This window comes from Pan troglodytes, chromosome 9, assembly GCF_028858775.2.
Source record: "Pan troglodytes isolate AG18354 chromosome 9, NHGRI_mPanTro3-v2.0_pri, whole genome shotgun sequence".
In the NCBI taxonomy this organism is placed as follows: domain Eukaryota; kingdom Metazoa; phylum Chordata; class Mammalia; order Primates; family Hominidae; genus Pan; species Pan troglodytes.
The window spans coordinates 50,143,545-51,290,409 of record NC_072407.2 but is presented as its reverse complement, the minus strand read 5'-3'; the positions used below and the strand labels follow the sequence as shown (position 1 = coordinate 51,290,409).

Genomic DNA, 1,146,865 nt, shown 5'->3' with positions numbered 1-1,146,865 from the left:
AATGAATGGTAAACCCTCTAAATACATCCCACATGATACCAGAATCTTAATTCAACCCACATCTACGGAACACCTGCTGTTTACCAGGCATCATGTTACCTCCTGAAGACAAAAAGGTGAAAAATATGTAGTCCCTGTCCTCTAAGAGCTCGTGGTCTGGCCACTGGCATATTTAAGAGTTTCTCCCCTAGAAAGGTCTAGGAAGCTTGCCTCTCACCTTGTGCTCTAACAGAATGCAGGTTAGCACCTGGAGACAGGCGTCCACACCTAGAAGTTCCAAGGGAAGGTGCAGTGGGAAATCCACTAGGGTGAATCGAGATGGGTCTGGAAGAGCAAAGGTCAGAGCTGGCTGGAGCTCTTGGGGTAGGACCTCGATGTCTACTCGCTTCTGCCCAGAGACGGGTACTGGGGAGCGCAGCAATCGATAGATCCAGGCCTCAATCTCTCGAAGGTCATGCAGAAGGGCACTTGACTTCTCCTCTACCAGCAGCGATCCAGTAAAGATCCGCCACATGGTGTCCCTGAGAAGCAGACAGCAGGAATCAGACACATTAGCATCAGAAGCTGATACCCTACTGCAACTCAGTATCACCACAGAGGCTCTAACGATGACAATGGGAAACGGAGCATCATTAAGAAAGCCCAGTCTCTGAGCTCAGATAGGACCGGAAAGTATATACAATGGCAAAAGCAAATGTAAAGATATATACTGGGTAAGACTTACTGTCCTAACCACAGTTAAAACACCAAATTCCAGCATTACTCCAAACACAATTTTGGAAAGAGGTCTAACTCTGCAGCAGTCTTTTGCTTAGTAAAGATTAACTCTTGGCTGGGGATGATGCTCACGCCTATAATCCCAGCACTTTGGGAGGCCAACATGGGTGGACCACCTGAGGTGAGGAGTTTGAGACCAGCCTGGCCAACATGGCGAAACCTTGTCTCTACAAAAATACCAAAATTAGCTGGTCATGGTGGCGTGCACCTGTAATCCCAGCTACTCGGGAGGCTGAGGCAGAAGGATCACTTGAACCCAGGAGGCAGGGGTTGCAGTGAGCCGAGATCGCACCACTGCACTCCAGCCTGGGCAACAGAGCGAGACTCTGTCTCCAAAAGAAAAAAGATTAACTCTAAATACTCTAAATATGCTTAATAGGTCTGAAGGACCTTGAGCTGTAGAGGAAATTTCCTATGCCCCTCAAAGACCAATTACATGGAATCTATAAATGCTTCCCCCATTAGGCATCAGCAGCAAACTGTACCTTTGTACGCCTCGAGGGATGCCCAGTTTCTTGCCCAGAAGGCGCTCACTACAGCAGTCCACCAGGCGCTTGAGGGTATACAAACACTCTCGGAAGGTGGAGAAGAAAGGGTAGTGGCTGAGCACGCACAGGGACGTGAGAGTACTGTTGCGGGAGCGGCTCCCCGCCTTGGCCCGGCGTTTGCCCCGAGGAGACTGGTTCACATCAGGGGTAGAGTCAGCACTGAGAGGCTGCAGGGATGAGCCACTCTCTGAGCTCTCAGTGCCACCCTCTTCTGAGGCACAGGTGGCATGGGTTCCTTCCTTCCCACGGGACCCTGCCCCACCTTCCCCCTTCTCCTTAGAGATTCGCTTTTGGAAGGAGCGGTAGAAGTTAACACAGATGCCATATCGCGTGACTCCAGTGTCCTTGTCAGTGAGGGTGAAGACAAAAGAGGTATCATCCCGAAGGCTCATGCGCCGCTGCCGCACGCTCAGGCAGCCCTCGGGCTGGCAGAAGAACACTACATCTGGGGGCAGGGGAAACTCAGTGTGATCCTCCAAGGGGTATCGCCGTAGCAATTCAGGAGTCTGGGCCACGCTATCACTGCTCGGGTGCCTGAAGAACATAAAGACAAATTCAGCAGCCTGAAGGGATGGAATGGGCTATCGAATTTTAACCACAGTCAACAAATAAAGCTCAAGATGCTATTTTGGATAAAGTAACCTGACTGTAACACCTTGGAAAATATGGCTGCTGCCTGCCGCATGGAGCTGGCAACCTAAGTGAAGTCTACACTGTCATGAAGGCATCTATTCTGAAACGAAGGGGAGATTTTGACAATAAAATTATCACTGGCACCTTAAGATGATTAACATCTTTTAAAGTGAATTAACTAATAAATTACCAAAAAAGTATACATAGAGGAGTAGCTTATAATGTACTTTTTCTTTTTACAAAATAAGAAAACTGAGGTATAAAGAGTATTTGCTCGACATCAAGAAGATGTTAGTTAAGAGCAGGGTTTTGCTTTCAATCCACCTGATTTTGTTTTTTTCCCTACTGGCTTCGATGCTCCCATCAGGGTAAAATAACAGGCGAAGATGAGCTATGCAAAGCAACATGGAAATCGGAGAGGGGAACAACTGCAGATTTTATGGCTATCCCAGATATTAAGACAAAAGTCAATCTCTTCTTGGTTACCTGGCCCCTACGATCACTAGATAGTCAAGTAACCGAGGACAGAACTTCTTCTTTTGCACCATGGTTCCAATTCATCAGTTTATCTCAGAGAAGCATCAGGGCACCAAGCAAGGAGTCAGCATTCCCGGGAGGAATTCTGAAAATCGAAGTCTAATAGGAAAAAAAGTACTGATAAGATCCACTGCTGTGCCTAAGGGACTCATCCTTCTCAACTTCTTCCCGGCCAGAGGCAGAGGTCAGAAGGTTTTCCACTTTCATACTAATGATAGGAGAACTTGACGCTTGCCTAGCCTCGTGTCTAGGCTCATGAGCTCACAGAATCAAATGTTAAAAAATAGATAGGCCAGGCACGGTGGCTCACGCCTGTAACCCCAGAACTCTGGGAGGCCGAGGCGGATCACCTGAGGTCAGGAGTTTGAGACCAGCTGGCCAACATGGCAAAACCCCATCTCTACTAAAAATACAAAAAAATTAGCCGGGTGTGGTGGCACACATCTGTAATCCCAGCTACTCAGGAGTCTGAGGCATGAGAATCGCTTGAACCCAGGAGGTGGAGGCTGTGGTGAGCTGAGATCGCACCACTGCACTCGAGCCTGGGTGACAGAGTGAGACTCCGTCTCAAGAAAAAAAAAAATGTAGATAAATAATGGTTCACCTACCTATCCCTACCAATGACTTAATTTCCAGCTTAACGCCTGGGGCTCTGTTTCTGAAAAAAAGACCTAGGCCATCTAATCTGGACTCAGTCATTGTAACAAAAATTGAAGTCACTCTCAGGACCCCTCCAGGGTGGATCAGGATCAAACCAGACTCCTCAACTAGCTAGCACTAACCTGCACTTCTAGGTCTAGATGGAAACGTAATTATTCTGTTTCAACAATCTACATTCAGCTTGATGTGAAACTACCATATAGACTGTCTAGTTAACCATGCTCAGACAATAACAGCTGGCTATTCTACCTCATGTGATCTCAAATGAAAATGTCCATGCCCCAATTGCCTAATCTGCACCACTTTTCTCCCTCCTTCAGGCAAGAAAGGAGCCCAGAGGCCACTGCTACTAGCTCTGCCCTTGGTGCTGAATCATAATCTCTCCTCTATTTTGATCTCAGGCTCAGAATCAGTAATACAATACCCACAGATGAGTCCTTGTCCTACTATACATTACAGAGGCTATGAATTAGAGGCAGAAATACCAGGATTTCTGCAAGGACAGGGAGAGGTGCCCAGAGAAATTTCTAAACTATGTCCTAAAATTAGGAAAAGCTTTCATGGTCTTAATTATAATTTATTTCGTGTTAAGTGTCTATACACTTCTCTAAATAAAACGTTTCACCCCGCTGCACAGCTATTTCTAGTAGGGCTACTTCTTCTATGAGTAGAAGTTCTTTTCTCATATTTCTAGTGTTCCAGGATTCTACCTCTGTGCTCTACATGCGGCCTAAGACCTTGTCCAATGCACACGGAGAGAAACCCATTATCGTATACACACACACACCCTCTACTCCCTCACCTGCTGTTGCGGGCACTCCCATATATACAGACATACACACTCCCTGGATGCTTAAGGCCCTATTTGGTTTAGGTAATGAGTAGAAGTTTTTTCTCCCCTACCTAACAATAAACAAGACCTATTTGCAATACCTCTCAAATCCTCAAAATACTGCTTTCTCCTTTCCCTTGCTCCCAATAGAGGACCTGCAGGTAATAGGATTCAGTTTTATCTCCATAGCGACTCTGGCTCCCAGCACTATTTATAGCAGAGCCACAGCCCCTCCCCTGCTTGGTGACCGCACAGTGCTAGCAGCTGCTACTCCAGAGTCGGCCAAGGCCCATAACAATTCACTCTCCTCGAACCTAGAGACACTTCTCCCACTGACAGTACCTGCTAAGAATTAGGTTGTCTTCTCCCTCATCTGTCTGTAGTTTGTACTTCGTCCTAATTCTGGCTTTTGATAGTGATATCTCTAGAACACCACCAGGTTTCTGAGCACGCCATATATTCATTTCTAGGTATCACCACTGCTTAACGAACCCAAACAGTCCCTTGGTTCTCCCAACTGCAATAGAGTCATGAGCAAACTGCAGGAGGTGGGGCACTATAACAGAGCCGCACTCAGCTCCTCCTGAGCAGAATCCAAGGGGGAGAGAAATAGAGAAATGAAATGGGATATGAGTAAAAAGCATAATTTGTTTTAATAAAGAATTATGTAGTTAACCTGTCATGGGATTCGGAAAAATAAAAGAATTATGTAGAAATGACTAGAGTGAGAGCCAAAGTATCTTAAAGTAAAACAGAATTTATAGAACCAGAGCTCTAGGCTACACCTTGCAATCTATGTTTACATTGAAAACCCGGAGCCCTCTCCAACCAAAATCTCAAAGATCAGGCCTGAAGCACCTCCTACTGAGTACGCATCAGGCCTCTCTAGCCTTGGTGGGATCTCAGTCCCTCTCCACTGACAACTATCTGACGAAACTCAAGTCACTCACAATCATTTCCTTCCAGAGCCACAAGGACCCTGAGATCTTGTTATTATTCTAGCTACGGGTGGTAGGATAAATTTTTAGCCAGAGTTCACATCTGATCAGCAGCCACTGCCTTCAGTTATTCAGATTGCAAAGATAACTAAGATTTTCCTTCTCATTCTCTCCTCTCTCCCCTCCCCACAAAGACTAACACCTCTAACTCCTCTAAAGACTAAATCCTCTAACATCACCCACAACTCACACTCTTGTCTTCACAACCAACGAGGCTCCGACTCTGCCTCTTGCCTCAATCATGTTTACTAACGTAGAGCCTGTGGTTCCTATCTTCCTGTATTCCAAAAGCATCCAGCTCAAAATGCATATCTATCTGCTGAAGTCCGACATCACCATCAGCTCCACCCAGAGGTAGATTTAGGATTCACAAACTTTTAAGTTATCTATGCCTTTTCAGCAGAAATAGCCATGCTAACCAACCCCTGGATTCGTCCCTCATTTTGGACAGGATCTCACAGTAAAACCACAGGAACCAGAGAGCGATATGACATCTCTGCTGACGTGAACACAACAGGAGGCTCTCCTTCCCTCCTCTACCTCCCCAGGCAGTGACCTTGCAAGCTCATCGGCACAGACTGGTCCAGCGTATGGGAGAACTGGAGCAAGGAGGCTGGCAGCTGGCAGGGTTGGGGTAGAGGGGAGGGCAGGGAAAGGTGGAAGAAGGTAGATACACGAGGATGGGGAGGAGAGCGATTGCAGAAAGATGAAATGGTGTTCTCTCTCCAGCAAGTCAATTTCGAAACATCAAGTTAAAAAAAAAATTTCTTGAGAACCAAACGTGTTTCTCCAAATTCTAGCCAAAAATAAGGCGCAAGCACGCACACGCACAAGCACACCCGCCAAGCGCTGTGCGGGCTCGGCCCCGGGGCTGGCCAGCTCTGCCCGCCCCCTCACCTGCTGGACAGTTCTCCCCCGCCCCCGCCCCCGCCCCGAACCTGAACCCGAGCCGCCCGCTCGGCAGGAACCAAGCCCAGTAGCCTGAGCCCCCTCCTCTGCCCGGGGCGCCCCCATCCCCGGCCCCGCCCCTCCTCGGCAGACCCCCGTCCCCACGCCCCTTCACACTCCCCCAGGGCCTCCTGACAGACCCCTTCCTCCAAGAGCCACGGTGTCCTCTCAGAGCCCGTCTCCCGCTCGGAGTCCCCAGACGCTCGCCCAGGACCCCCACCGGCCCAGACTCTCCTGCCTCCCAAGCTCTGGGGGACTGGCCAGGCCCAGCCCGACGTCCCCCGGCAGCGGGGCGTCAGTAGCTCCCCAGCGCGGCGCCGCTCCGAGCGGGCGCCAGTTCCGCGTCTGCACTGGGGGGCACGCACCACTCGCGCGGGGTGCGGAGGGGGAGGCCGGGGCCGGGGCCGTACCATTGAGCCCGGGGGGCCGGGGCTGCGCCGAGCCGAGCGCCGCGGGGCGGGGCCGACCTCGGGAGACAGCAGCTGCGCACAGACCTAGCCTAGCGCCCGTGGGCGCGGGAGGGCGCGCCAGGCCAACCTAGCGCCGTCGCGTGCCAAGTGGAGGACCCACAGCAGTACCTTCTGTTTGGGTTGCTCAGAGAGACTCTCACCCGACGGGGTCATAGCGCCCGTTTCGACGACATGGGGATTCCTCTGAAAGTCACTTCCCAAGATAATCGGCCCCTGAGACTTCCTGACGGGCTCCCCATCCCCCAGTCCCCACCCCCACTCACGCGCTTTGGCGGTGCTCGGCGCCCGAGCAGGGAAGCCGGCTGCCGCGCGGTGGAGCCTACCAATCCTGGGCAGCGGGGGCAGAGGGGGCCGCGCGGCCGCGGTTACCTCCACCGGGCGCGCGCGGGGAGTGGGGGGGGCGTGGCCGCGCCGCGGCGCCCGCTGGGAGATGGAGTCCAGTCAGTCCGCGAGGACAGCCCCGCCGCAGGACATCCTCCCCGCGGCCACACGGCTCTTCTCTTCCTGTCCCAAAGGGCCTGGGGACCGACACTGGGTTCTAGGTCTTTCAGGTTGTGCCTTTTTCAGATGCCAAAGGAAAAACCAAGGCATGCTACACATGCACGTGAGGTGCACCGCCGACGCCTTAGCGCTGAAATCCAACACTTCCTCCTCCACCGCAGAAAGGCAACCGGATCCTACCCGGATCCCAGCAGGGGAAGGGGGCGCCTAAGCCTCAGCATTCCATTTACCCATATGGCGCAGTGGGGGTTAGTAAGAAGAGGCCCCCTCTCACGGCCAAGGCTGTCATTTGTGACTCTCCCTCCTCTGAGCCTGGAGGCGGATCCTAAAGATCGCAGGCTTCCTCCTCTATTACCGTGTCCCCACCCCCAATCCAGAAATTGGTTTCTCTCATTTTGTATTCATTTTGATCTTCCTGTTCAAACAGTACCAGACCTATCAGTGAGGCGGCGCTGAGGCATTTATGGCCATACCACAGAGTGACAGTGGAGAATTTTTCTTGGGGCCCTGTGGGAAAAACAGGAAGTGGTGGAGGCAGGATGGGCAGGGCTCTGGAGAACCTTGTGCAAAGTGGCCCCCAGGCCCATCCGTTTGTGGGGTCAGCATGATCTTCAGACACAGCACAGTGTTAGCGAGGGCTCCACTGCTCAGTAGCCACAAAACTCGCAACCCTTTGACTCTCTTTTAATGCCACGGGAGGATCTCCTTGCCCAGCTCCCAGGAATGTTTGCCCTTCTCAGTCTGTTCCACTTCTAGGAGGCAGCCACCAGGCCTCAGCCATCCGGCCAAGAAAACAGAAAATATGGGGACAGAACAGTCATTCGTGCACATCCCAGATCTCAGAGAGCAGCGGTGGGAGCTTTTTGTCCTGCAGACGCAGTGCAAACACTTGCTCTGAGTGGACGCTGCTCAGGGTCCGGAGGCTCACCAGTTTCATTAGCATCCGTGGGAACATCAGTCGGTCCTGGGGAAAGGAGAGAGACAAACACAGCTTTTGCCTGTCCCCAGGGAAGCGGGGCAAGAGTAGGGGAGTTGTGGGAGAGGTGAATTGTCTGCACACCATGCAGTCAGAGAAAAATTCTTGAAGGGAAAGTAGGTATGTCAGGGAATGGGCCTGTGTGTGGGAAGGAGGAAAAGGAGCACCATGGGGAGACTCACATGGGGATGGTGGATGGAGACGTAGGCATGCAGGGCTTCCACATATGTGTGCTGCAGCCTCTCTACCTGGAGCTGGTCCTGCACGTTGGGCCGGTCTATAGGTCACCAAGAGAGTTGAGGAGCAGGTCTGGCCAGGGTCCAGTTCCATACCCCAAATTGCAACCAAAATATAGAGACATGCTCCAGCCAAGCTCTCTCATCCTAAAATAACACAGCAAATGCCTCCACCCTCCCAAGCCACCACCCCCCTCCCCCCACCGATTCCTGTGGGACCTGCAGCCCTCCTTGGTGTAAGTCTCTTGCTGTTTCCCATTGCCCCTCCTCCACACCTGCAGAGAAGATGCTGATAGCAATGAGCAAGGCAAACTCGGCATCATTGAGTTGCAGCTCATTCATGGCCCTGGAGAACTCGAAGATGGGGTTGATGAATTCCACTTGCAGCCCTGGGGAGGAAGAAGGGAGGCTGACGCAAGCAGCAGGAGCAGCAGGAACTTTCTTCTCTCCTCACCTTAGGGAACTATTAGGAACTCACTAAGAAGTTTACTGAGGCCGGGCACAGTGGCTCACGCCTGTAATCCCAGCACTTTCGGAGGCTGAGGCGGGCAGATCACCTGAAGTCAGGAGTTCGAGAAGAGCCTGGCCAACATGGCGAAACCCCGTCTGTACTAAAAACACAAAAACTAGCCAGGCGTGGTGGCAGGTGCCTGTAATCCCAGCTACTTGGGAGGCTGAGGCAGGAGAATTGCTTGAACACGGGAGGCGGAGGTTGCAGTGACCCAAGATTGCACTACTGCACTCCAGCCTGGGCGATAGAGCGAGACTCCGTCAAAAAAAAAAAAAGGTCTACAAGGCTTTGCTGTGTAACCTTGAACAAATGTCTTAACCCCTCTAAGCCTCATCTGTGAAATGGGAATCATATCTGAACCCTTCTCAGAAAATTGTTGGTATGGTTCAATGACAAAGTATGCAGGGCACTTAGCGCTGTGTCTGGCACACAAGAGGTGCTGAATTAAATAATAATTCTGGTATTCTTGTTTTTTTTCTTTGAGACAGGGTCTTGTTCTATCACCCAGACTGGAGTGCAGTAGCACAATCACAGCTCACTGCAGCCTCGACCTCCCGGGTGCAAGCCATCCTCCTACTTCAGCCTCCCTAGTAGCTGGGACTACAGGTGCATACCATCACAAGTAGCTAATTCTTATATTTTTAGTTGTGACAGGATTTCACCATGTTGCCCAGGCTGGTCTCGAACTCCTGGACTCAAGCAATCCACCCGCCTCGCCCTCCCAAAGTGCTGGGATTACAGGCACGAGACACCATCACCTGCCAATTCTGTCATTAAAATTCTTGAGGGCTCCACATTTCTAGAAATAGAGGCAACTCTTATTTTTGTTTATCAAGAATCCTTTTTCAGCAAGGCACGGCGGTTCATGCCTGTAATCCCAGTATTTTGGGAGGCCGAGGCAGGGGGATCACCTGAGGTCAGGAGTTTGAGACCAGCCTGGCCGACATGGCAAAACCCTGTCTCACTGAAAATACAAAAATTAGCTGGGCGTGGTGGTGCACTCCTGTAATTCCAGCTACTTAGGAGGCTGAGGGAGGAGAATTGCTTGAATCTGGGAGGCGGAGGTTGCAGTGAGCCAAGATCACGCCACTGCACTCCAGCCTGGATGACAGAGCGAAACTCCATCTCAAAAAAAAAAAAAAGAAAAAGAAAAAAGGCTGGATGCGGTGGCTTATCCCTATAATCCCAGCACTTTAGGAGGCCGAGGCAGACGGATTGCCTGAGCTCAAGAGTTTGAGACCAGCCTGGGCAACACAGTGAAACCCGGTCTCTACTAAAAATACAAAAATTAACTGGGCGTGGTGGCGCACCTGTAGTCCCAGCTACTCGGGAGGCTGAGCAGGCGAATTGCTTGAACCTGGGAGGTGGAGGTTGCAGTGAGCCGAGATTGTTCTACTTGCACTCCAGCCTAGGCGACAGAGCAAGATTCTGGCTAAAAAAAAAAAAAATCCTTTTTCAGCAGGGCACGGTGGTTCACACCTGTAGTCCCAGCTACTCAAGGAGGATCACTTGAGCCCAGAAGGTCGAGGCTGCATTGAGCCATGATTGATCACACCACTGCATTCAGCCTGGGCGACAGAGCGAGACCCTGTTTCAAAGAAAAAAAAAGACTTGTTTTTCACTGGCATTGGCCTTACTTATTTGAACACTAGAGATACATTTCATGTATCACATCCTCGAGGGAATATTGCAGTATGGGTGAGGATGTGGATTTTGGTGCCAGACTGCCTCGGGTTGAGTCCTGGCTCTACCACTCACAAGGCAGTGTGACCTTGTGTAATTTATTTAACCTCTCTGGGCTTTGGTTTTCCCATCTATAAAATGGGAATAATAATAGTACCTATCTCATAAATATGTGGCATATATGGTAACTACCACATAAGTGTTTGTAAAATAAATAAAAAAATTTTTTTTTGAGACAAAGAGTCTTGCTCTGTTGTCAGACTAGAGTGCAGTTGCATGATCTCGGCTCACTGCAAGCTCTGCCTCCCAGGTTCAAGCGATTCTCCTGCCTCAGCCTCTTGAGTAGCTGGGACTACTGGTGCATGTCACCATGCCCAGCTAATTTTTGTATTTTTAGTAGAGACAGGATTTCACCTTGTTGGCCAGGATGGTCTCGATCTCTTGACCTCGTGATCTGCCTGCCTCGGCCTCCCAAAGTACTGGGATTACAGGCATGAGCCACCGCGCCTGGTCAATAAATAATACATTTTTCTTGGAAACAGTCTTCCTGCTGAGAAGACTAAAATGCAACAAAACATGAGCTAAAGTAATGATACCTAGAGAATGTCTCTCATACACATTGTCAAAGTCTCTGCACCCTACAGAGTTCCCCAGGCTTTGTCAGATTTCTTTTAGCAACCATCTGCTACACTTTTCCATTCAAGGCTTCTTGGTGAGTCACTTCCTGTACTTTCACCCTGATGTTTATCAAGTGTTGTGTGTTAGTCCATTTAATGGGCAGGCCCCATTTTCTTTTTCTTTTTTCTTTTTTTGAGATGGAGTCTTGCTCTGTCACCCAGGCTGGAGTGCAGTGGCGCGATCTCAGCTCACTGCAACCTCAGCCTTCTGGGTTCAAGCAATTCTCCTGCCTCAGCCTCCCGAGTAGCTGGGACCACAGGTGTGCACCACCACGCCCAGCTAATTTTTGTATTTTCAGTAGAGATGGGGTTTCGCCATATGGGCCAGGCTGGTCTCGAACTCCTGACCTCAGGTGATCCGCCTGCCTCGGCCTCCCAAAGTGCTGGGATTTCAGGTGTAAGCCACCACGCCCGGCGGCAAGCCCCATTTTCTAAAGCATTTCTTGGTGAGGTTTTGAGCCCCAAAGTGTGGCAAACAGCCCCCTTTATAGAGAAATTAAGAGGAGGTTCTATAGTTAGCTAATGCACCTCTGAGGGTCTGCTGATGCCCACGGAATGAACACCTCAAATGTGCTCAGTCCATGTCACCAGTTATCTACTGCATGCAGTAAATAGTAGCGGATAGGGAGGGGAGGAGACTTGACAAACAGAGCTCCTGTTCCTTCTCCCCAAGACCTCACTCATGAAATGAGAAATGCAAGCATGATTACTTCAAAACTGCTTGTATAAATAAATCTGTGAATAGGTGCAGATTCAGATAGCATGAGTCTACAAGTGCAAAAGGAAAACAAAGATCTTAGAACTGGGCAGGGTTCCACAAGGAGGATATTCTGAAGGAGGGGAGAGCCACGGTTAAGAAGGTCTGAGATAATAACCATCGAGGAAAAAGTGGTTTGGAAGAGGGGGACAGGGCTGGGCTTTAAAGCTGGATAAAGTCATTAAATCACCCCATTAGGTGTCAATACATCCAGGCAGCACACCGGTTACTATAGAAGGCAAAAGGTGCCAACATAGCCCTGTTATGCCCTACAGCGAAGAGTGGCCTTCCTAGAAAGCTCACTGGGTGGACCTGCGTTGGGAGAGCAAGAGGCACGTGAGCTGGCCTGAGTTATCAGAAACCAAGGAAGGCTTGATGACTGGCCTGGCCACAGATCTACCAGCCCTGAGAGTGGAGTCAGGGCATCAGCCATATTTTACAGCCCCACTCATCCAGTCGTTAAGCTACTTGGTTTCCTGCTGAAGCTCAATTCCAGTCCCTCCAAAACTCCCTCAGCCTCCCGTCCTTTCCCAGGCCAGTTCTCATGATACAAACATTATCAATAGTTGAATATGAAGAAACCCCTTCTGCGTAGCTCCCAAGCGAGCATCAGATAGAGAGCCGCAGAGTGAACTAATTTTTGGAGAAAATACTTCAGATATAGGATGGAGATGGAAGCATTCGCTCTTATTGTACATCCTCTCTGGGCATGTTTGCCATGCCATGGTTCTGGTTCGTCAGAAAGTGCAATTGAAAAAGAGTAGGGGAGGGCCTGGAGAAGTGGCTCATGGCTGTAATCCCAGGACTTTGGGAGGCTGAGGCGGGCGGATTGCCTGAGCTCAGGAGTTCAAGACCAGCCTGGGCAAAACAGTGAAACCCCATCTCTACTAAAAATACAAAAGTTAGCTGAGCGTAGTGGCGCGCGCCTGTAGTCCCAGCTACTCGGGAGGCTGAGGCAGGGGAATCGTTTGAATCCGGGAGGCAGAAGTTGCAGTGAGCCAAGATCGCGCCACTGCACTCCAGCCTAGCAACAGAGTGAGAATCCATCTCAAAAAAAAAAAAAAAAAGAAAAGAAAAAAAAAGAAAAAGAGTAGGGGAGGCTGTGTGTGGTGGCTTATGCCTGTAATCCCAGCACATTGGGAGGCCGAGGTGGGTGGATCACTTGAGCTCAGGAGTTCGAGACCATTTTGAGACCAGCCTGGGCAACATGGCGAAACCCACTCTCTACAAAAAAATATAAAAATTAGCCTGGCATGGTGGTGCATGCCTGTAGTCCCACCTACTTGGGGGCTGAGGCAGGAGGATTACTGGAGCCCAGGTGGTTGAGGCTGCAGCGAGCCACGTTCATGCCACTGCACTTCAGCCTGCGTGACAGAGCAAGAACTTATTTCAAAAAAAAAAAAAAAAAAGTAGGGGAAATCAGCCCCCATGATCCCCAAAGAGCACATGTGAGGAAGATTTGTTCACTTTTTGACTACTAAAAAGTTGAGTGCACTGAGTTTCAAACTTTTTTTTCAAGCTGTAAAATCTGCAAGCAAAATACTATGTAGCAGTGCAATATATAATGCAGATTTAAATGGAGCTTCTTGTTTGGCTAAAGTAAAGATGAAGGACATTCCTGTGCCTCCGTGTTTCTCCTCCAAGGTGCCATTCCATATATCTCTCAGGTTCCTTGGAATACAGTTTGAAAACCACTGACCTAAAGCAACAGAGAACAGGGGTCTATCTGGAGCAGCTGAGAGAAGCCTATCAGCATTCCAATTTTCTATCTTCAAAAAACAAGGGAGCCTTCCCTTACCAGCCACCCAAACATTGGGCCTGTGGCTCTGTAGTCACTATGGGCCTCTGACAAAAAGCACCAGTCCTGGCCAGGTTCAGTGGCTCATGCCTGTAATCCCAGCATTTTGGGAGGCTGAGGCACATGGATCACTTAAGGTCAGGAGTTCAAGACCAGCCTGGTCAACATGGTAAAACCCTGTCTCTACTAAAAGTATAAAAATTAGCTGGGCATGGTGGTGCACCTAATCCCAGCTACTTGAGAAGCTGAAGCAGGAGAATTGCTTGAACCCGGGAGGCGGAGGTTGTAGTGAGCCAAGATCACGCCACTGCACTCCTGCTTGGGTGACAGAGCAAACTCTGTCTAAAAAAAAAAATGAAACAAAAAAAAAGTACTTGGCCGGGCATGGTGGGTGGCTCACGCTGTAATCCCAGCACTTTGGGAGTCAGAGGCAGGAGGATCACTTGAGGCCAGGAGTTTGGGACCAACCTGGGCAACATAGTAAGACTCCATCTCAATTTTTGTTGTTGTTGTTGTTGTTGCCCAGGCTGGAGTGCAGTGGTGCGATCTCGGCTCACTGCAACCTCCGCCTCCCGGATTCAAGTGATTCTCCTGCCTCGATCTCCCAAGTAGCTGGGGCTACAGGTGCGTGCCACCATGCCTGACTAATTTTTTGTATTTTCAGTAGAGACAGGGTTTCACTGTGTTAGCCAGAATGGTCTCGATCTACTGACCCGGTGATCTGCCCACCTCGGCCTCCCAAAGTGCTGGGATTACAGGCATGAGCCACCGTGCCTGGCCCTCAATTTTTAAAAATAAAAAATAAAAAAAGAAGCATCTGTCCACCCAACCCCAATCCCTGTGTGATCTCAGTTCTCACCTGCTTTGGCAAAGTCTTCCCGGTTATAACTGAAATCCTTGAGGAAGGTGATACTCTCACTCCCAGGGTTGTACCTCCGAGATGTCTCCAGAAGCATCACCTGCACACAAGCAGCAAACCTCAAACGGGGACTAGGAGGGCTGGTCTTGGAGCATGGCCTCTTCCAGGGAGGCCGAGTCTCCTCATCCCTGCTTCCCAGCAGATTTGGCTCTCCCAGCTCGATGTCTGGAGGCCCCTCCCACAGATAATCCCACTCTGCTTCTCCCTTCATCCCTTGCCCTTCTCCAGCCACCTCGATCGCAGAGGTCTTCAGCAGGGCAATCTGGTCCTCCCGGCTGAGCTGCAGGAAGCCGGGTAGCTGTTTAGCAAAGTCAACTATCTCCTGCACAGACACGATGGCCAGCTCAGTGAAGTGGGCAAAGCGCTGCTGACGGGCCTCCCGGCTATGGGGATCTGGTGCCATGGGCCAAGGCTACCCAGGAGGGAAAAGGCAAAGCACTTTGAGTCGGACATCAAGAAGCCCACTGGTGATCTGGGCGCAGCCGCCTCTCCCCAGGTGTGTCAAGTACCGTGACTCGAAGCCGGTCAGAAAAGGAGCGCCGGTTACACTGTTGCTGGGCAGCGACCAGCTTCTCGATCATGCCCAGTTGCTCCGGGCTGAGCTGGGGCAGGATTTGGGGGGGTGAGGAAGCCCTGGGGGGCAAGGATGTGGCATGAGCCTGTTCCTCCTCTTGCCGCTTCAGTTTCTTCAGGCGGATCTGTTCTTCTGACAGGACACCTAAGGACAGGGACAAATATGAGAAAGGGAGCAGATGGGGAAACGATGGGGCAAGGGGGTGGGGGAAAGACAGGAAGGAAGGATGGGGCAAAGGGGGTGGTTTGGGGCTCCAGAAAAGCAGACAGCACTGGGTAAAGGCAAGAAGATTTTTTTCTTTTTGAAACAGAGTCTCACACTTGCTCAGGCTGGAGTGCAGTGGCATGATCTTGGCTCACCGCAACCTCCACCTCCCGTGTTCAAGTGATTCTCCTGCCTCAGTCTCTTGAGTAGCTGGGATTACAGGTGCTCACCACCACACCCGGCTAATTTTTGTATTTTTAGTAGAGTCGGGGTTTCACTATGTTGGCCAGGCTGGTCTCGGACTTCTGATCTCAGGTGATCCACCCGCTTCGGCCTCCCAAAGTGCTGGGATTACAGGCATGAGCCACTGCGCCCGGTCAAGAAAGATACTGTAATCCATACTTAGGGATCAGTTAGCCCCTGCAAGTTCAGGCACCTGTCTTGGGTCACACCCTGGCCCCCTCTTTCCCCTCAGCCTCTTCCCCACTCCAGCCTCAGAAACTCACACTCCTCCCGCATGCCAGCCTGACGGCATTTGCGAAGCCGACACTCCTGGCACTTGCGACGCATGTAGGTGTCCATGGGGCAGTGGCCGCCACTGTGGCAGATGTAGTGCGCTCCCTTGATGACGCTGCGGCGGAAGAATCCCTTGCAGCCCTCGCAGCTCAGAACATTATAGTGGAAGCCCGAGGCCTTGTCCCCACACACGCTGCATAGCTCGTTCCCCAGCATTTTGGGGGCTGGCCCCTTTTTCCGCTTTTGTGGACGGATCTCTGGATACAGGAAAGTGCTTTAACGGTCTCCCCCGAGGAAAAACATCATGCTCTCCCTGACTCAGCCACTGCCCTGGGCACTCAGTGACCTTCATTCCCTTCATTATACAAACTCCAGTCTCTCTTTTATGAGAAGAGTAGCCCTCATTTGCCAAGTGCCATTATGTTCTAGGTACTGTATGAGCCTTTTATATGCACTGATCCTTATGACAACCATAATTTTTATTTCCATTTTATAAACAAGGAAAGTGAGGCTCAGAAAGGCCTAGAGACAAAATTCACACTTAGATCAGTCAGATTTAGTTAGCTCTAAAGCCTCTGAACTTAACCATGAGATTATATATAAAGTAAAAACCCCCAAGGAACCTCTTCCAGATCCAGGACCTGGAATCTGGACCCCTACCTCCTCCAAACCCAGAAGATCCTCACCTGTGGGTTCTGAAGGGGGCTCTGCCCTGGTGAGCAGGGCTGTGGGCTCTGCAGCCTCCAGCCCCACCCCTGCAGTACCCCCGGCAGAGTGGGGCATCCTGGCTTCCTCTCTGAGGATGCAGCTGCTGCCTCCCTGGGCCTGGCTGCTTGCATCCTGTGCGCCTGGCTTCCACAGCTCCACCGCAGAGTCTGAGCTCCAAAAGAGAGGCACAAGGGGGTCTCAGGCCCCATCCCGGCTCCACGGCCCAGCGTCCTAGCTGGGAAACTGCAAACTTATCCCCACCCTTAGAGGGCAGCAAAGTCCCAGCTCAGGCTTTGGGACCCTAGAGTCTGTGTGGGCTCTAGCTAGGACTAGTCACTTGTAGTTTCTTACATCTCAGGACCTTAAATGAAGATGTTAATCCTTGTCCCTTTGGGGGGCTGGAGTGTATGCATTTCAGAGATCAGATAAAACTCTTCAAAGCCAGAGCAGGGTAAGCACTCAGCTGGCCAACTCTCTAGCAGCAAATCCAGACTGGGGAGGACTGGGCGGGTGCCTGCAAGGGCCAGGCACTGGAACCAGGGGAGAGGTGATCTGGGCGGGAGGCAAGCACGACTAAGAATGACTCTGGACTGCTCTCTGGAGGAAGGAAGAAGGCAGGTAATGAAGGAGGCTGATTCCTACAGGAGGCGTGGAGCCTGCGGTCTGGGCTCAGGGGAGAGGGATGGAATGAAGCTTACCAGGAGGAATGTCAGGCACAGGGGCCCCCAGCCACAAGGACATCTCTTCCTGGAGCCCTGGTCATTACCAAGGCACTGTCCTGCAGGAAGGACCCAGGTTATACTCTTCTAGAACTGGGCTCCTTTCTGGCCTCAGCTCCCTTCTCCACCTGATCCTCCCTTTTATCAATATCAACAATATCAGCTAACATTTACTTGCCATATATTAGCCTGTACTAAGGCTTTATTATATTACTATTATGTTTTTTAGAGACAGGTTCTCCCTATTTTGCCCAGGCTAGTCTAGGAATTCCTGGGCTCAAGTGATCCTCTCACCTGGGCCTCCCAAAGTGTGGGGATTATTGGAGTAAGCCACTGCGCCTAGCCTGTTATAAGGCTTTATGTGCTTTCCTCATAATATCCCTCTGAGGTCAAAACTATTAATTTTTTTTTGAGATGGGGTCTCTCTATGTTTCCCAGGCTGGAACTCAGTGCTATTCACAGGTGCAATAATAGGACACTATCGCCTCAAACTACTGGGCTGAAGCAATCAGGTTTCAGCTTCCTGAGTACCTGAGATTATGGGCGCACGCTACTGCTCCTGGCTCAGGACTATTCTTAGACTCATTTTACAGATAAGCAAACTGAGGTTCAAAGAGATTAAGTAACTATGGTCACACAGTTAGGCAGCGGTAGAGTCAAGACTCCAACCCTCCTCTGACTCCAAAGTCTGGGCTCCCAGCCACCGTGCCGGCTTTTCTCCCCCAAAGTCCCCTCCAGGCCAGCAGGGAATGTTTGGGTGCATCTGCCCTGCTTCTCTCGGGCCCCTTCCCCCTCACTCCAACACTGAGGACAGCTCACTCCACCCAGTGAAACACGCTGCTTATTAGAGAACCTCGCTCGTGCCACTTTCCAGGGTCCCAGCACAAACCTGTCTCCAAGAATCTCCCCAATTCACATAGAGGACCTCCTCCCCTGAGCCCCTCATGAGTTATTCTGGGACCCAGAGTCCTGTTCCTGTCCCAAGCTTCCATCACCATCACCCCTCACTTCTCCCCAGAAACCCCCTTCTCAGATCCTTAGGACATTCCCCGACCCCACCCCAGATACACACACAGAGCCCCAGGCCACTGCTAAGGAGCAGACCCACCAAATCCCCAGGCCACCAGACTTCCTGGGTGGGCAGTCTCTGGAGCCCCCTTGCTGGGAGAAGAGTGTGGTGCAGTTTCCTGTCCAGAGGTCTCGGTGGCCAGCCAGTGAGCTGGAGCTGAGCACAAGCAGGACCTGGAGCCCCAGAGAAGTAGCAATTTGGGGAAAGGCTGAGGGGAGGGACTGCCGAGGGGTCAGGCCACCCCTCCTTCCTGCCTGGTGACCACAGCCCTCCCCTCCTCACCCCCGCCCACAGGGCAGCTTCTCCACCAGGCTGGCTCCTCCCCAGCCGGCCACCCCCTCTCCCGCCACTCCCGCCCCCCTACTCCCGGCCAAAACAGTGGCATTTCCCTGCAGACCAGCCAAGTTCCATGTCTCTCCCCTTCCTCTCCTTACCCAGCGCTCTTAGCAGCTCTTGCAAAAGGACTGCCTCCCAGGAACCCCCACCCCAATCCCAGCAGCCTCCAGAATCGTGTTCCCTCCCCTCCATAGGCACCTCGTGGAGCAAAGGTCCCAGCACGGCCCGGAATTGCGACACTGAGCCCCAGCGGCTTTCCCAGCCTCCCTCCTCCTCCCTTGCCTCTGGGAAGAGGCCAAGAAGCTCTCCCCACTAGCCCCAGGCCTCAGCCAAGCTGGTAGAAATCCAGGGGTGGAGAGAGGCAGGTGCTGGGCCTTCCAGGGAGTTTCTGAAAGTGGGTGCCCTGCGGGGGCCACAGATAAGAGAGGAGGCCAGGAGAGCCTTTGATAGGAAATCTGCTATGAGCAATGGCAGGCCTGGGATAGGGGTGGAGGTGGCAGAAGGAAGACAGGCAACTCAGGTGGCAGCCCAGGATGGACCTGGGAAGGTATGCGGGTTGCCTCTTCTGGGGAACAACCCTATCTGAAGTGATGGCAGGTTCCAACCAGCAGCTACTGAGACTATAGTCATTCTTCCTACTCTGCTGCCTGGGGCATGAAATCCATCCCTGAAAGTAGACATCATATTTTATTGATTTCATCTCCCCCAACACCCCTGAAACAGGGCTGGCATAGATGTGGCAACAGAGTAGGTACTGTGTTCCTATTTGTTGAATGAATAACAAGAAAAATATAATATATTCTCGGCCGGGCGCGGTGGCTCACGCCTGTAATCCCAGCACTTTGGGAGGCCGAGGCAGGTGGATCACGAGGTCAGGAGATCAAGACCATCCTGGCTAACACGGTGAAACCCCGTCTCTCCTAAAAATACAAAAAATTAGCCGGGCATGGTGGCAGGCGCCTGTAGTCCCAGCTACTCGGGAGGCTGAGACAGAAGAATGGCGTGAACCCGGGAGGCAGAGCTTGCAGTGAGCCGAGATTGCGCCACTGCACTCCTGCCTGAGTGACAGAGCGAGACTCTGTCTCAAAAAAAAAAAAGAAATATTATTCTCGTCTATCCCGTACTTATTAGCCCTAGTCAATTTTTTTTATTATTCCCCCTTTTTTTTTTTTTACCTTTTTTGGGGTGGGGTCTCACTATGTTGCCCAGGCTGGCTTCACACTCCTGGGCTCAAGCCATCCTCCCACCTCAGCCTTCCAAAGTGCTAGGATTACAGGCACACGCCATCACAACTGCTGTAGTCAATTTCAACTCAGCATGTTGATTTAGCGTTCAGACTCTGGGCTCAGATTTTGGGTTCAAATCCTAAACCTCTTATTACCTATGTGATCTTGATTGAGCAAGTTACTTAATGTCTCTGAATCTTTGTTTCCCTATCTTTAAAATAAGAATAGTTGAGCCAGCAATGGTGTGTTGAAAAATAAATAGAACGGGCATGGTGGCTCACGCCTGTAATCCCAGCACTTTGGGAGGCCTAGGTGGGTGGATTACTTGAGGTCAGGAGTTCGAGACCAGCCTGGCCAACATGGTGAAACCCCGTCTCTACTAAAAATACAAAAGTTAGCCAGGCATGGTGATGCGGGTCTGTAATCCCAGCTACTCGGGAGGCTGAGGGAGGAGAATCACTTGAATCTGGGAGGTTGCAGTAAGCCGAGATCGTGCCACCGCACTCCGGCCTGGGTGACAGACTGAGACTCCATCTCAAAATAAAAAAAAAGAAAAAGAAAGAAAGATAAATAAAATAGGGATAATAGTAATTTTTACCACACAAGGTTGTTGTGGGATTGAAACTACAGATCATGCAGGGTGCGGTGGCTCATGCCTGTAATCCCAGCAGTTTGGGAGGCCAAGGCAGATGGATCACTTGAGGTCAGGAGTTCCAGACCAGCCTGGCCAACATGGTGAAACCCCATCACTACTAAAAATACAAAAAATTAGCCGGGTGTGATGATGCATGCCTGTAATCCCAGCTACTCAGGAGGCTGAGGCAGGAGAATCACTTGAACCTGGCAGGCAGAGGTTGCAATGACCCGAGATCCCGCCATTGCCCTCCAGCCCGGGCAACAACAGCAAAACTCCAAAAAAAAAGAAGAAAGAAAGAGAGAGAGAGAGAGAAAGAGAAAGAAAGAAAGAAGAAGAAAGAAAGAAAGAAAGAAAGTCTATCACAACGTGTGGCACATAGTGTTTGAGAAATGGCACGAGTTATCATCACCCTCCCAGTTCTTTCAGCTGTAGGTCTTCCCATTGCTTTAACTTGGTGGATTTTGAACTTTGTACTTGTTTCCATACACAGCACAAACCCTTCACTATCTTTTCTGGTCCTTAGAGCAGCCCTGGGAGGAAAGGAGGGTAAGTAACCCGAGCTCCATTTGACAGAGAACACTGAAACTCATGTGAGGGCCTTTTCCAAGACCACACAGTTAGTGGCTGGGCTGGGATCAGAACCCAGATGTCCTCACTCCAGTCCCTTTGCTGTGTCAGAGTCCAGGACAATCTTGTCTTGTTGCGTCTTGGGCCAGTGAAGTGCTGGAATGGAAGCAGCCAGGGCTGGTGGGCTACAGGGGAGAGGCTGAGAACCCTGCAGATGCTCCAGTCCAGATGTGGGAGGCAAGCTGCTGAGGTTACTGCTGGTCATTCACCCCCTGCCCCATTCCCAGTTTCCTGCTCACTGGCTCTTCCTGTTTTGCTATGAACTCCAGTTCCCATGGGCCCCACATTAAAGCATAGAAGGACGGGGGCCAGGGCAAGCAGCCAAAGAGACCGAAACAGATGAACAGGGCACCAGGGAAGAGAACAGAGGAAACAGGGAAAGAGTGGACAGGGGGTGTGGATGGGACAGAAGGAACCAGATGAGAAAAAGATGAAGGCTGAGGCAGAAGAGGAGCCTGGTGAAAGATGAGAGGAAGCACAGGGTGGGAGAGGGGGAACAGGCGGGGGCTGGGGAGCAGAGTGTGAGAAGACAGCAGGCTGGGTGCTGTTGCAAAATCTGCCCATGTATTCATTTTCACATTTCAGAAAAGCCCCTGTGACACCCCCATCTCAGACTTCTGCCTCCAGCTTTTGCTTTTGTTCCCCCTCATCACAAGGTCGTCCCCTCCCAAGGCCCCCACCCTGGTCTGGGTATCTCTGAGTCACAAGCACAAGGCTCTCCATTCCTCTCGCCTGTGTTCCCTCTCTGATTTTCACAAGGCCCCAGCTGTCCTGGAAAAGCAGAAACCAGGGACTGTAGTCACTGAGAGACTGGCACTATTCTGTCCCAGCACCCACATCACCAGTCCAGCTCCCTCCTCTACCTCCCTGCTCCCAGAAGCTCCAGCCCAGCAGGGCAGCCAGAGATGTCACAGAGATGCCTGGTTTCAAGAAACTCAGGACTCAATGGTCTGGGGCCTGCTGCCCTATCTTCTGGGAGCTGGGAGAAGCCTCTTTCATCCACTTTGTTCTTCAACTCCCTTCCCTGACACCTAGTCTCCCCACAGGTGGCTTCCCAGGACCCAGGACCACATACGAGCCCCATCTTGTGGGAGTGGGGGTGGGCAGGCTAGGGTCTCCTGTTTAGGAGGAATTATAACCAGGACTTCAACTGCCAGAGCCGTCCTATCAGGTTACAGCTCAGAAACCCCAACCCTCATCCCTACAAAGAGGGAAAAGGAGAGGAAAATGGGAGAAGACCAAAACCTGTGGGCAGTATTTCCATGGAGTTTCTGGAGACCAACCACTGAGACTTACTTCAAGCCAGGGCAAGCAGTGAAGTGATCAGCAGCTGGAATCATGTTCCCACTTTGGCAGCCCCACCCCCGTGCCACAGTCCCACCAGCCCGCAGTTGTTAGGTCCAAAGTCCCCCAGTCCTATGGGCCTCTTCTATGTTTCCTTGGCTCCTGCAGGAGGCAATGTCTCTGGGAACACACTCGGGGATCTACCAAGTCACATATCTGGCCCCCCAGAACCTCCACAGGTTTCTTCTCACAGCAAGGAGAAACTTGAAGCAGAAACAGGAGCATTCACCAGCCATGGGCACAGGTAGTACTGGCTAACTCCCCTGAAAGTACTCATTCCCATGAAGCAGGCCACAGGGTAAGGTCTGCAGGGATGGACCAGGAGAACTGCTTCTTCTTCCCTCCTTCACCGTTCCGGAAGGGTGGAAAGTGTGGGGATCATCTTGCAGACCACTGCGTATCTACTCAAGTGACTTCTGCCCAACCTTCCAATCACAACATAGAGAATAATCCAGAAACCTGGATTCCCAGACCTGAGTTCAGAGATGATACAGAAGGCAGAAAGGAAAGATGTGACATTTATTTCATCCCTACTACATACATTTATCTTTACATGCATTATTTCATTTATTCTCACAGTAAACTCTGGGAGATAGTTACTAGCAAGGGGCAAATATCAAATTTGAATACAGGTATAAGACTGGGTGTGGTGGCTCACACTTGTAATCCTAGCACTTTGGGAGGCCAAGAAGGGCAGATCGCGTGAGTCCAGGAGTTTGAGACTAGCCTAGGCAACATGGCGAAACCTCACCTTTACAGAAAACACACACACACACACACACGCACACAAAAATTAGCCAGGCGTGGTGGCATCTGCCTGTAGTCCCAGCCACTTGGGGGGCTGAGGTAGGAGGACTGTTGGAGCCCAGGAGGTCAAGGCTGCAGTGAGCCATGATTGCACCACTGCACTCCAGCCTGGGTGACAGAGGGAGACTGTCTCAAAAAAAAAAAAAAAAAAAAAAAAAAGAATACAAGTTTAGCTGATTCAAAAGTTCGAGCTCAAGCTCAAACAAACAAAAATCACAAATACACTCCATTATATAAAACTGCCGGCCGGGGCCGGGCGCAGTGGCTCATGCCTGTAATCCCAGCACTTTGGGAGGCCGAGTGGGTGGATCACTAGGTCAGGCTAACACGGTGAAACCCTGTCTCTACTAAAAATACAAAAAAAACCACAAAAAAATTAGCCAGGTGTGGTGGCAGGTGCCTGTAGTCCCAGCTACTCGAGAGGCTGAGGCAGGAGAATGGCGTGAACCTGGGAGGTGAAGCTTGCAGTGAGCCGAGACTGTGCCACTGCACTCCAGCCTGGGCGACAGTGGGAGACTCTGTCACAAAAACAAAACAAAACAAAACAAAAAAAACAGCCAGGTGGGTGCGGTGGCTCACACCTGTAATCCCAGCACTTTGGGAGGCCAAAATGGGCAGATCACCTGAGGTCGGGAGTTCGAGACCAGCCTGACCAACATGGAGAAACTGTCTCTACTAAAAATACAAAATTAGCCAGGCGTGGTGGCACATGCCTGTAATCCCAGCTACTCGGGAGGCTGAGGCAGGAGAATCGCTTGAACCCGGGAGGCGGAGGTTGCTGTGAGCCGAGATCACGCCATTGCACTCCAGCCTGGGCAACAAGAGCAAAACTCCATCTCAAAAACAACAACAACAACAACAACAACAAAACAAAACAAAAACTGCCTCTTCAGATGGAAAAAAAATGGCTAACATACCTGGATTTAGGTTTGCTTCTGCCAACACAGAATATGGTAGTGGTTCCTGTCCTCACCTTCAGAGATTCTGATTTATTTGATCTGGGGTAGGCCCACGTATCCACCTATCTACATGTGTTTTTTTTTTTCTTTTTTTTTTTTGCACCTGTAGTTACGAACCAAAGTGTAAGAACCACAGAATCACCCGGCAGAAAATGCAAAAGCTGAAGGCAAAGGGGTGAAGAAACTAGGGCTCAGCTTCAGGCTCTACTATCTACTTGCGCTGTAATCCCCACCCTTCCTGGAATAGTTTCTCCCTATAAAAACTGAAATAGTATCTGCTTCATCAATCCCTCCTACGTGGGATACTTGCATGCACAAAGAATATAGACATATTTGAGCAAGTGGGAAGAAAAGCAAAAGCTGAATTTGAGAGATAGCTGAAATTTGGTGAGCCAAAGATTTACACTCTGAAAGTACAATGGTCTGGCTAGTTTGCAAGGAGTAAGAGGCCCATTAAAACAAAACACTCAACTCCCTCCCACTACCACTAATATGCAGCATTTTGCCAATTACCCAAGCCCCCTTTATTTTTTTTTTGAGACAGAGTCTCGCTCTGTTGCCCAGGCTGGAGTGAAGTGGCACAATCTCGGCTCACGGCAGCCTCTGTATCCTGGGTTCAAGTGATTCTCCTGTCTCAGCCTCCCCGGTAGCTGGGATTACAGGCACACGCCACCACGACTGGCTAATTTTTGTATTTTTAGTAGAGATGGGGTTTCACCATGGTGGCCAGGCTGGTCTTGAACTCCTGACCTCAGGTGATCCACCTGCCTCGTCCTCCCAAAGTGCTGGGATTACAGGTGTGAGCCATGTCCGGCCTAGGTCCCGTTTAGTCCAACTAATTTGAAAAGGTTTCCTTTGACAGATACCTCTTTATTGAAAGGATTTCGGGATCACCAATTACAGTTTAGTAATGCAGTTTGAGTAGCCTGCAAGAAGCAGCCCATTATAGACTATTTAACTGAAAATCACAAAACCTGACTTTTTTTTTTTTGAGACGGAGTCTTGCTCTGTCGCCCAGGCTGGGGTGCAGTGGCACGATCTCCGCTCACTGCAAGCTCTGCCTGCTGGGTTCACAACATTCTCCTGCCTCAGCCTCCCGAGTAGCTGGGACTACCGGCACCCGCCACCACACCCGGCTAACTTTTTGTATTTTTAGTAGAGACGGGGTTTCACCATGTTAGCCAGGATGGTCTTGATCTCCTGACCTCGTGATCCACCCGCCTCGGCCTCCCAAAGTGCCGGGATTACAGGCATGAGCACGCACCCGGCCAAAACTTGACTTTTAATCCATTCTCAAACTGTGCCCATGCCCAAACTGTGAATTTGGGCAAGTCACTTCCTCTCTTTAGGTTTGTTTCCTAAGCTGTAAAGTAAGAGGACTAGGTTAAATCAGGTATTCAGAGATGCTGATTTATGAAACCTGTAATAAATGGTCTTTGTGAACCATTTGGGATTATATGCAAAATTCCGTGTGTGTTTATATGTGTGAACATTTTTCTGGAGGAGAGGTGCAAAATTTTCATGTGATTCATAAAGGGGCTTGTGATTAAATAAGAAGGTTAAGAACTGTTTGGCTACCCAGGCTTTGGCTCTTACTCTATTTGCTTCTTGGCCTCCTCCATGACAACTCTGGAAGCAAAGTTTAAATCCTGAAGTATATATAAATAATTGAATCTGGAGTCCTAGGGCAAAATAAAGACAGATAATCCTGATCTTTTTTTTTCTTTTCTTCTTTTTGAGACACAGTCTTGCTCTGTCATCTAGACTGGAGTGCAGTTGCACCATCATGGCTCACTGCAGCCTCAACCTCCTGGGCTCAAGGTCATCCTCCCACCTCAGCCTCCCGAGGAGCTAGGACCACAGGTGTGTGCCACCACACCCAGCTAATTTTTAAACTTTTTTTTTGTAGAGAGGAGATCTTCCTAAGCTGCTCAGGCTGGTCTCGAACTCCTGGGCTCAAGCAATCTTCCCACCCTGGCCTCCCAAAGTGCTGGGATTAGAAACGTGAGCCACCACACCAAGCCTAATGAGTTTTTTGTTGTTGTTGTTTTGAGACAGTCTCACTCTGTCGCGCAGGCTGGAGTGCAGTGGCGTGATCTCAGCTCACTGCAACCTCCGCTTTCCGAGTTCAAGCGATTCTCCTGCCTCAGCCTCCAGAGTAGCTGGGATTACAGGAGCACGCCACCGCGCCCGGCTAATTTTTTTTTTTTTTTTTTTTGTATTTTTAGTAGAGACGGGGTTTCGCCACGTTGGCCAGGCTGGTCTCGAACTCCTGACCTCAGGTGATCTGCCTGCTTCGGCCTCTCAAAGTGCTGGTATTACAGGTGAGCCACGGCGCCCAGGCCAAGCCTGATCAGTTTTGTTTCCCAAAGATCTGAGGAGATTTGCTTCCAGTAGGCAGATCTGAATCAAAGCATCCCCAGGACCTATGATCTGACCTTCTGCAACCGTCACAGGAGTCACAAAGTCCTGAGGCCAAACTGGCTGCACCTGAATCCTAATGGTCAATGCCAAGAGGGCCATTGATTCTGTGGAAACCCCACCTACTCCCACTTTATGATATGCGCCTGTCCCTTACCTCAAAATACCTCCCCACTGGTCTGAAATTCCTCCCCCAGGGATTCAGTGCTTTGGGTTTGTAAAGTCTGAACATCCTGTGCAACCCAACTCCTTTGGGAAGAGGCATGACATGACGTCTTGACTCTAATTAACTAAAACTTGGAAGTGGAGGGGAGGGAGGACAGGGAAAGGACTGGAAGGGAAAGTGAGAGGGCTACTGAAGCTTTGTGCGGGGCAGGAACGGTAGGCCAGACTGAGTCTGGACACACGGAGTCCAAAGGGTTGTTTACATACTGTGTCCTGCACCCCAAGCAAAACATCTCCTGGAGAACAGGGCCAGGGCTCAATCTCCCCCCAAAGGCAGGGGCGTGGAGAGAAGCGACCTCTACTTTCCCATCCCTCGCCTCAATTCTGCACCCGATCTAGCTATGGGGTCAAGCCTGGAGGGGACGCTGGTTCTCCAGACATGGTCCCGCCCACTGCAAGCGCCACCTTGGTAAGGGATTTCTCCGAGCAGAGGCAAACGCGAATTTATGGCCTTCTTAATCAAGATGAGGTCTTCGAGCCCTGTCTGCCGCACCAGGTCGCGTTACCTTCTTATGCTCCTCCGCCACAGCCAGACCGCGACCCTCCTGCACGCAATCCCACCGAGACTGCGCCTTTTCCCCGCACCCCAGCAGGTCCCTAAGTAAGATGGCGGCGAACGCACTTCCGGCGTGTGTCCTTACGGGTGCGTCCGGGCGGCTGCTTGCAGGTGCCACCCAGCGGGTTCCAGCTTGTTTGCTGCATAGATTACAACGGTGATGGCGGGCAAGCGGTCCGGCTGGAGCCGGGCGGCTCTCCTCCAGCTCCTTCTCGGCGTGAACCTGGTGGTGATGCCGCCCACCCAGGCCCGGAGTCTGCGCTTCGTTACCTTGGTAATGAGAGATGGGGTCACCAAAGACTTCCCTGAAGCTAAAAGGGCAAAGGCCAGCTGGTGGAGGTCGAGGATCTCGGGAAGGAACAGCTGGTTTAGGAGGGGACGACTGGCCTGGGTAGTTGGGAGGCTGGATTCAGGATTGACGTGGAGCCCTGGCTTATGGGAGTCAGGATGACCGAATACGTCGGGGTGAGTCTGCCTTGAGACAGGGAAGTGGTTGAATGGTTAAGACTCATCCCTAAAGAAGCCTTTGGTTATCTTTTTTCCCCAGTTGTCCCCACCACATACGTTGCTTTCACTTCTCTTTTCCCTTCCTACCTGTACCTTGGCTTTGCCTATGGTCTCCAGTAGCATTGCTTAGCTAAGTTAGAATCTCGAATCTGGAAGAAGTGACTGACTCCTAGCTGGGGTCTTTTGCAGCCAGTAGGCTTCCCAGAGGGAATGAGACTTCCTTCCCTAACATGGGGCAAAAGGTAGGCTCTGGGTCCCTATCAAGGGGATGCTTCTGACCTATAGGCAAACCATTTTATTCTCTCAGCTGTACCGCCATGGAGACCGTTCACCAGTGAAGACATATCCCAAGGACCCCTATCAGGAAGAAGAATGGCCCCAGGGGTTTGGTCAGTTAACCAAGGTGGGTCAGAAGCCAGCCTTTCCTCAGGATGAGCTGCAGAATGAGTGACGTCTAGAGCAGTCTACAAAACTTGGGGTCCTACTAAACTGCCTTTTCCCATATGGGTGCTGACTTTGACCAGATTTCATAACCTTAATCTCTGTGCCCATGATATTGCTGTGCATGACTGGCCACTTAATGAAAGACTTCTGGGATCAGATTAATTGACTCCAGCAAAGCGTGAACCTGGAAAGCAACAGGGCCTAAACCCCATGGGGCTTGAAGCCACCCCTTCCCTCTAGACCCTCTTAACCCTTGGGTTTGCCCACAGGAGGGGATGCTACAGCACTGGGAACTGGGCCAGGCCCTGCGGCAGCGCTATCACGGCTTCCTAAACACCTCTTATCACCGGCAAGAGGTAAGGTTGGGAGCTCCAGAGGCAAGGGGAACGGGGTATGCTGCCCTCATCTTTTGCCCTCAGGAAGCCTAAGGCTGAGGCTGGGCACTTTGGCCTCCTTCTTGTATTTTTGGTCACAACTACAGGAAAAGACATCTGAGAGCTGTCTGGAACAAAGCCCTAGGAGCTGAGTTGCCCCTGCTTGGCTGGGATGAGGCAAATTTGATTAAGCATCCAAATTCGGACTTAAGGGCGGGCCTGGCAAAGTGGTTTCTGACTGTGAAATCACAGGCTTTCCATCCAAGACATTAATTGAGTACCTATTAAAGGCCAAGGACTGTGCTAGCACTTTGCATTCAGTTGTGCACCATACAGATATGATCTCTGTCTTCATGGAGCTTAGAATGTTGTGGGGGTATCTAATGATAAACCAGACAGGGCCAAGATGAAAGACAGCGGGGAAGACATGCGTAGATAGGGCTTGTCTTTTCTTGATCAAGATGAGGTCTTTGAGCCCTGTCTGCTGCGCCAGGTCGTGCTATATTCCTAGGGCACATCAGGGAGGACTGGTGAGTGTGCCTGCTCCTTGAGTCCTCGCCCCACCCCAGGAATGGGGGAAGCTGTTCCTCTGGTTACCACTGTCAGCCTCAGCCGTATCAAGAATCCCTAGACATTGTTATTGTTCTCTTAAGGCCCAGCTCTGTCCTGAGCTTGTCCTTCCCCAGTTTCCTCCTCCCTTTTCATGAGCCACTATCTCTGAATAAGCTCTTCGAAAAAAAATTTTTTTTTTGAGACAGAGTCTTGCTGTGTTGCTCAGGCTGGAGTGCAGTGACATGGTCTTGGCTCACTGCAACCTCCACCTCCTAGGTTCAAGCGATTCTCCTGTCTCAGCCTCCCAAGTAGCTGGGATTACAGGTGTGTGCCACCATGCCTGGCTAATTTTTGTATTTTTAGTAGAGACAGGATTTCATCATGTTGGCCAGGCTGGTCTTGAACTCCTGACCTCAGCTGATCCGCCTGCCTCAGCCTCCTAAAGTGCTGGGATTACAGGCATGAGCCACCGTGCCCGGCCCAAAATATATACATATATTTTAAAGGGGTCTCACTCTGTCACCCAAACTGTAGCACATGCCTCAGTCATAGCTCACTGCAGCCTCAAACTCCTGGGCTCAAGTGATCCTCCTGCCTCAGCATCCCAAGTAGCTGGGACTACAAGTGCCCGCCACACTTGGGTAATTTAAAAATTTTTTTTTGTAGAGACAGGGTCTCACTATGTTGCCCAGGCTGGTCTCGAGCTCCTGGCCTCAAGCGATCCTCCTGCATTGGCCTCCCAAAGTGCTAGGATTATAGGTGTGAGCCACCAGGCCCAGCCCTTTATCTTATTTTTTTCTCCCTGGTCTCTAAGGGTCATCACTGGAGCCAGTTTCTGCCCCAAGGACCCTGATCTAGACAGGGAGAGAGGTGTTGTTATGAAACCAGACAGACCAGAGAGCCTTACTGATTGACTCAGCACTTTTGACTGGAAGGGGCATTTCAACTAAGGCCATTCCCACAAGAGTTCTTCACAGAGTGGTAACAACCCCCAGTGGAGTGTTTGGGGGATGGGGAAGGCCAGAGGCCAGAGGAGGGTGAGGGCCAGATGTATGGTAGGTTTAGTTTGCTGGGTGACCATCAGGAACAGGTTCTCCTCTGGGGCTCCACTTTGGGGTGACCAAAACTTCCCACCACACACACACACATACATACAAGGCTCCACTTCAGGGTGACCAAAACTTCCCCAACACACACACACACACACACACACACACACACGACTTGTGTTGCTATCGCTGCAGGTTTATGTGCGAAGCACAGACTTTGACCGGACTCTCATGAGTGCTGAGGCCAACCTGGCTGGACTCTTCCCTCCCAACGGGATGCAGCGCTTCAACCCGAACATCTCGTGGCAGCCTATCCCTGTGCACACTGTGCCCATCACTGAGGACAGGGTAAGAGTGGCCAGCCCTTCCCTGGGGTGGTGAGGGGACAGCTCTGGCCGTGGGCCTGCTGATGCCAGGCTCCTTTTCCCGCTGCCTGTTTCCCCGCTTCGCTCTACAGCTGCTGAAGTTCCCGTTGGGCCCATGTCCCCGTTATGAGCAGCTGCAGAACGAGACCCGGCAGACACCAGAGTATCAGAATGAGAGTTCTCGGAATGCAGTGAGTGGGGGCAGAGGTGCAGCTCACCACGCTGTCTTTTCCCCAGAGCAGGACTGAGACCCTGATCCATTTTTCATAGCAATTTCTGGACATGGTGGCCAACGAGACAGGGCTTACAGACCTGACACTGGAGACCGTCTGGAATGTCTATGACACACTCTTCTGTGAGGTGAGCCCACTAGGGTGCCCACTGTGATCATTCTTTTCCCTCTCAGCAGGCCCAGGTCACCAGGACGGTAGAACACAGTGCCTGATACCGTCACGCCCCTGGGGAGGTCCAGGGAGGCTGTGCTTGTGAAACACGGGAACTTCCCTCATGGGTGACAGAGATCCTCAGAGTGGGAAATGGTTTATTAATTGTCAGCAGTCCCTGCTGCTCTCCACCCAGAGCTCCTTTCTGCTGAGTCTCACTTTTTGTGCCTGAGCTTCCTTTCCTGTGCCCTGAAGCATCCACACCGCCTGCCATGTCTACTGGTTCCAGCCCCTCTGCCTCTCTCCCCTCTCCCTCCCTCACACACACAGGCACCTTCCCACTAGGGAAGAGAGCTGCCCCCTGGAGAGGCTGGCCTAGGCCTGGGGCGCTAACCTGCCTGCTGCGATACACAGCAAACGCACGGGCTGCGCCTGCCGCCCTGGGCCTCACCCCAAACCATGCAGCGTCTCAGCCGGCTAAAGGACTTCAGCTTCCGCTTCCTCTTCGGAATCTACCAGCAGGCGGAGAAGGCCCGGCTTCAGGGGGGTGAGTGACAAGGACAGCATGTCACTCTACTCCTCAGGACCCTAAGGCGTTAAAAATCTGCTGTGGGGGCTTCTCACACACTTCCCTCTCTACTGAAACACTCCCTGCTCTTTCAAAACCAAATCCCCCTCCTCATGCCGCTAGTCACCAAATTTCCCCACCTCTCTTCCTTTTCTGCCATTCATATTCTTTTTAAAAAAATTGTTATTTTTTTTCGGGGGGATGGAGTTTCCCTCTTGTCACCCAGGCTGGAGTGCAATGGCTCGATCTTGGCTCACTACAACCTCTGCCTCCTGAGTTCAAGCAATTCTCCTACCTCAGCCTTCTGAGTAGCTGGGATTGCAGGCACATGCCATCATGCCTGGCTAACTTTTGTATTTTTAGTAGGAATGGGGTTTCACCATGTTCGCCAGGCTGGACTCAAACTCCTGACCTCAGCCACCATGCCCGGCTAATTTTTGTATTTTTAGTAGAAACAGGGTTTCACCATGTTGGCCAGGCTGGTCTTGAACTCCTGACCTCAGGTGATCCACCCACCTTGGCCTCCCAAAGTGCTGGGATTACAGGCATGAGCCGCCATACCCAGCCTATTTATTTTGAGACAAAGTCTTGCTCTGTCACCCAGGCTATAGTAGAGTGGCACGATCTCGGCTCATTGCAGCCTCCACCTCCCAGGTTCAAGCAATTCTCCCGCCTCAGCCTCCTAAGTAGCTGGGACTACAAGTGCCTGCTACCACGCCCAGCTAATTTTTATATTTTTAGTAGAGATGGGGTTTCACTATGTTGGCCAGGCTGGTCTCAAACTCCTGACCTCTGGTGATCTGCCCGCCTCAGCCTTCCAAAGTGCTGGGATTACACACATGAGCCACCACGCCCAGCCCTGCCATTCATGTTCTTAAGTTTCGCCCACATCAGAAGACCCTCCCTCTCCTAAATGAATAGCTGCCCCAAGAGAACCACTGGGGGCCATTTTGAGAAGGCTGAGAGTAACACACATGCCAGCTTCCTTATTTGAGCACCTAAGGGCATGCCTGCTGTCACACCTTTTTGACATCTCAGTTTTCAGAGCATATGGTAGTTACCCGGGCACGGACCCACCCGCTGTGTACTCTGAAGCAATCTTAAGTTTACATTTGTTTCAAACTGAAGTGCTTCTGTAAACACAGGCAGGTTTCTACATCCGTGTTGAAATACAGGCAGATATCTTGTTTTGTCTTGCTTCCTTCTGTACATTTGACAGTTCTTAGAGAGGAGGGGTGCCACAGAGTTCTTACATGGTCCCTATGACACTAAAGAGTTCTCCGTGTAGGTGATGAGGCCCAGGCCTGGCAGAGGGTGAAAGGAGCATAGATAGGTCTAATTAGAAGGCAGAGGTGGCTGTAGCCAGCAACACCGGGGACTTTTCTCCTTCAGGAGTCCTGCTGGCTCAGATAAGGAAGAACCTGACCCTAATGGCGACCACCTCCCAGCTCCCCAAGCTGCTGGTTTACTCTGCGGTGAGTGCCTGCGCTCCCTAGCGTGCTGTGTCAGGCAAGGAGCTGGATTTCTTCTCTGTTCGGTTCCTGCGGGTGTGGGGAACAATGCTGACGGGCAGCCCCTCTCCCCCGCAGCACGACACTACCCTGGTTGCCCTGCAAATGGCACTGGATGTCTACAATGGTGAACAAGCCCCCTACGCCTCCTGCCACATATTTGAACTGTACCAGGAAGATTCTGGGTGAGTGGAGCTAGCAGTGTCCTCTGGAGGGGGGCCCTCGGGAGGTGGCTCGGGGCAGCCCAAGGACCCCATGACGGGCAGGCTGAGCAGCTCCCATGTTGCCTCCTGTCGACCCTCAGGAATTTCTCAGTGGAGATGTACTTTCGGAACGAGAGTGACAAGGCCCCCTGGCCGCTCAGCCTGCCTGGCTGCCCTCACTGCTGCCCACTGCAGGACTTCCTTCGCCTCACAGAGCCCGTCGTGCCCAAGGATTGGCAGCAGGAGTGCCAGCTAGCAAGCGGTCCTGCAGACACAGGTGAGCTGTCACAGGCCTCCTTGCTAGTCATGCCCTAGACCAGCCTGCAGTTCACATCCACACATCTCAAGAGCTGTCACACTTCCAGCCATTTGACTGCATTTGCTAGGAGTTCCCTCCCCGACCCCAGACTGCCTTATACCTTCTCCCCACTTCTCACCCTCGGGTGATGTCTCACTTGTATCACCGAGAAAATAAGAGCCAAGAGAGAATTGGCTCGTTCTCCCACCACCAGCTTACTTCCTGGGGGAAGCCACCGCTTAGGGTGGCCTCTCCACCCGCACTCGGGTTCTCTCTCCTCATATCTGCAAGGAGCTCTGACGCCTCTGCTTCTCTACTGGATCACTTCCCTCCCAAAAGCCCATCCATGACCTCTGAGAGCCACCTCTTCCCCAGCCACCAGCCTCTTCCCTCTCAGAATGGAATCCTTGAAAGAGCTGCCTAGAATCTGGCTCTGCTTCCTCACCACCTGTTCTCTTAGACTCACATTAGACAGTCTTGTGTCACCTTCCACTACCCTGAAGCCATACTTGTCTGGTGACCAGTCACCTCCTACCAAAGCCAGTGACTAATTCTTAGCTTCTCTCACCTCTCAGCAGCATTACATAATTGGTCACCCCTTCCTGAAACACTTTCTTGGCTTCTGACTTTCAGGCGTCCCTTCCTCACTAAAGAACGGATGACCCAGGACTCATCCCTGGAGCTTTCCCCATCTGTGCACACTCCCAAGTGATCTCATGCAGCCTCATGACTTTATGCCCATCTCCATGCCCACTTCTGTCCTTACGCCCTGACTCACAGATTCACAACCTCTTCTCTGAGCTAGAGACTCATATCCAGCTGCCAACTTGAGATCTCTACATGCATGTTAAGTAAGGCATCTCAAAGTTGCAATGTCTAAAACCAGATGCTTTTCCTTCCACAGCTGCTCTTCTTCCAGGCTTCCTTGTTTCAGTCAATGCCACGAGTCACCTAGTGGCACAGTATAACCCTTGGGGTCATTCTGCATACCGTTTCTCATACCCCTCATCCAGCCCACTGCCAGATCAGCTCAACCTTTCAAATATTAATATGTGCTCTTGCCTCCGCAGTCCAATCTACCATCAGCTCTTGCCTGACCGAATGAAAAGCTTCCTAGTTCTGGTTCTATTCTTGTCCCTACCAGTCTTTCAACACAGCAGAGTTAACTTTTTTTATTTTTTTGAGATGGAGTTTTGCTCTTGTTGCCCAGGCTGGAGTGCAATGGCGCAATCTCGGCTCACTGCAACCTCCGCCTCCCGGGTTTAAGCGATTCTCCTGCCTCAGCCTCCCGAGTAGCTGGGATTACAGGCATGCATCACCATGCCCAGCTGATTTTGTATTTTCAGTAGAGATGAGGTTTCTCCATGTTGGTCAGGCTGGTCTCAAACTCCCAACCTCAGGTGATCCGCCCGCCTTAGTCTCCCAAATTGCTGGGATTACAGGCATGAGCCACCGCGGCCGACTGAGTTAACTTTTAAAAAATGTAAACCAGTTCACACTACTGTCCTCTCAGAATTTTCTAGTGGTTTCCCATCACATATAGAATAAAATCCAAGTTCTTCACCATGGCCTTCTAGGCCCTACTCCATCTGGTCTCCTGCCCCATCTCCTACATGCCCCTTGCTTACTCTGCTCTGGTGAGACTGACTCTTGATGATCCTAGCATGTGCCAGGCTTATCCCCACATCTGGGCCTTTTGCCCTTCATCTCCTCTGCCCTGTGATACTCTTCTCAGATTGTTGTATATCATTCATTGACTCCAGGTCTCTGTTAAACTTCTCACTTTCTCAATGATGCCTTCCCTGCTGACCTACTTTGCTTTGTCTCTCTGTATCACGTTCGTCACTGACCTGTCACTCCTAATTTTTTTTTTTTTTTTTTTTGAGACGGTGTCTCATCCTGTCACCCAGGCTGGAGTGCAGTGGCGTGATCTCGGCTCACTGCAACCTCTGTCTCCCAGGTTCAAGCAATTCTCCTGCCTCAGCCTCCCGAGTAGTTGGGATTACAGGCGCGCACCACCATGCCCAGCTAATTTTTTGTATTTTTAGTAGAGACGGCATTTCACCACGTTGGCCAGGCTGGTCTCAAACTCTTGACCTCAGGTGATCCACCCACCTCGGCCTCCCAAAGTGCTGGGATTACAGGTGTGAGCCACTGCGCACGGCCAACTTTATTTAGTAGAGATGGGTTTTCACCATGATGGCCAGGCTGGTCTCCAACTCCTGACCTCAGGTGATCTGCCCACCTCAACCTTCCAAAGTGTTGGGATTATAGGCGTGAGCCACTGTGACCAGCCCATTTGCTTATTTATTACATCCCCTCTCCTAGAATGTAAACTCCATGAGAGCAGGGACTCTGTCTTGGCCACCTCTGTGTATCTCCTATATGTCAGAACAGTACCTGGCATATGATGGAACGCTGACATGACCTTTCTCTTGCCTCCCCCATGCCCAGAGGTGATCGTGGCCTTGGCTGTATGTGGCTCCATCCTCTTCCTCCTCATAGTGCTGCTCCTCACCGTCCTCTTCCGGATGCAGGCCCAGCCTCCTGGCTACCGCCACGTCGCAGATGGGGAGGACCACGCCTGACAACCACTCAGCCCCCTTCCCTCCACCTCCTAGGGGAGGTGGGCTGGGCCCTCGCTCCTGACTGTTGCTGCTCCCCAGCCCATGGACAGGAGATCCTGGGTTGGGCCTCCCTCTGATGACCCCAGCCAGATGAGCGAGTGGGGCTCAGCGTGGCCCGTGGTGCCTGTCACTCAGCATTCCCATGCCTGACGTTTACCAAGTGCTGTGTTGGACACTGGCTTTCTCCAAACAGGATTTGCCTCCTCCACGCTCCCTACACACCTGAGATGTAAACTGGCAGTCAGTGTTCACTCAGGACCTAGGATTAGAAAATGGCAGAGTTGGTGCTGGATCCGCCTTGCACTTCTATCAAGCCCTGTTCTTTTTCCTCCAGCCTGAAGTCTTTGGCAAATAGCTCAGAGGGACACGGTCTTGCCTCTCAGTGCTTATTTTAGCGGGAAAAACAGCTAATACCAGGGGTACAAACATTGGCTCCCAAGGAACTGGATCACCCAACAGCCAGCCAGCCACATTTCCCTGTGTCTGGCTAGAGCCACCATTAGACTCAGACAGAATGCTTCAGGAATCGTTGTGACCCCTTCAACTGGAGCAGGATGGAAGGTTGTCTGTACTTGGGAGGGAGTGGGGAGTGGTGGGAATGGAGTTGCTTGTCACACGAATCAGGAAACTGCTCTCCCTCAGCTGGGCTGGGGTCTCCAGGGACCTGAGCTACATGCAGGTTGTGAGCTGGGAAAGAAAGTTCTAGACTGTGGCCCAGAATAGGGCTGGGGCAGCTCCCAGAGAATGAATAGTGCTGTTTCCTATTGGACTGATAGTGCTGTTTCCTGTGCCTTTTCTTCATTTCTGAGACGCAAGAAGCTCTCTGACCAGGTCACTTCTGGAAGATCCACGCAGAAGCTCAGTCGGTATGGTTTTATTGGCTATATCAAAAGTGAGCACAAATCAAATAACTGCTTGATCCCTCTGCTACCACCCACTGAGAAGAGAAAAGTCATTTAGTTCCAAGATAACCTTGGTTCCAGGCTAGATACAGAGGGGCCCTTGGGACAGCTGTGTCACCCACTCTGGAGCAGTCTCTGGAGGCAAGTCCAGAGCATTAACATAAAAGTGTCCCAGTCCCACAGTGCCCCAGGACCCAGCACCCCTGCTCCAACCCTAACCTTGGATACTTTTGGCCCTTTAACAGATCGCCACCTCTGCTTGCAGGACTTGATCCCATGTGTGGGCTCCAAGGCCTTGTCTGGCCCACACCTTCTTTAGTGTCTCTCACTTCCGTGTCCTGGCTTCCTCCTGGCTCCAGATGAGAATGTGGTAACCTAGGAAGAGTGAGACCAGTCTGACTTACACCTTCTGTTACCAATCTCTCAGAGCCTGGGGCTGGCCCGCAAACCTATGATTTGGTAAAGAAATACTAGGAAGGCCGGGCGCGGTGGCTCAAGTCTGTAATCCCAGCACTTTGGGAGGCTGAGGTGGGCGGATCACAAGGTCAGGAGACCGAGACCATCCTGGCTAACACGGTGAAACCCTGTCTCTACTAAAAATACAAAAAATTAGCTGGGCGTGGTAGTGGGCACCTCTAGTCCTAGCTACTCAAGAGGTTGAGGCAGGAGAATGGCGTGAACCCAGGAGGCGGAGCTTGCATTGAGCCAAGATCACGCCACTGCACTCCAGCCTGGGGGGACAGAGCGAGACTCCGTCTCAAAAAAAAAAAAAAAAAAAAGAGATACTAGGAAACTGGACAGTCGCCAGGCATTGCATGACCAAGACAAAGCCAGAGGAATGGAGGGCCTTGGCTATAGAGACCACTGTCTCCCAGCCATCTTCTTCGTGGGCCACTGCCCTGGGGTGAATGTGGCAGGGCAGGGCTGAGGCTGGCCCGCACTGAACCTTGGGAAGTAGGATCGGACTTGGCAAGTCAGAGACATTCTCCTCCTACTCACCCATTGCAGAGGCCAGCGTGTCCCCCATGGGATTGAATTCATTAAGCTGCAGAGACAAGAGTGTCAACATGAGGAGAGGGTGAAGGTATTAGCAGAGACACCTGATTTCTGGTCACTTTTGGTCAATAAGGTAGGTTGAATCCCTGCTTCCTCCCATCATTATTTGAGGACCCAAGCCTCACCGAACTGATGCCAGAAGATTCTGGGTCATAGAGCTGACACATCATCTTCCCTGAGTTTCCATCGAACACATCGATCGTCCTCAATTCATAAGGGGTACAACTTTTGAAATTAGGATCTGGGTATCGGCCCACAACAATGAGGTTGTAGCGAGGATGCCAGGCTGCCTAGGAGATGGAGAGGCCGGCCATGAGGGTAAACACAGAACATGATCAAGGGGGACATCAAAAACAAATATGAACAAAGAGGAACATCAAAAGTATTCTTTGGGCTGAGTGCGGTGGCTCACACCTGTAATCTCAACACTTTGGGAGGCTGAGGCAGGCGGATCACGAGGTCAGGAGATTGAGACCATCCTGGCTAACATGGTGAAACCCCGTCCCTACTAAAAATACCAAAAAAAATTAGCTGGGTGTGGTGGTACATGCCTGTAGTCCCAGCTACTTGGGAGGCTGAGGCAGGGGAATCACTTGAACCCGGGAGGCGGAGGTTGCAGTGAGTGAAGATCATGCCACTGCACTCCAGCCTAGGTGACAGAACAAGACTCTCAAAAAAAAAAAAAAAAAAAAAAGTAGTATTTGCCAGTAACAAGCCAACCTAATAATGGAGATAAGTCTTACAGAAAACTACAAGAATGGTTTTAGGTTGTGTGTGCCTCTGGCATTGCACATTTTTAATCCCTAGCTGGCCTCCCTGGCCCTTAGGGCACCTTCAGGCCTTCTCCCTCATTTGCATTTCCTAAGATCATACCAACTGATAAACGTTTTAACATTAGCCTGACCCAGATACTGACCTAAGAGGCCTACAACAAAGCAGAAAAAGCCTCTGGTGACCAAACCCTAACAGGACTTGAGTTCTGGAGGAGCCCCACTGTCATCCCGTCTCCATCAACACGAATAACTAAGAGCTGAGTGTAAAATTGCTAATGGCTAAAAAAGAGAAGGAAACCCACATTCCCCAGATCACCCCACTAAAAACAAATCTGGCAGTTATTAAAATGGCAGAATTGGATGGGATTTTCCTAAACTTCTCAAGGAAGTTTTGAAGGAAGAAAGACATGGTTAGCAGGAAGGAAGAAATAGTACATGCGAAGGCTTAGAAATAAGTCACAAATCACACACAGGAAGCTGTAATGACTTACGACACCTGGCTAGATACAAACTGGGACATGCAGACAGATGGATTATCGGGAACACTGATGGATTAACAGGAACACCAACTGGGGAAGGATTCTTGACATTATTTATTAAGAGCTTGGATGTGATTGAGGTACGTGGGGGCCACTCAATATTCAATCATCATTTATTGAATACTTACCAGTACTTACCAGGTGCTGGGCATGGGGCCAAGTGCTTTAAGTATACTGACTCATCTTCACAACAACCCTATCAGTTAGAGACTAGTATTCCCTTTTTGCAGATGAGGAAACAGATCCAAAATATAAGTAATTTGCCCAAGGATTCTGAGGGTCTGGCTGCTGGAAACTGGCGCTCCCCACCACTATTCTGAACTGACCAAAGAAGTATAGGCATAAAACCTGAAGATCTGAAGAGGATCTGTAGTTTTGGAAAAGAATGCAGAACTAGCAGAGCTCAGTCTGCATGGGGGCTCAGGCAAAAAGGCATCAAAGGACTTGAAAGCTATTAGTGTTGGGGACTAATGATAGAGAAGCTATTAACAAGAGCCTGAGAAAAGGTGGGAAAATAAAAGACTTATTTTTATTATTAGAAGCACTGAAACCTGCAAGACAAACTAAGAAGGCAAAGTTGCCAGGCGCAGTGGCTCATGCCTGTAATCCTAGCACTTTGGGAGGCCAAGGTTGGGGGATGGCTTCAACCTAGGAGTTCAAGACCAGCTTGGGTAACATGGCAAAACCCCATCTCTATAAAAAATAAAAAAATTAGCTGGGTATGGTGGCGCATACCTGTAGTCCAATCTACTTCCGAGGCTAAGGCGGAAGGATTGCTTGAACCCAGGAGGTTGAGGCTGCAGTGAGCTATGTTTGTGCCACTGCACTCCAGCCTGGGTGACAGAGCAAGACCGTTTCAAGAAGAAAAAAAAAAAAAAAAAAGGATAAGCCTGGGTAACACAAGAATACCCTGTCTCTACAAAAAAAAAAAAAAAAAAAAAGTGAGGCAGGAGGATCGCTTGAGCCTGGGAGATCAAGGCTGTAATGAACCATGATTGCCCCACTGTACTCCCACCTGGGTGACAGAGCGAGACCCTGCCTTAAAAAAAATAATAAAATAATAAAAAATGAAGGTTTGTGGGTCAACTGTACACAGGTAACTGAAGCTGAGAAGACAGAACAGAGGGTCAGGATCTTAGAAAATTCTCACAGTGAGATCAGAGCTGGGCTGAAAAAACTCAGAAAAATATCTTATCAGCGAGACAGAAAGAAAACTCAACCATATGGGATGGCAGAAGTGGGATAAAAGGAAGAGAGAGAGCCAATGGGTAAGAGATGCTCTGTGCTCGGGCCAGGAGCGATCTGGGGTGGCAGGCTTACCACATCAGCCCTTCCCCACTGTGGGCAGACCTGCTCCGGCCTCATGATCACAGCCTCCTTCTGCGAGCTCCTTCCCACCGCCACTCACCTTGATGGGTGTGAGGTGCTGGAAGTGACGGTGAGGGTGCGGGATCAGGCCCAGGGGGCAGTCCCACTGGGAAGCAGAGTAAACTCGGATCTCGCTCTTCTGGTCCGTGGTCAGGAGCCGGGCTCCATCGGGACTGAAACAAGCTGGCAAAGTGAAAAGCCCCTGAGCTGAAGGAACCACAAGCCCTCTGTGGTCCTGGCCGTGCAGGCCTTCTCCTGCAGGGGTACTCTCCCTCCCACTCCTCTCTAGACAGGAGCGGAAAGGAAGAGGTGAATCTGGGCTGTGAACAACAACAAAAAAATTCTGGAAACTCAGCAGCTGATGGGGATAGCCACAGCCACAAAGGTTCCCAGACATCAGCTTGGCAGACGCTATCAGGGGTAAAGGTTTGATGTAGTGGCTTCCACACTGAGGGAAAACCCCAGCAGTGGTCAGACAGGCAGGGTCTGCAGGAGAGATGAGGTCTGGGATATCACACCTGCGTTGACAGGATGCCTGTGCGGCAGCGAGTAGAGGAAGCTGGCTTTCCCTCTAACCTGGCGCAGGTCCCAAATTTTCACTGTTTGATCTACGGAGGCTGTGGCCAGGAACCAATCACAGCATGGGTTCAGGGCCACATGCGTCACTTTCTTTTTGTGCATTCTGAGATTCCAAAGCTGCAGAGAAGAGCTCGGTTCAGGTGGGGACACAGAACCGAGGTGGGGGTGAGGGAGGGAAAGGCAGGACCTCGGAGAACGCACCTCTTTGCCGTCCATGTTCAGCAGGATCACGTTCCCCACGTTGTCTCCTGTGACCACCATTCGGCTACTAGCAGACACATCCAGGCTACAAAACCAGATGCTGGAGGGAGAGACTGTGTTGTAAGATTCTTGGGGAGAGAGATAGTCCTATTTACTCACTGTTGCCGCTCCGGTGACTAACCCACAGCGGGCATTCAATAAATATTTGTTGAATGAATGAATAACTGTCTTGCCGTGGATTCCTAGTGAGGAACATTCAGACTGCTCTACCGTGCAGACAGAGGGGATGGGATAATGGGGCTCAGAAATCTGTCTGGTTACGGCTGGGCCCAGGATCCCCAGCTCCTAAGAGTCCCTGAAGCAGACAAAGCTTATACCATAAAGCAAGCCCTGAGGCACGCCTGCCCCCCACACCCCGGGTTCTGAGCAAGCCTCCTTTACTGCTCTCTCCTTTCACTCTCCACCCTTTAGGCCAAAGGAGACACAAGCCAAAGAGGGATTGCCTGGCCCTGTTCCTCAGAGCTGGCTAGAAAGGCACTTCTGCCCCCTTCTGAACACTGAGGGAAAAAACACAACCAGGAGCTCTTCTGGTCCCTCAAAGCACTGGACTGGGAGGCTGACTAGGGGGGTGCTTCAGGGATCCTGCTATTCAGCCAGAAGAGCTCAGCTCACAGTTTTTCTCTCAAACCCTCAAATCCATGCTACACTGCCTTTTGCCATCCCCTATGAATATCTTCAAGCAGGAAGATTTCTTGCGGAAGAGTAGCCTGGAGCCTTGTCTATCCAATCGCCTGCTGAATTGCGTGCGCATGCACTCCTCATCCCTGTGGGACAGCCCAGGATCCAATCCAATGCTAGTTACACCCCAGCACCCTCACTTAATTCCTCAGGGAGCAGTCAGAGTCACGGCTCTAGCTGGAAATCAAAGTGACGGGTATTCTGTAATTTTTTTTTTTTTTTTTTTTTGAGATGGAGTTTCGCTCTTGTTGCCCAGGCTGGAGTGCAATGGCGCCATCTCGGCTCACTGCAACCTCTGCCTCCTGGGTTCAAGTGATTCTCTTGCTTCAGCCTCCCAAGTAGCTGGGAATTACAGGGGCCTACCACCACGCCCAGCTAATTTTTTGTATTGTTAGTAGAGATGGGGGTTTCACCATGTTGGCCAGGCTGGTCTCGAACTCCTGACCTCAGGTGATCCACCCACCTTGGCCTCCCAAAGTGCTGGGATTTCAAGCATGAGCCACTGCACCCGGCCGCATTCTGTAATTTCTCCAGCCACTTTCTCTTGGGAAGTCCAGAGCACTTTATGGAAAAGATTCCATCCATGTAAGCTTCCACCCAGGAACAGGTCAGGTCATTACACCACAGTGAGTGCAGGGAATTCAGTCTCAAGTTCTGAGCTGTTGCTCCATTCTCTAGGTGGCTTTCTGGGTCCACGCCATGCTGGCTTATCTAGTGAGGGTCAAGGTCCAGTCTAATACAGGTATGACTTACAGAAGAGCTGAGGCTCCAGAACACTTTCCCAAAGCAGTAACCCACCTGGACCAAAGTGAGGGCAGCCAAGGAGCAGTTTGAGAAACAGAAAGAAGGGCGGAAAGTGGCTGACATCTTTCCTTTCTTCCCTGGGCCAGGCTGGGTTAAGGAAATGGGATCTGGATGCTCTTGCCGGAACTACACCTAAGCTTAGAAGCCCTTTCCCCTGCTAGTTAAACTACTCACTTGATGGTGTCTGAGCTGGCAAAAACTCGTAGAATGTTGCCTTTAAAGTCTTGCAGCCTAGTTGTTCCCTCCATTGAGGAGGCGTAAAACTGGTTGGTATTGAGAGGGTTAAACTTCAGCCCAGTGATGCTCCCTCCAGCTCCAATCTAACACGAGGAAGGAAAAAGCCAATGAGTGATGATGGGCCTGGCAGTGAGGAACCAGGCCTGGGCACACATGCTGCGCCGTCACAGAAGCACCCCTCGAGCAGCGCTTGGGGCCAGGTCAGCTTAGACACTAGGACGCTCTCCACAGGGCCTTCACTTCTTTTTCTTTTCCTTTGAAATAGGGTCTTTCTCTGTCACTTAGGCTGAAGTGCAGTGGCACAAACACGGCTCACTGCAGCCTCAATCTCCTGGGCTCAAGCGATCCTCCCACCTCAGCCTCCCAAGTGCGTGCCACCATGCCCAGCTAATTTTTGTATTTTTTTTTTTTTTTAAGATGGGGTTTTGTCACGTTGCCCAAGCTGGTCTTGAACTCCTAAGCTCAAGCGATCCCCCTGCCACGGCTTCCCAAAGTGCTAAGATTACAGGCATGAGCCGCTTTGCCTGGCCCCTTCATTTCTTTCTTTTTTTTATTTTTATTTTTATTTTTATGTTTTTGAGATGGAGTCCTGCTCTGTCACAACCTCGGCTCACTGCAACCTCTGCCTTCCAGGTTCAAGAGATTCTCCTGCCTCAGCCTCCCAAGCAGCTGGGATTACAGGTGCCCACCACCACACATGGCTAAATTGTATATTTTTAGTAGAGACGGGGTTTCACCATGTTGGCCAGGCTGGTCTGGAACCCCTGCCCTCAGGTAATCCGCCACCCTTGGCCTCCCAAAGTGCTAGGATTACAGGCGTGAGCCACCGTGCCCCGCCTCCCTTCATTTCTTAAGGCTTTATTTTTACTTTTTTTTTTTTAATTAACATATAGCAAATTTGGGATATAAAGTTCTCTGAATTTTAACATATGTATAGATTTAAATAACCACCACCCAAATCAGGATGCAGAACATTTGCAACAGCCCAAAATCTCCATCGTGGTATCCCATTGTAATCACACCCTCCCCTCGCCCCCAGCCCCTGGCTGATCTGTTCTCCATCACTATTGTTTTGCCCTCATAGAATGTCCTATAGACCGAGCACAGTAATCCCAACACCTGAGGAGACTGAGGCGGGGGGATTGCTTGAGGCCAGGAGTTCAAGACCAGCCTGAGCAATATAGGGAGACCCCATCTCTACACACACACAAAAAATTTAGACATGGTGGTAGGTGCATGTGGTTCTAGCTACTCAGAAGGCTGAGGTGGGAAGATGACGGAAGCCTGGAGGTCGAGGCTGCAGTGAGTTGCGATCGAATCACTGCACTCTAGCGTGGGTGACAGAGCAAGACCCTGTCTCTAAAAATAAAATTAAATTAAATTAAAAATAGAATGTCACGTAAATGAATTAGGCAGTATGCAACCTTTTGAGACTGTCTTGTTTCATTTCACTCATCATGCCTCTGAGATTCATCTGAGTTTGCTGTATCAAGAGCTCATCTCATTTTATTGCTGAGGTATTCCATTACAGGGATGTGCCGTAATTTGTTATTCCCACAGTGCTCTCTTTAGAAGAGCTTCAGCTCAGAGCAGTGGCTGAGTTAGGAGGGCAGGAGTCAGATCTGTGCCCCTTCCTATTCTTCCAGACATTCCAGAAAATGATGATGAAAATAATCATGAGAATATCAATGGCTTAACCTTATTAAGTGCTTACTATGTACTAGGCACTGGTTTTTTGGGGGGATTTTCTTTGTGTGTGTGTGTTTTTTTTTTTTTTTGAGATGAAGGCTTGCTCTGTCGCCCAGGCTGAAGTGCGGTGGCACAACCTCAGCTCACTGCAGCCTCCACCTCCTGGATTCAAGTGATCCTCCTGCCTCAGCCTCCTGAGTAGCTGGGATTACATGCCCACACCATCACACCCAGCTAATTTTTGTATTTTTAGTAAAGACAGGTTTCACCATGTTGGTCAGGCTGGTCTCGAACTCCTGACCTCAGGTGATTGGCCTGCCTCGGCTTCCCAAAGTGCTGGGATTACAGGCGTGAGCCACTGCGCCCGGTCAGGCACTGTTTTAAGAACTTTACATCCCCAAGATGTAAAGTTCTCCACTTGTCCGCCTTTCTCCACCTTTTCCACTTCTTCTTTACGCTGCAGCTATCCCAGCCTCACAGACCTGTACAAGTTCTTCTATGCAACAACCACTTAGCTATCACAACATACTAACTGGCACATTCCCTTCCCTCTATAAAACGTTCTAACCTCACGGTCATTCTAATGCTTATGGTCTGCCAAATGCTTGCTGGTAGTATGACAATCTTCGGCTCCCTCCAGTTGAGTTCTATGCTTACCAAACCAAGGGTTGGTTGTAGTTGTTCTCAAACCTGTTTATTCCAATTGTATCTTTTATTGCAATTAACACCAAATTTAATTAAGCATGTAAATTGATGAAATACATGCAAAAACAAAGGCCATTATTACTACTATAAAAGCCGTGTTGAAAGCTTTGGAAGAACTTGATAATGAGTTGCAAAAATAATAGCTATTGGCTGGGCACAGTAGCTCACATCTATAATCCCAGTATTTTGAGGGGCTGGGGCAGGAGAATCGCTTAAGGCCAGGAGTTCAAAACCTTGATGCAGTGGTGCAATCCTGGCTCAGCGTAGCCCCAACCTCCTGGGCTCAAGCAATCCTCCCGCCTCAGCCTCCCAAGTAGCTGGGGCTATAGGTGTGTGTCACCAATTTTTTTTTTTTTTTTTTTTAGAGACAGGGTCTCACTATGTAACTCAGGCCGGTCTCAAATTCCTGGGCTCAAGCAATCCTTCCACCTCAACGTCCCAAAGTGCTGTTACAGGCATGACCCACTGGGTCCAGCCTCTATAAAAAATTATTAAAAATTAGCTGGGAGTGATGGTGCACACCTGTGCTCATAGCTATTCGAGAGGCTGAGGTGGGATGGTGACTTGAGCCCAGGATTCAAGGCTGTAGTTAGCTATGATCCTGCCACTGCATTCCAGCCTGGGTGGCAGAGCAAGACCCTGTCTCTATTAGGAAGAAAAAAAAAAAAAAGAAGAGCCATCAAATTAAGCATAGGGTGAGATACTTATAAAAGATTAAGGTAATAAAAATGTAAAAGGAATCTGCAATCAGATTGCTTCACAACTGTCTTACTTTGTATACTGAAAACCTTAAATTCGTATCAATGTCTTCAATTCAAAGTCAACACCACAGAGTTGATTCGAGTTTCTCTCTTTCCATGTTTATAATTCCCTTCTTTGACAGTGAAAAATGTGGTTCCCATTTTACTCAATATACTTACATATTTGATTAATCTCCTTGTATGTAACCAGTCTTCCACTATTGCTGCCACACACTCCCCAAATGCACGTCTTCCTTAGGATGCTTGGACTCTTTTACCCTCCCGAGGGCACAATCACCCTCTCCCCTCTCTCCACTCCCTCAACCATGCAGACACAACTTCCTTGCCCACATCAGGCGCCACGGCCGCCCCTCTCCATGCAAAAGCCCTGCTCACCCCACTTGACTCCGCCACCCCACTCTAGGTCTCCCTGTGGTTCAGCATCCTCAACCCCACTTCAGACTTCACTATTCCATGCCCGGCCTCCTCTACTCTTCACCCCTGCCTGCATGGATGCCCTTCTGATCTTGTTTGGGCCCAGTCTCTATGTACTAAGCTGCCACCTGCCACCTGTAATGACATTCACCTCAGCTTCAGGGGCCCCAGCATCTGGCACTTCCAGCACTGTAGCCTTCCCACTACGTAAACATCCATCTTGCTTGATCCTACCTAATGACTTTTGGTTTGAACTGTTCAGGAAGGGAAAAAGAAGATGAAGAAAGAGGAAGATAGATAGATAGATAGATAGATAGATAGATAGATAGATAGAAATTTCTTTCTTTTTTTTTTTTTTTTTGAGATGGAGTCTCACTCTGTAGCCCAGGCTGGAGTGCAAAGGTGCGATCTCAGGTCACTGCAACCTCCGCCTCCTGGGTTTAAACAATTCTCCAGCCTCAGCTTCCCAAGTACCTGGGATTACAGGCTCACGCCACCACGCTTAGCTAAGTTATGTATTTTTAGGAGAGATGGAGTTTCATCATGTTGGCCAGGCTGGTCTCGAACTCCTGACCTCAAGTGATCCGCCTGCCTCGGCCTCCCAAAGTGCTGGGATTACAGTCATGAGCCACCGGACCTGGCTGAGGAAGAGATATCGATCTTTCCTTCCTTTTTTTTTTTTTTTTTTTTGAGACAGAGTCCCATGCTGTTGCCCAGGCTGGAGTGCAGTGGCACAATCTTGGCTCACTGCAACCTCTGCCTCCTGGGTTCAAGCAATTCTCCTGCCTCAGCCTCCCGAGTAGCTGGGATTGCAGGTACCTGCTACCATGCTCGGCGAATTTTTGTGTATTTTTAGTAGAGACAGGGTTTTGCCATGTTGGCCAGGCTGGTCTTGAACTCCTGACCTCAGGTGATCTGCCCACCTTGGCCACCCAAAGTGCTGAGATTACAGGAGTGAGCCACCGCACCCAGCCAGATATTGATCTTAAACCCTCCGTCTCCACAGACTAGAAAAAGAGGGAATAATTCCCAAGCTAAAGAGGGCAGCATAATTTTTTTTTTTTTTTGAGACAGAGTTGTGCTCTGTCGCTCAGGCTGGACTGCAGTGGTGCACTCAGCTTACTACAACCTCTGCCTCCTGGGTTCAAGCAATTCTCAGAAATCAGCATAATCTTTTTTTTTTTTTTTTTTTTTTTGAGACAGAGCCTCACTCTGTTGCCAGGCTGGAGTGCAGTGGCACGATCTCACCTCACTGCAACCTCCACTTCCCAAGTTCAAACGATTCTCTTGCCTCAACCTCCCGGGTAGCTGGGATGACAGGAGTGCGCCACCATGCCCAGCTAATTTTTGCATATTTAGTAGAGACGGGGTTTCACCGTGTTGGCCAGGATGGTCTCCATCTCCTGACCTCATAATCCGACCGCCTCGGCCTCCCAAAGTGCTGGAATTACAGGCGTGATCCACCGCGCTTGGGCAGAAATCAGCATAATCTTGATACACAAATGTGACAAGGATTTGGCCAATTTTACACATGAACACAAATGCAAAGATCTTAAAATATTTGCCAGCTCAATCCAGTAATATTTAAAAACGATAAATATGTTATGGCCAGGATGAACTTATTCCAAGAATGCAAAGTTGGTTTAACTATTAAAAATCAATTGGGCCAGCTGGGCGTGGTGGTGGGTGCCAGCTTCTTGGGAGGCTGAGGCAGGAGAATTGCTTGAACCCGGGAGGCGGAGGTTGCAGTGAGCCAAGATTGCGCCATTGCACTCCAGCCTGGGTGACAAGAGTGAAACTCCATCTCAAAATTAAAAAAAAAAAAAAAAAATTCAGGCATCAAAAGAAACAATCGACAAAGTGAAAAGGCAATCTATGAAGTGGGAGAAGATATTTTCAAATCATAGATCTGATAAGAGGTTAATATCATGGCCAGGCGCAGTGTCTCACACCTATAATCCCAGCACTTTGGGAGGCCGAGGCGGGTAGATCACCTGAGGTCAGGAGTTCAAGACCAGCCTGGCCAACATGGTGAAACCCTGTCTCTACTAAAAGCACAAAAATTAGCCGGGCATGGTGGCGCATGCCTGTAATCCCAGCTACTCAGGAGGCTGAAGCAGGAGAATTGCTTGAACCCAGGAGGTGGAACTGCAGTGAGCCGAGATTGAGCCATTACACTCCAGCCTGTACAACAGGAGCGAAACTCCATCTCAAAAAAAAAAAAAAAAAAGGTTAATATCCAGAATATATAAAGAACCCCTACAAAACAACAACAAATAACCCAACTAAAAAACAGGCAAACAGGAGTTCAAGACCAGCCTGGGAGACATAGCGAGATCCAATCTCTATTAAAAAAATTTTTTTTTAACTTAGTAAGTCCTTTCTGTAAGAGACAGCGAAAAAAACAAAACAAAACAAAGTTAGCAAGGTATGATGGTGAGCACCTGCAGTCCCAGTTACTCGGGTGGCTAAGGCAGCAGGATCACTGGAGCCCAGAAGTTCGAGGCTGCAGTGAGCTATGATTGTGCCACTGTACTGCAGCCTGGGTGACCAAGTAAGACCCTGTTTCAAAAAAAAAAAAAAAAAAAAAAAAGGCAAAGGACTTGAATAGACATTCCTTCAAAGAAAATATACAAATGGCCAAGAAGCACACGTAAAGATGCTCAACATCACTAATCATTAGAGAAATGCAAATGAAACTACACTGCTATCACCTCACATCCCTTAGGATGGCCACTATCAAAAAAACAGAAAAGGCCGAGCATGGTGGCTCACACTTGTAATCCCAGCAATTTGGGAGGCCAAGGCAAATGAATCACCTGAGGTCGGGAGTTCAAGACCAGCCTGGCCAACATGGCAAAACCCGTCTCTACTGAAAATACAAAAATTAGCTGGGCATGGTGGTGTGCGCCTATAATCTCAGCTATTGGAGGCTGAGCCAGGAGAATCAGTTGAACTCGGGAGGCAGAGGTTGCAGTAAGCTGAGGCTGTACCACTGCATTCCAGCCTGGGTGACAGAGGGAGACTTCATCTCAAAAAAAAAAAAGAAAATAAATGTTGGTGGGGAAGTAGAGAAGTTGGGACATTTGTACACTGCTGATGGGAACATGAGATGGTATAGCCAGTATGGAAAACAATATAGCGGTTCCTCAAAAAATGAACAACACAATTACCATTGATGAAGCAATCGTACTTATTGGCATAAGCCCCAAAGAACTGAAATCGGGGTCTCAAAGGGATATCTGCACATCCATATTCACTGCAGCATTATTCACAATAGCCAAAAGATGAAATCAACCAAAGTGTCTGTCAATGAATAAACAGATAAACAAAAGGTGGTACACGCAAACAATGGAACATTATTCAGCCTTAAAAAAGGAAATTCTGCCACATGCTACAACATGGATGAATCTTAAAACGCTGCATTAAGTGAAATAAACCTGTCACAAAAAGACAAATACTGTATGATTCCACTTAGATGAGATATCTAAAGTAGTCAAACTCACAGAAACAGAAAGTAGTACTGTGGTTGCCAGGGGATAAGGGGAGGGAGAAGTGGAGACTTGTTCAGTGGGTATAGAGTTTCAGTTTTATAAGAAAAAAGTTCTAGTGATCTGTTGCACAACAATGTGAATATAGTTAACATTACTAAACTGTACACTTAAAAATGGTAAAGATTGTAAATTGTTTTACGTGTTTTCTACCAGTTGTTTTTTTGTTTTTTTTAAATAGAGATGGAGTCTCGCTCTGTTGCCCAGGCTGGAGTGCAGTGGCATAATCTCGGGTCACTGCAACCTCTGCCTCCCGGGTTCAAGTGATTCTCCTGCCTCAGCCTCCCCAGTAGCTGGTATTACAGGCGCCCGCCACCACGCCCAGCTACTTTTTTGTATTTTTAGTACAGATGGGGTTTCACCATGTTGGCCAGGATGGTCTCGATCTCCTGACCTTGTGATCCGTCCACCTCAGCCTCCCAAAGTGCTGGGATTACAGGCGTGAGCCACTGAGCCTGGCCCACAATTTTTTTTAAAAAAAGCAGTATTACTTGTTAGAGGTTTTTTTTTTTTTTTTTTTTTTAAAGACACAGGATCAGGCCAGGAGCAGTGTCTCAAGCCTGTAATCCCAGCACTTTGGGAGGCCAAGGCGGGTGGATAACTTGAGGTTAGGAGTCTGAGACCAGCCTGGCCAATATGGTGAAACTTGGTCTCTACTAAAAATACAAAAATTAGCTGGGCGTGGTGGTGCACACCTGTAATCCCAGCTACTCAGGAGGCTGAGGCAGAAGGGTTGCTTGAACCTGGGAGGTGGAGGTTGCAGTGAGCTGAGATCTCATGCCAGTGCACTCCAGCCTGGAAGAGAGAGTGAGACCTCATCTCAAAAAAGAAAGAAGAGGAAATAATAAATATGAGGAGAGAAATGGAAGACATGAAAAAAAATCCAAATTAAACTTCTAGAGGGGATATACAGTATCTGAAATGAAAAATACGCTGGGCTACTTTGCCTATGGAGCAGCCCTGCTCTGCACAGGCAAGAAAGAGAAGAGAAAAGGAAGAGGAAGAGAAGAGAGAGAAAGGAACGAAGGGAGGGAGGGAGGGAGGGATTGACAGCAGAAGGTTAGATATTACAGAAGTAAAGATCAGTGAACAACTGCACAAAATGAAACAGGGAAAAAGACAAAAATGAACAGTGCATCAACCACCTGCAAGACCATATGTAATTGCAGTCCCAAGAAAAAAAGAACTGTTCTTTTTCTTCATTTTGAACTCTTTGTAAGAAATAATAGGTTGGGCAAGGTGGCTCACGCCTGTAATCCCAGCACTTCGGGAGGCCAAGGTGGGTGGATCACTGGAGGTCAGGAGTTCAAGACCAGCCTGGCCAACATGGTGAAACCCTGTCTCTACTAAAAAAATAAATAAATAAATAAATAAATACAAAAATTATCCAGGTGAGGTGGTGGGCACCTGTAATCCCAGCTACTCGGGAGGCTGAGGCAGGCAGAATCGCTTGAACCCTGGAGGTGGAGGTTGCAGTGAGCCGAGATTGTGGCACTGCACACCAGCCTGGGCGACAGAGTGAGACTCTGTCTCAAAAAAAAAAAAAAAAAAAATCCATAAATCAAAGAAGCTTAGTGATCCCCCCACAAGCACATCATAATCATTTTTAAAGTGACCAGAAGAAAAATTACATAGACAGGAACATAAGGATAGTAGCAGACTTCTCATCAGGATGTTTTGTTTTGTTTTGTTTTTAATTGAGACAGGATCTTGCTCTGTCACCCAGACTTGCCAGCTCACTGAAGCCTTGTCCTCCTGGGCTTAAGCAATTCTCCCACCTCAGCCTCCTGAATAGCTGGAACTACAAGTTCGAGCCACTAGCTAATTTTTAAGATTTTTTTGTAGAGATGGGGTCTTGCTGTGTTTCCTAGGCTGGTCTTAAAGTCCTGGCCTCAAGAGGTCCCCCAGCCTCAGCCTCTCAAAGTGTTGAGATTACAGGCATGAACCATTGAGCCCAACTAGAAATCATCTTTATTTTTATTCTTTATTTATTTATTTATTTTAGATGGAGTCTTGCTCTGGCACCCAGGCTGGAGTGAAGTGGCCGATCTCGGCTCACTGCCAGCTCTGCCTCCTGGGTTCACACCATTCTCCTGCCTCAGCCTCTCAAGTAGCTGGGACTACAGGCGCCCACCACTATGCCCGGCTAATTTTTTTTGTATTTTTAGAACAGACGGGGTTTCACTGTGTTAGCCAGGATGGTCTCGATCTCTTGATCTCGTGATCCGCCCGCCTCGGCCTCCCAAAGCGCTGGGATTATAGGTGTCAGCCACTGCGCCCAGCCTTATTTATTTATTTTTGAGACACAGTCTTGCTCTGTCACCCAGAATGGAGTGCAGTGACACCATCTCGGCTCACTGCAACCTCTGCCTCCCAGGTTCAAGATTCTCATGCCTCAGCCTCCCAGGTAGCTGGGATTACTGGTGAGCGCCACCACACCCAGCTAATTTTTGTATTTTTAGTAGAGGCGGGGTTTCATCATGTTAGCCAGGCTGGTCTAAAATTCATGATTGCAAATGATCCACTTGCCTTGGCCCCCCAAAATGCTGGGATTACAGGCATAAGCCACAGTGCCCGGCCTAGACATCATCTTTAAAGTACTGACAGAAGAAAACTGCGAACAAATATATTGTACGCAATAAATACAATTTTAATTTATCAATTAAAAAATAAAAGTTAAATAATTTTAAAAACTGTGAACCTAGAATTCTATACTAAGCAAAAACATCCTCCCTCAAAATAAAGGCAAAATACTTTTCGAGATAAACAACAGTGGAAAGTATTTATCACCAGTCTGCATTATAAGAAATATGAAAGGAATTTCTTCAGGCAGAAAGAAAATATTACCAAAAGGAAATCTGGATCACATGAAAGAATGAAAGCACTGGAAATGGCAATATGTGGGCAAATAGAAAAACCTTTTCTCATTTAAAAAGTATCTTTAAGACATTCCTACTCTATAATCCAGCCATTCCACTGCTAAGTATTTACCCAAGAAAAATGAAAACATATATCCACACAAATACTTGTACGTGAATGTTCACAGTCGCTTTATATGTTGCATTCAAAAACTAGAAAAAAATTCAAATGTCCCTGAACCGGTAAATGAATAAACTGTATCATATCAGTACAATGCGGCTGGGTGCAGGGGCTCACGCCTATAATCCCGGCACTTTGGGAGGCTAAGGCAGGAGGATAGCTTGAGGCCAGGAGTTTGAAACCAGCCTGTGCAACACAGTGAGACCTCTGTCTCTATAACAAAATTTTAAAATTAGCCAGGTATGGTGGCCTGTGCATGTAGTGCCAGCTACTCAGGAGGCTGAGGTGGGAGAATCGCTTGAGCTGAGGAAGTTGAGGCTATGCTGAACCATGATCATGCCTGGGTGACACAGCAAGACCCTGTCTTAAAACAAAAAACAATGAACCATTATTCAGAAAGAAAAAAAAAACTACACATAAAAATGTAGATAAATTTCAAATAATTATACTGAAAGAAGCTAGAACAAAAACAAAAGAGCATATATTCTATGATTCTATTTATATATAATTCTAGAAAATGTAAATTAATTTCTAAAGATAAAAAATAGATCAGCAGTTTACAGTGAATAAGATATTGGGTAGAGAGGGGTGGATTACAAAGGGGCATAGATAACTCATCTATCTATCACTCTCCAAATATACTACAAAGCGTGGGGAAATGGGAGTTATTTTTAATTGTGGTGATGGCTTCACAGTTGTACACATATGTCAAAACTCATCAAATTGTACAATTTATTCTTTTTTTCTTACTGCTTCTCTGGAGTAGGACTACCCCATAGGCTGAGAATAGCCAAATTGTACACTTGAAATAGCTGCAGTTTATGTCCACTATACCTCAATAAAGATATAATTTTAAAAACCCAGGCCGGGCGCAGTGGCTCGTGCCTGTAATCCCAGCATTTTGGGAGGCCGAGGCGGGCGGATCACTTGAGGTCAGGAGTTCGAGACCAGCCTGGCCAATATGGTGAAACCCTGTTTCTACTAAAAATATAAAATTCAGGCTAGGCACGGTGGCTCACACCTGTAATGCCAGCACTTTGGGAGGCCAAGGCAGGTGGATCACCTTAGGCCAGGAGTTTAAGACGAGCCTGGCCAACACGGTGAAACCCCGTCTCTACTAAAAATACAAAAATTAGCTGGGCATGGTGGTAGGCTCCTGTAATCCCAGCTACTCAGGAGGCTGAGGCAGGAGAATCATTTCAACTCAGGAGGCAGAGGTTGCAGTGGGCCGAGATCGTGCTACTGCACTCCAGCCTGGGCAATAGAGTGAAACTCTGTCTTAAAAAAACAAAACAAAACAAAAATTAGCTGGGTGTGGTGGTGTATGCCTGTAATCCCAGCTACTCGGGAGGCTGAGGCAGGAGAACTGCTTGAACCCAGGAGGCGGAGGTTGCAGTGAGGTGAGATCGCACCACTGCACTCCAGCCTGGGCGACAGAGCAAGACTCAGACTTGGAAAAAAAAAAATAGTGTACACATGCACAGAGGGATGCTGAAAATGGGGATTTTGGATCATATTTAATTTATTTTTTATACTTTTCTCTGTATTTTATGATAAGAATACACTGTTTGTTTTTTGAGAGATGGAGTCTCGCTGTGTCGCCCAGGCTGGATGGAGTGCAGTGGCACCCACCATCTCAGCTCACTGCAACCTCCACCTCCCAGGTTCAAGTGATTCTCCTGCCTCAGATTCCTGAGTAGCTGGAACTACAGACGTGCACCACTACTCCCGGCTAATTTTTGTATTTTTAGTAGAGACAGGGTTTCACTATGTGTTGGTCAGGCTGGTCTCGAACTCCTGACCTCAAGTGATCCACCCGCCTCGGCCTCCCAAAGTGCTGGGATTACAGGCGTGAGCCACTGCGCCTGGCCCCATACATTGTTTTTATAATAGGAATAAAATTAAGCTATCTTCATTGTGAAACTGTAATACATGTTCCCTTGCCAAGGGCCTGAAGAATGTAAAGGTCACAGCCAAGGTCAGATGACTAAAGAAGTGACAAAATGAGGCACTGTTGCTCCTCCAGTAACTGGTCTCAAATCAGCATTCTGCTGTCAGCATCTGGGAGTAAAACCAGACAGGTCTCCTCCAGACTGCCATACCCTTCCTCTGCTCCAACCTAGCTCCCCGCAAATGCAAGCCACAAAATTCAATGCCTAGACCAATCTTCATTACAGTGTAAAGAAAGTTTACACTGTAAAGAAGGTTACACGCATGTCATAAGGTGATGCAAAAAAGAAAAAAAACAATCTCAGTCTGGCACAGGTTCAAAGCACTTGTCATTATCCTGTTAGTCAGGAAGCTCTTCCCCTAGAATACCCTACACTGCTTCTTCCCATCTCTAGGCATAAGCTAAATTCCTCTATTCCCATGTCCTAGACTCCTGGAGAAAACAAGAAAACAAATTTCTTCCTGTCTGAGCTCTGGGTTCTGACTTCAACTTCAAGCTGCCTTATTGGCGGTCACCTGCCTCTTTAGCTGGGCAGGAAACCTACCCCACTCTGTCCGCGCCACTCCTCCGACTGCCTTTCTGGGGGCTTCTGGCACTTGTTCCTTGAACACCCATCTCACACTTTGAATTCCAGTCTCCCACACCTGTCTAACCTGGCCTTTTCTGGTGGTCTGCTCTCCAAATCCCTCCACTTAAGAGACCTCCTGCTGGCTGGGCGCGGTGGCTCACGCCTGTAATCCCAGCACTTTGGGAGGTCGAGGCGGGTGGATCACGAGGTCAGGAGATCGAGACCATCATGGCTAACACGGTGAAACCTCATCTCCACTAAAAAATATAAAAAAATTAGCCGGGCATGGTGGCGGGCACCTGTAGTCCCAGCTACTTCGGAGGCTGAGGCAGGAGAATGGCGTGAACCTGGGAGGCGGAGCTTGCAGTGAGCCGAGATTGCGCCACTGCATTCCAGCCTCGGCGGCGGAGTGAGACTCCATCTCAAAAAAAAAAAAGAACAAATAAATAAATAAAGAGACCTCCTCCTGGGTTCCCCCTCATGTCTACCTTTAAACCAGAGCTAGAAAAATAGTGGACTGAAGCAGAATTCAGCTGAGACGTGTGTTTAATTTCATTCAGTGCCAATATTAAGACGTTCTAGAGGCCCAGCACAGTGGCTCAGCCCTGTAATCCCGAGCAATTTGGGAAGACAAGTCAGAAGGATTGCTTGAGGCCAGTAGTTTGAGACCAGCCTGGGCAATATAGAGAGACCACATCTCTAAAAATTAGCCAGGCGTGGTGATGCGTACCTGTAGTCCCTGCTACATGGGAGGCTGAAGCTGGAGGATTCCTTGAGTCAGGAAGGTGGAGGCTGCAGTGAGCTATGGTTGTGTCACTGCACTCCAGCCTGGGTGACAGAGCGAGACTCCGCCTCAAAAAAAAAAAAAAAACTTTTAAATGGTTAAGGTGATACATTTTATGTTACGTGTATTTTACAATTTTTTTTAAAACTCAAGATATATTAAATTTAAAAAATGAGGATTTGTGTCTTTGTTTGAGAAAAATCACATCTGATATCAAAAGACCTACATTTTTGCACAACAGTCATCTCTAGTTTATCCCTGACCCTACCACCATACATTCTTTTTTTTTTTTTTCCACTCTGGCTTCTGGAGCCATATAAGTTTGTGACTCCTGCTCTAAACCCAGTGTCACTTTTCACAGCACAGCCCTCCAATGTCAGCCACCAGCTGGGCTGGCTAAAGGTCCTAGAGGGGACGATACACTCACCCCTCAGCAACGGATGATAAACTCTAGCACAACAAAGACCCCCAAGAACTCTGTGCCAAACCTCACCCAGTCACACTATGTCTTTCCTTCTTTTCTCTCCATTTATCTAATACTGCTCCTCCTCGCTCATCCATGGAGTCTTCTTTATTGACTCCAATTCACAAGGAGTTCTTCCTTCTTTCACATTCTGTAGCACTTGGCATCTGTATTGTTAATTACCTCGTATGTATACATCCCATCTGCTCAATTACACTTCAAGCCCCTCACTCATTCAACAAATATAAAGCAGCTACTCTAGGCCAAACTTTGTTCCAGGCACTGGGAATAGAATGGTGAACCAGAAAGGAAAGGTCCCTGCCATCAGTGGGCAAACATATAAATAAGCATCAGATCTCAGACACCGATCAACACTTGGGGGAAACATGAAGCAGGGTAATGATACAGGGAATGACGGTGGAGGAGTGGGATCTACGTTATGAGTAAGGACAACCAGCGAAAGCCTCTTTGAGGAGGTAGAATCAGCAAAGACCTGCAGAGAAGACGCCAGCCATGAGAAGACCATGGGGGAAAAGCACTCCAGTCAAAGGGAACAGCAATTACAGAGACCCGGTTTCAGGAATAGAAACAGCTGGTGTGGCTACAGCATAGAAGTCAGAAAAGACAATGGCGTAAGATGAGGTCAATGTGGTAAGAAGGGGCTTCAATTCTTTTTTTTTGAGATGGAGTCTCGCTCTGTTGCCCAGGCTGGAGTGCAGTGGCGTGATTTCGGCTCACTGCAACCTTCGCCTCCCGGGTTCAAGCGATTCTCCTGCCTCAGTGTCCCAAGTAGCTGGGACTACAGGCGCACACCACCACATCCAGCTAATTTTTTGTATCTTTAGTAGACACGGGGTTTCACCATGTTGGCCAGGATGGTCTCCATCTCTTGACCTCGTGGTCAGCCCACCTTGGCCTCCCAAAGTGCTAGGATTACTTTGTGTAATGGTGCAATCTTGGCTCACTGCAACCTCTGCCTCCCGGGTTCAAGCAATTCTCCTGTCTCAGCCTCCTGAGTAGCTGGGATTATAGGCGCCTGCCACCACACCCAGCTAATTTTTGTATTTTTAGTAGAGACGGGGTTTCACCATGTTGGCCAGGCTGGTCTTAAACTCCATACCTCAGGTGATCCACCCACCTTGGCCTCCCAAAGTGCTGGGGTTACAGGCGCGAACCACTGCACCCAGCCAACAAACACTTCTTTAGCACGACCTGGCATGGGGAACTGCTCACCCCTTTGATGAAGGTGGGTTTGTCCTTGATGCCAAAATTCCAGAGCATGATATCTCCCCCTTTGGAACCCACAGCCACGGTGCTGGGGTGAGTTGGGTGCCACGCCAAGGATGTAGCCCTCCTGTCAAAGGGGGCAGCCTTTTGTAATATCCGGTAAGAATCCAGAGTGTGCAAAAAGGACTGCTGGAGCCCCTGCCACAGAAAGAAATGAATTAGGTTGAATTAAAACCCAAGTTCTGGGTGAACTGCCAATCTCTGCCTCCTTCATAGATGAGCCCTAGATCCAAGTCCTCCCACCAAAGGAAAGCTAACTGCCTGCCCTGTGCATGAAAATATTTGCAATGTACACGAACGAATAATCTTGGAAAGCAAAAGGGGCAGAGTGCATTCCAGCTGGGACCTTTACAACATAAGACATTTTTTACCTGGCTGAGTGCCCAGTAGGCCAGTCACCACAGTCTGGGTGATCGGACCACTCTGACAAGCTGGTGAACCAAGCCATCATCTAATTTGGGAGCATGCAATAGTAAAAATGCACGTGCAAACCCTTGAGGACTTGAGGCAAAAAATGCCTTACCTGCTGGACAGATGGCCAGGAAGCTCTGCCCAGCTTATGCTGGTGGAGGGTCCTGACGATGCTGCGGCATGGTGGCAGGATCTGTGGGCCAGCCAGCCCCACCCAGAGGCAGTCTGAGTCACATCTTCTGCTAGGACCTGCCAAGCAGAACAGACATATTTTCCTCTCCAATCTCACGAAAGGTTTTTCTGCTGAATTCCCCGAAAGGAAGCCTTGTTTCATTCGGCACGGTTAATCTCTGTCTCATCACCTCCTGCGGCCTTTCCATGTCTGTGTGGTCTCAACGAGCACCAGAAATAAAAAAATGAGTGAGGATTTGGCCCCTTCCCCAAAACACTCCCACAAACAGTAAGTCTGAAGTGAAAGTAAATACAGTCGTGCAGGGTTCCTGAGACCCCAGCCAAAGAAACACACAAGAATAAAGTACACTGCAGAACTCTTCCCAGTTTGGGCTGCAAAACTCGAGATGGGACTGGGTCACAATTTTATAAATCACATATAATGCACAATAAAAAGATTTTAGGGCAGCATGGCAGAAGTCACCGTTTAGGAAAAGAAGGAATAGGAAGGCCTGGAAATGCTCTTAACTAGGTTACTTCTGGGGAGGTAAGTGAAATTAGAATAGCAATAAAGCAACAACTCCTGATCACCAAACTGTATTTGAGGACCCAATCACTATAGGTCCGACGTCTTGACAACCAATTCTTTCTTCTCATGGACAAAAACCACTTGATTAACAAGCCCCAGCTCGTTTTTGAGTGTCTCGAAACTCCTTATAGCCCCAGGTTCAAGCCCCAGTAAACCTCAGAGAATGAGCTTTCTAAGGAGGAAGGAATTGGGGGCTCTCACAACTGACCACCGAGGACGTGCAGCTAACAAGCGTGACTATGAAATCCAGCACACACAGCGCCAGGAAAGGTAGGATTCTCTGAAGCCGTCCTAACTGTGCAAGAACCCTGATACGAACAAGGAATCTGACAAGTCCGTGTGTCTGTTGTTACGGAGCTCATCTGCTTCCTGTTACCTAGCGGGAGAGGTGTTGAAACCTAAACACTCTGGTGTCAAAGGACCTGCAGGTAGAATGCACAGCCGGAGGCACCCGTGACCTGCGCGGGCCTCGGGAGCCTCGGAGCACCCATCCCCCGCTGCAGCCTCCTGCGCGAGCACCCTAAAAGGCGGAAATATTCAAGCAGCAGGCACAGGCAGTACCGGAGCCCTTCGCACAGAGCTTCTTGGCCTCGGGCTCCAGCTCCAGGGGACTCCTGCTCCTCTTGTTCCTGGGGCGTAATACAATCTCGGAGGTCTTCTGGGTTTCTGGGCGTTTCTTGGGAGCCATCGCGTCCTCCGTGTGAAGGGGTACTGTGCTCTATGCGAAGATCATGGAGGGAGGATTGAGAGGCCTCTGGGGAGAAACAAGGCGGGGACTACAAAACTGCGGGGCCACAGGTAGCCGAGCTAAGCCAACTTCCCGCCAAACATGCCCAGGGCTTGTTCAAACCAGCTTGGAGCTCCGGCCCCACCCGTCTCGGAGACCCCGCCCCTTCCTGGAAGGCGGGGGCGCGGGGAGGGGGTGGTGCCAAGGGGCGGTGCCAGCGCTCCCGGGAGGGGCGGGAACTGCGCCAGGGCCTGTGCCAGCCCGGGTCAGCTGACCTCCTTGGAGCAAAGATGGTCCCCGGCTTTATGGATTTTTTTTTTTTTTTTTTTTTTTTTTTTAGCAACAGGGTCTGGCTCTGTCGCCCACCCTGGAGGGCAGTGGGGCGATCATAGCTCAGTGCAGCCTCCACCTCCTGGGCTCAAGCCATCCTCCCACCTCAGCCTCCTAAGTAGATGGGACTACAAGCGTACGCCACCACGCCCGGCTAATTTCTCTCTCTCTCTCTCTTTTTTTCTTTTTCTGGAGAGACGGGGTCTCGCTTTGTTGTCCGGGCCGGTCTTTAACTCCTGGGCTTAAGTGATCATCCAGCCTTGACCTCCTGACACGAACCCTCCTCAAACGCGGCGCTGCCAGGCCTCTGCGGGTCCGGGGAGGAGGCCCGGTGCCAGCCAAGGCTCTGTCTCCCGCCTTGCAATTGGTGATGACGCCCGCTCGGGCTTTGGGATTGGCTGGTCCCTACAGGGTGTAGTTGGGGCGTGGCGGCTTTGTAGAGAGCTAGTGCCTTTCCTAAGTTAGAAGCTGGGCTCTACCAGCGGTCAGCTTTGCAGTCGGATTCCAGAAACTACAGTCCCATCGAATCCAAGCTGCTTCTCTGTGAAGGGAAAATGATTGGAACTCCTTGCCTTTTTTTTTTTTTTTTTTTTTCCCTAGAGGCAGTGTCTCTCTTCCGTTACCCAGGCTGGAGTGCAGTGATGTAATCACAGCTCACTGCAGCCTTGACCTCAAGTTTCACTGATCCTCCCACCTCAGCCTCCCAAGTAGGCTTGCAGACCTGTATCCCCAAGCCTAATTTTTTTATTTTTATTTTTGTAGAGACAAGGTCTTGCTATGTTTCCCACGTTGGTCTGGACCTCCTGGGCTCAAGTGATCCTCCTGCCTCTGCCTCCCAAAGTGCTGGGATTACAGGCATGAGCCACCGTGTCTGGTTCTCACTGCTCTTTTATTTGTTTGGTCGTTGGCTGTTTTTATTTTTTCTTTCTTTCTTTCTCTCTTTCTTTTTTTTTTTTTTTTTTTTTGAGACAGGGCCTCTCTCTGTCACCCAGGCTGGAGTGCAGTGGCAGGATGTGGGCTCACTGCAGGCTGGACTTCCTGGGCATCGATCCTCCCACCTCAGCCTCCCGAGTAGCTGGGACTACAGGTGCGCGCCGCAACACTCAGCTAATTTTTGCATTTTTTGTAGAGACAGAGTCTCCCTAAGTTGCCTAGGCTGGTCTAGAACTCCTGGCATCCATCCACCTCGGTCTGCCAAAGTGCTGAGATTACAGGTGTGAGCCACTGTGCCCAGCCTCCTCACTGCTTTTTTTTTTTTTTTTTTTTTTTGAGACGGAGTCTCACTCTGTTGCCCAGGCTGGAGTGCAGTGGCACAATCTCGGCTCACTGCAATCTCCGCCTCCCGGGTTCAAGCGATTCCCCTGCCTCAGTCTCCGGAGCAGCTGGGACTAGAGGCACACACCACCACGCCTGGCTAATTTTTTGTATTTTAGTAGAGACAGGGTTTCACCATGTTGGCCAGGATGGTCTCGATCTTCTGACCTTGTGATCTGCCTGCCTCGGCCTCCCAAAGTGCTGGGATTATAGGCGTGAGCCACCACGCCCAGCCTCTTGGCCTCTCACTGCTTTTAACTAAGACTTGCCTAACCTGTTGGGTGTCCACCTAGGAGCAGCCTGGGAAGTGATGGGCCAGAAGGCATGCAGCCAGCGGGACTTAGAACTCCTACGCCCTCGCTTCAGCCAAAGTCCAAGTCTTGAAGGTTCACAGGTGAGGCCGCGCTGTCCTGCCTAGCCTGAGAAGAGACAGTTTGGATGCACCCTAGTTTCTGCGAAGAGGCAGGCAGGAGTTGGGCTTACTCAGGCACTGCTGGGCCTTTCCTCCACCCACTAAGCCCCGTGCCTGACAGTTTGTGGGGGTGGGAGGAGATATACAAAAATGCATTAATGGTAGGCCATCGCATTGGCTCAAGCCTGTAATCCCAGCACTTTGGGAGCCTAAGGCAGGTGAATCACTTGAGGCCAGGAGTTCAAGACCAGCCGGGCCAACATGGTGAAACCCTTTCTCTACTAAAAATACCATCAGGCACAGTGGCTCATGCCTGTAATCCCAGCGCTTTGGGAGGCTGAAGCGGGCAGATCACTTGAGGTCAGGAGTTCGAGACTAGCCTGACCAAAATGGTGAAACCCCGTCTCTACTAAAAATACAAAAATTAGCTGGGCATCATGGCACGCACCTGTAATCCCAGCTATTCAGGAGGCTGAGGCAGGAGAATCACTTGAACCTGGGAGGCAGAGGTTTCAGTGAGCTGAGATAGCGCCACTGCACTCCAGCCTGGGTTACAGAGTAAGACTCCATCTCAAAATAAACAAACAAAAAATAACAATTTGTTTAATGCATTAATGGTAGATCCTACTCTCAAGGATTTTTCAGACAGATAGGGACAGAAGATGTTACCAAAATCAACTCTTGGTCCAGTGTGGTGGCTCATGCTGGTAATCTCAGCACTTCGAGAGGGCAAGAGGATAGGATCGCTTCAGCCCAGGAGTTGGAGATCAGCCTCAGCAATACTGAGACCCCTGTCTAAAAAATTAGAAAATACACAACTTAGCTAGGTGCGGTAGCACACGCCTGTAGTTCCAGCTACTTGGGAGGCCAAGGCGGGAGGATCGCTTAAGCCCAGGAGTTTGGGACTGCAGTGAGCTACAATTGTGCCACTGCACTCCAGCCCGGATGACAGAGGTTTACCCTGTTTCTAAATAAATAAATAAAAATTGGCCAGGCGCAGTGGCTCACGCCTGTAATTCCAGCACTTTGGGAGGCCGAGGCGGCCAGATCACCTGAGATCGGAAGTTCGAGACCTGCCTGACCAACATGGAGAAAACCCATCTCTAGTAAAAATACAAAATTAGCAGGGCATGGTGGCACATGCCTGTAATCCCAGCTACTCAGGAGCCTGAGGCAGGACAATCACTTGGACCCAGGAGGCGAAGGTTGTGGTGAGCCAAGATGGCGTGATAGCCCTCCAGCCTGGGCAACAAGAGCAAAACCCTGTCTCAAAAATAAATAAATACATAAATAAATAAAAAGTAAATAAGCTCTTGCAACGGAATGAATGCTCCAAAAGGGAAATTAGAAGGCCGGTTGCGGTGGCTCACGCCTATAATCCCAATAGGAGACCGAGGTGGGCAGACCACCTGAGGCCAGGAGTTTGAGACCCACCTGGCCAACATGGTGAAACCCATCTCTATTAAAAATACAAAAATTAGCCAGGCGTGGGGCACGTGCCGGTCATCCCAGCTACTCAGGAGGCTGAGGCATGAGAATCGCTTGAACCGGGAAGGCAGAGGTTGCAGTAAGCTGAGACCACGGCCAGGAGTGGTGGCTCACGCCTGTAATCCCAGCACTTTGGGAGGCCCAGGCGGGCAGATCACGAGGTCAGGAGATTGAGATCATCCTGGCTAACACGGTGAAACCCTGTCTCTACTAAAAATACAAAAAAAATTAGCCAGGCGTGGTGGCGGGTGCCTGTAGTCCCAGCTACTCGGGAGGCTGAGGCAGGAGAATGGCGTGAACTCGGGAGGCGGAGCTTGCAGTGAGCCGAGATCGCGCCACTGCACTCCAGCCTGGGTGACAGAGTGAGATTCCGTCTCAAAAAAAGAAAAAAAAAAAACAAAAAAGCTGAGATCACATCACTGCACTCCAGCCTGGACGACAGAGTAAGACTCTGTCTCAAAAAATAAAAAATTAAAAATTAAAAAAAAGAAATGGTTTTGCCTGGGAAAGGGGCAAGCTGGGAGCTTCTCCCCTGCTAGCCTAGAGCTGTGTTTTCAGAGCTGTGTTGCAGAAGCAAACTGTTCGCCCCCTCCCCTTATTCAGACCAACCAACATGCCAACTAAGACCAACCTGTCCTTCAGCAGGGTGCTCAGTTGCAGGGGATATTGAAGTGTAAGAAATGGACTTTGCCTCTAAAAGATTTACAACCTACTGGGAACCGAATAAAAATACATGTGAAACAAGTAAAATACTTCAAGGTAGGTACACATTTGAAGACTAAGTATGCTATGCCCACCAAGGTTTTTGGTTTTTGGTTTTATAGAGACAAGGTCTCACTATGTTGCTCAGACTGGCCTTGAACTCCTGGGCTCAAGCCATCCTCTAGCCTCAGCTTCCCAAATTGCTTTGATTACAGGCATGAACTACCATGCCTGGTCACCAATTAAGATTTTTGGATGCACTCAGGAAAGCTAATTCTATGGAGACAGTAGTACTGTTGTAACGACCCAAGGGGTTCACTTTGCCTGAGCCAACTCATCAAGACAGGGGAATTGCAACAGAGAAAGAGTAATTCACGCAGAGCCAGCTGTGCAGGATACCGGAGTTTTATTATTACTCAAGTCAGTTTCCCCAAGCATTGGGGGAGCAGAGTTTTTGTTGTTGGTGGTGGTGTTTTGGTTTTTTGTTTTGTTTTGTTTTGTTCTGAGACGGAGTCTCGCTCTGCCACCTAGGCTGGAGTGTGGTGGTGCAATCTCAGCTCACTGCGGTCTCCACCTCCTGGGCTCAGGGAATTCTGCCTCAGCACCCAGAGTAGCTGGGATTACAGGCATGCGCCACCATGCCCAGCAAATTTTGTATTTTTAGTAGAGACGGGGTTTCACCATGTTGGCCAGGCTGGTCTCGAACTCCTGACCTCAGGTGATCCACCCGCCTCTGCCTCCCAAAGTGCTGGGATTACAGGCATGAGCCACCATGCCCAGTCGGGGAGCAGAGTTTTTAAGAATAACTTGGTGATTTGGGGGAAGCCAGTGAGCCAGGAGTGCTGACTGGTCAGGGATGAAATCATAGGCAGTCGATGTTGTCTTCTTGCTCTGAGTCAGTTCCTGGATGGGGGCCACAAGATCAGGTGAGCCAGTTTATCGACCTGGGTGGGGCCAGCTGATCCATCAAGTGCAGGGTCTGCAAAATATCTCAAGCACTGATCTTAGGAGCAGTTTAGGGAGGGTCAGAATCTTGTATCCTCCAGCTGCATGACTCCTAAACCATAATTATTTATAATCTTGCAGCTAATGTTAGTCCTACAGAGGCAATCTAGTCCCTAGGCAAGAAGGAAGATGGTCTGCTTTGGGAAAGGGCTGTTATCGTCTTTGTTTTATGTATTGTATGTATGTATGTATGTATTTATTTTCGAGACAGAGTCTCTCTCTGTTGCCTAGGCTGGAGTGCAGCGGTGCAATCTCTGCCTTCTGGGTTCAAGCAATTCTCCTGTCTCAGCCTCCCTGGTAGCTAGGACTACAGTCACACGCCACCATGCTCAGCTAATTTTTGTATTTTTAGTAGAAACGGGGTTTCACCATATTGGTCAGATTGGTCTCGAACTCCTGACCTCACGTGATCCACCCACCTCGGCCTCCCAAAGTGCTGGGATTACAGGCATGAGCCACTGTGCCCAGCCATTGTCTTTGTTTCACTGTAAATTATAAATAAATTTCTCCCAAAGTTAGTTCAGCCTACGCCCAGGAATGAACAAGGACAGCTTGGAGGTTAAAAACAAGATGGAGTTGGTTAAGTTAGATCACTTTCACTGTATCAGTTATAATATTGCAAAGGTGGTTTCACTGTCTTTGGGAAGACCTCACAGGAGAGATGGAATTTTGTGCAGTTTGACTTGAAAAAAGTAGTGTTTGGCTGGGGAATGGAAAAGAGCCTCTTAGGCAAGGAACAGCTTGGTAACATTCAGGAACAGGTGTGAGTTCTGAGAAAGGAAATGAAGCCCTGGCATGTGGTAGTGGGCCTGGTACTATCAGCTAGGCCTTGATGTTCCACTAAAGTAAACAATTTCACAATACATGAACACCAGACAAGGCTACTCTGTGGCCATGATAAACCAAGAGAAAAACATCATCACGGCCGGGCATGGTGGCTCACGCCTATAATCCCAGGGAGGCCGAGGCAGGTGGGTCATGAGGTCAGCAGTTCAAGACTAGCCTGGCCAAGATGGTGAAACCCCGTCTCTACTAAAAACACAAAAATTAGCCAGGCACGGTGGCAGGTGCCTGTAATCCCAGCTACTCAGCAGGCTGAGGCAGGAGAATCGCTTGAACTCAGGGGCGGAGGTTGCAGTGAGCTGAAATCACACCACTGCACTCCAGCCTGGGCGACAGAGTAAGACTCCGTCTCAAAAAAAAACAAAACAAAACACAACACCATCATCACGGCCGGGCACAGTGGCTCATGCCTGTAATCCCAGCACTTTTGGAGGCTGAGGCGGGAAGATCATGAGGTCAGGAGTTCAAGGCCAGCCTGACCAACGTGATGAAATCCCGTCTCTACTAAAATTACAAAATTTAGTTTGGCGTGGTGGCATGCACCTGTAATCCCAGCTACTCAGGAGGCTGAGGCAGGAGAATTGCTTGAACCCAGGACGTGGAGTTTGCAGTGAGCCAAGATTGCGCCATTGCACTCCAGCCTGGGCAACAGAGCAAGACTCCATCTCAAAAAAAAAAAATTAGCTGGGTGTGGTGGCGCATGCCTGTAATCCCAGCTACTTGGAGGCTGAGGCAGGAGAATCGCTTAAACCCAGGAGATGGAGGTTGCAATGAGCAAAGATCATGCCACTGCACTCCAGCCCAGGCAACAGAGTGAGACTCTGTCTCAAAAAAAAAAAAAGAAAAGAAAAAAGAAAGCAAAAATGACGTCCAGATGTTTAGCTACCTGGAAATACCATTTATTGAGATGAGGTAAACTGTGAAAGAGACAGAAAAAGAAGGAAAGATCAAGAGTTCACTTTTGGACACATTGGATTTGAGATGCTGATGAGATGTCTGGGAGGATTTGTCAAGAAGGCAGGGTCATGCACTATTCTGGACATCCCCAATGAACCCGAGACCCAGGAAAAGGTATAGGAACCCTGCTCCTCAGCCTTGCAATGGGAGCTCTGTGCCCAAGGTGAGGTTGGACCAGGGTGGAGAAGGGGGAGGATGGGAACTCATGCGTAAGTTGCGTCTGTGGTACACCTGGCATTCCGCTCAGCACTCTGTCACCATGGCCTCACAACAACCTGGCAGAGTAGGACTTACTCTTCCCGTTTTACAAAGGAGGAGACTGAAAATCAGAGAGGTGCTAAGATTTGCAGAGGGACACAGCTAAGAACTGGGAAAGTGAGGACCGGTTGGTAACACTGAGCACCACAGCAGAGACCAGGTATATTCGTTTCCCAGGGTGGCTGTAACCAGTTACTGTAAATGAGTGGCTTCAAACGACAGAAATATATTCTCTCACAGTTCTGGAGGCCAGAAATCCAAAATTAAAGTGTTGGCAGGGCCACACTCCCCAGGCTCCGGGGTAGAATTTTTTTTTTTTTTTTTGAGATGGAGTCTTGTTCTGTCATTTAGGCTGGAGTGCAGTGGCACGATCACAGCTGACTGAAGCCTCAAATTCAAGGGATCCTCCTTCTTCAGCGTCCCCAGTAGCTGAGAGTACAGGTATGCACTGCCATGCCTGGCTAATTTTTTTTTTTTAGTTTTTGTAGAGATGTTAACCAGGATGATCTTGAACTTCCTGGCCTCAAGTGATCCTCCAGCCTCAGCCTCCTAAAGTGCTGGGATTACAGGCATGAGCCACTGCACCAAGCCTCGAATCTTTCCTTGCCTTTCTCCTAGCTTTTGTGGCTGCCAGCAATCTTTAGCATCCCTTGGTTTACAGCCTGTCATTCCAATCTCTGCCTCCATTTTCCCAGGATCTTCTCCTCTGTGCATCTACTTCTCTGTATCTGACCTCCTTCTCCTTCGCTCTTTTGTTTGTTTTTAGAGATGGGGTCTCACTGTGTTGCCCAGGCTGGTCTCGAACTCCTGGGCTCAAGAGATCCTCCCACCTCAGCCTCCCAAGTAACTGGGAAAATAGGCATGGGCCACCACGCTGGCTTGCCTTACTCTTTTTGGTATGTGCTTCACTTTTTTTTTTTGAGACAAAGTCTTGCTCTGTCGCCCAGGTTGGAGTGCAGTGGTACGATCTTGGCTCACTGCAACCTCTGCTCCCTGGGTTCAAGCAATTCTTGTGCCTCAGCCTCCTGAGTGGCTGGGATTATAGGTGTGCACCACCATAACCAGCTAATTTTTGTATTTTTAGTAGAGACAGGGTTTCAGCATGTTAACCAGGCTGGTCTCGAACTCCTGGGGTCAAGTGATCCGCCTGCCTCAGCCTCCCAAAGTGCTGGGATTACAAGTGTGAGCCACCACACCTGGCCAATGTGCCTTACTCTTATTAGGACACTTGCCATTGGATTTAAGTCCTACCTGGATAATCCTGGATGATCACCTCACTTAAAAATTCTGAATTAGGTTAGGTGCAGTGCCTCAAGCCTGTGATCCCAGCACTTTGGGAAGCTGAGATGGGTAGATCTCTTGAGCCCAGGAATTGGAGACTGGCCTGGGCAACACAGTGACATACTGTCTCTACAAAAATATAAAAATTAGCTGGGTGTGATGGCATGTGGCCGTAGTTTTAGCTACTCAGGAGGCTGAGGTAGGAGGATCCATTGAGCTCAGAAGTTCGAGGTTGCAGTGAGCCATGTTCACGCCACTGCACTCCAGCCTGGGTGACAGATTGAGACCCTGTCTCAAACAAACCTTTTTTTTTTTTTTTTTTTTTTTTTGAGATGGAGTCTCGCTCTGTCCAGCCCAGGCTGGAGTGCAGTGGCACAATCTCAGTTTACTGCAACCTCCACCTCCCAGGTTCCAGCAATTTTCCTGCCTCAGCCTCCCGAGTAGCTGGGATTACAGGCGCCCACCACCACACCCGGCTAATTTTCGTATTTTTAGTAGCAACAGGGTTTCATCATGTTGGGCAGACTGGCCTGGAACTCCTGACCTCAGGTGATCCCCCCACCTTGGCCTCCCAAAGTGCTGAGATTACAGGCATGAGCCACTGCACCTGCCAAAAACAAACCTTTAATTATATCCAAAAAGATCCTTTTTCCACATAGAATAACATCCACAGGTTCTGGGGATTAGGATATGGACGTATCTTTTTAGGGACTACAGTCAACCCAGCTAGAGGAGCTAGAGGAGGCCGCAGCTGTTAGCCTTGGAAATCTTATAAAATGCTTCCTGAGCTTAAAAAGTAGGTAGCTTTTCCTACTTTTTCTTCATCCAGTTTCACAAATATGCCTCCTTGCAGGATGACCCAGCAGCTTAAATGCTGCCAACCCAAGTGTGGCTTGGTCTTCTAGACTGTGTATAATTATGACAAAACCCTCAGATTCTGAGTCCTTATGACACAGGGATAGTCAAGTATGAAGGGGAGGCCGGGCGCACTGGCCCACGCCTGTAATCCCAGCACTTTGGGAGGCCGAGGCGGGTGGATCACTTGAGGTCGGGAGCCCGAGACCAGCCTGGCCAACATGGTGAAACCCCATCTCTACTAAAAATACAAAATTACCTGGATGTGGTGGTGCATACTTGTAATCCCAGCTACTCAGGAGGCTGAGGCAGGAGAATTGCTTGAACCTGGGAGGCGGAGGTTGTGGTGAGCCGAGATCGTGCCACTGCATTCCAGCCTGGGCAACAAGGGCAAAACTCTGTCTCAAAAAAAAAAAAAAAAAAGTCTTTGGGGATGTGCACTCACAATTTGGAGCACAGGGGAGGACGTGTGTGGATTTGTACAAAGACACCGCCCCACTGGGCCATGGGCTTCACCAACAAGAACCACAGCTACCCAGGTAGCTTGCCACCTTCCTCCCCATAGAGAAACTAAGCTGGGGTTTCTTGAGCAAGTTTTTTGTCATAGCGACAGGAGCCAACACAGGGCAGTGGAAAGGAGGGTGGAAAGAGGGAAATGTAAAGGAATGTAAATGTAGTTCTCCCAGCTCTGCTCACATGTGACTCATCCACCCATAGGGAACTAGCTTGGCTGTAACACAGACAGAATCATTTTTATTTCTGCCACTTGGGATTTTTGCCATCCTTGGAAGAGGCCTTTGGCATGAGAACAGTGAGAGGAAGGATCTACCAGAACTCAAAACCCTGCTTTCTGATTCTGGAGTTCCAGTTCTTTCTATGATGGTTTTCTAACCAGTGAGGACTTCTGAGAACAGCAAAGGGCTTCTTCACCATCATCATGAGACCTTATCAGTAACTAACATATCACCAGGAGATTATATCACAATGTCTGTTTGCAGAACACTTTACAGTTTACACATTTCACATATATTATTTCAGCACTCTGGCGATTGCTGTGCAAATCTGGCTGCCTAGAGAAGTTACCTGGCATTCTGTACATATGGTATTTTATGACATGATATTGATTTAGTGTGTGGATGGTGTCTCATCCCCCATATATAAAGACAGAGGTGAGGCTTGGGTTTGGTTTTTCTTTTTTTTTTTGGGCAGGGTTTCTGTCACCCAGGCTGGAGTGTAGTAGTTCGATCTCAGCTCATTGGAGCCTCAACTTCCTGGGCATCGATCCTCCCACCTTAGCCTCCCAAGTAGTTGGAACTACAGGCGCAGACCACCACGCCGGGCTAATTTTTTTTTTTTTTTTTTTTTTTTTTGAGACAGCGCCTCACTCTGTCAACCAGGCTGGAGTGCAGTGGCGCGATCTCGGCTCACTGCAACCTCCGCCTCCTGGGTTCAAGCAATTCTCCTGCCTCAGCCTCCTGAGTAGCTGGGATTACTGGCACACCACCACGCCTGGTTAATTGTTGTATTTTTAGTAGAGACAGGGTTTCACCATATTGGCCAGGCTGGTCTCGAACTCCTGACCTCAAGGGATCCACTCGTCTCGGCCTCCCAAAGTGCTGGGATTACAGCATGTGACACCATGCCCGCTTGAGGCTTGAGTGTGTGTGTGTGTGTTTTGTTTTGTTTTTTTTGGTATTTATGAAGCTATTTGACACTTCCATCACTATCCAAATTTATATATATATGTATGTATAGTTGTTGTTTTTGTTTTGTTCGAGACGGTATTACTGTGTCGCCCAGGCTGGAGTGCAGGGGCGCAATCTCAGCCCACTGCAACCTTTGCCTCCTGGGTTCAAGCAATTCTGCCCCAGCCAACTGTGTAGCTGGGACTACAGGCACATGCCCCCATGCCCAGCTAATTTTTGTGTTGTTGTTTTTTTGTTTTTTGTTTGGTTCTTTTTTTTTGTTTTAGTTTGTTTTGTTTTTTGAGACAGAGTCTCACTCTGTCGCCCAGGCTGGAGTGCAGTGGCACAATCTCGGCTCACTGCAACCTCTGCTTCCCGGGTTCAAGCGATTCTCCTGCCTCAGTCTTGCGAGTAGCTGGGATTACAGGCGCTCACCACCATGCCTGGCTAATTTTTGTATTTTTAATAGAGACGGGGTTTCACCGTTTTGGCCAGGCTGGTCTTGAACTCCTGATCTCGGGTGATCCGCCCGCTTTGGCCTCCCAAAGTGCTGGGATTCCAGGCATGAGCCACTGTGCCCGGCCTAATTTTTGTATTTTTAATGGAGACGGGGTTTCACCATGTTGGTCAGGCTGGTCTCAAACTCCTCACCTCAAGTGATCTGCCCACCTCAGCCTCTCAAAGTGCTGTGATTACAGCCATCAGCCACCGCGTCCAGGCCCAAAATTGTATTTTTGACACTGATTGCTGCTCCCAGAGTGTGGGACTCCTGCCTTCATTCAGCACTGTTATGGATTTGCTCCTGTTAGGGCATTTAAATATGTGTTGGAGATGCCAAGCAGCAAGGACTCTGGATGCCTGTATTCAGTCTGTTTCCAAGCCTTGAGGAGGAATTTAATCTTCAGTTTGCTGCAAGTTCTGCAGAATCCTTGAGGCTGTTATTTGCAAACCACTGGATGCAGTGACTGTGTGGAAAGCTCACACACATCATCTATGTGGATTATTGATGATTTTGCAGACTCAGCAAAACATTTGGATCCACAGACCACTTGAACAGAATCAGAGTCGTGTATTAGCCTTCACCAGGAAAACGCATCCCACTAGATGGAAATTTCCCAGAGGGAGCCTAGAGTTGAAAGCTTCTGCTGCTTTTACAGCAAGTCACGAAATCCACAGGTCCCAAAACTGGAAGGGATCCGAGGGACCGTCTAATCCTTCCCCTTTCATTTTAGGATGAGGAAGCTAAAGCCTAGAAAACTGAAAGGATGAACCCAAAATCCCATAGCCCAAGTCCAATGCTCTTCCCACTGTGCTATATTATCTGTTCTAGAAAACACCCCAATAAAGCCAAATATTGTTTTGCAGATCAAAGAAACTGGCATTATTCAGGGTCATGCTCATGGTCTGTCCAGCTTCCAGTGTGAACCCGAGACCTTGGTTTGCTATCCCCAGCAGCTTTTCAGTGAGTTGCCTTGTGATGCCTTATGTCAAAATAGTGTTACAGACAGGAGCAAAACGTCTGTAAACAGGGCTTCATGACAGGCCTCTCCATGGCAAGAAAGCAGAGCAGAGCCACTCCATCCTCCTCACTGTCAGATTAGCAGCATCAAAAAGTAGGTGTTAGGTCAGGCATGGTGGCTCACACCTGTAATTCCAGCACTTTGGGAAGCCAAGGCGGGAGGATCGCTTGAGCTCAGGAGTTGGAGACCAGCCTGGGCAACATAGCAAAACTCTGTCTCTACAACAACTACAAAAATCAACTGGGTGTGGTGGCACACGCCTGTGGTCCCAGCTACTGGGAGGCTGAGGTGGGAGGATCACCAGAGCCCGACAGGTTGAGGCTTCAGTGAGCTATGATCATGCCACTGCACTCCAGCCTGCAGCCTGGGCAACAAAGTGAGACCTTGTCTCAAAAAAAAAGTATTAAAGTTTTTTGTCCACCCTGCATCTGGGGGCTCATCAGATGGGAATGAATGACTTTAAGCCCCTAGGAAGTGGTTTTGCTATGTAGCAAAGGGAGCCGAAGTAAAACCTGGGGTTAGTTAAGATGCCTCAAAGCACAGCCTGAAACAAAGCGCTTTACTGGAGTGTGCAAGGCAGGTCTCCACTGCTCGAACATGGTTCTTTTGTTGTTGTTGTTGTTGTTTTCTTTTTAATTTTCATTTTTATTTTTATTGATCATTCTTGGGTGTTTCTCACAGAGGGGGATTTGGCAGGGTCATAGGACAATAGTGGAGGGAAGGTCAGCAGATAAACAAGTGAACAAAGGTCTCTGGTTTTCCTAGGCAGAGGACCCTGAGGCCTTCCGCAGTGTTTGTGTCCCTGGGTACTTGAGATTAGGGAGTGGTGATGACTCTTAACGAGCATGCTGCCTTCAAGCATCTGTTTAACATAGCACATCTTGCACTGCCCTTAATCCATTTAACCCTGAGTGGACACAGCACATGTTTCAGAGAGCACAGGGTTGGGGGGTAAGGTCACAGATCAACAGGACCCCAAGGCAGAAGAATTTTTCTTAGTACAGAACAAAATGAAAAGTCTCCCATGTCTACTTCTTTCCACACAGACACGGCAACCATCCGATTTCTCAATCGTTTCCCCACCTTTCCCCGCTTTCTATTCCACAAAACCACCATTGTCATCATGGCCCGTTCTCAATGAGCTGTTGGGCACACCTCCCAGACGGGGTGGTGGCCGGGCAGAGGGGCTCCTCACTTCCCAGTAGGGGCGGCCGGGCAGAGGCGCCCCTCACCTCCTGGACGGGGCGGCTGGCCGGGCAGGGGGCTGACCCCCCCCACCTCCCTCCCAGACGGGGCGGCTGGCAGGGCGGGGGTCTGACCCCCCCACCTCCCTCCCGGAGGGGGCGGCTGGCCGGGCAGAGGGGCTCCTCACTTCCCAGTAGGGGCGGCCGGGCAGAGGCGCCCCTCACCTCCCGGACGAGGCGGCTGGCCGGGTGGGGGGCTGACCCCCCCACACCTCCCTCCCGGACGGGGCGGCTGGCCGGGTGGGGGGCTGACCCCCCCCACCTCCCTCCCGGACGGGGCGTCTGGCCGGGCGGGGGGCTGACCCCCCACCTTCCTCCCGGACGGGGCAGCTGGCCGGGCGGGGGGCTGACCCCCCCCACCTCCCTCCCAGACGGGGCGGCTGGCAGGGCGGGGGTCTGACCCCCCCACCTCCCTCCCGGAGGGGGCGGCTGGCCGGGCAGAGGGGCTCCTCACTTCCCAGTAGGGGCGGCCGGGCAGAGGCGCCCCTCACCTCCCCGACGAGGCGGCTGGCCGGGCGGGGGGCTGACCCCCCCACCTCCCTCCCGGACGGGGCGGCTGGCCGGGCGGGGGGCTGACCCCCCCCCACCTCCCTCCCGGACGGGGCGGCTGGCCGGGCGGGGGGCTGACCCCCACCCACCTCCCTCCCGGACGGGGCGTCTGGCCGGGCGGGGGGCTGACCCCCCACCTTCCTCCCGGACGGGGCGGCTGGCCGGGCAGAGGGGCTCCTCACTTCCCAGTAGGGGCAGCTGGGCAGAGGCGCCCCTCACCTCCCGGACGGGGCGGCTGGCCGGGCGGGGGGCTGACCCCACACCTCCCTCCCAGACGGGGTGGCTGGCTGGGCGGGGGGCTGACCCCCCCACCTCCCTCCCGGACGGGGCGGCTGGCCTGGCGGGGGCTGACCCCCACTTCCCTCCCGGACAGGGTGGCTGCCGGGCAGAGACGCTCCTCACTTCCCAGACGGGGTGGCTGCCGGGCGGAGGGGCTCCTCACTTCTCAGACGGGGCGGTTGCCGGGCGGAGGGTCTCCTCCCTTCTCAGATGGGGCAGCTGGGCAGAGACGCTCCTCACCTCCCAGACGGGGTCTCGGCCGGGCAGAGGCGCTCCTCACATCCCAGACGGGGCGGCAGGGCAGAGGCGCTCCCCACATCTCAGAGGATGGGCGGCCGGGCAGAGACGCTCCTAACTTCCTAGATGGGATGGCGGCCGGGAAGAGGTGCTCCTCACTTCCTAGATGGGATGGCGGCCGGGCAGAGACGCTCCTCACTTCCTAGATGGGATGGCGGCCGGGCAGAGACGCTCCTCACTTTCCAGACTGGGCAGCCAGACAGAGGGGCTCCTCACATCCCAGACGATGGGTGGCCAGGCAGAGACGCTCCTCACTTCCTAGACGGGGTGGCGGCCGGGCAGAGGCTGCACTCTGGGCACTTTGGGAGGCCAAGGCAGGCAGCTGGGAGGTGGAGGTTGTAGCGAGCCGAGATCACGCCACTGCACTCCAGCCTGGGCACCATTGAGCACTGAGTGAACCAGACACCGTCTGCAATCCCGGCACCTCTGGAGGCCGAGGCTGGCAGATCACTCGCGGTTAGGAGCTGGAGACCAGCCCGGCCAACACAGCGAAACCCCGTCTCCACCAAAAAAATACGAAAACCAGTCAGGCGTGACGGCGCGCGCCTGCAATCGCAGGCACTCGGCAGGCTGAGGCAGGAGAATCAGGCAGGGAGGTTGCAGTGAGCCGAGATGGCAGCAGTACAGTCCAGCTTCGGCTCGGCATCAGAGGGAGACCGTGGAAAGAGAGGGAGAGGGAGACCGTGGGGAGAGGGAGACCGTGGGGAGAGGGAGACCGTGGGGAGGGGGAGAGGGAGACCGTGGGGAGAGGGAGAGGGAGACGGAGACCGTGAGGAGAGGGAGACCGTGGGGAGAGGGAGAGGGAGAGGGAGAGGGAGACTGAGACCTTGTTGTTTTTTTTTGAGATGGTCTTCCTCTGTTGCCCAGGCTGGAGTCCAGTGGTGCGATCTCGGCTCGCTGTAACCACTGCCTCCCGGGTTCAAGTGATTCTCCTGCCTCAGCCTCCCAAGTAGCTGGGACTACAGGTTCACCACACCTAAGTTTTGTATTTTTAGTAGAGATGGGGCGTCATCATGTTGGCCAGGCTGGTCTCAAACTGCTGACGTCCAGTGATCCACCCATCTTGGCCTCCCAAAGTGCTGGGATTACAGGTGTGAGTCACCACGCCCGGCCAACACTGTTCATTCTTTTTATTTATTTATTTATTTTGAGACGGAGTTTCTCTCTTGTTGCCCAGGCTGGAGTGCAATGGCGCAATCTCGGCTCACAGCAACCTCCACCTCCCAGGTTCAAGCCATTCTCCTGCCTCAGCCTCCAGAGTAGATGGGATTACAGGCATGTGCCACCACACCCGGCTAATTTTGTATTTTTAGTAGAGACAGGGTTTCTCCATGCTGGTCAGGCTGGTCTTGAACTCCCGACCTCAGGTGATCTGCCTGCCTCGGCCTCCCAAAGTGCTGGAATTACAGGCATAAGCCACCGTGCCCAGCCAACACTGTTCATTCTTTACCCCATCCTAAGCTGACTTAAAGTGACCCTTTTCTGTGCCCCCGCTCCCTCCATGCCTCTTCTCTCAGCAAGCTTATGGCGTTCCATTGTAGTTGTAGGTTTACTTGTCTCCCACTCTTAGAAGAGACAGTCCATTGGGAGCAAAGAGTATTTTCCATTTCAGCATTTCTTTTTTGTTTTTGTTTTTTTTAAGACAGGCGTCTAGGCCGGGCACAGTGGCTTACACCTGTAATCCTAGCACTTTGGGAGGCCAAGGTGGGCAGATTGCTTGAGCCCAGGCATTTGAGACCCGCCTGGGCAACTTGGTGAGACTCTGTCTCTACAACAATAACAACAACAACAACAACTTAGCTGGGCATATGCAAGCCTGTAGTCCCAGTTACTCAGGAGGCTGACAGGGGACAATTACTTGAGCCTGGAAGGTGGAGGTTGCAGTGAGCCGAGATCGCACCACTGCGTCGCAGTCTGGGTGACAGAATGAGACCTTGTCTCGCAGGAAAAAATAAAATAAAAAGACAGGAGTCTGGCTCTGTCACCCAGGCTGGAGTGCAGTGGCATGATCATAGCTCACTGTAATCTTGAATTCCTGGCTCCAGTGATCCTCCTGCCTCAGCCTCTCAAAGCGCTGGGATTACAGGCATGAGCCACCACGCCTGGCTGAGCGTTCCCTTTGAAACAGTGAGGAGGAGAGTAGATTTTAAATAAATGTCAGTAGAATTAATGATTCTTCTGCCTGCCATCCAATCACCCCCTTTATCTGGCCCCTCTTACCTTTTTTTTTTAGACAGACTCTCACTCTGTCGCCCAGGCTGGAGTGCAGTGGTGCGATCTGGGCTCACTGCAACCACCAACTCCTGGGTTCAAGCAATTCTCCTGCCTCAGCCTCCCAAAGTAGCTGGGACTACAGGCACATGCCACCACGCCCAGCTAATTTTTTTGTATTTTTAGTAGAGACGGGGTTTCGCAGTGTTAGCCAGGATGGTCTCGATCTCCTGACCTCGTGATCCACCTGCCTCGGCCTCCCAAAGAAGTGCTGGGATTACAGGCATGAGCCACTGCGCCCAGCCTTTTTTTTCCTTTTTTGAGACAGAGTCTGGCCCTGTCACCCAGGGTGGAGTGCAGTGGTATGACCTTGGTTCACTGCAACCTCCACCTTCCAGGTTTAAGCAATTCTCCTGCCTCAGCCTCCCGAGTAGCTGGGACTACAGGTGTGCACCACCATGCCTGGCTAATTTTTGTATTTTTAGTAGAGACAGGGTTTTTCCATGTTGGCCATTCTGGTCTTGAACTCCTGACTTCAGGTGATTCGCCTGCCTCAGTCTCCCAAAGTGCTGGGATTACAGGCGTGAGCCACTGTACCTGGCCTCCTCTTACATTTTTTAAAGGAAATAGAGGCAAGAGAGGCCTCACTATGTTGCCTAGGCTGGCCTCAAACTCCTGGGCTCAAGTGATTTTCCTGCCTCATCCTCCTGAGTAGCTGGGGCTCCAGGCACACGCTACTGTGCCCAGCCAGCCCCTCTGACTCTTGAAAGATCTTCAATATGAGGATCTCTTCAAGCTGCCTCCTATCCTACCAATAAACGTCACTGTTCCCAGCCAGCCACCACCAGGAACACACCTGTAGCTGAAATTTGGGTTTATTGCTGTTTGCAGTGGAGAATGTGTACTGGGGGAATGATGGGACATCTGTCTAAGAGGGTGTTAGAAAGGACTTATTATAGGATTTGACTTGCGTTGGGTGATTTGGAGAAGAGTCGAAGAAACAGGGCTTTGCTTTAAATTGGAGGCTGTCAGGAAGTGGGGGTAATACTATAATTTTTTGTTGTTGTTGTTGTTTTTGGGACAGAATTTTGCCCTTGTTGCCCAGGCTGGAGTGCAGTGGCATGATCTCGGCTCACTGCAACATCCGCCTTCTGGGTTTAAGCAATTCTCCTGCCTCAGCCTCCTGAGTAGCTGGGATTACAGGCATGCGCCACCATACCCAGCTAAATTTTTGTATTTATAGTAGAGACAGGGTTTCTCCATGTTGGCCAGGCTGGTCTCGAACTCCTGACCCCAGGTGATCCGCCCGCCCCGGCCTCCCAAGGTGCTGGGATTACAGGCATGAGCCATGGTGCCTGCCCCTTAAGATTGGTTATTGAAGTGGTTCAGAGCATGCCACCCCAAAATATGCCACTTTAGCATACTGATTATATATTGGGCTGAAGGCACAAGAGAAACAGCAGATACAGGAAAGGATCTCTGACCTCTCCCTTTCTACCTAAAAGAGGTCATAAAATTTCCCATAAGAAAGTTTCCTTACCTAAACCAGGAAGAGACTGAGAACCCATGCCCAAATGGATCTGTACAAACAAACCTACTAAAATAAGCCTTATCTTCCATTACTTTCCTCCATCTATTTCCTAGTCACTGTCTCACAATTTACTGCCCCTAGTTCAAGCCTCTTTGTCTTGTCACATCCCCACTGTGCCCAGTTGTGAACAACTGACTGTTCTTTTTTCTTTTCTTTTTTTTTTTTGAGACAGTCTCCCTCTGTCACCCAGTCTGGAGTGCAGTGGCACAATCTTGGCTCACTGCAACCTCTGCCTCCCGGGTTCAAGCAAGTCTCCTGCCTCAGCCTCCCAAGTAGCTGGGATTACAGGCACATGCCATCATGCCCGGCTAATTTTTGTATTTTTGTAGAGACCAGGTTTCACCATGTTGGCCAGGCTGGTCTTGAACTCCTGACCTCAGGTGATCTGCCCCCTCGCCTCCCAAAGTGCTGGGATTACAGATGTGAGACATGGTTCCCGGCCCACAATTGATTGTTCTTTGTGTAAAAAGGTAAGGGTATATAAGCTTTTGAGCCTAACAGCTTCTTTGGGTCTTCATTTTCTTTCTGAAGTCTCCCATGTACACGCAAAAATATTAAATAAAATTTGTATGCCTGGTTGGCCATGGTGGCTCACACTTGTAATCCCAGCACTTTGGGAGGCTGAGGCGGGCAGATCACGAGGTCAGGAGATCAAGACCATCCTGGCCAACACAGTGAAACCCAGTTTCTACTAAAAATACAAAAAATTAGCCCGGCGTGGTGACACTCTCCTGTAGTCCCAGCTACTCAGGAGGCTGAGGCACGAGAATCGCTCAAACCCGGGAGGCAGAGGTTGCAGTGAGCCGATATGATGCCACTGCACTCCAGCCTGGGCAACAGAGCAAGACTCCATCTAAAAAAAAAAAAAAAAATTGTATGCCTTTCTTCTGTATATTTGTCTTACATCAGGTTTTTTTTTTCTCTTTTCTTTCTTTCTTTTTTTTTTTTTTTAAAGACAGGGTCTCAGTCTCCCAGGCTGGAATGCCATGGCACAGTCAGCTCACTGCTGCCTCAGCCTTCCAGGCTCAAACGATCCTCCCACCTCAGCCTCCCAAATATCTGGGACCACAGGCTTGTGCCACCATCGGCTAATTTTTAAATTATTTTTGTGGAGATAAGGTCTCACTATGTTGCCCAGCTAGTCTTGAACTCCTAGGCTCAAGCCTCCCGCCTCAGCCTCCCAAAGTGCTGGGATTACAGGTATGAGCCACCACACATGGCCAGTTTAATTCTTTTTTTTTTTTTTGAGACGGAGTCTCACTCTGTCACCCAGGCTGGAGTGCAGTAGTGCAATCTCGGCTCACTGCAACCTCCGCCTCCTGGGTTCAAGCAATACTCCTGTCTCCACCTCCCGAGTAGCTGGAATTACAGGCACGCCCCACCACGCCTGGCTAATTTTTGTTTTCACGATGTTGGCCAGGCTGGTCTCGAACTCCTGACCTCAGGTGATCCACCCACCTCAGCCTCCCAAAGTGCTGGGATTACAAGCATGAGCCACCGTGCCTGGCCCAGCCAGTTTAATTCTTACACTCAGCTACAGAACCTAAGAGGGTAAAAGGAAGTTTTTTTGTCCTCCCGCATCCTGTACCTTAATTAATGTTATCTATAAGGTGGGAGGAAAGAAGCAAAACTAAAGTTGTGATTGGCAAAGCAGCTGCAGTGAATCACATTGGCTAAAATAGGGAGATATTTGGTCATTTTTGTGTTCTGGACCATGTTCATATTTTTGCCTGTGTTCTGACATGAGTGATGATTTTGTTTGTTTGTTTGTTTGTTTGTTTTTTGAGACGGAGTCTTGCTTTGTCGCCCAGGCTGGTGTGCAACGGTGCAATCTCAGCTCACTGCAACCTCCGCCTCCCCAGTTCAAGTGATTCTCCTGCCTCAGCCTCCTGAGTAGCTGGGATTACACCCAACCTCAGGTGATCCAGCCACCTCGGCCTCCCAAAGTGTTGGGATTACAGGCTAATTTTTTTATTTTTAGTAGAGACGGGGTTTCACCATGTTGGTCAGGCTGGTGTCAAACTCCTGACCTCAGGTGATCCGCCCTCCTTGGCCTCCCAAAGTGCTGAGATTACAGGCATGAGCCACCTTGCCCGGCCCCATGCATATCTCATACCTCCATGGCTACCACCCTGGAACAAGCCACCCTGTTCATCTTCTGTGGTCATCTGACCCCTGTACCATCTACCGCAGATACTTCTTAATTGGATTTCCCTGCTTTTTCTCTCTTTCTAATCCATGAGTCAGGCCAGTTTTTGTGTAAGGGGCAGATAGTAAATATTTTAGGCTGTCTGAGCCATATGATTTCTGTCGCACCTACGGTACTAACTCTACCATTGTGGTGTGAAAACAGCCAAAGGCAATTTATAAATAAATGAGTGTGGCTGTGTTCCAATCCAACTTTATTTGTAGATGCCAAAATTTGAATTTCCTATAACCTTTGTGCGTCACAAAATAGTCTTCTTTTTATTATTTTTTTCATCAATTTAAAACGGTAAAAACCGGCCCAGTGCAATGGCTCACGCCTGACATCCCAACACTTTGGGGAGCCAAGGCAGGAGGATCACTTGAGCCCAGGAGTTCAAGACCAGCCTGAGGAACACAGGGAGACCTTGTCTCTGTAGAAAAAAAAGAAAGGGTGCAGCACACCAACATGGCACATATATACATATGTAACAAACCTGCACGTTGTGCACATGTACCCTAGAACTTAAAGTATAATAAAATAATAATAATAATAATAATAAATAAAAGTAAAAAAAAAAGAGAAAAAGTAAAAACCACTCTTAGCTGTGGGCCATATAGGCCATGGTTTGCTAATTCCTTGCTCTAATCCATTCCTCATGCAACATCCAAAAAGGCCATTCAGTTCCCTCCTCTGCTTAAATCCCTCCAAGGGCCCCCTCTTGCACTCGGAACAGAACTCACAAAGCCTGGTAGTGTCTGGGTGCTGCCTGCCTCTCCCACCTCATTCTAGGCCTCTCACCCGCTCATTCACCGTGCCCTGCCCACGCCACCCTTCTGACCTGGAAGGTCAAGTTCTCATGTAAGGACCTTTTCATACATCAGTCTTCAGTTGTTCCGCCTGGAATGCCGTTCCCTAGGTCCCCTCTTCACCTTCTTAACTTCCATTTGTCTTCTGGGTCTTTTTGGGTGGAGGCTTAAACTCCCTGAAGCCACACTCCCACTATCCTCTTCCAGCACACTGTCCCTTTTTTTTTTCCTTCAAACACTCATGACAATTGGTAATGATGTTTTTGGACCTTTATTTGATTTCAGTGGAAAATTCCATGAAGTTGGCATCTTGTCTGCTTTCTTTTTTTGTCTTGAGATGGAGTCTCGCTCTGTCACCCAGGCTGGAGTGTAGTGGCGCCATCTCAGCTCACTGCAACCTCTGCCTCCCCGGTTCAAGCAATTCTCCTGCCTCAGTCTCCTGAGTAGCAGGGACTACAGGCGTGCGCCACTACGCCTGGTTAATTTTTGTATTTTCAGTAGAGACAGGGTTTCACCATGTTGGTCAGGCTGGTCTTGAACTCTTGACCTCAAGTGATCCACCCTCCTTGGCCTCCCCCAATTCTTGTATTACAGGCGTGAGCCACCGCACCTGGCCTGCTTTCTTCGAATTAAGGACTGAGCACCCAGCCTGGTGTTGGTCACACAATGGGTGCCCAAGTGCACCAGGGTAGGCTTCTGGAGCAGGAGCCTCCCGGCCTACAGAGCTGAAACCCGGAGTACACAATGGCAACTCCTGGGGTGTTTCCTGCTGAGGCGGGGACCAGCTAAATAATCTGCCTGGGGCAATGGCAGATTCCCGGAACTACCGGTTCCTCCCCTTTTTAGACTATATAGGGTAACTTCATTTTTTTTTTTTTTTAATAGGGTAACTTCCTGACCCTGGAGAAACTTTCTCTATAGGCTGCACTGTTGAAACCTGCGATTCATTTTCACCCGAGTGCCATCGGTCTGCCTTGGTAACCTACAAACAGCCTGCCGCACTGAGGTTAACTGCTCTCAATAACTGGGACCAGTCTTTACACGGGACTGCCTGAGCTCTGAAAAACATAGCTGTGAAATTAGAATACTTTACTCAGCTGCCTGTCAGGAATCCCGGGGCAATGTCCAGAGGCCACGGAGGGAAACTCACAAAGCAGCCTTCAGAGGAGACAGCCCTGCCTGCAGCACTCAGCCGGCTCTGATCTACTCTCGGCAGGGTGGCCAGAGTTATCATTAAAAAGGGGAAATCTGGCTGGGCGCCGTGGCTCATGCCTGTAATCCCAGCACTTTGGGAGGCCAAGGCAGGTGGATCACAAGGTCAGGAGTTCAAGACCAGCCTGGCCAAGATGATGTAACCCCGTCTCTACTAAAAATACAAAAATTAGCCACGGTAGCAGGCATCTGTAATCCCAGCTACTCGGGAGGCTGAGGCAGGAGAATTGCTTGAACCCGGGAGGCGGAGGTTACAGTGAGCCAAGATTGCACCACTGCACTCCAGCCTGGGCGACAGAGCGAGACTCTGTCTCAAAAAAATAAATAAATAAATAAATAAATAAAATAAAAGGGGAAATCTGATCTACCTACTCTCATGGACACTTCCCACTGCCTATAGGGTAGCGTCCAAATTCCCTAGCCCACTTTGCAAATCTTCACCATCCAATCCCAACCTATCTTTCCAGCTTCATCTTCCATCTGCTTCTGTTACCAGAAAGGTGTCCTGATCCAGACCCCAGGAGAGGGTTCTTGGGTCTGGTGAAAGAAAGAATTTGAGGCGAATCCATAGAATAAAGTGAGAGCAAGTTTATTAAGAAAGCAAAGGAATAAAGCATGGCTACTCTGGCCAGGAACGGTGGCTTATGCCTGTAATCTCAGCACTTTGGGAGGCTGAGGCAAGTGGATCACCTGAGGTCAGGAGTTTGAGACCAGCCTGGCCAACATGGCAATAACCCGTCTCTACAAAAATACAAAAATTAGCCAGGCATGGTGATGCACACCTGTAATCTCAACTACTTTGGTGGCTGAGGCAGGAGGATCACTTGAACCCAGAAGGCAGAGGTTGCAGTGAGCTGAGATCGCACCACTGTACTCCAGCCTGGGTGACAGAATAAGACTCTGTCTCAAAAAAAAAAAAAAAAAAGCTACTCCACAGGCAGAGCAGCAGCAAGGGCTGCTCACCTAAGAATACCTTTTTTTTTTTTTTTGAGACGGAGTCTTGCTCTGTCGCCCAGGCTGGACTGCAGTGGCGCTATCTCGGCTCACTGCAAGCTCTGCCTCCTGGGTTCACCCCATTCTCCTGCCTCAGCCTCCCAAGTAGCTGGGACTACAGGCGCCCGCCACCACGCCTGGCTAATTTTTTGTATTTTTAGTAGAGACGGGGTTTCGCCTTGTTAGCCAGGATGGTCTTGATCTCCTGACCTCGTGATCCACCCGCCTCGGCCTCCCAAAGTGCTGGGTTTACAGGCGTGAGCCACTGCGCCCGGCCCTAAGAATACTTAAGTTATTTTTTGATTATATGCTAAACAAGGGGTGGATTATTCAGGAGCTTTCTGGTCAAGGGGTGGGCAATTCCCGGAACTGTGGGTTTCTCCCTTTTTTAGACTATATAGAGTAAATTTCTGACATTGCCATGGCATCCGTAGACTGTCCTGGCACTGGTAGGAGTGTCTTTTAGCATGCTAATGTATTAGATTTAGCGTATAATGAGTAGTGAGGACGACCAGAGGTCACATTGCCATATTGGTTTTGGTAGGTTTTGGCCAGCTTCTTTATCGCATCCTTTTATCAGCTGGACTCAGCATGCCTAACCTCCTTGGAATGCAGCCCAGTAGGTCTGAGCCTTATTTTACCCAGCCCCTATTCAAGCTGGAGTCTCTCTGGTTCAAATGCCTCTGATACCTCCACCCCATCATGACCTCATTATTCTAGAGATTCGAGACCTGCACAGTCCAATACAGTAGCCACTACTCACATGTAGTTGTTAATTTTTTTGTGTGTGTGTGTGACAGGATCCCACTCTGTTGCCCAGGCTGGAGTGCAGTGGCCCAATCACGGCTCACTGCAGCCTTGACCTCTCAGGCTCTGGTGACCTCAGCCTCCTCAGTAGCTGGCACTACAGGTATGTGCCACGACACTCAGCTAATTTTTCTTTTTTTTTTTTGACATAGAGTCTCGCTCTGTCATCCAGGCTGGACTGCAGTGGTACAATCTTGGCTCACTATAACCTCTGCCTCCTGAGTTCAAGCAATTCGCCTGCCTCAGCCCTGCCCTGAGTAGCTGGGACTATAGGTGCATACCACCATGCCAGGCTAATTTTTGTATTTTTAGTAGAGACGTGGTTTCACCATCTTGGCCAGGCTGGTCTCGAACTCCTGACCTAAAGTGGTCCTCCTGCCTCGGCCTCCCAAAGTGCTGGGATTACAGGCATGAGCCACCACGCCTGGCCTAATTTCAAAATTTTTAAATTGGAGGAAGACGCGGTCGTAGGTGCTGTGAGTCTCTCGTCCGCACGCTCCTGCTCCTGACTCACTGCTGTTCACTCTCGCTGAGGAAAAAGTCGGTCAGGAAGCCACGCAGCAGCCATGGCTTTTAAGGATACCGGAAAAACACCCGTGGAGCCGGAGGTGGCGATTCACTGAATTCGAATCACCCTAACAAGCCGCAACATAAAATCCCTGGAAAAGGTGTGTGCTGACTTGATCAGAGGCGCAAAGGAAAAGAATCTCAAAGTGAAAGGACCAGTTCGAATGCTTACCAAGACTTTGAGAATCACTACGAGAAAAACCCCTTGTGGTGAAGGTTCTAAGACATGGGATCGTTTCCAGATGAGAATCCACCAGCGACTCATTGACTTGCACAGTCCTTCTGAGATTGTTAAGCAGATTACTTCCATCAGTATTGAGCCAGGAGTTGAGGTGGAAGTCACCATTGCAGATGCTTAAGTCAACAATTTTAATAAACTGATTACCAGTTGTTAAAAAAAATTTTTTTTTAATTAAAAGTTTATGTTTTCTCTTTTTTTTTTGAGATGGAGTTTCGCTCTTGTTGCCCAGGCTGGAGTGCAATGGAGCAATCCCAGCTCACTACAACCTCCGCCTCCCAGGTTCAAGCAATTCTCCTGCCTCAGCCTCCTGAGTAGCTGGGATTACAGGCATGAGCCACCACGCCCGGCTAATTTTGTATTTTTAGTAGAGATGGGGTTTCTCCATGTTGGTCAGGCTGGTCTTGAACTCCCAGCCTCAGGTGATCCACCCACCTCGGCCTCCCGAAGTGCTGGGATTACAGGCGTGAGCCACTGCACCTGGCAAGTTTATGTTTTCAATAGCCACATTTCAAGTGCTCAACAGTCTCATGCTACTAGTGGCTATCATATTGGCCAGCACAGCTATAGAACATTCCCACCACTGCAGAAAAGAATTGGACAGCACTATTTTAGATACAAATACCCACTCGCCCACCCCCCAGTTTTTAATTTTAGTTACATAATTTACACATAGGTACATTCTCATTGTAAATTTTCTAACATTACAAAAATGTCCCTTACCAATTCTAGACCTCTGCCTAAAGATAAACGCCAAAATCAGTATGATGTATATTTTCTGTGAAGATTTAGTGTGTTTTGCATTTTGCTTTTTTCCCTTGACATCATCTTGGAGGTCTTCTTATAAGAATACATCTCTTGGCTGGGTGCGGTGGCTCATGTCTGTAGTCCCAGCAGTTTGGGAGGCCAAGGCGGGTGGATCATGAGGTCAGGAGTTTGAGCCCAGCCTGACCAACATGGTGAAACCCCGTCTCTACTAAAAATACAAAAATTAGCCAGGCGTGGTGGCACGTGCCTGTAATCCCAGCTACTCAGGAGGCTGAGGCAGGAGAATCGCTTGAACCCGGGAGGTGGAGGTTGCAGTGAGCTGAGATTGCGCCATTACACTCCAGCCTGGGCGACAGAGCAAGACGCCGTCTCGAAAAAAAAAAAAAAAAAAAGAATATGTCTCTCTCTACCTTGTTCTTTTTTTTTTTTTTTTTTTTTGGTTTGTTTTTGTTTGAGATGGAGTTTTGCTCTCGCTTCCCAGGCTGGAGTGCAATGGCGCAATCTCAGCTCACTGCAACCTCCGCCTCCTGGGTTCAAGCGATTCTCCTGTCTCAGCTTCCCAAGTAGCTGGGACTAAAGGCACACGCCACCACACCTGGCTAATTTTTGTATTTTTAGTAGAGAAGGGGTTTCACTTTGTTGGCCAGGCTGGTCTCGAACTCCTGCCTCTAGGTTGTTCTTGAGTTTTTGCAGAGTAATCCACAGCATGAATGAACTTTAGGTTGTTCAACTATTGCCTTCATGATGAACATTTGTTTTCAGTTCTCCCCTGTTGCAAACAGTACTATATGCAAACATCGTTGTACCTCTTTCTGCATTTGTACATGTTCGTCCAGGGTAAATACCAAAAAGTAGAATTGCTAGGTCACAAAGTCATATGGTAACACCCCTGGGGCTTGGCACACCCTGAAGCTCCTGCCTAGAATGCCTGTCCACATGACTAATTCCTACTCATCAAGACCTATCAGTGTCATGTCCTGTGAAAGGCCGTCCCTTCTGCCTGTTTTCCCTCAATACTTCCTATCTGCCTTGCATCATTACGGTACACTTGGACTCTGCCTTATTTAACTTTGTACTCCCAACATTCCTAGCATAGCCTTAGCATGGAGTAAAAACTCAAGTGTTTTCTTGGCTGGGTGAATGAATGCATAAATAAACAAATGAAGGCACAGTGGTTAGGACATTCCAGAAACTCAAGGTGAGTCTGTGAGTGGTGTGAAATCTGGCTATGGACCAATCTGCCCATTGGTACCCTGAGCCAAATGCCTTGCTAGATTTGTCTTTTTTTCTTTTTGAGAGAAAGTTTCCTTCGACCAGGCTGGAGAGCAGTGGCGCAATCTCAGCTACCTAAGCCTCCCGGATTCAAGCAATGCTCCTGTCTCAGCCTCCCAAGTAGCTGGGACTACAGGCGTCCACCACCACGCCTGCTAGTTTTTTTGTGTTTTTAGTAGAGATGGGGTTTCATTATTGGCCAGGCTGGTCTTGAACTCCTGACCTCAGGTGATCCACCTGCCTCAGCCTCACAAAGTGCTGGCATTACAGGCGTGAGCCACTGTGCCCAGCCTTAGATTTCTGTCATTTTTTTTCTTTTTCTTTTTGAGATGGAGTTTTGTTCTTGTCGCCCAGGCTGGAGTGCAATGGCACGATCTCAGCTCACTGCAACCTCCACCTCCCAGGTTCAAGCGATTCTCCTGCCTCAGCCTCCTGAGTAGCTGGGATTACAGGCACCCGCCACCATGCCCAGCTAATTTTTGTATTTTTAATAGAGATGGGGTTTCACCATGTTGGCCAGGCTGGTCTCAAACTCCTGACCTCAGATGATCCACCCGCCTCGGCCTCCCAAAATGCTGGGATTACAGGCGTGGGCCACCGCGCCCGACCAGATTTCTGTCTTTATGCAACCCTCTGTCCACTGACATCTCATCTTGAACTCTGGGTTGAGGACAGCACTGATGGAGCAGTGTGAATGTTAAGGGCTCTGGCCATAGAGCGCAGAATGGGAGCCCTGGGGGTAGCATTAGCTTGGAGCTGGCTTTCCAAAGGCATGTCTGTCTACTTTCAGCTTAGAAGCAGCCCCCTATGCTCTGGGTTTTATTTTGTTGTTTTTTTCCCCTACAGTACCTCAGAGGCAATTAAGATCAGCTGCGACATTTCTGCTTTCTGCTCCCAGACTTGAGCCCAAGGGAAGCCAGATGTTTTCCAGTCCACATCCCCTTCTCTCTGTGGTCTGATGAACAGCCCTGTTTTCTGAGTCTCTCTATGGCCTGGCTTTCCCAGATCCCACAGCCTGGCTGCCAACTTTATTTTTAATGAGGTTTTAATAGGTGGCTCCTGTAATTAATTTCATTCTTGTGTTTTCACACTTCGGTCTAGGTGCCTAAAGGCCTTCAGGCGCTAGGAGGGATGTTAACTGATTTTAAAGAATACAAAACCCTGTGGCTGTGATTTACCATTTTCCCAGCTCCTCTGATCTGCAGTTGTTTTTTACAATCATTAATTAGCTGGGGCTCATGGCTCAGCGGAAGGTCAGCTGGTCACCTGTCATGTTTTATAGAGGTAGAAATAGAGATAAGGAGAGAAGGGACTTGTCCAAGCCCTAAGAGAGACTGGGTGTTGAAATTGGTTTCAGAAACCACATCCCAGGTTTCAGATTCACTACTCAGCTATGATTTGCCAAACACGGCCAGAATCCTCAGGCCAAAGGTGGCGCGCCTTGGGTGCCCCACAGGTGTCTTGGGGAGGCAGTTTTACCCTTCCATTAGCACTGCCCAGCAAGTGAGCCCTCGGCAGGCAAAATTACCCCCATTCATTTTCTCCAGGTCCCTTTCTCGTTTTGTGAGCGGATTCATCTGCGTAAAGAACGCGTCAGTGATTCCTCCTGGATTTAGAAACAACATAATTTTGCTATTTTTAAAGCTGCCGTTTAAAACTCCGCGCGCACGCACTCACACTCTTCAGGGAGCTGGGGGTGGGAGGAAAAGTACGAGCTTCAGAGGGCGCAGCCAGGCGCCTCAGCTTCCCAGGGCTCAGAGCCGCGTCCCTGGGGGCGCACTCCTCTGAGAGCGCCGGGGCTCTCCGACCCGCTGCGATTCTGCGCGCCCGGGACCTTCTGCGCCCGGTCGTTCGACCCCGTTGGTCCGCGCTCCCCCTGGTCTTCAAGGCTCAGGGCACCGCCGCTGGGTCACCGGGCCCAGGAGAGAGTGGGAGGGGCGGAGAGGCCGAGCAGGTGGCGATTAGGTCAGCTTCGGAACATTCTTGGACCGCTCCAGTGGATATAAATAACAGACGGAGCCGCTCTGCAAAATCTCACCCCCGGGGGAAAGCGGGGAGAGGGAAGTAGGGAGAGAGGAGGGAGAAGGGATTTATTTAGCGTGGGGTGGCATCGTGGCGATATGGAAAAATGTACCAGACTGATAAAGGGGGTGGAGGGGCGAAGGGTAAGAATGAATCGTGGTACAAAATCTGGAAATAAGAACTCGGAGGGGGAGGAGCTTAGGCCTTTTTGTCCCACCCCCACCGCGTGTTCGTCTCAGGCCTTAGAAGGCGCCCCAGATTAGCAGGGCAGCTGTGGAACGGTAGGGCACGGTTTTGGAGTCCCAGCCCTGCCTGACTAGAGGGAAATCTTGGGCAAGCCTCTGAAAAGCCCCCGAGCCTCAGTTTTTGCATCTGTACAGTGGGAATCCTAATGCTTACAAGGGGTGGTTGTGAGCCTCGCCTGAGCCAATTTCTAAACAAGCGTGCAGCTAAAAATGTAAGGCAGTGTAATTTCCCCGGCCCCTCTCCAAGGCTGCCCGTGCCGGCCCGGTCCCTTCTTGCTCCCTCGGGTCTCCCAGGCTCTGCAACGGTCCGGGAGAGGCAAAGCCGAAATCTGGCTCCCTGCGGCACCGGGGCGCAACCCTGGGGAGCCCGCCCAGGCACTCCGCACACGGGCGAAGCAGAGAAACCTCGACCCGCGCCACAAGAGCCGCTGGTCGCCGCGATGCCTGCAGCCCCGCTGCCCGGCCGCGTGGGGTTGAGGCAGCGGCGGCCAGGAGAGGGGCGGGGCCGGGGGCCGGGCTTCCCGGGGGAGGGCCCGGCGCGCTCCGGGAGGCCGCGGCGCGGGCCCAGGAGCGGTAGGACTCGGGCCGGAGCGTGGCCGGACCCCCACCCGCCGAGGGGCCCAGGGAGGACGCGGTGAGTGCCCTGGAGGGGACGCGCGGGTAGGCGGCGGCGGGTGCCGTGGCTCGAGCCCGCCCTCTCCTGCTCCGGCTTCTGAAGTTTGCAATGGAGCCGACTCCCGCCCAGGGAGCCCCCGGCCACCCCGCTCTGCGTGCCGACGGGAAGGGCCGTAGCCGCGCCGAGGGGCCGTCCCATCTGCGGCGCCGCGGGCTCCGCAATTCCGCAGGCCGCCCGGGGGAGGGGGCGCCGGCGCTGGAGGGCTGAGCCGTCTTCAGGGGCCCCTCGAGGGCCCCCGTCCGCTCGCCTCGCGCCCGCCCCGAGGCCCCAGAGGGTCCTCGCTCCCTGGCGATCCCTCGCCCTGTGCAGTAAGCCCCGATTCCTGGGTCCGCTGCCCGGGGCCACCATCTGGAGCCCACGGCAAGGCCGGCCCAGCCAGGGGGCGTCCCCTCCCCTTGGCGGTGATCAGTGGCCCCACCCCCGCCAAGACCAAGTTCAACAAGTTTGGCCAAGAAGTCCTAGAGCTTCGGTGGCTAGGCCTGGCTCTGCCGCTCCGCGTGGCTCCACGGGCTCCGAGTTATGCAGCTCCGGGCGGCAAGGGGTCCTGTCGAGGGGCGCGGTCCATAAGGGTTGAGGCCAGAGGCGCGTAGCCTCTGGGCGCCAAGCTCTGGAGTGGAGGCTGGGGTTCGGAGTGCGTCATCTGGAAGCAGGCACCCCGGCCGGCAGGTCGGGTTTCCAAAAGTGCCCCTTTGTTATGCCCCTCCCTGGCCCTGCCTCCTCCCGCTTTGGCTGCGCCACCCCCTCCCCCAGCCTCCTGATCTCCTGGCTGGCTCTGGCTTCTGGTTCCAGCCCCTCTAACCTCGCTGTCCCTCTTCGGACCAGCCTACTGACGCCCCCTCCCCTCCCCCCCGCTCTGTCCTCAAATCCTAGAGCTGCGGGCGCACCGGGAGGGGCTGCCCGGGAAAGAAGCCCTTGGGCGCAGCCTGTGACTCAGGTTCCAGGGATGGGCCAGGCAGAATGGCTGAGCTCCCTCCCAGGGGCAAGCCCCCAGCTTCTGGAAGGGGTTGGGGCTGGTCTGGGGCCGGGTACCTTCAGGCCTCAGGTAGGGAGACTGGGTCTTCCCTGAACCAGGGACTTCCTACCTTGGCCCGTGCAGCTGCAAGGAGACCCTGCCAAGCCCAGGAAGACCTCTCGGAGCCGAACGTGCTGGCTCCCGGGGCTGGGAAGATTGCATTACCTGCTTTCTGAGCTCTTGCCTGCGGTGGGGACTGATTTGGGTCTCTGCTGAGCTCAGGAGGCACAGGGTGCCAACCTGCTCAATGGGGGCCAAGGTGCAAGCCCTCCTTGCTTGCTTGCTGAGAGGTCAGGCTGGGGCTATGGGGCCTGGCTGCACCCGGGGCTTGGGCCTGTGTTTGCTCTGGGAGGCCGGAGGGAGCTGTGCCAGCCCGGTACACACAGCTTGCTCTGTTCTGGGGCCAGAGAGAGGGAAGGGGTGGGGGGCAGCTCTCTGGGGAGCAGGGAACTCGGAGGCTGGAACAGGCAAGGGGCCCCAGGCTCCTGAGGCTGGACTGGGGCGGCTCCAGAGCCCTGTGATTCATGGCGGCAGCTCTCTTTCTCTTCATCGCCCTGTCAGGTCCTTTCTGGGCAGACAGGACACACTGCAGAGGGAACCAAGTGACGAGCTTGTGAGGCCCCTGGTGGGCACCTCCATTGCCTGGGTCTCCGCGGAGCCCCTAGCTCTGTCTCCTGTTAGCAGAGGGGGAAGCCCACTTGGACCAAGCATTCCCACAGCTGCTGGAGCGGGCACGTTTCCTGCGCTCCAGGTGGACATCGCTTGTTTTCTCACTTAACTAATTATTGCTGATTCCAGCGCGTGGGGACACACAAATCAGAATCCCAGAAGCCTCTGTCGGTGACTGAAGATAGACACCGTCCTGTCAGCCACAACTCCATGGGTTATACACCCCGGCTGAAGGGTCACCCGGGGCTACAGGAGCAAGGACAGAGAAACAGGGGAAGTGACTGAGGAGAAGATGCCTTAATTGGAGGTTTGAAGGAGGAGCAGAGGTGCATGAGTTTGGAGGAAGCGCTGTGACAGCGCCCTGCTTTGGGGACAAAGGGCGCACACTGTCCTCCTGGGTCTGGCTGTGTCCCTTGGGCCTGCTCAGAGAGGAAGCGATTTCCTTCTAGGGTCTGTGAGTCAGTCAGTGCTGGGGACAGCTGAGACCCTGCCCAGAGGCAGGAGGGGAGCAGCCACATGCCACTGTGTCCTTGAGTCCCTGGGGCCATGGCTCTGGGGTTGGAATTGGCTTGCCGTCCTCTGCGATTCTAGGGAACTTTTTTTTTTTTTTGAGACAGTCTCACTCTGTTGCCCAGGCGGTGGTATAATCTCTGCTCACCGCAACCTCCGCCTCCTAGGTTCAAGTGATTCTCATGCCTCAGCCTCCTAAGTAGCTGGGACTACAGGTTCCCGCCACCACGCCTGGCTAATTTTTATATTTTTAGTAGAGACGAGGTTCCTCCATGTTGGCCAAGCTGGTCTGGAACTCCTGACCTCAGGTGATCCACCCACCTCAGTCTCCCAAAGTGCTGAGATTACAGGCGTGAGCCACCACACCCAGCCTGGGGGACATTCTTATAGCTGGCCATCGCTTCTCACTTCCCCATGCTGCCCTGGACGCCAGGCCTTTGGAGGGCAGGCCCGGGTTGTGTGTTCCCCACGGAGCCTTGCGGGCCCTCAGTGGATGTGTGGAGTGAGATGAGTATCTTCCGTGACTGCAGGGCCCCTCGTATTTCTGGTGCGTTGCTTGGTTTGAGTTTCACACCAGCCCTGGCATGGCAGCTGAGCACACAGAGGAGTTCCATCTTAGAGGGAGCTGGGGCCTCCTTAGGAGGAGACAGTTACATACACTTGTTCGGGCTTCCTGGCCAAGACAGAAGCCAGGCCTCTTGGTTCCCTTCGTGCCCTCCTCAGTACAGGGAGCTACTGGGATGTGGCCAGGCACCCTCTGACTTGGCCTCTTGGGTAACAGGGTCGTCTTGTCACTCAAGGGAAGGCAACAGAGGCCCTAGCCTGGGCAGGAGTCCTCTCATCGGCAGTTGGGGGAGTGGGGCCTTCTGCCCACCGCCCACCCCCGCCTGCCATTTAATCCCTGGCTGGATCGTGTGACCTGCCTGGCATTCTCCTCCCTGGAATCTGGCGCTTCTGACAGCAGTTGCTATATTGGGGGTGCCGGGCACCGCCCTGGACGCTCTAGGCCCCCACCCTCACCCCCGCTCTGTTCTCCTTCAAGGCAGAGTCACAGTGGCAGCATTGAGAGTTGGACACCCGGGTCCTTGAAGTGATCTCTAGGCCCCAGGTATGTGGGGGGGCGGGGGGGGAAGGGCAGAGCAGTGAGAGGAAGAGCTTTGAGACTCCATCCTCACCCATCCTGGCCCTTCTTAGGGTCTTCAGCACCCTGCCTGCTAAGTCCTAGCCCTGATGACTCCTTGGGTGGTGGGGATGGCAGTGGGGCGAGGCCCAGGTATAGAGAGGGTCTTTTCCTATCCCCAGAAACATAATGTCCAGCTTTCCTGCTTACCCCTCTGCCCTCCACAGCCCCAAATCCGCCACCATTCCGTGCTGCGGGGACACCATGGCTCCAGAAGAGGACGCTGGAGGGGAGGCCTTAGGGGGCAGTTTCTGGGAGGTGAGCAGCTGGGTCCTGGGCTCAGCTACTTGTCTAGGGGAGGAGCCCAACTGACAGCCCCAGCCCCAAAGGAAGCTTCTCCCTGGTGACGACACCCTTTTCCTGTATGCCCAGGCTGGCAACTACAGGCGCACGGTACAGCGGGTGGAGGACGGGCACCGGCTGTGCGGGGACCTGGTCAGCTGCTTCCAGGAGCGCGCCCGCATCGAGAAGGCTTATGCCCAGCAGTTGGCTGACTGGGCCCGAAAGTGGAGGGGGACCGTGGAGAAGGGTGAGCCAGGCCCTCGCAGGGGGCAGAGGGCAGCTGAGTGCAGGACTGTCGGGCCAGCTTCTTTTTGCACGTCTCGTGGGAAGTTTGAGGCCTCCACGTCTACCCTCCCTTAGAAAGGGAAGATCCTCCTGGTCATCCTCATGGCTGTGGTGTTATTAAAGTTTATAAAGGATGCTCATGAGTTACTTTGATAGTTCCAACAACCCTGTGGAGATGGTTGTTTTACCCATTTTCTTTCCTTTCCTTCTTTTTTTTTTTTTGAGACGTTTTGCACTTGTTGCCCATGCTGGAGTGCAGTGACATGATGTTGGCTCACTGCAACCTCCGCCTCTCAAGTGGTTCTGCTTCAGCCTCCCAAGTAGCTGGGATTACAGGCACGCACCACCACGCCTGGCTAATTTTGTATTTTTAGTAAAGACGGGGTTTTACCATGTTGGCCAGGCTGGTCTCAAACTCCTGACCTCAGGTAATCCATCCACCTCAGCCTCCCCAAGTGCTGGGATTACAGGCGTGAGCCACTGCATCTGGCCTTCTTTCCTTTGTTTATTATTTATTTATTTTGAGACAGGGTCTCACTGTGTCACCAGGCTGGAGTGCAGTGGTACAATCATGGATCACTGCAACCTCCCTCTCCCAGGCTCAACTGATCCTCCCACCTCAGCCTCCTGAATAGCTGGGACCACAATAGCTGGGATCACAGGCATGGACCACCACACTTGGCTAATTTTTGTATTTTTTGTAGAGATAGGGTTTTGCTATGTTGCTCAGACTGGTTTTGAACCCCTGGGCTCTAGCGGTCCTTTCTCCTTGGCCTCCCAAAGTGCTGAGATTACAGGCGTGAGCCACCGTGCCCGGCCTGGATTACAGGCATGAGCCACCGCGCCTGGGCCTGTTTTATGCATTTTCTAGAGGAGAAACTGGAAGCTCAGGGAGGCTAAGGGACTTGCCTAAAGGCACACAGCTAGGAAGTGCTGAAGGTTGAGCCCAGGCCCTCTGACTGGGAGCATGGATCTTTCCACCCTGCAAGCTGTCTTCCTCGAGGGCACACACAGGCTCTTCCTTTGAGGCAATGGAGTGTAGTGTTTACACAACAGATGGGTTTGAATCTCAGCTCCTCTTTTTTTTCTTTTTTTTTGAGATAGAGTCTCGCTCTGTCACCTAGGCTGGAGTACAGCGGCGTGATCTCAGCTCACTGCAGTCTCCCCCTCTTGGGTTCAAGTGATTTTCCTGTCTCAGCCTCCCAAGTAGCTGGGACTACAGGCGCCCGCCACCATGCCCAGCTAATTTTTTGTAGTTTTAGTAGAGACAGGGTTTCACCGTGTTAGCCAGGATGGTCTCGATCTCCTGACCTTGTGATCCACCCGCCTTGGCCTCCCAAAGTGCTGGGATTACAGGAGTGAGCCACTGTGCCCGGCCCTCAGCTCCTGTTGTAGCCATAATGCTTTGGGCGAGTTCACATCTCTGGTCCTTGGTGTTTTGCCTGTTCAATGTTGGCAATGTCGCTGTCCTCACGATGGTGGCTGAGACAAGGATTCAGTGAGATAAGGCACATGGTCCTCATTCAATAAGCCCAGCTGACAGGGTTGTCATTCACCTTTGCACCCCATGCACATACCCCATGCCTCCATGCCTCGCACCCAGTGAGAGGGGCTAGGCTCATTTTGGGTGGTACCCAGGCCTGGCCTAAGCCCTGTCCCTCCCTGCAGGCCCCCAGTATGGCACACTGGAGAAGGCCTGGCATGCCTTTTTCACGGCGGCTGAGCGGCTGAGCGCGCTGCACCTGGAGGTGCGGGAGAAGCTGCAAGGGCAGGACAGTGAGCGGGTGCGCGCCTGGCAGCGGGGGGCTTTCCACCGGCCTGTGCTGGGCGGCTTCCGCGAGAGCCGGGCGGCCGAGGACGGCTTCCGCAAGGCCCAGAAGCCCTGGCTGAAGAGGCTGAAGGAGGTGAGGCTGGGTGGGGGAGGTATCCGAGACAGGCTCCTTCCTGGTTGTTTGCAAGGGATAGAGGGGGCCAAGGTGTGGCATCCAGGGTCCAGAGTGGTCTCCATGCATGCCAGGTTGAGGCTTCCAAGAAAAGCTACCACGCAGCCCGGAAGGATGAGAAGACCGCCCAGACGAGGGAGAGCCACGCGAAGGCAGACAGCGCCGTCTCCCAGGAGCAGCTGCGCAAACTGCAGGAACGGGTGGAACGCTGTGCCAAGGAGGCCGAGAAGGTACAGGCCACAGGTCCCAGCCCTGGCCCCCGCCCAGGGCACGGCTTCCTGAATGAATCTTGCTCCCTGAACATCTTGTCCAGTCCCCAGCACCCTTATTACCCTATTCCTCACCTGCCACCCTCTCTCCAGATGATCATTTAAAGGAGGAACCTGACAAAAGGTGATGCTTTACTAGGGAAAGAAATGGAGTTTCAGGCACTGGGATGACTTCAGCAGTTGAGAACTTCCAGCTCTTTTCCTTGCACAGTACCCTTTGCCCGAAGTGTCCTTTCCTGCAGCTCTGGATATGCAAATCCTCCCCATCCTGAGATGCTGCAGTTTCCACCTCCTCCAGGAAGCCTTTTCTGATTTCTCCCATCCTTTCCTGTAGGTTGACCTCATTTCAGTCCTCACCAGACTCTTTTATCTGCTGTGCCTGATGTCACCTCCCTTGTTAGGCTGCTGGGGTCCTTGAGGGCAGGAGCTGGGTCTTGGGACTGATTGCCCCTAGTGGCTAGCCCTGGGTCTAGCAGCCTATGGCAGTGTCTGGTAAACACTGGTGGAGTCCTGGGTGGAAGAAGGTCTGGTTCTCACCAGGTCCCTCCTCTCCCACCCAGACAAAAGCTCAGTATGAGCAGACACTGGCAGAGCTGCATCGCTACACTCCACGCTACATGGAGGACATGGAACAGGCCTTTGAGACCTGCCAGGCCGCCGAGCGCCAGCGGCTTCTTTTCTTCAAGGATATGCTGCTCACCTTACACCAGCACCTGGACCTTTCCAGCAGTGAGAAGTATGAACTGCCCGGTGGGCATGGAGATCTGGGGTAGTACTGGGTCTCCTCCATCTCCCCTAGGCCCTGGCTGGGACTGAGGGATGCAGGGTCTAGACTTCCTAGACTGAGGGGTGTGCCTTGGGTCATAGGTTCCATGAACTCCACCGCGACTTGCACCAGGGCATTGAGGCAGCCAGTGACGAAGAGGATCTGCGCTGGTGGCGCAGCACCCACGGGCCAGGCATGGCTATGAACTGGCCACAGTTCGAGGCATGTGTTCCAGGCGGGGTGGGGATGGGAGGTGGGATGGGCTCCCACTCAGCTTGGCCGGGGCTAGGGATGAAGTAAGTGAAGGTGGTTCAGATGGCCCCACCTGACTGTAAGCACTGTCCCCACAGGAGTGGTCCTTGGACACACAGAGGACAATCAGCCGGAAAGAGAAGGGTGGCCGGAGCCCTGATGAGGTTACCCTGACCAGCATTGTGCCTACAAGAGATGGCACCGCACCCCCACCCCAGTCCCCGGGGTCCCCAGGGTGAGAGCCAGGAGCGCGGCTGTGGCAAAGAAACAGCTCTGCCTCCCGCCCTCCTTTCCTTTCTCCTTGGTTTCATTTCTTTCACACCTGAAATGGGTTGAAAATTGGTGCCAGGGACCTGAGGGCCTACTTAGTTGTAATGATACTGGTTCTCATAGTGGTTTAGATTTGCTGGGCATTTCCCACGTTCCCTCTCGTTTATGCCTTAAATCAGCTGCGTGTGGCAGGAATTGCCTCTTTGCTCACAGTCGGGCATGGCGAGGTAGAGCTAGAATCTTTAGTACCTCACCTGACTCTCCCAGGTGCCTCTGGGGGTAGGGAGGCCTTTGCCCTGATCCTGGGTGAGATCTCCAGCCCCGTGTTCCTTGCACTCTGAGCTGCTCCCTTTGCCTCCCCTCTCCAGCACGGGGCAGGATGAGGAGTGGTCAGATGAAGAGAGTCCCCGGAAGGCTGCCACCGGGGTTCGGGTGAGGGCACTCTATGACTACGCTGGCCAGGAAGCTGATGAGCTGAGCTTCCGAGCAGGTACCCTGGGACCCCTTTCCTAGCTTCGGCCTCTGCCTTATCTGCCTGAGCAGGGGTGTCAGAAAGGGAAGCCAAATACCCACTTCTTAAGGGCCAGTCCTCTGTCCCTTCAGCTGTTCCAGGTCCAGATAGCTGGTGCCTGGTGGCTGCATTCAGGGTCTGGGGTGGGGCAGCTTGCTGACCTTGACCTGCCTCTGCCTGAGCCATGTCTTTGCTAGCTGGGCTCTGGGACCACACCATCCCCCTCAGTCCTTGACCCAGTTGCAGGAACAGGGCCTGGGCCAGGGCCACTGGCAGTGACCAATCCCCTTTCCCCCAGGGGAGGAGCTGCTGAAGATGAGTGAGGAGGACGAGCAGGGCTGGTGCCAAGGCCAGTTGCAGAGTGGCCGCATTGGCCTGTACCCTGCCAACTACGTGGAGTGTGTGGGCGCCTGAGTGTCCTGACAGCCCTTCTGCGACGTTTACCCACCCTGGGTCAGAGCCCAGCTTCTCCTGGAGAGCCGGACCCTCAGGGCCCTGAACCGTCGCTCTCCGGCTGCTCCTCTGTCCCTTGAGGGAGGAAGTCCTGGGACCCAGGGAGGGGAGGGGCCTTTGTCTAGGGAAGGGACTGGTAGGGAAGGGACGAGTCTAGGCTGAGGGCAAGATGGGAGGTCAGAGGTGACAGAAGCGTTCAGGGGTGCCTGGGCCTCCCCAGGAGCTGTGGACTCAGTTCCTGACCTCTGCTTTGGGGTTCCTGGGGTGGGCTTGGGGTGAGTGTAGTTCCGGCCTGCAGCACCCTCTTGCGGCTTGTTCTAGCGTGTATTAAAACTTGACACACACCCACACACAAAAACAAAAACACCACTGTCGGGCTCATGTGCATTTTTTTGATAGGACACCCTTGCCAGGCCACCAGAGGGCATCTAGAGAGAGGCCTAGCGTCTGTTATGGGGCCGGGGTTGGAAAAGGGTTTGCCTGCTTGGTACCTGCTCTGGAACTTCGAGATACTAATCTGGAGTGGAGGGGACTCGCTGTCAGGCTTGCTGTGAGCCGAGAACGGCTGAAGGCTGGGCGAGACGCGGGCCAATGCGTCTGCCCGTTCGGGCCGGAGGGACGAGGAGTGTTTGGGCAGCCTAATTCTTATTCATCGATCTGTAATTGGCTGGAGTGGGGGTCCCCGCCCCCAGCCTCCCGCAGCCTGCGCGGCGTGGGTGCGACTCCACCTGGGGGTTGCGGCGTGGGAGGGGCGGGGGGAAGGGTACTACGCGCGCGAGGAGGTTTGGGCCGGTCCGCGCGCCGTCGCCCCGCCCCGGCTGCGGATTGGCCCGGCGCGGCGTTGATTCTTGCGGCCGCGGTTGTCGTCGCCGCCCCCGTCCCGCCGGCTGCCCATTGGTCCAGATCGGACTCCAATCACCCCACCCCTCGGCTGGCCCGGGCACCGCTGAGGCCGGCCTTGTGAGCCCGCCCTCCCCGCCGTGGATTGGCCCGCGGCGGGACCCGTCAGCCGCGGTTCTGTCTGGGAAGGAGAGAAAATGGCGGCGGAGCCGAACAAGACCGAAATCCAGACTCTTTTTAAGAGGCTTCGCGCAGTTCCAACCAACAAGGTGCGTGAGCAGGGGGGGCGCGGAGTCTCTCGTCCCGCTGGGGCCTGAGGGAGGGAGAAGGGCGGAGGTGGGTTGTGTTTCTGGGGTGTAGGTGCCTGGCCTTTACTCGGGGCCCCTGACCATTCGCTCATCGCCTCCTCCACCCAGGCCTGTTTCGACTGCGGCGCCAAGAATCCGAGTTGGGCCAGCATCACGTACGGTGTTTTCTTGTGCATTGACTGTTCCGGGGTGCACCGCTCCCTGGGCGTCCATCTGAGCTTCATCAGGTAGGCTCTCCGCGCGGTTGCCGTGTTTCCACCCGGCCGGCCAGGGCTGTCTGGGCAACAAGGGAGAGTGGCTGCCTCGACTTGGGCCGCTCTGAATTCGGTGGGAAGCCTCTGGGCCGAGAGGGTCCGGTAGCCTCCTGCCAGAGAGAACCACCTGTGTGGGCCCTTTGGCACATGGGCGGTCCGTCTCCGCCTCTGGGCCAAAACTTCCTCTTTTTTGACGGTCAGGCTTGAGACTCTGAGCGTTAGTTGGGGGGAAAGGGAGGCATTGACCTTGTTGTTGCTGATATGTTGTTAGCCCAGTATGTCTCTAGTGAGACTGTGACCATCCATTAGGGGAAAGCCAAATCCAGGCGTGCGTGCCTGAGAATGTGACTTCCTTTCGGATCTGGGGACATAATTAGTACTCTTTGGAGTAAATGAACGAAGAGGAGAGTTTTCATGGACAGGGTAGTGTGGAGGAAATGGGGTGATGGCTGATTAATGTTTCCTGGGTGCCTACAGCAGCCTGAGGCCAAGTGACAGGTATCGGGTTGCCAGGGAAATCCTGCTGGTATCTGCTAGTGGGTGAGACGCAGCCCTTGTACACAGGTCCACAGAGTTGGATTCCAACTGGAACTGGTTCCAGCTGAGGTGTATGCAGGTCGGCGGGAATGCCAATGCGGTAAAGCTCCTTCTACTTCCCTCACCTTCCATTCTTCTGCCTGGGTACTAACTTTGCACGACTCCCTAAGAGGCCCTGTCGTTTTCCCTGTTCAGAGGGTTCTCTGTTCTATAACACCACCATAAGCTATTTTCTGAAAACTTCGAAACTGGTCACAGCTTCTCTTAAATGGGTTTCAGATTCCGATTAAACTGGGCAGGTGTTCTTGGGGAAAAGCCACAGGAGTTGGGAGCCTTCACAGTCATTGGGTCTTGTGGGCCTGCCCTGGATGAAGGATGGGGAGGCTGGGTATGGGATGTTGTGCTCAGGCAGCGTTCAGTGGGGCCTGGACTTCAGTCATATCAAAGGATGGCCCGCTGCAAGGTGTTTTTTGCAGGAATTTCGAGAAACTTTGTCTCTGAAAAACCGGTGTCAGTAGCATGTATCATCCTGTATAGATAATAACTCCGCTGTCATAAGGAGATGCCTCCTACAGCCAACACGTTTCCTTCTTGAGAATCACCCGTAGCATGCGCTGCTCTCTTCTTTGCTCTCCAGACGGCTTTTTTTCGCCAACATGGATGCACAGCCAATGATGCCAACACCAAATATAATAGCCGAGCTGCCCAGATGTACCGGGAGAAGATCCGGCAGCTGGGGAGTGCGGCCCTGGCTAGGCATGGCACTGATGTAAGTGCCTGTTCTTGGGGCTGGGGCAGGAGGGTTAGGAGTATTCAGAGCCCTGTGTTTTAGGGGTGTCTTCTCCTTTCTAGCTTTGGATAGACAACATGAGTAGTGCCGTTCCTAATCACTCCCCAGAGAAGAAGGACTCTGATTTCTTCACAGAACACACTCAAGTGAGTGCCCACAAGGAACCGTTTTCCCAGTTGTTCTTGACAGGCAATTTACCAAGGCCCAGGCCTTCTGTGATCATGGTTGTAGATTCCATTTGCTTTGATGTGATGTCTTGGACACCACATATGAAGTCCACTGTTCCTGCTGGGTAGGCCTAGGTGTTTCCTCCTCCATAAATGGAGGTGCAGTGTAGCCCTCCTTAGAAATCGACTCCTATAAATTGGGCTGGCGGGGAAGAGAAGCAGCTTCTTGAAGTTTCAAGAGGTGTCCGGTGCCCCAAACAAATTTTCCTGGATTCTTCCCCTATAAGAAAGGCACTGTGCTTGGGGACAGTGAAAGGATTCTCTCCTCCCTGCCCCACCCCTTTGAGGAGGGTTTCCTCTTTACTGGCCCTGGGTGCTGAAGTTAGACTCTTGGCTTCAATTCCTGTTCTCTACTCAGCATTCCTGTGATGGTGGCCAAGTCACTCAACCTGTCAAAACCTCAGTTTCTAAAATGGCGATGTAGCTCCTTCATAGGGGTTGTAGTGATAATTAAATATATTCATATAAGAGGAGCCTTTAGATCTGTGTCTGCCTAGGTGGTGGTAGTTAACTGTCTTTAAGTTAGGAGAATGGGCTCTGGCTCTAAGTAAATAGTGAAGGGGTTGGGGTGGGGGCTGCTTGTCTTCCTGCTTTCTTCCACAGTGAATAGCAACTGTGATCTTGTTTGCTACCCTCCAGTCCCTTTCCTCATGGGTTTGGAGTATGATTTCTTGTCCACAAGGTGCTTGTAGGTCTTGGTGCTTCTTGCCAGCAGGAGTGGCTCACCGAGGCATCTGTGATCTGGCCTCCTTTTCAGCCCCCTGCCTGGGATGCGCCAGCCACTGAGCCTTCAGGGACCCAGCAGCCAGCCCCGTCTACAGAGAGCAGTGGCCTGGCACGTGAGTTCAGCCCAGATTCCAACCAGGTGCCCTGGTCCTAGGAGAGGACTCAGGGTTTGGAAGGGGACATCTGGCCATGACAATAGGAGCAGGGGTCCTCCTGTATCTTTGGGTGGGCCGGGATTCATTTTAATCCTTGGAGGAAGTGGTAGATATTCCTTTTATCTTTTGGTGGCAAGCTGAGGAAAGCCACCGATTCTCGTCCCATCACTTCTTTCAAGGGGAGGTTGCAGGAAGCTAGGAGCTCATCTCTAACTCCTACCATTGCATCCACAGAGCCGGAGCATGGCCCAAACACAGACCTGCTTGGCACCTCACCCAAAGCCTCACTGGGTCAGTATGCCAGCGGGCAGGCGTGGGGTGTCTGGGAGAGGGTGGACCTCAAATGTTCTTTTCAGAGGTCCTGCTGCCTGGCCGTGTGGACAGAGGCCACAGGAGACTGAGCATCTATCTGATTCTCTGGAGTGGGGACTGTGATTGAAATAGTGGATGCAACACTGATTTTAGAGCCAAGCCCTTTGAATTGATGAATCTGGGTGGGCTGGTGTATAAGGCCTAGGGTCTGCCTCTGAGTATGGGGCTGGGTCTAGCCAAAGTGTTGGGGAGGCCAGCATGAGACTGGACACCTATCCCTGGGCTCTGAGGCAGGGCTGGCTTGTCTGGTGCATTTCCGGGGGTGGAGGGACAGCTCTGAGCTGCTGAAGGCTGGAGGTGACATTGTTCTTTCTCAGCCAGTACCCCAGCCTGTCCTTTAACTCTTTCCTACATTTTCCTTAGTGTCTTTCAGACTTGGTTCAGGGCGAACAGTCCATTTGCTGACCTCGGTTTGTTCTGTTGACTCTTGGGGGTTGGGGCTGGAACCCAGCAGAGTGACTGTCGGACTGATCCATGAGAAGGCTGGCATAGCTTGGTCTGAAGCAGGGCTTCATAGAGACCGCTGGGCTTGGGAGCTCTGTGGAGGCTCTGGGGTGGGCCTCTTGTTAGCCACAAGTCTGTTTCTCCTCCAGAGTCCATGTATCTGTCAGCTAAAGGGGCCCTTCCTGCCAGAGGTAACTGACAGCTGCTTGGGGAGCCCAGCCCCTGCCCTCAGCTTCTTGCTTTAGAAGCGGAGCCTGGTGCTCACCATATGCTCCCTGCCTCGCAGTCTTTGTTTTGGTTCAGGGACTTTGGACGTCTCTGGTGCTTCAGGTCTAGGTTCCTGTCTCACTCTGCCGGGTGCCAGTAAATACCCCAGCCACGTCTGTCTTTGGCTTTGACACCGCTGGTTGGAGCTGGTGGTGGCAGCTTTGCCTTCCCTTGCCTGAAGCTGTTCTTAGGAGCTCTTGCCATGAAGCTGCATGGTGTATACTGAGCTACTGCCTCTGAGCTGCCTTTGTCTTAGCTCATGCCTACCCGTTTCTCACGCAGAACTGAAAAGCTCCATCATTGGCAAGAAGAAGCCAGCAGCAGCTAAGAAAGGGGTAGGTGGGGAGAGGTGGTATGGTAGAGGGGTTAGGAGCTGGGTGCAGGCTACCTGGGTTCACTCCTTGACCTTACCACTTACCAGCTATATGACTTTGGCAAAGGTACTGTGTTTCTCCGAACCTCGCCTGTGAAAGGGATTTAAAGATTTAAAGGGATTTAAAGCCTGTCTTCAAGGGCTGCTGGGAGGAGTCGGTGAGATGGAGCACATCTAGTGCTTGGCGGAGTGCTTGGCACATACTTGGCCCTGTCGGCATTAACTGCTGTCCTCAGGCCCGGGCTCTGCTGGGGCTGTGTGAGCCGCCCATGCCCAGCTCCAGCGGAGCACTATTGTCTTGGCCATGCTGGTTGGTATCCTGTTTTTTACCCTAAATTTTAAGAAGGGGCTTTTCCTTGTGGGTGTGGCTACAGTGCCTGAACCTGGGAGGAATCTGAGGAGAGTGTGATTGGGAAGGCCCCTTACATGATTCTGTTCCCAGCTGGGTGCCAAGAAAGGCCTAGGGGCCCAGAAGGTGAGCAGCCAGAGCTTCAGTGAGATTGAGCGGCAGGCTCAGGTGGCAGAGAAGCTCCGTGAGCAGCAGGCAGCCGATGCCAAGAAGCAGGCGGAGGAGTCCATGTAAGTGTTTGCTGCCGGGGCCTCAGGCTTCTGTGGGGCTTGGTGGGTGGGTAGGTTGGACAGGTCAGGATGGGTGGTGACCACTGACACCTTTGTTCCCCCTAAGGGTCGCCTCCATGCGTCTGGCCTACCAGGAGCTCCAGATTGATCGTAAGAAAGAGGAAAAGAAGCTACAGAATCTGGAAGGGAAGAAGCGAGAGCAGGCAGAAAGGTTGGGCATGGGCTTGGTATCCCGAAGGTGAGGCTCAGCTCCGGGTGTGGCAGGGAAATGCCATTGTTTTCTGGGAACCATTGCGGGGCCTTCCTAGCAGTTTGGGATGCTAGGCTTATTGTTTCTCCAAGTCTGAATAGATCACTTGGCTTATTGTTCTAAAGTCCCTAATACAGTGCTTGGCGCATAGTAGGTATGTGCTCAGTAAGTTGAATGACTGAATAGGTATGTGAACAAAACACAGGATCAGGTGTTATTTCAGTATCTTCAAGAGACTAGGGTGGTTTTTCTTGATGGCACTTTGAGTCATGGGACAGTTTATTTTTCCAGACCTCCCTGAGAATTGCGGTGCATTTAGTATCATCCTTAATTCCTGTCTAGAGATGCCATTTGTGCTCCCTGTAATACCCTCACATATCCCCCACATTTCAAATGCCCTCAGTTTGGGCGGAATCCTTCCTGTTTCAGAACCACTCGGTTTGCTTGGTTTTCTTTCTTTCTTTTTCTTTTGAGACAGATTCTTGCTCTGTTGCCTAGGCTGGAGTGTAATGGTGTGATCTCAGCTCACTGCAGCCTCTGCCTCCTGGGCTCAGGTGATCCTTCCACTTCAGCCTCCCGAATAGCTGGGACCACAGCCGGGAGCCACCATGCCCAGCTAATTTTTTTACTTTTTGTAGAGACAGGGTTTTGCTATGTTGTCCAGCCTGGTCTCGAATTCCTGGGTTTAAGTACCTTGACTTCACAAAGTACTGGGATTACAGATGTGAGCCACCATGTTTGGCTGCTATGGCTTTTTATTTTTATTTTTTGAGACAGAGTCTCACTCTGTCACCCAGGCTGGAGTGCAATGGCACGATCTTGGCTCACTGCAATCTCTACCTCCTGGGTTCAAGTGATTCTCCTGTCTCAGCCTCCCAAGCAGCTGGGATTACAGGTGTGTACCACCGTGCCTGGCTAATTTTTTGTATTTTTAGTAGAGATGGGGTTTCACCACGTTGGCCAGGCTGATGTCGAACTCTTGACCTCAAGTGATCCACCTGCCTCAGCCTCCCAAAGTGCTGGGATTATAGGCATGAGCCACGGTGCCCGGCTTTCTTTTTTCTTTTCTTTTTTTTTTTTTTTTTTGAGATGGAGTCTTGCTCTGTCACCCAGGCTGGAGTTCAGTGGTGTGATCTCAGCCCACTGCAGCCTCCGCCTCCCAGATTCAAGCAATTCTCCTGCCTCAGCCTCCTGAGAAGCTGTGATTACAGGCATGTGCCACCATGCCCAGCTTATTTTTGTATTTTAGTAGAGATGGGGTTTCACCATGTTGCCCAGGCTGGTGTAAAACTACTAGCTTCAAATGATCTGCCCGCCTCGGCCTCCCACAGTACTGGGATTACAGGTGTGAGCCACGGCGCCCAGTGCTTGGATTACGGGTGTGAGCCACATCCAGCCAGAGCATAACATTTTAACTTGAAAGGACATTGGGTCTCCCTCCTTTCCCTGCTTCAGTCACATAGGAATGACTGGGTTAATAGATGACTGGGTTAAGGGATGACCGACTGGGTTAAGGGATGACCAAGGGGTTAAGGCATATGAACAGTTTTTTAGCAGTGCAACAATTGTTTACTTAAACCCAACTCACCCTATTTATTTATTTGAGACAGAGTTTCAATCTCGTTGCCTAGGCTGGAGTGCAATGGTGTGATCTCAGCTCACCACAACCTCCGCCTCCGGGGTTCAAGCTATTCTCTTGCCTCAGCCTCCACACCTGGCTAATTTTGTATTTTTAATAGAGACAGGGTTTCTCCGTCTTGGTCAGGCTGGTCTCGAACTCCCGACCTCAGGTGATCCGGCTGCCTCGGCCTCCCAAAGTGCTGAGATTACAGGTGTGAGCCACCGTGCCCGGCCCAACTCAGCCCTATTTCAAAATAATCACTCCTTGGGGTTCTTCTAGCTAAAAGCTATAGATATTTTTTAATGAATTGATTTAAATCAAATTAGTCCTTAAAGTGTCCTTGTGGAGCCTGACAGAGGAATGAGAGGCATCAAGAGTTGTATTGTATTGCCTGCCAACCCTAGACCCCTTTTCTTTGAGAAACGAGACAGCAATTCTAGGTCTTAGTGCATAAGGCCAGTCTTTGTGCTTTGAGGTGCTTTTTTTTTTTTTTTTTTTCTCTCTGAGACGGAGTCTTGCTCTGTTGCCCAGACTGGAGTGCAGTGGTGCAATCTCGGCTCACTGCAAGCTCCGCCCCCCAAGTTCACGTCATTCTCCTGCCTCAGCCTCCCAAGTAGCTGGGACTACAGGCACCTGCCACCATGCCCGGCTAATTTTTTTGTATTTTTAGTAGAGATGGGGTTTCACCATGTTAGCCAGGATGGTCTCGATCTCCTGACCTCGTGATCCGCCCGCCTCGGCCTCCCAAAGTGCTGGAATTACAGGTGTGAGCCACGGTGCCTGGCTTTTTTTTTTTTTTTAATAAAGAGTAGGATGATGAAGAACTCATCCTTTGATGCAGTTATGTTCATTTCCCTGGTGCTGGGGCATTTCTTCATCCATTCCTTTGCTTTGTGAACCCCATCAGTGAAGGATGGGGTTCATAGTGCACAAGGTAGGGAGTTGTTCAGGACAGAGACCACTGGCATCTGGTGCACAATATTAAAATTACAACACGAGCCAGGCACAGTGGCTCACGCCTATAATCCTGGCACTTTTGGAGGCCAAGGCGGGTGGATTGTCTGTACTCAGGAGTTTGAGACCAGGCTGGGCAATGTGGCGAAACCCTGTCTCTACTGAAAAAACACAAAAAATCAGCTGGGTGTGGTGACGTGCACTGTAGTCCCAGCTGCTCGGGAGGCTGAGGCACAAGAATCGCTTGAACCTGGGAGGTGGTGGTTGCAGTGAGCCAAGATTGCACCACTGGACTCCAGCCTGGGCGACAGAGTGAGAATCTGTCTCAAATAAATAAATAAAATTAAATTATAACAGGCAAACCGTCACTGGCCAGGGAACTCCTACGTGGAATAAACAAAGCTGATGTGTAAAGAATTCTGAGGTGTGCTTCACAGGTCACCACACACAGCTAGCCTTCTGTTGGGGTCTGGCCCAGCCCTGTGCTTGGGTAAGGACAGAAGGCTCTGGGTGACGCTCCGTGAAGGAGAACCCAGTTGCTGGGCATTGTCTCTTGTGCGGTGATGCTGATGCCTATCCTTTGGTCTCATGCCTGGCTCTGCTTTGCTGCGCAGCTCTGTCTCCCACTCCGTGCTGTCTGAGATGCAGGTGATTGAGCAGGAAACCCCAGTGAGTGCAAAATCCTCTCGCTCGCAGCTGGACTTGTTTGACGATGTTGGTACTTTCGCCTCTGGACCCCCAAAGTAAGGCTGTTTTCTAGCTGTAAACTTGGCTGCTGTGTTCCTCATCAGGCTTCTCTGAGCCACTCTACTGTCTCCCTAGGTACAAGGACAATCCCTTTTCCTTAGGGGAAAGCTTTGGCTCCCGCTGGGATACAGATGCTGCCTGGGGTATGGACAGGGTAGAGGAGAAGGAGCCAGAAGTGACCATCTCAAGCATCCGGCCTATTTCAGAAAGGTAGAGTGGGCTGTTTTTTCTTTCTTTCTTTTTTTTTTTAAACAAGCTGAAGGTAGAGAATTCTAAGGCAGCACTGTCTAGAAGAACTTTCTGTGATGATGGGAATGTTCTCTGTGTTGTTTAATATGGTAGCCACTACTATGTGGCTATGAGCCCTTAAAATGTGGTTGGTGCAACTGAGCAACTGAATTTCTGATGTAGTTTAATTTCTGATAAACGTAAATAGCCACCAGTGGCTGGTGCCTGCCTCATTAGACAGGGCAGCAGTCAGGCTTCGGTTTGAGTTGTGCTTTGTCATCATAGAGGGCCTGGCAGCTTCTTTTGCTTGGGGTCCATTTCTCTGGCCGGAGGAGCCTGATTGTATGCTTCAGTCCTGACCTCCTTTCAGGGGTTTTATGTCTCCAGCCCCCTTCTTATTTTTTAAAACCCTACTCCATCTTAATCTGGGATCTGTTTAGTTGACATAATATCTGTGAGTTATCCCCGTATAAAATGGGAACGTAACTACTTCATAGGGTCTCCGGAAATACCTGGCCCAGTGTCCACATACTCAACGCGAGATGAGAGCAACCATCTCCCTTTCCACACCAGGATGCTTTTGAGAGTAAAGGGGGCAGTTTGCTATTCATAGTTATGACAAGAGTAGGTATAAAGCCAGGCAGACCGACACATATGCTCATTGTAGTACTAGGCAAGTTGTCACTAGGATTAGGGTAGCAGCAGTTGTGTGGCCTCCTGAATGCTGACGAAGCTGTGTGCTTTTGGGCAGGAGCCTAGGCCACTGCAGACTGTATTTCCACCCTGCCTAGTGCAGGTTACTAAGCTCTCTGGGCCTTGGCCTCAATGTGGAGAAGGGTGACTCCTCACCAGGGGAGCGGGGCCCAGAGTCACAGAGCCACAGACAGAATAGGACCTGGGAACCCATCACCAAAAGCCACTGGTGCTCTGTTTGGCCTCTGTACTCTGCCTCCCCTGATGATAATGGGAGGAGTCCGAGATATTCCACATCTTCCCCTCAGAGCCACAAACCGGAGGGAAGTGGAGAGCCGGAGCTCAGGCCTCGAGTCTAGTGAGGCGCGTCAGAAATTCGCAGGAGCCAAAGCCATCTCATCTGACATGTTCTTTGGGCGGGAGGTGGATGCGGAGGTAAGTGGGGCTGTCTGCCCTGAGGTCCGAGGCAGCAGGCAGAAGCATGAGCTTTCTCCCTGCCGCTGCTTTGGGCTTTAGCACCAGGAGGGCCTGGCCTGTGTGAGTCCTTGGGTCATCAGCCCCAAGATCCCCAGGCCTGGCCTTTTCCTCACCACAGTATGAGGCCAGGTCTCGGCTGCAGCAGCTCTCAGGCAGCAGTGCCATCAGCTCTTCAGACCTCTTTGGGGACATGGATGGAGCTCAGGGAGCAGGTAGGGCCCTGGTGGGGTGGCAGGCACCAAGTGAGGCCTGGGAGCAGGGCAGGAGGGCCCTGCTGTGACTGGGAAGGGCTTCTTGCTGGGCTCTGGGTCACCCTGCTCTTGTTTTACAGGAAGTGTATCTCTGGGGAACGTGCTGCCTACAGCGGACATTGCCCAGTTTAAGCAGGGTGTCAAGTCTGTGGCTGGGAAAATGGCTGTGCTGGCCAATGGTGTGATGAATTCCTTGCAGGTGAGGCTGAAGTGGGGCCTAATGAGGAGTGCTGGGAGGTTTGCCCTTCGCCACCACATAGAGACACTGCTACTGCTCAGCCCCTCTGAGCCTTAAGCTACTGCTCAGCCCCTCTGAGCCTTAAGAGCATTTTCGGCCGGGTGTGGTGGCTCACGCCTGTAATCCCAGCACTGGGAGGCTGAGATGGGTGGATCACTTGAGGTCAGGAGTTTGAGACCAGCCTGACCAACATGGCAAAACCCCGTCTCTACTAAAAATACAAAATTAGCTGGGCATGATGGCGTGCACCTGTAATCCCGCTACTCGGGATGCTGAGGCAGGAGAATTGCTTGAACCTGGAGGTTGTAGTGAGCTGAGATCATGCCACTGCACTCCAGCCTGGGTGACAGGAGTGAAACTCTTGTCTCAAAAAAAAAAACCACAAACAAAAAAGCAAGAGTCTAGAGAGAGGCATTTTCTTGGAGGGCAGCTTCCTTCCTTTCAGCTCCGTGCCAGGGCCGGGCCTCTCCAAGATGCCTCTGTGTCTGCCATGATCTTCCCTGGCCTTGTCACCTGTACCACTCTTTCTCTTCTCTTCCCAGCTTCTGTGAGGCCAGGCAGGGCTTCCCCGTTATCGGGTGCCCGAGTGGCCGCTGCCCCAGCTCTCACCGTGGACTCCTGCCTCACCGGGCTGTCCAGCCCCTGCCTCCCCAGTCTTGCTGTGGGGTGCTGGGGCAGGCAGTGTGTTTGCTGGGAAGCTGCTGCAGCTTAGAGCCTCTGACTTTTTTTTTTTTTTTCTCCTCCCTCGCCCCCAGGATCGCTACGGTTCCTACTGATCCGAGCTCTGTGACTCAGGCTTACGATGGTGACGGCAACAAGAACTCCACAGTTCCCAGGCTGGGGATGCTTTGCCTTGTGGAAGCTGGGGAGGATTTGTTACTTTGTATGTGTGGTGTGTGTGTGGGGTGGCCTTTGAGGCGCTCACTCCTGTGAGGGGAATGGTCAGTACCAGCCCTTGTCCTCTGCCTGTGGACTGAGCTCTTTATTCCCTCTCACACCACCCTCCGTGTGTTAGACTCTTGTCCTTCTGTCCTGCCCCCACAGCTGCTGCTCACTTGTCCTGCCATACTGGGAAAGGGGGTTCCCCCACGATGGCTTATTCTGGGTCCACTTTCCCCAGGTAGGGAAAGCGGAAGGTAGAAGGCTTTTTTTGCTGGCTCTAGGGTTCTTCTAGTTCGAGGCCTTGGGTCCCCATCCTCTGGAACCAGGGGGAGGCCTGGAAGGAGTTCACTGTAGACCTGTCCCCTGGGGAAAGAGGCTGCGGACTTGCTGCTGCTGCTGCTGCCAGTGGCCTCTTCTGGGTGCCAGGAGAGGGGAAGGACCTTTGTCTGGGCGTTACCAAGGGCTGGAAACTTTACCTGGTACCTAAAGGTTTCATTTGGGATCAGACCGGAGACCCTCGGGTTCTCCCGTCTCACCACCCCTTTCTACAGTAAGCACTTGGAAGATTGTTTCAGGGTGTCTCAGGGTCCCTCTGTACCATCTGCTGTGGAATGCAGGACCCTCTGTGACATTCTTTATCCCTTCTTCCCCGGGTTGGTGGCCATGGAGGGTCTTGTCTGCTGTGATTCGACTCTGGATGCTGTGAGCTTGATGCTGGCCAGGGAAGCAGAGGATGTGAGAGGCAGAGGCAGGCTCCTGGGGCTGAGCTCCTTCCTCTGCATCATTCTGGGCTTGGGGGCCTGGACAGCACCCGCCAGTGAGAGCTGTGGGCCTCACCCTCTGGCAGCTGAGCCAAGCACTGTGTCATTCTTGGTGCCATCTTCCCCTGCCGCACCGGCAGTCTCAGCCCAGCCCCCACCTTTGGGTTGTAGGTTGGGCTCCCAAGCAACACAGACCACTCTTCCCCTTGCCCCTCCCCCAGAGGGACTTGACTTTCTTTCTGGACTGTTTGTATTGAAACAAAGTGGTGTCAAAATAAAGCCCCTGCAGGGCCTGGCTCCCTGTTGGTCTGAGTGAAGCAGTGTCCTCTGGATCCTGCCTCCCTGCCCAGTGCCGGCCCCTGGCCTCACTCTCTGGGCTCCCACCGGTAATGGTAGGGCATCGGTACCGAAGCTGAGGACACTCTCTCCAGGGCCTCCTGCTTCTCTCTTCTCTGAAAGCCAAAGGCCCCTGGCTCCTTGGCTCTGTGCTGCCGTGAGGTCCGGTGCAGCTTCGACCTCACCACCCTGTGGCACGCAGAGGAAAGGGCTGGCATTAGTTGGCCCTTTAACTCGCTGGCTGAGGGCGAGCGAGCAACCTCAGCAGTCCTGCCCCTTGTCACAGCAGTAGGCTTGACTGGGGATGGGTTTCAGTGGAGTTTAAGAAATATTTAACGCCGGGTACAGTGGCTCATGGCTGTCATCCCAGCACTTTGGGAGGCTGAGGCGGGTGGATCACTTGAGGCTAGGAGTTTGAAACCAGCCTGGCCAACATGGTGAGACCCCATTTCTACTAAAAATACAAAATTAGCGGGGTGGGGGGGGTGTGGTGCATGCCTGTAATCCTAGCTACTCAGGAGGCTGAAGCAGAAGTCACTTGAACCCGGGAGGCAGAGGTTGCAGTGAGACTAGATCGCGCCACTGCACCCCAGCTTGGGTGACAAAGTGAGACCCTGTCTCAAAAAAGAAAAAATTACATATATATACATACACACACATACTCTTAGACGTTAATGGGACCCTTTAAATTTAGGGAAGAAAAGGTGTGTGTTTGTGTGTAAATCCTTAGCTTGGCCACCCCTTTCTATTGGGGGCTTCTGAAACATCTCTGTGCCACCTTAGGAGTCCTCACGGTAGTTACAGACCACTGGTCTGGGAAGTGGATGATTAGAAAGGATGGGCAGAGGGAGCCAGGGGGCTGTAAGCCAGGGATTTGCAGAGTGTAGGTTTGGGACTCATTCAGCTTTGGGATCATCTGGAATTTCTGGACTCCATCCCAAGTTGATAGAGTTAGACTCTCTGGAGCTTGGTAATTTGCATCGTCAGTAGACTTTCCTGTGATTCTGAGGACACCAGGATTTGAGAACCATGTCTCTTATGGGCTGTGCATCATTGTGGGCCTACAGAGCTCATCACGCAGCCTGAGCTTTTTTTTTTTTTTTTTTTTTTAAGATGGTCTCATTCTGTCAGTCACTCAGACGGGAGTGCAGTGGCACGATCATGGCTCACTGCAGCCTCAACCTCCTGGGTTCAAGTGATCCACCTCGGTCTCCCAAGTAGCTGGGACTACAGGTGCAAGCTACCATGCCTGGCTAAGGTTATTTTGTAGAGATAGGGTCCTACTATGTTTCCCAGGGTGGTCCTGAACTCCTGGGCTCAAGCAGTTGGCCCACCTTGGCCTCCCAAAGTTCTGGGATTACAGGCAATGAGCCACTGCATCCTGGAGCAGCTTCGGGGCTGGAATGCCTAGTCTTGGCCTCAGCTCTGCAGGGGTTTGGGAGGCAGTTCCTGTAATGATCCGTTCTGGGTAGGGATGAGCCCAAGGAAATGTGTATGCCTAGTAGTGGTGACATCCACCTTCAGAGGAGGCAGTCCTGTTCTGCTTGGGCTTCTGGGTGGGTTTTGCTTTCCGGGGGACCCCGCCCCTGCAGCCCTCAATCCAAAGAAGTTGAAGACACTTGTCCTTACCTGCCTCCAGTCTTGGCTGGGATGTGTCTGCCCCAGGCTGTGTCTGTCTTTCACAGCTGCATCCCACTGTTCTAACCCCAAGCAGATGCTTGGCAAATGTTGACTGAAACCCTGGCTGGAAGGCTGTGCAGTATTAACCCTTTATGGCCACGGTCTTTAAAGTTATGGGAACCTGGCCTTGAACCCTCTGAACCTGTTTCCTGAAGGCCGTTCCAGCTGTGAGCACTTTTCCTCTGGAAGGTTGCTCTTGTGCGAAGCTAGGCCCCTCTGCTCATTGTCTGAGGCAGGTCCCCAGGTCTGAGTGGGCCACTGGCCTCTACCTCCTAGTCCTGCCAGAAAAGCACCGAAAACCCAAACTCCCCCTCTCCCTTCTCCCCTCAGCCTAGGAGCTTTAGACTTACCAGTTACCAGACACGAGGGACTTTATTCGTTTCACATGTTTGTTTAGCTATTAGACACAAAGGGGTCAAGACTTGAAGCAGTTTTTGCAAGTGAAATCATCTTCTGGCCCACCCTTCATATTACCAAGGCTACTGGCTGTTCTCCAACAGGCCACAGCGGTTATGTCCTCCTGGTACTTGCGTCGCAGGTGTCACCCTTGATGGTGCAAGGCCCTGCGTGGCTATTCGGGTTCTCCCCCTTAATGGAGTTGCTGTGAGGAGATGAACCTTATTGGGGGACCCGCAGAGGCTGGCTCAGAAGAGACTGCTCTTGTTAGGAGGACTAACAGGCTACGGCTTGATAAGGTGGCCTCAGCACAGTCTGTCAGCTTGGGGCCTAAGTGAAGTTCACAGGCTGATTGATAGGGCCAGGGGGAGCAGGCCATTCACCTTCCGGGGCCACTGGCGGGGCTGATCATCAGAGCCCCTCTGGCTGGTCTTGGGGCTGTTATTCACCTTGTCAGCAGCAGAGGGCAGCACAGCAAGGTGCTGGAGAGGAGGCTGGGTGGGCACACCAAGGGCTGGGTGGGAGCAGGTACAGGGCGCTGCGGGCAGGACCCTTTGGACTCCTCAAGTCTCCGACTCGTCTGTCTCTTCAGTGGAGCCATCACTCTCTCCATCCACTTTTCGGGAATGATGGAGAGGTCTCCAGGGAGAGCCAACCCGGGGAGGGGTCCGGGAAGGCAGGCAACTGGCCTCTGGACTGGCTGTGACCGAGTTGACCAGGCCTGGGACCTGGGCCAGCCTGAGGAAGGGAAGAAGCCTGGAGGGCAGCGAGAGGCCTCCTGTCCAGAGAGCAGGGCCTCCATGCCCACTCTTAACACTAGGGTAAACCCCTGGGCTGCAGCCCCCAAAGGACTCAGAGGGAGGGACACCTCAGGCCTCCACTGGCCCCCAGACCCTTCCCTGGCAGATGCGGGATGTTACAGACAAGTGGTGTTGGCCCCAGATGGGGCGCAGCCGTGTCCGACCCGTCTGGCCCCCACAAGGGGGCAGCATCCTCCCACTTGACACTTACAGCCGTTCCAGCTCTTCATCCATTGCTGGGTCGTGCATCAGATCCCCCTTATCAGGCAAAGCTCCTAGGAGATCATTGGGGGCACAGTAGTTAATCTGAGGGCCCTTCAGCCAGGCAACAGATTCCTCCATGCCCCTCACCTTCACGGCTGCCTGTTCTGACTCTGCGAGGGCCGATCTAAAGATCTGAGGACTGCTACAGGGGCCAAGAACAGTCACGGAGCAGGAAGGTGCTCGCTGTTGCTTGATACATTTATTGAATCCCACTGCCTACTTTCCCTGCCTGGGGCAGACACCACAGCCAAGGAGTGTGGTGATCCCCTTCCAACACCAGGTGGTGGTTGTGACCTGGTGCTGGGAGTTGAGTTCTTCCTTGAGGCCTCAGGTACTGGGCTGAAAAGGATATGGTCCAGGCTAAGCCCAAAGGTCAGACATTACCTAATTTTGTGTCCCTAAATCAGGATGACCCCACTTTGGAGACAGATGGTTAAAAAAAAAAATGCTGCCTCTGCTTCTCCAAGGAGGATCCCAGGGGCAAGAGGAGAAGGCTGGGTCAGGGCCAGAATTAACCCGGCACAGGCAGATTTCCCCTTTTTCCAAATCTTTTTCAGATGATGCCTCCTGGCCCCTCTTGCCCTAAGTTAGTGGTTTTCAAAGTGCATCTCATAGAACCCTCTCATTTGTGGGGTGCCCTGGGGACTAAGGGAACAGGGCTGACCTCCGTGACGCGTCAACCAGCGTATCTCCAGATTTCTATTTCATACGCTGGAGATGCAGGTGAGGCCTGAGACCACATGCTTCTTTCTGTCTCCCATTCCATCCAACCACCCAATGTTAGTGTGCAGTAAAAGTGGTTGAATCAGAGTGACTTTTTTTTTTTTTTTTTTGAGACAGAGTTTTGCTTTGTCACCCAGGCTGGAGTGCAGTGATCATGGCTCACTGCAGCCTCGACCTCCCATGCCCAAGCGATCTTCCCACCTCAGCCTCCTGTGTAGCTGAGACCAATGGTACATGCCACCACACCCAGCTAATTTTTTTTTTTTTTTTCTAAAGAGACGGGGTTCTCCCTATATTGCCCAGGCTGGTCATTAACTCCTGGGCTCAAGCAATCCTCTTGCTTTAGCCTTCCCAAATGCTGGGAATTCAGGTGGAGCCACCATGTCTGGCTATTAGTGTTTATTTATTTGATGGAGTTTCGCTCTTGTTGTCCAGGCTGAAATGCAATGGTGCGATCTTGGCTCACTGCAACCTCCGCCTCCCTGGTTCAAGTGATTCTTCTGTCTCAGCCTCCCCAGTAGCAGGAATTACAGGCATGTGCCACCACAACTGGCTAATTTTGTATTTTCAGTAGAGACGGGGTTTCTCCATGTTGGCCAGGCTGGTCTCGAACTCCTGACCTCAGGTGATCCGCCGCCTCGGCCTCCCAAAGTGCTAGGATTACAGGCGTGAGCCACCACACCCAGCCAGTGTCCTTTTTAAAGGCCCTTAGAAAAGGGGGATGAGGTTACTTCAGGCTGTGACCCAGTTGCTAATTGGCTTCTCCTTCCTAGTGGCTGCTACTGGTGGGAAGAAAGGGTGGTCATAACTAGGAGTATGAAAGAACACCAGGGCAGATCCCACCCGCCTCCCCCTTACTCTTGATTCCTGACTCTCGCCTGTTTTTGTTTTTTTTTTCTTTTTTGAGACTGTCTTGCTCTGTCGCACAGGCTGGCGTGCAATGGCGTGATCTCGGCTCACCGCAACCTCCGCCTTCTGGGCTCAACCGATTCTCATGCCTCAGCCTCCCGAGTAGCTGGGATTACAGGTGCGGGCCACTATACCCAGCTAATTTTTGTATTTTCAGTAGTGATGGGGTTTCACCATGTTGGTCAGGCTGGTCTTGAACTCCTGACCTTAGGTGATCCACCTGCCTCAGCCTCCCAAAGTGCTGGGATTACAGGCGTGAGGCACCACGCCTGGCCTGTCAATTGCCTCCTTTCTAGTCTTAGTCCAGTGGGTAACCTTGGCTACCAACTTCAGTTAGTTGAGGGCTCCCCAGACCTGTGTGTGCCCCAAGCACTGACTCAGAATAACCAGGCTGTGGGTGGCATGCAGTTCAGCCTGCTGGGGTTTGTGCTTGTGTATCCCAGAGCATCCCTGGCTAACTGTATATTGTGTAAGATAAAAAATATAAAGCATCCAGCACAGTACTTAGCCTGCTGTGGTTGGCATTTAGTGAATGTTAACTTTCCTTCCCTTAATCCCATTCCCTCAACTGGCAAAAGGAAGGGGGATGCTGTGTGTCTTTTCCTTGAGACTCAGGCACCTGGGATCCCAAGCACAGCAGGAGGATCTCTCGAGACACAAAAAAGAACTCCTTGCTGGGCGTAGTGGCTCACAACTGTAATCCCAGTACTTTGGGAGAGCAAGGTGAGGGGATCCCTTGAGCCCAGGAGTTTGAAACCAGCCTGGGCAACATGGTGAAACCCAGTCTGTACAAAAAACACAAAAATTTTCCAAGATGGTGGCGCATGCCTGTAGTCCCAGCTACTAGGGAGGCTGAGGTGAGAGCATCACTTGAGCCCGGGAGGTCGAGGCTGCAGTGAGCTGAGATTGTACACAGCACTCCAGCCTGGGCAACAGAGCGAGACTCTGTCCCAAAATAAAAAAAAAAAACAAAAAACCTTAAACTGTAGTAGAATGGAGGCTTACTGGCTCTTCTCTTAGGAGAGCAGTGGCTGTGGGAGGAGGAACAGTGGGGTGGGTGGAGAAGGCTCAGTGAAAAAAAACAGCAGACAGGAAAAACTGGGCCACTGCAGACTTCCCCTACTTTTGTTTTTCTCCCTTTCAGATTAATCAGATTTTTTTTTTCAGCTTGGAAAAAAGGTCTCCGCAGACACACCTTTGCCCTGTTTATAAATGGGATTCAGGTCTCTTTGATATATAATCTCTAGCGTCACTGAGTAAATAGTCCTGTGTCTGCCCGACCTGCAGGCCGCTCCCCAAAGCAGAGCTGGGGTTCTCTGAGGAGGGGCTGGGCGCTTCTGCTATGGGGAGGTGGTTTCATGTTGGGGCAGGGCTGCAGGCAGGGAGGGCTGTCCCCTACCATGGGAATGTGTAAGAGCCATGTTTTGTCGCCATATTCCTGCTCCCTGGGATTGAGTCCGGCCCTGGGAAGTCAAGGCAGAGATGGTGATGCCCCTTCCCCCCTGGAGCCGTGTTGCTAACAGAGGCCAGCTGCTCCCTGTGTTGTGCGGCAGGAGAGGCTGACGGCTGCTTAGCTCTGACTTACCGAGGGCTTGGTTGATTCCATGGTGCTTTGAGAGAGCCATGAGGAATCCATAGAAGGTCAGTCTCTGAACATTGCTGAGGGCCTCTTTGACAAGTGCTGGGGGTGGGCAGCTAAGAAGGAGAGATGCCACATTCAGAGCCTAGCCAGCCTCAGGGCCACCTCTGCATCCATACTTTCAGGTTCATGAGGATACCCACAGCCAAGCCAGGGACCTGCCTTGGGAGCCCCAAGGCCCTGGGGGATCAGGCCTTCACTATGGTCAGGAGGGGCTGGCATGTTCACTAACTGGTGCTTTCACCGGGGTGGGGAGTGGGGGTGGGAAATGGCTACAGGAAACCAAACCTGTTGCTCAGTCCCTAAGGGTACTCGTGCCACACAGGACAGCTTACCCCTCTCTTTGTGTAGAAAAGTTTTATACAAGGAGTACTCTTTCCTTCTCTCTAAAATGTTAAGGCCAGTCTGTCACCCAGTAAATTGGTCAACTACAGTGGTCTTGCCTGAGTGAAAGCAGTCCTTTTGAAGTGAGCTAATTGAGAGCCTTTCAGTCAACAACTGGTTTGGGGGCAAATGGCACTGTTACATTATGACCAGCAAGGGCTCTAGAATGCCTGGGCCGCGCAGAACATCCTGCGGAGCTCTGTTCCGCAGCCAGCAGTCCGACCCCCTGGGGCTGGGGGGCTGGGGGCTGCATGCCCGTTCCTCACCTGTACTTGTGCCGATCACACAGGTTTTCCAGACACTGGTAGAACAGCGACGCCTCCACGCCCTCCAGCATGCCGGCCTCGCCCAAGGCAGGTCGTTGGCGGTGCTGCCCACTGGACGACGTCGGCACAATCACTGTGTTGGGGTTCTTGCCTGACAGCAGGTCCTCATAGATGGCAGCCACACTGTCCAGGAATTCTGGAACCGTGGGGGTGGGGTGTGGGTGTGGACGGCTCAGGCAGGGAGGACATGTTTTGTCTGTTCACTATGTCCTCCCTTCTCTGTCAGCCCAGTTCCACACCAGCCTCAGTGCTCAGGGCATGGTGTCCTGAGAGCAGAAGTTCTCAACCTTGTTTGACAACACATTGATGAGAGATGACACTAATCTGTGTTTTTGCTCAAATGTCCCATCCTTGGCTCAGTTGTTCCTGGACCAGGTGAGACCTGCCATTGCACACTTTCATAGCACCATAGGCTTTTTTTTTTCTGGCACTTAGCCAGTGAGGAGCTTTCTGTGTCATTAATTGTCTAATCTGTCTCCTTGCTGGAATGCACAAAGGCGGGGTCATGCCTTGTTGGCCTCTCCTGCCTAGCACTGTGCTTGGCACATATTAAGGCCATAAATATTTTTTGGAGGAGTGAACATGAGTATGCTCCCACTGGTAAGCCCCATGTTGTGTGGCCACCTGCCTCTCTACCTCAAGAAAGCGTGTTGGAATAACAGCGAGGAACAGAGAAAGCCTGAAAGCTGCTGATGAGTCAGTCATTTGAAATGGTTTTCAAATTTCGTAGTTGAGCCATTGTTAGAACTGCTGACTTATGGCCCATCTCGTCTCTACACACACCGCTGGGCAGTGTCAGTAATGCTCCCAGCCCAATGTGGTGGCTGTCCCATCCCTCTGGGGGTGCTGTGAGAAGAGGGCTGGGGAGACAGTGAGGGGAAAATGTTCTCCCAGACATGGCTGCTCCTTCTCTAGGGCCCAAGAGCTTCAGAGAAATGGGAAATGACTGGTGCTGCTAAGAGCAGGTGGCGAGACCCCAGGCTCCAGCCCCTAACTGTACAGCCCTTGGGCTGCCATCAAGTAAACAGAATGTGGCGCCCAAATGAGGCCAGGGCTGGCTGGGGACACCAGTTGGCAGGAAGGCCACCTCTAGGATCTAAGGACAGCCTTCTATTTACTGGAAGAGCCTGTTTTAAGCAAGTTTGTTTATGAACACAGTCAGCAATTTGTAAACCCGGCACTCCATTTGATGTCTCTGTGGGTGAGCTGGTGTATATTTATATTTATTTGTCTATATTTATTCCATCTGATTCCAGAGAGACTTAAAGGGTGCAGCTGGGTGAATTGGGGAGCAGAGTGGGAGTGTGACAAAGGACTGGTGTATGCTTTTTTAAAGCTGTGGGGTGGAGGAGAATGTGCACCCAAACGCACGATCAGTTGCCAAGGGAGAGACCCTTGAAGGCAGTAAAATAGCAGCGAGGTTGGGAACGCTGGCTTTGGAGTCAGCCTTCAGGTCTGGTCTCCACCACTTATGAGCTGCATGACTGGCTACTACTTCTGTGAGCTTGTCTCTGAAAGGACTCTCTCTCAAGGCTGTTGTCAAGATTAAAGTCAGTGCTGTGCCTGGGACATAGTAAGTTTTCAGTAAGCAGTGAATGCTGTGGATGCTATGGATGTTGTTATTGTCATTATCACTTAAACTGATTTGTTGCGTTGCTGACTGAAAACACTGCGGTGTTCAGTGTCTTCAGGAGGCTGAGGAAGTCGGCTCTGCAGACTGAATCTTGTGACCACCACTGAACGCTAGACATCCTGTTAGCGACTCGCAGTGAAGCACGCCCCCAAAGGAAGTAGGGAAGAGAAACGTGTGTGCCAGGCACACAGATGGGCAGGGCAGCAGGGCGGGACAGGGAGACAGGGTCCTGTGCGGAGCCAGATGGAGCCCCGGAACACTCACCTGAGTAGTAAAACTGGATCTGGAAGGCAAAGAGGAAATCTGAAAAAGACATCAAGCAGTCCATGGCATCGTCCATGAGCACAATCCTGAAGGGGAAAGAGAGAGAATCTGAGAGAGAGAATGGGGGAGAGGTTTAAGGAGGGGAGGGAGAGAGGGAGAGGGAGGAAGGGAAAAGTGCGGGGGAGAGGGAGAGAGAGAGCTGTTCCTGGGCCGCCAGTCTCCCCTGGGGCAGCAGGACATTTAGGAGAGGGCTCCCAAAAGCAAGCTCCTCCCAGTCACCTCACTGCTCCATCAATTGGACTCTGCCACCAAACTGAACTGACCACACTGTACCCAGAGCGGGCTCCCGGTTCAGTCTCAGTGGCACCAGCTAGCGGATGGAGCATGGGCAGGGGGTGGCGAGGAGAGGGTGCAACTGTAATGCAGCCAAGGTTTCTTTTCATATACTTAAGCAGTAAATCCTTTCATTCTGCCGTGAGGACCATTTAGTTCAGAATAAATACAGCTGATCAGAAAAGGCAAAAAGAACAGCTAAGGGGTTTAAAGGGTCTTGGCAAGTGGTACTGAGATTTAATAAGCTACCAAAGGGCCAGAACAGCGACAGACACCGCCACCCTGGGGCACAGATGGCAGACAAGGGGAGAGGGCAAAGAGCTATTGGGGAATCTGCACTTGTGAGGGTCAAAACCCACACTCATCTTGTGCTGCCGCCCTGCTCCTCCTTGCATCCATGTTCACAGGTTGCCCACCCAACAGTTTTCCTGTCTCTAGTCCCTCCCACTGAGGACCCACCTCACAGGAAGAAAACCGTCTGACTCATAAAGGGATCCGACCAAGGCTATGTTCATTCTCTGCTCAGCACCTCATCTGAGCCAGGACAAGAAGAGAAGGAAACGAGCGCTTGCTGGGCTCCATCACATGCCAGGCAGGCGCCAAGCTATCAGATGGGGTGGGGCGGGCCCCCAGTCTGTTTCTGATCAGGTCCTTCTGGCTTTATCTTTCTTTCTTTCTTTTTTCAGTTGTTTTTGGCCAGGCGCGGTGGCTCATGCCTGTAATCCCAGCACTTTGGGAGGCCGAGATGGGTGAATCATTTGAGGTCAGGAGTTCGAGACCAGCCTGGCCAACATGGTGAAACCCCACTTCTACTAAAAATAGAAAAATTAGCTGGGCGTGGTGGGCACCTGTAGTCCCAGCTACTCAGGAGGCTGAAGCAGGAGAAGCGCTTGAACCTGGGAGGCGGAGGTTGCAGTGAGCGGAGATCACACCACTGCACTCCAGCCCGGGAGACAGAGAGAGACCCTGTCAAAAAAAACCAAAAAAAGCTTTCTTTTGCTCTCTCGTATTTTTCTAAATCTCTCTCCACTTCCCTGAGTCAGAGGTTTCCCAGACTGGCAACTGGATCAGCCCCAGAGAAAGCCAGGATTGCTCACTGCTGGGGAAAGGGCTTCACAGAGACTACGATATTGTGGTGCCACTCCCTTTGCTGCGATCTTCCTGAAGAGAGACAGTGGTTCCCTGCCTAGTCTTTATTGTAATACAGATAACAATAGAAGCAGGTGCCATTTCCTCAGTACCCTACTGCGTGGCAGGCTATTGAGGTATTTAACTGCATTCGTTAAATTTTATACCGCAACAATCCTACAGGTGGGTCTTATTATTTCCATTCTACACGTGAAGAGTCTGAGGCTCAGAGGTCAGCCTGCCAAAGTCACACACACAGCTGGGGAGCTTGCTGGACTCCACAGGCCACACATCTTCCATGAGACCACACTGCCTCTTTGAAAATAAAGCTGCAGAGCAAAAACACTAACATTTTACCTCCTAGTTTCTGTGGCTGATTTATTTTCTTTCTTGTTACTGATATGTTAGGCATCTCCTGGGGAGAACGACAGCTGCCTCCACCACCAGAGTTCAACACTAGAATTCCAGCTGGAAAAAATTCAAGGCTGGAGGGCGGGAAGAAGCAGTGCCGCTGAGGGCCACAAGAGGGTGCCCTGGTCCCTCTGTCAGTAGTTCACAGGACTAAGTGCAGTGCCAAAGGCTAAGTGGTTACCCCATCTCATAACCCAAGGAAAACCCAGGCAGCAGAACAGCTCCCTCCCCACCCAGATGGCAGAATCTGTTTTGACATCTGGATTGAGGGAGCAGGGAGACAGCAGAGAGCGGGCAGCTAGAGAGGACTGGGGTTAGCAAAGACCTCCAAACTGCAGAGGAAGAGTGAGCTCCCCCGGGAGCGCTCAGGGAGCAAGGGCCACCAGCACCTCAAAGCTTTTCCTTGGCAGGCTCAGCAGGGCAGGCAAAGGCTCTGGACATGAGAAGCCACTGACTTTCCTTTACTGCCCTGTTCTCAGGACAGCTGGAGCCCCAATAGTCTAAAGTGAATTACGACAGAACAGCACTGGGCTGTGAATATCCCCAAGCAGGAAACCACCAGGGAGCCCAAGGCTTTCCCCATGTTCCATGGCTTCTGTTGATCATCAGTTGGAACACAACACTCCCATAGCAGCAACTTCCACTTACTATTATTTATTTACATTGTGATATAATGAAACACCATAAAAGTCACCCTTTAAAAGCGTACAATTCAGTTTTTTAGTATATTCACAAAGTAGCGCCACTATCACCACTGTCTAATTACAGAAGTTACCTCCATTTGCAATTCTCACCAATAGGCCCATTCCAGAGCCTGCCTCGGAGCAGAAGCTTGAGCTCATACTTCCCAAAGGGCTACCCCTGCCTCGCAGCCTCGCGGAAGCCTTAATGCTGAGTGCCACTAGCATCTTCCTCTTTCAGCCACAGATGGGACTAGAAGCTATAAACAGGGCACACCCTTCCAGCCTCAGAAGTGGTCTGCAGCTTTCTGCTAGGGGCCATCTTGACCTCAAACATCAGCAGTCCCTTTGGAGATGGGCCGTTACAGAAGAGGGGGCGCACACCGTGGGAGGGTAGGAGTGTCCGTCAGAGCAGGGCAGCCCTGCAGGTGCCCTTAATACGGGTAACAATAGAGGCATTTTTGTGTGTGTGTGTCTTGCTCTGTTGCCCAGGCTGGAGTGCAGTGGTGCAGATCGGCTCACTGCAACCTCCGCCTCCTAGGTTCAGGTGATTCTCCTGCCTCAGCCTCCCTAGCAGCTGGGATTACAGATGCCTGTCACCATGCCCGGCTAATTTTTGTATTTTTAGTAGAGACAGGGTTTCACCATGTTGGCCAGGCTGGTCTCGAACTCTTGACCTCAAGTGATCCGCCTATAGAGGCAGGTATCTTTCCTGAGTACCCTACCTCATGGCAGGCTATTAAGGCATTTGACTACATTAATTAAATTTTATTCTACAACAGTCCTACGGGTGGGTCTTATTGTTATTTCCATTCTACAGGTGAAGAGTCTGAGGCTCAGAGACTGGGGAGCTGAAACATATGCCGAGCAGGAGGGAGTAGGGGGCGAGTGAAGCAGGTGCAGACAGAGGCGAGGGCTTTCTTTCTGGGGGACATGTGGCTGGATCCCAGCAGCACCTGTATAAAGGACTGAGGGTTTTTTTTTCAACTGCAAGAAGTAAGACTGGCTACCTTTTAAAAAGCCAAATGGATCCGAGCTTGTGTTAACAGCAACACCGGCTATGACTCTCCTCAACCAGAAACGCTGGGCATACTAGACATCCTGGAAACTTCCCCCCCCGCCACCCTCTGCTCCAAGCCAATCAACCAGTCACCAAGTCCTATCAATGCTATTGCTGAAATTTCTCTTGAATCCATCTACTTCTTTCCACGTCCACAGCCACCATCCTACCCCCAGCCTTCACCTCTCTTTTCTTGATGATGGCATGACCTCCTACCCAGTTTCCCTGCAACTACTCCTCTTGCTTTTTTTTTTTTGAGACGGAGTCTCACTCTGTCACCAGGCTGAAGTGCAGTGGCTCACTGCAACCTCTGCCCCCTAGGTTCAAGCGATTCTCCTGCCTCAGCCTCCCGAGTAGTACTGGCACTACAGGCGTGCGCCAGCATGTCCAGCTAATTTTTGTATTTTAGTAGAGACGGGGTTTCACCATGTTGGCCAGGATGGTCTTGATCTCTTGACCTCATGAGCTGCCCACCTAGGCCTCCCAAAGTGTTGGGATTACAGGCGTGAGCCTTCTTCTAATTGAGTATCCATCCTGTGGGCAGAAAGATTTTCCTAAAATGTGAATGTGACCATTTTACCATTGTGTTGGAAACTCTTCACAGAGGCCGGGCACAGTGGCTCATGCCTGTAATCCCAGCTACTCAAGAGGCTGAGGCTGGAGAATCGCTTGAACCTGGGAGGTGGCCATGTCAGTGAGCCAAGCTTGTGCCACTGCACTCCAGCCTGGATGACAGAGCAAGACTCCATGTCAAAAAAAAAAAAAAAAAAAAAAAGCTTCACAGTCTTCCCATTGCCCTTAGGACACGTTCCCCCATTTGGATCTGGCCTGTGAGCCCGCTCCATCTGCCCCCTGCCTCCCTCGACTCCCCCACTGCATTCTGGCCACACTAGTCCTTCCATCCTCCCTGAAGCTGTCCTTACTCATGCCTTCCAGACAAGTCTGTCCCTCTAGCCATAATGCTCCCTGTCCCTTCTACCCATGATGCTCCCTGCCCTCCATGCCTCCTCCTCACCTACCGGATATCTCCATATTCTTCAGGCTGAAGACTCCACAGCATCTCTTGGGGAAGATGAAAGAGGAAAGCACCTTTTCTAACCCAGCCTAGAATAGGCCTCCCTGCTACTGGCTTCTGCAGTTCTCGGAAACCTCCTCACACTGTTGTCTTTGTCCTGGGAACATAAGATCTACCAAGTGACACCTCTGTCTCCCTGCTTGTGGCTTGACTCTGGTATGGTGTCTGGCACATAGTAGGCACTCAGTCAACGTCTATTGAATGAAGAAATGCATGAACAAATGAGTGAGAGAAGCCACGGTCCCCTTTTCCTCTGGCCAGGTGACACCTGGAGCAGTTTCTTAATCCCTCTCATAAAGATACTTACAATCTTTATGGAGAATGCAGACATTCAGAGGGATTAAGAAACTTGGCGAAGGTTACAAGCTAGGAGCAAAAGAGCTGTCATTCAAATACTACTACTTTCAGGTCTGGACAGTCCGTTTAAGGGGAGTAAACTAGAGTCCTGGAGAAGAGGGTCAGGCTGATGGACAGTCTAAAAACCAGGATACTGGATAAATGACTGCATTTAGATCTTTTGCTTAGAAGTGAAGACTAGGGAGGAAGTGAAGGCTGAGACCCAACTCTCAAAGGACTGCCTCTTGGGGAGATGCCACGGGGATCTAGAGGTTGGCTCTAGAGACGTTTTCAAGCTGCTTAGTTCTAGGATTGTGGCTGATTTGTAAAGGAATGAGATGTGTATTGCCAGAAATGTTCAAGCAGAAGTTTGAAGGCTCATACTTCCCAAAGGGCTTCTTCCAGCTCTGACAGTGTTGTCCCAAGGGTGGACAGAACTAACAGCTCCTCCTGTTAGTGTTAAATCTAGTGGGGGGACAGTTTGATGTTCAGAGGTCTATGGCTGCAGAAGACTTACTGAAAGGTGCTTTTAATCACACCATATGCTGTGCTGTCTGTCTCCAAATGAATGCTGAGACCATGAAAGTTCTAGGCATCTGTGTCTTTAACCCACCTATGGGATCTTTCTGGCTGTGGGCATCTGCATCTTGCTTTGGAATCTCAGCAGAACTATGGGAAAAGGCAAGCAGGAAGCTCCTGGTCTGTCTTTGCCTCTTTGCCTTTGCCTGCAACCCTTCTATCCCCACAGACAGCTCCTTCCTTCTGAACTCAAGCTCATTGCCACTCCCAGAGGGCTCGGGAAAGAATCTTCTTGGAGACGAGGTCATCCCCATGTGCTGTTTTCCAGTTGCTGGCAGTTGGCTCAACACCCCTTCCTGCCAGAGGCCTTCTGCTAACGTGCCAGCTGCTTCTGACACCTGGAGGTGCCCGGCCGCCCCTGCTTTGAAGTGGAGCCAACAGGGAGCTGCTGCCAGTGAAAGTCTGCACAAATCTATTGGATCATGGAGGGACTCTTGCGGACCATGCCTCCGGGCTAGAGAGAGGGACTCTTGGGGAGAAGTAGAGGCACTTTGGTTCAGGCTGTGCTGAGCAGAACCATGTGTGGGGTGGAGCCTAGGACAGGCAACTGGAGTGGAGAAAGAGCACGTGGCTGGTCTGAGAGACTGGCCACTTTCTCCCTCCCCTGCTGACTTCCAGCAGCTGGGATAGGCAGTCTGGCTGGGAGTTCTAAGGGTGCCAAGGAAGCAACAGCTTCCAGCCTGAACCTACTGACTTGCCAACTTCCTATTCACCCCTAATTAGGGTCAGTTTCCCTGGTCTAGTGGCACGGGCTGCACCCGTTTTCCTGAAGTTCTGGATTAGTTGACCCCAGGATTAAGTCCCAGTTCCACTACTCACTGGCCAAGTGACAATTTCCCTCTGAGCCTCAGTTTCCTCATCTGTGAAGAGGATATAATCATAGTTCCTGTTTCCCAGGATTCTTGTGGAGAGTCAGCATGATGATGTTATATATGCTAGTGTCTAACAGGCGCTCAGAATGAGCGCCGGCTGTAATCAGTAAGTATATTCTATCTGGTTTAAAGTGCTGGGAGAGCCCAAAAGAGCAAATAAAAATAGAGCCCAGAGGAAATGCGTGCTGCCAGCATCCACCAGGCAGAGGTCTCAGGCAGAAGCCAGCGATCTAGTTTCCAGTTTACTTTTGGGGGAAGCCAGCCCTCAGCCACGGCCAGAAAGAAGAGCCACTTTCCATGACTGGACTTCTTTGAGGAGGTCACATGACTAGTGTCAGTCATGTGGTGGCTGGAGGGTGTCCCCAAGTCAAGGTGTCAGTCATGGGGTGGCTGAAGGGTGTCCCCAAGTCAAGGTGTCAGTCATGGGGTGGCTGGAGGGTGTCCTCAGGTCAAGGTGTCAGTCATGGGGTGGCTGAAGGGTGTCCCCAGGTCAAGGTGTCAGTCATGGGGTGGCTGAAGGGTGTCCCCATGTCTGTTTGGGCTCACAGTGCACCTCTAGGGTTTTTGTTTGAATGTCAGGGCCATGAGAGAAGCAGCGATGACACGATGTCTGGTTACCTTCTCCAGGTGGGAGGAAAAAGGCCGCTATGAAGGTGTCCTGGGCCATTTCCTGAGGGTTGCTCCTCTTCTGGACTGTGTTGGAGGCACACTCGTGCTGCACAAGCTGCCTCTAGCCTAGGGCCTTGAAGTGGTGTGGGGTGTCCAGGTCATTGCTCTGCCCTAGCTCCAGCCCGCACCTCCAGGGTACCCCAAACCCTACTTGCCCTGAAATGCCTAAGACGCTTGATCCAGAGGGTGTGGGAAACAATATGATGATGATGATAATAATAGTGAATATTCACCAAGGGCTTACTCTGTCAGCACTACACACCCATAAGTTCATTTTCTGCTCGTATTAATCCTATGAGGTCGGTTCAGTGAGTATCTTTATGGAGAACGCAGACATTCAGAGGAATTAAGAAACCTGACGCAGGTTACAAACTAGGAGCGAAAAAGCTATAATTCAAATACAGGCCTCTCTGACGCTAGTCACAGTTCCGAGACCACCTGCAGCCACTTCTGGTAAGAAAGAGTGGACTCTGTGCTGTCCCGTGGTAATGAAGCCTTCCTGCTGCCCCTTTCCCTTCTCCCAGCTTGAGTGTTTGTTAGAGCAGCTGCCCCCAGAAGGACTGGAAGCTTTGGCCTGGGTGCTGCTGCTTCCCTGTAGACAGCCTGAAGGTGTCATTACTCTGGAACCTCCCAAGAAGCCTGAGAGCTAGGGGTGAACTGGTCCACAGACCTTAGAATAAAGACCCAAACCCAATGTATGGCCTGTAAAGCCCCACTTTCCCTCCCTTTGCCCTCAAATGCCTCAAATTCCAGACCTACTGGCTTCTCTTGGTTCCTCCAGACCATCATTGATGAGAGCCTAGCTTCTTTTCCATGCTGCTTACTTTCCCTGAAATGCTTTTTGCTCTCATTGCTCTCTACCTAATCCCCCCGTCATTTTTTATTTAAAGGAAATGTTTAGAACCTCAGAAAACTACAGAGAATAATGTAACAAACACTTGTGTCCCCACTAGCCAATTTTATCAGGCCATAACGTCTTACTATCCTTGCTTCAGTTTTTAAAAGCTTTGTAAAATGCAGCATTACAGATACCATTTCAGCCACCTGTGCACCCCTCCCTCATCCTATCCTCTACCTTTCTTCCTGGGGGGATCACCATGATTTACTAAAACTTGGGAGTCTAGCATTCCTCTGCATGTCTTTATACTATAATTAACTCATGCAAATGTCTGTGTTCTTAAAACATTATATAGCTTTGTTTTGCTTTTTCTCAAACTCTGTGTCATTCTGTAACTTTGATATTTTGAGATTCATCAGGATTGATGCATATATAGCTATTCATTTTAGCTGCTGGAAAGAATTCCACAACTATGGTATGAATATGCCACACTTTATTCTTTCCTTCAGCAGAGGGACGTGCAGATTGTTCCAATGGCGGCTATTACAAACAATACTGCATGTTTCCTTATTCCCAGGAGTAGCTCTTGAACTTTAAAAATTTGCCTAAATTGTCTGAAAGTAATTGTAACAATTTACACTCCCACACACAGTTTATGAGAGTTCCCACTATTTCACATCCTCACCAATATTTGTATTATGAGACTTTAAAATTTTTGCCAATTTGATAGGTATGAAGTGGTATCTCAATTTAGTTGGGAGTTTCCTGATTACTAGTGAGTGTGGGCATGAAAATATGCCCAAAGGTTTATTACTAATGTTCTTCTGTGCATTGCCTGTTTATATCTTTGGACTATTTTTCTACTGAGATCCTTAATCTTTTTCTTATTGATTTGTAGGAATTCTTTTTTTTTTTTTTTTGAGACAGAGTTTCATTCTTGTTGCCCAGGCTGGAGTGCAGTGGCACGGTTTCGGCTCACTGCAATCTCCACCTCCCGGGTTCAAGTGATTCTCCTGCCTCAGCCTCCCAAGTAGCTGGAATTACAGGCGCCCGCCACCATGCCCGGCTAATTTTTTTGTATTTTTAGTAGAGAGGAGGTTTCACTATGTTGACCAGGCTGGTCTTGAACTCCTGACTTCAGGTGATCCACCCGCCTCGGCCTCCCAAAGTGCTGGGATTACAGGCATGAGCCACTGTGCCCAGCCAATTTGTAGGAATTCTTTATAAAAAAGTTCTTAGCTGGGTGTGGTGGTGTGCACCTGTAGTCCCAGCTACTTGGGAGGCGGAGGCAGGAAAATTGCCTGAGCCTGGGAGTTTGAGTCCAGCCCCAGCAACACAGCAAGACCCCATCTTAAAATAAAATAAAATAAAATAAAATAATTTACGGAAAGCTGAGGCAGGAGGAATGCCTGAGGCCAGGAGTTCGAGACCAGCCTGAGCAACACAGCAAGATCACTGCCCCCATCTCTACAAAATAAAAAATTAGCTGGGCTTTGTAGAACGTGCCTATGGTCCTAGCTACTCAGGAGGCTGAGGTGGGAAAATCACTTGAGCACAGGAGTTTGAGGCTGTAGTGAGCTATGAATGCACCACTGCACTCCAGCCTGTGTGACAGAACAAGACCTCATTTCAAAAAATAATACAATTTTTTAAATAATTTTTTTTTGGGGGGACAGAGTCTTGCTATGTCACCCAGGCTGGAGTGCAATGGTGCGATCTCAGCTCACTGCAACCTCTGCCTCCCGGGTTCAAGCAGTTCTCCTGCCTCAGCCTCCTGAGTAGCTGGGATTCCATAGGTGCGTGCCACCCCACCCAGCTAATTTTTGTATTTAGTAGAGATGGGGTTTCTTTTTAGTAGAGACGGGGTTTCACCATGTTGGCCAGGCTGGTCTCGAACTCCTGACCTCAAGTGATCCACCTGCCTTTGCCTCCCAAAGTGCTGGGATTACAGGCGTGTGCCACCATGCCCAGCCAGAATAAGAATGCAGGCAATACAGCCGGGTGCGGTGGCCCATGCCTGTAATGCCAGCATTTTGGGAGGCCGAGGCAGGCAGATCATAAGGTCAAGAGATTGGGACCATCCTGGCCAACAATGTGAAACCCAGTCTCTACTAAGAATACAAAAATTAGCCAGGCATGGTGGTGCGTGCCTGTAGTCCTAGCTACTTGGGAGGCTGAGGCGAGAGAATCGCTTGAACCTGGGAGGCGGAGGTTGCAGTGAGCTCAGATCATGCCACTGCACTCCAGCCTGGTGACAGAGCAAGACTCTATCTCAAAAAAAAAAAAAAAAAAAAAAAGGCAGGCAATACTTTAAAATCAGTGGTTCTCAACGTGTGTTTCCCAGACCATCAGTATCACCTGGGAATTTTTTAGAAATATAAATTATTGAGCCCCGCCCTAAACCTACTGAACTCTGGGGATGTGGTCCGGCCATGTGTGGTTTAACAAGCCCTGCAGGTGACTCTGATGCATGCTCAAGTTTGAGAACCAGTGCTTTAAATCTTCACCCTTGGAGCAGAGCTTCCCAACCCTTTGTCACTTCGGCCTCAAATGACTTACAGATGTGATGGTCCCCTTGGCCCAGCTGGGAGGAGGCCAGAGCCTGCAGGCCAATCACAAGAAGTCTTGTCTTTACTGGAGATTTTTGTTATATATTATTTTCTGATTGCTGTGAAGTGCAAAAAGGCCAGGAAGCATTGCCTTTGGAAACCCAGGAACATCTCATTTTTCTTTTAATCTGGTACTATTAATAATACCAACATAATTGTAACAGCAAGAAATTACTACTGGCCAGGCGTGGTGGCTCATGCCTGTAATCCCAGTATTTTGGGAGGCTGAGGTAGGCAGATCGCTTGAGGTCAGGAGTTCGAGACCAGCCTGGCCAACATGGTGAAACCCCCGTCTCTACTACAAATACAAAAAATTAGCAAGGCGTGGTGGCGGGCATCTATAATCCTAGCTACTTGGGAGGCTGAGGCACAAGAACCACTTGAACCCAGGAGGCAGAGGTTGCAGCGAGCTAAGATCACACCACTGCACTCCAGCCTGGGCAACAGAGCAAGACTTCATCTAAAAGAAAAATTATTATTGATTTAATGTCTACAATGTGGTAAGCAATGTTCATGGTTTTGTTGGTGTTACTGAAATCTTACAAACACCCTATGAGTTAGTTACTATTATTATTATCATCCCCATTTTACAGATATAAAAACAGGGCTCAGAGAAGTTAAGAGATATCCTCAAGGTCATCCAGTTAATGGGGCACAGGTGGGATGTACACTAGATCTTTCTAATGCCATGGGGCCTGTGTTCTTCTAGATCAAGGTTAATATTACCATTTCTAACGATTATGACAAGTTTACTCTGTGCCAGCCACCATTTTAAGCACATCATATACTTCTCCTTCAATCATTACAACTATTATTATTCCCATTTTACAAGTGAGGAAACAGGCTCAAATTAAATACCTTTCTCAAGGGCACAGCTAGTATATTGTGGAACCAGGATTTGAACTCAAGAAGTCTGGTTCCAGCTGCATGCTCTTAACCATCCAGAAAGCTTCCAGTCCATGGAGGATGGGGAGTGGGAGATGCTGTGGTGATCATCTGGGGATAAAAGAACTACTCCAGTTGCTGCAGGAATATGTGAGGTGGAGGGGATCTCTGGCTTGGCTGCTGTCATGGAGTCTGTTTGCTTTTTCTTTTCCTGTTTTTCCAGCTCACACCTGCTGCCCCAGGGCCTGGCCATGATGCTTGCAGCACATAAGGCAGGCGCATGTGGAGACACCATGCCCCTGAACAGGCTCCGGCTTCCAGCTGCATGTGGATTACATTCTTTTACGCACACATCATCACAGACTGGAGCCTGCTTCTGCAGCCCGTCCCCAGACTTCAGTGTCCTGAATAAAGTAAGCCTGGCAGTGAAATGGGAGAGGGCAGTTCCTCTTCTAGCAATAGTAACTGCCTTGAAGTCTCTACCACCTCCATTTGCAGTTCTGATCAGATGCATAGGTATGTGTGTGGGGAAGCTGGGACCCTGATCTTCAGGACAAAATGAGAATAGTTTACAAAATCAGGGGATGCTTTCTGGGATACATACAATTTTTCTACATATGCACCAGCTGCAGTACAGTGGGGAAAGCATGGCATTGGGAGGAGAAGTTGACACAGAAGCTTGATGCTCATACTCGGGGAGAAAACAAACTTATCCTAATTCTGAATTCATCTCTAACTGCAGCCAGTGCCATGTGGGTTACCCTTGGCCCTTCTGTTGTTACTGCCATTCCCATAATTCCCTCAGACTGCTATTGATATGGACTGGCTACGATGCTTCCTCCTGCTCAGACAGAAAGGTCTGAGGTGTCTGTCAAACAGCAGGCCTCTAGGTGAGGAGTGGGTAAGTTTCCAGCCGCAAATAGAGGAATACCATTCCAGAAGCCCCTTGGTATCAATAACTGTACAATTCTACCTTGGTATTGAGAATTTTTGGTTCTTACAGGATTCTACCACCTACACTCAAATCTTGTGGTGCTTTCATGTATCAGATTGTTTGGAAGGGTCTGAGGAGACAGCTGGGGCAAATGCAAAGCTGTGGCTGCGGGGGGCTAAGATGCATTTTGAAGGCTCACTCTCATAAGCTCCCTCACATCATGGGAAAGGGAAAAGAGGTCAGTATTCTGGAGTGATTGATCAAAACCAAGGTCATACGTCACAGAGTGGTGGCAGCCAATGACCAGTACCTAAGCAGTCCCCTTCTATATCAAGTTCTTTGAGGGGCAGGAACTATATCTTATTCATGACTGTATCCCCATTTGCAGAATAGCTCCCAGCACAAAATATGCACTCAAGAAACATTTGGCGAAATGAAGTACTGATACATACAGCAAGATGGATGAACCATGAAAACACTGTGCTATTAGGTTGGTGCAAAAGTAATTGCAGTCTTTGCCATTGAAAATAATGGCAAAACCACAATTACTTTTACACCAACCTAAAACATGAAACTAGTCACAAAAAAAACACTTTTTTTTTTTTTTTTTTGAGATGGAGTCTCACTCTGTCACCAGCCTGGAGTGCAGTGGCGCGATCTCGGCTCACTGCAACCTCTGCCTCCTGGGTTCAAGCGATTTTCCTGCCTCAGGCTCCCAAGTAGCTGGGACTACTGGCATGCATCACCACGCCCAGCTAATTTTTGTATTTTTAGTAGAGATGGGGTTTCACCATGTTGGCCAGGATGGTCTCGATCTCTTGACCTCGTGATCCACCCACCTTGGCCTCCCAAACTGCTGGGATTACAGGCGTAAGCCACTGCACCTGGTCGTGGTTTTTTTTTTTTTTTTTTTTTTTTTTGAGACAGAGTCTCGCTCTGTTGCCCAGGCTGGAGTGCAGCAGCATGATCTCGGCTCACTGCAACCTCCACCTCCCGGGTTCAAGTGATTCTCCTGCCTTAGCCTCCTGAGTAGCTGGGATTATAGATGTGCACGACCATGCCCAGCTAATTTTTGTATTTTTAGTAGAGACAGGTTTCACCATGTTGGCCAGGCTGGGTTTGAACTCCTGACCTCAAATGATCCTCCTGCTTCAGCCTTCCAAAGTGCTGGGATTACAGGCGTGAGCCACTATGCCTGGCCAAGACCACATATACAATTCTACTTATTTGATTTTTTTTTTTTTAAAGACAGAGTCTCACTCAGTTGCCCAGGCTGGAGTGCAGTGGCACAATCTCAACTTACTGCAACCTCTGCCCCCCAGGCTCAAGCAATTCTCCCACCTCAGCCTCCCAAGTAATTGGGACCACAGACGCACACCACCATGCCTGGCTAAGTTTTTGTATTTTTGTTAGAGATGGGGTTTCACCATGTTGAGCAATCCTCCCCACTTAGCCTCCCCAAGTGTTGGGATTACAGGCATGAGCCACTGTGCCTGGCCTCAATTCTACTTATTTGAAATGCCCAGTGGATAAATCTACAGAGCCAGAAAGTAGATTAGGGGTTGCCTAGGGTTGGGGAAGACGGTGGAGTGGGGACTGAAGAGTAATGGCTAAGGGGTGTAGGATTTCTTTTTAGGGTAATGAAAACATTCTACAATGGACTGTGGTAATGGATGCACAACTCTGGAAATATATTAAAAGCCATCGAATTTTATACTTTAAATGAGTGAAGTGTATGGTATGTGAATTGTATCCCAAAAAGCTGTTATAAAGAAACATTTGATGAATAAACAAATGAACAAATGAATATAGGATATAGTTGTTGCGGGTTCACACCATTCTCCTGCCTCAGCCTCCTGAGTAGCTGGTACTACAGGCACCCGCCAACACGCCCGGCTAATTTTTTTGTATTTTTAGTAGAGATGGGGTTTCACCATGATAGCCAGGATGGTCTCCATCTCCTGACCTCGTGATCCGCCTGCCTTGGCCTCCCAAAGTGCTGGGATTACAGGCGTGAGCCACTGTGCCCGGCCTTAAGTTCGGTCTTTAAGGATGCTGAGTTTATCTCCCCAGATTTTGGGGCTGAATATTCCTTAAAACAATCTGGGCCCAGGCTGGCTGTGGTGGCTCACGCCTGTAATCCCAGCACTTTAGAAGGCCTAGGTGGGCAGATCTTTTGAGGTCAGGAATTTGAGACCAGCCTGGGCAACATGGTGAAACCCCGTCTCTACCAAAAATACAAAAAAAAAAAAAAAAAAAAAAAATTAGCCGGGCATGGTGTGCACACCTATAATCCCAGCTACTCAGGAGGCTGAGGCAGGAGAATCACTTGAACCCAGGGAGAGGCGGGGTGAAGGCTGCAGTCAGCCAAGATTGCACCACTGCACTCCAGCCTGGGCGACAGAGTGAGATTCTGTCTCAAAGAAAACAAACAAACAAACAAAAATTTTTTTAATAAAATGATTTCTGCCCAAAGGGGAACGATCATGGAAATTTAAAGCTAACTCCATTTGGCTGCTTTTAAATTACAAGAGATAATCTCCCATACTTTTTTTTTTTTCAGTGAAGAAAAAAAATATCCAAATCTCCTTTGGATAGCAGATAAATTAAAATTATAAAACCTGAACTGCGGCTTTTACCAGTGGCCAGTTGCCATCAGGAAAGAAAATTATCCACTGAATAATGAGGGAGAAAAAAACCTACAAAATTTTGCATGTGTGATCACTAAACAGGTTTTGCACATGACCAGCAAAAGTAGGTCATGAGCTGTTAGCTGCAAAACACTGTGCCCCACCGTGAGGCTGGTGTCTGTCACTGGGAGCAATGGAGTTCCCATCTTCCAAGTCAATAGAGGAGCTGGTTGGCACATTTCAAAAGGAGCGAGGTGATTCTTGGTGCAGTGCAGCCAATGCAGCTTTGTTTTCAGTGGGTCAAACCACAAAGCAGAAATGATGCCATGACACAGGGAGGTGGGAGCATGAAGAGACTCCTTGTGCTCCCGATCCTCCATCTCTGGATTCAGGCTGACTGCGGTTCCAGTTCTGCCACTGCTACTTACAAGCTATCAGTATATTCGCACAACATTGTCACCCGTCTGAGCCTCAGTTCCCACTTCAGTGAAGTGAGCAGTAACAGTACCCTTCCCTCAACTGGGGTTCATCACTTTCATGCTCCCTTTTTTTTTTTTTTTTTTGACGTTCAGTCTCACTCTGTCCCCCATGCTGGAGTGCAGTGGCACAATTGGCTCACTGCAACCTCTGCCTCCCAGGTTCAAGTGATTCTCCTGCCTCAGCCTCCCAAGTAGCTGGGATTACAGGTGCCTGCCACCACGCCAGGCTAATTTTTGTATTTTTAGCAGAGACAGGGTTTCACCATGTTGGTCAGGTTGGTCTCGAACTCCTGACCTCAGGTGATCCATCCACCTCGGCCTCCCAAAGTGCTGGGATTACAGGCATGAGCTACCACGCCCAGCTGCTTTCACGCCCTTCTGGTCTCCAACCGCAACCCTCTTCATCACAAGTCACTGCCAACCCTTGCCTCCTCTTTTCTCAGAATATCCTCTAGGGGTGTGTGTGGGAGTGTGGGTATGTATTTGTGTGTGTGTTTTGTTGTTTGCCTAATTCTCTCACCACCCTCCAACTCTGTCTTCAGAGCCGGAGGCTCCCCACAGAAACCACAAAGGATCATTTTAAAGGGAAGTAACAGTTTTTACAAGGATTAGGTGAGATAGTTAAGGTAAACAAATTTAAATAGAACAATGAAGGTAAATGCATTCAGTATGATATAGGGAAGGTAGGCATTCTTCGATAAACATGATTTTTGCTGTACGTCCATTTGCAACCCTAGCTCAGGTTTTTTGTTTTTTTTTTTTTTTTTTTTGAGACGGAGTCTTGCTCTGTCGCCCAGGCTGGAGTGCAATGGCACGATCTCTGCTCACTGCAACCTCCGCCTCCCAGGTTCAAGCGAATTCTCTTGCCTCCACCTCCCGAACAGCTGGGACTACAGGCAAGCGCAACCGTGCCTGGTTAATTTTTTGTATTTTTAGTAGAGATGGAGTTTCACCATGTAGGCCAGGCTGGTCTTGAATACCTGGCTTCAGGTGATCTGCCTGCCTTGGCCTCCCAAACTGCTGGGATTACAGGCGTGAGCCACCGTGTCTGGCCTAGCTCAGGTTTTGAGTTAAGTAAGTAAAAGTTAACTGAGGCATAGTCCAATTACCTCATGTGGTTAAAAATTGTGAATGATGGTGAAACCCAACACAGAAATTAGGGGCTTCTAACTATTTCTGCCAAGTCCTGGTTCTGGACTGATCTTGAAAACCTTCTTCTGGCATAAATAATATAATGTGCCTTTCCTTCAACTGGGCTTTATCACCTTTATGCCCTTCCAGTCCCCAACCTCAACTCTCTTCATCACAAGTCACTGCCAACCCTTGCCCCCTGATATGGTTAGGCTTTGTGTTCCCACCTAAATCTCAACCCGAGTTGTAATCCCCAGATGTTGAGAGGGAGACCTGGTGGAAGGTGATTGGATCACATGGGCAGTTTCCCCCATGCTGTTCTTGTGATAGTGAGTGAGTTCTGAAGACATTTGATGGTTTTATAAGCGTCTGACATTTCCCCTGTCTGTACTTCTCTCTCCTACCACCATGTGAAAAAGGTCCTTGCTTCCCCTTTGCCTTCCACCACGATTATAAGTTTCCTGAGGCCACGTGGAACTGTGAGTCAATTAATCCTCTTTTCTTCATAAATTACCCAGTCTTGGGTAGTATCTTTACAGTAGTGTGAAAACACACAAATGCAGCCCCTCTTTTCTCAGAATATCCTCTAGGGTGTGTGTGTGGGGGGGGTATTGGAGGGGTCTGGGCTTTTTCTGCCTCTTCATCTCACCACCCTCCAACTCTATCTTCAGACCCTGAGGCTCCCCACAGAAACCACAAAGGATCATTTCACTTCCCTTTGGAAATGCAGAATGTATTATGTTTTGGGGCACATCCCAAATAGACCCCTCTCCCACTGCCAGTTTCTTCCCTAAATGCTCCTTTTTTTCATTTGTATACACTCCAGGTTTCTCTAGGAAGCAGTGGCCCACAGAGAGCTGAGTTGGTTTCAAGAGTCCAGGAGACGTACCTGGCTGCTTTCTGAGTGAGCTCCAGCGGGAAATCAGGACACAGTAATTGCAGCAAACAGTGATATTCTTTCATGGTCAGCAAATCTGAAGTGGAAATGGAGAGGAACACATTAGGTCTCTGCATTTCAAGTCACTGCCCTCTTTTTGTTCATTTCATGAGTTTCAGACCTGGTCTTGGTAGAGCTGTTCTTTTAAAAGCAAGTCAGTGTGAAGGGTATGCTAGTCTCTAACCTCCAGGTGTGAGATTTTAAGATCAGTATTTCTACAAAGCTTTTCCAGGGTGGGAGGCATCCAGTTACACCATTTTGACCAAAGGAGCTTCACTGGTATGAAAATTGGTCGGGTGAAGAGAGCAAACAAGAGAGTCACCTTCATCAGTCTTCTTTAGTTTGGTTTTCCTTGTATATAAAAATCTGGAAGAACAAGTCATTTCAAAGCCGGTTAAATTTGCTGAAATTCTCTGGCATGGTAACGTTTCCCACCACATGCCCAAAGACCATCCACAGAATATCTGGAAGCAGTACTAACGCAAACAGTCTTGCTGTGTAGGGAGAAGAGTACAGCATAGAAACCCACAGACCTCATTACTCTGTCATCCAGTACTGCAGCAGGCTGGCTTCTTTTGAATGCCTGAACACAAATCTGGTCATCCTATTATAGGAAGCCAAGACAAAGGTCCAAGATATACAGTCAAGGCAACCAAATGATTCCTGATATACAGAAGCAATGCTTTGTGCTTTGGGAGAGGTGAGCCAGGATGAGGCTCTGTGGTCCAGCAGAGAACCCAGAGAGGTGAATCTCAGAGAAATTTATAGGATCCTGAGGGAGAAGAAATACACTGGTGCTTAAGTTATTTTGTTGCTGCATGTACTGAAGGCAAAAGATTTTAGATCAGCCAAGGAGTAAGAATGTGTAAGTATTATCATATATCAAAGCATTTCGAATATGGAAGGGCCTGGTAATGCTAAAGTGAGAGCAATCCACCCGGAAGCCTGCCTAATTGGGAGGAGGATGAGTGAGAGGAGGGAATCCAGAGGGCATGGCTACATTTGGGGAATGAAGACGATGATCACAGGCACTTGGTTTCTTTGGACCTAAGTTAGCCCAAGCCACAGGAATCCAGATCTCCTGCCCCTGTTAGTTTGGTTGATGCTTTTCCAAGACAAAAACCCCAAATCTCCAGGGAAAGGCCTGGGTTCCTAGTACTTTTTCATCAAAGCTTAATTCAAGGTGGGGACAGAGAGTTTGACTAACCACACTGCCAAAGTCAGAAACACCAAAGGAACAGACTCAGCGTCAATATAGGTCAAAGGATCAAGATGGTTTTGTGGCACTCTCCTCTTCCCACTTGCCTGACCTCGGGCACAGCCTGGCAGGAGGTCTTGTTCTTCAAGGGAAGGAGTCATTGCCACTCGTGGTCTCAGGCTTGGGGTGAGGAAAAAGGCGAAGGGAAGGGAGAAAATCCACTGAGTCTAATGCGTTCCCACTTTATTCTCACTCCAGAACTCCCCATGTAGAGAAAAGAGAAGAGTGATTTCTGGCAGGGCAGGGAGTAAATAAAGGAAAAGTTCTATCTTTGAATCATCGTGCTTTTCTAGGCTAAACTTTGGTGGATATATCTGATAGCATTCTTAGGGAGAGTCAGAGTGTTTCATAGGAACTTACATTTATCCCCCAAATTACCTACAAAATATCCTTGGGAAGATAACAGAATGAAGGAAAATGAAAAAATGAGAGAGAGAGAGAGAGTTACTTAATTAAGAAAGACAATGCTAGGAGTCAACATTAGCTTCCTGGTTTCTAGACCCTAGGCCCTCTTCAGGTTTTTGATATTATTCTAACTCATGTACTTCAAGTACTTGCTTCCAAGGACAGAAGAATGATTTACAAAAATCACTGCGTGCTTCTCTAACACAACAAAAGCTCTTAAAAATATGAAAAACAGAATACATCCTGCTCACCACTTCTGGAACTTGACTCTTCTAAATGTTAAGTGAGGACAGTAGTCAGATAAAGAGATTAATGAAAATGCAAGCAAATAAACAACTTTTAATTGTGGAGAGAGTAGTTCTATTAGTTGTTATTATTATTCTTCCATGCAGACTCTGTGTTGGGATGTGGAGAGAGGAGTTCTAATTCTACTGAAGTAGTGACCAGATAATGTCAAGGGCAGATGATTTCTGCTACTTCGAGACACTCCTCAGCTTTGTACAGTGGGTATTGAGAGAACTATAAGTGGTAAGACTTATTTCAAAATCAGAACACTGATAGGCATATGGGAGCTTGTTCCCTTTCTGCTCCATAGGCTAGGATTCAAATTTTGGCTCTGCGATTCACCAGGTATGTAATCTTGGGCAAATTGCTTAATCTCTCTAAGTCTCAGTTTCTCATCTGTAAAATGCAAGTGACACTGACACTTTTCAGGGTTAAAGTCAAGTGTAAGAGAGATGATGTCTATAAAGTGCTTAGCAGAATGTCTAGAACTTAGTAACATCAAACAATGGGAGTTTGTTTTGGTTCTGTTTTCAAATTCTGGAGGTGAGAAGAAGAGAGGAGGAAGGTATTTGTTGCTGAGTTTTTTTTATTTTAAATTTTAATTAATTAATTAATTAATTAATTAGTTTTGAGATGGGGGCCTCACTCTGTTACCCAGGCTGGAGTGCAGTGGCATAGCTCACTGCAGTCTCGAACTCCTGAGCTCAAGTGATCCTCCCATCTCAGCCTCCCAAGTAGCTGGGACTACAAGCATATGCCACCACACTCTGCTCATTTAAAAAATTTTTGTAGAGACGGGGTCTCGTGCCGTCACCCAGGCTAGTCTTGAACTTCCCGCCTCAGCTTCCCAAAGTGTTGGGATTACAGGCATGAGCCTGGCTGTTGCTGAGTTTGGACACTTAAACACCTAAAAGTTTTCTGCCTTGAAAGTTCTCTGTTGGGTTGCCTGAGCCAAATCCGTTTTGAACACTCTCCTGCAGTGGTCACTCACTTCCTATTCCCATGTGCCTGCTCTGTTCCAGGCTCCCCATTATGATGAACAAGCTAGCAGTCCCCCTAGCTTCTGCAGCCTGCATTTGGGCACCAGTTCACCCTAATGCTCCTATTTTGGGCCCTTTGGCTCTTAGAACTGTCCAAGATCTCAAAGGCCCTTCTCGCAGCCCTTTGTGCTCCAGCAATAACTGTAAAGAGAGTGAGTAGCCATGGAGATCTGTGCTCAGCTCTTGAATTAACTCACTTAGGCCAGGCGCAGTGGCTCACGCCTGTAATCCCAGCACTTTGCGAGGCCGAGGCAGGAGTTCACCTGAGGTCAGGAGTTCGAGACCAGCCTGGCCAACGTGGCAAAAACCCATCTTTACTAAAAATACAAAAATTATCCAAGCATGGTGGCAGGTGCCTGTAATCCAGCTACTTGGGGGGCAGGAGAATCTCTTGAACCTAGAAGGCAGAGGTTGCAGTGAGCTGAGGTCATGCCATTGCACTCCAGCCTGGGTGACAGAGTGAGACTCCATCCCCCCTCAAAAAAATAAAAAATAAAAAAAAATTAACTCACTTAGCCGTCACAGCATACTACCTTATGAAGTAGACTCCATTATTTCTAGTCCCATTTCACAGATGAGGATGAGAAAGTTTAGAGGGATGAAATAAGCTGGTGAGCAAGGAAGGAGAGGAGGGTCCAGGGTAGGGGAGAGGAAGGGGACCTGTCTTCCCTGAGCAAGATCTCAGGGTGGGAGGGAGAGAAGGGAGGCTGATGGCAGGAGGGGCTTAACAATAACACAGCTAACATTTATTGAGCACTTGGTCTTGGGGAGGCACTGTTCTAAGGGGTTTACATATGTCACCTCACTAATCTTCACGACTATTATCCTCATTTCACAGACACAAAAACTCAGATTGTGCACACTTAAGAGGTAGAACTGGAATTCAAACCCAGGCAGTCTGGCTCCAAAGCCTACCCAGCTAACACTGTCAGCACCTTGATCTTATCAGCTATAATGTGTGAGGCTTAAGAGCTTGTTTTCCCCTCCAAACTAACTGCAGGAACTAAATAGCTCCAGATGAACTGGATCAAGGAGACAATTCAAGTGAATTGAGATTTTCCATGTAAGAAACCGAGTCTGAAAAGTTCTAATTACTGTCAACAGGGAAGACTGAGGCTCCAGCACAGCAGCCTCAGGCCAGAGGGCATGGGCTGGGGGACCACTGTGCTGGTGGCCACACCGTGGTCTCTCATCCCCACCCACCTGCCAGCCACTCTTCTACTTGGCAGGTGCAGGGGAGGTAAGTATTGTGTATCAGCAGACACCTTCTCTAGATCCCCCCACAATTAGAAGAGTGTCAGCCAGTAGGTCCTGCAAGTTCAAAGGCAAAGACATAATAAGGCTTTGGTGTAAGATCAAAATCAGAACACTCTCCACAAATTTGTGTGTCTCCTTTTGTGGGTGGTCAGACTGCTAAACTTTCTTCTTCTAAGCCTTGCACTAGTCTCACCAATTGTGTGGCTGGCTCCAGACCAGAGGTGTTTTACACCCTTGATCCTATCTTCTCCAGAGGCAGCACAGCATAGCATTGTGGTTAATAGCATGGACTTTGGAGTTAGATTGTTCGGGTCCAAATCCTAGCTTTGCCACTGACTTCAAGTTACTTGACTTTTAAGCGCTCCATGCCTCAGTTTCCCCATCTATGAAATGACAGTATGAACATTGCAGAGTTGTTATGAGTTAATGTAAAGTGCTTAGAACAGTGTCTGACCCATCATAAGGGCCATCTGTTAGTACTTGCTATTATTATTTTAGAAATAAAGAAACTAGGGCTCAGTGAGGTGTAATCATTTTCTCAAGGAAACAGCTAGGAAGAGGGCTGAGATTCAGACCTAGGCCTAGCACAGGTTCTGAAGGTCCTGCAAGTTCCACCCTAGCAGGTGGGATCCAGCTGGTTTGTGAAGGACTTCTGATGTTAGGATTATTCACACCAGGTGACTGACAGACTTTCTAAGTTAAACATACAGGTACCCTTCAGGCAGGCCACTTTAAACAGCACAGGGTAGTTGGGTAGGGCAGCTGTATTAGTGCAGAACTCTGACTTTGCAATCAGATGACCTGGCTTCAAAAACCTGGCTCCACTACTTGCCACCAGCATGACTTAGACAAGCTGTACAACTTCCCTGAACCTTGGTTTCCTTGTCTTAAAAGTGTAAGAACTACAGTACCTACCTAATGGAATTGTTGTAAAAGATCAAAAGAGGTAACATATACACTTTTCTGAAAAAAGTTAGCAAAGTGCTCAATAAGTGGTAGCATTATTTTATAATTATTAACTGATTAAAACTTGAAGTCCTGAAATTAAGGAATCTTTGAACTTAGCTAAAGCAATTAGCACAATGCCTGGTGCATTGCAGTAAACACCTGTTGAAGGAATGAATAAATAAAAACATGCCTCACACAGTGACCCAAATAAAAATTCATAGGGAAAAAGTTCTGGTCACTGTGTGAACACAAAGATAGGGGGTCTCCAGGCACAGGAGGCATTTCTGCAAAATTACAGGGGTATGAGGAGAAACCAGGAGTTGTAAAGTGTGAAAAAAGGAAAATCCCCTACGTGCTAGGTACTATAACTGTCAGTAAACATGATAAACCATGACCAGTGTACTACACTTCATGGGCTTGTTGGCCTTTGCATCAAGTGCTCAGTTCAATCAGCTTGAATATTTCTTTTCATAAGAATGTATCACTGATTTTCCTTTTTTTTTTTTTTTTTAACAGAGTCTCACTCTGTCACCCAGGCTGGAGTGCAGTGGCACAATCTCAGCTCATGGCAACCTCTGCTTACTGGGTTCAAGCGATTCTCCTGCCTCAGCCTCCCGAGTAGCTGGGATTACAGACACGCACCACCACGCCAGGCTAATTTTTGTATTTTTAGTAGAGGTGAGGTTTCACCATGTTGGCCAGGCTGGTCTCGAACTCCTGACCTCAGGTGATCCACCCGCCTCAGCCTCCCAAAGTGCTGGGATTACAGGCATGAGCTACTGCGCCAGGCCATGTCACTGATTTTTCCATGAAAACCAAAGGAAGCCTAGGGTTCACTTCACAGAAATTCACTTTATTGCTGTTACAACTCTAGCATGAATACTACTGCTTTCAAGATAAGCACTGCCCTGACTCAAAATATTCTTCTGTTGGTTATATCCACTCTAATCCTAGAGAGTGTTAGATGAATTTACTTTAGCTAAGAAAATTAGTCAGAAATTATTGATTCCCAATATATTCAAGGGCTAACTCATTCTCATTTGTAGGAAAAGGATGTCTTTTTGATATCTGGTCTGCCTTCTTGCTGTGGCAAGTCCTGCTTCTGAAGCTCTGTGGGAGCAGCTTAGTCATTTCTACATCCTCCTTGCAGACCACCATGCGTGTCCACATTTGCTCAGAACTGTGGTGGAATATAGCTGTAGATCGGATACCTCTCCTCTTCCTGGGAAATGGTACCTTTGCCAGGATCACAGTGGTGTCACTAAAGAAGACCCATGGAGGAGTGCCAGATGGAAGGAAGTGGGGCCATATATTCATTCCTTCAGAGAAAACCTTCCCTAAAGCCTGAAGGCAAAGACTTTTAGCTCTAAATTTATGGGGGATGAAATGGGGCTCAGTCTAAATTCATTTGTGTGAGTGCCTATATGTTGGTTGAGTGAGCTAGTGCTGGACAAGAGCTAAAGATAATGAAATGCTACAAGCCATGGGAGTCCCAGAGGACTGAACAGCCTCTAGTTTGTTGGCTGCATGATCTCAATAGTACTACCACAGAGGCCAGAGAATACCACAGCCCATGTGTGGACTCTCCAATTTTCAGCTGCAATTGTTTTTATGTTCTTTTATGCAGGGGTTGTGAAGGCTCACTCTAAATGACACTCATCCTCAGCCAGGCTGCTCTGCCAAGAGATGCTCGGAAGGACATGGATAGTTCAGGGCATGACCACACCACCCCTTCCAATCCCTAGGGCACCAAGGCTTTGTTACCAGGCCACAGCTGAGTAAATACTTCTCAGTGCTACTCTGTGAGGAGGGGGAAGGGAGTGAGGGACAGTGTGGGGGAAGGGAAGAAGGAGGCAAGACATCTGACGACTTCACTCCCCATGTAGCAGTTGGTATCACATGTCACAGAAAGATTGCTACCCTACTAGGGCCATGTTCCTGTCAAGCAAAGCCCCAGAAGAAGAGAAGGCTGTGTTATTCAATTTTATCTCCTCTGGCAGCACTGTTGTTTTATATTATAAATGGAGGGAAATGATAATTAGTTGACTGAATGGGAAATGACCTTACAAAAGGAATGAGAGGCAATGGCCTCGAATGACACCTGTGGGGTAAAGTATTTGGGCCATTATGAACACTACCCTTTGCCAGCTCATTACTCCCCAGAGCATCTTCAGTGTGTTCCAATGGGGGCAGAAAGCCCCTTTAGTTTTTTTTTGTTTTTTTTTTTTTTGAGACAGAGTCTTGCTCTGTCGCCAGGCTGAAGAGCAGTGGCGCTATCTCGGCTCACTGCAAACGCTGCCTCCCGAGTTCAAGCAAGTCTCCTACCTCAGCCTCCCGAGTACCTGGGACTACAGGTGTCTGCCACCATGCCTGGCTAATTTTTGTACTTTTAGTAGAGATGGGGTTTCACCATGTTGGCCAGGATGGTCTCCATCTCTTGACCTCGTGATCCGCCCGCCTCGGCCTCCCAAAGGGCTGGGATTATAGGCGTGAGCCACCGCACCCGGCTGCCCCTTTAGTTTTATATTTTATTATGACTAAGCCAGACACCAAGCTAGAAATGTATTTAGTCTATTTCTATTTGGCAGTATCTTTGTTCTAGGCAAAGTATTAAATCAGACACAGTAACAATTTTATGGCAACGTTTAAAATGAACAAAAACAACTCTCCAGGAACTGTTTATATACAGCAGGTAAAGATTTAAAGAAATGCAGGCATTTCTAACCAGGATCTCAACATTCTACCCAGGGTCATGTAGGACATACCATGGCAATCTGATCAGGTTTTTAGGCTAACCATGGCCATCCTGAACCACCACTGGTGGCTTAAACCACAGGCCTGGTCTGATAAGAATCCCCTATACTGTGTCGAACCCTTGGGGGTCTGTTCATCACGATGGGGCCATTAGGGATTGGAGGACCAAGGCAAGGCTTTGTTCTGGGGGAGGTCCTGTCTTAGAAAGTGTGAGGATATGAAACACAGGCTGCATATGGCGAGGGTGGGCAGCCGTATGCATTGTGGAAGGAGGCACCAGTGCTAGGAGAAAAGAAAGCCTCTCTAATAGCAACGGGGCTAGCTACTCTGGCATGGACACAGTTTCCTACCCATTATTGAGGAAATGGAAGGCAGTTTTGGACACCAAAATGTAGAGCAGGATCTTGGCACCATAAGCTCTCAAAGGCTCCGGCAGCCCATCAAAGAAGTGACTCCAGCCTAGAATTTGCACCACCACTCACGTGCTCATGCAGCTCCACCAGGTGTTACCACTTCCCATTTTTCTTTGGAAACAGGAGGACAGGGTGGGCCCTTTGAAACGGACAACTCAGGGCCAAGTTATAATTCTCCTCCAAGAAGCAGGTGTTGTTACAAACTCCTGCAACCCATTCCTGTTCTTAATTGAACAGAAATGGTTAAACGGGCACAAGAGCTAAACTGGAGAATAAACCTTAATCCCTCCTAATGGTGACTAAAGGCAAGAGAAAACATCACACCCTCCCAATGGTGATATACCTCACTCAACCTTTGAAAAAGAGGCAGAATTTTAAATTTATTTCTGGGGGGTGTTTAAAGCCAGAATGAAGGTTTTTATGTTGTTTTAGGGGGGCAAAAGTTTACTACAGAGACACATCATGATAGAGAAAAGAACTTGGTCTGACTTCAGCAAAGGATTATACCTATCTGGGCACAATTTTTCTAGGCCTCAGTTTTCTCACCTGTAAAATAAGGATGTTGTGAGCCACTGCTCCCGGCCTGAAAAAAATGTTTTAATATATATACATTTAAAAAAATAGAAATCTAGGTCTGGCGCAATGGCTCATGCTTGTAATCCCGGCACTTTGGGAGGCCAAGACGGGAGAATCGCTTGAACCCAGGAGTTCAAGACCAGCCTGGGCAACATAGTGAGACCTCATCTCCACAAAAAATAAAAATGAAAAAATTAGCTGTGCATGGTGGCACACGCCTGTAGTCCCAGCTACTCAAGAGACTGAGATGGGAGGATGGCTTGAACCTAGGATGTTAAGGCTGCAATGAGCCATGATTGCACCACTGTGCCCCAGCCTGGGTGACTGAGTGAGACCCTGTCTCAAAGAGATAACAAATGAAAATCTTGTAAGGAATCTCAATATTTAATATTTATAAAAACAAAGCCTTTTTTAGCCAACTTTCTCTTCAACAGCTCTCACCCAGACGAGAAGTCGAGGAAAGAAGGCCTGAGGTGCTACCTTAAAACTCTAGAGCTCTACAAAGGGCAGTTAGGCCCTAAAACCTAAGTGGGTCTTACATAGTGCAATGGTTAAGAGTACAGGCTAAGGCTGGGCATGGTGGCTCACACCTGTAATCCCAGCACTTTGGGAGCCAGAGGCGGGCAGATCACTTGGTCAGGAGTTCAAGACCAGCCTGGCCAACATGGTGAAACCTCGTCTATACTAAAAATACAAAAAGTAGCTGGGCCTGGTGGCGCATGCCTGTAATCCCAGCTACTTAGGAGGCTGAAGCAGGAGAACTGCTTGAACCTGGGAGGTGGAGGCTGCAGTGAGCCAAGATCACACCACTGCACTCCAGTCTGGGCAACATGACACAGCAAGACTCCATCTCAAAAAAAAAAAATAATAATAATAATCAAGGCTCCTGAATCAGCCGATCTGGGTCCAAATCCTGGTTCTTCTGCTAACTAGCCATGTGACATTAGGCGAGCCAATTGAAAATGACAGTGAATAATAGTAATAATGGTATGAATAATGATAATGCTAATCATGAATTTTTGAGAGGATTAAAAAATCTTTTTTTTTTTTTAAAGGAAGAGATGGTAAATTAAGGTGCTGGTACATGGCATAGATAAGCATCCAATCAACAGTACCTGCTCTTGTTATTACTTTTATTACTTTCCTTCATTTAAGGCACACAGACACAGGTGGGATGGCACCTGCATAACAAAAGGCACAATTTATCACAGTTCTCCTTCAGCTCCAGCCAGTGGGTGGCTGAAACGATCTTATTTCTTATCTCATGATTATTTTGTCAAGCCTTTGTTCTTTATTGATGAATGAATAACAGAGTTCCTGCCTGAAGGCAGGTGCGCCACTTTCCCAGACTGTCAGTGCACTGCCAATCCTCTATTGCCTCACTTTTAATAGTGCTGATGGCTCATATTTGCAGACAGTGTAGAATTATGCAAACCATTTTCATATGCATTATCACTTTTGATCCCCATAAGAATTTTGTGGGGCAGGGAAAAGAAAATGGTATTAATTCCCATTTTTATAGACATGGAAAATGAGGCTCAAGCAAGGGACAAAATTGCCGCATAAGTGGTAGTTCCTGGATCAGATCAAGCCTTCTCATTCAAAGGCTGGCCTTTCTCTGCTACACAGACTGGCTCCCTATGATGTCCTTTTCTTTTTGCTGTAAGTCTCTGGGAACCCAACCTGCTTTTCCTTCGTCTATGGATGAAAAACACCTGGCACAGTGAATTCCCACAGTGAGAACCCAGTAAATGTTAGCTGCAACTGGCTATTATTATTTTGTTTATTATTTAATTTTATTCTTTTTTTTTTTTTTTTTTGAGATAGGATCTTGCTCTGTTGCCCAGGCTGGAGTGCGGTGGCGTCATGTTGGCTCACTGCAACCTCCACCTCCTGGGCTCAAGCAATCCCCCCCACCTCAGCTCCCCAAATAGCTGTGACCACAGTCACACACCACCATGCCTGGCTAATTTTTGTATATTTTGTAGAGACAAGGTTTCGCCATATTGCTCAGGCTGGTCTCAAATTCCTGAGCTCAAGTAATCCACCTGCCTCGGTCTCCCAAAGTGCTGGGATTACAAGCATAAGCCACCGTGCTGGCCATTATTTTAATTTTTTTAGAGATAGGGTCTCGCTCTGTTACCCAGGCTGGAGTGCAGTGGTATGATCATAGCTCGCTGCAGCCTGGAATTCCTTGGGTTCAAGAGCTCTTCCTGCCTTAGCCTAGGCGGGAAGTAGTTAGACTACAGGCATGCACCATCATGCCTGGCTAATTTTTTCATTTTTATTTTTTCTAGAGACAGAGTCTTGATATGTTGCCCAGGTTGCTCTGGAAATCCTGGCCTCAAATGATCCTTCTGCCTTGGCCTCCCAAAGTATTGGGATTATAGGTGTGAGCTACCGCACCTGGCCAGTGATTATTACTGTGAACATTTAAATCTCCCACTAGCTATTCCATCTCTTTCTATCACTTTTTGTCCTAGGGTGGCTCCAGGGTCAGATGTAGTCTGTCTGGCTTGTAACTTGCTTCCCCTCAAACTGACAGGCCCTTTCTATTTTAAGTGACTTGCTACTGATGCCTATAAGAAAATAGAGAAGAGACAACAAAAGTAATAAACAGTTGAAGCCATTATAAGCCTGTATCTGCAATTTTAACAGGACTAGACACAGATTAGGAAGAGAAAAGTATATTTCATTTATATATATAAAAAATACTTCCCACTTTTTTTTTTTTTTTTTTGAGACAGAGTCTTGCTCTGTCACCCGGGATGGAATACAGCGGTACAATCTTAGCTCACTACAACCTCTGCCTCCTGGGTTCAAGCAATTCTCGTGCCTCAGCCTCCCATGTAGCTGGGATTACAGGCACGTGCCACCGTGCCCGGCTAATTTTTGTATTTTTAGTAGAGACGGGGTTTCGCCATCTTAGCCAGGCTGGTCTTGAACTCTTGACCTCAAGTGATCTGCCAGCCTTGGCCTCCCAAAGTGCTGGGATTACAGGCGTGAGCCACTGCTCCTGGCCCCACTACCTTTTTCTTTGCAATTTAAAATCAGGCTTATCATTAGGATGAAATTTTATGTTATTAGCAAAGCTGTCTGATGAGAACTTAAGAGAGCAAGCCACAGAAAACAAAAATGAATAAAAGTTATTATACTTCCTCTGAGCTTTCCACTGTCCAAAGCAGCCACAGAATAAATAAGAAGTGGAACAGATTATGCATTTGATTTTCTTAAAATGCATTTTCCTTCTTTTCTAAATAAATATAAACAGAAGCAGTGGCTAACGGGGTTACTCACTGAGGGTGAGTGGAACCAAGACAGACTAAAAATAAAAAAGCAACAATCTAAGTTCTCCAGTTCTTGATGGGTGTGCGAGCAGGGGAGGGTGGTGGCCAGCATGTAGGCGTGCTTATGAAGACCACAGCCTGTTTTCTCGTCAGAATCCACTAGCTTCCACCAATGATGATGGATTTACGGCTACCTATCAACTAAAAAAACAGACGTAAGGAACAGAAACAGCAAGAACCAGAAAGAAGACTGGATATAGATAAACACACACATCTCTTCAGATGAATCCACCTTTGTCTTTCCTGCTGTTTTGTCTTTTGTGGGTATATGTAATGTACCCTATCTATAATTATATGGATATGTATCGGGAAGAGAATGAGGCAGCTAGAGAAAGAAGAGTGTGACTCTTTTGGGACTTGATGGGAAAGGAAATTGATGTTAGTAGTTACTGTTCCTTAAAGCCATCAGCTTTGTTTTTCAAAGTATGGTTTCCTGGTAAAGGATCCTTTGCCTGTAATGTGAGTGAATCACTCATCTTATTTTAATAAAAATGTGAACCAAATGATAGTGCTCTCCATCCTGGGAAACGACACAATAGTTAGGCTTTCTGAACGCTGATCCTTATCTTTCACTGAGACTGGCAGGCATACAAAAAGTAAAGAAAAAAAATGAAAAATATCCAGTGGCATCAGGATGAATCTACCCAACTTCTTTTATGCACAAGAATTCTGAAAGACAAAGTCTGGTTTTACTCACTGGGGTTTGGTTTCTCCATCAATGGGTGGCCTTCCATTGGATACCAACTCTGTGCCTCAATTTCTTCCTGTCATGCCTCACGTATAAATAAATGATCAAGGCTGATTAGACTAAGTAAAATACATTTTAAAGTATATAGGATAGACTAAGTAAAGTATATTTTAAAGTATATAAGATTGTATACCCTTTTGAATTTTGTCATTTTCATGTATAACCTATTTTTAAAATTAAGAAAGTAAACAAAAGTATGAGCAATGAGAAGACATCAAAGGATTTTTAAAAAGACCATTAAGGCCGGGTGCGGTGGCTTATGCCCCAGCACTTTGGGAGTCTGAGGCGGGCAGATCACGAGGTCAGGAGTTTGAGACCAGCCTGAGCAACATGGTGAAACCCCGTCTCTACTAAAAATACAAAAATTAGCCAGGCGTGGTGGCACGTGCCTGTAATCCCAGCTACTCAGGAGGCTGAGGCAGAAGAATTGCTTGAACCTGGGAGGTGGAGGTTGCAGTGAGCCGAGATCGCACCACTGCACTCCAGCCTGGGTGACGGAACGAGCCTCTGTCTCAAAAAAAAAAAAAAAAAAAAAAAAAAAAAGTAAGACCATTAAGAACTATTTGAAAATGTACAAACCTTTTAATCTCAATAATTGTGATGGTTGCTTTTGGGTTTAACATTCTAGGATTCTTTCATTGTCATTCTCTGTGGTTGAGGAAGTAGCACAAAGACTGGGTAGCGCATAATTTGTTTTTGTTTGTTTGTTTTTTGAGACAGAGTCTCACTCTTGTCACCCAGGCTGAAGGCAATGGCATGATCTCGGCTCACTGCAACGTCTGCCTCCCGGGTTCAAGCCACCACACCGGCTAATTTTTGTATTTTTAGTAGAGGTGGGATTTCACCACATTGGCCAGGCTGGTCTTGAATTCCTGACCTCAGGTGATCCACCCACCTCGGCCTCTCAAAGTGTTGGGATTACGGGCGTGAGCCACCGTGCCCAGTCATAATCTGACCATCTAGCACATAACTTGCTAGCAGAGTGGGAATGCTGTGAACTCTCCCTCTACCCCCATCTTGTTTTCCTGCTTTATTTTTTCTCCAGAGCAGTAACTGTCTCCCCAACAGAAGCTCCAAGAGAGCAAGGATTTTGATTTTTTATTCATCGTTGGTTCCTAATAAGTAACCATTAGAGGAGCAAGACTGCTGTGAAGAATACATGAGATAATGCTTGTGAAACTCTTAGCACTCACTGTCTGGGACAGAGAATATAGCTGGCAGGCAGGTTTTGTTTGGCTTGAAGTGTACTTTTTAAATTTTGAGGCAAAACATTAAGATATTTCCCACAACACAATCTAGATTTCAGATAGCTCTCTTTTTTAGAAAAAAATCAGAAGACCTGGTAATGATGGGCCAGCATTCCTGCATGACCACAATCAGCTGGAGCTGGGGAAGAGGATGCTGTTGCCAGTTTACCACCGAATAACACGTATGCTTCTTATATGACCTGCCTGGCCAGTGTTGGCGTCTGAATTTTCAACCCCAGATGAGGAATTTCTCTTTGGAAGCTTTTACAATAAAGATTTAATTCATCTGATGAAATGAGTTTAAGATGAAAACAAAGTACATGACCTCATGATATTAAGAGGAAAGAGCAAAATAAAAATTGTCATATAGAGTATGGTTCCATGTTTGCTTTAAAATAACAACAAAAAAAAAGAATAAAAATTTGCATAGGGAAAAGAATGGGATACATCAACAGAGTTAAAATTAGTAGTTAACTCAGTGTTTGGGGACCGTGGATGATATGTGCTTTCTTGCAATCAGAAGAATAAGATTTATTTTTTGGTTGGCTGCAGTGGCTCATGCCTGTAATCCCAGCACTTTGGGAGGCCGAGGCCGGTGGATCACTTGAGGTCAGGAGTTCGAGACCAGCCTGGCCGACATGGCAAACCACGTTTCTACTAAAAATACAAAAATTAGCCAGGCACGGTGGTGCACACCTGTAATCCCAGCTATTAGGGAGGCTGAGGCAGAACTGCTTGAACCTGGGAGGCGGAGGTTGCAGTGAGCTGAGATCATGCCACTGCACTCCAGCCTGGGTGACAGAGCAAGACTCTGCCTCAAAAAAAAAAAATAAATAAATAAAAAAGAATTATTTAAGAAGATTTATTTTTTAAAAAGCCATTTTGATTTATGGTATATAAATTGTATCTCAACAAAGCTGTGGAAGGAAGGATGGCAGGCCAGCAGGCAGGAAACCATCCACAGAGATGGTCAAGTATGTATCTTCCTTCAGAAACCTGTTTCCATGTCCCTCGTTCTCAGTGGCTCTTTCTTCCCCCTCTAAGTCACCTGAATGCCATTTAGTTCCTTCCCTACACCTTGTTTCATCCATGATGAAAAGATCATCATCTTTTATAATTCTATGTTTTTGGATCTTATTATAATGCCCCTTGGTCCTCCCTTATAGAGATGTTCAGGCTCACTGATGGCATACTAAGGTTATAAACCCCTTCAAATGAGGGCAGGAGTGACAGGAAAAACATCTATCAAAATAAGGGCATAGAACTGAATAGTTACAATATCCTCCATAGATCTCATTTTTCTAATATATATATATATATATATATATATTTTTTTTTTTTTTTTGAGACAGCGTCTTGCTCTGTTGTCAGGCTAGAGTACAGTGGTGTGATCATAGCTTATTGCACCCTCGAATTCCTGGGCTGAAGTGATCCTTCTGCTTCAGTCTCCAGAGTAGCTGAGAGTACAAGCACATATCACTATGCTCAGCAATTTTTTTTTTGTAGGGATGTCACTGTGTTTACTATGTTGCCCAGGCTGGTTTCAAACTCCTGGGCTCATGCAATCCTCCCAAAGTGTTGGGATTATAGGCATTAGCCATCGTGCTGGGCCATTTTTCTAATCTTTAACCATATTTATTGATGGTTTTCCTTCCTTTCTACAGCCTAAGATGATTGTTTCCTCCTGGGAACAGTGTGGCAGAGCGGAAGGGCAGGCTTGGGAGACTTGAAACTCTGCCTTGACTTTGCCAGACTACCTCACTTGAACAAGCTACTTACACTTAGGGATCAATTTCTTTGTCTGTAAAAAAGAGATAATAATCAATTGCTATTTACTTGAGAGTAAAAGGCCAGACCTATGAGCCCATGATTCCCAAGGCTCTTTTAAGTTGTGAAGTCATAGATTGGATCAACTTCCAAAGCTGAGAATAATGGAATTTTTTTTCAGGTATCTGTACCTTACACAGTAATATCTAGTCAATTTAAAACTTAACTAATAGGCAATGCCAAATATCTAAATGTCAATAAGTCTCCAAGTAGGCAAGAAGATTTCATGAAGTCCACATACAAAAGCTTGTGTGGCTAACTTACAGGGTTCCAAGACATACTCTGATTATACTCGCAGTTTTAACAAGCTTGGCCACTAGTTTCTAAGCCCAATACAGATTAGACAGGGTAAACAGGGAGAGGAAAAAGAACTATAATTAGGCATTAACTACATGACCTAACAGAGAGGCAGAAAAATATATTTTAAATATAATCTGGATACATTTAGGGTACATTTCAGTGGGTCCTGAAGGCAATGATGTTTTCCAGCAGAGTAAAATAATTTATGATGACAAAGATGATGCTTAGATGCCTAGAGGAGTTAAATTACATAAGATGGCAGGGAAGACCACTGTATACGTATCATGTACATTTTAAAAAGATTTCCATGTAAGTTATATTAAAAACCACAAAAAATGTAACCAAATTTAAACTATAAAATAGTAGGCTGTAAAACTGTAAAACTCTTCTGCGTCTTTGGATGTTTACTGTCTCTAAACCATTTATTGATCACTGCTTCTGTAGTGCTTCATGGTGTTACCTGTTTTTAAGCTGCTGTACTGAGTGCTGTGCATCATTACTCTCATTGAATGTCTCGCAGCAGTCCTATAGGGTAAGTACTGTCCTCATTTTACTTGCAGACACAGGGCAGTGAAGTAATTTGCCCAGTTACATAACTAGCAAGAGGCAAGCACATTCGAGCTTTGAATCATGGATCTGCCAGATTCCAAAGCGCATGCTTTTACGTATTCCACTATTTATTGGTGGTTGAATTATTGATTTATTTGTCTATCTGACCCATCACCACCCCATCATTGTTCTCAGCATTGGAAGTTAGTCCACCCTGTGACTTCACAACTTAAAAGAGCCTTGGGAATCACAGGGTCATAGATCAGGCCTTTTGCTCTGAAGTAAGTAATTGACTATCTCCATTTTACAGATAGAGAAACTAAGGCTTAAAGAGTAAGTGGCTTGCTCAAGTGAGGTAGTCTGACAGAGTCAAGGCAGGGTTCCAAGGTCCCATTAGACCAAGTCTTGAGGGTAGGGACTCCATCTCACTTGCTTGTACATACCAAGGGGACTGGCACACAGTACGCAGTTAAAAAACGTTCAATGAATTTTATCCCTATGCCTCCCTATACAGATGTGAAACCCTAAAAGCAATGTAGTATATCTCAATGCATCTCAACATATGATCATGAATCACCTGTACCCTAAACCCACAGAAGCAAAATCAGAATCCCTGGGGTCAAGAGAGTGAGAATCTACATTTAATTAAATAGCTCAGGTGACTCTTAGGATTGTCCTCATGGTTGAAAGCACATTTTTTGGAGTTAGTCAATCCTGGGTTCTGGGTTCATAGCTCAGCTCCACTGGTTACTAGACAAATGATCTGGGGCAAGTTAGTTACTTAAATTTTTTGAGCTTCAATTCCATCATCATTAAGATGGGGATAAGGCCGGGCATGGTGGCTCACGCCTGTAATCCCAGCACTTTGGGAAGCCAAGGTGGGCAGATCATCTGAGGTCAGGAGTTCGAGACCAGCCTGACCAACATGGAGAAACCCTGTCTCTACTAAAAATACAAAATTAGCTGGGCGTGGTGGTGCATGCCTGTAATCCCAGCTACTCGGGAGGCTGAGGCAGGAGAATTGCTTGAACCCGGGAGGTGGAGGTTGTGGTGAGCCGAGCTCGCACCATTGCACTCCAGACTGGGCAACAAGAGTGAAACTCCATCTCAAAAAAAAAAAAAAAAAAAAAAAAAAAGAAGTGGGCAGTGTTCCAAGATGACTGAATAGGAACAGCTCCATTCTGTAGCCCCCAGCATGACCTATGCCGAAGATGGGTGATTTCTGCATTTCCAACTGAGGTACCTGGTTCATCTCACTGGGACTCATTGGACAGTGGGTGCAGCCCATGGAGGGCGAGCTGAAGCAGGGTGGGGCATCGCCTCACCCAGGAAGCACAAGGGGTTGGGGAGTTCCCTTTCCTAGCCAAGGGGAGCCGTGACAGACTACCTGGAAAAACGGGACACTCTCCGCCCAAATACTGTGCTTTTCCCAAGGTCTTAGCTACTGGCAGACAAGGTGATTCTCTCCTGTGCCAAGCTTGGCAGGTCCCACGCCCACGGAACCTTGCTCACTGCTAGCGCAGCAGTCTGAGATTGATCTGCGAGGCGGCAGCCTGGCTGGGGGAGGGGCATCCGCCTTTGGTGAGGCTTGAGTAGGTAAACAGAGCGGCTGGGAAGCTCAAACTGGGCGGAGCCCACCGCAGCTCTACAAGGCCTACTGCCTCTAACTCCACCTCTGTGGGCAGGGCATAGCTGAACAAAAGGCAGCAGACAACTTCTGCAGACTTAAACATCCCTGTCTGACAGCTCTGAGGAGAGCAGTGGTTCTCCCCGCACAGCGTTTGAGCTCTGAGAAAGGACAGACTGCCTCCTCAAGTGGATCCCTGACTCCCATGAAGCCTAATTGGGAGACACCTCCCAGTAGGGGCCGACAGACACCTCATATATAGGTGGCTGCCCTCTGGGACAAAGCTTCCAGAGGAAGGATCAGGCAGCAATATTTGCTGTTCTGCAGCCTCCGCTGGTGATACCCAGGCAAACAGGGTCTGTAGTGGAACTCCAGCAAACTCCAACAGACCTGCAGCTGAGGGACCTGACTGTTAGAAGGAAAACTAACAAACAGAAAGGAATAGCATCAACATCAACCAAAAGGTCATCTACACCAAAACCCCATCTGTAGGTCATGAACATCAAAGACCAAAGGTAGATAAAACCACAAAGATGGGGAGAAACCAGAGCAGAAAAGCTGAAAATTCTAAAAATCAGAGCACCTCTTCTCCTCCAAAGGATCGCAGCTCCTCACCAGCAACAGAGCAAAGCTGGACAGAGAATGACTTTGATGAGTTGACAGAAGTAGGCGTCAGAAGGTTGGTAATAACAAACTTCTCCGAGCTAAAGGAGAATTTTCGAACCCATTGCAAGGAAGCTAAAAACCTTGAAAAAAGATTAGTCAAATGGCTAACTAGAATAAACAGTGTAGAGAAGACCTTAAATGACCTGACGGAGCTGAAAACCATGGCACAAGAACTTCGTGACGCATGCACAAGCTTCAATAGCTGATTCGATCAAGTGGAAGAAAGGGTATCAGTGAATGAAGATCAAATTAATGAAATACAGCAAGAGGCCAGGCGCGGTGGCTCACACCTGTAATCCCAGCACTTTGGGAGGCCGAGGCGGGTGGATCAGGAGGTCGGGGGTTTGAGACCAGCTTGACCAACATGGTGAAACCCCGTCTCTACTAAAAATACAAAAATTAGCTGGGCGTGGTGGCAGGCACCTGTAATCCCAGCTACTCAAGAGGCTGAGGCAGGAAAATTGCTTGAACCTGGGAGGCGGAGGTTGCAGTGAGCCAAGATCGTGCCATTGCACTCTAGCCTGGGCAACAGAGTGAGACTGTCTCAAAAAAAAAAAAAAAAAAGAAAAGAAATACAGCGAGAAGACAAGGTTAGAGAAAAAAGACTAAAAAGAAATGAACAAAGCCTCCAAGAAATATGGGACTATGTGAAAAGACCAAATCTATGTTTGATTGGTGGACCTGAAAGTGATGCGGAGAATAGAACCAAGTTGGAAAACACTCTGCAGGATGTTATCCAGGAGAACTTCCCCAACCTAGCAAGACAGGCCAACATTCAAATTCAGGAAATACAGACACCACCACAAAGATACTCTTTGAGAAGAGCAACCCCAAGACACATAATTATCAGATTCCCCAAGGTTGAAATGAAGGAAAAAGTGTTAAGGGAAGCCAGAGAGAAAGGTTGAGTTACCCACAAAGGGAAGCCCATCAGACTAACAGTGGATCTCTCGGCAGAAACCCTACAAGCCAGAAGAGAGTGGGGGCCAATATTCAACATTCTTAAGGAATTTTCAACCCAGAATTTCATATCCAGCCAAACTAAACTTCATAAATGAAGGAGAAATAAAATCCTTTACAGACAAGCAAATGCTGAGAGGTTTTGTCACCACCAGGCCTGCCTTACAAGAGTTCCTGAAGGAAGCACTAAACATGGAAAGAAACAACTGGTACCAGCCACTGCAAAAACATGCCAAATTGTAAAGACCATCGATGCTTTGAAGAAACTGCATCAATTAACAGGCAAAATAACCAGCGAACATCTTAATGACAGGATCAAATTCACACACAAAAATATTAACCTTAAATGTAAATGGGCTAAATGCCCCAATTAAAAGACACAGACTGGCAAATTGGAAAAAGAGGCAAGATCTATCAGTGTACTGTATTCAGGAGACCCATCTCACGTGCAAAGACACACATAGGCTGAAAATAAAGGGATGGAGAAAGATCTACCAAACAGGCCAGGTGCGGTGGCTCACGCCTATAATCCCAGCACTTTGGGAGGCTGAGGTGGGCAGATCACGAGGTCAGGAGATCGAGGCCATCCTAGCTAACATGATGAAACCCCGTCTCTACTAAAAATACAAAGAAAATTAGCCAGGCGTGGTGGCAGGCGCCTGTAGTCCCAGCTACTCGGGAGGCTGAGGCAGGAGAATGGCGTGAACCCGGGAGGCGGAGCTTGCAGTGAGCCGAGATGGCACCAGTGCACTCCAGCCTGCGTGACAGAGCAAGACTCCGTCTCAAAAAAAAAAAAAAAAAAAAATCTACCAAGCAAATGGAAAGCAAAAAAAAGCAAGGATTGCAATCCTAGTCTCTGATAAAACAGACTTTAAACCAACAAAGATCAAAAGAGACAAAGAAGGCCATTACATAATGGTAAAGGCATCAATTCAACAAGAAGAGCTAACTATCCTAAATATATATGCACCCCCAATACATGACCACCCAGATTCATATAGCAAGTCCTTAGAGACCTACAAAGGTTCTTAGACTCCCACACAATAATAATGGGAGAATTTAACACCCCACTGTCAATATTAGACAGTTCAACAAGACATAAGGTTAACAAGGATATCCAGGACCTGAACTCAGCTCTGCAACAAGCAGACCTAATAGACATCTACAGAACTTTCCACCCCAAATCAACAGAATATACATTCTTCTCAGCATCACATCACGCTTATTCTAAAATTGACCACATAATTGGAAGTAAAGCACTCCTCAGCAAATGTAAAAGAACAGAAATCACAACAAACTGTCTCTCAGACCACAATGCCATCAAATTAGAACTCAGGATTAAGAAATTCACTCAAAACTGCACAACTACATGGAAACTGAACAACTTGCTCCTGAATGACTACTGGGTTAATAACTAAATGAAGGCAGAAATAAAGACGTTCTTTGAAACCAGTGAGAACAAAGACACAACGTACCAGAATCTCTGACACATTTAAAGCAGTGTGTAGAGGGAAATTTATAGCATTAAATGCCCACAAGAGAAAGCAGGAAAGATCTAAAATCGACACCCTAACATCACAATTAAAAGAACTAGAGAAGCAAGAGCAAACAAATTCAAAAGCTAGCAGAAGGCAAGAAATAACTAAGATCAGAGCAGAACTGAAAGAGATAGAGACACAAAAAACCCTACAAAAAAATCAATGAATCCAGGAGCTGGTTTTTTTTTAAAAGATCAACAAAATTGATAGACCGCTAGCAAGATGAATAAAGAAGAAAAGAGAGAAGAATCAAATAGATGCAATAAAAAATGTTAAAGGGGATATCATCACCGATCCCACAGAAATACAAACTACCATCAGAGAATACTATAAGCACATTTACGCAAATAAACTAGAAAATCTAGAAGAAATGGATAAATTCCTGGACATATACACTCTCCCAAGACTAAACCAGGAAGAAGTGAATGTCTGAATAGACAGGCTCTGAAATTAAGGCAATAATTAATAGCCTACCAACCAAAAGAAGTCCAGGACCAGATGGATTCACAGCTGAATTCTACCAGAGGTACAAAGAGGAGCTGGTACCATTCCTTCTGAAACTATTCCAATCAATAGAAAAAGAGGGAATCCTCCCTAACTCATTTTATGAGGCCAGCATCATCCTGATACCAAAGCCTGGCAGAGACACAACAAAAAAAGAGAATTTTAGACCAATATCCCTGATGAACTTCGATGCAAAAATCCTCAATAAAATACTGGCAAACCAAATCCAGCAGCACATCAAAAACCTTATCCACCACGATCAAGTTAGTTTCATCCCTGGGATGCAAGGCTGGTTCAACATACGCAAATCAATAAATGTAATCCATCATATAAACAGAACCAAAGACAAAAACCACTTGATTATCTCAATAGATGCAGAAAAGGCCTTGACAAAATTCAACAGCCCTTCATGCTAAAAACTCTCAATAAACTAGGTATTGATGGAACGTATCTCAAAATAATAAGAGCTACTTATGACAAACCCACAGCCAATATTACACTGAATGGGCAAAAGCTGGAAGCATTCCCTTTGAAAACCGGCACAAGACAAGGATGCCCTCTCTCACCACTCCTATTCAACATACTGTTGGAAGTTCTGGCCAGGGCAATCAGGCAAGAGAAAGAAATAAAGGGTATCCAATTAGGATATAAGGAAGTCAAATTGTCCCTGTTTGCAGATGACATGATTGTATATTTAGAAAACCCATTGTCGCAGCCCAAAATCTCTTTAAGCTGATCAGCAACTGCAGCAAAGTCTCAGGATACAAAATCAATGTGCAAAAATCACAAGCATTCTTATACACCAATAACAGACAAACAGAGAGCCAAATCATGAGTGAACTCCCATTCACAATTGCTACAAAGAGAATAAAATACCTAGGAATCCAACTTACAAGGGATGTGAAGGACCTCTTCAAGGAGAACTACAAACCACTGCTCAATGAAATAAAAGAGGACACAAACAAATGGAAGAATATTCCATGCTCATGGATAGAAAATGGCGATACTGCCCAAAGTAATTTATAGATTCACTGCCATCCCCATCAAGCTACCAATGACTTTCTTCACAGAATTAGAAAAAATTACTTTAAAGTTCATATGGAACCAAAAAAGAGCCCGCATTGCCAAAACAATCCTAAGCAAAAAGGACAAAGCTGGAGGCTTCATGCTACCTGACTTCAAACTATACTACAAGGCTACAGTAACCAAAACAGCCTGGTACTGGTACCAAAACAGATATATTGACCAATGGAACAGAACAGAGGCCTCAGAAATGATGCCACACATCTACAACCATCTGATCTTTGACAAACCTGACAAAATCAAGAAATGGGGAAAGGATTCCCTATTTAATAAATGGTGCTGGGAAAACTGGCTAGCCATATGTAGAAAGCTGAAATTGGATCCCTTCCTTACATCTTATACAAAAATTAATTCAAGATGGATTAAAGACTTAAATGTTCGACCTAAAACCATAAAAATCCTAGAAGAAAACCTAGGCAATACTATTCAGGACATAGGCATGGGCAAGGACTTCATGACTAAAACACCAAAAGCAATGGCAACAAAAGCCAAAATAGACAAATGGGATCGAATTAAACTAAAGAGCTGATGCATGGCAAAAGAAACTACCATCAGAGTGAACAGGCAACCTAAAGAATGGGAGAAAATTTTTGCAATCTACCCATCTGACAAAGGGCTAATATCCAGAATCTACAAAGAACTCAAACAAATTTACAAGAAAAAAAAAAAACCCATCAAAAAGTGGGCGAAGGATATGAACAGACACTTCTCAAAAGAAGATATCTATGCAGCCAACAGACACGTGAAAAAATGCTCATCATCACTGGTCATCAGAGAAATGCAAATCAAAACCACAATGAAATACCACCTCACGCCAGTTAGAATGACAGTCATTAAAAAGTCAGGAAACAATAGATGCTGGAGAGGATGTGGAGAAATAGGAACGCTTTTACACTGTTGGTGGGAGTGTAAATTGGTTCAACCATTGTGGAAGACAGTGTGGCAATTCCTCAAGGACCTAGAACTAGAATTACCATTTGACCCAGCAATCCCATTACTGGGTATATACCCAAAGGATTATAAACCATGCTACTATAAAGACACATGCACACATATGTTTACTGTGGCACTATTCACAATAGCAAAGACTTGGAACCAACCCAAATGTCCATTAATGATAGACTGGATTAAGAAAATGTGGCACATATACACCATGGAATACTATGCAGCCATAAAAAAGGATGAGTTCATGTCCTTTGCAGGGACATAGATGAAGCTAGAAACCATCATTCTCAGAAAACTGTCACAAGGACAGAAAACCAAACACCACATGTTCTCACTCATAGGTGGGAATTGAACAATGAGATCACTTGGACACAGGGCGGGGAACATCACACACCGGGGCCTGTCGTGGGGTGGGGGGAGTGGGAAGAGATAGTATTAGGAGATTTGCCTAATGTAAATGATGAGTTGACGGGTGCAGCAAACCAACATGGCACATGTACACCTATGTACCAAACCTGCAGATTGTGCACATGTACCCTAGAACTTAAAATATAATAAAAATAAATAAATAAACAAAATGGGGATAACAGAAGAACCTACAGCATGGGTTTTTAGGGGACAAAGTTCACTGACTTAATAGATATTATGTAGCATCTATTATGTGTCACATGTTACTTCTTAGGTGCTTAGGATACATTAGAGAAGAAATAGACAAGCTCTTTGCCTTCATGGAGCTTATCTTGCAGTGGGGAAGACAGATAAAGAATGATAAAGAAAATAAACAAATAGGCTGGGCGCAGCAGCTCACGCCTGTAATCCTGACAGTTTGGGAGGCCAAGGCCGGCAGATCACTTGAGGTCAAGAATTTGAGACCAGCCTGGCCAACATGGTGAAAACCCGTCTCTACTAAAAATACAAAAATTAGCCGGGCATGGTGGTGCATGCCTGTAATCCCAGCTACTCAGGAGGCTGAGGCAGGAGAATCGCTTGAACCCAGGAGGCAGAGGCTGCAGTGAGCTGAGATTGTGCCACTGGACTCCAGCCTGGGTGACAGATCAAGACTCAGTCTCAAAAAACAAACAAACAAACAAACAAACAAACAAACAAACAAATAAGCTATATAGAAAGTTAACTGAGGCAAATTAAGAGATTCGGTGATAAATATAATGGAAAAAAAGAGAATACAGCAAGTCAGATAGGGAATATGATGTGGTACTGGTGGTTCAATTCTCTCTAGAGTGGTCTAGGTAGGTTTAATGGAGAAGGTAACACTCAAGTGAAGATTTGAAGGGGTTAAGGAGTAACTGATACAGACATCTGAGGGAAGAGCATTCCAGGCAGAGGGAATAGCCATTACAGTCTTAAGGAGGGAGTGTGCCTATTGGGTAAGAGGAACAGCATGGAAACCAACATGGCAGGAGCCAAAAGAATAAGAGGGAAAGGAAGAAGAGATGAGGTTAGAGAAATAATGGGCCAGTTCATGTATATGGCCTTTTAGCTCTATAAGCAAAGATTAAATGAAATATTCACATTAAGTGCTTAGAACAGTAAAATCGTACATAGAAAACATTTAATAAATGGTATCTACATCTGTATTTACATGAAGATCTTCTGTTCCCTAAGCAGAGCTAGTCTGGAGGAGGTCAGGCTACAGGAACTGTAGCACCATTTATGTACTTTGGTGGGGTTAGAGAGTCCTTCAACATTTTTAGAAGTACAGAAATCAAACAGATCAAAGGCCTAGGTGATCCGCAGCAGCAAGCAGAGATGGTTAATTCTCTGCAGGTGCTCAGAAAACTGAACTAACTGAGGCATGCAAAGTCAACATAGCATCAATAAAAGACAGGGAAGGAGTGGGGTGTGGAGTGGGGTGGGCTTGGCTAAGGGCTGAAACCAACAGGAGAGTCGTTAGCAACATGAGAGAGAAAGCAATGGAGCATGGAAGCATCACGTACAGCAGTCGAAACTCATTCTGATATCAATGCAACCACAAAGTCATGATGAAAATGACTACAAACCACCAGGGAGTAAGCCAGGGAGCCCAGCAACATGAATGCACTCGTAGTGGGGAAAAACAAATTAAGAGATTCAGGCAAAACCATTCCCTTTCCTGGTGGAGGCTCTTTAATCTTTAACATCTCTCTCTTGACACTAGGCACAGATCTTGCCCCAACAAGACAAAGGATAACTTCTGAGAAGCTAATAATTCTCGTTTGGGTGAAGGACTCTTGAGGAGATGAGTGCCATGTATCTGCTGGACTAAAGATGTGTTCTCAGGCCGAGGCGGACAGATCACGAGGTCAGGAGATCGAGACCATCCTGGCTAACACAGTAAAACCCCGTCTCTACTAAAAAAATACAAAAAAATTAGCCAGGAGTGGTGACGGGCGCCTGTAGTCCCAGCTACTCGGGAGGCTGAGGCAGGAGAATGGCGTGAACCCGGGAGGCGGAGCTTGCAGTGAGCCGTGATTGCGCCACTGCACTCCAGCCTGGGCGGCAGAGCTAGACTCTGTCTCAAAAAAAAAAAAAAAAAAAAAGATGTGTTCTCTTGGTCATACTGTCTCACGCTGGGTGGATCAGGGCTAACCCACCTCCATGGTTTTCATGACTGAAGGGGCTTCAGGGCCCTGGAGTTGCAGACAGTAATGCAGTCTTTTTGGGAACTGGAGGCAGGCAAGAATATAATAAAGGCTAGATGAAGATACCCAGGCTGGGCTTTAAACTGCTTTAAATTGTGCCAGTTTCTTCTGGCAACTGCCCTAAGGAAAGCAAAGCCAGGCACCACCCAGTGGAAATCTGGAAGTGGGCATACTTTGTGGCATCAATTATGCCAGTTTGGCCAGGAAGTTGGTAGTACTTGGTCTCTATGACCCTGACCTAACCTACTCAATAAGGGGCAGTTTAGTCTGAGTCAGAAGAAATGAAGAGCGACTCGATATTGTGATCTTTGACTTAACGTATTCAATTTGTAATTAAGACCATTATTAAAATCAGTATAAGAAATCATGTCTTCTCATTCCATTCCTCAAACTCTCTGTCTGTCTGCCTTTACTATTTCCTGATAGTAACCATGGATATTTGCTTTAGAAGTTCTTAATTGCTACATTCTTAGCTACTTATTTAGTCAATATACTAAGTGTCAAAGGTATGCCAGGGACTGTGCTAGATTCTGGGGAAACAGCAAGGGATAAGACAGATAAAAATCCCTATTTTCATGGTACTTACATTCTAGTGTGTATGTGTGGAGGCAGTGGTTGGGGAGACAGACAATAAAAAGTAACAAAGAAAGAAATACTTTTAGGAAGTGGGGAGAGCAATGACATAAATCAGGCAGGGTGGTGTGATACACAGTGACTGAGGGTGGGACCACATGAGATGGCTGTGCCAGGCTCATCTTTGAGAACGTACCATTTGAGCTGAGAACTCACCAGATGAGAAGCAGCCAGCCATGCAATCTAGGGAAAGAAGGAAGGGCAAAGACCGGGAGATGGGAATCAGCAACAAGAGTGTTTTGCTTCCCGCCTCTCCATTCTGCACACAAATGCTATTTCTCTGTCTCTGGCATGTTGCAATCTGTTAAAGAAATTGCTCTATGATGCCTAGGAAGGGAATAATATTAAATGAAACAGAATTCCAAGCCTTACCAATTACTGGAGCTACATACTGCCATGGGGGAGGGTGGGGACACTGAGGAAAGATAAGGCAAGGGCTGTGGAAGCTGCCCCAGGCTGCCCCATTTCACTACCGTGGTTAACTGGCAAAGGAGTCCGTGCAAATGAGTGCAGGATGTCCAAATCACAGCACTGTTTCACACATCATCATTTCAAGTCACCGACTGACAGGATTTAGCACTCTGTGTCTGGCAGCAACCAGCAGTGAAGCAGAGAGAATTCCACTGGATTATCCAAAGCATCTGACCTGCAAATGAGGAGTGAGCAGAACATTTTTAAAAAACAACTCTTGAGTGGTTCAGTGAGCCAATTTGACATCGAAGAGAGACACACAAACATCCAGCCACCTCTGAGGCAAAAGGTCAATTTCTTCTGCTTGTCCTCGGTCCTCAGAATCCAAGTTACTGATGTGAGCTCTGTCCCTCATTTTCCTAGCCAAAGGGGTAGATGTGAAGCAGAGACAGGCCAGATACAGTGTTCTGGGACAACACACCATTGTCTGAATCCAGAGAGCATCATGGCTGCAGTGGACCAGAGTAGGCTCAGTGGGAGAGGCTCAGGGAACATCAGAAGTGCAGGGCCTGTCTTTTGAAGATAAAGTCTGGCTAGATCAGCTTTTCAGTGAAAGAAGCCAAAGTCTGCAGCCAGATCTTCATTTTTGGTGAGCCCATCACAGATTCCAGGTTTAGGATGAGGGGCTAGAATGAAGGGAAAAGGCCAATTATCACCCTATAAGAAGTAGATAAGCTAGGGGCAGTGGCTCACGCCTGTAATCCCAGCACTTTGGGAGGGTGAGGTGGGCACTTGAGGTCAGGAGTTCAAGACAAGCCTGACCAACATGGTGAAACCCTGTCTCTACTAAAAATACAAAAAGTAGTCAGGCATGGTGGCCGGCGCCTGTAATCCCAGTTACTCAGGAGGCTGAGGTAGGAGAATCGCTTGAACCCAAGAGGCCGAGGTTGCAGTGAGCTGAGATTGTGCCACTGTACTCCAGCCTGGGCGACGCAGTGAGACTCCATCTCAAAAAAAAAAAAAAAAAAAAAAAAAGTAGATAGTACTGAACTGTCCCACCCTTGTGGGTTTCTGAACTTTCTAATTCTCCAATCAAGTCCTGAGACCCTCCTGCTCCCCATCCTTCTCTCCTCCAAGCTCTTCTCACACAGCTGTGAGGTAAGATTTACTAGATGGAATGTGTTTGCAAAATCTGTTTTGTTCACTGTAACATGTTTATCAAAAAAGAAAAAAAAAAGCCTGTCCCTTCTCACTATTTAGTTTTTGGTGACTGCCTTTTGGGATCTGGAACTGGATAAACAGATGGACTTCACAGAAGAAATCAGGCGAAGCGCCAGGGTGTGTATATATATCTTAGTCTCACTGTATATATGGCAGATAGCCCTCGTGCAAACAGCTGTGCTGGTTTTGGAGGAAAGTGAGGGGACAGTGTCTCCTGGATGACAGTGCTCCCATTGCTCCAAGGTGTACCTCCCTGTGGTGCTTTGGGCTATAGGATGCCAGACAGATTCTAGAGTTCTAACCTCAGATATGACCCTGATTTCATTTTCTGGCCTCTGGTTGTGGTAATTAAGGGTTGTGCCAGATCCCAAACTATTGCTAATTATTCATACTGGGTTTGCTATAAACGAGTGCTGAGTATTTGCACTGTGTATAGTGATGAGTACCTTTGCAATATACTGGATGCCTCTGTATTAAGGGGATGCCCAGGAGGGGTATGGTTTTGAGCGTCTGTGTGTGTGTGCGCACATGCGCACCTGCAGAAGTTGTGGAAGGCCTGGACTACAGTATTTGCCTGGCCACAGAGAAGTATCACTGCCAGGGGAACAAGGTACAGTGATTCCTCATGTGCAGCACGCTGCTGCCCCAAGGGAACTGGGGGGGAATTGTACCGAGCAGTTTCCCCCTAATTTTTTTTGCCACCTTGTCCAGTATAAATCTCTATTGCAGGGGTGGAGGTGGAGGAAGTAATTCTTTCTTAATTCAATGTGCTTCAATTCCCAGATATGAACAAACTTCAGAACATTTTAGGAGAATCTTCTAATAGAAAAAACATATTCATTTGCTTCACAGAGTAGGTTTCAGGTGGATGTCTCCTTCTCTCCTGGACAAACTCCTTGAAAAAAAACCATGAAAAAAAAAGACAATACTGTCCAAACTGGAAACTGGTGCCAAATAGAGGCAAAAAACCAAAGCAAAACAACTCCCTGAGATAGAGTGGACTGCATTCATTAGGTTCAGGTAGCTCAAAAGACAAGAACATTAAATAATTAGACTCCAACAGATCAAGGTGCTGTAGGTAATGGGACCTCATAAGGACAGAACAAAAGATCCTGTTTCTAACAAAGGTTCTGCAGACCTTTATACTACAGTGAGCAATGAGTGAGAGGGATGCTGCCCAGGAAATGAAAGGACTCAATCGTTCCTCTTCAGTGAGCGGAGTCCAGGAGGAGTGTTCCAGGGCGCTCTCACAAACACTCTTTAATAATACCATCCAGAGCCTTTGATTCAAGGAACATGCTGAAGAATAAACAGCCTATTAATCTGAGTTTTCTGGTGTGCCTGAGTATACAAAGCAGCAATGAACTAACCCCTTGGCTCTTGCAAACATCCCGACTGCACACCATCCGCTGCTCCACTACACAGCTCAGCCCCTCCTTCCCCTGCATGCAATTTGCCCCTGGAAAAGCTTCAAGGTTTGGGGGTCCTGATGGTTTCATCTAAGGATGCTCAGGCCAAACCCAGGGTGCAAAGAACGGGAAACAGCGTATCCTTGTTTGGCCATAAGAAGGCACAGCCATGTGACCAGGCTCAAATGAGAACTGTGTGGTAGTGTGAGTGGGTAAGGAGACAAAGTCATCAGTCTGCCTCTTTCTGAGCCAAGTTGACAGCCACAGTCCTGGGAAAGGAAGGCCCAGTTTCAATTGCTTCCTAGTCTTGGTTACCTTGGTGGCAGGAAGGGCTCCTGCATGGGTGGGCTTTGGGTACCATTCTGTGGAAACATTCCTGGGCATTTTGCCTAGGTAAAAATTACCAAGTAAGGTCCCTGAGTTTTCTTTCTTTCTTTCATGTTCTTTTCTTTTCTTTTTTTTTTTTTGAGATAGGGTCTTGCTCTATCACCCAGGCTGGAGTGCAGTGGTGTGATCTTGGCTCACTGCAACCTCTCCCTCCTGGGTTCAAGCAATTTTTGTGTCTCAGCTTCCCGTGTACCTGGGACTACAGGTGCGTGTCACCACGCCTGGCTAATTTTTGTATTTTTAGTAGAGACGGGGTTTTGCCATGTTAGCCAGGCAGGTCTTGAACTCCTGGCCTCAAGTGATCTGCCTGTCTTGGCCTAGGTCCCTGAATTTTCAAGGAGAAAAATAGAAGAAAGAGAAATAGCTGTTTCACTTTCATCCTTTCACTAGAAGTCCTTCTTTCCAAACAATCAGGTGTAGCTTTTGTGATAACAACAATTTGATCGGTTCTCCTTCCCACCCCTAAGACAAAGTACAATGATAGTACTTTAAGTAATAAACCAGGCGTTCAGTTGTTGAAACAATGTAACTGAGGCTAAGATCATAGGCTCAAATCAGCCATGGGAGCGGTTTCCCTGTGTTCCATGGTCACTGACCTCATGCAAGGTGTGTGCTTAATCATAAAAGGAACTAGTGTGACAAGGTGGATAAATCAGTATCATGGCTATCAACACAGACTGGGTCATGCATACACACACATATTCTCAAAGCCTAATCCCTCTGACCCCAAATTTATATATCAAGGAAAACATATTTAATGAAAGTTTCCTTTCTAAAAATAATTTCAAAGAGGCACTTTGACTTAAAAAAATTAATTCTAAAGCCTTCTGATTCTACTTCCAGGGAACTACTTTGTGTTTAGTCCCTTGAAACTGGAGGACACACATCTTTGACGAAAAGGAGCAGCACAAAAGCTTGCATTTTATGTGCTTGGCTCTGAGATGATACCACAGAGGGTAGGAAGTAAGAGCATGGGCTCTGCAGTTAGACAGATCGAAATCTGAGCTCCTCTTCTGCCACTTGTTGATGTGTGATCTTAGACCCATGACATCAAATCAGTGAGTTTCAACTTCCTCATCTGTAAAATGGGAATACCTTCATGGGATTATTGTGAGGATTATATAACAAAAATGTTTAGTACCATGCCTAGGACATAGTAAGTGTTCAATAAATGATAGCTGTACTTACTGTTTCTTTTAATTAAAAAAAAAATTTTTTTTTCAGAGACAGAGTCTCTGTCTGTTGCCCATGCTGGAGTACAGTTGTATGATCATGGCTCACCGTGGCCTCAAACTCCTAGGCTCACGTGATCCTCCCACCTCAGCCTCCTGAGTAGCTGGGAACACAGGCTACCACGCCCAACTACTTTTAAAATTTTTATTTATTTATTGTTTTTGAGAGAGGTCTCCCTATATTGCCCAGGCTAGTCTGGAACCCCTCACTTTAAGTGATCCCCTCACATCTGCTTCCCAAAATGTAGGGATTACAGGCATGAGCCACCATGCCTGGCCCTTGTTACTCTTTGAATCCTCTAAATAATAGGCACAGGGCCTTAACTGGTGGCTGGCAGGCACATGAGCTACATGAAATGGGAGTTTCTTCATTCCTTACCAAGCTGGGCTTAGATCCTCAAACCATCCTTCACTACACTGGAAACAAGTGTTTGGGTTATCTGGGGTAACTGATGGAAGGGCAATGAGAGATCAAACCCTGGTACTCTGGAACTTCATTTTGATTTGGGAACTGCAGGTTGACCTGGAGAATTCCCACCCCAGATTCTGGCTTAGCAGATATAGCCTTTTCCTAGGCTTCCACCTGTTGAGACAAACAGATGTAATCTGAACACAAGAGGGGTTTGCAAGCACAGATCTGGTATCAGACTGCCTTACCCTGCAGCATTCCTGGGGTCATAAAATGACAAACATTTCAACACACTGGATCTAACCCTTCCTGCCCTGTAACTGGGGCCTTATGAAACTGCTTCTTGTGATTAGAGCCATTGGTACCTCATACCAAGGCTGTGAGGTGGACTTCATTAATATTGATGAGCTGCAGCTCGTTAACCTCATTTGATGTTTATTTACAACCATTCTTCTCATATGCTAATGAATGACACTGGGCTCTTCAGATAGAAAGGAGAGAACTGGACCCTCTCTGCCAGCATCTCCTTGGCAAACTGCTGTCCCTTGAAACAGAAGTTTGCACAGAGGGAATGAAGCCAAATGTAGGGAATGCAGCAGAGAGGACAAAATGATGTGAAAAGAATGTCTGCAATGTAATGGGGGAGAGAGAAGCCCAGCTGCTGGGGCCACAGTGTGACTGAGGTTTGGTTACACCCACCCAGTGGCTAACAAAGAGAAGCTGAAGGGCGGGGAACTGAGGAACTAAGAAAAGGACAATGTGTTAGATTTTGGAATTGGAGTATTGGGGGTGGAGATGAGTGGGCCCCATGGGTGTCAGGGAGCTTGAAGGCCTCTCTAGGATTCATTCCACTTTCTTCTGTGATCTTAAGAAATCAATCGGCAGGGAATTGGGGTGGATTTCTTTAAGGCAGTAAAATACCCATAGCAATGAATGCTTATCAAATGCTTGGCTTGGAGAAGAGTGCTCATTGTCGCACCATGAAATGGGTAAGTAGGGAGAAATAATCTCTGATTCTCTTTCCTCAAAGTTACAGGTTTGTATATTAAAGAATAGGATGATTAAGCAAAGAAGAGTCAGAGACTGAGGAAAAAATATATCTTTAAATATGGCCATTATCAGGCACAGTCGCTCATGCCTGTAATCCCAGCACTTTGGGAGGCCAAGGAGGGAGGATCACTTGAGCTCAGCAGTTTGAGATCCTGGGCAACATAGTGAGACCCCATTAATTAAAAAAAAAAATTAGCAGGGCGTGGTAACACATACCTGTGGTCCCAGCTACTCAGGAGGCTGAAGCACAAGAATCGCATGAACTCAGGAGGCAGAGGTTACAGTGAGCTGAGATAGCACCACTTCACTCCAGCCTGGGCAAGAGTGAGACCCTGTCTCAAAAAAAAAAAAAAAAAAAAAGGCCATTCTATTGTTTCAGGGCTGCTAAGCAAAACACAGGTCTCTTCCAAATTCCCCAGTATGTAGCAAGTCAATTTTGGGTCATTCCATCCATTCTGAGTGTTTGAAAGAACTAATAAGACATATGAGAAAGGTGGAAGGAAGAATATGTTGGATATATGAAAGTTTATTAATACCAGCAGCAAGAGCAAACTTAAAATTTCTTAAGTACTTCAGTGTCAATTCCCATCAATTTTCTTGACTTTGATTCTGTACTTTTTTTTTTTTTTGAGACAGGGTCTTGCTTTGTTGCCCAGGCCAGAGTGCAGTGGCATGATCTCAGCTCACTGCAACCCCCACCTCCCAGGCTCAAGCAATCCTCCCACCTCAGCCTCCAGAGTAGCTGGAACTACAGGTGTGTGCCACCACACCAGGATAATTTTTTCGTATTTTTTGTAGAGATGAGGTCTCACTATGTTGCCCAGGCTGGTCTTGAACTCCAGGGCTCAAGCGATCCTCCCACCTTGGCCTCCCAAAGTGCTGGGATTATAGGCATAAGCCACCACACCCTGCCGATGCTGTACACTTTACATTACTATTTAGTCAATTATTCCCTTCCTGCCTTTGGGGCCACACTCTCTCCAAAGTATGCCTTTGGGGCCACACTTTCTCCCAATCTGGCTTTTTTTTTTTTTTTTTTTTTTTCTGTGAGGCACTTTGAAGATCATTCCTACCCTTGATGTGCCTTTCTGTAAGGCTAAAGAGGCAAGAGAAAAAAGAAACCTCTTACCTTAAAGGCTTAACCACATTTTAAAGTGCAAAGTATTGGTTCTAACAAGTAGATGTTTGTTACGTTTGTTTGTCTGAAATCATTACCCCTTAGGGTATACATTTCATTTCGTTCAAGTTTTCTATGAACTCAGTTCCTCTCAGACTGAAGGAATAATCAATAGCAAGCTATTTCGACCCGACAATGTGCAGCTTGCCCATGCTTAGGGACAAACACAGCTGAAAGAGTAATTGACAGTTATATGCACATTCTAGACTTGAGAAATGTTTCTCAGTCTTTTTTTCATTATCACCCCCTAGCTTTTTAGACCTTTTTTCTATTTGTCCACTCCCCATGAAATTTTGATATCATGAACATATTATCTATCTATATATTTTTTAAGGGCCACAAACCATTATAATATCGAATTTTTTTTTTGCCTCCCAAAGAACCAATTTTTGCCCCCTTGGAGGCAATATTGCCTCAATTGAGAAGGCATATTCTAGAGGCTTTTTAAAAGAAGTATATCATCTGATTTACTGTGTTCAGGATTGAACCTAACATTCTCCCAAAGTGAACCATCAAACACAATTACACTTCTGTTCTAATTTTTTTTTTAAAGAAAGAAAGAAAAAAAAGACATCTTTGTGCCTATCTAGTTAGTAATAGTTATTCCAAAAAAGAGATCAAAATCCTTTTTTTCACACTGGACCTGATCTATCCACAGAATAAATGGCTTACTTTTTGGCAGTAGATTAGCTTTTTACAATAATCCTATTTGAGTGCCAGAGAGGTAATAGATTGTTAAGCCCCTTAGGGACCCCCAAATCATTCTCCTAAAAGTCAACAATATATTCCCTTGTAAGAGGAGAATTACGTTCATTATTTCATTAAGTATCTCTCAAACTCCAGAGGACGGTAGCGATTGGTGTCACTATTCCCCTTTTACAAGCAGAGAAATGATCATATTGAGAGGTTAGATAGCTTAATTTAGGTCATTGGCACTGATGTTTCTTCATATAAATATCTTCTCTGTCAAAAAAGGTCACTCTGAGGATTTCTAGACCTGATGTCTTCTGATTCCTACTTTAATCTAGGATCACGGACCTCTAAGACAAATTTATAAAGGCTGTTTTGCTTCTGCCAACCCCTTCTCTCCATCTGACAGGACAAAAGCAAAGGAAGGTGCTAATAGAGTCTCTAAGAATTGACTGATAGGAAGAGAACTCGGGCTATTGTTCTAAAGGTTACTGTTTCATGAGCAAATGGCTTTAGGTGGCAGCAAAGAATGCTGTATAGGAGGTATGCAAGTTTTTTTTTTCTAAGATGAATATCACTATCTTTGCAGGGTTCCGATGACAGGCTATTAAATTATGATATGCTCCTGAGAAGATGCAAAGACCTAAATGAAGACCTCCCACAAACAGTCTTCAAGTAACACGGGAAATTCATATTTTATTTTGTAGTCATGGGAACTAACCACATCTTAAAACTATCCATACTTGAAACTCACCATAAGTGAGTGAGAATTAGAGGTTGGCAAGTCAAATAAAAAATACTACCTAAAAGGGCTCTTCTCTGTAAACTACCTCAGGCTCTTTTGATTCTCTCAATTAAATCAATGTTAAAATTCCCTTGGAATAGAGGCTGAGGTGGGCGGATCGCCTGAGTTCAGGAGTTCAAGACCAGGCTGACCAACATGGTGAAACCCCATCTCTACTAAAAATACAAAAAAAATTAAAAAAATAAAAATAAAAATAAAAATTAGCCGGTGTGGTGGCAGGCACCTGTAATCCCAGCTATTCAGAAGGCTGAGGTAGAAGAATTGCTTGAACCCAGAAGGTGGAAGTTGCAGCGAGCCAAGATTACACCACTGCACTCCTACCTGGGTGACAGAGCAAGACTCTGTCTAAAAAAAAAAAAAAAAAAATTCCCTCAGAATAAAATACGACTTATTTATTCTAAAGAGTGACTTCAAGAAATAACTTGTTATCTCATGCTGTCAAGAAGGTCTGCACCTTCTAATCCATTCCTTATGAAAATCTATTCTATTAAAAACAAAAGCAAAGAATTTCAGAAAAGGTTACACTGTAATACTGCTTAGGAACCCAGTACTGAATAACACTATCTCTTTTGTTTGTTTTTTGAGACAGGGTCTCCCTCTGTCACCCATGCTGGAGTACAGTGGCACAATGTCGGCTCACTGCAACATCTGCCTCTGGGTTTAAGCGATTCTTGTGCCTCAGCCTCCCAAGGAGCTGGGACTACAGGCATATGCCACCATGCCAGGCTAATTTTTGTATTTTTAGTAGAAATAGGGTTTTGCCACGTTGGCCAGGCTGGTCTTGAACTCCTGGTCTCAAGCAATCCACTGCCTCGGCCTCCCAAAGTGCTAGGATTACAGGCATGCGCCACCACACCTGGCTTGAATAACATTATTGCTAACAAATTTGCCCTTATGTGTGACATAAGTTTTTCCTACAGCAATGGAAGTTCATTTCCTTTTTGTCTGAAGAGACAGATGTAGGCTGATGATGGGTTAAAGGGCTTAACTTTGTTTCATAATGTCCAGATCCAAAAGATGTACCCCAGATCAATCTAAACATATTAAGGGGAATATAAAAGTATATACATTTAGCTCAACTAGCTTCTGATAGAGAAATGTTAGAAAAGCAGCCAGTGGCTTCCTTTGCTGTAAACAGGGAATAAATTTGAGGGAGGGCAAAAAAAAATCTTCATATCTTGCCTCAAAGAAGATGAAACTATAATTTTTCTGTACTAAAATAGAAACTAGAAGATACAAGGTATAGAAATCTAAAAGGTGACTCATGTTATAGAAGAGGCATTTAAATGAAAAAATGTTTCTTATTGGATCCTATAAAATAGGAAAGCATGGTGTGGGGGGCAGTGGCAAATCCTTTAAAGTCTTGAACATCAGAGCAAGGGAACTAAAGTGAAAATACAAATTGGAATAGGTAAGGAGACAAAGAGAGTCCTATAAAAAACCCATTCATACTGCTTGCGGCAACTGTCAATGAATTGGAAAGGGCAGTGAGGAGAAATGAGTATCACTGTGTTCCAATACTGATTTGCTAATTTCAGCAGCATTTGTCTATCTTGTTCTACCAACATAACTAGTCAAAGAAACAATTCTAAATACAGGAAAAGGCTAATCTTTTTCATTGGCAGGTGACCAAAGAAAACACTTTCTCCAATGAGCAGTGTAATAAGGCAATACAAACAGGACTGCACTTATCAAACATTTTTATCTGAAGTGCTCAAAACATTTGTCAATATTATACCCAGTTCAACTTCCCCTTCACTAGCTTCTTCACAGCTTTGAGAGGAAAAGCAAGCTTTTTATAAGAAAGACGTCTCCTCTGCATATTGGTATAAATCTGAATACAACTTTAGGAAAAGAACTTCCCAAAGAGGTTGTGGGTGGGGGTCCCTAGGAGTCTCCAGGGTGCCAGATCCTCCAACCACTCTGGTAAAGGCTTTGTTTCACCACATCAAAGGCAGTGGGGCAAAGTTCCTCTTAGCAGCCATGGATGCTGCCAAGAAGAGCGAGTCTTCATTTGTGCCAGGGACTAAATGGGAAAATTCAGAAGGAAGAGTAAGAAGGCATTTTCCCTTCCAGATTTAAGTAGGGAAACAGACCCACTGAGTCATGAATTCTTTTTTCCAGAGGTAGTATCATTATTTAGGTTTTATGCTCAATGAATAGTTGTATGGAAAGTTAAGTGTTTAAGATAAATAATTCGCTCAAAGTTACAAAGCAGATTTGTGACAGAGGGTTATAGAATCCAGGGGTCAACTTTAAACAGTTACATCTAAGTTTTCAGAAGCGCTTTTAGAGGTTTGAGAGTTAGAAGAAATCTGATTACTTTTTTTTTTAATGGAGAACAGGAATGGGTAGCAAGACCCGTCAGTCCCATGGTTTATCACAATACTGTCGTCCAACCTCAGGGCACAGAAATAAAACACAATTTTACAACTAGAGAGTTAAGTAACAGGTGGTACTTTTTGTTCCATAGCTTTTCACAAAACACATAATTAGGTGCTGCCATACTATATTACTGATGGATCAGATTTACACAGACCGTGAAAGTGGTAAGCATGTCATGGAGAATGGCTTTATAAATTTATGGAAAATTGTTTAAAATGAACAAAACAAGCTGAGGCGGGCAGAGCACCTGAGGTCAGGAGTTAGAGACCAGCCTGGCCAATATGGTGAAACCTCATCTCTACTAAAAATACAAAAATTAGCTGTGGTAGCAGACACCTGTAATCCCAGCTACCCAGGAGGCTGAGGCAGGAGAATCACTTGAACCCAAGAGGCAGAGGCTGCAGTGTGCCGAGATCCCGCCACTGCACTCCACCCTGGGCAACAGAGCGAAACTCCATCTCCAAAAAAAAAAAAAAAAGAAAAAAGAAAACAATCATTTCTTTTGTTCTACATTCCAAGTGGTAGGTCTTTCCTAAGCCTCTGGCACAGATATCTGAAGCCCTGCTCTAGACAAGATGAAGAGGCCTTCTCCCCAGAGTAGTATGCTGGACACTGAAGGAGCTCCCTGCTTTATTAGGAGATCTGGAAGGAGCCAAAAGGGCTATCGTTAAGTACTCAATCTTGTGGACAGAGGATCTGAAACTTCAAATTTGCTATGGCTTGAAGTAGATGCATTTTATAAAAAGAAACTAAAAAGTGCTAATTCTTCTGCTTTTGAACTTTGGAAACATTTTGATAGTAACTTTTTTTTTTTTTTCTGCTGGGCCTTAACATTGCAGAAATTGTTTAGAATGACATAATTGAGAGGAGATTTTCAGAAACATACTTATTAATTTTCATGAGAAAATCAGATTGAATATCACCAACTAGTCAGTAATAATTTCAAATGAATAATTTCATAGGTGAACACATAGGTCATGATAAAAACAATTAGAATAAAAGGAGTCTGTATGATTCCATGGAACCAAAGTTTAAAAACACAGTTTTCTATTGCTTGAGATAAATCCAGTAAATCCGAATGTGACCTTGATTTGTCATGTCAAGACACCAATTAATGTTTGCTCCCCTTCACTCAGACCCATGCCTCCAGGCAAGAAAGCAATTAAGCTTTTGTTAAAAATCAATTATCTCTTCACTTACATGAGGGACCTAGAACAGGCAAATTCAGAGGGACAGAAAGTGTTATAGAGGTTACCAGGGCCTGGGAGGGAAAGGAGCAGGGAATGAGGAGTTATTGTTTAATGGGTACGGTTTCAGTTTAGGATGATGAAAAAGTTCTGGAAATGTGTGGTGATGGTTGTACTTAATACCATTGAATTGTATATTTAAAAATGGTGAAAATGGTAAGTTCTATGTTACATACATTTTACTACAATAAAAAAATTGATGTCTTATTTTTAAAAATTCAGAAAAAGGTTCTTCAATCATTCCTTTACAAAATAATGTGGACCTAAGCAGTTCCCCAAATTAGTCTGTTCACCAGAATCCCCTGGTGTGCTTATTAGAGTTACAGATTCTCTGGCCATACCCCAGACTGGCTATTTGGTTTCTTGTTAGTCTGGCCCTTTTATGTATCTATCTCTGTAACAGGAGATAGGGTACCCTTAGTTGTTATGTAGTTTTTTAGCTTAACCAAGGGTCAAATTGAAAACAGCTTGGCCTCTGTCCATCTACAATTACTCGAAACTGAAGCCACGAAAATGCAAAAAAAATCAGGTTTTGCAATGGTACTCTCAATGTCCATAACACTACTGCTCTTCTACAGTGTTATTTCTGTTTCTCCAGGACATTACTCCTTGGGAACTGTTCTGCAATAAATAAAATAGGCAAATAATAACATAGTTGAAAAGCGCTAGGAATTTGTACTTGTTAGAGGTGATACCAGGCTTCATTTTTGGCTCAAATAAGATATGGGAATTTTATATATGGCAGGTGATGAAAAAGTGCTGGAACACCCAAGACATCAAAAATAGAAAATAAAAAATTCTGTATGACTCAAAGGTTAGTTTGGTAGAGATTTTCCTTCAATTGGAAGCTAAAACATATATTACAACACCCTGGCAGGACTGCTTTTAATGATCTGTAAGCTTCAATGAAGCAACTATCATTTAAGGCTTTGAAGGGAAAGAAAAAAAGGGTGTTTCAAGTCCCTCAAACAATTTATTGCTCCAGTATTTCTAATAATCATGTGACTATTTTTCCTTTTGACTGGAGAGCAAAGGAAAAAGGAAACCTGTAGGAACTGGAGTTGGACAAGAGAACAAAGTTCATAAATGAAATCCTGTCTAATACTAACAACTGAAACAAGACTCACCCCTCATGTCCTTTGAAAACTGGCCCAGCTCAGTCCCGTTTTTCCCCTTCATTGATTTTTAAGCGTCACAAATGGCTCTTCAGGCTGAACTAAAAAATCATGGAAAGTTCTTTCAGGAAAAAGATGCAATGATTACTGTACTTCTCCTGGGCCATGCCATTGCTAGGCCATTTCCCCTCAGAAATTTATTTCTCTAACTAGAGTGATGAGCTGAAAAGAAGCAATTTTTAAGTCAAATAAAAATATCAGTAAAATAAAAATATCTCCAAATAACACAACAGTTTTATTTCTGTGAGAATAACTCTTCCTTTATTCCAAAATGAAATGGTTAAAAGATGACCTTTCATAATCTATAAAACTGAGGCTTAGAATGGACTTTACAAGTTACCTAATTAATTCAGCTCTTCTTTCTCATCTTGTGCCTCCATTTCTTCTTAAACATCTTTGTTCAGTCATTGTCCAGAACAGCACTATACAACAGAACTTTCTGTGATGATGGCAATGTTTGTTATTCTGCACTAATATGGCAGCAGCCACTAGCCATATGTGGCTTGTGAGCACTTTGAAACGTGACTAATGTGACTAAATAACTGAATGGTATTTGTATTTAATTTCTTAAAAATTAGCTTTATTGAGGTTTAACTGACATACAAAAAACTATACATATTTAATATGTACAATTTGATGAGCTTGGATATATGCATAAAATGGTGAAATCACCACTACCATCAAGATAACAGGCATATCCACATCCTCAAAAGTTTCTCTCTCTCTCTCTCTGTGTGTGTGTGTGGTAAGAATGCTTGACATGAGATCTACCCTCTTAATAAATTGTTAGGTTCCTAATTTTGTTAGTTATAAGCATTATGCTATAGAGCAGGTCTTTAGAATTGATTCATCTTGCATAACTGTAACTTTACACCAATTGAACAACAATACCCAGTTTCTCCCTTCCCCAATCCCTGGAAACCACCATCCTATCCTCTGCCTTTATAACTGTATTTAATTTTAATTACTTTAAATTTAAATAGCCATAGGAGGCTAGTGGCTACATATTGGAGAGCACATGTCTAGTACCTGCTTTATTATCTCTAATGACAGAAAATCCATTTCCTCCCAAGCAGCTCTTTCTATTTATAGATAATTCTAAATGTTAAGAACATTTCTTCTTACACTGTGAAAATTGTCTTCCTGGTAACTTCCACCGGCTGGACCTAATTCTGTTTTCTGGGACCACACAGAATAAGTAAGCTCAGGTCACATGCTACATCATCAAGTATTTGAAACCAGTAAGCATGTATTCCATTTACTTTTCTATGAGTTTAACATCCCTGGTTCCTTGAACTGTTCTTCATCATTTGGTTTCAAATCCCTTTTCTAGTAAGACACGTTTTAGTCAGTCAATGTTAATAATGATGAAAACAACAACTAACATTTATCAAGAAGCTATTAAGTGCCAGGCACCATGTGAGACAATTCTCATGCATTATCTCGCTTAAGTCCCTTCCCAACCTATGAGGCTGTACTGTTATTTGCCATGACCTTACTACTGGGGAAACTCAGGCTCTGAGAGCTTAAGGAACTTACCCAAGACCAAGCAGCAAAAAAGTATACAAACTGGGACTCAAACCTATGTCTGGTGGCTCAAAAACCACTGCTCTTGACCATTACGCTATGTTGCCTCTCTTGTGAAAGCACAGAGCCCCTACCCTCAAAAAACTTACTTAAGTATTGTTTGTTCATCATGGAATGTAAGCTCTATGTGGCCGAAGACTTTGTTGTGCTCAATTCTAAATATCCAGCACCAAAACAGTGCCTGGCACACAAGGTACTCAATAACTATTTGTTGAATGAAAGAATGAATAAACAGAGCAAGACAATCACCTTCTTCATTATAGCCTCTGTTCTTATTGTATTAAGTCTAAAGCTAATTTAGCATCTTGCCAGTCACATCACAGTTGCCCAAACTCAGCTTAAGTCTCTTGCAGTTTTGCTGTTAAAGTGCCTGCTATCATGCCTTTTAATCTTGACCAACTTAGGTATTTTTTAAAACTCAATTCTTATTTATATTTATTACACTTATATCTCCCCACTGATTTGTAAAATGAGCCCTTTGCTCAAGCCTGAAACACGTATATGTGTAACACAATACGTGTAATGCAGAGGTAAGAGTTACACACAAACAACAACAGATTAGATTCTCAGGCCCCTTGGCATCCTCTAAATCACCTTTCATGACACTCATTGTACTTGTATTACTTATTCATTCATCTAGTTATTAAACAAATATTTACAAAGTGCTAGGCAGCATTCTCAATGCTAAGGACATGGCAATTAACAGAGACGAAAATCCCTGCCCCTGTAAAATTTACATTCTAGTGTGGGAGGGTCAGGAAAACACAAAGAAGTCAGTATCATGAAAACAAAATTGTAAGGGGTCTGTTCCAGATTAAAAGAAACTAAAGAGACATTACCAAGTGCAATGTGTAAACCCTGATTGGATGCTGGGTCAGAACACAAACAGCTATTAATAATGTTTAGGAACAATTGGGGAAATTGTAATTTGCACTGGACTGGATGTTAGGTGATGTTATAAAATTAGTGTTATTTTCTCAAATGACATTGGAGTTATGCAGGAGAAGAGGAGAAAGTCCTTACTTTTAGGAGATGAGGGATGTGAGGGGTAAGATGTCATGATTCCCATAACTTAGTTTCAAGTTATCTATCTGTTGTTCACAAATATGGTGACATATTAGTTAGCATTTGGTGAAGGGCAGACAAGTGCCTTCATACTATTCTCATAATTCTCTTGTAGGTTTCAACAAATCTCCAAATAAAGAGTGGTGGGAATGGGGGAAACCTACTGCATTCCTAGTCAGAGATGTGGGTTATGATTAACTGGTGTGACTCTCATTATGGTGGACATTTTTCTACAAGTTTATTGATCATTCATATTGAAAAGATTTCCTTTCATTATATACTTGACAACATTCGTCCCATAATTTTCCCTTTTACAGCCATTGGAAAGGCTGGGATATGGGATAGCCATAGGATTGGATATTATTTTAAAATAAAATACCTCTTTTTTATACTTTATCTGAAACAATGCTTTTACGAATATGTTATTTACACACTCTACAGTTGCATTCCGGAAGTAATAAACAGTTACAAAACGTAGGAAAAATACAAGGAGAGAGTATAATGCAAATAAGTCCTGAAGCCAGTAATATGGGATATGTATTCAATTCCTATGGTTGCTATAAAATATTACTACAATTTGGTAGCTTAAAACAACAGAAATTTATTCTCTTAGAGTTCTGGATGCCAGAAGTCCAAAATGAGTCTTATGGGACTAAAATCAAGGTGTCAGCAGGCTGGTTCCTCCTGGAGGTTCTAGGGGAGAATCAGTTTCCTATCTTTTTCCAGTTTCTAGAGGTTATCCTCATTCTTGGCTTGTGGCCCCATGTCATGTCACTTCCCTGCTCCAAACACACCCACTTCTTGTGTCACATTGTCTTCTTCCTCTCCCGTCATCAAATCTCTATCTGACTCCCTCTTAAAAGGACACTTGTGATTACATTTAGGGTTCACCTGGATAATCCTGGATTAGGGCCTGAATATCTTTAGGGCCATTATTCAGCCTCCCACAGGGTGAGGGAAAAGAAAGGGTCACATGAATAAATAATAAAGGAGGAGATCCTCACTCATTCTTAATGAAAATATATAAGGAGGTACAATAACATCATTCCTTCTCAGAAAGGGCATACCTCATTTCCATAAAACATGTAGACTGAGATAGTAAACCTGGATGGAGGTACTCAGACTTCACTTTGATTCTGGGCTCTGCCACTTAACCACATGAACAATGTTAGGTAAAATTTTTTTTTTTTTTTTTTTTTTTTTTTGAGATGGAGTCTCGCTCTGTCACCCAGGCTGGAGTGCAGTGGTGTGACCTCGGCTCACTGCAACCTCTGCCTCCTGGGTTCAGGTGATTCTCCTGCCTCAGCCTCCCGAGTAGCTGGATGTGCCCAGCTAATTTTTTTGTATTTTTAGTAGAGATGGGGTTTCACCGTGTTAGCTAGGATGGTCTCGATCTCCTGACCTCCTGATCTGCCTGCCTCGGCCTCCCAAAGTGCTGGGATTACAGGTGTGAGCCACCGCCCCCAGCCAATGTTAGGTAAATTTTTAACCACTATGTCTCAATTTCCTTATCTTTTTTTTTTTTTTTTTTTTTGAGATGGAGTCTCGCTGTCTCTCTCTGTTGCCCGGGCTGGAGTGCAGTTGTGTGATCTCGGCTCACTGCAAACTCTGGCTCCCAGGTTCATGCCATTCTCCTGCCTCAGCCTCCCGAGTAGCTGGGACCACAGGCGCCCGCCACCACGCCTGGCTAATTTTTTGTATTTTTAGTAGAGATGGGGTTTCACCGTGTTAGCCAGGATGGTCTCGATCTCCTGACCTTGTGCTCCGCCCACCTCGGCCTCCCAAAGTGCTGGGATTACAGGCGTGAGCCTCCGTGCCCGGCCCTCAATTTCCTTATCTTTAAAATAGATATAATAATACCTACTCAAGGCATGGATAAAAGGGCTCAATACTATAATTCATGTAAAGATTTAACCTAATTCCTGGCACATGGTAAATGCTCATTAAATGATAGCTATTATTATAGTTATTACTCACAGTGCAGGCTGTGCAGCCCCCATGATGCTGCATCAGTACACAGCATTTCCAGGGACCTCTCTGACCCTTTCTTCTATGTGCATTCTATATATGTTAATACGTAAAACCTACTTGAGTGTCAAAACTGTTTTTTTTCCATCTTAAGACATTTTAATATTTGATAGAAGTATCTGTAAACTATATCACAAACTTACTTGGCTTCCTAAAAAAGATGATAGTGAACATCAGTCACCTTTTGTTTATCAACTCTGTTTCAACATTGTGCATACTGCTCATTTTCTTGGACCATAGTAGATACCCTTAAAGAACAAAAAGACATGCCAGGTGCAGTGGCTCACGCCTGTAATCCTAGCACTTTGGGAGGCCAAGGCGGGCGGATCACCTGAGGTCGGGAGTTCGAGACCAGCCTGAGCAACGTGGAGAAACCCCGTCTCTACTAAAAACACACAAAAAATTAGCTGGGCATGGTGGCACATGCCTGTAATCCCAGCTACTCCGGAGGCTGAGGCAGGAGAATCGCTTGAACCTGGGAGGCAGAGGTTGTGGTGAGCTGAGATCCCACCATTGCACTCCAGCTTAGGCAACAAAAGCGAAACTCCGTTCAAACAAAAAAAGAACAAAAAGACGTATAAAGCCATTTATTTGTCCTCTACACAGTAAATTACTACCTATCTTAAAATGTTGGTTTTTAAATATATATTTTCTCTTCACTGTTTGGATCTATAATAACTCCCTTTTCTGTTACCATTTATCACAACTGTCAGTGTGTGGCTAAGGCTAGCAACAGTTAAAACCCACGTCACTACTTTTTATCTGTCACTGCTGACCTGATCAATACTGTGATTTATGCATTTATAAGTCAGGAGGCTCCCTGTGAAATCTTAGGAGACTTCCTGCCTCACCTACAATGATGCATATAACCTCTGTAAATCCTGGCTCCTCAGCAACCATTTCTACTTACTTTCAAATTAGTAACTATGTTTTGAACATCTTAGAAGTTTGACTGCTATTTTGGTGAGATACTAAGGAGAGTTCTACCATGTCAGCCGCTAGCCTGAGGATCTGTCTAATGTTTAATGCAAATCAAAACACCAATAAATTAACAAGTTTAAGGTGTGACATTACCTTCAATCTAATGTTCTTATCTTACCAAAGTGGCTCAGTAAATTACTCTGTCCACCCGGGTGGGAGAGTTCTTATGTTTTTGTTTCCAATGAACATTAGACAATCTTTGAGGCTAATGATGGGCATTATGGACCCATATATAAATATATATATACACATATAAATGTATACATAAACAGGAAATTACCTAGTGATTCAGCCATATTAATTATTGCTTCTAAATTTTTACTGTCAACATCAGCTCTTCTACTTAATCGACCCCTTTGCCGATATAATACTTTTATGTTTGTTAGTTTACATCCCCCCAGAATTACTCCTTGCCCTCAGGGGAGGCGTGTGAACTACCAAGTCTTCCCCATCTTTGCTGCAGACTGGGGCCTGTCAGTCTTAGCTGTGGCACATTTTTAAATGGAAATGAGAAAAGGACACTCAGAAAGACAAGTTGATACATTATTCAGTTAAGCTTTGATGAGTTCTCAGATGATCAATACTTATATTTAAATGTACATATAAAACTCTTTAACAAAACCATATAATATCACTTTTAGGTTGTCATTCGAATTTTTCATATCACTCATATTTACAGACTATACATTTTAGGTATGCCTATTAAATATTACTAAAATTTGGCCGGGCACAGTGGCTCACATCTGTAATCTCAGCACTTTGGGAGGCCGAGGCAGGTGGATCACTTGAGGTCAGGAGTTCGAGACCAGCCTGGACAATATGGTGAAACCCCATCTCTATTAAAAATACAAAAATTAGCCAGTGTTGTGGTGCATGCGTGTAGTCCCAGCTACTTGGGAGGCTGAGGCAGGAGAATCGCTTGAACCCAGGAGGCGGAGGTTGCAGTGAGCTGAGATCGTGCCATTGCACTCCAGCCTGGGCAAGAGAGAGACGCTGTCTCAAAATAAATAAATAAATATTACTAAAATTTATTTTTACTAGTCCTGTTCTTAGTGCATTACATGCAGTGCAAAAATAATCCATTCATTTTGGTGTACCAAACAGATGTAATTAATGTAGTGATATGTGGTACTTCTTTTTCTGTGTTTTCCAGGAATCTAAGAAATCATGAGTTTATCTTGTCCTACCCACACCGGTTTCATAATAGGGACCATGTATATTAATTGTATATGTATATTAAGTGTAGACTATTAATAGTAGAATAACAACTGCCATTTATGGAGCAATTATGTGCTAGGCACTGTACTGAGTACTTTTTAGATTGTTGCAGTTTTAAGATATGCCCACAAAATTCTATGATACTCCCCCACTTCAAGAGGTGGATCCTAATTCTTTTCCCCTTGAATATGAGCTAAACTTAGCAACTCGCTTCTAATGGAGAAAATAAAACAAAAGCGACAGAATGTGATGTCAGAGGCCAAGTGATAAAGGCACTGTGGCTTCCTGCTTGCTCTCTTCTTCTAAGACCACTTGCTCTGGGGAAGCCAATTCCTCATATCACGAGGATCATGTGCTAAAGATCTGAGGCCTCCCACATGAGTGAGCTTAGAAGCAGGCCCTCCAGATCCGTTCAAGCCTTTAGATGACTGCAGTCCCAATCAAAATCTTGATTTCAACCTTAGAAGAGACTCTGAGCCAGAACCACCCCAGTAAGCTGCTCTTGGATTCCCAGCCTTTAGAACCTGTGTGAAATAATAAATGTTTATTGTTTTAAGCCCCCAGGTTTTTTGGGGGAGATTTATAACACAGAAATAGATAACTAATACACACACACACACACACACACATACATTTGACATACACATATATATTTGAGTCTCGCCATGTTGCCAGGCTGGAGTGCAGTGGTGCGATCTCGGCTCACTGCAACCTCCGACTCCTTGGTTCAAGTGATTCTCCTGCCTCAGCCTCCTGAGTAGCTGGGATTACAGGCACGCACCACCATGCCCAGCTAATTTTTGTATTTTTAGTAGAGATGGGGTTTCACCATATTGGTCAGGATGGCCTCGATCTCCTGACCTTGTGATCTGCCCACTCTGGGCCTCCCAAAGTGCTGGGATTACAGGTGTGATAATACACATATATTATCTTTTATGTTCTCACAACCACATGGAATATGTAGTATTATCTCCATGCAAATGAGGAACAAAAGGCTCAGGTGGTTAAGCAATTTACTCAAAGCCACACAGCTAGTAGTGATAGATCCATGACATTAAGGCCATATTCTTTGCTCTGTATTATACTATTTCTTTTTAGGTTCTGTTTTTTTCAGTCAGCTTATTAGCTATTGTTCCCAAATTTAATTAGCCTGCTATCAATGCTCTTATGCAAATAATGATTTTTTTAAAAAGCTTGGCTAAGTACATAGTCCAGATTTACACTCCTGGAGAATTTCAGCATGACAGGAACCCATTAATCAGCACACTTTAAGTATGACTATTCAACCAGCCTATATCATCCAGCCTATATTCCTTCTCCTTGTTTGCAAGGATGTCATGGAGATGTTGTCAAAGTCTTGTAGAAATCCAATTTAGCTAAACAAATATACTAAATATAGCTATACTAAATATAGCTATACTGTACAGATTTCTGTCAACTTACCAATGTAGTAATCTCTTCAAAAAGGGAGTAAGTTTACATTGTCTACTCCCGTTCCTTCTCCATCAGTATTATTGTCATTACCATCATTCACCCCCTTCACAGTTATCACTGCTTTTGATAAATAAGCACTTTATACACATTATTTAATTTAATCATCAGGACTACTCTATGAAGTAGTTTCTCTTATTTCAATTTTACCAATAAGGAAATCTAGCTTATAGGAATTAATAACTTGCCTAACATCATTTTACTAAGAAGTAAAAAAGCCAGGGTTGAAATCAAGTCTTCTTTACCCACTAAGCCTGGAATCTTTTCCTATTCCTTTTCCTTCCCCTCCTGTCCCTTCCCTTCCCCTTTATTATCTTCTCTTCCCTTCTTCCTTTCCCCCTTTACCCCCTACTTCCTCCCCTTTTCTGTCTCCATCTTCAATAAATTCTGGTAAGCTTATGGTGATCCCAACTTCCTTTTCTTAATTTATTCTTTTTTAAAAAATTTTTTTCCACAGAGTCTCACTCCATCACACAGGCTGGAGTGCAGTGGCGCAATCTTGGCTCTCTGTAACCGCTGCCTCCCGGGTTCAAGGGATTCTCCTGCCTCAGCCTCTCAAGTAGCTGGGATTACAGGTATGTATTACCACAGCCAGCTTTTTTTTTTTTTTTTTTTTTTTGTATTTTTAGTAGAGATGGGTTTTCATCATGTTGGCCAGGCTGGTCTCAAACTCCTGACCTCAAGTGATCCGCCCGACTCCATCTCCCAAAGTGCTGGGATTTCAGGGGTGAGCCACTGTGCCAGGCCTCTTAACTTATTCTTGTTCATAAGTAGTTTAAGAATATTACCTAAGATGGATGTCAAGTCTGCTGAAGTGACCTCCTGAATATTAGTTCCTTGACTCTAATCTTCTGAAATTTCTATCCATCCCCGACCCCCATCCCCTAATTCCCCCTCCCCATGCACACTTTCTCAGAGACTGCCAGCAAGCCAGCTCATCCACTAGTCCTCAGTATCTTTTTTTTTTTTGAGACAGAGTTTCACTCGTCACCCAGACTAGAGTGCAATGGTGCGACCTTGGCTCTGCTTCCTGGGTTCAAGTGATTTTCCAGCCTTAGCCTCCCTAGTACCTGGGATTACAGGTGCCTGCCACCACACCCAGCTAATTTTTGTATTTTTAGTAGAGACGGGGTTTTGTCATGTTAGCCAGGCTGGTCTCGAACTCCTGACCTCAGGTGATCCACCCACCTCAGCCTCCCAAAGTGCTGAGATTTCATGCATGAGCCACTGTGCCCAGCCTAGTCCTCAGTATCTTGAAATATAAGATTAAGGAACTTGAAATCATTTAAAGCAGTTGCATGACCTATTTCAATCTCAACTACGTTTGACTGCATTCCCTGGAACCAGTGTTTATTTTATCTTTTCCAGTCCAAAGAGTATTCTCTTTGACAGAGAAGACTAAACCAAAATAGAGGTGAATGCTCTATTTTCTTTCTTTCATTCATTAATATGATACCACCCACCTAGGCCTCCTTGTTCTTTTTGCTCCCAATGTAACTTTTTAAAAAAGCCTTTTAATATTGTCTTTAGTATTGTGTCACAATTCCTAGTTTTGTCATTGTTTCTAGAGTAGGTATATCTATACAAAAGTGAGCTTGGGGTTCAAAAATAATATTTCGGGTCTTACTGTTTGTTTGTTTGTTTGAGATGGAGTCTCGCTCTGTTGCCAGGCTGGAGTGCAGTGGCGTGATCTCGGCTCACTGCAACCTCTGCCTCTCGGGTTCAAGCAATTCTTCTGCCTCAGCCTCCCGACTAGCTGGGATTACAGGTGTCCACCACCACGCCCAGCTAATTTTTTTTGTATTTTTAGTAGAGATGGGGTTTCTCCATGTTGGTCAGGGACATGTTGGTCAGGCTGGTCTCAAACTCCTGACCTCAGGTGATCTGCCCGCCTCGGCCTCCCAAAGTGCTGGGATTACAGGCGTAATCCATCGCACCCGGCGATTCTTAATAATTTCAATCCAATTCTCATCAGCCTTTTTTTGTAGAAATGAACCAGTTTATTCTAAATTTTATATGGAAATGCAAAGGGCCTTGAATGAATAAAACAATCTTGAAAAAGAAAAAGTTGAAGGGCATACACTACCTTAGATCAATGGAACAGAATAGAGAATCCAGAGATAGATATGCACATATTAATACATGGTCAATTTATTTATTTATTTTTAACAAAGGAACCACAACAAGTAGGAGAAGGAAAGTCTTTTCAATAAATCATACTGTCTCAACTGGCTATCCATGAGGGGAGCGGGGAAAAACCTTGACCCTCAATCTTAAACTACCAACAAAAAATAATTCAGGATGAATTATAGGCCTAAACATAAAAGTTAAACCTCTATTGCTTTTAGAAGGAAATATAGGGTAACACTATCACAGACTTAGGGTAGGCAAAGATTTTTTAGACTGGACCCAGAAGGCATTAACCATAAAAGAAAAAAAATGCTAAAAAATTAAAACTTCTGCTCAATAAAAGACATCACTAAGGAAATAAATAAAGAGGCCACAGAGGGAGAAAATATTTGTAATGAACATATCTAACTTGTAACCAGAATGTGTAAAGAACTCCTACCACTGGATAATAAAAAGACAAACAACCCACTAAAAATTGGGCAAAATATTTGAAGAGACACTTCACAAAGGAAGATATACAAATGACCAACAAGCAGTAAAAAGTATTCAACATCATTAGTCATCAGGGAAATGCAAACTAAAACCACAATGAGATTTCATTTCACAACCACTAGAATGGCTAAAATGCAAAAGACTGACAATACCAAATGTTAACAAGCAATTGTAAAAACTGGAATTCTCATACATTGCTGGTGGGAATGTAAGATGGTACAACTGTTTTAGAAAGCAGTCAGTAATTCAACCCTTAGGTATTTACCCAAGATAAATGAAAACATACATCCATAAAAAGACCTGGAGACAAATGTTCCTAGAAGATTTATTCATAATGGGCAAAAACTGTACATAACCCAAGTGTATATTAACAAGCAAACAAAAAGCAAAGTGCGCTATATTCATACAACGGAATACTACATAGCAGTAAAAAGGAATGAAGTGCTGATACATTCCACAATGTGGATGAACATTTCTCCAGACAAGATACACAAATGGCTAATATGCATGTAAAAAGATGTTCGACATCATTAGTCATCAGGAAAATACAAATCAAAAGGATAGTGAGATACCATTTCACACCTCTAGGCTGGCGATAATAAAAAAGACACGTAACATCAAATGCTGGCAAGAATGTGGAGAAATTGTAACCCTCATAAACTGTTACTGGGAATGTAACAGAGTGCAGGCATTTTGGAAAACAGTTTGGCTGTTCTTTCAAACACAGAATTACCATATGACCCAACATTCCACTCCTAGGTATATATCCAAGAGAACTGAAAACATGTTCACAAAAAAGTGTGTATACAAACATCCACAGCAGCATTATTCATGATAGCCAAAAAGTGGAAACAATCCAATGTCTATCAATGGATGAATGGATAGACAAAATGTGGTATAATCATACAATGGAATATTATTTGGCCACAAAAAGGAATAAAGTACTGATACATGTTACAACATGGATAAATCTTGAAAACTGTAAGTGATGCAGCCATAAAAAGGAATGAGATCATGTCCTTTGCAGGGACAAGGATGGAGCTGGAAGCCATTATCCTCAGCAAACTAACGCAGGAACAGAAAAACAAACACCGCATGTTCTCATTTATAAGTGGGAGCTGAACAATGAGAACACATGGACACAGGGAGGGGAAAAACACATACTGGGGCCTGTTGGGGGGTGAGGTCGGGGGAGGGAGAGCATTAGAAAAAATAGCTAATGCATACTGGGCTTAATACCTAAGTGATGGGTTGATCTGTGCAGCAAACCACTATGGCACACATTTACCTAAGTAACAAACCTGCATATCCTGCACATGTACCCCAAGAACTTAAATAAAAACAAAGAAAAGAAAACATTGAGTGAAAGAAACCAGATACAGAAGCCCATATATTGTATGATTCTATCTATATATAATCTATAGGAAATGTCCAGAATAGGCATATCCACAGAGACAGAAAGTAGGTTAGTGGTTGCCTAGGACTGGGAGTTTGTGGGTGGGGAAAAAGGGGAGTTACTGCTAATGTGTACGGGGTATTTTTCTTGGCAGAGGGGGCTTGATGAAAATATTCTAAAACTGATTTTGGTGATGGTTTTACAACTGAATATTCTAAAAACGACTGAATTGTACACTTTAAATAGGTGAATTGTATGGTATATAAATTATATCTCAATCTAGTTATTAAAAATAATTTTTAAAGAACCACTTATACAATCCTTTACTATAAACTCTCTGTTCATTTTCATCCTTCAATCTTCTACTGAGTTTTTAGTATTTTTATTATTGATTTTTAGGAACTCTGTATATAAGGAAATTAGCCCTTCATCTGTGATATGAGTTGCAAATACTTTCTGTTTGTTGTTAATCTTTTGTTATTGTTTACAGTATTTGTTGGCAAGCAAATATTTTTCCTCTTTCTGCAACAAAATATATCAATCTTTTCTTTTATGGCTTCCAGGTTTTTTTTTATCAGCTCTCTTAGAAACATCTTCCCTTCTGTGAGATTGTAAGAACATCTTTCTGTGGTTTCTTCATGTTTGTGTTTTTGTTTTTTGTATTTTTTTTTTTTTTTTTGGGACAGGGTCTCACTCCGTCTCCCAGGCGGGAGTGCAGTGGTGTGATCATGGCTCACTGAAGCCTCCAACTCCAGGGCTCAAGTGATCCCCTCACCTCAGCCTTTCGAGTAGCTGAGACTATTGCCACGAATGGCAAAAGCCACAATTACCTTTGCACCAACCTAATATAAGCATGCGCCACCACACCCTGCTGTAAAAAAAAAAAAAAAAAAAAAGGTTTTTTTGTAGAGACAGATTTCTTTACATTGCCCAGGCTAGTCTTGAACTCCTGGGTTCAAGCAATCCTCCCACCTCGGCCTCCCAAAGTGCTGGGATTACAGGTATGAGCCACTGTAGCTGGCCTATATTGAAATTTTTGATCCATCTAGAATTTGTTTGCATATAAGATGTGAGGAAAGAATCCAATATCATATTCTTAACATGGCTACCAGTTGTGCTCATTAATTTAAATGCTCTCCCCAATGTAGATTAATTTTATTTTTATATTTGAGTCAATTTCTAAGCTTCTGATTCTGGTCCATTGATTGCCTGTCTATTAATATGTCAATAACAAATGTGCTGGTGATGAAGAGTGTGGTGATGGAGAGAGTACATGTTCTGGAGCTAGCACCTGAGTTCAAATCTGAGCTCTGCCACTTATTGGCAGTGTGAGTTTGAGTAGGTTAATCTCAACGGGCTTTTATGAGAATTAAATGAATTGTTATATTTAAAGAGCTTAGAACAGTGCCTGACACACAGTGTTTATTGTTAGCAATTATAGTGGAATTATTATAGCTTTATAACAGATTTTAATATCTATTATAGATATTAACGAGGCTGGTATCTCATTATTTCTTTTCTTTCTCGGGATATTTCTGGTTATTTTAGTCTACATATTTTTTCTGTGTGAGCTTTACAATCATTTCTCTCAAAAAAATAAGCAAATAAGCAAAAAGTCCTATTGGTATTTTTTTAGGGAGATCATGTTAACTTATAGATTAAATTAAGGAGCACTGACAGGTTTATGATTTTAAATCTTCCTAAGAACATACCATGCCTTTCCATATGTCCAAGTCTTTTTTTTGTTTCCAGTAGTGTTTTAAAGCTCTCTTCATATGGTTCTTGCATATTCTTGTTACATTTCTTCCTAGGTATGTAATCTTTTTTTTTTTTTTTTTGAGATGGGGTCTTGCTCTATTGCCCAGGCTGGAGTGCAGTGGTCTGATCTTGGCTCACTGCATCCTTAAACTCCCAGGCTCAAGTGATCCTCCCATCTCAGCCTTCCCAGTAGCTAGCACTACAGGCACACACCACTATGCCTGGCCAATTTTTGTATTTTTTGTAGAGACAGAGTTTCACCATGTTTCCCAGGCTGGTCTCGAACTCCTAGGCTCAAGCAATCTGCCTGCCTCGGCCTCCCAACGTGCTAGGATTGCAGGTGTGAGCCACTGCACCTGGCCCTTATTATTTTTTAAAATAAATTATTGATTTTAGTATATTTTGTCCATCTACCTTGCTGAAGCATAATGTTTATAATAGATTTCAATTTGATTACCTTGGGCTTTCCAGCTAAGTAATCATATCACCTGCAATCATGTAATTTTTCCTTCTCCTTTAAAATTTTTATGCCTCATTTCTTTTTCCTGCCTAATACAGTAGCATTGACTGGTTATTTTCAGAAAAATGGAAATAATGTTAGCAAAGAGTAAATAGTGAGATTATTATTTTTTGAGACGGAGTTTCACTCTGTCACCCAGGCTGGAGTGCAGCGGCACGATCTTGGCTCACTGCAACCTCCATCTCCCGGGTTCAAGCAATTCTCCTACCTCAGCCTCCTGAGCAGCTGGGACTATAGGCGCGTGCCACCACCCCTGGCTAATTTTTTGTATTTTTAGTAGAGACAGGGTTTCACCGTGTTAGCCAGGATGGTCTCGATCTCCTGACCTCATGATCCGCCTGCCTCGGCCTCCCCAAGTGTTGGGATTACAGGCGTGAGCCACCGTGCCCGGCCCTGAAATTATTTTTATAATTATATATATCTTGGACTCCTATCTCATATTTCTTCCTTTTTTTTTTTTTTGTTTGTTTTTGAGATGGAGTTTTACTCATGTTTCCCAGGCTGGAGTACAATGGCATGACCTTGGCTCACTGCAACCTTTGCCTCCCGGGTTCACGTGATTCTCCTGCCTCACCCTCCCAAGTAGCTGGGATTACAGGTGTGTGCAACCATGCCTGGCTAAATTTTTTTGTATTTTTAATAGAGACGGGGTATCACCGTGTTGGTCAGGCTGGTCTCGAACTCCTGACCTCAAGTGATCCACCCGCCTCCGCCTCCCAAAGTGCTGGGATTACAGGCGTGAGCCACCGCGCCCGGCCATATTTCTTCCTTCTGAAAGATGAACATATAAAAAGAATTTCAGATATATATGAAAATATATGAGATATATAAGAAATATATATGAGAAAAGTCTTTTATGTTAAAAAACAGTTTAGACAAATGTATATTCAGCATAATCTCTACTATGCAAAGACAACAATGCATAAAAATACTAGAAATAATTAGCAAGTATTTTAATGGTGAGTGGATTTATAAGTGATTATTTTTCTACTTCATTACACTTTCCTGTACTACTACATTTCTACAATGAGCAAGTTTTTCTTTGATCAGAAAAACATAAACAAACAGGAAAAAAAGAATTAATCAAGTATGCAGCTTTTGGCTGAACTTGACTTTGAGCTTATGTGCTGATGCTTGAAATCCCTATCACCAAGGTCTCTTGACTCAGGCCAGTTTTGCGATCTGCATCAGGAATGCTTTATCTATTTCTTCCATCTGGCTAGGCAGTCTATATTCTAATCCCACAATGATGTCACTTCTCTTCTGCTCTTCTTTTATCTGAATCCAGGTGTTCTCCAACACGCTCTCACCCTCAGATTTGTGTCCAGATGTCCATGCAGCTACAGATCTTTTTGATATCAAACTGTTTTGTGTCATTTAAGTCTCTCAAGTATATTTCTTTTTCGTTGCTCATGATTCCCCACAAGACCTCCGAATGACCTAGATTGAAGTGTCCCACAAGAAAACCGTCTCTCTGGTATTCTTGAGCACTGACTCTCCTTGAGCAAGCATTTTCTAAAGTTTTTGAACCCTGGAATGTCTCTTAAGACACTCCAAGGAAACGCCATCCTAGCCAAGATGATGATTAATACAACTTTTGGAGATAGAACGTTCTTGAGGGAAGTCCAGAAACCATATTGATTGGCTTTATTACAAATTTCTGCTATCTAACCTCAACTGGACACTCGTGGCTACTGGATAATCCTTTTAGTCATCTCCTTTTAACTTGGCATCACATGCCTTCAGATATTTTCCATTCTCAAATTTCCAAGCTAATCCTATGCCCCAAATCCAAACTCTCAGCAGAGAACCTCTTATTTTCTTGAGAAGACTGAAGCCACCTTTTTAAGTCCCTCAATTTCCTTCCTTTATACCTTAATATTTCTCTGCATTTTCACTTATCTGCACCTCTTCCTTCCTTCTTTCAGAGAAAGAAATCTTTCCCTTCTCTTCCTACAATTAATCTTTCCATCTGTGCTCTTGAGTCCATGTTATCTCAGTTTCTGGGACCTTGCTCCACCAACTAACTATCCCCTTTACGCTTGCATCGTTGACCTTACCTTCTCCATTAACTCCTTGCTGTCTATGCACACATGTTTAAGTGGTGTCTTAATCTAAAAAATCTTTCGTAGACTCAACTCACTAACACCGCTTTCTCCTCCCTTTGTTTTCAAAGCCAGATTTCTCAGAGGAGTATGCTATGCTCATTACCTCCTCTTTCTTACTACCCATTCATTCACTCAGTAACTCCTTCAACGTTGCTTCCATCACTCAACTAAAATGGTTCTCTTGGAAGTTATAACTCATTTCACCCCAACCAAACTACTGTAGTAATTCTTCTAACCTGTCATACTTAACAAAACTCACTGAGTCCTCTGTTTTTTGCTTTGCTTTTTTAAATAATATGTTTATACTGCTATTTCTTGATTTTTAAATGTTAGACATCTTTTAACTTTCAGTTGAAGATGACAAATTATCTTTTTCACCACACACATATACTTCCCATCTGTCCATCTTTTCATGATACTAATTTTGGCTTACCAATATTCAGTATTTACTCATTTATGACTATGTAAATATTATGCACAGCAAAAACACAAGGTATATTATTATATTTTCTTTCTTATACAACCTTTTGTTTTTCTTAGAATGATTATTTCTTTCTCGGTTTGTGGGGGTTTTTAAGTATTAATCAGTGCTTCTTCAACTGAAGTATTAAACCCTAATTCTCCAACTGAAGGTTGGACAATTTTTTTACACAACAGATAATCAATTCTATTATTTAATTTTCCTGCAGAAATTCCTCCTAGAGCCTTCTGTCCTGCTACTTCAATCTGAATTGCTTTCTAGCTGTCTTGCACAAACTGTTGTCCTGCGACTTCAATCTGAATTGCTTTCTAGCTGTCTTGCACAAACTGTTGTCCTGCGACTACCTTCCATTATCATTCTAAGAATTCTCTTTCTTTCTCTCCTGTGTTGCACCCCTTGATGCTAGATCTCTGATTCCATTGTTTGAAAAGTCTCCATCTTAATGTCTTTTTTAAAAGAAAATTTCCCCCCTTCCCCAACCTTAGTTTTGATTTTTTTTTTTTCTGAGACAGGGTCTTGCTCTGTTGCCCAGGCTGAAATGCAGTGGCATGATCACAGCTCACTGCAGCCTCAACCTCCTGAGCTCAAGGAATCTTCCCACCTCAGCCTCCCAAGTAGCTGGGCCAGAGGCATGAGCCACTATGCCTGGTGAGTTTTTCTTATTTTTGTAGAGATGTTGGTCTCATTGTGTTGCCCAGGCTGGTCTCAAATTCTTGGGCTCAAGCAATCCTCCCATGTTTGCCTCCCAAAGTGCTAGGACTATAGGCATGAGCCATGGCAACTGGTGCTTTTTGATTTGTTGTTGTTGTTGTTGAGACTGTTGCCCAGGCTGGAGTGCAGTGGCGCAATCTCAGCTCACTGCAACCACTGCCTCCCGAGTTCAAGAGATTCTCCCGCCTGAGCCTCCGAAGTAGCTGGGATTACAGGTGTGCACCACCGCGTTCGGCTAATTTGATTTTTTTAATAGAAGAAGAAAGGTGTAGGAACATATTAACCACAAATTAAAAGACTATATGAAAAGCCACTGTTTGACTTGAGAACAAGCTTGTGCACAGAGATGATAGTGTTACACAGCATATGTACTGAAATCTTCCACCCTCAATACACTAAAATAATGAAATTTTCATAGTAGTCATGGTTTTTACATCACTTTAGAGTCAATATTCAGAATAATTACAAAATATTTTTCTAGGATCTGCTCAAGTGTACAAAAATATAGTTTGTAATATATCAAAGATATCTTATGAAATAAACTTAGCAATAAAGCAAACTTCTCCATCACAAATCATATTTACTTTTTATTCTAGACAAGCTGGTTTCCTCCTTTCTTTTCAAAAAGCATTATTATTATCACTTTAGCGCTCAAGCTGCCTAAAATGCCTTCTTCTCTCCCTCCTATTCAATTTTTGTCCATCTTTCAAGGTCCAATCTAAGCTTCCTTTTCTTTCTTTCTAAGTTTTAAAATATTTCTCAAAAAAATACAGGGTCTCACTATGTTGCTCAAGTTGGTTTTGAACTCCTGGGCTCAAGCAACCCTCCTACCCTGGCCCCCCAAAGTGCTCGGATTACAGGCATGAGTCACTGCACCCAGCCTAATCTTCATTTTCAATGAAAGCTTCCTTCCATTGAGAGCTTCCTCTCCTCTTCCTGATGCTCCGTAGCACCTTTTTGAACCATACATCCTGACACCGGATTACATTCTATAGGATCCCACTCCCTAGTTGTCTTCCCAGCTAGATTGTAAGCATCTTGGTAGCCAGGCCACAGCCTTCTTTCCTATATCTCATAATTTCTAGTACCACTTTGGACACATAGCAGATGCTCAAGCAAAATTTTCCTTTATGAAAGCTATAAAAATAGCTTTATTTTTACTATGATTATAAAAATGTTATATGCTCATTATAAAAACTCAGACAATATAAAAATGTGTGAAGAAAAAAGTAGTCTCAACACTAAGAGAAAATCATTCATAACATTTCAGTAAACCTCCTTCCAAATATTTTTGTATGCATGTAAACATATAAAGACATAAAGATACATAATTTTATATAAATAGTACTCTACCATCATGCTGTTCTCACAATAAATATAAATGTTCAGTGTCTGCCTAGAATATTATCACATATTTGCTCATCATTGCTTTCTGAATTTAATTTTACTTTAAAAGTAGAAACATATTTTCAAGAAATTATTGGACAATTAGCATAATACATAAGGCTCTGATCACTGAAATTATATATTTTTCAGACTATGAATTATTTTGTCATCACATCTATTGTAATTATAACATAAGTTCATTTTTTATCCATATATATGTGTGTGTGTGTATATATATATTTTCTAATTAAAAGAGCTGGAATACATCTATATATTTTAAAAGATATTGGTCATCTGGTAAACACTTTTGTGGACTACTCATTAATCCTTATATGTTTTGTTATACATCTTTCCTGAGGTTTCAATTAGCTAATATATCCTCACATTCCTTCTTCAAGTGACAAAGCTGATGATAATTACTTTCCTATATCGGTTTCATCTCAATTGGATGGCCTCTTGTTTAAACGATAGTGGTGATGGTAAAGCCTACGTTATATAATTTGTCCATGTAAAATCCATCAAATTGAGTTTTTGAGAAATGGTAATTTACAGCTTTAAAGGTTCTGTTTGGTCCTGTGCATCTAGAAAAACAGCTTGCAACCTACTAAGTTCCTTCTGGTCATGCCAGATGAGAATTTCCAGACTGTTTTTCAAATCAGGGCAAGGGGAAAAGAACAGAACAGGGAATCCTTGGCTGCCACAGCCAGCTTCAAATAATTCAGTGTGCTGGGAACAGCAGCCAACTGGGTGCGACTGACTGCACCCTTGCACCAAAGCCAGAGAACAAAGATGAAGGGTGAGGAAATTAAGGAGATTCTTGAAGTGACTTCCCAGGAGGAATCTCAGACCAGCCACACCCAGTCCCTTCATCTTAGTAAATAACTCAGCAAAACTGCAAATGGGCTTAGTGGAGTCCGTGAAGGAACCTCTCCCACAGAGTGGGGGATTTCTTCCTCACTGCTGCTACATGCAACTTCCCAAACCCAAGCTTGCCTGCAGGGGAAGTGTGTGCTCTCCCCAAGTCACGGCATGTTTATTATATGATGCACAAACAAACAGCAAATAGTCCTTGGAGGGTTTTCTCTATTTCCTGGCAGCAGAAAGAGAGCAGCTGTCTTACAGTTTAACTGGGGTTTTGGCCTTTTTAATACAGTTTTTAAAGTTTGTAGTGGAAATCCTATTTTCTATCTTTATCTGATGGTTAAATTGAAATTTGAAGTGCTCCTTCCAAGACAGGCTGAACTGATTGGTAGTGGACTATATAAGTAAGCACGACCCAGCAGGCATTCATTATTTTATTCACCCAGTATTTATCAAGCACCTACAATAAGCAAGGTTCAGAATGGGGATCCAAAGATAAAATATGCAGTCTTTGCCCTCAAGGGAGCTAACAATGATCATTATCACAATGATAAAAGCAACAGACTTTGACAGAGCAGTTATTACATACCGGGATTACTGAAGGCTCCAGTCGGTTATCAAATCTAGTTTTCACAACACTGAAGTAGTATATTCTCCATTTTATAGATGAGAAAACTAAGGCTTGGAAAAATTAACCTGACCATGGTCACACAGCCATATCCAATAAAAAAGGCACCTGAACCTAGGGCCATTTGACTCTAAAGTCTTTCTCTTTAGTGCCTCATACAGAGGTAAACAGATAGTTGATATTACAAATTTACAATCTAGATGGGGAAAAAGGAAAGATAAAAATCCACTTATTCTTAATTCCACGTGGCATTTTATGAAAGAGACTATGTATTTGCCAATAACTAAATATAAGGTCTGATAGGAAAAATGCCCTAAGAGGTCGCTTTTGAATGGAGGCAGGGGAGGGCAAGGACAGGAGGAAATGGGAATCTACTTGAGCTGGGTCTATTTGAGGATGGGCAGGACTGTGACAGACAGACATGGGGGAAAGTTCTACATGGTGGGAAAGCAAAAACAGAGGTGTGAAAGGGGGAAAGCACAAGGAGTGTTTGGGGAAAGTGTTTCTGTGTGGCCAGAGTATAGTCTATGAGTAGGAGAGTAGTGGTTGGAAAGCTGGTGTTGGGTCATGAGTGGCCTTAGGATAGTCATAAATTCATATTTCATTAGTAGGCAATACAGAACCATTGAGGTTCTCAGCAGCAGTGACAAGACCAGGGCTGTGCTTCAGAGAATTACATTTCCAACTGTCTTGCAGGAGTTCTCAAGCTTCAGTGTGTATGAGAACCACCTGCAGAGCATTTAAAATGCCTGGGTCCCAACCAAAAAGATTCTGATTAAAGTGGTCTGGGGAGGGACCTGGGCAACAGTATTTTTTAAAAGCACCCTAGCTGATCCTAATATGCAAGCAGGGTTGAAACCGCTTAATGTTTCCCAAACTTGAGTGATCCTAAGAATCACCTGAAATGCTTGTTAAAATTAATTCCCAGGCCCCTTGCCTGCTGGCTGTGGTCGAGTACGTTTGAGGTGGGATCAAGGAATCTGTCTTTTTGACAACCTCCCCAAGGTGTCTAATTAGGGTTCTAAATTAGGGTCAGGCGGTAGCAGTGGGAATCAAGAGCAGGTTATGCCAAGCAAAATAAAACTGGAAAATATTAAATTTTCAACATTATTTATATTTGCTTTTACATACTTCCAGCTTTAAACCCACCAAAACAACCAAATTTGAGTATGGTTTATTAAATTGACATCTTTAACCTAAGGTGGTTTTATTTTGATTCATAGTGTATAAACCTTAACTTAGTCATTTACTTTTGTTTCTAACAGAACTACAAGAGCAAGAGATTTCAGAAGCCTAAGAGGTATCATTCACTTTCTGGTACATCTATGTATCATCTCTCTCTCTCTCTCTCTCTCTCCCCCCCGCCCCCTCCATCCATCCACCCACCCTGTTTGAGATGGTGTCTCACTCTGTTGCCCAGGCTGCAGATCAGTGGGTATTTACAGGCACATTCATAGTGCACTTATGTTCTCCAACTCCTGGGCTCCTGGGCTCAAGTGAGATTACAGGCATGTGCACTGTGCCTGGCTTGGTAGATCTACTTTAGAGAATGCGTTTAATAACGTTGTGTGTTACAGTCTCACTTCAGCCTAACTTTAAAATTAAAAAACAACAACGGCCGGGTGCGGTGGCTCATGCCTGTAATCCCAGCACTTTGGGAGGCCAAGGCGGGTGGATCATGAGGTCAGGAGTTCAAGACCAGCCTGGCCAACATGGTGAAACCCCCGTCTCTACTAAAAACACAAAAGTTAGCTGGGCATGGTGGCACATGCCGGTAATCCCAGCTATTTGGGAGGCTAAGGCAGGAGAATTGCTGGAACCAGGACCCAGGAGGAGGAGGTAGCAGTGAGTGAGATCGTGCCACTGCACTCCAGCCTGGGCTACAGAGTGAGACTCTGTCTCAAAATAATAATAATAATAATAAAATCAACAACAACAACAACAACAACAAAACTCTTGTATTTTCAAAGAACTTCCAAAATCTGCTTATTATGTCCTTCAAAGCATGAAATAGCCAATAAACAAGTATTATACGTCCCTCTCTAATAAGAATTATTATTTTTAAATTTTAAACCAGGTGGAGTAACTATTTTTTCTCTTGAAGATAGGTAAAATGGAACTTAAAATTAAAGAACTTGTAGCTACTTTACCTTCATCTGTAAAACAATGAAAGAAGAAATAAAATCACACGGGCAATGCATTCTTATGCCTTAACTACTACAATTACGTTTTGGGCTAGAAAATCATACATTCATCTCAGAGACTAAATGACACAAAATGTATATATGCTCATTTAGCAGCAGAGCATGATAATGGCTAGAACATTTGACTGACAACCAGAAGACCTGAATTTGGTCTTGGTTTTACAGGTCCTACCAAGTGACTAGGAGACCTTGGCTTTGATTTTTATATTTACACAATGGGGAAGGGTTGAAGTAGATCAGTAGTTTTCAAACCATGTTCCACAGAAGCTTAGAATTTTGCAGAGGCACTTAGAAGTTTCTATAAAAGTTTAATTTCAATTCTTATTAAAAACATACTTTTATTTAAAGTCTATAAGAAAAACAAAATGTACACTAAATATGTTACACAGTAAATTTTAATATACACACACTATCAACCTGTGCTCATAGGTTAACTCATTTGTGGAATTTCTCCTACTCCACAAATATATATATATATATTTGCAACTGTAAATGTGCCACTGATTAGGAAATTATTATCTGCTCTGGTCTTTTTATTTTCTTTTTAATCCAGGACTATATTGCCATGAAAGCTGAGATTACATAAAATCTTTATACTGGATGAGAAGACAGATGTTGTCAAGCTCTCCTTTTACTTATATGATCTGGGTATAGAAGGAAATGCAAAGTAAATTTATTATTTTATAAAATGCTTGATAATTATAAAATGGAAGTCTTTAAGTGTTAAGATACTAACAAAGTAGTATAAGGTAGTCATATTTGTACGGTGACTGGAAAGGCAATGGCAGAAAAAAATTCAAGGAGTAGAGGATCATATAAAAGAGAAGGCAGCCAAAAATATTGTGTAGATAAGCACTAGCAGTTAAAATTATACAAGAAGTTTTCTTTTCTTTTTTTTGAGATGGAGTCTTGCTCTGTCACCCATATTGGAGTGCAGTGGCATGATCTTGGCTCACTGCAACCTCTGCCTCCTAGGTTCAAACAATTCTCCCACCTCAGCCTCCTGAGTAGCTGGAATTACAGGCGCGCGCCACCGTGCTTCACTAATTTTTGTGTTTTTAATAGAGACAGGGTTTCACCATGTTGGCTAGGTTGGTCTTGACCTCCTGGCCTCAAATGATCTGCCCACCTCAGCCTCTCAAAGTACTGGGATTACAGGCGTAAGCCACTGTGCTTGGCCAAAATTACACATGCAGTTTTCAAAATTAACATTTACATTTTAAAAAATATTACACTGGATAACATACAGATTGATACAGGCTGTCAGTTTTATTAGGACAAAGCCTTTAAGCTGCAGATCTTTCTGAGTTATTTGCAGGGATGTAAGCAGTTGTATCAAAATTTATTCTTTTATACTAAAGTTTCCTGATTGACATAAGGCAGGTATGAGGACTACAGTTAAAAAAAAAAAAAGTAATTACCATTATTTCTACCTTAAACTAAAATCCATTGAATATAAGTTTATCAATGTGGAAATAAATTAGATGGCTCAATTTGATAACGCAGGGTCACAACACGGCCATACTCACAACTTCAGATAAAATGTTAATGATAAATCAAAACAGGTTTTGGAGTCAACATGCAAAAGAAAATGAATCTTTCTGTGCTGAAACTGTGAATTAAAAAGAAGACCTCTGTGTTAGTCTGTCCGGGCTGCCGTAACAAATACCATAGACTGAGTGACTTAAACAGCAGAAATTAATTTTCTCACAGTTCTGGGGACTGGAAGTCTAAGATCAAGGTGCCAGCAGAGTTGGTGTCTGGTAAAGGCTCTCTCCTTGGTTTGCAGACAGCTGCCTTCTCACTGTGTCCTCACGTGGAGGGGCATGGGCAGCTCTCTGGTATCTCCTCTTACAGGGACACCAGTTCCGGTGTCTCTTCTTGCAAGGATACTAATCCTTCCTATCTGATGAAGCCCTACCCTTATCACCTCTCTTAACCTTAATTTCCTCCTTACAGGAGGAATTTCTTCAAATATAGTCACATTGGAGGTATGGCTTCAACATGGGAATTTGGGGGGGCAGACACAGTTCAGTCATACTAGCCTTTGAGTTATCTGATCTTTTCAAAAAATAATACCATTGAACAACTTATATATGATGTTATAATATACATTTATTTTTCTCCAAACAATAAAATTTTTAAACTAGCTGAGAAAATTTGTTGATTTCTCCAGAGTGATTACTCATTAATTAGGAATGTGAGCAACTCAGCTTTGAAACACAAATTTACTATTACTCCCTTTCTGAACATTAGTAAAGCTAAAAAAAGATCAGTCAAAATGTTAAAAACAAATCTATTAGTATTTGAAGCTACTTATCTGTATGAATCTCAATTTTTTGGCACACTTTTACCTTAAAACCAAATAAAAGTCCTCAACCTCATCAATAGGTTCTTGGAAACTGACTTTAAGTGAAACAAGGTATAATAAAACCAATTTCATCATAGGCTAATCGACATAAACAAGAGTTAAGTTCCTATGGCATGTTTCTGGTCACAAATAATCACCCAACTTCTAAATAAAGGCCCTACGCACCTCTAATATTAAACATTGAAATAAATGTGGGCTATACATACATTTAAGAAAGGTTAATAACAACAAGTAAGATTACCCAATTTTTGGTGAATCGCTGAATGACGACAGTTGTAGTGGTGGTGGATTAAATAAGAGAATAGATGTTTGCAAATAGAAAAATTTAAGGAGCACCTCCTCCGACCATGAATTAAAAAACAATCACAAATATGGTGGGCTAGCTGAACGCTTTCATACCGCATCGCTTATTGTTGTGCAGTTGTATGATTATCATCTACTTTATAAATTTGTATTTGATAATAATTTGTATTCATTCATTTTCCAACCTGCTTATTCCAGCTTAGGGTTGCAGGTGGCCAGAGCCTATCCTGGAAGCCTGGGACACAAGGTGGATAGCCCTGTACAGGACATCTCATTCCATCTCGGGGAGCACACAAACACACCAACATTCACTCACACTGGGACCATTTAGTCACACCAATGAACCCAACACATACATCTGTGGTAGAAAACTGGAGTACCCAGAGAAAATCCATGCAGACATGGGGAGAATGTGCAAATTTCACACAGTGGCCCCAGCTGGGAATCAATTTTTTTTTTCCTCATCAATGTTATAATGCAATTATGTTATTTGAGGACCTGCTGTACTGAAAAACTTTTCCCCTAAGATCAGGAAAAAGACAAAGATGCCTGCTTTCACTACTTCTATTCATCATAGTACAGGAAGTTCTAGCCAGAGCAATTAAGGAAAAAACAAACAAAACAAAACAAAAAAAACAAAAAAACCCCACAAGGCATCCAAATTAGAAAGAAAGAAATAAAATAACCTCTGTTCACAGATGATATGATCTTATATGCAGAAAGCCCTAAAGATTACACACACACACACACACACAACTGTTAGACCTAATAAATGAATTCAGCAAAGATGCAGCATACAAAATCAAGATACAAAAATCAATTACACGCTGGGGTGGTGGCATGTCCCTGTAATCTCAGCTATTTGGGAGGCTGAAGCAGGTGAATTGCTCGAACCCGGGTGGCGGAGGTTGCAGTGAACCGAGATCACGCCACTACACTCTAGCCTGGGCGACAGAGTGAGACTTTGTCTCAAAAAAAAAAAAAAAAAAAAAAATCAATTATATTTTTATAAATTAACAATGAAAAATATGAAAAGGAAACTAAGAAAAACAATTCCATTTACAATAGCATGAAAAGAATAAAATACTTAGGAATAAATTTAACCAAGGAGGTGACAGACTTGTATACTTGAAAACTACAAAACATCGCTGAAAGAGGCTGGGCGTGGTAGCTCATGCCTGCAACCCCTCTGCTTTGGAAGGCAGAGGCAGGAAGATTGCTTGAGGCCAGGAGTTTGAGACCAGTCTGGGCAACAGAGTGAGACCTCATCTCTAAAAGAAATAAAAAATTAGCTGGGCTTGATGGCAGAGGTGGGAGGATTGCTTGAGCCCAGGAGTTCAAGGCTACAATTAGCTATGATTGTGCCACTGCACTCCAGCCAGGGCAACAGAGCAAGACACTTTCTCTTAAAAAAAAAAATTGCTGAAAGAAACTGAAGATGACCTAAATAAATGGAAACACATCCTATGTTCATAGATTAAACGACTTAATATTGTCAAGGTGATACTACCACCGGAAGTGATCTATAGATTCACTGCAATCCTATCAAAATTCCAATGGTATTCCAATGGTATTTTTTAATAGAAAAAACCATTCATAAAATATCTTTAAAAGGACCAAGAATACCCAAAATAACCTTGAAGAAGAACAAAGTTGGATGACTCACATTTCTTGATTTTAAAACTTATTACAAGGCTGGGTGTGGTGGCTGAAGCCTATAATCCCAGCACTTTGGGAGGCCGAAGCAGGTGGATCACAAGGTCAGGAGTTCAAGACTAGCCTGACCAACATGATGAAACCCCGTCTCTACTAAAAATACAAAAATTAGCGGGTGTGGTAGCATGTGCCTGTAATCCCAGCTACACAGGAGGCTGAAGCAGGAGAAACGCTTGAACCCGGGAGGTGGAGGTTGCGGTGAGCTGAGATCGTGCCACTGCACTCCAGCCTGGGCAACAGAGTGAGACTCTATCTCAAAACAAACAAACCAAACAAACAAACAAACAAAACAAAAAAACCCCAACTTATTACAAAGCCACAGTAATCATAAGGACAGGCAAACCAACAAAAGAGAATGTAAATCCCAGAAACAAAAATCCTCATATATATGGTCATTTGACTTTTGACAAGGGTGCAAAGGGTACCATTCAAGGGGAGAAAGGACAGTCTTTTCAATAAATGGTATTGGGAAAACTGAATATGCACATGCAAAAGAATGAAGTTGGACCCTTACCTAATACCTTACATAAAAATTAACTCAAAATTGATCAAATACCTAAATTTATGAGCTAAAACTAGAAATTTCTTAGAAGAAAACATAGGGGAAATCTCCATGACACTGGATTTGTAAATGATTTCCTAGATATAACACCAAAAACACAGAGGACAAAAGAAAAACAGATAAATTGGACTTCATCGAAATTAAGAACTTTTGTACATCAGAGGATATGATAAAAAAAAAAGTGAAAAGATGACCTACAGAACAGAAAAAAAATTTGCAAATCATATACCTGATAAGGAATGAATATCCAGAATACATGAAGAACTCTTACAACTCAACGACAAAACAGCCTGATTCAAAAAGGGCAAAGGGCTTGAATAGATACTCCTCTAGAGAAGATATAAAATGGCTAATAAGCATATTAAAAGACACTCAACATCATTTGTCATTAAGGAAATGCAAATCAAAACCATGAGATACCACTTCACATTCTTTAGGATGGCTATTATCAGAAAAATAGAAAATAGCAACAAGCATTATTGGGGATGTGGAGAAACTGGAACCCTTATGCATTGCTGGTGAGAATGTCAAATGATACACCTGCTGTAGAAAACTTTACAGCAGTTCCTCAAAAAATTAAACATAAAATTACTGTATGGTACAGTAATCCCACTTCTAGTTATGTGCCCAAAGTATGGAAAGCAGGGACTAGAAAGATATTTGTACACTTACATTCATAGCAGCATTATTTACAACAGCGAAAATGTAGAAACAACCCAAGTGGCCATCAACAGGTGAATGAATAAACAAAATGTGGTATATACACACAATGGAATATTATTCAGCCATAAAAAGGAATGAAATTCAGATACATATTACAACATGGATGCACTTTGAAAACATCATGCTAAGTTACATAAGTGAGACACAAAAGGACAGATATTGTACACACTTATCTGATGTATCTAGAATAGTCAAATACATAGATACAGAAAGTAGAATGGTGGTTTCTAGGGACTGGAGGAGGAGAGAAATGGGAGTCATTGTTTAATGGCTACTGAGTTTTGGTTTTGCAAGATAAAGAGTTTTGGAGATGGAGGGTAATAATGGTTGCACAACACTGTGAATGTACTTAATGCCACGGAACTGTACACTTAAAAATGGTTAAAGTGGTAAGTTTTGTTATATAGGTTTTATTGCCATAAAAAAGATTTCTCAAATTAAAAAGTGGTAAATGGTAAATTTTGTTATATATTTTAACACAATAATAAGAAAAACCATATATATATATTTAAGACCTCGTTTCAAGATGAAATAATTTCTAAGGTCCCTTCTAATTCTAAAATTTTATGTGATATCATGGAGATATCAAGGAGAAAAGAGAAAGAGAATCTATTAATAGTTGAGGAAAAAGCTCCTGACTGAATTAAGAGTGAAACTTTACCTTTTAGTGATTATAAATGGACCAAGAAGCTCTAGCAATGGTAGCAAACTCCAATGCCTACAGACGCGCAGGGAATGTCAGCAGGTGAAGCAGGGCAGCTTGGGTTGGTGGTAAATCTGAGACCATATGCTCTGTCTAAAGGGAGCAGCTGCATCTCTGCCCTGGTGAACTGTCTCCCTGCAGGAATGTGGGCATGGTGCTGGGAGGATTTTCCATTCTTCAAGTGAAACTGAAATTGAGACTTTTATGTGAAACATTGGCATCTAATTGAATCTAAGTACTTTTAACACTGAAAGTCAAAGAAGACACATCTGTAGGCCAAGGCATGTGTAGTTAGCCGACTACTAGTTTGTGATACCTTTCATGGAGTGAAGGCAAAAACCCAGAATACAAAAGAAGGAACGGATGTACTATTCACCAGTGTTTAAAGTTTGATTACAGATCATGATCTAAATCTTTCAAATCCTTATTTTGGAATACTGAATATTATTTTAATTAGGTGTTATTTAGTATAGTATAGCTTTGATTAGGCTGGTTTTTATTGGAGCACTTTAAACATGAAGTTTAGCACCTGGCATATAGCATTTGCTCAATAAGGGGTAGCTATTATTAATTTAAATCAGAAGTTCCTATACAATATAGAAAAGTTAGTGTAAAGCAGATTTTAAAAACTAACCTATCCTCTGATAAAATGAATGATAATATAATCCATTCAATAATCTATCTTCTGTATCACTACTGGGAAAAGGTAAGCCTTCATATTATATAACAAAAAAATCATTCACCTGTATTAGGTGCTAGGGATATAATTACTGGCAAAACAAACAAGGTTCCTGTACTCATAAAGTTTATAATTTTAATAAGGGAGATGGACATTAAGAGTCATTCAAGTAAATACTGAGTCAGAAACTGTAATAAATGATATGACTAAAAATCAGAGGATAATCTGAAAAATTATAATGGAAGGACCCAATTCAGATAAGGAAGGGAGTCACAGAGAAGGCTTCTTTAAGGACCTGACCTTTAAAACTAAAACCTACAGGTATTATGTATGGAGGGTTGAGGAGCTTCAGGTGGTAGAGAAGATAGTGACAAAAGCATTCCAGGAATGCTTGCGTAAGAGCCCCAAATAACCAACATTGAAAAAAAAGAGAACATTAAATAGGGGGAAAGATTAAAGTTATGGGAGGTACAGAGGTGAATGATTTGAGGGGCCATCAATTGTCAATTTTCTCCCTGGAGAAAAGATTTTGAAGAAGGAAATAAACATGAAAAACAAAGGGAAAATTAGGAACTCAGGAGAAATAAACAAAACAGGAGCTAGGAAACAGGCACTGAAATTCTTGTTGATTGTCTACATCTGGTTTCTGGGAGAAAATGAGAAGAGGAGATGCACTGGCTGGAGCAGGTGAAGATAATTGGCTGGTGGGGCCCACATCACTGAAGAGACCACATGGAACAGTTCTTGTTTGTTTAAAACATTACAGAAGCAACAATTGCTCTTTAATAATTCAAAGACAGCCACCCACTCCTGTAGTAAAGCGCTATTAATCCTCACTGAATGATTTTTACTGGTGAAGATAAGGATTAGTGACAAGCAAAATCAAGTGAAGTTCAAGGCAATTACAAAAAGAAGTCAGACCAACATCTTCATTTCAGCCTAAAGTGTCTGCATTTTCCCTTGACATCACTTTGTCCACCATAAACATTAGATATTTTAGAAAAACTAACAGATTTTTATCACATACTCAGATAGACCCACTGCAATTCCCTGATTCCTAGAATGTAAGCTCTATAAAAGCAGGGATTTTTGTCAATTTTCTGATCATACAGCAAAGTCGACAAGAATAAAAATTTCTGTCTGTCCCAGTCACTGCTTTATCACCAAGAACTGATACATAAATGTTTGTCGAATGAATAAATATGAACACAAAACCACTGTGAATTCAGAGTGAAACATAAAAGATGAAAGAAAAAAAAAAGGAAAGGAAAAAAGCAAGAGAGGGATAAAACTGGCCATACTTTACATTCTGGCATTCATTCTTGACTCTTTCTCTGCCACATCCCTCACACAATGAATCAGCAAATCCTGTCAAACCAACTTCTTAAATAGCTCTTCATTTTCATGGTCATTTCTGTTATATTGTAATAGTCTCCTAACGGGTCTATGCTTTCACTTTTACCTGCCTTATATTTTCCATGCTTTTGTCTGTGTTACATGTGAAAATACCACACAAATGGAGAAGATTCTACTAACTTCAGGAGAAATTTTTTATTTTCATAGGGTTTTGGGGGAACCAGTGGTATCTGGTTTACATGAGTAGGTTCTTTAGTGGCGATTTGTGAGATTTTGTTGCACCCATTACCCAAGCAGTAACAATGAACTCAATTTGTAGTCCTTTATCCCTCACCCCCAACCCATCCTTTCCCCGGGTCCCCAAAGTCCATTGTATCATTCTTATGCTTTTTAGTGCACACAAAGCCCTTCGTAACCTGGGGTAGCACGCACAGCAGAGTTGTTAAGAATGTGGACTTTGTGGGCTTGAGAGTGGTGGCTCACACCTGTAATCAGCACTTTGGGAGGCTGAGGCGGGTGGACTGCTTGAGCCCAGGAGTTTGAGACCAGCCTAGGCAACATGGTGAAACCCCATCTCTACAAAAAATACAAAAATTAGCTGGGTGTGGTGGTATGTGCTTGTATTCTCAGCTACTAGGGAGGCTGAGGTGGGAGGATTGCTTGGGCCTGGGAGGCAGAGGTTGCAGTGAGTGGGCAACAGAGTGAGACTCAGTCTCAAACAAAAAAAAAAAAAAAAGAAAAGAAAAGAGAAAGTGTGAAAATGTGAACTTTGTGAAGATGTAGGTTGGAATATGAGCTGTGCTACTTATAAACGCTGTGGCCTTGTGTGAGTTACTTAATTCTCTGACTCTCAGTTTCTGATTCTTTTTCTTTTCTTTTTTTTTTTTTTTTTGAGACAGAGTCTCGCTCTGTTGCCTAGGCTGGAGTGCAGTGGCATGATCTTGGCTCACTGCAACCTCCACCTCCCAGACTCAAGCAATTCTCCTGCTTTAGCCTCCTGAGTAGCTGGGACTACAGGCATGCACCACCACACCCAGCTAATTTTTGTATTTTTAGTAAAGAAGGGATTTCACCATGTTGGCCAGGCTGGTCGCAAACTTCTGACCTCAAGGATCCACCTGCCTTGGGCTCTCAAAGTGCTGGGATTACAGGCATGAGTCACCGCGCCCAGCAGACTCTGTGTCTTAACATATAAAACAGGATAGTAATCATATCAACTCATATGTTTATTGTGTGGATTAAATGAATGAATACATGTAAACATTTTGCTCAGTGTATGGCACATAAAAGCATTCCGCATTATCTCCTATTGACTGTGGTAGTGTTTCCTTATTATGTGTTAAATACTGGCCACAATGACTTCTTACCACTTTCCAAAGGAACCGTGTTGTTTCATGTTATCATACTTTCAGAAATCGTGTTCCCTGTTTTTAGAACGTATTCCTTATTTGCTTAACAGCTTTCTACTGCTCCAAGATCCATCCCAACTGTCTTTGCTCCTTTATAGCCTTCACCCGCTTCTATAGAATTGACTATTTTCTCCCTTGTGCTATTATGGAATCTTATGCGTGGCTCTAAAAATCACCTGTACTCTATGGAGACTATTTCTACACCACTCAGGTTTTTTTTTGGCAGAGAGGGGGCGGGGTTGAATTAAGAATCTAGTTTATTTCTTCTAAAAAAAACGGGATAGATGTACAGAATGTGCAGGCTTGTTACATAGGTATACGTGTACCATGGTGGTTTGCTGCAACTATTGACCTGCCCTCTAACTTCCCTTCCTTCACCCCCCAGCCCCCCAACAGGACCTGGTGTGTGATGTTCTCCTCCCTGTGTCCATCGTGTTCTCATTGTTCAGCTCCCACTTATGAGTGAGAACATGCAGTGTTTGGTTTTCTGTTCCTGTGTTAGTTTGCTGAGGATGATGGCTTCCAGCTTCATCCATGTCCCTGCAAAGGACACGATCTCGTTCCTTTTTATGGCTGCATAGTATTCCGTGGTGTATATGTTCCACATTTTCTTTATCCAGTCTATCATTGATGGGCATTTGGGTTGGTTCCTATGCTACTGTTTCTTCTCCTAGAATAAGAGCTCCTTGAGGGCAAGTATTGTCACTTACTCATTTGTATTTCCAGCCTGTCATGCAGTGTTGATGCATAACACGCTGAAGCAATAATACAGCCTGGAGTCAGACTTCATGGCTTCTCCTGGCATTGGCTTTTTCATTGACTGGGTGTGTGACCTACAGCAAGTTATTTAATATTCTAAATCTGTTTCATTTTCTATGCAAAGGAAATAATAGCATCTACCTAACACATAGGGTTGTTGTGAAGAAAAATGAGATAATCTACATAGAAGCACTTAATACATGTTAATTGCTATTATTATCATTTTCACTATATTGTATTTTTCATGTCTAGAAATTCCATTTGGATCTTTTTAATATCTTCCACTAATCTCCTAATCATATTCATGTTTTCTTTACATACTTAAGCATATTTATATGATTTAAAATAACTATTTTAAGGTCCTTGTTAGTTAATTCCATCATCTCTGTCATTTCTGGATCTGTGTTTCTATTGATTAATTTTTCTCCTGGTTATGGGCTGTATTTTCCTGCTTCTTTTAATGTCTGGTAATTTTATTTTGTTTTGTTTTGTTTTTGAGACAGGGTCTTACTCTATTGCCCAGGCTTGAGTGCAGTGGTGCGATCACAGCTCACTGCAGCCTCAACTTTCCAGGCTCAAGCAATCCTCCCGCCTCAGCCATCTGAGTAGCTGGGACCACAGGTGTCACACCTGGCTAATTTTTTAAATTTTTTGTAGAGACAGGGTTTTGCTCTGTTGCCCAAGCTGGTCATGAACTCCTGGGCTCAAGTGATCCACTTGCCTTGGCCTCCCAAAGTCCTGGGATTGTAGGCATGAGCCACCATGCCTGGCCTGTCTGGTAATTTTGAATTGGATGTCAGACTTTGTAAATTTTGCATTGCTGAATGCTGGATTTTGTTAAATTCCTTTAAAGATTATTGAATTTTGTTCTTATATAGCATTAAATTACTTGCGGATCAATTTAATCCTTTTTGCTTTTAAACTGTTGAGAACTCTACCCAGTGCCCGGTGTGTTTTGAGGTCTCTTCCCTACGGCTGGTAGAAGTTTGAATTATCCTTAGCCCCTTGTATACTCCAGAAACTGTTTGGCCCACTGTTTTCTGGTGGTTCTTTTTCCAGTCCACACATATGCAGAATTTGTAGCCAAAGATTCTGGAGCTCACTGAACAACTTCTTCCTCTCTTGGATTCTGACCTGTAAATTCTGGCTGCTCCAGCCTCCCTAAACCCCAGTCTCTGCCTCCTCAACTCAATAACACTGCTAAGCTCTTTGACAATCTCTCTCCCTATACTGTTGCTTGGAAACTGGCTCTCAGAATCCACAGCCCCCACTGCCTATTGCCCAATGTCTGAAAACTGTTGTTTCAGATATGCTGATTTTCTCATTGTTAGTGGCAAGAGGGCAATTCCCTTAGTAGATACTTCTTCACAGATAGAAGAGGAAGTACCTATCATTATTTTATCAAATGAAATATATATATGTATGTATGTGTATATATGTATATATTGAAAATTAAATTCTAATTGAAAATAAACTTGGAGAAGGCACTTTTGAGCCGATATCCCTAAACAGAAGTAAAGATTTACATTAAGAGAATATCAATCTTTGCCAGACTTAGAAAATTCAGATTAATATTCCTATACAGAAAAAATTAGCAAAGTGAGAAGTGTAATTTTAAAGGCTTTTAAAATTCTAATATAACTTTTGCTTCCAAGAGTCTAAAGTTGCTTAGATACCAAGAGGTTTGTTACAGTCTTCATGAGATTATCTAAAATTTGGACAAGATAATTAGCATCAGTACTCAGTCATGCAGAAAAGATATCATATCCTGTACTTGCTAAAAACTGGAATAAAATATTTTTTGTCAAAAGGGACCAGGTCCTTAGAGTTCTACAGGTGGCTTCATTTTTAGATATGTTATGCTCTTGTTTTGCTACCTCCCAGAAGAGTTACTTTCCACTTGATAATGCTAAAGTATGCACATGACATTCTAAGGAAGTTATATCTGCAGAAGAATAATGCAGTAGGAGTTCCACTGAGTAGGTAGGTACCTGGCATTATAATTGATAAAATGGGGCTTAATAAATCCTTTCCTTTAGAACCTTGCCTCCAAGAGTTTTCACTAATTCCGGATTAAAATTGGAGATTGACACATTCTGGTTTAGAAAGATGTTCTGGAGTTTCCTAGAAAAAGCTGAGAATACATTAAAGCTACTTAACCAATTATTTTAGGAACACCTAGACACAGATGTTGCATTTAGTCTAAGAAATCTGAGGCTGTCTGATTAAGAAGCATAACAATAAACAGCCAGCATAAAATCTAGGTCTTGTTTATGGCACAAGGAGAAACTGGGGGAATTTGGAGCTGCTTATTCTTAGCAGCTGGATGAGTCACTGGCAGCTGCTATTAGAAAGATAAAGAAACCCACATCTGCTAAGAGTCCAAATGCTATATGAATCCCCCGTGATAGTAAATACATTCTTGAAGAGGCCCCACTTCTATATCAGGAAAAAAGTTAAGGCTATCTGAAGACTGTTTTCCATAGTTATCTCCATATGTTCTATCACAGAAACTAGCTCTAGCCATATTCTTCAATATACAGCTGACCCTTGAACAACACAGGTTTCAGCTGTGCAGGTCCACACTTTTAGGTGGATTTTTTTCAACCAAATATGGATCGAAAATACACTATTCTAGGGATATGAAGCCCTGTATACGGAAGATTGACTTTTCACATATGAGAGTTCCACAGGACTAATGTAGGCCTTGATTATGCGTGGATTTTGGTATAAACAGGGGTCCTGGAACCAATCCCTGCATAGACTGAGAGACGACTGTACTAGGTGGTCTAAAACAAATATTTGCTGACTGAGTGAGGGACTGGGAAAGATAACCTCTGATAACATAGCACGAGCTTTACCTATATACTCACAGTTCCCAGTTTTGTTTACATAGAGACCAATGGAATAGTTTTTCTGAATTACTTAACTTAAAATTGAGTCCACATTGGTTTTTGCCTATTAGTGCATTTATTCTGTAAGGGAAATGATACGATCCTCAGTACACTAAGTACTTCTTTCATAATACTGTAATGGAGATGCATGATCTCCAGAGTTATATGTCAAAGAGGCAATGATTGAAGTAAAAATAGTAGAAATAGCACATCAGCATATTAGTAAATCTGGGTTCTATTTCTAGCTTTGCTACTAATTCACCATGAAATCTTTCTGCAAGTTACGCAATTTCATTATTTACAAAATGGGCACAATAATACCCACTTTACCTATTTCTTAGGGCGTGGAACTAATAAGATATTCGGTGGAAAAGTTTTAGAAAAGATTTAGTAACTACATATAAAAGTTTAATAGCTATATATTTAGTAGCTATTTAGAAAAGTTACAGTTTCGTAGCAGTAGCATTGATTAGAGCATGGTGGGGAATCTCATAAATTCAAAAGCAGGGAGACTACCTATTCACTGACTATAACCTCAGTGGGGAGGGGAGGGGAAGGGAGGAGAGGGAGAAGAGAGGAGGAAGGAAGGAAGGGAGGGAGGGAGGGAGGGAGGGGAAAGAAGGAAGGAAGGGAGGGAGGGAGGGAGGGGAAGGAAGGAAGGGAGGGGAGGGAGGGAGGGGAAGGAAGGGAGGGGAGGGAGGGAGGGGAAGGAAGGAAGGAAGGAACGAAGGAAGGAAGGCAAGAAAGAAGAAAGAAAAAGAAAAGCAAGCAAGCAAGAAATTGTCTTAAAGGTATTTATGAAAACACATAATATGAAAGTAGGAGACCAGGCATGGTAGCCCACGCCTATAACCCCAGCACTTTGGGAGGCTGAGGTGGACGAGTGGCTTGAGCCCAGGAGTTTGAGACCAGCCTGGATAACATAGCGAAACCCCAACTCTATAAAAAATAGAAAAATTAGCCACACATGGTAGTGCACAAATATATTCCCAGCTACTTGAGGTGGGAGGATCACCTGAGCTTGGAAGGTCGAGGCTGCAGTGAGCTGAGATTGTGTCATTGTATTCCTGCCTGGGTGACAGAGTAAAACCCTGTCTCCAAAAAAAAAAAAAAAAAAAAAAAAAAAAAAAAAAAAATTGAAATTTATTCTGTGGCTATTACTTGAAGGCTTTTAAAAAATATTCTTACCCAGTGGCCCAAGCCAAAAACTTGAAAATTACCACGGTCTTCTCTCTCATCTTAATGCCAAATCCAATCACCAAATCCTATGGATTCTATCTCTGAAAGTGCCCCTTCCGTCTCCATACTGCCTTAGTTTTGGCTCTAATCTCTCACTCAACTACTACCAGACTTCTATGTTCCTTGTCTCTAGTCTAGGCCATCTTCTACACTGCCTTTTGAATGATCTTTCTAGAACTCAGATATCACCACACCACTCTCCTATCTAAAAGCCTTCAAATAAGATGGGGCATGGTGGCTCACATCTGTAATCCCAGTGCTTTGGGAGGCTGAGGCCTTGAGCCCAGGAGTTTGAGACCAGCCTGGGCCACACAGCAAAACCCCGTCTCTACAAAAAAATTTAAAATTAGCTAGGTATGGTAGGCATGTACCTGTAGTCCTAGCTAGTTGGGAGGCTGAGTTAGGAAGATCACTTGAGCCTGGAAGCTCAAGGTTATAGTGAACTATGATCATATGATCATGCCACTGCACTCCAGCCTGGGCAACAGGGTTTTTTTTTTTTTTTTTTGAGATGGAGTATTGCTCTGTCACCCAGGCTGGAGTGCAGTAGTGCGATCTTGGATCACTGCAAGCTCCACCTCCTGGGTTCACACCATTCTCCTGCCTCAGCCTCCCGGGTAGCTGGGACTACAGGCGCCCGCCACCACACCCGGCTAATTTTTTTGTATTTTTTAGTAGAGATGGGGTTTCACCATGTTAGCCAGGATGGTCTCGATCTCCTGACCTTGTGATCTGCCCGCCTTGGCCTCCCAAAGTGCTGAGATTACAGGCATGAGTCACCGTGCCCGGCTGCAACAGGGTCTTTAAAAAAAAAAAAAAGCCTTCAAATAATATCCAGAGAATAAAATTTAACTTTTTTGTTTGTTTGTTTGTTTGTTTGAAGCAGGATCTCGCTGTCACCTAGGCTAGAGTCAGTGGCATAATCATGACTCACTGTAGCCTCAACCTCCCTCAGCTCAAGTGATCCTCCCACCTCAGCCTCCCAAGTAGCTGTGACTACAGGTATGTGCCACCACACCTGGCTAATTTTGTTTATTTTTTTGTAGAGACGAAGTCTCAGTATGTTGTCCAGGTTGGTCTCAAACTCCTGGGCTCAAGTGATCCTCCCACCTTGGGCTCCCAAAATGCTGGGATTACAGGTGTGAGCCACCACATCCAACCCCAATTTCTTTTCTTTTCTTTTTTCTTTTTTTTGAGGCAGAGTCTTGCTCTGTCGTCCAGGCTGGAGAGCAGTGGCACGATCTCGGCTCATGGCAACCTCTGTCCCCCAGGGTTCAAACGATTTTCATTCCTCAGCCTCCTGAATAGCTGGGATTATAGGAGTGCGCCACCACACCTGGCTAATTTTTGTATTTTTAGTAAAGATGGGGTTTCACCATGTTGGACAGGCTGGTTTCAAACCCCTGACCTCAAGTGATCCACCTGCCTTGGCATCCCAAAGTGCTGGGATTACAGGCTGAGCCACTGTGCCTGGCCCAATTTCTTTTTTATGGCTAAAAAATGATCTTTCAGCAGCTCCATTATTTCTTTACAGTCTCATCTCCCCTAAGCTCCTTCATAAACTCCACACAAACTCTAGACATCCTGATCTGTTATGTAAGTATTCTAGGTTCTTTTGTGCTTCAGCATATGTTCTACCTAGGATGCCCTTCTCTCCTTTATCCACGTGAATGATTCCTACTCTTCCTTCCCAGCTTAGATCAAACAGTCAGTTCTAAGGAGAACCTTCTCTACTCCACTTTTCTCTCCCTTCTCTAACAACAGTATCCCCATCCCACCCCCATTCAGGAGTTTCTTTCTTCATATTCACATTATTCCTTGTATTTACTGCATGGCATTTTAATATCTGCCAAGAGCAAGGGCTGTGAAGTCAGACTGCCTGGGTGTAAATCTGGGCCCAGAATTTACTATGTAACCTTGCCAAGTTACTTAACCTCTCTGATCCTCAGTTTCATTAGTTACAAAATGGGGATTATGGTATCTACCACAGAGAGCCCTTGTAAAGATAAATGAGTTACTACATGTAAAGAGCTACACTTGGCTCTTAATAGGTACCATTAGTGATGGTAATGGTAATAGTAATATCTTTGACATAAACCAGACAACTCCTCAAAAGTGAGGTATTCTAAATGCCTTGAATAGCATGCATTCAAACAATATTTATAGGAACAAAAGAAAAAGTTTGAAAGAGAGAGAGAAGAAGGAAGGAAGGAAGGAAGAAAGGAAGGAAGGAAGGAAGGAAGGAAAAAGAATTTGGGAAGACTTACCGCCATTTTTGCCCACAGTTCGGAAGCATCTCCAGAAGGCCCGTAAAAATGATACCCTATTGTGGGGGGTGGCTTGGACGAAGCTGAATTCTCGAAAGAGAATGTGTGTTCCCTGGCATACACTGTTAAAACTGCAAAGAGAAAAGTCAAGAAATCATTGTTAGATGGAATCCAGAAGGCTGGAATCAGAATGAAAAATTGAGACCAGAGAGAACCACTGCCAAAAACGGGGAATTTTTCTCCCCAACAAAACTCTGAACTCTAGATTAGACCTAGTCCTTCTATGGGGAAGTCTCTTCATATAACCATACCTTTCCGAAAACTCTTGGAGGCCAGTTCCTCTGAGTGCTTCCCACCTTCCACAGGTACACACAGAGGACATCTGAATCAGTCATTAGAGCATCGCATATGGAGGAAAGCCTTTTAGCCTCTAACTGGATGACACTGGCACTCATATCTTTCTTTTTGGAGAATACTTTTCCCTCTACTGCATTTGGAATTAGGTTTCCTTAAAGATATTATTTCTGGGCTGGGCGCAGTGGGTCACGCCTGTAATCCCAGCACTTTGGGAGGCCAAGGCGGGTGGATCACTTGAGGTCAGGAGTTGGAGACCAGCCTGGCCAACATGGTGAAACCCTGTCTCTACTAAAAATACAAAAATTAGCTGGGCATGGTGGCGTGCGCCTGTCATTCCAGCTACTCGGGAGGCTGAGGCAGGAGAATCACTTGAACCTGGGAGGTGGAGGTTGCAGTGAGCCGAGATCATGCCACTGCACTCCAGCCTGATCAACAGAGTGAGACTCAGTCTCAAAAAAAAAAAAAAAAGAAAAAAGATATTATTTCTGTACTCTCCCTGGCCTATACCAGCTGCCATAAGGATGACATGGCTATGGGGACATAACTGGAGTGGCTGTTCCAGTTTGGGGTGGTTTTATATATCTCTCTGACAATAACCCCAGAGACAAATCCCATGTGCCAAAGGATATAAAGGGTCCAAACAGAACAAGAAAGGAAAATAGAAACAAGGGTATAAAGTGGCCCCTAAATGAGAGTATGAAGCAAAGCCCCAGGGCCCAAGTGAGTCATTGTTTAAGCTGGGCCAGGGAAGGGAAAAAAATATACTCCATTGCCTTTGGGTTTTCCTGCCAAAGAAATAAAGGCTGTAGAGCCTGGTGTAATCTAAAAGTGGAAATTCCACCGAAGAATAGGCAATTATCCAGTAATCATCCCTACCAGAGCGAACTTTAGGTTCCAGAAAACTTCTAAATTCCCTGACAAGTAAATCAGGAGTGGAAACATGTTAATCTTTGTGGAGAGGCAGACATTAAATTTGAAGATGGCAAGCAATGGGAGGAACGATGGTAATTCCAAATGCCAGTTTTCATTTGTTGACCACATAAAGGGGGGGAAAAATCTGACTCTGAATGGAACAGGAAAAAATTTCAGGAGGCATCTATTCCGTTTCCCTTCTCCTAGACCAACTTCATGGGAAAGTATCTAACTTGTCTTTAATATAGAGTGTGTTTTCATTTAGAATAAAGTTAGTTCCTTCCTAATAGTAACAGCACTGTATGAAAAAGCAAATTATATACTCTTCTCCTTTCATGGAGAGCTAGCATAGAAATCTACTTCTAAGACACCCTGAGGAAGTATGCGGACATCACCTGGCAAAAGATTAGGTTAGAAGAGGGGCTTTCAAAAGCAATGAAAGTGTTAACCTAACCATGCAGTGCTATTGTCTTAAGGAAAGGAAAATAAAAAATACAGCAAATGAGCTGTTATAGGTAAATGCAGTAGGCTACATTTCCAGCAAATGAAGTCTGAAATGATAATACTGTAGCCTAAATTTATGAAACTGTCCAGCAAAAAAGTAGTCCCAAAGCGTGCTTCATATTCTAAGGGGGAAAAAGCTGATGTCTAGGTCATGGTCTAGTGAAATTATAGCTTTGGTATAGCTTTTAAAGACCATCTCAAATGCCAATTTTGTGTAAAGTCTTTTCCTGATTTTATCTCCCATGCCCAATTTCCATCGTATCTCACTTAAAAGTCTCTAACAGTGCTCACAATTTGCTACTTTGTTTTAAAGTTACTGGACTTTCTCCTATTAGACTGTCAGTTCTATGGAGTAAGCACTTAGGCTGTACTCATCTTTGCCTCTACTATATTACCTAACTCATTACCTGATAGTTACTCATAAATATTTGTGGAAATTGATTTAGAAAGATAAGAAAGACAGGTAAGTGATGCCAGGTAGAATGTATCTTTGAAGCTAGCCACACAGGAAATATTGAAAGTCTATATCTTATTAATTTTTCTAAATTCCAGGCTTTGAGTCTGATATTTTTATTATAATATTGCAATACCAGCTTTATTTTGATTGGTATTTTCCTGGTGTATCTGTTTCTGTGCCTTTAATAACCCTTCTAGGTCATTTTGTTTATGTATATCTCTTGTAAATAGCATATGGCTAGATTTTGCTTCTCTACCCAACCTTACAGTCACTATATGTTAACGAGTAGCTTTTCAGTGTATCTGATTAATTTCTGACCTGATATCTTATTTTGTCTTTCCCATTATCCATTCTTCTTTCCCTTTCCCCACCTTCTTTTCCCACCTTCTATTGTGTTAGTAAAGTTTTGTTTTGTTTTAATTCTTTTCTACCCTCCCTGTTAGTTTGGAAGCTATAGACAAAATCTATAATCTTTCAGTATTAAAATTTAACATAATCAGCCAGGCATGGTGGTGCATGCCTGTAGTTCTACTCAGAGGCTGAGGATGGAGGATCGCTTGAGCCCAGCAGTTTGAGTCCAGCCTGGGCAATATGGTGAGACCCCATCTTAAAAAATTAACATAATATTTATCTACATTGTTTTTCCCCAGACATTGTCTCCCACTGTCACCCAGTCTGGAGTGCAGTGGCCCCATCTTGGCTCACTGCAACCTCTGCCCTCCAGGCTCAAGCATTGATCCTCCCACCTCAGCCTCCCAATTAGCTGGGACCAAAGGCATGCATCATCACACTCAGCTATTTTTTTGGATTTTTAGTAGAGATGGGGTCTTACCATGTTGCCCTGACTGGTCTCAAACTCCTGAGTTCAAGTGATCCACCCATCTCAGCCTCCCAAAGTGTTGGGATTACTGGCATGAGCCACCGCGCCTGGCCTATCTACATATTTTTGAAAATGTCTGAAAATACTCATTATCTTTATAACTCTCCACAACAAGACAATGGGCCAGGCATGGTGGCTTATGCCTATAATCCCAGCACTTTGGAAGGCTGAGGTGGGTGGGCTGCTTGAGCTCAGCAGTTTGAGACCAGCCTGGGCAACATAGTGAAACCTTGATTTTATGAAACATTACAAAAATTAGCCGGGCATGGTGGTGCATGCCTTTGGTCCCAGCTACTTGAGAGGCTGAGGTGGGAGGACTGCTGGAGCCTAGGAGGTCAAGGCTGCAGTGAGCTGTGATCGCACCACTGCACTCCAGCCTGGGTGACAGAGCAAGACCCTGTCTCAAAATAAATAAACAAACAAAATAAAAATAAAAATAAAACAAGACAAAGCCCAAAGCACACTTTCTATAACTTATGTGCAGTCTTCCCATCTTCTGATATTATTTTTTAGAATGTGACTAGAATCTATCTCTTTTTAAATTGGAAAACTTTTTTAATGTGGTAAACTATACATAATATTTATCATTTAACCATTTGCAACTGTACAATTCAGTGTCATTAAATATATTCTCAATGCTGTGCAACCATGAACACTATCAATACCCAAAATTTTTCATCATCCCCAACAAAAACTCTACATCAATTAAACAACAACACCCCCTTCTGCCCACCCCCCAGACCCTCATAACCTCTATTCTACTTTCTATCTCTATATATTTGCCTATTCTAAGTACCTCATATAAGTGGAATCATGTAATATCTGTCGTTCTGGCCTATTTCACTAAGAATAATATCTTCAAGGGCTGTACATGTAGCATGTATCAAAATTTCTTTCTTTCTTTCCCTCCTTCCTTCTTTCCTTCCTTCATATTTTTTAAATAATAGAGACAGGGTCTCCCTATGTTGCCCAGGCTGGTCTCAAGCCTTGAACTCCTGGCCTTAAATGATCCTTCAACCGTACCTTCCCAAAGTGTTGGGATTACAGGTGTAAGCCACTGCAGGGCCATAAATTTATTTTCTTTTTAAAGCAGAATAATATTCCTTTGTATGTATGTACCATCTATTGTTTATCCATTGATCTGTTGATGGACCCTTGGGTTACTTCCACCTTTTGACTATTGTGAATAATGCTGCTATGATTTGTATACAAGTATCTGTTTCAGTTCCTTCTTTAATTCTTTTAGATGTATACCTACAAGTGCAATTGCTGGGTCATATGGTAGTTATAGGTTTAACCTTTTGAGAAACAACCGAACTGTTTTCCAGAGCAGCTGTACTATTTTACATTCTCACTAGCAATGCACAAGGGCTCCAATTTGTCCACCTCCTCAGCAACACATGCTATTTTCCTTTTTAAAAAACAGCCAACCTAGAAGGTGTGAAGTGGCATCTTATTGTTGTTTTCATTTGCATTTTACCAATGACTAATGATGTTGAGCATCTTTTCATGTGTTGGCCATTTGGATATCTTCTTTGGAGAAATGTCTCTTCAAGTCCTTTGCCCATTTTTAAATTGGGTTGTTTTGTTGTTGTTGAGTTGCAGGAGTTCTTTACATATTCTGGATAGTAATTCCTTATTGGATATATGATTTGCAAATATTTTCTTCTGTTGTGTAGGTTGTCCTTTCACTTTCATGATAGTATCCTTTGATGCACAAAAGTTCTTAATTTTGATGAAGTCCAATTTATTTATATTTTTTGTTCCTTATGTTTTTGGTGTTATATCCGTGAAATAATTGCTAAATTTAATGTTATGAAAACTGTCCCCTGTTTTCTTCTAAGAGTGTTGTAGTCCAATTTCATTCTTTCACACGTGGATATCCAGTTTTCCCAGCACCATTGGTTGAAAAGACTGTCCTTTCCCTATTGAATTGCACCTTTGCAGGAAATCAAATGACCATATATGTAAAGATTTATTTCTGGGCTTCCTAATCTATTCCAGTGGTCTATATGTTTGTCCTTATGCCAGGGCCATAATACTTGAATTACTGTGGCTTCATAGCTAGTTTTATAGTTGGGAAGTTTGAACTTTCCAATTTTATATTCTTTTTTCAAGATTGTCCTGGCTATTCCATATGATTTTGAGGATTAGCTTCTTCTCTCAGTGAAAAAGCCTATTTATTTTGATAGAAATTTTGTTGAATCGCCAGGCGCGGTGGCTCACGTCTGTAATCCTAGCACTTTGGGAGGTCGAGGCGGGCAGATCACCTGAGGTCAGGAGTTCAAGACAAGCCTGGCCAACATGGTGAAACCCTGTATCTACTAAAAATACAAAAATTAGCCAGGTGTGGTGGCGGGCACCTGTAATCCCAGCTTTTCTGGAGGCTGAGGCAGAAGAACCGCTTGAACCCGGGAGGTGGAGGTTGTAGTGAGCTGAGATTGAGCCACTGCACTCCAGCCTGGGAGACAGAGTGAGACTCCATCTCAAAAAAAAAAAAAAAAAAAGAAAAGAAATTGTGTTCAATCAACCAGCCTGACCAACATGGTGAAACCCCATCTCTACTAAAAATACAAAAATTAGCCGGGCATGGTGGTGGATGCCTGTAATCCCAGCTACTCAGGATTCTGAGCAGGAGAATCACTTGAACCTGGGAGGTGGAGGTTGCAGTGAGCCGAGATCACGCCACTGCACTCCAGCCTGGGTGACAGAGTGAGACTCTGTCTCAAAAAAAAAAAAAAGAAAAGAAAAGAAGAGAAGAGAAAAGAAAAGAAAAGAAAGAAAAGAAAAGAAAATTGTGTTGAATCAGTAGATTGCTTTGGGTAGAACTGACATGTTAACAGTGTTACATCATCCTATCCATGTACTCAGGGTGTCTTTCTATTTATTTAGCTCTTCTTTAATTTCATTCAGCAATGTTTTATAGTTTTCAGTGTGCAAGTCTTTCACCTCCTCAGTTAGACTTATTCCTAATAGACTAAATCTTTTGGATGCTCTTTTAAACAGAATTGCTTTTCTTAATTTCCTTTTTAGATTGTTCATTGATGGTATATAGAAACAACTGATTTTTATGTGTTGCTCTTGTCCCCTGCAACTTTGCTGAATTCATTTATAAGCTCTAGAAGTTTTTTTTTTTTTTTTCTTTTGGTGGATTCTTTGGGATGCTTTTTACGCATAGGACCATGTAACCTGTGAATATAGTTTTACCTTTTACTTTCCAATTTGGATGTCATTTATTTCTTTTGATATCTACCTTTTCCTTTTTTTTTTTCCTTTTTTAAAAAATTCACCCCCATACCTACAGGACAATATACCTTTTTAAATGTAAAAATTACCACTTTAGGCTGGGAGTGGTGGCTCACGACTGTAATCCCAGCACTTTGGGAGGCTGAGGCGGGTGCATCACGAAGTCAGGAGTACAAGACCAGCGTGGCCAACATGGTGAAACCCTGTCTCTACTAAAAATACAAAAATTACCCAGGTGTGGTGGCAGGTGCCTGTAATCCCAGCTACTCGGGAGGCTGAGGCAGGAGAATTGCTTAAACCCGGGGGACGGAGGTTGCAGTGAGCCTAGATGGCACCACTGCACTCCAGCCTGGGCGTCAGAGTGAGACTCCATCTCAAAAAGAAAAAAAAGAGAAAAAAGAAAAAAATGACTACTTTTAAAAAATCAATAATTAATTAAGTTTACCTACATTTATCAAATCAATTTTCATGCTCACTACTGTTTCCCACATTCTGCTCCTTCACTCTTGGTTCAATTATTTCTTGCTAAAGAAATAAGATCCATAATCCTTTAATAAGATCCATAATCACTTATCTGAAATCCTGGGACCTTTCTGGTTTGGAAGTGACAAATTTTGAGATTTTATAAAGGTTGCACAAACCAGATGTGATATAACACCTTCAGCAGGGTTGGGATAGCACCCCATGGATTCAAACATATTAAAGTCTCCACAGTGAAACATATAAGTATTCACACTAAGTGGGATAAACAAAGACCAAAATTAGCCCATGAACTAGTTCAGGTCAAGTTTGCCCCACAAATGAGGTTGCTGAAAACTTACCAAAGGACAACTTCAGGTTTTCAAAGCTTTTTTTGAATTGTGAAATTTATTAATATACATAAACCTGTAGTTCTTTCAGCAAAAGCCTGTGAGTGGTAAATGCTCTCAGTTTTCATCTACCTCAAAATATCTTTATTTTACCTTCTGGAATGAAATTTAATTCAGTGGAGAATTCTGGTTGTTACTTATCTTCTCTCAGCACTTTAAAGATACCACCCAGTTGTCACCTCGCACCTATCACTGATATCAAGCAAACTGCTGTCAAACTCCTGCCATTCCTTTGGAGTTAATCATTCTTATAATTCATATAAACAATTTTATTTATCATTAATGCAGATTCTACAATGTATCTACCATGTAGGTTTATTTTTATTTATCTTGCTCAGTACTTTAAACTGACTTCTGTTTTTTGTCAGTTCAGGAAAATTCTCAGCCCACATATACATTTTTTGAGACAGGATCTCACTTTGTTGCCCAGGCTGGAGTGCAGTAGCGTGACCATAGCTCACTGGAAGCTTGAACTCCTGGGTTCAAGTGATCCTCCCACCTCAGCTTCCTGAGTAGCTGGGACTACAGGTGCACACAACCATGCCTGGCTAAACTTAATTTTTTTGTAGAGATGGGAGCTCGCTATGTTGCTCAGGCTGGTCCTCAAGCAATCCTCCTGCCTCAGCCTCCCAAAGTACTAGAATTATAGATGTGAGTCACTGCACCCCCCAATTCTTTTTAAAATATTGCTTCTTTGCCATTCCCTATATCATTTTCTTCTGTTTCCTATTAGATATACATTGTAGCTTTTTAATGCCTCTTACCTGTCTTCATAGTTTTTTATCTCTTTATGTTATACTTATTATCTTTTAAATTATTCATTCTCTATTCTGTCTGGTCAGCCTAAGTAATGCAGATTCTACAATTCTGCAAGATTCACGTGACTGCGCTCCAGCCTGGGCAATAATGTGAGATCCTATCTCAAGAAATACACATGTATATATATTGGCTGAGAATTTTCCAGAACTAACAACAACAACAAAAAACAAAACAGAAGTCAAAGTGCTGAGTAAGATAAATAAAAATAAACTGTCCAGGAGCGGTGGCTCACACCTGTAATCCCAGCATTTTGGGAGGTTGAGGCGGGTGGATCACAAGGTCAGGAATTTGCGACCAGCCTGGCCAATATGGTGAAACCCTGTCTCTACTAAAAACACAAAAAAATTAGCCAGGCGTGATGGTGCATGCCTGTAATCCCAGCTACTTGGGAGGCTGAGGCAGGAGAATTGGTTGAACCTGGGAGGCGGAGGTTGCAGTGAGCCGAGATCACGCCACTACACTCCAGCCTGGGTGACAGAGCGAGACTCCATCTCAAAAATAAATAAATAAATAAAAATAAACCTACATGGTAGATACATTGTAGAACCTGCATTATTCAGGCTGACCAGACAGAATAGAGAATGAATAATTTAAAGATCATAAGTGCCTCCCAAGTAGCTGAATCTACAGGCGCATGCCACCATGCCTTTTTATATCTAGAGACAGGATTGTAGAGACAGGGTTTTGCCATGTTGCCCAGGCTGGTCTCAAACTCCTGGGCTCAAGTGATCCACCCACTTTGGCCTCTGAAAATGCCAGGATTACAGGTGTGAGCCACCTCAACCTGGCCTCAAAGTCAGTTTTAAATGTTCAACTATTTTTGTTTTCTCTGGAGTAAATTTATGTTTATTGGGTTTATTGACTGTCTTTCTCAACATCAGTGTTCCTCATGTATTTTAGAATTTCAGCGTATAAGTTCATGTGAAGTGGGAGGTTTCTACTCTCTCTTGTGGACAGACCCTAGTCCAGAACCAGGTCTTGTATTGGATGGCTTATGGCTCCATTCCTGATATTAGGGATATCATACAGATTGTCACTGTACCCCTAAGGAGGTTGGACCACTAAGACCTGGCTGTAAGGCTGTCTGCTTCCTCCCACACCTCAAGGTTTTTGTTTTTTTAATAGACGGGGTCTCACTATGTTGCCCAGGCTGGTCTCAAACTCCTAGCTCAAGGGATTCTCCTGCCTCAGCTTTCCAAACAGCTGGGGCTACAGGTGTGCACCACCGCACCTGGCTAAACCTCCAGGTTTTATGTAAGCCATTTCTCAGGTAGCAGTCATAACTTTTTTTGAGTCTTTCTTAAAGTGGTGGAGGCAGAAGGGGCTAGCTCCAGTCTCCTGCACGGTGTGTATAACATTTTGAGTCTCCACCATTCAAGAAATGAGCTTTCAGTTACCTACGCCTTCTGAATCCAGAGCACAGGAGGCATGTGGTTACAGTCCCACTTACTGCATTGTGGTTTAGTGAGTTCCTAGTCAGATGAATTTATATTAATTTTATACATGGCTATGTCCTTAAAAATCTTAGAAAATTTTATGTATCATTACCATGTGTATGAAATGAATAAGAGGCCCAAGTCATGAACACAGCAAGCCATCATGACCAGAAATCCAAAACAAACATTTGACCTACCAAGCTTAAAAATGCATATTTGCACTAATTTTTCATTGTATTTGACTAAACTACAAAGTTCTTTAATAGACATTAATCTTTCCTCTAAAGTAAAACAAAAAAGTTCCTAAAAATATCTTAAAGGTCATACAGAAGTACACCATATGTCTGCCATAAACAGATTTTGCCAAAATGAGTATTCAAATTTCATTGAGCAATTTTTTTATTCTTTAAGTTGTTGAAGTTTTTCCTTGAAGATTTTAATTTTTAAAAATTTTGACATATTGTAATTTCAAATTTACCAAAAAGTTATAATAGCACAAAGAATTCCTGAATATCCTTTACCTGGATTACTCAAATGTGAATATTTTGCTACATTTACTCTCACTCACTCTCTTCTCTCTCTCTCTCTTGCTCTCTCTCTCTCACACACACAGACATATAAGTACATATGTATATACATATTATCATTTTTTGGAACTATTTAAGAGTAAGTTATAGACGTGACGCTTGTTTACTCCTACAGTATTTCAAAAAAAAAAAAAAAAAAAAAACAGAAGTCAAAGTGCTGAGCAAGATAAATAAAAATTAGGAAATAAGGAATTCCTAAAAATATTCCCTAAAAATAATGAAATCTTTCTTCCATCCATCCATCCTTCCTTCCTTCCTCTCTTTCTTTATTTTATTTTTTATTTTTTTGGACAGGGACTTGCTCTGTTGCCCAGGCTGGAATGCAGTGATGCAATCATAGCTCACTGTAGCCTTGAACTCCTGAGCTCAAGTGATCCTCCCACCTCAGCCTCCTGAGTAGCTGGGACTACAAGCGCACACAATCATGCTTGTCTATTTAAAAAAATTTTTTTTTGTAGAGATGGGGTCTCACTTCCAGGCTGATCTCAAACTCCTGGCTTCAAGCGATCCTTCCACCTCAGTCTCCCAAAGTCAGCCTCCAAGAGCCACTGGAGCCTAGGTTTAGCAACATCATTGAGAAATGCAGCCTTAAGTTAAGTGGATCCTTGCTGGCGCAAAGGTGGCATGGGAAAGACCACTTGCAGTTGCAGCCTGGCCATCCAGCTATCAAAAGGGCATGAAAGTATTCTGATCATCTCCACAGACCTAGCCCACAACATCTCAGATGGTTTTGACCAGAAGTTCTCAAAGGTGCCTACCAAGGTCAAAGGCTCTGACAACCTCTTCACTGTGGAAATTGACCCCAGCCAGGGAGCAGCATAGCTGCCCAGTGAGTTCTTTGAGAAGGAAAACATGCTGAGCATGAGCAAGAAGTTGATGCAGGAAGCCATGAGTGCCTTTCCCGGCATCAATGAGGCCATGAGCTATGCTGAGGTCATGAGGCTGGTGAAGGGCATGAACTTCTCAGTGGTGGTGGTTGACATGACACTCAGCAGATCAAGAACCAGATCAGCCCCTTTATCTTACAGACATGCAACATTCTAGGTCTTGGGGACATGAACACAGACGTGCTGTCCTCCATGCTGAAGTAGACACTGTCCATCATCTACTTTGTCAGCAAACAGTTCAAGGGCCCTGAGTAGATTACCTGTATCATCTGCGAATGTATCCCTGAGTTCTATCCCTGTATGAGACAGAGTGACTGATCCAGGAGCTGGCCAAGTACAAGATTGACACATACAACATCATCATCACCCAGCTTCTCTTCCCCAACCCTGAAAATCCTGAAAGATATGTGAGGCCTGACACAAGATCCAGGCCAAGTATCTGAACCAGATGGAGAACCCTTATAAAGACTTTTGCACTGTGAAACTGCCACTGTTTCCCCATGAGGTGCAGGGGGCAGACAAAGTCAACACGTTCTCAGCCCTCTTTATGGAACCCTACAAGCCCTGTAGCACCCAGCAGCACCACTGCCAGCCCCAGCTGCTGCCATTTTACACCCAATCTTCACCTTCCCCACCCTCCAGGGCAGAGGTTACACAAATCCCTCCCCACCACCGCTGCCATAGTACAAGGGAGCCACTTGGGGAGCAGGTGTATGGTAGATGCACCTGTCATAAATAATTGAAGCATACCCTGAGAATGACCCTGTGGTCTAAGATGAATGTGTGTTCAGAGTTCTGAGTGAAGGAATTTGGGAATGGCCAACCCAGAGATTCATTCTTTATCTATGAGGAACATCTGAACCATCTGATCCATCCCATGGATCACAGGCCATACAGGGGTTCGAGGCCCTTTGTTTTGGGTTGGATGAAGGTTGCCAGGTGGAGATTGCTGGGGTCGGGGGGCTAAGTGAAAATGCTGTATAAACTGCATGCTTTTTTATAAGTGGTAGCAGTTCTCCTGTTCAGCATGCTGCCCATGGACTGCCCTGTATGTAAATCCCCTCAAAAAACCTTATGTTTCATTTGCTGGCTCCATGTCTCTTTTTCAGCCTCGCAAACATGGTGCCATCCCTACTGAAGTCAATAGGGGTCCAGCACAACAGGAAGCAGGGAGGGAGTCTATTCTCCTGGTGGGTGTAGAAGTGCTCTAGTTGCCCTCCCTGCCATCTCTCCCTGCCTCTTGCTCTTCATAAAATTATCTTAAACCACAAAATAGTTATAATGAAAATGATGTTAAATGAAACAAAGTTATTTGAAAACCTGTTGTACAGGTTACTTTGTAGAATGTACTTGAATTTGGGTGTGTCTGATGCCCCCTCATAATTCAATTCAGGTTATGCCCCTTTGGCAGGATTATCACAAAGGTGATGCTGAGTTCCTCTCAGTGCATCACATCTGGGGGCACTTGCTGATTAGTCTAATTACTGGGGATGTTAACTTTGATTCTTTGTTTAGAGCAGCATCTGCCAGGTTTTGCCACTATAAAGTTAGCCTTTGTAATGGATAAGTATCCTATGGGAAGACATTTTGAGTCTGTGGAAATATATAGTTACTCTTCAAACTTTCATTCACAAATTTTAGTATCCATTAATAATTGTTGCCAGAACCAACAATGAATATGAAGGTTTTGCCAAATGATGATCTTTTTCCAACTACGTCGTTTCATCTACATTTTTAAGTCGACCTTCTACAATAAGGAAGAGCTTTCCCTTCTTATTTATTTATATCATTGTGGACTCATGGATTCTTTATTCAATAGGTTATAATCCTTTACTATCATTATATATTTTTATGTTCAAATGATCCCATATTTTGCCATGGAAGCCCTTCAAGCTGACTTCTATGTCCTTTTGACACATCTACATAATTCTCTGATCACTTCCTTCCTTTTTTGATGAATAAGATGTTCCAGGATCATCTTGTTCTTTCCCTACTTCACCCTGGAGCCAGCCATTTATCCAAGAAGCCCAGTTGTTTTTAGTAAAGAATAGGCTGGGCGTGGTGGCTCACGCCTGTAATCCCAGCACTTCGGGAGGCCGAGGTGGGCGGATCACCAGAGGTCAGGAGTTCGAGACCAGCCTGGCCAACATGGCAAAACTCCACCCCTCTAAGAAAAATTAAAAAATTAGCTGGGCGTGGTGGCACTCGCCTGTAATCCCAGCTACTCGGGAGGCTGAGGGAGGAGAATTGATTGAACCCAGGAGGCGGAGGTTGCAGTGAGCCAAGGTTGTGCCACTGCACTCCAGCCTGGGTGACAGAGAAGAGACTGCATCTCAAACAAAACAAAACAAAACAAAACAAAACAAATCTATGAGCTCACACTGATTCAATTCCAGTTCAACACTACAGGTTACATTCTATCATCTTCCCTTTCCATATCTGAAATGTCCTTTTTCTAAAGTGAGAAAAAGGCTCCTATTATCTATAACATATTTACTTATTTGCTTAATCCTAAAATGTACTGAGCTAGCTAACCCATTCCTCTGTGAAAAAGAAGCCTACTAATTAGAGTTTAATACTTGTTTAGAGTTGTTTTAGGCTGAGGGTATATAGTCCAAATATTATGTTCCTTAGATTAGTTTCTCCAACCCCCTGCAGTACGGTATATTATTCATTTGAAATACAATTTGCTTCACTTGTTTGTTTTCAATTTTAGAGTCTCCCCCAATCTTGTTGAATATATACATATATACATATAATGTATATATAATGTGTATATATACATATATACATATAATGTATATATAATGTGTATATATACATATAATGTATATATAATGTGTATATATACATATATACATATAATGTATATATACATATAATGTATTATATAATATATAATATATTACATATAATATATATAAAATATATATCATATATGATATATAATATATATATGATATAATATATCATATATATATAATATATATATACTTACTCATGTAAATGAAATATTAACATAGTTCCAAAAGTAAAACATGGACAAAAAAAATTCTTAGATAAGTGACCTTTATATCTATCCCACTTTTATCTTTTCACTCCATTTCACTAACATCTTAGAGATAATGAATCTCATTCATCTCTGGTTTATTCTTCCTGTGTGCATATTTTTTTCTCAGATGAGCAGATACATGTATATACAGTTGACCTTTGAACAGCATGAATTTGAACTGTGTGGGTCTACATATACATGGATTTTTTTTCAATAAATATATTAGAAATTTTGGAGGGATTTCAGCAATTTAAAAAAAACTCACAGACCAACTGTGCATCCTACACATATTGGAAAAATTTTTAAAAGTATGTCATGAATGCATAAAACATGTAGACACTAGTCCATTTTATCATTTACTACATTAAAATATACACAAATCTGTTATAAAAAGTTAACATTTAGCAAAACTGACACACACACTTACAGACCATACATGGTGCCATTCATAGTGGAGAGAAATGTAAGCAAACATACAGTATTAAATCATAACTGTATAAAATTAACTGTAGCTCATATTGTACTACTATAATAATTTCATTCATAGCCAACTCCTGTTGCTATTGCAGTGAGCACAAGTGTTGCAAGTATCTGCTTAAAACACCATGTGATGCTAATCATCTCTGCATGGGCAGTTCATTTCTCCAGTAAATTGTGTATCACAGTAAAAAGTGATCTCTCATGGTTCTCATGTATTTTTCATCGTGTTCAGTACAAAACCATAAACCTCAAATAACACCATCGGACCCATACGAAGTGTCACTAGTGATGCCGGAAGTGCTCCCAAGAAACAGAGAAAATTCATGACGTTACAAGATAAAGTTGAATTGCTTGACAAACATCATAGATTGAGATCTGCAGCTGTGGTTTGGCCTCCATTTCAAGATAAATGAATCTAATGTAAGGACAATTATAAGCAAAGGAAAGGAAATTCATGAAGCAGTTGCTGCAGCTACATCAACAGGCATAAAAACATTGCACTTTTGGTGAAATACTTTTTTAACTTGTCTTGAAAACGCAGCTTTTATATGAGTGCAGGATTTCTATAAGAAAGGCATATGACCCTAATATGATCTGAGAAAAAGTGAAGTCATTATATGACAACTTAAAGCAGAAGAAAGGTGAAGGGTCTAAAGCTGGAGAATTTAATGCCAGTAAAGGATGGTTTGATAATTTTAGAAAAAGTTTTGGCTTAAAAAATATCAGGATATCAGGGGAAGTAGCATCTGCCAACCAAGAGGCAGCAAACAAGTTTCCAGATGCCATTAAGAAAATTATTGAGGCAACCAGGTGCAGTGGCTCATGCCTGTAATCCCAGCACTTTGGAAGGCTGAGGTGGGAGGATCGCTTGAGCCCAGGAGTTTGAAACCAGCTTGGGCAACATGGAAAAACCCCATCTCTACCAAAAAAAAAAATTAGCCGACTGTGGTGGCGCAAGCCTGTAGTCCCAGCTACTCAAGAGGCTGAAGCATGAAACTCACTCGAGCACAGGAATTCGAGGTGGTGTGAATTATAATCATGCCACTGGACTCCAGCCTGGGCAACACAGTGAGACCCTGCTCTAAAAAAAAAAAGAAGCTTTTAAAAATCATTGAGGAAAAAGGATATCTTCCTGAGCAGTTTTTTAATGCAGATGATAAGGGGAAAAATGCCACAAAGGACACTTATTAGTAAGGAAGAGATGCAAGCACCAGGATTTAGGGCAGGAAGGGATGGGCTAACTCTACTATTTTGTGCAAACACAGTCAGGTTTATGATTAGGACTGCCCTTATCTATAAAGCTGGTAACCCCTGAGCTTTGAAGGGAAAAGATAAATACCAGTTGCCAGTTTTGGGTGTTGTACAAGAAGCCCTGGATAATGAGAACCATTTTTTCTGGACTGGGTTTCATCAACATTCTTCCTGAAGTCAGGATGTACCTTGCTGGTAATGGACTGCCTTTTATTTTTATTTTTTTATTTTTATATATATATATTTTTATTATACTTTAAGTTCTAGGGTACATGTGCACAACATGCAGGTTTGTTACATATGTATACATGTGCCATGTTAGGAGATATACCTAACGTAAATGACGAATTAATGGATGCAGCACACCAACATGGACTGCCTTTTAAAGTTCTTTTGAATTGGACAATGTCCCTGGCCACCCAGAACCCATGAGTTCAACACCAAAGGTATCAAAATGGTCTGTAATACTTGCCCCCAAACACAATGTTTCTAATTCAGCCCCTAAGTCAGGGGGTTATAAGGACCTTTAAGGCCCATTACACATAGTACTCTATTGGAAAGGACTGTCAACGCTATGGAAGAGAATCCTGATAGAACATCAAGAAAGTCTGGGAGGATTACACCATTGAAGATGCCACTGTTGTTATGGAAAAAGCCATTGAGCCCCAAACAATAGATTCCTGCTGGAGAAAACTGCATCCAGATGTTGTGCATGACTTCACAGGATTTACGACAGAGCCAATCAAGGAGATCATGAAAGAGATTGTGGATATGGCAAAGAAGGTGGGGGAAGGGTCCCAAGATATGGATCTTGGAGAAATTCAAGAGCTAACAGACATCACATCAGAGGAATTAACAGAAGACAACTTGATAAAGGTGAGTGCTTCTGAACCAGTGCCAGAAAAGAAGAAGGAATAGAAGGGGAAGAAGACACAGAAGCAGGGCCAGAAAACAAACTGACATTAGACCATCTGGCAGAAGAGTTCCAACTATTCAAGACTGCTTTTGACTTCTTTTATGACATGAACTCTTCAGTGATACAGGCACTGAAACTAAAGCAAATGGAAGAATAATTGGTACCATATAGAAACATTTTTAAAGACATGAAAAGGCAAAAAAATCAGAAATCACCATGTGTTTTCATAAAGCTACACCGAGTGTGCCTGCCTCCCCTTCTACAATCTCCACCTCTTCTTCCCTGCCACGCTTAAGACAGCAAGACCAACTCCTCCTCCTCTTTCTCTTCCTCAGCCACTTAACATCAAGAAGAAAAAGATGGAGGTCTTTATCATGATCCACTTTAACTTAATGAATAGTAAATATATTTTCCTTTTGATTTTCTTAATAACATTTTCTTTTCTCTAGCTTACTTTGTTGTAGGAATACAGTATAAAATACATATACAAGGTATGTGTTAATCAACTGTTTTAATGCTATTGGTAAGGTCAATAGTAGACTATCAGTAGTTAAGTTCTTGGTGAGTCCAAAATTATATGTGGATTTTAGACTAAGTGAAGAGGAGAGGTCGGCACCCATAACCCTCATGTTGTTCAAGGGCCCATTGTGTTTTTATTTCCTCTTCCTCCTTATGCTACAAAAAGTAGCATAAAATAGATATCCTTTTGTCCAATTCACAGGGATCTGAATGTTTCTTTTTAAGCTATCATGAATAAGAAGTTCAGGAAATCTCTATGGATTATCTAGCCACAAGAGAACCAGAAACATCAAAATTAAAATTTTTTGGACTTGGCTGTGACATGAAAGTTAAAAAAATTTTTAAAATTAAAATTTATTTGTGAGTTATATATTTTTAACCTTACAAGATATAATTAAGATGAAATGGTCTGAAGGTGCTTCCATTTTCTTTAGTCAAATATGTTTGTATTAATTGTAAAGTCAACTCTCTCCAGAAGATATAATCATCTATGTGGCATACACTATTGGCTTTGTCTACAATACTGGCACTAAGTGATTATAATTAAGCCCTCCCATTTGCATCAAATGTGAAGGCTGTGTTCGCAACAGTAGTAAAATTTGGTTTCACTGGAAATTAAAAAATTCTAAAGTAAAAAAAATGAAATGGGCTGAGTACAAATCTCTCTTAATTTAGTTTTGACAAAATAAATTCCATAGTTTTCCTATTTTATTAGCTTAATATTTGTCATGTTAATATTGGGTGTCAAACTGATTGAAGGATACAAAGTATTGATCCTGGGTGTGTCAGTGAGGGTGTTGCCAAAGAGATTAACTTTGAGTCGGTGGGCTGGGAAAGGCAGACCTACCCTTAATCTGAGTGAGCACAATCTAATTAGCTGCCAGTCTAGCCAGCTAGAATAAAATGCAGGCAGAAAAATGTGAAAAGAGAGACTGGCCTACCCTTCCAGCCTACATCTTTCTCCCATGCTGGATGCTTCCTGCCCTAAAACACTGGACTCCAAGTTCTTCAGTTTACTGGCTATCCTTGCTCCTCAGCTTGCAGATGGCCTATTGTGGGACCTTGTGATTGTGTGAGTTAATACTTAGTAAACTCTCCTTTATATATATAAATCTATTCCATTAGTTCCATCCCTCTAGAGAACCCTAATACAATATTTAACTTCAGGGCAATTTTTTTTTTAAGAGATGGGGTTAAAAAAAAAAAAAAAAAGAGATGGGGTTCTTCTCTGTTGCTCAGGCTGGAGTGCAGTGGCACGATCATAGCTCACTGTAGCCTCAAACTCCTGGGCTGAAGCTATCCCCCTGCCTCAGCCTCCCAAGTAGCTGGGACTCAGACATGTGCTACCATGCCTGGCTAATTTTGTTTATTTTATTTTTTGTAAAGACAGAGTCTCGTTATGTTGCCCAGGCTGGTCTCAAACTCCTGAGCTAAAGCAATCCTCCCACCTCAGCATCTCAAAGCATTGGGATTACAGACGTGAGCCACCATGCCCAGCTCTAGGGCAGTTTTCTCCAGTAATATATTAAGAAAACACAGCAGGAGCTGTGTTAAAAATTAATAATTTTATAATCAGACATTTGTAAACATGTTAAGCTAATGGGAGTTCCTGATACAATTTCATGTTCTCTTCTAGTAACAAACGCTGTTTGCACAGAAAAAGTCATACAGAATTCTATTAAGTGGTATCTATTTTCTCCTGAAAAACTAGATACAAATTCTAAGAATTTATGTATGATGTCAATTCCACATAAACATCTTAATTTTGGCTATTAACTAGCAAAAAGCAAGAATTGATTTAAATTATTCTGGTGAAGTGGGCAGTAGCTCAGGGACTACCAAGAAAGAATTAAATATAAATGTAACCACACATCTTTATAATAGAATGATTTATATTCCTTTGGGTATATACTCAGTAATGGGATTGCTGGGTCGAATGGTATTTCTGACTTTAGATCTTTGAGGATTCCTCACACTGTCCCATCAATGATAGATGGGATGAAGAAAATGTGGTACATACACACTATGGAATAGTCTGCAGCCATAGAAAAGAATGAGATCATGTCCTCTGCAGGGACATGCATGTAGCTGGAGGCCATTATCCTTAGCAAACTAATGCAGGAAGAGAAAGCCAAATTCTGCACGTTCTCACTTATAAGTGGGAGCTAAATGATGAGAACACACGGATGCATAGAGGGGAACAACACACACTGGGGCCTATTGGAGGGTGGAGGATGGGAAGAGGGAAAAGATCAGGGAAAACAACTAATGGGTACTAGGCTTAATACCTGAGTGATGAAATAATCTGTACCACAAACCCCCACAACACAAGTTTACCTATGTAACAAACCTGCACAAGTACCCCTGAACTTAAAAGTTAAAAATAAATAAGTAAATAAATAAATAACTGTAACCATGCTGGATCTATATATAAATAGCTATTCACATTCCACATATAGAAGTAATAAAGACATGGGCAAGAGGACCAAATTAAAATATTCCAGCTCATTCTTAATGTGCAAAGAGGCAAAACTTCAAAACTCCAACAGCACTCTATGTCCTCCAGGTGCTCCTTGCTCTCACTCAAACTGAAAACGGCCAGTGAATCTTGACCTGCACTGTTTAACTGGATGATGGCAGTTGAGTCTTCCTAGGCCATTCTCCTGTCTCCTTTTTTTCTTTCTAAAACCAGGCCAGCTCATTAGAGTGGATTATCTTCTGTTAGAATTGGAATTGAACTTGTCTTCTGATAGGTTTTTTTTGTTTTGTTTTGTTTTGTTTTGAGGCAGGGTCTTATTCTGTTACCAAGGCTGGAGTACAGTAGTACGATCATAGCTCACTGCAGCTTCAAATTCCTAGTTTCAAGCAATCCTCCTGCCTCAGCCGCCTGTGTAGCTGGGACTACAGGTGTGCACCACCATGCCCGGCTAATTTTCTTTCTTTCTTCCTTTCTTTCTTTTTTTTTTTTTTCAGTAGAGATGAGGCCTCACTATGTTGCCCAGGCTGGTCTTGAACTCCTGGGCTCAAGCGATCCTCCTGTTTTGGCCTCCCAAAGTGCTAGGGTTATAGGTGTGAGCCACTGTGCCCAGCCTTTTTTTTTTTTTTCAAGGAATCCTAAATATATCTGCCAAGAAGTAAAACAGGAGAGCAGATCACATCCAACTATGCAGCACAAACTGGCCACACCAAGGTGATTCAAACACAGAATATGAATTGGCCTCCACAGAATATATAAGACCAAAGATCCAAAACACCTTGGGAAAAATTATGAAATTATGTTTTTTTTTTTTTTTTTGAGATAGAGTCTCACTCTGTCGCCCAGGCTGGAGCGCAGTGGCACAATCTTGTATCTTGGCTCACTGCAACTTCCACCTCCCAGGTTCAAGAGATTCTGCTGCCTCAGCTTCTTAAGTAGCTGGGACTACAGGTGCCCACCACCATGCCCGGCTAATTTTTTTGTATTTTTAGTAGAGACAGGGTTTCACCATGTTGGCTAGACTGGTCTCAAACTCCTGACCTCAGGTGATCTGCCCACCTCAGCCTCCCAAAGTGCTGGGATTACAGGAGTGAGCCACCATGCCTGGCCAAAATTATGATTTAAAGTAACCTTGTGTTGCTTCTATAAACAGAAGGAAAAAATATATTCTGAGTTGGAAAGGGGCAAGCTGGGAGGAGAAGACTTTTGGGGCATATTTTCCACTAACAGGTTGGCTAACTGCAGTTTTGTTTTGCACAAAGTCACCAGGCTCTAAAGATATATTTCTGTGGCTGGGTGCAGTGGCTCACACTTGTAATCCCAGCATTTTGGGAGCCCGAGGCAGATGAATTGCTTGTGCCTAGGAGTTTGAGATCAGCTTGGGCAACATAGTGAAATCCTGTCTCTACCAAAAAAAAAAAATAGGAAAATTAGCTGGGCATGGTGGCCTGCGCCTGTAGTCCCAGCTACTTGGGAGGCTGAGATGGGAAGATGGCTTGAGCCCGGGAGGGAGAGGTTACAGTGAGCCAAGATTACATCACTGCACTCCAGCCTGGATGACACAGCCAGACCTTGTCTCAAAAAAAAAGAAGAAAAAAAAAAAGATATATATTCCTATGGCATGATTTTGTCTCCTGACCTAACAATCCCTGGATTTGTTCTTTGTTTCCTTGTGAAATTCAGAGGAAGCCTAAAGCCCTGAAATGTTTTCTTCCCATTGCCTATCAGCTATAGAATTTGGCAATGCTAACTTGATAAGAGAAATCAGTGAGGCAAGTCAGCTAGTCTATGTTACAGAACCCCAAAGCAGTTTAGACAACATATTTGCACAGAAGTTGCCTTACACACCAGCTTCTTTCTTATATAGTGATACAAAAAAGTTTCTTTACAAAAGTTGAATGCAGTATTTCTAATTACTACAGTTCTTAGAACTACAGTATTTCTAATTCTCTACTAGGCTGTTATTATCTATTATTCTATTGTTCAAAATTACAACATGCTGACTACAGGAAAAAGTAAGTGAACAATATGATCCTGAATCCAAGGATAAATTTAACATATGATGTATTCGGAATGAGCTTCTCCCCACGGATATGCATCATGAATTGATAGGTTCATTGAGTGCAACTTTTCTGTTGGCTACAAAGAAATAATTGTAAATGCTATAGAAAATAGAGATGTGGCCGGGCGTGATGGCTCATGCCTGTAATCCCAGCACTTTGGGAGGCCGAGGCGGGCGGATCACGAGGTCAGGAAATCGAGACCATCATGGCTAACATGGTGAAACCCCGTCTCTACTAAAAATACAAAAAATTAGCCAGGCATGGTGGCGGGCGCCTGTAGTCCCAGCTACTTGGGAGGCTGAGGCAGGAGAATGGTGTGAACCCAGGAGGTGGAGCTTGCAGTGAGCCGAGATCGTGCCACTGCACTCCAGCCTGGGCAACAGAGCAAGACTCCGTCTCAAAAAGAAAGAAAAAAGAAAAAAAAAAAAAGAAAATAGAGATGTGCCACACTGCAAGTGAGCACTAACAATCTTCTTCATCTTCTTGTCAGCAGTGGCTCCATTAGAATTAGAATCCAAGATCTTTGGCTTCTTTAAAAAACAATTTAGGAAGAAATCCAACAGGGACTATCTATCTTAAGTTACTGTCTAAGGATAGGTGAACCCATCTGTGAGAACTGAGCTGCCATTGTAGTGGATAGGATTTATAATTTCTGCAACAGCAAAAAAGCCCCAAATCAGCTTATCAGTTCACTCTAAGGACTTAAACATTGGTGTTTCATAACAAGATTTTTTTTCTGCCTAAGTAATCCTCAGTAGCAGAGTTAGTTTCTTTCCTTGATCACTTCACCAAGTGCTTTTCTGTTACCCAAATCCATAAAGAACTTTCTTAAAATAGCCGTGAAATAGAGCACTGGTCCTACCCTGGGGGCTGCTGCTAAGGGAGAAAGATGGTTCTTTCCAGGAAGGCTACGCAAAGGACCTGGTTCTCAGTTGCTGCTTCTCTGAAGTAAACTCTTCCCCCCATTGGATCTTTGCATATAATTCAGGTAAAACCCTGTCAGGGTTTTTAAATGTTTCAAACTCCCCTTTGAAGCCCTCAAACTTCAAAACTCATTCCTGAAGGCCTGGCATGCTATGGTAAACTCGCAGGTGCCATCCCTAACACATCAGCTTCTTACCAGCTGATATAAGATGATTAATTCACATCTGCTTACCCCTTGCAGCTTTAAGTATGAAGGAATATCTTTTTTTATAAGGCTGGTTACTCCAGGCCAGTAGGAACAGGGAAATACAGGATGGAAAATCAATGCGCCGAGCACTGGGAAAAGGTTACTGCACACATACATACTCTTTATAGCATGTTAGAAATTTAAATTATAAAAACATGATTCATATGTTATATTTAAGGAGGATCCTGAGGAAGGTACTGAGAATAAAAGAAGAAACAAACAAACAAAAAAGGAAACAAAATTGTGTGTACATGATAATTTTAGCTACTTCATTTATTTATGTTTTGTTTTTTTGAGACAGGGTCTTCCTCTGTCATCCAGGCTGGAGTGTGGTGCTGCGATCTCAACTTATTGCAACCTCTGCCTCCTGAGTTCAAGTGATTCTCATGCCTCAGCCACCCGAGTAGCTGGGACTACAGGCATATGCTACTATGGCCAGCTAATTTTTGTATTTTTAGTAGAGATGGGGTTTCGCCAGGTTGGCCAGGCTGGTCTTGAACTCCTGGCCTCAAGTGATCCACCCACCTCGGCCTCCCAAAGAGCTGGGATTACAGGCATGAGCCACCGTGCCCAGCCAATTTTAGCTACTTTAAAGTAGGTCTGAATAAGGAAAGTGATTAAAAATTTAAAAGATATGAATTGTATTTATTCACTGGATTAGGGTTTTGGCTTATTATTGATTTCTTCCTGTCTTCCAAATATTGTGTAATGTTATGTCAATTAAAAAAAAATAACAACAATTACCGTAAATCTCTAATTTGTCTTGTTCCTACAAGATCCTTCAGTTCTTTCAACAAGGCCTCTAAGCAGAGCTCTTTATAACAGAGCTTCCAGGAGCTTGCCTAATTTCACTTGAAATCCAGAATAATTGTGTTTTCATGGTTTCTCTGGGGAAATATCCCCTAGCCTATCCCCTAGGAAGAGTTTCTGGACAGACTGTTTCTCTTTACAGTATTTCTGTTACATCTCACCTTCTGCTACATATTACATCTCACATTCTTTATGTGGTTTCTAAACCTGTCATCTGTTATTTCTTTCTCTTCAGCTCTATGTTCCAACCTCTGTATCTCTTTTGTCAACTGGTTCACCCTGTCTGTACTATTTTCTTCTGCTACTGAAGCTGAGTTTAGTCACAGGTGAGGCCTCCCTCAGTCATCTGCAGATCCTGCCATTCCTTCCCCTCCTCTCTATCTCCAGACCTTAAAACAGCTTTTGTCTGTTTTACTGCCAGATCACATACCATAGTTTCATCTAATTTCTTGTCTGTTTTCTTTTATAACTTTTTAAACTCAATTCTAATTTCTTACAAGATTTTGCTCATCCACTGTATATCTATGCTTGGCATTGCACTAGACAACATTTTAAGGTAAATTTTATTCTATTTTCTGCCTGCAGCTATAGCCTTTAGGTTCTTTTTTGTTGTCTTTTTGTCCTCACTAGGATCCCTTTAAAAATGTTCCCATTTTAGCATCACCTGTAGATTTCACTGAAAACTAAACACTATTTTTATGGGCCCCCTTAGATGTTACAAACCCCTTCCTCAGTACCACCTCATCCAAGAAGTGGAAGTATTAAATATATCAACTCTGTTGGTTCAAAGTCCAGCAAGTATAATAATTCTCAAACCATAATCCTTTGTTCTTATTCAAGATGATATGAATTCGGTTGAAAAAAATACTTCATACAAAGGTGTTAATAATAGGCCAAGTCTCCTTGGACTTGATTATAATTCAAAATAATAAAATTGAAGGGGGTTTAGGATGCAGGGTTTGTTCTTTTAGAGCCATCCACATGAAACTTGCAGATAATGATTCGATTCTCCTCTTCATGGTTATCATCTCAACATGTCCTATATAACTTTACTACCGTTATTTCCAGAGTCACCTTCTGTTCATTCTTTTATTTGTTTTATCTCCAAAGTTGGTCTCACTTTTTAGAAAATAATTGTAGTTTATTTCAGTAGTCATGTATATTTACCTTCTAAAGCTACTGGTAAATCCATGTATATTTTTCAAGCACTCATATTCCCAACTTTAGTTAAAAGCTATTTTGTATTGTTTTACCTTTCCAAGTTCAAGTCCATTGTAGTAACTAGGAACTCCTAAAATAAGGGCACTATAGGCACAAATGATTAAAGTTACTATCTTAATGATTCAGTATTATACCATAGGAAAAAAATCAGTTTCTTCCTGATACCTTTTTATTTTTTATTTTTTATTTATTTATTTTTTTGAGATGGAGTTTCCCTCTTGTTGCCCAGGCTGGAGTGCAATGGCACGATCTGGGCTCACTGCAACCTCTGCCTCCTGGGTTCTAGCGATTCTCCTGCCTCAGCCTCCTGAGTAGTTGGGATTACAGGCATGCGCCACCACACCCAGCTAATTTTTGTATTTTTAGTAGAGGCGGGGTTTCACCATGCTGGTCAGGCTGGTCTCAAACTCCCAACCTTAGATGATCCGCCCGCCTCGGCCTCCCAAAGCGCTGGGATTACAGGTGTGAGCCACCACGCCCGGCCCCTGATACCTTTTTAAAACTCCCTTCAAATGTTCTTATTAACTCGTTAGGTTTCAATATCAGTTTATTTCTTTTCCTATTTCCAATAGAGAATTTCATTTCTAAAGATACATAAGGAAAGACCTCTAGGTAGCAGGCAGAATCTTGCACCAAACTCTTATAAACAAACGAGAATTTAATGTATTATTAAAGACCACAGAGAAAGAGGTACCACAAAATTTTTGAAGATCCTGGGATAGTTGTTCCAGAAAATCTTAAAAGGAGAGCATAAATTTAACAAGGGGTTCACCTGTTCCTTGACTACCTGTTTGTCAGATGAGGTCTTGAATTCATTTATATAAAACTTTCTCTGTGATATAAACCTTCTTAGTATTGGTTTATTTCAGAACATGAGCACTCTCTCTCTAATTCTCTACTTGGTGCCATTTAACCAATTACCAACCTTCTAAGGATCAAAGGACATTTCTCAATATTCTTTTGTGATTGATTGAAAATTACAAAGTAGCTACAGACAATAGACTTTAATGAAAATCTGTACTGAAAACTCACTTTTCCTGCCAAACCTTTAAAGATTTACTTTATGTAAGGAATGTTTAAAAGAGAGAGAGAGAGAAGATTGGGTGAAGTGGCTCACACTTGTAATCCCAGCACTTTGGGAGGCTATAAGGCAAGAGGATTGCTTGAGCCCAGGAGTTTGAGACCAGCCTGGGTAACATGGTGAGGTCCCGTCTCTATGAAAAATATCTTTAAACATTTGCCAGGTGTGATGGCACACACCTGTGGTCTCAGCTACTTGGGAGACTGAGGCAAGAGGATCTCTTGAGCCCAAGAGGTCAAGGCCAGTGAGCTATGTTCATGCCACTGCATTCCAGCCCTCCAGCCTGGGTAACAAAGTGAGACCCTGTCTCACTTAGAAAAAAAAAAAGGAACACAATAACTTAAACATAAACTGGTTTCTTAGAAAGTAAGATACTGGTGGAATTACCATATAATTCAGTAATTCCACTTCTGGGTATATAGTCAAAAGAAATGAAAGCAGGGACTTGGACAAATATATGATATGTACACCCATGTTCACAGCAATATTACTCACAACAGTCAAAAGGTGGAAGCCACCCTAGTGTCTAATGACAGATAAGCAAAATGTGATACATACATACAACGGACTATTATTCAGTCTTAAGAAGGAAGGAAATCTGATACATGGTACAACATGAATGGACTTTGAAGACCTTACTCTAAATGAAATAAACCAATCAAAAAAGACAAATATTGTATGAGTTCACTTACTTGAGGTACCTAGAGTAGTCAAATTCCTAGATACAGAAAGTAGCATGGTGATTGCCAGGAGCTAGGGGGTCAGAGGGAATGGGAAGTTGGCAAGTCAGTATTTAGTGAGTACAGAGTTTTAGTTTAGGAAGATAGAAAAGTTATGGAGGTGGATGACAGTGATGGTTGCAGAACAATGTGAATGTATTTAATGCCACAGAACTGTACACTTAAAAATAGTTAAAATAGTCAATTTTAACCAGGTCCCCTATGGGCCCTGATCATCTCCACTCTTCCAGTCCCCAGGATACTCACCATGTAGAACCTGAGGTACCACTAAAGTAGGTCACACAGTTCAGGAGGTCCAGCTTCTGCAGGGCCAATGGGAGGCAAAATATCTTAAATATTTTCTAACATTTAAGATATTTTGTGGGTTAAGTGCTATGTTTTATCATATTTTTAAAAAAGTAAGATATACGTGTGAAATATCCACTATGTATATTCATAGAATTGCCTGATGGAATGAAAAACTGGAAGTTATAACCAAAAACTTTTTGAGTAGTTCTCAAGAAAAAATGACTATGGCTTTGCTACTGAAAATGTGAACCAAGGACAGCAGCACTGGCATCACTTAGAAGCCTGTTAAAAATCAGAATCTGAGGCCCCAACCCAGACCTACAAAATCTGATTCTGCATTTTAACAAGATCCCTAGGTGATTCACACAAACATGAAAGTTCAAGAAGCACTAGTCTGGGACAAATCTTCCTAGCTGTATGACTTTGTATTGCAATTATTTTTCTCTGTAAACTAGTGATTACAGGAATGCTTATTACGTAAGGTTGCCAAAGGTTAAATGTGTTAATAATGCATTCTGTAAAATGCTTGGCACATTCAGGGACTATTTTATTATTATTACTCTGCTGTGCAGAAAATCTGTGAAAGTTGATTTTAGGAACTTTTCTAAAAATATTAGTCTTAGAAAATCAATATTTTCCAGAGGATATGGATGGTGTATGGCTTTAAGAGATAACTGTAGTGGCTGGGTGCAGTGGCTCACATCTATAATCCCAGCACTTTGGGAGGCCAAGGCAGGCGGATCACCTGAGGTCAGGAGTTTGAGACCAGCCTGGCCAACATGGTGAAACCCTGCCTCTACTAAAAATCCAAAAATTAGCCAGGTGTGGTGGTGCACGCCTGTAGTCCCAGCTACTTGGGAGGCTGAGGCAGGAGAATCTCCTGAACCCAGGAGGCAGAGGTTGCAGTGAACCGAGATCACACCACTGTACTCCAGTCTCGGTGACAGGGCAAGACTCTGTCTCCAAAAAAAAAAAAAAAAAAAAAGGACATATGAAAGATATGAAAGAAAATAGTATGAAGAAATGGAAATGACTTTCTTCAGAAGATACAATGTAGAATAGAGTGGAGACGTCAAATTCATTTACAATGGGGCTTTTTTTTTGTTAAAGTATGGGAGGACCAGACTAATATTATTTACAAAACATAAATGGAATGAAAGTGGCTTTTAATAAGATGATGTCATGTTTTTAAGATATTTTGGGGGCTAAGTGGTATGCTTTCCACATGTCTGAAATCCCTTCATGGGATATTACCTTTCAGCTGAAATGTCATAAACATATATGACTTACGTGATTAAAAAAAAAAACCATATATGTGGCTGAGAGACCAAGGTAGAACAGAGTGAAATATTGACAAGGTAGGGAGACAAAAAGGACAACTGCACAGGCGCCCATAAGCTGCCAGCACCTGGGCCACAACTCTCAGAAGATGTCATTGGGTTTCTAACCTAATTCTCTGGCAGGGGATCTCTCCTTGTCCCAGAAAAGACTTTTAGAGACAGAGGGGATTAAAAAATAATAATATTGTTAAGAAGTGAGGTTGCTGGGCTTGCATTTTACTAGCCGGAATCCCTTTATCTTTCTTGAGAGCCCCCCAGATCTCTTTTATTCTAGGTCAGTAATTTAACACTCTCAGCTCTCAATTCAAAGCCTGTAATGACCTTGCTGTGCTGAATTATTAGCCCAGGATATAGAAAGAGAGAGAGAAGGAGGGGGAAAAACCCTAAAAAACAACAGAGGCCTTTTGATCAGAGCACCAAACTGCAGCTAGCTGTAACTCAAGCTGCCCATTCTTATATGGCAGGAATTAAGGACTCCCCCTGCCAGGCAGGACCCTATTAAAAGACAATAGCTGTTTGAAAAGGGTAAGCAAGTTGATATGGATATAATAGGCCACATATGGGGGCCCCTTTCTACTCTGAAATAAAGCTCCTTCTTAGAGTTGTGAGCTGGGAAATTCAGCATTCAGTAACGCAGGAGGAGGAGGTATAATAGAAGAGAGTGAGTAGCCATGCAGAAATGCTTGAAGGTGCTTCAGGAAAAATGGGAGGCAAGCTTGAGAGAGCCTGCAGGAGCCTGCAGAGATGAGCATCAATCACTGGGGATGGAAGCTTTCAGAATGACCAGGTGCTCTTTGGTCCCCAAAAGAATGTAAGGCCAATGATGACAAGGATTTGGCTAAAACCAATGTAGTGGTTAGTTTCTCTGATGGGTTAACAACAACCACAACAATGACCGCAATAAGCAAAGTAGTAAGCTCTTGCCAGAAATGATGCAGCTGGCAAAAAGTAATCCTTTCTGTCTTATTTTAAATGGCCTAACATGGTAACATCCTAAACTCCTGATGAATAATACCATCTACTGCCACTACATGTTTTCGTTATCTCTGGGATTAAAAATAAATAAATAACTTGCAAAACAGAGACAGTGGACTCTCCAAAGAAATCTCTTGCCTGAAAACTATATATCTCCTCCTATGCAGAGAGGCAACCACAGGACACAGATGTTTGTTTACCCATCACCCCAAACACTGTGCCTATTAGTGAATTATGCTTCTGGAGGATCTTCAATCCACAACAGAATTTTTCAACCACTGTTTTAGTTATCTCTAAGATCTTGTATGTTACAAAACAAGGAATGATTTAGAACTGATTCAAAGTATTTAAACACATTAATCTAGTTGTTTATGACTAAATTCTGAATCCCCAAATTCCTAAGCAAAAATATCGGAAAGATAGTTTTCTTCCCTCCACCACCCTTTGCCTATTATTGCCGAATGAACAGCTCTCCAGCTGCTATCCACTGCAATAAATGGGTTAGCTTGGTAGAATTTGCAACTAAAAAAAAAACCACAAGAGATCTTCAACACTTGCTTGTTCCATTAGGTGGTCAACAGGGCACAAAACTTATCTTTAGCAAATTAAAGGGTTTAAATATTAAAGAGAGGATTTGGATTCCTAAGAAAAAACCAAATAGGCTTTTAATTACATCACTAAGCTTAAGACTCAAATAAATACATTATTTTATAAAAAATTATTAGATATAACTGTTTTCATAAAATATTGATTTATAAACTATTCTCCAGTATGTAGACTTTATTTCATTTCAAATGCAGCCATCATGTGGATAGGGACAGATGAGCAAAGGAGATGAAAGGCATCAAACTCCATACTCATTCCCCAGTTAATGCCTTCATGCCTTGGCATATGGTGACCATACTTTCAGAAGTCCAAATTGGGACACATAATCTAAAAATGTTTTATTTGGTGTGGGGGGCACTTTCAGGTGTGAGAAACAGCTGAACAACTTTGCTTATATGATTGGCTATGTTTAAATGTCATATTATTTAATAATCTTAAAATATATATAGCCTATGTATTCAGAAAAAAATTCATTATACAGAATAGCATGTGTAGTGCACCATTTACAGGCATACCTTGTTTTATTATGCTTCATTTTATTGTACTTTGTAGATATTGCATTTTTTTGAAAATTGAAGGATTTTGGTAATTCTGTGTCAAGCAAGTCTATGGGTGCCAACAGCATGTGCTCACTTCATATCTCTGCTTCACATTTTGGTAATTCTCACAATATTTCAAACTTTTTCATTATTTGTGTATCTGTTATCATGGTCTGTGATCACTGATCTTTGATGTTATTATTGTAATTATTTTGGGGTGCCACAAACCACACCCATATAGGAGGGTGAACTTAATCAATAAATGTCGTTATGTTCTGACTCCTCCACCGACCAGCCATTCCTCTTTCTCCCTCTCTTTCCTTGGTGCTCTCTATTCCCTGAGCTACAATGGTATTGAAATTAGGTCAATTAATAACCCTACAATGGTCTCTAAGTGTTCAAGTGAAAGGAAGAGTCTCTTACTTTAAATTAAAAGCTAGAAATTATTAAGCTTAGTGAAGAGAGCATGTCAAAAGCCAAGATAGGCCGAAAGCTAGGCCTCTTACACAAAACAGTTAGCCAAGTTGTGAATGCAAAGAAAAAGTTCTTGAAAGAAATTTAAAGGACATTCCAGGCCAGGCGCGGTGGCTCATGTCTATAATCCTAGCACTTTGGTAAGGCCGAGGCGAGCAGATTACATGAGGCCAGGAGTTTGAAACCAGCCTGGCCAACATGGTGAAACCCCGTCTCTACTAAAAATACAAAAAAATTAGGCAGGCATGATGGCTCACGCCTGTAATCCCAGCTACTAGGGAGGCTGAGGAACAAGAATTGCTTGAACCTGGGAGGCAGAGGTTGTAGTGAGCTGAAATCGTGCCACTGTACTCCAGCCTGGGTAAAGGAGTGAGACTCCATCCAAAAAAAAAAAAAAAAAAGCATTCCAATGAGCAAACAAATGATAAGAAAGTGAAACAGCCTTACTGCTGATATGGAGAAAGCTTTCATGGTCTAGACAGATAAAACCAACCATACCATTCCCTTAAGCCAAACCTAATCCAGAGCAAGGCTCTAACTCTCTTCAATTATGTGATAGCTGAGAGAGGTAAGGAAGCTGCAGAATAAAAGTCTGAGGGTAGCAGAGGTTGGTTCATGAAGTTTAAGGAAATAAGCTGCCTCCATAACATAAAAGCACAAGACGAAGCAGCAAGTGCTGATGGAGAAGTTGCAGCAAGTTATCCGGAAGATCTAGCTAAGATCATTGATGAAGGTGGCTACACGAAACAACAGATTTTCAATGTAGATAAAACAGACTTCTATTGGAAGAAGACGTCATCTAGGACCTTCATAGCTAGAGAAGAGAAGTCAATGCCTGGCTTCAAAGCTTCAAAGGACAGGCTGATGCTCTTGTTAGGCGATAATGCAGCTGGTGACTTTCAGTGGAAGCCAATGCTCATTCACCATTCTAAAAATTCCTAGGGCCTTAAGAATGATGCTAAATCTACTCTGCTTGTGCTCTATAAATGGGACAACAGAGCCTGCATGAAAGAACATCTGTTTATGGCATGGTTTACTGAATATTTTAAGCCCACTTTAAAGGAGTAAGTAAAGACTTACTCTTTAAAAAAAAAAAAAAAGATTACTTTGAAAATATTACTGCTCACTGACTAGGAGATCAATGTTGTTTTCATACCTGCTAACACAACATACATTCTACAGCCCAGGGATTAAGGAATAATTTCAACTTCAAGTCTTATTTAAGAAATACATTTCATAAGGCTATAGTTGTCATAGACAGTAATTCCTGGTGGATCTGGGCAAAGTAAATTCACCTTGTAGATGCTATTAAGAACATTTGTGATTCATGGGAGGAATTCTCCTGCTAAGGCAGGAGAATCTCTTGAACTCAGGAGGCAGAGGTTGCATTGAGCTGAGATCGCGCCACTGCATTCCAGCCTGGGCAACAGAGTGAGACTCCAAAAAAAAAAAAAAAAAAAAAAAAAGGCGTGGGGGCGGGAAATCAATATCTCTACTATGTTTAATCTTCCAATCCATGAATACAGTTTGTCTGTCCATTTATTACAGTTTTGTTTTCTTTTACCAGCATTTTGTAGCATACACAGGCTATGTACATGTTTTGTTAGATTTATACCTAAATATCTCATTTTGGAAGAGCTCTCATAAATGGTTTTTTTCATGTATAAATGGTTTTCAATTGTACATTGCTAGTATATACATTAATCTTTATGTGTTAGCCTTAAAGTAAACATTTTTAAAGGCAAAATAATTTCTATTGAAAAGATAAATTGGACTTCATAATTATTTTTAAGTGCATCAAAAGACACTATCAACAGGGTAAAAAAGCAACCCACAAAATGGAAGAAAATGTTTTCTTAAAAATTAGAGAGGCCAGGTGCAGTGGTTCATGCCTGTAATCCTAGCACTTTGGGAGGCCGAAGTGGGTGGATCACTTGAGGTCAGGAGTTTGAGACCACCTTGGCCAACATGGTGAAACCGTGTCTCTACTAAAAATGCAAAAATTAGCCAGGCTTGGGGGTGCACGCCTGTAATCTTAGCTATTCGGGAGGCTGAGGCAGGGGAATCACTTGAATCCGGGAGGTGGAGGTTGCAGTGAGCTGAGATCATGCCACTGCACTGCAACCTGGGCAACAGAATGAGGCTCCGTCACACACACACAAAAAAATTAGAGAAATCACACAAAGACAGCGTGGCAAATTGATTTTCAGCAAAGGCACATAAGCAATTCAATGGAGAAAAGATACTTTTTTCAACAAATGCAAAATGTAAAAAAAGAGAAAAGAACCTCATTCAAACTTTACATAAAAAAGTGAACTCAAGTGGATCTTGGATCTAAATGTGAAAGATAAACCTATAAAACTTTTAAAGGGGCCAGGCGAGGTGGCTCATGCCCGTAATCCCAGCACTTTGGGAGGCAGAGGCAGGTGGATCACCTGAGGTCAGGAGTTCAAGATCAGCCTGGCCAACATGGCAAAACCCTGTCTCTACTAAATATACAAAAATTAGCAGGGCGTGGTGACGAGCACCTGTAATCCCAGCTACTCGGGAGGCTGAGGCAGGGAGAATTGCTTGAACCTGGAAGGTAGAGGTTGCAGTGAGCCAAGATGGCACCATTGTACTCCAGCCTGGGTGAAAGAGCAATATTCCATCTCAAAAAAAGAAAAAAAATTTAGAGGAAAAACAGGAGAAAATCTTTGCAATCTGGAAATTAGGCAGAGTTCTTAGATATGACACCAAAAGCATGATCCAAAAAACACAGAAATCAATAAATTGAATTTCATCAAAATTAAAAACCTTTAGGCTGGGCACGGTGGTTCATGCCTGTAATCCCAGCACTTTGGGAGGCCGAGGCGGGTGGATAACCTGAGGTCAGGAGTTCAAGACCAGCCTGGCTAACATGGTGAAACCCTGTTTCTACTAAAAATACAAAAAATTAGACAGGCGTGGTGGCACGTGCCTGTAATCCCAGCTACTCGGGAGGCTGCAGCAGGAGAAATCATTTGAACCTGGGAGGCGGAGGTTGCTATAAGCTGAGATTGCACCATTGCATTCCAGCTTGGGCAACAAGAGCAAAACTCTGTCTCAAAAAAAAAAAAATAAACTTTTGCTCTGTATATAACACTGAGAAGAGAATGAAAATACAAGCTAAATGCTAGTAGAAAATATTTGCAAATTACAAAGGACTTGTATCCAGAATATATAAACAACACTCAAAACTCAATAGTAGGAAAACAAACAACCCAATTTAAAAATGGGCAAAAGTTTGAACAGACACTTCACCAAAGAGGATATGTGAATGGCAAATAAGAAGTTTTTCAACATCATTAGCCACTTGAGAAATGCAAATCAAGACCACAATGAGATACCTATTAGAATAGTTAAAATGAAAAATACTGACAGTGCCAAGTGCTGACAAGGATATAGAACAACCCAATCACTCATATATTGCTGGTAGAAATACTAACTGGTACAGCCACTCTGGACAACACTGTGGCATTTTCTTAAAAAGCTAAACATGGCTGGGCGTAGTGGCTCATGCCTGTAATCCCAGCACTTTGGGAGGCAGAGGCAGGTGGATCACGAGGTCAGGAGTTCAAGACCAGCCTGGCCAAGATGGTGAAACCCTGTAACTACTAAAACTACAAAAATTAGCCAGGCGCAGTGGCAGGTGCCTGTAATCCCAGGTACTCGGGAGGCTGATGCAGGAGAATCACTTGAACCCAGGCAGCAGAGGTTGCAGTGAGCCAACATTGCACCACTGCATTCCAGCCTGGGTGACAGAGTAAGACTCCATCTCAAAAAAAAAAAAAAAAAAAAAAAGCTAAACATACCATGTGATTGAGTGAGCAATCTTATTCTTGGGTACACAATTCAGAGAAAAGAAAATGTATGTTCACACAGAAATGAGTACATGAGTATTTATAGCAACTCTATTCATAATTGCCAATTGGGGGAAACCCAAATATCCTTCCAAGGGTGAATGGATAAACAGATTGTGGTACATATATACAATACAATACTACTCAGCAATAAAAAGAAGCAAAGTACTGACACACGCCACAACCTGGAGGAATCTCAAAGCTCTCAAAGCATTATGCAGAGTGAAAAAAGCTAATCTCAAAACGTTATATACTGTATAAAACTGGGCACAGTGGCTCACGCCTGTAATACCAACACTTTGGGAGGCCAAGGTGGGCAGATCACTTGAGGCCAGGAGTTCGAGACCAGCCTGGCCAGCATGGTGAAATCCCATCTCTACTAATAACACAAAAATTAGCCAGGCGTGGTGATGTCTGCTTGTAATCCCAGCTACTTGGGAGGCTGAGGCCTGAGAATTGCCTGAACCCAAGAAGGGGAGGTTTCAGTGAGCCAAGGTCGTGCCACTGCACCCCAGCCTGGGCAACAGAGTGAGACTCTGTCTCAAAAAAAAAAAAAAAAAAGTTTATATATTGTATAAGTCCATTGATATGACATTGTTGAAAAGACAAAACTATAGTGATGGAGAACAAATCAGTGGTTGTCAGGGGTTTGCGTTGGGAGACAGAAGAGGGTGTGATTATAAAGGGATAGTATGGAGTTTTTTGTGGTGATGAAATTGTTCTGTATATATACATGTGTTAAAAATTCATAGAACTGGTCGGGCACTGTGGCTCACGCCTGTAATCCCAGCACTTTGGGAGGCCAAGGCGGGAAGATCACGAGGTCAGCAGTTCAAGATCAGCCTGACCAATATGGTGAAACCCCATCTCTACTAAAAATACAAAAATTAGCTGGGCGTGATGGCATGCACCTGTAGTCCCAGCTACTCGGGTGATTGAGGTGGGAGAACCGCTTGAACCTGGGAAGTGGAGGTTGCAGTGAGCCAAGATTGCGCCACTGCACTCCAGCCTGGGGAACAGAGTGAGACTCCATCTCAAAAAAAAAAAAAAAAAATTCTTAGAACTAAATGAAAAAGTGGCTGGGCATGGTGGCTCACACCTGTAATCCCAGCACTTTAAGAGGCTGAGGCGGGCAGATCATGAGATCAGGAGATCGAGACCATCCTGGCTAACATGGTGAAAACTCATCTCTACTAAAAATACAAAAAAAAAAAAAAATTAGCCAGGCGTGGTGGTGGGCGCCTGTAGTCCCAGCTACTCGGGAGGCTGAGGCAGGAGAATGGCGTGAACCTGGGAGGCGGAGCTTGCAGTGAGCCGAGATTGGGCCACTGCACTCCAGCCTGGGCGACAGAGCGAGACTCCATCTCAAAAAAAAAAAAAAAAGTACTAAATGAAAAAGTACACATATAATTTGGTAAGTTTTTATATATGTGTATACCCAAGAAACCATCACCACAATCAAGATAATGAACATATCCATTACCTCCCAAAGTTTCCTTTGACCCTATTTGGAATTCCTCCCTCCTGTCTGCCTGTGACCTCCTGTCCACAACTGATATACTTTGTTACCATATACTTTGTACCATACTTTGTTACATTCCTCTCAGCAATGTTTTGTAATTTTCAGTGTAAACCTTTTGTCAGAATTATTTCTAAGTATTTTGTATTTTTTGATGCTATTGTAAATGACACTGCTTTTAAATTTTAAATTTCCAATTGTTCTTTGCTGGAATACAAAAATACAATTTTTGTATATTGATATACAGCCTTGATAAATTCACTTATTAGTTCTAGTAGCGTTTTTTTTTTTTTTTTTTTTTTTGGTAGATTCCATAGGCTTTTCTATATAGACAATCATGTCCTATGTGAACAAACTTGTTTTTTTTTCAAGTTTTCTTGCCTTATCCACTGGCTAGAACCTCCAGGACAATGTTGAACAAAAATGGTGAGAGTGGAAATCGTTGCCCTGTTCCTGATTTTAGCAGGAAAGTCTTCTGTCTTTCACCATTAAGTTTGATAGGTTTTTCGTAGATGCCCTTCACTGGGTGAAAAAATTCCCTTCTATTTCTGCTTTGCTAGGTGGTCTTTGTTGTTGTTGTTTGAGACAAGGTCTGGCTCTATTGCCCAGGCTGGAGTACAGTGGCATGATCTCAGCTCACTGCAACCTCCACCTCTGGGGCTCAAGCAATCCTCCTGCTTCAGCCTCCCAAAGTGCTGGGATTACAGGTGAGAGACAGCATGAACAGTCTTGTTTTTGTTTTTTTGAATCAGGAATGAATGCTTGATTTTATAAAATGCTTTTTCTCTATTTATTGAAATGATCTTTTTTTTTCTTTTTATATGGTGGGTTACACGTTTCTTTTTCCAGAATTTTTAAGTTTACATTGATTTTTAAATGTGAAACCACCACATGCATTCCTGGAATAAACCCCACATGGTTTTTATATATTGTTGGATTCAATTTACTAAAATTTTAAGAATTTTTGTGACAAGGAATATTGGTTTGCAGTTTTCTTTTCTGGAAATGTCTTTGTTTTGTTTGGGTATTAGAATAATGCTAGTCTCCTAGATTGAGTTCAGAAGTACTTCTTTTCAATTTTCTGGAAGCATTTGTGTAGAACTGGTGTTCTTTCTTCCTAATATGCTTGGTAGAATTCACCAGTGAAGCCACCTGGGCCTGGAGTTTCTGATATATATACATATATACATATATATATATATATATATTTTGTTTGTTTGTTTGTTTGTTTTTGAGACGGAGTCTTGCTCTGTCGCCAGGCTGGAGTGCAGTGGCATGACCTTGGCTCACTGCAGCCTCCTCCTCCCGAGTTCAAGTGATTCTCCTGCCTCAGCCTCCTGAGTAGCTGGGATTACAGGCGCGCACCACCATGCCTGGCTAATTTTTGTATTTTTTTTTTTTAGTAGAGACGGGGTTTCACCATGTTGGCCAGGATGGTCTCAGTCTCCTGACCTCGCGATCTGCCTGCCTTGGATTGCTGGGATTATAGGCGTGAGCCACCGTGCCCAGCCTGTGAGATTATTTTTAACTACAAATTCTGTTTCTTCAAGTTATCTATTTATTCTTGAATGTCCTTTGTGTCTTTGTCCGTTTGGTCTAAGTCATTGAATTTATTGGTATAAAATTGATAATATTTCCTTATTATCTCTTAATACCTATAGAATCTGAAATGATGTATCTCTCTCGTTCCTGATATTGGTAATTTGTGTCTTTTCTCTCTTTTGTTGTGATCAGTCTGGCTCATGATTTTCCAATTTTATTTATCTTCTCAAAGAACCTGCTTGGCTTCACTAATTTTCTCTACTGTTTTTCTGGTATCTATTTCATTGATTTCTACTCTAATCTTTACTCTTTCCATCCCCTTCCCCCCTAACTTTTAAATTGCTCTTCTTTTTCTAATTTCTTTCTCTTTCCCTCCCTCCCTCCCTCCTTCCTTCCTTCCCTCCCTCCCTTCCTTCCTTTCCTTCTCTCTCTCTTTCTTTCTGTCTCTCTCTCTTTCTTTGAGACAGAGTTTCGCTCGTTGCCCAGGCTGGAGTGCAATGGTGTGATCTCTGCTCACCACAACCTCTGCCTCCCGGGTCCAAGTGTGATTCTCCTGCCTCAGCCTCCCGAATAGCTGGGATTATAGTCATGCACCACCACGCCTGGCTAATTTTGTATTTTTAGTAGAGACGGGGTTTTTCCGCGTTGGTCAGGCTGATCTCAAATTCCCAACTTAGGTGATCGGTGATCCACCCGCCTCAGTCTCCCAAAGTGCTGGGATTACAAGCATGAGCCACCGCGCCAGGCTTTCTTTCTTTCCTTTCTCTCTTTTTTTTTTCTTTTTCTTTCTTCCTTCCTTCCTTTCTCTTTCTTTTCTGTTTCTTTCTCTCTTTTATTCTTTCTTTCTCTTCTCTCTTTCTTCCTCCCTCCTTCCTTTCTTTTCTCTTTCTTTCTCTCCTTCCTTCCTTCCTTTCTTCCTTCCTTCCTTCTTTCTTTTTCCTTTCTTTTTTTCTTTCTCTCTTTCTTTTCATGGGGGTCTCACTGTGTCACTCAGGCTGGAGTACAATGGCATACTCATGGCTAATTGCAGCCTTGACCTTCTGGGCTCAAGCCATACCAAGTAGCTGGGACTACAGGTGTGCACTGCCATGCATGGCTAATTTTGTTGTATTTTTTTGTAGAGATGGGGTTTTGTCATGTTGCCCAGGGTGGTCTCAAACTCCTGGGCTCAAACAATCCACCCACCTTGGCCTCCCAAAGCGTTAGGATTATGGGTGTGAGCTACTGCACCTGGCTATTATTAAAAAGTCAAAAAACAACAGATGCTGGCAAGGCTGTGGGGAAATATGAACACTTTTACACTGTTGGTGGGAATGTAAATTAGTTCAACCATTGTGGAAGATAGTGTGATGATTCCTCAAAGACCTAGAACCAGAAATACCATTTGACTCAGCAATCCCATTACCGGGTATACACCCAAAGGAATATAAATTATTCTATTGTAAAGATACATGCATGCATATGTTCATTCACAATAGCAAAGACATAGAATCAACCCAAATGCCCATCAATGATAGACTGCATAAAGAAAATGTGGTACATATACACCATAGAATACTATGCAGCCATAAAAAGGAATGAGATCATGTCCTTTGCAGGGACATGGATGGAGCTAGAAGCCATTATCCTCAGCAAACTAACACAGAAACAGAAAACCAAACACTGCATGTTCTCACTTACAAGTGGGAGATGAACAGTGAGAAAACATGGACACGGGGATGGGAACAACATACACTGGGGTCTGTTGGGAGGGGTGCAGGAGGGAGAATATTAGGAAAAATAGCTATTGCATGCTGGGCTTAATACCTAGGTGATGGGTTGAGAGATGCAGCAAATCACCATGGCACACATGTTTATCTATGTAACAAACCTGCATATCCTGTACATGTACCCTGGAACTTAAAACAAAACAAAACAACAACAATAAATAAATAAATAAATATATATAACCATTTATATATAACTACATATGGTTATATATGTTATATATATATAACCATTTATACATAACTACATATGGTTATATATGCTATATATATGATTATATATGTTATTTATATAATAATATATTATTATGTTATTTATATAATAAAATATATATGTTATTATTTATATAACATATATTATTATATATGTTATTATTTATATAACATATATTATTATATATATGTTATTATTTATATAATAACATATATATATAACCATTCTGTCTCACACCAATACAGCAAGGGCACAGGAGGGTCAAGTATTTTCTAAATAACAAAGGATAAAAGGGCTCTCTCAGAAATTTCTGTTTTAAGTTTAACATTAGACCCAAGGATACCTGACCTCTGTAGTATAAAAAAATGTTCATTTCCCCCTTTTATTCCTATAAGAGATAGAAAGAAAAGAAGACTCAGTTCCTGGCTCCTGTAAAATCAGGGAGATTATGAATCCTGATTTATATAGAAGGCACCTCAGAGAAGACCTAGTGGGATAATTTAAAGAAACGGCTCCCATTGTGAATCCAGTCGTACCTGCCAGCCAATTCCTATCATTATTATATCCTTGAAATGGAAGTCAATGGTCGCAAATTATTTACAAAGCAAATAATAAAGTTCAAGCTTCTCTTTTTCTTTTTTCTCTTCCTTTCCCCTATACAGCTATCTACAAAGCAAATAAAGTTTGCTTTGCTATCCCCTATCCCCTATCTTTTTTCTCTTCCTTTCCCCTATACAGCTACAGGTTGTAATATCCCTTTATTCTTCCTCTTCTCTCTCCATTATCTTAATCAAGAATATACTTTTTAAAAGACCACCTCTCTTTCTTTAAGCAAGTATCTAAAATAGCAATGGCAATAGAAAGCCTCAGTGAGGCCTTCTCTGACTACACTATTGAAAGCAGATTTCCATCTCCCAGTCATTCAGTATCCCAAAGCCCTCCTTTATTTTCTTTCTTTGGAGACACAGTCTCACTCTGTTGCCCAGGTTGGAGTGCAGTGGGATGATCACAGTTCACTGGGCTGAAGCAATCCTCTTGCCTCAGCCCCCTGAGTAGCTGGGACTATAGGTGTGTGCCACTAAGCCTGGCTAATTTTTTTTTTTTTTTAAACGAGGTACTGCTAAGTTGCCCAGGTTGGTCTTGAACCCCTGGCCTCAATCAATCCTCCCGCTTCAGCCTCCCAAGTCGCTGAGATTATAGGCACGAGCCATCATGTCCAGCTCCTGATTTTCTTAATAGAATTTATCACTATCTGAAGCTACCTTACTAATTTATTTGTTTATTTATTTATTACATGTCTAGGGTGCAGTAGGCCTTCAATAAACATTTGTTAAATGTATGTTAATTAATCCACATACTACTGCATATTCACACCAACTTTTATTACTGAAAAACTACCTAAATCCATGTTGTGATATGAAAAGTTTAGACATCTAGAAGAGCATCACAGAAAAGAAAATGGGTCAGAAAACCTGCCAATTAGGGCATTAATAATGGAGAGGAAATAAGCTGATTACACAATGAAGTTAGATTCTTAAAAAGCCATAAAAGACAAGCCAGTCGTAGTTCTTGGAAAAAGTGAAGTGTGATAAGGATGGATACATGGCCTACCTCTAAGTGATTTTTGCATCTGAGAGACTCTATACTTCGTTTCTTCTTCATATCACTCTCAAGAAGCTTAACAGAAATATATCTTTGAAATTGTGCCCACACCCCAAAACTTGGAGCCTTCTATGGCTGTGTTAAATCACATGGGTACTGAAGGGAGAAGAATCTCAATTTTCATCTACCTTGCCTAATTCCTTTTCAAAACTCAACAAGAGCAAACAAGAAGTCAATAGTTGTAAAGTTCTATCTATTAATCTGGATACCCAAATTCTTGTCTTCTCGTCATTCATCTTTCAATCTGTAAGTGTCAGAGACTTCTAGGAAATTTCTAGCATCTGGCATATTTCTCAGATACAAAAGAAAATGTAATAAAAATGTATTTTAAATGGATAATTCACAGTTTTTTTTGATAAAAAGTTTGACAGACTGACACAAATGTGTATTTTTGGAAAAACCGTGGGTGATAAATGTTTCAAATTCCTCAAATAGACTTCAATTCCACTTCTCTCACCACTTAAAAGTTAGTTTTAATATGTTCAGCTTTCCTTTATCTCAAATATTTCAATAATATATTAGGAAGTGTTTGGGGGGAATTTCATCAGCACTCAAGCAACTACTGAACAGGCAGAATCACATCTTGGGAAACTGATTAGATGTCCTTCCAAGAAAACTTCTGATACTTAGTAATACATCTTCTCTATTGGCAATTTCCAAGATTTTCCTGGGGAATCACACTGAAGCTTGAGAGAAGAAAAAAAATTTACCAGGGACAATGTTAACATCAAACAAAATCTAAATATTACCTGTAAATAAGAATAACAGTCCAATCATACCTCTTTTTCCCTACAAAGTAAAAGTCACTACCAAATAACATTTATGAGAATTCAGTTTCATCTGGTAACTAATACACTCCTAAATGACTCAAGAATGTACCAAAAAAATTAATAACAGTAATAGGGTTCTTGGTTGCAAGCAACAGAAACCAAATCTCACTATCTTAAGCAAAAAAGGGCTCTGCTGGAAGGGTATTATTAGTGGCTCACAAAATCCACAGGTGGCTGAACCATCAGACTTGAAAAACAGACAGGAATCAAAGGAGCTTTGGAGGCTGAGCATCAGGAAACTAGGCAAAGGTCTCACCACAACAGTCTGATCCATAAGCAGCTACTGCAACTGACACATCTTTCCACTCCAGTCTCTTTGCTTAAGATAGCCAGAGACAGATTCTGTTGCTTCGGCCAAGAACATTTACTGCTAAGGAATTTGTATAAAGTGAGACTCTTTGAAGAAAAGCTGGTCCCACTCTTTTGAGGAATTTCATTTCTCAACATGATCTCCATTCCCATCCACTTTCCTCTTTTTGCCAAGGCACACTAAACTTGGGATCTACTTTTTATTTCCACTCCTTTCCCAAGTAGTCTTCGCTTCCCGGAGTTCCATTCTCCCTTCTCTGTCTGATAATTATCTACACATTCTTTAAAACTAAAGTAATGTCACTATTCTGTGAATTCTTTCCTGACCGTATAAATAATCACTTTTCCTGTCAAAGTTTACTCACTAGTCCAGAACTTCTAATGCTCTATTTTAATTGTATTTGTGTCACTATCTAATTTTTACATGACAGTGAATTTCTTGAGGACCATATCTGACACACAGTGATTGGCATATGATAACTATTTAATAAATAGTTACTGAATTTTAAAAATTAAAAGAAGACCAAACAATGAGTTTCTCAGCATTTATGAGGTACTGTCTTTGCCTTTTTTTTTTTTCTTTTTGAGACAGAGTCTTACTCTGTCACTCTGTTGCCCAGGCTAGAGTGCAGTAGTGCGATCTTGGGTCACTGCAACCTCCCTGCAACCTCTGCCTCCCAGGTTCAAGCAATTCTTCTGCCTCAGCCTCCCAAGTGGCTGGGATTACAGGCGCCTGCCACCACACCCAGTTAATTTTTCTATTTTTAGTAGAAATGGGGTTTCACCATGTTGGCCAGACTGGTCTCGAGCTCCTGACCTCAGCTGATGCTCCCGCCTTGGCCTCCCAAAGTGCTGGGATTACAGGCATGAGCCACCACACTCAGCCATTTTACCTTTCTACTTATTTCAATATAATTGAGCCTTCCACAAACTGGCCCTATCCTCATTATATATTTTCTGTTTGTTGCTTTTTACCTTGTACTAGTCCTCCATGAGTCAAATTAGATTCCTTTATGATCCCTTGCAGTGTATGATATTTTCTACTTCAATTAATTATTAATATGTTCCATCAGAATGCAAGTTTTAAAAGAGTTCTTCCTCCAATAAAAGTAGAGTAGGTAATTCAGACTAACTCTTCTGGCTGAGAAAAAAATGGATAAATTATTAAAGACAATTGTCTGAAGTCATCAGAGAGCCACCAAGGCAAATGAAGAATGACAAGGCCAAGTTATGAGAGAATAAAACCGAGAAAGGTGAGCTGAGCATTTAGTGCCACTTTTCCCAATGTGTAGGGTTTCTAAACAGAAGGGTCCATGGACTAAATTCAAGAGATCCACACACTTGGATGGGGAAATTTTTTTTTTTTTTTAGATGGAGTCTTGCTCTGTTGCCCAGGCTGGAGTGCAGTGGTGTGATCTTGGCTCACTGCAAGTTCCACCTCCTGGGTTCCTGGCATTCTCCTGCCTCAGCCTCCTGAGAAGCTGGGACTACAGGAGCCTGCCACTACGCCCGGCTAATTTTTTTGTATTTTTAGTAGAGACGGGGTTTCACCGTGTTAGCCAGGATGGTCTCGATCTCCTGACCTTGTGATCTGCTTGCTCAGCCTCCCAAAGTGCTGGGAGGCATGAGCCAGGGAAATTTTTATGTTTATTTTTACTAACCTCTAACTGGAATTTGGCATTTCCTTCTATTATGAATATAAGCATAGCAGAATTAACAGTACCTGTGACTCTTTCAATAATAGAAATCTCAGATATTGGCTAGGCACAGTGGTTCACACCTGTAATCCCAGCACTTTAGGAGGCTGAGGCAGGAGGATGACTTGAGGACTGGAGTTTGAGAGTAGCCTGGGCAATATAGCAAGACCAAATCTTTACAAAAAACTTTAAAATAAAAAAAAAAGAAACCTCAGATATTTTCATATAACATTACTGTCATACCAGATATCTCACAATATCATTTATACTTATCACCACTTCAGAAATAAGGTATTATTATATCACTGGTAGCTCTAGGGGCCTCTGCCAGTTCTGGAAGATTCAACTGATACACTAAGCAGTTAATAATTTTGAATTAATGTTAAGTTCCTGAGTTTTCAAATGACTGTTAGGGCTTGCAGATAAAAAATCAGAGTTGGCTGGGCGCGGTGGCTCACACCTGTAATCCCAGCACTTTGAGAGGCCAAGGCGGGCAGATCACCAGGTCAGGAGTTCGAGACCAGCCTGGCCAGCACGGTGAAACCCCGTCTCTACTAAAAACAAAAAATTAGCCTGGCATGGTGGCGCATGCCTGTAATCCTAGCTACTTGGGAGGCTGAGGCAGGAGAATCACTTGAACCTGGGAGGCAGAGGTTGCAGTGAGCCAAGATCATTCCACTGCACTCCAGCCTGGGCGACAGAGTGAGACTCAGTCTCAAAAAGAAAAGAAAAAAAAAATTAGAGTTCAGGACCCACCCACGTTGGGGGCTGGGACTCTGGTAAACCCTAAAGCTCTTTTGGCACTCCTCAGAGCTATACTGAAAATCAGCCCTCCCTGATATGTAAATCTATATTCAAATCCTTTCAAACCCTCATGGGATTGAGGTAATCCAGGATTGCTAGTGCCCAGGCCATCTGCCAAAAGCAAATATAAATCCCCTCCGAAGAAAGATAACATCATTCTGGGCCTCACATTATCTGTATAGTTTTTCAATTTACATAACTCATACACAATTTACATAACTCAACTAGAGAAAAAAAAAAGTATAACACAAGATAAGATAATGGAGTAAAAAAAAAATGGATAGGACAGAAAACAGAAACAGACCCACAGGGTATCCAGACAATAAATTATGGACTTTGTAATAACCATGCTTTATTTACTATGTTCAAGCAAATGAAAGACAAGATTTAGCAAGGAAACAAACAAAAACTGAATAAAAATACTTGAACTAAAAAAAATACAATAATTAGAATTAAGAACTCAGTAGATGGGTTTAATAGTAAATTACACAGAAATGAAGAGAGAATTAATGACCTGGAAAATAGATCAGAAGAAAATATCCAGAATAAAGCATAAACTACAAAATGATGGGCTGGGCATGGTGGCTCATGACTGTAATTCCAGCACTTTGGGAGGCCGAGGCAGGCAGATCATTTGAGGTCAGGAGTTTGAGACCAGCCTGCCCAACATGGTGAAACCCCATCTCTACTAAAAACACAAATTAGCCAGCCACGGTGGCGGGCGCCTGTAATCCCAGCTACTCAGGAGGCTGAGGCAGAAGAATCACTTGAACCTGGAAGGCAGAGTGGGTTGAACCTGGGAGGCAAACCTGGGTTGCAGTGAGCCAAGATAGTGCTACTGCACTCCAGCCTGGGTGACAGAGTGAGACTCTGTCTCAAAAAAAAAAAAAAAAAACCACACAAAATGATAGAAAATGCAAAAAAGAGCATAAGAGACAGAGAATACTATGAAAAGGTCTAATGTTTGTGTAATTAGAATCCCAATAGGAGTAAAGAGAGGGTAGAGGCCAGTCGTGTTGGCTCATGTCTGTAATCCCAGCACTTTGGGAGGGCGAGGCAGGAGGATCACTTGAGCCCAGGAGTTTGAGACCAGTCTGGGCAAGATGGCAAGACCCTATCTCTAAAAAAAAAAAAAGAAAAATTAGCTGAGTGTGGTGGCGTGCAACTGTGGTCCCAGCCACTTGGGAGGCTGAGTGAGGCAAGAGGATTGCCTGAGCCCAGGAGGTAGAGGCTGCAGTGAGCCATGACTGCACCACTGCACTCCAACCTGGGTGACAGACAGAGATCCTGCCTCAAAAAAAAAAAAGAGACAGAGACAGAGAGAGAGTAGAACAGAAGTAAATTTGAAGAGCTAATTATTGAGAATTTTCCAGGACTGATAAATGATATCAAGCTATAGGTTCAAGAAGCACTAAGAACACCGAATAGTTTAAATATAAAGAAAAGCAAAACTAGACACATTACACTAAAACTATCAAAAACCAAAGACCAAGTAGAAATATCCAAAAACCATCCAGAGATTTAAAAAAAGATTATTTTCAAAGAAGCAAGAATAAAACTGAGAGCAACTTCTCAACAAAGTCAGTAGAAACCAAAAGATAATGGAATGGTAAAACAGCTGCCAACCTAGAATTTATCTCAGGAGAAAAACTGCCCTTCAAAAATGAGGTGAAAATGTAAATAAGACGTATAGATTAGTTGATAGTTTTGAATTAATATTAAGTTCTTGATTTTGGCAGTTATATTATGGATACAGGAAATGTTAACATTAGTAGAAGCTGTATGAAATGGATGTGGGAACTCCATATATAGATTTTTTTAAACTTTGTGTAAGTCCAAAATTATTCACACACATTCTAAAAAGGTAAAATGAAAACAATTTCAGAATGGAAGCTCCATAAGAGTTGAAATTTCTGGTCTGTTTTTTTCACTGCTATATCCCTAGTATCTAGAACGCTAAGACGTAGGCACTCAATAAATATATATTGAATGAATGAGTGAACAACAGTAGTAGCAGTAGCTACCAATTAATTCAACACTTATTGTATCTTAAGTGAAATGCCAAGCACTTTACTTTCATTAACTCATTTAATCATTCCAACAATTATGTAACATGGAATTTTATATTTTATATATGAGTCTCCCTATTTTATAGATGAGGTAAGCAATCTGCCCAAGATCTCATACCAGAAAGTGGCAGGCCCTCTAACATAGACCTATCTGATTCCAAAGTCCATGTTCTTAACCACTATGTTATGGTGCTTTCATGTTGCAAAATATGTCTCCTTTCTGTTTTGTTTATCCAAACTCTACCTTCCTTTCCAAAATTAAGACAAACTCCTCTATAATGACTCAACTAATTTTACTTAACTAATAGCCATTATTTTTCCTTACTCTCAATTCTCAGTGTACTGGGCCATATAACTTAATGCCAGTATATAAGGTCTTGTATTGCTCTGTAATTGTTCGTTATTCAATGAGTTTTACCTCTTTAACCAGATTACATCTTACAGGGAAGTGACCATATCTTATATTCCTATTAATATAGAGCACATTTGAAGCTCTATAACAATACTTAATATTTTTGTAAAGGGATGAAGAAAAACATTTCCATGCAAGAAACAGTGTTTTTGAATGCTTTAGTGATCAGGCTTACATGGTCTAAGATTCTAAACATAAAATTTGACTCACAAAAACAAAAAAACCACTATCTTAAAAAGTTTTTACATCAAATTTTCTGTAGTATCTCTTTTTCCTTATGACATTTTAGGGGATGTTCAGGGTAATTTGGACATAGCAGTACAAGTTCTCCTGGTTAAACCTTCTTGAGAGGGTATATAGATTGCATAGAAGGTAAAGTATGAGAGTGTGCAGATGAACAATTATCCCCACACATGTAAGCTGCAGTTTGTCCGGTGTAAATATACTCTCCCTGCCTGGAACTGCCTGTGTAATGTTCTCTCTTTGGGCTCTGTGGTTTCTCAATACATTCCAACTGTTCAGAGGCTGGAGCTTGGCTCTGCAAGCATAGATAAACAGCTTCCTGGAGCAGTCTGCCAGCATGAGGAGCAATGACCTCAGCAGAGAAAGTCTGCTTTTCATTACCCTGAGCCCATCACTGTACTGCTAGAGCTAAGAGTGGGAACAACACAAGTTGGATAGAGTTGACTGACTCAAGTCTCCCATTACACCTTGAGTTTTAAAATTCTGTATCTAGAGGAAAGGGGGTAAAGACAGGAAGTGAGAAAATGGCATATGCAAAGAAAACAAAGATAGAAAAACTTTCTTAGGCTATTCTGTGAATGAACTAAATGATGAGTGAAGTGGTTAAGAGTCATGCAAGCAATCATTGAATGTTTTAGTCTCCAAAAACGTACACAAAATACAGGGCAAGAAAGAAGTGTTATAGAAAGTAAGAGAGGCCAGGTACAGTGGCGCACACCTGTAATTCTAGCATTTTGGGAGGCTGAGGCAGGAGGATAACATGAGCCCAGGAGTTCAAGACCAGTTTGAGCAATAAAATGAGACCCCTGTCTCTATAAAAAAGAAAAAAAAAGTTAGCTGGTTATGGTGGCACGCACCTGTGGTCATGGCTACATGGGAAGCTGAGGCAGGAGGATTGCTCGAGCCCAGGAGGTTAAGGCTGCAATGAGCCATGTTTGTGCCACAACTCCAGCCTGGGTGACAGAGTGAGACACTATCTCAAAAAACAAAAACAAAAACAAACCAGTAACAACAACAACAACAAAAAACAAAAGAGAGACTAAAAAGTCCTCAAGATCTTCAACTCTGATGCCATTTAAAGTGAGAGAAAAGGAAGACTATCCAGATCCACAGAGATACAAAAATCCCAGAAAAGTGGAGCTTAAGGAGAACAACACATAATGAAGATGAATTATATATAGCCAGACATCTTGCATGTGTAATTTCATGTGATTTGCATAACAACCCTAGAAGATAGGTATTATCATCCCTAGCAATAATCTAGACCTAGAAAATTATAATACAATGACATTAACAAAGACATTTGTTGTTGATATTATTTAATGACAAAGGGATGATTTCAAGTCTGATTCTACGGCCACCCAGGAAACAATGCTTTTCCCAAACATCTCTCATTGTACTATTATCTATTGTTGCAGCCCCAGAACTCAGCAATACTAGAACTGTGACCTAGAAGAAATGTACACACTTGTGCCACTTTCTGATAAGACAGTTTCTGCAGTGCTGGTAGCATTGCATCTGATAGTTGAAGAAGGGAATCACAATTATGTCCTCAGACAAGAAATTGGTTAGATATGACCCCTCCTGAAGGATCCTGAGAGACAATTTGTTTTTTGGAGAAGTCACTGACTATAATGATGCACCTGCAAGGGGGCCGGGAGCTTAGAGACAGACAAACATCTTAGCAAATTCTAAAAGCAGAGCGAAGCTTCATTTGACTTTCATTTCACTTTTCTCAGGGAAGAAGAACCTTTGTGTTACTGCCAAAATCCTAACTGTCCTTCCTTCCTCTCTGTCCCCTCCACCCCCATGCCAGCTCATTAAAGATCTTCTGGTTAAAGGTGCCAAATTGTGTCATTCTTTCCTACTCCAGTGCCAAGCCTGTGCCACTGGCACCACAGATTGATCTGCTAGAGTTCTGAGCAAATTATGGAAGAAATTAAAAGCACTGAAAATTTTAAATTGTTCTGTTGCTGGCGAAGTAAAGCTTTTTAAACTTCTTATTCTTCTTGTAGAGACGGGGTCTCATTGTGTTGCCCAGGATGGCCTCAAACTCCTGGCCTCAAGTGATTTTCCCACCTTGGCTTCCCAAAGTGCTGGGATTATAGGTGTGAGCCTATAATCTGGCCTAGTTTCTTAACTTTTGATGACTGACTTTACATTGCTAATGGCATGACACTTGTTAATTAAGACTCGTGTGAGTGTACTTGATTGCCAGACGAGTATTCAGGGAATTATCAGAGTGGTGGTGTGAAGGAATATCAGGGCTTGGACCAAATAAAGATCCTTCATATTATTTATAGATTGAAATAAATCAAGTTATTTATCTAAGGGGAGATATTTTAATGTAAAAAATCAGACCTAAATTTTATACTAGCTAGCTGCAAAAGCAGCTCCCATGAAAACAGAAATAGTATCATTGGGGCTTGAGAACACTTCAGCCAAGGATGGTGTTTCTTCATTTCCTCTTATTGAATGGTTTCATAACAGATAAGTTTCTCTTAACTTGTAGAAGGCAGGGGGTGGGGTGGGGGGAACAAGGTCTTTCCTGACAGGGAGAATCTGGGCCCAATTACTACTTCTGTAACCTTTGACTCTGACTTCTAAACGAGTCAAGGGATCAGTGGGCTGTGAAATAGCTTCCTCCATTACCAGGTCAAGTGCTGCTGGATAGTTTCCTGTAACCATAATACAAAGGGACTGAAGAAGTGAGATGGATTCTACAAAAACAGGCAACTTCTTGCATCCTCAATGACCCTGGATTTTTAAGTTTCAAAACAGATTTTGACTCTTAACTCACCACCATGGCTCCCTGCAGTCTTTTTGCTATAGCATACCTCTAGTAATACAGAAAAGAGCCAGAAAGAATCCTCTATAGATTTGGCTCTATGATGGTCTAACAGAGGTGCCTGGCCTAGTAACAGTGGGGATAGGGTTGCTTTAACTGAAGGCAAATCTCTTCCTGACAATTATCTGAGTCTGTGGGAAACCAGATGCTGACAATGAGAAACAGGTAATTTTCTGTTACAATGTTTAACAGCTAAGAACTGAACTATGGAAAAAAGTCAGGGGAGGGGGTGGGTAAAGGGGGAAGCATTACCCCTTTTGAAGAAGTCTATAATAGGATTAGTCACCATTACTTTACCACACCACATTTTGGCTCAATTTAACGTAAATAAGTAGAGAAAACATGAGCAGAAATGGCCCAAAGAAGTCTCAGGTCCATCTCTCATTCAGAGCTACAAGCCTGGAAATCAGTGAAGTCTTGGTTTGTTCTGATGTGCTTCTTGTTGCCTCACACCTGCTCCTCTGTTACCATGGACACAAGAAGAACCCCAAACAGCATTATTTAAACTCTAGATGGTGAATGATCCTTAAAAAATCTGTCACCTTTAGAATGAATGTTTATGCCCTGATTGTTATAGATTATGTAGGAAAGAAGTGGGTCATCTTTTCACAGGGCTTAAAGCACCTGTCTGAAAAAAAAAATAACAAGAAATGATACATATTTTATAATCATGGATTGTTTTCATTAGAGTTACGTTTTAAGTTATTTAGGAATATGCACTATTACCTATGTAACAAACCTGCACGTTCTACACATGTATCCCAGAACTTAAAGTAAAAGAAAAGAAAAAAGAAAAAAAAAAACAGGTATGCACTATTGGAATCTCTTTTTTTCTCCAAGGATGAATTAATGAAGTTCATATTTTACGGATTTATTTGAATCAAAATTAATTCTGATGATTAACATGTATCAAAATGAAATTATTAATGCTCCTTTTCTAAAAACTGACAAAGATTTCCATCTCCATATTTATACTATGTAGTGTAGAACACAAATACTTTTGATGATGAATTATTTTATTTACTTTCACTGGTTAAATAGGAGCAGAGCATGAGGGAGGCCAATTACCCATGAGGGGATCCTAAGAACACTGCCTAGTAAGGGTACTCCATTCTCAGTAGCAACAAATAAAATCAATCAAATGATCATTTTTGGACACAGGAAGCTTACTTAGATAATCAAGGTGGACAAAGAAAAGGTGCATCACCCTCTGAGCTAAGTTATTGGCTCTCTGATGGGATGAGCTCTCAATCGTCATCTCTTCCAAGAGGACTTCCCTGTCCATACTATATATTACCTTACTCTGGCTGTTTTCTTGTTATTTGTCTTGTTACAGTTACCAGCTGTGTAACCATGAGAATGTTACTTTTATGCGCCTGAATTTCCTTATGAGTAAAATGAGGATAATACTAATACCCTGTTTATATAGAACTGTGAAGATTAAATAAAATAATGGATATTATATGCTTAGAACAGTGCCTAGCAGTGTTTATTAACTATTAGCTATTCTCATCCCCATCAGTTTGCTTGTTTATTGATTATTGCCCTCATTAAAACACTAGGTTCATAAAGATAGGTACCTTATTTGTCTTGCTCACTGCTCTATTCCCATTGCATAGTACACACAGGCACAGAGTAGGTGCCCAAAAGTAATTTGTGAATGAATAATTCACAAATGAATGCTGCATATTCTCACGTATCCTTAAAATAAACCAAAGGTAGTCTGTGTACTTCTTTCCCTTTCAACCAAAACAGTCATCATAAAAACTTCACCAAAAAACTAAAATCATCCTTTAAAAAACGAAAACAAGACACTTGATCATAAAAGCAAGCTCTCCTGGGCCCACCAACCAAGACCACAGAATATTATTCTTTTCTATATTAGTATGTGGAAGTCAAGCTCCCTGATGCCATAGTGTTGGAACTATCAATTTAGCCTGTGAAGAATGGTTCCCAATTCTGATACAAATTCTCAGATTTCATCCTGTTTTTCTCTCATCATTATTTGCCAATGTCTCAAAAAGCCACATTTCTCATTTTATCTTTACCACAAGAATCTGGTCACACTCTGCTGTGGTTTCTAAGTTAGAGCTACTCTTGCCCATTTTCTTGGATGTATTTCTTCAGAGGTCCTGACCCAGCGCTGACATTTGGCCTATTCTTAGAGTAGCACCTCTAAATATTAATTTCTTTTACCTTCCACTGGTTGAAGGACAACATTCAGAGGTAGAGGTTACATACAACATAAAAGAAAATCCTCTGGGATTTAGTATCCGTCTTTCAAGAGTGTCCAGAGGAATATGATCTACAGAGCTCATGGTCTTGCAGACATACACAAAGTACTGTTCAGCCACTTGTGTTTTACAGTTTATCCAGATTTGCTGGAACAGTCATGGACTTGTTTGAAAACACCAACAACCAAGGAGTGACAGACAGCATAGGTGAGAGGGCAAGCAGACCCAGAGAAGAAAATCAGAAGAGAAGCCTTCCAAATACAATTTCAAGGAGTACTTTTATCACTGTTTAAAGGTAAATCACCCACGGCTAAATATATGAAAGTCTCAAGATGTGAACTCGAAACTGTAAGATGGAAGGATACCGTTAACATATTTTTGAAAATCATGCTTCCTGCTCTTTATAGTCAGCTCTAGTTGCATCCCCCAAAAGGCCATATTAAACATTTAAATGGCAGTAAACTGAGGTCACCAGCTAAGGCTGTGTGATAAGCTCGCAAAGTATAGTTCATAAGGGAGAATTCAAAAATAGTAGAAATTATAGCTAGAAGAAACCTCCAAATATGATCTGGTTAGCCCTCTAGCAACATTAAGCAGTAAAGTGGCTTGGAGGCAGTAGAGAACAGTGGACTCTATAATACTGCAGATGAGGCTTGATTCCTGAGTCTGTCACTTAACAGCTTGTGAACTTGAAGAAGCTATTTTAACCTTTCTGAGCATCCACTTCCTCCTCTATAAAACAGAGATAACAATAATAATAGTACCCATCTCAAAGAATTGTAGTAGCTGAGACATGGTATTAGTTTAGTAAAAACTGCATGTTATAATATATAATTATTATTATATTATTATTATTATCATGTAAGGCTTTATTAAACCCACTTCAAAGATGAGGCAACTGAAGCCCATATTTCAGAAATTTGCCCAGGGTTATAGAGTGAGGACTTAGAAGAATAAGCAGCTCTTTTTCCTTCTAGGGTAGTGCTCTTTCCACTTCACTATGTTTCTCTTATTAATCAATACAAAACTGAAGCCTGAGGGCAGGCGCGGTGGCTCACACCTGTAATCCCAGCACTTTGGAAGGCCGAGGCAGGCGGATCACAAGGTCAGGAAATCGAGACCATCCTGGCTAACACGGTGAAGCCCCCTCTCTACTAAAAATACAAAAAACAAAAATTAGCCGGGCATGTGGCGGGCACCTGTAGTCCCAGATACTCGGGAGGCTGAGGCGGGAGAATGTCGTGAACCTGAGAGGCGGAGCTTGCGGTGGGCCGAGATCGCGCCACTGCACCCCAGCCTGGGCGACAGAGCAAGACTCCATCTCAAAAAACAAAACAAAACAAAAAAACTGAAGCCTGAAAGTGAAGGATTTTCACTAACTAAATCAAATTCACAAAGTAAACTCAGGAGCTTCCATCATCCAGGTCTCCTTGTCTACCAAATTATACTTACACTACTTCCCATTCTGTCATACATCCACACCTTTCAGGTCTTCAAAAAAAAAGAAAACCCAAAAGTTTCTGGAGCTGGTTTACTTTTCACTTCTTAGAATAATTTACCTCAGGCCAATCTGGTGTCATAGACTTATGGAAGTGTCAGGTATGTGTCACTCGTATATTATGTAAATTTCAGCTTTCTGGGGACAAGAAACAGCCTGCTTGGCAAGTACATTTCTATCAGCACTGTAGAAAATCTTACGATTTTTTTGCAACAGTGTGTTGGTAGATAAAAGCTGCCTACAGTCAGCCTTACTGTTGGTTCACTACAGCTCAGCATTGGCTACACAGAACAAGTGGAATTCACTTTTGGAGTGCAAGGCGCACAGTATACAGCTTCTAAAATGGCAGAATATAGAGCTTTACCAAAGAGAATCAAGAAAGGGAGGAAAAGGGGAGGTTCCAAGATGGCCGAATAGGAACAGCTCCAGTCTACAGCTCCCAGCGTGAGCGACGCAGAAGACGGGTGATTTCTGCATTTCCAACTGAGCTTTGAAGAGGGTAATGGATTTCCCAGCACAGAGTTTGAGATCTGAGAATGGAAAGACTGCCTCCTCAAGTGGGTCCCTGACCCCCGAGTAGCCTAACTGGTAAGCACCTCCCAGTAGGGGCCGACTGACACCTCATACGGCTGGGTGCCCCTCTGAGACAAAGCTTCCAGAGGAACGATCAGGCAACTACATTTGCCCCTCTGCAATATTTGCGGTTCTGCAGCCTCCGCTGGTGATACCCAGGCAAACAGGGTCTGGAGTGGACCTCCAACAAACTCCAACAGACCTGCAGCTGAGGGTCCTGTCTGTTAGAAGGAAAACTAACAAACAGAAAGGGCATCCACACCAAAACCCATCTGTACGTCACCATCATCAAAGACCAAAGGTAGATAAAACCACAAAGATGGGGAGAAACCAGAGCAGAAAAGCTGAAAATTCTAAAAATCAGAGTGCCTCTTCTCCAAAGAAACGCAGATCCTCGCCAGCAACAGAGGAAAGCTGGACGGAGAACGACTTTGACGAGTTGAGAGAAGAAGGCTTCAGACGATCGGTAATAACAAACTTCTCCGAGCTAAAGGAGGATGTCCGAATCCATCGCAAAGAAGCTAAAAACCTTGAAAAATGATTAGACGAATGGCTAACTAGAATAACCAGTGTAGAGAAGACCTTAAATGACCTGATGGAGCTGAAAACCATGGCACAAGAACTATGTGACGCACACACAAGCTTCAGTAGCCGATTTGATCAACTGGAAAAAAGGGTAAGAGTGATTGAAGATCAAATGAATGAAATGAAGCAAGAAGAGAAGTTTAGAGAAAAAAGAGTAAAAAGAAACGAACAAAGCCTCCAAGAAATATGGGACTATGTGAAAAGACCAAATCTACATCTGATTGGTGTACCTGAAAGTAATGCGGAGAACGGAACCAAGTTGGAAAACACTCTTCAGGATATTATCCAGGAGAACTTCCCCAACCTAGCGAGGAAAGCAAACATTCAAATTCAGGAAATACAGAGAACACCACAAAGATACTCCTCGAGAAGAGCAACTCCAAGACACAAAATTGTCAGATTCATCAAAGCTGAAATGAAGGAAAAAATGTTAAGGACAGCCAGAGGGAAAGGTCGGGTTACCCACAAAGGGAAGCCCATCAGACTAACAGCGGATCTCTTGGCAGAAACTCTACAAGCCAGAAGAGAGTGGGGGCCAATATTCAACATTCTTAAAGAAAAGAATTTTCAACCCAGAATTTCATACCCAGTCAAACTAAGCTTCATAAGTGAAGGAGAAATAAAATCCTTTACAGACAAGCAAATGCTGAGAGATTTTGTCACCACCAGGCGAGCCCCTGAAGGAAGCACTAAACATGGAAAGGAAAAACCAGTACCAGCCACTGCAAAAACATGCCAAATTGTAAAGACCATCAATGCTAGGAAGAAACTGCATCAACTAAAGAGCAAAATAATCAGCTAACATCATAATGACAGGATCGAATTCACACATTAACAATATTAACCTTAAATGTAAATGGGCTAAATGCTCCAGTTAAAAGACACAGACTGGCAAATTGGATAAAGAGTCAAGACCCATCAGTGTGCTATATTCAGGAGACCCATCTCACATGCAGAGACACACATAGGCTCAAAATAAAGAGATGGAGGAAGATCTACCATGCAAATGGAAAACAAAAAAAAGCAGGGGTTGCAATCCTAGTCTTTGATTAAACAGACTTTAAACCAACAAAGATCAAAAGAGACAAAGAAGGCCATTACATAATGGTAAAGGGATCAATTCAACAAGAAGAGCTAACTATCCTAAATATATACGCACCCAATACAGGAGCACCCAGATTCATAAAGCAAGTCCTTAGAGACCTACAAAGAGACTTAGACTCCCACACAATAATAATGGGAGACTTTAACACCCCACTGTCAACATATGACAGATCAACGAGACAGAAAGTTAACAAGGATATCCAGGAATTGAACTCAGCTCTGCACCAAGCAGACCTAGTAGACATCTACAGAACTCTCCACCCCATATCAACAGAATATACATTCTACTCAGCACCACATCATACTTATTCCAAAATTGACCACATAGTTGGTAGTAAAGCACTCCTCAGCAAATGTAAAAGACCAGAAATTATAACAAACTCTCAGACCACAGTGCAATCAAACTAGAACTCAGGATGAAGAAATTCTCTCAAAACCAATCAACTACATGGAAACTGAACAACTTGCTCCTGAATGACTACTGGGTACATAATGAAATGAAGGCAGAAATAAAGATGTTCTTTGAAACCAACGAGAACAAAGACACAACATACCAGAATCTCTGGGACACATTTAAAGCAGTGTGTAGAGGGAAATTGATAGCAATAAATGCCCACAAGGGAAAGCAGGAAAGATCTAAAACTGACACCCTAACATCACAATTAAAAGAACTAAAGAAGCAAGAGCAAACAAATTCAAAAGCTAGCAGAAGGCAAGAAATAACTAAGATCAGAGCAGAACTGAAGGAGATAGAGACACAAAAAAACTTTCAAAAAATCAATGAATCCAGGAGCTGGTTTTTTGAAAAGATCAACAAAATTGATAGACCGCTAGCAAGACTAATAAAGAAGAAAAGAGAGAAGAATCAAATAGACGCAATAAAAAATGATAAAGGGGATATTACCACTGATCCCACAGAAATACAAACTACCATCAGAGAATGCTATAAACACCTCTACGCAAATAAACTAGAAAATCTAGAAGAAATGGATAAATTCCTGGACACATACACTCTCCCAAGACTAAACCAGGAAGAAGTTGAATCCCTGAGTAGACCAATAACAGGCTCTGAAATTAAGGCAATAATTAATAGCCTACCAACCAAAAGAAGTCCAGGACCAGATGGATTCACAGCTGAATTCTACCAGAGGTACAAAGAGGAGCTGGTACCATTCCTTCTGAAACTATTCCAATCAATAGAAAAAGAGGGAATCCTCCCTAACTCATTTTATGAGGCCAGCATCATCCTGATACCAAAGCCTGGCAGAGACATAACAAAAAAAGAGAATTTTAGACCAATATCCCTGATGAACATTGATGCAAAAATCCTCAATAAAATACTGGCAAACTGAATCCAGTAGCACATCAAAAAGCTTATCCACCATGATCAAGTGGGCTTCATCCCTGGGATGCAAGACTGGTTCAACATACACAAATCAATAAATGTAATCCATCATATAAACAGAACCAAAGACAAAAACCACATGATTATCTCAATAGATGCAGAAAAGGCCTTTGACAAAATTCAACAGCCCTTCCTGCTAAAAACTCTCAATAAATCAGGTATTGATGGGGTGTATCTCAAAATAATGAGCTATTTGTGACAATCCCACAGCCAATATCATACTGAATGGGCAAAAGCTGGAAGCATTCCCTTTGAAAACTGGCACAAGACAGGGATGCCCTCTCTCAACACTCTTATTCAACATAGTGTTGGAAGTTCTGGCTAGGGCAATCAGGCAAGAGAAAGAAATAAAGGGTATTCAATTAGGAAAAGAGGAAGTCAAATTGTCCCTCTTTGCAGATGACATGATTGTATATTTAGAAAACCCCATCATCTCAGCCCAAAATCTCCTTAAGCTGATAAGCAACTTCAGCAAAGTCTCAGGATACAAAATCAATGTGCAAAAATCACAAGCATTCCTATACACCAATAACAGACAAACTGAGAGCAAAATCATGAGTGAACGCCCATTCACAATTACTTCAAAGAGAATAAAATACCCAGGAATCCAACTTACAAGGGATGTGAAGGACCTCTTCAAGGAGTATTACAAACCACTGCTCAAGGAAATAAAAGAGGACACAAACAAATGGAAGAACATTCCATGCTCATGGATGGGAAGAATCAATATCGTGAAAATGGCCATACTGCCCAAGGTAATTTATAGATTCAATGCCATTCCCATCAAGCTACCAATGACTTTCTTCACAGAACTGGAAAAAACTACTTTAAAGTACACATGGAACCAAAAAAGAGCCCTCATTTCCAAGACAATCCTAAGCCAAAAGAACAAAGCTGGAGACATCATGCTATCTGACTTCAAACTATACTACAAGGCTACAGTAACCAAAACAGCATGGTACTGGCACCAAAACAGAGATATAGACCAATGGAACAGAACAGAGCCCTCAGAAATAATACCACACATCTACAACCATCTGATCTTTGACAAACCTGACAAAAACAAGAAATGGGGAAAGGATTCCCTATTTAATAAATGGTTCTGGGAAAACTGGCTAGCCATATGTAGAAAGCTGAAACTGGATCCCTTCCTTACACCTTATACAAAAATTAATTCAAGATGAATTAAAGACTTAAATGTCAGACCTAAAACCATAAAAACCCTAGAAGAAAACCTAGGCAAAAAAAAAAAAAGAAAAGAAAACCTAGGCAATACCATTCAGGACAGGCATGGGCAAGGACTTCTTCACGTCTAAAACACCAAAAGCAATGGCAACAAAAGCCAAAACTGAGAAATGGGGTATAATTAAACTAAAGAGCTTCTGCACTGCAAAAGAAACTACCATCAGAGTGAACAGGCGACCTACAGAATGGGAGAAAATTTCTGCAATCTACCCATCTGACAAAGGGCTGCTATCCAGAATCTACAAAGAACTTCAACAAATTTACAAGAAAAAATCAAACAACCCCATCAAAAAGTGGGCAAAGGATACGAACAGACACTTCTCAAAAGAAGACATTTATGCAGCCAACAGACACATGAAAAAATGCTCATCATCACTGGCCATCAGAGAAACGCAAATCAAAACCACAATGAGATACCATTTCACACCAGTTAGAATGGTGATCATTAAAAAGTCAGGAAACAACAGGTGCTGGAGAGGATGTGGAGAAATAGGAACATTTTTACACTGTTGGTGGGACTGTAAACTAGTTCAACCATTATGGAAGACAGTGTGGCGATTCCTCAAGGATCTAGAACTAGAAATACCATTTGACCCAGCCATCCCATTACTGGGTATATACCCAAAGGATTATAAATCATGCTGCTATAAAGACACATGCACATGTATGTTTATTGTGGCACTATTCACGATAGCAAAGACTTGGAACCAACCCAAATGTCCATCAATGATAGACTGGGTTAAGAAAATGGGCACATATACACCATGGAATACTATGCAGCCATAAAAAAGGATGAGATCATGTCCTTTGTAGGGACATGGATGAAGCTGGAAACCATCACTCTGAGCAAACTGTCACAAGGAGAGAAAACCAAACACCACATGTTCTCACTCATAGGTGAGCATTGAACAATGAAAACACTTGGACACAGGATGGGAAACATCACACACTGGGGCCTGTCTTGGGGTGGGGGGAGGGGGAAGGGATAGCATTAGTAGATATACCTAATGTAAATGACAAGTTAATGGGTGCAGCACACCAACATGGCACATGTATACATATGTAACAAACCTCCATGTTGTGCACATATACCCTAGAACTTAAAGTATAATAAAAAATAATAATAAATAAATAAAATAAAAAAAGAAAGGGAGGAAAAAACAAGAAAGTAGTCCTTATTATAACAAAATCTAGAAGAGTAGATAGTATTCAATAACTTAAAATATAGATACTGCTGTTGATTCAATAAATATTTAGCTAACATCTATTATATGCAAAGCATCATGCCAAGTACCAGGAATGCAAAGATGAAGAATAAATGAGGCCGGGCACAAATGGCTCACACCTATAATCCCAACACTTTGGGATGCCAAGGCGGGCAGATCACTTGAGGCCAGGAGTTCAAGACAAGCCTGGCTAACACGGTGAAACCCCGTCTCTACTAAAAATACAAAAATTAGCCAGGTATGGTGGCGGGTGCCTGTAATCCCAGCTACTCGGGAGGCTGAGGCGGGAGAATCTCTGGAACCCGGGAGACGGAGGTTGCAGTGAGCCAAGATTGCACCACTGCACTCCGGCCTGGGCAACAGAGGGAGACTCTGCCTCAAAAAAAAATTTAAATGATGCCTACCTTCAAGCAACCAGTGTAATAGGGAAAAGACTTGTAACAGAGATGGGGAGGGGAGTAAAATGAAAAAAGCCAGGAAGAAGCATTACCCCCAGAAGAGTCATATTTCACTTGGCAAGGAGCCTCAAGAGTGCTGGTACAGATTAAATGGTATAGAAACTTGACCCGTAGGCTTGTCAGTTCACTTGTCTGTTCTGTAAAAGCAAGCAAGGCTATTCAATCTCAGTCTTTATTCCCTGCCCACCTCATTTGCTCCAGCCCACATCATGAGAACAAATAAAATTCCTTTCTCTACTTCATCCTCCTTTAGAAGACTGGGTGAAAGGAACAACTTTACTCCCAGAAAGCTTCTTTTTCCAACGAACCTAAATGCCAATCCATAAAAAAATCTAGATTTCATTGAAAAGAACTTTAGAGTTCAGCAAAAGAGCTAGGGAATCTCAAGTATTCCCCTAACAGAAACCCAAGGTGAGGCCATTTGAATAGCTGTCTGATCTCCAAGGAGCCTCTGGAGAACAGAAAGGAAAAAAAAAAAAACAAAACTATGTTCAAGAAAGATGAACTTGAGTTCAAGATTCACTTAAATGGAAGCCTATAAGGATTACGTTCCTTTCTTAGAATGTTCCCAAAAACCAGAAGAAAAGGAAAGAGAATCCAAATGATTATATAAATATGTGATGGCATATGTATTTCTCTAGCACATCCTTTCATGAAGATTGCGTTTTGCATGGTACCGGTACAAAAACAGAAACATAGACCAATGGAAAGTACAGAAAACTCAAAAATAAAGCACACACTTAAAACAATCTTATCTTTGACAAGGCTGACAAAAACAAGCACTGGGGAAAGGACTCCCTGTTTAATAAATGGTGCTGGGATAACTGGCTAGCCATATGCAGAAGAATGAAACTGGACCCTTACCTTTCACTATATACAAAAATTAATTCAAGATAGATTAAAGATTTAAATGTAAGATCTCAAACTATAAAAATCCTAGAAGAAAACCTAGGAAATATCCTTCTCAACATCAGCCTTGGCAAATAATTCTTGGCCAAGTCCCCAAAAGCAATTGCAACAAAAACAAAAATTGACAAGTGGGACCTAATTAAACTAAAAAGCTTCTGCACAGCAAAAGAAACTATCAATAGACAACCTACAGAATGGGAAAAAATATTCACAAACTATGCATCCAACAAAGGTCTAATATCCAGAATCTATAAGGAACTTAAGAAGCAAAAACGAAATAATCCCATTTAAAAATGGTCAAAGGACATGAACAGACATTTTCTCAAAAGAAGATATATAAGTGGCCAAGAAACATATGAAAAAATGCTCATTATCACTCATCATCAGAGAAATGCAAATCAAAACCACAGTGAGATACCATCTCATGCCAGTCAGAATGACTATTATTAAAAAGTCAAAAAAAAAAACCAAACACAGATGCTGGCAAGGCTGCTGAGAAAAGAGGATGCTTATACACTGTTGGTGGGAATGTAAATTAATTCAGCTACTGTGGAAATGAGTTTGGAGATTTCTCAAAGAACTTAAAACAGAGCTACGATTTGACTCGGCAGTCCCATTCATTAGTGGGTATGCCAAAGGAAAATACATCATTCTCCCCATGCACTCGTACATTCATTGCTGCACTATTCACAATAGCAAAGACATGGAGTCAACCTAGGTGCCCATCAAGGTGAACTGGATAAAGAAAATATGGTACATATATACCATGGAGTACTATGCAGCCATAAAAAAGAATGAAATCATGTCCTTTGTAGCAACATGAATGGAGCTAGAGGCCATATCCTAAGTGAATTAATGTAGGTACAGAAAACCAAATACCACATGTTCTCACTTACAAGTGGGAGCTAAACATTGAGCATTCATGGACATGAACATGGGAGCAACAGACACTGTGGACTGCTAGAGGGGAGAAGGGAGAGGGGTAATGGGTCAAAAACTACCTATTGGGTACTATGCTCACTACCTGGGTGCAATGTACCCATGTAACAAACCTGCACATGTATTCCCTGTATCTAAAATAAAAGTTGGAAGAAAAAGAATATTAATGTGTTTTTAAAGTGTTTATCTCATTCAGCCTAAAAACAGTTCTGTGATATTCAAAAAGTGGTAATCAGTTGGGCATGGTGGCTCATGCCTACAATCCCAACACTTTGAGAGGCCAAGGTTCTCACCTGGAGTTCAAAACCAGCCTGGTCAACATACTGAAACCCTGTCTCTACAAAAGATAAATTTAAATTTAGCTGAGCATGATAGTACATACCTGTAGTCCCAGCTAGTGGGGAGGCTGAGGCAGGAGGATTCCTTGAGCCCAGGAGTTCAAGGCTACAATGAGCCATGATGATGCCACTGTACTCCAGCCTGAACAACGGAGTAAAATTCTATCTCAGAAAAATAAAAAAGGTAGTAATCATTTTGACTTTTACACATTCTAAGTATACTTTATAAAGAAGTATGACCTGTTTTTTTTTTTGAGACGGCCTCTCTGTTGGCCAGGCTGGAGTGCAGTGGCGCCATCTTGGCTCACTGCCACCTCTGCCTACTGGGTTCAAGCGATTCTCCTGCCTCAGCCTCCCTAGTAGCTGGGATTACAGGTGCGTGCCACCATGCCTGGCTGATTTTTGTATTTTTAGTAGAGATGGGGTTTCAACATGTTGGTCAGGCTGGTCTCCAACTCCTGACCTCATGATCTGCCCACCTCAGCCTCCCAAAGTGCTGGGATTATGGGCTTGAGCCACTATGCCTGGCCTAGGTATGACCTTTCAAATATATAATCTATGAAAGATATCCTCCCTCTAGAAATATTCCTTTAAAAATTTTTTTAAGTTCTAATTTTCATGGGTACATAGTAGGTGTATATATTTTTAGGGCACATAATATGTTTTGATACAGACATGCAATGTTAAATAATCATATCATGGAGAATAGGGTATCCACCCCATCAGGCATTTTTCCTTTGTGTTACAAACAATCTAAATGTACCCTTTGAGTTATTTTAAAATGAACAATTAAGTTATCATTGACCAGAGTCACCCTGTTGTGCTATCAAATAGCAGGTCTTTTTCATTCTTTTTTTTCTTTTTTTGTACCCATCAACCATCCCCACCTCTCCCCCCAGCCCCCTGCTACCCTTCCCAATCTCTGGTAACCATCCTTCTATTCTCTTTGTCCATGAGTTTAATTGTTTTGATTTTTACATCCCACAAACAAGTGAGAACATCCAATGTTTGTCTTTCTGTGCCTGGCTTATTTCACTTAACATAATGATCTTCAGTTCCATTCATGTTGTTGCAAATGACAGGATCTCATTCTTTCTTAGGGCCAAATAATACTCCATTGTGTATATGTACCACATTTTCTTTACCCATTCATCTGTTGATGGACACTTAGATTGCTTCCAAATCTTAGTACTCTAAACAGTGCTGTAACAAACATAGGAGTACTGATATTTATTCGATACACTAATTTCCTTTCTTTTGGGTATATACCCAGCAGTTGAATTGCTGGATCATATGGCAGCCCTATTCCTAGTTTTTTGAGGAACCTCCAAACTGTTCTCCACAGTGGTTATACTAATTTACAACCCCATCAACAGTGTAGAAGGGTTCCCTTTCTCCACATCCTCGCCAGCATTTGTTATTGCCTGTCTTTAGGATACAAGCCATTGTAACTGGGGTGAGATGTTATCTCATTGTAGTTTTGATTTGCATTTCTCTGATGATCAATGATGTTGAGCACCTTTGCTTATGCCTGTTTGCCATTTGTATGTCTTGTTTTGAGAAGTGTCTATGCACATCTTTTGTCCATTTTTTGATGGGATTATTGGATGTTTTCCTATAGAGATATTTGAGCTCCTTATATATTCTGGTTATTAATCCCTTGTCAGATGGGTAGTTTGCAAATATTTTCTCCCATTCTGTGGGTTGTCTCTTCACTTTGCTGATTAGAAATACACTTAAATCATTAAGTGATTGGCACAGCATCCTGTAGAAAGAAAACTGCAGAGGAACATTAGCCTAGATTCCATGAGAAAAGCCAGCCATGAAAAAAAGCAGGCTAGATGAACACCAGCGAAAGGAAATCAAAGTGAATATTTTGAATAAAGGAGAAAGTTAAAAGAGAAACCTACAGAAATAGATCTAATAGATCAAACACGCAGTTGTTAAGCTACTGTAATCAAAACTATTCATGAGACATCACTGGACAAAACTAGCTGCACCAAAGGCATGCTCCAAAACATGTTTGGGCGGCCCACAACCAACCTACCAAAACTAAACATTCACTGCCACTACCTAATCAGCATTGTCCTGCTCTGTTCCTCAAGTATCCTGCCTGCTTCCAAGCGCCTCCTCTGGGTTCACTGTATTAGTACAACATTCATGTACTTACTATTCAGTGAAGAACCTGGCAATTCCATATTGGCTAATATCTTCCCTGTTTTCTAGCAGCTGGCACACTGCATCCTCCATGTAGGTGAGGACATGTCGCTGAGCTGCAATCAAATAGCAAGAGAGAAAGAGAAAATAAGAGAAAGATTTTAAAAATAATGATCCCAATCCTAGTAGGAGGTCATGTGTAAGGCAATCCAGGTGTTGGCTCTGTCTGATGGCACTTCATCAGTGGACTGGAATAGGCAAAGCAAACTTGCTGACCCTAACTGAGCTATAGTCTCAAAGGATAGATTGGGAGATGATGTGAACATGACCAATTGCCATTTGACTGGCTGTTAGTATTAGCATCAACCCTTCATTCTTCATCTCAATCACAAGGGTGGGTTGAAGAGGAGATTTAGCACCATTCAGCAGATACACCTGGAAGTTCTTTTCTTTCTACCTCCTTCTATTCTTTTCCATTTCTGCATCAGAAACTTATCCCAGGGAGTTAGTAATTCCATGCTTGAAGCATGGATGGTATGATTGTAAAGAAAACTCTGGCCAGGCACAGTGGCTCACGCCTGTAATCCCAGCATTTTGGGAGGCTGAGGCGGGTGGATCACTTGAGGTCAGGAGTTCGAGACCAGCTTGGCAACATGGTGAAAACCTGTCTCTACCAATAATACAAAAATTAGCCAGATGCAGTGGCTACTTCCTGAGTAGCTAGTAATCCCAGCTACTCAGGAAGCTGCGGCAGGGGAATTGCTTGAACCTGGGAGGTGGAGGTTGCAGTGAGCCAAGATCATGCCATTGCACTCCAGCCTGGGCGACAGAGCCAGACTTCATTTCAGAACAGAAAAAAAAGAAAACTCAGTTAATTTAAATTAGAAAAAAAAAAAGTCACTGGAAAGGTTTAAGGACCATGAAAATTTTCGTACTGGTGTATATATAAGTTATTAACTTTGGTAAATAACAAGACCATGAAATCTATCTGGCTTGGTTTATTAGATGTCATGTTTTCTGCATTTGTTGTGACTTGGAAATGTGTGAGTTAATCATGGGCGTATAATAAAAAGTATGAGTATTAGAGTGAGACAGACCTGAGTTTGAATCATGGCTCTGTCTTGGTAGCTTAATCTTGGATAGTTACTTAGTCTACACCTGTTTTCTTCTTTATCAAGTGTGGAAAGCAATATAATTTAACTATGTTTCTCAAAATATGGTCAATCAATTTCTTGATCTGAATCCCCTGGGATGCCGTTTAAAACGCAGATTTATAGTCTGGCACTGTCCCAGATTTAGTGACCTTACATTTTTTACTACAGCCCAGTAATTTTTAACAAGTACTCCTGATGCTTCTTATGTACTCTTAAGTTTAAGAATCACTGGTTAAGAACCTGGGCTTTGGATTACAGAGAGTTGAGAGCTCCATTCTCAGCTCTGCCGCTTCCTAGTTATGTGACCATAAACAAATTATTCTTCAAGCCTATTCTTCATGGTAAAATGGGGATAATAATGGTACTTACATTATAGGGTTATGAGAAATAAATAAGATAATACAGGTAAAACACCACTATGTGTTTGGTACATAGTACGTGATTGATAACATGTTTCCTTAAAAGCCTGTCTCAAAGCGTTATTGGGAGTTTACTCAGTAAACAACATAGGCCAGAACTTCTTAGATGTCAGGTACTCAAATACTTCTTCCCTTTCTCTGAATTTTATCCTTAGGTATGACAGAGGTTTCCTGACAAACTTTACATAGAAGCTTCCAATTCAGTGTCCACATTTACCATAAAAAATTCAGAAAAATACTTTCATCTGGAGCAGTGAGAACAAAAAACCCCAAAGTGATGAATATCCTTCCAAAAAGCAATTCTATGAAGTTGCTGCCAAAGTAGACATTTACTTCTTTCACAGTTTCATTCCTCAGGAAAATATGATGGAATTACCTAAAATTTATAAATATTGGTATTTCAAAAAACTATTTCTGAAGTCCTGGTAGTCTAGTGAGGCTCATAAAACAAGTAAGTTTATCTGCCAACCTGAGCCCAAAAGTCTTCATTTGACCATAATGATCGCGGTGACCTAAGGTTTCACCACGTTCCCAGCAGCCTAAAGTCCAGATGGATGACCTGTTTACATTCTGTGACTCATTCTATCTAAATGAGTGCTTCCCAAAACTAACAACTATAAACCACTGCAAACCCTGACTGCCCACCCCCAACCCCACCCAAAAAGAGGTGAAAACAAAATCAGTGCCTCAACTCAACAGTTCATCCAACTAGAAAACTGTTTCTTTAAGAAACGGCCAAAACTAAGAGTGAAGCTGTGAGATAATACCTGCCAATTTCTGGCATTGTTTTCAAAATATAATAATTATAATTAGGTGTATATTAAATTGGGAGGGAAAATGGCCAGGGAAACATTAAAATCAGCTGCATTTTCACCTCTGTGTTCTCCTTCCTTTCTTCTATCGGTTTATCCTGATCTTATAAAAAGAGTCCTTCCTTAGGCTATATGGCCTTTTATGACTTAGCTCTACCTAAGGCTAGCACAGGATTTTTTTTTTTTCTTTTTGATGGTAGAAATGAAAGAGCTCTACTTAATAGCAAATCCTGCTGCTTCTCCTCCCTAGCTCCAGGGACTCAAAGTTAATGTGAAAGCTTTTTACGGGATAAATATTTTCAGAGCAGTAAAAATCAAAGTACTTTTGTCCTTCTAGAAAAAAAAAGCAGGAATTTTCAAGAAAATAGACTTTATACCAAAAATATAAAAAAGGAAAGAAAGAAATATATTGGACCATGCATGTTTAACATTTATCTACCAATCAGATATTTAGTTTCATATTACAAATAATAACAGCTACCATTTTTGAGTACTTGCACAATTTATTAAACAACAATGTGACAGATACAGTACTGTACTAATTGTTTCACATGCTTTATTCTATTTCTTCCAAATACAATCCTATAATAGTTATTCTTAGACTTCTATTTTTACAAGTGGGAGAACTGAGACTTACAAAATTAAAATAATTTACACAGCTAATGGGAAGAGAAGCCAAGATTTGAACCAAGGTTTACCTGATACAAGAACCCATTCTCTTAACACGTTGCCTCACCATTAACACTTTATAATCAGTTATGGAAGTAAAAATTATCTTTATTTTACACAGTGCACAAAGGCAGGAATGTATGTTGATAGTAAAATCACCTGAGAGATATGGTCCATTTGGGTCCACATGAATTTATGTGTGTGTATGTCTGTCTGTCCTGTCCCCCCACCTTCATACCAATCAGCATTTGTGTGAAGTTAGAACTTGTCCCTAAATTTGAAAGTTTCTTGAAAAGAACCATCCCATCCATTCCTAGTTTGCAAAGTAGAAATAGAAAGCCCTGGTGTTCTTTTTACGTGTGGGTGAAGGGAAGAAGCTAAGAAGAAAAGTTCCTCCCTGCAGAGAGTTTTACACCAGCCAATAGCCAAGTGCGAAGCTCTCCCTAATTGCTGTGCCCTGGTGGTTTCCTTCACCTGCAGCTCTTATCAGTCTAATGCTCCCTCTGTGGTTAAGGGTACCACCCAACACGGGAAAATCCTTAGTTTATCAAACTTCAATGAGACAGAAGTTCAAAGCTCTTGCCTGGCAATAAAACACGGAGAGTGTCATTTTACATTTTTTTTAATGCAAAGGAGTAGGCTTTAATTTATGTGAATGATTAAAGAATAAAAACAGCACACCTGCATCCCTGGAGGGCAAAGATATCTGGGCACCTTAGCTGCCCCTTGGAAAAGGAAAAGCATTTAAGACAGGCTTTTCCTCTTTGGTTTTGCCATGACTTCCACAAGATGAGGATTAAGTTTTCTAACCTGTACCTACGCTCTAGTGTCCTAAAATTCACACTAATGCCCAATTGTCCATGTCTTGCTCAGATAGCATCACTGTCTGAGATAAGCATTTAGAATTTCATCATGCTATACTGAAAAATCTAAGGCAAATGTAAGTAAACACTATATGATCCTTACTTGAACCTAGCAAGTGAAGGCAATTGTGGATCAGAAACTTCTTGGTTCTGTTGACTCACCCCATGTTGATCACGTAATCTCTTTATAACACTGTCAATCCTGCTATAAAATGGGTATGATTCTAAGAATATGTCTGATAATAAACTACTTCTTTAGAAAGCATTCAATATATGCAAAATGTAACATGTTAATGATTATATTATTATTGCTACATGCTGACTCTACAGATTAAAACAGCATAACAATTTTTACTGCAATGGTTAAGAACATGGGTTCTTGAGCCAACTGAACCTGGATATGATTTCTAGCTCTGTCATTTACTGACTGTGTAACTTCATATAAGTTACCTTATCTCTCTGCCCTTTTCTATAAAATTGGGCAATACTAGTACCTACCACAGAAGACTGTGGTGAAGATTAAATAAAATAATCTATGTAATCATCTTAGAATAGTGCTTGGCACATAGTAAGTGCTCAAACAATATTAGCCCCTTACCCCCTTATTGAAAGTTCTGCTCATCAAACCAAGATGTTTAGATTATCTTCAAGGATTCTTGGGCTATATAAAATCTACAACTATAAAAATATACATCATCATATACCCATTTCAGGTATGACCTTTAAACTTGTAGGAAGCATTCACTTATTAACTGCTAATTACTCAGCAGGCCCTAATTTATATGGGGAAAATCCAAAACTATTTCTTTTATTCTCTTCCCAAGCATAAATACCATAAAAGCATTAGTTGTTTATTTCACAATTAAATGATAAGGGGTCCTATTTGGAAATTTTTGTTTGAGGGGTCTAGAATTTCCACCTTAACATTAGTTAGAGCACTCTTTTTTAAAAATTATTATTTAATACAGAGTCCCAATACTAGAATAACTAAGTCTCACTGGAAAAAATCTTCATATGAATTGTTATATATGATATTAACAGATGCACACATAGGCAATAGCAGTACAAGTGAAAAGCGGAGTATATACATATACTCAACTTTAAACCTGACTTTTTCCCCCCTTGCCAGAGTTTGATAAATAAATTGATAAATACATAGAGTTTTCCTTTCTTCCTTTTGAGACATATTTTGGTCTATGAGGCCTCTTGAGATTGAGATGCTGGATGGCACAAATAAATGTTTGCTGAACTAAATTAAAATGTTCTCTAAGATTAAAAAAAAAAAGTAAACCTGTTAATCAACAACCTGTCATGTAAACTGCTTAGAAGTTTCAAGTTCAATATCATTTATAAATCACTAACATAATCTAGTATTTGATCTTGTGAGGTACAAATAGATAGCTTAATGGTTTAAACAGTTAATAGACCTCTAAAATTTATTATTTACATCCTCCATCTTTACTGGTATATCCTGGTCCAAGGATATAGTGTGTTCTTGTGAAACATTTTGTCATCCATACGAGACCATCTTTGATCTTAGACCACACTAGACCAATTTCCCTTAACCAAAGGGAATGGGGAAATGAGGAAATCTAGCACATGTAATTCTTATACAACCCAACGAAGTAGGTAATAGCATTTTTTTTAAAAACTAGAGAGGTTAAGAAACCTGCCCAAAGTCTAAATAAATGGCAGAGCTTGGATTCAAACTTAGATTTGACTCCAAAGCCCGTATTCTTCCATTCACCCCACTACCTCTCAAAACCAAAAATGAAAGCAAAACAAGAAAAATCCAAAAACCTACAAAGTGCCCCATCTTACGCTGTATTATCTAGAAATTGCTGGCTCTTCCCTGTTAATACTTTATAGTATTAAGAAGCTTAAATTGGTAAATCAAAGTATTGGTATGATCTTTAAATTTTTTAAAATGTTTATTTCTAGTTAAACACACAATAATTTTTAAAGGTTCAAACAATACAGATAAAGCTAAAGACTAATTCCAGTTCCCATAGATAACAACTATTATCAGTTTGGGGTACATATTTTCAAAAATACAGAAATATAGTTTGTGAGCTTGTTCTGTTTTCATGTTTTAAGTTGTTTTTAAGTGTCTGATATATCCTTTCTGCATCTTTTTTTTTTTTAATCGACAATGTCTGGAGATCTTTTATAAAACAATATGGAACCTACTTACCTTTTTGATAGTTCCCAATGGTAAATATTTCCCTACTGATAAACATTTAGGTTGTTTCCATGTTTTCACTATAATAAACTGGGCTGTGTTGAACATTCTTGTACGTGTTTCCTTGTATATATGTGCAAGAGTTTTTCTAAGGTAGATACCTCAAGATGGAATTGGCATTTCATAGGATGCACAGGATATCTTCATGTTTACCAGAGATAGACAATTGCTTTTACAAATTAGTTATTCCAATTTACACACCACCAGCTGTATGAGTATCTATTTTCACTATCCTTGGCCTAATGCTTTTTAATTTTGCCGATTTAATAGTTAGAAAATAGCTTTTCTCAGAGCTCCAGTGGCGCAATCGGTTAGCGCGCGGTACTTATACAGAAAATAGCTTTTCTCTGTTGTTTTAATTTTACTTTTCTTGATTACAAATAAAGTTAAGCACATTTTCATGTTTATTTGTATTTCTTATCCTTTGCCAATTTTCTTCTCTGGTTGTCTTTTTTTTCTTCTTCTTGACTTGTAGATAATTCTATACATGTCACAAATACATACATCTACTTCATGGTCTTCTTTTAACTTGTCTGTGGTATCTTTCATTTTACAGAAGTTTTAAGTGTTGATACAGTCAAAATAGTGTATCTGTGGCCTTTTTTTGGTGTGCTTTGTGTCCTATTCAAAAAGGCCTTCTCTACTCCAAGTGTATAAGCCTATTATCCTATATTCCAGTCTGTACTGCATGATACTGCCACCTTTAAAGAGCCATGCAGTATGACATGTATCAAACAGAACTTTCTGAGAACAAATTTGCAAATTAAGGAATGACCTTTTATTTTATAATTGTTAATTATAAAACAGACAAAAGCAATACATTGCATCTATGCATCCAAACCACTAAAGTCCTGCTATACGGCTAGTCAAACTCAAATACTAAAAGACACGCCAGAGGCAAACAAAGCATTACACATATGCTAACATCACCTGTGACAACCAGAAAACAAGAGGTGTCTAAAGATCTTTATGTTAAGTAGAGGATGAAAAACTAAAGTCTATTTCCCTCAACCAAAAGGGGTATTGGACTGGTTAATAGCTGTGCAAAGCTGAGTGCCTTGACACTCAAAACAGTCTCTGGTCAACCATTAATCCTCCCCTCTTCCCTTCTCTTTCCTAAAACTGGTGGGGTTTTTTGTTTGTTTGTTTGTTTGTTTTATATATAGTTTTGGGATGTCAATTAAGGGTAAGTGCTTAAATCCTACTGCCTCAGTATTTCCAGCCTAAATCTCATAATAATACAGCATTTGTAGGTTGGAGTCCTGCAATTTCAAGTGCCAGAAACTACAGAATCTTTTTTATTTTAAGTCAGAGTCTCACTGATGTCACCCAGGCTGGAGTGTAGTGGCGTGATCTCGGCTCACTGCAACCTCCACCTCCAGGGTTCAAGCGATTCTCCTGCCTCAGCCTCCTGAGTAGGTGGGATTACAGGCGCCCGCCACCATGCTCAGCTAATTTTTGTACTTTTAGTAGAGACAGGGTTTCACCATGTTGGCCAGGCTGGTCTCAAACTCTTGACCTCAGGTGATCCGCCTGCCTTGGCCTCCCAAAGTGCTGGGATTACAGGCATAAGCCACCGCGTCCTTTTTTTTTTTTAAGGAGATTTTCATAGTTCAAACTTAAAGCACTCAGCTAGCTGACCATAACAAAATGTACTTCCTGAACACCAGAGAAATCTAAGTAGCACTTAAGTTTCCCACAGTTACAATCTAAGGGACATATGAAGAACCCAAGTAATATTTGTCATGGCAATAACTTTGCAAAAATAGTTACTAATAAAGCAGTATAGTTATCAAGTCAATGCCATAAACATTCACATAACTATTTTCCAGAAAGTATCATAGGTAAAAAAAAAATCCTGTAAATTGCTAAACATGTAGTAAATCATATGCCACTCATGTTTTCAAACAGGGAAGTAATAAAATTACAAGGTGAAAATTAATTGTGCTATAGCACGAGTTGTAGTCTTGCAGCCGGGCATGGTGATGCATGCCTGTAGTCCCAGTTACTCAGGAGGCTGAGGCAGGATGATCCCTTGAGCCCAGGAGTTCAAGACCAACATAGTAGGACTCCTGTCTCTTTAAAAAAAAGAAAAAGTATAGCCTTTGGGGGCAAACCATATATTTATCAATTATCATTAAATTTACAGATTAATATTAATTGGTAATATGCAATTTAACTATGAATATACAGAATAGTGATATTAATGCAATAAGATACTAATACAACAGCTTAATCATTTGCTTGGCATTTTACATTAAAAATATTACATAAAAATTAGTTGGCATTCACAACTGAACTAACAGTAACAGGATCTCATTTTTTCTAATGACAAAAAGATACAGAAAAGTTCTAATTTAAAGTAACTGAAAACTCACGGGCTTAGAATTCCCTGTCCTCTCTCTTGTGGTTGATGTGGCTCTGCACGAAGGTGGGGATTCTTTTTCAAATAAGAGTCTCACATGTGAAATCCCCACTAAGAACTATCTCCACATACTGTTTATGGGATACAGCTGTAATAGTGCTCAATAATCCCTTTGAGTTTCTATTTTTGTTATGAAAGTAAAGGATGCTATTGTAGATATTTATAGATACAAAAAGGCCTAGGCCAAAGTGCACAAAAACCGTATGGGGCAAATGGTTGGAACAGCATAGACTAGACAGAGAGGCCCCAGTTTAGTCTACACAGAAAACTCATAACACTTAACATATCATCTAAATTAATGGTATAAAAACACCACCAAAGTACCCTATAAAAACATACTTTGGATCTGTTTTACTAGAACAACATAATTTTTGACTCATCACTTTTAGGAATGTTGCAATGTTCAGTCCTACCTTTTCTGCCAGGCCCAACTCAAATGCCACCTTCTTTGTGAACCTTTCCCTGATTCTGTCCCAGCCAGAAGTGATCTTCCCTTTTCCCAAACTCCCTAAACATCTATTTTAAATATTTCCAGTGGCACTTTCTACCTTGATACACAGTTATTTCTGTTATGCGTATGTTATCTTCTTTGTTGGATGTCCTGATCCTTAAAGATAGGCACCATGACTCATTTATCTTTTATTTCCTTTAACACTCAGGACCATTCAGTGTCTTCCACATGGTAGACATTCAAATATTTACTTAATGAACATACAAACTGTATCCACTATTTATAAACTGTGATGCTGTTCTTTATTCAACTCAACCACTTTAGGACTGTGCCTCCCAGGTGGGAAACACTAAATACCAAAACACATTCTATTACAATGTTAGGGTTCTTACTGGAAGCCACTTTTGTCCTGTTCTCAACTACTCTTTCTGTTGCCTTTTTACTGTTCCTTCTCTCTATTCCAATGAGAAGGCACTTGTTCCTTCTATTGTTACTAAGAGCCTCATTATGCTCAAGGTAAAGCGAAAAAATGCATTCGATGCAATTACCAGTTCCTCACAAATTTGGGGGCTACTTGTCATTTCAACATCCAGGACTTGAATAAAAGAAAGTCCAAATTCTTTTTACTCCTAATAACTATTTTCTTTTTTTCTTTTTAGACAAAATGGAAGCACACAGCACAGGAAGCAGTCCTCAGTAAGCCACCGTTCATAAACAGCTTTGCTGAAAGCCTAACAAAGGTTCTGTTGTGCTCTTGCATGGCAGGGCCAGTAAGCAGCAGGAGCAGATGAACTCTTTAAGAAACAAAGGTTCTGTCTTCATGCAAATATTTGCATTAATAAAAAATAAAGAAAAAGATATAGAAAATGCAGGCTAGCTGGACATAATAGGTCTCTAAACGGGAGGTTTTTCACATTTTTCAGGCGGAGTCAGCAGGTCTTTTAAAAACTTTGTCATTCTAAACATTTCACAGACATCACAAGAGAGACATGCAAATAACAGAAGCAAATCAAAAGACATCCCGCTGCTGTGCTGGCGCCTCCCTCATCCATGCCTGGTTTGTCATTTTCTGTTAACCCTAGTGCTGGCTGCTGTTTTGTTGAGGAATGGAGTCCCTAGCCCATGTAGCAGTACATGTCTAGCCAGCTGGCCCCAGCACTGATAACATTACAATGCAAGCCATGTACTACCACTCAGGGACACGTGCTGCCAGGCAACAAGTGCAATGTGTGATTTTTACACACTCCGCTTGCAAATCTGCATGGGAAAGAGCTTCTAAACTAACCACTTAATAAGATATGGTCTTCTTGAGTGTGAGCATCACTGAGTAGTTCAGAAGATGAACTTGCTGAGGACCAGTCCTTCAAAGTGAAATACGGTTGACCCTTGAACAATACGGATTTGAATAGCTTGGGTCCACTTAAAAGTGAGGGTTTTTTCCAACCAAATGTAGGTCGAAACTTCAGTATTCTCAGAAAGCAAAACACACATATAGGGAGGGTCAACTTCTCGTAGATTCGGGTTCCACAGGGCCAACTGCAGGACTTGAGTATGCACAGATTTTGGTATACTCAGAGAGCCCTGGAACTAACCCCCTGCATATACTCATGGATGACTGTATACAATAAGGGCCTTAAAGTAAATACAGAAACTTTAAAAACTCATGTGGGGAGAGGGTTACCAAATACCTATTCTGTGCCAAGCACTGTACTATGTACTCAACTTACATTGTCTCTAATTTTCACAACCACCATTTAAGGTACTTTTATCCTTATTTTATAGCAGAGGAAATTGAAGCTTAGGGAGGTTATGTAACATGCCCAAGGTGCAGCTAATAATAGCAAGCCAAAACCCAAAACTGTACGGCAAATTCCCCACGATTCTATACATTTCTCTCATTGTGTGTGTGTGTGTGTGTGTGTGTGTGTGTGTGACTGAAACCTAGCTTACTCTGAAAATATCACAATGACTATATTCACCCACTGCAGGACCACTGAAGTGTCACTTTTTCTCTGTTTTTAATCATTTAAAGTCTTTATTATTCATTTTTAAGAGCAAGTGGCTTTGTTAGCTTACAATAAGAATCTGATTAAAGCTACAAATGCTTTCTCACAGAAAAACGAATATAATATGTTGCATATAATTTTAGAGCATTCAAGAACACCCTAATGCTCATCTATAGTTCCTCTGAGGGTTCATTGCCTACATGTTAGAAAACAATCACATCTCTCTTCCTAGGAGCACATAGTCCATTTTCTTTTTCTCCATCTTTTTCTCCACCACTCTCCTAAAACTCTGTAACAAACACAGTGATGACCCATTAAGCCCCCTGACCTGAAAAGTCCTTGTCTTCATCAATTTCCATTGAACACACTATTCCTCTTCACCAGGACTTAAAATCACTTAAGTCCTCCCACATCGTCCCACAGATTCTGTCCCACTGGCCTCTCTGGATTGTACTTAACTTGGAAGTAGTAGTTAGAAACTTCATTACTATTCTTACCACTGCTCCTGAATTATAAAAACTTAAGAAGTTGAAAGACTTTCAGATCATATTGTTTATCTCCATCATTTTACAGATAAAGAACTTGAAATATTTTCTTCATTTTTTCTCCTCTTGATTCAATGATTCAAAGTTCTTGGGCTTGCTCAAAGTAGCTCTAAAGTTTTCCATATTTCTGTCTATAACCATAAAGCCAACATTTTCATTTGTACAAAGCAAGCAAAATCATGGCAACAACTGAATATTTTCATTTCCAAAGAGATGAGAAAAGCTAAAGTAAAAGGAGCTAAAGATACATATACATAAGAGGGTTCAAATTAAACCAATGTACTCCCTGTATTTCTAGCATTTTTCCTCTCATTTTTCTTTCCTTTTTTGCTTAATACATCTTTCAAAATTAAATGAAGTACTTTGTTTTCACATTATAAATATTTCTTTATGCAAATACTGCTGAGCTTAAAAAATGTCTCCAGAATTTTTAGTTTTCCCTGCACAAATCACTTTGTTATTGCACTATAGAAATATATTTTCTAACTTTTAAAAATTTTTTGAGAGAGGGTCATGCTCTGTCGCCCAGGCTGGAGTGCAGTGGTGTGATCATGGCTCACTGCAGCCTTGACCTCCCAGGTTCAAGCAATCCTCCTATCTCAGCCTCCTGAGCAGCTGGGATTACAAGTGTGCACCACCATGCCTGGCTAACTTTTAAATTTTTTTGTAGAGACAGGGTCTCACTATGGCTGGTGTCAAACTCCTGGGCTCAAGCAATCCTCCTGCCTCAGCCTCCCCAAAGTGCTGGGATTACAGGTGTGAGCCACTGCACCCAGCCTTTTTTTTCTTTATTTTAATATTTATTTTATAAGGAAATATATTTTCTTTGGTTTCTTCCCTAATTTCTCGAATCTCCAGGTAAAAATTGGAGTATTGTGTGTGTGTGTGTGTGTGTGTGTGTGTGTGTGTGTGTGTGTTTTGAGATAGAGTCTCACTCTGTCACCCAGACTGGAATGCAGTGGCATGATCTCAGCTCACTGCAACCTCTACCTCCCAGGTTCAAGCGAGCCTCCCACCTCAGCCTCCCAAGTAGCTGGGACTACAGGTGCACACCACCACACCCAGCTAATTTTTGTTTTGTTTTGTTGTGTTTTTTGGTATAGATGGGGTTTCACCATGTTGGCCAGGCTGGTCTCAAACTCCTGATCTCAAGTGAACCACCCACCTCGGCCTCCCAAAGTGCTGGGATTACAGGTGTTAGTCACCGTGCCTGGCCTGTTTCTTTTTCTTTCTTTCTTTTTTTTTTTTTTTTGAGACAGAGTCTCGCTCTTTTGCCCAGGCTGGAGTGCAATGGCAAGGTCTCTGCTCACTGCAATCTCTGCTCCCAGATTCAAGTGATTCTCCTGCCTCAGCCTCCCAAGTAGCTGGGATTACAGGTGCCTGGCACCACGCCCGGATAATTTTTGTATTTTTAGTAGAGACGGGGTTGCACCATCTTGGACAGGCTGGTCTCGAACTCTTGACCTCAAGCGATCTGCCCGCCTCGGCCTTCCAAAGTGCTGGGATTACAGGCGTGAGCCACTGCGCCAGGCCTGTTTCATTTTTGAGACAAGGTCTTGCTCTGTTGCCCACAGTGGAGTGCAGTGGTGCAATCATAGCTCATCGCAACCTCCACAGCTGGGCTCAAGGAATCCTCCTGCCTCAGTCCCCTGGAGTAGCTGGGACTACAGGTGTGCACCACCAAACCCAGTTTAATTTTTTGTTTTTGTTTTTTGGTAGAGACAGGGTCTTGCTATGTTGCCCAGGGTAGTCTCAAACTTCTAGCCTCAAGCAATCTTCCCACCTCAGTTTCCCAAAGCACTGGGATTACAGGTGTGAGCCACCATGACTGGCCAAAACTGCAAGTACGTTTCTAAGGAAGAAGAAGCCATTGAAGTTTGCAACTTGAAGTCTCTGCCACAGCATTATATAAAAATATGAATGTTTTTGGTTATAAATTACCCTCTTCAACACACACAGACACACACACACACACACACACATACACCCTCCAGTACATATACATACCTGGGTTCATGGTCACTGGCATAAAGATTATATTTCTCAGCTTCTCTTGTAGCTAGTCTTTAGTCATGTGACTCAGTTATAAAATGTAAGCAAAATACTGTGTGGATTTTCTAGAAAGTACTTAAATGGGACTGATTCAGTTGAGATATCCTTTATTTATCCCAATGGATAAAAAGGAGTTCCTTCAGTCCTCATGGGTCATGAGGTAAAGAATGGATTCTATGGTGAGGATGTTGGCACAGAAAAATATATGCTTGAGTCCTGATGAAACCCTGGAGTATACTCTACCAGCTGTGGACTGCCTATTTTCAGACTTGTTTTCCATGAAAGAGAAATAATCTTCTATCTTGTTTAAACCACGGTATTTTAGGTTTCTCTGTTGTATGCAGACAAACCTAACATAAAGCATCCATATATTTTCCAGAAAGTATAAATGAAGAGATCAAACTAATATATCTGGCAAGCAACCAATCAACCAAGGAGAGGGCTCCTTGGCCTATTCATAGACCTAGGTTAGCGCATGCTAGGATAGGATAGAACATTTCTTGACACTATTTTAGAATCTTAAGAGACGTACTGACATCTTCAGTGCTTACTGTGTTTTAAACAGGGTAATGACTTTCATAACTTCAACAAAAACATTTGTATTGCTCTTGAAAGTTTACCGAATACTTTCACATACATTATCTCATTGAACCTTACAACAAACCTAGGAGTCAGATAAGGCTGGGATTATTATCTCCATATTACCAATGAAGAAACTGCCCAAGGTCACACAGTTGTTAAGTGGTAGGGCAGAAAATTGAACTTTAATCTCTTGAGTATAAATATTTTCCACTGAATCACAGAATTAGGATAGAGAAATTCAGAAAGTTTAAAATGATCATGATTGGTACTAATTAATATAATTATCATGATTGCAAACTAGACCACAAATCAATGTCTTGGTATTTCACAAACCTACATGAAGATTTTTAAAAATAATTTTTCCATTTACTAACTGAGGAAACATTCTGTTCAGGTTTAGAACTGATGACAGCTCCGTTTCCTTCTCAGATCCTGCATTTTGAACTAGAGAGGAAAAGGAACAAATGAGAGGCAGCACATAAAATATGAGGTAGCAAAGGGGAAGCACAACTTCTCTCTAAGGGCCATTTCTCTTTGGACAGCTTAGGTCAGATTCTACCCTGTATAAGAAACTTCTGCAATTGCTTCCAGAAATCTCTTCAGAAAGTGTACACTGTACCGCTCAAATAGCCCAGCTCAAAAAGGAAAGAACTGACCTTCAGACTTGCTCTTAAACAGAGAATTGATCCCAGCCCTGCACTGCCATCCCACAGACAGGCACCAATGCTCAACAGCCCTAGCAAGGGGGTCTCATTATATAAGACCTGGTCTCTAATCCCTGTCCTATCTCTTTGGGGTATTATGCAAGGTATTTAACCTCCAACTTAACTTCCTCACTAGATCATGGAGGAGGATATTCTACTCTCCAGGACAATTTGGAAACCTGGTTAAGTGTAAGTAAATATTTTGCTTCTATAATGTTTACTATAAATAGATAAGGAGAAAAAATTACTATACTCTCTTCTACTTCTCTAAATTCATACTTTGTCTTTCCAAAACAAAATGACCCAGTAAAAAGTCTTGTTAGAGGGACCAAGTTGAAGAAAAATGTTAAACTGAGCAGAAGAATTTGAATGGTACTATAGGGAAAAGATAAAAGAAACTTTACTTTTAATTTCATTTTTTTGACATTATAAAAGGATGAAGTTGATGGCAATCTTATTAGGTCACCTAGCTTTTTTCTTTTTGAGACAAGGTCTCGCTGTGTTGCTCAGGCTGAAGTGCAGTGGCACAATCACGGCTCACTGCAGCCTCAACCTCCCAGGCTCTCACTATTCTCCTATCTCAGCCTCCCAAGTAGCTAGGACCACAAGTGCCACACCACCACACCTGCCTAATTTTTTAAAAGTTTTTGCAGAGACAGGGTCTCACTGTGTTGCCCAGGGTGGTCTCAAACTCCTAGGCTCAAGCAATCCTCCTGCCTTGGCCTCCCAAAGGGTTGAGATTACTGGCGTGAGCCACTGCACCCAGCAATAATTAAAAAAAAAAAAATTAGAAGATCAATGTATTACTGCATTTTAAAACATTGCTTAAATACAGAATTCTTTTTGGATTATTTTCAGTTTTCTGCTTAAAATAATGTGGCTATAAATATATTTGCACAAGCAAATTTCTTTTCTCTTTTGAGTTACTTCCTTAGGGTATATTCCCAGAAGTAAGGCTCTAAGATCAAAAGATATGCTCATTTTTATGGCTCCTGTTATGTATTGTCAGATTACTCTCCAGAAAGATTACACCAGATTATATTACATCCAAGAAACGGAAGAGACCAATTTCCTTGCAGATGTCCCAATATAAAGTTCTGTGTTTTAACTAACTCAAAAGTATCTTATTTCCAGTGGTTTATTTATTGGTAAATGTGAATATTTAGTTAACTTACCTTTCTCCTTTATATATAGTTTAAAATTTTTAATTGTAAAAGCACACATCAATGAAACAGAACAATACAGAAGGGTGTGAAGTAAAAACAGGATAAGCGCCCTCTTATGCCAATTCCCCAGAGTATTCACTGCTAACAGTTTGATCTATACCTTCCATAACTTACACTACATGTGACCATATACTTGTTGACAAATGTTGCATTAACTTGTTTTGTAGAAAAGTGTAATGACACTATACATATGTACTTTATTCTACAACTCATTTTTTCACTTAATACTTCATGTACATCTTTCCATATTAACAAATCTAATTCTTTGTAATGGCTACATCGTAGTATCTATCATAGAAATACCATAATTTATTAATTGTTCCCTTATTGATGGGCATGTGGATTGATTCTAATTTTTCACCTTTATGAAGAATGTTGCACATGAACAAACTCTTAAATCATTTCCTTTGACTGCTTGACAGGACTGTAACATAAATTTGTGTCATTTATTTTCTGTACATATCATATTAAGCTTTATTCATCATATTCATCATAATCGTCCTTATTCTGTCATTTTCCTTTTATCTGTGTTATTTGTTGTACACAAATTTTAAAAACCAACATCTATTTATGCATCAATCTGCCCTTACAGATCTATGTCAATTTTTATATGTAAAATTATCTCAGCCATAATTATACTTTAGTTATAAAAAATACATTAATATTTTATTAATATTTTAATTCAAACTACAATTCAATGTACCATATGGTATGAGGCATGAACCTAAATTTATTTTTGCCATATTGAAATCTAGTTATCTCAATTAATGAATTTTATTTATTTATTTATTATTATTATAAAGTTTTAGGGTACATGTGCACAATGTGCAGGTTAGTTACATATGTATACATGTGCCATGCTTACTTTGTTACACTTAGTTTGTCACAGATTAAATAGATTTGTTCTTTGGCATCTATTTCCGGGATCTCAATTGTGTATCATTTGCTTAGTTTTAAGTTAGAAATTTACTACCAAACATTTTTTACAACTTTCTATTTAAATATAATAATATACAGAAAAATGTAAATTTATACTTATAATCAGCACCCTAGAAAACATCCTACAGCCACTGTCTAGTCCCTAACCCCTCAATGGTAAATTGTGCCTGTTTTATATATGTATGTGTGTATACATATATAAACTATCTATATAGTCTATTATAGTATGCAGTCTTTTGCCTCTGGCTTCTTTCACTCAACATTATGTTTGTGCATCCTGGCCAACATGGCGAAACCATGTCTGTACTAAAAATACAAAAAAATTAGTCGGGCGTGGTGAAGTGCACCTGTAATCCCTGCTACTTGGGAGGCTGAGGCATGAGAATCGCTTGAACCCAGGAGGCGGAGGTTGCAGTAAGCTGAGATCATGCCACTGCGCTCTAGCCTGGGTGACAGAGTGAGACCCTGTCTCAAAAAAAAACATTATGTTTGTGGGGTTTATCCATATAGCTGTGGGTAACTGTTCATTAATTCTCATTGCAGCATAATATCCCATTGTTCAATCTCATTACAGAATAACAGTCCATTGTTGAATATACCACAATTTATTTATCAGTTCCACTGTTGACGGCATTTGTTTTCTTTAGTTCCAGTTTCCCATAATCTGGACCTATTATGAATAGTGCCACTACGAGCATTCTAGTATGAGTTTTTTGGTAAACATATGTCCACACTTCCCTTGTTTCTGTGCCTAGAAGTGAATAACTGGGTCACAGGGTATACATAGGTTCAGCTTTATATACTGCCAAACAATTTTCCAAAATATATCATTTCATATTCTCATCAGCAAACAATTATAAAAGCTTTTACCATTTATAATGTTTCTATATCCATCTTCTGTTATATAAAACTGCATCTTTTTATTTTGCATACTTTAATCAGAACAATGTAAACAAAAAAACTCAATACACAATGTCCAACCCTGTTGTCAAATACAGGAGGGGCGGGGGCTTCAGGCCCTTGTATTCTGCCTTACACATAAGGACAGAAGAGAAAGAAAAAAAAACCCACTGTATTAGCAAAGTGAGCCAGGTAGAACAAGGCCACTCAGTGTTGCCGTGGGAGTCATGGGGACCTATATTCATCTTTTTTAAAAAAATGTTCAGATCTGGTCTTTCTGTAAGACAAGAATATCCAATAGTATAAAAACGAACAGTGGTTCTAGAGGATTCTAGAGGCCTAAGAACAGTGTTTCTTTTTCTTATTTTTCAAGAAATATAACCCTAATGCTTCTCTTGGTTTTAAATGAAGACATTAACAAAAGTTAGAAACACTCTTTTTTTTATTATTATTATTGAGACAGAATCTCACTCTGTTGCCCAGGCTGGAGTGCAGTGGCACGATCTCGGCTCACTGCAACCTCCGCCCCCCGGGTTCAAGCGATTCTCCTGCCTCAGCCTCCTGAGTAGCTGGGATTACAGGCACACACCATCACACTCAGCTAATTTTTGTATTTTTAGTAGAGATGGGGTGTCACCATGTTGGTCAGGCTGGTCTCGAACTCCTGACCTCGTGATCCACCTGCCTCAGCCGCCCAAAGTGCTGGGATTACAGCTGTGAGCCATTGCGCCCAGCAGAAACACTCTATTTTTAATTGTTCGGGGGGGTGATCAAGATTAGATACTAAAAAAAATTAGATAATTTTATCAAAAGGCTTTGAATGTCTACTAATGTGCTCCTATGGGTAATTCCAGTTATGATTTTCTTATAAATAATATTATAGATAAGACTGGTCTATTTCTGGGATAAACATATATATATGTATATATATTTATTTTAATAATATATTAAATATATTATTTAAATATATTAAATATATATAATTATATATTATATATTAATTAAATATATATATATTTATGCCATTTGCTAGAATTGTATTGAGGGATGTTTACATTTTTGCTTGTATCTTAAAATAGTGTTAAATAAAATTTATAGAAGGCCTTTGATTTCAACTGAGTTCCTCCGCTAGGCCCAGTAGACTAAACCAAAATGGAGTCACTCAGGCTAAAGCTCCAGGTCACCAAACTAAAACTAAGTCAGTTATCTGACCTTCTGAGAAGTCAAGAGAGATAACAGCCAAATCTCCAAATGGGCCAGTTTCAGCCGGCATGAAAAGAAGTCTCCTCTGTTCTGACCCTACAAGGAAAGTAACTTCAAAACAACCAATCTGCTTCAGTTTCTTGTTTCTGCTTTCTTCCGCCCTTCCCTATCTATAAAGCCAATCTCCTCCACTCAGCTCACCGGAGCCCCTTTTCTAAGTTTTTAGAGGAGATACTGCCCTGTTCATGAATCATTAATAAAAGTTAATTTGATATTTGAACTAAATTTGTTGAAATGTTGTCTCGATAATAATATAGTTAATAATAATATATAATAATATAGTTATAAATAATAATATAGTTTCCTATTTTAAGATTTTTTTTTGCCAGGATTAAGGATAAATCCAATATTTACCTCATTAAATATATCCAAAAAATACTAAGATTAGCTAATATTTATGGAGTTCTTCCTATGTGCCGGGCACAGTTGTAAGAGTTGTATTCATTTAATCCTCCTAAGAGTCTAATATTATTCTTCATTTTACAAATCCGGAAACTAAGCACAGAGAAGACAAGTAACCTGCCCAAGGTCACATAGCTATGAAGAAACATGAAATAGCGAAAATAACTTTGAAAAAGAAAAACTAAGTTGGAGGACTTACTCTACCTGATTTTAAGATTTATGATAAAGCTACAGTCATTAAGACAGTGTGATATTAGCATAAAGATACATATATACAATGATGGAATATAAGAATCTAGAAATATACACATACATGGCCAATTCATTTTCAACAAGGTGGCAAGGCAATTCATTGGAGAAAATATAATCTTTTTAATAAATGGTGCTGGAATACTTCGATATTCATATACAACTCACATACAAAAAAAGAACCTTTCCTCACACCATTAGAAAAATTAACTCATTAACTCAGAATGGGCCATAGACCTAAATGTAAGAGCTAAAACTATAAAACTTCCAGAAGAAAATATAGCAGATAATCTTAGTGACCCTGGGTTAGGTAAAAATTTCCTAAATATGACATAAAATATATGAGCTATTAAAGAAAAAATTTGATGTTACACTTTATCAAAATTTTAAATGTTTGCTCTTCAAAAGACACCATAGAGTCTGTCTCTCCCAGCCATATAAGGTCACCCCGAGAAGGCAAAAATCTGGAAGGGAAGGGAGCCCTCACCAGGAGCCAAATTGGCCAGCACCTTGATCTTGGACTTCTGAGCCTCCAGAACTGCGAGAAAATAGTTGTTTAAGCCACGCCAGTTTGTATATTTTGTTATGACAGCCCAAGCTGACTAATACAGCCAGTTTCACTTACAAATATTCTTGAAGATACAGTAAATATTAATTTCATTAAATCTTACCCCTTGCCCCATAAGTACATGCCTTTTTAATATTCTATGTACAAACTAGAAAGTATGCATAAAAAATTTCTGCAAAAGCATGAAAGTTGTCTTAACGAAAAGCGCTGGAAGATTATTTGACATGCAAGCTCAACTAGCTGCTTTTTTTTATAAAACACCATTTTTACTTGAAAGAACTAATGCACAAATCGTGGTTGTTCAGACTTGGGTATTTGGCAGAAATTTTCTCAAAAATGAACAAAATGAGCCTGTTACTTCAAGGAAAACAAGTGATAGTATTTGTTATCAGTGATAAAAAGTCAAGCTTTCACATGAAAAATTAAAATTTTGGAAAACTCTACATCTGTGCAGTATGGGAAAAAAAGGAGGAAAACATACTTCATCCATGAGCCTGAGAGCTTCTCAATTCTTAAAGACTTTTCTGGGCCAGGCGCGGTGGCTCACGCCTGTAATCCCAACACTTTGGGAGGCCGAGGCAGGCGGATCACGAGGTCAAGAGATCGAGACCATCCTGGCCAACATGGTGAAACCCTGTCTCTACTAAAAATACAAAAATTAGCTGGGCATGGTGGCGCACGTCTGTAGTCCCAGCTACTTGGGAGGCTGAGGCAGGAGAATCACTTGAACCCGGGAGGTAGAGGTTGCAGTGAGCCAAGATCACGCCACTGAACTCCAGCCTGGTGACAGAGCAAGACTCCATCTCAAACAAACAAACAAACAAAAGACTTTTCTGATAAGATCTGTGGTGATATTAATGAACACGATCTTTTGATACTGTATCATGAAATACACATTTGGAAGATCTGCTATACTTAAGTGAAGCACCATTTTCTGCATAAATCATACGAGGGTAAAATGTCCTTTCGTAGTGCACATAGACCTGTGAACTTTAATATAAAAGACTCTGAAAAGTTCACTGATGTAGTTTTAGATTTCACAATGCAACTAACCTGTAAGAAACTACTATTTCTCTAGTTTTGGTGAAATAAATACCTGAAAAGGCAATTTAAAATATTCCTGTTTTTTGAACTACGTATCTGTGTAAGGATAGACTTCCTTCATATTCTTCAACTAAAGCAACATTTTGTAACAGTCTGAATGCAAAAGCAAATATGAGAATTCATCTGTCTTCTATTACTAAGCTAGAGATTAAAAAGATATGCAAAAGTGTAAAACAATGCTACTATTGTCACTAATTATTTTGGTTTTTAGAAAATATTTTTAATAAAAATGCTCTTTAGGCCAGGCACGGTGGCTCATGCCTGTAATCCTAACACTTTGGGAGGCCCAGGCGGGCAGATCACTTTAGGTCAGGAGTTCGAGACCAGCCTGACCAACATGGCAAAACCCCATCTCTACTAAAAATACAAAAATTAGCTGGGCGTGGTGGCGCATGCCTGTAATCCCAGCTACTCAGGAGGCTGAGGAAGAAGAATCGCTTGAACCCGGGAGGAGGAGGTAGAGTTACCCGAGATTGCACCACTGCATTCCAGCCTGAGCGACAGAGCCAGACTCTGTCTCCAAAAAAAAAAAAAAAAAAGCTGTTTGTGTTAATATGCTATAGGCTGATTATTGTTATTTTAAATGAATTAATGTTTAAATTTTCTGTTTTAAATTCAAATATAGTAACATTTTGAAAGTATTTTGAAAGTGGTCCACTTGTCCCATAGAATTGATGTTTATGGTTTCTTTGAATAAACATAGAAATCGACCCCCCCAGTCTTAAAATTTGTGCACTCACCTGTCATGATTACCTGTCCAACCATCTGCTTCCTACTAACCAATTCCTTTTCCTTAGCCCTCCCTAATTCCTGTTTTCCCACACATGGTTACGTTTCTTCCCTGCTATAGAAACCCCCAATTTTAGTCAGTCCCGGGAGATGAATTTGGGACTGATCTCCCATGTCCTCAGCTTCAGCACCCGATTAAAGCCTTGTTCCCTGGCAATACTCATAGTCTCAGTGATCAGCTTTCTGAGGGGCAAGCAATGGGACCTATACCAAACCCCTAGAGTTTCAGTAACAATTTGATAGATATATCCTACCTAAAGCTCAATGAAATCCTCAATTATTTTTAAAAGTGTAAAGAGATCCTGAAACCAAAAAGTTTGAGAATTACAGTTCTAAGTAAACAAAACAGTCCGTATTAAGGCCCAGAGATAAGAGAAAGCACTGTGGGCCAGGCGCGGTGGCTCACGCCTGTAATCCCAGCACTCTGGGAGGCCGAGGCGGGCGGATCACGAGGTCAGGAGATCAAGACCATCCTGGCTAACACAGTGAAACCCCGTCTCTACTAAAAATACAAAATATTAGTCAGGCGTGGAGGCAGGCGCCTATAGTCCCAGCTACTCGGGAGGCTAAGGCAGGAGAATGGCGTGAACCCGGGAGGCGGAGCTTCCAGTGAGCCGAAATCGCGTCACTGCACTCCAGCCTGGGTGACAGAGCGAGACTCCATTTCAAAAAAAAAAAAGAGAGAGAGAGAGAAGACACTGTGAATTCTGGAACTGTACATTGTTCAGCATAGCTAGAGAAAACAGTTTGATGGAAGAACTGTGCTAGACGGAGGGAAAAAACCTGCCATATCACAAGGTTTGTATGCCATGCTAACATGGGGAGTTAGTGAAAGATTTTAACCAGATCCAGTTTAGGTTTTAGAAAGATAGCTCTGATAGAAATAAAGAGAAAGAATTGAAGGTAACGAGACCAGATAGAAAACTGCTGAGTCATCGAATAAAAACCTATACTTTTCCTTTTTCTTTGAGGGATAATAGGTTGTTATTTATTATTTTAATTATACATTTAAAAATAATGAATTAGGTGTTTTAGCATGATCAAGCAGTTATCTTTTCTAAATTTCCAAATTTCTTAAACTATGGTCTAGCTATGGTCTAGTAGTTGGTCATAGCTAGTTGGTCTAGCTATGACCAACTTCAAACAAACTACATTAGTTTCTAATATCTTTTTTTTTTTTTTTGATAGAGTCTCACTCTGTTGCCCAGGATGGAGTGCAATGGCGTGATCTCAGCTCACTGCAACCTTTATCTCCAGGGTTCAAACGATTCTCATGCCTCAGCCTCCGGAGTAGCTGGGATTACAGGTGTGTGCACCACACCCAGCTAATTTTTTTTGTATTTTTAGTATAGATGGGTTTCACCATGTTGGCCAGGCTGGTCTCGAACTCCTGGCCTCATATGGTCTGCCCATCCAGGCCTCCTTGCGCCCGGCCCCTAATATCTTTTTTAAAATCTCTTTGTATCTTGCAGTTAAATGTATCAGCTTAAATGTGTTTTCTTTTTTTCCCTCCAAAACCTCTGCTAAAATATCACTGAAGGGATTTTAAAAAGACTTAAACCCTACTACTTGATCATCTCAATAGATGTGGAAAAACTACTTGACAAAGTCTAACATCCTTTCATGAAAAAAAAAAAAAGCTAAAACTAAAACTAAACAAACTAGGAATAAAAGGGAACTTCCTCAACCTGATAAAGAATATCTGCAAAACCCCCCCAGTTAACATTGTACTTGATGGCAAAAGACAAAATGTGCTTTCCTCCTATCAGTAACAACACAAAGATGTCCACTTTTGCCAATTCTACTCAATATTCTACTGCAGGTTCTAACCAGCACAATTAGGCAAGAAAAAAAAAAATAAAACCATCCAGATTGGAAAGGATGACGTAAAATGATCTCTACTTGGAGATGACATTATCTGGTATAAAAAAATCCTAAGAAATCTAAGAAACTATTAGAGCTAATATACTAGTTCAGCAATGTTGAAAGATACAAGATCATTTTTCCTTTTTGGAGAGGGTCTCACTCCCGTTGCCCAGGCTGGAGTGCAGTAATGTGAACACGGCTCCCTGCAGCCTCAGCTTCCTAGGTTCAGGTGATTCTCCCACCTTAGCTTCCTGAATAGCTGGGACTACAGGTGAGCACCATCAAGCCCAGGTAATTTTTTGTATTTTTAGTAGAGATGGGGTTTCACCATGTTGCCCAGGCTGGCACTATATTTCTATATATGAGCAATGAACAATTCAAAGGTGAAATAGAGAAAACAGTGCTAACTATGATAATATAAAAATGAAATACTTAAGAACACATTTAACAAAGAAGTATAAGACTTATACAATGAAAACTATAGAACATTGTTGAAAGAAATTAAAGGCCTAAATAATAGGAAAGACACTCCATGTTCGTAGGTTGTTAGACTTAATATTGTTAACATGGCACACTCCACAAACTGACCTACAATATCAATACAATCCCTATCAAAATCCCAGCTGGCTTTTTGGAGAGAAACTGACAAGCTGATCCTAAAATTCATAAGGAAATGCAAAAGACCCAGAATAACCAAAACAATCTCGAAAAAGAAGAACAAAGTTGTAGGATTCACATTCCCAATTTCAAAACTTATTCAAAGCTACAGTAACCAAGACTGTGTGGTACTGGCATAAGGCAGACATAGAAACCAATGAAATATAATTGAGAGTCTATAAATAAACCCTTATATTTTATAGCAAATTGATTTTTGACGTAAGTGCCTGATATGGTTTGGCTGTGTCCCCACCCAAATCTCATCTTGAACTGTAGTTCCCATAATCCCCAAGTGTCATGGAAGGGACCCAGTGGGGTAACTGAATCATGGGGGTGATTACCTCCATGCTGTTCTTGTGATAGTGAGAGACTTCTCACAAGATCTGATGGTTTTATAAGGGACTTTTCCCCCTTTTGCTGAGCACTTCTCCTTGCTCCTGTCACGTGAAGGACGTGTTTGCTTCCTCTTCTGCCATGATTGTAAACTTCCTGAGGCCTCCCCAGCCATGCTGAACTGTGAATCAATTAAACCTTTTTCCTTTATAAATTATCCAGTCTTGGGTATGTCTTTATTAGCAGTGTGAGAATGGACTAATACAGTGCCAAAAACACTCAATGGGGAAAGAACAGTCTTTTTTTTAAATGGTGCTGGGACAACTGGATACTCATATGTAAAAAAATGATTTTTGACTCCTACCTCAAGCCATTTTAAAATGGATCAAAAACCTAAATGTAAAAGCTAATACTATAAAACTCTTAGAATAAAAAATAGGTACAAAGTTTTGTGAACTTGGTTTAGGTAACCATTTCTTAGATATAACACCTAAAGCATAAATATCCAAAGAAAAAATAAATTGGACTTCATCAAAATTAAAAACTGTACTCCAAAGGACACTACCAAGAAAGTAAAAAGACAACCCACAAGATGGGAGAAAATATTTGCAAATCATATATCTATAAGGGTCTAGTATCCAGAATATGTAAAGACTGTTACAATTCAACAGTCCAGATCTGAACTGCCATCTTAACCTCAACCCAATTAAAAAGAGGCAAAAGATTTGAGTAGACATTTCTCCAAGAAGACAAACCCTTGGCCAAAAACACATGAAAAGACACTCAACATCATTAATCATTAGGGAAATGCAAAACAAACCCACAATGAGATACTACTTCACATGCACTAGGATGGCTATAATAAAAAAGGCAACAACAACAAGTGTTGGAAAGGATATGGAGAAATTAGAACCTTCATATACTGCTGGTGGGTAAAATGGAGCAGCTGCTTTGAAAAAGTTTGGCAATCCTTTAAAAAGTTAAACATAGAGTTACCAAATGACCTAGAAATTCCACGCCTAGGTATATGCTTAAAAGAAATGAAAAAAGGTGTTCAAACAAAAACTTGTATACAGATGTTCACAGCAGTATTTTCATAAAATCCAAGTGGTGAAAATAATCCAAAGGTCCATCAAGTGATGAATGAATAAACAAAATGTGATGTACTCATACAATCGAAAAATATTATTTAGCCACAACAGGAATGAAGTGCTGAAATACCCTACAACAATTGATGAATCTTTTTTTTTTCCTTTTTTTTTGAGACAGAGTTTCGCTCTTGTTGCCCAGGCTGGAGTGCAGTGGCACGATCTTGGCTCACTGCAACCTCTGCCTACTGGATTCAAGCAGTTCTCCTGCCTCAGACTCCTGAGTTGCTGAGATTACAGGCACCCGCCACCATGCCTGGCTAATTTTTTGTATTTTTAGTAGAGACGGGGTTTCACCATGTTGGCCAGGCTGGTCTCGAACTCCTGACCTCAGGTCATCTACCCACCTCGGCCTCCCAAAGTGCTGGGTGAGCCACCGCGCCCAGCAAACATCGATGAATCTTAAAAACATTATGCTAAGTGAAAGAAGCCAGACACAATAAACCCCATATTGTATAATAATTATCATTTGTATGCAATATCTAGAATAGGCAAATTCATAGAGACAGAAATCAGATTAGTGGTTGCCAGGGGTTGCGGGGAAGGTAAAATGGGAGTGGCTGCTAATTGGTATGAAGTTTCTTTATGGGGTGATAAAAATGTTCTGCAATTATATCATGGTGGTAGTTACATGACCTTGTGAGTACACTAAAAAATGCCAGGCATTGTGGCGTCATGCATAGTATACTAAAAAATCTCACCTACACAGGAAACTGAGGCAAGAGAATCACTTGAGCCCAGGAGTTCAAGATCAGCCTGGGCAAAATATTGAGACTCTGTGTCTTTCAAAAAATTATTTAGGCCCAGTGCAGTGGCTCACGCCTATAATCCCAGCACTTTGGAAAGCCGAGTTAGGCAGATTGCCTGAAGTCGGGTGTTCGAGACCAGCCTGGCCAGCATGGTGAAACGCTGTCTCTACTAAAAATACAAAAATTAGCCAGGTGTGGTGGCATGTGCCTGTAATCCCAGCTACTCGGGAAGCTAAGGCAGAAGAATTGCTTGAACCTGGGAGGTGGAGGTTGCAGTGAGCCGAAATCACACCATTGCATTCCAGCCTGGGTTACAGAGAAAGACTCCATCTCAAAAAAAAAAAAAAATTATTTAAACCCCACTGAATTGGTATGCTAAGCATATCTCAATAAAAGAAGACATAGATTTATAAAAATAGAGTTGAAGTTAAGATGGCAGCAGATAAGAAATGTTAAAAATTTTGGAAAATGGAAATTAGACACACAACTTATTGTATGAACAGAAAAAAAGCTAAAACTTAAGTGGCTATACTGAGAAAAGAGAACAAAAAACAAGCACACCCTCTTATACAACATCAGAAAGGCTTAGGAACAGTAGGTATCAGGCACCTCTAAAGCCGTGGGAGTAAGTAAAGGTAAAAATGGAAAATTGGGTTAAAAGTCTACATAAGAAGCAGTTATATTTCTAGATCCTCTTCCCAACCTTATATAGTAAAGTTACTACTCCTCCTCCACCCAGGTTTAAAATTAAAGGTTTATTCTCTATTGAGAAGTTGAATCAGAAGGATGTTGAACTTGGGAACACCAAGAATTGTTTGAAGACAGAGGTGCCCTACTAAAAACAGGAATATTACATAAAACTCTATATATTGATCTGTAAGACCCTTTCCTAAACAAGTAGCTTCAAAAACTTGAGAAAAGTCTGTATATGAAAAACACATTTAAAAACTAGAAAAAAAGAACTCAGGAGAAAAAGAAAATGTAGACGACATTCACGTGCAAAAAAAAAAAAAAAAAAACAATAAAACAACAACAAAAAAGAAACTCCACAATTAATATTCTCAGAAAGGCAAGATTAAATCTTATATTTAGGAATTCAACAAACTTTTTTAAATGGAGTAGAAATTTAAATCATCAAATCTACCATAATTGATGAATTTTTTTATGTCAACTTGATTGGGCTAAGGGATGCCCAGATAGCTGGTAAAACATCATTTCTGGTTGTGTTTGTGATAGACTTTCTGGCAGAGACTAGCATTTGAATGAGTAGACTGAATAAAGAAGATTCACCTTCACCAATGTGGGTGGGCACCATCTAACCCAATGAGGGCCCACACAGAACAAAAGGCAGAGGGGAAAGGCAAATTCTCCCTCTCATCTTGCCCTGGGACACCAAGGCTTCTGGTTCTCAGGCTTTCAGACTCTGGAACTTATACCAGCACACTGCTCCTCCTCACCCTACCTTCTCAAGCCTATGAACTCAGACTGAACTACACCACTGGCTTTCCTGGTTCTCTACCTTGCAGGCACAAATGGTGGGACTTCTCAGCCTCCATAGTCATGTCAGCCAATTCCCATAATAAATCTATACAGCTGACCCTTTAACAAAGTGGGGCCTGGGTATAGTGGCTCACACTTGTAACCCCAGCACATTGGGACGTCAAGGAGGGAGGAATGCTTGAACCCAGGAGTTCAAGACCAGCCTGGACAATATAGCGAGACTCTATCTCTATAAAAAGAAAAGAAAAAATATCCACATATAACTTTGGACTCCCCCAAAACATAACTATTAATAGCCAATATTTGACTGACAGCATTACCAATAACATAAACAGTCAATTAGCACATATTTTGTATATGTATTATATACTGTATTCTTACAATAAAGTAAGCTAGGGAAAAGAAAATGTTAAGAAAATTATGGGGCCAGGCGTGGTGGCTCATGCCTGTAATCCCAACACTGTGGGAGGCCAAGGCAGGAGAATCACTTGAAGTCAGGAGTTCAAGACCAGCCTGGACAACAAAGCAAGATCCCATCTCTACAATAATAATAATTTAAAATAAAAAAAAAAGAAAATCACAAGGAAGAGAAAATATATTTACTATTCATTAAGTGGAAGTAGATCATTCATTATAAAGGTCTTCATCGCTTGTTTTCACACTGAGTAGGCTGAGGAGGTAGAAATGGAGGGGGTTGATCTTACTGTCTCAGAGGTGGCAAAGAAAATCTGTGTATAAGTGGATCACACAATTCAAATCCATGCTGTTCAAGGGTCAGCTGTATATCTATATAGCTATGTATCTAGGTCTTTACATATCCTATTAGTTCAGTTTTTCTGGGGAACTCTGGCTAATACAATAGATATTTTTGATATTCAACAAAAGGATTGGAAAGGTTAAGGATATTCATATAACATACAAAAATAAAAAAAGACAGAAAAGAGAAAACAAGAAAAATTAGAGCATAAATCCATAAGTCCAATGTCTAAGTAACAACAGTTCCAGAGATAGAACAGAGATGAGACAATATTAAACACATAATTCAAGAAAACTTCTCAGAACTGATATACATGAATTTCTACACTGAAAGGATCTCAAGACAATGAAAGAAGATCCACACCAATGTAAAACTACATGAAATATCACAAATCAGAATGGCATTAGATCACTCAATAGCAATACAGAAAGCTAAAAGATAGGGGAGAAATGCTTTAAAAATTCTAAGGGAAAATTATCTCCAACACAGAATTTTATACGTATCTAAACTATCAATCAAGGGTAAGGGTAGTATAAAGTCATTTTCATAAACAGAAGATTCCCTAAAATATTACTTTGCATGCACCCTTTCTCAGAAAGCTACTAGAGGATGCAATCTAATAAAAAGAAGGAACATGTAAGGAAAAAGGAAGACATAGGCTTTAGGAAATATGCATTAAAACTTACTTAAGCAAGACAAGTAATATCCATGTAAGGATGAAGAATGAAGTAATACCCATGATAAAGATGAAGGATTTAGAGAGCAACCAGGCCAGACTGAAGCAGGGGGACCAGTTAGATGAAGAAGTACTTCAGAAAAGTTATCTTGAAGAAAAGAAATTGAAACTGAGAGGATGCCTGATGTGTTTGAACTGACCTTAGGCTATAAAGTCTGGGGGACAAGTTCATAGAAAACCATGCACAAAAGGAAAGGCAATTATTAATTGCAGGAAAATGAAAAAAAATGTTCAAAAAGGAGAAATGTAATCATAGTATACTATATTACATATATTTTACATATATATGTTGTATACTATGTGTATATATACATATATACTATGTATACGTGCATACATATGTATAATTTTCACAGTCATAATAAACACTGAATATTGATTTAACCAAAAATTATAATAATTTTGTTAGAAGACTAGGAAGAAGGGAAATTGAGTAGTATAAGAGACCTAAATCCTCATCTTCTATAATATAAAGTCATTAAATAATATCTAAAACTGAAAAATCAAGAAGAGCAATTTAAGCATGTTATTTTAAAGTACACAGCAAAAAAAAATTGTTTTTAATGCTGAAAAATTTGAAAATGGCCTCCTCGAAAAAGGGGGTTTCGTTTACATGCTGTGAGATCACTGCAAACCTACCTCACTGTGTTGAAACGGGACAAATACAATAGAACGCATTGGGTGGTGTGTGTCTGATCCTGGGTTCTTGTCTCCCCTAAATGCTGCCCCCCAAGTTACTGTATTTGTCTGGGCTTTGTAGGACTTCACTAAGTTGATTGCTAGGTGGCCTAGTTTGTGTAAATATAATGTATTGGTCTTCCTCCGTGTTCTTTGGGGGTTTTGTTTACAAACTTCTTTTTGTATTGAGAGAAAAATAGCCAAAGCATCTTTGACAGAAGGTTCTGCACCAGGCAAAAAGATCTGAAACATTAGTTTGGGGGGCCCTCTTCTTAAAGTGGGGATCTTGAACCATCCTTTCTTTTGTATTCCCCTTCCCCTATTACCTATTAGACCAGATCTTCTGTCCTAAAAACTTGTCTTCTACCCTGCCCTCTTTTCTGTTCACCCCCAAAAGAAAACTTACACACCCACGCACATACACATTTAATGCTTGGAGTGTCTCCACAACTCTTAAACGATGTATGCAAAAATCCTGAAGCTAGGAAAACCCTCCATCCCTTGTTCCCAACCTCCTAAGTCAAGACCATTACCATTTCTTTCTTTTTTTTTGCGGGGGGGGGGGGGGGGGTGGATGGAGTCTCGCTCTGCCGCCCAGGCTGGAGTGCAGTGGCATGATCGGCTCACTGCAGCCTCTGCCTCTTGGGTTCGGGCGATTCTCCTGCCTCAGCCTCCTGAGTAGCTGGGATTTCAGGCACCCGCCGCGCCCAGCTAATTTTTTTATTTTTAGTAGAGACGGGGTTTCACCGTGTTGTCCAGGCTGGTCTGGAACTCCTGACCTCAGGTGATCTGCCCACCTTGGCTTCCCAGGGTACTAGGATTGCAGGCATGAGCCACCACGCTAGGCCGACCATTTCTTCATGTATGCATGCCAAACACTTAAGACACTGCTGTAGCCTGGGTGCAGTGGCTCACACCTGTAGTCCCAGCACTTTGGAAGGCTGAGGCGGGCGAATCACAAGGTCAGTTCAAAACCATCCTGGCCAACACGGTGAAACCCCGTCTCTGCTGAAATACAAAAAAATTAGCCAGGTGTGGTGGTGCATACCTGTGGTCCCGGCTATTCAGGAGGCTGAGGCGGGGGAATCGCTTTAACCTGGGAGGCGGAGGTTGCAGTGAGCTGAGATCGCACCACTGCACTCCAGCCTGGTTACAGAGCAAGACTCTGTCTCGGAAAAAAAAACAAAAAAACAACAACAAAAAAAACCACACTACTGTATTTTGGATGGATCAAACCTACTTAATTTTAATTTCTAATCCTAAAGTAAAGAGATGCAATTGGGGGCCTTCCATGTAGAAAGTGGGGTCAGGAGGCCAAGAAAGGGAATATGAATGTATATCCAAGTCACTCAGGAACTTTTACGCAGGTGCTAGAAACTTATGTCAAAGTGGCCACCAGATTGTTTAATAGGAGATGAACGAATGTAACTCCATGTTTACTGCTAGAAACCAAAGCTTTGTGTAAAATCTTGAATTTATGGGGAGGGAGGGTAGGAAAGCCTGTACCTGTCTGTTTTTTTCCTGATCCTTTTCCCTCATTCCTGAACTGCAGGAGACTGAGCCCCTTTGGGCTTTGGTGACCCCATCACTGGGGTGTGTTTATTTGACGGTTGATTTTGCTGTACTGGGTACTTCCTTTCCCATTTTCTCATCATTTTTTAACACATGCTGACTCTTCCCTTCCCTTCTCCTTTCCCTGGGAAAATACAATGAATAAATAAAGACTTATTGGTACTCAAAAAAAAAAAAAAAAAGAAAGAAAATGGCCTCCTCTGAGGAGTGAGACTTCGGGGTGAGAAGGTTATGGTGTAGGGTACTGCTTTTTTTTGTTATAACTCTTATAGACCCATTTGATTTTTAAAATTCTGTAGTTAAGAAACATAAACATCAAAAACTTTAAATCCAGCAATTCTTTGAACTTTCTTCAATGGAAGAAGTGGAATTTTGCGCTCTCTGGATTCTCCCTCTTCTTTTTTATTTTATTTTTTATTTATTTATTTATTTTTTCAAAACAGAGTCTCACTGTGTCGCCCAGGCTGAAGTGCAGTGGTACGATCTCAGCTCACTGCCACCTCTGCCTCAGGGGTTCAAGTGATTCTCCTGCCTCAGCCTCCAGGGTAGCCGGAATTATAGGCACCTGCCACCATACCCAACCAAATTTTGTATTTTTAGTAGAAATGGGGTTTCACCACATTGGCCAGGCTGGTCTCGAACTCCTGACCTCAAGTGATCCACCAGCCTCAGCCTCCCAACGTGCTAGGATTATAGGCATAAGCCACTGCATCCAGCCGAATCCTCCCTCTTCTTATGCATTATTTGTGACATCATGTTTTCCTAAAAGAGTTTTTCAACTGTTTCTTCTAATTATTATTTTGTAATGCTTTTGTATTTTTTCTTTTACCAATTGCCATAGTCAACTTTGCTCCTGTTAGCATTCTTAGTTACTTCTTTTTTTAAAATGATTTATGCAGCCTTACTTCACATGCTTTAATGTAGCTCAGAATACTTGTACTTGGCCCTAGTCGAGCTATCTTTCTTCTTTCCCCCAGTAGCTAATACAAACTGTCTTTGCTCTCCTCAAGCCTTTTACTTCTGCTTCCCTAACTCTAAGAAGATAATCTTGATTCTTACTTCAGACAAAGAAGAGGTCATCAGGTAAAGAACACCAATTTCTAGCTCCATTTCTAAGTTTAACCATGTCCTTCATCACCCTTACTTCCTACCTCTGTTGTTCAAATATAATTACGCCATGTGAAGCGGTTTTAAGATCACCTTAAGACCTGATTTCTCACTTGGGAATTCTTCCTAATTGAGAAAATTCTTACTTATGAATTGCTTTCAAATATGGCAAAATGTCTGTCAATATTACATGTAATAATGAAAGTTGACATTATATTGTTTTATACATATATAATAAAACATCTATCCATACTTTAGGGTTGATAAATTTTTTTTTAGGTCTCAAATATTTTCAAAGATCCCATAACAGTTTGTTGGTTAGGCACCACACAAACAGTGCCTTCTGGATAAATATGGTCCTGACTCCCAACTTCAAAATAGCCTTGCACCTCTGCCTTTGATCCTAAATTTCCTCGTACTTCTAAAAATGTTCCATCAAGTATTCATCATCCTTTCCTTCCCTTGGATCTTCCCTCTCTCCCTGTACAATGGTTCCTTTCCCTTCAGCCTAAAAACATACTCAAGTTTCTTCCATCTAAAAACTAAAAACAATAAACTCTCTCTTCCTCCTCTTGCTATCACCCCCTCTCCTCCTTTCCCTAATTGGTCAAACTTCTTGAAACGAATCTAGCCTATTCTCAACGCCTTCACCCTCCGATTTACTCTTCAATCCAGCAAAATCAGGCATCTTGCCACACTACTCCATGAAAACCTCCCTTAATGCCACTAACAACCTGCCTTGCAGCCCGTATCTTCTTTGACCTCTCTGAGGCATCTGGTATCATTGAACACTTCCTCCATCTTGAAACTCTCCACCCCCACGTCCCCAGTGTCTGTGGCACTGCCTTTTTCTCACTCTCCTCCTAAATCTCTTACAAATCACTCTCCAGTCTAGGAAGATAAATATCTTTCTTTATTGTAAAACTAGCTCTCTGGAAACAAGATTTTGGTTTCTACAATGGGTCTCTAACTCTCAATAGAAAAATAAAATTATTTAGCAGCAAAGTTACCTCCAACGCCCAGCAACAAACCAATTACAAAGAACTAAAAATTCTAAAATTACATGTTCTCACTAAGGTGAACGACTCACTAGAGTATAGAGAGGAACTATTCTGATTATTGGAAAGGTTTACAAAGGACAGGAAGTGACACAGAGAAATGACAGGCAACATAAAGTTAAGAAAGAAAATAATAACCATTGTAAAAAGGGAGCAACTGAACTCAGAGACAGGGACCAGGGATAAAATAACTTTGTACTTCAAGAGGTAGAGACAAAAACCAAATACTGACCAGCACATCTATGCTTCACCTGTGAATAAGGGCAAGCAGCTACCAACAATACAACTTGCCTAGAGTAGGGTAGATGTCTCCACCGCATATACTAGGTATGACAGATTTTTGTTTGTGTACCACCAAAAATACACTGCCATTCTTCTTGCACACGACTGTCCATTAGACTAAAATTCCCTGCCTCGTTGGCAGTTAGCAGGGACCTTATTAAGTTCTCACCTATGAAATGTGAGCACAAGTGATGTTTGCATCTTCGGCTTCACTTGCCTAAAAGGTCCTTGCCCTGGATTCACTGCTTCCCCTTTTACTGGCTGGAAATGGCTACAATTGAGGCAGCTTTGGAAACCATGTGTTTCAGAAAGAATGACTGCTCTGCTAGCTGAAATCCAATGATGACTTCCTAAAGCAGACCCTGCCTTTCACATCCTGGATTTGGATTAAGTAAGAAAGAAAGAAAGTGCTTCTTGTATGAGCCATTGCACTGGGAGGGAGGGGGAGTTAAGTGGTGGAGGTTTTTTGTTTTGTTTTGTTTTTATAACACCAGCTCAGCCCTCACCCTAATACCCTGAGAGATTAGGAGCACCAAACCACCTGAAGTGCCAAACAAACCTCAGTAGACCTCAACAGCTTACTGACTCAGTAGGAAACATTAGTCTGGAGAGAAGGGAATGGTAAGTACTGGTGTGGGAGCAGGGAGATGTCTTCTTATTAATTAATAGCTATAAATTAGAATTTAACACTGAGTGGCACCTAAACCACTTAATTTCAAATTAGAAGAATTAGAATCAAATAACAGCTTCACTAACTGCTATCTATATAAATGGAAAATTTACTTAAGTTATTTGAGCCACCATTTCTTCTCATGCATAAAAAAAATAACATCCATCTTCATGGGTAACTGTTATAACATATTTATAGCACAATATAATAAATTAGGTCTAAAATAATGACACTACCTCACCAAGAAAATGTTAAATTATCTTCTATATATTAAAACAATCTGGCAGGGTATGGTGGCTCACGTCTGTAATCTCAGCACTGTGGGAGGCCAAGGCGGGTGGATCACCTGAGCCCAGGAGTTCGAGACCAGCCTGGGCAACATAACAAACAAAGAATTTAAAAATTAGCTAGGCATGGTAGCACACTCCTATAGTCCCAGCTACCTGGGAGGCTGAGGTGGGAGGATCACCTGAGCTCAGGAGGTCGAGGCTACACTGAGCCATGATCATGCCACTGCACTTCAGCCTGGATGACAGAGTGAGACCTTGTCTCAAAAAAAAAAAAAAAAAAAAGTCTAAGGAATATATCATATATTCTGTAGAATTTTCTACTGAATTTAAGTTCTGACACTTAAATTTTTATTGAACTGAATGGGAAAGAAGGCTCTTAGAAATTACAAAACCTGAAAGAAAGTGGCTAACAATACTACTGGCTTTAGAGTCAGATAAACTTCATTCAAACTTCAGCTCCAGACATACTAGCTCAGTGACCTTGGACAAGTTATATAACTTAAATCCCAGTTTCCTCAAAGAAAAGTGGGATCAGCTGGTGTCTACCTGCTGTGAGGACTGAACGAGACTGCTGTCTCCTTCAGTCCTCCTGCATATGAGAATTACTCTAGATGGCATATGAAGAACACCTATTTGAAAACAGTTTCCAGGCCAGGGCTGGTGGCTCATGCCTGTAATCCCAGCATTTTGGGAGGCTGAGGCGGGTGGATCATGAGGTCAGGAGTTCAAGACCAGCCTGACCAACAGACCAGCCTGGCCAATATGGTGAAACCCTGTCTCTACTAAAAATACAAAAATTAGCCAGGCGTGATAGCAGGCGCCTATAATCCCAGCTACTCGGGAGGCTGAGGCAGGAGAATTGCTTGAACCCGGGAGGTGGAGGTTGCAGTGAGCCGAGATCGGGCCATTGCACTCCAGCCTGGGCAACAAAGTGAGACTCCACCTCAAAAAAAGAAAAAAGAAAAAAAGAAAACAGTTTCCACTTAAGACAGTATTTAGGCAGCTGTACTACTTAAAAGTTGAAATATTATCTCTGTATTAAAAAATATATATATGAGACATGATCCCTGCCTAAGGGATTAGAATTTAAAAGAAAGTCTTTAGGCCGGGCGCGGTGGCTCATGCCTGTAATCCCAGCACTTTGGGAGGCCGAGGCAGGCGGATCACAAGGTCAGGAGATCGAGACCATCCTGGCTAACACGGTGAAACTCCGTCTCTACTAAAAATACAAAAAATTAGCTGGGCAAGGTGGCAGGCGCCTGTAGTCCCAGCTACTCGGGAGGCTGAGGCAGGAGAATGGCGTGAACCTGGGAGGCGGAGCTTGCAGTGAGCCAAGATCACGCCACTGCACTCCAGCCTGGGCGACGGAGCGAGACTCCATCTCAAAAAAAAAAAAAGAAAAGAAAAAGTCTTTCCCCTTTTTGTGTCACCTAACAGCAAATGAAATCTGGGAAATGAAGTTACCCAAATACTACTAACTGTAATTGAAAACAAAAGATTAAATTCTGAACAGCCAAAGCTGTTTTTAATCACTTGGCTAAGTTTGAGAACTTTCCAGTTGGAGAGCCTGATGTCAGGTCCTTCAATAATAGTTATTTTCAGGCCGGGCACGGTGGCTCATGCTTGTAATCCCAGCATTTGGGGAGGCCGAGGCGGGAGGATCACTTGAGATCAGGAGTTTGAGACCAGCCTGGCCAATATGGTGAAACCCCCATCTCTACTAAAAATACAAAAATTAGCCAGGCATGGTGGCATGCACCTATAATTCCAGCTACTCGGGAGGCTGAGGCATGAGAATTGATTGCATGAACCCAGGAGGCAGAGGTTGCAGTGAGCTGAGATTGTGCCATTGCACTCCAGCCTGGGTGATGGAGCGAAACTCTGTCTCAAAAAAAAAAAAAAAAAAGTTATTTTCTCTTACCATCCTAGGAAAGATAAGAAAAAATTTATAATGTGAGACAAATTCAACCACTTCTTTTCCTTCTAAGTTTGTTTCTCATTTAGAAATATGATATCAAAAATAAATATTTATTGGAAGAACAAAGGTCAAAACAGTCCCTATGTTCAGGCATGGTAACAAAGATTAGCAAGACTCCAAAGGCTATTTGTAAATATACCCTTGAAAAGAAAAAAGGCAAGGCTGTTCTCCCAGAAGATTTAACCTATCTTTTGCCTGTACATTCACTATTCTTTATCGTGCCAACCCTTGAAGAGAAGGCAAAGACTGCATATGTGAGACTTTAGAAGACAATCATGTTTCTAAACAGCAGGTCTGGTGGTTCATAGACTATCAAGAAAGACAATCAATTTTAGGTTTCATTAAATAGTTTACTCTTAAGATACTAGACATATATTAATTAATTCAGCCTCTCAACCCTCTGTGAGGTAGCTTTTATCAACTCCATTTGTTGGGGAAATTTGATCAAGGAGAATAATAACAGTGTTTTCTATTTACAAAATACCTTCCCTATAAGGAACTCCACAAGTTTATCTTCTCAATCATCTTTCATTCCTGTGAGGTAGGTGGCAATATTACCTTTCCCACTTTTATAGGTGAAATGCTGTGGCTCAAGAAGCTTAATGACTTACTCACATGGTAGCCTGTATTTTATCCACTAACTAGAATGTACTCTTGAGATTAACACTAGACCATGGACTCAAGGCTTAACTGCACATAACTGACGTGTGGAGCTTCTAGTTTTCTCTATAGCCATCTTTCAATGCATCGCATTCCAAAAAGGACTGGAGTCATGCTTGCTGTTTAAGCTCATGTGTTCACTGTTTATGAAGTTTATTGTTATCATTTCTCTAAATTGGACTACTTAAGTTTCATCTAGGTGCCCAAGGGCTAAATTATTTTTTGTTTACTGTCTGTGCACCAGCATTGTAAATGATGTCATGAGGAGTGTATAAAACTCTTAGACAAAGCAGCAGGGCCAATAAAAGCAGCTCACTTGGGGAAGAGTACATTTCTTCTTTCCTTTTTTTTTTATGTAGCCATCACACAAAAAGATGACTCATTAAGTCCAAAAGAGGTGACTATGACATGTAAGCACTTCTTACGCAGCCTTCCACAAAGAGACCTGAGTGGCAGCATAAGGCATCCTCTTCTGTGCAATTTCCTCCAGGCAGAATGTGCATTTGTGTGGCTATATACACAATTATAATCTCCTCTGAAAGGCAATTCCTTCCATATGACAGGCTGAACAGTGGCCTGAGTGCTAGCCTCATGTTGCCCAAGCAGTTAACATGCTGAAATACCAGACACATTTAATCTCTCCTTTCTGAAAAACTAAGATGGGACAGAAGAGGCAAAGTTGGAAAGAACTCCACACAGAGAGAAAGGAGGCCAGCCCAAGCGCCCAAACTCACTTTCTCATGGGCTGAACTTCTTTGTGTGTTGCCTACTTACGTGTCAATTTGCAGGACTTTGGGGCATGAGAACCATGGAGCCGACCGGTTCTGGCAGCCTCTCCATTTGACAAGCAAAGCCGAAGACGTGTGGCCTTTCGTATATCTTACATTCAAAAGTGTTATTGTTTCAAGCATGCCTATTTTAAAATACAGAATTTTCCCATTTAGAACAGGTCTTTGTAAGTTGGCCACAGGAGGAGTTCTGCCACATTAATTTAAAGGGAAAAAAAAAAAAAGTGGCAATGGGCCCTAATGCAGCTCTATCCCCGCCAGATGCCTCTGTTTACTTTGGGCCAATGGGACTGTCCCAGGTGAGAGAAGTCTGAATTTAAAAAACACCTGATCTGAAGTCCTGGGGCACAAGCAGATTTCTGTCTGAGATTACAGAAACTGAAGCTTGTGTTTTATCACAATTACCTGTAATCTCGGGGCTAGATAATAGTATTAACGAGACCTCGAGTTACACAATAGGACAGCTGGAAAAAAGGCTCTTACTTTCTCCAAAGAATAGTGCTTTAAAAGCTAATTGAATGAAGAAAAAGAACAGGCTCTGAAAGTGCCGTCTCAAACAATATTTACTTTTACTAGGTTCCTGCTAATCAAACAAAACTTAGTCAAAAGCTTTCCATGAAAAAAATACATTTGATGATTTCAGCAGTAATTGCTTTGTTTAAAGAAAGGTGCTTAAGAAAAAACATAGCTAATGGGATCAGTAATTTGTAAGTTCAGTTGTGTTTGGGAAAATCCCTCCTCTCTTTGATAAATCATTAAAATTCTGCTCAGATAAATGTGTTTTGACTTGAAATTCCAATCATAGAATGAGCTATTTCCTAAGGCCCCTAGGGAAGTAGTGTAAGGGTGATCCCAACACAGAAAGAGGACCCAGAGATTAGTTTACAAGGGTAATTCCAGTCTTAATCAAAGCATATCACTCTGTCCAACGAAAGGACAGGATCTCATTGAGATGCTCCAAAATTGTAGAAAATCTCCTTCCTTTTTAAAATATTGGTTTTACAAAATGGATTAAATTTTAGTGTTATGTAACCCAAACACAGAAACTATGGTATCAACCAAGAAATTAACTTTAGGTATAAATCAGAGTTAAAACCGAACAGATCCAGAGCAGATTTAATCATCCTTTTTCATTCATGGAAGGGGGGAAAAACATAGTTTCTCTCACATGTTAGGAATTCAGTAACTATTTGTTGAACTGGATTCCTTTCTCCCATTTATTTTAAAATTTATTCTGTTACTTAAAGTAGACCATTCATTCAACAACTGAGCACTTCATTTGGGCCAAGCATTGTGCTAGATTTTAGAGAGAAAAGGCCTGCCCTCATGGCTCACATTCTAATAAGAAACAGACAATAACCAAGTATACAAGTAGGTACACAAGATAACTCTGATAAGTGCTATGAAGGACATAAATAGGATGATGAACCAGAAATAGGATAATGGATCATGTCTCTTCTGCTCTACTATTATTTTTATTTATTTACTTATTTTTGAGATGGAGTCTCGCTCTGTCGCCCAGGCTGGAGTGCAGTGGTGCAATCTCGGCTCACTGCAAGCTCCGCCTCCCGGGTTCACACCATTCTCCTGCCTCAGCCTCGCGAGTAGCTGGGACTACAGGCACCTGCCACCACGCCTGGCTAATTTTTTGTATTTTTAGTAGAGACAGGGTTTCACCGTGTTAGCCAGGATGGTCTCGATCTCCTGACCTCGTGATCCACCCGCCTTGGCCTCCCAAAGTGCTGGGATTACAGGCGTTGAGCCACTGCTCCCGGCCTGCTCTACTATTATTTTTAAAACTTCAATTTATCTACTCGGCCCCTAGAATTATTCATTTAGCACATATTGCATTTGTGCAAATAAAAGTGATCCCCAACTTCTGAATAGCATTTGGAATAAAGATTTTAACATTACTTGAATACATAAATGATAAACAAAGTCAAAAATTTTAAAGCTATCTTAAAACCCCAGAATAACACTGACATCACTCTGCAATTTACTTTGGAGAAATGGAGGTAGGCAAGGGTTGGGAACAACATGCCTTAGAACTTACTGGCTCTTTTTTCCCCCCCAACAAAAAGATATTTATTTATTACATGTATTAAATAGGTTATTACAGAATCTTTGGAAAAGGAAAAAAATCTAGATCGACCTTCCAGGAACAACTCCCAAAAGGCCCATTCCAGAACTAGGCTACCAAGGGAACTGCTGTCCCTTCCATGACTGAGAAGCTGCTGACCAAACTGAGAAAAGGCCAAGATAGCTGCTGGCTCTAGAACCATATAGCTCACATACTCTTTACTTATTATACTGTCTTTTTATGTTATGGTCATTTATGAATATGTCCCATCTCCCATCTACTGTGTAAGTTTCCTGTGGGGAGGGATGCTTTATATTCATATATTCATGCCTGGCTTTATATAGAGAAGGTATTCAGGGAGGAAGAAAAGGAAGGAGAAGGGTAGGGGGAGGAAAAAGGAAAGAAAGAGGTGACTTTGTGAACATGTTCATAATTATTTTATTTATTTATTATTATTATTTTGAGACAGAGTCTTGCTCTGTCGCCCAGGCTGGAGTGCACTGGCGTGATCTCAGTGGACTGCAACCTCTGCCTCCCGGGTTCAAGCGATTCTCATGCCTCAGCCTCCCAAGTAGCTGGGACTCCAGGTGCGCACCACCATGCCCAGCTATTTTTCATATTTTTAGTAGAGACAGGGTTTCACCATGTTGGCCAAGCTGGTCTCGAACTCCTGACCTCAAGTGATCTGCCCGCCTAAGCCTTCCAAAATGCTGGGATTACAGGCATGAGCCACCGCACCTGGCCCATAATCATTTCAAAGTGACCAGTTTTATGTATTATAAACCTACTTTCCAAAGATTTAGGAAGTCAGTGTAACACCTATTTTATTTCATTTCCTTTCTGCAGCAACCAAACACTTTAAGGCCCTAAGAGAATTTCTGCTAACTTACTGTAAACAGCAATATTTCCTAGAATAGAATTGGGTTTGGAAGGCTCACTAGTTATATTCAAATAAAAATAAGTTTATCAGGATTCATTCAAAATCAAAAAATAGAATGTGTCTGGAAGTCAGACAAGTAACTATCACATGCTGTGGTATCAGCAAATACAAAAAAAATTAAGATTAGCAACACTTATCTTCCACATAGAAGGGGTCCTATGTCAGAACCTTTGCCAAGGCCTAAAGAAGTTGTATTAACCTCATGGCTGGAAGAGACTATATCAGTAACTGTTAGATGTTGTCTTAGCTCAGATACTGTGAGAAACAGACAACAAAACAGGATCAGACATGCGAGAGATGTACTGGGGGAAACGCCCATGATAGAAAATGGGAAGGAAGCCGGAGGAGTCTGGGAGAGCTAAGAGATCAAATGCAGGTGTGACCCGAATTTATTATCCCTCCTTTAGGAGGGACCCTAATTATTATCCCTCCTTTAGGAGGGAGAAGGGAGAATGAGGGACTTAGCAGTGTGCAGTGAGAGTCTTTAAGCCAAAGTCACCCACTAGAGGAGTAAAACATCTCATGGAAGTGGGTCTGTCCTGCCTAGTCATTGACTAGGAGCAGTCTGTGGAAAGTGTGACCTCAGTGTGAACAAGGTGTTAGATTCAGAGCTGGGGTCAGGAGTCAATCACCCTCCCCTCCCCAGTGTAGGAGATCTGAGAGGCACACATTCCTGGTTGCCACCAGATGTTTACGTATTTGCACAAAAATATGGTAATAACACTAGCAGCTAATATTTATTGAGCACCTACACAGGTGCTCTAACAGGATAAATGCTTACATGTATGAGGCAAGCACAATTTTTTTTTTTTTTTTTTTTTTTGAGAAGCAGTCTCACTCTGTCACCCAGGCTGGAGTGCAGTGGTGAGATTTCAGCTCACTGCAGCCTCCTCCTCCCGGGTTCAAGCAATTCTCGTGTCTCAACCTCCTGAGTAGCTGGGACTATAGGAACACACCCCCACGCTCTGCTAATTTTTGCATTTTTAGTAGAGACGGGGTTTCACCATTTTGGCCAGGCTGGTTTCGAACTCCTGACCTCAGGTGATCCACCCGCCTCGGCCTCCCAAAGTGCTGGGATTATAGGCATGAGCCACCATGCCTGGCCTTTTTTAAATTTTTTGAGAAAGGGTCTCACTTTGTCACCCAGGCTGGAGTGCAGTGGTGTGAAAACAGCTCACTGCAGCCTTGACCTCCTGGGCTCAAGCCATCCTCCCACCTCCGCCTCCTGAGTAACTGGGACTACAGATGCATGCTGTTGCACCCAGCTATTTTTTTTTTTATTTTTAATAGAGACGAAGTCTCACTATGTCCCATTGGTCTCAAACTCCTGGGCTCAAGCAATCCTCCCTCCTTGGCCTCCCACAGTGCTGGGAATATAGGCGTAAGCCACCATGACTGTACTATTATTACCCACATTTTGGAGATGTGGAAACTAAGGCACAGAGAGGTTAAGTGATTTCTTCTAGGTCATACAGCTACCCAAAGTACAAAGATGATTGTCAATAAAATTCTCCCAAATGGTAGAAGTTATCTTCCTCACTGCCTGCCTCTGAGAGATGAGTCCAGTGGCAAGAAGAAATTGGAATTTTACCATTCCCTGATCCATCCTCATTCCTCGGATGCCTCCTCATGGCAGAAATGTTAAATGAAGACACTGGAATCACTTGACCTTACTCCAGGATCCACGTATAGGTCTACACAATAGTTGGAGCCCCACTTTGGGAGTTGCTCAAAGTATTTATAGCATAGAGTTTAACCATGTGGACTTCAATTAGACTGCTGGGTTAGAATTCTGGATCCACCACTTACAACTTGTTATTTGGTATCTTTGTGTGTAGTTTCCTCATCTGCCGAATGGAGATAACAACTGAAACTATCTTCATATACATCAATATATGTAAAGCATTTAAAATGGTACCTGGTACAGAGTAAGTTCTTAATAAGTCTCAGTTGCTTTTGTTAGCTACTCATGTTTAGGGTACCCTAAGGTCAGATTATTCATATTCCATTTCACATATATGTATGAATTAAGTGTAGGAGAGTATACAATGATAGAAGGTATACAGTGATAGAAGGTAGACAATGATAGAAGGTTGACAATGACGAGTAAAACACAATTCTTGTTCCCAAGAAATTTATTTGCAAGAGCCTCATCCTTAATAAGGAAGCAAGAATTACTGCCCTTTGAACCAATAGGGGTTTTTTGGTTTGTTTTTATCTTTTTAGTGAAGAGGAAAAAACACAAGCTGTGGAATATGACAAACCTGGGTATGAACCCCTGTTTACTATGCATCATTGCCTGTGTGACCTTGTGCAAATCAATTAGCCTTTCTAAGCCTCAGCTTCCTTATTTATAAAATGAGAAGATGATATTAATAACTACTAATTGGGACCAGTAAGAGTACCCACTTCATATGGTAGTTGTGAAAATTAAATGAGATAAACCACAGTGCCAGGCATATAGGAAGAGTTCAAAAACTATAGCTTAAAAAAAAAACTACCCAATTTATTGTGATTCTTCTAAATGTCTAGTCCCCAAAGGAGAAAGGCCATCTTTGATTTCTAGAGTTATCTATTATACTAACCCACTATCAACCGTAGTGAGAATAAGCAGGTTCCATGGAAAAGAAGAGGCAACTTGGAGCGTGAGTGAAAGCATGCACCTCACCAAATTAGGTGGAGTAAAAAATAAACCTCACGCCCTCATGCTTATACTCAGGTCAGCACGTAGGTGGTATGTTTGGCAAACCTGGGACCAGAACAGGCTGCCCTTTGGCTCTAGAGAGCTCGCCACACCCAACCAGATACACAAACACACCTTCAGCCTCTGGCAGAAGCTTCCACTAAGTAGGTTTCATAAGGCTGGAAACCTTTTGCGGGTCCTACAGAGAGGGTCTATACTTATTTCATCTCCTTACCAGACTCTCCTTTCTCTCTTCAGGCCTAGGCATTAACACAATTTTTATCACTACATTCTGATGACTGCAGACATGAATATCATTAAGCTATTTTTTTTTTTTTTTTTTTTTTTTTTTTTTGAGACGGAGTCTCGCTCTGTCGCCCAGGCTGGAGTGCAGTGGCGCGATCTCGGCTCACTGCAAGCTCCGCCTCCCGGGTTCACGCCATTCTCCTGCCTCAGCCTCCCGAGTAGCTGGGACTACAGGCGCCCGCTACCACGCCCGGCTAATTTTTTTGTATTTTTAGTAGAGACGGGGTTTCACCGTGTTAGCCAGGATGGTCTCGATCTCCTGACCTCGTGATCCGCCCGCCTCGGCCTCCCAAAGTGCTGGGATTACAGGCGTGAGCCACCGCGCCCGGCCATTAAGCTATTCTTTAGTGATGATCTTAAGATCTTAAGCCATGCAAGGCCATGATTACAGGTTCCTAATCTACAAAGTCAGTGGGGAAAGGATCAGTTTACCCAACATGATAAAAGATTGACTTCTTCACTAATAGTCAGAAAGGTAAATACAATCCCTAGCTAGCAGGGAGAAAGGGATATCTCTAGATATTCTTTGGATAGGTATCCCTGTAATTTACACCATAATCCTAAAGAGAGGTCTCCAGATACACTAACCAAGGGGAACTCAACTTTAGCTTTTGGGTTTCACTGAATGCCTAGGGCTTTCCAGTCTGCAGTTTTGTTTTCTCTATAAGTATAGTCTTCTTTAGGCTTACACATACAAGTAACTTTATAATGTATAAAAATAAAAACAAATGGAAAAATCACAGGTATTTAAAAATTTAAATCAGGAAATATTTTATTAATCTATTCTGTAGGGAGTGGTTTTAAACGGTCATTAGATTGAGGGTGAATAGGTTGGCCAGGCGTGGTGGCTCACACCTGTAATCCCAGCAGTTTGGGAGGCTAAGGTGGGTGGATCACCTGAGGTCAGGAGTTCGAGACCAGCCTGGCAAACATGGTGAAACTCTGTCTCTACTAAAAATACAAAAATTAGCTGGGCATGGTGGCAGGTGCCTGTAATCCCAGCTACTTGGGAGGCTGAGACACGAGAATCACTTGAACCCTGGAGGCGGAGGTTGGAGTGAGCCAAGATCACATCATTGCACTCCAGCCTGGGTGACAGAGCGAGACTCCGTCTCAAGAAAAAAGAAAAAAAAATTGAGGGTGAATAGGTCAAAGCAGCATGCCTCTAAGAGAGACAAATTGTAATAGGCAGGGATAGTTCTCAACTAAAGACAAACGCATTTCAGCAGAGTGATACGGTTTGATGAACCAGGAGAAGGCAGTGAGGGGTGTGACCATGCTGAGGGCAGTATGAATGTCTAGTTAGTGGTTAGGACAAGGAATTAAGACACTTAAATATGCAACAAAGCATGAAGAAGCATTTGTATAGGATTCAATTATTAGGTGGTTGGTTGGGCTTCACAAACACTGAAGCTTTTTCAACCAACCTGAGACTCTGATTCTGTTTGTAGATTCATTCTCAACACTGCCACTGAATTGGCCTTCCTGAAAACGCCATTTATGAAGAGACCACCAACTTCTATTCACCAAGGCACCAATACACCAAATATGCCAAGCCTTTGAGACATAAAATTCAAACAGCAAACACCCAAGGAACTGAACAATGAACTAGCCTTTTCAAATATTTCATATATTCATTGAGTACTGGGTAATAAAATACATAAAATCTTTGGAAAAAAGTCTAGGCATTGCTTGACATTGATACTGTTATTCATTAGATACAAAATTGTCTGTGATATCCCCTTTTAGCTGATTGATGGATGTGGTCACTGTCTTAAGCTCTCTCTCTATATATATGTCTATATATACGTTCATGTATATATGTGTATATATATAGCTTTCAAAGACCAATCAGCCCTTAAACTTGGTAAAAAGGCACTCAACTTCATTTAAAAATGCATATTAAATCTACTCAGACTATCTGTCACTTAGATTGAAAAAATCCAAGTTTGATGTATTTCGTTGTCAGCACAATGGGGAAACAGGCATTCTCTTTCATTGCTGGTGGCAAAATGGTACAACACCTATGAAGGGCAATCTGACAATATCTATAAGTTCAATGCATATGCCCTTAATCCACCAATTCCACTTTGTGGAACTTATTCTTGCAGATACACTTGCAAAGGAACAAAACTGCAGGTTATTCATTGCAGCATTCTTAGTAACAGCAAAAGGCTAAAAACAACTTGTTTACCAGTGCGGGACTGGTTAAATAAATTATTTAAATACTATATAGCTAAAAATGAATTTCATGAAGAACGAAGAAGCTCTCTACTGACTGAGAAATTACTTCGAGGCCAGGCGCAGTGGCTCACGCCTATAATCCCAGGACTTTGGGAAGCCAAGGTGGGCAGATCGCTTGAGCTCAGGAAGTTCAAAAGCAGCCTGGGCAACATGGAGAAACCCTATCTCTACCCAAAATACAAAAACTTAGCCAGGTGTGGTGGCTCGTGCCTGCAGTTCCAGCTACTTGAGAGGCTGGGGCAGGAGAATGGCTTGAACCCAGGAAGTGGAGGTTGCAGTGAGCCGAGATGGTGCCACTGCACTCCAGCCTGGGTGACAGAATGAGACTCTGTCTCAAGAAAGAAAGAAAAGAAAGAAAAGAAAAAACAAAAGAAACGGAAATTACTTCAAGATGTATTAAATGAAAAAGTATGCACTGTATACTCCTTTATGTATATAATAAACTCTGGAAAGATACACAGGAAAACAATAATAGTGATTACTTTTGGGCGGCTGAGGATGGATGGAAACTGGGCAGATGGAGGCAAAGGGGTAGGAGGCTTTTCACTAAAAACTATCTATCTATCTATCTATCTATCTATCTATCTATCTATCTATCATCTATCTATCTATGCATTTTAGAGGCAGGGTCTCACTCTATCACCCAGTCTGGTCTTGAACTCCTGACCTCAAGCAATCCTCCTACGTCAGCCTCCCAAAGTATTGGGATTACAGGCATGAGCCACCATGCCAGGCCTAAAAAATACTTTGAATCAAGTTTCCATATTACCAACCTTAAAAAATATTTTAATATTAATTTTTAAAATAAGTTAAACAAAATGTAAACCAGAATTGTTTTTCATTTAAAAAGATGTTGGCCGGGCACGGTGGCTCATGCCTGTAATCCAAGCAGTTTGGGAGGCCGAGGTGGGTGGATCACCTGAGGTCAGGAGTTTGAGACCAGCCTGACCAACATGGAGAAACCCGTCTCTACTAAAAATACAAAATTAGCCAGGCGTGGTGGCGCATGCCTGTAATCCCAGGTACTAGGGAGGCTGAGGCAGGAGAATCACTTGAACCCAGGAGGCGGAGGTTGGGGTGAGCCCAGATTGCATCATTGCACTCCAGCCTAGGCAACAAGAGTGAAACTCCATCTCAAAAAAAAAAAAAAAAAAAAAAAGAGGTAAGCCAGGTGCAGTGACTCACACCTGTAATCTCAGTACTTTGGAAGGCCACAGTAAGAGGCTTGCTTGAGCCCTGGAGTTCAAGACCAACCTGGACAACATAGTGAGACTCTTTCTCTACAAAAAATTAAAAAATTAACCAGGGATGGTGGCATGTGCCTGTAGTCCCAGCTACTTGGAAGGCTGAGGTAGCAGGATCACTTGAGCCCGGAGGTTGAGGCTGCAGTGAGCCGTGATAGTGCCACTGCACTCCAGCCTGAGTGACAGTGCCAGACATTGTCTCAAAAAAAAAAAAAAAGAAGAAGAAAAAAAAAAAAGATGTGCATGGTACATCCATACAATGGAATATTATTCAGAAATAAAAAGAAATGAGTTATCATGCCACAGAAAGACATGGAGGAAACTTAAATGCTTACTGCTAAGTTAAAGAAGCCCATCTGAAAAATTTACACACTGTATGACTCCAACTACATGATATTCTGGAAAAGGCAAAACTTTAGAGACCATAAGATCAGTGGTTGGCAAGGGCTGCAGGGGGAGGGAGAAGGATCAATAGGTGGAGCACAGGGGATTTTTTAGGACAGTGAAACTATTCTGTATGATAATGGAATGGTGAATACATGACACACATTTATCAAAACCCACAGAACTGAACAACACAACCCTAATGTAAACTATGGACTTTAGTTAATAATATGTATCTATAATAATATATCTATATAATAATAATATATAATATATTATTATATATTATAAATATATATATGTTTATCCATTGTAACAAATGTACCACACTAATGCAAGATGTAAATAATAGCGGAAACTGTGAGTGAGGGAGACCCAAGGTATATGGGAACTCGCCGTACTATCTGCTCAATTTTCTGTAAACTTAAAACTTCTCGTCATGTGCAGTGGCTCACGTCTGTAATCCCAACACTTTGGGAGGCCGAGGTGGGCGGATCACCTGAGGTCAGGAGTTTGAGACCAGCCTGACCAACATGGTGAAACCCCGTCTCTACTAAAAATATAAAATTAGCCGGGCGTGGTGGCGCATGCCTGTAATCTCAACTACTCGGGAGGCTGAGGCAGGAGAATCGCTTGAATCCGGGAGGCAGAGGTTGCAGTGTACTCCAGCCTGGGCAACAGGAGAGAAACTCTGTCTCAAAAAACAAAACAAAACAAAACAAAACTTCTTTAAAAAAATAAAAGTCTATGAATTATTTAAAATGTGTATTGTGGCCGGGCGCGGTGGCTCACGCCTGTAATCCAAGCACTTTGGGAGGCTGAGGCGGGCAGATCACGAGGTCAGGAGATCGAGACCATCCTGGTTAACACGGTGAAACCCCGTCTCTATTAAATATACAAAAAATTAGCCGGGCGAGGTGGCGGGCGCCTGTAGTCCCAGCTACACGGGAGGCGGAGCTTGCAGTGAGCCAAGATCGCGCCACTGCACTCCAGCCCGGGCGACAGAGCTAGACTCCGTCTCAAAAATAAAATAAAATAAAATGTGTATTGTGTGCATATGTGTGTGTGTGTGTGTACATATCTATGCGTGTGTGTGCCTTTTTTCATTCATTAAATGCCTTATACACTAAAGATGCTCAACAAAGTACTACATATACAGTCTTAGCTCAAGAGCCAAGTCAATATCTCAAGTTCTGTTGGAGTGGGCAAATCCGGTTGTGATCCTAGCGCTACCATTTTCTAGCTGTGTGGCCTAACTTACGCAAGTTACCTCTTCAGCCCCAGTTTCTCCACCTGCAAAACTGGAAGAAAACACGGTAATTCCTCCTAGGGCTGTTGAGAAATTCAAATGAAGAATGATGCATGAAAAATGTTTAGCACAGTGCCTAATGAAAAAGAAAAGCTCGAAATGTTCGCTGACTGATTTGGCACTTGAGGTTCCAAGGTTATTCTTACTCCACTACCAGCATATCAATAATACCCCAACAGGGCCCCAAATCCTCAACGCCAACCTGACCCATTTGAACACAATCCACATTGCCTGAGTTCCAGCCCCTACACTTCAAACATTCTTTACTTCCCAGGTGCTTTTTTCCTTCCTGCTCGGCCTTACAGGCTCAGGCCCTGGAACCCCCGCCTCTCCGCCCCTCCCCATACCACCCGGACCCGATCCCACTCAGACCCCGCCCCCGCCTCCTCCCAGACCCTGGCCTAATTCGTCTGCACGTCTTTCCCTCCCCAAAGTTAAAGGGGGTTCCTACCCAGATACTCGTAGTCCGGTAGGGCTAGGCGCTCCGGACTCAGCATCCTTTGACCGGGGTGGCTTCAAAGCTCCAGCTCTCCGGCTTCCGGAACCCAGGATGCCGTCTCTCTCCGTTGCCATGGCACCCACGCGGCGGAAGGGGGACGGGAGCTGGAGGAGGTGTCACACAAACAGTCTCCGTGTCGCAAAGTGGAGCTGGCCACTCAAGTTCCGGGGGCAGTCGCTTCACGATGGTCCAGGTTTCTTTGGACTCCCATTCTTGAAGACTTGGTTTTAGAGGAATCTGAGATGAAGAATTCTTTTGAATCCGTTATGTTTCCCAGTGTCGAAGAATTACTGTCAGCCGCCCATATACGCAGTTTCTGAATTTCATAACTATCCCTGCTTTTATACACTGTTTATCCTAACTCAGTAATAGCCCCCGCCCTTTGGCCCCCATAAACACTTAGTATCCCATTAGCTATTTTTATCTCTTTGGTATTTACTATCTTAAATTGCTACAAAGTGCTTACGTATGCATATACCCTGGATGCTTCTAGAGGTCAGAGATGTGTCTTTTCTGCCTATGACGGCTGGACACACAAAAGGTACTCATTAAGTCCTCTGAGATAATTGCCATTTCTTCTCAATTCTCACTCAGTCGCCCAGGCTGGAGTGCAGTAGCGTGATCTCGGTTCGTTGCAACCAGCGCCTCCCGGGTTCAAGCGATTCTCCTGCCTCAGCCTCCCAAGTAGCTGGGATTACAGGCGCCCGCCACTACGCCTGGCTAATTTTTTGTGTTTTTAGTAGAGATGGGGTTTCACCATGTTGGCGAGGCTGGTCTGCAAACTCTTGACCTCAGGTGATCCTCCTGCCTCAGGCCTCCCAAAGTGCTGGGATTACAGGCGTGAGCCACCGCGCCCAGGCTCAATTCCTTTTTATCTTTGGTTCTTCTTTCTATTCCTAGCCCTTACTATTTGGTACCTTTCCCAGGTGTCTTTCCTTTTTCCTACCAAGACATTGCTCTTCTTGAGGGAGAGGGGCTGCAGAAACGAGGACACCAATTAGATTTTTTCCCTATATGCCCAATTGCTCACTTCTTCTTTAAGAGAATATTCACTGGTTTTCAAGTTCCTAAATATTTCTTTTCGCCCCTCTCCACTCCTGACAACAGGTCAGAGATCTGTAGCACTAGACACAGTTCAGACATAGCAGAAAAAGCCACTCTGTCCTCACTTTTTTAGTGCCCTCCCCCTCCAACAAGGTGAGGTTTGTGAAAAAGAGACAAAGAAAACAAAATCAAGCTATCAAAGGAATGACTGGGAAACCAGTAGACCACCTACACTGGGAGGAAAAGGAAAGAGGAGGTTCTTCTCTTTGTGTTCCGAGTGGCCTATTCTTAGCCTCCTCCAGTAAGGAGCCTCAAACCTCCTAATTCTTGCTTTCCCTTAAAATTGTATATGTGTCTCAATTCTAGGCTCCTGTGAGTCACTCTAAGTTTGGATGTGGTGAGGTTAAAAGGACAGAGCCAAAGTAGGAGCAGGGCTTAGTGTCTTGAGGCAAATTTACTAATTTGGTATTTGGTGTGAAGTCCAGCAAATCTGATTTTTTTAAAATTGCCTTCTTATCTGCTTCCCCCATCTAGCTTGAGGTTATGGGAGGTTCATATGTTCCATAACTGTGGCTTTTTACTATTTTATTAATAAGGTAATACCATAGTAATTATTAAGTGATAATTTTACTTTATTCCCAAGCAACTTGTAGCTATTTGCAAATAATCTTATTTGTCCTCATAAAAACTTTCTGCTGAGGTGGGCGGATCACGAGTTCAGGAGTTCCAGACCAGCCTGGCCAATATGGAGAAACCCCATCTCTACTAAAAATACAAAAATTAGCCAGGCATGGTGGCACACGCCTGTAATCCCAGCTACTCAGGAGGCTGAGGCAGAAGAATCACTTGAACCGGGGAGGCAGAAGTTGCAGCGAGCCAAGATCGCACCACTGCACTCCAGCCTGGGCGACACAGTGAGACTCCGTCTCAAAAAAAAAAAAAAAAAAAACCTTTCTAAGGCACTTTTCCATTTTCTAACTAGGGAAACTGAGGCACAAGTCACAACAGTGACTTGTCTAGTGACTTGTCTAGCATCATGCAGCCACATAGTGGTAGAGCTACAACTGGATCTCAGCTATCCCAACATCCAGGCCAGTGGTCTGACCACTAAACCACACAGTCTCTTTTTTTAGGGTTTGTTGACCTGGCTTTTATTTATTTATTTTTCCTTTTGCTCTGCCCTGCTAGCAACTGGAAGCTCCCAGATAGAAGAAGATAATGTTGAGTCCAGGCTGAACATTTGACATCGTCTTATTTGTGGAGCATTATCCTGGGACTTGGCGGGTGCTGGCTGCTGGGGTCTGTGTGGTGGAGCTGGGAACCAGCCCCAAGAATATAGCTTTGTTTGGGCATTAACCCATTTGTGGTTATAATAATGATAAGTTTCAGCACCAGTGGCGCCCGACTGTTAATGACTCAAAGAAGGCTAAATAAGAACAAGATGTCATCTCTGGAGCAATTTGTAGGTTTTTCCTACAGTTCCATCCCTTCCATAAAAATCCGAAGGACCCCTGTATTCAAAGTCAGTCTTCCACTCTGAATGTCCTGAACAGTCTATTGAGGAGGAGGACTTAGAAAAGTAGGAGGTTGCTAGAGTAAGGCTTCACAAAAATTTGAAGTTTCACCGAAATAACAGGTGGCCTTACTGGTAGTGGAATTACTGACTGTTTACATTTTTCTTCTTTATATTTTTCTATAGTCTTAAACTTTCTATAATAGGCATGTATTATAACCTGAAAACAAATAATAGATGAGTGGCCTGAAAATCTTTAAAATTTTTTAAGCAGATGTGATGACCTTCCAGACAGTGTTTGTTTTTCCCAAAAAGAAGCCACTGCTAGATTTCTCTTCTGTCACAGATTACATGATAATAGATTTTTGAAACACATTGGTTATTGGTGAAATTTTTCAATGAAACATACACTACATCAGTCTTAAGAAGAGTAGAAATATATAAGAGTTGTTAAAATTAAGTGTATTTTTTGTGACTTGAATGTGAAAGAAAGAAAAAAAATGTCAGCCTTTGATTTAAATTGACTTTTCAGGTTCTTAACTTATCATAATATATTTCTTAAAAATTTACCAAGAAAAAAATCACCGAGGTAAATCGGTAAGTCAGAAGACAACTCCATAATCCTGAAAAGAGGCAAGAGGCAAGTGATAAGATATTGATGATAAATAGAGCATCGGATGTTAAAGGCAGTACTACAGCATGACGACTGTAAACATCAAATTCAGAACAATAAGAAAAAAACAAGAGAGAGAATATATTGAGATGGTTTTTGTTTTTGTTTGTTTGTTTTTTGAGACAGAGGCTCACTCCGTCATCCAGAAAGGAGTGCAATGGTGCAATCTCTGCTTACTGCAACCTCTGTGTCCCAGGTTCAAGCCATTCTCCTGCCTCAGCCTCCCGAGTAGTTGGGACTACAGGTGTGTGCCACCACACCCAGCTAATTTTTGTATTTTTAGTAGAGACAGGGTTTCGCCATGTTGACCAGACTGGTCTCGAACCCCTGACTTCAAGTGATCCACCCGCCTCAGTCTCCCAAAGTGCTGGGATTACAGGTGTGAGCCACTGCACCTTTTGTTTTTGTTTGTTTGTTTTGTTTTTTAGTATATATAAGGTCTCCCTTTGTCACCCAGGCTGGAGTGCAATGGCACAATCACAACTCACTGTAGCCTGGAATTCTTGGGCTCAAGTAACCCTCCCACCTCAGCCTCCTGAGTAGCTGGGATCACTGGTGCATGCCACCACATCCAGATAATATTTTTAATTTTGTAGAGATAAGGTCTTGCTAGGTAGCCCAGGCTGGTTTCAAATTCCTGAGCTCAAGCGATCCTCCTGCCTCAGTCTCCCAAAGTGCATGAGCCACTGCACCCAGCTGAGACATCAATTTATCAGATTATAATTTCTGATTTTATAATGAGAAAATTAATAGACATCTCTGGCTCTGCAGAAGACCTATTAAGAGATTGATAGGGAAGAAAATCCTCCCTATAATTGAAGACTATAGAAAAGCAAACGATGAATACACTAAACAGTTTTAAACTTCAAGGAAGCAATAAGGAAAGAATAAATGCAGGCTGAATTATTGCTATAAAACAGGTTCAAGAAACTAGGACGAGCTTTTATCAACTGATCAAGCAGAAAAGATGCTAAAGGCAAAGTAGCTACTAAGAAATGCAGGTCATGAAATTCATGCTGAGCTACTAGGCTCTGCATGAAAGGCTTATCTTCCACAAGAACACAGCAGAAACTAAGTGTGATGCCACTGTTTGGGATTCATATGTTTCAATTAAAAATGCTATTTATAGAAGGTCATTTTGTACTGCCACAAGCCAATGGACCAGAGCTTTGGAGTAATTTGTAAAGAAAAGAAATGTTCACAAACTCTTGGGCAGTTAAGAATAACTAATGCATTATAAGAAACTAGTTAAGGGGATATGGCGTAAATTGAACTGAAGTTCAAAGGTAATTATGGACTGTACTTTCTTGTTATTCTATGTTTTCAAATGCTGCAATAAGAGTTGCAAATTACACATTCATATAGTTTGAAAGGGGGGATGATTTACTGATTCTTGATAGCCCACAAAAATTAGTTATGCCTTCTTCTGTCCTAGACTATGCAGTTTTGTTTTGTTTTGTTTTGTTTTGTTTTGTTTTTTTGAGACAGAGACTCGCTCTGTCACCCAGGCTGGACTGCAGTGGCGTGATCTCGGCTCACTGCAACCTCCACCTCCCGGGTTCAAGAGATTTTCCTGCCTCAGCCTCCCAAGTAGCTGGGATTACAGGCACGCGCACTGCACCTGGCTGATTTTGTATTTTTAGTAGAGATGGGGTTTCTCCATTTCGGTCAGGCTGCTCTCGAACTCCTGACCTCAGGTGATGCACCCGCCTCAGCCTCCTAAAGTGCTGGGATTACAGGCGTGAGCCACCGCGCCCAGCTAGTATGCACTTTTATAACCATTTATGTCTTTTTAAAAAATTCTTCCTACTAGATTGTGAGTTCCATGAGGGCAGAGACAGTCTTCATTCATCTTTAAATTTCTGGGACCATGTGCAGTGCCTGCAGAAATCAGTTATACAATAAACGTCTGTTAAATGAATTTGTTTCCCTCTAGATTAGAAGTTTAGAAAACAAAGACCTACCAATCAATAGGATTTATGGGCGCCTCATGGCAATCAATTCATTAAAAATATGTATTAAAGAAAAAGGTGGCCAAGTGTGGTGGCTCATGCCTTTAATCCCAGCTGCTCAGGAGGCTGAGGCAAAAGGATCAGCTGAGCCTGGGGTGATCATGCCACTGCACTCCAACCTGGAGCGAGACCCTATCTCAAAAAAAAAAAAAACAAAAAAACCAAAACCAAAAACCCCAAAACGGCCAGAAAAACAAAAGGCATCATTGAGAAAGACATTAAAAGTCAATCAGAAAGCACTGGCAAATGCTTCCTACACCTAAATAACCATGTATAAAATGCCCAGACTGGCCGGGCGCAGTGGCTCACGCCTGTAATCCCAGCACTTTGGGTGGCCGAGGTGGGCAGATCACCTGAGGTCAGGAGTTTGAGACCAGCCTGGCCAACATGGTGAAACCCTGTCTCTACTAAAAATACAAAAATTAGCTGGACACGGTGGCACGCACCTGTAATCCCAGCTACTTAGGAGGCTGAGGCACGAGAATTGCTTGAACCTGGGAGGCAGAGGCTGCAGTGAGCTGAGATCGTGCCACTGCACTCCAGCCTGGGCGACAGAGCAAGACTCCATCTCAAAAAAAAAAAAAAAAAAGTGCCCAGACTAGGCATGGTGGCTCATGCCTATAGTCCCAGGATTTTGGGAGGCCAAGGCAAGAGGATTGCTTTAGCCCGGGAATTTGAGACCAGCCTGGACAACATAGTGAGACCCATCTCTACAAAAAATATGTTTAAAAATAAATAATTAAAATAAAAACTAGCCAGGTATGATGACACACACCTAAAGTCCCAGCTACTTGGGTGGCTGAGACGGGAGGATAACTTGAGCCCAAGAGTTCAAGGCTGCAGTGAGCCATGATCATGCCACTGCATTTCAGCCTGGGTAACAGAGTGAGACCCTGTCTCAAACAAACAAATTCCCAGGAAAAAAGCAACTAACAACAAAGTGTTTAGAGAGAATGCTTCGTGTACATAACAGAATTAGTTCAGAAGGATGAGAGAGAATGTGCTAGATATCAAATTTAAGATATGAACTGGGAGTTCCCAAATTTCAGAAGCTTAGGACAAGAAGCTGGAGTCTCTGTGTCTATTTTTTCTTTCTCCCCCAAATCATCCTCTACATTGTCACAAGAGTATGTTATTCTGAAGTTCAAATTTGACCATGTTACTTCCTTATTTAAAAAGTGTTGCTAGGCAAGGCACAATGACTCACACCTGTAATCCCAGCACTTTGGGAGGCTGAGGTGGGGGGATCACTTAAGGACAGGAGTTTGAGATCAGTCTGATCAACATAGCAAGACACCATATCTACATTAAAAAAAAAAAAAAAGGTGTTGCTGCTGACTCACCATTACTAGGAAGAAGCAAAACTTCACATGCAGACATATAAATCCTTTCACAGCTTGGTACTAACCTCTTCTTCCAGCCATCTCGCCACTCAGTCTTCTCTACAAACTTATACATACAGCCATGCTTTCCTACTCGATATCCCCCAACATATTGGGCTCTTTCACACCCTTTGCTTTGGTGTAAGCTTTCTGTCTAGAATGTACCTCTACTATATTTTCTGCTTAGTAAACTACACATCCTTTAAAACCTAGGTTACGGCCAGGCGCAGTGGCTCATGCCTGTAATCCCAGCACTTTGGTAGGCCAAGGCAGATGGATGGCTTGAGCTTAGGAGTTCAAGACCAGACTGGGCAAAATGGCAAAACCCCTTCTCTGCCAAAAATACAAAAATTAGCCAGGTGTGGTGGCATGCACCTGTAGCCCCAGCTACTCGGGAGGCTGAGGCAGGAGGATTGTTTGAGCTGGGGAGGTGGAGGTTGCAGTGAGCTGTGATTGTACCACTGTACTCCATCCTGGGTGACAGAGTCACACCTGTCTCAAACAAAAACAAAAACAAAAACGACCTAGGTTTAATGTCACCACACCCATAAGACCTTATCCAATTTCCCAAGGAGCCAGTTAGCACCTGATATGTAGCTGTATTTTAGCATTTATCATATTCTTTACTTATTTGTTTGCCTGGGTATTACTCCTCTTGGACTGAGAATTGTTCATAGCCAGGGAACATGTTTTATTTGCTGTTATAATATTTCCACTACCCAGAAAGACAGAAGAAGTATTTGTCAAAAGTCTGTATTCGTTCATTTTCATGATGCTGATAAAGACAAACTTGAAACTGGGAACAAAAAGAGGTTTAATTGGATTTACAGTTCCACATGCCTGGGGAGGCCTCAGAATCATGGCAGGAGGCAAAAGGCACTTCTTACTTGGTGGTGGCAAAAGAAAATGAGGAGGAAGCAAAAGTAGAAACCCCTGATAAACCCATCAGATCTCGTGAGACTTATTCACTATCAAGAGAATAGCATGGGAAAGACCAGCCCCCATGATTCAATTACCTCCCCCTGGGTCCCTCCCACAACACGTGGGAATTCTGGGAGATAAAATTCAAGTTGAGATTTGGGTGGGGACACAGCCAAACCATATCACTCTGCCTCTGGCCCCTCCAGATCTCATGTCCTCACATTTAAAAACCAATCATGCCTTCCCAACAGTCCCCCAAAGTCTTAACTCATTTCAGCATTAACCCAAAGGTCCACAGTCCAAAGTCTTATCTGAGACAAGGCAAGTCCCTTCTGCCTATGAACTTATAAAATCGAAACCAAGCTAGTTATTTCCTGGATGTAATGGGGGTACAGGTATTGGGTAAATACAGCCATTCCAAATGGGAGAAATTGGCCAAAACAAGTTACAGCATCCATGCAAGTCCAAAATCCAGTGGGGCAGTCAAATTTTAAAGCTCCAAAATGATCTCCTTTGACTGCAGGTCTCACATCCAGGTCATGCTGATGCAAAGGTGGGTTCCCATGGTCTTGGGCAGCTCTGCCCCTGTGGCTTTGCAGGGTACAGCCTCCCTCCTGGCTGCTTTCATTGGTCGGTGTTGAGTGTCTGCAGCTTTTCCAAGCACACAGTGCAAGCTGCCAGTGGATCTACTATTCTGGGGTCTGGAGAACGGTGGCACTCTTCTCACAGCTCCACTAGGCAGTGCCCCAGTAGGGACTCTGTGTGGGGGCTCCAACCCCACATTTTCCTCCTGCACTGCCCTAGCAGAGGTTTTCCATGAGGGCCCCGCTTCTGCAGCAAACTTGCCTGGGCATCCAGGCATTTCCATACATCTTCTGAAATCTAGGCAGAGGTTCCCAAACCTTAATTCTTCACTTCTGTGCACCCACAGGCTCAACACCATGTGGAAGCTGCCAAGGCTTGTGGCTTCCACCCTCTGAAGCCACAGCCCAAGCTCTATGTTAGCCCCTTTCAGCCACGGCTGGAGCAGCTGGGACACAGGGCACCAAGTCCCTAGACTGCACACAGCATGGGGACCCTGGGCCCAGCCAACGAAACCACTTTTTCCTCCTGGGCCTCTGGGCCTGGGATGGGAGGGGCTGCTATAACGGTCTCTGACATGGCCTGGAGACATTTGCCCCATGGTCTTGGGGATTAACATTAGGCTTTTTGCTACTTATGCAAATTTCTGCAGCCGGCTTGAATTTCTCCTCAAAAAATGGGTTTGTCTTTTCTACTTCATTGTCAGGCTGCAAACTTTCTGAACTTTTATGCTCTGTTTCCCTTTTAAAATGGAATGCTTTTAACACACCCAAGTCACCTGTTAAATGCTTTGCTGCTTAGAAATTTCTTCCGCCAGATATCCTAAATCATATCTCTCAAGTTCAAAGTTCCACAAATCTCTAAGGCAGGGGCAAAATGCCTCCAGTCTCTTTGCTAAAACATAACAAGAGTCATCTTTGCTCCAGTTCCCAACAAGTTCCTCATCTGCATCTGAGACCACCTTAGCCTGGACTAAGCTTATGGTTCACATCACTATCAGCATTTTTGTCAAAGCCATTCAACAGGTCTCTAGGAGGTTCCAAACTTTCCCACATTTTCCTGTCTTCTTCTGAGCCCTCCAAACTGTTCCAACTTCTGCCTGTTACCCAGTTCCAAAGTCGCTTCCACATTTTCTGGTATCTTTTCAGCAATGCCCCACTCTACTGGTACCAACTTACTGTATTAGTTCGTTTTCATGCTGCTGATAAAGACATATCTGAAACTGGGAACAAAAAGAGGTTTAATTGGACTTACAGTTCCACATGGCTGGGGAGGCCTCTGAATTGTGGCAGGAGGCAAAAGGCACTTCTTACATGGTGGCGGCAAGAGAAAAATGAGGACGAAGCAAAAGCGGAAACCCCTGATAAACCCATTAGATCTCGTGAGACTTATTCACTATCACAAGAATAGCATGGGAAAGACCAGACCCCATGATTCAATTACCTCCCCCTGGGTCCCTCCCACAACACGTGGGAATTCTGGGAGATACAATTCAAGTTGAGATTTGGGTGGGGACGCAGGAACTTATCAAAAAGAATGAATATCCACACAGCTTCAAAATGGGTTTAGATAAATCCATTGATGATAGTTCCATATAGTCTTTAAGGGCAACTAGAATCTAGTATGTTATGGTACTGTTGTTTTGAGGGGGACATCAAAGGACAACCCTGACAAATCCATTTAGAGTCACCATCAGAGGCATAAACCTAGACTAGATAGAATTTAGGCTCTGTCCTGACATTGTAATTATTTTGCTCTTTGGGGAATATTTTCTTAAGAATATTTAAGTTAATTTATTAAGCTTTTCTTAAGTCTCTTAGGAGACAGAGATTTTAGATTTCAGTTTTTAAAAATAAGTGCATTAATGCACACCTATAGTCCCAGTTACTCAGGAGACTGAGGCAGGAGGATCACTTGAGGTCAGGAGTTCGAGGCTATAGTGTGCTGTTATTGCACCTGTGACTAGCCCCTGCTCTCCAGCCTGGGCAACATAGTGAAAGCATATCTCTAAAACAATAAAAATAATTTAAAAAAAGTAAAACCAGATGTAAACCTACTACCTAGCCCATCTCTCTCCTGGGAAAAGTGTCATTTGTCTAGAGACAAAGGTATAAAAAGAATAGAAAGATGAATTTTAAAAACAGTACAATCGCTCCCTTGTAGTTTATAGAAACTCTGTCACTGCTCATTGAATAAACAGATATAAAAAATATAAAGGGCATTTAATTCAGAAACAATTTTCAGTAACAGTTGGTTATTGAGAGGTCCCCTCTCTTGGGCAGAGTGCTTGAGGTCAGGAGTTCGAGACCAGCCTGGCCAACATAGCGAAACCCCATCTCTACTAAAAACACAAAAATTAGCTGGGCGTGGTGGCGCATGCCTGTAGTTCTAGCTACTCAGGAGGCTGAGGCAGGAGAATCGCTTGAACCTGGGAAGCAGAGGTTGCAGAGAGCTGAGACTGTGCCACTGCACTCCAGCCTGGGAGACAAAGCAAGACTCTGTCTCAAAAAAAAAAAAAAGAGGTCCCCTCTCTGCTTTCCTTAATCACCCAATGTTCTTCTAGCCACACAAGAGTATTGATCATTTTCCAAACATGGCAGCCACTTGCAAATGCCTTTGTTGATGCCATTTCTTCCATCTGGAATATGTGCCCCCTCCTCATTTTTTCCTTTACTTACCTGGTGAAATTTCCCCCACCTTTAATGCCCAGCTACTCCAAATTTAAAGGTCCTTGCTTCTCTGTTTCTGCAGTCCTTTATACATGACATCTATTGCCCTATCATTGCTTTTGAAGTCTTCCTCTCCTCTAGATTCTGAGCTTCTTAAAGTTATGAAGCCTATCTTTTTCTTTTCTTTTTTTTTTTTTTGAGACAGGTTCTCCCTCTGTTGCCCAGGCTGAAGTGCAGTGGCATGATCACAGCTCACTGCAGCCTCAATGCTCCCAGCTTAAGCCATCCTCCCATCTCAGCCTCCTGAGTATCTGGAACAACAGACATGCACCACCACATCTGGCTATTTTTTTTTTTTTTTGCAGAGATGGGGTCTCCTTCTCTTGCCTAAGCTGGTCTCAAACTCCAGGCCTCAAGTCATCCTCCCCGTTTGGCCTCCCAAATTGCTGGGATTACAGGTGTGAGCCACCACACCTGGCCCTATGGACCTTATCTTATTCATCTTTGTATTTCCCTGGCCCTAGCTGACTGTCTGCTTTTCATTCATTTACCAAAAATTTATTGAGCAATATGTGTTAGGCACTATTCATAGGTGCTGGAGAATTAAAAAAAAAAAAAAATCCCTGCTCCATTGGAGTTCATCTAATAGTGATCAGATAGACAAATATAAATACACAACAACAAAGAAGATTATTTCAAAGAATGATAAACCCTGTGGAGAAAATAAAATAGGATAAAGGCAGTAAGTGAGAATGAGGCAACTTTAGGGTGATAAGGTGAGACATCTCTGAAGGTGAGGCTTCTCTGAGGTCGTGATATTGAGCTGAGACCAGTCACAGGAAGGGTCTAGATGAACAGCATTTGACTTCTTTTTTTTTTTTTTTAGACAGAGTCTCCCTCCCTCTGTCGCCCAGGCTGGAGGCAGTGGCAAGATCTGGGCTCACTGCAACCTCCGTCTCCCGGGCTCAAGTGATTCTACTGCCTCAGCCTCCCAAGTAGCTGGGATTACAGGTGCACATCACCACCCCTGGCTAATTTTTGTGTTTTTAGTAGAGGCGGGGTTTCACCATGTTGGCCAGGCTGGTCTCGAACTCCCAGCCTCAAGTGATCCACCCACCTCGGCCTCCCAACGTGCTGGGATTATAGGCATGAGCCACCACACCTGGCCTAGGGGAACAGCATTTGAAGTAGAGGAGACACCACATGCACAAGTTGTAGGACAGAAACAATGGCAAGTTGCAGAACTGAAAGGGAGCCAGCGTGGAAAGTGGTCAAAGAAATAAGCAGGGCCAGGCGCGGTGGCTCACGCCTGTAATCCCAGCACTGGCCAACATGGCGAGGCCCTGTCTCTACTAAAAATACAAAAATTAGCTGGGCATGGTGGTACTCGGGAGCCTGAGGCAGGAGAATTGCTTGAACTCGGGAGGCGGAGGTTGCAGTCAGCCAAGATCGCACCAGTGCACTCCAGCCTTGGCAACAGAGCAAGACTTTGTCTCAAAAAAAAAAAAAAAAGAAGTAAGCAGATGTCAGGTTATGGAGGACTTTGAAAGTCACATGAGAAGTAAGAATTTTATTCTAAGTGCAACAGGAAGGCATTGGAAAATTTTAAGCCATGATCTGAGTTTTATTTTTATTTTTATTTTATTTTTTGAGACAGGGTTTTGCTCTGTCACCTAGGCTAGAGTGCAGTAGCGGGATCATGGCTCACTGCAGCCTCAACTTCCTGGGCTCAGGTGATTCTCCCACCTCAGCTTCCTGAGTAGCTGAGACTACAGGAACATGTCACCGCGCCTGGCTAATTTTTTGTATTTTTTGTAATTTTTTTATTTTTTATTTTTTGGCAGAGATGAGGTTTCACCATGTTGCCCAGGCTGGTCTTGAACTCCACCAATCCTCCCACCTTGGCCTCCCAAAGTAGTAGGATTACAGGCATGAGCCACTGTGCCAGACCATGAGTTATATTTTTTAAAAAGTCACTCTGGTTGCTGTGCAGAGAACAAATTATAAAGGGGCAAGTGTGAAAACAGAGAGGCCATTTACATAGATGCTTCATTCATATTTGTTATCAAATGAGCATTTATTCATTGATCTGTTTACCCCAACATTCTGAATATATCTTTACTGTTAAAAGAAGCAAGATATACTGAGCTATTTGCTGCAGAGACTCTATATGTGCCCGGTGTGTGAATATCAGGCTTCTAGGAGATGAAAATGGGCCAGAAAGCCCCACCTATCAGGGTGTGCCCCAAGTTAGGCCAGGGATCTGAATCAGCCACATGCCCCAGATCCCGACTGGAGAACCACTGCTGAGCTGGAACACGAAAAATATTGGCACTAGAAATGATGGTGTGGGCCAGGCGCGGAGGATCACGCCTATAATCCCAGCACTCTGGGAGGCCGAGGTGGGCGGATCACAAGGTCAAGAGATCGAGACCATCCTGGCCAACATGGTGAAACCCCGTCTCTACTAAAAATACAAAAATTAGTTGGGCGTGGTGGTGCTTGCCTGTAGTCCCAGCTACTCAGGCGACTGAGGCAGGAGACTCATTGAACCCAGGAGGTGGAGGTTGCAGTGAGCCAAGATCGCGCCACTGCACTCCAACCTGGCAACAGAGTGAAGCTCTGTCTCAAAAAAAGAAAAAAAAGAAAAGAAATGGAGGTTTTGAGGGTTTGCAATTTAAAAAAGCACAGAAATGCAAATGACACTATTCTCTCAGGCTTTCACGCTTTCACTGTTTCTGGTCTTCAGTAGTAGCCCCCTGAACCTAGATAAAAGCAAATCTGTTGCTGAAAGTTAGTAAAACTTTTCCTTACATTTTATGAGGTCTTTCCTGGCTCAAGGCCTTTGCACACACTGTTCCTTCTGCCTGGAAGGCCTCATCCACTCCTAGCCTGATGGCTTTTACTCAGCTTAGGTGTCAGTGCCTCTGGCAGGCCTTCCTCGAACCCCCAAACCTAAGTCCAGTCTTTCCTTTCATAGAACCCTGTACTTTTCCCTCAAAGCCTCTAACATTTGTAACTTCAAATTCATTTGTGGGAGCATTTTTTAAATGCTTCTGCAAACTTGCAGCCCCCTTCAACCATCAGACTGTAAGTTCCAGGGACCCAATATACTTATTTGTTCATCATTGCCTCAGAGTGCCTGGCGCATAATATACCCTTTATAAGTAGTTACTGAGTAAGCGAATCCTGAAATTAAGCCTCTCTAAAGCAAATAGGTATAGGATTCTATTAGTCCCCTTAGCTGTGCTTTCTCTTCTAAAGTTTTAAGAACTGGCCGGGCGCAGTGGTTCACGCCTGTCATCCCAGCACTTTGGGAGGCCAAGGTGAGCAGATCACTGGAGACCAGCATGGACAACATAGTGAAACCCTGTCTCTACTAAAAATACAAAAAAAAATTAGCCAGGTGTGGTGGTACATGCCTGTAATCCCACCTACTGGAGAGGCTGAGGCACAAGAATTCCTTGAACCCAGGAGGCGGAGGTTGCAGTGAGCTGAGATCAGGCCAACCTGGGGCCCAGAGGCAGAGACTGCAGTGAACTGAGATCAGGCCAACCTGGGGCCCAGAGTGAGACTCCGTCTCAAAAAACAAAAAACAAAACAAAACAACAACAACAACAACAACAACAACAACTTATCTCCATTCACATTGCCTTCAACAAGAAAGTGATTCTGGAAATAAGATAGAGTAATTCTTTGCAGTCTCATGTTTTAATCTTTTAAAGCAGTTTCTCAACCTTGGCACTATTAACATTTTGGGATGGATAATTCTTTGTTGTGGGGGATGCCCTGCTCACTGTAGAAAGTTAAGCACCATCTTTGAAAGTTAAGCACCATCTTTGGCCTCTATTCATTAGATGCCAGTAACATCAACTCCCCAAAATTGCCGGGTGCAGTGGTGCACACCTGTAGTTCTAACTACTTGGGAGGCTGAGGCAGGAGGATCACCTGAGGCCAAGAGTTCAAAGCAGCAGTGTGCTGTAGTTGTGCCTGTGAATAGTCATTGCACTCCAGCCTTGGTAACAGTGAGACCCTGTCTCTAAAAGAAAAAGCATAGTGGCTCACACCTGTAATCTCAGCACTTTGGAAGGCCGAGGTGGGCAGATCACCTGACGTCAGGAGTTTGAGACCAGCCTCGTCAACATGGTGAAACCCCATCTCTACTAAAAATGCAAAAATTTGTCGGGCATGGTGGTGCATGCCTGTAATGCCAGCTACTCAGGAGGCCGAGGCAGAAGAATCGCTTGAACCCGGGAGACAGAGGTTGCAGTAAGCCTACATTGCACCACTGCACTCCAGCCTGGGTGACAGAGTAAGACTACGTCTCAATAACATAAAACAAAATAAAATAAAATAAAAGGGAAGAAGAAAAGAAAGAGAGAAAGGGAGAAAGGGAGGGAAGGAGGAGGAAAGGAAGGAAGGAAGGAAGAAAGGAAGGAAGGAAGGAAGGAAGAAAGGAAGGAAGGAAGGAAGGAAGGAAGGAAGGAAGTCTTTAGATGTTGCCCCATGCCTGCCAATTCACCTGTGGTTGAGAACCACTGTGTTGAAGTGTGAAACTTCAGGCCTTATTCTCTTGTAGAAGAATTACATATAGAAATTCAGGTTGTTGAATGATTCCCGGGTTATAAGAGAATTCTACCAACCCAGTTGGATCAAAATAGTGCCCACCCCTATCTTGTTTCCGTAGCACTCCCTGTGTTTCCTTTGAAAAGACCATTAGTGATGGTCTAATTCAGGGAAATATTCTGATCTTGGAAAGAAAGAATGCTGGGCTGTTCTAGAAAGATGAAGGAAAGGGGTGGTGTTTCTGAGGAAACCAAGGCCTCTGAGACCCCTCTGGAATTGGCAGTCCCCTACAACTTTTCTAGGGGCATGTCCCAGAGGACAGTGAAAGGGAGACAAACAGCCCATTCTGGCCTGCTTTTCAGGATCTCTCACTCCAAACAAGAAAGTCTGAGAGGCCTGGTAAAAATAAATATGGCTTAGTACTCCTGGCATAAGAGCAGTCTCTGACAGCCAAGACTTAACACACCCTAGGGGGTGACCCAGACAGGGACTATGCACGAAGCTAGTTTCTTACCCATTGATATTCCCAGTGACTCACAGCAGCCAGGGATGACTCTGTGCACCAGAACTGTGCTGAACCATGGAGAAGGACTTGGGATGCACATAGGAAACAGTCTCTCAAGCTGAGTCAGACAGGGACAGCCCGCCTCTCGTTTCTTCTCCAATTCCAGAAAAACAACACAAATCATGGCTCTGGAAAGGAACCTGTCCTTTGCATACAGAGTGGAAACTGTTTATAACTTCTTAATCCCCTGACATTGAAAGTATGGGGACCGCCTATCCTGGATTTCTTTGGGACAACTGTACTCACTCTACCACATGTCCCTAGTTTTCAGCTGGAAAAAAATATGGTCTCCAGAATCCCAAGGTCATTCCCAACAGATTTAAAAGCAAGTCTTCGGCCAGGCAGAGTGGCTCACGCCTATAATCCCAGCACTTTGGGAGGCCTAGGCGGGCGGATCACCTGAGGTCAGGAGTTCGAGACCAGCCTGACCAACATGGAGAAACTCCGTCTACGAAAAATACATTAGCCGGACGTGGTGGCGCATGCCTGTAATCCCAGCTACCCTACTCGGGAGGCTGAGGCAGGAGAATCGCTTGAACCCGGGAGGCGGAGGTTGCAGTGAGCTGAGATGGCGCCATTGCACTCCAGCCTGGGCAACAAGAGTGAAACTCCGTCTCAAAAAAGAAAAAAAAAAAAAAAGCAAGTCTTCATAAGCAACATATATGAAACCCTGAGACCAACCAAACCTGCATTAGGAAATGAGAGGTGGGAAGGAGGATGCTGGGGAATCAGCCTCTACTTTTGACGTTTTTTACTCCTTGGATTTTAGGCTGTGGTAACTGATCGAGGCCAGAAATGTTGACAGTCTTGCCTAGCCCCAAGATCATGTAAGCCTGACCTGACTCTACTGCCGCCTTCAGTCAGCAAGAAGAACTACACACCCAGAAAATGCTTCAGTAATAGTTACCATGGTGATGCTAGTTCAACCACATTGCATCTGGGTAAAAATTTCAGGCAAAACGATATAGAAAACTACTGCCTAACAAGGAGTTAACACCTTACATCTTTTATGTTGTTGTTGTTGCTGTCGCAAAGTATGGTTCATGTTAGCTTTGGTAAAAGATGGTAATTTGAAGTGAAAGTACTGAAAAAAACAAGCAAGGATGAAATGTCAATGTATCCATTTAGAGAAATCTAATAACCACTTTGCACTATGCCAAATTACTTTCCCCTCAGCTAACAGGGGGCATTTAGGTCTTCCTGACTCTATTTACTGGTGAGGAAAGTGAGTTAATGAAATCCATAGATGATCCAAGCCCAAGAAATGCTGGCATATCAGCTGGGAGGGAAAAAAGCGATATACTGGGCCATCAGAAAGTTGGGCATTTGGGCAAAAGGAACAAAACAAGATTCAACCTGGAAAAATGGAAGGTGGTGAAATTAATCCGTATTATTAATATGCATTAGGGAGAGTAGACCACAAAAGGAAGGAAGACTAGAGACAAGTTTATGATTTTATGCAGTAAATCAAAAGTTAAATCTGAGGGAAGGACCTACAGACTGGGGCTGGAAGGAGGCTGAGGGCTTTGTGGGAGTGCAGCTGCCCATGAGGACTCCTTTCCTGACCCCCTCCCTTCCTTGTCAGGATCAGAAAGTCAAAGAAGGTGAAGAGGCTAACAACAGTGATTTACAAAGACACCAAGGAGGAACTAAGTCTGTATGGGCCGAATCTGGGCGTCTGAGCTGGAGCAACAGGACCCAGACAACCATCTCAGGAAATGAATGAATGAAAAGGGGCGGGGGGGTCGGTGAATTATTTAGCCCTAGAACAACGCTGCCTAGACCGGGGGAGGCCAGGGAGAAGAAAATCTCCGAAAAGGAATTTTGACAGTGAGAACGCCAGTTAAGATACAGCACTCCAGGCCCCCTGATGTCCCTTGTTTGATGTCAATAAAGACCCAAGAGGATTATGCATCCGCAAGCCTTGCGTATTCGCAGACATCAAAAAAGTCTGGACTTGGGGCCGGTAGGCGGGGGACAGGGTCACGTCCAGGCGACTTGGGTCAGCTCAGGTGCTCGTCTGAAGCATAGAGCTGGAGTGAGCGGGGGCGAGACTTGCTGCTAGGATAATTTTTTTTTTTTTTAAGTTAGGGAAATTTAAGCAGTAGTAATAGGGACAGGGAGGGGGCTCTCTCTCGGGCCAGGAATGTGGGGGCGGCCTGAGGAGGAGCGGGGCCCCGCACAGGAGGCGCCGGCGGGTGGGGTCGGGGGACCAGGGAGCCGGGGCCGAGGGCGGGAAGGGGCCGGGCCGGCGCTGGGGGCGGGTCCAGGCGCGGTGGCGGTGGCCGGGGCTGCGGCGCGGGGGGCGGGGCGGTCGGGCCCGGGACACCCCCTCCCGGTCCCCTGGCGGGGCAGCGTCGGCTCTGGCAGCACTGGAGGCGGCGGCGGCCCGAGGGCGACTTGCGGGGCGCGCAGGCCGCCGTGCACCCGGGACGCTTCCCCCTCGGGGACCCTCCGCGGGCTTCTCCGCCGCGCCGTCCGGCGGGAGCCGGCGGGACCCCGGGCGGGCGGCGCGGGCGGCACCATGAGGCGGCAGTGGGGCGCGCTGCTGCTTGGCGCCCTGCTCTGCGCACACGGTAAGCGGCGCCCGCCGGGAAAGTTTGTCCCTGGGTCCGGCCGCTGCAGGACTCGCCTCCCGGGACCTGGACGGCGCGGGCCGGGGCCTGAGACCCCTCGCCCTCGCTCCTAGCCGTGGCCCTGGGGCTGCGTGCAGGGGAGAGGACCCGGAGCGGCCCCGGCTCCAGCAGTCCGAGCGGGGGCATCAGCGGAGGCGCTTCCGCGGGTTCGGGTCTGGGCCGGGGCTCGGGTCTGGGCCGGGGCGCGGGTAAGGTCCGGGGCGTTCGTTCGCTCGCCCTCCCTCGCTGCTCTTTCAAGAGCGGGGGCTGCTTCCCTTTCAGGTTAGGTCGGGGGCTCTGTGTCCTTGGTGCGAATGAATGCGTGCGAAGAAAGGGAGGCGGGTGAGGAGGGTCGCTAAACCCATAAATTGTAAATAGCCCTCCTTCCTGGGGCTGGGGGCTCGGGCGGGTTGCGGAGAGAGGCCCCGGTAGAATCTGGTACTTGGGCACCGGGATTCCTCTACTCGGAGAACGATTCCCGGACTCCAGGTCTTGCTCCCACCAAGGGGCTCTGGGGCACTGTTTGCGGGCAGCATCTCCCCTCGGCGGTGTTTCGGGGTCCCTCTCTTGGCTGCGGCCAGTCAGCTTCCAGCCCTGGATCGTCCTAAGGGGAGGTGGTTGGAAAGGGGGCTGAGGAGGAATATAGGGAAGAAACTGCTGGAAGGCTCCCGCAGATCTGCCCTGGCTGGGGTAGGGGGGCAGGGGGCCGGTAACCCTGAACCCCAGAAGGCAGCCGCCCGGCCCTCGCGGCGGGGTCCCAGCCCTCGGGGGAGCTGGACGGCTGCAGCAGGACTCCTTGGTGCCCGTACCCCCTGTTGTGTGGGACTAGGGCTCCGATGGAATCTGCTTCTCCGCGGGCTCTTAACGACCCTGGGTGCACCCCGTGATTGAGCAGCTTTCCCTAGTTTGTGCCCAGAGATCAAAGAACTTTGATCTTTGAACCCCAGCCCTATTCACCCATCGCTATTCATCGTGGCGGGAGTTCCGAGTCTCCCCATTTGCCTCGCAGCCCCGATGAAGGGAGCTGGGGCTCAGAATGGAGGGGTCTGGAGACCCTGCCTGGTCTTTTACCGGTTCTTTCTTTCACGTAGGACAGCTCGTGTGGAAAAAGTCAGTGCAGATTTCCGAACTTGCCTGCCAGGGCGTGGAGATGTCTAGGCACTCGTTTTAAAGATTGGTTTACCTCCCAAATCCAAAACAGAGTTTTCATGTCTCTTATTTAAACTACCTGTGGGTTTTCAGGGGCTTTTTTCCGCGTCCTCTCTAGCGCGGACTGAGCTCTTTCTCTCCGAAGAGCGGTAGCTTGGCCGGCCCACGTTCTGCTCCGCTCTGCGCTCTCCCCTCCCCGGCTCTCTCCTGGAAGGTTATTTGTAGCCTCTTTGGCGTGTTGGGACAGCGGCCCTACTGGGGTAGGAATGTAGCTGTTCTTCCCACCACATGGGCCCCTTAAAGGGACAGCTTTGCTTTTTGGGGGGTTTCCCCCTTCGGGTTGCAAGGAAAGGGGATGGAACTTTCCTCTCAGCCCCCTGGAGGAAGTTTTGAAAAAGATCAAGGGAAATGGCAAGGCACTGGGAAAAAAAAAAAAAAAAAATTAGGGTTAAAACGGATACCAACAAAGCCAGAGAGGAGATTGTCGCCTTCTGCCCTAGGGAAGGGGGAGCTGGAAGGTTCCGGGCTGAGACTGGCCAAGAAGATTTTACTGCTCCAGAGCTGTCAACGCTGCAAATATTACATGTGCATAGAGGATGGGGGTGAGAATGGGGGGAGAGAATTGCGTATGTCTAATGTTTCACAGAAAAAGAATGGGAGGATTCGCGGTAACGCTTTTAGGTTTCTTTCTCTTTTTTTTCTTGGAGAGGGTGTCTCACTCTGTTGCCCAGGCTGGAATGCAGTAGGGCAATCATAGCTCACTACAGCCTCGACCTCCCAAGCTCAAGTGATCTTGTCACCTCAGCCTCCTGAGTAACTGGGACTACAGGCATGCACCACCATACCCTACAAATTTTTGTTTTTTTTTTCTAGAGATGGGGTTTCACCATGTTGCCAAGGCTGGTCTCCAACTCCTGGGCTCAAGTGATCCACCTGCCTCGGCCTCCCAAAGTGCTGGTATTACAGGTGTGAGCCACTGTGTCCGGCCCAGGTTTCTTTTTAAGGAAAAAAGTTTAATAGAAACGTCTAAGCATGGGAAGCTTTCTGTGCACATGTTTGTAAGGGTAGGCAGTGGGGTGAAGGTATACACATCACCTGGCCTGATACTGAGCCATCCTTGGAGGTCTGGGGGGTCAGATTCACAGTTCACCAGTAAGATTGAGCAGTTTCAGAGCCTGGAACCAGCACAACCAAAAATACCACCAACACATCTTTTGGACTGACACTCAATTCCAGGGGCTCAGGGAGACAGCAGTTGTGATAAATGTAGTAGTAGATCCATTAGGCAGACCTGACCTCAGCAAGGCATGAATTAAAGACACTAAAGTTTAAGGTGATTTTGGGAGGCTGAGACTAGCGGATCACTTCAGGTCAGGAGTTCAAGACCAGCCTGGCCAACATGGCAAAACCCCATCTCTACTAAAAATACAAAAATTAGCCAGGCACAGTGGCACATGCCTGTAGTCCCAGCTACTCGAATGGATGAGGCAGGAGAATTGCTTGAACCTGGGAGGCAGAAGTTGCAATGAGCCAAGATCACTCCCCTGCACTCTAGCCGGGGCGACAGAGTGAGACTCTATCTTAATAAATAAATAAAGTTTAAGGTGCTTATTTGGATGCTGCTAGTCCTTGGGGCTTTTCCTAGAGCCTATTGGTTTGGACTCAGCCCACATAACTCTCCAACCTTAAAGATTTTGGAAGGAAACTTGATGGCTGGTAATAGCCCTGAGTGATTTTCATCCTGAAGTTTGAAGTAAGGGCATGGATGACAACCATCAGAAGAGTGGAAAGTGTGTTTGTTCTAGAGGTCTCATCCAGGTAAGGGAAATGTTAAAACTTCTGCCTAGGCGTGCTTGGGTAGATAGAAGGTTGTATCTGAAAATAAGTGCAGAGCAATTGAGCTGAGACTGGTCTCCTTTCCATCTCGCTGTTGTCGTGACCATGGTTGTCATGGTGCTTGAGTGACCTTGTCCCTGATCTGTTGGGCTTGTGAAACATACTTGGCTTGTCACTGATTTTGGATTTCCTCTTCTGTACCCTGATGAATATCAGATAACATCTTTTGGACTGGCACGTGGTATTAAGAATGACAGGTGCAAGGGAACCAAGTCTGGCCATGTCTGATACAGAGCACGTTGGGTATGTCCATCTTCTGGGCCAGCAAAGAACACAGGAGGTCACAGAGGACAGGGTGTTTTATAGCTCTTTGCTCACTCTTTCTACTGATTAACTGCCAGTCTTAAATGTTAGAAGGAAAATAGGAGAAATTGTTTATGTTGCTGCCCCTTTAAAGAAAAAAAAAAAACTGGGGGTTCCTGAATAGGAACAGAATTTCAGGGACTACTTTAAGAAGTAATCTTGTCTTTTTTATGATTAGGTAAGATGACGAGACAGTCTGTGCCTTTGGTTGACTAGGTCTGTTAGCCTGTTCCAGCCATCTCTCTACATTCCTTGATGCAGCTTAGCCACGAGTTTTGTCACAGTTGCCTGGACATGGGGCATCTGGGCCCCAGACTGTGTCTGGACTGCCATCTCATCTTCAGCAGCGGAAGCCCTCCTCCCCTCCTCAGCCTGTGAGGATTCAGTGTCCCAGGGAAGACTCAGTGCTGACTGGTTAGCTGGCAGAGCCTGAGTTTGACCTTATAAATAGTTCTGATGACTGCATGGGCTTGTCACTCTCACTCCAGCTTAGAGCTGGCAGGAATGAGTTCCTCGTACAATCGGGAGCATTCCTCAAACTAGGCTCCACACCCATTCACTTGTTCATTCATTCAGCAAACACACATATGTCAAGCATTAATATAATCACTGTATACGAAGCTCAGCAATTAAGAAGCACCCACAGACCTGGGTTTGAATCTTGGCTCTGGCAATTCTTGGTGACCCTGTGCAAAATCTCCCTGAACCTCAGGGTTGTTACCTGCAAAGGCGGGTAGGGTAGGGGAAGGGAAGTAGTAATAGATTATCACATAGGAATATCATAAAACTTACCTGAGATAATAGCATGTTCAAACTATGCAGCACAGAGCTTGGCAACTACTGTGTTACTGTAGAGCTTGATAAAAGTTAGCTGTAAGCAAAGTCACGTAAGTGGATCCGAGATGATTCTTGGCTTTAGAACATGGGAGCCAGGTAAATAATTATGCTACCGTGTTCCGTGCTAAAATTGAGACTTGGTCCTTCATTCATTGCAGCTGGTCTTTTGCTTGTCTCTTTTAAAGATCTGCCCCTTCTTTCTCCCCTTGAAAACGTGATAGAACCGAAGCATAGTTCCCACTTGTGCCCACTCCTAGAAGTCTGCTAAGCTATAACATCAGTCTAGGGGAACTCATGTCGCCTTAGTTCTCTTGAGAGAGGTCTGGGGAAATGGAGCTTTTCCTCTGAGAGTTTCCCTTCTTAAGTGGTCAGGGATGCAGCCTAGCAACTTCTCCTGCTAAGATTCCTGTGACATGGGGTGAGAGGGGCTGGCCAGGGACTCTTGTAGCTGGAACAGTTTAGAATTCCAAGCCCTCCCTCCCATTGGCCTGAGAAAGGAGTCAGGCTCCAGAGCTCATAAGGTAGTAATTGCCCCAATTTGGGAGCTGGGCTGTTGTGGAGCCTTCGCAGCTACCATTTTCAATCAGGAAGCCTGTCAGCGTGCAGGCCTAATTGATGTGGGTCTCCATCCCCGAATAGCCCCCAACCCCTAGTTCCTCCACCTCAAAGTTTGACCCCTGTTGTCTCTTTTGTTTCTTCTTTTTAAGTTGGTGCCAGTGATGTGATTTTTGGGAGCTGCGGAAAGTTGACCGTAACCAAGAGCAGCTGTTAAAAAGAGCCAATTCTCTAGCTTCCTGGCGGTTGTCTGCCTCCATTTTCTGTTGTGCGTTTTTGATTTAGCAAGAAGCAAACATCCTAGGTGCCCTTGGGCGCCTCTTACGCCCATCCAAGCAGACTTCATTCTTTCACTGCTCGTAGGCATTCCCATCCTTGCTCACAGATGAGCGGACTGGCTGTTAGCGCTCCCTGACACCCTGTTTCCCCATGCGGAATAGGACTCCCCCATCATTCAGGTTCGAATGAGGGGAGGGGCGCTGCCTGGGACCCAACTGGGGAAAGCCTGGCTGGGACTTGCTGCAAGCCCTGACTTGGCCTATGGGAGCTCCCCCTCACCTCTATGCACAGCTGAGGATCAGAGCGGCAAGCAGAGCCGGAAACAAAAGACTGGGAGCAAACCTCCCATCTAGCTGAGAGGCAGTGACACAGAGGTGCTGCTGCATAATTTATCACCGGAGGTTTTCTGGAGCCGGGAAGCTCCTGGCTCCAGGCAGTGCCTTTTTGCGGGAGAGGGACCCTCCCTCTGTCTGGGTGTAGGGCAGAGCAGGTACAGAGAAGGGTATCAGGAGAGACACCTGATTAGCATGTGAAATAAAGAAGCTGCAAGGTTGTAAGTGCCTCCAGGGATCTCTCCAAGCTCGGCAGCTCCACTTCCTGTCACGCCTTGGGGGAGATGGGGAGGGGTAGCGGCCTGCAACCACGCGCTGGCATGGATGAGGACAAGAGACAGCTTCTCTGTTGAGTTGACTGTAGCCTCCTTCTAACCAAGTGGAGAGGCCAGGTTATGGCATCCACAAGCCTAGCAAATAGGAAAGGGGAGCCCCAGGTTTTCCACCCTCCTTCCACGGGCAGTTTAAACAATAAGTTTCAACTACAGGCTCCCAGAGCCAATAAAAGCCGACAACTCTACAATGTATCTTCCCCAAATGAGAATTTCTGCTCTTCTAGGAATGATCTCCTCCAAAGACAATTTTTGCAAATTGTGGGATATGTGGATTTACAAACTGGGATATGTGGTTTAAAAAATCCAAATATATTTCTGGAGCAGTTAGCATTTTTGAGAGCTTTGCTGTGTCCCTGGTACTGTGATAAGCATTTAGTATATATCATATTTATTCCTCACAATATCCTTATGAGGTAGGTAACATTAGATTCCCGTCTTACATTGGCCAGGTGCGATGGCTAACGCCTGTAATCCCAGCACTTTGGGAGGCTGGGGTGGGTGGATCACTTGACGTCAGGAGTTCGAGACCAACCTGGCCAACATGGTGAAACCCCATGTCTACTAAAAATACAAAAATTAGCTGACGTGGTGGCACATCCCTATAGTCTCAGCTACTCAGGAGGCTGAGGCTGAGGCTGAGGTGGGAGAATCGCTTGAACCTGGGAGGCAGAGGTTGCAGCGAGCCAAGATTGTGCCACTGCACTCCAGGCTGAGCGACAGAGCGAGACTCCGTCTCAAAAAAAAAAAAAAAAAAAAGATTCCCATCTTACAGATGGGAAACAGGCTCAGAGCAGTTTCCTGTCATACAAGTAGTGAGTAACTGAGCCAGGATTCCAGGCTATCCCAGAAGATCTAGGTTGGGAAGGTCTATATTTCATCTTGGATTGACCTCTCCTCTGTTTTCAGACATCTCCTTCTCAGGGAGTCTGAATGCCTAAGGAATTACTTCTCAGGTGCTTCTTGAGGGAGAGAGACTTTATTTTTATTTACTTTTTTTTTTTTTTTTTTTTTTGAGACAGGGTCTCACTCTATTGCCAAGGCTGGAGTGCAGTGGCATGATCATAGCTCACTGTAGCCTCGAACTCATGGGCTCAGGAGAAGAGAGAGACTTTAAAAGGTTTCCAGAAAAATGTGGTTTGTTGCTCCCTGAACAGCCATAAACAAATGTGGTTTGTTACTGTGTGGACCTTCTGATTTGAGATGTAGGGGGAAGGGAAAGCAATATTTTGAGCAGCCCTTCACAGAGCACAGCCATGTTTGAGCCCTGTTGGATTTGTGAAATCTGTTGACAGTTTCCAGGTAGGGCAGGTAGAATTTTGAGGATCTATACAAAGACAGCCTGGCATTGGCTACATTACTAGGTTGAGAGAGAGGACATATCCAGATGAAGATAATGGGATTAGTACAAATAACAAGAAAAACAATAACAGCTGTCTAGTATGAACCTCATACGTATTATTTCATTTAGACCTCCCAGCAACCCTATGAAATAGATACGGTTATTACTCCTGATCTACAAAAGTGGAAACTAATCCATTTCTTAATTGCTCTGTAGTTTAGTTTCTGGATTCTCTCTCCTGTCCTTGGCTCCTCAGAATTAGTTGGTGATAAATTAGGCAAAGATTTGCTGGGTGTGGTGGCTCATGCCTGTAATCCCAGTGCTTTGGGAGGCCGAGACAGGTGGATCACTTGAGGCCAGGAGTTTGAGACCAGCCTGGTCAATGTGGAGAAACCCTGTCTCTACTCTAAAAATACAAAAATTAGCCGGGTGTGGTGGTACACACCTGTAGTCTCAGCTACCTGGGAGGCTGAGGCAGGAGAATCGCTTGAACCCGGGAGATGGAAGTTGCAGTAAGCTGAGATTGTGCCAGTGCACTGCAGTGTGGGTGACAGAACAAGACTCCACCTCAAAAAAAAAAAAAAAAAAAAAAAGGGCAAGGATAAAGGATACCATGTGCCTCAAGCTCTTTCAGAGAAAGGCAATAAAGCAAGACTCTGCAGTTATTCATGCCACCAACTTAACCCATGGGGGTGGTACTGCTGCCTGGTACACAGTAGGGTTTTCAAACATCTCAAGTCCTAAAATAGCAGGTCTTAATCATGGAGTGGTTGGATGTGACAGTTCTGGGGTAAGCCAAATCTTTAATAGTAATAACAAGAGCTATTATTTATTGAGCACTTAGTATGTGCCAGGCAGTAATGCTAAGTCCTTCTTATGAATTAACTAATTTATTTCTCATAACATTCCTGTAAGTTAGGGGATTTTATTATCCCAATTTTCCTGATGAGAAAATTAGATATAAAGAGGTTAAATAGCTGCCCAGGGTCAGACAGCTAGGAACTAGCAGAGTCAGGATTTTTATCCTGGGGAGTTTTGTTCCTACGTGCTTAACATTATGTTCTTCTGCCTCATAACTTTGGAGGCTAACCATTAAGGACTTCTTTTCTGTATGTAACATTAGCAAGAGAGGGCTGAACTTGCATGGACCCGCAATCATGTGCCCGATATGTCCCTTTCGAAAGGGCCCACTGAGGAGAAGACTTCACCTGGTAGATTTTCCAAACCAACCAAGTTAAGCTGGCCTCTAGGAATCAGGGGAATAAAAGGGACCTTGGGACAGAAATAAGTAGAAACATGGCGTGTCAGTTTCACAGCCAGATAATACAGCTGGTGAAAGGAACTCTTGTAGGAGAAAGGAGTAAACAAAACCTGGGTAGGACAAAGAGGCTGCCTTGCAAACGAGAAGATTCCTGTTCTCTCGAGCACTGGTTAGGTAGGAAATAACTACTTTTATTTATGATATTCTGAGTCTCTTTTCCTTTGACTCCAGCTTTCACAAGATTCTAGAGGAGTGTTTCATTCATTCATTCATTCATTCATTCAACGAACTTGTATTTATTGCTGCCAGTGGATAAAAGGAGAGAGGCATATGCTAATATGCTTTAGCATATTATAAACGAATGGTGATTCCTCCTTTTCTCGTTGTAATCCTAATACCTTCCACACTGGGGTAGCCACCAGACTCCAGAACACTCACAGGGTACTCCTTAAGCCTTCTCATCTCTGGTTCAGCTTGAAAAAGCTGGTCTGTAGCTGTGAGTAGTCACGGTCTACCCATGTGCCTCCATGTGACAGATGTGGTCCACCTTCAGCTGTGCATTCTATGGAATGGTGGAGAGCAGTGCCGCTAGACACTTGAGTGTGCATCGGTGTCACCCGGAAAGCTTACTGAAAGTCCAGACTCTGAGATCACACTAAGAGAAGAATACTAGTTTAAGTGTCAGAATGGGGCTGCCATCCTGGCTCTCCTACTTACCTTGTGACCTTGGCCAAAGCGGGTGCCCTTACCTGTTGGATGGGCCCTGCAGTCATTGCTCAGGATTATTGTAATGATTCAATGAGAATGCAAGTGCATATGCAAAAGTAGCTCGCAAACTAAAGAGAAATTGCAAAGTATAATTATTTGTTATGGGAAGCCCTGTTCCCTGGACCAACAACACTCGAGCGCTGATTCAAAAGTGCTGGGACGCCAGACTTTCCCCACTTCATTACTTTACCTTCGGGCGAGGGAAATGAATCTTTCTTTACCTTAGCAGTAACCAGAAAGAGGTCACTGTTTGAGACCCATAAACTCACTGCATATTTGCTATTGGAGAACACATAAAAGAGAGGGACCCAGAAGTTGTAAATTCCCCCTTTTGACCTTGGGGTTTTGGAGATTCTCACAACAGTAATACCATTTATTGGGAAGCAGTATAATCACCTGCCTGGGTGTGAATGCTGGCCTCAACCCTTAGTACTTGTGCAATCTATCTACAGACTTAACCTTTCTGTGGTTCATTGTCCCCAGCTGTAAAGTGGTGATAATATTAGGTTGGCGCAAAAGTAATTGCAATTTTTGCCATTAAAAGTAATGGCAAAAACCGCAATTGCTTTTGCATCAAACTAATAATAACAGTACCACCTCCAAGGGTTGTTGAGAGCCTTCAGTGATGTAGCATATGAAAAGCACTTAGAAAAGTACTCGGAGGGCACCTGGTAAGTATTTAATAAATGATGGGGCCAGGCGCAGTGGCTCACGCCTGTAATCCCAGCACTTTGGGAGGCCGAGGTGGGCGGATCATGAGGTCAGGAATTTAAGACCACCCTGGCCAACATGGTGAATCCCCTTCTCTACTAAAAATACAAAAATTGGCCAGGTGCAGTGATGGGTGCCTGTAATCCCAGCTACTCAGGAGGCTGAGGCAGGAGAATTGCTTCTCGGGAGGCGGAGGTTGCCGTAAGCTGAGATTGCGCCACTGCACTCCAGCCTGGGCAACACAGCAAGATTCCGTCTCGGAAAAAAAAAAGATGGTTATATTATTATGAAGCTTTTGCTGTGTGTTAGCCCTGTGCTAAGCAGTTTATATGGGTTAATCTTTACAAAGCCCTTTGAGTTAGAACTGTTAATATTCCCATTTTATGGATGAGGAAACTGAGGCCTGGAGGGATTAACTGACTTGCTCAAAATTGCGGAATTTGTGGTAGAACCAAGATTTGAACCTTCATCTCTCTGACTTTAGAATCTATGTTGTCTACTACTAACTTAGTGTGTCTTGTATACCAGATGGATGTTTCCCTTCTTTCCTTTATATCAGGGCTGTCCAGACTTTTGGCTTCCCTGGGCTACACTGGAAGAAGGATTGTCTTGGGCCACACATAAAATACATGAACATTAACAACAGCTGATGAGCTAAGAAAAAAGAAATCGCAAATAATCTCATGTTTTAAGGAAGTTTACGAATTTGTGTTGGGCCACATTCAAAGCCATCCTGGGCCATGCAAGTCACAGGTTGGACAAGCTTGCTTTATATGAAAGCAGTGAGAAATTGGTAAGATGGCGGGAGTGGGAGAGATGAGATGTAAAAGGTAAGATTTTAGTTAACCTCTAGAGAAACATCCTATGAGCACATTAACATATATCCCAAAAGCTGGATGGCTTCATGATCAAAGATACCTTGCGGACAGACCTTTTCCATAGTGAATTGCATTAGGTGGAGGGGCTAGAGCCCAGGCCCCTGGAGGCTAAGGGAGCTTGCAGTGTGGCTGGCAGCTTTCAAGGCCAGAGCATAGTGAAGTGTTCTAATTCAACACTTCTTAAAATGAAGGCTGCATTTTGCCACCCACAGTCATTTGTTTTCTTTCTTCACTCACCATTCTTTTCCTTAAAAAGGGTTAAAAGCTGCCTTTATGATCACAGCCAGGACTTGAGTGAAAAGGCAGAATTCCACCTCTGAGGACCCCAGAGGGACAGCAGTTGCCCAGAAGAGCTGGCTTTTTGGAGTATAATGTGTCTGTTTACTGTATGAATGCCCAAGTCAAGCGTTTGCCTGACCGGTGGCTGCCCGCCCTTCACTGCAGCGGACGCTGAGATGTTGATTTGACAAGCAGGAAGTCGAGGCCCTTCAACTGCCTGCAACTAACTTGATGCCCACCGATGGAATGCTTTGTTCCTACAGTCTGCGCGGGGGAAATCGGGACTTCTGTTATCACTCAGCCAAAGGCGGGGGTGGGGCCCTAAAAAAACAAACGGAGCTTAAGGTTCTTCCCTACCAGTATGACTTTTCATTTGCACGCAGCCCCAGGACACCGCTCTACTTGCTCTATTCTGGTACTCTGATTCTTAATATCAAGGCCTTTTGGAAAAATTTAGCCTCCACAGCCCTGCATCTGCACACCCCTGCATCTGCACACCCCACCCTCCATTATTGAACATCTTTGGTGTGCCAAGGCATAAGATTAGTTTTTTCCACCTTTATTTTCTTGTCTAATCTTTGTTGCTTTTTTTTTTTTTCTTCGAGACAGAGTCTTGCTGTGTTGCCCAGGCTGCAGTGCAGTGGCGTGATCTCTGCTCATTGCAACCTCTGCCTCCATGGTTCAAGCAATTCTTTTGCTTCAGCCTCCCGAGTAGCTGGGACTACAGGCGTGCGCCACCACGCCCAGCTAATTTTTGTATTTTTAGTAGAGACAGGTTTTCACCATGTTGGCCAGGCTGGTCTCAAACTCCTGACCTCAAGTGATCTGCCCGCCTCAGCCTCCCAAAGTGCTAGGATTACAGGCATGAGCCACCATGTTCAGCCCCTTGTGGCTTTTTTACAAACAAGAAAACTGAAGCTTAAGGAGCTACGTGACTTGCACAAGGTCAACTGGCTGGTCGATGGAACCCAAGTCTGTCTGCTCCAGGTCCAGTGCTTTGTCCTCTGCCTAACCTCCTCCTCCTATTCCCCCCTACTTCCTCTCTGTCCTTTCCACAGCTTTCATCCTGAACTCCCCTCTGGTACATCCCCACTCCCTACTGTGTGTGGTTAGCAGCATTTCTCAACCTCTGTTGATGTTTTGGGCCAGATAATTCTTTGTCATAGGGGCCTGTCTGCACGTTATAGAGTTTTTTTTTTTTTTTTTTGAGACGGAGTTTCGCTCCTGTTGCCCAGGTTGGAGTGCAATGGCATGATCTCCCCTCACCGCAACCTCTGCCTCCTGGGTTCAAGCAATTCTCCTGCCTCAGCCTCCCAAGTAGCTGGGATTACAGGTGCCCACCACCATACCCGGCTAATTTTTGTATTTTTAGTAGAGACGGGGGTTTCACCACATTGGCCATGCTGGTCTTGAACTCCTGACCTCAGGTGATCCGCCCACCTGGGCCTCCCAAAGTGCTGGGATTACAGGCATGTAATCCTGTATAGAATTATACACGTTATAGAATCTTTAGCAGCATCCCTAGCTTCTACCCGCCAGATGTCGGTAAGCACCGCCAAGCATGACAACCAAAAATGTCTCCAAACATTGCTAAATGTCCTCCGGGGGACAAAATATCCCCAGTTGAGATCCTTATTAGCCTTATCCTTTTTCTTTACCATGATACCCCATGAAGGGGATCTGTGTACCGGGGAGTCCCATCACATGGAGTGGAATTAAACATCTTTGCTGTTCAATCCAGCTAGAGTTCACCAAAAGGGTGCCTACAGCTGTGCTGAGCCTGTCATACTACTGAAGTTCCTCAGGCTGTGTTGTCCAGGATCTGAGTGAGAAAAACCCTCCTCCCTTCTCAGAGTTCTCAGGCCAGAAAGGATGGAGTGGGGGCAGGGGCAGCTGGGTCTTTTAGTGCTTCCTGGGGAAGAATCCTCTACCCTGCATTTGTAGAGAGACCCGAAGAGACAGGAGCACTGGGCTTGGAGCAAGGCCTTCCTGTGAGGTCTAGAGACACTGCACCTCCCAACTGGACCTCACTTGGTTTCCGCAGGAAATCCTGCATCTTTTTTTTTTTTTTTTTTTGAGACAAGGTCTCATCCTGTCAACCATGGCTGGAGTGCAGTGGTGAGATCATGGCTCACTGCAGCCTCAACCTCCCGGGCTCAAGTGATCCTCCCACATCATGCTCCCAAGTAGCTGAGAGTACAGGTGTCCACCACCATGCCTGGCTAACTTTTGTAAATTTCTTTTCTGTAGAGACAGGGTTTTGCCATGTTCCCCAGGCTGGTCTCAAAACTGCTGTGCTCAAAGGATCCACCTGCCTCAGTCTCTCAAAGTGCTGATATTACAGGCATGAGCCACCGCGCCCAGCCCAATCCTGCATCTTTTCTAGAGCAGCTGATTACCATAGCATGTGGAGGGAGAGGGCCAGGCCTCAGTTGAGAATCTGGTGAAAGCTGTGATCCCTTACCCCAGAAACGTACATTATACCTGTAGCATCAGGGATTCACAGAACCCAAAAGCCATCCATCCATCCGTCTGTCCGTCCGTCCATCCGTCCATCCATCCATCCATCCATCCATCCATCCATCCATCCATGCATTGCAGGCTAGGAAGTTTTACCTTATGCTTGCACTTACTCTTGGGGTTGAGATGGAGAGGGAAAGTTCTAGAGCTCTCTCCCTGCTTTTGGAGGGCATGGCAGCACACCTTTTTATCCCAGCCCTAAGCCCTAGGCTAGGCCAAGGAATTATAATGTGAGAGAAGGATGTACATCAAGGAGATGAGCTGAGAGAGAAAAGCTGGACCAGGTACAGAGTATAGGAAGAGGGGTGACAATTTCGAGCTGACTCCTTCTCTGTTTCAGCCCAGCCTGAGGGCAGGGTCCAGCTGAGGGGAGGAAGAGGAGAAGAAAGGAAGGGGGAGAGATGAGCCATGCACTGCGGCCCCCTCCTTCCCCAGCTGCGAGCAAAGCAGCCCAGCGGGTTGGATGAATGCTGGGAGGGGGGAGAGTGACCCTGGCAGAACCCTTTGTTCCAGCTGAGGCTGGAGCAGGGCACTGAGCCATTCACACGCCATCCCAGGGCATCCTGCTGGGCACGCTGGGGAGGGGGCACAGCAGCCGGTCATGGGACTTGGCCAGGCAGATAGCTCGATGCTCAATAGGGAAGCCCAGCTGCGTGCTGCTGAAGCCGGGGGAGAGGCTGCATCTGCCAGCCTTCCTCAAGGCTGTGGCCTGTGCCACAGACAGGAAGGCCCTGGCAGGTCCCAGTTACTCTGCCCTGAGGTGGCCTGGGGGACTCAGAGCAGCCCACCCTGCTTCCTGCTCCCCTGTGTGGATTCCTTATCCTAAAGAGGCTCCAGCATTTTAATTCCACCATTAGTTCTTGCCCTCCCTGGCCAACATCCCAGGGTCTGGTCCAAGACAGAGGCAGAGCGTCCATATCTCAACCTAGTTTTAGTGAGAAGGCTATGGATGCCTCTCAACATCACCCTTTCTGTCCCTTGTTCCTCTTCTTCAAAAGCACCAAACCTCTGAGTGACATCATTTTTTTTTTTTGGAGGGGGTTGTTTCTTTTTTTCTTTTTTGAGACAAGGTCTTGCTCTGTTGCACCTGCTGGAGTGCAGTGGTGTGATCATAGCTCACTGCAGCCTTGACCTCCCAGGTTCAAGCAATCCTCCCACCTCAGCCTCCCAAGTAGCTGGGACTACAGCTACATGCCACTACCCTCAGCTAATTTTTTAGTTTTTTGTAGAAACAAGGTCTCGCTATGTTGCCCACGATGGTCTTGAACTTCTGAGCTCAATGAATCCTCCCATCTCAGCCCCTCAAAGTGCTGTGATATAGGTATGAGCCACTGTGCCTAGCCTAGGTGGCATCATCTGTTTCTGGGCCCTTAGAGGTGCCATGCAAAAAAGCCCTGTCATAGAGCGGGTCACCTGGACTCTTTGTAAGCCCGAAGTCAGAGGGTATCTGCTGGGTCGTTTATGCCCTGGAGGAGGCATGGTTTTACTGCCTGCATCTCCCTTGAAGTGTCACTGTGACTCCCCAGGTGACAGTGCCCCTGGACTAGGCTCCTCTACTTTCCCCTCGGAATGGGCTTGGGTTGAGTGGGAGCTGAGCCCTCACTGATTCCTTTTCCCTCCGCCCAGGCCTGGCCAGCAGCCCCGAGTGTGCTTGTGGTCGGAGCCACTTCACATGTGCAGTGAGTGCTCTTGGAGAGTGTACCTGCATCCCTGCCCAGTGGCAGTGTGATGGAGACAACGACTGCGGGGACCACAGCGATGAGGATGGATGTAGTAAGTACCTCCCCAGAGGCAGTGGGAGGTGGTGGAGAGGGACCTGGGGGTGGGGGGCAAGGACAAGGCTGATGGAGTATTTTCTGCATCAACTGTGTCAGACTCAGAGAGTTGGTCTTTTGCAAGCTTGATAGATATTGACATTTGGGTAGTTTCTTCACTATATATGGCTCCAACTCTCCTGTGTTTCTTTTGGTTGGTTCATGCATATATGTCCAAGAAAACAAACTTGACAACAAGTGTAAGAGAACACAACAGGGAGTTTCTTTAAATAGGTCTCTCTGTATTTATGTGAATATGTTTGTGTATATGTACCGCATATTTGTGCATTTTAAAATTTATATACTATACACAAATGTGGATTATTTCTATGTTTCTTATTTTGGTATTTTGTACAATAAAACCTTTTTTTTTTTTTTCGATACAGAGTCTCATTCTGTTTCCCAGGCTGGAGTGCAGGGGCACGGTCTAGGCTCACTGCAACCTCCACCTCCCAGGTTCAAGTGATTCTCCTGCCTCAGCCTCCTGAGTAGCTGGGACTACAGGCATGTGCCACCATGCCCAGCTAATTTTTTGTATTTTTAGTAGAGATGAGGTTTCAACATTTTGGCCAGGCTGGTCTCGAACTCATGATTTCAAGTGATCCAACCACCTCAGCCTCCCAAAGTGCTGGGATTACAGGCATGAACCACCACGCCCAGCCACACCTTTCTTAGTAACTTTGTAAGAAATCTTATATTTTCTTAGGCCGGGCGCAGTGGCTCATGCCTGTAATCCCAGCACTTTGGGAGGCCAAGGTGGGCAGATCACGAGGTCAGGAAATCGAGACCATCCTGGCTAATACGCTGAAACCCTGTCTCTATTAAAAATACAAAAAAATTAGCCGGGCGTGGTGGCAGGCACCTGAGGTCCCAGCTACTTGGGAGGCTGAGGCAGGAGAATGGTGTAAACCCGGGAGACAGAGCTTGCAGTGAGCCGAGATCGCGCCACTGCAGTCCAGATTGGGCGACAGAGCGAGACTCCGTCTAAAAAAAAAAGAAATCTTATATTTTCCTTAAGTCTCCCTTTTCCCCTAGCATGGTAACATCTGCACAGTTGGCCAGGGTGACCTGTCTTGGATATATAGAAATATCCCTGCTAAGCCAATTGTCTGGATTAGAGGCGCAATCTCTGACCTACCTGTAGCATCTATGTCTGAGGGTGGCTAATTAGTCTAATGGGAACGGAGGTACAACCTGGACCTCATTAACCCTAATCAGTTCAGCTAATTGTGTTGATGATAAATGCTTCACTTTCATGTAGCATTTTCATAGGCATTATATCAAAAGGCCTCTATGAACTGAGTATAATTATCCCCATTGTACAGCCAAAAAGACTTCAGCTCAGAGAGGGTAAATGACTTGCTCAGAGTGTTACGTAATGAACCGGAAATTGAGCCCGGGTGTGTCAATCATCATTTAACAAGAGGAAAGGAGGGGAAAAAGGCGCTTCTTTCTCTTGCTCATGTTTTTCTTATGTTTTCTTAGCTCCTGTGAGTTCTTTGGGTTGTTCTTCCCCTACCCTGTGAACCCCTCACCACGATTACCTTTTGAATCTCTGTCTTAGCTGCAGTTTCTGCTTAGCTTCTCCATCAGCTGGGGATGGGCCTAGGAGTCAGTAAGGAAGGACTATAAAACAGACAAGGGGGCTGGGTGTGGTGGCTCACGCCTGTAATCCCAACAGTTTGGGAGGCCAAGGCAGGTGGATCTCTTGAGGCCAGGAGTTCGAGACTGGCCTGGCCAACATGGCGAAAACCCACCTCTACTAAAAATACACACACAAAAAAAGATAGCCATGTGTGGTGGCGGGCACCTGTAATACCAGCTACTCGGGAGGCTGAGGCATGAGAATTCCTTGAACCCAGGAGGCGGTGGTTGCAGTGAGCCGAGATCATACCACTGCACTCCAGCCTGGGTGACAGAGTCAGACTCTGTTACAAAAAAAAAAAAAAGGCCAGGCGCCATGGCTCATGCCTGTAATCCCAGCACTTTGGGAGGCTGAGGCAGGCAGATCACCTGAGGTTGGGGGTTTGAGACCAGCCTGGCCAACATGACAAAACCCTGTCTCTACTAAAAATGCAAAAAACAAAAACAAAAACAAAAAAAACCTAGCCAGGTGTGGTGAAGCATGCCTGTAATCCCAGCTACTTGGGAGGCTGAGTCAGAATCGCCTGAACCAGGAGGCAGAGGTTGCAGTGAGCCAAGATTGCGCCACTGTACTCCAACCTGGGTGACAGAGTAAGACTCGGTCTCAAAAAAAGAAAAAAAAGACAAGGGGATTTGGAGCAAAAGGCTGTCTGGCCTAGTTGAGCCTGAGTAAGAATACCAGGTTGATTGACTTTTCTTTTCTTTTCCTGGGATTCAGTACTACCTACCTGTTCCCCTCTTGACTTTCACTGTGACAATGGCAAGTGCATCCGCCGCTCCTGGGTGTGTGACGGGGACAACGACTGTGAGGATGACTCGGATGAGCAGGACTGTCGTGAGTGTTGGCAGAGGCTGGGCGGAACTCCATTGAGTTCCACTGGGAAAGGATTTTCAATCAGAAAGCAATGCCCCAGGTCCACATGAGCCCTTGTGTTTTCAGCACTTTGTCCTGTCCTTTCACTTCCTCTCGAAGTCAGATAAGCTGCTGAGAGGCAGCCACCTCCTTCGGAGCCCTCAGGGCGGCACTGGAGCTACTTGACTGCTCCGGAGGGCTTTAAGTCAGGCTTCCAGGCACCAGACCCCCACTGCCTGCAGCAGCCTGACTGCTCTGTGCCCACAGCCCCCCGGGAGTGTGAGGAGGACGAGTTTCCCTGCCAGAATGGCTACTGCATCCGGAGTCTGTGGCACTGCGATGGTGACAATGACTGTGGCGACAACAGCGATGAGCAGTGTGGTGGGTGACCCCAACGGGGGAAGGCAGGCAAGGTGGCCAGTGGATGGCCTGGCCATGGGAGGAGATAGCAGCAATGGCCCTAGCACTGCCAAACCTCCAACTGCCCAGATATCTGGAGCAGCTAGAGGAACGCAGAGGGGGCAGAGCCGCTCAGACCCCCCAGAAACTGTGGACCAGGAGGCTGAGGCCCAGTCTCTCCAGGGCCTCCGTTCTCCCTGGAGAGTCTGCACTGACTCTGGGGTGCCTTTCGGGGGCTAGGTCAGACCCGCCAAAGCCAGTGAGGTTGGGAGTCAGAGAGGAGGGTGAGAGGGTTGCCTGTGGGGCCCCCTCAGAACTGCTGTCCCATCGCATCCCCCCAGACATGCGCAAGTGCTCCGACAAGGAGTTCCGCTGTAGTGACGGAAGCTGCATTGCTGAGCATTGGTACTGCGACGGTGACACCGACTGCAAAGATGGCTCCGATGAGGAGAACTGTCGTGAGTGGCCCCAGACCTCAGGCTGTTGGGTTGGATGAGGGCAGACAGTTCTGCCCATGGGCTAAGGGCGAGGCTGAGGAGTGCATGTACCAAGGGCAAGGAGCGTGGGTGCCTCAGCAGCAGCTCCTCCTAGGCTGAGCTAGGGAGGGAGCAAGTTCCCCAGGTGGGAAGGGAAGGCTTCCTTTGGTCCACCTGAATATGGGCGTCTATAAGGGCTGTCCCAGATGAAACCTGGTTACATCTCACTTGAAGAAGCTCTCCTGCCTGAGCATCCTGCCTGCTTGAGGAATCAGGGCCCCTCTCCTTCATCCAGGCCTGAGTGTGTGCCCCTCCCCACCCCTGCCTTCCCTCCAGCCTCAGCAGTGCCAGTGCCCCCTTGCAACCTGGAGGAGTTCCAGTGTGCCTACGGACGCTGCATCCTCGACATCTACCACTGCGATGGCGACGATGACTGTGGAGACTGGTCAGACGAGTCTGACTGCTGTGAGTACTCCGGCCAGCTGGGAGGCGGGGAGGCCAGGCTGGGAAGAACTGCTCGGGTGGCAAGGCACAGTCGCCAGCTGGGGCAGGAGTTCAGAGAGGAGTTTCTGGATTTTCTGGTCCCTCTTGGGAAGAGATGGAGGAACTGGGATTCTGGGGCTGTGGCCTTCTAGTCTGCCATGGGACACTGTGCACAGACTGGCTAGAGACAGAAGTCTTGTGTTTCCCTAGCCTCCCACCAGCCCTGCCGCTCTGGGGAGTTCATGTGTGACAGTGGCCTGTGCATCAATGCAGGCTGGCGCTGCGATGGTGACGCGGACTGTGATGACCAGTCTGATGAGCGCAACTGCAGTGAGTGGGGAAATGGAATTAGGTTGGGCTTGAACTAAGGAGAAGGCTTGTGGAGCCAAAGAGGCCACTACCGGCTGGGCGCGGTGGCTCATGCTTATAATGCCAGCACTTTGGGAGACCAAGGTGGGTGGATCGCTTGAGGTCAGGAGTTCGAGACCAGCCTGGGTAACATGGTTAAACCCCATCTCTACTAAAAATACAAAACTTAGCTGGGTGTGGTGGCGCATGCCTGTAATCCCAGCTACTCGGGAGGCTGAGGCAGGAGAATCGCTTGAACCTAGGAGGCAGAGGTTGCAGTGAGCCGAGACGGCGTCCCTGTAGCAGAGTGAGATGACATCTCAAAAAAAAAGACAAACAGGCCACTACCCATAAATCTTGAAGACACTGGGTAAGACCACCACCATGTACAGTTGTGTAGGTTGTGCACTGTGCAGAGGCAATATGTCCAAAGGGAAGCCAGTCACATAATAGATTTATATACTCATCATGGCAGTTTTCCAGCAGATGGCAGTAAAGTGTCTTGAGGAAAGGATACTTTTTTCTGATTCACACAAAGACACTATATAGACCAGCTGTGATCCCGGTGTCAAGAGTGGCATGGGTACTGATATAAGCTGCAGATTTGGGTGGCAGGGAGAATTTCAGGCTGAAATGGGGCCCACCTTTCATTAAGCCTTTGCTTTGCCCAGCCACCTCCATGTGTACAGCAGAACAGTTCCGCTGTCACTCAGGCCGCTGTGTCCGCCTGTCCTGGCGCTGTGATGGGGAGGATGACTGTGCAGACAACAGCGATGAAGAGAACTGTGAGAATACAGGTGGTGTCTCCCGGGGTGCCCCAGAACCCTTAGCCTATAGTTGGGGTGGAAGGGTGGAAAAGAGGGTGCTTTGGTATCTTTCCAGTTGGGTTGAGGTTTTACCAGTGTAAAATCCAGGTGCATCATTGACCTGCGGCCTTATGGCCTGGAGCACAGTATCAGAGCTGTGAGTTTCAATTGCCACTCCTATTCTAACTCACACACAGCCAGTGCCTTTAGCTCTGGTCTAGTGAGGAAGGACTACCCTCCATCTGGCAGCCCCCATGTGTGCTCCCCTGGCCACACCCAGTATTGAGCATGTGGTTGCACTTTTTCATTCTGTTCCATATTCCTCACCATCCCACTGTGGAGTCCTGGGGAGAAAGCAAATGCAGACATTCAGCCAGCCCTGTCTGAGCTGCTTCCTGCCCAGGACCCTCACCCTCCCACCTTGAGTCTCATCTGTCTCCAGCTTACCCTAGAAAATGACAGGCTCCCATCTCTTTGTTGGCCCAAGCCCTGCCTTGCTATGACCTGACCCTCCATCTCTCTAGGAAGCCCCCAATGTGCCTCGGACCAGTTCCTGTGTTGGAATGGGCGCTGCATTGGGCAGAGGAAGCTGTGCAACGGGGTCAATGACTGTGGTGACAACAGCGACGAAAGCCCACAGCAGAATTGCCGTGAGTGTCCCCAGTGGGCGGACCTGGCCCATGGTTTGTGGCCGAACCCCACCCATAGGGTTCAAAGGGAATCCTCCCTCAGGACTCTTGCAGCTTTGGGAGCTGTTCTTCGTGGTCCAGGTGGAATGCCAAGTTGGCTCTCTGGGGGAGGATTCTGGGCTCAACTCCCAACTCTGGCTTGGCTGGCACAGGGCCCCGGACGGGTGAGGAGAACTGCAATGTTAACAACGGTGGCTGTGCCCAGAAGTGCCAGATGGTGCGGGGGGCAGTGCAGTGTACCTGCCACACAGGCTACCGGCTCACAGAGGATGGGCACACGTGCCAAGGTGAGCTGGGGCCTGGTTTGCAGCAGAGTCGGGGTTCTGAGCAGGGGCAGCAGACAGGCAGCTGTGTTTCCTATGGGTCAGGCATTTGAACGGTGTGACCTCATTTCGTCCTCACAATAACCCTAGGAGGTGGGGATCATCCTTCCCATTTCACAGATGGGGAGACTGAAGCACAGAGAGGATAAGTAGCTTACCAAAGGCCACACAGCTGGCGAGTAGCAGAGTTGGGATTCCAGCCCAGGTCTGCATGACCTTAAAGCCCTTAACCATTTCTTCTTTTTTATTTTTTATTTTTATTTTTTTGAGATGGAGCCTCGCTCTGTCGCCCAGGCTGGAGTGCAGTGGTGCCATCTCGGCTCACTGCAGCCTCCGCCTCCTGGGTTCAAGCCATTCTCCTGCCTCAGCCTCTTGAGTAGCTGGGACTACAGGTGTGCGCCACCACACCCGGCCGCCCTTAACCATTTCTTAGACAGCCTTCCCACTAGGCCTGGAAAGTAGATGGGGATGTGGGCAGAAAAGCAGCTTGGCCGCCTGGGAGCGGGAGTGGGAGGACGACAGAAGGGAGATCTCTTGACCTGCCTGGTGTTCCCAGATGTGAATGAATGTGCCGAGGAGGGGTATTGCAGCCAGGGCTGCACCAACAGCGAAGGGGCTTTCCAGTGCTGGTGTGAAACAGGCTATGAACTACGGCCCGACCGGCGCAGCTGCAAGGCTCTGGGTAAGGGCTGTTGGCACTTGGCTGGGTGGGCAGAGGGCTGAGCATGGAGGAAGGCCAGGTGCTCTGGTGCTCAGGGATTTGCAGAGAGGTAGAGAGATTTCTGTCACAGTAAAATGGAGCAACAGTTGCATTCTGAGCCCCAAGAAAAACGCTGCCGGGGTGGAGTGGGGTGGGGAGGGGTGGAGGAATATAGTTTAAAGGTTGCCACTCTTCTGGTACTGATGCTGACAGCTTGGGGCATGTCCTTGTGAGCAAGTGGCTCCATCGGTCAGCTGAAGACCTGCTGATGGGTACCAGGGGCGGCTCTGAAACCCAGTGGGTATCCCATGTTTATACTGTTTCCCAGGGCCAGAGCCTGTGCTGCTGTTCGCCAATCGCATCGACATCCGGCAGGTGCTGCCACACCGCTCTGAGTACACACTGCTGCTTAACAACCTGGAGAATGCCATTGCCCTTGATTTCCACCACCGCCGCGAGCTCGTCTTCTGGTCAGATGTCACCCTGGACCGGATCCTCCGTGCCAACCTCAACGGCAGCAACGTGGAGGAGGTTGTGTCTACTGGGCTGGAGAGCCCAGGTAGGGAATGAGGCCCCATGGAGAGGGGCAGAGCCATGCCACATGCGCAGCAACGGTGGGAGGAATAGGCCAGTGGTTTGCAAACCTTAGGCAGCAGGACATCTTTTTCTTCCAGGGAAATCTTAGTTGGAGCCCTAATATAGAAAACATTTGTTAATGTATATCAATTTTATAGGTTCAAATATAACATTTGCTCATGATTGAGCTCAATCAGTGAGCATAATGAGACCACGTTGGTGGTTGTGATCATGGGAATCAGATTTATGGATGACAGAGTTCTCCATCAGCCTTTGCATCTAGTTTGTTTCTGAGTTTTGTTTCGATTGCTTAGTATTAAGAATATTCTGATTGACCTGGATAAGTATATCAAAATGTTTTATAGATTGTTAAAAAAACAGGCCAGGCACGGTGGCTCACGCCTGTAATCCCAGCACTTTGGGAGGCTGAGGTGGGCAGATCACCTGAGGTTGGGAGTTTGAGACCAGCCTGACCAACATGGAGAAACCCCATCTCTACTAAAAATACAAAAGTTAGCCGGGCGTGGTGGCGCATGCCTGTAATCCCAGCTACTTGGGAGGCTGAGGCAGGAGAATTGCTTGAACTCAGGAAGTGGAGGTTGCGGTGAGCCGAGATCACGCCATTGTACTTCAGCCTAGGCAAAACTCCGTCTCAAAAAAAAAAAAAAAAAAAAAGTTCAGGTGTGGTGGCTCACGCCTGTAATCCCAGCACTTTGGGAGGCTGAAGCAGGCGGATCACGTGAGGTCAGGAGTTTGAGACCAGCCTGGCCAACATGGCAAAACCCCATCCTATTAAAAATACAAAAATTAGCCAGGCATGGTGGCAAATGCCTGTAATCCCAGCTACTTGGGAGGCTGAGGAAGGAGAAACTCTTGAACCCAGGAGGTGGAGGTTGCAGTGAGCCGAGACTGCACCACTGCACTCCAGCCTGCGCAATGGGAGTGAGACTCCATCTCGAAACAAACAAACAAAAAACCACAGAAACAGCTCACTTGTCAATCTCAGGCTATTTTACAAATAGGTGAAGTGGTCAAATTCTAATTTGGTATCAAGCACATTGGACTCAAATGCCTAGGGAATTTCTGAAATGCCTCTGCAAAACCCCAGATGACAATTTACAACCCCCTGGGTCAGTGCAGTGGGGGACCCTGGGAATGCGTCAGGGAGACAGAATTCAGAAAGTGATGTATGGTTGACTGTGAGGAGGAAGTGCATGCCCTTGGACAGTTACTTAACTCTTTTGTGCCTCAATTTCCTTATCCTCATGGAAATTACAGTATCTAGCTCACAGAGTTGTGATGCTTAAATGAATTCATGTATCTGAAGTGATGACAATAGTGCCTGGCCCAAAAAATTGCTTCCTGTAAGAGTTTGCTCCTATTACTATGGGACATGGGGGCCTGGGTTGACTCCTGGACATTTTTTGCTGCTGCTTCTCACCAGGGGGCCTGGCTGTGGATTGGGTCCATGACAAACTCTACTGGACCGACTCAGGCACCTCGAGGATTGAGGTGGCCAATCTGGACGGGGCCCACCGGAAGGTGTTGCTGTGGCAGAACCTGGAGAAGCCCCGGGCCATTGCCTTGCATCCCATGGAGGGGTAAGTTGTATCTCAGGCTCCCGAACTTTCTTGCAACCTCTCGGGACAGCTCCCAGGCTAACTGGACTAGACATTCTGGGGGTACATCCTCAAAGTGTGGTGTAGCTGGGCGCGGTGGCTCACGCCTGTAATCCCAGCACTTTGGGAGGCCAAGGCGGGCAGATCACCTGAGGTCAGTAATTCGAGACCAGCCTGGCCAACATGGGGAAACCCCATCTCTGCAAAATACAAAAATTAGCCAGGCATGGTGGCGGGTGCTTGTAATCCCAGCTACTCGGGAGGAGGCAGGAGAGTTGTTTGAACCCAGGAGGCACAGGTTACAGTGAGCTGAGATTGCGCCACTGCACTCCAGCCTGGGAGAAAGAGCAAGACTCTGTCTCGAAAAAAAAAAAAAAAAAAAAAAGTATGATGTTAATAACATGGGCTCTGTCCCCCACACACTTGAGTCTAGGTCCTGGCTCTGTAATAACTGGCTGTGTGGCCTTGGGCCAGTTAATCTCTGTCTGCCTTGTTTACTCATTTCTAAATTGGTGATTAAAAAAAAATACCTCCATCATAGTTGTATGAAGATTAAATGAGGTGATGCATTTTAAATTGCATATAACACACATTAGATAAGTTGTAGGTGTTTCGTATTTTTATTATTAGCTCATAAGGTTGACCTAATTAATACAAATTAATAGTTATTAGTAATTCATAAGAATTGTAATTAATTATTATAGCCTAAAAATTAATAGAGGGGCCGGGCACAGTGGCTCACACCTATAATTCCAGCACTTTTGGAGACCAAGGAAGGAGGATCACTTGAGTCCAGGAGTTCAAGATCAGCCTGGGCAACATAGTGTGGCCTCATCTCTACAAAAATTTTTTCTAAATTAGCCTGGCATAGTGGCACATGCCTGTAGTCCCAGCTACTTGGGAGGCTGAGGTGCAAGGATGGCTTGAGACTGGGAGGTCAAGGTTGCAGGGAACCGTGATTGCAACAGTGCCCTCCAGCCTGGGTGACAGAGTAAGACCCTGTCTCAAAAAAAGTTAAATAAATAAAATTGAGAAATCTGGTCAGGTTCAGTGGCTCATGCCTATAATCTCAGCACTTTGGGATGCTGAGGTGGGCAGATTGCTTGAGCCCAGGAGTTCAAGACCAGCTTGGGCAACATGGCAAAACCCCATCTCTATAAAAAGTACAAAAATTAGCTGGACTTATTGATGCATGCCTGTAGTCCCAACTACACAGGAGGCTGAGGTAGGAGGATCACCTGAGCCCTGGAGTTCGAGGCTGCAGTGAGCCATGATTATGGCACTGCACTCCTGGATGACAGAGTGAGACTCTGTCTCAAAAAAAATTAAATTTAAAATTCAGAAATCTGAATTAAAGAAAAACTCCTAAAATGAAGTTCTCACCTCTGGCTTTTAAAAATTCTATGCAATCAATGGAGGGAGTATCTTATAAGGTCCTACAGTATGTATCAACTGTTTTAGAAACTGTGTGTGTGTATGTGTGTGTGTCTGTGTGTGTGTCTGTGTGTGTGTAAAATACAAAAGGAGCCGGGCATGGTGACTCAAGCTTGTAACCCCAGCACTTTGGGAGGCCGAGGCAGGTGGATCACTTGGGGTCAGAGTTTGAGACCAGCCTGGCCAACATGGTGAAACCCCATCTCTACTAAAAATACAAAAATTAGCTGGGCATGGTGGCGGGTGCCTGTAATCCCAGCTACTTGGGAGGCTGAGGCAGAAGAATCACTTGGGTCCAGGAGGTGGAGGTTGCAGTGAGCTGAAATCGTGCCACTGCATTCCAGCCTGGGCAACAGAGCGAGTCTCAAAAATAAAAGAAAATAAAATACAAAAGGCAGTGGAAGAGATTGTGACAAAGAAGAAAGTGCCTGTCCTAATATTACATTATATTGTCAATTCTATGAGACTTTTGTCTGTTTTGTTCACTGCTAGATTTCCAGTGCCTAAGATAGTATGTCCTGCCTGTTGCCAGTATGAAAAAAAAAATTATTAAATTAATAAATGCCCTGTCTAAAGACATTTAAACTCAGACACTTAAAAAGCATTCTGAGGCTGGGCATGGTGACTCATGCCTGTAATCCCAGTACTTTGAAAGGACAAAGCAGGAGGATTGCTTGAGCTCAGGAGTTTGAGACCAGCTTGGGTAACATAGCAAGACCTCATCTCTACTACAAAAAAAAATTAGTTAGGTGTAGCGATACTAGCTGCTCAGAAGGCTGAAGTGGGAGGCCTTCTGAGCCCAGGAGATTGAGGCCGCAGTGAGCTGTAATCTCACCTGCCCTCCAGCCTGGGTGACAAAATGAGACCCCGTCTAAAAAAAAATTCATTCTGTGGACCAAACATTGGAGTCCCCTGAGTTAAATGGATAAAAGCGCCCTACCTGATTATTCTCCTGGTTACCTACCTGTTTTCTGCTGCCCACTTCCCAATTTACTTTTCTCTTCCTAGTACCATTTACTGGACAGACTGGGGCAACACCCCCCGTATTGAGGCCTCCAGCATGGATGGCTCTGGACGCCGCATCATTGCCGATACCCATCTCTTCTGGCCCAATGGCCTCACCATCGACTATGCCGGGCGCCGTATGTACTGGGTGGATGCTAAGCACCATGTCATCGAGAGGGCCAATCTGGATGGGAGTCACCGTAAGGCTGTCATTAGCCAGGGTGAGCCCCTTCCTTCACTCTCCTTCATCTCTTGTCCTCCTGCCCCCGTCCCTGCCCCCCAGGAGCCTTGGTAGAGGTTTTGTGTAGTTGCCAGGCCTGGGCCCAGGGGACATGGCAGACCATGTCCAGACTGAGGTCTTCCTGGACTTTCCCCAGGCCTCCCGCATCCCTTTGCCATCACAGTGTTTGAAGACAGCCTGTACTGGACAGACTGGCACACCAAGAGCATCAATAGCGCTAACAAATTTACAGGGAAGAACCAGGAAATCATTCGCAACAAACTCCACTTCCCTATGGACATCCACACCTTGCACCCCCAGCGCCAACCTGCAGGTAAAAAACTGCCCACCGGGTGAGCCAAAGTAGCCTCATGGTTGAGGTGGCCTCTGGTGCCTCTGAGAACCTTCCTTCCCCTTAGAGTTGCCATTTCTTCTGATGGGGAAATCCAGCGGGGCACTGACATGGGCTAATTCCTCCCTCTGCTGGACATTCGGGGCAGTACAACAAGATTCACGAAAAGATTCATTAGACTTCACCGTTCCCATCTAATTCAGGCAGACATTTACAGGGCATCTCCTCTGTGCCGGGTACTCACTGTGCTAGCAGCAGGGGCAGATGTCAAAAATATAAGACATAGTTTCTCCCTTCAGGGAACTATCACCCTACCTAAACCCCTATTCCCTAGTCTTGGGGTCACTTTTGCAGACCTTCGCTGATCCTCTTGCCCTGGGCTCTTTGAGCAGGGAAAAACCGCTGTGGGGACAACAACGGAGGCTGCACGCACCTGTGTCTGCCCAGTGGCCAGAACTACACCTGTGCCTGCCCCACTGGCTTCCGCAAGATCAGCAGCCACGCCTGTGCCCAGAGTAAGTGGGTCTGCAACACCAGCCTCCATGGAGGCTGTTGTGAGGATGGGGAGAAGGAACAAGGGATAGGACGTGGAGGGATTGCCTGTTGTGGGAAAAACCACATTCCTCAGGGAGCCCTGGAGAGGAAGAACTTAAGAGGCTGAGGGATCTTCTATCAAAGCTGAGGACTGAGGACCCAGCACTAGTTGCCGAAGGCTCAGCAATACCGCCCGGTCGAGTGTGAACACCTGCAGTGAGGCTCATGTATCATTTTACCAGGCAGGATTGCCTTCTCTATAGGCAGCAAGAGGGTTTTATGCTCTTCTAGAAAACAGGGGAATGATTTCCTACCTTTTTACCTTTAGCGTCACCCTGTTGAAGACTTTCTTTCGGCCCTTAAACCAGGAAGCCAAAATTAGAATCTCTGATGATGTTCTGTGTAAGCGGGTCCTGGATAAATATGTGTCAAACAAGTGGAAGATCATGGGATCCCCTGGTCTGTCCCTGAACTGCTACTTTGGCTTCCTTTGGGCTCCTGAGGAGTTATTGTTTTGAGAGGGTAACCCTGGAGAGCCCAGCACACGATGACTTTTTCTTAGTCCAGAGAGGAGCGGTCCAGGCATATGGCACGACCAGCAGGGCACCTGGGGTGATTCCTCACACATCAGCAGCTGTTCTTGTTTACTGCTGCGTACTCCACTGACCCTCTGAAATCTGGGTAAAATAAAATTCTCCTGGGACCTGGGTCCTTTCTAGAGAGTGTGGTTAGGGAAAACATTCAAAAGTTTCATTCATACACATATTAACTAAGAACCTAATTTCATACTCTGAGTTTTCCCCTTGCATTGTTTTTTTTTTTTTTTTTTTTTTTTTGAGACAGTTTCGCTCTTGTCCAGGCTGGAGTACAGTGGCACAGTCTCGGCTCACCACAACCTCCACTTCCCAGGTTCAAGCTATTCTCCTGCCTTAGCTTCCTGAATAGCTGGGATTACAAGCATGCGCCACCACACCTGGCTAATTTTGTATTTTTAGTAGGGACGGGGTTTCTCCATGTTGGTCTGGCTGGTCTCGAACTCCTGACCTCAGGTGATCCACCCACCTCAGCCTCCCAAAGTGCTGGCATTACAGGCATGAGCCACTGTGCCTGGCATTTTTTTTTTTTGTCCGCCTCCCGGGTTCAAGTGCTTCTCCTGCCTCAGCCTCCTGAGTAGCGGGGATTATAAGCGTGCACTACCACACCCAGCTAATTTTTGTATTTTTAGTAGAGATGGGGTTTCACCATGTTGGTCAGGCTGGTCTTGAACTCCTGACCTCGTGACCTGCCCGCCTCTGCCTTCCAAAGTGTTGGGATTACAGGCATAAGCCACCGCCCCCGGCCTTTTTTTTTTTTTTTTTTTTTTTTTTGAGACAGGGTCTTGCTCTGTCACCTAGGCTGGAGTGCAGTGGTGTAAACAGTGCTCACTGCAGCTTCGACTTCCTGGGCTTAAGCAAGCCTCCCGCCCCAGCCCCCTAAGTAGCTGGGACTACAGGCATACACTATCACACCTGGCGAATTTTGTGGAGTTTTTTGTTTGTTTGTTTTGTTTTTGAGACAGAGTCTCACTCTGTCACCCAGGCTGGAGTGTGGCGGCATGATCTCGGCTCATTGTAACCTCCACCTCCCTGGTTCAAGCGATTCTTCTGCTTCGGGCTCCCAAGTAGCTGGGATTACAGGCACCTGCCACCATGCCTGGCTAATTTTTGTATTTTTAGTAGAGATGAGGTTTCACTATGTTGGCCAGGCTGGTCTCAAACTCCTGACCTCGTGATCTATCCACCTCAGCCTCCCAAAGTGCTGGGATTACAGGCGTGAGCCACCGTGCCCAGTGAATTTTGTATTTTTAGTAGAGACGGGGTTCCACTATGTTGCTCAGGCTGGTCTCAAACTCCTGAGCCCAAGCAATGACCCCACCTCAGCCCCTCAAAGTGCTGGGATTACAGGCATGAGCCACCATGCCTGGCCCTTTCCTCTTGCATTCTTTTGTGTCCAGCGCTTCCCCTGTTGTCTTAGTGAGATGCAAGAAGTAAAGCCCCCTGTCCCCTGACAGCTTCCCCTTAAGGATTTCCCAGCCCTAGGAAGAAGACATTTGGCAACATTAGTCAGGAAGTGCCTTTCTGGATAGAAAAGTCTACTGAGAAAGTATTCACACTGACCAGAGGAAAGGCAGAGGATGGGGAAGAGCTGGCTGGAAGTAAACTACGTAGAGGAGTGGCCAGAGCTCTTTCTCTGGAGTCAGACCTGAGTCCCAGCTCTGGTGCTTTGTAGCCATGGGATCCTGGGCAAGTTTCTTGATCTCTATTAGCCTCAGGGTTGCTCGTCTAGAAAATGGGAATAAGAATAACACACGACAGAGGCTTGGTGTGAGATCAAAAAAGCACCAAGCACAGTGCCTGGCAAGGAAAGTGCTCAGCTTAAGCTACTGGCTTAAAGTTGTAAAGAGGAGAGCAAGAGGAAGGGATCCAGGTGATGGAGTGGAGGGGCAGGAGCCCTGACACAGTCATGAACATCAGAGAAGTAGGGGTCAGGGGTTGGCAGTGGGCAAGCCAGGACACCAGAAGAGGTGGAGAAAAGTAAGAAGAGAGAAAAGTTGAGATGAAGCCGACAGATGCTTAAACAGCATGCACTTCTGGGACCTTAGTAGAGTCTGTTTCCATTTGATTTAGAAGTCTGATTCTGCTAGCATGGCAGTGCTTAAAAGAAGCCTGAGGTATAAAGTATAGGGGGCAAAGGGCACCAGATCCCAGGAAGTGTGATTGAACCAGATGTCACGCAGGTGAGCGTCTGTGTCTGTCACTGTTCTTGGATTTAGAGCATTAAAAGAAGACCCCTTTCGGCCTTTGATCAGGTCTTGACAAGTTCCTGCTTTTTGCCCGAAGGATGGACATCCGTCGAATCAGCTTTGACACAGAGGACCTGTCTGATGATGTCATCCCACTGGCTGACGTGCGCAGTGCTGTGGCCCTTGACTGGGACTCCCGGGATGACCACGTGTACTGGACAGATGTCAGCACTGATACCATCAGCAGGGCCAAGTGGGATGGAACAGGACAGGAGGTAGGGCCCAGCGTGGGGAGGTTGAAGGGTGGAATCCACCCTCTCCAGGGAAGGGCTTCCCATACCTTTGCCAACCTTGAGAACTGGTGGAGTTTGGGCTCCGGAACTAGAGTGGAAGTACAGTTGGTGATACAGCTTTGCTTCCTGCCCAGGTGGTAGTGGATACCAGTTTGGAGAGCCCAGCTGGCCTGGCCATTGATTGGGTCACCAACAAACTGTACTGGACAGATGCAGGTATGCATAGGGGAGCCGTGGCCTGCCTGGCTCCCTGGGATTCCTCTTGTTTAAAACCCTGGCCTCAGATAGAAGGAGCCCAGTGTCTCTCCTGGACCACTTCTGTCTTCACTTCAAGTCCTTGGTAGGTCAGAAGCCGGAGGGCTGCTGCAGATCCGAAGTGAGAAGCTCCCACGTGAGAAGCTCACATTGTGGCAGCTGCTTCTGCTGTGTAGCTGATGCTGGGGAGTGTTTTAAGGCATTTCAGATCATCAACCTATGCCTTGTTTTCTTTCCATCGCTTTCTGGGTAAATCAGGCTTTTTTTTTTTTTTTTTTTTGAGGCGGAGTCTTGCTCTGTCGCCAGGCTGGAGTGCAGTGGTGCGATCTCGGCTCACTGCAAGCTCCGCCTCCCGGGTTCACGCCATTTTCTCCTGCCTCAGCCTCCCAAGTAGCGCACCACCATGCCCGGCTAAGTTTTTGTATTTTAGTAGAGACGGGGTTTCACCATGTTGGCCAGGATGGTCTTGATCTCCTGACCTGGTGATCCACCCGCCTTAGCCTCCCAAAGTGCTGGGATTACAGGTGTGAGCCACCGCGCCTAGCCAAATCAGGCATTTTTAATTAGCCAGGTGGGTTTGGGAGGCAAGGGGATACCCTGAACAAGTGCTACTCAGAGTGTGGTTGCTGGACCACAGAGGCTGATGACAACCTTGCCTCCTCTGCGTGGCAGCATCAGCATCATCTGGGAAGTTGTTGGACATGCAGATTCTTGGGCCCCACCCTAGACTTACTGAATCAGGGCTGGGCATGGTGGCTCACACCTATAATCCTAGCGCTTTGGGGGACCAGGGCAAGATCTCTTGAGCTTAGGAGTTCAAGATCAGCCTGGGAAATATAGCAAGACCCCCACACGCATACACACATCCCCAATTTTTTTTTTAATTAGCCTGGTGTAATGGCACATGCCTGTAGTCCCAGCTACTTGGGAGGCTGAAGTGGGAGGATTGCTTGAATCCGGGAGTTCAAGGCTGCAGTGAGCCATGATCACACCACTGCATGCCAATCTAGGCAACAGAGCAAGAGCCTGTCTCCAAAAAACAAAAGTCAAGACTTACTGAATCAGAATCTTTGGGGGTTAGTGAGCATGAAATGGACTAGAATTTTTTTTTCTTTTTTAAATTTTGAGATGGAGTCTCGCTCTGCTGCCCAGGCTGGAGTGCAGCGGTGCAATCTCAGCTCACTGCAACCTCCACCTCCCTGGGTTCAAAGGATTCTTCTGCCTCAGCCTCCCGAGTAGCTGGGATTACAGGCGTGCACCACCACACCCAGCTAATTTTTTTTTTTTTTTGAGACGGAGTCTCACTCTGTCCCCCAGGCTGGAGTGCTGTGGCATGATCTCAGCTCACTGCAAGCTCCGCCTCCCAGGTTCACGCCATTCTCCTGCCTCAGCCTCCCAAGTAGCTGGGACTACAGGTGCCCGCCACGACGCCTGGCTAATTTTTTGTATTTTTCAGTAGAGACGGGGTTTCACCATGTTAGCCAGGATGGTCTCGATCTCCTAATCTCGTGATCCACCCGCCTCGGCCTCCCAAAATGCTGGGATTACAGGTGTGAGCCACTGCGCCCGGCCAATTTTTGTATTTTTAGTAGAGACGGGGTTTTACCATGTTGGTCAGGCTGGTCTTGAACTCCTGACCTCATGATCCACTTGCCTCGGCCTCTCAAAGTGCTGGGATTACGGGCGTGAGCCACCACGCCCGGCCGAATATTTTTATTTTAAAAAAAATCTTTGGGTGTTAGGTTCAGAAATCTGTGTTTTAACAAGCTCTCCTGATTCTTACGCACACTAAAGTTTGAGAATCATCGCCTTAAATTATGGTTGCCTATGTTTGGGAAGTCTTGCTCTTTCAAGAAATCCAACTGATCACATCCTTGAATTTCTTCTTGCAGTTCAAGTCACTAAATTTCCGTTGTGCATCTGTCACAAAATATCTTTTGAGCCCCTACTCTGTGCTCTGCTGGCGCATACCAGGCTCTTGTGTTGGCCATGGAAGGTAAGAGGGTGAATGAACAAGACTAGAATTAATCTCTGTATCCCTTCTTGATAGGTACAGACCGGATTGAAGTAGCCAACACAGATGGCAGCATGAGAACAGTACTCATCTGGGAGAACCTTGATCGTCCTCGGGACATCGTGGTGGAACCCATGGGCGGGTGAGTGGCTGCCCCTTGGGAATGAGCTCCATCCACCCCTCCCAAGATCTGAGCTCCAGAGAGGAGTCTAAAGATTAGGAAGAGTGACCAGATCTTATGGATATGCCCAAGGAAGCAAGAGCAGCTGTAGAAACCAGAGGCTGGTTGCCAAGACCAGCTCTGTCCGGGAGACCCTAACCCAGTGGCGCTAGAGGAATTAAAGATACACACACAGAACTATAGAGGTGTGAAGTGGGAAATCAGGGGTCTCACAGCCTTCAGAACTGAGAGCCCCCAACAGAGATTTACCCACATATTTATTAACAGCAAGCCAGTCATTAGCATTGTTTCTATAGATATTAACTAAAAGTATCCCTTATGGGAAATAAAGGGGTGGGCCGAATTAAAGAAATAGGTTGGGCTAGTTAAATGCAGCAGGAGCATGTCCTAAGGCACAGATAGCTCATGCTATTGTTTATGGCTTAAAAATGCCTTTAAGCAGTTTTCCTGCCCTAGTCAGGCCAGGTGTTCCTTGCCCTCATTCAGGTAAACCCACAACCTTCCAGTGTGGGCGTTATGGCCATCATGAACATGTCACAGTGCTGCAGAGATTTTGCTTATGGCCAGTTTTGGGGGCCAGTTTATGGCCAAATTTTGGGGGGCTTGTTCCCAACAGCTGGTGACAACTTTGTATTCTCTGTGGACAAGGAAACTTTTCAATTCTTTCTTTCCTTATCTTTTTTTTATTGTTGGTTTACTTGCAAAAGTAACTCATTGTTAAAAAAATTTAAATCTGTAGAAAGTAAAAATTCTCTGTGATCTCACTCTCCAGCAATAAGTTAACAGTTCAGGATATTTTTTTCCAGGTTTTCTTCTAAATGTATGTAAACATTTGTTGTTGGTGGTGATGGTTTTGGTTTTACAAAAATAGCATACTTTTTGTGACTTTTTTTCTGCTTGCCCTTATATCTTGTGTATCTTTCCAGTTGAGTGTATACATCTACCTTGTTTTTGTTGTTGTTGTTTGTTTGTTTTGAGACAGGGTCTTGCTCTGTGGCCCAGGATGGAGTGCAGTGGTGCAAATCACGGCTCACTGCAGCCTCAACCTCCTGGGCTCAAGCAATCCTCCTGCCTCAGCCTCCCAAGTAGCTGGGACTGCAGGCACAGACCACAATGCCTAGCTAATTTTTACAGTTTTTTTTTGTAGAGATGGGGTCTTGCTATGTTGTCTAGGCTGGTGTCAAACTTCTGAGCTAAAGCAATCGTCCTGCTTCAGCCTCCCAAAGTGTTGGGATTACAGGTGTGAGCCACTGCACCTGGCCTATGTTGTTCTTACTGGTTTTATAGAGTTCTGTTAACTTATTTAACCCATCCAGTCAAGAAACATTTCTCTTCTTGTTTTTTTCTTTCTTTTTTTTTTTTTTTTGAAACAGAGTCTCACTCGTTGCCCAGGCTGGAGTGCAGTGGCCCAGTCATGGCTCACTGCAGCCTTGACCTCCTGGATTCAAATGATCCTCCTATCTCAGCCTCTCAAGTAGCTGGGACCACAGATGTGCACCACCATATCTGGCCCTTTTTTTTTTGGTAGAGATGGGATCCTACTATGTTGCCCAGGCTGGTCTCAAACTTCTGGGCTCAAGTGATACTCTCAGCCTCCCAAAGTGCTGAGATTATAGGCATGAACCATGGTGCCTGGCCAAGGAAATGTTTCTTATTCATTTTCACCCCTCCTCTTTCTTTATTCCCATGTACACTTTATTTGTGGAGTTTTGCTTAAGCTGTGGGCTCTGCTTTTATTAAGACTCTGTACCTTTTGATAGTGATAGAAGACAAGGCATTCAGAGATAGTGCTGAGCCCAGAGCTGGGCTGGACACTGATGCAGGAGGCTGAGGCTGATGAGGAGCTGCCTCAGGCAGAAACCCTGAAATCCTAGGTACTCTGAGTCCCTGCTGGATATTAACTAGCTTGTAAGACCTGCCTTGCCTTGCCTTTGCCCAGGTACATGTATTGGACTGACTGGGGTGCGAGCCCCAAGATTGAACGAGCTGGCATGGATGCCTCAGGCCGCCAAGTCATTATCTCTTCTAATCTGACCTGGCCTAATGGGTTAGCTATTGATTACGGGTCCCAGCGTCTATACTGGGCTGACGCCGGCATGAAGACAATTGAATTTGCTGGACTGGATGGCAGTAAGAGGAAGGTAAGGGTGGCAGTAAGAGGAAGGTAAGGGTGGCACTAAAACATCTTCCCACAGCCTTGACAGCCTCCAGGACAGTACTTTTTGGCTGGCAGCTGATTGGAGATAAGGGGATCTGGAGGTTATGGGACCAGCATGGGGCATGTGCTGTTTCTCTGAGGCTGTGGGTGCTGTCCAGAGCTTGGGGGCAGGGGTGGGAAAGGGCTGCTGGTTGATGATGAAAAGAAACTAGGGACTTGTGTGGATTGTGAGCTGGGGGTGTAAATGCACAGAATTTCCTGTTAACCAGCACAACTAATGCTTGTTAAATTACCAGTTGCACTGTGGGCCTGTGATTCATCTCTTTTTGTTTTTGTTTTGGTATAATTTCAAACTTACAGAAAAGTTGCAAGAACAGGTAAAAAGAATAAATAAAATTTTGCCACATTTGCTTTATCATTCTGTTTCTGTACACACTCACTATTATTTTTTGGAACTGTCTGAAATTAGAGTGGAGACAGCCTGCCCTTGACTCCAAACTATTCCTGTGCACATTTCCTAAAGGCAAGGATGTTGTCTTACATCACCACAGTACAATGATCAAAATCAGGAAATTTAACATTGATCCAATATTACTGTCTTTTTTTTTTTTTTTTTTGGTTTTTTAGAGGCAGGGTCATGCTGTGTCACCCAGGCTGGAGTGCAGTGGCACAATACTGGGTCACTGCACCCTCGAACTCCTAGGATCCTGAGTAGCTGAGACTATAGGCATGAGCCATAACGCCTGGCTAGTTTTTTTCTTTTTTTTTGGTAGAGACTTCCTGTATTACCCAGGCTAGTCTCAAACTTCTGGCCTCAAACGATCCTTCTGCCTCAGCCTCCCAAAGTGTTGGGATTATAGGCGCGAGCCACCATGCCCGGCCCAATATTACTGTCTAATCATAGTCCTTGCCCAATTTCACTACCAATTGCCTCAGTGATGTCCTTTATAGCTCCTCCCACCCCACTTTTTTTCTTTGTTAATCTAGGATCCAATCAGGATCACCCATTGTGTTTAGTAATTACGTCTCTTTTAATTTTTATTTATTTATTTATTTTTAGACACTCACTCTGTGGCCCAGGCAGGAGTGTAGTGCCACAAACATGGCCCACTGTAACTGCGACCTCCTGGCCCAAGGGATCCTCCCATGTAGCTGGGACCACAGGCACCTACTACTGCACCCTAGCTACTCAGGAGCCTACGGGTTTGAGGCCACTCGGCTGATTTTTTTATTTTTTGTAGAGATGGGGGTCTCACTTTGTTGTCTAGGCTAGTCTTGAACTCCTAGGCTCAAGCAATCCTCCTGCCTTGACCTCCCAAAGTGTTGGGTTTATAGGCATGAGCCACCACACATAGCTTTTTTTTTTTTTTTTTTTTTTTTTGAGACTGCAGTCTTGGTGTGTTGCCCATGCTGACCTGGGCTCAGGTGATCCTCCCATCTGAGGCTCCTGAGTAGCTGGAGCTGTGCACCACCGGGCCCAACTAATCTAGTCTCTTTACTCTAATCTGGAACATTTCCTCAGCTTTTCTATGACTTTATTGACATTTGCATTTTTTGTTTGTTTGTTTTGTTTTGAGACAAGAGTCTTGCTCTGTCGCCCAGACTGGAGTGCAATGGTGCGATCTCAGCTCACTGCAATCTCTGTCTCCCGGGTTCAAGCAATTCTCCTGCCTCAGCCTCCCAAGTAGCTGGGATTATAGGCACCCGCTACCACGCCCAGCTAATTTTTGTATTTTTAGTAGAAACAGGGTTTCGCCATGTTGGCCAGGCTAGTCTCGAACTCCTGACCTCAGGTGATCTGCCCGCCTGGACCTCCCAAAGTGGACATTTGCATTTTTAAAGAGTAAAGGCCAGTTATTTTTTATAATGTCTCTCAACCTGGATTTATCTAATGTTTCCTTGTGATTGGATTCAGAGTGTGCATTTGCAGCAGGAATACTACACTAAGTGAAGTCATGTCCTTGAGTTCTCAGTGTGTCTCATCAGTAGACACAGGTGTTGGCCTGTTCCATTATTGTGATACTTACTGCCATTGTATGGTTAAGGTAGTGTCCACTGTAAAGTTGCTATTTTTTAATTTTGTACTTAATAAGTAATTTGTCCAGAGATACTTTGAGATGATGTGAGTAATAGATGACTTCCAACATCTTCCAATAAAACCATCACACGACCCTTAGAGCCAGGCATGATCAAGTCACAGATTGATAGAGCAAGGCTCAGAGAGATTTTATAAGTAGCTCTTACTGGAGGTCACCCGGTAGGTGTTAGTGGGAGAGCTGCTTTCTGAGTCCACAGTGAGCTCTTTGCCACTGCTCTGTACTGTCAGACTTTGTTGAAGATGACACAGTGTTGGGGCCCTGGCAGGTGCTGATTGGAAGCCAGCTCCCCCACCCATTTGGGCTGACCCTCTATGGAGAGCGCATCTATTGGACTGACTGGCAGACCAAGAGCATACAGAGCGCTGACCGGCTGACAGGGCTGGACCGGGAGACTCTGCAGGAGAACCTGGAAAACCTAATGGACATCCATGTCTTCCACCGCCGCCGGCCCCCAGGTGAGCAGCCCTTGGCTCGCATTGGCTTCTCCGTGGCCCTCCTATGCCCTAGCTCTCCCCATTGAACATCCCCTCCTCTCTACCCAGTGTCTACACCATGTGCTATGGAGAATGGCGGCTGTAGCCACCTGTGTCTTAGGTCCCCAAATCCAAGCGGATTCAGCTGTACCTGCCCCACAGGCATCAACCTGCTGTCTGATGGCAAGACCTGCTCACCAGGTGAGTGAAAGCATCACAGATCTAGATGCAGCCTCTCTGGGAGGGGGCAATGGCTCTCTTCCTTCCTTGCAGATGGGCTCCAACGTGGTCTGAGAAACCATGAGTCCTGCTGCTTCTAGAGGCCCAGGGGAGAGACTCACGGCTTTTAGAAAAGGGGACGGGCCTGGGGAGAGGCCCTGGGGAGCAAGTAGAAAGGACTGGAGGCAGGGTCCAACTAGTTCTTATGATGTCTTCATGCATATTAGATAAAGATGCTCCTTTCTCAAGACACTTTCCTCTCATCTCTTAGTACATTGTCATAATATACGATTTGGTTGGAATAAGACACTTCTGGCCGGGCACGGTGGCTCATGCCTGTAATCCTAGCACTTTGGGAGGCCAAGGCAGGCAAATCACTAGAGGTCAGGAGTTCAAGACCAACCTGGCCAACATGGTGAAACCTCGTCTCTACTGAAAATACAAAAATTAGCCAGGCATGGTGGCGCGTAATCCCAGCTACTTGGGAGGCTAAGGCAGAAGAATTGCTTGAACCTGGGAGGTGAAGGTTGCAGTGAGCAGAGATCACGCCACTGCACTCCAGCCTGGGTGACAGAGTGAGACTCTGTCTCAAAAAAAAAAAAAAAAAAAAAAAAAGACACTTCTAACTGCCCAAAATTGGTATAATAAAAACAGAAATGTATGATATCTACAATGTCACAGTACCCTCCCCCTTAGATGTGCCACTTTTGTGAGTGCACAACCTATGTGACAACCTTATTGGAGGGTCCCAGAAGCAGTACCTGGTTACCCAGATGTCGGAAGTCAAGGTTTCTCCCTAGGAGATGCTGCAGGGTAGGCTGCATTTGAACTCTAACCTCCCTGGGAATTTGAGTGAGAAAGGAGCTGTGAACTGTGCCTCTCAGGTTGTGAGTAAAGCCCCCTGGGGTCCCTTTATTCCCTTTCTTTTTTTCTCTTTCTTAATCTTCATGGTAAAGGGTCCTTCAAAGAGAGCCACTTTCATAATATTAATAAAGAGGCATTATTTATGAATATGTGTGAGACCTAATGGTAAGTGCTTTATGTACATGATCTTTTAACCCTTACAGCCACCCCATTATTGTCCCCATTTTATGGATAAGAAAACTGAGGCCTAATAATTTAAGCTGAGAGTAGTGGCTCATGCCTGTAATCCCAGCACTTTAGGAGGCTGAGGTGGGCAGAGGCTTGAGCCCAGGAGTTTCAGACCAGCCTGGGCAATATGACGAAACCCCATCTCTACAAAAAAATACAAAAATTAGCTGGGCATGGTGGTGTCTGCCTGTAGTCCCAGCTACTCAGGGGGCTGAGGTAGGAGGATCGCTTGAGCTCAGGAGGTCAAGGCTGCAGTAAGCCATGATCATGCCAGTGCACTCCAGCCTGGGCGACACAGCAAGACCCTGTCTCAAAAAATAATAATAATTTAAATAACTTGCCTAGAATAACATAGCTAGAAACTAGCAGGGACAGGGCATGAGTTTCAGTTTGCCTGATTCCAAATCCATTTAATGGCTGTGCTTGAGTGATCCTCTTCCCTCCTCTCCACCTGGCAGGCATGAACAGTTTCCTCATCTTCGCCAGGAGGATAGACATTCGCATGGTCTCCCTGGACATCCCTTATTTTGCTGATGTGGTGGTACCAATCAACATTACCATGAAGAACACCATTGCCATTGGAGTAGACCCCCAGGAAGGTCTGTGTGGCCCTCTCTTCCCACCTGGCCTTCTGTCCCTGCCCTTCAACAATTACTGTCTTTCCTCTCCCACCACCTTTGTCTCCTGCCAAGAGCCAGGGTGTTTGTTCCCCATTCCCTCTGGCATAGCCCCTGTCCCTGTCTCTCTAGCACTTTCTCTTTGGTTGTGAGAGCATGGTTTGGGGCCCTCTTCTCTCCGTCTCTGCCAAGAGCTATCCTGCTATGATATTTCTGCGTTTTCCTTGATTTCCTCTGCTAGAGGCTCCAGAGCTCTCTGACATGCTCTGGTGTTTCAAGACATGAATCAGCTGTGTGTGTCCCATTGTAGGGGGTGAGGGTCTAGGTTGAGCCAAGCTTTCCCTCTCCAGGAAAGGTGTACTGGTCTGACAGCACACTGCACAGGATCAGTCGTGCCAATCTGGATGGCTCACAGCATGAGGACATCATCACCACAGGTGGGCCTTCCTCCTAGCCCAGGGACCACCTGTCTGGCAACAGGGCTGGGGAAATAGCCCATCTGTTTTAAAATAGGAGCCAGTGTGCTCTTTTGACTTCCCACAGGGCTACAGACCACAGATGGGCTCGCGGTTGATGCCATTGGCCGGAAAGTATACTGGACAGACACGGGAACAAACCGGATTGAAGTGGGCAACCTGGACGGGTCCATGCGGAAAGTGTTGGTGTGGCAGAACCTTGACAGTCCCCGGGCCATCGTACTGTACCATGAGATGGGGTGAGAGCTGGCTGTATCGCACTGGGTAGTGTGGGGGGCCAGCTCAGCTAGGGTTATGACGGGGTAAAGGTGGGTAGTGGAGAGGAAGCTTGCATCACAGAAACAAGGTGACCTCCCTGGGGCTCTTCCACTCTCTTGTGACTTCTCGCAGGGTGACAGTACAGTGTAGAAGTTAAAAGCATGAGCCTTGAATCAGAATACCAGGATTGAAATGTTTTCATCATGTATTAGCTATATCACTTGGGTCCGGTATTTAACCTCTCTAATTCTCAGCTTCCTTACCTATTAAATGGAGGTGGTAGTGAAAATACATACCTTGTGGCCCTTATGAAGGTTGAGATAATGCACATGAAGTATTTTGCAAAGTATTTTGTCAAGCAAAAATTTTGCCTGACATACTGTAAGTACTCAAGTGTATCTGACATACTGTTAAGTATTCATGGTATGTGGTAGCTGCTGGAATAACTAGCTAATATAGCTAATATTCTTCCTCACTCAGGTTTATGTACTGGACAGACTGGGGGGAGAATGCCAAGTTAGAGCGGTCCGGAATGGATGGCTCAGACCGCGCGGTGCTCATCAACAACAACCTAGGATGGCCCAATGGACTGACTGTGGACAAGGCCAGCTCCCAACTGCTATGGGCCGATGCTCACACTGAGGTGAGAGCCGTGTCCCTGCTGCTTCCCCGGAGCCTGGGAAGATGGGAAAGGCCTGCCTAGGATCTCCATGGAGAGTTCCCAATCTGCTGATCACCACCCCCCACCCTCTCCTTCCTCTGCAGCGAATTGAGGCTGCTGACCTGAATGGTGCCAATCGGCATACATTGGTGTCACCGGTGCAGCACCCATATGGCCTCACCCTGCTCGACTCCTATATCTACTGGACTGACTGGCAGACTCGGAGCATCCACCGTGCTGACAAGGGTACTGGCAGCAATGTCATCCTCGTGAGGTCCAACCTGCCAGGCCTCATGGACATGCAGGCTGTGGACCGGGCACAGCCACTAGGTGAGAGTCAGAGGGCTGGGGCTGTGAGTCAGAGCCTCTGGCTTTCTGGGGCCATCTCAACATCAGAGATATATCCAGAGCACAGAGCTCCTTTACAGCCAGAAAGACAGTGACCTGTTTAAGCTCCCTTCCAGATTGGGCTGTGTTCTCTCTGGGTATGGCTGGTACTACAGCTGTCACCTTCAAAGGACTCCTGGAGATCCTCCTGCAGACCCTCCTTCTATCTCACCCTGCCAGGCACTGAATCCTGTCACTTAGAACAGCAAAGAGCCAGCCACAAGCAACTGGGACCTTTGTAAGATTCAGATGATGTTCCAGGCTAGGTGTGAATACTTGTGCTTCTCATCACCAGGTTTTAACAAGTGCGGCTCGAGAAATGGCGGCTGCTCCCACCTCTGCTTGCCTCGGCCTTCTGGCTTCTCCTGTGCCTGCCCCACTGGCATCCAGCTGAAGGGAGATGGGAAGACCTGTGATCCCTCTCCTGAGACCTACCTGCTCTTCTCCAGCCGTGGCTCCATCCGGCGTATCTCACTGGACACCAGTGACCACACCGATGTGCATGTCCCTGTTCCTGAGCTCAACAATGTCATCTCCCTGGACTATGACAGCGTGGATGGAAAGGTCTATTACACAGATGTGTTCCTGGATGTTATCAGGTATGAGCAACACTGAAACCTCCAGAAGACACAGATTTGCTTCTGGTCGCCCATGGGTGAGGTTGTGTTCTGACCACTAAATGGACGAGTGATTCGGCACTTTGGATAGTGAGTTTTAATCCTGACTTGTTCACTTTGTAGTGTTGTCACTTACAGCAGAGTTTCAAACTTTCGTTTGTTTAGAGATTATATGGAAGCCTAGTATGTAAAACAAACAACAACAAAAAAAAAAACAGGTAAAGTCAGGGGACCTGGAGCCTTTCACATCTACCATTGTGCCCTGAGGGAGCTCCAAGAATCCCCTAGGACTTACTGATGAGTAGGCCATATAACCAGTATCTGTATTGCAGTAAAGGAGCCCCAATCAAATGCCAAGTCTTATGGTGGTTTACAAAGCTGTTGTTTTTTATTTTTTCGTTGTTTCATTTTTATTCTTTAAATTTGTGGCCCTAACACAGCTTAGGAATATGATGTCCTGCCACCAGTAAGAGTGGTTTACCATGGCAGATATTCTCACATGGAGGAACAGGGAACATTCCCCTTTGCTCTCCCCAAGGGATGTATTAGAATCTCAAACTGGGGACAGGTAGGCATATACAGTTTAGGGAAGTCCCCTAGGTGACAGTGACATGCTCCCCATTCTGAGGTAGAGTTCCCTCCTGCCCATAGGGCCTTTGCAAAAGTGCACAGTTAGGGTCTGGCGTGGTAGCTCGCGCCTATAATCCCAGCACTTTGGGAGGCCAAGGCGGGAAGATTGCTTGAGCCCAGGAGTTCAAGACCAGCCTAGGCAACATAATGAAACCTCATATCTACTTGTATTTAAAATTGTTTTTAACTTTTAAAAAATGCACAGGTTGGTTTTGACAAATCTGCGTTTCTTATCATCACCACCTAGCAATCCTTGTCTCTTCCCAAAGGTATGTGGGGAATGATCAACTTGTCTTCTAGCAAAACATCCCCTGGCAACCGCCACTATATCCAGTTAGCAGGAAATACTGTGTCCTCCTAAGAACTGGTTCCTTCATTCTGCAATTATTTTATTGAGCATCTATCATGCTGGGTGCTGAGGAATGTACTCATAGATACCTGGTCTCTATCCCTGTGGAGCTTACAGTTCAGTGGGGTCCAGTTATGGGAACATGGGTTAAAGGAGTTCTACTCTATTCTGGGTCAGTCTGGTTGCTCATCCAACACTGGGCTCTCCCCAAGGCGAGCAGACCTGAACGGCAGCAACATGGAGACAGTGATCGGGCGAGGGCTGAAGACCACTGACGGGCTGGCAGTGGACTGGGTGGCCAGGAACCTGTACTGGACAGACACAGGTCGAAATACCATTGAGGCGTCCAGGCTGGATGGTTCCTGCCGCAAAGTACTGATCAACAATAGCCTGGATGAGCCCCGGGCCATTGCTGTTTTCCCCAGGAAGGGGTAAGTTTATGGCCAGCAGAAGAGAGATCCAGGGAAGAAGGGCTGGGTGGAAAGATGGTGTTAGTGGGTCCTCTGTGTTCTCTCAACCTCTGGGTGCTGTCTTCCCATGCCTTGATGATGATGGCACTGTTGTGTCTCAGGTACCTCTTCTGGACAGACTGGGGCCACATTGCCAAGATCGAACGGGCAAACTTGGATGGTTCTGAGCGGAAGGTCCTCATCAACACAGACCTGGGTTGGCCCAATGGCCTTACCCTGGACTATGATACCCGCAGGTGGGAGTCTTGCATCAAACAGCCTCCTGGAAATCGGGTGGGCAGAAGAGAGAATGGTTGAGATTAACCTTGGAAAAATGAAAAGATAGAAAGCTTCTTGGTATGTGGGGAAGAGGAATCATTGAGAAGGATAAGGGAATATATTCTTAGAGCAGCGATTGCTAAATCCAGCCCTCAACCCTTATGTGGGTTTTGTTTGGCTGGTTTACATGTTCCTAATTTGAGTGCCTTTGGCAGAGCATGTCTTCTGGCTGGACCACAGGTCTCACACCCCTACTCATTTAAGGGCTGATTCTTATATTTGTTATAATATAACAAATCCTGATCCCTTCAGGCTCTGGAACTTTGTTGTTGTTGAGACAGCATCTTGCTCTGTTGCCCAGGCTGGAGTGCAGTGGCGCAGTCACAGCTCTCTGCAGCCTGAACCTCCCTGGCTCAAGCCATCTTCTTACCTCAGCCTCTCAAGTAGCAGGGACTATAGGCACATGCCACCATGCCCAGCTAATTTCTAAATTTTTTGTAGAGACAGCATCTCGCTATGTTGCCCAGGCTGGTCTCGAACTCCTGGACTCAAGCAATCCTACTGCCTTGGCTTCCCAAAGTGCTGGGATTTCAGGCATGAGCCACCACGCCCGACCCAGGCTCCGGAATGTACAACTCCTTGTCTAGATAAGAAATGCTAAGGGCAGGGGGAAGGGGCTCTAAAGCAGTCTGTGCCCCCTTCTGATCCAAAAGAAGGGGAAGGGAATCCAAGACTTCTGGAGAGGTGGTAGAATGCCTTCTTCTTTTAACCTCAGCAAGGTCCATGTAGACTGGGCTCACTTCCTTTTTTGTTGTTGTTGTTGAGACAGAGTCTAACTCTTTTGCCCAGGCTGGAGTGCAGTCGCACTATCTCGGCTCACTGCAACCTCCGCCTCCTGGGTTTAAGCCATTCTCGTGCTGCAGCCTCCCAAGTAGCTAGGATTACAGGCACGTGTCATCACGCCTGGCTAATTTTTGTATTTTAGCAGAGACGGGGTTTCACCATGTTGGCCAGGCTGATCTCGAACTCCTGACCTCAAGTGATCCCCCGCCTCGGCCTCCCAAAGTGCTAGGATTACAAGCGTGAGCCACCATGCCTGGCCGAGTGAGCTCTCTTCTTAAAGACCATTTGTAAGAAATTGGGCTTTGAATATTGGGTAGGAGTCAAAGGGCAATCAAATTCCTGAAGATGAGGCTGGGTGGTGGTTCCTCTGAGGTCACTAGACTTTCTATGCCTCCCCAGAGCAGCCCTGACCTCCCCACTCATGAACCACCAGCTCCCCTCTTCAGCTTTGGGACTCACAATAACCCCTCATCGAGGGTGCTTCTTGAGTTCTCATAGCATCTGCCAGTCAGCTCAGGAGGGGACAAATAGGTTCATAGGGGGAAGAGCTGGGCTCCCTGGCAAGCGTTTGGAGCAGCCACTCTTTTCATTTTCTTCGCAGGATCTACTGGGTGGATGCGCATCTGGACCGGATCGAGAGTGCTGACCTCAATGGGAAACTGCGGCAGGTCTTGGTCAGCCATGTGTCCCACCCCTTTGCCCTCACACAGGTACTGGCTCAGGAGAGAGGTAACTAAACCTCCTTGACTGGGATGTTTCTTTGGGGTTCTAAGTCAGCAGTCTCAGCTGTAGCTGCTACTGAACAGACGTGCTATTGAAGCTCATTTTAGGGATTTTTCCTGTGCCCTGAAGCCTTGGTAGGTTGGTAGGGCCACCGAGTGCCTTGCTACTCTTATCCTGCCATTCCCATGTTCTAGCATTCAAAGGAGTGGCTCTCAAAGAGTGGTATACAGAATCCAATATGGTGCTTGTTAAAATGCAGGTTCCTAGGCCCTGACTATAGAGATTATAGAGAAGCTGCTTCATGAGGGCTGGGCACAGTAAAATACATTTTGACAAGTTCCCCAGTTAATCCTAATGCTGCGGTCCCAGCATCTGGGCATAGGGAGCTCACTTAGTGGCAACAGGGTGGAGTGGCTAAAAGCCAGAGTTTTGAGGCATCTAGCCAGTTTGTAAGTATTTAATGAGTACCATCAATTTGCCAGGTACCTGGATTCAAGTTCTATCTGTATTATTAAATAACTGTGTAACTTTGAACTAGAGTGAATGAACCTCTCTCAGCTTCAGTTATCTATAAAATAAATCAGCCTAATAATAGTATCCTCCTGAAATAGACACAAAGCATTAGCATAGTACCTGGCACACAGTAAGCACCACATACATGTTATCGCTACCCATTTTAATTATTAGCTGTCACTTTTGAGTTCTAACACAAAAAATAATTTGGGCCAGGAAAAGAAGATCTACCAAGCCTGAGGCCAAAACAGGAATTCTCAGTCATTTAAAAATCTTGGCCAGGTGTAGTGGCTTATGCCTGTAATCACAGCACTCTGGCTGAGGCCAGAGTATCACTTGAGCCCAAGAGTTTGAGACCAGACTGGGCAACATGGCGAGACCCTATCTCTATAAAATTTTTTGTTAAATTAGCCAGGTGTGCTGGTACACACCTGTAGTCTCAGCTACTCAGGAGGCTGAGGCAGGAGGATCGCTTGAGCCCAGGAGGTCGAGCTGCAGTGAGCTACATTTGTACCACTGTGCTCCAACTTGGGCAACAGAGCAAGATGCTATCTCAGAGAGGAGAGTCAGAGAAAGAGACAGAAAGGAAAGAAGAAAGGAAAGAAAAGAAAGAGAAATAAATTTGACCCTTTTTTGCCAAATATTATCAACTCTGTCTGTATTCTATATTATGTCCCACTAGCCAAAAAGCATTTTTTTGTTTGTTTTGTTGTTGTTGTTGTTTTTAAGATGGAGTCTTGCTGTGTCGCCCAGGCTGGAGTGCGGTGGTGTGATCTCAGCTCACTGCAACCTCCGCTTCCTAGATTCAAGCAATTCTCCTGCCTCAGCCTCCCGAGTAGGTGGGATTACAGGCATGCGCCACCACACCTGGTGAATTTTTTTTTTTTGAGATGGAGTCTCACTCTGTCACCCAGGCTGGAGTGCAGTGGTGCGATCTTGGCTCACTACAACCCCCACCTCCTGGGTTCAAGTGACTCTCCTGCCTCAGCCTCCTGAGTAGCTGGGATTACAGGTGCGTGCCACCATACCCAGCTAATTTTTGTATTTTTAGTAGAGACAGGGTTTCACCATGTTGGTCAGGCTGGTTTCGAACTCCTGACCTCATGATCGCCCACCTCGGCCTCCCAAAGTGCTGGGATTACAGGCATGAGCCACCGCACCTGGCCTAGCCAAAAAGATTTTATCTGGTTTTACTTAAAGATAGTCTTTTTTTTTCATATTCTAAATGTAAAACTACAGGGTACTACTGCATATAGGTTTTTCAGTCTACAGGTTTCCCCACAGTTTCTGATATATACCCTTGGATGGGGATGAGAACACCTTCATTGCCCCTCCCTCCCCTTGGTTGAGAATTTCACCATCATTGCATTAGAAGAAAGCTGCCTACAGAAGTAAAGAGAGGATTTGGGGCAGTGCTCTGAGCAAAGGGCCCAGAGGAACAGGAACCTATAAGAACCTTCAAATTTCCTCCTATTTGCTAGAGAGGGAGTCATTCAATCAACTAAATGGGGACTGAGTGTTAGGTGCTAGAAATTCAGAGATGAATAGAACACATTCTTGTCCTTGAAGAACTAAACTGGTAGGATGGACAGACCAGTAAACAAATTGCTTGAGTGTAAAAATGCACTTGGGCAAGTGACTATAAGGTGCAGAACTGTATAGAGGAGAGAATGGTGAAGTCTATAAGGATTTGGGGAGATTTCCTTGACAATGTCATGTCTGTTGATGCACAGAAATGAGGAAGAGATGAAGAGGGCATTTCAGCAGAGGCAGTGGCACATGGTGAGGCACAGAAGCTGTACAGGAAGGAGTCTGCTTGCTGAATAATATTTACTGTTTTTGGGCTTCCCCTGTTGAGTAGCAAGACAGGTGGATCTACTGGACAGACTGGCAGACCAAGTCAATCCAGCGTGTTGACAAATACTCAGGCCGGAACAAGGAGACAGTGCTGGCAAATGTGGAAGGACTCATGGATATCATCGTGGTTTCCCCTCAGCGGCAGACAGGTGGGCTCCTGGGTACTGAGCCTGCTTCCTTAACATCTGTGGGATTGGTCGGTCAACCCAAGGACTGTTAGGGACCAAGACAGTTAGGGCCACAAGAGAGCTTTTTGGTTCACATTTTAAACGCTTAGACCTTTTTACTCCCTCACGGTTGTATCTCTCCTCCCCTGTCCCTGGGAGTAGGGTAATCCTGGATTTCCTCTGTTTTTGAGAAGCCTTAAATTGGGAGACCTGATTCTGTCCCAGATAAGACATTCATCTACTTTGCCTCCAGGGACCAATGCCTGTGGTGTGAACAATGGTGGCTGCACCCACCTCTGCTTTGCCAGAGCCTCGGACTTCGTATGTGCCTGTCCTGACGAACCTGATAGCCGGCCCTGCTCCCTTGGTGAGTTGGACTGTATGGCTGGAGCCACTTGGCAGAGCCCCTGGAAGGGCTGAGAGTCAGCAGCCTCTGATACCGGTCTGATCTGTCCTTCTGGGTGGGATCCCCATAAAGAAGGTCTTATTAGTGGAGTGATTGGTAGCAGTCTGCTTGGGTTTTGGGAATTGCTCAAACCTGGGTTTGTCTGCCCTCTGGCATTTGCAAGAACAGAATTCAGGTCTCTTGATTCCCAGGTCCCTGCTGTGGGATAATCAGTGGCCTGTGCATCACTCTCTCTTCCTGACTGGTGAGCCAGCTGTCCCATCCAGAGCTATTATTATTGAATCCAACTCCTTTTTATTGATAGTATTAAGAAGGGCTACTAATGAAGGTGCCTGGGACTAGGGCAGCTAAAAGATTGTTTTGTCAAGTTCTCCAGCTGCTACTCTTGGGCCATATGTAGATGTTTATGGTTCCAGTGGCCCACTCCAATCCTCTTTTTTGTCTAGTGCCTGGCCTGGTACCACCAGCTCCTAGGGCTACTGGCATGAGTGAAAAGAGCCCAGTGCTACCCAACACACCACCTACCACCTTGCATTCTTCAACCACCCGGACCCGCACGTCTCTGGAGGAGGTGGAAGGAAGGTAAATAAGTTCAATGCAGGATCATGGGCCCTTTGATTCAAATCACCATCCCATGACCAACTCATAGTCCCAGCTTGATAAGGCAGTTGGGAGATAGATTATGTCAGGAGCTACCAGTCCCTGTTATTTGGGACAGAAAGTGATATTCAGACTTGTAGATTGTTACAAGTGATTCCCTTTTTAGCTCTGAGGGCAAGAAGCTTTAAGAACAACTTTAAGGCTGGGTGTGGTGGCTCACGCCTGTAATCCCAGCACTTTGGGAGGCTGAGGCAGGTGGATCACTTGAGGTCGGGAGTTGGAGACCAGCCTGCCCAACATGAAGAAACCCCGTTTCCACTAAAAATACAAAATTAGCTGAGCGTGGTGGCACATGCCTGTAATCCCAGCTACTCTGGAGGCTGAGACAGGAGAATCACTTGAACCCAGGAGGCGGAGGTTGCGGTGAGCCGAGATCGCGCCATTACACTCCAGCCTGGGCAACAAAGAGCGAAACTCCATCTCAAAAACAAAACAAAACAAAATAAAACAACAAAAAAAAGAACAACTTTAAACAGAAATCACTTAGGAGGACCCTCCCACATGGTATTCCTCCTTCTTCTTCTCTCTGTGACATTTGCTCTCACATCATAGGTTTGGCATATTGGCTTGTCCAACAGTAGTCTCTGGGCTGTGGCTTTATGACTTGGAACAAAAAGGTTTCCCCAGAGATATGATGGCCTTAGCTTATAATGTCATGTGCACCCCCCCGCAACACACACACACACACACAAACACCATTATTAAATAAGCAAGCATAAACACGAACAGTTCTCAAATCAAGTATAAAGTATCTTATTTCATTAAATTAAAGGTGCTATTCATTATAAAATGCATCCTGATTTGAGAAATTAAACTGAAAAGATAACCAACAGCAAATGTGAAATGCTATTGATTGTAAGTCACATGCCTGTTTAAGAGATGGTAGGCCATAGAAAAAACAAACATCTTAAAATTGATTAAATATGATGTTACATTCAATTCAGAGACATTCTTTTTTTTCTTTTTTTTTTTTTTCTTCTTGAGACAGGATCTCACTCTGTCACCCAGGCTGGAGTGCAGTAGCATGAACACAGCTCAAGCTCACTGCAGCCTCGACCTCCTGGTTTCATGTGATCCTCCTACTTCAGCCTCCCAGGTAGCCGGGACTATAAATGTGTGCCACTATGCCTGGCTAATTTTTTGTACTTTTTGTAGAGATGGGGCTTCACCATGTTGCCCAGGCTGGTTTTAAACTTCTGGGCTCAAGTGATCCACCCGCCTAGGCATCCCAAAGTGCTGGCATTACAGATGTGAGACACTGCACCTGGCAAAAAATTCTAATGACTGTGTTTTCCATTTATATTTTATAAAAAATAATCTGGGCCAGGCGCAGTGGCTCATACCTGTAATCCCAGCACTTTGGGAGGCCAAGGTGGGCAGATCACATGAGTCCAGGAATTCAAGACAAGCCTGGGTAACATAGTGAGATCCTATCTCTACAAAAAAGTTTTTTTTTTTAATTAGCCAGGCATGGTGGCCCATGCCTGTAGTCCCAGCTACTTGGGAGGCTGAGGTTGGGAGGATTGCTTGAGCCCAGGTTTAGGCTGCAGTGAGCTGTGATTGTGCCACTGCACACCAACCTGGGTGACAGACTGAGACCCTGTCTCAAAAAAAACAAAAAACAAAAAATAAATAAATAAATAATCTGGAAATACAGATGTGAATAAAGAAGAAGGGAATATCCTATACCTATATATAATTTACTCTTAATGTTTTGATGTCTATCTTTTCTAGACATTTTTCTAATTAGAACAGTTTTTTTTTTTTTCCACTGCAACATACTGGTCTCTTTATTTTTAATATCATCAGTAGCTTACAAGGTAGTTAACACTTGATTTCAATTCTGAAAGCAGAAACATAATAATGATCCCAAATAAAAACTTTAGACTCAATGTCCCTAAAGTTACAAGATTTGCACATGATCAAATTCATATGCTGTGTGCCCCCATTCTCTGTTTTTACTACAGTTTGTAAAGAAAAGGAAACACCCAGGTATAAACATGTGCCTTTCTCACTAACTTTTAAGTACTATCAGTCATTATTACTCTCTGATTTTCTTTAGGTTTATTTAGAAAACTTTTGACCCCGCTCGGACCTTTTCTTATTGTCAGAGTTCTATTTGAAAATTCAGTGCATCTTGGTTCCAAATGCTCTTGCAAGTAGCTTTCCTCTGGCTGTTTAGGAGATGCCTTTGATTGCCTGCTCATAATGTACCACAAAGAAGTCACCTTCTGAGCATTTCAAGTTAGTTATCTGAGCACTCACTCTGGATGTCTTGCATATTCCCTTGTGAAAGAATGAAGAGAAGAAAAACATTTTTTGACCTTGGGATATTTAGCTCTTGTGATAATTTTTATCCAATCAGATTGGCTTGGCTAGCAGCTGCTTCTGACTCATCCTGGTAGTTTAAGAAAGCCTAATATTGATGTCCTTAGTATTCTTTCTGCAGACTTCCAACTCACTCCCAAACCTGCTTCTCATTTTTAAAGGTACATATTTTATAACACACTTAAACATGGTATAACGGCTTGAAAACAGTGCCTTGCACGGATTTCTCTCCATTTCCTGTTGTTGCCCTCTCCATGCTTCTGATGTCTTCCATCTCGTACATTCTCATACCTGAAAGCCCCCACTTACAGGCCTTTCCCCCTTTCCTGGAGGAAGGCATGACCTTCACTGAGTATGAGTAGGCTTCACATCCAGTTTTCTGTGCCCCACAGATGCTCTGAAAGGGATGCCAGGCTGGGCCTCTGTGCACGTTCCAATGAGGCTGTTCCTGCTGCTCCAGGTAAGCCCTGAGTACCCCACTGTTCCGGAAAAGAAGATGTAATGAATCTAAGTCTCCACTGATATCTTTCATAACCTTCATTGGGACTCTGGGGTTGATGAACTCTTTTTAAACTAAGTCCACAGAAATAATAATCATAATAGCTCTCACCACTTACAGTGACAGCTTATGGTATGCTTTCCGTATGCCAGGCATGTGATAAGCCATATATATGCCACATATATGTGTGTGCACATGCATATATACATACTCTCATGTAATTTCCTCCAGTCCTATGAGCAATTTATTATTTACATTTAACTAAAGAGAAAATGTAGGCTTACAAGTTAAGCATCTTGCCTTATGTCAGATAGCTAGGAAGTGGTCGAAATGGGATCAGAGATGCTGGCAGAGTGACAGATTTCTTCTCAGCCTCCTCCCTGCACCTCCCATTTACCTATCTGAAAAGGAGGCCCTTAGCCATCCTCAGATGGTATGGGGTCCAACACCTACAAAAGGAGCCTTTCAGCTTTCCATTCCTCACACCAGCACCAGCTAGAAAGTTGTCGGTGGCCCCTGCCTATTGTTTCTCTATTCTTCCTAGGGGAAGGACTTCATATCAGCTACGCCATTGGTGGACTCCTCAGTATTCTGCTGATTTTGGTGGTGATTGCAGCTTTGATGCTGTACAGGTAACTTCAGTCTTGCTGCAGGGGCCACATGCTCATTGGTCTTCATGAGCATGTCTGGGATCTCCCGAAGCTCTGCAGTTCACTGAATCAAGCTCTGACCAGCCTTATTGCAAGGTTGGGTGCCTGGTCAGGGCAGCAGAAGGAAAGGGTGGAAACCTAAATACTTACTCTTCTCCAGTCATAGCCTAAGCATTTTCCTTATTGAATGACTGTAACAACCCTTCGGATTTTCTTTATAGACTAGGATGCTGAGTGCACAGAGGATATTACCCAAGGTCACAAAGTAAGAGGCAAATCTAAGATTGACTCTTAACATCTTTGCTTTTTCCAGTACTCCCTGCTTCAAACCACTGAAATTGGAAATGATTTTCCCCTTATACAAACACAGCCTTTTACTACAATATTGGTTTGTACATCTTTGCTCAGTAGCAATCATTCTGGAAAGGTAGAATGTGTCATTTATAATCTTTTTATGTCCCTCTTTCTTTATATTTTCCCCCAAATGCTTTAAACGTAGCTTACAGTTTGCTGCTGTTGTTCTTCATCATCATCATCGTAACAGTTACCATTAATGGATATATATCAATGTCATGACAACCTCGTAACACAGGTATTATTATTCCTCACTTTACAGATGAGGATCTGAGGCTCAGAAAGTTTATTTTTTTTAATTTTTGTCTTATTTTTTTGAGATAGAGTCTCACTCTGTAGCCCAGGCTGGAGTGCAGTGGTGCAATCTTGGCTCTCTGCAACCTCTGCCTCCTGGATTCAAGCAATTCTTATGCCTCAGCCTCCCAAGTAGCTAGAACTACAAGCATGCACCACCATGCCCAGCTAATTTTTTTTTTTTTTTTTTTTTTTTTTTTTTTTTTTTGTATTTTTAGTAGAGAGAGGGTTTCTTCCATGTTGGTCAGGCTGGTCTCGAACTCCTGGCCTTGTGTGATCTGCCCACCTCAGCCTCTTTAAGTGCCAAGATTACAGGTGTGAGCCACTGCACCCAGCCAGAGAGTTTAGATTATATCTATCAAGGTCCCAGCTAATAAATCACAGAGGTGGAATTGAAACAGATCTGTCTGACTCTAAAGCTCAGTGCATCAGTTCTCCATTGCTGCATAACAAATTACCCAAAAACTTAGTGACTTAAAATGACAACCATTATCTCACAGTTTCTATGGGTCAGAAATCTGGATGCAGCTTAGCTAGGTGCCTCTGCCTCAAGGTGTCTCACAGACTGCAATCCAGATATCAGCTGGGGTTACAGTCTCATCTCAAGGTTTGACCGGGGAAGGATCCCCTTCCACACTCACTCACATAGTTGTTGGTAGGATTCAGCTCCTCATAGGCTGTTGGCTGGAGGCCTTCCTCATTAGTTTCTTGCCTTGTGGGCCTCTCCATAGGACAACTTACAACATGGCAGGTTGCTTCTCCCAGAGCAAGAGCAAAAGAGAATGAGGGAGGGCAACTCAAGACCAGAACCAGTTTCTTGGTAACCTAATCTAGTAGCCATCACATTTGCATAATCTTTTCATTAGAAGTAAGTCACCAGACCAATCCACACTCAAGGGGAGGGGATTCTTAAGGGCATGAGTACCAGGAAGTGAGAATCACTGGGATCATCTTAGAGGCTGCCTACCAGACTCAGTTTACAGCTTTCCCAGGTATCATCCCCTTAAAGATCTCGACTAATTTCTCATCACCTTCCCTCCTAAAGACACAAAAAATCCAAGTTCACTGATCCTGGAATGGGGAACCTCACCTACAGCAACCCCTCCTACCGAACATCCACACAGGAAGTGAAGATTGAAGCAATCCCCAAACCAGCCATGTACAACCAGCTGTGCTATAAGAAAGAGGTAAAAATTGAAATTTATATTCAAGGGTCTTTTTGGCGAGGTGTGGGGGGGATTTTACTCCAAATGCCCAAATAAGTCAGTAAGGGCTGCTGAGTAATCCCATCTACCATTTTGGAAGTTATAGTGAACAGAAGAACTGAATGTAATTTGGGTTTCTGGGAAGTTCTAGAATCTCTGAGGGATTAGTTTGAGGGACCTTAGTGAGAGCCAGGTTAGAAGGCAGATCTCAGAAGATTTAGGTCTGAAAGCAGTTGCCCTGCCATGAGATATTTTTCCAAGCTTATAGGTTCTTTCCCTCCAGGAACTGTCATTCCCCTGCAAAAGGCTATGTGCTTCTGAAACAAGGGAGCTCTCCCAGACAACACCCAAAAAACCCAAGAGCTCCTGGACTCGCCCATTACTAACCTCCAGTCCAAGCTAGTAGCACCTATGGTTGGGAATGGCTTGTTTTTCACTATTCTTCCTCTTATCACAAAAATTTCTCTAGAATTCTGAAGGTTTACCTGCTTTTGTTTTTGTTTTTGTTTTTGTTTTTTTGAGACAGAGTTTCGCTCTTGTTGCCCAGGCTGGAGTGCAATGGCACGATCTCAGCTCACTGCAACCTCCACCTCCCGGGTTCAAGTGATTCTCCTGCCTCAGCCTCCCGGGTAACTGGGATTACAGGCATGCGCCACCATGCCCGGCTAATTTTGTATTTTTAGTAGAGACAGGGTTTCTCCATGTTGACCAGGCTGGTCTTGAACTCCTGACCTCAGGTGATCCACCTGCCTCGGCCTCCCAAAGTGCTGGGATTACAGGCGTGAGCCACTGCGCCCAGCCTGCTTTTGTTTGTTTTTTTTTTTTTTAACTTCTTTGTCACTTCAATGGAAAATTATTTGCTCAATGTGAAGGCATGAAAAATAGTCCCATTTCAATGAGCTGGGTGTGGTGGCTTGTGCCTGTAGTCCCAGCTACACAGGAGGCTGAGGTAGGAGGATCACTTGAGCTCAGGAGTTGGAGGCTGCAGTGAGCTGTGATCATGCCACTACCCTCCAGCCTGGGTGACAATGAGACCCTGTCTCAAAAAAAAAAAAAAAAAAAAAAAAAGTCCCATTTCCACAAGGGAACTAACTATACCTGGTATTTCAGATTTTCCTAATCCAATATAAGCCTTGTTTTTTTCCTAAAATCCTGTAACTCTTCATCAGAAGTTATTCCTTATGAAGATCCTCATCAGTCTACTTCTTTGGCCTATCTAGCACAGTCAGAACCTGCTCTCACACCTGCAGGGCTCTCATGTGTAATAAACACATTTCACGTAATAATCATGTGCTTTCTGGATCCATGAATTCCCGTATTTAAATAGCTTCCACTACTTCTGGTTCAAGTTGGTGTTTGAAAAAAAATTTTTTAATTAAAATTTTTTTAAAAGCTTCTACTGCAGTCAAAACAGAATGTGCAGGGATGGCTTGTAGTTCTAGGAATGGTAGACCCCTCCCCAATATCTTTGAGAGAAAGACTCTTGAAGATTCTTGGGTTCCTGGAGTATCTGATGCTCCAGAAAAGAACCACAATGAAGGCCACAGGATAGCAATGAAAATAGTGTGACCTCTTTCTTCTGTTGTGTGTTTCTTCCTCAGCAGCTCTTTCACCCCTCTGATAGTCTTTCACCTTTTCTCTTCTGATTTCCTCTTGATTTCAGGTACCTGTTGCTGTGTGTTTGTAGAGGGAGTGGTGTTTCCCAAATTGCAAGTGCCATATCCCCCACCTCTCCCTAACTTACCCAGCGTGTCTCTTAATTAAGACATTGAGTGGTCTGCATCTTATACTAATTTCATCTTGGAGGGTGTGCTGGGTGAACAGACATCTGTGTGTTTGCTTGTGTGCTATGTCCCACTCTGCATGGCTGAGGGGACTGTCACTCTCAGAGGGCAGGGACCATGTTTTATATTGTATAATCATCAAAGCACCTAGCACAGTCTTCTGCTTAACATAGGGGCTCAGTAAATATCTGTGGAATTGAATTGTTACAAAAATAGAGCCACAGCCACAGTTGCAGAACTCTTGGCAGGAATACTATCCCAGGGACAGAACCAAAGATGATCCATTTTCTTCTAGCAGTGGTGGTATGTCGGTTGGTATACCCCAGCAGCCAGGAGTGAGGCTGCTCTTTGAAGAAGCCATAAAGGGAGAGGCCCGAGCAGAACTCCAGGCTGTGCCTGGAAGAGTCCCAGGTTTTGCTTGGGAATGGTCCCAGGACTCATGGCAGCAGAGCGAGAGTAACCTCCCAAAAAAGGTTATAAGTTGCAGGACCCCACTATATTGACGTTTAGGACCCAGATAAGAGGATTTCCTTTTTTTTAGTTTTTTTTCTTTCTTTCTTTCTTTTTTTTTTTTTTTTTTTAATGGAATCTTGCTCTGTCACCCAGGCTAGAGTGCAGTGGCATGATCTTGGCTCACTGTAACCTCAGCCTCCAGAGTTCAAGGGATTCTCCTGCCTCAGCCTCCCAAATAGCTGGGATTACAGGCACCCGCCACCAAACCCAGCTGATTTTTGTATTTTTAGTAGAGATGGGGTTTCACCATGTTGGCCAGGCTAGTCTCGAACTCCTGAACTCAAGTGATCTGCCCGCCTGGGCCTCCCAAAGTGCTGGGATTACAGGTGTAAGCCACCACGCCCGGCCAGATAAGAGGATTTTCTAGAGTCCCCTGTCTTACCTCCCAAGTTTTCTCCTTAACAAAATTAGAAAAAAGAGATACAAACTAGCACCTGAAGTAGCTTAAAATCCTGAATAAATGTACATTTAATTGCTCTTGCCAATTGCTTTTGATGATTTATATCAGCATGATGTCCCATTAATAAACCACAGTAACAATGTAACATAGCTAACATGTTATAGTGCATCTTGTGTCAAGCTCCCTGATAACTGCATTCCATGTATCATCTCATTTAAGGTGACAGCAGTTGGTTGTGAGGTGTGGATACTGTTACTCTCTTCACACTGCAGAGTCTTAAGAGACTGAGTTTTAGAAATGTGAAATAATTTGCCTAAGGTAACAAAGCCAGTGAGTGGCTGCTGCAGGACCGGAAGCCATGGTTTTCCCTCCTCCTGTATGGTAATGGTAATAATCATCACAGCTGCCTCTCCCCTTTTAGGCTAGGCCTCATACACTTGCCTTAATCACATTTCCCCATTTGTTTGTGGGATTTTTGTGCGCTTCACTCCTACTCTTACCCCATCCACTTCCTTTTTCAGTTTACCATGGGATCCTTTGTAGAAGGCCAACTGACTGACCATATCTGCCCACTCTCCACCCTAGGGAGGGCCTGACCATAACTACACCAAGGAGAAGATCAAGATCGTAGAGGGAATCTGCCTCCTGTCTGGGGATGATGCTGAGTGGGATGACCTCAAGCAACTGCGAAGCTCACGGGGGGGCCTCCTCCGGGATCATGTATGCATGAAGACAGACACGGTGTCCATCCAGGCCAGCTCTGGCTCCCTGGATGACACAGAGACGGAGCAGCTGTTACAGGAAGAGCAGTCTGAGTGTAGCAGCGTCCATACTGCAGCCACTCCAGAAAGACGAGGCTCTCTGCCAGACACGGGCTGGAAACATGAACGCAAGCTCTCCTCAGAGAGCCAGGTCTAAATGCCCACATTCTCTTCCCTGCCTGCCTGTTCCTTCTCCTTTATGGACGTCTAGTCCTTGTGCTCGCTTACACTGCAGGCCCCGCTTCTGTGTGCTTGTCCTCCTCCTCCTCCCACCCCATAACTGTTCCTAAGCCCTCACCGGAGCTGTTTACCACGTGAGTCCATAACTACCTGTGCACAAGAAATGATGGCACATCACGAGAATTTAGACCTGGATTTTACCACGAACCTCACATCTTGTACTCCGTCCTGGGCCCCCTGAAACTGCTTATTCGTGATTCCTCACCAGCGTAGAGCTCCACCTCCCCTTCCCCCAGTACCCTCAGTGCCTGCTTCTCAGTGCTGATGCAGCTGATGACCCAGGACTGCGCTCTGCCCCATCACAGCCAGCATGACTGCTTCTCTGAGAGAACTTGCCCATCGGGGGCTGGGACAAGGGGGTGTGGGTAAAGACAGGGATGAAGGATAGAGGCTGAGAGAAGAAGGAAGAATCAGCCCAGCAGGTATGGGCATCTGGGAAACCTCCAGCCTCAAGTGTGTTGGTAACATGAAAAAGCTTTGGGGGGTAGTTGGATCTGGGTGTCTGGTCCATTGCTGGCAGTGGACATTATTCTTGCCCTAAGAGACACTGCCTTTTCAGCAGCAGATACTGGTGAGATGGGGGTGGCTCAGGCTGTTCTTCCTCCTGCTAGAATGTCTGGAGCTGTTTCTACATTCAGATAACTGGGTCCCCTATCACGAGGCTACTGGCTAATAGGAATTCCCTCCTGGTGCCACCACTGGCCAGTACCTTTCCTAAGTCTTTGCTCAAATTAACCAGGTTGTGAGCCAGTGGCTTGAGTGAATGTTAGGCCTTGGGGGCTGAGTCTGTGAAAAGTCTAAGAAGCTCTGCCTAGACCAAACATGGTATACCTCCTGACCCCTCTCTCCCTCATGTCCTGGGATTCTGGGGAAGAGACCTAGAAACAAGCTTTCAAAGAAAAACCAGAAGTTGTCATAAATGGTCAGAAAGAACAATCAGGTTGGAGACTTGGGAAACCCAGGGCCTAAAGAGAAGTACCCATGAGGGTCAAACTTCCTGTTGAACTTCCTATGTTCTTTCTCAAGTGCTCAGGGATCTAAGTTAGTGGACAGCAAGCCTGTGGCTATGGGGTGGTGATGTTCCTCTTCCAGCTGTCCCCTCAGCTAAGGGGCTTAGTTTCCGTGTGGGGTGCCATCACTTGGTTCATGCTCATTCACACAAAGGGCACGTGTCTCAGCCTGGTATCAGGGAAATTGAGACTTATTTTTGCCCTAAAACGTCTCCCTAGCTGTTCTTTGTGGGGGTTTTTTGTTTGTTTTTTTGCCTAATTTGCTTTTTCTGACCAAGCCTTGTGGCACCAGCAATCTCCAAAGTCCTGTGGTGGGAGGGCTGAATAAATAAAAATACAAAGAGGTGGGTAAGGAGTAGGAAGGTAGAGAGCACCACTGATGAGGCCCTCCTAGCCCATGGCAGACCCAGACCTCTTCTCCCCCAGGAATTAGAAGTGGCAGGAGAGAACAACAGGGGCTGGGAATGGAGGGGAGAATTTCTAGGGGAAGTTTCCTGAGTTGAAACTTCTCCTGTGGTTACTGGTATTGAGAAATCAGCTACCAAACATGGGTGAAAAAGGACAAGATCAATTCTTTTCTAGTCAGTTCTAAGACTGCTAGAGAGAGATACCAGGCCCTTAGCCTTGCTCTCAGTAGCGTCAGCCCCAGTTCTGAGCCTCCCCACATTACACTTAACAAGCAGTAAAGGAGTGAGCACTTTGGGTCCTTAGACTCATGTCGGGGGAGGAAGAGCAAGTAGAAAAGTGGCATTTTCTTGATTGGAAAGGGGGAAGGATCTTATTGCACTTGGGCTGTTCAGAATGTAGAAAGGACATATTTGAGGAAGTATCTATTTGAGCACTGATTTACTCTGTAAAAAGCAAAATCTCTCTGTCCTAAACTAATGGAAGCGATTCTCCCATGCTCATGTGTAATGGTTTTAACGTTACTCACTGGAGAGATTGGACTTTCTGGAGTTATTTAACCACTATGTTCAGTATTTTAGGACTTTACGATAATTTAATATAAATTTAGCTTTTCTTAATCACCTTGCCTGGCTTGCAGTCATGACTAATCCTGCACCTGCTCTGTCTAGCAGACCCATGCTGTGGAAAACCTGCTTACAGACATCACTTTTAAGTCCTTTGTGGATGTGGGGACAGTGAAGAGCAATAAAGAGTGTGAGGTTCCTGCTGGAGTTTTCAGCTCATCTGGAGAAGACAGGTCGAGGCCAGAGTTCCTTGACTGATGAAACCTTTATTTCCTCTGGAAGAGGAATGGTAGATGGGTTTCCTCTTGAGTGCTGACTCTGACTGGTTGGTAGTGGCTGCCTGAGGGCCTATTCGCACCCAATGGGAAGAATGTCATATGGCTAGTGACATCTCTTCTGTGCACTGGAAGGAAATGTCATGGCATGTATACCATGTATCTTCTATTTCTGTTCTAGGTCTTTGTTACAGAACTTTACTTTGCCTTGCAGTGATGGTCACTGGCAAGACTATCTCATGTAGTAAGAAAAGTACTGGAGCTGGGGACATGGAGGGCTAATTCCAGTCCCAGATCTGCCACTAGCTCTGTTTGATCTTAGTCAACTTTCATAGTTAGTCTGAGAGTGGATCAAATTATCACTAGGATTTCATTTATTTTTAAAAGCTGTCTTTTCATAGCTCATCCACTACTTCTCAAGGCTAGAACAAGGAGCTAGGGATCCCTTCTCAGGTTCTCTGGATGTGATATCCCTCAGTGAAAACTGGGAATCATGTTAATCTCAACGCCCGATGTAGAATTTCATGTCAAGTCTCAATAGTTGATTTTCTAAACCACACACCATCTATAGGATAATATCCCCATTCATTCATTCATTCATCTGCTATGGGCTAGGCACTGCCCATGCCTAAACAAAGACATAATCTTACAGAGCTTAGAGTCTAGCAACACCATTACCACCACCATCCCAAAAAAAGACAAAAAATGAAAGTAAGAAAGACTGAAGCTTCTTGTATTTAAGTGACCAGAGATCTGAGTATAAGCTACAGTGTATAATTTTTCTAACTGTAGTAAGGAGTAGGTGTGCCAGAACAAAAACAAGTACAATAGCCCAAGGATAACCATCCCTCCAACCCCCACTGTTCTCTTTGGGAGGGAAAAAAAAAGCAGAAAAGGAGGACATCTTGGGATAAAACAAAGGTTGGGAATTCCTTGTCTAGTTCTCTGGATATAAAATCTGAAACTAGGGTCAGGCACAGTGGCTACACCAAAGTAATCTCACCACTTTGGGAGGCCAAGACAGAAGTAAGGAGTATTGCTTGAGGCCTGGAGTTCACGATCAGCCTGGGCAACATGACAGGACCATATCTCTACAGAAAAATTTAAAAATATTAGTCAGGTGTGGTAGCTCATGCCTGTAGTCCCAGCTGCTTGGGAGGCTGAGGCAGGAGGATCGCTTGAGCCCAGGAGTTCAAGGTTACAGTGAGCTATGATCACGCCACTGCATTCCATCCTGGGTAACAGAGCAAAACCTTGTCACTAAAAAAACAAAACAAAAAAACCCTGAAACTGGTAAGTGAGCAGATGGTGGGTCAAGTTCTAACAAACTGGCCATATTTTTGCAAACTCACTCAAAATACAGTCACGGTCTGTCTATGGTGTATGAACAAACTGTGGAATCTAAAATGAAAGGATCTCTGGCCCATAGAAAGGACTCTGGATAAACTGAAGCTGTCACCAAACGTAGGCCTAAATTCAATGCATAGGAACAAATTCAATGCATAGGAACTCAGAGGCAGCATCTACAAAAGCTGAGGGTGCACAGGTTTCTAAGTGGGTTCTAAGAGGGTTCTAAGAGGACCCAGTAATGCACTGATATCCAAGGTTATCCAGAGTCTCGCTCTGTCGCCCAGGCTGGAGTGCAGTGGCACAATCTTCTGCCTCAGCCTCCCAAGTAGCTGGGACTACAGGCGCCCACTGCCACGCCCAGCTAATTTTTTGTATTTTTGGGAGAGACGGGGTTTCACCATGTTAGCCAGGATGGTCTCAATCTCCTGACCTTGTGATCTGCCCGCCTCAGCCTCCCAAAGTGCTGGGATTACAGGCGTGAGCCACCGCACCTGGCCCTAAGTTCTCTGGTTTCTATTTATGGACATAATGATAAAAGAAATGTGGCTGAGTCCTTTTTATGGCTACAAAACAGTCTGTAATATATCTTTTCTTCAAATGTGAAGTTGAGTCGACTGATTCACTTAATAGGATGTGTGTTTTGGGATGTTTTTAGGCACTCTTTGTTTTGAAACATTCCCTCATCTGCCTACTTATTTTCTCTCCACACCATTCTCCCGTTAACCAGCTGGAGAGGCTAGCAGACCTCAGCATAGGGAATAGAGTTTGATGTCTAGTCAAAGCTCCAACTCATAACTTTGGTCTCCTTGACATGGTGTTAAAACAGACCCAGACAGCCTAATTAAGGGTCATAGTTTAAACCCAAGGCTAAGTTAGCCACAAGCTACACAATCTGCTTATTTCATTTTATAAGACACAAAGAGCCAAGAACTTTCACGTATCTTGCCCTTCCTGATGGTTTTCCCTCCAGGCCCTAAAAGCCTGTTGATAGTCTTCTAATGAGGTCCCTATCTCTCCCTTCTCCCTCCTTCCTCTTTGGTGGTGCTGATGCTTCTGTGGTCAAAGTTCTTGGACAGCCTACATTTTGGAGGCTATGGAAAATGAATATGAGAAAAGAAAAAATAAAGGCTATTCATTCCTTCATTCAACCAGCACCTACTAAATGCAATCAAGTGCAAGCCAGGGTAGGCTTTGCAATCCTGGAAGACAGTTAAGGCACTAAAACCCACAGCCACTTGAAATCTGTATTAATGTCACCACTGCTATCTCCAGGGAAATAATGCAGAGGGCACCTGCATTGAAAGTTGAAGGAAGCTCATCACTGAAGCTGCTCCTTTTAGGCTGCAAATATGGATACATATCCCATGGTAGGGATGCTTCAACCAGAATTCAGCTTGTGATTACAAAAGAATGAGCACTGTCTCAACCCTAACAGGCTTTTCAGAAATGCCCAGCACAGTTATTCAGCAGCCACAGTATTTGACATTTGTTTCCTGTTTTCAGTTGCAAAAAATACAGCATTCACTTTGATCTGTAATGCCCACAAGGGTTTCACTGCCCTCAGAGGGCAGTATGTTCATAAATATACTCCTTATGTAAAAGGACTACTGAGAAGACCCTGGAATAAAAGCACACTAACTCCAATAAATACACAGATAAATGCTATTTGATGATAATCCTAGAAGGCAAAAGATGACTCGGCAAACATTTATTGAATACCTACTACGGGCAAGGTACTGTATAAGATTTCTACAAGGCCTTGTGGGATCTGCCAGTCCTCACCCCCCACTGTTATAAGATTTCTTCTGCTACTACCCCTCTACTGCATGCTACTCTGGGCCAGTGACACTAGCCTCTGTCTTCCTCAAAAACATAAGGCCTTTGCACAGTTGTTGGCCCTTGCTGGCACTTTCTTCCCCTAGATATACTCATGGCTAACTCCTTTGCCTTTAAGTCTTTGCTCAAATGTAATCTCAGTGAAACCTACCCTGACCACCCTTTCATATATAAATATTTTGTTGTTGTTGTTGTTTGTTTGTTTTGAGATGGAGTCTTGCTCTGTTGCCCAGGCTGGATCGTGCAATGGTGTGATCTTGGCTCACTGCACCCTCCGCCTCCTGGGTTCAAGAGATTATCCTGCCTCAGCCTCCCGAGCAGCTGGGATTACAGGCATCTGCCACCATGCCTGGCTAATTTTTGTATTTTTAGTAGAGACAGGGTTTCACCGTGTTGGCCAGGCTAGTCTCGAACTCCTGACCTCAGGTGATCCACCTGCCTCGGCCTCTCAAAGTGCTGGGATTATAGGCATGAGCCACTGCCCCTGGCCTCCTTTTATATACATATATATATTATAGTCAGCTGGGTGTGGTGGCTCATACCTGTAATCCCAGCACTTTGGGAGGCTGATGCAGGAGAATTGCTTGAGTCCATGGGTTTGAGATCATCCTGGGTAACATAATGAGATCCTGTGTCTCTACAAAAAAAAAAAAAAAAAAAAAAAAAAAAAGGTGTTTTCATGCATGCCTATAGTCTCAGCTACTCGAGAGGCTGAAGTGGGACAATCACTTGAGCCCAGGAGGTCAAGGCTGCAGTTGAGCTGTGATCACGCCATTGCACTCCAGCCTGGGTGACAGAGCAAGACCCTGTCTCAAAAAAAAAAAAAAAAAAAAAAAAACCAACAACAGAAAGAAAACACAGCCTTTCCCTTGAAATATAAGAATCCTAGAAGAAAACCTAGGAAATACCCTTCTCATTATCAGCTTTGGCAAAGAATTTATGGCTAAGTTGTCAAAAGCAATTGCAACAAAACCAAAAAATGATAAATGGATAAATGGGACCTACCAAAAGTAGAGAGCTTCTGCACAGCAAGAGAAACTATCAAGGGAGTAATAGACAAGCTACAGAATGGGAGAAAATATTTGCAAGCTATGCAACCAACAAAGGTCTAATATCCAGAATCTATAAAGAACTTAAATCAACAAGTGAAAAACAACCCCATTTAAAAAGTGGGCAAGCCGGGTGCAGTGGCTCATGCCTGTAATCCCAGCACTTTGGGAGGCTGAGGTGGGTGGATCACCTGAGGTCAGGAGTTCGAGACCAGCCTGACCAACATGGCAAAACCCCATCTCTACTAAAAATACAGAAATTAGCCAAGCATGGTGGTGGGTGTCTGTAATCCCAACTACTCGGGATGCTGAGGCAGGAGAACCTGGGAGGCACAGGTTGCAGTGAGCTGAGATTGTGCCATTGTACTCCGGCCTGGGCAACAGAGTAAGACTCTGTCTCTAAATAAATAAATAAATAAATAGTGGGCAAAGGACATGAACAAACACTTTCAAAAGAGATACAAGTGACCAATAAACATATGAAGAAATGCTCATCATCACTAATCATCAGAGAAATGCAAATCAAAACCATGAGATACCACCTTATACGAGTCAGAGTGGCTTTTGTTAAAAAGTAAAAATTTAATAGATGCTAGCAAGGCTGCAGAGGAAAGGGGACACTTGTACACTGTGGTGGGAATGTAAATTAATTCAGCCACTGTGGAAAGCAGTTTGGAGATTTTTCAAAGAACTAAAAGTTGAACTACCATTCGACCCAGTAATCCTATTACTGGGTATATACTCAAAGGATAATAAATCATTCTACCAAAAGGACACATGTACCCATATATTCATTGCAGCACTATTCACAATAGCAAAAACATGGAATCAACCCTTGTGCCCATCAATGGTAGATTAAAGAAATGTGGTACATATATCATGTAAAACTATGCAGCCATAAAAAAGAATGAAATAATGTCCTTAGCAGCAGCCTGGATGCAGCTGGAGGCCATTATCCGAAACAAACTAATGCTGAAACAGATAACCAAACATTGCACGTTCTCACTTAGAAACAGGGGCTAAACATTGGGTACACAAGGACATAAAGAAAGGAACGATAGACACTTGGGACTACTAGAGATGGGAGAGTGGGAGATGAGCAAGTGTGGGAGTTCAGTCAGGCTGGTGGGAAAATTTTAAGATGAAGTTATAAAATATAGACACAAATCTTGGAAGGCCGGAAGGTTTTGCAAAAGTCTCAGGATAGGGTTATGGCTGAAAGCCGCCTAATCCTTACTTTGAGTAAATAGCTTAAAGTAGATACAAAGGAATGTAGAGTAGTTTATCTGAATAGCTTGTTTACTCGTGGTCTTAAGACCAATCTTTGATCAACCGGGTGCACAACCGCAGGGGGTGGGGGCGGGGTTGTTGGCAACCAGGTCAATTACCCTCTAGCAGTGTTTACTCAAAACCTTTGTCATTTAATCTATACTGAATAAATGCAAGCTTCGCTGGCTGATGGGGCCGGCTGCTACTCTTTACAGCACCTTCCTTGGTGTCTGTGAGGGGCCCAGACCCTTAGCCGGAGTGACAGGCAGAATATCTGTGTTAGTGTACGTTATTCAACCGTTGTTGGGTCATGGTCTGTGGGACAGACCCCCGCAAGCAAGGACTGATAAACTACTGTTAGGTACTATGCTCACTACCTAGGTTCAATCATACCCCAAACCTCAGCATCACACAATATACCTTTATCACAAATCTGCACATGTATCCTCGATTCTAAAATAGAAGTTGAAAAATAAAATAAAATTACAGTCTTTCCAACCCCACTTCCCTATCCCTTTACCTAGTTTTATTCTTTTTCTTTTCCCACTGGACATATTGTCTAATAACATACTATATAATTTATTTATGTGTTGATTGTCTACGTTTCCTCACTATAGTGTGAGTACCACAAAGAGAGGAAATTTTGGGGAGTCTATTTTATCTACTGATCATTGCAGTGCCTAGAAGAGTCCCTCCACATAATAGGTGCTGATAAATATTTGTTGAATGAATAAATGAGTAGCATCAGACATCTAATACTCACCTTAAAGGAGGGCTGCACCTAAGGCATCCAAGACAAAAAGGGATTTTGTCATCTTGTTCTAAAACTCTCCAGGACCCAGACTGCACAAACATCCTTTATTAAGCCAATTCCTGATTACCATTACACCCTCTCCTTAAATGTAATCTTCAGTTTATTTCTGGTAATATTTAAATAAAGTAAATATGCCAATGACCAATGACTGAAGAAAACTATTTCTGTATATCCTCACCAATTTATCCAAGGTTACCATGACCATATTGCTTTCATTCCTTGCTTCTTCTCCTACATGTGGATCTGTCTTCATTGGCCATCCTTTCACTCTCTCCAATCCCCCAATCTGTGGTCTCATTCACTCTATCAATGTGATTCCCAAATCTATATCATTGATTCTGCATCTATTCTTCCAGCTTCCATCGTGTAGTTTCTAGGCCTACTCAGATGATTCCATTAGAATGCCTCATTGGTACCTAAAAGTAAACAGGTTGCAATCTAAATGCCTCACCTTCCCCTTGAGACTGGCTTCTCCTGACTTCCTACTTCCATTGGGCAATCAAATCCTGGAATTCTCTTTGACTCACCTCCCTAAATGGGACCCACCCTTGCCTTTGCACCTAATCTAGTCAGTTGCCAAATCTTTCATTCTTTCTTGAATCTGCTCTCATCCTCTCCACTGCTAACACCTCATATCAGACTCCTAGCTGGGTTCCCAACTCTAAACCATTTTAGACAATCAAGCTAATTAATTTTCCTAAAGTACAACTCTGATTTTGCCACTCTCTTGCTCAGGTACCTTTAATAGCCCCCCCATTATCTACTTTAAATAAAGTACCAATTCCATACCCTGGGATTCAAGATCCTTTAGGAATCATTCCTGGCTGGGCACAGTGGCTCACATGTGTAATCCCAGCACTTTGGGAGGCTGAGGCGGGCGGATGGCCTGAGCTCAGGAGTTTGCGACCAGCCTGGGCAACAAGGTGAAACCCCATCTCTGCTAAAATACAAAAAAATCAGCCAGGTATGGCGGCTTGTGCCTGTAGTCCCAACTACTTGGGAGGCTGAGGCAGGAGAATTGCTTGAACCCAGGAGGTGGAGGTGGCAGTGAGCTGAGATCACGCCACTGCACTCCAGCCTGGGCGACAGGTGAGACTCCGTCTCAAAAAAAAAAAGAAAAAGAATTGTTCCTAACCTTCTGTGTCAATCTTGTGTTCCACTACTTCCCAACAAAATTTCAGTCCTAAAATCAACCCCACATGTTCAGTCCCATACATACGATGCACTTTGCTGTTTCTGCGCCCTGACTCACACTTTCCCCACTACTCTCTGCTCCTTCTATGAAAGAAAAAAGAAACACACCACGTCAACAGTAAAAATTCATTTCCCTCCCAAGTCCCACTCCTATTAAGTTTCTTATAATTCCAGGAATGTTCTAACCATTTTCAGGCATGCCCTCAAACACACATATGTTTATAACCATATATAATAAAATAATTCCACAAGTTCTGCAACTTGCCTTTTTTTCAATTAATAAAATTTGTGCATGTTTCTGTTCCAGCACATAGATTAACCACATTCTTTTTAACAGTTTCATAGTGTTCTATTGAATGGATATGTCATAATTTATGTAAAAGGTTCCCTGTTGATGAACATGTAATTTCCAGATTTTTTATTTTTTTTAGAGACAGCGTCTCACTCTGTCACGCAGGCTGGAGTACAGTGGCATGATCATAGCTCACTGTAGCCTTGACCTCCCACACTCCAGCAATCCTCCACCTCAGCCTCCCAAAGCACTGGGATTACAGGCATGAGCCACCATGCCTGGCCTCCAGATTTATTTTTTTATTTTATTTTATTTTTATCTTAAGCAGTGCTGGCTGGGCACAGTGGCTCACAGCTATAATCCCAACAGTTTGGGAGGCCGAGGCGGGTGGATCACTTGAGGTCAGGAGTTCAAGACCAGCCTGGCCAACAGGTGAAACCCTGTCTCTACCAAAAATACAAAAAATTAGCTGGGCTTGGTGGCACATGCCTGTAATCCCAGCCACTTGGGAGGCTGAGATAGGAGAATCGCTTGATCCTGGGAGGTGGAGGTTGCAGTGAGCTGAGATGGTGCCATCGCACTCCAGCCTGGGCGAGAGAGCGAGACTTCATCTCAAAAAAAAAAAAAAGAAAAAAAAAAGGGCCAGGCACGGTGGCTTACGCCTGTAATCTCAGCACTTTGGGAGGCTGAGGCAGGCGGATCACCTGAAGTCAGGAGTTTGAAACCAGCCTGACCAACATGGTGAAACCCCACCTCTATTAAAAATACAATAAAAAATAATTAGCCGGGCGTGGTGGCAGGTGCCTGTAATCCCAGCTACTTGGGAGCCTGAGGCAGGAGAATTGCTTGAACCCGGGAGGTGGAGGTTGCAGTGAGCCGAGATCACGCCATTGCACTACAGCCCGGGTGACATGAGAGAGACTCTGTCAGAAAAAAAAAAAAAAGCCGGGTGCAGTGGCTCACGCCTGTAATCCCAGCACTTTGGGAGGCCCAGGCGGGAGGATCACGAGGTCAGCAGATCAAGACCAGCCTGGCTAACACAGTGCAACTCCGTCTCTACTAAAACTACAAAAAATTAGCCAGGTGTGATGGCACGTGCCTGTAGTCCCAGCTACTCGGGAGGCTGAGGCAGGAGAATCGCTTGAACACGGGAGGCGGAGGTTGCAGTGAGCTGAGATTGCGCCACTGCACTCCAGCCTGGGCGACAGAGCGAGACTGTCTCAAAAAAAAAAAAAAAAAAAGCAGTATTGCAGTAAACATCCTTGTACATTTTTCTTTGCATACTTGCACAGATCTGTACAATAAATTCCTCATAGTGGATTACTGGGCCAGAACTAGATTATGTACATTTTAGTAACTGTCAAATTGTCCTCCTAAAGGTTTGTACCAATTATACTCTTACCAATATTGACTTTGAGTGTCCGTTTTTCCAAATCTCTTTATATTTTTAAAAACAGAGATGGGGTCTTGATAGCAAGACCCAGGTTGGTCTTGAACTCCTGGCCTCAAGCAATCCTCCTGCCTCGGCCTCCCAAAGCGCTAGGATTACAGGCATAAGCCATTGCACCCAGCCTGTTTTTCCAAATCTTGACCAACCAAAGGCTGTTGAACTTTTTCATCTCTGCCAACTTGACAATGAAAAAACATGTAATTGTTTCATTTACTTTTATCCATCCTCTCTCCATCTTTTAGCCTGTTGGGAATCTACACATTCTTTAAATCCTAGGTTAAAAATTCATCTTCCTCACAGATCCTCCCCCATCAAATTTCTCCTGTCTCTAAGCATTTATAGCTTTTCATTTATACAGTTATTACACTGCTTTGAATTTTAGTGACTAGTCTGTATGTTATATTCCTCCAACCACTGTAGATTACAAATTCCTTGGAAGTAAGGACCTGAACTCATTCACAGAAACACTGAATGTAGAGCTAAGCTAAAATTCTGGAGATCATGTTAACCAAGCCTCTCGTTTTTATAAGGGAATATTAAGCATTTGCAGGATGCGTTACAGTTCACAAAGGCTTTTCTCAGACATTCTATTAGTTATATTAACTCCTCCATTAAATTGTAAGGGAAACATCGTTATCCCATTTTACAGATAAGGAAACAACTCCAGAAGATTTACTGAGAAAAGTGATTTACTCAGAACAGTTCCAAGGTCAGAATCCAGCATCCTGGCTTCATTCGCTGTTACTTCCACGACATCTCAGCTGCCTCTGGTTTCCCTCACAGCACTTAGCTTCACAATCTCTAGGGAATGAAATGACCAAAAAAAATTGTCAGGTGTTGACAGCAGCCAGAACATCTGTAATTAAATAAAGCAAACATGCTGACGACCAGGGATGCCCAGGTCTACACACATCTTTCGCCTTTCTTTCTGGAGTCGGCAGACTTGCCCCCGGCAGCGACCAGCGTCCCCACCCGTGCAGGCGGCGTCTGGTCCAGAGGGAAACACGGCTGCGCGCGGCCCCTTTAAGGCTGCGGGCGGCGCGTGCCCACAGGCCTTTCAAATGGACCAATAAAAGTCCGATGGGCGGTCCGTCGAGGACCAATAAAGAACGAGGACACTGCGGGGTGTGCGGCGGCCCAAGCGGTTTCAAACGGCTTAGAGCAGGCCGCTTGGTTCTGACCCAGCTGAGGTGAGTGGTCGGTGGGCCTGCCCCACCCGCGAGGCCCTCGAGTGCAGGCATCGCGCGCGCAGAGGAGCCCCTGAATCCTGGGCGGCTGGAGGTCTCCAGACGCGCGCCCCCCTTGCCCCACGAACCCGGCAGGTCTGAGGCGGCGAAGCGAGGCGGAGGCCGGGGGACCTGCGGCGGGCAGGGCCGGGGGCGTGGGCGCTCGTGTGCGGCGGAGGCCGGGGTTGGGCTCCAGGTGGCCAGAGCGCGCCGCAGCGTGGCGCGGGTGGCAGCGTCCGCGGGGCGCGGGCGGTGCAGGGCCGCGCCTGGCGGCAGCGATTTACCAAGACTAGGGCGGGGGCCCCGAGAGCCGGCCCTGCTAGAGTGCCTCTCGCGTAATTGTCAAGTGAATGAATAAGTAAGCGCCTACGAGGGCTGTGGTGGTTGCGAAGGGCCTTGTCGCCCTGGAGCAAGGACAGCGGCACCGGGGCCTGGCCGCACACCTGTGTCCCTGCTGGCTTGCTGCGATGTGAACGATTCCGATCATCCACCACCCCGCCCTTAACGACTGGCTTTCTCTCTCTCAACGTGTGGGAAGCGTTCAGGTGTCCTTCCAGCCATGGAGGCGTGGGGGAACCAATACAATAGCCAGCAGTGTGGGTTGGGCCTTGCTACTTTAAGGTCGGGCTCGGTGAACTAGATTCTTACTTTGAGCTCTTCCCTCTACTTGTAATCGTGGTAATTGTTGAGCAGGATTGAAATGCATTCCGTTCCGTTTCTTGGATAGAAAATGATGAAAGGGTTGTTGCCAGAGTGGCTAGTGTGTGTTAGAAAATATATTCGTGTTGATGAATCTTAACAATGAGTTTTTCATTCAGCATCAATAGAGGTTGAAGTGGTTTTTGCAGAACTTGCCCCAAATTTATGCGTGGCTCTAATTTAATTCTCATGGGACCAAGGCATCAAATCTTGGCCCAGAAATGCTGCCTGTCTTATGCATAATTATAGTAATTGAAAACTCATTTTTAGAAAGGTGAGCTCCTCCTTCCTCCATTTTCATCACCCTGAAGAGTCCTTCTTTTGACCTAAAAAGCCAATAAATTAAGCTAAGAATCTTTTGAAACTTTAAGAAATTGTAGAAGACTTTGACTTCTCTGAAGTGACTGGACAAACTGTAATGCTTTTACCAAATTTAATGATATAGATAAAGGTGAAATCAACTTATTTTGCAACCATAAGTTAAATCTAGTTGGTAAACTCACGTAAAAAAATTTTTAAATAAGATTTTAGGCTGGGCGCGGTGGCTGACGTCTGTAATCCCAACACTTTGGGAGGCCGAGGCGGGCGGATCACGAGGTCAGGGGTTTGAGACCAGTCGGGCCAACATGGTGAAACCCCGTCTCTCTCTCTCTACTAAAAATACAAAAAATGGCTGGGCGTGATGGCGGGCACCTGTAATCCTAGCTACTCGGGAGGCCGAGGCAAGAGAATCATTTGAACCCGGGAGACAGAGGTTGCAGTGAGCCAAGATCCCGCCATTGCACTCCAGCCTGGGTGACAGAGCGACCCTCTGTCTCAAAAAAAAGAAAAAAAATTTTTTTAAAGGCTGTTCACTGAGGCAATGGCAAGCAAAGGTATTCCATAACAATTAACATGCCTTTTACTTTATTCTCCATTACTTTAAAGTCTTGATCAGTTTTGAATTATGTTTGAATTATGAACAGTGGGTGTGGTAATTCCATCGCAGTCTTCTACAACTGACAGTTCAGTTTTAGCAACACCTATTTTTTTGGTGGCTTTTTTTTTCTTTGTTTGTTTGTTTTTTACCTTTACGGTTTATTGTAAAGGATGCTACAAAGCATACAGATGAAGAGAGGCGTAGGGCTTGTAGGTATGGGAGAAGGGTGTGGAGCTCTTATGCTCTCATATGAAGTGTGTTTGAATATACCAACTCTCCTGTAAGCTTTTATCTTAATTCCATCAACCCTCACTTTCTTTTTTTTTTTTTTTTTAAGACAGAGTCTTGCTCTTTCGCCCAGGCTAGAGTGCAGTGGTGCGATCTTGGCTGACTGCAACCTCTGCCTCCTGGGTTCAAGCGATTCTGCCACCTCAGCCTCCCAAGTAGCTGGGACTTCTTGTGTGCACCACAATGCCCAGCTAATTTTTTGTATTTTTAGTAGAGACAGGGTTTCACTATGTTGGCCAGGCTGGTCTCGAACTCCTGACCTCAAATGATCCACCCGCCTCAGCTTCCCAAAGTGTTGGGATTACAGGTGTGAGCCACCACACCTGGCTAACCCTCACTTTTCTAACTGTGGCTTCTATTAGGACTTTATCAACAGGTTTTGTTTTTGCAATACTAGGTAGGGGAAGTGTTCCCCAGCTAGACATAATATCCATTCCTAATAAAACATTTACATATAGGAGACACAGCTTCCAACTTTCATAATTCTGTCAACACTTATATCTTTGTGTTCTCTCAATTTTTTTTTTTTTTTTCAATCAGATCTCACTCTTTCGCCCTGGAGTGCAGTGCTGCTATTATGGCTCACTGCAGCCTCCACCTTCAGGGCTCAGGTGATCCTCCCATCTCAGCCTTCCAGTAGCTGGGACTGCAGACGTGCATCACCATGCCTGGCAAATTTTTTTAGTTTTTGTAGCGATGGGGTTTCGCCTTGTTGCCCAGGCTGATCTTGAACTCCTGGGCTCAAGGGATCCTTTTGTCTCGGCCTCCCAAAATGCTGGGATTACAGGCGTGAACCACTACGCCTGGCCTTCTCAATCTAACTGTAGCCCTGTTCGGGGCTTCACCAATGGCTCTTGGTACTACCGTACCTGGGGCTTCCATATGAAGGAGTCCCAGGAATTTCTTTTTGCCACTCCCTGACCATTTTACCTACTTATATACAGAAGGCTTGGGGTCCCCAGCAGATGGTTGAGCCAAGAGACCCTTGCCCATTTGCCAGTCTTTATCTTGACTCATCTACCTATTGTTTCCACAATTTCAGATCAGATTTCTCATTGTAATCTGCCTCCTGACTTACAATTTCTCCAAACTGGGGTAAATATAGCAAACTTGTTTGGAACCCCTTAATGGTGGGAGACCAGCAGGGTCTCCCTTTGGCTCCCAGGCTAGTCTTGAACTCCTGGGCTCAAGTGATCATCCTGTCTTGGCCTCCCAAAGTGCTGGGATTATAGGCATGAGCCAACACCCTGCTACCTTACTTCTTAATAACCATTTAAAAATTTCCACCTTCCGGGATGAATCCATTTGCCCTCTGTCTCACCATTCTCTTAACCTAATGGTTTTATTAGCATCTGTAAGACCCACGAGAGGAAACTGAGACAGCACATTTGATAAGGCTTCTCGAACTGTCTTTTGATTTTGCAACAGTAAGGTTATCCACATTAAGGGGTCACCCTTAACCACAGCATTTACCATGACTGGGTAGTGGGCATATTCAGAGGGTAAATATCCTAGTCATCATAAAGCCAGTTTCACATGGCTTGCATATGAAGCATATCAGTGGCTCTATCTGGATCTGGGGTGTTCCACTTGGCATTTATGGGTGGAATCAGACTGTCCTCTTCAGGAAGCTTATGATACTAATGTACAAAGTGAAACAATTCCTTCACATTGTACCCCCTGGTTTCAATAGTTCTTTGATTTTTGCAGACCACGTTCTTCGTTACCAGAGGTCTTAGAAGCACTTTCTGTTGTCCTGGCGTACATTTTTCCCTTGAGGGACAGCTTTGAGGCTAGTGGCCTAAGCTCTCACACTCACTGAAAGCTGAGCTTGGTCTAGCAGGAAGGTCCAACCCACCACTCTCTTTTAATTTCATTTTAGCTGTTACAGATAACAATAACCAAGGGATTTAACATTTCGCTTTTTTTTTTTTTTTTTTTTTTTGAGCCAAAGTCTTACTCTTTCTCCAGGGCTGGAGTGCAATGGCACGATCTTGGCTCACTGCAACCTCTGCCTCCCAGGCTCAAGCGATTCTCCTGCCTCAGCCTCCTGAGTAGCTGGGATCACAGCACCCGGCTAAATTTTTTGTATTTTTAGTAGAGATGGAGTTTCACTGTTAGCCAGATGGTCTCAATCTCCTAACCTCGTGATCCTCCTGCCTTGGCCTCCCAAAGTGCTGGGATTACAGGCGTGAGCCACCGTGCCGAGCCAGCATATCACTTTTTAATACTAGTTTGCATTTCCTTGTGCATCCTGTGAACCAACTCCCAGGCAGTTGGATCCATCTCTGGATTCCATGGATAACTTTTACCTTTAGTAATTGATGACAGCACAGCTTCAGCTCTTTACCATGGGTGACCACTTGGCCACCTAAGAATCAAAGTTCTTCATCCCTATCCTTTTATCCTTTTTCTTCCCAAACCATATGTGTCTGTGAGCCAAGTCATTCTAGCAAATCCCAATTCTGATGCCAATTCTGAGAATATAGAATAAGAAACTTTAATAAGTTTATCTTATACTCTCACAATACAGAAAACTTCTGTGACCTCAGATGTGTGAGATTTTTTTCCCCACACACCAAGCAAGTAGTTCTTCAGCAGTGGACACTAGCTGTGTGTCCTCTAATTCAGTTCAATTCTGATACCTTTTTTTTTTTTGAGACAGAATTGCTCTGTCGCCCAGGCTGGAGTGTGGTGGCGCAGTCTTGGCTGACTGCAACCTCTGTCTCCCGGGTTCAAGAGATTCTCCTTCCTCAGCCTCCCGAGTAGCTGGGATTACAAGAACACACCACAACACCCATCTAATTTTTTGTATTTTTAGTAGAGACGGGGTTTCTCCATTTTGGCCAGGCTGGTCTTGAACTCCTGGCCTCAAGTGATCCGCCCGCCTCAGCCTCCCAAAGTGCTGGGATTACAGGCATGAGCCACCTCACCTGGCCAATTCTGACACACTCTATCTGGAGGTAGTGTCAGATCCCACAGGTTGAGGGTTTAGTCCCAGAAGACTGCCCCCAACTCAGATGCCAGTCTGAAGCCCCAGGTTTTTTTTTTACCTGTGCTTCTGTAGGCTGACTATAAAAATGGGCATTCCTAACACTGCCCCCCATTCCCCGCCTTGGGTTTGATTAATTTGCTAGACCTGTTCATAGAACTCAGGAAAACACATTTTCCAGCCAGTTTATTATAAAGGATATTGCAAAGGATACAAAGAGCTATATAGGGTGAGGTATAGGGGAAGAGGCATGGAGCTTCTATGCCCTCTCTGGGCACACCACGCTCCAGGGGCCACCATGTGTTCAGCTCTCAGCTTCTCCAGCAGCAAAGTTTTAATTGCAATAAATTTGAGTACCTTAATATTATGAACACTGTTCTAGGTTTTTGGTAAGCAATTAAAAATAATAAACATCTTTAACAGTGCCTTAGGATAAGTGTTAAAAATTTTGACAGGGAATGAGTATGTTAAGGTAAAGCCAGGCTCTCTTATGCTCCTTTAATGGGGTCTTATTCATTCATTGAACAGATATTGAGATTGATGCTTAATGTCTGTCACACATTGTTCTAGATTCAGGGAATACACTGGTGAACCAGAAAAAGACAAAGGCCCTGACCTAAGGGAGTTTGACAGTTTTATCTCTCAAACAATTTACTGTAGCAAATTATAGTTTCTGTAATCCCTCTGGGCTCAGCTCTGGTCCTTGAATAAAATACATGCCCAGATACTTTTACTAGCAGTAGCTAACATGTATTGAATGCCTACTGGGTCCCACATTTTGTTTAATTAATTAATTAATTAATTAATTAATTTTTTTGAGACAGGATCTCGCTCTGTCGCCCAGGCTGGAGTGTAGTGGTGTGATCATGGCTCACTGTAGACTCAACCTCCTGGGCTCAATCTGTCCTCCCACCTCAGCCTCCCAAGTAGGTGGGCCTACAGGCACATGCTAATTTTTGTATTTTTTGTAGAGATGGTGTTTTGCCATGTTACCCAGGCTGGTCTCAAACTCCTGGGCTTAAGCAATCTGCCCTCCTTACCCTCCCAAAGTGCTGGGATTACAAGCATGAGCCAACATGCCCCGCTACATTTTATCTTTTTTTATCCTCACAATGTTTTACAGATGAGGAAACTGAGTCTTTAAAAGGCTGTGCAACATGCTCAAAATCATAGAACTAAGTGATAGAATCTGAATTCAAACCCAAGTCAGTCTGTCTCCAGGGCCTTTGCTCTTAACCTATGGTTGTACTAGGTGAAGTAGGGATCTGTAGGAGAATTCAGGAGCAATTTCTGGGTAGAATTCCCCCAGCCCCTTTTTAAAAAGTACTTCTATCGGAGATGTGATGAAATATGAATGACAGGCATGATAGTTTTTAGAGGAAAGATGGCATTTACCATATGGGAAATGGACAACTGTGACAGTGGTGGCGGTGGGTAGCTAAAGGGACGCATAAAAATTGAGTTCTTAATCTAATTAGGATTCTTGGTAGTCAGTGTTGGAGAGTTTTAAGGTTTTTAAATGATTTTCCTATTCTTGCCTCTGGAGTTTAGAATACATTACTTAGCTCATTTCTATCAGGGCAGTTACTCTACCTACTTGATGTGTATAACTCCAACACATTATGCTTATTCTTTTCCGTCTTTGCATTCTGTTCTGGAACTTCTCACTTCACTCTACCCCTACCCCCAGCCTGTATTACTGGCACTCTCAGGCTTCAACTTAAATGTCATCTCCTTAAAGAGACACTTTCTGAGCTCTCAATTAGAGGAGCCCTCTTGGTCACTTTTACTTCACTTTTCCTTATTTACTTCATAGCATATATTGTTATGTAATTGTTTATTGTTTGTCTATATATTGTTAGATTTTCTCATAAAAATGAAAGCAGAACATAGATTTTTTTTTTCCTTTGAGGTTACCTCAGTGACTCAACAATGCCTGCAACAAACTAGGTGGTCAAAAATATTTGTTGAACAAAATTGGCCAAAACTGGCATCATCTTCTCTGAACAAAAAAGTGATAAAAACAGTATCTGACTATTCAGTTGGCTGTGTTTCTGTGTCTTTATTTATTTTTATATTCTAAAAATGTTGCGACAATGGTGGCTCAGCAATTTTTTTTTTTTTTTTTTTGAGATGGGGTCCCACCCTGTCTCCTAGGCTGGAGTGTGGTGGCCTGATCTCTGCTTACTGCAACCTTCACCTCCCGGGCTCAAGGGATCCTCTCACCTCAGCCTCTAGTGGCTGGGACTACAGGCGAGTGCCACCACACCCAGCTAATTTTTTTTTTTTTTTTTTTTGAAGAGGCAAGGTATCACTATGTTGCCCAGAATGGTCTTGAACTCCTGGACTCAAGTGATCTGCCTGCCTCGGCCTCCCAAAGTGCTAAAGTGCTAGGATTACAGGCGTGAGCCACCGTGTCTGGCCGTCATTTTTTTCTTTTTGTGGAGACACAGTCTCAGTATGTTGCCTAAGCTGGTCTTGAACTCCTGGCCTCAAACAATCCTCTCGCTCCAGCATCCAAAGTGCTGGGATTACTGGTGTGAGCCACTGCACCAGGCTTGTTCCTGTGTCTTTGGGTGTAAGCAGTATCTTAACAGTCTCAATTAGTCTTAAAATTATTTTAGACTAGTTCAGAAAGTCTTTAAGAAAGCTAGAAAAATTATACATCTGAATTTTTAAAAAAAATTTTAATCTGTTTTGAGAGGTACTAGTCAAATACATTGTAAGATGTCCTTCTATTGGAATTTGTCTGATGTTTTTCTCATTAGATTGGAGTTACAGGTTTTGGGCAGGAAGACCACAGAGGTAAAGTGCCATTTTCATCACATCATATCAAGGGTACATGCTATCAACATGATTTATGACTGTTAATATTGACCTTGACTGTTCATATTGACCTGAAATAGTGTTTGTGAGGTTTCTACAGTGAATTTACTTTTTTTTCCCCTCCTTTTCTATACTGTATTCTTTGAAGGGAAGTCACTGTTTGCAGCCCACACTTAAGGAATGGGGAGTTCCTTGATCTTAGGGTGGAGTACCTACCTAATTTATTTGAAATTCTTGTCTCTCCTTTCCCATTTATTAGTTTAGTCAAGTATTTACTGATAATAGTGTGGACTCAAGTATATTTATTTTATATTTTAGGTTACACTCCAATATTACTTTATTTTGTTGTTCAGGTTGTTCCAGATTTGTCCTTTGGGAGCTTCCTGTATTCCTTTAACATACGTGTGTGTGTGTGTGCGTGTATTTGTATTGATCTTTGAGTACTTCCTTACTATCTGGAAATGTTCCAGGCTCATCTTGTGTATTTCTTGTCCCAGAGCTAGAATCAGCCATTTCCCCAAGGTGCCCTGGTTCCTTTATTGGAGAATGCTATTAGAAACAAGACCTGGGTACTGAGTGTTCTCTTTGCTACTGGGGTGTCATTTCTTTTAGGTCCTTTCAACTGTTAGAGCAAAGAAATATATGAATGTATGCTAACCCCATGTATATAGACATATCTATAAATATTTCTCTATGTAGCCATCTGTGTCTATATTAAGTTAAACGAGTTCCATAGATCACTTTCAGTAGTATGGGCGGGGGGGAAAACATGAGTTCCTACTGGTGTCTCCAATTCTGATCCATTATCACATAGATCATTCTAGCCTCCTCCCCTTGCTGATCTTTGAATTTCCATTCACAATAGTGAAAAACCTAATTTCCACCATCCATTTATTTAATTGTCCAGTTCCATTATATATGGATATACATACATGGATAGCAGTATCAGAATTGCTAACCCATACTCCATGAAAAAAACTTTATCAACTAGAGTACATACTTCTGTGCAGTTCCTTTTGCCCTTAATCTTTCAGACTCCACTCATTACCAAAGCTACTTAGGTCAGAACCTTTTTCCCACCCCCTTTGGTGAAGTTGTTTCACACATCTGTAATATAGATTCCCTTGTCATAGTCTTCATTCTTTTCTGCAATCTCCCAGTCTCCTAAATGACTTTTTAAAATTTGCATACATTAAAGTTCACTCTTTATGTCATAAAAGTCTCGAACTCCTGCCTTGGCCTCCCAAAAGTGCTGGGATTAACAGTACAACCCACTGTGCCCAGCTGACATAAATTTTTAATTCAGCTGGATAAATACCTAGAAGCAGATTGCTGGATCATATGGTAAGACTAGTTATAGTTTTGTAAGAAACTGCCAAACTCTATTCCAGAGTGGCTGTACCATTTTGCATTCCTATTAGCAATGAATGAGAGTTCCTCTTGCTCCACGTTCTTAACAGCACTTAGTTCTATCGGGTTTTTGGATTTTAGCCCTTCTGGTAGGTATGTAGTGTCCCCACTTTATTATTATTATTATTTTAAAGAGATGGGGTCTCACTGTGTTGACCAGGCTGGTCTCAAACTCCTGGCCTCAAGCAATCCTCCCATCTCAGCCTCCTGAAATGCTAGGATTATAGGTGTGAGCCACTGTGCCTGACCTAGTGTTCTCACTTTTTAAAATTATTGGTTTTCATGACATTACCTTTTTTGAAAATAAATGTTAGTTTTTTAAGAGGAAACTTTTTAAAAATTAACTTTATTTTGGAATAATTATAGATTGTTCCAACAGAAAAGTTGCAAAGATGATGTGTAGGATTCCTGCATACCTCTCACCCAGTGTGCCCTGTTATTAACATCGTTTAAACAAACTCCAGATTCTGTTTGTGTTTCAACAGTTTTTCTATTCATGTCCCCATTCTGTTTCAGGATCCAATTCAGGGTAACATATTGCACTTCATGGTCATCTCTATTAGCCTTCTCTGGTCTTTGGCAATTTCTCAGTCCTTCCTTGTTTTCATGACCTTGACCATTTTGAGGAGTACTAGTCAGTTGTTTTGTAGACTGCCCTTCTCCTTGTCTTTGTCTGATATTTTTCTCATGATTAGTCAAGAATTACGTGTTTTTGGAAAGAATACCTTAGAATACCATATCATATCAGGGGTTTTGTGATATCCATGTGACATCATTAGTGATATTAACCTTGATCACTTGGTTAAGTTAGTGTTTGCTAGGTTAAGTATTAAAGTTAGTATTTTTCCCTTTCTATAGCTATTCTTCTGAAAATGAGTAGCCAGGTCTAGCCCACCCCCAAAGTGGGTGAAGGGATTAAATTCCACTTCCCGGAGTTAAGGGTATCTACATATATTTGGAATTTTGTAAGGAAGATTTGTCTCTTTTCACCCATTTATTTCTTTATTCCACTGTTTGTATCTTATGGACTAGTGTGTATGTGTGAGTGTGTATTGGCTTATGTATATTTATTCTGTACTTTGAGATTTTATAATCTATTTTTTTCCCTCGAATAATTCCAGCTTTGACTGTTGGGAGCTCTTTTTGGTTGGCTCCTGTGTCCCTTTGACATGCCCCCATCTTTTTAATTTTTTTTTCTTTTTGAACACTTTCTTATTTTCTGGTACTTTAATATGCTCCAGGCTCATCTTTTATTTTCTCTGCCCTAACCCTAGAATTAGACATTTCTCCAAAGATTTCTGGTTCCTTTTGCTTGGTATTTAGAAACCGAGATCTGGATACTCTGCCGTCTGCTCCTTGCTAGTGGGGTGTCAGTGTTTCTAGGCCTTCTCAGCCAAAACAGCCAGGTAATATATATATGTATTTTAAAGGGTAATGGTGGATGATTATTCATTTATACTTTATTTTTATTTTTTTAGTTGATATTTTATTTTATTGACTTCTCTCAAACAGATTCTATTCACTCTTCTATGCACAATTTCAGCCTGCTTGGTTCTTTAAATCAATTGCTAAATTAGAAAGAAGGCACTGCTACAAGATAACTAGAAGTGTTAGCTTGATCACAAAGGTCGCGAAACGAAAGCTGTAAAATATAAAGCCAGCCTGAGCAACATAGACAGACCTCATCTCTAGGGAAAAAAAAAAAAAAAATTAGCTGGGAGTGGTGGTGCATGCCTGTGGCCCAGCTACTTGGGAGGCAGAGGTGGGAGGATTACTTGGGCCTGGGAGGTGGAGGCAGCAGTGAGCCATGTTTGTGCCACTGTATTCCATCCCAGACGACAGAGTGAGACCCTGTCTAAAAAAGAAAAGAAAAATCTCTATCCAGTACATAAAAATATTTTTATGCTTTAGAGGGCTGCCTACAAATTTTGAGCAATGTTTAATATGGGAGATTCCTCCAAACCTATGGATAGTCCCCTTGAATATCACCAAATAGCATATAATTTTTTAATAGTGAATCTGCTTTCTATAGGATAAAAAGGAATAGATTGCTTGTACACCCAGAGAAGCAGTTTGTTTTAGACCAGAGAGGACTTGCCTTACTTGGTCCTAAGGGCTGTAACCCGACTTAGGCTTCTCTTTTTTTTTTTTTTTTTTTTTGAGATGGAGTTTTGCTCTTGTTGCCCAGGCTGGAGTGCGGTGGTGCAATCTCAGCTCACTGCAACCACCGCCTCCCAGGTTCAAGCGTTTCTCCTGCCTCAGTCTTCTCAGTAGCTGGGACTGCAGGCATGTACCACCATGCCTGGCTAATTTTTGTATTTTTAGTAGAGATAGGGTTTCGCTATGTTGGCCAGGCTGGTTTTGAACTCCTGATCTCAAGTGATCTGCCCGTCTTGGCCTCCCAAAGTGCTGGGATTACAAATGTGAGCCACCGCACCAGGCCAAGTTAGCCCACTCTTACATCAAAGGACTGAAATATAGGTTTGTTTAAGTCTGAAATCAACCTAAAGTCTCTCAATGACACTGGGATGATGCTTATAATGATATAGTAAAAGGCCAAGCTGGGTGGATCACCTGAGGTTAGGCTTTCAAGACCAGCCTGGCCAACATGGTGAAACACCATCTCTACTAATAATATCAAAATTAGCTGGATGTGGTGGCACACGCCTGTAATCCCAGCTACTCAGGAGGCTGAGGCAGGAAAATCACTTGAACCCAGGAGGCAGAGGTTGCAGTGAGCCAAGATTGTGCCATTGCACTCCAGCCTGGGCAACAAGAGCAAAACTCCATCTCAATAATGATGATGATAATAATAATAATATAATAATAATATAGTAATGATAGCTGTGGTTTACTGAGTGCTTGGTATTTGCCATGAAATCTGTTAATACTACTACTTAGCTGGGCCCAGTGGCTCACACCTGTAATCCCAGCAGTTTGGGAGGACGAGGCGGGCGGATCACAAGGTCAGGAGATCGAGACCATCCTGGCTAACACGGTGAAACCCCGTCTTTACTAAAAATACAAAAATTAGCCGGGCATGGTGGCAGACGCCTGTAGTCCCAGCTACTTGGGAGGCTGAGGCAGGAGAATGGCGTGAACCCGGGAGGCAGAGCTTGCAGTGAGCCGAGATCCGCCAGTGCACTCCAGCCTGGGTGACAGAGCCAGACTCCGTCTCAAAAAAAAAAAGATTTAATAATAATAACAATAATATAGTAATGATAGCTGTGGTTTACTGAGTGCTTGGTATTTGCCATGAAATCTGTTAATACTACAACTTACTTGCATAAAATCCATTGGATTTGTTTAATTTGACCCTTTCCAATCAGCCTTTCTCTTATTTGGCCACATGGGTCATATTTTTGTTCTTTACTCTTGCCTACATCTTTTAGAGATCCACACACATGCCTGAAACATTCTCTGTTGTCCCTACTTTTTGCCTTTGCTTGGACAATCCCTATTAATTTCATTTAGTTTTCAGCCTGAGTATCACTTTCACAGGGAGACCTTCCCTGAACCCTGCTGCACCAGTCTAGATTAGATTCCTCCGTCATACTCTCTTATTGTACTTTGCCTCAGGGCTATTGTGGTGCACAGCCTATACTCAGCATCTAGATGAGCATCTAACACCGAATAGCCTCACACTATCTGACAAGCACAATTGTCAGGACAGGAGAATAATGTGAATATTTGTGGGAAAAAAATTTTTTTTTTTTTGAGATAAACTCTTGCTGTGTCACCCAGGCCACAGTGCAGTGGCTCAATCATGGCTTACTATAGTTTCAACCTCCTGGGTTCAAGCAGTCCTCCCACCTCAGCCTCTTGAGTAACTGAGACTACAGGCGCGTGCCACTACACCTGGCTATGGAGGGAATTCTTAACATGTAAAAGGCAAAATCTCATTTAATCTTTACAACAATGATTAGATGAGTCATGTTAGGCAAGTTACTCTGTTTGCCTCAATTGCCTCATTATTAAATAGGGATAATAATATCAACTTCAAGGTTTTAAGGATTAAATGAGTAAATACATGTGAAGTGCTTAGGATAGTGCCTGGCACATAATACGTGTTCAAGAAGTGTGTGTTAAATAGGGAGCAACGTGAAGATGGTATTGTTATGATGATTGATAAAACTGAGGATCAGCTGGTTTGTGGCAGAGCAAGGTTTACAACTCAATCTGTCTACCTCCAGAGCTCAACGTGACTCCAGGTTTGCACTAAATTTAATCTAGAGTAGAGCTTTCTACAGTAAGATTTCTTTCAAGCAACTGTTTTACTGCCATGGCTTTGCCAAAGTGAAAGATTCTAAAAATGAAATTACCCTCTTTTAGTGGATCTTATAATAAAAAAGTAACTAGGAAAACAGTGGCAAAAATCTTAGAAAATTTCAAAATAATATTACTGAGTGATTTTTTTCACTTTGAAAAGGGTTTACTTCAGAATTTTATTAAATATATATTGTTTTCTCAACACATTTGAAATACACATTCTACAAAATTTTCTTTATAAGACCAGGCGCAGTGGTTCATGCCTGTAATCCCAGCACTTTGGGAGGCTGAGGCAGGCAATTCACTTGAGTCCAGGAGTTCAAAACCAGCCTGGGCAAGTGGTGAGACCCCATCTCTACAAAAAGTAAAAAAGTTAGTTGGGCATGGTGGCAAACACCTGTGGTCCCAGCCACATGAGATGCTGAGGCAGAAGTTTTGCCAGAGCCCAGGAAGTCGAGGCTGCAGTGAGCCATGTTCCTGCTACTGCATGCCAGCCTCAGTAACAAAGCAAGACCCTGTCTCAAAAAAAAAAAAAAAAAAAAAGGATAAGTTTATTGTATATTTAAGACTTCTGACTGGGTGGGGTGGCTCGCAAGTGTAATATCAACTCTTTGGGAGGCTGAGGCAGGAGGACTGCTTGAGCCTGGGAGTTCGAGACCAGCCTGGGCCACATAGTGAGACCCTGTCTCTACAAAAAAATTTAAAAATTAGACAGATGTGGTGGTGCATGCCCCAGTAGTCCTAGCTACTCAGGAGGCTGAGGCAGGAGGCTCACATGAGGCTGGGAGGTTGAGGCTAGAGTGAGCAGTTATTGCACCACCATACCCTAGCCTGGGCAATGGAGCAATCCCTGTCTCAAAAAACAAAAAACAAAAAGACTTCTGTGACTTGATGAAATGGTGCCATTTTAGAAATTTTACACTAGAGCACAAAGCACTATGCAATGCTGGGATAATGAATAAGACTCAGTTCCTTCTTTCAAAGGAGATATCATGTATACAAAAAATGTTAAGAGAGAGAGTGAAGTGTAGCCTATGGGATGAGTATAGGCAGATGATCCAACTTCAAGCCTCTGAGTGGGAATTTTAAAGTTTTAAAGCTTTTAAAAGCATTATTTATCATCTAAGCGGGAGTTAAATAAAGAAAAAGTAAATGAAAAAAATTTAATAATATAAAAAATACAAAAACGTTATTATAAAAGATGCTGAAGCTCATTATTAAAAATCAGAAGGCATGGATGGGTATTAAAGTTCAAAGTAAAAGTTTTTTCAAAAAAATTTCTTTGCTTAACCCTTAGACACACTCTCAGAAGTAGCCATGGTTAACAATTTTTTTCTTTTTTGAGACTGATTCTCGCTTTGTTGCCCAGCCTGGAGTGCAGTGACGCGATCTCGGCTCACTGCAAGCTCCGCCTCCCGGATTCACGCCATTCTCCTGCCTCAGCCTCCCGAGTAGCTGGGACTACAGGCACCCGCCACCATGCCTGGCTAATTTTTTTGTATTTTTAGTAGATACATGGTTTCATCGTGTTAGCCAGGATGGTCTCGATCTCCTGACCTCGTGATCCGCCCCCACCTTGGCCTCCCAAAGTGCTGGGATTACAGGCAAGAGCCACCACCCCGGCCCGTGGTTAATAATTTTCTATAGATCCTTCCAGAAAATGTTTATGTGCATTCAAACATGTACAATGATGTCCTAGTTTTCTATGGCTGCTGTAACAAATGACCACAAACTTGGTGGCTTAAAAAAACAGGATTTATTCTCTCACAGTATGGAGGCCAGAAATCCAAAATGAGTCTTATGGACCTACATCAGGGTGTCAGTCAGCAGGGCCACACTCCCTCCAGAGCCCCTAGGAAAGAATCAGTTCCTTGCCTTTTCCAGCTTCTGGTGGCTGCTGGCACTCCTAGGCCTGTGGCCATCTTTCAATACTTTATTCTAATCTTTTTTTTATTTTTTATTTTTGAGACGGAGTCTTGCTCTGTTGCCCAGGCTGGAGTGCGGTGGTGCCATCTCGGCTCACTGCAAGCTCCGCCTCCCAGGTTCATGCCATTCTCTTGCCTCAGCCTCCCGAGTAGCTGGGACTACAGGTGCCTGCCACCACGCCTGGCTAATTTTTTGTATTTTAATAGAGACGGGGTTTCACCGTGTTAGCCAGGATGGTTTCGACCTCCTGACCTTGTGATCTGCCCGCCTTGGACTCCCAAAGTTCTGGGATTGCAGGCGTGAGCCACCGTGCCCGGCCTACTCTATTCTAATCTTTCTCTGATCCCTCTTCATATCACTTTCTCCATTGGGTCAAATCTCCCTCTGTCTTGCCCGTAATGATATATGTGATTGCCTTTACCCACCCAGATAATCCAGGGTAATCCCCCCATCTCAAGATCCTTAATTTAATCACATCTGCAAAGACCCTTTTTCCAAATAAAGTAACATTTACAAGTCCCAGGGATTACAACGTGATTTCTTTAGGGGTCATTATCAGCCTACACAAATGCATATGTAAATGTGTATGTGAGATAGACACACACACACACACACACACACACACACACACATACACATACAAAAAAGGAATTAGACTTCATATACTGTCTTGCAAATTTCTTCTTAAAACTTAATGGATTTCTTCCACATTGGCACATTTGACCCTTGAGCAATGCCAACGTTAGGGATCCCCCTGTGCAGTGGGAACTTCACATATAACTTTAGACTCCCCCAAAACTTTACTAATAGCCTACTGTTGACCAGAAGCCTTATTGATAACATAATTGTTTAACACATATTTTGTATATGTATTATATATTGTATTCTTACAGTAAAGTAAGCTAGAGAAAAGAAAATGTTAAGAAAATCAGGAGGAGGAAAAATATTTTTTCTCGCTCCATCGTTCAGGGTGGAGTGTTGTGGTCCCCTCTTGGCTCACTCTTTCTGGGCTCAGGCAATCCTTCTACCTTAGCCTCCCGAGTAGCTGGGACTAACAGGCATGTGCCACCAGGCCCAGATAATTTTTTGTATTTATTTTTAGAGACAGGGTCTCACTTTATTGCCCAGTAAGTAGAAAATATATTTACTATTCATTAAATGGAAGTGGATCATCATAAAGGTCTTCATCCTTGTCATCATCCTCATGTCGAATAGGCTGAGGAAGAGGAGGGGTTGGTCTTGCTGTCTTTAGGGTGACAGGGGCAGAAGAAAATTCACATGCAAGTCAACCCGTGCAGTTCAAATCCATGTTGTTCAAGGGTCAACTGTATTTATATATTTACTTCTGTCTTCCATATCATCTTTTGTTTTCTTTAAATATTTGCAAAGCAATTTTTGTATAGACGAATGTCTCATTTTTTGTGTATGGTAAAAAACAATAGTATAAAATTTACCATCTTAACCATTTTTAAGTGTACAGTTCAATAGTGTTAAGTATATTCACATCGTTATGAAACCGATCTCCAGAACTTTCTCATCTTGCTAATCTGAAACTCTGTATCTAAATATTTCTCTTATCCCCCTCCCAAGCCACACCCCCACCCCATCTTTGTTTACTACCATTCTGCTTTCTGGTTCTATGAATTCATGAATTTGACTGCATACCTCATAAAAGTGGGATCATACAGTATTTGGCTTTTTTTGTGACTGTTAGTAGATTTTTTTCTCTAATTTTTAAAATGTTTAATTCGCTCATAAGCACAGCACAGGGTATTATCCATTTGTGTGTGCATACACACATACACTCATTGTACTATGTTTATTGCAGTTAACTGAAGTCCTATGTCACTAGAATGCTATGTAACAGAAAATGTTGGTCATACCTCTTGTAATAAATATTTGTTGGGTACTTATTTTGTATCACACATTGGGAGAAAAAGATAATTAAGATACATTCCAGCCCTTGCCCTTGAGGAACTCACAATCTGATGAGAAAGGCTGATCTGCAAACCATTACTCTCAGAACAGTTAAACTTGATGGGAATATAATGAACGAAGGTCTTAATTACCTAATTCAGAGGTATTCTTTACAGTTAAATGCATTGTAGAATGAGACTGTCTTGGCAGTTCAAAAATCAGACTATTTTAATCTGAATCCATTTTTTACTTGGCAACTTTATTTATCTACCCCGCCCCCACCCAAGTAAGGAAAAGATACTTGGCAACTTTAGCTTAGGGTTCTCTAAAACCTTCAGAATAAGAGTAACCTGAGTCTGCTCCCTGGTGGAGCAATCTTCATAACTGTTCTTTGGATTCTTAAATTTCTGCTTTATTCCTGTTGTGGATAGGAGAAATTGGGTTACTTACAAATGGTCTTTAAGCTTACTACATTGATTCCTGTACTGATCTGATGATGGCCCAAGGCTTTAAGGAGGTGTGTTGATTCATCTAAATTAGGTGGAGTAATATGGACTTAAAAAAAGCACATATCTTTCCTGTTGGTATGATGGGAGACACAAAATGCAGTCAAACCTTGTAAACTAGGATTCAGGACAAACTCCTCCTACAAAAAGAAAATTAAAACTAGTTGCTAACCTTTGGAGATCTCAGAGACTAGGACTTAACTCCTTGAAATATTAATGCCGTTTCTACTACAATTTTCTTAAGAACTCTTCATATTAAATTACATGATTGCACATTACAATTGTATTGGCATGCAAGATTACTTACATAGACTTGTACATTTATTTATGCTGACTTTTAGGTCAATTTTTGAAAGATCACATTTTACACACAAGATGGGGAAGGTTATTTTTCTTTTTTTCTTTTATAGAGGTAGGGTTTTGGTTAGTTGTTCAGGGTGGAGTGCTGTGGTGCAATCTGGCTCACTGCAGCCTAGTCCTGGGCTCAGGATCCTCCCACCTCAGCCTCCGGAGTAGCTGGGACTAGTCTTGTACCACCATGCCCAGCTAATTTTTTATTTTTTGTAGAGATGGGGTCTCACTTTGTTGCCCAGGCTGGTATTTTTCTATTTCACCTTCTATTACCTTCCTGCCCACCTTGTATCATTGTCCAGGATTCCTCCAGTTTTGTAAAGAACAAATTCCGTGAAAAGGTGAGGTGGAGCATTGTAGGATCTTTTCCAGGCCTTTGAGTTGCCATTTGAAGAACTGCTCGAGTCCAAAGGAGGTTAATGAAGTAAGCAGCTTACATATAATGAGGGGCTATGTATCTACCTTGATGCTTTGGCTGTTACCTGCAGTAATTTTTTTCACCCTTGGAGGAGGGATTAGGATTGTGATAGTGGGAACTGGTCATCTCCTTTGTTTCTGGAATATTACGTGTAATACTACCAAAAAAAGAGGTCCACCCATCTGCAGTAGTCTTCCTAGTTGGTCCATCATTTGCCTCTTGCCTGGGAAAGCCTATGACCTGGAAGCAGCGCCTGAGGCCTGCAAACCTCTGGGCGAAGATACACTGCGGCCCCTTTAAGCTTTCAGAGTGTGCGGAGAGGGGAGCTGAGGGTGGGGCGGGCACTCTGACAGTGGCGCTCCGGGCCCCGCCCTCGGAGGAGGCGTTTCCCAGCGGTCCGCAGCACCAATGCTGCCGCCGCCGCCTGCCGGGTATTCCTGCTGATCCTGTTCGGACCTTAGCTTCCCTGACCTCTCCCTGCCCGGGGAGCGTAAGTGTCAAACCACGGGCAAAGGGCAAGCATCCCGCGACCGTGCTGCAAGTCCTAGTGGACAGTACTGGGGACTTTCCTGGCCTATCAGAGGCTAAGGCGGCGAAAGAGCGTAAACAATGCCGGCTGCAGTGAGCTAAAGCCAGGGTATCTGCTCTACTTCTGGGTGGTGACAGCAGTCGTAGGGTGCTTGTTTGGGCATGCAGTGGGTGAGCAGTGCCCACGACCTGGCTTTGCCCCCACCTGGTTCTTACTTGGGGTGAGGAGAGGGTTGCTTTTACCAGAGTATAACCCATTTGAGCTGAATGGGTGGAGCTGAATCTCTCTGGGCCTTGGATCCTTACCCTGGTATTTGAAGACCTTGGTAGCTTTGGGATGAGTAAGCATTAGGTTTTCAGCTACCTTGGTACAGTCGAGCAGTAACTCCAAGTTGTCCTAATTCACAGCCAGGTTTAGCTGTCTCTCCAGAGGCCTGTGTTGGTGGTATCCCGTACCCCTTTTGGATATGTTGACAGTGATCATCTCTTAGGAAGAGTCCAGTTAACCTTTCCTCCTGATAGAAAGAGCACAATGTGAAAGAGACAGCTCTTTACCCCTCTCCATCTCTGAAGGAATTTGTGGGACGCCACTGTCCCAAGATTAGGAAAGCAAACACACCGAAGTTTGAGATAATCTGCTAGAAAACTGTTCAGATTTCTGGCCGCCTGGTAATGCAGAATACTCCGGCAAGAGGATAACACTTGTCCTTGTTAATGGGAAATACCTGGAGACAGTGAGGTTTTTTTTTAATTTGAGGGAAAGTGTTGTCATTTTTGCCACCTGCTACTCAGAGATGGGATTTTGTCAGATTTTGGTTAAGTAATAAAAATCTTAAGTTTTCTATGACAGTTACATAGTTGTTGTGTTTCTTTAATCCAGTTGTCCTTCCTAGACATGGTTTGAGTAGATTTCTGGGCATGTGTATGCATTGCTTTTTTTAAAAAATAATTTCTTTTTTTTTTTTTTATGAGCCTATCATCGCACTCAGTGGTCATTCAAATGGGTTGCTTTTTGATGGAGCAGAAGTTTTTCTCAAACTTCTGTTAAAATCATTCTGTGCTTCTGCAATAGCATCTCCTTAGCCAGAGGTGAGAGTCCAGGAATGGTAATCAAATTCAGATCTCTTGTATTGTGATAGTGAAGAGCTTTTGTAGGTCAAGAGCTTGGGAATTTGCCATAAAATAGTCGTACTGCCAGTGGTTTTTCTCTAAGTAGAAGAGAAAATAATCTGTACGGTAGCTCTGTAATTACTCTTATAGACTATCAAAATACAGGAATTTAAACTAAAAAGACACCACACTTGGGCCCATGGGTTGTAGGGAAGAGAGACAGACTGAGAAGTAGGAGACATAGGTTCTAGGCCCAGCTCTAGTATTGCTTATGACTTAATCTCTCTGTCCCTTTTAACTGGTTGGTTAATGAGAAAATGCACAGATTTTGGGGTCTCTTTTATGATGGGATATAGTGCATATTTAATAGGAAATTTGTTATTTATTTGAACACTAAACTGAAAAATCAGACAATTTGGAATTTATTCTAAGTTCTGCCTTCATGTATAACCTTGAAAACATTTCTTAACCTCTCGTCTAAAAATAAGCAATTACGCCTAAACCTTTTCAGCAATAGCATGGACTATATGGTATTTGAGCTCTTAGGAAGACATTTTTAGATCAGCGGTATATGATTATAATATGTCTGTAAAACATACTTACTTTAGCTGACCTCCTTGTCTTTGCCTCAGTTTTAGACTGGGATAAAATCTGAGAGCTCTGAATAATTGAAATTTCTGAATATGTGTCTTTACTAGGGACTAGATCAAATAAACCACAGCAAGCATTATGTATAGTTCAAATTAATCTTCTTAATGCTTCTCTTTGTTGGCAATTTTATTTGCTCTTTAGGCATCAAACTCTACTGTGTAGCAAAAACTTGGTTCTTATATCTGTTTATAAAATCCAGATCAGTCTGCTCATCCCTATATGATACTTTTAACTTTTTGAGAAACTTCCAAATGGTTTTACACAGCAGCTAGACCATTTTGCATTCACAGCAGCTGGACCATTTGGCATTCAACTTAAAAAATACAGAGGTATAATAATTTTTATTGTATTTTACAGACATACTAGTATTCAGTTGGTGGGGGTGGTAGGGGGAAGACTGGTCCTGAGTTTGAAAAGCACAGTTTGATGAACATGTGAACTGTTTCCAGCTTTTGACTACTATGAACAACATTGCTATGACTATCCCTATATAGGTCTTCTGGTGTAATTTGCATCAGTTTCTAGGCTATACACCTAGGAATGGAGTTGCTGGGTGGTAGGGCATGTGTATCTGATAATGCCATACTGTTTTCCAGACTGTTAAACTATTCCGTCTCCCATCATTGGTGTATTTGAGTTCCTGCAGATTCTCCTGACTCCTTTAAATTACACTGCTGCTGTTTCATGGCAATCCTAGGGATTTTGAAGAAAAATCTTAATGAAAGTTCCACATATCCTAATAAACTTTTACAATTCCATCTTTCTCTGGGACATTTTCTTCTTTGCCATGGGAGGGAACAAAATGTAAAGGAAGAAGCATAGACTATGAATCTTAGTTTAATTTCATTGCTTACCAGTTTTGTTGTTTTGGCGGGTTACTTAATATTTGTGAAGCTAGTGTGTAAAATGAGAATATCTTTCCTTCACGTAGTTGATGTCAGTACAAAGTGAATTAGCATGTTTAAAAAGTACTTTGCACCGTGCCTGATTCAGAATAGATATTACCAGAGTATATATTCAATAAACAAATATTTATTGAAAACATATTTTATGTCAGGCCAAAACTAGGGATGGAGAATTGCGGAGGACCTCTTCTATGTTATTAATAATATTGAAAAATCGGCCAGCCTGGGCAACATAGTAAGACCCCATCTCTACAAAAAACTAAAAAATTAGTTGGGCATGGTGACATGCGCCTGTAGTCCCAGCTCCTTGGGAGGCTAAGTTAAAAGAATCACTTGAACCCGGGAGGCGGAGGTTGGGAGGATCACTTGAGCCCAGGATGTCAAGGTTGCAATGAGCTGTGATCACACCACTGCACTCCAGCCTGGGTGACAGAGTGAGACCCTGTCTCAAAAATGAAAAAGAAAAATTGGAAACAATTTAAATGTCCAATGGTAGGGTTGGTAATTATGGTACATTTGTAAAATGGAGTGCTATGTAGACTTTAAACATCATATTCTCAAATCTGGGAAAATGTTTGTGATCATATAACAAAAATGTTATAAGGGGATTATGCCTGTCTTTTTCATATGATTTATATTACTACATGTGTATTGAAAAAAAACTGGAAGGAGTCAGGTGGATACGTACTTTAGTGTTCATCATGGCTATTAGGTGGTGGTAAAATTGTATTTTAATACTTAGATTTTTTTCTGTAGTTACTAAATTTTCTGCAGTTTACACACATTACTTTTATAATAAGAAAAAGGTGTTGTCTAGATAGATAGCATAGGGATGGGTGCGGTGGCTCACGATCAGTGGGATCACTTGAGCCCAGGAGTTCGAGACCAGTCTGGGCAATATAACGAGACCTTGTCTCTACAAAAAATTTCAAAATTAGCTGAGCATGGTGGTGCACACCTGCAGTCCCAGCAACTCCTAGCTACTCAGGAGGCAGAGGTGGAAGGATCGCTTGAACCCAGGAGGCAGAGGTTGCAGCGAGCCAAGATCGTGTTCATTCCACTCCAGCCTGGACGACAGAGCAAGACGCTGTCTCAAAAAAAAGAAGATAGGTAGCATAAAGTTATTAAATGGATGTTGACTTTAAACCTCACTTAAAAACATGGTTTACATAAAGAATATGTATAAAGGTTCATTCAGGGATTTAATTTTGTACTTGTTTATGTAAACATTGACTAGTCATGTTTGCTAGAATTAGGGAGCTTGGCATCATCAACATTTTTACATATTGATTCTTTTCTTTTCTTTTTTTTTTTTTTTGAGACGGAGTCTGTCGCCCAGGCTGGAGTGCAGTGCGATCTCGGCTCACTGCAAGCTCCGCCTCTCGGGTTCACGCCATTCTCCTATCTCAGCCTCTAGAGTGGCTGGGACTCAGGCCCCAGCCACCAAGCCCGGCTAATTTTTTGTGTTTTTAGTAGAGATGGGATTTCACCGTGTTAGCCAGGATGGTCTCGATCCTGACCTCGTGATCCGCCCGGCTCGGCCTCCCAGACTGCTGGGATTACGGGCGTCAGCCACCACACCCGACCCCCATATTGATTATTTTCTATAAGTAATTCTAGGTGAAAGTATGACTTTTTCCAAAACTTTTTTCTTGGCCTTTTAAAAGGCCATTTAGCTCAGCAATTCAGTTTTATTCTAGCTTCGTTTTATATCTAAGAAGTTCTCATTTGGGAAAATATAAAAGCATCATTTTTTAGAAAACAAATTTTTGGTTTTTTTTGAGACAGGGTCTTGCTCTGTTGCCCATGCTGGAGTGTAGTGGCATGATCACAGCTCACTGCAACTTCTGTCTCTTGGGCTCAAGCAGTCCTCCCACCTCAGCTTCCCGAGTAGCTGGGACTACAGGCACACACCACTATGCCTGGCTAATTTTTGTGTTTTTAGTATAGATGGGGTTCCACAATGTTGCCCAGACTGGAATATATTTATATTTATATTTTTTGAGTGACTTTATTTTTTTGAGATGGAGTCTCACTCTGTCGCCCAGGCTGGAATGCAGTGGGACAATCTTGGCTCACTGCAACCTCCTCCTCCCAGGTTCAAGCGATTCTCCTGTCTCAGACTCCCGAGTAGATGGGACTACAGGCCTGCACCACCACACCCACCTAATTTTTGTATTTTCAGTTGAGACGGGATTTCACCATGTTGACCAGACTGGTCTTGAACTCCTGATCTCAGGTGATCTGCCCACCTCAGCCTCCCAAAGTGCTGATATTACAGGCATGAGCCACCACTGTGTCCTGTCTTTTGAGTGACTTTAAAAAAAAAATTCTATTGGCCGGGCGCGGTGGCTCACGCCTGTAATCCCAGCACTTTGGGAGGCCGAGGCGGGTGGGTCACGAGGTCAGGATCGAGACTGTCCTGGCTAACATGGTGAAGCCCAGTCTCTACTAAAAATACAAAAAAATTAGCCGGGCGTGGTGGCGGGTGCCTGTAGTCCCGGCTACTCGGGAGGCTGAGGCAGGAGAATGGCGTCAGCCCAGGAGGTGTAGCTTGCAGTGAGCGGAGATCGCGCCACTGCACTCCAGCCTGGGTGACAGAGTGAGACTCCGTCTCAAAAAAAAAAAAAAAAAAAAAGTCCTGTTAATTGAATTAAGTGGGGATCTGACGAAAGAATGGGATTTTTACTCTTGTTGTTGCATGAATGATAAAATAATAATCTCAGAAAAGTTATTTTTGTCTTAAGAGACTGCCTGGTTGCTAAGCAGGTTTCTACCTTTATCTGACCAGGAAATACTCTTAATTCTAAGGAAAACCTGGAAGCACAATGGGAGATGACAGTGAGTGGTTGAAACTGCCAGTTGATCAGAAATGTGAACACAAGGTAAGATTCTTCTGGAATTCGATTTTCAGTGTCGTTGGCTTGTTTTGTCAGCAGTTATACTATCATCTTACTTAGAAGTGTGTGAAAACATTGGCAGTTTCAAAAATACTGATGCCTTGTTAGATATGTTATTTTTTCTCATTGAAAATAGGTTTCTGTAGCTCAACTAAAAATTTTTTTGTCTCTGGAAAGAATTCAAAGAAAAGATATTAGTGAAGTGAAAAGTAAGTGGTATCTATAAAAAGTAACTGGCTAGTTTTTTCATCTCCTTCTATATACAGTACAATATACTTCTGGTACCTAAGTACTTACTAATATTTTATTATATAGAGACTCTTCTTTTGAGATGTGTTCTGAATTTGGCCTTAGAAATCCAGCATTTTTTAGGTTCTCTGATTTATGTGATCAGCATTCCAATATTTACCCTCAGAATCTACCAATCTTTATTTTCTAGTTTATGCTAGTAAGATACAATTTATTACATCATGTCATTATTTGGTGGGCATCCTTTCAGATTATCTTATTTTTTCCCCAACTATACCTCTAGTTTCTTTCATTTTTAATCATTTTAAACAAACATCTTCATTTTTAATCATTTTAAACAAACATCTACCATCTGGTAGATTTTAGAATTTCATTTCTTCTTGTAAATTTATTCTACTCCAAGTCCTCAGGTTTACCCCTTTATGTTCTTGACAGTTCTTTTAAAGTTTGTTTTGAATCTGAGTATTCAGGATTTATGGTTGTTGATTAAAAATACTGAATAAAATATACTAACTTACACAGTTGTATACATACAGTTCTACCTATGTAGAGTAGAAATTTGGAGCCATGGTCCCTATATCCTCCACAGAACCACTCCTTCATCCTACGTAATAAATTAGCCAAGGCCGAATACTGTATCAAAAATCAACATGTAGCTCTTCAGATAAGGCCAGATTAAAAGTGAGCTAGTTGGTTTTTATTCTAATTCGCATAGAAATTGTTGGTTATGTAGTACATTAAATTGCAACAAAAATTGGAGAATTTTGGAACTTATTTAGAATCGTTAACTATAATGCTTTTTTTGGTAGATATTGTATATTCTCACTGAAAGGGGCAGACAATATAGATAAATCTTAGACTTACCGATTTTTGATTGGTTAATATGTGCTAAGAGTTTTTCAATCTCGTGTGATTTGGTACTTTATTTTTCCCATTTTTTGAGCATTTATTGTGTGTTTTTGAAACTTAAAGCATAGAGATGTTAAATCTGTTTAGGGAACACTCATTCTACTTTATAGAATGAGATGTTGCCCAATTTTAAAAAATAAAAAAATAAATCTGGTTTAAATTGGTTAGTAAATGTTCAACTATGATGTTAATTTATGTTATACTTCACTCTAATTTTGCAGAATAGGTAATGCCTTCTTCCTAATGAATGCATCTTATAGTGGGTTAGGCAGCATTCCTTCCTTAGAAGGAACAGTTTTTTTTCTGTGAGCATAGCACCTGCCCCAAATTACATTTTCAATTACATTAATTGGATCAATTCAATTGATTCAATAATTGGATCAATTCAATTGATTCAATAATTGGATCAATTGAATTGATTCAATTATTGAATCAATTCAATTACATTTTCAATTACATTTTTAATTACATTAAACAAATAACATGTAAATTATTTCTGTTTTTCAATCATATGTTGATCCTTCTGTCTCTTTGATCTAATAGTGTTGAGGACAAACATCTAATTCTTTACTAATGCTTAACACAGTAAATGCAAATTCGATCATCCCACGAACTAACTTCTCATTTAACTGCCCCCAAATCATTTCATTGCTTTCCCATTGCTCTTAGAATAATGAGTGGAATCTTTTATTTGGCCTTCATAGTCCTGCATGATCTGGCCTTTTCCAATCCTCTCCAGCTTACTTTGTACCATGCTCCCCTCTCTTTCTTTATAGGAGTGGAAAATACCATATTCCCTGCTGTCATAGGGCCTTGGAGTATACTGTTCCTTCTGGAATGTTCTGTCTCCCCTTTTGCCACTCTTTCCTGATTAGTTCCTAATTTATCTTTCAGGGCTCAGCTCAGTTACCATTTCTCAGGAAATTTTTTCTTAACACTAAGACAAAGCCTTTTATAATATATACTTTCATAGCACCAAGTTGCTTCTCCTTTGTAGTACTTAATGCTTTGTTAGTTTTAAATTTATTTGTATTATAGCTTAATGTCCCCTCCTGCTGGAGTGTAAGCTCCACAAGGGCCAGAGCTTAATTGATTTTTATTTATTAAACACCTGTTGAATAAATTAATGAAAAAAGAATACCTCAGTAAAAATGTCCGGAATCTACTAGCTGAAATTAATATACAGTGTAATATAAAGCTACCTAATGATTATACAAAAATAGAACCAAAAAACAGCATATACTTTGGAGATGGGGCAGTTTCATCAGGGTGATTTCTCATGTTTGAGTTATCACATCTTTAATACAATATTATAAAGAAGTAATAAGTAATTCTTAGATACAATGTGAGATTCATTTATAATGGCCTATTATGAATGGCAGAGTATCATAAACACTAAACACTTGTAAGAAGTTTATTAGCTAATCTTTTTTGAAAACTGCCAATTTCTTAAACTCTTTTTTCGTTTCTAGTCATGGGGTCCTTTGTTTACATTACCTGACATAGGGTATTCATTTCTACTCTCACACCCTCCCCCCACAGATTAACAGTAGATGATAGTATCATTAAATTATGTTTTGTTTCAAAATACTACTTTTCTTTTAGCTGTGGAAAGCAAGGTTAAGTGGGTATGAAGAGGCCCTGAAGATCTTCCAGAAAATAAAGGATGAAAAGAGCCCAGAGTGGTCCAAATTTTTAGGATTGATCAAAAAATTTGTCACTGATTCCAATGCAGTGGTTCAATTGAAAGGATTAGAAGCTGCACTTGTTTATGTTGAAAATGCCCATGTAGCAGGAAAGTAAGTACTTTCTTTCCAACTTTACTGATAAAAACCCCTGTTTGGTGTTACATAATGTATGTTTGTAGATCACTGTCCTTAGTTATTAGCAGTTTTAGAATAGATGAATTTTCTTACTTTCGTAGTTTCTTGATACTTGTTTTTCATTCAGTCTTTATTCTCAGAAATCTAAATGGCACATGAGATCTGTAGAGGAGTAAATTAGAAATAATATTTTGAGGGTTTACCTTAAGGTTTGATGACCAAGTGGTTTTCCTTTTAAGCTTTTTGTATGGGAATTATTCTAAACTAAAAGGAAGAGTCTTTAGTAACTTCAAAAAGAAACTGAGAGATTGTCAGCAAAGGAATTATCAGAATTTCACTGAAGACATTTGGGCATTATAGAAAACTAAATTTTTTACAAGGGTTGTTAGATAGGTGATGTTAGAATCATGTCTTTCTCCCTTTGTTCATTAGGCATTTTTATTTCTTGGGGGAGGTAATGCTTACTAAACAACCTCAGTGACTCCTGGCCAGTTTAACTTGATCTGTGAATGACAGATTTCTAGTCATCCTACTATCCCATACCTCATAGACCTGATTTTCCTAACTCTAGTCTCTGTGTCATTGAAAGGAACCCTCCATACAAAAAAAAAGTTGAAACACTTGACTTACTTCCACAAGAAATATATACTTGACTTACTTCAAAGATTATACCAATAAAGATCATCATTAATTTGACAATTTGGTTAACTGGCATCACTGGGTTTCCTTTACCATTAGTAAAACTATCACTTTTTAATTTCTCTTCTGATACTAGAAGCTGTTTTTTGATAAATGCTGCATGTAATCTCAACCCACTCAGTTCTTCTGATTCCCGGTAGTGTAGGTTTCATTTCATTTAGAAGAGATTCAAAGCAGTAAAGTTATTGAAAAGTCATATCAAGGAGTCAAGAGTAGTCTTTTATTATTAAAGGTACATATCCGTTCCCTCTGTGAAGAAATTCTCTTTTCCTAAAAAGTGTTTAAAACGACTTAAAAAATTTTTTTGCCCAGATGCAGTGGCATGTGCCGGTAGTCCTAGCTACTCAGGAGGCTGAGGCAGGAAGATCGCTTGAGCCCAGGAGTTTGAGGTCACAGTGAGCTATAATCCCACCACTGCACTCCAACTGGGTGACAGCACAAGACCCTGTCTCTATTTTTTTTTTTTTCTTTTCTTTTTGATACAGAGTTTCGTACTTGTTGCCCTGGCTGGAGTGCAATGGCGCGATCTTGGCTCACCACAACCTCCACCTCCCAGGTTCAAGTGATTCTCCTGCCTCAGCCTCCTGAGTAGCTGGAATTACAGGCATGCGCCACCACACCTGAGTAATTTTGTATTTTTAGTAGAGATGAGGTTTCTCCATTTTGGTCAGGCTGGTCTTGAACTCCTGACCTCAGGTGATCCACCCGCCTCAGCCTCCCAAAGTGCTGGGATTACAGGCATGAGCCACCACACCCGACCAACCCTGTCTCTTTAAAAAAAAAAAAAAAAAAAAAAATTGAAAGCAAGCATTCTGTAACCCTACTTTTGTAAAGTATATTTGTATGTCCATATACACACACTTAGAGAAAGGTCTGGAAGGAGGGATATCAAAAAGTTGAAAGTAGTTTTCTCTGGGTGGTGGGATTTCAAGGGATCTTTAATTTTTTGTTTGAATTTTCTACATTTATAAACTGTTACTATGCCTGCTATGACATGTCTTAAAATTTTATGGTTAACGTAAGTTTTTAAAATATTCTTGAACATAAATTTAAAAATTAAAGACTCATTTACTGTATTTCTAGCATTTGTAAAAGTACTCGTACACCCCCTTTCCGTGACCTTTTTCCAATTCTTACTACTTAAGTGGGGTTTTTGTTCTTTATAATATGTTACAGAACCACAGGAGAAGTTGTGTCAGGTGTTGTAAGTAAGGTGTTCAATCAACCTAAAGCCAAAGCCAAGGAGCTGGGCATAGAGATCTGTCTTATGTACATAGAGATTGAGAAAGGAGAGGCTGTGCAAGAAGAGCTCCTAAAAGGCTTGGACAATAAGAATCCCAAGATCATAGTGGCCTGTATAGAGACACTGAGGAAAGCCTTAAGGTAAGACTTTGTTTTAGCTTTGTTAACTAGAGCAGCAGTCCCCAACCTTTTTGGCACCAGGGACCAGTTTCATGGAAGACAATTTTTCCATGGAAGAATTGTGTGTTGGGGGGATGGGGGGTCGTTTTGGGATGAAACAGTTCCACCTCATAAGGAGCATGCACTCTAGATCCCTCACATGTGCAGTTCACAGTAGGGTTTGCACTCGTATGAGAACCTTAATGCCCTGCTGATCTGGCAGGAGGCAGAGCTCAGGGGGTAATTCTTGCTTGGTAGCTGTTCACCTCCTGTTGTGTGCCTGGTTCCTAACAGGCCACTGTACTGGCCACAGCCCAGGGGTTAGGGATCCCTGAACTAGAGTATCTCAATTGAGTTTGGATTCCAGGTTTAAACAGAAATGGAAACTGCAGAATTTGAGTTGGCATGCCAAAACAAGCAAGAAAGTGACCTGAATAAGGAAAGTCATTCCCCAAGTGTGGCACTTCATGTTGACTAATTTTAGCCTTCAAGTGTGTTGTGTAGTTATTTTATCTGAATCCCTTTCTAATGAAGATGAATAGAGATTTCTGACCTGTTATCAGATTAAGAATTAGCCTTTTCAGTTGGGGGCAGTGGCTCATGCCTGTAATCCCAGCACTTTGGAAGGCTGAGTTAGGAGGATCACTTGGGGCCAGGAGTTTAAGACCAGCCTGGGCAAGATGGCAAGACCCCTGCCACTATAAAGAAGAAGCTGAGGTGGGGAGGATTTCTTGAGTCTAGAAGTTCTAGGCTGCACTGAGCTGTGATTGTGCCACTGCAATTCAGCCTGGGTGAGAGAGCAAGACCCTGTCTCTTTAAAAAATAAATAAATATGGCCAGGCTCAGTGGCTCACTCCTGTAATGCTAGCACTTTGGGAGGCCGAGGCAGGCAGATCACAAGGTCAGGAGTTTGAGACCAGCCTGGCCAATGTGGTGAAACATGTCTCTACCAAAAATACAAAAAAATTAGCTGGGCATGGTGGCGCATGCCTGTAATTCCAGCTACTCGGAAGGCTGAGGCAGGAGAATCGCTTGAACCTGGAAGGCAGAGGTTGCAGTGACCCAAGATCATGCCACTGCACTACAGCCTGGGTGACAGAGCAAGACTCCATCTCAAAAATAAATAAATAAATAAATTTTAAACATTGGCCTTTTGGTGGAAAAGCACTGAAAAGAAAAGTACTGGCCTTTTGTTGGAAAACTACTCCTCAGGGTATTTAAGCAGCTCTTTTTCTCTTGCTATCTTAAGTATAGACTTTCGAAGTCTATACTTTGAGATGTTGGCTAAAGATAAAGTTTGTGGACTAAAGCTAACCTTTATTTAGGTGCCTTTTTAGTAAAGTAGAAGCAAATGCTATATGCCTTTAAAGAGACGCACAGTGAAAGCAAATAGAAAAGTAACTTTTGCTCTTATGTAGTAAGTTCTTTTCAACCCTAGACTTTCTTGTTTGGCCATGAAATTTTTCATGAATAGGATCTCTTTCAGGAACAAGTGGCTGTAATTTGCTATGGAAATCTGAATTAGACAGATCACTAGTTTGTTCAGACTTGGCAGTTCTTCTAATCTGATATCCTGTCCCCAAGTACTGTCTATATCAGATATTTTAGAAAGCAGCTGTAGTAAAATCCTCACGGAATGAAGATCATCCACCTCACCTCTCATGATTTTGTATATGACTTACATCTTGGAGAAAAATGTTTCCTTTGGTGTTTATCTTCTGTGAAAGTATAAAAACTCTTGTATTTTGTTGAATGATCTTTGATTTATAGGTCTTTAATATTGTTTTTTGCTTTGCTCATAATGTACTTTTATAAAATTTGACTTGCTTAGATTCTTATGTGAATGAAGTTTCCTTGTTTCTAGCCTATTACAATATAGCAAGCAGATGTTTTTCTGAGTAGTAAACAGTATGCTCATTCTATTATCTTAGAAATTTAGTGACTCATCTTAGTTATCAGAACTATGCTTATATCAATAAATCTTTTGTGTCCTTAGTGATGTCTAAATTTTAAAAAATACTGTAACCTTTTTTTTTTTTTTTTGAGACAAGGTCTCGCTCTGTCACCCAGACTGGAGTGCAGTGGTACGATCTCAGCTCACTGCAACCTCCGCCCCTGGGTTCAAGCGATTCTCGTGCCTCCAGCCTCCTGAGTAGCTGGGACTACAGGTGAGCACCACCACACCCAGCTAATTTTTTTTTTCTTTAATAGAGATGGGTTTCACCATGTTGGTCAGGCTGGTCTGGAACTCCTGGCATCAAGTGATCCCACCTCGGCCTCCCAAAGTGCTGGGATTACAGACATGAGCAACCGCACCTGGCCTATAATCTTCTACCTTTAAATTACAAGTTTCTAGTCTGGAGTGCTGTGTACTCTGGTTATTTCATTTTTTAGCTAAACTGGGAGAATAAGAGTAGGAAAATAACAAGTGACGTATATCTCATGTTTTCTTCATAGATGTTGTTATGTAGTCCCATCCCTGTGTGGTTCTTTATTTGTCCTAAAGCATTTCAGAATCTATAGTTTAACTAGGTAGCTCTCTGGGACCCTCAAGAACCTTGAGGCCAAACTGCTTGATCCTGGGTTCCAGAGCTTGCTAAAGCTTTGTTAGTGAGAGCTTCAGGTGACCAGAAACATTTGTGGTACCTAAAACAGGTTTCTAGTACCCTTTTGTGTTTTCTATAGTAATACGTTTAGTATCAAAATTAGGTTTTATTTTATTAAGGTGTCTATTTTCCATGTGGACTTGCTCCATCTTTTTTTTCTTACAGAAGGAGGCCAGGATAGAGAAAAAAGATTCAGATGAAACAGTAATAATATATAGGAAGATTTAAGAAATCTCAAATGTTAGGTTCTTCAGGCACCATGTTAAATATCCCTAAAACAAAATGGTTTATTGCCACTATAATTTCTTATTTTTTGTTTAATCTTAAAGGTCAGCTGAGCCAAGTTAAAATGTTATTTTTTTAATAATATAAAAGCATTTTAAAAGAAATCTTAGAGATTATGTAGGTTATTCTCATGATATTTGTACTTAAACTATATCACATAGCCAGGTATCTTATTAAAAATTCTTTTTTTATTGTGCCTGTAGTCCCACCTACTCAGGAGGCGGGAAGATTACTTGAGCCCAGGGGGTGAGGCTGCTGTGAGCTATGATTGTGCCACTGTACTCCAGCCTGGTTAACAGAGTGAGACACTATCTCAAAAATAATAATAATAATTAAGGCCAGGAGCAGTGGCTCATGCCTGTATTGTCCCAGCACTTTGGGTTGGGAGGCTGAGGCAGGCAGATTGCCTGAGCCCAGGAGTTCAAGACCAGCCTGGGCAACAAGGAGAAACCCCGTCTCTACAAAAAATACAAAAAAAAAATTAGCCGGGCATGGTGGTGCACCTCTGTAGTCTCAGCTGCTTGGGGGACTGAGTCTGGAGAATAGCTTGAGCAGGGAAGGTCGAGGCTGCAGTGAGCTGTGATCATACCACTGCATTCCAGCCTGGATGACATAGTGAGACCCTGTCTCCAAAAAACTAAAAACAAAAACCAAGAAAAAAAAATCGTTGGAGTACACTAGTAGCTATTACTGAGTAATTTTGTTGCATTTGCTCACATGAGATAAATTTGTGCACATTAGATAATAGATAAATAATAATTTGGGTCCTACTACTCATACAGAATTTCAGTGTTCTTTCATAAATAAATCTCTCCTGCTCCAGAATCTGATACTCACAAATGTTAATAGTGATATTAGATAGCTAAAATTGGCCAGTTGGGAACTTGAAAATGTAATCTATGACAGATATGTAAGGTTAAACACACTTTTTTTTATTTTATTTTTTTTTTGAGACGGAGCCTTGCTCTGTTGCCCAGGCTGGATGGAGTGCAGTGGCGCGATCTCGGCTCACTGCAACCTCTGCCTTCCGGGTTCAAGCGATTCTTCCACCTCAGTCTCCCAAGTAGCTGGGATTACAGACGCCCACTATCGTGCCTGGCTAATTTTTGTATTTTTGTAGAGACAGGGTTTCACCATGTTGGCCAGGCTGGCCTTGAACTTCTGACCCCAGGTGATCTACCTGCCTCAGCCTCCCGAAGTGCCGGGATTACAGGTGTGAGCCACTGTGCCTGGCCAAATATGCTTTTTGAAAGAAGTCAAAATGCAGCATTTTCCCCATAGAAAACTGAAGTAAAGAAAGATTTAAGATGCCCAGAGTTATAGTGTGATAGCCACAAAGTCAGGAACAAAATACTGCCAGGATTTGTGATCTATCTAGGTAAATGAATCACTTTAATTATAGGAGCTATTAAAGGTTTATTAAAAGTAGATTTCATTCATGTAAATATTTATAAACTAGTTTATATTTGTAAGCTTTTATATGTATATACATACATATTTGAGGTATTAGGCTGGGCGTGGTGGCTCACACCTGTAATCCAGCACTTTAGGAGGCTGAGGCAGGTGGATCACCTGAAGTCAGGAGTTCGAGACCAGCCTGTCCAACATAGTGAAACCCCATCTCTACTAAAAATACAAAAATTTGCTGGGCGTGGTGGCGCATGCCTGTAACCCCAGCTACTTGGGAGACTGAGACAGGACAATCACCTGAACTCAGGAGGCAGAGGTTGCAGTGAGCTGCAATCATGCCATACCACTCTAGCCTGGGCAACAAGAGCAAAATGCCATCTGAAAAAGAAAAAAAAAAGGGTATTAAACATGTTGATCCTTTATAGGTTTTAATTATTCCTAGTCTGCTTACCTAGAAAGTTTGTTTAAAAATGGTAATATTATTTTGGGCCCTACACATTAAATAATATTCTTAGAAGAACAACACCTTAGTAGGTAAGCAGTTATGAGTTCCTTTTCTTTTGTTGCCTTAAAAAAAACTGAACTTATATGATTCTTCTAATATGTAGATATGGAACTATGTTTGAATGAAGAAAAGCTAATGCTTTATTTAATCGCATTGCATGTTGACAGTTTTTCCCCAATTTTTTACTTGTAGTGAATTTGGTTCCAAAATCATCTTGCTTAAGCCAATTATCAAAGTGTTGCCAAAACTCTTTGAGTCTCGAGAGAAGGCTGTTCGAGATGAAGCCAAACTAATTGCTGTGGAGATTTACAGATGGATTCGGGATGCTCTGAGACCCCCATTACAAAATATAAACTCTGTTCAGGTGAGACAAAAAGTTTTCTGGTTGCTTTCGCACAAGGTTAATATGAAAATATTTTCTTCCTATCGTTGTTGATATTCTGTCCTTAAAAATAATTATTTTACATTCTTAATTTTGAAATCAGCTTTTCTGAGCATAGCTAACTTTCTCTGCAATTCTCTTGGGTGGCAGAACTTATTATCTGTGTGAAGTACATTCTTTCTGGCTTTTTATTACAATTGGTTTTGGAGACTCTTCTGATGATGTAAATGTATCTGAATTAATGAACTAATGAGAGTGTCTTAAAAAGTGGGACTTACTGTTCTTTCTTAGTGCTTAGACATACGTCTTCCTTATAGTAAATTCAAGTTAGTTTGACTTATGCTGTAAAAGAAATAAAATTTAATTATATATTTTCTTCCGCTGGTGCAGTGGTTCACACTTATAATCCCAGCACTTTGGCAGGCCCAGGGAGACAGATCACTTGAGCCTAGGAGTTCGAGACCAGTCTGGGCAACATGGCAAACCCTATCTCTACAAATAATACAAAAAAATTAGCCAAGCATGGTAGCACAGCCTGTAGTCCTAGCTACTCGTGAAGCTTAGGTGGGAGGATCACCTGAACCTGGGGTGTAGTCCTAGCTACTCGTGAAGCTTAGGTGGGAGGATCACCTGAACCTGGGGAGGTGGAGGCTGCAGTGAGCCAAAATTGTCCAGCCTGGGCAAAAGAGTTGAGACCCTGTCTCTCAATGAATGAATGAATGAATCTTTCTTGTTTGCCCTGGTAGAGCCACATAAATAAGAAATTAGAGGCCAGGCACGGTGGCTTATACCTGTCATCCCAGCATTTTGGGAGGCTGAAGCAGGAGGATCACCTGAGGTCAGAAGTTTAAGACCAGCCTGGCCAACATAGTGAAACCTCATCTCTATTAAAAATACAAAAATTAGCCGGCTGTGGTAGTGCACACCTGTAATGCTAGCCACTCGAGAGGCTGAGGCATGGGAATTGCTTGAACCCAAGAGGTGGAGGTTGCAGTGAGCCAAGATCATGCCACTGCACTTCAGCCTGGGTGACAGAGTAAGACTCTGTCTCCAATAAAAAAAAAAAAGAAAGAAATTGGGTCCTGATATGTCAATAAATGTAAGTATTAAGTATGTTAACTAATGGTGGAGATGCAGATATTATTTAAATATTATATGACATTTGCAGTTGAAAGAACTAGAAGAAGAATGGGTCAAACTGCCAACAAGTGCTCCTAGACCTACTCGATTTCTTCGTTCCCAACAAGAACTAGAAGCTAAATTGGAACAACAACAGTCCGCTGGTGGAGATGCTGAAGGAGGTAAGCCAATTTTAAACACTGGTTTCTGCAAAAATTAGCAAGAACTGGCACTGCCACGAGAATCTGTGTTCATTAGGCATATTTTGTAGGATTGCCTTTAATAAAATATAAGTTGCATGTAGCTTTAATAACTCTGGTCCCTTCTCTATTAAAATTTCATCAGGGTTGTGAAAGGACTGATAACTGATAAGTAAAACAATTCTAAGCATTTTTAAGGTTTGTGTTGTTTTTCTCCTTAAAGGTGGTGATGATGGTGATGAGTTGCCACAAATAGATGCTTATGAGCTTTTAGAAGCTGTAGAAATCCTTTCCAAACTTCCCAAAGACTTTTATGACAAAATTGTAAGTAATAGTTAAACTTCTTTCATTTGTTTCTTGTAAAATAATTACTTGAATAGAATTAGAATACTCTGCTGAGCCCTTGCCTGATGCACCCCCTTCCATCCCATATCTTCCCTAGTAGAGTGAGTTAGTTGCTTCTTCCTCTTTGCTCCCACACTACTTTGTACATATATATATTATAGCACTTTTTTAAAACATGTCTTGCCATAAAACCAGAACATTCTTGACTTCCTTTTTCTAATTTTCTCTCTGGTTTTTAACACTAAAGAGCTCCGGATTCCTCCCCTTTCTCCGTTTCTACTGCCACTACTTTACCCCAAGGTTTCTTGACCTTAGCACTGTTGACATTTTTTGTCAGCTGTCCTGTGCATTGTATGATGTTTAGCAGCATCTCTGGCTTTTATCCACTAGATGTCAGTAATACCATCTCCCTAAGTCATGACAATCAAAAATGTCTTCAAACATTGCCAGAAGTTCCCTAGGAGACAAAATCATCCCCAGTTGAGAAACACAGTCTTATCCCAACCACCACTGTAGTAGTGGGTTGCTGGTTATGTGATTGTTCTTTTCTGGTCTTTTTAATGTTGTCAGTGTAGAAATTCCTCTCCTGTAATTGTGCTGCTGTGAGATGGGTGGGCTAGAAATGCTTTCTATTAATGTTTTCTGTTTGACATCTGCTTACTAACGTTTGCCTAGAAAATGAGAATGAAACATCTGTGGCATTGTTTGTTTATTATATTACTTTAGTTATAACATCTTATGAAAATACTTTTTATATATGAACAAAAATTTATATATATGAACAAAATGTTCTGATTGCCTCCACAGTTTTATTTTTTATTATTATTACTATTTTTTTGAGACGGAGTCTCGCTCTGTCGCCCAGGCTAGAGTGCAGTGGCACGATCTTGGCTCACTGCAAGCTCCGCCTCCCGGCTTCATGCCATTCTCCTGCCTCAGCCTCCCGAGTAGCTGGGACTACAGGTGCCTGCCACCACGCCCGGCTAATTTTTTGTATTTTTAATAGAGACGGGGTTTCAGCTTGTTAGTCAGGATGGTCTCGATCTCCTGACCTCATGATCTGCCCTCCTCGGCCTCCCAAAGTGCTGGGATTACAGGCGTGAGCCACTGCGCCCGGCCAGTTTTATAATTTTTTAAAAAAATTATGTATCTTTGAATTAGCAGAGTGCAATAAATAGACTTTTATTCCGCTCTCTTATTTTCTGTTACAAATGACTCATATTGTATCTTGCAGGAGGCAAAAAAATGGCAAGAGAGAAAAGAGGCCCTGGAGTCTGTAGAAGTACTAATAAAAAACCCCAAACTGGAAGCTGGCGATTATGCAGATTTAGTAAAAGCATTAAAGAAGGTAAATATGAGGACTTGCAGTACTGGTATTGTAACAGCGATCAGGGCTTTGAATTTCTCATCAGTCATCTTTTTAATTACACATACATTGCCACTTAAGGAACATTACTGATGGTATTTGAATTACAGACATACATTTTTAAAGGGTTGTTTTAAATTCCTGTTGTGGTTTAGTTTCATTTTCAATCTTTGTTTTTTGTCACTTTGACTTTAGGTATGCTATTTGATAGCTTCTGTAACTCTCTAGGAAAAGAGAGTTGCTGATCTAGAACTACATTTTCCAGTTTTATAATTCTATAGGATGAGCTATTTAAGTTAGCTGTATTTAATTGGACAAATATTAAACATGAAGATAGCAAATGATAACACACTACTTTGTATCAGTATGTAAAGTAAAGAGTATAGGAATATGTGGTCAGTTCTGAAACAGACAAGTACTAAGTAAGAGATAAACATTTTTAGGAAATAATCTTTTGGTATTGCAAGTTGAATGCTGCTGGTGGACATTTTGTATGTAGTAACTTTTTATGAAAACTGTAAGTATAGATCAAACACTGTGGATATGATTATAGTGCTTAAGAACAAACTCTGAAAACATCTTCTTGAATACAGCAAGAATGAAAATTTTGTTTTGTTTGCTTCCTCAGTCTGAAATTACAGAGGATTACAATGGTGAGGGGAGGAAGTTGATCTTTAATTATATGCACATCTAAGTCATTAGTTGTAGTAGTTATATACTGTAAAGCCACTGCGAACACTAAATTAGTGAATATTGAATCATTGCTTCTAAGAGAAATACAGGGTTAGGATCCTACAACCCTTTGGTCACAACATTTCCATCAATCAGTACATAACTTTGTTTTATTCTGTTTGGAGATAGCGTATTTAATATATGTTGTTGATTCATTAACATTGAACTCTTGGCCGACAACACTGTAACTCTTGCCTGATTGAAGCTTTTCCTAACGCGTGTATTTTCTCCCTAAGGTACATCACAGCCTGTTTGCACTTAGGAATACTAGACAGCATTTCAGCACTACACTTAGGGGCCATTTTAAACAACAAGAGCACCAACAAAAAACACAAAAATGCAAAAACATGGCACTGAATAAACCATGAAAAAGACACTTGTTTGTAGTGTAAAAGCTAAAGCAAGAAGGCAGAGTGTTATCTTGTCTACCTCAGCTGGGAATGTGCACAATAGACAATACAAAATGTTCACAGCTCTGAACTTGTCTGTAAATGACCAGGAAAGTACCATGAGTATTGATTTGGGGATTATAAGCAAGTTTTAGCAAGTAGGTGAATTTGCAAATATGGATTCGTGAATGATGAGGATCAACTATATTCTAGTAGTTAACCTTCCTAGGCTTTCCTTCAGTGGGACTTGGAGGCAGAGATATGATTTGTGAAATCTTTGTTCAGTCATCAATTTTCCATCTTGAAGAGTTACACTCGTGTAAAATAAAAGAGAGTTGCCCTAGGGGAAAAAGAGTTTTACCAACCTGGAGCCTGGGAGGAAAGAATGGGAAGGGGAATAGTAGAGGGCACTGAGACAGGGAAAGTCAGGTTCCAGTGACATATGAAGAGAGCTACAGATTCTCTGTCAATTCTTCCAGCATTTGATTATTAATTAGAAATCTTATTGCTCTGGCGCTGAATTCTCGATGTGTCAAAGAAAACCTTTTCTTTTTCCTTATCATTAATATTATGTGTTTTCTACATGTATTTTCTAAGGATATTAGCTTCTCACACAAAGACAGTTCTGTGGTTTCCATTGGCATTGTGAATGTAAATATAATCTCTTGCTGTACTATATAAAGAGAGAGCATCATGGATTTTATATTTGAGTAGACAGACAATAGATTTCTGAGAGATCTAGGGTAGCAGTAGAAACTTCTTTCCCTTTTCACATGGTGGGGTGGAGGGAATCAAAGACCACAAACAAGTAAAAAGAAACTGAATTTTGTGGCTAAAATATTTAAAACAATGAAAAGTTAACTTCAGTTGTAAAAATTAACCTGAAACGACATTTTCTTTTCTTTTTGCCTTAAGTAGTGACACAGACATTTTATTTTTTTTATTTTCTTTTTTGAGATGGAGTTTCGTTATTGTTGCCCAGGCTGGAGTGCAGTGGCACGATCTCGGCTCACTGCAACCTCTGCCTCCCATGTTCAAGTGATTCTTCTGCCTCAGCCTCCCAAATAGCTGGGATTTATAGGCACTTGCCACCACACCCAGCTAATTTTTGTGTTTTTAGTAGAGACGGGGTTTCACCATGTTGGCCAGGCTAGTCTCGAACTCCTGACCTCAGGTGATCTACCCTCCTTGGCCTCCCAAAGTGCTGGGATTACAGGCATGAGCCACGGTGCCCAGCTGACATTTTATTTTTTGTATTTGATTTTAGTTATATGTACACACAAACTTTGTATTATATTGACTTCCTAGAAACATAACAAAAGTGGGGAAATGGTGAAATGGAAAAAAGTGGGGAAATGGTGAAATGGAAAAAAGAGGATGAGATTGAAGAATAGACTACAGACCAGTCCTTTTTCCCTCCATAATTATCTCTTCTTTGTATTGTATAAATCAAGTAATCCCATTAATTTCTCAATTTTTTTCCTTTAATGAAAGTAGTAAAAAGGCATTAACTTTAAAATTTCTTATGATATTCCTGAAATTATTTTTAAACTGTTTTGAGTTGTCACCTGATTTAGCATATTCTGTGGGCTTTCCTGTTCTCACAGATTATAGTTCTTTTTTTTCTATTATTTTTAATTGATGTATTTATTTTTGAGACAGAGTTGCGCTTTGTCACCCAGGCTGGAGTGCAGTGGCACGATCTCAGCTCACTGCAACCTCCATCTCCCGAGTTCAAGCGATTCTCCTGCCTCAGCCGCCCGAGTAGCTGGGATTACAGGCACGTGCCACCATGCCCGGCTAATTTTTTTTTTTTTTTAATTTTTAGTAGAGACAGGGTTTCATCATGTTGGTCTTGAACTCCTGTCCTCAAGTGATCTGCCTGCCTCAGCCTCCGAAAGTGCTGGGATTACAGGCGTGAGCCACTGCGCCTGGCCTATCGTTCTTTTATTTATAAGATGCCTCCCTCCCAGCTCATCGCTTCTTTGATTTTGTCATGTGCCTATGCCTATGGACATTTGATTTTTTATATATATATAATTTATTTATCTTTACATTAAGATTTGGATTTTTGAAGTGCTTTCTTATACAATCTTTAGACTTCTATGTGGTATTAATCTTTTTTCACTTGTTCTTTCTACTTTTCCCCCCTTAATTATTGCTTGTTTTCATCATAGTTTTCTAAACACAGTAATTCATAATGGGTTTCATTAATTTGTTTCCTTTCCTCTGTCAACGGTGTGCTTTAGTTATTATTAACTAGTGGCTTTAATTTCTAGTTAAAGATAAATACCAATTGATAATTACTTTAAAGCACTTTGTTTTAATACTGTAGGCCTCAATTTATGAGAAAAGTGACAGCACTTAAAACTGTACAAGATTTCCTATTGTTTAAATTATATTGAAATTATGAGCTAACGCTTCCATTCCCTGGTCTAGAACAGAAATTACTGAAAAGACAGAAGTCATTGTTTTTCTTACCTCTGAAATGGAGTCCCCCCTCATATGTTACTTTTCTTAAAAATAAACGCTTCTCCATCTTCCCTACTCTCATTTCCCAATTGAGAATAACTTGTTTATGGGAATAAACAATGAGTGTCAATGAGTGTGACAGGCAGGTATTGTATTAGGGTATCTGGTCCATTGCTCACTTATAAGTTTATTTGAGCCTTTGCAATCTTGAAATTTAACAGATTCGCAGTATCTTCTTCAATACTATACATTAAGATCATGAGTGTCTAGAGTCTAGCTCCCACTGGTTACTGTTCCAACAATGGATAGGGAGAGGTATTCTCCTAAGAAAGGAATAGAATGATAGTTTTTTAACTGAGCCCATATGACAAAATCACCCTTTGAGCCATATAAAAATACTGATGTCCAAATTTCATCCCAGATTCATTGAACTAGAATTTGTTGGAATGGGATCTTACATGTTTTTGATGTCCATTCCTAGAATATATATTTAGATGCTAAATATAAAGCCTAGCATCTAAATCATATCTGAGAGATATTTTGGTAAGGAAAAATAATCAGAACATTTATAAATACCAATAGTGATTTCAATACAGAAATGAATGGAAAATTTTTTTCTCCATAGACTTACAGTAATTAGAGATTTAACAAAATGTTCATTAGGACCCTGATCTCATCCTCTCATAAGGAAGGTGGACTTAACACAAGTTGAGAGGGAGAACATGCTTTACTTAATAAAAGGAGCAAAAACTTTGGAGTCAGAATTGACCTGGATTTGAATCACACAGCATTACCATTTGCTAACTACCTGACTGTAAGCACATTAATCTTTATTTAATTTTTAGAATCTGGCTGGGTACAGTAGGTCACATCTGTAATCCCAACACTTTGGGAGGCCGAGGCGGGCTGATTGCTTGAGCCCAGTAGTTTAAGACCAGACGGGGCAACATGAAGAAACTCTGTTTCTACAAAAAATAGAAACATTAGCAGGTGTGGTAGCATGTGCCTTTAGTCCCAGCTACTCGGGAGGCTGAGGTGGGAAGATCGCTTGAAGCTGGAGTGGGAGGTTGCAGTGAGCTAAGATCAAGCCAGACTCTGTCTCAAAAAAAAAATCTTTTTGAAGTCTGCACTTTTTTGTTGTTTTTTTGTTTTTGAGATAGTGTCTCGCTCTGTCACCCAAGCTGGAGTGCAGTGGTATGATCTTGGCTCACTGCAACCTCCGCCTCCCAGGTTCAAGAGATTCTCCTACCTCAGCCTCCTGAGTACCTGGGACTACAGGCGCATGCCACCATGCCTGGCTAATTTTTCTATTTTTGGTAGAGACAGGGTTTCGCTATGTTGCCCAGGTTGGTCTTGAACTCCTGGGCTCAAGAGATCCTCCCACCTCAACCTCTTAAGGTCCTGAGATTACAAGCGTGAACCACTACGCCTGGCTGTGAATCTGCAAAGTTGAAATAATAATAGTCCTTACCTCATAGGGTTTGGGTGAAAATTAAACTTAAAAAGGATTATAAAGTGCGTACAAAATTTTGGTGCCTAATTTGTTTTTTCAATAAATGTTAGTTTCTTTATCCTTATTCCTCAGCACTTAAGGAGTGCATATAAGTGCGAAGTAGAACTTCTTTCATGTTGCATGTTAGGAGTTGTTTAATGCAGAGAATCTAGAATAAAGCATTCTGCTTATGGAACACCAGATTGTAGGGACTAGATAAAATTCAAAGTAGATTGGAGGCATTACTCTTACTGGGAAAAGAGTGAAAAAAGAAGAGTTGGGGGCATTTAAAAATAAAGCAGCCGTGTGTGTATGTGCATTTATAAGTAAAGCAGCCGTGTGTGTGTGTGTGTGTGTGTGTGTGTGTGTGTGTGTGTGTGTGTGTGTGTGTCTGTGTCTGTCTGTCTGTCTGTCTGTCTGTCTGTCTTGCTCTGGTACCCAGGCTGGAGTGCAGTGGTGCGATCTGCGCTCACTGCAACCTCTGCCTCCCAGATTCAAGTGATCCTTTTGCCTCAGCCTCCCAAGTAGCTGGAACTACAGGCACACATCACACTGCCTGTATTATTATATAATAAAGCAGCTTTTTAACACCAACTGATTGGGCAGTGTACCACAGTAAAATCTTACCAGGAAGGAACCCAGTCGTAGTCAGTATCTTGTTAAATTGACACAGATGCAGTTACTACCCGTGAGTTTAGATAAGTGCTGGGCTTTGTGGGTTGTGGCATAGGAGGGCAGTAATATAAGCAGTGCTAGAGGAGAATCGACTGAGACTCTGAATTGAAGCTTAACCATCATTAGATGACTGAAGTGGCAGCCTCAAGGCCAGAAGCTCCCTCAGAAGAATGGTTCTCAGAAGAATGCAGTAGCATTCACAATTTAGAGTCCCCATGGACTTCCTGAAGGTACCTGCAGCCTTTTGTACTGGTGCTTCTTGGTTATGAATATTAGAGCTGTTGCCCTGTGATGTCTTTCAGAGATACATTGCCTTTTCATTTTCCTTGTCCCAAAGCAAAGTCAGCAGACCTCTCGTCTCTCTGCCATTATCAGGGTCATTTCCTGCACAGTTGAACAGTGCTGACAGCCCAGACTGCCACTACTGGATAGTGAGCAATTTGATGTTGTGGTTTTATCTATGTTTTATTAGCAGAACTTTAAGATAGAAGACTAAACATAATGAAGGGAAGCTCCCAAATTCGATACAATGAAAGAAGAATTTCTCCTCTGTTGTAGTAAATAAAATTGGTCATATATTAGCATAAGAGCTTTCAGAGTTCTTTTTTTTTTTTTTTTTTTTTTTTTTGAGATGGAGTCTTGCTGCGTTGCCCAGGCTGGAGTGCAATGGTGCAATCTCGGCTCACTGCAGCCTCCGCCTCCCAGGTTCAAGTGATTCTCCTGCCTCAGCCTTCCAAGTAGCTGGGATTACAGGTGCCTGCCACCATGCCTGCTTAATTTTTGTATTTTTAGTAGAGACAGGGTCTCACCATGTTGGTCAGGCTGATCTCAAACTCCTGACCTCAGGTGATCCACCCACCTCAGCCTCCCAAAGTGCTGGGATTACAGGTGTGAGCCGCTGCACCCGGCCTCAGAGTTCTTTTGAGAATAAAATTTCAATACCCTTCTACATGGCTGTGACTATTTTGTTTTCCTTTTTACCCCCCTTTGTAGGTTGTTGGAAAGGACACCAATGTCATGTTGGTGGCTTTGGCAGCAAAATGTCTTACTGGCCTGGCTGTTGGGCTAAGGAAGAAATTTGGACAATATGCAGGACATGTAAGTAACACTCCTTTTTAGATACAGATCAACAAAATTTATCAAAAATGGTAGTCCTAGTTTGCTGTTTGCTTTAAAACAACTCCTTGGCATAGATGTGTATATATTGTACAAAGTAAATTTCTCTCTGTTTTGTTAATATTCAGCATAGATATATCTTAGAAATTTCAGTAGATGTCAGTTGTAACAAAATTTATAGGCCTTATGTAGAAAGTCAGGCACTAGGCCTAAAGTACTTAGTTGAGTTGATTTATTTGCTTATTACTTATTTACTTACTGGTATCTTGCTTTGTTCTTACAATATTATACACATCATAACAAGATGAAACAAAACTTGTAACGACCAGGACCAGAATGAAAATGAGAGTCGGAAAGGCAATGTAAAACTGTGAGGTTAATATATAAAATGTGTTTTACAGTGTTTTCCTATTTTAATATATAATTTACTTACATATTTGAGACATTTTATATAGGTTACAATGTTATATATTTTATATAGGTTATCTCCGTTTTACTTATTCAAAGAAAATCTGACTGGAGACATTTGTTGACTTACTATTTGTATAAGTTTGTTTCCAATCAAATTTGGTAATAATTTTAATTAAGATGTTTTCTTTAACTGTGGCATCTGTCCTTTGGCCTCTAAATCTGGTCTGCATTACTAAGAATGGCTCAGCATCCTAAAAATTGACCTTATTGATCTTTAGAGTTTAGCTTGCTAGCCACTTCATCATTTGATTCCCTAGACTGACTTAGGAGTTTCCTAATAGTCCCTAGTCATGTGTCCATTTTATATTGTGAAGCTAATACCTAGCCTCACATGAGCTATGGTATTTGGAGCTTGCTTACTCATAGCATTAAAAATAATCTCAGAGAACTTAACTGAAAAAAAAGAAGACACTACCAAATAAAAATAAATCATGACTGGCTTATTACTAGGGAAATAAAAATAAGGGTCTGTAAAACCCTTAGACATATACATCATAAATTGAAATAAAATTAAAGTCTATTTTTATAGCAATCAATATTATATAATATCGATGTGTATATGCCATTTTGATCAATTTTATGTTACTTAGTGGGATATTTTACACTTTTATATTGGGAATAATTTTTCAAGATAAAAAACAATTTTTTCCTACACCACTTAAATATCAGTTCAGAGAATAATTTTAATTTTTTTTTTTTGAGACAGGGTCTCACTTTGTTGCCCAGGCTGGAGTGCAGTGGCACCATCTCAGTTCATTGCAGCCTTAACCTCCTAGGCTCAGGTGATCCTCCCACCTCAGTCTCCTGAGTAGCTGGGACTTCAGGCACACCCCACACCATGCTTGACTACTTTTTGTATTTTTGGTAGAGATGGGGTTTTGCCACCTTGCCCAGGCTGGTCTCGAAATCCTGAGCTCAAGCAATCTGCCTGCCTCAGGCTCCCAAAGTGCTGGGATTACAGGCTTGAGCCACCACACCTGGCCTAAAATTCATTTTAATTTACCAAATTATGGTTGGATAATTAACTGGCTTTCCAGTTTGAGTACTGATTCTGGCTTTGTTTCAGTTTGTTGTCCTGGTTAAAGAATGTCTCTATTGCTCTGTAGTTTGGGGTCTCCCCCACCTTAATACTATAATATATGCGGTGTTTAGTATCAAGCATGTTAGTGACTTGGCTTTATTTTCTTTAAATGTTTACAAACTTTTTGGCAATATTTATAAAAGTGAATGTTAGCTTTATAGACATTAAAATATCTTGATTTTCAAGTTTATAACTAGTATTAAAAAGTCTTGTATTTTTCCATGGGAACCATAGTCCTTGGACTATACCAAGTAGTCTATAACCACTTCCGGGAAATCTTGAAAACAATTATTTCTTGTTTTTGGATGCCATTGAGCTTTGCTGTGTCCTTTGGACCTTAGAAATTTTCTTCCCCAGCCTGGGCAACATGGAGAAACCCCTGTCTCGACAAAAAATAAAATAAAAAATTATATTTACAGGGAAATGGTCAAGAAATTAAGAATTAAAAAAAAAATAGCAGGTGTGGTGACATATACCTGAGCCCTACCTACTCGGGAGGCTGAGATGAGAGGATTACTTGAGCCCAGGAGGCCGAGGCTTCAGTGAGCCATGTTCATCCCACTGCACTCCCACGTGGGTGACAGAGCAGAGGCGGCAAATAGGTTGAGAAGCACTGCCATAGTGGGAGAGAATGAGAATTCTTCATTGTTCCGGCATAAGATACTATGTCCTTCAAGAAAGGAAATGACTTTTTATTCCACTTAAATGTTTGCTTTATTGGTTTGTTTTGGTGGAGACAAGGTGGTTTTTTAGAAAGTAAGTTTTATTGAGATAAAACTTGCATACTATAAAATTTACCCTCTTAAAGTGATTTTAGAATATTCACAATGTTACATAACCATCAGCACTATCTAATTCCAGAACATCTTCATCACCCCAAAAAGAAACCCCTTGCCCATTAACACTCTCTCCCCATGCTGCTCCCTGCCCTTGACTCTAGCAACCACGAATCTACTTTTTTTCTCTGTGGATTTAACATTTCATGTAAATGGAGTCATACAATACATGGTCTTTGTGACTGCTTTTTTTTTGGGGGGGGGGGAGGGGGAAGGCAGGGTCTTGCTGTGTTGCCCAGGCTACAATACAGTGATGCAGTCACAGCTCACTGCAGCTTTGACCTCCTGGGTTCAAGTGATCCTCCCACCTCAGCCTCCCAAGTAGCTGGGATCATAGGCACATACCACCACACCTGGCTAATTTTGTTTGTTTGTTTTAGTAGAGACAAGATCTCACTCTGTTGCCCAGGCTGGTCTTGAACTCCTTGCCTCAAGCAACCCACCTGCCTCAGCCTCCCAAAGTGCTGGGATTACAGGCATGAGTCACTGTACCCAGCCTGTGACTGGCTTTTTTTTTTTAACTTAGCATACTATTTTTAAGGTTCAGCCATGTTCTAGGATATATCAATATATCATTCCTCTTTGTTGCTGAATAATGTGCTAGCCATTCACTTTTACAGGTTGTGCCAACCATCTTGGAGAAATTCAAAGAGAAGAAACCTCAAGTGGTACAAGCCCTGCAGGAGGCAATTGATGCAATCTTCCTTACTGTAAGTTGACAGCATGAGTTTGTAGTTTTATCTGAAGTAAAGTTTGTCAATATAATATTTTGATTGTTCTTTGCAATTGAAAAAAGCTCATTAACCACATTTTCTTTCTAAAGACCACACTACAGAACATCAGTGAGGATGTTTTAGCAGTAATGGATAATAAAAATCCAACCATCAAGCAGCAGACATCTCTTTTTATTGCAAGAAGTTTCCGCCACTGCACTGCTTCTACCCTGCCAAAGAGCTTGCTAAAGCCCTTTTGTGCTGCACTACTTAAGGTACAGACTCTCTTTGAAATTGGGGGAATATTTTATACCTAGGCAAGATTCTTTTCCTGCAAATTATGTACAGTGACTACTTGACTTTCAGACTGTAGAGGTTATGATCTTTTGAGGAGCAGAGCCTTTGCAGCTTGGAAACTGAATCCAAAGTCTCCTGTGTTCCTCTTCTTGAAAGAAAGCACAAGTTAGTGTTATGATTCCATTAACTGTTAAACATTGTGTTTCTTCCTTGTCCCATATACTGGTGTTCAGCTGAATCTGGCCAAGCATAGGCATCAAATGTGGAGTATTTGAAGATCATTTGGGAGTGAGTTATTTTAGATAGAGGGTAAGAGGAAAAGGAAGTACTTATTTGCTAAATGGATTACCAAGGGTTTCCTTAACCCAGAAAAATTTTTGTTTTTTTTTTTGTTGTTGTTGTTTGTTTGTTTTGTTTGAGATGGAGTTTAGCTCTGTTGCCCAGGCTGGAGTGCAGTGACACAATCTTGGCTCACTGCAGCCTCTGCCTCCTAGGCTCAAGCAATTCTCCTGCCTCAGCCTCTTGAGTAGCTGGGATTATAGGCATGTGCCACCACGCCCGGCTAGTTTTTGTATTTTAGTAGAGATGGGGTTTCACCATGTTTGCCAGACTGGTCTCGAACTTGCCCTCCCAAAGTGCTGGGATTACAGGCATGAACCACCGTGCCTGGCCCAAAAAGAATTTTTGAAAGAGTAACTGTCAATTGGCACAAGGAAAGCTATACTTAGTTCCAGTAAATTGTAAAAAGCAAATTCTTTATCTAGCAACCATCAGTCTGAATTAAAATGAGTAATGCCTAAAATACCTTGCATTAATATCATTTTGCTTACTTCTGGACTATAGCACATCAATGATTCTGCTCCTGAAGTCAGAGATGCCGCATTTGAAGCATTGGGTACTGCTTTGAAGGTGGTTGGCGAGAAAGCAGTAAACCCATTCTTAGCTGATGTGGACAAACTCAAGCTTGATAAGGTAGGTTAGTAATGGATTGGACTGAAATTGGACAACAGTCCTGTCTCTTTGCATCATGGCTTTGTCTCTTGACAGTTATAGAGTACTGGTAGTTTTGATGAGGAGTTCTTGATTTTTTTTAAATTGCCATTTATAGTAGGAAAGAAATGCATAATTGAAACAAGTTTTGGAGGATGCTCTCTGGTACTTTTTGTCTTCAATTTTGTCTGTTGTTTTATTAAGAAAAAAATGCTGATATCACCTCAGGAAATTTATTTCATCCTCCACTGATAGTTCAGACCTAGAGTTTGAAAACTTAGCTTTTGAGAATTTAAGTTTCATTCCAGGCTATGCTGGTGATAATTGTAGAAATAGCTTTCAAATTATAACCAAAAAAAAGCTGAGTGACCAATCTGTAGAGAAGGTGAAAACAGTTCTGTGAGATAAATTTATTTCTAAGGTCCAGAAAATTACCTTCTTACATGTGAATGTCTTCCATAAACAATGTGGTCATTTTAAGTTTATTACAATTCTAATTTGTAAAGAAATAAAATGTAAGATTAATATCTTACGTATGCCTATCTACTGCCAAAAAAGTGTAGATAATTTATCTTTGTTGAAAGGGAAATTTTTTCTCTGAAAAATTTTTTTTTTTTTTTGGCAATGAGTCTCACTCTGTCACCCAGGCTGGAGTGCAGTGGCACAATCTCAGCTTACTGCAACCTCTGCCTTCTGAGTTCAAATGATTTTCGTGCCTCAGCCTCCCAAGTAGCTGGGATTACAGGCGCCTGCCACCACGCCCAGCTAAACTTTTTTATTTTTAGTAGAGATGGGGTTTCACCATGTTGGCCAGGCTGGTCTCAAACCTCTGACCTCAAGTGATCCACCCATCTCGGCCTTCCAAAGTGCTGGGATTATAGGCGTGAGCCACCTTGCCTGGCCATTTATCTGAATTCGTATGTGTAGTTGTGGTTTAGAAATGTAATAACGTAGTGGTTGTGTTTCAAAGTTGGGCTTAATGATGTTCATCTCACTTTCATTCTCCAGATCAAAGAATGTTCAGAAAAGGTAGAACTGATACATGGTAAGAAAGCTGGACTAGCTGCTGATAAGAAGGAATTCAAACCTCTGCCTGGAAGGACTGCTGCTTCAGGGGCTGCAGGAGATAAGGACACAAAGGACATTTCCGCACCCAAACCAGGACCTCTAAAAAAGGCACCTGCTGCTAAGGTTAATAGATTATTTTAAAAATAGAAGTTAGTAAGGAAGGGTCTGAGTCTCGGGTTCATGGTTGTTCCTCTAAAATTATTTTGTTTGAGAAATGAATTCATTGGCCACATTAAAAATACAGCAGAAAATCTGTTAATGAAGATAGGATATTCCAGCAATAAATTCAGCTGTTTGGAGCTTTAATAGAGATAAAAATGGTGATGAAGGCACAGAAGTGTGTTTTGTCAATTTAACATAAAATTTACTATCTTAACTTTTTTTTTTTGAGATGGAGTCTCGCTCTGTTGCCCAGGCTGGAGTGCAGTGATGCAATCTTGGCTCACTGCAACCTCCGCCTCCCAGGTTCAAGTGATCCTCCTGCCTTAGCCCCCCAGTAGCTGGGATTACAGGCACGTGCCACCATGCCAGGCTAATTTTTGTATTTTTAGTAGAGATGGAGTTTTGCCATGTTGGCCAGGTTGGTCTTGAACTCCTGACCTCAGGTGATCCACCCGCCTTGGCCTCCCAAAGTGCTGAGATTACAGGCGTGAGCCACCGTGCCTGGTCTGTCTTAACTCTTTTTAATGTGCAGTTCATTAATATTAAGTATGTTTATAATGTTGTGCAGCATCACCACAATCCATTGCCGTAATGCTTTTCATGTTTTAACACTGAAACTCTATGAATCAATTAACTATCCTCCCATTCTCAGCTTCTTCCAGCCCCTTCTTTCTGTTTCTATGAATTTGACTACTTTGTTTTTATTTTCTATATTTTTTAGAGACAAGGTCTTGCTCTGTTGTCCAAGCTGGAGGGCAGTGGTGCGATTATAGCTCACTGCAACCTGGAACTCCCAGGCTCAAGTGATCCTCCTCACTCAGCCTCCCAAGTAGCTAGGATGACAGGGACTTGCCACCATACCCAGCTTATTTTTAAAAATTTTTTATAGAGGGCCTCGCTGTGTTGCCCAAGCTAGTCTTGAACTCCTGGCCTCAAGTGATCCTCCTGCCTTGGCCTCCCAAAGTGCTGAGGTTACAGGCATGAGCCACCAAGCCTGGCCTTGAGCATCTTTTCATGTGCAGGTGGCAATCTGTAGTTCTATAGTTCTTCTTTGAAAAAATATCTACTCAAGTTCTTTGCCCATTTTTGAATTGGGTTGTTTTGAGGCAAGGTCTCACTCTGTTCCCCAGGCTGGAGTGCAATGGCACAATCACAGCATACCTCCCAGGCTCAAGCAATCCTCCCACCTCAGCCTTTTGAGTAGCTGGGACCAGAAGCACGTGCCACCACACACAGCTGATTTTTTATTTTTTAATATTTTTGTAGAGACGGGTTTCACTGTGTTGCCCAGGCAGGTCTCAAACTCCTAGGCTCAATGAATCCTCCTGCCTCGGCCTCCCAAATTCCTAGGATCACAAACCTGAGCCACTGCCCCCAGGCTTATGATGCTTTTGCCCTCTATTTTGTTCTAAAGATTTTATAGTTTTAGGTCTTACATTTATGTCTTTATTTTGACTTTATTTTTATATACGGTGTCCAACTTCATTCTTTTTGCATGTGGATATTCAGTTTTCCCAGCACCATTTGTTGAATAGACTGTCCTTTCCCCATTAAACCGCCTTGGTACCCTTGTCAAAAATCATTTTACTGCATATGCAAGGGAGGAGTATTTTTTTGTTTGTTTTTTCTGAGGTGGAGTCTTGCACTGTCACCCAGGCTGGAGTGCAGTGGCACAATCTCGGCTCACTGCAACCTCCACCCCCTAGGTTCAAGCGATTCTCAGCCTCCTGAGTAGCTGGGTTTACAGGCACCTGCCACCATGCCCAGCTAATTTTTTCTATTTTTAGTAGAGATGGGGTTTTGCCGTGTTGGCCAAGCTGGTCTCGAACTCCTGACCTCAGTTGATCCACCTGCCTCAGCCCCTCAAAGTGCTGGAATTACAGGCATGAGCCACCGCGCCCAGCCAGGAGGAGTATATTTTAAAGGATCAGAAAGTATCATTAAATAATGAAATAAAATGTGGCAACACACTTAACATTAATAACTAATAATACCAGTTGGTCATTTTACTGATAATGCCGATGGATCACATCACTGAGTCTTCATGCCAGTCCAGGTGTTTACACCTTTGTACAGTGTAGAAGTGGGGCAAATGCCTAGTGGCAATTATGGCATTCTTTTAATGAGCATGTGTCCTGTGGACTCTCTTAAGAGTGAGAGTTATCTGCTGCAGATGCAAAAAGTTTAACTCTCCTTCCCCACGCCAGCCCCATCTTGAACCACTCAGCATGGAGTTAGGGGAAGAGAACTGATATTTAGTGAGCATCATTTTATGAAACACTTTGCCTTTATAATGTCATTTAATCACTGGAACAACTCTTGAGGTAGGTATTCATTATCCTTGTTTTTCCAAAAAACGAAACTAAGACTCGGTGAGTTTGTGTCCTACACATGCTCTGATATTTTTATTGTTGATTTGATTGTTTGTTTACTGTATCCCCACACCATATTGTAAGCTTTTAAAGGATAGAGATCTTGTCACTGCTTGATCCTCCATGCATAGAATAGTTTCTGGCATATAGTAGAAACCGGTATCTGTTTGTGGAATGCGTAGAGTGGCAGAGCTGGGATTTACCCTGAGTACCTCTAGTTACAGACTCTACTTTCTTTCACATTATGCTGTCTCCTTGGCATTCTAGAACAGGAAATCGGCAGCTATTTTCTCCTTTCTCACTAGTTCCTGTTTCTCTGGACAATTACCTGGACCCAAAACCTTAAAAGATGTGTCCAGATTTTCTTGCTGTAACCCACTTGCCTCTTACCTCTTTAAACCCTTCCATGTTCATGCTGGCTGACCTTCTCTTATTATGAGGAATTATCTTAAAAATTAAAATGCTGGGAGCAACCTCCTTCTATTCCCATTCTGAAAAAGATAAGTAAGACAATATCAGCAGCACGTGAGCCACTGAGCCAGCTATCATGTAGAATGATAATTCTGTCTTTTTTGTTTGGTTGGTTTTGTTGTTGTTGTTGTTTTTGTTTTTGTTTTTGTTTTTTGAGACAGAGTCTCCTTTTATCCCCCAAGCTGGAGTGCGGTGGCACGATTTCATCTCACTGCAACCTCTGCCTCCCTGGTTCAAGTGATTCTCCTGCCTCAGCCTCCCGAGTAGCTAGGATTAAAGGCACCTGCCACCATGCCTGGCTAATTTTTGTATTTTTAGTAGAGATGAGATTTCACCATGTTGTCCAGCCTGGTCTCAAATTCCTGACCTCAAATTATCTGCCTGCCTCAGACTCCCAAAGTGCTGGAATTACAGGTGTGAGCCACCATGCCCAGCCTCGATAAATCTGTCAATTAATAAATAAAAATTGATGTCTGTTAACAACAACAAAAAGAATAGTAGGAGATTTGTTATTTGAAGTATCTCTCCATATAGAGAATGCTATTACAGAGAAAGATCCAGAAGAGGTATCCTAGTTAATCAAAGAGTACAGAATTTTCCATTTTTAGGGTTAGAATGCAAATCCTTTTATGGGGTTATTACTGTGAACCAGCAAAACCATACTGTCGATATGACATGGTAAGTATTACAGGTTTCCATTTAGTTAAAAACTAGTATCCTTAGTTTTGCTAAATACAACTTACAATATTGGAATATATTCAAGATAACATTAGTTTCAGAACAGGTCTGGATGTTGAAGACTGATTTGGTCCTCTTTCATTTTATCTTTTCTTTTTAGGTTTGGGGCATTTCATAACAAATATCCAAAATAGGTAGAAGGAACAATGTGAATGGTGATGTGTGTTGCCATAATACAGTTATCATTTGCTGTGTACATTGTAATATACTACTTTCTTGTGACTTTTTCCCCCGTACATATTCTGCTTTTGTATCTTGGGACTTTTGAAAACTGGAGTGGAATGAATTTATTTATTTTGAGACAGGGTCTCACTCTGCCACCCAAGCCAGAGTATAGTGACATGATCATGGCTCACTGCAGCCTCAACTTCCTGGGCTCAAGCAGCCCTCCCACCTCAGCCTCCCAAGTAGCTGAGACTATAGGCATACACCAACACACCTGGCTAATTTTTTTGTATTTTTTGTAGAGATGGGGTTTTGCCATACTGCCCAGGCTGGTCTCAAACTGCTGGGCTCAAGGGATCCTTAGCCTCCCAGAGTGCTGGGATTACAGGTGTGAACTACTGTGCTCAGCTACTTGGGAAGCTGAGATGGGAGGGCTGCTGGAGATGGGAGGCTCGCTTAAGCCCAGGAGGTCAAGGCTATAGTGAGCCATGATCAGGCCACTGCACTCCAGCCTGGATGACAGAGCAAGACCCTGTCTCAGAAAACAAAAAAAAAAACACCAAATAAATGTAAAAAAAATAAAGGTATCAGGATGTCATTCTCAAATTAATTTGTAAATGTAGTATAATTTCAGGCCATCACTTCTGTTTCATTTATCTCATTAATTCTAAATTCAAGTTTTTAATATGGGGTCTACAGATTACCCCATGGGTGGTCTTCAGGGCTTCTGTCTGACCTGGAAACTGCTAAATTTTGTAGGTACAAAAAATGTTTATTTTAGGGTAATCCCTCATTTTAATCAAATTTTTAAGGGAGTGTGTGACTCAAAGTTTAAAAACCACTGTTTTAGGCCGGGTTCAGTGATACATGCTTGTAATCCCAGCACTTTGGGAGGCCAAGACAGGAGGATCTCTTGCAGCCAGGAATTCGAGACCAGCCTGGGCAACATGGCAAAATCCTGTCTCTACAAAAAAAAATTTTTTTAATTAGCCAGGCATGGTAGCACACGCCTGTGATCCCAGCTACACAGTAGGCTGAGGTGGGAAGGAAGATCCCTTGAGCCCAGGAGGTTGAACCTGTAGCAAGCCGAGCTTGTGCAGCTGCGTTCCAGGCTCGACAACAAAATGAGACACTGTCTCAAAAAAAATAAAAATAAAAAACTCCACTATTTTAAATCCTTAGGTGGTTTAATTTTTATTTTTTAAATTGTTTTTAGGCTGGCGGGCCACCAAAAAAGGGGAAACCAGCTGCACCAGGAGGCGCAGGGAATACTGGAACCAAGAACAAGAAAGGACTGGAGACTAAAGAAATAGTGGAGCCTGAGCTCTCGGTCAGTATTAACACACTGAGCCTGAAAATCATGAACCCTGCAAAGTGAGACCAATGAGAAGACTGGAGTTCTTTGCTGGGTTCTACAACATACAGTTAATTGATATTTTTTAGCTTATTGAAACTGCCTTGGACAATCTCCTTTATCAAAGTATAATAGAAGCCTCAGAAACTATAGCATACCTATGGGAGTATTCTTTTAGTTTTGGCTGGAGTATGTTTACGTTCTTGTCATCTGTTCCCTTAAGCAATTCCTAATTCTAATATGTTTTTGTATCTTACAGATAGAAGTATGTGAAGAAAAAGCTTCAGCTGTTCTTCCCCCTACCTGTATACAGCTTCTTGACAGCAGTAACTGGAAAGAAAGGCTGGCTTGTATGGAAGAGTTCCAGAAGGTAGTGCATAGGGAAGAATTGAGTGTGAAAGAAAATTAGATTATATGGAAGCAGTGAAATTGATGAATGAAGGATTTGTCCTAATTGCTGTGTTTTATAACCGGTGAACACGTTTTATGGCATTAAAGATGAGGTGGGACTTTTTATTTCTTGTAGCTGTGTAGTGTTTGCTATTTTTAAACATCAGTATTCTATGGCCTTTATAAGCTCATGACTTCATACTTAAGAAAATTAGATTCTTATTCTGAATTATAAGGCTTAGATTTTTTTTTATTTTTTGAGACGGAGTCTTGCTCTGTTGCCCAGGCTGGAGTACAGTGGTGCGATCTTGGCTCACTGCAAGCTCCACCTGCTGGGTTCACGCCATTCTCCTGCCTCAGCCTCCCAAGTAGCTGGGACTACAGGCGCCCACCACCACGCCTGGCTAATTTTTTGGATTTTTAGTACAGACGGGGTTTCACCATGTTAGCCAGGATGGTCTCTCCTGACCTCGTGATCTGCCTGCCTCAGCCTCCCAAAGTGCTGGGATTACAGGCATGAGTCACTGTGCCCGGCCCAGCCCAGCTTAGATTAATTTTTTAACTATGGTACTTGCTCATAAACTTCCTAGGCAAATAGGTCGCTCTACTTAAACCACCCCTCATCCAGTACTTTTTCTCCCCTTTATCATCATGATTCCTTGGTAGAATGGACATTATCCATTGGTATGAAAACCTCTCAAAAACCTGTGTTGTAAAGGAGCATGGCAGTTCATTTTGGCATATACCGGGTGATTCTAATGAGGAAGGGTAAGGAGAAACACTGCAAGAGCACTGTCACTTATGGCAGAAGCCTTCCAGTCCTGCGTCTGCTGCCCATTGGGTTTAGATCTGAGTTTGTGCATCTTTGATATTCAGTACTTTAGAACTTCGAATCTATTCTGCTTTGCTGTTTTTAGGAAAATCAAGGAAGAGAAAATACGTATAAGCAGTTTCTGCCACACACTAGGCAAATGAAAACTATTATTTTGCATGGAGCAAACTATTTGTGAATTCCTGAAATGTGAGATAAACGTTCAGTGACACTAATTTAACAGCCATATACCAAGCATCTAGCTTAAGAAATAAAGCATTATAGACATAAAAACACAAAGAAATAAAGCATAACAGCGGAAGCTATATAAGCTCCCTCAATAACCCTCCTCAGTTCTATTCCACTCCTTTCTTCAGAGGTAACCACTTACTTGACTTTGGTATTTACTCTTCCTTTGGAAGTAATCTTTAACCCTTAAACTCTTATTCTCTTATTTTACTTCAAGGCTGTTGAGCTAATGGACCGAACTGAAATGCCATGCCAGGCATTAGTGAGGATGCTAGCCAAGAAACCTGGATGGAAAGAAACTAATTTTCAGGTATTTTAAAATGTGAGATTTGATGTCTTTTATTGAAGTAATTTACATTACATCATCCTATGGAGTAATACAGCAGAATAGTTTTGGTAATGAATTTTTCTTTTTTTTTTTTTTTTTTTTTTGAGACGGAGCAATGGCACGACCTTGGCTCACCACAACCTCCACCTCCTGGGTTCAAGCAATTCTCCTGCCTCAGCCTCCCGAGTAGCTGGGATTACAGGCACCCGCTACCATGCCCGGCTAATTTTGTGTTTTTAATAGAGACGCGGTTTCTCTATGTTGGTCAGGCTGGTCTCGAACTCCTGACCTCAGGTGATCCGCCCGCCTTGGCCTCCCAAAATGCTGGGATTACAGGCGTGAGCCACCGCGCCCAGCTTGGTAATGATTTTTAATGAACAATGGGGTGTGTGCATTTTGATTGAACACATAACTACAGTTGACTCTTGAACAATGTGGTGATTAGGGGTACTACCCCTTGTGCAGTTGAAACTTCACATATAACTCTGGACTCCCCAAGAACTTAACTACTAATAGCCTACTGTTGCCAGAAGCCCTACTGATAACATAGTCAGTTAACATATTTTGTATGTTACATGTATTGTATATTGTATTCTTACAATAAAGTAAGCTAGAGAAAAAATGTGATTAAGAAAATCCTAAGGAAGAGAAAACATATTTACTATTTATTAAGTGGCAGTGGATCATCATAAAGGTCTTCAATTCCCATCATCTTCATGTTGAATAGGCTGAAGGAGGAGAAAGAGTAAGAAAAGGGGTTTGTCTTGCTGTTTCAGGAGTGGCAGAGGCAGAAGAAAATTCATGCATAAGTGGATCTTTGCAGTTCAAACCCATGTTGTTCAAGGGTCAGCTGTATAACTTTATATAATTAGGAATTTATATGTGTATAAATATGTAAATATGTATACATCGATATATAATTTGTATAATTTAGATATATGCATTTTTTTCTTCTCATTTTTAGGCCTAGAAGCCTCCTTATCCAATCTTTACATATTCAAGGGAGAAATAAACAGTGAGATAGCTTTTTTATTTGATAGGATAAAAAATAAGTGCAGTCCTTAAATTGCCAGTGAAAATTTACCACATAATCAATTGTATAGCCCCATTAACTGATAATAGAGCTGAAATTTAGCAGTACCAAGTTATTAGTCTAAAGGGTGGGTATAAAGGGAAGTATAGGAAAGTGCTGCAGGAAGGAAAATGAGAAAAAGTTTCCTTCTCTTTTTCTAGATGTACATACAATAGACCTCATGCTAAACAAACTTGAAATGTATCAGGTTTATTATTGGCATCCTGCTAGTCTCTTTTTGGTTTCTCTTCTGCTGCCACCTCTTGTTTTCCGTCTAGGATGTTTAGCTCCCTCATACACTATGTGTCCCTTACATTGTGTTACATAGCACCTTATTCGTATAGGCCAGCTCCACAAAGTCTAAATATTCTAAAAGATTCTTGAGGTGCCCTCTTCCTCTCACACCACCTTCTTTTTTTTTTTGAGAAAGGGCTTCACTCAGTTGTCCGGGCTGGAGTGTGGTGGTGCAAACGTGGCTCACTGCAGTGTTGACATCTTAGGCTCCAGAGATCCTCCCACTTCAGCCTCCCAAGTAGTCGGGACCACAGGCGTGCATCACTACACCTTGCTAATTTTTTTCTCAAATTCATAGACAGTATGAAGTGTAATCTCATTGTGATTTTGATTTTCAGCCACCAAAGACTCTCTCCTTGGTTAACTTAATGACCAACTAATGACTGGAGAGATTTTCTTAAATGCCTTGAACCAATATGATCTGTCTCCCACCCTCTGCCAAGGGGGAAGGTGTGTATGTTTGTGTGTGTGTGCGCGCTGGGTCATGCCAGAGATACTCAGGCACTTTACAGCTTTACCCTGGAATTCACTTTTTAAGCAAGGTCTTGAAGGTCAGTCAGAGATTAGGGCCCTTTTCAGTCTTTCCTGGGCATACACATAACCTTGAATATTCGCATGACCTTCTAGATTCTCAAAGTCCTCTGTGGATATCTTATTCCCTAGGTCCTTTTATGTTTTTGACCAAGCTGGGTTCCCCCAGCTGGTATTATGGACTTACACAGTTCTGATGTTAGATGTTAAACAGTTGCCACTCATTGTTTTCGTTGTTTTCAACAAAATCCCTGGGGATAGGGCTTTTCCCACTGAGCTAGCCAGAGTCCAGTCAAATAACAGGACCTTCAAATGGAGCTTTTCTAGGAAGCTGCCAGACAAGACAGTACTTTGGGTCAAAACTTTTTGAGAAGGTCCAAACCTGAGCTGTCCCCCTACCTGCCAGTGGCTGCACAGCTCTAGGTTTTCATAGTTGCCATGGTTACAAGACTTCAGGTTTTGAAGGCTACTGTGGAGCTGGAAGAAAAGGGGAGCAAGGCAAGTTAAATCACCAGAAACCTCACTGTCCTTACTGAAATTCAGCATCCTTTCTTTAAATGGTTCTTGTATTGTTACAAGCCTTATTTAATTTTCAGAGTTGTGAGATAAGTTGATTTGGATAGTTTTTGCCAGTGTTCTTTGTTGCTTTTGAGGAAGATCAGTTTTTCAGAGGTATTGACTCCACAATTGCAGAAGTCCCACCCAAGATAATTACATTTCTTTGGTTTGTTTTTTGGTTTGGGATTTTTTTTTTTTTTTTTTTTTTTTTCACATGCCTGCTATGTCAAATTTTGGGGGTGTGAGACAAAGTCTCACTCTCTTGCCCAGGCTAGATAGTGCAGTGGTGTCAACATGTCTCTCTGCAGCTTCAGCCTCCTGGGTTCAAGTGATCCTCCCACCTCAGCCTCCCAAGTAGCTGGGACTACAGGCGAGGGCCACCATACCCAACTAATTTTTGTACTTGTTGTAGAGCTGGGGTCCCTCCATATTGACCAGGCTGGTCTTGAACTCCTGGACTCAAGCATTCCTCTTGCCTCAACCTACCAAAGTGCTGGGATTACAGGCATGAGCCAGGCGATAATTGCATTTTAAAAGAGGGTGTTTGTGTGGCTGGGCACAGTGGCTCACGCCTGTAATCCCAGCACTTGGGGAGGCTGAGGTGAGATCCACTTGAGGTCAGGAGATCGAGACCAGCCCGGCCAACATGGTGAAACCTCATCTCTACTAAAAATACAAAAATGAGCCAAGCGTGGTGGCGGGTGCCTGTAAGTAATCCCAGCTACTTGGGAGGCTGAGGCATGAGAATCGCTTGAACCCAGGAGGCAGAGGTTGCAGTAAGCTGATATCTCACCACTGCACTCCAGCCTGGGTGACAGAACAAGATTCTGTCAAATAAATACATAAATAAATGGGGGTATTTGTCACCTAAATTAATCTGTGTAATAGGATTTCTAGTGGCTTAACAAAAAAAGTTAAAATATTCACACAGTACAAAGAAAAATATTTATGAGCAAAGGGGTCCTTAATCCCATAGGTCTGCCATCACAATAATATCTTTAAATTATTTTCCACAGATCTTTTTATTCTTTTACTTAAAAGCCAACAAGTTCTCTAAAATCTCTGACGTTCTATGTTGTATGTGTGTATAAGAGGGTTGTAGTGTTTTTGTAGGCAGCCCTAGTAGTAATTCTCAGTTATGTAGTCAGTATAGTAATTTGTTGTGTATTTTAGGATGTGTGTTCAGTACTAAATGCAAATAATCTTAAGAGGAGGAAAATTTAAAAATCAGATTTTTCAATTAATAAACTTTCTGTGCAATATTACTTGTTAGTATTTTGGAACACTGAGTAGCTTTTTTTCCCTCTCTTCACTGTCAGTTAAGTAATTGGTAACAATTAAAGGATACAAATTATTTTGCATATTTGTTTAAAATCCTGATTTTACTTTAGTTGTGTTTCCAGCTGTCCCTAACCATGTCATATCTGTTACATGCTGTTAATACAAGTAAATAAATAAATGTCCTTGGCTCGCTCTTAACTTTATGATACTTATCCTTGTTCAGGTGATGCAAATGAAGCTTCATATAGTTGCTTTGATTGCCCAGAAGGGAAATTTTTCCAAAACGTCGGCTCAGGTTGTATTAGATGGCCTTGTGGACAAGATTGGAGATGTGAAATGTGGGAACAATGCAAAAGAAGCTATGACAGCAATAGCCGAAGCCTGTATGTTACCATGGACTGCTGAACAGGTTAGTGACACAGAACTCTTATTCCTCCAGTTTTCCCAATTTTTTCCCCAAACTTTAAGCTTACTAATTAAACATTAGTTTTTATCTTCTCAAGTAAAATCTTTTTTGATACTGCATTTTTTTTGAGATGGAGTTTCACTCTGTCGCCCAGGCTGGAATGCAGTGGTGCAATCTTGGCTCACTGCAACCCTCCTGGGTTCAAGTGATTCTCCTGCTTCAGCCTCCCGCATAGCTGGGATTACAGGCACCTGCCACCACGCCTGCCTAATTTTTGAATTTTAATAGAGACGGGATTTCGCCATGTTGGCCAGGCTGGTCTCAAACTCCTGACCTCAGGTGATCTGCCTGCCTCGGCCTCCAAAGTGCTGGGATTACAGGTGTGAGCCACCATGCCCGGCCCTTTGATACTGCATTTTTATTTTTACCTTAAAAAATACTCTATTGCCTAGTGATGAAAATTTATCTTAGTCAAAAATATTCGGTCAGACACAGAGGCTCACACCTGCAATCCCAGCACTTTGGGAGGCCGAGGCGGGAGGATGACTTGAGGCCAGGAGTTTGAGAGCAGCCTGGCCAACATGGTGAAACCCCGTCTCTACCAAAAATACAAAAGTTAGCCAGGCGTGGTGGTGCACACCTGTAATGCTAGCTACTAGGGAGGCTGAGGCAGGAGAATCACTTGAACCCGGGAGACAGACATGGCAGTGAGCCGAGATCACGCCACTGTACTCCAGCCTGGGCAACAGAGTGAGACTGTCTCAAAACAAATAAACAAAAAATTCTATAGAAGGTGAAAGCCCACGAGCTTGAGGCTGCAATGATTGATGATTGTGCCACTGTACTCCTGGGTGACAGAGCAAGACCCTGTCTCTAAAAAAAAAAAAATACATTATAATGCAGAGTAATTGCTGCAAAGCTATAAATAGTCCAGAATGCCTTTAGTCCTACTATCATTTCACCTCATTTTCTTGTGTAGGTTCACTCTTGTTCCTAAGGCATTCTTGCAGTTGTTTTAGCGTCAGAAAACTATGTTTAATGCACATTTGCCTTAATGTCGTGCTGTATTTCTATAAGAAATACAAGATAAAACACAGATCTGTTGTTTTTCCCGTTTCAGGTTGTGTCAATGGCTTTCTCACAAAAGAATCCCAAAAATCAGTCAGAAACTCTGAATTGGCTATCAAATGCCATAAAAGAATTTGGTTTTTCTGGGTAAGTCAGAACGAAATCAAGTGGAAAATAGTTAAATGTTCTGTCAGTCTCTAAGTCGTGATTTGTCATAGCTATTGCTGTTTATTTCTGAAGAGTGAGAGCTAGATTGTCTCATTTATATAAAAGAAAATTACCTTTGTTCTCAAAGGTCTGTATTGGCTTGTGTTCCTGCTTTTTGATATTCACTGAAAGAGTTCTCTACGTTATTTTTCCTTAAGCATTAATAGCTGTCCCACAGAAAATCTAGTTCCAAGAATTTCTAGTCAAATACATTAGGAAATTTCTGTATATAATTACATTTGTTTAAAGACCTATAGTATGCCTTGGCGAATTAAATGCTGTCAGAAATCCTGCAATAGAAGAGCTTGTTTAACTTTGTTTAACCCACTGTTCCCAAACTTATTTGCTTATAGAGCACGGTTGTTTATTTAAAACAAAACTTTATACAGTTTACTTTATCCCAGGTACTTCTAAAAAGCACTTTCTAAATCATAATTCATTTGATTTAATCATCATAACAACTAAGTGAGGTATTATATTATCCCTATCTTATAGATGAGGACTAAGGCACAGAAAGTTTAAGTAATTTGGGCCCATCATAGTTAGGAAAGTGGCAAAACCAAGATTTTAATCCAGGCATTCTGGTTTGGAGAAAGAATGATGTAGCTGCTATACTATGTTACCTTTCTCTGTGCCATGCTACATTTTGCAACATGCCTGTTAATATTTTGTAAAAAGGTATTTTGAGTTCTACTGATTGAAAAAACACTACTCTAGAAGTTACTCAAATAACAAAGAACGGTTTGTTATGTTATTATCTGTGGTGTTCGCCCATAGTTGAGGGTATTGTTATAATTCCTCTTAATTGTATAGTCTTTGATATAACACAAATCTCTTGGCATGTCACTTATAAAAGCCATATATTTTCCTCTTTTTTGTTATGATCTTTCATTTATTCATTTATTAAACAATTACATATTGGCCACTACAATGTTCCAATTGTTTGTTCCAGTCCTTCAGAATACATCATGAATGAAATTAAATTTCTGTTTCATGGGAGTTACATTTGAGTAAAGAAAGATAGGTAATAAACAGTTAAAAATATATATAGAGAGAGAGAGAGAGACAGAGACAGAGAGGCAGGCAGGCCGGGCGCGGTGGCTCATGCTTGTAATCCCAGAACTTTGGGAGGCTGAGGTGTGCAGATTACCTGAGGTCAGGAGTTCGAGACCAGCCTGACCAACATGGAGAAACCCTGCTTCTACTAAAAATACAAAATTAGCTGGGTGTGGTGGTGCACGCCTGTAATCCCAGCTACTCAGGAGGCTGAGGCAGGAGAATCGCTTGCACCCAGGAGGCAGAGGTTGCAGTGAGCCAAGATCATGCCATTGCTCTCCAGCCTCGGCAACAAGAACAAAACTCCATCTCAAAAAATATATATCTATTTTTTTTTTACATATATATGTTTATGTAAAGCAGGATGAGGGGTTAAATGGAATAATGTGGTATAGTTTAGATGGTGGTGTTTTCTATATAGTAGTTGAAGAGTTCTTCCTGAAAAAATGACATTTGAGTAGAGACCAGGACATGAGAGAGCAAGCTGTGATAATCAGAGAGGAGCATTCTAGACCAAGGGAAGAGCAAATGCCAAAAGCTCTGTGGTAGGAGTACATGTGATGTATTTAAAATAGCAAGGAGTGTATTTTCTTCAGAATGTAGCTGTAGGACAATGAGTGAGGGGGTAGGAAGTGGTAGGAGATAAAGCTAGAGAAAGAATAGGGGCCAGGTCATGTGGGGCCTCAACATTTTGAATAAGTTGGGAAGGCATTAGGGGCTTTTGAGGAGAAGAGTAACGGGTTCATATTCTGACTGTTGTCAGAGAAGACAGAGAGGAGATCAAAGACAGGAAGACGAATTAGTAGGCTATTGGAATAATCCTGTCGAGAAATTCTGGTGGCTTGGACATAGATTGTAGAAGTGGAAGTGTTATAACTGATAAGATATTTAAAAAGTAGAATAGAACAAGAGAGAGACAAGTCAGGGATAACTTCAAAAAGTCAAGGATAGCCTGAATAACTGGAAGAAAAATGTGGCTCTTTACTGAGGTGTAGAAGACTCTGGGAGGAACAGGTTTTGGGACTGGAGTGAGGACAATCAGGAGTTTGGTTTCAATATATTAGATGTAGGCTGTCTTCCAGGCATACAAATGGAAATATCACAAAGGCAGCTGGATGATGTGAATCTGGAGTTCAGGAGAGAGTTCAAGATTGGATTTAGGAGTTGTAATTAAGCATAATAGGATTGTCAGCCTATAGATAGTATTTAAAGCTCACTTTAAAGTTAGTGTAGGAGGCTGGGTGTGGTAGCTCATGCCTGTAATCCCAGCACTTTGGGAGGCTGAGGCAGGCAGATCACTTGAGGTAAGGAGTGCGAGACCAGCCTGGCCAACATGGTGAAACCCTGTCTCTACTAAAAACAAACAAACAAAAAAAATTAGCTTGGCATGGTGTTACACACCTGTAATCTCAGCTACTCAGGAGGCTGAGGCATGAGAATCGCTTGAACCAGAGAGGCAGAGGTTGCAGTGAGCTATCATGTACTGTACTGTAGCCTAGGTGACAGAACAAGACTCTGTCTCAAATAAATAAAATAAAATAAAGTTAGTGTAGGAAGAGAAAAAGTGAGAACTTTGCCAAAGGGAGCCAGTCCTAGAGTCTGGCTTTATAAAACTCTATTGAGTATTTTGAGGGTTTCATTTGTTTGCTTTTAATTCTAAATGTTTCTTCTAGGTTGAATGTCAAAGCTTTCATTAGCAATGTGAAGACAGCTCTTGCTGCAACAAACCCAGTGAGTACATAACAACATATATAGGGCAGTATTGCCATCTTTGTGGATTTAAAAAGTTATTATTGCCATCTTTGTGATTTAAAAAGTTATTTTTCTTCTGTCTGGCAGGCTGTGAGGACTGCTGCCATAACCCTGCTTGGCGTGATGTATCTGTATGTTGGTCCCTCTTTGCGAATGTTCTTTGAGGATGAGAAGCCTGCCCTCCTATCCCAGATAGATGCAGAATTTGAGAAGGTAGAATTTCCACAAATGATACAATCTGTTAGTGGACTTGAGAATCTCATTAAGACTAAACTGTTGGGTGTGGTGGTGCACGCCTGTAGTCCCAGCTACTCAGGAGCCTGAGGAAGGAGGATTGCTTAAGTGCAGATGTTTTGGGCTGTAGTGTGCTATGCCAGTTGGGTGTCCACACTAAGTTCAGCATTAGTATTGTGACCTCCCAGGAGCTGAGACCACCAGTTGCCCAAGGAGAGGTGAACTGGCCCAGATCAGAAACAGAGCAGGTCGGCCAGGTGCAGTGGTTCATGCCTGTAATTCCAGCACTTTGGGAGGCCAAGGCAGGAGGACCCCCTGAGCCCAGGAGTTTAAGACCAGCCTGGGCAACAAAATGAGACCTTCTCTACAAAAAAATAATCAAAAAATTAGCCAGGCATAGTGGCACATGCCTGTGGTCCCAGCTACACAGGAGGCCAAGGTGGGAGGATCACCTGAGCCTAGGAGGTTGAGGCTCCAGTGAGCCATGTTTGTACCACTGTACTCGAGCCTAGGCCACACAGAGAGACCTTTTCTCAAAAGAAAAAAAAAGAAAGAAAGAAACAGAGCAGGTCAAAACTCCAGTGCAGATCAGTAGTGGGATCACAACTATGAATAGCCACTGCACTCCAGCCTGGGCAACATACTGAGACTCTGTCTTTCTGGAATGAAGAATATGTATGTGTTTGCTTTTATGCACAATAAAGTATCCATGGAAGAGTTCATAAGAAATTGATGATTTTAGCAGGGCTTGGTGGCTCACGCCTGTAATCCCATCACTTTGGGAGGCCAAGGCAGGCAGATCACTTGAGGTCAGGAGTTTGAGACCAGCCTGGCCAACATGGCGAAACTCCGTCTCTACTAAAAATACAAAAGTCAGCCGAGTGTGGTAGCACGCCCTGGAATCTCAGCTACTTAGGAGGCTGAGGCATAAGAATCACTTCAACCCGGGAGGCATAGGTTGCAGTGAACCAAGATCATGCCACTGCACTCCAGCCTGGGTGACAGAGCAAGATTCTGTCTCAAAAAGAAAAAAAAATTTTTTTTATGTTTTGTTTGTTTTGTTTTTGGGTTGTTTTGTTTGTTTGTTTGTTTGTTTTGAGATGGAGTTTCACTCTTGTTGCCCAGGCTGGAGTACAATGGTGCTTCCCGGGCTTATTCCAACCTCCACCTTCCAGGTTCAAGCAATTCTCCTGCCTCAGCCTCCTCAGCTGGGAAACTGGGATTACATGCATGTGCCACCATGCCAGGCTAATTTTTGTATTTTTAGTATAGACGAGGTTTCACCGTATCAGCCAGGCTGGTCTTGAACTCCTGACCTCAGATGATCCACCCGCCTTGGCCTCCCAAAGTAGTGGGATTATAAGTGTGAGCCACCACACCCTGCCTTCTAGTAGGTTTTGTATAAAAATACCTTTTGACATATGGTCTCAAAATTGTAATCTAGGTAGTAGTCAAATTACCTACTGTGTAAATAGGTATTATAAAGGAATGAGAGTTTGACACAGGCACCCTCTCTAATTTGTTTGTTCCCATATCCTATATAAATTTCATTAGCCTTACTCATTCATTTGTGTATAGATGCAGGGACAAAGTCCACCTGCTCCAACCAGAGGAATTTCCAAGCATAGCACAAGTGGTACAGATGAAGGAGAAGATGGAGATGAACCAGATGACGGGAGCAATGATGTCGTTGATCTTTTGCCGAGGACAGAGATCAGGTAGGTTCCAGTCTGTGAAATGGTTTATTTCATTCATTATATTGAATTCAGAATGTTGTCTTCTTTTTGAATTCAGTGAGGGGAACTTAACGTGATATCATCATTTTTTTGGAGTCTGGAATTAAAGGTTATTTTCTGTTTTTCAGTGATAAAATCACTTCAGAGTTGGTATCTAAGATTGGTGATAAGAATTGGAAGATTAGGAAAGAAGGCCTAGATGAAGTGGCAGGTATTATTAATGAAGCAAAATTTATCCAATCGAATATAGGTGAACTTCCAACTGCCTTGAAGGGTCGACTCAATGATTCAAATAAAATCTTGGTATGTAGAGCATACGGCTGTTCTTTTTATCTCCCCTCCCCACTGCTGCAGGAGTTACTTTTTCAGTGTAGCCTTCACTTGCAAAAAATAAGTGGTTACTTTATTTGCTTTGAACTAGAAATAGCTGCCTTTAATTTATTAAGTGTATCTCAAGATATGATGGTAGTTGGCAGATTTATTCATCAAATTTTTATGAGTCTCAGAATTTGCTTTTTGCAGGAATCCAATATTGAATATATTTGTATAAAACTGCTTGTAATACATGTAAACATAATGATTTCTAATTTTTAAATGTGGATTTTTATGTCAGGATTTCCTTAAACTAGGTTTTACCTTAAAGTTGTAAAGTACTATGATCTCTGGTCTAAAATTCTGATAATCTAGTTTTACGAACTGATGATAAAAAGGCCACTGCCTAAAAATTAATTAGAATAATCTAAGTAGAATAGCACGACAAGCCAGTGTCTCTGTCTCTTGAGTAGGCCAGAAATCTCCTGCTGTATTGACAGTATAGCAGCAAATTTACGGAAGTTTGCACACAACTTGCTTATAGTTTCAACATAAAGTATTGGCTCTTTCCACTCAGGTACAGCAAACGCTGAATATCCTGCAACAACTGGCAGTAGCCATGGGCCCAAATATTAAGCAACATGTAAAAAATTTAGGCATCCCTATCATCACAGTCCTTGGAGACAGCAAGGTAAACCTAACTCTTTTCACCATGGCTCCATTCTGGAATAGGCCAGCCATATTCTTGGGTTAAAGATAATTCTCTTTTTAGAGTCATGTAAAGACCTGATAAACTTTATAAAGATGAAAATATTAGAAGAAAAACAGTAAACATTTTTATCTTCCAGGCAGTATTAAGGTGACCAGGTATCACTTATTAGTTTTGTGACTTTTAGATAAGCTGTCTTCGTTGAGGGTCAGTTTCTTTATCTGTGAAATTTCTTTCTTACAGAATTAAATGAGTCTGTATGTAAGGTACATTTTATTGTGCCTGTCTCATATAGTATGCACACAATAAATGGTTGCTATTATGATTATAACATAATTGTGTAACATTTTGCTATAGAGAATAAATATGTGAGTTTGGAGTTCATTAAGTTATTTTCTACTTTTATTTTTCTGAACTATTAGAGTGGGATCTTCTAGTAGTTCAGCAAGATATTTGTAGTTTCATAGTTCTAGAAGTCACTGAAATATCATTGAAGGTTACAATGTTTAGCCCTAGACTAAATATTTGAATATCTCTATACTGTTGTATAATTTATTTAACTTGAGGAACTTAATTTAATATAATTTGTGCTTTTAATATTAATGTAAATTAATATAAAAATATAACTGATTTTCAGTCAATTTATTAGCAGTTTCAGTCTTAACCATTATGATGTCTTTAACATTTAGAATTTCATTCTTTAGCAGACAGACATGGACGTAAATGCCCCCAACTACTCAGGAAACAAAATATAAGAGTTATTCTTCTTACATGATATTTTATGCCCAGATCACTCACTGTTTTGCCTGATTAACTGAGTACACAAGTTTTACAATTTGGAGTTTTATATTTCTACTTTACTTTGGAGTTTTAGTACAATCATAGAACTAGTTTCTGTTTCAGAGAAGATGGTTTCATGTATGTTCATGTGGGCCTTAGATAACCCTCCATTGTTCATGTTCATAAAGCAACAGTGATCACCCCGTACCTCCAAACTGTAGTAGATATTATTTTTGTTGATTATCTTCTCCATTTAGAACAACGTTCGAGCTGCTGCCCTAGCGACTGTGAATGCTTGGGCAGAACAGACTGGCATGAAGGAATGGCTGGAAGGAGAAGATCTTTCTGAAGAGCTCAAAAAGGAAAATCCTTTCTTGAGGCAAGAGGTTAGTATCATAAATTAATCATGTGCATTACTCATGTCATTTACTTCCATAGGGGCTTGGGCCTGTCTGATAAATACGCATTTATGGTTAGAATGAGTTTCATTATAAAACAGTTAATAAAATGAAATCACATTCCTGGGGCCTTTGTATTCATGTGCTTCCATTTTTTCCTTTCACATGCTTCTTTATCAATAATGCTTTTTAGAGGACTAGGCTTTTTGTGGAACTTTTCCCTTTTCTTAAACATTTAAATGGTAAAATCAGAGGTTTTGTGTTTTTTTTATTATTTAAGCTCTGGGATACATGCGCAGAACATGCAGGTTCGTTACATGGGTATACATGTGCCATGGTGGTTTGCTGCATCCATCAACCCATCATCTTCATTAGGTATTTCTCCTAATGCTATCCCTCCCCTTGCCCCACTAACCCCCGACAGGCCCCAGTGTGTGATGTTCCCCTCCCTCTGCCGGTATGTTCTCATTGTTCAACTCCCACTTACAAGTGAGAAATTGCGGTGTTTGGTGTTCTTTTCCTATGTTAGTTTGCTGAGAATGACGGTTTCCAGCTTCATCCATGTCCCTGCAAAGGACACGAACTCATTCTTCTTCTATGGTTGCATAGTATTCCATGGTGTATATGTGCCACATTTTCTTTATCCAGTCTAACATGATGGGCATTTGGGTTGGTTCCGAGTCTTTGCTATTGTGAATAGTGCTGCAATAAACATACGTATGCATGTGTCTTTATAGTAGAATGATTTATAATCCTTTGGGTATTACCCAGTAATGGGATTGCTGGGTCAAATGGTATTTCCAGTTCTGGGTCCTTGAGGAATTGCCACACTGTCTTCCACAATGATTGAACTAATTTACACTCCAACCAACAGTGTAAAAGTGGTTCCTGTTTCTCCACATCCTCTCCAGCATCTGTTGTTTTAATGATCGCCATTCTAACTGGCGTGAGATGGTATCTCATTGTGTTTTGATTTGCATTTCTCTAATGACCAGTGATGATCTTTTTCATATGTTTGTTGGCCACATAAATGTCTTCTTTTGAAAAGTTTCTGTTCATATCCTTCGCCCACTTTTTGATGGGGTTGTTTGTTTTTTTCTTATAAATTTGTTTAAGTTCCTTGTAGCTTCTGGATATTAGCCCTTTGTCAGATAGATAGATTGCAAAAATTTTCTCCCATTCTGTAGGTTGCCTGTTTACTCTGATGATAGTTTCTTTTGCCGTGCAGAAGCTCTTTAATTTAATTAGATCCCATTTGTCAATTTTGGCTTTTGTTGCGATTGCTTTTGGTGTTTTAGTCACGAAGTCTTTGTCCATGCCTATGTCCTGAATGGTATTCTAGGTTTTCTTCTAGGGTTTTTATGGTTTAAGGTCTTAGGTTTAAATCTTTAATCCATCTTGAGTTAATTTTTGTATAAGGTGTAAGGAAGGGGTCCGGTTCAGTTTTCTGCATATGGCTAACCAGTTTTCCCAATACCATTTATTAAATAGTGAATCCTTTCCCCATTTCTTGTTTTTTTGTCAGGTTTGTCAAAGATCAGATGGTTGTAGATGTGTGGTGTTATTTCTGAGGCCTCTGTTCTGTTCCATTGGTCTATATATCTGTTTTGGTACCAGTACCATGCTGTTTTGGTTACTGTAGCCTTGTAGTATAATTTGAAATCAGGTAGCGTGATGCCTCCAGCTTTGTTCTTTTTACTTAGGATTGTCTTGGCTATACAGGCTCTTTTTTGGTTCCATATGAAATTTAAAGTAGTTTTTTCTAATTCTGTGAAGAGAGTCATTGGTAGTTTGATGGGAATAGCACTGAATCTATAAATTACTTCGGGCAGTATGGCCATTTTCATGATATTGATTCTTCCTATCCGTGAGCATGGAATGTTCTTCCATTTGTTTGTGTTTGTTGAGCAGTGGTTTGTAGTTCTCCTTGAAGAGGTATTCCTAGGTATTTTATTTTCTTTGTAGCAATTGTGAATGGGAGTTTGCTCATGATTTGGCTCTCTGTTTGTCCATTATTGGTGTATAGGAATGCTTGTGATTTTCGCACATTGATTTTGTATCCTGAGACTTTGCTGAAGTTGCTTATCAGTTTAAGGAGTTCTTGGGCTGAGAGGATGGGGTTTTGTAAATATGCAATCATGTTCATCTGCAAACAGAGATAATTTGACTTCCTCTCTTCCTATTTCAATACCCTTATTTCTTTCTTCTCTTGCCTGATTGCCCTGGCTAGAACTTCCAATAATATATTGAAAAGGAGTGGTAAGAGAGGGCATCCTTGCCTTATGCCGGTTTTCAAAGGGAATCCTTCCAGCTTTTGCCCATTCAGTATGATATTGGCTGTGGGTTTGTCATAAATAGCTCTTATTAAAATCAGAGGTTTTAATCAGAACATAAAAATAGAGGCTGGGTGCAGTGACTCATGCCTGTAATCCCAGCACTTTGGGAGGCCGAGCAAGCAGATCACTTGAGATCAGGGGTTGGAGACCAGCCTGCCCAACATGGTGAAACCCTGTCTCTACTAAAAATACAAAAAATTAGCTGGGTGTGGTGGTGCAGGCCTATAATCCTAGCTACTCGGGAGGCTGAGGCAGGAGAATCGCTTGAATCCAGGAGGCAGAGGTTGCAGTGAGCTGAGATCACGCCACTGTACTCCAGCCTGGGTAACAGAGCAAGATTCCATCTCAAAAAAAAAAAAAAGTCCAGTTGCAGTGGCTCACGCCTGTAATCCCAGCACTTTGGGAGGCCACAGTGGGTGGATCACCTGAGGTCAGGAGTTCAAGACCAGCCTAGCCAACATGGTGAAACCACGTCTCTACCAAAAATAGAAAAATTAGCTGGGCATGGTGGTGGGCGCCTCTAATCCCAGCTACTCAGGAGACTGAGACAGGAGAATCACTTGAACCGGGAGGCGGAGGTTGCAGTGAGCCAACATCGCATCATTGCACTCTAGCCTGGGCGACAAAAGCGAAACTTCGTCTCAAAAAAAAAAAAAATAGAGCATTCAAAAATCCATCAGAGTAATCATAACAACAGAATAACAAAATTTGTGATTATATCAATTGATGCAAAAAAGGCATTTGACATATGCAACATGCATTCATGATTAAAAACTCTTAGCAAGTCAGTAATGAAAGAGAATTACCTCAACTTGATATAAGCATCTGCATAACAACCTCTACAGATAACATGAAACTTAATGGTGAGGGCCAGGCGCGGTGGCTCACACCTGTAATCCCAGCACTTTGGAAGGCCAAGGCGGGCAGATCACGAGGTCAAGAGATCGAGACCATCCTGGCAAACATGGTGAAACCCCGTCTCTACCAAAAATACAAAAATTAGCTGGGTGTGGTGGCATGCGCCTGTAGTCCCAGCTACTCGAGAGGCTGTGGCAGGAGAATCACTTGAACCCGGGAGGCAGAGGTTGCAGTGAGCCAAGATCGTGCCACTGCACTCCAGCCTGAGTGACAGAGCAAGACTCCGTCTCAAAAACAACAACAAAAAAAAAGAGGAATCACTTTACAATTAGCTTACTATATTGCTAATGTAATCAAGACACTGTGATAGTGGTAGCAGGAGGATGGGGTGGAGATAGACACGTAGATCATTGGAACAACAGAGAGAACCCAGAAATAGACCCACACTAATATCAACTAATTTTTTACAAAGCTACAAAAATAATTCCGTGAAGGAAGTATAGTCTTTTCAACAAATGATTCTGGAGCAATTGGACATCCATAAACAAAAAAATGAACCTCACCCTAAACCTCACTGTCTCAAAACAGATTATGGACTTAAATTTAAAACATAAAACTATAGAACTTTTAAGTGCAAACTAGAAAATCTCCAGGATGGGAGGCTGGCAAAGAATTCTTAGACTTAAAACCAAAACCATAATCCATAAAAGGAAAGTTGATAAATTGGACCACATGAAAATTAAAAACTTTTACTCTGCAAAAAAAACCACATGAAAATAATAAAACAAGCTACAGAACAACAGAAAAGATTTGTAAGCCAGTATCCAATAAAGGACTAATATCTAGAATATATAAAGAACTCTGAAAACTCAACAGTAACAACAACAACAACAGAAAAATCAGAAAATGGGTATCCATGGCCAAGCCTGTGAGTAGTGAGCTGAGATCATGCCATTGCACTCCCGCCTGGGTGACAAGAGCAAGACTTGATTTCAAAAAAAAAAAAAAAAAGATGCTCAGTGTTATTAGCAACCAGGGAAATGCAAATTAAAACTGTGTTGAAATATCACTATACAATCATCAGAATTGCTAAAATTAAAAATAATGGTAACGTGAAATGCTGGAGAAACCTCAACAGTCATGCATTGCTGCTGGAAATGTAAAATGGTACAACTACTTCAGGAAATAGTTTGGTATTTTCTTATAAAACTAAACGTACAGTTACTATATGAGCCAGCAATTGCACTCTTGGACATTTATTTCAGGAAAATGAAAATTTATGTCCATACAAAAATCTATGTACAAATATTCATAACAACTTCAATCATAGTAGCCAAAAACTGGGACTATAGCTCAAGGGTAGAGCATTTTACTGCATAATAGCCAAAAACTAGAAACAGTTCAGATACCTTTCAGTAGGTGAATGGTTAAACAAATCTCTTGTACATCCATACATGGAATACTATTTAGCAATTAAGAACAAACTGCTGGTAAATACAATAATTCAGATAAATCTCCAAGGAATTGTGCTGCATGACTAAAGCCAATCCCACTGGCCTGCGAGCCAAGATTATGCCATTGCCCTCCAGCCTGGGTGACGGGAGTGAAACCTTGTCTCAAAAATGAAAAATACAAATATGAACTATTTTAGGGATATAGAGAAGAAAAATGTCAACATAAGGCAAAAAATAAGAATCTTGGTAAAATTTGTAACCTTCTGATCACAATAAGTGCTTTGGGTCTTCTAGCTAAATATTTTTCAGAACTAAAGGGAGATAAGTAAAAGTTTTTCATCTTTCAGATGTATTAAAGCTTTATAATTTAATACCCAAATATAGTCCAAAGAAATGTGTCCTTATCTTAAAGATGATTGTCATCATTGCATATGTTATTTAAATATAGCACAGTTCTTGAATTATGAAAAGTACTGATTTCATATTGGAAAGTTATAGTGTGAAAGCTAATTCAGTGCTTGAGACTAATGAAATCAGTAAGCCTGAGATCATAAATGATAACAGTCTTCATTTGAAGTGTGTAACTAGTCTTTATTTCTTTTGGCAGCTTCTGGGCTGGCTGGCTGAGAAACTACCTACTCTTCGTTCCACCCCTACAGACCTTATCCTTTGTGTTCCTCATCTCTACTCCTGCCTGGAAGATCGAAATGGAGATGTGCGAAAGAAGGCCCAAGATGCCTTGCCATTCTTCATGATGCATTTAGGATATGAAAAAATGGCCAAGGCTACTGGGAAACTAAAGGTACTACTTCTTGTTGCTGCTACTGCTGTTAAAAGCTATTAAAAAATATATTTAACATGGGCCGGGCACGGTGGCTCACGCCTGTAATCCCAACACTTTGGGAGGCCGAGACAGGTGGATCACCTGAGGTCAGGAGTTCAAGACCAGCCTGGCCAACATGGTGAAACCCCATCTCTACAAAAACAAAATTTAGCCGGGTTTGGTGGCACATGCCTGTAATCCCAGCTACTTGGGAGGGTGAGGCAGGAGAATCGCATGAACCCAGGAGGCAGAGGTTGCAATCAGCTGAGATCGTGCCACTGCACTCCAGCCTGGGCAACAAGAGAGAAACTGTCTTAAAAATATATATATATTAAACATGAATTTATATGAGGAAAAAACCATATTACCTCCTGTGAGTCTCAATTTGAAATAGTAACAAGCAAAAATAAAATATTAAGCAGTGTAGAAGTAAAAATCTGCTGACCTCACAGGGGTGAAAACTGTGACCTTCTAGAATGATACCTACCTTAGTGTGACTTCATAATGTGCGTGACTTCTCTGACACCATGTACTGCCTCCCTTACTTCAGTGGTATTTCAAAACTAGGAGCTCAATCATTTGTTTGACAGAGGATTTGTTCATAAGCTTTGTATGACTTTATCATTTATGTGACCTCTCACTTTTTATGTCATTTCGTCTCTCTAGCCAACTTCTAAAGATCAGGTATTGGCCATGCTAGAGAAAGCCAAAGTTAACATGCCAGCCAAGCCTGCTCCACCCACTAAAGCAACTTCTAAACCAATGGGAGGGTCCGCTCCAGCCAAATTCCAGCCTGCATCAGGTAACTCTATCTTAAGAAGGTTAAAGGGGAAGGAAATAGCCCTGAGGAACTCTAAAAAGACATTCAGCCTTGTCTTTTTAAAATCACATTTCCTTACAGCGTAGATCCAAGCTCTCCTTCCTTCTCTGCTTACTTTCCTTTCACAAACACTTGTCAAGTAGTCAAGTACCTATTTTATGCCAGGAACTGTACTAAGGGTACAAACGTGACTAATTTGGTTTCTAATTCTAAAAAGTTTTTTTTGTTTTTGTTTTGTTTTTTTTTTAGAGATGGCGTCTTGCTCTGTCACCCAGGAGTGAGTGTAGTGGCGTGATCATAGCTCACTGCAACCTCGAACTCCTGGGCTCAAGTGTTCCTTCTGCCTCATCCTCCCAAGTTGCTGGGACTACAGGCATGCGCCATCACACCTGGCTAAATTTTTTACTTTTTATAGAGATAAGGTTTTGTTGTGATGCGCAGGTTGGTCTCAAACTCCTGGCCTCAGGCGATCCTCCCATCTCAGTCTCCTAAAGTGCTGGACTTACAGGCTTGAACCACCACACCCGATCCCAAAAGGAGTTTTGGAATAGCACATTAAAATAGTCCTTTCTGAAGTGTTGCATCCTACATTTCCTCAACTATTTTCTGCTCCTGGATACTATAATTAGAAGAGGAATTGGGAGAATCTAGCTTAATCCACTTTATTAACCTTCTTTAAGGGATAATTCTTGATTTCTTTATCCTGATATTAAAATTCCATAATAGGCTGGGCACAGTGGCTCATGCTTGTAATCCCAGCACTTTGGGAGGCCAAGGCCAGTGGATCATTGAAGTCAGGAGTTTGAGATCAGCCTGGCCAACATGGAGAAACCCCACCTCTACTAAAAATACAAAAATTAGCTGGGTGTGGTGGTGCATACCTGTACTCCCAGCTACTCAGGAGGCTGAGGCAGGAGAATCGCTTGAATCCGGGAGGCAGAGGTTGCAGTAAGCCAAGATCACGCCAGTGCACTCCAGCGTGGGGGACAGAGCAAGACTCTGTCTCAAAATAAATAAATAAAAATAAATAAAATTTGATAATATATAACCTGTGACCAATTCATTTTTAGACTTACTGCTTAAACAAAACAATATTCTTGAATTTAGTGGAATAGAAATTGTTGATGCTATAAAGTTAGAAATTTTACAGCCTGAGCAACATGGCAAAACTCCATCTCTACAAAAATTACAAAAATTAGCTAGTCTTGGTGGCGCACATCTGTGGTCCCAGCTACCCAGGAGGCTGAGGTGGGAGGATCGCTTCAGCCCAGGAGGTTGAGGCTTCAATGAGCCACGATCGCACCACTGCACTCCAGCCTGGGTGAGCCAGAACTAGTCTCAAAAAAAATTTTACCTGTGTAAAACTCTTTATTAAAGTACATATTCAGTTTTTATTGAAATCTTGCTATGTAGCAGATACTGAATATCAAAGATGTCTTTACCTTTAAGAAAGTATCAGTCTGGGCTGGGCATGGTGGCTCACGCCTGTAATTCCACCACTTTGAGAGGACAAGGAGGTCAAGACCAGCCTGGGCAACATAGTGGGACCCTGTCTCTAAAAAAAAAAAAAAGTTGTTTTAATTAGTTGGGCTTGGTGGTGCACGCCTGTAGTCCCAGCTATTCAGGAGGCTGAGGTAGGAGGACTGTTTTAGCCAGGGAGGTCAAGGCTGCAGTGAGCCCTGAATGTGCTATTGCACTCTAGTCTGTGTGACAGAAACCCTGTCTCTAAACAAACAAATGAAACTACAGTTTAAATGTTGGTAAATGAGATACAGATTTTCTTAATTAATTTCTCTCTTATGCTTAAAGAGAGATTTTGGGAGAAAAATTATTAGGAAAAAAAAATCTAAGCCAGGCACAGTGACTCACGCCTGTAATCCCAGCACTTTGGGAAGCCAAGGTGGGTGGATTGCTTGAGCCCAGGAGTTTGAGACCAGCCTGGGCAACATGGCGAAACCCTGTCTCCACAAAAATTACAAAGAAAATTAGCTGGGTGTGGTGGCATGGGCCTGTAGTCCCAGCTACTAGGGAGGCTGAGGTGGGAGAATTCATTGAGCCCAGGAGGTCAGGACTGCAGTGAGCACCGTGAAGGCACCACTGTACTCCAGCCTGGGAGACAGAGCAAAATCCTGTCTCATAAAAAAAAAAAACTAACTGAAAACATCTTATAAATTGATACATTTAAGACTGCAAGCTTCCTCGTCATCATTATATATTTAACCTGTCCAAAATAAAATGATATTAGTTAAAGTTTATAGTATATATTTTTTTTCCTCAAAGCACCTGCTGAAGATTGTATTTCCAGCAGTACAGAACCCAAACCTGATCCAAAAAAGGCCAAAGCTCCAGGATTATCCTCTAAAGCAAAGGTATGTTAACTCTGTATACTTCGATGTAGACTTGCTTTTAAATATATTTTATATACTGAGTCATTCTATTAGGAAGGATCATATTATATATAAAAGAACATCACTGCTGTTGATATTATCAAATTATTTATACAAATTTCTGTGGTTCATTTTTAATAAGGTCCTAAAACGGAGACATCCTGCTCTCAAGAGGTGCTGTCATCTTCCTTTCATGTAGATTTTCGGGGAAAGATTTACTTTATTGAAAGAAGAAAGGGCCGGGCGCAGTGGCTCACGCCTGTAATCCCAGCACTTTGGGAGGCCGAGGCAGGCAGATCACCTGACGTCAGGAGTTCGAGACCAGCCTGGCCAACATAGCGAAACCCTGTCTCTCCTAAAAATACAAAAATTAGTTGGGCATGGTGGCACACCTGTAATCCCAGCTACTTGGGAAGTTGAGGCAGGAGAATCGCTTGAACCCAGGAGGCAGAGGTTGCAGTGAGCCAATATCTCGCCATTGCACTCCAGCCTGGATGACAGAGCGAGACTCAGGAAAAAAAAAAAAAAGGAGAAAGAAAGCATTTGTAGCTCTGGCATAATAAACACTTTAGGCTGATTTGGATTTAAGAAAAGGAAGTTAAATCAACCTCCTTCAAATTTGGCACTGTTGTCATCATATTAGAAGATGTTTCGGTTAGTCTGCAGGGAAATATCTTTTGTCCCAGTGGGATTTATTTTGATGCATCAGCAATTCTTTCAATATTCACGGAGAGTTGGACAGTTTAAAGCAGTGTGTTCAAATGTTCAACTTTATCCTCTGGGTGATTTTTTCATTTAATTAAGTTTTTAAATCACAGTAAATTGTCATTATCTCTATCAAGATTGAGATTAATAAACATATTCAGAGTGTTAATTATGTAATACTTACAAAAGGAAAATTGCAAAACTGCAATGGGTAGTGAATCTAATAGTAAGTCTAAATAGAGAATTATTTAATTTACTTCCTGTAATTGATGAAAAAATATAGAGAACGTTTTTTAACCTGTACATGTATTATTACACCCCCATTTTGGAGTACACACTCTAGGGCCTTTCTTCTAAATATTACAATTAACCATTTTTCTTCCCTATGCTCAGGCCCTTTAACTCCTCAGCGAATTAATTTAAATGGGTAATTATCTTCAACTATCCAATGACGTTGTTCTTTTCCTGTCTGCCTGTCCTCATCCCAAATTTAACAAGTGCTTATTTTAGTTTTGATCACGAGTGTTTTGCAGTATTTTTGACTCCGTTCTTAATGCCATATTTTTTTCCCAATCTTTTTAAACTTACGAAGCAGTTTCATATAAATGATCTCATATTTGTTTGGTCTGAATGACTTTAGTGTTTATACTAGAAAGAAATTCTGGCCAACTAGAAATAGTGGCCATGCTACATTTATAATAATAATGATTCCAGTAATGAAATTTGAATTTTAACTTAAATATATGTACTATTGTTTACTATTTTCTTTCTATCTGATATGAAGATTTTAAATCTTGGATTATTTTTTAAAACCACTTTAGTGACTTAAGTATTTAAAGCATTTCTTGTAACTTTCTCTAGAAGCAAGTTCAAAAGGTCTTCAGTTACACTGTTATGATAAGAGATACATTTAAATATCAATGGAAAGAAACAGAAAAGCTTTCAAACTAAGTGTTTGGAAATGTGTAAATGCCATTCAAGATGTCATTAATGGCTGAGGTGGGTGGATCACTTGAGGTCAGGAGCTCGAGACCAGCCTGGACAACATGGTGAAACCCTGTCTCTACTAAAAATACAAAAATTAGCCAGGGATGGTGGTGGGCGCCTGTGGTCCCACCTACTGAGGAGACTGAGTCAGGAGAATCACTTGAACCTAGGAGGTGGAGATTGCAGTGAGCTGAGATCACGCCACTGCACTCCAGCCTGGGCGACAGAGTGAGACTCCATCTCAAAAACAAAACAAAACAAAAAGATGTCATTAATATGGAAAGCTATAAATAGTGTTGAAGATTTCAAGAAAACAAAAACAAAAAGTTTGTAACCTAGACTAATGATCAGTAATAGCAGTTTTTCCAACTACATAACATGCCAGTCCAAGAACTAACCAACAGTTACTTAAGAATATTCTCAGAAAAATTTCTAGAGAACCTGTTCAAAAACATATACAAGATTCTGTGACGCATGTTTTTTTCATGTGAAATATCATGTAGAAAGATATCTCTGTTTTCTACAGTGCCCTTTTACTGGGCAGCAGCATCATATTCTTAAGGAGAAGTGGCCAAGCTAATCAGTATTCCCTGAACCTTGGTTGTAGAGTGCACAAGGGAAGAAGATGCCAAGCAAAACCAGCTTAAAGGAGGATGAAGACAAATCCGGGCCTATTTTTATTGTTGTTCCAAATGGAAAAGAGCAAAGGATGAAAGATGAAAAAGGATTGAAGGTAAGGAAGGATTAAGAATCGTCAGGAGATTTTTGCTTGTATTGTTATTCAAGAATAGTTTTGCTGTCTGAATTCATGTTATTGTTTAATATCTAGGAATTAAGTGTTTCTTTTGCTTATAAATTATATTATTTAGTTTATGGGAGCATTAATTCCTACAAAAGAAACTATAGAATAGAGTTATTGCCTATTTTTCCCTGTAAATAGAAATAAATGATTTAGTAGCTTTTTTGGTATCTTCATTTTTAAAATCAAAGAATGGAATGTATTCATTGATTTTTTTTTTAATTAATTGGATGTATAAGCTTCTTCATTAATCCTTCTTTTTAAGACCTTACAAGGCAGATTTTGTGACTGTATAAATGGCTAGTTCAGTCATTTCTCTTATGTTACTTTGATTTCATTAGATACTTAAATTTGTTTTCATAATACATAATCTTTTTTAAAAATTATATGCAGTACAGAAAGTGCAAAGTATAGTTAAGAAAAGCATGTCTCTGTTCCAGTATCCCTCCACAGGGAGGATATTAGTCCTCATTTTTTCAATGTATTACTCCAGAAATATTTTATACCTGTACTATCATATGTATATTTTTATATAGCCCTCCTTTTATACAGATGGCATATACAGACATGCCATACTGTTTGTTCTGTATCTCACTATTTTCTTTTAATGATGTTTGAAATATCTGAAAGATCATTCGTATCTGTGTATATATGTGTGTATCACTGTTTGTATTGGTGCATTGTATGTATGTACCTTTCTTTATCCTTCGCCCACTATGTTGGACATTTAGGTTGTTTCTGGTCTTTCACTATTACAAACACTGCCGCTGTGAATATCTTTGAATGTAGGTCTTTGTACACATATGTGAGTGTATCTATATTAAACTCCTAGAATGATGATATGCATAATTTTGATAGATATTTCAAATTTTCTCTATCAAAGATGTGGCAGCAGTGTCCACCATGTTATATAGTTATATGTAGGATTGATTTTTTTTTTTTTTTCTTTAGTAAGAATTGCAAGGCCAGGCACAGTGGCTCATGCCTGTCATCCCAACAATTTGGGAGGCAGAGGCAGGCAAATTGCCTGAGCCCAGGAATTCAAAACCAGCCTGGACAACATATTGAGACTTCATCTCTACAAAAAAATTTTTTAATTAGCTGGGCATAGTGGTGCATGTCTGTAGTCCCAGCTACTTGGGGGGCTAAGGCAGAAGAATCACTTGAGCCTGGGAGGTTAATGCTACAGTGATCTATGATCATGCCACTGCACTCTGCCATGCCCAGGCAACAGGTGAGACTCTGTCTCAAAAACAAAGAATTCCAAAAATTTTTATTCCTAGAAGATTTTCAGAGTTGTTAAGCTTCAAGAAGTATGACACCTTGAAATTTGCATTCATATTTAATTACAAATGAATATTATTGAATTTTTAAATATTTTATTAAATTGTTCCTGCAGCTGCATTATATAAGGCTCTCTACCTCATTTCAGTTGAACACCCTGTAGCCCCTTTTCACTGTTTGTTTTTTCCAGGTGCTAAAGTGGAATTTTACTACCCCACGGGATGAATACATTGAGCAACTAAAGACTCAAATGTCTAGCTGTGTGGCTAAATGGTTACAAGATGAGATGTTTCACTCAGACTTTCAGCATCATAACAAAGCCCTTGCTGTTATGGTTGATGTAAGTCTGCAATAGATAAATATACATGTATTTCAGACATGTAAAAATACCGAGCCCTATGAAATAATCTGAAGTTTGCATGACTTGGAAGTAGAATATACTATGTTCTCTATTTTTAGAGCTGTCTTGTTATTTGGTAGGATAAATGAATGTGCGTGTATATTTTTTAGGTCTTAATTGAAGGCTTAAAAATCTGTCATTTTCTTTTTGGGCTCCAATAAAATTTAAAAGACACTTGCCTAGTAGAATTAAGATTTTGATTATTCTTATTTGTGGGAGTTTTGTTTTGTTTTATTTTAAGCACTTGGAGAGTGAAAAAGAAGGAGTTATTGGTTGCCTGGATCTTATCTTAAAGTGGCTTACCCTGAGGTTTTTTGACACCAATACAAGCGTCCTGATGAAAGCACTAGAATATTTAAAATTGCTCTTCACCTTGCTAAGTGAAGAAGAATATCATCTTACTGAGAATGAAGCATCTTCCTTCATCCCCTATCTTGTCGTCAAGGTAATGTGGTGTTCTCTCTCTGGGAGACTGCTTAAGTTCCCAGCTGACCTCAGTTTCTGTACTTTTATTTCCTCTCCCTTTTTTACTGATTATATCACGGTACCTTCCCTACTTATCCCTATTTCCCTATTCTTTCAAAACATAGTAATGCATGGGAGAATCATTGCTACTTAGGAAATGCCTCACTTAATCATTATTTTCCTTATTGACTAGGTTGGAGAACCAAAGGATGTCATTCGTAAAGATGTTCGTGCCATCCTGAACCGGATGTGCCTTGTCTACCCAGCTAGCAAGATGTTTCCCTTTATCATGGAAGGAACCAAATCCAAAAACTCTAAGCAGAGAGCAGGTGAAGCAAACAGTTTAAACTGAGATGTGAATCTCTGCAGCAGTAGCCTATAGAAGAAATAGTTTATAGATGAACAAATAAATTTCTCCAGTGCCTGTGTAGTTGATTCCAACCTCCTGATTTAGACTGTGAGAGTGATGAGTTGCACACTGGTGGAGCCATGGTATCAGGTGATACAGGCACCACTCAGTATCACCCTGGTGACAAAATCAAGTGCACAGGGGCCATCTGACTCACAGGCATCTCTTCCTTTCAGGAGCACTTGCTGAAATACCATTTTTTCACTGATAAAAGGCAGTAAACAAAAAATCCTAGGCAGAGCCAGAGTAAGGTTTTAGTCCTTCATATATGCCAAGGGAAATTTCTCTAGTAAGGATAAGTCTCTGTCCCAAATATGTGTTGTCTCATTAATCTAGCCTTTCTCCCCCATCAGAGTGCCTGGAAGAGCTGGGATGTCTGGTTGAGTCCTATGGCATGAATGTTTGCCAACCAACCCCAGGAAAAGCCTTAAAGGAAATAGCTGTTCACATAGGAGACCGTGACAATGCTGTACGCAATGCTGCACTCAACACCATTGTAACGGTGTACAATGTACATGGGGATCAGGTGTTCAAACTGATTGGAAATGTGAGTGACTTCTCTGAACACTGTCAGCATGTCGTGAAAAGAATTGCAAGATCTCCTAGGTGTTAGGTTTCCTGTCCTCTCAACTGTAGCTAAGTTTTTACTACTTTTTAGTCAACTCAACCTATCAATGTGTCCTAGAATCCAGATAGACCCTTGAGGTGTCTCTGATTAGGCTGTTTTAATGGAAATCAAGTTTTCTTTTCTGAGCATTCTATTCATAGCAAATTTGCTTTAGAAATGAGTGCTATTTTTGAATCAAGAAATCTGAGCTAGTCCCGGGTTTAAATTCTGCCTGGCAGTCTGCTCTGTAATTTTTACTGCATCGAGTTTTTGGTTAAAAAGTGCTTATTTGTGTATAGTGTGGATGCTAGTATCTGTCAGATCACATCTTGCGCTACAGCCGTGAGCCAGTTTTCCACTCACATTAGGTTCTGCCTCTGACCTCTTATTTCGTTTGAGTGAGTCTGGACCTCCATCTTCAGTTACCTCATAGTGTCACCATGTATTTACACTGGGTTTAAATATGTTTACTTACATTTTCTAATTAAATTCTCACTACTACCCAGTGAAGAATATAAAGCAGTTGGGAATTTTACAGATGACCAAAAATGAAGTTTCTTGCCCATAGTCACACAGCTAGATAGTGGTGACAAAACAAAAAATGAGGAAGCTTCATTTAATTTTTGACCTTTTTACTTGTAGTTACTAATTGGCTTTCTTTTTTTTATCGTTTTTTTTTTTTTTTTTTTTTTTTTGAGACAGGGTCTTGCTCTGTCACCTAGGTTGGAGTGCAGTGGTGTGATCATGGTTCACCGCAGCCTCGACCTCCCAGGCTCAAGTGATCCTCTGACTTCAGCCTCCTGAGTAGCAAGGACTACAGGCGCGTGCCACCACACCCAGCTTATTTTTATACTTTAGGTATAGATGGGGTTTCACCATGTTGCCCAAGCTGGTGTCAAACTCCTGGGCTCAAGTGATCCTCCTGCTTTGGCCTCCCAAAGTGCTGGGATTACAAGCATGAGCCACTGTGCCCAGCCCCTCTCCTTCTTTCATATCTCCTCTTCCTATAGCAGCTAGGCAGGTATTAACAGTAGTTGATTTTGAAATGTGGTGCTTTGAAAGTAAACATGTCCTAACATAGAAGGTTCTATTTGTTTTGATATGAAAATAGATATTATTGTGTTATCCAGTTAGGTTTCTAAATTTGGCCTCTTTACAGCTTTCTGAAAAGGATATGAGCATGCTCGAGGAGAGGATTAAGCGGTCAGCAAAGAGACCCTCTGCTGCACCAATAAAACAGGTGGAAGAGAAACCTCAGCGTGCACAGAACATAAGCTCCAATGCCAACATGTTACGCAAGGGACCAGCTGAGGACATGTCTTCCAAACTCAAGTATGTAGATAGAGATACTTGTCTGAGAGCATCTCCATGGCCTTTGCCTTGTGTGCTCACAGCCTGTCCTGTAACATAATCTTGAGTTCTTGTAGCCATTATCATGCATGACAGAGTGTCTGGGTAAATGTATTGTAACCAAATGTTTGATTCTTCAGTCTTCATTGTCTTTGTCTTTGTCTCAAAACCACTTCTAAATGGTCTTGTGCCTTCTTTCACTGCTTTTCCGTGGACAGAATTATGTATCGCACTTATAGGATGTAAGTACTGCCTGCTAATTTCTCATTAGCAGGGCTCTTATATCTTTCTAACTTCTGACTTGGATTCATCCCCTCTGGAGGGTGACTAGCTTAGAGTTTATAATCAGGGTAGAGGGTGTCCATAAGTACCCCATGAATCAAGTCTTCCACAAAAGTTCAATGTCATGTGGCTAAAATACTGATTCACTTTCTTCTTTGTGTTATACTTGGTTGTGCTTAGTTTCCTATTCTTGAGATAAGGCTAAATAAAATACATGCAACCCAAAATTGGCTTAGGGACTCAAAATACTGCCTCCTAAGCAAGACAGCTCTATTTAGGGTTGTGTCATGAGTATAATTTTAACGAACTTGAATTTGGAAACTTTGAATCCCTATTTCTTGGATGTAAAGCTGGCCCTGACCTGTCAAGAGTGAATATTCTAAAAAGGGGTGACTGGTGGTCTCACAAAGTATAAAATGTGCTGAACACGGCATGGAATGGTACTTATGATTAGCAAAATTAAAGCACTGGTTAATTTGGTGGAAAAGAACCAGCCAGTCTAGATTTTTCTTATATATTTGCCCATAAGTAGTGAACTTTGAGTCAATACAAATATATTTTATTGTTTTCTGCCCCTTCAGGAATAGAAGTACAAGGTTTGTTGGCTTTAGTGAACTAGAACAAATACTTACAACTTGGCAGGTAATGTAAGTACAAATTAAAGTTATCTGCCCTCTTAGGATATTCATGAACCAATGTTGTTACCTATTAAAGGCACTTGCTTAGACTCAGGGACTTAAATCATTCAGGGGGGCTGAAACCAGAAGTTGAACATCTGTCCTGAAGCTTTGGGGCAACTGATAGTGCTACTCTTGCCCTTTGGTTAAGAAGTCTCTTTTAGTTCAGGAGCCTCCTTTTGCTTCCCTTAGCCAAGCCCGAAGCATGAGTGGGCATCCTGAGGCAGCCCAGATGGTCCGCCGAGAATTCCAGCTGGATCTAGATGAGATTGAGAATGACAATGGTACAGTCCGATGTGAAATGCCAGAACTTGTTCAGCACAAACTGGATGACATTTTTGAGCCAGTCCTTATTCCTGAACCCAAGTGAGTTAAACTCTTTCATTTAAATATGAGCAGTTCATGATGATCAGACGGCCTACGTGAAATGTGCCCTTTGTAATGTGCAGTTAAAACTTTTTAGAACTGATTATTTTTTGAATGATAGCAGTTGTTAACTAAGACCTGGACCTAGTGGAGAATTGTATAACTCCAACTGACTGGGATGTCTTGTAATAGAGGTTGAAGTTTTCTCTTTGTTCTGCTATCTAGGATCCGGGCTGTTTCTCCACACTTCGATGACATGCACAGTAATACAGCATCCACAATCAATTTCATTATCTCCCAAGTAGCCAGTGGTGATATCAGCACAAGTATCCAAGCTCTGACGCAGGTAATGGGTGTGCTCCCGTGACAGGGATTCCATTGGTGGACATAGAGGCTATAAATGTGATGAATTGCACACTCGCAGAGTCATAGCATTAGGGGATGCAGGCAGTGTTTCATACTTTCCCGAGGAAAGAAATGCACAGGTGCCACTCAGTCATCACTTGCCTCAGAGGATGTGACTCTAATAGAGCCTTATTTATTTTTTTTTTTTTTCCTCTTTTGAGACCAGGTCTCACTATGTTGTCCAGGCTGGAGTACAGTGGCTATTCACAGGCACTATCATAGCACACTGCAGCCCCAAACTCCTGGGCTCAAGTAATCCTCCTCTCTCAGCTTCCTGAGTAGCTGGGACAACAGGCTTGCATCACTGCACCTAGCTAAGCCTTGCATTTTTTATAATTGCATTGATTCACCAGAGGCTAGAGATAAAACAGCAGCTAACAAGTAAGGACCAACTCTCATGGAACTTATTTAGATTTTAGTGGACAGAGACAAGTAAACAAGAAAATATCACACAGTTGTAACAACTGTGTAAATATAACTTAAATGGGGTAATGACGGAAAGGAACTGAGTAGATACTTAGACTGGGTGATCAGGAAAACTCTGATATCCTTGGGGCTTAGAGTATGCCAAGGAGAGGAAAGAGCTAGTAGTCAAAGGCCTTAGGGCAGAAATGAGCTTGAAGTTCAAGGAAATAAGAGAACGTTCATGTGCCTGGAGCATAGTGTTAAAGGGGGACAATGATACAGAACGAGATTTGAGAGGCAGACAGTGATCATGTCATGTTGGGCTTTAAAAGCACCAGGGTGAGTTGTTTGGATTTTATTTCAATTATGATGGGAAACCATTAGAAATTTTTTAAAAGAGAAGTCATGGGTGGGTATGGTGGCTCCTGCCTGGAGTCCCAGCTGCTCAGGAGGCTGAGGCAGGAAGATTGCTTGAGCCTGGGAGGTTGAGGCTGCAGTGAGCTGTGATTGCACCACTATACTCCAGCCTGGGTGACAGAGTGAGACCATGTCTCAAAAAAAAAAAAAAAAAAATAGGCCAGGTGTGGTGGCTCACACCTGTAATCCCAGCACTCTGGGAGGCCAAGGTGGGTGGATCACGAGGTCAGGAGTTCGAGACCAGCCTGGCCAATATGGTGAAACCCCGTCTCTACTAAAAATACAAAAATTAGCTGGGCATGGTGGCGCACGCCTATAGTCCCAGCTGCTCAGGAGGCTGAGGCAGGAGAATCACTTTAACCCAGGAGGCGGAGGTTGCAGTGAGCCGAAATCGTGCCAGTGTACCCCAGCCTGGGTGACAGAGCGAGACTCCATCTCCAAAAAATAAACAAATAAATAAATAAAATTTAAAAAATCAAAAATAAAACAACCCAAAGTGAATCAACAACGTGACAAAATGAAAATTTTTTTGTAATTTTTTTTTTTTTTTTTGAGTTGGAGTCTCGCCGTTGCCAAGTCTGGAGTGCAGTGGGGCGATTTCAGCTCACTGCAGCCTCTGCCTCCTGGGTTCAAGCAATTCTCCTGCCTCGGCCTCCCTAGCAGCTGGGATTACAGGCACCCACCACCACGCCCAGCTAATTTTTGTGTTTTCAGTAGAGACAGGGTTTCACCACGTTGACCAGGCTGGTCTTGAACTCCCAACCTCAGGTGATCCACCTGCCTCGGCCTCCCAAAGTGCTGGGATTACAGGCGTAAGCCACTGCATCAGGGTGATAAAAGGAAATTATGTGCTACACTGATAGGATCCAGTGACAGTTCCACATCACTTTGCTGATAATTCTAATGTTGCATAACCTGAATCATGGGAAACATCAGAGAAATACAAATTAAGGACATTTTATAAAGATTCAAGGTCAAAGCTGGGCGCTGTGGCTCACACCTATAATCCCAGCACTTTGGGAGGCCGAGGTGGGCAGATCACCTGAGGTCAGGGGTTCGAGACCAGCCTGACCAACATGGAGAAACCCTGTCTCTACTAAAAATACAAAAAAAATATAGCCGGGCATAGTGGCACATGCCTGTAATCCCAGCTACTCCAGAGGCTGAGGCAGGAGGATAGCTTGAACCCGGGAGGTGGAGGTTGCTATGAGCCAAGATTGTGCCATTGCACTCCAGCCTGGGCAACAAGAATGAAACTTCGTCTCAAAAAAAAAAAAAGATTCAAGGTCCAGCAAGTCAAGGAAACACTGAAGAACTGTCCTACACTATAAAGAGACTGAGAGACATGACAGGTAAATGCAGTGCATGATTCTAGACTGGTCTTTTGCTTTAAAGGACATAATTGAGGTCATTAGAGAAAATGGAATGGGGTCTGAGGATTAGATGGTAGTAACATCAGTGTTAATTTCTTGATGTTGGTGGTTTTATTGTACTTATGAAGGAGAATGTCCTTGTTGTTAATAAGTATATCCTAAAGTATCAGGGTATGGAACATCAGATTGACAACTTACTCTTAAATGATTCAGGATAAAAGAGTTCCTTTACTACCCTTTCAACGTTTCTGTAATGTACTTTTTTCTTCACCTTTGCAGGTTTTTTGTTTGTATTAATTGTGGAAGAAATTACTCTGGCTGCTCTAGAGATAAGATTATATGCATGGCAAGAGTGAATTCCAGCAATTCTTTTAGGAAGTTGTGGCCAAAATTTATATGAAAGATATTATGTGCCACTAGGATGATAATGGTGAAGAGGAAGGAAGTCATGGTTTCAGGGTTTCTTTTGGAAGTAGAATCCACAGAACTTGCTAATAGATTAGATATAAACAATGCCTTATTATCATTAGTGACAACCAGTGTACTGCAACAGAACACTGGACCAGTATGTGAGAAAGCTGAGTTTTTGAGTTTGGACCAGTAGTCTGATCTTTCTGAGCCTCACTTTTCATCTGTTAAATGGAGATCTTAATATCAGCCCTGTCTGAAGAGTCTAAAAAGCACTCTTTTTAATAAATTGAACATTTAAACATAAGTATTTTTGTTTTGTTTCTGAGACGGAATCTCGCTCTGTCACCCAGGCTGGAGTTCAGTGTCGTGATCTCGGTTCACTGCATCCTCCGCCTCCTGGGTTCAAGCAATTCTCCTGCCTCAGCCTCCCGAGTAGCTGAGATTACAGGTGCCTACCACCATGCCAGGCTAATTTTTCTATTTTTGGTAGAGATGGGGTTTCACCATGTTGGCCAGGCTGGTCTCCTACTCCTGACCTCAAGTGGCTCACCTACCTTGGCCTCCCAAAGTGTGATTACAGATGTGAGCCACTGTGCCCAGCCAAACATAAGGATTATTATTCCCTGAACTAGACAATGAGCCTCTTAGAATCGAACCTGTGACTAATGTATCTAGTATCTTGCTCAGTAAATATTTGCTGAATGACTGAATCCCTAAGGACTAGTTATTTATATTTAAATGGGGCCAGGCGCGGTGGCTCACGCCTGTAATCCCAGCACTTTGGGAAGCCAAGGTGGGTGGATCACGAGGTCAAGAGTTCGAGACCAGCCTCGCCAACATGATGAAACCCCGTCTCTACTTAAAATACAAAAATTGGCGTGGTGGCAGGCGCCTGTAATCCTAGCTACTCAGGAGGCTGAGGCAGGAGAATCACTTGAAACCGGAAGGTGGAGGTTGCAGTGAGCCAAGATCGTGCCACTGCACTCCAGCCTGGGTGAAAGCAAAATTCTGTCTCAAAATAATAAATGAATAAAATAAATAAGTAAATGGGCTTTTTTTTAAGGTAAGACTTTAGAAGTACTTTGCTAATAAATATTCTTACAGAGAAGTTTCATATAGTGTCTTCCGCTATTTTAGAAGTATGAAGCTTGGAAAATATATCTTGAAATTTTTGTTATCAGATCGATGAGGTCCTGAGACAGGAAGACAAAGCTGAAGCCATGTCCGGCCATATTGATCAGTTTCTGATAGCCACTTTTATGCAGCTAAGACTCATCTACAACACACACATGGCAGATGAGAAATTGGAGAAGGACGAGATCATCAAGTTGTATAGCTGTATCATTGGCAACATGATTTCGGTAAGGGCACCTCTGCAGAATTTCAGCTTCCCATCAATCTCTCAGCCTACAGAGGTTCAAAAGCCAGAGTCCATGCAGATGTTGCAGTGAGTCCTGTGTCACTTGGTATAATTTTACATGCATTGTATATAGCAAGCTACTGATGGCTTCCATTGGATGTTTGGCTACACTCCATCCCACCTTACTGTTAGGATATAAAGTAACATGCTTACAGACTACCTAGCTTCTTCCGGCCAGTTTCTTCATCAGGCATGGTAGGCCATAGCTGCCTTTCCACAGATAAGTATGGTTATATTAAAAATGCTAATTAGCCTGGTTTGATCAGTATACATTGTATACATGTGTTGAAATACCACTCTGTATTCCATAAATTTGTACAATTATTACATGTCAACTAAAAAGGGAAAAAATTTGTCAATGTTTTACCTGTAGAGCAGATTATAAGGATAATGAAGACATTCTCACTCAGATTTCAATATTCTTTCTTAAACTGGGGCTAAAAGGGTGGACTTAATGACACCAACTAGCCAGAAATTACAAATTTGGCATAACAATAAATAATTTCACATGTAAAAACAAATACTTTGGCCAGGCACAGTGGCTCACACTTATAATCTCAGCACGTTGGGAGGCCGAGGTGGGTGGATCACAATGTCAGGAGTTCAAGATCAGCCTGGCCAAGATGGTGAAACCCCATCTCTACTAAAAATACAAAAAATTAGCCAGGCCTGGTGGCGGGCGCCTGTAATCCCAGCTACTCGGGAGGCTGAGGCAGAGAATTGCTTGAACCCAGGAGGCGGAGCTTACAGTGAGCCGAGATCGTGCCACTGCACTCCAGTCTGGGCAACAGAGCGAGACTCTGTCTCAAAAAAAAAACAAAAAATTTCACAATTAGAAGCACACCGATTAATTTTGCATATTACTAGAGGCTTGGGGGAGTATGGTGATTTTGTTTTTTCTTTAATACTCTGAATTTTTACAAATATAACATAGCCGGGCGCGGTGGCTCACACCTGTAATCCCAGCACTTCAGGAGCCCAAGGCAGGTGGATCACGAGGTCAGGAGATCGAGACCATCCTGGCTAACACGGTGAAACCCCATCTCTACTAAAAAAAAAAAAAAAATACAAAAATTAGCCCAGCATGGTGGCGGGTGCCTGTAGTCCCAGCTACTCGGGAGACTGAGGCAGGAGAATGGCGTGAACCGGGGAGACAGAGCTTGCAGTGAGCCAAGATCACGCCACTGGCACTCCAGCCTGGGCGACAGAGGAGACTCTGTCTCAAAAAAAAAAAATACAACATAATTGAATATTTATCAGAATATGCCACCCACATTTCTTTACTCTCTATATTGAGTTTTACCCCTCCCTGACACAAGTATGTCTGGATAGCTGTTTCAGATAGAGAGCCTTGCCCGGGAGGCCTCCACTGGAGTACTAAAAGACCTAATGCATGGCCTCATCACCTTAATGCTGGATTCTCGGATTGAAGATCTTGAGGAAGGACAACAGGTCATCCGCTCTGTGAACCTCTTGGTGGTGAAGGTTCTGGAGAAGTCAGACCAGACCAACATCCTGAGGTATATCTGTACTCTCAGCCAATAGAGCCTGGGGCATCCTCTCTTTTGTCTACACTTAGAGACCATAATGTCCGTAAGTCAACTTCCTAGGCAACCAAACAATCATAATCAACTTCCTAGGCACACTTAAAGTTATAGCTACATCAGTTATAACTACATCAGTTAAAACTTTAAGTGTGCCTAGGAAGTTGATTTATTACTCTTCTTCATCATGGACCAAAGGTATTTTAGCCTGAGACCATAGCTAAAACTAGTAAATACTTAGTTAGCCAGCCAATATCATGCATTTTCTATAATAGGACTGTAAAGTTTGTCAGTTACATTTTTCTTGTACATTTCAGGTACATTTTATTCTTTCTCAGCTACCAATGACAATGAAAAATAGAGTCACAAACCTTACACTTACCAAGTGGTGACTTAAAAGGCTTAAACAATGTTTATTTTCTTAACTGAATGTCAGGTAGTCCAGGACAATTCCTGATCCATGACCTCTCAATTTATTAGATGAATAGAGTAATCTCACTTGCCCTTTCAACTGCTGATTCTAATTGGAATGCAGGTTTGAAACTTAATGCTGTTGTGTTGGGTTTTTCTTCCAGTGCCCTACTTGTTTTGCTCCAAGACAGCCTGCTAGCAACAGCCAGTTCTCCCAAATTCTCAGAGCTTGTTATGAAGGTGAAGTTGAAATGATTTGATCTCTTTTCTTTCAAAGATGCAATCACTTTGTTAAAAGTATGGGGAAAGAGGAATTGGAGCTAAGAAAGACATAGGCTCAAATCAACCAAGTCACACCTGAAAATATATTTTTCATAATAAAAATATTAATAAATTTGTAAAAATTTAGCCAGGTGCAGTGGCATGCACCTATAGTAGCAGCTACTCAGGAGGCTGAGTTGAGGAGATTACTTGAACCCAGAAGTGAGCTTGATCATACCACTACACTCCAGCCTTGGCAACAGTGAGACCCCATCTCTAAAAAATATATATATATGGTTTTTTATATATATGTGTATTATATATATGTATATATGTATTATGTATATCTTAATATGTTATATATGTACATTATATATATGTATATAATACACACGTGTATGTGTGTGTGTGTGTGTATATGAATTGGTCTTCAGTTTTTCCCTTCCTACAATTTATATTCTAAGTTCAGGCCTAAACAGTTCGTGGCCTCAAACAGTGAAAGGGAGGAAATATTTTGTAAATATTTTACTAATTCTCCAAGGATCAAAAGGAAAGAAGTTTGAAACAGATTTCATTTATTTTTGGGAAAAAGATATCTACAGCCCTATGATATTTGGTCTCTTTTGTGAAAGAGACCAAATGAACATATTTATAACACTGTAATACTGTTATTACACTGAATTAGTATCAGATATTTTGTCCCCTTGCATTAGATTTGGTTAAGCAACATGAACTACTTTACTCTCAGGAACGAAGGAAACCCAAGAGAGAATTTCTACCAGGTTAAATGATGGCCCCTAGCTCTGGGGAGTGGGAAGGAGTAGAGATGGATGATTAGATGAATGACTGGACACACTTCAGCTGGTGTCATGGTAGAAGTGATTAAAAATTTTCACGTTTTAGCAGCTGAACTTGAAAGATATGATGTGCCACATTTATAGCCCTGGCCATCTTTTAGAAGTGAGCTCAAAGCTTAGGGAAGATGAATGGTGACAAATTATCCTCATTCTTCAGTCACTCCTTCTAACTCTTTTATTCTTTTTTCAATAGTGTCTCTGGAGAATGGTTCGACTGTTGCCTGATACCATCAATAGCATTAACCTAGACAGAATTCTTCTGGATATCCACATTTTCATGAAGGTCTTCCCCAAAGAGAAACTGAAGCAATGCAAAAGTGAATTTCCCATAAGGACCCTAAAGACCCTGCTACACACCTTATGCAAATTAAAAGGGCCCAAGGTGAGTAAGAATCGCAACTGGTCTCTGAGGGAGCTTGAGAGAAAATCATGGAAATGGCAGTGCTATCAGTCATGCATGTGTCTCCCTCAGATCCTGGACCACCTAACGATGATCGACAACAAAAACGAGTCTGAGCTGGAAGCCCATCTCTGCCGGATGATGAAGCACAGTATGGACCAGACTGGGAGCAAGTCTGATAAGGAAACAGAAAAGGGAGCATCTCGAATAGTGAGTGGCCTGACTTGAAAGATTGAGGGACATGAGGCTACACCGGAAGTGATCTTATCTAAGGTGTAGGTCACCAGGATATGCTTTCCGAAGGTCCAAGGTGAAGGCTCATGGACTGGTTGAATCAGTCTCCTGCTGTGGTGCAGTAACCATTTCCACCTTGAAATTTTAACATCTAAACTAAGTATAACCATGTGTTTTTTGGTCCCCAAGAAAGATGCCTAAGGCATTGGTCACCAGATAAATAGCTAGTTCTGCTTAACATGGAAAGAATGTGTCAGTTCCTTCTCCATCAAGTTGAGGTGGAAATCTGAGACTGGAGGCATTCAGTAACACAGAATGTTAGTGCTTCTGCTGCAAGACCTGCATCATTGGTGCATCTGTTATCTGTAGGAACATACCAATAAGGCCCAGATTTTGAGATATTTTCTGTTCATATCCAACCATCAGTTCCTAATTAATAACTCAAGTCTAACCAATTCTTCCTATGTCTTTAAACTTTTCAGGATGAAAAATCATCAAAGGCCAAAGTGAATGATTTCTTAGCTGAGATTTTTAAGAAGATTGGCTCTAAAGAAAACACTAAAGAGGTGAGAGTGAAAGGGTTAAGCAGAATAGGGGTCTGCTTTATGGTAAAGGGACACTAACATTCATCCCCACCTCTTCCCTTTTCGTGTTCACCAGGGACTAGCAGAGTTATATGAATATAAGAAGAAATACTCAGATGCTGACATTGAACCATTTCTGAAAAATTCCTCACAGTTCTTCCAGAGCTATGTCGAAAGAGGCCTTCGGGTGATTGAGATGGAGAGGGAGGGCAAAGGTCGTATTTCCACTTCAACAGGTATGGTTTCCTGTTATAGCTCCAGGAATAAGCTCAAAATAGCTCCTAGCACAGGAACCTGAAGTTTTGGTTGGTTTAAATTCATATCCATGAACCTCAATACTTAATGGTCACCAAATGGCCTTCCCATTGCTATATCCAGTGGTCAATTCTTAGCTACCTGAATTGACCCATCATTAGTATTTGACAGTGGTAAATAAATTGTTCCCTGCCCTTGAGACAGCTTCTTCACTTCGCTTCCAGTTCTCCATGCTGTCTTGTTTTCCTCCAGTGTCACTGGCTATTCCTTCTTGGCCTTTGACTGATTCTTGCTCACTTGCTCTGACCTCTTTTTTTATTTATTTATTTTTTCTTGAGATGGAGTTTCGCTCTTGTTGCTCGGGCTGGAGTGCAGTGGTGCAATCTCGGGTTCAAGCTATTCTCCTGCCTCAGCCTCCCGAGTAGCTGGGATTACAGGCATGCACCACCACGCCGGGCTAATTTTTTGTATTTTTAGTAAAGACGGGGTTTCTCCATGTTAGGCTGGTCTGGAACTCCTGACCTCAGGTGATCCGCCCGCCTCAGCCTCCCAAAGTGCTGAGATGATACTCATGAGCCACTGCGCCCGGCCTCACTCTGACCTTTTAATGTGGACATCCCCCAGGGTTCAGTCTATGGTTGTCTTCTCTCTTTCTCTTATTTCCTTAATGAGTTCATCTACTTTCACCACTTTAAATAACATTTAAATCTCCAGCTTAGACCTTCCTGATTTCCAAACTGCTATATCCTACATGATATCTCCACCTGGGTTTCAAATAGATTTTTTTTTTTTTTTTTTTCCTTGAGAACGGAGTCTCACCCTGTCACCCAGGCTGGGGTGCAGTGGTGTAATCTTGGCTCACTGCAACCTCCGCCTCCCAGGTTCAAGATTCTCCTGCCTCAGCCTCTTGAGTAGCTGGAACCACAGGCAGGTGCCACCACACCCAGCTAATGTTTGTATTTTTAATGGAGATGGGGTTTCGCCATGTTAACCAGGCTGGTCTTGAACTCCTGACCTCAGGTGATCCACCCACCTTGGCCTCCCAAAGTGCTGGGATTATAGGCTTGAGTCACCATGCCCAGCCTCACATAGACATTGTAAACTCTACATGTCAAATACTAAAGTCCTGGCCAGGCATGGTGACTCACGCCTGTAATCCAGGACTTTGGGAGGCTGAGGCGGGCAGATCACGAGGTCAGGAGTTCAAGACTAGCCTGGCCAATATGGTGAAACCCTGTCTCTACTAAAAATACAAAAATTAGTTGGGTGGGGTGGCGTGCGCCTGTAGTCCCAGCTACTCAAGAGGCTGAGATAGAAGAATCACTTGAACCCAGGAGGCGGAGGTTGCACTGGGCCGAGATCACATCACTGCACTCCAGCCTGGGCGACAGAGCGAGACTCCATCTCAAAAACAAACAAACAAAAAAACTAAAGTCCTGATCGTCCCGTAAGCCTGATCCATTGACTTTTGTTTTGTTTTGTTTTGAGACAGTCTCGCTCTGTTGCCCGGGCTGGAGTGCAGTGGTGCGATCTTGGCTCACTGCAACCTCCACCTCCTGGGTTTAAGCAATTCTCCTGCCTCAGCCTCCCGAGTAGCTGGGATTACAGATGCCTGCTACCATGGCTAATTTTTGTATTTTTAGTAGAGACGGGGTTTCACCATGTTGGCCAGGCTGGTCTTGATCTCCTGACCTCGTGATCCGCCCACCTCGGCCTCCCAAAGTGCCGGGATTACAGGCGTGAGCCACCATGCCCAGCCGATCCATTTACATTCTTCTCCATCTTGGTTGATGGCAACTTTATCCTTCGAGTTTGTTCAGATCCAAAGCTTTTGAGTCTTCTCTTCCTTTCCGTCAGGAAATTATTTTGGCTCTACCTGCAAACCATATGCAGAATTCATCCACACTTCTCATCTTCACTGCTACCACCTTGGTGTGTGTGTTCTCTCTCATCTGTATTACTGTACTATCTTCCTGCTTGATCTCCCTGCTTCCACCCTGCCTTCCTCTGTTCTTTTCTACACATAGCATCAGAATGACTCTAAAGAAACATTTTCCAGAGGCTCTCCCTTTCACTCAGCAAAAGCAAAAGGCCCTTTAAAGGTCTCTGAGGTCCTGTGTTTATAGGACCCGCCAGTGCCCCTAGTACCTCATCACCTAGTCCTCTTCCTGTTGTTTCACTCCAGCCCCACCAGCCCCCTTGTTTCTTTTTGAGTCAGGGTCTCGCTCTCTCACTCAGGCTGGAGTGCAGTGGCGCGATCATGGCTCACTGGGTTCAAGCAGTCCTCCTGCCTCAGCCTCCCGAGTAGCTGAGACTACAGGTGCATGCCACCATGCCTGGCTAATTTTTGTATTTTTTGTAGAGACAGGGTTTCTCCTTGTTGCCCAGGCTGGTCTCTAACTCCTGGGCTCAAGTGATCCACCCACATCAGCCTCCCAAAGTTCTGGGATTTCAGGTGTGAGCCACCATGCCTGGCCTCCCCCTGGTTGTTTCTGGAACACACCAGGCATATGTCTTCTTAGGGCCTTTGCACTGGCTATTTCTTACACATAAATGCTCTTCCTTAGATGGCTTTGTTGCCTAGCTCCCTTTCCTCTTTCACATCTTTGTTCAAATACCACCATCTTAGTGAAACCTTTTTTTTTTTTTTTTTTTTTTTGAGATGAAGTCTTGCCCTCTCGCCCAGGCTGGAGTGCTGTGGCACGATCTTGGCTCACTGCACCCTCCGCCTCCCAGGTTTAAGAGATTCTCTTGCCTCAGCTTCCCGAGTAGCTGGGATTATAGACGTGCACCTCCACGCCCAGCTAAGTTTTGTAGTTTTAGTAGAGGCGGGGTTTCACCATATTGGCCAGGCTGGTCTCCAACTCCTGACCTCAGTTGATCCGCCTGCCTTGGCCTCCCAAAGTACTCCCAGGCATGAGCCACTGTGCCTGGCCAGTAAAACCTTATTGTTTAAAACTTGCAACCTATCCCTCACCCCACCATAGCACTTACACCTCTAACATACTATATAATGTAGTATTTATTAGGTTAATTGTTCAGCATCTGTGTCTAGTCATGCATATCAACATTTTGCCCAGTGATGGACTGCATATATGATGGTGGTCCCATAAGATTATTTATTTTGAGACAGGGTCTCACTCTGTCATCCAGGCTGGAATGCAGTGACGATCTCGGCTCACTGCAACCTCCACCTCCTAGGTTCAAGTGATTCTTTTGCCTTGGCCTCCCGAGTAGCTGGACAGTTGCGTGCCACCACACCCAGCTAATTTTTTGTGTGTATTTTTAGTAGAGACAGGGTTTCACCATGTTGCCCCAGCTGGTCTTGAACTCCTGGTCTTCCTGGTCTCAAGTGATCCCCCCACCTCAGCCTCCCAAAGACCTAGGATTACAGGTGTGAGCCACCATACCCAGCCAGTCCCATAAGATGATAATGGAGCTGAAAAATTCCTATCACCTGATGATACCATAGCTGTCATAATGTCATAGCACAATTATTTTTGTATAAGTTTAGTGTAGCCTAAGTGTACAGTGTTTATAAAGTTGACAGTAGTGTCCTAGGCTTTCACCTTCACACACCACTCACCCAGAGCAACTTCCAGTCCTGCAAGCTCCATTCCTGGTAAATGTCCTATACAGCAGGTGTGCCATTTATCTTTTATACAACATTCTTACTGTACCTTCTCTATGTTTAGATACATAAATACTTAACATTGTGTTAACATTGCCTACAGTATTCAGTACAGTAACATGCTGTACAGGCTTGTAGCCTAGGTGTGTGGCAGGTTATACCAACTAGGTGTTCACATAACAATGAAATTATCTAACAAATGCATTTCTCAGAATGTATCCCTGCCCTTAAGCCACACATGATGATATTTGTTAAATGATATAAATGAATGCAGTAACTAAGTTTAAGCTGAAATGTTACTGCCCCCACAGTGAAAAAGCCCCTATTCGAGAATTACTGCTCACAGGATCTAGAGACAGACAGAAGACTTAGGAGGTTTCAGTTATAGAAAATAGCTATCATGAGCCTTAAACCAAGACAAGACAGACCCAACTGCAAAAGTGCCCTCTCATCAGTCCTATGCTTAGTTCTTTCCGAGTTTAGTGACATTCACCTACTGTTACATTTGAGAATGTGTTTGCCTGTCAAAGCATGTCCCTTTGTGTTTTTCAGACCCTGATCATATCCACTTTCAGCCTGTATCTTGCTGGGCTGAAGCTTCAGTTAAATTTTGTTCTCTTAAATAGGAGTTCTTTTTTGTTTTTGACACCTTAAATTACGCCTTTCCAAGACTTTACAAGTGTTTTTATTTTTTGAGGTTTTTTTGAGATAGGTTCTCACTCTGTCACCCAGGCTGGAGTACAGTGGTGCGATCTCGGCTCACTGCAGCTTCTGCCTCCTGGGTTCAAGTGATTCTCATGTCTTGGCCTCCCGAGTAGCTGGGATTATAGGTGTGTGCCACCACCCCCAGCTAATTTTTGAATTTTTTTTAAGAGACAGGGTTTCACCATGTTGGCCAGGCTGGTCTTGAACCCCTGACCTCTAAGTGATCCACCTGCCTTGGTCTCCCAAAGTGCTTGGATTACAGGCATGAGCCACTGTGCCCAGCCGGGGTCTTTTTTTGTTGCCCAGGCTGGTCTTTAATGAAAAAGACCTCTTAGGAGTTAAAGTGTGGTGTGCAGATTGTCCAACAGTATGCCACATGTAAACATACCATGGTTTGATCAGGGCAGGCATCCTATCCTCGTTTCCAAAGCCCTTTTTGGGGATGTTCAACGTGTGATAATTTTGGCCTAAACAGCACATTTGCAACCCAAGCATATATTCCCACTGATTATTAAATTGATTTTGTGCCTTAGAGTATTCAGACATCTCATATTGCTGGCTTTTACATAATTCTTCATTCATTTTTCACCCCCTCAGAGGATTCTCCTCATCTTTACATTAAAGGAGTCCTTTTTCCCTGGAGTAACCTTTCTACTTTTCTATTTACCATAAGGCAGTGTTTCCTCCCAGTACCTTACCTTTGGGGCCTGTGGAATGCATTTGCATTGATACCAAGTGAAATATTGTAAAGGCCCGCATTGTATCATTGTTCATTCTCAGAAATTTAGGAAGTGTGATGGATTTTTTGTTGTTTTGGTTTTCCTCTCTCCTGCCAGAATATTGATCTTAGTGGTAGGGTTACAGACACTCCAGTTCTATGCCCTCTTTAGATAATTGTTGGACACCTTCTCTTCCCCATGAATACACCATAGCCTTGGACACCTTGCTTCCTTCACAGGTTCAAATGAGTTTCTCCTATGTGACATTGGTCCAAACTTAATCTAATTCTTCCAAACATTTAAGGTCCTCGGGTTTTTCAGTTGGGCAATTACAGTATGCTTAGGAGTAGCTTCAGCTTTTTGGATTGCCCAAGTCAGCCCTGGGATTACTGGAGTACAATCCCCTGCATAACCCAGGATGCAGATGGATGACCCAATTTACATTCTGCCATTCTATATCAGTTTTTTGCATTCTCAAGAAGCTTATATTGTATATTTCAGAGCACCCTTATCACCAACTCCAGGTAGATTCTTGTGGAATTTGTAGTTTTCAAGTATAGGAAATTCTTAATTGTTCTTTTTGGTGGGAGATTAACCAAGGCACTTTAGAAGGGGGATATGTGGATATCTGAATATTCTTTCTACTTTTTCCCCTCTAGGCATCTCCCCTCAGATGGAAGTCACATGTGTGCCCACGCCCACAAGCACAGTGTCCTCCATAGGTAACACAAATGGGGAAGAAGTGGGGCCGTCTGTCTACTTGGAAAGGCTAAAGATCCTCCGACAGCGATGTGGTCTGGACAACACAAAGGTACTGCTCCTTTTCTTCTGTGCAGCTCAGGGAGGGTAGTCACAAGCAGGTCCAAGGCAGGCTGGCCCACAGAGAAGTGGCTTAGTCTTGCTGTAGTTCTGGAGCTGCATCTTGACCTGCTTGACCTGACCTTAGACAATCTCTCTCCTTCTCTCAATAGCAAGATGACCGACCTCCTTTGACCTCTTTGCTCTCCAAACCGGCAGTTCCTACTGTCGCCTCTTCCACAGACATGCTCCACAGCAAACTCTCTCAGCTCCGGGAGTCACGGGAGCAGCACCAGCATTCAGACCTGGATTCTAACCAGACTCACTCTTCAGGAACTGTGACCTCCTCCTCCTCCACAGCTAACATAGACGACTTGAAAAAAAGACTGGAGAGAATAAAGAGCAGTCGCAAATGAAGCTGCCCCACTCCCCTGGCACCCTGCAGCTTTAGTTTACTAAACTAGAAGTCCTCATAGTTTAAAATGGCCTCAGCAGGCCTAGTGTATACAAACTGGTTGTATGTATCATGCCGTGGAGCTGGGGGGAGGAGTCGTTGTGGCACAAGTATTTGTACATACTCTGCTTCTCTCTGTCAGCGTCCTGCTGCTCTAGAAGACTGTCCGTGGATGAGTTTAGTGTACAGACTTGTAAACAGCTGCCCCCTCTCTGCTCAGTCTAGTTCCCAGATCCTTTTCTTTTTAATTGCTCATTTGTAAAATTGTCCTAATCTTTCCTAGCTTTTTAATAGTTAATATTAGAAACTCTTTAATAGTTTTCCTTTCAGTTTGTGAGCTCTTCTCTGTCGCCCTGAAGGGTCACTGTATTCTGTATGAATGCATGGCATGATACAACTAATTTAAGAGTCTTTTATAAATAAAGTTTGCATTAACTATACCTGACTCCCAAGATGCTCCATATCATGGAGTGTTGGGCAGCAATTTTTTAACTTTTGGTACCAGCTGGGTATTCAGCCAGTTAGAGAAAGGTTAATTACTGCTTACAGAGCTTCCCTTTTTCTTGGCTCACAGACTTGGAGCTGTCTTTTATTCCTTTGGAATGGAAGGAACTCTCCTTTCCTGCTCTCCACAAACAGCTCCTAGGGAGCAGAAAAATCTCATCCTTCCTTGTTTTGAGATTTTGGTCATGATTTCCCTCCAATTATCACCAGTCGTTTCAAGAAGCTCTTGGGCATCCTACCACTTTGCTGACCAAAGGCACACAAGATTGCGCCCAGAGATTGGCTGGGCTTCAGTGGTTCTCACACTACAACTAGATTTGTGTTCATTTGACTAATGGAGTTTGGGAAATCTTAGTGGTTTGCTGCTTGGTTGTATGAGTCTCTTTTGGTCCAGGCTAACAGTTGCTTCACATTCAGTCAGAGTAAGGATGAGAAAGTGAGCTGAGTATTCACCTCTGGAATAAATTCCACAGGACCTCCCTCCACAGTCAGAAAAACTCTTCAGGATGAAAAGGTTCTGGATTCAGGAGGAGATTTTGGGCAGTTATAAAGTTCAAAGGAACTTTCCTGTTGTAGCCCACCTTCAATTCAATTGATGTCCAAGAAATGAAAGATTGATGGAAGATTAATCCTGTAAAGGTTCCAGTCATCGTTTTCAGGTGGCCCCGGAGCCTCCTGAAATTAAACTTGTCTCTCCTTTATAGTGGGAACATGGGAGTGGGTATTTGTTCACTGAAGGGATGATGGAGGCGTTTGCTGCTACAGTGGAAAGACATATTTAGAAAGAATGGCTACAAAGGCTGGGCCTGGTGGCTCACTCATACAACCGTAGCATTTTGGGAGGCTAAGGTGGGTGAATCACTTGAGCCCAGGAGTTCAAGACCAACATGGGCAACATGGCTCTACCAAAAAAATACAAAAATTAGCTGGGTGTAGTGGCTCAAGCCTGTAGTCCCAGCTACTTGGGAGGCTGAGGTGGGAGGATCACCTGAGCCCAGGAGGTCAAGGCTGCAGTGAGCCATGATCACTCCACTGCACTCCAGCCTGGGCAACAGAGCAAGACCTTGTCTCAAAAAAGAGGAGGGAAACAAAAGAAGAGGAAAAAAAAGAGTGGCTATACTCCTGTCTGGAATTAGCACAGCTGACTGGAAAAACCCAAGTCCCTAGAGCTTACAACACTGACCGCTATGTTGGAAGAAAACAGACTTATGAGAATGTGTGTTCTTGTTTAAAAAGCAGGTCCTGCATGTCACAGGTAATTCTGAATCCCTTCCCCCTTGATCGAGTTGATGCCCTGGGCTGCCAAATCCTGCAAGCTCACTGCCTTTCAGTCAACCAGAACCAAAGAATGAGGCCAAGGAACTCTGTCCTGTTTGTTTTCTGATGTGTTGAAAAATGAGAAAAAAAAAAAAAAACGTTATGAGGAGGGTGCTAAAGATCCCTATCTCAGGTCCCTTCCTGCGGAAAACCACGTTAGAAGATCCTAGGCCAGGTACTGTAGCCACAGGGTTTCCCTGCTCCACTCCACTATCCTGTGCCTGAGGCAGACGTTGATCTTCATTCTTTCCCTGAGCTCATGGATGAGACTTCTCAAGACGGAGCCATGCTCCATCCCACACCTGTGACCTCTGCCAACAGTAACCGTGAAGAATGTGCTCTGAAAGGGTATCTTTGAAGTTCTATGATTCTTTTTTTTGCAAGGGACTCTTGCTGTGTCGCTCAGGCTGGATGGCATGCAGTGGCATGCCTCTCTCCTCACTACAACCTCTGCCTCCTGAGTTCAACCAATTCTCCTGCCTCAGCCTCCCAAGCAGCTGAGAAGCTGGGATTACAGGTGCCCACCACCACACCCGGCTAGTTTTTGTATTTTTAGTAGAGACGGGATTTTACCATGTTGGCCAGGCTGGTCTCCAACTCCTGACCTCAGGTGATCCACCAGCCTCAGCCTCCCAAAGTGATGGGATTACAGGCGTGAGCCACCATGCCCAGCCCATGACTCTTATAACTTAGAGGTCCCATTTCTTGGAAAAATAAATTGTTCCAGCTGGGAACTGCTGTGTGAGGAAACATTCCAGGAAGCAACTACCCCACTGATGGGCTATTTCCAGGGCCCAAGAGAGGGACGAGGTAAGCGGCAGAGGAACTTTGAACAGGCCCAATGCCCGGTCCAGTTCCCAGGCAATAGTGAGAATACGAGTGGTAGTGATTCACAGCTTACTAGGCACTAGGCATTGTGCTAAGGCACCATGTAAGTTCTTTCATTTAATCCTCATAACCGTATGAGGTAAGTAATGTCGTTATATACACCTTTTAATATACAGGTGGCCTTCCAGATCTGTGGGTTTTGCATCTGCAGATTCAACCAACTGCAGATTGAAAATATTTTTGGGGAAAGAAAACAATAAAAATAATACAAATTTTAAAATAATACAGTATAACTACTTACATAGTATTTACGTTCTATTGGGTGTAAGTCATCTAGAGATGATTTGAAGTATATGGGAAGGCCGGGCAGGGTGGCTCATGTCTGTAATCCCAACACTTTGGGAGGCCCCGATGGGTGGATAACCTGAGGTCAGGAGTTTGAGACCAGCCTGACCAACACGGTGAAACCCCATCTCTACTAAAAATACAAAAACTAGCCAGGCGTGGTGGCGGGCACCTGTAATCCCAGCTACTCGGGAGGCTGAGGCAGGAGAATCACTTGAACCTAAGAGGCGGAGATTGCAGTGAGCCGAGATCGCACCATTGCACTCCAGCCTGGGCAACGAGCAAAATTCCAACTCAAAAAGATAAAAATAAATTTTAAAAATGAAGTATATGGGAGGATGTGCATAGGTTATATGTAAACTGTGCCATTTTATATAAGAGATTTGAGCATCTATGGATTTTGGTATGCATGGTTGGTTCTGGAATCAATCCCCCATGGATACCACAGGATGACTGCATAAAGAAACAGGGTCAGGGAGGTCAGGTGGCTTGACCATGATTTTCCCTCTTAATGTTGGAACCAGAATATGAGCCCAGGAACTCTGATGGTGGGGACTATGCTCCTAACTACTGTATCCCACAATACTGTCAAAGGAAGTTTGGTTTTGTTTTGTTTTGTTTTTGAGGTGGAGTTTTGCTCTCACCCAGCATAGATCTGATTTTTATTTTTATTTATCTATTTATTGAGATGGAGTCTCACTCTGTCACCAGGCTGGAGTACAGCAGCGCGATCTTGGCTCACTGCAACCTCCGCCTCCCGGGTTCAAGCGATTCTCCTGCCTCAGCCTCCTGAGTAGCTGGGATTACAGGCATGCGCCACCACACCCAGCTAATTTGTTTTATTTTTAGTAGAGCTGGGGTTTCACCATGTTGGCCAGGATGGTCTTGATTTCTTGACCTCATGATCTGTCTGCCTCAAGCTCCCAAAGTGCTGGGATTACAGGTGTGAGCCACCGTGTCCAGCCAGAACTGATTTTTTTTTTCTTCTTCTTTTTGAGACAGAGTCGCTCTGTCGCCCAGGCTGGAGTGCAGTGGTGCAATCTTGTCTCACTGCAAGCTCCACCTCCCAGGTTTATGCCATTCTCCTGCCTCAGCCTCCCAAGTAGCTGGGACTACGGGCGTCCACCACCACGCCCGGCTAATTTTTTGTATTTTGGTAGAGACAGGGTTTCACCGTGTTCACCAGGATGGTCTCGATCTCCTGACCTTGTGATCCATCCACCTCAGCCTCCCAAAGTGCTGGGATTACAGGCTTGAGCCACCGTGCCCAGCCCTGATTTTTATAAACAGGGTTTCACTGTCACCCAGGCTGCAGTGCAGGTGTAGTGACATGATCATGGCTCACTGCAGCCTCAACCTCCTGGGCTCAAGTGATCCTCCCAAGTAACCTTGACTACAGGCACATGCCACCACGCCTAGCTAATTTTATTTTTTGGGGTCTCACCACATTGCCCAGACTGATCTCGCATTCCTAGCCTCAACCTTAGTCTCCTAAATTGCTGAGATTACAGGTGTGAGCCACCATGCCCTACCTGATCTGATATCATTTTAATGATACAAGGGAAGATGTAGGGAGTTAACTAAAAAAGCACCGTCCTCACTCAGTATTTTCTATATTTGAAGTCCTACTTTGACCTTTCTTAGCCATGTGACTTTGGACAAGGTACTTCTCCAAATCTCAGTTTACTCACCTACCTCTTGTGAGGATTAAATGAGATAATCCATTAAAACCCAGAGGGTGGAACATCTTTAATGCCTGTAAATTCAACCTGCCATCTTTCCTCTCACCTGGCCCTGCTCTGAAGATAGATAGTGGATTCTTTTGGGACAGGGTCTCACTCTGTCACCCAGGCTGGGGTGCAGCGGCTCACTGCAGCCTCCACCTCCTGGGCTCAAGTGATCCTCCCACCTCAGCCTCCCGATTGCTCGGACTACCAGCGTGCACCAGGTGGTGGATTCTTAAGTCTTCTTTATCCAGTAGTATTACTGGCTCTTCCTGAGCCCAGAGAGCTGCCCATGAATAGCACTGGGAGCATTGAGGCTCGTTGAGAGTCACTTTTATTGGGAACCATAGTTTTAGAAACACAAAAATAATTCTTGCACGGGATTGGTTCCAGGAGCCCAGAATATGAGTGGCCCCCTACTCTCCAAACTGATCAATGACCTTCTGTATCCACTTCTTCAGGCGGAACACGTGTGTGTAGAAGCCATATTTCCCATCCCGGTCACAGCCTTCACCCCATGAGACGATGCCCATTTGATACCAGCGGTTGTTAAAGGGGCTCTGAAGAAGAAAGATGAGGTTTCCAATAGAATCAAGTTCAAGGTCACATCAGTATTCCCCTGCCAGGCAACTGTTTCTAGAGAGTTTCTCCCCACCCCCAGAAGATGTGTTCACCAGGCCCTGGGCTTTAGAGCAGCTTACCTTCATGACAAAGGGTCCCCCACTGTCACCTTCACAGGCATCCCCTCGTTTCCCTTCATCAGGCTTGTAACCTTGAGAGAGAACAGCCGTCTGTGCTCAGGAGCATAGCTCATAGCCCAGCCACGCCCCTTCACGAGACACAGCTGGTGAGAGTCCACTTACCCCTCCAGTCATTCTTGCTGTCCCCACTTCCTCACCCTACACATCCAATCCTAGCAAATCTTGTCGGCTCTACCTTCAGCATAGACCCCAAACCCAACCCCTTCTCACCACTTCTAGCTTGAGCTCCTGAACCACTAGTTTCCTTCATTCTTTGCCCACCTACAGTCTATTCTCCACCCAACAGGCAGAATAATGCTTTTAAAAAGTTGGACCAGGCCAGGGGAGGTGGCTCATGCCCAAGCCGGGTGGATCACTTGAGCTCAGCAGTTCAAGACCAGCCTGGGCAATATGGCAAAACCCTCTCTCTACAAAAAATTAGCTGGGCATGGTGGCACATGCCTGGAGTCCCAGCTACTCGGGAGGCTAAGAGAGGAGGATCACTTGCGCCTGGGAGCTTAAGGCTGCAGTGAGCCGTGATGATGTCACCACACTCCAGCCTGGGCGACAGAGTGAGACCCTGTCTCGAAAAAATTAATGATAAAAGACCAAGAAAAAAATTTAAATTAATTAAAAAATTAAAAAGTTAGACCTACAAGTCTGATGAGGATAATAATGATAGTTGCTTTTATCCAAATCTCCCCATGTATCCTCTACAAACAATACAGAACAACACTAACAACAGTAAAACCTACACAAAAAAACCACACCTTCACTAGGTGCTGTGGCTCACACCTGTAATCTCAGCACTTTGGGAGGCCAAGGCAGGCGGATCATGAAGTCAGGAGTTTAAGACCAGCCTGGCCAACGTGGTGAAACTCTGTCTCTACTAAAAATACAAAAATTAGCCAGACATGTTGGTGTGCGCCTATAATCCCAGCTACTCAGGAGACTGACGTAGAATTGCTTGAACCTGGGAGGTGGAGGTGGAGGTTGCAGTGAGCCGAGATTGCACCACTGCACTACAGCCTGAGCAACAGAACAAGACTCCGTCTCGAAAAAAAAAAATTAGCCGGACATGGTGGCATGTACCTCTGATCCTAGCTACGTGGGAGGCTGAAGCAAGAAGAGGATTGCTTGAGCCCAGGAGTTCAAGGCTGCAGTGAGCTATGACTGTGCCACTGCACTCCAGCCTGGGCAACAGAGCAAGACCCTATCTGAAAAAAAAAAAAAGCTAGCAAGAGAACAGCAAAGTAAACCAGACAAAAACGTAAGCAAACTTTTTAAGAGAAAAAAGCAGAAATTAATGAACCACAATAGAAAAATAATAGGCCTGGCCGGGCACGGTGGCTCACACCCGTAATACCAGCACTTTGGGAGGCTGAGGCAGGCGGATCACAAGGTCAGGAGATCGAGACCATCCTGGCGAACGCGGTGAAACCCTGTCTCTACTAAAAATACAAAAAATTAGCTGGGCGTGGCAGTGTACACCTGTAGTCCCAGCTACTCGGGAGGCTGAGGCAGGAGGATGGTGTGAACCCGGGAGGTGGAGCTTTCAGTGAGCCGAGATCGCACCACTGCACTCCAGCCTGGGTGACAGAGCAAGACTCTGTCTCAAAAAAAAAAAAAAAAAAAAAAAAGGCCAGGCACGGTGGCTCACACCTGTAATCCCAGCACTTTGGGAGGCTGAGGCAGTCGGATCACGAGGTCAGGAGTTCGAGACCAGCCTGGCTAACATGGTGAAACCCTGTCTCTACTAAAAATATAAAAAAATTAGCCGGGCATGGTGGCGTGCACCTGTAACCCCAGCTACTGGGGAGGCTGAGGCAGGAGAATCACTTGAACCCAGGAGGTGGAGGTTGCAGTGAGCTGAGATCACGCCACTGCACTCCAGCCTGGGCGACAGAGTGAGACTCCATCTCAAAAAAAAGAAAAATAATAGGCCTAATAATTTCATAAATCAAATCCCTAGATATTTGTTTTGAGAAAACCGGCAAGCCATTAACTAATTTACTCAAGAAAAATAAGATATTACAAATACATAAAATAAGATACCAAGAGAAAAAATTATAAGAGAATACATTGCAGCAGTCAAGAAAGATACAATAATAGACTTGAGCAAATAGGAAGACGTTTCTTATCCTTGGATAAAATGACTCAACATCAAAAATATGTCCATTCTCCCAGTTAATTTATTGAAGTGTCATAATCCCAATAAAAATACCACCAAGCTTTTTTATAGACCTAGACATGTTGACACTAAAGTTCATATGGAAAAACAAACATGCAAGAATTGCCAGGAAACCACTGGAAAGAAAAACTAAAAGAGAACATTAGCCTTCCCAGCTATGTACGCTAAAGCCTCTATCATTAACACAATGTGACGCTGTGCACAGACAGACAACAGACCAGGAAAGCCGAGTCGAACGTCCAGAAACATACTCATCCTTAAGCATACTCTATCCATAGAAATCTAGAATGTGGGGCTGGGCACCGTGGCTCATGCTGGTAATCCCAACACTTTGGGAGGCCAAGGCAGGAGGATCACTTGAGCCCAGGAGTTCGAGACCAGCCCAGGTAACATAGCAAGACCCTGTCTCTACAAATCAAATCAAATTAGCTGGATGCAGGAAAAAATAAAACTAAAAAATAAAACCTAGGTCAGGTATGGTGGCTCACGTCTGTAATCCCAGCAGTTTGGGAGGCCAAGGCGGGAGACTTGCTCGAGCCCAGCCAGGAGTTTGAAATCAGCCTGGGCAGCACAGGGAGACTTGTCTATATTTCAAATAAATAAATGAAAATAAGATACAATCTAGAATGTGATAAAGGTGAAATCTCAAATCACTAGTTCAAAGATTGATTGATTGATTGATTTTGAGATAGAGTCTTGCTCTGTTGCCAGGCTGGAGTGCAGTGGCGCCATCTCGGCTCACTGCAACCTCCTCCTCCCAGGTTCAAGTGATTCCCCTGCCTCAGCCTCCCAAGTAGCTGGGATTACAGGCGCACGCCACCATGCCAGGCTAATTTTTTGTATTTTAGTAGAGATGGGGTTTCACCATGTCGGCCAGGCTTGTCTCAAACTCCTGATCCTGTGATCCACCCACCTCGGCCTCCCAAAGTGCTGGGATTACAGGTGTGAGCCACCGCACCTGGCGAAACGGAGTTTTTATTCTTGTTGCCCAGGCTGGAGTGCAATGGAGGGATCTCAGCTCACTGCAACCTCCGTCTCCCGGGTTCAAGCGATTCTCCTGCCTCAGCCTCCCGAGTAGCTGGGATTACAGACATGTGCCTCCATGTCTGGCTAATTTTGTATTTTTAGCAGAGACGGGGTTTTTCCATGTTGGTCAGGCTGGTCTTGAACTCCTGACCTCAGGTGATCCACTCGCCTCAGCCTCCCAAAGTGCTAGGATTACAGGCGTGAGCCACCGCGCCCAGCCGATTTTTTTTTTTTTAATAGAAACAGGGTCTCACTACTCTGTTGCCCAGGCTGGAGTGCAATGGTGCGGTCATAGCTCACTGCAGTATTGAACTCCTAGGCTCAAGCAATCCTCCTAACTCAGCCTCTCAAGTAGCTGAGACTACAAGGCACATGCCACCATGCCCAGCTAATTTTTAAAATATTTTCTTTTTCCTTTTTTTTTTGACATGGAGTCTTGCTCTGTCGCCAGGCTGGAGTTCAATGGCGTGATCTCAGCTCACTGCAACCTCCACCTCCTGGGTTCAAGTGATTCCCCTGCCTCAGCCTCCTGAGTAGCTGGTACTACAGGCGTGCGCCACCACACCCAGCTAATTTTTTGTATTTTAGTAGAGACGAGGGTTTCACCATGTTAGCCAGGATGGTCTCTATCTCCTGACCTCATGATCCACCTGCCTCAGCCTCCCAAAGTGCTGGGATTACAGGCGTGAGCCACCACACCTGACCAATATTTTCTTGTAGAGACAGGGTCTTGCTATGTTGTCCGGGCTGGTTTTGAATTCCTGGCCTCAAGCAATCCTGCCTCAGCCTTCCAAACTGCTGGGATTACAGGTGTGAGCTACCGCGCTTGGCCAATAATTTTTAATAAACGGTTTAGAGACAGCTGGTTAGCCATTTGGAAAATGATAAATTCGATCTATGCCTCACATCAGATACAAAAATAAACTCCATATGAGTCAGGAATCTAAGTGCAGAAAAATGAAATCAGGTACTAGAAGAAAACATGAGTGAATTCCTCAATGACCTAGCTATCAGGAAAGGCTTTTCTGTTGTTGTTTTTTGTTGTTTTGTTTTTGAGACAGAGTCTTGCTCTGTCACCCAGGCTGGAGTGCAGCGGCACGATCTCTGCTCACTGCAACCTCCGCCTCCCAGGTTCAAGCAATTCTCCAGCCTCAGTCTCCTGAGTAGCTGGGACTACAGGCATCAGCCACCACACCCAGCTAATTTTTGTATTTTTAGTAGAGACAGGGTTTCACCATGTTGGCCAGGCTGGTCTTGAACTTCTGACCTCAGGTGATCCCCCACCTCAGCCTCTCAGAGTGCTGGGATTACAGGTGTAAGACACCACACCTGGCCAGGAAAAGTTTATCTCTGATTCAAAATCCAGATTTAATAAAATAAATGATTGATAAATTTGACTACCTAGTAATTTTTTAAACTGCATGGCCAGAAAAATTATACATGAGGTTAAAAAAACTGACAAACTAGGAGAAAACATTTGCAATGTATATCACAAATAAAGGCCTAATATAAATACGAAGAACTCACAAAAATTGATAAGAAAGGGACCAAAAAATGGGCAAAAAACCATGAAGAGACAATTCACAAAAAAATTATATAATACAAATACTAGCCAGGCACGCACCTGTGGTCCCAGCTACTCGGGAGGCTGAGGCAGGAGAATCACTTGAACCAGGGAAGTGGAGGCTGCAGTGAGCCAAGATTGCACCATTGCACTCCAGCCTGGGTGACAAAGCAAGACTCTGTCTCAAAAAAAAAATTATATAAAAATGGTCCTTAGGCCAGGCGTGGTGGCTCATGCCTGTAATCTCAGCACTTTGGGAGGCCGAGGCGGGAGGATCACAAGGTAAGGAGTTCGAGACCAGCCTGGCCAATCTGGTAAAACCCTGTCTCTACTAAAAATACAAAAATTAGCTGGGCATGGTGGCTCGCGCCTGGAGTCCCAGCTGCTCAGGAGGCTGAAGCAGGAGAATCGCTTGAACCCAGAAGGCGGAAGTTGCAGTGAGCCAAAATTGTGCCATTGCACTCCAACCTAGGTGACAGAGGGAGACTCCATCTCAAAAAAAAAAAAAAAAAGGTCCTTAATCATATGATACGATGTTCAACGTCATTTTCAATTTGAAAGATGTCCGTTAAAACAATTTCGAGATACTATTTCTCACCTCTCAGATGGGTAAAAATTTAAAACTGTGACATTCTTTTGGCAAGGTTGTGGGGAAACAGGCATTCTCATACACTGTGATGGAAATGCAAACTGGTACAACCCTTATGGAAAGAAATTTAAAAATCTCTAAAAAATGACATACATGTTTGCCTTTTGACCTAACAACACCACTTCTAAAAATTTACTAGGAGAGGCCAGGCATGGTGGCTCACACCTGTAATCCTAGCACTTTGGGAGGCTGAGTTGGATGGATCACTTGAGCTCAGAGTTCAAGACCTGTCTGGGCAACACAGTGAGACCCAGTCTCTACAAAAAATACAAAAATTAGCTGGGCATGGTGGTGTGTGCCTGTAGCCCTGGCTACTCGGGAGGCTAAAGTGGGAGGCTGGCTTGAGTCCAGGAGGCAGAGGTTGCAGTGGGCTGAGCCCAGCCATAGGATTGGTTTTAATAGTGTTATGGATGGAAGATTTTGAAACTATATTCTAGTATTGTTCAAATAGGCAAATGCATTACAGATAATGAGGGTCAGGTTTCTCACTGTCAACAGAGAGAGTTACAAATATGGAAAAGGAAAAGCTAAAATTAATCCTGTGGTGTTAGAATGGAATTGGAGGTTTCAGTAGGAACTCATGGTTTTTTATATAGATGATAGAGATATTGGTATATGCATCATATAATTTTTTTCTGGTTCTGTCCACTAAGAGAGCCTAGAAGTAATGACATCCCACTAGCAATGTGCACACGCCAGCACCCAGATCTCAGTTCTAAATTCCACTCTTGACTACAAGAGTTCCCTGGAGAAATGGCTGGTTCCAACACTACAGTAAGGAAAGTAGGATTAACCTGAATCATTTTGCTGTGCCAGAAAGAAAGAAAGTACTCAAAGAATGACAGAACATCTCCCCAAGTCACAGAAGCCAGCTTGAAGGGACTTCCACAGGCCAAACTTGGGATCATCTGAGCATCAGAAAAAATAACAGTAGTAACAAAGTATGGCCTGGCACGGTAGAGCTCACGCCTATAATCCCAGAACCTTGGAAGGCTGAGGCGGGCGGATCACCTGAGGTCAGGAGTTCGAGACCAGCCTGGCCAACATGGTGAAACCCTGTCTCTACTAAAAATACAAAAAAATTAGCCAGGCGTGGTGGCACATGCCTGTAATCCCAGCTACTCAGGAGGCTGAGGCAGGAGAATTGCTTGAACCTGGGAGGCGGACGTTGCAGTGAGCCGAGATCACGCCATTGTACTCCATCCAGCCTGGGCAACATGGGCGAAACTCCATCTCAAAAAAAAAGAAAAAAAAAGGTGAACCCTTAGAATAAAGTAAGGATCCTTAAGTCCACACTGATAGAATGAAAGGAAGGAAAGCAATAAAGTAACTAACAAATGTAGAAGGAATCACAGAATTAGATAAGTGCCATTTGGTAGTCACCGGAGAAGGTTTTGATGCAAACAGAATACAAAATATCAAAGTAGGCCAGGCGTATTGGCTCACACCTGTAATCCCAGCACTTTGGGAGGCTGAGGCAGACGGATCACAAGCTCAGGAGTTCGAGACCATCCTGGCCAACATGGTGAAACCCCATCTCTACTAAAAATACAAAAATTAGCTGGGTGTGGTGGCACATGCCTGTAATCCCTGCTACTTGGGAGGCTGAGGCAGGAGAATCACTTGAACCCGGGGGATGGAGGTTGCAGTGAGCCGAGATCTCACCACTCACTCCAGCCCGGGCGATAGAGGGAGACTCCATCACACACACACACAAAAAAACATCAAAGTATCTCTTTACCAGATTCTTATTAATTACAAAGGGAAAAACAGAAGTCACAGCAAGAAACTTGGCAGACATTGCCTTCCTCAAGAGGTCAGAGTTAGACTCACCACATATGAGACAAATTGTTCTCATGTGCCAGTTAACAGGATGCACCAAGAAGGACATGGCACCACTGAGCCCGAACCTGACCGTGAGGAAACCTTAGACAAACCCGGATTCAGGGCCAGTGTACAAAATAACCAGACTGCACTCATCAGACATGTCAAGGTCATAGAAGACAAAGAAAGATCCTTCATTGAATCCTGGGTGAGAAACACGCTTTTTTTTTTTTTTTCCTATAAAAGACATTAGCAAGACTAACAAAAATTTGAATAAGGTCTATAGATTAGACAATAATATTGTATCATCATTAATTTCCTGGTTTTGGGCCAGGTGCTGTGGCTCACGCCTGTAATCCCAGCACTTTGGGAAGCCGAGGTGGGTGGATTACCCGAGGTCGGGAGTTCAAGACCAGCCTGGCCAACATGGTGAAACCCCATCACTACTAAAAATACTAAAAATACAAAAAGTCAGCCGGGCGTGGTGGCAGGCACCTGTAATTCCAAGTAAGCCGAGACCGTGCCACTGCACTCTAGCCTGGGCAACAGAGCAAGATTCCATCTCAAAAAAAAAAAAAAAAAAAAAATTTCCTGGTTTTGGCCGAGTACAGTGGTTCACGCCTGTAATCCCAGCACTTTGGGAGGCCGAGGCAGGTGGATCACATGAGGTCAGGAGTTCAAGACCAGCCTGGCCAACATGGTGAAACCCTGTCTCTACTACAAATACAAAAATTAGCTAGGCATGGTAGTACATGCCTGTGATTCCATCTACTCAGGAGGCTGAGGCAGGAGAATCACTTGAACCTGGGAGGAGGAGGTTGCAGTGAGCCGAGATTGTGCCACTGCACTCAAGCCTGGGTGACAGCGAAGCTATGTCAAAAAAAAATTTCCGGGTTTTAATATTTGTATTGTGGTTGCATAAGAGAACATCCTTGGGTATTTTTTTTTTTTGGAAATACTCAAGTATTTATGGGTAAAAAGAAACCATATTCACGATTTGCTCTCAAACTATGCATATATATATATATATATACTCCCACACATCCACAGAATGGAGGACAATCTGGATGACAGTATACAGGAAATCTTTGTATTATTTTTACAACTTTTCTGTGAGTCTGAAATTACACTAAATTTTTTTATTTTTTACTTTTAAAGTCAGTCACATCATTTCTTAACCTGCCTCAAGCCCCTCAATAACTTCCCATCTCACTCAATAAAGTCCTTCCAGGCCCTAAAGGAAGTGGCTGTCCTCTGCCTGCCCCCCTCTCTCCCCTCACCCACTGCTGCCCCTCCTCAGCCCCCCAGGCCTCCCTACTGCTCCCCAGACAAGCCAAGAGTGCTCCCACCTCAGGGCCTTAGTGCCATGCCCCCAGCCTGCGGTGCTCCTCCCCTAGATATGCCTGCTCACTCCTTCCTTCCCCTCTTCCAGTCCCTGCCCAGACATCACCTTCTCAGGGAGGCCTTCTCCAACCTTCTCTGGCCACCTGATTGATTGATTGATCGATCGATCAATGGAGTCTCGCTGTGTTGCCCAGCTGGAGTGCAATGATGCCCGATCTCAGCTCACTGCAACCTCCGCCTCCCTGGCTCAAGCAATTCTCCTGCCTCAGCCTCCTGAGTAGCTGCGACTACAGGCATGCGTCACCATGACCAGCTAATTTTTGTATTTTTAGTAGAGACGGGGTTTCACCATGTTGGCCAGGCTGGTCTTGAACTCCTGACCTCAAGTGATCTGCCCACCTTGTCTGGCCACCCTATTTAGAAGCCCACTTCATCAGCCGTTCTCTCTCCCTGTGCTTCATTTTTCTTCACAGCATTGGTCAGGGATTGCTGTTTTAGATCTGTTTATGGATGTGCCCTCCTCCTAGGAAGGAAGCTCTCTGAGGGCACAGACATTGTCCGTCTGGGTCCCTGCTGTATACCCTAGAACGCTGCCTGGAACGTGATAGGCGCTCGATAAATATTTGCTGAGTGACTGAATGAATGGCATTTCCCTACCCGCAGCCTCTTGCTGCTATCTGAGCTCACTGGTGACTGATACTATGCCAAGTACATTAATATATACTACTTCATTTAACCCTCCCATAACCTTATGGGATAGAGACTTTTACCTCCATTTTACAGAGGAAGAAACTGAGCCACCAAGAGGTTAGGCAACTTGCTCAAAGTCACATGGCTTGAACCCAGGCACAACTCAGTTCTCCCAGCTTGGGCCCCACTGTTCCCTCAGCCCGCCCTGCACAGACTTGCCAGCACAGAACATGTTGTCAGTGATGCGGATCCGGGTGGAGTCCTTGCAGACCGGCCGCTCCACAATGGGCAGGTTCACCACCTGCAGGACACTGGGCTGCCCCTTACCAACGTTGGCTGTCCACGTCTCCTTCAGGTTGCCCCAGCCTGTCACCCGCCCCTTGTATCCAGCCTGGAGCAAGCTTTGGGGAAGGAAGAAGGGCCTAGTGAGAGCCAACCCCCACAGGAGCCACCTGGCCCCAACGCCATTTCTTAGAGACCAGAATCTAAAACGCCAGAGCTGGCTGGGCACAGACGTTCACGCCTGTGGTCTCGGCACTTTGGGAGGCCGAGGCGGGTGAATCACTTGAGGTCAGGGGTTCGAGACTAACCTGGCCGACACGGTGAAACCCACCAGTCTCTACTAAAAATACAAAAATTAGCCTGTAATCCCAGCTACTCAGGAGACTGAGGCAGGAGAGTCGCTTGAACCCGGGAGGTGGGGTTGCAGTGAGCCGAGATCGCACAACTGCACTCCAGCCTGGGAGACAAGAGTGGAACTCCGTCAGTAAATAAATAAATATAAATAAAAAATAAAACGCCAGTACTGAAAAGAACTTTTGGGTTCACTCCAAGAAACCGAGGCCTGGAAGAGGGAAAGAGGCTCTTGCAAGGCTACTTGGTATCAGAGCCAGGCCCAGAACTTGGCTTCTGCCCCTCAGCTAACAAGCATCTGGTGGCCCACCTGGCTGCCGTCTCCCTGTCGGGCAGACACACAGGGTGAATGTAGTCACTGAAGGCAACAGGCTTCTTCAGCTTCATCAGGGCAATGTCCCGGTCCAGGTTCTCCCGCCAGTTGTACCTGGGGTGGATGTAGATCTTTTCCAACATGGATATCTTTTCAATGTTTCGCTCGTACCTGCAGAGACCCCAAGAGAGAAATGGAGAAGCTGCAGGATCACCCAGCAAGGAGCAGGAAACTGCCTGCCCTTGGGGTCTGGGAGACAGTGTGTCCTGCAGGCCACCAGGGAGGGGATAGGGCTGGTTCCTGCCATGGCAGCCCCCTGGCTGTTTCTTCCTGGGCCTAAAGCCGTGCAGGGCTTTGGAGTCAGACAGCCTGGAGGACGGGGACAGGGGCACAGGCTGCACGCCCTAGTCCAGACAGACTCTATTTTCAGAGACTCCCACATGGGCTATATCCTAGTGGTGGAGGGACCAGGAGACAGACGGATTTCTCCCCGCAGCTCCAAGCCTCAGTCAGGACGTGACCAAATGGGCTTTCCAGCAGAGACTGCTGGGATGTTATATTCTGGGGGGTATACAGAACATCCTATGTGTCCCGGAGCCACCAGGGCCCCTCATGATCGCTTTGGAGGACTCAGACCCCTGCCAGACACCCACGGGCCACCAGTTCTGTACCTGGTGCGGGAGTGCTTGCCAATGCGCACCAGAAGGTCATTCTCGGTGAAGTTCTTGTCCCAGGGCGGGTACAGGAGGCAGTGGGCGGCGGTGAGGACCCAGCGGTCACTGATGAGGCTGGCCCCACACAGCAGCTCCTGGGGACTCTTCCGGAAAAGCATCACCTGCCTGGGAGGGGCAGCAGGAAGCATTAGGAGCTGAGGATGAGGGGGCTGCCTCTACACCAGCCCTAGAAGTAACAATCCCAGCTCTAAGAACCCAGCTGGGCAGAGCTGCCTCCGGGGCCCAGATCCAAGCTTGGGCTGGCTGCCTTTGGGGCCTGGAGCCTCCGTGTGATGCTGAGAGGCTGCCTCACACTTTTTTTTTTTTTTTTTTTTGAGACAGGGTCTCACTCTTGTCACCCAGGCTGGAGTGCAATGGTACAGTCACAGCTTACTGAAGCCTCAGCCTCCTGGGCTCAGGCGATCCTCCCGCCTCAGCCTCCTTAGTAGCTGGGACTACAGGGACATGCTGCTACACCTGGCTAATTTTTGCATTTTTAGTAGAGACGGGGTTTTACCATTTTGCGCAGGCTGGCCTCGAACTCCTGCCCTCAAGTGATCTTCCCATCTTGGCCTCCCAAAGTGCTGGGATTACAGGGGTGAGCCACTGCGCCTGACCTGCCTCCTGCTTTTTGCACCCCCTAACTAGGTCCTTCCAGTCCAGAGTTCACATAGCGTAGCACAGCTCTGGAATCAGAAGAACTGGATTCAAACCCATTAGCTGTGCACGGAGGTGAGCCACCAGCTCCGTCAGTCTCAGCTTTACCATCTGCTTAGAAGTAAAGGACCCATGGGCCGGGTGTGGTGGCTCATGCCTGTAATCCCGGCACTTTGGGAGGCTGAGGCAGGTGGATCACTTGAGGTCAGGAGTTCAAGACCAGCCTGGCCAACATGGTGAAACCCTGTCTCTACTTAAAATACAAAAATTAGCCGGGTGTGGTGGCGCATGTCTGTAAATTCAGCTACTCAGGAGGCTGAGGCAAGAGAATCGTTTGAACCCGGAAGGCAGAAGTTGCAGTGAGCTGAGATCGAGGTAGTGAGCCGAGATTGCAGCACTGCACTCCAGCCTAGGTGACAGAGCAAGACTCCATCTAAAAAACAAAAAAAAAGAAGTAAACAACCCATCTCATGTGGCTGCTGTGTGGAGTTGGTGGGATCCTGGATGCTCAGCTGTTGTCATCTGTAAAGCCCAGGCCTGCAGGCAGGGCCTGAGGGTGGGGGTCCAGCAGCACACCTGCCCCCAGGAGTGAATGGTAGCGCAGGGCTCCAGGACACACCAAGGTGACATGCCGATCTCTGCGTCCGAGCCCTCCACAATGCGCCCGTCGATGTAGGATTCCAGGAGCTCTCTTTCGGTTTTGTCCTCCAGCGACTTCTTCTCGAACAGAGGTCGCAGCCCACAGTCTGCAGAGCAAGCCAAGCAGTGAGGGGCAAGTCCTGGCCACCAGCCCTGCAGCCCCGCGTCCCCTCGGATGCCCACTACCTCACCTGCCTCTCCCGAGCCAAAGGTCCTCGGATTGAAGAAAGGCTGGTACTCACTGGTGGCGGTACGCCCTTCGATGGCCCTGTCTGGGTCCTCATCCAGCCCATCTCCTGTCTCCTCCTCCACGGCCTCCTCTGTTGGGACCCAGGCACCAGCTGGGACTGGGCTGGGCCATGCCTCACCCATCCCCTAGATCCCCCCAATTCCCCTACGGGCCTTGGAGGCCATTTGGTGCAGAGGTTAAGCGTGCATGCACAGTTGGGCTACTAGGCAATAACCTCCTGGGGCCTCAGTGTACTTATCTGTGAAATGGGCACAGGACCTTACCCCCCACCTGGTTACTGTAAGGCTGTAATGAGCGCACTCAATGAGGTAAGCGTTCGATAAGCAGAAGCGACTGTTGTTATTCCCACCAGGATTTGTCCCTGCAACTCAGGCCCCCTACCCAGGCAGCTCACCACAATAGTTGAGGTCGCAGTACCCAAAGTCGCCAGGCTTCCCGGCCACATAGCACCACACACCCTCCTCATCCCCGTCTGGGTTGCGGCAGAAGTTCTCCACCAGCTGCACGGCTGAGTTGAAGTCCTGGTGCTTGCTCAGGGCCTTGGCCTGTGCGCTGGCCCAGGCCAGGCAGGGGAGCCCATGTGTGGTCACTGCCAGGCGCCCCTGGTACTGCTGCCCCCGATCAGGGACACACTGCTCTGATGGAGGTGACAGATTCACACTGGAGCCTTCGGAGCGTGGAGTCATCGCTACAGTGACTTGATCCTGGCCTGGTGGGTGAGGGGCAAGGAGGCAGCAGAGTGAGTTAGACCACACATAGACCGGAACAGACAGGGGTGTGAACCCCGGTCTTGCTGCTTTCTGCCTGTGTGACCTCAGGTTACTTAACCTCTCTGGGCTTCTGTCCATTTGCCTTTAAAGGGGTTACTAATGCCACTCTTGCAGGTTTGTTGAGAGGATTAAACAAAATATACAGCATAAGTGTCTGGCACATAATAAACCAGAGATAGTAACCAGGTTTGGCCTCCTGGGCCATCTGTAATTAACTGGTTAGTGGCTGCCTGGAGCTGCTGGAGGAGTCATGTTTTTATAGTGGCACAGCAGGACGCTTGCTGGGATCACTAGGCTGTTCACCTGGATGGGTCAATTTCTGCAAGCCTGCAGCTTATTTATCATCAATGTGTGTGCGTGTGTATGGGGGTTGGGGAGTAAATAGTAGCTGTTTTTGTTGGGATAAACTTGCTATAAGACCAATTCCAGGGGCCAGGCGCAGTGGCTTACACCTGTAATCCCAGAACTTTGGGAGGCCGAGCTGGGCAGATCACCGGAGGTCAGGAGTTTGAGATCAGCCAGGCCAACGTGAAGAAACCCCGTCTCTACTAAAAATACAAAAATTAGCCAGGCGTGGTGGCGTGTGCCTGTAATCCCAGCTATATGAGAGGCTGAGGCAGAGAATTGCCTGAACCCAGGAGGTGGAGGTTGCAGTGAGCCAAGATTATGCCACTGCACTCCAGCCTGGGTGACAGAGTGAGACTCCATCTCAAAAAAAAAAAAAAAAAAAAGGCCGGGTGCAGTGCCTCACCCCTGTAATCTCAGCAGTTTGGGAGGCCGAGGCGGGAGGATCACAAGGTCAGGAGTTTGAGATCAGCCTGGCCAACATGGTGAAACCCCGTCTCTACTAACATAAAAAAAAATTAGCCGGGAGTGGTGGCACACGCCTGTAATCCTAGCTACTCAGGAGGCTGAAGCAGGGGAATCGCTTGAACCCAGGAGGCGGAGGTTGCAGTGAGCTGAGATAGGGCCACTGCACTCCAACAGCCTGGGCAAGGGAGTGAGACTCCGTCTTAGAAAGAAAAAAAAAAAAAGACCAACCCCAGGAATGAGCAATGGGCCCAACAGGGATGCCTAGAGAACAAACACTAACCCATGTTTGTGGACTGGTAATCAGCACAAATTCTTTACCCCTGCCTGCATCCACATCCCTTGCTCTGTGATTTTACAGGCTGAGATGTAGTTTACCTCTTGACCCTGGCCTTGAACATATACTTGCTCTGGCCAATGAAACGTGGGCAGGGCTGACTGTGCCTGTTCTGAGCCTAGGCCTTCAGGACAGAAGATGCTTTTCTGTTCATTGTTTTCTGTGTCTGTCATCAGCATAAGAAGAGTTTTCCCAGGTACCTTCTTTCAGCCTCAGCCCCAGCATGAACGCATGTGGAGCAGATCTAGGCCCAACCCTCAACGAGGAGCCAGGCTCAGCTGGACCCATTATTTGAATCAGAGCCACCCAGCCAGGGCCAACCTCCGTCAGTTGACCCTACAGACGCATTAGCGAGTGCAGCCACACCTGCCAACCCTCATGGGAAAAAGAAATGCTTATTGTGGTCTGCCTCGGGGAAGGGGTGGCTATAGCTACTTAACACACCAAGGAAATAATAATGACAGAATCCCGCAGGGCCGAACTGCACAAGGCTTGCTCTGTGATACTCAGAACAGGGTGTGTGGACTGAAATGGCTAGGGAGGGCTTCCCGGAGGGAGGAGTGCCTTGATCAGAAAGGAGGCATGTTTGGAATGAGCCACAGCCTGGACCATAAGGAAGTCAAGAGTGGGGAGGGGGAGGAGGAGGCTGGCAGATCCCCCCACTCAGATCCCCTGATTCCCTGACTTTACTGAGCAATAGGCACAGATATGATCTGAATGACTGACACCAGCTCTGAAGGTGGCCAGCATCTTTTTTTTTTTTTTTCTTTGAGACAGAGTTTTGCTCTTGTCGCCCAGGCTGAAGTACAGTGGCAGGATCTCAGCTCACTGCAAACTCCGCCTCCCGGGTTCAAGCGATTCTCGTGCCTCAGCCTCCAGAGTAGTTGGGATTACAGGCACCCACCACCACTCCTGGCAATTTTTGTATTTTTAGTAGAGACGGGGTTTTGCCATGTTGGCCCAGCTGGTCTCAAACCCCTGACCTCAGGTGATCTGCCTGCCTCAGCCTCCCAAAGTGCTGGGATTACGGGCATGAGCCACTGTGCCTGGGTAGCCAGTATTCTTGGTTCCCATCCCAGGCTGCCAGGCCCCATGAAGCCCCCGGGCCTTGGCCATGGGCCGCCCCACTGCCCCCAGCTTACCACAGACAGGGATGCTGCATTCCTGCCTCCTCACGGTGGGGTCTGTAGTGTAGCACCAGGGTCCCGTGGTGCTGCTGTCGGGGTTGCGGCAGAAATTCTCCTGTAGGTCGGCCCCGGGATGGGTAGTGGAGTTGATTCTGGAACAGGAAATTGCCCAACAGGAGGCTGTTGGGCTTGAGGTACGCTTGCTCCCTGTTCTCAGCCCATGGTGGGAAGGCCGGCCCCTCACTCACTCAGGCTTATGTGGGTAGCGACTCCTCCATAGCTGGCACTCAATGCCTGACCGGGTGATGTTCACATGCCCTCGGTAGTTCGTACCCAGACCCTCAGCACAGTTACCTGCGGAGACCCCACCCCGGTCAGCCTTGGAGCCTGGGGACTTATTTCCTCTCTCCCTGCAAAGTTCTGTCTATCCCCCGCCTCCCAGCTCATGCAGGTCCACAATCCTGAACCTGCATTCACCCAGCCCCTCTTCCTCTGCAACCAGCAGTTCTCCCATTCACTCAACAGTGGCCTCCAAATATTCGCTAAGTGCCCACCATGTGACAGGCACTGTCAGGTGCTCAGCACACATCAACCAATAGGACAGTCACAGCCCTGCCCTCATGGAGCTTCCATTCTGTGGCTTCTCTTGGCCAGCAGGATGAAAAAGTGATGAAGGTCCTTTTCAACTGGCCCTGGTCTACCTGTCCCTGCTAGCTCGGCTTCTCATGCCTCTGGGTCTTTCCACGGATTGTTTCTTCTGACTGGAATGCCCACTTGTTTGTTCATCCATGCATCCCACCAGGCCAGGCAGAACTCTGCCTCTCCTGGGAAGCCATCTCTCATTTTTCTGGCAAACCAGACACTCATTTTCCTGTGTTCTCTTGGTGCCTTGAACAGAACTTTTCTTGCAATCACTTTATTTAATTATTTATTTTTATTTATGTATTTTGAGATGAGTCTTGTTCTGTTGCCCAGACTGAAGTGCATGATCTCAGCTCACTGCAACCTCTGCCTCCCAGATTCAAGAAATTCTCCCCCATCAGCCTCCCTAGTAGCTAGGATTACAGGCGTGTGCCACCACACCCCAGCTAATTTTTGTATTTTTAGTAGAGGTGGGGGTTTCACTATGTTGGCCAGGATGGTCTCAAACCCCTGGCCTGGGCGCCCACCTCAGCTCCCAAAGTGCTAGGATTACAGGCTTGAGCCACCACACCCGGCCGCAATCATTTTAATATTTTGTATTTTTGTTCTCTTTTGAGATTTTGAATTCCTTGAAGGCAGAGACTGTATTTGATTCTCTTAAAATCCCCAGCACCTGATATAGTGCCTGGCACATAGCAGGAACTTTGTAAAATGTCTGTTGAGTACGTAATTTAACAAATGAGGCTGGGCGCAGTGGATTACACCTGTAATCCCAGCACTCTGGGAGGCTGAGGCTGGTGGATCACCTGAGGTCAGGAGTTTGTGACCAGCCTGGCCAACATGGTGAAACCCCGTCTCTACTAAAAAATACAAAAAATTAGCTGGGCATGGTAGTGTGTGCCTGTAATCCCAGCTACTCAGGAGGCTAAGGCAGGAGAATCACTTGAATCCGCTAGGCGGAAGTTGCAGCAAGCCGAGATCGCGCTGCTGCACTCCAGCCTAGGCGACAGAGTGAGACTCCATCTCAAAAAAAAAAAAAAAAAAAAATGAAAGTATGGCAGCCAGGCATGGTGGCTCACACTTATAATCCTACTCCTTTGGGAGGCTGAGATGGGAGAATTGCCTGAGCCCAGGAGTTCAAGATCAGCCTGGGCAAAAAAGGGAGACCCTGTCTCTTATAAATAAACAAACAAAGAGTTCCATTTTTGTCGTGCTAAAGGTGCCTTCAGAACACAGTGCAGGAGAGAGGGTGCTCCCTGAAGTCTCAGCAAAAGTGGTGACATTTGAAGCAGTCCTTGAAGGATAGGGAAGTGATGGTCGCTCCAGAGGAAATTGACAACATATGCAAGGCCAGGTGCTAGAAACACCTTGGCATGCTTAGGGAAGTCCTTGGTGTCAGAGCAGCTGGGGGTTTGGGTTCCTGTTTGGTTCAGTGACACCTAAAGCTAGAAGGGGAATGTGACATCATCAAAGCTCTGACTAGGTGGGGGCAGAGACTCGGGTCAGGCAAAGGAGAATGAAGCCTTAAACATGAATTCATGGCCAGGCGCGGTGGCTCACTTCTATAATCCCAGCACTTTGAGGCCGAGGTGGGTGGATCATGAGGTCAGGAGTTCAAGACCAGCCTGGCCAACATGGTGAAACCCCGTCTCTACTAAAAATACAAAAATTAGCCAGGCGTGGTGGCGAGCACCTGTAATCCCAGCTACTTGGGAGGTTGAGGCAGAGAATTGCTTGAACCCGGGAGGCGGAGTTTACAGTGAGCCAAGATCGTGCCACTGCACTCCAGCCTGGGCAACAGAGCGAGACTCTGTATCAAAAAAAAAAACATTAATTCATTAGTCCATTCATTCATTCATTCGTTCGCATGCCAGACACAGAGCCAGGTACAAAGAGACATCTTGACCCCAGGAATGGGAGCAATGTCAGATGCTGGGGACCACCTCGGCCTCCACCAGCCACACTACAAACCCACCCCTGAGCTCTTCTCCCAGGCTCCCCTCCATGTCCTGCCCCCCAAACCCGTGTCAGTTGCTCACCTTCCAGACATGCAGCAAACTTATCTCGAGGCGTCCTCGCTGTCTCACAAGCTGGAAAAGACCCAGGTGTTTACCTTTGGGATTGGGGTATGGCCAGGATGAGCTGGAGTCAGGGTGGATGGGATGTTGGTGAGAAACAGAGAGGGACGAACAGATGGGAGGGACCGAGGAAGGAGTGGGGAAGGGGTGGATGGGTGGATGGCTAGGTGCAGCAGAAGATTCTCTGGGTAGAATTCTCTCACTGGGGTCCCCAGGCCTCCCTTCCTGGGGCAAATCCTTCCCGGTGCTCACCTGTGTACTTGGCCCAGAACACATCCTGAAAAACAAGGGCTGGGAGTGAGGCTACGGCAGCTCCTGTTTTGTGTTGTTTTAGTAAATGTTATGTCTCCTCCTCACACTTTCCTTTACCCTGGTCACGCAGGGGGCAGGCTCTGGGGAGGTTTGTGGCAGAGTTTCCTACTTTTGTTTCCAAAAGGAGAAGAATATTTGAGGATAGGGGAGTTCCTCCAACACACACACCGAGACTGAAAGAGGCTGGGGGAGATGGGAGGAGAGGGGGCAGTGGGACCCTGGCAGAGCCCTACAGACAGGAAAGGCGACACAGAGCTCCAGGAACACTGAGTCTTGAGCCCGGGGGCTTGTGGTGGCCTCCCCAGAGTCCCACCCCTCAAGGGTGGTGTGGGAGTCTGCCGCTGAGGAGGCCATGTGGACACAGAGCTCCAGGGCAGGTGGATGTCTGAAGACTGTGGAGGCCTCCCCATGTCATGGAGCTGCACAGGGACACAGTCCAGGCACAGAGACCCCCAGGAAAGGCTGAGGCCGCTCCTCTTGCCAGCCCTGTGAGGAGGGGCTCAGAGTTGAAATGAGGCTGTGAGCAGCGAAGGGGCTGTGGCGTTCCTCGCTTGCTTCTCTGTGGAAGTGTCTAGAGTTGGGCCCGGTCTGAGGCCCCGGCACCGTCCGAGCAGCCCAGGCTCACCGTAGCCGTGGAGGACTCCAGAGCCTCGAAGGCCTCCTCGTAGCTGCACGTCTCCTCCACACACTCTCGCTCCAGGTTGCCCTTGCGCACCTCCTCCAGGAAGGTGTTGGCTCGCCGGACCCGCTGGAGCAGCGACCGCGCTTGCTGAGGAGCCAGGAACACTGTAAGGCGGTGGGGGGGGTCATGGGACAGCGGCCTCAGGAACAGGCAGTCTTGGCCATTCTGGGGGCATGAAGCAAGCCCACCCTCCCCTGCTGGCTTCTGAGAGAGGCTGTCTGGGCTGGTGGAAGTGCCTGGAAGGCTGCTAAATGTGGCCCCCTGTGCCCCTCCTACACTGCCCCTTGCCCCCAGCCTGTTCCCTATATTGGAAGAGAGAAGCAGCCATTCTCTTTCCAGCCCTGAGCTCCTGACTTCTTTCCTAAGCTGGCCGCCTGGGGCTGAGACCTACTTAGGGGCCAGCTCTGTGTGCTCTGTCCAGCCAGGAGACCCCGGCCCATGGGCCCACACCCCAGTCCTCCAGCCTGTTCCAGCCTGCAAGCACTCCCTTACCATGCTGGCTGTGCACAAGGCTACACAGGGCAGCCAGGGCCAGGCAGCCAGGCAGCTGCAAGCCTCGGACGTGCGCCATAGTGTGTCAGCTCCTGGGTCACTGAGGAATTGTCTGTCCTGACCCCTCTGGGTTAATGTTGAACTAACATGAAGAAATCAGCGGAGAGGGTGAGGTCAGAGGGTCAGGGCTGTGGGGACGGGTGGGTAGATAGTCCTCCTGTCCACCTCCACCATCTGGGAGGACAGGTCCTCCTGGGAGCAGGGATGGATGGTCTAGGAGGAGTCACAAAAAAGGTCACTGTCACCCCCATCTCCCACCCTCCCCCTCTGAGATTTAGCCCATTCTGGCCAGTGGGGCTATGAGACTTTCCTGGAGCTCCTTCGAATCCTAACATACAGCGGTGGTTGCTTGTCATCTCTGTGTGCCTCAGTTTCCTCATCTATACAATGGGAATAATACTTTGTTGTGAGGACTAAAGGAGATTAGGAATGGAATGTCCATGGAATATCGTAAGTTCTTAATCAGATCTGCACATATAGGCCAATGTGGGGGTTTGTATAATCATAATACACAGATATCAAAAATAGAGACAAAGATAAAAGGTGTGGCCTGTTGGAAGTTGCCCCTCGCCATGGGATGCACCAGGGATAGGAACAGCCAACATTTGCCCCAGCTTCTTAGCCACTGGAGGAGGGGCCCATTTCTCCTCCTTCCTGTCCAGGGTGCCTGGAGGTGTGTTTGTGTGTGGCAGCTGCCTGGGAGGAGTCAGGTCCAGGGACTCTTGGGCCTTTAGTCTATCTTCTGTCACCTCCCAGGACCTGCGCCTGTCCCGGAACAGGGGCTACTGAAATCCCTGGGTCTCCACTGAGGGGCCCTCCTTCTCCCTGGCTGCCTGCCCCATGCCAGGCCTAGAGAGGCTTCTGGTCCTACCCTACCCTCCGCCCTACTCCTGTCCCTCCCCCATTTCCTGTTTGCAGTACCCAAGGCAAATATTAGTCTAAGTAGAACAGAGGGACAAAGAGCAGGAACACGGGGAGGCACAAGTTCTCGCCTCGCCTCACCTGTCCTTTGGGCCTGGCTGTTTGGGGTCTGGACCAGGTCATGTGTGGGAACAGGGAGTGTTGGCAGAAAAACTGGGGACCAGGACTCCCGCAAACACTTTAATTCCTGGGAGGCCCATTTCTTATATATTTTCATATATATTTTTTTAGGCCAGGCATAGTGGCTCACACTTGTAATCCCAACACTTTGGGAGGCCGACATGGCAGGATCGCTTGAGGCCAGGAGTTTGAGACCAGCCTGGGCAACATAGCAAGACCCTCATCTCTACCAAAAAAAAATTAAAAATTAGCTGGGAATGGTGGTGCATGCCTGCAGTCTGAGCTACTGAGGAGGCTGAGGCAGGAGGATCACTTGAGCCCAGGAGTTCCAGGCTGCAGTGAGCTATGATTGCACCACTGTACTCCAGCCTGGGTAACAGAGTAAGATCCTGTTTCTTTCTTTCTTTTTTTTTTTTTTTTTTTTGAGATGGAGTCTCGCCCTGTCACCCAGGCTGGAGTGCAGTGGAACAATCTTGGCTCACTGCAATTTCCATCTCCCTGTTCAAGTGATTCTCCTGACTCAGTATCCCAAGTAGCTGGAATTACAGGCGTGTGCCACCACACCTGGCTAATTTTTGTATTTTTAGTAGAGATGGGGTTTCGCCACATTGACCAGGATGGTCTCGAACTCCTGACCTCAGGTGATCTGCCCACCTCCACCTCGGCCTCCCAAGTGCTGGGATTACAGGCGTGAGCCACCATGCCTGGCCTGAATGAGACCTGTTCCTAGAAAAATAAAATAAAATAAAATTGAATAAATAAAATAAAATTATAATATATATTTTGGGTTTTTGTTGTTTTGTTTTTGAGATGGAGGCTGGAGTGCAATAGCGTGATCTTGGCTCACTGCAACCTCTACCTCCTAGGTTCAAGCGATTCTCCTGCCTCAGCCTCCCGAATAGCTGGAACTACAGGCACCCGCCATCATGCCTGGCTAATTTTTGTATTTTTGTAGAGACAGAGTTTCACCATGTTGCCCAGGCTGGACGTGAACTCCTGACCTCAGGTGATCTGCCCACTTTAGCCTCCCAAAGTGGGGATTACAGGCGTGAGCCACTGCTACCTACCTGTTGGGTTTTTTTGTTTTTGTTTTGTTTTGTTTTGTTTTTTTGAGATGGAGTCTCACTCTGTCACCCAGAAAGGAGTGCAGTGGCGTGATCTCAGCTCACTGCAACCTCGGCCTCCTGAGTACAAGTGATTCTCCTGCCTCAGCCTCCCAAGTAGCTCCCAAGTGCATGCTAGGGATTACAAGCATGCACCACCACGCCCAGCTAATTTTGTATTTTTAGTAGAGATGGGGTTTCACCATGTTAGGCTGGTCTCGAACTGCTGACCTCAGGTGATCCACCTGCCTCGGCCCCCCAAAGTGCTGGGATTACAGGTATGAGCCACTGCCTGGCCTCTTTGCAGACTTTAACTCACAGTTGCAGGCCTGTTCAGTATATGACATTCTTATACCCAGAAATGGCTATCTTAGCCTGGGCTGCTATAAAATTACTGTAGGCCAGGTGCAGTGGCTCACGCCTGTAATCCCAATACTTTGGGAGGCCGAGGCGGGCCGATCACAAGGTCAGGAGTTCGAGACCAGCCTGGCCAACATAGTGAAACCCCGTCTCTACTAAAAACACATAAATTAGCTAGGCATGGTGGCACACACCTGTAATCCCAGCTACTCGGGAGACTGAGACAGAAAAATTGCTTGAACCCAGGAGGCAGAGGTTGCAGTGAGCCGAGAGTGTGCCAATGCACTCCAGCCTGGGCGACAGAGCAAGACTTCATCTCAAAAAAAAAAAAAAAAATTACTGTAAACTGGGTGGTTTAAACAACAGACATCTACAAGGGGTCTTCGAAAAGTTCATGGAAAATGCGTATTATGAAAAAAGACTGCATGGATTTAAAAAAATTTTTGTGCACCAAAATAAACTCACACTAACTTGCTATAACATGAGTGAACAGGATGTAGTTTGAGGCACTAAGAAGGATAAGACATCAGTTTGAAGCGAGCCCTTATCAGAGCTAAATGAATTCTGCTGAAATTGAAGCAAGAACAAACAACAAATTTACGGTGAAGCTTGGGTGGAAGAATGGTGAAATCACTGATGCTTTATGAAAAGTTTACGGAGACAATGTCCCAAAGAAATCAGCAGCTTACAAATGGACAACTCATTTTAAGAAGGGACAAGGCAGGCCGGGCGCGGTGGCTCATGCCTGCAATCCCACCACTTTGGGAGGCCGAGGCAGGTGGATCACTTGAGGACAGGAGTTCAAGACCAACCTGGCCACCATGGAGACACCTCGTCTCTACTAAAAATAAAAAAATTAGCTGGGCATGGATGTGCGTGCCTATAGTCTCAGCTATTTGGGAGGCTGAGACAGAAGAATAGCTTGAACCCGGGAGGCGGAGGCTGCAGTGAGCTGAGATCGTGTCACTGCACTCCAGCCTGGGCAACAGAGCAAGACTCTTGACTCCCAAAAAAAAAAAGACATTTTTTGGACAAACAAAAACACTTAAATATAGGTTAGGTGTTTAGTGCACTACCATGGGTGCAGGACCACAATGGACCCAGCACATGCTTAGTCTTCAGGGTCTGATACGAGCCCCCAGCCTCCAGGAACCAACTGTTTGTTCTCCTTGGAACTCTGAGGTCCCTAGTTGGTACCATGCAGCCAAGTTTGGCATTCCTGCCTTTCAGCACAAACACGCACCTGCATACTTAAAGCAGACATATATATATTTTTTGTGTGTGAGACGGAATCTTGCTCTGTTTCCCAGGCTGGAGTGCAGTGGCATAATCTCGGCTCACCGCAACCTCCGCCTCCTGGGTTCAAGTGGTTCTCCTGTTTCGGCCTCCCAAATAACTGGGATTACAGGTGTGTGCCACCACACCCAGCTAATTTTTGTTATTTTTAGTAGAGACAGGATTTCACCATACTGGCCAGGCTGGTCTCAAACTCCTGACCTCAGGTGATCTGCCCACCTTGGCCCCTCAAAGTGCTGGGATTACAGGCCTGAGCCACCACGCCCGGCCTTAAAGCAGATATTCTTGCCCTATAGGAGCAAGGCCATAACAAAGCGGGGGGCAGGGGGTGCATTCCTGCCCAACAAGTTGGCATCAAACAAAATCATGGGTAAAGACCAATGCTAAATTGTAAAGCAAATCTCTATAACCACTGAAAACAGTAAAATTATGTTCCAAGACATAGCGTTAGAGAATTTCAGGGCTCAAAGAAAGACCAGATATTATTAAATCCAGCCATTTCCAAGCCTAGGGCTGTGTGCACGTTCTACGGGGTGGCCTTGTCTTTCTGCATATATTTTGTTAAAACCTCAAAAATTGTGAATTTGCCTTATTAAGACAAAAATGAATTTTTTTCCCTTTCGACTGAAATTTTTTCTCTTTAGGTGGTGAATAATCTTATGTTTTTCTCAATCTGATCAGCAGTTTTCAATTTTTTATTTCTTTTTTTTTTTTTTTTTTGCTCTTCTGCAGACAGTGACTTAAGCAGTTTTCTATTTTGACTAGAAAATGTGAGTAAGCGGCTGGGCATAGTGACTCACACCTGTAATCCCAGCACTTTGGGAGGCTGAGGTGAGCAGATCACTTGAGGTCAGGAGTTTGAAATCAGCCTGGCCAACATGGTGAAATTCTGTCTCTACTAAAAATACAAAAAAATTAGCCGGGCCTGGTGAGCACCTATAATCCCAGCTACTCAGGAGGCTGAGGCAGGAGAATCACTTGAACCCGGGAGGCGGAGGTTGCAGTGAGCTGAAATCATGCCACCACACTCCAGCTTGGAAAAGTATAAGTCAATTTCTATTTAGTAAAAATCTTTAAAAATCATGGTTCCATGACGGAGCCAAGACTGGGAATCATTGATTTCATCCAACTGCCCCATGTCTCTTATGTGGTCATGGAGGAAATGGAGGGGGCACGGTCATACAGAATTGGTGGTAGAGCTAGGATGGAAACCCACACTCCCGCTTCAGACCAGCACTTTTGCCTCTCACAACCCTTGTCCCCTGACATTCTGGTAGAGTACGGCCTCACTGGGCCATAAAGTTGACCCAGAGAACACGCACCTACAGTACAGAACTATTGTGTGGGTGATGCTGGCCTGCCCCAAACAACTATACCTAAGGACACATGTTAAGTCCCTTAATTTTGCCTGTCTTCCTATTTAGGAAGACTGATGACAATACTGTTAAGTACAATTTAGTAATTTGTTTTTTAATTTTTATTTTACTTTACTTTGAGACAGGGTGTCACTCTGTTGCCCAGGCTGGAGTACATACAGCAGGCTGGAGTATGGTGGCGCGATAATAGCTCACTGCAGCCTAGAACTCCTGGCTCAAGTGATCCTCCCACCTCAGCCTCCTGAGTAGCTTGGACTACAGGCAGGTGCCACCATGCCCAACTTATTTTTTTATTAATTAATTAATTTATTTATTTATTGAGATCGAGTCTCGCTCTGTCTCCTAGGCTGCAGTGCAATGGCACGATCTTGGCTCACTGCAACCTTCGCCTCCCGGGTTCAAGCAATTCTCCTGCTTCAGCTTCCCCAGTAACTGGGATTACAGGCATGTACCACCTCTCCTGGCTAATTTTTGTAATTTTAGTAGAGACAGGATTTTGCCTTGTTGCCCAGGCTGGTCTCGAACTGCTGAGCTCACAGTGATCCACCTGCCTTGGCCTCCCAAAATGTTGGAATTACAGGCATGAACCACTGTGCCTGGCCTAATTTTATATTTTTAGAGACAGGGTCATGCTCTGTCGCCAGGCTGGAGTGCAGTGGTGCAATCATAGCTTACTACAACCTTGAACTCTTGGGCTCAAGCAATCCTCCTGACTCAGACTCCCAAGTAGCCGGGACTACAGGCCTGCACCACCAAGCTTGGCTATTTTTTTTTTTTTATTATTTTATAGAAACACAGTCTCACTATGTTGGCCAGGCTGGTCTGGAACTCCTGGCTTCAAGCGATTCCCCTACCTTGTTCTCCAAAAGTGCTGGGATTACAGGGACTAGGCCTACAATTTAGTAATTGCTCACCATGTGCCAGGTAGGCAGGACTTACGAGGTAGGTACTATACTTATCCCCATTTTATGGATGAGGAAACTGAGGCACAGGGAAGCGAAGTGACTTGTCCAAGTTGATGCAGCTAGTCAAGGTCAAAGCCCCAACCCACTCCTGAACACGTCTAGAGATGGAGCTCTTTATCATCTGTGATGCCTTGCAATCTCTAAGGGTCTCTGAACGGTACCCATTTTTTATTCTAAGATTTTTTTTCTTGCACTACTAAAGTTGCAAATCAGGACAGAAGAGCTTTGATAGCCCTCGCTTTCTGATTTTGGGTTCAGCAGCTATAGACACTGCCTGGATTGACTTGCATCTGTGAAAAGGCTCCAGCAAAATCTTATTAGCGTCTTTGCCCTGTAGCAAGAAACATCCAAATTCAGTATATACACCAAATCATTAAAAATGACCTATCAGGAGTGAATGAGAGGAGAGGTGTGGAATAAAGGGAATTTCAACATTATAATTAATAAAAATTATATGTGGTCAGGCGCAGTGGCTCACGCCTATAATCCCAGCACTTTGGGAGGCCAAGGTGGGCAGATCACCTGAGCTCAGGAGTTCAAGACCATCCTGGGCAACATGGTGAAACCCCGTCTCTACTAAAATACAAAAAATTAGCTGGGCATGGTGGCGCATGCCTGTAGTCACAGCTACTTGGGAGGCTGGGCACGAGAATCCCTTGAACCCGGGAGGCAGAGGTTGCAGTGAGCCAAGATCACGCCACTGCACTCCATCCTGGGTGACAGAGTGAGGCGGTCTCAAAAATAATAATAAATAAATAAATAGACTAGGCATGGTGGCTCATGCCTGTAATCCTAACACTTTGGGAGGCTGAGGTGAGTGGATCACTTGAGGACAGAAGTTCAAAACCAGCCTGGCCAACCATGGTGAAACCCTGTGTCGACTAAGAACACAAAAAACACTCTGGGCATGGTGGCTCACCCCTGTAATCCCAGCACTTTGGGAGGCCAAGGTGGGTGGATCACCTGAGGTCAGGAGTTCGAGACCAGGCTGGTCAACATGGTAAAACCTCGTCTCTACTAAAAATACAAAAATTAGCCGGGCGTGGTGGCAGGTACCTGTAATCTCAGCTACTCAGGAGGCTGAGGCAGGAGAATTGCTTGAACCCAGGAGGCAGAGGTTGCAGTGAACTGAGGCAGTGCCACTGCACTTTAGCCTGGGTGATAGAGCAAGACTCCATCTCAAACAAAAAATCCATCTCAAAAAATAAATAAAATGAAAATTATATTGAAATCAGAGGGAAAAAAAAATAAAAATATATATATATATACATATATATATATATATTTTTTTTCAGACAGGGTCTTGCTGTGCTGCCCAGGCTAGAATGCAGTGGTATAATCACAGCTCACTGTAGCCTTGAAATTCTGAAAATATTTTCTCAGTGAAAAAAAATATTCCAGTGATTAGTCTTTCCAAGAATGGTCTGCCTTTTATTTGAGCTGGAAGAGCACTAAATTAGGAATCAGAAGGCCGGAATTCTGTCCTGGTTCTGCTACTGACTGGTCTTCTGACCCTGGCAAGTGACTTGTGTTGCGGCCTCTGTTTTCTCATGGGTAACTGTAACATGAGGATCTTGGGAGATGCTGTGTAACACCCATTCTCACTTGAGCCATGCGTGTTGCCAGAGCAGAGACTCCCAAATCACCTGCCTTCCAATCCGTTGGCTCTGTCCTGACCCTGCTCCGACCCTGCTCCATGTACCATGTACCAGGGACGGCTTTAATGGAGGAAAAATTCTCCAATCTGTGTGGGGAATGTGGAAAGGGAGTGTGGGCATCTCAGCTGTTGGCCTGGGGATGCTGTGGGGTGTCAACAGGCCTCCCGGACAGCCCAAAGCATCCCCACGTCCTGCACAGTTCAATGTCAAGCAAGGAGCGTGTCCCCAGGATGCCTAAAACGCTAGGCAGACACTGCTGAGCAGTCCCCTGAGTTGAAGTGGGCCTGCCTGAGTCAGGAGCTGGAAAATAAGTTGAGCAGGTTCCAAGTCACAGGGTAGGCTGACTCAAAACTAATCTTAGCAGCTGTTTCTCAGGCTTTGGACAGTGTGGCCTTTCTCTTCACAGATCACCACGATTTCCTGCTGTCCTCCCGCCCCTTGGACAATTTTAGGTTTATGCTTTGCCAAGTTTTTCAGATTGGGCAGGCAACTGGGTTAATGTCAGTGGCAAACCAGGAGGCACGGGGCTGCCGGTGACATCGTGGTCAAGTGCTGGGAAGCCAGAAAACCACCCACATTAGAATCCTGGCTTTTGGCCAGGCACGGTGGCTCACGCCTGTAATCCCAGCACTTTGGGAGGCTGAGGCAGGTGGATCACTTGAGGTCAGGGGTTTGAGACCAGCCTGGCCAATATGGCAAAACTCCATCTTTACTAAAACTACAAAAATTAGCCGGGCATGTTGGCACACACCTTTAATCCCAGCTACTTGGGAGGCTGAGGCAGGAGAATCGCTTGAACCCGGGAAGAGGAGGTAAAGTTAGCGGAGTAGAGTTAGCAGAGACCGCAACACTGCAGTTCAGGCTGGGTGACAGAGTGAGATTCTGTCTCAAAAAAAAAAAAAAAAAAAAAAGAAGAATCCTGGCTTTGCCTCTTACTGATGGTGTGATCTTGTCATCCTCTCTGAGCCTCAGTTTCTTTTTTTTTTTTTTTTTTGAGACGGAATTTTGCTCTTTTGGCGCAGGCTGGAGTGCAGTGGCGTGATCTTGCCTCGCCACAACCTCTGCCCCCCGGGTTCAAGCGATTCTCCTGCCTCAGCCTTCCAAGTAGCTGGGATTTCAGGCATGCGCCACCACGCCCGGCTAATTTTTGTATTTTGAGTAGAGACAGGGTTTCTCTATGTTGGTCAGGCTGGTCTTGAACTCCCGACCTCAGGTGATCTGCCTGCCTCAGCCTCCCAAAGTGCTGGGATTATAGGCATGAGCCACCAGGACCTTCTGCCTTAGTTTCTTTATCTGTAAGACAGGGACCACAATTCCTATTTTGCAGGACAGTAGAGGCATAAAACAAGCAAGTCTATTTTTTCCATCTCTCTTGCCTCCCGCCCCTCAAGGCAATCCCATCTGGCTTCCTCCGGCTCTCCCTCAGCTTGCCAGTAACTTCCACAAACTTCAACTCTCCCAATAGCAATGGACATTGCTAACCACATCCCCCTTGTTGAAACTTTTCCATCAGCTTCAATGGCATGCACTTTGTAGGTTTTTCTCTTTCGTTGGGTGATTTTTTGTGTCCCTTGATAAGCCTACCTCCTGTCACTGAACCTGAAGCGCTTGACCATCCTGGCCTTGGTCTTCCTCCCTGCTCTCTGTATTGAAGGAAACTAAAATATTTCACCCCAAAATATACTTCTTTGATATATTTCAAGATGGCTATTCAGAAGGGCTGGAAATACAAGAATAGCTGAAAAACTGTCTTGTGTGGGGGAGATTGTCATCTGCAGAGAAAACTGAAGAGAGCCAGGCATGGTAATCCCAGCACTTTAGGAGGCTGAGGAGGGCGGATCACCTGAGATCAGGAGTTGAAGAACATCCTGGCCAACATGGTGACACCCTGTCTCTACTAAAAATGCAAAAAATTAGCTGGGCGTGGCAGCGGGTGCCTGTAGTCCCGGCTGCTCGAGAGGCTGAGGCAGGAGAATGGCGCGAACCTGGGAGGCAGAGCTTGCAGTGAGCTGAGATCGCACCACTGCATTCCAGCCTGGGTGACAGAGAGACTCCATCTCAAAAAAAAAACCAAAAACAAACAAACAAAAAAACACTGCATGGATGCAGCCAGGCTTTCTCTGAGCCCTCCCTTGTCCAGATCTAGAAAAGATTAACTGAGAGTCTGAGTCTGACACCTTTAAGATGGAAATTTTTTTTTTCTCCTCACTGTCACCGAGGCTGGAGTGCAGTGGTGCAATTTTGGCTCACTGCAAGCTCCACCTCTGGGGTTCACGCCATTCTCCTGCCTCAGCCTCCCAAGTAGCTGGGACTACAGGCACCCACCACCATGCCCGGCTAATTTTTTGTATTTTTAGTAAAGACAGGGTTTCACCGAGTTAGCCAGGATGGTCTTGATCTCCTGAATTCGTGATCTGCCCACCTTGGCCTCCCAAAGTGCTGGGATTACAGGCGTGAGCCACCATGCCCAGCCTTTTTTTTTTTTTTTTGAGAAAAAGTCTCACTCTGTTGCCCAGGCTGGAGTGCAATGGTACGATCTTGGCTCACTACAGCCTCCACTTCCCCGGGTTCAAGTGATTCTTGTGCCTCAGCCTCCCGAGTAGCTGGGATTACAGGCATGTACCAACACACCCAGCTAATTTTTGTATTTTTAATAGAGCCAGGGTTTCACTATGTTGGCCAGGCTGGTCTGCAACTCCTGAGTTCAAGCAATCCTCCTGCCTTGGCCTCCCAAAGTGCTGGAATTACAGGTGTGAGCCACCGCGCCCGGCCAAGACTGACACCTTTAAAAGTCTGACAGAAACATTTATCATCCATTCTCTCTGAGGGCTGCTACATGTGAGGTTTCATTTACATCCCAAGACCCCCTTTGTTGACCCCCTTTGGGATGAGTTCTGAGTTTGAACTCATCCCAAACCCAAATCATAATTGTCCTGGGTCCCACCGTTACCTACTTACTTACTTTAGAAACCTTGAGGCTAGGTGCTGTGGTTCACACCTGTAATCCTAGTACTGTGGGAGGCCGAGGTGGGTGGATCACCTGAGGTTAGGAGTTTGAGACCAGCCTGGCCAGCATGGTGAAACCCTGTCTCAATGAAAAATACAAAAATTAGCTGGGGGGCCTGGTGGCAGGCACCTATAATCCCAGCTACTCAGGAAGCTGAGGCAGGAGAATCGCTTGAGCCTGGGGGACGGAGATTGCAGTGAGCTGAGATCACACCACTTCACTCCAGCCTGGGAGACAGAGGAAAACTCCATCTCAAAATAAAATTAATAAAACAAAAAAAAAGAAACCTTGAGTTAGACCTCCCTCTTTTCCACTGTCTTTGAATTGTGTCACTTGTGCCTCCTGGAGCACATAGCCACCCACCCACAGCCCTAACCCCAGCCTGCATGCATGGCACCTCTCTGACCTCATCTCCTTCCACGCTCTATCTTGGTCTCCCTGCTCCTGCTGTCTACACTTGGCTTGTCCTCACTGTGCCCTGCTCAGAATCCAGCTCCTCCCCGACATCCTCTTCTCCATTATTCAGGCCTCTGCTTAAGCCTTTCTCTTAGAGGCCTTTGATGACCACCTTCTGTAAATCCCATTCCCAATCTTTGTCACCCCAGCTCCAGTGCGGTGGCTTGATCACAGCTCACTGTAGCCTCGACCTCCTGGGCTCAGGCAATCCTCCTCCTGGGACCACAAGTGCATGTCACCACTCCCAGCTATGTTGCCCAGGATGGTCTCGAACTCCTGGGCTCAAGTGATCCTCCCACTTTGGCCTTCCAGAGTGCTGGGATTACAGGCATGAGCCACCGTGCCCGGCCACCCTGCATTACTCTTAATACGCTTAACACTTTTACCACCATCTGACATGCATTTGTCATTTTCCATGCTAGGTGAGCTAATGTGAACACAGTTACTGCTACATCCCTAACAACTTGCATTCAGGAAGCACTCAGTAAATATAAGCTGGGTGGATGATTCCATTTCTCTGCATTTCCACAGCTACCACCCCATTCCCAGGCACCCCGCAGACTCCTAATTGACTTTGCCACAACTTCATTTTGCTTTCCAATCCATTTCCTAGTTGTCTTTTCAAACACAATTTTGATCCTGTTATTCCCCTGTTCAAAACCCTTCAAAGTGCTCCTCGACATCCTGAAAATAAAGTCCAAACTCCTGAGCCATGGTCCTATGTGATCTGGCCCTCCTCCCTCTCCACCTTTCCCCCGCCCATCCATGTTGGTCCCAGTAGCTCAGACCTACCAGTCTTTCACCACCTCCCCTCCCACCTCCACATCCATCGAGCCACAGCTGAAACACGGGGCAGGAGAGTGCAGCAGTGAAGAGCCTGACTCCAGCGTGAGGTTTTGTGGGCTGGGATCTCAACCCACTTGTAGCACTGTGACCTTGGGCAGGATACTTAAAGCTCTTTGCTCTTCAATTTCCTGATCTGTAGGAAAAAAACACTACTCCTACCTCACAGGGTTGTTATGAGGATTATATAAAGCACTAGCCCACAGTAAGGGCTGAATGTTATTATTCTTGGGGACATCTTCCCTGGCACCCCAGACCACATTAAATTGCCCCATTAAACAAGTTCACAGTACCCAGCTATGCCCCTTTAAACTTTCATCCAATGATTTCTGCCTCCCTGCCCCCAGCATGCGTGGATCAGTAAAGGGTACTGCCTCTGTTACGTTCATAGCTGTGTCCCAGTGCCTAGCACAGTGCAGGTCACAGTAAATGCAAAACACATGTCCTTCCCTGAACAGGGCTGCCTTTAGACCAGGCACACAGAGGGGCACAGATCTGGCCCTAGCCACCTCCCAAGGTGTTCAGTCTGTTTTTTTTTTTTTGAGACAGAGTCTTGCTCCGTCGCACAGGCTGGAGTGCAGTGGCGCGATCTCGGCTCACTGCAAGCTCCGCCTCCCAGGGTCATGCCATTCTCCTGCCTCAGCCTCCTGAGTAGTTGGGACCACAGGCGCTCGCCATCACGCATGGCTACTTTTTTTGTATTTTTAGTAGAGACGGGCTTTCACCGTGTTAGCCAGGATGGTCTCGATCCCCTGACCTCATGATCCGCCCGTCTCGGCCTCCCAAAGTGCTGGGATTACAGGCGTGAGCCACTGCGCCCGGCCTGGTGTCCAGTCTTAAAAGCCATTCGATTTGCTTCCAAATTGAAGCGCCTGTCCCTCAAGGAGCTCCATGGGTGTGACCATCCTGGTGCTAAGCACCCAGTCAGCAGTAGCACTGCCAACGACCACTGCCTCACTGGGTCCCTTCAGCAGCGCTTAAACAATAAGCACCCTGTGGCGTTCCTAGGGAAGGAGGCAGAACAACAAGCTCTACCGGATGTCAATTCAAACATCTCTACTTCAGAAGAGGTTTGACCTAGTATGCTTGGAACACGATTTGGTAGTTCTTAAGCAGGAAGGGAAGTCCTTGATGTGTCTGTCATAGTAGACTCTAATCCCTACAAGGCAACCCCAAGAAAGAAGATGCAGACACGCAGCAGTGAGAAAGCACGAGTCTTTATGGAGCTGTGTCAGCAAAAGGCAAAGCTGTCAGGTGCCCATCTCCACCTCCACCACCTCTGCCCAGGCGCCGAGGCCCATGTCCTTATGGATTAGCACCAGGCTGGGGGCGGCATCCGGCTCCTCTGGCACCACAAAGCACTTCTCCTGGCTTTCTGAAATGGTGACCTCAACAATATCCCTGGCGGGGGAGACTTCCTCCTCTCTGTGTGTGTCCAGCAGTTGTGGCTCAGCCTGCAGGAGCACCACGGTGGGCTCAGAAGCAGCAGAAGGCACAGAGGGTGGGCTGCAGGGTGCCTCAGGCCGGTGACTGAGCTGGTGCCGCCTGAGGCTCTGCGGGAGGGTGTAGCCCATGCCACAGGTGGGGCAGCGGTAGGGCTTGTCCTCCAAGTGAGATTTGAGGTGGCGCCGCAGCTTGGTGGCCAGCGTGTAAGCACGGCCACATTGGGGACAGGGAAAGGGCCTCTCTCCGGAGTGCAGGCGCTCGTGAGCTCGGAGCGTGTGTGGGTCTCGGAGGGCCTTGCCACACACCGGGCACAAGTGGGCCTCCCCGGTGTGTGAGATGAGATGGCGCCGCAGTTCAGGCAGCTGGGGGAAGGCATCGGCACAGTGTGGGCAGCGGTAAGGACGCTCCCCGGTGTGGAGCCGCAAATGCCCACGCAGGTTGCCCCGCTGACGAAACGCCCGGCCACAGTGCGGGCACAGGAAAGGCTTTTCTCCTGTATGGAGCCTCATATGGTTCCGCAGGGAGCCCTGGTTGGCCAGGGGCCGCCCACACACAGGGCATGGGCAAGGGGCAGGGGCAGCTGGCACCTGGTGGGTCTTGCGATGCAGCCGCAGGGAGGGCCGGCGGGCAAAGGCCTTGCCACACTGGTCACAAGCAAAGGGCCGGGCACCTGAATGTACCACCTGGTGCTCTTTGAGGTCTCGCTGGGTGCCATAGGCCTTGTCGCATTGTGGACAGGGGAAGGGCCGCACCCCACGGTGGCCCAGCATATGGGCTTTGAAGCTCTCCTCTGAGCTATAGCTCTTGCCACACTCAGTGCAAAGAAAGGGCTTGTGGCCCGTGTGCACAAATGCGTGCTTCTTTAGGTGGCACAGCTGTAGGAATGCCTTGCCACACTCTCCACACCGGTACCGTCGCCCCTGCTTTGGGGAGCTTCCTGCTGGGCCAGGAGGGCTCCGAGAGAGTGTAGGGAAGCCAGGCTGCTGGGCTCCAGGCTCTGGGGTCTTTGCTCTGGGTGGGCACTGATCACTGGGGCTGTGTAACTTCTTGGCCAGGTAGCCATGCGGCTGGGTGCCCCTGGCAGAAGATGAGAAACTGGCTCCACTGCCATCTGGGTCCTGCTGGGTAGCTGAATTGCTCTGAAGTTCAGGTGGCATCTGTGCCTGGGCCGGGTATTCCTCATCCATGTCACCATCCTGAAGCAATGGGCCAAGTGGCTGGCTATCCTTGGAAAGTCGGTCCTGGGTTGGGAACTTAAGTCCAGGGCTCACCATATTCTCTGCCTGGATGCCAGAGGGTGACTGGGAACCAGGATCTGCAAGGCAAGGATGGGGTACTGGGGTTAGGGAGCTTCAATGCAGATGGTGTTACCAGGGAATTACAGGATCAGATGTTTTCTCCCACCCAGCCCCTGAGCCTTAGAGGGAGCAATGATACCAATCTCTTCCCTGGAGCATGGGGTGCACACTCCATTTATCTTCCTGTCCAGCCTTAAGCGCCTTTTGGAGAAGCACTCCTGAGAGCCATGGGGTCCCAGCCATCTGGATAATCACTAGAATAAGGCCATCCCAGATGAAGAATCCCCTTGTTCGCCCCTGGAGACACATATTTAGGATGTGATTCAAGACCCCTTCCAGCCGGGCACGGTGGCTCACACCTGTAAGCCTAGCATCTTGGGAGGCCGAGACAGGCAGATCACTTGAGGCCAGGAGTTCGAGACCAGCCTGGCTGACATGGTGAAACCCCATCTCTACTAAAAATGCAAAAAAATTAGCTGAGGCTGAGGCAGGAGAATCACCTGAACCTGGGAGGCAGAGGTTGCAGCGAGCTGAGACCACGCCATTGCACTCCAGCCTGGGCGACAGAGTGAGACTCCATCTCAAAACAACAACAACAACAACAACAACAAAACAAAACAAAACAAAAAAACCCCTTCCCACCTTAGCTCATCTGTAATATAAAAGAACCCCCACACCAGAGAGAAGAAACATGGGAGGCTGGAAACCCTGTACATACAAAGCTTACTCTCTTCCTTACTATTCCAGGAAGCTCTTAGGAAGGTAAAAGTTGCAAATATCTATATTGTTAGTCCAAAGAACAGACCCGTCGCTCTTCAACAGAAAGCAATGAATGACAATTCATAGTCTGAGACTGTCCCTTGCCTGAAAATTCTAGCCTTGCTGTATGTACCAACCCTAAGCTATTCAGTCATAATCCTTACTCAATACTAATCAAGCCCCACCCTCCTATCCCATGTTGAAAGATCCACCTTAAAACAGATTTTGAAAAGCTACTAAGACTCTATAGTGTCCTTCCTTACCGCAATGAGCCATAAACTCTGCTTTGTCTTATCAACAGGTTGTTTTGGTGGGGAAATTGCTGGGAAACCAGCATTTATTTGACACATACCTATGCAAGGTTCTGCTGCATCCTCCCCAGGGGAGGCCACTTCCTGCTGTACAGCAGACTCCACTTCTGTCACCACTGCTACAGCTGCCTCTTTGTCCAGCCCAGGCTGGGTGAGACTTGGGCCCTCAGAGGAAGGTTGGGGCCACAGCAGCAGTTCAGAGCCTGGCAGCACCAGCTGGTACACTTGCAGATGGAGCCTCTCGCTGATCCGCACTGGGGCCACATTTCCCTCACTCTCCAGCCTGCCCCGTTGTACCAAGCTGCAAAGCAAAGTAACAGCCAGCTAGGAGATGCTCACTATTCAAGTGGTCTTCCCCGAAAGCCCCAGTCCCCAAGCAGTCTGGGTCCTAAAGGACGCCGTGCCTTTGGAACATTCACTGCAAAAGAGCACTGAATAGGGAATGACAGTCAGCACCGGGATCCATCCCAAACCACAACAGAAAACCTCAAAGGAACGAATATTCATGACACACTCTCCTCTGACTTACCTAGTCCAGCCAGAACTCTGCTCACAGGCACACACGTCTCCCCATGGGCCTAATGACAGGTTCTGAAATAAGCCAACAAAAGTCCTTCTCAAATGTGTTCGAGGGGTCGGGTAGGAATAAAAAAAGAAACTAGATGAAACTTTCCTGGGACAAATTTAAGATGAAACTCCTGGAAGGTTAGAAGCCTCTGGTTCTCCTCTAACAGGACAGTGCTGTCTGATTCTTCATTCAGTAAGGACCAAAAAGTCTGTCTCCTCACCTCCCTCCCAAGGGTATGGAGAATTACTAAATTGAACACATTACTGTCTTCCAGTGAGTACTAAACAGAAAAAGTAATAAAGAACACCAGCTTTTTAAAATGGTATTTATCGGGCCAGGCGCGGGGGCTCACACCTGTAATCTCAGCACTTTGGGAGGCCCAGGCAGGCGGATTACTTGAGGCCAGGAGTTTGAGACCAGCCTCACCAACATGGTGAAACCCTGTCTCTACTAAAAATACAAAAATTAGCTGGGTGTGGTGGTGCACACCTGTAATCCCAGCTACTCGGGAGGCTGAGGCATGAGAATCACTTGAACCTGGGAAGTGGAGGTTGCAGTAAGGCGAGATCGTGCCACTGCACTCCAGCCTGGGCGACAAAGCAAGACTGTCTAAGAAAAAAGAAAAATAAATAAAATAAAATGGTACTTATTGTGCAGTGAAACCTTTTATCTTCACTATTTCATCAGCTCCTCCATATAATCCCAAGAGAGCCACTGCTTTGTTTCACAGATGAATTAAATGCGGCACGTAATTTAACCAGCTAGGTGACAAAGCTGGAATTTGATCCCATGCTTTCTTAATTCCAAAAACCTTAGCTCTTGACCTTCCTCACTCACTGCTGACACTGTATGATTCCAGCTTTCAACAACTTTTCAAACCTCGATTCTTTACTGCTGCTGAGAGGAGACAGTCCTGAAGAGAAGGGACAAGACTATCTCCTATCTCTTGAAATACTCTCTTTCTTCAAATTGAAAAGCTGTCTAGCAATGTCCAAACCTCCCCCTACATTTTCAAGGGCGGAGAGAAGTCGCTCTGTCCTTCAATACCTCCTCCTGCCGTGGCTTTACTCCCTCGCCCTTCTCCTTGGAGGCAGACTCCTCTTCCAGCGGCCCCCACAGCAGGCCGGGCTGCAGGGGGTCCCCGACACACCAGACCCCCAAGCGCTGTTCCTTGGCGAGTGAGGGGCCAAGGGCCAAGCCCCGGGGAAGGCTCTTTAAAGCGAGGATGTCTCGGGTCGGCTTGGGTGGGACGTCTTTGAGGCCCTGCGTACAGCCTTCTCCGGAAGGATTCCATCCTAAGTCCAGGCCCAGGCGCGGCTCGCGGGCTGCAGAGAGAAGGGAAGACAGTGAGGGAGCCACCCAAGAAGGTGGGAGGTGGGGAAAAGTGTGGGAGGAAACTGCAGGTGCAGGTGGGCCTGCGGAGCCCGAGGGACAGGTGAGGGCTCTAAGGAGGGCCCTGAAAGGTTTGAGGAGGCTCAAGGGCTCTTCAGAAGCCCCCAGCGACTCTGAGGGCACTGGAGGATCCTGGGATCCGGAGGAGAGGAGACTGAGGAGAAAGCTGACCACAGAGCGTCAGATCCACCTGGGCCAAGGTTGAGGGTCGCGGACATCGCAGGTCACTCACCGAGTTGCAGCGCCTTCTTCCCCTCCAAGAGCAGCTCCTCCGCCTCCTCCATTCCGGGTCAGAAAGCCTCCCTACGCCGGAAGTGAGCGTCCTCTTCTCAGCTCCTCCAGGAAACAGTCACGGACTTCCAAATTTTTTTCTCAGGAAAGAAGCCTCAGAGTTGGACCTCATTGGTGCACAGGACTGGGAGTTTGGGAGTACTGGGGAGGCAGAACTCTGTCCGAGAGCAATGCGAACCTCGGATTCCGGAGGTGCACCGGTGATTCGACTAGCTGGGAAAGCGGAACTAATTGTTCCAGCCATCTCTTTGGGAGCGACGAGTCGGACAGTTATGCTGTTACCTCCCCGAGGCAGGAACTTAGGCGGGCATGTGCAGGAAGTGGGCGGGGCTCCTGGAAAGGCCATGTTTGGGGCCGGAAGTGGGTTGGAGGTGTGGCGGAAATGGTTGGGGATAGAAGAGAGCGGGAGGGGGCGGTTCCCGTTCCACCTCGGAGCCGGATGTTTGCCGAGCCTTGACAGGCGTGGCAGAGGGAGCAGTGCCCGAGCGCGGTGAGCTGCTGGGCGCGGGGTCTCCCCGGGTGGGGATGGGGAAAGGAAAGGAGCTGGCCAGGTCGTCCGAAGGGATGGGGTCCGGATGGGGAGGACCGGAGCAGATCCGAGGAGGGGAACGGGGGTGGAACTGGGCTCAGAGGCCTGGCCTTCCTGCAGGGTTTCTGCCCCATTTTGGCGCCTGCAATAAGAGGACTTAATCATTTTCACTACCTTCTTCCTGCCTTCCCCAGGGCAGAGTCCAGGCCGGATCGCTGTCATCCAGCAAGCCGGCGGGAGGGGGAAATCTCCCAGATCTGATCTGGCAAAGCACTAAGAAGAAGAAATTTGGGGGAAGTGTTCCTCCTTGCCACTTATTAGGCCACGCTTTCAATTCAACTTATTTATTTTTTTAAGACGGAGTTTCACTCTTATTGCCCAGGCTGGAGTCTCGGTTCACTGCAACCTCCGCCTCCCGGATTCAAGCGATTCTCCTGCCTCAGCCTCCTGAGTAGCTGGGATTACAGGCGTCCGCCACCACGCCCGGCTAATTTTTGTATTTTTAGTAGAGACAGGGTTTCACCATGTTGGCCAGGCTGGTCTCGAACTCCCGACCTCGTGATCCTCCCGCCCCCGCCTCCCAAAGTGCTGGGATTATAGACGTGAGCCACTGCGCCCGGCCTCAGTTCAACTTCTTAATCTGTGAAACAGGATAATTGCAAAACGTAACCTGGGTTTTGTAAACCGTGAAGCTCTATGCAAACATAATTGTAGTTGAGAGTTGTAATTGCTGTTGTATTGTGGTGGGATTTGCAACTGGGAGGCCGATTCCAACATTGAGAATATGATTTCTTTTCTTTTTTTTTTTTTAGACGGAGTCTCACTCTGTCGCCCAGGCTGGAGTGCAGTGGCGTGATCTCGGCTCACTGCAACCTCCGCCTCCCGGGTTCAAGCGATTCTGCTGCCTCAGCCTCCCAGGTAGCTGGGAGTACAGGCGCGCGCCACCACACCTGGCTAATTTTTGTATTTTTAGTAGAGATGGGGTTTCACCATCTTGGCCAGGTTGGTCTCCAAATCCTGACCTTGTGATCCGCCCGCCTCGGCCTCCCAAAGTGCTGGGATTACAGCCGTGAACCACCGTGCCCGGCTGGTCCTCTTTTTCCTCACTGTAAAATGAGCTTAGTAGAACATGCCTCATCAGTGCTATCGTGAGGTTGAGTTTGTGTCCCCAGTTCATGGTCCTATATAGGCCCTCAACAAGTGTGGGTTCCCTTCTTTACTTAGGAGATGAATTAATTGGTTCATTCATTCAACAAATGATAGCATCTACTATATATCAGGTGTCATTCTGAATAGACCAGAAGTTCTTAAACAGTGATTCTCAGAAGGTGTATGAACCTCTTAAAATTGCATACATCTCCTAACTTTTCTTAGGTAAAAAGTCCACACATGTTACCAATTTCAGAAAAGTCTACAACTTCCTAAAAGTGATTGCCTAAGGTGATCCTTAAGATTTTTGTAAAGGTTTACCTGCTGAGAATGGAAAAATTAATCTCAGAGTTGGGTGTATTTTGCACAGAGTAGAGCAGGCTTGTGGGTGGCTGGTGTCTTAAACAGGCAGGATACTTCATTTCTACTACTTGATGTTAGAATTTCCCTGTGCTAGCTTCCTCACCCTCCCACTGAATGGGAGTTTAACTTCCAGGCTCAGAGAAGGTAACAGCTGTGGGTTGGGGGCGGTGGGAGGGGCCAGTCTGACTGGGAGATGGGAACCACTGGGCTTAGTTATGCTGGGAAAGGAGGTTATGTGGGGGCGTTGAGGGAGGTCATGTCTGGAAGAACTGACAGCATAGAAGAGCAGTCACTGGAAAAGAGGTGAAGTTCAAGTTCAGCTCCCTTTTAGATGGTGTCCTTCTCCCTCCTTCACATCTACCCCAGCTCCCAGCTGCTCCTTTTTTTTTTTGAAACGGAGTTTTGCTCTTTTGCCCAGGCTGGAGTGAAGTAGCTTGATCTCAGCTCACTGCAACCTCCACCCCCTGGGTTCAGGTGATTCTCCTGCCTCAGCCACCTGAGTAGCTGGGATTACAGGCACCCACCACCATGCCTGGCTTTTTTTTTTTTTTTTTTTTTTGTACTTTTAGTAGAGATGGGGTTTCACCATGTTGGCAAGGCTGGTCTCGAACTCCTGACCTCCGGTGACCCACCCACCTTGGGCTCCCAAAGTGCTAGGATTACAGGCATGAGCCACCGTGCCCGGCCCCGGCTGCTCCTTCTACTCCTGTTGTTCACTGCAGCACAAAGTATTTCTGAACACTGGAGAATTATATTTCTGGGAGGCGCCATTGCCTCTACAGAGGAGGAAATTTAGGCCCAAGTAGGAAAAGGACTTGCTCAGCATCTTTGCAGCTCACTGGCTTAGGCAGGATGATAATCCAGCTCTCCATACTACCTCATCATTTCATGGCATCAGCACCTACTGTGTGCAGAAAGATGTCTCTGGGATAGCTGTAGGTGGGGCTGAAGGAGCCCCTGGTCCCTGGGCAGTGACAGGCTGAATAGAAAGGGTAGAGAGAAGGCTCTGGCCTGGAGGGGGTTGCTTTGAGCTGGATTCTGTCTTTATTACCCAGCTGGAGGTCGCTATGGGGAGCAGCTCCCACAGCCTCCTGGCTGGATGGCAGGAAGCACATGTAGATATTGAAGGGTTGAAGGGTTGAAGGCTGAAGGGGAGTGAGGGAGCTGGGCTTTGGCATCACTCAGAGAAATGCATTCCTGACCATGAGGGATCATTCTTCTCTGTGTTCTTGGGAAGGGATTATATTTTGGTGGTAACCAGGGGTAGTGGATGAGGGCAGGGGACAGGGAGAGGAAGGAGAGGGTTTTTTTGGGCCGTTTTCGCTGGTTGGCTTTGGCTTGGGAGCATGAAACAGCGTTACCACTCAATCCGTGTGGTTGCCCTGGTGATAGGGTGGCTGTTGCTAGGCACAGGGAGAGGGCTCACCATCCAGGGCCCTTGGCTGTGATGTGATGTGTGCAGGAGGTTGTCAAGTGGCCTCAGAGCCCAGAGTCTGTGGCTCCGGGATGGCAGCTCTCCCCCTCTTCTTCCTGCCCACCCCCAGGGCTTGTCTGCTCTCCTTATCTGCCCTGCTGATTCTCTGACCATATATGTCAGTTTTGGGGCTCCAGGAATGCAGCTGGACATGGAGCAGCCTCTTCCCTGGGGTTAGACTGAATAGGTTGAACTAAAAACTGCCCTCCCTCATGTGGGGAGCTTGTGGCAGGAGGGGGAGTTGCTGCCCGTTAGGGCTGAGGGCAGAGGTGCCTACCCCCAGGCTGCATGCGGCTGCAGCCTTCTGGCCAGATTCCAGACCTACAGAAACCCAGCTTGGTGGTCGAGTCTGCCTTGTGCCTGCCGGAGCTGCTGTTCTGCTGGTGACCTCCTCATCTCAGCACCCCAGACATCACGAGCATCCCCCTTTCCCATCTGCGCCCTCCAATCCTTAGGGCCGTCAACCTTTCCACCTTGAAACTGGTGTCAGGAGCACCCTGCAGAGTAAGAGTGGGCTTGGACGCCCCTAGGAGCCTGCAGACTGTCTGCAATGACTGGCAGGCGATTCCACATCCCCTGCTGCTAGTTCCTGTCCTGGAGCAAGCCCAGCTGGGCCCCTCAGCCATAGCTTTTTTTTTTTAATTTTTTTTTTTGGGGGATGGAGTCTTGCTCTGTCGCCTAGGCTGGAAGTGCAATGGCACAATCTCGGCTCACTGCAACCTCCGCCTCCTGGGTTCAAGTGATTCTCCTGCCTCAGCTTCCTGAGTAGCTGGGATTACAGATGCCTGCCACCACGCCCAGCTAGTTTTTGTATTTTTAGTAGAGACGGGGTTTCACCATGCTGGCCAGGCTAGTCTTGAACTCCTGACCTCAGGTGATCCGCCTGCCTCGGCCTCCCAAAGTGCTGGGATTACAGGCGTGAGCCACGGTGCCCAGCATGTTCCTTAGATTCTTACAACATTTCTACCCCTGTAACTGCTAGAGCCTGGGAGGCTTCTGTGTCCAGGTCTCCTGAGGCGAGGGGCGTGGACCTCTGCCCTCTACAGCTGGGACTGCATCACTGAGCCAGCTGGGTGGCGGGCGGCACAGGACCTGGCACAGCTCTTCCCTCCCCAGCTGCAGGGCCTGGAGGGAGGCACTGAGCTGTGCCATCCTCTGCCCCAGCTGCCTTTTCTGGCAACACGCCTGAGCCACGGAGCCAGGAGAACCCAGAGCTATGTGGAGCTCTTGGCGGGGATGAGGAGTGTTGAGGAATAGGGACAGGGAGCCTGGGAGAGGGAATGGTGGGGGCAGGAGGGCACGCGGTGGAGGTCGCAGAAGGTGAAAAGAGCAGGTCACTGACCTGCCACCTGTCTTCCTCTCTCCCAGGTTTCTCTTAAGGTTCTGCAGGGCAAGGCTGTCTGGGACAGGCTTGGCCATGGATCCGCTCTCAGAGCTGCAGGATGATCTGACCTTGGATGACACCAGCGAGGCTCTGAACCAGCTGAAGCTGGCCTCCATCGATGAGAAGAACTGGCCCTCGGATGAAATGCCTGACTTCCCCAAGTCAGGTGGGCTGTGTCTGGTCTTAGGCAGCTACAGGCGCTTTAGAGGGGGACGCACTCCTTCTGCTGAAGGGAGACGCCAGGAGGGCAGGATGGGGCAGACCAGTCCCAAGTTTGGGCTGGGAGCACAGGCCTTACTGGGGGAAGGGCCAGACAGCATGCCTGTGGGGCAGAGCATGGTGCCAGCCCCCTGGCTTGTCCCCTGACCCTGCTGTGCTCCTCAGATGACTCCAAAAGCAGCTCCCCGGAACTTGTCACACACCTGAAGTGGGATGACCCATACTATGACATCGCCCGGCACCAGATCGTGGAGGTGGCAGGTAAGCACACCCAACACTATTTTCCTAACCCTCAGAGCTCCTGGCCTCAGGAAGTCAGCCCTTCACACCACAGGGGAAGGGCCTCTCTGCAGTCTGACTGCTGGCCCTGGCGCTCCTGGCATGTGGGGAGCCATGTGGCCTAGTGGCTTTGAAGTCAGAAAGCCCTGGGTTTGATCTCCAGCTCTGCTCTTTGAACTCTAATTTCTTCCTTGTGGGTTACAATAATGAATGCATGTCAGGGCCTATCCCAGAGCCAGAACACAGTTGGCCTTGAATAAGTAGCCTTCCCTTCCCCTCGTTCTATTGCCCTCCTACCCCTCCACCCTAATGTTGGCTTTTCCACCCTATCAGTTACTGGGGAGGATGAGGAGTGCCAGTCCTTCCTGGGAAATCGTAGCCCTAGGGAAGTGTGGAATGGGCAGAGCCTCTTTCCAGAAATGGGGAGGGGGCACATGGCTCCCTGGAGCATCAGATTCCTGGCAGATATGCTGCCCTGCTGAGAGTGGGTACAGAGCCCCGCTTAGGTCTCTGTCTCAGGGAGCTCCCTCCCTCCTGTTCACAAGGGGGGACCCGGAAGAAACCAGGAGCCAGGGAGTCAGGCTGATGAGGTGGTTGCTGCCCTTAGGGCCCCACTTTAGAAGGAGCAGCTGGAATCTAGGATCCTTTATCTTTTCCCTAACATTTGTCCATCCTTGCTGGTGAGGCCAGGCATTCATAAGCAGGGTGGCAGCATGGCCCTGCTCTGAGGCATTGGCGTGGGCAAGGAGAACCTGGCGGACACCGGCCCTGGAAGAAGCCTGTCTGGCTATGGGGGTGCTGGGCTTGGAAAGGGAGGGGGCAGTTGAGAGGATTGCCCCGAACGTCAAAGGTGTTTCCATGGCGTTTGTATTCTTGGCGCCTGCCCTGATCTTGGTTGAGGGCCTTGGCTCTGGCCTCATTCACCCCCTGCAGAAGCAAGGCTGAGAGTTTCTTCCCCAGTCTGGTCCTGAATTGGGCACAGGAAAGTCACCTTGAAGGTTCTGAACTTGACTGGAGTCTGGGGGGTACCTGATGTGAAGGAGTCTCTGTCCTGACATCATCCTGGCCTGTTTGGTCAAGGCAGAGCTGGGGGAGCCTGCCCCTCCCCACCTCCGTGGGTGACACCTCCTTCCCCACAACCCCCGCACAGAGCTGCAATTTGTTTCTATTTCCCTAGACTGTGATGAGCCTGAGGGGGCCCAGCCAGGTAGGTGTCAGTCCTGGCTCGCTGTGCTTGTCCTCTTTGGACTGCAACCTCTGGGGCTGTGGATCAGGAAGGGCTGTCGGTGGAGGCCAGATGGGGCTAGCTTAATTGCAGTCTCACCCTGGGGAGCTGGGAGTTGGTGGTGCCTGGGAGTCGGAAATAGCAGAAGATTTATGGAGGTAGGATGGGGGTGGGGGAGGCTGTGTGGGGACACACCCAGGCCCCAAAGGGAAAGGAGCTTGCGGGAGGGTCTGGCCTTGGGCAATGGCCTCTGAGTGGTGGCTCAGGGACCTTCTGGGTGATGGTGTCCCCATGGATGTGCCTCCCTGATTGCTGAGAGGAGGCTGGATTGGCATCACCAGGCACTCATTTGGTGAGACCGTGGAGATGTCCGGGAGAAGCCCTTGTAGGAAGGGAGGGTGGGTTATAGCCTCAGCTCTCCCTGCCGGGAATAGTTGTCATGCCCCAGGGTCAGATTTGGCTCAGTCCCAGTGGGTTCTTTCCAGTGGTGTGCTGGTAAATGGCTCTCTGGAGAGGGGAAAAAAGGCCATGATTTGTAGCATTTGCAGTTTCTGCCTCCCAGCTCTCTAGCTACCAACATGATGTCAACTGGCTTGCAAAATTCCTAACAATTGAACAGCTTAACAAATGTGTGAGCTGGCTGTAGCACATGACTGGCTCCGTCAGCCCAGCCCTACCTCCCAGGTCCCAGGCCTGCTGGTCCGGTTGTGGGTGTGTCTGGTTTGAGGGGGCCCAGAATGCCTGGGGAGACCTGTTGGTGATTAACTCCAGGGCCACCCTGGGAGAGTTCCTGATTGCTATCTGGGGAACGCAGAGGCCTCCTTCTCAGGCGGCTTGTCTCTCCCTGGTGCTTTGCACAAATGCTGCCCCTCCCTCCTCATTGAGTCTTCTCCCCAGTGCTCTGGAGACATTAGAGCTGCCAGCTCCTTTGTCTTTAAAGCTCCTGGGCAGGGTCAGGCCCTTGGCTCAAGCCTGTAGTCCCAGCACTTTGGGAGGCCAAGGCGGGTGGATCACAAGGTCAGGCGTTTGAGACCAGCCTGGCCAACATAGTGAAACCCCGTCTCTACTAAAAATTAAAAAAAAAAAAAAAAAAATTAGCCGGGCATGGTGGCGGGTGCCTGTAATCCCAGCTACTTGGGAGGCCGAGGCAGGAGAATCACTTGAACCTGGGAGGCGGAGGTTGCAGTGAGCCAAGATCGCGCCACTGCCCTCCAGCCCAGGCGACAGTGCAAGACTCCATTTCAAAAACAATTACAAAGCTCCTGGGCAGAAGTTGACTCTGATCTGAGATTAGGAGGGGGAGTTTTGAGCTTCTTTCCATGTGCTCCTTGTAGCAGCAGCTGCCCTGCCTGCTGGCAAATACTAAGCTACCCAAGGACTTGGGCATTGGGACCCCCACTCCAGGAAGCTGGAGGACAGGGGCTAGACCTGGTGTTGCCCATCCTCTCATTCCTCGCCTATCTGGGAGTCTCACCATCTGACCCACCCCCTTTTTACCCACATCTTCATCCTGGCTTCATTTAGTGTACATTCACAGAATCCTGAAACAACACTTTGGGAGGCCGAGGTAGGTGGATCACTTGAAGCCAGGAGTTTGAGAGCAGCCTGGCCAACACGGTGAAACCCCGTCTCTACTAAAAATACAAAAAAAAAAAAACTAGTCAGGCATGGTGGCAGGTGCCTGTAATCCCACCTGCTCAGGAGGCTGAGGCAGGAGAATCACTTGAACCCGGAAGGCGGAGGTTGCAGTCAGTGGAGATCGCGCCACTGCACTCCAGCCTGGGTGACAAAAAAAGAACCCTGAAATGAGACTTGTAGTCCGCATTAGGGATTCAATAAGGAAAAACACAGCTCCCCTTCTTCAAGAAGCTAACAGCCAGGCCGGGTGCAGTGGCTCACGCCTGTAATCCCAGCACTTTGGGAGGCCAAGGTGGGCGGATCACGGGGTCAGGAGATGGAGACCATCCTGGCTAACACGGTGAAACCCTGTCTCTATTGAAAATACAAAAAATATAAGCAAGGCATGGTGGTGGGCGCCTGTAGTCCCAGCTACTTGGGAGGCTGAGGCAGGAGAATGGCGTGAACCTGGGGGGGTGGAGGTTGTGGTGAGCCGAGATCACGCCACTGCACTCCAGCCTGGGCGACACAGCAAGACTCCGTCTCAAAAAAAAAAAAAAAAAAAAAAAAAAAAAGGAAGCTAACAGCCAGCTGAGCGTGGTGGCTCAGTAATCTGTAATCCCAGTGCTTTGGAAGGCGAGGTGGGAGGATTGCTTGAGGCCAGGAGTTTAGGACCAGCCTGGGCAACATAGTGAAACCCTGTCTCTACAAAAATAATAACAATAAATTAGCCAGGTGTGGTAGCCTGTGCCTGTAGTCCTAGCTACTTGGGAGGCTGAGGTGGGAGGATCCTTTCAGTCCAGGAGTTGGAGGCTGCAGTGAGCTATGATTGCACCACTGCACTCCAGCCTGGGTGATAGAGCAAGATCCTGGCTCAAAGAAAAAAAAAAAAAAGATTACAGTCTAGTGAAGTGGTTCTTAAAACTGGTCACAGTCCACTTTGCAACTATGAAAGGTATCCCCAGGATAGGGGGGATCTCTTTGACTGAAAAAAAAAAGTGCAGCCAGGTGCGGTGGCTCACACCTAGTAATCCCAGCACTTTGGGAAGCCAAGGCTGGTGGATCACGAGGTCAGGAGTTCGAGACCAGCCTGATGAACACGGAGAAACCCCGTCTCTACTAAAAATACAAAATTAGATGGGGTTAAGGCCAGGCGCGGTGGCTCATGCCTATAATCCCAGCATTTTGGGAGGCCGAGGCGGGCGGATCATGAGGTCAGGAGATTGAGACCATCCTGGCTAACACAGTGAAACCCCGTCTCTACTAAAAATACAAAAAATTTTCCGGGCGTGGTGGCGGGCGCCTGTAGTCCCAGCTACTCGGGAGCCTGAGGCAGGAGAATAGCGTGAACCCGGGAGGCGGAGCTTGCAGTGAGCGGAGATCGTGCCACTGCACTCCAGCCTGGGCAACAGAGCGAGACGCCGTCTCAAAAAAAAAAAAAAAAAAAAAAAAAAAAAAAAATTAGCTGGGTGTGGTGGTGCATGCCTGTAATCCCAGCTACTCAGGAGGCTGAGGCAGGAGAATCGTTTGAACCCAGGAGGTAGAGGTTGCAGTGAGCTGAGATCACGCCACTTCACTTCAGCCTGGGCGACAGAGCGAGACTGTCTCAAAAAAAAAAGTGCACATGCTTGTAATATTTGTCATATAACATCATGGAGGTGCTGTGTCTGCTGAGCACATTGGTGGAGCCCTAGTTCAGAACCCAAAGCTTCCCACTTACAAAGTGCTGTGGCCAGCTGAGAGGAGACACCACAGGCCTCCAGCCCTCCCCACAACAGCTTCCCTAACCAGTTGCTACCTCTTAAATTTTAGACCCAGGGGCCTCACAGACTTTCTGCCCTGGCTGAATCCTCAAATCTGCCAGCCAATGAGGCCTGCCTTGCTGCTGGTGCAGATGTGAGGTGCGGGGACTCGTGGGCTGGAAGGAAAGATTCTTTTGGTAGCCCCCATTGTCCGCGAGCATTTCCCCCATATCCTGGTTATTTCCTCTGCTTAGAAGGAGGTAGGCAGATGAGGCCCCCTCTCCCCAGGCTGGTGGTAGGCATCTCTGGGGTTTCTGAAGCTCCAGACTAGTGAGACTGGGCTTGCCAGTCTAACCCTTTGTCCCTGGCCCCTGCCAGTCTGCTTTTCCTTCCACTGTCAGAGCCAGTGGGAAGTGAATCAGAGCAGGCACATAGCCCTAGAGCCACCCCCAGCTGGCCTCCGGGATCTCAGCACCTCAGGATCTAGGCTAGGGTATGAAAGAGAGCAGGTACCACCTGGTCCTTCAAAACAGACCTGCCGGGATGGAGCTGTACCTCCTCTGCAGACAAGCTGGTAGAGGATTCTCTAGTTGCAAATCTGGAGACGTTCTGTCCTGAGCTTTGGGAAACTCGCTGTCTGAAGCAGTCTGACCCATAACCAAAGCATAATCAAGAACAAACACAGAGGCCAGGTGCTGTGGCTCATGCCTATAATCCCAATACTTTGGGAGGCTGAGGTGTGCAGATCATCTGAGGTCAGGAGTTGGAGACCAGCCTGGCTAACATGGTGAAACCCTGTCTCTACTAAAATACAAAAATTAAGGCTGGGCATGGTGGCTCACGCCTGTAATCATAGCATTTTGGGAGGCTGAGGCGAGCAGATCACCTGAGGTCGGGAGTTTGAGACCAGCCTGACAAACATGGTGAAACCCCGTCTCTACTAAAAATACAAAAATTAGCTGGGTGTGGTGGGACATGCCCGTAGTCCTAGCTACTCAGGATGCTGGGGCAGGAGAATCACTTGAACCCGGGACGCAAAGGTTGCAGTGAGCCGAGATCGCGCCATTGCACTCCAGCCTGGGTAACAAGAGCGAAACTCCATCTCAAAAAAAAAAAAAAAATTAGCCTGGTGTGCTGGCACCTGCCTGTAGTCCCTGCTACTTGGGAGGCTGAGGCAGGAGAATCTCTTGAACTTAGGAGGTGGTGGTTGCAGTGAGCCCAGATCACTCCACAGCACTCCAGCCTGGATGATAGAGACTCCATCTCAGAAAAAAAAGAACAAACACAGAAATATAACTAGAACCAGGCATCCCATAGTTTAATGGTGACCTGCGATTTTGTGCAGGCTACCAAAACGTACTGAATACCTGCCACATGCCGGACACTGGACCAGTACTGGAGACTGCAGGTGCCATGGTACGCAACTGTAATCCCAGCTACTGGAAAGCTGAGGCAGGAGTTCAAGACTAGCCTGGGCAACATAACAAGATTCTGTCTCAAAAAATTGATTTTAATTAAGCAGGTGGGATGGCATGTGTCTGTAGTCCTAGCTACTCAGGACATGGGAGGCTAAAGCAGGAGGATTGTTTGAGCCCAGGAGTTCAAGGCTGCAGTGAGCTACAGTTATGCCACTGCACTTCAGCCTGGGTGACAGAGCAAGACCCTGTCTCTTAAAAAAAAAAAAAAATCACAGCTTGCCAGGAGTAAACAAAGAAAAAGAACAAACAAAGACAATGAGACACAGCCTCTGTCTTTGAGCTGCTCACAAGCCTGTCAGGGAGACAGGTACATAAACAATTCTACAGGAGAGTGAATGGTCAGGACAGTGATGGGTGATGGTTTATGCTGGGAGCCATGAAAAGGGGCAGCTAACCTGTCTGGGGAGAGAGGGCGAGGACACAGGATTCCAGGCGGCGATTATGCCTGCATTGAGTCTTAAGGGTTGGTGGGGGCCCTAGAATATCTTAATGAGAAAGGATAGAATGCTTAGAAACCTACAGAAGTCAATCAGAACCAGTGTCGTCCATAATTCTAGTAATAAGCTGGGTGCAGTGGTGCACACCTGTAGTCTCAGCTGCTTGGGAAGCTGAGGTGAGAGGATCACCTAAAGCCAGGAGTTCAAGAACAGCCTGGGCAACACATTGAGACCCCCATCTCTTTTCTTTAATTTTGTCTTTTTTTTTTTTGAGATGGAGTCTCGCTTTATCACCCAGGCTGGAGTGCAGTGGGGCGATCTCGGCTCACTGCAAGCTCCGCCTCCTGGGTTCACGCCATTCTCCTGCCTCAGCCTCCGGAGTAGCTGGGACTACAGGCGCCCGCCACCACGCCTGGCTAATTTGTGTGTGTGTGTGTGTGTTTTTAGTAAAGACGGGGTTTCACCGTGTTAGCCAGGATGGTCTCGATCTCCTGACCTCATGATCCGCCCGCCTCGGCCTCCCAAAGTGTTGGGACTACAGGCGTGAGCCACCGTGCCTGGCCGAGACCCCCATCTCTTAAAAAAAATTCTAGTAATAAAATCAGAAAGTGATTGTCAGTGGTCAGAAATGAGACATGACTGTTAAGTAATCAGACTGATTTCCTCAGTGGCTGAAACATGCTGAGAAGGTAACTTCAAGAGGCTTTCCAAATACACACTGCTCAGCGGGGGTGCTTTTGGAAAAGTGTAGACTTATAAGATGACTATTTGGCAAGATCACAAATGCTTTAGTGAGCATTTTTTAAAAATTGAGGTAAGAGCCGGGCGTGGTGGCTCATGCCTGTAATCCCAGCGCTTTGGGAGGCCAAGGCAGGTGGATCGTGACGTCAGGAGTTCGAGACCAGCTTGGCCAACATGGTGAAACTCTGTCTCTACTAAAAATACAAATATTAGCCAGGCATAGTGGCAGGCGCCTGTAATCCCAGCTACTCGGGAAGCTGAGGCAGGAGAATCGCTTGAACCTGGGAGGTGGAGGTTGCAGTGAGACAAGACTGTGCCATTGCACTCTAGCCTGGGTGACAGAGTGAGACTCCATCTTAAAAAAAATAATAGTAATAATAATTTGAGATAAGAATCACATAACAAAATTCATCAGTTTGCAGTGTACAATTCAGTGGTATAATATTTAGTGCATAATGTCATAAAATTATCACCTCCATCTAATCCCAGAACATTTTCACCACCCATACCCATACCAAACGCTGTACCCACTAAGCAGTCTGTCCCCATTCCCCACTCCTCCCAGTATCTGGAAACCACTAATTTGCTTCCTGTCTCTATGCATGTACCTATCTAGACATCTCATGTAACTGGAATCATAGACTTGGTGGCCTTTTGTGACTGGCTTTCACTTGGCATAATGTTTCGGAGGTTCATCCACATTGTAGCATGTATCAGTACTTCATTCCTTTTTATGGCCAAACAGTATTCCATTGCATGGATTAACTACATCTTTTATCCGCTGATGGACATTTGGGTTGTCTGCACCAGGCATAACTTTTTTTTTTTTTTTTTGAGACACTCTTGCTCTGTCACCCAGGCTGGAGTACAGTGGCACCAGCTCAGCTCACTGCAACCTCCGCCTCCCAGGTTCAAGCAATTTTCCTGCCTCAGCCTCCCCAGTAGCTGGGACTATAGGTGTGCACCACCACACCCAGCTAATTTTTGTATTTTTAGTAGAGATGGGGTTTCACCATGTTGGCCAGGCTGGTCTCATAACTCCTGACCTCAGGTGATCCCCCTGGTTCAGCCTCCCAAAGTATTGGGATTACAGGCGTGAGCCACCGCGCCCGGCCGGCATGACTTTTTAAAAAGTGATGTTGGCTGGGTGTGGTGGCTCACATCTGTAATCCCAGCACTTTGGGAGGCTGAGGCAGGAGGAGGCCAGGAGCTCAAGACCCAGCCATGGCAAGATAGTGAGATCTGTCTCTACAAAAAATTTTAAAATTTCACCGGGTATGGTGGTGCTCACCTATAGTCCTGGCTACTTGGGAGGCTGAAGCAGGAGGATCTCTTGAGCCCAGGAGATTGGGGCTACGGTGAGCCGTGATTGCGCCACTACATTCCAGACTGGGTGAAAGAACAAGACCCCATCTCAAAGAAAAAAAAAATCACTTTTTTTTTAATACCCCAGCTCAGTAGCCCTGAAAGCAAGCTGTCCCTGTCTTCAGTGGCACACCCTTGCATGCAGGAGGCTGCCCGGAGGTCTGTCTGCATGGGCACTCTGGCCCCTGTGGTAACTGGCTCAGATCAGCAGGCCTGGCCCCTTTAAGTTCCTCACCCCACTTCTTTTGGTTCCCCTTCAACCCACTGTGCTCCATCTTTCTCCACACCTAGGAGATGACAAGTATGGGCGGAAGATCATTGTGTTTAGTGCCTGTCGAATGCCCCCCAGCCACCAGCTCGACCACAGCAAGCTCCTGGGGTGAGTACCTGCCGGGAAGTGCGTGGGGGCTTTGCCCAGATCCCCATTGTAGCCTAATGCCACGTTCTTTACTGTCCCTCCCTGCCTGTGGGTGCTAGGCCACCTGCCTTAATGCCTTCCCTCTTCTCATGAAGGAGCTGGTTTATATTTAGGGGAGAGCACTGGACGAGGAGTCAGACCTAGTTTCTAGTTATTGAAGCTGGGTGACCTTGGTAAGCATCTTTAAGCCTCGCTTTCCTCACCTTTCAAAAGGGATAATAATATAGGTCTCTTTCCTTGTAGGAGTGACAAACAGCGCATGAAAAGGAAGGACTTTTGTCCAGATGTGAGGATTGACTGTTACAATCCTGTGGTGTTTCTGAGATGGTTGCAGTTGTTTATTGTTTATAGGACTCATTAGTGTTGTCTTATTTTGTGCCTTTGGTGTCAGTGGTTTCTATACCGATGTGGGTTCTGGGAGCCAAACATATGTAATAGCTCTGGCCGGTCCAGACACGTCCTGATTCATGTCTGAAGGCTGGTTGAATGCCGAGGCTTGAAAGACTCATTTATGGTTGAGCCAGCTCTGGGCCCACAGGCGAGCAAACTCACCTCCTGCTGCTGTCCTCGGGGTGTGTAGTAGAGTGAGACCATCTTGCCCTTCTTTCTGTTTTCTCAGCAAATTTTAGAAAGATGCAGTTCTTTCCTGACCAGTTTGAAGCACTCTCTGAAATGTAAAATCCTGGCACTGTCCCAAGCAGCTCTTTGAGATCCTGAATGGTTGCGTGCGAGCAGGAGGAGGTGTGGGCTTAGGGACAGACCCAGAGGGCAGCCGCAGAAGGAGAAGGGCCTGAATTTGGAGTCTCAGCCAGTCCTGGCAAGCCAGGGCCACAGGCTGAGTCTTCCAGCGTCATCTAGGAATTCTATCTCTCTGGCCTTCTGAACCCTCTTCCCACTGCTCTTCAGACAAGGCAGGCAGAGCCTTGTCCAAGCCCGCCGCACGGCCCAGCCAGAATGGGCAAGAGCTTGGCCTGGGGCTGGTGGAAGCACATGGCCTTTTCTCTAGTTCTTTCTATGTCTGATGTACCAGGTGACAGCCTCCTGCCCAGATAATAAGTGAAGTGGGAGGAAGTCAGTGGATGGGGGTGGAAAGCACCTGGTTTTCAGGAGACAGCTTGCCGGGGAAGGCCACACCCACCCCGGGGCGTCCTTGGCTTCAGGAAGTCCTCGACATCAGCTGCTGCTTGTCCTCCATCACTTCCGTCCTGGTCACAGTCCCTGCTGAGGGCAGTGGGGTGCTTCCATCATGGAGCACTTTGTCCCATTTTCAGTCAGATTATCTCAGATGTGGCTCTTCCCACCCAGATCCGGGAGGTTGAAATAGAAAGTGCCTGAGCGCCACTGCACTCTAGCCTGGGCGACAGAGCGAGACTCCGTCTCAAAAAAAAAAAAAAGAAAGTGCCTGAAGTGGCTGGACGCGGTGGCTCACGCCTGTAATCCTAGCACTTTGGGAGGTCGAGGCAGGAGGATCATGAGGTCAGGAGATCGAGACCATCCTGGCTAACATGGTGAAACCCCGTCTCTACTAAAAATACAAAAAAAAGGTTAGCCAGGCGTGGTGGCGGGCGCCTGTAGTCCCAGCTACTCAGGAGGCTGAGGCAGAATGGCGTGAACCCGGGAGGCAGAGCTTGCAGTGAGCCAAGATTGAACCACTGCACTCCAGCCTGGGTGACAGAGCGAGACTCCGTCTCAAAAAAAAGAATGTGCCTGAAGCTTGGAATCAAATTCAGAAGACACATTCAACTTCAGCTCTGCACCTCTTGCTAGCTGCGTGCCTTGGGGCAGGTCTTTTCCAAGCCCTGTAAAAATGAGACTTGTGGCTGGGCGCCACAAGTCTCTTGTGGCTCCTCGTCCAGCGGCTCATGCCTGTAATCCCAGCACTTTGGGAGGCCAAGGTGGGTGGATCACGAGATCAGCAGTTCGAGACCAGCCTGACCAACATGACCCTGTCTCTACTAAAAATAAAAAAATTAGCCAAGCTTGGTGGTGCATGCCTATAATCCTAGCTACTCAAGATAATCCCAGCTACTCAAGAGGCTGAGGCAGAAGAATTACTTGAACCCGGGAGGCAGAGATTTCAGTGAGCCCAGATCGTGCCATTTCACTGCAGCCTGGGTGACAGAGCGAAACTCCATCTCAAAAAAAAAAAAAAAAGTCCGGGTACGGTGGCTCATGCCTGTAATCCCAGCACTTTGGGAGGCTGAGGCAGGTGGATCATGAGGTCAGGAGATTGAGACCATCCTGGCCAACATGGTGAAACCTCATCTCTACTAAAAACATAAAAATTAGCTGGGCATGATGGCGTGTGCCTGTAGTCCCAGCTACTCAGGAGGCTGAGGCAAGAGAATTGCTTGAACCTGGGAGGTAGAGGTTGCAGTCAGCTGAGATTGCGCCACTGCACTCCAGCCTGGGCAACAGAGCAAGACTCTGTCTCACAAAAAAAAAAAAAAAAAGAGACTTGTGCCCACCTCCCAGGGCTGTTGTGGGCATTAGGTAAGAACATATGACCTGGCGCGGTGGCTCACGCCTGTAATCTCAGCACTTTGGGAGGCGAAGGTGGGTGGATCACGAGGTCAGGAGTTCAACACCAGCCTGACCAACATGGCAAAACCCTGTCTCTACTAAAAATACAAAATTAGCCATGTGTAGTGGCGTGCGCCTGTAATCCCAGCTACTTAGGAGGCTGAGACAGGAGAATCACCTGAACCCAGGAGGCGGAGGTTGCAGTGTGCCAAGATCATGCCATTGCACTCCACCCTGGGCAACAAGAGTGAAACTCTGTCTCAAAAAAAAAAAAAGAATATACATGAAATCCATTGTGTACATTTTTAAAGTATTACAATTTAGAGAGTTTAGAAAAATATACGTAGCCATAAATAAAAAAATATATAGACAACTGTGAGAAAAAAAAAAGGTCTCCCACACACCCACCACCTAGAGAGAAAGTTACTGTTAATATTTTTGTGTAGTCATTTCCTATTTTTTCTGTAATGTATATGGAACTCTATAGTCAGTTTGGTATCTTTTTTTTTTTTTTTTTTTTGAGACCGAGCCTCGCTCTGTCACCCAGGCTGGAGTGCAGTGGCACGATGTTGGCTCACTGCAACCTCCACCTCCTGAGTTCAAGCGATTCCCCTGCCTCAGCCTCCCGAGTAGCTGGGATTACAGGCGTGCACCACCACACTCAGCTAATTTTTGTATTTTTAGTAGAGAGAGGGTTTCATCATGTTGGCCAGGCTAGTCTTGAACTCCTGACCTCTGGTTCTGCCCGTCTCTGCCTCCCAAATTGCTGGGATTACAGGTGTGAGGCACCACACCCAGCCTGGTTTTGTATCTTACATAACATTTTTTTCTGAGCATTAAATATTCTTCAAAGATATCTTCTAAAAAACATTTTATTGACATCAAATATGCTGACAGAAAAGTGGATAAAATATAAGCGTACTGTGTGAATTTTCAAAAACTGAACACATCTATGTCACTCACACCCTACAAAGGGCATAAACACTGTTCTGACATCTGACTTCACGGATTCATTCTGTCTGCAGAAATGTCCTGTGAGCTATTCTATTTATGGTTGTCACGTGGTTGATTTAACCAATTCCCTGCTGTTGCAGTTAGCTTGCCACTAGATTTTTTTTTCCCTATCATAAAATGGGCCATGAAGAACAGCCTTCTACAAAAATGTTTTCGTTCATCTCAGATTATTTCCTTAGGACAAACTCCTAGACATATTTTTACAGGGTCAGAGAGTATGAGCATTTTATAGCTTCTGATAAACATCACTTTATTTCCCTACAAAAGGCCATAACCTCCATCAGTGGATGAGAGTGTCTGTTTTCACTACAATCTTTGCTATTTTTGTAGTTGCAAAATGCAATCTCTTTATGCGACAGCTCTTTGTAAACTGCAGTGCTCAGTGTGGAGAAGGGGTAAATGACCATGTACTGGGGATCCCAGCATCAGCCACCCCATGCCTGCCTGTGCTGGCCCAGCCTGGCACCCACGGGCCAGTCTTGAGCATACTCTCTGGGTTAGGTCAAGCTCTGGCCACTTCACCAGGCTTCTCTCCTTCCCTGCCTCCCCTTGGAAGTGCTTAGCATTCTGCCTGCCCAGCCTCCCAGCCTGCAGTAGTGTCCCTGTGGGAGCCTAGGAGCTGTTTGGCCGACTAGAAAGAGGGCTTTATGGCCGGGCGCAGTGGCTCATGCCTGTAATCCCAGCACTTTGGGAGGCCGAGGCAGGCGGATCACCTGAGGTCGGGAGTTGGAGACCAGCCTGACGAACATGGAGAAACCCCATCTCTACTGAAAATACAAAATTAGCTGGGCGTGGTGGCACATGGCTATAATCCCAGCTACTTCGGAGGCTGAGTCAGGAGAATCACTGGAATCCGGGAGGCAGAGGTTTTGGTGAGCCGAGATCATGCCACTGCACTCCAGCCTGGGCAACAAGAGCAAAACTCCATCTCAAAAAAAAAAAAAGGAGAGGGCTTTACACACACTCCCTTCCCTTTCCCCAGTTCTTGTTCATTCCATCCATAACTCTCAGTGTGCTCAACACCAGGTGTGTATATGTTTGTGCTGAGCTGGTAGATAGCGTGTCATGAGCATAATAGGGAACCAGAGGAATTGGGGCTCTTTGGTCCACTAAAGGCCCAGTGACTGGAGCAGGTGACTCTCTGGCCACCCCATCCCCTCTCATGGGCACAGTGTTTTACTGCCAGCACTGGAGTTCATGTGTAGAAGGCAAAGCTGTCCCATGGTCAAGAATGCAGGCTTTCGGCCAGGTGCAGTGACTCATGCCTGTAATCTCCCAGCACTTTGGGAGGCTGAGGTGGGAGGATTGCTTGAGGCCAGGAACTCAAGACCAGCCTGGGCAACATAGTGAGACCTGTCTCTACAAAATAAAAAGCCGGGTGTGGTGGCTCACACCTGTGGTTCCTACTACTCAGGAGGCTGAGGCAGGAAGATAGCTTAAGCCTGGGAGGTCAAGGCTGCGGTGAGCTGTGATTGCACTACGGTGCCCCAGCCTGGGTGACAGTAAGACCCTGTCTCAAAAAAAAAAAAAAAAAAAAGCAGGCTTTGGTGTTAGACACTTCACTTCCAGGATCTACCACAAGCTGTGTGACCTTGGATCAGCACTTGACCTCTCTGGTCATTGCCTTCATTTGTAGGATGGGGATTACATCAGCCTCAGTTATAAGCAACGTATGAGCTAATGTATGTGAAGTGCTTGGCAGACACTAAAAACTTAATATTGAGAAATGGTGACTGCCATCATTATTATTGATTCAGAGAAATCCCTGATTCAGGGGAAACGTCATTCCCCTTTTCACTGCAGGCCTAGGCAGGCCCGGGTTAGGGTCCTGGTCTCCTGACATCTAGTTCCTGCTCAAGAGTGAGAACTGTTATTATTATTACTATTATTGAGACAGAGTTTCACTCTTGTTGCCCAGGCTGGAGTACAGTGCCACAATCTCTGCTCACTGAAACCTCCGCCTCCTGGGTTCAAGCGATTCTCCTGCCTCAGCCTCCTGAGTAGCTGGGATTACAGGCATGCACCACCATGCTCGGCTAATTTTTGCATTTTTAGTAGAGATGGGGTTTCACCATGTTGGCCAGGCTGGTCTTGAACTCCTGACCTCAGGTGATCCACCCGCCTTGGCCTCCCAAAGTGTTGGGATTACAGGCATGAGCCACTGCGCCCGGCTGAGAGCTGTTATTACTATTCTCATTCCTCTGCCCAGCCTCTACCCTAGGCCTCCTCCACAGCAACCTGGTGACTGATTATGAGCCAGAACAGACTGTGCTAGGGGAGGGCCTGTGGGGAAGGGGCTGTGACGTGGTGGGAGACTCTTGGGGCTGCTTTCTGTCTTCGTGGGGCCGCCCCTGTGCACAGGGCAGGCCTGAGCAGGGCTTTTCCCTGGAAGGTACCTGAAGCACACCCTGGACCAGTACGTGGAGAGTGACTACACACTTCTGTATCTGCACCATGGCCTGACCAGCGACAACAAGCCCTCCCTCAGCTGGCTCCGTGATGCCTACCGGGAGTTTGACCGCAAGTGGGTTGGGGCATGGGGCCTGCACAGTCAGATCCAGAGGCAGCGGCTCTGCCAGCTTCCGGGCTGCCCTCCACTTGGGCAGGAGCTTATTCCAAGGCAGGGGGTGGCGGGGGCTGCCGTCTACGTCAACGTAAAGAATCTGCAGTCAGATCACCCTGGGCTTAAGTAAGGCCCAGTTTCTCAGCTTATTCGCACTCTGACCTCTTGTTTTACTTAACCTCTTTGAGCCTCCTGTTTTCTAATTTGTAAAATGAGACAGTGATGGCCCTTACCTCGCATGCTGGCCATGCGTGTTCAAATCAGAAAATATGCACTGAGGCTGGGTGCGGTGGCTCACACCTGTAATCCCAGCACTTTGGGAAGCTGAGGCGGATGGATCACTTGAGGTCAGGAGTTCCAGACCAGCCTGGCCAACATGGTGAAACCCTGTCTCCACTAAAAATACAAAAATTAGCTAGATGTGGTGGTGGGTGCCTGTAATCCTAGTTACTCAGGAGGCTGAGGCAGGAGAATAGCTTGAATCCGGGAGGTGGAGGCTGCAATGAGCTGAGATCACACTCCAGCCTGGGTGAAGGAGACTCTGTCTCAAAAAAAAAAAAAAAAAGTATGCACTGGGACCCTAGCGTGGCACCTGTCCCACCACGCCTGCTCCTGAGTTGTCCATTCTGTCTCTGCAGGTACAAGAAGAACATCAAGGCCTTGTACATCGTGCATCCGACCATGTTCATCAAAACTCTGCTCATCCTCTTCAAGCCCCTCATCAGGTGAGTGGCCACGGGCAGGGCTGGTGGTCCCGGCTTGCCTGGAACTCTGAAGCTGGGAGGCTGGGCAGCCTGGGGACCATCAGGTGCGGCTGGGCTTCGGTCTGAACTGGGTGGGTGTTGAGGGGAGAGTGGAGGCCACCGGAAGCGGGCCCCCACAACCCAGGCCCTTTCTTCCACCAACAGCTTCAAGTTCGGGCAGAAGATCTTCTATGTGAATTACCTGAGCGAGCTGAGCGAGCACGTGAAGCTGGAGCAGCTGGGGATCCCTCGCCAAGTGCTCAAGTGAGGCGGGTGCGGCGGCTGGGGGCTCGTGAAGCCAGGGTAATGAGGACGTGTGTCCTGATTCAGAGACCGCATGGGGCTAAGGCAGAGCAAGCCCGTGTCCCGACCTCTCCCAGGTCTTTGCTTTCTGCTGTGGAAAGCGGAGTTGTTACAGAGATCGCATGAGATGATCCTCCTGACCCCGCGTGGTCAATGCTTGATTGAATTGGCAGAGTGACTCCAGAGCCAGGCAGGGCCTGACCCACCTCCCTCTACTCCTGCAGATATGACGACTTCCTGAAATCCACACAGAAGAGCCCCGCGACAGCCCCCAAGCCCATGCCCCCACGGCCCCCCCTGCCCAACCAGCAGTTTGGAGTCTCGCTGCAGCAGTAAGTATGAAAGGTGGCTGGGCCACGGCGGGGCGGGAAGGGCTGCAGGCCCGGCTCACCAGCCTTGTTCCCGCAGCCTCCAGGAGAAGAATCCAGAGCAGGAGCCCATTCCCATTGTACTCAGGGAGACTGTTGCCTACTTACAGGCCCACGGTGAGTGCCGGGCCTGCCTCCTCACCAGCCAGGTCTCCCGGCTCCCTTCGGGAAGCTGGGGAAGCTGCTGGGCAGGGCAGAGGGAGGTCCTGCAAGCCTCAACGTCCCCACCCAGCCCTGCCTAGAACCCCAAGACAGAGAAGGGGCAGGGAAACCAGCCGGTGCCCAGCGCTCGGAGGCTCACCAGGCCCTACTGTTTCCCAGCTCTCACCACCGAGGGCATCTTCCGGAGGTCGGCCAACACCCAAGTGGTCCGGGAAGTGCAGCAGAAGTACAACATGGGTGAGCAGCCCTGGGCTGTTGCAGGGCCATATGTGTGTTACTGGTAGGGGGCTTCTCTGCCCTCTGCTGCCCTGTAAATGAGAGTCTCAGAGTCTCTTCCTGCTGGAGGTTTCCATGGCACTTGGTGTCACATAAGTCCTACCTCTGCCAGGCCTGCTGCCTCATCGGTCGGGCTCCCGGGTCCTGGGTATAGGCACATTCAGAGGCAAGGAATAACGGTGGGGTGTGCCGGGCCCCACTTCCCCAGATGGCCGGAACCTGCATTCTCTGGTCACAGAGGAAGAGGGAGGCAGGTGTCAGAGGGCGCCCCTGGGAGGAGGGGCTTATGCAGGGTCCAGGGGCAGTCAGGCAGTGCGGCCCGCGTTGTCTGCAGATGGGTGCTGCCCTTCAGGCTGTGCCGAGCTTCTCTCATGCTGCCCCCACCCCAGGGCTGCCTGTGGATTTCGACCAGTACAATGAGCTGCACCTGCCAGCAGTCATCCTCAAGACCTTCCTCCGGGAGCTTCCTGAGCCCCTGCTCACCTTTGACCTCTACCCCCATGTGGTGGGCTTCCTCAGTGAGTCCCCATCTCTTCTGTTGGGCCTGGGGCTGGACTTGGGGCAGGTGCGCTGCAGGCTTTCGGGCCTAGGCGCCTCCCAGGGAAGACTGCTGGGGGTCTCCCCTCTAGCCTGCGTCAGAGCGTCCTGAACCAGCCCAGCCTAGGGCCCCTATAACCCGGGCCTCCTTTCCTCATAGACATTGATGAAAGCCAGAGGGTGCCAGCGACACTGCAGGTCCTCCAGACGCTGCCCGAGGAGAACTACCAGGTGCTTCGTTTCCTGACTGCTTTCCTGGTGCAGGTGAGACCTTGGACTTGGCCTCTGGGGTGAAGGGAGGGGAAAGGAGGAGCTGCCGCCTCCTCTGCGCCCTGGTCATTGTTGCTGGGAGTGGGAGGCAGCATCTGTGGCTTCCTGCTGCAGTCCCTGATTCCCTCCACAGATTTCTGCACACAGTGACCAGAACAAGATGACCAACACTAACCTGGCTGTTGTTTTCGGCCCTAACCTGCTGTGGGCCAAGGATGCGGCCATCACCCTCAAGGCCATTAATCCCATCAACACCTTCACCAAGTTCCTTCTGGATCACCAAGGGGAGGTGTTCCGAAGCCCGGACCCCAGCGGGCTCTGAACCTGGCCCCTGCCCCACCAGCCCCTTCTCTGGTAGCCCGGGTTTGGACTCTTCCTCCTGGCATCAGGGGCCATGAAGCCCCCTGGAGAGAGATGTTGGAGCCACCCATCAGGCATGCTCTCCCCCACCTCTGTCCAGCCCGCCTCACGGCCCTGGCGGCCTCGCTGTTACCAGAAGACGTTTTTCTCTGCCTTACACTTCTCACTGCCTCTCTGGACACCTGGCTTTTGCTGGGCTCTCCAGAGCTGGGCTTGGCTCTTCCAGCTGGAGAAGGACTGAGCCCCAGTAACCCCTTTCCTGCTTTTTCCTGCCTCTGTTTCCCTAGCAAGTGTGGATGAATCAAATGACTGCCGGCTGGGCTAGTAGCAGGGGCCAGTCCTCCCCTCTTGATTGCTGGGAATGAGCAGCTGAGCTCTTTGGTGTGGACACCGCCCCAAGCTGAGGTGCCTCCCTATCTGGTAGGCTGCCCTGCTTTGCAGAAGCCCCACTGCATGAAGGCTTGAGTGCAAGCACCCTTGCTCCTGTACTGCCCCCAGCAGCGCAGTCTCGGGTATTTCCCCTGCTGAGGAGTGACAGGGCTGGAGCCTGTGTCTGCTTTCTGCCTCCTCTTCCACACATCCTGGGTCAGCCTTTCCCAAGTGATACTGCCCCTGGGGTGTCCTAACCCCTTGGTTGTGCAGGGACTGGTAGCTTGGATGACACGGCTCAGAGTCCCAGCATCCACTTGAAACCTCCCTCTCCACCTCCCCGCCCCCGAGAGCTACAGTGTGCGATGGAATCAGTGACCGGCCAGGTTAGCCTCTCCCCTCTTGGCCTCCTTTCCCACACGGGCAGATCATCAGCCTTCATGTTCTTGTGGACCTGTCTGTTATGGAGTCACACTGGCCCCTGCCCCGGCCAGAGGTGACTCAGTGCCTCAGGATCTGTGTGGCTCCTTCCTCCAGCTGGGGGACTCTTAAAGGGGCTGGGGTAGAGACTAAGAGTGCCTGTAGGAGGGGCAGAGATTGTGCTGATAGGTCAGTCCAGATAGGTGGGTTCTAGCAATTTCCCCAGGGGATTAAGGGGCTCTAGGGCCACTTTTTTTTTTTTTTTTTCTGAGATGGAGTCTCGCTCTGTCACCAGGCTGGAGTGCAGTGGCGCGATCTCGGCACACCTCCGCCTTCTGAGTTCAAGCAATTCTCCTGCCTCAGCCTCCTGAGGAGCTGGGACTATAGGTGCATGCCACCATGCCCAGCTAATTTTTGTATTTTTAGTAGAGACGGGGTTTCACCATGTTGGCCAGGATGGTCTCGATCTCCTGACCTCATGATCCATCCACCTCGGCCTCCCAAAGTGCTGGGATTCCAGGCGTGAGCCACCGCGCCCGGCCAGCTCTGTTGTCTTTCAAAGAACCTCGGCCCCAGTGATGGCTGATCTCACTCCCACTGTCTCGTAGAATTACACTCCTTCCTGGGGATCCCTCTTCCTGCAGCCTTGTCCTTGGGGAGTACAGGGAAGTACCTGCAGTGACCCTGCCCCCATGACCTTGGCCAGGCAGGATGATTCCAGAGCCCGTACTGTGGGGATCCTCACTGACCAGCCCAGCCCCATCCGCAAGCCAGGCTGGGCCTGGGCATAACTTCGCTGGGCTCTCCCAAGACCATCAGCAGTGCATCCAGCCCCCTGGGGCCTGGGCTGCTGCTGGTTCTTCATCAGTCCCTTGGTCTCTAGCCTCAGCCAGGGCTGCTCTGCTCTCCGCCCTCCTTTGTGTATCAAGTGTCGCTCACAGCCCCATTCACTGGGGAGCCTTTCGGATCTATTTGGTCTTTCTCATGTCCCCCACTGGTCTGTACCCCAGGGAGCGGGTGCTTGTACTGTGAATCCAGTGTTCACATTCACACTTAATGACTTCCTTGGCACCAATCATGTATTTCACCGTTTGCACTTTTTGTATTTCAATAAAAATGGAGATGCAAAACTGCTCATCTGGATGTTGGGGAAATGAGTTGGGTGTGGAAGTTGGAAACTGGATGGGAAGTGTGGTGCGGTGGAGGAAGAGGAACAGATGGGGCCTCAGGAAGTCCCCTCCCCAGTCCATCTGCCGCTTCCTCATCTTGTGCACTCAAGTGGTGATGAGGGCAGCTTCCTGACCAGCTTCTAGGCATGGAGGTGTCCACGGCCACCTTCCCGTTGTTTGTACCCCCAGCATTCCAGCGGGCCACCATGTGCTGCATCCTATGACCAGGGCCTCTCCTGTTTCCCAACTGGAAGGTACCGGAAGTTTGAAGGGATCTTTAGATTTATCTAAGGCAAGCAGGGGGAAGAAAAGTGGTGTGGACTGTGATGGACAATGGTGTGGGATCTGGAGTCACACGAGAGTTTTGAGTCCTCATTCCCTCACGTGCCAGCTCTCACCGCTAACAGTCATCATCACTGGCTCACCACCTCTGTGGCTGCTGCTTCATCAGAAGACGGTTCCTTTGAGGATCAGAAATAATGCAGACACCCCAGGCACGTGGCTCACACCTGTAATCCCACCACTTTGGGAGGCAGAGACAGGAGGATTGCTTGAGCCCAGGAGTTTGAGACCAGCCTGGACATAGTTAGATCTCACATAGTAAGATCCTGTCTACCAAAAATAAAATAAAAAAAAAATTAGCCGAGCATGATGGCACATGCCTGTGGTTCCAGCTACTGAGGCGGCTGAGGTGGGAGGATTGCTTGAGCCCTGGAGGTCAAGGTTGCAATGAGCCGTGATTGCACCACTGCACTCCAGCCTGGGTGACAGAACAAGACCCCACCTCAAAAAAAAAAAAAAAAAAAAAAAAGTAGACCATATCTAACACCGCGAGTGTGCAGTGGTCATGGGTGAATGGTGTGATAGCCCCAGCCTCATGCAACAGCAGCTGGGAGAGGGTCCCTCAGCCCGAGTCCTCCCTTCCTGCCCACCCCTCAGCCTGAGGCCAGGCCATTTCCACCTGCCAGGCCCACACGGAGGCTGTGACAGATCCAGTTCTCCTATCCTCTCTTAAGCAAGTTTTGCTTTGCTTTAAAAGTTAAGATGGTTATTTACCGCATTTTTTTTTTGACAGGTTTGTTGGTGAGAAGGTAGGCCAGAATTTCACCTCCCATAGTGGTCAGGTTCCAGGTGTCTGCTGCTTGCTTGCTAATGGCAATCAGGAGGCTATAGCGGCCCCAGTTGGGCCTGGTTTTTCTCCTCCTTGCTTGTCCGGGCTGGGGGAGCAGGGCCAGAGCTGCAGGATCAGGCTGTGGTTACAGATGGTGATTACAAACAAACATTGGGCCTCAGCCCCAAGAAGCAAGTCCCATTCCACAATGGTGGCCTTCCTCCAGGCACTGGGGGCCTCCTCTCTCTGGATCTGCTCAGCTAGAGCTGAGTGGCTGAAATAGAGAGGCAGTGACCCAGGGAAACAGGAGCGAGGAAACTGTTTACTTGGGTTGGGCTCCTGGCAGGGCCTCTGCTGACTGACTCAAATGCCAATTTACCAAGGCCTTAACAACGATGGCCTCCAGGGGTAGAGTGTAGGGAGATGCTTTAAAGAGGTAGGACACCATTGCTGGGCATGGGGCAACTGAAAACTTTGTTATTGGGGGTTCCTGATTGAAGGGGGAACACCAGAACAGCCTTTTCGTCACTTCTGACTCAGGTATTGGGCAACTGTCCTGGCTGGCCACATGGTCAGTGTCACCTGGTTTACTAATAATCAGGAGCTCCTGGCTCCAGGAATAGGCTGGATTTGGACTTTTCTAACCAGCCCTTTTAATCCTGGGCCTAGCTTCAGCCTGAAGGCGGGTGGGGAAGCAACCCAGACAGCAGCTGTCCAGTTCTGTCAGTTCTTTTGCCTCTAGAACCATCCCTACCTCCGGGATGTTGTCTCCACCAATCAGCTCCCTCCCCTAACTATGGTCACAAACTAGGAGAATTAGGAGGCGGGGCTGGCCCTGGCCGGGTTGGGAGGCCTGCAGCCCCAGGCCCCAGGAGCCAGACAGGACGCATCCCCCGGGGCTCTTCTACTCTTCCTGGCTGCTCAAGCACCGCCAGTCAGATCAAGGCAGCTAACAAACTTGCATGGACCTTTAACTTCTTGCTACTTCTCTTCTGCTTGCTCAGCCACAAATCCTCCAGATGGCTTGGGGAGCCCTGCACTCCCTGCCTCGCACTGTTGTTTTTCCCTCCAGGGTGAGTTGTTATGTAAGAGCAATAAAGAGCTGATAACGGTGGCCTGCATTTTATGCAGATTTTACTATGGGTGTATTTTAAATGCATTCTCCAACTGAATATTCAAATTCAAGCCCCTGATAGGGGACCAGGGAAAGAGAAATACTAAGAAGTTTCCTGACCCAGGAAACCCCAGGGTATACAGCCCCTAAGTGGCCACACCCGACTCAAAACAGGCATGCCGAGACACTTGAGGTCTTTCTGCGCTTCACAACGCAGCACTCTCCCCTCTCCCAGACCTGCACTGGGGCAGGGGTTACGAGGTCTTCAGACAACCTACAGGACAGGAGGCTGTAAAGTACAGAAAAAAATTTATTGGAAATCCCTTGAATACATTTTGAAGTGTAGCTCAGTATTTCCAAACAAAGTAGGTTGGAGAGGTTGGAGGAGGAGGAGGGACTCTGACACCTGGAGACAAACAGCTGGTCCCAGCCTGTCCCGGGGGTGCTGCAGGAGTCAGTCTAGGGCTCATTCCTTTCATGGTAGGTCTGAGGGGCAAGGGCCGGCCTTAACAGTTGCTTTACTTCTCCCAGGCTCAGCTCAAAGTCATGGCTGAGACTCTTCACAGATGGAGCCCTGGTGAGAGGCTGCTGCCACCTGTAGATGCCAAAGATTGCTGCCTCAGACAATGGCTAGGCCTTTCCATGCAAGGCCTTGGAAAGAGAGCAGTAGCTGAAATATGGGGGCATCAATAACTTACCAGGGGCCTTCCCCCTTCTCAAAGCTGGGGCCTTGGGGATAAACCTGGGCCTGGGTTCAGCAAGCCACGCATGTGCTCTGGGCCAAAGTCAGGAGGGCCAGTTGGCTGCTGCTGCTTCTGCTAACAGTTCTTTGTGGCAGCAGCAGCACGCAGAGCTCTGTTCCCCGCCAGAGCCTGCTCCAATCCTCAGAAGTCAGCCTTGTATGTGGGAACAGTGTCACATGCAGTATACTAACAAGCAGCTGAGAGCCACCTGCTCCACTGAAGCACAGCTGCTGCCAGTGAATGCCCCAGGTGGGCCAGGAGGAATGGAGTAGACCTAGATCTCCTTGACCAGGACTACCAGCGAGGCTGGGAAAGGACAGATGATAGATGGGTGAGGCTAGGCACTTGACTTACTCAAGTAACAATACCTGAAGGGTTAAGTCAATCATACGCCCAGCTTTGATTTCTCAACCAGAAGCCAATCCAGCTGGTAAACCCCAGGGCAGTGTATAGAACCTGGGATTAGAGGGAGATGGTAGCTAGGCCCAAGCAGGAGGAAAAGCTCCACAGGACAGCCCCAGGGATCAGGAACAAGTACCCAGGCAGTTGGGGGACACACACAACATCCCCTAACCACTACATGTGGCCATCACATTTAGCACCCAGGACTTCCTGGGCTGCCAGAATGGAGTCAGTCACTCTGCAGAAGCTGTGGGAGATGTAAGGCTCTCACCAGGAATACGCAACTATCCAAGGTAAAGCCTTTAGTCAGTTCCAGTGCAGCCACACTGGGAGGTGACTTTGTCCCCGGCCAGCCCTCTTCTTGGATCTCGCTGTCTGTATGGTGGGAAGATCCTCAAAGCAGCAGCCCGGATTCTCAATAACCTCCGGAGGAGGAGGTCTCCGTCCCAGGAAGAGCCCTCCGCCTTCTCCAAGTGAAAAACAACTCACCTCAAACATATTTCCTCTATAAAATATCTGGTTTCTCTGAAAGTAATAAATATTTACCATGTTCTATAACCAAGGAGCAGCAACGGGGGGAGAAGAGGAAGAGAACTTTGCTGTGACTCCAAGTGACAAAATCCTAGAGATTCAGGGTGCCATTTTTATTTCCCATGGAGCTGAGGACCTGAGCACAGGCAGCCACCAGGGCTGCTCAGACCCTCCCGACCTTCAGGGGTGGGAGTGGTTTTGGAGTTCTGATCTTGGGCAGGCAGGCCTGTCATATTGCCAGAAATACAGGCATAGAGGCGAGAAAGAGAGGAAGAGGAGAAGAAGATAGCAGGAAGTAAAGGGGACAATGAAGAGAGCTAAGGGACTCCTTCCTTCTTCCTCCTGGCACTGTCTCCTTCCTCTTTCTGCCTCCACACCAATCTCTTGGCCACCAGCTGGAATGTCAAATAGTGGATGGTGACAGCAGGCAGGGAAGGGGCCAGCTGCAAGGCAGGCCCAGGCAGGAGGCCGGCAGCAGGAGGAACAGGATGACACCCTTGGGAAGCAGTTGGTGATGGGCAGGGCACACAGATGGCCCTGCTGAGGGCTTTTTCGTACGAAGGTTCTTCCCATCTCCAAGGCCAGTACGTGAGTCTTCTCCAACTGGGCACTGGGCTTGACTGCCGCCACGGAGTCTCCAGGAGGTCCAAGAGTAGGGACTTCTGGGTCCCCATGGGAGAAGCCAGCCTCCCTTCCACCTGGCTCAGAGCAGGATGAGGGGTGGGAGCAGCTGATGCATGGGAGGCTGCTTGTGCCCTGGGGCCACAAAAAGGGGGTGCTGCTGGGACTCGAGGATACTTTTACTGCAGGGTTTCCACAAAGGCATCAAACTCGCGGACATTCTTCTCATGCACAGCCAGCTTCTCTGGTAATGAGTCCTGTACCAGAAAGAGAGGGAAGAGCCGTTTATTCAGGCAGGGACTTGAGGAGGCAGCCAGCCCAGTCCCCAAGAGGGGAGGGAGCAAGCAAGACAAAGCTCAGCCCTAGCTGGGCCGAGCAAGTGGGAGAACGCAGGGCAGCTGCGTAGGCACAGGGTAGGGAGGGGTATATGCATCAGGGCTTTGCGGGGGCTGGAGGGTTAATGGAACGGCCTTGGGAGTCCAAGTGGGCCACACACTTAACAAAAGAGAAAAGGACCACAAGAGCAAGATGATTCAGAAATTAAACATGAAATATCCCTGGCACAGATCTGACTGACACTAGAATAAAATACCAAGTGTACAGCTCTACAAATTAAACAGTTTACAGAAGATTTCTTCACACCCTTTGCTGGGCATCGGGACCCCCTGGGGGGAATGTGAACCAGGTGGCCCCGCTATACTACTGACATTCTGACACAGTAGCAGGTCTGTGGTAAGGCCTAGGAATCTGTATTTTTAAATTTTTTTCTTGAGACACAGTCTCGCTCTGTCACCCAGGCTGGAGTGCTGTGGTGCGATCTCAGCTCACTGCAACCTCCGCCTCCCGAGTTCAAGCAATTCTCTGCCTCAGCCTCCTGAGTAGCAGGGACTACAGGCGCCCGTCACCAAGCCCAGCTAATTTTTTGTATTTTTAGTAGAGACAGGGTTTCACCATGTTGCCCAGGCTGGTCTTGAACTCCTGATGTTGTGATCCACCCGCCTAGGCCTCCCAAAGTGCTGGGATTACAGGCATGAGCCACTGCACCCGGCCAGAATCTGTTATCTTTATACCAGCTGAGGAAGGGGTGAGTTAGAGGTTGAGAGAGAATGGTAAAGACAGAAGCAGAGGAAAACAGAACTGTGAGAAGTTTAACTGTCCTAGAGTATCAACTATTAATAAAAATGCGTCTCTACTGATGACTAAATGAACAGAAGCTGCATCTGCAGAGTTTCACCATCACAATTTCCTGCCAGTAGGGGTTTAAACATGACCACAAGGGAGTGTGGAGAGTCTCTTGCCTCAGAGTTTTTAATGTGGCCTGGAGACACCAACAGCTGAGGGTGGTTTGGGTGCAGCTTCCTGAAAGGAGAGGGAGGCCTCAGAACTGGCTACGGCTGTGGCATCAGTTGAGAGAATTGGAGCCACACTTTCTTCCAAGTGCATGTCATGATAGGCAAGGGAGTTTAGTGGTTAAAAGGCTAAATTGAGGAAACAGATCCTCTAAGATCAAGCAAAGCTTTGTTTTGCCTGGGTCTGTGTGACCATGAGCAAGCTAATCATTGTTGGTTTTCTCATCTGTAAACTGGGATGAGAAAACTTACCTCTTAGGGCTGTTGAAGATTCATGTAAAACACTTAGAAAAATGCCTGGCACTCAAAAAGCCTTGATTTTTATTTATTTATTTGTTTTTGAGACAGGGTCTCACTCTGTCACCTAGGCTAGAGGCAGTGGCGCAAACATGGCTCACTCCAGCATTGACTTCCCCAGCTCAAGCAAGCAATCCTCCTGCCTCCACCTCCCAAGGCAGCTGGAACTACAGACGCATGCCACCACGCCCAGCTAATTTTTTGTACTTTTTGTAGAGACAGGGTTTCACCGTGTTGCTCAGGCTGGTCTTAAACTCCTGAGTTCAAGTGAAGGCCTCCTCAGCCTCCCAAAGTGCTGAGATTACAGGTGTGAGCCACTGTGCCCGGCCCAAAAGGTCTTGGTAATAGTAATTATCACTTTTTTTTTTTTTTTTTTTTGAGATGGAGTCTCACTCTGTCACCCGGGTTGGAGTGCAGTGATCCAATCTTGGCTCACTGCAACCCCCACCTCCCAAGTTCAAGTGATTCTCCTGCCTCTGCCTCCCGAGTGGCTGGGATTACAGGTGCCCGCCACCATGCCTGGCTAATTTTTGTATTTTTAGTAGAGACGGGGTTTCACCATGTTGGCCAGGCTGGTCTCGAACTCCTGACCTTGTGATCTGCCTGCCTTGGCCTCCCAAAGTGCTGGGATTACAGGCGTGAGCCACTGCACCTGGCTATTACTGTATTGTTATTACTGGGCATGCTTTTCTCCTTAAAGCAAATCCAGGGCAGCTACCACAGGATCTTAATATCTATTTAGGAGGTGATCATTCCACCTCAAAGAGGGACATCTCCTGGCATGGGGCACCCAGTTTGTGGCTTGTGCGGGGCACTCTTCTGCCCCTCAGAGGCAGGAAGAGGAAATGCCCTAAGCAGAGATGGGGTCATTATGATCAGTATCAGGACATCTGGTCAAGTGTGAGAACTGCTAGATGATGGAGTGAGCTCTCTGAGGAAAGAGCAAGAACACAGACACTCAGGATCTCACAATCTCCTCTGCTCAGTACCACTGGCATCTGCCTGGAAAGCTAAATAGCTAATGCAATGGCTGTTAGAGCAACTTGGCCTAGTGGCATCTGCAAGGAGAAGATGTCAGGCACAGAACAACAGGATCATGTAAGTAATGCTGAGAATGTGCAGAGAAAGAAGGAACCAAGCTCAAGCAAATTCCAGACAATGACTGCCGGGCACAATGCCAATTTCAAGAGTGATCAAAAGATAATTTTCTAATTATGTCTCTTTCCTATTACAGGGAAGATAGAAGGTGGTAGGCCTCCTAGGCCTTTGGCAAAGGAATGACCATCAAATAAGGATGCACTGTGGTAGAGGAAGACGTTTCCATACCAAGTCTTCAGCCATGGACTGTGCTCCAATATCTATGGAGAGGCTGCTCAGCTGAGGTGGGTTCTGAAACTCCCGATAGAAGGTACCCAGGTCCATCGGAAGAATGTCATCTTTAGAAAAAGCTGGTTTCTTCAAAAACAAGACAGAGTCAGTTTAGCTTGCCTTGAACCACAGAGGAGATAAGCTATGAACAAGTCTTTCCTTCTAGCAATTATCAAAAGGTTCTTTCGGGCTTATCTTAGGGAGAGAAATCTTTACACTTTTCTCTCCCAGACTGTTCACTTCTAATGCTGGTGATAATATTCCTCTCCACTAGTTAAGTTTATGTCCCATTCCTTCAAACTCCTTGCCTAGCCACGAATAGGACCTAAGTGGGTATCAGTGGAAAATCTCCATTTAGAGTTGAATTTCATTATGAATTTTAACCAAAGGCATGACAAAAAATGCCTTGTTGTTTATCGGCCTCCAAAATGTCTCCCCAGACCAGACTCCACCTGTCCATCCCTTCTGTCTACACCAGCACATCTGATCCCTATGAAGGAAATCTGGATCAAGTGCAGTAGATGCTTCTAGGTCTAGTTCCCCGGGACAGCAAAGGTCAAGGAAGGTGACGGCGACTTACAAAGTCTATCATAACAAAGTCATCATGGGTATTGCCACTGCTGCCCCCGCTGGAGCCATCTGAGTGCAGGCTGCCCTGGAGAGGAGATTCAGTCTCTGGGGAATCTGGAGGATTCACCTGTTTCATAGCAAGGCAGGATTAGGGCTGATGCTGTGACCCAGATTCAAGTTACTGTAAACAATCTGAAAATTCTGGGAAGAACTTAATGCTGGCTACAAACCCATAAGCCGAGGGGCCATGGTTTATAGTCTGTGGGGGATTAGTGACTCTGGCTCAGGAAGAACAATGACTAGCGCACCATCTACTGGGAACTCGTAGTCAACGGTGGGCTCACCATTGGATCGGTATCCTCCAGCTCCAAATTCTTGGGAGCAAACATGGCAAAGGGTATATCCAAACTCGTCAGGGTCACCTGAAGAGACACAGGAGAAAAGCATTCATGCCTGCCCCTCCCGCAGTGTTCATGCTTCCTTCCTGGTTGCCAGAAGCCTAGAGGTCCAGCAAGTTCACACAGCTATGCTGACCATGCTGCCCCTTAGGCTCCTGCCTTGTTAGAGGCTCTCCAAGCTCGCTCACCTCCCTGTCCCCCATCACATACACCCACAGCATAAACAAGGGTTGGGGTCCTGAGGACCCTGGGAATTCAGCTTTGGAAGCCTGATCCACAGTAATGCAGTAATAATGTGCTTCACTGGCCCCGCTGAGGAGGAACCTCCTAGTTCAATTCAAATAAGGCCGAGGCAATGACACAGTGTAGTGTTTTTGTACTAAATGGTATCTAGGTCTAGTCTCCCTTTCTTGTAGGAGGCTTTAAAAGGTCACAGAACAATAGTTCTTAACTTATTCGGGAGGGGTAGCACAGGTTATTAATCCTCTTCACAGAAAAATTTACACACACATACAGTTTTGCATGCCAGTTCAGTAGTTTCATATATATTAATATCTCAGGTTAAGAAAACTGCCTGTGGGGCCTTACTCTAAGAACTCAGACATTCTCACAGGTGGCAGTGGCAGAAAAATCACCTGGTTAATGGGTTTGTTGACAAAAGCCCCCACTTTTCGGACAAAGATGGTCTCCAAGACATCGTGAGGTGAGGCCCGTCCCTCGCTGCTGTTTGATACGGTTTCAGTATCCTCACTGGAGGAGAAAGGTTAAGTTAGTACTCGTTCTCAAACCACAGCAGGACGACTTAGTTCACTATAAATACACCATCTGGTGGGGCTGTGGCCTAGGGCAGGAGTTGGTCCCCACTGGCCCATCAATGGGAGATGGCATTATGTGGTCTGGCTGATGCCACTATTGCCCTGCCTTTTGAGTTGATTGTAGAGGGCTGCACTTCCTGGAACTACTAAAATTTCTAGCTTTTCTTCTTCTTTAGTTCCAAATTTGATTCCTTAGCCTGCCAGAGATCTCTTTACCCTTGACAAATTGCCTGGGCTAAGGTTCTCTAGGCTCCCTGCCATGTTTCCTCCCCTCTCCTCGCCCCCAATCATCCCTCCCTCAACTAAAGGTCTTTGAATGACATATTTAATTTGGCTGTTCCCACTCCCTCCTTCCCCAGCCTTTCAGACTGAAGCTGAGTCCTGCACAGGGGGCCCTAAGCAGCAGCAGTGGGGGCCCATGGCTGTGGCTGCCAAACCAGCAGTCACAGCCCTGCAAGCAGCAAGGGTTAGGAAAAGTCCTCTGGCCAAAAACGGGGATTCAAGGTGGGCAGGAGGATTGTGCAGTCAAGTGGCCCCTGGACTCCAGCCAGCAGGGAGGACCTGTACTATGCAAAGGCTTTTGAGCTCTTATGACCTCCATTTAAGAATTTCCACACAGGGGCCTCTGTCTTTAGCTACTCCTGGACATGTCCCAAGAGTCAAGGCTCAGAAAACTAGAGTGTAAAATGCCTTTAATCATCTAACAGAGGGAGAAAAGGGAGAGGATGGAAGTTTGAGAAGCCAGGAATGACATAAATTATTTTTCCTGATGGATGGCACACACACACACAAAAACCTTCCTAAATGACTCCTTCCCACTTTACCGTGGGAATGAAAAAAAAAATCAGGAATTTCTATCAGGAGAAAGTTCATTTAGAATGTGAGGGGGCAAAGTAATCTCAGTATCTCTGGGGCCTTCAAAATCAAGGGAGGGTAGGGCAGGTCAAAACAGCCCATGGCTCCCCAGGGAGAGTGAAAGCATCGTGGAAAGAAGGGGTGGGGCTCTGGAGTCAGAGAATCTGCTCGCCCTTGTGCCCTGTGAGCTAATTGAGCTCAGGCCAATCACTTAACCCTTCTGAAAGTTTCTTGTCTTTAAATAAGCAGGTAACAGTGGTGACTTCTGCAGGGTGGAAATATGAGAACGTTCACTTCCTATCTAATGTCTTTAGGATTTGAGTTTTACAGAATGTATCACTTCGGTAATCAGAAAAGACAAAGATTTACATTTTTTTAAATGAGGAAAACAGTTGTTCCAAAGGCTCTCCATGAGGCTCTGACACAGCAGAAAAAGGAGATCAATCCCAACTACAACACAGACATACTGTGGCCCAGACTTCAGGGCTATGGTCAACACCCTGTTCTGGTTCTTGGGAAACACTAAGGACTGACTCCAAGGATATAAATCTTGGGGTAAGAGAAAAACATCTGACAACCCCTTTACTGGATAAGGGTGACAAGAACCGAGCTCCTGTTTCCCGTTGGTACTGAAGTTCCACGCCAGCTTCCTGACATCCCAGCAGATATATCAGATTCTTACCAGGGAACTTCAAGGAGTCTACACTTTTTCTCTTTCATTTAAAAAAAATATTTTTGAGGCTGTGCATGGTGGCTCACGCCTGTAATCCCCGCACTTTGGGAAGTCAAGGCGGGAAGATCACTGGAAGCCAGGAGTTCGAGACCAGCCTAGGTAATATGACGAGACTCCCATCTCTACTAAAAATACAAAAATTAGCCAGGTGTGGTGGCACGCGCCCGTAATCCCAACTACTCAGGAAGCTGAGGCACGAAAATCACTTGAACTCAGGAGGTGGAGGTTGCAATGAGCCATGATTGCACCACCGCACTTCAGCCTAGGCAAGAGAGTGAGACTCTGTCTCCAAAAAAAAAAAAAAAAGGAAAAATAAATTTTTTTGAGAGACAGAGTCTCACTATATTGGCCAGGTTAATCTCAAAATCCTGGCCTCAAGCAATCCTCCCACCTTGGCCTCCCAAAGTGCTGGGATTATAGGTGTGAGCCACCACTCCCAGCTAGGAGTCCATGCTTTGGGCTCAAATGCCATGTCCCAGCCAATGCTGAAAGTTACTCTTTACTGATTCTAAATAAGCACGTGTGTCAGGGAGCCCAGGCCCCGGCCAGCCTTCCCAGAGACAGAGCCAAAATGTGAACTCACCTACTGGAGGGTGTGGCAGCACAGTGGGTTCCGTCAGAAGGGGTGCAGGTTGCCAGTCTCTCCTGGTCAGCCTGGGTACCATGGACAGGCTGGTTGGGAGCAAGGGGTACCCCACCTTCCTTCCCAGGAACCATCAGCTTTGGGGAAAAATGGAAAGAGACAGTGAATCATGGCATGCCAGGCAGGAGGGGAACCTCACATTCTAGCATGATGGTATCTGCTTTTGACTTTTTCATCACCAACGCTGCCACCAAGTAGGTAGCAATCCCTAGATCTTTATCCTCTCTGAAACTCAGTTAATGGAAGAAATGCACGGTAATGACTAATGACTACAGAGGAAAAAGGAAACGGAGAAAAATCCTGGAAAAGTCTTCTTTCCTTTCTGAAGTCTAAGAGGCTCCTTCCTCTCGAGTCACTTTTGGTTTCTGAAGTTACGAAAGAGTTTTGCTTCAGAATATAGCACTTAGAACATATCCCTCTGCCTTGAGAGACCCCTCAATTGCCTCCGGGCAGGGGAGGCAGCACTGGAAACCCATAGTCCTCCCCATCTTTAAAGATACCTGGTGAGGGTGTGTAGCATTTAAGCCAGCAGCAAACACTACTGGATAAGCCAGGTCAGCTGATCCAACGCCCAGGGCAGCAGGCTGATAGGAAAGGCGAGAGCTTGAGAGCTAAGCAAGAGAAAAACAAAGAGGAGAAAAGGAAAGGCAAGGAAAAAATAGGCAATCCCAGAGTGTGACAAACAAGATGGCTCAGTAGAGAGATAAGGAATGGCTCCCGCCCACATGCCCACAGTGCAGGGGGCCTGACGTGATAGGGGTTAGGGACAGATGAGGCCGTTATTAGAGAAGAAAACACAGACTTGTTTGTACTGGGATTGGGATTCCAAGCTGTGGAGCTTCCCAAAGGCCTCAAATAAGTTCCTTGCTCCCCGTTTTCCCAGGGGCTGAGCTAACTGTTTCAGTGCTAAGCCCAGCAGATGTGTGGAGCACAAGCCTGCGCAGAACTGGTAGCCGAAGTCATTCAGGTTCTCCAAAGTCATTCTATTCTCTCCTTTGTCCTGAGGCCCCTTTGACATAGAGAGTCCTCTTCTCTAATCACACCCTCCATCACCCCTGGGTATGGGAATGTTGCTATTTATATTGAAAAAAGACAGAATACCAGTTGTGAGTTGTTTATTTAAAAATCTGATATAAATAACTCCATGTATTTTTCACATCAATGGTAGGAGGAGGGGCAGATGAAAATTCCCTATTTTAGGCTGTTGGGCCATGGCTGTGTCCTATTAAAATCTATTACCAAGCCTCAAAATAATCCCACAGAACACTTGGGACATTTAAATAACTGTACCTTATAATTTATTTACAATTTTTAAATAAAAGGATGCCATCTGATTATACCCCCTTCTTCCCATTATGGACTCACTTGATGGGAAAAGGCCAGTCCTGCCATGGGGACCCTCAGGGTGTCCGTCACCACAGGAGTAGGGGTCTGAAAATGTGCCTTTGTGACAGTAAACACACACTGTGCACAGACACACACAGAGACAGGAGAAACCAAAAAAAAAAAAAAAAAAAGAAAAGGGACTTGAGAAAGAAGTGAAGAAACTCTGGAAGGGGCAGTAGCAAGAGAGGCCAGAACTGACACTGGAGTCAGGAGTGAAGCAGGGCAAGGGCGTGGGGCTGTCTTTCCAAAGGGACAACTTGGAAGATTCCTAGAGTGATGTTTATTTCAGGGCATTCCATGTATGCCTGTTTCCCTGATGAGCAGTTAGAAAACAAAGCTGAGGTGAGCTGGCTACAACTTGGCAAAAGAGAGAAACTTGAGTCAACCATTAGTCTGTCTCTACTCAAAAAAGACAGGAAGTCAGACAGCAGCTTCCAAAAGAAAGGTCTGACTGCAGATGCAAGGTGTGCTGAAGATGAGTAAGGATGCGGGGCTTGTAATGTTCAACTGAAAGCCTTTTTCAGGAAACCCAGAATCTGCAGGACAGTTTCAAACAGCTGAAGGGGTGGCTGGAACTTGAAGAAGCTCAGATGCATGCTTCCTACGTCATTCCAGGGAAGACAAGTGGGTGTGCAGGGGTGTGTGTATGCGTTCTTACAGTCCCTGATGGCGTAGGTGAACCTGATGAAGTAAAAAGCTGGGGGCATGTTGAAAACTCTTATGATTTCAAAGCTACTTAAGGGCATAATGATTATGGTCATGATGATTATTTTGGGTCTTACTGTTCCATTTTTTTTTTTTTTTTTGAGATGGAGTCTCACTCTGTCGCCCAGGCTGGAGTGCAGTGGTGAGATCTTGGCTCACTGCAATGTCCACCTCCCAGGTTCACGCCATTCTCCTGCCTCAGCCTCCTAAGTGGCTGAGACTACAGGTGCCCGCCACCACGCCTGGCTAATTTTTTTGTATTTTTAGTAGAGACGGGGTTTCACCGTGTTAGCCAGGATGGTCTCGATCTCCTGACCTCGTGATCCGCCCACCTCGGCCTCCCAAAGTGCTGGGATTACAGGTGTGAGCCACCGCGCCTGGACTGTTCCAGTTTTAAACCTGACCGATTAGCTAATTAATGCTTAGAACTAGAGGCAGGACCTTAGGCCACACAGTAGGTTCATTTCTAGACTCAACTCTGTGCCCAAATGGCACAACGATCCTTATACTGTTGGCAAAACCAACAACATCACATTAACATGTATTTACTGGACTCCAGCAAAAGCTCCAATAGAAGTTGCTGAATTGAGTAATTATGCAAGTCACTAAGAAAAATACTACATTATTAACAGGAATAATATTAACAGGAATGAGGAGAAATGATAGCAAATGATTGTCTCTCTACTGCCAAGAGAAATTAGGTTCAAAATTGAGTACTTTTGTACCAAATTGTACCAGCCTTGATCAGAGGTCCCCAGGGAGTAATGACAGGGCTCACTTATGGAGTGCAGGCTGTTGATAAGAATTTGGTGTGATCTAGTTTTAAATTGCGATAAGACACAATAAGAGACAGTTACCATTAAAAAGATAGCCTCTAGTCACACAGGCATACAAACTTTGATGCAAACACCAGGTGCAGAAACTACTAAACTTCCATTTACTTTTAGGTTCAACTTTCCATTGTATCAGGGAAACAGACAAACTGATTTGGTTAAGGCCTAGTCTCACCATCCCTCATATCTCCCAAGTTACAACTTTATTATTTATGAATCTATTACTTGTAAAACAGAACTGCTTACTGAAATTTAAATTTGACATATCTTTTAGAACAGCTGGGATGAACTTATAAAAATAAAAAGAAAAATATTAGACATATCTACAAGTTAATTACCTAAAAACAACAACAACAACAAAAAACCCTGCTTCCATTAATGTGCACTAGGAAGAAAGTAGGTCTTTGTCTGCTTTTTTTGTCAATGCTACTCTGTGTCAGTAAGCATACAAGAAGCTCCCCTGACCAGATCACTGCTGACATTCATGCCTACATATGTTCATGAGAGCAGGGGAATGACAATTCTCAAACCCCCAAACTAAACTGTTTTGGCAACTTCAGAACAAGAATCTCTTTCACCCAAAACAAACTAGGACAATAGAAACAATAGTGATCCATGGATTTTACAACATCAATCACAGACATTAACTCCTGCTTTTGAAACAGATTACAACTGCGAGTTTATTATTTTATTTTTTTTGAGACAGGATCTCGCTCTGTCACCCAGGCTGGAGGGCAGTGGTGCGATCTCAGCTCACTACAGCTTCAACCTCCCAGGCTCAGGCGATCCTCCCAGATCAGCCTTCCAAGCAGCTGCAACTACAGGTTTGTACCAACACACCTGCTAATTTTTTTATTTTTGGTAGAGACAGGGTTTCACCATGTTGCCCAGGCTGGTCTTGAACTCTTGGGCTCAGGCGATCCTCCCTCCTTCCTTGGCCTCCCAAAGGGCTGGGACTACAGGCATGAGCCACTGAGCCCTGCAGAACTATGACTTTTTTTTTTTTTTTTTTTTTTGAGACGGAGTCTCACTCTGTTGCCCGGGCTAGAGTGCAGTGGGGAAATCTTGGCTCACTGCAACCTCTGCCTCCGGGGTTCAAGCAATTCTCCTGCCTCGGCCTCCTGAGTAGCTGGGATTATAGGCACCCACTGCTGGGCCCAGCTAATTTTTTGTATTTTTAGTAAAGAGGGGGGTTTCACCATGTTGGCCAGGCTGGTCTCAAACTCCTGACCTCATGATTTGCCTGCCCTGGCCTCCCACAGTGCTGGGATTACAGGCGTGAGCCACTGCGCCCGGCAGAACTATGACTTTAATCCAATATCTTCTCCAACAACCAAAGATGGAAAAAATTTTTTAATTTTTGGAATTACAAAAACAGTACTTGGGAGACTGAGGTGGGAGGATGGTTTGAGCCTGGGAGGCGGAGGCTGCAGTGAGCCAAGATTGCGCTACTGCACTCCAGCCTTGGCGACAGAGCCAGACCCTGTCTCAAAACAAAAGAAAACAAAAAACACAGAAGGGCTGGGTGTGGGGGCTCAAGCCTGCAATCCCAACACTTTGGGAGGCCAAGGCAGACAGATCACTTGAGTCCAGAAGTTCAAGACCAGCCTGGGCAACATGGCAAAACCCCATCTCTACAGAAAATTAAAAAAATTAGCTGGGCATGGTGGCATATGCCTATAGTCCCAGATACTCCGGAGGTTTAGGTGGGAGGATCACCTGACCCTGGGAGGTCTAGGCTGCAGTGACCCATGACTGCACCACTGCACTCCAGCCTGAGTAACAGAGTGAGACCCTGTTTCAAATTAAAAAAAAAAAAAAAGGCCGGGAGCAGTGGCTCACACCTGTAATCCCAGCACTTTGGGAGGCCGAGGCGGGCGGATCATGAGGTCAGGAGATCGAGACCATCCTGGCTAACATGGTGAAACCCCATCTCTACTAAAAATACAAAAAATTAGCCAGGCGTGGTGGCGGGCACCTATAGTCCCAGCTACTCGGGAGGCTAGGCAGGAGAATGGCGTGAACCCGGGAGGCAGAGGTTGCAGTGAGCTGAAATCGTGCCACTGCATTCCAGCCTGGGTGACAGAGCAAGACTCCGTCTCAAAAATAAAAGGGAAAAAGAAAAATTGAAAAAAAAAAAAAAAACCAACAACAACAGTAAATAAAAACACATGGACAGCTGATGAATTTGTCTGGTCCTCCAAATAAGAAGTTGAAACAGGAGAATCTGGGCTGATTTAAAGGCAAGTAGAACTGAGGTAGATCTAGAAGAAACCATCTAATGTGAAAGTCAATGAGGAGAGCAATACTTAATGCAGGCAGAAGAGGAATCTGGAGGCAAGGAAGCTGAGGATGAGTGACTTGTGGTGGAAGGCAAGAAATGTGCCCCAGCAATTCAGCCAGCTGCAAAAATGACTGTTTAGCCAAAGCAGCCTTGGCGCCACACACATTACACAACAAGACCACAGGGGTGCTTTCTCTGGGGAAGCTGACAACAGTGTTTGGAGCCTGTGTTTTATGAAACTGGGTTTGCCACTGAAGACTGAAGTGGAAAAGTTAATGGTTAAAAATGTCTGGATAAGGAATACACACAAGCAGAAATCTGTGTCAACTATAAAGAAAAGTTGTACTACTGGTTTCTCCCTGTCATTTTATGCTAAATAATTTTTGGCTCTTTGGGGCCTCTTCCATTACTAGAAATGAAATTTACCACTCAATAGAGAAGTAGCTATGAAGTTAACAAGTGTAAGTTAGACAAAATCTCTGGTGTCAGAATGCATTTGGAATTCTGTGACTGATGTTCTAGGGAATTTTAAGATGTCACCAGGAAGGTAAGGGCTAAATGTAATCTTGAAGGTTATGAATAATTACAGACTAGAAATACTATCTTCTGGACAAGAAGGCTCTCTCTTACCCCTCAAAGTAACCCCTTTGAAACAATCACCACCACTATCAAAAGGGATTGTAGCTAAATTTGGACACCATTTCATAAAGCCCATATATATACCAAAAAACTACCACCACCCCAGAACCTGCTTCCCCCTACCTGGGATGGTGGGGAGGTGGAAAAAGAGGTGGTACACACTTCTTGAGAGTCTTCTACAGATGGGTATATTACTCCAGTGTCCTCACCAGCAGTTCTAAAGTGAAAAGAAAGAAAGAATGAATTTTATGGTGGTGGCAGTCAATTTCAGAAAGGCTATAAAAGGTGATTAGATAGAGATGGGACCCGTGCTAAGAACGGTTTCACACAGTTCGTACTGGCAAGAAAGGCATGTGGAGTCCTCAATAATTTCAAACATTCCAGAGAGTGGCATTCAGAGGTTTGACAATGTTTTGTTCTTGTTTTTCATTTTTAAGACAAGGTCTCACTCTGTCACCCAGGCTAGAGTGCTGTGGCACGTCTCACTGCAGTCTTCCCAGGCTCAAGCAATCCTCCTGCTTCAGCCTCGAGTAGCTGGGACTACAGGAACGTACCACCATGCTCAGCTAACTTAATTTTTTGTAGAGACAGGGGTCTCCCTCTGTTGCCCAGGCTGGTCTTGAATTCCTAAGCTCAAGCAATCCTCCAGCCTCAGCCTCCCAAAGTGCTAGGATTACAGGTGTGAGCCACTGCGTCCAGCCTGTTTTTTAAACCCAAACATCTTACCTGACCTATTATTTGAGAGAGCATTTTCTTTTCTTTTCTTTTTTTCTAAATTGGTAGACTCACCCACACCTGTAATTCCAGCATTTTGGGAGGCCGAAGCAGGCGGATCATCTGAGGTCAGGAGCTTGAGACCAGCCTGACCAACATGGAGAAACCCCATCTCTACTAAAAATACAAAAATTAGCCAGGCGTGGTGGCGCATGCCTGTAACCCCAGCTACTCGGGAGGCTCAGGCAGGAGAACTGTTTGAACCCAAGAGGTGAAGGTTGCGGTGAGCCAAGATCACGCCACTGCACTCCAGCCTGGACAACAAGAGTGAAAATCCGTCTCAAAAAAAAAAAAAAAAAATTGGTAGAAACAGTGTTTCACCACATTGCCTGGGCTGATCTCCAACTCCTGGGCTTGAGCAATCCACAGATCTCAGCTTCCCAAAGTGCCGGGATTATAGGTGTTAGCCACCATGCCTGGTCTGAGAGAGCATTTTCTTAAGCCAGGCCAGGATTGGAGCCACATCTGGGTTTTCAAAGAATTATCAGTAGTAGAGACTCCACGAAACAAGTATCTAAACCCTAAAGCCAAGCCTATTCAATTTCACAAGTCTATCACATAAAGGTACTATCCTTCCTGATATACATCTAGTCTAACCCCTGTTTTCTGAGTTCTAGACCTGGAGACATTTTATTCTGATATGAAACTAATGTGCCAGATGGTAACCTGAAAACCAATTAATTTGTCAAGGATATTCCACAAATCACTGCCACTCTTCTAAGGCTCTAAGTAACTTGTAACTGAGAAAAGTCTTTTTTTTTTTTTTTTGAGACGGAGTCTCACTCTGTAGCCCAGGCTGGAGTGCAGTGGTGCAATCTCAGCTCACTGCAACCTCTGCTTCCCAGGTTCAAGCAATTCTCCTGCCTCAGCCTCCTGAGTAGCTGGGATTATAGGCACGTGCTGGCATGCCCAGCTAATTTTTGTATTTTTAGTAGAGATGGGGTTTCACCAAGAAAAGTCTTATCACTAACATCAAGATCCAAAATATCCCAAGAATTTTCTGAGACAGTCTGTATATACTAAGTCTTGGTGTACCTAAGAGGGAGCAGAAAGAAGGGAAACTGGCCCATTTGATTTCTCTCCATGTGGGGTCTCCATCAGTGGCCCCCTGCCCACTGGAGAGTGAGTGCTGAGAAAAGTGTTCTATGCGCTTGTGCAGGATGGATGCTTCTGCCCAGCTGCAGTTTGGGAGAGCACCTTTTCACATTCCTCACCTGTAATTGCAGGGGTGCATGGGAGAGGAGCTGGGATAGGGACGGTCCACAAAGTGATCAATAATAATCCCCATGATAGGTGGGGTCCTCTCAAATTGCCTGTAATACAATAAGCAGATTCCAGTATTTGTTAGAATGCCTTTCCAGCCCCCACAAAGTCCTCAGAGGGCCCCTCACCTTACATCTGTTGGCAGGCACTACCAGAGCTTTAACTATCACAATCCCTAAATATAAACCACCAATCCTACGTTCTGGACAAACTGGCTCTGGGACACTCAAATTCTCCAATCTGGCAACTGCGCTCTCTCTTTATTCTTCTGAAGGTACTGCTTTCAGCAAAGCTGAATTGTAGGTTTAGTCTTAAAGTTTAGGAGAAAAAAAACTTCAACATTTTCGGAAGAGTTCTTTTTGATTCCAGGGCTCTTCCTCACCTGGTAGACATGAATGCCAAGTTAATTCTGTAAGCACAAGAAAGAGTGATGGTGCCCACAGGGGTGCCCACTGTCCCAACACGAACTGTCTGGAAGCCTAGGAGAAGAGATACATTATTAGCTTCTTTTGCAGAGAATACTGACACTGCCCCCAGACCGTCTTTCCCTGAATTATTTGGCCTATTGTGTAATCTCTGGCATTATCCACTTAGCACGTTAAGTGCAGCAGCCTTAATTTCATATGTGTGTGTGTGTGTGTGTGTATGTGCGTGTATGTGTGTGTATATATAGGTTTCTTCCCTCTCAATGTATTCTATATTGAGCCAATATTGGCAAGGGAAACAGCACTCTATTTATAGATAAAGCTACCTTCAAAGAGATAAAATAACTGTTAGTTTTAAGGCCTGAGAAAGTTCTACTAACCAGCCCTGCAAAGGATACATCACATGCTAAAAAAGACAGTGAAGGAGCACTAGAATGTCACACAAACACTTCAGTTTAAGAAGTAATTGCCTTCCACCCAAGCTGCCACTCCACGGCTAAGTAAAGAGCCAAGGCCTTGCAAGTGACACTTTCAACAAAGCTTTCCTGATTTTCTTGGTTTCATTTCCAATTTTTCAAAATTTTTGTTGTTCATCAGAAACATTTAACATCCTCACTGTAGAAAATTAGGAAAATATACAGTTTTATAAAGAGTAAGAAAGAAGACTGAGTTCCTGGAACTTTGGGAAAAATTATTTGGTTACTCTGGCAGATCAGGGGTAACCTGGACCACCTACCTGCATTCTCATCTTTTCTTTACTTGTATTATGCATATTAAGATGACAATCTACATATTATAACAAGTAGAAACGAAGCTCATCTCTGAAGTTAGGAGAGCTCTGAACACTACGATGTTTTTCAACCGTTGATACATACCTTCTCCTAAGCCACTCAGCTGAACTTCTCCAAAATATATCCTGTATGGAAGAAAAAATAAGAAATGTTACCTGATTCTTTACTCCTAAGGGCCTCTATAGCCAAAACACGTAGAAACAAAATAAAACAAAGCCTTCCTTACTCATCTGCTCAAATACCTCTGCTGATGGAGCATTAGTAATTCCTACTACTTCAATTAAGCTACAGGCATGGAGACGTACAGAATGGGTTGGTTAAAAAATAAGGAAAATAAGGCCAGGCACAGTGGCTCATGCCTGTGATCCCAGCACTTTGGGAGGATCACTTGAGGCCAGGAGTTCAAGACCAGTCTGGGCAACATAGCAAGACCCTGCATTGACAAAAAATAATCTTGCCGGGTGTGATGGTGCATGCCTGGAGTACCAGATAACTGGGAGGCTGAGGTGGGAGGATCACTTAAGCCCAGGAAGTTGACGCTGCAGTGAGCCAAGATTGCACCACTGCATTCCAGCCTGGGCAAAAAGATGAGACGTTGTCTCAAAAAAAGAAATGAGGAAAATAATAATTAAGTGGAAACTGCTATTTAAGTTTCTTCTCTCTGCTACTAAAATGTATTTTAAAATTATACCTACTGAGAAATAAAGAATATATAAATAAAAGTGGCCAACAGGTCTAGGATTGCTACTAGAAGGCACTGGTTTTTTTTGTTTTGTTTTGTTTTGTTTTGTTTGAGACGGAGTCTTGCTCTGTCACCCAGGCCGCAGTGCAGTGGCATGATCTCGGCTCACTGCAACCTCCAGCCTCCTGGGTTCAAGCTATTCTCCTACCTCAGCCTCCCAAGTAGCTGGGATTACAGACGCATGCCACCACGCCCGGCTGTTTTTTTTTTTGTTTGTTTGTTTTGCTTTTTGAGACTGAGTCTCACTCTGTCGCCCTGGCTGGAGTGCAGTGGTGCAATCTCGGCTCACTGCAAGCTCCGCCTCCCAGGTTCATGCCATTCTCCTGCCTCAGCCTCCCGAGCAGCTGGACTACAGGCACCCGCCACCACGCCCGGCTAATTTTTTGTATTTTTAGTAGAGACGGGGTTTCACCGTGTTAGCCAGGATGGTTTCGATCTCCTGATCTCGTGATCCGCCCGTCTCAGCCTCCCAAAGTGCTGGGATTACAGGCGTGAGCCACTGCGCCCGGACCTGTTTTTTGGTTTTTTTTGAGACAGTGTCTCGCTCTGTCGCTCAGGCTGGAGTGCAATGGCACCATCTTGGCTCACTGCAACCTCCACCTCCTGGGCTCAAGCGATTCTTGTGCCTCAGCCTCCCAAATGGCTGGCACTACAGGTATGCGCTACCATGCCTGGCTAATTTTTGTATTTTTGGTAGAGACAGGGTTTCGCCACGTTGCCCAGGCTGGTCTTGAACTCCTGAGCTCAAGTGATACGCCCGCCGTAGCCTCCCAAAGTGCTGGGATTACAGGTGCAAGCCACCATGCCTGGCCTGTTTTTCGGGTTTTTTAAAAATAATTTTTGGTAGAGACAGGGTCTAACTATTGCCCAGGCTGGTCGCAAACTCCTGGCCTCAACTGTTTTTTTTGAGACAGGGTCTCAGTGTGTTGCCCATGCTGGAGTGCAGTGGTATGACCACTGCCCACTGCAGCCTCAACCTCCTGGGCTCAAGAGATCCTCTCACCTCAGCCTCCTAAGCAGCTGGGACTACAGGCACGTGCCACCACACCCAGCTAAGTTTTTTTATTTCTAGTATAGACAGGGTCTCGGTGTGTTGCCCAGGCTGGTATCGAACTCCTGAACTCAAGCGATCCTCCCACCTCATTCTCCCAAAGTGCTGGGATTACAGGCGTGAGCCACTGCCCCTGGTCCTGGCCTCAAATTATTCTCCCACTTCAGTCTCCCAAAGTGCTGGGATCACAGGCATGAGCCACCATACCTGACCAGAATGTACTAGAGTTTGATAAGTGGTCTTTAGTTGTGGGAAGCTCTCTTTTATACACACACACATATATATATATATATATATATAAAATTTTAAAAATAGTAGTGATGAGGTCTTGCCACGTGACCCAGGCTGGTCTGAAACTCCGGGGCTCAAGCAATCCTCCCACCTCAGCCTCCCAAAGTGCTGGGATTACAGTTGTGAGCCAACTGTGCCTGGCCATGAAGAAATCTCTAAGTAGATGGCTTAACAAAGCAGTAAATCTTTTCCACCGTGGAATAATGAACTAGGTAAGACTATTCTGAAAAAAAAATAATAAAAACATAAACATAGTGGAACCTTCCTATGATTCTCCCTGGACAGGCCAGTCTATATTAGCAAAAAGTTTGAATTCAAAATACCTAAAATCTATTTTCATATTTTTCAAGTAATATTGTTAAAATTAAATATATACATGGGTTTATTCAATAAATACTAAGCTCCAACAATGTATGAAGAAGCTTCGCCAGGCGCGGTGGCTCACGCCTGTAATCCCAGCACTTTGGGAGGCTGAGGCGGGTGGATCACGAGGTCAGGAGATCGAGACCATCCTGGCTAACATGGTGAAACCCCGTCTCTACTAAAAATACAAAAAATTAGCCGAGCGTGGTGGCGGGTGCCTGTAGTCCCAGCTACTCGGGAGGCTGAGGCAGGAGAATGGCGTGAACCTGGGAGGCGGAGCTTGCAGTGAGCCGAGATTGTGCCATTGTACTCCAGCCTGGGCAACACAGTGAGACTCCGTCTCAAAAAAAAAAAAAAAAGAAGCTTCATGGTTAGATGTTAGGAATGAAATAAGGATAAATCCGAATCCTAGGTCTTACAGACTACAGTTTTGTATGAAAGAAAAGAAATGTAGCTGGACATGGTGGCTCACGCCTGTAATCCCAGCCCTCTGGGAGGCCGAGGTGGGCAGATCAGTTGAGGTCAGGAGTTCAAGACCAGCCTGGCCAGCATGGTGAAACCCCATCTCTAATTAAAATACAAAAATTAGCCAGGCGTGGTGGTGCATGCCTATTAATCCCAGCTACTTGGAAGGCTGAGGCACGACAATCACTTGAACCAAGGAGGTGGAGGTTGCAGTGAGCCAAAATCGTGCCACTGCACAGCCTAGGTGACAGAGCAAGACTCCACCTCAAAAAAAAAAAAAATGAAATGTATGTAAATATCTGAAACACAAAGCACAAAAGTACTACAGATACGACAGACAAAAGATACTAAAAAAGCAGGGATCAGCAAACCTTTCTGTAAAGGACCAAATGGTAACTATTTTAAGATTGTGGGCCGTATAGGCTCTAACAAATACTCAGCTTTCTGTTGTATTGCAAAAGTAGCCATAGACAATATGTAAACAAAGGGGATGGCTGTGTCCTAAAAAAACTTTTTTTATAAAAACAAGCAGATGGTCGGCTGACCATAGTTTAGTGACTCCTGCCATAAAGTAATACAGGAACAATGTTAATAAAGTGTTGGTAAAAGAGATCTTGCTAAGTAAATACCCTTTAAGGCCTTTAACAAAAAGCTGAGACTCAGGCAGTTCACTATTCATGTAAATACTGATACAGTGCTTAAAATTTGCTAAACTTTTTCTTGGCTATGTGTATTTTTTTGAGACAGAGTCTTGCTCTGTCACCCAGGCTGGAGTGCAGTGGTGTGATCATGGCTCACTGAAGCCTTGACCTTCTGGACCCAAGCAATCCTCCCTCAGCCTCCTGAGTAGCTGGGACTACAGATGTGAACCACCACACCTGGCTAATTTTTTACATTTTTAGTAGAGACAAGGTATCACTATGTTGCCCAGGCTGGTCTCGAACTCCTGACCTCAGGTGATCCTTCTGCCTCGGCCTCCCGAAGTGCTGGGATTATAGGCGTGAGTCACTACACCTGGTCAAGACTATTCTTTAATGGTATCACGCTGTTAACCTTCTAACAATAGTATAAAAAGCAGGTGGAAAAGCCAAGTCTACCTCTGAGATCACCCACATCTCTAGATCTAAGCTACAGTTATTTGTATCCAAAAGCACTCCTAAATGATCAACATCCTGTGAGCAGTACTAGTTTGTTTGGGGTTTTTTGAGATACAGTATAGCCCTGTCACCCAGGCTGGAGTGCAGTGGTGTGATCTTGGTTCCCTGCAACCTCCGCCTCCTGGGTTCAAGTGATTCTCGTGCCTCAGCCTCCCGAGTAGCTGGGATTACAGGAGCGTGCCACCCTGCCCAGCTAATTTTTTGTATTTTTAGTAGAGACAGTGTTTCGCTATGTTGTCAGGCTTGTCTCGAACTCCTAACCTCAAGTGACCCCCCACCTCAGCCTCTCAAAGTGCTGGGATTACAGCCGTGCGTCCGGCCCCTGTGAGCAGTAATTACTCCAGAGATACATGATAAAGGAACACTTTAAACACTTGTATGAAAAGGACTAGCAGTCCTAGGTAACTAAGCCGATGATTTTAGTAGGGTATCTTTCTAATATATCTCAATAGAAGTCTAGCAATTTTCAAATAAAACAACTTGAAACCAGAAGACTACAGAGAAGATGGCAAAAATTTATTAAAGACCTAGAAAAATAGACATGGTTAGGCTTGCTAGGATATTGCTAAGAAAGTTAAAGGAAATGACAACTATTCTCAGGTACCGGATTATTTCAACAGAACTAGATAAGTCTCTCCTCCTTTGGTCCCTCTATCTTGCTATACTATTCATCTAAAAATCAGCTCTATACATGTAAGGCAAAGGCTTAAACCAATGGCTTATCACTAAATACAAAAGAAAGGCATCTTTGGTAGATTTGGGACCCCAGCATTCCAAGCTCTTCTCTCACACTTTGCTACATACCCTCTACTCCACCACTCCGGTTCATCTGACAATCTGAGCAGAGCTCTGACCCTGCCCTCCACTTCTGTGCCTTGCTAGCTGCTGAGCTCTCCATCTGGAATAATTATTCTCCCTCACTTCTACCAGCTCAAATTCTCTTTCCCTAATAGGCTAGCTTGAATGCTACTTCCTTCATAAGACCTGCACTGTTTACCAACCAGAACAAATTTTATCTTTCTATATTCTCTCAGTAACTTTTTTTCCTGATTCTGGTTTGCAGTTTTCAAATCCTGCTTTTTAAAAGTAATTATACATGTATCAAATTGTTTCCCTCACTACATTAAACCACCTCTAATGCTGGGCCTCTGTATAGTTCTTAAGTTCTCCTGGCACAATGCTTGCACTAAAAAGGTGCTCAATAAATGTGCTGAGGTGAAATGCTCCAAGGAAAATACTCTGTTGACCCATTCTTTATATCCACAGACAACTAATTAAAAACTTAAACTGAGCTGACAGTTTGTTAGACAAAGTTTTAATTTAACCCTGGAATACAGAAAACTGTGGAATCTTCCCAGTATAGACTGTTTTTTAAAGTCTTGACTTCCAGGCCGGGTGCCGTGGCTCACACCTATAATCCCAGCACTTTGGGAGGCTGAGGCAGGCAGATCACAAGGTCAGGAGCTCGAGACCAGCCTGGCCAATATGGTGAAACCCTGTCTCTACTAAAAATACAAAAATTAGCTGCGCATGGTGGCGGGTGCCTGTAGTCCCATCTACTCGGGAGGCTAAGGCAGGAGAATCACTTGAACCCGGGAGGCAGAGGCTGCAATGGGCCAAGATCGCGCCATTGCACTCTAACCTGGGCGATGGAGCGAGACTCTGCCTCTAAATAAATAAATAAATAAAACTCTTGACTTCCTTCCCTAGCTCTAAGATGTTTATCACTAGGACCTCAACATCCATTCCACAGGAATCACGATTGTGCATATAGAAAAGGATAATAAACCTGGTGGCTTTGGAAGGGTGAGGTTCATAAGGCAGGCTGGATAGTGATCACATGAAAGCGACAGCATCAATAATCCAACAAACCAACCAACTGTCCAAAACATCATCACAGAACATCTAAATGTCAGACAATGTACAAAGTGAGGGGGTTGATGAGTGAATCAAGATGACCATCTATGCTGTTTACCTGTATAATATGACATATTCATGCCCTTGTTTCCTGGAGAGCCTATAGGCTGGTGTCACCCTAGTTATAGCAAGAAGGGACTTCAGCAGCAATGACAGTCTGTTGTACACCGTGTAGGAAACTTTGATTTCTTTATCACACCTGCCAGGCACAAAGATATGGTCAGCATTCTTCTATTTAGCGCTGGAGCTACACAAGACCAAATTTATTATTAAGACATGTTCTGACTAACCAGAGTACTCTAATTACACCTTTATCAACAGATTACTGAGGTAAGCCAATGTTTTACTTTCTCATGTACTAGACACAGGCAAATGAGCACCAAAAGGCACCCAATATATTTTTTCTAGCTTCAAAGTGGTTATTTTCTTTTTAGAAATAAAGCAGCACATCTGAAAACATATAAATAAATAAATACTGCAATTATATACACTGAAGGTGCAAACATGTACTATCCTATGAGCTGTCTATCTCGATAATCTAACAGAAGTCTGCAGAAAAGTCAGCTTGGCTCTAAAATTTTGGGCCATAACCTGGCAATTGCATTTATTCAATAAAGAAAATTAATGTCCACTACATATACTTATCACTAAGATTTTTCTTTTGATGTGTTGATGTTTCCTCAATTTTCCTATATACTCTTGTTGAAAACTGAAGCTTCAGGCAAGAGGTAAGCTAATCTGCCTTGAAAGAAGAAAATGGGGAAAGGAAATAACATGCATTTCCAATCCATGACCCATACAGTCTGTAAAAAGGAGCAGGGAGGGGAAATCTTATTGGATGGCTGCCACACAGAAAACAGACAAAACAGAGTAGTCGTATTACAAGAGCTCGCAAGGGATTTAATCAGAGAACTAGCTGTACTCTGGGAAAACAACAAAGCCTTTTCAGCTTTTTCTGCTGCTCCTTTCCCTGTAGTATCTGAGTCTCTCTGGACTGATGTTCCCTCTGAAGGTCATCTCTGTGTCCAGGCTGGAAGCCAAGGATGAAGCAAATTGTAGCAAAGATCTATTGGCTTTGTTAAGTGGTCAGAATGCCCTCCCTGACTCTGAAAACAAAGCCCTGCTTTTCACATGATGTCATCTACTTTATCCTCAGCAACCACAACCAAGGACCCTAAGACGCAGCACTTACTTTTCATTCATTTCAAGACACCATATTTCCAGCTCCATGGAATCTCCCTGTAGAAAGGACAAACTTAAAATATTTGTTTAAAAAATTTTTAATTTCAAAGCATTACAGTCACTATAAAAATATTAAAAGGTATAGATAAGCAAAAAGAATAGATATCAACTTATAATCGAACAAGCCTCTTCTCTAAATAAAAGGGCAATCACAGTCTATATGCTATTTTGATGACTTGCTTTTTCTTAATAAATACGTCATGGAATTTTCCTTATAATTAAAAATTCTAAATCATTTAAAATGGTTCCACAGTATCCCACCATATGACTATCATTTTATCCAACCAGTCCTCCAATTCTTGGACATAAAGGTTGTTTCTCTCTCTCTCTCTCTCTTTTTTTTTTTTTTTTTTTTAAAGACAGAGTCTCACTCTGTCGCCCAGGCTGGAGTGCAGTGGTGCAATCTGGGCTCACTGCAAGCTCCGCCTCCCGGGTTCACGCCATTCTCCTGTCTCAGCCTCCTAAATAGCTGGGACTACAGGCACCTGCCATCACAGCCAGCTAATTTTTTGTATTTTTAGTAGAGACAGGGTTTCACATGTTAGCCAGGATGATCTGGATCTCCTGACCTCGTGATCTGCCTGCCTTGGCCTCCCAAAGTGCTGGGTTTACAGGCGTGAGCCACTGTGCCCGGCCAAGGTTGTTTCTTTATTCTTTTTTTGGGGTATCTTCATCTTCGTGTGAACATAAAGGTTGTTTCTAATTTTCATTACTGCAAAAATTGTGATAAACAACCTTGAGACTAAAACTTCTCCCACAAACTCAATTAATTTCTTTGGGAAAATTTTCAGAATTACAATTGCTGGGCCAGGCATGGTGGCTCACGCCTGTAATCCCAGCACTTTGGGAGTTGTACTAAAAATACAAAAATTAGCTGGGCGTGGTAGCGGGTGCCTGTAGTCCCAGCTACTCAGGAAGCTGAGACAAGAGAATCGCTTGAACCCAGGAGGGGAAGGTTGCAGTGAGCCAAGATCGTGCCACTGCACTCCAGCCTGGGCAACAGAGCAGAAAAAAAAAGTGCTAGTGAGGGTGGGGTTAAGTAATTTGGCTAAAGTCACTCAGCTGGGATTGAATTTGGCTCTGTGTAGCTCCAAATTCTATTTACCTTTCATTATACCATACAGCCTTATAATCTATCAGTGAAAATACATTGAAACAGTATCTGCATCAATCCTAATGTGAAATAAGGCAAGCAAAAACATTTTTTAAAACTCACAATACAGGCTGGGCAAAGTGGCTCACTCCTATAATCCCGGCACTTTTGGAGTGTGAGGCAGGAGGATCAGTTGAGGCCAGGAGTTTGAAGCTGCAGTGAGCTATAAGCAGAACTGCACTCCAGCCTGGGCAGTACAGGGAGACCCTGTCTCTACAAAAAAATTTTTTTTTTTTTAAACATTAGCCATGTGTGGTGGTGCAGCCTATACTCCCAGCTACTTGGAAAGGCTGAGGTGGGAGGATCCCCTGAACCTAGGAATTTGAGGCTGCAGTGAGCCATGACTGCGCCACTGCACTCCAGCCTGGGTGACAGAGTGAGACCCAGTCTCAAAACAATAGCAGGCTGGGCATGGTGGCTCAGGTCTGTAATCTTAGCACTTTGGGAGGCCCACGCAGGTGGATCACCTGAAGTCAGGAGTTCGAGACCAGCCTGGCCAACATGGTGAAACCTCATCTCTACAAAAAACACAAAAAATAGCCAGGCATGGTGGCACGCACCTGTAATCCCAGCTACTCGGGAGGCTGAGGCACGAGAATCGCTTGAACCCGGGAGGCGGAGGTTGCAGTGAGCTGAGATCATGCCACTGCACTCCAACCTAGGCGACTCTGTCTCAAAAAAAAAAAAAAAAAAAACCCAAAAAGCAACCACCACCACCACCCAGCAAGTCACACACTAGAAACAAATATAAACAAAGCAGCATACGAAGTCTAAGTAAAGACTGCAGTTATATCTCCCATTAAAAGGGGGAAAGTTTCTAGAGCACGCAAGTCTTGAAGGATGAGCAGAAGTATGTCATGTGAACAAGAGGGAAAAGAGCCTATACCAAGTGGTTGGAATAATAAGTTCAAAAACCACGACCCCTGTAATCCCAGCACTCTGAGAGACTGAGGCAGGCGGATCGCTTGAGCTCAGGAGTTTGAGACCAGCCTGGGCAACATGGTGAAACCCCATCTCTACAAAAAATACAAAAACTAGCTGGGCATGGTGGTGCATGCCTATAGTCTCAGCTACTCAGGAGGCTGAGGTGGGAGGACTGTTTGAGCCTAGGAGGTCGAGGCTGCAATGAGCCATGATTGTGCCACTGCACTCCAGCCTGGGTAACTGAGCAAGACCCTGTCTCAAAAAACAAAACAGGCCAGGCGCAGTAGCTCACGCCTGTAATCCCAGCACTTTAGGAGGCCGAAAGTGGGCGGATTACCTGAGGTCAGGAGTTCAACACCAGTCTGGCCAAAATGGCAAAACCCTGTCTCTACTAAAAATAAAGAAACTAGCTGGGCATGGTGGTAGGCTCCTGTAATCCAAGCCACTTGGGAGGCTAAAGCAGCAGAATCGCTTGAATCCAGGAAGCGGAGGCTGGAGTGAGTCAAGATCGTGCCACTGTACTCCAGCCTGGGCAACAAGAGTGAAACTCTGTCTCAAAAACAAAAACAAAAACAAAAAACAAAAAACAGGGTGGGCGCAGTGGCTCACCCTTGTAATCCCAGCACTTTGGGAGGCCAATGCGGGCGGATCACAAGGTCAGGAATTCGAGATCAGCCTGACTTAACATGGCGAAACCTTGTCTCTACTAAAAATACAAAAATTAGCCAGGCATGGTGGCATGTACCTGTAATCCCAGCTACTCAGGAGGCTGAGGCAGGAGAATCACTTGAATCTGGGAGGCAGAGGTTGCAGTGAGCCGAGATCGCTCCACTGCACTCCAGCCTGGGCGACAGATCGAGACTCAGTCTCAAAAAAACAAAACAAAACAAACAAACAAAAAAGAACAAAAAAAAACCATGACCCCCTCAGAGAATGATAAGAATATCAGAGAGGAAAGGGGCAGGAATAAGACTGAGAAATGAACTGGACTCAGAGTGTGAGAAGCCTTCAGTGCTAAATGAAGACACCAACCTGGCCATAGCCTTACCTCAGAAGTCTTAAGTGAAATCTCCACACACATGGACCTCCCGACCGCAGGCAGCTGCCCTGCCAGTGCCTTCTTTGCTTCATGTGTAACCTCTGGGATGTCTTTGATTGCTAAGTTGAACTAGAAAACAAAAGGGACTTTTGCATGAAACACTCACAGGAACATTATGGAAAAAGAAATTAGTGTATGCTGGGTAACGCAAGTATTGCTGTGGCTGATTAAGGAAGACAATTCATTCACTTCTCCCTTCCCCTAAGGGATAATCCTGCATCAAAGCCCCAAATCTCAAGTTGAAAAAGGTAATTATCATTACAAAAATTAGCTAAGACACAATTTTTATCCTACAAGGACTAAGCTTTTCATCTATCACAGCAGAAAGTTAAGAACCAAATAAATTCAGGATTAACATACAATAAGAACAACCTTTTCAAGTAAATGGATCAAATGGAATTAGATATTTTACTTTTATAATATTATAAATGGTATTACTTATTATTGCACTTGAGAACTTTACACATTCCTTGTGACAAACACTACAGTATACATCTTAGTAAATAATAGAATTTTACCCAATCTGAACCCGTTGGAGAAGATGATGAACGAGTGCAAATCTTTTCACCAAGTCGAGCCTGGACAATCACTTGGACAGTCTAAAGAAAAAAAAAACACAAAAGAAATCCTAAAATGATGAAAAGTCTTAGACTAATCTGGCTCCCGATCAGGGTTAAAATCCTCCCAATACAGAGTTTAAAAGATGCCAATTAATCATAAGTATACTTTGGGAAACAGTATAATTTTAATTTTTGAGAACAGATAGAAAAAACACCACATACAAAAAATAACTTTATAAACATTCCTGAGGGTACAGTGTCAACCAATGAAAGGAATTACAGGTTGAGGCTTGGAAACTGTAATATTCATATGGCAGAAGGAAAGCTGAGCATGGTGGCTATGATGTTCATAAAGAAACGTGTCCAACTGTGGTTTTAAATATTCCCTGCCACAAACTTATAACACCATGGTAGATTTAAAACAAAAATTCCACAATTATTCATATCATTTGGCCCATATGGCAAAAGTCTTCCACATAATTTTACAACTAAAATCAACTACATGGATTGTTCTAGCATGGCAATGGTTGAGAGGAGTGACATAGGTAGAAATGATTTTTAGATTTAGGAAAATATGGCATTCAAAATTCAATTTTAATTCCTCATTTACCAGGAAGGGAAGAATATATAAAAGTTGAACATTTCAGGATTACTTGAAACTTAAAGAAAGATGTCCAAAATGCTGCCCATTCCAGCTGATGGTCTTTGTTCCCACCCAAAGGGAACATACTGTGCCAATAACCTGGCATAACAGTTTGACATTTCTGCAAACAGACTGGCAAAAAAAAAAAAAAAAATTTTTTTTTTTTGAACAAGTAGCTGTGGAAAATTGGAAGCTACATTTTAGCTACACCCCCAATACCGCCCCCATACCTCACAGTTTGGTTGACAACAGACAGAAGTATCCCTTAAAATGGGCAAGCTGCAAGCTGTTATGCTACTTTCCAAAGAGAGTTGTTCGCAAAAGGGAGAAGCACGGAAGTTATTTCTAACAGTTCTAGGCTCAAGAGAATGGACACATTACCTTGAGGGCAAAAAATTTAATAAACTTGTCCAGGTCCTTTCTGTCCTGGGAATTGAGATCAGTTTCCATTGCCTATAGGAATCTAAAAAAAAAAAAAAGTGAAAAAAATATGACTAATATCTTTAAAAAGGCATTGATACATCAAAGCATACAGAGATGGTATTGTCTACTAGCCTAGGAATAATCATGTGGGAGTGGGAGGAAAAAAATTTCCTTTAACTAAAGATACCAAAGTGAAAAATACTGAGATACTATCTCTTGAGGAAAACAGATTCCACACTGAGCTACATCTAGGAACCTAAAAAATGAATGAGAACATTTTACCTGATTCTGAAACTTTGAGCTTTAAATATAATTATCCATTCAAAATTATTTCATCATCCAGCAGATTCAGGACTAAATTTTAATGAGACATAAACTTTGCTGAACACACATTAGTTAATTTATATTCCTTCAAAGGCCACTAAATCAATTTAACTTTGGGGAGTTATGGGCTTTTGAGAATCTATTGACAAAAGCCCTTTCTCCAGAAAAAAACATACATATAGGAATGTTTGCATAAAATTTCATGGGGATTCATGGATTTCATGAAACACACCATGAATGCCCTCCCTGGCTGGCCGCTATGGGTCATGCCTGTAATCCCAACACATTGGGAGGCCAAGGCAGGAGGACTGCTTGAGCCAAGGAATTTGGACCAGCTTGGGCAAGATCAACATGGTGAGACCCGGTCTCATTAAAAACAAAACAAAACAAAACAAAACAAAACAAAACAAAAGCCCTCCCAGGTTGAAATGATTTGAGATGATTTGAGAGAAAGAATGCATTTAGAGAGAGACGAGCATGAACAAAGAGGTATAAACAATACAGAGCAAATTAGGTTTAGAAATATTAAGTACTCCAGTTTTCTCCAGTTTTCCAAAGGATTGAGTATAGTTGGAAAATGTTAATGGACGTCCTGAGCCAGCAGATAAAATAGACTCCCGCAGCTGAGGGGTGTCATGTTTAAAACAGAACAAGATGGCCATAGCTGGGGGACCAAGTAGTCATGTACTCTTTGTTCTCAAAAACATGTATAAAAGTAGTAGAAGACCTCCCTTTTTACAATCAAGCCGTTGTTGATTGGACACGTTGTTGGAGCTGTTGATCCCGAGCTAAACTGGGCAAGAACCGCCAACCCCCAACCCCTGAACTCCCTCAGCCGTTTGAAACAAATGTCTGAGAGACCTCTGGTTTTGGGCCTGGAAACTAACCAATCAGGGGTCAGCTGTATCAACCAATCAGAACTCGGCTATGCTGACCAACCAGAACTAGGCAAGTTTCAATCCTTCCTTTGCATAAACAGACCTGACTCTGAACCTAGGCACTATAAAACCTGCACCCTCCCTTTGTTCTGCCAGTTTACAAACTGTTCACTGGGATAAAGTCTCTTTCCTCCAAATTCCTTTGCAGAGAACTTTTGTTCACAGGAAGTAATACAGCTGGTTGGGGCCAGACCATTAGCATCTTGAATACAATCAGCGTCTAGAAGCCAGATCTGCACCTAGTGTGTGAGACAGGGGAGCTCACCCAAGGCTTTTGACGAGAGGAAGTGACACAATCAGAGTGGTAACAACATCCTGAATGGTGCTTTAGAAAGATAGCTTTACGGGCATAATGCAGAACACTTTTGAGTATGAAAAATGGGGAAATCAGTTAGGTCCTTGGCAATAATTAAGGATTGTGATCAAGGCATGATCTAGCATAGGCATGACTGGGTGATATTTTAAAGGAAAAGCTGAAGGCCAGGCACGGTGGCTCACGCCTGTAATCCTACCACTTTGGGAGGCCGAGGAGGGTGGATCACCTGAGGTTAGGAGTTTGAGACCAGCCTGGCCAACATGGTGAAACCCGTCTCTACTAAAAATGCAAAAATTAGCTGGGTGTGGTGGCACACGCCTGTAATACCAGCTACTTGGGAGGCTGAGGCAAGAGAATTGCTTGAACCCAGAAGGCAGAGGTTGCAGTGGGCTGAGATTGCGCCACTGCACTCCAGCCTGGGTGGCAGAGTGAGATTCCATCCAAAAAAAAAAAAAAAAAAACCCCCACAAAAACAAAAAAACAAGGAAGAGCTGATAAGATTTAATGACTGACTTAAGAAACAGGACAAAGGAGTAGCAGAGTTTTAAACATGGATAACTGAGAGGCTAGAGTTTCATTTAACAAAAACAGGGAAGCCAGACTGGGAAAAGATTTTAAGGAAAAGATTAAACAAAAGGAGAGCTGAAAGAGGAAATAATGGGTACACGTTAAATTTTTTTTTGGTCGGGCACGGTGGTGCACACCTGTAATCCCAACAGTTTAGGAGGCTGAGGCAGTTGGATCACTTGCAGGATCACAGACCAGGAGTTGGAGACGCCTGGACAACATGGCACAACCCGTCTCTAATCAAAATACAAAAAAATTTAGCCAGGCATGGTGGCACATGCCTGTAGTCCTAGCTACTCGGGAGGATGAGGTGGGAGAATGGCCTGAGCCCTGGAGGTCAAGGCTGCAGTGAGCCATGGGCAGTGAGCCATGGGTGCTCCACTGCACTCCAGCCTGGGCAACAGGAGTAAAAAACTCTGTCTCGAAAAAAAAAAAAAAAATCAGGTATAACTTAGATGCACTGAAATGCACAAATCTTGGGTGTACAGGTCAATAAATATTTTTATATGTATACACCCATATAACCACAATCCAGATAAAGTTATAGAACATATCCAATATTCTAGAAGGTTCCATTACACCCCTCTCAGTCTATAAATCCACCAAAAGGAAATAATTACTGATTTATATCACCACAGATTATTGGGTTGTTTTGAATTTCTTACAAATGTAATCAATAATATTAACTTTTTTGTGTGTGGCTTTTATTCAACATTATGTCTATAATACGATTCATCTATATTGTTGGATATAGCAGCAGTTTATTCTTTTTCATTGCTTCATAGTACCCTATCTCATGAATATAACATAATATTAAAAATAAATTCTAGGCCGGGCACAGTGGCTCACGCCTGTAATCCCACCACTTTGGGAGGCCGAGGCGGGTGGAGCACCAGGTCAGGAGTTCAAGACCAGCCTGGCCAAGATGGTGAAACCCCGTCTCTACTAAAAATACAAAAATTAGCTGGGTGTGATGGTGGGCACCTGTAATCCCTGCTATTCAGGAGGCTGAGGCAGAGAACTGCTTGAACCCAGGAGGCAGAGGTTGCAGTGAGCTGAGATCGCACCACTGCACTCCAGCCTGGGCAATGGAGCAAGACTCCATCTTAAATAAATAAATAAAATTCTACTGATGATAAACATTTGAGTTGTTTCCTGTTTTTAGCTATCATATTCTTATATGTGTCTTTTGGTGGATGTAAACATTCACTGCTATCAGAGACAAAGTCAGGAATGTTAATGGTGGGTCACTGAGTACATGGTACGTATGTTTAGCTTAAACAGACACTGCCAGAAAGGTTTAAAGTATCTGTACCAGTTCACAGTCCCAGCAGCGTTCGAGTGCTCCAGTTGCTATAAATCTATACACCACTTGGTAATACTTATTCTTTAATTTTAGCCATTCTGGTAAAGATAGTAGTATCTGGTAGTATCTCATCTAATCTGCATTTCCCTGATGACTGAAATTTCCCCTATTAGCACCTTTTCATATGCTTATTAGCAATTTGGATATCCTATCTTATTGTTGTATTTTTTAATTTTGTGAGACAAAATCTTGCTCTGTTGCCTAGACTGGAGTGCAGTGGCACGATCATAGCTCACTGCAGCCTCAATCATCCAGGCTCAGGCAATCCTCCTGCCTCGGCCTCCGAGTAGCTGGAAACAGAGGCTCTAGCTAAGATATCTTCTTTTGTGAAGTGCTAGTTTAAGCCTTTTGCCCATTTTTACCATGGGTTTTCTTTTCCTTACTGAAGTTTTAAACATATATTCTGGATACAAGTACTTCGTTGGATATACATACTGCAAATATCTTCTCCCAGAGGTGGCTTGCCATTCTGATGGAACCTATTTTTTATTTTTTAACAAGAGACTGAATATACTAACAGACAGTGGCTATGAAGCCATTCTTAGAAGATTAACAAGAATTCTGGACAGAAATATAATTAACCATTAATCACGCTGTACTTTGACCCACTTCCTTGTAACCATTTGCATCCCTACTGTTCTACAGACAGGCTCCCTGATGTTAGAATCATAAGACTTTTGTTTAAGAATTGCTTAAGTACATGGGCACAGTGGCTCATGCCTGTAATCCCAGTACTTTGGGGGGCCAAGGTGGGAGAATCACTTTAGTCCAAGAGTTTGAGACCAGCCTGGGCAACATGGTGAAACCCCATCTCTAGAAAAAAAAAATACAAAAATTAGCTGGGCATGGTAGTCCCAGCTACTCAGGAGGCTGAGACAGGAGGATTGCTTGAGCCTGGGAGGCAGAGACTGCAGTGAGCTGAGATCGTGCCACTACACTCCAACATGGGCGACAGAGCAAGACCCAGTCAAAAAAAAAAAAAAAAATTGCATAAGCAGATCCTGAAGTACAGCAGAATAGCTGACACCAAACAGTTTAAAGGCCCCCCCACAGAGAAACCAAACCAGTGTAAGAACATAGCTTCTTCATCTCTCTGTGCCATGACTTTACCCTGCATACTTTGACCAATGATCTCCACACTTCAGCCCACTCTCAAACTCTTAAATTGAAACTCTACCCACAAACTCCCTGGGAGGCGGATTTGAGGGCTCCTCCTGTTTCCTGTTTTGGCAACCCTACAATTAAACCTCTTTTCTCTGCTGCAACCCAGTGTCTTCGCATACTCACTTGCTGCACGAAATGAACAATGGACCTGTTACAGTTACAGCTGGGCAATATATATATATATAAAGACAGAATTCTGACCCACAACCTGAAGCAACCAGCCCAAGAAGCCAACCTACTATCTACACTAATGAGTCAATGAAGTCAGACTATCTCTAGCAACTAGTCCAGGAAGCCAACAATAACCACTATGACAATTGGCCCAATTCACAATAGCCAAGATATGGAATCACCCTAAATGTCTATCAACGAAGATAAAGAAAATGTGGAAGCTGGGCATGGTGGCTCACGCCTATAATCCCAGCACTGTGGGAGTCCAAGGTAGGCGGATCATGAGGTCAGGAGTTCGAGACCAGCCCGGCCAACATAGTAAAACCCTGTCTCTACTAAAAATACAAAAAAGTAGCCAGACATGGTGGTGGTGCCTGCAGTCCCAGCTACTTGGGAGGCTGAGGCAGGAGAATCACTTGAACCCGGGAGGCGGAGGTTGCAGTGAGCCGAGATTGCACCACTACACTCCAGCCAGGGCAACAGAGCGAGACTCCTTCTCAAATAAATAAATAAATAAATAAATAAAAATTAGCCGAGTGTGGTGGCACACGCCTGTAGTCCCAGCTACTTGGAAGGCTGAGGTGGGAGAATGGCTTGAACCTGGGAGGCAGAGGTTGCAGTGAGCCAATACCACAACATTGCACTCCAGCCTGGGTGACAGAGTGAGACTCTGTCTCAAAAAACAAACAAACAAAAAAAGTGGAATATATATATCATGGAAATTAGCCACAGAAAAAGAGTAAAATCCTGTCATTTGCAGCAACATGAATGAACCTGGAGAGCATTATGTTAGGTGAAATAAGCCAGGCATGGAAAGACAAATACTGCATGATCTCACTCGTGGAATCTAAGATGTTGTTATTAAAGTAGTAGAGAGTAGAATAGGAGTTACCAGAGGATGGGGAAGTAGGGTGTAGGTTGATGGTGAGAAATTGGTCAGCAGGTACAAGGCCACAGTTAGATAGGAGGAATAAGTTCCAGTGTTCTATATCATAGCAGAATGACTGGAGTTAACAATAATATATATTTCAAAATAGCAAGAGAGGTTTTTTTGTTTTGTTTTTTGAGACAGAGTCTCACTCTGTCACCCAGGCTGGAGTGCAATGGTGCGATCTTGGCTTACTGCAACTTCCGACTCCCGGGTTCAAGTGATTCTGGTACCTCAGCCTCCCTGAGTAGCTGGGATTATAGGCATGTGCCACCTCGCCCAGCTGATTTTTGTATTTTTAGTAGAGACAGGGTTATGCCATGTTGGCCAGGCTGGTTTTGAACTCCTGGACTCAAGCAATTCACCTGCCTCAGCCTTCCAAAGTGCTGGGATTACAGACATGAGCCACCGCACCCAGTCAAAAAGAGAGGTTTTTAAATGTTCTCATCACAAAGAAACAATAAATGTTTAAGGTGATGAATATGCTAATTATCCTGAATAGGTCACTACACAATTTAGACATGCATCAAAACACGAACCCCATAAATATGTATAATTATTATGTATCAATCATAAATTTAAAATGAAAACAAAAAACCATTGGCCCAAAAGAGCTAGGACTTAATACCCTACATTTTGGTCCCCACGTCCTCCAACTTAGGACCAACTGAAGAAAGCCAAATATGCACCTCCTAACCAATCACACAGGATGCCCTGCTTCTAGTCAGCCTGCCGCCAGCTGCCCTATGCCAGGAGCCTCCAATTAGGGAAAACTTGAAACCTTCCCTTTTTCCCCCACTATAAAGCTTTCCCACTCCTCTGTCCGCTTCTGAGTCTCTGCCAAATGCAAATGATAACAGCTGACTCTTTTGCTCTGAATAGCCTGCGCTTGTTCTCATCTGGGTGCTATTTCCATATGAAAAATAGTTTTGATGTACTTTGGGAAGCTGAGGCAGGCAGATCACTTGAGGTCAGGAATTTGCAACCATCCTGGCCAACATGGCAAAACCCTGTCTCTACCAAAAAAATACAAAAATTAGCCAGGAGTGGTGGTGTACACCTGTAATCCCAGCTGCTCGGGAGGCTTGGGCAAGAGAATCACTTGAACCCTGGAAAAACATTATTTTTTGAACATAAAAAAGTGCTTACCATCAAACGAAAGATTAATAAATTATTAAAATTCAGAGAAAAGAAAATACATTTTTGCTGATCTGCAAATCATGAAGATATTCTCCTGTATTTTCTTGTAGAAACATTTTGTTTTATTGCACCACTGCATCCCATCCTGGGAAACAGAGTGAGACTCCATCTCAAAATAGATCAATAAAAATAGCTGAGTTGTAGCTCTCAATAAACAGTATGTTGAAAGTATACAATTTAATAGGATTCAACATACTTATGTATGGTAAAACCATCACCAAAAACAAAATAGTGAACCCCAATAGTTCCCAAAAGTTTCCTCATGCCTCCCTTTAGCCACTCCTTAATACCCCTTATCCTTAGGAAACCTCTGATCCTTAATCTGCAGTTTGTAGAATTCTTTCTCAATGGCTGGGCGCAGTGGCTCACACCTGTAATCCCAGCACTTTGGGAGGCCAAGGCAGGCTAATTACAAGGTCAAGAGATCGAGACCATCCTGGCCAACATGGTGAAACCCCGTCTCTACTAAAAATACAAAAATTAGCTGAGGCGTGTTGGTGTGCGCCTGTAGTCCCCGCTACTCGGGAGGCTGAGGCAGGAGAATTAACACTCTAGCCTGGTGACAGAATGAGACTCCACCTCAAAAGAAAAAAAAAAAAACTATATCAACTAAATCACATAGGCCCAGCGTGGCAGCTGACACCTGTAATCCCAGCTCTTTGGGAGGTTGAGGCAGGAGGATCGCTTGTGGCCCAAAGTTCAAGAACAATCTGAGCAACATAGTGAAACTCCATCTCTACCCCCAACAAAAAAAGGAAAAAAGATTAAATCATATAGTATATACTCTTTGCCTGGCTTTTTTTTTTTTTTTTTTGAGACGGAGTCTCGCCCTGTCCCCCAGGCTGGAGTGCAGTGGCATGATCTCGGCTCACTGCAAGCTCCGCTTCCTGGGTTCACGCCATTCTCCTGCCTCAGTCTCCTGAGTAGCTGGGACTACAGGTGCTTGCCACCATGCCCGGGTAATTTTTTTGTATTTTTAGTAGAGACGGGGTTTCACTGTGTTAGCCAGGATGGTCTCGATCTCCTGACCTCATGATCCACCCACCTCTGCCTCTCAAAGTGCTGGGATTACAGGTGTGAGCTACTGCACCCGGCCCTCCCAGGATAGGGATATCTAAACAAATTTATAGGGAGAGACAAGAAGTCAATGAAGGAGAAAAAAAAGATGTGAGAGAGGAAATAATTATTGGAATACGATGCCACAGGATAGTCCACCGTGATCAAGAACAGGTTAATGGCCTAAAGCGATCCAAACTATAAATGACTTACCTACTGGAATCTATCATTTGTAGATCTGGCTGCATTTGAAACATATACCCACTTCAGACATTCCTAATTTTGGTTAAAAAGAACACTAACAACTGTGCCATTGTATTCCAGCTTGGGTGACAGAGCAAGGCCCTGTCTCAAGAAGAAGAAAAACAAAGAAAGAAAGAAATGCGCTGCAGGATTATACTGCCCTTATCTTACACTAAAGGTAAGAATTGGATTCTCACCATCAGATTATCTACCAATGCAATCATTATAACGGCACAATGGCTCCAATGACTTTTTGTACAACTGGTAGCATTGAAAGGATTATGTAACTACAGTTATTGAGCCAAAAAGGGTGCAGTCTCCACTAGGGAAAAAGTTATCTCCCAGACCTATGTGTTCCCTTAGGTCCAGTTAACCAAGCAGTCAATTCATCCTCTACAAGATAAATGTATGTAAGGTTTACTTTACGCTTTGCTCTTTGCAAAATTCTCTTTGAGTGCTCCTATGAATACAAAGGTAAATTTGATACAAACATTAAAGAAACCTGCAATTGAACAACTTCCTTTTTTCTGCCCTTTGCTATTAACTATCCAGTTACTAAATCCTGCAACTCTTGCTATGCAATTTTTTAAAAAAGAGATGGGGGTCTCTCTATGTTGGCCAGGTTGGTATTGAACTCCTGGACTCAGGCAATCCTAATTACCCTGATTTGATCATTACACAATGTATATATTTATCAAAACATCACTGTATCCTATAAATATGTACAACAATTATTATGTCTTAATTAAAATAAAACTTTTAAAAGGCCAAGCTCGGTGGCTCACACCTGTAATCCCAGCACTTTGGGAAGCTGAGGGCAGGGGATCACATGACGTCAGGAGTTCGAGACCAGCCTGGCCAACATAGCAAAACCCCGTCTCTACTAAAAATACAAAAATTAGCCAGGAGTGGTGCCACAGCCTGTAATCCCAGCCACTTGGGAGGCTGAGGCACGAGAATCGCTTGAACTTGGGAGGCAGAGGCTGCCATGAGTTCAGACAGCACCCTTGCACTCCAGACTAGGAGACAGAGAGAAAAACCCCTACTTAAAAAAAAAAAACAAAAAAAACCTAGGCCAGGTGAGGTGACTCATGCCTGTAATCCCAGCACTTTGGGAGGCTGAGTTGGGCGGATCACAAGGTCAGGAGTTCAAGAAAAGCCTGGCCAATATGGTGAAACCCGGCCTCTACTAAAAATACAAAAAATTAGCTGGGTGTGCTGGCACACACCTGTAGTCCCAGCTACTGGGGAGGCTGAGGCAGGAGAATCATTTGAACCCAGGAGGCAGAGGTTCCAGTGAGCCGAGATCGTGCCACTGCACTCCAGCCTGGGTGACAGAGCAAGACTCCGTCTCAAAAAACAAACAAACAAAAAAACTAGGCTGGGCGCAGTGGATCACACCTGTAATCCCAGCACTTTGGGAGGATGAGGTGGGCGGATTACTTGAGGTCAGGAGTTTGAGACCAGCCTAGCCAACATGGTAAAACCCTGTCTCTACTAAAAATACAAAAATTAGCTGGGTGTGTTGGTTCATGCCTATAGTCCCAGCTACTCAGGAGGCTGAGTCAGGAGGACTGCTTGAACCCGGGAGGCGGAGGTGCAGTGAGCTGAGATTGTGCCACTGTACTCCAGCCTGGGCGACAAAAACTCAGACTCAAAAAAAAAAAAAAAAAGAAAACTAAATTAAATTAAAAAGAAAAAAAGAATCCAATCCCAGCACTTTGGGAGGCCGAGGCCGGTGGATCACAAGATCAGCAGATCGCGACCATCCTGGCCAACATGGTGAAACCCCGTCTCTATTAAAAATGCAAAAAAACGTTAGCTGGGTGTGGCAGTGCATGCCTGTAATCCCAGCTACTGAGGAGGCTGAGACAGGAGAATCTCTTGAACCTGGGAGGTGGAGATTGCAGTGAGCTGAGATCGCGCCACTGAACTCTAGCCTGGCGATAGAGCGAGACTCCATCTCAAAAAAAAAGAAAAAAAAAATCCCAGGCAAACTCAGCTGAGAAAATAGGTTATGTGACTTCAAAAAGGCGATCAGAGGCCTGCTGACACTTTCAGCAAAGAGTCTAGTCACTGAAAGTGGCAAAAGGTGATCCTGTACCAAAGTCCAGGATTTCAATATTCAGGCTTAGGAAACTAAAAAATTGCTTTCATTTATTTGTGGTCTTAATGAAGTAAAAGAAACTAATTTTATTAATTCAATCAAGGTTTTGGGGACAACACAAGTTAAAAGAGACTGTTTATATAGCATATAAATATATTCTTTGGAAACAGGGTCTCACACTGTTACCCAGGCTGGAGTGTAGTGGCGCAATCATAGCTCACTGTAACCTGGAACTCCTGGCCTCAAGCAGTCCTCCCACTTAAGCCTCTCGAGTAGCTGGGACTATAAACTCGCAACACCATGTGCAGCTAATTTAAAAAAATTTTTGGCCAGGCACGGTGGCTCACGCCTGTAATCCCAACACTTTGGGTGGCAGAGGCAGGCGGATCACCTAAGGTCAGGAATTCAAGACCAGCCTGACCAACACGGTGAAACCCCGTCTCTACTAAAAATACAAAATTAGCTGGTCGTGGTGGCGGGCGCCTGTAATCCCAGCTACTCAAGAGGCTGAGGCACAAGAATCACTTGAATACAGGGGGCGGAGGTTGCACGAGCCAAGATTGCGCCATTGCACTCCAGCCTAGGCAACAAGAGCAAAACTCCGTCTCCAAAAAAACAATAATTAAAAAATAAAATAAAATTTTTGGGGGCTGGGTGCAGTGGCTCACGCTTGTAATCCCAGCACTTTGGGAGGGTGAGGCAGGTGGATCATGAGGTCAGTTCTAGACCAGCCTGACCAACATGGTGAAGCTCCATCTCCACCAAAATATACAAAAATTAGCCAGGCATGGTGGCAGGCGCCTGTAATCCCAGCTACTTGGGAAGCTAAGGCAGGAGAATAGCTTGAACCCGAGAGGAGGAGGTTGCAGTGAGCCGAGATCCCACCATTGCACTCCAGCCTGGGCGACAGAGCAAGACCCCGTTGCCAAAAAAAAAAAAAATATATATATATATATATATATATATATATATATATATTTTTAATATAGAGATGGGGGTCTTGCTCTGTCGCCCAGGCTGGTCTCAAACTGCTCGCCTCAAGTGATCCTCCCACCTCCATCTCCCAAAGCACTGGGATTACAGTTGTGAGCCACTGTGCTAGGCCCATGATTCCAATTTTTGAGAAAGTAGAGAGAAAGAGATGTGTCAAGTAATAAGGATGTTATCTTTCCTAAAAAGATACTGTTTTGGGAAGTAAAATAGTACCAGATGGTTACCTGGTATCACCCCACACTATAAACTTCACACATCCTTCTCTACCACAGGGGCAAGTGGTTTTGTGGTTCTACTGCCAAAAGTCTATAGAGGTACCGGACCTGACAATGTATGTGACTTTCTTCTCTTCAGACTTTGCAGACTACTTACTGCTACAATTCTTGTTACGGCCAAAATGACTGTCTACATTAAGGGTGGAGACTCCTTAATAGTATAGGTTTTAAGGCCACACATCAGCTGCTAGGAGACTAAGCCAAAGAAAAAGAGCTTTTAGGTTACCACTTACTTCAAATCAAGGCCACTTTACCTTTCAGCATTCTAGTCTCTCATTTACTTTGCAACTTTTCTGCAAGTTCTTCAAATGTCTTGCCTCTTTCCTGCTAATATGCTGAATATGTAAGTTCATGTGAGCTGCTTACTATCTTGTTATTAAAATTTTCTGTCCTAGGGATATAACCCAATTACTATGTATAATTTCAGATTTTCACAAAAAAATTTATGCAGTTCCCATTCATGAATAATTGATTAAATTTATGTCACTGTTTCTAAAATGCCTTAATCAGGTAAAAAAAAATTATACTCTATAATGTTCCCACAAATATTGCTATCCCTTTAAACTTCATCTACACTTATTGTCCTGTGACTTGATACTTATAGGTTTTCTTGTCTTAGAAGTAATCTCATTTAATTAAGACCTTTCTTCATGATAAGACAGTTGAGTAATAACAAAAACTATTTATTGGACTTTAAATAGCAATTTCAATTTTGCAACATCTCTGCACATCACTTTTGCAAACAGAAATTCCTAACAAATAACACTTTGAGGTTCCCAAAGTGTAAGAGAACATGCATAGACTTGTATCAGACTAAATGGTTGTTTTTGTTTTGAGACAAGGTCTTGTTCTGTCATCCAAGGTGGAGTGCAGTGATGCCATCATAGCTCACTGCAAGCCTGGACCTCCTGGGCCCAAGTGATCCTCCCATCTCAGCCTCTCAAGTAGCTGAGACCACAGGTATATGTCACTACACCCAACTAATTTTTTAATTTTTTGCAGAGACCTGTGGGGGGGGGTCGGGTGTCTCCGTTTGTTCCCCAGGCTGGTCTTGAACTTCTGGCCTCAAACGATCCTCTCACCTCAGCCTCCCAAAGTGCTGGGATTATAGCTGTGAGCCATGGCACCCAGACCAGACTAAATGTTTTTGAACAATTACTGAAAAAACAAATTATCCCATTGTTAGATAATGCCCATAGATAATCACTGACTTCCAAATGCTGGACAGAAGATTCTATCACACTACTTAAGTGCAAAAGATAATAATGAACGAATGGAAAACAACATTTAACTAGGTAAGCAAGTTCTCTACATCTTTTACTTACTTTTGTACTGAAATTCTAATTTTAAATAAAGAAATAGGCCAGCTTGGTGGTCCAAACCTATAATCCCAGCACTTTGGAAGCCGAGGTGGACAGATTACTTGAGCCAGGAGTTTGAAACTACAGTGAGCTATGATTGCACCACTGCAGTCCAACTTAAGTAACAGAGTGAGACCCTGTCATTCATTAATTTACACTTACATACATACATACATATAGGGTTCTACTTAAATAGGCAGATAAAAAAGACATATTTATCTAAACTATCTTCCTAATCCTCAATTAAAAGCACAGACATAAAAAAGCTATAAATAAAACCCAAAGATAGAAGAAGAAATAACAAATCAAAGAAGTCAACGAAGTATTGGAAAATAAAAAGTGAATAGGCTGGGCATGGTGACTCACATAAGTAATCCCAACACTTTGGAAGGCCAAGGTGGGATGATCTCTTGAGCCCAGGAGTTTGAGACCAGCCTGGACAACATGGAGAGATTCTGTCTCTACAAAAAATAAAAATTAAAAAAAAAATTGCCAGTTGTGGTGGCATGCACCTGTGGTCCCAGCTACTTGGGAGGCCAAGGCAGGAGGATCACTTGAGTCCAGGAGTTCAAGACCAGCCAGGGAACATAGTGACACCTTGTTTCTGCAAAAAAAGTAAGTAGCCGGGCATGGTGGCATGCACCTGTAGAGCCAGCTACTGGGAGGCTGAGGTAGGCAGATTGCTTGAGCTGGAAGGTCAAGGCTGCAGTGAGCTGTGATTGCACCACTCCACTGCATTCCAGACTGGGTCAGAGTGAGACCCCGTCTCAAAAAAAAAAAAAAAGCCTCTAATTTCTTGCCAAGGCCAAGCATAAGTCTACCTATCAGCTTTCTGGATGTAACAAGCACAGTGAGAAATCAGGTAAATTGATTTTTACCATATTTATCTCCATTTGGCCTTTGTAACTGGTCCACTCACTCATCATGAAACACACAAGCGGTGTTTGGTATTTCTGAATCTGGAGCCTTCCCTGAACCTTAGCTACCTAGAACCTCCAGTCTGGAACCATTACAGGGTTCTTGGTTCAAATCAGTTCACTTCCTGTTCCAACTTCATTTCACTCCCAGGCTGCTGCTTCTTCTGCATTGTTAAACCAGTTAAAATTCCTCCTCTAGGTTTCCTTCTCCCAAAAATGTAGAGAATCTCTCCTTCTCAGCTTTTCCCATTCTATTCTTGCATGTTTACATCCATTTTATTCCTTTACTATAATTTTATTTGGCTTAAAAAGAAATGGGGCCTGGTGGCACATACCTGTAGTCCCAGCTACTCAGGAGGCTGAGGCAGGAGAATCACTTGAGTCCAAGATGCTGTAGAGAAATATGATCATGACTGTGAATACCACTGCACAACAGCCTGGGCAACAGAGCGAGACCGCATCTCTTTAAACAGAAATTTGTGCCATATCCAATTCTGCCTGTTACTTAGTATCTTTGGGACGACACAGCCTTAGGAGACCAAAAATAAAATGAATAAATAAATAAATAAATAAACAGAACAGATATATGTAGTCACTCTGTCATGTTTAACCAGAAATTTGTAATCAGTCAAAAATTCATGATATTATGGAGCTTGTATTCTAACAAGGGGGAAACTGACAATAAAAATAATTAAAATACGTTTGAAAGTATTAAGTGCTTATTAAGATTAAGCAGGGTCGGCCAGGCACGGTGGCTCATGCCTGTAATCCCAGCATTTTGGGAGGCCGAAGCGGGTGGATCATCTGAGGTCAGGAGTTCGAGACCAGCCTGACCAACATGGAGAAACCCCGTCTCTACTAAAAATACAAAAATTAGCCGGGCGTGATGGCGGGCTCCTGGAATCCCAGCTACTTGGGAGGCTGAGGCAGGAGAATCGCTTCAACTCAGGAGGCAGAGGTTGCAGTGAGCTGAGATCATGCAATTGCACTCCAGCCTGGCAACAAGACCAAGACTCTGTCTCGGAAAAAAACAAAAACAAAAACAAAAACCTCCTTGTGAACACAAATAGATGAATCTCACATAATACAAAGTGAAAGCGCACACAAAAATACACACTATGAGTGTGACTGCATCTATACCATGCTCTAGAAAAGGTAAATGTAATCTCTTGTGACAGAAAACAGATCAGTATCAGACAGGTGCAGTTGCTCACACCGGTAATCGCAGCAATTTGGGAGGCTGAGGTGGGTGGGGCATCTGAGGTCAGGAATTCAAGACCAGCCTAGCTCACATGGTGAAACCCCACCTCTACTAAAAATACAAAAATTAGCCAGGCATGGTGGTGCACATCTGTAGTTCCAGCTGCTTGGAAGGCTGAGGTGGGAGGATCTCTTGAGCCCAGGAGGAGGAGGTTGTAGTGAGCCAAGATCGCGCCACTGCACACACGCTCCAGCCTGGGTGACACAGTGAGACTCCGTCTCCAAAAAAAAAAAAGAAAACAGATCAGTATTGCTTGGGGCTGGGAGTGCAGGTAGAAATGGTAGGGGGAAAAGTTAAAGTGATAGGAATTTCCATGTTTTGATTGTGGTGGTGATTATAAGACTTATGCATTTGCCAAAATTTGTGAAACTGTAAATTTATAATGGATATAATTTATTTATGTCAATTACACCTCAATCAAGTACATTTTTAAAAAGGATTGCTCAGGTTGCTGTGTAGAGAAGACTGTTAGATATATATGGAACTAATCTAATATTAACAATGAACAGTTAACCAATTAATATTTCCTTGATTTATTCTAAAAATGAATCCCAAATTCAGTTTTTCTGAGTAACAATTCCTGGCATATTAACATTGCTTTCACATTTGTATAATGCCTACTTCAACTTACATAAAATCTATAAGCAGTAACCTCAAAACTATTACAGAAATAATAGAATGTTTTACCTGTAATTTAAAAAAAAAAAACTACTTGCTGACAAATATTCAACACTTTGGATGCTTAAAATGCGGGGTTTTGTTTTCAGGTTTTTTTTGAGACAGAGTCTCACTCTGTCGCCCAGGCTGGTATGCAGTGGCACGATCTCACTGCAATCTCCACCTGCCAGGTTCAAGTGATTCTCCTGCTTCAGCCTCCCGAGTAGCTGAGACCAGAGGCACATGCCACCACACCAGCTTATTTTTGTATTTTTAATGGAGATGGGGTTTCACCGTGTTGGCCAAGCTGATCTAGAACTCTTGACCTCAGGTGATCTGCCCACCTCGGTCTCCCAAATGCTGGGATTACAGGCGTGAGCTACCATGCCTGGCCAAAATGCTTTTTTTCCTGCCCATTTTTTTTTTTTTTGAGACAAGGTCTCAATCCTTTGTCCAGGTTAGAGTGCAGTGGCCCGATCACAGCTCACTGCAGCCTCAACCTGCTGGACTCAGGTGATTCTCCCACTTCAGCCTCAGGAGTAGCTGGGACTACTAGCATGCCACCACACCCAGCTAATTTTTTGTAGAGATGGGGCTTTGCCTTGTTGCCCAGGCTGGTTGTGAACTCCTGGGTTCAAGCAATCCTCCCGTCTCAGCCTCCCAGACTGCTGGGGATTGCAGGCATGAGCCACTGCGCTTGGCCTTAAAAATGCTCTTAAATTCAGGCCAGGCACGGTGGCTCACACCTGTAACCCCAGCACTCTGGGATACCGAGGCGGGCATCACCTGAGATCAGGAGTTCGAGACCGGCCTGATGAACATGGAGAAACCCCATCTCTATTAAAAATTAAAAAAAAAAAAAATTAGCCAGGCATGGTGACACATGCCTGTAATCCCAGCTACTTGGGAGGCTGAGGCAGGAGAATTGCTTGAACCCAGTAGGCGAAGGTCGCGGTGAGCTGAGATCGCGCCATTGCACTCCAGCCTGGGCAACAAGAGCAAAACTTCTTCTCAAAAAAAGCTTTTAAACTCATGTTTATCATGAGAGAACATGTAGGTTTTGGAAGCATTAAAATTTAATTTATAATTTTACATTTCTCTGTATTTATTTATTTATTTTTTGAGACAGAGTCTTGCTCTGTCGCCCTGGATGGAGTGCAGTGGTGCAATCTCGGCTCACTGCAACCTCCGCCTCCCAAGTTCAAGTGATTCTCCTGCCTCAGCCTCCCAAGTAGCTGAAATTACAGGCACCTGCCATCATGCCCAGCTAATTTTCGTATTTTTGTAGAGATAGGGTTTCATCAGGTTGGCCAGACTGGACTCAAACTCCTGACCTCATGTATCTGCCCACTGCGGCCTCCCACAGTGCTGGGATTACAGGCGTGAGCCATCACGCCCGGCCCGGGCTAATTATCTTATTTTTAGTAGAGATGAGGTTTTGCCATGTTGGCCAGGCTGGTCTCGAACTCCTGGCCTCAAGTGATCCATCCACCTCGGCTTTCCACAGTGCTGGGATTACAGGATTACCGCATCCGACCTTACTTCTTAAGCTAACAGTGGAAGAGCAGATACAATCCTTTCCTGACATAGTCCTTTTTTTCTATAGCAAATGTTTACATCTTCCTCCTAACACTGTGGTTTCAAAGGGAGCTGTGCAATAAATGAAGATGGGGAAAATACTTCTTTATAGTATAATACAATAAATAAATGTAAGAATAGCAGACTTAGAAAATGACAATTTTGTAACCATTATAGGAATAACTGGTTCAAGCAAATCATCAAGGAATGCTAAAATTTCTGGGTGAAACTTTATTTACAAATGAGATATTTACACAATCTATGGGAACACAGGTTACTACTTATTAATTACAAAGAGAAACCTGGTGGATACAATCTTAACAAAGTCATCAAAGATAACATACTGATATTGGGGCTCAGAAATCAATACCCAGGCTGGGCGCAGTGGCTCACGCTTGTAATCCCAGCACTCTGGGAGGCGGAGGCAGACGGATCACCTGAGGTCAGGAGTTCGAGATCAGCCTGGCCAATATGGTGAAACCCTGTCTCTACTCAAAATAAAAAATTAGCCAGGCGTGGTGGTGCGTGCCTGTAATCTCAGCAACTCGGGAGGCTGAGGCAGGAGAATCATCTGAACCCAGGAGGTAGAGGCTGCAGTGAGCTGAGGTTGTGCCACTGCACTCCAGCCTGGGCACAAGAGTGAAACTCCCGTCTCAAAAAACAAAAGAGGCCAGGTGCGGTGGCTCACGCCTGTAATCCCAGTACTTTGGGAGGCCGAGGCGGGTGGATCACAAGGTCAGGAGATCAAGACCATCCTGGCTAACATGGTGAAACCCTGTCTCTACTAAAAACACAAAAAATTAGCTGGGCATGGTGGTGGGCACCTGTAGTCCCAGCTACTTGGGAGGCTGAGGCAGGAGAATGGTGTGAACCTGGGAGACGGAGCTTGCAGTGAGCCGAGATCACACCACTGTACTCCAGCCTGGGCGACAGACTCTGTCTCAAAAACAAACAAACAAACGAAAAAAACAAAAGAAATCAATACCCCCAAATATGGCTATGCTAACCAAAGAAGCCTCAAGGTATCTCTGACACCTCACTCCATCCACACACGTTCTCTTCCAAAGCATACAGTAAAGCTTAAATTCCTTTATGCGCCTAAAATCCAGACCCACCTAAAGGAACAACTGTTCTTCTGTATGTTGTAACACCACAAATGTAACCACACCTAAATGGACCCTTTCACAAGATAATGTGCAAGTTAATCTCTGTTCCCTGATCCATTCATTCTCCCTAGTAATCCCCTCAGCGGAATTCCTCTTCTCCAGGTTTCCATAACCTGTTTTGCCAGAATGGTATATAACCTCTGAACCACCTTGGGGGATGGGCAATCACTCTGTGATAAATTTGTATGCCTTGGCCAGCCCAGTGACTCACGCCTATAATCTCAATACTTTAGGAGGCCGAGGCAGGAGGATAGCTTGAGCTCAGGAGTTCAAGATCAGGCTGGGTAACATTTATCTACAAAAATACAAAAAATTGGCTGGGTGTGGTGATGCTCACCTATAGTCCCAGCTACTCAGGAGGCTGATGTGGGAAGATCACTCGAACCCAGGAGGTATGGCTGCAGTGAGCTGTGATCATGTCATTGCACTCCAGCCTGGGTGACAAAGCAAAACCCTGTATCAAAAAAAAAAAAAAAAGAAAGAGCAAGCTATAGCAAAAGTACCTTAGGAAAAAAAAAAATCTGTATGCCTTTTTTTCCAATTCATATGCCTTTTGTGAGTTGATTTTTCTTTTTTTTTTTTTGGTAGCAACGCGATCTTGATATGTTGCCCAGGCTGGTCTGGAACTTCTGGCTTCAAGTGATCCTCCCATCTTGGCCTCCTAAAGTGTTGGGATTAGGATTACAGGTGTGAGCCACTGAACCTGGCCTTGTGAATGAGTTGATTATCTTTTGGAGACAAGGTCTCTGTTGCTCAGGCTGGAGTGCCATGATGATCATGGCTCACTGCAGCCTGGACCTCCCAGGCTCAAGCAATCCTCCCACCTCAGCTGGGACTACAGGTGCACACCACCATGCCCAGGTAATTTTTAAATTTTTTTGTAAAGACAGCATCTCACTATGTTGCTCAGGCTGGTCTCAAACTCTTGCGCTGAGGCAATCCTCTCACCTCAGCCTCCCAAAGTGCTATGATTATTACAGCATGAGCAATCATGCCCAGCCAATGAGCTAATGAGCTGATTTTTTCAAGGGTGAGGGGGAACTTTCACCTTGGCCTGGACAACAATTGAAGAAACTGACTTCACATCCCTTCTGATGTGATGTATTACTTACATAGCTTTCTTGCTAAAACTGTATAACCTGAAACTAAGTATGAGGAAGTGACTGGACAAGCTCAAATTGAAAGGCCGAAAATTTAATAATATAATGGGCTCGTCACTCTTCAAAAACGTCAGTGTTATAAAAGACCAAAAAAAAAAAAAAATCTGAAGAGCCGTTTTGGATTAAAGGAGAATAAAGTGTGACAACTAAATGCAAAGCTTGATTCTGGACTGGTTCCTGGATTTTTTAAAAAGTTTCTGTGAAGGACAGTACTGAAACAACTGGCAACATTTGAACCCAACTGTATACTAGGTAACAGTATTGCATCAATATTAAATTTCCTGAATTTGGCTGGTTGTGGTGGCTCACCCCTGTAATCCCAGCACTTTGGCAGGCTGAGGAGTGTAAACACTTGAGGTCAAGAGTTCGAGACCAGCCTGGCCAACATGGCGAAACCCTTTCTCTAGTAAAATACAAAAATGAGCCAGGTGTGGTGACGCATGCCTGTAGTCCCAGCTACTCAGGAGGCTGAGGCAGGAGAATCGTTTGAACCCAGGAGGTGGAGGTTGCAGGGAGCCGAGATTGCGCCACTGTACTCCAGCCTGGGTGACAGCGAGACTCCATCTCAAAAAAAAAAAAATTCCTGAATTTGATAAAATTACATTTTAGTCCACATTCTTATTCATGAGATATAAGTAACATCTCTGAAGGGTTCAGAAAAAAAAAAAAAGAATAAGAATGTGTAAATATAATGCAAAAATAATAGTTATACAATATATAGGAGAAAGAAAGTAATGTGGTAAAGAGTGAACAATGTGCAAATCTAAGGGAAGAGTACATAAAAATTCACTGTAATATTCTTCCAACTTTTCTGTAGATTTGAATTAAAAAAAATCAAATTAACAAATAAAAAAACTAGTTGCCAGCCAGGCACGGTGGCTCAGGCCTGTAATCCCAGCACTTTGGGAGGCCAAGGCGGGCAGATCATCTGAGGTCAGGAGTTCGAGACCAGCCTGGCCAACATGGTGAAACCCCATTTCTACTAAAAATACAAAAATTAGCCGGCCATGGTGATGCACACCTGTAATCCCAGCTACTTGGGAGGCTGAGGCAGGAGAACTGCTTGAACCCGGGAGGCAGAGGTTGCAGTGAGCCAAGACTGCGCCACTGCACTCCAGCATAGGTGACAGAGTGAGACTCTGTCTCAAAAAAACAAAAACAAAAACAAAAAAAAAAACTAGTTGCCATCATATGGTCCATAATAGAGTGGAGAAAAACTTTCACCCAGCATAAATGTCTTCTAAAATTAGGTCTCTTTCTTTATGGACGTACTTCAAATGCACTTTTTCTTTTCTTTTCTTTGAGACGGGGTCTCGCTCTGTCGCCCAGACTGGAGTGCAGTGGCACAATCTTGGCTCACTGCAAACTCCGCCTCCCAGGTTCGTGCCATTCTCCTGCCTCAGCCTCCAGAGTAGCTGGGACCCCAGGTGCCCGCCACCACACACGGCTAATTTTTTTTTTTTTTTTTTTTTTTTGTATTTTTAGTAGAGACAGGGTTTCACCGTGTTAGCCCGGATGGTCTCCTGACCTCGTGATCCGCCCGCCTTGGCCTCCCAAAATGCTGGGATTACAGGCATGAGCCACGGCACCTGGCCCAAATACACTTTTTCAAACAGCTAGAATGATGACTCTAGCTGTACTTCCAAGATTTCATCACAGCATATCCTTGCCTTAGAATGAAGGTGGCACTTGAACCACGGCCAGTCCACTACAGCCAAATCTAAAAGAAATATATACATACAGTGTATATAAACAAAATTGCACCCCGAAGATGACAGAGTTTTGTCACAGCTTGTGAATTCTGTTCAACAAGTGTTGGAATCTAATCTGCTTTGCCCCTAAAATAGCATTTACAAGTTTTGGATATGAAAAACAGAAGAGAGAAAAATACACATTATAAAAGCAGAACATACGTGTATCAGTTTTTGGATACTAAATGACAGCCTTGTTTCTCCCCTTTGATTCAGCAGACACCATGGATTATATTTTTTTCCCTTCAGTAGTCAGCAGTTTGCATGTACAGAGAAAATGGACTTACAAAAACTTTCCGCAGTAGTTTGTTCTTGCTTTAAAATTTTGTTTTTGGTTTAGATGATGAATGCATGAAGTAAGGGAGTGAATCAGTTTCTTGTTTATATTTTTTTCACTTTTAAACAACAAAAAATTATTTAAAATATTTTAATGCATTCTTGGCCAGGTGCGGTGGCTCACGCCTGTAATCCCAGCACTTTGGGAGACCGAGGCAGGCGGATCACGAGGTCAGGAGATCGAGACCATCTTGGCTAACATGGTGAAACCCCGTCTCTACTAAAAATATAAAAAATTAGCCAGGCATGGTAGTGGGCGCCTGTAGTCCCAGCTAGACGGGAGGCTGAGGCGGGAGAATCGCTTGAACCTGGGAGGTGGAGGTTGCAGTGAGCCAAGATTGCTTCACCGCACTCCAGTCTGGGCAACAGGGCAAATCCCATCTCTAAAATATATATAAATCAATCAATCAATCAATCAATCAATCTCTGAAGTGGCCTTTCATCAACAGGGTGGACTGAACTGATGCTGTCAGTTCCCCCTCCCACTACAAACACATAAAGATGTAGATAAAATGACAATAAAAATGTTCGGACACACAGCTGAACTAGAAAAATGGTAGATATTCCAGATTCCATAAAGAGTACAATCAAAGCTATAGATGTAAGGAAAATCTGATGCCAGGGAACCGAGCATGACAGTAAGAATAGGGTTGGGAGATATGACCTTAACCTTATAGGTAGGTAAAAGCCCTGTACCCTGCATAAAGCCCAACAGCCAAGTGCTCCTTTCCTTGATCACAGATGCTCAAAGAAGCCTGGAGAAGCCACAAAGAGGTTTGCCATCTATCATGGCAATGTTGAGAGGTGGGCAAGTGCTCCCAAAATATTAAAAGCACAAGTCAGAAGAGCACATAAATGTAAGATCCATAATCAAACTACCTACGTGCATAAGGAAATGAAAACCCAAGAAATTAACCTAAAAATTAGTGTAGAAACACTGAAACCCCAAGAAACAGGTAGAAACAAGACTGAATAGTATTGGGAGAAGCTTTCACAGTTCTGAATCCACAGCCTGCTGCCAGTACACACCGATAACTCTTCCCCCTAACTCTGAAGTAGACAAATTCATCATTTTATAAACTACAGAGTTCATGTAAAAAGAAAGTATCAACAACTCAAAATAATAAACAAATATGGCTGGGCGCGGTGGCTCACATCTGTAATTCCAGCACTTTGGGAGGCCAAGGTGGGTGGATCACGAGGTCAGGAGTTAGAGACCAGCCTGACCAACATGGAGAAATCCAGTCTCTGCTAAAAATACAAAAATTAGCCGGGCGTGGTGGCACGCACCTGTAATCCCAGTTACTCAGGAGGCTGAGGCAGGAGAATCGCTTGAACCTGGGAGGCAGAGGTTGCAGCGAGCCAAGATCGCACCACTACACTCCAGCCTGGGCAACAGAGCAAGACTCCGTATCAAAAAAAAAAAAAAGAAAAAAATGTAAAATGATTCTTAACTATTTCTTTACTATTTCTTTCACATGTATGAATCAAAAGTGAAAGCAGCATTTTCCAAAACAGCAATACTAAGTTATTACTTCTTTCATTTTATTTTTCTGCTTCACAGGTTTCTATAAGTTATGACTTCTATGAATTCTTGATTTACCTTTACTTTTACTGAGGAGACCCTGTTAAGTCAACCATGCACGTTAATTGAGTTGTTTTTCTTTTTCTTGAGATGGAGTTTCACTCTTGTTGCCCAGGCTGGAATGCAATGGCATGATCTCGGCTCACAGCAACTTCTGCCTCCCCAGTTCAAGCGATTCTCTTGTCTCAGCCTCCCGAGTAGCTGGGATTACAGACATGCGCCACCACGCCCAGGTATTTTTGTATTTTTGGTAGAGACAGAGTTTCTCCATGTTGCCCAAGCTAGTCTCAAACTCCCGACCTCAGGTGATCCGTCTGCCTCAGCCTCCCAAAGTGCTGGGATTTCAGGTGTGAGCAACCGCGCCCAGCCCAATTGAGTTGTTTTTCCAAGCAGTGGTAATTCACATTCTCATCCCTTCTCTATGACCAAGGGCATACAAAAAAATACCAGGATAAGAGAGATTGCCAGGCCTGGCGCGGTGGCTAACGCCTGTAATCCCAGCACTTTGGGAGGCCAGGGTGGGTGGATCACCTGAGGTCAGGAGTTGGAGACCAGCCTGGCCAACTCGGTGAAACCTCATCTCTACTAAAAATACAAAAAATTAGCCAGGCGTGGTGGCGGGTGCCTGTAATCCCAGCTACTTGGGAGGCTGAGGCAGGAGAATTGCTTGAACTCAGGAGGGGGAGGTTGTTGCAGTGTGCCGAGATCATGCCACTGTCCTCCAGCCTGGGCAACAAGAGTGAAACTCCATTGCAAAAAACAACAACAAAAAACACAGACAAATTGCCTATGTAACCTATATTGGTCCTCAGAGGAATTTTTTTTTTTTTTTTTTGAGACAGAGGGGCGCTGTCTCCCGGGCTGGAGTGCAATGGCGTGATCTAGGCTCACTGCAACCTCCGCCTCCTGGGTTCAAGCGATTCTCCTGCCTCAGCCACCCGAGTAGGTGGGATTACAGGCGCCCAACACCACGTCCAGCTAATTTTTGTATTTTTAGTAGAGACGGGGTTTCACCTTGTTGGCCAGGCTGGTCTTGAACTCCTGACCTCATGATTCGCCTGCCTCGGCCCCCCAAAGTGCTGGGATTACAGGTGTAAGCCACCCTGCCCGGCCCCTTCAGAGGATTTTTAATAAACTGGCCCACATTTACTCTTCAGTTAAAAGCAAGAAATCGGCCAGGAGTGGTGGCTCATGTCTGTAATCCCAGCACTTTGGGAGGCCAAGGCGGGTGGATAACCTGAGGTCGGGAGTTCAAGAACAAACAGCCTAACTAACATGGAGAAACCCCATCTTTACTAAAAATACAAAATTAGCTGGGCGTGCTGGCACATGTCTGTAATCCCAGCTACTCAGGAGGCTGACGCAGGAGAATCGCTTGAACCCGGGAGGCAGAGGTTGCAGTGAGCCGAGTTCCCGCCACCGCACTCTAGCCTGGGCAACCAGAGTGAAACTCCGTCTCAGAAAAAAAAAAAAAAAGCAAGAAATCTACCTTCCAAGGACATTAAAAAAAAATCAGCTAATTATTTAAAATAACCTTTAAATCCCTTTAGGGACTTAAAATCCTTTTAAATATTTAAAACCCAAACTTTAGAAAGGTTTGATTCCCTCTGGGCAGCCTCCTTTGCATTCCTCCTGGCTACAGTACCTCTATTCTCTCACAGAATATTTTCAGTTTTTATTGGTTTCCACAATTTGATAGGAAGCAATGACCAGCAACTCTATGCACTCTCCTCCACTAAGCACATGCAGGAAAAATGACGATTTATGTAAATTCATCTTACTTAGCTCCACACCCCATGTTGGAAGTTACTTTCGAATATTCCACACCTAAAGTTCAAGTAAACTTCCTTCGAGATTAAGCTCCTGGGCTGGACTCTGTGGTTTATGCATGTAATCCCAACACTTTGGAAGGCTGAGGTGGGAGGATTCCCTGAGCCCAGGAGTTTGAGATTAAAGTTAGCTATGAAGGCGCCACTGTACTCCAGCTTGGGTGACACAGCAATACCCTATCTCTAATAATAATAATAAAAATTTTTAAATCTAAAAAACTAAAAGACTTCTCCTGAGCTGAAAAATGGAGAGTTGAAAACAACAACAAAAAAACCTCATAATTGAGCTGGAGCCACTACATGCACACATGAAAAGGACTAACAGTCATAAAACAACACACAAAATCTGGAAGTTAATTTAGTGTAAAGGAAGAGCTTGTTGTTTCTTATTATAATACATCTCCCACTAAAGGTGTCCAATAAATTCTATCACCTTAGGAGATGAGTTTTAAACTAAGTGTAATGAGAAAATAGGTAATTTAAAAAAATCTCTTTTTTCTTTTTTGCTGCGGGGTGGCCAGAGAACGAAGAAATACCAAAAGTGAAATGCTACGCTGAATTGACCAGGCTAACTGGGAACTCACTGGAAAAGTGAAAACTGGGAAGAATTAGTGATGAGCTCAAGAAGGTGCTTAGCCACTTACCCAGAGATTTATTTAATGAGAATGGATCACAGGTTTCCACAGGTCGTTCCACTGCCAGTAAGAAGACAGTCGTGAACCATGGGTCCCTTTTTTCACTAGTCAACAGTCACCCTCACCTACACGCGGAGTACATATTTGGCACTCAGCAAATCTTGATTGAATGAAAACCTACCTCACTCATATTGGCACCCAACCCCGGAGTTATGGCCCCCCAAATTACCTCCAAAACGCCTGACGACCTAACCCAAAGAGCTGAAAAAGTGGAGAGGAAAGCTCTGGGGTGGAGGGGATTCTCTGCCAAACAAGCAGGGGCCAACGGGGCCTAGACCAACTCAACTTCCCATAGAAAACTCAGGGGCCCAGGAGACTGAACCGTGGCTAATCCCTTCGACTTCCACGAAGAAGCAGCCAAGGGGCCGCAGATCCACAGCCTCCCACCCGGGGGCGCTGAGAGATCTTGGGGTATCCCCCGCAAAAGTTAGTACCTGTGAAGCTGCGGCACAAAGAGTGGTTCCGGGCTCTCATTACGGAGGCCGGGACCTGGGACCGACCAGCCGCGCCTCCTGGCTGAGGGTTCCGCGCTCCGGAGCTGCAGTGACCGTACACGTCGCCGACAGACACCTAAGGCTTCAGAAGGGTCCTGGCTCGCAGGCCCCAGACGTTTTGCTCCTAAGACTCCGCGAGTTGTCGCACCCACGTCGACTGGCGCTCTTCAGTGCTTCCCTCACTGGTTAAGCGGTCACTCCCGCCTTAAGCCCAGCAGCCTGTCGCTTCCCGGCGCCGCCATCGTTAGTGTTTGTTTTCATCCGCTTCGGTAATGGCCGGGGGGGTGGAAGAGGGCTACGGGGGAAATCCAGATGCCTAACCTTAGTCGCACTTTCGCTACAGTACGGACGCCCTATTTATTCTTTTAGTCCTCAAAATCTCCATAAAAGTTGATTTTCATTCCACGTAAGCTTTCTTCTCCAATCTTTCTAAGCTACTCAAGATAAAACAAAGACGGAAAGGCGGTGTTTGAGAGAGAGAGAGAGAGAGCGCCGTTTGGGCCGCGTGTGGAATGTGCGGAGATGAACCGCAGGTAGCCGCGGCAGCGGCAGTGAGGACGCGGCGCGGGGCGGGCGCTGACGCGGAAGGGGCGGTGCCGCTGTTGCGCGCCGTGGCGGCCTCTGTGCAGTCGCCGGTTCCGGAGGAGGGCCCAACCCGGCTGGGTGGGTGGGAAGTGTGGCTGGTAACCTGGCAGCCGCGGAGAGGTGGGTGACGGGCCTGGGCTAACTGAGTGGCCGGCGCAATCAGACTTTGACATCCGTTTTTAGGGTGCCCTTTAAAAGTGGCAGAGTCGCTTCCCAAACCTGGTTCGGCCAGCCTCTTTTTCGCTCCCGACTTCCAATGTGTCTGGTCTTCCCTACTTCCTGGCCCTCAGGTTCACGATTTGGAGTTCTTGGAGTGAGGGAAAAGCCTTTTGTTACAGCACACAGTGTACGTCCATAAGGCTGGGTTGTGGACTTTGGTTGTTTTTTTTGTTTGTTTGTTTGTTTGTTTTTTTGCCCCTTCTTTTCTTGTTAGACTGGTTTGAACACCCCAGCATCTGTCCTGTATTTGTCAGGTGAAACCAGAAGTCTTTGGATAATGAAACCCGTGACCAATTCTTACCCAAGGTGGTTATGACATATGTCAGCTGCTTCTTGGCCTATATAGTTAGAAGCCGACCTCTTTTACCTTGTGAATAATTATGTCATCACCTCCATTATTCTTTTGGTGTTCTCAATTGAAATGCCAAGCATTAAATGAGCCACAAAGATTGAATTCCCATTATCCTTGAATCAGAGCAAGCCTGTCGTGCAGCCATGAGTTAGTGGAGAAAAATCCGGAGTTGTAAGTACAGTACGTTTTGCCTCAACAAAATGGAAATTTGTAGAAAAGGAGCTGCTCCAGCCTTTGAGTCACTTTAAAGTCTTTGGTAGGTTCCTAATGTTTTTTCTTTTAACATTTACAGAGAGAAGATTATAAATGGCAGAGCCATTTAACTGTGGTTAGCTGTTGGATTCTGATACTTTCTTAAAAATACGTTCTTGCACCAACATCTTCATTGGGAACAGTTCAGAAAAAGCAAAGAGGAGAGCCAACATTCACATTTACCATGGCTATACCAATAACAGTGCTTGACTGTGACCTCCTGCTATATGGCCGTGGTCACCGGACATTGGACCGTTTTAAGCTGGATGATGTGACTGATGAATACTTGATGTCCATGTATGGGTTTCCACGGCAGTTCATTTATTACTTGGTGGAGCTCTTGGGGGCGAATCTTTCTAGGCCTACTCAGCGATCCAGGGCTATTAGCCCAGAGACACAGGTCCTTGCAGCATTGGGTTTTTATACCTCAGGTTCCTTCCAGACTCGGATGGGAGATGCCATTGGAATCAGTCAGGCGTCTATGAGTCGTTGTGTTGCCAATGTCACTGAAGCACTTGTGGAAAGGGCCTCACAGTTCATTCGCTTTCCAGCTGATGAAGCCTCCATTCAGGCTCTGAAGGATGAATTCTATGGGTTGGCAGGGATGCCAGGGGTGATGGGGGTCGTTGACTGTATCCATGTGGCCATCAAGGCACCAAATGCTGAAGACCTCTCCTATGTGAACCGAAAAGGCCTGCATTCTTTAAACTGCCTGATGGTGTGTGACATTAGAGGGACACTAATGACCGTGGAGACAAACTGGCCCGGCAGCCTACAGGACTGTGCTGTGCTGCAGCAGTCTTCCCTCAGTAGTCAGTTTGAAGCGGGTATGCACAAAGATAGCTGGCTTCTGGGTAAGTTTGCAAGTGTGAATTTTCATTTTGTTTGGAGGCATAGAAAAGTTATGTAGGCCGGGGGCGGTGGCTCACACAACCCCAGCACTTTGGGAGGCTGAGGCGGTGGATCACCTGAGGTCAAGAGCTGGAGACCAGCCTGGCCAACATGGTGAAATCTTGTCTCTACTAAAAATACAAAAATTGGGCATGGTGGCAGGCACCTGTAGTTCCAGCTACTCGGGAGGCTGAGGCAGGACAATCGCTTGAACCCAGAAGGCAGAGGTTGCAGTGAGCCGAGATGGCGCCATTGCACCCCCACCTGGGCAACAGAGCAAAAACTCCATCTCAAAAACAAAAAAAAAAAAAAAAAAGAAAAGGGACCGCACGTGTAGCTCATGCCTGTTATCCTAGCACTTTGGGAGGCCGAGGCAGGCAGATCACCTGAGGTTGGGGGTTCAAGACCAGCCTGACCAACATGGAGAAACCCCGTCTGTACTAAAAATACAAAATTAGCTGGGCGTAGTAGCGCATGCCTGCAATCCCAGCTACTCGGGAGGCTGAGGCAGGAGAATCGCTTGAACCCGGGAGGCGGAGGTTGCGGTTAGCCAAGATCGCGCCAGTGCACTCTAGCCTGGGCAACAAGAGCAAAACTCCATCTCAAAAAAAAGAAAAAGAAAAATTATGTAGTGGAGTAGAATGAGATATGGCAGTCTGTAGAGCTGAGTCTCAGTCCTGCCAGTTTTTTATGAGACCTCAGGTGAGAATTTTCTTAGCCTTAATTTTTAAAAAATCAACATTTAATAGACATTATTAAAACTTTAAAGCATACTGTTAGAGCCAGCACAGTGGCACGTACTAGTACAACTGGTAATTGTAATTCCAACTATCTGGGAGGCTAAGGCAAGAGGATCACTTGAGCCTGGACCTTGAGACCAGCCTGAGCAAGATAGCAAGACCCTGTCTCCAAAACAATTAAACTTTTTTTTTCTTATTTTATTTTTATTTTTTTTATTTTGTGTAGAGGCAGAGTCTCACTATGTTGACCAGACTAGTCTTGAGCTCCTGGCCTCAAGCTATCCTCCCATCTGAGCCTCCCAAAGCTCTGGGAATATGGCTGTAAGCCACCACACCAACGTAAAAAAAAATTATTATTATTATTATTATTATTATTGAGACAGAGTTTTGCTCTTGTTGCCCAGGCTGGAGTGCAATGGCGCGATCTTGGCTCACTGCAACCTCCGCCTCCCAGGTTCAAGCAATTCTGCCTCAGCCTCCTGAGTAGCTGGGATTATAGGCATGCGCCACTATGCCCAGCTAGTTTAGTATTTTTAGTAGAGACGGGGTTTCACCATGTTGGTCAGGCTGCTCTCGAACTCCCAACCTCAGGTGATCTGCCCATCTCAGCCTCCCAAAGTGCTGGGATTACAGGCGTGAGCCACCATGCCCAGCCAAAATATATATATATATTAATAAATGTATTTTATGTTATTTCACCCAGCTCTTCTACTCCTAAGAATTTATCTTACAGGTATATATTTATACATATGCAAAACAAAATTGCATACAAGAATTTTTATTGCAAACAATAGCTGCAGCAACAAAAACAACCTTATAAAAACAATCCTCTCTGGGTGTGGTGGCTCCTGCCCGTAATCCCAGCACTTTGGGAAGTCAAGGTGAGAGGGTCACTTGAATCCAGGAGCTCGAGATTAGCCTGGGCAACAAAGCGAGACAATGTCTCTCAGAAAAGTAATAATAATATAAATAAGCAAACAAATAAATGAAACAATCCCCTGAAATAAAGCCAAAATACTGCTGGGTGCGGTAGCTCACGACTATAATCCCAGCACTGTGGGAGGCCATGGAGGGTGTATCACCTGAGGTCGGGCGTTCAAGACCAGCCTGTCCAACATAGTGAAACCCCTCCTCTACTGAAAATACAAAAATTATCAGGGCGTGGTGGTGCGCGCCTATAATCCCAGCTACTTGGGAGGCTGAGGTAGGAGAATCGATTGAACCTGGGAGGTGGAGGTTGCAGTGAGCCAAGATCGTGCCACTGCACTCCAGCCTGGGCAACAGAGGGAGACTCTGTCTCAAAAAAAAAAAAAAAAAAAAAAGCCAACATACTTATCAGGACTGTCCAGAATTGTTTAAGTATTGTACATCCATACAATTGAGCCTTAATTTTTATCTGGCTCTGCTAATCATCTGTAAAATGATTAATCTAACACCAACCACAGTAATATCTATTGTGAGGATTAGGTAATATATATGAAAGTTACCTATGAAGTATTGTATAGATATTCAAATGTGGCCAGTTGTGGTGGCTCACGCCTATAATCTCAGCACTTCAGGAGACCAAGGCGGTGGATCACCAGAGGTCAAGAGTTGGAGTTCAAAACCAGCCTGGCCGACATGGTCAAACCCCTTCTCTACTAAAAACACAAAATTTAGCTGGACATGGTGGCGCATGCCTGTAGTCCCATCTACTTGGGAAGCTGAGGCAGGAGAATTGCTTGAGCCTGGGAGGCAGAGGTTGCAGTGAGCTGAGATCACACCACTGCACTCCAGCCTGGGCGATGGAGCAAGACTCCATCTCAAAAAAAAAAAAAAAAAAAATCCGGGTGTAGTGGCTCATGCCTATAATCCCAGCACTTTTGGAGGCCAAGGCAAGCGGATCACCTGATGTCAGGAGTTCAAGACCAGCCTGGCCAACGTGGTGAAACCCCTTATCTACTAAAAATACAAAAAATCAGCTGGGCGTGGTGGCAGGCACCTATAATCTCAGCTACTTGGGAGGCTGAGGCAGGCGAATCGCTTGAACCCGGGAGGCAGAGGTTGCAGTGAGTCGAGATTGCACCATTGCACTCCAGCCTGGGCAACAAGAACGAAACTCTGTCTCAAAAAAAAAAAAAAAATTATTTTTGCATTGTTGATTGTCACTGTGATATCTGCATAGAAATGATAGTAGACAATGCATGTACACAATTCTTATTGTAGCAACTCACTTCACAGATCTTTCCATTGGAAAGACTGGCTTACTGTTATGAGTAGAACAAGAATCTATTCAACATTCAGCAGTGTGAACCAAGGTGACTGTACAGCTCTGAGGAGTGCAGTTAGCAGTGATAAAACCCTTGAATCCAGCAGCTTAGTTTTTTGTTTTTTGGGTTTGTTTTTTTTTTAATGTGCTACTTTTATATGAGCATCAGGACAAGGGTTATCTTGTATACAACATATAAGAGATGAAAGCTACGTTAAGGATTAGAAGACTTCTCTAACTTTTGTTTTTTTGAGATTGGGTCTTGTTATGTTGCCCAGGCTGGTCTCAAGCAATCCTCTGGCCTCAGCCCAGGCTCATAATACCAGTAGCTGGTATCACAGACATACACCACCACACCCAGCTAATCACTACCATTAATCATATCTGCACTGCACATGCTCATTGCACAGTGCTTGTTGTGAGTTGATGCTCAGGAAATACTTCTCTTTAACATGTTTACTAGCACTTTAAAGAGAAACCTCCTGTGTTCCAAGTGGGCAAAGACTACACTGATGGGTGTAGAGCTGCCAGGGTAATATCCTGGAGCTTACTGAGTTTCTTGATTGTTGCTTCTCCGTACTATTTTTAGTATACCACCTTCTTGCTACTCTATTGGACCTTTATCTTAAACACACCTTTTGCCTATTTTGAGCTTTCAAATTTTATTTTCATACAACTCACACCAAGAAGTGTGGGAAAGTCGATTTTGCAATTGTTTCATCTGGCCATTTCTTCTGTAGCTGTGGGAGTACTTGGGTTCCAAGCTGATTTCTTATGAATCTCTTCACTTTGGTTCCCCCCACCTTTTTTTTTTTTTTTTTTTTTTTTGTGACGGGGTCTCACTCTGTCACCCAGGCTGGAGTGTGGTGGTGTGATTATGACTCACTGCAGCCTTGACCTCCTGGGCTCAATTGATCCTCCTACCTCAGCCTACCGAGTAGCTGGGACTACAGATGCACACCACCATGCTGGGCTAATTTTTGTATTTTTGGTAAAGCTGGCATTTTGTCATGCTGCCCAGGCTGGTCTCGAACCCCTAGGCTCAAGCAGTTAGCCCACCTTGTACTCCCAAATTGCTGGAATTACAGGCATGAGCTACTGCACCCTGCCCGGTTCCCTAACTATTAAGCCAGCTAAAACTTAGCCCTTAAAATTTGACAGGCAATATTGTAAGCATTTTGCATCAATTATATCACTTAATGCTTATAAAAACTCTTTTTTAAGAGTTAAATAATAGCCGGGCACGGTGGCTCACGCCTGTAATCCCAGCACTTTGGGAGGCCGAGGTGGGCGGATCACGAGGTCAGGAGATCGAGACCATCCTGGCTAACACAGTGAAACCTCATCTCTACTAAAAATACAAAACATAAGCCAGGCGTGGTGGCAGGCGCCTGTAGTCCCAGCTACTCCGGAGGCTGAGGCAGGAGAATGGCGTGAACCCGGGAGGTGGAGTTTGCAGTGAGCCGAGATCACGCCACTGCACTCCAGCCTGGGCGACAGAGCAAGACTCTGTCTCAAAAAACAAAAACAAAAAAAAAAAGAGTTAAATAATAATATTATTAACATTTTTACAAAAGAGGAGACTGAGGCACATAACATTTAATTTAAATCGCTTGTGTTTCAGTGTTTAAATCAGATCATAGGACGAATTACTCTATTTGGCAAATATTCCTGGTAAGGACTTCTTTTTCTTCCCACCTTGGGATCCAAGATTCAGTTGGAATTATGGCTTTAAAGTAGTTTTTTACATTGTTTATAGTACATAGTTGAAAATTAGTAAAAATTCTGATAAATAACTTTTCTGATTCCCCTCTCTACAGAAAGAGTAGGAGTGGGAAAAATGGATACTGTAGCAACATTTAATGAATGTTTATTTATTTATTTATTTTTTGAGACAGAGTCTCGCTCTGTCGCCCAGCTGGAGTGCAGTGGTGCGATCTCGGCTCACTGCAAGCTCCACCTCCCGGGTTCACACCACTCTCCTGCCTCAGCCTCCGGAGTAGCTGGGACTATAGGCGCCCGCCACCACGCCCAGCTAATTTTTTGTGTTTTTAGTAGAGATGGGGTTTCACTGTGTTAGCCAGGATGGCCTCCATCTCCTGACCTCTTGATCCGCCCGCCTTGGCCTCCCAAAGTGCTGGGATTACAGGCGTGAGCCCACCGCGCCTGGCCTTTTTATTATTTTATATATATATATATATTATATACATACACACACATGTATTTTTGAAACAGGGTCTCATTCTGTCACCCACGCTGGAGTGCACTGGCATGATCACAACTTATTGAAGCCTTGACCTCCTGGGCTCAATTGATCCTCCCACATCAGTCTACCGAGTAGTTGGGACCATAGGTGCCTGCCATCATGCCTGGCTAATTTTGTTTTAAATTTTTTGGCTGGGCGCTGTGACTCATGCCTGTAATCCCAGCATTTTGGGAGGCCAAAGCGGGCGGATCACCTGAGGTCAGGAGTTTGAGACCAGCCTGGCCAACATGGTGAAACCTCATCTCTACTAAAAATACAAAAATTACCCAGGCATGGTGGTGGGCACTTGTAGTCCTAGCTACTCAGGAGGCTGAGGCAGGAGAATCGCTTGAACCCGGGAGGTGGAGGTTGCAGTGAGCCGAGATTGCACCATTGCACTCTAGCCTGGGCAACAGAGTGAGACTTACTCTCAAAAAAAAAAAAAAAAAAAAATTCTTTTATTTATTTATTTTTTTTATAGAGTCTGGGTCTCACTGTGTTGACCAGGCAGGTCTCAAACTCCTGAGCTCAGCCAGTCCACCTCAGCCTGCCAAAGTGCTGGGATTACAGGTATGAGCCATTGTGCCTGGTCAGCAAGTGTTTATTAAAGCTAGTTTTGGTGTGAGGCATGAAGAAAGCTTGGAATATACCTGTGGAAGTTGAAGATGTAGAAACTGATTTCCTCAGGCCGGGCGTGGTGGCTCACGTCTGTAATCCCAGCATTTTGGGAGGCCGAGGTGGGTGGATCACTTGAGGTCAGGACTTCCAGACCAGCTGGTCAACATGCTGAAACCCTGTCTCTACTAAATATACAAAAATTACCCAGGCACGGTGGTGTGAGCCTGTGATTCCAGCTACTCAGGAGGCTGATGCAGGAGAATTGCTTGATCCTGGTAGGTGGAGGTTGCAGTGAGCGGAGATCCTGCCACTGCATTCCAACCTGGATGACAGAGTGAGACTCCATCTTAAAAAAAAAAAAAGAAAAGTGGCTCACGCCTGTGATCCCAGCACTTTGGGAGGCCAAGGCAGGTGGACAACGAGGTCAGAGGTTCAAGACAAGCCTGGCCAAGATGGTGAAACCCCATCTCTACTAAAAATACAAAAATTAGCCTGGTGCTAATTTTAGCCAGGTGCTAAATCCCAGCACTTTTGGAGGCCAAGGCGGGCACATCACCTGAGGTCAGAAGTTTGAGACCAGCCTGGCCAAGATGGTGAAATCCCATCTCTTCTAAAAATATAAAAATTAGCCAGGTGTGGTGGCAGGCGCCTGTAATCCCAGCTACTCGGGAGGCTGAGGCAGGAGAATCGCTTGAACCTGGGAGGCGGAGGTTGCAGTGAGCTGAGATCACGCCATTGCACTCTAGCCTGGGGGACAAGAGCAAGACTTTGTCTCAAAAAAAACAAAAGAAAAAAAAAATTTGTCAGGCGCGGTGGCTCAAGCCTGTAATCCCAGCACTTTGGGAGGCCGAGGCAGGCAGATCACCTGAGGTCAGGAGTTCAAGATTAGCCTGGCCAACATGGTGAAACCCTGTCTCTACTAAAAATACAAAATTAGCCGGGCCTGGTGGCGCATGCCTGTAATCCCAGCTACTCGAGTGGCTGAGGCAGGAGAATTGCTTGAACCCAGGAGGCGGAGGTTGTAGTGAACCAAGATTCTGTGACTGTACTCCAGACTGGGCTGGAGACTGTATCTCCAAAAAAAAAAAAAAAATTTTTTTTTTTAATTGCCAGGCATGGTGGCGTGTGCCTGTAGTCCCAGCTTACTCAGGAGGCTGACCTGGGAGGATCACTTGAGCCCAGGAGTTCAAGGCTGCAGTGAGCTACGATCGTGCTATTGCACTCCAGTCTGGGCAACAGAGAGATACCCTAAATCATTCATATGAATAGACAGATTTGGAAAACAAATCTCTAAACAAGTCTCTAAAGGTTGTGTGGACAGTGGGAGTAATTATGGGAAGATTGGCAGGATTATAAGGAATGACAAGATGTTAAAAGAGAGAATAGATGGCTAATTGTATTTTTGTTGTTGTTGTTTGAGATGGAGTTTTGCTCTCGTTGCCCAGGCTGTGGTGCAATGGGGCGATCTCAGCTCACTGCAACCTGTGCCTCCTGTGTTCAAGCAATTCTCCTGCCTCAGCCTCCTGAGTAGCTGAGATTACAGGTGCCTGCCACCACGCCCAGCTAATTTTTGTATTTTAGTAGAGACGGGGCTTCACCACGTTGGTCAGGCTGGTCTCAAACTCCCAACCTCAGGTGATCCACCCACTGTGGCCTCCCAAAGTGCTGGGATTACAGGCATGAAGCCCTGCACCTGGCCGCCTAATTGTATTTTAAGAAACAACCCTTAGGTTTGAGGAACAGTTCTAGATTTGTCAAACCTAGAACTAGCTGTGAGCCTCTGGCCTTTTTTTTTTTTTTTTTTTTAGCATTATTTTTCCTACGATATTATCCATTCCTGTCCTCATTCTCATCTGTCCCTTCAGAATGCATTATCTAAATTCCCCTCTAAATATACCTATTCCTGCAAACAATTCAGCCTCAGTTCTTATTTCTTTAGCTCTTGGCCTAGTCCTATTAAGCAGCAGCTTTGGGTAAGATCTGCCAAAATGTCTTGTGGATGACTGATCATATAAGCAATTGTAATCTGTTTAGCAATTCTGATCCTAATCCCCTCTTGAGTGTCTGTTTTCCAGTAGTGCTTGGTTTATAACCATTTAGTGAGGGTAGAGCAATTTTACAAAAGGTCTCCTTTAGCTTTTCCTGTATATCTCCTCCATTTAAGACTCATACCATTTCTTAGAGAAACTTTAACAAGGATCATTTAGCATCTCCAGTTTTCAGTATTCATCTTACTTATTTTATTCTCTTTTACAGCATTATATTCTTGTTTTATTATGCTCTTGTTTTAGTATTCTGAGTCTGAAATTAGCATTTAGTGACTAGGTCTTTCCTTTGCCTAACATATCAAAGGATGACGAACATATACTTTGATCTTCTCATTTGAATAATAAGTTCAATATCTAACCTAGCAGAGTTGGGATTGCATAATAAGAGATAATCTTTTTTTTTTTTTTTTTTTTTTTTTGAGACAGTCTCACCCTGTCGCCTTGGCTGGAGTGCAGTGGCATGATCTCGGCTCACTGCATCCTCTACCTCCCAGGTTCAAACAGTTTTCTACCTCAGCCTCCTGTAGCTGGGGCTACAGGCACGCACCACCATGCCTGGCTAATTTTTGTATTTTTAGTAGAGATGGGGTTTTGCTGTGTTGACCAGACTGGTCTCAAACTCCTGACCTCAAGTGATCCGCCTGCCTTAGCCTCTCAAAGTGCTGGGATTACAGGTGTGAGCCACCGTGCCCAGCCTGATAATCTTTAAAAAGTACCAGCTGGGTGTGGTGGTCACACCTGTAATGTCAGCACCTTGGGAGGTGAAGCAGGTGGGAGTTCCTCCTGAAGCGGGAGGAATGCTTGAGGCCAGGAGTTCAGGGTCAGCCTAGCAACATAACAAGACCCTGTCTCTACAAAAAGTTTAAAAATTAGCTGGGTGTTGTGGCATGTGCCTGTAATCCCAGCTACTCAGGAGGGTATGTTGGGAGGATTGCTTGAGCTCAGGAGTTTGAGGTTGCAGTGAGCTATGATCATACCACTGCACTTCAGCGTGGGCAACAGAGTGAGACTCTGTCTCAAAAAACAAAACTAAAGTAAAGTAAATAAATATTGAAAATAAAGTTAGGCCAGGCATGGTGGCTCACGATTGTAATCCCAGCACTTTGGGAGGCCAAAGGGAGCGGATCATCTGAGGTTGGGAGTTTGAGACCAGCCTGGCCAACATGGTGAAATCCCCATCTCTACTAAAAATACCAAAATTAGCCAGTCATGGTGGTACATGCCTGTAGTCCCAGCTACTCAGGAGACTGAGGTAGGAGAATAGCTTCAACCCGGGAGGCAGAGGTTGCAGTGAGCCGAGATTGCACCACTGCACTCCAGCCTGGGCGACAGAGTGAGGCTCCGTCTCAAAAAAAAAAAAATAGTTAAAAAAAAAGTACCAGCACAGTACATGCTACATAGTAGGTGTTCAATGAGTCATGGATATTATTTTTCATTATTATTTATAGCATCAGTTTCTTAAATTCATTATTTAGTAGGGTTATGTTCAATAAAAAGAAAAGGTTATGGCTGGGCGTGGTGTCTCACGCCTGTAATCCCAGCACTTTGGGAAGCTGAAGGGTGTGGATCGCATGAGGTCAGGAGTTTGAGACCAGCCTGGCCAGCATGGTGAAACCCCATCTCTACTAAAAATACAAAAATTAGCTGGGCGTGGTGGCAGGTGCCTGTAATCCCAGCTACTCGGTAAGCTGAGGCAGGAGAATTGCTTGAAACTGTGAGGCGGAGGTTGCAGTGAGCCGAGATCATGCTACTGCACTCCAGCCTGGGCAGAGTGAGACTCTCAAAAAAACAAACAAACAAACAAAAAACTGGGTGCGGTGGCTCATGCCTGGAATCCCAGCCCTTTGGGAGGCCGAGGTGGGTGGATCATGAAGTCAGGAGATTGTGACCAGCCTGGCCAACATGGTGAAACCCCGTCTCTACTAAAAACACAAAAAATTAGCCGGGCGTGGTGGCGTGTGCCTGTAGTCCCAGCTACTCAGGAGGCTGAGACAGGAGAATTGCTTAAACCTGGGAGGTGGAGGTTGCAGTGAGCTGAGATTGCACCACTGCACTCCAGCCTGGGCAACAGAGCAGACTCTGTCAAAAAAAAAAAAAAAAAGGTTATACCTGGGAGGGGAAAAGTCAGCTAAATAGTAAATTTGAAAATTTTGTGAGACTTCTTAGATATTTACAGTTAATCCATTTCTTAGAAATGTAAGCTCCTGCTAGGCGCTGTAATTCCAGGGCTTTGGGAGGTTGAGGTGGGTGGATTGTTTGGGCACAGGACTTAGAGACCAGCCTGGGTAACATAGTGAAACCTCCTCTCTAGAAAACATTAAAAATTTTGCCAGGCATGGTGGCGCATGCCTGTGGTCCCAGATATTCGGGAGGCTGAGGTAGGAGGCTGGAAGGTTGAGGCTGCAGCGAACTGTTATCACTCCACTGCATTCCAGCCTGGGTGACAGAGCAAAACTCTGTCTCCAAAAAAATAAATGTAAGCGCCTAAAAGAAATGAGCCCTGTATGTTGGGAACAGTGCCTACCACTGTCTGAACAGTCCAGAACTATTCACTGAAATTGATGGTGGGGCAGGAACACAGTGGTATGCAAACTGGTACTCCAGGGCCTATTTGTCTCTCAAATTTCTAAGAGGTTTTGCCTCTGTGCGGGACATCTCATCTGCCAGATGTAGTGACAGTGAGTCAGGACAAGAAAGCATTATACTAACATTGTGCTGTTGTATCAGGGCATTGCACCCCAGTTTTTTGTTGTTGTTGTTTTGTTAGCACTTCCTGGGATCATTTGATAAAGAAGTCACTTAAGGAGAATGCCTTGTGTGTATTTTTTTAATTGACTTCTGAATTCATTTCCTTATCACCAACTATTACTATTTGCATGATTATATGTATGCTCTCTTTGTTCATGTGAAATTCTTCCTCTTACAAAGGCATGGTTCTAGTAATTGTGATATATAGGAAGGCAGAACACCTGAGTTCTGATCTCTGCCATAAGTGCTCGGACTTTTATCTTATTCTTCTTAGCACTGGGAGAATAAATTACTGTAGTCCATGAAATCCCCTGAAATCCCTTGGTAGTGCTTTTAGACTTGAAATTTTGAGGGTAAAGTTAAGACTTCCCCTCACAAGTGTTTTGGGATCTCTTGGCAGAATTCTCTTTTTTCCTGTTTCATTCTTGCTCTGTAGAGATTTTGAAGATTGGCATGCTATTTGATTTTATTTGGTTTTATTAAGCCTTTTATTAATAACAATATCTCTGAATTAGGAAATTGCAGGAATTTTATTTTATTTGAGATGGAGTTTCACGCTTGTCGCCCAGGTTGGAGTGCAATGGCGTGATCTTGGCTCACTGCAATCTCCGCCTCCCACGTTGGTCAGGCTGGTCTTGAACTCCGGGCCTCAGTTGGTGATCTACCCGCCTCGGCCTCCCAAAGTGCTGGGATTACAGGCGTGAGTCACCATGCCTGGCCAAATGCAGGAATTTTATTTCCTCCAGTGCCTTCACCTCCTTCCTACATTCTTTCATATTTGGCTTCCTTTAGGTGCCAGCGTTTTTATGTGTCGATTTTTACCAACGATATTCTCAGCCAGAACTCGTGTCTTTCTGCTCCTGGCATTGGCATGATTTCTTTTTACCATAGCATTTTCCGCTTGGTTTTTCTAGTGTGCTTTGGCGCCAGAGGCTGTTGTATTTTCTTGTCCATTGTCAGTATATGTTTTCTGAATTTCACTTCCTGTTTCTATTCCACTTATAGTCATTTATGATTTATTTGGGCCTTCCCCACAGGTGACAGTTCCTTCTTTCTTCAAACCTGGCTCATGACCCCACTTCACATTCCTGAAACTCCAGCAGAATATCGCTATAACATGGCCCATTCTGCAACTCACAGTGTGATTGAGAAGACTTTCCGAACCCTCTGCTCCCGATTCCGCTGCCTGGATGGATCCAAGGGGGCACTGCAGTACTCACCAGAGAAATCCAGCCATATCATCTTGGCCTGTTGTGTCCTCCACAACATCTCCCTGGAGCATGGGATGGATGTTTGGTCCTCTCCAATGACAGGACCCATGGAACAGCCCCCGGAAGAAGAGTATGAGCACATGGAGTCCCTGGACTTACAGGCTGACCGTATTCGTCAGGAGCTAATGCTCACTCATTTTAGCTAATGTAGAAGGTGGAGAGGAGGGATACTTCCCAGGAGTTGTGACAGACTTTCCTCCTCATCACCTTCTACACAGTTCCATCATCTAGCATGACTGAGTATACAGATACTTGTCATAAACTGACATTTAATATGTGTGTTTTGGTAAGGTTGGGGCTATGCCAGAATATCTTGATTCATTTGCAAATGCATTAATTAAACTGAAACCAAGACAGCGGCTCCCTACTATCCAGTGAACTCCAGGTTGAGTACCACTAATTTGAAAGCTCAGTGGTTGCAAACATTTATGACTGTGCATACAAAGTCATAGTAAAGGTCAGGAGTTCAAGACAAGACCAGCCTGGCCAACATGGTGAAACCCCGTATCTACTAAAAATACAAAAATTAGCGGCCGGGTGCGGTGGCTCACGCCTGTAATCCCAGCACTTTGGGAGGCAGAGGCGGGTGGATCACCTGAGTTCAGGAGTTAAGACCAGCCTGGGCAACATGGCAAGACCCTGTCTCTACTAAAAATACAAAAAAATTAGCTGGGCTTGGTGACAGGTGCCTGTAATCCCAGCTACTCGGTAGGCTGAGGCAGGAGAATCACTTGAACCAGGGAGGCGGAGGTTGTGGTGAGCCGAGATCGTGCCATTGCACTCCAGCCTAGGCAAGAAGAGCGAAACTCCGTCTCAAAAAAAAAAAAAAAAAAAAAAAAAAAAAATTAGCCGGGCGTGGTGGTACATGCCTGAAATCCCAGCTACTCGGGATGCTGAGGCAGGAGAATCGCTTGAACCTGGGAGTCGGAGGTTGCACTGAGCCAAGATCATGCCACTGCACTCCAGCCTGAGTGACAGAGCAAGGCTTTCTCCAAAAAAAATAAAAATAAAAAAAATAAACTCATAGTAAAGGGGAAAACAGCATATAGTCAAAACACTTTTTTGGTTTCAATTATCTGCAGATTTCAGATGAAAACAATATTTACATAGGCCGGGTGTGGTGGCTTATGCCTATAATCCCATAATCCCAGCACGTTGGGAGGCCGAGGTGGGCAGATCACCTGAGGTCGGGAGTTCGACACCAGCCTGACCAAGCCTGAGCAACATGGTGAAACCCCGTCTCTACTAAAAAATACAAAAATTATCCGGGCGTGGTGGCACGCGCCTGTAATCCCAGCTACTCAGGAGGCTGAGGCAGGAGAATCACTTGAACACAGGAAGCAGAGGTTGCAGCGAGCCGAGATTGTGCCATCGCACTCCAGCCTGGGCAACCGAGCGAGACTCCGTCTCAAAAAAAAAAAAAAAAAAAAAACAATATTTACTTGTTCTGGATTATTTGGATGGTATTTTAGTTTTTCTACTTTGCTGCCTATATAGGCATAATCTGAGGCAAATGTGAAGAGAGAATTTCAGTTGGGGAATGATCTTCTGACATTAGTAAATGGCTACTAATCTCAGTTTGCAGCTTTGTGCTTTTAAGAGGATATTAAAGACAGTCAGAAACCTCCATCTTTAGCCTGTCTGCAATAATTGGACTGTGACTTGGACCTAGATCCTAGGGAGAACATCTGGACTCCAGTTTCCTATTTCCAACCCTGACTCGGAGTTAGAGGCTAAATGGGTTTGAGAACCCAATCAGCTTAAAAAAGGCAATTCGAATATAGATAAAATAGCAAGCTTATGCTTTACAGGCGTTCTAAGGACTGAGAGAGATTGATGAGCAATGCAGATTCACCCAGGTTCAGACACCTCACATTCAACTAGATCACATTTCTTATAATTGTGATGTTAGAAAGTCTGGTCATTCTGTTTTGAAATTCCTTGTACAAAAGGAGGATTCAGGGAATAAAGAAGATATGTGAAAGTATTAAAAAGGAGAGGTAATAGGAATATAATTTCTTGGCTTGAAATGAATTCTGGTGCTAGACCTTGGATATGCAGAGTGATGGACAGAATTTCCTAAGAAATAAATAATCCCCTAGCAAGTCTTGTTCTAAAATTACACTGATATAAAAATAACCTGATTAGAATAATGAAAGTGTGAATTAGGTTCACACATTGGTGCCTTTGCTGGGACAAAAAAGAGACTTTCCTGAGGGTTGTCTTGTTCCAGTTTCTCAGCCACTCACCATGTGATACCTCTGACTTGTCCTCTTGGATCATTTCCTACCTCCTGCCTTTGGCAGTGTTAATCTGGTGATTTTCAAAGTAAAGAAATGAACAGCTGATGACAGAAGAAATTTGGAAATAAATTGAGGGTGACTCATCCTCAAGATTAAAAACAATTACGGATTATTATCTGCTGTTTTATTTCTACTCCAAATGCTATTCACCATCATTATCCTGCTCTATAAAGAGTGGGTCCATTTGGCAGAAGATTGTGCTTAATATGCACAGGGATGTCATTGAGGTGGGAATGGACAACGAAGAGTTGGCTAGAAACATTATTCATTGTGCAACAGAGGTACCCGGTTACATTATTTTTTTCTTTGTAAAGTTCAACTTGTTTCCCTCATAAGGCAATGTTTTAATTCTTAAGGTCTTTCCTTTTTAAGTCTTCTAAGATGGGTATTTTCCCCATAAAGTTTTGGTTCTGTTTGGTAGATCGCATCAGGAAAGGGTTACTGCCCAACATGTATCATAAGTGGCAAGGTGAAGTGTGATCATGGAAAATGCCTTGCATTTTAGCCTTATATAACTATATTTAAGGAAAATTGGAGTTTTTCACAACTTAACTCACTAGATGGTGACATAAAAGACTGAGTGGGATGGACAGTCTTGGAGAGATTTCAAAAGCAATTTCAAGTCTGTTTACTTGCACACCAAAGATAATCTAAGTGCTGAGCTGGCTGAACATTGGCTGACAGTGTTTTTCCCTGGGAGCATTTTATTTTCTAATAATCCCACAGGGAAACTCTTCAGATCTACACCTTTAACCTCCTTTCAACCTGTGGTTTTGCAGGCCAGGATTTTTTTTTTCTTTTGTCATTGGTTAGTTATTTCCCCAAAATGATGTAGGGGAAGGATCAGGGTCTGTACTTCCAAATTGCCAAGGGTGTCCTCACAGGGGCTTTTTATAAGCGTCTGAGAAAGCTGCTCCCTTTGTGGTCCTTAGTGTGGATTTATAGCTTTTTTCTGGCATGGTTTTGGGAAAGAGTCAAGGATTTTGTCTGTCTTACGTAAGCCTCATTTTCCCATAGATAACTCCATCTGGCCAGCATAGTAGTTTTCCAGATTTACCCTTAGATGTTTCAAGGCAGTAAGGTCTCAGGATATATCAAGGGAAAACAATATTGGGTGATCACCAATTTACCAATTCCAGATTATACAAAAGAGGGACCATAAACATATTCTTGGTTTAAGTTAACTGAATAGGGATGAAGCTGTTTTCCTGATCCTAGGACTGTGAAGGATCTAGACCAAGTTAATCTAACTTAGGGATAAAAAACAAGACACAATTTTAGTGGAGTCATGTAGTGAAGACATAGAAGAAGTGGGTAACGGTGAAAGAGGCTAGACAGATCATAGATATTAAGATTTTATCTGTATCTGAAACAAACGGAAAATAGCCCAAAGACTGAGCTTCGTAGTTACCTTCCCTGGCAATGGAGGGGAAGTTAGAAGGAGGACAAGAAAATAAGAAATGAAAGGGTTTTTGTGCATACACATGTCCTCAGGGCCCATTTTGCTCTCTAGATCCTGCCAAGATTTTCCAAAATTGTTGTGGGTATGAGAAATCACAGATTCAGGATTAAGACTTTGTTGATTATGTGGAAAGGAAGGAAAAATACTAGCTGAAGGCTGGGGACATGCTAGTTTCCCAACACATAAAATTAATAGACTTTTTTTTTTAATCACACAGAAATCCTTGTTCTAAAAAAAAACTTTTTTTTTTTTTTTTGTTTGAGACAGGGTCTTGCTCTGTTGCCAAGGCTAGAGCAGTACAGTGGAGTGATCTCGGCTTACTGCAGCCTCCACCTTCCAGGCTCAAGTGATCCTCTGACGTCAGTCTTCCGAGTAGCTGGGACTACAGGCACACACCACCATACCCAGTTAATTCTTGTTTGTTTTTTTTTTTGTAGCAATGGGGTTTTGCTAAGTTGCCCAACCTGGTCTCGAAATCCTGGATTCAATTGATCTGCCTGCCTTGGCCTCCTAAAAGTGCTGGGATTGCATGCCCCTGTGCCCAGCCCTGAATTTTTTTTTTTTTTTTTTTTTTTGAGATGGAGTCTCACTCTGTCGCCCAGGCTGGAGTGCAGTGGCACAATCTTGGCTCACTGCAACCTCCGCCTCCCTGGTTCAAGCTATTCTCCTGCCTCAGCTTCCCGGGTAGCTAGGATTACAGGCACGTGCCGCCATGCCCGGCTTATTTTTGTATTTTTAGTAGAGACAGGGTTTCACCATGTTGGCCAGGATGGTCTCGATCTCCTGACCTTGTGATCCGTCCGCCTTGGCCTCTTAAAGTGCTGGGATTACAGGCGTGAGCCACCGCACCCGGCCCTGAATTTTTTTAAATTAACTTTTGTAGAGACAGGGTCTCACTCTGTCACCCAGGCTGGAGTGCAGTGGTGTGATTGTAGCTTATTACAGCCTCGAACTCTTGGGCTCAAGTGATCCTCCCACCTCAGCCTCCCAAGTAGCTAGGACTAGAAGTGTGCACTACCATGCCTGGCTAATTTTTTTTGGTACAGACAGGGTCTGACTATGTTGCTCAGGCTGGTCTTGAATTCCTGGCCTCAAGCAATCCTCCTGCCTTGGCCTCTCGAAGCGCTCTGAGATTATAGGGATTACAGGCATAAAGTACCGTGCCCAGCCTAAACTTTTTTTTTAACATGACTACAGGCTGGGCACAGTGGCTCACACCTGTAATCCCAGCACTTTGGGAGGCCGAGGTAGGCAGATCACAAGGTCAAGAGATCGAGACCATCCTGGCCAACATGGTGAAACCCCGTCTCTACTAAAAGTACAAAAATTAGCTGGGCGTGGTGGCGGGCGCCTGTCATCCCAGTTACTAGGGAGGCTGAGGCAGGAGAATCACTTAAACCTGGGAGGCAGAGATTGCAGTGAGCTGAGATCCTGTCATTGCAACTCCAGCAACAAGAGCAAAACTCCAAAAAAAAAAAGAGAAAAAAAAAATGACTACAACTGAAGGCCTCTTGTGATTGTAAAGTAGAAGAAATTAGATCTCTGGATACTGAACAGGAGAAAGGAGATTAGACTTTGAAATCATAAATTAGCAAATTTCAAAAAGGGGCCTCCCTGTTTGCCCAGCAAAACATTAAGGATCTATTATTCTGTTGACATGTTAACTTTCTCTAATCTTTATGCTGTCTTTTACAGATGGGCTGATTTCTTTGTCATTCTAGAGCCTTAAAATATTCATACATTTTGATCTATTGATAAATTTCATCACTGGAGATTTATCTTATAGAAATAATTCCAAAGAAGGGAGAGCCTTCTATCATTCTACGGCTAGCAGTTCCCTGCTGTTCTGGGCTCTCTCTCCTTCCCTGGGCTGCTCCTACGTCACTATACTACTACCTTTACCATTCCATCATCAAGCGTATACATTACCCCACAGCACAAAAAGAACCGGCTAGAAAAGAACAGAACAGAATTGCAATGGCAGAATTGACAACTGGCTTACCATTTCAGCTGTTCAAGGCCTGACTGGTCTTCCTGCACTTCCTAGTAAGATGACTCACGGTACCATTACAGAATTATCTCACGCTAAGTTCAAACCTGATTTCTACCACCGAGTGTGTGGTAGAGGCATGTTTCTCAGAACCCAGAGCCAAGATAAGGAACAGTCTCCAATTCCCTGTTCTCTCCCCTCCCTCCTTCACCCTTCATTCCAGGCGAGTCTCCTAGGCAAGTGTGTCCCATCCTCATCCTCTTTTTTTTTTTTTTTTTTTTTTTTGAGGCAGGGTTTCACTGTCTCTGTTGCTCAGACTGGAGTACAGTGGTGTGATCATGACACACTGCAGACTCGACCTCCTGGGCTCAGGTGAGCCTCCTGCCCCAGCCTCCTGAGCATCTGGGATTGCCAGTGTATGCCACCACTCCCTGCTAATTAAAAAAATTTTTTTGTTTTTTAGAGACAGGTTCTCACTATGTTGCCCAGACTGGTCTCAAACTCCTGGACTTAACCTATCCTCCTGCCCTGGACTTCCAAAGTGCTGAGAGTACAGGTGTGAGCTGCCACACCTGACCTCTTGTTGGTTTAGTCTTTCCAAAGTTTTTTCCATGTGATTGACAGGGGCAAGGTCCATGCTTAGGAGTGAACTGTCCCAGATTTCCCATGGCTGTCACAGTTTTAACACTCAAAGTCCCATGTTCAGGGAAACTCCTCAGTCCTGGGCAAAACTAAGACTGGTTATCCTACTTCAGGGAAGCACCATCCTACCTCAGGGGAGTGGCTCCATGAGGAGAGTCCTACCAGAATTCAGTGATCAACAGTAAACACCATAATGAGTTCTTGAGTCTTAACATCAATATGAGGAACATCAGGGGTACAGCCCAGGATGATCTTCACTTCTGCTGGCCTTCTTTCTTTTTTACAGTTTTTCCTCTAGTGTGAGGAGATTCCCGCAAGGTTGATGGTTTCAACTCCTGATCTCTTGTGATCCACTCTTCAGTCTAAATAAACATTTCCATAAGAACATGCAGTAGTTTGCTGTCAAACTGAAGCTTAAATCCATATATATACATACATATTTAAAAAGAACAGTTCTCTAAAGGAAATTTATCTGTAAAGGTGCAACTCTGCCCATAGAATAAGCCACCCTTTCCATGTTCTCACAAAGCAGTCTAGACTCAGCGTTGCAAATATTTTCATTTTCAGATGATGATTTTAGATAAATCTTTGCCGAACTTTCAGGTGTTTTACTCAAAAGTCTCCAGCTTTTGAAAAAAGGAAAATGTCTAGAGCAGTGAAATTAGTTTTTTTTACTGCAATCAAGGTTTCAAAACAATGTAGTTGGCCGGGCGCAGTGGCTCAAGCCTGTAATCCCAGCACTTCGGGAAGCCGAGGTGGGTGGATCACGAGGTCAGGAGATCGAGACCATCCTGGCTAACACGGTGAAACCCCGTCTCTACTAAAAATACAAAAAAATTAGCCGGGCGTGGCCGGGCGCAGTGGCTCACCCCTGTAATCCCAGCACTTTGGGAGGCCAAGGCGGGCGGATCACAAGGTCAGGAGATCGAGACCACGGTGAAACCCCATCCCTACTAAAAATACAAAAAATTAACTGGGCGTGGTGGCGGACGCCTGTAGTCCCAGCTACTCGGGAGGCTGAGGCGGGAGAATGGCGTGAACCCGGGAGGCGGAGCTTGCAGTGAGTCGAGATCACGCCACTGCACTCCAGCCTGGGCGACAGAGCGAGAATCCTCAAAAAAAAAAAAAAAAAAAAAAAAAAAAAAAAGCCGGGCGTGGTGGCGGGCGCATGTAGTCCCAGCTACTCGGGAGGCTGAGGCGGGAGAATGGCGTGAACACGGGAGCCAGAGGTTGCAGTGAGCCAAGATCGCTCCACTGCACTCCAGCCTGGGCGACAGAGCGAGGGTCCGTCTCAAAAAACAAACAAAAACAATGTAGTTATCTGAGTAAAATTTGAATGAGGGCTATAGCTATGCTCCACAAGCCTCTCCAAGAAGGAGAGTTTTCTTTCTTTCTTTTTTTTTTTTGTAGTCCCGAGTAGCTGGGACTACAGGCTCCTGCCACCACGCTTGGCTAATTTTTTGTATTTTTAGTAGAGACGGGGTTTCACTGCGTTAGCCAGGATGGTCTCAATCTCCTGACCTCATGAACCGCCCGCCTCGGCCTCCCAAAGTGCTGGGATTACAGGCGCGAGCCACCGCGCCCGGCCTGGGCAGTATTTTCAAAGACTTAGAGGAGATTTTTGTAAAGTGCCAATACATTATTTAAAAAAGGCTAATACTGTAAGGATGTGCTCTTTGAGTTTAATTGAAGTCTTCAAAGGCTGGGACTTTTTTTTTTTTTTTTAGACGGAGTCTTGCTGTGTCGCCCAGGCTGGAGTGCAGTGGCACGATCTCTGCTCACTGCAACCTCCGCCTCCTGGGTTCAAGCGATTCTCCTGCCTCAGCCTCCCGAAAAGCTGGGATAACAGGCACCCGCCACCACGACCGGCTAATTTTTGTATTTTTAGTAGAAACGGGGTTTCACCATCTTGATCAGGCTGGTCTCAAACTCCTGACCTCGTGATCCACCTGCCTCGGCCTCCCAAAGTCCTGGGCTTACAGGCGTGAGCCACTGCGCCCGGCATTTAAAAAAAAAAATTTAAGATAGGGTCTTGCTCCATAGATCAGGCTGGAGTGCAATGGTGTGATCATGGCTCATTGCAGCCTCCACCTCCCGGGCTCAGGATATCCTTTCATCTTAGCTTTCCGAGTAGCTGGGCCTACAGGCGGGAGCCACCAGGCCCGGCTAACTTTTTGTATTTATTTATTTATTTTTATAGAGACTGGAGTCTCACCGTGTTGCCCAGGCTGGTCTTGAACTCCTGGGCTCAAAGCAATCCACCAGCCTCGTCTCCTAAAGTGCTGGAATTATGGACGTGAGCCGCTGCGCCCAACCAAACTGGGACTATCTTGTTTCCTTTTTACACCCTTCCTCTCTGAGTAGTGGGGAAGGGTGTAAACCTTCCTAGGAGCAGGTAAGGTAGACTATGATTGCTCACAATTGGTAACCATACTTGCAGTGATCTTTGTGATTTATTGAATCATATCTAGGATGTACATATTAATCCATATTTGGGCTGAGCATATTCATTTATCAACTAAGAGACTACAGAAAAAAGCCATTGTTGTGATGATGAAAATGTCAACACTTTATCAGGTTCTGAACACAAAGAGACTTTTGCTTATTATGTAAGAAGCACACCTGTGGCTCTAGGCCTTTGGAAGAAAATAAAAGAGAAAAGCAATCCGTGTGCTTTTTTTCCCCCTGCCTTAAGGTCAGGATACATAATTCTGGGTTTTCCCAGCTTCTCTTGGTCATGCTTTGTGGGGACTAAACTGGAGCTTTTACGTAGACTGTTCATTTTGTTCCTCAGCTTGAATTCTCTCTCGTTTTCTGTCTCTATGATTTTTAATTCCCCTCACTGCTCTGTTAGGAAACTAAGGGTCAAATGAGGTTAACTAATTTGCTCAATTGGGATAAAGAGTGTTGGGAGTCCATAGAACAGTTGGGGGACTATAGTTAGACAACAAGTGTTATTGCGCTATGATTTGATCTTCAACACATTCACGAGAAACTCCAGTTCTCTAAAGAACTTTAACAGCCGGCGACCCACAGAAAATGGCAGAAGTGCAGGCTCTTTTTTAACCCGTGGCTTATGATCTGGGTTTGTTTATTTATGCCTCAGACAGGAGCCGGACCTTGAGTAGGAGTTGAGCTGTTTTTCGGCGCTCGGCTGTGGTTCCTTGAACGATTGCTTGGGCGTTCCTCCTTTGATGTCTGGGGCGTTCTTGTATTCGGCGATCTTTTGCGCCGTCTTCTTGCTTGATGTCTCCTGAGCGGCGGCGGCGCCGGGTCGAGGGCTGAGTTGTCCGCGAGGCCCCGCGCTCAAGCCGCCTTCTCCTGCCGGTCGGTAGAACGGACCCCTTGCTTTATTCCTGCCTCCTCTTTCTTTTTCCCTGTGGCTCAGCCCGTTCGCTGGACTGCAAACCGAGCTCCCGTCTGCCTTGCAGGTAGGCCCAGGAGGAGCCTGGGAGGCCCAGCCCGGCATCCTTCCGCCGCGGGGTTGAGAAGACCTTGGCGCCGGCGGGTGGGCAGGCTGGCCGGCCGCCGTGACACTGCCAGAGGAGGGGCTACCGGACTGCGTTGAGGGGCGCGGCCGGAGGGGCAGCCCGGAACCGAGGGAGAAGCCGAAAGGAGGGAGAGTTGCTGGGGCTTCCCGGTGTGGTTCTTTAGGGAGGAGATGTTGGGTCTAGGGCACCCCCAGTGTGTGGGGAAAATGGCTTTCCAGGAACCGATAGAGCTTTGCGCACTTTGACCCTCCTTCCTTTCTCCTTTTCCCCCCACCCCGAAGTCTCCGGGTGTCATGCCTCAATTGCACTGGGGACCCCTACTGAGTCCAGCCTTTGAAGGGACCTTTGAGTAGGTGGAGGCTTATGGAACAAGGCCCTCTGGCTCTTCTGAGCGAAGTGTTATGTTCTCGCCTTTTTCTGGGTGGGTAAACTGAGGCTGATGTCTGGGACGTGACTTCCCCACATATCCCCAACAGATCATTAAATTCACTGTAAGTCACTTTTTGTCGTTTACCAATTCCCTTTCCCCCAGTTACCAGTCAAGTTATGAAAACAGTGAGTTATTGTTTGATCGTCTGTGATCCCTCTTTTCCTAGGAATATAGACTGTTAGGAATATAGATCCTGTCACAAGAGGCTTCAGAAGTAAAGGAACCATGTGGTTTCTTGGCTGTTTTGCATTTCAAAGTCTGTATCATTTTAACTAGTGTAGCAATGACAGTTTCTTTTTGTTTCTTGATAACCTTGTTGTCTACTTTGTTTCCTGATAACCTTGTTGTCTACTTTGTTTCCTGATAACCTTGTTGTCTACATTGTTTCCTGGTTGATTTATCCTCCTTCTCCCCAGCCTCTTTGGAAATCTTACAACTATGGTGTTTGTGGTTAGAGGTTAGAGTCTAGTAGAGGATGGTCAAGACTTTGAAGGCAAACGCTTGTCCTGTGAGGGTCTGCTTTCTGGGGAGTATCCAATGGAAACCCAAGGAGTCTGTCTCTCTTTTTTTTTTTTTTTAAGACAGGCTAGCTCTGTCGCCCAAACTGGAGTGCAGTGGCGCGATCTTGGCTCACTGCAACCTCTGCCTCCCGGGTTCAAGCGATTCCCCTGCCTCAGACTCCCGAGTAGCTGGAAGTACCGGCGCGCGCCACCACACTCGGCTAATTTTTGTATTTGTAGTAAAGACGGGGTTTCATCATGTTGGCCAGGCTGGTCTTGAACTCCTGGCCTCAAGTGATTCGTCCACGTCGGCCTCTCAAAGTGCTGGAATTACAGGCATCCACCGCGCCCGCCCAGTTTTGTTGTATTTGATTAGTAGTTTGGTCACTGCACATACAAAAGCTAAAAAAGGCTGTGTGTAGAAATCATTCAAATATTGAGATATTTAAATGAAAGGTTAACGCTTTGGGAACTCCTTTGTGGTTCCCTTTTCCTTCCCAGCTTGGAAAGTCTGGGGACTAAGTCTGTTATTTTCATCGGATTCAGTGTCATGATCCTAATTTGTGTCACTTCATTCTTGGGGGAAAAAAAAAAAATTCAGCCTGTCGGGCGCAGTGGCTCACTCCTGTAATCCCAGCACTTTGGGAGGCCAAGGCAGGTGGATCACCTGAGGTCGGAAATTCGAGACCAGCCTGACTAACGTGGAGAAACCTAAAAATTCAAAATTAGCCGGGCGTGGTGGCGCATGCCTGTAATCCCAGCTACTTGGGAGGCTGAGGCAGGAGAATCACTTGAACTCGGGAGGCGGAGGTTGCGGTGAGCCGAGATCGCGCCGTTGCACTCCAGCCTGGGCAACAAGAGCGAAACTCCGTCTCAAAAAAAAAAAAAAAAAAAAAAAAAAAAATCAGTCTTGAGGTCATTCTGGGTTGGATAAGTTTCCAAAGTATGTAGAATCAGTAAGAGAGCGTTTTTGTGTGTGTGTGTGTTTTGAGACGGAGTCTTGCTTTGTCCCCCAGGCTGGAGTGCAGTGGTGCGATCTCGGCTCACTGCAACCTTCTCCGCCTCCCAGGTTCAAGCAATTCTCTGCCTCAGCCTCCCGAGTAGCTGGGATTACAGGCGCCGCCACCACGCCCAGCTAATTTATTGTATTTTTAGTAGAGATGGTGTTTTACCATCTCGGCCAGGCTGGTCTTAAACCCCTGACCTCGTGATCCACCTGCCTTGGCCTCCCAAAGTGCTGGGATTACAGGTGTGAGCCACCGCGCCCGGCCAAGAGAGTGGTTTTAAGGGTGCAGACATTCAGTTCCTAGTCCTTGAGTGGAAACTGTACAAGGCCACATTCTCCCACTATTTTAGTATTCTCATGTGAGTTTTGGAAAGATTACTGTTCCTTTAATTTTTTGTGTGAGGTCAGCAAGATTTAAATGAAGGGCCCTTAATCATAAGCAATTTCCTAGTTACACGACCTCAGTGCTCCCAGAAAGGGATTAATGAAGAGCCACCAGACTATCTTTATGGAGAATCTAGATTGGGAAGTTAAGCTAAGAATGTGCATTTTTGAAAAAGTTTTTATGGTAGAAGAGAATGTATATCAGAGGAAAGAATGTAGAGAAGAAAGCAACATTGTCCACTGGGAATTGATAAGTTCTGCGTAGAATTTAGAGTTATAAGGACTATCTCATTGGCTCCTAATGAATGCTAAATAACAAATGGAAATTGCTGTGAGTGTCATGAAGCAGTCTTAGGAATATTTTATTATGTTTCTGCAGGAAATAATTGGCAGAGGCTTAAGTTGAATTGAGGCCAAGAAATTTGGTGTTGATGGGAGGTTACAGGGATAGAGCTTCTCAACTTAATCAACTTATCTCATGCTTTGTGATAGAAGTTCATTCAGCTTTTTTTCTTTTTGTTTTTCTTTTCTTTTTTTTTTTTTTTTTTTTTTTGAGATGGAGTCTCACTCTGCCTCCCAGGCTGGAGTGCAGTGGCACGATCTCAGTTCACTGCAACCTCCACTTGCCGGATTGAAGCAATTCTCCTGCCTCAGCCCTCCTGCGTAGCTGGGATTACAGGCGCGTGCCACCATGCCCGGCTAATTTTTTGTATTTTCACTCAGCTTTTAACTTACTTGGTTAAATCTTGTGGTGTTCTGTCAATGTTAGATTGGGTTCTCTGTTGACATTTCCTTTAAAAACTGGACGGGTTCAGAATGTGACTGAATTCTGTCTTTGAGTAAGAAAGTTCTTGGAGATGATTAAAGATTTGAACTTCTAGAACTTAAGCTGGAACAGAGTTATGTATATCACTTGAAAAAGATTAGTTTTGTATATCGTTAGAAAACAATTGATTATTTTTATTAATAAAGTAGTAATTTAATTTTTTTTTTTTTTTTTTTCTGAAGAGATGAGGTCTCCCTATGTTGCTCAGGCTGGACTCAAAACTCCTGGGCTCAAGTAGCCCTCTCCAATAGCTGGAACTACAGGTGCATGCACCTGGCTTACATTTTTTTAAATTAATTTTTTTTTGAGATGGAGTCTTGCTCTGTCACCAGGCTGCAGGCAGTGGCGCAATCTTGGCTCACTGCAGCCTCTGCCTCCTGGGTTCAAGCGATTCCCATGCCTCAGCCTCCTGAGTAGCTGGGACTACAGGTGCGCACCACCACACCCAGCTAATTTTTTGTATTTTAGTAGAAATGGGGTTTCACCGTGTTGGCCAGGATGGTCTCTATCTCCTGACCTTGTGATCTGCCCACCTCGGCCTCCCAAAGTGCTGGGATTACAGGCATGAGCCACCGCGCTCGGCCATACATTTTTATACTGTATAATTTTCACAATATTTTCAATATGTGTTAGGAAACTTATAAAACTTTTGTTTTGATCATGTACCTTTATGGTGCTTATTAATATCAAATCCAAACATTATGGTCCTCAAGCATATTGGTGAATGTTGTCTGTTTAAGTTGACAATTTTTAGACCGGGCGCGGTGGCTCACGCCTGTAATCCCAGCACTTTGGGAGGCGAAGGTGAGTGGATCATGAGGTCAGGAGATTGAGACCATCCTGGCTAACACGGTGAAACCCCTTCTCTACTAAAAAATACAAAAAAAATTAGCGGGGAATGGTGGTGGGCGCCTGTAGTCCCAGTTACTTGGGAGACTGAGGCAGGAGAATGGCGTGAACCTGGGAGGCAGAGCTTGCAGTTAGCCGAGTTAGCACCACTGCACTCCAGCCTGGGCGACAGAGGGAGACTGTCTCAAAAAAAAAAAAAAAAAAAAAAAAAGTTGGCAATTTCTCTCACACTTCCAATTTATCTCACTCTTAAAGGAATAAGAAAATGTTTTGTTGTTAGCACAGAGAGGTGTTTTTTCCTAAGATATGCCTCAGCCTTGATAGAGTTATTTTGGAGTGGAATCCGCATTTTTTTGCCCAGTGGTTTGGTTTACCCGAAAAAAACTTAGGTTCCTTTAATCACAGTCATTCTTGTTTCATTCTCCAATTGTTCCTCATAAACTCAGAGAGAGCTTTCAGTGTCTTAATTTCTGTTTGTACAGAAATGCTGTGGTACAGCCTGTCCTGTGGTTTGGGGTCATTTATATTTTATCTTTTCAGGCTCCCCCAAGTTAATATGATCAATTTTTTTTTGCACAGCTAAAATTAGTTACTGATGGATAAAAATTTTATGATTAGTTATTGTCAGCATGTATTTATGTGTCCAGTAGTATGTGGCAGCCTGCCAATGTAATGTAAGGAGAAAATAGATTAAGTAATCAGGAGATCTGGGTTTAAGCCCTAGGTTTACTACCTGAGAAGTCTTGTACAAATTATTTAAGGAGGCTGTAGGGAAGGTTAATGTCCTTTATTGAGCATTTACTGTGTCATGTTCTTTACATGTGTTATTTCATTTATTACTTATAAGAGTCTTTTAGAGTAGATGTTAATTTCCCCATAGAGATACTATTTTTCCATTTTTTTGTTGAAGCCCAGTGACAGTAAATAATTTAACCAAGATCACACAGTAGGTATAGTAGAGCTGTGATTGAAATCAAAGGCTTTGAATGCTTTTCTGAGTCTGTATTTAAAGAATGGAAAAGTAAAACATCCATCATAATACTTTTTTTTTTTTTTTTTGAGATGGAGTTTCGCTCTTGTTGCCCAATCTGGTGTGCAATGGCGCGATCTTGGCTCACTGCATCCTCCGCCTCCTGGGTTCAAGTGATTCTCCTGCCTCAGCCTCCCTAGTAGCTGGGACTACAGGCATGTGGCTGGCTAATTTTTGTACTTTTTTTTTTTAGTAGAGACGGGTTTTCACCATGTTGGTCAGGCTGGTCTCGAACTCCTGACTTCAGGTGATCCACCTGCCTTGGCCTCCCAAAGTGCTGGGAATACAGGTATGAGCCACCGTGCCCGGCCCATCATAATACTTAAGTTGATTACATTGAGAAAAAGTATGTGAAAATGCTTTAAAAGGATAAAGTACTCTTCAATTGTTAACTTCCATGCTATTTTACAACAACAATGAACAGATGTTATTTAAGTTCTTGGGCAACTTGCTACTTTCTGTTTTTTTTTTTGAGATGGAGTCTTGCTCTGTCATCCAGGCTGGAGTGCAGCTGCGCTATCTTGGCTCATTGCAACCTGCGCCTCCCAGGTTCAAGTGATTCCCCCTCCTCAGCTTCCTGAGTAGCTGGGATTACAGACACGCGCCACCAGGCCCAGCTAATTTTGTATTTTTAGTAGAGACCAGGTTTCACCATGTTGGCCAGGCTGGTCTTGAACCCCTGACCTCAAGTCATCTGCCCAACTTGGCCTGTCAAAGTTCTGTGATTACATGCATGAGCCACAGCACCCATCCTCCTTCTATTTCTTTTCTAACTTATTTTTTGTCTCTCCCTCTGCTCTTAGGGTTAATAATCTTCTCTACCTAAATTTTTTTCTTCATTGTGTGTTGTTTTGGTACCGTGTTTTTTTCTGAGGTCAGAAATATTCCCATCAGACGTTGTGGAGCTATTTCTTGATTGTGACTGTGTGTTTCAACCCTTACCTATGAAGATGTTTGTTCATCTAGCAAATATTTATTGAAGACTCATTAGATGTTGGGATACAAAGGTAGACATAGGTGTTCTTATGGTCTCCTTATGGAGTTTATTCCAGTGGGGAGTATAGGTATTTGATAAATATTGAAATTTAGACTGAAACAAGTATTCTGAAGGAAATAAACAAGGGCTGACAGAGGGAAGAAGGAGTGAGGCGAGCCCTGGGTATTTACAGGGATTGGAGTCTTCAGTCATAGCATCCTTAATCCCCTTGAAAAGTTGGAATCACAAATCATAATTGCGTAAATTTAAGTTTCCTTGCTGCCATCTAAGTCTTCATTTAAGATTGATTGCTACATGTAATATTTGTCTGATATTTAATGTATGATAATACTGGGTTTTACATAGTCAAGGATAACTAGGACTTATAAGTATCTAGCATGCTTGACTAATGAGTTTAATTTTTTACTTTTTTTTTGTGGCAGGGTCTCACTCTGTGGCCCAGGCTGGAGTGCAGTGGTGCAATCTTGGCTCACTGCAGCCTCCACCTCCTGGGTTCAAGCGATTCTCGTGCCTCAGCCTCCCGAGTAGCTGGGACTACAGGTGTGTGCCACCACGTCCGGCTAATTTTTGTATTTTGAGTAGAGATGGGGTTTCACCATGTTGGCCAGGCAGATCTCGAACTCCTGACTTTAGGTGATCTGCCCACCTTGGCCTCCCAACATGTTGGGATTATAGGCGGGAGCCACTGTGCCTGACCTGAAGTTGTGTTTCTTTAAAATGAGCTGAAGCAAATTTTACATTTCATGATTTCATCACTTATTTCTACTCTCTAGAATAGATCATAGGTATATATACCTATAGTATAATGAAGCATCTGAAATTTTGCTGAGTTGGAGAGGATTAATAAGCACATTTGATTTGCAGAGAAAATTGGAGTATTTTATTCTAGGTGACCACTGAAAACAGGACAGAAAACTATCTCTCCCCAGACTTTTGAATAGCAGCATAGTGGCACTGAGTCCTGGAGCCAAGCAGCCTGGTTCAAATTCCAGCACCCCTGCTTACTAGCTATACAACTTGGGCAAGTTACTTAGTCTCTCTGTGCCTCTCCTCATCTGTAAAATACCATACAGTTGTTGTAAGAACTAAATTAGTTAATATGTATAAAGCATTTAGAACAGCACTAGGTGCTGTATATGCCAGTTGTTAGTAACAATGTTATTATAACAAAATAAAGTTTTCCAAAAGAACACATGATAATGATTCTTAGATTGAAGTTTAGATGCTTTGGGAAAACTTTAATAGGGAATAGGAAGTTAAAACAGCATATTTGTCCCTCTTTCCCCGCAGTACCCTTCAAAATAAAGTAAAAGGATATAGGTTCAAATCCTAGCTAGGAAAAAAAAACTAAAAAGATGGATCTTTATTTTTAATTAAAAAATTATTTTTTTATTATTTTTTGGAGACAGTCTTGCTCTGGTGCGGTGGCACAATCTTGGCTCATTGCAGCCTCTGCCTCCTGGGTTCAAGCGATTCTTGTGCCTCAGCCTCCCGAGTAGCTGGGATTACAGGTGTGTGCCACCACACCTGGCTAATTTTTGTATTTCTTTTAGTAGAGTCAGAGTTTTGCCATGTTGGCCAGGCTTGTCTTGAACTCTGGCCTCAAGTGATCTGCCCACCTCGATCTCCCTAAGTGCTGGAATTACAGGTGTGAGCCAGTGTGTCCAGTTTTAAAAATCATTATTATTTTCGGCTGGGTGCAGTGGCTAATGCCTGTAATCCCAGCACTTTGGGAGGCTGAGGCGGGTGGATCACCTGAGGTTGGGAGTTCATGACCAGCCTGACCAACGTGGAGAAACCCTGTCTCTGCTAAAAATACAAATTAGCTGGGTGTGGTGGTGCATGCCTGTAATCTCAGCTACTCGGGAGGCTGAGGCAGGAGAATAGCTTGAACCCCGGAGGCAGAGGTTGTGGTGAGCTGAGATCATGCCATCACACTCCAGCCTGGGCAACAAGAGCGAAACTCCGTCTCAAAAAAAAAAAAAATTATTGTTATTTTCCAATTATAAAAGTCTTTATGCCTGGTGTGGTGGCCCACACCTTTAAACCCAGCAATTTGGGAAGCTAGGAATATATATATATATATATATATATATATATATATATATATTTTTTTTTTTTTTTTTTTTTTTGAGACGGAGTCTTGCTCTGTCACCCAGGCTGGAGTGCAGTGGCATGATCTCAGCTCACTGCAACTTCCGCCTCCTTGGTTCAAGCGATTCTCCTGCCTCAGCCTCCTGAGTAGCTGGGACTACAGGCGTGTGCCATCACGCCTGGCTAATTTTTATATTATTAGTAGAGTCGGGCTTTCACCATGTTAGCCAGGATGGTCTTGATCTCCTGACCTCGTGGTCCACCTGCCTCGGCCTCCCAAAGTGCTGGGATTACAGGTGTGAGGCACCATGCCCAGCGTTTTTTTTTTTTGTAATTATTATTATTTATTTATTTATTTATTTATTTATTTTTTATTGATCATTCTTGGGTGTTTCTCGCAGAGGGGGATTTGGCAGGGTCATAGGACAATAGTGGAGGGAAGCTCAGCAGATAAACAAGTGAACAAAGGTCTCTGGTTTTCCTAGGCAGAGGACCCTGCGGCCTTCCGCAGTGTTTGTGTCCCTGGGTACTTGAGATTAGGGAGTGGTGATGACTCTTAACGAGCATGCTGCCTTCAAGCATCTGTTTAACAAAGCACATCTTGCACCACCCTTAATCCATTTAACCCTGAGTGGACACAGCACATGTTTCAGAGAGCACAGGGTTGGGGGTAAGGTCACAGATCAACAGGATCCCAAGGCAGAAGAATTTTTCTTAGTACAGAACAAAATGAAAAGTTTCCCATGTATACTTCTTTCTACACAGACACAGCAACCATCCGATTTGTCAATCTTTTCCCCACCTTTCCCCCCTTTCTATTCCACAAAACCGCCATTGTCATCATGGCCCGTTCTCAATGAGCTGTTGGGTACACCTCCCAGATGGGTTGGTGGCCTGGCAGAGGGGCTCCTCACTTCCCAGTAGCGGCGGCCGGGCAGAGGCGCCCCTCACCTCCCGGACGGGGCGGCTGGCCGGGTGGGGGGCTGACCCCCCCACCTCCCTCCCGGACGGGGTGGCTGGCTGGGCGGGGGGCTGACCCCCCCACCTCCCTCCCGGACGGGGTGGCTGGCCGGGCAGAGGGGCTCCTCACTTCCCAGTAGGGGCGGCCGGGCAGAGGCGCCCCTCACCTCCCGGACGGGGCGGCTGGCCGGGCGGGGGGCTGACCCTTTTTTTTTTGAAGACAGAGTCTCACTCTGTCGCCCAGGCTGGAGTGCAGTGAGTGGTGTGATCTCAGCAACCTCTACCTCCCAGGTTCAAGCGATTCTCCTGCCTCAGCCTCCTGAGTAGCTGGGTTTATAAGCACCCACCACCTCATCCAGCTAATTTTTGTATTTTTAGTAGAGACAGGGTTTCACCATGTTGGCCAGTCTGGTCTTGAACTCCTGACCTCAGGTGATCCACCCGTCTCAGCCTCCCAAAGTGTTGGGATTACAGGTGTTAGCCACTGAGCCTGGCAACAATTTTTTAAAATTAGCTGGAAATGGTGGTGCATGCCTGTATTTCCAGCTGCTTGGGAGGCTGAGGCAGGAGGACTGCCTGAGCCTAGGAGATCAAGGCTGCAGTGAGCCAAGATCACACCACTGCACTCCATCCTGGGCATCATCATGGCAAGACCCTGTCTCAGAAAAATTAAAAAAAAATTCTTTCTAGTGATTATAGCAGAGTGTGTATTTTTCAGTCATTCATTTGTTTTTTGTTTGTTTTTTTTTCTTTTTTTTATTATTATTATACTTCAAGTTTTAGGGTACATGTGCACAATGTGCAGGTTAGTTACATATGTATGCATGTGCCATGCTGGTGTGCTACACCCACTAACTGGTCATTTAGCATTAGGTATATCTCCTAATGCTATCCCTCCCCCTCCCCCCACCCCACCACAGTCCCCAGAGTGTGATGTTCCCCTTCCTGTGTCCATGTGTTCTCATAGCTCAATTCCCACCTATGAGTGAGAACATGCGGTGTTTGGTTTTTTGTCCTTGCGATAGTTTACTGAGAATGATGATTTCCAATTTCATCCATGTCCCTACAAAGGACATGAACTCATCATTTTTTATGGCTGCATAGTATTCCGTGGTGTATATGTGCCACATTTTCTTAATCCAGTCTATCATTGTTGGACATTTGGGTTGGTTCCAAGTCTTTGCTATTGTGAATAGTGCCGCAATAAACATACATGTGCATGTGTCTTTATAGCAGCATGATTTATAGTCCTTTGGGTATATACCCAGTAATAGGATGGCTGGGTGAAATGGTATTTCTAGTTCTAGATCCCTGAGGAATCGCCACACTGACTTCCACAATGGTTGAACTAGTTTACAGTCCCACCAACAGTGTAAAAGTGTTCCTATTTCTCCACATCCTCTCCAGCACCTGTTGTTTCCTGACTTTTTAATGATTGCCATTCTAACTGGTGTGAGATGGTATCTCATTGTGGTTTTGATTTGCATTCCTCTGATGGCCAGTGATGGTGAGCATTTTTTCATGTGTTTTTTGGCTGCATAAATGTCTTCTTTTCAGAAGTGTCTGTTCATGTCCTTCGCCCACTTTTTGATGGGGTTTTTTTTTTTTTTTTTTTTTTTGTAAATTTGTTTGAGTTCATTGTAGATTCTGGATATTAGCCCTTTGTCAGATGAGTAGGTTGTGAAAATTTTCTCCCATTTTGTAGGTTGCCTGTTCACTCTGATGGTAGTTTCTTTTGCTGTGCAGAAGCTCTTTAGTTTAATTAGATCCCATTTGTCAATTTTGGCTTTTGTTGCCATTGCTTTTGGTGTTTTAGACATGAAGTCCTTTCCCATGCCTATGTCCTGAATGGTAATGCCTAGGTTTTCTTCTAGGGTTTTTATGGTTTTAGGTCTAATGTTTAAGTCTTTAATCTATCTTGAATTAATTTTTGTATAAGGTGTAAGGAAGGGATCCAGTTTCAGCTTTCTACATATGGCTAGCCAGTTTTCCCAGCACCATTTATTAAATAGGGAATCCTTTCCCCATTGCTTGTTTTTGTCAGGTTTGTCGAAGATCAGATAGTTGTAGATATGTGGCATTATTTCTGAGGGCTCTGTTCTGTTCCATTTATCTATATCTCTGTTTTGGTACCAGTACCATGCTGTTTTGGTTACTGTAGCCTTGTAGTATAGTTTGAAGTCAGGTAGCGTGATGCCTCCAGCTTTGTTCTTTTGGCTTAGGATTGACTTGGCGACAGTCATTCATTTGATAAATGTTTGTTGCATGTGTATTCCTTCAGTAGGCAGTGAGGATACCATAATGCTGTGTATTATGTACTATGGCTTTTTTTTTTTGAGTTATGAAATATCCCTGTGAGGCCTTTTACAACTACTTCTTGATTGTGATTCTGCATCTCAATTCTTACCTTTTCAGACTTTTGTTTATCTAGCAAATATTGGTTCTGATCAGAACCAGTCCTTATTGAATGCTTTGTGCCAGGTACTGTAGTAAGTGCTTTGCATTGATTCTTTTCATTCCAACTAACAACCTTATGACATAAGTACTCTTATTCTTCTCATTTTATTGATGTAGCAGTTGTGGCACAGAGAAGTTAAGCAATTTGCCCAAGGTATATAGCTAGCAAATGGCAGAACCAGGATTCGCGTCCAAACAACCTGGCTCCACATTCCCCTGCTCTTAACCTCTAAGTTATACTGATTCTTAACTACTAAACACTTTAAAACACTAGGTCAATATAGTGAGACTAGAGTGGAAAAATAGATGTCCATGCCTGTATGGAGATTATAGTCCAGAGGAAAGAGAGACAGTAAACAAATAATTATACCAATAAACATATAATTGCAGTGTGTGCCAAACCTATGACAGAAGAATAAAAAGAGATTATAGTAGGGGAACCTGAATTAAACTGGAGGTTTAAGAAATATTTTTCTGAAGAAGTGATACTTAAGCAGAGACTAGAAGGATAGAAAGGGAAGGGAATAGCATGTATGAAATTCTCAGGATGGGAGAGAACTTGACACATTTGAGAAACTGGAAGAAGGTTGATATGGTTGGAATACAGTGAACAGTAGGGGATGGAGGAAAGAGGCACAGAATGAGGATAGAGACTTAGGCAGGACTATGTCAAGGCTTTCGGATTTTTTTTTTTTTTGAGACGGGGTCTCTGTTCCCCAGGCTAGCATGCAGTGGTGTGATCACAGCTCACTGTAGTCTTGACCTTCTAGGCTTAAGGATCCTCCCACCTCGGCTTCCCAAGTAGCTGGGACTACAGGCACCCACCACCATGCCTAGGTAATTTTTGATTATTTGTAGAGACAAAGCCTCACTATGTTGCCTAGGCTGATCTCAAACTCCTGGACTCAAGAGCTCCTTCCCCACCTTGGCCTCTCATAGTGGTGAAATTACAGGCATGAACTACCACACCCAGCAAGGCTTTTGGATTTTTTTTTTTTTTTTGACGGAGTTTTGCTCTCTAGCCCAGGCTGGAGTGCAGTGGCGTGGTCTTGGCTCGGTGCGATTTCTGCCTCCTGGGTTCAAGCGATTCTCTTGCCTCAGCCTCCTGAGTAGCTGGCACTACAGGCACGTGCCACCACATGTGGGTAATTATTTATTTATTTATTTATTTATGTTTTGAGAGGAACTCTCGCACTGTCACCCAGGCAGGAGTGCAGTGGTGCAATCTCGGCTTGCTGCAAGCTCTGCCTCCGGGCTCACATCATTCTCCTGCCTTAGCCTCCCAAGTAGCTGGGACTACAGGCGCCTACCACCACACCAGGCTAATTTTTTGTATTTTTAGTAGAGACGGGTTTTCATGTGTTAGCCAGGATGGTCTCGATCTCCTGACTTCGTGATCTGCCTGCCTTGGCCTCCCAAAGTGCTGGGATTACAGGCGTGAGCCACTGCGCCTGGCCTAATTTTTTCATTTTTAGTAGCGACGGGGTTTCACCATGTTGGCCAGGCTGGTCTTGAACTTCTGACCTCAGGTGATATACCTGCTTTGGCCTCCCAAAGTCCCTGGATTACAGGCGTGAGCCACCGTACCTGGCCGGCTTTTGGATTTTTATCCTGAGTATAATTAGAAGATTTTGAAGGTTTTAAGCATGAGTATCATGACCTTATATATGATTTTAAAACGTTACTCTGGGGCCGGGCGCGGTGGCTCATGCTTGTAATCCTAGCACTTTGGGAGGCTGAGGCGGGTGGATTGCTTGAGCTCAGGAGTTTGAGACCAGCATGGGTGACATGGTAAGATCCCATCTCTACAAAAAGTACAAAAAAATTAGCTGGGTGCGGTGGCTCACACCTGTGCTTCCAGCTACTCAAGAGGCTAAGGTGGGAGGATCATCTGGTCTGGGGAGGTTGAGGCTGCAGTTAGCTTAAACCATGATACTGCACTCCAGGCCGGGTGACAGAGCAAGGCTCTGTCTCCAAAACAACAATAACAACAGCAACACCCCATTACTGTGGGTACATTGTGGGGAGGGGTTTGGAAAGAGAAGAAATCGGGGAAGTATGGTTAGGAAGTATTGTAGTGGTCCAGGCAAAAGGCGATGATGCTTTGGATTAGACTGTAGGCAGTGGAGATAGAAGTAGAAAGATTCAGTAGATATTTTAGAATTAGGACAGGCAAGACTTAATGGATTGGATGTGTGGGAAGAAGAAGGTGTCAAGTATGATTCCAGATTTTTGGCCTGAGCATCTGGGTAGATGAAGGTGGTGTTTCTGAGATGGAAACATTGGAGGAGGAGCAGATTTGGATTAGAGTTGGGGAGTGGAATGAAGACCTCAGTTTTAGTCATGCTAAGTGTGAGATGCCTGTGAAAACATACAAATGCAGATATCAAGTAAGTAGTCTTTAGGCTGATTCACAAAAGTGGCGCTGGAGAGAAATCTGGATGGTATTAGTATATAGATGGTATTTACAACCAAGGGAAATGGATGAGATCTCCTAGAGAACAAGTATAGAGTAGGAGGAGAAGACCACACTCCAAAGAATTCAAGAGAAAATGTAAGAGCTTGTTATTAGAGAAACCAACATAGGAACATATTTCAGGAAGGGAGTAATCACTGTACATTGTTGGATTTGTCAGCACAGAGATCATTGATGATTATAGCAAGAACAATATTGGAGGAAAGTAGGGCCAGAAGCTAAATTGAATTGGGTTTAAGGCATGGGAAGGGACGAAGTGGAGATGGTCTGTGTATTTTGATTATTGACATGTGTAGGCTGGGCGTGGTGACTCACGCCTGTAATCCCAGCACTTTGGGAGGCTGAGGCAGGCAGATCACATGAGGTCAGGAGTTCAAGACCAGCCTGGCCAACATGGCGAAACCCTGTCTCTACTAAAAATACTAAAGTTAGCCAGGCGTGGTGGTGCACACCTGTAATCCCAGCTCCTCAGGAGGCTGAGGCAGGAGAATCACTTGAACTGGGGAGGCGGGGGATACAGTGAGCTGATATCATGTCACTGCACTCCAGCCTGGGTGACAGAACAAGAATCCATCTCAAAACAAAACAAAACAAAACATGTCTGTTTTCTCATAAGAAGTATACTCTAAGACAGTAAGATCCATGAAGATAGGAGCTGTACCTTTCCATGTTTTGTATTCTTGGCTGCTTAGCTTGGTATCTTGCCAGGATGTTGTATTAAGAGAGAAAAGGGTGAGGGCATGAAGATATTTGCAAAATGGTGAGAGTAATGATTCTCTGGCCTTTTTATGTTGGCCTTAAGGGTTTATCTACTTTTTATGTACTTACTTACTTAATTTATTTATTTATTGAGATGGAGTTTTGCTCTTGTTGCCCAGGCTGGAGTGCAATGGCGTGATCTCGGCTCACCACAACCTCTGCCTCCCGGGTTCAAGTGATTCTTCTGCCTCAGCCTCCCGAGTAGCTGGGATTACAGGCATGCACCACCACGCACGGCTAATTTTGTATTTTTATTAGAGATGGGGTTTCTCCATGTTGGTCAGGCTGGTCTCGAACTCCTGACCTCAGGTGATACTCCTGCCTCAGCCTCCCAAAGTGCTGGGATTACAGGCGTGAGCCACCATGCCCGGCCCTTTTTATGTACTTTTAAAATTTGCTATGTTTAGCCTTTCTTTTTTCACCTCCCTACTGAATGGGTCTTTGTATTTTGGTATTACTGGCTTTTAAAGTTCATTCCTTATCTTTTTTTTTTTTTTTTTTTTATTGCTTTCTTGTGGTCATTGTTGCTATAGCTAATTAGCTGAGGCACTTGGTTAACCTCTTTATTCATTCACTTGTTTATTGGCTCTTATTTCTATGTACTGAATGTATAATTGTGACAAAGCTCAAAGCTCTATACTTTTTTTTTTTTTTTTTTTGAGACTGAGTCTCTCTCTGTTGCCCAGGCTGGAGTGCATGCAGTGGTGCAATCTCGGCTCACTGCAAGCTCCACCTCCCGGGTTCACACCATTCTCCTGCCTCAGCCTCCTGAGTAGCTGGGACTACAGACGCCCGCCACCATGCCTGGCTAATTTTTTCTATTTTTAGTAGAGACGGGATTTCACCGTGTTAGCCAGGATGGTCTCGATCTCGTGACCTCGTGATCCGCCCACCTCGGCCTCCCAAAGTGCTGGGATTACAGGCGTGAACCACTGTGCCCCGCCATTGTTTTCTATTAATAGTTTGTGATTTATATACTTTGCCCAGAGTCTAATTAGCCATATTTATATGATAATAATAAACATTTTGGCTACAGTCCTACCTAGATTTTTTTTTTTTTTTAGATGGAGTCTTGCTCTGTCGCCCAGGTTAGAGTGCAGTGGTGCGATCTTGGCTCACTGCAACTTCTGCCTCCCAGGTTCAAGCAACTCTGTTGCCTCAGCCTCCCAAGTAGCTGGGATTACAAGCGCACATGACCACGCCTGGCTAATTTTTGTATTTTTAGTGGAGACAGGGTTTCTCCATGTTGACCCAGCTGGTCTCGAACTCCTGAGCTCAGGTGATCCACCCGCCTCGGCTTCCTAAGGTGCTGGGATTACAGGTGTGAGCCACCACGTCCGGCCCTACCTGGAATTTTATATGGTAACTTTCCTGGGAAATGCTTTTATGGACATTGTCCTTTTTAGTTCTCCTAGCATTCTTTTATTTGTTTATTTGAGACACTCTTTCTTCCAGGCTAGACTACAGTGGTGATTGTAGTTCACTGTAGCCTTGAACTCAAGCTTTCCTCCTGCTTTAGCCTCCCAAGTAGCTGGATTACAGGTACAAACCACCACACTCAGCTTCTAGCGTTTTTGTTTTGTTTCGTTTTGTTTTTGAGATGGAGTTTTACTCTTGTTGCCCAGGCTGGAGTGCAGTGGTGCGATCTCAGCTCACTGCAACGTCCTCCTCCTGGGTTCAAGTGATTCTCCTGCCTCAGCCTCCTGAGTAGCTGGGATTATAGGCATGCACCACGATGCCCGGCACATTTTGTACTTTTAGTAGAGACAGGGTTTCTCTGGTCAGGCTGGTCTCAAACTCCCGACCTCAGGTGATCTGCCCGCCTCGGCCTCCCAAAGTGCTGGGATTATAGGCATGAACCACTGTGCCTGGCTGAATTTTTTTTCTTTTTTCTTTTTTTTTTTAGAATAAGGATTTACTGAACTGAAATTCACTTCACGTAAATTTAGCCATCTTAAAATGAACAATTCAGTGGCATTTAAGTACATTCACAATGTTCTGCAACCTCTTTAGTTTCAAAACATTACCATCTCTGCAAAGTAAAACCCCTTACCAGTTAAGCAGTTTGTCCTTATTCTGCCCTTCCTCCAGCCCCTGATAACCATCAATCTGCATTCTGTCTCTGTGGATTGATTTATTCTGGATATTTCATGTAAATGGCATCATACAGTATGTGATCTTTTGTGTCTGGCTTCTTTGACTTAGCGTAATGTTTTGGAGGTTTATTTATCTCCATTGGAATATTTATCAGTACTTCATACCTTTTCATGACTGAATAATATTCCATTGTGTGTATACATCACATTTGTTTATCCATTCATCCATTGAAGAACATTTGGGCTGTTTCTGCCTTCTGCTCTTGTGAATAGTGTTGCTTTGAACATGCATGTGCATTGGCTTATTTTCAGTTATTTTAGGAATATACCTAGGTAGGAATGGAATTGCAGGTCCTATGGTAATATATTAATGATCTTCTGACATGTTAGAGATCAAAGCCAACATCTGCAGCTTCTCCAGAGTATGTGATTTCAGAGTTGTTGGCTGGGCTTAGATTGGGACTCAGAATCTCTTTCCTGTTCTAACATACTGGTTTTATTATTTGCATTTTACTGATGGGATAATTGAAGCACAGCATCTGCATGGTTTTAACTTCCTATCATCTTCAGAGCAAGTCAGTGATGGAATTAGAAATTTAAGACTCTTAATCATGTTCTTTGTCTAAGGTGACCCATATAAAGCCATGTTGCATTTACATGAAGCTATTTGAAATGGGCTTCCTATATTTTATAATCTCTTGGAGGGATATTGTTCAGGTGGTGTTAAGCAGATGTTCTCTTTCCATAGAGGACAGGACAAGAGGGAATGTGTTTTAATTGCAACATAAAGGATGTAGATTACATGTTAGAAAGAACTTCCTGACTACAAGATACTGAAATGTTGTTACCGAGGGATATTATGAAGTATCTTCTCCAAAGACTATCTTTCTGGGATCATTCAGGTGTGAGCTTGTTTAGAAATGAGGGAGGTGACAAAGATGACTTGCTGAGGTCCCTGATAACCCTGGGACATAATTGTTTGATGGTTAATCAAAGCAATATGTCTGGCTGGGCACAGTGACTCATGCCCATAATCCCAGGACTTTGGGAGTCTGAGGCGGGAGGATCTCTTGAGCCCAGGAGTTCGAGACCTGCCTTGGCAACATATGGAGACCCCGTCTACAAAACAACAGCAACACCAATGTCTCTGGCATTTTCATGAGTATATTTTCACTTTTCTCACAAAGCAGTAATCAATAGAGAGCAGGTGAATTGCTCAGGGTTCCTGGTAAAATACTAGATTAGTATTCTAAATCTTTTTGGATTCCACATCCATACTCAGGGATGTCTTCCTTATCTTAAATGACTCTTTTCTTAGCTATGTAATCTACTGTTATGATTCTTCCTGAATCATAGTGATCAAAGCCAACATCTGCAGCTTCCATAGAGTGTGTGATTTGAGAGTTGACTGGGCTTAGATTGGGACCGGCAATCTCTTTCCTATAAAAATAGCTTTGGTCCCTGGTTATACATGAAGAAATGGGAACATGTTATTAATAATAGACCACGGCAATGGATTCTTAATTCTTTAGGCAAGAGCCAGTTTAAAATTGCTCAGGTGAGGGTGCACATGACATAGATGTATTTTTGGTTTGTGGTGCCTGGAAAAATAGAAGCCTGGCTGGGCACGGAGGCTCATGCCTATAATCCCAGCACTTTGGGATGCCGTGGCAGGCAGATCACGAGGTCAGGAGTTCAAGACCAGCCTGGCCAATATGGTGAAACCCCATCTCTACTAAAAATACAAAAATTAGTTGGGCGTGGTGGCGTGCACTTGTATTCCCAGCTGCTTGCGAGGCTGAGGCAGAAGAATTGCTTGAACCCAGGAGGCGGAGGTTGCAGAGATCATACCATTGTACTCCAGCCTGGGTGACGGAGTGAGACTCTGTCTCAAAAAAAAAGGAAAGAAAAAAACAAATTTCTGTTGTTTATAAGCTACCTAGTTTTTTTTTTTTTAAGACAGAGTTTTGCTCTTGTTGCCCAGGCTAGAGTGCAATGGTGCTCTCTCAGCTCACCACAACCTCCACCTCCCGGGTTCAAGCTATGCTCCTGCCTCAGACTCCTGAGTAGTTGGGATTACAGGCACGTGCCACCACGCTGGGATAATTTTGTGTTTTTTTTTTTTTTTTTTTTGCATTCTTTTTTTTTTTTTTTTAATTTATTTATTTTTATTGATCATTCTTGGGTGTTTCTCACAGAGGGGGATTTGGCAGGGTCATAGGACAATAGTGGAGGGAGGGTCAGCAGATAAACAAGTGAACAAAGGTCTCTGGTTTTCCTATGCAGAGGACCCTGCGGAAGGCCCGTAGTGTTTGTGTCCCTGGGTATTTGAGATTAGGGAGTGGTGATGACTTTTAACGAGCATGCTGCCTTCAAGCATCTGTATAACAAAGCACATCTTGCACCACCCTTAATCCATTTAACCCTGAGTGGACACAGCATATGTTTCAGAGAGCACAGAGTTGGGGGTAAGGTCACCGATCAACAGGATCACAAGGCAGAAGAATTTTTCCTAGTACAGAACAAAATGAAAAGTCTCCCGTGTCTACCTCCCTCTACACAGACATGGCAACCATCCGATCTCTCAATCCCTTCCCCGCCTTTCCCCCGCTTCTATTCCACAAAACCGCCATTGTCATCATGGCCCATTCCCAATGAGCTGCCGGGTACACCTCCCAGACGGGGCGGTGGCCGGGCAGAGGGGCTCCTCACTTCCCAGTAGGGGCGGCCGGGCAGAGGCGCCCCTCATCTCCCGGACGGGGCGGCTGGCCGGGCGGGGGGCTGACCCCCCACCTCCCTCCCAGACGGGGCGGCTGGCCAGGCAGATGGGCTCCTCACTTCCCAGTAGGGGCGGCCGGGCAGAGGCGCCCCTCACCTCCCGGACGGGGCGGCTGGCCGGGCGGGGGGCTGACCCCCCCACCTCCCTCCCGGATGGGGCGGCTGGCCTGGCGGGGGGCTGACCCCCCCACCTCCTTCCCGGACCGGGCGGCTGGCCGGGCAGAGGGGCTCCTCACTTCCCAGTAGGGGCGGCCGGGCAGAGGCGCCCCTCACCTCCCGGACGGGGAGGCCGGCCGGGCGGGGGGCTGACCCCCCCACCTCCCTCCTGGATGGGGCGGCTGGCCGGGCAGGGGGCTGACCCCCCCACCTCCTTCCCGGACGGGGCGGCTGGCCGGGCAGAGGGGCTCCTCACTTCCCAGTAGGGGCGGCCGGGCAGAGGCGCCCCTCACCTCCCAGATGGGGCGGCTGGCCGGGCAGGGGGCTGACCCCCCCACCTCCCTCCCGGATGGGGCGGCTGGCCGGGCGGGGGGCTGAACCCCCCCACCTCCTTCCCGGACGGGGCGGCTGGCTGGGCAGAGGGGCTCCTCACTTCCCAGTAGGGGCGGCCGGGCAGAGGCGCCCCTCACCTCCCGGACGGGGCAGCTGGCCGGGCGGGGGGCTGACCCCCCCACCTCCCTCCCGGTCGGGGCGGCTGGCCTGGCAGGGGGCTCACCCCCCCACCTCCCTCCCGGACGGGGTGGCTGGCCGGGCGGGGGGCTGAACCCCCCCACCTCCTTCCCGGATGGGGCGGCTGGCTGGGCAGAGGGGCTCCTCACTTCCCAGTAGGGGCGGCCAGGCAGAGGCGCCCCTCACCTCCCAGATGGGGTGGCTGGCCAGGCAGGGGGCTGACCCCCCCCACCTCCCTCCCGGACGGGGTGGCTGGCCAGGCGGGGGGCTGACCCCCCCACCTCCCTCCCGGACGGGGCGGCTGGCCGGGTGGGGGGCTGACCCCCCCACCTCCCTCCCGGACGGGGCGGCTGGCCTGGTGGGGGCTGACCCCCACCTCCCTCCTGGATGGGGTGGCTGCCGGGCAGAGACGCTCCTCACTTCCCAGACGGGGTGGCTGCCGGGCGGAGGGGCTCCTCACTTCTCATATGGGGTGGTTGCCAGGCGGAGGGTCTCCTCACTTCTCAGACGGGGCGGCTGGGCAGAGACGCTCCTCACCTCCCAGACGGGGTCGCGGCCGGGTAGAGGCGCTCCTCACTTCCCAGACGGGGCGGCGGGGCAGAGGCGCTCCCCACATCTCAGACGATGGGCGGCTGGGCAGAGACGCTCCTCACTTCCTAGATGGGATGGTGGCCGGGAAGAGGCGCTCCTCACTTCCTAGATGGGATGGCGGCCGGGCAGAGACGCTCCTCACTTTCCAGACTGGGTAGGCAGGCAGAGGGGCTCCTCACGTCCCAGATGATGGGCGGCCAGGCAGAGACGCTCCTCACTTCCCAGATGGGGTGGCGGCCCGGCAGAGGCTGCAATCTCGGCACTTTGGGAGGCCAAGGCAGGCGGCATGCTTCGCCGGGTGGTCAGAGCTATTCGCCCATAGTCCGTAGCCCAGAGCCGGGGCTGCTCGGCTCTCCGTCCCGGGGGGCCGGGGCCGGGCTGGAGGCGTGCGAGCCTCTCATTGCCGCCTCCCAGCGCAGCCACCCGAGCCGCCGCCGCCGCCTCCCTCCATGGCCCTCCTATGCATTCTTATCAATTTTGTGTTTTTAGTAGAGATGGGAATACACCATGTTGGTCAGGCCGGTCTCGAACTCCTGACCTCAGGTGATCCACCCGCCTCAGCCTCCCAAAGTGCCGGGATTACAGGTGCGAGCCACCATGCCTGAGTGGTTTTTGGTATTTTGTTAAAGCAGCCCAAAAGGACTAAGAGGGAGTTACTAATACCACTGGTACTTTTAATGAAGGATTTATTAGGTTTGTTTATGTTAGTTGAACTATGGGAGCATTTACTTGTTCACTTCTCTGCTGCCAAGAATATCTTCAGATATATTTATTGAGCTTTCTTGAATTGGCAACAACTATTAACACTGTAGATAAAGAGGAAGGAAACTAACTTTTGAATGTGAACCATGTATAGGGAGTTTTACATTTATTCTTCCATGTAATATTTGTAACAAACCTGTAAAGGATGAGAGAAAGTGAAACATTGTTTGAAAAAGTGAAACATTGTTTTTTGTCAAAGGTTATACAGCTGGCAAATGGTAGAGCTGAGATGGAGAAAGCAGAGTCTTCAGTTTTAAACCAGTATTTTTCAAAGTATTCTTTGGAGGTGCCCAAGAGTTGGCCATGAGAGTAAGGATGAGCTTTAGTTCTCTCAACCTTGCTTAAGCCAGAGCAGCTCAACTTTGACCTGCTTTACATTTTGGTGTTTTCACATAAGATTTCCTTTAGAAAAAGGATTCTGCAAATTTTCGCAACCTACTCATCTGACAAAGGGCTAATATCCAGAATCTACAATGAACTCAAACAAATTTACAAGAAAAAAACAAACAACCCCATCAAAAAGTGGGCGAAGGACATGAACAGACACTTCTGAAAAGAAGACATTTATGCAGCCAAAAAACACATGAAAAAATGCTCACCATCACTGGCCATCAGAGGAATGCAAATCAAAACCACAATGAGATACCATCTCACACCAGTTAGAATGGCAATCATTAAAAAGTCAGGAAACAACAGGTGCTGGAGAGGATGTGGAGAAATAGGAACACTTTTACACTGTTGGTGGGACTGTAAACTAGTTCAACCATTGTGGAAGTCAGTGTGGCGATTCCTCAGGGATCTAGAACTAGAAATACCATTTCACCCAGCCATCCTATTACTGGGTATATACCCAAAGGACTATAAATCATGCTGCTATAAAGACACATGCACATGTATGTTTATTGCGGCACTATTCACAATAGCAAAGACTTGGAACCAACCCAAATGTCCAACAATGATAGACTGGATTAAGAAAATGTGGCACATATACACCACGGAATACTATGCAGCCATAAAAAATGATGAGTTCATGTCCTTTGTGGGACATGGATGAAATTGGAAATCATCATTCTCAGTAAACTATCGCAAGAACAAAAAACCAAACACCGCATATTCTCACTCATAGGTGGGAATTGAACAATGAGATCACATGGACACAGGAAGGGGAATATCACACTCTGGGGACTGTGGTGGGGTGGGGGGAGGGGGAGGGATAGCATTGGGAGATATACCTAATGCTAGATGACGAGTTAGTGGGTGCAGCGCACCAGCATGGCACATGTATACATATGTAACTAACCTGCACAATATGCACATGTACCCTAAAACTTAAAGTGTAATAAAAAAAAAAAAAAGAAAAAGAAAAAGGATTCTGCTTCTTTAAAAAGAGAAACCCTGGAAGACCACTCATTTGAGGAATCATAAAAGAAAATTAGCTAAACCAATCTAAAGATTGAAAAGATGGCTAAATTACATAACTGCCAGTCTGGAAATTATGTCAAAGTTTGAAGTGACTTGATAACACAGCCACATGTGCAGTGTAGTTATTCTGCCCTTAGGAAGTGTGGTACAGCAGGAAAAGTGCATGGACTGAGTTTTTTTTTGTTTGTTTGTTTTTCTGAGACAGAGTCTCACTCTGTCGCCCAGGCTGGAGTGTAGTGGCTTGATCTCGGCTCACTGCAACCTCTGCCTCCCGGGTTCCAGCGATTCTCTGCCTCAGCCTCCTGAGTAGCTGGGATTACAGGTGCGTGCCACCACACCTGGCTAATTTTTGTATTTTGAGTAGAGACAGAGTTTCACCATGTTGGCGAGGCTGGTCTTGAACTCCTGACCTCAGGTGATCAGCCCACCTCAGTCTCCCAAAGTGCTAGGATTACAGGCATGAGCCACCATGCCTGGCCAGAATACTTTTTTTTTTTTTTTTTTTTGAGACAGAGTTTTGCTCTTGTTGCCCAGGCTAGAGTGCAATGGCGCGATCTTGGCTCAGTCCAACCTCCACCTCCCAGGTTCAAGCGATTCGCCTGCCTCAGCCTCCTGCAGCCTCCCGAGTAGCTGGGATTACAGGCGTCCACCACCACACCCGGCTAATTTTTTTTATTTTTAGTAGAGACGGAGTTTCACCAGGTTGGGCAGGCTGGTCTTGAACTCCTGATCTCAGGTGATCCACTTCAGCCTCCCAAAGTGCTGTGATTACAGGCGTGAGCCACCATACCCAGCTCAGAATACTTATTTTTAAATCTGGTGGCCACAAATGTACAGTGGGGGGATGATAACACCTACCTTTCAAGAGTTGTTGTAAGGATCAGAAATAACATGTAAAGTGCCTGGTTCAGAGTAAACACCCCAAAATACTAGCTAATTGTCAAGATGATGATGATAATGCTGACAATTTTTCAGTGGATATTGACAGTTCCCTCCAATGCCTAAGAGCTTCTGCCATATCAAAGATAGGCAGTTCTTTACCTACTGTATGCACCTCATGGTGGGTCTTAGTGTGCTCGTTTTTGATGAAGTTTGTCTTTAAACTGCTATGATTATTTACTCATGGATGTATCTATGATTGATTAAATGAGAAAACTTGGACTTCATTAAATTTATTGTTACTGGATTTAAAGCAGCAGCAGTGCAAAGAAACCCTATACAGTGAGTTAAGAGCCCTGGGTTTATGTCTAGAGATGCCCTTAGTGAGTCTTATAACAATGGACAAGTGAATCTAACTTTTTTTTTTTGAGATGGAATCTCGCTCTATCACCAGGCTGGAGTGCAGTTGCACGATCTCTGCTCCCTGCAACCTCTGCCTCCTGGGTTTAAGCGATTCTCCTGCCTTAGCCTCCCGAGTAGCTGGGATTACAGGCTGGCGCCACCACGCCCAGCAAATTTTTGTATTTTCGGTAGAGACGGCATTTCATCATGTTGGCCAGGATGGTCTCGATCTCTTGACCTTGTGATCTGCCCACCTCGGCCTCGCAAAGTCCTGGGATTATAGGCGTGAGCTACCACGCCTGGCTGTGAATCTAACTTTTTAAGATATTGATTGATTGGGCAGGGCGCAGTGGCTTAAGCCTGTAATCTCAGCACTTTGGGAGGCTGAGGCAGGCGGATCACGAGGTCAGGAGTTCAAGACCAGCCTGACCAACATGGTGAAACCCTGTCTCTACTAAAAACACAAAAATTAACTGGGCGTGGTGGTGCGCTCCTGTAGTCCTAGCTACTCAGGAGGCTGAGGCAGGAGAATCTCTTGAACCTGGGAGGTGGAGGTTGCATTGAGCTGAGATCACGCCACTGCACTCCAGCCTGGGCGACAGAGGAACACTTTGTCTCAAAAAAAAAAAAAAAAAAAAAAGATTGATTGATTGAGACACGGACTCATTCTGTCACCTAGGCTAGAGTGCAGTGACACAAACCATGGCTTACTGCAGCCTTGACCTTCCAGGCTAAAGTGGTCTTCCTGCCTCAGCCTCCTGAGTAGCTGGGACTACAGGTATGTGCCACCATGGCTGGCTAATTTTTGTATTTTTTGTAGAGATGGGGTTTTGCCAGATTGCCCAGGCTGGTGTCGGACTTTAGGGCTCAAACACTCCTTCTGCTTTGCCTCCCAAACCACTGGGATTACAGAAGTGAACCACTGTAATATGGCTACTTTTCAAGATTTTATGTTCAAAATGATCCCTAAGTCACTTTTTTTTTTTTTTTTTTTTTTGAGACGGAGTCTCGCTCTGTCGCCCAGGCTGGAGTGCAGTGGCGCGATCTCGGCTCACTGCAAGCTCCGCCTCCCGGGTTCACGCCATTCTCCTGCCTCAGCCTCCCGAGTAGCTGGGACTACAGGCGCCCGCTACCACGCCCGGCTAATTTTTGTATTTTTAGTAGAGACGGGGTTTCACCGTGTTAGCCAGGATGGTCTCGATCTCCTGACCTCGTGATCCGCCCGCCTCGGCCTCCCAAAGTGCTGGGATTACAGGCGTGAGCCACCGCCTAAGTCACTTTTAACTCTGTATATCCATGATTTGACAAAAAAGTTAAAGATACTTTATTTTCATTGCTAGAATTTCTAAAAATTACAGGGTTATTTTTGGAGAAGGAGCTTTGTGCTGACTCGAGCTGGCAAACTTCTGTCATACTTACCGAGTGATTTGTATAGAAGAACACTGGGGACCTTTTGCCCAGGCATAAGAATTGGTATTTGTCATTTATAGAATATCAGCGGAATTGAAGCCAGAACCATCGTAAGGAGGCAAATGTGAGAGATTGTCTGTTGCTTTTGGGAAGATAGCTGGAGTTTTCAAACCATGCCACTTTGTACCTCCTTGAGGGTAACACTTGCCACATTTCAGTACAGTGGTTATGGTTACAGTATATTGCAGTTGTAGTCTCCCCACAAGCTCTCAGAGGTTAGAGGCCTTTTTTGTTCATTTATTTTTTTTCCAGTTCTCTATCCCTTTCTTGGAGTAGGGCTTGCCGCATCGTGTAGTCTTCCAAAAGTAGGCTAAATGGACAAAAATAGTTGAACCAAGATCAGCAGATGTATTTAGAAAATGACTTGTGCCTACATGCTTGTTAACTGTCTTGAATTTTTTCTGTTGTCATGTGTTAATATAGAAAAACCTGATAAAGGGAAAAAACCCAGTGTTGTATCATTAACCTACAGTTTATCTCTTACTGGCTTAAAAAAAAAAATTAACAGCAATCAAATTACTGTTCAATGGGGGGGCAAGTAACATCACGTTGAGCTAGGGTTTTGTCTGTAAAATGGGAGTGGAGTGGGAGGAGACTTTAGAGATGGGGTATATAAGGCTTTGGCACTTAATAGTGGTCATACCTCGTATTACAAATGAATGTTTTTAAAATGATCAGCAATATACTTCACATTTCTACCTGAAGAAGGAATGTAATTTTGGAGAAGCTTACACATGGGAGAATTATCTCCACTCGTCATTTTTTGCTGAAAAGATATAATTTCGTACTTCTCCCTCTGGGCCCACAGGATAGTTCCATGGAGGAGACTTAGAGTGGGGATGGGCTCCTAGAGTAGCTGCAGAAGACCTTGCTTTTTTTTTTTTTTTTTTTTTGAGACATGGTCTCACTGTGTTGCCCAGGCTGGAGTTCAATGGTGCGATCTCTGCTCACTGCAACCTCTGGCTCCCAGGTTCAAGCGATTCTTCTGCCTCAGCCTCCCAAGTAGCTGGGATTACAGGCATGCACCACCATGCCCAGCTATTTTTTTATATTTTTAGTAGCGACAGGATTTCACCATGTTGGCCAGGCTGGTCTTGAACTCCTGACCTCAGGTGATCCCCTGCTTTGGCCTCCCAAAGTGCTGGGATTACAGGCGTGAGCCACTGTGCCTGGCCCTTATTATTTATTTATTTTGAGACGAAGTCTCACTCTGTCACCCAGGCTGGAGTGCAGTGGTGCGATCTTGGCTCGCTGCAACCTCCGCCTTCTGGGTTCAAGTGATTCTCCTGCCTCAGCCTCCTGAGTAGCTGGGATTACCTGTGCATACCAACACACCTGGCTAATTTTGTATTTTTAGTAGAGATGGGATTTCTCTCATGACCAGCCATGTTGGCTGGTCATTTCTCAACATGACCAGCCATGTTGGCCAGGCTGGTCTCAAACTGCTGACCTCAAATGATACACCCACCTTAGCCTCCCAAAGTGCTGGGATTACAAATATCCATGAGCCACTACGCTCAGGCAGACCTTGCATTTTTGCAGATCTCTTTGGAATGCTATTTCTATATTACACAGACTCTTTCTACTCTCACTGAATATGGCTAACTCAGCTATCCTACATTAGCATGGTAAACATCTGCTAGGTTTGCCCCAGTCAGAAAGTATTCTGTACCTGCCATCTTGTTTGGCACTTTATATATATGTGTATATATATATATATATATATATTTTTTTTTTTTTTTTAATCTCTCAGTGATATAGTGATAATAGGTGAAAAAGGTAGGCTGCAGGGTAATGTGTGTTATATATGATCCCATTTTGGTACAGGAAACAAAAACTATTATATGCATACATGTTTGTATGAACTATGAGTTTATAAGGTTATCTCAAGAGGGTAGGGTTGGAGGGTTACTTTTTTTTTTTTTTTTTTTTGAGATTCCCTCTTGTCACCCAGGCTAGAGTGTGGTATATATAATCCCATTTTGATTCAGGAAGCAAAACCTATTATATGCATACATGTTTGTATGAAGTATGAGTTTATAAGGTTATCTCAAGAAGGTAGGGTCGGCTGGGCATGGTGGCTCACAACTATAATCCTAGCACTTTGGGAGGCCAAGGCAGGTGGATCGCCTGAGGTTAAGAGTTCAAGACCAGCCTGACCAACATGGCAAAACCCTGTCTCCACTAAAAATACAAAAATTAGCCGGTCTTGGTCGCACATGCCTGTAGTCTCAGCAACTTGGGAGACTGAGGCAGGAGAATCGATTGAACCTGGGAGGCGGAGGTTGCAGTGAGCTGAGATGGCGCCACTGCTCTCCAGCCTGGGCAACAGAACAAGACTGTCTCAAAAAAAAAAAAAAAAGGTAGGGTTGGAGGGTTCCTTTTTTTTTTTTTTTTGAGATGGAGTTTTGCTCTTGTTGCCCAAGCTGGAGTGCAATGGCGAGGTCTCGGCTCACCGCAATCTCTGCCTCCCAGGTTGAAGCGATTCTCTTGCCTCAGCCTCCTGAGTAGCTGGGATTACAGGCATGTGCCACCACGCCCGGCTTATTTTATATCTTTTTAGTAGAGATGGGGTGTCTCTGTTGGTCAGGCTGGTCTCAAACTCCTGACCTCAGGTGATCCACCCACCTTGGCCTCCCAAAGTGCTGGGATTACAGGCATGAGCTGTTGCACCTGGCCACTTTTTTTTTGTTTTTTGTTTTTGAGTTTCCCTCTTGTCACCCAAGCTGGAGTGCAATGGCATGATCTCAGCTCACTGCAACCTCCGCCTCCTGGGTTCAAGCAATTCTTCTCCCTCAGCCTTCTGAGTAGCTGGAATTACAGGCGCCTGCCACCACTCCCGGCTAATTTTTGTATTTTTAGTAGAGACGGGGTTTCACCACGTTGGCCAGGCTGGTCTTGCACTCTTGACCTCAGGTGATCTTCCTGCCTCGGCCACCCAAAGTGCTGGGATTACAGGTGTGTGCCACTGCGGCATCCAGCTGGATTTTATTTTATTTTATTTTTTTAAGACAGAGTCTCACTCTGTCTCCCAGGCTGGAGTGCAGTGGCAGGATCTCAGCTTACTGCAACCTCCACCTCCAGGGCTCAAGTGATTCTTGTGCCTCAGCCTGCCAAGTATCTGGAATTACAGGCATGTGCCACCACACCTGGGTAATTTTTGTATTTTTAGTAGAGATGGGGTTTCACCAGGTTGGCCAGGCTGGTTTCGGACCCCTGATGTCAAGTGATCCGCCTGCCTCCGCCTCTCAAATGCTGGGATTACAGATGTGAGCCACCACGCCCAGCCCCAGCTAGGTTTTTCAAGTATGGTTTGGCACACGGCAGGCTAGGGAATGGGTGCTGCTGATTGGTTGGGGTTGCAATCATAGGCACATGCGAAATGGTCCTTATGTACTGAGTCTGCTTCTGGCTAGGGGCTACAGAGGAATCGCTGGTTGGGGTGGGGTCATCTTGTCATCAGAAGTGCAAAAGTCTGAAAAGACATCTTAAAAGGCTGGGCACGGTGGCTCACGCCTGTAATCCCAGCACTTTGGGAGGCTGAGGCTGGCGAATCACTTGAGGCCAGGAGTTCGAGACCAGCTTGGCCAACATGGCGAAACCCCATCTCTACTAAAAATGTGAAAATTAGTGTGGTGGTGCCTGCATGTACTCCCAGCTATTTGAAAGGTTGAGCCAGAGGACTGCTTGAACTCGGGTGGTGGAGAATGCATTGAGCCAAGATGGCGCCACTGCACTCCCGCCTGGGAGACAGAGTAAGACTCTGTCTCAAAAAATAAATAAGGCCGTGCTTGGTGGCTCATGCCTGTAATCCCAGCACTTTGGGAGGCTGAGGTGGGTGGATCTCCAGAGGTCAGGAGTTCGAGACCAGTCTGGCCAAAATGGTGAAACCACGTTTCTACTAAAAATACAAAAATTAACTGGGTGTTGTGGTGTGGACCTGTAATTCCAGCTGCTCGGGAGGCTGAGGCATGAGAATAGCTTGAATCCGGAAAGCGGAGGCTGCAGTAAGTCGAGATGGGACCACTGCACTCCAGTCTGGGCTACAGAGCAAGACTCTGTCTCAAACAAACAAACAAACAAACAAACAAACACTATTTAATATGCTTACATTTTTATTTATTTTAATTTTATTTATTTTCTTGAGACAGGGCTCACTCTGTTGCCCATGCCAGAGTGCAGTGGTGCGATCTCTGATCACTGCACCCTCCGCCTCCTGGGTTCATAATGCTTACATTTTAGCAGAGTTCAGGCCCCTCTCATAATCCTAAACTTGGGGCCTTTTATTAGTTTTACAATGGCGGTTTAGTTTTAAGAAGGGCTATTATCATTTAAACTGTAAACTAAATTTCTCCCAAAGTTAGCTTGTCCTACGCACAGGAATGACCAAGGGCAGTTAAAGGCAAGATGGATTGGTTAGGTCAGATCTTTTTCACTGTCATACTTTTCTTACTGTTACAATTTTTGCAAAGGGAGTTTCACAGTGGATAAAGTTGCAATGAAGCTTTGCCCAGAAGATCCAGGGAGAATGCCTTCAGGGGGTAGGTAGCTCAATCCTCACCCCCCGGTCCCGTCTGTAATCTTTCAACCATTAATGTCTCTCTTTGTCATTTTAAGAATGTTGTATAAATGGAATTATATAGAATGTAACCATTTGGATTGGCCTTTTTCACTCAGCATAATTCTCTTGAGATTCATCCAAGTTATATTATCAATAGCTCCACTCTTTTTTTTTTTTCTTGAGATGTAGTCTCGCTGTGTCACCCAGGCTGGAGTGCCGTGGCTCAATCTCGGCTCACTGCAACCTCTGCCTCCTGGGTTCAAGCGATTCTCCTGCCTCAGCCACCCCGGTAGCTGGGACTACAGGTGCCCGCCACCATGGCCAGCTAGTTTTTGTATTTTTAGTAGAGACGGGTTTCACCGTGTTGGGCAGACCAGTCTCGAACTCCTGACCTCAGGTGATCCACCCTCCTCGGCCTCCCAGAGTGCTGGGATTAAAGGTGTGAGCCAGCGCCCTGACCAGTTCCACTCTTTTTAATTGCTACACAGTATTTCATGGTTTGGATGTACTGTAGTTTGTTTAATCCTTTACCCATTGAAAGACATCTGGCTGGGCACGGTGGCTCACACCTGTGTTCCCAGCACTTTGGGAGGCTGAGGCTGGCAGATTGCTTTGAGACCAGCCTGGGCAATCTGTCTTTACTAAAAATACAAAAAAAATTAGCCGATGTGATGGCACACACCTGTGGGCGCAGCTACTTGGGTGGCTGAGGTGGGAGGATCACTTGAGCCTGGGAGGTGGAGGGTGCAGTGAGCAAAGATTGGTCATGCTACCCACTCCAGCCTGGGCGACAGAGGGAGACCCCTTCTGAAAAAAAAAAATCTGAATTTTTATAAATTTTTTGGCTACTATGAATAAAACTGCTGTTAACATTTTTATACACGTGTTTTTTTGAGACATGATCTGGCTCTGAGCCCAGGTTGGAGTATGGTGGCATGATCTCAGTTCATTGCAACCTCCGCCTCTCAGGCTGAAGTGATCCTGCCACCTCTGCCTCCTGAGTAACTGGGACCACAGGTACATGCCACCACACCCGGCTAATTTTTTTTGTTTATGTAGAGACAGGGTTTTGCCATGTTGCCCAGGCTGGTCTTGAACTCTTGGGCTCAAGTGATCTGCCCACCTCACCTTCCCAAAGTGCTGGGATTCTAGGTGTGAGCCACTGCACCCAGCTGATAACAAGTTTTTGTCTGAACATAAGTTATCATTTTTCTGGATAAATGCCCAAGCATGCAGTTGCTGATTCATGTGATGTATATTGATTTTTTTAATTAAAAAAAAAAGGAAAACAGAAGTAAAATGACAAATTATGTGGTTCTTTTTCCTTTTCGTTTTTTTTTTAGAGGGAATTTTTCTCTGTCTCCCAGGCTGGAGTGCAATGGCATAAACTCGGCTCATTGCAACCTTCACCTCCTGGGCTCAAATGATTCTCCCACCTCAGCCTCCTGAGTAACTGGAACTACAGGCGAATGCCACCATGCCCAGCTAATTTTTATATTTTTTTGTAGAGATGAGGTTTTGCCATGATGCCCAGGCTGGTCTCGAACCTTGGACTCAAGTGATCTTCCAGCCTTGGCCTCCTAAAGTGGTGGGATTACAGGCATGAGCCTCTGCACCTGGCCATGATTTATTTGTAGAGTACTCACACTCTACATTCTTGGTGCACATAACTTATTTACCGTGATTTCTGGTGCTTTGCTGTAGATATCGAAGAAATAATAATGTATAGTTTTCCTTGTCTCATCTGATGATCTGTGTATATATTACAAATACTAATTAATATTCATAGCCCACTAGGAGGCAAATAATAGTTAACCTCCAGTGAGGTTAGCCCCTTCTTTAGATAGATAGGTTGAGGCATGGATATTATAGAATTTGTCCAAGGTTATAGCATGAGTCACTGTGTTCTGACTCAGATTCATTCAGATTTACTAATTCTTTCTCCCTCTCCTCATCTCTTGAATCAGCTCTTTCTAATTATGACTTTCTAGGTGTGAGGACATGAAAAGAGCTTTTTTTTTTCTTTTTCTGTATTTTATAGAAGCAGTATTGTATAATGGTTAGAGCACTATACAATACTGCTCATTTGGCAACAGATTTGACTTTGAATCTCTCCTTCACTTAGGTAAATCATTTAGCCTCTTTATGCCTGGTTTTCTGATCTGTGAAATGGAAATAACAGTACCCATCTTCATAGTATCATTGTGAGGAAAAAGTGAGATAAAGTGTTTAGCACTACCAAGTGTGTAGCAAATGTTCAATGAATATTAGATAATATGTTGCTTTAAGTATATATATGTGTTATATTCTATCACTTGTCTTTATCAGTTCATATGTAATTGGATACATACTGGGATTTCTCTTTTTTTTTTTTTTTTAATACTGGGATTTTTCTGCCATGTACTTAAGAAGGCTTTAAGATTGCTCTTACTTTTTTTTTTTTTTTTTTTGAGACGGAGTTTTGCTCTTGTTGCCCAGAGTGGAGTGCAATGGCGCCATCTCGGCTCACTGCAACCTCTGCCTCCCGGGTTGAAGCGATTCTCCTGCCTCAGCCTCCCAAGTAGTTGGGATTACAGGCATGCGCCACCATGCCTGGCTAATTTTGTATTTTTAGTAGAGACGGGGTTTCTCCATGTTGGTCAGGCTGGTCTCAAACTCCTGACTTCAGGTGATCCACACACCCCAGCCTCCCAAAGTGCTGAGATTACAGATGTGAGCCACCACGCCTGGCCTTTTTTTTTTTTTTTTTTTGAGACAGTCTCGCTTTGTTGCCAGACTAGCCTGGAGTGCAGTGGTGTGATCTTGGCTCACTGCAACTACCGTCTCCTAGGTTCAAGTGAATTCTCCTGTCTCGGCCTCCCGAGTTCCTGGGATTACAGGTGTGTGCCACTATACCCAGCTAATTTTCATATTTTTAGTAGAGACGGGGTTTCACTACATTGGCCAGGCTGGTCTCAAACTCCTGATTTCAAGTGATCTGGCCGCCTCTGTTTCCTAAAGTTCTGGAATTACAGGCATGAGCCACTGCACCTGGCTGATGGTTTCTTTTAAAGAAATGAGGTTTCTCATCAGGGTGCCGTGTGGCTCATGCGTGTAATCCCAGCACTTTGGGAGGCTGAGGTGGGAGGATTCCTTGAGCCCAGGAGTTTGAGACCAGCCTGGGCACATAGTGAAACCTTGTCTCTACAAAAAATAAAGAAAATTACTGGGGTGTAGTTATATACACCTGTAGTCCCAGCTTCTGGGGAGGCCGAGATGGGAAGATCACTTACTCCTGGGAAGTCAAGTCTGCAGTTCAGTTGAGATCCTGCCACTACACTTCAGCCTGGTTGACAAAAACAAACAAAAAAAAGAGATGAGGTCTATGTTCTCTATGTTGCAGGCTGGTCTTGAACTCCTGGACTCAAGCAGTTCTCCTCCATTAGCCTCCTGAGTTAGCTGGGTTACAGGTGTGATCTACCTTGCTTGGCTCTCAAATGTTATGTATAATTATTTAAGAATAGGAAGCAGGCCAGGCACGGTAGTTTCAGCATATTGGGATGGCAAGGCAGCAGATCACCTGAGGTCAGGAGTTTGAGACCAGCTTGGCTAACATGGTGAAACCCTGTTTCCACTAAAAATATAAAAAATTAGGTGTGGTGGCATGTGCCTGTAATCCCAGCTACTCAGGAGGCTGAGGTAGAAGAATCGCTTGAACCTGGGAGGCGGAGATTGCAGTGAGTCGAGATCATGCCATTGCACTCCAGCGTGGGCAACAAGAGTGAAACTCCTTCTCAAAAAAAAAAAAGAACCAATGTTGCATTATATTTATTATACTATTAATTTATAGGAAAAATTTAAGTTTCTCCTGAATTAATTCATATTTTCTCAGGCTCATATTCATAGAAAAATAGAAAGTGATCCTAAACTATTGATTTCTCCCTTTAATCTGCTCCCCCACCCGCAAACATAACACATATAGTAGAACCCTTCTCAATAAGTGTCTCCATATCCACTTGGGACTTAGGCCCAAAACTTAGTAATCACTCTTCATTTCTCTCTCACACCTCAAATACAATGCATCTGTAATTCCCTTAGCTGTTTCTCCAAAATATATTCTGAGTATGACTATTCATCTCTTATATTGCTATAACCCTGGCCCAAATTCCCATCATCTTGTCATTTCCTTAGCTAAAATCCTCTAATAGTAACCCATTACACTTAATAAAATCCAAATTTTATCATGGTCTGCTGGTACCAACCTATCTTTATTCTCTTCCTTGTTGGTGGTGCTCCAGCCATGTTGGCCTTATTTCCGGCCTTCACATGCGCTAAGCTTACGTGTTAGGGACCTTAGTACTTGGTACTCCTCATTCTCCTTGAAATATTTTTTTCACCTGCCTCTTTTCTCAAGGTTTCTATTTCAAGATGCCAGTCTTAACTCAAATGTCATCTCAGAGAGGCTTTCTCTGGCCACCCCAGGTAAAAGGGTGTGTGTGTTGTTTTCTTTCACCTGCCATATTTTCTTTCTAGCCTTTTTCAGTACTTGAAAGTATTGTTAATATTTAATTATATAAAAATCACATAAGCTTTTGGGGGGCAAGAATGTTCTTCTTTACTATAGTATCCTCAGTGCCTAGAACAGTGCCAACATAATATCTGCTTAATCAATGCTTGTTGGTTATTTATCAGTGCTTTTACATCCTTCCCCATCTTTAAGTGTTCTTTATTTGGAAAGTTGGGGAAATGGAATCCAGCTTCTACTCAGATTTAAATAACTAGGTTCTTAAATCTAATGCCTTCTTTTGATTGGCTAAGAAATGTGATTGGCATGGTAGGGTGGCATGTCGGCCTTTTAGCATAAGAACTCTGTGTTTAATAATTTGACTTCTTTTCTTGAAGCCTCGAGGGAAATTTTTTCTTTCCCTATTTTAGTCAGCCAAGAACCTGACCTGGGCTGACTCTAAGACTGGAAAACACTGAACACAGTATCTACTAAGCCAAGCAAGGACTGGGAGTGTAGCTCTGATACTAACTGAAGGAAAAGCCTGAATTCAAATCCTGCTTTGGCTCCCGACTCATCTGTGAATGTAGATGAATTTCTTAACCTCTTCCAGGTTTTGTTTTTCTTATTTGTCTGATGAGTAATCACATCTGTCCTAGGACTTGTGAAGATTCCTGGGTTAATGTTCTCAAAGCTTTTTTTTTTTTCTGACAATATTCTTTCCTTTTTTTTTTGAGATGGAGTCTCACTTTGTTACCTAGGCTGGAGTGCAATGGCATGATCTCGGCTCACTGCAACCTCCACCTCCTAGGTTCAAGCGATTCTCCTGCCTCAGCCTTCGGAGTAGCTGGGATTACAGGCGCGTGACACCACGCCCAGCTAATTTTTGTATTTTTAGTAGAGACAGGGTTTCACCGTGTTGGCCAGGCTAGTCTCGAACTCCTGACCTCAGGTGATCCACCTGCCTTGGCCTCTTAAAGTGCTGGGATTACAGGTGTGAGCCACTGCGCCTGGCCCAACAATATTCTTGCTGTAGCTCCAGGGGTTTCCAGGAAGAATTGAGGGCAATGTGGTGCTCCCAGGAAGGAGTTGGATTCTTAAAGACTATGCAGAGAATAGAAAGATGTGATCCTTTATGATTTGAAATCAGCCCTACTCCAGCCTCCTGATATTGTTGGTGGTTGAAAGGTATATTGTTGCCAAAGTCATTAGGTCTGTTTGAGGCAGCTGGTTTCAGTTTCCGTTTCTGGGGTTAAGCTGTTTTGCCTCTGAAATTTCTTCCATCAGAAGCTGCTCTTTTTTTGTTGCTTGCTAATAGGAAATCTTTTGCCATTTCTGTACATCTAAGAGTAGCCTTCTTGGTCTTCTTGATTCTTTTGATAGCTTGAAACCAAAAAATTGAGCTTCAGTTTCTTCTTGGTTTAGTGCTTTCCTCGTTGTTCTTCCTTCCGTTTTTAGGAGTTCTTGTGTTCTCAGCACACTGTTTTCTCCAGAATAATTTGCAGATAAAACTTCCGTTTCTTTTTTCTTCATCCTTCTGAGGTAAGTGGGAGTAAGGAAAATTGTCAGTCTCAAATTTGGGTCTTATGGCTTTCTATTTCCGGTTTTGATCACACTTTGTTTTGAGCACAAGCTTTCCCGTGTTTCAGACATTAGGCAGCATCATTGTGAGTTACTTTAGAAAGCTCTAGTAAGCAAAATCTGTAGCAGGAAAGCTGGTGCTTCACTTCTCCCCCCTTATTATAGTTACAGTAATTAGAATTTACTCAGTTTTGTATCTTCAAAACATTTTGTAAAATTGTTAGCCCATTTGTGATATATCCTATACAGAGGTCGGTCTTATTTTGAGTTTATATATAAAAAACTAATGCTGCTGCCTGTGTGCAGTAGAGGTGCAGGTTCTGTCTGTTGACAGTTTATTTCTGGGATTTTGGCTTCTTATAAAGAAAGGGACTGTGTATAATTTTAATTGATTGATCTTAGTTCTGTTGAATTATTTGTTTTCAATTTGTCAGGTGGTTAATTACAGATAATGTAATCTGTGGTTTTTAAATAATCACTGTAGTTTCCTTTGCAATCTTTCTCTTAGAACTGTAGGTGCCAGACTTCTTTGTGTGAACTTCTGTTTATCATATACTCTGGTTATTGTTCTATCTTGAGTTTTACTTTGAAAAGTAATAATCTTGTCTTGAAATTTTATAACCCATTTCCCCTAAGATTCTCCAAGGATTTTATTCCTTTAAGATAGAAGGAAGGTATTATTACTTTCAGTTTACATATTGGAGGAAAACTTGAAATTCAGCGAGGATATGATTTGTCCAAGATTATATAACAAGCCAGCGATAAAAATCAGTTATTAAAGCTTCTTACCTCTTAGTCTTATCTTTATTTATTAAATCACTGATTCTTGTTATAGACTTGACTGATACTCCTATATCCCCAGATTGCAGGATCAGCTTTCTTAGGGAGTAAATTAGGATGAAGGTTTTGTATTTAGTATTCTCAAGCTCGAAAGGTGTAATATCCCATATTCTCATCTCTGCTATCAGAATATCCACTGCCTCTGTACTTTGTTCTTAATACTCTGTGTTTCAAATAGGAGGATTAAAAAAATTTTACTGCCATTTTTGAGGTTATTTTTCTTTCTTCTTCCCTACTTATAGTTGAGGTAGTGATGGATTAGTCCTTTGCTTACTCTCTTGCCTGGCCCTCTCGTGATCAATGACATGTGCGTAATGAAATGACTGGCTGAAATTAGGTTGGTAATGGTGCAAAGCCTTGTCTTTACTTTTCTTTTCTTTCTTTTTTTTTTTTGAGACAGGGTCTCACTCTGTCATCCAGGCAGAGTACAGTGGCGTGATCTCGGCTCACTGCAACCTCTGCCTCCCGAGTTCAAGCAATTCTCCCACCTCAGTCTCCCGAGTAGCTGGGATTACAGGGGCGTGCCACCACGCCCATCTAATTTTTGCATTTTTAGTAGAGACGGGGTTTCACCATGTTGGCCAGGCTGGTCTCGAACTCCTGACCTCAGGTGATCCACCCGCCTCAGCCTCCCAAAGTGCTGGGAGTGAGCCACTGCACCCGGCTTAGGTTTTTCTTTTTAAGGTATTTGACTTGTAGAAATTGAATTTATGACTTTGAACTCATAACCACCACACTTTTTAAAACTCTAGATATTGCTGTTGATGATAGTTTTGGGTTCATCTGGGATCTTTTCACAACTCTGAATATAAGTAAATACACATACTCATGCTCTTCTACGCTAGACATTGTGCTAGGTACTGGGACTATGACAGACATGTTTTTTGCCCTCACAGAGTTTATAATCTACTTAGGAAGAACGAGTCCTAAGAAAGGATTACCAGTGTGATAAAATAAATTTATTTTGAGATATCTTTGGTTACCTAAATTTATTAATTTCCATATTTTCAGAAAAATTTCTTGTTAGAGTATTGAGCAGATAGTGGGTTTTCTGTAGAAAATTCTTGATATTTGTCAGCTAGATATTAGTAGATACTAGGTAGGTAGTGGTTTTTTTTTTTTTTTTGAGAGGGAGTCTGGCTGTGTCACCCAGGCTGGATTGCAGTGGTGGGATCTCAGCTCATTGCAACCTCCACCTCCCGGGTTCAAGCGATTCTCCTACCTCAGCCTCCTGAGTAGCTGGGATTACAGGCGTGTGCCACCATGCCCAGCTAATTTTGGTGTTTTTAGTAGAGCTGGGGTTTCACCGTTTTGATCAGGCTGGTCTCGCACTCCTAACCTCGTGATCTGCCTGCCTCGGCCTCCCAAAGTGCTGGGATTATAGGTGTGAGCGACTGCGCCCGGCGATATTAGGTTAGTAGTGTTTTAGTTATCTATTGATGTACAAAAACCACCACAAAATTGGTGGCTTAAAACAATAAAGATTTATTTTGTCTCATAATTACTCGGGTTAGGAATTTGGGCAGGACTTGTCTGGATGGTCCTTCTCCCCTGTGTAACATCAGTTGTGCTTTGTTCGTCTGCGTTCAGCTGGTGGTTGGGCTCGGTTAGAAGGTCTAAGAAGGTTTCACTCATTTGCTTGGTATCTTGATAGTCTTCCACGTGGCTTCTCTCTCTCCACATGGTATCTTATCATGCAGGTCCTCTCCGAGTCTTGCTCAGTCGCCGAGGCTGGAGTGCAGTGGCACAAGCTGGGCTTACTGCAACCCCACCTCCTGGGTTCAAGTGATTCTCTTGCCTCGGCCTCTCCAGTAGCTGTTAGTACAGGCATGCATCACCATGCTGGGCTATGTTTGTTTGTTTTTTGAGTCAGGGCCTTGCTCTGTCACCCAGGCTGGAGTGTGGTGGCATGATCAGGGCTCACTGCAGCCTTGACCTCCTGGGCTCAGGCTATCCTCCCACCTCAGCCTTCCGAGTAGCTGGAACCACAGGCACATGCCACCATGCCTAGCTAATTTTAAACAATTTTTGTAGAGGCAGGGGTCTCACTATGTTGACCAGGCTGATCTTGATTTCCTGGACTCAAACAATCCTCCCACCTCAACCTCCCAGGGCAGGGATTACAGGTGTGAGCCACTGTGCCTGGCTGGTTTTATTTTTTGTTTTTAAAAAGGTGACAGTGGTAAGATCTTTTATATGAAATGGTTTGGAGACCTCTACAGTGGACGGTCTCATTTTGCCTAGAAGAATTTGTTTTAAATTTAATTTGTCTGACTGTTTACAGGGCTTTGTGGCCTAAACTTTTTATTTTTAGAAATTAAATATTGTGTGTTCTTATTACCATTTTCTTTCTTTCTTTCTTTTTTTTTTTTTTTGAGATGGAGTCTCACTCTCTCCCCCAGGCTGGAGTACAGTGGTGTGATCTCGGCTCACTGCAACCTCTGTGTCCCAGGTTTAAGTGATTCTCCTGCCTCAGCCTCCTGAGTAGCTGGGACTACAGGCACATGTCACCATGCCCGGCTAATTTTTTTTTTTTTTTTTGAGATGGAGTTTCACTCTTGTTGCCCAGGCTGGAGTACTAATGGCACGATCTCTGCTCACCACAACTTCCACCTCCCGGGTTCAAGCGATTCTCCTGCCTCAGCCTCCTAAGTAGCTGGGATTACAGGCATGCACCACCATGCCTGGCTAATTTTGTATTTTTAGTAGAGACAGGGTTTCTCCATGTTGGTCAGGCTGGTCTTGAACTCCTGACCTCAGGTGATCCACCCGCCTCAGCCTCCCAAGGTGCTGGGATTACAGGCATGAGCCACCGCAACCAGCCCTTATTACCATTTTCATACTAATTCTTCATTACAGAATGAAGCTATTATTCTACTATAAGCATTTTTCATATGGTAAATATTTTGATCCTTGTGGTAGCCCTGTGATATACATACTATCAATAGTCACATTTTATGGATGAGGAAGCTAAGGTACAGTCAGGTTAAGTAACTATTCCTAGAAATCAAGATACCATCATATACCAGGAAAAGGATGGAGCTGGAATTCAATCAACCATTCTGACTGCGGGGCCCATATATATGACTATACATATTGACTCTAATTTGGATGTTATGGATAATAACAATAAAATAAATATCACTCATGACTTCTCCATCTAGAGTTAACCAGTTAGCACTTTGCCATATCCTTGGATATCTTTTGCACACAATAGATACACAATTCAGGGAATAGTTGGAGTTTTTCCGCTTCTAGGTGTGTTTGCCTTCGGAATGTGTTGTTTACTGTTCTAAATTTATGATGCTTTTCCCCACATTCTCTGTACCCCTGTAAATTCAGTCTAGTGTAAGAGTCACACAAGAGCTGTATGGAGTCAGGTGTGGGTGCTGGCTTGTGGTGCTTACAGTTTGAACTTTGGTTCTATATGATGTTACTTGAAGTATCCTGAAATGGCCGTAGGAAAGTCCTATTAATAAAAACAAAGCTGCCAGTCGTAGAAAACCCTGTGTATTTCCATCCATATGGAGTTTCCAAAGAGTACTGGGGCAGTTTTAGGCTTCTAATTAAAAGCCTGAAATTTTGTAGTTAATTTTCCATTTGGGTGAACTTTACTTATGCAAGTGGTCTTAGAATTAGTATTTAAAGGATTTTTTTAAAAATAATTATATCCTTGGGTTAAATCAAGTTATGGAATATATGTCAGTATTACATGGTTGGTTTGACTCTTAGACTTTGCCCACATGAGCATAGTGAAGTGGAAGAGAGATGCAGTTACTCAAATAAATAAGGAGATTGGACTCCATTTTAACAGCTTCTTGCAGGTCTGTAGGTTTCTGAATCACACTCCTAAATGCAATAGGAAGGGGAAGATTTGGGGTATGAATTATTAGTCAGGTTTTAGATACAGCTCTAAATTGTTGGTTCTGGTTTTTAATTCACTTTACTAAACTATGTAGAGGGAGCCCAAATCACAATGAATTACTTTTGCCACATAAACATACTTTATTTTCTCCCTGAGCACTTTTTACTTTGTTTTCTGGTAACAGCCTTTGACATAATTCTTAGAAATCTGCTACTCTTGGGAATTGTGGTGTCTCTGGGGTTTCAGTTGGCCCTATTGTTTGGTGAGGGAAACCATAGTGAACCTCAGAGAGGATTCAATAGTAATAAAAACAACAGAAACAAGATTCATATTTCCACAGCTGTTTTCTTATTTGGAGTCTCATAACAACCCTATGAAGCAGACATTGTGATCATGTTTTACAGAGGACGAAACGAAGCCTCAAAGAGGTTAAGTATCCCCAAAGTCGTATAGCTAGAAGGTGGAGTAAAATTCCTGGCATAAGATAATCAGATTGCACAAGGAACCTCTAAATCTAACTTCTAATTCCCACTGGGTTGTGACATACTCTCTAGATGGTTTTTATGAGTAGTTGTTAAATATAATTGTCTCTTAGAATTAAATAGAGAAAATCTGGAAAGGTGATTGCCTTCTCACCTTTGGAGAGTACTCAGTCATGTTATTGGGAGTGGGAGTATGTGTGTGTGGAAATGGGATGGAATCTTGGCATTTGTCTTTTTTTTTGTTTGTTTTTTTAAGACAGGGTCTCACTCTATTACCTGGGCTGAAGAGTGCAGCGGTGCAATCATGGCTCACTGTAGTCTTGACCTCCTGGACTCAAGCAACCTTCCCACCTTGGCCTCCCACCGTGCCTGACCGGCATTTGTCTTATGTACATATCCTAGCCATGTCTTTTGCTTCTACTTGGATAAGCTTTTGGTGATTGAGAATTGATTTTGGGGACTGTGTGACGGTATCACAAAGACTATTCTTGGTAACCTTTGTCTCAGTCTGCTTTACTTTAAGGGACAGATTGGGAAACTTGTTTCTTCTTCCTTTTTAAAAGAGGAATGAAAAACACAATTGACTGGCATTTCCTCCTCATCAGCAGCCCTGTGTGACTTCAGTTTGACTTAGCTCCCTTTGTTCTTTACCGGGAACACAGTAAAATCTCTTCTCAGGTGGCTGGTAAGAGCATATCAGGAGAGAAGTCCCTCATCCTTTTAAAGCAACAGCAAATATTTTTCTTCAGATGAAAGAGAGATTGTGTAATTGTTTTACTCCCTCTAACTTCTTCCCATCAGTAAAGCTTTCTCTTGTTTGAGCTGTTAGTGTGTTTAGGTCCCTGGAAATTGATAGAAATGTTGTTTGGTAATCCTGATCCTTTGATTTTTTTCTTGGTATTGATATTTGTAGCTACTCTTTCCCCTTTCTGAATCCTGTAGGAATCTGAGGTTGCATCACAGTTTTCTGAGTCATACAGTACTTGTGACCTGTATTTTATTGTTCCTCTTGAGTAACAGGAGGTCAGAAGGTCGGTTTTTTTTATTTTTTATTTTTAGGAATTGGACTGCTGCTGTTTCCACCACACCTTGTAAGATTATAAATGGTTTAAGTGTATTTCTTTGAAAGTGCTTTTATATTGCACTGTTAAGACAAAGGACTCTCAAGATGTTTCTTCTGAACTTTTTTATATTGGGTAAAAGAATTGCAGTAGAGGGTTAAGGTAAACTAATAGGAACTGTATTTTTGGCACTTTCCTGGTTAGTAATTAATCACTTATGTGGCAGTTTGACCGAAGGGCTACCCTGGGTTCAGGTCTAGATTTCTGATCCTAATCTATGAGTTGTCAGGGTTACTAAGGAGATGATTTCCTTCCAGTTAGTTCATCCTTAGCCTATTCAGGAAGTTGGCCTGAAAATGTTGATATTTTCAGTACATATTTATGCACTAATAAGTGATGAGAGCTGTATCATGAGGATGCAGGCTAGAATTTGTTTCTTTGTCACTCCTTAGGTAACTCTGTGCTGTGTAGGACTAGGAACTTGGTGAGTTTTTTTGTTTTTGTGTTTGTGTTTTTTTTTTTTGAGATGGAGTCCCACTCTGTCACCCAGGCTGAAGTACAATGGCACAGTCTCAGCTCACTGAAAGCTCCACCTTCCAGGTCCAAGCGATTCTCCCAACTTAGTTTCCCGAGTAGCTGGGACTACAGGCATGAGCTACCACGCCTGGCTAATTTTTGTATTTTTAGTAGAGACAGGGTTTCACTATGTTGGCCAGGCTGGTCTCGAACTTCTGACCTTGTGATCTGCCCGCCTTGGCCTCCCAAAGTGCTGGGATTACAGGTGTGAGCCACTGCACCTGGCCAAACTTGGTGTTTTCTTGCTGTGAAATCTTTCTGACTTTTACATCTTAGTACTCCAGTGAGAGAACTCCTTCAACACAGGCTGTTAATGTTTTTTTTCTGTCTGTATTTGGATACATCTGGTTGTGTACTCTTTAGATTGCAGCCTTTTGTGAAATGTAAAGAGCCAATTATTGTTTGGCTTTTTACAATAAATAGTTATTACTTTTTAAAAAAGTGAATGGTGGCCGGGCGTGGTGGCTCACGCTTGTAATCCCAGCACTTTGGGAGGCTGAGGCGGGTGGATCACCTGAGGTCAGGAGTTCGAGACCAGCCTGACCAACATGGTGAAACCCTATCTCTACTAAAAATACAAAAATTAGCCGGGCTTGGTGGCAGGCGCCTGTAGTCCCAGCTACTCGGGAGGCTGAAACAGAATTACCTGAACCCAGGAGGCAGAGGTTGCAGTGAGCCGAGATCGCACCATTGCACTCCAGCCTGGGTGACGGAGCGAGACTCTGTCTCAAAAAAGAAAAAAAGTGAGTGGTGAGGTTTGGGCTTCTGGTAATAATAATTTTTAAAATTAAAAAGTGAAAAAAAAATAGAAACTTGCCTATTAAAATTATTAAATCACCAATAATGCCACTACTGAGAGACAACCATGGTTAGTATTTATTGTATTTCTTTTGTATCCTTTTTCTCCTAATATTTTTTAAACAAAGTTGGGATTAATACTGCATATAGAATTTTGTGTTCTTTTTTCACTTAACATGTACTTACCGCATAATTTAATTTTTTTTTTTTTTTTTTTTGAGACAGAATCTCGCTCTGTTGCCCAGGCTGGAGTGCAATGGCACGGCTCACTGCAACCTCTGCCTCCTGGGTTCAAGTGATTCTCCCGCCTCAGCCCCCTGAGTAGCTGGGATTACAGGCGTGTACCATCACGCCTAGCTAACTTTTGTATTTTTAGTAGAGACGGGGTTTCACCATGTTGGCCAGGATGGTCTCGATCTCTTGAACTTGTTATCCACCCACCTCAGCCTCCCAAAGTGCTGGGATTACAGGTGTGAGCTACCGTGCCTGGCCTTTTTTTTTTTTTTTTTTTTTTTTTTGAGATGGAGTCTCACTCTGTCACTCAAGCTGGAGTGCAGTGGTGCCATCTCGGCTCACTACAACCTCAGCCTCCTGGGTTCAAGCGATTCTCATGCCTCAGCCTCCCAAGTAGCTGGGATTACAGGTGTGCACCACCACGCCCGACTAATTTTTGTATTTTCAGTAGAGATGGGGTTTCGCCATGTTGGCCAGGCTGATACCGAACTCCTGACCTCAAGTGATCTGCCTGCCTCGGCCTTCCAAAGTGCTGGGATTATAGGCGTGAGCCACCATGCCTGGCCTCATTTAATATTTAATTTAATTTATTTTTTTGATTAATTAATTGGTTAATTTTTTTTTTGGAGATGGAGTTTCACTCTGTCACCCAGGCCGGAGTGCAGTGGTGCGATCTCGGCTCACTACAACCTCCGCCTCCTGGGTTCAAGCAATTCTCCAGCCTCAGCCTCCCAAGTAGCTGGGATTACTGGTGCCTGCCACCACGCCTGGCTAATTTTTGTATTTTTAGTAGAGATGGGGTTTCACCATGTTGACCAGGCTGGTCTCGAACTCCTGACCTCAGGTGATCCGCCTGCCTTGGCCTCCCAAAGTGCTGAGATTACAGGCATGAGCCACTGCACCTGGCCTAATTTTTGTCTTTTTAGTAGAGTAAATTTTGTATTTTTAGTAGAGTAGGTTTTGCCATGTTGGCCAGGCTAGTCTTGAACTCCTGACCTCAGGTGATCTGCCCACCTTGGCCTCCCAAAGTTCTGGGATTACAGGCGTGAGCCATCGCGCCTGGTGTCGTTTAATATTTTAAACAAAATTTTTGATAAAGATAACAGATTTACCTTTTTCAAAAACTAAAATTTCAGCACCTAGTGCAGTGGTTTGCACCAGCCTGGGCAACATAGTGAGACCCCATCTTTAAAATAATTTTAAAAGTTAGCTACTCTGGAGGCTGAGGCAGGAGGATTGCTTGAGCCCAGCACTTTGAGGCTGCAGTGAGCCATGATTGCACCATCGCACTCCAGCCTGGGTGATAGAGTGATACCCTGTTTCTTTAAAAAATAAAAATAAAAAAAGTCCCCACAAACTAACTAAAATTCCATTTCAAAAACACTGACAGGTATTGCATCCATTTTTGTTTCCATTTATCTAGTCCCTCCAGTCCCCAGTGTGTTACCATTAGTTTTTCTTCTTATTCAAAGGTAGCTTTACTCGATATATTGTTTTGTACCTTGCTTTTTTTCTCTCTCGACAATATATTTTGGACATCTATTCTTTTTTTTTTTTTTTTTTTTTTGAGGCGGAGTCTCACTCCGTCGCCCAGGCTGGAGTGCAGTGGCGCGATCTTGGCTCACTGCAAGCTCTGCCTCTCGAGTTCATGCCATTCTCCTGCCTCAGCCTCCTGAGTAGCTGGGACTACAGTCTCCTGCCACCACGTCTGGCTATTTTTTTTTTTTTTTTTGTATTTTTAGTAGAGACGTGGTTTCACTGTGTTAGCCAGGATGGTCTCGATCTCCTGACCTCGCGATCCGCCCGTCTCGGCCTCCCAAAGTGCTGGGATTACAGGCGTGAGCCACTGCGCCTGGCCTGGACATCTGTTCTTATCAGTAGCCAGAGAATCTTCCTTGCCATAGATTAGTCATCCAGTACCCTTTAGATGGACACTTGGTTATCCTCAGTTTTTGCTATTGTAAGCAATAAGACAGAAGTAGTAACTACTCTGCACCAATTTTTAAGGGAAATTTATTATTTGTACAAGAAAGCCAGCTAATACATGTAGAAATAATGATAGAATTAGAAAATCAATATTTTCAGCATCTCCCCCCATTAAAAAAGTACAAGAGAGAATCATCAATGAATGCTAACCCATTAAGTAAAAAGTTGAGAAGTAATAGGATATTTACATGATGCCAAATAATTGCCACAGATTGCTAATTGTAAAGGGGGAGATATTCCTTTATAAAGAGGTCTGGCTCTTAACAACCTCAACCAAGTAATCATCTTTCTACAAATGATCACTAATGATGGTACAGTCTGAAAATATGTGCCACCTGATGTACTCCACCTTGAGGTATATAGGCACATCAACTGTGACGCACTGTCACCAAAAACATTTAAACTAATGAAGGTTTTAGACCTAACCTACTGTTTACAGGAAATAAAGGTATAGAGAGGCAAGCTAAATGCTACTATGAGGAAACAATCAGTTGAGTCTAGGATGTAAGGCATTCTAACAAGTCAACTCTCCTGATCTTTTAGAAAAGCTAGTGTCGGCTGGGTGCAGTAGCTCACACCTGTAATCCCAGCATTTTGGGAGGCTGAGGCGGGTGGATCACCTGAGGTCAGGAGTTCAAGAACAGCCTGGCCAACATGGCAAAACCTGGTCTTTACTAAAAATACAAAAATTAGCTGGGTGTGGTGGCAGATGCCTGTAATCCCAGCTACTCGGGAGGCTGAGGCAGGAGAATTGCATGAACCCAGGAGGCAGAGGTTGCAGTGAGCCGAGATTGCGCTGTTGCACTCCAACTGGGGCCACAGAGTGAGACTCTGTCCCCCACCCCCCCAAAAAAGAAAGAAAAGCTAGTGTCACAAATAAATGAAAACATAAACAAAACAAAACATGGAGGCCATTCTAGGATAAAGGAGACTAAAGAGACATAAACGTCCAAAGTCGTTGCTTGAGTTTTGATTAGATTCTGGATTTTTTTTAAGTCAACCATAAATGAAATTTTTTGGACAATGGGGAAAATTAGAATGATAATTGAAGTATTAGATGATAATTGGTATAGTATTGTTATTGTGGTTATGAGGTAGAATGTCCTTCTTCCTAGGAGTTGCATAATGAATTAAATATGCAGGGTTAAAGTGTCTTGATACCTACTGAAATAATTCCAAAATTATACAAAAAAAAACCACCAACCTCAATGTAGCCATATCTCTATCCATGGAGATAGATGAGGCAAATTTGGCAAAATATTGACAATTCTCGAGTCTAGGTGGAGAATAGTGTATGTTTATTGTACCATTCTTTCAACTTTCCTATATTTTTTAAAACATTCATAGCGGAGCTAAAGAAACAATGCCACAGTGGATAACACTGTATATATGTAGATATTCTTTTGAAATACCATTTTATCAGGCTACATAGTCCATTGTATAGACCACAATTTGTTCTTTAATCATTACACTTGTGTGTATTGTGCTGCTAGTTGCCATTTTAGTAGAATTTTAATTTCTGATAAGTTTTCTCCTTGTAAGTCTTGTGGTAGATGAGAAAAGGAGCCTGATTTTTTTTTTTTTCTCCTTCCCTTTCCTTCTCTGTCCTCTACCCTGGATCTTTAGTGGAGAAGAGAAAATGAGTGAGAAAGGTACTCCTAAATAATCTTTTTTTTTTTTTGAGATGGAGTCTTGCTCTGTCGCCCAGGCACTGGAGTGCAATGGCACTATCTCAGCTCTCTGCAACTTCTGCCTCCTGGGTTCAAGCAATTCTCCTGCTTCAGTCTGATGAGTAGCTGGGATTACAGGTGCCTGCCACCACACCTGGCTAATTTTTGTATTTTAGTAGAGACGGGGTTTCACCATGTTGGCCAGGCTGTCTCAAACTCCTGACCTCAAGCAGTCCAATCTCCTTGGCTTCCCAAAGTTTGGGGATTACAGGCGTGAGCCACTGTGCTTGGCCTGATCCTTTCTTTAGCTACAAGGTTAAGCTATGGAGAATATGAAAGTATGAAATATTTTTGGAAGAAAAATTCTGGGAGGAAGGGTCTTTTCTGAGAAAGTGTCATTAAATAGGAAAAGTATAATTTCCCTTTTGAGCTAGAATTGTATTTGCAATTGGAAGCTTCTCGTTGCAGAAGTCGTTCTTTGACATTATTCTTTGTTCCTTAGATTTCCATGAGGACAACTTACAAGGACCTGTATGGCCTCATTTTAGCTGCTTCAGTGTGTTGGAGCTGTTACTTGCTCCTTCATTTCCTGGGCCTGGTGTGACAGTGGCTACTGAGCGCCATGAAGGTTGTCCCAGAAAAGAATGCTGTCCGGATACTCTGGGGGCGAGAACGGGGTGCTCGAGCCATGGGAGCTCAGCGGCTTCTGCAGGAGCTGGTAGAAGATAAAACCCGGTGGATGAAATGGGAGGGCAAGGTAAGGAAAATGGCTATATTTCACATAGGATTTGTGCTGGTGATGGTAGAATGAGACCTTAGAATGGGTTAACAGCAGAGAGTTGGGATATATTTATCTTGTGTGGGAGAGTTGACATATCTGACTTAGGGAGTTGTTTGTAAATTTGAAAGAACTAATGTGCTAGAGATATCTTTTTCCTTTAGAGCTAGACAGTTTTCCTGAAGGTAATTTAGGTTTATCTCTCTCAATTTTTAGCTTGATCATTGTCTCCAGTTTTTAAGCCTACACTGTGAATACTGATCTAGAATGGTTAATGTGCTTTTGAGATACGGTGAACCATGGTCTACAAATCATGTATTTTAACTTTTTTTTTTTTTTTGTCTCCCAGAGAGTAGAACTGCCGGATAGTCCACGCTCTACCTTCTTATTGGCCTTCAGCCCAGACAGGTACTTAGTATTTATCTGTAACTTAAGATTTGTGATAACAGTGCTTTCTGTATATTTGGCCTGGCTTGATCTTCCAAGTCAGTCCCTAAAGTCTCTCTGAAGTACTGTATGAACAGCACTTTGGCCACGTGTCAGAAAGGGAAAGAAAGTAGATGAGCAGTGCTAACCTGAAAAATCATGAGAACAAGCAAAGGAAACTGAGAGGATCAAAACTTGGAAAGTTTCTCAATAACAATCATTTGCCTGTGTGATACAGCTCACCAGTGGTATGATGGTTTTTCCAGTGGGAAAAAATATTTTCCGAATGTGGCATGTGTCATTTGGGGACAGTGTGGACAAGCCAAAAGCTTTTAAAGATCAGAATATTTCTGTTTGTAGATATACTGCCTAACATACAAAGCTTAGTTTCTTTCATGTTGGGATTGGCAGGTAGCATCAATATTCTGTGTCATCCAAAGTTGATAAGATTGGTTACCCTTCCACATGCTTCTGAATTCAGTTCTACTCTTTGATTTTGTAGGACTCTCTTAGCCTCCACCCATGTGAACCATAATATCTATATTACGGAGGTGAAGACTGGCAAGTGTGTTCATTCCCTGATTGGACACCGCCGTACTCCATGGTGTGTCACTTTTCATCCCACCATCTCAGGCCTTATTGCTTCTGGCTGCCTAGATGGGGAGGTTAGGATTTGGGATTTACACGTGAGTATTTCCTTAAGATACCCTTTTCTTTTGGTGTTCTAATTTTTTTTTTTTGAGACAGAGTCTCGCTCTGTTGCCCAGTGGCGTGATCTTGGCTCGCTGCAACCTCCGTCTCCCAGGTTCAAGTGATACTTCTGCCTCAGCCTCCCAAGTAGCTGGGATTACAGGCATGTGCCATCATGCCTGGCTCATTTTTGTGTTTTTAGTAGAGACAGGGATTCACTATGTTGGCCAGGCTGATCTTGAACTCCTGACCTCAAGTGGTCTGCCTGCCTCGGCCTCCCAAAGTGTTGGGATTACAGGCATGAGCCACCATGCCCGGCTTCTTTTGGTATTCTAAATGCAGAGACTTGTTTACCATTGGTTTTTTAATTCTGGAAGAGCCTAGCCAGATTCTTAGGACTACATCTGAATATATTGTGGTAGACATTGCCCACTTAATTAATAGGAAGTCTAATTCCCTGTCTTCCATTCCTTTTTTTTTTTTCTTGCAATAGCTTAAGCATGCCCTGAGATTGTCTTCCATTCTTGCTAAGATGAACATCTACTTTTGCTTCCTTCAGCCCGTTGTGACATAGTACAGGAGGCTCTAAGATATGTTCAGGTTGGATTTCTGTTGTCTTAGGGCAAAGATATTCCTGTACTCCGATCATGATCATCAAAGCAAGATCCTCTTTGTCCTAGTAACTGGCTAGCGGGTTGTCTTCCACCATGTTGTGCACCGAGCTTGAGTTTTTCTCAGGCTTTGCATGGAACTGTGGGCTGGGCGCGGTGGCTCACGCCTGTATTCCTAGCACTTCAGGAGACCAAGACAGGAGGATTGCTTGAGTTCAGGAGTTTGAGACCAGCCTGGGCAGGATATTATACCAAAAATATTATACACAAAATTATATAAAATTAGCTGAGCATGGTGCCATGTGCCTGTGGTCCCAGCTACTTGGGAGGCTGAGGTGCGAGGATTGCTTGAGCCTAGGAGGCAGAGGTTGCAGTGTGCTGAGATTGTGCCACTGCACTCCAGCCTGGGTGACAGAATGAAACCCCCTGTCAAAAAAAAAAAAAAAAAAAAGAAATAGGAACTGTGTATATATGCTTATTGCTTGTAGATTGTGACTAATTTGAAGAACTGAACTGATTGTATAGTATTTATCTGATAAATTAGTGGCACTACCAGATCACTGATCTTCTACACCTTTTTACAGAGGATGTATTTAAAGTAGTCCCTAGACATTGTCATTTTACCTTAAATGGACCTTTCTTGAAATTGACTTCCCAGTGTGCTGGTAGCTTGTAACCTGAGAATATCTGGAATTGGTTCATTCACAGGGTGGCAGTGAAAGCTGGTTCACAGATAGCAACAATGCCATTGCCTCCCTGGCTTTCCACCCTACGGCTCAGCTCCTGCTGATTGCCACTGCCAATGAGATCCACTTCTGGGACTGGAGTCGACGGGAACCCTTTGCTGTGGTGAAGACAGCTAGTGAGATGGAACGGGTCCGGTGAGTGCGCTGCCCCATCTGCATTGTCTGGCACAGGACTGACGTGATAGAGAACATTCCACTGGCTGTCACCTTGGAAGTCAGGTTGTTATCCCTGCTCAGGGCAAGTTGTCATCCTCATAGCTCCTCCTATTTTTTTTTTGAGACAGGGTGTCACTCTGTCACCCAGGGTGGAGTGCAGTGGCGCAATCTTGTCTCACTGCGACCTCTGCCTCCTAGGTTCAAGCGATTCTCGTGCCTCAGCCTCCAGAGTAGCTGGGATTGCAGGCACCCACCACCATGCCCGGCTCATTTTTTTGTATTTTTAATAGAGATAGGGTTTCACCATGTTGTCCAGGATGGTCTTGAACTCCTGGCCTTAAGTGATCCGCCCACCTCAGCCTCCCAAAGTGCTGTGATTACAGGCATGAGCCACCATGCCCACCACCACCCCCCCGCCTTTTTTTTTTAAGGAGACAGGGTCTTGCTCTGTTACCCAGGCTGGAGTACAGTTGTGCAGTCATGACCTCATGGGCCCAAGTTACTGCAGCCTTGACCTCATGGGCCCAAGCAATCCTCCCACCTCAGTCTTATGAGTATCTGGGACTACAGGTGTGTGCAGCCTCTCTCAGCTAATTTTTAAATTTTTTCATAGAGATTTGGGGGGCGGGGCCTCACTGTGTTACCCAGGCTAGTCTCGAACTCCTGGCCTTCAGTGATCCTCCTGCTTTAGCCTCCCAAAGTATTGGGATTATAGGTATGAGCCACTGCACCTGGCCACCTCCTGCTTTCTAAGCAGCTGACTAATCAGCTGGGAGACATTCATTTTGTTCATTTCAGCTTTCCCTTATTGGCCTCATCTTCTGGTTTTTGGAGATCAGGGTCATTAGACTCTCTTTTAGTTTCAAAGCTAACTGTTTTGGATAGTCCTTCTTTGGGAAAACCTGAAAGAAGTTTGGGTGGTATTTTAGATACCTTGGTGGGTTGTCTGTGTTTATCAAACTGGAAGATGGAGATGTAAGCACGTAATTGACATTTATTTAGTCCTCAAGATCAAAACATATTGTCTGTATTAAAGTTGATGCATTGTGTTTCTTTGGTCCTCTTGGATTTCCAGTCGAATACAGGCCAATTTTCTGGTTTCAGCTATGTCACTTAATGCTGGGACTGTTCATTGCCACCAAGATTCATGCTTCTTGCCGGTGTAGCTGCCATATGAGGGAAGAACTGATTCTGTGGCAGAGTATGAGAGCATTTTATGCTTTATGGTTAGGATGAACTCTTGTATTTGAGCAAAGGTGTGCTTAAGGTAGCTGTTTCCTGGGATGGCAACTCTAGGTGTTTTTCATGTGAAATCGTTATTTTTGTGATACATATTCCTTTACTCTGGCAAGAAGTATTGAGTGTTACTATTTTAATCTCTTTGAAAGTTTTGAAAGTCTTGAATGAAGTGGATACCTGAGTGATACCAGTTATCAGTAATGATTGCTATAAATTCAAACACAAGTTTCCTCTTCTCAGTTAACATAATCTCTCTATGCGTGTCTTTGTCTCTTTCTTCTGTGATTTTAGTCTGGTGAGATTTGATCCACTTGGACACTACTTACTCACAGCAATTGTTAACCCCTCTAATCAACAGGTAAGTTAGTCCAGCAGTTCCAATGCCAGCTAAACTGTGAGTTCTTTTCTTAACTAGTATTCCAATTCTGATTATATTGGATTTTAATTCTCAATACCCAAGTCTTATCTTTCCAGTCAAGATTTAAAGCTAGCTTCAGACTGTATATTCAGGGTTATAGCCATAATCTTGACAGGAGAGTCGATTCTGAAACCCTCCAGTGATTGCCTCATTAGAAGTAACCCTTATCATCACTAGACAGTGTTGGATAGCTTGTCACTCATGTGCCTGTGGCTGGTTGACATTTTGCTTCCCCTCACTGCTTCCATGTCATGGGGAGATGTCTTTTGTAAGACAATTGGTTTGTCAGCTGCACTCATTCAGATATGCTGCTAATTGGGAGTGGAAAATTTAATACCATGTGATTATTTTGAATCTGAGGCCAGTTGTCAGTGCTTCAGGGGTAGAGAGTTGTTTCCTACCTATGAACATTGTTTTCCTTGGATGATTGTCAGTGGTTAGTTTTTCTTGATTTACTTGGAGGTTCTACCTAACTGCCTTGCTCTACCCCCTGCCCCATGCTGGTCCACATTGCAGGGTGATGACGAACCAGAGATCCCCATAGATGGAACAGAATTATCCCACTACCGTCAGCGTGCCCTCCTGCAATCACAGCCAGTTCGCCGGACACCTCTCCTCCACAATTTCCTGCACATGCTGTCCTCCCGCTCTTCTGGCATCCAGGTGGGAGAGCAAAGCACAGTGCAAGATTCTGCTACCCCCTCACCCCCACCGCCTCCCCCTCAGCCCTCCACGGAGCGCCCCAGGACTTCCGCTTACATCAGGCTCCGACAGCGGGTCAGTTACCCCACAGCTGAGTGCTGCCAGCACCTTGGGATCCTGTGCCTTTGCAGCCGCTGCTCTGGCACTCGAGTTCCTTCCCTCTTGCCACACCAGGACAGTGTCCCCCCTGCTTCTGCCAGAGCTACTACCCCTTCCTTTTCTTTTGTACAGACCGAGCCCTTCCATCCCCCGGAGCAGGCCTCGTCAACGCAGCAGGACCAGGGCCTCCTGAACCGGCCGTCTGCCTTCAGTACAGTCCAGAGCAGCACTGCCGGCAACACGCTCCGCAACCTCAGTCTGGGTCCTACCCGCCGCTCTTTGGGAGGGCCTCTGTCTAGCCACCCTTCTAGATATCACCGAGAAATAGCTCCTGGGTTGACAGGATCTGAGTGGACCCGGACAGTACTCAGTCTGAACTCCCGCTCTGAGGCGGAATCCATGCCCCCGCCCAGAACCAGTGCCTCTTCGGTGAGTTTGCTGTCTGTGCTGAGACAGCAGGAAGGTGGCTCTCAGGCATCTGTGTACACTTCAGCCACAGAAGGGAGGGGTTTTCCAGCATCAGGGTTGGCAACTGAGTCAGATGGAGGGAATGGCTCCAGCCAAAACAACTCAGGCAGCATTCGCCATGAGCTTCAGTGTGACCTGAGACGCTTCTTTCTGGAGTATGACCGGCTTCAGGAGCTGGATCAGAGCCTGAGTGGGGAAGCTCCCCAGACCCAACAGGCCCAGGAAATGCTCAACAATAACATTGAATCTGAGAGGCCAGGCCCTTCCCACCAGCCCACCCCACACAGCAGTGAGAACAACTCCAACCTGTCCCGTGGCCACCTGAATCGCTGTCGTGCTTGCCACAATCTCCTGACCTTCAACAACGATACCCTGCGCTGGGAAAGAACCACACCTAACTACTCCTCTGGCGAGGCTAGCTCCTCTTGGCAGGTCCCCAGCTCCTTTGAGAGTGTGCCATCAAGTGGCAGCCAGTTGCCACCTCTCGAGCGGACTGAGGGCCAAACGCCCAGCTCCAGCAGGCTGGAGTTGAGCAGCTCTGCTAGTCCGCAGGAGGAGAGGACTGTGGGGGTGGCCTTTAACCAGGAGACAGGCCACTGGGAAAGAATTTACACCCAGTCCAGCAGATCTGGAACTGTGTCACAGGAGGCCTTACATCAGGATATGCCTGAGGAGAGCTCTGAGGAGGATTCACTCAGGAGGTAAGCAGTCGCTTTCCTATCTTCTGCATCCCTTGCTTTTCTCCTTGTATCATTTCCTTCAGTCCTATAGATGTTGTGGCTGTATCTGGAGTGTCTGGGACCCACGCATCTGCTTCTGATCTCGCCATTGCATTTTCTTGGAAAATCTTGCTCTGGTGGCAGAGATAGGATAGGGCCTAGCAGTATGAGTCAGTTGGCTGTGCTAGCTCTATTTCTGGCTAAGCTCAAGGTTCTGGCTTTAGCCTTGAAAGGAGAGTGTAGATTAGGTTAGAGAGGCATGAGGAGATGGAACCATTGACTTTCTCTGCCTGCTTTTTGACCTTGTGGAGACATTGTATGTGCAGGACTACTTATTGTAGTAGTCCCAGAGTGCCTAGGAATAAGTAAAAGAGAACCCTGCATGGTAGAGATTAGTATATTGGCTCTTCGCTGATTGTATTGCTTTGGACAACTGAGTTCACTTCCTAATCCTTATCTTTTGGAACACTGCAGTTTGACAAAGGGAAAAGAAAAAAAAATACATATATGTATATATATGTATGTCAAGAAAAATTCCAATTTTTTCAGAGATACTTGTTTTTGGGCAGCCTATTGCTCAGTTGAGATTCTCTGAATGGACCTTCCAGGTGGACATTCACCTTGGGGTGGAGAAGAAGAATAATTCATGGAAGGAAAGACTCTCCATACTCAGATTGGCATCCTAGCCAACTCTTTCATGGGAGAAACAGAGTAGGTGTAGTTGATCGCCCACCATATGTTCCATGTATGGCTATGTGCGCATCTATCTTGATTTATTAGGGACTTCTTTCTGTAATTTTGTAAAGGTCAAAGCTAGCATAATCACCAACTCCAAGAATATGCCTGTTGGATCCAAACAGCATATTGCGCTGCATTACATCCTCTGTCAAAGCAACTGAAATTTCTCTGACATAAGCTTCTAATAAGGGTGGGAATATGAATTATGCACATAATGTACTTGTTATTTTGGGAGGATGCTTTAGACAGTCACTCAGTCAATAAGTATTAGTTGAATGGTTACAAATTTTCTAGCACTGTGCTAGGCACTGTGGGAAATACAAAAGAAGTATAATACATGGTCTTTACCCACCTGAGTCTACAGTGTTATTGTGGAGGCAAGACAACGAAATTTTTCAAAAGTATAGATGAGCAAATGCTTCATTGTATGGTACCGAGATTGGATGTAGTCTCAGAGAGAGGGAAGTATCATCCAAGAAGGCTTTGCAAAATCAAGTCTTGAAAGATGGATAGGATTTGGAGAGAGCAAGACCTTTTTATTTTAGGGAAACAGCACATGTTAAGGGAGGAAAGGGTATGGTATGTGTAGGTTCTTAGGCAGTTACTAAGGGCCCTGGGTGGGAAACAGAGGGAGACTTGACTGGATGTGAAAGATGAATAAAATAGAGAGGTTGCTAACTCTGCCCGTATGCTTGAAACCAGTTCTGGATTAACAGCTCCTCAATTCCTGGTTTTGGAATATTGTGCCTGGCATACTGGTCTTCATCAGGAGCCCGAGCCTCTGTTCTTCCTCTTTGCCAAGAGTGGTGAGAAGGCAGTCAACACAGGGCATGACATGTAGTAGGCACTTTAAAAGTTTATTAAAGATCTCTGTAAAAGGACTGTCTTCAGTTACTGCTCTAAGAAACCAAGCAGTTGCTGTTTCCGTAATACCAGTGTGCTCTGGTTAGCTTTTGTCCATTCTGCTTTAGTAGTACCTCTTCATGTGCTATTCTGAGAAATACCTGAGTGATTTAAATAAACTCTATTGTTTGATGATAATTAGAGATACCAGTTACTGCCGGGCACGGTGGCTCACGCCTGTCATCCAAGAACTTTGGGAGGCTGAGTCGGGCAGACCACTTAAGGTCAGGAGTTCGAGACCAGCCTGGCCAACATGGTAAAACCCCATCTCTACTAAAAATACAAAAATTAGCCGGGCTTGGTGGCGCAGGCCTGTAGTCCCATCTGCTTGGGAAGCTGAGGCAGGAGAATCGCTTGAACCCAGGAGATGGAGGTTGCGGTGAGCCAAGATCACGCCACTGCACTCCAGCCTGGGTGATGGAGCAAGACTCCATCTCAAGAAAAAAAGAAAAAAAGAGATACCACTTACTGAGGGCCTACTGTGTGTTAGGTATTGTGTTCTTGCTTTGAAATAATTCCTTCTGCCTTCAACAACAACTCTATGCAAGTCAGGTATTCAATTTTCCATTTTATAGTTGAGGAAAGTGAGGCTCAGGGAAGTCAGTTTCTTGTGAAAGATCATATAATAGGTCTCTGAGTGAGAATTTGAACTCTGGTCTTCATGACTAAAGATTTGTGCAAGCTGCCCTTCATGGCATTTTCCTTAATATAACATTTTTATTTTTTTGAGATGGAGTTTCGCTCTTGTTGCCCAGGCTAGAGTGCAATAGTGTGATCTCGGCTCACCACAACCTCCATCTCCTGGGTTCAAGTGATTCTCCTACCTCAGCCTCCCGGGTAGCTGGTATTACAGGCATGCACCACCACGCCTGGCTAATTTTGTATTTTTAGTAGAGACAGATTTTCTCCATATTGATCAGGCTGGTCTCAAACTCCCGACCTCAGGTGATCTGCCCACCTTGGCCTCCCAAAGTGCTGGGATTCCAGGTGTGAGCCACTGCGCCTGGCCGATAACTTCATTTTTAAGTGAACCACCTTTTTTCTTTTAATATTTTATCATGGAAATCTTCAAACATATATAAAAACGAAGAGAAAAGTATAACTGAGCTTCCATACACCTATAACCTGACTTCAAAGGTTATCAATGCTTGGCTAGCTTTCTTTAATCTATATTCCATCTGCTCCCGGCACCTAGATATCAGATAATTTTGTCTGTAACCACTAGATTTTCTAGAGCAATGCTGTCCAATGAAACTTCTTACACTGATGGAAATGTTCTCTATCTGTGCTATGTAAGATGGTAGCCACTGGCCACACATGGCTATTGAGCATTTGAAATGCTGCTACTGTGATCTGAGAAAATAAATGTAATCTTTAAATTTTTAATTAATTTAAATAATCACATGTGACTAATGGCTATGATATTATACATCTAAAATATTATTAATCACTTAATAAAGTAGGTTATTTAAAACCCAGAAACTACTGGGTAGGTGCAGTGGCTCACGCCTGTAATGCCAGCACTTTGAGAGGCTGAAGCAGGCAGATTGCCTGAGGTCAGGAGTTCGAGACCAGCCTGGCTAACATGGTAAAACCACGTCTCTATTAAAAATACAAAAAAAATTAGCCAGGCATGGTGGTGCATGCCTGTAGTCCTAGCTACGTGGGAGGCTGAGGCAGGAGAATCACTTGGACCCGGGGAGGCGGAGGTTGCAGTGAGCCGAGATTGCACCACTGCACTCAAGCCTGGGCGACAGAGCAAGACTCCGTCTAAAAAAAAAACCCAGAAACTATTAAGGATGTACCATAATTTTTTGTTTAAGTATTTTTTTCTTTTCTGGTGCCAAAAAATATATGCATTGTGGTTTAAAGTTCAACCATTTAAAAATGTGTATTATAAAAATGAAGTCCCTGGTCATCTCACTGTAAACAATTTTATATTTATGCTCATTTTCTTTTAAAATATACAAATAACTCAGGGTTCTCATTGTAAGATAGTATATTAATACAGTAGTTACATTATTTATATGGAATCACTTTTAAATGAGCTAGGATGTCGTGTACCATAAGGGCTGACAGCTGTCTCAAAAATGAGGTATGTTGTAAAATATTCTAAGTGCGTACACATTAAAGAAGGACCACCATTTGAATGGCTGCATTCTGATGTAAATCACTAAGACAAACAGGTGCTGGTCTGCCTCTTCCTCTGCCTTCTAAAGGGGCTGAAAGTCTCTAGGTGATGAGCCAACCCTTGCTTCTAGTTCTCCAGCAGGTGTCACTGTTGGGCTGCTGCTGCTAGGTTAGGATGACTGGGAAGAAAAGGTGTCCCTGCTGTTTGTGTACGAGGTTGGTTCTTTTAACAAAGCCTGTTTTTGTAGATGACTGTTGTTCCTGAGTGAGTGGAGTTCACAAAAGGTGATTGTACTTGAAAGGAGAAAGTTTTGTTCATTGGCCTTATAGTAGAAGATAGGCAAAGGAGAGATGTCTGGATCCTTGGTGCTGCTGGCATATTTAATAGTGTTTGCAAATAGTGAGGGTATTAATAAGCATACAGTGTGTATTTCAGTGTAGCTGTGTGCTGCCAAGTGGTAATAACTAGTACACGGTTTGTCTCCTTTTGCCTGTGGGCAGTGGAGGGCAAACTGTCTTTTTATAATAGTCTGACGCTACATTGCAACTTGAGTGGTGGGCCTTTGCTTCACTACAAAGAAATGATTTCTCTTGTGTGGGAGTGCAGGATCCAGCAGAAGATCAGGGTATTGTGGCTCCTTGCGGTAGGGTGCCCTTGGCCTTTAAAAGCTGGTACTAGGAAAAAGAAAATGATTTCATTGGCAAGTTAAAACTGGAGGGAACCTAGAACTTTTGTAGTCTAGTCTCTCTCTGATGAGAAAACAGAGAGAGTAAATGATTTCTTAAAGAGGTGTTTGTAAGCAAAAGTGGGGTTCGAACTCCTGGGCCCTGAAGAGGGCACCCTTTCCTCCGTTTCATTTGAAATAAGTGCCTTCAAACAGCAGTTTTCTTTGTCAAAACCTCTGTTGCTCATGTAGGTCATTGCCTGAGGGAACTTTTCAGTTAACTCTTATTGTAAGAAATTGGAGGTCTGTTAGATAATTTGTAATTATTATTTTTGGGTAGAATGGTAACTAACACAATGCTTCTAGGAGAAATGCTGTTTTAGTTATTTGCCCATAGAACTACATCGATTAATCCCAATAAAGCGATCCCTGTTAGGGATGTTCACTATTAAAATTCCAGCAACTGAGAGAGATAAAAATTGGTCTCAATCTCCTCCTAGAAGCACTAATTGTTTCTGTATTCTGTCTCTAGGTAGTTAAGAAAGACTTGGGTCTGGAGTATTTAGTAAGACTGAGCGTCTTCTCAGAATTTAGGTCTTTTTCTGTCATGATAGATGAAGACTGGGGAAGTACATTGATGGCCTTAGTGTGAAATGTGGCCATCAAGGTTAGAGTTAGAAGCCCTCATTGGATTGCTAAGTTTCTTAGACTTTTATGGGGGAATTGCTTTGGAGCTTAGAACAGTCTGAAGCCCTTTGAGGCTTCGTGGGCCACCACACTTATTTGATCCCTCAGCTCCAGTCACCTGGGGATTCTCCAGGGAGGCCTCGGCCCAAACATTGATGGAGGAAAATAAATGGGTGTGTCTGCGGGGCTGATTGTAGGTCCACAAAAGGGGGCCGGCAACCTAAAAATGAGGAAAGTAGCAGTCGTCTTAGCCTGACTACTATAGAAAGGGGTCCAAATTTAGTCGTTTTTCTGTGCCATTGATCTAGCTGAGTCTAAAGAGTTTCGATATCTAATCTCTCCCAGTTTCTTTGGATGGGGAATATACACAATTTATTATTCAAAACCCAGCACAGCTGTCACCGTGTCCCTTGGGAAACCTTCCCTGACTGTCCCAAGTAATCATTTCCTTTTCTTTGTTGCATGTGTACTAGATACTTCTTTGTGATATTGCACCCATGACAGAAAATTATTTGTTTACCTTTCCGTCAGTGAGCTCCCTGAAGGCAGTGATCATGTCTGTATATATCCCTTGTCTACCTAGAATACTACCTGGCCACACAGTAGATGCTCAGTAAATGTTAGTTGAATTGAATAAGTAGAATTGAAATTATGTTCCTTATGGTTTCATATGCAATATAAGTCCTGTTTGGCCTTTTTAGTAAAAAAGATAAAAAAACCTATTACTATATCCCATCATTTGGTCTTACAGAGAGTCATTGGCTCAATAATCACTTGTTAAATAAATGAAACGGTATTACTTAGAGTTGTACAAGGAAGTCACACCTTCCAAAACTTGAGCTCCGGTGACCTCTGATGTTTCACTGTGTGCTATGTTCCTAACTTGTGAATGGGTTGTCCTGAAGCCTGTAATAAGTCTGTTGCACCTGGCCAATATGTGTCCTTCATATTGGCTTTACACTGATGACTCAGGGCCTGCACCTTCCTTGAGAGCACTGGCATCATATGCAGCCTTCCCTTTTTTTATCTTTTTGGTACCCCATTCCTATTGAATACAGCTTGCTCTTGAGACCATTTTGTTGGTCTTTGGCTTGGCATCTCAGTAATATTATTAGGTCTTTGGCTTGGCACCTCAGTAATATTATTATCTCTGCCAGTCAGTGCTGTTGGTATTTTTTTTCTCCTTAAAGATTCTTCTGCAATCTCTATGAAGGTATACTTGGTCTTGATTTAGTTCAAAAATTACATGTGGATAATCCAATTTAAATGCGAAGCTTCTTTCCTACTGATGCTTTTTCTTTAAGTTTCTGTGGAAGGCATTCATTAAATTTGCTTAGAAGTAGGATTTTTAGGGTTTGGGAAAATGTGTGCTCTCGTCTTTTGTTTTGGAGTCTGAGCATCATGAGAGTGAACCTTGTTAAGTTTTGAGATGCTTGTAGGTCCTTTTTTTCTTGTGGAGGTCAGAATCCTTACGTTAGTTAGCAGAAAGTTTTGCTTTACCTCTAATTATGCGGAGTGTGAATAGTTCCCCCTGAAAAAAACTGGTGGAATTGTTGTCTTTGGTATTCAAGATACTATACAATAAACGCTTTCTAATTTCTGAGTTCTTCTTAGTTAGAAGTTCGGCATTTAAGGACAAATAGGAAAGAATCCTCAACTGTGAGAATTTCATTTGTGATACAGGCAAATTATGACGTGTTCTTTCTAGGAAGAGAGAGGACCAAGTATTGGGAAATAAAAAGGAGACAAAGCCTGTGGTGGAATTAACAAACTTATTTTAAGAGATGTAAGGGAAGGGAAGCTGGGGAAGGTAAACTCAGGCTTTAGAATAGGGTACTGAGGGCTGGGTGTGGTGGCTCATGCCTGTAATCCCAGCACTTTGAGAAGCCAAGTTGGGCAGATGGTTTGAGCTCAGGAATTTGCGACCAGCCTGGGCAACATGGTGAAACCCTATCTCTACAAAAAGCTCAAAAATTAGCTGGGCATCGTGGCATGTGCCTGTAGTCCCAGCTACTCGTGGGGCTGAGGTGGGAGGATCGCTTGAGCTCAGAATGTTGAGGCTGCAGTGAGCCATGATTGCGCCTCTGCACTGCAGCCTGGGCAACAGAGTGGAGACCCTGTCTCTCAGAAAAAGGAAGAGGGAACTGAGGAGTATGCACAAGAGTTGCTTCCTGGATGAGTTTGGTTCTTCCTAATGATGCTGAGAGTTGGGCTTGTAAACTGTGATTGATCCATGCATCCATCCATTCACTCATTCCATTAACAGATATTTACCAAGCACCTGCTGGATTTCAGGTGCTATTTATTTTACTTTATTTTGAGATGGAGTTTCGCTCTTCTTGCCCAGGCTGGAGTGCAATGGTGCGATCTGGGCTCTCTGTAACCTCCGCCTCCCGGGTTCAAGTGATTCTTTTGCCTCAGCCTCTCAAGTAGCTGGGATTACAGGCGCCTGCCACCACGCCTGGCTAACTTTTCTGTATTTTTAGTAAAGACGGGGTTTCACCATGTTGGCCGGACTGGTCTTGAACTCCTGACCTCTGGTGCTCCGCCCGCCTCGGCCTCCCAAAGTTCTGGGATTATAGGCCTGAGCCACCACACCCGGCTGGCACCAGGTGCTATTTAAATGCCAGCAATAATTCTCTCATTCTAATGGGAGAAAGACAATAAAAAAATAAGATATCTAGTATGCCAGACAGTGATAAGTTCTATGGCAAAAAAGAGAAATGTATAAAAAATGTAGGGGATGCTGCAATTTGAAATAGGATCATCAAAAAAGGTTTGATAAGGTTACACTGGAGCAGAGGAGACCTTAAAGAAGTGCGAAAACAAACCCCGTCGACACTAGGGGAAGGACATTTTAGACAGAGGAAAGGGCGAATGCAAAATCTCTGAGATGCTTGGCACCGTAAGCCAGTGCAGCTGGAGCACAGCAAGGGATGGAGTGATAGAAGATGAAGTTGGAGAGGTGACAAGGATGAGATTATGCAGGGTCTTCTAAGCCATTTAAAAGATTTTTGCCTCTTCCTTTGAGTGACTTGGGAAGCCATCAGAAGTGGAGTAGCATGATCTTATATTTTAAAAAGATAACTGTGGCTGCTGGTTGAGAATAGACCTAGGAGCTAAGTAGCGTAAATTAAAGCTAGGCCAACTCTGCACACTTTTAGATTGATTTGTGTCTTGAGACTGTGTTGAGAACCAAAAAGGAGGAGTGACTTGTTCTGTCAAGATAAGAGAGGCCTTAAATGTTTGGGTGAAGAGCTGATGAACGGGTGAACAAATGAATGAATCAATCATCTCAGCAGGCATATTACCTGCAACAAAGCCCCTCCACTCTTCCCCAACCTCCAAACAAGAAGGCGTGTTATCAAACTGTGAGGAAGGGAGAGCTTGAAAAATTTATAGTAAACAAGAGATCATAAATGGAAATGAAATGCCTGTTTTTTGCTAATTACAAAACTATTGTCAATTCATTTGTAAAAAATCAAACATTACAGAAATGTACAATTGTAGAAAGTGGATATCCTCTTAAAGCCACTGCTCAGAGATCTGCTATTAACAATTTGTGTGTGTGTTAACTCCAGAATTTTTTCTATGCTAATCAAAACACATTTTTCCATTTATTTTAATTCTTTTCCTTTTTTTTTTTTTCTTTTGAGACAGAGTCTCGATTTGTAGCCCAGGCTGGAGTGCAGTGGTGCAATCTTGGCTCACTGCATCCTCCACCTCTAGGGCTCAAGCGATTCTCTTGCCTCAGCCTCCCGAGTAGCTGGGATTACAAGTGTGTGCCACCAGGCCTGGCTAATTTTTGTATTTTTAGTAGAGATGGGGTTTCACCATGTTGGCCATGTTTTGTTTTCTTTTTCACAGTGTTGCAGGATCTTTGTGTACTTAAGTGTTTTTAGAAGATGAAGTTCTAGAAGTGGAATTGCTAGTGCCCAAGAGTATGAGTGTTGTTAGTGGTAAATGAAAATTAATTGTATGCTACTCATTATTACTAATGTAAGATATATAAAGTATTTCTTATTTCCTGTTTTATTAAACGGAACATTATTTCATAGATTTCATAGATTAGAACTCTTAAGGCCGGGCACTGTGGCTCACGCCTGTAATCCCAGCACTTTGGAAGGCCGAGGTGGGCGGATCACAAGGTCAGGAGTTTGAGACCAGCCTGGCCAACATGGTGAAACCCCATCTCTGCTAAAAATACAAAAATTAGCTGGGCATGGTGGTGGGTGCCTGTAGTCCCAGCTATTTGGGAGGCTGAGGCAAGAGAATCTCTTGAAGCCGGGAGGCAGAGGTTGCAGTGAGCCGAGATCGCACCACTGCACTCCAGCCTGGGCAAAAGAGAGAAACAACATCTCAAAAGAACTCTTCAACCTTTCTTCCCCCATAAGCTCTTAAGCTTATCAGTAGTAAATTCTCCTACTACGGGTTTTCAGGAGCTTCCTCCTCAAGTTTTTGAGAAAAACTTTTGTTTTATTCTAATAATTGCCACCTTGAGGTGTTAGTGTACATTTGTTCTCTGACACCCTTGTATGAGAAAAACATAGCCCTGTTCTATCTCTGACAATCACATACATACTGGCCTTCATCCACTTAGTCTTCTGTGTCTTATTAAGTGATTGGAAAAATCCAGGCATCTCTTGCCTCTTCATAAGAAAGTAATTTTATATTAATTAATTTATTTATTTCTGAGACATAGTCTTGCTCTGTCACCCAGGCTAGAGTACAGTGGCCTGATCTCAGCTCACTGCAACTTCCGCCTCCCAGGTTCAAGTGATTCTCCTGCCTCAGCCTCCTGAGTAGCTGGGATTACAGGCGCCCACCACCATGCCTGGCTAATTTTTTGTATTTTCAGTAGAGACAGGGTTTCACCATGTTGGCCAGGCCGGTCTTGAACTCCTAACCTCAAGTGATCCGCTGCCCTTGGCCTCCCAAAGTATTGGGATTACAGGCGTGAGCCACCTCTCCCAGCTGGCAGTAACATTTAGATATCGAATGTATTCGTCATTGGAGGTGGTTAGGCAACCCATTTTCTCTTTGGCAATATGGGAATGAGGATAGAGTGAAGGAGGGATATCATTCTGTTAATCTTTTTTTTTTAAGATGGAGTCTCACTCTGTCACCCGGGCTGGAGTGCAGTGGCAGATCTCTGCTCACTCCAACCTCCAACTCCAGAATTCAAGTGATTCTCTTGCCTCAGCCTCCCAAGTAGCTGGGATTACAGGTGCCCACCACCAGGCCTGGCTAATTTTTGTATTTTTAGTAGAGACAGGGTTTCGCCATATTGGCTGGGCTGGTCTTGAACTCCTGACCTCAGATGATCCGCCCACCTTGGCCTCCCAAAGTGGTGGGATTACAGGCGTGAGCCACTGCGCCCAGCCTCATTCTGTTAATCTTTCTTACCTTTGCTGCTCACCTGCCCAAGAAGGTCACTCTGTTTGAGCCTCTGAATTCTGTGTGTGTTCCCTGCCCTACCCTCTATATCAGGCATTGGCAAGCTTTTTGTAAAGGTCAAGATAGTAAATTATTTTAGGATTTGGAGGCTGTACAGTCTCTGTTGCAATTACTCAACTTTGCTGTTGTAGTATGAAAGCAATCACAAACAATATCTAAATGAGTGAGTGTGGGCCTGGTGTGGTGGCTCATGCCTGTAATCCCAGCACTTTGGGAGGCCGAGGCAGGTGGATCACTTGAGGTCAGGAGTTGGAGACCAGCCTGGCCAACATGTCAAAACCACATCTCCACTAAAAATACAAAAATTAGCTGGCATGGTGGCAGGCACCTGTTTTCCCAACTACTTGGGAGGCTGAGGCAGGAGAGTTCCTTGAATCTGGGAGGTGGAAGTTGCAGTGAGCTGAGATCGTGCCACTGCACTCCAGCCTGGGCTACAGAGCGAGAATTCGTCTCAAATAAATGAATGAATCAATGAATGAGAGTGTGGCTGTGTTCCAAAAAAACTATTTATGGAGATAAATTTGATTTTCATATAATTTTCACGAGTCATAAAAATGCTTTTGATGTTTTTCAATCATTTAAAAATATGAAAACCATTCATAGCTGGTTTTGGCCCACAGGTTATAGTTTGCCAACTCCTGCTTTATAGGAATGTGATTTGGAAGAGTCAGGTGCTAGAGTAATAGAAGGCATTATGACAATGAGGGCCCCAAAGAGGTTGTTAGGGGACTCCTGCACTTGCTCTCTCTCTAGTTTGGACTAGATGCTCTAAGTATTGGCTCTTGTGGGATTCTTTGATGGTTAAGAGCAGGCATAAATGCATAAAGAATTTGTTTCTTGTGCTATCTGGCCTGAAGCAAGGTTCTCCAGCCTCACTTTCTTTCTTGGGAATCGTGTGCAAATGAGGAGGCTTGCCCTGGTTGGGAGGGCATGAGCCTCCAGATCCTCCAGGCAGTATGCTTGGCAGGCAGCCCTTCTCCCAGTGCAGGTCATGCTAGCACCTACTAGGCTGATCTAAATTATCCCTCATCATTCCTCTCTCTGGGGCTGAATGGTGTAGAGCGTGCTGTGTGCTTTGTATACATCCTGAAACATGAAAAGATGTAATCGCTTCTGTCAGCTCTGGGTCTTGGAGCACTTGGGGACTACAGTGACGTCTGTATGTGTGCTGCAAATACGTTGGGAGTAATTTCCCGTGTACTCATTCTTCCCCCTTCAGATCCCCTTCTCTACTGTATCTATTCAGAGTAGTGCTCTAAAGGGTGCTTTGGAGGCTTTTCCAAGACAGTAACACCTGGTGTATGGGGTTCTGTTTGCATAACATATTTTGCTTATTGTAATTGGTCCCAGCCCATTAGAACTGTGCAGGTAGCATCCTCTCCTCCTGGATTTCTTACACATTTATTGAGTGGTTGGGGGGTGGGCCCAGGATTCAGTACATCTTATTTCTGCTCTTTCTTGGAAGCATTCCTGACAACATGTTTGTGTGAGCAAATTTTGCTTTCATGGGTGGGCCTGTTGTTACATTAACCCAGATATTGCAAAATAGTCCTCAAGTATGTTTGTTTGCCTCACAGTGTTTCTAAAAATTTGGATTTTTTTTTTCCATATCAATTCAGGTATCTGGATTCTGTTGAAAAAACAGGCTCACATTCCCACCTAACAGTCAGCAGGAATTGAGTAGGACAGCAGCCCCTTTCGTCAAGGCATGGACTTTCTTGATGCCTTAGTCTATGCTAGGCTGATGTCATGTTTCCTACTTAAATCCAATTTTGTGTACTTGGCCATTGCATTAGCTCAAGCAAAAAGTGTTGATGGTTAGGTGTGGGTAAATATTTCCTAAGTGCCCTACCACTTGGCTCCACCAGGGGGAGTCACTGGTCATTGCAGTACCCGCTCCACCACCCCACCCATCCTGCCTAATTCACCCACAGGGGCTCCCCCTGCTTGCTGTAGGCTGACATGCTGACAGCCCCCTCACCTGAGAAGCTGCCTGATTTTTAAATAGCAACAATTAACAAACTCCTCCTCTGTTTCCAAAGGGGGAAAATGGAGGTTCCAAGCTTATTTGCTGGATGAGGCTCACTTTAGTGAGCAGATCTCCATTACGCCAGATTATGCAGTATGAGAGCAACCTTCTTTTGGACTATGTAAATGGACTATGTAAAATCTTGGAGAAGAATGCCTGCACCTTTTGCAGAGCACCTTGGACAGAGTGGTGGGTTCCAATGAAAAGGCTGCATGACTTGGGTGTCACTTGCCAGGAAATTAAAATCAAGTTAGAGCAGGAGTAGAAAATTGTAATAATAAAGGAATCAGAGGCTGAAAGTATGACCTTGTCATAGAAAGAGAATTGCAGCTTGTTAACATTGTGCCCTTTTCCTTTGCTGCATCAGAGGGTACGTGTGACTCTTTTTGCCTCTTCTGCTTTTTTCCTCCCCTACACAGAGGTAGCCCAGCTTCTACTGCCTTTGTCTCCTTGCTGTCCCCTTGGGTCATTTCACCTCAGCAAGGTGGCGTTTATCTTTTCTTTTTTCTGTTGGCACATGTAACCCTTTTTATCTTCGTGTACGTGTGTCTGTGATAGAAAACATAACATAGATTTACCCTCTTAATAATTTTAAAAGTGTACAGTACACATTATTGTTCAATAGATCTCTAGAACCTCTTCATCTTGCGTGACTGAAACTCTGTATCCTTTGAATGACTCCTTTTCACCCTCCCACAAGCCCCTGGCAGCCACCACTCTACTTTCTGTTTCTGTGAGTTTGATAACTTTAGGTACCTCTTATTAATGGAATCTTGCAGTATTTGTCTTTTTGTGGTTGGGTTATTTCACTTAGCATAATGTCCTTAAGGATCATCTATTAATATGTCACAGTGGCTGGGCGCGGTGGCTCACGCCTGTAATCCCAGCACTTTGGGAGTCCAAGGCAGGGAGAGCACTTGAGGTCAGGTGTTCGAGACCAGCCTGGCCAACATGGTGAAACTCCATTTGTACTAAAAATACAAAACTTAGCTGAGTGCGGTGGTGGGCACCTGTAATCCCAGCTACTCAGGAGGCTGAGGCAGGAGAATCGCTTGAACCTGGAGGTGGAGGTTGCAGCGAGCCGGGATCGTGCCACCGCAAAGCGACACTCCATCTCCAAAAAAAAAAAATAAATACATAAATAAAAGAAAAATTTGTATGTATGTATCATAATTTCCTTCTTTTCAAAGGCTGAATAATATTCCATTCTATGTATATACCACATTTTCTTTATCCATTCATCTACTGATGGACATTTAGGCTGGTTCCACATTTTGGCTATTTTGAAAAATGCTGCAATGAACATGGGTGTGCAAATATCTCTTCAAGATCCTGTTTTCAGTTCTTTTAGATACATAACCAGAAGTGGAATTGCTGGACATATGGTAGTTCTATTTTTAATTGTTTGAGGAACCTCCATACTGTTTTCCATAGCAGCTGAACCATTTTACAATCCTACCAACAGTGCATGAGGGTTCCAACTTCATATCCTTGTCAGCACTTGTTATTTCCTGTTTTTTTTTTTCTTTTTATAGTGGTCATCCTAACAGGTGTGAGGCGATAAATAATTGTGGTTTTGCTTTGCATTTCCCTAATGATTAGTCATGTTCAGCATCTTCTTATATGCTTGTTGACCATTTGTATATCATTAGAGAAATGTGCATGCAAGTCTTTGGCCCATTGTTTAGTATGGTTATTTGTGGGGTTTTTTGGTTATTGAGTTGTAGGAGTTCCCCATATATTATGGACATTAAACATTTATCTGATATATGGTTAGCAAATATTTTCTCCCATTCCATAGGTTGCCTTTTTTTTTTTTTTTTTTTTTGAGACAGTCTCACTTTGTCACCTAGGCTGGAATACAGTGGCATGATCTCGTATTCCTGTACGAGATCCTGTAACCTCCACCTCCTGGTTCAAGCAATTCTCCTGCTTCAGCTTCCCAAGTAGTTGGGATTACAGGTGCATGCCACCATGCCTGGCTAATTTTTGTATTTTTAGTAGAGATGGGGTCTCGCTGTGTTACCTAGGCTGGTCTCGAACTCCTGGCTTCCAGTGATCCTCCCGCCTTGACTTCCCAAAGTGCGGGGATTACAGGAGTGAGCAACTGCTCCTGGCCTCCTACTTCTTTGATAAGGGAGGTAGCACAAATAGCCTTAATTTCTCAAATTCTAGGACCATTTTCTACATTGAAAGGGAGCCACCCAGGGCTGAAATGTGTTTCAGAAAGATGGAGAGCCTTGAGATAGGAGAGAGTGCAAGTCTTTCTAAATGAACATTGACCCTTCTGACTAATACAGGGGCCTTATGCTTTACAAACAGTGAGCAAGTTTACACTTGCTTTATTATGATCTGTTTTCAAATGCCTTTTTTGTTTTTAGTAGCCAAGGTTCCTTTGAGGAGAGATGTGATTTTGGCTGTAAACTAACCTCATGGACTTAGTTCTAATTGTTGCTGTTGTGCCTAGCTTGAAAGTTTTACAAAGATAAGGAACTACTTTGTTCACATATTGGTGTATAACAAACCATACTCCAAAACTTAGTGAGTTAAAACTGATTCAGTTATTTTTCATGGTTTTTTTGTGTGTGTGGGGGGTGTAGACTGGGCTCAGTTGGAAAGTTCTTCTGCTGATCTTCCTTGGGTTTTCTCTAGAGTCATCTGGAGGCCCAGTTAGAATAAACTGGGTCTCTCTCCCTTGTCATGTAGACTCGGGCTCTTCTCTCCACATGGCCTCTTGAGAGAGTAGCCAGGCTTTTTTTTTTTTTTTTTAATTAAAAAATTTTTTTTATATTTCTTGTTATATAGATGACAGGGATAGCAGACTTCTTACATAGCAGCTTAAGGTTTCCAAAAGTGACAGTTCTAAAAGGAAGGAAACGGAAGCCTGCCAGTTCTCTTAAAACGGTAGGCCCAGAATTGGCACAGCTTGCTGCATTCTCTTGATTAAAGCTAGTGATAGAGCAGTCTAGATTCAGTGTGGGAGGGGACCACACAAGGGTGAGAATACCAAGAGGATATTTCTTTGGAGCCATCTTTGGAGATTGACTACTCTAAGGGCCATATCTATTTTATTTTATTTTATTTATTATTATTGTTTTTTATTTATTTTTGAGCCGATGTTTCGCTCTTGTTGCCCAGACTGGAGTGCAAACAATGCGATCTCAGGTCACCACAACCTCTGCCTCCCAGGTTCAAGTGATTCTCCTGCCTCAGCCTCTGGAGTAGCTGGGATTACAGGCATATTCCACCATGCCTGGCTAATTTTGTATTTTTAGTAGAGATGGGGTTTCTCCATGTTGGTCAGGTTGGTCTTGAACTCCCGACCTCAGGTGATCTGTCCGCCTTGACCTCCCAAAGTGCTGAAATTACAGGTGTGAGCCACCGCACCTAGCCTATTTCTTTTTTGAGACAGAGTCTCGCTCTGTCACCCAGGCTGGAGTGCAATGGCGTGATCTCTGCTCACTGCAACCTCCATCTTCTGGGTTCAAGCAGTTCTCCTGCCTCAGCCTCACAAGTAGCTGGGATTATAGGCACCTGCCACCATGCTGGCTAATTTTTTTTTTTTTTTTGAGACGGAGTCTTGCTCTGTTGCCCAGGCTGGAGTGCAGTGGCACGATCTCGGGTCACTGCAACTTCCGCCTCCCGGATTCAAATGATTCTTCTGCCTCAGCCACCAGAGTAGCTGGGACTACAGGCACGTGCTACCACTCCTGGCTAATTTTTGTATTTTTAATAGGGACAGGGTTTCACCGTATTGGTCAGGCTGGTCTCGAACTCCTGACCTCAAGTGATCTTGATCTACCTGCCTTGGCCTTCCGAAGTACTGGGATTACAGGCATGAGCCACCGCGCCCAGACTTGACACATCTAAGTTTTTGTATTTTTAGTAGAGACAGGGTTTCGCCACTTTGGCCATGGCTAAGCTGGTCTTGAACTCCTGACCTCAGGTGATCCACCCGCCTTGACCTCCCAAAGTGTGGCGTGAGCCACCGCGCCTGGCCTATTTATTTATTTATTTTTGAAACAGGGTTTCAATCAGTTGCCCAGGCTGGAATGCAGTGGTATGATCTCAGCTCACTGCAGCCTCAACCTCCATGGCCCAAGGAATCCTCCTGCCTCAGCCTCCCAAGTAGCTGAGACTATAGGCGTGTGCCACCATGCCCAGATAATTTTTAAATTTCTTGTAGAGATGAGGTCTCCCTATGGTTGCCCGAGCTGGTCTCGAACTCCTGGGCTCAAGGTATCCTCTTGCCTCAGCCTCCCAAAGTGCTGGGATTACAGGCAGGAGACATCATGCCCAGCCCACATCTGTATTTTATATAGTACTAATATATATAACTAACAGAAGGCACTGAGTATTTGTTTGAATCACCGGTTGGATGGACCAACACATAGATTGGTAGATGGATACCTGACTGTTCTTGTTGGTTTACGTGGATGGGGTGCATGTGATTCTCAGGGCTCAGGTACCCCTGTTTATACCTTTATAGTATTCACCCTTCTTCGACATGTCTTTCTTTCTGACAAAGTACCTTTTTAGGCATAGTGACTTGAGTGGACAGAGGGCATCATATTCCCTGCAGATATTTTGGGAGCTGTAATCTAAGGAAGAAAAAAACAGTAATGGCTGTTTATTAGACTGTACTGGCTACTGTGCTTGACACAGGTTCTTAATCATAATAACCATGTGAAATAAGAGATTTCCCCTCAAATGTGGAAGCAGAGGATAATGAACTTGCCCAAGGTCTCACAGCCAGTGGGTGACACAAGATGGAATTTAAACTGCAGTCTGTCTGATTCTAAGGCTCAAACACTAAATTGCCTCATATTTTAGTTACTCAGAGTTTTCTTGGTTAGTCTCAGACCATTAAGATATATCAAAAGGTTTTATAACAGCAGCACTATTGACATTTGGGGCTGGATAATTCCTCACCGTGGGAGGCTCTCCTGTGCATTGTAGGATGTTTGGCACCATTCCTGGCCTTCACCTGTCATATACTGGTGGTGCTCTGGCACCCAGAAGCAAAAACCAAAAACGTCAGCAGACATTGCCACATTTCAGGGGGGCATTCCACTCCCCTTGAAAAGCACTGGTAAATTATTTCATGATTTGTTGTCCTTTGATCTTGCTGGTTTTTAAAAATATGACATTAGGCCGGGTGCGGTGGCTCACACCTGTAATCCCAGCACTTTGGGAGGCCGAGGTGGGCGGATCACCCGAGGTCAGGAGTTCGAGACCAGCCTGGCCAGCATAGTGAAACCCTGTCTCTACTAAAAATACAAAATTAGCCGGGCATGGTGGCGCATCCCTGTAATCCCAGCTACTTGGGACGCTGAGGCAGGAGAATTGCTTGAACCCAGGAGGTGAAGGTTGCGGTGAGCCTAGATCATGCCATTGCACTCCAGCGTGGGCAACAAGAGCGAAACTCTATCTCAAAATAAATAAATAAATGAATAAAACTATGACATCTCACAAGGAACTGTCAGTGGGTTCAAACCATCTTCTTATGATAGTTAATAGTACTGCCTGGTTCTGGTGGTCTTGTGTCATGCCTTTCTCTCATTGCTTCTCTCCTCTTCTGTCTTATCTTTTGTCTTTTGTCTCTGATTTTTCTAAATAAAGCGCAGCTGGGTAAAGCGGTGTTTGTGGGACTTTTTACACAGGTATCGATTTAGCAGGCATTCAGAACTCTGAGATTATAGCCATTAGTGCTAATAAAAGGAAGGTAATTTACATCTTCTGATTATAGTACAGGGGGAAAATGCATAATTTTTAGCAAGCAGGGAATTGAATGACTTCCAGACTCTACAGAGTTAATCCTCCTCAGGGTAGTATTGATTGACATGCTGGAGGACGTTAATGTGCGAATCTTTTTGGGAACGGGGGAGGAGAGTGGAAATTGCAGTTTCTCTACTAATTGTACTTTAGGTGTCGTTTATGACAATTTCATGTTGTCTAGACAGAGGGAAATGGTGGAGAAATTATTTCAGTAGAGTCAAATGTTGAGTCCAAAAGGAATCAGGGTGGTTGCTGAAGTCAAGATCAGGGTGGAAGGGCAAGTAGTACATCCCCAGAGGCGAATCAGTGAAATCAAATGTCACTAAGAGAAGCAGTTCAGAATGAACCTTGGATATAAGAAAAGTGATTGTACTCTGAGCTTTGTGTTAGCTCAAGGGCTAACAGTGGATTGTTTGGGGTCCCAGCTGTAGTCTCTGCCCTCATATTTCTGCAGATTCTAGAAACCTCATTCCATGGACAGATATGAGCTGGGAAATTGGCCTCCTTGCCTCTGGTTAATAAACACCCCAGCACACTGTGCTTTGCTTTTCCCTCATTCTCTTGAGGCTTCACGTACTAACTCGCTTTGCCTTTCTGATATTGGTCCTAAGATTTTACTTCCTATTATATAGTGTTTGCAGTATACCAGGGTGAAGGACCTGTCACTTCTTAATGAATGGCCTTGGTCAAGGGTTTTTAAAGTTTCAGGTCAGAAATGTGGCTGTGAAAAAATGTTTTTTAAGACCTTCACAGGCTTACTAGTATCACAGCAATAAATGATTCTACCAGGATATTCTTCGTAGACTTAGTTGGCCTGGAGGTAGACTTTTAAGGATTTATCTGTGCTTCTGAATAAAATTAGCTAAGAATTCAACATTATGGAATTCAATAAATTCCAGGGGGAAATCAGTGAATTAGGATACACTGCCTCTTAAATTCTAAACCCTATATATCCCACCTGTTGCATGTAGGGGGCATGTGTGCATGTGGCATCAAAACTAGCTGTGGACCTTTTTTTTTTTCCCCCCCCATAGATTTGGTCTTACTCATCCTCTGGTGAAAAGCCTCTGATGGTAAATTCTGGGTTAAAAAAAAAGTCTGTGGTCTGTGAGCAGACCTCCCAAGTCTCCCAGAGAAATGGATTTGGATACTAAGTAAAGAGGTCCATGTAGATTGGCTTGGGCCTTTGAGTTTACTTGCTAACTAAAGTGAGTTTTTATTATACATTCAAGTCTTACAACTATAGTGTAATGTGTTGAGGGTATATAGCAGCTAAGCATAGTGCCAACCAGTCATCTTACAAATGTATTAAAAATAACTACCCATGTATTAAAAATAACTACCCACCAGACAGTTAGCAGAGGGTCATATGTTCCCAGGGGGAACTGGCTGACTTCTCAGACGAGACTTTTGTAATGCTAGATACATGATTGCACACTATGTATACATTCTGTTTCCAGCCTCTTCCCTTTTGCTGTCTGTGATTATGTTGTGCTGTCATGTTTTGCCATCTATCTCTCACTGCCCAGAGGCACTGAGGAATACATTAATGTTTTGTAAAGATGTTTTTAAGCATTTCTGGTGAAAAGCATTATTTTGCACTCTGTGAATTGTTTATATTTGATAATAGTAAAATAAGGCTGATCTACACTATAGGCACTGTGGTGTCTTTTTGTAGTATGTCTATTTTTTTCCTGAGGTTACTAGCATTTTAGCAGTGGTACCTTGCCTTGGCCCACCTCACATCAGGGGCAGGAATTGCCTGCCAGTCTCTGCTGGCAACTGCATCACATGCTTTAAGTGCACCCCTCAAACTAGGGGGCCCTGCAGCGATCAGATGAATGCCTATCGTTGGATAACTTAAACGATAATTGCTAGTGTGTGAAATGGGGAGGCTTGGATGCCTCTGCATTAGAGCAGAGATGTCAATTTGGAAATCATAATAGAGGTGTCGTTTCAGAACACACAATTATTTTTTACAAAGAATAAGGGCTTGTCATCTCCCAGCCCAGGCATGCGCCAAGGCAGAGATCGGGGAGTTGCAGAGTAGGATTCAGAAATGAAGAAAGCCACAGTGCATTCAAGTTTATTTGGCCTCCTGCCCCTTCATCCCCTGGCAAACATTGCCCTCTTTCCCCTGTGGGGGTCTCTTTTGGCAATTTACAGTCCAGGAGCATCAGTGGTAGTTTCCCAGGCAGGTAGCCAGCCTCTGGCTTTTTGATTTAATGAGCCTCCCAGGGACCAGACTGCACTGCATTTATCAGGACAACTATGTCAGCACTTTAACCTGAGCAGCATAAGTGACCAGAGGGGATGAAGGTGATGTAAGCAGTTTCTGAAAACCTTGTTCCTTCAGGAGTTTTAGTGTGAGGTTTTGGGCATCTAGCAACCTTGTCTGAGAGTCTTGTCGCCAGTGAGGGGCAACCAGATAGGTCTTCTTGCTTATTCTTCCAAGTCTGGTTAGGCCTGCTGATTCATCACTTAAATATTTGTTGGTTTCCTATTACATGTTAATTAGGATGTGAGTTTTGATGGGGATAAAAAGATGACTTGGATCCAGTACCTGTTTTCATGTAGCAAAGACAAGACATAAGTTACTGGGTGACTTGAGAAGGCCTCTTAAGAGAGGTACAAAATGCTATAGGGGCCGGGCGCGGTGGCTCACGCCTGTAATCCCAGCACTTTGGGAGGCCGAGGCGGGCGGATCACGAGGTCAGGAAATCGAGACCATCCTGGCTAACACAGTGAAACCCCGTCTCTACTAAAAAAAAAAAAAAAAAAATACAAAAAATTAGCCGGGCTTGGTGGTGGGCGCCTGTAGTCCCAGCTACTCGGGAGGCTGAGGCAGGAGAATGGCGTGAACCCGGGAGGCGGAGCTTGCAGTGAGCCGGAGCTTGCAGTGAGCCGATACCACGCCACTGCACTCCAGCCTCGGTGACAGAGCGAGACTCCGTCTCAAAAAAAAAAAAAAAAAAAAAAAAAAAAGAAAAACAAAATGCTATGGGGCACTGGGGAAGAGAGGGTGAACTTCTGGCTGGAGGAGTCAGGTATTTGAGCTTTGAAGGCTTTTTACAGACAGTAATAAGGAAGAGGAACTTTCCAGAAAGAAGAAATTGCCAAGATAAATAACGTAGGTGGGATAGTGAGGGTGTGTTTAGTTTAGCGAGAACAATGGATCCCCAAAGTCAAAACTATTTTTATAATAATGCTGAGACATCCTTTGTATTTTTCACTCTCATTCTTTCACAAGTATACAGTGTTTGCTAGAGACTCCGTGACATGTAATGAGGCTATCATCCTGATGGCTAATTGAATGTGTGCTTGTGTATTAAAATTTTTTCAGTTTTAATTTCAATAAATTGAAATTAAATATTGATAGTGGAAACCCATACAAATGAAATCTCTTTAGGAGCCTCGTAATTTTTTTTTTTTTTTTCGAGGCGGAGTTTCACTCTTGTTGCCCAGGCTGGAGTGCAATGGCGCCATCTTGGGTCACTGCAACCTCTGCCTCCTGGGTTCAAGCGATTCTCCTGCCTCAGCCACCTGAGTAGCTGGGATTACAGGCATGCGCCACCATGCCTGGCTAATTTTGTATTTTTAGTAGAGACGGGGTTTCTCCATGTTGGTCAGGCAGGTCTTGAACTCCCAACCTCAGGTGATCCGCCCACCTTGGCCTCCCAAAGTGCTGGGATTACAGGCGTGAGCCACCGGGATCCTCATAATTTTTAAGAGTGTTAAAGGAGTCCTGGGACCAAAAAGTTTGTAAACCACTGGACTAGAGCATATAGTATATCCAAAAGGAATGAGAAATTTGGCTGCAAAGCTTGAATACCAAATGCCCTGCTGAGGAATCTGGATTTTATTTCCTAGGCAGAAGGAAGCTGTTAATTTGGGTTTGGTGCTCCCGGATGGAAATAGCGGTTGCCATCCAGACATCAAAGCTAGGCTGTAAAGTTATTCATTAGGCATGGGGCACCAGTGGCACCTTACCTTCTGGGAGCCAGCATTCCCTAACAGTAGAGGCCACAGAGTTCTAGCAATTGATTGTTTCCAGTGGTTGGAGAAAGTCCAAACATGTTTGTTTGCTTTAGGATATTGATTTTTCTCTGTGATCTGACAACCAGTTAAAAGAGTATCTTCAGGGTATAATTTTTTAGTAAGGAGGAGTTGTCCACGGTTTGTTTATTCCATGTGGACTAGTACCCAGACTTTCTGCACCTCAACTCTGATATCTATTGAATTTGAAGTGAAGGGGCCGGGTGTGGTGGCGCATGCCTGTAATCCCAGCATGTTGGGAGGCCAAGGTGGGTGGATTACATGAGGCCAGGAGATCAAGACCAGCCTGGACAACATAGTGAAATCCCGTCTCTACTAAAAATACAAAAATTAGCCAGGCTTGGTGGCGCATGCCTGTAGCCCCAGCTACTCGGGAGGCTGAGGCAAGAGAATTGCTTAAGCATAGGAAGCAGAAGTTGCAGTTAGCCAAGATCGTGCCACTGCACTCCAGCCTGGGTGACAGAAACTCTGTCTCAAAAAATGAAATAAAATAAAATAATGAAGTGAAGGTTCTTTTCTTTCAGTTGATCTGCTCCGACCACTTTTTTCTTTTCCAGAGCTTTCTTTGACTATTTTAAAAATTGTATTCCTAGTGATCAAGAATACAGCTGATATAGGGAACTTCTTTGCACATAACTCAGAATATTAATCAGGGAAAGAAAAAATAGTTGTATTCTTTTAAAAATGTTCGGGATTTCACAGTTTGAATTATGTGCCTATTATGATTTTAGCAGAGCTTAATATTCATTTTTGATTTTTTTTTCCAGTGCACAATACTTTAATTTCAAGTTCTTTTTTGTTCTGTCCCTTAGTAATTTAAAGAATTCTATGTAAGCAAATGTTTTAGAGCAGGAATGGGCGAACATCTTCTGTAAAGGGCTAGGCAGTAGGTATTTTAGGCTTTGTCTCTATCAGGATTCCTCAGTTCTGCCTTGCCAGCTCCAAAGTAGCCACTTATTTACAAAAGAAGACAGCTGACCTGGGGCCTGTAGTTTACCAAACCTGCTGTAGAGCATTAGGGCAAGTTGCTATTCTAAGAAATCCTTTTTACAAAGTGAGTAATTCTTTTTTTTTTTTTTTTTTTTTTTTTTTTGAGACGGAGTCTTGCTCTGTCACCTAGGCTGGAGTACAGCGGCGCTATCTTGGCTCACTGCAAGCTCCGCCTCCCAGGTTCATGCCATTCTCCTGCCTCAGCTTCCCAAGTAGCTGGGACTACGGGAGCCCACCACCACGCCCGGCTAATTTTTGCATTTTTAGTAGAGATGGAGTTTCACCATGTTAGCCAGGCTGGTCTCGAACTCCTGACCTCAGGTGATCTGCCCACCTCCGCCTCCCAAAGTGCTGGGATTACAGGCGTGAGCCACCGCGCCTGGCCGTGAGTAATTCTTCTGAAAACAAATGGCTATCTCTTTCTTTTCAGTATTTTACTTTAAGATTTTTGTGTGTTGTATGTTTTTGTTTTTCATTTTGAAATAATTTCAAACTTGCAGAAAACGTAGAGGATTCCCATATACCCTTCACCCACATTCCCTAAATGTTAACATTTTGCCACATTGGCTTTATTATCTTCTTTTGTTCTCTCTCTCTCTCTATATATACGAATATGGGTATACTTTTATATGCTTATAGTTTTTTATATTTAAGCTTATCCTATTCTTTAAGTATTTGGCTTTTTTTTTTTTTTTTTTTTTTTGAGACAGAGTCTGTCTTGTTGCCCAGGCTGGAGTGCAGTGGCGCGATCTTGGCTCACTGCAACCTCTGCCTCCCGGGTTCAAGCGATTCTCCTGCCTCAGCCTCCCAAGTAGCTGGGACAGGCGTGTGCCACCAGGCCCGGCTAATTTTTTGTATTTTTAGTAGAGACGCGGTTTCACCATGTTAGCCAGGATGGTCTCGATCTCCTGACCTCGTGATCCACCTGCCTCAGCCTCCCAAAGTGCTGGGATTACAGGCGTGAGCCACTGCGCCCGGCCTGTTTAGTATTGTTAAAGTAATATATAGTTTGATAGAGCAGTGGCCTTCAGACTTAAAAAAAAAAAAAAAAAAACCTTATTAATAAAATGCTTTCTAGCCGGGCGCGGTGGCTTACGCCTGTAATCCTAGCACTTTGGGAGGCCGAGGCGGGCGGATCACCTGAGGTCAGAAGATTGAGACCAGCTCCAGCCAACATGGTGCAACCCTGTTTTTACTAAAAATACAAAAATCAGCTGGGTGTGGTGGTGGACGCCTGTAATCCCAGCTACTCGGGAGGCTGAGGCAAGAGAATCACTTGAACCCGGGAGGCGGAGGTTGCAGTGAGCCAAGATCACACCATTGCACTCCAGCCTGGGCAAAAGAGGGAAACTCCATCTCAAAAAAAAAAAAAAAAAGCTTTTGAGTAATCCATGTGTGTTATGATTATATATTATATAGCAGAAGTTGTAATATTTCCCCCTTGCTGTCCAATGGATCAAATAGCACAACCCCTGGTATACCTCACTTGGACACCAGTGGTGTATAAAATGAACCAGGCAAGTAGAGAAAACAAGGAAGTATTTTGTTTGGTTGTATTGTGTTTTTGTATTTTTTTTTTTCTTCAGCTTCAGTGATGGCAGCTTCGAACCTGAACAAGCTTGTCTGAGCCCTTCCTAGGCCCTCCCTGATTTCTTGTGATAGATTAAGTCAAGTCAAGTTTGTGGTGGTCACAGCAGAATGTGCAGAACTGCCATCGCATTCAATTTTCTCCTACCATTTCCCGTTGACAGCTGTCTGTAACAGGCTAACACTGGGAAAGAAAGATCTTTTGGCCGAGCGCAGTGGGTCACGCCTGTAATCCCAGCACTTTGGGAGGCCGAGGTGGGCGGATCATGAGGTCAGGAGATCGAGACCATCCTGGCTAACATGGTGAAACCCTGTCTCTACTAAAAATACAAAAAGAAATTAGCCAGGCATGGTGGCTGGTGCCTGTAGTCCCAGCTACTTGGGAGGCTGAGGCAGGAGAATGGCTCGAACCCAGGAGGCGGAGCTTGCAGTGAGCCGAGATCACGCCACTGCACTCCAGCCTGGGCAACAGAGCAAGACACCGTCTCAAAAAAAAAAAAAAAAGAAAGATCTTTCTTTGAGGGTCCTAGCAATGGTGGTAAACATTCCTAGGATGTTTACTCATCTAGTAACTCTAGTTCTTTATTCCACACCAATTGGAGAAGCCTATTTTTACTCCAGATAGTACTCGTATTGTAACTATGAAGAACTGATGTTTCATCAGTGTATATGTGTATTCATGGTGATTGGCTTTCCTGCTTTTGTGCATTAGCAGTAAAGTGACATATATATGTGGCTTGCCAGTTCCACTATATTGTCTGGGCAGCAAATGTTGCCAACACATTCTAAAGTAAGTAGGCACAGGGGATGCATGTTCCAAAAGAACCTCATCAGAGACTCTCCAGCGACAAAGCTTCATATTTTGGGTCTATTCCAACTTAAAGAAGTCTTCCTAATTAAGGTAGGAAGTTAAGGTGGGAAATAGACTTTTAGGATTGTAAAATGGAGTCATTAAGGCCAGCACAGTGGCTCACACCTGTAATCCCAGCACTTTGGGAGGCCAAAGCGGGCGGATCAGAAGGTCAGGAGTTTGAGACCAGCCTGACCAACATGGTGAAACCCCATCTCTACTAAAAGTACAAAAATTAGCCGGGTGTGGTGGCGCATGCCTTTAATCCCAGCTACTCAGGAGGCTGAGGCAGGAGAATCGCTTGAACCCAGGAGGCGGAGGTTGCAGTGAGCCAAGATTGCGCCACTGCACTTCAGCCTGGGTGACAGAGTGAGACTGCGTCTCAAAAAATAAAAAATAAAAATGGAGTCATTAAAACTGAAGTTACCTAATGCAAACCCTTCAGATCAGGAATCTCCTTTACAGCATTCCTAATAAATCATATCATCTCACTCAGTACTGTCATTGCCTTAGCAGAGTGGGGGTAATATTTGCTTTTGTTACCGTAATTAGTTTCTTTAAGAAGGATGTATTTTTGTTTGTTTGTTTGTTTGTTTTGAGATGCAGTCTCACTCTGTCACCCAGTCTGGAGTGCAGTAGTGCGATCTCAGCTCGCTGCAACCTCTGCCTCCCAGGTTCAAGTGATTCTCGTGCCTCAGCCTTCCAAATAGCTGGGATTATAGGCACGCACCACTACGCCTGGCTACTTTTTTGTATTTTAGTAGAGATGGAGTCTCACCATGTTGCCCAGGCTGGTCTTGAACTCCTGAGCTCAGGCAGTTCACCCATCTGGCCTCCCAAAGTGTTGGGATTACAGGCGTGAGGCACCACGCCCAGCCAAGAAGGATGTTTTTTGGTCACTGTGGAGGATGCTGCTTGCCAAAGGGCCTCAGCTTACTAAACGACCACTTGGAGGATAACACAACAGGTGGTGACATTCAGGACTAACTCCAGAGCACTTTAGGGTGGAACAAGCTTCTAGGTATTCTAGGATAGTCAGCTGCTCCCAGACCTTGCTTCCATTCTTCAACTCACACCCAGTTCCTGAAGAACTGGTTTGTTAAATGATAAATAAGTACTATATAAGATGGCATAAATGACCTGAATACTCTTCTCAAAATTTTGATTTTCCTTTTTTTCCAGACTCTGTATCTCTCACTACCCTTACCTGTCCCACACATTCTGTATTTTAAGAGACTCAAAGACATGCCGTTATTTTATGTGTTCTATGAAATCATGAAAAAATCCTGCCAGTGGGCAGGCACAGTGACTTATGGCTGTAATCCTGGGACTTTGGGAGGCCGAGGCAGGAGGATCACTTGAGGCTAGGAGTTTGAGACCAGCCTGGGCAACATAGCCAGACTCTGTCTCTATCAAAAAAAAAAAAAAAAATCCTGCCAATTAAACTGTGTCACACAATTGTAAAATACACCCCAACCTCAGACACATTAAAAGGTGAAAAGTGTGTCTTAGAATTGATGAAACAGCATTTCTGCCACATTTGAACCATAGTGATGTTACTGAAGATTTAGTCTTTCAACCAGAGAGATGTATTTTATTGCTTTCCTCTCTTCCTCATTGGTTACATTGTGTTCTCTGTTCAGTGGTAGGATTGTTACAAGTGTCTAAGTATGGGGATATAGGCCTTGTCTAGAGAGAAAACATTACTTGATAGTTGGTTGTCCTGGGCAGGAAAGGTTGCAAGCCAGGTTGTTAGGGCCTTTGCTATGTCTCTTCCCCAGGCTGTTAGGGGAAGTACTGCAGTGGGCCAGTTGCTGGAATAAAGTGACTGCACAGGACTATACCTAAAGCCAGATGGTTTTAGTAACAGTGAATTGAATTAAATCAATTGGAAAAGATTGGTAGCTGCTGTCCTTATCCTGCAGGTCTGCTTTAAAGAAGAGTCTGGCCGGGAGCCAGGGACCTGTTCCTAGGAAAGGCAGGCAAGATGCTGCTGGAGAGGAACAATATGCGTTCCTCTCTGAGACCATTTCCTTTGAAACGTGTTCTGGGGCAGGAGCTTGATTGGCTGCCAAGGCACATATGAGTTGGGAAGCACCATGTCAGACATGGCAAACCAGGGAGCCCCTGGGCCGTGTTTATTATATGTGTTCTGACTGGCCCTTGTTGTTAAAAAAAAAAAAAAAAAAAAAAAAAAAGTTGTAGCTAAAATTTAACCATCAGGAGATTTTATACAAAAGTCCAGATTTCTGGCTTTCCTTAAAAAATAGGAAAAGCCAGCAATACTGAGCCTATATTCTAGCTTAGTAACAATTGGCTGGAGCTAAATGATGGGCCACAGACCTTCCTGTTTGTCAGTCTCCATTGAATACATATGCTCTTGCTTCCTGCCTGGACCGTGGAAGGTCTTGCAGTACAAAATAGAGATTTGAGGCATTTTGGAGTTAAGACAGGCCTTCCCTGGAGTCCTGTTACTATCTCTTTATAGTTATGTGCCACAGAGTGATACACTTTAACTTCTGGGCCCAGTGTTCTCATGTATGTAGTCATACCTACCTTTCTAGGTTGTGGTGAGGTTTAAACAAATACATATGAAGTGCTCAGTATATTACCTATTACCTGGCATCAAAAAAAGTGTTCAATAAAATGTACGTATCACATATGATCAGTTGAGTTTGTTATTGGGCTAGATTATATAAGTAAAAGTTGTCAGTTGAAAGCCTGTGGAGTACTCTTATATATATTTATATTTTTAATAAATATATTATAGTTATATATCTGAGGAGTACTCAATTCTCACAAAAAAAAAAAAAAAGAAAAAAGAGCATAGGCAGAGCAGAATGGATAGACAGGAAGTAGATGTGGATGATGATGGCATGGAGGAACCAAACACCAAGATAAATGTTAGCACTATGTGATAATCTCTGTGTGTGCCTAATTTTTCACTCCTATGTTGATCCGAACCTTCTATTTGTCTACTGGAGGTACTGCAAATAGAAAGAAGATCATGTCTCTGAAGCACTTGTTCATTTCTCATTGAAGAGCAGTGTTCAGCAGAATGCAGTGGTCATGTCCAGTGTGGGAGTTCTGCAGCTCTTCATTTATTTGTGTCTCTACCTACTTAGCTTATAGAAGGGTGTGATCCCAGATAACAGGCGTTAGCTGGCTGCAAAAGGGGAAAGTTATATATCTCTCCCTCATTTTTCCTTATGAATGACCTCTGAGTTGGTAATTGACAGGGATTATTGCCATTTTTTTAATCTCTGCTAGGAGGCTGCTGGAATCTTCCCTCATTTCATTATCCCGTTATGATGGAGCAGGATCCAGAGAGCACCCAATTTACCCAGACCCAGCGAGGTAAGGCCAAAGTGAGAAATGGCACTAGGTGGGGGGGAGGGGCGGCCCTTGGGGTTGCCACGCTGTTGGAAGCTCCGTTCTGTGCCTCTCTGGTCCTGGTGCTCTTTTATTCTTCAGTTACAGTTTTGAGACAGGTGGTTCAGGTGATGGGGAAGTATTGCAGGTAAGTGAACAGTACCTCTGGTGACAGAGGGTTATGACCAAGCTCTTGTCCTTTGGGACTCATTTCCACAAGTGTGGTGCTAGAGGAGGAACCTGGAGAGGCCACAGGTAGTCATAGGATATTCTTTTTCTGTTGGCCAGAGAGGCTGTTGTCATTCAGATGGACAGCCAACAGGGGAACAAAATGTTTTTAATTTATAGGGAAATTATGTATAGATTAAACAAAAAACCCAATTTGCTGTCATTTGAGAGGGAATTTAGAATATCAAAAGGCAGAAGTCAAGCTCCTTCAGGTATTGACATTTTTGGAGACTGCCCAAAGGAAGAGACGACCGAAGAAGGAGTAAATGGATAAAACAAGTTGGCATTTTATTAAAGTGCTTGCCTTACACTTATTAGAAGACATTTGAGGCTGGGCATGGTGGCTCATGCCTGTAATCCCATCACTTTGGGAGGCTGAGGCGGGCAAATCACTTGAGGTCAGGAGTTCAAGACCAGCCTGGCCAACGTGGCAAAACCCCGTCTCTACTAAAAATACAAAAAATTAGCTGGGCATGTTGGCAGATGCCTGTAATCCCAGCTACTTGGGAGGCTGAGGCAGGAGAATCACTTGAACTAGGAAGGCAGAGGTTGCAGTGAGCAGAGATCGCACCACTGCACTCCAGCCTGGGTGACAGAGCAAGACTCTGTCTCAAAAAAAAAAGAAGACATTTGAAAAGTTCTGAAGAGATAAAAAACAAAACAGAAGTTATTTCAATGAGTTCAACGCCTGCCCTTCACTGATGGTGATAACTAAGGACCAAGGGTGGGATATTAATGGATAACATTCATCTGCAGAGAGCAGCCCCTTGGGGTTGTCACAGCCAGATTTACGGATTCTGTTCGTGATCTAAAAAGGCACATTATTTAAGCAATACTAGAGCACATTAGGAGGCTTTGCCAAAAGAAAAGGGTAATTTACAGTTGTGGGGTTGGCAGGTTAGCAGTGTAGGTTAGGTAAAGCAAAATGAACTTTGCTCTAGATTAGGACTTTCAGGTCTGCCTGGAAAAACCTTTAGACCAAGTTGATTCCAGGAATATTAAGTGCTTTTATTGTTGCCACAGTTATGTCATGACACTGAGCATTCTTTCTGAGATACTGGTGCAAAGATTCTTCATTATCCTCTTAGTTCCTTTTCCACACCCTAGAAATGACAAACCTAAGGATCAGGGAACATAAGGATTGATGACTTTAAAACAGGCAGGCACCATAGATGATGAGTGAAACAAGGAAGTTTATGTGAGTCTCTAATGATGTTTGAGGATTATACACCCTAAATATAAGGGAAAGGAATTTTTCATATGAATCAATTACTTTAAAGCACTGAGATAGAGAAGTTCTTGCAATAAAGACAGCAATAGGCATCTCATCCCCAGAACTTTTAACCTGGCAGTGTTCTACAAGGATACTTAAAGACCATGATTTATCCTCCTTTTATATAATAAATCTGTTATTTATCCTACTGTGATCTTTATCACGGAAAGTGTCATACTTTGTGGTGTTGGTATTTTTACACTTTGAATACAAAATAGGTTTTTTTGGAAAAGGAAGTATTTTTCCTTGAAGAAAACTTAAGTATTTATTTAAACATTTAAAATGTTCACTTGGAAGACTAGGGTTGTTTGATTTTCCAGCTCTTTGTTAGGAGGATGATTGTTACTACCTCATTGCTGGTTGTTTAGTTTCTTTTTCCTCTTAGGCTTCACCCTATACACTATGTATAGGTCAGAGCCTTAGTGAGACACCTCAGCATTCAGATCCTTAGCTTCCCTCTGCATGTCTAAAAGGACAAGGCTAGGATATACTTGTATTTAATAATTGTGGCAGGAATGCTTTTTAAACCATTAATCTACAGTTTCATAGCTTGGGGAATTCCTATGTCCCTACATAAAAAGGCAGTCTTCTTATTATCATTAGCATCAACATTATGTCTACCTCTATCACCAATAATATTACGTTTTTTCCATTACTTAGGGTAGCCTATAAAGTAAGTGTACTTATCACTTTCAGAATCGGTTCCAAATAAAAGGGTCTTCTTTCTCCTCTTGAGATTTTTCTCCTTGTATATTCTTTTCTAGTCTGATTGACTTGAGAATTTAACCAATGATGCTTGATTTCTGCTAGAAGAGTTCTATATATTGGGCAGATATAAGAACAGTGCACGAACATCGACTTCTGTTGGTTGAAAATTTAGGATTCTGTGGTTCATCCTTGCAAAATGCATGGGAACAGGGGCCCAAACAGATAATGAAAGTTCCTCCAGTTGAGGCTTTTAGGAACTAGCTCTTGTACTCTGATTCTCTTGGCCAAGGCATCTGTGCCTCCTATGCCTACTTGCTATACACAGATATTATAATATTGACTCGTTGGTGTTCACTGCAGCGTATTATTCTGTAAAACAGACTTTTGAGTTTAAAAGATTGTTAGCTGGTCTGCTTGGGAATTCCATTTGCTGGTTGGCCAGAAGGATATCACCTTTGATGACAGGCATTTCAGAGGCAGCCTATGTTCCTGTAGCAGTTGACTGCAGTTGACTGTGACCTGGGTTGGTAGACTTACTGAGGACCTCTTTGCAAGATAGTTGCCAATACTTTTTGTACCATTTGGATATAACTATTCCTATTTCTGTTCTTAATCAATTTTTTTCTGATTTCCATTAAAAAACCGAAGATCTATGCCCTTTTCCTTTTATATTCAAACATTATGGAAGTATATAAAATACAAAAGTCCCAGGAATCCTCATTAGGATTGCTGTGTTCCCTTATAGTTTTTTTTGCCTAGTAACAGCAACATATTTTAGTATATGTATTAGTGTATACAGACCATTCTTCAATTTTTCTCCCACTTAAGATTTTATTTTAGAGGACTTTCCTTGTGAGTATATAGGAATAGTTTATTCTCTTTAATTGCTACATGGTGTTTCTTTGTATGGATATATTAATAATTTATTTAATTTGTTGCTGGGCATTTGGGTTGCTTCCCAGTTTTTCACTAATGCTGACAATGTTGCAAATGAACTTTCTTATATATATCTTTGTAACCTTATGTATTTCTGTAGGATAAAGTTTCTAGTAGAATTATTGAGTCAAGTGTGCCTGGGGCAGGTTTTTAGTCTTGAAATTTTTTAGTAATCCATTTAATATTATCATAGAAAACATTTTTCTGTTATTGTTCCTCTCATGTTTTCAGTCCATAGCGTCACATTATATAATAGTGTTGTGAGAGATGGAGGCAAACTTGAGAAGGCAATGTGGAGAATTGTATATAACACTAGGAGTTTTCATGGAGTAGCAAGATATTAAACCCATAGTTTGAAGAATATAGATCTGGACTAATTATTTACAGGAATAGCCATCATAAGGGAGAAGAAAGAGGAACAACTCTCACCTTCCATATTGCCCAGTGCCCACGCAGCCTCTGATGCTCTGATTGTAAAAAAAATCTCTTTTATTTTTTTCTGTTAGATTTTCTGTTCTCCCAAGTATGTTTTACTGTCAGTCTCAGTTCTGAATTTTTCCCCCATGTTACAAATATCTATGATTAATTCTTAAGGGAGAGAAAAAGAGGTTCCAAGAGATCATTCTAAGGAGGTAGGACAAATCTGGAGCTGTGTATACTTGTTGGAGAAGACAGAAGTCCTGGTGAAGATACCTGTGGATACCTTCTTTAATCATCTGAGGCTTACCATCTCCTGGCGTCTTTTCTCATCTGTAAAACATGATGGTAGATAATTGCTCAGGTCCCTTTCATGTCTTCCATTTTGCGTATGGATGGTGATCAAGGAAAAGCTATGAATGAGCACAGCTCTGTGTAAAGAGCACCCTGAGGAGCTAAAAGTGTATCTTCAGAAGCTAGAAGGAAAGGCCCAGTGTTTCTCTTGGGGAGGGGCAGCTTTTCCTCAGAAGATGTCTGGTTAAGCTGCCTGTTTGCCTTATCTCAGAACAGAAACACTGGTGATAGTCTGATAAGTATATTCTGCAGTGCAAACCTCCTGGTGAGTTGAGTTAAATGCCCTTTAATTTTCATGTCTCCAGAGTTCACCTCAGCAGGGAGACGCCATGGGAGAGCTGGATTAACTGCCTTTCATAGTATTCCCCACATTAGTGCTAGTTTGTGTTTGTCCATCTCTGTCTCTCTCAGATTATCTCCTGCTGCATACTACGCCCAGAGGATGATCCAGTATCTCTCACGGAGAGACAGTATTCGCCAGCGCTCCATGCGCTACCAACAGAACCGTCTCCGTTCTTCCACCTCCTCCTCTTCCTCAGACAACCAGGGTCCATCAGTAGAGGGAACCGACTTGGAATTTGAGGACTTTGAGTAAGTACATACTCAGCTTGCTTTCTTCCCTCTCCTCTCAAGCTTGGAGTGCTTCCAAGTTGGCCACTGTTGGAGCTACAATGGTGGATGTTCTTGCTCCCAACTCCTCAATTATTATTTATGAGTAGCAGGATGGGGTGAGGGACAGAGGGTTAAGATGCCCAGAGCACTCCCACCTCTGGCAGTTGCTTTGCTGATTCACTGGCGCGCGAGGACAGAGACCTCCCATTGGGCCCCAGGCCAGATTGCAAGAGGATGGTGGCTGTTGCTCCTCGGGCAACATTTTTATTTCCCTTTTGCATGTCCAGTGACCGTGGAAAGCTTCTCATGGACTGTCTTTACCACATCAGGGAGGCTGGAGGGTTGGTGTTTTTTCTCCTAAGCAGAGTAGCTGTGGAGATGTTGTCTTCGTTCTGAAATACTTGGATTTCCCTAAGAGGCGGATTTTCTATCTTAGTGCCCTGATCAGACTGACTCTTTAAGATCCTACTCCATTGCCTAAACTTTTTTGGTCTCCCTACTCTTACCCCCCATTCAGGAACCTTAAAAAGTTGTCTGTCAAATTAATGTGGTGGGTTGAGAAATGATTTCTTGCTTCTTTGGGCTTTTTTGAGTGGTCAGCGGGGAGAGCCATGGGAGGATGCGCTAAAGGAGCAGGGTCAGCCCCAGGCTCTAGAATTTAAGCTAGCCAATCTTTTTTTTTTTTTTTTTTTGAGACAGAGTCTCGCTCTTTCGCTCAGGCAGGAGTGCAGTGGCGCTATCTCGGCTCACTGCAAGCTCCGCCTCCCGAGTTCATGCCATTCTCCTGCCTCAGCCTCCTGAGTAGCTGGGACTACAGGCGCCCGCCACTGCGCCTGGCTAATTTTTTGTATTTTTAGTAGAGATGGGGTTTCACCATGTTAGCCAGGCTGGTCTTGATCTCCTGACCTCGTGATCCGCCCGCCTTGGCCTCCCAAAGTGCTGGGATTACAGGCATGACCCACCGTGCCCAGCCTTTTTTTTTTTTTTGAGACGGAGTCTTGCTCTGTTGCCTAGGCTGCAGTGCAGTGGCACAATCTCGGCTCACTGCAAGCTCCGCCTCCCAGGTTCATGCCATTCTCTTGCCTCAGCCTCCGGAGTAGCTGGGACTACAGGCGCCTGCCACCACGCCCGGCTAATTTTTTTTTTTTTTTTTTTTTGTATTTTTAGTAGAGATGGGGTTTCACTGTGTTAGCCAGGATGGTCTCCATCTCCTGACCTTGTGATCCGCCTGCCTTGGCCTCCCAAGGCGCTGGGATAATAGGTGTGAGCAACCACGCCCAGCCTAAGCTAGCCAATCTTATTGCTGGGTTTTGCATTCTCTCATCTGCTGCTTCTGACCTTTCTAGCCATTCATTGTGTTTCTTTCCATCCTGAAACTGAGCTTTTATGGCCTGTATCAAATTGAACATTTGGCTCATTTTGATTCCTTATATTTTGGTATTGTCAAACATAAAAGCAAGAGAGAGAGAAGGGCGGTTAAGCATTATTTCTTCCTCCTTTTTCACTGGCATTTGTGAAAGAGGACAGCCTGTCAGTCATTTCCTCCCCACCTTCCATCTTGACATAGCGGGGTCAGGTCTGGGGCCTTAAGAGTTCTCATCTCCCCCTCAGCTTTCTTCCTTAACTGAATGGCTAGTTCCTCACAGGTCATCTTGCAACAAAGCTTTTTAGTGTGTTTAAGAAATCTCTTTGCCAGAAAGGACTAGGAAAGTGAGAACAACCTTTGTACCAATTTGCCTTCCTGATGCTGTCATTAAACACACTAGCATTTGTGCTCTTAGAAGCAAAAGGAAAACTAAGTGGGAGGTTTATTTGTCTGAGAAAGATGTAAATGTGAAAGAAATGCAGGGATGGCCTGAAGTAGCAGTGGTGTGGCAAATGGAGCAGAGGTCATGGTTCTCTCTTGTCAACTGCAGGAGAAGAGCAGAGCTACCTTCTGACTGTCAGCTTGTTCCTTCTCCCTTCTGTCCACTCTAGGGTTAGGTGGATGCGTATATCAGCAGTGAAGGAAATGGAGTGTCTGTTCCCTTAGCCAGGCAGATACTTACAGTGAAATATGTTCTCCTGCAGATACGGTTTTTCCAGCACCAGGGTCTATTCAGGGAAGCAGTTGAAACATACATGCCAAGGCTGCTGGCACTTAGTGCTGCTGAAAAGCCTGGGTGACTTTCTCTCACTAATGCTGTGGAGTCCTGGGAGTCAGTGTTGTGGATTGCCTAGCCCTCTTTCCATGCACGCCTGGGAGACTGTGTTATCTTTTTGCAGTGGTGAAATGTGGGGCTCATGCCTTCAAGCTGTATCTTGCCTCGTGACTTGTCCTTCACAAGGGAGTTCTGGGTTAGTTTAAAATGTTCTGTTCTTGTCTTACCTTCCCTTTCTTCTGCTACCACCTCCTCTCTCTCTCCCCTTCCTTCCCCCTCGATTTTCCTGTGTCAGACTGCCTCCTCCTTATGCTCCCCCCAGCCCACCTGTGCGCTCTCCCCCACCCCCTCCCCTGGCTTTAGCATGACCTGAATTTACATTTCCTTCTTCACCTTTCATGCACTGACTTACTGTTTTTTCTCAGGGGGTCTTATATTGCTCCCTGGTTAGTAACAATGGACTGATTTCTCTGATACTCCTTGGAAAGTCCCTTCTGGGGTGTTTGCCTTTCTTTTTGGGCTGATGTAGACTAGAATCTTGTTTTTAATAGCAGCTGTGGATTAGTCACCTCAACATTAGTAGTCCAGGTCTTCTAGTAAAGGATGTTACTGGCTGGTTGAAACTGACTGTTTATTCTTTCTCTGTCTCCTTCCCTGCCCACCTCCCTCCACAGTAAACTGAATGCTGCTTGTGGTTGCTCCTGTCCTCTGAGTGTCCACGTGCTCTGTGAGGAGGGAGAATAACAAAGAAGGAATGTACCAGCACATTTTAATTTTTCTGCCCCAATCTTTTGCCTTAGCTTTGGTAACTAGAAGGAAAGTCAGAGGCATGTGCAGTCACGCTTTATATTTTTTTCAGGTACAGAGAGACATGTAAGGTAGATATGGCGAGTAATCCTCCTAACAATTAGGTTACCATTAAGACAGTTGTTCCTTTGTTTGGTATCCTCACCTTCTCAGCACTTCATGCTCTTGCCTTTGCTGCCTCACTTTGATGACCTCTCCCTCTGTTTGCTAAGTCATAGATCATTTTGCCATTTTTGGGCTTGTCACATCCAGTTGTATAGTGTTCTCAGAAAACCAAGGGAGTCATTACTCAGAGCCCATCTTTTGTGGTTCTCTTCCATTTGACCAAATCAGATATGTCTAAGGTTAGAGGACAGGAGCAAGCATATTTAGTGTCTGAGTTTTATTGTCCTGCTGATTTAAAAACCTTTGAAAATGATGTACGACCATTTTTGAGCCTTTCCAAGAGCTTGCTGTGGAGCAAGACCATTGAGATTTATCTCTTGGGAGGGTGGCTTTGGAGGTTGGTCAGCATCAGGTTAAATTTTCTGTTCTTTCGTGATCTGGATGAATGACCATCTTCCTGGGCAGGCTTCCTCTCCTGCCATTCATCTCTGTCTACAGCAAGGATTGAGACTGCAGGGTCCTTGTGTTTATCAAACTGCACAAACAGGACATCCAGAAACCTGCTGTCAGCAGGTCTCTCCTGAAGCTCTCAGCAGCTGCCTTTGCATAAAGATGTTCATAAGCAGGGTAAAGGTGTGGCTGCCCATGACATTGCTGTCTGTCTATTTTCAAGCCCAGACCACCTACTAGAATGGAGATGGCAAATAAGCATAAGGCAGACTTCCATTTTCATGTTTGCCATCCCTTTGGAAAGAGGGAGGGGGCTTTTATAAAGCCCAGGTTAAGTGCTATGGCCCGTAGTTGTTAAGGCCTACAAAAGAGGTGGTGTGTATGCTTTATGACAATTATTCCAGCTATGCTTGCCCCCTTACTCATTTTATCTGTTAATCTAAATGTAATTATAATTCCAGAATCCTCCCTAGCCCATATTCCTGCCCTTCCTGCCTCTTTTTATAGCTGCTTTGCTTTCTGACACAAAGGGATACTGTAGCAAAGGCTTTGCTAATGACAGTCAGACTAGAGAAGCTTCAGATTAGATCAGTCGCAAATATCTGCATCGTATATACTAGCCACTGGATAATTACATTCAGCTTCTTGAAAACTGTTGCTAGAGCCGGGTGTGGCAGCTCACACCTGTAATCTCAGCACTTTGGGAGGTTGAAGCAAGAGGATTGCTTGAGCCCAGGAGTTCGAGACCAGCCTGGGCAACATAGTGAGATCCCCATATGTATTAAACAAATAAAAGACTGTTGCTGGCACAGAAGTCTCTTATTCACAATTTTGACACACGGGCTGTACTTTGGATTTCTGCCTGGAAAAAACATCTCAATGAGAATTCTAGTCTTTTAGCCTTAAGATGAATTCTCTTTAGGTCTGTTAATTTATTTTCTTAACTATTCTAATTAATTTGCTTATATTTGGGTCCTCTTTTCCCAGAAGTCCACATTGTGACCAAATACAGGCACACTTTGTTTTATTGTGCTTGGCTTTTTTTGCGCTTTGCAGGTATTGTGTTTTTCACAAATTGAAGGTTTGTGGCAACCCGACATTGAGCAGTTGGCACCATTTTTCCAACAGCATGTGCTCATTTTGTGTCTGTCTGTCACACTGGTAATTCTTGCAGTATTTCAGATGTTTTCATTATTATTAGATCTGTTACGGTGACTTGTGATCAATTGTAATTGTTTTGGGGCACTGTGAACCACAATCATATAAGACAATAAGCTTAATTGTAAATGTTGTATATATTTTGACTGCTCCACTCACTGGCAATTCCCCCATCTCTCTTCCTCTTCTTGGGCCATCCTGATACACAGCAATATTGAAATTAGGCCATTTAATATCCCTATAGTGACCTCTGTATGTTCAAGAAAAAGGAAGAGTTGCACATCTCTCACTTTATGTCAAAAGCTACAAATGATTAGTGAGCAAGACATGTTGAAACTTGAGATAGGCCAGAAGCTAGTCCTCTTCTGCTATAAACAGCCAAATTGTGAACACAAAGCAAAAATTCTTTTTTTTTTTTTTTTTTTTTTTTTTTTTGAGACAGAGTCTCGCTCTGTCACCCAGGCTGGAGTGCAGTGGCGCAATCTCGGCTCACTGCATGCTCCGCTTCCCAGGTTCATGCCATTCTCCTGCCTCAGCCTCCTGAGTAGCTGAGACTACAGGTGCCTGCCACCAAGCCCAGCTAATTTTTTTTGTATTTTAGGTAGAGATGGGGTTTCACCGTGTTAGCCAGGATGGTCTCGAACTCCTGACCTCGTGATCCGCCCACCTCGGCCTCCCAAAGTGCTGGGATTACAGTCGTGAGCCACCGCACCCGGCCAAATTCTTAAGGAAATTAAAAGGTCTACTCCAGCAAAACTATCTTACTGCTGATATGGAGAGAGTTTTAGTGGTCTGGATAGAAAATCAAACTAGACACAACATTCCCCTAGCCAAACCCTAATCGAGAGCAAGTCCCTAAATCTTTTCACTTCTCTGACAACTGAGAGAGGTAAGAAGCTGCAGAAGAAAAGCTGGAAGCTAGTGGAGGTTGGTTCATGAAGTTTAAGGGAAGAAGCTGTTTCCATTAACATAAAAGCACAAGGAGAAACAGCAAGTGCTGATGGAGAAGCTGCAGCAAGTTATCCAGAAGATCTAGCTGAGATCATTGATGAAGGTGTCTACATTAAACAACAGATTTTCCATGTAGATGAAACAGCCTTTTATTGGGAGAAGGTGCTATCTAGGATTTTCATAGGTAGAGAGAAGTCAGTGCTTGGCTTCAAAGCTTCAAAGGACAGGCTGATGCTCTTGTTAGGGGCTAATGCTGCTGGTGACTTTAAGTTGAAGCCAATAATCATTTACCAGTTCGAAAATCCTAAGGCCCTGAAGAATGATGCAAGTCTGTTCTGCCTGTGCTCTGTAAATGGAACAAAGCCTAGATGACAGCACATCTGTTTACAGCATGGTTTACTGAATATTTGAAGCCCATGGTTGAGACCTACTGCTCAGAAATAAAGATTCTTTAAAAAATGTAACTGTTGTGTTGATGCACACCTGTGGTCCCAGCTACTCAGAAGGCTGAGGTGGGAAGATTGCTCAAGCCCTGGAGATCAAGCCTGCAATGAACTGTGATCATGCCTCTGCACTCCAGCCTGGGCAACAGAGCAAGACCCCCTCTCAAAATAAATAAAAATAAACAAATATAATGTAACCGGTCATTGACAATGCACTTGGTCACCAAGACCTCTGATGGAGATGTACAAGGAGATTAATGTTATTCTCATGCCTAGTAACACGACGTCCATTCTGCAGCCCATGGGTCCAGAAGTAATTTCGATTTTCAAGTCTTAATAAGAAGGCCGGCCAGGTGTGGTGGCTCACACCTGTAATCCCAGTACTTTGGGAGGCCAAGGCGGGTAGATCACCTGAGGTCAGGAGTTCAAGACCAGCCTGGCCAACATGGCGAAACCCCATCTCTACTAAAAATACAAAAATTAGCCAGGCGTGGTGGCACTCACCTGTAGTCCCAGCTACTCAGGAGGCTGAGGCAGAAGAATCGCTTGAACCTGGGAGGCGGAGATTGCAGTGAGCCAGGGTCATGTCACTGCACTCAAGCCTGCGTGACAGAGCGAGATTCTGTCTCAAAAAAGAAAAGAAAAGAAAAGAAATAAGGCCATAGTGCTATTGATAGTGATTCCACTTATGAATCTGGGCAAAGTAAATTGAAACCTTCTGGAAAGGATTTGTGATTCTAGTTGCCATTAAGAGTTTTGGCAAATCATGGGAGGAAGTAGAAATATCAACATGATACAGAAGTTTGGAAAAAGTTGATTCCAACTTTCATGGATGACTTTCAGAGATTCAAGACTGTAGTGAAGGAAGTAACTGCAGATGTGGTAGAAATAGCAAGATAATGAGAATTAGAAGTGGAGCCTGGAGATGTGACTGAATTATTGCAATCTCATGATAAAACTTGGCATGGTGGCTCACACCTGTAACCCCAGCACTTTGGGAGGCCGAGGCGGGTGGATCATTTGAGGTCAGGAGTTTGAGACCAGCCTGGCCAACATGGTGAAACGCCGTCTCTACTAAACATACAAAATTAGCCAGGAGTAGTGGCACATGCCTGTAGTCCCAGCTACTCAGGAGGCTGAGGCAGGAGAGTCGCTTGAAATTGGGAGGTGGAGGTTGCAGTGAGCTGAGATCGCGCCATTGCACTCCAGCCTGGGCTAGGCAACGAGCGAAACTCCATCTGAAAAAAAAAAAAAAAAAAAGAGCACCAAAAGACAAAATCTTGAATGGATGAGGAGTTATTTCTCATAGATGAGCAAAGAAGGTGGTTTCTTTTTAAAATTATTTAAAAATTTTTATTCTCAGCATAGACACCTTGAGGAAGTAGTTTTTTAAAGATGGAATCTATTTGTGGTGAAACTGCTATAAACATTGTTAAAATGTCAACAAAGGATTTAGAATATTCCATAAACTTAGTTGATAAAGGGCTTGAGAAAATTAGCTCCAATTTTGAAAGCAGTTGTGCTGTGGTTAAAACACTATCAAACAGCATCACATGCTGCAAAGAAATCTTTTATGAAAGAAAGAGTCAGTCGATGCAGCAAAACTTCATTGTTGTCTTATTTTCAGAAATTGCCACAGCCACTCCAGCCTTCAGCAACCACCACTCTGATCAGTCAGCAGCCATCAACATTGAGGCAGAACCCTCCACCATCAAAAATGTTACAACTCACTGAAGGCTCAGATGATCATTAGCATTTTTTTAGCAATAAAGTATTTTTAATTAAGGTATGCGCATTGTTTTTTAAGACATAATGCTGTTACATACCCAGTAGTCTATAGTATAGTGTAAACATAGCTTTTATATGCACTAGGAAACCAAAAATTCATGTGGCTTGCTTTATGGCAGTATTTGCTTTAAATTGTGGTGGTCTGGAACCACACCTGCAATATCTTCAAGGTATGCCTGTGTGCAAAAATGTCTACTTGTATGACAGTAATTTCCAGGAGCGAGAGATGGGTTCTGGTTCCTTAGTTTGGAATGATATATTCTGGAAATACCATATGCATATGTACACAAGAGTTTCATGCAACAAGAGATTCTCCTTTTTTGGTCCCCTTGCTAAATAATCTTCTGGCAAATAAGTCATTAAAAGGTCTTCTTGGTGTATGATGTGGCTGAGGAAAGTTCTGAAGGCTGTTACTCAGCTCTGCCATCTGATTGGGTGTGGCTTAGGGGAAGTTGCTTGCCTTTCGTTCACAACTCTTTTTTTTTTTTTTAGACAGGGTTTCGCTGTGTTGCCCAGGCTGGAGAGCAGTGGTGTGATCACGGCTCACTGCAGCCTTGAACTCTTGGGCTCGAGGGATCCTCCTGCCTCAGCCTCCTGAGTAGCTGAGACTATGGGCATGGACCACCATGCCCAGCTAATTTTTTTTTTGTGGGGGTAGAGACAGGGTCTTACTGTGTATGCTGATCTCGAACTCCTGAGCTCAAGCGATCCTCCTGCCTTCGCTTCCCAAAGTGCTGGGATTACAAGCATGAGCCACCACATCTGGCCCACAATTAATATTCTTCATCTGCCCCTTTGATATAACTTAAAAAGCGTAGTTGAGTCATGGCAAAGAAGATATGTTAGAAACTAGAGAATACCATTCTTATCAGGTGATAGACCTGATGACTCATGTATTTCAAGTTCTCCTGACTAGAATTCTAGCCACCTGTCCTTGATAGTACTTGTTCCTGCTCTCTTCTGAGCCGGGAATTTCTAGGACTTCTGTAGGAATCAGTGACTACTCTCTAATAACAAATATATAACTTGTACCCAAGGAAGAGGGGGTAACTTTTGGCAAGTAAAATCGTCAGAGAGGGATAGGGTATTATCTACTTCATTTTGAAATAGAGTTCCCTTTGTCTTTTCCTTTGTCTTATGAGCCAGAGACTCTAATATTAGGAGTGCAAGAGAAACGCTGAGGAAACACACTGTAAAGTTACTCTCTTTATAGGTTGGAACCTGCTTAAAGCAGTTAGGAATCTACATTTATTGAGAAAGCCAGCCATCTACATTTATTGAGTGGTGGTATTATACAAAATTAGTTCTTAATGTGGAACGAGACAAAAACTTCTCCACCTATAGTCCCAGCTACTCAAGAGGCTGAGGTAGGAGAATTGCTTGAACCTAGGAGGCGGAGATTGCAGTGAGCCGAGATTATGCCACTGCTCTCCAGCCTGTGCAGTTTTTTATTTTCATAAAAAATTAAAACAAAAAAAAAGAAAGAAAATGACCTGGAGAGAGACAAAAACCTCTCTTATTTTCCAGATAATTTTTGTAGTGGTCGAATGTCTTTACCAAATGGCTTAGAAAAGAGCTGTAAGTCTTAAAATAGGGTCTTTATTTAGGTATACTTAGGAGAAAGGCAAGTACAGTAATTCCTCTTTGGAAACTGTAACTTAAGCGAAACTACTATAATGAAACCAATTTTACCATAGACTAATTGATATGAACAAGAGTTAAGTTCCTGTGACATATTTCTGGCTACAAAAACGTCACCAAGCATCTAAAACACTCAAAACACTTCTTATATTAAACATTGAAATAAATGTGAGCTGTATGTACATCTAAGAAAGATTAATAAAAATATAATTATTTGATTTTTGGTGAATCAGTGAGTGACAGTGGTCAATGTGGGATGAGGTAAATCAAGGAATAGATGTTTGCAAAGTGAAAATTGTGAGGAACTACTATGTAGTTAAAACATAAACAGGAACAAATATGGTCAGTGCCCTGAGACTTAGTACTGCATCATTATTGTTGTGCATCTGTATGATTATTGTATGCTTTACATATTTTTACATTATTTTGTATTCATTTATTTATTTTCCAACCTGCTTATTCCCATTCTGGCTCACAGGTGGCTGGAGCCTATCCTGGCAGCTCAGGGTGCACAGGGAGAACCTGCCCTGGACAGGATGCCATTCTGTCACAGGGTGCACTCATGCACACACCCACACTCACTCAGACTAAGGTAGTCTAGGCATGCCAGTTCATCTAATGTGCACATCTTTGGGATGTGAGAGGAAACTGGAATGCCCAGAGAAAACCCACACAGACATGGGAAAGTGTGCAAACTCAGACAGTGGCCATGGCCAGGAATTGATTTTTTTCCCTCATCAACATTATACAAAACAACATTGAATGAAACAACATTATTTGAGTACCAACTGTAAATGCATGGTCATAGAAACGTGAAACAGCATGGAATATTTGGGGAATTGCTTTGTTGATAGGTGTGGCTAGACTGTAAAGTTAAAGATGTGTGGCAGATGAGCCCCTAGAATGGAGCTAGATCTTTGTCTTGCGTGCCTTGCAAAGGAGATGAACTTTATCCCATAGGCAAGAGGGAGTCATTGAAGCATTTTAAGTTATGGAATAGCATCAAGTTTTACATAAGTATCTAAAAAGATAGACTGTAATAAGTTACCACTAAAATACTAGGAGAGCATTGTATAAAGGGAGAGAGTATTTGGGGAGAGGTGAGAAAGCTTCATGGATTTGAGCTGGGTATTGAAGACTGCATAGAACTGTGAGAGAGGAATTGATATGGATGATGGGTATAGCGAGGAGATTCTAGATAAAGGGAGTAGCTTAAGCAAAAGCGTAGAGACAGGAGATTTACAGGGCTTATTCAGGGACCCTGAATAGATCTGTGGCTAGAGCTATGGAGTGTTTGTGATATGAGAGAGATATCAGAAAGCCCCGAACTCTGGATGGCCTGGAATGCCTAGCTGAGAAGTTTGGACTTTGTCTCAGGCCAGCCATCATCCAATATATACTTTAGGCAGCTAACTCTGATAGCATTGGTTAAGGTGACCTAAAGTGACAAGTGTACTGATGCAGAAGTACCAGTTAGAAAGCAGTGGGCATAGTACAGGTGAGGATATCTGAGGGTTGCATTGTAAGTATTGATTGTCTGAGGGCTTGATGTTTTCTAAGTGTGGAGCCTGTTTGTGAATGTTTTAGGGGAATGAGCTTCCTGAAAGCACAGCCATCTTACTTTTCTTGTCTAAAAAAAAAAATGCTATCTAAGTCCTTTTTTACTACTGGATCCAGTTTTGAACTAAATTTATAAATTAGCAATCACTGCTTCTTAGAACAGCAGTGACTGGCATTGAGATCACTTGTTAATGCCTGCTGGCCCCACAGCCTGACAGCTATTGTCTACGGAATAGTCCTGGGTTCTAGTCTTGGCTGAGGCTGTGATTTATTATCTGATCTTGAGCCGGCCCCTTTCCCATCCTAGGCCTCAGTGTCTGATGTGTAAAATGAGATTAGATAACCTCAGATTCTTGTAGCTTTAAGCTTCTTGGATCTTTGTTGGAGTTAACTATCTTAGAAAAATTTCCCGTCAGCCGGGGGCGGTGGCTCATGCCTGGAATCCCAGTACTTTGGAGGCCGAGGCAGATGGATCACAAGGTCAGGAGTTCAAGACTAGCCTGGCCAAGATGGTGAAACCCCGTCTGTCTAAAAATATAAAAATTAGCTGGGCGTGGTGGTGGGCGCCTGTAAACCCAGCTACTCAGGAGGCTGAGGCAGAGAATTGCTTGAACACAGGAGGCGGAGGTTGCAGTGAACTGAGATTGCACCACTACACTCCAGCCTGGGTGACAAAGTGAGACTCCATCTCAAAAAAAAGAAAAAAAAGAAAAATTTCCCCTGTAGTAGGCAGAGGTACAATAATGAAAAGTCTCAGAAAAGTAAGGGGCCTTCCTGAGGGTTAAGAATAGGCTATATGGTACCTGTCGAGCCTCAATGTATTTGTAAAATACATACTTTACCTGAATTCTAGCTGGTACTGAGGACTTTGATTTATTGCTTAAAAACGTGTAATATTGCTTAGCAACTTTAGAATTAATACTTTAGGGTTCTAGAATTAGAATTACTGGGCAAGTAAAATACATATGAATATTTGTTAAGAGGAATGCAGAAGAAGAGAAAGAAAATGGAACACGTCTGGATTGTGCTTGGGCTTAGAATGGGAAAATACAGCAGGAAAGAATTACGCAGTGGGGGTTTGGGGGAGGAAGACATAACCCTTAGATTTATATGCTTATTTTTTAACATAAAATGCACAATAGGAATGTGGATTTGCATAATGTAGGCAGATGAAATTAAAAGGTAACATAAGGGAGGAGAGGAATTTGTAAATGGTAATTATCTCTTGGAGAAAAATGAAGGCTCTGTAGTTCCAGGAGACCTATGCTATTAGCTATTCCCTATGAATGATATCAGCTGGGGCTGTGCCTTCCTTCCAGAAATCAAAGCCCTTGCATATGTGCACAGTCATTGAAAGTAGAGACTGGGCCCTCAGTTTCTAACCAGCAGCACTCCAGTAAGGAAATGAGTTGACCAAGATCACTGTGCTCTCCAGGGACAGGAATACCAGCTAGGCCTTCTGTTGTCTGGAGATTGAGTAGAAACAGAGCAGCATAGGGAAATAAAAATTTTTTAATAGTCTAATTGTCAGCAAAGTCAACTGTATACTGTCAAGAGGACAGTGGCCTTTTGAGCTTTTTGCTGCAAGAGCTTCATTTATAAAGGCCCGAGTCAGAGCCATTTGTCACTGAGGAGCAATGACAACCTGACTGTCTGGTCAGGACTCAGACAGCAGTCTGTAGGTGCATTTTTCATTCCTTCAAATTACAGCCTCTCTCCGAGGCAATTAATCCTAGACATTTAGCAAAAGAGCTGCTGCTGTGTTTCTCCCTTGTTCTGGAAATACATCTTCTTGTATTCAGCACTTATTTTGGATACTTGATTGTTTGAAGGGTGTTTTTTTTCTGGTAAAATCTTTGATAAGAAAGTATTTTTCCCCCTACTCCTTCCCAAATACCCCTCTGAGAGTTAATCAGAGATGCACAGAGCTCAACAACTGGGAAAGCCATTAATAACCCAGCCAGCTTCTATCCTGCTGGCTCAAAGTCAGCTTCAGGCTGTTGGAATTGATGAGGGTTTCTCTGGTGTTTCCCTGAAAAGTATTCCTCCTATGTTGGAGGAGCAATACCAACATATTTGTGTACTCTGTTCTTCACACTTTTAAGTCACTACCCTTGGAAAGGGTGTTGGCTATGTTGTTAGAGCCCAGTATTTAGCACCCTTCACTGTTCCTAAACTGTCTGGGTCTGCCTTTCTCTCACTTTTCATCTGGCAAATATCTTCCAATTCACTCATATTCAGCCTCTGCCTGCCTGACCAAATTTGTCTCCTTCTATCTCATAGAGCCTTGGCTTGATGTCGACCTTGTATCAGCACGGAAGTGAGTGGCAGATTTCTGTGTAGTTTTCTAAGTATATCATTATTTTAAGTACTTTTAATTCCTGTGCTCTTCTGTTGGAACTTATCCCTCTCCCTTCTGTTCTTCCACTAAATATCCCATGCATTGAAATTTCTTTTCCCACCTCAACCCATTATCTCTGAATCTTCCCCTCTTTCTGAACTATAGAATCTAGAGAGTCATCAGTTACTGTTTCTGCCTTTAGTTATTTGGAACTGTTTCTTTGGTCCAGGATTTCTGTGTACCAGTACTAAAACTGATGGCCTTTTCCCCTCTTCCTGTCGAACTTGTCCTTTTGTAGTATATTTTGACCTTTGCCACCTTACCCATTCTGGTATTCAAGGTTTTACCTGCTCAGTAAATGTTTGAGCTGGTTTGGTTATAGGCTATTTTATCCTAGAGGTCTGTGGGTTCTTTTCTCCCATAGGCAGCATCTCATATTGTGTTTATTATGTTTCACATTTTCCTGGTCGTGCTGGGTCCTCTCCTGTCATTTCTCCTTCAGAGTTCTCAACACTTGGAATTTGAAATCTGCTCTGCCTTGTATTGAGATGACATTTAGCTCCTATTTCTCCATTCTTAGCCAAGATGTTAAATAAACTGAGGACCAGCATGAGCACCTCCCCTTACTTAACATGTTGCCTCTTTTATAGTGCCTCGTGTAACCTTCAGTCTGAGACTGCGTGTATTTGAGTCAGCTGATCTCATTCTTGTTTTCCTTTATATATCCCCCAGTAATCTCTAAACACTATAAAGCCATTATCTCTGACCATATTTTGCACCCTCTCTTTTCCATCAGTTTTTAAAAATGTTGGTAAAATACACATAACATAAAATTTATCATCTTAACCCCTTCCCTTTATTTTTTTATTTTATTTTATTTATTTATTTATTTTTGAGACAGAGTCTTGCCCTGTCACCCAGGCTGGAATGCAGTGGTGCACTCTTGGCTCACTGCAACCTCCGCCTCCTGGTTCAAGCGATTCTTGTGTCTTAACCTCCCAAGTAGCTGAGATTACAGGCGCTCGCCATCACGTCTGGCTAATTTTTGTATTTTTAGTAGAGATGAGGTTTCACCATGTTGACCAGGCTGGTCTCGAACTTCTAACTTCAAGTGATGCCCACCTCAGCCTCCCAAAGTGCCGGGATTACAGGCATGAGGCACCACACCCAGCCCCCTTCCCTTTTTTTTTTTTTAAATGAAGGGATAAACTGAATCAGAAAGAAATTATATTTAGGTTTTAATAGCAACAAAAAGATGCTTGTGACCTACGTTGTATGGGCCCACATTTTCCCCAGCCCTGGGGTTTGCCCCTTTTTCTCTGTTGTCTTCTTGTGTTCTTTCACCAAGCTCTGTGTTACCTTTGGGCACTGGCAACTGCTCAGTACTGTCCAGTGCACTGGCTTCTCCTTCCCTGCTCTTCAGCCCTTCTAACGAGAGGTAGATTCGTGTTTGTTGTCCAGAAGGAGGTGAATCTTTGGATCTTGCAGGAGCAAATTGTCAGCTCTGTAATGTGATTCTGGGAAGGCCAGCTCTCTCTCATGGGTGTGGAATAATTAGATTTGACCCGTGATGCTTCTTTTCTAGCTTTATTTTCTATTTTTTATTTTATTTTATTTGAGACGGAGTTTTACTCTTGTCGCCCAGGCTGGAGTGGAAAGGCGCAATTTCAGCTCACTGCAACCTCCATCTCCTGGGTTCAAGCGATTCTCCTGCCTCAGCCTCTGAACAGCTGAGATTACAGGATGCAACACCATGCCTGGCTAATTTTTTGTATATATTTTTTTTTTCTTAGTAGAGACAGGTTTTCACCACGTTGGCCAGGCTGGTCTCGAACTCCTGACCCTAGGTGATCCTCCTGCCTCAGCCTCCCAGAGTGTTGGGATTACAGGTGTGAGCCACTGTGCCCGGCCTGTTTTCTATCTTTCTTTAAAGAGATGAGAGTCTCTTGTTGCCCAGGCTGACCTTGAACTCCTGGACTCAAGCAGTCCTCCCAGGTAACTGAGACTACAGATGCACACCACTGTGCCCAGCTAGTTTTTTATCTTTTTGAGGCTTAGAGGCCTCCACCCTTTCCCCCGCTTAGGATCCTTTTTAACTTCAAAATATTTTCTAACTCCTCTTATGATAATTAGTTGTACTTTGTTCAGTACTAATTGATAAGTGAAATATACGATAATGAAAAGCTATCATGAATTCAATTGTACTTTTAAATGAATTAGTAATTTATCACAACAGTAGTATATTTGAAAAATAATAGTATGCTTAATTTCGAAACTGTCTTATTTGTTTGATATTCAGCTACTCCTCTGTGTACATGTATAATTTGTGGGCTCCCCAGTAACTGCAGTCTGCTGGTCAGGAACTCCTGATTCCATTGTTCTCTTTAACCCCCCTTTTACATTCCATATAGTCTTATCTCTTTCTCCTTGCCCCTCCTTTCATCTGCACAATTTCAGGTCAAAGGAATAAGATATGTTAAGGAACACAGTGTACACTTTCTCTTTTGGGAAAATAAAAACCAAATACTTTCAATGGATCAGCTTCCAATATCCCTGGTATTGATTTGTCATTTAATGCTCGGCAGCCAATTCTACCAAGATATAAAAACCATCATAGACTTCTGTTTCTGGCTTGTGAAGTTCCCAGTGGTCCACTTAAAAGCCAAGTGTTGCCTTAACTTCGGTTTCAGGGCCAGTTTGAAGATTATCTCATTGATTTGAAGATAATCCAAAGGGAGAATTCAGAAAATATCCCAAATCAAGCTCTGAAAGGTTCATTTATTTTGTGGAGTTGGTTAAGCCGCTGATTAACTGCTCTGTCCAGCCAGTGCCCTTTGGCTTATTATTCTTTTGATGTACTGGAAACTAAAACATGTGAAGCTCCTTTCCTCTTCTCTTGTAGGAAGCAGTGAAATGTAGTGGAAAGATCTAGGACTTCAAAGTCCAATCTTCCTTGAATCCTGCCTTAACCACTTACTAGTTATGTGACCATGGTATTTACCTCTCTGGTCTTTCGTCCGCTTCTCTGTAAAATAGTAATAATACTATTACTTCTGGCCTAGCCAGAAGAATTAAATGGGATAACATATCAATAACCTTTGTATTGGAACCTAGCAGATACTTAATAAATGGCAGTTACTACTATTGCATGGACTGTTAACAGTCCATAAAGAAAACACCCAGACTTTGTATTCAAATGACCTAACATAGGATTACGTTTTCTAATATTCTTCACCATTGACAGTCTGTAAAAGAAGGTACTGTCTTTTTCTTGTGCATTTTTTTTTCTTTTACCTATCACTGATTTTTCCACATGGAAGACCTAAACAGATTTCATTTGAAGATAACCATTTGCCAAATGAAATTGGTGGGGGAATTTTTCTTCCTTTAAGACCTCCTCCCACAGCAGGCGTCTGGATAACAAGTAAAATGATAAATAATGTAAGACAACCCCCCAAGACACATTTCTCTTGCATCTTTCAATATAGAAAAAGTTTATATATATCCATTCCAAATCCTAAGATCTAAATGTGGCTTCAGTTTGAGACGCTAAGGGACCACATTAACTCAAGAAAAATCCTCCTCTTTCCTGAGCTGTTGGTAAATGCTCATAAATCTCTTAGTTGAGGTTCTCCAGAAATATGTTTTATTAATGTGCCGCCTAATTAGTGAGCAGCCAGATGACTAATTTCTGTGGGGTCCTCTCCTAAGTGTAAGAATGTCATTTTGGGGATGTTTCCTTTTTGGGCTGGTGGATGATTCTTCCTTAGTGACTCTCTTATGTGTAGTGTTTTTATTTTTTTCAGGGACAATGGTGACAGATCCAGGCACCGAGCTCCACGCAATGCCCGGATGTCTGCACCTTCGCTTGGACGCTTTGTCCCAAGGTAAGAACCGAGTTGCTAGCAACAGAGGGAGCCTTCGTTAGAGCCTAGGATTTAGTTTTAAACCTACTTTCTGGTCTTTGAATTGTCCACATCTGGCATTGTTTCCTAGTGGGCCCATAGCCCAGCCCTGCTGTCTAAACTCTTGACGGATGATGGTTAGCCACATTCAAAAGAGATGAAAAAGTGGTGCTGGGAGAATCCTGTTTAAGAACAGAAGTGTTGGGGGAACTTTAGAAGGAAAGGCAGAAAAAGATAGATACAAATCTGCGGAAGGACCAATCTTGGGAGATTTTATTTCTTTCTGGGCATCTGTGGATTCAGTGGGTCCCTTAGCCCAGATTTTTCAGTGTAGGTAGTTAGTATCTGTTTCGTGGTAGTCTTTAGTCAGCTTTTCACATGTGATTACTTCTTGTAGGCGTTTCTTGCTGCCTGAGTACTTGCCTTATGCTGGGATTTTTCATGAACGTGGACAGCCTGGCTTGGCTACTCACTCTTCTGTTAACAGGGTCCTGGCAGGTAAGGAAATGTTTCTTTGGCTTTTGAAAATGTGAAGGGCCAAGGAGCCAGATAAAGCTTCTCCCTCCTTTACCTATGTTGATGTGATGGTGTCTTGGCATCTGTCTGAAAATTCTATTTTGGGGTCCTGGTTTCATATTCAGTTCCTTACTTCAAGGCAGGAAATGGCAGGGTTGAAGAAAAATGTTTCTCTTACCCTATTCCCACTTTCCCTAGACCTTTTTTTTCTTTTAAATTATTTGTTTAAACCATTTGTTTCTTAATCCAGCAATTAAATTCTAGCTATGCTTTTAATTGAATGATAAAGGTGCCGTGTTTATGTTTTGGTTAGTGAGATACTCATGAGCCAGATCCTGTGATTTAATTAGGAGCTTAGTGCACACCTCTCCACTCCTTTGGTACTGCCAGCATGTGGAATTTCCAGGCAGTGTGGAATCTTCTGAGGAAGGAAAAGAGGGAGACGCCCTTGGAGCTGGCTCAGAAATCTCCACAGAACAGAAAATGGGCTAGGCAAGCCCCACTGAAGCAGTTTTATTGTTTATTTACTTATTTATTTTTGAGACAGAGTCTCGCCCTGTCACCCAGGCTGGAGTGCAGTGGCACGATCTTGGCTCACTGCAATCTCCACCTCCCGGGTTCAAGCAATTCTCCTGCCTCAGCCTCCCGAGTAGCTAGGACTACAGGTGCCCGCCACCACGCCCGGCTAATTTTTTGTATTTTTAGTAGAGAGGGGGTTTCAACGTGTTAGCCAGGATGATCTCAATCTCCTGACTTCGTGATCTGCCTGCCTCAGCCTCCCGAAGTGCCGGGATTACAGGCGTGAGCCACTGTGCCTGGCCAGCAGTTTTATGATGGTTGAATAGCTTAGTGACAGATGTTTTTCGGCTGTGAGGCATGACGTGACTGTGTTCTGAGACGTTGTGTGTGCTATTGCTTCTGGTCAGTCTCTAGAGAAGGAAATAAAGCAGAATTCCATTTTTATATGTGGCAAAGGTTGTTTCCCCGTCACAGTCTTTCCCTACCTCCCTCCCACCTCCACTGCCGACTTATAAATTTATGAATGCAAATGCATAAAAGGTATAAAAATCAAGCCACATTTAAAGGTATCTTTAATAAGCATCTTTATTAAAAGTTTTAAAATGACATTCTGTTTTGGAGAATCTGGGCCATGTGATGGTTAAAGGTGGGGAGGGATCTACTGAGGCAGTGGCACTGTCTGACTGTGAGAATGTTACAAGCTTTATCTTATGATTTCTAACCAAGCTGCTGTGACAGCATCAAGGCCATGGGATCTGGCCTTTCCTAAATAGTATGTTTGATCCAACATCAATGCTTAGAAATTCCAGAAACCTCAGTGGTTTCTCTGCCAGACACCAGGACTTCATAGGCTCTGGCCTGGCAGGAGAGCAGACTACACCACAATCTCCTGACAGCCTCATCTGAGGAGGCTCTGGCCCTAGTTGTAAAACACATGCTGTGGTCCGTGCCTCTCCTTGCCTGGCACTTCTGTGTGGCTTAACCGAAGGCACGTTAAAGCTTTTTTCACTGGCAGATAATAACTTGCTGCCAGACAATACTCTAGAGCTCTTCTCCACCCTTCTTTGTTCCAGACATCTGCCTCCACCGCCCCATACAGCACCTCCTGCTTCTCTACTGCCGGCAGATCTCTGTTTCCTTGGCATTTAGCTTTGGGGGAACAGCTGTATGTTGTTTTTTTCTGCCTTGCCTCCAAGACCTCCTTACTTCAATTTCCTGTTTCCTACTTTATGCCTTGTGGTCTGACCCCAAATGGCCTAATTACACTTATGGATGCCTTTGAATATAGGGGCTGTGTTGCAGTGGGCAGCTGTTTACAGATGTGAAATCTGAGAAAATCTATCAAAGGATGCAGAATGCCATTAGGGGAAGGAACTCTAGACTCCCTAGAACCTCACTCTTGAGTTAGATTAGCAGATGGTTTCCATTCACCATTAAACTAGTTTCTACCAATTTTTCAAAATACATATTACAGAGTGTTTATTTATCATTCGTTGATATTTTGATGTCCCTCCAGATTCTATTGGCAGTTGTATCATTTGTTTTCTTCTCTTGAGAAAATTCCAATAATAATAATATAGCAACAAAAGCCTAACATTTATTGAGCACTTGCTATATACTAGGGAGTGTTTTACGTGCTTTACACATAATTTCGTTTCTGTCTTGCAGTAATCATGAGATAGGTGCGATTACCTAATTAACAGTGGAGGAAACTGAATCCCAGAGGGCTAACTTGCCCAGAGTAATGCAGCTAAGAAGTAGAAGAATGGAGCCAGTAGTCTCTAAACCACCTTCCCGATCCGCTTCCTCGTAGTTGTTTTAAAGGACAAAACATTAAAATGTCATTCTTTTTCTTAGGACTTTATAAGAGGGAGAGAGCTCCCAGGGAACTTCAGTGTTTTTCTTGTTTGTTTTAATTATTCTATTTAAATGGTTCCTAGACATAGGTTTTTATGATCCAGTGGTGTTGCTGAGGAAAATCTTATTATGTAACCGCCCTTTTCCTGAGCCTTCTTGCCCTCCTGGATACAGATGTTTTGCTTTTTATTAAACTTACTTGTGATCATGTAATTGAGCTGCTATAATAATAGCTTTCAGAGTGAGAGAGCAATTGACCTTTTAGCAGTAAGCACTCCCAATTTTCCTGGAAAGGCACTTTGTCTTGTATGATTGGAATGAGATTGTAATGGTCCCAGAACAATTACATTTAGCAGACATTTGTTCTACAGCTGTCATATGCCAGGCAGTGTTCTAGGTTACCAGAGTGAATAAGACAGACTATGATCCCTGCCTTCCTGTAGCTCCAAGTCTAGGTGGTTAGCCATGACTCAGTCTTACTCCAGACATAAGTGGAACTTTTGCATGGTGAATGGCTTTTTGCAGGGATGAAGCTTGGAAATTTGGCAGACCTGGAGGGACAAAGCAGACACACACCTGCAGTTTTAGGGGGTGTGACCAGTACTGTAGTGCCAAATGAGTCTTCAGTGGACCCTAAGCAAAGCCATTCAGAATCATCAACAAAAATGGGTTTGCGGAAAATCAAGATCCGTTCTACTTCCTCCCACAAGAGACTGAAAGCAATAATAGAAAACAGAAGCTACTATAGAAAAGTGTTATAAGGTGAAGAGTAAGTTATTGCAAAAAGAATTTTTAAAATATTAAAAAATAAAGAGAAAAGTGTTTTGATAGTCTATTATTCATCTCTTCTCCCTTATCTTGGTGCCTTCACCTGCAATTCTGTAGGTTTCTGGTAGCCTCCAATTGGTCATCAACCCAGGCCTTTCCCCATCATCATCAGCAACACAAATTCTAGACCCGTACTTAAAGAGCTGTAAGTACATTTAAAGCTATTGCAGCTCTACCAGGTAAAATTGTGGGAGAACATACAAAAGTCTGAGGAGCTCCCCCTGCTGACATTGTAGCAGACCACTAGCTCTGTGTAGTCACAGCAACTGAAATGATGGAAATGAAGCTAATGAGTGCCTACCGTGGACCAGGTACTGTCTTTCCCACGTTATCTCTTTTCGTCTTTGCAACAACCCTGTGAGGTAGGTGGTAGCATTTCCATTCTGTAGGGAAGAAAACTGAGGCTCAGAAAGTTATGTCACTTGCCTAATATCACTGTGAGAGGCTGACCTGGAATTTTAAACCGGGTCTTCCTGACTCTTAGAAGAGTTCTGTTCTGTCATCTGTGCCATGTTTTGTTTGAGTTCAAGTAGGGAATATCTGCCAAAAGGTTCTTAAGCTTATAATATTTTTCTGCATGTTTGAGGCCTCATAAAAGTGAAATAAGAAGCTTGGCATTTGACAGCTTCCTGGTAATTACTGGAAGAACAAAAAACTTCTGAGGAATAGGGGCCTGGGTAATGTAGGGTATTAGCTGTCTGTCCTGCATAATCTTTTTGACTTTCATCCTAATGAGCATCTGCTCCTAGCAGATGTGGACCTGATATACTTAATTTACTGTTTTGATTAAAATCAATGGGAAGTGTCAGGGTTTTCTTGCTCCTAGCCACAGGTCATTACGGCCTGGTCCAGTGTCTTGAGCAAGAGATGGCTTTGTGCCCAGTTATCCTAATTTCTCTTATGACTCCTTCTTCTTCTTTTTAAATATAAAAAAGAAAAACTGGCCAGGCACGGTGGCTCACGCCTGTAATCCCAGCACTTTGGGAGGCCGAGGCAGGTGGATCATGAGGTCAGGAGATTGAGACCATCCTGGCTAACGTGGTGAAACCTCATCTCTACTAAAAATACAAAAAATTAGCCAGGCATGTAGGTGAGAATTGAACAATGAGAACACGTGGACACAGGAAGGGGAACATCACACACCGGGGCCTGTTGTGGGGTGGGGAGAGCGGGGGAGGGATAGCATTAGGAGGTATACCTAATGTTAAATGATGAGTTAATGGGTGCAGCACACCAGCATGGCACATGTATACATATGTAACAAACCTGCACGTTGTGCACATGTACCCTAAAACTTAAAGTGTAATAAAAAAAAAAAAATTAACCGGGCAGGTTGCGGGCGCCTGTAGTCCCAGCTACTCTGGAGGCTGAGGCAGGAGAATGGCGTTAACCTGGGAGGCGGAGCTTGCAGTGAGCCAAGATCTCGCCCCCGCACTTGGGCGACAGAGCAAGACTCCGTCTCAAAAAACACAAAAAAACAAAAAAACCTTTTTACTGAACAGTGTCACTTCTCAGTACGACTTCTTTGACCTATTACTTTTTTGGGAGTGTGTTGTTGAATTTTCCCATATTTTGAATTTCCCAAATTTCCTTCTGTTGTTCTCTTATTTAATTTAATCATGGTCTGAGAACATACTTTGTGTGATTTTATTCATTTTAATTTTATTGGAACTTGTTTTATGGCTTAGTATATAGGCTCTTCTAGAGAGTGTTACCCATGTGCTTGAGAAGAATGTGTATTCTGCAGTTATTTAGTGGAGTGTCCTGTAGATGTCAGTTAAATCTACTTGGTCAATATTATTGTTCCAGCTTTGTATATCCTTGCTGATTTTCTATCTAGTTTGTCAGTTATTGAGAGTGGGTATTGAAATCTCTATTATTATTGAATTGTGTATTTTTCCCTTCAATTTTGTCAGTTTTTTTTGTTTTGTTTTGTTTTTTTGAGACAGAGCCTCGCTCTGTTGCCCAGTGATGCAATCTCAGCTCACTGCAACTTCCGCCTCTTGGGTTCAAGCGATTCTCCTGCCTCAGCCTCCTGAGTAGCTGAGATTACAGGCGTGTGCCCCCAGGCCTGGCTAATTTTTGTATTTGTAGTAGAGATGGGGTTTCACCATATTGGCCAGGCTGATCTTAAGCTCCTGACGTCAAGGGATCTACCTGCCCCAGCTTCCCAAAGTGCTGGAATTACAGGCGTGAGCCACTGCATCTGGCCCAATTTTGTCAATTTTTGATTAATGTATTTTGTGACTTTGTCATTAGGTGCACATATGTCTACGACTGATATGTGTTCCTGATGAATCAGCTATTTTACCATTGTCCCTCTCTCTCTAGTAATATTTTTGTCTTAAAGTCAATTTTTTCTTATATTAATATAGCTACTGCAGTTCTTTTATGGTTGTTGATTACATGACATATCATTTTCCATCCTTTTACTTTCAGCCTGTTTAGCTCTTTGAATCTGAAATGTGTATCTGGTAGAAAGCATATGATTGGAGCTTGTTTTTTATCTAGTCTGACAATCTCTGCTTTTTGATTGTTTAGTCCATTCACATTTAATATTATCATTGATATAGTTGGGTTTTTGTCTGCCATTTTACTGTTTGTTTTTTGTATTTCTGATGTTTTTATTCCTCTGTTCCTTCTTTACTGACTTCATTTGTATTAAATGGGTATCATCTAATGTGTCTTTTAAATTCCTTTTTTGATTTTTGAATGTATTTTATCAGGATCAGTTTCCAATTTATTCAGACTTAATTCTGGTAAGATATAGAAACATTTTTCACTATCTGTTGTTCCCCTGTGGCTCCATTCCCTTCTACCTCTTTTGTGCTGTTATATATATATTAATATTACATCTATATGTATTACAAACCCAACAATGTGGTGTTAACTTATTGATTAATACAATCTTTTCTCAGGCATCCTTCTGTTTGTTGCCTGGTGTGGGAAAGACAGAGCTATACTTTTCATAAAATTTACTTTTATTTTCATCTAACTTTATTAACTTGTTAATAAAATTGTTATTAACTTTATTTTTGGTTAATAACAATTTACTTGTTATTATTGTTAACTTTATTTTTGGTTGTCCTCTGCCCCTCTCATCTCTTTTATTTTTATTTTATTTTTAGAGATGGGGTCTCGCTCTGTTGCCCAGGCTGGAGTGCAGTGACCCAGTCACGACTCACTGCACCCTCAACCTGCTGGTCTCAAGCTATTCTCCTACCTCAGCCTCCTGAGTAGCTGGAACTGTAGGCACAGAACACCATGTCCATCTAATTTTTGTACTTTTCGTAGAGATGGGGTTTTGCCATGTTGCCCAGGCTAGTCTCTAACTCCTAGGCTCAAGTGATCTGCCCCACTCAGCCCCACAAAGTGCTGGGATTACAGGTGTTAGCCATGGTGCCTGGCCCCTCTCATCTCTTTTATTTGTATTTATTTATTTATTTATTTATTTATTTATTTATTTATTTATGTTGAGATGGAGTCTTGTTCTGTCACCCAGGCTGGAGTGCAGTGGCACGATCTTGGCTCACTGCAACCTCCATCTCCTCGGTTCAAGCCATTCTCCTGCCTCAGCCTCCCAAGTGGCTGGGATTATAGGTGCCCACGACCATGCCCAGCTAATTTTTATATTTTTAGTAGAGACGGTGTTTCACTATGTTGGCCAGGCTGATCTCGAACTCCTGACCTCAGGTCATCCGCCCACCTTGGCCTCCCAAAGTGCTAGGATTACAGGTGTGAGCCACCGCACCTAGCCTCCTCTTGTCTCTTTTAAAAACACCAGTACTCTGGTCTTAGATGTTCCCCACTTCCCTGGTTCCTTAGGGAATTACTTTCAGGAGGACTTTTTAGTCTCACTTAGTCAACTGGGGTGGGCATCTAGAGCCTCAGGCTTGCTAACTTTTAGGAATTAGCCTTATTTCACCATCTGATAGCATAGCTGTCTAATACAACAAATTGCTTAATCACTATATAGCAGATCTTCACTTGAACTGGCAAATCTGGTATAGATTAATAATAGAGACTGCAGTTAAGGGCCATCGTGATATTACTTAGATGAAAGTGAACAGAAATGAATAATATTTCTGGTGTTGGGTCCTTTATCTCTTTGATCTCCCTTTATCTTTCTGCCGTGTACCCATCTGGTACTCAGTAGCCAGGCAGATAACATGAGTGGCACATTCCAACTCAACATCAATTAAGATGGCTGTTTATAAACCCCAGATAAATGGACAATTAGTGGTGGTGGTACTGGCTAGTGCTGCTTTAATAATTAACCCAATTACATTTCATTCTGCTCCGGTGATGAAAGTGAAGGGAATAAGAGGCTGGCTTTGTTGCCTGGGAAACAGAGAAGTAAATGCAGTACTCCTCCCAGAGAACTCAGCCTTCCCAGTTGCCTTATAGCACCCGGGGTCTTTTACCTATTTGGTGTCCACCAGTCACTGGAGCATTCGAGTCCTTTCTACCCCAGCCCTTTACCTTATCTTATACCACTAGTGAGAAGTGTGCTTATTGAGAACATGGGGCCCAGTTTCTAAGCTGAATTGCCTGTGCTTCTTCAGGCTTTTCTAGGGAAAAATACTGGGCCTTGTCAATGAACTTTTCTGTTCCTTTTATATGTGTAAGTTTTTCTGTGCTTTTGTCTCTGTTTTCCCCAGAAAATTTCCTCTTGATCTTTCCCCACTTATGCTTTACCCGTGTGCCCTTTCTGTATTGTCACCTTAAAATGTACACAGCACTTTCTAAATGCTTAGTATTTTCCAGAACACTTTGGGTATTACAAAATAATTAAATGATTCTGCCCTCAGGGAGTTTACTGTCTAGCCAGGGAGTAGCCCAATATCTATGTTTTGTTTTGGCCCTGCCACTAAAAATTTACTAATTCCCCTGAGACTTTAACTACCAGTCTTGATAGATTAGCTAAGGGAGGTGGGATGTAAGCCTGGGCTTGGATCAAGGACTTTCAGTCCAGTTTGTCTTTCGTACAGTTTGAAGAAGCTCTGCAAATGTGTCCCCGTTCATCTTTTGAGTGGGACTATAAGCATGAGTAAGTGGGGCACTGGAAGGACAGCTGTCATTTATATGGTATACTCTGTCTGAGAGACAGTATAGTGAAATGTTTAAGAGTTTGGGCTTCTTGAGGCCGGGCATGGGGGCTCACGCCTGTAATCCCAGCATGTTGGGAGGCCAAGGCGGGCGGATCACCTGAGGTCAGGAGTTCGAGACCAGCCTGGCCAACATGGTGAAACCCTGTCTCTACTAAAAATACAAAAATTAGCCGGGTGTGGTGGCAGGTGCCTGTAATCCCAGCTATTCGGGAGGCCAAGGCAGGAGAATCGCTTGAACCCGGGAGGCAAAGGTTGCAGTGAGCTGAGATCGCGCTATTGCACTCCAGCCTGGGGGACAAGAGTGAGATTTTGTCTTAAAAAAAAAAAAGCCTGGGCACAGTGGCTCACACCCGTAATCCCAGCACTTTCAGAGGCCGAGGCGGGTGGATCATGAGGTCAGGAGATCGAGATCATCCTGGCTAACACGGTGAAACCCCATCTCTACTAAAAATGCAAAAAATTAGCCTGGTGTGGTGGCAGGTGCCTGTAGTCCCAGCTACTCGGGAGGCTGAGGGAGAATGATGTGAATCCGGGAGGCGGAGCTTGCAGTGAGCCAGAGATCGCACCACTGCACTCCAGCCTGGGCGACAGAGTGAGACTCCATCTTAGAAAAAAAAAAAAGCCAAAGAAGTATAGGTGGTGGCAGGGATGCAGTGGAAAGGGAATGCGTATACACTGTCAGTGGGAATGTAAATTAGTACAAAGTAGAAATCTTAATGTCCATATGTCTGGATTGAGGCACCACTATTTATTTGTACTTTAAGTTCTCTGTACTCTGGGGCTTCCCTAGACCTAAAATGATCTCAAAGCTTATTAAATCCCATGGTTGTGTGCTCCTTGGAATTACTGCTCATTTTGAAGGTGCCAGCTGAAGATTCTCTCTAATCTATAATGACTCAGTATAATGCCAGAATTCTTTTACTTCTCTCTTCTTAGGTTATGATTAGTATGTGCTTTGACATGTTTTGCAACCCCTCAGAACAAATGCAATGATCTAGAAATCTGCAGAGGACACGTGAGGAAAGAGAAGGCCAAATGTGAGGTCAAAGCCCATATTTTCCAGTGGAAGCAGCAGCTTTCTTCGTTATATTTCTTTACATTTCAAACTTTCTTTAGGATTAGATATCCCCTACCTTGGGCCCCTTGTGCATGGCACAAAGCTGCAGTGAGCTGGGCCTATGATAAACCCAGGGACTCACGTCAGTAGCCCTATAACATGAGAGACTGTCTTTACAGGGTGAGTAAAGAGACTTGGAACAATCCTCTTTACTGTCCCATCTACTTCAGTAGTTTTTACCAAAGTGAGCAGTATGAATGCTGGAAGTTAATAACCCGTGCTAACTAACCCCCTACCTCCTTCTTTTTACCTTTTTTTTTCTTTTCGAGACAGAGTCTCACTTTGTTGCCCAGGCTGGAGTGCAGTGGCACACTCCTGGAACCTCCACCTCCCAGATTCAAGCAATTCTCCTGTCTCAGCCTCCCGAAGCTGGGACTATAGGTGTACACCACCACGCCCAGCTAATTTTTGTATTTTTAGTAGAGATGGGGTTTCACCGTATTGGTCAGGCTGGTCTTCAACTCCTGACTTCAGGTGATCCACCCACCTTGGTCTCCCAAAGTGCTGCGATTACAGGCATGAGCCACCATGCCTGCCAGCCTCCTTCTTTTTAAAACCCTGGGCTCACATCAGCTTTTCTTTCTCGTTTCCTTTTCCTATCTCCAAGCAGCCTCGTTTATTCCAACCTGGCTGGAAATGCCATGGGAGCTGGCAGACATCACCTCTTACCTTTTCTACCAAAGTGGAGCCAACCTGTGGTTGTTAATTTCCTTTCTTTAAAACTTGCTGATCAACAAAGGCCAGCTCTTCCCCTGGGTCCTCATGCCACTCAGGTTGAAGAGCAAGCATGGATATCTTTGTATGAGCCATGATGGGGAAAGAAACTCCTGCAAATAGGTGACTGGGGCCCTTTGGGAGTGTTAAGACTCCCTTGGGTATTTCTTTTGGGTAGCTGTTGAGTGTCACCCCAGAGCCAGAGAGTCATCTTGTAACCACATACTCACCCTGTGAAGATAGTCTCTCATGTTATAGGGCTATTGAGGGGAGTCCCTGGGTTTATCATAGGCCCAGTTCACTGCAGCTTTGTGCCATGAAGAAGGGGCCCAGCATCACTTCTACTGTCTTGAGCTGTGGGGCTGCATTCTTTAGGGATGCCTGGTAAGCAGATTCATGGTTTTTACTCTTTTTTTTTTTTTTTTGAGACAGAGTCTCACTCTTTCACCCAGGCTGGAGTGCAATGGCATGGTCTCGGCTCACTGCAACCTCTGCCTCCCAGGTTCAAATGATTCTCCTGCCTCAGCGTCCTGAGTAGCTGGAACTACAGGCGCATGCCACCACGCCTGGCTAATTTTTGTATTTTTAGTAGAGATGGGGTTTCACTGTGTTGGCCAGGCTGGTTTCAAACTCCTGACCTTATGATCTGCCTGCCTCGGCACCCCAAAGTGCTGGGATTACAGGCGTGAGCCACCACGCCTGGCTGGTTTTTACTCTTGTGGCTCATAGCTGGTAAAGTAGAAGCCAAAAAGATTCCTTCCTAATGCAGGGAAGTTAACTGGTCCAGGGTACAAAGGAACAAGGGAAAGCTAGACAGGAGGTAAAGGGTAGAAGTCCCCATTGGGAACAAGGGTTTCTCCTTGTTCCTGTGAAGTGGGGTGCACAGTAAACATGTGAGGGACATTTATTTTCACAAATGAAGCTGGCTAGAAAGGTGAATTGTCTCCAGAATCTACCATATTGATATAGTTAGTGCCAGTGGCTGCTTTTTGTAATATTTGCTGACTCCCAACAGCAAGTGTTCACAACAGTCTTTTATGGTTTCCGTTGGACTGGTAACATAAAGGAATGACATGGAAATATCCGCAGTCACTCCTGCTCATTAGAGTGAAGTTTCACCCAGACAAATAGCTCTGAGATTGTGACAGTTCTATAACAGCATTTACAATTATCCAAAACATTGCCCATCATGCTGAACTGGCAGAGGGGTAGTGAAAAGACAGAATTTAGTAACTCAAGCTTAGATTTGGCCATGAAGTAGTATCATAGAGAAAAACAATCCTGAAATTCATAGGGAGCCAGAAAAGAGCCCGAATAGCCAAAGCAATCCTAAGCAAAAACAACAACAGCAAAACAAAACACGAAGCTGGAAACATCACATCACATTGCCTGACTTTGAATTATACTACAAGGATGTAGTAACCAAAACTTGCAAAACGTGAGGACTTTGGAATATGATATTTCAAATTTGGTAAACAAAACCCCTAAGAACATTTGTTCTATACCAAGTACTGTTCCAAGCACTTCTCACATATTAATCACCAGCAGCATTGCTATGATACACTGTCATTTTTACAGATGAGGAAACTGAGGCTAAAAGAGATGAAGTATTTTACCCAAAACCACAGCTAGTACTTGACAGAGTGGGAGTTGGACCTCAGGCAGTCCTGCTCTTTTCCAGCAGAACCACCATGGGGTGTGATCTGATTCTTTGTTGGTAGAAAAACAGGCTAAAATCTAATCTCAGGCTTTACCTTCAGAGAACAAAAATAGGCTGGGCGCAGTAGATCATGCCTGTAATCCCAGCACTTTGGGAGGCCGAGGCAGGCGGATCACCTGAAGTCGGGAGTTCGAGACCAGCCTGACCAACATGGAGAAACCCTATCTCTGCTAAAAATATAAAATTAGCCGGGCATGGTGACGCATGCCTGTAATCCCAGCTACTCAGGAGGCTGAGGCAGGAGAATCACTTGAACCCGGGAGGCAGAGTTTGCAGTGTGCTGAGCTCAACAAGAGCAAAACTCCATCACAAAAACAAAAACAAAAATAGTGTGTTCAGCTCAGAAGACTGCTACTGGGGAGGGGGCTACTATGCTCTTATATCCTTGTCGCAGATCCTTTCCCCTAGAAAGAGGGCCCTGTAGAAGAATTATATTCCCAAACAATGAATTGTGTAGTGGTAATTACACTGTTGCCATCCCTTTGGGAAGAAGGCTGGGGCGGTGATTACATTCCAAAACAAAGCTGTTTGGGTGTAATTGCACCGTGCTGCTCTTATCAGTCTGGGGACGGCAGGCCTCTGGTCTCCATCCTCATTTGTTTTTGAGATGGAATCTGAACAGCATTCAATTAATAGTCAAGACCCAGGCACAGGGAAGTCAGCCAAAAGAGCCAAGAGGACATTAACTTGCTATTGGCATTTTCCTTCTACTGAAGTTTTCCAGACCTTTAAGTATCAGCAAATTTGAGGGGGAGCCTAGTTGAGAAAATTTATTTGGCTAGTGAAGGGTTAGAGATTCCTCTTTAAGAGGCTGTGCCCCAAACCCCTCACTGGTCTCTATACGTAAAGGAGAGATAGTTGGATGGCAGTGAAATTTTCCTCTTCTGTCAGCAGCTTTAGCTCTGTCAAAAGATAGTCCTTCCTTGAAATCATTCCCTGGGACTTGCAGCATGTATATTTTTTTTCATGTATGTAGCTTCCAAAGTTGTAGAGCAAAGAGCCTCTCTCTGGTTGTTTTGAGATAATAAGGCTGACTTTGGTTAAACTTCAGCAATAATCTCTAGATCTGGACTAGAAGAAAAAATAAAATGAATTATTTTGTTTTATGAGTCAGAGAACAAAAAACTGCCAGTTGCTTTTAAGGCACACATGTTGATCTAGAGCAAAGAAGGAAAAGACGCATGTATTGGGATGAGGGTTGCACAACCCTGGGAAGTGGTATAGCTTTGGCCATTATGTCATTTAGCTTTTGCTGCTGAACAAACCACCCCCAAATTTAGTGGCATAAGACATTTCTTGTTTCTCACAATTCTGCGAGTCCAATTGCAGTTTGCCTGGTCTGCATCATTGGCTCTTCTCTGTGGTCAATTAATAGCTTGGCTGGATGTGGATGATCTTAGTAGATGGTTTAGTAGGTAAAATAATGATCTGCCTAAGAGGTCCTTCCACATCTTAATCCCCAGAACCTGTGAATATGTTACTTTACATGGCAGAAAGGACTTTGCAGTTATGATTAAGATTATAGATCTTGAGGTGGGAAGATTATCCTGATTTATCTGGGTGGGCCTCATCTGATTACATGAGCTATTAAAAGTGGAAGAGGAAGGCAGAAGGGTCAGTCAAGGTGCTGCAATGATCAAAGATGGGAATGGCCTCTGCTAACAGCCAGCAGCGAGTGGGAACCTCAGTTCTGCATCTGCAAGGAACTGAATTCTGCCAGCAACCGAAATGGACAAGGAGACAGACCCGAACACAGGCTAGCCAACACCTTTCTTCTAGCCCAATGAGTCCTTTGTTTGACTTCAGGCCTGTAGAACTGAGAGATAATAAATTTGTCTTGTTTAAGCCACTAAGTTTCTGGTTGTTGTTATGGCAGTTATAGAAAACTGATAACAGATAGTTTCACACATGTATCTGGCATTTGGCAGGCTATTTGGCTTCAGCTGGGATGACTTGTCTCCTTTCTATTCACCAGTAAACTAACCTGTGCTTCTTCACATAGTGTCTCAGGGTTGTGTGTGTGTGTGTGTGTGTGTGTGTGTGTGTGTGACGGAATCTCGCTCTGTCGCCCAGGCTGGAGTGCCGTGGTGTAGTCTCAGCTCACTGCAACCTCCGCCTCCTGGGTTCAAGTGATTCTCCTGCCTCAGCCTCCCTAGTAGCTGGGATTACAGGCGCCTGCCACTACGCCTGGCTAATTTTTGTATTTTTAGTAGAGACAGGGTTTCACCATGTTGGCCAGGCTGGTCTCGAACTCCTGACCTCAGGGTTCTGAAAAGAAGCAGGAGAGGTAAAGTCCTACTGCATAAGCACTTTTTGAATCTCTCCTTATGTCATGTTTGCTTTTGTCCATTCCATCAGCTAAAGCAAGCTGTTTGGGTAAGCCCCAAACCAGGAAGAAGACTCTCTAAGGCCATGGATACAGAAGGGCTTAAATCATTTGGGGCCATTACTGTAACATGCTGCCACAACTAAGTAGGCTTTGAAATCTGAGGTAGCCTGCTAGCACACTCTGAACACATTGCTTTTTTTTTCTTTTCTTTCTTTTGAGTTAGGGTCTCACTCTGTTGCCCAGGCTGGAATGCAGTGGTTTGATTACAGCTCACTGCAACCTCTGCCTCCTGGGCTCAAGTGATTCCCCCGCCTCAGCCTCCCAGGTAACCGAGACTACTGCACATGCCACCATGCCTGGCTAATTTTGGTATTTTTTGTAGAGACAGGGTTTCACTGTGTTGCCCAGACTGGTCTTAAACTCCTGGGCTCAAGCAATCCTACCACCTTGGCCTCCCAAAGTGTTAGGATTACTGGCGTGAGCCACTGCGTCCAGCACAAATTGCTTTTTTTAAAAGTGTCCTTACATATACTGAGGAAAGCTTCAGCATACCAAAGGATATAAAGGTATAGATTTAGAACTTTCAAGAAATATCTTCGGGCATGGTGGTGCATGCCTGTAATCCCAGCTACTCGGGAGGCTGAGGCAGGAGAATCGCTTGAACCCGGGAAGCGGAGGTTGCAGTGAGCCGAGATTGCGCCATTGCACTCCAGCCTGGGCAACAAGAGCGAAACTCCATCTCCAAAAAAAAAAAAAGAGAGAGAGAAAAGAAAAAAACAAGAAATATCTTGCCTTAGGTAATTATTTGGGTTATTCAGAGAAATGAATTTAGGAACAACATTCAAATAAAAAGCTGGACCCTGGTTTCCTAGACATAGGATATCAGGGAAACTACCTTTTCTCTTTCTCTGGGTATTTTCTAGGATATAGCCCTCTATTTCTGTGCTGGAGGGTAAAAAGATGTGCAAAAGAGCTCTGTGGGTGGTTGGGCCCCTTGGGGCCAAATGTATTTCTGTGTAGGAGTAAGACTGACAGAATTAACTGTGCAAGCACTTACTAATTTGCTGTAAGTGAACCTGTACCCATGGCATCATTTATAATCCAGAGCTCCTTGAACAGAAGCAACTCAGAAGAAAAGTTCCTAAAAACTAAGGCAAGGAATTTTTGTGTGCCCAATTACTGTGGCATATTATGCTTTCTCATAGCAGTGGTTGGGAGAAGCAAGAATTCAGTTATTCTCAAGCATAGGACTTAGCTTTTACTTGGCATTATTGAGATTGGTTAAAAACTATTTTATGGGCGCCAAATGTGAATTGCATAGATTGGGCCTCAGGTCACGTAGAGACAAATTCAGTATATTCACCAGTCATTCTTTTTTTTTTTTTCATTCACCAGTAAACTAACCTGTGCTGCTTCACATAGTGTCTCAGGGTTCTTTTCAAAGTAGAGGGTTCTTTTAAAATAGAAAAATTAGCTCTGGCTAATTTTTGTATTTTTAGTAGAGATGGGGTTTCGCCATGTTGACCAGGCTGGTCTCGAACTCCTGACCTCAAGCGATCTGCCTCCCAAAGTGCTGGGATTACAGGCGTGAGCCACTATGCCCGGCCTCACCAATCAATCTTTTAGGACTTCCTTGATGTACTTTTAGAACCACCTCAGTCGCTGGTGGGCTGGGGGCTCTGCTGTTGATAAACCCTGGATATTATCCTAGGCATGTGCATTCAAAATGGTATAGCCTATGTACAATAAAGACGTGTCCTCAAAGAGGCTGGGCACAGTGGCTCAAGCCTGTAATCCCAGCACAGTAGGCCAAGGTGGGAGGATTGCTTGCACCCAGGAAAGCCCAGCCTGGGCAACATAGTGAGAGCTCATCTCTAAAAAAGTTGGTTTTTTTTTTTTTTTTTTCCCCAGAAATTAGCTGAGCATGGTAGCGTGTGCATGTAGTTCCACAGTTCCAGCTACTCAGGAGGCTGAGGTGGGAGGATCATTAGAGCCTGGGAGGCAGAGGCTGCATTGAGCAGAGATCACATCACTGCACTCCAGTCTGAGTGACAGAGCAAGATCCTGTCTCAAAAAAAAAAAAAAAGAAGAAGAAGAAGTATCTTTAAAGAGACAAAGACTCTCCCTAATGAAAACTCGACCTTATCCTTTTTTGTCTGGTAAGAGTTAGAGGTTGTGGTGATGAGATTGAGCTAGTGTCCTATTCTGCCTTTACTTTTACTCCTGGGTCCCTTTCCCCTCCCACCCTTCCACCTTTCTCCCTTTATGTGTTGTGGGTCTCAGTATTTAAGCAGTTTTTTTTTTTTTTTTGAGACAGTCTTGCCCAGGCTGGAGTGCGGTGGTGCAATCTCGGCTCACTGCAACCTCTGTCTCCCAGGTTCAAGTGATTCTCATGCCTCAGCCTACCTAGTAGCTGGGGGGTTACAGGCGTGCGCCACCATGCCCAACTAATTTTTTTTTGTATTTTTAGTAGAGACAAGGTTTTACCATCTTGACCAGGCTGGTTTTGAACCCCTGGCTGATCCACCCACCTTGGCCTCCCAAAGTGCTGGAATTACAGGCGTGAGGCACCACACCCAGCCCTAAGCAGAATTTGAACTTGATTTTCTTTAAGGCAGAACTAATAGAGCTAACACAGGAGCTAACTGAGAGCTTATAAAAGCCACAAAGTGTTTCTTGGTCTAAATATTTTTCTGGATTCTGCTGATGTGAAGCAACTGGGGAAAAGTGGTAAAATGTTGTATAGCTTATTTTGCAAACTAATTAAAACTGAAAATATCAGTGCAAAGCTGGAGTAAATTGTTTAAAATGCCCAGTTTCTTCACTCCCATGTTCTAGGTGGAGAGGCCACAGGGACAGTTTAGGAGCACATGCTGTGAATGTGCTTATTCGCATGCTGTGAATAAGTTTCTGGCTATTCTAATCTATGTCTTACCTGGGAAGAATGTGAAGGTCCTATGGGATAGAAGCAGTACCAGCACCACGGGTTGGCTTGGGACTCTTTACGTATCTCCCCACCACTATTATCTAACCACAAGCCACCCCTAAAAATACACCATCTAAGTGAAAAACAGTGTGCTTGCTCTGCCGGCAGCTTCAAGACAAGTCACCTAACTTGTGCACACCCTACTCGTTCACCTGCCAACCCTGAGACTCATTTATAGAATTTCTTGAGCTGCCACTGGATGGAACTAACAGAGAAATTGGCCATGGGATTTGGAGGCAATAGTGCTGAAGGAAACACTGACTGGCTGATTTCCCCTCTCAACTTCATGGATACTTTTTCCTCTTCTCTGTTATTATTTCTGGGTACTGTGTGTTGGAGGTTTGGTTTGTGTGGACTCATCAGTCATTGTTTTCAGGCACTGAGTGCAGCTCTCCACCTTTTCCTTTGTGATATTAGTGTCTCCCCTATATGGAAGAGTGACCATTTTCTGAAAGGCTAATGCAGCTATGGAGGGGAACAGTGTTCTTTTCCGACACCTGGAGAATAGCTGTTAGGGTTTAGAATTCCTGAAAAAAATCATTTTAGTCTTGATATTTTAGGATATCCTTTATTTGAAGCTGCCTGCTTTCTTTGCCTTCTTTCTTGTGAATGCCACAGTTTCCTGTTCCACCTTTCTCCGAATCTGAGACCTTACATTAAAAAAGAAGTATGCGACAAGAAATTACGGGATTCTCGTATCCAGAGCAAAGTGATGATGGTTGCAAGTTGACTATTTGACATTTTACAGTTTTATATGACTCATAACTTTTGTGTGGGGAGCATAACTGAAACAAATTATCAAACTGGGAATGGCCTCAGGGGCTCTGTCTCTGAAGGAAAGGGTTGGAATTTTGAGTCCTTGGGCCTTCTGAATTTGACAAATTGAATTATCCTAGGATTCCTCTGTCTCTCATTTTCATTTTTCATTGGATAGTCTGTGATGGGAAGGGATTTTTGTATACAGAGAAATAGACTCAATCAAAGAATACAGCAAACTAATACATGTGGAATTAAGGTCCAGTCTACCCCCTCAAAGAAATGTATGCTTGTCTGTTCCTTTTCCAACCCGGAACCTGGACATTAAACTGTTGAATATTTTGTCTATCTTCCCTTTTGGCTTTGATGTTCTTAAACGTTGAACGTTAGCAAATGTCATGGAGACACACCCATAACTACTTTCTTGTAAGGAAACCAAGGACTTGAATTCTTCTCTTATTCATAATTAATACTTTGCATTCCAAGTTATAGGTAGCACTGGGCGCTGGAGGCTGCCTGCCAGATAGGCTGACTAGGGTTTGAAGTTAGTTGGGTTGCTATTCTACTTTGCAGAAGAACCTAAAATACTTTAATTTTTTTTCTATTGATAAGACTGTTTTTCAGTTTAAGATATATTCAATTCACCTCACTCATTTTCTCCTCTCATCTCCTCTCCAAGTACTCAGGTTGATCCTATGGGAACATAATGTCATCCTCCTCATGCTATACATATATGCGGACTTTGTCAGGCTGAGCCTTAAAATGTCCATTTCTCAAGTGCACACTGGGTTCTTTTTCTTTCGACTATCTTGATTTTTGGTTTTTTTCACTGTTCTGGCCCTGATATGGGTTAGCTGCCCTCAGTGAACCAGTACTGTATTTCTTTCCTTGAACTTAACTTTACCTGCTAGCCATAGGGAAAATCCAGAATGAGTACTAATCCTTTCTGGATTTCCCCCTCTGTCCAACAGACAGTATAGTATAGATGCTTAAGAACAAGGGTAGAGGCCAGGTGCCATGGCTTACGCTTGTAATCCCAGCACTTTGGGAGGCCGAGGTGGGTGGATCACCTGAGGTCTGGAGTTCAAGACCAGCCTGGCCAACATTGTGAAACCCCGACTCTACTAAAAATACGAAAAGTCAGCCAGGCGTGGTGTCATGTGCCTGTAGTCCCAGCTACTCGGGAGGCTGAGGCAGGAGAATCGCTTGAACCTGGGAGGTGGAGGTTGCGGTGAGCCGAGATCGTACCACTGCACTCCAGCCTGGGCGACAGAGCAAGACTCTGTCTCAAAAAATAGAACAAGGTTAGAAATTGGGCCTCTGTTTATGTTGAGAAGTATATGAATAGACCTGTTCGTATTGATCATATACCTGATAATAATTAATTTATTTATTCCCTTATTCATTTGAAAGTATTTTCCTCCGGTGGTTCTAATATTTACTAACTTAATAATGAAATTAATCAACCAGGAAAAATATCAAACTGACTGATTTTACCACCACATTTATTGCTACTCTTTTTTTTTTCTTCCTAAATCAGGGCAGCACCCTGAACCAGTAAAAGTTCAGGGATCTCCTCAGTGCTATTCTAAGGAGTAATATAGTCCTATTTTCAAGTTTGTGTGTATTCATTGGAATATACTTCTTGAGTGCTACTGTGTGCTAGGTAGGTCCTACACTAAGTGTTGGGAATTTTTAACAGGAAAAATTAAGTTACCTTCTTTAAGAATCCTTAAAGGATCCTGTCCGGGCGCGGTGGCTCACGCCTGTAATCCCAGCACTTTGGGAAGCTGAGGCGGGCCGATCACAAGGTCAGGAGATCGAGACCATCCTGGCTAACACGGTGAAACACCGTCTCCACTAAAAATACAAAAAGTTAGCCGGGCGTGGTGGTGGGTGTCCGTAGTGCCAGCTACTTGGGAGGCTGAGGCAGGAGAATGGCGTGAACCCGGGAGGCGGAGCTTGCAGTGAGCTGAGATCACACCACTGTACTCAGCCTGGGCGACAGTGCAAGACTCCGTCTCAAAAACAAACAAACAAAAAAAGAATCCTTAAAGGATCCATTATTTTTCTGCCTTTTCAATACTTATTATTGCTATTCTACCTCCAGAAATCCTGGATTTTTTCTGATTCTTTATCACTGATCATTATATCACTCTGTGACAGTTTCCCCCACAAGTAACAGGAAGAATTAACTTTGTTTTATGTTAGGGCTTTATCCAAAGATGTCAATACAATACTCATCCTATCAGAGAAATGTGTTACAAAAATGCAAGTTATCACCCTCTCTACTTTTCTGTGTCACTTAAACACACCTAAAGTTCCTGCCACTCAAACCAGATGTACACAGGCTTCTTTTCCTCAGAAAGCTTTTTTGGGGTATTGCAGTGTCTTTCCAGCTTTAGCTTCCTTTGATGAGGTCAGTTGTCTCTTCCTGGCTATCACAGAGGCTGTCATGCTGACATGATACAGGAGGATGTAGTCTTTAATGAGTGCCTTTGGCACTACTTGTCAATTGCTTATTTTCCAGTGACGTTGCATTAAAGTATTAATTAACCACTAAATTCAAGTTGACCTCTTAATTGAGGAGGCTTTGCTTTCCTGAAGGCAGGCAGACTGACTTTCCTAACATGATCTAGCACTCTTGTATGCCAATAAGTTTTGATCAGTGTGTAAAATATACCTTTACTAAAACTGTTACTGTAATATCAGGTTGATTTGAGGTTGAGGAAGTCACACTGTGTTCTAGGGTGGGATATAAGTTGGTATGAGCAAGAGGTAAGGGACTGGTAAGAGCAAGCCTGTGTTTCCTGGAGCATGTGTGGAGTTTGCCTGGTGAGCAGGTGACAGGGCAGGGAGAACAGCTCTGCTCAGTGACTCAGTGACATAGTTCCGAAGGCCACCAGATAAGGACTAGGAGACATTGTCTTACTGTAAGTGATTTGTGTTTTTATTATTGCTGACTTTACTGTTCTCTGAGTCTTTTGATTCCTTCAAATTGCTAAGAAATCTAGTATTCAAATGTATGTTGTGAACACAAAAAGATTGAGAACTACTGATCTTGTGTTTTAGAAAATAAACTAGAAGTTGACAGGTTGTTCTCCTGACTCCTTCAGTAATTATCTATACAATTTGAGTGAGTCATTTAACCTCTGTCCACTTGACAGGTGAAGGTGTGGTACTTACCGCTATGTTCCTTCCAGAATTTAAGTAGGAAAAATTGGTAAAGTGCTCTAACTTCATTTGAAAAAGATATTATCTGTAGTCCAAAGGAATAAAATTAAATATATGTCCTAGCACCCAGGTTATTTGCGGTAGCTGAACTACTTGAGACAAGCTGGGACTGCCAACTTTAGATGTTCCAGTGACAAGAACACCTCAATGCTAAGAGACAGGCTCAGGTGGCTGAAAAGGATCCATCTCAGTTTAATAAAAGGAGTTGCTAAAGAACATCTGAGTTGTGCTAGGCACCCTTGGGACATAAAATAAATACTTCTTGTTGAACTAAATAGAAGCGGTCACAGCAGCAGTAAGGAGGAGGTAAGACTTGTCCAGGATTTGCACAGAATCTTTTCATAGGCTGAATGTTGCTCCACAGTGTGTCCTTTGACTATCTCTGGCTAATTATTATTTTAATCTCTTCTCAGCTTTTCCAAGAATATAACGTCAACCAAAGATCTTAGGCCATTCACAACTCTTTTGTAAAAATTAATGTGGATGTGAAATGAGGCAACAAATCCTGAAGTAGAAAGTTATTCCTGGCCAGGCATGGTGGCTCACGCCTGTAATCCTGGCACTTTGGGAGGCCGAGGTGGGTGGATCATGAGGACAGGAGATCAAGACCATCCTGGCCAACATGATGAAACCCCATCTCTACTAAAATACAAAAAATTAGCTGGGCATGGTGACGCATGCCTGTAGTCCCAGTTACTCAGGAGGCTGAGGCAGGGGAATTGCTTGAACCTCGGAGGTGGAGGTTGCAGTGTGCCGAGATCACGCTACTGCACTCCAGCCTGGCAACAGAGCAAGACTCCATCTAAAAAAAAAAAAAAACAAACAAAAAAAACAGAAAGAAAGTTATTTCTTAACCCTTTTGGGGGAAATGCCAAAATACTCTTAAAGGAATATTACTCTGTTGCCCAGGCTGGAGTGCAGTGGGGCGATCTCGGCTCACTGCAACCTCCGTCTCCCAGGTTTACCCCATTCTCCTGCTTCAGCCTCTCGAGTAGCTGGGACTGCAGGCGCCCGCCACCATGCCCAGCTAATTTTTTGTATTTTTAGTAGAGATGGGGTTTCACCGTGTTAGCCAGGGTGGTCTCGATCTCCTGACCTTGTGATCCTCCTGCCTCAGCCTCCCAAAGTGCTGGGATTACAGGTATGAGCCACCGTGCCCAGCCGAATTTTTATATTTTTTAGCAGAGGTGGGGTTTTGCCATGTGGGCCAGGCTGGTCTTAAACTCCTGACTTCAAGTGATCCGCCCGCCCGAGCCTCCCAAAGTGCTGGGATTACAGGCATGAGCCACTGCATCTGGCGTGAATTCAAATTTCGTCTAAACTCTTGGTAACCTGGAGACCATGGGCAAATGGTTTAACTTGATCTGAGCCTCAATTTCCTCCTCATCTATTAGATAGGGATTCAGTAAATTCTTTCAGCAACTACCCTATCAGAAATCGCCATGCAACATTTTCCATGCCTCTTCCCTGTTTTATATTTCTCCATGGATCTTACCATAATTTAACATACTATATGGTGAACTTATTAGTTCTTTCTCCTCCTCCCTCTAGAATGTAATTTCCATGAAGGTGGGAATTTTTGTCTGTTTTATTCATTGTCTGGCATGTAGTAGATACTCAAATATTTGTCTGATGAGTAAACAAACTTCCTTTAGGGTGGTTGTGAAGATAGAATGGGAGCTTTTTATTTTATTTTTTTGAGACAGAGTCTCACCTTGTCACCCAGGCTGGAGTATGGTGGTGCAGACATGGCTCACTGCAAGCACCCAACTCCTGGGCTCAAGCAATCCTCTCACTTTAGCCTTCTGAGTAGCTAGGACCGCAGGCCCATGGTGCCACACCTGGCTAATTTTTTTTTTTTTTTTTTGAGACGGAGTCTCACTCTGTCGCCCAGGCTGGAGTGCAGTGGCGCCATCTCTGCTCACTGCAAGCTCTGCCTCCCGGGTTCACGCCATTCTCCTGCCTCAGCCTCCTCAGTAGCTGGGACTACAGGCGCCCACCACCACGCCTGGCTAATTTTTTGTATTTTTAGTAGAGACAGGGTTTCACCGTGTTAGCCAGGATTGGTCTCGATCTCCTGACCTCGTGATCCGCCCGTCTCGGACTCCCAAAGTGCTGGGATTATAGGCGTGAGCCACCGCGCCCGGCCAACCTGGCTAATTTTTTAAAAAATTTTTTGTAGATATGGGGTCTCCCTATGTTGCTCAGGCTGGTCTTGAACTCCTGGCTCAAGTGATCCTCCCAGCTTGGCCTCCAAAGTGCTCGGGTTATAGGCATGAGCCATGGTGTCCAGTCTTGAATGAAAGCTTTTAGAGCACTTATTTTGGCACTTGGCATGTTTTCTTTAGCTCTAAGGAAGATAATACAAGTCTTATTTATATAACTGATTAATGTATAAAGTATCTTGCTACACAATGCTTAGTTATATCAGAATGCAAGTATGGATATTAGATTATTGTAAATTTTTAAGATGAAATAGGCTGGGCACAGTGGCTCATTCCTGTAATGCCAGCACTTGGGGAAGCCAAGTCAGGAGGATTGCCCGAGGCCAGGAGTTCGAGACCAGTCTGGGCAACATAGTGAGACCATATCTCTACCAAAAAAAAAAAAAAAGTTTAAGTTAGCTGGGCATGGTAGTTTGGGCCTGTAATCCTAGCTACTCAGAAGGTTGAGACAGGAGGATTGCTTGAGCCCAGGAGTTCGAGGCTGCAGTGAGCAATGATCGTACCACTGCACTCCACCCTGGGGCAACAGAGTGAGATCCTATCTCTAAAAAAAGAGAAAAAGAAAGAAATATATGTTGCTATGTCTTATTCTTAGATTCATTTTACTCTGAAGATAACATATTTAAATTGTGCCTAGTTTATAGTATTTTCATTGTACATATTTTCATATAATGTACATATTTTCATACAGTTTTCATATATATTACACATATAATAGGTGTACATATTTTCTGTCTCCTTCAAGATTGTCAGTTCTCTCAAGTTAGGAACCATACCTTTTTTTCATAGTTGCTGTCCCCAATGTTTCTTTTACAGTCTGTTATGTTGTAATCTAAGGATTCTATTTCTTTTTTTTAACTCCTTACTGTCATTCCCAAGGTACTCTATTTCTAAAACATTCAGAGAAATAAAAAATTCTGTTATAAAAACAATGATTTCATTTTGGAGGAAGGGAAGATTAGGAGCTGGAGAGTTCAGCATAAAACACACTTTACCATATTCAGTGAAAATACGTTAGATATAGATATAACTGTAAAGCCTAAACTAACTAAATCTAATATTTTATTACATCTTCTTTTTCTTTTTTTGAGGTGGAGTTTCCCTGTTGTCACGCAGGCTGGAGTTCAGTGGCGTGATTTCGGCTCACTGCAACCTCCGCCTCCCAGGTTCAAGTGATTCTCCTGCCTCAGCCTCTTGAGGAGCTGGGATTACAGGCATAGACCACCACACCCAGCTAATTTTGTATGTTTAGTAAAGACGTGGTTTTGCCATGTTGGTCAGGCTGGTCTCGAATTCCTGACTTCAGGTGATCCACCTGCCTTGGCCTCCTGAAGTGCTGGGATTACAGGCTTGAGCCACTGTGTCTGGCCTTCCTCCTTTTCTTTCTCTCTTTTTTTTTTTTTTTTTTTTGAGACGGAGCCTCACTCTGTTGCTGCCCAGGCTGGAGTGCAGTGGTGTGATCTCGGCTCACTGCAAGCTCCACCTCCCAGGTTCACGCCATTCTCCTGCCTCAGCCTCCTGAGTAATGGGGACTACAGGCACCCGCCACCACACCCGGCTAATTTTTTTTTTTTTTGTATTTTTTTGTATTTTTAGTAGAGACGGGGTTTCACGGTGTTAGCTAGGATGGTCTCGATCTCCTGACCTTGTGATGCACCCACCTCAGCCTCCCAAAGTGCTGCGATTACAGGCGTGAGCCACTGTGCCTGGCCCTGGCCTTCCTTTTCTTTAAGAGTGATGCTTGTGCTACTAGGAGGCTGAGGTGGGAGGATTCCATAAGCCCAGGAGTTCAGAGTTACTTTGAGCCAAGGGTAATGCTTGGGCCTCCTTCCTCTTCTTCTTTTTTCTTTTTTTTCAAGAGATGAGGTCTCACTATATTGCCCAGGCTGTTCTCAAACTCCTGGGCTCAAGCCATCCTCCTGCCTTGGCACCTCCTAAGGTGCTTGGGACTACCAGTGTGAGCCACCATGCTGCCCGCCACCCCTCCCCACTTTTTTTTGTATTAGTGATTGGTCCCACCACGCACTGCTTGCTGCATATTCTTTATCATCTATTGTTCTTATAATTCACAGAACCACTCAAAGAAGGCAGCTGTTGTTTGGCCATTTCTTCATTCAACAAATGTGTGAGGGTTTCCAATATACCTGTCACCATCCTATGCCCTGGAAGAATAGCAACCATGTTTTCCTAAGTAAACTGAAGATTCCAGGATCTCTTCTCACTATTCTAGCCCTGATTGAGGCCATTATGCTTTCGTAGCAGTTTCCTGCCTGGTTGTTCCCTGCTTATAATCTTCCCACGCCAGAAATACTTGCCAGTATGTGGCCCTAGACTTCTGGTAAACATGAAAGAATGAACATGTGTGTTTATCTCCACTCTCTCCCAGATCTCTTCTAAATTAACAGTAAAAGGGCCAGGTGCAGTGGCTCACACCTATAATCCCAGCACTTTGGGAGGATCACGTGAGGTCAGGAGTTTGAGACCAGCCTAGCTGACATGGTGAAATCCCATCTCTACTAAAACTACAAAAATTAGCCGGGTATGGTGGTGTGCTACTCGGGATGCTGAGGCAGGAGAATCGCTTGAACCCGGGAGGCAGAGGTTGCAGTGAGCTGAGATCGTGCCAGTGCACTCTGGCCTGGGCAACAGAGTGAGACTCCATCCCAAAAAAAGAGTAACATAGAGTAACAGTAAAGGAATTAGACAAAAGTATATATTCATTGTAAAAAGAGAATGGGAAAAAGCAAGTGATGATTAGTAAGTGATGACAAGAACATTTCTAGAAGAAACAAAATTGTATATGAAAGGAAATACGAATTTATTATACTATTCCTGTATTTGTGAATATTTATATAGTTATAATACTGTAAATAATTTACATTAACCCAAACATGGGATGTAACTATTTTGGAAGGATGGGGGAGAAAAGAAGGTAGGAACAAATCATCTCCCATCATAGGAAATCAGTAGATAATAGCGGAAATTGAAAAATCAGTAATAGGCCTAGTGCAGTGGCTCACACCTGTAATCCCAGTACTTTGGGAGGCTGAGGTGGGCGGCAGATCCCTTGAGATCAGGAGTTTGAGACCAGCCTTGCCAACACGGTGAAACCCCTTCTCTACTAAAAATACAAAAATTAGCCAGGTATGGTGGCGTGCGCCTTAGTCCCAGCTATTCAGGAGGCTGAGACAGGAGAATCGCCTGGATCCGGGAGGTGAAGGTTGCAGTGAGCCAAGATCGCGCCACTGCACTCCAGCCTGGCAACAGAGCGAGACTCCATCTCAAAAAAAAAAAAAAAAAAAAGAAAAGAAAAGAAAAAAAGAAACATTAGTAATTTTAGAAATATGATGGTTAATTATCAGAAGAAAAACAAAAAAGGTTTGAAAAGTGATTGCCTCTGGAGAACAGAAATCAAGGAGGGTGGGTCATGGGGCTGGAGGCTGCCATTTAACTTTATTAGCCTTGAATACTTCCTAACTTTAAAAATTATGGGTAGGTAGTACTTTGATAAAAATAAAAATTTGAAAGCTATCCACTGTGTAATTTACTTACTCAAAAATGTCAAAAGATTTCTCTTTCCTGCCACACAGATGACAAGTTCCTTATCTTTTTTCAACCTGATCTCTATTATTATTTATATAAGCCTTTGCTTCCCACTGAACTGGTATTAGCTCTTGACCCCTGAATCCACTTTGAGCAGTAACCTCTTTCTATCCTGAACCATTCTCCTTTCCACATGCTTCAAGCCCTAGTTCCTCTGTACTCTGTAAATTTCCTGCTCCTTCTCAGGTGGCCATTGGTGCCCAGTGGCCCCTTCCTAAATGGCTGTGGCTGTGGTTGGTCTCCTCATTAGATACTCACATTGCCCTTTTTTTTTTTTTTTTTTTTTTTTTTTTTTAGACAGAGTCTTGCTCTGTTGCCCAGGCTAGAGTGCAGTGGCACGATCTCGGCTCACTGCAACCTCCGCCTCCTGGGTTCAAGTGATTCTCCTGCCTTAGCCTCCCAAGTAGCTGGGACTACAGGCGTGTGCCAGCACGCCTGGCCTCATTTATAATGCTTTTGATGGAAGTCCTATCTCCCCAACTGGATTGTAGGCTCCAACCAAGCAAGAAGTACATCTTACTACCATTTTATGTACATCTTCCACAGTGCTATTTGATAAATACCTGTTTAATATTCAGTTCTCACTCAGCCATCAAAAAGCTTTCTGTTTTGAGATCACTATTCTTTATTCTAGGCATGTCTCAAGACTCTGTACTTTAGTCTAGATCCCAAATCTGTGTATCTTTGTCAGCCTTAGTGAGGTTGAAGGCCAAGGCTTTATCTGTTTGCTGCTGATACTGTCGCTGGTTGGCACAGCATGCTAGTTGTTTTTTATAGAATATAGCATGGACAGTCGCACAATTTCTGTGAATGTTTAAGCAAGATTGTATGTATACATTTCAGAAGTTCTGTGTTACTTATGAGAAGTGCTAATTTATCATGAGCATCACTATTTTTGGGATGGATGAACCTTTTTCCTTTCTACCTCCTTACACTGATGATCCCTTACACTGCAAAGAGCCAGGAAAAACCAAAAGTAAATAAAGCCCTATGCAGTCTCCACTTTTTCTCTTTGCACTCTCTAAGAATAACCACCTGGCTTTGCATGTTCCCTAGAGAGGCTTCCTCTGTGATATATCTTAGCCTGTTGAGCCCCAAAGTTACCTGAAACATTTAGGTCACTAGTTTTTAATCTTTAGAGAACAGTGAACTCTCTGAGAAAGTATGGTAAAAACTTAGACCCTACACTAAGAAAAAAATACCTACTCATAACTGTAGTAACGTGTGCCCAGGATTTTGTTTTTATTCCAATATGGTAAGGACAAAAGGTGAAGAGATGATTGCCATTGAAAGGATAGTTTGTTCCTTACAGTTCCCAAGAGATGAGCGTGTGCCATGCCACACAACACAAGGCCACATGGGGAAGTACCAGGGAGTCAGGAGGCAGAAGGAGGGCAGGGAGGAGCATGAGCCTTTATTGGGGTTTCTAGGGGAAGGGATGGGTGAGGCTAAGTAAGTTTAGGATTGGATCAGTTTGAATAATTTTGGCAGGGTCTGGGCTGTAGGTGTGGGCACTAGTTGTCCATACTTGGCCCTGGGGTGATTTAGGGCTGGGGAATATTGTCTTGGTGTTTATTTTTTTTATTTTTTATTTTTATTTTTTGAGAGGGAATCTCACTGTGTCGCCAGGCTGGAGTGCGGTGGCGCGATCTCAGCTCACTGCAACCTCCACCTCCCGGTTCAAGTGATTCTCCTGCCTCAGACTCCTGAGTAGCTGGGATTACAGGCACCCACCACCATGCCTGGCTAATTTTTATATTTTTAGTAGAGACGGGGTTTCACCCTGTTGGCCAGGATGGTCTCAAACTCTTGACCTCGTGATCCGCCCGCCTTGGCCTCGCAAAGTGCTTGGATTACAGTTGTGAGCCACTGCGCCTGGCCTTGTCTCGGTGTTTAATAAAGGAGGTAGTTAGGGTATGGACTCTGGATTGGTTGGTTTGCATATCAAAGGCAAGTTGTTTGCAATCTCTAGGAAGTAACTAACCCTGGGAGGTACAGTTGCTTATCTGCAAAGCCCCCAAGATGTCAAAGCATCATAAAACATAGAAAATTAAAAATATTAATGTAATAACACACTCATGAACACATGCACAATTTTATTTGCTATTTCAGGGGTTTCTTGAACCACCTGAAGCCTATCTGTAGACCCAAGGTACAAAACCCAAATTGGGTCCTGGGAGCTCTGTGCCTTTGAATACAGTATTTGAGTTTAGTTTAGACCATCTCAGGAAGGTGCATAGTTAATTATTAAATCCAGGGAAATGCAGCAACTGCTCAACTTTTTTGGTAAAGCTTTTCTTTCTACTTTGTTTTGACTTTTATACTAGGAGCTTATTTGTGGGTATTTTGTGCCAAGAGGGATAAGCCTGCATTCTCTAATTGCTGCATCAAGTCTGCTCACAGGGCGTCCTGATGACATTTTAAATACATGGAAATTTTTGAATGCATGAAAACATCTAGTGCTGACTCTCTGGCACCTGCTCTTCTCTTCTTGGAGTTTATCCCATTGCCTAATTCTGTACATTGTTTCCAAACCTTTCATTAACCATTGTTGGAATTTTTGCTTTTTAACCTCAGCATCCCCACTTATCTTTTGAACAGAAACAAAACTGTCTCTGACTACTAGGCATTTCCTACAGTGAAAAGCTCCCTATCTCTCCTTTTCTGACTTTTCAGAGCATGAAATGGCTGTGCTAATCCTGTTGGCCCCAAGGCAAGAGCCTTGCAGAGGCTAACAAAGGAGAAGGCCTGCACCCACTTGGATCTTCCACAGGCCAGAGCAGGAATTTTTTTGTTACGTTTTACCAACTTGCAGAGGGAAGCCCGCCCACCCCGGCTTTGTTTTGGCTGCAGTTATATTTCCCCTGCATGAAACCATCAATTTCTTAGGGCCCCGAGTACTGTGCTATGTAGACTTCCAGAAGTTGGGTGCTTTCCTGGAGTTGCAGAAATCAGACAAAAGATTTTTAGGAATTTTGGAAGTGCCATTCTGACGATTGAGTGGGTATCTTCTCAAAGCCAAAGATACTTTGAGTCCTAGTTAACAAATTGAGTTGTAATTCTGTGCTTTTGTGCAAGGTACTCTTTAGTTAAGTGCAAGGATTCAGAGGTACTTAAGTCTCTCAGAGGGATTTAAGGTAGTCCCTACTCTTAAGGAGCTGACAGTCGAATAGTCCAAGTCAGATATATTCAAGTGTCCCTTTGTTTCTTTAATTAATATGGAGTTACTGCATACCTTCTACAGCAGAGCATCTATATATTTTATATAAAGATGAAGAAACTGTGTGTGTTCTTGCTGTCAGAGGCACCTACTAATAATGTACTAGGGGGATTCAGATTCAGGGAAAGTGTTGAGTGGGAATAGAACAGGTATACTTGGCTTGTAGATTTTGAGTTGGCCCCTGGTGGGCTGAATTTTAAACCCATCCTCAAGTGGAGTGAATAATGGTAGAGCATCCTGCAGAGGGCAGGAAATTGAGCAGAAGAACTGTAACAGAATAAGAGAGAAACAAAGTGCCATGGGGCTTCTGAAGAGGAGATCATAATCAGGTTAGTGAGATTAGAAAAGACTTCTTAGAAAAGCGGATTATTGGCCAGACGTGGTGGCTCACGCCTGTAATCCCAGCACTTTGAAAGGCCAAGGTAGGTGGATCACTTGAGGCCAGGAGTTTGAGACCAGCCTGGCCAATATGGTGAAACCCCGTCTCTACTAAAAATACAAAAATTAGCCAGACATGGTGGTGCACGCCTGTAATCCCCGCTACTTGGGAGTTTTGAAGCAAGGAGAATCGCTTGAACCTGGGAGGCGGAGGTTGCAGTGAGCTGGGATCGCACCACTGCACTTTAGCCTGGGTGACAGAGTGATACCCTGTCTCAAAAAAAAAAGGAGGGGGGTGAATTATTTGAGAAAGTACTTGAATGGGGAGATGAGGGATGAAGGGGATTTTAGTAAACATTGACTAGGGCAGGGAGGAGGGAGTCTAGATAGTGGGGGCAGTATGAGCAGAAGGTTTAAATGTAGGGATGTGTTTAAAACACATGTACAAAGTGATGGGTCTGGAGAGCAGTGGGAGACAAGCCCAGAGGGGTAGATGACAGACAGGTCCAGATCGAGGAGGGCCTTGAAGACCAACGAGTCTACCTCAGTGTAGTCAGTGAGGAGCCACTAAAGCTTTAGAGCAGGTAAGTGACAATCAAAAATCTGCTTTTAAAAACAATCTGGCATTGAAGACAGACGTGAGGAGAGTAAAGAGGAAGATAGATGGTTTTGTATGGGACAAGGGCCCGACGCTTAGTGTTGACTGCAAGATTATTTCCTGGTTTCCCATACCCCAAGGGGCATATAGAGAAGCTTGCAGGTTTTTGTGTATTCTTTATGATGACCAGCAACGGAGTTGGTCTTAAAAAGGTGTGTGCTTACACCGCCGTGCTCACTTGTTTACGCGCATCCCTAACTTGTGATAGCAGGTCCAGGGTTTTCTGGGAGGTGCATGCAGCTCTGACAGAAAAGGAAACACCAAAATACATTTTAATCTCCTTTGTCAGATATCTCTTGTAAAAGCTAGAAATTTGCCACAGGCCTTTCTCAGACATTTATCTAACCTGACATTAAAATTATGAAGGATGAAGGGGATTTTAGTAAACATTGACTAGGGCAGGGAGGAAGGAGTCTAGATAGTGGGGGGCAGTATGAGACTTAAAATTAAGTCTTTCTTCTTTTCAGGGTAAGACGTTATATGGCATCAAGATGGCATTGAAGAGAAATGCTTGGGCCTGGGCATGTGTTTGCATGTTTCATCTGTGCAGACAGATTGTTCCTAGTTTGAACTCAGGAATTCCATGGCTTTAGAGTCTCTGCCTTTGTGGGGTACAAAGTTTATGTGACCATATGTCACTCAATAGCTGCCTGCAGAATGGTTTCACCAGTGCAGTAGCTCAGGCTTTACATGGTATGAACTTGATTCATCAAGACTCAGGACATGTTTCTGTGGGCATAATCTTTTATGTCAGCAATTCCAAATAAACAGAATGTAGACTTTCTGCCTGCCTCTGGAATTTAGTGAGACTCCACATCCCCAAGTATTTAACTTTAGCCAATTATGACCTCCCCCATACTATGTTGGTCAAGGCTTAAGATTGTGGGAAAGCACGTAGATGTTCTTTCCTTTGTATTCCCAGTTGTTTGCTTTCGTTTGCTTCCTTCCTTCCTATTGTGAGAAATTTTAAAAATACTTGCAAACATATGCCCAGAAATTTTAAGTAGTATCTATACAGGCATATATATGACATGCATTTGTGCTTCCACAACCAAAATTTAATAGTTATTGACATTTTGCCCTATTTGCCTCAACAAATTGAGTTGTTTTGCCCCATTTGTCTCAACAAGTTTATTGTATTTTATTTTTCGAGTCAGGGTCTTCCTCTGTCACCCAGGCTGGAGTGCAATAGCAGGATCACAGCTCACTGCAGCCTTGACTTTCCAGGTTCAAGAGATCCTTCCACCTCAGCCTCCTAAATAGCTGGGACTATAGGTGTGTACCATCGTGCTTGGCTAATTTTTTAATTTTTTGTAGCAATAAAGTCTCATTAGATTGCTGAGGCTGGTCTCGAGCTCCTGAGCTCAAGGGATCCTCCCGCCTCAGCCTCCCAAAGTGCTGGGATTATAAGTGTGCACCACCACTCCTGGCCCTAATTGTTTTTTATTTAATTAATTCATTTATTTATTTTTGAGATGTGGTCTCACTATGTTGCCCAGACGGGCCTTGCATTCCTGGCCTCCAGTGATCTTCCCACCCTGGCCTCTCAAAGTGTTGGGATTACAGATGTGAGCCACCGTGCCTGGCCTCCCAACAGATTTTTGAAAATGAAACATTTCAAATGAAGTTCCTTTGACCCCTTTGATTATCTTTACCACTTCACAGGCATCTGCTCTTATGACTTTGGTTTATATGGTTGTACTTTATCTTTTATAGCTTAATATATTAGTAAAATATTGTTTTGTATTTTAAGAGTTGTGTTTATGCCGGACGCGGTGGCTCACGCCTGTAATCCCAGCACTTTGGGAGGCTGAGGTGGGCGGATCACGAGGTCAGGAGATCAAGACCATCTTGGCTGACACGGTGAAACCCTGTCTCTACTAAAAATACAAAAAAAATTAGCCGGGCATGGTGGCGGGCACCTGTAGTCCCAGCTACTTGGGAGACTGAGGCAGGAGAATGGTGGGAACCCGGGAGGCGGAGCTTGCAGTGAGCCGAGATTGCGCCACTGTGCTCCAGCCTGGGCAACAGAGCGAGACTCCGTCTCAAAAAAAAAAAAAAGAGTTGTGTTTATATAAATGGGGTCGTGTGCATATGGATCATCATGTAACTTTTAAAATTCAGTATTATAAGTCCATGTTGATATAGTTTGATTGATTTATTTCTGTTGTTACATAGTATTCTAATAGTCATTCGTATGTCTTGTTGTCTGTTCCCGATTGATGAACATTTAACTTTCTAGATTTTTCACTCTTATAATGTGCCTTGAAATTCTGTACACATGTGGTGTCTTCTCTAAGATGTTTACACAGAGATGAAATTGTTCTGGCTCATCTTCAGTTATATAGCACAGATTTTTTGGCTACTAAAGCTATAACACTCTTACTTCTTAAACATGTGAAAGGCATCTCAGGGTATTATTCTGACTGGCACTCAGTGAAAAGAGGGAACCTGAGGCTCCTGAACTTCATTGGTAAATCCAAGACCAAGGAGTTTTTCTGAAGTCCTTCAACTCTTTAGCTTCATGGAATAAGTAAATGTATATGTCAAATACAATGGAGATTAAATAGTAAAATGTATACATTTTTTACTTCTCTGTGGTATTCTAGGATGTGTGTGTGTGTGTGTGTGTGTGTGTGTGTGTTTTCTTTTTGGGAGGGGGATGGAGTCTTGCTCTGTTGCCCAGGCTGGAGTGCAGTGGTGTGATCTCAGCTCATTGCAACCTCCACCTCCCAGGTCCGAGCAATTCTCCTGCCTCAGCCTCCCAAGTAGCTGGGATTACAGGCACCTGCCACCATGCCCAGCTACTTTTTGTATTTTTACTAGAGACGGGGTTTCACCATGTTGGCCAGGCTGGTCTCGAACTCCTGACCTCAGGTGATCCACTTGCGTCGGTTTCCCAATCTAGGATATAAATTTTTTATTAAGTTGTTATAAATATAAGTATCAGTGTCTCTGACCCCCTTTTAAAATTTATAAAGTAATATAGTTTCACTGTAAATAATTCAAGTAATACCAAAATATATAAAGTAAAATGTTCAAATTTCTCTTCCCACTCTTCCAACCCCATTCTCCAAAGTTTGATTGGTTTGTAACATGTCTTTCCAAGTTTTTTTCTATGTGTAATAAAAAACATATGTATATTTATACATCTGTATAGTTTTCATCATTTTATTTTGTAGTGGGGATGGAATCATACAGAATATCCAGGATTTCTGTCTGTCCGTGTATCTAGATCTGCTTTATTCTTAGTAGTGGCTGCGTGGTGTTCCATGGTGTAGTTGGACATAATTTGGTCACCTATTTTCTTCCCGATGGATGTTTAAATTTATTTATAATGAAAGACAAACTCTTTTTGCAAAATATAGTTGCTTTGTCCTGTTCCTGGATGTATATGCCATACTAAAAACTCCTTTAGATTATGATTTGGTTCTGTATAATTCAGCCAGTCCCTCTAATACGCATAGGTAGTAAAAGCCATCTAGGACCTGTTATCTCACTTGCAGAAGGAGCAGTTTCTAAGGCCAATGGTGACATTCCTTGTGTATTTCATGTTTATGGATGGGAATATTCTAATCCCATGGCTGGACAGTATCTAAAATGTGAGGTTCTGGGCATGGTGACTCAAGCTTTTAGTCCCAGCTACTCAGGTGGCTGAAGTGGGAGGATCACTTGAGGCCATGAATTCAAGGCTGTAGTGAGCAATGATCATGCCACAGCACTCCAGCCTGGGCGACAGAGCAAGATCTTGTCTCTTAAAAAATTAAAAACTTAAAAAATATTATATGAAGGAAAAGTTGATCCCTTCTCTCAAGGAGTTCACCATCTCAAGAAGAAGGAAAAATCACACAGTACCAATGGAAAATCGATGGCTCAGTGTACACAGAGGCAAAAACACTTGAATTGGGAGGAAACTTTATGTACTTGTAGTCAGGTAACCTAACAGATGACAAAGTTTTGTGTTATGAAAAACAGCTAATAGTGTGTAGGCAGGGATTTCTCTCTAATTCAGGAAAGCTTCTGGGAGGAGGTGGGCTTTTAAACAGGCTTCAAGACTGAAAAGGCTCATCTGGATGGCTGTGTTCCAGGTGCGTCCTTTTAGCAGCGTCTCAATATATGGCTTGCTAATATTGCTTTTCCACTGTGTTCCTGGTGTTAATGTTTGAACACTGGATTTTAATTAGAAGCTATTTCAAATTAGCTATCTTTTTATGACAAGTGCTGTTCTCCTCAGATTCCACAGCATATGCCTGGTTCTGGGGACTTCTCAAGTTTCAGAGCAGTTTATGCTGTGAAACAGACCCATTCACCATGCTCTCTCTCACTTATTTTTGCTCCTGATTTTCCATTAGTGGGTTCCTGCACTTCAGAACAAGGGTCTGAAATCTTTTTTCCATTTTAGGATCTAAAGGAAAACAGCATGGCTGGGCCAGTAGGGTGGAATGTCTTTTTTTTTTTTTTTTTTTTTTTGCAACGGAGTCTTGCCCTGTCACGCAGGCTGGAGTGCAGTGGCGCAATCTCGACTCACTGCAACCTCCACCTCCCTCCCCGGCTCAAGTGATTTTCATGCCTCAGCCTTCTAAGTAGCTGGGATTATAGACATGCGCCACCACACCTGGTTCATTTTTTGTATTTTTAGTAGAGACGGGGTTTTACTATGTTGATTAGGCTGGTCTTGAACTCCTGACCTCAGGTGATCTGCCTGCCTTGGCCTTCCAAAGTGCTGGGATTATAGGCGTGAGCCACTGCGCCTGGCCCAGCCCATCTTCTTATAAGCAACCGTCACCACCAAATCCATTAAGAATCACTAATATTTTGACCTTACTCAAAAAAGCCTCAGTTCCATTACAGTAACCAAGTCAGCCAGATGCTTTATCTTGATGCCACAAATCTCAAAATTAACATTTTCCTTGAACCTAGTTGTGGAACACCCTCAAGATTGTCAACCGTTAAATTTTTCCCCCCTTCCAAGGTGAATGTGAAGTTGGACTGAGTGTTGTATTTAGGAGTCCATTTTCCGATCTAACCTCACCTTTGACCACCAAGTTCTGTGGGATTTGTTAGCCCTTGGAGCTTAGCCTGTCTGTCGCTGGGTAATGGTAATGTGGCAGTGATTGCAGTGGACTGACACCATGCTGTCCTTAGCCTGAATGAAGCAGGCTTTGAATTAGAGGGTTCAACAGGCTTGGGAGCTCTTCACCTTTCTTCGCTGGGAGCAGGCCTGTCCTCTTTCTTGCATGTTGGCCCCAACTGACTCAGCTGTAATGCTGTACCCTGAAATGTACAGGTGCTGATTTGACAGGAGCTTTTCACCCTTTAGAAGCTGGGCCCCCTAATGTGAATGTAGGCTCATAGAGCAATAATTCACGTGTAGGTGGCCTGTAAGGAAAGTTTTAACAAAAGAGTTGGTTAAGAAGCTGATTTATTTTCTTGCTTTAACTCTCTTGTCATGTGCTGAGTGGGGGCGGAAGAGGAGGGGAGGGTGGGGACTGGTGCTGCTGAAAGCATTTATCTTCATTTCTGCCATCTCCCAGTGTTTATTACCCTGTGATCGACAGATGAGGAAAGCTGCCAGTCAAACCCACGTTCAGCACATTTCCATTTCCCTTCATTGCAGATTTTAGGCTTTTGAAATCTGCATCCTCTTTGCAGCAATAAAGGTCGTTTCCCTCCTGCTGCTGACAAGCCAAAGACCCTCTGGTCCAATTCCACTTGCTTGTGCTTCCACCAAACAATAAAAGCTGCGGGAGTCTCAGCAATTTAAGACAAGTGATTGGTGAGAGCCATTTAGTGTTTGAGTCAGTCGCTCTCTTTATCTTTCTCTCTCACCTTTTTCTCCCTCAGTCCTTTTCCCTACCTTCACCCCTCTCTTTGCCCATTCTTATGCTGCTGAGGCGCCCCCTTAAGCAGCTGCATTGCATAATGATGAGAGGCTGACAGTTTTCCTGGCTTCACCTAGGGACCCACCTAAGCCAGTGTCCTCTGTTGCTGGGATTAAGTATTGGCAGTGTCAGGTTGTGGGGAATGTATTAGTGGAGGTAGAGTAATTCTTAATACTCTTATCCACCTGCATGTCTTTTGTCAGAGGTAGAGGCTTTGAGGGAATCCCTGCCTGGTGGGAGCGAATGCTAGATGTTTGTGTTTGGGTTTTTTTTTTCCCCCATTTTTCCTTAACACTACGTTTTTTGGAATACTGTTCCTAGTAATCTTTCAGTAGCATGTGTTCTTGTGAGCTTATTTGTTTTTGTCTTAAATAATGTTTGTGGGTGGAATAAAGGTAATGATACTCATTTCTTTGAAAATGGATGTTCTGCTTTCATAATTACTTGTCCCAATTACATCATTAGTGTAAGTGCAGGTAATTGCTTCATTAGGACATACGTATTGAAGGAGGGAGGGCAAGTCTATAGCAGGGTGATAAAAGCAGGCCTCACCCTCTTTCTCTACCCACACAGGAGCATCTCAGCTTGACTTCAGGGATCCAGGAGCCACCAGCCACCCTGTAAACAGCCCAGATTAATCCTGGGTTTCAGTGTGATGGGAGGAAGGAAGGATGACCTAGTAAAGAGCAACTTACTCACTTTCTTTGGGGTGGTAACTCATTGCTGAACTCTGGATGGCACTGGTGCGTTCAAGGCAATGTGATTGAATCATTGGGGATTATTACTGAATTAGGGAGCAAAGTATTCTTATGGAAGCTGTATGCTTTCTGAGGCTCACCAGGCCTGATGGCATGAGCCCTATTCTCTGTTTGAGTTATTTGACTGGCTTTTTAAGGGAGTCTCCATTTTCATTCTGGCCATGACAGATCAAGAGGTTATATTCTCCCATCAGACCTTACTACTTTCCTGTAGAGTTGAATATTATTCTGATTTTATGCCATGTCTGTGAATGTCTTTGTGTGCACGCTACCTAGTTATGCATCTCCTCTTTCAAAGCATGTTAAAAGATACCAGTAGTATATGATTCTGCTTATATGAGGCTAACTAAAGTAGTCAAATTCATAGAAAGTAGAATGGTGGTGACCAGGGACTGGGGAGAGAGGGAAAGAGGAATTGTTTAATGAGTAGAGCTTGAGATTTGTTACATACATACAGTTCTACTGAACTGTACACTTAAATATGGTTAAGATGGTAAACTTTTATGTTGTATTCTTTTTAGCACAATTAAAAAAAAAGAAAAAGAAAACCTATGCTGGGTGCAGTGGCTTATGCCCATAATCCCAGCAATTTGGGAGGCCAAGGCAGGAGAATCATTTGAGGCCAGAAGTTTAAGACCAGCCTGGGTAAATACTGAGATCCCATATCTACAAAAACAAATTTTTTTTTAATTAGCTGGGTGTGGGGTGGCGTACACCTGTGGTCCCAGCTACTTGGGAGGCTCAGTTAGGAGAATCACTTGAGCCCAGAAGGTTGAGGCTGCAGTAAGCTGTGGTCATGCCACTGCACTCCAACCTGGGCATCACAGCAAGAACCCATCTCCATCTGAAAAAAAAAAAAAAAAAAAAAAAAGCTAATACCAGATTCCTTGTTCACTTACTACTTACTCCAGATAAGAAGGCTCTATCTACTGCTGTGTCTTTAATGAATATCAGGTTAATTTCTCTCTTTCTTTTTTTATTTTTATTTTTTTGAGATGGAGTCTCGCTCTGTCACCCAGGCTGGAGTGCAGTGGCGTGATCTCGGCTCGCTGCAAGCTCCGCCTCCCAGGCTCACACCATTCTCCTGCCTCAGCCTCCCAAGTAGCTGGGACTGCAGGCGCCCGCCACCTCGCCCGGAGATTTTTTTTTTTTTTTTTTTTGTATTTTTAGTGGAGACGGGGTTTCACCGTGTTAGCCAGGATGGTCTCGATCTCCTGACCTCGTGATCCACCTGCCTTGGCCTCCCAAAGTGCTGGGATTACAGGCGTGAGCCACCGCACCCGGCCAATTTCTCTTTCTTTTTTGACCTGTTATAAACCTTACTGTGCTGTGGCCATGTAATCCTGGTTTGAATTGTTGTTTTGAGAAAATTTTTTTATGAAGCTGTGATACATAGGAATATTTCACAGTTTGCCAGGCATGATGGCTCACGCCTGTAATCTCAGCACTTTGAGAGGCCAAGGTAGGAGGATCACTTGAGCCCAGGAGTTTGAGATCAGCTAGGGCAACACAGCAAGACCCCATCTCTAAAAATTAAAAATTAAAAAAAAATTTCATAGCTATTTCTTTTCCTTTCCTCATACACTGTATTCCAGGCCTTGCTATTTTTCTTGTTGAACTCTCAGACTATCATTGCTATATTGGCCTGATCCAGTGCCTTTGGCCTCAGTAGAGTCTTTCTCAGGTCTGCCCCTAAAGTTCATGATTTGCATGTGGACTAATATTATCCTTCTCTGGAGCCTTTAGGAGTTTATTGGACAATAAAATTATGTTTATTTGGGGGCCTAATTCCTACAAATAAGACACGTAACCATTGAAGTCTGTATTTACAAAATATTTACCCTTTAATTCATGTTAAATATATTGCGAACTTGTTTAATGATTAATCTCAGCATCAGATTAAATGACTGGTAGAGTAGTTATTAAACTGCCTAAACATGATAGACCAAGTGCCTTACTCAGAACATTTCCTATGCCAGAATTATAGACAGCCACGTGGTGCTTTTTTGGGATTTTATTTTTGTGGTTTGCAGAAAATGATGTTCCCTAATACTCTTCATATCTTTTAGCCTCAGGAAAAAGTGAAGACTCTATTTCAGCTATAGATAATACACTCAGAATTAGTCTTTGAAGCCCTACTTTTTCTTTACAATGGAAATAATTCTATTTATCTTAAGTCCTTTTATGATTGCTGGTTTTCCACACAGTATATTTTCTATAAAATAAAAACTACTATTTAATTCTCATATGAACCTATGGTTCAGTTATAAACATACGATAGAATATTATTCAGTCATAAAAAGGAATGAAGCCAGGCAGAGTGGCTCATGCCTGTAATCCCAGCTACTAGGGATGCTGAGGTGGGTGGATTGCTTGAGCCCAGGAGTTCAAGGCTGCAGTGAGCTGTGATTGCACCACTGCATTCCAGCCTGGGTGATAGAATGAGACCTTGTCTCTTTGGGGAAGAAAAAAAAAAAAGTGAAGTACTGAAACATGCAATAAGCGTGGATAAACTTTGAAAATGTTATGCTGAGTGAAAGAAGCCAGACACAGAAGGCCACCTACCATATGATTTCATTACATGAAATGTCCAGGAGAAGCAATTAGTGATTGCCTAGGGCTAGGGCAGGAGTGGGACAGAGTAAAAGGGAGTGACTGTTAATGGGTACGGTATTTAGGGGAGATGAAAATGCCTGAAATTAGACAGTAGTGATGGTGGTTGTAAAATTTATTTGCTGATGGTTACATAACTGTGCGGATATGCTAATAACCTTGAATTGTATACTTTAAAATAGGTGAATTGTAAGTTATATCTCAGTAAAGCTATAATTTTAAACAGACAGACACACATATATATTTGGGCATTTTTCTCAATGTCAGAATCATAAATGAGAACTCAGAGAAACTTGGGACACTTCTAAGCATGGAAGAAGTCTTCTTATTTGCCATCAGGGACTTTTTCCAGGTACCAGGCTATAGGATACATTGACTGTGATTTTAGATTAGATTAAATGGTGATTAGAGTGAGTGTGACTGAGTACTTAGTTATACCCCTTTCTTAGGACAGATTTTAAGACTGCATTTGAATGAAGCTTTCTGGAAAGAAGATTAAGTGTTCTTCCTAGGATGCCATGCAGATATACTCAGAAAGGGAAGATGGTTCCCTTGCTCTGAGAATTATTTTTTGTAAACAGAAGCCAGTGTATTTATTTACAGAGAGCTCAGATAATCCATAAGAGAAAAGTTATAGTAACCAAAGCTAGGTAGGGTAGCATGTGCCTGTTGTCCTAGTTACTGGGAAGTCTGAGGCAGGAGGATCACTTAAGGGCCAGGAGTTCAAGGCAAGCTGGGCAACATAGTGAGGCCCCATCTAAAAAACAAACAACAACAACAACAACAACAACAAACCTTAAAATAACAAAGGTTTTTAAAATGTACATAAGACACTAGTAGACCATCTAAAAGATACACAGTGAGCTGGTAAACAAATGAAAAGATGTTCACCAATACTCTTAATTATTAAGGAAATGAAATGGATCCAAAAAATAGGATTACCATTTTTCACTTCACAAATTGATAGACATTTATTTGAATAGTGTTTTCTTAATAACAGCATTATTGAGATATGATTCACCTACCATACAGGCCACCTATTTAAAGTATACATTTCAATGGCTTTTAGTATATAGAGTTGTGCAGTCATCACCTCTATCTAGATATTTCATATCATCTTTATCACCTCCTAAAAAACCCCGTACACATCAGCAGTCACTTCCCCTTTCCCTCTCTCACATCCCTCCAGCCCAAAGCAACTGTCAGTCTGTTTGAAAAGTTGATAAGTTGTTCAGTTGGACCTGCCCTGGGCTTTCTAGTCTCAGCTCTCCTCCAGCTCAGCTGGTCAGGAGAGCTGAGACTAGAAAGCCCAGGGCAGGTTCATATAACAGCCAAGCAGAAAGATAGTAATTGTGTCTCCAGGATGATGAGTGTTAACATCCCCAACCCCATTCTTATTTCATCTTCCCAGCAGCAACACAGTCAGAGATGGCCATTCTGAATTAGAAAGTCTCAAGTTAAACAGATTTTTCAGGACTGAAATGTAATTTAATCATTTCCTTCTTTGCAACTTGCCCTTTTTTACCTTCCCCGAATTAGCTTTTCTGATAGATTTGCTAATGATTCCCATTGTTCAGTATCTTCACTGAACTGTTGAATCATACTTTTCATTTCCCTTCTCCTAGAACAAATCTTAGAGAGAAGCTGTGAAGCTGTTTTGAAAAAAGATTCCTAATTCTTTCCAAGCAACAGAAGAGAAGAGTTTCTGAGAGAAGCAAAGGTAGAGAGATGCACAGAGGCTATTAGGCTTGGCAGAGCTCACCTATCTTGTGACTGTGATGATTATTATGATTTTATCCCTAGACACATTGTGGGAGCTCTGGCCTACAAGTTGAAGACCTGACTCTGGAATGAGACTTGGCAGCTTAGTTTTTGCCATTGTTGTTGGCTGATAGTTAGCCAGGATCACTGGATTTAAGCTTCTTTTCCTCCTTGTTTTGTCTGTCATCAGAATAATCTTTATTTCTTCTTTTGCTCTAAGCCTCAATGAAAGGAATTTCTGCGGTTATATGATAGATATGAACTACCATGACTAGTATTGTCCTTATGAACAGCTGCTGTTCCCACTGTCTCCTAGAATGTGAATGAAAGTCGTGGCCCCTCCCTCTTTTTTAGGTTTATTAAAAGTTGAGTGGAAAATACAGACAGTTCCCATATACTCCCTCCCCTTACACCCACAGGCTTCCCCACTGTCCACACCAGTGTGGTACATTTGCTGCAGCTGATGAACCAACGTAGACACATCATTATCACTCAAAGTACGTGTTCACATTAGGGTTCATGCTTGGTGTTGTAAATTTCACTGGTTTTGGCAAATGTATGTGCCATGTATCCAACATTGGTAGTAACATAGAAAATAACTTTACTGCTTAAAAAATCTCCTTGTGGCTGTACATGGTGGCTCATGCCTATAATCCCAACACTTTGGGAGGCCAAGGCAGGTGGATCTCTTGAGTTCAGGAGTTGGAGACAAGCCTGGGCAACATGGTGAAACCCCATCTCTACAAAAAATACAAAAAAATTTAGCTGGTCATGGTGGCACACACCTATAGCCCCAGCTACTCGGGAGGCTGAGGTGGGAGAATCATCTGAGCCCAGAAAATTGAGGCTTCCGTGAGCCGTGATTGCACCACTGCACTCCAGCCTGGGCAATGGAGTGAGACCCTCTCTCAAGAAAAGAAAAGAAAAAAAATCTTGTGCTCACCTGTACGTCTCTGCCTCCCTGCAAACCAACCCCTACCAACTACCCATCATTTTTCTGTCTCTATAACTTTTCCTTTTCCAGAATCTCATACAGTTGGAATCCTATAGTATGTAGCCTTTGACTTCTTTCATTTAGTAACATGCACTTAAGGTTCCTCCATGTCTTTTTGTGGCTTGATAGCTCATTTCTTTTAGCATGAATAATGTTCCATTGTATGGATGTGCCACAGTTTATCCATTCATCTCTTGAATGAAGAACATCTTGGTTGCTTCCAAGTTTTGACAATTATGAATAAATAAAGCTGCTATAAATATCCATGTGTAGGTGTTTGTGTGGACATTAGTTTTTTTTTTTTTTTTTTTGAGACAGAGTCTCGCTCTGTTGCCCAGGCTGGAGTGCAGTGGCGTGATCTCGACTCACTGCAAGCTCCACCTACTGTGTTCAAGCGATTCTCCTGCTTCAGCCTCCTGAATAGCTGGGATTACAGATATGCGCCACCACGCCCCGCTAATTTTTGTATTTTTAGTAGAGATGGGATTTCACTATGTTGGTCAGGCTGGTCTTAAACTCCTGACCTCATGATCCACCTGCCTTGGCCTCCCAAAGTGCTGGGATTACAGGCGTGAGCCACCGCGCCCGGCCTATATTAAGTCTTGAAGTCGGGTTGTGTCAATCCTCCAATTTTGTGTTTTCCTTCCATATTGTGTTGGCTATTCTGGGTCTTTTGCCTTTTCATATAAACTTTAGAATCAGGTTGTTAATATTCACAAAATAATTCAGGATTTTGATTGGGATTGTGCTGAATCTGTAGATCCAGCTGAGAAGAATTGACATTGTAACAGTACTGAGCCTTCCTATTCATGAACATGGAATATCTCGCTAATTTAGTTTTATCCTTTGTGATGTCTTTAATCAGTTTTGTAGCTTTCCTCCCATAGACCTTGTACATATTTTGTTAGATTTATACCTGTTTATTTTTTTGATGCTAATGTAAGTGGTGGTGTATTTTTAATTTCAAGTTCCAGTCATTCATTTGTTCATTGCTGCAATATAGGAAAGCAGTTAACCTTGTATCTTGAAACCTTGCTATAATTATTTAATAGTTACTGGAGTTTTTTTGTTGATTCTTTGGGATTAGACAATGATGTCATCTGGCAACAAACAGATTTCTTCCAATCTGTATACCTTTTATTTACTTTGTTTTGCGGTGGGGGGTGGTTTCTGATTGCATTAGCTAGGACTTCCAATATGATATTGAAAAGTATTGGTAAGAAGGGGCTTCTTGCCTTGTTCCTGGTCTTAGGGGGAAAGTATCTAGTTCCTCACCATTGAGTATGATGTTAGTTGCAGGTATTTCATATTTCTATTTTCTGGAAGAGACGTTAGAGAACTGGTACAATTTCTTCCTTAAATGTTTGGTAGAATTTAGTGAAACCATCTGGGCCCAGTTCTTTCTGTTTTAGGAGATTATTAATGATTGCTTCAATTTAATAGATATAGGCCTATTTAGATTATTTGTCTCTTGTGTAAATTGTAATATACTGTGTCTTTCAAGGAAAGTTAGTCCATTGCATGTAGGTTTTCAAATTTGTAGGCATACGGTTGTTCATAGTATTCCCTTATTGTCCTTTTGGTGTCCATGGGATCAGTAGTGATGGCCCCCCTTTCTTTTCTGGTATTAGTAATTTGTATCTTCTCTCTTTTTTCGTAGTTGGCCTACCTAGATGTTTATTGTTTATTGATCTTTCAAAGTTTTTGGTTTTATTGATTTTTCTCTATAGGTGATTTCCTGTTTTCAGTTTCATTGGTTTCTGCTCATGTTTTTCTTCTGCTTACTTTGGGTTTAATTTGCTCTTTTTCTTCTTTCTTATGGTAGGTGCTTAAATTACAGATTTTAGATCTTTTGTCTTTTCTTATACATGCATTCAATGCTATAAATTTCCCTCTAAGCACTGCTTTCACTACATTTCACGAATTTTGAGAAGTCATGTTTTCATTTTCATTTACATTTAATCCAAAATATTTTTAAATCTCTCTTGAGACATATTCTTTGAGCCATGTGTTGTTTAGAAATGTATTGTTTAATCTGTCAGTTTTATAGGATTTTCCAGTTATCTTTTTATTACGGATTTCTAGTTTAGTTCTCTTGTAGTCTGCAAGCATAATATGTATTATTCCTTTTCTTTTGTATTTGTTAACATTGTGTTTTGTGGCCCAGAAGGTGGTCTGTCTTGGCCTGGGCTGTTTTCAAGGAGAAAGTTGCCAAATAGTATAGGGCCTAGACAGTTTATTTTAATCTTCAGATTAAACACTTCTCTCTCTTGGCCCTGGCACACTATTTGGGCCAGTCTCTTACACAAGGACATCTCTCTATAAGCTGTCTGTTGATGCTGATGTAAGTAGTAGTGTAACTGTAGATGAAATACACACAGAGATTGGAGTAGATGACAGATATAACTTTAAAGGCCATTTATTGGACACTTAGTATTTGTCATCACTATTTATTTATGTATTTATTTACAAGGTGGTCTGGCTGTGTCACCCAGGCTGTAACTGTAGATGAAATACACACAGAGAGTGGAGTAGATGACAGACATAATTTTAAAGGCCATTTATTATGCACTTAGTATTTGCCATCACTATCTATCTATCTATCTATCTATCTATCTATCTATCTATCTATCTATCTATCTACAAGATGGTCTGGCTCTGTAACCCAGGCTGTAGTGCAGTGGTGCAATCTCAGCTCACCGCAACCTCCACCTTCCAGACTCAAGCTATCCCACCTCAGTCTCCTGGGTAGCTGGGACTACAGGTACACGCCACCACACCTGGCTAATTTTTGTGTTTTGTGTTTTTGGGTTTTTTGAGACAGAATCTTGCTCTGTTGTCCAGGCTGCAGTGTGGTGGTGCGATCTCATCTCATTGCAACCTCCTCCTCCTGGGTTCAAGCAATTCTCATGCCTCAGCATCCCAAGTAACTGAGACTACAGGCACACACCACTATGCCTGGCTAATTTTTGTATTTTTAGTAGAGGTAGGGTTTCACCATGTTGGTCACGCTGGTCTCGAACTCCTGACCTCAAGTGATCCACCTGCCTTGGCCTCACAAAGTGCTGGGATTACAGGTGTGAGCTACTGTGCGTGGCCTTTTTTTTTTTTTGCGATAAGAGTCTCACTCTGTCCAGGCTGGTTACAAATTCCTGGGCTCAAGTGATCTGCCCACCTTGGCCTCCCAAAGTGCTGGGATTATGGGCGTAAGCCACCACGCCCGACCACTTTTTATTTATTGTCTTAGTAAGTTCTTCCAACAATCCTGTCAGTTGTAGGTACTATTATACCCTTTTCTACAGATAAGGAAACTGAGGTTCAGAGAGATTAATTTATACAAAGTCACACTATAGTAGATAATGACAGGAAGTGTCAAAATCTGGTCCAGTTGATTCTGAAACCTGTATTCTCAAAACAAACAAAAAACAAGCTGTAAGATCCCATTGGCAGATATGGAAAATTGAAGTTGTAATGCTGTGCCTTGGATTAGTTTCTTTCCATGACTATAACAGCATCACTTGTTAGCAGCAGACATTCTAGTAGTGGTGCTAAGAGCACCTACCCTGGAGTTAAAATGTAGGGTATGTTTATCTAGCTTAGCATTTCTCAACTAGGAATGATTTTTATCCCCAGGGGACATTCGGCAATGTCTGGAGACATTTTTGGTTGTCTCAACTATGTGGAGTGGGGTGCTACTGGCATCTAGTGGGTAGAGGCCAGGGATGCTAAATGTTCTGCGATGCACAAGACTCTTCACACAAATAATTATCTGTCCTAAAATTTCAATAGTGCAGAGGTTGAGAAACTCTTGAGTCTAGCTTGTTCCATTCTGTCATTACTACATGGGAGAACCTTGAAACCTTAGAAATCCCTTAGCAGTCTCTCAGGATTTGGTTTCTGAGGCTAAGTGCCTCGTATGTAAATACTTTCTAGCTCAGTCCATTAACCCCCTCTGGCACATTTCCTGCCTTCATCTTAGTGGCCAGAGGCCTACTAAATGGTTGGGGTTGTTTTAATAACATCAGGCTTTTTCCTCCTGTTGTTTCCAAGAGACAGGCTCAGTTGGCCTACAGTTCTTGAAGAAAAGAACCTGGTAACAGTACTCTAATCTGTTGCTGGCATCTTTAGCTCCCTAATCTGTGTTTATATGACACAAAAAAAATGACTCTCCTTGGTGCCAGGCTTCATTCCTCCTCAGCACCCTGGCACCATTGGCAGAGAGCACCTCCCCAGTCTCTTCCACATAGTGGCAACCCTACATGTTGATTTTATGGCACAGCTGTTCTCCAGAAGACGTTTCTTGAGACATGGACAGTACAGGATGCCTCTGGAGCCGAGATTTGGGAGTCTTAATCATTTGTGTTCCCATTTGCAGATCCACAGTACTCAAAAAGCATCTGGTATTATTCCTTAACTGTTTTCCTGTTTGTAGTTCTTATCCCTTCCCCCAGAATAAGCTCTTAAAATATGAAGTTTGTTTTTTCAATTTATTTTCTACCCTCTCTTAGCAACTAGCATTTTGTTGATCATGTACTGAGAAAGTCAACTTACCTTCTATCATTTGGGGTTGTTAAAAGCTGGAGAAAATGATAAGGAGCTAAAGTAATTTGAGAGAGACTAGTGGTCAAAGGAGGGTGTCAACCATCTTGATAAGCAAGCCCAGGAAACAATTCGGAAACTCAGTGGAACTGAGCCTGGATCAGAATGAAATGGAATAATTCCTTCCAGGGAAGTGGTAGACCTTGTAACTAAAGAATGATTTTCATTATCAAAGAGGCATAGAAAAATCAAGAAAGTTCCTTTTAATAAAGTCCTTCAGGTATCTTACCCTCCTCATGACCCAGAGGTTCAGCAAAAGTCAGATATAATTATTAAAGGGGAATTTTCTGTGAAGGTTAAAGCAAGGGTATATATTTACCTCATCTTATGATACGCCACAGGGACCTCAAATAGAGATTTGAGGTCAGTGGACTCACTGACAGCACACCCCCAAATGCTGTCATTCTCAGGTCTCAGGGAGAGCATGACTGGGCTTATGTCTTTGAATTTGCAAGATTTTAAAGGATGTCTTGTTTTGGGGGTATTCATTTATCTAGAACGGTTTGTTTTAGTCTTTATTCCATTATTGTCTTCCTGAGGAACCTTTTTAGACATTTTTTCCCTACTTGTCTCTCCTCCCATGAAATTTTAATATCACAGATACAATGTGTATCTATTTATATACTCTGATGCTTTGGAGGGGAACAAATGATTACACTAAGTTTTTTTTTTTTTTTTTTTTTTTTTTTTTTTTTTTTTTGCCCCTTTGAACCAATTTTTACCCCCATGGGGATGATATTTCCCATGTTGAGAATGCATGATCTAGAAGTATCATCATTTTGGAAATGAACTGTTATTTGTACTTTTCCTTACAAATTGAAAATGGGACAAAGACAAGACTGTCAATAAATTAATGCTGAAAAACAGTCTTCTGACACAGTGGCCAGCAGCAACTGGAAGAGTGCAAAGAGTACTTTTCTCATATTTCTTGGCTTCTATGAAGGTTTTCTCTTTGAACCATCTCTTGATCATTTGGGGAAAGAAAGGGACACCAGGAGTAGCAGTGCAATAAATGCCGCTCTCTAAAAGAAAAAAACTACAGTTCACAAGATGCTTTTGCAGTGATGTGCAGAGGAGGAAGACTAGGTGATACTGAAGAATCTGGGTATGAAATTGTCCATTTTTCCAAGGCTGGTAAACTCTAACAAGTTCAGTTTTTCAAAGTAGCCTTTGATTTACAGCTGAGAATACCATTTAGGTTATCTAGCATACAAGAATGTTCTATTCTCCCAACAGAGTTTGACTCTGTCTGATCAGAAGGAGGGTGGTTGTGTATGAAATGCACCTCAGAAGGAGGAGGAGGAAATGACATGTTCATGTAAATGAAATACAACTGCAAATTAAAGTGTCACCCTGTTAAAAAAAATCAATTTTTTATTTAATTGGTTACCAAGGAAAAAAATGTCATACAGAAGAATATATCTCAGAGAAAGTTAAACCCGGAGATGTTACAAGCAAATGTGGATTCAAGGAGGTTCTTAGGGGGTAGGTATTATAAAAGATGGCCTTAATAAAAATATTCTGATGCTACAAAGTGAGGCTCATAAATTTTTATTGTGTTACGTGCCAGGGGTCCAGAAGAGATGAATGAATATTACCTTATTTGTTTTTTACTGTCTGTTTCTATCCAATCAGCTGTATAGTAGCTGCCTCTTCCCTGGAGGAAGCCTGTTTTTGAGATGTCCTATTAGGAAGAAAGTGATAAAGGAGGAGATACTTTGTCTGAAAGAGTGCTGCTTACTATCAGGATGTCCAGGGACTGAAATGCTGCTGGCTTTTCTGTGTTAATGGTGTCTTCCCATTTTTCATTTTTCTTTTCTCACATTTTTGTGAAAATTCACCTGTCTCTTTTAGAAGTTGAGCCTACCAGACCATGTATGTACAGTACCTGCCACGTTGTTGGCACTAAGTAAATGTTAAGTAACAATGGGAAGGACTGATGGATGGGATTATATTTCCACATTGAATTGTTCCCTGGCAAACATGCCTGGTTTTTCTTTGAGACAAAGACTTGCCAGATGGGACTCATTAGCTTTCTTCAGCCATAGTCTAGTTTTTCCTCTTCTCTCCCCACTACTAATCCCAGTATTGTTTTATGTTTTGCAGTGGAAACGTGGATAAATAATATAATGTGCTGTCTTTGACTTCTTCCTCATAAGGGGCAGTGATCGGTGATGGACAGTCTGCTGTGGCCAGTAACATTGCCAATACTACCTACCGGCTCCAGTGGTGGGACTTCACTAAGTTTGACCTCCCTGAAATCAGTAATGGTAAGTCAATGTCAAATAGGGGTATCAGTGGAAGGGTTATATTTGCTGGTGAGCCAGAACTCAAAAATTCATGGAGCACTGGGTTTTTCGTCATCCTATTGAGCAGTTGTTATCTACATGCCATTTCTGCACCTCTTCTGTAACTTTCTTTTCAGGTCCATTAACCAGATATCAACCATACCATACACTTAAGTCTATTAAGATCTGGATTAATCGAGTTTAATTAACATCACTGTAGTCTTTCCTAAAAGGGTCACAAGGTTTAGCTCTTGGATCCTACACTCCCTTCTCTTTCTCTTCTTTTCAGTTCCACCTAAACTTTAGGTTTTGGCCAGTGAACTACTAGTCCACAAACTCTTCAGAGCAGAGAAATCTTTGTTTTTGTGTCTACTTCAGTACCTTACATTGTTTGCTGCTGAGGGTGGGTGCAAGACATGTTTGCTGAATTGCTTAATTGAGAGTTACAGGCTGGGTGCGGTGGCTCACGCCTGTAATCCCAGCACTTTGGGAGGCCAAGGCAGGCGGATCACTTGAGGTCAGGAGTTCAAGACCAGCCTGGCCAACATGGTAAAACCCTGTCTCTACTAAAAATACAAAAATTAGCTAGGCATGATGGCATGCACCTATAATCCCATAGGGCTTAGTTGTTCATATCTGAAGCTGACATTTTTCTATCTTGTCTGTGTGATATTATAAGACTTTGCCAGTTGCCTTAAAATAATTAAGATATTCTATGTCTGTGGCATTTCCTGATATGCCAGTTTTCGTATCTTTATTCATCTCAATGGTATGGTTGATATCTGATTTACAAACATGACTGTTTCAGTTTCCTTGCTTCTAGTGAAGTCTGCAGTCCACATCCCAGTTGTTCTATTGGAATCACAACATTTTAAACCTCTCATTTCACTTTCTACCTCGTGAAGGGCTCTCTCTTGCACATTTCTGAGAGGGATGGTCCAGCCTCTGCTTGACTGCTTCTGATGATAGACCACACTGACAAGGTGGCCTGACCATCACTGCTAGATTTGTGTTAAAATATTCTTTCGGCCAGGTGTAGCAGCTCACACCTGTAATCTCAGCACTTTAGGAGGCTGAGTTAGGAGGATCACGTGATCCCAGGAGTTCAAGACCAGCCTGGCCAACATGATAAAACCTCGTCTCTACTAAAAATACAAAAATTAGCTGAGCGTGGTGGTGCATGCATGTTTTCCCAGCTACTCAGGTGGCTGAGGCACAAGAATTGCTCGAACCTGTGTGGCAGAGGTTGCAGTGAGCCAAGATCACATCCCTACACTCCAGTCTGGGTGACAGAGTGACACCCTATCTCCAAAAAAAACAAAAACACACAATTAATTGAGCATGGTGGCGTACATCTGTAGTCCCAGCTACTTGGAAGGCTGAGGTGGGAGGATCATCTGAGCCCAGGAGGTCGAGGCTGCTGTGAGCCAAGATCACACCACTGCACTCCAGCCTTGGCAACAAAGCAAGACCCTGTCTCAAAAAAAAAAAAAAAAAAAAAAAAAAAAAAGTTTTTTTTTTTTTGCACTGAGCCACCATTTCCCTTGTCACTTTCTCCCATTGGTCCTAGTTCTGTCTCTGAACCTCCATAGTATAAATCTCGTAATGCTTCTTTCAAGTGACAGTCCTCTGACTATTTAAACTCAGCTGCCATTTTCCATTAAATCTTTGTTGAAAGGTCAAACCTCCTTAGATTCCTTTCACTGATTTCCAAATCCTTGACAGTTCTGCTCCTCTTTCCTTTTAACTTTCAGTGGAGGAGGGCAGAAAAGAATAGAAAACTCTAGATGTGAGCTGTCGAATACATAGTACAGTGGTGCTTCAGACACTATTAGCTTACCCTATGGTTTCAGCAGTTTTTTCAGAAGCCACTCTTGAATTTTTAGTCACTTAAAATTTCTTGATAATTGTTAATAAACCAAGACTCAACCTTCCTGTACTTGTACAGCTTGATCTTTTTTTTTCTGAAACAGAGTCTTGCTCTGTCACCAGGCTGGGGTGCAGTCGCATGATCTCGGCGTACTGCAATCTCCGCGCCCCCAGGTTCATGCGATTCTCCCGCCTCAGCCTCCCGAGTAGCTGGGACTACAGGTGCACGCCACCACACCCAGCTAATTTTTGTATTTTTAGCAGAGACGGGGTTTCGCCATATTGGCCAGGCTGGTCTCGAACTCCTGACCTCAGGTGATCCACCCACCTCGGCCTCCCAAAGTGCTGGGATTACAGGCGTGAGCCACCGTGCCCGGCCCAGTTTATCTTTTAATAACGAAAACAGATTTGTATTTGTTTCTATTCAATTTTTTCTGTCAACTGTAGTTTCTTTTTCCTGCCTCTCATCATCTATTTGAACTTTGTTTTAGTCCTTCTTTCTCAGTATTCCATTGTCTACTAATTCAATAAACATGCTTTTCTGTCTTCTTTCAGATTGTTAGCAAAAAGTAGTGAATCAGGCAGGGCATTGCACCAAGCCTTGTAGTACATTACTGTGGACTTCCTCTGTGTTGATTTTGGTTTATGAATTACCACTCTGGGCTTGGTTGTTCATATCTGAGGACGACATTTTTCTATCTTGTCTGTATGATATTATAAGACTTTGCCAGTTGCCTTAAAATAATTAAGATATTCTCTGTCTGTGGCATTTCCTGATGCCAGTCTTGGTATCTTTACTGGACAAGGAAAATCAGTTTAATTTTTCATGTCCTGTCTCAATGAAACTTCAGCAGCAACCATCTATTTCTAAGTGCTTATAGGCCACATGTCCAGTAATTCATTCTTTAACTCTGCTGGAAATTAACCACAATCCACCTTTTCCCTTATTGAAAATGAAGTTTGCTTCTTCATTTCTAGCTTTCTGTTCCATAATTTATTTAAAGTTGGCCATAATTTATTTAAAATTATTTTATTTTGTTATTTTGTCACTTTCTTTCTTTAATTGTCATCTGAAATTGATATTACTGTTCAAAAATTTAAAAAATATAAAAGATTAATACAGTAAGAAGCCCCCAATCCTACCACTCCTCCTCACATGTAACCACTGTTAGCAGTTCCTTATATATCTTTTCAGAAATATTATATGTATATACAAGCAAATGCAAATTTATGTTTTTCTGCCTTTTATTTAACCCAAATGGTAGCATGCTGTATGTACTCATCTGTACTTTCTGCCCTTTTTCTTTACAGTATAGCTCAGTGTTCTTTTCATGTCAGTATATAAAGAGCTTATTTGTTCTTTTTTATGACTGCCTAGTATTCCATTGTATGAATGTACCATAATTTTCTAACTAGTCCACTATTAAAGGACCTTTAGGTCATTTTCAATCTTTTACTCTACAAACTGTGCTGCAGTTTATCATTTTGCACATATGCAGGTATATCTCTAGGATACATTTCTAGAAATGGAATTGCAGGGGGAAAGAGTGTGTAGTTATTGCCATACCACACTCTATACAGCTTGTGCCAAATCATTATTCCACTTGGAGTTCATGAGAGTGCCTGATTTCATAAACTCTTGCTGATAGAATGTACTATCAAATTTTTGGATATTTGCAAATCTGATATGTTAAAAAAAAAAGTAGTATGTGGGCATTTTAAATTTGTATTTTTTGTGTTACAAACAAGATTGCATGCCTCTTCATATACACAGCCATTTGTGCTCCCTTCTCTTGACCTGTCCATGTGCTTTACCAATTTTTCTGTTGTGTTACTGGTCTTTTCCTTAGCAATTTTACAGGAATTCTTTATAAATCAGAAAATTAACTTATAATAGGAGTTTCCTACTTGTCATTCGAGTTTTGACTTTGCTGAAGGTTATTTTTGTCATAGAACTTATTTTAAGGAGTCAAAATTATACAACTTTCCTTTTATGGTTCCTTGGTTTTGTGTCATCATTAGGGAGATCATTTATAACTTTTATATTTTAGTTTTTTAATAGTTAAGTCTTTGATTCACTAGGAAATTTAGTCCCAAATAATCAAAGTATGATCCAATTTCCCCCCTATATGGCTACTCACTTGTCCCAACTAATTAATAATCCATTTATCTCCATTTATTTGGGATGTCATCTTCATCATACTATTAATTTCTTTTCTGTATTTAGATATATTTCTGGACTCTCTGTTCTGTTCTAGTGATCTGTCTGATTATTCATTTGAAAGTTCCACGTGAGTTTAATCTTTGAGGTTTTATGTTTTATTTTACTTATTATTATTTTTAGACACAGGGTCTCGCTCTGTTGCCCAGGCTGGAGTACAGTGGCGTGATCATATCTCACTATAACCTCAAACTCCTGAGCTCAAATGATCCTCCTGCCTCAGCCTTCCAAGTAACTCGGCCTACAGGCACATGCCACCATATCTGGCTGATTTTTAAATTTTTTTTTATAGAGATGAGATCTCGCTGTGTTGCCCAGGCTGGTCTCGAGCTCCTGACCTCAAGTGATTATCCTGCCTTGGCCTCCCGTAGTACTGGGATTACAGGTGTGAGCCCAGCCTGATTCTGTGTTTTACTGATGAGTTCAGCAACCACCAAGTTGATTTATGTGAATTGCATTTAACCTTTTCCTGGAGTTAGGCTAAAGATCTTGCCACCTGCTTCTCTCACTTGAGATTTGAGATTAGTGTTTAGAAGTTTATGAATAAGGCCTCATGCATAAATAATTTTGAAATTGCTTTCCTGAAAAAAGTGGCACATTAGGTTCACTATGATTTTTAAGAGTGAACTCTTACTGGGTGAATGGAATTGGTCACTAGGCTGTCCTGTCAGAATAGGCCTTAAGAAACCCGGCGGATGAGTGGTGTGGGGCAGGCGATACCACAGGGGATATAGTGCCTTCAGGGAGTGTTTATGGGTCATCTGGAGCTCTGTACAGGCCTTATTCTGAAATCCAGGGGGCTCAGAGATAGCCAGGAGGAAATTTTTCTGCTGATTTAACCCCCCTTGGGTTTTCCAAATCGGTATCTAATGCATTTGCAAAAGCACTGCAACTGCTAATTGCTCCCATGGCCTCATCTGGCCAGCCAGCAACAGGCTACAAATCGATCTTTGTACAAGGTGTTTGTTTATAATTTATGGAGCTGATAGGAAGGCAGAGCCATCTGCTCCTCCAGGCATCAGTATTTCTAACCCCTCCCATTCCCTGCTAGGGCATTTTCACTTGGAAATCATTTCTAATTGGGAGGAGATTACATTGCAGAGTCTGGAACATGGCTTCCTGCTGTCTCCTGCATTGTTTTTTCTCCCTCCGGAGCTGCCCCCTGAAGTTCTAGAGCAGTTTTGATTTGAAAATCCTTTCTTTCCTAATCTTTATTTCCATTCTTCACTGCCCAGCTAAATACCCCATCATTTTTTTCCAATATGTTTTTTGCCTTTAAGTGAAAGCCAGTTGCTGGAGATGCATCTCCGAGACTAAGGATTATTTGACAAGGTCGCATTTCTCAGGTGTAGTCCCAGTCCGGCAACATCAGAGACACCTGGGAATTTGTTAGAAATGCAAATTCTCAGGCCCCGTCCCAGCATTCTGTGTTTTAATATGCCCTCCTGGTGAGTTTGATACGTGTTAAAGTTTGTGTACTGCTGGGGTCACACAAGGTGTGGAGCACCACAAAGACTTCTAATGGTGTGTAAGCTATAGCCGGTGTCTTCGGCTATATTTTACTTCTCCCTTTTCTCTCTACCTTATATTATTGTTGAATCCAAAAAGGATGAGTTAGTTGTTCTTTGTCATTAGTACATTACTTTCTTGTGGCCTAAATAAACAAGTAATTGAGATCCAAGAAATCTCTTCCTGTATGAATTAACTCATCAAAATTTCAGCCTTACGAGAGGAAGCTGCACAAGTGAATGGAAGCAGTGACACTTATTGTAACTGAACATTTCCTTTTCCACATGTGAAATTAATAGACAACAAACAGCAAATGTGAGAATGAAATTGTAAACAGAACCCAGTGCAATGGAGCTACCAAATCACTCTATGCCACCACATCCCATTAGGGTAGAAGTGAAACCCCAGATCATGAGCTGCAAAATTTCTGAAACTGAATATGGTACCAGAGAAGCTGTTACAATTTTCAGCATTCTCTTTTCGTTTGTCCTTTGCATATCTCTGTGAGCTCATTGCAGTAGCCAGGAAGAGTTATGAAGTTGGGTGGAGTCAGGGGAGAGGGCAGAATTTGGGAGATAGCTATTGACTTGGAATCGTCATCATATAATACAAATGCAAGCACAGTGGCCTGGATTTGAGGCTGACGAAATGCTTTTTGTCCATATGCCCAGTTTTTAAGGGGTTTTAGAGCCAAGCTTTCCAGAAGAAGGAAAACCTTACTTGTACTCTCCTCTGCACACCTTGTCTCCGTAAGCAGTTAAATGCTTTTTTGTGTGTTGGTGATGAGTTTTGAGGGTTACTATAGCCTTCTAGGTGTTTGACCAAAATAAACGTTAACACACATGAGCTGGATCTATGTAACAGCAAGATAGGAAAGTCTACTTTAATAACATACCCAACAGACATTTTTGAGACATTAAATGTAGATAAAATGGTAACTGTTCAAAGCTGTCTTAAAGCCCATAGAGTCTCATCTCCTTTCCTATTTAGGTTCATGTACTACTTAACATTTATGATTTCTTTATTTTCTTTCTCTCCCTGCTTTTGGTGGTTAGAGTGTAAATTGTTAGTTTCTTTTTATTTTTCTGAGCATTGTCAGCCTCAGAGTTAGAAAACCAAGATGGTCTCACTTCTGAAACTTCTCCCAGTTCCTTTGGTTCTATATCCCCAGCTGGATTCATGTGTTGATCCAGAGAAGGAGAGGGATATTGCCATGTTTTTTTTTTGTTTTTGTTTTTGTTTTTGTTTTGGCAAAGGGCTTGGGACCCTGAGTAGTAAGTAGCAGACGGTCCCAGTGCTAATTAGATAAATCTAGCCTTACAGGCTAGACCAGATGGTGGGTTGGGAGTTGAGCAGTAGAAAGGCCTAATGGTGATAGCAGTGAGTATTTGGATATCATTATTTTATTAGTTAGCAAACAGAACCATCCTTGTGGTCCCTCTTTGGTTTTATGTGTAATGGTGCTGTAGGTGTCAGCCCCCGAGTTGGCACAATAGCCTAATCAATGTGTTCTAATGCCTTTTTTGATATACACTGTCATCTCATTAGCAACACACAGGGAAAGGAGAACAAATAGAGTTTTACAAATCACTCTTAAGTATCAGATCGCATACGCCTGGGGGCCTCTGAAAGAGCAATTCCTTGTTTTGTTTTCCTTGAGGTAATTTCCTAGGGAAACTTGCCCTTGACTTTTTTTGGATTACTGCAGTAGATCACCTGGACTCTGGCGAGGGCAGCTGAGCTTGGCTTTTAAAAAATTACCACAATGCCTCTGACAGTGAACATCTCCTTCAAATAAGAGAAACAGTGAAAAGTTTTTTTGCTTGAGGTATATCTACATGAGACAAAGCCCTGATGAGCTTGGTCTGTTTGAATGTGTTGTGCTGTTCTGCCTGGGCCCATGATGTGGGCACTCTAGTTCTATGCTCACATCAAGGGTAAGCCACTTCTTCCTGGCAGGGAATCACACGGTGGGACTCAGAGGGATTCAAATGAAAACCGAAACAAGGCCTATAGGCACAGTGCCAGTTAACATCTCATTGGTGCTGTTGTGTGGAGTGGATGCTCCTCACCAACAGACATTCCTCCACCCTCAGATCTTGCCACCTTACCAGGCTGAGCCTGCTGCCTGCCTGACCCTGCAGTTTGTTCTCAGGAGCTGCTAAGTGCAGACTAGGGCTGTCATGGACATTGGCATAGAGCATAGTGGGAAATGAAAAGAGCCCTGGCCATCCAGCCGCAGCTGGGCTTTGTTCTGTTTCCTCTCTTGGTAGAGTTAGAGATTAGTATTAGCAAGGAGCTGTTCCAGAAAACTGGTCTCTAGATGTTCCAGTTCTCTTTCTCTTAAATGAGAAAGTAAGATACAAATTTATGAAATTACTTTCTTCTCCAAGGTCACATAACAGGTGTTGAATAGGATTCCTGCCCCAAGAAAGCTCTACCTGTATCACCTTTTTCTTGGAACCAGTGGGTTTGCATTTTCATTTATCTTGGTTTTGATCTCTGGGACAATAACAGCTGTTAAATGGCTCTCTAGGAATAATTTTTAATAACTTTTTCCTTATCTAATCTCTCAAGCGGTATTTCCTAAATGTGAACTAAGACTCGGCAGGTGGTTGTGGTGGTGTTGACTATCCTGTAGTTTCCTGCTAAGGTGGGAGAAGAGACATACTTTTCTTGCCTCCTGTGTTTTGTTCATTTGACATTTTAGTTTGAATGAGAAGGTATTCTTTAGCATTTCTAGACAAGGTTCAGGCCCTTAGGAAGTCCCTAAAGTTTCTTGGCCCCAGAATTTTTACAGTATCAACTCCAAAGTTTCTTATCCTCTTTTCTTTCTTTGTCTGATGCAGCTTCCGTGAATGTGCTGGTGCAGAACTGCAAGATCTACAATGATGCCAGCTGTGACATTTCTGCAGATGGCCAGCTCCTGGCAGCTTTCATCCCCAGCAGCCAGAGGGGCTTTCCCGATGAAGGCATCCTGGCAGTGTACTCCCTGGCCCCCCATAACCTGGGCGAAATGCTCTACACCAAGCGATTTGGTAAGGGATAGGAAGCCCAACCTAATGACAGAGGGACGCTGGTGCCTTGGCATGGTCATTGCTAGGTGAGGCACAGCTTGGGTGGGAGTAATGGTCACATACTGCCCCTACCTCCACTGGGGCACAGGCCAGAGAAAGATTGCTTTGCAGGAGTGCTGGCTAGTAACATTGCAGAAGCATCTCAGCATTAGAGTCCTACCGCATGCCCCTGTTACGACGGTCAGGAATAAGGGAGGAGATGGTTGTAGCACACACATGCACTGCAAGACAGTTTGGCATTGTGTATTTAAAACCTCCCAAAGTGTGTCAGCTCTTTGGCAATCCAGCTTTTAAGGAAATAATCAGAAAACTATACAAAGATTTACATACAATGGTGTTCACAGCAGTGTTACCATACAGAAAAATGTCAAATTGTTGCCTTGAGACTGTTTTTGTTTGTTTGTTTGTTTGTTTTGCGGGAGGGTGGGGTGGGTGTTTTGTTGGTGTCACCTTGAGTTGAATTTAAGTGTTTTTTGTTTTTTTTTTTAAGAGTTGACTAAACAAATGATGGTGCAGTGATAGAACTGCTCCATTGGCCCTTAAAATGCTCTTACAGAACAGTGTTCATAATGTATTAAATGAAAAAGGTGGGTTTCAAAATAGTAATTACAGGATGTTAACAATTTTTTAAAATGTTGATAACAACGGTTAGCATTTATTAAGTTCTTTCTTTCTTTCTTTCTTTCTTTCTTTCTTTCTTTCTTTCATTCTTTCTTTCTTTCTTTCTTTCTTTCTTTCTTTCGAGACGGAGTTTCGCTCTTGTTGGCCAGGCTAGAATGTAATGGCGTGATCTCAGCTTACCGCAAACTCCACCTCCCGGGTTCAAGCGATTCTCCTGCCTCAGCCTCCCGAGTAGCTAGGATTACAGGCATGCGCAACCACGCCTGGCTAACTTTGTATTTTTAGTAGAGACGGGGTTTCTCCATGTTGGTCAGGCTGGTCTCAAACTCCCTACCTCAGGTGATCCCCCCACCTCGGCCTCCCAAAGTGCTGGGATTACAGGCATGAGCCACCGCGTTCAGCCTTATTATGTGCTTTCTATATGTCAAACACTATACTCAGTATGTATATGCCTTCTCATCATACTCCTCACTACAGTCCTATGAGATAACACCAGGATGAGCAAGTGAATATGAAGATTAGAGAAAAAGACAAGAGTAAGAGTGAAAGTTGTTTCCTTGGAATGGCCAGAAGCCTAGGAAATATTTCTCTGTTTTGTTGGCCCTCAGGTCCCAATGCCATTTCGGTGAGCCTGTCCCCAATGGGCAGATATGTAATGGTGGGCTTGGCCTCACGAAGGATCCTGCTGCACCCCTCCACAGAGCACATGGTGGCCCAGGTCTTCAGGCTGCAACAGGCCCATGGTGGAGAGACCTCCATGAGGGTGAGTGCCATTGCTTGTGCCTTCACTGTATGGCAGCTCCCCTAGGCTTGGAAGGGTAATGAGGGGACAGTGGTGTGACCTCCCAGCCAGGACCAGAGCTATCACACAGTCATAAGGAGTAAGGAAGGGCTGTAGTCAAGCCCATCCATGACCAGCAGGCTTCATTTGTGGAAGCTCTGGACTATCAAAGGCCTTTCCTCACACCCTAGAATATGTGCTGCATTCCCCAGAGGCCTGCAAGTATCTTCAGATAAACTGAATACTTCCTTACTTCTGCGTGAAACTTTTAATCTGGAGATGCGTAAAGGACCCAATGAAATGCTTATTTTTAAAGCTTTTTTTGTGTGTGTGTGAGGAAACAAGCTGTAAAAAGTAATAGTATGCCATGAAATGTTTTTTTCCTGTGGGTTATAATTATGATGGAAGATGAAGACTTTAGGCAGTTGCTGTATTCTTAATCATCCCATTCATTTCACCAGTGGAGAAAAGGTCCTGTCTAGGACCCTGTCTTGTCTAAGGCACGTCTCTCTTATATTGCCATAAAAGCCTTCTGGGCATCCTGTGGTTCGTGGCCTTTTGGCCTCAGCCAGACTAACGTGCCTGAGTGAACGTCCCACGTCCCATAGGTGCTCATTTAGCCAGGGTTTTGTCAAGGGGATTCAAGCATTTGAACAGTTCTCTAATTAGATAGTATTCAAGCTTTGTCAGAAGCCAAGAACCTGTGAATTTCCTTAGTACTTTGTGCAATCTGTACCATTTATAGTTGGATGTACTTGTTGGTCCATTTTTTGTCTTCTTTAGCTGTGTAGCGTATGTGTTTAATCCACCCAATTCGGTTCAGTGTAAGCTCCTTAGAGGGATATCCCTCAGGTCCCTCATTTAGTGCTGTGCATGTAGATGGTTGTTGAATATCTGGAATGGGAAGCATTTGTTTTAAATAAAAAAAACTAGAGATAGCACCCATTATATACAAAGTGATAGAAAGTGGGTGGCCTGGTGTGGTCCTTTCCTCTCCAGCCTCTTCTCCCTCCTGTCTCCTACAGATATCCTCTGTCCAACTACACTGAGCCACTTTTCAAGCTTCTTGAATTTGTCAAAGTGCCTTCTTGCCAGGGTGCCTTTACTTGGAATGCCCTCCTGTCCCCTATCTCCAGCTACCTGCAAGCTTTTTACTTTCTGTGGCATCCATCTTAATAGAATTGATCACTCGTTCCTTGTGCTATCATTGTACCTCTTACACATTCTCATGTCAGTACTTGTCACACCAAACTGCAGTTATTTGTTTCCATGTCACTCTCTTCTCCTGGGCTGTGAGCTCCTTGAGAATAGAGACTGTGTCTGTTTTATCTTTATGAAGTCCAAGAACTTCATGCGGAACCTGACACTTAGTAGAAAGTGAATGAATGAATGAAAGAGAATCTCAAAAATAAATAAATAAATAAAAATAAAGCATCCTCTTTATCATTTCTAGGTGGTAACTAGCAGAACCAATGATGGGTAACATAACATCATGTCCCACCAAGCTTCTGAAAGGAAAACAAATCATTCTCTCCTCTTGATATCACAATGACAAGAAAGTTCTGATCTTGAATTCCATATGGCTGGAAATATTTGACATTGGGTGAATAGGAGATGTCATTGTGGGATGTTCATCAAGTCTATTTTCTTATCTAGATATTTGAGGATGGAAGTTGAGTTTTCATTTAAATATTCTTCTTTTGCTTCTCTTAAGCAGACTTGGCTGGTAAAAGCACCTGGTCTCTGCTTTTCACCACCTGGAATCCCAGTCCCAACAGCTGCTCTTCTAACCCTTCCGGCCTAATTGTGGAATAATTGTTTAAATCATTAAGAGACAGAATCTGATGTTGGTAGCTCTGACAGACCTCTCTAGCTTCTTTCATAAGCCAGGGCTCTTGCCCAGCTCCTGCACACAGCCTGCCAGTTCTCCATCTTAGCACAGTTCCACTTTTCCATAGTAGCCAGAAACATCTGGCTGAAGACAAACAGTTACAAAGCAGAAGCCAAGGTGATGGGATCTGTTGTCACATATGGGGCTGGCAGCTCAAGGAATGTGGTTCTCTGCTGAGGAGATGTGGTAATCCAGTCAGCCCCTGGCTGTCCTGCCAAGGGTCTCAAGGCAGCTAGCCAGCAGCTGCATGCTTGGTGACTGGAGCTACTACTACTGCCAGGCTGCCTGGTGAACCTTTTTTGATTCTCAGTAGGTACCATCTGCCACCAAGCACTAAGAAAGGGAGCTGAAGTACCTAGAAAGTTCCCATTTGGGAAGTGTTCCTGTCACCCAAGAGACAGGATCAAGGCATCTCAACAAGGTTTAGGTCAACCAAGTGTCCACCCAGTCTGACTTTAAACCCCCATGCTACAGAAAGGTTTCTGGTTTTCCAGGTCTTGGTTGCCCCTTATGTCCAAAGGCACCAGATCACTCAGCAAATGTCCCTGAATTCAGTGATTGGTGGAAGGGAAGACACCAGCTTTTTTGGATAGCTGTGCTGTATCACCGTTTAAGGCAAGAAGTGAATTTTTGTCTGAGAACAGGGAGCAAGGGTTTAATGGGACAGTACAGCGTCTCCCTCTTTGCACAGGTAAGTATAGGTGGGTGTCTCCATCTCTAATGTCAAGCTCCGACCATAAAGGAATGCTTTAGTGGGTAATGGGCCTGTCCTAGAGCTTTGCTACCCAGAATTCCCCTTCTGTCTGGTGTTACCTCTTGGAATTCACTGTGGTAATGTTCAGAGAGGCAAATGTGTTGGGCCAACAGACATTCCCAGGAGAACATCCTCCAGAGCATTGATTTATTTTAAGATGGCACTAAGTGACATCTCTCCCCAAGAGATGATCTCTGACACAATCCCATATGAAAACTCTTCTGAAAATGAATTGCTAATTGCTATTAGCCTTGATGCACTTACTCTAAGCAGTTCTTCAGACTTCTGGATCAGTGCTTCTCAAACTGTGGTTCTTGGACAACTTACAGTAGAACTACATGGGTCCTTATTAAAATACAGATCCATTTCAGACCTAAAATCAGAATAAGAATGGGAGTCAGAGGGACCCAGGATTAGTATTTTTAAAACAAGATTTCTTCATTTTAGGTGTCTGCCCTCAGCCTCCTCAGCAAGGCAGAGTCAGTCTCAGGTCTACTTGCCATTGTGGTTTTGTGCATGGTGCTTTGATTCTTTGCTAATTATGTTGCAGGCACAGTGGTGTTTGTCTTCTGTTTCCTACCAAACTCAGCTTTTTTGGCTGTCTGCGCCTCACCTCCCATCTTTTCTAGGCTGTTGCTGCTTTCCAGGTTTCTCCCTTGAATAGCTGTATGTGCTGGAGTCTTTTCTTTATGTTGAATCATTTTAATTTTTGTCCTTATTTCTAGGATCTAGGGTCCTTTTGATCTTTCCCTTCTCTGTTTATCGTGTTAGTCCTCCCAGTTTTAATGATGGGTAAGTCAGGAAAGTAAGACTGGGCACATACTTTCTCTCTCCCTTCCCACTGTCCATTTGCGATTCCTCCAGACTGGATATGCTACTCTGTCTGACTCAGAATCTTATTTTCTGTCTGATTCCCTTCTACTTGAGCCAGAGAGGGCTTTTTGTTAATTTTTGTTTTGTTTTTAGGTTAAGCTTTTAGAGACTGCTGAGCTGAAGTTTTGCTGAATTCTCAAAACACTAAACTGCCTGTGTTCCCTCTCGGCTTTCATTTTCTAATTGGAACCAGGCACAGTATTGTAACAGAGAACTGCAATTAATTTTCTAAAATAGTGGCAACTTGCACAGTATAATAACTTTGGTTGTAACCAAGTGAAAGCATAATAACAAAAATACAAAATTACTAATGAAACCAGAAAGAGTCATATACCACATTCTTCCTTTAGTTTGTATCTCAGTAAGTGCTGTGTTACTTAGGAATAGGGGCAGAAGCCTGCAACTGGGCAGGGAGGTTCAGGGACATGAGGACGAAGCTAGGGCATTTTGAGCTAGAAAGCAAGAATAAGGATTATTGCTTTCAACACTGGAATTAACATGGACCACCCCCACCTCCCAATAAGTGGGGATTGTAGGCACATAAGTGGTTTAGTAAGAAGTGGAAAAGGTTTTTCTGTGGAGTTCGAGTTCCATCGGCTCCCATCCGGGCTATCCTGCCGCCTTAGCGGCTGCTCCTCCCCAGGATGCGGGCGGGGGCCTCTCTCCCACTCCCCACACACCGATTTCTGAGTAGCGATAGGGGCTGGAGGCTTATTTTATGGGGTAGGGGGCCGCTGGTGGCGAAGATTGTCCGAGGGAGAGGGGGAGGATGAAGCCAGTGCGTGGCGGAGACCTGCCAGATGTTGATGCCTAAGAAGAACCGGATTGCCATTTATGAACTCCTTTTTAAGGAGGGAGTCATGGTGGCCAAGAAGGATGTCCACATGCCTAAGCACCCGGAGCTGGCAGACAAGAATGTGCCCAACCTTCATGTCATGAAGGCCATGCAGTCTCTCAAGTCCCGAGGCTACGTGAAGGAACAGTTTGCCTGGAGACATTTCTACTGGTACCTTACCAATGAGGGTATCCAGTATCTCCATGATTACCTTCATCTGCCCCCAGAGATTGTGCCTGCCATCCTACGCCCTAGCCGTCCAGAGACTGGCAGGCCTCGGCCTAAAGTTCTGGAGGGTGAGCGACCTGCGAGACTCACAAGAGGGGAAGCTGACAGAGATACCTACAGACGGAGTGCTGTGCCACCTGGTGCCGACAAGAAAGCCGAGGCTGGGGCTGGGTCAGCAACCGAATTCCAGTTTAGAGGCGGATTTGGTCGTGGACGTGGTCAGCCACCTCAGTAAAATTGGAGAGGATTCTTTTGCATTGAATAAACTTGTAGCCAAAAAACCTTAAAAAAAAAAAGAAGAAGTGGAAAAGATCCTCATTGCCTAATCGCTGCAGATCCTGGAGGCACTAGGAACCTGAATCTCACCGGGCGTAGTTTGCTTTTCTCTCGGGTCATTTTATTGGCAGAAGGGATGACTAAGGACACCTTCATTTGACTTGGGTTGAGGAGGAAAGCTCTGGGATAGAATGCAGTTTTGCTCCCCCTTCTCCATGGAACAGTATTGTGGTCTTTAAGGGAAAGCCTCCAATACCTAAGGGTCAATTTTATTGAAAGCTTTTTCTTTGTGGCCATGTGGTAAAACCGTAGCCAAGAGTTGAGTGAGTGTTACCCAGACAAATCAATAGTTCGTAGGACACATTGAAAAGAAAGTATCCATCTCTCTCCCTCTCCTCTTCTTCCCCTCCCCATTCCCCTTCTTCTTTCTTCCTTTCTTGACCTAAGAGTTTTGCTGGTCAGTAGTGGACTATCCCTTTATACCCCTTCTCCCTCTAGAGCGCTAGCAATATGCCTCCCCCTCACCCTAAACAGGTCCCAGGCAGCCGGGAAGGAAAGCATATTTGTTACTTTTTTTTTTTTTTTTTTTTTTTTGACATGGAGTCTCCCTCTGTCACCCAGGCAGGAGTGCAGTGGCACAACCTTGGCTCACTGCAACCTCCGCCACCTGGGTTCAAGTGATTCTCCTGCCTCAGCCTCCTGATTAGCTGGGTCTACAGGCACTCGCCACCAATCCCAGCTAATTTTTGTATTTTTAGTAGAGACAGGGTTTCACTATGTTGACCAGGCTGGTCTCGAACTCCTGACCTCAGGTGATCCGCCCACCTCTGCCTCCCAAAGTGCTGGGATTACAGGCATGAGCCACCGCTCCCGGCCTGTTACCATTTTTTATAGACCTACATCCCACCCAAATCTGATTGCACAGCAGTTCTCAATGTGTGCCCCCAGGGGACCACATCAGCATCTCTAGGGAACTTATTAGAAATGCAGATTCTCAGCCCCACTTAAGATCTGCTGAGTCAGAAACTCTGGGGGCGAGGCCCAGCCATGTGTGTTTTAACAAGCCTTCCTGATGACTCTGTGCGCTAAGTTAAGAACGAACCATGGGCTGTAGGGCGATTCCATCTAGACCTTGCCTGTCAGTGTATCTTGATCCTTTCCGCTTTTGTTCTTGCTCTATCTCTTACTATCTCTGAAAATAAACATTAGGTTGCTTGCTTTCTTTTATACCGTTGGGTATCCATCCTTACAGAGACTAATGATGGCTGCTGCTGCTGCTGCTGCTGCTGATCAAGTTCATTAAAATGAACCATAGAAAAAACTTGGGTTCCAGACTTCTCAAATTAGTGGTAACTATAGTTGTGGCTTAGATCCTGGGTCAGGATGAGTGCCCAGTGCTGTCAGCACTGACCAGAATTTATATAACTTCACAAATATAGGCTCTTTTGACTTGTCCCAGCTTTATTCTTCAATCTACAAACTTCATTATGACTCTCTCCTTCCCTGCCCTTGAATTGAACTTATAATATAGTCCTAATCATCTGTGCTTCCCTATATTCTGCAAGTTTGATTTCCAAAAGTGACCTAGAATTCTAGTTCAATCCAGAGTATTCTCTAGAAATCTAAGGAAACTGAGCCTTTTCTTAATCTTGTCTGGACTTGGGGGTGGCAAATACCAAAAATAATGATATTTTATTTTTGTATCCTGGAAGGGTACTATTTCTTCAAGGAGAGATTGGGATAAAAGACAGATGGCTTTGTTGTCAGAAATGATTTACTCCTTCCTAAAATTTTGTCCTCATTAATTTTCTTAAAGCTGCCTGTCAGTTGATTAAAAGCTGCTTCCGCTGCAATTATCTTAAAGTTGACTTCTGAGATGTGGCACAAAGCATCTATCCTCAAAAAGTTCTTTTCTTCAGAACATTGTAGGAAAAGGGGGAAGGGGTATAGGAGAAGTAAGAGGTGTCTCTGGTGCAATTTGTCAGAGAAGGGAGGGGGGCAAGATAAAAATTAAAAATAACACTAGAACTGCAGTCAGAGCCATTCATTTAGGAAATTTTTCCATGACAGATTCACCAACTCTGACAGTGTCTTTCCTCTGTGGCCTCTTAGTAGAGTGCAGTCTATGCTGCATTTTATTCTCTTCACTCAAAAAAACTTTATTGAGCCCCTATCATTGGTCTAGGAATGCAGCAGTGAACAAAATGGACCTAGTCCCTTCCTCTGTAGTGCATCCATGTGCAATGCCTGGCTTCTTCTGGTCTTTTCACTGCCATCTCCCCAGCACTCACTGTGCTTGGTTAGCTGCGGGAGGCATGCAACGTTTGCTTCCTAAGTGTGTGTTACTTTGAAATCTCATGTGCCCTGGGTTTCTCTGCATGTCCACGCATGTGCACCCTGCTCACCACCACTATCACTGTAACAGCCCATTACTCAGTATGCCCTAATTGAATCAAGGTAGTAATGAGATAATCCTGAAAATAGGGAGCATCTTACTCATTTCCACGATGTTTTCTTTCTTTTTTTTTTTTTTATTTTGAGATGGAGTCTCGCCTCAGCCTCCCGAGTAGGTGGGACTACAGGAGCCCGCCACCACGCCCGGCTAATTTTTTTGTATTTTTAGTAGAGACGGGGTTTCACCGTGTTAGCCAGAATGGTCTTGATCTCCTGGCCTTGTGATCTGCCCGCCTCAGCCTCCCAAAGTGCTGGGATTACAGGCGTGAGATACCACGCCCAGCCCGCTGTTTTCTTTTTTTTTGTTTTTGAGACGGAGTTTCGCTCTTGTTGCACAGGCTGGAGTGCAGTGGCACGATCTCGGCTCACTGCAACCTCTGCCTTCTGGGTTCAAGTGATTTTCCTGCCTCAGCCTCCCGAGTAGCTGGGATTACAGGTGCATGCCACCACCCCGGCTAATTTCTGTATTTTTAGTAGAGACAGGGATTCACCATGTTGGTCAGGCTGGTCTCGAACTCCTGACCTCGTGATCCACCTGCCTCAGCCTCCCAAAGTGCTGGGATTACAGGCGTGAGCTACCGCGCCCAGCCTCATTTCCACAGTTCTAACCGATATCAGTGAGTTTCTCCAGGTTCTAGTTCCAGCACTGAGACATGATGAGAGGTTCCCAGTAGATAGTTTAAAAAGTGAAAGGCAAAACATCCTTTTTTTCAAGAATTGGTAGGAAAATCAATTCATATATTTGTAAAAACTGAAAGTATTTAATATAATACCTGTCCTGAACAGAGAAATACTACTTCTTACACACACACACACACACACACACACACACACACACAAACAAATGGATCAAGCAAAAGATACAGAAGCATTGTCTTATCCAAGGTGAATCTCTAGAACTCATTAGACCATTTCCTTTGAGATGTAGAAAGACACAGAAGTTCAAGAACTTGTGTTGTGCTCTGTGCCCAGAGATGTGGAAACCAGAGTAATTGCTTTCTTTCTATTTATTTATTTTTTGAGATAGAGTTTCACTCTGTTGCCCAGGCTGGAGTGCAGTGGCGTGATCTCGGCTAACTGCAACCTCTGCCGCCCGGGTTCAAGCAATTCTCCTGCCTCAGCCTCCCAGGTAGCTGGGATTACAGGCACCTGCCACCAGCCTGGCTAATTTTTGTATTTTTAGTAGAGATGGGGTTTCACCATCTTGGTCAGGCTGGTCTTGAACTCCTGACCTCGTGATTCACCCACCTCGGCCTCCCAAAGTGCTGGGATTACAGGCATGAGCCACTACGCCTGGCCTATTTGTTTAAAATTTTTTTTAAGACACAGGATCTCACCCACGGTGGAGTGCAGTGGCACTATCATAGCTCACTGTAAATTTTAATAACTGGGCTCAAGCAATCCTCCCACCTCAGCCTCCCAAGTAGCTAGGATTAGAGGTATGTGCCACCATGCCTGGCTGTTTATTTGGAGACACACAGATCCTGCTATGTCAGCTAGGCTGGTCTTGAACTCCTGGTGCCAGGTGATCTTCCTATCTCGGCCACCCAAAGTGCTGGGACTACAGGCAGGAGCCATCACGCCCAGCGAGTATAATTTCTGGGAATTCCAGAAGCCGTGAGTGCCTCAGTATTTCTTTTAGCACAGAAGTAGATTCCTCAGCTGAAGTAATCTCTGTGCTTTGATCCTAATGGCCAGGGGTGGCCTTTGGAAAGCAGCGGGCCAATTGAAAAATAAAAAGCTTGTCCTCTGACTGTCTTTGGGGTCTCCTTCAGGAACAAATGAATAAGACAAAGTTTGTAGGACTCAGCAAATCATAGGAGGTTGCCTAGAAATGCCTTGAAGGCAGCACATTGTCAATAGTAACAAAGGGCAACAAATTTGAACAAATTAAAAAAAAAAAAGGCTGTTTGCTGTTAGCCCTTTTTTCCTGCTGGGAGAGAGCTTTGGTTTGGATATGTGCAATCTAGGGATTTGTTCCTGCTTCAAAGGGGGAGAGTTAGGTGACTTGGTATTTTGATTTTTTTAAAATTTCCAAACAAAGCTATGATTTGGGTTTTTAAATAATCACTTTAAAAATTGGGTGCACTGGCTGGGCACGGTGGCTCATGCCTGTAATCCCAACACTTTGGGAGGCTGAGGCGGGTGGATCACCTGAGATTAGGAGTTCGAGACCAGCCTGGCCAACATGGAGATACCCCATCTCTACTAAAAATACAAAATTAACCAGGCGTGGTGGCCCATGCCTGTAATCCCAGCTACTCGGGAGGCTGAGGCAGGAGAATCGCTTGAACCCAGGAGGCAGAGGTTGTGGTGAGCTGATATCGTGCCACTGCACTCTAGCCTGGGCAGCAAGAGCGGAACTCCATCTCAAAAAAAAAAAAAAAAAAAAAAAATGGGTGCACTGCCTGTGAGTTAGTCCTGCTCTGTCAGAACAGTAAAAATTTAAAAATAATAAAAATTGGCCAGGCACGGTGGCTCACGCCTGTAATCCCAGCACTTTGGGAGGCCGAGGCGGGCAGATCACAAGGTCAGGAGATCAAGACCATCCTGGCTAATACGGTGAAACCCCGTCTCTACTAAAAATACAAAAAATTAGCCGGGCGTGGTGGCAGGCGCCTGTAGTCCCAGCTACTCAGGAGGCTGAGGCAGGAGAATGGCATGAACCCAGGAGGTGGAGCTTGCAGTGAGCCAAGATCGCACCACTGCACTCCAGCCTGGGTGACAGAGCGAGACTCCATGTCAAAAAATAAAAAAAATAAAATAATAAAAATTATAAAAATTACATCAACATTTTGTGAATTCTGAATTCCAACATAGAATATAAAGGTTTGGAGACAGTAAAAGAAATTAAAGTTTTTAAAAAGCAATCAGACTTTCCTAGGGGCGAAGAAACTCAATAATTCATTGATCTAAGCAGATCAACAGCTGGAAAAGAAGAAAAGATGGCCAAGGTATTTCTCCCACTGCCACTCTAGGATATGTGCATTTCTCAGCCTGTGACAAGATATGTAGCCATCCATTTCCAATGGAAAGGTCAGCTGTCTCTTAGCATCTGCTTTCTATTGATTTTTCCCTCTCCTCAGTTGATTCTCTTCTAGTAACCCTCACTAAAACCTTAAGCCTTCCTTAATTCCCGTCATTACCCAGAAGGCATCTTTCCTCCTCACAGTTCCTTTCTTCCTCAAAGCCCCCTTGCTTTGCACCTTGCACCTTTTTCCACAGCTCTTCTAGCCTCAGTTTCCAGTTGTCCGCTTCCTCCAGCCAGCTTCCATTGTCTTAGTTAAAGAAGATCTGCCAACTGCACTTGACCTCTGGCCACCACTGCGAGGTTTTAGCTTTACAGATGATGAGATTCCCAAATGTAAACAAAATAACCACAAAGTTTTTCTTTTAGCTTCTTATCGGGCTGATCTGAACAGTGCCGTTTGCTGCTTGAACTACTGGTCTGAGTTTTATTGGCATGCAGTAGGGGAAAAAAAATACGACCATCTTGTTGAGGGCTGCAATACCTTTTTCCTCTTCATTTTAAAAGGATGGAGAAGAAGGTTTCCCACTGACCTCCTGGCTCCCTCTCATTCTTTTCCTGTCTATCTTTGAACAAGAAACAAGACACTTTTAGTTTTGATCTGAGAACTGTTTTCTTTTGCTCTCACTTCCTATTAGAGTTTGAGGGGTAGAGAGGCAAGCGGTACAAGAGATTGTCTTGGACACCAGAAGTGGAGCAATCATTGTCTTCTACTCTCTTAGAACCACAAAGATCTTGGCAACCAGATTCATTCCCTATTAACATGCTGAGACTGCACTAACTCTAAGAAATTTCTTCTTTCTAGCATATTGATTCTATTTCCCTTCATAGATGTTAGACAGAAATGAGAACAATCTACTTTGGGAAGAGGGGTTGCTGTCAGCATTCGTCATATACCAGGGAAGAGCTGCAGTGGAGACAGGTGAAACCAGGACTCGTCAATCATGAATCAGCAGCTGGGTTTTGTATTCAGCCCCACAGAGGGTCCCCTGTTCCTGATAATACGTCCAGTGTAATAGAATTTGGTGGTGTAGCTGAACGGCATGTCTCTTGTGTCAGAGAGAAGAGTGGGGGACAGGGTGGGTGTTCAGCAGGCCACCCAAGCTTTGTTCTGAACATCCCATGGGGAGCTTCAGGGCACATGACTAGTATTAAAGAAACCTTTACTTGGGATGTTTTTAGGGTGTCTGTACATGAAGACCAGAGCCATCTCTTATACTGTCTTTGTCAGTACTGATGACCTTTGGGTTTACAGAGCCAGTCCCCGTGGAAATCTAAAAGGGGACTCACAACTCACCCAGTCTCTGGGTTAGAAAGACTGATGACCAAAACCGTAAATGGTTTGGGATTAGCAGAGCTACGTAACCATCTGTCAGTACTGAGAAACTTGTCCAGATAGTCTCTCATCTGTAGGGCTAATTGTGAGAGGTATTTCCCTTCAGTGAGGTGGACTGAGAGCTGTTCAGCTTTGGCCAGGGAAAGGGGTAGACACTACATCTCTGGGTGCTTTTCAAAATGGGCCAGATTCTCATTGTTCAAGTGTCCATTGGTTTCAGGCATGTGTGAAATCAGGATGATTGGACCAGATGACCTCTCAGCCTATGGATCAGTGATTAACCTCCCATCCTGCACCCTCCATGCCCTCATCTCCCTCCTTCCCACGCCGCACTAGAGTGTGCTAAGCAAGCAAGTGCTTATCAGGATCCAGGAGGCTGCTGATCTTTGTGCGGCATTTTCTGGCTTCCTGCCACAAAGCAGGATTTAGCCTAATACCCAAACATGGGAAGAGACGTACACTTGAGAACTGCCCTTTCGGCACTGTTTAAGGACTCAAGCATGAGGGAGTGCCATAGCTGGAGGACAGATTGATGCCCCCATGACTCTTGCCACTGCAGAAGTTGGGAAGTGGCTAGCAACAACCCGGGGGTCTCAACATTTCATTACTTCTCTCCAATCCCTCTGTGACCTTGTCTCACCTAAGCTGGGTTCATCTATCATATTGGCGTCTTGAGGGTTTTGTCCCCAAAGGAAGTTCCTATACTGAGAAGCAAATAGATAATATTTGCCTGTTAATCCCTGTACAGCAACAAATGATAAAAGGTAAATTTGTGACAGAGGCTTGTTTTGTTACTTTCTGGTCTGGAACATTTCTAGGAAAGAGGTCTTTTATTCTTTTGTTTCAGACCCCCATTTAAAAAACGCAGCACAGCAACTTAAGCATCTGATTACTAAAGTCTTATTATTCTCCTCGTAAGGCTACTTTCTCTGGCCCTTTTGCCCCATTCCCTACAATTATAAATCATTGTAGTTTCAGTTGTGAGGCCCATGTAGAGCTACCACAGGCTCAAAACCAAGGTGCTCCCCTCATGCACCCATTGAGGTTAACCCTCATCCCTCCTTAACTCTGGGTGTGCTCTGCTCACACCATCTGACCTTTGGAGAAGGAAAACTAAACAGATTAAGTGATCCCAGCCACAATTGTCTAATCACACCCACATTGTCCTTTTAGAGTTAAAAGTTAAATGGCAAGTTGTGTTTAACCATAAAGTCTATAGGTTGGACAGAAACCATTGGTTATCTTCTGAGAAGGTGAAAACCTCCATGAGAAAGAATAAAAGTGCCACACCTCATTGCTTGATTTAAAGGCAAAATATTGATTAGGTGCAAAGGAGAAAGAGTGGTATTACCATATCTGTGCCCATTCAGACAGTGAGGCTGAGTGAGAATAGCAGCCATGAATTTGTTTGAGACTCCTGCCAGCCAGGAGGAGATGATCCAAAGGCCAAGCAGCCGCACTCCAGATAACTACGAGAGAAATTCATTAACTTCATCGGTTTCTTTTTTAATAGTCTCCTCAGTTAGAGCAAAGATTTAAGGAGCCTTAACGAATTCCTTACATTTGGAGTTGAGTCCTACAGGAAGGGTGTAGGAGGTTCCTAATGCAGCTGCCACAGGGCAGTCAGTGCTGTGCCTCAAACCTGAACCAGTTCCATGTCTGTAAAAGGCCCATTTGACCTCAGGACCATAGCTAGGCCATTCTGGAAGAGTACCATTTAGCTACCTGGGCACATTTCTCAGCACCACAACACCTGGAAAATTACTAATAACAAGATTCTGTGTGTGTGTGTGTGTGTGTGTGTGTGTGTGTGTGTGTGTGTGTGTGTGTATTGAGGACACGTGCTGCTGTCTTTTCCATTCTGGAGGCTGTCCTGTCAGAGGCCTTTCAGATACGTACCCAAGGCACATGAACATGTGTTCTCAGATCCAGGGCTGCTTATCACTTGGTTTGCATAAATGGAGTGGACCCTTAGTTCAGACTCAATCATCCCTCCCTGCCTTCCTCCCTCCCCACCTTCATCCCTCATCAGGATAGTCAGAAAAATAATTATAATTGTACCACTCTAAGTTCATTTTATGAATATTACTGTCTAAACCACATGCTCATTTGTTTTCTCTTTTTTTCCCCTTCTATCAACCCTGGGGGCAGGTAAAGGCAGATGAAATGAAGTTCATATATGATAGATTAAAAACTGGGGAAGCAAGAAGGGAAATAAACTCCAGTTTATAGAGTTTCAGCTTCCTGTCGTTTTCATAGGCCCTGATGATCATTTGTGAAGAGACTCAGATACAGGTTCCTGGTTGCAATAATAGCAGTTACTATTTAGGAGCTTGCACCATGGCAGGCATTTTATACATCATCTCTTTTAATCTCCCAAATTATTTGAATGTATGTGTTTGTTCTAAGTTGAGATCTAGAGATATTGTTTTGTAGTGGCATCAGGACTCGAACCCAAGTCTTATTTACTCTAAAGCCCATGTCTTTTTTTCTTCCACTGACCTGCCCCTATCTCTGATTAAGTTGCTTCTAAAACATATTAGAGAGTGGCCAAAGAGACTGTGAGGCCATAGTTTACCTTCAGCCCAAACCCTACATACTTAGAAAATATACCGCTCAGAAAATATTAGCTTGGAAAAAGAGAAACAATCAATTTAACAGTGATTTATGTAAGCTAGAAACAAGTTGTGTGCCTGAATGTTCACGATTCCCCTCTGCTCCGCTCCCTCCATCTTAATGCACCTTTTAGGTTTCCTTAACAATAGCAGTTTTAACATTGCTTTTAATTAGATGAATTAAGAATGTTCTCTGATGTTATCACCCCCTCCCGCCCCCCTATCACCTCCAATTCCCCATTGCTGTGAGAGCACTGTGGTTTCCATGGTAACAGGACTACCAGCCAAGGCTGATGCTCACTGGTTGGCCTGGTCAGAGGAAAGTTATGGGCAGTCCGTCCTGGTGTGGTGGGCTTTATGGGGCTTTCCAGGGAGTTAATTTAAAAGCAATGAAGTTAGTTAGCTAAAAGGCTCTAAGGAGAGCGCATTATTAGAGCCATAGAGTCCCCTAGTATTTCTTAAAAGAGACCTAGCTCTCCCCAAAACTAAGAGAATCCCATCTCTCCTGCTGCCCCAAGTTCTCAGGCATGAGTTAAGAGTCATCCTGTTCGAAAACCAAACACCGCATGTTCTCACTCATAGGTGGGAACTGAACAATGAGAACACTTGGACACAGGAAGGAGAACATCACACACCGGGGCCTGTTGTGGGGTAGGGGGAGCGGGGAGGGATAGCATTAGAAGATATACCTAATGTGACTGACGAGTTAATGGGTGCAGCACACCAACATGGCACATGTATACATATGTAACAAACATGCACGTTGTGCACATGTACCCTAGAACTTAAAGTATAATAATAAAATATATATAATATATAATAAAATATATATTTTTATATATAAATAATAAAAAATATATTATATATATTTTTATATAAATAATAAAATAGATAGATAGATAGATATAGAAAAAAAAGAAAAAAAAAGAGTCATCCTGTTCCCAGCCTAACCACCTCCTTTCCTCCTTCTAATTTGTTTCTCCCTGGATTTTGTTATTCTTGGTAACAAATTGTTTCTCCTCCCATTCTCTTTTTTTCCCTCTTTTCCTCTACCTAGAGAGTTTTCAACGTCCTTTATCCCATGCCTGCTGACCAGCGGAGACATGTCAGTATCAACTCTGCCCGTTGGCTGCCTGAGCCAGGGCTTGGCTTGGCCTATGGTACTAACAAAGGAGACCTGGTGATCTGCCGACCAGAGTAAGTGGCTTAAAGTGTGGGGGTTGAGGGATCACTGGGGCTGAGGACTGGGGTAATCAGTATTCACCAACTGGGGTCTTTTAGATGGGAAATGTCAGTCCATCTAGAGCCTGCCTCATTCTCAGCGCCACTCCTTAAAGGGCCCTCTTCCCACAGGGGCTGGTAGGATTAGCTCCCCATTTCACATTTCATCCAGAGACTGATTTAGTGATCATGTTTTCTTGAATCTAAAGGCAGTATTTTTTTTCTTTGTTTTCCCTTGTTCTCTGGTTTCCTAGTGATACTAAAGTTTCCCTGCAGTCAAAAGCATAGATATCAAAGATTCTTTTTTAAACCCTGCTAGAAAAATTCAACAGGTGGTCTTGGGTTTGAGTAAATGCCATAGACTTTAACTTAAAAAGAATTGGAAATAGGTATTGTTGAAACCCTAATTTGTTAAGCCACTGATCTCTAATAGCCGATCTCTAACAACAATTCTGTCTTGCTTGTTTTCCTTTCTGCTTGGAGCTCTAGCTTATACTAGTGAAAGCAGATTGAAAAGCTCAATTTGGGGCTGGGCACAGTGGCTCATGCCTGTAATCCCAGCACTTTGAGAAGCTGAGGCAGGCGGATCACGAGGTCAGGAAATTGAGACCATCCTGGTCAACGTGGTAAAACCCCGTCTCTACTAAAATACAAAAAATTAGCCGGGCATAGTGGCACGTGCCTGTAGTCCCAGCTACTCAGGAGACTGAGGCAGGGGAATCACTTGAACCTGAGAGGCAGAGGTTGCAGTGAGCTGACATCATGCCATTGCACGCCAACCTAGAGACAGAGTGAGACTCTGTCTCAAAAAAAAAAAAAAAAAGAAAAGCTCAATTTACAGTCAAAGCAATTATTATCTGGTCTTGAAGTAGGGAGTAGGAGGGGATTTGTGTCTGAAGTCCTGATGACACCCCTTCCCCTTCCTCTGGCTTTATGGAGGTCAGAGTTTCTCCAGGCATCCATTCATTAGAGACGCTGGGAGTCAGCCAGGTCTGTCATCAGTTTCCAGCCTCAGCCAGGTGGAGAGTGTGAAGCTCTGCCTCACTGCCGATCAGGTTGATTGCTGCGTGGGACGCTGCAAGGTTCCAGCCGACTAAATGCCACTTCTGCCTCCAGGCTGTCCTCATGTTGACCTCCACTTGGTGCAGAGTCTTTTCCCAGAGTGTTCTGCAGATCACAGAGTGTGGTGTGACAGTTCCAACAGGGTCTCTGGTTATCGGAAGTGTCCGTGTTGCCTTTTGATGGGATCCTTGATAGTTTCTCCTAAAGGATGTATTTGGGTCAGCTCATGTGGCCTGGTAGGGAAGTGCTGATTGAGTCCTTATCGGCTGAGTTAGGTCAGTGGCCTAGGAGAAAGGAAACCTGGTTCTTAAGGCAGCTCTTGCATTCCATTTTGAATTTTTTGAGCTCCTCCCAAAGACAGACTACTGTCTAAGCCTAGCCTGCTCAGGCTGTGCTTGGAGCTGCAAGAATGTTTTGTGTTGCAAGCCACTTGCTCCAGAGACCATCTTTCACCATCTTTGGAGCATCCAGAGAGCATTTTCATTATCTCCTTGGGTCTCTCAGTTTCTGCCCTTCTTCTGGCCTGTCCCTAGTCCCAGGATCTGTCCTGAAGTACTCCTTTTCCCCAAAGCACATGATGCTGATTGTCTTATCTCTTTTTTTAACAGTTCATAAGAGGAATCTAATAAGCATCTTTTCCAAAACTGGCACAGAATTCTGGACTATGATTCTACTCTTACTTACACTTCAGTTACAGGCCTTTCTTTCCCTGTTTCTCCAAGACCTCTTTCCTCAGCAGTGTTGTTTTGTCTATGGCTTCCACCACTAACTTTTGTCCCAGCCAAATTTCTAGTCCTCTCCCTTGCAAAAATAATCTACACCCAGTTTGTTGTGGCCTCATAAAGGTTTTTATGTCTGAAACCCCAGCCTGCCTACTTTGTGTCAGTCACAGTCACCTCAGCCAAACATGAAACTGACTTTGGCTTCTGTTTTCTCTTTTCTCCCCATATGTTGCTCCAGCATCCCAGAGTCTCAGCTGGCCTAAGCCATCTTGGGCTGCCTGGGGAACTCTCTTACCCACCAGGAGCTCAAGCCTCTTCCCTGAGTAAGATGGCATTAGCACTGGACACATTGAACAGTGTCCTGTCACAGACCAAGTTGAGTTGGACTAAGAGAAAACTAGTTTAGCCCATCTTTTTTGGTTGCTGTTTCTCCTGACTTCTTGGGTCAGGTTGGCAAATGCCTCAAGCCTTAGGGCCCAAAATGTAAGGGTACCATATAAATTGGACATGGACATGACTTAAGTTCTTCAAAGCTTAGGCAAGGAAGACTGTGTGTGAGCAATATACACCTAAGGAAGTTAAGACTCCTCTGAGGCCTCCTAACAGATGACAGAACTAGAATTCCTCACTTTACTATCCAGAACGCTTTTCACTCAAAAACCCCTTTAAAATTCTGACGAAAGCAATGTACAGTCTTCCACAGAAAAATATGCCACAATAACACACACATACTTTTGTAACTCTTTAAGACCTCAGGTAAAGAATGCAGCTTTAGATCGTGTTGAGACATTTCAGCAGGTCAGGCATGGATGCAGGCGGAAATGAGAGAGGATCAGTGAGCGCATTCATGTCTTTTGAGCGGTCTACAGATGAGTGGTCTCTGGTCTCAAATGAGGAGAACAAATAGGGAAGTAGGAGCTCAGGGTTCTTGTGTGTCTCATAGGCAGCTGCCTATCCCTGGGTGATACAGCTCCCTGGCACACCCATTCCCAAGGGCACAGGATCCAGCCAGCCAGCTGGGCCAAGATTGCAGCTCTCCCTCCGAAACAGGTGGCTGTCTGCCTTTGTCCCAGGCACAGGCAGCTGCACCCCATTTTGTGCTCTCAATACTGCTCTTGATTTCTCCTCCATTGTCTTTGCCTCAGCACTCTCTCCAAGCACAAAGACAGAGGAACAAGCTCCTTGGGCATCTCTTGGTGGTACTAAAACCCACTTGGCAGTAGACTAAGGCCTTCAAAAATCCTCCATCTCTCCAGGGGAAGGAATTCTTAGGACAGGCAAGAAGACAAACAACTGGCCAGTCAGCCCCTCTACAAAGCCATCCCAGGGGCTGATAGCGCAGTCATCCCGCCCTTCCTGGCACTGAGGCGCTCCCTCCTCCTCTGCTCCCCCACCTGCACTCTGCCCAAGCTGCTGCTGTGCCTCTGGCTGCCTGCCAGCCAGCCAGCACCCCCACTGATAACCATGGGGGGTGTGAAGTGCCGGGTTGATATGAGGGGGTGCTTGCTTACTTCCGGCCTCATAAACCAGCCCTACAAATGTGATAGGGGGAGGTGCTGGCGGGAAGCCCACTGCCTCTCAGAGTCAGCTCAAAGGACAGAATCAGGGGACTCATGGCAGAAGAGAGGTGGGCTGAGACTATGGGGCATCTGGCCCGTTGGCCAACTGTGGGGCTCCTGACAAGGCCCCAGCTCTGTCCCTTCTGTAATCATGGTAATTATAGTCAAGTATCATCACCCAGGGAGGGGAAAGCATGCCTCCGAATCAAAAGGGAGCCAAAATTGCCACGGAAACCACATCTTTCAGGCGAGGCTCTAAGAGCCAGGTGCTGGCTCTTTCCCGCGCTGCAGAGACACCAGGCATCTTTGGTCTGATCCTCTCCCGTCGTGTCACTGATAAATGAAAGAAGAATGTTATCCAAGGGAATGGTCCCCAGAAGTTGGGAGGTTCAGAGCCAGAAGTTCTGTGAAGAGAGCATCGTGACACTGAGGGAGCTCAGGTCTGTTCAGGGAGCCCTTGGAAGGTCTCAGCATGGGGAAGTTGTTGAGCCAGGCCCAGAAGCACAGCTTCCAGATGCTGTGGAGGAAGCCAGGTGTGAGGTGGAAGCCCACTGGAAAAGGCTGGCCCTGATTGGACCTCCTAGCCTTCCTCCTCCCTTGGTGTATTTGTGTAGCTCCCAGGAAGAACCCAGAGCAAACAGTGACTCATTCACCCTCACTGAGACCCAAGAAGACACCAGGAGATGTTGGGATCATTCTTTAGCTCACAGTCAGTCAGTGACACTGGGTATTGAAAGCTAAGAGTTTCAGGCCGGGCACGGTGGCTCATGCCTGTAATCCCAGCACTTTGGGAGGCTGAGGCAGGCAGATCACCTGAGGTCAGGAGTTTGAGACCAGCCTGGCCAACATGGCGAAACACTGTCTCTACTGAAAATACAAAAATTAGCCAGGCATGGTGGCACACACCTGTAATCCCAGCTACTCGGGAGGCTGAGGCAGGAGAATCACTCGAATCCGGGAGGCTGAGGTTGCAGTGAGCCGAGATCACACCATTGCACTCCAGCCTGGGCAACAAGAATGAAACTCCATCTCAGAAAAAAATAGAGAAAGAAAGAAAGAAAGCTAAGAGTTTCAGTAGCCAGAGAGGGTGTCTTCAACTCTATTCCTTGGTACAGTGTCTGGAATTGAAACCAAATCCATGAGCTCATTGTAGTCCAGCTCTCTGACCACAGAAAGTAAAGCAAATCCAGGCTTAGAATTAGACCTGTTTGTGGGGAGCAGAAAGGATTGGGATGGGGAGGCATAGTGGAGCAACACATCTGAGACAGGAAGTACGGCCCCCGTTCTGTTGGCAGTGGACCTCTTCAGTCAGTAGCCAAGGTCACAGCCCTGAGCCGATGATGCTCCGTGCTGCTGCCTGGATGGAAAGCATTCGAGGGGACCTTTTGGCCACCAGCATTATGCTGACAGTCCCAGCTCAGACAGAAGGCCTTCTTGTGGCCTCTTTTCTGAGGTAGGAAGGAAGGTTCCGGGTCAGGAAGTACATGGTTTGTTGTAGGTCTGATGTGAACAGTTTGTTGTCACTAACCAGCCCTGGCTAGCAAGAATTCCAGAAGAGGGATTTGGCAGGGACCCATGTGGTATTGCAACCTGTCAATACATCTTGACAAGTTTGTAAATCAGTCTTCCTGGCAGCCAGCTTCACATAGTATCTAACACAGACAGGATTTGCTCACCAAAAACAGAGATGAGTTTGTTTTTGGAGGCCTCTGCTGTTACTTCTGGCCATTTACCTCTTGCATAATGTAAGGTAGCCTTTTCTCATCTTTGCTCTCCAATGCCCATCTGGTTCTCAGACAATCCCCAAACCCCACAAAAATGGCTGTTTAGAAGAGGAAGGATAAACAGTTGGCCCTTGGTATCTGCAGGTTCCACATTCATGGAGTCAACAAACCATAAATCAAAAACATTTTGGGGAAAAAAAAACAGTGAAAATTAACAATACAATTAGTCTGGGAACGGTGGTTCACACCTATAATCCGAGTACTTTGGGAGGCTGAGGTAGGCAGATTTTTTAGCCCAGAAATTTGAGACCAGCTTAGGCAACATGGTGAAACCCTGTCTCTACAAAACAAAAAACAAAAAAAATTAGCCAGGCGTGGTGAGGCATGCCTGTAGTACCAGCTACTCGGGAGGCTGAGGTAGGAGAATCACCTGAGCCCAGGGAAGTCAGGGCTGTAGTGAGCCATGATCACACCACTGCACTTCAGACTGGGCAACAGAGTGAGATGCAATACAGTATAATAACTATTTGCATAATTTACATTGTATTAGTGCAAGTAATCTAGAGATGATTTTAAGTATACAAAAGGATATGGATAGTTTGTGTATTAGGGACTTGAGCAACCATAGATTTTGGTATCCACAGGGGGTCTTGGAACCAATTCCCCAAAGATACCAAGGGACAACTGTACTGCTTTTTAAAGAGGTGGCCTTTGGAATTACACCAACTCCACAGCCTGACAGGCCCCTTAAAAGGAGCTGGGAGAGGTTTACTACAGGGCAGTGAAAAGAAGAGCACTTTTGTTTGGCTGTGGCTCTTCCCCTTCAAAGAAGCAAGTAGTATTCCCTCAGGTGAAGCCTAATCATAGTTACCCTCTAAAAGACAGATTTGGGCCGGGCATGGTGGCTCACGCCTGTAATCCCAACACTTTGGGAGGCTGAGGTGGGAAGATCATTTGAGCCCAGGAGTTCAAGACCAGTCTGGGCAACATAGTGAGACTCCACCTCAAACAATAAAAAATAAAAAAAAATTTAAAAAGACAGATTTGGGTTGGGCGCAGTGGTTCATGCCTGTAATTCTAGCACTTTGGGAGGCCAAGGTGGGCAGATCACTTGAGGTCAGGAGTTCGAGACCAGCCTGGCCAACATGGTGAAACCCCATCTCTACTAAAAATACAAAAATTAGCCGGGCGTGGTGGCACACATCTGCAGTCTCAGCTGCTCAGGAGGCTGAGGCAGGAGAATTGCTTGAACCCAGGAGGCAGAGGTTGCAGTGAGCTGAGATCATGCCACTGCACTCCAGCCTGGGCATCAGAGTGAGACTCCATCTCAGAAAAAAAGGCAGATTTGGAGGCTCAGTTCCTGGTTTTGTTGCCTTTTACCTGAGGCAGCACAGCCTCCTGGGACCTCCTGGGACACAGTCCCTCGTCATCCAGGCCCTGCCTGGTCTCTGTCCTAGCCAACACCCATGTTTAGGAAGGAAGCACCTCCCAGCATCCTATAATACACTCACTTGGGGATGTTTGCTCTTTATGGAGGTAACTTCTGTTGTTAAAGGAGGGTGACCTAGGCCTCTAGGTTAAATAGCTGACTTTTGGTGAAGTTTGTCTTCCTCCGCTCAGGCCGCCCCAGGGGCAAGAGCCTGCACTGTCTTTGTTTTCTGAGGCCTCTGCTTTGCTTTTTTTTTTTTTTTTTTTTTTTTCTTTTTTTTTTTTTGAGACAGAGTCTTGCACTGTCACCCAGGCTGGAGTACAGTGGCGCGATCTCAGCTCACTGCAACCTCTGTCTCCTGGTTCAAGTGATTCTCCTGCCTCAGTCTCCTGAGTAGCTGGGACTACAGGCATGTGCCACCACGGCCAGCTAATTTTTGTATTTTTAGTAGAGACAGGGTTTCACAATGTTGGCCAGGATGGTCTTGATCTTGTGACCTCGTGATCTGCCCGCCTCGGCCTCCCAAAGTGCTGGGATTACAGGCGTGAGCCACTGGCGCCTGGCCAAGGCCTCTGCTTTTCAAGACTAGGCATGCCCATTGGGCAGGGCTGTCCATGGCTCTGTATCTCTCTAGTGGGCCTCACTCCAGCCTCACATTTGCCATCTTAGTTCCTTTCTCTGTGTCTGAAGAATACTCAGGACCCACTGCCTGTATCTGTTGTTGCTATTTTTTTAGCTGTCTCTTAGCTCCGAGGAGGAGCCAGTTAGGCTTGTCAGGGGGAAGGGAGAAGCTAAACCCACCATTCCAGGCATTTAGGCTATTAGAGATTTGTCTGAATTGATCCAGCACTGAGCATCCTGATGAGGCAGCAGCTCTGGTCTTGGTTTCAGCTCAGCCCCAGGAGAGAGAAAGGATGGGCAGCCACAGTCCACAAAGCCAGGAGTTTCAGGAGCTCTTATCCTTCCCTCTCTAATGCCTTTCACCTTCTTCTTTACCCTTCCCAACTGATTTTTAGGGCCTTAAACTCTGGTGTTGAGTACTACTGGGACCAGCTGAACGAGACGGTCTTCACTGTCCATTCCAACAGCAGGAGCAGCGAGCGGCCTGGGTATGTTTGGGAAGTAGGCAGGGAGCAGCTGGCTGGAGGCCCATCCCTTCCTCCTGCTTTTGATGGGCTCTTAAGCAGCGCCCTCTAGGGCTCTGCGTCCCTCCTCAACCAGAGCAGCACCTCCTTGATCTTTTGTGTACAGTTTCATTTGAGAAAAGTGTTGTGTGGCTAAGAAAGAGAACAAAAGCTCTGCTCTCAGAGTCTTGCTGTAGAACCACCCCCTGGCCCTCTCCCATCCTGGCCATGGTGCCTGGGCACACTTGGGGTGAGGAGAGAAGATAGGGCCTGGAGAAGGATGCCGCCCCATGAAGTCTGCTCCATGGCCCAGGCTCTTCCAGATGACCAGGACCTCAGGGACCAAGCTGCCCAGGGCTGTAGCCCAGGGACAAATCCTCTTGAGGCACCCATTAGTAGAAATCTGGTACTGATCCTTTCATCACTTAATTCACTAATGAAGACTGGAACAAAGCGCTGGGTTGTTGATAAACCCAAAGCAATTGCTACTTCCCCTAGGAATTGCTGAGCATAGCTGGAGGAATAGTCCCAGAAGCAGCTAGAAATGTGAGTGTCTGGTGATAGTCTCAAAAGCCCTGGGCTGCCTCTGCTGCCAGCTCCAGCTATTCCAAGGCAGTGCCTGGGAGATGCCCAAGGAAGGGGGATGCTAGCATTGGCCAGAACCTTCCTTGTAGGACAGCCTGTGCTCCCTACCTGCAAGGGTCTGTTTTCAGAAGGCCCTGGAAAGAGGATCCCAGAACAGCCTCATAAGAGTTCCAGTCCTGGATGGGCGCGGTGGCTCACGCCTGTAATCCCAGCACTTTGGGAGGCTGAGGCGGGCGGATCACGAGGTCAGGAGATGGAGACCATCCTGGCCAACATGGTGAAACCCCTCTCTACTAAAAATACAAAAATTAGCCGAGCATGGTGGTGTATGCCTGTAATCCCAGCTACTCGGGAGGCTGAGGCAGGAGAATCGCTTGAATCCTGGAGGCAGAGGTTGCAGTGAGCTGAGATTGCGCCACTACAGCCTGGGTGACAGGGCGAGACTGTCTCACCAAAAAAAAAAAAAAAAGAGTTCCAGTTCTTTCCTTCCAAAGTGGAGTTCTCAGTTCACTTGCAAATTCAAGAATTCAAAGTGGAATCTTACGAGCATACAGTTGGAAGGAAGGTAAAGCTAAAGAGAGAAAGGACCTCCTTCTAGTGCTCACTCTTTATCCCATGATCTCAGCTACTGGCCTCCTGAATTTCATTAGTCTTTTCAGATCAGCCATCTCTACAGCTCTCCCCACTCTCCGACAGGGGCCTGTTGTTGAAGGGCATGACTGAGTGAGCCAGGGTTGCAAGATTGGATGTTTCTGTGGCCTTTCATTGTTCTAGGGTATAGACTAACCTTGGGGGAGAATGGACACAGACAAGTTAACCACCATCAAGATGTAGTTGCAGGAGCACAGGGCTTCTCTTAGCCTGCAGGGCCTGGCCCACACTGCCCTGAGGATTGGCACAGAGCCAGCAGAGTGCTGTGAGGGGCGCTGTCCCAAGCCCCATCTGACTTTAGTCTGCCTTTCTCTCCCTAGAACCAGCAGAGCCACATGGAGGACAGACAGAGACATGGGGCTGATGAATGCCATTGGGCTTCAGCCCCGGAACCCTGCCACCTCAGTGACATCTCAGGGCACCCAGACTCTGGCCCTTCAGCTGCAGAATGCCGAAACACAGACTGAGAGGGAGGTGCCGGAGCCAGGGACAGCCGCCTCAGGTCCTGGTGAAGGTAGGAGCCATGTGGCGCTGGAGGGGGTGGGAGAGGGACCCTAAGACCGAGTGAGTGCCACTTCCCACTCAGGATGCATACCCCCTCCCATGTCTGGGTGATGCCCACCTGGTGGCATTAAGAGCCTCCTCAGCAGCGACATGGTTTCCCTGAGCTGGGTCACTCTTGCAGCTGGCCTCAACTCCCACCAAGTACACTGATGTCCCTCTCCTCTAAAATGTGAGGACCCTGTCTCTTTTTCCAAAGAGAGAGCACAGAAAGCCTGGATTGAAAGGGCTAAAGGGAGACTCCCTCCTGCAAGCTGCCATTCCAGAGAAGTACACCCCAGGCCTTAGCTTCTGGGGCCAAACCACAGCCTAGCTTGTCGTCCCCCTACCAGTGTGGCAGATTTGGGACTGCCTCATGGGAGGACCTCTCACACTCCTGTCACACCTGGGGCTCGTTGACATTTTGGCTGCAGCCTGGCATATCATCAGCCCCTTCCTCTCACCTATTTCAGGTGTGGCTCTGCCACACTCGGCCCTGACTCTCTGTGCCAGCCTCACACTTTTAAAAACCAATTAGCACTTCCCAGCAGCAGAGTTCGAGCCACTTAGGAGTCCGTCAGCAGCTGTGTTAAACAGGCTGTTCTCACTCAGTTGCTATCCTCACCCCCTGCCTCCAGCCCCCTTGCTGATCCTAGCTCCAAACAAAGCAGCCTCCAAACAGACACATTTTCTAAGTCTGTGTTGAGCCATTTGCCCAGAAGAGACCATGGGAGGAAAAGCCATGGTGCATGTCAGGCAAAGAATAACAAACGTGCCTATCACCCCAGGGAACGGCTTTCTACACCGCAGTCCCCAACAGGGTATTGCGTGGTCGCTCGCGATGCCATGAACTGAGAATTTTCAAAGTGAAGTCCCTCTTTGGTCTGTAGCACAGCCCACCTCCTGCATTTGTGCTTGGTGGAAGCCCCTCGCTGGGGCCATGACCATAAGGTGGTGCTGGCTGGAGCAGCCAACCTCCGCTGTGAGCCTCTGGGAGGAGGTGGTGGAAGGCTCCTTCTGCCATCTTCAGGCCCTTTTCTGCAGGTTTCTGTGGACTCTGAGCTGCTCTGGAGTCCATTAGGCCTTTTCCAGGAAGCCTGAGGGCCAGGCAAAAGGGAACCACCACGGGCTTCTCAATGGAGCCAGCGGGCCAGCCCTCTCAGTAGGAGGCAGACCTCTCAGAGCTCCCAGTAAACCCTGACAGCGAGAGGGATTTGGAGAAGTGGGCCATTCTCTTAGGCAGCCCCTTCTTTTTATTTTTATTTATTTATTTATTTTTGAGACAGAGTCTCACTCTGTCACCTAAGCTGGAGTGCAGTGGCGTGATCTCGGCTCACTTCAGCCTCTGCGATCTCAGCTCACTGCAACCACCGCTTCCCGAGTTCAAGTGATTCTCCTGCCTCAGCCTCCCGAGTAGCTGGGATTACAGGCATGTGCCACCACTCCCGGCTAATTTCTGTATTTTTAGTAGAGACAGGGTTTCACCATGTTGTCCAGGCTGGTCTCGAACTCCTGACCTCGTGATCCGCCTACCTCGGACTCCCAAAGTGCTGGGATTAAAGGCGTGAGCCACCGTGCCTGGCCTGTTTTTTTATTTTTTGAGATGGAGTCTCACTCTGTCGCCGAGGCTGGAGTGCAGTGGTGCAATCTCAGCTTACTGCAACCTCTGCCTCCCAGGTTCAAGTGATTCTGTCTGCCTCAGCCTCCCGAGTAGCTGGGATTACAGGCTCCTGCCACCACTCCCAACTAATTTTTGTATTTTTTAGTGGAGATGGGGTTTCGCCATGTTGGCCAGGCTGGTCTTGAACTCCTGACCTCAAGTGATATGCCCACCTCAGCCTCCCAAAGTGCTGGGATTACAGGCGTGAGCCACCATACCTAGCCAGCCCCTTATGTGTGTTTGTAGTATGTATATATGTATGTGCAAATAGCAGTCACTGGAAGAGAGTGTTGTTTGTTTTGTTTTGTTTTTGAGATGGGGTCTCACTATGTTGCCCTTGCTGGCCTTGAACTCCTGGGATCAAGTGATCCTCCCACCTTGGCCTCCCAAAGTGCTGGAGTTACAGGTGTGAGCCACCACACCCGGCCCTTTTTTTTTTTTTTTTTTTTTTTAAATTTAAAGATAAGAGTCTCAGCTGGGTGTGGTGGCTCACGCCTGTAATTCTAGCAACTTTGGGAGGCCGAGGTGGGCAGATCACTTGAGATCAGGAGTTCAAGACCAGCTGGCCAACATGGTGAAACGCTGTCTCTACTAAAAATACAAAAATTAGCCGGGCATGGTGGTAGGCACCTGTAATCCCAGCTACTGAGGTGGCTGAGGCAGGAGAATCACTTGAACCTGGGAGGCAGAGGTTGCAATGAGCCAAAATCACACCACTGCACTCCAGCCTGGGCAACAAAGCAAGACTCTGTCTCAAAAATAATAATAATAATAAAATAAATAAAGACAGAATCTCAGCTGGGCATGGTAGCTCACACCTGTAGTCCCAGCACTTTAGGAGGCCAAGGCAGGAGGATCTGTTGAGTCCTGGAGTTCAAGACCAGCCTGGGCAACACAGCAAAACCTTGTCTCTACTAAATATACAAAAAATTAGCCGAGCATGGTGGCACGCATCTGTAGTCCCAGCTACTCTGGAGGCTGGAGGCAGGAAGATTGCTTGAGCCTGGAAGGTGGCGACTGCAGTGAGCTGTGATATGCCACTGCACTCCAGCCTGGAAGACAGAGTGAGACCCTGTCTCAAATATAAATAAATAAATGAAATAAAGATAGAGTCTCACTCTGTCACTCAGGCTGGAGTACAGTGGCACCATCATGGCTCACTGCAGTCCTGAACTCCTAGGCTCAAGCGATCTTCCTGCCTCAGCCTACTGACTAGCTGGGACTACAGGTGTGCGCCACCATGCCTGGCTATTTTTTTAATCATTATTTTTTTTTAGAGATTGGGTCTCACCGTGTTGCCTGGGCTGGTCTTGAACTCCTAGCTTCAAGCAAGCCTCCCTTCTTGGCCTCCCAAAGTGCTGGAATTACAGGCATGAAGCACTGCACCCGGCTGGGCAGCCCTTTCTGATTTGATTTCACTGAGCTTTTACCATGTGTCAGCCACTTGGTAAAAGTGGTGAAGACAAGTAGGCCTCTCTGTCCTTCCATGAGGAGCTCGCAGTCTAGAGAGGGAGATGGGCACCTAAACTGATAATTGTTTTAGTGTGATGAGGACCTCTGGAGCATAGAGGAGGAGGGGCTGTGCCCAGCCTGTGGGGCTTAGGGGAGACTCCTGGAGGAGGTGGCCCTGAGCCTAGTCTTCAAGGATGAATAGGAGTCAGGTGAAGTAGGGTGGTGGGGAAGCATTCCTGGAGACATGTCTCAGCACATGAAATGGCACCAAGTTCAAAGACATGTTACTGCATAAAGGACCACTAATTTGTGTTCATGGCATGTCTGGTGCATGTGGAGAACTGACACTGGATGAGTGGGGAGGGCAAGTTACTGGGACTGGGCTGGGAGTGAGGCCTTCAGCCTGAAGGTGACATGCTGGGGCTCTGGGAGCAGGAGCTGCCACCTTCAGAAGTATGTCTGCTGGTGTTTCACCTCCCAGAGAATTCTCTGCTGTTTTCTTGGTTAGCATGCAGCCCATTTCTGGCTTCTAGTCAATTATAAGTTCCTTTCATTCTTTTGGGGGGATGGGGACAGAGGGTGGAGCAGAGGGAAGGAGCTCTTTTCCCTGGTTTTAGGAGGCAGGACCTGGTTCCTCGCCCCACTATCCCCTCCTCCTGTAAAGTAGAGCAGGCGGTAGAGGATGGCCCCAGCTAAGCTGAGGCTCTGGTCAGCGGGAGCAGCAGGCAGAGTGAGACCGGGCAGCTGGCTGCTTCTGCCTGCCTGCATCCCTGCATGCTCTGCGTATACCCTGTACCCACAGCTGTTCCACACACCATACCCCTTTCAGAAACCAGTCAGGGCAGGGGAGGTGTGGGTCAGAGGGTATGGGCACTTGATGGATGGGTGTCATTCTCCAGCCTTGTCCCTCCTAGGGCAAGGAGCCTTGCTCTGAGGCACTCATACCACTATTGTGCTGTCAGACTCTTCAGGGGAGCCCAGGGATCAGGGCTCTCTTTGAGCCCAGATTTCCCCATGCAGAGGCAGCTGGCAGGTTTTGTATTGACAAAACCAGAGCTGCAAGAGCATGGATAGTGAAACCCCTCTGGTCAGGGAGTTCAGCTCTTCTGGGCTGGGCTAGAAGGGAGATCCCACCTGTACTCACACCTGCTACAGGCACCAAGATTTATTTATTTTGTTTTTATTTTTTGAGACAAGATCTCGCTCTTCCATCCAGGCTGGAGTACAGTGACACGAACACAGCTCACTGCAGCCTCGACCTCCTGGGCTCAAGGGATCCTCCCACCTCAGCCTCCTGGCACACGCCACCACGCCTGGCTAATTTTGTTTATTTTGTTTGTTGTAGAGACAGGGTTTCACCATGTTGCCCAGGCTGGTCACGAACTCCTGGGCTCCAGTGATCCTCCCACCTTGGCCTCCCAAAGTACTGGGATTATAGGCGTGAGCCGCCACATGCAGCCACACAGATTTATTAATGTGGGAAGCCTGCTCTGCTTGTGGTAATTGCTGTTCTGTGCCCTGCCCCTCCCCACTCCCCTTGGCCCTTTTCTGTCAGCACCAAAGGGCTCCTAGGCTACTTCTCATTTTCTTGTTCTATAAAAATGTGGTTGAAATCCATTCAGCTCTTTCCAGGCCTTCCAGGAGGAGCCCTCCACAGGGGTATTTGCACGCGTCAGCTTTTTTGCATGTTCAACTTTAACAAGAGTTTGACTTCTCCCAGAATTTGACTCTACAGCAAGCTTTCCTACCCTGCTGGCCAAGAGCATAGCTCAAAAAGGGAGGGAAGCATTTCCTGGGCTCACCGTTGGCTTCCAGCACTGATGACAGTGCCTCCCTAGCTTGCAGTGGGCATTCAGGGCAAGCATGGAATTAATGAGTTTAGCTGAGCTGAGGCAAGGCCCTGCCTCTGAGCATGGCTGTGCCCCACTATTTGGAGAGCACCATGGCTGTGCCCCTGACCCGTAGCAAAGGTCATCTGAGCCTCTGTTTTGTCTGGTGAAGATGGTCGGTAGACCAGCAGCAGTAGCCTGGGCCCTGGGCCAGGAAAAAGCCAATGTGAAGAGGGAGGGGCTGGAAGACCAGTACTCCCAGAGGTCAGGAAGGGCAGCTCCTCCTGTGACTCTCTGAGCCTCAGTTCCCTCTTTGGCTCTTCTGGCAATGAAACCTCTAGAATTAAATATGGTTGTAGGGCATGGTGGGAACTTGTTGATCCTACCCTGGCCTCTGCTTCTAGAGTGTACCTTAGGACTTGCCAAGGAAGAGACCTCATGTGAACTCTAAATCAATTTCCTATTTTCAAAGACAAAAACAGATGCTTTTGCTACAGAGGAGGAGACTGCAGAATTAACCCCCTGTCTGCCACTGTGCCTGGATCCCTGACTGTAACTGCCATTTCCCTCTAGCCCTGGTATTTTTTCTCTTGAAGAATGTGCCAGCTGCCCTCAGTTGCTCTTAGCCTTGGCTTAGAGTTCCCAGGAGGGAAGCATAGCTCATAGTTCTGTAGGCTGAAGCTGTCCACACCCAGCCCTGGGGGAGCCATTTGTTTGTACATTTTAAAATCTTCCATTCATTCTTTTTTGAGCACTTACTTTGTGTCTGGTATTGTGTTCGGCACCGTGAATTCAAGGGCACTGTGGAGGGAATTACATTGAGATGAATCCATTGTGTCTCTTCCCTCAAAGAGCAAGTCCAGAGAGAACTAGACATGTAAGTGCTTCTCCAGTGGCTCACGCCTGTAATCCCAGCACTTTGGGAGGCTGAGGCAGGCAGATCACAAGGTCAGGAGTTCGAGACCAGCCTGGCCAATGTGGTGAAACCCCATCTCTACTAAAAATACAAAAAAAAATTAGCTAAGTGTGGTGGTGCACACATGTAATCCCAGCTACTCGGGAGGCTGAGGCAGGAGAATTGCTTGAACCTGGGAGGCGGAGGTTGTAGTGAGCTGAGATCTCGCCACCGCACTCCAGCCTGGGCAACAGAGCAAGACTCCGTCTCAAAAAAATAAAATAAAATAAATGCTTCTCCCACAATGGGCAGTTACAAGACCAGTTTTCCAAGCATCCTTAAGTCTGGAGCCCCTGTGAGGAGCCTGGGAGCCCTTTTATTAATCCATACATGTATTTGACAAATACACGCCCAGTGTAAACCCACGTGTTAGACTTGACTGAAAAGAGAATACAGCTGAGTCCAAGACCTTCAGGAACTTATAGGCCAGAAGAGAGATGCCACAGCTACGGGGAGGTGTGAAGCACTGTGAGGTCCCAGAGAAGGAGCATCCCCTTCTAGCTGGGGGACCAGAGAGAAGTGGGTGGCAGAGGAGACGGGACGAGAGCATGGCACAGTGTGCACAGTGTATGCCCATCTGTGCAGGCAGGGAGCAGGGCTGCCGGGTACCTGCAGGAATGTGGGGGACAGGGCAGGAAGGTCTGCAGCGTGATAAGGGTCTGGCTAGAGAGCCCTCAAATGTCAAGCTAAGGAGTTTTGACTACTGTGAGGGCTTTTGCAGCTGCTGGGTTTTGAACAGGGTGCAGACTTAACCAGAGCTCAAGTCAGCAGAGCTGAATTAGGATGGTAATAGCAACAGTGTGGAGACTAGATGGAAGGGGAGGAGACTGGAAGCAAGAAGCCCAGTTAGGACACAGTCATAGCCATAGAGAGGGGTGGCCAGGCCTGGAGCCATAGGCAAGCAAGCAGTGGGCTCAGACTTGAGTGCCAGCAGCAGGGCCTCCCCCAGAGCCTGGGAAAGCCCATCCGGGGCTCTCTGGGGGCTTGGCTGCAGCAGCACCCATAGGGCCCCAAGGCAGCCTGTTCTGCCCCTGGTAATCTACTTGAGAAGAGCTGAGCTGGGTGCGGTGGCTCACGCCTCCCAGAACTTTGGGGGGTCCAAGTGGGTGGATCACAAGGTCAGGAGTCTGATACCAGCCTGGCCAGCATGATGAAACACTGTCTCTACTAAAAATACAAAAATTAGCCGGGTATGGTGGCACATGCCTGTAGTCCCAGCTACTCGGGAGGCTGAGGCAGGAGAATTGCATGAACCCGGGAAGTGGAGGTTGCAGTGAGCTGAGATCATGTCACTGCACTCCAGTCTGGGCGACAGAGCGAGACTCTGTCTCAAAAAGAAAAGAAAAGAGCTGAGAGTTCACTAGGCACAGCGCCTGGCACAGTGCACTCCAATGCCAGCAGGCCTCAGGCCAGCCACAGCACGCCCCAGACCATGCTGCGAGGGCTTCAGTGCACAGAGTTCTTAGAAAGCATTGGGGCTACAGTGAGCACAGGGAGGGCCCCAGGGGGCCTCCCCAGGCAGCCCTTGGCTCCCAGGGTAGAATCTCTGTGGGCACCAAGGCCGTAGGTTGACTTTTTTCTTCTTACCCTCTGCCCCACTGTTAGAAGGCTTTAAAACCTGAAGATGGGGTTGACCCAGTACTCTGAGAGCCCTTCAGGTTTTCTCTCCTTCTGCTCTGGGAGCTGGAGCCGGGTGTCCCAGGAGGAAGTGGGGAAGGGCAGCCACCTTGAGGGATGGAGGGCAATGCTTTATCAGGGGATGTCCAGAAAAGCAAGAGAGGACATAATGCTGAGGAAGATCGTCTAAGACTGGGGCTGGGCGCAGTGACTCACCCATGTAATCCCAGCATTTTGGGAGGCCAAGGCAGGAGGATTGCTTGAGCCCAGGAGTTCAAGACCAGCCTGGGCAACATGGCGAAACCATCTCTGCAAAAAGTACAAAAAATTAGCCAGGTGTGGTGCTTGCCTGTACTCCCTACTACTCAGGAGGCTGAGGTGGGTGGATCACTTGCACCCGAGAGGCTAAGCTACAGTGAGCCATGTTTGTACCATTGCACTCCAGTTTAGGTGACATAGCGAGACCTGGTCTCAAAAAAAAAAAAAAAAAAAAAAAACCTGTAGAAAGAACTAGAAGCATGAGGCTGCCAAGTACTAACAAGAAGGGTGAGAGATCTCTTGGGGCCTTAGATGCCACCAAGCTGTGAAACTGGCTGGCCTGGAAATCCAACTCTAATGAGGCAGGCAGAGAGAAGGGGATGGATGGGGTTAGGGGAGCAAAGAAAGTCTCATAAAAATAGCTGCTGGCAAGTACCCCAAAAGGAAAGAAAACTCACCATCAAAACCCCCAAAACTGCAAAATTCCAAACAGTAGCTGATGGAGACAAATCAGCAGTTCAGTGGAGCCATCCCTCGCAGCCTGAGAGCCTTGATCATAGTTGCCCATGGTCTTGGCCTGGTTCTCACCCTACCAAGAGCTGAGCAGAAAGCTGGAAGGGAGGTCCCACAGCGATAGAGCTCCACTGCTGCAGGCCCCAAGTTAATCACAACAGGCACTGTTGACCAAGTGCCTGGGCTGTGCGTTAGCTCCTTTTCTCTCTCCAGCACCGTGCAAGGTAGATGTTAGGGATTTTTTTCAAGGTCACCCAGCAAGCAAGTGACAGAGCTGAGATTTGAGCCGAAGTCTTTTCTGTTCCCACACAAGGGAATGCTCAGGCATTTCTGGAGAGGGAGTGGCGGACAGATCCTTCTCTCCCTCCCTAGACCTGGGTCCTGTGCTGGTCAGTTGACTCTTTTCCGGGAAATATGGCATCAGGCATTGAGCCCCAGGAGAACAATAACTGGGGAATAGCTTGTGAAGACTGGGGGGTAAAGGGAAAGAAGAGAAGGAAACAGCCCTTCCAAGGAACAGTTAAAACTCTCAGCTTCTGACCAGGCACGGTGGCTCACGCCTGTAATCCCAACACTTTGGGAGGCCTAGGTGGGCGGATCGCCTGAAGTCAGGAGGTCGAGAGCAGCCTGGCCAACATGGTGGAACCCCATCTCTACTAAAAATACAAAAAATTAGCCAGGTGTGGTGGGAGCCTGTAATCCCAGCTACTCAGGAGGCTGAGGCAGGAGAATCGCTTGAACCTGGGAGGTGGAGGTTGCAGTGAGCCAAGATTGTGCCACTGCACTTCAGCCTGAGTGACAAGAGCAAAACTCCATCTCAAAAAACAAAGGCTGGGCATGGTGGTTCATGCCTATAATCCCAGCCCTTTGGGAGGCTGAGGCAGGCAGATTACCTGAGGTCAGGAGTTCGAGACTGGCCTGGCTAACATGGCGAAACCCCGTCTCTACTAAAAATACAAAAATTAGCTGGGTGTGGTGGCGGGCACCTGTAATCCCAGCTACTCGGAGGCTGAGGCGGAAGAATGGCTTGAACCCAGGAAGTGGAGGTTGCGGTGAGCTGAGATCGCATCATTGCACTCCAGCCTGGGCGACAAGAACAAAACTCCATTTCAAAAAAATAAATAAATATGGCCAGGCGTGGTGGCTCACGCCTGTAATCCTAGCACTTTGGGAGGCCGAGGAGGGTGGAATCACCTGAGGTCAGGAGTTCGAAACCAGCCTGGCCAACATGGGGAAACACCATCTCTACTAAAAATACAAAAATGAGCCAGGTACGATGGTGCATGCCTGTAATCCCAGCTACTTGGGAGGCTGAGGCAGGATAATTGCTTGAACCCGGGAGGCGGAGGTTGCAGTGAGCCAAGATCACGCCACTGCACTCCAGCTTGGGTGACAGAGCAAGACTCTGTCTCAAAAATAAATAAAATAGGTCAGGCGCAGTGGCTCACACCTGTAATCCCAACACTTCGGGAGGCTGAGGTGGGCAGATCACGAGATCAGGAGATCAAGAACATCCTGGTTAACATGGTGAAACCCTGTCTCTACTAAAAATATAAAAATTAGCTGGGTGTGGTGGCGGGCACCTGTAGTTACTCAGGAGGCCGAGGCAGGAGAATGGTGTGAACCCAGGAGGTAGAGCTTGCAGTGAGCCGAGATCGCACCACTGCACTCCAGCCTGGGTGAAAGAGTGAGACTCCATCAATCAATCAATCAATATAAAAATAAGTCTCAGCTTCCTCAGGGGCTTTGAGGAGGTAACACAAAACTACGCTGAAGGAAGACAGCATTGTAATGAAGCAGAGCAGACTGTTTCCCTTTGGGCCACACCCATAGGGTACCTACTCTCTTTGCAGAGAAAGAGTGGCATACCCCAGCTCAGCCCTAGGTCTGCTGAGTTTCCACAACAGGGAGCAGGCAGACAAAAGCAGCTGTCTGAACCTGCCTTCTTGCATGCTAAGCTGCCACTGGTGCTGAGAGAACTCATTGAGGCCAACCTGCTGCCTTCTGGGCCAGTGCTGCCTCTTAACTGGCCATCCTAGGCCTCAGTTTCCCCACCAGTAAAACAGAAGTATGGATTGTGAACATTTTGGGGGTTTTGTCTAGCTTTCAAGACTCGGATTGGTTTTCACAGTGATGGAGCGAGTCTTTCTCTATCCTGCGTTTAGTCAAGAATCCCCCAGCTGCTACCGGTGGCTGCCCACCTGCCTCAGAGGCCCAGGCCAGCAGCCAATTCGCTCTCTCTTCTGCTTTGTATCTGCCAGGTGAGGGTTCAGAGTATGGTGCCAGTGGAGAAGATGCGCTCAGCAGGATCCAGAGGCTGATGGCGGAGGGCGGCATGACAGCCGTGGTGCAGCGGGAGCAGAGCACCACCATGGCCTCCATGGGCGGCTTCGGCAACAACATCATCGTCAGCCACCGCATTCACCGCAGCTCTCAGACGGGCACTGAACCTGGTGCTGCCCACACCTCCTCACCCCAGCCCTCCACCTCTCGGGGACTGCTCCCAGAGGCCGGGCAACTGGCAGAGCGAGGCCTAAGCCCCCGGACAGCTTCCTGGGACCAGCCTGGTACCCCTGGGCGGGAGCCAACCCAGCCAACCCTGCCCTCTTCCTCCCCTGTCCCCATTCCTGTTTCCCTTCCCAGCGCTGAGGGACCAACCCTCCACTGCGACTTGACCAATAACAACCACCTTCTGGATGGTGGCAGCAGCAGGGGGGACGCTGCAGGCCCTAGGGGAGAACCACGGAACAGGTAGAGACAAACGTTGCACTGGTGCCTCCCCTCGAACCGCCAAGCAGAAACCGGACCTCACAGCTGACTGGGAACTGGACATGTGGAAGAGCTGCTGGCTGCATCAGGGAACAGGAGGAGGAGGAGGGTCGGGGTGGAGAGGAAGATCAGTCAGTGGGCACGAGACAGTCAAATGGGCAAGGCCTGCCTCGGGGAACTAGAACCTTCCAGGATCTGGAGCCCGGGAGAGCCACACTGTGGGTTTAATGTGAATAGAGGAGCAAGTGGGTATCTCTGCCAGGCACCCCACTTTCTCCTAGTAACATGGGCTCAGGGGACTCAGCCCTGGACAGAGAGCCTCCAGAGAGTGAACAGTCTTCCGGATCTGGGCCAATCATCCTGGACAGAGGCCCATGAGGCAGCTTTGCCCTGTCCACCTGTTGGGTGGGCAGAGCCACCAGGAACCCAGACACCACCTCCAACTCTGAGCCTTCCAGAGCTTCAGCCTCTCTTCGTCGTCTTACCCCACTGAAACCAACAGGGATCGGGCCAGGCTCCCAGATTCTTGAGGACAGGGACTTCGGCATTTACTAATGGGGCACTACTGTGGGATAAGGGGGCAGCCTGCTTGCCTGATACAGGATGGGGTCAAGGGACAGTGGGCAGGTCCTCACTCAGGAGTGGGGGGTGTAGGCTGGCCAGCCCCCAGGGCTTGTCCACCAGTCTCCTCCCCGCAAGGCCCTCAGAGCAGCGCCTGTGGGTGTCAGTATTACCTGAGCCTAGGCCAAAGCTAGCCCAAGGCTGGGGAAGGGGAGGAGACTCCAGGTCAGAATGTGAGGTCTCAGTCTGTGATTTAAGGTGTTGCATGTGGACTCTTAACTGTACGTGTAGTTTCTAGTGGAGAAATCAAGGCTCTGATCATTTTGTTTTTAGTATGAAAATGTGATTTCCTTTCTGTTTGTAACTGATCATAGAAACATTGTGGTGGGAGGAGAGGGGATAGTCTACAGCTAATGAGGGAAACACCAAAGATCACATCATTAAAATGATGACATGCCCCTCGCCAGGCTCCTCTCTCTTATTTTCAAGGAGGATGGGGGAGGGGTGGGGATTGGGAAGTGAGGGGCATTGAACTGGGCCAGGCCCAGGTTCTCCCGGCACTGTTTCTGGTGCTCTCCTAGTAGGGTGCAGTGGACCCCTCTGACCCCTTCACCAGAGCTGGTCAGGTGAGGGCTGCCACCTCTGCTTCATACCACTTCTCTGTACGCCACCACTTCCTGCTTCCCCAGGGCCTGCTACAGACTGGGGCCACCTTCCAGTGCCGGGGTGAGTATGTAGGAAGGAATGACAGAAGGCTGTTCATCCTAATAGCTTCCCACCCAGGACTACAGGCCTGAAGTGATGTAACTGGCCAGAAACCTGGATCCCCTCCAGTCCTGGGAAAGCACGCACAGCAGGTGTCCAGCTTGCTAGGCAGGTGGAGGGACTTGGTCCTATCTGCAGGCAAGGTGCCAGTTGCTAGCTGCTCAGGTCTCCCTTGACTGTGTCTTCCCTACAGTGGCCGAAAGGCCTGCTCTATTCGTGGGCTTTGGCTGCTTGAAAGCTTCCAGCTGGCCAGGCGTGGTGGCTCACGCCTGTAATCCCAGCACTTTGGGAGACCGAGACAGGCGGATCACTTGAGGTCAGGAGTTTGAGACCAGCCTGGCCAACATGGTGAAACCCCGTCTCTGCTAAAAATACAAAAAAATTAGCCAGGCGTGGTGGCTCGCACCTGTAATCCTAGCTACTGGGGAGGCTTGAACCCTGGAGGCAGAGGTTGCGGTGAGTCAAGATCACGCCACTGCACTCCAGCCTGGGCAACAGAGTGAGACTCCGTCTCAAGTGGGAAAAGGATATTTGCCCCAACTCTTCAAGAGCTCTAATGGAAAATCCAAGCAATTCCAGGGCTTTTTGCCAGCAGCACGTACTTTTGAGTGTGTGTGTGTGTGTGTGTGTGCCCAAATCTGTCCCTGATGCCATGGGGCACTCAGAATTCCAGGTTCTGCTCCAACAGAGACAAAACCAAAAGATAAGTTGGCAAGCAAGAAATACAAAACCATGGCCAGAGTTAGGAAGACTCTTTATTTTCTAGAAAATTCTGTATTAGTGGACTCTGGACTAAAAGACACATCACTTAGCTGTGTGACTTTGGGCAAGCCATTTGCCTTTTCTGGGCTTCACTTTCCCTTGTTAGGATGCAGGGCTTGTACTACACAACCTCAAAGTTACTTCTAGTTCTGTACTTTGGAATCATTGAAGCCCAGAGAGCACACAAGTGGCTAGGGCAGGCTTCCTTTCAGAGGTGGGATTTAGACACCTGTAGTCCCTAAGTACTTGGGAGGCTGAGGCAGGAGGATCACTTGAGCCCAGGAGTCCAAGTCCAGCCTGGGCAACAAAGTGAGACCGTATCTCTTTTTTTTTTTTTTTTTTTTTTTTGAGACGGAGTTTCGCTCTTGTTGCCCAGACTGGAGTGCAATGGTGCCATCTCGGTTCACCGCAACCTCCATCTCCCAGGTTCAAGCGATTCTCCTGCCTCAGCCTCCCTAGTAGCTGGGATTACAGGCATGAGCCACCATGCCTGGCTAATTTTGTATTTTTAGTAGAGATGGGGTTTCTCCATGTTGGTCAGGCTGGTTTCTATCTCCCGACCTCAGGTGATCTGCCTGCCTTGGCCTCCCAAAGTGCTGGGATTACAGGCATGAGCCACCATGCCCGGCTGATGCTATCTCTTTAAAAAAAAAAAAAAAAGTGGATTTGAGCTAAGCATTGAAGGATGGAAGGAGAAGGGAGCCCACTGCCCCACATCCTCTCCCCACCACCCGTTGGAGGAAGAATTCCTTGGTCTGATAGTGGGTCCTGCTAATTTGTTTAATGTAAACCACGGGCCAGGAGTCAATGTGCGTTCTGTCAATCCTCACAAAAACTCTCTGAGGTCATTACTGCTGTTACCCCCAGAGCACACAATTAACTGGCAGAGCCAGAGTTTGAACCAAGTAGTGTATGATTCCAGAGTGCACACTTCAGCCAGTCATTTCTACAGAAGGAAGACAAGGTGTAGGAGAAACAATGGAACCCTGACTTGTTCTGTTGCTTTGGGGAAAAGGGTATGGGGAGGCCCCTAGGGATGAAGTGGTCCAAATTTGTTTTTTGGGTTTTTTTGTTTGTTTTTTGTTGTTTTGTTTTGTTTTGTTTTTGAGATGGAGTCTCTGTCACCCAGGCTGGAGTGCAATGGCACAATCTCAGCTCACTGCAACTTCCACCTCCCAGGTTTAAGCGATTCTCCTGCCTCAGCCTCCTGAGTAACTGGGAGTTACTCAGTAACTGGGTGTGCCACCACACCCAGCTAATTTTGTTTGTATTTTTAGTAGGGATGGGGTGTCACCATGTTAACCAGGCTGGTCTCAAACTCCTGACCTCAAGTGATCTGCCTGTCTCGGCCTCCCAAAATGCTGGTATTGTGGGCGTGAGCCACCATCCGGCCAAGGTGGTCCAAATTTGGACCTGCCAGGCCTTGTCTCTGCTGTCTCTGGATGGTGCCAGCCACCCTCCCCAACCTCCCCACCCCCCATTGGAGGCCCTTGTCAACACCTCTCTGTCCCCACACCAGCCCCTTTCCTTAGAAAGCCCTTGCCCAATGACAGAGCCTCTCTGGTAGTAAAACCTTTGCAGGCCCCTTACACATCACAAGGTTGTGGCGTCACCAGGGCAAAGATAGGGGCAGTCCCTTTTGGAGATGAGGAAATAGGTTCAGAGAAATTCTGTTACTTGTCTGCTGACCTAGTGGCATCAAAAGCAGAGCAGAGAAACCACCAAGTCCCCTTGTTCCCAATTCAGCTCTCCAGGGTTCCACCGTGGGTTCTTGGGGTTGGAAGATTGAGAGAGGTCAAAAGCCCTTCATAACAGGGATTGTGGAGAAATTAAAGTGACTTTGCCTGCCAGCTTCTGGAAGAGCTGGGGTCAGTAGCTGGAGGCGTGTCTTGTGTATGCAGCCTCCCGCCCTTGGCCTTGCTTGTTTTCTCATCTGACTGTTTTAAGGATCTGCCTTCCTCCTCCACAACCCCTACCTCCTCTTAGGAGTATCACACTCTTCTGGGCCCTGGGAAGGATATGGCAAAGTGGAAGAAGTGCAGGAGTGCCGTCTTAGGGTCTTATGAACCAACTTTCCTTATTTGTGAAGTGGGGCAAGAACAGTAGTGCTTCTTTCACCCCCAGTTATGAGGTCTTGGGAGACCCGATCATTCATGTAACAACAGAAGATGGCTTCCTACTCTAGCCAACCAACCCCAGCCCTGAAGTTCCCAATTCCGACCAACCCCTGCCGTCGCGCTCGCGAGCTCTGGGGACCCGACCTCCACTTCCGGGTTCCGCGCGGAGAACCCCACACCAAGAGCCCCGCAGCGCTGGCTTCTACTCGAGTTCCCTCCCATTCTCTGCCAAGAGGCTCCTGCCTCTCCACCGCCGCCCCCGCAATCGCCCTCACCACCTCCGGCCCTCGGAGGAGGGTCTTGAGTTGTTTCCCCGAGAGAAGAAATCAGACGTCTTAAGCTTAATCAAATGTTTGCGATCAGAATTTGGGGTTACAGGCCTCGGTCCTGGGCGCAGTGGGGAGCGTCCGACCCCGGCGGTTCCCCGGAAGGGCGCTCTCGGAGGGAGACAAGCGCTGGAGCGGTATCAGGCAGGCGAGGCTGCTGGGCCAGGGCGCGGGGAGCTCTCCGAGGTGCTGAAGCCGCCCCAAGGTCCGCCCAGCCTGGGCGAGGCCCGGAGTCCTGAGGCTACGGCCCGTGCGGTTCCCAGCGACCTCTGAGATTGGCTGCCCGCTCTCCGGGATCTTGTCCCGGGCTCCGGCCCCGGCGACCTTGGGCAACCGACTGTCCCTCACAGGCGGCGGTGAACTGGCGGTCCAGGCTGCGCCTGGACTGGCGGCGCGTCCCATCCCAGGGCTGGGAGAGCAGGGGCGCGCCCCTTCCCCGGCCCGGAACGCTGAGCAGGGAGCCGAGCGGGTGCGGGCGAGTGGTCCGCGGTGGGCTCTTCTCTCCCCGGCCGAACCTCTCCAGTCCACCCGCTCCTGCGCTTCCCCAGGCCCCGACGGCGCCCCTCCTCGCGGGCGGCCCGGCCGGCACGCAGCGGCGCGGCTGGAGCTCCCGGCCCTCGACCGCGACGGATCCCTGGCGGCGCAGCCCGCCCCACCCACCCGCAGCCTCCCGCTGGGGTCAGACTCCCGCGCCTCGCGGCCAAACCGCCAGCGGGGCCACGCAGGGCGCTGAGGTCCCGGAGAGGCGCGAAAATAGCTCAGGGTCCCGGGAGTATGGTCAGGGCGGAGGCGGGAGCGCGGCCGGACCCGGCTGCCAGCTCCTTCCCCAGCCCGCGAGGGGGCGCCGCGTCCCCATGACAACGCGGACACCCCCACCCCCCGGAGGGCAGCGCCCCCTGCTCCCCTGCGTCGCTGGCCGTGGGCGGCGCCCTCTGTGCCCAAGCGGGGAGCTGCCGGCCAGCCCCCGAGAGGGGCGCGGACCGCCGGGGTCTCCGACGCCTCGGGTGTTGACCCCCGCGCGTCGCCGCCGGGTGACCGGCCCGGGGCGGGCGGCGCGGCCCCGCCACGATTGGCTGCTTCCTCGTGACATCACGCGGCTCGGGGAAAAGTGCGAGCGTGAGCGCGAGTCGGAGCCACAGCGCCGGGAGCTGCGGGCGGAGCAGGGGCCGCCCCTCGACACCCCGTCCCCGCCCCCGGCCCTCGGCCCGGCCGCCCGCCCCGCCGGCCCGCGGGGCCGCGCGTCCGTCCCGCCGTCTGTCTGGCGCGAGGGGAGCTGGGCAGAGGCGGCGGGTAAGTGGCTCCGCGGCGGCGCGGGGGCGGGGGGCTCGCCGGGAAGAGCAGGAAGCAGGTCCCCGGGACGCTCTGACGCTCCCCAGAGGTGGGTTCGACTGGGACAGGGCGCCAGACCCCCTCCGGGGCGAGCGCGGGCCGGGAGCGGCAGTGGGCCGGGGCTGGGGGACCCCGCTGGAAGCAAGGCCGGGGGCTCTCGGAGGCTTCTCCAGGTGCGCCCGGGTGCGCCCGTGGGAAGGGGTGGGCATCCAGGATGTCGGGGGCGGGGGATTGCCCGCCCACAGACCCCACGGAGCCAGGGGCAGCCGTCGGGGGTGGGACCCGGTACTCCAGCCCTCCCACTGGCGGCTCAGCAGGGCGCCGGGCGCTGAAGCCCCAAAGAGCCCTTTTCCCGCCGTCTCCCCGCCCTCCCTCTCCCTCCACCCCTTTGCCCCCGCGCTGCCAGCCCACTCCTGCCCCTGGAGTCCTCCATCTACGACCTTGAGCCCCGACGGAAAACACCCCTGCCCTCCCCGACACCCCTCCCCCGCTCCGGTACTACCCCCCTTTGCTGCCCAGCCTCCAAGCCGGGGTCCTCCAGCTCCAGGCCCCCTCCTCCGGCCCCGCAACGGAAGTGTTGGGCACAATGTCGGTGCCAAATCTTCGCCTCTCCCTCCCTTGGACTCTGGAGTCTCCTCTCCCGCCCCAGGGACAGATCCAGGGGCCACAGCCTTCCCAGAGCCATGGAGTGAATGCCCAAGAACCGAAGACCTACACCCCAAACCACCCCACGGGCGTGCGGAGCACCCCCTCCGGTCTCGCCCTGGGAAGAGGGGTGTCGAGGACTCGGGAAACACAGTGCCCACGCCCAGAGGCTGCAGGAACTGCGTGCTAGGGGCTTGGAGGGAGGGCGGGGCACCCGAGAGCCAGGGCTCCTTCGACCACGGCGGAGACATGGAGGAGCCTCCAGATGGCCTAGGAAAACACGGCCCTCGAGGCCCGCCCGACCCTAGCGTGAGAAACTGGGTCCCCACTTTGGTCACAGGGGCTAGACAGTGCCTCTGGGGTAGGGTGCAGGGTGAGGAGAGAAGGAGGACAAGAGTCTTGCACTCGCCTGACCCGAGCTCCGTCCGGGCCTCCGCCTTGTGGGTGCACTGCGGGTGCCCTCTCGCCGCGAGAATGGGCGGCTTTTGGCAATAACGCCTCTTAGGGGAGTTATTAGAGCTGAGCGTGCCTGGTGTCCCTCAAGGCCAGGTTGGGCGACTCTCGCAGAGGCCCCTCGACAGATGTCAGTCAGAGGCTAGGACTCTGCCACATCTTTAAGGACTTGGACACCTCTGGGCACTGGGCTAAGACGGCGTCCCAAAGTTAGGTGGCCCGTCGCAGGCAGCCCCTAGTAGTCTGGCCTCCTCGCCCGCACAACCCTTCACCCACAGGCCAGGTGCAATCCCGATGCAGGCTCCTGGCCCGACCCTCTCCGCGCTCAGGCGGACAGCTAAGGTCTGGCTGAGTCTCCGGCAGGGGCGTTTGGAATGTGACCGGTCACCCACTCTCGGCCCTGCATTTGCTTGTGCATGCAAGTCCACAGGTGTAGAGGCACCCGAACCGTGTGCATCCTCCCGGCCACAGCACCCTAGGCACGCACACGCATGCACATGCACGTGTCCACACGGCGCGGCATGCTCACGCGCTCTCACGGGCGGACTGGTATCCAGGCGTGGCCGTGCGCACACACACGCACATGCATACAGCTACTAGCGTCTACTCGCGCTCCCCCGTAGGCACACACAAACAGAACTCGCACTCGCGCTCCCGCCCACACGTTCCTCGCAGGGTGCCGGGTGGAATCCGGGCTCCCTCAACTTTCCCACCCGAGAACCCCGCGCGGAGCCGAGGGCAGCTCTGGGGCGGCGTCCGACGGGGCCTGGCGAGGGGACCCCGCGTCACTTCCCCGGGAGGCTGTGCCTGAGGGCTCCTCTGGGTTCGCAGTCGCGTTGGAGTTGGGGGCGGTGGCCAACGGCGGCCGCACGGTCTAGGTCCGGAGCGGGCACCAGGGACCGACATTGCCATCTAGCGGTGCGCACAGCCCCGGCGGCGGCAGCTCGCTCCCCAGATGCCAGGCGTATCTGGATTCCAGGGAAAGGCGCCAGAGGGGGTCGGAATGTCTGCGGGTGACCCCGAGGTGTCCAAAACGACGACAGCTGGGGCGGGGCGGAGTCGGGGAGACCCTGAGCCTCGCCCTGTCAGCACCTGGCAGCTCCCTCACGCGGGCCAAGAGCAGGACTTAATCACCGGCCATCCAGTGGTCCCGGCTCAGCCCAGCCGCCAGGATCTGGGTGAAGACAAGACATCGCTTGTCTTCTGGGAAAGCTAAGTCGAGAAGCCAGCAGGAATGTGAGGGGACCCTACCCAAGCCTCACCTGGACAGTCCCTCAGTTGTGTGGTTTTCGGGTCGAGGGGAGCAGAGGCAGGAGGTCAACTCTGAGCAGTAGCACCTTGGACTTTAAGAAGGAGCTTCCCGGGTTCTTCTCCTGCCCCCACCCGTACTTCCTAACCTGGTGACTTTGGGCCAGTTGATTAACATTATCCTCATCTATAAGACGATATTTACATCTGTAAGATGAGGACACTAATAATACCTGCCTTTTCAGGCTGTTGTAAGGATTAAACCAGATAATCTATATTAAAAGCTCAGAGGGGTTCCTGACGCGCAGTTAACACTCAATAAACAAGAGCTATTATGTTTTCACATTCTGCACTTCTAGCCCCGTTTGTTATCATCCTGCTGCCCTGTATCCTGCCTTGGGAGGCTGAAGTGAGTTTCCTTGGGGCTGGCTGACTGATTACTCCTGCCTGCCCTGTCCCCTCCTCCACCTGAGTGATTGGGGGAGGGCAGCCTCCTGGTGCTGGAGGGGACAGCTCAGAGAGTGACACCTGAGCTTCTATTTCAGAGGCTCTCAGAGCCAAATGGGGTTGTCAGGGACCCCAAGAGAGGGCAGTAATGTGGTCTTTGCCCTTGACTCGTTGTGTGACCTTGGGGGTGACAACACTTGCTCTCAGCCTCTCCTCCTACGAACCAAGGATTTAGAACAGGAGAACTTGAACTATCAGGCTAGGAGGCTGGGTCTGTATCTGCGACGGTGGAATAGAAGGGCTGGGGTCAGACTTGGGGCGGTTACCCTGGCCCTTGGCCCCAGTCTGCAGTACATTTTTGTGTTTATGTATAGAGATCAAATTTAGGTGCCAATCCCTATAGCTGCTGGGGAGGATCTCCCAGGACAGGATCCTCTCTATTCTGCAAATGAGAAAGAGGTGCAGGAAGGGGCAGTGGATCGTCTCAGGCCACAGAGCCAGAGCCCAGGCTGCGGGTTAGTGCTCCTTCCTCCACAGCCGGCTGCCGCGCCCTCTCTTCCTCTCACACACAGACGCACAGAACTGCGTATCCGACCATGCCTGCTGGGCTGGCGTGGCTGTGATGGGCCCGCGTGCGTCTGTGGAGCGGTGTGTGTGTTGGCGGGTGTGAAGGAGGCTGGGCTGAGCGGCTGCCCTGGCACTCAGAGCTGGCGTGGGCCTCCCTCACATGGAGGGAAGAGGAAGAGGGGGAGGAGAGCTAAGAGGAGCCTGGTGGGAGGGAGGGCAGGCTCAGGGAAGGGCCTGTGGTGGGGACTCCAGCTAGGGCGCCGCCCGGTGTGCGGAGTGGACTGTGGAGGGGAGAGGCGGCCCTGGCAGCCTTCTCTTCCCTCTGGGACAATCCTTTCACCTCATGGGTCCCCAGTTGGGCCTCAGGGTTCTCTGACAACCTAGTGACCCCTGCACTGCCTCCCTCCCAGCTGCATGCCCTGTGGCTGGAGCTGAGGACTCCTTGAAGGGGATGTGACAGTTGCAGGTACCTCCTGAAGCCCCTTCTGCAGGGACTCTCCTCCTCTCTGGGGTGCCCAGCTCCATGCACCGCCTCTGGTCTCCTGCAAAGCCTTCTGGCTCCTGGAGCTCTTTGGCCTCCTTCAGCCAGAGCTCTTAAGTTACGGGACTGCCTTCCTCTCACCACCTCACCCCGCACTTATTCCCACCAGCAACGTAGTGCAAGAAGCCGTGAAACCTTGGTCAGGCTTTTAACAGCTCCGTGCCTCAGTTTCCCCATCTGTAAGTAGTAGAGAAAAAATGGTATCTACCTCATAGGTTTGTTATGAGGATGAAATGAGTTAACACTACAAAAAGTGTTGCCAGGCATGATGGCGCCTGGAGTCCCAGCTACTCAGGAGGTGAGAGGATGGCTTGAGCTCAAGAGTTCTAGACCAGCCTGGACAACATACCAAGACCCTGTCTCTTCAAATAAATAGATAAATAAATAGACACTTTTTTTAAGTGTCAAAAGTGCTTGGTACTTAGTAGACCATCAGTGTTAGGTGCTCATACATACCCCTATTATTGCCTTTGTCCCAGTGTCTTCTACAGGGGTTGGAGAGCAGGTGTTAAGAAATGACCGAGTGGGTAAATGGATGAACAGAACACCTCCCTCCAGAGCCCACATGCTCGTGGGCCTCTGGGACCACTCTCCTCCTCCTCTTGCTTCCCTGAGCTCCCCCAGCACCAGCCTCTGTCCAGGCCTTGCGCTGCCTCCAGGCCTTTGCTGTGGCTACTGCCCCTGGCAGGGCCACTCTCCACAGCTCCTCCTGTGGCTGGCTCCTCATCACCCAGAAGACCTGGTGGGTGAGGCCACCTAGCAAGGAGTCATGCCTGTCCTGCCTTCTGACTCACTCTCTCATCACCCTGCCTTTTTTTTCTTTTGTGGCTCACGTGTTTGCATGTCTCCCCCCATGAGGCAGGGGGCCATGTGTGTCTTATTCACTTCTGTAGCCACAGCACCCTGAGCAATGCTTGCCACATAGTAGGTGCTCAATTAATGTTGAATGAATGGGCGAATGCGGGATGGCGGGACAGAGTTCTCTCAAGGCATTCTGCCAGAGAATGTCCCTCTGTCACCTTGAAGCCAGTGTACCTCCAGATGACTCCCCCATTCCCTCCTGTAGTTCATGCTTTTCTCTCCCCTTCCTCCCCAGACACGGCCTACCCACCCCTGGCAACCAACATGGCCAACTTCACACCTGTCAATGGCAGCTCGGGCAATCAGTCCGTGCGCCTGGTCACGTCATCATCCCACAATCGCTATGAGACGGTGGAAATGGTCTTCATTGCCACAGTGACAGGCTCCCTGAGCCTGGTGACTGTCGTGGGCAACATCCTGGTGATGCTGTCCATCAAGGTCAACAGGCAGCTGCAGACAGTCAACAACTACTTCCTCTTCAGCCTGGCGTGTGCTGATCTCATCATAGGCGCCTTCTCCATGAACCTCTACACCGTGTACATCATCAAGGGCTACTGGCCCCTGGGCGCCGTGGTCTGCGACCTGTGGCTGGCCCTGGACTACGTGGTGAGCAACGCCTCCGTCATGAACCTTCTCATCATCAGCTTTGACCGCTACTTCTGCGTCACCAAGCCCCTCACCTACCCTGCCCGGCGCACCACCAAGATGGCAGGCCTCATGATTGCCGCTGCCTGGGTACTGTCCTTCGTGCTCTGGGCGCCTGCCATCTTGTTCTGGCAGTTTGTGGTGGGTAAGCGGACGGTGCCCGACAACCAGTGCTTCATCCAGTTCCTGTCCAACCCAGCAGTGACCTTTGGCACAGCCATTGCTGCCTTCTACCTGCCTGTGGTCATCATGACGGTGCTGTACATCCACATCTCCCTGGCCAGTCGCAGCCGAGTCCACAAGCACCGGCCCGAGGGCCCGAAGGAGAAGAAAGCCAAGACGCTGGCCTTCCTCAAGAGCCCACTAATGAAGCAGAGCGTCAAGAAGCCCCCGCCCGGGGAGGCCGCCCGGGAGGAGCTGCGCAATGGCAAGCTGGAGGAGGCCCCCCCGCCAGCGCTGCCACCGCCACCGCGCCCCGTGGCTGATAAGGACACTTCCAATGAGTCCAGCTCAGGCAGTGCCACCCAGAACACCAAGGAACGCCCAGCCACAGAGCTGTCCACCACAGAGGCCACCACGCCCGCCATGCCCGCCCCTCCCCTGCAGCCGCGGGCCCTCAACCCAGCCTCCAGATGGTCCAAGATCCAGATTGTGACGAAGCAGACAGGCAATGAGTGTGTGACAGCCATTGAGATTGTGCCTGCCACGCCGGCTGGCATGCGCCCTGCGGCCAACGTGGCCCGCAAGTTCGCCAGCATCGCTCGCAACCAGGTGCGCAAGAAGCGGCAGATGGCGGCCCGGGAGCGCAAAGTGACACGAACGATCTTTGCCATTCTGCTAGCCTTCATCCTCACCTGGACGCCCTACAACGTCATGGTCCTGGTGAACACCTTCTGCCAGAGCTGCATCCCTGACACAGTGTGGTCCATTGGCTACTGGCTCTGCTACGTCAACAGCACCATCAACCCTGCCTGCTATGCTCTGTGCAACGCCACCTTTAAAAAGACCTTCCGGCACCTGCTGCTGTGCCAGTATCGGAACATCGGCACTGCCAGGTAGGCAGGCAGGAGTGCCCTAGGAGGTGCTGGTGTTGCGTGCGTGTGCTGGGGGACCACACGGCTCACTTGCTGTGGGGAAGAGTTGCAGGCACCATTCTGTGTTCACGTTTTCTGAGGAGGAAGTTCAGAAGAGGCTCTGTGGCTGCATTCAGAGACCAGATCTCTGCTCAGGCTGAGGAGGCTCACCCCAGGGAGTGTCTGAACTGGGGCTGCCTGGCCCACCTCTGTGGCCCTGCTTCAGCGAGCTGCGGGGCACTGGCCTGGGTGGGCACCTGCCGCACTGTGACCAACCATCAGCAGTGCTGGAAGAATGGACATCTGGATGGGGGCCGAAGCCCAGGGCCCCCTCAGGAAGAACAAAGGGGCCAGTGCTTGGAAAAGGAGGCTTGGGAAGGGAGTAGAAGGGTGGGGTCCCCCATTCTGCTGTAATCGGTGCTTTCTGCCCCCTTGCACCCCGCATGTAGGCTCAGCCCCCTCTCCCCAAATCCCACTCCAGGGGCAGAAATCTCCTCTGGCTGCAGCTACTTAGCCAGGTTCTGGGTGGGTATGATGGAGGCCAGGTCCCCCCCGCCCCAGCAGCACTGCCCTTGTCACATTAAGATGGGGCAGCTGGGAGGTCAGGGGTTCTGTCTCAGGAACGGAGGTCTGGCCTTCTGCGATCCCAGGCTGAGCCGTGAGTGGTCCACTTATTCAGAAGACAGCCCCCTGCAGCCCCGGCCTTAGAAGGCTGTCCCAGGTCACACATCGAGTCAGGGTGAGGCTGTGGTGGATGGCATTCCCATCTGCCCTCTTCAAACCTCTCACCCCCTGGCTTCTGCAGGGTGGAGGCCTGGGTCACACAGGCAAGAGGAAAGGAGTCAACCTGGTGGCTCACTCGGGTTTCCATGACAGTGGGAAGGGGGGAGGTGGGCAGTGAGGTAGGCACGCAGCCCTCGCATCTGCTCTCCCCCATGGGTAGAACCTTCCTGATTGGCTGTGGGTTGTATCAAAAGACCTTTGACTGGGTGAGGCTGAGATGGGTGTGGTGGTTCCAGCGAGTCAGCCAGGTTCCCTTCCCCAGCCCTGGTCCCTGGGGGAGATGAGGGCCGAAAGGCTTAGGCGACTTGATGGGGAGCACCCTTTCAGGGGCCCTGGAAGAAATGTTTGTAATTGTTCTGCTTTTTCCATGAGCTCTGGAGAGCACCCACCACCAAGCCCCCAAGCCCCCTGAAACCCACCAGTCCCTACAGCCTGGTCTTTCTCCCCACCTTCCCACTCCCAAACACATTTCCACAGCAAACTCCTTGGGAAGGGGCTTTTATATATTAAAAAAGAAAAGCTTTTATTGGGGGGAAAAAAAGTCAGTTTATTTGATGTGTTTCTTAGTAATGGAATTGTGGGGAAGAACAAAAGCGGGCTCTGGGACTCACATTGCTTTGCGGGAGGCTCAAGCTTCCCAGAATCCCTTGTCCCTCCCCACTTTGGGCACTTAGGGGTGGGGCTGGGGAGTGAGAGGGACAAGGCAGGGCATGATTGATTAAAGCTAACGAGCAGACAGAAGGCACTGGTGGGTCATATCTCGGGCCTGGGAGAGGGAGGGCGTGGGCCAGGCACCATGTGACACCAGGGGCTCCTTGGCATCCAGGCTTGGCGTCTAGTCCTTTCCCTTCCCTTTCTTGGCTGTAAAACAAGAAAGAAATATTAATACCATATCAGCAGTTAGGCTGACCCATTGCAGACCGCCGGCTCCACAAACACGCGGGCATCAGGGAAGGAGAAGATTCTGCCCCCTAGTGGTTTCCAATCAGCTGACTCGGAAGCAGGGGATGGGGCAGCCATTGTGATGTGGACATGGGACATCCCCAGCTTCCTATTTCCACTTGGGATCAGAAAACCTTCAAGTTTCCAGTCCTGGTCCTGGTCACAGCAGCCCTGGGCATCCTCAGCCTCCTCACCTGAGAAGCGGGCAGATTCACCCCTGCCCTGTTGGCCCCGCTGGGCTGAGTCACGAGTGAGCTGAGAGGCCCAGGGTGGGCCTTGACCTCCTCCCAACACTAGAAAGGGCAGAGCTGACCAAATGCTGCCCGTGGCTGGAGAGCTGACAAAGGCAAGCCGTTCCAGGACACTCTCCCTGGGTCCTAAGCCAGATGCTCCAATGGAGTAGTTTGAGCTGGTCCCTATTTGGGCCAGGGAGGATTTATGTCCCCAGCATCACCTGCGGCCTCTCTTGTAGTGCCCATCTTCAGATTTTTCCAGGCAGGGAAGCCAAGTGAGGCGATGTCAGGAAGCCACTGGCCAGGACTCAAAACTTAAGGTTTAACTTGGAATTGTCCCCTCACAGGCGGGGTGGGGGCAGCCCCCCGCGACAGCCCCACCCCCTTCTCCTTTCGCTGACCTTTGGCCTTTGCTTTGGTCTTGGGGGTGCAGGGCTTGGTGACGCGGATGGTCTCCTGGCACTGAGCATTGTAGCGCGCCTTCTTCAGGGTGCCTTGGCGGACTTTGGTGCCTGTGCCCCCATCACACGCACCCCAGTTCTCAAACTTGTACTTGCAGTCGGCTGGCGAGAGAGCGGCCCAGGTCAGCGCTGCGCGGCCCGCGGCTCGCGGCTCCCCCCTCCGCCAAGGGTCCGCCCAGGGTTCGGCGAGGCTGTGCCCCCCTCTCCTGCCCTCTGACTGCGCCCCGCCTCACCTCCAAACTCCTTCTTCCAGTTGCAGGGCACCCTGCACCGGATGCGCTGGGTCTGGGCCCCGCAGGTGCCCTCGCGGAAACCCACGCCGCAGTCCTTGCTGCTGGGGGTGCAGGGCCCCCAGGCCCACTCAGCGCACTCGCTCCCCGGGCCGCCCTTCTTCACCTTATCTACAACGCGCGAGGAACAGAGTTCAGGACTGGGGCACGGGGAGACTCCCTCGGGAGCCGCCTTCCTGGGGTTCCAGGCTAGGAACCCAGGCGGCCCAGTCCAGAAGTGGCGGGGCCTCGCCTGCCCGTCCCCAGCCCTCCTTCGATCATCCCCCATCACCTTTCTTTTTGGCGACCGCGGAGGTGAGCGCCAGCAGGGCGAGGAGGGTGAGGAGGAGGAAGCCTCGGTGCTGCATCCTGAGGGGAGAGCCCGAGTCTGAATCCCTGGCCCGTCCCCTTCCCCACCGGGGGCCGCGTGCAGGGCCCTCCCACCTCCGCGTGTTCCACTTTCCAGGCCCCAAGTCGGGCTGCTAAGGTGGCGGCGGTGGGAAGACTTGGGGCGGCCCCTCGCCGCTAGCCCGGACGCACCGCCAAGAGGCGACTCCCCGGGGGACGCCTCGAGCCCAGGACGCAGCTCAGACCCCCACCCCCGCCTCCAGCCCCCAGCCCCTAGATCGGCCGCGGCCGGGCGGACCAGGGGCCGCCGCGCGCTCACTCGCTCGCTGCCCGCGCTGCTTCGCTCCCTCCCGCGCCGGGCCCGTCCCGCTCCGGCCGCCGCGGCCCCTTTTGTCTCCAGAACCGGTCTGAGCCGGTCACATGGGCCCCCGCCCCCTCTCCCCACCCCCCCAGGGAAGGACCCGCCCCGCCCCCTCCCCTCAAACCCGCACCGCCCCCGACCCCGGCGTCCCCGCCCCCGCTCCAGCCCGCGCCCCCCGCGCTTCTACTCCGGCGTCCGTGTTCCCGGCCCCGCGCCCTCGCGTCTCCCCGCCGGTGCCCTCTGCGCTGCGACGGCGGCCTCTCCCGGCCCCATCTTCCGAGCGGTGGTCTCCCGACCCCGGGCCCCGTCCCGCCCGCGCACACCGGCCCCCGGCCCACTCCCTGCGCCGCCGCCCGCTGCCCCCATCCCAGGTCGTCCCCTGCCGTACGCCAAGGCCCGGGCCGTTCTCAGGCCCCAGCTTCTCTTGCCTGCCGCGGAGCCCCGGCGCCTGTATAACCCGCCGGGCCCGCTCCCCTCCACGGCCGGCTCAGCCCTGGCGCCCTGCTGGCTGCTGGGGAGGGGGCGCGGCCCACCTGGGGCGGTTTCCGCGGGTGGGCAGGGAAGCGCTCTGCTGTGCTGGGGGGAGTCTGGGACCCGGTCGCCCAGAGAAAGCCACGGGTGCGGTCGCCCAGTGCCTTTCCGGGAGCACAGACTTGAGGGACTGCGAGTGGGGGTCCTGGGGGAGGAGCCCGCAGGCCTGGATTTGGTGAAACTTGGTGCTGACAGGAGCCGTCTGAGAAGTTCCAGATCCAGCCACATCGGCAGCTGCAAGTGCCCACCCCCTCTAACCCTGGGCCTGTGGCATTGCCTCGCCCGGTTCCCCCAAACCGGGAGAGCCCCCGAGGCCTGGGGGAGGGGCTTGCTCAAGGCCACAGGGCAAATGGGCCACAGAACCCGGGCTCGCCCCCGCCCCACCCCTCTTTCACTTTCATTGTTGTTCTCCGCGGGAAGCGGGAAGCCGGAGGGATCGGCCCCGCCCCCGGCCCCGACGAGCGCGGCAGCCGGGCAGAGGTCAGGAACCGGGCAGGCCCTGGGACCAACCACCAAACGGGAGCCGGGGCCCCAGGAAGGTGCTGTCGACAGCGTCCAGTCCCCCACCCCGAGGACAACCCCGCAGCCCCCGCTGCTTGTTAGACCTCCCCCGCAAAAGAAGAAAAGCAGAAAAGAAAAAAAAATCCACTTTACTGAGTCACACCCAGCTGTAAACATGTCACCGTGAGAGTCCCGCCCCCCACCCCCAGGCCGCACAGTCCGCGAGGAAATGACAGGGGAGCGGGGAAGGTCGCCGGAGCGGGTGCCAAGCAAGGCAGGGCAGGCAAGTGCAGCAGGCGCTGAGTTTCCGGGAGGAAGCCCGGGGGAGGTGGGGTGGGGCAGGATCGGGGGCTGGGGACCCAGCCGAAGACCAGGGGGCCCAGGAAGCCTCTTCCCGAAGGCCTCCCTCTCTCCAGCCCCTCCACTCCTGGGAGGGCATCTGCTGCGGCCAGGGAGCGCCCTGCCCCAGAACCCCCGCAAAGGCATATCCAACCCAGCCGTGTCCTGTTCCCTGTGAGCCTCCGGGTCCGGCGGGGTCCTCAGGGGAACAGGTGAGGCCCCCCAGCTCCTGAGTCCAGCCCTAGGTCTGGGCGGCTCCTTAGGGGGCGGCATGGGGCTCTTTCCCTGGGGCCTAGGTCCCCCCGTGGCTGTCCCACTGGAATGTGGCAGTGAGGTGGGCAAGGAAGGCGCTCGTCCCCTGGCCGCATTGTCCCTCCTGCTGCCCGCGGGCGGCCCGCTACACAGCCGTCTCCTGGTCCTCCCGCTGGATCATCTGGTAGTGCTGCCGGTTCTCCAGGTAGGCGGCCAGCTCGGTGTCCTGAGCCTTCTCAGCCCGCTGCCGGGGAGTGTCGCCCTGGAGGAGGGCGGAGCTGCGATCAGCAGGGGCCAGAGGCAGGCCTAACCCCTAGCAGGCTGAGAGGCAGGGGCTCTACCTCCCTGTGGCCTGGTCAGGGAGGGAGGCCTCTCTGCCCACCAGCTCCTCCCCTGCTGGCTCAGGTTTCCCAGGGTCTGGACTGTGTCTTCCCAGGGACAGCCCCCAGCCCCAGCTCCCGCCTAGGACCTTGGGAAAGGTTTGGTTGGTGCCCTCGTGGGCTCCCTGCCTGCCGTCTGCTCACCTGCTGGTCTGTCTTCATGAGCGAGGCCCCGGCCTCCACGATGTAGTGGCAGATGGTGCGCTGGCCCAGGGCCGCTGCTTGGTGCAAACAGGTCTCCCCGCTGGGGGAGCAGGGGCTGGCTGTGTACCCCATCCCGTCCCCTGATCCACCCATCTGTCTCCCAAGGGCCATCAGAAAGGGCAGGAAGTTCAGGGCTCTGGGGCAATAGGGGTGGCCCAGGGGATGACAGATGTGACCAGGAAGTTTATGGGCTCTGACCTGACAAAATAGGAGGGGTGGGGAAAAGGGTGGTTTCTGGGGTGACCACGGTTCTGCACTGCCCAGATACTTACTTTTCCTCCACCGCATCAAGGATCTCTGGGGGGGCTGGAGAAGGGGAGAAGGTGGTCAGAGAGGCCTGGCAGCCCCTCCTCCTCCCACCTTGGCCCCAGGCCCTGGGCTCCACTGCCCGGCTCACCGTGGTCCAGCAGGTAGCGGACCACATCCTTGCTGCCAGTGCTGACTGCGTGGTGCAGGAGCGTGCGACTCTGCTCGTCTCGGTGCATGAGGTCGCCCCCAGCTCGGTGCAGCTCCTGGAGCTGAGGGCAGGAGGCATGGCAGGGCTGGACCTCCTGGGGCCACCCCTCCTTCCCCGAGCTCACACGCTGGCCCACAGCCGGGTACACCAGCACAGGCCTGAAACGAGTGCGCTCACACATCTTACTCCCGAGTTGCCTCTGTGGGCCTCTCACCCCACAGCCTGTGGGCTCTCTGGCAGCATTGGTGACCAAGCCCTGGAGCAGTGCTTCCTCTGACCTGCTCCTTTCTAAGCACCAGGGACAAGTGGACTGAGCTAGGAAGCCCCTACTAGGAGCCATCTATTGTGGCCTAGACAGAGATACAGTGAAGTGGAATGGGACGATCACTGGAGATCCCACAGAGGGCCAGACGATGACAGATGACAGCACCTGAGCAGGTCAGCTCTTGGCCCAACCCAGAGGCCTCGCTCCCCAGGGCCCGAGGGAGCTGCTGGGGGAAGGAACTGGAGCCTGGAGCTAGTACCTTACAGAAGTCGTTCCTCTTGGCAGCCTCAATCAGCTCTTCACCTGCACGGAATACCTGCCTGTTACTCTGCAGTCGGAGGCCTGGGCTTGGGTTGGTGCCTCAGTGGACAGGACTGTGCCGGCCGGGCGTGTGTGCCCAGGGCTCGGTTGGTGCGTGAAGCTCAAAGGCTGTGTTTGTGTAAGGCTGTGTCTGGGCCCTATCCCCACCCCACTGAGCCTCCTGCCCCCAACCAGGCAGAAAGGAGGGGCCCCAGAGGGAGAGGCCTCACCTTGAGGGGGTGCAGCATCCCCTTGCAGTGACCTGCAACAGAGCATGATGTGCTGTGACCGGCTACGGCACAGGCCAGCTGGTCGCCCTCCCCAACCCCAACTGGGGGCATCTTCATCCTTTCCACAGTTTATTGAGTGCCTGCTACACACCAAGCACTATTCCAGGCACTGGGGATACAGCAGGGAAACGAGACAGAGGAAGGCCTTGCCCTCATGGAGCTTACATTCTAGTTCAGGGATGCAAACAAGTCAAATAAATAAGGAGTTCTGAGAGCAGGGGTGCTCTGAAGAATTCAGAACAGGTGATGTGGCCCCCCTGCAGAGGGGGTCCTGGGAGTGATCTCTCCAAGGAGGAAACAGCCAAGCTGAGATTCAAAGGGGATGGGGGTGGGGGAGCTCCGGAAAGATGGGGGAAGAGTTGGAGGCAGCGATGACAGAAGTCCAGTGGTGGCAAACACCTGACGCCTCAAAGAACCAAGAGAAGAGAGTGGGGCAGGACCATGGAGGTGAACTCAGGGAGGGGGCTGGGAGCCCAGTGCAATGACGGGGGGCCTGGGGAGAATCCACGTCCAAAGGGCTGCTGAGAAAGAAGCTTCTAGGTTGGGGAGTGGCCTGGTATGTTCTGCATTTTTAGTTGACCGTGGTATGGAGATGGGGGTTCGAGGGCACGAATGGCCACAGGGATACAAGAGCTGGGGGCCAGGGCGTGGCAGCCAGGAAGGGCTGGTGGCAGTAGGGGTGGGGAGGAGTGCTCAGGTGGTGGGTCCGGGGGCTGCCAGGACTGGCTGAAGGATGAGGTCCAGAGGAGGGAGAAGTCAGGGAGGGAACCAGGGTGGACGTGAGGCCGCTTCCCCAGAGAACCGCAGGGCTGAAGGCCGTCAGGTGGGCTTTGGCCAGGTTCAGGTTGACACCATTTAGTTAACTGGTGGAGGGGCTGGAAGCAGGGATTCAGAAGTCATCGGCTTACAGGTGGGGCTGAAAGCCAGGGGCTGGAGGGACGGGACACCAGGACTCACCGGGGCGTGGGTGAGCAGGGTGAGGTGGGGAGAGGGGAAGTGGGGGTTGGGAGGTCAGGCCGGGCCGATGCCCCCAGCAGCTCAGGGTCCAGGATATAAATCTCATCCTGTGCGATCTCAGTCACATAGTTGAGGTGCTCCTGTGGGGGGAGGTCAGGGCGGGAGGTCAGGGCACCTGACGGTGGGGGCCGAGGGGCAGCAAGGCTGGTAGACCTGGAGAAGCCTCTGCCATGAGCACAAACACTGAAAGGAGGTGGCCAGGCAAGGGGCCCTGCCTGTCCCTCTCCCACTCCTTCCCATTCCTGACACCTCCTCCGACTGCCCAGACTTTACCAGGTGAGCTGGCGCCTGACCAGAGTGCCTTTGCTTCTGTGTCTCCCTGGATGGCTCTGGGCTTCCAGGCCCTCCTACCCACCCAGCAAGCCTTTGGTAGGTACCCCACTGCCTTTCTGGCTGGCACCGCCCTATACTCTCCAGTGTGGAGGGCAGGGCCGCGCGCTGTCCATGCACACAGGCAATAGTAAAAGCCCTCAGAGGCATGAGGACAGAGGTGAGCCCATCAGGGGAGCTAACAGGGAAGGCGTCCCAGGAGAGGCGACCCTGGGGCCTGGAAGCAGCTGTGGCTGGAGCAGGCCTGCAATCGCTCACCTGGGCGCGGTCGATCCTGTAGAAGCGGCTGGCAGTGGTGGCTGTGGGAGAGAGGGCAGCTGAGGATCAGGGAGTGCCATGTCCAGGCCCAGGTCCTCTGCTGCCCCTACCTGGGATCCCCTAGGGAGGGAACACGAAACAGCTTGGCACCCTGGGAGTAGACTCACCGTCCAGGAAGCACCACTTGGGGGACAGTTTCTGGCATGTCGGGGACTTGGCTCCAGCACCATCGGGCTCCTGTTGAGAGAAGCAAAGGCCAGGCTGGGATAGAGTGGGGGCCAGGGAGGGAAGGGAACTTGGAGTAGGGGGAACCAGCACAGAGGAGGCTCCGCAGGGCAAGCTGGCTGCGGGAGGAAGAGGCCTGGCCTCACTTCCCGCCACCCTCTTGGTGGGCACCTGGGGAAGCCCCCACCCCTTACCTGCTGGAGTCTCTCAATGTGGGCACGGCAGAGCTCTAGGTCACTGTCTCCTGGGACCACCACAGTGCCCAGCGGCACGGCTGGAGAACAGAGCACCTGTCAGCAGCTGGCTGCACCCCACAGCCCTGCCCAAGGGGGCCCCGGCTGCTTCAGCCCCTCCTGGCCACCCTGCCAGGCCGCCCCACTGCACTCACAGGCCTCCTTGAGCTGCTCCTTGTCGTAGTGCAGGGCCTCATAGTCGTGCATGCTGACGCGACTCACCTGGATGCGCAACTGCTCTGGCACCGGCTGCTGGCTGTCGGGCAGGGCCGGCAAGTGGGGGCTCAGCAAAGGCCCTGCCTTGGTGCCACCCTCGGCCTGGCACCAAACCACGTGCCGAGAGAAGGTCCCGCTCCACTCCCAACACCCCTGGGGCAGAGGGACAGTCAGCCCCTTTTACAGATGGGGAAATCAAGGCCCAGAGAGGGCAGGGTCTGGCCTTGGCACCCAGGGCACGTGGCAGGGTGGGACGTACTCGCTGTGCAGGGGGGTGGCGCTCCGCCGCTTGGCCTTCTGCACCATGGTGGCCTGGTTGCGCAGGGCGATGCGGATGCGTGAGGCTGCAAGCTTGCAGGGCTCGCCATCCACCTGCACCGGGATGGCCTTGGATGTGGTGAGCACCACCTCGCGACACTGCGTCAGCCGCTCGCCGTGTCCGCCCACCTGCAGCGCGGCCTGTGGGCACAGGAAGCTTGGGTCAGATGGCACCAGGGCCGGGGGCAGGGGGGTCCCAGGCTCTGCTCCTTCCGAAGCAGAAACTCTAGCCAGAGAAAAAAGGTGAGAGTGACCCCTGGCCAGAGGGCAGAGGGGAGGCTGAGATGCCAGGTAGGAAAGGGAAGGGACAGAGGCAATGAGGATGACTCTCCAGTCAGAGTGGGGAGTGAAGGTATCCCGAGGCATAGTGAGGAGAGGGGGTAGGTGCCGCTCTCAAGCCAGAGGAATGAGACAAAGAAGGGAGGTGAGGGTGAACTAGGCCGCCGTGGCCCATGAAGGTGAGTATGGGTGACCCCTTCCACCTTTGGGCTGTGCTCCCAGGCACCATGGGCCCAGCGCCCACTCACCAACGACGTCATGGTGAAGCCAATGACCTCGAGGTAGCCGTCGTCATGCCGCTGGGGCTCAAAGTCGTGGTGCTCCCCAGGGTGGCCCCAGGGCATGGTGCCCGCACAGTACCTGCAAAGGGGGGCGATGACATGGGCCTCAAAACACAGTCTCTGCAGGACAAGGACAGCAGGGCTCCCCCCAGCTCCGGTAGCCCCCTCCTCACCTGGGGATGTTCAGGAAAACAACACACTGGGGTTTCAGGTCCTGGATCTTGGGAGTCAAGTCCATTCCATCACACTGGAGGCGGGCGGGGAGGGTGTTGAGGTGCATGTGCCAGGTGGCCTCCGCCTCCCTCCCTTCCGGCCCGCCCACCCACGGCAGCCTGGCCCCGCTCACCACCACTCGGATGTGCTTGGCCAGGTCCTTGGAGCTGCCCATCAGGAAGTCAGAGAAAGCTGTCTGTGGGAGACAGAGGGCGTCACCATCTGCTGACAGAGATCTTTCCTCACCAGCACCCGGCAGGGCTCCTGGGGCCTGGTGGACACAGGTGGGCAGGGGCACGGGTGGTAGAAGAGGTGGGCACAGGCGGGGGTGCAGACCCCACTCACCCCGGCGTAGAACATCTTATTCCGAAAGCGGCTGTTGAATTTCTCTGGGTTGGCCTCTGGGTGGAGACAAGCAGTGGGGGCCAGTAAGTCACCCCAGCCTGCCCAGGTGGGGTTGGGGGAGGGCTGGGATGGATGCCTTCACTGGCGGGAGCAGGGTCTGACCCTCCCGGGGACGCTCCTGTGCCCACCCTGCCCTGGCCTCAGTGGAGGCTGCCAACCTCGAGACTCGTGGAACTCCAGGGTGACGTGGGCGTCAAAGCCCAGGCTGAAGTAGTTGTTGAAGACATCCAGGGGCAACTGGAAAAAGGTCAAGGGACCAAAATGAGGGCTGGGCCTCACAAATGTCCCCGCTCCAGGGGCCTTGTGTGGCCGAGCCAGCTCAGCCCATCTGTTCACAGGCTTTTCCTGGTCAGCAGCGTCCGCTAGGGCTCAGCCCAGCTCACCCGCTGTCAGGCACAGCCCTGCTCTGCCTGGTGGCTCCTGGGGGATTTCGCTGCGTGCCTGCGGCATCTCTTCCCTGTCAGCTCCCCTAACACTTCTTCCTGACATGCCATGTGGAGCACAACAGTGGGGCTTGGTTTTGCTTACTGCTTAGAGAAGTGCCTGGCAGGTAGCAGGCGCTCAGTGCATGTCTATGGAATAAAGCAGCATCTTCTGACCAGGAGTGGTGGCTCACGCCTGTAATCCCAGTGCTTTGGGAGGCCGAGGCAGATGGATCACCTGAGGTCAGGAGTTCAAAACCAGGCTGACCAACATGGTGAGACCCCATCTCTACTAAAAATACAAAAATTAGCCGGGTGTGGTGGCGGGTGCCTGTAGTCCCAGCTACTCAGGAGGCTGACGGAGGAGAATAGCTGGAGCCCGGGAGGCAGAGGTTGCAGTGAGCCAAGACTGTGCCACTGTACTCCAGCCTGGGTGACAGTGAGACTCTGTCTCAAAAAAAAAAAAAAAAACAAGAAAAAAAAAGAAAACAGAAAAACAAAAATTAGCCAGGTGTGGTGGCACCTGCCTATAATCCCAGCTACTCAGGAGGCTGAGGCAGGAGAATCGCTTGAACCTGGGAGGCGGAGGTTGCAGTGAGCTGGGATTGCGCCACTGCACTCCAGCCTGGGTAAGAGAGCGAGACTCAGTCTCAAAAAAAAAAACAAAAACAGAAAAAACAGCATCTTGTGAGGCAAGTACTATTATTCCCATCGTACAAGGAAGAAGTGGAAGTTGGAGAAATGAAGAGACACGCCCAAGGTCCCAGAACCAGCAAGTGGAAAAGTGGGATCCAGTCCCCAGTCACCCGCCCTGCCCCCGCACACCCTGGCCAACTTACCCGGTCGGTGGCGCCTTCATCTCGGTCCTCAGGCCCTGCCTCGGGGTTGGGCTCAGCGTGGAGGTCCCAGCGGTCCAGCTGTACCACGTTCCCCTCCTCCACGTGGGAGAGGATCTTGGACACAGGCTCATCTGTGTAGCCCTGGGGGAGCAGGCAGGGACTGAGCCCTCTGTGGCTGGAGAGGCCCCAGCTGCACCCCCCTCCTATGGGTGCTTACCCCACCCCAGTTGAGGGTTCGGGCCAAGTCGTTGCCAGTACCCAGGGGCAGGATGGCAACAGGGGGTGGCGGCTTCAGGCGTAGCTGGTCCAGGGTGGAGAGGATCCAGCCCACCTGGGGGAGGGAGAACAGAGGCAAGTCAGGCCCACAGGGACCCCGGCTTCAGGCCCAGCCCTGGTGCTCGGCTGGCCCATGTGGGGAGCTCACCGTGCCGTCGCCCCCGCACGCCAGGATCCGCAGGTTGTGCACTTTGCGGTACATCTCCAGCCTGGGCTCATGGGAAGATGGCAGTGGGGTCAGGGGATGTGTGCTGTACCCCAGGAGTGAGGCAAGTTCCCCCCCATGTCCCCCACAAAACCTTGGCAAGTACTTACGCCTCCTTGGGCCCTCCCTGGCTCAGGTCGAAGACTTGTCGGGGATTGAGATACCAGAGGAAAGACTGGATGATCTTTGCACCCTGGATGGGATGGGGAGCCGAGAGACAGTCAGGCAGTGGTGGGACGAAGTGGGAGCAGCAGAGGGAGAGGGGTGTGACTGTGGGAACCAGGGCCAATAAGGGGTGAGGGGTGGAGAAAGGACAGGATTTTCTCAGGATCCCTGGGAAAGAGGGATTGGGGTAGAAGCCAGAAACGGGCTCTGGGAACAGCTGCTGGCAGACGGGCTGGACCCCAACCCCCGCCCGAGCCCTTAGCTGAGAGGCAAGGCCGCGTTCACCTGGTTGCCCCCACTCTTGGGGTTCACAAACACCAGCAGGGGCTTCATGAGGGGGGAGGGGGTGGGCCTGATGATGAAGGGTCTCCAGCGGCCCTCCTGGGAGACAAGGTGAGAGGCTGTAAGCTCCTTCCCGTCCAGGACACCCTACCATCATCCTTAGCAGGCCCCCTGGGTGACTTTGTTCCCCCTTTGTACCCTCACGTACCATCTCTGGGCCAGATCTTACCAGGCCACAGAGCAGAAACTGGCATCTAATCCTGCCTTCCTCAGAGGCCCCAGAGCCCACACAGACCCCCACCAGCTGGCAGCATTAGCTGGGGGTGGAAGTTCTGTACCCTGAGCAACAGACCCCTCTCTCCTGCTCCCCTGCAGCCTCTGCCCAGCCTGGGGCTGACCTCAGGCCCTTTCTTGCTGGACTTCCTCTTGAAGGATGCCCTCTTCTTCTTCTTGCTTGCTTTCAGAGTATTCTGCAAGGGAAGCAGGGGTGTTGGTGATGAGGTGGGCAGGCTGGGGTAGCTGGCAGACCCCAAGTGCATACGGGGCATCAAGGGTGCAGGCAGTACTCACCTGGGGCCTCCGGGCGCGGAGGATCCAGGTGGGCGGGATGACCACGGCTGCGTGGACCCCCAGCGAGCACGGCTCCTCGATCTGCTGCAGCATGAAGCAGGACACCTTGCTGTGGTACTGAGGAGAGCGAGGGGCCGGGCTCAGCGGGACCGTGTTCAGACTCGGGGACCCAAACCCAGCAGTGCAGGGCCTGGCCCTGGGGGCGGGGGCACCACTCACTGCCTGCTTGCACCACGAGCAGCTGATGGCCACAATCTCCTTGCTGTGGAAGGTGAACTTCTGCTGGAATCCCTGAGGGTAGACAGGATGGATGGGCACCAGGGCAGGCCTGGAGCAGCAGACCCAGCCCCTCTCCTGGTGCCAGCCTCTCTCCACCCAGAGACAGGGCCTTGCTATGTTGCCCAGGCTGGTCTCAAACTCCTGGGCTTAAGCAATCTGCCTCAGCCCCCCAAGTAACTGGGAACAACAGGCATGTGCCACCATGCCCAGCTTTGAACACATTTTTTGTTTTTGTTTGGAGATGGAGTCTCGCTCTTGTTGCCCAGGCTGGAGTGCAGTGGCGTGATCTCGGCTCACTGCAACCTCCACCTTCCAGGTTCAAGCGATTCTCTTGTCTCAGCCTCCTGAGTGGCCGGGATTACAGGCGCCCACCACTATGCCCAGCTAATTTTTTGTATTTTCAGTAGAGACAGGGTTTCACCATGTTAGCCAGGCTGGTCTCGAATTCCTGACCTCAGGTGATCCACCCACCTCAGCCTCCCAAAGTGCTGGGATTACAGGCGTGAGCCACCACACCCAGTCTGAACACATTTTTTAAAATAAAAAAAAATATGTATAAGATAAGCCTGAAGAGCAGGGTGGCTTAGCCCGGGCCCCCTGACTCCCTGAAGTTACCTGCACAGCACCACATGCATACTCGTTCTGCCACACTGCAGGCTAACTCCTGCCTCACTCGGATTTTCCCTCCTTCCTACCCCCGAGGCCTGACCAGACCCCCATGTGCTGTTAAAGAAATTTACTGCCGCTTCCGAGTACCTATCACATTCATTCCCTGTTCATCACACAGGCTGTTATGAAAGGCCTGCAGTGGGCCAGGCGCTGAGAATCAGTGAAGCAAGCCTCTCCGTCTTTGAGAGCCTGCACTTACTGAGGGAGGCGGGCAAGAAGCAAACAAGAAAGTGAACCAAACAACTGTGGACTGGGTTAGGCGGTCGCCTGGAAAGCCCGGCTTCTAGCCACACTGTCCTCAGGAGGGTGGGAAACCGCTGCCCAGCTTGGCGCTCGGCACACAAGTATCCATGCAGTCACCGAATGAGTAAGTCTATAAGATTCTCCAAAGGGCCACTTGCAGCTTCAAAGCAGGCCAGGTGTGCCACATGGGAAGAAAACTTTCCTCCCTGCTCTCCTACTAAGCCCAGAGACCAAGAGCAGGCCAGGGTGCTTGAGAACTGAAGGCACTGCAGCCAGGCTGAGGGTCAGCCCCGGACTCTGCACACCAGGGTGTGGTCAGTGATCGGCAGGCCACACCGGCCACACGGCCTGGGCTCAGGCCCGCAGGTGCAGGTGGCGATGTCCTCGGGCAGGGCCTCTCACCTTCCCACAGTGCCGACACTTGCCGTCCTGGCGTCGTCTGTGTACCCAGTGGTGCCGTACAAAGGTTGGCTGGGGGAGAAGGGGAAAAATTTCACTGGGTGAGGGGTGGGCAGGGGCACAGTCCTGAGGACTGCCCACACGGCTCAACACACGGGGCTGCAGGAAGCGCTCTGCAGTCCTGCGCATGAGTGGAGGAGGGGCTAAAGACTCTTCATGGCCTGGGGGAGGCTCAGACTCAGAGGGACAGAGAAGGCTGGGAAGCACCAGGAGGCACAAGCTGTCCCACCCACTCCGCAGGCAGCGCTAGTTAGGCCTCCGCATGGCAGACCTCAGACAGACCTCAGTGAGCAGCAGCCTAGAGGGAGCCGAGCCCCCTGGTGGCACTCCAGAGACACTGCGCAGAGGCCCATGCAGGAATCTTAGGGTGGCCCCATCCCTGACCACCCTGGGCACTTACCTCGCGGACATTCCTGGAGCCTGATTCACGGAAGGACGGCTTACAGCGAAAATTTATCTGTGAAACATGGCAGTGACCACCAAAATGTCAGAACCTCCCTTCGGGGTCAGGTATGTGGTCACTCCCTCCAGGACAACCCAGAGTCATCCTCACAAGGTGGGGATACCCCCAAATCATCACGAGAGCCCTTGAAACACGAGACACCTCCTGTGAGAAGCCCTCCTGCCTCTCTGCCTCCTCCTCACTAGCCAGAGGGATCTTTCCTTCTTCCACCCAGTACCCAGGATGAGGGGGAGGTTGGGAGCTTTGGGTCCGTCTCCCCCACTAACATGGGACCACGGTTTGCTCGTTGTTTTTTTTGTTTTGTTTTGTTTTTGTTTTTTGAGACAGAGTCTCGCTCCGTTGCCCAGGCTGGAGTGCAGTGGTGCGATCTCAGCTCACTGCAACCTCCACCTCCCGAGTAGCTGGGATTACAGGTGTGCACCACCACGCCTGGCTAATTTTTGTGATTTTTAGTAGAGATGGGGTTTCACCATGTTGGCCAGGCTGGTCTCAAACTCCTGACCTCAGGGTGATCCACCTACCTCGGCCTCCCAAAGTGCTGGGATTACAGGCGTGAGCCACCGCACTCGGCTGCATCCTTTCTTCCTCGCCCTCTGGCACTCCTGACCCGGGCACATGCAGCCAGCCTGGTCCTCACACGCAGACTTGCACTGCCTGGCCCCTGGAGACCTTTAGCTAATTTGTGGAACCCTAGGTCGATTTCCACCTTAAATGATGAGTGTACAGTGCGTGGGGCTGCATTTCTATTTCCCTTCTCATAACTGTCCCTACTTCAGCCTTATTAGAGGTATAAGGAAGCCTCACTTTACAATTCAGAGGCTGGGGAAAGCAGCCTGTGTGAGCCTGCCTGAACCACTCCTAGTCTTACAGTCTCTCCCGTATGATGGCCTGGGTTTCTGCAGGCTGGGAAGCGCTGCCCCTCCATGCGAACCCTTCTGCCCCTGGCCTTGACCCGTCTGCCCAGTGCTGCCTCCACCTCTAGAAGCACAGTGCCCAGACATGCCCCCAGCTGCAAATGCACAGTGGACAATGGCCCTTGGGGAAAGGTCTCCACAGAGGCAGGGTGTAGCCACAGCTGAGTTATGAAGCTTCAGCAAATCAATGGCCTCTTCTAAGCACTAGTTTGGACATGGTGAAATGGTACAAGGGCCACCATTCGTCAATTCATTCCATTGAGTGATATTCAACGAACCCACTAGGCGCCAGGTTTGTTCCAGGCAGTGGGGATACAGCAGCTAATCAGTGAGGAGCCAGGATTCGAACGCAGGCATTTGGCTCCAGGGTCCTTGACTCTTCACCCCCGAGTGCTGGGTCACTCCTGGCAGGCCATGTTTGTATAACGTGTGGGTGTGTGTGCGCGCTGAAAGGGCCTCAGCACCCAAAGGGCAGGGGCGGGCAAAGCTGAGCTACCCACCCACCTTCTCCAGCTGCTCAATGCAGGGCGTGTGCACCACAATCTTGCAGGCTGCGCACTTTCTTCGAGACACTGACTTCTGCTGCAGGACAGGAAGAGAGGGCCCCTGAGGCACCAGGTAAGTCTATCTCGGAGGCTGCCTGCCCCAGCACAGCTGCCCTTTGTGTGCATTGGGAAGCCGCAGTCCTGGCATCCGGACAAAGCCCCTGCACCCCTCACCATCCTGGGGCGGCCCACAGCAGGGGTGCCAGGGAGCGGGCTCGATTCCAACGTTCCTGGAAGGGCTGCGGCTACTGGCTCCACCAGCAGGGGGCGGCGTGCCCCTATGAGCACTCACCAGCATCCTGGCTACACAGTACTGCTCCCCAACGTAGCAGAAGTCCCCGGACACGTTGGTCTCGAACCAGATGTGCTCCCCATATGTCGCTGACTCCTAGCCACGGGATGGGCTTGCTCAGCACACGCTGGCCGCCCAGCCCTCCCTCCCATCAGCCCCCGCCCACCCGCCCTCTCCCAAGACAAACCCGCTCCAGCGCCCCGATCGACCCTGCTCTGTTCCGTCTGCCCCACTGTCCCAACCCTTCCAGGCTTGGCTCTCCCAGCTGCCTGTAGCGCCTCCACCCGCCAGCTGCGCCTTGGCCAAGAGCCCAGAGGGGCTGGGACCCCGGGGTGTTCAGGCACTCACGCTCCAGTCCACTGTACTCCGGATCTGCCGCTCTGACTCGCTGCACGGGGCCCCAGGGGTGGGCGGAGGGGGGGCCAGGTGCTGGAGGCCCGACTTGGTGATGGCTTTCCTAGAGAGGAGAAGACAGCTGAGGAGGGGGCTGAGCACTTGCTGACCCTACTTCCTCCCACCTCCTGGGGCCTCTGCCCTTTCCATGACCTCGGCAACAGGGAGGGCGGAGGAGCCTCCCAGCAGCCCCAGACACTAAGAGGCTCCCTGCAGGAGACATGGCCTTTTGGGGTACGCTGGCTTCAGGATACTGCCCAGAGTGTTCCCAAGTGGGGAACCCTCAGCCAGGCAGAGCTTCAAGGCCCATGCCCAGGCCAGACCCACAGGAGGTCACACCACTCGCCCTGCTGGCCACAGCTATACCTACGCGAGCAGGGCGCTCCAGGCCTGGGGTCCGGCCGCCTTGCGCCGTAGGGCTACCTGGCGCCTGCGGGACAGTGGGCGCACACGGGTGGGCAGCATGGTGCCGGCGGTGGTGCCTGAGGCTCTTCGGCCCCCAGGGCCAGGGTGCTGGCCTGAGGGCCGCCGCTGGCTGAGGCGCCGATAGTAGCCGTGCAGGCCCCAGAGAGCGTGGTCATATACGGCATCCGCGGGGAGCAGGTGGGAGGAGGCTCGGCGCAGGTAGCGGGGTAGGGGCAACAGCGGCTGGGCGCCCCGAGGTGGGGGTGGCCCTGGTGTCTTGGTGCCTGGCTGGATGGCGCTCGATGCCTCGGCTACCACATCCTCCTGGACACCCTCCTCCTCATTCATGCCCACAAGCCCGGTCAACAGCAGGGGTGCACCCAGAAGCTGGGCCCCCACGGTGGTAGGCTGTGGAGTGAGCACCTTATCCACGACGAAGCGGGGGTTGCAGGAAGGGGGCACAGTGCTGGAGCGCCGGCGGCTGGAACCCTGGGCCATCACCCCGCAACTCAGGAGGCAGCCCTGGAGCTGGGCGCTGGAGCGGCGCCGCTGTGCCAGTGAGGAGGAGGCCTGCCCAGCGGGGGAGCGACGCCGGGCCTTGCCTGTGGGCAGCCCCACGCTGCTGGGCCGCCGCTGCCCCTCTCCAGGGCCTGGCACCTTCCCCCGGAAATGTCTCCTAAAGAAAGTCTCCATGGCAGGCGGTTGGCTGTTGGGCACAGAGACCGGGAGCATCAGGAGCTGGATCAGGCCACGGTCTGTCCTGTGTCCGGGAGCCCATTCACAGCCTCTGCCCCATGAGAAGGGAAGCAACCCCTGAGGGAGGGAGGGGTCACTGCAGCCTCTGACCTCCATGTGAGGATCCCAGGGGTGCTCAGGGGAGCCCACGTTTACAGCTGTTGGGGCACTGATGCTCTCCCCCATTGCACCCTAGGGAGCCCTGGAGTCCCAGGGAGGTGGGTGCTTCAGGCTACCCCTTCTTCCCCCATCCAGGCACCAGAGTCTACAGAGCTCTGGGCCTAAAGGCCTCCACCTGCCCTGCCGGAAGCTGATGGAAAAGAAAACAAAAAGAAAATGGGGAGTCGGTCTGCCTGGATGGACGGTGGGGCCCAGGGCAGGGCTTCCCACTTGCTGGGCCTTTGTTTTGCCACCAACATGGTGGGGGCAGGTTAGGTGTCCCCTCATGGGACATGGAGCAAACCAAGCTATAACAAAATGAGGCTCTCTGCAAAGGAACTTAATCCTGACAGGACCCCCAGAGTCTCTCAGCCCATAGCCTTGGGGTCAGGCTGAAGGTGACTCCTGGAGATGGAGAGGGTCTAATGTGTAGCTCAGGGGAGACCAGGTCTCAGGGAACTGGAGAGTCACTGTCTGGCTCTCCCGGGAGAGAGGCTGCTCAGTCTCCCTTCACACCCAGGGGGCCGTGACAATAGGCTTGGGCCAAAAGCAAAGCCTTCTGAATTCTGGGTGTGTGCGTGCCTGTATGTCTGAAGTGCTGATGGTAAGAACTTTCTGGTGCTCGACTGCTCTGTCTCACCTTTCTGAAGGGACAAAGTACGGATACCCCAGGGTGAAGCTGGGTGATGCCGGGAAACCCTTCTGACTCTGCTGCTGATGGAGCCTGTGACTGCACATTCTTCTGCGGCCCTGATGCTGGAAGCCCCCATACTCACAATTCCAAACGTTGCACAGCCCAGAGCTCCCTCCTGCAGGCAGGCAGCAGCTGTGGGCATCATCCTAGCTCCCACCTGGACCTGGCCTCCATGGACCCATCCTGAACTCATGCTCTGCTCCCTCTGCCAGCTCACCTCAGCCCTGCCTACCCTTCTTCACAGCCAGCATCGAGCTCCTGTGCCCTACCTCTCCTAACAGTGGGGGAAGGGCAGCCTGCCTGGCATGGATCAGGGTGGCGATGCCTCCAGGTACCTGAGGCCACCTGTGCCCCACAGCAGGTGATCTCCTGGGCCCTGGTCCTGGGTAGAGACTGGTGGGGGATGCATCCTAACCCCTGGCAGCCACAGAGGTCAAGGTCACAGCCCTGGGACAGTGCTGCCTGGGGCTGACAGAAGAAGCCCTGTGGTCCCCTGAAGGCTGGCATTAATTAGGCATGGTGGGTGATGCCCTGGACGCATGGTGGGCAGGAGGAAGGATGAAGGCAAAGATGAAGGGCTGGAGGAGTCAGGCCCAGGCCGCACGTCTAGCACCTTCTCCTTCCATACACTGCACTGATTTGCTACTGCCCTGCAGGTCTTGAGCAGCTTCAGGCCAGGTACAGGGGTGTTGGGGGAGAGATGGACAGGGTGGAGGTGCCTAGGGAAGCAGAGTTCTGCACAGCTCAGCTCTTGGTCTCTGCCTATTGGAGTTTCCAGCTGCCTCAGATGACAGGGAGGTCAGGGCAGTGCTCTTATGACCCCAAATAGTGCCCCACTCAAAGCAGACCACCTGGGCCGGAGGGAGCTGCAGGGGCAGGACAGCAGGCATGGGTGGAGAGCGCTGGGTCTCCCCCAAAATCACCAGTGTCACGGCTGACATTTACTGAGCCCCTATGTGTCAGGCACTGTGCTAAGCCCCTGATAAACACTTAGATCATTTCATAAACTGCAACCCCAAGGAATAGGTACTGCATCACACTGCATTCCTGATGAGGAAGTTGACGCAGAGGTGACCGCCTAGAGTCCACGGCAAGTCAGTGTGGAGTCAGTGCTGGAGTCCAAGTCTACCTAACGGCAAAGCCTGCGTCCCAGAAATGGGGTGGGTTGCAGGGTCCTTCCTCCTAGAACATGAGGCTGGGATGGGGTAGGAAAGGGAACCAGGTAGGGAATAATAACGAACACCTGCTACGTGACAGGCCCTGGGCTAAGTACTTTATCATCTCGTGTAATCCTCACCACAGCCCTGTGAGGTAGGCAGGACCTGCAGCTCCATTCTAGAGATGGGGAAACTGAGGCTTCAAGAGGGCCAATAACATGCCACAGTCCCACGGCCAGTCAGCGGCATTCGGGACCTGAACCCGGGTCTTCCCGACCTGGGGCCTGTTTTGTGTCAGGGGAAGAGGAGCCTGAAGGCCCAATTGCCCCCTGCCGTCAGGGCACCGGCCTGCCAGCCCTCCCCAGGGTGTCAGCTTTCCTGCCTGCCTGGTCAGGCCGCCCTGTGACAGCTGCCCAGCCTGGAGGAGATTAGTCACCCGGACACACCGCCTGATGCTACTGTCACCCAGAAAACAAAAGGCCACAGTCAGTGGGGGGAGGTGTCGCTGCACCCGTGGGCGGCGGTGAGGGCTGAGCCCAGCTTGCGGCCCCAGACCTGCACTGACAACAGGGGCCAGGACCCCCTCGAGAGACAAGGGCGGCTTACAGGTGCTCCTGTGGTGCCCGGCTCCACACACTGCCAGGCAGCCCAGGTCCACATCTGTCCAGGAGTCTCCTCAGCGGCCGATGATGCCGCCCCTCCCAGCAGAGTGGGGTGGGCAAGGCCGGCAGTGCTGTGTGACTGTGTGCAAGTTGGCCCCTCACGGGCCTCAGTTTCCCTGTGTGTCTGGGGAGGCTGTCAGAGTGGCTGAGCTGACAATTTGTCACAGGCTCTCCTGCTGGGCACCCATGCCTCCGTGCTCCCATGCCCCTCCCCGCAGGCCTGAGTTTCCTGTTCCTCTGGTCTCCATAGAAACCTCTGTCCCTGGTCAGCAAGAGCCTGACTCCTCACTTCCTATCTCTGCTGGGGCTTCTCCTGGGCCTTGTTGGAGCCCGCCCTGGGCCTAAGCCTCTCCCATAGCGCAGCTCTGCGTGACAGTGTCTTCTCACCTCGTGCTCTTGGTCACCTCCACCTCGCCACACAGTACGTGTAAAGGTCACCCTGAGGGCTTCAACACCAAGACCACAGCAAAATGGCTGTCCCTCGGTCTCCGGGTGGGGAGCCTGTTACACCAATGGGGACAGGATGGGAAAGGACTCAGGGGACCCCATCAACCCTCGGCCGGCTCTGGGGCCTGACAAGGACAGGGCCTGGGAAAGGACAGAGGAAGTCAGGAGACAAGACCATTGGTGTCTGGCCGTGCACCCTTGCTGGACAGTGGCTGTGGCTGCGGGTGACTGAGCTGCAGTGGCTGCTATCGGGGCGGGCAGGCCGGAGAGCTTCATCAGCTACAGCTGGAGCGGACAGGACACCCACCCTCCAGAGCCCAGGCCATCTCACGCCCTGTGCTAGTTTCAAGGGCGTTGGCATCCTGAATCTGCCACTGCCACCCTAGATTGATCCACTAACCTTTCTGAGCCTCAATTTTCTCATCTGCAAAATGGAGCTCACACCACCTGGTTCAGAAGATTGGCCTAAAGGAGGTCTGGATGCGATGACAGAGGGAGAGTGCCTGGTGATACCTGGCAGACAGCAGGGCCTGGCAGGGCCTACACCCACCATAGACACCAGAGCATGTGATTGTGCTACCTCCTGGGGTCTGTCTGCCCACAGTGAGGCCGGGAACCCAGAAAGGGAAGCAGGAGTGCCCAGGGTGGCCACCACCCACCGCATGAGGAACAGAGCCGGCCACAGGTGTCACCTGGGTATCTGCTCGTGCCATGAGGAATGCCCTCTGCACCCGGTACCAGGCCTGGCCCCCTGAGTTGCTCTCACAGGATACCCCATGGGACTGACCCAGAGCGCCCACTCCACACCCTGGGCAGGGCCTCGTCCGCCTTCTGCTCCGTGAAGGCTGGGCATGGTGCATGGCGACCCCACCTCCAGCAGCCCCAGAGCAAGGGCCTGCAGCTGCCTCCCCAGAACCCCCTCGGCTCTGCTCCCACAGACCTGGGTTGGAGGGAAGGAGGTGGGGAAGCTGGAAGGGAGGCCAGTCCCTCCCCAGTCAGCCTAGGGGCTGGGGAGGCAGAGTCCTCCCTTCCCCAGGCTGAGACTCACCACAGGGATCCTGTCAAAAACAACAAACAAAATGTACCTCGGGGAGCAGGTGGGCCAGGCTGGATGGTAAGAAGGCGACCAGGCCAGTGAGTGTTTAGTCGGCAGGGTCTGCCCTGGCTCAGCAGGAGCTCGGGGGGACTCTTTTCCATCAGCTTCAGGAACCTGGCAGGGCAGGCCCCTTGCCTAGGGATGGTGGGGCCCGGGTCCGCCCGGATCCAACCCTCCCCACACCCACCCAGCCAGATACAGAGGGAGGAAGCAGAAAGCAAGGAGGGGCTGGGGGCCCCTTTTGACCTGATCTGGAAGGCAGGGCGCAGGTGGGAGCTGGGGTCCCCAAGGCCGGGCTCTGGATCCAGCTCCGGGCTGGCGGCCTCTGCTGAGCAAGTCCTAGTTTGGAGAGCTAGCAGCCGTGGCTGCTCCTCTGCCCCCTCCCTCTTGTCACCCTCCTCCCTGCAGCCTGAGACAGCCGTTATGAAAATAACCCGATTGGTAACTGAACGCACTTCCTCTCCCAGCGGCGGCTCCAGGCCCTGCAGCAGGCGACGGGTGGGCGGACGGGCACACAGCGCACGAGCGTGCCTCCCAGCTCCTTTTCCCAAGGTTCCCAGAGCCAGGCTGGGTGACAACCCAGTGGCCTCCCTTCCACCTGGCACCCAGTACAGCCCAGCCCATGCCTCAGCTTGGGAATGAGGTCTAAGGAGGGAGAAGTGGGAGCCAGGCCCTTTTAGGGAGGGGGCCCCCCACTAATGCCCCCTATTTAGCCACCTAATGCCTTCTCACGCCCACTGGACAGGTTTTCTGAGGTCTGGGGAAGCTAATCACACCGGCTCCAGACAAAACAACCACAAAAATAAGTATCTGTGCAGTGTTTCACAACTTACAAAGTACTTTTCACCAGCATTACAAACGGGAGGCTGGTATTTCCCCTGTGCAGACGGCACTACTGTCCCACTGAATAGATGGGGCAACACGCGGCTTGTGGAAGCCCGTGACTGCCCACAACTCCGATTTGGTTGAGCTGGGACTCCAGCTTCTGGGTCTTCTGGCTCTGCCAAGCTAAGGAACGCCCAGAAGACACCAGTCTGTGTTATATGTATCCTGACCGGAATGCCACCCCCCCAACTCCCAGTCCTGACATGGTACCCTAGGGTCTGGAGTGGCAGCTGTCCAACTGCCTGATCCCAAGACCTCTTTAAACTCTTTTTTTTTTTCTTTGAGATGGAGTCTTGCCCTGTCACCCAGGCTGGAGTGCAATGGCGTGATCTCAGCTCACTGCAACCTCCGCCTCCCGGGTTCAGATGATTCTGCTGGCCCAGCTTCCCGAGTAGCTGGGATTACAGGCACCTGCCACCATGCCCAGCTAATTTTTGTATTTTTAGTAGAGACGGGGTTTCACCATGTTGGCCAGGCTGGTCTCAAACTCCTGACCTCGTGATCCACCCACCTCGGCCTCCCAAAGTGCTGGGATTACAGGCATGAGCCACCGCACCCAGCCTTTTTTTTTTTTTTTTGATGAGGAAAGGGGCGAGGAGCTTCCACGCCCTCCCTGGGCACACCATCCTCCAGGAACCTCCATGTGTTCAGCAACTTGAAAGCTCCCAGACCCCTTTACACTCTCAAAATTGGTGAAGATCCCAAAAGAGTTTTGTTTTAGGGGGTGACAGCTATTAATATGTATCATATCAGATAAAACTGAGAAATGTTTAAGATACTTACTAGCTTAAAACAATAAGCCCATTACATGTTAATATAAACAACACTTTTATAAATAATTTTCTAAAAAAAAGTTAGCAAAAAGAGTGGCATCATTTTACATTTTTTGCAAATCTCTTTAACATCTGGCCTAATAGAAGGCAGCTGGATTCTCCTGTCTATCCCTGCATTCAATCTGTTGTGACATGTTGTTTTGGTTGAAGTATATGAAGAAAATTCTGCCTCACACAGACATGTAGTTACAAAAAGAAGGAATATCTTTAACAGCCTTTCCAGGTAATTATACATTTTCTTTGCTACTACACCAAAATATGATAAATGACAGTTTCTCAAAGGTTAGTTGCAATGTGGAATCTAAAACCGTATCAGGCCGGGCACAGTGGTTCACGCCTGTAATCCCAGCATTTTGGGAGGCCGAGGCGGGCGGATCAACTGAGGTCAGGAGTTTGAGACCAGTCTGGCCAACATGGCAAAACCCCATCTCTACTAACAATACAAAAAAAAAAAAAAAAAAAATTAGCCGGGCATGATGGCAGGTGCCTGTAATCCCAGCTACTCGGGAGGCTGAGGCAGGAGAATCGCTTGAACCTGGGAAGCGGAGGCTGCAGTGAGCCGAGATCACGCCACTGCACTCCAGCCTTGGCCACAGAGCGAGACTCCATCTCAAAATAAATAAATAAATAAATATAAATAAATATAAATATAAAACCATGTCAATGAACTTTCCACTGGACTACCTTGCATTTTGAATTTTGTAACATCAAGCACCAGTCATTGGAAAATACTGGTTTACTGAGTTATGCAGATCTTCCAAATGGTGACACATTTTATTTTATTTTATTTTTGAGATGGAGTCTGGCTCTTGTCGCCCAGGCTGGAGTGCAATGGCGCAATCTCAGCTCACTGCAACCCCAGCCTCCCAGGCTCAAGTGACTCTCCTGTCTCAGCCTCCTGAGTAGCTGGGATTACAGGCATGGGCCACCATGCCCAGCTAATTTTTTTTTGTATTTTTAGTAGAGACGGGGTTTCACCATGTTGGCCAGGCTGACCTCGAACTCCTGACCTCGTGATCCGCCCGCCTTGGCCTCCCAAAGTGCTGGGATTACAGGCATGATTCACAGCACCTGGCCTTATTTTATTATTATTTTTTTGAGATGCAGTCTTGCTCTGTCGCCCAGGCTGGAGTGCAGTGTTGCGATCTCAGTTCACTGCAACCTCCTCCCAGGTTCAAGTGATTCTCCTGCCTCAGCCTCCCGAGTTGCTGGGATTACAGGTGTGCACCACCATATCCAGCTAATTTTTGTATTTTTAGTAGAGATGGGGTTTCACCATGTTGACCAGGCTGCTCTCAAACTCCTGACCTCAGGTGATCTGCCCGCCTCAGCCTCCCAAAGTGCTGGGATTACAGGTGTGAGCCTCCACACCTGGCCCACATGTTATTATACAATACCAAAAATCACACTAACTTCACTACTGATCTCATCAGAAAAATTTTAAGCCTGAGGAAGCCGTCAGGCTCTAGGAAGTGAATAAAAGGTTTCCAAAATTCTTATTTTTGCTCAAAAGCTCAAATTTTATCATTGGCAACAAATATTTTATTACTTATTTTTAAAAAATATATGTAGAGATGAGGTCTCACTGTGTTGCCCAAGCTGGTCTTTAACCCGTGGGCTCAAGTGATCCTCCTGCCTTGGCCTCCCAAAGTGATAGGATTACAGATATGAGCCATGGTGGCCTGTGCCTGGCAACAAATAATGACACTGTTTTGGAAATGACAAGCTCATGTCATGCACTTTTGAGAAAATGTCTGCCAAATACCTACATCTGACTAGTTTGTCTATCAGGTGTCCAAGTACAAATGGTGTTCTTAAAAAAAAAAGCATCTAGTACAGCTTACAACTGCACCGAGTTAAGAGCTTTTCCTCATCACAGTTTGGTTTGCAGCAAAGGTGCCTTATATATATTTCATATTCCTTCATGTAAAATATCAGAAGATATAGGTACGCAAGGGTCTAGACTTTATAAAATTAATGATCTTCACTACTTTTAAAGAAATGTACGTATGGAGTAAGGACTCTGATGTTGGGGCCCCTGCCTAGATTCGCGTTGAGGGGCCAGCAGTTTTACCCACCACTGCTTTTGTGCCATCAGCACAGCAAAAAAAAGGCAGGAACCAGGGTATCTCTGAAAATAGTTTTGACTTTATCAAATCCCTGAAATGGGTCAGGGCACCCCCAGGACCATACTTTTTAAGACCACTGATTCAGAGTGAATCTGCCTTCTCCACCCTGGCAGACGTGGCTCCTGCGGTGTGGCACTAAGCCTCCTGTACTGTGACACGAAGCCTTAGTTCTAACCAAGCCAGCCTATTCTCTGTGCCCCAATCTGGCTGTGCCTGGCTTACTGCTGTGCCGCCGCACCTGGCACACCTTCTGCCCCGAATACTGGCCTCCCTCTCTACCTGATAAGCAGCTGCCTGCTCACAGCCAACGGAACACCCCTCCTACTCACAGCTCTGCACTGCCCATTCGGCTCCCCTGCCACTAGAGCCCTGGGAGGCCTGCTTCTTTCAGCCCACATGCCTGCTCCTCCACCAGACCGCAAGCTCCTGGGGGGCCAGGGCCAGGTCTAGAGCATCTGGGCATGCCCGGCATGGTGCCTGGCAGTGAGTCCAGCATTTACTGCTGATCAGTGCAGGAGGAAAGAACAGGGAATTCCACGGGGGAGGGGCCAGCACCTTAAGGGAGGAGAAAGGCTTCTTCCACCTTGTGTAACCACATGCAACGGCTGACCACAGGCTCCAGCTGGCTCAGGCCACTTCTCTTTGTTGGGTACAAGGGGATGGCAACAGCCTTGGTTTGGGTGGCCACCTTCCTCTCCTCTCTAGAGGACCCCAAGAGTGACACCTGGAGGCCCCTTTCTGGGCTGGATGCTATCGCCCGCTCCATGTTCTCCATGGCTTTCTCATGAAAACTAGATAGTCGGTTTGGTGACATGAAGTCACAAGGGGAGGGTGGTGGGCAAGGAAAGGGGAGGAGGGGCTGTCTCAGAGGCTTGGGGGCTAGGCGGGGATCCTAAGCTGGCCTGAGCTCCTTGGTGAAATACCCCCAGTCTCTTCTTTCACATCCGAGTCCCTGACTCAGCCCCTGCTAGGCCTCAAAGAGATGTTTGCGCAACAAATGACCAACCCATTCCTTTAGTGCCTCCCTCCAAGCCAGTCTCCCGCTGCCACCAGAATTCATCCTAAAGCACCCAATCACCTTTTACTGACTCTACTGTCAGCTGAGCAAAATGCAAAGACCTGGGGCTGGCAGGCAACAGGCCTCCCAGCCTCCTCTCTGCTCTTTCATATTTTTAATGCTGTATTTAACACTTACATAACTCACTCCACCAGACACTACTCTAAGTGTTTTTACAAATATTAAGCTACGAATCCTCCTAAGAATAGTTGGTATTCTTATCCCCATGACCCGTATCCTCATATTGCAGATGAAGAAACTGAGAGACAAAGCGGTTAAGTCATTTGCCTGAAGTCGTCCAGCTAACATGTGGCAGTGCTGGGGTTTGAACTCAGTAGTGTGTTCCATGGCACATACCCTCGACCCCTCAGGCTCCATCCTGGATGCTTCTGGCAAACAAAACACCGCGGGTCCCTTTTCCAGGTGGCACCACGTGGCATCCGGTGGTCTCCCTACCTGGAATACCACTCCCCTCTCTACTCAGTGAATTCTCCCTCATGGTTTTCCTCTCAGACCCTGGGCAATCAGCACTAATGTGCAAATCTGCATCCCCGGAAAGGCTGTGAGCCCCAGGGCCTCACATTGCTTCTAATGGCATCCCCAGAGTGTAGAAGTGCTGGGTGTGGTTTGAAGAGTGAGTGGAGGGAACAGCGCATGGTCTGGACTCAGCCTCATGGATCCCGCTGACAGCACAGGCTTCAGGTGGGCACAGAGCCCCAGGAGTGGGCCAGCTCCCGAGAACTTCCTGCTGCACTGGGTGGACAAGTCTGGTCTGGGCTGAGCTCTGGTGTCTCAGAGGCAACACTGAAACCGATCCCTGATGGGAATGCCGATATATCTCCCTTAGCCTCCCAAAGGGGCCCCTTTGTTATAAACCCCTCGTGGGCCCCCACTCTTCTCTGGTGACTGTCCCATCCTTGTCTTCTCCTGTGTCTGCAGAGGGCTCCCATTCCCCATCTGCTGGGAGAAGCATTTCCCCCTCACCCCTCATTCAATATTAACACCCCGGCCGGGCAGGTGGCTCATGCCTGTAATCCCAGCACTTTGGGAGGCTGAGGCGGGCAGATCACCTGAGGTCAGGAGCTCGAGACCAGCTTGACCAACACGGAGAAACTCCATCTCTACTAAAAATACAAAATTAGCCGGGTGTGGTGGCGCATGCCTGTAATCCCAGCTACTTGGGAGGCTGAGGCAGGCGAATCGCTTGAACCTCAGAGGCAGGGGTTGCGGTGAGCCGAGATCGCGCCATTGCGCTCCAACCTGGGCAACAAGAGCAAAACTCCATCTCAAAAAAAGAAAAAAAAAAAATTTAACACCTCCCCCCTCAACTTTCTGACCATGTTGCTCCCTCCCCCATCAGCCCCCAGGGCCCCACCCCACTCTCCAGGCTTCCACACTACTCACACAGGGGACAAAGGCCTTCACAGTAGGTTTAGCTTCAAAGGCCCAGAGGATCTGCCTCTGACCAGCTACATGACCTCAAGCTAAGCCTTTTAACTTGCCTCAGCCTCAGTTTCCTGATCTGATAAATAGGGCTAACGCCCACCCTCGTCTCTCTCAAGGGAGTGTTGCAGGCTTGAAGGAGAAAGTGTTTGTTCCTGGGAAACAATTCCCCAGTTTACTGAAAGTTTTAAGAAAGAAAATAGCCGGGCGCGGTGGCTCATGCCTGTAATCCCAGCACTTTGGGAGGCTGAGGCGGGCGGATCACGAGGTCGGGAGATCGAGACCATCCTGGCTAACATGGCAAAACCCCGTCTCTACTAAAAATACAAAAAATTAGCCGGGCGTGGTGGTGGGCGCCTGTAGTCCCAGCTACTTGGGAGGCTGAGGCAGGAGAATGGCCTGAACCCGGGAGGCAGAGCTGGCAGTGAGCCGAGATCGCACCACTGCACTCTAGCCTGGGCGAGAGTGAGACTCTGTCTCAAAAAAATAAAATAAAATAAAAAAATAAACACAGAGGCCTAAAAATTAGGACAACTACTTCGGAGCACAATTTGGCAACGTCTGTCTAAGCTGAAAATACACAGACCCTGTGAGCAAGCACTGGTGGAGAGAACACAGAGGGATCGCTTGCAATAGCGAAAAACTGCACACCACCCAAGTGTCCGTCAACAGAGCCTGGGCAAATAAGCTGCTGTTACACAATGGAATCGGACGTGGAGGTTAAAATGGATCCGTGAGAATTCATGTTTAGGATGGTTAAATCTCCAAAACAATATTGAGGGAAAAACCTAAATGCAGAATATGCCTGGTATACCATTTAAACCAGAGTAAAATCATACGAAACAGCACTGTATGTTGCTAGGCATGAATACCTATGTAGGACAATTTTAAAAACAGGCACAAGAACATCACACACACCAAAATCAGAATTGTGGTTTCCTCCAGGGAGTACGACACAGGGGCCTCCATCTCTATCTAAAGCAAATATGGCCTAATGCTAAGCTCCAACCAAGCTAGGCAGTAGGTGTCACCTTATTCTGCACACTTTTCTAATGGCAAGATATTTAATGTGTTTAGAAAGATTTCAAAATCATTTCTTAAAAAGACTCCAGAGGCTGGGCACAGTGGCTCAGGCCTGTAATCTCAGCAACTCAGGAGGCCAAGGTGGGAGGATCACTTAAGGCCAGGAGTTCGCGACCAACCTGGGCAACATAGCAGGACCTCGTCTCTACAAAAGAAAGAAAGAAAGAAAAAATGAGCCCGGTATGGGGGCCCCCACCTATAGTCCTAGCTACTCGGGAGGCTGAGGTGGAAGGATTGCTTGAGCCTAGGGGTTTGAAATTACAGTGAGCTATGATTGTGCCACTGCACTCCAGCCTGGGTGACAGAGGGAGATCCTGTGTCCTACAAAAGACCCCTTGAGGGAGACCAGCCCCCTAGAGCTCCCTGGGTCTACCAGGGATGGTTTTGGCAGCCTGTCCCTCACCCTTTCAGGGCCCTCAGGATGGAAGGAAGGTCTCCCCCAAGGGGATGCCTTCCAGAGGTGGGTGGGTGGTGGCAGGCTGTGTCAGTGGGGTGTCCGTGTGGGTTGGGGAGCAAGAACCAGCTTGCCCCCTTTCACAACCGCCCCCGCCTCTCTCTGTAAAATGTCAGCAAGCTGGGGAAGGGGGCGGAGAGACAGGCAAGCTGTTAACCCGCGAGATGCTGGGGTGTGGGCGGTGCGGGCCCAGGCTCCCAGACAGCTATTTTGGCATGTGCTGAGATGGGCTCATCCCTGGCAGGGGAGAGGCCTCTACGTGGGAGCTCTGAACTGGTGCTCTGCCAGGAGCAAGGGGAGGAGGTCTCAGTGTAGATGAGGAGGATGCTGGGGCCCTCCCTCTCCTCTCAGACCTCTCACCATGAGGCACTGGGTACGAGTGAAGCGATCTTCCCTGCCCCAGGCCAGCCACCGACCCCTGGGTGGTATGGGGGCTCCTCTGAGCATGTCCATTGGGCTTTAGACTCCCTGAGCCCTTAAAGCAAGGAAAAAGATCAGACTTGTCCTCCACGCCAGACCCAGCCTGGACGCCACATGATGACGGGCTCACAGCCCCAGTCTCTTTACCAAGGGTCTCTCCCAGTCCAGCCTGCTCCCCCTGACTTGAGGGATCTTGGTGGCCATTCTCCCTTGGGGTCCAGGTCAGATTATCTCATGGGTCTCACACCGTTGGCACAGGAGGCAAAGATCTTTCACTAAACCCCATGGAGCACTCAAACCTCTTCTTAGGTCTTCCCAGTTTAGGGATGGCAAATAATAGAAGAAAAGAGTACTCCTAAGTAGAGCGGCCCAACGTCATGAGAAGATCATTGGGCTGGGCTCCAGTGTGAGCTGGGGGATCCTGGCCAGGCCCCTGACCTTTCTGAGCCTTGGTTTTCTTATCTGCAAAATGGGAATCAAACCAACTACAAAGATGTTATGAAGATCACATGAAACTGATGAATTTACAAGCTTCTGGCAGCTGTTAATCACCAAAGACAGAGGAGCTGGAACGCCACTCCTGTCTCTTCAGCCTCTCCCTCCCCTCCGCGGCCACAGAGCCCTTGGTCTCACTCGAACCTGCTTTCCCGACCTAACCACGTCTCTGGTGTTTCAGCGAGGAAGGGGGTGAAGAGGAAAGATGGCAGAATGATAGCTCTTCCAGGGCATTTGGTTACTGTTTTGGCCTACCCTCCACACCTGTGACCCAAGTGCCAGCCAAGTCCTGTGCTGAAACCCACACTGCAGGCTGGATGTGGGGCTGACCCCGACACGGAACAGAGGAGAGCCAAGAAGAGCAAGGAATGAGTGCCTGGCACCGCTCAGGGGTGGCCCAGGAACTCGGGGAGCGGAAGAACCTGGCCGCAGGTGTGGCAGATCCCGCTTCCTGCACACACTGCCCCCGCAGCTGACTTAGAGGGCTGTTCAAGGAGGAGGCAGAGGGGGCAGGGAGGAGAGGTGGTCAGCCTGTCCTGGGTCCTGTGATGAGGCCTTAATGAACATGGCCCTGGAAACCCAGCGCGGGAGTCCCAGATGACCCCGGCTAGCTGCGAGACCTTGGCTGAGTCAAGGCCACCTGGCTGGGCCTGGGCCTCAGGGGACGGGAGGGGTGGGGCCAGGAGGCTAGAGGCACCCACCCAGCCTGCCCTGGGCCGCACTGATTGGCTCCGCCCGGCAGCTAGAGCTGCAGGTAACTTCCAGCAAGTGCCTGTGGGTCCCCGTGGGCCTGTGGACTGGCGGAAGGAGAAGCTCCTCGCCCACCGGCCTCCCACAACGGCAGCTGTCGCCCCCTTGTGTCGCTCCAGCGGCACTGCAGGGCAGCCTCCAGGGGCTGCTTCCGCACCTCCCAATTCTCTCCTGCCTTAAAGTGGGTGGAAGGGCTCCGGATCCCTGCTTCTCCGAGGGGCCCGCGCGGCCTAAGACTCAGGGCTAACCTATGACTCCACTTTCACCTCTGCCCCGGGGGGGCCACTGGCGAATTCTGGAGAGGCCTCCAGGGAGCCGAGGAGGGCAGGCCCGTTTCTCTCACTCTCCCCCAGCCCAGCTGCCTGGAGCCTCAGCTTTCTCTCACCAGGGGTCACTTAGTCCTTCCTCTGTCCTTGCCTGAGGGGACACCAACTCTCGAGCTCCTGTGCCAACCGAGAATCCTGGGCAGCTCCACATCCCAGGATCTGACCTTTTTGGAGTATGGCATGGAGACAAAATGACAAGAATTGTCATTCCCTCCCCTGACAGCGTTTGGCACAGAGGGAGACTGTGAGAATTCTACACTGGGTTCCCAGCCGGGGCCAGCTGTATACTCTGGCACCTGACCTTGTGTGGGGAGCAAACACGGTGAGATGAACGCAGCTCGGCCACTGAGGCCCATTTTTCTTTCCTAAACTTGCTGGAACCCAAGGATTCTAGGTTGTCCCTGCCTCTCACAGCAACCTGGGCTGCTCCCAGCATTAGCCCGGGTGAGACAAACCACTCAAAGAGGTTTCCTTTCGCTCCCAGACACCCTGGCGCCATAGACAGGGTTCTCACCTCTGCAAAAGAGGCGTCCCTCAACACGTCCCTCCCTATTCATTGCAGAACCAACTCAAACAGGGGCTGCTTCTGCTCAGGCACCCGCTGGGCACCCTCTGCAGCCCTGACTTCAGGGCCATGCTCGCTGGGGCCGTGTGGCAGTGCCTCTAAATGGGACCCATTGTCTCACACTGGTTCTGCAGGTGTGCCTCCTGCCCTCTGGGAGCTTGTGACTTTGAGCACCGTGAAGGGCAGGGGATGGCGGCACAGACGCTCAGGCTCCTAGGGGCTCTGAGGCCAAGGCTCCTTATGTCTACATGTGTGAGGTGCCAGGTAATTTCTGATGCCCCTGGGGTGTAAAACCAGCTAATCCACAAGCCCTGTGACCTGCCAGGATCAGGCTGCTGAGACCAGGCCAGAGGATAAGCGGGTCCTCCTTCCCGGTGGGTCCTGGAGGAGGAGACAGAGTCCACTTCTCTCCCACTCCTGGCTGCCCAATCCTTAGGGTCAACAGAAGCTTAAATGGAAAGGTCCTGCCTGCCCTCTGCTCAGGGTAGAGGAAAACTAAATACCCTGGGATCAGAGTAGGGGCCTGTACCTCCTCTCCTCCTCCTCCTCCTCCTCAGGGAGGAGACTGATAGTTCCGGCAAGAAGTAAGGTGGGATGCAGTTGGGGTGGGAGGAATCCACAAGCTGGGGAGAATCATGGCTCACTGAGCTAAAAAAAAAAAAAAAAGGGAGATGGCAAGCTGCCCCCCCGATTCTGAGAGGATGACGCCAGTTGTGTGGGGCAGAGATGGACTTTAAGGAAAAGCCTCTTTCAGCCCCATAGGGGCTGCCATTCAGAGACTGTCCTACCCAGAGGGGCCAGGATGGCAAACATGTGGCCCATGTGCCATCAAGACCCCCTGCCAAGCCCACAGCAGACACTGCTAATTGTTCATGGAACTCTCCCCATGAGCCAGGGTCCGCATGCAGAATTCTCCACCTGGCTTCAGCAGCCACTGCCAACCTAGTTGTTACCCTTGATCTTCCCGTCGGGCCCCTCAACCCCAAGGCTGGATGTGTGTATGTGGGTGGGGTGGGGAGGGGGCGGGATGGGGGACATGGGGTGGATGACTGGGGAGAAGCAAGAGCTAGGTTAAGAGCTAGCATGGAGCTGGGATAAGATGAAGGGCTGGTTTCAGCTGGGGCTTCAAGGACTTTTACCTGAGGCTGCAACAAACAAACAAAGGTAGCAGGACCAGCCAAGCAGCATTGGAGGGGGCAGAACCCAGAGCAGGTGTACTATTCCACCCTTCCACATGTCTGCCCCCAGCCCCCACCCCTTGGCCCCATCAAGTCAAAGGGAAGGAGGCCAGCCCCAGTGAGCTCCCAGGCCTGCCAGGAGAAAGTGCTTTCCCTTGCTGCTCTCTGCCTGATACTACTGGGTTCTCTGAATGTATTCATTTCTGAAGGCCCCACTATCCCCAGCACAGTGCTCCCAAACAAGGGACACTCCTTACACGCTTCCAGAGGTGCTGCTGAATTTTCTTTCCTCTCATCAGGCATCCTATAAGAGCACTTACACTCCCCAGGGTGACGGACTACTGTGCTTCTCAAACTTGATGGGACATGAGAATCACCTGGGAAGCTTTAAACAATGCCCAGGCCCCACCTCCAGACCTGATGGGTCAGACACGCCAAGGGTAAGATCTAGGAATCTGTATTTCTTAAAGCTCCCTTGGCCATTGTGATGTTCCGTTTGGGATCCTGGTATAGAGAAAGGGATGTGGATTTTGGAATCACACCAACTTGACTTCAAACCCTATCTCTACCTCTTCCTTGCTATGTGACTCTGAGCAAATCCCCTCTGACTGTGTTTCTTTCATCTATAAAAATGGAGAAACAGGCCAGGTGTGGTGGCTCACACCTATAATCCCAGCACTTTGGGAGTCCGAGGTGGGAGGACTGCTTGAGGTCAGGAATTCAAGACCAGGCTGGGCAATGCTGTGTGAGATCTCATCTCTACAAAAAATTGTTTTTTTTTTGTTTTACAAAAGGAAGAATACCACCTACCCTGCTTATTTTAGATAATTACATAAAGGTATCTGTTGGTTCTCTGGTTTCTTGTTCTTCCTCCCGAATGTGCTCATCCCTATACCCACAAACCTGTGCCCTTCAGAAGGGGCACAGCCACAGGTCAGAAGAACCCAACACTTGATACCCTGTGGGCAGCAACAGGAAGCCTCTGGTGGCGCCCCTCCCTCCCCCTGCGGAGCCTGTGAATACTGGAGGCTACATCCTGCAGAGCTGGGTGTAAACTGCTCCATCTTGCAGGGCTGTGGGTGACAAAACAGAGCTACTGGAAGTTTCACTCCCTGCCCTGTTTTATATGACATTGAAGCCTGCGTGGTAACACAGGAGCCCACGGAGCTCCATCTGCCAGTGTAAGAATCCAGATCTGTGCATGTGCTCAGAGACAGAGTGCAGGTGCAAAGAGTGGGCCCTGGCCCGGGTGAGACAGGTAGAGGGCACAAGTCAGCATCACGGGTATGCTAGCCCACACGACAGGAGAAAACCGCCCATGTTATTGGTGGGTAAAGTCTACCCAGGGAAGGGGCAGAGCAAAGCTAAGGGGCAGGGTGGGGGTGAATGCCACCAAGTTTAGGCAGCTGCAGAAAAGTGAGAGGGAGGCCTTGGGCAGACTCCAAGTGGTCAGAGTTCAGTCTGAGGTGGCTCTGGGGTCCTTGGCTGATTGGCTACAAGCTCCTTGGCCACCAAGGAAGGGCAGGGCTCGGTCAGGAAGAAGCGCAGGGAGCCAGGTCAGGTACTCCTGGAGCCTCACGTCCCTTACCTTACACCACGGCTACCAGGGCAGGCAGCGGCTCACGACCAAGAGCAGCACACTTGCCATGAACTGCCTGCACTCAGTCTTTCCACACTCTCCCCCTGGTTCCCCGCTAGAGTCCTGGTCAAAACTCTGTCACAGGCACAAGATGGTGACATTTGGAGCGCTGGGGGAGGGGGCAAGATGAAGCTTGAACAGCCAGCAGAGATTCCAGACTCCAGCCCACTCCATCCCTTTCCCAGCATGGGCTGGAAGAGGGTAGAGGGAGACATGCTGCCTGCCTAGCAGAGGGATGGGCTGGGGTCTCTCTGCTAATTAAGAGCAAGGTAGGGCAGATGATCAGGCACCCCCAACCCCAAGGAGAAGCTTAACATGTTAAACAATTAAACCAGTGACCAGAGCTTGGGGACAAGCCATGTGTGGTGACGGTATCAACGGGGCTACGTTCTGCAGATGCCACGCAGTGGTGGTAGGCAACCTGGTCCCACGAAAGTCCAAAGGGCGGTGTGATCCCCACCTCAGTGGTGCCAGGAGGCTCAGAGAGGCCCTGTTCTATCAGTGCCAAGAAGGCGTGGGTGACCAGTCCTGGGGGCCCAACCTGCTTGTGCCGGGGGCTGGGGTGATTCCATCTTCCTGCTGGAGGGTTGGGAGCCGACCCTCCCACGGTACTACACATGAGGCGCACTAGACTGCCGGTGCCAGGGAATGACCCCCACCCGGTGACAGTGCCAAGCCGACCGATCCCGCCTGTGTCGCGGCCCTGGGGGATGACTCCCAGTGGGTGCCCACGCCAAGACGGCTCGTGCCGCCGGTGCCAGCGTCTCCCCGACTCAGTGTCAGTACCGAAGTGGCCCGGACCCCCAGTGGCCGAGGAATGTCCCCCGGTGAGGGAGCGGTAACCTGCCGGTGCCTCGGTGCCTGCCCCGCCGCCGCCCCGCTCACCTGTGCCCGAAGAGCCGCAGCCCCGGGAAGCGCCGCTTGTTGAGTCGCCGCGGCGCCTTGTCCGGCTCGGGACCGGCGTCGCGCTCGGAGCCGCTGGACGAGGCGGAAGCCGACTCGGAGTCGCTGCTCCGGGCCTCGGGGCTACCGTCCCGCGGCTCCATCCGGCCCTAGCCCCGGCCGGCGGAGGGCCCGCGGGAGACGCCCATGCCGGGCCGGCGGCCGGGGCTCAGCACGCCCGCTCCGCGCCGCCCGCCACCTCCATGGCGCGCGCTCGCTCCGCCCGCCCCGCACCTCGCGCCCCCGCTCCCCACGCCCAGGTGCCCGGGAAGCCGCTGCCGCCGCCGCTCCAGGAAGTGCCGCCAGCCGCGGCCGCAGGACCCCGCATAGCTGGCCGGGCCGCTGCCTGCCCGCCGCCGAGCACGCCCCCTCGGCCGCACGGTGGCACCGGGCCCGCAGCGCCCTCTGCCGGACGCCCGCTGCGCTGCAGCCCGCTGGGGCGGTCCGAGGGGCGGGGCGACGAAGGGGCGGGGCAGCAGAAAGCCCTGCCCCCAGCCCGGCCCGGCCCGCCTGGATGGGTCTGAATCTCCCGGCCTGGCACACTCGCACTGCGCGCACCCAGACGCGCAGTCTTTCCTCCCCCGATCCCTCCGCTACCAAACAACTGCACGCTCACAAGTGTACACTCGCGAGGGCTGCTGTCACCACCTCCCCTCCGCTCTCGCACACCCTACTCATAGCCACTCACAATCTCCACCCATACCTCCTCGGCTCCCCCAAATCGCACCCAGGGGAACAAAAGTCACACAGTGCTCCCCATGCACGCAGAACAAACACATCCCTTACACAATTATGCCCACTCATTACTTAAACGAACACTTCCCACCCCAGCCTCTCGCACTCAGTGACCAAAGTCACTTAATGACTCGCACACACACCAACAAAGAACTCACAAGTTTCTCCTACAAAGTCATCCTTCCACAGCTATTCACAATGGTTTCCAACCTTCTCACCCATGCCCAACACATCGCATTTTCCTGACATAGTATTCAACAGAACCTATAGATCTCATATGCTACGGGAATCACCTGCACAGCCCTTACACACTCAAAAATACACAGAAGGACAACAGGTACCACACTCCCATTCACAAGCACACATGCCCACACAGAACACACACCTTTCTCCTACATACAAATACTCCCAGGACAATGGTTACCGGTTGCCACATCCCTCACACATATGTATGTGTGTGCATACGCACACACTCCCATCCAGAAATATACCTCACATGCACACACAAAGACACCCCACAATGCAGCCGAGGTCGTCCCCCTCCAGAAATGAGAGCAATTGGAACCCAAGCAGTCACCTGTAGGGGCACAGCCATCACACACACAGGGGCTGTTTCTGATGGCCCCTGCAGGGCTGACGAAGGGAGGCCAGGAGCTGGGAAGCATGGTCTTCCACCTCCCCAAACCCTACCACCCTGCTGCCCACACCAGCTGCCCACTACTTCTGTGTGCACGCGTCTCTGCCAAGCCACATCCTGTGTCACCTTCGCTTTCATCCTCCCCTCTTGGGTTCTGGCAGCCCGTTTTCCAGCCTTAGTCAGCCGCAAATAGCCAATGCTTAGGGCTGTGACCTGCGGACAAGCCTGTGATTTTGAGGAAGAACCAGCACCCCGAGGCCCAGAACCCTCTCCCAGTTTCCTGCAAGTTGGGAGAAGGTCTGATCAGGGAGGCGGGGGTCCAGCCCTCCAGCCAGCAACTGGTGCCAGGGTGGCCAGGAAGAGGGCAGATCAATCCCCAAGTATGCCTGACAACTGGCCTCTGGGGTGCATGGGTCCCTTTGGGGAAGTTTCCCAATGGCTCTTACTCCAAGCTCTGAGAGAAGAGATCAGAGGCAACTGAAGACCCCACGGAGTCTCCACAAGGCCTTGCAGCTGGGTCAGAAATCTCCAGCATCCAGTGCCGCACTCCTGGGGGGGCTCCTCTTCCCAGATCCCCCCACTGCTAGCTTGCTCAACTCCTGGCCTCTCTCGAGCTCAGTTCCTCCACACAGTCCAAACATCAGAGCTCCCTGCACCCTGCCAATAACTCCTTTGCCCTACTCTGTGCCTCTGCAGAGTGCTGGATGACAGATGGGTGACCCTACTTCTGTCACCCCCATCTCAGATAAAAGGCTCATAGAGGGACAGAAGTCCCATGCCCACTCCCAGGCCACCCCTTGTACCTACTGTGTCTGGGGTGCCTCTGATGGGATCTGTGGCACGTCCCAGGAGCGGTAGCGCCACATCTGCCTCAGTGACCCCGGCCGCTCCCCTTCTTCCGTCCCCAGCGCCTCCACTGGGCCCAGAGCTGAGGACTCATTGCAGCTTCCCCCGGCACTGTGGCCAGCCCCCGGTGCGCTCATCCTGCCCGGCGACTCTCTTCCTCTTTCGGCACTTCCTGACGGGGGTGGGGTCGAGGGGGGGGGGCCTGCTAGAGGCCGCTGGCCGCCCAAGCTGAGGACCACAGGCTCAGGGCTCATAGGCGCCTTCCGCTGGCTGGGGCCAGCTGCCGTGAAGAGCTGCACAAGAAAGCAAGGGGCAGGTGGGGACAAGCCCAGACCAGCAGCCAGGAGGCAGCCATGGGGCTTGCTTGGGCTGGAATCTGCACCTGGGCTCCTGTCTGGTTTTCCTCTCCATTTAAACTGTCTGATTTTCAACTCTTGGTCCTGCTGAGGTCTCCCGCTTTATGACAACCACCAGGTACAATGGCTGGGTGTGCCCAGCCCTCAAAGAGCACTCTCTTCCTAGCACTTCTGTGTGCAGCATACCATCTTACACAGGGCTGGGCATACAGGAAGGTGGTGTAGAGAAATGAGCAATGAGGATGGAGCCTGGAGACATGAGCATGTGTCCTGTTCTGCCTCTTACCTGGATCAGGTCATAAACCTCTCGGAGTCCTCTAAATAACTTTTGGGACAAGGTAGCCTATAAACAAATAAACTAATGAATACATGTGCCAGGGAGATTTTCTGAGCCTCAGTTTTCTCATCTGTAAAGTGGAGTAATAGGCCAGGCATGGTGGCTCACACCTGTAATCCCAACACTTTGGGAGGCCGAGGTGGGCAGATCACCTGAGCTCAGGAGTTTGAGACCAGTCTGGCCAACATGGTGAAACCCCATTTCTACTAAAAATACAAAAATTAGCCCGGCGTGGTGGCAGCAGGTGCCTGTAATCACAGCTACTTGGGAGGCTGAGGCAGGAGAATCGCTTGAACCTGGGAGGTGGAGGTTGCGATGAGCCGAGTTCACGCCACCGCACTCTAGTCTGGGTGACAAGAGTGAGACACTGTCTCCAAAAAAAAAAAAAAAAAAAAAAAAATTTGAGCTCATGGTGTTATCTGAGGAATAAAGAAGAGATAGGAAGGTTGACAAATTAATTCAAATAAATACTTATTGAATGCCTTCTGTGCATCAGGCACCGTATCGGAGAACATAGCTCTAAAAACAAGGAAGCAGGGTTCTGTCCTCACAGAGCTTAGATTCTAGTGGGGAAGACATTCAGGAAACAAACAATCTATGTACAATATAATGTCAGCAAACAAGATGTGCCATAAAGATTGGGAGGCTGAGGCTGGTGGGTTACTTGAGGTCAGGAGTTTGAGACTAGCCTGGCCAACATGGTGAAACCCCCTGTCTACTAAAAGTACAAAAACTAGCTGGGTGTGGTGGTGGACACCCGTAATCCCAGCTACTCTGGAGGCTGAGGCAGGAGAATCGTTTGAATTCGGGAGGCGGAGTTTGCAGTAAGCTGAAATCACACCACTGCACTCTAGCCTGGGCAACAGAATGAGACTCTGTCTAAAAAAAAAAAAAGATGTGCTATAAAGAAAAATGAAGCCAAAGGAAGGGAGAAGAGTGATGAGAGTGACTTAGGCAGGGGGAGGGGATCAGGGAGGGCCTCTCTGGGGAGGTGATATTTGAGAGCAGACCTGAATGAATGGGGAGCGTGAGCTATGTGACTTACCTGGGAGAATAGCATTCTAGGTGGAAGTAGAGTCAGAGCAAAGGCATGGAACAAGGAATGTATTTGTGTCTGGAGAATTGCAAAAAGGCCAGCATGGCCAGAGAACAGGGAGCCAGGGGGAATGCGTTAGGAGCTGGAAAGATCTCCAGAGGCCAAACTGTGCTGGAGTTCAAGGCCATTGTGAGGATTTGGTAAATAAATACCAGGGCATATATTCACTCTTTATTCTTAGGACTGGTTCTAGGAAGGAAACTGTACCTTCCTCAAGCATTCTTTAATCGCCCTGCTCTATAACTAGTTCTTTAGTTGTATATGTGTTTGTTACTGTGAATTTCTTGAGGACAGAAACAGCATCAGTTCAGTTCAGTAAACATTTATGCTACAGAACCCTTCAAGATGCTATCCCGACCCTTAAAAACCTCCATCTGGTGCTGTAATCACCTTTGTGTCCCTCATGACGGGAACGTAATATTTTTCAGTAAATATTTGTTTAATAAATGCATGCTATGCAATTAATAATTAATACTCAGTAATCATAAAACAATGGCTAATAGTTCCGGAACATTTCTGTGCCAAAAATCTTACTGAATATGTAACGTAGCTCTTTGAATCCTCTTAATGACTCTAGGAGGTAGATCTTGTTATTTTCCTCCTTTTTTTGCTTTTTTTTTGTTTTTTTTTGAGACTGAGCCTCACTCTGTCACCCAGGCTGGAGTGTAGTGGCGTGATCTCTGCTTACTACATCCTCTGCCTCCCAGGTTCAAGCGATTCTTGTGCCTCAACCCCCAGAGTAGCTTGGATCACAGGCGTGCGCTACCATGCCCAGCTAATTTTTGTATTTTTAGTAGAGACGGAGTTTCACCATGTTGACCAGGCTGGTCTTGAATTCCTGACCTCAAGTGATCTGCCCGCCTTGGCCTCCCAAAGTCCTGGGATTACAGGCATGAGCCACCGCACCTGGCCTTATTTTCCTCCTTTTACAGATGGGGAAATCAAGGCACAGGGCTGCTAAGCTTACCTGTCTAAGGTCACCCAGCTGGTAAGTGGTAGAAGTGAGAATCTAGCCCCAGAATCTGTGCTCTTAAATAAAACATCCTATTGCTGCTGTAAGGTAGGGGATATGGCCATGTAATGCCCCCAAGGCTCAGTCCCCACTTTTCCACAGTTTCCCCTCCAACCCATTATCTCTGAATGCCTCAAGATGGGTTCTATATGCTGTGGCCTCATCGGAGACTGTGTCCACCAGACCAAGGTCTATTCTGGAAGGAGGCTGTGCAGGGCCCTGCCTTCCTCTTGCAGGCATTTTGCAAGTAGCTCGAGCAGTTAAACAGAGGAAATGGGGCTGGGCTTGTTTTCCATCTGAGGCGTCTGGCAGCCCTGGAGCTGCAGAGAGCAGGAAATGGGGCTCCTGGAGGGGAAGCAGGCAGGCTGGAGGTTTCAAGAAGCAGGGCAGTCCTGACTGTGAGACTAGGGCCACCTTGAGCTTGCACTCCTTGGCACTGTCAATGTCATCTCTGCTTTCCAGGTGGGGTGGGGAGGACACGGCTGGAAGGGACAGGTGCACGGGACTATGGAGGATGCCCTTGGCAGTTCCTAGGACAACATGTGCCAGCCCTGGGAAGCTGGGGACCCCTCAGAATCCACCCAGGTACACACAGGAAGAAGAATCTGGGTAAGAAAATTATTCTGGGCTTTGTTGAGGCCCCAGAGGTTGGTGTTCTACTTTCTGTGGCCTGGATGAGCAAGTGGGAGCTGGGGAAAAGAAATGTACCAGGGCACCAAACACTCAACCCACGACCTGGACATCCTCTGCTGTCAAAACCCGCCCAGCTAGCCTCCTTGGCCTGACCTTCGCGGCTCCTTACGTTCTCTGGCTGTTCTTGCTTTTCCGCCTCTTTGTCCAGGCTTTCCCTGCAGAGATTTTCTCTCAGCTCATGCCATGCTGGTGCCTGCCTCATAGTAGGTGCTAAATGAACCTCCCCTCCTCCCCCTTTTCGCATTCCCTTCACATGTGGCCCTAACCCCTGCCATTCCCTTTGCCTATGTTGCACTCCTAGCTTGTCTTCCCTGGGTATTTGGCCAATCACATTCTCCATCCTTCAGACCCAGCCCAAGCAGCAAAAGTGGGAAGGTAGAAAGAGCCGCAGACATGGAGTCCATTGGTTCATACTCCAGCCCTTGCTGTGTGACTGTGGGCCAGTCATTACCCTCTCTGGGTTGGACCAGATGATTTCTAAGATCTGCTCTAGATCTGACAGTTCCATTTGAATCTTCTTTCCTGATTTCCAAGTTTTTGCTCATTCATTCCTTCATTCATTTGTACGACAAATATTTCATAAATATCTACCAAGTGTCAAACACTTCTCCTGAACTGGCATTCCACCCCACCTGCTGATCCCTTACCTATGATGCTCACTTTTGTTCCCAATGATATTCCTGTATCATCTGACTTTTTGTGCACTTAGTCTTGCTTCCTTACAAAATTCTTGAACCTTATGTTGCTCCTAGCTCAGTGCTGGGTACATGAGTTTGTGCTCAGTGACTTCCTATGGAAGTTGCCATGGGTTGAATACAGGTGTTCAGAAGGCTGGGCAGAGGGAGGGAGGGAGACTGGCTTCTTGTTTGCCTAAGTGGCCATGGTGAGACATGGAGAGTTTGGAGACAGAGCCTTGCTCTGTTGCCCTGGCTGGAGTGCAGTGGCATGATCTCAGCTCACTGCAACCTCCGCCTCTCAGGTTCAAGTGATTCTCCTGCCTCAGCCTCCTAAGTAGCTGGGATTACAAGTATGTCCCACCACACCTGGCAATTTTTGTATTTTTAGTAGAGACAGGGTTTCGCCATGCTGCCCAGGCTGGTCTCGTACTCCTGGCCTCAAGTGATCGGCCCGCCCTGGCCTTCCAACATTCTGGGATTACAGGCATGAGCCACCATGCCTGTCCTACAAGGATTTTGAAGTTTAAGTGCATGCCTCCCCATTAGCTATGCCTGTGATCTGGGCACCTGCTGAAGCCTTTGGGAGCAACCCAGAGCCTGGGATCACCTGCTGATCACTGGCCCCTGCTGAAGTGCTGGGCCTCTGCCCCCACAGAGGAGACAGATGTGTCTGAGCTGGGTTGCAGGTGCTGCTGGCTAGTGACAGATGGACTTTTGACTAGGTTCCTTTTGGGTAGCTTCACGAAAGTCATGAGCAGGAGGAAACCTGGAGGAGGGGCTGGAGACCCTCTCCTGCTGAGGCAAGAGAGCTGCAGGCACAGCACTGGCGGCCCAGCAGCCAAAGGTGGTCCTTCAAACCACCATGTCTCTTGAAAGCTGTCCTTTGGCACCTCCCAATTTCCTGGATTGGAGGTGAGAGAGGAGCCTGCACAGCTCTCCCCTTACTCTGGGTCAGCTGCATCTGCTCAAAAGTTTCCATCTGTCCCCACCCTGGACTACACCAAGCCCCCACGACACGGTCAGTGTGTCTCCTGCCTTCTAAGCCTCCCACTCACATCTGTAGGGTCATAAGCCCTGACTGCATAGCTACCTTTCAGCCCCCTTACTACCTATCCTATTACCACATCCAGGGATATGTACACTTTGTACAGAGCCAAAAGCAAGATCCTTAAGGATGAAAGTCTAGGCCTTTGCAAGCCTGACAGAGTAAAAAGGGCTTTGGAGAGAAACAGATCTCAGTCTGGATCCTGGCTCCACCAGTTACGGGCTCTGTGATCTCAACACATTGCTTAACTTCTGCCAACCTTAGCTCCTCATTTGTAAGCTGCGGCCCAGTGGCCTCCAAAGCACTGCCTACTCTGCAATCTCTGATTAGCCTTTTCCAGGCATCTATAGGCCGAGAGCCCTTGTCAGTCACACTGGAGCCCTGCAGAAGCCTAGAGTCCAGTCCCAGTTCCTTCCCCACCCTCTTTGTATGTCATTGAAGAGAGGTTTTCTCCAGTTGGTACTAACCCTTGTCCCTGGCACCCTGGACCTTGGAGGGGCCTTTCTGAAAACTCTGAAAGGCACCAACTGAGGCAAAAATGAGACTCCACTCCAGGCTTCCCCATGCTTGGCCCACAGGCCACCATCTCAGCGGGCCACCAAATAAGTTCTTCAAATGCCATTGATCAAACTGGGCTTCCCAGGTTCCCTCCAAAATGCCCAAGTGGCTGTGCCCCTTGGTGCGGGCACTGGGGGACATGGGCTGCTGGGGGCATGTCCCAAGCTCCTTGTGCCAAAATGAGGTCAGATAAGACCCTCTCCTGGGATCCCGATCCCTGCACGTTGGCCTCTGGGACAGTGTGGCACTGCCCTCTCTGGCCTTTGACTCACTGATCAGCAAGAACTGTAGGTCCCTGAGGGGAGGGAAGGAGTTCCGGGCTGGGCCTGGGCCCCGCCCTTTTCAAAGGAAAGAAAATTGATGGACCCCAGGCTTCCTCTGGCCGTGGTCCCCTCCCCCTGCTCAGCTCAGCTCTCTGCCCCTGGTTTTGCATTGTTAATTCAGGACAGAATGTGATCTCTGGCAGCTCCTTGCTTTATCCTGTTGCTATTTAAATTACAAATCGGCCCCATCTCCCTGTCACTCTTGGGTTATTTTTAGCTTCTGGTAAATAGCCGCAGGGAGAGTTGGATCAGGTGCCCCTCCCTTGAGGAGTCGTGGACCCGCAGCAGCGTGCCCACAGCAGGGGGCATCCTCATCTGCCAGTTGGTGCCCAGTCCCTGCCCCCAGCCCCTCTGCGGGGGTGGGGAAGGGGGAGGACCGTAGGCTGGGACATGCGCGCATGCTCAGCCTTGCTTTTAGTCTCTGTTAAACTTTACCACCCCCGGGTCCCACCACCATCTGTGGCTCGGGGCCAGCCTCCATCTCCACACCTTACAGGGCCTCTGGAACCCACGGAGGGGTCCAGCTACACAGGACAAAAGCTCTAACTTGTTTTACCCGTGCTCTGAGTCAGGAAGTTGACATCTGGTATCTTCTTGAATCTTCCCAGCCACATTCTTGATAAGGTATCATCGCTCGCATTTTCCGTGTGAGGAAACAGGGTCAGAAGTGAAAGCCTCTTACCCAACTAGGAAGGGGCAGGGCTGGAATTGGAGCCCAGGTCTCTCTGACCCAGAAGGCTATATGCACGGGCATTGCATGACCTCTCTTGGTGGGATGCATGTGCCATGGAGCCCCCCGCCGCCATGCTCAGGTTCATTCCGATGCCTCAGTTCTGGTTTCCCATGAGCTTGTCCTGTCCCATCTACTGGATCGGGGCCACATCCAGCCTGCTGCTTGTTTTTGTAGGGCCCAGGAGCTAAGAGTGCTTTTTTTTTTTTTTTTTTTTTTTTGAGATGGAGTTTTGCTCTGTTGCCCAGGCTGGAGTGCAGTGGCGCAATCTTGGCTCACTGCAACCTCTGCCTACCGGGTTCAAGCGATTCTCCTGCCTCAGCCTCCCGAGTATCTTGGGTAACAGGCACCCACCATCACACCTGGCTAATTTTTGTATTTTTAGTAGAGGTGGGATTTAACCATGTTGGCCAGGCTGGCCTCGAACTCCTGAGCTAGGGGATCCACCTGCCTCAGCCTCCCAAAGTGCGGAGATTACAGGCGTGAGCCACCACGCCCGGCAAGAATACTTTTTAAGTTTTTAAATGAGTGGGAAAAAGCAAAAGAATGGTATTGCGTTGCTGAAATTCTATGAAATGTTAAGTTCAGTGTCTATGAATAAAGTTTTAGCAGAACCCTGGCGCTTCTTCACTTACACGTCGTCTATGACTGCTTTTGCACCACAATGGCAGAGTCGAGAGCCCTGCAAAGCCCAAAGTATTTACTGTCTCACCCTGTATGGGGTTCACACTTTTGTTAAGGGAAGGGACTGTTTCCCATATTTCCATCTCAGGTAACGCTTGGCCCACACCCAGGACACAAGGTACAGGCACTGGTTCTTCCTAGAGGCCCTTCTGGGGCCAAAACAGAACTCAGCACAGGGAAGCCCTCCGCCAGCCACATCCCAGTGAGTCATCTCACATTGGACACCCCCTCCCTCCATTTTTGTTTGTTTGTTTGTTTGTTTCCTGCCCTGCCCCTTTCTCTTTTTCCTTCGGCTTCTTCACAGGCAAAACCAGTGGTTTCCAAACCTGCTCCACTGTCAAAATTACCTGGGAGAGGTTTTTAGCGTGGAGGCGTCCAGGCCCAACCCTATACACCTGTAGCAAGACCTCTAGGGAGAGGGCTTTAGAATCCATTTTAAGGCTGGGCGCGGTGGCTTATGCCTGTAATTCCAGCACTTTGGGAGGCCGAGGTGGACGGATCACCTGAGGTCAGGAGTTTGAGAACAGCCTGGCCAACATGGCGAAACCCCGTCTCTACTAAAAATACAAAAATTAGCCCGGCGTGGTGGTGGGCGCCTGTAGTCCCAGCTACTTGGCAGGCTGAGGCAGGAGAATTGCTTGAACCCGGGAGGTGGCAGTTGCAGTGAACCAAGATCACGCCATTGCACTTCAGCCTGGGCGACAGAGTGAGACTCTGTCTCAAAAAAAAAAAAAAAAAAAAGAACCCATTTAAAAAGAGACCCCCAGGTGATCCAGTTTGGAAACCACTGAGTTTAACTCTGGAATTGCAAATCCTGCATCTTTGAACTGATCTTTTTAGACCAAGCCCTGCATCCCTTGCCCCACTCTGGCTTTACCTAGCTGGAGCCTGCTCTCCCATGGTCTCTTGAGCCCAACCCTGATCATTTACGATGAGAGTTACTTTTCCTTTCCCCCAGATGGAGATGCAAGATCTCAGGCACTACTGCCTTGCCCCCCACTCTTTTTAGAGACAGGATCTCACTCTATCTCCCAGCCTCGAGTGCAGTGGCGCAATCGTGGCTCACTGCAGCCTCGAATTCTTGTGCTTAAGCAATCCTCCCACCTCAAAATTCTCAGTAGCTCGGACTACAGACGCATGCAACCACGCCCAGCTAATTTTAACAAAATCTGTAGAGGCCAGGAGCAGTGGGTCATGCTTGTGACCCCAGCACTTTGGGAGGCCAAGATGGGCGATCGCTTGAGCCCAGGAGTTCGAGACCAGCCTGGCAACACGGCGAAACCCCATCCCTACAAAAAATACCAAAAATTATCCAGGCATGGTAGTGTGTGCTGAGGAGGCTGAGGTGGGAGGATCACCTGAGTCAAGGCTGCAGTGAGCCATGATCATGACAGTGCACTCCAGCCTGGGTGACAGACACAGTGAGACCCTATCTCAAAAACAAACAAAAAAAATTTTTTTTTGCTGTAGAGACAGGGTCTCACTGTGTCACTCAGGCTGGTCCCAAATCCCTGGGCTCAAGTGATCCTCCTGCCTTGGCCTCCAGAAATGCTGGGATTACAGGCATGAGTCACCATGCCTGGACCTGCCCTGCCCTTTTATGACTTATTGGAAACCAGGACCCATTTAAACCAAACAAGGACATACCCCATTGAAGTTCTTCCCTTGCCTTCTTTCCTGCCTTCTTGCCCTTCCCCCCTCCCCTGCCTTTCCAGGTGTCTGAGTTTCTGCTGGCACACACCCGCCATCTCTCCATCCACCTAAAGAAGCTGCCAGGGTTGCTTCCAGCCCATGCTGGCACTGGGAGGCGAAGGAAACCTATTTCTGAGAAAGCCCCACACCCCTCTAAGCTTCTAGTGTCCTGCCAAAGCCCCCGTCCTCACTTACGTCAGAAGCAGCCAGGCCTTCAGCCCGCTTCCGCTTCCACTCCTCGCCCTCAGATTTTTTTGCCCCCACATTTTTGTCTAAAAGCCTTTTCGCTCTGGGAAGGGCTTTCAACTGCTTTTCTTAGCAACTCCGCACAGCAGGGTAGGAGGTTTAGCTGCCAGCCAGAGCTGCACGGAACTGTGGCACGTGGAGGATGTGAAAAGGGCCACCATGGGCCTGAGCTCCTGCCAGCCCCCGGTCCCCCAGTCCCCCTGCCAGGAGGCCACAGGCCACCCAGGACAGCAGCCACAAGAGAGGGCTTAGCTGGAGAGCACAGTTTGTTCCCCTGGGGTCCCCTGGGCCTGGAAAAGCTGCTGGCTCTTTCCCAGGGCTTGTCTGTCTGTCCTCTACCAGGGGCTCTCCTTGCCTTGATGCCTTGTTCGGCTCTGAGACTGAGACTGGGTTCCTAGACTAACCCCAGGGAGTGAGGAGATGCCCTATCCTTCTCATCTGTCCAAGGGTGACAGCGGAGTCCACCCTGGTGTTGTTTTCTGCCGCCCTCACACAGGTAACCTGGAGGCAGGGGTTGGGGGGACCTCAGTGGGATTACCTGGCATCCTTGGTGATTACAGGCCCCAAGTTGTTTGGGCTGTGGAGGGGCCTCCATTCTGGGGCCACCCAGGAGAATCTCAGCCCTTGCCGCTGTGTGCGTGTGTGTGTGTGTGTGTGTGTGTGTGTGTGCGTGCACGTGTGCAACATTTTCTATCTCAGCCCTTTAATTATTCAATTATTCTTTGCTCTCTGCCCTCTAAGTCTCCACTCCACTCTGGCCTCCATTTGTGATTTTTTTTTTTTTTTTTTTGATGGAGTCACCCTCTGTCGCCAGGCTAGAGTACAGTGGCGCCATCTCTGCTCACTGCAACCTCTGCCTCCCAGGTTCAAGTGATTCTCCTGTCTCAGGCTTCCGAGTAGCTGGGATTACAGGTGCCTGCCACCACGCCTCGTTAATTTTTGTATATTTAGTAGAGACAGGGTTTCACCATGTTGGCCAGGCTGGTCTTGAACTTGTGACCTCAAGTGATCCTCCTGCCTCGGCCTCCCAAAGTGCTGGAATTACAGGTGTGAGTCACCGCGCCCAGCCTCCATTTGTGATTTGTCTCTGACCCACAGCTAAGGCAAACCTCGGGGTCATCCCCTTATGTTAAAAGTAAAGAACTGACGCCCAGGGAGAGATATTGTCCAGCTCAAGGACACACAAGTCTCTGGCAGAATTGAGAGTAGAAACCAGGTCTTCTGACTCCCAGGCTGACATTTATCCCAGGAGTCTCCATTCTTTGCTGCATCCCCTGTGAGTCCCTCTGCACTTCCTCCTGCCCCAGGGGGACATTCATACCTACAGCCAGAGGCATGGGATGGATGAGGCACTCCCCTAGGTGTGGTGTTCTGGAAGAACTTGGTAATGGAGGCTGGTAAACCCACGATTTCTAGTACACCCTAGAAGGTGGAGGTAGGGCCCATGGGAACCTGGCCTGCTTCCCATTTGCTCTGAGCATCTCGCTTCTTGGAAAATCCCCTCCCCTTCTGTCCCTTCCTCCCCCAAGTGATGGAGCCCTGATGGCCCCAGAGCCATTAAGAATACTGAGGCCTTTCAAGCTCCCAGGGCTGGGCGAGTTTTATGAAACGTCTTCCCAGAAGCCACTGGGAGAACCAGGGCAGCCTCAGACATATCCCAAACGCCCCATGGTTGTAAGTGGACAGGGAACTTGTCCTCTCCAACCAGGCCGATGGCTCTAAGGACCACAGCTGCCCTAGTGGCCCTGCTAGACTCTCCAGGGGAGGTCACTCTGGGCCAAGGGCTTGAGAGGGACAGCAAGTCCAAGTTGAGGCTGTGGTTTGGGAGAGGAAGAGGAAGGTAAGGTGTGTACTGGGCTGTCCCAGCTCCAACCTCTGTGTAACTTTCCCACCCTTGTTCTGAGGGGCAGTCCTCCCTCATTAACGTCCTACCCCAGGTCACCAAAATGACCTCTGGGGCCCACTCCAGCTGGCTCCTCCAGGACCCTCTGGGCAGAGGTGGCAGGCCAAGAGACTCTGACACTGACAGAAGACAGTTGAATTAAGAAGATGTTGGGTGGGGGTGGGGAGGTTCCCTCTGCCCCTGGAGGTTGCCAGCCAGGGCCTGCTGGGGCATGGGGGTTCAGGAGGGAATTCTGTTCCCCATCTCTGGGCAGCAGGGTCTCCACCGTGGTGGCAGGGAGCCTCTCAGTCATTTCCACAAGCCTGTGCCTAGCACAGACTCAGCCCACGGGAAAGCTCAGGGTAGACCTGTTGAATGAAGAGGGGGTTCCTCTTTCCCCCAGAAGGGCCAGGGGGCATCTCCTGGCTCTCCCCAGCAGATAGAGGTTTGTAAGAACAATGTCATGGCTCTTTCCTCTCCTTAGCGCCTGGTACACTGTTCCCTCAGCCACTATATATTGGATGAATAGGGCTTTCACGGTTCAGGCAGAGAAGGAGTCTCAGAAGCTGCCTCCTTCCCGCTGTACACGAAAAGACAGAGAGATCCCTCGGCAGTCATCTCTAAACTCCCAGCGCCAGGCAGGCGGCGGGCGCACAATAAACGCTTGTGCAATGACGCCTGCAAGAGGGGTGGTCCCAAGCGCTGCGCTCCCCTCTGCCCGCGTCCTCCTTACCTGTAAGACACCTGCTTTCGTAGGTGCAGCTGGCGGAAACGCTCCTCCACCGGGGGCCCAGCGGCCGTGCCCCGGGAACTCTCGGGCCAGGGCTGCGCGACCTGGGCCTCCTCCCCGCGCCGGCATCGCCGCCGCACCACCTCCTCCTCGGCTGCCCGGCCGCCGCCAGCCCAGTTCCAGCGCTGCCCTCCGCCGCCCTGCCCCTCGGCCATCGTGCGGCCGCCTTCCGCCCGCGGCTCCTGCGGCCTTTCGGGCACCCGCTCAAGTTCGAGTCTCCAGTCCGCCCGGGCCGGGGACGCGAGGCGGGGAGGGAGGGGAGCGCCGGGTTCCGCAGGTCCCTAGCGACGCCGACGCTTAGACGACAGGAGCAGCGAGATGCTGGGCGCTGCGCCTGGGAGAGGCGGGCCGGGGTCCTCCTGCGCTCCGGGGGGGCGGGGGCTCCTGGCTGGAGTCGGGGTGCTGCGCTCTGCGCGCCGCGGCGCCCCCCGGACGGCTGGAGCGGAGCCGGAGCCCGGGCGGAGAGCGAGCTCCTGCAACCGCCGCTGCTGCCGCGCACCCGAGTGTCACCTTAGAGACACTCGCCAGCCGGTGGGGTCCGGAGGGGAGGGCGCCGCTCCGCCCAGCCCGCCCGCTCAGGGCACGAAGGGAGCGAGCCCGGCCCAGCCCACCACGGGCACGAACCTAGCTCAGGGCGCAAGGCCCGGGGTGTGGGGCGCCTCCTGCGACCACCTCTGCGCCCCCGCCCGGGTCCCAGTCCAGGCAGCTCGGCAGCTGCCAATCATCACCCCGCCGCCTGTCACTCAGCTGCTGCGATGTGTCCCCTCCACCCCCACGGCTGCCTGGTCCCTCGCTTTCGGGCTTCGGCATTCGCCGCTGCAGCTGGCAGGTTTGGAGCGGGGGCGTGCAGAGGCGGTGACATGAGCCAACATTAACCCCGTCGGCGCCGCTGGAATTTAGAGACCCACTGGGTTTGGGGAAGGGGCACAGGAGAGGGAACATACCCAGGGATACCTTGAATTTGGGGATGGACCCGATGGCGGGTAACACTACCTTCAGGCCTAGAGCTCTTCTGGATCGTGCCTAGAGAGGGCCCCAGATGGGGGTGGTGTCTCCTCAAGGCAGGGAGGCCTCCTAGGACCTGAATTACTGAGGCTTCAGGGCCAGGGTCTCTTAGATTTAATCGGCCTGCTGGGTCAGGAGAGGCTGATGAGATAGGGGAGAAGCCAACTCCAAAAGGAAAGACTGGAGTTCTCCTTGAGGTCCATCTTGGACTCCCCCTTCTTCTTTCCCTCCAAATCCCATGGTTCCTCCTTGGGTCACCTCCTCTTGTCCTTGCAGTGTTCCTCAGGTGAACCCTCCATCTGGATTACAGTGGGGCCCTGGTGAACTTCTCTGATGGAAAACCTCCTCTTCACGGCCCCAGACTCATCTTTCTGGCCATAGCATCTACTCTTCTCCCGTGGTATTTCCTAGCTTCCTCATGCCTATACTTTAGCCTGCACTCAAGGCCTGCCTTGATCTTCCCCCATCCTGCAGCCCAGGCTCTTCCGTTTTCTCCCACTCATTTATGCTCCTTATTCTGGGAACTTGCATCAGGACTGTACAGTCCCCTCCATCTGATATCTCCTATTGTCCCCTCCATCTGATATCTCCTATTGATGTACTTCAAATTCTGAGGCTTTGCTTAAAAGCCTCCTCTTCCGGGAAGTCTCCTTGGATGGCTCCAGCTGAATGACACTCTCTTTCCTCCCAGACCCCATGGCCCTCTGCCTCAGATGTCTAATCTAGTCTGTGTCTTTCTTTTCACTGAAGTTGTGACTGTGAGTGTGGGAAGGTGGGAGGGACCAGACTCACAGAGGTAGAGAATGGGCTACAAAGGGAGACAGCTGTGTCATAGCTGCCCTGCCCTGTGCCTTTGCTCAGACTGTTCCCATTGCCTGGAGTATGTCCCCTTCCCTGTCCTGCCTATGGAAGAGGTGTTAAGTGCCCTTCAAGGCCCATGTCAAGTGCCACCTCCCCCATGAACCCCTCCCCAATACTCCAGTACAGATACAGTCTCCCTCCTTCAGCCCCATAACGATTTCCTGGGCCTCCCCTTTACCCTTGAACAATAACTAACATCTCATTTGATCCTCGCCACAACCCTGGGTGGCAGATATTATCACTTCCTCCGTCTTATGGAGGAGGACACGGAGATACCATTCAAGTGATTTATTTGCTCAAGATGGCTCAGGCAGTGAGTGGTGGGGCCAGGATTTAAATTCAGGGCTTCTGGCCTCAGAACTCACGCCCTTTTCCACTTCATCATGCTGCCAGCCACAGAGTAGCAGCCTCCTGCAGTTTGCCCTCTTCACTCTAATCTGGAAGCTTCCCAAAGGGCAGGGAATAGCTTGCTTCAGTTCCACCTCCCATCTCTGTCTCTGTCTAGTACTTCCCTGTCGGATGAGTGGAATTGCATTCAACTTCTTGGTCACAGGGGAGCTTCCTCCCGAGAGCCAAGTTCTAAAGAAGTCTTGCTGCTGGAGTGGGTAGGGTGGGGCACTTGTCCCCGACCCCCTACAAGGGGGTCAGCTGCCCTTGGGTTTGCTCTTCCAGGAGTCTTGGCTCCTATTTCCAAGCGGCCTGGGCCAGGGGAACCTCCTACACTGTGAATTATGGTAGTTCTGGCTGGGTTTGACACTCCCTCGCCAGCTGCCTAGCTGCTGGGTTTCCAGGTTGGTTTTTTGTTGAGCTCTTTCCTGCCGCGTTCTCCCCACTCAATCCTTTTTAAAGTGAGGCTTCTTTCCTCTGTCCTCACAGCTCCCCTCCCCCTTAGGACCAGCTGCTGACTGCATTATCGTTTAGCTGTGGTCTGTGCTTTTCACACAGAGGAAGGAGAAAATGAGACTCCCTCCCCAGACCAGCCCGACCACCTTCTGCAGCCTCTCCCAGCTGCAGCTCGCTCCTCTGAACATCTCCGTCTCCAGCCCATTCATTATCTCTGTGCTCAGAAAATAATTGCTAATGTCTTTTGAGAATTTACTGCATAACTGACCAGTGTGCTAAGAGCTTTATGTGCAAGCTTTCATTTACCCCTCCTAGCATCTTTAAGAGGGTGAGCACCATTTAACAGATAAGGATACTGTGGCTTCGAGAGATTAAGTGATTTGCCAACATCATACTTAGTGTAGCACAGGTATCAGAGCCCACAAAGTATCTCATGCTGCTTTGGAGCTGAGTTCCCCGCCTGCCTACGTCACTCCCTGGAAAGACCCCAGGGGTACCTGTTACTGACATCAGATATGTGCCCAGTTTGGCCAAATGGCTCCTGAGGTCATCCAACCCTTCCGAGATCAGAACTTTGCCTGGGATTGGGACCTTGCCTCTGCCCATACCAGCTCCAGGCATTGCCCACAGCTACTCTCCCTTTTTCCAGAGCTTTGGTTTAGGTATAACAAAGTGTTTGTTGTGGCAATTTGAGCAGGATGACTGCCACCGCAAAAGCCATCATATGTGCGTGGCAAAGCAGGCTGCCAAGGGCTGACAATAGAGCGTGGGGACTGCAGCTCCATTGCTGGGGACACACTGGGGTTGGGCCCCCTTGGGACGATGACACATGGCACTGAGGAGGTGGCATGTTAACAGGTGGCTTATTCATGGGGACTAACCTCGCCTCGCTTCTCAACACAGGCCGGGAAGATGGCTTTGGATGAATGGGCAGAGGGTAGTGATCACAGATGACCACATTTTGACCAGCTCAGCAACCATGGGCTCGCTGGCTTAGTTACTTCAGGAAGCTCCAATGTTCTTAGATCTTGTGCAGTAATATGAAGCTGGCGGAGGCAGGGAGGCCTAGAGGACATGGGAAGTGGGACTGGGGAGAGGGGTTGAGGGGCAGCATGAACTCTGAAGCCAAACAAACCTATGTTCAGATGCCAGCCTTGACATTTTCCAGCTGCATGAACTTCGCCAAGTCAGTCACCTCTCTGAACCTCACTTTCTTCATCTGTAAAAATATCCACCCCTGAAGATCACTTAAATTCCTAATTGGGATATTCAGATCCTCAGTCCAATGCCTGGCACAGGGTAACTGGTCAAAAATGGGAGATGCAGCCCTGGTGCGGTGGCTCACACCTGTAATCCCAGCACTTTGGGAGGCCAAGGTAGGCAGATCACTTGAGGTCGGGAGTTTCAAACCAGACTGGCCAACACGGTGAAACCCCGTCTCTACTAAAAAATACAAAAAAAAAAAAATTAACTGGGCTTGATGGCAGGCACGTGTAATCCCAGCTACCTGGGAGGCTGAGGCAGGAGAATTGTTTGAACCTGGAAGACCAAGATCTCGGTGAGCCGAGATTGCACCACTGCACTCCAGCCTGGGCGACAGAGCAAGACTCTGTCTCAAAAAAAAAAAAAAAAAAAAAGGGAAATGGAATATTTTCCGTTTTTTTTTCTTTCTTTCTTTCTTTCTTTTTTTCTTTTTTTTTTTTTTTGAGTTGGAGTTTCACTCTTGTTGCCCAGGCTGGAGTGTAGTGGTGCAATCTTGGCTCACTGCAACCTCTGACTCTCAGGTTCAAGCAGTTCTTCTGCCTCAGCCTCCCAAGTAGCTGGGATTACAGGCACCCGCCACCACGCCCAGCTAATTTTTATATTTTTAGTAGAGATGGGGTTTCACCATGTTTGCCAGGCTGATCTCAAACTCCGGACCTCAGGTGATCCACCTGCCTCAGCCTCCCAAAGCCCTGAGATTACAGGCATGAGCTACTGCACCTGGCTGTCAGTTCTTTTTTTTTTTTCTTTTTTCTTTTGTTTTTTTCTTTCTTTCTTTCTTTTTTTTTTTGAGACAAAGTCTTCCTATGTCTCCCAGGTTGGAGTGCAGTGGTGCGATATCGGCTCACTGCAACCTCCATCTCCCAGGTTCAAGCGATTCTCCTGCCTTAGCCTCTCAAGTAGCTGGCATTACAGTAACATGCCACCACTCCCGGCTAATTTTTGTAATTTGTTTTTGAGACAGAGTCTCGCTCTGTTACCAGGCTGGAGTACAGGCATGATCTTGGCTCTCTGCAACCTCTGCCTCCCAGGTTCAAGCGATTCTCCTGCCTCAGCCTCCTAAGTAGCTGGGACTACAGGTGCGCGCCACCACACCCAGCTAATTTTTGTATTTTTAGTAGAAACGGGGTTTCACCATGTTGGCCAGGATGGTCTCAATCTCTTGACCTTGTGATCCGCCTGCCTTGGCCTCCCAAAGTGCTGGGATTACAGGCGTGAGTCACCGTGCCCAGCCAATTTTTGCATTTTTAGTAGAGATGGGGTTTCACCATGTTGGCCAGCTGGCCTCGAACTCCTGACCTCAGGTGATCTGCCTGCCTTGGCCTTCCGAAGTGCTGGGATTACAGGTGTGAACCACCGTGCCCGGCCTAGATTTCCAGCCCTTTCCTTTAGGAGCTGTGTTTTGTTTGAGCTCCATTCTTGGCATGGTGCCCTGCCCATAAGGGACACCCGTGAATACTTGCTAAATGAATAAATGAATGATGAGAGGTCACACTAAATGTCAGCTTTGTCTTTCCTTCTTCTGAGTGACTATTTCAAACTGTCCCTTTTCTCCCCCTTCCACGCCCATGCCAACCCTCCACACTGCCCCTCTCCCACACCTCAGTTATTGGAGTACTCCTTCAGTTTCCTGTCTCCTCACATTCTGCACCCACAGAATGCTCTCCCTTTTTGTCTAGTCCTCTCTGTCCAAAGGTGGACCTATCCACCTGCCCCTGGATCCCATTCCCACCCCCCGCATCTACCATCCTCTCTGTGGCCCTCTGGGTTTTCCCTCTGTTGGCTCTGTGTTCTAGAAATAACCATGGTCAATGATCTCCCATCTGAAAAACTGCTCCAAACCATATTTTTTATTTTATTTTATTTTTTGAGACAGAGTCTCGCTCTGTTGCCCAGGCTGGAGTGCAGTGGCGTGATCTTGGCTCACTTCAACCTCTACCTTCCGGGTTCAAGCGATTCTCCTGCCTCAGCTTCCTGAGTAGTTGGAATTACAGGTGTGCGCCACCAAGCCTGGCTAATTTTTTTTTTTTTTTTTTTTTTTTTTTGTATTTTTAGTAGAGGGAGGGTTTCACTATGTTGGTCAGGCTGGTCTTGAACTCCTGACCTCATGATCCGCCCACCTCAGCCTCCCAAAGTGCTGGGATTACTGGCGTGCACCACCATGCCTGGCCCAAACCACATTTTTAAAAAAGTTCTTTTTTAGAGACTGGGTCTTGCTCTATTGCCCAGCCTGGAGTGCAGTGGTGCAATCACAGCTTGCCGCAGCCTCAGCCTCCTGGGCTCACGTGAGCTTCCTGCTTCAGCCTCCACTCCAGTAGTGAGGACACCCCTGACCATCGCTCCGGGAAGTGCTCTCCTGGTCAGTTTCTGGGCACTCATCTCTCCTGGTTTTCTTTCCTCTCCGACCATCCCTTCTCTGCCCTCTGGTTCACTCCTCTTCCCTCCACTCTTAATGTCTTCTTCCCTGGAGTCCTGTCCTTGTCTCACATCCCTTTATGCAGACCCAAGGCTTTCACCTACCACCTGGGCGCTGACAATTTCCTCATCTCTGGCTGGGATCTTTTTCTCCCAAGCCCTATAATTACATGTTAATGTGAATGTTCTACAGGCAACTCAAATGCCAGATGTGCTAAAATGAGTTCTAATCTTTCTCTCCAAACCTGCTCTTCCTCCTGAATCCCTGTCATGGTCAACAGCCTCATCACCCACTCAGGACCTCCAAGTGGGTCATTTCAGGCCCCACCTTTGCTCCGGACCTCACGGCCAATTTGATGTCAGAGCTTGTTGATGATTCCTTCTAATTCTGTCTGGAATCATCTCATCTTCTCCATTCTGCAGAGCCTCAGGGCAGGGACGTCTGATTCTTTCACTCTCTGGCTTGAAAGGATGCGGTGGCTCCCACCCCTTCAGGATAAGGTGTTCTTTCTTTAGATCTCTGGAAGGGCCATGGTTTTCCTCAGGGCCAGGATGAGGGTAAACAAGCTGGCACCTAAGGTGTGACGTTTAAGGAGCTTGCCTGCCTGCCTGCCTGCCTGCCTCCCTCCCTCCCTCCCTCGCTCCCTCCCTCCCTCCCTCCCTTCCTTTCCCTTTCTTTTCTTTTCTTTCTTGACGGAGTCTCTCTCTGTCACCCAGGCTGGAGTGCAGTGGTCCGATCTCGGCTCACTGCAACCTCTACCTCCTGGGTTCAAGTGATTCTCCTGCCTCAGCCTCCTGAGTAGCTGAGATTACAGGTGTGTGCCACCACGCCTGGCTAGTTTTTTGTATTTTTAGTAGACGTGGGGATTCACCATGTTGGCCAGGCTGGTCTCGAACTCCTGACCTCAAGTGATCCGCGCGCCTTGGCCTCCCAAAGTGGTGGGATTACAGGTGTGAGCCACTATGCTCGGCCAGGAGGTGCCCTTTCTCAGGTCTGTCCAGGTGCCTCCTTGTATTCTGCACCCTGGTTTCCAGATATAACAAAGGGTTTGTTGTGGCAATCCGAGCAGGAAGACTGGTGCGGCAGAAGCCATCACATGTGTGTATCAAAGCCCGCTTGCACCACCCTAGTCTTGCTTTTCATGGCTCCATGCCTTTGCATTTGCCATTCTCTCCACTCCAAATGCTCTTACCCCTTCTCTGTCTTACCAACTCCTCCCATCCTTGAAGCCTCGGTTCAAGGGTCACCCTCCTCCCGGCTGCCTTCCCTCACTTCCCCCTCCATCTGAATTACATGATACTCTGTGTCCCTTAATATCCTGTACACCCCTCCATCACAACAACCCCATGGCTGGTTTATTCCCCAACTTCCACCACCAGCCTGGGGCCTTTGAGGTAATGATGGTACATGCCTGCAGTCCCAGCTACTCAGGAAGTTAAGGTGGGAGGATGGCTTCAGACTGGGAAGTGGAGGTTGGAATGAGCCGTAATCATGCCACAGCATTCCAGCCTGGGCGACAGAGTGAGATCCTGTCTCAAAAAAAAAAAAAAAAAGTTATCATTAATAATAATAACATTGAGGCCAGGTGCAGTAGTTCGCACCTGTAATCCCAGCACTTTGGGAGGCCGAGGCAGGTGGACCACTTGAGGCCAGGAGTTTGAGACCAGCCTGGCCAACATGGTGAAACCCCATCTCTAATAAAAATACAAAAATTAGCCAGATGTGGTGGTGCACACCTGTAATCCCAGCTACTCTGGAGGCTGAGGCAGGAGAATCGCTGAATATGGGAGGTGGAGGCTGCAATGAGCCATGATTGCACCACCGCACTCCAGCCTGGGCACAGACAGAGTGAGACTCTGTCTCAAAATAATAATAATAACAGCGTGGGATCCAGAGCCCAGGCTTTTATGGCCTTGCTATAAAGGCCTACGCTTTCCAGCATTTAAAACTGGTGCCCAGCAGCAGGCAGTGAGGTCTCTGTCACTGTCACTGGAGGTGGTCAAGCCGAAGCTTTGAGGGGAAGGGGCGTGGAGGCCAGTTCTGAGTTTTCATGATTCTGCCTGGCCTCGTCCCACTTTTCTTCTGGTGGGTGGCTGGTGGTGGTGTAGGCACCATCCCACCACCGTGCCCTTGCTTCTGTGTATGAAAGTATCGTGCCTGAGTGATAAAGTCCAAATGCCTTAGCAAGGCATTCGTGACCCCTCTGGATCCGGCCCTGGCTCATCAGTCAGGCTTAATTCTTAGCGTCTCTGGCCTCTACCTTCTGGCTATTGTAAATTATTTGACTTTTCTTTTCTTTTCTTTCAATAGGGACAGGGTCTTGCTATGTTGCCCAGGCTGGTCTCCAACTCCTGGGCTCAAGTGATGTTCCCACCTCGGCCTCCCAAAGTGCTGGGATTACAGGTGCAAGCCACCTCGCCTGGCCTGTTTGACTTTTCTGAAACGTTTCCTGTTCTGTCTCACCTTGAAGTCTTTTGCCCAGGCTGCTGCTTTTTCCTGGCATGCCCCTTTTCCTCTTTTCTGCCTTTTATTAGTATTTTTAGAGTGGGGGGTTTTGCTCTGTCACCCAAGCTGAAGTGCAGTAGCACGATCATAGCTCACTGCAGCCTTGAACTCCTGGGTTCAAGTGATCCTCCTGCCCCAGCCTCCTGAGTAGCTAGGACAACAGGCATGGGCCATTATTATCATGATTTTAAAAAAAAATTGTGGCCGGGCGTGGTGGCTCACTCCTGTAATCCCAGCACTTTGGGAGGTGGAAATGGGTGGCTCACAAGGTCAAGAGTTCGAGATCATCCTGGCCAACATGGTGAAACCCCGTTTCTACTAAAAATACAAAAATTAGCTGGGCGTGGTGGCGTGTGCCTGTAGTCCCAGCTACTCGGGAGGCTGAGGCAGGAGAATCGCTTGAACCCGGAAGATGGCGGGGGGTTGCAGTGAGCTGAGATCCTGCCACTGCTCTCCAGCCTGGGCAATAGAGCAAGACTCTATCTCAAAAAAAAAAAAAAATTTGCGTAGGGACCAGGGTCTCACTATGTTGCCCAGGCTGGCCTTTAACTCCTGGGCTCAACCAATCCTCTCGCCTTAGCCTCCCAAAGCGCTGGGATTACAGGCATGAGCCACCATGTCTGGCCATTTCCTGCCAATGTCTAACAATCTTTCCTGTCCCCTCCTCCAGAAAGGCTTGGTGCTCAGGTCTGGGTGAGGTACTCTCCTGTGTGCCTTCCTAGCCCCGCTTGTGAGGCCCTCTGTAGCACATGGTATCAATATTGGCTTTTTTCTTTTCTTTCTTTTCTTTCTTTCTTTTTTTTTTTTTTTTTTTTTCAGACAGAGTCTTCTGTGTCACCCAGGCTGGAGTGCAGTGGCGCAATCTTGGCTTACTGCAACCTCCACCTCCTGGGTTCAAGCAATTTTCCCTGCCTCAGGAGTAGCTGGGATTACAGGCATCTGACACCACGCCCGGCTAATTTCTATATTTTAGTGGAGACAGGGTTTTGCCATGTTGGCCAGGCTGGAACTCATAACCTCAGGTGATCCACCCACCTCGGCCTCCCAGGGTGCTTGGGATTACAGGCGTGAGCCACTGCACCCGGTCCCGACATTGCCTCTTAATGCACAGCTGGTGCTTCTTGGAGCTCACTAGTTCTGGGCCCTGTTCTGAGCACTTTAGATGACTTACCTCCTTGAGTCCCCAATACAGCCTTGTTTTACAAATGAAGAAATGGGGGCTCAGAGAGATTCCGGTTACAGAGTGTCTTACTTATGTCCTATGTTGCCTAGCAAATCACTACCACCTGGCAGCTTCAGACAACACACATTCCCTATCTCTGTGTCCATGGCTCACAGTCTGGGTATGGCTTAACAGGGTCCTTCCCTCTGGGTGTCACCAGGCTGCAGCCAGGTATTGTCTAGGCTATGTTTGCATCTGGAGCTTGGGGTCATCTTCCGAGCGTGTTCAGGTTGTTGGCAGAATTTGGTCCTTGCTGCTGTGGCACTGGGACCCTCGGCTCCTAGAAACCGCCCCTCCCCTCACAGCATGGCTTTCTGCCCCATGGCCAGCAGGAGGTGCTCTCTCTATTTAGGAAGGCCCAGTCCCTTCCTTCGTGGCTTTCACCTGATTAAGCCAGGCCCACCCAGGATCATCTACCTTTTTATTATTTATTTATTTTTTTGAGACAGAGTTTTGCTCTGTCACCCAGGTTGGAGTGCAGTGGCATGATCTCGGCTCACTGCAACCTCCACCTCCCAGGTTCAAGCAATTCTCCTACCTCAGCCTCCCGAGTAGCTGGGATTTTAGGTGTGCACTACAATGCCCACCTAATTTTTGTATTTCTACAAAGAGATGGGGTTTCACCATATTGGCCAGGCTGGTCTGGAACTCCTGACCTCAAGTGATCTGCCCACTTCGGCCTCCCAAAATTCTGGGATTACAGGCATGAGCCACTGCGTGCCCGGCCTCATCTCCCTTTTTAATGAGCTCAAAATCATCCGATTTGGGATCTTAATTACATCTGCAAAATCTCTTAACTGTTTCCAGAAAAGATCATCTAATTATGAGCGTGGTGGTCTCTCATCTTCGCAGGTCCCCTCCATGTTCTAGGGGAAGGATTCAACAGGGTGTGTACACCAGTGGATGGGAATCTTGGAGGCTATATTAGAATTCTACCTGCCACACACAGCTAGCAAGTGGCAGCTCCAATACTCAAATGCAGCTCTTCTGACTTAGAAGTCTATGCCTTCAATCCAGCTGAGGCAAAGGATACAAGAACTAAGAAACTGGCAGGTCTTAGGAGGACCAAACTGGGTATAGTATGTGAAGTGCCTAGCACAGTGCCTGGACCACAGTGGAGGCTCCATTCTTGCAGTGGCCATCCCCAAAGGCCAAGATGGTGGCTTTGATACTCTGTCTTGATCCTTGGAGCAGCCCTGAGGTGAGTGAATTGCAGCAGATTCTTTGGCTGTTTGGTTTGAATTCTGCACCTGGCTAGAAGAGAAAGCCCAATAGAAATGCCTTCTTGGCCAGGTGCCGTGGCTGACGCCTGTAATCCCAGCACTTTGGGAGGCTGAGGTGGAAGATTGCTTAAGCCCAGGATTTTGAAACCACAGTGAGTTATGATTGCACCACTGGACTCCAACTTGGGCAACAGAGCGAGATCTTGTCATTCATTCATGTACACATACATACATACATGGGGTTCTCCTTAAATAGGCAGATAAAAAACATTTATCTAAACTATCTTCCTAATCCTCAAATAAAAGCATACACATATAAAAGCTATAAATAAAGCCCAAAGACAGAAGAGGAAATAACAAATCAGTCAACAAAATATTGGAAAATAAAAAGTGAACAGGCTGGGCATGGTGGCTCACGCCTGTAATCCCAGCACTTTGGGAGGCCATGGTGGGCAGACTGAGCCCAGGAGTCTGAGACCAGCCTGGGCAACATAGCGAGACCCTACCTCTACAAAAAAAAAAAAAAAAAAGCCTTCTCATACTCCTATACCCCCACACCCCCTGCCAGAACATAAAATCAACCTACCCTTGTTGTTCCCCTGCCCTTTGGTTCTACTTTCCCTCCCCTCCAATGAAGAAAGGCACAAAGTCAGGAGTTGATGCTGCATCTTTTTTTTTTTTTTTTAGTTTTGCTTTCTTAAAGCATGTGCTGAGCTGATGAAGAGAGCAGTTTGGCAATTAAAAAGGCCCAGCGGCTTGGGCAGCAGCAGGGGGGTGCCAGGTGAGGGTCGGGGAGTCCCTCTTTCCTGGGCCAGGGAGCAGCAAAGCCCGCACTAACTTCATAAAATATAAAACAAGGGAGGGGCGAAGGGAAGAGGGAGATTTGTAAAATACAATATCTTAGGGGATTGGCAATAATAAAAAATAAGGTTCATTATTTACAAACAATTTCTGTTCTTGGTCTCTGTACAGTGGGGGTGGGGTAAGGGGTGTCTGTGAGTGGGGTGCGTTGATGTGTCTGTTTGGGTGCAGGTGTGGGGGCAGGGAGGCAGTGGTCGTGTTGGGCATATGAGAGAGGAGGTGGGGTACCCAGTGAGTGGTTTGTCTGAGAAGGACGGATGGATGTTGGTGGGAAGGAGAATGAGAACAGAGTGGTCGGCCCAAGGGAAGAGTCCAAATGTCAGGGGCAAGGAAGGGCTGGGAAGTGGAGCCTTTTCTCCTGGAATGGGAAGCTCCAGGAGGCAGGGGCATGAGGCGGATCCGGGTTAGTGAGCAAGAACTCCTCTTCTGGGTGCCAGGGGTCCGTCCTATGTCCTGGGTCTTGGCATGGCCTAGGAGAGTTTGATGGTGGTGTTGGGGCCCAGATCCCTGGAGAGAGAAGAGAGGCCAGCGATGACTGTCCAGCAGGAACCCTCTTACCCTCTGCAAGCTGGATCTAGACCAAGTAGGGATGGGGCCTTGGGAGGGTGTGGCCAATGTGGGGACCAACGGTGGGCAGGAGGCAGGTGGAGCCTGAGACCTCAGGAGGGAAAGGGGCCACCCACCCACCTGTCGTGGAACCACTCCTTGGAGTGGGAGAAGTCGGGGCTGGTGCCGTTTCCACCGTCTTTAGGCCAGGCCTCACTCAGGTACTTGGTGGTCTCGTGGGTGCTGTCCAGGTGATCATGCTGCAGGTGGTCCTGGGGCCGCTGCTCTGCCGGCCCCCCGGGGTTGATTTCCCAGCCATCTGGGGGCTCCATGGGCAGCAGGGTGCTGCGGCCATCTTCCCATGAGCCTGCCCCGTCATCGTAGAATAGGAGGCTTCGGGAGGGCACTGGAGAGGGAGTGTAGGATGAGCGGTGTGCCCAAGATTCCCTCAACATCCTGGCCACATTCATGGCCTAGTGGTTAAGGACGCAGGCCCTGGATCTGAGTCCCAGCTCTGACACTTCCTGGATGTGTGACCTCAGATAAGCCACACACTTTGGTTTAAATGAGGTAATACAGGGGAAGTGATTGAAACTGTGTTCAGGAAATACTCAGAAAAGTCACCTCTTCCTAGCAGAGGGTACTGAGTTTGGGCATCTGGGAGCTGTGTTCTAACCTCCACCACTTACTTGCTCTATCTTCTTTTTTTTTTTTTTTGAGACAGAGTCTTGCTCTGTCGCCCAGGCTGGAGCGCAATGGCAGGATCTTGACTCCCTGCAATCTCCGCCTCCCGAGCTCAAGCGACTCTCCTGCCTCAGCCTCCCGAGTAGCTGGGACTACAGGTGTGTGCCACCATACCTGGCTACTTTTTGTATTTTTAGTAGAGACGGGGTTTCACCATGTTGGCCAGGCTGATCTTGAACTCCTGGGCCTCAAGTGATCCTCCCACCTTGGCCTCCCAAAGTGCTGAGATTACCGGAGTGAGTTACCGCACCCGGCCAGTCCACCACTTACTTTCTGTGAGACCTGGAATAAGTCTCTTCCCCATTCTAGATCCTAATTTGCCCTTCAGAGAAGGAAAACAAACATTTGTTGGACACCCATCATTTGTTAGGCATTATCCAAGGCCCATAGACCTAAGTAGAGTGGTTAAAATCTTAGAGAAACTCTAGGGAATGAGGTTTCTTTAGCCCCGCTTCCCAGAGGAGGCAGCTGAAGTTCCAGGCACTCAGGGAAATTGTCCTCCCTGAAGGGAGGATGCGAACCCAGGTCTGCCTGGCCCTGGGATCTGCTGCCCCTCCGGCTCTGCAGCCATGACCTCATAGTCTGTGTGAACAGAGGTCCCTGGAACTGCGCAATGCGCCAGCTCTGCAAACTAGCCTGCTCCAAAGCCATCTGCCTGCTGGGATGTGTCTTCCTCTCCGCCCAGCCCAGGTCCTGGGCCTAAAACCCACTGCCTTCCCTCCAAGGGGCTCATTCATTCCCTCCTCTCACTGTGGCTTTATCCATCAACCCCAGCTCTCTTTCCACTCCTTTTTCTCCAGTGGCTTCTGTGGCCTTGGAAAAGCAGACACATGGCTCTCCAGACCTTGCATCGCTGCTGCCCACCCGCCTTTAGTGACCACCCCGTTCTCTCCTCCTCAGCCTGCACGTGTCCGGGGAGGAGCTTTCACTCTCCCTGTCTCTACTTCCTCTTTCCCTAACCCTCCCCACACCAGCTTCCTCCCCTCAAGGCCCTCAACGTCTAGCTCATCCTCCCTGCTATATCCCTCCTTCTTGAAACTCACTCCTTAATCTTCCCTCCTCTGACCTCCCATCTGTTTCCTCTTCCTCCTCCTGTCCTGCCAGACACGTGGTTCTTGGTAAGTGACTGACTGGTAAGTGATGAGGGACAGCCAGGAAGTTCCTCTGTGGGTCCACCTGAAGGATTCTCTGCCTCTGAAATCCACACTCTTCTTTGCTGGGCCCTACCCTGGTTCTCCCTTTGCCAGCTACTGTGATGTAGCTATTCTCTCCTCCGTGAGCTCTAAGAGACTGAGTGTGCTCATTTCATAAGCACAGACACTGTGCTATTTCATGCACTGTCTCACAGCCATGGCTCAGTAAGTGCAAAATTGCCACTCCCATTTTCTAGATGAAGAAATGAAAGCTTAAGACACATGCCCCTGGTCACACAGCAGGTGGCAGTGCTAGTTACGATGGACTTGACATCCCCATGCTCCTAACCACTGTACGTTTACTATCCCCCTTGGAAACAGTAGATATCTGAACCCACACCACCGCTACCCTTCTTCTGTCCATGGTAGACATTATCAGTGGATCATGACACTCCTTCCTGTCAATTCTGAATGGTGCCTCAGAATCCTTCTTTTTTTTTTGAGATGGAGTCTCACTCTGTCACCCAGGCTGGACTGCAGTGGCGTGATCTTGGTTCACTGCAACTTCTGCCTCCCAGGTTCAAGTGATTCTCCTGTCTCACCCCTCTCAAGTAGCCGGGACTACAGGCACATGCCACCATGCCCAGATAAGTTTTGTATTTTTAGTAGAGACGAGGTTTCACCATGCTGGCCAGGCTGGCGTCGAACTCCTGACCTCAGGTGAGCCACCGCCTCGGCCTCCCAAAGTGCTGGGATTACAGGCATGAGCCACCGCACCCGGCCCAGGGTCCTTCTTAACTCAGTGTTTCAGGCAGCTACCACCACCTTATTGGAAATGGCTTTTGAGCTGAAACTCACTTGCTGTCCCTATCATGAGATACTGATGGTGCCTAGCAGATGCCCCATAAGCACTGGCACCATAATGCATGGGGCCCAGGGCTGGAACATTCCTGTTATCCCCTAAACCCACCTCCTGCAAGCCACTCCTGAGCTCTCTGGGAGCTAGGCTGGGCATCGGGAGCTCTGTATTTTAGTCCCAATTCTACCACAAACACTGAGCAAAGCATAGACTCTCTTTGGGCCTCAGTTTCCCCATCTGGAAAATGAGGCAAAATGAGATAATGCCGACCCCACACTTGGCTTCTCTCTTATGTCTGGCTTCTGCCTGGACACTGGGGCTGGGGCAGGGCAGCCTCAGCCCAGGGAGCTGGCATGACAGGTGGGCACTCACTCTGGCTGGCCGCGTAGACGCTGTCTGCGGCCAGGGGGTCTTCCTTCACAGTCTGGGAGCCGGAGGAGAACTCGGGAAGGCAGGGCACGAGGGAGCCCAGCACCAGAACAAAGCACAAGGCTGCCACCTGGTAGCAAAGAGAGAGTGGCGTCAGATCTGGGGTAAGGAGGGGCCACGGCCCTGACCACCCCACTCCTCCTCTCCCAAACCAATAGGCACAAAAGTCTTAGCGTTTTCCCAAGGAAGCAGCTGCTCCAGTCGACCACTCCCTCCTACATGTGGGGTCTCCTATCCTCTCTGGGGAAGGCAGGGACAGCCCAGGCCATCCCAGCCCATTGTAGGGGGGTCGCCACAGGCAGTGCTAGAAGTAAGAGGGAAGTGGCCAATGTGGAGTCCCCTTATGGGGTAGAGGAATCAGGAAAGGAAGGAATAGGTGCAGGTGGGGCTTGGGGCTGGGACGAGGGAGGGGGACACACCGCCACATCACGTTCTCAGCAGGATTCTGAGGAGCCTGGCTAGCGGGAGGTGCTGAGAGCCAGGGAGCCCACACTACCCCTGCCCATAGCCTGGTTCTGCTGCCTGACAGCTCGAGGGTCTCGGAGGGCCGGGGCATGCTGAGCCAGGCGGCAAGAGACTGGCCATTTCCAGAAGAAGATAGAAGAGGGACTGGAAGAGGTCTGAAGCACGCCCTGGGAGCCTTCCGGGTTTCCAGGGGTTTCCTCAGCTTTTTCACTGCCATCTGTTCCAGAAAGAACCATGTCCGTTCTTCCCTGAGTCTCCCCAAGCCCTTCCCTGCACAAGGCCTGTGGAAGCCGCCTCCTCAAGGAACCTGCCCAGCTGTCCCCTAGCTGGGGCCACTGGAGTCACCTACACATCTACACTGTGTTAACCAGTCGGGGACCGGTGTGAGGCAGAAGGCACCATGGGCTTGGAGAAGGAGGCTGGAGTCAGCTAGAACCAGCCCACCAGGCCCCGGGATGGTGTACCCTGGGACGCTGCCCATGATGTTACCGATCCTTAAAGCTCTGCCCAACCCTGGAAAAAGCCAGCCTTGGGAAGAACTCTCCTCCTGTGGGCCTGTGGTGGAGGGAGCCACACCTACCATGAGGCAGGTCCCAGTCTGGGTGGCGGCCATCTTGTAAGGTCTGGAGATCTTGTTGGTGACCAGAGTCTGGAGTTTCTGCAGCTGCTGGAGCAGGGTCCTGAGGAGGGCACAGCAGTCAGCTGGCAGGCTTTGACCCCGCAGGCATCTCTGCCTCCTGGAGCTCTCCTAGGGGGCTGGCTCCAGACTTGGCCTCCACGCCAGGTGCCCGTTTCAGTCAAGATAGGAAAGGTCACCTCCTGCGTGGCTCCTCTGCAGAGTGGCCTGGCACCTGGGGCCTGCCTCATGGTGACTGGCTGGGTCACCTTGTGGAAGCTCAGGCCTGCCCTGTGATGCTCCTGGCCAAGGGGGTTGGAGGAGGTAAGGCCTGCCCCCAGCTGCACCGATGCCAGCCTTCTTTTGCTTAACCGACACCTGCCACAGTTTCACTGACCTTCCCTCCCTGGCACCCCCAGCACCCTGAGCTGATAAGAAGGAGCTGTTTGGCACAGTGCCTGGTATGTAGTGAGTGTCTAGTAAACGGTAGCTATTGTTTTTGTTAGGTTTTTTGTTTTGTTTTGTTTTGTTTTGAGACAGAGTCTCGCTCTGTCACCCAGGCTGGAGTGCAGTGGTGCGTTTGCGACTCACTGCAACCTCCGCCTCCCAGGTTCAAATGATTCTCCTGCCTTAGCCTCCTGACTAGCTGAGACTACAGGCGTGTGCCACCACGCCGGCTAATTTTTGTATTTTTAGTAGAGACGGGGTTTTGCCAGGCTTGTCTGGAACTCCTGACCTCAGGTGATCCACCCGCTTCGGCCTCCCAAAGTGTTGGGATTACAGGCATGGGCCACCATGCCCAGCCATTTTTGTTTTATTGCTGTGTTTGCTTTTATCACGGCACTTCGTTTATTTATATATCTCCACATCAGTCTCCTTTATTAACTGTGGCCTCCCTGAGGGTGAGGACTGGGTCCCACTCAGCGTGGAATCTTCTGGGTGCATACAGAATGCGTTCAGCACAGGCTTGGTGGGCAAATGTTTCATCTCTCTCCACCCAAACGGGCACGTAGGGGTTGCAGTTCCCACAATGTACAGCAGGTGGCGAAATAACTACAAGGGCTTGGACCTACTTTGGGCCAGAAAGGAACCCCAGCCAGAGACAGAGGGGTGGGGTGGGGGGTCAGGTGGGATTCTCCAGGCCAATCAGGGAACAGAGGAGTGGCTGGATCCCGCTGGAGAAGCTGGGGGAGAAGGAAGGAAAGAAGGAAAAAGTCTTGTGTTGAGCACCTGCTGCATACCAAGGCTGTTGTCTAGGTTATTGTAATTAATCCCAGCAAATAATTATTAAAGACCTACCACAGGCTCATGGCTGGGCACTATCAGGAATTTGGAATGAAAATAATGGTGGGGTGTGGTGGCTCACGCCTGTAATTTCAGCACTTGTGGGAGGCTGAGGCAGGAGGATTACATGAAGTCAAGAGTTCAAGACCAGCCTGGCCAACATAGTGAAACCCTGTCTCTACTAAAAATACAAAAATTAGCCGGGTGTGGTGGTACACGTCTGTAATCCCAGCTATTTGGGAGGCTGAGGCATGAGAATTGCTTGAACCCAAGAGGCGGAGGTTGCAGTGAGCCGAGATTGTGCCACTGCACTCCAGCCTGGGCGACAGAGCAACACTGTGTCTCAAAAAAAAAAAAAAAAGTAAATAAAAATAAAAAAGTAAAAAATAATGAAAGAAGGCCAGGTGCAGTGGATCACACCTATAATCCCAGCACTTTGGGAGCCAAAGCAGGAGGTATGCTTGAGTCCAGGAGCTGGAGACCAGCCTGGGCAACACAGCAAGACCACGTCTCTACAAAATACTTAAAATTAGCCAGGGGTGGTGGTGTGCGCCTGTGGTCCTAGCTACTTAGGAGGTTGAGGGGGGAGAATCAGGAGTTTGAGGCTGCAGTGAGCTATGATCACCCCACTACGCTCCAGCATGGGCAACAGAGTGAGACCCTATCTCAAGAAAATAAATAAATAAAAATAATGAAAGAAGAATAAAAGCTAACATGAATTGCACATTCCTAAATGCCAAGCATCAGGCTGGATCCTTCATTCGCAGGATCTTATTAATACCCTCACATCAATCCTATGAGATAATGTTTCTTTTCTTTTCTTTTTTTTTTTTTTTGAGACAGAGTCTCACTCTGCCACCCAGGCTGGAGTACGGTGGCACCATCTCAGCTCACTGTAACCTCTGCCTCCCGGGTTCCAGTGATTCTTTTCCCTCAACCTCCTGAGTAGCTGGGATTACAGGCATGCACCACCACACCCGGCTAATTTTTGTATTTTTAGTAGAGATGGGGGTTTCACCATGTTGGCCAGGCTGGTCTCGAACTCTTGGCCTCAAGTGATTTGCCCGCCTCCGCCTCCCAAAATGCTGGGATTACAGGCGTAAGCCACTGTACCTGGCCCTATGAGATAATGTTTCTATCATCCCCATTTAGACGAAGAAACAGGGGCCCAGAGATATTTAACGATTTCTCCAGAGTCACAAAAATGGCAGAGCAGCGTAAGAACCCAGAGCTGTGACTTGACGTGGCTGCTACCTGCCAGGCACTGTCCTGCTGTCTCTATACTCCTGTTTCTCAAATTTCATAGTACATGTGAATCACCCAAGGACCTTGTGAATGTGCAGTTTTTAGCTCAGTAAGTCTGGAGAGAGTTCTGAAATTCTGCATTTTTTTTTTTTGAGACAGAGTCCGGCCCAGGCTGGAGTGCAGTGGCACAGTGTCAGCTCACTGCAACTGCCGCCTCTCGGATTCAAGTGATTCTTCTCCCTCAGCCTCCCGAGTAGCTGGGATTACAGGCGCCCACCACCACGCCCAGCTAATTTTCTATTTTTAGTAGAGATGGGGTTTCACCATGTTGGTCAGTCTGGTCTCGAACTCCTAACCTCAAATGATCCACCCCCCTCATCCTCCCAAAGTGCTGAGATTACAAGCGTGAGCCACCGTGCCCAGCCTGCATTTCTAACAAGCTCCTAGGTGATGCTGATGTTGCCTGTCTGGGGCAGCTGGCTTTGAGTAACAAGGATTTACACCAGTGGTTCTCAAACTTGAGGGTGCAACCTAATTACGTGGAGGGCTTATTAAAACACAGGGCGCTGGGCCCTACCCCTGGAGCTTCTGATTCAGTAGACCTGGCATGGGGCCCGAGAATAAGCATTTCTAATAATTCCCAGGGATTGTTGCTGGTCTGAGGACCACACTTTGAAAACATCTGCTCACTTAAGCAACTCCCCAGCCCTGCCAGGTGTAGGTGAGGAAAAATGGGAACACAGAGAGGGGCAGGATGTAAGTGGCCCAAGGCTGCAGGGTGTGTTTCTGGGGTCCCTGTCATCCTAAACTTAGTTCTCTCTCCTCTCCCCTGTCTCCCAGAGCTATGCAGAGCCAGGCACGGGTTGCAGAGGGGCAGGGAGCCAGGTTGGATGCAGGAGGCACTACCCACCTGTTGGCATTCTCCAGGGTCTCCACCTTCTTCCACAGTTCATTGTTCTCAGATGTAAATGTCTCCACCCTGTAGGGGCCAAGCAGGCACAGGCTCAGGGGCAGCCCCCAGACTCACAACAGCTCCTCGGCCCAGCCCACCACCATCACACTCCCTGTGCCCCCTGCCTCTGCTGCCCCATGAGGGAGGGCCTAGGGGAGGGCAGGTCAGGCAAGGGAGTGGATTGCCCACCCCTCCCAAGCCCCTTACTTCTTTTCTAGACACTCCACATACTCCTTCTTCTTACGACGGCTCTCCTGGGCCGAGATCTAGAGGGGGAGGCCCGAAAACAAGGGTTAGCACTGCCACATATTCACTTCCTGGGCCCCCCAATTTCAGAGCTGGTATGCCAGGGGAGCCCACCCACCAAGGAAGCCCTCTGAAGCCCCAGGGTGGCAGGCTTTACCTTGTTCTTGATTTTCCTCCGGACTCTCTTCAAGGCCTTCTCCTCGGCTTTGGTGAGGGGGAGTTTTGTGGGGATGGGGTAGCCCTCAGCAATCAGGGTCCGCTTCTCCTCCTCTGTCAGGAGCAGTGGCCCTGATGTCCCCTGTAATTTCTGTAGGAAGTATGATGTGGTAGTTAGGAGCCAGGCAGCCCTGGGTTCAAATTCAAGCTCTGCCATGTGCTATCTATATGACCTGGGCAAGGCACACAATGCTCTATGCCTCAGTTTCCTCATCTGGAAAGGGAGTGGATCTGGGTGAAATTCAGTAACATGTGTCAGGTGCCAGGGCCGTGCTGAGAGCTCAGGTGTTAGGCTCTTAGTGCATTGTTCGGGAGGGCTTCCTGGATCCCATCCCTGAGACTGCACCCTCAAAGCTTACTTGTCCAGGGTGCCCCAAACAGCATCTCCCTCAGACCCTTCCCTACAATCTTGGCTTGGGAGACTCCACACCCATCCCAGGGCTCAGGGCCTAGCTCCATGTTTCCTGGGGATTCTGGACCATCTGGGCGCTGCCCCTCACACAGCGCTCCTTGGAGGCAGCCTGGGTCATCCCCTGGAGGTCAGGAATGTCAAGTTCTAGTCCTGGCTCTGCAATAGTCTCCTGTTCACCATGAGGCAGGGCGAAAGGATTTGAATTCCCGACCAGATGCGGTGGCTCACGCCTGTAATCCCAGCCCTTTGGGAGGCTGAAGTGGGCAGATCAAGAGGTCAAGAGATTGAGACCAGCTTGGCCAACATGGTGAAATGCTGTCTCTACTAAAAGTACATAAATTAGCTGGGTGGTGGTGTGCACCTGTAATACCAGCTACTCGGGAGGCTGAGGCAGGAGAATCACTTGAACCCTGGAGATGGAGGTTGCAGTGAGCCGAGATCGTGCCACTGCACTCCAGGCGACAGAGCGAGACTCCATCTCAAAAAAAAAAAAAAAAAAAAAAAAAAGCCAGACACGGTGGCAAGTGCCTGTAATCTCAGCTACTTGGGAGGCTGAGACAGGAGAATTGCTTGAACCTGGGAGGCAGATGTTTCAGTGAGCTGAGATTGAGCCACTGCACTCCAGCCTGGGCAACAGAGCAAGACTAAAAAATAAAAGGATTCGAACTCCCATCTGCCAGGTAAGCATCCCTCTGAATTCTGATGAGGGTGGGGATCAGTCTTGGGGCTCCCCAAACCCTCCTGACTGGCCAGTGTGCTCAGGTGGATGTATTCAATTCCTCATTTCTGGGATCAGCCCACCCCCAGCTCCTTACGTGAGGGGCAGTGAGGAGTGGGGAGGTGGAGATGGCCGTGGAGGAGCGCGCCATGGGCCTGACAGGGCTGGAGGGGGGCAGAGAGCGGGGACTCTGGGAGCCGTCGCTGTCACTGCCATGGCTGCTGGGGGGCGTCGGAGGCATCTGCACCAGGTCCTCTGGGGAGAGCAGGGGAAACCGGGTTAGCAACGTTGCACATCAGCTCCACTTGGACATCATGAGTTCAGCTGAGCATGGGCTTGCACCAGCCCTGACATTGTGGGACACGGACTGCCAGGCGCTTGGTCTCAGCTATGACATCAGAAGCCCCTCTGCAGGGTCAGAAAGACAGTTGACATCTGGGTAGCCAATTCCTGGGTGCTGCCTCATCTGACACCACAGAGGCCCAGCTCCTTTACAGCTCGCCCTTGGCATAGACATCATAGGAGCTGAATTCGTGGGAGGTCCTCTGCGACCTCTGACTTCACAGGGTTCAGGGCCTTAAGCTCAGCAACTCCAGAAGATCACTAAGCTCTAGCTCAGCAACCCCAGAAGGTGACTGGGGCCTCTCTCTCATAGGGTCAGGCTGGGCAAGCAGGAGCGATGGCAGCAGTAGATTGGGCAAGAAGAGGACTGGACGAAGGCTGGGTGCAGTGGCTCATGCCTGTAATCACAGCACTTTGGGAGGCTGAAGCAGGTGGATCCCCTGAGTCAGAGTTCAAGACCAGCCTGACCAATATGGCCAAACCCCGTCTCTACTAAAAAATACAAAAATTAGCCATGCGTGGTGGTGGGCACCTGTAATCCCAGGTACTTAGGAGGCTGAGACAGGAGAATTGCTTGAACCTGGGATGGGGAGGTTGCAGTGAGCTGAGATCGTGCCATGGTACTCCAGCCTGGGCGACAGAGTGAGACTCCATCTCAAAAAACAAACAAACAAACAAACAAACAAAAAACAAAAACGAAGAGGACTAGACGAAGAGTGGGCATGGATGGAGGGACAGTGGGTAGGGCAGGGTGGAGAGGATATTCTGGGTGGGGGAAGGTTGTCAAGAGATAGGGATGGGCTGAACCAAGGAAGTGGGGATGCTATCTGCCTATAACTGGAGGGGAAAAGAGCCCTTCCCCTGGACACACCTACCCGGTGTCACTTTGAGGAACTGGTTCACCTCCAGAGGCTCTGCTTTGATCACTGGCAGCTGAGTCATCTCTCCTGGGGCCTGAGGAACAGACAAGCCCAGCTCCATTAGCTGCCCCTGGGTCTGTCCCCACCATGCCATCTACCCACCTCCTCCCTAAAGCTGGTTGCCTGCCCTGCACAGTTGGGGAAGTGGCTGGGCTTGGAGTTCTGGGCACAGCTGCAAGGGAACAGAGGCAAGCTCTTGAGCTTAAAGAAGCCAAGTCACACCTAAGAGAAAGGATTGCTGGCCAAGCAGTGTAGCTCAGACCTTAAGCTCAGAGAAGGTGAGCCTCTGAGTGTGGGGCCACCTTCCACACCAACTGTGAAGGCCACACAGGCTTTGGTATGTGGGTTGCCATGAGAATAAAACAAGAGGTAATGTCTGGAACAGTGTAGCTGTTCAGTGGCTGGTAGCAGTAGTACAGAAGGAGGCATTAATTGGCTGGGGGCTCCGAGGATGCTCCCTGAGAAGTCAAAGTCTGAAATGAGTCCCGGGGTATAAATAGAAGTAGAATCCAGACAAAGAAGTTGGAGGCAATGAGAGCTCCTAATGGGTTGAAGTAAGGGCCTGATAGAATCAGATGGACATTTTTAACAAACATGCATTTCTCTTTATTTCTATTCTGACTTGTTGTTCCATAAAGGACTTCAAGAGCATGCATGGCTTTGTACACGTGACTACCAACATGCAAGTAAGTGGTGCTCTGTCTGAGGAAGGCATGATGTTGGGGGCTGGATTGCAGGCCCTGGGCTGCAGCCCCAGAGAGATCATGATATTGTGGGTGGGACGCAGAATCCAGAATGTAGGCTGATGAGTAAGAATCCCAGAAGGTTCAAGTTGGCAGGGACCTTGGAGATTCCTTGGTCTACATCCCAGCTCAGCCCTCGAGTGACAGAGAGGGGACTGCGGTGCAGAGAGCTCACTGTTGACAATGCCAGCTCCTGTGCCTTCCACTAGGGGTTATGACCTCACTCACGTGGGCTTCAGGGTCTGGCAGGCCGAATTTGGAAGGCATGTCAGTTGCTTCTAACTGCATGATTTTGGGCAAATTACTTAACCCCTTGAGCCTCGGTTTCCCTTTCTGAAGTCTCCTCTTCCCTGGCTGCTGCTGCTGTCACTCCATCCCTTCCTGCTTTGGCAAGGCCTGAGGAGTCTCAGAGCCAGTCTTGGAGATGGTCTCAAAAGATCCTGCATATTTGCCGCTGACCCTTGATCCCACGGGTCTGTGGTGGGGCAGGGAGGGGCTGACCTTTCTTGCCTTCAGCCACGTACAGTTAGAGCAAGTGAGCCGTGTGGCCAGCAGGGGGCAGGGCCAGCCATGCTCCCATCTAGGGATTTTAAGATGCTGCTCATACTGTGGAATCCCAGGGCTAGAAGCACCTTAGGGGGTTCATGAGCCCCTTTTACAGAGAAGGAGGATGTGCAACATGCCCAGAACACAAAGGAGGCACCGAGTTGGGACTCAGGCAGGACCTCGGCTAGGAGCCAGGGGTCTGGGGTTCACATTCCCAGAGGGGTCTTGGGTTTATAGCTGAATGCTGTCATCTACACATTCGTGGAGGAGGGAGTTCAGCCTGAGAGTGTGGGTTAAAAATATTAATCTCATAAATGTAAACAATTGGAATATAGCACACTTTTTTTTTGTAATTTCCTTTTTGGTCTTTTTTTCTTTTTTAAAAATACTGAAGCTTTGAGAAAAGTCAGTGGCCTGGGCTGTCTCCACCTCTGAGACCCTGGACTGGGCTCCTGATGCCAGCCCTGCCTGGAGCCCTGCAAGCTGTCTTTTTCTGCACAGACGAGAGCCTCAGTTACTCCAAGGGGGCTGTGGCTTGTGCCCGTTGTGGTATGGTGAGGGGGCAGCCAGGGGGGTAGGCGGAGGCCTGGGCTGGGCGGGGGCTTCCCACCCTCAGCCCTGAGGCTCATGTCTTCCTGTTCACAGAGCCCCAGGGCACAGGGCTTTGGGCACCTCTTCCCACAGACCCACCAGCCCTCCTCCCTCCCTCAGCCCCTACAAACAGTTCCCAGGCTCACCTGGTGGGGGATGGGCAGCCTGGACAAGGGGCTGAGGCCCAGCAGCGGGGTGGTGGCCATGGCGGCCGCGGCAGCCATGGCCGAGGGGGCAGCCAGAGGGTCCACGGGCAGCTCCGGGCTCTGCTCCTGCTTCACCATGATGGAGCACAGTTTGTGTCCCAGCGCCCATGCTCCATGCTCTGCATCTAGGGGAAGGGGAAAGGCTCAGGGGACTCTAGGGCAGAGGTCTCAGCCCCCTGCCTGCGCCCTGGGAGCTACCCTAGGCTGAACTGAAGAGAGCTGTTAGGGTAGACCAGGGGGCAGGCAGGAAAGAGGGTGGTTGTGAGGTGAGGAGGAGTTGTCTGGGGCCAGAAGAGGTGAGGACATCCTCTTCATTCAGCAGCTTACAGAATGAGCTTGGGCACCAGATTCACACTCCTCTTGATTGGCTGTGTGTGTGACCTTAGGCTAGTTGCTTAACCTCTCTGAGCCTGAGCTTCTTCATCTGCAAAATGGGGAAAGGAACAGGACGTACCTAATAGAGAAGTTCTGAGGCTTAAGTAGTATAATGTACATAAGACACTTAACACTGTGAGTGTTAATACTTAACACTGGTGAGAAGTAAATGTTCAGGCTGGGCGCCGTGGCTCACTCCTGTAATCCCAGCACTTTGGGAAGTCAAGACAGGCAGATCGCTTGAGCCCAGGAGTTCGTGACCAGCCTGGGAAACATGGCGAAATCCCATCTCTACAAAAAATACACACACACAAAATTAGCTAGGTGTGGTGGTGTGTGTCTATAATCCCAGCTACTCAGGAGGCTGAGGTGGCAGAATCACTTGAGCGGCCAGGTGCAGTGGCTCATGCCTGTACTCCAGTTCTTTGACAGGCCAAGCAGGTGGATCGCTTGAGTCCAGGAGATTGAGACCAGCCTGGACAACATGGTGAAAGCCTGTCTCTACTAAAAATACAAAAATTAGCCAGTTGTGGCGGCACGTGCCTGTAGTCCCAGCTACTCAGGAGGCTGAGGCAGGCAGGAGGAATCACTTGAACCCGGGAGGCAGAGGTTGCAGTGGGCTGAGATCGCACCACTGCACTCCAGCCTGGGCAAGAGTGAGACTCTGTCTAAAAAAAAAAAAAAAAAAGAGAGAGAATTGCTTGGGAGGAGGAGGTTGCAGTGAGCCAAGATTGTGCTACTGCACTCCAGCCTAGACAGACAGAGTGAGACCCTGTCTTGAAAAAAAAAAAAGAGTAAGTGTTCAACAAATACAAGCCAGTGTTAATACAACTACTGTTATTTAGTAAACATTTACTGTGCACTGTGCTAGATGCTGGGGATATAGCAAGAGTCACAAGCAGTTTAGTGTAGTTGGAATGCAAAGGGGAGTGGAAGATGGGGTCAGAGAGGCCAGTGGGGGTGGCTTGGCCTTGGAGGCTGGGTTAGTTCAGAGATGTGACTTTATCCTAAAGCAAATGGGGAGCCGCTGAAGAGTTTTGTATGTGCTCAATTTTTTTTTTTTTTTTAATTGAGACAGGATCTCACTCATTCGCCCAGGCTGGAGTGCAGTGGTGCCATCATGAGTCACTGCAGTCTTGACCTTCCTGGCTCAATTGGTTCTCCCGCCACAGCCTCCTAAGTAGCTGGGACTACAGGCGCATGCCACCATGCCCAGCTAATTTTTGTATTTTTTTGTAGAGATGTTGCCCAGGCTGGTCTCGAACTCCTGAACTCAAGTGATCCACCCACCTCGGCCTCCTGAAGTGCTGGGATTACAGGCATGAGCTATTGCACCTGGCCCAAATTTGCAATTTTAAGGAAGATTATGGCTGGGTGAGGTAGCTCACGCCTATAATCCCAGCTTTGGGAGGCTGAGGCAGGAGGATCGCTTGAGCCCAAGAGTTCAAGGCTGCAGTGAACTATGATCAGACCACTGCACTCCAGCTGGGTGACAGAGCGAGACCCTATCTCTAAAATTAAATCAATTAAAAAAAATGGCCTGGCGCGGTGGCTCACGTCTGTAATCCCAACACTTTGGGAGGCTAAGACGGGCGGATCATGAGGTCAGGAGATCGAGACTATCCTGGCTAACATGGTGAAACACCGTCTCTACTAAAAATACAAAAAATTAGCTGGGCATGGTGGTGGGCGCCTGTAGTCCCAGCTACTCGGGACGCTGAGGCAGGAGAATGGCATGAACCCGGGAGGCGGAACTTGCAGTGAGCCGAGATTGCGCCACTGCACTCCAGCCTGGGCGACAGAGCGAGACTCCGTCTTTAAAAAAAAAAAAATATATATATATATATATACATATATATACACACACACACACATATGTATACACACACATATATACACACACACATATATATACACACATATATACACACATATATACACACATATATATGTATATATATACATATATACACACACACATATATGTATGTGTGTATATATACATATATATATATATATATAAAAGATCACTCTGCCCTCGTGTGGGGACTAGACTGGCTGCAGGCAAGATGGAGGCAGGGAGAACTGCAGGAAGTGTTGAAATCGGCCAGGAGAGAGAGAAGGGGAGGCCTGAGCAAAGGCAGTGGCAGTTGTGATGGAGAGGAGGGAACAGATTTAGAAGGAAGCATCCACAGGACCCAGTGACTGGGGGTATGAGGCGGGTGGAGGAGGCGGCGGTGGGGAGCGGTGGGGAGCAGTGAGAGGTGAGGCTTAGATTTCCTGAGGGAAGAACCCACCTCCTGCCCACCTAGTGGGCCTCCTGGTTTCACCTGGGCAATAGGGCTGGCAGGCATCACCCCTTTTCCTGATGGGTGCCCACAGTCTTCCACTCTAAGTCAGCCCTGTTCATGGTGGCCACACTGCCTGGTAGCCATTGAAGCAGCGGGTAAGACAGGGGAGAGGGGAGAGGAGCCAACATTCAAGGCAGGGCTGGAGGGGACTCTGGACTTTGGGGCCTGCTGTGGTCGGGGAGAGGCAGTAGTGGCTGATTGACCACCTTGGAGGCCAGGCCGCACCCTGTTGGGAGCCTGAGTGCCCCAGCTCTGGGCCACAGGCTGCCCATGGGCTCCAGGAATACCCACAATCTTCCCAAATTACAGGGCCTGGCCACCGGCCTCCGGGAAGCTGCCCCCTGCAAAGGGCCCACAGACAAATTGCTTTAAAAATAGACGTGGGAGCCGGGTGTGGTGGCTCACGCCTGTAATCTCAGCAATTTGGGAGGCTGAGGCGGGAGGATCGCTTAAGGCCAGGAGGTTGAGGCCAGGAGGTGGGCCAAGATCGCAACACCGTACTCTAGCCTGGGTGACAGAGTAAGACTCTGTCACCCTGCCCGCCCCCCCAAAAAATTAATAATTAAAAAAAGACTTAGGGTGGCTAAGGAGTTGCTGGGCTGACCTAAGAGGGGTGGATGTCCCTGCCTTCATGGGGTTTGGGGGGAGGTACAAAGATTTGTCTTTGCCCCTAGGGAATCTCAAAGACTATCAGACGCAGCTCACACTTCTTGCGCTGAGCACAGCTCTAAGCCCTTGACACACATGAGCTTCTATTTTTTTTTTTCTTTGAGATGGAGTTTCGCTCTTGTTGCCCAGGCTAGAGTGCAATGGTGCGATCTCAGTTCACCGCAACCTCTGCCTCCCGGGTTCACCGATTCTACTGCCTCAGCCTCTCGAGTAGCTGGGATAACAGGCATGCGCCACCACTCCTGGCTAATTTTGTATTTTTAGTAGAGACGGGGTTTCTCCATGTTGGTTAGGCTGGCCTTGAACTCCTGACCTCAGGTGATCCGCCCTCCTCGGCCTACCGAAGTGCTGGGATTACAGGCGTGAGTCACACGCCCGGGCAAATGAGCTTCTTTACTCCTCCCAACAACTCTCTGGGGGCAGGCACCATTGTTCTCACCATTTAACAAGTGAGAAAATTAAGAAATTCACTCAAGACCAGGTCCTTTAGAGGGAAAGAGGAATAAGATAAGAACACTGTTCATTGTTACAAGCACCCATAGTGTTTCTGTTTTATTTTTTTTCTTTTTGAGACATGGTCTTGCTCTGTCGCCTAGGCTGGAGTGCAGTGGTGACATCATAGCTCACTGCAGCCTTGACCTCCGGGGCTTAAGATATCCTCCTGCCTCAGGCTCTTAGGTAGCTGGGACTACAGGCATGTGCCACCATGCCTGGCTAATTTTTTAATTTTTAATTTTGTGGAGAAGGTGTTTTGCTATGTTGCCCAGGCTGGTCTCAAACTCCTGAGCTCACGCAATCCTCCTGCCTCGGCCTCCCAAAGTGCCGGGATTATAGGTGTGACTCAGCATGCCTGGCCCACCCATAGTATTCATAGGACTTTTATGTGCACAATGAAAATAGTCACTAATTATTATTATTTATATTCATTTTTGAGACAGAGTCTCACTCTGTCATCCAGGCTGGAGCATAGTAGCATGATTTCGGCTCACTGCAAACTTCGCTTCCTGGGTTCAAGCGATTCTCCTGCTTCAGCCTCCTGAGTAACTGGGATTACAGGCACACACCTCCACTCCCAACTAATTTTTGTATTTTTAGTAGAGACAGGATTTCACCTGTTGTCCAGGCTGGTCTTGAACTCCTGGGCTCAAGCAATCCTACTGCCTCGGCTTCCCAAAGTGCTGGGATTACAGGCCTGAGCCACTGCACTTAGCTGCTGCTAATTATTGATGTATATATTATGTGCTGGGCACTTAGCAGGGTATTTTGTATATATATATTTTTAAGCCTGACCAGAACTCTCAAGGCGTATATTATTTTCATTTTATCATTGAGGAAACAGAGGCCTAGAGAGGTTAAGTAACTTGCCCAAGATCACCCAGTGGCTGGTGGAGACATGGGGATGCACACCAATGCCCTTGTGGGTCCCAACCAAATAGCCCTGGCTGCGCTTCTTGACTGGCAAATGTGGTGGTGGCAAGGGTTTGCGGTTGAGAATCAGGGTGTGCTATTATGTCTCTGTTCTGCATTTTACTGTGGGCGTGACCTAGACAACTGAGCTTTTGTGAAGTCTCAGTTTTCTTTTTTATTTTTTTTTGAGACAGAATCTCGCTTTGTCACCTCCGCTGGAGTGCAGTGGTGCAATCTCAGCTCCCTGCAACCTCCGCCTCCCAGGTTCAAGCAGTTCTCCTGCCTCAGCCTCCCGAGTAGCTGAGATTACAGGCGCCTGCCACCACACCCAGCTAATTTTTTTTGTATTTTTAGTAGAGACGGGGTTTCACCATGTTGGTCGGGCAGGTTTCGAACTCCTGACCTCGTGATCTGCCCGCCTTGGCCTCCCAAAGTGCTGGGATTACAGGCGTGAACCACTGCACCCAGCCAAGTCTGTTTTCTTATCGGTCACGTGGGGATTATGATAAAAGTGATTCCAACCTCACCTGTCAGTCATGAGAAATAAATGTGATAATTAACATGAAGGCAATCTGTAGACTGGAGAGTACTATAGAAATGTTTATTGTTATTTGCATTTGTAGATATAGATACTAAGGATTACAGAGGTTAAGCAACATGTCTGTGATCACGCAGCCAAAAGCGACAGAGCCAGGACCACCTGTATTTGAGGAAATGCCCGAAGGGACCATTTCTAAGTGGGGCACAATGTGGGTCTTGAGTGCTGATTACCTGAGTGGAAGAACTCAGGGTGCTCTTTGCTTTAAAGGATGGAGTTAGGGGGAGAGGAGAGCTTTAGAGAATGCTACCTTCAGGAATAAAAGAAGGAATCTCTCTCAAGTAGCGCCTCAGAGGACAACATAGTATGAGGAGGCAGTGAGGTTCTAGAGTCTTGGTAACTTGTCTACAGCTTATTATTATTATTATTATTATTTGAGACGGAGTCTCGCTCTGTTGCCCAGGCTGGAATGCAGTGACGCAATCTCAGCTCACTGCAAGCTCCGCCTCCCAGGTTCACGCCATTCTCCTGCCTTAGCCTCCTGAGTAGCTTGGACTACAGGCACCCGCCACCGTGCCCGGCTAATTTATTTTTTATTTTTAGTAGAGATGGGGTTTCACTCTGTTAGCCAGGATAGTATTATTATTATTTTTGAGACAGAGTCTCACTCTGTCACCCAGGCTGGAGTGCAGTGGCTTGATCTCGACTCACTGCAACCTCTGCCTCCTGTGTTCAAGTGATTCTCCTGTCTCATCCTCCAGAGTAGCTGGGATTACAGGTGCCCACCACCACGCCCGGCTAATTTTTCTATTTTTAGTAGAGACGGGGTTTCACCATGTTGACCAGGCTGGTCTCGAACTCCTGACCTCAAATGATCCGCCCACCTCAGCCTCCTAAAGTGCTGGGATTATAGGCGTGAGCCACAGCACCCGGTCTATTTTTTTTTTTTTGAGACGGAGTCTCACTCTGTTGCCCAGGCTGGATTACAATGGCGCAATCTTGGCTCACTGCAGCCTCCGCCTCCCAGGTTCAAGTGATTCTCCTGCCTCAGCCTTCCAAGTACCTGGGATTACAGGCAGCATGTAATGGAGGCACCATGTGATGGAGGGCATCATGCTGGGCTAACTGTTGTATTTTTGTAGAGACGGGGTTTTATCACGTTCGCCAGGCTGGTCTTCGTCTCCTCACCTCAGGTGATCCACCCGCATCAGCCTCCCAGAGTGCTGGGATTACAGGCATGAGCAACTGCACCCAGCCAGTTATTATTATTTTTGAGATGGAGTCCCACTCTGTTGCCCAGGTTGGAATGCAGTGGTGCGATCTCAGCTCACTACACCTTCTCCACCCGGGTTCAAGCAGTTCTTGTGCCTCAGTCTCCTAAGTAGCTGGGATTACAGGAGCGCACCACCACGCCTGGCTAATTTTTGTATTTTTTTTTTTTGAGACGGAGTTTCGCTCTTGTCACCCAGGCTGGAGTGCAATGGCTCACGGCAACCTCCGCCTCCTGGGTTCAAGCGATTCTCCTGCCTTAGCCTCCCGAGTAGCTGGGATTACAGGCACCCACCACCGCGCCCAGGTAGTTGGTTTTTTTTTTTTTTTTTTTTGAGATGGAGTCTCGCTCTGTCGCCCAGGCTGGAGTGCAGTGGCGCAATCTTGGCTCACTGCAAGCTCCGCCTCCCGGGTTCACGCCATTCTCCTGCCTCAGCTTCCCAAGTAGCTGGGACTACAGGCGCCCGCCACCACCCCCGGCTAATTTTTTATATTTTTAGTAGAGATGGGGTTTCACTGTGTTAGCCAGGATGGTCTCGATCTCCTGACCTAGTGATCCGCCTGCCTCGGCCTCCCAGAGGGTTGGGATTACAGGCGTGAGCCACTGCGCCCGGCCCTGTATTTTTTTTTTTAGTAGAGACGGGGTTTCACCATGTGTTGGCCAGGCTGGTCTCGAACTCCTGACCTCGGGTGATCCACCTGCCTTGGCCTCCCAATGTGCAGGGATTACAAGCGTGAGCCACCACACCCGGCCCCACAGTTATTATTGAATTACCCCCACTGTCTCCTCTAAGTCAGCGGTTTGCAAATCTGAGTGTGCATCAGAATCACCTGGAAGGCTGGGCCCTACCCACAGGGTTGTGATTCAGCAGGTTGGGGGTGGAACCCGAGAATCTGCATGTCTAGCAGATTCCCAGGTGATGCTGCTGGTCTGGGAACCACACTTTGTAAACCACTGACTTAAGTCAGCAAAAAACCCTTTTGAGATGTGCTCCTCTGGCTTTGAGCTGAGGGAGAACAGAAAGGCAGGGAGGAGCACCTCCTAAGGGGTTTGTGGTGGCTCCTCTTGGAGCCTCTGGGAGTCTCAGGCTGCAGGCACACTCTTTTGTCACCCCAGAGCTTCCTCCCTCCTGGGCCTCCTGGGCCTGTGCTGTCCCCAGTTTCTTCCACCTCTTACCTTGGGTGGTGTCCTCCATCTTGATGGGCACAAGGGGGCTCTGGGGCGCTGAGTCGCCGCTCAGGGAGTAGCTGTGCTCCGCCTGGATGCCTGGTGTAGGGGAGTCCAGTTCCATGTCCAATAGAGGGCTCTTCTCATCCAGCACAGGGTCATCAAAGAAGCTGCTGAACAGGTCATTGGAGAAGTCCTCCATGTTCTCCGTGAAGTGGTCCAGGTGCTCAGGAAAGTGCTAGGGAAGGAGGAGGTGAGGGGAAGAGGGAATTCAGCTTTGCTTGGGAAGGGGGTGCAGGTGCTACTGTGGTGGGGCAGCACCCCACCATGGCCACCACTGTCCCTGCAACCTCCCATTTCTGTGCCCATTCCCATTAATATCAGCAACATCACCAATCTCCCCGCTACCAACATTGCAACACCAACTCTCATCATTTCCATCATGACCGTTACCACTGTCATCCCATTCTCTCTACCACCAGCTCCACCCTCACCATTGTTATCTGCAAGGGTGAGCTGAGGATGGGATCAAAAACTCCCTGGACCAGGCAACAGGACACTGGGCTCTGTGACCTTTGTCAAATCACTTAAACTGCGTGAGTCAGTTTCTCAGTCCTTCTTACTTCCTTCATAGGCTGATGTGAAGACAAAGTAAAAGAACAACCGTGTGTCTACGCCAACAAGTTTGTTTTCCAAAGGCAATATTAGTGAATTTTGTATGATCTTTTGCTGGAATGTGGGAAGGGAGTGATGCAGGGCAGTGGGATTCTTGAGGCCTCCAGTCTCCTCAGCAGCACAGTGTCCATCTGTCCTCAAGACTTCGGGGTCTCTCTCCTTTCCCAAGCCATCCTTTATACGGAGAGGTTAGGCTCCGGAGCCCTACTATTTAGGTTCGAATGGTGGCCTCCATTCTTCTAGCTATGACTCAGTGCTGTTTAAACTGTGGGTGGTGACTCATTAATGGGTTGTGAAATCAATTTAGTGGGTCACGACCAGAATTTAAGTAAAAATAAAACAGAAAAAAAAAAGTAGAAAATATCAGAGTGCACAGCACACAGTGGAGTTAAATACCTGGCAATTAAAAAAAATCACAGTTATGTGTGTGTGTGTGAACGGACATGTGTGTACTTGGTAATGATGTAAAATATATTTCTTAGAAACAAAAAAGTCTGAAAAACCTTGGTCTCCATGATCTTGGGAAGGTCAATTAACCTCTCTGTTTCATTTCGTCCTCTGTACAGCTGGTAATATTAATAGTTCCTACCTTCCAAGATTGTCATGAGGATTAAACAAGTTAATCCACGTACAGGCCTTATAACAGTCCCTGGCACATAGTAATTACTCAATAAACGTTGCCTCTTATTGTTAGTAAAGCACTCCAGTGGCTGACATATGGTAGGTTCTTGTACATTATTTTTCTCTCTCTAAAGAATTATAAATGTGTAAAGAAATGTTTCTTTCTCTCTCTTTCTGTCTTGCTTGTGAGAGTCTCACTCTGTCACCCAGGCTGGAGTGCAGTGGCATGATTTTGGCTCACTGCAACCTCCATCTCCCAGGTTCAAGTGATTTGCATGCCTCAGCCTCCCAAGCAGCCGGGACTGCAGGTGCGCACCACCACGCCCAGCTAATTTTTTTGTATTTTCAGTAAAGATGGGGTTTCATCATGTTGGCTAGGCTGGTCTCAAACTCCTGGCCTCAAGTGATCTGTCCGCCTCGGCCTTCCAAAGTGCTGGGATTACAGGTGTAGGCCACCGTGCCTGTCCAATAAATGTTTCTATTGTTTGTTCCTTATTTATTGAACGAATGAATTTGCTGGTGGGTCAGAAGAGATGGGGGATGGGGGGCTGCCTTAGGTCCTGAAGCCCTACCTGCTGAGTGGTTAAAGGCTTGTGTCAGGGGATTCCTTCAAGGTCTGGAGTTGTTGGCCCTTTCTGGCCTGGAATATTGGGAGCCTGTCCCAATCTGGAAGGTAATGAGCAGAGAAGCCTTCTGTATGAGCATAAGGTTCAGGGCCACATGAGTCTGTCTGCATGGAGTAGGAGATGAACACGAGCCCTGGAGTCACATAGACGCGCTTTTGACTCCTAGCTCCACCACTTGCTAAGTTGCTTAACTTCCCCGTGCCTCAGTTTCCTTATCCATAAGGGAAAAATAATAGTTCCTACCTCATAGTGTTGCCATGAGGATCTAAAATTTTGTTAGATTAGTACTCACCTCATAGGAGTATGAGGGTAAAATGAGTAAATACTGTACATATAAAACACAGAACAGTGCCTGCTACAGAGTGAATGCTCGATCATTGTTAGTTATCGTCATCATGAAAACTGCAGCCCCTAAACTCTGTCCCCGAGCTGAGCTTGGAACCAATGGTGGGAGTTGTGGGGGGAATGTTTGGCCTTTCCCTCCAAACAAAGCCTGATGAGATAATCCAGGACAAAATGAGCTCAGAAGCCCCATTGGCAGGGGTACTCTCCCACTTCCCAGTTTGCCAGCAATCAATCATCATCCTACACTTCTGTTGTGCTTTTAACCCAAAGTGCTCTCCTATGCATTATTTCATTTAATCTTCACAATTATCCAACGAGACAAGACAAATGCATATTGGCATTTGACAGAGAGAGAAACTGAGGCCAAGGGAGCTAATACAGCAGGGAGGTGCCCACCATCCCTCACTGTCCAGTCTTTTACAACTGCAGCAGACCCTCCCCGGTCCGGTAATTGCCCTGAAGCAGGGTTTGCACCCTGTTCACCTGCTGCCTTCCAGCACCTGGCTCATGATACTGGTGGAGGGACAGGGCCTTAGAACCCAGATGGCAATGCCATCAGCATACCAATTGTCCATCAATACCTGGAGTGAGGCAGTACCAGGAGGTCAGAGCTGAATGAGTTTCTAAGAATCACTGTGATCCCAGACAGAGGCCATTTACAGGGTATAACCACCCCCCAACCACCCAGCCAGCCACAGCCAGGGCCGCGCTGGCTACACCCTCCGCAGAGCCCGGACCTGCCGGCTGGGGGCGCTTCCGCCAGTTCTCTCCCTTAGGGTCTCTCAAAGGCCTGGTGTTGGGCCCAGTGGGAGGGGGCTGTGAGCAGAGGGAGCCGGTGAGTCAGCCGCTAAGGTATTTCTCCAGCAGCTGCTTCTCAGGCGATAAGGGTTTGCCAAGCCCCTTCCTGGGGCCTGGGAGAGGAAAGATGCTTCCTCGGATCTGGGCTGGACTCCCTGAAGGCCTTGGCTCAGGCAGATGACCCAGGTTCTTCCCAGAGACCCTTTTAGGGTGCCCACAGGAAACTGCTTAGAGAGCTCAGCTGGCCCCATTGTGTGAGCAGCCCCCACCCCACCTGCTAGAAACAGCAGCCAAAACCCAGCAGGATGGAGCTTCCAGAGCAGCGGGAGCCAAGTGGAAGGGGAGGGCGGCCAAGGGGCAGGCGAGGTGGGGGTGGAGGACACTCCGACGCCCAGGTCCTCTTTGCGCCGGGCTTCTTCAGGTGCTGGGTGGACGGCGGGCGCGTCCCATCATCCCTAGGCCCACCTCGCCCTCCTGGGAGCACTGCCATCAGGGACTCCCCTAGAGCGCTCTGCGGCCCTAGTTCCGTCTGATGCCTGGCCTCTCATGGCGGCTAAGGTAGGGTTGGTTTCTATCACCAAGTTAGAGGCAGAAGGGACGGGAGAAAGCTCCCCGACGGTCCCCTGCCCCTCGTTCCCCCCCTCCTATTTCTTAGTAGAGAAAACTCCAGTCCAGAGAGGGAAACACAGCTACCCAGGACGCACAGTGAGCGAGCTGGTGATGTCCGGGGCTGCAAAGTGAGCTGGTGAAGTCCAGGGCTGCCCTGGCGTGTGCGGGACCTTCTGGTCCTCTCACTCCTTCCACCGCATCCACTTGGCCCCATCCCTGGAAAGCCCATTTTGGAGACCTCAGACCTCCTCCGCTCCAGCACGCCCCCTTGTCCCCTCTACCCCCAACCACACCCAGCCCTCCCTCCACTTCACACACAAAAGTTCAGGTTTAGATTGTCCGATGGAAATTGGGGAGCAAGAGGAAGGGGTCGGTGGCCAGGAGTCCACGAACTTCAGGGGAGCCATGTGTCAACGCTCTGAGGGCGACAGGGTTCTGCAGGGGGTGAGCGTCCTACAGGGGTGCCTTTCCAGGCAACGGGGGTGGGAAGCCGGAGAAGGAAATATTATGATTTGTTTCCCTCCTCGTTAAAGACTTTTTCCTATAGTCGTGCCAATAAAAGCTCCTTCTCGGCTGTCACGCGCAGCCGGCGCCGGCTTCCCTCCCTTGGAGGAGAGGTTCCCGAGCTCTCCCGCTTGCAGACCTGCGTACCCCTCTTCTCGGCTGCACCCTCTCTTGGAGCCCGGCCTCAGCCGCCCGCCCTTTAAATTTTAGAGAAGGATCCGGGTGCCGCCGTCCTGGAGCGGCCCACAAAGGGTTAACCCGGGAACACCCGGGGCCGCCCCTCGCCGGAATCCGGCCTGCTCATTGGTGGGAGCCGCAGAGCTCCTGGCCAATGGCGGGAGGCTGCGAGCAGCAGCCGGTGGCGGCGTGGAGGGCACCGGAGGAGTGCAGGGCTCGCGCGGAGGAGGGTCCCGGCCTGCGCCGACGGCCCGCGGCTGAGGGAGCGCAGGGTGCACTGGCTCGGGCCTGCATGGGACCCCTTCTGCGTCTGGGGCCGAGGCAGAAATGGCCTGGCCGTCTCACAGTGTCCTAAACCCCTCATCAGTAGCGCGGCCCCGCCCCCACCCCCGCAGGGGAAGTGGAGACCGAGGGACTCCCCGACGACCCCGACTCAAAGGGCGAGCCGGGCCTTAAATCCCCTTGCAGCTCCATCTCGAATCGTCCTACTGTGGGGCGCTTTGGTGGCTGTCTCTGGTGGCGGCAGAGGGGACTCTCCCGGGGCAGTAATGGTACCAGCTCTAGCCTTGTTTTCCCCCCTCCCTAAATTCCTTCCCCAAGGTCAGTGCAGAGACAGGGTAAAGCTCTGGGGGCGCAGCTGCCTGCTGGGGTCGGTGTAGAATGGTTTCCCTGACCAGAAGCAGCCTCAGCGCGCCCTCTTCCCTCAGGTCCCTGGCTCCTTGGCGCCTGCACCCCCACTCCTAACTTCTGCCCCTCCCCCGGCCCAGGCTGGTTCAGTCTGTGCTTGGGGAAAGGAGGGAGGAGACCGGAGCGGGTCCAGGCTGAGCTGTGGGATAAGGGGTGGGGGGGAATCCTGAGCCCGGACATTCCTTCCGAGAGAGTGAGAGCTAGGGAGAGATGGGAGGAGAGGCCTCTCACATTTCCCCCTTTCTTTCCCCCCGCAGGCTGGGGCCCACAGACCCCCCCACACCCCAACACACACTGACCCATGCATTCCCGGACGGTTACTTGCCTCGTGGTCACTAGAAAATTGTCCCCATTTCAAGCTGAAGGGCCTTCAGTCTGAGTCACTGCTGTGCCTAGGGGGCGGGGAGTGGTGAGAGCAGGGAGAGGAGGTGGGCCCCTTGAGTACCCAGTTGTCAGCAGACCCACCCTGTCCTTAAGCATTGCCATCCAGTAGTTGGGGTTCCTAAGAGACCCAGGCCTTGCCTTCCCAGAGCTAAAGCCACCCTGTGAAGGAGAAAACGCACTGAACTGAAACTCAGGAGGCCCTAATTCAAGACCCAGGTCTGCTCTGAGACCTGGGCAGTGGCAGGTGTCTCCTCTCCTGGCCTCGGTTTCCTCATCCATTACGGTCTGTGTCTTTATGGAAGCGCGGTTGACAGGGGCCTAGAAAAGTGAATTAGTCTTCAGAACATGGGCCTTTTTCCTCTGCCCTGGCCTTTTGGGGACTGGATGGTGTGAAACCAGTTCTCCTGGTCCCTGGAGCCAGTCCCTCCCTGAGTCTTCCTGGCAGAGTATGGGGGTTAAGGGAGCACGTTGTTCCGACACCCGACCTCACTCTCAGCCCCCAGTCCCCATAGGCCTAGGGAAGGCGGCTGCTGAAGTTTCATATTTTCCCCCTACCGAACTGGTCACTACAGATCCCAAGTCCAAATAAGCAGAAATACTTCTGTGTGTGTGTGCACGCATGCATGTGCACATGCTACACAGATGTGGGCTGAGGGGTTCCTTTGTACACAGGGAAACACCACCTCTCTGACACCACATAGTGAAAAGTACACCCATCGACACATTCAGCCAGTTCCATGTGCAGCCTTGTACAGGCGCTATCACACATACAGATACCCTCACAGAGTCACATAGGCTGACGCTGTCAGGTATGAACACAAACTCAACAAGACACACTCATCAGATGTGATCAAACAGTGATTCACACCCCTACGCTCACACACATGCGAAGTCACCTCAGACACAGGATCACACAGACATGGTCACGCATACTCGCTGTCACACACACACCATCTCACATGACCACAGAACTAAATGTTGGCTGCCAAGCCAGCATCTCAGTGCCTGAGATGACTGAGTCATGTGAACACCAGTGAGGGAGATTTGGGAGCCCCGGGCTTGCATGGGGCTGGGACACTGAGGGCTGGGACTGAAGAAAGTGCCAACATGGGGACTGAGCTTTTCTTTGCCAGTGTGTGCTGGAGAAAGGAAGGAGAGAGGAATCAGCAGGCTGGCGCCAGCCGCGGGCTACTTCAAGGCAGAGCAGAGTCCTGGGGAGGGTGTATATTCTCTGCAGCCCCCTAGCCCTGTTAGTCTGGCCCTTCCATTGCCCCTCCTGACACTGGTAACCTTGTCCTGGTCAGGCCATAGCTTCCTCAGTTTCCCAGCCAGCCCCTGGCATCTTCTTACCAGGCAGCCCATGCGCTGTGGTCCAACCCTGGGGTGGGCACCAGGCACTGTCTGGGCAGGAGGAAGCGATGGCAGCGAGTGCCGCCGCCCAGGGCTGGGATTAGCTGTGTCTGGCACCTCCGAGGGCACAGCAGCCCATGGTCTGGTTGCTGGAGATGCTGGTCTATAGGCAGCGGCCAGGGGATCCCTGCAGGACAGCTTAGGACACCGGAAACCGAGTGCCGGGGTTGGCGCAGGGGCCTCTGGAGAATAAGGGCATCTAGTCACATTCATTTATTCATCATTCATGCATTTGTTCAGTATTTACTCAGCACCTACTGGGTGCCCAGCTTTGTGGATACAGAGATGAACAAGATCCAGTTCCTGCTCTCAAAAGGCTTTCTGACCAATGGTGTGACAATGAAGGGTAAGTCCAAGTCTCGAACTCTGATCCCTCTCCAGAGCATTCTCCACCTTACATGAAGAGAGATCTTCTAGGCCACTCAAGGGGGCTCACACTTGTAATCCTAGCACTTTGGAAGGCCAAGGTGGGAAGATTGCTTGAGGCCAAGAGTTTGAGACCAGCCTGGGCAACATAGCGAGATCCCATCTCTAAAAAAAAAAAATTTAAAAATATTAGCCAGGTGTGGTGGGTAATCCCAGTCACTCAGGAGGCTGAAGGAGGATTACTTGAGCCCAGGAGTTTGAGGCTGCACTGAGCTATGATTACACCACTACACTCCAGCCAGGGCAACAGAGCAAGACCCTGTCTCTAAAAAACGGGATCTTCTAAAACTTAGAAGTCCTATGTCATTTCTCTGCTCCATTGATGAGGAACTTATACTCATCATCAGTGAATCATGGCTCCCTACTACCCTTAGGATAGAGTACAGGTTCCTTGGTGTAGCTTCAAATGATCCAGCCGTATTGCCTATATGTCTTGCTGTGTCCAATTCTCGTTTGAATCTGCAAAGCCTAGCATTGGTCCCCGCACACAGTGGATGCTCAGGCATTCACTGAGTGACTGACTGACTGGATGAGTGTGTGAATGAAGGAGTGTGTCAGAGAGCTTATGGACTCAGGCCCTTTTTTCTGTAGCAGAGAGCCTCCAGGAATGACCGTCCCGAATCTTGCTCTGATGCCAGCTTGCTTCTGCTCCAGGCAGAGTTTCCATGTGTTTGGACCCCTTCCCTCGGCTCCTCCCTAGTGGGGCCGCTGTACCCATTCTCCGGGTTGTTCTTCCTTCCCTAAGCCTTTCTGTTCTTAAGCCCCAGCCAGACCAGGTACCTGGGAAGCACAGACTCCATTCAGTGCTGGAATTGCTGTCCCCCCAGACCCTGTCAGGCCTAAGGGTATAAACAGAACACAGTGGCCAACCCGCCAGGGCTGCTCTCTCGGCCCCTGGCCAGCTGGAAGGCCCTCCTCGCCTGGAGCCTACCACCTCACTCTGGCTGGAATTCCCTTGGCCTCTCCCCTCTCCTCAGTGTACTCAGCATTCAGCCTCTGACATCCTCAGCGGTCCTGGCCTGTCTGAGTTGTCCTCAGGTTTTATTTTTGGAAGGAGTGGTATTCTCTCTCCTTATTTACTCCCTTCTTTCAGGGAAGGTGTGGGACCCCTGGGCTCAGCTGGGGATTAGGCTATTGACTCCAATCCCTGGGGTCTGGAGCTCTCTGGGCCTCCAAGGGAGGGGACCTCCAAAGACTCTTGACCCACCCGATGCTTCAAAGCCAGCTGTCTCTGCCTTCCTTCCCCCACCCAGTAGGTGACTAATGCTTGCCCTTGCCCTTCTTGAAGAGCCCTGCAACGGCCAAAAGAAATCATTACAATTTTCGAACTGAAAGGAATTTTGGCATCATTAGGTCCACCCCCTCTTATGTGAAGAGGCAAAGCAGTTCAATGGTTATGAGCAAGGGAGTCAGACGGACCTGGTTCTAATCCTGGTTCTGCTATACACTGTGCAGGCTTTGGACAAGTTACTTAACCTCTCTAAGCCTCAGTCCTGAGTATAAAATGGGAACGTTCATATCCACCCCACCAGGTTGCTGTGAGGATTAAATGAGACAACAATTGCGAAGTGCTTTATATAATGCAGGACATATAGGAGGAAGGCTCTCATTAAATGTAGCTGTTATTATTACAGATGAAGAAAACCGAGAGCTGGGGATGGGAGTGCACTTGCCTGGGGTCACACAGCCCAAGGTAAGCAGCCGTTTCCAGAGTCATTCATTTGTCTCTATCTCCCTTCCAAGGAGAAGAGAAGGACTGGCACCAGCCCAAAGGCACATTTTCCTTGAGTCAGTCGGATGGGCAAACCACTGGGTCTTCAGTGCCTCCCTCCTGCCACCATACCCTGGCCCACCTCTGTGGCAAGCATTTCCTCCATTGCCCCAGGGGCCTCTTTCTTGCTCACTGAGGGTCAGGGGTCTGGGGAAGAGACCCCAGTACTCAGCCCCAAGTGGCCCCCAGGCCAGTGGGACTCTGAGGGGAGCGGGGAGTGCTGGGTCCTGACATCACAGAGCAGAGAAGCTAGAGCCACAGTCATGCAGGCCAGCTGGGGCCCTTCCAGTGCATCCAGATGTCTCAGGAATGTGCTGAGCTGGGAACTACCACCTTCCTTGCCTCCCCACCCCCAACCCCTCATCCCCTTGCTTGCTCAAGCTCTGCCTCCGCCCACCCCCTTGGCTCCTCCTCTTTCATCTCTCTCTGGGAGGCCTCCTGTCCACTGTCCCTCTGGCACCGTGCCACAGTCAGGCTCCCTCTTAGTCCTCTGAAGGGATTGTCAGAGGCAGGAGCCCTTCCCCTCCTGCAGACCCCAGGGGCTGAACTTGTGGGGTGGAAAGAGATGGGAGCTAACTGGGAGGAGAGAGTTCCAAGCAGATAGTGCATGCCAGATCCCAAATGTGGAAGTGATTTGCAGCCCTGGAGAGAAAGGGGTGAAGGCCTTGGGGCGGCAGAGGGCAGGGCTGGAAGGATGGTGAGTGGGGCTCTGGGCATCTTGTCCCAGCCAATGGGTAGGAGGGTCAAGGAGCTGGTGTGCCAGGCTGGGCTGGGCTCAGGAGGAGGGTTCAGACCCTCCTAGGCCCCTGGGGTTCATAGAGACGTGCTTTGATAGTGGAGGGTCCTGAAGTATTGGAGGAGATGGGGGAACCTTGTTAGGGTCCTGGTGTTGGGCCAGGAGCCAGGACATGGTTCAGGCTGGAGCTCCCAGCCCCAAAGAGGAACAGCCTGTCCCTTTGCAAGGGCGGAGTTGCCTTGGGCCTCCCCAGGCCAGCCTGGCTCTCAGTGCTGGGGGTGAAGGAGCCAGAAGGGAACTGGTACTCCTGGCCCAGTGCGAGAGTCACATCAGGGCACTGAATAGTAGAAATCAGAGGAGAGAAGGGACCTGGAGTCAGCTACTGTCCTGGGCTCAGGGAGGTCTCACAACTCTGTTCCCTCTGGGGGAGAGTCCCTGATCACCCAGACAGGCTGACAGCTGAGATCCGCCTGATGGACTGCAGGCCTCCTAGCACTGAGACCCTTCAGAGGAGCTGGTGACCATCACCTGGTGCAACCCAGAACTATCGTTGGCTCCCTCCTGCCTGCTGAAAAACTCCCAGCTCCTCAGCATGATACTCAAGGACTGTCAGAAACTGATCCCAACTTACCACTAGAGCTGGAGCCCCCTCATTTTCTCTCCTCTCCAGGCTAGTTGGATGGACCATTCCCAGCTCCTTAAACCTGCTGTGGTCCCCATGGCTGTAGGACCTTTGCTTATACCTCTCCTGGTGCCTGCAGTGTTTTGTCCTTTATCTCCTCATTCTAACTCTTCCTATCCTTTAAGGGGCCAACTCAAATGCTGCTTCCTCCAAGAAGCCTTCCCTGATCACCAAGCTTGAAGAGTCATCTCCCTCTCTGTTCTACCACAGCACTTACAGACTGTTAGGTCATTGGTTAATGTCATGCCCTGAACTCTAATTACACACAATGGGATCCAACTGTCCTTCTAAACGTTACCCTTCTTTCGGGTAGATCAAGGACAGGTTTCATCTTTTTTGTTTTGGAGACGGGGTCTCACTCTGTTGCCCAGGCTGGAGTGCAGCCTCTCAAGTAGCTGGGACTACAGGAATGGACCACCATGTCTGGCTAATTTTTGTATTTTTTGGTAGAGACGGGGTTTCACTGTGTTGTCCAGGTTGGTCTTGAACTCCTGACCTCAAGTGATCCGCCTGCCTCAGCCTCCCAAAGTGCTGGGATTACAGGCGTGAGCCACCGCGCCCGGCCGGATTTCATCCTTGAACCCTCTGCAGAGCCTCAAACAGGGCCCAGCATATACTCTGCCTAATGGTAATGATCATAATATAATAACAGCGAATATTTATGTACCAGGCACTGCTCTAACTTCCTGCATGTAGTATCTCATTTAAGCTTCAAAGGATAAAGTGGGTCCTCTTAGTACCCTCACTTTATGGATGAGACGCTGAGGCTCAGAGTAGTTAAGCAGCTTGCCCAGGTTCATTCAGTTAGCAAGTGGTCAAGCGGGGATTTGAACCCAAGCTCTGATTGCAGAACCCACGCTCTTAAGCACCCACAACAACACTGGTTGCTGAAAGAATGATCCTGCTGCCCCATTGCAGCACCTAGTCCAGGGCCAGATACAAAATATGGGCCCCCACTCCACACACTGGGTTCATCCTGGGGATCCGGTTTTGCTCCTTTCCTGGCCATCCCTCTCCTGCTGCCCAGAAAGAGCCCTGAGAAGTGGCCTGGGGCTTTTTGGCTTTACCCAAAGGAAAGAGCCTTCCATCTCCAGAGAGTTGAGACAGAAAAATAAAATCCCCGTGATCAGGGCTCTGCAGGGCTGGACAAGGTGGGATATTCCTGCGAGGGCTGTCAAATGCCATGGGCCTTCCTTTTAAGCAATGACAGCAACAATCAAAATAAAAACAGCAAGGGGGACCATAGTCAATTATAACTTAATTTTAAAGTAACTAAGAGGGCCGTGTGCGGTGGCTCATGCCTATAATCCCAGCACTTCGGGAGACTGAGGCGGGCGGATCACTTGAGGCCAGGAGTTTGAGACCAGCCTGGCCAACATAACAAAACCCCATCTCTGCTAAAAATACAAAAATCAGCCAGGTGTCGTGGCGTATGCCTGTAATCCCAGCTACTCGGGAGACTGAGGCAGAGAATTGCTTGAACCTGGGAGGCGGAGGCTGCAGTGAGTGGAGGTCGTGCCACTGCATTTCCAGCCTGGGCAACAGAGCGAGACTCCATCTCAAAAATAAATGAATAAATAAATAAATAAAATAAAAAAAAGAGTGTAATTGGATTGTTTGTAACACAAAGGATAAATGCCCGAGGGGATGGATACCCCATTCTCCATGACGTGATTTTTTTTTTTTTAAGACAGAATCTCAGTCTGTTGCTCAGGCTGGAGTTTAGTGGCGTGATCTCGGCTTACTGCAACCTCCACCTCCTGGGTTCAAGCAATTCTCCTGTCTCAGCCTCCTGAGTAGCTGGGATTACAGGTGCACACCAACACGCCTGGCTAATTTTTGTATTTTTAGTAGAGATGTGGTTTCACCATGTTGGTCAGGCTGTTCTCAAACTCCTGACCTTGTGATCCACCCGCCTCGGCCTCCCAAAGTGCTAGGATTACAGGCGTGAACCACCGCACCTGTCCCATGATGTGATTATTATGTATTACATGCCTGTACCAAAATATCTCATGTGCCCCATAAATATCTAACCTACTATGTACCCACAAAAATTAAAAATTGTCCAGGTGTGGTGACTTATGCCTGTAATCTTAGCACTTTGGGAGCCAAGGAGGGAGGATCGCTTGAGCTCAGGAGTTCAAGACCAGCCTGGGCAACATGGCAAAAAAAATCTTTACAAAAAATACAAAAAATTAGCCAGACCTGGTGGTATGTGCCTGTAGTCCTAGCTACTCAGGGGTTTGAGGTGAGAGGATCACTTGAGTCCGGGAGGTTGAGGCTGCAGTGAACTGTGTTTGTGCCACTACACTCCAGCCTGGGCAACAGAGTGAGACACTGTCTCAAAAAAATATTTAAAAACCAAAACAATAAAAACAGCAGTGGCAACTATTGTTTATAGAGGGTTTATGGTGTACCAGGCCCTCTGCAAGAATTTCTAATGGAATTCTCTTAAGAACCCTATGTTTTACCATGAACCCTACTTTTGGATGAGGAAAATAAGCTTGGAGAGGTTAAAGCACCTGCCCAAGCTCACACAGGTGACAAGTGGGAGGCCCCAGGTCTAAGCAGTGCTGAAGACGTCCCGCCTCAGGCAAGGATCACCTCCCCAGCACTTGCCTCATCATCTGCCATCTGACCTGCGGACCCACTGTCTGCACACGTTGAGCCTGGGAGTACACACCTGGGAAGTCTTGGGACTTTCCTGTTTAAAATCTCCCCAGAGTGGGGTGGATTCAGGATCTACAGCTCACCTCTGTCCCAAACTCATGCAGCTTTGAGAGACCAAGATATTCAGAACCGAGTCTGTTTTCTTTTCTTTTTCTTTCTTCTTTCTTTCTTTTTCTTTTTTTGTTTGTTTGTCTGTTTGTTTTTTGAGACAGAGTCTTGTTCTGTTGCCCAGGCTGGAGTGCAGTGGTTCAATCTCGGCTCACTGCAACCTCCGCCTCCTGGGTTCAAGCAGTTCTCCTGCCTCAGCCTTCTGAGTAGCTGGGATTACAGGCTCCCGCCACCACGCCTGGCTAATTTTTGTATTTTTAGTAGAGACGGGGTTTCACCATGTTGGCCAGGCTGGTCTCAAACTACTGACCCGCCTCAGCCTCCCAAAGTGCTGGGATTACAGGCATGAGCCACCATGCCCGGCCCTGAGTCTGATTCTTAAGCTGGGTAAGTTTCCATGTATTAATTTTATTATACTTTATAACTGATAGATATACAGTCTATATATTCTTCCAGTGCACAAGATATCATAATAGAAAAGGCCATGATGATAAAGTGAAAGGGAGAGATGGCATTTATGCTAACATTCACGATTTGAGTAATCAAATGAGTGAACGAATGAAGCAATCTACTTTAAAAAAGAGGGCCATCAAAGCTGGAAGTGTAGAAGTGTCCTTTCTTTTACTATCTATCCACCCACCTATTCATTCCTCTATCGTCCCCACCCTACTCCATCCTGCCTTCCTTCCATCCATCCAATAAATAAACATTTCCTGAGCACTCAGTCATTATAGCTGTACCTAGGGAATAGCCACAAATAATTGACTGACACACCCTGCTCTCAAGGAGCCCTCAGTTTAGTTCAGAAATGAGGAGGCCAAGGCCCAGAAAGGGAAAGTGATTTGCCCAGGGTCACACAGCAAGTGAGGGAAATGAAGTAAAGAAGGGTGAGTGTATCCCGGGTGGAGGGGAACCCATGGGCAAAGGCTCAGACCTGTCTGCCTCCAAAGCGAGCCCCCGTCAATCACTGCCTGAAACCCGCCTCCTGGCTCTCCATGAAGGCCTGAAGAGCCTGCCTCACTCCATCGCTACTTTCATTTTTGTTATTCTTTTGGAAGGGGAGGAGGAGCCAGTGGCTGCTGCTGTCCAGCTGTTATGTCGGACCGCACATCCCAGCCCAGATGTGTCAAACTCTCTGTGATGGGTGAAGTGGCTTCTGGGCCACGAGCCACGAGCCAACGGCCAAGGAAGCGGCAGTGAAGGCTCTGTCCCAGGGGAATTAGGGGAGGAGGCACACTGAACCCGGCGGCAGGGAAGCCCATGGTTGCTCCAGCTATCAAACTGGCCTTGTAGACAATATGGTGTGTCTAGGTGGTGGGGATCAAGATCTTTGACATTCCAAAGAAATCAATACCTTTGACATATTTCCTCTGAGGGTCAGAGTCCTGGGGCATTTCCTGCCTCTCCCAGCTTCTCCTGAACCAGACAATCCCACCCCCACACATTCCCCAATCCTGGTCCAGGGTCCTGCCATTCAGTCTGGCTTCCCCAGGGCTGCTCAAGAGGGTTACACAGAGTTCCAGCTCACAGTCTTGACTTAACTCCACCCAAATATTCCTCCTCCATCCTGCCCCCAGGAGTGCTGAGACTTCCAGAGAAACAGCCTGTTCTCCAGCATCTGGAGCTGGTTTCTTGAGGGAGGTTCAAGGGCAAGCCAGGTTCCAGAGAGAGATGCTCCAGGAGGGCCTCGGTACCAGGACTCGCACGAGGCACATGATACAGGGAGAAGACACAAAACAGGGATGTCCTTTATGCTCCCCTCTCCTGGTGCAGTAGCCAGGCCAGGCCAGGGCAGACAGAAACAGAGTCTCCTGAGGAGTTCTGGGAGCTGCAGAGAGCAAAGATCCAAGTCCCCAGAAGGGCTGGGGAACAGCATCCTGGGGGTGAATCTGATAGGGTGTGAAATGGGATGTGGGAGCTTATTCAGGGGATCTGGTTTTGCCCATAAAGCTCTAGGCATCCAAGGTGCCCTAAGGATGGGAGTGGGTGAGGATGAAGACAGGGACCCTGTGATATCAAAGATCCTGAATTTTCCTTGCTCTAGAGGGGAAATCTCAAACTAGAACAATGAGAGAACTTGCTTGTAGCTTCTTCTTGCTCCCCTCTTTGACTCTCCATAGGACTCCTGCCCTTGAGCAGAGTGCACAATGGATAATAATGCCTATACGTGTTCAGTAAAAGGAACATGGCCCCAGTCCCTGTGGAAATGCCTTTTTTTTTTTTTTTTGGAGATGGAGTTTTGCCCTTGTTGCCCAGGCTGGAGTGCAATGGTGCGATCTTGGCTCACTGCAATCTCCACCTCCTGGGTTCAAGCGATTCTCCTGGCTCAGCCTCCCAAGTAGCTGGGATTACAGGCACATGCCACCATGCCTGGCTAATTTTTTTGGTATTTTTAGTAGAGATGGGGTTTCACCATGTTGGTCAGGCTGGTCTCACCTGAACTCAGGTGATCCACCTGCCTCAGCCTCCCAAAGTGTTGGTATTATGGGCATGAGCTACCATGCCTGGCCAGAAATGCCTTCTAATAACTCCTTTGCCACTAAGGAAGAGGGAAATTGGGGCAGCATGTGCAGAGATCACCTTCTGAGAAAGCTTTCATGACCTGTAGCCTGGCTCAGCCTCCTGCCATGCTCTGCTCCATCATGGCGCCCACCATGGTGTTGATACTGCCTATTTCCCTCTCTGTCTCTCTCATTCGTCCGTGATTGACTGGAGGGTCAAGTGTGTTTTCTTCATCTGGGTTACCCTGGCACCGGCATAGATGTTCCTTCAGTGCCCAGTTGCTGAAGGAATGGACATGTGTATTAATGAATGAGCAAGTGAATTCCCAGCTGGTCCAGGGAAGCCGGAGGGACCTCACAACATATCGGGGCACAGACAGCACTTCTGTGGGACCCAGCATCCCCATCACCCTAAGGGCTGGCCAGTCCAGGATCCTGAAAACCCCAGGATCCCTTCAGGAATCATAAGTACACCTCTTGAACACTTATATCTGATTTTTTGGGTCTTGCTCTGTTGCCCAGGCTGGAGTGCAGTGGCGTGATAATAGCTCACTGCAGCCTTGAACTCCTGGGCTCAAGTGATCATCCCACATCAGTCTCCTAAGCAGCCAGGACTTCAGGTATGTGCCACCATGCCTGGATAATTTATTTTTTATTTTTTGTAGAGATGGAGTCTTTCTGTGTTGCCCAGGCTGGTCTCAAACTCTTGGCCTCAAGTGATCCCCCTGCCTCCGCCTCCCAAAGTACTGGAATTACAGGTGTGAGCCACCACATCCAGCCTGGGATTTTTTTAAAACAATTTTTCCCTTCCCTTACAAGGATTGCCCCAGTCTAAAGTAATTTTCTCTACAAATACAGTAAGTCCTTGAAATAGAGCAAAGTTCACTACAATGTGACCCAAACTTGACTTCTGTTCTATGCTCAAGCCCCTTCTCAAATAAAAGTAAGCAAAACTCCATTCTCTATGGGGCTGGTAAAAAAAAGTGACTGCCTCATGCTCCTGTGGTACTCTTTCTGTTTGGTCTGCTTTGTGCAGTAAGGTGTCACAATTTTTACTTTCCTGCTTTTTGTGATAGTACAGACCATCTGAAAAATACTGTTTTTCGTTAATTCTACAAAAATATTACTCCACATTTTATGTAATTGGAAAATTTATTTTTAAATTTGTATTATTATTATTACTTTTAGAGACAGGGTCTGGCTTTGTTGCCCAGGCTGGAGTGCAGTGATGCCATTATGGCTCACTGCAGTCCCAACCTCCCCAGCCCAAGTGATCCTCCCTCCTCAGCCTCCTAAGTGGCTGGGACCACAGGCATATGCCACCATGCCCGGCTCATTTTTTTTTTTATTTTTTGTAGAGACGAGGTCTCCCTATGTTGCCCAGACTGGTCTTGAACTCCTGGGCTCAAGCAATCCTCCTACCTTGGTCTCCCAAAGCATTGAGATTACAAGCATGAGCCACCGCAAATGAACATAATTGGAAATTTTTGACTGGGCATATTTATTGCATTATTGTAGAGTTTTACTACATTGAGCATCTATTTTGTCCCATGTGACTGTGCTAGGTTTATGTCAATGCACAAAACTGATATGGACTCTCCTCTTATGGAACTTACTTTCTCATGGAGGAAATAGACAATAGGCCATTAAAATAATTGCAAACTGGGTTAAGGGCTAGAAGATATCAAAAGACTAAAACAGAAAAGAACAGGGGGGTCCCACTTTAGGTAGTCAGGGAGCGTTCCCTAAGGAGGCAATATTTGAGCTGGGATCAGAAGGCTGAGATGGACAGACTGGGGGAAAAGCAGTCCAGATGACAGGAACAGCATGTGCAAGGGCTCTGAGGCAGGGCTGGAAAGGCTTAGTCTTAAATTGGGTGAGTATGGATCCAGGAGTCCTAGAGCAATCTGAAGAAGAAACTGGGGAAAACGGAAGCCCTAGAGACAGTGCTCAAGAGTGAGACCTGAGCCACAAGTTCAAATCCCCTGTGGGTCAGCCAGCTGTAGACTATTCTAGACCAGGGGCTGCAGAGGCCTGTGCAGTAGGGGGATGGCTCAAGGTAATGAGAACTCATTGAAAACCATGGAGAGCCCTTCCTGGACCCCAGAGACAGTGCAGGCTCTGCAGGACCTCGATGGCTGCAAATAGATGGGCTTAAGGACACTTTTCCCTCTTCTCTAAGAATGTGGGGTCTGGTTTGGGCCCCTTTTTCTTCATCCATCCATCCATTCATTCATCCATCCATCGATTTATTCATTCATCAACGGTTGTTAGGCACTGGGATACAGCAGTGAACAAGACAGACCAAGCCCCTGACTCAAGGAACTGTTCCCTCAACACCGGGGGAAGCAAAACCCAAACCAAACCTCTGCTCAAAACGAACTTAATGTTTTGATAGAGTAGGTATCAGAGGTCTCCTTTCTGAATAGGCACCCTGAGATTTGGGCTCCTCCAGTAGGTTTTTCATTAGATCTTTTCTAGCAGATTCCACTCTGAGACCAGAGTGCCTTAGCACTTCTGTCCTCTTTCCTGTTGGTGAGAACTTAAACAGAAACACACACAAATCTCCCCTTTTAAGGACTGTTAAAGGCCCACCCACAGACATAGGAACACCCAAACACACATACTTCTCTAATCTCCCTAAATCTCCCGAAGGCTGGGGGTGGGGGTGCCTCTCTGCTTCCCAGTTAGCTCAGGAGAAGCCAGGCTAGGCGTGTGGGGAGTAGCGATCAGCCTTAGCCCCCACCGCCTCCCCGCAATGCTGGGCTGGTCCCTGGGTCCCCGTCACTCCCACACCTGGCCTCCCCAGCTGCAGGGAGTAAACGGGTGTGCTGGGCAAACATCCTTGCAGCTTCCTGCTGCTCCCCTCTGAGAAAACAGACCTCTTCTTCCTCCTCCTTCTCCTCCCCACACCCTCCCAGCTGGGGCTTCTCTGGGATCCCAAGCCAGTTCCCTCTAGAGAAGCCAGACATCCCTTCCCCTTAGCCAGAGGAAGGAGGGGACAGCACACAGACCTAGTGTTTCCATCTGGAGAAACGACCTGCTCTCCCTCTGGTCCTTTATCCCAGTTCTTGGAGCCCAGACCCTCTCTCTCATACGGGCCAAGGGGCTGAAGGACCACAGAGTACAGTGGCTCAAGGGTGGCCACATCAGAAACCATGGGAGAGCGGGAGGGGCAGGGAGGAGATGCCCCCAGATGGGACAGGAAGGGCAGCCCCCTTCTGAGGATCTCTGAGAATCTCATAAACAGAATTGCAGCAACATGAAGGTATCCTCATAGAAAGAAAAATAAAGCAGCCCAGCCACCTCCAAACACACTTGTCTTGACTTTGTGTACTCATTCTCCTGTCTGTCCAAGTGCATGCGTATTTCTTGCATAGTTGTTTTCAGGGTGAGCATGCATTTTGCATTTTGCACAGAGCAAGAGAGCACACATGATTTCCACATGATTTATGGCCCGTATCTGGATTTTTAAGGAGGATAGCGAATATTCTGCTCTCCATTTTCCAGGCTGGGAGGCACACAGACGCCATCCCTACCCATCCTTAACCCTGGAAACATTTTCCTATCCTCATGCAGAATGAAGAAGTTGGGGGAAGGGTTGGAATGGGATCTCAGCTGGAAGGAACCTCGGATATGGAGATGGAGACCCCAGAAAAGGAAAGTGACTTGCTATGTTCACACAGCAACTCGTAGCTGAGCAATTCTCACTATCACGCCCATCCAGTCTCTATGGATCAAGCCAACGATGAACGTTACATGCCAGGCATTGTGCTACATAACCTTCACTTTAATTTTCTCTCGAAATGCTTACAGTAATGCTATAGTTCTAATATTCCCATTTTTCAGATGAGGAAGTCAAAGCCCAGAAGAAGAAAAGTCACTTTTGGCCGGGCGCAGTGGCTCAAGCCTGTAATCCCAGCACTTTGGGAGGCCGAGGCGGGTGGATCACGAGGTCAGGAGATCAAGACCATCCTGGCTAACACGGTGAAACCCCGTCTCTACTAAAAATATAAAAAAAATTAGCCGGGCATGGTGGCAGGTGCCTGTAGTCCCAGCTACTCGGGACGCTGAGACAGGAGAATGGCGTGAACCCGGGAGGCGGAGCTTGCAGTGAGCCGAGATCGCGCCACTGCACTCCAGCCTGGGCGACAGAGCAAGACTCCGTCTGAAAAAAACAAAAACAAAACAAAACAAAACAAAAAAACAAGAAAAGAAAAGTCACTTTTCTGAATTGTCCCGCTGGCTGGTGGCAGAAACAGAGACAGAATTAAATCTCCTGATTCCCAGCCCAAGAGTCCTTTCTCTCTTTCCTTAGGCACCCCATCTTCTCCCGCTGCCTCTCCTGGCGCTGCCCAGGTGCGAGATCAGGAGCCTCCCCAGCAGGGCTTTTCCTCCCCAGTGTCCTAGTGCTGGATCCCACTGTCTGGTCGTGCCTCTTTTCCTGTGCTGGACCAAGGCCCAGATAAGCAGCTGGGGATGCAGGGCTGAATGGAGCAGCAGGAAGAGGCTGCGGGCGGCCGAGTTCATTCAGAAGAAAGCCCAACTCAGAGCTGCCAAGGGCCGAGGGAAGCTTACTGCAGGGCTCTACTGCCCTGCTTGACTTCAAGGGTCCGAGCTCTGACAAACCTCTTTCCCTCTGACTAGTGTCTTTTACCAGCTTCAAGAGGAGGTGTGGATCCCCCGATCCCTGCTGCTTTATTCCTGGGATCTGTGCCAGAACCATCTATAGGAAGACCTGATCCAACCTCTCCCCCATTTTACAGACAAAGAAACTGAGGCTCAGGGAGGAGAGCCAGTGGTAGGGGCCAAGCTCACAGGGGAAGCAGAGCCAGGACTAGAAACCAAGTCTCTCTGCAGTCAATGCAAGCCCTCTGCCCTTATACCCTTGTCTTGTCTGCTGAATTATGCTCTCTCTGCCTGGGACAGGGGCCTTCCTCAGAGCGCAGGGTGACCAGGATGTGCTGCTTAATGGAGAACAGGGAGACCTCAGCCCCCATGCCTCCTTGACTCCGGCTCCTGTCCCTTGGCCTGGTTCCTCACCATCAATCTAGTGGCCTGGGACAGTTTAGGTGGAAGTCCAAGATGCTCAAGTCCTCTAAGGACTTGACTCTTGCCTGGCCAAGTTTATCTTGGTCCTGGGAGGTAGAGGTCAGCAGGTAAAGAGTCTCAAGTGCTTGATCACAGGGTGTGTGTGTGTGTGTGTGGTGTGTGAACAGGCATGCACACGCAACTGGTGGTTCACTGAAGAGGGGGCTCCCACTAGACTCCCCAAACAATCCACATTTCATCTGGGCAGGCCCTTCTGAACCCAAATATTTTCTCCCATTCTAAGTCCATGCCCCTCCCCCATCAAGGCCTTAGGGCTGAGCCTGAGAGAGGGAGGGAGGGAAGAAGAGAGAGAAGCCACGTTTCCTTAGGGAGGGAGGGGAAGAGTGAGAAAGAGGAGAAAGACAAGCTCACAGTCGGACCTAGTCAAGAAGACATAGGGAGAGGGAGAAAGTCAGCCAGACTCCAGGAACAGAGGGACAGAGCAGAGATCTAGAGGCAGATGGAGAGAAATGGCTCCCTCCTCCTGAGCCATCACCCTATGTTGCCCTGACCGCCTCTTCCCAGCCCCCAGCCTCAGGTCCCTCCCTGGGGTGGGGGTGGGGGGTCTCTGGGCCTGATTCCCTGGGGCTGCCAGGGTAGCACCCTGAAATTTCTGGGCCTGGCTGAGAACCCAGGTCTGGCTCTGATCCCCGAGGGGTCGGGTCTCAGGCCCTCTGAACGTTCCCCGGTGCGCCCCCCAGCGGAGATCCAGCCTATGAGCCACCGAAGCCCCAAGGGAGGCGCAGGAAAGGGCGCTGCCACTTTGCGCCCAGTCTGGTCCTGGAACCTGGGGTGGGTTGGGGACGGCTAGAAGACGTGGGTGGAGGGCGGGATTGGTGTCTCTTGAGCTCAGATCCGAGGATCGGACGGACCCGATACCTCGATGGCCCCTTCCCCCTAGAAGGTGGAGGCCAGTGTATTCAAAGATTGAGCCCCCAGGAGGGGCGCTTAGCTCCAAACACATGTCGCTCCTGGAGACCCTGCGCTGAACCCTCTCCCCGGCTCCTGCCCAGTGATGTGTAGTCGGGTCCTTCTAGGGGCCCAGGCGCGCCGCGAGGACGGGTGCCGAGGGGTGGAACGGGAACGGAGACCCTTCATCTTACCGCATTGTTGAGGAAGTCCGACTCGTTCAGATCCCCCAAGTCCAGGAAGCTGGATCCGGGGAACAGCCTGTCGGCCTGGAAGGGTTCCAAGACGGCGTCCATCGCGGCCGGCTCCCGGGACCCCCTTCCACTGGGCTTCCCTCACTCCAGGGCGGCGGCGCGCCCAGTCCAGAGCTCCTGCCTGAGCGCTGGCAAACGGGCGGGGGGCAGGTCCGGGGCGAAGCCCCGGGGGAGGGGCGGACGGAGGCGGCGCGGCCCCGGGTGGGGGGCGCGGGGGGCGCGGGGGCCTTAGGGCAGCGGCTAGGAGCGGGATGGGCTCAGGGGCCCCGGGCGCACCGTGGGCATTCAGCCGACTCCACCTCCTCCTGCTCCTCCTGGGGCACAGCTGGCTTCCATGGGGAGCCCGGGGGTGGGGCTGAGGGCTTCAGGAGCCCCCCGGACAGGGTAGGAGCCGGGGCGGGGGAGCTAAGCGCTCCCCCGAGACTGGGTGGCTGCCGGCCTCTCCTCTGTCTCTGCGTCTCCCTCCGCACGGCTTCTGTCACTTTCCTCTCTGTGAAACTGGGAACCCCTGGCTGGCTAGCCCAGCTGGCCAAGGCGCCACGCCCCCACATCAATATTCACAATAATTTAATATTAATGAGAAGAGGGCGTGGCTCGAAGAATCCTCTCTCCTTTTTTAAAGAGACATCTGCAACTTCGTCTTAGTAATCTCTCTTCTCTGAATGCTCAAGGTGGGGGCTTAAAGCAACAATAGTCCTGGAACCGATAACAGTGTTCCTGGAACATTGGCATTTTAAGGCTTCACCAACCACTGTCCCATAAATTGATGAGGGAGCTATTTCCATCCTTCCAGCCTTATACTAAAGCCTGCACCAAACCCAGTCAGGGAATTCCATTTCACAGTCCCCTCAACAGATCTCCCCTCAACGGGGGAGATTTTCAGCTTTTAAAAAATTTTATTTATTATTATTACTATTTTTTTGACACGGAGTTTCGCTCTTTTTGCCCGGGCTGGGGTGCAATGGTGTGTTCTCGGCTCACTGCAACCTCCGCCTCCCAGTTTCAAACGATTCTCCTGCCTCAGCCTCCTGAGCACCTGGAATTACAGGCGCGCCCCACCACGCCCAGCTAATTTTTGTATTTTTAGTAGGGACGGGGTTTCACCATGTTGGCCAGGCTCCTCTGGAACTCCTAACCTCAGGTGATCCGGCCTCCTTGGCCTCCCGAAGTGCTCGGATTACAGGTGTGAGCCACCATGCCCAGCCGATTTTCAGCTTGTAACTCTCATTTCTCATCTCACCTGTTTCTTCTTCCAGGAAGCCTTCCCTGAACCCCCAGGCTGGAGCAGTTACCAACGGTATACACCCACAGGGCATCATGTGCTCACCTCCACTGTTTCTAGTCTAATGTGGTATTGTCCTTATTTGCTCACATTGTTTGTATCTGTGACCCCACTGAGCTGTGAGGCTCCTCAGGGCAAGGACAGTCCCCAGCTTCCCTCTGTGTGAAAGGGCTGGGTGAACAGCCAGAGACAGGAGAGTCCCCCTCTTCTCCTCGATAGTCAAGTCCCTCCCTACCCCCTAATGGTTCTGAAGAGCAGGAAGTTGGAAAACAGTGGTTCTGGAATCTGAATGAGCCAAGGTGCTGGCTGGCTGCACACTCCACAGTCACCAGACACTCCCAGGGCCCCGGGATCCATTACCTAAGTGGCTTGCTCCTGCGTACAAACTTAATCTCTTGAAAGGGCTGATAGCAATCGCCAAGCACCTGAACAAATGGAGGTGGTTCAGAAAGGCGCTCCCTCAGAGGGCTGGGCACACTGTTTCCTGACCAGAAGTTATTAATGAGATTAAGCATGTCCTTCCTGTCTGGGACGTTTAATTAGCTCAGGAACCAAAGGCCTTTAAGAGGTAGAGATGTCATTGCAGCTAAGCCATGGATGTCACCAAAATTGCTCTCAGCACCAGGTGGGAGAAGGGCTCATACCAAGGCTGAGACAGCAGTTGTTTGCTTGCCTGGCAGGCAGGCAGGCACGTGGCTTTTCCCCACCTTATGATCTAGTTGACATAGTTCTGGAGAGTGAAGTTCTGACCTTCCAGGCTGTTACATGACTGTTAGCTCCCAGGCCTCCTGGAGAATTTGCTCCTGAGAAAGTAGGATTATAACCCATGCTCTGGGGACCAGTTCACCAGCCATGCAACTCCGAGAAGTAAGGCTGGGCCAAAAAGAAATCAATTCACTTTCACAACAGTGGCGGGTAGAATTAGGGTGCTGGGACCATGGGTGTCTTCCCCAAATGCGTCACATCTGGCCAAATGGGGACCATTCAAACACTGGGATGTGGCTGATACTTCTCAGGGGGAGGGGAGGGGTCTCTGGCTGGGTGAACAGGCCAGGCTATCGTGAGTGAGCTCCAGCAGCAGGTGTCTGGAGTCCTGGCTACTAAGCTGTAGTCCCTACAGGCCCCCAGGAGGAGAAAAAGTGGCCCCCCGCCTGAGGTTGGCTGGAAATTGTGCCTGTGTTCCTCCCAGCCTGCTCTGTAATTAGAGACACAGGTACCATTTAAGTGATTGGGGAAGATTATATAGTTTTAGATAAGTAGGATTAGAGTGTCCTCTCTTTCCTTATTCTTACCCAGGTGAACACCCCAGGAAACCATTGAAAATAATCCTGGGGAGACATTCTGGTTCCGGCAGCTTCTGCGGAGTCTGAGAGGCAGAATCTCCCAAGAGAAATCCTGGGGAAAGGGGTGGCAGGGGGAGGAGGGAGACCAGGCAGTGTAGAGCCGGGCACACAGAGGAGTGTGATCGTTTTCTTTCTGGAATGAAGAGGATGGCAAAGTCCAGCAGAGATGAGGATGATCGCAGATTTATTCACACATTCTACAAGCATTATTGAGTACCTACTGTGAATGGTTCCGAGACCAGGCACTGGAGACACAGCAGTGATTAAGAACCTAGATCCCAGAGTAAACGTGGTTGTACAGAGGTGGGTGGGTAAAAAAATGTTAAGAAGATGATTTCAGAGAGTGGTAAGGACTATGAAAAAATAAAATAGTGTGATGTGACTCTTTGGGTAAGGAAGGCCTCTCTGAAGAGGCCACATGTGAACTGAGAACTGAATCAAGAACTGGGGTCATTTATGGGGCAAAATGCAGGGAAAACATTCTAGGCAGAGGGAACAGCAAGTAGAAGAGAAAGAGGAGGAAGGCTGGACTGGGAAGAACAGGCAGTGGCGCAGGAGTGAGATGATGAGGGCGAAACCCCAATGCCCTACACAAACCCCGTACTTATGGCCACACTGAAGCCCAGGCTCTATTCTGTGCCAGGACTGGAAAGAACTGTGCCCACCTAAAGCCTTCTGTAGGGTGTGGTCAGTCGCACATCCCTTCTCTCTTGTCTATTAAAGATTTTCCAGGAGATGAAATGAGATGTCTCCCTGGGTCTTAAGTCTGCCTTCTAACCCAGCAGGGAGGGTTTGCTCCCTCCCTCCCAGTTCTTGGGCCTGGTCCCACAACCCAACCCCCCACCAAGGCCCCTCCTCTACATCTGAAGGAGTTAGGGGATGGAGGCCAATGTTGGCTCTGCAAACACCACCTCCACAGGCCCAAATACTGCAGGTCACAAGAGGCACTGATGGCAGCCCCTTCTGTGACGGGCTCAGGAACAGCTGGTTGCTGCTCTCCATGAGCTGTTCCAACTGTGAAGCAAAAGCTTCATGCATAAAGGCATCCCAACGCAGTCAATGACGCATAGGAGAAAGAGGACAGAGATAAGCTTCTTGCCTGTTCCAGACACTGAGGATCAGGCAGAGAGAGAGGCTCCTGCCAGGCTGAGCTGTGAGTAGAATGGGGTGTGTGAGTGTGTGTGTGTGTGTGTGTGTGTGTGTGTAGAGTCACTGCCCTTCGTTGGGTCTCCGTTTCCATAGCTATGAAATGGGCGAGGTGTTGATGCCCTCTAGGGTTTCATCCTCTCCAAGGATCTTCCAATGCGCCCTTTCCAGGACAGGGCCTGGGGAGCAGGGGTAGGGGTCGGGGGGGTGTGAAGGGCCTCCCCGCTCAGGAGGCCTGGTACTTTGATTATCCAGGCTTCTGCCCAGAGCCTCCAGGAGGGTGCAAGCTGGTGTTTACACTCGGCAGGCAGGCCCTGGGTGGTGATAATAAGGTCACCCAAAGTAAACCTGTCTTGTTTGCCTGGGTTGTAAAGGGAAAAATGCTTTGGCACACTCTAACAGGAACTTCTGAGAAATGAAAACATATTCATCCTGGAGATTAGACTGACTTCCGGGGTGCAGACGGGGCCCTTTGTTCTCTAGCAGCTCCCTAAATTGGGCTGCATGGCTGCTTTCCCTGTGCCCCCCACTGGGGCTGGACATGGAGCCTGAGGTGGCACTCTACCAGGAGCAGGGTGGGTTTCAGAACCCCAGCTCTCACTTAGTTTAGGGCTCTCCTTTCCACCCCTTTGGCCTGTGATCCCTTTCCACCCAACCCTGAACCATAAAAATACCGGACATTTATTAGTACTTGCTTTGTGCCAGGCACTAAATACTTTTTATCATCTTGTTTAATTCTTGGAACAAGCTTGTGAGATAAGTATCGTCTTTCACTGATTCTGAGATGCACATTTCCTCAATGTTTTAACATCTCTGAAATCAGAATGTGTCTTATGATCGATGGTCTGTCATAGTTTAATGGATGATGTTTTTTCCTTCCTGAAGTACATAAAATAATGGTGCATCATGTAATTGATGACACCTTAGAATCAACATGATATTATTATCATCCCTAATCTGCAGATGAGAAAACCAAGGCTCAGAGAGTTTATATGACTTGCCTCTTCTCGTTTTATAGAAAACCAAGGCCTGGGGCCATCAGAGGCTTGCCTTAAGTCACCCAGCCTCATGAGGCAGAGATAGGACTGAAACCAGGGCCTCCCGGCTCCGCACCCAGAGCCCTTTCCACTCACCCCAGTTGAACTGAATTTGCTCACTGGGCAGAGGCAGGAGCTGAGGGGAGGGCCTTTCTCCAGGGCCTTCCACAGCAGCGGGTGAATCACCAACCACCCTGCCTTGGAGAAAGGCCTTAAGATAGATTTTTTTTTCCTCTTTAAATTCTCTGAAGACTGAAGTTCCTTAAAGACTAAGAAAACACTTGCCTCCCTTCCAGCTCCTTTTCCTGGTAATTATTTTTGCTTCTTTTTCCCTGAATTTCTGCTCTGCCGTCCCATCTTTGGACTGGAAGCAGGCCCGCCCCTTGGCCCTCTGTCTGCCTGCCATCTGGGAAACAGCTCCACCCGCTTCCTGCTTTGCTCTCCTCCTGTTCTCAAGTCACCCTTCTCCCCGCCAGCCTGAATCACCTGCTCCAACTCCGCTTCTAGACATCTCTAGAACGCAGCCACCTGGCTACCTCCCCAGAAGACACGCACTCAGGCATACCACCACCTTCCATCTCCTCGCTCTTGAAGTCTCCAGTAATAGGAGAGAAACCAACAAAGCCACTTGTTTCCTCCTGCCTTGAGTCCTCATATTGTTGGGGACACTCCCCTGCAAATCCTGCCCCACCTAGGGCTGGCAGAGCTGGAACTATGGGGCTAAGAGGAAGGGCAGGGGCACGGAAAGTTGGAGGCCTGACTCTGCCTACGACCTCCTGCTCTTGCCAAGCCCTTATCCCCGCAACCCACCGTGAGCCTCAGATTCCCCGACCTCCAAGGCTGGTGAGACTGAAGTAGCTTGTCCCCAGGAAGGAGGGAGGCAGCATCAGGCATTTAAATCAAAGGCTTTGCTAAAATGCATCCAGTCACCATGTGCTTCACTGGGGACTGATAACAGTCAAGGTTAAGCCAGGGCCTCAGATTCTTCCCTGGAAAATGAGGGTCTTAGCTTGGTCTCTGAAATCCCATCCTCCCAGCTCTGAAATGCTATGATTCTGTCTCCCTCTGCCCAGAAAGCAAATACGGCCTTTGTGTGTGAGGAGTCTGAGTGTCCCCTGGGCAGTGATTGGCTGGGAGCTAGGTGTGCATACAGCCCCTCCCTCCCCGAGGATGTCTGGAGGTGTGAATCTAAGTGTGGGGCTTCCACATTTGCACATGTGTATGCGCCAGCTCACACCTAGGGGCGGGCTGCCTCTCTGTGTGCATCCATGCCAGCGCGTGTGGCTGCAAATCTGGTTTCCATCTTCTCCCAGTAGGCAGCAGGGCTTGGGGAGACTGAGTGGAATATTAATTGTGCTCTTGCACGTGGCCCAGCTCCATGAATGTGGTGGTCGAAGGGAGCAGCCTGGAGCTATGCGGGGAATGAGGGAGAAGCCACAGGAGCAGGGCTCCCTGGGGCTTAAAGCCATGCTGGGAAGGAGGCAGGGGCTGAGACCCAGAAGGGTGGGTGGCAGTGGGAGGGGGAGAGCTTCTGAGGCCAAGGATTTGGGGACAGCAGGGAAGACACCAGCTAGGTTGAGGAGGATTCCCACCTTTGCCTAACCCAGGTGTTCGATAAATGTTTGCTGAATGACTGAAGAGCTGAATCCTCCCATGCCTGTGAGATCAATGGATATCCCTTCCCTGGGAGCAGACAGAGTAGGAAGAAGGATGGAAATGGGCACATATTAAGCACCTACTGTATGCCAGCCACTCTAGGTGACACTGTCAAGCATTTCATTTTATTTCAGACTCACAAAGACCCTGGGAGATTGTATTACCCCCACGTGGGGAGGGGCCCACTATACACATATCCTCCACCTCTACCTGCCACCTTGTCCCTTTAGGAAGGTCTGGGGAAGCATCTTTTCTTTTACTTCAGGGCCCATCAAAGCTGGCTGCTTCTGAGCAGCAGGCCTATTTTTAACTTGAGGGACACTCTGGGTTTTGTAGTTCATTGCATTACTTTCTTTACTTGAGCTGTGAGGAAGCTCAGAGATCAATTTGCTGAGGTCCACCTCTTGCAACAGGAAGAGGAGGTTCATTCCACACACTCACTGCAGCCTGCCTTCATCTTGTGTTTGTTCTCCTTTCCTCCATATCCTTTTTCCTCCATTAACAACCATCGAATTCCATTGTCTGTAGGGTTTCTCAAATGCCTTTAGAAGGGAGACAGAAATACACACATATTTTTGCCTTTATAGGTGAAGTGAGTGAGGCTCAGAGAGGTTATGTTATTTGTCTAAGGATTACACAGCCATTAAGCGGGAATATTGGAAAGTTGATCTGGCCTCCGACTTCATCTTTCTGCTGCGTCAGACTCTGGGATTGGATAAATTGCATAGTAACCGGGGGGTTTCCAGAGAGTTGGGAGGAGGCTGAGGCCTTTTCAGACTCTGCCTTTACCTCCCACTGGCCCTAACCCAGGTTCCTCTTTTTGAGGAGCAGGTCCAGGTGGGGACTTCCATCCTTTTCATGCACAGAAAGGGGGCCCTGTGGGCCATTCTCAGGGACCAGCTCCAGCCTCTGTGGCTGAGCAGAACTAACAGAAACCCAGCAGGCTTGGCCTTGGCAATCACTAGTTAATGCAAATATCAATTCCAGGTGCTCTGAGGAACATTTCGGGAGCCTCCAGAACTGAAGAGGGGGCCAACTCTCTGGAGAAAAATGAATGGATGTAGGCCCAAAGGAGCCGAATGTTTTCCTTGGCTGAATGGCAAGCAAGCACCAAGTGTCCACAGATCAGGGTGAGGGGCCCCAAGGGTATGTATTCTGCAACCCAGTCCCTCAATGTGTCCCTTCAGACCAGCCCGCCAGGATTCTCTGTCTTCTGGAATGAAGACTTAGGGTTTCCTGGGGAGGCTTTACTTGAACTCATTAGTGAATTTTTTTTTGAGACGGAATCTTGCTCTGTCACCCACACTGGAGTGCAGTGTGAGATCTCAGCTCACTGCAACCTCCACCCCCTGGGTTCAAGTGATGCTCCTGCCTCAGCCTCCCAAGTAGCTGGGATTACAGGCGTGCACAACCACACCTGGCTAATTTTTGTGTTTTTTTTTTTTTTTGAGATAGAGTCTTGCTCTGTTGCCCAGGCTGGAGTGCAGTGGTGCGATCTTGGCTCACTGCAAGCTCCACCTCCCAGGTTCACACCATTCTCCTGCCTCAACCTCCCGAGTAGCTGGGACTACAGGCACCCACCACCACGCCTGGCTAATTTTCTGTATTTTTTAGTAGAGACGGGGTTTCACTGTGTTAGCCAGGATGGTCTCGATCTCCTGACCTTATGATCCACCCGCCTCGGCCTCCCAAAGTGCTGGGATTACAGGCGTGAGCCACTGTGCCTGACCTAGTTTTCATGTTTTTAGTAGAGACAGGGTTTCACTATGTTGGCCAGGCTGGTCTTGAACTCCTGGCTTCAAGTGATCTGCCTGCCTTGGCCTCCCAAAGTGCTGGGATTACAGCACTTTCTTGTAGGAGCTGGTATTACACACATACCCCACAAACTTGGGGACCTCCAGGGAAGACACAGAGAATGAGCCTCATCTAGAGTAAAAGGGAAGGTTGTTGTTCTGAGGGCTGCAGCTGGAAGCACCTAGGAGAATGATAATCTCTGACTACCCAGAGGAGACTGGTTAAGAGACACAGAGCCAGTGACAAAAGACTCTGCTCCTTGAGGGCTGTCCAGATGAGCCCCAAGGTCTTCAATGTGGGACCCCTTCAAACATCAGCATGCATGGCTTGGAGGAGAAATAATGAGAAATATATAGTGATTTTCACAAACTGCCATTTATTGGGTCTTGTTACTTTTCAATGCTCTGCCAGTTTGCAATGCATATCTCAATCTTCTGAATCAATAGAGCGCCTATAAATCAATAAGACAAAGACCAACAATCCAATAAAAATATTGGCAAAGAATATGAACAGTAAATCTTATATATTTATACCATATAGCATTGATCAAGTCCCAGGATCTATGCTAAACACATCCTATGAGTTTTCTTTTTTTTTTTTTGAACTTTTATTGGTGCCAAGATGAGTTTCCTCATTTCCATCTTACCATAACCCTTGGAGGCAGGTACTAGGATTACTCTGTTTTATTGAGGCCCAGAGAGATGAAGTAACTTGCCCAAGGTCACACATAGTCCATGATCTGGAGGCACGAGTTGAGATGGCAGGACCGTTTACTGGAATCCAGGGTCTCAGGAAAACCTGGTGGGAGCGAGGGAGGGAAAACGACAGAGGGACAGCCAGCTGAGGTAGAATCACATTTACCCAGCAACTTGTGAAGAATCCAAGAATCCCCAGTCCTAGGTGGAAGTTTGTGTGTGTGTGTCTTTTTCAATTTCTTGAATAGATAATGCATTCAGATGGTTTAAAAAATAAAAAAAGAATACAACAAAAAGTAATCCCCCCATCTCTGCATCCTATATCCTAACCACTAAGTTCCCACCCTTTAACTAACATATAATCAATTTTATTACTTGCTTGGGCATCCTTCTATGGGGTGTGTGTGTGTGTGTGTGTGTGTGTGTGTGTGTTTAGATATTTCTCTCTCTCTGTTTTTTTTTTTTTTTTTTTGAGATGGAGTCTTGCTCTCACCCAGGCTGGAGTGCAGTGGCGTGATCTCAGCTCACTGCAAGCTCCACCTCCCAGGTTCATGCCATTCTCTTGCCTCAGCCTCCCGAGTAGCTGGGACTACAGGCGCCCGCCACCATGCCCAGCTAATGTTTTGTATTTTTAGTAGAGATGGTGTTTCACCGTGTTAGCCTGGATGGTCTCGATCTCCTGACCTCGTGATCCACCCGCCTTGGCCTCCGAAAGTGCTGGGATTACAGGCGTGAGCCACTCAGGGACTCAAGCAATCCTTCTGCCTCAGCCTCCTGAGTAGCTGAGCACTACAAGTGTGCCCAGCTAACTTTTTAATTTTTTGTAGAGACAGGGTCTCACTATGTTGCCCAGGCTGGTCTTGAACCCCTGGCCCCAACTGATTGTCTTGCTTTGCCTCCCAAAGTGCTGGGATTATCAGGCATGCACCACAACACCAGGACTCCCTCTCTTTTTAAATTGAAAAGTATTATACACACTGTTCTGCATCTTTTCCCCCCACTTAATCTATTTTCAAGATCTTCCTGTATTAGCACACAGAGAACTTCCTCATCCTTTTTTTAAAAATAGCTGCATAGCCACCCATTGTATGAATGTACCATCATTTATTTACCTGACCCCAATTAATGGACAATTGGATTGTTTCTAGTTTTTTTTACTGTAACAAACAGTGCTGCAAAGATAGGCTTGTTCAAGCACTGCATGTAGGATAAATTCTCAGAAGTAGGATTCCTGGGTCAAAGAGAACATGCATTTGTAATGTTGTAAGTATTCTCAAATATCTTGTACCAATTTACACTCCCATCAGCAATATACGACATTGTTGGTTGTTCTACAGTCTCTCAAAGAGAGGATATTATCAAACTTTTGGAATTTTCTTTTCTTTTTTTTTTTTGAGACGGAGTCTCGCTTTGTACCCCAGGCTGGAGTGCAGTGGCGCAGTCTCGGCTCACTGTAAGCTCTGCCTCCTGGGTTCACGCCATTCTCCTGCCTCAGCCTCCAGAGTAGCTGGGACTATAATTAATTAGCCCAGCTAATTAATTGTATTTTTAGTAGAGACGGGGTTTCACCATGTTAGCCAGGATGGTCTCGATCTTCTGACCTCGTGATCCGCCCGCCTCGGCCTCCCCAAATGCTGGGATTACAGGCATGAGCCACTGTGCCCAGCCTGGAATTTTCTAATCTGATAAATAAGAAATGATTTCCAGCGTATTTAATTTATTTTTTTGGAGACAAGGTCTTGCTCTGTCGCCCAGGATGGAGTGCGGCAGTACAGCTATGGCTCACTGTAGCCTTGACCTCCTGGGCTCAAGCAATCCTCCCACCTCAGCTATATGAGTAGCTGGGACTACAGGCATGCACCACCATGCCTAGATAATTTATTATTATTATTTGTACAGATGGGGTCTCACTATGTTGCCCAGGCTGGTCTCAACTTCTGGCCTTAAGTGATCCTCCTGCTTCAGCCTCCGAAAGTGCTGGGAGTACACTCATTTACACCTTACCATGTTTAGCAGAGATGGGGTTTTTACCATATTGGTCAGGCTGGTCTGGAACTCCTAACCTCAGGTGAGGAGACCTGACTTGGCCTCCCAAAGTGCTAGGATTACAGGCGTGAGCCATGGTGCCCAGCCATAGCCTCCAGTATATTTTAAATTTGCATTTATCTTGAGTAGGATTGAGCATCTTTTTAGATGTGTTAGGACAATTTATGTTTCCTTTTCTGGAGACTCTATTCACGTTCTTCAACCTTTAAAAATTGGTGGTTGGTCTTACTGATTTCTAGAAGCTAAACTTTACATGTTAGAGATACTGTGATGTGATTTGCAAGGGAAGTGGGGCCAGAATTTGCATCCTCCCTGGGAAAGTCCGTAGAGGTGGATTCTTCCTCACTTCTCTCACCATCTCATGCAAGCCCAACCATCTATTCAAAGAGCATTTATTTGCTGCACGCAGTGGCTCACGCCTGTAATCCCAGCACTTTGGGAGGCCAAGGCAGGTGGATCACCTGAGGTTAGGAGTTCCAGACAAGTCTGACCAGTATGGTAAAACCCCATCTCTACTAAAAATACAAAAATTAGCCATGTATGGTAGCATGCACCTGTAATCCCAGCTACTCAGGAGGCTGAGACAGGAGAATCACTTCCACCCGGGAGGTGGAGGATGCAGTGAGCCAAGATCGCATCACTGCACTTCAGCCTGGGTGACAGAGCGAGACTCTGTCCCCCATAAAAACAAAAAGTATTAAAAAAAAAAACAACCAAAGAGCATTTATTGAATACTTCTTGTGTGCCAGGCTCAGTGCTGAGGCCCACGAGACCAGAGGTGAATAGACACAGCCCTCCGGCTGCTTGCAATCTAGTTGAGAAGCCAGATCTGCAATCAGACAGGTTGTAGTATAGCGTGAGATAAACTGTAGTTCAGGGATTCAGAATGGGTGCTCCAGGAGCATGGGGGAGGAGGCAGTAGCCTCTGCCTGTCTCAATAGCTCTGACATCCATCTCTACCTGGGGCTGGCTTTGCCCGCCTTCCGTGTCTCTGTGGGTTCAGCCCTCAGACCCTGATTGCAGAAAAGCTCTGCTCCAGGAAGATATCTCCCTTGGAACATATTTACAGAGTGCTTACCACACGCCAATCCTTCCTGCACCTATCGTGTGTACTCTGCCTCCACCCAGCTTCCTTCCCTGCCCTGCACTGGTCCTCAGCAGGTGCCACTTTCCCTTCCATTGCCTGCCACCTGTTTCGAGTGGGCATTCCCCTGCTGCTTAGAGGGATCGTCAGCTCCTTGCTGACAGGAAGGGAGATTTTCCCTTGGGTCCCCTCCCCTGGGTGCTTGGCATCTGGTGGCATTCGTCAAAGGCTTGTTGGGTGATTGATTGGCTGGTGTTGAGGAAGTCTGAAACCATGGCTTACCTGAACTGGGGTGTATGTGGTGGAGGTGAGAATGGCGCATGTTAGGCACAGGAATGGATGCTGTGCCAAGCTGAAACCCTGGCATCCGGGCCCAACCAGGAAAGGGTTAAGTTTGCTGGAGTTTTGTATATGAAATGGCACCAGAAAAAAAAAGTGCAGACTAGCAATTGAGCCCTGTCTCATCCTGGTTCAAATGACATTGTCTGCGCTTCCCCAGCCTCGCCTCCTGCACTAATTACAGACCTTCCCTGGGGAGGAAGACTGGGGCCAGGAGGTCTTCATTACAGGCTCCCTTGCTGGAAAGAGCAAACCCCAATGACCAAACCCAATGACCAAACCAAGTCTCTTGAAGAGAGGCCCAGGGCTTCCTATCTTGAGCTCCCTGCTGCCGCCTGGCTGGGAAAGGGTTAAGAAGCTGGCATGGAATGGAGAGATGCATCGAGATTTAATCACAAGGAGCACCCCCTTTGCTAAGGTGTCCTCCTGGCTCCCCTTGCCAAGGACTGGGCCCCCTTCTCTCCTCTTGCCCCCCAAGATGGCCACTGTCAGGGCTGTGTCGGGGCCTCTCCGCTGTGGTCGCCTGCTGGCTGCCTCTCCCTGTGGCCTTGTGGAGACTGAGCCTTCTTTAATCTTCCATTTATCCTGAGGCCTCGCCCCTCCGAGATTGGCTTTGATGTGGGGCCTGCTCTTGGGGGAAATCACGGGTTTCTGAGGCCTGGGCTGGGCTCTGCCCACTGCCCCCAGCCCAGGAAGGCCCCAGAGAGAGGTCTCCCACCATCAGGGCCAGACCCAGAGGGTGACCTTGGCAGTCCAGATAAAAGTTTCAGGCCCTGCTGTTCAGGCAGATGGAGGGGCTGCTGCCCACACCCCAAAGTGGAGCAGAGGGCTCAGGATAAGAGCTTTATTATCACAAATTACTTATTTCCACACCTGTCTCCCCGCTTTGAGATGGCAAGCACCAAAACAACAACAGCATGAACAATGACAGTAAAACAGCAACCATTATTGCGTGTCACTAAGCTCCCCTGCCCAGGCAAAGCATCTTCCACTATGACATCATTTAATTTTTTTTTAAATAACGTTTTTGTTTGTTTGTTTTTTCATTTTTTTTTTTTTTTTTTTTTGAGATGGAGTCTTGCTCTGTCACCCAGGCTGGAGTACAGTGGCGTGATCTTGGCTCATTGCAACCTCCACCTCCTAGGTTCAAGCGATTCTCCTGCTTCAGCCTCCCAAGTAGCTGGGATTACAGGTGCCCACCGCCACATCCGGCTAATTTTTGTATTTTTAGTAGAGCAGGGTTTCGCCATGTTGGCCAGGCTGATTTCAAACTCCTAACCTCAAGTGATCCGCTCGCCTCAGACTCCCAAAGTGCTGTGATTACGGGTGTGAGCCACTGAGCCCAGCCAACATAATTTAATTCTTATAACTATGTGGCTGTATGTATCATTTTAAAGGGGAGGAAAGTGAGGGTCATTGATTTATTTGTGTAACAAAAATTTGTTGAGCTCCTACTATGTGCCAGGCACTGTTCTAGGCACAGAGGAGTAAACAAAATGGGTGTATCTGTACCCTTGTGTACTAATAGGAGGGATAGGTCATTAACAAATGGTCGAATACAGGTAGTATCAGGTTGCATAATATAGAGACAGTGTTTTGAAGAAGAGTACAGTTGATAGTGACAGGGCCACTGTTTTGGATGCCATGGTCAGGGATTGGCTTTTTTTTTCTTTCTTGAGACAGGGTCTCACTCTGTTGCCCAGGCTGGAGCGTAGTGACATGATCATAGCTCACTGCATCCTCAACATCCTGTGCTCAAGCAATTCTCACACCTCAGCCTCCTGAACAGCTGGGACTATAGGCATGTGCCACCAGCCTGGCTAATTTTTTTTATTTTTATTTTTTTTGAGAGGGAGTCTCGCTCTGTCTCCTAGGCTGCAGTGTAGTGGCGCGATCTCAGCTCACTGCAACCTCTGCCTTCTGGGTTTAAGCAATTCTCGTGCCTCAGCCTTCTGAGTAGCTGGGACTACAGGCACGGGCCACCGTGCCCAGCTAATTTTTGTATTTTTAGTAGAGACAGGGTTTTGCCATGTTGGCCAGGCTGGTCTCAAACTCCCGACCTCAAGTGATCTGCCCACCTTGGCCTCCCAAAGTGCTGAGATTACAGGTGTGAGCCACCATCCCTGGCCCATGCCTGGCTAATTTTTGTATTTTTTGTAGAGACGGGGTTTCACCATATTGCCCAGGCTGGTCTCGAACTCCTGGGCTCAAGCCATCCGCCCACCTTGGTCTCCCAAAGTGCTGGGACTACAGGTGTGAGCCACTGCATCTGGCCAGGGATGGCCTCTCTGAGAAGCTGGAGACCTGAGTGGCAGGAGGGAGTTAGCCATGTGTCCATCTGGAGAAAGTGCATCCAGGAGAGGGAAGAGAAGGGCAAAGATCAAAGGTTGGAGGTGCTTGTCTTGCTTTAGGCATAGCCAGGAGCCAGGGCATCTGAGGGTGGGAAGAGAGATGAACAGAAAGAGGAAATGAACTGGATATGGGAGCAGTGACTGGGTCATATGTGGATTTTACTCTGAGCTGATGCCTTTGGAGGGTTTGAGCACGAGGCTGGTTTGATCTAGTTTATGTTTTGAATCTGAGACTCAAAATGTGAGATGTGGAGGTTAGGAACCAGTTCAGGCTCACAAGCCTAGTCAGTGGGGAAGTCGAGATTCAAACACAGGTTCTGTCTGACTTGAGAAACTGTGCTTTTGCCATTATGCAGTTGGCCACCTTGAGGGGCAGGGACTGTGTTCCATTCACCTCAGTATCCCCTGTGCCCAGCAGAAAGCCTGGCAGAAGCTACATGCCCAGTGCTTGGGAAGTGATGGATTCAGTTCTGGCACTTCTACAGTCCTGGAAAGTCATTTAACTCTCTCTGAGTCTCAGTTTGTTCATCTGAAAGTGGGGGAGAAAACAACACCTGTCTTGTTTGTAGGGCCCTGCCTGGTGAGGATCATATGAGCCCTAGTGTGTAGCAGGGCTTGTGTGGTGTGAGCAGAGAAATGCTCTGCTCTCTGATTTCATCTGTCCTTACTCCCATGCAGGGCTCTTAACCTGGCTGCTTCGAGGCTCAGACACGTTCTTTCTTTCTTTCTTTTTTATTTTTTTGCAGACAGAGTTTCACTCTTGTCGCCCAGGCTGGAGTGCAATGACACGATCTTGGCTCACTGCAACCTCCGCCTCCCGGGTTCAAGTGATTCTCCTGCCTCAGCCTCCTGAGTAGCTGGGATTATAGGCATGCATCACTATGCCTGGCTAATTTTTGTATTATTAGTAGAGACGGGGTTTCACCACGTTGGTGAGGCTGGTCTCGAACTCCTGACTTCAGGTGATCCACCCGCCTCGGCCTCCCAAAGTGTTGGGATTACAGGCATAAGCCACCGTATCCGGCCTAGACATGTTCTTACGGCTCCCTGCTCTACCCTATGGAGCAAGACATGCTCATGCCACCTGTCTCGTGTATGTGTGTGCATATGCCTGTTCACTTGTGTCGGTAGCACCTAGACCACAGCTGTGTTAGAGACAGGGTTTTGCCATGGTACCAAAGCGGCTCAGAGGGGGCAATGATCTACTCTGCTTTTGAGGGGAGGACAGGAAAGTTTCACAGTATAGAGGGATCTTGATGCGGTCTTGAAGGATGAACAGGTATTTTCTAGCTGGACAAAAAGAGAAAGGGCATCCTGGGTAAAGGGAAGAACATGGCAAAAATCCTAGAGGTATGGCAGGATTTTTGGTAGCCTTTGGGAACTTGACCTCTAGGGATTGGGGAGAGGGAATTGAAACAGAGAAACATTTTTTGGGGGGCTGCTAGAACAAGCTACCATGGACTGGGTGGTTGACAAACAACAGAAACTTATTTCTCATAGTTCTGGAAGCTGGAAACCCAAGGTCAAGGTGCCAGCAGATTTAGTGTCTGGTGAGGGTTTGCTCTCTGGTTTACAGATGGACCCAGTCTTTTCACTGTGTCCTCACACGGTGGGAGGGGGAAGGGGTCTCTCTCAGGCCTTTTTTATAAATGCATGAATCCCATTCGTGAGGGCTCCACCCCCATGACCTCATCACCTCCCAAAGGCCTCACCTCTTAATACTATCACTTTGGGAGTGAGAACCTCAACATACGAACTGGGAGTATGGGAGACAAACATTCAGATGATAGCAAGTGTCTTGCCCCATCCCCACCCAAATTGGAGGTCCCAGCTGGGCGCAGTGGCTCATGCCTGTAATCCTAGCACTTTGGGAGGCTGAGGCAGGCAGATCACTTGAACTCAGGAGTTTGAAACCAGCCTGGCCAACATGGTGAAACCCCATCTCTACTAAAAATAAAAAAAATTAGCTGGGCGTGGTGGCAGACATCTGTAATCCTAGCTACTTGGGAGGCTGAGGCAGGAGAATTGCTTAAACCTGGGAGGTGGAGGTTGTAGTGAGCCGAGATCATGTCACTGCACTCCAGCCTGGGTGACAGAGCGAGACTCCGTCTCAAAAACAAACAAACAAAAAAACAAAAAACAAAAACAAACTAAATTAGAGGTCCCTGAAATTTCCATAGCTCCTTCTACCCGCTCTGTTCCATCTCATAGTGAAAGGTGTCAGATTGTCTACATACCTGTCATTCTATCCCACCTGCCGGTAGCCTGAGAGCCAGGGCTTCTCCTGGTTCTTTCTACCCCAGGGAACAAAAAGTGTCTGGTGTATGAATGGTGCTTAGAAATGATGTAAGTGATTGATGGATGAATGAATGGTCCATAGTGCCTGCAGCCAGAGTGGCTGGATTTACAGGGCTTCTGGACTCTATTTTAGCCAACTCACTGCTTCTATCTGGGCCTTAGTTTTCTCTTCTATAAATGGTTATAAATGGGGTTTTTGTTTTCATTCATTCATTCACTGAGTCACAGTCATCTCTTGTGAATATGATGGTACCATGGTATGTTCTAGGGGTACAGAAATTTGAATCAATGCTACCCTCAAGAAGCTGAAAGGGCCAGAGGCATGGACAGGAATTTTTTTTTAGAGACAGGGTCTTGCTCTGTCACTCAGGCCAGAGTGCAGTGGTGCAGTCATGGGTCACTTGAACTCCTGGGCTCAAGCGATCCTCCCACCTCAGCCTCCTGAGCAGCTGGGACTACAGGCATACACCACCATGCCTGGCTAATTTTTAAAATTTTTTGTATTAGCAGAAACAGGGTCTTGCTATGTGGTCCAAGCTTATCTTGAACTCTCGGCAGCAGGCAATTCTCCAGCCTCCCAAAGTGTTGAGATTACAGGTGTGAGCCACTGCACCCGGCCATAAATATCTTTATAGAAAGTACCAAAGCGGCTCAGAGGGGGCAATGATCTACTCTGCTTTTGAGGGGAGGACAGAAAAGTTTCACAGTATAGAGGGATCTTGATGCGGTCTTGAAGGATGAACAGGTGTTTTCTAGCTGGACAAAAAGAGAAAGGGCATCCTGGGTAAAGGGAAGAACATGGCAAAAATCCTGGAGGTATGGCAGAGCTTGGCACCTTGGAGATGCTGCTAACGGGTATGGCTGAAACTTATCAAGGATGGAAGGGTGTAGTAAGATACAGGGCTGGAGAGGGTAGCCAAGAGCTAGGTGGTCAGGGCCTTTAGGCACTCTAAGAAATTCTATGAGTTATCCTGAAGGTAAATGGGAGCCACTGTTAATTTTTTTTTTTTTTTTTTGAGACAGAGTCTCACTCTGTTGCCCAGGCTGGAGTGCAGTGGTGTGATCTCAGCTCACTGCAACCTCCGCCTCCCAGGTTCAATTCATTTTCCTGCTTCAGCCTCCCAAGTAGCTGGGATTACAGGTGCGCACCACCATGCCTGGCTAATTTTTGTATTTTTAGTAGAGACGGGACTTCACTATGTTGGCCAGGCTGGTCTTGAACTCCTGGCCTCAAGTGATTCACCTGCCTTGGCCTCCCAAAGTGCTGGGATTACAGGTGTGAACCACTGTGCCTGGCCCACTGTTCAATTTTTAAGGAGGCTAATGACATGATCAGATGCATTTTAGATCAACCACTCTGCTGTGGTGTGGACAGCAGACTGGAGGTGAGCAAGACCAGCCTGTGGAGTTATGAGGCTGTTGCTGTTCTCCAGGTGGGATATGATGAGGCCTGAACTAAAGTTAACAATGGCAAACAGTTACCCGGCACTGACTATGTGCCAGCCAGGCTCTGCACTAAACACTTGCAGATATTATCACATTTCATCCTCAGTGCTACCGTGTGAGTGGTGCTGTCATTATTATCACACCTGTATTACAGACCGAGGAATGGAGGCTCAGCCACATAGCAGATAAGTGGCAGAAGGAGGACTTAAATCCATCCACCCTGACTTCAGCACCCACTGGCCTACCCCCTATAATATTCTGCCAAATAATGAAGGCAGTGGGTGGAGACAAGGGCTTGGAGTCCAGTGCTGGTTAGGAAGTGGGTCCACCAGGATATTGGCGCGAGGGAGGGGAAGAAATCAGAGGCTTCTTCTCAATCAGTGGGATCAACAGAGAACCCAGACAAACCAGTAGGTTTTATGGCCCCTATACCTGTAAGTCTAGGATTCAGGGACAGTGTCCAAGCCACAGAAGAGGATTCCAGTGTGTCATTGTTACTGTTACTGTGGGCCTCCTTATGGGGGGATGACACAGGCCAGGGTCCATCAGAAGTCTCTACCCACTCCCCAGCAGGAGGGGCACTACCCATAAGTTTAGGCCATGTGAGAGCATTTTTGTGGCCTTTGTTGTCTTTCCAGGACCCTCTTGCTCTCAGAGGGCCGACTGGTTTCCCCTAGGACATTAGGAAGGGCACTCCTACTGTGTCACACGGCTGGGTGGTCAGCTCCGCATGGGCCATCTCAGGGCCAGGCCTTGACCTTCACTTGCTGAGGTTGGGCTGGGGGTGCCCCATTTCCTTGGGCCCTGAGGACTCTCAGAGAGGTAGAGTCCTTTGAGTCTGGTCTTTGAGCCAAAGCTGAGAAAATGGAACCTGCTTCCTATTAAGTGGTTTCCACCCAGCAGTGTGAATTCTGTTTGTATTTTCCCTCCTGGGCCATGGTTTGCGATGCTGGCCTCCCCACCTGCCCCTTTGGGTTTTTCCAGGCTCTGTGGTGGGCTGGGCCAGCTGACGTCAGGAGGCTCAGGGGCTGTGTGCCTCGCGGCCGACGCACCTGCTGATTCACGCTGTGGCCTCCACCTGCGGCTTCACTTTGCCCTCCACAGGTCGGGGCATTGGTTTTCTTTTTTAATAAATAAAGCTGAACCTGATTCACAACTCAAGAGAGGCCTCAGCTTGTTTGGAGCCATCAGCATTACCATGGCAACCATGCTGTCCATGAGCACTTGAAAATATCATTATCCACAGTGACACTGCATCCTCCCTCTTGCCTCACAGCAGCCTCAGGCCTCCATAGCTCCTGGCCCTTGGAGTTCAGCCCAGGTACAGGCTCTCCCAAAAGCAGGGAGTTGGAAGTATAAACCTGAGGTTCCCACTCACCCTCATCTTACCCCCCTGCCACCTGCACATCCTTCCGAAAGGAGCTGAGAAAAATCCCTTTCATTTTGGGGCAGGCACTAGGAACAGACATTAAGCCGACATTTTGGAGCCACCCCCCCCCCTCCCCTTTTTTTTTGAGCTGGATCTCACTCAATTTCCCAGGCTGGAGTGCAGTGGCGTGATCTCGGTTCACTGCAACCTCCGCCTCCTTGTTCAAGTGATTCTCCTGCCTCAGCCTCCCGAGTAGCTGGGAGTGCAGGCATGCGCCATCATGCCCGGCTAATTTTTGTATATTTTTAGTAGAGATGGGGGAGGGTCTCACCATGTTGCCCAGGCTGGTCTCAAACTCCTGACCTCAAGTGATCTGCCTGCCTTGGCCTTCAAAAGTGCTGGGATTACAGGCGTGAGCTACTGTGCCTGGCCAGAGCCCCAAAATTAACAATATCTATCTATTTATCTATCTATCTATCTATCTATCTATCTATCTATCTATCTAATCTCTATTTAGAGACAGGGTCTTGCTCTGTTGCCAAGGCTGGAGTGCAGTGGCATGATTACAATTCACTGCAGCCTCGACCTCCTGGGCTCAAGCAATCCTCCTACCTCAGCCTCCTGAGTAGCTGGGACTACAGATGCATGCCACCATGCTCAGCTAATTTTTAAATTATTTTTTTGTAGAGACCGGATTTTGCCATGTCACCCAGGCTGGTCACAAACCCCTGGGATCAAGTGATCCTCCCACCTCAGCTTCCCAAAGTGTCAGGATTACAGGCGTAAAACACCACATCCAGCCATAATTTCTTTCCTTTTTCTTTCTTTCTTTCTTTCTTTCTTTCTTTCTTTCTTTCTTTCTTTCTTTCTTTCTTTCTTTCTTTCTTTTTTTTTTGGAGACAGTCTAGCACTGTGGCTCAGGCTGGAGTGCAGTGGCCCCATCACAGCTTACTGCAACCTCTGCCACCTGGGTTCAAGCGATTCTCCTGTCTCAGCCTCCCGAGTAGCTGGAACTACAGGTGCGAGCCACCATGCCTGGCTTATTTTTGTATTTTTAATAGAGATGAGGTTTTGCCATTTGGCCAGGCTGGTCTCGAACTCCTGACCTCAAGTGATCCACCTGCCTCTGCCTTTCAAAGTGCTGGGACTGCAGGCGTGAGCCACCGCACCTGGCCATGATTTCTATGGGGAGGATAAAATTGTGTGTTAGATACAGATGCAGAGATAATAAGGCCTAGAGTTAAAAGGTATGTGAGAGTGTTCATAATAATAATAATAAGCATTTATTGAATACCCACCACCATGAGTCAGGCAGTGTACAAGATATGTTACATACCTTGTTTCCAGTCTTCTGCTGTAATTACTCACGTAGAGGCAATTTTAATTAACAAATTAATTTTAATTAATTTAATAATACTATCTGGCATTTATTGAGTGCCAGACACTCTGCTATGCTCTTTAACGTTTAATTTCACATGTGAAACACTATGATTATCTTCATTTTACAGATGAGGAGACTGAGGTTTACAGAGTACTAATGTGCCTGAGGTCATTCAGTTACCGAAGGATGAAGCTGCGATTTAAGTTTAGGTCTGCCTGACTGGTGTCCCCATTATTCTATAATAGCCTAAGGCTTAAATGAGGTTCAAGCTATCTACTGAGCAAATGGAGATTCCATGTTTGCCTGGCTTAGGAGGTTTCTTCCAAGGGCTTTGAGTGATATTTCTCCCCCTAGAATGGTCTGTCCCTGATCACCCTCATCAGGGTCACCTGGGGATATTTGAAATTCTAGGCCCACCAACACCTATTGCATCAGATTTTTGGATGTGGTCCCCAGGATTCTGTATTTTAGGTAACTCACCAGGTTGAACTCTAATGAGAATTTAGAATTAGCTGCCCTCCTGAAGAGCATGAAAGGGACCACGTCTTCTCTGAGACTTCCCCACGGCCAGGCACATAGGCCACAGCCCTGTGAGGGGCTCAAAAGCATTTGTTGAACCCGAATAAAGAAAGAATGGGCCCCATTGAGTCCCCCAAGCCTTTCCAGGGCCAGGGACTCCCTTGGTCCTGAGAGTCTGTAGTTTCCTCTTACTGCCCCACTCCCCGCTACTTCCTGAGGCCCCTGGACTCCCCGACCTATGGTGGAACTGCCCACCAGGCCCTGCCCCGTCCTATGACTTCCCCTGCAACAGGAGCAGCAGGGTATACCAGTTGCTAAAAAACTTCATTTGTTAACAGGAAGAAAATCAGCCAGCTTTCCAGGCAGATACCACCCTGACTCCCCAGCAAAATATCTGAGGTGGGCACCCACAGAGTGGAGAGGAAAGCTTGGCATCTCTTTCTCTGACAAGTTTTAAACATAAAAGAGGCTTATTTAGCAAGAGTAATAATAATAATCTGAGTATCTCTTGATACCCAGAGATCAAGTAATAAGATCCATAAGTGATGCTACATATATATAACAGAATATTAAGCAGCCATTAAAAATTAAGAATTTATATACTCTTAACTAATAAGTATAAATCTTAACTGAGAAAAATTAAGAATTTAAATATTCAGCTGGGCGTGGTGGCTCATGCCTGTAATCCTTGCATTTTGGGAGGCCGAGGTGGGCGGATCCCTTGAGCCCAGGAGTTTCAGACCAGCATGGGCAACATGGCAAAACCCTGTCTCTACAAAAAATACAAAAATTAATGGGGTGTGGTGATGTGTGCCTGTAGTCCCAAGTACCCTGGAGGCTGAGGAGGGAGAACTGCTTGGGCCTGGGAGGTCAAAGCTGCAGTGAGCCATGATCATGCCACTGCACTCCAGCCTGGGTGACAGAGCAAGACCCTGTCTCATTAAAAACAAAAGATAAAAACAAAAGGTAAAAAAAGAATTTCAAAGAATATTTAATGATATGGGGAAATGTTCAACAAAATATAAGAAAGCAGGATACAAAACTATATACACTGGCAAGATGTTTGTGATGTGTGGTAGAGATACCAGTTGCTCCCCAATATGTGTTCTCCCCTTTTGCCATAGTAACAGAACCCCTACTTAGATAAATAGCCTATTTCCCAGTGGCCATGGGACTACATTCTGGCTAGCAGGATATAAGCAGAAGAGGTGCATGTGAATTCCAGGAAGTATCTCTCTTAGACTGTTCCTGCTGCTATAACAAAATTACCTTAGAGTGAGTAATTTACGAACAATGGAAATGTATTGCTCACAGTTCTGCAGACTGGGAAGTCCAAAATCAAGGTACCAGCAAATTCAGTATCTGGTGAGGGCCTGCTCTCTGCTTCCAAGATGGCGCCTTCTTGCTGCGTCCTTATGTGGTGAAAGGGAAAACAGGTCCCTTGTGCCTTTTTGATAAGGGTACTAATCTCATTCATGAAGGCTCTGCCCTCATGACTTAATCACCTCCTAAAAGCACCACCTACTAATACTGTCGCATTGGTGATTAAGTTTCAACATATGAATTTGAGGGGGATGTGTTCAGATGATAGCAGTGCCCTTGGAGAGAAAAGCTGATCTCTTCTTTGTTTCTTCCTTCTTCAGTTTCCGGAGTGTGGATATGAACAGCCATCTTGGGTCCTGAGGTGGAAGCCATGTGTGGAAGATGGAGGGCATCGGTTAGAAGGAGTCTAGTCCCTGATGGTCACTGAGCTGCAGAACCAGCCTGGGCTGCTTCCTGCTGGATGTCACTTACTAGAGAGCGAAATTAATGTGCTTCAGCTACTGTTACTTTGGGTTTTCTGTCATTTGTAGCTGAAATAATCCTAATCAATATGAGATATATTAAGTAAACAAAAATGCAAATGAAAACGATTATGAATTGTATGATTCCAATTTTATCTTCTTTTATGTGATTTAAGTCTTTAACTCTTAACCCAGATGATTTTATTTTAAAATGTGTGTTTATATACATCCATATGTACACAGAAAAAAGACAGGAATGTTGAAAGCTAAAGTATTAGTAGAGATTATTTCAGGATGGTAGGTTATAAGGATTTCATGTGCTTATTTATTTACCTTTTGTTTGTTCATCTGTATTTGCTAATTTTTCTATTTTTTTATTTTTATTTTTTGAGACAGGATCTCACTCTGTCACTCAGGCTGGAGTACAGTGGCACAATCATGGCTCACCACAGCCTTGACCTCCTGGGCTCAGGTGATCCTCCCACCTCAGCCTCCTGAGTAGCTAGGACTTGGTACCTGCCACCACGCCTGGATAATTTTTGTATTTCTTGTTGAGACAGGGTTTCATCATGTTGTCCAGGCTGATCTCGAACTCCTGCGCTCAAACAATCCACCGCCTCAGCCTCCCAAAGTGCTAGGATTACAGGCGTGGACCACCATGCCCGGCCTCTAATTTTTCTTCAACAAAAGTGTATTACTTTTTAAATAAGAAAAAATAATAAAAGGTATAAAGTGTATGACTTAATGAGATCCATATGTATTGCAGTAATAAAAAATACCTGAAGCCAAGGCGGGTGGATCATTTGAGGTCAGGAGTTCGAGACCAGCCTGGACAACATGGTGAAACCTCGTTTCTACTAAAAATACAAAAATTAGCCAGGAGTGGTGGTATGTGCCCGTGATCCCAGATACCTGGGAGGCTGAGGCAGGAGAATCGCTTGAAACCAGGAGGTGGAGGTTACAGTGAGCCAAGAATCCACCACTGCACTCCAGCCTGGGCGACAGAGCGAGACTGTGTCTCAAAAACAAAAAAACAAAACAAAACAAAAAAAACCTTTTTCTCAGAATGAAGATCTGAAATAAGAAACAAACAAACAAAAAATATTTTAAAAAGGAAATAGAAAACAAATAACTTATTCATGATTCCATGGGAAAAAAGACTGAAAATAAGTGTTCTAAAGTAAATAAGGGCATGAGAAATTGTTCAAAATATAGTGTTAAAGAGAAAAAAGGTTATTCAACAATATGATGCCATTGTTTTTGATAAAAAGAATTAAACAACATAAATATATGCTAGAAAAAGAACTAGAAGGAAATAAGCTGATATATTGGTGGTCTGGTTCCAGAGGAGAGATTTTAGTGATTCTTATTTTCCCCTTTATACTTTTGGTATTTTCTAAATATTTCTCTAATAAACCTGTGCTAATCTTATTTATTTCAAAATGTTTCTATTTAGAGAAATTTTAACAAGACAGAAAAGCATGTTATAAAGAATAATAAAAACACACACACATCGCCACTGCTCAAAATTAAAATGATTAATTTTTGTTATATTTAATTCCTGTCTTTATTTTAAAGAAATAAACAGTAACAGTAAAGTCCCATTTATGTATGTCATCATGATCATTAAAAATATTTAAATTAGGCCAGGCACAGTGGCTCATGCCTGTAATCCCAGCACTTTGAGAGGCTGAGGCCCGAGGATTGCTTGAGCCCAGGAGTTTGAGACCAGCCTGGGCAACATAGCGAGACTGTGTCTCTACAAATAATAATTTAAAAATAAAATTAAATTAGACCTTGCCCTGTCTAGGATGGCCCAGGGTGATATTTTGTGAGGGTAGGGGAGACCTGCTCAGGGATTTTAAATTCCCTTCCACCTTCAGCCAGAGGTTTGGCTCTAAGTGACTATTTCCAGGACGGGGGAGAACTGGGTGCAAGGATGCCAGATTTGTCTGGCACTTCCCCTGGAACATACAGTGGCAGGCAGGGCTGGAAAGGGAGGGTCTCAGTGGAGCACTTCCCTCCTGAGGTCAGTTGGTGCCCAACTGGTGTTTACGAAGAGGGTGGGGCCTGAGCCTCCTAGCTCTGCGGCCTTTGCTCTCGGGGGTGCTGGCCCACGGCAGGCCACAAGCAAAAGACGGTGAAACCGCTGTCTCCTGCAAGGCTCAGAGGCCGGGTCGCAGCCTGCGAGGGTTCTGGGAAGTGGGGGCCCTTGCAGCTAGGTGGTAAAGTGGTCAGTGAAGGTTCTGGGGATCCAGAAAAAAGAAGGAAGAAAGGGAAGAGGCAGGAACACTCACATTTACGAGGCACCTACTGATGGGAAGGTATTATTGCCATTTCCCAGATGAGGAATCCAAGGCTCAAAGGCCTAATGACATCACTCTCCTGAGGCCTCACAGCTCCTGTGGGTCCAGGTTGAGATCCACGCTGACTTCATGCCTCATGCTCCTCACACCACACCAGGCTGCGTCCCATGGGGCTATGATGAGGCGGCCATTCTGCATTGCTCAGAGCCTACAGCAAGGCCTGGGATCATTTGGAGGTTGATTTCCAGGAGGTGGTGGGATCTGGGAATGAGATGTTCTGAGGCAGCCCATCTTCACTGGGCGTGAGTCACAAGGCTGTCAATCACCTTCTGGCAAGGAGGCTCAGAGAGGCTGGTAAAGTCTGAACTGATTTCGGAAGAGTTCTCTGGTATCCTCTTTTCTAGCCTTTATGGGCAGCAAGGGTCTCAGGCCCATAGCCAGCTCTCCAGGAAAATTGCCAAGCATCTCCTGGGAGCTGAGAGGGGGATGAGAGTGGCCACCACCCGTCCCTTTGGACCTGACCTGCCAAATGCACAGCCCTGCGCTGTCCTCTCCTAGGCCAAGGCAGAGGTCGGGGTCAGGTCCACACGTGCCTGTGTGCACTCACACATACATACACACACACGTGTGTGTTCCCCTTGGCAGGGGGCAACCTCCTGGTGGGTCCACCCTTTCCAAGACTGCCCCTTGCTTCCAGCACCTGGCAGACATCCCAAAGGAGGAACAGGCCTGGAGGCCTGGGCTGGACCACAGACTGGTTCTGAGAGTGATCTATTTATCTATGGGCTCCCCACCTTCTCGACTCAAACACCAGGACCAGTGCCTGCTCATGCCAGAGCCATGGGCGGAGAAAGACCCATGAATCCCTCCTGGGGAGCCTGGAGTTTTTTATAAGATAGGGTTGGCTGGAAATCTGGCTCTGTTCCATTCTGCCTATGTGACCTTAGGCAGATTCCTGAGCCTCTCTGAGGCTCAATTGCTTTATAAAGTGGGGATGTCAGCCGGGCGCAGTGGCTCATGCCTATAATCCTAGCACTTTGAGAGGCCAAGGCGGGTGGATCACCTGAGGTCAGGAATTTGAGACCAGCCTGGCCAACATGGCGAAACTCCGTCTCTACTAAAAATACAAAAATTAGCCGGGTGTGGTCGTGGGCGCCTATAATCCCAGCTACTCGGGAGGCTGAGGCAGGAGAATTGCTTGAACCTGGGGGGCAGAGGTTGCAGTGAGCCGAGATGCCGAGATTGCACCACTGCACTCCAGCCTGGCGACAGAACGAGACTCCGTTTCAAAAAAAAAAAAAAAAAATGGGTATGTCGTCATTGATGATAACAGACACATACCTCTTCCAGTGGTTGGAGGATTAAACACAGTAGTACGCAGGACACGATTCCATGTTTTGCACACAGCCAGGCATAGAACAAACACCGAGGAGCAGTGCCTGGTGTTTGTGTAGCCCCAGTGACCTTTCCTGCCCCAGCCCCAGCTCAGGATCCAGTCTTCACTCTGATGTGGCAGGAGAGATGTAAAACCTCCCTCCCCTTCTTGGGTGCCCCTGCTCTCCAAAGGTCCTCTGGGACTGCCCAGGCTATTACTATTGTTAACAATAACAATGACTGCTGCTCCCATTTATTGATCACTGACTCTGTGCCAGGCATTGTGCCAAGTTTTCTCTTCTTTCATCGTCATGGCAATAGAGGAGGTACTATTAGTTTCTGTGTAATCCAGGTAAGGACACTGAGGTACAGCGAGGTTAAGTGACTTGCTGGTGTCACACAGGTAGGGAGTGGCCCAGCTGGGAATCTTTCGAGGCTGGGAGAACATGAGTGACAGAATGAAGAGATTCTACAGACTCAGCTGCAACAATTGCCAGGGCTCCTGGTCTGGGATCCAGTGGGGTTCTGCTGGGAGGCTGCTGAATTCTGTTCATGGTCACTGAAAGGGCACCCTGGTGGCCTGGCGGCAGGACTGGGCTTCTGCCTACACTCAAGCCCAGGTGCTTCCTGCCACTCTGCCCAGTGAGACTGCCTTGATCCACAGCTGCGGTAGGAGACGAGGACCGTGACTGTCTCCTTCCAGTCTGGGGTACCAGGCGGGGCCCGGACAGGAGACCAGGACCCAGGTTCAGCAGGGGAAATGCTTGGAAATGTTGAAAAGGCATCTGGGGATGGGGAGGCAAACCAGAGAGGAGCAGCAGCAGGAAACTGTCACCCCTCCGCCCCCCTACCAGTGGGGTTGCTCCCAGGGCTGGAGAAACAAAGGGAGGGAGCCCAGAACCTGGACTGCCCAAGGGAGCTGGAGCCATGAAGCAGATGGACTCACAGCCAGAGCTGCCACCCAGATCTGGAGATCAGGAGGAATACCCAGACTTCTCTTCTTCCTCTGCCCTCCATCTTCCTCCAGAACCTTTCATTGGGTAAAACTAATCAGAAGCCAGTTGGCAAGAGGGTCTGGAGCATGTGATTTGCCCTCCAAGATACTGAGCAGAACACAGGCAAGGAACAGATGTGACAACAAACCAAACAAATGACCAGGACACAGACCACTCCAGGGCTGCCTCCTGCTCCTGTGGCCACCCCTCACCAGCTTCAGGGGTCCTGCTGAGTAGGGGACAGTGGACTCTCGATGCTGGTGATCACACTCCCTCCTGGAGTCCACCTGGGGCTGTGTCTCTTCTCCTAAACCCCCACTTGTTGGTGTCAGGAGACCCTAAGCGACAGAGCTGGCCTCTCCCTTCACATACTTGACCTGGATTGCCTGGTGGTCTTCACTGCCCTGCACTTCACTTCAGTGACTGTGTTTCTCTCTTGTCCTAGCCTCCTCTCCATCAATACTGACCTTACGGGGCTGGGGCCTCACCATGCCCTTCCCCTATGCCTGCTTAAGTTATAAGACCACAGATGATGCCGCCAAATTCCAAAGGTTTCCCACCAAGCACTCTAGTTAAGAGTCTAGGCTGGGGGGACTCTCAGACCTGAGGTCAAAGCCAGCTCTGTCACCTACCAACCTTGAATAAGTGATTTTACCTCTTTAAGCCTGAATTTGCTCATCTAAAAAAAGGGGAATAGCAGGAAGAATAGCAATAATACATACTTGCAGGGCAGAGGAAAGAGAAAGGCTTACAGCTTATCTGTGAGGTAGTCGTTGCAGGTACAAGAAGAAAAATAGCAACTGAGCATTCATTCCACAAATATTGATTGACACTTTCTGTGCATTGGGGTCTGTCTAGGAACAGCAGGGATAGGAAGAGGAGTGAAATATTGTAAGGTAAGACATGAGGAAACCAACTCGAGCTGGCCTCAATGGAAGGATATTTGTTGGCTCACTTAGTTGGAGGTTGGGGGTCCAGAGGTAGGGTGATGTTATGAACTGAATTATGTCTCCTCCACACTTGTATGTTGAAGCCAACAAATGTCTTTCTGTGACTACATTTGGAGATAGGCCCTTTATGGCAGTTGTTAACGTTAGATGAGTCATAAGGGTAAGGTCCTAATCCAACACGACTGGTGTTCTTATAAGAAGACAGAGAGCTCTCTGGTATCTCTCCCTCTTCTTTTTTTTTTTTTTTTTTTTTTTGAGACGGAGTCTCGCTGTGTCTCCCAGGTTGGAGTGCAGTGGCGCGATCTCGGCTCACTGCAAGCTCCGCCTCCCAGGTTCACGCCATTCTCCTGCCTCAGCCTCCCAAGTAGCTGGGACTACAGGCGCCCGCCAACACGCCCGGCTAATTTTTTGTAATTTTAGTAGAAACGGGGTTTCACCGTGTTAGCCAAGATGGTCTCGATCTCCTGACCTCGTGATCCGCCCGTCTCGGCCTCCCTCTCCCTCTTCTTAAAAGGATAACAGTCCTATCTGGAAGAGATGCCAGAGAGCTCTCTCTTTCTCCACACATACACAGAGAAGAGGCCATGTGAGGTCCCAATGAGAAGGCAGCCATCTGCAAGCCAGGAAGAGAGGCCTCACCAGAAACCAACTTTGATGGCGCCTTGATCTTGGACTTTTAGCTTCCAGAACTGTGAGAAAATAAATCTCTGTTGTTGAATCCACTCAGTTTATGGTATTTTGTTATGGCAGCCCAAGCTGACTAACACTGTAGGCTTCCAAGTTGATGAGTCCAGAAACTGATTCCATTTCCCTGCAGTGCTCTTAACTTTGCCCTCCTCTGTGTGTGGTGCCATCCTTAGGCTGGTAGCAAGAGGACTGCCCTAGTTCCAGGCTCTGCAATGTCTAGCGGAAGATAAAGAGAGAAGGTTGTCCATGAAGCTGCCTGATAAAAACAAGCATGCTCTTTCCTAGAAACCCAAATCAAACCTTCCTGGCATCTATTGGCCCTAACTAGGACACATACCCATTTTGGAACCAATTCCCAAGATTTGGGAAAGCCAGGCACGTGTATTTTGTACAGCATAGGAAAAGCTGTAACACAGAGACCCCACATATGAGTGTAAGCAAAATAGAATGTATGTCTCTTTCATATGAGAGTTCAGAAAAAAAAAAAAAAAAAGCAGTTGAAGACTGATAGGAGGGCTTGGCCATCATTCAAATGTGGTTTCCCTCTCTAGGTCCAAAGAGACAGCTTCAAATTTCTATCATCTCCCAGGGAGGGAGAAGAGCAGAAGGGTCAGGGAAGCACATGCACAGTGCTTTTGAGAGCCCAGCTTAAAAGTGGTCCGATTATGTCTGCTCACTGTTCACTGGGGGAGCACGTAGACTCCTGGCCACATTGAACAGCAAGGGAGGTTGGGAAATGTAGTCTTTAACGAGGCAGCCATCTGCTCGCCAAAAATCAGGAGTTCTGTTATTTAAAAAGGGGATGGTGCATATGAGTAAACCGGAAAGGTCTCTGATGCACTCAGATTAGTTAGGGCCAGGTTCCTGAATCAATTATTGGGAAGGGTCAGTTTCCACAGAGCCCCATGGGCTTGCTTCTTCAGTCTCTATACTTTGGGTCTGTCACAGCAGCTTAGCTCATACTCTAAATACTGCACTGCGCCTTGCGTCACCTTGGCTTCTCTTAGGAAGCTGGAAGGGGGAGAATGGATGTTGGGTAGCCAGCCAGCAGTGTCCACTACATTATCTGCCCTTGAGGTCCTGAGATGCTGGGGGAAGAGATGGGTTTAAATAGATAACTATGGTCAACATGACAACTGGTAAACTCACAACAATATATAAAGCCCAGTGAAAAAAGAGGGAAGAATTAAGAGGAGGCTTCTTAGAAGGAATGGAAGAGAATCATGAGTTCATTTTGGCTGGGTTTTAAAATAGGTATGGGAATTTCCCAATGGTTTTGGTTGAGGAAGGGCATTTCAGACAAAGAGAATGGCAAAAGTATGGAGGCCTATGGGGTGTGGCTCGTGATCTCAGAGTGGAGAACTGGGGGTACGTTGGGATCAGGTAAAGAAGGGCATCTGAAGGCCATGAGAAGGAAGCAGCCTGTCCCACAGGCCTCTGGAAGCCATGGAGGGGTTTTAGGCCTGGGAAGACATGATCAGATCTGTGTCTTTCTCTGAGGGAGGGACTGCAGGATGACTCGTTAGGAAGCTATTTCACAAATTCGGCTGAGTAATAAAGAGCCCGCATCAGATCAGGGCTTTGGTGGTGGGAAAGGAGACAAGGAGACAGTTTGCAGAGAGATTTTGGTGGGAGAATGACAGAACTTGGTAACTGGGTGACTAAGGGGGGTTGAGTGAGAATGGAGGGGGTGGTGGTTTAAATATGGTTAAATATGATCCTGAGTGTACATGCCTGCGCTACAAACCTAGAGAAGGAGTACAGGAAATGCAAGTTTTGGGGGTGAGAGGAGAAAACGCCTTCCCACTGTCCTGAGCTTGGTCCAAGACAGACTTCTTTGGGTTTCTGAAATGTTTAACAGTCTCTTGGTCGGGCGCGGTGGCTCACGCCTGCAATCCCAGCACTTTGGGAGGCCGAGGTGGGCGGATCACCTGAGCTCGGGAGTTCGAGAACAGCCTGACCAACATGGAGAAACCCTGTCTCTACTAAAAATACAAAATTAGCCCGGTGTGGGGGCGCATGCCTGTAATCCCAGCTGCTTGGGAGGCTGAGGCAGGAGAATCACTTGAATCTGGGAGCAGAGGTTGCGGTGAGCCAAGATCACACCACTGCACTTCAGTCTGGGCAACAAGAGCAAAACTCCGTCAAAACAAAACAAAAACAAAACAACCAAAAAAAAAAAGTCTCTCTTAACTCAAGGCATCTGAACACTCAGTCCCTCCTCTACAGAATACACCCTTACCCCCAAATCTCCAACTGGCTAATTCCTTATTTCCTCTAAGAGCCTTTCTTGATCCCCTCACCAAAGTCGGAAACCCTCTCCTGTGGTCTCATGGCATCCCATTTTTTTCTTTCCCCACCTCTCACTGGTGGTTACTGAATGCCCGTCTTTCTCCAATACACCTGTAATTTCCATGAGGCAGGAACCATGTCTGTATTTTCCACTGCTTCATTGTCAACAATGAAGTATAGTGCCTGGCACATGGTAGGCACTCATGCTGAGTTTGAGGAATCTAACAGTGGCCATTGGAAATACGAGTTGGCCAATCATTTGGATCTAGGCCCATTTGGATAGAATGCAAGGTAATGGCGCCACCATGGGGACAGGTGATGTGACTCTCGTGTAGGCCTGGATGTTGTGGTTTTTCAACAAGGGCTGATTTTTGCCTTCCCAGGGACATTTCTGATTGTCACAACTGGACGTGAATGTAAACATGTATGCTATTAGCATCGAGAGGGTAGAGGCCAGGGATATTGATAAACATGCTATAATACCCAGGACAGCTCCCCACAACAAAGAATCATCCAGCCTAGACTGTCAATAGTGCCAAAGTGGAGAAACGCTGCAGAGATGGGCGAGCCAACTGGCACGGCTGAGTTCCAATTTGGCCTACTGGCTCCTATGGCCCAACCGAGTAAAAGCAAGAGAAGCTTAGCGGCTGTCACAAGAAATATGGACTTGTGATGTGCAGCCAGGAACCATCTTGGATCAGGCCTCAGTCAGAGGCCCCAACACCTTGGGCAGTTTCCCCTTAACTGAACTCCCAGCCGTAAGCCCAGCCGGCCCAGCCTGGCACTCGTCTCTCTGATTCATTCTGTTGGGTTTCTCTCGCTCTTTGGTGGAAGGGCACCACACTCTCTTCCCGCCCCATCTGCCTCGCTGATTATTTTCAGCTTGGCTTGCAGAGGTCCAACACTGCAATTACTCCCCAACCTCAATGGCTCCTTCTGAAAATAACATTTGGGTCAAAGAAAACCTCAGTCTGGTGGGCTGGATTTTATACTAAACAGTTAAAGAATGGGTGTGGGCAAGGGGGTGGGGGTGGGGACAAGGGAGTGGCACGATGGTACAATTAAGAGAAGAATCTGGAAGAAGGGGAAAGGAAAGGAAATGGAGAGAGGGAAGAGGTGGTGGTGGTAAGGGCTGTTGCAGAAAGAAAATAGATGGGCAGGGGTCATCAATTTTCTAAAAGTCTTACACCAAGTCTTTATTTCTGCCTCTAATTGAAGGTTTTGTTTGCTGTAATAACCCATCCCCACCCCCAATCTTTGAGGCCTGGGAAATTCATGTCTGCCTGGGGCCAGAAGAATTAGTCTATGGGCATACCAATCTTTATCCAAGTTAGTGACCAGATTTTCCAACCCCAAAATAGAAGACACATGGTCTGACATAGGCTTTTTGTTCTCTTTCCAGATGAGAATGGCAGTCTGGGAAATGTAGTTTTAATGTGGATAAGGGGAATTTCTAAGTGTTTCCATGGTCAATGGAGGACAGTAGATAGGATGTTCAAAATAGGGATTGTCACGGACATCAGAGATTTATGGGTTACTTTAGAGAAGAAAATGATATTATTCTAAGTGAAGTAACTCAGGAATGGAAAACCAAACATTGTATGTTCTCACTCATAAGTGGGAGTTAAGCTATGAGGATGCAAAGGCATAAGAATGACACAATGGACTTTGGGGACTCAGGGGAAAGGGTGGGAAGGGGGTGAGGGATAAAAGACTACAAATTGAGTGCAGTGTGTACTGCTTGGCTGATGGGTGCAACAGAATCTCACAGATCACCACTAAAGAACTTACTGATGTAACCAAACACCACCTGTTCCCCAATAACCTACAGAAATAAAACAATAATAAAAAATTAAAAAAGAAGAAAATGAAACATGGGAAATGAGAAACTTTGTCCCATCCAGGTAAAGGGGAGGAGGGGGATCTAGGGACTGTGGAAAGAAATGCCTGGAAGCACCCTTTGGATTCCAAAGGTGCTTTTAAAAAAAAAGGTGCTTAAAAATTTTTTTTAAAAAAAATTTAAAGGCTCATTGACCTACCTTCTATGACTGTCGTGAGAATGAACTGAAGTTTGCAAAACGTAGGCCCTTGCACTTAGCACTAAGTAACCAGTAGTTCATGAGTGCTGAGAAAGATTCTTGAATGCAGTTCCTTAACGCTTGTTGGCATTTCTGCCTGTTCTGTGTCACTAACTCAACTTGCCCTGTGGAGACCTCTCAGGGTCAGCCCATTGACCTCTTTGGGTAGTGATGCCAGTGCTGCCCACTGTTACAGAATGTGCCCTCGGAAGGAGTCCTTAGAAGGCTAGAGGGTCCTTCAGCCTTCCATGTGGATGGCTCCATCAATCTGGAGGGGAAAGAAAAGGCCTTCCTCTATTCAGGGCCCACTTTGTTCATTCGTTCAATACTATTTTAACGGGTGGCCACCATGTGCCAGGCACTGGGCTGGGTACTGGAGATACAGCAGTGACCAAGGCAAGACTCTGTGCTCAAGGAGCTTCTGGTCTAGTGAGGGAAGCAAGTATTTACAGTACGGTGCTATTCAGTGCTACCGTCCCGGTAAGTATCAAGTGCCAGGAGAGCACATGGGAGGGGCCCAAACCGAGCCTTAGAAGGAAGAAGAGAACTCTAAACTGGGACAGATGTCCTGAGTTGGTTGGATCAAGGGTGTATGAAGAAATTGATTCTGGGCTGGGCATGGTGGCTCACACCTGTAATCCCAGCACTTTGGGAGGCCAAGGCGGGTGGATCACGAGGTCAGGAGATCGAGACCATCCTGGCTAACATGGTGAAACCCTGTCTCTACTAAAAATACAAAAAATTAGCCGGGCGTGGTGGTGGGTGCCTGTAGTCCCAGCTACTTGGGAGGCTGAGGCAGAAGAATGGCATGAGCCCGGGAGGTGGAGCTTGCAGTGAGCCGAGATCGCGCCACTGCATTCCAGCCTGGGTGACAGAGCGAGACTCCGTCTCAAAAATAAATAAATAAATAAATAAATAATGATTCTGCTTATTTTACAGATGAAGAAACTAAAAGCTTCAGATCATAAAATTAGTAACGGCAAAACCAGTACCTGAACCCTGGCTGACTGGATTCTCATGCTCCCCTATGCCAGTACCCTGTGTGCCCATCTCCCAGGTAGCCTTCATCCAGGCCCTGACATTTGATCTTGGCCTTGAAAGAGGAGTAAGATTTGGAGAAACTGTGGGTCCTCCTTGGATAGGGCAGCCATGTAGGCTCTGGAGACAGGCTAGTGGAGTTTGCATCCTGGCTCTGTGATCTTAGGCAAGTTACTTAACCTCTCTGTGCCTCATTTTTCTCCTTTAAAATGTAAACAACATCCACCTTCTGTGGTGTCATAAGGAGTAAGAACATGTAAAGTGCTTAGAACAATGCCTGAGACACTGACAATCACTCAATATGTTAGGTAGTATTACCTCCAGAGTTTTTGTTTGTTTTTGAGACAGGGTCTCACTGTCACCCAGGCTGGAGTGCAGTGGCACCATCATAACTCACTGCAGCCTCAACCTCCCAGGCTCAAGCAATTCTCCCACCTCGCCTCCCTGGTAGTTGGGACTACAGGCACGCGCCACTATGCCCAGCTAATTTTTGTGTTTTTAGTAGAGATGGGTTTTACCATGTTGCCCAGGCTGGCTGACCTCCCAAAGTGCTGGGATTACAAACATGAGCCATTGTGTCCAGCAATTACCAGAGTTTTTCACCAAATGTGGTAGACGAGACAATTTAGCATATATATATATATATATATATATATATATATATATATATATATATATATGGCTGGTCAAGTGAAGCAGTGTGAGTGGAGAAGAAAAGAAAAAAGAAAAGAAAGAAATCTGTAACTGAATGTGATCAGTTAGTTGCAAACACCACTGCACTCGGACCAGCCCATATATATTTTTTTTTATTTTAATAGTTTTGAATTTATTTTCAGCCTGTAGCTTTGCTAATGTTATTGCTTAGGGCAAAGTTATCTAAAAAAGGGAAACGGTTTAAAGTTAAAGAAAAAGTTAATAAAATAAAAGTCTATTAAAATATATAATAGAGGTGGAATGTGGACATGGAAGCAAACCGTGAAGGCAATATCCGAACAGCTGAAAATTTTGGAAAATAATCGGTGACGTCTCCTGCTCATAAAACCTAAAACAGATGAGCGAGGCAGAGGAGATACTGACAAAGGAGGTATCAAAATCTTGCCTCCTTTCCGCCCCGTAGCCACTATGCCTCCCTTCTTAAGAAAGTGTGTGGTGTGAGGGCCCAGGCCCGCGAGGCTTGACTGTGCTTCCGAGCTGTGGATCCTGGACAGTGCTGCGGATCGGGGGCGCAGGAGAGGGACGCCGAATCCAAAGGCCCAAGTCTGGAAACCGAAGCCAACTTCCCAACTTTGCTCTGCCGGCGCGTTTGGGGAGATTTGGGCCTCTCTGATTTTTTTGGATCACTGGGTCAATCAGTCAGCCAATGCCTCGGGAGAAGTTTAATTAAGCTCAGATCGCGGGCGCGAGCTGCCAGAGGTCTCCCTGGCCGACCGGCCCCGCCCCCCGCACATCTGGTGAAAAGCTCCCCCTCCGCCCTTTGGGGCGGGGCCGCAGCCCGCGCATGCGCGTCGGCCCGGTTCTCGGCGCCCCGCAGCAGGACTCAACTCCCAGAACAGCGTTGCAAACTGTTGCATCAGACAGCAAGCAGCCGGTCGGGCCGCCAGGGTTTCTAGGAAGACAGGAAGGGTTTGAGATCCTCTGTGGTCGCCTGGGAGCTTTGGCTGTCACTCACGGTGTTTACATGCCGGTAACGCGATCCCCTAAAATATCAAGCTTGCACCCGTCAGAGGAGGGCCATAGCCACAGGTGAAATTGCCTGAACGCCATTGCTCCTGTCCTCACTCCACGCCCTGACCCAGGCGGGACTAACTGAACTGGACTTCGTCTGCTTTATTAATGGCAAGGGCCCTGAAGGAATCAGCTGGGTTCGATTTCTCTTCCCAAGTACAAGAATGCCCCCTGAGGAATTTCTCACTCTGTGAAAGTGCAGAACTAATTTCCCCTGACAAGTGCTATTGCCGGTTCCCAAAAGGGTTTGGAAGGATCCCAGCAGAAATGTTCAGTGGTTTCCAAATCTCTTTACCCCAGCAGCTGGACACACAGACCCTGAGCTAGGAGCCCCTTTGGGCATCCAGAACTTCTTGGTGGGTGGACACACGTCCTTGACACATAGGTCTTCCTTTTGTCGTATCTCAGTCCCCTTGTTATGAAGACTTTGGATGTTAGCCAGAAAATGCACAACCACAAATTCATGCACACATATATATTGAGCAGCACACATATACAATGAGTTCTCTGGGTCCAAATGGCTTTAGCAACTCAGGTCAGTGGAAAACTCGTTCTTACGTTCCCTCACTCTTCCGGCCTCTGGGCCATTCTTCCTCAAAGAGAGAAAATAATGCTGTATCTAGAAGGGATAGGACAAGCTAAGCAGGTGGGTGGGATATTCAAGAAGAATAAGAGCACTGATTTGGAATCTAGTTTTTAAAGGGATTTTCAAGGACATAATCTGGATCCCATGGCTCAATCCTCTTTTTTTTTTGGAATGGGTCAAGACCAAGATCATTCAGTATTAATGGATTTTCCAGAAAGACAAAAACTGGCAATTTACCTTGAGCATTCTGCTTCTTTAGGGTGTTGATGGTGAAAGTCTATTCCCTGTGAATAATTTTGAGAACTAAAACAGGCCTAATGTCTTCCTTCCCCTTCATTATTATCAATCACTCGATCCCAAGATTAGAAAAAAAAAAGACCCAAAAGACTCATAAGCATTATTCGATGCGTCCCTTGCCAGACAGTCACTGTTGTTTGTTTTAGCTAGCATTTTCCTGTGAACAGTGGAGTATTATGTCACTATGGGATCCTCATTGTAATAGATGTTTCATAAATATGACCTGAATTATTTCAGTTGTCACAGTGTTCTTATGAATGGAAGGAAAGCCAACTAGGAAAGGATGGGACGGCATTGGCAGGTCCTGGAGCTGGAACATTCCCAAGTTCTGCTCCTGAAGGTCCATCAGGATCCAAACCTGCCAAATGGGTACCCCCAAGGTGGGGTTCTAAAGTCAGCAGGTATGGTCTCAGGAAGCTGCCCGGAGCTGATAGAATGTCAGATGTGTCTGGTCAGGCATGGTGGCTCATGCCTGTAATCCCAGCACTTGGGAGGCGGGCGGATCATCTAAGGTCGGGAGTTCGAGACCAGCCTGACCAAAATGAAGAAACCCTGTCTCTACTAAAAATGCAAAATTAGCCGGGTGTGGTGGTGCATGCCTGTAATCCCAGCTACTCGGGAGGCTGAGGCAGGAGAATCCCTTGAACCCAGGAGGCTGAGGTTGCGGTGAGCTGAGATGGTGCCATTGCACTCCAGCCTGGGCAACAAGAGTGAAATTCCGTTTCAAAAAAAAAAAAAAAGTGTCTGAGTAGTTGTTCCCACATGGAGAAGCAAGTCGGTTACTATGGTGGAGCCAAACCTGAAAGTTGGAGCCATGAAGAAAGGAGCCAGGTGGAAGTGGAAACAGGAGAAGGTGAGCCCATGAGCTCATGCTAGGTTCTCTGCTCTCCTCCCAGCACCTACATATAATGGGCTCTCAATACATGTCTGTGGAGTGAAGGTACTGAAAGAAGGAGGGAAGAAGAAGCAGACTGAGGAAAGGGCAAAGAAGTCCAATAATTTTGCAGGAGGCCACCTGGGATGGCCAGGGTATTGGGTGAAGAGGGGGAATTCTTCCAGTTTAAAGGCACAGGGCAATACAGTCAGAACTATTAAGTGACAAGTCCCATGACTTGGTTTTCCTCGTTTGGAAAAACCTCCAGTTGGTGGTTCCAGAGCTGAGCAGTCATTCTACTTCACCAAGCCTAGTGACATCATCACCTATTGCCTCACCTTGATTGAATTTCCAGAGCAAATTTCTGGAAAAGGGAGGGGTCTGAGGAGTGACTGAGATCTAGAGGACAGGAATATCACCCCAGAAGCAACACTTCAAAACCATAAGCAGGCCGGGCGTGGTGGCTGATGCCTGTAATCCCAGCACTTTGGGAAGCTGACGTGGGCGGATCACCTGAGGTCAGCAGTTCGAGACCAGACTGGCCAACATGGTGAAACCCCATCTTTACTAGAAATACAAAAATTAGCCGGGTGTGGTGGCAGGTGCCTGTAATCCCACCTATTCGAGAGGCTGAGGCAGGAGAATCACTTGAACCCAGGAGGCAGAGGTTGCAGTGAGTTAAGATTGTGCCATTACACTCCAGCCTGGGCTACAAGAGTGAGACTCCGTCTCAAAAAATAAATAATAATAATAATAATAAATAAAACCATAAGCAACGTGGTAGCCCAGATGGTCAGATGATACAAGCATGTACTAAAAGGGTGATTTGTTTTACACATTCATTGGGCACTCACAGATTCTAGACACTATACCAAGCCCAGACCCAGACAAAGCTTCTGCCCTAAGGGCTTATGATCTAAATTCCTTGTGGAAAGTCTGTTTTTGAAATGTTTAAGGCATCTCATTTAATCCTCATTTCCATTTCAAGTCATGTACCTCCTTCCTGAGAAACCCACCACATTTTAAGTTTGTAGCTGGCTTTCCTTCTGTTTTTGCTATTTATGTGCCAATTTAAAGGGTGGGGAGAGCCACATTAATTTTAAAATAAAACACAAATAGCAAAATGAGGCTTGGTTAAAGGAAAAACCACAAAAGGGATTTTTTTTTCTTTCTCCCATACTTTTCAGATTTTCCTAGAACCACCTTTATTTTCTCAGAGCCCAGACATAGAAAGTGAGTGGGCCTCTCCGGATGCTCTTCCAAGCTAAAGCCAAAAGCCTCATTCTTATTCTCTCCTTGCACCTTTAGGTTTTGTTTTTCTGTTCAACATCTGAGTCCCACATTGGGGACTCAAGCTGGTCAAGCCTCCCGTGACATGTGGTATTTCTATGCACTCTCAGCGTAGATTTTGATTTGTTTTTCATGATTTGCCTCTTACCTCTTCTGTTCAGTTGTTTCAGCGTGTACATTCTGGGTGATGAGAACATAGCTTTAAAGTCAGACACTCCTGGGAAGAATCCCAGCTTTGCCACCTACCAGCCTTGTGACCTCATCCATCAAACAGCAATCATCATCCACACCTCTTAGGGCTGTAGTGAGGATTAATGAGTCAAAGCACATAAAGGGCTCAGCGCAAAAGAAGCACTCTGTACTCGGTAGCTATTATGAAAATAGATCCTTTCATCTGTGTGCGCCTACTTAACCAACCCTCCCCATACCCACCGTATTTTGGAGAAGAGAAAAATTAGTCATTTATTCCAAGTAGATGATTTATCCCTATTTTAAATCACCAGAGGGCGAGAAGGGGAAGCAAGGCTGAATTTGACTTGCAGACATCTAGGCCTTTTAATGGGATGGGAATCAGTGTCCGCGCCTCTCAGCAGATGACAAAACCCGCTGTGCAGGGACTGGGGAAGTCTTGAAGGCCAGTGGTGGGATGGCAGGAGCACAGAAGATGGGGAAAAGTGATCAGGGAAAGCAGGTCCAGGGCTGAAATGGTGGGCCTGAGGGATGGCAGCCACCAGGAAGGGAAGCTTCTTGCTTCGGGGTTCTGAGTCTAGGCGTCTGCAGGCCGACGTCAGCCTGCCCCGAGGTCCCAGTGACAGTGAGATCCAAGGCGTGTGCGGCAGCGCCCTCTGCCGGCCGCGTGGGGCAGGCGCCCAGCCCAGAGTCCGGCCCCGCAGTTCTGCAATGGGGACTCCAGATCCCTCCGGTTGCCTCCGCCCCCGCTCCATCCCGACTGAGGACCGCGGACCCGTCCCGGAGTAGATTCCCGGAGACGCCTCCCTATCCTACGCCTGCGGGCTGAGCAGGGACGATGCTCAGACACACCCAATTCACCAGCGGATCGGAGGCCGCAGGAACCCATCCAAACCCCGCAGGGGCTGCGCCTCTGGGACCCAGGGCCAGACCCTGCTGGGCTGTCGGAAGTGGCATCGCCTATGGCCAAGACCGCGGGTTCTGCGTACAGAAAGGAGCCCTGGGTTCGCTTTCTGTCTCGTCCATTTTCCAGCTAGGTGACCTTGGGCAAGGTATTATACTTAAATTTCCATGTGCCTTGGTTGCCTCATCTTTAAGATGGACAGAAGGATCCCGTCCTTAGTGGGTTGACATGAGGATGGCATGGGGTCCGACAGCCGCGGTTGGAATTCTGGCACTGACATCAGCTAGCTGTGTGCCCTGGGGCAAGTTACTTAACCTCTCTGTGCCCGGGTTTCCTGCAAAATCGGGATGATAATGGTACTTACCTCCGAGGGTTGTTGCCTGCCAAGCGCTTAACACAGTACCTGGCACAGAGTAAGCGCTCAATAAATGGTGGCTACTATGGCTGTGGTCGTTATTATTGTTCCTAAAGGCGCTGAGCACACGAGTGGAGCTCTAGCTGGCAGCTATTATTAGTCTGTTTCTTAGGTCCAGCTATTTCTTTCCGGGCATTGTTCAAATCTTTTACCAAGAGCTCGCGTCCTTATCAGTAGCCGAAGGACAGCCGGCCTTCCAGAGTTTGGAAAGATCGAGGTTCCCCCGGAGGAGGGCCAAGGACACGGCCGCGGGCTGCCGGGACCGGGACCTCCCGGAGGAAGCCCGCGCCGCGCCGCCTCCGCCCGGGCCTCCAAGAGCGCGTCAGAGCCGCAGTGACGTCGCCGGGCCTGCACGTGCGGGGAGCCTGGAGGGGGCCGGGAGGGCAGGAGGTCGGGCCGCTGGCAAGAGGCGCCTCGGGCCGCGCTGGGACCCTGCCCTCCGAGGCGGCCAGAAAAGCTGCGGGAAGGCCCGGCCTGGGTCCGCTGTTCCGCGCCTGCTCGCGCGGGGTGCGCTCGGGGCGCCGCCTGCCTGCAGCCCCGCGGGGAGGCCGGAGATGCCGACGCCCGCTCCGGGCCCCGGGGCCCGCTCAACCTGGCCGGGGGAGCTGAATTCCCGGCAGCCATGCGGCGTCGGCGCGGTCCTTTGCGCCCAGTCCCACCCGCCCCGATCCCACTCCTCGCCGTCCCCCAGCGACTCCCTCCGTTTCTTCCCCCTCTGTCCTCCGTCCGGACCAGCTCGTTTGCTGTCAGCGGTGGAGAGCCACTCTCAAGAGGCACCTCCCACCTCCGGCTCCCCGCCTGCAGCCCGGGCGCGCCCATCCTATCGCCCTCCCGACAGCTCCACGCGGTTGGCCCCGCGCGCACCGCCACTCGCCGCGTGTTGACCCGATTATTGTCTATCGCAGAGATGGCGCGACCGCCCAGCCCCTCGTCCCGATGCCTCGCCTTCCCTCCTGAACACTTCTCCAGGCACTCTGCACTCCATCCTCATTCCCACTTCATCCAGACCTCCCCGGCGCCCCGTCCCCCTTGGCTGTTGACACATTCCCCTCAAAGGTCTCCCCTGCACGCCTGTCTTCTTCAAATCCATCCTCCTCGCTCTGCCAGAACAGCCACCTGCAACCCCTGTTTTGCCATGCCTCTCGGCTTGGGGCCGCCCGGTCTTCATGGATGCCCTAGTCTGCCATTTTCTACACCACGCCTCCCGAGCTAGGCTCGGAGGCTGGAGCCCGCTGGGGCCACACTCTTGAAGGTCCTCAGGTCTTTGCTGCAGTTAGGCCCTATCCAGAGAATTTTCCCCTTCCTCCCTTCTCCCCCTCCCCCTACCGGCTTCCTCTTACTCATCCTCCAGAACTCAAGATGTGAGTCACCTTTTCAAGAACGCCCTCCCTGTTCTGCTATCTGGCCGAGTGAAGTGTCCCTGGGCCGCCTGCTGATTTTGTCATATTTAGGGGAGAGGCTTGAGCCTTCAGGATGGCCTGTGGGGTCCTGCATGGTCTGTGCACACCCCCTTCGCCTCCCCTCCCCTCAACATCAGCTCCTTTCTTCCCCTGCTCTGGCCACACAGGGGGTCTCAGTCCCTGGCCCCTACCTCACCTTCCCAGTCCAGCCTCTTAGCGCAGGCTTCTCTGCCTGAAACACCTTGCCACCCTTCCTCTTCTACTCAATTTTCAGCTGTCATCTTAAGTAAGACTCAATTCGTCTGAGAAGCCTTCCCTGACCCACCCACCCCCAACTCAGTGGAATTCGCCTTTAATAGGTCAAAGTGCAATTCAAAAAAATTTAAAGCATACCAAAAAACTATAGCGAATAATATAATTAATCACTATTCTGTGTGCCTTCCCCTCCCCCAGCCACGTCTTTGTCAAAGCTTAACATTTGCTCTATTTTCTTCAGATCTTTTTTAAAGGACATAAAACCTCACAGATCTAGTCTTCTGAACTCATTTCTGTCCCTCCCCTATGGTAATCACTTTCTGCCTTTGAGTTTTACCATTCCTATGCATGCTTTTGTATTTTTGCTACATATATTTGTGCCTGTAAGCACTTTACGGAATTGTTTGGTATGTTTTTAAACTCTGAAGAAATAGCATTATACTGAGTATATAATTGTGCAACTTGCTTTTTTCACCCAGCAGTATAATCTTGAAATGTGGTCACATGGATACACGTAGTTCTAGATTATGCAATTTTCACTTCCTATTTGGGTCCCATTATATGAGTTCACCATACTTTATTTACCAATGTCCTTCTGAAGGACATTCAACTTATTTTTAATTTTTTTTCTGTTAGAAACAATATTGTGATTAGTATTTTTTATACCCATCCCCTTGTGTGAAAGTAAGTCTTCCAGTAGCCACTTGGGTGCAGAATTGCTGGATTCAAGGCAGAGGAACTGGCAGCTTTACTCAGCATGACTAAAAGTTTTTTCAAAGTGGTTGTACCATTCACAGTCTGATAGCAATATATGGAAGTTCCCATGCTTGGCATCCTCAACAACATTTGGTATTGTCAGACTTCAAAATTTTTGCCAAGCTGATGGGTGTGAAATGGCCTTTCAGTGTTTTAATTTGCAATTCCCTGTTAACAGGTGAGACTGAGCACACTTTCATTTGTTTGTTGGCCATTTCCTCATTTTTAGGTTGCTCATTGGTTTATTTGACAGTGCTTCTGTTAGATTATCTCTTACTATGAGTAGGAGTTCTTTATATATTCTGAGTACTAATCCTCTGTCAGGCTGTGGCCCATCTGGTGTCTTTTATTGCAATCAATTGCAATTTTAAGCATGTATAATTATTTGATGAATGTTTGACTTTCTTATTAGATGGTAAGCACCAAGAGAAGAGGAACTATCCACTGCAACTAGTGCAGTGTCTAACACATACCAGGAACTCAATAAATACTTCTGGACTGAATTGTATTGACATTATTATTATTATTATTATTATTATATGTTTGCCTCTTCAGCTGTCACCCTCAATGTCCCACAAGGCTATCAACTCCTTGAGAGTGATATTTTATTCATCTTTGTATCTCCAACACCTATTATAACACAACACATTTGGCACATTGTATATACCCAATACTTTTTAATTAATTTCCTTTGAACTTTCTCTTCTTTCCCTCACCTTTCTCCTCATCCCATCTTCTATCTCTGAACCCAGTTATATTACCTATACAATGAATGATAAAGACCTCCTAGGGTGTTGGTGAGAATCACCCGATACAGTGGATGCGTTAAGTAGAGCAGTGCTTGGCACATAGTTGGTGCTCAATAAGCAGTGACTTTCAGTATTCCTACAACAATCATTTTGGTGACTAAAGATACACTCTGCTTAATTTTAACAGACAAAATTCTTTCAGAGAGAGAATAAAAGTGAACCTTCTAAAGATCTGGTGACCATTTTTTTCCCCGTTATTGGCATTTGACCCACAATATAAGGCTCAGTCCCAACGTGATCTCTGAAAAGCATCAAATATCATTCTTCTCCTTTTCTTTTATAAATTCCAGAAATATCAAAGGCATATGAACCATACATAGAATTCAAACCTTTAAGTAGAAACACATAAAGGCCAATTCCAAGTCTTTGGCCAGAAGTTGGAGAGCAGAAAGGAGGTCTGTCAGGGATACTAGAGGTGGGATTTAGTGGCTCAGCCGAAGACAAAAGCAGAATTCTTACCTCTGTTTCCGACATCTGTCATTGATTGTGTGACTTTTGACCTATTTATAAAATGAAAATAATAATTCTTGCTTTTTCTAGACATTGAAATTCACTAATGAGTCATTTGAAAATGCTTTGTGACCCTCAACGTGAAAGGCAGTATGAGTATATTTAAACATAGCTCCTCCAAGGTAGATGGGCCAGCAACATCTGTCCCTACCACGCAGGAACATGATCTCTATTCTGCCAGACAGGGAGGCCCAGGAAGGTGGATTTTGTCCGCCCAGAGTTGTAAGTTACCGACAAGCAGGGGAAAAACCCAAGAGGGAAGTCCTCGTTCTGTGCACGCACCCCCTTCACCTGCGGCCTGACTTTTGCAGGAATGATAAATCTCAGGGCAGTCTTATTTGATCAAGATGTAATACTAGGCAGAGGCCTGTCATCTCTAGGGTTTCAGCTCCGCGGGAGGAAAGCAGGTGGCTGCACTGGGTCTGTTGCAACGTGAGCCCACCAGAGAGAACAATTAACGCAGTGACCGCTGGCAGCCACCTCTCCCCAGAAGGGCCGAAAGGAGCTTTGCTGAGAGATGTAACAGGAGAAGGTGGGCTGAACCCAGAAAGCCCCTCTGGAGGCTGACCTTCTCCTCAACTCAGAGACCTACAAAAGGGCCAGGAAAAGCAGTAGAGATGGCTGTTTGACAACTCCATGTCGTAGCGTCCTAGGGTTAAGCTGACCCCTACTGCTGTGGGAACCAGCAACAACACTGGAGCTGGAAGACCAGGCTTTGAAATCCAACTGTGAAACTTACTAGCTGTGCAATTTGGTCACTAACCCTCTGTGACTCAATGCCTCAACCGTGGGTATCATAAGAACACTGACCCATCAAGTTTGTTAAGGAAGATTAAATGAGAAAAGGTAGGTGATAGTGTGCCACACAGGGAAGGGGCTCCGTCATTACTTATTAAACTGATTCAAACACTAAAAACTCATTTAAGACTGAGCACAACTCCCTCCCTTAAACATTTTTTTGTCTTTTTTTTTTTTTAATTCTTAAAGCAATGCTTGAACATGATAAAACAAAAACAGAAACAAAAGCCACAACAGCACGAAGTGGGACACAGTGAAAAACAAACATCTCTCCCATGGGAAACCCTTGTCACCCATTTCTCTTCCCCTGGTGGCAATAAATGTTACCAGGTTCTGGTGACTCTTTCCAAAGATATTCTATGGATATACATAAAGGATCTATGTAGGTTTTAAACTGTGCCTCTTTTTATACAGCTAACATGCTATGTACATTCTTCTTATAGTTTGCATTTTACCCCCACTTAATGTAGCCTGGAACTAATTCCATGTAAATTTATATAAAGCTACATCATTCTTTTTGAGGCCGCAGGGTGTTACACTGCATTTATTTACCAGTCCTCTACTGGTGGACATTTAGGTTTTTATTAGTTTTCTGTGTCAGCTGTAACAAATTGCCATGAATTCAGTGTCTTAAAACAATATAAATCTATGATCTCACAGTTCCGCAGTTCAAAAGTCTGAAATGACACTTGCTGGGCTAAAATCAAGTTATCTGCAGGACTGTGTTCCCTCCTGGAGACTCTAGGTGAGAATCTGTTTTGCTGTGCTTTGCAGCTTCTGGGACACCTGCATTCCTTGGCTTGTGGCCCCTTCCTCTGTCTTCAAAACCAGCAACAATAGGTTGAGTTTTTCCTCCAATCACATCACTCCAACTCTCCTTTTCTACCTCACTCTCCCACTTTTTTTTTTTTTTTTGAGATGGAATCTCACTCTGTTGCTTAGGCTGGAGTGCAGTGGTGTGATCTTGGCTCACTGCACCTCCATCTCCCAGGTTCAAGCAATTCTGCCTCAGCCTCCCGAGTGGCTGTGATTACAGGTGCCTGCCACCACACCCAGCTAATTTTTGTATTTTTAGTAGAGATGGGGTTTCACTGTGTTGGCCAGGCTGGTCTTGAACTCCTGACCTCAGATGATCTGCCCACTTCAGCCTCCCAAAGTGCTGGGATTATAGGCGTGAGCCACCGCGCCCAGCCTCTCCCTCTTCCACTTTTAAGAACCCTTGTGATTGCACTGGGCTCACCCTGATAACCTAGGATAATCTCCCTATTTTAAAGTCATCTGTTTAGCAACCATAATTCCATCTGCAACTTTAAATCCCTTTCCCATGTAACATAGCATATTCACAGGTTCTGGGGATTAGGATATGGACATTTTTGGGGGGCTATTACTATGTCTACCAAAAGATTATTTCTTATCTTTTGCTATTACAACAGAACTGATGAATATCATTATATAAACGTTGTTTCTACCTGTGAGTCTATATGAAAGATAAATTCTTAGAAGTGGACTTATCTGGGTAAAAAAAAAGTGTGTTTTTTAAAAATGTTTGGTATACTGAGAGTGACACTGTAAAAAAATTTTTTTGGTAGGTAGGTATTGTCAAATCTTGCTCCAATGAAATGAGGTTGTAGCAATTTACACAACTACCACCAATATATAATACCATTTTTTTGGTTTTAATCAGTAGTCTTTATTATTTTTATTTTTTTTGTTTTTAAAATGTGCTTTATTGGAACTTTTATTTATTTTATTTTATTTATTGTATTTTGTTTTTAATCTTCTTTAAGTTCCAGGATGCATGTGCAGAATACGCAGGTTTGTTACATAGGTATACGTGTGCCATGGTGGTTTGCTGCCCCTATTAACCCGTCATCTAGGTTTTAAGCCCAGCGTGAATTAGATATTTCTCCTAATGCTCCTCCTCCCCTTGCTCCCCGCCCCCACCTTTTTTTTTTTTTAGCAGTTTTATGTTAACAGAAAATTGATCAGAAAGTACAGAGAGTTCCTGTACACCTCCCCCTCCCCCCTATAGTTTCCTCAATTATTTACATCTTTTATTAGTGTGGTACATTTGCTATAATTGATGAACCAATGCTGATACATTGTGATTAACAGAAGTTCATAGCTTACATTAAGGCTGTTTCTCAGTGGTGTACATTCTGTGGGTTTTGACAAATGTATAAAAGGCATGTATCTACCATTACAGTATCATACAGAATAGTTTCACTGTCCTAAAAATCTCCTGTTCCAACTATTTATTCCTCCCTCTCTCCCCACTGCAACCCCTGACAATAACAGATTTTTTTTGGGGCGGGGGGATGGAGTCTTGCTCTGTCACCAGGCTGGAGTACAGTGGCGCAATCTCCGCTCACTGCAACCTCTGCCCCCCGGGTTCAAGTGATTCTCCTGCCTTAGCCTCCCGAGTAGCTAGGACTACAGGCATGCTCCACCATGCCCAGCTAATTTTTGTATTTTTAGTAGAGACAGGGTTTCACGATGTTGGCCAGGATGGTCTCGATCTCTTGACCTCGTGATCCGCCCGCCTTGGCCTTCCAAAGTGCTGGGATTACAGGCGTGTGCTTCGCTCCCTGCCAATAACAGATTTTTTTTTATTGTCTTCATACTTTTGTCTTTTCCACAATGTCATATATTTGGAATTATACAGAATATAGCTTTTTTTTTTTTTTTAAGCCGGGCGCCGTGGCTCACGCCTGTAATCCCAGCACTTTGGGAGGCCGAGGCGGGCGGATCACAAGGTCAGGATATCGAGACCATCCTGGCTAACACGGTGAAACCCCGTCTCTACTAAAAAATACAAAAAATTAGCCGGGCGCGGTGGCGGGAGCCTGTAGTCCCAGCTACTCCGGAGGCTGAGGCAGGAGAATGGCACGAACCTGGGCGGCGGAGCTTGCAGTGAGCCGAGATTGTGCCACTGCACCCCAGTCTGGGCGACAGCGAGACTCCGTCTCAAAAAAAAAGATAGGCTTCTTTCACTTATCAATGTGCATTTAAGGTTACTCTGTCTTTTTGTGGCTTGTTAGTTCGTTTCTTTTTAGCACTGAATAATATTCCATTGTCTGGATGACCACAGTTTTTTAATCCAGTAACCTACTGAAAGACATCTTGGTTGTTTCCAGGATTAAGCAATGATGAATATAGCTGCTATGAACATCTCCATGCAGATTTTTGTGTGGACCTAAATTTTCAACAGTGGGGCCAGTTTTTTTTCTCTTCACTTTTCTTTTCTTTTTTCTTTTTTCTTTTTTTTTTTTGAGATGGAGTCTTGCTTTGTCACCCAGGCTGGAGTGCTGTGGCACAATCTCAGCTCACTGCAACCTCTGCCTCCCGGGTTCCAGCGATTCTTCTGCCTCAGACTCCCAAGTAGCTGGGATTACAGGTGTGCACCTCCACGCCCAGCTAATTTTTGTATCTTTGGTAGAGACGGGGTTTCGCCATGTTGGCCAGATGGTCTTGAACTCCTGACCTCAAGTGATCCGCCTGCCTTGGCCTCCCAAAGTGCTGGGATTATAGGCGTAAGCCACCACGCCCAGCCCTTTTTTTCACATTTTTGAACATGCACTTTTTTAGCAGACTTGTTTTATTTCGGCCAATCTGATAGATGAAAAATGGTATCTAGTTGTTGTTTTAATAAGCATTAATTATGAATGAAGTTGGACATCTTTTCATATTTTTATTTTTATTTCTAGAAATGGTCTGTTTAGGTTTATTTTTCTTTTGGTTTGTTTTTTCTTAGGGATACATGCAGCATTTTTATATAATAAGGAAACTGAAAGTTTGTAAAAATGAGGTCATATTTTTATAATTTTTTTCAGTTTGCTATTTGTCTTTTTTTTCCATGTAGAAATTTGAAACATTTATAAGTCAAATTTATGCATTTTTTTTTCTTTGGGGTTCTTTGTGTTTTGTCTTTCCCACTCTGAGATTTTATAAAACTCACCTGTTTATCCTAGCATTTTTATAGTTTTACTTTTTACATTTAAGTCCTTCATTCATCTGAAAGGAGCAGATTAAGGTTCCAAATACCACCTTCCCCCATGGATAACTTATCAAGGAATGTTTCGATATAATTTTCAGAATAATAAATCTTTCCTCTTACTTGAAATGCCACTTTTGTTATGTACAAAATTCTGGTCAGTAATTGCATCTATTCTGGTCTTTTGTGCTGCTTTGCTTACCAAAGTTTTATATTATGTCTTAAAAAATAACAGCTTTATTAGCCGGGAGCGGAGGCTCACGCCTGTAATCCCAGCACTTTGGGAGGCCAAGACGGGCAGATCACGAGGTCAAGAAATCGAGACCATCCTGGCCAACATGGTGAAACCCCGTCTCTACTAAAAATACAAAAATTAGCTGGGCGTGGTGGCATGTGCCTGTAATCCCAGCTACTCAGGAGGCTGAGGCAGGAGAATCTCTTGAACCTGGGAGTCAGAGATTGCAGTGAGCCAAGATCGCACCACTGCGCTCCAGCCTGGCGACAGAGCGAGACTCCGTCTCAAAAAAAACAAAAACAAAAACAAAAACAAAAACAAAAAAAACCCCCAGCTTTATTGGGATATAATCCACATATTATAAAATATAAAATTCACCCCTTTAAGTATACGATTCAGTGTTTTTCAGTATATTCACAAAGTTGCGTAACTATTACCACGATCTAATTTCACAACATTTTCATCATCTCATATAAAAACGCGATACCCATTAGCAGTCACTTCCCATTCCCTCCACAGCCCCTGGCACCCACGATTCTACTTTTGGTTTCTACAGATTTGCCTTTTCTGGGTATTTGGTAAAAGGAGAATCAGCCGGGCGCGGTGGCTCACGCCTTTAACCCCAGCACTTTGGGAGCACAAGGTCAGGAGATCGAGACCATCCTGGCTAACACGGTGAAAACCTGTCTCTACTAAAAAATACAAAAAATTAGCCGGGTGTCGTGGCGAGCGCCTGTGGTCCCAGCTACTCGGGAGGCTGAGGCAGGAGAGTGGCGTGAACCCGGGAGGCGGAGCTTGCAGTGAGCCGAGATCGCGCCACTGCACTCCAGCCTGGGCGACAGAGCGAGACTCCGTCTCAAAAAAAAAAAAAAAAAGGGGGGGGAATCATACCACACGTGGCTTTTTGTGACTGGCTTCTTTGACTTAGTGTAATATTTTCAGGGCTCATCCATGTGGTAGCATGAGTCAGTACTTCATTCCTTCTTATTGCTACTTGATATTCCATTGTATAGATCCTACCATGTTATACCACATTTTGCCTCTCCATTTATCAACTGATGGACATCGGGGTTGTTTCCACTTTTTCGCTATTGTGACTCATGCTGCTGTTGAACATTAATGTACATTTTTTGTGTGGACCATATATTTTCAAATCTCTTGGAGAATATCTATCTATCTATCTACACACACATACATATTTATATGTATACATATATGCATATAAAATTACTGGGTCATATAATGACTCTTTTTTTTTTTTTTTGAGACAGAGTCTACCTCTGTCACCCAGGCTGGAGTGCAGTGGTGCAATCTTGGTTCACTGCAACTTCTGCCTCCTGGGTTCAAGCGATTTTCATGCCTCAGCCTGCTGAGTAGCTGGGATTACAGCCGTGTGCCACCATACCTAGGTAATTTTTGTATTTTTAGTAGAGATGGGGTTTCACCACGTTGACCAGGCTGATCTCGAATTCCTGACCCCAAGTGATCTGCCTGCCTCGGCCTCCTAAAAGCACTGAGATTATAGGTGTGAGCCACCACACCTATCCTCTATGTTTAACATTTTGAAGAACCAACAAATGCCAGACTGTTTTCCAAAGTAGTGCATGTTTTACATTCTCTTTTTCTTTTTTGTTTTTGAGACAAGATCTTGCTCTGTCACCCAGGCTGGAGTGGTGTGATCATGCCTCACTGCTTTGAGCCTCCCACCTCAGCCTCCTGGGTAGCTGGGACTACAGGCACCTGCCACCACGCCAGGCTATTTAAAATATTTTTTTTGTAGAGATGGGTTTCGTTATGTTGCCCAAGGTGGTCTCAAACTCCTGGGCTCAAGCAATCTGCCTACTTCATTCTCCCAAAGTGTTGGGATTACAAGCGTGAGCCACCACGCCCTTGGCTGTTTTTCTTTTTGCCTTTTTTTTGAGACAGAGTCTCGCTCTGTTGCCCAGGCTGGAGTACGGTGGCATGATCATAGCTCACTGCAACCCCCACCTCCCAGGTTCAAGCAATTCTCGTGCCTCGGCCTCTTGAGTAGCTGGGATTACAGGCACGCATCACCATGCCTTGCTAATTTTTGTATTTTTAGTAGAGATAGGGGTTCACCATGTTGCCCAGGCTGGTCTTGAACTCATGACCTCAGGTGATCCACCCACTTCAGTGTCCCAAAGCGCTGGGATTACAGGTGTCAGCCACCGTGCCCCTGGCTGTTTTACATTCTTAACAGCAATGCATGAGGGTTTCAGTTTCTCCATATCCTCCCCAACACTTGGGAATGTTTGTCCCTTTGATTCTAGCCTCCTTATAGGTGTGAAGTGGTATCTCATTGTAGTTTTGATGGGTATTTTCTAATGACTAATGATGTGGAGCATTTTTTTCCTGTGCTTATTGCCATTTGTATACCTTACTTAGACAAAAGTCTATTCAAACTCTTTGCCCATTTTAAAAGTGGGTTGTCTTTTTGTGGCTAAATTATAAGAGTTCTTTTTATATTCTGAATAGTAGCTCCTTATCAGATATAGGACTTGGAAATATTTTCTCCCATTTTATGAGTATGTGTTTTCACTTTCTCGATGGTATCCTTTGAGGCACAAGAGTTTTTAACTTTGATGAAATTCAATTTATCTATTTTTTTCTTTTGTTGTTTATGGTTTTGGTATCATATCTAAGAAACTACAGTATGTTTCAATGTTCAGTAGGTAGTCTATCCTCACTGTCTTTCCCTCCCCACCCCCATATTTTTTTCCTGGCTATTCTTGCATGCTTATTTTTCCACGTGAACTTTAGAATCAGCCTATCTGGTTCCAAAAGCAATTCGTTTAGCATGTTTTAAAAATTGGAATCATTGTAAATACCATGATTTGTGAAACCGACATCTTTACAATAGCACATCTTCCTATTCAGAACCAGGATATGTCTTTCCATTTATTCGGACTATCAAGTCCCTCAGCAGCATTCAAAGGCATTCTTCTTCCCCCCACTTTTTTTTTTAGAGACAGGGTCTTGCTCTGTCACCCAGGCTGAAGTGCAGTGTCGCGATCATAGCTCACTGCAGCCTCTAACTCCTGGGCTCAAGCGATCCTCCTGCTAAGACACTCCTCTTATACATTTAGCACATCTTTTTTTTTTTTTTTTTTGAGATGGAGTTTCGCTCTGTCGCCCAGGCTGGAGTGCAGTGGCGTGATCTTTGCTCACTGCAACCTCCACCTCCTGGGTTAAAGCGATTGATTCTCCTGCCTCAGCCTCCCCAGTAGCTGGGATTACAGGCACCCACCACCATGTCCAGCTAATTTTCGTGTTTTTAGTAGGAATGGGGTTTCACCATGTTGGTCAGGCTGGTCTCGAACTCCTGACCTCAGGTGATCTACCTGCCTCGGCCTCCCAAAGTGCTGGGATTACAGGCGTGAGCCACTGTGCCCGGCCCATTTAGCACATTTGTATTGGTTGTGTTTTGTGTCATCACTCATATGAATGGAAACTTTTAAAATATTTCCTAACTGGTTGATTGCATGTAAGAAAGCTACTAACTTTTGTATATCAGTCATATAAACAGTCATCTTATTTTATTGATAATTGACATCTAATTATTTCATTGTGAATTCCTGAATTACCTTGAGTTAGAGGTTTACAGTCATATCATCTAAAGATGATAATTTGTCTTTCTCCTTTCCTGTTTTCCTGCATCTTGCTTCTTTTGGTTGTCTCACTGTACAGTATAGGCCAGCACTTCCAGAATAATGTTACGTTTAACATTGTTAGTGGTGTGAGTAGAAATTCTCATTTTGCTCTTGACTCTGGGAAATGCTTCCAGCATTTACAGATTTACTGAGCCTTTTTTTCTATGGTGCTCTCTTTGTCAGGTTTCATACAGTGTTGTGCTGGCTTCATAAAAAGAATTTGGAAATTTTCCTGCTTTCTCTTTGCTCTGGAACAATTTAAATAGCAGGTAGAATTCACCCATGAAACCATCTGGACCTGACACTTTTTTTGGGTATCGCTCTTTGAAAATATTCTCAATTTATTCTACAGTATTTGGTAGGTTTCTTTTTTGGTGCGTGTGTTTTAAAAAACTCTTTTGGAATTAGTTGTAATATTTTCTATTTCCCTAGAAAATCATCTATTCTATCCAGAGTTTTAAACATTTTTGCCTAGGTGGATCGAGGTAAATGTTTATGATTCTATTAATTAGATTGGTGTGTATGGTTATTTCCCAACTGTCATTTCTTGTGTATTTGATCTTTAGAAAGCTGCTAGTGATAGGGGTGGGAATGGAGTCTTCTGCTGCAGGACAGCCTGTTTCTATGACCAGTCTGAGACTGAGGGCTCTGGATCACAAAATCCCCCAATGCCCAGCCAGTTTGGTTTCGTTTGCGATGATGGAAGACAAACATTTCTCCTCTACCTGGCTTTAGCTGTGATTGAGTGTTTGCCATGTGCCAAGCTCTTAGCTTTTACATTCTCGTTTAATTCTCACAGTCCCATGAGATAGGGAGTACTGCATTATCCTCAGTTTACTGGCAGGAAACAGAGACTCAAAGAGTTACAATACTCCTCTGAAGTCACATAGCTAGTAGCTGGCCAGGGTGGGATTAAATACACGGCCCATTCTGCACTTACCTTTACCTCGCCTGGTGTCAGCAACATGGAAACATCCACAGTTGATGACTTTTTTTTTCCTTTTAATTGAGATGGCGTCTCGATCTGTTGCCCAGGCTGGAGTGCAATGGTGTGATATTGGCTCACTGCAACCTCCACCTCCCAGGTCCAAGCGATTCTCCTGCCTCAGCCTCCCAAGTAGCTGGGACTACAGATGCGCGCCACCACGCCCAGCTAATTTTTTTGTATTTTTAGTAGAGACAGGGTTTTGCCATATTGGCCAGGCTGTTCTCAAACTCCTGACCTCAGGTGATCTGCCTGCCTTGGCCTCCCAGAATGCTGGGATTACAGGCGTGAGCCACCATGCTGGGCCCACAGTCGGTGACTTCTAACTCAGGCCCATGTTTTTCGGATCTATAAGGTGCCTCATGGTGTGACCTCCCCACTCTTTCCTGTACATTTCTTAGATATTGTTTTGAGGCTTGCTCTGTTCCTGACATTGTGCAAGGTACTCGGAAAACGGCTGTGAAGTGGAGACCACGGACCTCGCTCTCAGACATGGTGTTTATCATCCTGTAGGATGATCATTTAAGAAGCAGAACAATAATTTTTTTTTTCTTTGAGGCAGGGTCTCACTCCGTCACCCAGGCTGGAGTGCAGTGGTGCAATCTTCCCTCACTGCACCACGCCCGGCCAATAATTTTTTTAAAAAAACAAACCATCAAGCCAGGCATACTGGCCCATGCCTATAATTCCAGCACTTTGAGAGGCCGAGGTGGGCAGATTGCTTGAGCTCAGGAGTTCCAGACCAGGCTGGGCAACACGGCGTGACCCCATCTCTACCAAAAATACAAAAATTAGCTGGGCGTGGTGGTGCATGCCTATAGTCACAGCTACGCAGGAGGCTGAGGTAAGAGGATCACTTGAGCCTGGGAGGTCGAGGCTGCAATGGGCTGAGATAGCACCACTGAACTCCAGCCTGGGTGACACAGCAAGATCCTGTCTCAAACAACAACAAAAAGGCATCAGATCACAGTGCCTTAAGGTACAGTTTTTTTTTTTTTTTTTTTTTTTTTTTTTTTTTTTTTTTTTGAGACAGAGTTTTTCTCTTGTTGCCCAGGCTGGAGTGCAATGGTGCGATCTCGGCTCACTGCAACCTCCGCCTCCCGGGTTCAATTGATTCTCCTGCCTCAGCCTCCCGAGTACCTGGGATTACAGGCATGCACCACCACCCCGGCTAATTTTGTATTTTTAGTAAAGACGGGGTTTCTCCATGTTGGTCAGGCTGGTCTTGAATTCCCGACCTCAGGTGATCCACCCGCCTCAGCCTCCCAAAGTGCTGGGATTACAGGCGTGAGCCACTGCGCCCGGCTTAAGGTACAGTTTTGTTTTTGTTTTTGTTTTTGTTTTTGTTTTGAGACGGAGTCTCACTCTGTGGCCCAGGCGGGAGTGCAGTGGCGCAATCTCGGCTCACTGCAAGCTCCGCCTCCCGGGTTCACGCCATTCTCCTGCCTCAGCCTCCCAAGTAGCTGGGACTACAGGCGCCCACCATCACGCCCGGCTAATTTTTTTGTATTTTTAGTAGAGACGGGGTTTCACCGTGTTAGCCAGGATGGTCTCGATCTCCTGACCTCGTGATCCGCCCGCCTCGGCCTCCCAAAGTGCTGGGATTACAAGCGTGAGCCACCGCGCCCGGCCTTAAGGTACAGTTTTTGAGGGAGCCCAGGACTAGCTTGAATCACACACGTCTGACTCTTAATTGCTTTATGTCTGGGACACGCCTCTTCATTTCTGAGAGCCTTTGTTCCCACATCTGCAAAATGTGGATAACACCACACGTTTTTTTTTCCCACTTGGTAGGGATGCCTCTTACAATTGATGGTGTCTCCCAGCGATATCTGGCAGTGTTTTTCTCTTTCCTATTGTTGAAGAAAACAGTGGTATGTCCCATTGATGGCCTTAGGTTGGATGACATATGGTAATAATCACGTGGTGGTTATGAGGACCAAATGAGATAATGTAAGGTGAAAACCCTATGCAAATTCAGGTGAAACAGTGCGAATTCAGGTGAAACAAGCATTGGCCCAGATTCTAAACTAAAGTCTGTCATTGCTACTTTGTTGATGACCTTAAGCAAGTTACCCCCGGTGTGTGGTCCCCATATTTCCTTCTCTGGCCTTCCTTCTCAGCAAAACGAGAGATTTATTTAATTCATTAATTCAGCAAACACCTACTAAGCACATTTTCTGGGCCAGGCACAGTGGCCCTGGGGATGTAAGGACGTGAGACAGGGTGGAAGTGCGTTGTTCAGCAGGATGCAGACAGGGGACAAAGTTCTTCCTGTGAGCCTGCTTCAGTTAAGGTAGAGACTGAAAGCTGATGTCAAAGGTCTCCTCCAGCTTTAAATTCTGTTATTCTGGGACTAGGAGGCGGGACAGACAGGGCAAGCATGTTTGGGGAGGCCGTATGATATAAGGGTTAATGTAGTGGTCCTGGTGTTGGACAGCCTTGGGCCAGCTCTGTCGCTTTTAAGCTGTGTGACCCTAGGCCAATGACTTAACCTTTCTGATCCTCTGGAGCCTTATCTGTAAAATAGGAGTGACAACAGTCTCCTCTCATAGGGTTCTAGTGAGTGCTGAAAGAGATACAACGTGTATAGTTCTTAGCTTTAGTGCCTGGTACATAATAAGCAATGAATGAATGATAGGTAGCTTCCCTGCTTCCTTTCCTTCCTTCCTTCTCTAGCCTTTTCTCTCCTTTCTCCTTCCTGTTTTTCCTTTTCTGCCTCTCCCTCCTTCTCCCCAGTTTTACTTCTGTACTTGAGAAGCGAAAACTTTCTGGAGCAGGAATTCCCTGTCCAAACCTTCCCACTTTCTATTTGGAGGTTGGCACAGAAAAACCAACTCTGCTGAATAAATTGGCTTTCCTTATTGCTAGCCTTTGAAGTGGCTCCCACCCCTGCTGGAAGTTTCTGGTGTTTTCTGCCATGGCTGCCCTGTAGTGAAAGCAGGATGTTCTCTCCACGAGTCAGGGGAGACACAGCCCAAGTCCTAGATCTGAAAAGAGTTATTGGTTCCAAACTATGAAAACTGTAAAAATAAAAAAGTTTAATTAAAAATCTATACAATGTAACATTGTGTTAATTGCATTAATTGTTAAATGTTGTGTTTCTTTATATTTGAAAACAATTCGTAGGTTGGATTTTTCTCAATTTTCCCCGAGTTCCCAAATAGGCACAATAATCACTGAGAAATTATAGCCAATTGTAAATTCAGTGAGTTGTTTGCCAGTTGTAAATTAAATGAGTATGTTTAGCCAAATTCAATAGCAAAATTATAAAAAGCCCTTTCAAAAAATTTACCATTAAAATTGCTAATATGGAATATTTTAAAGTGTTTTATACAATATAAGCCCTCTCTAGGGCTAGAGAAGACGTTAAAATGTCTTGTGCTGTATTTGGGAGGCCATGAACCCTCTTTTTGATTCTTCTATTTTTTTCTCCCCAGGATAGCTGATTTTTCCAGTCCTTTGTGAGACATCTAATATTTACAATTTGTAATAGCTTTGGAAAATATTCACAATGTAATAAAAAATTGCAGGATCTTAAGCTATAGATCAGTTTGATCTCAAGTAGTTTAAAAAATTCATACATGCTTTTTTTAAAAAAAAGACTAGAAAGAATTATACTAAAATGTTAACAGGCTCTCTAGGTGGAACAACATGCATAATTATCTTTTATTTTTTATAGTTTTCATAGTTTTCAAATTTTCTACAATGAAAATGCATTACAATCAGAAAAACAATTTTTGGTAGTTAAAATTTTTTTTTTCTTACTACAAAAGTAATTTATGCTCATTATAGAAAAATCACAAAATACATATAAGCATAAGGAAGGAAAAGAAACATGCAAATTCCACCCACCCAGAGACAACCACTGGGTCCTTCCAGACCTTGTTATGCATACATAAACATTTATATTTTTATCACAAAACAGGATCATTCTGTACATAGTACTGCGTTGAAACCTGCTTCTTTCCCCATAATGTATACTGAGAAATGCCAACAGCACATTTCTATAACGTGATTTTCATGGCAGCATACATTACATTATGAGGATAAACCACAATTTACTTAACCCCTCATTATTAGACATTTATGTTGCTTCCAAAGTTTCTCTATTACAAATAATGCTGTAATAAGAAATATTTTAAAGCACTTAAGAATCCTTTATTTTTACATGGAAATCATAGGACGCTACCCAACAGATATTTATTTTTTCTTTTTTTAATTTTTATTTATTTTATATTATTTATTTTTAATTATTTTTATTTTTTATTTTTTGGGGGATGGAGTCTTGCTCTGTTGCCCAGGCTGGAGTGCAGTGGCGCGATCTCGGCTCACTGCAACCTCCACCTCCTGGGTTTAAGCAATTCTCTTGGCTTAGCCTCCTGAGTAGCTGGGATTACAGGCACACACCACCACAACCAGCTACTTTTTGTTTAGTAGAGACAGGGTTTCGCCATGTTGGCCAGGCTAGTCTTGAATTCCTGACCTCAAGTGATCCATCCGTCTTGGCCTCCAAAAGTGCTGGGATTACAAGCGTGAGCCACCATACCCGGCCCATTTATTTATTTTAGAGACAGGGTCTCACTATGTCGCCCAGGCTGGTCTTGAACTTCTGGGCTCAAGTGATCCTCCTGCCTCAGCCTCCCAAAGTGCTGGGATTACAGGCGTGAGCCACTGCACCCAGCCCAGATATTTATTTTTGAATGATGCTAGGCTCTGAGGATGCAAAGGTTGTTTCAGTTGTTATTCCTGCTCTGCAGGAGTTCCCAGTCCAGGAGGAGATAGTGGCAGGAGTGACAAACTATGCCCCAGAAAGCCAGGAAAGGCTCCTCTGGCAAGTGACATTGAACTAGGACTTGAAGATCAAGTAGGAGTTCACCAGGCAGACAGGATGAGGTTAGCTGGGATATTTCAACAGCATGGACAACAGGGCATGAGAAAATGGGAAGGTAATATCTTATCTGGAGCCTGTGGTGTGCTGCGTACGTTTCACATAAGTTTTCTCATCCAATTCTCACATCAACTCCACAAAGTAACCGTTCTTAGTCCCATTTTCTAGCCAAAGAAACTGAGGTTACAGTGCTTGTTTAGCTAGAGGTAGAGCCAGGATTTGGACACAGGTCTCACTTACTCTGAAGCTCAAGCTCTTTCTTTCTTCCTTTCTTCTCTTTCCCTGATGACAGCAGGGGCAGTTCTATGCTCCCAAGCAAGATAAGAACAAGGTCTAATTCCTTTTCTTCCCATCTGATATTTCCTGGTAGCAAACATTTCCGCCATTTTAAGACCTGTGCTACCCATTGCCATAGAGTAGTGAAGTCCCAGCCTGTTTTGTCTCTTGCAGTAGCCACTCCTTACAGAGCCTGAAAGAGAAGGGGAGCGTCCAGCCGCCATCTTGGGCTCTGTCTTGTCATCCCTTGAACAAGTCTGTCTTCTCTCTTTTTTTTTTTTTTTGAGACAGAGTCTCGCTCTTTCGCCCAGGCCGGACTGCAGTGGCACTATCTCGGCTCACTGCAAGCTCCGCCTCCCGGGTTCACGCCACTCTCTTGCCTCAGCCTCCCTAGTAGCTGGGACTACAGGCGCCCGCTACCGCGTCTGGCTAATTTTTTGTATTTTTGGTAGAGACGGGGTTTCACCGCGTTAACCAGGTTGGTCTTGATTTCCTGACCTCGTGATCCGCCCGCCTCGGCCTCCCAAAGTGCTGGGATTACAGGCGTGAGCCACTGCGCCCGGCCACAAGTCTGTCTTCTCTTTAATGCCTCATTTGTCTTGGCACAAAGACACATGATTAGGCTCAGAGTGGCATGTTTTGGCAAGGGTGAGACACATTCAGTGGAGTGTTGGGGAAAGGATGGGGTTAGGGTGGAGGCCTAGGGCCAGAGACAGATGGGCCATGCTAAGACATACGTTAGTGACGTTTGTTAGGGAAATGACATGGCTAAATGGTTCTTTAGGAAGAAGAGTCAGGCGCCTCTGGAAGGGATGGTTTGGCCTACAGAGAGAAAACAGGTTATGGTCCAAAAATAGCAATGGCTAACATTTTTTGATTGCCAGACACTATTCTAAGCATTTAAACATATTTTAACTCTCTTAATCCTTGTGACATAGGTACTATTATTATCCCAGTTTTGCAAGTGACAAAACCGAAGTACAGAGACTTTAGGTAACTTGTCCAAGGACACACAGTAAGTGGAAAGGCCAAGACTTAGCCCAAGGCAGCCTACTCATAACTATCAATCTAGTTCAGCTGAATTTTGCAAAACTGAATGAGGAAACGTGTTAGTTCCTTGAAGACAGGGGGCCTGATTAACTACTGTATTCCCATGCAGAGCTCACTTTCTTTTGTTTTGTTTTGAGATGGAGTCTCGCTCTGTCACCCAGGCTGGAGTGCAGTGGTGCAATCTCAGCTCACTGCAAACTCCGCCTCCCGGGTTCATGCCATTCTCCTGCCTCAGCCTCCCGAGTAGCTGGGACTACAGGCGCCTGCCACCACACCCTGCTAAATTTTTTTTGTATTTTTAGTAGAGACAGGGTTTCGCTGTGTTAGCTAGGATGGTCTTGATCTCCTGACCTCGTGATCCGCCTGCCTCGGCCTCCCAAAGTGCTGGGATTACAGGCATGAGCCACCGCACCTGGCCTGCAGAGCCCAACTTCTGAAGCATCACGCACTGTCAATAGATACTTGATTAATGATTAAATGTGAAGGCAATTAGTCTGAACTAAAACAGTGGCAGGGTGGTGGTGGGGAAAAAATGTCCCTGAATTAGAATCACAGGATTTGATGACAAGAGTGGGGGTAAAGAGTGGAAGGAGAGGATTCTGGGGGGATGACTTGGAGGTTCCCAGGTTGGTGGAGCAGGAGGAGAGTGGTGTTGTTAATAAGGCTCAGCCTTCCTGATTAGGGGCTTATCAGAGAGAGTTGAGCTTGGGTCATATTAACTTGAGGGTCCTGGGTGCCTCGGCCCTGGCTCCTCATGTGAGAATCATATAAAGGTTATTCTTCTGATTTTGATAGCAAACCCAATAGATTTGCAAACTTCTCACATGCTAATTAAGAAACTAATTAAAACCCATCGGTTCTTAAAGACATATGGTTTATTTAAAGTTGATCCAAGATTGATATTTGGTTAAACAATGTTTTAATAAATCATAGAATGAATTGGCTCTAAGAATACTAGCATGGTGCTCCAATTTACTAGACACTTTCCATGTATTCTTTTTTCCTTTGAAATATGAAAAAAATGAGATAGTGTAGATAAAAATATCTAATGCCTAACGACCATTTAAAGCTAGTTTCCTTCTTGAAGCCCATGGAACTCTGTGGGGTTAGGTATGGTTATTATCCCCATTTTACAGATGAGGAAACAGGAGTAATTAAGAGAGATTAAGGGGCTGGGTACAGTGGCTCACACCTGTAATCCCAGCACTTTGGGAGACTGAGGCGGGTGGATTACCTGAGGTCAGGAGATCGAGACCAGCCTGACCAACAAGGTGAAACCCAGTCTCTACTAAAAATACAAAAATTAGCTGGGTATGATGGCGAGTGCCTGTAATCCCAGCTACTTGGGAGGCTGAGGCAGGAGAATCACTTGAACCTGGGAGCCGGAGGTTGCGGTGAGCAGAGATCGCACCATTGCACTCCAGCCTGGGTGACAGAGCGAGACTCTGTTATAAATAAATAAATAACGAGAGGTTAAGGGACTCATACAAAGTGATTTTGCAAGGAAGTGGAAAAGTCAGGATTCATACCTAGGTCTCCCCACAATTGCTGTATACTAAATCATCCCCAAACGTAGAAGCTTAAAGCAGTAAGTATTTATCATTACATCACAGAGTTGATGAAGATCAGCAGTTTGGGGTGGCCTAGCTGGGACTGCAGTCTCTGGAGGCTTGACTAGGGCAGGAGGTTCCTTTTCCAGGCACACTCACATGGCTTTGGGCAGGAAACTTCAGTTCCTTTGCACTTGGGCTTCTCTCTAGGGCTGCTCAAGACATAGTTTTACCCAGACTGAATGATCAGAGAGAGCGAAAGAGAGAGGGGGTGGGGAGATAGAGGGAGAAAATGAGAGAGTGAGCAAGAGCAGTAAGGCTAGAAATCTTTTTATGACCCATCTTGGAAGTAATATCCCATCAATTTTGCTGTATTTTACTCATTACATTTTTAAAAAAATTTTTGTTATTTTATTTTATTTTATTATTTTTGGAGACACAGTCTTGCTCTGTCACCCGCTGGAGTGCAGTGGCACGATCATGGCTCATTGCAGCCTCGACCTCCCCAGGCTCAGGTGATCCTCCCACCCCAGCCTCCCAAGTAGCTGGAACTACAGGTGTGCACCACCTCGCCTGGCCAATTTTTTGTATTTTTTGTAGAGATGGGGTTTCACTATGTTGTTCAGGCTGGTCTCAACCTCCTGAGCTCTCAAGCGATCTGCCAGACGTGGCCTCCCAAAGTGCTGGGATTACAGGTGTGAGCTACTGTGCCCTATCCTGTATTTTTTTTTTTTTGTAGAGATGGGGTCTCACCATGTTGCCCAGGCTGGTGTAGAACTCCTGGGTTCAAGCAATCCTCCCGCCTCAGTCTCCCAAAGTGCTTGGATACAGGTATGTGCCACCACGTCCAGCCCCAGCGTGTATTTTACATCTTAGAAGGAAGTCATTAGGTCCAGGCCCCACTTAAGGGGAGGGAACTTCACCAGGGTGTGAACGTCAGGAGGCAGGGATCATTGGGGACCATCTTAGAGGCTGCCTACCGCAGGCACCCTTTCTACTCTGCCATTCCACAAATTGTCATTTTCATCTTTGCAGCTTCTCCTCATCTCCCATCCTCCAAATAGAAGTATTTTATGAACTTCATAAAGTTGCAATGTGGCCAGTTTGGGGCAATTTATATCTTCTATAGACAACAGCATTGAACTACTTAGCAAACCAGGAAGTGGAAAATGGTTATAAAGGGATCCAATTACTTTCATTGCCAAGGCAGTGTAAAACGCAACATGTGAAAATGGACTTAATTGGTGAAAAATTAATTAGACAATTAAATTTATTTCTGCTTAAATACACTTAGGTGTTAATTGGTAATCTGACTGCAGGTTTATTTTAAGTTACATTTGTTATCTTGACTCTGTCCTTTAAGAAACGATCTTTGTTTAATATGCCGTGAACACTCCTGGTCTTGCCGAGAAACAGTGTCTAGTTCATTCTCATGGTTCTTCTCCAGATAGGACTGATCCGGGTCAGACTGGCCCAGAGGGCAAAAAAGCATTTGCTTCGAAAGCCCCATCAAGAGGAAAATCTTTCTACTGCCAGAGGGACTCTTCTGGGAAGCCTGAGTGGAGAGGTACAGGATTCCAAGTGGGAACTGCGGACTCGTTAGTCTGCCACTCACTGGCTCTGTGACTCTGGGCAAGTTACTTCTGCAGTCTGGGTTTCAGTTTCTCTATCTGTAAAATGAGCTAGTGGGCGTTGATGATGTCTGAGTTCACTTCACCCATAAAATTCCATGATTGTCAAGTACAGGGGTTTCATGACAGGAGGGATAGATTGCAAGGGTTTTCTTTTTCTTGAAAAAAAAATTTCTTAGCCTCATCTGTTTGCTAGAATTTGTTTTAGAGTATTTCATGTGCTGGTTAAACATAGTGGGTTGGATACATTTTAACCTGCGCACTGTCTTTAAATCCCACTGAAATCATGAGGACAGAGAGAATGGGCAAGGGGTCATCGATGGACCGGAGATGGGATGGTAGGGACGGAAACTGCAGGGTCCGCAGAAGGAACTGCTCACCGAAAGCCAACAAGCTTGCCCTGTGGAATCCCAGAAAGGCCCAGGAACTTCGGGACATCACTGAAGGCAGAGTGAAGAGAGGTAAGTGCAAGTCCAGATGAATGAGTGATGATGTTCCCACTCTCTCCAGAGTTGCACACCCCCTCACCACCCCCAGGTGGAAGATTGGGAGATTCCTCTCTGGGGAAAGGAAGCAATTCCACAGGAAGGAGTTCCCCAGTGAAAAAGACAACATGCATGGTGGTGCATGCTGGTGGTCCCAGCTACTGGGGAGGCTGAGGCAGGAGGATCGCTTGAGCCCAGCAGTTCAAGGCTGCAGTGAGCCATGTTAGTGCCTCTGCACTCCCGCCTGGGTGGGAGTGAGACTAATGCAGGACAGGCAAGCCCCCAAATTGGGCCTTAGCCTGGGAGGGTTCTCAGTTTCACACAGGAAAGAATTTAAGGGCAAGCCAGAGGTGTTAGACGGCAACTTTTTTTTTTTTTTTCTTTTGAGACAAAGTTTCTTGTCACTCAGGCTGGAGTGCAATGGTGCGATCTCGGCTCACTGCAACCTCTGCCTCCTGGGTTTAAGTGATTTTCCTGCCTCAGCCTCCTGAGTAGCTGGGATTATAGGCACTCGCCGCCACGGCTGGCTAATTTTTGTATTTTTAGTAGAGATGGGGTTTTGCCATGTTGGCCAGGCTGGTCTTGAACTCCTAACCTCAGGTGATCCGCCTGCCTTGGCCTCCCAAGGTGCTGGGATTACAGGCATGAGCCACCATGCCTGGCCTAGACAGCAACTTTTATTGAAGTGGCCGTGCACAGCAGCAGCAGAGGTACCGCTGCTGGCAGAGCGGTGTGCCCAGAGTAGCAGCTCAGAGGCAGTTTATACCCAGAGTAGCAGCTCAGAGGCACTCATGTTTATACCCACTTTTAATTATATACAAATTAAGGGGTGGTTTATGCAGAGATTCTAGGATGAGAGTGGTCATTGCAGGGTCAGGGTTATTGCCCTGGAAAGGGGTGGTAACATCTGGGTGTTGCATGGGAACAGTAAACTGACATAGCACCCTTGTGGGCGTGTCTTATGGAAAGCTGCTTCTGGACCTGTTTTAGTTAGTCCTCAATTTGGTCCGGTATGTGAGCCCCACCTCCAGAGCCGAGTCCTGCCTCCCACCTCAAGACCCCGTCTCTAAAAAAAAAGAAAAATCTGCAGGTGACAAACTGCACCCACTCAGAGCTTCCCATCAGCTTTCAGTGTCTCTCTCTTTTTTGTTGTTGCTCAAGTTAAAAAAATGTTTAAATTGACAAATGATAACTGTGTATATATTTGGGGTACAGTGTGAGGTTTTGCCTCCCACTGAATGTGCACACTCAGCCAAGGATCACTAGACACATGAGGGAAGTCTCTCGACAGGAGGGAGACCACAAAAGATGGACAAAGGAAATGGAAAAGAAAAAGAATCAGAGCAAGGAACGAGAGAAAAAGTCTAACAATTTTTCTCAGAGATGAGAGGATACTGATTTGGGTTTGTGCTCAGATATCACCTCATCAGAGAGACTGCTGGCTACTCTGTCTAAAATAGTATCTTCTCTTACTCCCTTCCCCCTTAGTCTGCCTTATTTCAGGAAGAGAAGACAGAGAAATGGAGGGGAGAAAACTATTAAAATAAGTAATAAGAAAACTTTCCCCAGAAGTGCGGAATCTGAATTTCCAGTATAAAAGGGTCCATTGAGCGCCAAGAACAATGAAGGAAAAAAGGTCCCACTCAGGCCTACGTATCATTGTGAAATTTCAGAACTAGAGGGATAAAGAAAAGATCCTAAAAGCTTCCCGAGAGATAAAAAAGAAGATTTTTACAAAGGATCAGCAATCAGAATTGCCTCAGACTGCTCAATAAAAACATCAGAAGCTAGAAGAAAATAGAGCGAGGCATCAAAATCCTGAGGGAAATGATTCCCACCTATAATTTCATATTCTGCTCAATTATCAATTGAGTATTGAAGGGAAATAAAGACATTTTTAGACATGCAGTTTCTCCACTTGATCTTAGCCCAAAGGCCGAGAGGCAATGACATGCAGTTTCTCAAAAGGTTTGCTTCCCACTTTCTTGGAAAAAACCAAGAAAGAGGGGCCTGGGGAACCAGGGGATCCCAACACAGGAGAGTGGCAGAGGAAACTCCCAGGATGATGGAAAATGGAAGCAAACCAGCCCAGATGGAAGGAGAAGGGCCTGGCATGGTGGCTCACACCTGTAATCCCAGCACTTTGGGAGGTCAAGGTGGGCAGATCACTTGAGATCAGGAGTTCGAGACTAGCCTAGCCAACATAGTGAAACCCTGTCTTTACCAAAAAATACAAAAATTAGCCGGGTGTGGTGGCAGGTGCCTGTAATCCCAGCTACTCGGGAAGCTGAGGCAGGAGAATTGCTTGAATCTGGGAGGCAGAGGTTGCAGTGAGCCGAGATCGCACCACAGCCCTCCAGCCTGGGCAACAGAGAGAGACTCCATCTCAAGAAAAAAATAAAAAAAAATTAAAAAAGGAGAAGGACAGAGGGTTCCAGGAGGATGATCAGTGAGAAAAAAATGGAATAGGTAGATTATCTGAATTTCTTGGTGTGTGGAAATATTAAAAGGCTCTTAGAAGATCTAAGAAAAGTTATTGTTAGGTATCTAGAATAGTAAGCAAATTTTAAAAAAGAAAGAGACCTGATTACTAACTTTAGGGGAAACAAAAAGTTGTACAAGAAAAGAAACATATCTTGGTTTCAATGGGCTCAATTGAATAAAAATCACATAATCATAATAAGATAAACATTTAATGTTAACTTAAGCAAGAGGTATACTACATTGAGTAGAAGAGGGGAACAGGAAGTACTTTAAAAAGCTAACTGCTCATTCGTCAGGCTGGTCCAGAGATGATGGGTCAAACCAATAAATGGAGACGGTGACTAAACCTGTTCTGTAGACATCTGAAGATAAATACCATAAAATACATACAACAAAGTGATTATGGTCACCTCTGGGGCAAAGGGAAGGAAGGTATTACTATTTTTTGTTAAAGGTGTTTTTAGTATCTTTTGACTTTCTTTTTTTTCCAACTTGTATTTCAAGTTCAGGGGTCCATGCGCAGGATGCGCAGGTTTGATACATAGGTAAACATGTGGCACAGTCGTTTGCTACACAGATCATCCCATCACCTAGGTATTAAGCCCAGCATCTGTTAGCTATTCTTCCTGATGCTTTCCCTTCTCCCATGGGACTTTTTGTGTTTTTTATTTACAAGAATTTTTTTTAATTTTAGAGACAGGGTCTCAGTATGTTGCCCAAGCTGGTCTTGAACTCTTGGCCTCAAGCGGTCCTCTTGTCTCAGCCTCCAAGGTGTTGGGCTTACAGGTGTGAGCCATGGCACTCTGCTCTTTGATTTCTTCTGTTTTGTTTTGTTTTGAGACATTGTCTTGCTCTGTGGCCCAGGCTGGAGTACAATGGTGCAATCATGGCTCACTCCAGCGTCGAACTCCTGGGCTCAAGCAATCCTGCCATTTCAGCCTCCTGAGTAGCTGGGACCACAGGCATATGCCACCACTCCCAGCTAATATTTAAATTTTTTGTAGAGATGGGATCTCGCTATGTTGCCCAGTCTGGTCTCAAACTCCTGACCTCAAGCCATCCTCCCGCCTCAGCCTCTCAAAGTGTTGGGATTACAGGCGTGAGCCACCGCACCTGGCCTTGACGTCTTAAACTCAGTGCAATAATTACTTTGAGAAAAATAAAGATGAAGTGTAAAAACTGCACCTCATGTAGACAGCTCACATTTACCCCTCTTTATCTGCCAGTGTGAACAAGAATAAAATCGCTGCTGGAGGGAAGACCTGGCTCATGCTTGTGCTGCTGAGTTTGATTTAGAGGGGCCTAGAAAGGTTGTCCTGCTCCCAAATCTCACCTCTCCTGATGATGGATGTCCTACCATTCTGTGGTGACAGTGGGGAGAGACAGCAGTGGACTGGAGTTAGAGGATTTAGATTCACATTTAATTTCTGCCACGTGTTAGCCAAGTGATATTAGCAAAATAACAGATTTTAACTATCCCCCGAGCACTCACCAGGACTCATGGTCGACCCTGGGAGTACATATCCCTGTCTTCAAGGAGTTTAAGGAGGGGGTGAGTTAGTTTTCTCATAGGTAAAATGGGAATTCATTGATTTACTTATTCAGTAGATACTGAGCACCTACTGTCTGCAGGAACCTTGTATTGAGCTGGGACAGAAAGCCAGGAGCATTTGGCCCCTGGGCAGGAGCAGCAGTGACAGAAGCTTGGGCCCTAGGTGGCCAGACCCGCAAAGCACATGGGGGACTGAGGGACAAAGGGGAGGCCAGGAGCTCACCACCCTGCAGCAGAGGCCCAAACTCAAAGGCATTGTGTGTGGTGGGGGTGCAGGGTGTGGTGGATCAACAGTGCCCACTTCACCCCACACTGGCTGAGCTGTGTCACTATATTTTCCTTCCGAGAACTATCTTCAGTGGTCTGGGAGTTTAGGATTTTAGAGGAGAGGGTCCTGAAAAAACATCTAGGCCACTCATTCCCACATTTTTGCAGTTAACACATCAGTAACTTTCCCAAACTGACCGGGGAGCCAATCGAGTTACCAACTTCTTACTCACTACATAAAGATATGGAGAGAAAACATGGGGTGATACTCAGCTACCATCTACCTTCATTTCACAAAAGAAAGGGCCACTTCCCATCTATGAAACAGGAAACATAAGTACCATGAAATACTATGCAGCCATAAAAAAGATGAAGCCATGTCCTTTGCAGCAACATAGATGCAGCTGGAGGCCATTATCCTAAGTGAATTACTGCAGGAACAGAAAACCAAATATCACATGTTCTCACTTACAAGTGAGAGCTAAATATTGAGGAACACATGGTCACAAAGAGGGGGACAATAGACAGTGGGGACTACTAGGGGGAGGAGGGAGAGAGGTGGGTGAGGATAGAAGAACTACCTCTTGGGTACTATGCTCACTACCTAGGTGACAAAATCATTTGTGCAGCAAACCCCCATAACATGCAGTTTACCATGTAACAAACCTGCACATGTACCCTCTGAACCTGAAATAAAAGTTGGAAGAAAAAAAAAAAGAAAAAACAGATGCTACAGGGAGAATAAAACCAAGAAAAACATAATCTCAGAATAAAGGACGGTCTTTTAAATTGCATACATTTAACTTCATTCATGAAACACACATTACCTCGGCCTTATTTTTCTCACTTTACTGCAGCCATGTGACACCGTGGGTGTAGACAAACACCAAACCACAGCTAGCTTCAGGCAACACTTTCTGCACCCTCCCCTCCATCTTATAAGTAAAGAGATCAGAGGTCCAGCCTCCATTAGGTAACTGTGATTACAGCAGAACCATGCCTAAGAAACAGGTCTTCAGCCCTAGGGTCAAGGCTGAGCCTCCATCCTCTTACCCAACTTTCAGTTTCACCACTTGTGCAAGTCGGGTGAGTGGTGAGGAATAGAGTCACTGACTAGCTCTTGGCACCATGAAAGGCAAGAGAAAAACGGAAAGAGAATGACTCACCATTGAGGCCAGTGTCCTCTTTTGCACCTTCCCAACACCCCCCATTTGCCTGCAAGGTCACTCTAAAATAAACCCTTGGATTTAGCTTCCTCCCTCTGCTCCTTTTCAGCCTTTCCCTGGTTTCCTCTCCTAGGGACTTTCTGTGGGATCTTTCTCGGTCTTCGCCCTCCTTGACTTCTGCAGCAGTGAAAGATTTTCACGTTGTTGACTCTTCTCCCTCCCTGAATCTCCTTATCCCCCTGGCATTTTGGTACCAGTATCTGTGGGTTACCCCCTGCTTACTGAACAATTCTTTCTTCTTCACTCACTCTTCTTTCTGCCTTCCAAATGCTGCTTTCCCCTGAGTTAATTCCTCATCCCCTCTCATTCATCATCCTTTACAGAGACCATTCCCAACCTTTTTTTTTTTTTTTTTTTGAGACGGAGTCTGGCTCTGTCACTCAGGCTGGAGTGCAATGGTGCAATCTCGGCTCAATGCAAACTCCGCCTCCTGGGCTCAAGCAATTCTCCTGCCTCAGCTTCCTGAGTAGCTGGGATTACAGGGGTGTACCACCATGCGCAGCTAATTTTTATATTTAAGTAGAGACAGGGTTTCACCATGTTGGCTAGGCTGGTCTCGAATTCCTGACCTCCAGTGATCTGGCTGCCTGGGTCTCCCTAGGCTGGGATTACAGGTGTGAGCCACCATGCCCAGCCATTCCCAAACTTTTATCCCCAGTGCCATCTTCTCTGCCAAGCTTCAGACTCACGTTGTTAATGGATATTTTGACGTCTTCACCTGGAACTCTGGAAGGCACCCGCAGTAACATGTTGCAAATAGGAAGCTTTATTTTCCTTCCAAACCTGTTCTCCTTCGGGTTTCCCTGTCTTGGTGAATGCTATCACCCCCCAATCTATCTCCAAAGCCAGATACTTCGGAGTGAACCTTGACACCCCTCACTTCCTCCCTGGCAGTTTTGAATCAGTCACAAATCCAACCTGATCTTTCTTAGAAATATCTTTTAAATCTTAAATGTCTTAAACCCACCTTCCCTGGCACTGCCTATGTCATCTCTTTCCTGCGCTAGTATAACATTCTCCTAATTGGTCTCCATACCAGCACTCTCTCATCTCTCTGCAGCCCAGCCTTTCTATCAACTAAAAAACAAACCCAATCAGCCCCTCCCTTGCTTATGAAACCTCCATCAGAATGACAATAAAACAGGGAGAATTTTAAAAAGTATAATATTCGATGCTGATGTGGATGCTGTGAAACAGGCAATCTCATTGATTACTAATAGAAATGCAAGCTGTCCAACTCTTTTAGAATACAGTTCAAAAATACATAGCAAGAACTTAAATATATTCAGTCTTTGATCCAGTGATTTCATTTCTAAGAAGCAAATGAGGCCAGGTGTGGTGGCTCACGCCTGTAATCCCAGCATTTTGGGAGGCCGAGGCAGGCAGATTACCTGAGGTCAGGGATTTGAGACCAGCCTGGCCAACATGGTGAAACCCCGTCTGTACTAAAAATACAAAAAAATAAAATATAAAAATAAATAGCTGGGCATGGTGGCAGGCTACTTGGGAGGCTGAGGCAGGAGAATTGCTGGAACCCAGGAGGCGGAGGTTGCAGTGAGCAGAGAACACACCATTGTGCTCCAGCCTGGGCAACAAGAACGAAACTCCGTCTCAAAAAAAAAAAAAAAAGAAGCAACGGAGACCAGGCATAGTGGCTCACGTCTGTAATCCCAGCATTTTGGGAGGCGGAAGTGGTTGGATCGCCTCAGACCAGAAGTTTGAGACCAGTCTGGGCAACAGAGGGAGACCCTATCTCAAAAAACAAAACAAAACAAAACAAACAAAACAAAACACAACAACAACAAAAGAAGCAGCAAAGGAAATAACCCCATCTGTGAAAAAGCTTCTTGCTTTCATAAAAGCTTATTTATTATGCCATTATTTATATAGGGAAAAGTTGGAAATAACCTTACTGTATTAAAATAGAAGTAATCTGTGACAGTGGTTCCCAGGCTTTTTGGCACCAAGGACTGGTTTCGTGGAAGACAATTTTCTCATGGATTGTGAGGTGGGGGCAGGGGATGGTTTTGGGATGATTCCAGTGCCTTACATTTATTGTGCACTTTTTTTTCAACTCACTTGCCATTATAAAGCCTGACACCAGTTGCAGCTTAATTGTCACTTGCCACTCACTGACAGGGTTTTTTTGTTTTTGTTTTTTGGAGACAGTCTCACTCTGTTGCCCAGGCAGGAGTGCAGTGGCGTAATCTTGGCTCACTGCAACCTCCATCTCCCAGGTTCAAGCGATTCTCTCATCTCAGCCTCCTGTGTAGCTGGGATTACAGGCATGTGCCACCATCCCTGGCTAATTTTTGTATTTTTAGTAGAGGCGGGGTTTCACCATGTTTGCCACGCTGGTCTCGAACTCCTGACCTCAGGTGATCCACCCGCCTCAGCCTCCCAAAGTGCTGGGATTACAGGTGTGAGCCACCATGCCCAGCCACTGATAGGGTTTTGATATGAGTCTGCAAGCAACTGATTGACTATGGTCTCTGTGTGGTCAAACCTCTCTGCTAATGTTCATCTGTATTTACAGATGCTCCCAGTGCTAGCATCACTGCTTCAACTCCAACTCAGATCATCAGGCATTAGATTCTTATAAGGAGCATGCAACCTACATCCCTCGAATGTGCAGTTCACAGTAGGGTTCACACTCCTATGAGAATCTAATGCTGCTACTGATTTGACAGGAGGCAGAGCTCAGGCGGTGATGCGAGCTAGGAGTGGCTGTAAATACAGATAAAGCTTCCCTTGCTTGCCTGCCCACTGCTTGCCTCCTGCTGTGCAACCCAGTTCCTAACAGGTCACAGACCAGTTGGGGATCCTTGATTTATGATATCGGATAGCCTCTTACAAGGTATTAAAAATGATGTTTGCTCATAGAAAAAATATACTAAAATGCCAGTAGACATTTTAATTAGAAGGATTATGGATGATTTTAATTTTCTTCTTTGCAATTTTCTGTATTTTCCAAAATTTCTACCATCAATTATTATTATAATTAGATAAGAAGTTTATTTTTATTTTATTTTTTAAAATTTTATTTATTTATTTTTGAGACTGAGTCTTGCACTGTCGCCTGGGCTGGAGTGCAGTGGCACGATCTCGGCTCACTGCAACCTCTGCCTCCCAGGTTCAAGCGACTCTCCTGCCTCAGCCTCCCGTATTTATTTATTTTTGAGACAGAGTCTCGCTCTGTCACCCAGGCTGGAGTGCAGTGACGCGATCTCAGCTCACTGCAACCTCTGCCCCCGGGTTCAAGCTATTCTTCTGCCTCCGCCTCCTGAGCAGCTGGGATTACAGGCGCCCACCACCACGCCTGGCTAATTTTTTGTATTTTTAGTTTCACCATGTTAGCCAGGATGGTCTCGATCTCCTGACCTCGTGATCCACCTGCCTTGGCCTCCCAAAGTGTTGGGATTACAGGCATGAGCCACCGTGCCTGGCCAATGTCTATTTTTTTTAAAATTCTAGCCATCCTAGTGGGTATGAAGTGGCATCTCACTGTAGTTATGATTTTCATTTCCCTACTGACTAATGATCTTGGGCATCTTTTCATTTGTTTACTGGTCATTGGTATATCTTCTTTGGAGAAAAAAATATTTAAATCCTTAGCCTATTTAAAAAATAGTTTATCTGGGCCGGGTGTGGTGGCTCACACCTGTAATCCCAGCACTTTGGGAGGCCGAGGCAGGCAGATCACGAGGTCAGGAGTTGGAGACCAGCCTGGCCAACATGGTGAAACCCCATCTCTACTAAAAATACAAAAATTAGCTGGGCGTGGTGGCGAGCACCTGTAATCCCAGCTACTTGGGAGGCTGAGGCAGGAGAATCATTTGAACCCAGGAGGCAGAGGTTGCAGTGAGCCGAGATTGTGCCATTGCACTCCAATCTGGGCAACAGGGTGAGACTCCATCTGAAAAAAAAAAAAGTTTATCTTTTTATTGTTGAGTTGTAAATGTTCTTTATAAATTCTGGACACTAGTCCTTTATCAGATATATGATTTGCAAATATTTTCTCCCATTCTTTGGGTTTTCTTCTCACTTTATTTATTTATTTTTTTGAGATGGAGTCTCACTCTGTTGCCCAGGCTGGAGTGCAGTGGTGCGATCTCGGCTCACTGCAAGCTCCACCTCCCGGGTTCATGCCATTTTCCTGCCTCAGCCTCCAAAGTAGCTGGAACTACAGGCACCTGCCACCACGCCCGGCTAATTTTTTTTTTTTTTTTTTTGTATTTTTAGTAGAGACAGGATTTCATCATGTTAGCCAGGATGGTCTAGATCTCCTGACCTCGTGATCTGCCCGCCTCGGCCTGCCAAAGTGCTGGGATTACAGGCGTGAGCCACTGCTCCTGGCCTCTTCTTCCTTTTTTGATGGTCTCCTTTGAAGCACAAGTGTTTACATTTGATGAAGTTCAATTTATCTGTTTTTTCATTTTAGTTTGTGCTTTTGGTGTCGTGTGTAATAAACCATTGCCTAATTCAAGCTCATGAAGATTTATGCTTATGTTTTCTTCTAAGAGTTTTTGTAGTTTTAGCTTTTACATTTATGTCTTTGATCCATTTTGAGTTAATTTTTGTAGACGGTTTGAAGTAGGGGTCCAACTTCATCCTTTTCCGTGTGGTATCCAGTTGTCCAAGCACCATTTAAAAAAAAGACCATTCTTTTTCCATTGAATTGTCTAGACATCCTTGTTGCAAACCAATTGACATAAATCTAAAGGCCAGATGACATTTTTGTCTTAATTTCTAGCCTCATCAGACCTCTTAATTTGCCAAGCTTTCCCCATCCTTGATGCTTTTGTAGAGACTGGTTCTTTGCCTGACATCCACCTGTCTTGGTAGCTGACCCTCCTCATTCTCCAGACATTACCTGTCTCCACAGTTTTCCTTTGTCCCCTAGGCAGTCAGATTCTGCGGTCTAGGAGCATTTTGCTCATACCTCTGTCATTGCTCTATTCACATTGTATTGAAGTTATTTATTCATTAGTCTGCCTGGATACACTCAGAGATCTCCAAAAGCAACCAAGTCTTACTTCTCGTTGAAGCGCATAGCACAGGACCTGGCACTTAAGAGGTATTTTGTGAACGGTAGTTGAATGACCATTTTGTGAATGGTAGTTGAATGACCATTGACAGAAGTATCTGCAAATTGGGACTCTGCTGAGGACTTCAATGGCAAGAGAAAAGGGCCAATTATTGGATCCCTGCTTCCCCTCTTCTCTCTTTCTCCAAGTCCAGAGAACAGTATTCAGGCATTTGTTCAAGAAGTTTTAAATAAGTATCTATTATGTGCTAAGCTAGATGCTAGGGATCACGTGGTGAGCACAAACAGCCATGCCCTTTCCTTACTGATGTGTAGAGTGGGTGATGTGTGTAGTAGGTGAAATCAACATTAACCAAATAATCATATAAACATGAAAAATGGGAGCACCTGTCGTCAAATTGTCTATTGTGTGGTCTTACCTGCCTGCTCACGTGTTTATTGATAATTTGGCCACCTGGCTCACTGACTTTCTCTCCTGCTGTCACTGTCATGGTGAATTTAAGATCCACATAGATGGCCACGCATCACCTTGCCTCCATTCTTTTTTTTTCCTTTTTGGGACAGAGTCTCACTATGTTGTCCAGGCTGAAGTGCAATGGCACGATCTTGCCTCACTGCAACCTCTGCCTCCTGGGTTCAAGTGATTCTCCTGCCTCAGCCTCCTGAGTAGCTGGGATTACAGGTGTGCACCACCATGCCCAGCTAATTTTTGTATTTTTAGTAGAGACGGGTTTTCACTGTGTTGGCCAGGCTGGTCTCGATCTCATGACCTGATGATCCACCCACCTCAGCCTCCGAAAGTGCTGGGATTCCAGATATGAGCCACCGCGCCTAGTCACCTTGCCTCCATTCTTGATGCCTCCATGCCATGATGCCTCCTCCACTCCACCTTAGCCATAGAGCCCCACACAAACCTCATCATAACCACAGCGCCGCTCAAGTTTCCCTTTCAATCATCCTGTTAGACTGTGGACACAGGTATTCCTTACTCAGTTGTCTTAGAACTCCCATTTCAGCAATTTCCTACCCCTGTTGGGGTCTTCAGTCCACTGACCCCCCCACTGCTTTTTCACTGTCCTTTACCACCCATGACCCAGGCCCTTCATTTCCTCATTATGCCCCAATGTCCTCATCGCTCTGTAATTGCTCCGTAACACCGTTATAATACTCTTGCCCTGCTGCACTCATCTGCCACACCCCAACCCTGCTTCAACTCAAGGGAGAACTTAACTTTTCGTGCCTCCATCTGGGCACTGGAACATGGCTTGAAGAAAATACCCACAGCTGCCCAGACACGCCTCATTTTATACTGAAGTCTGCCAATAAGTGGCTGTTTTTGCATTGCCCAACAATCCTACTTCAGTATCTCAGGCACTCTGCCTCTCTTCAAGCCATTTTATACCTTCTCTTTCTTTAACTCTAATATCCTTCTCTTGCCTGGTTCTCAGCTGATGATCTCATCTTCCTATTCACGGAGAAAATAGAGGCCCTCAGAATGCTCATTACCCACTGCTAAACTTACCCACTTCCAACCGCTGTATGTGCAGGCCCTGCCCTCCCTCGTATTGCAAATTGCAAACCATCCTTATGCGTGTATAATGCCCATCCCTCCCCTGGGGTCCTGAATCCCGTTTGCCCTCACCTATTCAAGGACTTTGATGAAATGATCTCTCTCATGAATCACTGACGTCTCCCTCTCTATGGCGCTTTACCTTTCAGCACACAGGTATGCTGTAATACTTATCATCTTCAAACAAAACACAAACCAAAACAGAAACACCTTCCATAGAACTCATTGCTCCCTGGCTCTTTGCACTAGCTCTGTGTTCCTTATTGTAGCAAAATTTATCAAAAGAGTTGTCTACGTGTCCCTCCAGCCCCATTTGGTCATTTCCCAATTTGCTGCCTCAACGCCAGCCACATCAGTTCATTCTTTGGACTTACCAAGTTCATTCCTGCCCCAGGGCCTTTGTACTTACCAAGTTCATTTCTTTGCCCTTGCTGTTCCTTTTGTCTGAAATAGTCTTTCCATGCATCTTTGCATGATTTGCTCCCTCATTTCACTGGGGTTTCTGTTTAAATGTCACCTGCTCAGAAAGGCCTTTTCTGCTGTCCCTCCCCCTGCCACCACACTTGTCCTTATCCAGCTTTATTTGTCTCTGCAGGACTTACCACTGCCTAATAGCCTATCATACGTGTATGTGTCTATTTGCTCATCGCCTCTTTTTCTGTTCAAATGGAAGTTCCCTGGGGGCAGGGCTTTCTTTTGTGCACCATTTTATTCTCTGGTGAAAGAATCCTGTCTAACATATACTAGGCACTTGGTAAGACTGAATTAATGAACGGATGGCTTTTCACGATTCTATGAATGCAGCAGGGCAAGGGTATTATAAGGGTATTACGGAGCAATTACAGAGCGATTATGACACTGGGGGCATGGTAAGGAAGAAACTAAGGGCCCGGGTCATGATTCTCTGAGGACGTATAAGGGAGAGAAACACAGAGGAAGCTTCCCTGAGGAAGTGTGATCACATTGACTCCCTTCCTCCCCTCCTAAAAAAAGAGGGGGTCTGCCAGGTGAGGCAGAGAGGGACAAGTGTTCCAGACCAAAGGCGTGTGCAAAGTCCTGAGGCCGGAAGAAGTGTTTTGGATTTGACCAGCTGAGAGAAGGCCAGCATGGAGGAGAGGGAATGAGAGTGAGCTGCTGCTTGGCGGCTGGGGGGTGGGGGAGAAACAAAGCCATGCAGGGCTTGGAGGGCCGGGCAAGGCTCTTGCCTCTGTCCTAAGAGCAGTGGGAGGCCTTGGACACAAGGCTCTGTGTGATTAAATTTACATTTGAAAAGATCCCTCCAGGCGCGATGATTCATACCTGTTATCCCAGTGCTTTGGGAGGCTGAGGCGGGAGGATCACTTGAGCCCAGGAGTTTGAGACCAACCTGGGAAACATAGCAAAACCCCATCTCTACAAAAAAAATACCAAAATTAGCCAGGCGTAGTGGTGTGTGCCTGTAGTCCCAGCTACTTGGGAGGCTGAGGTGGGAGGATTGCTTGAGCCCAGGAGTTCGAGGCTGCAGTGAGCCAAGATAGCACCGCTGCATCCCAGCCTGTGTGACAGAGCAAGACCCTGTCTCAAAGAAAAATAAAATAAAATAAAATAAAATAAAATAAAATCAAGTCAATCAAAGTTACTCTCCCTTCCTCTCCCAATAAAAGAGCAAGTGCTCCCGTGAGTCTTGGGTCTTGTTCTCATTTTGTTTTGTTTTGTTTTGTTTTGAAATGGAGTCTCACTCTGTCACCCCAGGCTGGAGTGCAGTGGTGTGATCTCAGCTTACTGCAACCTCCGCCTCCCAGGTCCAAGCAATTCTCGTGCCTCAGCCTCCCAAGTAGCTGGGATTACAGGTGTGCACCACCACACCTGGCTAACTTTTGTATTTTTAGTAGAGATGAGGTTTCACCATGTTTGCCAGGCTGGTCTCGAACTCCTGACCTCACGTGATCTGCCCGCCTTGGCCTCCCAAAGTGCTGGGATTACAGGCTTGAGCCACTGCGCCTGGCCTTGTTCTCATTTTGGAGGGTGGGCAGGAAGGCAGAATGAAGGCTGAGGCCTTGGTCTTCTGGGAGCCAAGGGCTCAGGGCCAGTTCTTTCTGAGTAGAATGTTCTTTAGTGAGACAGCCCATGCTGGGCTGCCTCTTGCTGTTGTGTCCCCCGAATGATGAGGAAAGAGCAGGGAAACCCGCCGAGTATATGACCGGGAAACACAACCTGGGGAAGGCAAGAGACTGGGGACAGACAAGGGCAGATGAAGATTCTCTGTTTAATGGGTGATAGGCACGTGTGTACACGTGCCTGTGTACACACAAACACACACAAGGACGTTCCCATCAAGTCCTCCTCTGAGTCCAATCGGAATGTGGGCAAAGGAACTTGGTGTGACCTTGCCAATGGACCTGCGGGCCTTGGGAAGTCCTAGAACTCTCCTGGAGAAAAGCAAGAAGAGAGGGTGACTTTCTGGTGACGACTGTGGAGAACGGTCAGAAAAGAGACAGTGGAGCGAACTCTAGGGACCAGGGAATTGACGGCAGTCAGCCGTCAGGACTGGGAACATCAGTGAGTCACGTTCTCTCCCTTTGGTATTAGTAATTGGAATCATTTGGCTGGGAAACAAAAGGCTGAGGCATGATTTTATAACTGCTTTCAAGTAGGGAGGGTTTTCCTTTGGAAGATGGTCATGAGCTGTTTTCAACCCTTGCAGGGGAGAACAGCTCATTCCCATGCTGGGTAGAGATTTCAAGAGCTTTTCAGCTTAATTATAAGAATGGTCTGACCCTGGGGCTGGCTCTTGATGATGACCCAGGAAGGTCTCAGAGTGTCCTGAGGCCCGAGTACGAGGCTTTGGAGGTGGGAATCCCACTGGAAGTGTGTGGTCCTGCTCCACAAAGCCCTCTCTTCCAGGTCTTAGGGCAGCAGTGGGGCTACCCTGGCACCTGCCCCCACTCCTCAGCATGCTGGGGAGATCCTCAGATGGTGACCCGCAACCCCTGCATCCCCAAGAGGATGGTGAATTCGCTTTTATGGCAAGTGCTCATTCTGTTCTTTTTCTAGAAATCTCTCAGTTGTCCTTATAGTCCTCCAACAATTTTGGGGGGTGGGAGAGGGAGGAAAGGGAGGCCGTTGGCATTTGTTTTTTTTTGAGTTGGAGTTTTGCTCTTGTTGCCCAGGCTAGAATGCAATGGTGCGATCTTGGCTCACTGCAACCTCCACCTCCCAGGTTCAAGTGATTCTCCTGCCTCAGCCTCCTGAGTACCTGGGACTATAGGTGCCCGCCACCACGCCCAGCTAATTTTTGTATTTTTAGTAGAGACAGGGTTTCACTATGTTTGCCAGGCTGGTCTTGAACTCCTGACCTCAGGTGATCCACCTACCTCGGCCTCCCAAAGTGCTGGGATTACAGGCATGAGCCATTGCACCCTGCCGGCAGTTGGCATTTTAAGGCCCCTTGCTGTTTGAGGCTCTAGATATCCATCATTCCTTCATTCATCATGTAATTCCTGAACACCTACTCTGTGCTGGTCACTCGGCTGGAGACTCTGAGAGAGACAAAGACATCCAGTTATGTCCACAGTAGCTGCCACCCCATTCCAGGAAGGAGTGGATTCGAGTTTTGTGAAGCCTGAGGCTTCTGCCATTTGGGAGGAACCTCTTTAAGAAGATGACAACATTATGAAAAGAAAGGCTTGTGTCCTCTCCATGCCATCTGGCATGCCAAGGAAAGTCAAAGCAGGATGAGACAGTGGTCTTAACTGATCGTTGTTGACATATTTTGCAAGATAGGTCAGTTCATTGCTAGGACCCCTCCAAGGGCCTTGGAAGGGGCTCACACAAGTGTGTGTGTGTGGGTGGGTGGGGGCGTCCCTGAAGCTTCATTAGCTTCAGGGTGAATCCACTTTGGTGCTGAACACTGTGCATTCATGATTTCATTGAATCTTCACAATGTGACCATGAGATCAATGCTGTTCTTTCTCCACTTTCCAGAAGAGACTCAGACTCAGGAAGTTAGGAACTTGTCACACAGCTAGGATGTGGAGGGGAAGAGATTTAAACCGGGTCATCCAGACTCCAGACCTTTCATCACTAACCACTCCTCTCCATTGCCTCCTCTTACTCTCCGGGAGCTTACAGTTTCCCCGAGGAGCCAAGCACACACAAACCATCCCCTTATAGAACAGCCACTCCCTACCCTCCAAATCTGCTCCAGTTTCCTCCCTCGCACTTTTGATCAACTGACCTAGTATATATTTATTTTCTGTTTCCTCTCTCCCACTAGAACTTCATGAGGGCGGGATCGCGTCTGTTTTGTTCACTGCCGTATGGCCAGTACCTAGGACGCTGCCTGGCAGTGTACAAGGCATTCAATAGATAGTTATTGAATTAATGAATTCATTCAATAAATAGTTCCAGTACCAGCCTGTTTTTGGGAAATGCCTGAAGCATGTTACAGCCAACAGGTGCTACAGTGGTTGAGAATCAAAAACATACCAAACCAGGGGATTATCAGACAGGGTTTCCAGGAAGAGGTTGGCCCGGGAAGGATGGCTAAGCTGATATATATATTTAGGAGGCAATGGCGGGGGAAGGTATAGGATGGGTGGCAGTCCAGCAAGCTGCTTGGCATGCCTCCCAGCCTGCGTCAGGCTCCTTGGATGTGGGCCTCTGTGCTATATTCACACATCATCTAAGTGGGTTGTTAAACACAGGCAGTAGCTACCAAGGGATGCTATGGTTTCTCCTTCCTTGGAGATCTTTAAAAATAGGCATAAGCGATCAACTGTCCTAAATTGTTTAGGAAAGGAAGTACTGGCGTGATTGGCTCCTACAGTGTATCAAGCTGTTTAACTGTCATCTGATAGTTATCATCTGATACAATCATCTCAAGAACACTGTGAGGTTGGCACTATTATTATCCCCATTTTACAGATGAGGAGATCGAGGCTCAGAGAAGGTAGGTAATTGTCCAAAGTCACACAGCTAGGATGAGATGTGTCTTTTTGGCTGCAGAGCCTGTGGTCTTCCCACTACCCTCCAAGGCTGCTGAGGATCTCTCTCGCGGTCTTTTTTTAGGACTTAGCACATTCTATATTAGAATAGCACATGGTGCTCTGTAAGGCTGACATTAGTTAGTAGACTTGTAATCATGATGATAGCAAAAGTGACTCCAGTCACATGACTGAATTCTATTGATTTTAGGGCAGCATTTATTTGAGGCAGGAAGTTGGACCAGATGACCTATTCATGCCTCTCTGTCAATGTTGTTCTATTTACAAAGAGATGGTGAAAGTAGCAGTAAATTTTATCCTCCATAGCTTGTTATTTGGGGGAATATGGATTAAAGCACTCACTGAATTAAATGCTGGGTACCCAAAGTTCCAATAGTGCAGAGATGCATTATTACACACCTGTGCATAGAGAGACATGGAGGTAAGTGTGTAAGAATTTTATAAGGAAGATGCAGAAGGCATGAAAAGTCAAAGTCAGGACTTGCAAGTCCCATGAACTTGACCCCTTAGGGATATTGCTTGAGAGGAAGCATGGGGCTTTGACATCAGACAGCCCTGGGTTCAGATCCTCACTCTGCCACTTACTAGCTGGGCTGTCTGGCGGCAGTCAGGTAATGTTTCTCTCTTGGTCAGTGTGCTTCGGTTGCATGTAACAGAAACTAATGTGGCTGCCTTGAGCAGGGGAGGCTCAAGCTCTGGACCTCAGAAAGGGCTGATGGATGAGGTCCTCAGAGTTTCCACCATCTCTGCTCTGAATATTAGTCATGTAGATTGTGGATTACATGAGAGGCCTGGGTCCCACACCACACTCTGGGCAGCAGGGCAGGGCACTTTGACTGTTGGTACTTCGACTATTGTTGATGAGACTGTATCATGACTGTCTCATCATGATAGTGTCCAGTGGGAGGGAGAGGGGTTCCCTGAAGCAGAATTGGGACAGAAACATTGAATAGTCACTACTGCCTCTGAGGCTCAGTTCATTCACCTGTAAAATGGGGATAATGACTGCTGCCTCAGAGAGGTTTGTTTAGGATTCAAATTAAGTATCTAAACTGGTTTGCACCAAAAAATTTCAGTAAATGGTACTTAACGCTATAATACAGTCAAATCTTTAGTGTCCCTTTTGAAGATGGCCCATGGTAACTTTTATTTGTTAATTCCAGTATGTATCTTTAAAAGAAAAAAGGAACATATTCCCTATGTAGTGAAAGTAACATCCATATCACACTTAATGCAACTAATAATAATTTCTTAATACCAGCCAGTACGTTCAAATTCAAATTTCCTTGGTAACTTTTAAATCTGGTTGGTCGACTGCCTTATGCAGCGGATTTTCTCTGTGGGCTCATGGAGGATAAGCTCATTGCAATATTCATCCAAGCCAAGCAGAATTGGAAAGGTACTTTTGTTACAGGAAAAAAAATCATGGACTGTATTTCAAGACTAAATAGAGTTGATCTGGGATTTCCCTCTGTTTTGGTGTATCCAGGTCACCACTCCCCCTCATTAGTGTCGACTGTATTTAACACTGCCACAGTTAATGAAAGCTTCAGTAGTTAAACACGTACATGACATCCTCTGTTACTCCAGGGTGCATGTCCAAGGCTTCCAGCCCAATTCAGCATTTATTGAGTGCCTACTATATGCAGGATATTTCTCTTTCTAACCATTCTTGTAGACTTCTCAACCAAACTTAAGTTTTTCTCCTGTAAATTTTATATATCAAGAGCCAGATTTGGCTGTCTAAAGTAGGAGAGAAGGAACAGTCACATTACAGGATTACTTATCTGTGAATTTTAAGATCTAGTAAAGAGAATCCTTCCGGTTCTTATGGGGACAAACATTTCATAATATAAATTTTAAAATTAACAAAGATTAAAAAGAAAAGATCAGCCTGTTTGTTTCTTCTCACCCAGTGATGCTTTTCCTACAAGGACAAAGAGATCTGTAAAGAAAAATCTTATGCTAAATCTAGGAAACCAGTCTTCAGGGCTTCATTGAAGTCGGGAAAGACAGCAATTCCCAATCTGGAGTCTTCCCCAAAGACTGCTGTTTCTAGTTCCTTGAGCCAGAAATCACTGCCTTCAAGACAGCAAAAAGAGAAAGAAAAGTTCTGAGCCAGGATTAAAAAGGTACAATATCAAATATTTTCTTTTCTTTTATTTATTTACCTTTTTTGAGACAGAGTCTCGCTCTATGCCCAGGCTGGAGTGCCATGGTATGATCTCAGCTCACTGCAACCTCCACCTCCTGGGTTCAAGCGATTCTCCTGCCTGAGCCTCCCAAGTAGCTGGGACTACAGGTGCACACCACCACGCCTGGCTAATTTTTTCTATTTTTAGTAGAGACGGGGTTTCACCATGTTGGCCAGGCTGGTCTTGAACTCTTGACCTCAGGTGATCTGCCCTCCTCAGCCTCCCAAAGTGCTGGGATTACAGGCGTGAGCCACCACACCCAGCCCAAACTAGAGTATTTTATAAGACCAAATATGAGAAACGAAGTGGAGAAAGGGGGCCTCTTAGGTGCTGCTGGAGGGAGTGTAATTGGAAACACCCTTTCTGGAGGGCAATTTGGAAATACTATCAAAAGTCTTTAAAATGTTCATATTCTTGGAATGAATCCCAAGGAAATAAATAGGCTATATCGAAAGATTTATCCATAGGAATAGTCATTGCAATATTGTTTATAATAGTGGAAAATTGGAAATAATCTTAACATCCAACCACAGGAGACTTGGCAAATCTACTGGTTTAGATTGGTTCAATAATTTACAGGGCATCCATCCATGATGGAATATTATTCAGGCATTAGAAAGGATGATGCAGGAATGAGGTTCTCAGTTAGAGTTCATGGTTCAGGAAATCTCTGAAATTATATGCAGGTTTGTGTGTGTGTGTTTGTGTGTGTGTTTGTGTGTGTGTGTATGTGTATGCACTTCTCGGAGAGAGGATTCTTACGGATTTTCAAATAGTTACCTGACCCAAGAGGGTAAAAAATCACCACTGTAGAAAATATTTAAAGCAGAAAGATGTGGACAACATATTGTTAAGTGAGAGAGAAGGAAGGGTAGGTTAAAGGCAAGGATAATACAATCTCATTTTTATACAAAATGTGCATGTATGTATGTGTGTAGGAAAAAGATGAAAAGGTTACCCACCAAAATGATAATCATGGTTATCTCAGAATGACAGGATTATAGATGATTTTTTCTTTTTCTTTGTTGTATTTTCTGATATTATTACCGTGAATATATATTACTATTATGTTAAAGAAATACTTTTTTTTCTTTTTATTGAGACGGAGTCTCACTCTATCACCCAGGCTCCCAGGCTGGAGTGCAATGGCGCGATCTCAACTCACTGCAACCTTTGCCTCCCAGGTTCAAGCGATTCTCCTGCCTCAGCCTCCTGAGTAGCTGGGATTATAGGTGCGTGCCACCACGCCTGGCTAATTTTTGTATTTTTAGTAGAGATGGGGTTTCACCATGTTGGCCAGGCTGGTCTCGAACTCCTGACCTCATGATCCACCCACCTCAGCCTCCCAAAATGCTGGGATTACAGGTGTGAGCCACTGCGCCTGGCCAAGAAATACTTTTTGAAAAAACATAAGATCATGGACCCTGGAACCTGGAACTACATTGCATGGGTCCTAATTTACCAGCAAAGGAATCTACTGTGTGTTTCTTAACTTCTCCAGGCCTTAATTTCCCCATCTTTAAAATGGGGATAATAATAGTTTGTATTAACAGCTATAAAATACCAGGTCCTGACACGAGGTAAGTACTCAGTGAAGGCTGGCTATCGTTAGCAATAAGGTGACACAATGTGGCCTAGCAGAAGATGCATGGGCTATGGAGGTTCATTGTGTTTGGTTTTCATCCCTGGTTTGTGACTCCTTAGCTAGTGATCGCTTTGTTTTTGTTTTGTTTTGTTTTTTTTGAGACAGAGTCTCACTCTGTCGCCTAGGTTGGAGTACAGTGGTGTGATCTCAGCTCACTGCAACCTCCTCTGTCCGGGTTCAAGCGATTCTTGTGTCTCAGCCTCCCCGGTAGCTGTGATTACAGGTGTGCACCATCACGCCTGGCTAATTTTTCTATTTTTAGTGGAGATGGGGTTTCACCACATTGTCCAGGCTGATCTTGAACTCCTGACCTCAAACGATCCACCTGCCTCAGCCTCTCAAAGTGCTGGGATTACAGGCATGAGCCACCGTGCCCCTCCATCCCTTAGTATAAGCCTTATTTTTCTCATCTGTAAAATGGACACCATAATCTCTAACTTGCTGGGTTAGCACTAGAGAGAATAGGGCCAGGTGTGGTGGCTCACACCTGTAATCCCAGCACTTTGGGAGGCCGAGGAGGGTGGATCACAAGGTCAGCAGTTCGAGACCAGCCTGGCCAGTATGGTGAAACCCTGTCTCTACTAAAAATTCAGAAATTAGCTGGGCATGGTGGCAGGAGCCTGTAATCCCAGCTACTTGGGAGGCTGAGGCAGAAGAATCGCTTGAACCCGGGAGGCGGAGGTTGCAGTGAGCCAAGATTGCTCCATTGCACTCCAGTCTGGGTGACACAGTGAGACTGTCTCAGAAAAAAAAAAAAAAAAAAGTGCCTTGTGCATAGCAGGGGCTCAAAAAATGATAGAAATGGCCCAAGTAGAGTAGAATTATTTCCTTTGGGAATTGACAATAAATGCTTAGAAAACTAACCCTTTTGCCTTTTTTTCACACTGTTACACAAACCTCATTTACCTCAAGCTAAAAGCACTGCAGTGAAGAGGCTGGCCTATCAAAGGACTTTGAAAAATGCCACATTCCGCGTCTAGCCAATTTTGCCACCATAATTACTAAGTGTTACCTATGGCTTTATTATTATGTACCATTCCTGGGATGAATCATTCTTATTTGTTTTCCTGTATCAACTTCAATTTTTCTCCTCTTTCCGGAACTGGGCAGCTGACAACAAAAAAAATATAGCACATTGGCCATTCTCTCCCTGTGCGACTCACCTCCAGCCCCCATGAATTATCTGATTAGCATATTACCTTGACAAGAACCATCATCTCTTCTGAAATTTTAGGAAGTTTTGGTGTTTGCTGGGTATCTATGATGTGCCTGGCCCCATGTGAAGTCTTTTTCATATGTTGTCTGATCTAGGCTATAGGCTGAATCTTCCATTGTCCTCATCCTGCATATCCAACCCACTGGCAATTTCTGTTGGCTCTTATTTCAAAACGTATCCTGAATCCAATCACTTCTCCCCACTTCCATACCCTTGCCTAAGCCATTATCATCTCTCATCCAGATTTTTTGAAAACATAGATTTTTTTTTTTTTTTTTTTTTTGAGACGGAGTCTCGCTCTGTCACCCAGGGTGGAGTGCAGTGGCGCAATCTCGGCTCACTGCAACCTCTGCCTCCTGGGTTCAAGCGATTCTCGTGCCTCAGCCTCCCAAGTGGCTGGGATTACAGGCGTGTACCACCACGGCCGGCTAGTTTTTATATTTTTAGTAGAGATGGGGTTTCACCATGTTGGCCGGGCTGGTCTCAAACTCCTGACCTCAATTGATCCATCTGCCTCGGCCTCCCAAGGTGCTGGGATTACAGGCATGAGCCACTGCGCCCAGCCGAAAACAGATTATTATTATTTTTATTTATTTATTTATTTATTTTTTATTGATCATTCTTGGGTGTTTCTCACAGAGGGGGATTTGGCAGGGTCACAGGACAATAGTGGAGGGAAGGTCAGCAGACAAACAAGTGAACAAAGGTCTCTGGTTTTCCTAGGCAGAGGACCCTGCGGCCTTCCGCAGTGTTTGTGTCCCTGGGTACTTGAGATTAGGGAGTGGTGATGACTCTTAACGAGCCTGCTGCCTTCAAGCATCTGTTTAACAAAGCACATCTTGCACCGCCCTTAATCCATTCAACCCTGAGTGGACACAGCACATGTTTCAGAGAGCACAGGGTTGGGGGTAAGGTCACAGATCAACAGGATCCCAAGACAGAAGAATTTTTCTTAGTACAGAACAAAATGAAAAGTCTCCCATGTCTACCTCTTTCTACACAGACACGGCAACCATCCAATTTCTCAATCTTTTCCCCACCTTTCCCCCCTTTCTATTCCACAAAACCGCCATTATCATCATGGCCCGTTCTCAATGAGCTGTTGGGTACACCTCCCTGATGGGGTGGTGGCCGGGCAGAGGGGCTCCTCACTTCCCAGTAGGGGCGGCCGGGCAGAGGCGCCCCTCACCTCGCGGATGGGGCGGCTGGCCGGGCGGGGGGCTGACACCCCACCTCCCTCCCGGACGGGGCAGCTGGCCGGGCAGAGGGGTTCCTCACTTCCCAGTAGGGGCGGCCGGGCAGAGGCGCCCCTCACCTCCCGGATGGGGTGGCTGGCCGGGCGGGGGGCTGACCCCCCCACCTCCCTCCCAGACGGGGCGGCTGGCCGGGTGGGGGGCTGACCCCCACCTCCCTCCCGGACGGGGCGGCTGGCCTGGCGGGGGCTGACCCCCACCTCCCTCCCGGACGGGGCGGCTGGCCTGGCGGGGGCTGACCCCCACCTCCCTCCCAGACGGGGTGGCTGCCGGGTGGAGACGCTCCTCACTTCCCAGACGGGGTGGCGGCCGGGCAGAGGCTGCAATCTCGGCATTTTGGGAGGCCAAGGCAGGCGGCTGGGAGGTGGAGGTTGTAGCGAGCCGAGATCACGCCACTGCACTCCAGCCTGGGCACCATTGAGCACTGAGTGAACGAGACTCCGTCTGCAATCCCGGCACCTCCGGAGGCCGAGGCTGGCGGATCACTCGCGGCTAGGAGCTGGAGACCAGCCCGGCCAACACAGCGAAACCCCGTCTCCACCAAAAAAACACGAAAACCAGTCAGGCGTGGCGGCGCGCGCCCGCAATGGCAGGCACTCAGCAGGCTGAGGCAGGAGAATCAGGCAGGGAGGCTGCAGCGAGCCGAGATGGCAGCAGTACAGTCCAGCTTCGGCTTGGCATCAGAGGGAGACCGTGGAAAGAGAGGGAGAGGGAGACCGTGGGGAGAGGGAGAGGGAGAGGAGATTATTTTTAAGAGCAATTCGAGGTTCACAGCAAAACTGAGTAAAAGGTACAGAGATTTCCCATAAACCCCTTCCCCCAACACGTGCACAGCCTCTCTCATTATTAACATCCCACACCAGAGTGGTACATTTGTCACAATCAATGAGCCTACCTTGACACATCATTATCACCCAAAGCCTGTAGTTTACACTAAGGTCATTCTTGGTATTGTACGTTCTATGGGTCGTGACAAATGTGTAATAACATGAATCCACCATTGTAGTATCATATAAAATATTTTCACTGCCTATTTCACTAAACTATTCATAAAATAGTTTAATCCTCTTCTTCTGCCAATTCACCACTCCCTCCCCCCAACTCCTGGCAACAACTGACCTTTTTACCATCTCTATAGTTTTGCCTTTTCCAGAATGGCATATAGTTGGAATCACACAATACGTAGCCTTTTCAGGTTGGCTTCATTCTCTTAGTAATAAGCATTTAAGATTCCTCCATGTCTTTTCATGGTTTGATAGTTCATTGCTTTCTTTCTTTCTCTTTTGTTTTCTTTTTTCTTTCTTTCTTTCTTTTTTAGACGGAGTCTGGCTCTGTCGCCCAGGCTGGAGTGCAGCAGCGAGATCTGGGCTCACTGCAAGCTCCGCCTCCCGAGCTCACGCCATTCTCCTGTCTCAGCCTCCCGAGTAGCTGGAACTACAGGCGCCCGCCACCACGCCCGGCTAATTTTTTGTATTTTTAGTAGAGACGGGGTTTCACTGTGTTAGCCAGGATGGTCTCGATCTCCTGACCTCGTGATCCACCTGCCTCGGCCTCCCAAAGTGCTGGGATTACAGGCTTGAGCCACCGCGCCTGGCCTTTTTTTTTAAAGATTTTTTTTAATTTTAATTTTTTTTAGAGACAGTGTCTCACTCTGTTGCCTAGGCTGGAGTGCAGTGGTATGATCATAGCTTACTGCAGCCTCAAACTCCTGGGCTCAAGTGATCCTTCCACTTCAGCTTCCCAAGTAGCTGGAACTACAGACATGCGCCACCACTTGGGGGTAATATTTTTACTTTTTTAGGGTAAGATCCCCGTGCCTCAGTCTCACAAAGTGCCAGGATTATAGATGTAAGCCACCGTGCCCTGCCAGTTCGTTTCTTCTTAGCAATAAATAACATTCCATTGCCTGGATATACCACAATTAATTTATTCATTCATATGCCGAAGGACATCGTGGTTGCTTCCAAGATTTAGCAATTATAAATAAAGCTGCTATAAACATCTGTGCAAGTTTTTGTGTGCACATAAGTTTTCAGCTCTTTTGGTAAATATTAAGGAGTGCAATTGCTGTATAGTATGGTAAGAGTATGTTTAGTTTTGTAAGAAACTGCCAACTGGTCTTTCAAAGTGGCCATACCATTTTGCATTTCCACTCGGAATGAATGAGAGTTTCTGTTGCTTCACACATTTGGCAGCACTTGATGTTGTCAATGATCTGAATTTTGGCCATTCTAATAAGTGGGTTATCTCTTATTAACTCACTGTATTATCTCTTATTAACTCACAGTATCTCACTGTTTTAATTTTCATTTCCCTAATGACATATGATAGGGAGTATTTTTTCATATAAGGTTTGCCAGCTGTATGTTTTCTTTGTTATGACGTTTATTAAGGTCTTTAGCCATTTTTAATAGGGCTGTTTGTTTTCTTATTGCTGCATTTTTTGTATATTTTGTATATTCTTTGTATATTTTAGATAACAGCCCTTTTATCAGCTATCTTTTGCAAATAATTTCTCCCAGTCTGTGGTTGTCTTCTCATTCTCTCGACAAGACTTCTAACTAGCAGAAGTTTTTAATTTTCATAAAGTTCAGCTTATCAATTATTTCTTTCATAGATCATGTCTTTGGTGTTATATGTCAAAAGTCATTGCCAAACCCAAGATCATTTAAGTTTTCTCCTACGTTATCTTCTAGGAGTTTTATAGTTTTTCATTTTACATTTAGGTTTATAATCCATTTTGAGTTAATATATGTCACAGGTAAAGGTCTGTGTCTAAGTTAATTTTTTTGCATGTGGATGTCCAGTTGTTACATCACTGTTTGTTGAAGAGACTGTCATTTCTCCACTGAATTGCCTTTGCGGCATTGTCAAAGATCAGTTGACTGTATTTATGGGGGTCTATTTCTGGGCTCTCTATTCTGTTTCATTTATCTAGCTGTCTATTCTTTCATCAATACTTCATTATCTTGTTTACTGCAGGATTGTAGTAAGTGCTGAAGTCTGGTAGTGTCAGCCTCCAGCTTTGTTCTTTAATATTGTGTTGGCTATTATGGGTCTTTTGCCTCAGAATGAATTTTTTGTTATCTACGAAATAACTTACTTGGGTTTTAATAGGGATTCTACTGAATCTATAAATCAAGTTGGGAAGACTTGAGTCTTCCTATTCATGAACATGGAATATCCATTTATTTAGTTCCTCTTTGATTTCTTTCATCAGTTTTCTAGTTTTCCTCATATTGATTTTGCACATATTTTGTTAGATTTATATCTAAGTATTTCATTTTGGGGGGTGCTAATGTAAATGGTATTGTGTTTTAAATCCCATTTATTCATTGCTGGTGTATAGAAAAATGATTGACTTTTGTATATTAACCTTATGTCCTGAAACTTTGTTATAATTGCTTATTAGTTTCAGGAGTTGTTTTTGATTCTTTTGGATTCTCTGCATAGACAATCATGCTTTCTGTGAACAAAGATAGTTTTAGCCCTTCCTTCCTAATATATATTTTAATTTTCTTTTTCTTGTCTTATTGCATTAGCTAGGACTTAAGTATGATATTGAAAAGAAGTAGTGAGAGGGGACATTCTTGCCTTGTTCCTGACTTAGCAGGAGAGCTTCTAGTTTCTCACCATTAAGTATAATGTTAGCTGTAGGTTTTTTGCAGATGTTCTTTATCAAGTTGATAAAGTTTCCCTCTGTTTCCACTTTGCTGAGAATTTCCCTTTCTTGATTATGAATGAGTGTTGGGTTTTGTCAAATGCTTTTTCTGCATGTATGTGATCATGTGCTTTTCAAATCAAGGCCTTGCATACCTGGGATAAATTCCACTTGGTTATGGTGTATTGTTCTTTTTACACATTGTTGGATTCACTTTGATAATATTTTGTTCAGGATTTTTGCATCTATGCTTATAAGACATATTGGTTTTTAGTTTTGTTTTGAGAGAAAGTTTCGCTCTTGTTGCCCAGGCTGGAGTGCAGTGGTATGGTCTCAGCTCACTGCAAACTCTGCCTCCCAGGTTCAAGCTATTCTTCTGCCTCAGCCTCTCAAGAGTTGGGATTACAGGCATGTGCCACCATGCCTGGATAATTTTGTATTTTTAGTAGAGACAGGGTTTCACCCTGTTGGCTAGGCTGGTCTTGAACTCCTGACCTCAGGTGATCCACCCACCTCTGCCTCCCAAAGTGCTGGGATTACAGATGTGAGTCACTGCACCCAACCATGGTTTGTAGTTTTCTTATAATGTTTTTGTCAGATTTTGGGATTGGAGTAATGCTGGCCTCATTAGAATGAGTTAGAAAGTGCTCCCTCTGCTTCTAGCTTTGAAAGAGATTGTAGAAAATTGGTATAATTTTTTCCTTAAATGTTTGGTAGGATTCACCAGTGAACTCATCTGGGACTACTGTTTTCCATTTTGAAAGGTTATTATTGATTTAATTTGATACAGGCCTACTCAGATAATCTATATCTTCTTGTGTGATATTTTGGCTGACAGTGTCTTTCAATGAATAGTTCCATTTCGCCTAGGTTATCAAATAGAGTCGTTCATAGTATATCATTATCCTTTTAATGACTGTGAGATCTATAGGGTAGTACTCTATTTCATTTCTGATATTAGTAATTTGTGTCATCTCTCTTTTTTCTTAGTCAGCTAGATGCTTATCAATTTTATTGATCTTTTCAAAGAACCAGCTTTTGTTGTCATTAATTTTCTCTATTGATTTCCTGTTTTCAATTTCATTGACTTCCACTTTAATTTTTATTTTTTATTTCTTCTGCTTGCTTTGGATTTAAATTGTTCTTTATCTTGTTTCCCAAGTTGGAAGATTAGATGATTGATTTTAGATCTTTCTTCTTTTCTACTATACACTTTTAATGTTATAAATTTCCCTCTAAGTACTGCTTTTGCTGCATCCCACGGATTTTGATAAATTGTATTTTCACTTTCATTTAGTTCAAAAGATTTTTAAAATTTTAAACATTTCTCTTGAGATTTTCTTATTTGACCCATGTGTTTAGAAGTACATTGTTTGATATTTAAGTATTTTGGGATTTTGTCCAGCTACCTTTCCGTATTGATTTCAAGTTTAATCCCATTGAGGTCTGAGAGCAGATGTTGTAAAATTTCATATATATATGAAAGTATACATAAATTTAAATTTGTTGAGGTGTGTTTTATGGCCCAGAATGTGGACTATCTTGGTGAATGTTCCATGTAAGCTTGAGAATGCTGCATATGCTGCTGTTGTTGATGAAGGAGTCAACATATATCAATTACAATCATACACTGTATAACAACAGACCACATATACAATGATGGTCCCATAAGACTATAATACCATATTTTTACTGTACCTTTTTCATATGTACATATGTTTAGATACACAAATATTTACCATTGTGTTATAATTGCCTATAGTAACTTGCTATACAGGTTTGTAACCTAGGAGCAATAGGCTGTACCATATAGCCTACATGTACAGTGGGCTATACCATCTAGGTTTACTTAACAACACATTTCTCATAACATATCCCTGTTGTTAAGTGGCACATGACTGTATATACAGGAGGTTGATGGTACTGTTGAGTTCAATTATGTCCTTTCTGATTTTCTGCCTGCTGGATCTGTCCATTTCTGATAGAGGGGTGTTGAAGTCTCCAATTATAATAGTAGATTCATCTATTTCTCCTTGCAGTTTTATCAGTTTTTGCCTCATGCATTTAGACACTCAGTTGTTAGGTGTGAAAACGTTAAGGATTTTTGTGTTGTCTTGGAAAATCATTCTCTTTATCATTATTTAATGCCCCTCGTTACCCCTGATAACTTTTATTTATTTATTTGTCTTTGCTTTGAAGTATCTGTTTGGAATTATATAGCTACTCCTGCTTTCTTTTGATTAGAGTTAGCATGGTGTATGTTTTTCCATCGATTTACTTTTAGTGTATATGTGTCTTTACACTTAAAGCAGGTTTCTCATAGGCAACATATAGTTGAGTCTCGTTTTTTGATCCATTCTAAAAATTTCTGTCTTTCAGTTGGTATATTTAGACTATTGATGCTTAAAGTGATTATTGATATTGATTAACATCTACCATATATGTTACTGTTTTCTACTCATTGCCTTTGTTTGTTGTTACTATGTTGTCTTCCATTTTTTTTGCCTTTTGTGGTTTTAATTTAGCATTTTATATAATTTCATTTTCTCTCCCTTATTAGCATATCAGTTATACTTCTTTTTCAGTGCCTCTTGTTTTCTATATACTTCTTTTTTTCATTTTTAGTGGCTGTACTTGAGATTGCAATGTACATTTATCACTAATCCAAGTCCGCTTTCATATAACCTATACCACTTAACAGTTAGTGCAAGTATCTTAAAATAGTCCTAATTCCTCCCTCCCATCCCTTGCATCATTGCTATCTGTATTAGTCCATTTTCATACTGCTATAAAGAACTGCCTGAGACTGGGTAATTTATAAAGGAAAGAGGTTTAATTGACTCACAGTGGAGCATGACTGCAGAGGCCTCAGGAAATTTACGATCATGGCAGAAGGCGAAGGGGAAGCAAGGCACCTTCACCTTCCTTCTTTCGCAGGAAGGAGAAGTGCCAAGCAAAGGGGAAAGAGCCCCTTATAAAACCATCAGATTTTGCGAGAACTCACTCACTATCACGAGAACAGCATGGGGGAAACCACCCCATGGTTCAATTATCTCCACCTTGTCTCTCTCTTGACATATGGAGATTATTGGGATTATAGTAATTAGAAGTCAAGATGAGATTTGGGTGGGGACACAAAGCCCAACCACATCACTATCGTATCTTTCACTTATACATAAGCATTCATAAATATATATCAAATACATTGCTGCTATAATTATTTTGAACCAACTATTATCTGTTAGATGAATTAACAATAAGAAAAATAAATTTTTATTTTTACCTTCACTTATTCCTTCTCTGATGTTCTTCTTTCTTTATGAAGATCCGAGTTTCTGGCTTATATGATTTTCTGTTCTCTAAAGAACTTCTTTTAACATTTCTTGCAAGGTCTACTGGTGATTTTAGTTTGTCTGAGGAAGTATTTTTCCTTCACATTCGAAGGATAATTTCATAGGGTACAGAATTCTTGGTAGTTTTTTTTCTCTTAACACTAAATATTTCACTCCACTCTCTTCTTGCTTATGTGGTTTCTGAGGAGAAGTTAGATGTAATTCTTATCTTTAATCCACTACAGGTAAGAGCTTTTTTTTTCTCCTCTGGTGTCTTTCAGGTTTTTTTCTTATTTTTTTGAGACGGAGTCTCACTCTGTCTCCCAGGCTGGAGTGCAGTGGCACGATCTCCGCCCACTGCAAGCTCCGCCTCCCGGGTTCACGCCATTCTCCTGCCTCAGCCTCTCGAGTGGCTGGGACTACAGGCGCCCACCACCACGCCCGGCTAATTTTTTTGTATTTTTAGCAGAGACGGGGTTTCACTGTGTTAGCCAGGATGGTCTCGATCTCCTGACCTCGTGATCCACCCGCCTCGGCCTCCCAAAGTGCTGGGATTACAGGCATGAGCCACCGCGCCCAGCCAGGTTTTTTTCTGTATCTTTGATTTTCTGCAGTTTGAGTATAATGTGTCTAGGTGCCTTTGTTTGTTTGTGGCTTTAGTTTTTTTTTGTTTTTTGTTTTGCATTTATCCTGCTTAGTGTTCTATGAGCTTCCCAGATAGGTGATTTAGTGTATGTCACTAATTTGGGGGAAATCCTTGGTCATTATTGGTTCAAATATTTCTTCTGTTCTATTCTGCCCTTCTTCTCCTTCTAGTATTCCCATTATGCATATGGTGCAGCTTGTGTCGTTGTCCCACAGTTCTTGGATATTCTGTTCTGCCTTTTTTAGTCTTTTCTCTCTTTGCTTTTCAATTTTGGAAAGTTTTATTTTGATACCCTCTAATCAAATATCGAATTCAGTGATTCTTTCCTCAGTCATGTCCAGTCTGCTAATGAGCCCATCACAGGCGTTCTTCATTTCTGTTACAGTGTTTTTGACCTCTAGTATTTTTTTGACGCTTTCTTAGAATGTTCATCTCTCTGCGTACATTGCCATCTGTTCTTGAATGTTGTCTACTTTATCCATTAGAGTCCTTAGCGTCTTTATCATAGTTGTTTTCAGTTCTCGGTCTGATAAGCCAACATCCCTGCTGTATTTGAGTTTAGTTTTGATGCTTGCTCTTTGTCTTCAAGCTGTGTTTTTTGCCTTTTAATATGCCTTGTAACTTTTACTTCATAGTCAGACATGATGTACTGGGTAAAAGGAAAAGTGGTAAATAGGTCTTTACTAGTGTAATGATCAGATGTTAGGGGAGGGGAAATATTCTATAGCCCTATGATTAGGTCTCACTCTTTTCTGTTCTGTACCTCTAGACTGAACTTCACAAGTGCTTCTCAGTCTCCACCCCCAGCCCCACCTGCCAACATTAGGTGGAAGAGGATGGCTACAGTGGGCTGGAGCTGGGTATTTATTTTTCTTCCTCTGGGTCAGTTAGGCTCTGAAAAATCTCTAATAGTTTAAGCTCTGGTAACATAGTTCCTCTTGAGGGCAGGCTTTGTTAGAAGAATAGGGTGCCTTGGAGGATTTCAAAATGGTTACTTCCCCCTCACCTTTTCCAAATGCATGAGGGGATTTTTCTCCACTATTCATTATGGGAAGCTGGTAGAACTCCCAGAAGTAAAGCTCAAAAAAGTGTAGGTACCCTTCTGTGACTGGGTTCCCTGGAGTGTTTAACTCTCAGACTTGTCCACATTGAGCCTCTAGTAATTCATCAATTACACTTTAGGTTTTCCATTCCTGGCACTGGTTCCTGCTGAGGTTTCAGCTCTATATTTGCCTGTTTGTCTCTCCAAATTTTAGGACTAGGAGCTTTCTCCATGACTTTACTTTTCTAATAGATCTAAGAAGCGTTGTGGATTTTTCAGTTTGTTCAGCTTTTTACTTGTTAAGACATAGTGGTGACTTCCAAATTCCTTACATGCTGGGTCAGAAACCAGAAGTCTCATCTGTATTTTTGCGATAGCCTCCTCCACAGCATAGCAGCTCAAATCTGCCTTTAAAATATAAATTAGATTATGTTACTTTCCTGCTCAAAATTGTCCAGTGGCTCCCCAGGTCACTCAAAGCAAAAGCCAAAGTACTGGGCCTACCAGCCCCTACATACCTGCCCCATCTCCAACACTCTGCCTGGAGCTCCTTCTCTCCAATAACAAGATCTCCTCCAGCCATACTGTCTGCCTTGCCAATCCTTGAACCAGATATGCTCTCATTGCCAGACCTGTGCACTTAAACTTTTCCCTCTGCCTGGAATGATCTTCCCCTAGGCTCCTGCATAGTCCAGTTCTTCCCTTCTCTTGGCTCTTGATTCAAATGTCATCATCATAGTGAGGTTTTCCCTAATCCCCCTACAGATTCTAGTAACTCCTTCACAATCACCCCTGGGCTTCTTCCCCTGCTTTATTTTCTCCATAGTATTTATCACTCTCTGATTCACCATATAATTTACTTTAAAAAGAACTTAATTTTTTCCCTCACCAGAATGTAAGGCTCATGAGGACCAGGGTTTTTAATCTGTATTGTTCCCTGTTGTAACCTCAGTGCATATGATAAGTCCTCAATAACTATTTACTTTATGGATTATTATTGTACTTATCTAGATGAGTCAAGGAATGGTTGTGGTCACGGTTCAAACTCAGGTTTTCCTGACTCAGAGCCCATGTTCCGAATGACTATACTACATTGCCACTCAATTCCGTGTTGAATATTGAATATCTGATGCATTCTTCCAAATGGCTATTACCTACACTCTGACAGTTTTCTATTTCTTGGCTCTCACTGGAGTTGATTTTTCTGAGTTAGGAAGAACTCTCTATGAGCTGCATCCTAATATTTCCTCAAGATAATTGCATTGCAAAATAGGCTGAAATAAGACCGCTCACTGCATTACCTGCAGGACTCTCTCCTCCGCCTCGCTTCACTGCAGCCTGGCTGCCAGCTAAGGTCAGAACTGCACTGCTTCTGGCCAAACATAATCTCAGGTTAAGTAGTCAATATCATGTGATCTTAAAAAAAATTTATAAAAACCCAAACAGACTGATAAGATTCCTCAACTTTGCATGTTTTATAGCCTCCAAAGTGCCTTTAAGTGCATAATCTATTTTGATGCTTATAATGACCTGCTGGACAGGTCACTGCTTAGCTCGTTGCTTGGATGAAGAAAGGCAGGTCACAGTTAGTGGCAGTGCTAGAACTAGAAGACCTCAGATCTTCTGACCCAAGAAGCCCAATTCCTCTTCAAGCTGAGAGCCCTCCAGTTGATTTCTGTACTGTTTATCACCAGCTTTAGTTTACAGTTCTGATACCTTTTATTCATGCACAGCACCTGGAATCTTGATGGTTAAAATGAATTGTTTAAGTGGGGAGAGACTAGGTGTGTTTTGGACATGTGTAGTTTTTGGCTGCCCAGCATCCATGCTACCTTCTTTTGGTAACAACCCCAATTTCAGTTTTGGACAATTACTTGTGTCCTATTGCTTGCAGTCTTAGTTGGACTGTCAGTCAACATGGTGAAGGAGAGGGCATTTTACTCAAGCCAAACCAATCAGATTCAAGGAGTTGAGATCTGAACTTAAATGGCAGAGGGATACAAGAAGATTGTGTAAGAAGAAATTTCCTACCAAGATGGCTGTTTAGCTCCTATTCCAGGACATCTCTGGAATAGGAGCCAATTGTTCCCAGCTCTTCCAGCCCCATTCTCAGCTGTCTCTGGATTCTGTGGGTTGGCCCATTCTCCCAATACATCCTCTTGCTTAAGTTAGTGAAGATTTGTTTCTGTTGCTTGCAACCAAAGAGTCCTGCCTGGAGTAGGGAAGAATTATGGGAAGCCTGGCCTCCTTCAGCAAGACTGGACCCTCTTCTGTGAAGACAGGCTGGGGCTTGTGAGTGCGCTGTGGTGCTCTCCGTGGTCAGTGGGTCAATGTCAGCTTGCTGGCTTCTTGCCTGGGACCTCATGGCCTGTCATGGATGTAGGAGCTGGCAAGGCCCTTCAGCAAATCAGAGGAAGGTTCAGGTTGAGGAAGATGTGAGTAGAATGGGTCTTTTGAGGTGCTCCTCAAGGACTAGAGGAGGGGAGAACAAGGAGGCTCAGGTGTCTTAATGGAGCTGTAGGGGTGTCCAGGTGGGAAGAATGAGACCCAAATTTGGAAAACAGCTTTTTGCTTTGCTCAGAAAGTTTGGTGATGGTCAAGACTTCCATGTTGTTTCAGGCCTCCTAAGTCTCATATTTTAGATACATAGTAAAGCCATTTGACAATTATGATGAAATTCTTGTATGTTAGAATAAATAGTAAAGTCATTTGACAATTATGATGAAATAGGGAATGGCATGGGTAGATGAAAGCGCAAGTCGTTGCTGCCCCAACCCCCAACATACAGAGAACACAGACTTACTCATGGGTGCCTCTTGCCCACTTTTGCTTCTTTATTCTCTGGTCTTGCCTGCTGGTTTCAGTGCCAACCACACACCTTCTCTGCCATAGACAAAGTTTGTTGAGTTTCCCTTTGCTCGCTCTCATGAGCCAGATTTACAGCACTGAACTCTTCCCTCCAGGCACTCGTTGATATTTGTCAGGAAATTAGTGTGCTCTGAGAGCCCACTCTGTGTTAGGTGTGGCGGCAAGCCCTTTCCCATTGAGTGTATGAGCCCATTTAATTTGCATAGCAACTTTGTGAGGTAGAAGTAGTATCCTTGTTTGCAGATGAGGAAATTGAGCAACAGAGAGGTTAAATAATTTATCTAAGCTAGATCACATAGCTGACAAGTGGCAGAGCCGTCTTGAACCTTAACTTGACCAATTCCAAAGCTTTTCAGGAGTCCTGAGATTTAATCCTAACTCTCTTGCTTACTAGCTCTGTGACTATCTCTGCAAATAAACCTCTTAAGTCCTGGATTCTTTTATTGATAAATATAATGGCAGAGATTGGAGGTGGAGATTGGTACCACATTCTTTGCCAACCTAGCTAATTGATTAGTGCCTGTCAGGAGGGCTGTGTGGACAAGGATTCAAAAGCTATGCTGAGTTCAGTAGGAAAGAGCTCTGTGATCACTTAGTGATGTCTGCATGAGCCCAGAAGAGAGCATAGGCTGCATTTAGGTCATATGTTAGCCATCCTGTGATCATGAAGTATTTTAGGCTACTAAATGTCACGATTCTTTGATTTAAACATCCTGACCTTTTAAAATAAATAAGCCCATCCTGACTGTATTCTTTTCTGTCCTCCTTCTGTTTTTCCTCTGGTTAGGTCCTCTCAGTTTTTTACACCTATCCAAAATCCATCATCAGGGACTAATTAATCGAATTACTAAAGGATCTCCTTCTCATAGCCTAGGCAGCATAAGTATATCTGTTATCTATTGCTATGTAACCAACCATGTCAGAACTTAATAGATTAAAACAAAAATGATTGATTTCTCATGGCTGACTGGGGAGCTTTTCTCCACATGCTGTTGGCTGGGGTCTCTCATGAGCCTACATTGAGTTGAGAACTTGACTGGGGACCTTGGTTCTCCACTGCGTGGCCTCTCTCGCTTGTGGTGTCTCTAGTGCAACTCCATGTGGCCTCTCTCTCTCCATTAGGATAGCTTGCATGCAAGAGGGTGTGCATGCAAGAGGGTGTGCAAACAATAAGCCTCGGTCTGTATCACACTTGCTACTGTCCAAGACTCTGGATAACTGTAGAGTCAGGATTGGAATGTATTCCACAAGGGCCTGACTACCAGGAGTCATGGTTCACTGGGGCTGCCAATGTAGCAATCTATCATCATAAGCAATTTCGAATATTCTCAGGGATTCCTACCACACATGGAAGTAGTCACGAAGCACTTATTGATGTGCTAGGTGCTGAGTTATAAGAGTTATAAGACAGGATGTCTGCTTTTGTGGTGTTTCCAGTTCAGTAGATAATATAGAACATACTCCAAAAGAATAAAGCAATACAAGTTAGTGGGAGAAGCTTTCAAAATACAGTTATATTTCCCCAAATTTCACTGTGGATCAATTGTTTGGAATATTTTTACATAAACAAAATTGTTGGGCCACAAATACATTGTGGCTGAGCCACAAATTTAACTCATAATATAGATACACTGTGGTAGGGTTTCCCAAACATCACACATTAATGCACTGAGTTCATGATTTTTGCCATCAACATGTGCACTGGAACTTTTATTTACTTAATATTCTCCTTTGATTCAACTTATTTTTTAACACTTAAAGAATTTTATTTTAAAATAAAGTGTTATATCACTGCTATAAAAGCAAAACCAATATTATTTGCCATAAATATAAGCTAGCCATATGAGTAAGTTCAGCTAAAATGGAAAATAGTGATAATATTAAATCCTGGTAAGGATGTAGAGAAACTGGATCTCTCATACGTTGCTGGTGGGAATGTAAAATGATAGCACCATTTGGGAAAATAGTTTGGCAGTTTCTTTTCAAAACTAAAAATGGACTTACCATACAACACAGCAATTACACTTTTGGACATTTATTTCAGAAAAAAGAAGATGTTTTCTTGTAGGAACTTGTACATGAATATGCATAGCAGCATTCAGAATAACCAGAAAACTGGAAATTAACCCAAATGTCCTTCAATATGTGAATGGCTAACTGTGGTACATCCATACCTTGGAATACTACTCAGCAATAAAAAGGAATGAACTATTAATACATGCAACAATGTAGAAGAACCTGAAGGAAATTATGCTCAGTGAAAAAAAGCCAGTCTCAAAAGGTTACAGACTATATGATTCCATTGATGTATTTTTAAAAGGATAAAACTTTAGAAAAGGAGAGCAGAGTTTAGGGATGAGGGGGAGAGGAAGGGTGTGATTATAAAAGGGTAACCAAGGGAGTGTTGAGGTTATGGCATAGCTGAGTATCTCAATTTGGGTGGTAGTTGTGAAAGGCTGCACATATTGATAAAAATCACCTACAACTACACATACACACACAAATGAGTGCATGTAAAACCGATGAAATCCAAGTGAGTTTTTTTTTTTTTTTTTTTTTTTTGAGACAGAGTCTTTCTCTGTTGCCCAGGCTGGAGTGGAGTGGTGCAATCTCAGCTCACAACAACCCCTGCCTCCCAGGTTCAAGCGATTCTCGTGCCTCAGCCTCCTGAGTAGCTGGGACTAAAGGCGTGCACCACCATGCCCAGCTAATTTTTGTATTTTTAGTAGAGACGCGGTTTCACCATGTTGACCAGGCTGGTCTTGAACTTCTGACCTCAGATGACCCGCCCACCTAGGCCTCCCAAAGTGCTGGGATTACAGGCATGAGCCACCACACCTGGCCAAATCCAAATAAGTTCTATGGATTGTACCAGTACCAACTTCTTAGTTTTGATATAGTACAACTGTTGTAAGATGTTAACATTGGAGGAGATTGGGAGTAGGGTGCATAGGACTTCCTTGCATATTTCCTTGCAACCCTCCCGAATCTAAAATTATTTTTTTACTTAAATTAAAACAATTTAAAAAGTTAGCATACTTTTTTTTTTTTTTTTGAGACGGAGTTTCACTCGTTGCCCAGGCTGAAGTGCAATGACACAACCTCAGCTCACCGCAACCTCCGCCTCCCGGGTTCAAGTGATTCTCCTGCCTCAGCCTCCCAAGTAGCTGGGACTACAGGTGTGTGCTACCATGCCTGGCTGATTTTGTATTTTCAGTAGAGACGGCGTTTCTCCCTGTTGGTCAGGCTGGTCTTGAACTCCCAACCTCAGGTGAATCCGCCCGCCTAGGCCTCCTAAAGTGCTGGGATTACAGGCATGAGCCACTGCGCCTGGCCAAAACATGTCAGCATACTTCTTAAAATACCTAAAATCTCTTCAGTTATCACCAGCGTGACATGGACTACATAGTGGAATACTGATGTTTGGCTGTAAGAGAACTAATCTAGGTTTGAGGAATGAGAGCAGGGCGCTACAGAGTATTGGAAAGGGTAATAACAGTAAACACACAGTGCTTACTGTGTGCCGGGCACTCTTCCAAACCTTTTCCAGATACTCATTCATTTAATTCTTATAATGACTCTGTGTGGGAAGTGTTAGGTTCTATGGAAAACAGATAATTAGGAAGAGATTTGCATGCAGGAAGTGGGGGTGCTCTCAGGAACAAAATCTGTGGAGGGCAAAGGACACCAGATTAGGCAGAGGGAGCTGAACTGTTCCGCAGTTATGGCAGAGATCTCATGTGTAAAGATCTTCACACCTGTGCACAGTCCCATAGATTCATCCACTTATCTCTTTCCCAGATCACCTTGTCCCTAATTTTCCAATCTTTCTCTTTCCAGACCCTTGACCAACAAATCAAGCCAATAACTCCTGCCCATGATTCTGTATACATTCTTACCTCAGGCCACTTTTCTTTGCCCACAAAGTAGATGACCCAAGTCTTTTCCCACCATAGATGCCACAGAGCCACTTGCACCACAGCTTACGCCTGCTGTGGAGCCCTTTCTTGCCCTGGGCCCTCTTAGTGACAACTTTCCTTGTCACTAAGTAAATGGGTTGGAATAATATTCTCAAGTGTGCTACATGCTTTTTCCAGAACCCGGAAAAGTCTATGAGGTTGTGGTAGGCAGCCTCTAAGACGATCCCCAATGATCCCTGCTTCCTGACATTCACTCCCTGGGTATTCTTCTCCCTTTGAGTGTGGACTAGACTTGGTGGCTTCTTTTGAATGAATAGAAAATGGCAGATGTGATGGAATGGCACTTCCAAGATTAGGGTACAAAAAGACTATGGCTCTCATCTTGGATCTCTCTCTCTGTCTGTCTCTCATCACTACCTGCTATGTTGCGAGGACACACAGAACACATGGTGATTTACCAAGGTCTATCAGCAACTGCAGGAATAAGCTTGGAAGCAGATTTAAGGCCTGCAACAGCCATGAGCATGAGCTTAAAAGCATATGCTTTCAACCAATACCTCGACTACATCCTCATGAGGGTCTCAGGGTCCCATTCTTCCCGATCAGGTCCCTGACCTTGGTATAGCAGATCTGCTGCACTTGAGAATTCAATCTTCTTTGGAGTCTCATCGCTTTTATAATTTAAGTTCTGGGCTTGATCCTTAGTTTTCTCTGCCCTCCAGTACAGGAGATCAGTCTCTTTATACACTACCAAAGATATCCTCAAGCGCTTACACTTTGCCTTATATTGGTAATTAATCATTCTGGGCCTTTCATTGTCTTTCTCCAATGAAACTATGCACCCACCACCCCCAGCAACGGCCATCTCATTCTACAGTCTTTACAAATGCTATTTATCCAGAACCTCTCAAGTGCTTGATGTGCTGCAGCCCCTAGTACATTAATATCTACCTGTATCCCGTGCCAGCTCATCACCAGTGAAAGTGTTAGCAATTGCACCCTAACCGCATGCTGGGGGCTGCCACTGTTCCACCTACTGTTCGTAATGGGGTCCTCAGAACCAGTCAGCCAGTGAGCAGCACAGCTCCCAAATCCCATTTCTGAGACTGCTGTCTTAGGCCAACTAACTGCTGTTGTAGGTCAGGTTTCCTGGGAAACAGACTCAGAAGCAGAGATTTGCGTGTAGGCAGTTTACTGAGTTTTGGGAACAACACCTGTGAGAAGGAAAGGAGACTGGATTGGGTAGAGAGAGAGGTTGGGCTCTGATGCAGTCACAACAGAGGCTTCAGGAGATTCTACGGGGAGATCAGAAACTGGGATGGCCCTTTGGAGATGTCCAATCGAGATGAGGAAGCCAGGCCTTCGTACGCCCCACTGACTTGTCATTGGATGCAGGATGCCCCAGCGAGGGGATCTCATCTTGGGCAATGCAGCTTCCTTCGGTTGAGGGCAATCCCTAGAAGAGACTCCGTTGTGAGCAGTCCGCAGCTAACACTCCTTGCAGCTGAGGGAATAAGTAACCTAGTTCTGAAGGAGAGGCTGGGAGGCATAACCACACTCCACTCCAGTGAGTGCTGTTACTCTACCCCTTTTAGAGATAAGTAAAACTGAGACACGGATTAGGTAAGTAACTTCCCCAGCCAGGGAGTAACAGAGCCAGGGCCCATGCTCTGATGCCTCTCCAGGAGGAGGAAGAAAAGGAAGATCCTTCCTCCATTCCTGGGATCATGGCCAAGTCAAGGAACAGGTTAGACAGGCTAGGTCTGCTTTTTATATTCTAGGGTCTCCATACTGGTGCCCTTTTCTCTCTTCTTAGAGTCTTCTTCCCAGACCTCAGCCTCGAAGGCATGGCAGGGAGCATTTCGGGCTTGGGAGCGGAGATGATGTTGTCTGGGTGGGAGTAGGAATGACTGGTGTTGAGGCAATGACTAGACTGCAAAAAAAAAAAAAAAAAAAAATTTGAAAGTCAAGTTGAGGGAAGTAAAGTGAGATCGTGAGGCTAAGGTCAACTATGGGGGTCTGAATAGTCAAGCTAAGGAATTTGAACACTACTTTATGCACAGTGATGAGGGGAGTGGGGGGTTCTGAGTAGAAGGGGGTGGGTGAGAATGATGTTCACAGCGTTGCTGAAGGAAGATTTTAATGTGTCCCGGGGCTGTGGATGAACTGGTGGCAGAGACTGGAGGCAGGGAAGTCTGTTAGGAGGCTGCAGCAACAGTCTGAGAGCCGGGAGGAAGCAGAGACAGTGAGAAGAGCAAAGAGAATGCTAGGCTAGGCATGCTGAGGCAACAATGTCAGCAATCCAAGCACGTTAAAGGTGATCATCTTAGGAGATACCAACATGGACAACAGGACCTCAAGTGTGCCCCATAAAGGACCCTACAGCAAAGCTTCATTGAGATGAAAGCATTCAAGGGCTTACTATGGAAAGGGCAGCAGAAATTGCTTTCCTCCAGTGGAAGTGTAAGCACCCACGTGACAACTAATACATGAGTACAGGAGGGCACGTGGGTACATGGGTGACTATTTGTCAATCTAGGTAAGGATTTTATTTAAAAACACTGATATGGTAATGCTGTGTGCCAGGCACTGTTCTCTATGTGAAGATCAACTCAATCATTTATTGTCACTGCAATTCTGTTACGTAGGTGTTATGGGAAAACTGAGGTTCAGAGAGGTTAAGTAATTTGCCCAAGGTTACCCAGTATTTTGGTAGGCTTAAACTGTTATAACAAAATACCATAAGGTGGATGGTGTATAAACAGACATGAATTTCTCCCAGTTCCGGGGGCTGGAAATCTGAGATCAGGCTGCCGGCATGGGCAGGGGCTGGTGGGAGCCTCTTTTGGGCTGCAGACTGCCCACTTCTTCTTGTATCCCTGCGTGGTGGAAAACCAGCAAGGGAGCTCTCTGGGTTAAGGTTACCAATCCAATCACGAGGGTTCCACCCTCCTGACCTAATTATCGCCCACAGTCTCCACCTCTTAACGCCATCATATTGAGGGTTAGGATTTCAGCATAGGAATTTTGGGGGGATGCACACATTCATTCCATAACATCTAGTAAGTGGAAGAACCAGGATTCAAACCCAGACGCTGTCTCCATATTTCACACCACTAACCACCCTGCTGTGCTCAGGATGCCCTGTGATGCACTATGATAAAAATGAAAGTGGGAGCCAAGCACAGTGGCTCAAGACTGGTAATCTCAGCAATTTGGGAGGACCAGGTGGGAGGGTCACTTGGGCCCAGAAGTTCGAGACCAGCCTAGGCCACATAGTGAGATCCCATCTCTACAAAAATTTAAAAATAAAAAAAATGAGCTTGGCATGGGGCCTGTGCCTGTGGTCCCAGCTACTTGGAAGGCCAAGGTGGGAGGATCATTTGACTCTGGGAGGTGGAGGCTACAGTGAGCCGTGATCGCGCCACTGCACTCCAACTTGGGTGACAGAGTGAGACCCTGTCTCAAAAAAAGAAAATAAAAAGTGGGGATAAAAAGATAATAATCGCCAACTTACTGGTAAGTCCAGTTGAACTTTAAATATTGCCAAGATTTCTAATTTTTATTTTTGAGCCTATTGCTTCCACACTTTTACCTGTGACTTCATCTTGTCTTCTGTCTCACATTTTGGATTCATAAACACCTTTGGGGAAGCCACGCCCATCGCTCTGTCTTGGGCTTGATCATGATCAGAACAGCCTGAAATAATCCCATACATCCACAATGACAAACGGTGGAGCATCTTAGTATTAGGGGGTTAGTCACTTACTCTTTCCTTAAGTGCCTCCTTTGTTCATATGGAAAACAACTATAGAACACCTTCCCTGTGTGGTCACTGGGCTGAAGATTAGAAATACAGAGAAGAGGCCAGATGCGTGGCTCATGCCTGTAATCCCAGCACTTTGGGAGGCCAAGGCAGGTGGATCACCTGAGGTCAGGAGTTCAAGACCAGCCTGGCCAACATGGTGAAACCCCATCTTTACTAAAAATACAACAAATTAGCTGAGCATGGTGGAGGGTGCCTGTAATCCCAGCTAATTGGGAGGCCAAGGCAGGAGAATCGCTTGAACCCGGGAGGTGGAGGTTGCAGTGAGCTGAGAGCACACCATTGCATGCCAGCCCGGGCAACAAGAGCGAATTCTGTCTCAAAAAAAAAAGAAAGAAAGAAAAATAAATACAGAGAAGAATAAGGCTTGGCCCCTGTGCTTGAGGGGTTTGTAGTCTGAGGGACTCTGGTCACCCCAGGTCCCCACCCAGAATTCTAAAAGCAATTGGCAATAGGGAGGCAGGGGAACATTCTATGGCTGTTGGAAGCAGCCGGGGGTGGGGTGGAGTTGATGGTACTGGTATAAGGAGGAGAGTGGGGCAGTTATGCCGTAAGGGGAAATGTGAAACCTTGTCTTGATACACTTCTCAACTGGACCCTCAAATGCTTATCAGCTATTTTCTCACAGTCTTGGAAGAAGCCCGGGGGTGGGGGCGTATTTTATTGACATTTTGATATATCCATGAAAGAGTTAGGTGGTTTGCTCAATGTGCGTAGAATTCTCTGTCCTCCAATTTCATCAAGTACACTTCTATCCTTAAAAAGTGCTTGATAGAGAAACGAGTATATACAACATATATCTAAGTACAAAGTACAAAGCATACATCATAAAATGAACATTTATAAACTGCCCAACTTAATAACATTTCCAATTCTGTTGGCTACCTGTGAACTCCTCCCTAATCCCGCCCCCTGCCTACCTCCCAGAAGTAACTGCTGTCCTGGATTTTGTGTTTATCATTTCCTTGCTTTTTAGGATAGTTTCATCACACATATGGGACCCTAAACAATAGATTGTTTAGTTTGGCTTACTTTTTTAGATTTATAAAAATGGTTTCCTTCAGTGTAGAGTAGCTGTGACTTGCTTTTTGCATTTCACATTGTATCTCTAAGATTCTTCCAAATTGCCGAGTGTAGCTGTACTTCATTTTCACAGCTGTTGATTAATTCATTCAATAAACATTGATTGGGTCCCTGTAATATTCTATTAAGTACATATATCACAATTTCTTTATATAGTCTCCTATCAATGAATGTTTGTGTTGTTTGTGTGTGTGTGTGTGTGTGTGTGTGTGTGTTTGCCTTTGTCAGTAATGCTACTGGGAACATCCTTGTACATGGCTCCTGAAACATATGTGTAAGATTTTCTCAAGAGCACTGGTTTTCCAATTGGGATTCATGGCCTTTAGTGGGTCATAAAATCAATTTGATAGATTCAATCAGTGCTTAAAAAAAAGAAAGACAGAAACAGAGCAGAAACTGAGTTCCTTTCATGTATAAACCGAGTTCCTTTCTAAGTATCTCCATGAAACTTTTGTTTCAGTTACGTTTGTGTATCCTGGGTTATGATGTGAAGGGATTTTCTTTTTTTTTTTTTAATTTTCTTTCTTTTTTTTTTTTTTCCGAGACGGAGTCTTGCTGTGTTGCCCAGAACTGGAGTGCAATGGCACGATCTTGGCTCACTGCAACCTCTGCCTCCCAGGTGCAAGCAATTCTCCTGCCTCAGCCTCCCGAGTAGCTGGGATTACAGGTGCACACCACCATGCCCGGCTAATGAGATTTTCTTACTATAGTTCATAGAAAAGTTTGAAAGCACTTGCTCTAGGGTGGTGCTTCTTAAACTATCTATGTGAGTTTTAAAATTTTTTCCAATCTGTCACAGACTGATACTTTTGTAAAATACAACAAAAATTAACTACTTGGAAAATGAAATTTTAAGAATTCAAAGACATACAAAATATAAACCCGAATTTTTAATTATTATATTCAACAGACATAAATTATAATCCAATGAATATAGTGTGGCAGTTTTTCATAAAAGACAAAATATGGAAGCAACCCGAGGGTCCATTGATGGATGAATGGATAAACAAAATGTGGTAGAAACATACAATAGAATATTACTCACCCTTTGAAAGGAAGTAAATTCTGACACATGCTACAACATGGATGAACCTTGAGGACATGAGGCCAAATGAAATCAACCAGTCACAAAGGGACAAAGCTATATGATTCCACTTATATGAGCACTTAGAGTAGTCAAGATCATAGAGACAGAAAGTAGAATGGTGGCTGATAGGGGCTGGGAGAAGGGGAAGTTGTTGGTACGTGTATCAGTCTGTTCTCACGCTACTAATAAAGACATACCCGAGACTGCGTAATTCATAAAGGAAAGAAGATTAATTGACTCACAGTTGAGCATGGCTGGGGAGGCCTCAGGAAACTTACAATCATGGCGGAAGGAGAAGCAAACACATCCTTCTTTACACGGAAGCAGCAAGGAGAAGTTCTGAGCCAAGCGGTGGTGGGAGGGGAAAGCCTGGTTTTATAAAAAACCAGCAGATCTCGTGAGAACTCACTCACTATCATGAGAACAGCATGGAAGTAACTGCCCCCATGATTCAATTACCTTCCACTGGGTCCCTCCCACAACATGTGGGGATTATGAGAACTACAGTTCAAGATGAGATTTGGGTGGGGACACAGCCAAACCATATCAGTATGTAATTTCAGTTTGGGAAGATAAAGTTCTAGAGATGCATGGTGGCGATGGTTGCGTGACAATGTGAATGTACTTAATGTCACCAAATTGTATGCTTAAAATGGTTAAAATGGTCAATTTTATGTTATGGATATTTCACTATGATGTTTTAAATGTCTAAACAAATAAATATAGTGTGTCAGTATCAAGTTGCTATGAACTTTTTTACATGCTTACTCTTTCTGTATTTCTCACAGATTCTTCACATATCAGCACCAGGACCATACTTTGAGTAGCGTTGCTTCAGGCTGTACATCTAAGAACAGATCAACTGGTGTATAGGCTAGGCACATGTTTACCTTTACAAGATAATCCCAAATTGTTTTCCAAAGAGGCTCTGCAATTTTATACTCCCAATAGCAGGTGTATTAAGAATTTTCTTTGCTCCTCATCCTTGCCAATACTTAGAACTGTCAGAATTCTTAATGTTTGCCAATCTGGTGGGTGTAAAATAGTATCTAGTTTTGGTCTTATTTGCATTTCCCTGATTATTAATAAACTTGAGCATCTTTTTATATGTTTATTGACTAGTTGTGTTTTTTATTTTGTGAAATGCCTGTTTAAATCTTTTGCTCATTTTTCTACTGGGCTGTTGGTATTTTATTATTGATTTGTAAGAGTTTGTTTAATCAACAAATATTTACTGAGCACCTGCTATGTGCCAAGCACTCTTGTGTATTATGTATGCAGTGAGCAAAATACACCAAAATTCCTGGTCTCATTTCAAAGTTTATAGTCTATTGGGGACAGCAGGAGGCAGACAATCAAATCATTTAGTTAAATAGGTAGTATGTATGGCAATGATAAATGTTGAGGTTAAAAATAAGGCAGGAGCTGGGCATGGTGGCTCATGCCTGTGATCCCAACACTTTGGGAGGCTGAGGAGGGCGGATCACTTGAGGTCAAGAGTTCAAGACCACACTGACCAATATGGTGAAACCCCATCTCTACTAAAAATACAAGAGTTAGCCAGGCATAGTGGCACATGCCTGCAGTCCTAGCCACTCGGGAGGCTGAGGCAGGAGGACTGCTTGAACCCAGGAAACTGAGATTGCAGTGAGCCGAGACTGTGCCACTGCACTCCAGCCTGGGCAACAGAGCAAGACTCTGTCTAAAAAAAAAAAAAAAAAAGGCAGGAAAGGCAATAGGCAGGGAGTGGTGCAGGGAGTGGTGGTGAGCTTTGCAATTTTTGAACAGTGGTCAGGAAAGGTTTTTTGAAAAATATGACATTTGAGCAAAGATCCTGAAAGAGATGAAGACATGTGCAGGTAGATGGCTATAGGAAGAGTTGATTATATATTCATTTGTCAGTTACATGCATTACAGATACCTTCTCCCACTTTGTGGCTTGCCTTCTCACTTTCTTGAAGATGTATTTTGAAAGAAGTTCTTATTTTTAATATACTGTATCAGTCTTTTATTTTATGGCTAGTACATTTTGTACCTTGTATAGAAAATCTTTACCTGTCCAACATCATAAAGGAATTCCATATTTTCTCTGAAAGTTTTAGAGTTTTGACTTGTACATTTTGCTTTTAATTTATACAGAATTTACTTTTGGAGATGGTATGATATAGGGATCTATCTTTCCCCCCATGTGAATAACAAATTGTGGGTACCACTTACTAGATAATCTATTCTTTTCCTGTGGTCTGTGATGCCATCTCTGTCATAAATCAGGTTTTTATATATGTGCAGATCTGCTTTGGGGGATTCTGTTCAATTCCATTTGTCAATGTGTTTGTCCCTATAGCTATACCACACTCTATTACTTACTATGACTTTATATTATGTTTTTATACATGAAGACTTGGTTACTCTTAGGACTCCATCCTTCCATATACATTTTAGAATTAGCTGCTTGCCAAGTTCCTTGAAAACCCTCTTGAGATATTAACTAGAGTTCAGTTGACTCTGTAGATCAATTTGAAGAGAATTGACATCATTTCTTTCTTTCCCTTCCCTTCCCTCTCCTCTCCTCTCCCTTTCTTTCTTTCTTTCTTTCTTTCTTTCTTTCTTTCTTTCTTTCTTTCTCTCTCTCTCTCTTTCTTTCTTTCTTCTTTCTTTTTGTGACAGGGTACAGGCTGGAGTGCAGTGGCACAATTACGGCTCACTCCAACCTCTGCCTCCTGAGCTCAAGTGATACTCCCACTCAGCCTCCTGGGTAGTTGGGACTACAGGCATGCACCACCACACCCAGCTAATTTTTGTAATTTTTGTAGAGATGGAGTTTAACTATGTTGCCCAGGCTGGTCTTGAATTCCTGGGCTCAAGAGGTCCTCTCACCTTGGCCTCCCAAAATGCTAGGATTATGGGCATCAGCCACCATACCTGGCAATGTTATTTTCATACTATGACATTTTATCCATGAACGTGGCTCATCTGACCATTTACTTAAATTTTTTTCATGTCTTTCAATAGAGTTAATTTTTTTCTTTATAAAGGTCTTCTATGTCTTACATCATGTTTATTCCTTAATTTTGGTTGCTTTTCTAACTGGCATCTTTTAAAGTTATGCATTCTAAGTGTTTATCCCTGGAGTAAAGAAATGCAGTTGATTTGTATTATCCACCCTCCTCATTAAACTTTTAAAAATTATAATAACTCCAGCACTTTATACAGTCTTTTGTGTTTTCTAAGTAAACAATTTTATTCTCTGTAATAATATCAGTCTTGTTTCTTCCTTTCCAAAACTTACATATTTTACTTTTCTTCTCTTATTGTACTGGATGGGACCTTGAGTACGACGTTGGAAAGAAGTGTTGATACAGACATTTTTATCTGGTTTCTGATTTTAAAAGGGATACTTCTAACATTTCGCCTTGAAGAATGATGTTTGATGTAATTTTTTTGGTAAAAACTCCTTATGAGATAGGAATTTTCTTTATGAATTGGTGGTAAGTTTTAGCAAAATTTTTTTTTCTGCATCTTTTTAATTATATGTTTTTTTCCTTGATCTATGAATATGGTGAATTATATTAATAGCTTTTCTATTGTTAAAGCACCCTTACAAGCCTAGGATTAACCCTACTTGGTCATGATGATTATGATCAGTATTATCTGTTTTTATACACTCCTGAATTCAATTTCCAAGATTTTTTTTTTTTTTTTTTTTGAGATGGAGTCTCACTCTGTCACCCAGGTGGAGTGCAGTGGCATGATCATGGCTCACTGCAACTTCTGCCTCCCAGGTTCAAGTGATTCTCCTGTCTCAGCCTTCCGGGTAGTTGGGATTACAGGCGTGCACCACCACACCCAGCTAATTTTTGTATTTTTAGTAGAGTCAGGGTTTCACCATGTTGGCCAGGCTGGTCTTGAACTCCTGACCTCAAGTGATCTGCCCTCCTCTGCTTCCCAAAGTGCTGGGATGACAGGCATGAGCCATTGCACCCGGCCCAATTTCTAGGATTTCTGCACTAATGTGGAATGGATGAGATTAACCTCTCATTTTCTTGACCAATTTTATTTCTTGACATGCCTCTAATGGATTTGTCACTGTTGCTAAGCACAGGTTAATTATCTATAACTTAGAAAGCCCTCTTTTCCCTCTGCTGGTCACCCAGTAGCCTTTCCATTCTGGCCTTTTCCTTCTAACATCAGCGCTCTGATGTCTGAGTACCAACTACAGTGGAGGCCACACACAACCCGACAGTTCAATGGTAGGCTTGAAGAGGCCAAGCCCCTGGAGGCCTGGCTGATTGTCAATCATATCCCTCTTCTCCTGCTCAAAACTTATTTTGTCTGAGAAGCTCTTCCTGATTGCCAGCCTATGATCTACCTTGAGGGCAGAAGCCACATCTTTTTGTCCCTCTATCCCTAGGGCTTAGCACAATGTTTGCACGGGGCAGCCACTCATAAACATCTGTGGAGCTGAGTTTACCCAACCCAATTCTGAGCTCTTCTTGGCTTAGTTGACATTGATTAAATTTTTATTTTTCAAAATGTTCTTAAGCCTTTTTTTTTACATGCATGTCATGCATATGCAAAAGATAGACAGTGGTGGTTTTGCAGATAAGAATCGTGTGTATTGAGGAATTTCTTTTCATCTTTCCAATGCCAAGGCCTGCCTCATACAAGCCTAAGTTCCTTCAAAGTCTTGTCCCGTCGGTGTTTTTATTCACACTCTTCCTCACACATTGAAAATTCTAGCTGGACCTGACTCATGTTTCCCGTGCCAGCCCTGCTCCTTCCTGCTTTTACCTTCGGGCCATACCTTTGCTCACGTTGTGACCTTTTCTGTCTTCAACCCCTCTTCTTCTCATGAACTCCTCTGTCTTTTACGTTTTACTGAAATAAAATCCTTGGTGAGATTGTCCTCTCTTCCTCTCCTTTCCTCCTTCACCCCCTTGGAATCAGTCTTTCATCCTCTGTGCTATACAGATATTACACACATGCCTTTAAAAAAATTCTTAAAAACTCTGAACTAGTTCAGTGTATATTTCCTAAAATCAGAAAATTGTCTTAACAGAAGTATGCTACAGGCTGGGTGTGGTGGCTCATGCCTGTAATCCCAGCACTTTGGGAGGCCGAGGCAAATGGATCACTTGAGGTCAGGAGTTCGAGACTAGCCTGGCCAACATGGTGAAACCCCGTCTCTGAAAAATACAGAAGTTAGCCGCCGTGGTGGTGGGCACCCGTAATCCCAGCTACTTGGGAGGCTGAGGCAGGAGAATCGCTTGAACCTGGGAGGCGGAGGTTGTGATGAGCCAAGATCACACCACTACACTCTAGCCTGGGCAACAGAGCGAGATTCCATCTCAAAAAACAACAACAAAAAAGAAGTACACTATAGTTGTCAAAATCAGGAAATTAACATGGACACAAATACCATTATCTAATCCACAGCTCATTCTCAAAATCATCCGTGATCCCTCTCATTACCATTATTGTAACAACCACATTGCTTTATAGATATGTATTCACATTTTTCTGTGCCTTTGTGTGCACATAATAACCCTAGGAGTCTGGGATTATATCTTTTATCCTTGTGTCTTCCACGTGTGTGTGCATGTGTGTGTGTGGGTGATTAATCAATGAAATCATGTGGCTTGTTTTGAGTTCCTTAGTCCTTCCTGTACGGCCTTTCCCTTCCTGCCCTGGGGTGCGCTCCCTCATTCTGTGGACCAGTGCCGTCCGTCTTTCTCCCTCTCTCTGAACCCTGACACTCACTTCATTTCTGAGCCTTCAGACTAAGTAAGATGACTTAGTTTGAATGGTGGCTTGCAATCTTTCTCCTCCCGAGTAGATACTGAAGGGTAGGCCCAAATGAACACTGCAGTCCTGCTGTCCTCAAGGGCCTCTGTTTCTAGTGTGCTGTGGCCTTCTCCAAAAGTCAGCACTGTGACTTGCTCACACTCTGTGCTTGATGTTTACTGGTCCAGTGAATGAATGCAAGTGTGAGAAGGTGGCCCCGAGATGATGAGCCCAGGGTTCAAGCACTCTTCAGTCAGGCCACTTGGCCGCATCGTCAATGGCTGGACATAATGTTCCAAACCGGCAGTATCATATTACTTCCCTTTAGCTCATTTAAAGCCAACAGGCAGTTCTGAGAAGCATGTCAGACTAGAAACTTGGACTGCCTGTTTTATGAGGGGAAAAACTATCACTAAGAGACCAAGGAGAGAAATTGAAAAAGGGCTGAAACACACCTCATGGGGGTCACTATTTTAAAATGCTTGACTTTTTAGCTAGCGTCACTTATCCCTTAAATGCTTGGAGCTCCAAGGGGAGAAAATTCTGCAGAATTTGCAGACAGGTTCCCTGCCCTCAATAAGCTTATAATTTATGCCATGTGCTTGATTTAGCTCTTTGCTTTCACTTTGTCTCCCATTCTTCATCGAGCCTTTCTATTTCCCACATTCTTGTTTATTTAATTGCATGATGATGAACCTTTGTGGAGCGCCAATAATGTGCATGACAATGTGAGAAACTTGGAATTAGGTCCAGGTGGGCTTATAATACAAGATTGACTCTAATACCAGCTTGTGTTTTTCCACCTATCTGCTGCTTTTTGTTTTTTTCCGCGGGGTTCAGTGCCTTCACAGGAAGTAGCTACCATTCACCTGCTCCATTCAAATCCCCTTCTAAGCACTATGATCTTCCTAAACCTACATTTGAAACTTTGGCCTCTTGTCTTCCCTTTGTGAGGTGTTTCAGGAAAAGAATCCATTCTTCACAGATTGGGCAAAGTGTTTTGATCCCAGTGGAAAGCCAACAGAAACCCTGGTCTTCTATCCTCTCCTGGGCAACAGAGCCCAGAGGGCATCTTCAGGGGATCCCAAAAAGGCACTGTGGGAGCACAGGCAGAAGATGATTCCAGTGGCTGAAGAGGCCAAAACTCTGCCCCCCATCTTGCCTGCAGTGAAGGGGGGCTGTGCTCATCCCAGCAGTTAATCCTCTGATCGCTGGTTATGGATAAATAAACTTGGGCCACCTGATCCCTCGCAGGGCTCCTGGGGAGAAGTAGTGAGGGGTTGCTCTGTCCCCAGGATAGTTCTGTCATGGGACTGGTTTCTTGGGGATGATTAGCACTCCTCTGCAACAGCCCCAAATCAAACCCAGCCGGGCTTATGTTATGACACCCTGCAATATTTGTTGACACTGTTTTCCTGCTCAAATTGCCATCCTGTCTTCGTGAGGTGAAGGGGAGAAGGGAGAGTGAGGTGAGGAAGCAGTAAGAGGAACTCAGGTCACCTCTCATCCTCCCACGGGGACCAGAGCCAGCCTCCTCCCCACTGCGCCTTTTCTGATGTTTTGTCCAATCTCATTGGTGTGTCAAGCCTCCCAGGGTTCCAGCCCCTTCCTCTAGGGAGGTGATTTTTGCAGTGAATCTGCTTGTCCTGACTCCCCGCTTTTAGCACTCTCTTAATTCCAGCCATTGTTTTACTTCTAAATGCACATTAAATAGCCCATCTTTCTCTTTGATTCTTTTCACCTTGCTGGTGTTTGTAGATGGAATGATCATCCTTGATTTATGAGTTAGCCAAACTGTGCGTAATTATTTCTTCATCTTCACTCATGGATCCTTCCATCCCTTAATCACTCTTGTTTTTCCCTCTGCTGCCACTTTCTGTACATTTGTGTGGTAACGAGGCAGCTAGTGCCTTGTCCAGTTCCTGTTCCGGGGACTCAGTGTCTGATGAGGGCAGTTAATGTGCCCAGGACCTGCCCCTCCACATCATGAATCAGCTTGTCCCTGAGTTTTTCAGCACTTAACACCTTCATCATTTCAGCCATTGTGTCTATTGAAAGTGCGTGGACCACAAAATACTGCGGTTCATTCCTCTGTCTCTCTCTCTGTCTGTCTGTCTCTCCCTTTCTCTCTGTCTCCCTGTCTCTAGTGTTTGTGGTGGAAGGATTGTTCTTGCTCTATGAATGTATTTATTCCTGGTGACTTCTGAATAAAGCACTGCACACACTTCAATGTAGATGTTTTCCTGGATCTCCCGTTATGTAGGGTAATTTAGGAAGAGGCATTGTGGGGGTGGAGGAGGGGTAATGTGTCTAGTTTCAGGCAGCCTGGGTTCAAATCCCAGCCTCTTCACTGCCCTTTGCTAGCTGAGTGACCTTGGGCAAGTCTCTTAACCTCCAGAAACCTCACTTTCCATACCCATCAAATAAAAATCTGCTTGCTGGAATGGAAAGTTGCTATAAGGATGAAATGAAACAGCCTGCATGAGCGCGGCATAGCGACAGGCACACGGCAGGGCTCAATGCGTATGGGTTTCCTTCAGTTCATGTACTCGGCTGCTTTGTTGAGTGGTTCTCCGACTTTTGGAATTTGTAGACTATGAAAATCTCAAAATACGTTTCGAGGAGTCCAAGTTTGCCAACTTTTTATTTTGCCGAGTAAGAACAGTAAAAAAAAAAAAACAATAATAACACAACAAATGTCAGTCTATTTTCACTTCATTTCCCACAAAAGAAACAAAAAATAAAGAGGACATAATTTGAGTTAAAAATGAAATGCATTTATTTAGCTTTACAGAAAACTATATTGTTCTGACTTGGCTTATCTCACCAGGAATGGATGGAAACTTGGTTCACAGATCAGCATTTGGGGATCGTTGCTCTCACTGACAACTCAAACAGGCTTTCCAGATGAGCGTGCCCTCGCTCTAGACGCCTGGCCCTGAGGTGGGAGGGGTAGGTAGGAGCATGAGGGGGCGGCACATTTTTCGGTGTTAAGTTTAAAGTTTAAAGATCTGCCAGGTGTGATTGCTGGGTCCGGGGGTCTTGGGACTGCTAGAAATAAGAGTAGATGTGAGAAGTTTATGTGTACAACGTAGAGTAAGTGTAGAGAGCAGCAGCAGAATATTTCATGTCCGAGTGTCAGGTAAACGAAAAGTTCTATGCATTTTAGTTTTTAAAAGCATGCAAGTGAACAATCAAAACTTGCCACACATGACAGGAATTCGAGACCAGCCTGGGCAACCAAGTGAGACGCGGTCTCTACAAAAAATTAGCCCAGTAGGGTGGCTCATGCCTGTAGATCCAGCTACATGAGAAGCTGCAGTGGGAGCCTGGGTTGAGCCCAGGAGATGGAGGCTGCAGGGAGCCATGATGACATCACTGTACCCCAGCATGGGCAACCGAGTGAGATCCTGTCTCCAGAAAACCCCCAAACAAACCCCAGAACCAAAAACCAAAGCAAAACTTGCCACATCTGTAGCTGAAATGTGTTTAGGCTCATGATGGTTTGTTTCACTCTGACCGTGTTTTGAATTCCTTGTGACTTTTCAGACACACACACACACAGGTATACTTTGGGGCTGCAATATTCCAGATCTAGTCTAAGTGTAGAGGTGAATTGTTTTTTGAGAAGTTTGAGCCAACTCTGCTCAGTTGGTTTCACTTAGGGAAGGGCAGAAAAATCCTTGTTCCTTCCTAGGAGAAAATAAATTTACATACATATGTATTTATAGGTCTATACATGTACTTTTTTTTTTTTTTGAGACAGAGTCTTGCTCTGTTGCCTAGGCTGAAGTGCAGTGGTGCAATCACAGCTCACTGCAACCTCCATCTCCCAGGTTCAAGCAATTCTCCTGCTTCAGCCTCTCGAGTAGTTGGGATGACATGGGCCCACCACCACGCTGGGCTAATTTTTGTATTTCTAGCAGAGACGGCGTTTCATCATGTTGGCCAGGCTGGTCTTGAACTCCTGACCTCAAGTGATCTGCCCCTCTCGTCCTCGTCCTTATTTTTGTTTATTTATGTATCTTTAGAGAGAGGGGCTCACTCTGTCACCCAGGCTGGAGTGCAGTGGTGCAGTCATAGCTCACTGTAGCCTCAACCTCCTGGGCTCAAGCAATCCTCCCACCTCAGCCTCCCAAATAGCTGGGACTACAGGTGTGAGCTACTGCACCCAGCCCACATATATATTTTATATATGTGTGTGTATATATATATTATATATATTTTATATAATATATATTATATATAATATATATAATATATATTTTATATATGTATTATATATATTTTATATAATATATATATTTTATATATATTATATATAATATATATATTTTATATATATTATATATATATTTTATATATATTTTATATATATTATATATATATTTTATATATATTATATATATATTATATATATATATATATAGGCTGGTACAATCTTGGCTCACTGCAACCTCTGCCTCCTGGGTTCAAGCAATTCTCAAGCCTCAGCCTCTCGAGAAGCTGGGAACACCACACCCAGCTAATTTTTGTATTTTTAGTAGAGATGGGGTTTCACCATGTTGCCCGAGCTGGTCTCAAACTCCTGGCCTCAAGTGACCTGCCTGTCTCAGCCTCCCAAAGTGCGGGGATTATAGGCCTGAGCCACCACACCCAGCCTAAATAAGTTTATTATACACACACATATATACACATTTGGGATCCTTTAATGTTGAGGTCTTTTAACATCTGGTTCACTCATACTTGGGTAGGGAACCTCAGCCAGGTAGAAGATCTTAGCAGCAACTATTGAGCTGCAGGGACTGAAGTCTAGAAGCAGGCGTGGAGCAAGCCTCTCCCTCTCTGTGTCCACGTGGGAGCACACTGCTCCTGTGCTGGAGCTGCTTCTGAGTCCCAAGTACTGCTGACTTTGCAGAAGAAAAATCACAGCACTTACTGTGTGCGTGCCGAGTGCTCTGTGAAAAGCCTCACATATATCATCTTGTTTAACCTTTATACAACCCTCTGAGCTAAGCATCATTAGAACGCCCATTTTTACAGATGAGAAAACCGAGGCTTAAGAGCCTTAGGCCAGGTTGTCCAAAACGGCATAGAGCTGATGAGCTGATGAGCTTCTGGCTCATGTTTCAGCTACTAGGATGTCTAGCTAAAATCTTAGGCCTGACATGAGTGGGAAGTAGACTTCAACTAACCCTTCCGACACAGCACTTGGAAAAGGAGACGCCCCTCTCCCCATTTACTTTTATTTACTTTTTTAACTTTCTGGAGCACCCCTAAAACATGGCGTTTCTCCCTCTTCTTTAAATAGACAACCTAGGAAACTTTCTGGAGAAAAATTTAGCAATATTTATCAAAAGCCTTAAAATATTTATGCTCTTTGACCCAGAAATTGCACTGCTAGGAATTTATCCCATAACTCATATGTTTCAGGTCTCCCCAACCCATGGGTACAAAGGGCTCAAGTGTTACCTCCGCAGAGGAGCCCTGACCACCCCAGCTACAGTGCTTCTCCCCTCCCTGTTTTTGTCTTTCTTCAAAGTACTTGCCTCCAGGTGGAATGATAGGCTGTAACTGTCATAGAAGGTGAGTCCCCTGATAGCAGGGATTTTTCTGTTTTGCCCCTGCTTTATGTCCAGTGACTAAAATAGCACCCGGCACATTGTAAGCCGGCAACAAAGATTCATCAAAGAACGAATGAGCTTATGTTACATAAATACCTCAACTGCCAAGACTCTGAACCCTCATCAGCTTGGCTGGCAGCAGGTCTAGTCTTTTACAAATTTCCCACGCTCTCACACTGCCAAGGTTCCTCTAGAAGTTTCCGTAAGTTTGTCCCTGTCATTGCTCTGCACTGCTGCCAGCAGGTGGAGGGAGACATTCAGTCATGTCCCCTGAGACCAGATTCCACATCCCCTGGTCTCCCTGGCAGCCTCCAAGGAGCCATTCCTGCCATGCCACCTGCACCTGCTGGCCTCCACAGCCACAAGTGCTGCTGCTTCTTTGAGCTATCATGTTGTTGCTGGTCATGCCAGGAGCTTAGCTCACCCCTTGCAGAGGCAGTTTCAGTCCACAAGTTGCCTTGGTTTCAACCTCTGCCCGTTTGTACAGGCAGTGAGGACCACCCCCTCCCAACTTTTGTAAAGTTCTGCCAGGGAGAGTTCTGTAACAAAGTTGCCTGGATCTCAACATGCTACAGCCTTTTCCATGCACCCCAACAAGCAGAGATGTCCACAAGGCACCTCCAGACTCAGGGCTGCTGGGTAGAGGGGGGTACACCAGGTGTGTCTGGAATCTGCCTTATCTCCCAGCCTCAAGCCCTGCACCTGGGTCTGATTCAACCTGAGGGAGCTTGTCTCTTCTTTAGCAGAGAGTTGAGGAGTGGGGAGTGGCACATATCAGAATCAGACTCTCTGGGTGGGGAAGGGTGGGGAAGAGAGACAGAAGAACCCCACCCCCACTTCTTTGAAAACACCTGCCACGGGTGAGTGCATTCCTCCCGGCTTACTCCTCTGTCCTGAGGGTTCTTCTTTTGCAATCTGGACTCGGTTTTGTTGTTGTTGCTGCTTTCTTTTAATCAGCTTTATTGAGCTGTAATTTACACACAATAAAATTCACCCATTTTAACTGTACAGTTCAAAGAGTTTTAACAAATGTATAAATCCATTTAACCACTACTACTTCAAGATACAGAACATTCCCATCTTCCCCAAAAGTTCCCTTAAGCCCCTTTGTGCTCAGTCTCCCCCACCAACCTCACCCCATCCCAGGCATTGATATGTTTTCTGTCTCAATAGATTAGTTTTACCAGTTCTAGAATTTTCGATAAATGACATCATATTGAATGTTCTCTTTCATGTCTGGCTGTTTTTCACTTAGCATATTTTTTGAGATTCTTCTATGTTGTTGCACGTATTGATAGTTCATTCCTTTTCATTGCTGAGTAGTACTCTATTGCCTGGATATACTGAAATTTGTTCACCCATTCTCCTGTTGATGGACACTTGAGTGGTTCCAGTTTTGGGGCTGTCATAAGTAAAGCTGCTATGAATATTCGTGTACTCATGTTTTGGTGGACATGTTTTTTTTTTTTTTTTTTTGCTTTGAATAAATATCTGAGGCTTGAATTGCCAATTATATGGAAAGTGTATATATTTAACTTTATAGTAACCGACAAACTGTTTTCCAAAGTGGCTTTACCATTTTGCATTCCTGCCAGCAATGTATGAGCATTTGTTTGCTCTACATCCTCACCAGTATTTGTATGGTCAGCTAAAACCTGTTTTTATATTCAGACCTTCAAAGTCTCATCTTAGATGCAAATAGATTTATAAAGAGGGTGATATCACCCCATTTCACTCACCCCATGAATCCCAGTCTTTTTCTTTTTTAAATAATTTGGAACAGAGTCTTGCTCTGTTACTCAGGCTGGAGTGCAGTGGTGCGATCTTGGCTCACTGCAATCTCCACCTCCCAGGTTCAACTGATTCTTGTGCCTCAACCTCCGGAGTAGCTAGGACTGCAGGCATGTGCCACCTCAGCTAATTTTTGAATTTTTAGTAGAGACGGGGTTTCATCATGTTGGCCAGGCTGATCTCGAACTCCTGACCTCAAATGATCCTCCCGCTTCGGTTTCCCAAAGTGCTGGGATTACAGACGTGAGCCACCATGCCCGGCCCACGAATCCCAGTCTTAAATGCAAATGGACCTGCTAGACAGGGGGAGGTTTGGTCTAAATCCTATCATCAGCCTTGTCTAAGTTCCAGTTTCTGCCCATTTATAGCTCAAATGAAATCATCAGATAGATACATCCATTTATATGTTCTCAAGGATGTTCATTGAAGCCTTGTCTAGAAACAGTGAAAAAAAACCTAGAAATGATTCAAGTGTCAAAAACTAATAGACTGGTGATTCTAGGACTAGGGTAGGTAATATACAAGATAAACCTGTAGCATCTTGTAGTGCCAGAAGGTAAGGAAGGCACAAACAAACATCCAATTCACAGTGATAGGAGTATGTCAAAGGAATGCAGGAACCAAACTGAAGAGCTCCCAGTGGCTAAAACTAAACCAGTTTGAATAAACAAATAAAGTAGTATTAGATAGTATTGTTATTAATGACTGAACAGATAAATAATTTGGGGAGAAGAGACAAATCTCCCATGCTGTAGAAGTTAAAATAATGTTTGTAGATACCCTGTCCTCAAGAAGGGAAGCAAAATTCCCCACCCTTTACGTGTGGGCCACACATAGTGACTTTTCTTCCAAAGCAGTCAGTGTGGAAAGGAAATAAGAAGAGTCACTAAGAAGAATCGCTTGAACCCTGGAGGCGGAGGTTACAGTGAGCCGAGATCGCGCCACTGCACTCCAGCCTGGGTGACAAGAGTGAGACTCGGTCTCAAAAAAAAAAGAAGAGTCACTTTACAGTGGAGAAATGTGCAAACACTACCCTAGCCAGGTGATCAAGGTTAACATGAATCGTGATAAGTCATGTTGATACTGTGGGCCCTTTGATATGATGTAATGAAAATGGCAGTTCACCTCTGTAGGTCTTCCTCCTAAAACATACATCTCCAATCTAATCATGAGAAAAACATCAGACAAATCTCAGATGAGAAACATTCTACAAAATACATAATGAGTACTCCTCAAAACTGTCAAGGTTATCAAAAACAAGGAAAGTCTGAGAAACTGTCCCAGCCAAGGGGGGCATAAGGAGACATGAAAACTAAATGTAAAATGTTCCTGGAAGGGATCTTGGAACAGAAAAAGGACAGCAGGTTAAAACTTAGGAAATTTGACAACAACACTTCATGCTAAAAACTCTCAATAAATTAGGTATCGATGGGACGTATCTCAAAATAATAAGAGCTATCTATGACAATCCCACAGCCAATATCATACTGAATGGGCAAAAACTGGAAGCATTTCCTTTGAAAACTGGCACAAGACAGGGATGCCCTCTCTCACCACTCCTATTCAACATAGTGTTGGAAGTTCTGGCCAGGGCAATCAGGCAGGAGAAGGAAATAAAGGGTATTCAATTAGGAAAAGAGGAAGTCAAATTGTCCCTGTTTGCAGATGACATGATTGTATATCTAGAAAACCCCATTGTCTCAGCCCAAAATCTCCTTAAGCGATAAGCAACTTCAGCAAAGTCTCAGGATACAAAATCAACGTACAAAAATCACAAGCATTCTTATACACCAACAACAGACAGAAAGCCAAATCATGAGTGAACTCCCATTCACAATTGCTTCAAAGAGAATAAAATACCTAGGAATCCAACTTACAAGGGATGTGAAGGACCTCTTCAAGGAGAACTACAAACCACTGCTCAACGAAATAAAAGAGGATACAAACAAATGGAAGAACATTCCATGCTCATGGGTAGGAAGAATCAATATCATGAAAATGGCCATACTGCCCAAGGTAATTTACAGATTCAATGCCATCCCCATCAAGCTACCAATGACTTTCTTCACAGAATTGGAAAAAACTACTTTAAAGTTCATATGGAACCAAAAAAGAGCCTGCATTGCCAAGTCAGTCCTAAGCCAAAAGAACAAAGCTGGAGGCATCACACTACCCGAATTCAAACTATACTACAAGGCTACGGTAACCAAAACAGCATGGTACTGGTACCAAAACAGAGATATAGATCAATGGAACAGAACAGAGCCCTCAGAAATAACGCTGCATATCTACAACTATCTGATCTTTGACAAACCTGAGAAAAACAAGCAATGGGGAAAGGATTCCCTATTTAATAAATGGTGCTGGGAAAACTGGCTAGCCATATGTAGAAAGCTGAAACTGGATCCCTTCCTTACACCTTATACAAAAATCAATTCAAGATGGATTAAAGACTTAAACGTTAGACCTAAAACCGTAAAAATCCTAGAAGAAAACCTAGGCATTACCATTCAGGACATAGGCATGGGCAAGGACTTCATGTCTAAAACACCAAAAGCAATTGGCAACAAAAGCCAAAATTGACAAATGGGATCTAATTAAACTAAAGAGCTTCTGCACAGCAAAAGAAACCACCATCAGAGTGAACAGGCAGCCTACAAAATGGGAGAAAATTTTCGCAACCTACTCATCTGACAAAGGGCTAATATCCAGAATCTATAATGAACTCAAACAAATTTATAAGAAAAAGACAAACAACCCCATCAAAAAGTGGGCAAAAGACATGAACAGACACTTCTCAAAAGAAGACATTTATGCAGCCAAAAAACACATGAAAAAATGCTCACCATCACTGGCCATCAGAGAAATGCAAATCAAAACCACAATGAGATACCATCTCACACCAGTTAGAATGGCGATCATTAAAAAGTCAGGAAACAACAGGTGCTGGAGAGGATGTGGAGAAATATGAACACTTTTACACTGTTGGTGGGACTGTAAACTAGTTCAACCATTGTGGAAGTCAGTGTGGCGATTCCTCAGGGATCTAGAACTAGAAATACCATTTGACCCAGCCATCCCATTACTGGGTATATACCCAAAGGACTATAAATCATGCTGCTATAAAGACACATGCACACGTATGTTTATTGCGGAACTATTCACAATAGCAAAGACTTGGAATCAACCCAAATGTCCAACAATGATAGACTGGATTAAGAAAATGTGGCACATATACACCATGGAATACTATGCAGCCATAAAAAATGATGAGTTCATGTCCTTTGTAGGGACATGGATGAAATTGGAAATCATCATTCTCAGTAAACTATCACAAGAACAAAAACCCAAACACCGCATATTCTCACTCATCGGTGGGAATTGAACAATGAGAACACATGGACACAGGAAGGGGAACATCACACTCTGGGGACTGTTGTGGGGTGGGGGGATGGGGGAGGGATAGCATTGGGAGATATACCTAATGCTAGATGACGAGTTAGTGGGTGCAGTGCACCAGCATGGTACACGTATACATATGTAACTAACCTGCACATTGTGCACATGTACCCTAAAACTTAAAGTATAATAATAAAAAAAAACTTAGGAAATTTGAATAATTATGGGCTTTAGTTAATAACAATATATCAATATAGGTTCATTGATTATAATAAATGTACCATGCTAATGTAGGATGTTAATAATAGAGGAAACTGGGTATGAGGTCTATAGGAACTCTCTGTAGTATATTCATATTTTTCTGTAAATCTAAAACTTAATAAATAAAAAGTTTATTTAACCCCCTCTCCCAATAGTGGACTTCCTAAATAAATTACAGAAGCTTCATTAAATGGAGTATACTACAGCCTTTAAAGTGGATGCAATAGATATTTATATGTGCATCAGAAAATATTCTTGGCTGGCCTTGGTGGCCCACACCTGTAATCCCAGCACTTTGGGAGGCTGAGGTGTGTGGATCACTTGAGGTCAGGAGTTCGAGACCAGCCTGGCCAACATGGTGAAAACCTGTCTCTACTAAAAATATAATAATAAGCTGGGCATGGTGGCGGGCACCTGTAATCCCAGCTACTCGGGAGGCTGAAACAGGAGAATCGTTCCAATGCAGGAGGCGGAGGTTGCAGTGAGCTGAGATCGCACCATTGCACTCCAGCCTAGGTGACAAGAGTTAAACTCAGTTTCAAAAAAAAAAAATTCTTAAAACATTGTTAAAGTGAAAAAAGTCAGTAACAGAATAATACATATGCCACAATCTGATTTTTAAAATACATGTTCATATGGGAAAAGTATAGAAGGCCAAATCAACATGCTAAGAGAAATTGTCTATAGGTGAGATAATTTCCAACTGTTTAATTTATTTTTCTTTTTACTTACCTCTATTCTCTTTTTTTTCTCTCTCTCTCTTTTTTTTTTTTTTAAGACAGGGCTCATTCTATTGCCCAGGCTGGGTGGAGTGCAGTGGTGTGATCACAGCTCACTACAGTCTCAACCTCCCGGGCTCAAGTGATCCTCCCACCTCAGCCTCCTGAGTAGCTGGGACTACAGGCATGTGCCAACATACCCAGCTATTTTCGTATCTTTTTTTAGAGATGGGGTCTCGTCATGTTGCCCAGACTGGTCTCAAACTCTGGGGCTCAAGCAATCAATCCGCCTACCTTGGCCTCCAAAAGTGCTGGGATTACAGGCATGAGCCACCATGCCCAGCCTATTTCATCATTTTTAAATGATGGTTCACCTCTATGACAAAGCCTCAGCCAACATCATACTGAATAGGCAAAAGCTGAAAGCATTCCCTTTGAGAACTAGAACAAGGCAAGGATGCCCACTCATACCACTCCTATTCAATATAGTACTGGAAGTCCTAGCCAGAGCAATCAGGCAAGAGAAAGACATAAAGAGCATCCAAATTGGAAAAGAAAAAGTCAAACTATCTCTCTTCACTGATGATATGATTCTCTACCTAGAGAACCCTAAAGACTCTGCCAAAAGTCTCCTGGAACTGATAAATGACTTCAGTAAAGTTTCAGGATACAAATCAATGTACAAAAATCAGTAGCATTTCTATACACCAGTAATGTTCAAGCTGAGAGCCAAAACAAGAATACAATCCCATTTTCAACAGCCACACACACACACACACATGCAAACCTACGAATACATCTAACAGAGGAGGTGAAAGAGCTCTACAAGGAGAACTACAAAATACTGCTGAAAGAAATAATAGATGACACAAACAAATGGACAAACATTCATGCTCATAGATTGAAAGAATCAATATTGTTAAAATGGCCAGACTGCCCAAAGCAATCTACAGATTCAGCACTATTCCTACCAAACTACCAATGTCATTTTTCACAGAATTAGAACAAACTATTCTAAAATTCATATGGAACCAAAAAAGAGCCTGAATAGCCAAAGCAATTATAAGCAAGAAGAACAAAGCCAAAGGTATCACATTTCCTGGCTTCAAACTATACTACAGGGCTACAGTAACCAAAACAGCATGGTACTGGTACAAAAACAGACACATAGACCAATGGAACAGAATAGAAAACCCAGAAATAAGGCTGCACACCTACAGTCATCTGATCTTTGACAAAGTCGACAAAAATAAGCAATGAGGAAAGGACTCCCTATTCAATAAATGGTGCTGGAATAGCTGGTTAGCCATATGCGGAAGAATGAAACTGGACCCCTACCTTTCATCACATACACAAATTAACTCAAGATGGATTAAAGATTTAAATATAAGTCCTCAATCTATAAGAATACTAGAAGAAATCCTAGGAAACACCATTGAGGACATTGGACTTGGGAAAGAATTTCTAAGTCTTCAAAAGCAATTGCAACAAAACCAAAAATTGATAATTGGGGCCTAATTAAACCAAAGATCTTCTGCATGGCAAAAGAAACTATCAACAGAGTGAAAAGACAACCTACAGAATGGGAGAAAATATTCACAAACTATGCATCTGGCAAAGGTCTAATATTCAGAATCTGTAAGGAACTTAGAACAGTTCACAAGCAAAAGCCAAATAAACCCATTAAAAAAGTGGACGAAGTACATAAACAGACCCTTCTCAAAAGAAGACATACAAGTGGCCAACAAACATGAAAAAAATCCCCAGCATCGCTAATCATCAGAGAAATGCAAATCAAAACCACGGTGAGATACCATCTCACACCAGTCGGAATCGCTATTATTAAAAAGTCAAGGCCGGGTGCGGTGGCTCACGCCTGTAATCCCAGCACTTTGGGAGGCTGAGGCGGGTGGATCACGAGGTCAGGAGATCGAGACCATCCTGGCTAACATGGCTAAACCCCGTCTCTACTAAAAATACAAAAAATTAGCCAGGCGTGGTGGCAGGCACCTGTAGTCCCAGCTACTCGGGAGGCTGAGGCAGGAGAATGGCGTGAACCCGGGAGGCGCAGCTTGCAGTGAGCCGAGATCGTGCCACTGTACTCCAGCCTGGGCAACAGAGCTAGACTCCATCTCAAAAAAAAAAAAAAAAGTCAAAAAACAACAGAGGCTGGTGAGGCTGTGGAGTAAAGGGAATGCTTATACATGGTTGGTGGGAATGTAAATTAGTGCAGCCCCTGTGGAAAGCAGTTTGGAGATTTCTCAAAGCACTTAAAACAGAACTACCATTCAATCTAGCCATCCCATCACTGGGTATATATCCAAAAGAAAATAAATAATTTTAACAAAAAGATACACGCACTTGTATGTCTATAGCAGCACTATTCACAATAGCAAAAACATGGACTCAACCTACGTGCCCATCAACAGTGGACTGGATAAAGAAAATGTGGTACATATATACCACGGAATACTACACAGCCATAAAAAGAATGAAATTATGTCTTTGGCAACAACATGGATGCAGCTACAGGCCATTATCCTAAATGAATTAATGGAGGAACAGAAAACCAAATACTGCACATTCTCACTTATAAGTGGGAGCTAAACATTGGGTACTCATGGACATAAAGATGGCAATGATTGACACTGGGGACTCCTATGGAGGGAGGGAGGGGGACAAGAATTGAAAAACTGTTGGGTACTATGCTCACTACCTGGGTGATGTGATCAGTCGTACCTCAAACCTCAGCATCATGCAATATACTCATATAACAAACCTGTGCATGTACCCTCTGAATCTAAAATAAAAGTTGAAATTATAAAATAAATGAATATAAACAAATAAAAAGTAAATGAAATAAATGATGGCTCAGTGTATCATGCATGATGTGTTAGGCAACATTTTCAGGTGACCGCCAATGAGCCTTGCCTAATCAATCACCTTCCCTTGAGTGTGTGGGACATGTGCATATGAGGACTGTCACCCATCAAAGGATGGGCAACATTATATGACAAATGTGAGAGGATTTTTGCAGATGTAATTCAAGTCCCTTGCCTGAGATTGGAGAAGATGCCGCGGGTCTTGAAGAAGCACGCTGCCATGAGTCTACAGCTACAAAAAGATGAATTCTGCCAACAACCGCCTGAGACCATAGCCCTAGCCAATATCTGCATTGCAGGTTTGTGAAACTCACTGAGGACCTACCTAAGCCATGCCCAGACGTCTGCCCTAAGGAAACAGCAAGATAATAAATAGATGTTGTTTAAGCCACAACATTTGTGATAATGTGCCACGCAGCAGTAGAAAACTAGTACAGATAATGAAAAATAATAATAAAGTAAGGGAAAGTCAACTTAGGACAAATAGAATGAGATCATTTCATTTCCAAACACATAAAAATGCTTTTCTTATCCAGCACCGTGGGCCTGTTAGGTGGACTTCTGTCATTCAAAGTATTCATGGCTCCTGGCTCCAAAGTTTTTCAAACTACCCAGGTAAAGTTGTTTGTATTCTATGCCAATGGATTAATCAAACCAAATGCGGCTAGGCGCGGTGGCTCATGCCTGTAATTCCAGCACTTTGGGAGGCTGAGGCCGGTGAATCACCTGAGGTCACGAGTTTGTGACCAGTCTGGCCAACATGGCAAAACACCGTCTCTACTAAAAATATAAAAATTAGCCAGGTGTGGTGGCAGACACCTGTAATCCCAGCTACTTGGGAGGCTGAGGCAGGAGAATTGCTTGAACGCAGGAGGTGGAGGTTGCAGTGAGCCGAGATCGTGCCACTGCACTCCAGCCTGGGAGACAAAATGAGACTCTGTCTCAAAAAAAAAAAAAAAAAAAAAAAGATCAAACCAAATGCTATGAATAAAAGTACAAATACTCTTAAATTATATGTAGCTGTCATGCAGTAAATTCAAGAAAATATGAAATAACTCAGCTATAAAGGAAGAAGACAGAGAAAGCTATTAGAAAACCTGTTCTTTTTTCCCCTCCAAAATGGAAAAATCTCTTTTTAAAAAATAATACATGATCATTATTTTAAAACTCTAACAATACAGACTGAATGAAAGAACACCGTTCTAGGAAAGTCAATTTTAAGATTAGGAAATCATTGAGAGGGTGAACTATTTTATGTATGTGAAAGAGGGAAAGGAAATGGCTTGAGATCCTGCACAGGTGCTGGGCCCTGAGTCCTAGGTGGCCCCCATAAAAGCTGGATCACTGTGCTGCGGTCATCATTATTTAACATTTGCACAAGCCCTTTTTAATGTCCCAAACACCTTCTTGTTTGTTAAGGCCTGGAGGGAAGAGATGGAGTTTGTAAGAGGAATGAAGTGAGAAGCCGGTTGCCCCCAGAAGAAGGAGCCCACGCCAGACTCTTGCTGGGGCTGGCCAACCTCCATCTGGGCTTCCCACACCCATCCCCCAACCTCCCTGAACTGTCACCTAGGCAGGCTGTGTGGCTACCTAGGCTGGGAGGGGTGCCCTTCTAGGAGTCATCAAACTGCGCCTTTGAAACCTCAGAGTATCATTTTGACTTTAAAAGGAGCAGAAAAAGAAGGGCTCTCTGAAGTGTGATTGAAGAATTAAGGATAAAGCTCTCGATCCAAAAATATTTCAATGACTACCTTTCACTGTGCTCTAATTCCACCATTAAAGAGTCATCTGGGGGGGGATTTTGAAGGCTTTTCTGTTTTTAAGAAGCCCTTAATAAATGTAAACATCCCTAGGAGATGTAATAGGGAGTTTGACACCTCAGAAAGGATTAGATACAACCCGTTGATAGTAAGAGGATGGCTGAAGGGTGGAAAGAAAGCGAGATAAAGGGCCAATTTCCTGGGAGAGGTGGTGGAGGGACAGCCTCTGCCTCTCTCACTGCCTTGTGTAAATAGGAGGCATGTGCGTGGCCAGGCGCCCCTCCTGCCTCCACTTCAGACATCGCCCAGGGATTGTGATGCGCTTGCCCACCAGCCTCGAGCATCCTTCTTCACACAGCTCCCCAGGGTGCCACTAGTGGTCAGCTGGGGCAGGCTGTGGGGATGAAGCTGCCCTGTCTTGCAGACCAGGTCCTGGGCAAGGCTTGGCTACCTGGAATGGGCACTTGAAGCAGTCATTTCAAGATGCAGGGCAATAATTCAGATTTTGTGGTGCAAGATCCAGTGTTATGATAATGTTAGCAACCACCTAAGTATGGTTTATAACACAACATCATCTCATTTAATTCTCACACCTGCCACCCCCCTACCCAAGAATACATCACCAATCCCTGGGCCATGTCTGAAGTGGAGGCAGGAGGGGTCCCTCCACCACCTCTCCCAGGAAATTGGCCCTTTATCTCACTTTCTTTCCACCCTTCAGCCACCCTCTTACTATCAATACTTTCATGAAACAGACAAATAAGAAAAGACTCAGCTAGCTCATGGTGGTACCAGGATCTCCATCGGAGTCTTTTAACACCAAACTCGTATTCTTTCCTGACCAGCCCCCCTCCCCTCCCCGCCAGATCCTGACCCAGGCACAGTGCTGCAGATCTAATGCAGGTAATAGTGGAAGAATAGCACATATGTAAATAGGGAAACCTTCCTAGTATGGTTCCCACCCCATCACCCATCACTGAGACACCCTGGCTAACTAACCTCACTGCCAGTAATTCCTATGTTCCAGAATCCCATGGACACCAAAAAACAAAAACTTAAAAAATTCATAGATAACTTTTTGTTTTAAAAATGTAAACCATTCCAAAGTACACGGAGTAAAGGTAAGTCTTCCTTCACCCATCCTTAGCACTCCAAACCACTTTCTAGGCTAATCATTGTTAACAGTTTGCTAGGCATCCTTCCAGACAGTTTTCTATGCATTTATATGCATATAAATGTAAATATTTGGGCCGGGCATGGTGGCTCACACCTGTAATCCCAGCACTTTGGGAGCCTGAGGTGGTTGCATAACCTGAGGTCAGGAGTTCGAGACCAGCCTGGCCAACATAGTGAAACCTCATCTCTACTAAAAATAGAAAAATTAGCTGGGCGTGGTGGTGCGTGCCTGTAGTCCCCCCTACTTGGGAGGCTGAGGCAGGGGAATTGCTTGAACCTGGGAGGCGGAGGTTGCAGTGAACTGAGATTGCTTCACTGCACTCCAGCTTGAGTGACAGAGTGAGACTCTGTCTAAAAAATATGTATATGTATATGTATATTTATTTATATCTATATTTATTATATATAAAATATTAATTATATATTTATTTAATATATAATATTTAATATATTTATTTAATATATTAAATATATTTATATTTGCTATATATAATATATAAATATATATTTATATATATTCAAATATGCAGGTTTTACAATGTATATCAACAGGACTTTCCTATACACATTGGTCTGCCACTTTTTCACTTCACGCTGTCTTGGGGACCTTTACATTTAAGTGTATATAAATTTGCATCATTCTATTAAACTATTTCCCCAGTCTTCAATCGTATGTACATAGCCTTCTTTCTATCAAAGGACATTTATGTTATTAGCAGTATTTCAGTTTTACAAACAATGCTGCAGTGAACAGCATTGTAATTGCAATCTCTTGCGCATGAGCCAATATTTCTCTAGGATAAATAAACTAGAAGAGAAATTGCTGGGTTAAAGTGTATATGTATCAGTTCTAGTAGCTGGCAAATTAAAAAAGAGAAAAAAAGAGTATACATAGTTTACGTTTTGATAGATGCTGCCAAGACCACCCCAAAGCTGGTACCATTACATTTCTACCAACAGGATCTAAGAGTACCTCTTCCCCCATCTTTGCCCACACTGGATATTATTCATCCTGAAAATCTTTACTATTGAATAGGTGAACACTGATATCTTATTGTTTTAATTTGCATGTCACTGATTATTAGTGAGATGGAACAATAGGCATTGTTTAAGTTTCTCATCTCTCTTAACCTCTCAGCAATTTTATTGACACCCTCCCTAAAATGCCCACCTTTTCTTGGCTTTTGTGAGCCCCACACCACTCTTGGCTTTGTTTCTATCTATACCTCTGGCCTCTCTCAAGCGGTCTCCAGTCTTGACTCCTCCTTCCCTGGCTTTAAATATTGGTGCTGCTCAGGGCTTGGTCTTAGCTACTGCCTCCCTCTCCACAAAACACCCAGGTCTCTCCATCTACATTCTCTCCTCTGACAACCTCATTTAGACCCATTGAGACTTTTATGTATTTTTTATTTTTGAGACGGAGTTTTGCTCTTGTTGCCCGAGCTGGAGTGCAATGGCAAGATCTCAGCTCACTGCAACCTCTGCCTCCCGGGTTCAAGCGATTCTCCTGGCTCAGTCTCCAGAGTAGCTGGGATTACAGGCATGCGCCCAGCTAATTTTATATTTTTAGTAGAGATGGGGTTTCTCCATGTTGGTCAGGCTGGTCTCGAACTTCCAACCTCAGGTGATCCTTCCACCTCGGCCTCCCAAAATGCTGGGATTACAGGAGTGAGCCAACTCGCCTGGCCCACTGAGGCTTTAAATATTGTCTGTACACCAATGACTCCCAAATTTTATCCCTATCCTTGTCTCTCCTCTTGCTGTACACCTGGCTATTCCACATCTCTACTTGGATATCTCAAGAGCATTCCAAAACTGAACTCAGGAGTTTATTCCCCCAAACTACTCCTTTTTTAGGGTTCTCAATTCAGTGATTGTCTTGCCAACCTCTGGTTGCTCAATGAGAATCTTGGGAGTCATCCTGGACTCCCTCCCCATGACTCCAGTATCCAATCCATTCCAAGTCCTATGGGCTCTATGTCCTAAGTGTCTCAGGAGAGTATCCCTTTCTTTCCATCTCCACTGATCCCATCTCCCCAGAACTTCTGCAAGGGCATCCTAACTGGTTTCCCTGAATCCATGCTTGCCCTTAGCCAGCATGTTCTCTACAATATAGCCAAAATGATTTTCAGAAAGCAAATCTGATTATGTCACTCCCCTGTACGAAGATACAGCCACAAACTTGTTAAACACAAAATTATTTACCAAAAGAAAGAAAGGATGAAAAAACTTAAATATTCACAAATATCAGATTGGGCCAGGTGTGGTGGCTCATGCCTATAATCTCAGCACTTTGGGAGGCCAAGGTGGGAGGATCACTTGAATCCAGGAGGTCAAGGCGGCAGTGAGCTAGGACCATGCCACTGTGTTCCAGCCTGGGCAACAGAGTGAGATTCAGTCTCAAAAAAAAAAAAAATTAATTAAGTAAAAAATACAGATCAGTCAGACACACTTAGTATATCCATTTGATGAGACAGTATGCAGTTATAAAAAACAAGTGTAGTTCCAGCAAATGTTGTTAAGAATCAGATAAATGCTATTATTTAAAAATCTAGAGCAGTGGTGTCCAACAGAAATATAACATGAGCCTCATATATAATTTAAAATCCTTTAGTAGTCATGTTTTAAAAAGTAAAAAAAAGTTAAATTAATTTTCATAATGTATTTTATTTAATCCAATATTTCAAAAATTTAACATTTCAACATGTAATCAATATAAAAATTCTTATTGGGGTGTTTTATATTCTTCTTTCACACTAAGTCTTCAAACTTGAGTATTTTTTTGTTGGGGGGCAGGGTTTGGTGTTTTTTTGTTTGTTTGTTTGAGATGGAGTTTCACTCTTGTTGCCCAGGCTGGAGAGCAATGGCGCAATCTCAGCTCACTGCAACCTCCGCCTCCCGGGTTTAAGAGATTATCTCGCCTCAGCCTCCGGAGTAGCTGGGATTACAGGTGCCCACCACCATGCCCAGCTAATTTTAGTAGAGACAGGGTTTCACTATGTTGGCCAGGCTGGTCTCAAACTCCTGACCTTAGGTGATCTGCCCCCCTCAGCCTCCCAGAGTGCTCAGATTACAGGCGTGAGCCACAGCGCCTGGCTTGTACATATATATATATATATATATGTATTTCAACAGTTATGCATTTATTTTCATGTGTAAGAAGACAACCATAACTGCCACGTGAACATGACTGTGTGGATACACAGTTCAGCACAAGGCTAAAGTCAGAAGTGAGTGAAAACAAAATAGCACGTTGATTTAAGTGAAATAACAGAACAGGAGGCCTTTGGTTATGATAAAAATTGTGGAGGTGGTCTGTGAATGCAGAAGTTCAGGGCTCACTTCTCCAGGCTTAGGGTGAGATGCTGTGCTCTGGACTGAAGCCCCTGGGGTTCTACAGAGAAGCTTGCCCAGTGCACGGCCCCTGTGATGTTCTCCCAGGAGCCTGTGGTACAGCAAGACCCCAGGGAGGAAAGCACATTCTCTTTAACTTGTCCATGCTCTGCAAAATGTCTTAGAAGTGATGAAGCAATGATGATGATTCTCTTTCAAAGGGAAGAAGAATCTTCTAGATGTGGCATTGAGGAGGCAGTGGTTACAAGATGGGCTGGGCTACAGGGCCAGAGTGGGTCTTGGGGTCATAACTAGGGGACTGAAGGGACATCTGTCCTGGAACCGTCCTGGAGAAGTGCTTGTGTGTGTTTGGGGGTGGGGTGGTGCATGGCCCCTGTCAAGGCTGCAGGAGGCACACTCGGCCCTGTGCCCAGCATGCAACAGGCTCTCACCCCATGCCTGCTGACTCACTACAGCACCCGGGAGGAGGTGCCAGAAGGCAGACTGGGGGCTGCTAACATCCTGGGGTATCTGTGGACCACCCTCTCCTCCTAGGCCTGGGCCCCAGCCCCACTTTAGCACCACACATTCCAGAGTGAGGAAGTCCAGGGCTGTGCCCCCAATGGGTCCCATTCTTGTACATGTGCAAACCAAGGGGAGGTGTTTGCTATTACACTGCCTCCCCTAAATCCAAAGAATGTTGATTCCCATCATTTCAACCTCAGCATTTTCTTTTTTTCTTTTCTTTTTCTTTTTTTTTAAATTTTGAGATGGAATTTCACTCTTATTGCCCAAGCTGGAGTGCAGTGGCACGATCCCGGCTCACTGCAACCTCTGCTTCCTGGGTTCAAGCCATTCTCCTGCCTCAGCCTCCCTAGTAGCTGGGATTACAGGCAGCTGCCACCATGACTGGCTAATTTTTTGTATTTTTAGTAGAGACAGAGTTTTACCATGTTGGCCAGGCTGGTCTCGAACTCCTGACCTCAGGTGATCCACCTGCCTCGGCCTCCCAAAGTGCTGGGATTATAGGCATTAGCCACCGCGCCCAGCCAACTTCAACATTTTCAAAAGCACTTTTTTTTAAATTTTTGATATGGAGTCTCACTCTGTCGCCCAGGCTGGAATGCAGTTGTGCAAGCTCAGCTCACTGCAACCTCTGCCTCCCACATTCAAGCAATTCTCCTGCCTCAGCCTCCCAAGTAGCTGGGACTACAAGCATGTGCCACCACGTCTGGCTAATTTTTGTATTTTTAGTAGAAACGGGGTTTCACCGTGTTGGCCAGGCTGGTCTTAAACTCCTGACCTCAAGTGATCCGCCCACCTCGGCCTCCCAAAGTGCTGGGATTACAGGCTTGAGCCACTGTGTTGAGCCTAAAAAACACTTTTTAAGGGACTTTGGAGTTTTTCCTCAAACAGCTCAACCGTGCAAAGCCATGCTGGTCTCAGCACCCCGACCAGACAGCTACAGTCAGCACTAGGGGTCCAATTGTCCCCTGCAGACTCCCCCCAGCTTTCCCCTGGAAGTGGGGTGGGGCCAGCAAGGAATTCTGGGGGCGACGATCATGGTCCAGGAACCTTCTGGTGCCCAGAGGGTAAAGGAGGAGTGGAAGTTCTGACGGCGCTCAGCCCCACTGTGTCCTGGAAAGGCTGGGCCGACTTGCAGGCTGGTCCCCATGGAGGCTCAGAAGGAAAGTGTGCAAGAGCAGGTCAGGAAGGGAAACCAAGTCAGGAAAGGGCCCCAGCCGGGACTAGTAGTCCGCTCACTGCCTGACACCCGGCGGGCACTCTCAGCAGCACCCCGCAGCACTCTGCTTCAGGTGGCACGCCTTGCAGAAGAGATGGTTGTTGAGCGGGTAGCAGCCTTGGTCCGTGGGCTCAATAGACAGGAGGATCCTGCAGTCCTCATACCTGTAGCAATTTTCATGGAAGTTTCTTCCAGTGCACTCGATTTTGAAGGCATCTTTCCCATCCCGAGGAATGATGGGATTCTCACAGATGCTGCAGACGGGGGCAAATTTCCTGTAGAAGTCGTCCAGGCAGTACACCTCCTTCTGGCTGCCCGGGGCAAAGCTCTCATCCCCGATGCACCGGGCGCAGGTCACACACGTGAAGCAGGTGGGGTGGAAGGCCTGGCCCGGGGCCCTGATGATGTGCTCCCAGACCACCTCGCCACACTTGCTGCACTTCTGCAGCGTGTCCTGGCAGCAGGGTTCGCAGAGGGGTCGCATATTCTTCTGATAGAAGCTCTGCCCAGCCAGCTGGCGGCGGCAGATACGGCATGTGAAGAACTGGACATGGTACTGCCTCTTCATGGCCTCCACAGCCAGCTCCTGGGGGGACACAGTCTTATGGCAGAAGGCACGGATGTCTGTGGACGCCTCTCTCTCAACAGGCTCTGCTGGGGGAGGCGGCAGCTCTTTTTCCACGGGCCTGAGGGGATCCGGCCCAGGCTGGACTGAAGGTCTCTCCGCAGGGGCCTGTGGTGGGGGTGGGGACGGGGGCAGGTGCAGCTGCTCTAAGTCCGCAATAAGTGAGGCCCCCATTAGAGCAGGAGTCTCGTCTTCAGAAGGCAAGAGCACCGGCGGGGGCGGTGAAGCAGGTGGGAGGAAGTCCAGGTGGGGAAGCACGTCCTAACCATCCAGGACAGGAGGAGGGGGTGGACATCCCGGGCTGCCCGCGCCCCGGCGGCTCCGACCCCTGTGTATTTTATACTTACAGCATATCTCAATTCAGACACTAAATTTTCATCAGAAATACTTATCTCTGAAGACTTAGATTTTATAAAGTAAATTTACAGTTGAAAAGCAGATTCACATACCTACATTGTTCCAAAATACTTAAACATTTTCCAGTAACTAAGTCAAACATCAGTTTTTAAGTTTAAATGTTAAAGATAAATAACATCGTCCAGGGAGAGTGGCTCATGCCTGTAATCTTAGCACTTTGAGAGGCCAAGGTGGGAGGATCACTTGAGGCCAGGAGTTCAAGACCAGCCTGAGCAACACAGCAAGACTCCATCCCAACAAAAAGAAAAAAGAAAAATTAGCCAGGCCTGGTCGTGTGTGCTTTGTAATCCCAGCAACTTGGGAGGCTGAGGCGGGAGGATCACTCAAGCCCAGGAGATGGAGGCTGCAGTGAGCAATGAATGCACCACTGCACTCCAGCCTGGGCAACAGAGTGAGACCCTGTCTCAAAATAATAATAAAAATAAATTTAGTTCTTCACTGGCAGTAGCCACATTCCTCCTTCTCCTTCTTCTTCTTTTTTATACAGGGTCTCACTCCGTCGCCCAGGTGGGAGTGCAGTGGCGTAATCACAGCTCACTGTGGCCTGGATCTTCTAGGCTCAGGTGATTCTGGCACCTCAGCCTCACGGGTAGCTGTGACTAGAGGCACGCATCACCATGCTCAGCTAATTTTTTGTACTTTTAGTAGAGACAGGGTTTCGCCATGTTGCCCAGGCTGGTTTCAAACTCCCAGACTCAAGGGATCCACTCGCCTCAGCCTCCCAAAGTGCTAGGATTACAGGAGTGGGCCACTGTAGCCACATTTCAAGTGCTCATTTGCCACACATGGCTGGTGGCTACTGTATTTGTTGAATGATACATTTCTAGAGAAATATTAAGACTGAAAGTTCCCTGATTCATTTATAAACTTTGCAAACATTATTATAAAAGTCCTTCAAAGGATAAAAATATTTCATCCTTACCTTTCTTGGAAATAAATGACAAATAAATATGAGCAAATTAAATCAAGGAATATTTTCAAATAATTGTAGCCAAATATAATATATGTATACTATTTTATTTTATTTATTTATTTATTTTTTTGAGATAGAGTCTTGCTCTGTCACCCAGGCTAGAGCACAGTGGCATGATCTTGGCTCACTGCTTCCTGGGTTCAAGCGATTCTCATGCCTTAGCCTCCCAAGTAGCTGGGATTATAGGTGTCTGCCACCACGCCTGGCTAATTTTTGTATTTTTAGTAGAGACCCGGTTTTGCCATGTTGGCCAGGCTGGTTTCGAACTCCTGACCTCAGGTGATCCTCCCGCCCCTGCCTCCCAAAGTGCTGGGATTACAGGCATCAGCCACCTCACCCAGCCAAATAGAATATATTTAAGAAATGAACAAATGATCCTTCTTGAGTTTTCCTATTGGTATAAGATATCCCATTTACAATCAGCATAAAGAATAAAATACAAATAAATAAACTTAACAAAAATGTGCAAGATACTTATGAAGAAATGATAAAACTTTGCTAAAGGGCATAAAAGAAGATGAAAAGTGGAGAGGCACAGTCCAAGATCCTGGGAGGAAAGACTAAATATTGTTAAAGATGTGAAGCCTTCTAAAGTTAATCTATAAGTTTAAAGTAAGTCAAATCAAAATGCTAAAGAAAACATTCGTTGGTGGGTGGGTGGGACTAGTTAAACTAATCCGAATGTTTATCTAGAAGAATAAACAAATAAAGAACAGCCAAGAAAATAACGAAGAAAGAATAACTTGTGCTACCTGATATGAAACTGTAGTGATGAAAAACATTGTGGTACTGGAGCAAGAAAAGACAGATCCATGGAGGTAGACCCATGAATTTAGGAGAATTTGGTAAATAATGAAGATGATATTTCAACTTGATGGGGAAAATATTGATTATTTAATAAAAGTTATCCGTACATCGGATATCCTTTTGGAAAAAAAAGTAAAGTTGTCTCCTACTATACTCCTAAATAAATTCCAGATAGTTTAAGGATTTGGAAATAAAACAAAGAAACAAAAACTCAAAAGTCCTAGGAGATAGTAGTGGATTACATTTTAAAAGAATTTGGGGGCCAGGCGCAGTGACTGATGCCTGTAATCCCAGCACTTTGGGAGGCCAAGGCAGGTGGATCACGAGGTCAAGAGATAAAAACCATCCTGGCCAACAAGGTGAAACCTCATCTCTACTAAAAATACAAAAACTAGCTGGGTGTGGTGGCACGCGCCTATAGTCCCACCTACTCAGGAGAATCGCTTGAACCCAGGAGGCGGAGGTTGCAGTGAGCCGAGATTGCGCCACTGCACTCCAGCCTGGTGACACAGTGAGACTTGGTCTCAAAAAAAAAAAAAAAGAAAAAAGAATTTGGGGATAGGGAGGTCTTTTGGTAATGTGGTGTTAAGCCATAAGTCATAGAGGAAGTGATTGGCAGGTTTGATTATTTCAGCACACACTACCGGTTACCAGTGAGATGTAAGTAAAAATCTACTGGGACCTTCTGGGAAAGAATTTCCTCCCTGATGAAAATAGTAGATCTGGGGGATGGCAAAAAAAATTCTTTGTCCTTATTCTCTCTTTTTTTTTGTCCTCATCCTTCCTAATCAGAGTATGAGGATATCATATTCAAAGGTGTGGCAGGCATTTTGTCTCACTGAGGGGAGGCACTGTCAACACACACTAAACGGCAAATCTGAAGGACATACAGAGACTGATGACATCTCTGAACCACCAGACCAATCCTGTGACCGCCTACTTCTGAATTTCAGGTTAACTAAACAGCTAATATTGTATGGTTTAAGGCCGTCACTTGGCTTTTTGTTTGCTCAGGCTGGTACAAATACATAAAAATACACTTTGGGAGGCTGAGGTGGGTGGATCACTTGAAATCAGGAGTTTGAGACCAGCCTGGTCAACATGAGGGAACCCCGTCTCTACTAAAAATACAAAAATTAGCTGGGCTTGGTGGCACACACCTGTAGTCCCAACTACTCGGGAGGCTGAGGCAGGAGAATAGCTTGAACCCAGGAGCCAGAGGTTCCAGTGAGCTGAGATCGTGCCACTGCACTCCAGCCTGGGTGACAGAATGAGACCCCATCTCAAAAGAAAACCCACCAAATATATAAAAATAAGAACTTTCTATGGCAAAAGATACAATGAACTAAGTGAGAAAAAACAATTTCAACATAGATGTCAAGGTTAATAGCCTTGATATATAAAGGACTTTTACCAATCAATAAGGAAAGAAGAATGCTTTTATAAAATAAAATAGGCAAAACACATGAATAGGTAATTCATAAACTAAATTGGACAAATAAAGATATAAAAGCATGCTTCAACCTCACTGATAATCAAAGTCTTACAGATTGAAACCAAAATGAAATCTCATTTTCAGCCATCTTACTGGCAAAGATAAAAAAGAGTGATAATGGCCAATGTTGGAGATGGTGTGGAAAATCAGTTTATCTCATACATATTGGTGAAATGTAAATTGGTGCAATATTCTAGAGGACTATTTATTGATATGATCAAATTTTAAAAGATGTATCCTTTTTTTCTCAGCAATCTTCCTTCTAGGAATTTTTTTCTAAAGGAGTAATCAGATACATGACCAAGAGGCATACACGATGATGCTTAGTACAGTACTCCTCATAAGTGAAAAATTGAAAAAATAATAATTCCTTATAATAGTGAAAAATTGAAAAATTAGAATATGTTTCCAACAAGAGGTGATTGGTTAAAGAAATTATGGTCCATTTATTCAATGTAATAGAATTCAATGTAGCCATCAAGAAGGATGATGCATTCTTTTCGGCTCACTGCAGCCTCTGCCTCCTGGGTTCCAGTGATTCTCCTGCCTCGCCCTCCTGGGTAGCTATGATTACAGGTGCATGCCACCATGCCCAGCTAATTTTTGTATTTTTAGTAGAGACAGGGTTTCACCATGTTGGCCAGGTTGGTCTCAAACTCCTGACCTCAGGTGATCTGCCCACCTCGGCCTCTCAAAGTGCTGGGATTACAGGCATGAGCCACCGCGCCCGGCCCGATGATGCATTCTATGTATTGATGTGTGAAGATACTCATGATCTAGTGTTAAGAAGGAAAAAGCGTTTACCAAACACTATCCAACAATGTGTTAGGAGTCTGTCTATAGAAATGTATGTTTACACATACATAAAAACTTGAAGGATTTTAAAAATTAATAGTGACTATTTTTAGGAAGTGGGATTATGAGGGACTCTTTATTTCTCTGTATTGGTTAAATATTTTATATATCAGAAAAACAAATTTGATTCCGGTTTAGAAAATAAAATGTTTCCAGAAGAAAATGCAATGATGTGCAAAGAAACACAACGTACTGCCAAGTTAAAAAATAGGATATAAGTTAGTGATACAGTAGGATTATTTTCACCGTGAGGCTAATTTTATTGAAAATTATCCAGAAAGTTGTAGACCAAAATATTAATAGTAATTACCTCTTAGGGGGGATGTGGTGGGAATTTGAATCGTTTTTATTTTATTGGTCATACTTCAGTGTTTAAAAAAGGTTTTTAAAGATATTTGTATTGCTTCTACAAAAAAAGTTACTCATAGAAAACAAAAAAAAGGAAGCAAAGAGAAAGATAGCGAGGGAGGGGAGGAGGGAAGAAAGGAGGGAGGGAGGGAGGGAAAGAGGGAGAGAAGAAGGAAGGGAGGGAGGGAAGGAGGAAGGACAAATTAAGTCTAACTTGGACCAAGCCTTCTTGGAGGTTGGCTAGGCTCCTGAGACGCCTACAACATGTGTGTTGATTTGATGACATTAAGTACAAACCCGATATTTATTCAACTTTTCGGTCTTTTGTCCTGCCACTAAGGACTTGAGGGAACGCAAAACATATGATAAAACAGAACATTACAAATAAAAAAATTTCAGGATCAAGAGAAAACAGCGATGTACTAGAGAGACAAGAATTGGGAGGAAGCAGGGTCGTACACACTTAGGAAAGTTTAGCTGCAAGGTGAGCTCCCCTGAGATTCCACAGTCCTGGGAGTCCTCTGCTCAGCTGGTTGGAGACCTGTGTATCTGAGATTCTGTACAGGGTGAGTCCAGGAAGAGGATAATCTTGTAGACACATTGTGGGTGT

General features: G+C 45.8%; 19 protein-coding genes, 6 long non-coding RNA genes, 2 other non-coding genes and 4 pseudogenes across 200 annotated transcripts in view; 17 read left to right on the top strand and 14 right to left on the bottom strand.

Moving 5' to 3' along the window:
• MADD (MAP kinase activating death domain) overlaps positions 1-6,394 on the bottom strand; it is a 60,138-nt gene extending 53,744 nt beyond the window's left edge. For all 50 annotated transcript variants that reach the window (XM_063782919.1, XM_054661318.2, XM_016920827.4 and 47 more), the window contains exons 1-4: positions 6,074-6,394; positions 2,445-2,594; positions 1,263-1,859; positions 218-521 (exon numbers count right to left, since the gene is read on the bottom strand). In XM_063782919.1, the coding sequence (XP_063638989.1) occupies positions 218-521; positions 1,263-1,859; positions 2,445-2,506 (963 nt within the window). In that variant the 5' untranslated portion in view covers positions 2,507-2,594; positions 6,074-6,394. The remainder of the gene's footprint in view (positions 1-217; positions 522-1,262; positions 1,860-2,444; positions 2,595-6,073) is intronic.
• A 1,178-nt stretch (positions 6,395-7,572) lies between these two features.
• Positions 7,573-27,550, bottom strand: NR1H3 (nuclear receptor subfamily 1 group H member 3). 12 transcript variants are annotated; one of them, XR_010147198.1, is made up of 12 exons: positions 27,340-27,428; positions 17,162-17,241; positions 16,442-16,630; positions 15,746-16,012; positions 14,971-15,179; positions 14,694-14,873; positions 14,402-14,501; positions 10,725-10,817; positions 9,938-10,059; positions 8,392-8,505; positions 8,063-8,157; positions 7,573-7,868 (listed from the first exon to the last, which is right to left on the bottom strand). XR_010147198.1 is itself a non-coding variant. In XM_009460349.4 (10 exons), the coding sequence occupies exons 2-10, from the start codon at positions 17,202-17,204 to the stop codon at positions 7,722-7,724; spliced, it is 1,344 nt and encodes a 447-aa protein (XP_009458624.1). In that variant the 5' UTR covers positions 17,205-17,241; positions 27,340-27,470; the 3' UTR covers positions 7,573-7,721. The 12 variants fall into 12 exon arrangements, 9 of the variants coding, with proteins under 9 accessions (XP_009458624.1, XP_009458628.1, XP_521906.1 ...); XR_010147197.1 differs by lacking the exon at positions 27,340-27,428 and adding an exon at positions 18,291-18,420; XR_010147199.1 differs by lacking the exons at positions 9,938-10,059; positions 10,725-10,817 and having other exon boundaries at positions 8,063-8,189; positions 27,340-27,444.
• On the top strand, positions 27,525-36,640 carry ACP2 (acid phosphatase 2, lysosomal). The gene is given in 11 exon segments (NM_001246489.1): positions 27,525-27,663; positions 28,204-28,299; positions 28,610-28,696; positions 30,511-30,663; positions 30,773-30,871; positions 30,951-31,040; positions 31,478-31,610; positions 33,024-33,106; positions 33,221-33,327; positions 33,447-33,622; positions 36,098-36,640. Coding segments are annotated over 11 exon segments (1,272 nt in total). The 5' UTR covers positions 27,525-27,549; the 3' UTR covers positions 36,232-36,640.
• DDB2 (damage specific DNA binding protein 2) lies at positions 35,789-60,964 on the bottom strand. Of its 3 annotated transcripts, XR_010147200.1 has the most exons (11): positions 60,412-60,964; positions 59,203-59,339; positions 58,626-58,817; positions 43,405-43,550; positions 41,689-41,788; positions 41,427-41,604; positions 40,949-41,091; positions 38,354-38,518; positions 38,172-38,217; positions 37,392-37,547; positions 35,789-37,151 (listed from the first exon to the last, which is right to left on the bottom strand). XR_010147200.1 is itself a non-coding variant. In XM_001167874.8 (10 exons), the coding sequence occupies exons 1-10, from the start codon at positions 60,536-60,538 to the stop codon at positions 37,498-37,500; spliced, it is 1,284 nt and encodes a 427-aa protein (XP_001167874.2). In that variant the 5' UTR covers positions 60,539-60,964; the 3' UTR covers positions 37,130-37,497. The 3 variants fall into 3 exon arrangements, 2 of the variants coding, with proteins under 2 accessions (XP_001167874.2, XP_009458619.1); XM_001167874.8 differs by having other exon boundaries at positions 37,130-37,547; XM_009460344.4 differs by lacking the exons at positions 40,949-41,091; positions 41,427-41,604; positions 41,689-41,788; positions 43,405-43,550 and having other exon boundaries at positions 37,130-37,547; positions 60,412-60,701.
• Positions 60,965-85,900: 24,936 nt separating this feature from the next.
• On the top strand, positions 85,901-86,372 carry LOC100609387 (small ribosomal subunit protein uS10-like; annotated as a pseudogene).
• A 4,650-nt stretch (positions 86,373-91,022) lies between these two features.
• On the top strand, positions 91,023-99,963 carry PACSIN3 (protein kinase C and casein kinase substrate in neurons 3). 7 transcript variants are annotated; one of them, XM_009460336.4, is made up of 12 exons: positions 91,060-91,150; positions 93,003-93,199; positions 94,426-94,491; positions 94,731-94,821; positions 94,936-95,092; positions 96,799-97,034; positions 97,148-97,303; positions 97,903-98,078; positions 98,210-98,330; positions 98,459-98,595; positions 98,999-99,120; positions 99,440-99,963. In XM_009460336.4, exons 4-12 carry the CDS (start codon positions 94,768-94,770, stop codon positions 99,553-99,555), a joined length of 1,275 nt encoding a protein of 424 aa, XP_009458611.1. In that variant the 5' UTR covers positions 91,060-91,150; positions 93,003-93,199; positions 94,426-94,491; positions 94,731-94,767; the 3' UTR covers positions 99,556-99,963. The 7 variants fall into 7 exon arrangements, with proteins under 7 accessions (XP_001166760.2, XP_054517268.1, XP_009458611.1 ...); XM_001166760.7 differs by lacking the exon at positions 93,003-93,199 and having other exon boundaries at positions 91,023-91,150; XM_054661293.2 differs by lacking the exon at positions 93,003-93,199 and having other exon boundaries at positions 91,023-91,150; positions 94,686-94,821.
• Positions 99,964-100,284: 321 nt separating this feature from the next.
• ARFGAP2 (ADP ribosylation factor GTPase activating protein 2) lies at positions 100,285-112,885 on the top strand. Of its 7 annotated transcripts, none has more exons than XM_009460340.3 (17): positions 100,467-100,703; positions 100,851-100,969; positions 101,561-101,633; positions 102,171-102,302; positions 102,386-102,469; positions 103,308-103,389; positions 103,666-103,722; positions 104,397-104,438; positions 104,797-104,849; positions 105,330-105,466; positions 105,573-105,704; positions 108,906-109,034; positions 109,114-109,248; positions 110,268-110,394; positions 110,555-110,648; positions 110,768-110,886; positions 111,681-112,885. In XM_009460340.3, the coding sequence occupies exons 1-17, from the start codon at positions 100,632-100,634 to the stop codon at positions 111,699-111,701; spliced, it is 1,608 nt and encodes a 535-aa protein (XP_009458615.1). In that variant the 5' UTR covers positions 100,467-100,631; the 3' UTR covers positions 111,702-112,885. The 7 variants fall into 7 exon arrangements, with proteins under 7 accessions (XP_001166418.1, XP_009458616.1, XP_009458615.1 ...); XM_009460339.3 differs by having other exon boundaries at positions 103,266-103,389; XM_016920780.3 differs by having other exon boundaries at positions 103,233-103,389.
• Positions 112,886-114,937: 2,052 nt separating this feature from the next.
• On the bottom strand, positions 114,938-338,256 carry CSTPP1 (centriolar satellite-associated tubulin polyglutamylase complex regulator 1). 6 transcript variants are annotated; one of them, XM_016919771.4, is made up of 9 exons: positions 336,939-337,080; positions 286,118-286,220; positions 220,682-220,812; positions 139,461-139,545; positions 121,923-122,008; positions 119,966-120,161; positions 119,262-119,371; positions 115,992-116,055; positions 114,938-115,185 (listed from the first exon to the last, which is right to left on the bottom strand). In XM_016919771.4, exons 1-9 carry the CDS (start codon positions 336,982-336,984, stop codon positions 115,095-115,097), a joined length of 912 nt encoding a protein of 303 aa, XP_016775260.1. In that variant the 5' UTR covers positions 336,985-337,080; the 3' UTR covers positions 114,938-115,094.
• On the top strand, positions 120,160-123,739 carry LOC107967084 (uncharacterized). Its single transcript, XR_010147196.1, has 3 exons — positions 120,160-120,400; positions 122,663-122,847; positions 123,567-123,739. It is a non-coding gene; the product is annotated as an uncharacterized LOC107967084 (long non-coding RNA).
• LOC129136297 (ATPase Get3-like) lies at positions 221,979-237,336 on the top strand (annotated as a pseudogene).
• A 16,980-nt stretch (positions 338,257-355,236) lies between the features above and the next one.
• LRP4 (LDL receptor related protein 4) lies at positions 355,237-415,769 on the top strand. Its single transcript, XM_009460399.5, has 38 exons — positions 355,237-355,489; positions 370,597-370,743; positions 373,147-373,263; positions 373,549-373,662; positions 374,022-374,138; positions 374,493-374,621; positions 374,850-374,969; positions 375,659-375,784; positions 376,318-376,443; positions 376,635-376,769; positions 377,362-377,487; positions 377,834-378,064; positions 379,526-379,682; positions 382,143-382,360; positions 382,517-382,693; positions 383,104-383,226; positions 386,094-386,302; positions 386,455-386,536; positions 388,626-388,731; positions 390,710-390,911; positions 393,293-393,482; positions 393,570-393,701; positions 395,270-395,410; positions 395,779-395,865; positions 395,972-396,143; positions 396,643-396,805; positions 396,928-397,153; positions 397,506-397,809; positions 399,019-399,237; positions 399,378-399,512; positions 400,979-401,087; positions 403,475-403,619; positions 403,891-404,004; positions 404,490-404,625; positions 407,424-407,491; positions 408,075-408,162; positions 409,874-410,015; positions 413,316-415,769. The coding sequence occupies exons 1-38, from the start codon at positions 355,438-355,440 to the stop codon at positions 413,646-413,648; spliced, it is 5,718 nt and encodes a 1,905-aa protein (XP_009458674.2). The 5' UTR covers positions 355,237-355,437; the 3' UTR covers positions 413,649-415,769.
• On the bottom strand, positions 398,194-426,261 carry LOC134807252 (uncharacterized). The gene is made up of 3 exons (XR_010147195.1): positions 426,153-426,261; positions 425,935-426,042; positions 398,194-399,538 (listed from the first exon to the last, which is right to left on the bottom strand). It is a non-coding gene; the product is annotated as an uncharacterized LOC134807252 (long non-coding RNA).
• A 71-nt stretch (positions 426,262-426,332) lies between these two features.
• Positions 426,333-528,880, top strand: CKAP5 (cytoskeleton associated protein 5). 6 transcript variants are annotated; one of them, XM_009460332.3, is made up of 45 exons: positions 426,333-426,431; positions 450,974-451,067; positions 453,846-454,039; positions 455,939-456,145; positions 461,162-461,333; positions 462,520-462,652; positions 462,894-462,994; positions 464,250-464,363; positions 471,135-471,239; positions 474,266-474,355; positions 474,469-474,633; positions 475,499-475,627; positions 476,654-476,836; positions 481,838-481,951; positions 482,235-482,345; positions 483,643-483,735; positions 487,713-487,898; positions 489,016-489,110; positions 491,900-491,957; positions 492,066-492,191; positions 493,791-493,930; positions 494,077-494,251; positions 494,838-494,951; positions 496,007-496,135; positions 501,403-501,597; positions 502,285-502,420; positions 504,719-504,807; positions 507,125-507,250; positions 508,791-508,940; positions 509,242-509,445; positions 509,659-509,794; positions 510,228-510,421; positions 511,641-511,813; positions 512,050-512,073; positions 512,983-513,156; positions 513,382-513,502; positions 517,349-517,528; positions 518,920-519,107; positions 519,707-519,782; positions 520,854-521,042; positions 521,133-521,270; positions 521,777-521,860; positions 521,955-522,114; positions 527,848-527,999; positions 528,160-528,880. In XM_009460332.3, the coding sequence occupies exons 2-45, from the start codon at positions 451,011-451,013 to the stop codon at positions 528,400-528,402; spliced, it is 6,123 nt and encodes a 2,040-aa protein (XP_009458607.1). In that variant the 5' UTR covers positions 426,333-426,431; positions 450,974-451,010; the 3' UTR covers positions 528,403-528,880. The 6 variants fall into 6 exon arrangements, with proteins under 6 accessions (XP_009458607.1, XP_001165890.1, XP_054517264.1 ...); XM_054661289.2 differs by having other exon boundaries at positions 426,425-426,563; XM_009460333.5 differs by lacking the exon at positions 426,333-426,431 and adding an exon at positions 445,317-445,478.
• LOC112204909 (small nucleolar RNA SNORD67) lies at positions 509,922-510,032 on the top strand. Its single transcript, XR_002938655.1, has one exon. It is a non-coding gene; the product is annotated as a small nucleolar RNA SNORD67 (small nucleolar RNA).
• On the top strand, positions 513,552-513,659 carry LOC112204910 (small nucleolar RNA SNORD67). The gene has a single exon (XR_002938656.1). It is a non-coding gene; the product is annotated as a small nucleolar RNA SNORD67 (small nucleolar RNA).
• Positions 528,881-533,476: 4,596 nt separating the features above from the next.
• On the bottom strand, positions 533,477-554,902 carry F2 (coagulation factor II, thrombin). Of its 3 annotated transcripts, XM_001165233.6 has the most exons (14): positions 553,642-554,902; positions 553,093-553,253; positions 552,408-552,432; positions 552,117-552,167; positions 549,684-549,789; positions 549,451-549,587; positions 546,786-547,100; positions 546,333-546,461; positions 546,122-546,248; positions 544,804-544,971; positions 544,130-544,303; positions 543,406-543,587; positions 533,860-533,930; positions 533,477-533,718 (listed from the first exon to the last, which is right to left on the bottom strand). In XM_001165233.6, exons 1-14 carry the CDS (start codon positions 553,718-553,720, stop codon positions 533,575-533,577), a joined length of 1,869 nt encoding a protein of 622 aa, XP_001165233.3. In that variant the 5' UTR covers positions 553,721-554,902; the 3' UTR covers positions 533,477-533,574. The 3 variants fall into 3 exon arrangements, 2 of the variants coding, with proteins under 2 accessions (XP_001165233.3, XP_009458606.3); XM_009460331.4 differs by lacking the exon at positions 546,333-546,461 and having other exon boundaries at positions 553,642-553,763; XR_002938469.3 differs by lacking the exon at positions 543,406-543,587 and having other exon boundaries at positions 533,608-533,718.
• A 12,105-nt stretch (positions 554,903-567,007) lies between these two features.
• On the bottom strand, positions 567,008-572,164 carry ZNF408 (zinc finger protein 408). Its single transcript, XM_508399.4, has 5 exons — positions 571,813-572,164; positions 571,236-571,513; positions 570,150-570,211; positions 569,662-569,921; positions 567,008-568,567 (listed from the first exon to the last, which is right to left on the bottom strand). The coding sequence occupies exons 1-5, from the start codon at positions 571,862-571,864 to the stop codon at positions 567,057-567,059; spliced, it is 2,163 nt and encodes a 720-aa protein (XP_508399.1). The 5' UTR covers positions 571,865-572,164; the 3' UTR covers positions 567,008-567,056.
• A 56-nt stretch (positions 572,165-572,220) lies between these two features.
• On the top strand, positions 572,221-597,329 carry ARHGAP1 (Rho GTPase activating protein 1). 2 transcript variants are annotated; one of them, XM_508398.9, is made up of 13 exons: positions 572,221-572,361; positions 576,755-576,936; positions 577,155-577,250; positions 586,165-586,252; positions 592,221-592,352; positions 593,030-593,116; positions 593,300-593,398; positions 593,662-593,769; positions 593,846-593,922; positions 594,127-594,204; positions 594,633-594,761; positions 594,941-595,044; positions 595,184-597,329. In XM_508398.9, exons 2-13 carry the CDS (start codon positions 576,804-576,806, stop codon positions 595,370-595,372), a joined length of 1,320 nt encoding a protein of 439 aa, XP_508398.3. In that variant the 5' UTR covers positions 572,221-572,361; positions 576,755-576,803; the 3' UTR covers positions 595,373-597,329. The 2 variants fall into 2 exon arrangements, with proteins under 2 accessions (XP_508398.3, XP_009458604.1); XM_009460329.5 differs by lacking the exon at positions 592,221-592,352.
• Positions 597,330-599,885: 2,556 nt separating this feature from the next.
• ATG13 (autophagy related 13) lies at positions 599,886-657,202 on the bottom strand. Of its 50 annotated transcripts, none has more exons than XM_009460142.5 (20): positions 656,427-657,050; positions 655,942-655,992; positions 644,310-644,365; positions 630,007-630,088; positions 628,941-629,021; positions 628,372-628,491; positions 625,197-625,243; positions 624,063-624,203; positions 618,103-618,143; positions 617,185-617,281; positions 616,754-616,852; positions 614,889-614,982; positions 610,284-610,382; positions 609,419-609,529; positions 608,859-608,995; positions 606,508-606,622; positions 605,819-605,896; positions 605,485-605,601; positions 604,863-604,991; positions 599,886-602,147 (listed from the first exon to the last, which is right to left on the bottom strand). In XM_009460142.5, the coding sequence occupies exons 4-20, from the start codon at positions 630,073-630,075 to the stop codon at positions 602,070-602,072; spliced, it is 1,653 nt and encodes a 550-aa protein (XP_009458417.1). In that variant the 5' UTR covers positions 630,076-630,088; positions 644,310-644,365; positions 655,942-655,992; positions 656,427-657,050; the 3' UTR covers positions 599,886-602,069.
• Positions 657,026-671,057, top strand: HARBI1 (harbinger transposase derived 1). 3 transcript variants are annotated; one of them, XM_521904.9, is made up of 3 exons: positions 657,026-657,191; positions 657,935-658,748; positions 670,470-671,057. In XM_521904.9, the coding sequence occupies exons 2-3, from the start codon at positions 658,079-658,081 to the stop codon at positions 670,847-670,849; spliced, it is 1,050 nt and encodes a 349-aa protein (XP_521904.4). In that variant the 5' UTR covers positions 657,026-657,191; positions 657,935-658,078; the 3' UTR covers positions 670,850-671,057. The 3 variants fall into 3 exon arrangements, with proteins under 3 accessions (XP_521904.4, XP_016776267.2, XP_016776268.2); XM_016920778.3 differs by having other exon boundaries at positions 657,139-657,417; XM_016920779.4 differs by having other exon boundaries at positions 657,172-657,813.
• Positions 671,058-680,391: 9,334 nt separating this feature from the next.
• AMBRA1 (autophagy and beclin 1 regulator 1) lies at positions 680,392-884,401 on the top strand. 8 transcript variants are annotated; one of them, XM_009460323.4, is made up of 19 exons: positions 680,392-680,531; positions 729,065-729,319; positions 729,690-729,748; positions 730,269-730,452; positions 731,776-731,948; positions 733,500-733,566; positions 734,143-734,289; positions 734,560-735,596; positions 764,755-764,841; positions 769,184-769,363; positions 786,576-786,656; positions 787,072-787,172; positions 837,212-837,322; positions 845,789-845,977; positions 847,246-847,400; positions 862,766-862,905; positions 870,442-870,534; positions 872,106-872,299; positions 882,871-884,401. In XM_009460323.4, the coding sequence occupies exons 2-19, from the start codon at positions 729,185-729,187 to the stop codon at positions 883,362-883,364; spliced, it is 3,627 nt and encodes a 1,208-aa protein (XP_009458598.1). In that variant the 5' UTR covers positions 680,392-680,531; positions 729,065-729,184; the 3' UTR covers positions 883,365-884,401. The 8 variants fall into 8 exon arrangements, with proteins under 8 accessions (XP_009458598.1, XP_009458599.1, XP_009458594.3 ...); XM_009460324.4 differs by lacking the exon at positions 764,755-764,841; XM_009460319.5 differs by having other exon boundaries at positions 734,143-735,596.
• On the top strand, positions 851,706-852,301 carry LOC742827 (ribosomal protein S10 pseudogene; annotated as a pseudogene).
• A 4,639-nt stretch (positions 884,402-889,040) lies between the features above and the next one.
• Positions 889,041-897,051, top strand: CHRM4 (cholinergic receptor muscarinic 4). 2 transcript variants are annotated; one of them, XM_016920770.3, is made up of 2 exons: positions 889,041-889,199; positions 894,236-897,051. In XM_016920770.3, exon 2 carries the CDS (start codon positions 894,265-894,267, stop codon positions 895,702-895,704), a length of 1,440 nt encoding a protein of 479 aa, XP_016776259.1. In that variant the 5' UTR covers positions 889,041-889,199; positions 894,236-894,264; the 3' UTR covers positions 895,705-897,051. The 2 variants fall into 2 exon arrangements, with proteins under 2 accessions (XP_016776259.1, XP_016776260.1); XM_016920771.2 differs by having other exon boundaries at positions 889,042-889,287.
• On the bottom strand, positions 896,992-899,748 carry MDK (midkine). 4 transcript variants are annotated; one of them, XM_016920773.4, is made up of 5 exons: positions 899,649-899,748; positions 898,699-898,775; positions 898,371-898,538; positions 898,078-898,239; positions 896,992-897,362 (listed from the first exon to the last, which is right to left on the bottom strand). In XM_016920773.4, exons 2-5 carry the CDS (start codon positions 898,772-898,774, stop codon positions 897,337-897,339), a joined length of 432 nt encoding a protein of 143 aa, XP_016776262.1. In that variant the 5' UTR covers position 898,775; positions 899,649-899,748; the 3' UTR covers positions 896,992-897,336. The 4 variants fall into 4 exon arrangements, with proteins under 4 accessions (XP_016776262.1, XP_016776261.1, XP_016776263.1 ...); XM_016920772.3 differs by lacking the exon at positions 899,649-899,748 and adding an exon at positions 899,074-899,180; XM_016920774.4 differs by lacking the exon at positions 899,649-899,748 and adding an exon at positions 898,947-899,163.
• Positions 899,749-900,280: 532 nt separating this feature from the next.
• Positions 900,281-947,823, bottom strand: DGKZ (diacylglycerol kinase zeta). 24 transcript variants are annotated; one of them, XR_010147189.1, is made up of 32 exons: positions 919,027-919,190; positions 913,796-914,536; positions 913,381-913,489; positions 913,033-913,128; positions 912,700-912,777; positions 911,219-911,275; positions 910,762-910,830; positions 909,388-909,459; positions 909,169-909,285; positions 908,997-909,068; positions 908,602-908,697; positions 908,262-908,344; positions 908,095-908,155; positions 907,888-908,001; positions 907,671-907,811; positions 906,568-906,646; positions 906,350-906,405; positions 906,138-906,200; positions 905,965-906,038; positions 905,759-905,870; positions 905,173-905,372; positions 904,853-904,953; positions 904,659-904,738; positions 904,407-904,476; positions 904,240-904,280; positions 903,592-903,731; positions 902,575-903,509; positions 902,304-902,347; positions 901,720-901,840; positions 901,595-901,628; positions 901,263-901,362; positions 900,281-901,000 (listed from the first exon to the last, which is right to left on the bottom strand). XR_010147189.1 is itself a non-coding variant. In XM_063782909.1 (32 exons), exons 2-32 carry the CDS (start codon positions 914,521-914,523, stop codon positions 900,884-900,886), a joined length of 3,357 nt encoding a protein of 1,118 aa, XP_063638979.1. In that variant the 5' UTR covers positions 914,524-914,536; positions 919,027-919,366; the 3' UTR covers positions 900,281-900,883. The 24 variants fall into 24 exon arrangements, 16 of the variants coding, with proteins under 16 accessions (XP_063638979.1, XP_016776245.1, XP_063638983.1 ...); XR_010147190.1 differs by having other exon boundaries at positions 912,700-912,774; XM_063782909.1 differs by having other exon boundaries at positions 902,575-902,606; positions 919,027-919,366.
• An 11,489-nt stretch (positions 947,824-959,312) lies between these two features.
• Positions 959,313-1,003,046, bottom strand: CREB3L1 (cAMP responsive element binding protein 3 like 1). 2 transcript variants are annotated; one of them, XM_508890.9, is made up of 12 exons: positions 1,002,432-1,003,046; positions 980,517-980,745; positions 972,671-972,855; positions 970,600-970,678; positions 969,480-969,637; positions 968,194-968,343; positions 967,998-968,056; positions 967,749-967,817; positions 964,274-964,373; positions 963,172-963,298; positions 960,205-960,469; positions 959,313-960,024 (listed from the first exon to the last, which is right to left on the bottom strand). In XM_508890.9, the coding sequence occupies exons 1-12, from the start codon at positions 1,002,531-1,002,533 to the stop codon at positions 959,988-959,990; spliced, it is 1,560 nt and encodes a 519-aa protein (XP_508890.2). In that variant the 5' UTR covers positions 1,002,534-1,003,046; the 3' UTR covers positions 959,313-959,987. The 2 variants fall into 2 exon arrangements, with proteins under 2 accessions (XP_508890.2, XP_063640072.1); XM_063784002.1 differs by having other exon boundaries at positions 959,692-959,987; positions 1,002,432-1,002,983.
• Positions 1,003,047-1,005,995: 2,949 nt separating this feature from the next.
• On the top strand, positions 1,005,996-1,027,492 carry LOC107967078 (uncharacterized). Its single transcript, XR_001707273.3, has 3 exons — positions 1,005,996-1,006,269; positions 1,009,943-1,010,101; positions 1,025,921-1,027,492. It is a non-coding gene; the product is annotated as an uncharacterized LOC107967078 (long non-coding RNA).
• LOC104008479 (uncharacterized) lies at positions 1,011,106-1,025,708 on the bottom strand. Its single transcript, XR_683082.3, has 3 exons — positions 1,025,590-1,025,708; positions 1,011,396-1,011,547; positions 1,011,106-1,011,200 (listed from the first exon to the last, which is right to left on the bottom strand). It is a non-coding gene; the product is annotated as an uncharacterized LOC104008479 (long non-coding RNA).
• A 39,062-nt stretch (positions 1,027,493-1,066,554) lies between the features above and the next one.
• LOC107967331 (uncharacterized) lies at positions 1,066,555-1,069,261 on the top strand. The gene is made up of 3 exons (XR_001707676.1): positions 1,066,555-1,066,808; positions 1,067,169-1,067,333; positions 1,068,846-1,069,261. It is a non-coding gene; the product is annotated as an uncharacterized LOC107967331 (long non-coding RNA).
• A 38,180-nt stretch (positions 1,069,262-1,107,441) lies between these two features.
• LOC744556 (uncharacterized) lies at positions 1,107,442-1,112,574 on the bottom strand. The gene is made up of 3 exons (XR_170122.2): positions 1,112,505-1,112,574; positions 1,109,862-1,109,965; positions 1,107,442-1,108,199 (listed from the first exon to the last, which is right to left on the bottom strand). It is a non-coding gene; the product is annotated as an uncharacterized LOC744556 (long non-coding RNA).
• Positions 1,112,575-1,140,778: 28,204 nt separating this feature from the next.
• LOC100611007 (filamin-binding LIM protein 1-like) lies at positions 1,140,779-1,142,390 on the bottom strand (annotated as a pseudogene).
• Between the last annotated feature and the right edge of the window lie 4,475 nt (positions 1,142,391-1,146,865).

Excerpts from the sequence above, each read along its gene's own strand:
- ZNF408 (XM_508399.4), bottom strand. The coding sequence starts at position 571,864 with ATGGAGGAGGCGGAGGAGCTGCTCTTGGAGGGGAAGAAGGCGCTGCAA. Across the intron at positions 570,212-571,235 it reads TAAAGCCACGGCAGGAGGAG|AACCTGTCATTAGGCCCATG; the intron begins GTATTGAAGGAC and ends GGCTTATTTCAG. Across the intron at positions 568,568-569,661 it reads TGCAGCAGAACCTTGCATAG|ATCCTGGTTCCCAGTCACCC; the intron begins GTATGTGTCAAA and ends CTTGCCTTGCAG.
- F2 (XM_001165233.6), bottom strand. The coding sequence starts at position 553,720 with ATGGCGCACGTCCGAGGCTTGCAGCTGCCTGGCTGCCTGGCCCTGGCT. Across the intron at positions 552,433-553,092 it reads TGGAGTCCTCCACGGCTACG|GATGTGTTCTGGGCCAAGTA; the intron begins GTGAGCCTGGGC and ends CTTGTTTTTCAG. Across the intron at positions 533,931-543,405 it reads TGACAACATGTTCTGTGCTG|GTTACAAGCCTGATGAAGGG; the intron begins GCAAGTCTGTGC and ends TTCTCTCTCAAG.
- CKAP5 (XM_009460332.3), top strand. The coding sequence starts at position 451,011 with ATGGGAGATGACAGTGAGTGGTTGAAACTGCCAGTTGATCAGAAATGT. Across the intron at positions 471,240-474,265 it reads TTGGACAATATGCAGGACAT|GTTGTGCCAACCATCTTGGA; the intron begins GTAAGTAACACT and ends TCACTTTTACAG. Across the intron at positions 502,421-504,718 it reads CAAATTCCAGCCTGCATCAG|CACCTGCTGAAGATTGTATT; the intron begins GTAACTCTATCT and ends TTTTCCTCAAAG.
- LRP4 (XM_009460399.5), top strand. The coding sequence starts at position 355,438 with ATGAGGCGGCAGTGGGGCGCGCTGCTGCTTGGCGCCCTGCTCTGCGCA. Across the intron at positions 373,663-374,021 it reads CAACAGCGATGAGCAGTGTG|ACATGCGCAAGTGCTCCGAC; the intron begins GTGGGTGACCCC and ends GCATCCCCCCAG. Across the intron at positions 378,065-379,525 it reads TACTGGGCTGGAGAGCCCAG|GGGGCCTGGCTGTGGATTGG; the intron begins GTAGGGAATGAG and ends GCTTCTCACCAG.
- DDB2 (XM_001167874.8), bottom strand. The coding sequence starts at position 60,538 with ATGGCTCCCAAGAAACGCCCAGAAACCCAGAAGACCTCCGAGATTGTA. Across the intron at positions 58,818-59,202 it reads CCTGGCCATCTGTCCAGCAG|GGGCTCCAGCAGTCCTTTTT; the intron begins GTAAGGCATTTT and ends TTTCTGTGGCAG. Across the intron at positions 43,551-58,625 it reads AACCCACCTTCATCAAAGGG|ATTGGAGCTGGAGGGAGCAT; the intron begins GTGAGCAGTTCC and ends TCCTCGTGTTAG.
- ARHGAP1 (XM_508398.9), top strand. The coding sequence starts at position 576,804 with ATGGATCCGCTCTCAGAGCTGCAGGATGATCTGACCTTGGATGACACC. Across the intron at positions 594,205-594,632 it reads GCAGCAGAAGTACAACATGG|GGCTGCCTGTGGATTTCGAC; the intron begins GTGAGCAGCCCT and ends CCCCCACCCCAG. Across the intron at positions 595,045-595,183 it reads TGACTGCTTTCCTGGTGCAG|ATTTCTGCACACAGTGACCA; the intron begins GTGAGACCTTGG and ends TTCCCTCCACAG.
- CSTPP1 (XM_009460153.5), bottom strand. The coding sequence starts at position 337,060 with ATGGCAACGGAGAGAGACGGCATCCTGGGTTCCGGAAGCCGGAGAGCT. Across the intron at positions 122,009-139,460 it reads CTCACTCAGAAAGCAGCCAG|GATTGTGCTCATGGACGATG; the intron begins GTACGTCTCCTG and ends TTTCCCCTTCAG. Across the intron at positions 115,719-115,991 it reads GATGAAGAGCTGGAACGGCT|GCTGGCCCAGGTCCCAGGCC; the intron begins GTAAGTGTCAAG and ends TCCCTTCCTCAG.
- CHRM4 (XM_016920770.3), top strand. The coding sequence starts at position 894,265 with ATGGCCAACTTCACACCTGTCAATGGCAGCTCGGGCAATCAGTCCGTG.
- DGKZ (XM_016920761.4), bottom strand. The coding sequence starts at position 914,751 with ATGGGGGAGAGCATCAGTGCCCCAACAGCTGTAAACGTGGGCTCCCCT. Across the intron at positions 909,460-910,761 it reads AGTGTCGGCACTGTGGGAAG|GGATTCCAGCAGAAGTTCAC; the intron begins GTGAGAGGCCCT and ends GTCTACCCTCAG. Across the intron at positions 901,001-901,262 it reads TCATGAAGACAGACCAGCAG|GGCGACACTCCCCGGCAGCG; the intron begins GTGAGCAGACGG and ends GCCCTCCTCCAG.
- HARBI1 (XM_521904.9), top strand. The coding sequence starts at position 658,079 with ATGGCTATACCAATAACAGTGCTTGACTGTGACCTCCTGCTATATGGC. Across the intron at positions 658,749-670,469 it reads CAAAGATAGCTGGCTTCTGG|GTGACAGTTCCTTCTTTCTT; the intron begins GTAAGTTTGCAA and ends CCTTCCCCACAG.
- ATG13 (XM_009460138.5), bottom strand. The coding sequence starts at position 630,075 with ATGGAAACTGATCTCAATTCCCAGGACAGAAAGGACCTGGACAAGTTT. Across the intron at positions 625,244-628,371 it reads TTTCACTTAAGACTTCTGAG|GGAGATTCCATGGAGCTGGA; the intron begins GTAAGGCTATGG and ends TCCTTTCTACAG. Across the intron at positions 606,623-608,858 it reads GCTGCCACACCCTCCAGTAG|TGAGGATACTGAAACCGTAT; the intron begins GTGAGTTCACAT and ends TTTCTCCTCCAG.
- ARFGAP2 (XM_016920780.3), top strand. The coding sequence starts at position 100,632 with ATGGCGGCGGAGCCGAACAAGACCGAAATCCAGACTCTTTTTAAGAGG. Across the intron at positions 102,470-103,232 it reads TCTTCACAGAACACACTCAA|GTGCTTGTAGGTCTTGGTGC; the intron begins GTGAGTGCCCAC and ends CTTGTCCACAAG. Across the intron at positions 105,705-108,905 it reads ATGGGCTTGGTATCCCGAAG|CTCTGTCTCCCACTCCGTGC; the intron begins GTGAGGCTCAGC and ends TTTGCTGCGCAG.
- MDK (XM_016920773.4), bottom strand. The coding sequence starts at position 898,774 with ATGCAGCACCGAGGCTTCCTCCTCCTCACCCTCCTCGCCCTGCTGGCG. Across the intron at positions 898,539-898,698 it reads CGCGGTCGCCAAAAAGAAAG|ATAAGGTGAAGAAGGGCGGC; the intron begins GTGATGGGGGAT and ends CGCGCGTTGTAG. Across the intron at positions 897,363-898,077 it reads GACCAAAGCAAAGGCCAAAG|CCAAGAAAGGGAAGGGAAAG; the intron begins GTCAGCGAAAGG and ends CTTGTTTTACAG.
- PACSIN3 (XM_054661293.2), top strand. The coding sequence starts at position 94,693 with ATGTCCAGCTTTCCTGCTTACCCCTCTGCCCTCCACAGCCCCAAATCC. Across the intron at positions 97,035-97,147 it reads GGCTGAAGAGGCTGAAGGAG|GTTGAGGCTTCCAAGAAAAG; the intron begins GTGAGGCTGGGT and ends CATGCATGCCAG. Across the intron at positions 98,331-98,458 it reads TGAACTGGCCACAGTTCGAG|GAGTGGTCCTTGGACACACA; the intron begins GCATGTGTTCCA and ends CTGTCCCCACAG.
- NR1H3 (XM_009460357.3), bottom strand. The coding sequence starts at position 27,535 with ATGCAGCAAACAAGCTGGAACCCGCTGGGTGGCACCTGCAAGCAGCCG. Across the intron at positions 16,631-27,474 it reads GCAGCCGCCCGGACGCACCC|ACTCTGCGGTGGAGCTGTGG; the intron begins GTAAGGACACAC and ends TTTGGAGCTCAG. Across the intron at positions 15,180-15,745 it reads GGCTGGCATGCGGGAGGAGT|GTGTCCTGTCAGAAGAACAG; the intron begins GTGAGTTTCTGA and ends CCCTGTCCTTAG.
- AMBRA1 (XM_009460319.5), top strand. The coding sequence starts at position 729,185 with ATGAAGGTTGTCCCAGAAAAGAATGCTGTCCGGATACTCTGGGGGCGA. Across the intron at positions 764,842-769,183 it reads ATTTACCCAGACCCAGCGAG|ATTATCTCCTGCTGCATACT; the intron begins GTAAGGCCAAAG and ends TGTCTCTCTCAG. Across the intron at positions 870,535-872,105 it reads AGGAGCAGCGAGCGGCCTGG|AACCAGCAGAGCCACATGGA; the intron begins GTATGTTTGGGA and ends TTCTCTCCCTAG.
- CREB3L1 (XM_063784002.1), bottom strand. The coding sequence starts at position 1,002,533 with ATGGACGCCGTCTTGGAACCCTTCCAGGCCGACAGGCTGTTCCCCGGA. Across the intron at positions 970,679-972,670 it reads GGCTGCCCATCCCCCACCAG|GCCCCAGGAGAGATGACTCA; the intron begins GTGAGCCTGGGA and ends TCTGTTCCTCAG. Across the intron at positions 968,057-968,193 it reads GGAGGAAAATCAAGAACAAG|ATCTCGGCCCAGGAGAGCCG; the intron begins GTAAAGCCTGCC and ends CTCCCCCTCTAG.